The sequence below is a fragment of the Apodemus sylvaticus genome, chromosome 23 (genome assembly GCF_947179515.1).
Source record: "Apodemus sylvaticus chromosome 23, mApoSyl1.1, whole genome shotgun sequence".
Lineage (NCBI taxonomy): Eukaryota > Metazoa > Chordata > Mammalia > Rodentia > Muridae > Apodemus > Apodemus sylvaticus.
In genome coordinates this window covers 18,029,324-19,182,756 of record NC_067494.1, presented here as the reverse complement: position 1 = coordinate 19,182,756, position 1,153,433 = coordinate 18,029,324, and the positions used below count along the sequence as shown (strand labels likewise).

The 1,153,433-nt window shown below is 41.3% G+C and overlaps 4 long non-coding RNA genes and 13 pseudogenes across 14 annotated transcripts in view; 4 read left to right on the top strand and 13 right to left on the bottom strand.

The window, feature by feature from the left end:
• LOC127674152 (uncharacterized) overlaps positions 1-316,154 on the top strand; it is a 433,706-nt gene extending 117,552 nt beyond the window's left edge. For 3 of the 9 annotated variants that reach the window (XR_007975296.1, XR_007975302.1, XR_007975298.1), the window contains exon 2: positions 89,913-90,108. This is a non-coding gene — a long non-coding RNA (uncharacterized LOC127674152). The other 6 variants (XR_007975293.1, XR_007975292.1, XR_007975301.1 and 3 more) reach the window with 6 other exon arrangements.
• The window catches only part of LOC127674153 (uncharacterized), a 424,300-nt gene extending 43,422 nt beyond the window's left edge, over positions 1-380,878 (bottom strand). The window contains exons 1-2 of the long non-coding RNA XR_007975304.1: positions 380,826-380,878; positions 380,497-380,554 (exon numbers count right to left, since the gene is read on the bottom strand). This is a non-coding gene — a long non-coding RNA (uncharacterized LOC127674153). The remainder of the gene's footprint in view (positions 1-380,496; positions 380,555-380,825) is intronic.
• Positions 172,163-172,839, bottom strand: LOC127674135 (GTPase ERas-like; annotated as a pseudogene).
• Positions 208,632-209,307, bottom strand: LOC127674144 (GTPase ERas-like; annotated as a pseudogene).
• Positions 380,879-390,964: 10,086 nt separating the features above from the next.
• On the bottom strand, positions 390,965-391,654 carry LOC127673680 (GTPase ERas-like; annotated as a pseudogene).
• Positions 391,655-425,659: 34,005 nt separating this feature from the next.
• On the bottom strand, positions 425,660-426,350 carry LOC127674131 (GTPase ERas-like; annotated as a pseudogene).
• Positions 426,351-462,188: 35,838 nt separating this feature from the next.
• Positions 462,189-462,864, bottom strand: LOC127674143 (GTPase ERas-like; annotated as a pseudogene).
• Positions 462,865-490,645: 27,781 nt separating this feature from the next.
• LOC127673536 (ensconsin-like) lies at positions 490,646-895,238 on the bottom strand (annotated as a pseudogene).
• Positions 558,871-568,527, top strand: LOC127674151 (uncharacterized). 3 transcript variants are annotated; one of them, XR_007975290.1, is made up of 2 exons: positions 558,871-559,022; positions 568,332-568,527. It is a non-coding gene; the product is annotated as an uncharacterized LOC127674151 (long non-coding RNA). The 3 variants fall into 3 exon arrangements; XR_007975291.1 differs by lacking the exon at positions 558,871-559,022 and adding an exon at positions 559,040-559,073; XR_007975289.1 differs by lacking the exon at positions 558,871-559,022 and adding an exon at positions 560,002-560,121.
• On the bottom strand, positions 643,279-643,968 carry LOC127674192 (GTPase ERas-like; annotated as a pseudogene).
• Positions 708,761-709,450, bottom strand: LOC127674130 (GTPase ERas-like; annotated as a pseudogene).
• LOC127674149 (uncharacterized) lies at positions 791,419-804,164 on the top strand. Its single transcript, XR_007975286.1, has 4 exons — positions 791,419-791,435; positions 793,607-793,888; positions 794,302-794,514; positions 803,816-804,164. It is a non-coding gene; the product is annotated as an uncharacterized LOC127674149 (long non-coding RNA).
• A 3,489-nt stretch (positions 895,239-898,727) lies between the features above and the next one.
• On the bottom strand, positions 898,728-899,401 carry LOC127674145 (GTPase ERas-like; annotated as a pseudogene).
• Positions 899,402-920,893: 21,492 nt separating this feature from the next.
• On the bottom strand, positions 920,894-1,103,642 carry LOC127673535 (ensconsin-like; annotated as a pseudogene).
• Positions 935,087-935,762, bottom strand: LOC127674142 (GTPase ERas-like; annotated as a pseudogene).
• On the top strand, positions 961,929-962,038 carry LOC127674257 (uncharacterized; annotated as a pseudogene).
• Positions 1,103,643-1,107,062: 3,420 nt separating the features above from the next.
• Positions 1,107,063-1,107,738, bottom strand: LOC127674141 (GTPase ERas-like; annotated as a pseudogene).
• Between the last annotated feature and the right edge of the window lie 45,695 nt (positions 1,107,739-1,153,433).

Sequence of the window (1,153,433 nt, the reverse complement as noted above, 5' to 3'; positions counted from 1 at the left end):
TGGGCAGTGATGGTGCATGCCTGTAATCCCAGCACTTGGGAGGCAGAGGCAGGTGGATTTCTGAGTTCAAGGCCAGCCTGGTCTACAGAGTGAGTTCCAGGACAGTCAGGGCTACACAAAGAAATCCTGTCTCGAAAAAACAAAACAAATACAAAAATAAATAAATAAATAAAAATAAAAAATAAAAAAAAACTTATAAGGCAATGGTAGCAGAAAAAAATGCATACTAGGAGTCCTGCAACAGCCAAGACCAAGGCCATTTAGTCTGTCGGTAGCCCAGAGGTCTTTGAGGAATAGGCGAGTATGTCCTTCCCTTGGTGTTTGGCAGCTCCATTATATGGTGCAATGAGCAGGTAGCCAGAGTACAAGCCCAAACATGTCTCCATCGGAGTCGGAGTCACAGGCTATAGCTCCTGGTGAAGTATAGCATCTCCACACCTGTCATTGTCCCCTCTCCTGTAACTTGAAACATTTTTAGCTGACAAGATTATGCAGAGAAACTTGTCAATTTCAGAACATTGAATATTCACTATTTTACAAGAATTTTTAGACAAGGTCTCACTGGGTAACCCTGGGCCATCTCAAGTAACTTTTGTACTCTAACCTTTCATTGAAATATCTCTCTTTGACATTGCTTATCTCTCAATAAAGGTAAATAGTTTACCCCAGTCCTATTTAAAGAAATATGACTTTTTTTTGAGTTGGTCTTCAAAAGGAAATGGTTGACTTTGGAAGAAGATAATGACACTGCTGCTAACTACAGCATTTTGTCCTTTGACATGGAATCACCTTCCCCTCTCCCAGCCATCCTCGAGCCTGACATTTTAACAGACTTTCTAGTGTGTTCTATCCAGTTGTACAGTATTTTGAATGCAGTGTATTACTGCTGTATCATTATACTGAGGCACTTCCTTCCTCTTTATTCTATCCTTGTCCTTGAGCCACCAGCAGCAGTCTCATCTGGAAACTAAGAAACCCAGATTCCCAGTTCTACCTTTGAATTGTTATGTAAGACCACAACCCTCCGTTAGTCGTAGTTATTTTGAGTTGCAGATCGATGCAAAAGCAAGAGGTTTATTTTCCAGAGCATCAGGGTCAACCCTCAAGGCGCATAACAAGAAGGCAACCTCCCAAATGGCTATTACAAGCAATTTTTATGCTTTTTAGGGGTATAGGTTACATTAGCAAGGTTACAATTCAAACGTATTGGCTAAGCATATCGACCTTTAAATCTACTAGCTAGCAAGCAAGACATGAATTTGAACTCTGTCTAGGACTTTCCAGAGGATCAGGTGACTATCAGTCCAGTACATTCCAAGAATGGAGATGGAGAATGGAACTTGGCCTAGCCTTGACCAGAGGTGTGGGGAAGCTGTAAGGAGGGTGTGGCACTGGAAAACCCTAGGGTCCCTTAGTTGAATCAGAAACCCTGAAAGGCTGCAGAGTGTTTGCCTGGTCCACAGAAGACCCAATAAATTAGAAATCTCAAACACTTGAGGGTGTTCTGTCTACCTATAAAAACCACAAATTCCCACTGCAGCAAGAAAGCAAGAAACTCTGGGAAGAAGCCTGGGTATGCTTGATTTATCAAATCATATAAGTGGTTGTAAAGTATCCTCAAGTTTGAGGACCTCTGAAATGGACCCAGTTTTTACTGATCACTGAGCATTGTAGATTGTCACAGATCATCCCATTCGGGTATGGGAGTCCCTCAGGTGAGGATCTTCAACGTTCAGGTGGGTAAGGATTCATCGGTGACAAACAGAAACAACCACAGAGTCAGTTTCAATCTGGGTGTATTTTGTAGCTCTCAAGCAGGGGATTTTATACATTAAAAACCAATAGCAACTCTTAGAAACCTTATTTAGTGAAACAATCACAAATACCAACAAAATTAATTTGACACAGTAAAATACAAAAATCATTCGAGCATTACAACTCTGAAACTACATGTTCAGTGAATCACACACAGAACAGGTAACATCATTGTTAATATAAATCATTGCCGAGCACTGGTGGTTGAAGCCTTTAATCCTAGCACTTGGAGGAAGATGGAGACAGATTTCTGTGTTCAAGGCCAACCTCATCTCCAGAGTGCGTTCCAGGACAGCTAGGGCAATATAGAGAAACTCTGTCTTGAAAAAGCCATATATATACATATATATATGTGTGTGTATATATATCATCAAAATATAACAGTTCTAAATGAATGCATAATAGGGTGGTCATCCAAGTCTAGTGGCATATTCCCAAGAACAGGTTAATAAATCTGTATGGTCAGTGCCCTTAACCACTGAGCTAACTTTCTAGCCCCATATGGTTAATTATTATTTAACATCTAATGTCTGATTTTTTTTATAAATCTTTAATGCATAAATTTAAACTATTTTAATTCTTCCTAGTTTAGGCTTTCTTTACCATATAGCAAAACCAACCTCCAATGACACACGTGCAGCCATATGAAATTTTATTGTAGGGAAAGTTTTTTTATCATAATAATTTTGTAAAGGATTTAAAAAGTAAAGCATTGGTTTCCCCAGAGATAAGGTCATGTTAGTGACCCCATCTCAAGGGATGGTTTCATACCCATTATTCTTGCTTAAGATCATGGTCTAGGCTACCAGGAACCTGTAACTAAGAAAAGGAATGAAAGAGAACAAAACAGAAAAATTGCCATGAGAACTACTGCTCAATATGTTTTCTCTGGCTGAGAGTTCCACACCCGGTTCCGGGAGACCCCCTGCTTTTGAAGTCTAATGCCTCAGTCTGTGGAACTTATCACACAGATTCTACTGGTGTGGCAGTAGATTTTCTTAGGGCTAAAATAGAACAAAGGGCATTGGAAAATCCAAGAGAATATTCATATATAAGTTAATTCCAGGCTGGATGCTGCTTGGACAAATTACACTTTATGGGCTAAACCACCCTGTAGCCTGCTTTTGTAAATAAAGTTTTATTGTAACAAGGTTAGGCTTACTCATTTGTGTCTGGTCTATGTCTCTGTCCTGAAGCATCAGTACTATGTCCTTTCAATAGAAAACATAAGGCCCACAAAAGCCCGAGACTGTTTACTGTCTGGCTGTGACTGTGTGAATAAGAATGGCCCCCACAGCTTCGTGTGTGTGTGTGTGTGTGTGTGTGTGTGTGTGTGTGTGTGTGTGAATGCTTTGTCATCAGGGAGTGACCTTAAGAGGGATCAGGAAGTGTGGCCTTGTTGGAGGAAGTGTGACACTGGGGACAGGTTTTGGGGTTTCAAAAGCCCAAACAGTCCCAGAGTTTCTCCCCTCCTGCTGCCTGTGGATCCAGATGTGAAGCTCCCAACACCAGGTCCACCTGCATGTCACTGTTCACCGCGTGAGGAGGATAATGGAGAAGACCTCGGAATCTGTAAACAAGCCTTGATTAAATGCTTTATTTTGATAGGCATAACCAAGGTCATGGTGTCTCTTCACAGCCACAGAACACAGGCTAAGACACTGGCCATTATGGAAATAATCTGTTGGCCCTTCTGTACAGTCCACTCTGAACTCTTTGTTTCAGAAGGCACTTTTCTCTCAGCACAAGGACCCTGGTTACATTATGTTAGATTCTGGAGTACCCTGAAGGCTTTGACCCCTAGGAGAAGGAGCACTGGGTAAAAGGTGGACTCTGGGAGCAGGCTCCAAGAACCCCAACCCCTGTCTCCCCATTCCTTGCTTCCCGGCTACCGTGAAGTTAGCAGCTTCTTTCTGTCAGTGTATTTTCTGTCTAACCTCAGACCTCAGACGACAAACCCAGCTGACTGTGGGGTTTGCTTTCAGACCCCAGGACAAGGGGCTGAGGTGCATAGTTGACACACCAAAACAGACCTGGCCTCTAGGTTTTCCCAGCATCCCCTGTTCCCTACCTGGCACTCCCTGCTCCCAACCTCAAACTTTCTAGTCCAGGGGCTGGGCTGCCCTTCCCCCAGAGACTCTTCCATCTATAATCCAGATGTTTTTGGCCTCTTTACTCTCTCTCTCCTTCTCCATCTCCTTCTCCCTCTCTCTCCTCTCTGGCCACAAGCTCTTTTTTTTCTCTTTCTCTACCTCCTCCTCTATCTCTCCCTTACCATGGTCATTTCTGGGTCTCCTTTGGGGCCAGCGAACTCTCCTGAGAGCAGTTTCCAAGTAAACCTCTGTGTGTGTGTGTGTGTTAACTATATATATGTATGTATATATGTATGTATACACACATATATGCTATATATGTACGTATGTATATATATACATACATATATGTATAATATATATAATTTTTAAATTTGGCTTGAATTGGCTCATATCACTGGTGGGGAAATGACTTATCACATAGATTAAAACCTCTAAAACGATGAGCCTAAGAAAGTCTTTCCTCCTTTTAAGTTGATCATCTCAACTGCATTTCTTGTTTTGCCCACACAGCAGAAGGCTAACACATCTCATGTGCTGCAACTACTTACCAGTAAATCCCTAACTTTCCACCAAGTGAAGCGTTTGCCTCTCCTGGCCGAAGTTGTTTGCATTACATTAAAACTCCACTTGAGATGCTGGAGAGATGGTTCAGGAGAGCAAGAAGCACTTGCTCTTGAAGACCTGGGCTACATCCCTGGAAACACTATGGTGGTTTCCAGCCACGCGTAGCTCCAATTCCAGGGGTTCTGCTGACGCCCCTTTTCACACAACCACAGGCACCAGGGATGCACGTGGTTCACATACAAACATTCAAGTAAAGCACTTGTAAAACAAATGTATCTTCAAAACCGATCTATATTCCACTTGATGTTCACTTAGATTAAAAGAGGAGAAGGGGCCATTTTGTTTGGTTTTGTTTGTTTTGTTTTTGCTTTTGCTTCTTTTTTTTTTTTTTTTTTAAACTTCTCCCAACAGTTGCTCTGTCTTCCTGGCTCCTCCGGTTAGTTATTACAGAGGAGGTCAGGACTGGAACTCAAGCAGGTCAGGAAGCAGGAGCTGTTGCAGAGGCCATGGAAGGATGTTCCTTACTGGCTTGTTTCCCCTGGCTTGCTCAGCCTGCTTTCTTATAGAACCCAGGAATACCAGCCCAGGGATGGCACCGCCTGCAATGGGCCCTCCCCCCTTGATCACTAATCGAGAAAATGCCCCACAGCTGGATCTCATGGAGGCACTTCCCCAACTGAAGCTCCTTTCTCTGTGATAACTCCAGCCTGTGTCAAGTTGACACACAAAAGCAGCCAGCACACCAAGTGACAACATGTGTTTGTTGTCTTAGGACTCTGAGCAAGAGCTAAGCCAGTGTAAACAACATGCCCCCGGGCCTCCAAAACCTTGAACTAAGCTACACAAACCTGTTGTCTTCCCCTCTGGTATATCTGTTGTGGTCTCGAACAAGACTGATGAATCATATAAACACATTTATTCAGTTCTGCTCACTTCCGGGAGGCAGACGCTTTCCTGCAATGTCAAATCTGTTTCATCAGTCCACATTTGTAGAAACTCAAATTCTTTTGGGGTGGAACATTCTGAAAGTCCTAAATTCTTGTCCTGTTCTGAAAACATTTCAGAGTCATTTGTTTTCTTCTGCTCAAACATAAGACATCCACATAAGTAGACTGTGTTTTCATTAACCTTTATATACCAAATTATGCATTTGGTATTCAAAGTATTCTGTAATGTTTAGCAATGATTGTTGTGTGGTGTCCTGATACTGCTTATATTCTAATGCTAATATTGGCCCCCCCCAGACCTGGTTGTCCCAGAGAGAGTCTACACTTAGCACAAGTGACCCTGTGTGACCTTGCCACCAAGTTATCTCTGATTGTTAAATGAGATGCCAGACAGCTAATCGCTGGGCAGAAGAGGCATAGGTGGGGTTTAACATTCCAAGGCTCAGGGATGGAGGAGAACCACCAGGGGGAGAAGAAGATTAAGAGTGGAAGAAGACGCTGTGGGCTATGGGTGTGTTAAAGAAAATATGGCCGATTCGGGTTAAGAGCAGCCCAGATGAGACATAGCAAGTGATAACTCGGGGTTATCGATAGGAACGTAGTTTCTAACAGCATAGAGGGCAGATGTCTGCCCAACTCTTGTGCTGTTTAAAGCTTATTGTTAAAGCTTAAAGGTTGTGTGTGTCTTTTTTCAAAATTGAATTAAATCAAAATTTAATCTTTCTTTCTAGAACTCAATGGTCTGAGTGGGGGTTGAAACCCCAGGTGAGGATTAAAAAATTCCTAAAGCAAATCACAAAATCAGATTTTGTTTTGTTTGGTGAGGTGCTAGGGTGTGGACTTAGGGGCTGACACAAGGTTTTGAGCGAGCAGTCCACCACCCCTGTCCCACAGGATGACTGCTTTAGTAGGCGGCATAGAACAATGTTGAGTAGAAGATTCCAGCACATTGCCTTCTCAGAGGAATCAAGAGACGGGAGCAAGACTTAGACTCTCTTCTTCTCATCTCTTTTTTCTCTTCCCTCGTCTCTCTCCTCTTCTCTTCTTTCTCCTTCTCTCTTTCCCTCATCTTCCTCCTCCTTCCGTTGATGAACCCACAGCTGTTCACCAACTATGTGGGAGTAATTCTTCTTTGTTAAACTTCCTTTCATGTACGGGGTAGGCAGAAAGACCTGGAGTTTAAACCTGGCCTGGACAATGAGCAAGACCTTGCTGTGGAGAGTGGCACCACTGCTGACTGCACAGAGCACAGGACTAGTGGTGAGGGCCACGTGAACGGGCAGTCTTGAGTGCAAGCAGACAAGGGGACGGAGAGAAGTACAGAGGAGGACAGAGTACATGCCAGCATGTGAGGGCCATCACAGAACAGCAGCTGTGTGTGTCACATGTGAGGGCCATTACAGAGCAGCAGCTGTGTGTGTCACATGTGAGGGCCATTACAGAGCAGCAGCTGTGTGTGTCACATGTGAGGGCTGTTACATATCAGTGGCTGTGTGTGTCACATGTGAGGGCCATTACAGAGCAGCGGCTGTGTGTGTCACATGTGAGGGCTGTTACACATCAGTGGCTGTGTGTATCACATGTGAGGACCATTACAGAGCAGTGGCTGTGTGTGTCACATGTGAGGGCTGTTAGATATCAGCGGCTGTGTGTGTCACATGTGAAGACTGTTATACATCAGCGTCTGTGTGTGTCACATGTGAGGGCTGTTAGATATCAGCGGCTGTGTGTGTCACATGTGAGGGCTGTATCAGTGGCTATGTATGTGTCTCTGAACGTGATTTGCTCACATCCACTTCCACTGCTAATTTTTTTTTTTTTTATAATAGGCACAGTGAACCTTCTGATCTATATCGTAAATGGCAATCTGGTAGGTCAGAGACCCAGACTCTGTAAGCGATTTGTGCTGTGCAAATGGTTTTTACTCATAGCATTTCTGTTCTTTGCCTAAAACTTGCCTTCCAATCAGTGTCAGAAACCCAAGCCCTGCAACAAGGAAACAATAGAACTACTCAAGTTTTCTTCCTGTAATCTCATGGTTTCTCTTTTTACACTTAGATCACTGAGATCACCTAGCCTCGGGGACTTTATCTTCCTATATGATGTGAAACATGAAACAAAATTTAATCCTTTTTGCTAGATGACTAAGCAGTTGTCTCACTATTGTTTATTGAAATCCACTATTGGTCGCCATATTTTAAACATCGCCTTTATTAGAGAATGCTGTCTTAGTTAGGGTTTCATTGCTGTGAAGAGACGCCATGACTGTATCAACTCTTATGAAGGACAACATTGAATTGAGGGGGGCTCACAGGTTCTGACCTTCAGGCCATGGTCACCACGCTGGGAAGCATGGCGGCCTGCAGGCAGACTTGGGGCTGGACATGGAACTGGGAGTTCTACATCTTGATTCACAGGCAGTCGGAGAGACTGAAATGCCCTGACTCAGGCCACACGTGACTCAGGCCACACAAGAGCATACCTCTAAAGGACAGAGGGTGGGTGGATTCTCAGGTTGATTTTATCTTTTGTTTGAAAATGAAGTTAACATAGAAGGGCCTGAACCAAGAAGAAAATGAATGTGGTGGGCTCAGTCCACTTTGGTCTTCTGTCTGTCTGTCTGTCTGTCTCTTTGTCTCTCTGTCTCTCTCCCTCCCATCCTCCTCCTTTCCTCCCTTCCATTCTCTCTCCCTCCCTCCCTCTCCCTCTCTCTCTCTCTCTCTCTCTCTCTCTCTCTCTCTCTCTCTCTCTCTCTCTCTCTCTCTCTCTCTCCCCCTTCCAAGACAGGGAATCTCTGTGTAACAGCCCTGGCTGCCCTGGAACTGACTCTGTAGACCAGGCTGGTCTCAAACTCACAGAACTTCACCTGCAGTCCACACTCAGTTTAGCTATGAACTAAAGTTATGCTGACATGTGTTAATTATTTAAGTATAGACAAGTAGTCCCACAACCAGAATAGATAGCCTAGGGACTCTCCCATGCATGTAGGATCGAGAGACTTCTGAGTTGGCAGACAATTAAATGGAGAAGTTAAATGAAACTATTCTGAGCACATTGTGCTGTCTGCTGGGATCGCTGTGTCCTGGTTAGTTTTCATGTCAACTGGACACTAGCTAGTATCATCTGAGAGGAGGGGACCTTGACAGAAATTGGGCTGTAGGCAAAACCATGGAGTGTTTTTTATCTTAAACATCATCTGAAATCATTTAGGACAGTAACCTATGTGATTTACTACAGTTATGTATTTCATTGCAAAGGTGTCGATTTGTCACGAGTTGTTGCTTAGATCTTCCTGGTGTACTTTATATTTTAATGTATGTGTATCCCGTTACTACGAGCACTCAAGAGGAGTTATCAGCCGGGTGTGGTGGCTCATGTTTATAACCTCAGAACTTGGGAGGTTGAGGCCAACCTAGGCTACACCGTTAGTTCTAGACCATATGCAGACCCTGTCACAAACACTAACAAACAAAAGAGGTATTAAAGCGATTGAAGTGATAGAGGTAGAACACTCAGGGTCAACTGGCGCCTCAGGTTTTAAATGCTGGGCTCAGGTGGCCCAGCATTTACAGGGGGTTTTTGTTTGTTTGCTTTAACATTTACTGCAATTCCACTGATGATTCAGAGAGAACCCTGAAACAAGGCCCAGGGCCCATCAGGAAACTTGCCTTCCTAATCAGGTGGACAAGAACTGAGGACTTTGTGTATAAGAAGGTGGGCCAGAGAGACTGCTCACCCGTTAAGAGTACTGACTGCTCTTCCAGAGGTCCTAAGTTCAAATACCTGTAACCACACGGTGGCTCACAACCATCTGTAATGGGATCTGATGCCCTCCTCTTCTGGTGTGTCTGAAGACAGCGACAGTTTACTCATATACATAAGATAAATAAATCCTGCCTTCCTATCCCCAAGAAACTGCTATCATCTAAGCCACAGCAGCCAGAAGAGGGAGAGATAATGGGGCAGTCTGCACCTGCATCTGCCTGTTCATACATTACAGGCTGTGGGTTCAGTTGATTGAAATGTATCCTATTGTCAATCGTGGGAAACTAAAGAACCCCTGTGGGTAAATTGAGTGGATCCTCTCTGATCACTGTAGCACAGTTAGAGCAAAATTAGGGGAGCAGAAGTCTTTACTCCTGGCAGCTTCAGTGAGCATCCTGTCTACCGAAAAGGGTAGCAAGCTGATTCTGGGAATGAAGATAAAATGCCCAGACTGCCTCTGAAAACTGACTGATCATCCTAGTAGCTCACTGCCGCCACCTCCTGAGATCGTTGCCATTTGTAGGAGACAGAAATACATCTCAATGTAAAATATAAGCATAAAAAGTTGAATTAGGAACCGCCAGACTGACTTCCAGAGTGGTTGTACCATCTTGCAATCCCACCTGCAGTGGAGGAGTGTTTCTCTTTCTCCACATCCTTGCCAGCACCTGTTTTCTCCTGACTTTTTGATCTTAGCCATTCTGACTGGTGTTAGGTGAAATGTCAGGGTTGTTTTGATTTGCATTTCCCTGATGAGTAAGGATGTTGAACATTTCTTTAGGTGCTTCTCAGCCATTCGATATTCCACAGGTGAAAATTCTTTGTTTAGCTCTGTACCCCTGAGGCGGTTCCTCAGAAAACTGGGAATGGGACATAGCCATGCTTTTTGATGAGTTTTTGTTTTTGTTTTTGTTTGTTTGTTTGTTTGTTTGGTTTTTTTGTTTTTAAAAAATCCTATTGCCATTCTCATAACTGGCAATTAATATTGACACAAACAATAACATCTATCATGTTAAAATATTATATTTTGTGGTTAAAATGCTACATTCTTTTTTTATTTCATTTTGAAAGAAAAACAGGTACCTGCCCAGAGTCCCATTCTGCTCCCTCAACTTCTGCAGTTTTATAAGACTCTTTTCACATAAGATAAATTACAAGGAAAAAAAAGCAATATTTCTACTTACTAATTATTTTTGTTTGTTTGTTTTTGTTTTTGTTTGAGACAGAGTTTCTCTGTGTAGCCCTGGCTGTCCTGGAACTCACTCTGTAGACTAGGCTGGCCTCAAACTCAGAAATCCACCTTCCTCTGCCTCCTAAGTGCTGGGATTAAAGGTGTGTGCCACCACCTCCTGGCTGAAACTAATTATTATAATGCACACTGCAGGTGTTCTATTTGGTGTTGTTTTTTATTTGTTTTGATAAGTTCTTACTATGCAGCCCAGAATGGACTCAGACTCTATGTTCTCCTGTGTCAAGCTCCTGAATGCTGGATTGCAGGTCTCTGTTACCGTTCCCAGCAGAAAACAATTTTTTCTGGTTGTTGGCTTTGAGTGTGTGTGTGTGTGTGTGTGTGTGTGTGTGTTTGTGTGTGTGTGCATGAGATGTGGATGCAAGTGTGGTGGCCAGAGGGTGACTTCTGGGAGCTGGACTGCTCCTTCTACCGGGCAGGATTCAGGGACTCAACATAGCTCGTCTCCAAGGCTGGCGTCTGTCAGCGAGCACTGCCTGTCATGAACTAAGGTTTTGTTTGTTTGCTTTTGCTGTTGTTGTTCTATTTATTTGTTTTGAATGCACATCATGAGAAACAAGGAAGAAAATGGGGACTAGGCATATTGGGGACACCAATTGGGGGCACATTAAAGCACCATGCTCTCTATAAAAGTGATTTCTGTTTTTAAGCATCTTTGCCATTTGTAGGAGACAGAAATACATCTCAATGTAAAATATAAGCATAAAAAGTTGAATTAGGAACCGCCAGACTGACTTCCAGAGTGGTTGTACCAACTTGCAATCCCACCTGCAGTGGAGGAGTGTTCCTCATTCTCCACATCCTCGCCAGCACCTGTTTTCTCCTGACTTTTTGATCTTAGCCATTCTGACTGGTGTGAGGTGAAATCTCAGGGTGGTTTTGATTTGCATTTCCCTGATGACTAAGGATGTTGAACATTTCTTTAGGTGCTTCTCAGCCATTCGATATTCCTCAGGTGAAAATTCTTTGTTTAGCTCTGTACCCCTGAGGCAGTTCCTCAGAAAACTGGGAATGATACTTCCGGAGGACCCCACTATACCACTCCTGGGCATATACCCAAAGGATTCCCCAGAATGAAATAAGGACACATGCTCAACTATGCTCATAGCAGCCCTATTTATAATAGCCAGAAGCTGGAAAGAATCCAGATGTCCCTCAAAAGGAGGAATGGATACAGAAAATGTGGTATATATACACAATGGAGTACTATTCAGCCATTATAAACAATGAATTTATGAAATTCTTAAGACAAATGGATGGAACTGGAGAATATCATACTAAGTGAGGTAACCCAGTCTCAAAAGAACACTCATGGTATTCACTCACTGATAAGCTGATATTAGTCTAGAAGGTTGGAATACCCAAGATACAATTCACATATCAAAAGATGCCCAAGAAGGAGGAAGGAGTGGCCCCCAGTCCTGGAAATGCTCAGTGCAGCAGTGTAGGGGAATACCAGGACAGGGAAGCGGGGAGGGGTGGATGGGGGAACAAGGAGGGAAGAGGGCTAATGGGACTTTCAGGAAGGGGTGATCCAGGAAATGGAAACTCACTTGAAATGTAAATAAAGAATATATCAATAATAAAAAAAAAAGTTGAATTAATGTAGAGGCTTATTTCTTTTATCTCAACACCTAGGAAGTATATGCAGGCTGGGGAGTGGTGGCACACGCCTTTAATGCCAGCACTTGGGTGGCAGAGGCAGGCAGATTTCTGAGTTCGAGGCTAGCCTGGTTTACAGAGTGAGTTCCAAAAAAAGGAAGTTGATGCAGGTAGATTGCTATGGGTTAGAGACCAGCTTGGGCTACATAGTATGTGGTGTCTAATTAGTCCCAGTGGGCTTAGGTGAGGTCTGCGAAGGTCTGTGGATGGTTCTTGGTCTTCAGAGAATTTGCTCTGGGCAGGGTAGTGGCAGTGGTGGTGGCTGCTACAAGCCAAAAATGCTCCCTCACTGCAGTGGTTTCTTTTCAAATAGAGAATGCTTACAAATGGAGCAACCATTGTGTAAAATCTCTATCTCCACAGCATTCCCTTTGTAAGGAACCTTGGGAAAGGGAGAAAGAGAGAGGAGAGAAGAGAAAGGTGCAAGAGTGTGAGAAATGGGAAGGGCTTGAGGCTTTGCAGTGTCTGCCTCTGCCTGCTGGGCCTCTCTCAAAGCTTGCAGTCATATGCCCTGGGGTGGTTTGAATTCCAGATAAATTGAGGAGCTATGTCTCCATGGTAACAGTAGGGAGAAGAAAATGGGGGAGGGGGAACAAGTTAATATTTGCAGCCCATGAACATTGATGTGTGCTGGCTTCATTCATAACACTGTCACAGGGCTAAGGTAGGCCCAGCCATCCGACTCCTGGTGCTTTAGTTCTCAGTTTTTATACATTCTCCTTTTGGCACAGGTAGTGTTAGCCACAGAGCTTTGTAGCATCATCCTTTGGCTGAGTCTGGCAAACTGAGCACAGATTCCAGAGTCAGCTCCAGCCCTGACCTCACCCTCACGTGGTTATCTAAAGTCCTCTGTTTCTTCATCTCTGAATAATACCTACCTTCACCAGGTTTTGGGAGGATTCAATCAAGGTCCCTGAGGCTTGCCCGTGGAATATGCTCTAAAGAGAGGTGGCCATTAGTTATGCATATTGCTGCAGACTCTGCTTAAAACTTAAGCATTCGGGCTGGAGAGATGGCTCAGCAGTTAAGAGCACCAACTGCTCTTCAGAAGGTCTTGAGTTCAAATCCCAGCAACCACATGGTGGCTCACAACCATCCCTAACAAGATCTGACGCCCTCTTCTGGAGTGTCTGAAGACAGCTACAGTGTACTTACATATAATAAATAAAATCTTAAAAAAAAAAACCCAAAATTTATGCATTCTTGTTTTGATTGACAGGAAATAACCTGGAGCCGAGCATCAGAAGAAACGGTAGGCATGGCAGCAAGGGCCTTTCAAGGAGCACTCAGGAGGTACGGGCCGGCCATCGGGGCTACACAAATAAACCCTGTCTCAGAACCTCTCTCAATTACTGCTCTCCCACCCCAAGCCCCAACAAGAGAAACGGATTTTTAACAGTTTAGCCTTATCAGTGTGATTTATGTCTAGAGTTAGATGCCTTCTGGATTATTTGGCTTTAAGAGGCATAATAAAGGCTCCCATTTTCACGGCCTTATTGTGTGGATGACAAGATATTTTCAAATATCTTGTCAGATTGCCATGCCTTTTCTATTTTATTGTTATTTGCAGGCTGTCAGACAGGCAGATCCCAGGCTCCAGAGTCACAGCTCGGAGTGTACACACATCCACACAAAAGGTCCTGCCGGCTCAGCCTGTGTGCTTTGTTAAGGCAACCCTGTCACTTCCATCTGGAGAGTAAGGAGGTCATTATCCAGAGGGTACTGGAGAGCACCAGGAAACAGGACTGTGGGGAGTCGCATTGTCACAGAGGGAGGCAGGGAGAGGAGCCCCCAGCACCCAGCACTCAGCCAGCCTTTGACAAGGAAAGAACTGAAGGGCTGGCCTTATCTCTGTGATTCTAGGAAAGAATGCTCCCCAGAGACTTCAGCCTGCAGGAGTCCCCGCTGGGGCTCAGTAAGGCCACAAACAGCTCTCACTGTCTGGTGGTTCTTTGAAAGTCTTGGGGACAAAGTGTATCATGGTCTGGACAGAGATCTGCTGACTAGAGAGAGATGGACAGATCAGAGCTGTGGGAACCAGGCAGGGGCTCTGGAGGCTTGAAGATCTAATCTGAGTCTAGAGGCCCTTTGAAGAGTAACTGGGTCCCCCAAGTTACTAATGTTTACCCCAAGGAGCTGGCAGAACTGGGGCTCACTTCAGGTACTCCAGGTAAATATGGCCACTATTAGAGTCAGAAGTGAACACTTCCTAGTTCCTTCCTCAGAAGGGTTACCATGGATCAAACACAGCTTAAACTTGGGTCAAAGTACCAGTAAGGATCTCTATGTTACTTCAACACACATACACACACTACATTCACATTCATACACCCCCACAAACAAATATACCCACACATATTCACACACCACACACATTCACATACCCCCCACACAAACCACACAATATACACCCACACATATTCACATACCACACAATAGACACATACTATATACATATATATGTACACACACACACACACACACACACACACATACACACACAATGAGAGAGAGAGGCTGGATTTTAAGAATCCTCTGGGATGATTGCTCAGTCAACCTCACACAACACTAACTGAACGGTTCCAGAGAAGCAGCTGAGCAATGTGTCCTGCAGACTCCCAGGCTGGCTTGTAGCTTTGGCAACTGTCCATCAATTAACTCCACAACTGTGGGGCATAGTTAATGCCCTGGACCCTGCTCTGAACTTCCTAACCCCTCTTCTCTGGCATCTTCTGTGAAGGCAGCTCCTGGAGGAAAAGCCATTGCTAAATAAAGCCAGAACATGGCTTGCTCCGCACCTCCTGCGCAGAGTGCCTTGCCTCTCCCTCTTCCTCCCAGAGCTTCCAGAGGCCAAGGCTGATGGAGACTTGTGGGGAAGCTGTCAGCATCCCTGGTGTCAAGAGGGCAAGTGGGTGGAAGGACATTAGGAAATGCCTCAAATCCACTGAAATAACAAGAAACTCATGGGAGAGCCCGAAGGGAGATCAAATACAAAGGTACAGTCGCTCCTCTCCCCTTAGCTCGCCGGGCATTATGTACGGAATGGGCATCTAATGATGCAAAAATGCTCATGCCACTCGGGGCACTGCTAGAAACCAACCAAGCAGTGCAACCCCTTCCCACAGCTGCCTTTCTCATGCATATCAAAACATTACATCATTTATTGAGTAATTACTAAATAAATAATCCACTCTGTATTTGAAAATTACCACATACTTAGAAAATGGCACTGAAGTTAAATGGAATGTCATCTGAAGACTCGGCGCTAGCTATGGGGCAGAGGTGCAGTTTGGAAGCGGGAAGATTAGCCTCATGGCTGAGGAGTCCCTCTGTGCAGACAGGGTGTGGGCAAGCATGCGCCTGTGTATATTTACCAGAATGAAGTCAAATCACAGGAAGTCCTAAGGTAAAACTATATCAAACATTTTATTTGTATTTTGTTTGGTCGATTTAAATAAATAGAACAAATTTGCTGAACAGATTTTTTTAATACACTATCTAGATGTACAAGGACAACCAAATAGGGAAACCCCACAAATCGATGTTTTAACAATGTTTTACAAACGGTTGGTAAAGATTGTATGCTTGGACTTAAAAGAACCCCAACGGATGAATAGTCTCCCATTAAAACTTGTAGATTCACCAATTGCTCTTAGTATAAAACCAAGAGTAGGAGGGATATACCATTGCCCTTGGCGTTCCGTCGCTGTCTCTCATTGGTCGTCTCTTGAGTGGGAAAATAAATTGAATTTATATTAGCAAGTGAAAGTGCAAATTTGTACAGCAGGGCTGAGCAGCGAGAATGAAGAAAGATTATACAGGAGAAGCTGAGAGTCCCTGTACACTGAGGACACCTGTGACGGGCCTTTGTCCCCTGACGTCGACATGACATCATTTATTTTTCATTGCTCTGAAATGAGCAGAACCAAATTCTTTGATCTAAAGGAATATTAAATATTTACTTCCCCACATCATTCCTGATCACGTAAGGCAGAGAGAGAGGTCCCACCATCGCTGGTTGTGGCAGCAGCATACAAACTTCAGAGAGCCCCACAAGGACTTCCACGCTCCACAGCAGCAGGCGGCAGAGTGTGTCCACTGGAGATGTCTGCGCCCTGTCTTGTTCTAATTTATCTAGCAGAAAAAGCTTTTATAAATACATCACTTAAAAAAAAAAGAGGTCAACTGAGCCAGGCGGGGTTGGCACACGCCTTTGATCTCAGCACTTGTGAAGCAGAGGTCAGTGGATCTCTGTGAGTTTGAGGTCAGTCTGGTCTACAGAGCCAGTTCTAGGACAGGGCTACACAGAGAAACCCATTCTCCAAAAAGTAGGGGAAAAAAATCCCAAAAACAGGGAACAAAGAGAGGACAGCAAATTATTTTCTTGCTCTGAAAAAAATGTTTTCACATTTTCATATTGGTCAGTATAGTTCTGTAAAAGGAGTCTCAGAAGACTGTGGCCACGGTCTGCAGGACGCCTGTGACAGCTGTTTATGAGCCAGGTCACCTGGCCTCCTGCTGCCTCTACAAACTGCTTCTGCAGTAATATTTAAACAATCAGGTTTGTTTAAATTCCCTCCACTCAGTCGACTTGGAGGGCGCAGAGGTACTGGTGGTCAAGTATTACATTGTAAAACATATTTTATTTTTGCCAATCTTATATATTGAAGTTTAAAATTCAACAAAGGTCTGTGTGATAATTATGCCTTGCCAGTCCATTTCTTTGTATAATGAAATGCTTTTTTTTTTAAGGATGCAGAAAAATATTGATTTACTAAGAAGGAGGAACACGCTGGAAAATGCCATCTCAGGGTTTCAGATTAAGGAGCATTTATTTCTATTGTCGAAAATGATTAGAAAAGCTACCAAGTCTGTTGTCTTTAGCTGGCTTTAATACATCTTTTAAAAATGATGGTCAAGAACTCTTTAGAAAACCGGAGGGAGGGGCTCCTTTGGAGCCTGAAATTCCATTCGTTGTAGAAAATGTTTGTTTTGGTTCTTCAGAGGAAATGCTCATATAACTTCTACAATGAGGAGACAGAAAAGAGAACAGATTAATATAACTCATCTAAAATTGAATACTATGGCAATAGCTTATATTTATAAAAAAGAAAACCCCACCATGCCTTTCTATATAGCATCATATATAAGAACAGGCAGCCGTGCTAGAAGTACGGCTCAGCCAGTGGTAAAGCACTTGCCTAGTGTACATGAGGCTCTGGGTTACTCAGAACCACAACAACACAACCAAACACAGACATCAAACCAGGAGACTGTGTTGGGCTCATAAGCATATCTGAGGGCAGCACTAAGAAAAATACAGACCCTTTCCATCAGCACAGGGGACACCCCTGACTTAGCAACGCCTTTCTTAGGTCATTAAAACCCATAACCTCTGAGAAAACCACTGTCGTTGGTCCTGTGTCCTCAGTGTTCAACACTTAGGGCTCTAAATTGCAAAGGAGGGCGAAGGAATGTTTATAAATGAATGGCTGCCCCAAGGAACAGTGCAACACTTGAGATCGGAGCCTAGACTACTTCTTGGAGAAAGATAGTGGAAAGGAAAAGGATGATTTAAAACACAGGGAAGCAGAGTGCCAGGTGGGAGCTGTTCCTCCAGGCACATAGGGGGTAGGACAAATCAGGAAGCAGCAGGCGCCCTCAGTGTTTCCAGCAGCAGAACATTAAGCAGGCTGCTTTGAAGGCTTAGCAATCACAAAGCCAGGTGGTATGACCTAGAAGACATTCCACTAAAGCCGGTAACACCCCAGAAGAGAGAAGGAGACCGGTTCCTCAGAGGCTTCTTCCTATTCAAAGTTGTTATGGCTTCACAGACAGTTTAACCATAGTCCTCTACTGACTCCACTTCAGTATCTGGAACTTGGCCAGTTCTCTTCCTAGGAACAGTATGAGGAAATGCTGATAAACTTGATCTTCTGGGAAGGTAGGCAGACCAAACCCAGGCTTGCTGAGGGTGTGAGCAAGCTAGCCTATCCCACTTGCCCTGATGGCTGGGACTGAGTTATGGTAACGACCACGGAGCAGTAAAACATGATGTGCCTCTTTATTTTGGCTAGCTATTGTTCTTTTTGTATGAAGACATCAGGTCAACTTGACTCGAGGACTGTGTGAGAGAGGCACAGGCAGGCTCAGCCACCATGAACGTGGACTAGAAGAACCCAGGCTCAGTGGGAGCCTGGCTTGGAGTTTGGTTCTTACTACTCCTATCCTATCTATCCTATCTGCGTCATTTTGTGTTTTAAAAAGATGGAAAACATGTGGAACAAGGTTACCAAACCCAAATGAAAAAATGGCAAGAGAGCCCAAGGCAGTTTGGAAGTATTGATGACCCACGGAAGAGGGACAAAGCCCAGAGAAGTCTAGTCCAACATGGAGCTTGTCTGGTGCTTGGCACAAGTGCTGTTTGACAAGGCTGGTCTTTGACCTGGTCTTTGGGTACTTGAGACTGAGAGGGAGGCAGGAAGGGCCTAGGCATTACCCAGGGCATCTCAAAATTCAGCTTCCATGATCACCCACAATCTTTTCTACAGTGGCTTCCTTGTTCCCTCAAAGAACAAAACAACCAATGTAAAACCAGACACACTGAAACTAATAGAAAAGGAACTGCAGAACATGCTTGAGGACATAGACACAAGGGAAAAGTTCCTGAACAGATCACCAATAACTTATGCTCTAAGATCAAGAATTGACAAATGGGACCTCATAAAATTACAAAGTTTCTGTAAGGGAAAGGACATTGTTAAAAGGACAAAATGGCAACCATCAAATTGGGAAAGGATATTCACCAACCCCACATCTGAGAGAGGGCTAATATACAATATATACAAAGAACTCAAGGAGTTAGACCCCAGGGAACGAAATAACCCTATTAAAAATGGGATACAGATCTAAACAAAGAATTTTCACCTGAAGAAATTCGGATGGCCGAGAGGCACCTTTAGAAGTGATCAACATCATTAGTCATTAGGGAAATGCATATCAAAACAACCCTGAGATTTCACCTTACACCAGTCAGAATGGCTAAGGTCAAAACCTCAGGAGACAGCAGGTGTTGGCGAGGATGTGGAAAAAGAGGAACACTCCTCCACTGCTGGTGGGGCTGCAAGATGGTACAACCACTGTGGAAATCAGTCTGGAGGTTCCTCAGAAAACTGAAGCTGAGACTTCCAGAGGACCCTGCTATATCTCTCCTGGGAATATACCCAAAGGATTCCCCGGCATACAATAAAGACACATGCTCCATTATGTTCATAGCAGCCTTATTTATAATATCCAGAAGCTGGAAAGAACCCAGATGCCCCTCAAAGGAGGAATGGATACAGAAAATGTGTTATATTTACACAATAGAATACTACTCAGCAATTAGAAACAATGGATTCACAAAATTTTTACGCAAATGGTTTCATCTGGAAAATATCATCCTAAGCGAGGGAACCCAATCACAAAAGAATACACATGGAATGGAATCTCTGTTAAGTGGATATTAATTAGCCCAGGGGCCCTGAATACCCAAGGCACAAATTGCATAACAAATGACTCCCATGAAGAAGTATGGAGAGGGTCCTGATCATGGAAAGGATTGATCTAGCATTGGAAGGGAATATAAGGACAGAGAAGAAGGAGGGAGGTGATTGGAGAAGGGATGGAGAAAAGGTTTATGGGACATATGGGGAGGGGGGATCTGGGAAAGGGGAAATCATTTGGAATGTAAACAAAGAATATAGAAAATAAAAATATTAAAAAAAAGAAAGAAAAAAAAAAAGAAAAAAATAGGGTACAGACCTAAACAAAGAATTTTTGCCTGAAAAATTCGGATTGCCAAAAAGCACTGTAAGAAATGCTCAGTATCATTAGCCATTAGGGAAATGCAGATCATAACAACCCTGAGATTTAAACTCACACCTGTCAGAATGGCTAAGGTTAAAACTCAGGAGACAGCAGGTGTTGGCGAGGATGTGTAGAAAGAGGAACACTCCTTCACTTCTGGTGGGATTGTAAGATGGTACAACCACTCTGGAAATCAGTCTGGCAATTCCTAAGAAAACTGGGCATGACACTTTCGGAGGACCTTGCTATACCTCTTCTGGGCATATACCCAGAGGATTCCATAGCATACAATAAGGACACATGCTCCAATATATTCGTAGCAACCTCATTTATAATAGCCAGAAGATGGAAATAACCCAGATATCCCTCAATTGAGGAATGGATACAGAAACTGTGGTATATATACATAATAGAGTACTATTCAGCAATTAAAAACAATGAATTCATGAATTTTTTAAGCAAATGGATGGTACTGGAAAATATTATCCTAAGCGAGGTAACACAATCACAAAAGAATACACATGGAATGCAATCAGTGATAAGTGGATATTAATCATCCCTGAATATCTGAATACTGAAGATACAATTAGCATATCAAATGATTCCCATGAAGAAGGAAGAAGAGGGCCCTAATCATGGAAAGGCTTGATCTAGCATTGTAGGGGAGTACCAGGACAGAGTAAAGGAAGGGGGAAAGACAGAATAGATGGAGAGAAGAGGACTTATGGAACATGTGGGGGGACTGGGAAAGGGGAAGCCTTTTAGAATGGAACAAAGAATATGGAAAATAAATTGAAAAAAGTGTGTTTGGCACATTCCCATACTTGTGCCTCAAACCCTCTGCCCTAGTGGCTCAGGGATTGGCAGAATTAATCTGGTAGAAATGGCCATCTTGCCAAAAGCAATCTACAGATTCAATGCAATTCCCATTAAAATGTCAACTCAATTCTTCATAGAGTTAGAAAGAGCAATTTGAGAATTCATGTGATATATATATATATATATATATATATATATATATATATATATATATATATATATATACAGGGGAAGGAAAACTATATGCAGAAATAGAAGAAATTCTGGCAGAATCACCATCCCTGACCTCAAGTTGTACTACATAACAGTTGTGATAAAAAAATATTTTTTATTGGTACAGTGACACGCTGGTAGATCAATGGAATAGAACTGAAGATTCAGAAATGAATCCACACATGAATGGTCACTTGATCTTTGAAAAACGAGCTAAAACTGTCCAGTAGAAAAAAGACAGAATTTTTAACAAATGGTGCTAGTTGAAATAGAGTTTAGCATGTAAAAGAATGCAAGCCAATTCATTCTTATGTCCTTGTACAAAGCTAAAGTCCAAGTAGGTCAACGACTCCCATATAAAACCAAATGCACTGAAATTAATAGAAAAGAATGTGCCTCAAGCGCAGGGGAACAAGGGAAAATTTCTGAACAGAATACCAATAGCTTATGCTCTAAAGTCAAGAATTGACAAATGGGACCTCATAAAACTGCAAAGTTTCTGTAAGACAAACCATAATGAAAATAGGTCAAAATGGCAACCAACAGATTGGGAAAAGGTATTTATAAACCCTATATCCAATAGAGGGCAAATGTCCAGTATATGAAAAAAACTCAAGAAGTTAGACTTCAGCAAAACAAATAACACTACTAAAAATGGCATAAAGAGCTGACCAAGAATTCTCAACTGAGGAATATCAAATGGCTGAGAAGCACCTAAGGAAATGAACACCAATGGCATACACTCTAAGATCAAGAATTGACAAATGGGACTTGAAAAACTGCAAAGCTTCTATAAGGCAAAGGACACTGTCAATAGGACAAATGGCAATCAATAGACTGGGAAAAGAGCTTAAACTATTCCTTCATCCCATAGAGGACTAATACCCAAAATATGCAAGGTACTCAAGGAGTTAGACTCCAGAGAACCAAATAACCCTATTACAAAACTGGGTAGAGAGCCAAACAAAGAATTCTCAACTGAGGAATATTGAATGGCTGAGAAGCACCTAAAGAAATGTTCAACATCATTACTCATCAGGAAAATCCAAATCATAACAACCTTGAGATTCTACTTCATACCAGTCAGAAAGGCTAAGATCAAAAACTCAAGTGACAAGAGTGCTGCCAAGGATGTGGAGGTAGGGTTGCAAGCTGGTACAACCAGTCTAGAAATCAGCTTGGCAATTCTTCAGAAAATCAAACATAGTACTACCTGAGGACTCAGCTATACCACTCCTTGATTATACCAAAGATGCTCCACATTGTTATAAGGAAACATGCTCCACTGTGTTCAGCCTGATTTATAATAGCTAGAAGTTGGAAAGAACCCAGATGTCTCTCAACAGAGAAATGGACACAGAAAATGTGGTACATTTACACAAAGGAATACTACTCAGCTATTAAAAATAATGAATTCATGAAATTCTTAGGCAAATGGATAGAAATAGAAAATTTCATCCTGAGTGAGGTAACCCAATCACAAAAAACAAACAAAACAAAACAAAACAAAACAAAAAAAAAAACAAAAAACATGGTATGCATGCAGTGACAAGTGGATGTTAGCCCAGAAGCTTGAAATACCCATGATACAATTTACAGACAAAATGAAGCTCAAGAAGAAGAAAGAACAAAGTATGGATACTTAGGTCCTTCTTAGAAGGTGGAACAAAATACCCATGGGAGAAGATAGACAAAGTGTGGAGCAGACTGAAGGAAAGACTATCCACAGACTGCCCCACCTGGGGTTCCATTCCATATATAGTCACCAGTATCACATATACAGACACTATTGTACATGCCAACAAATTCTTGCTGACAGAAGCCTGATTTAGCTGTCTCCTGAGAGGCTCTGCCAGTACCTGACAAATACAAAGCTGGGTGCTCTTAGCAAATCACTGGACAGAGCAAAAGGACCCCAATATAGGAGCTAGAGAAAGGACCCAAGGATCTGATGGAGCTTGAAGCCCCATAGAAGGAGCAACAATATGAACCCACCAGTACACCCAGAACTCCCAGGGACTAACCTACCAAGCAAAGATTACACATTGAGGGATGCATGGCTCTAGCTGTATAGGTAGCCAAGGATGGCCTTGTTGAACATCGAAGGGAGGAGAGGCCCTTAGTCCTGAGAAGGCTCAATGCCCCATATAGAGGAATCCCAGGACAGGGAAGTATGAGTGGGTGGGTTGGTGAGCAGGGGGAGGAGGGTGGGATAGGGTGTTTTAGGAGGGGAAGCTAGGAAAGGGGATAACATTTGAATTGTAAATAAAGAAAATATAAAATACCCAATAAAAACAAACAAATGTTTAACATCCTTAGTTAACAGGGAAATGCAAATCAAAACAACCCTGAGATTCTACCTCAAACCAGTCAGAATGGCTAAGATCAAAAACTCAGGGGATAGCAGGTGCTGGGGAGGATGTGGAAAAAAAGGAAAATGCTTTCATTACTGGTGGGATTGCAAGCTAGAACATCCAGTCCAGAAAAGTTTGGAAGTGCCTCAGAAAATTGGACATAGTACTACTAGATGACCCAGCTATTCCATTGCTGGGCATAATCCCAGAAGATGCTCCACCATGTATTAAAACACATGCTCCACTATGTTCATAGCAGCCTTATTTACAATAGCCAAAAGCTGGAAAGAACCCATCTGGGTTCCTGCAACAGAGAAATGGATACAGAAATTTTGGTACATTTACACAATTGAGTACTACTCAAATATTAAAAACAAAGAATTGATGAAATACTTAGGCAAATGGATGAAGCTAGAAAATATCCTGGGTGAGGTAACAAAATACCCATGGGAGGAGATATGGAGACAAAGTGTGAAGCATACACTGAAAGAAAGACCATCCAGAGACTGCCCCACCTGTGGACCCGTCACATATATATTAACCAAAGTCAGATACTATTGCCGATGCCAACAAGCTCTTGCTGATAGGAGCCTGGTATAGCTGTCTCCTGAGAGGCTCTGTCAGTGCCTGACAAATACAGAGGTGGATGCTGTCAGCCTACCATTAGACTAAGCACAGGATCTCCAATGGAGAAACTAGAGAAAGGATCCAAGGAGTTGAAGGAGTTTGCAGCTCCATAGGAGGAACAACAAATTCAACCAACCAGTACCCCTGAGCTCCCAGGAACTAAACCACCAATCAAAGAGTACACATGGAGGGATCCATGGCTCCAGCCCCATATGCACCGTTGGATGGCCTTGTTGGACATCAATGGGAGGAGAGGCGCTTGGTCCTGTGAAAACTCAATGCTCTAGTGTAGGAGAATGCAAGGACAGGGAAGTGGGATTGAGTGGGTTGGTAAGCAGGGAGAAGGAGGGATAGGGCAGGGGTTTCCTAAGGACAATCAGGAAAGGGGATAACATTTGAAATGTAAATAAAGAAAATATCTTTAAAAAAGGAAAGAAAAATGCTGTTTAATTCTAAAATTAATACTTGGAATGGAAATGTATGATGGTGCAACTACCTGATATAACTTTCAGTCATCTTAGAAAAAGAAAAAATATTTTTTATTCTGCTTTAGCATGTGGATCAATCTTGCTTCATGTTGCTTTCTTGATATCACATATAAAACATGGGTGCATGCCATATCCATTTAGCTTTTCCATATGCAAAAAATCCTACTGTTTCTCTCCTCCACCCTCCTATGTCTCCATCTTCCGTTACTCTATAAACTGCCTGTCTCTCTCCTAGTCATGAACTGGAAATATCAGTTTTGGTTTTGTATTCACATACACTGTCACAGGTTGGGATGTCGTCAGTGAATATCTTCAGTGAGAAAGTTTTCTTGATACTCTTTTTGGCTACATTAATGGATCTGCTCAAATGCAATAAAAACACAATATAGCAAAATAAAATTACCAGTGGCTTATTTCATTCTAATCACTTTAATAGTTTATAAGTACCATCATAGTATTAAATACAAGATAATCAGTTTATCAATATGCAGTATTGGATTAGGGAATATTTAAAAAAGGTTTTAGAACCAAAGGTGTGGCCAGTTAATAACACGCTGATCTAGGAAACACAGCCAGACCTCGGCAGATTTTCTTTGCACTGTTACTGTGAACTAAACAACATATGAAAAAAATTACAATCCAAAAATTTAGGGCACACCTGTTCCAGACCTTGAGACTTTTGACTTGGACCTTGATGTAGAGATATTGCCGCATAGTGACCATGAAAACCTTAGGGCCAGGCAAGGTAGAACACACCCACCATTAATTTCTACAATATAAGGGATGTGGATCTGAGTTCAGGTCAGCCTGCAACAAAGCAAGCTCCCAATCTAGGCATGGTGGTACACACCTTTAATCTGAGCCAGTATCTAAACAATCTAAAGTAGTATCCAGTGACCATCTAATCAATAACAGGGTTGAAGACAGTCTGCCAAATATATTTTTAAGAAAGAAATTAAACACAAACTACAATTCCCATATCAGTACAGAATTAAAGTATAATCAGAATTAAAATACCTTCTCAGAAAACAGTACCACTGATCTTTCTGTTCTTTTAAACTGCAATATTACAAGAAAAAAAGGTTAGAGCCTTGATAATAGTAAGGCTTTTAAGATTATTGCTCATTAAAATTACTATACGCCAAGTGCCATCATGAGGGTGCAGGTGTAGATGGAATTCTCCACATGACCGCCCTTCTGAATGACATGATTCACTGGAACACTTGTGTGACAGGAAGATGACTACATTGTAGAAGATATTTGGGAATGTCAAGACTTGACTATGTTCTAAGAGCTGTGTGACTATGGCAGGGACAACAATTGCTCCTAGATTTAGTTTCATTGTATAAAGGGATAGATAAGACAGTGTTCTCTTAGCATGACATCATGTCACATAGAGAGGGATCATTATTCACACTGAACTGCAGGTAAGTTATATGACCATTGTTTAGAATACACTTGATGCAGGGAGAACACCTTTTTAGAAAAAAAATATTGGATGGATAGATAGATAGATAGATAGATAGATAGATAGGTAGGTAGATAGATATTTTAAATCTAATTGGTCCAAAGCTTCAATTAGTTTCACTGTGTCCCTGTTTAGTTTCTGCTTTCCTGATGGGTCCATTGAGGAAAGTGCAGTGTTGAAGTCACCCACAATTATTATTTTGGATGCAATGTGTGCTTTGAGCTTTAGTGAAGTTTCTATTATGAATGAGGGTGCCTTTGCATTTGGAGCATTGATGTTCAGGATTGAGAGTTGTTCTTGGTGTGTTTTTCCTTTGACCAGCAAGAAGTGTCCCTCAGTGTCTCTTTTGATGACTTTAGGTTGAAAGTCAAATTTATCTGATATTAGACTGGCTATTCCAGCTTGTTTCCTGAGACCAGTTGCTTGTAAAATTGTCTTCCAGCCTTTTACTCTAAGGTAGTGTTTGTCTTTGACACTTAGGTGTGTTTCCTGTATGCAGCAAAATGTAGGATCCTCTTTACATATCCAGTACGTTAGTCTGAGTCTTTTTATTGGGGAATTGAGTCCATTGATGTTAAGAGATATTAAGGAATAGTGATTATTACTTCCTGTCATTTTTGATGTTATCTTTTATATTTTATCGGTTATCTTCTTTTGGGCTTGATGAAAGAAGGTTACTATCTTGCATTTTCCAGGGTGAAGTTTCCCTCCTTGTGTTGGTGTTTTCCTCATATTATTCTTTGTAGGGCTGGATTTGTGGTAAGATATTGGGAGAATTTGTTTTTGTCATGGAATATGTTAGTTTCTCCATCTATGGTGATTGAGAGTTTTGCTGGGTATAGTAGTTTTGGCTGGCATTTGTGTTCTCCTAGAATCTGCATGAGCTCTGCACAGGATCTTCTACCTTTCATAGTCTCTGGTGAGAAGTCTTGTGTCATTCTGATAGGTCTTCCTTTATATGTTACTTGCCCTTTTTCTCTTACTGCCTTTAATAGTCTTTCTTTGTTTAGTACATTTGGGGTTTTGATTAGGATGTGATGGGAGGTATTTCTGTTCAGGTCCAGTCTGTTTTAAGTTCTGTAGTCTTCTTGTATATTCATGGGCATCTCTCTCTTTAGGTTAGGGAAGTTTTTTCCATAATTTTATTGAAGATATTTGCTGGCCCTTTAAGTTTTAAATCTTCACTCTCATCTATGCCTATAATTCTTAGGTTTGGTCTTCGCATTGTGTCCTGGATTTCCTGGATGTTTTGGGTTACAAATGTTTTGGATTTTCCATTTTCTTTAACTGTTGAGTCCATGGTTTCTATGGTATCTTCAGCATCTGAGATTCTTTCTTCTATCTCTTGTATTCTGTTGTTGATATTTGTATCTATGGCCCCTGATTTCTTCCCAGGTTTTCTATCTCCAAAGTTGTCTCCCTTTGAGGTTTCTCAGTTGTTTCTAATTCTGATTTTAGATCCTGGATCGTTTTGCTTAGCTCCTTCACTTGCTTGTTTGTGTTTTCCTGTAATTCTTTTAAGACATTTTTGTGTTTCCTCTTTCATGGCCTCAGCCTGTTGACCAAAGTTCTCCTGTATTTCTTTAAGTGATTTTTGTGTTTCCTTCTTATTGACTTCTGAATTCTCCTGAATTTCTTTCAATGACTTTTGTGGTTCCCTTGTAAGGGCTTCTAACTTTTGATCCATTTTCTCCTGAATTTCTTTAAGAGATTTATTTATGTCCTTCATGTGATCCTGTAACAGCATCCTGACCAGTAATTTTAAATCCATATCTTGTTTTTCTGGAGTGTTGGTGTATCCAGGACATGCTGCTAATGGAGAATTGGGTTTAGATGCTGTCATATTGCCTTGATTTCTGTTAGTAACGTTTCTGCGTTTGCCTTTTGCCATCTAGTTCTCACTGGTGTTAGTTGGTCTTGTTGTCAATGCTGGACTCACCAGTGCAAGCTTCCTCTTCACAGCTGGTCTCTGGGTGCCCAGCAGACCTCCTGCACTGCCTGGAGACTGGTGCAGTGGCACAGGCTGTTCCTCATCCGGAAGTGGAGGCCTGAAGGCACCTGCCAGAGGCCTCAGGACTGGATACTCTGCTCTTCAGAGCCTGACTCACCTGAGCACTCTGCTTGCTCCCAGCCAGCCTAAGCGAGGTAATGCAATCACAAAAGAATACACATGGAATGCAATCATTGATAAGTGGATATTAATTAGCCCTGAAGCTCTGAATACTGAAGATACAATTAGCATATCAAATGATTCCTATGAAGAAGGAAGAAGAGTGCCCTAATTCTGGAAAGGCTTGATCCAGCATTGCAGGGGAGTACCAGTACAGAGAAAAGTGAGGGAGAAAGATAGGAGAGTGGATGGAGAGAAGAGGACTTATGGGACATATGGGGAGGGGGGAACTGGGAAAGAGGAAAGCTTTTGGACTGTAAACAAAGAATATAGAAAACAAAAATATATATTAAAAAAAAGAAAAAAAGAAAAAAATATTGTGTGTTCCCTTGAGTGAATTGGCATATAAGACATTAGGTCCTGGAAACTACTGCTTCATCTGTGTGAGTCATCACATCAACTCTCCTGGCACAAATTAATAATAAGCTCAACACTCTTCCACTGCAGCATGTAATTCTCTAATTTAAGATAAATTAAATATGAATTCACCATAACATTTTTAACTGCCAATTTTATATTGAATGACTTAAACCTCATTGATATTTGACACATTCAGAGTATTACTACAATCAACATCATCTTGTTGATCAATGTCTTTCTGATACAAACAGCAACCCTCACCCAAAGCAGTATGCCTCTTCCCCATGCTCACAAACCTATGTCAGGTAGAGTTTTTCTATCTGTAAGCTAATGTGTACATTGTTTCATCTTTCTGAAAATAATTATCCATGCTGCAAAGAATGTTTATTCACATAATTTCTTCTCCACTTTGTCGTGATTCTAACAAGCATAGCTCAAGCTGACTTCCTATGGACCTATGGACTGAGTCTTGCCCAAAGACTGGCACATTCATCTTCCTACAATTAACTGCTCACCCACTCTACTCTCAGTCTATAACAATGTTTATCAGAAGGATGGATTATGTCTGTGCTCTTCGACCTACACAAACACAAACACACACACTCACACCTGTGTGAATGTGTGTATATACAAACATACATATATGCATATGTATATATACATACCAATGTATATACATATATATCTGCATATACATATATACACATAAATATGTGCATATATATAATTATGCATGTGCACATATGTGTATATGTGTATATGTATGTATGTATATATACATATGTGCATATATATAAATACTAATGAATATGAACTTATGTATGTGTGTATATATATGTATATACACATATATACATATACATATACATATACATATATATATATATATATATATATATATCACATAACATATCATAAAAAGTGACACAAGTGGGAACCTCATAGGTACTTGGTGATATGTAAGGGTTCATCATTCCTACACTTTGATCAGGAATCTGCATGTGAACTCTGAAGGTCCTATTACCTACCTGGTTCTTCATCTATCAATAAAGATCCTATTGGCCAATGAGCTGGTTGGAATAGTTAGAATTTCCAGTTTCACTACAGGAAAGCTAGCAGATTCAGGGGAGGAGCAGAAGATTCACCAGCTATAGAAGGAAAAACAGTCACCAGCCATGTGAGATCTAAGGAGTATTGGATATTGGCTACTCCTCCAACTGGCCTGAGGTTGCAGGCAGAAGATTAGAAACATAATTAAGCTGAGGGTAGGTTTAGGGTGCTGAGCTTGGACTAAAGTGACTGAGCAAAAATGCTGAGGGCAGATTCAGAGATGTGAAGCTGTGGGAGCAAAATAGGGAAGAGGAGTGAGAAGTGAGGAATGCATGGAAGAGCCTGGCCAGTGAGCTAAGGCATATCAATATCAGAGGTATTTGTTAAATTTAGCTATTCCATGCAGTTTGCTTGGAGAAAAATCAATTTGTTTATTTTCAAAGCCTATATAATATCAGAATGGAGCAAAGAATGTGGAGGATAAGTTTTGTTTTGTCCACATCCTTCTTATAAGACAATGTACCTCCATTCTGCCCTAAGAATCTTTTTGAATCCTGATGAACATCACAGAACAAAAACTGTGGTAATATATTTAGAAGTAGAATGTTTGTTGTAGAAATCATAGAAAGGTAAAATTGGAGTTGGCACCTTGTATAAAATCAGACTAAACTGGACTCGTACTTTGTAAACATTCTGGTTAATTGGTTTAACCTATGAATTAGGAAGCATTGTGTTGCCCAACAATTTCTACAGCTATCTTCCTGTGAATACTGGTCCAAAGTGTTGGTCTTACCGAAAGGAGGCCAAAAAATTTCCAGTGGGCCAAAACAGAAAAGGGTTCTTGCAAGGACAGGTTTGAATTTTTCTGACTTGGTTCACATTTTTCATATCCCACAGGTTATCCAGTGGGAAGATTCATTTTATCTTAAACTTGTTCTTATTCTGAGAAAAAGAATCAAGTATCTCTGTTAGTTTGTTTTGCACTGTAGTTGATATTGCTGGTGGAAATAATCAGTTGCTCCTGCCCCAGAACAGAGGAGAACTTCAGGCACAGTTCAAGCCAGGGAAGATGGAATGTTTGAAAGACGGTACTGGATATGAGCTTCTCAATGCTCACAAACAGACAGCCTAATTGTTTTCTGAGTGAAGAAGGTTTAAAATGAATATACTATGAATATGTCCATATATATACATATATATATATATGTATGTATATATATATGCCATGTATATATATATATGCCATGTATGTATATATATAGCATTTTTGGAAAACTATGTATCTCAAGATTTCTTCTTTAAATATTGTTTATTAGTAACCATTTTTATTTATTTACATAATGACCATACCATAAAATATTAGTTAAAATTTTGTACTTTACTTAAGCACATTTAATAACTTTTCTAAAATAAATAATATAGAAATATTGTCTAACTGGATAAAGTTCATTTTCCATTGCCCTTCTTTGTATGCTAAGACATAACTTCAGCTCACTACTATGGCTCCTTTAGTAAACACACAAAGCACATCTCATACAAGTATCCAAAAAATGATTATTTATCTCAATAATTTAAACAAATAATTAGAAATATGTCTTCCCATCAAGCATTCTGATCTTATCACGTGTTTATAAGAAACAAAAACCTTGGAAGCATTTATTTCCTTCTTTTATCATTCGTTTTCTATGAAATTTGTACTTTGAAACATTCACCTATGTAATACTTCATAATTATTTTTTGTTTTTGTTCTCTCTTTTCCCTTCTATCTTTTGACAGAATATGTCCCAAATGTGTGATTTTTCTATTACTTTATGATAGATTGAATATCACCTCTTTGTGTGTGAAAGTGTGAATATGTGTGAGTGTGTGTGTGTGTGTGTGTGTATGTTCACTTAGGTATATAAATCTCTATGGGACACTGTTAGGCAAATATGCTTGTCCAAAACTGAAGATACTTACTCTGCCTCTCGCAGATACAGGAGAGAAATGACACAATATAAATCCTGAATCAAAAATCATTTATATATATATATATATGTATATATATATATACATATATATATATATACATACATATATATATATATATATATATACATATACATATTTTTGTTGTTTTTTTTGTTTTTTTGTTTTTTGTTTTTTTGTTTTTTTTGTTTTTTTGAGACAGGGTTACTCGATATAGTTTTGGCTGTCCTGGAACTCACTCTGTAGACCAGGCTGGCCTCGAACTCAGAAATCTGCCTGCCTCTGCCTCCCAAGTGCTGGGATTCATCTGGAATAACAAAAAAAAAAAAAAAAAAAAAAAAAAAAAAAAAAAAAAAAAAAACTCAGGATAGCTAAAACTATTCTCAATAACAAAAGAAATTCTGGGTGGAATCAGTGTCCTGGACCTCAAGCAATGCTACAGAGCAATAGTGTTAAAAACTGCATGGTATTGGTATGGGGACAGGCAGGTGGATCAATGGAATAGGATTGAAGATGCAGAAATGAAGCCACACACCTATGGTCACTTGATCTTCGACAAAGGAGCTGAAAACATGCAGCGGAAAAAAAAATATATAACCTTTTCAAAAATGGTGCTGGTTCAACTGGAGGTCAGCATGCAGAAGACTGCGAATTGATCCATCTTCTTCTCCTTGTACTAAGCTCAACTCCAAGTGGGTCAAGGACCTCCAGATAAAACCAGACACACTGAAACTAATAGAAAAGAAACTGGGGAAGACCCTTGAGGACATGGGCACAGGGGAAAAGTTCCTGAATACAACACCAATAGCTTATGCTCTAAGATCAAGAATTGACAAATGGGACATCATAATATTACAAAGTTTCTGCAAGGCAAAGGACACCATCAGAAGGAGAAATAGGCAACCAACAAACTTGGAAAAGATCTTCACCAACCCTACATCTAACAGACGGCTAATATCCAATAGATAGAAAGAATTCAAGAAATTAGAGCCCAGAAAACCAAATAACCCTATTAAAAATGGGGGTACAGAGCTAAACAAAGAATTTTCACCTGAAGAACTTCAGATGGCTGAGAAGCATCTTAAAAATGTTCAACATCATTAGGCATTAGAGAAATGCAAATCAAAACAACCCTGAGATTTTACCTTACACCAGTCAGAATGGCCAACATTAAAAACTCAGGAGAAAACAGGTGCTGGCAAGGATGTGGAGAAAGAGGAACACTCCTCCACTGCTGGTGGGGTTGCAAATTGGTACAACCACTCTGACAATCAGTCTGGCAGTTCCTCCAAAAACTGGGCAAGTCACTTCCGGAGGACCCTGCTATACAACTCCTGGGGATATACCCAGAGGATTCTCTAGCATATAATAAGGATAAATGCACTACTATGTTCATAGCAGCCCTATTTATAATAACCAGACGCTGGAAAGAACCCAGGTGTCCCGCAATGGAGGAATGGATACAAAAAATGTTGTATATATACACAATGGAGTAATATTCCCCCATTAGAAACAATGAATTCATGAGATTCGTAGACAAATGGATGGAACTGGAGAAAATCCTCCTAAGTGAGGTAATCCAGTCTCAAAAGATCAGTCATGGTATGCACTCACTGATAAGTGGATATTAGCCTAGCAACATGGAGTACCAAAAACACAATTCGCATATGAAATGATGCCCAAGAAAGAAGGAGTAGCCCCTGGTTCTGGAAAGGCTCAGTGCAGCAGTATAGGAAAATACCAGAACAAGGAAGTAGGAAGGGGTGGATGGGGGAACAGGGGGAGGGAAGAGCGCTTATGGAACTTGTTGGGAGGGGCGATCAAGGAAAGGGGAAATAATTTGACATGTAAATATAGAAAATATTGAATAAAAAAAGAAAATGGAGTACTATTCATCCATTAGAAACAATGAATTCATGAAATTCTTAGGCAAATGGATGGAGCTTGAGAACATCATACTAAGTGAGGTAACCCAGACTCAAAAGATGGATCATGGTATGCACTCACTAATAAGTGGATATTAACCTAGAAAACTGGAATACTCAAAACATAATCCACACATCAAATGAGGTACAAGAAGAACAGAGGAGTGGCCCCTTGTTCTGGAAAGACTAAGTGAAGCAGTATAGGGCAAAACCAGAACAGGGAAGTGGGAAGGGGTGGGTGGGAGGACAGAGGGAGAGAAGGGGGCTTATGGGACTTTCAGGGAGTGGGGGGTAGAAAAGGGGAAATCATTTGAAATTTAAATAAAAAAATATCAAATAAAAAAAGAAAAAAACATCCTATATACATATATATATATACATATACACATACACATTCACATATACTCTTCAAATGTGTGGTGTTTTTGAAACATAATACAACAGAGAAAATTTCCCACACTAATGTACCATATAATAGTCAAAATATATAGTATTTACTAAAGAATACACATGCACCCTCATACACAAACATACAAACACATGTCAAATCAAATGAAACATTTGTACTTATATTTTCTTTTCACCTCAAGACATCTTATTGTATATATACATATATATGTATATATGAACCAAAATTCATAAGAAATGCAGAAAACTGAAACCTCCAGTTTAAATGTGATAAGTGATTATATTCCTTGCAAATGGAACTAATTATGGTCATCTCCTTTGAATCTAATAACGCTCTTAACGTAACATGAAAGACAATCTCAAAATCATTTAACTTTTTATTCACTAGACAGTAGAATCAGAACAAATATAAGGTCTTTCAAGAAAAAACATTCATTTTAGTTTCCTTTACTCTCAAAAATTAAAGTGAATTTCTCTTACATATACCAACTACACTTGAAAGGCACACTGAGTATATATACATAGTTTTTTCATTTGTCATTCAAATGAGTTGATTACTATCTTCTTAAAAAAATGTGAGTATTTCCAACTGTGGACTGAAAGGGAGTAGAAATTACAAGAAGGATGACAAACTGACAGACACACAGCCTGGACATTCACTTATTTTGAGCCTGCATATGTCAGACAATAACTAACATTTTCTATGTTGGAAGCTTACAGTGACTGATCAAGGTTGAAATCCAAATTTACCCCATTATTCTTTTATAAACATTTCATTTTTTCACAAGTTTTGAAGTGGATATTCAGGAATAGTATTTATGGATGACCAGAAAGTTTATCCCCCCCAAGTTGAATACACTGTATCATTGATGTTTGTCCTCAAAAGCATTGATGAACTTATGAGAACATACCTTAAATTATTAATTGATAGTGTCTGTATCAACTTCATACCTTCTAGAATAATATGAAAGCTATGATCATGGGCAGAAGAGATTATATGTGATGTGGTCCCAGAAAACACCTCCATGGATATAAGTTAGAGTGCAACCTTGTATACTGCTTCACTTAATCACAGCACTTTTCTCTACAATGTGCAGAATCCCCAACCAGAAAGAACGCAGTGCCTGAAGTTTCCCCTGATTAGTAGCTGCTATTAATAGGGATCACAGCTGCTTCTTGATTCTTCATAGTAATTGGAAACTATGAAGTCAAGAGGCTTAAATGGGTTGCCACTTGTGTAAAAGGATCACAATCAGGTATTCCCCCCATGCTTTTAAATTCAATCTGGAAACAACAAGCAAGAGGATACCAGCTTCTCACATTGTAAATGTTTTATTTTGAGATCATGTCTCACTATACAGTCTACATATCCCACAAAGTTTCAGTACTCATAAAGCAGCTTTAACAATGCTAGAATTACTGGCATGTGCTTGTTCATCTGCCTCCTTTTCCAGTTTGTTGTTATTCTTACCCCAGATTCAAATAGCAGTGTAGCACCTGCTATTTAAAAAAATAAATTTAAATAATTTATTTTTTAAAATTGGTCTAAACTTGTGACAAAACAAATTTAGAAATGTGTAGGAGAATGTCGACCAAACCTCTAGCAGGTAGAGAAACGAAAAGTTGCGATCATGAAGTAATGAAGTAAGTATAACATTTTTTTTCTTAAAAAAAGGTAAAAGTACATTTTATATTGGTACAAAAAGGCCTAATTAAATTGTAGCCTCTCATAGTAATGAATGCATGTTGCACATACCCACAGGTTACTAGACACAACAATCATTAAATAAGGACAGATGTCTTTTATTCGTTTTCATGCACCTGGTGAGTTCCATGGGACCTTTGAACAGCAAGATTTGATGTATTCCTCCCATGTATTCCTTCACAAGAGTTTCCATATAGAAAAAATAAGATCCTCCTGGTCCTGGTCTCCACCTAACAGAACAAGTATTTAGTAAATATGTCATACTAAATTTTAAAGGGTTCATGATATGAAAACATGGTAAATAAAGTTGAAAGGGAAGGTCTGAGAAATATTGTCACAACATTCATAATGATAACAGTTAATATATTGTTTATATGTATGAAATTCACAATAAATACCTGGTATTAAAAGATAATTGTAACTCAACATAAATGATATGCTAATGGGAAGATAGCAAGAAGTTAAGAAATGACCCACAGGTAAAATTTTTAGACTGCTTTTTATACATGTGAAGAACCTGGTCTTTCCTATATTGGCCTAGATGTCTGTTTCCTTCAGAAATTTCTTTCTAATCTGATTGTCCCTTCATCAAACTGCCTTGAACAGTGAAAACTTAGAAATGAGCAGCTGGTGTATATTGTCTATTGTGAGGGTGTAATTGTATTAATCTAAACATGACCAGTGAAAACTTAAAAATGAGCAGCTGGTGTATATTTTCTTCTGAGGGTGTAATTGTATTAATCTAAACAACTCAAGCCAAAGACCTCTGCTTACATGATTCTGATGTTCAGCTGAGCTATCAAAACAGTTACAAGAAACTAGATCACTGTCAAATCAGAAAACAAACAAACAAACACACAATCAAACAAACAAATCCTCCAGTATTCAAAAAAATATTTGTGAACTTGGTCTAGTCCAGAAAAAGGACTCATTTCCCTTTCTGCTTGCCTGTGGCTCATATATGGATGTCAATATTTATTCTTGGATGTAAAAATACTTATACATTTTAAAATCTCTATCTAGATTTCTGCACCTCTCCAAATCACTCCACTGCCAGTGCTGTAGTAACAATAGATCCCCCCTCCATTGTATTCCTTTATGAATGCAAAGTTTCTTCTATTCAAATTATCCCCGTTTTCCTCTCCTGATATTCTTCCTTCTCTTTACACAGCCTTGGCCATACCAAATCTGATCCTTTTCCTCTATGATTCTTCCAGTTGCCTCTGAATATGTTTCCTTTCCTACCATAATGAAATTCTTCCCTGTAATAATGGAGTGGATACTCTTGTGATGGTTTATTTACTGTGATCTACTCATACAAATGTAATTGTAATATTTACATGTTTTTTTAAGGGAATATAATTCTGTCCAAAACATGTTACACCATTCAAAAAATATGTACAAAGGCACCATATCTTTTACTTAGAAAGCACAGATTTGGGGTCTACCAAAACATCAGACCAAATTCTTTGAAAAAAATCTTTGTAGTCATGGTGTTTAAAACAATTGGGCTGTTCATACAATAATCCTCACTCTTAACTTGGACAGATTTTTTTTTTTAGGATTTACATAAACTGTTCTCCCCAAACCATACGTCTCCTCACATAATAATTTTGTTTCTATAGAAGATTGGTTCTGAATATTCCTCCAATGACTACTTTTTCAAGGAACCACTGATAATTTAAGAGTTAGCTCATATGATTGGGAGGAATCAAAAGAGAACACTTCCTGATGTGATTAGAACCAGAATATTTATATGAACCATACTAGTGATAAAAATACCTTTACCATGGAGCATGGAGTGGTGAAAATTTTAATGGAGTTGAAATTAGATTTTACCTTCCTACTTCTGAACACCAAACTGGTGACTACAGTTGGGAGACAAACTATTGAAGTCTGAGGATTCCCTAGCAGTCAAGATGAAGGACCACTGTGATGTCAATAGTCTAAGGGTCATGCCATCTGAGAAACAGACACCTATATTTCCGTTCCTTATACCTAGTGGCTTCAAATCATTTTCAAATAAATATTGAACTAAAAGTCTTTTTAAGGAATCACATATGTTCACAATCTAATATATGTATATGAAAGTCATATGGCTGAGAGATAGAATATAGAGACAGATGGATGATACATCAACAGACAGATTGATAGTCACTCTTTTGGTAGTTCTCTGCTGTACCATGTTCATACAAATAGAATACTAAATCATATGTTACATGAATATCATGCTGGCCAAAACCTATGATATTTCTCTCAAAGACTATGCAGATAGAGGCCAGCTTTTATGTAGAAAGCATTTAAGAGCCATGCGATTAGAGGAGTCAGGAGAAACAGCAGCCAATGGTTATCATCACACAATCAACCAATAATGCAAACAAAATTTACAAAAATACCAATTCAGTTTCATGATATTCAAAGTTAAAAGTAAATTAACATATGTGGAAAATGATTCTTTTCTTTCTGAATAAAAATTAAAACATTTAAGACTTTTTAAGAACAAAACATATTTTGGAAAAAAATAAACATTTGCTGAAAGCCAGAGGCTTCATAGTTTTACGTTGAAGTCTGACCAGTTTATAACAAAAGTTTTTGTTCATAGTGGGTGAAAACATTTAGATAGTGTACAAAATCCTCCTCTCTCATGTTCAGGATAGGTATTTTTTGAAGATTATAGAAAGCAGTATCCTCTAAGCTAAAATCATAGCTCTCCTTACTTGATAACTTTATTTCTTTAGGGGATAGGTACTGAACATTGCTAATGAGTAACTTCATGAAGCAACTGCCAAGTTAAAAGCTCATTTACATGATCTGGAGATTCAAGATGCAACACTTTCTGAATCAATTAAACTATCATAAGGATCAAATAAGTTATTATATAAATACCTTTACAGTGGAGCTGGGAAACGATAACCAATCAATGGGTGTGAAATGATCACTTTCCTTCTAGGCACTAAATACCAAACTGAAGACTGTAGCTGGCAAACCAAGCACTGAAGTCTGAGAATTCTTCAGTAGTCAGGGCAACTGTAATTCAAAGGCTAACAAACTAACTGAAAAAGCGACAAGTGCATATCATGTCCTTCCAGCTTTTGTCTTTAAAATCATATTATTTTAACAACATTGAGATCATAGGTATTTTTATTAAAAAACAAATTTTCATAAAAATATATAAAATACATATGATATTATAATTAATATATGTATATAATTATATATGTGTATACATAGCTGTATATATATATATATATATATATATATATATATATATATATATATATATATTGAGAGAGAGAGAGAAGGAGATAGGTCAAAATGGCAAGGAACAAATATGGAAAAGATCTTTACCAACCCTATATCCAACAGAGGGCTAATATCCAATATATACAAAGAAATCAAGAAGTCAGACTGCAGACAACAAAATAACCATATTAAAAATGGGGACAGAGCTAAACAAATAATTTTCAACTGAGGAACATCAAATGGCTGAGAAACACATAAAGAAATTTTCAATATCTTTAGTCAAAAGGGAAATGCTAATCAAAACAATCCTGAGATTTCACCTCACACCAGTCAGAATGGCTAAAATCAAAAACTCAGGAGAGTGTAGGTGTTAGCAAGGAAGTGGAGAAGAAGGAACACTCCTCCACTATTGGTGGAATGGCAAGCTGGTACAACCACTCTGGAGATCACTTTGGTGGTTCCTTGGAAATGTGGGCATAATACATCTGGAGGACTCTCATATACAACACCTGGGCATATACCTAGAGGATTCTCCAGCATATAATAAGGACACATGCTCCACTCTGTTCAAAGCAGCCTGATTTATAATAGCCACAAGCTGGAAACAACCCAGATGTCCCTCAACAGAAGAATGAATACAGAAAACGTACATTTACATAACGAAATACTAGTCGGCTACTAAAAACACTGAATTCATGAAATTCTTAAGCAAATGGATGGAACTAGAAAAAAAATCATCCTGGGTGAGGTAACCTAATCACAACAGAACACACACACACACACACACACACACACACACACACACACACATGTTACATAGTCAGTGATAAGTGTATATTAGCCCAGAAGGTTGGAATACCCCAGATACAATTCACAGACATAATGAAGCTCAAGAAGGAAGAGCAAAGTATGGATACTCTTGCACTTCTTAGAAGGGGGAACAAAATATCCACAGGAGGAAATACAGAGAAAAAGTATAGAGAAGAGACTGAAGGAAAGACCATCCAGAGACTGTACCTCCTAGGGATCCATCCCATATACAGTTACAAAACCCAGACACTATTGTGGATGCCAACAAGCACTTGCTGACAGAAGGCTGATATAGCAGCTGTCACCTTAGAGGCTCTATCAGTGCATGACAAGTACACTCTCAGCCAACCATTGATCTGAGCACAGACCATAGGAGGAACAACAATTTCAAACACCCAGTACCCTCCAGAGCTCCCAGTGACTAAACCACAAACCAAAGAATATACATGGAGGGTCCTATGGCTCCAACTGCATATGCAGCAGAGAATGGCCTTGTTGGACATCAAAGGGAGGTGAGGCACTTGTTGCTGAGAAGGCTGATGCCCCAGCATAGGGGAATGTTGGGAGAGGGAAGATGGACTGAGTGGATTGGGGATCAGGGGGATAGGAAATGGTCTAGGGGAATTTTTTTTTGGGGGGGGAGACCCAAAACTGGAGAAAACATTTAAAATGTAAATAAAGAATGTACCCAATAAAAACATGTAATGTGAAAGAAAAAATAAGCTGCATAAAAAAATAAGATAAAATCAATATCTAAACAGTAAAAGAAAAAAGGAAGGAAAGAAAGAACAAAAAAAATAAATGATTTTCTTCCTTCAAACGAAAATAACAATCTCTCTTGCAAATGTTTCCTGAAATAGATCAATGCATCTTTTACCCCAGAAGAATACAGTCCTTGGTTTTCCTTTAACATCACTGGTCTTTCCACGGTTTTCCCAATTTCTTGATCACAATGAGTACTTTGTTCCCAAAGGGAAAAATCAGAACCCTTACCTTTTGTGAGAGATGACTCCCAAATAAGGAGTTCAGGCAAGTTGGTTCAAACAGCACATGAGGGTCTATGCAGATAGGTAAGTTGTAGGTTTCCAGGTTATTCCTGGTAGAGGTTTTAATTGTTAATAGCACATGAATGAGCTGTTTTGGCAGGAGCTAGTTTGCTTGCAGTATCTTCAGTAGAATACTATACATAGAAAAAGGAGGATTTTACTGTTGGTTGTCAGACAAGTAATGTTACTTACAAAACTCTAGATAAAAATAAAAATCTGGGTAAACGTTTTGTAGTCCAGCTCATAGTATAATCACAATGCAAAAGAAGAAAGAATATACACCTAGGCACAACAGTGGCAGAGCAGCTGGGACATGGTCCTTCTGGGCTCCATCTGTACCCAAGAGCTGAGCTGTTCCACAGCTGCCTGTGCACAGGTCCTGCCAGGGTATATCTAGTCTCCCTGGAATGCTTTGACTCCCAGGTTTACTGGTGAAAGTGTCATTTTCTCTCCAGTGATTGTCCAAGGCAGTTATGGCCAGGAGAGCAGGTAACACAGGAGTGGCTGGGCAGTTGGAACAGGGCCCTTCCAGGCTCCATCTGTACCCAGGTACTGTGCTGAGCTGCAGCCCTCTTTGCCATGAGAGAGCAGGTCTCCCAGGGATGCTGAGAAAGGGTTGGAAGCCCACAGGAGGGACAAGCTTCAGCCAGAGACAGCAGGGCCAACTAACACCAGAGATAACCAGATGGTGAGAGGCAAAATAAGAACATTATCAACAGAAACTAAGGTGGCATGGCACCACAAAGGGGAGTCTTGGATACTCCAACACACTGGAAAAGCAACACTTGGATTTAAATTCACAGCTCATGATGCTTATAGAGGACTTCAAGAAGCACAGAAATAACTCCTCTGAAGAATTACAGGCAAACCAACCAAACATGTGAAAGAATTGAACAAAACCATCTAGGATATAAAAACCGAAGAAGAAGCAATAAAGAAATCACAAAGGGAAACAACTCTGGAGATAGAAAACCTACGAAAGAAATCAGGAATCATATATGCAAGCACACCAACCAAATGCAAGAGATAGTAGAGAGAATCTCAGGTGCAGAAGATACCATAGAAAACACTGACACAACACTCAAAGAAAATGCAAAATGCAAAAATCTCCGAACGCACAACATTCAGGAAATCCAGGACACAATGAGAAGAACAAACCTAAAGATTATAGGTATATTCAGTTGAACCAGCACCAGTTGAATCAGTGGTAATTGGAGAATGGGTAGAGAGAAGAAGGTTTATGGGACATATTGGGAGGGGGTAACTGGGAAAGGGGAAATCATTTGGAGTGTAAACAAAGAATATAGTCATAAAATATATATAATAAAAAAAGATTATAGGTATAGGTATAGAAGAGAATTTAATCAAAATGAAGGCACAAACTTATAAGACACAATGAAAGCAGTACTAATAGGAAAAACCATAACTCTGAATGCCTACAAAAAGAAACTGCAAAGACTATACGCTAGCAGCATGACAGCACATCTGAAGGTTCTAGAACAAAAAGAAGCAAATATACCCAAGAGAAGTAGAAGGCAGAAAATAGTCAAATGCATGGCTAAAATCAATCAAGTGGAAAGAAAAAGAACTATACAAAGAATCAACCAAACCAGGAGCTGGTTATTTGCAAAAACCAACAAGATAGATCAATACTTGCACAAACTAACCAGAGGGCACAGAGACAGTACCCAAATTAAAAAAAAAAAACAAAAAAAACCAAAAAAACAAAAACAACAACACCAACAAAAAAACAGAAATGATAAGGGACACATAACAACAGATACTGAGGAAATCGAAAAATTCATCAGATCCTACTACAAAAGCCTATACTCAACAAAAGTGGAAAATCTAGATGAAATGTACAATTATCTAGACAGATACCATGTACCAAAGTTAAATCAGGACCAGACAAATTATCTAAACCATCCCAAACCCACTAAAGAAATAGAAGCAGTCATTCATAGTCTCCCAAACAAAAAAAAGCCCAGGATTGATCAGATGGGTTTAATGCAGAGTTCTATCAGACCTTCAACAAAGACCTAATAACAATAATCTTCAATGCCACACCAACACCAGGAGAATCTGTATGGCAAGTTTCACAGACTGAGAATTAAACTTCAAAAGAAAAGGTCTAGTGGAACTGGTTGTGGAACTCAACCCTGAAGAAAACATACTGAGCCCTAGTTCTCATGGCAATATTTCTGTTTTGTTCTCTTCCATTCCGTAGTTACAGGTTCCTGGTAGCCTAGACCATGTTCTTAGGGAAGAATAATGGGTACAAAATCATGCCTTGACATGTGGGTCACTAACATGACTGTATCTCCAGGTAAACCAACGCTTTACTTTTTAAATCATTTACAAAATTATTATGATAGATGAAAATTTTCCCAATAATAACATTTCATATGGCTACACCTGTGACAATGGAGGTTGATTTTGGCATATGATAAAGAAAGCCTTAATTATAGAGAATTAAAATAGTTTAAATTTATGTGTTAAGGATTTATAAAAATCAGGCATTAGATGTTAAATAATAATTAACCATATTGGGCAGGAAAGTTAGCTCAGGGGTTGATAACACTAAACGTAATGATTTATTAACCTGTTCTTGGGAATATGTCATTCCAGGGACCCCCATAGCCAGCTGGCGTAGTCTGTGGAACTTCAAACTATGCAACAAAATAGAAACAGCTAAATATCATAAGCCTTACTTGCCCCCTCTTCTACCTCCTAGGCCTAAGAAGATGGACAAGAAAAGGACACCCACTCAGTCCCATAGTCTACAAACAGTACAGAAGGCTGGAGAACAAGGGGACATTTGAAACTTTTCCCAATTGTAAGCATGGATGATGGAGATCCAGAATGGGAACCCATCTCTTTTAAACTTCTTAAGGAATTAAAAGACAGAGAATAAAAGGAAGTTATTGAGTAAATGCAGCTGATACCAATCTTCCTAAATCTTTCTGATTTTCCTGTCTCACTTACATTTATTTATCTTGAGTTTATGTATGAAGGTATAGGCGTTTCCCAGCTCACAAGTAGAGAACACCTCTGTCCAGACTAAAGCTTCACAGACAGAGCCTAACCAAGCCATCTCACTGATCCAATACAGCATTTTTAAGATACAGGAATAGAGGCTGGAGAAACAGCACAACTGTAGGTTGCTTGCCTAAAGCATGCACAAAGCCCTGGGTTTGACCTCCAGTACAGGATAGCCAGGCATGAAGATACAACCTATAATCTCAGCACTCACAGGCAGAGGCAGGAGGGTCAGAAACTGAAGATCATCCTTAAATAGGGAGTTCAAGGCCAGCCTGGGATATATGATCCTCTATTTCCCAACAATAAAAGGCACAGAATATTAACAACAACAAAACAAAACTCTATTTCCCTAATCTGTAAGATAAGTGGAGTCTAGTAACTGATAAGGAATATACTCTATAAAACTACTCTCAAGTCTTTGCAAACTACTACTAAAAAGGGTGTTCATACACTTCTGAAACACTAAAAAAGTGATCAGTACTTACTTGATAATCATTTCTCTTAATATTTGGAACACCCATGTTGTGAGCAGAGGGACAAATATCTTCATTTTTATTCCAGTGAAAATGTCATTTCCAAAAAGGTGTACCTGACAGAGGTGAGAACAACAGGAAATATGGTTAATCTTGCTCATCTATGTCACTCCTACACAGGAGTACAACCCAACACTGTAATGGATTCATTAACCACTTTTTAAAAAGAAAGTTTATTTTTTTTATTATATGTGAGTACACTGTACCTGCCTTCAGACACTCTAAAACAGGGAGTCAGATCTCATTATGGATGGCTGTGAGCCACCACTTGGTTGCGGGGAATTGAATTCAGAAACTTAGAAGAGCAGTCAGTGCTCTTAACTGTTGAGCCATCTCTCCAGTCCCCTTAACTCTTTCAAAGTCTTCTTACTTTCTTTGAAAAACTTGCAGGGGCAGAGAACTGATACTCAGTAAGTACCCAAAACCTGAACAATTTCATGGCATCAAAACACAACACACTACATAATTCAGGACTTCAGTTAACAAGGTCCACAGAAAGTGAAAGACAAGTCTCTTAGAATTATAAAAACTGGATTGTCTCAACTAAACAAAATGTTTTAGACCACCAGGATTCAATAAAATTTTAGTTTCCAGTTAATAAAACATACTAAGGGCCCAATTAAAGGAGAGCATTATTGAGAGTAATGCCTGATCTTTCAAGAGACTGAGGTTAGAAAAAGAAGTTATTTTAAGTATAGAAACCTCATGATGTGGAATGGAACACAAATGTTATCTGTGAAGCAAAGGAATGACTTGGAAGGACCTACCTTGGCATGACCATGCTTCCCAGACTTGGAAGTTGACATCTCCCTGATTTTGCATGGTCGCTCTTTAAGCATCAGGAAGCTGTTTTTTGTGCAGGGCTGAGCACAACATAGGAGAAGTGCTGGAAGTCCCTGCATCTCCAGTAGTAAAATCAATTTCTTCTGCCATGGTGGGCTGGGGAGATTTGTGGATGTTCTTAGGGAATGATGCGGAAAGTTTTTTTGATTTTTAAAAAAGGGTGTGCAGGTGGGGGTATATCTCATTATGAAGACAGTAACTAGCCTGTTATTTTTGCATTTATAGGACACACACTCAGAGTAGTGTATACTTGGCCATTCAGGCCTCTGAAAACTTTTCCAGCCCTTCATAGGAGGTGGGGAGGGAAGAGTTAGCAGTAGAGTGAAGGAGCAGTAGACACCAGCGCCAGGCCAGCAGGTCCAGTCCCCACCAACCAACTGCAAGAAGTGCCCATGACCTTCCTGCACAGAAATACGGGGCCCAGTGTCTCCCTCTACCCTCTGCCCCATCCCAGCTGCCAGGGCAGCAGCCAGGCCCCAGGCTCAGGAAAGACTGGGACACGAGCACCCGGCCAGCAGCACCTGGCCCTCACTGCGCCTCAGAACCGCAGTGGCACCGCCCTGGCATCCTGGTTCCAGCCAGCGGGGAAGGGGAAGGGCCCGAGCCCGGGCGGTCCCGAGCTTGCAGCCCTCTAGTTCCCATGCATCTCGGTTCCTCGCCTCGCCCATACCCAGGCATCAACTACTGCATTACCTGCTGCCCCACAGGCCTGGCCCCAGGACTTCACGTTCCAGCCCACACAGCACATCTTCACAGTGATCTCCAGTCTCCTGTGATCACCAACCCCTGGGGCTGCAGGGGCGCTGGCGGCCATGGCTGGTTCAAGGCCAGGCCGCCATGCTTCCCACACTCTCAGCTCAGACCAACCCTTCACTCCAAGAGCAGCCACACTTCAGGGATAGGCCCTGCACTCCACAGGTCCCGCCTCCAGACCTCCCATTGGCTGGAAGCTTCCTGAGGTCCAGTCCCATCAAGTGAAGCCTGCACTGGGAACTCCAAGTGCTGCAGATTATTGCACTCCCGCATTGTGGAGCCAACTGCAGGGCACTGTTTGAAGCCTCTCTGTCTTCTTGGGCAGGATGCTTCCTCATCTTTACTACCAGGCCCTGCTGACCTTGGATTTGACCATTAGGACCAGGTAGCTTGCTCTGAGCCCTAGATCTCAGGTGCATGGCTGCTGTCACTTAAAGTCGTCAAACTCTCAAGTCCTGCTGATTTTGCAAGAGTTCAGATTGTCAGTGGAGTGGAACTGTGATTCAAGCTTCTGGTACAGCTTGCAGTCCCCCTTGGGGCTGGAATCCGTGCTTGAAGCTCCAAGAGTGCTACCTGTGCTGCACTATTTCATGACTCTGCATTGTAGATCCTCAGAGGACTCCAGACACCCTATGGTGAGGTGCTAGTGCAGCCTGGAGGGTCAACAGTGTTCCCAGGGGAAGGGAATCCTATGTACCAGGAGACTGAACAGGGCCCTTCGATCTTCCTGGCACAGCTGTGCCCAGGAATTTGAGATTTTTTTTCTATTTTTTTATTCGATATATTTTTTATTTGCATTTCCAATGGTTTCCCCTTTTCGTAGTTTATGTTGTTAATGATTAAAGACAAAGACTCCTGTGAAGTGTGCTTTCCTTTCACAGTTTCATCACAGCTTTGTGGCGATCCACACCATTCGCCATTACAAGATGGCGCCGAGGAGTGTGGTAAACACCTTCATTTTGGACCATGTCCCAGCACGAGTCTGCCCAGCAACAGCAATCAACCTATCCCAGCTTGACTAGCTTATCTATAGTAGAAACATCCTGCCCTGCCAATATAAGCCGCTCCCTTGCCTCCTCCCTCGCCCCTTGCCTCCAGCTCTCCCTCACCCAAGCAGCGCTCCAATAAAGTGTGATCAGAGAAGAATCTGTGTCGGTGGTCTTCTTCCCCTGCTGGTCAGGGGCTCGCCACACAGCTTCATCTCTCACCTATGAAAGAATGGAGGTATTCAACTTACCACCCCACAACCCAGTTGATGTTGTTCAGTGATTTGGTATTGCTGTCCTATAAGCAAATCCAGTCGCATAGTCACATGTGCAGACATGCAGAACATATTTCACTTGTGTCGTTTAGAAGGAATAAGCCCATGGCTTCCATAAATTAAACTCTGCCACTTGTTACTACACGAAAGAGCCAAATTAGGACCCAAAGCTTCTGAGTTCCCTTTGATTTTCCTTATATTGCCTAACTTTTCCTTATTGTTGTTGTCGTTGTTGTTGTTATTGCTGCTAATACTTAAGTAAGAATTACATAGTGTACTGTTGTTTCATCTCCTTTATTTAATCTTGACTACTAAAGTGTTTGTTTAAACTAAGGTTAATGTTAGAACATATATATGAAATAAGGTTTCAGAGTTTTGAAAAAGAAAATCAGATATACAGTCAACCCCATAATCAAGATACAGTAGAATATTTTCACATCCCAAACTGTGCCTCTTGGTCATAAGCCCTGTTTCCACTCCCACTTTACACCCAGCCAGACCTTCCCAACCATTAACAGTTAAACTCTTTTAATCCTCATTTTGAATTATGTTATTATTATTAATAATAATAATAATAATAATAGTTTAGATGTTAGTCTATAGCAAGAAAAAGAAAGAATGGTTATGGATTCGAATGAATTGCATGGGGCAGGAAAACCAGTAAAGAGTTAGTTAAGGAGAAAGGTAACAAACTATAATGTATGAAAAATATCTATGTTCAATAATAGAAAAATGAGAGATAAAATATAAGACCATCAACAAACATTGTACCACTCCATTCCTGTGATGAATCAAATAAAACACTTTGTGACATTAAGGATGATACCACACCTTGACATCAATCCCTTCATGAAGTTCTCCAGGATGGCAATCTGTATATAGAAATCATTTCCTAAAAACGTAATGGTCACCAGATGAATAAAAAAATGAGATATTAAAGGTCATATCTAAATTATCAATGATTAAACAGACTTGCTTTCAGTTATTGTTCACAAGAATGTCTTTTGTGATTGTAAATTTATGTTTATGATCTAACTGCCAAAAGCACCTTTAAGAGGAAAAGTAATTATTCTGGGTTGTAGTGGTGCATGCCTTTCATCCCAGCAATTCGGAGGCAGAGGCAGGTGGAATTTTGAGTTTGAGGCCAGTCTGGTCTACAGAGTGAATTCCAAGACAGCCAGGGCTACACAGAGAAGCCCTGTATCAAAAAACCAAGATGGTGGAAAGCCTCTTGTAACTCACTGGCAGGAGGCAGAGTTCTGATGTGGTGTCATTGTGGTGAAAAACACTGTAACTCTGCCACTTGCAGCCCAGCTGGCCAGCAATGGTCAGTGATAGCAGGCACAGGCTGGCAAGGACCATGCTGCCTTGGTTCCACTGATGTTGGCCCTTCTGCTGGATGAGCTGCTGTTGCCGATTAGTATAGTGACAGTCAGGTGGATCAGTGGAATAGGATTGAATATCCAGAAATGAACCCATTCACGTATGGTCACTTGATCCTTGACAAAGGAGCTGAAAACATACAGTGGAAAAAAAGATAGCCTTTTCAACAAATGGTGCGGGTTCAACTGGATGTCAGCATGCAGAAGAATGTGAATTGATCCACCCTTACCTCTTTGTACTATGCTCAAATCCAAATGGATCAAGGACCTCCACATAAAGCCAGACACTCTGAAGCTAATAGAAAAGAACCTGGGGAAGACCCTTGAGGACAGCGGTACAGGGGGAAAGTTCCTGAACAGAACACCAATAGCAAATGCTCTAAGATCAAGAATAGACAAATGGGATCTCATAAAATTACAAAGTTTTTGGAAGGCAAAGGACTCCATCAAAAGGACAAATTGGCAACCAACAAATTGGGAAAAGATCTTCACCAACCCTACATCAGATAGAGGACTAATATCCAATATATACAAAGAACTCAAGAAGTTAGACCCCAGAAAGCCAAATAACCTTATTACAAATGGTGTACAGGTCTAAACAAAGAATTTTCCCCTGAAGAACTTCGGATGCCTGAGAAGCTTCTTATAACATGCTCAACATCATTAGCCATTAGGGAAATGCAAATCAAAACAACCCTGAGATTTCACCTTACACCAGTCAGAATGGCTAAGATCAAAAACTCAGGAGACAGCAGGTGTTGGCGAGGATATGGAGAAAGAGGAACACTCCTCCACTGCTGGTGGGGTTGCAAATTGGTACAATCACTCTGGAAATATGTCTGGCGGTTCCTCAGACAACTGGGCACGTCAATTCCAGAGGATCCTGCTATACCAATCCTGGGCATATACCCAGAGGATTCCCCAGCAGGTAATAAGGATATGTGCTCCACTATGTTCGTAGCAGCCCTATTTATAATAACTGGAACCTAGAAAAAACCCAGGTATCCCTCAACAGAAGAATGGATGCAAAAAAGTCGTATATATACACAATGGAGTACTACACAGCCATTAGAAACTATGATTTCATGAAATTCTTATATAAATGGATGGAGCTGGAAAACATCATACTAAGTGAGGTGACCCAGTCTCAAAAGATTAATCATGGTATGCACTCACTAATAAGTGGATATTAGCCTAGAAAATTAAAATACCCAAAACATAATCCACAAATCAAATGATGTACAAGAAGAACAGAAGATTGGCCTGGTTCTTGAAAGACTCAGTGTAGCAGTATAGGGCAAAACCAGTAGAGGGAAGTGGGAAGAGGTGCATGGGAGAACAGGGGGAGAGAAGAGGGGTTATGGGACTTTCAGGGAGTGGGGTGGGGCAGAAAAGGGAAAATTATTTGAAATGTAAATAAAAATATATCAAATAAAAAAAGCAAAAAAATATGAACTCAAAAAAAAAAGGAAAAGAAAAAGTAAAAGAAAAAGAGGAAAAGCAATTGTCACAGGGAATGTGGCCGTGCTTAATTGAGCAAGCAAAGCACACATGTGAGATTTTATCCCTAATGGACTCCTGAAGCTTTCCTCTAAGTAGTCAGCAATCAGTCTGACATTAAAATAGCACTTACTGGGGAGAATGAAAACTCATAACACAGTGTCATTAAAGTGGAGTCACAGGTAGTGTTTTTTGTCAAATGCCATCTTTTGCTTTCTTTAAATCTGCAACTTATTTGGTCATATATAACATTTTAGTTGGAATTACAATACATCACTGTTGCATTTACCTCAGGTGCCTTGTATTTGTCATTTTTTATTTTATTTTATTTTTTGCTATTTTCTTTCTATTATCATTACCTGAAGTGCCTATTCTGTTGTAGTCATCAGAACAATGTTAATTTGATAAAATGGAGACATTTTTCCTTTTCTATTATTTATTTCATTTGTTTACATCTCAGATGATCATCCGTCCTTAGTGTCCCCTCTACATACTCCCCATCCCATCCCACTCTCCTCTTTACCTCCACCCACTCACCCACTCCTGCTTAAAGCTCTAACACTGTCCTACAATGGGGCATCGAGCCTCCACAGGATGTAGGCCTCCCCTCCCACTGATGTCACATAAGGCCATCCTCTGGTACATATGTAGCGGGTGCCATGGACCCCTCCCTGTGCACTCCTTGGGTGGTGGTTTAGTCCCCATTTGCTCTGTGTTTTCTGGTTAGTTGATATTGCTTTCCCTTTGTGGTTGCAGTTCCTTCTGTCCTTCCCCTGACTCTTGTGATGGGGTCTTGCCTTTCTTCACAGAGGAACAATTCTGGAAAGTTTTGATATGGACAGGTGGACCCACCTCTCAAATGGCAAATGATGCCTGTGCCTATCTATTGTAAGTAGTCTCTATGGGCTCTGTCTCCCTTTTGTTGGATATTTTGGCTGAGGTCATTCCCCCTGGGTCCTGGGAACCTCTCACTTCCCTGGTATGTGGGACTTTCTAGAGGCTACCACCTCTACTGGGGCAATCCCCATCCTCCAGTGTGACATATTTATATTATATTTTGACCCTCTGTCTGTCTCTCTCATCTCTCCCCACACCTGATCCTGACCACTTTCTTTTGTATGTCCCCCTTCCCACTCCCTCCTAGGAACCCATAGAGAAATGCCATTCAAAAGTTTCACATCAGGGAATAACTAATAGCCTTTCACTGTGTAAAAAAAATAATTCTGTTGCTTCTACCATACAAGAAATTTTAGTACTTTGAATCATTCTGGGTATATTATTTATTACATGGTTATTTCGTTAACAGATGCCTCTGCAATTCCTGAGCCCGTGACTCCTGACCATTCACCTTGCCTGAGCACTGCCCATCAGCTCACCGCCAGTTCCTGACCCTGTGATGTAATTGTGGGGGACTCCCATTGTCAAATATCAAAGCATTGAGTAAAATAAATGGAATTCTTTATGATGGAGAAATGTTGGATAATAGAAACCTATAAGAGATTAGAGGAAAGACACATAAAGAAAACAAAATAAAAAGTAATACTAACAATTGACTTTAAAAAAAAACAAATATATGTCAAAAAACACATAGATATACTAACTTTGAAATAGAGCAGACATTCCCTGATAGAGGGAATGACATTAATAAGAGTATTTGATCTTGTACCTATGTGCAATGTTAATGCAGACAAACAGCTCAGCCAATGTTTTGTGTCTCAAATTTCTGAACTGTCTTAACTATATCAATGAGAATTCAATATATCTCTGCAGGAGAGTCCATGTATTGGTAATTCAATATTCAATGACTCAAACTACCCAAATTGTACACGCCCACAATCTTCTCTGTTTTACATCAAAACAGCTGAATTTCTAAAACATTTTACTGTAATGTAGCTATTGCCTATCCTATTTCACCGTGCAGTGTACACAGTAACATGAGTCTCATGTCCTGTTCTGAAGGTAAAAGCAATGTTTCATTTGCAAATCCATTTCCTGTTGCTGCAATGGACAGTTCACTACTTGATTCCAATGGGAAATTTTAAAACTCTATTGTGGTACAGCCTTTTAACTAACGAATGCGGGATGTTTAATAAAGAAGAAAGCAAGGTGATTTCCCTGGGAAGCATCATACTGGCTGCCAGGTGACCTGACTTCAGACAATTAAAAAGGGTCAGGAGATAGCAAGTCTAGTCAATTAAGAAGACCGAAGATTTACACAGCAAAGATATTCCAGAATTTATATCCAAATTACACTAGTACCTTAATACAAAGGGTCATTCGTCAGTGACAGGGTCATAAGTCAGAGGTTTCAGATGATGGAAAAGAAAAAAGTATAACTTAAGATATATAAATGTTGTTGTGGGGAGGTCTTAGAGAAACTATTCCTTAGGCTAAGAAAAGCTTTTAAGAATAGCATCTTGTGTATTCACTGCCTGCCGGGACAGAAAAGGGTCACCAGGTACTGTATCACCCTGAGCTTTAGATCTCCTTTGGTGCAAACCGCCAGGGGTCTACCTGCACTCAGGAACTGAGCACATAGGCAATTTGTCTGCCAGCCCTCTGGGAGTGGGGCTTGTGTCCTACCCAGAGAGCTGCAGAAGGAGAGAAGCCCCGCGGCCATATTCGCTGCCTGTTGGGACAGATAAAGGTCACTAGGTACTGTATCACCTTGAGCTTTAGACCTCTGGTGGTTCAAATCTCCAGGAGTCTGCATGCACTAAGGAACTGAGCACATAGGCGGTTTATCTGCCAGGCCACCAGGAGTGGGGACTGTGTCCTGCAAAGAGAGCTGCAGAAGGAGAGAAGCCCCGCGGCCATATTCGCTGCTTGCCCAGACAGAAAAGGGTAACTAGGTACTGTATTACCCTGAGCTTTAGATCTCTGTTAGTGCAAACGGCCAGGGGTCTGCCTGCACTCAGGAACTGAGCACATAGGTGGTTTGTCTGCCAGCCCTCCGAGAGTGGGGCCTGTGTCCTGCCCAGAGAGCTGCAGAAGGAGAGAAGCCCTGAGGCCATATTCGCTGCCTGCTGGGACAGATAAGGGTCACTAGGTATTGTATCACTGTGAACTTTAGAACTCTGGTGGTGCAAATCACCAGGGGTCTGCCTGCACTCATAAAGTAAGCACATAGTCAGTTTGTTTGCCAGCCCGCCGGGCGTGGGCCCTGTGTCCTGCCCAGAAAGCAGCAGAGGAAGAGATTCCCTGTGGCCATATTCACTCCCAGCTGGGACAGAAAAGCATCACTAGATACTGGATCACCCTGAGCTTTAGATCTCGGGGGGGGGGGGGGGGGATCTACAGGGGTCTGCCTGCACTCAGGAATTGAGCACATAGGCAGTTCATCTGCAAGCCAGTCTATCGCGGGGCCTGTGTCCTAGGTGAGAATCAACAGAGGGAGTGACCCCCACCACACCATCTTCGCTCCATAATAGAGCAAACAGAGAGCACCTGGTTGACCTTGACAACCTAACTATAACATTGCTTGAGGCAAGACTGTTCAGGGCTCCAAAGGCACAAAAGAGGAAGGCAGCATATCAGTAATCTGTGCAAGAGGAAACACAGTCATACAGTGTTGCAGATATAACCTTAAAGATCCACAGTAGGTTGAAGCACCAGCCAGTGACAATAAGACCATCTAACACCTGGGAGAACTAGATGGCTAAAGGCAAACATAGGAACGTTACTAACTGAAACCAAGGCATTATGGCAGCATCTGAACCCAATTCTCCAACAATAGCAAGTCCTGGATACCCCAACACACGAGAAAAAGAAGATTTGGATTTAAAATCACTGGTCATGATGCTGGTACAGGAACACATGAAGGACATACTTAAAGAAATTCAGGAGGAAATGGATCAAAAATTAGAAGACCATACCGAGGAAACACAAAAATCATTGAAAGAAATTCAGGAGAATAAAAAAGAGAATAAGGAGGAAAGGCAAAAATCACTTAAAGAAATACAGGAGAACTTTGAACAACAGGCAGAAGTCATGAACGAGGAAACACAAAAATCTCTTAAAGAATTAGAGGAAAACACAAACAAGCAAATGACAGAACCGAGCAAAAACTTCCAGGATCTAAAAACAGAAGTAGAATCAACTAAGAAAGCACAAAGGGAGACAACTTTGGAGATAGAAAATCTTGGGAAGAAATCAGGGACCATAGATGCAAATATCAGCAACAGAATACAAGAGATAGAAGAAAGAATTTCAGATGCCAAAGATACCATAGAAACCATGGACTCAACAGTTAAAGAAATGCAAAATGCAAAAAGATTGTAACCCAAAACATCCAGGAAATCCAGGACACAATGAGAAATCTAAATCTATGGATTATAGGCATTGATGAGAGTGAAGATTGACAACTTAAAGGGCCAGCAAATATCTTCAACAAAATTATGGAAGAAAACTTCCCTAACCTAAAGAGAGAGATGCCCATGAAAATACAAGAAGCCTACAGAACGGCAAACAGACTGGACCAGAAGAAAAATACCTCCTGTCACATAATAATCAAAACCCCAAATGTACTAAAAAAAAGAAAGAATACTTAGGGCAGTAAGAGTAAAAGGGCAAGTAACATATAAAGGATGACCTATCAGAATTACACCAGATTTCTCACCAGCGACCATGAAAGCTAGAAGATCCCGGGCAGTGCTCATGCAGACTCTAAGAGAACACAAATGCCAGCCGAGACTACTATACCCAGCGAAACTCTCAATTACTACAGATGGAGAAACCAAGATATTCCATGACAAAACCAAATTGACACAATATCTTTCCACAAATCCAGCACTACAAAGGATAATAGGGAGAAAACACCATTACAACAAGGGAAACTATACCCTTGAAAAAGCAAGATATTAAGCTTCTTTCATCAAACCCTAATAAGATAACCACACACACGTATAAAATAAAAATCAAAAATGATAGGAAGCAATACCCATTACTCCTTAATATCTCTTAACATCAATGGAATCAATTCACCAATTAAAATACAAAGACTAACAGACTGGTTATATAAACAGGACCCTACATTTTGCTTCACATAGGAAACACACCTCAGTGTCAAAGACAAAAACTACCTTAGAATAAAAGGCTGGAAGACAATTCTACAAGCAAATGGACCCAGGAAACAAGCCGGAGTTGCCATTCTAATATCAGATAAAATTGATTTTCAACCTAATGTCATCAAAAGAGACATGGAAGTTCACTTCTTGCTGGTCAAAGAAAAAAATCCAACAAGTAGAACTCTCAGTCCTGAACATCTATGCCCCAAATACAAGGGCACCCTCATTCATAAAATAGACTTTACTAAAGCTCAAAGCACACATTGCACCAAACACAATAATTGTGGGTAACTTCAACACTCCACTCTCACCAATGGACCAATCAGGAAAACAGAAACTAAACAGGGAAACAGTGAAACTAATTGAAGTTTTGGACCAATTAGAGTTAATATATATATATATATATATATATATATATATATATATATAACTTTTCATCCCAAAGAAAATGAATATACCTTTTTCTCAGCACCTCATGGTACCTCCTCCAAAATAGATCATATAGTTGGTCACAAGACAGACCTCAACAAAAATAAGAAGATTGATCCCATATAAGAAGATATAAGACATAATCCCATGCCTTCTATCAGATCACTATGGAGTAAAAGTGGTCTTTAATAACAATAAAAACAACAGAAAGTCCACATACATATGGAAACTGAACAATACTCTACTCAATGATACATTGGTCAAGGAAGAAATAAAGAAAGAAATCAAAGATTTCTTAGAATTTAATGAAAATGAAGGCACAACATTCACAAACCTATGGGACACAATGAAAGCAGTGCTAAGAGGAAAACTCATAGCTTTGAGTGCCTCCAAAAAGAAATTTGAGAGAGCATACACTAGAAGATTAACGGAACAACTGAAAGCCCTGCAACAAAAAGAGGCTAATTCACCCAGGAGGAGAAGAAGATAGGAAACAATCAAACTCAGGTCTGAAATCAATCAAGTAGAAGCCAAGAGAACCTTACAAAGAATCAACAAAACCAAAAGCTGGCTCTTTCAAAAAATCAACAAGATAGATAAATCCTTATCCAGACTAACCAAAGGGAACCGAGAAAGTATCCAAATTAACAAAATTAGAAATGAAATTTGAGATATTACAACAGAAACCGAGGAAATTCAAAAATCATCAGATCCTACTACAAAAACCTGTACTCAACACCACTGGAGAATCTGGAGGAAATAGACATTTTCTTAGACACATACCAATTATCAAAATTAAACCAGGATGAAATAGACCATCTAAACAGACCCATAACCCCTAAAGAAATAGACGGGGTCATAGACAGGCTTCCGACCAAAAAAGTACAGGACCAGATGGTTTCAGTGCAGAATCCTATCAGACCTTCAAAGAAGACGTTTCCACCAAATAGAAACAGAAGGCACACTACCCAACTCCTGCTACGAAGCCACTATTACGGTGATACCAAAACCACACAAAGATCCAACTAAGAAAGAGGTTTTCAGGCAAATTACCCTTATGAATATCAATGCAACAATACTAAATAAAATTCTTGCCCATCGAATCCAAGAACACATCAAAACAATCATCCACCATGATCAAGTAGTCTTCATCCCAGAGATGCAGGGATAGTTCAATATATGGAAATCCATAAATGCTATCCACTACATAAACAATCTCAAAGAAAAAAACCATATGAAAATTTCATTAGATGCTGAAAAATCATTTGACAAAATTCAGCATCCTTTCATGCTAAAAGTCTTGGAAAGGACAGGAATTCAAGGCCCACAACTAAACATAGTAAAAACAATATAAAGCAAACCGGTAGCCAACATCAAACTAAATGGAGAGAAACCTGAAGCAATCCCACTAAAATCAGGGACTAGACAAGGCTGCCCCCTCTCTTCATATCTTTTCAATATAGTTATTGAAGTCCTAGCTATAGCAATTAGACAACATAAGGAAGTCAAACAGATACAAATTGGAAAGGAAGAAGTCAAACTATCAATATTTGCAGATGATATGATAGTATACTTAAGTGACCCTAAAAACTCTACTAGAGAACTCCTACAGCTGATAAACAACTTCAGCAAAGTGGCTGGCTACAAAATCAATGCAAGCAAATCAGTAGCTTTTATATATTCAAAGGACAAGCAGACTGAGAAAGAAATTAGGGAAATGACTCCCTTCACAGTAGCTACAAACAGCATAAAGTATCTTGGGGTGACTCTAACCAAACAAGTGAAAGACCTATATGACAAGAACTTCAGATCTCTGAAGAATGAAATCAAAGATCTCAGAAAATGGAAATTTTTTCATGCTCATAGATTGGCAGGATTAATATAGTTAAAATGGCCATCTTGCCAAAGGCAATCTACACATTCAATGCTATCCCCATAAAAATCCCAACCCAGTTCGTCAAAGAGCTAAAAAGAGCAATTCTCAAATTCATCTGGAATAACAAAAAGCTCAGGATAGCTAAAACTATTCTCAACAGTAAAAGAACTTCAAGGGGATTCAGTATCCCAGACATTAAACTTTACTACAGAGCAATAGTGATAAAAACTGCATGGTATTGGTACAATGTCAGGCAAGCGGGTCAATGGAATAGGATTGAAGACCCAGAAATAAACCCACACACCTATGGTCACTTGATCTTCGACAGAGGAGCAGAAAGCATCCAGTGGAAAAAAGATAGGCTTTTCAACAAATGGTGCTGGTTCCATTGGAGGTCAGCATGCAGAAGAATTTTAATTGATCCATTCTTATCTCCTTGTACTAAGCTCAACTCCAAATGGATCAAGGATCTCCACATAAACCCTGACACACTGAAACTAATAGAAAAGAAACTGGGGAAGACCCTTGAGGACATGGGCACAGGGGAAAAGTTCCTGAATAGAACACCAATAGTTTATGCTCTAAGATCAATAATTGACAAATGGGACCTCATAAAACTAAAAGGTTTCTGTAAGGCAAAGGACACTGTCAAAAGGACAAAATGTCAACCAACAGATTGGGAAAGGATCTTTACCAACCCTAAATCTGACAGAGGGCTAATATCTAATATATACAAAGAACTCAAGAAGGTAGAACCGAGAGAACCAAATAACCCCATTAAAAAGTGGGGTACAGAGCTAAACAAAGAATTTTCACATGAAGAACTTCGGAAGGCTGAGTAACACCTTAAGAAATGTTCAACATCATTGCATTAGGGCAATGCAAATCAAAACAACCCTGAGATTTCACCAGTCAGAATGGCTAAGATCAAAAACTAAGGAGACAGCAGGTGTTGGCGAGAATGTGCAGAAAGAGGAACACTCCTCCACTGCTGGTTGGATTGCAAGATGGTGCAACCATTTGGAAATCAGTCTGCCAGTTCCTCAGAACTGGGCATGACACATCCTGAGGACCCTGTTATACCACTCCTGGGCATATATCCAGAGGATTCTTCAGCATGCAATAAGGACACATGCTCCACTATGTTCATAGCAGCCCTATTTGTAGTAGGCAGAAGCTGTAAAGAACCAGGTGTCCTTCAACGGAGGAATGGATACAAAAAATCTGGTATATTTATACAATGAAGTACTATTCAGCCATTAGAAATAATGAATTCATGAAATTCTTAGACAAATGGATGGAGCTGGAGAAAATCATACTAAGTGGGGTAACCCAGTCTCAAAAGATCAATCATGCTATACACTCACTGATAAGTGGATATTAGCCTAGAAACTTTGAATACTCAAGACATATTCCACATATTAAATGATGTCCAAAAAGAATGGAGGAGTGGCCCCTGGTTCTGTTAAGACTCAGTGCAAGAGTATGGGGGAATTCCAAAACAGGGAAGCGGGAAGGGGTGGATGGAGGAACAGGGGGAGGGAAGAGGGCTTATGGGACTTGTGGGGAATGGGGACCCAGAAAAGGGGAGATCATTTGAAATGTAGATAAAAAAATATATCAATAAAAAAATTTGATCATTCAAAAAAAAAAAAAAAAAAAGAATAGCATCTTGTGAACTACTTACAGAGTGAAAATGAAAAGAAATTGGAGACTTCTATGAAGCCAGCAGGAGCTAACATACAATAGGACAAACTTGGGGGGGGGAGTGTCATAAGCAATGATGCAGTAGGAGAATACACCATAGCTCAAGAACATTACTGCTCAAGCATACAGTGGCCTTAAAACTTATAACTGCAGCCCAATATGATGGACAGAGTTAAGTTCTGAGGATATAAAATGTCCCGAAGGCCCTGGCCCCAGATCATTACCAGCTCTCCCTAGCATATTCCTAGCTTTAGAAAAGGAGCTCTATTTTATTCTCAGTGTATTGTTGCCCCAGGAAAACTCCCAAGGCGTAGGACCCAGCCTGTTATTGGTTCTGCCAAGTATGTTCCTGGGTTTGAGAAGAGCTATGTCAGTCTACATACATGAGGCCATTATGGAGAGACATGCTGGATGCTGGATAAGGCTAGTCCTTCATACAATACACACTCTCTCTCGCAAATATATTTTTACTTATATAACAAATGTTGCCTAGCTATCCTGTTCTACCTCCCAGCATCGTTTACCCCATTCCCCCTCCCCTTTTACTTTGAGAAGGTGCTCCATCACCCAACCTCCACTCCTTCTATCCATGCACCCAGAACCACCTCACATCTGCCATTCTCCTTGATGGCATCAAGTCTCTACAGTATTAGGTGTATGTTCTCCCATCGAGTACAGACAATGCAGTCCTTTGATACATATGTTCCTGGAGCCATGCACCATTCCATATATGCTCTTTGGTGGATTTCTTAGTCTCTGTGAGCTCCTAGGGATCTGGGTTACTAGATACTGTTGGTCTTCTTAAGGGATTGGCATCTCTAAAAGCCTCTCCATTCCTTCCCCTAAGTCTTCCCCTAACTCTGACCTGAGTTCAATGATTGGCTGTAAGTATTTGCATCTGTCTCATTTGTTGTTAGAGCATTTCAGAAGACAGTCAGGCTTAGCTCCTGCCTGAAAATACAAAGGTGTTTTCCCTCTCAAATGGCTGTCAGCTAGTGTAGTCTTTCCAATGAGGCAGAACTATGCTTTTCTCAATTAGAAAATGGGCACTTGAGGCACACCTGGCCTTAATGTTGTTTATGATGTTGTAATGACCCAAGGAAATGCTTATTACAATCCTGATTTTCGCTATGGGCATATGCCAAGCAAATGGACATTTGTGTTGTACATTAGAGTTGCCTCACCTGTTATGGTTTGCAGCCATATATCTAGACAATCCTGTTGAACTGTGAAATATGTGAATCCTAATATCCTAGTCTTTAGCAGGCCTGCTCTAGCATACTACTCATCTATGGAGTGTTTCTGAGGCAGTCCTCGATCAAATAAATGCTACATACTGTCAGTATTTCCTAAATTGGTAAGTCCTTTACATTATAAATTCTACTCTTCTACATCACAGGTTAATATGGTAGTGCTCCCCAATATAAGAGATGCCTTTTGACACCTCTACAAAATTAACTGCAGGTGGATCTTACACATAAGTAATAATTGTTGAGGGCAGAACTTGTATAAGAATCAAGAGAAATTAGCACTGTCCATGTTTGGCATCCTGCCCATGACATTTCTACAAGCAAGCCCCTGGTCCAAATGTTTTGAGCAGATTCAGTCCTGGTAGTGAAGTTATTCAGAGGTCACTACTTGATGTACCAAATGAGCACCACAAGGGACCTAACAAGTGGCCACATCTGGCTACATGTGACTGATGCTTCCCATCCAGAACCAGGGAGGATCCACCACCCGAGCTCCAGTGCTCACCCACATTCTCCTCATTATGGACAGAGAGCATGTGCTCAACATGTCTCAAAAACTTACTAGAGGTCACCACACAGCACCCAAGAGCAGCACTCAAAGCAGGACACAGAGAACCATCCAAGCCTGCTAAGCCAAAACAAACTTCAACAAGGCACCAGGAAGACCCTGCTCTTAGTCGGACTGGCAAGTGCAATTGGGGTCCTTGATTCGTCAGTGAGTCTTACCCCTTCTCAAGGTTAGAGTGTGCTTCCAGTCCTGTGCCAGACCTTTCATATATCTTAGGTCAGGTTTGCACTCCCATAGTATTTGTGCCTGTCCTCCAAGAACCTCATCCATCTGCACTCCCACCCAGCACTGGAGGAAGACACACTATTGCAACTGAGTCTGTTCATCTGCTTTCTCCTCCCCTTTGTGGGCAGTGTTCCTGCACTCATCATGACCTGATTTCATAGCTGGCTTGAGCTTTCCTCAAAGCACTTCCCCTTCTTCATCTTCTTTCTGAAATCAAGGTGGATAAACTGTTTCTTGATTTACATGGGTTAAATAAAGGTGGCCCATCACTGGAAGGATGCCCAGGCATTTAATGATAAAGAGGGTTTTAGGAAACACATGTTTTGCTTTTGTTTTGTGGCTTCATACAATTCCCTTCTACCAGACGATAAGTAAGAAACAACACCAGGAGAAAACCAGGAAAGAGATGACAAACAGTGTGGAGCACTATTATTATTCAGCACATCTTCCTCACTGGCAAGGTGGGGAAAAACCCACAGTTGTGTAAGCACAGGTTTTCTAGATCAACATATCTCATAGAGTGAATTTTTCTGTATGTAGAAAGAAGATTTATTATAATTTCCCAGAGACAGTTATTCTCTTCTCCCAATAATGTCTGTCTGCCAAGGGAAAATTCAAATTCAAGGACATATCTTCTGCTGGAAAGGAGCTGCAATTTCCCTGAACCCAGCATGAAGTCAGAAAGCAAAACTCCTGTTTCCAAAATTCAATCTTTAATGTTAATAGCCTGGGCACCCTTCCTCTTGTGGGTCAGATTGAGACCTCCACTGCACCTGAAGAATGGGCTATGCAAGCTATTTACCTTGATTACAGGAAGAGGAAGGCAAGCAGGCAGCTGAATAGCCTGAGTTGAAATAGTGGGTCCTCCCCGAGGCCTGGGTGGTGTGAAATTCCTCTTGAAAGGCAAGTACAAATGCTAAGGGAGTGTAAACCACTCCTAAGATCTGGAAAAAAGTTTGGCCCTGGACTAGAAGCACACATTAGTCTTGAAGAGCGGTAAGGCTTACTGGCCAATTCAGACCTTCAGACAGACCTGCCATTCAAAGAACGAGGCAGGATCTTCCAGGTACCTTTCTTCAAGTTCGCTGTGGCTGTGCAGCCCAGGATAGTTCTCTGTTTCCTGCTTTGAGCTCTGCTGTTCCGTGCTGTGCTTTCAGTGGACCTCAGGGAAGCTCTGAAATCAAGACATGGTGAGCACAGGATATCTGCCCACAATGGGGAGAAAAAAGTGGCGGAGCAGTGAGTGCTGGGGTGGAGGTTCCTATCAGGGTTTGGATGGGAAACATCAGCTAGATGTGACTACATTTGAGGTTTCTAATGGAGTTTCTTTCTTGCTAAATAAACACATGTCCTCTGAATAACTTCACTATCATGGCTGAATCTTTCCAAATCATTTGATTTGCTTGTAGAAACATCATGGCTGCTTTTTTGATTATGCAGCACATGTCCAATACATTTTCTGTTTTACGCTACACATTGAGAGGGCAGGTATGAATCTAATAGTTCTATTTTAACCTGTGACAAGTTTTAGTTTTCTTTGTTTTTTACAATTTTAAATTTCTTTACAAGTACAGTGTTTTGAATATTGTGTGGCAATTGGACTTTTTTGTTCCAATCTATTTGGTATTTTGGATGCTTCTTGTAACTTAATAGGAATCTTTGTCTTTATTTTAGAAATTATTCATTTAAGATTTTATTAAAACTATTTTCTTGACCTTTGAGCTGATATTCTACTTCTATTACAGTCAATTCTAGACTTTGTTTTGATATGTTCCAGTGTTCCTGGCAATTTAGTGCCAGGAAACTTTTAGACTCCAAATATTTTTTGACCAATATGTCCATTTATTTTATTAACATTCCTTTCCTGATTGGTGTGTGAACCTTGCCTTTTTAGTTGTTAATGTGCAGGCAGTATCAACGGCCTAACTACTCTCGGGGACTTAGCACCTGGGTAATCATTACTTGCCTACATCAACTGCTGCTGGTGTCAGGTGTGCTTTATATACATGGAACACTAGCTTCAGCTGCTCTCTGTATTTGTTCTTTGTTTCTGTTCTCTACACATGCCTCCTCTATAGACGTTCCCTACTCTCATCATGTTCTCACTGCTCCCTATATGTGTTCCAGTACGCAGGTCCTCTTGTGTACCTCTATCCCTTCCCCGGGTTCTCACTCCTGTCCTTTCCCCCAAAAAACCTCTATAGTATCAGATGTCTTGCATGTTTTACTTTTGGAGGAACTGCTGTGACAGGACACCTTGGATTCTTGGTGACATATTTCCCTTGTTTATCTTCATTATATACCTATGGTGTTGTCTAGGCATCTGGGTTTGTGGTGACAATTGTTCTAGATACTGGTCTCTGGGTTTGTCTTGTTTGGGTGGTAATTTTATTCCTGAGTTAATGTTTGCTGCCTTTATTTTAACTGAATGTTGGCTGCATTTTGCCCCTTTTACTAACCTGTTTGGTGGTTATGTTCAAGAGAGAATGCTTCCTAATGTTGAAAGCTTGGAGAAGTGGCAGGCAGGAAGATATGATCTTAGCACTCCACCAGGAAACATAGTCACAAGAGAGGTTTAGCTGCCCCTGGTGTTTGTACAGTGTTAGGGAGAGCTGTGTAAATTGCATGTGGAATAGAAAATAGTGTGGTAGATCTATGGAATGTCTACTTTGTCTCCTAGCAGGCCTGATATGTGGTTGAAAAAGTAGTGCACATTCCTGTATTCTGGAAGAGGAAAAGATATTCTGTACCACTGTTCATCAGAAAGATATGACTTGCTTTCTGATTTTAAATGATTTGTCTTTCAAATATTGCCTTGAGTATCAGAAGACACTTTAGACATTTGAACTGTGTAGGCACTCCTGCAGACTATTAGGATCACTGTAGACTAAATGCATTTTCATCACAGGATGAACATGAAGCTAGAGTATCCAGGGTCAGAATGAAGTTGATTGGGTCCCCTGGGTATCGCCACATCCTGGGGCTTCGAGTTTCTGCTGAGTGAAGTGCAACCTCTCCAACTGAGGCCAGATCTTGGAGTACAGTTAATGGAACAGTTACCAAAGATAGGCAGCAGCTTTAGGGACAGCACCTTTTCCAGTTGTTGGAGGACCCTCATGAAGACTAACCTGAACTTCTGCTAGCTAAGTGCCAGGGGTGTTAGTCAAGCCTGTGCCTGCTATTTGGTTGATGTCTCAGTCTCTCAATGTCCCCGAGGTTAAAGATTCATTGAATCTCCTAAACTACCTGTGGAGTTCCGACCATCTTCATGGCTCAATTCTTCCCCAAGTCTTTATTAGGAGTCTCCAAAGTCCATCCTATATTTCACCGTGGTTCTCTGCATCCATTTCAGTCAGCTGCTGGGTGAAGCCTCTCATTGGACACTTATGCGAGGCTCCTGTGTGGGAGCATAACAGAGTATTCATAATAATGTCATGGATTAGAGTTGCACATAAACTGTGTCTCCAGTTGGGTGAGTTTTCATTGGGTATTAGCAATGAAATCAGTTTCTGCTCCAGGTGATTGCCTGCTTATTTTGGAAAGGACAGATTTTGTACTGTGTGTCTACTGTGTTGTGGTTGACACTGATCCACCAGCTTTCTTCTCTTGCTCTCATACAGTCAGCATTTGGATTGTGTCCCTAAATGACATAAGATAATGTAGACACATTTGTTATTCAATACTAAGATATTTTGCAAGCCTGGTGGTTTAATATTTTTAACTTTATTCCCTTGTTTTTGTTTTTCAAGAAAAAATCTCTCTGTGAAGTCAATCCTGTCCTGACAGTAAATATAGAAACTACATAAGCCAGCTGACATGGTTTTGTACAATAAGCATATGCATTTGTGCACCTTTTATTTTTTATATGAGATATTCTTTATTTACATTTCAAGTGATTTCCCCTTTCCATAATTCCTCTTCCCTGAATGTCCCATAAGCCCTATTTCATCCCTCTGTTTCCCAATCCACACATTCCTGCTTCCCTGTCCTGGAATTCCCCTACACTGCTGCACTGAGCATTTCTAGGTCCAAGGGTCTCTCCTTCCTTCTTCTTGGGCTTTATTTGATATGTGAATAATGTCTTAGGTATTCCAAGCTTCTAGGCTAATATCCACTTATCCATGAGTGCATACCATGTGTTTTGTTTTGTTTTGTTTTGTTTTGTTGTGACTTGGTTACCTCACACAGGATGATATTCTCCAATTCCATCAGTTTGTCTAAGAATATCATGAGTTCATTGTTTTTAAAAGCTGAATAGTACTCCATTGTGTGTATATATACCACAGTTTCTGTATCCATTCCACCGTTGAGGGACATCTGCTTTTTTTCCAGCTTCTGGCTATTATAAACAGGTCGGCTATGAACATAGTGGTGCATGTATCCTTATTATCTGTGGGGGAATCCTCTGGGTATATTACCAGGCGTGGTATAGCAGGGTCCTCCGGAAGTATCATGCCCACTTTTCTGAGGAACTGCCAGACTGACTTCCACCAGACTGAGGACTTCCAGAGTGGTTGTACCAGCTTGCAAACCCCACCAGCAGTGGAGGAGTGTTCCTCTTTCTCCACATCCTTGACATCACATGTTATCTCATGAATTTTTGATCTTACCTTTCTGACTGGTGTGAGGCGAAATCTCAGGGTTGTATTGATTTGCATTTCCTTGATGACTAAGGATGTTGAACATTTCTTTAGGTGCTTCTCGGCCATTTCATATTCCTCAGGTAAAAATTCTTTGTTTAGCTCTGTCTCCCATTTTTTAAGGGGGTGATTTGTCTCTCTGGAGTCTACCTCCTTAAGTTCTTTCTATATCTTGGATAAATGCCGTCTGTTGTATGTAGGGTTGGTAAACATCTTTTCCCAATTTGTTGGCTGCATTATGTTTTTTGACAATGTCCTTTGCCTTACAGAACTCAGTAATTTTTCAGGTCCTATTTGTCAATAAATTATCTTAAAGTATTAACTATTGGTGTTTTGTTTAGAAAATATTCCCCTGTGTCCATGTGCTCAAGGCTCTTCTGTATTAATTTTTTTTTTGGATGTTGGCTACTAGATTGCTATATATTACTTTTACTTTGTTTATGTATGAGCACTGAATTACTGATTTTTCCAAGAATTTTAAGATGAGAGGAAGCTGAATTTTGTCAAATGCTTTTTCAGGATTTAATGAAATGACCATGTTGATTTTTTCTTTGAGACTGATTATATAGTGGATTACATTGATGGATTTCTGTACTTGACCATGGTGAATGATTGTTTTGATGTGTTCTTGGATTAAGTCGGCAAGAGTTTTATTAAGTATTTTTATATTGGTATTCACAAGAGAAATTGTTCTGAAGTTCTCTTTGTTGAATTTTTGTGTGGTTTTGGAATCAGTGTACTTGTGGCTTCATAGAACGAGTTGGGTAGTGTTTCTTCTGTTTCTTTTATGTCAAACAATTTACGAGCATTGATATTATGTCTTCATTGAGGTCCAATTGAATTCTGCATTAAAACCATCTGGTCCCATGCTTTTTTTTTTTTTTGTTGGGAGACTTTCAAGTACTTCTTTTCTTTAGGGTTATGAGATCATTTATCTGATCCTTATTTAACTTTGGTATTTGATATCTGTCTAGAATATTGCCCATTTAATCCAGATTTCCCAAATGAGCTATATAGTGAGATCTTCTGATTTTTTTAGATTTCCTCAATTTCTGTTGTTATATCTCCCTTTTCATTTCTAATTTTTAATTTGCATACTATATCTGTGCCATCTGGTTAGTCTCTAAGAACCAACTCCTAGTTTTCTTGATTCTTTATATAGTTCTTTTTTTTATGTAATTTCAGACCAGAGTTTGATTATTTGCTGCCTTCTACTCCTCTTAGTGTATTAGCTTCTTTTTTGTTCTAATATTTTCAGGTGTTCTGTTAAGCTGCTAGTGTGTGTTCTCTCCAGTTTCTTTGGTGGCACTCAGAGCTATGAGTTTTCCTCTTAGCACTGATTTCATTGTATTCCGTAAGGTTGGCTATGCTGTGCCTTCATTTACAATAAAATCTAAAATGTCTTTGACTTATTTCCTTATTTCTTGTTTGACCAAGTCATCATTGAGCAGAGAATTATTCAGGTTCTATGTGTATGTGGGCTTTGTGTTGTTTTTGTTGCTATTGAAGACGGGCCTTAATCCATGGTGATCAGATAGGAGGCATGGCATTAATTCAATCTTCTTATATATGTTAAGTCTCTTTTGTGACCAATTATATGGTCAAATTTGGAGATGGTACCATGAGGTGCTGAGAAGAAGGTATATTCTTTTGATTTAGGATGAAATGTTTTATAGATGTTTGTTAAATCCATTTGGTCCATAACTTCTGTTAGTTTCACTGTGTCTCTATTTCATTTGTATTTTTTATATGTCCATTGATGAGTGTGGGGTATGGAAGTCCCTCAAAATTATTGCGTGGGTTCCAATGTGTGATTTGAACTTTAGTTAGCCCATCAGTGGACAGATGACCAGGCTTTAAACATTAAAGAGTGATTTTAGGAAACTCTTATTTTGCTTTTCAGGTTCATACAATTCCCTTCCACCAAACGATATGTATGGCACAATCTTGGGAGAAACCAAGAAACAGATGACAAACACTGTGGAGCACTATTGTTATTCAGCACATGTGAAGAACACAAAAACAACAGTGATGTTAGCACAGGTTCTCTAGGTCAACATATCTCACAGAGAGAGTGAAATTTTTTGTGTATGTAGAAAGCAGATTTATTATAATATCTCAGAGACAATTGTCCTCTTCTTCAAATAATGGCTGTCTGCCAAGGGAAATTTCAAAATCAAGGAGTTACCTTCTGGTGAAAGGGAGCTGTAAATTCCCTCAGCCCAACATGAAGCTGGAAAACAAAACTTTTCTTTCCTAAAATCACACTTTAATGGGAATATCCTGGGCACCCTTCCCCTTGTGTGTCAGATTGATTCCTCCACTGCACCTGAGGAATGTGGTATGCAAGCTCTTAACCTTGATTGCAGGAAGAAGAAGGCAAGTGCTGTGAGGAAAGTCAGGATAGGTCTTAGAACAGCTCCTGGTAAATGCAGGATCATTGCTCACAGAGGGGAGGAGCAGGCAGCTGACTAGCCAGAGCTGGAATAGTTCATTGTCCCCTAGGGCTGGGTGGTACGAGAGTCCTCTTGCATGGCAGGCACAAATGCTAAGGGAGTGCAAACCATTCCTAATATTTGGAAAAAATAGTTTCGCCCTTTACTAAAACCACACTTTAAGCTTGTGGAGTGGTAAAGTTTACTGTCCAATCCAGACTTTCAAGCAGACCTGCTAATCAAAGAAAGAGGCAGTATCTTCTGGGTATCTTTCTGCAAGTTCACTGTGGCTATGCAGGCCAGAATAGTTCACTGTTTCCTACTCTGAGCTCTGCTGTTCCATGTTGTGCTGTGAGGGGATCTCAGGGAAGGTCTGAAATCAAGAAATGGTAAGCACAGTGAGTAAGCACACTGGGGTGCAACAGGTGAGTGAGCAGTAGGTGCTGGGTTGGAGGGTCCTATCAGGGATTGGAGGGGAAACATCAGCCAGTTGTGATTACACGTGAGGTTTCTAATGGTGCTTCTTACTTGTGAGTTCAAGCAGTGAGCTCTTAATAACTTCACTATCATGGCTGATTTTAAATCTGCCGAAAACATTTGGACTAGTTGCTCTCTTGAAGAAGCATGTGTGGTTTCAGTGACAATGAAGCACATGTGTCCAAACCCTTTTTTCTTTTATAATATACATTAAGAAGGCAGGATTAGGCTTGGAGAGAAATCTCAAAGGTTCAGAGCTATGGCTGTTCTAACACAGGTCATGATTTCAATTCTTAGCAACCACTTGGTGGCTAATAACCATATGTAATGGAATCTGGAACCCTCTTCTGGCCTGCAGGAATACATGCAGAGAGAACCTTGTATAAGTAATGAAGTATATCCTTAAAAAAAAGAAGATGTATATGAATCTAATAGTTCTGATTTTATTCATTACTAATTTTTCTTTTTTTAGTTTGTAAATTTTTTTTGCTATAGTTTTTTTTATATTTCTTTAACTTACATGTTTAGTGTTCTGATTATTATGTGGCAAAGGGACTCTTTCCCAATCTGTTTGATATTTTTCATGCTTCTTGTACATTAACAGGCACCTTCTTTAGTTTAGGAAATTTTTCATTTATTATTTCACAAGACCTTTATGATGATTGATCATCATCATCCTCTTTTTCTTCTTCATTGTCTTCTTCATTGTCTTCTTCATTGTCGTCGTCGTCGTCGTCTTCTTCTTCTTCTTCTTCTTCTTCTTCTTCTTCTTCTTCTTCTTCTGCCTCTGCCTCTGCCTCTGCCTCTGCCTCTGCCTCTGCCTCTGCCTCTTGATATTCTGCTTATGCCTCTGCTTCTGCTACTGCTTCTCTCTTCTCCAACATGTCCTGAGAAACTAAAAAATGATGAGATCTGATGCAAAAGAGGTTTAATTGGGCAAGGGAGAGAAGTGAGAACCTGAGAATTGTGTCTTATTTTCCTGGCTGGTATTCCTTATCTTCCTATGCTGGTGTCTAGGCATCTGCCTATGTGGTGATTGTAGATCTAGGTACTGGTTTTCATTTTGTCTTCTTTGGCTTGGAGTTCATTCCTGGGTTATACTTTGCTGTCCAGATTTACAGAGAGTGTTGCCCCTTTTACTGAACTTTTTGATGGGCATGTTCAAGAGGTTATGCTTTTGTTGAAAGCTAGGAGAGGACGTGGGCAGGAAGAGATAATCTTAGCAATCCACAAGTATATATAGTCAGGAGAAAGGTAAAGCTGAGCGATTTCCAAATTTTCAAGTCTATAGCCTTTTGGATATACACCAGTTGAGGGTGTGCTGTCATCAGAGTGGCTGGTTGCTAAGTGTGTGACATAGTCTTGATGATCGATGTACAAAGGCTCTACCACTGAGGGTGACAACTTTCATAAGGATGTGGGCCTGGACTGGTTGACAGAACTACCTGAACATGGGACATTGACCAAGCAGGAAATCAAGACAGAAGACAATGTTTATCCATGTTTTTACCTTCAGTTTGTAGCTTCAGTTTCTACTCTAAGTTCCCAAAGTGATGAACTGTGTTCTGACAGAACAATTCACAACAACTGTTGAGATGCTTTTACTCAGAGGACTCCATCACGGCAGCAGAGTAGCAAGTTAGGATAACAAACACAACCAAAATGATGTTAATAAGGGATTTTGCTTTGGCCAGAATTCATGTTCTCCTTTGAAGGAATATGGAAATTATCAGAAACAGAGATGGCAAAAGTCATAGGAAGCTATAGATTCATGGAGCTTAATAGGTTGTTCTCATTGTTGACAGTATGCAGCCAGAGGAAACTGAGATCATAGTATTTGTGTGGAAAATACACTGTAAATTTTAGCGAGAGGTCATTTGTGTGATATTTTGGCCAAAAATCTTTTTTTCCTTGGCTTACACCACAAAATATGGAGCTAGGTAAAATTTAAAAATAATGGGCTGATTTCTATATTTTCATTCTATTAATATGTATTTGTTCATTTTCCCATCCTATTTATCATTTATTTATTTAATTTAAATAAATTTTAATAATCTCTCCTTTCCACCATTCACAGTCCTTCATTCCTAACTCCTTTTATCTGTCCAAAGAACATGGGGACCACAGGAGTATCAACAACCATGGCATTTCAAGTTTCTGCATGGATAGGCATCTCTCTTTTACTGAAGTCAGAAAAACCAGACAAGTTATGGGAAACATTTTCAAAGACCAGCAACAGCATAAGGGACATCTCCTATTCTACTTTGGGGAGGGAACCACATGAAGATTGAGTAGCCCATATACTACATATATAATGGGGCACTCAGTCCTCCCTATTCATGCTCTTTAGTTGGTGACTATGTCACTAAGAATTTCCTAGTGTCAAGGTTAGTTGACTCTAAGGGTCTTCTTAATAGAATCCCTGTTCCATTGGAGGCCCTCAATCCTTTCCCCTACTCTCCAAAAAGACTCGCTGAGCCCTGTTCTGTGTTAGGCTGTAGGTGTCTGCATCTGTTTTTGACAGGTGCTGGATGGACACTCTCAGAGGACAATTATTCTAAGATACTCTCTGGAAGTATAACAAAATATATCCTCAGTAATGTCAGGGATTTGTGCTTGCCAATGGGATGGACCTCAATTTGGGCAGGGTTTAGTTTGGCCATTCCCTCATTCTGGGTTCCATCTTTCACCTGCATTTCTTGTAGACAGGACACATTTTGTGAGGAAAGATTATTGGTTCAGTTTGTGTCCTTAACTCTCCACTGGGGTTCCTGCCTGGCTACAGTATGTGGCCTCTTCAGGGAACATATCTCATTGCCATTCATTTCAGCTAAGATCACCCCTATAGATTCATTGGTGCCCTCTAATTTGTGATCTAGTGCATATCAAAAAAAATACCCCACCCTTCTAGCTCCACCTGATGCAGATTTCAATTCATTTCCCTGGGCTTCTGTCCTCTCTTGTCTCTCAACACACCTATCCCTGTTCTTTACTTCCAATTTCTTATCTGCTCTCTTATCCAGTTCTCTCTCTTCCATCTGCCTCCTATGACTGTTATGTTCCCCCTTCTGAGTGAGATTCAACCATACTCATTTGGGTCTTCCTGTTTTGTTTTGTTTTGTTTTGTCTTGTTTTGTTTTGTTTTATTTTGTTCTGTTTTTCAAGACAGGATTTCTCGGTGTATCTCTGCCTGTCCTGGAACTCACTCTGCAGACTAGGCTTGCCTTGAACTCAAGAGGTCCACCTACCTCTGTTTCCCAAGTACCAGGATTAAAGGCTTGCTCTACCACTGCCTATCTGGGTCTTCTTTCTTGTTTCACTTCTTTTGGTCTATGTAGTATAGTGTGGATATCCTGGACTTTATTGGCATTATTCACATGTAAGCGAGTATATACATGTTTGTCCTTTTGTGTCAGTGTTACCCCAGTCCATATGATAGTTCCTAGTCATATCTGTTTGACAGGAATATTCATGATGCCCTTGTTTTTAATAGCCAAATAGTATTCAATTTTGAAAATGATACACCTTTTCTGTATCCATATTTCAGTTGAGGGACATCTAGAGTTTTTCAAATATCTAGTTGTTATAAACAAAGCAAATATGAATTTAGGGAAGCAAATCATCTGGTGTGTATAAGCCTGAGGAGGTAAACTAAGTGAAATTCTTCCTCCTGCTAAGCCATAAATTATTGTAAGGAGCGGGCAAATTATTTCCTAGGTCTAGCAAGGAACTTTAAATAAAACCTTCTGCAATTGTGGTCCAAGGGAGGCAGGGCCCATCAATGTAGGAGACAAACTTGACAGGATCACCCATTTTATCCTAGTTCTTGATACTGACAGATGGAAAATTTAAGGTCATGGATTCTTCCTCTATGGTACTACTTTTCCACTCTTCTAGCTATCTATTGGCAGAGTCTGTCTGTGTGTGTGTGTGTGTGTGTTTCTTCTTTATTGGCTTCTAGCTCTTGAGCCTTATTTTCCTGAATTTCTTTAAGTGATTTTTGTGTTTCTATTAATCGGGTTTCTAGCTTATTCATGTTCCCTTGTATTTCTTTAAGAGATTCATTTATGTCCTTTTTGTGTTCTTCTAGCAGCATCATGAACTGTGATTTTTAAATCCAAATCTTGTTTTTCAGGTGAGTTTGCATAATCAGGACTTGCTGATGTTGGAGAGTTTGGTTAAGACGCTGCTAAATTGCTGAGGTTTCTGTTAGTTGCGTTCCTGCATTTGCCCTTTTGCCATCCTTTTATTTCTGGTGTTAGTTGGTCTTGTCTCTGGCTGGTATTTGTGCCTCCTGTGAGGCTATATGGCTATTTCTGCAACACCGGATATCTGGGTTTCCCCTGTTACAGATTACTAATCCACTGCCCTCCTCTTGGATGTCCTGGCAGCCCTAGCATGCCTTGCCTTAGGTTGTCTGTGTGAACCAGCTGGTGCCCGTTTGCTCCTTCAGCGATTGTTGATGGTCTATGCTGCTGCGGGATCTTTTCCGAGTGCTGGTCACACTTCTGGGCAGCCTATCTCCCCACCAGGTTGGTCCACACAAGGCTAACCTAGCTGCTGAGGACCTGAGACTAGGCAAAATCCTGGCAGGCTAAGGCCCGAGCAAAGTTCCCCTTGGGCTATGAGTGTTAATTGGTTCTGTCAGGTGGCCAGGATGGTGGCATGTGCATGATTGATGAAAGTGCTGGGAGAGTCTGCTCGGGTAACAACCTCCTGGCTGGGTTGGCACACAGATGGCCCACCGAGCAGCCCAGGGCCTGGGGTCAGTCGAAGGCCTGTCTGGCTTAGGTGCCCACTGTGTTAGCCTCGGGCTATGGCTCTTGGCTGACTTTGCCTGTTAGAACTGCCTGGTGTTCCGTAGTCAAAATGGCGGAGTGTGCACCCTGTCGGGCAATCAACCTCCTAGCCAGGTTCACACACCGATGGCCCCCCAAACAGCCCCGGGCCTGGGTGCATGCCAATGCCTGTCGGGCTTAGACCCCCGCGATGTTGGCTTTGGGGTATATTTGTGTACCTCAGTCTGTCTGATTTCTCTGGCGCCCGAGATCCAAGATGCCAGAGAGACTCTCATAACTGACTCGAAGTTGATCATTTCTTAAAATGTTTCTCCACCATCTGAAGTTCTTTGGGTGAGAATTCTTTGTTTAACTCTGTAACCCATTTTTAATAGGGTTATTTGGTTTTCTGGGGTCTAACTTCTTGAGTTCTTTGTAAATATTGGATATTAGCCCTCTATCTGATGTAGGGTTGGCGAAGATCTTTTCCCAATTTGTTGGTTGCTGTTTTGTCCTTTTGATAGTGTTCTTTATGTTTTAACTTAAAATAATTCAGCTCATAAAACCTTAGCTTTAGAAAGAAGGGTGGAAGTCAATGGTAGAATGCTACCTGGCGTCCATCTCTAGCAATAACAAAAGAAATTGACTACTAAATAAAATGTCTTGTTTCTGACAGTTGAGGATGTCATTGAGTTGGTAGGGTCACTGCCTGGTGACCCTACCTAGAGTATTCTGTTTATATGCAGTGCATCATCCCTACCTAAGAAGTGCATTTTAAGTATCATTCTCCAACTCTTATTTGAAGAGATACTAATTTAAAAGTTCTAAGCTATTGGTAAAGACTGTCTGAACTATGACTCTTAGTAAAGGCTAATGCAGATTACTTAAAAACAAAAATTACTAGGGTTCATTTAATTCACAGTAATACTTCCTCAGGAAAAGTAATGGACAAAATAAATCAATGTAAGGATTGAAATCCCACCTTCCAGCAAGTGTATTTTTTGTTTTCCTGGGGTTGGTTTCTCTGTGTCCAGTAGACATGGGGGAGTATTTTCATTTGGAAGGAAGCCTTCAGACCAGACCAATTAAACATTTCATCTTGGTTCCATCAGTTGCTAACTATTGACCTTACATGAAGGAGACCTTGATATCCACTCTCATTAATGTGCATAACGGCACTTTAAAAATCCTAATGCAAAATCATCTATATAATAATCAGTAGGCATATTGTGTAAGTCACTAGAAGATGTGTAAACACTGAAGAGCTATTGATGAACGAGAGATGACTAGGAAGCAGCTTAATGGAAGATGTTTCAAGAGGAAGTGTATATGACCAAAATCTTAGAGGGTTGCCAATACAAGGTAGACATACTGGGCCCTTAGTGCATAGTAGCCAGTGCATAGCCAGGCACACTGAGGAATTTGAATGTGCTCCTGACAACAAAGCCTTGCAGGTGACATCAAAATTGAAGTTTAGAAAGTTGTGGCTACTGTCTGTAGCTCTATCATATAAGCTGATGACCTGTGAACTATGACTCTGGAAGGGGAGCAAACTGAACAAATTAGGGAAATAATTGAGAGAAAAACTAAGCACGATGTAGATAGTTTGGTGTTTGTTTCTTGGCAGTGGAAACAGTAAAGCAGTGACTTATTTGCTAGAACAATCTAGCAATCTAGCTCAGCAGTTAGGAGCAATGACTGCTCCTACAGAGGACCCAGGTTCAGTCCCAGCATCCATGTGGCAGCTGTCTGTAACTGCAGTTCCAGGGAAGCCAGATCTTTGGATAATGTCCCTATTTTAATTTATCTTTCCCTAGTATCAAAAGATGTTGAACATGTTTCATAAACTAAATAGCCATTGAACATCCTAAATAATTTATTCTCTTAATGTTGTATTAGACTTGATGGGCAGTATGCATATTTTCTTAAATATGTTCATTAATGCTTCCTTTTTACTGTTGTAGCTCTTAATTTTGTTTTAAATCATTGATGGTTTCCAGTATTCCCATGCATGTGGCTCAGTTTTTCTATCTGATGCAAGGCCCTGTAATCTGTATGGGTTGAAATTAATAATTTTGGAAATTCACTGTGGAGGCAGTAGCCATCGGACACTCTACATTTAGAATTGTCTGGTTTATCAACAAACTGAATGAAAATTAACATGAAAACACAAAGCATAATTGCCCATGTTTGGTATGTTTTGTTGACTTTCATATACAAGCATGTTGTGAAATGATCTTAATAGTGAATTCATTCACGTCCAACAGAAAAGAGTGGGAACCATTTTGAGCTCACTGATCATTGGTCAGTGCTTGAATCGTGTCATAAAAGCATCAGAAAAATATTATTTTAGTCTCTTTGTCCATTGAAAGCAGACTGACGTTTCTTTACAGTTGCCTTTGCACTTGGATTTCTTCATTTTTGAGTCAAAAGTAATTTCTGAATATCCCTGATTTTCTAAAGATAAGCTAATATTGTAAATTCTAATCTAGAACTTTTTTAAAACTCTAGGATACTGAAAACCAGGAAGAGTTAAGCATTCTTAGAGATGAACTTAAAAGGCAACAAAAGATAGCTGCACAGGAAAAAGATCATGCCAAGGAGAAGAGAGAAGAGATCTCCAGGGTGCAGGAGAGACTGGCAGAAATGGCAGAGAAGCTAAGCGACGTGGTGAGCTTCTGTGCTTGCTTCCCAACTCTTTGTCCTAACTGCACATATGCTAATAGATTTTGATTCTTCTAATCTTCCATATCTCCAACTTGGAGAATACTAAGAGTTTGAAAGGCATGCGGATTCAGTTTGAAAGCTGAGGCAGGGGGATCTCTGTAACTGATACCAGCCTGGGATTCTTACTGTGTTCTAAGCCAGCCTGAGCTATAGACTGAGACTTTGTCTCTAAATAAACAAATGACATATGTATTTAATTTATTTATATCATGGGGATTGTGATTATTTGGAATCTGCGTCTGTATACTTAACTAGTATTTTGGGTTTTAGTTTAATTTCACCTTGCTCCACTAATCAAACATGTGAGATTCCAAGATAATGCCAGAATTGCTATAAAGTGACTTACAAGACAGAAATGCATTCTGTTACCGTTCCTTTTTGTTTGTACATTGTGAGTCTGTTCTTTGAGACAGTGTCTTACTATGTAGCTCTGGCTGTAATAGAACTTATTATTATCCAGAACAAGCTGGCCCCCAACACACAGAACCTGAGTTTAAAAGTTGAAGTGTCACTGGTTTTCCTTTTGATGTCTTGAGAAGAGTCCCTTTTTTGCTTTGACTGGTATCTGGTATCTCTGAGCTGTCCTGGAACTGCAACACTCAGAAGAATATATTTTATTCTATAATTCAGAAGAATCTGGTCTCTCACTACTTAATGATATCTGTAAAACTCCCTTTTCCAAACAGGTTCAAATTCTGAGCTTCTAGATAGTCTTGACTTGTTTAGCCCATCATAAGCATTATGTCTAATCTAAGAGCTAGTTTATGTCTAATGTTGCTTATCTATTTCCACTGGGGTAGACAATGCTCTGTTAATGGTACTACATAAAAATCTGGCCAAATATCAGCAACATGATAATTATGAATAATTGTAATTTTTAAGCTCCACAAACTCCAAGAGACACAACAGCAACGTCTTAGTACAGACGAAGCTTTGAGTAATATGCAGGTAAAGGTGACTGAAGCAGAGAGCTTAAAGAATGAATTCAGGAGCCAAGGACTGGCATTGGAGCATGTGGAAACTGAGAGACTGGTGATAGCTCAGAAACTTATTGAAAATTATGAGGAGATAAAATCTATAACCAAAGAAAGAAATGATCTGAAAGAATTACTGGAAATAGAGATAAAGCAACTTAAAGAACATGCAAGGCAAATCGAAGCTGCAGTAAATAATAATCAGTTTTTTATCTGGTAAATATATCTTAGTCACTTGAGCTAGAAAGAGGGAGGCGGTTATGGGTGAATACTATAAAATTGTTTAAATTTCACTTACTAACCAAGGGCCTACAAACAAAAGAAGTACTAAACATTGTCGATGCAAATCTAAAAGAGTGCGATGAAATCATCAAAGGTCTAAGAAGAAGCAATTCTGAAAAGGAAGCTCAAGCAGCAACCTCCCAGGACACAGCACAATCTGACCCTGAATTACAGGCAGAGGTATGTCATGTCTTCATATCCTTCACCCTTTCTGTCTCCTTTCTCCTTGGAAGGAAAATCGATGCTCAGTTACAATTTATTCACCACATAAGAATTTAGTGGCTACCTACTGTGGCAGACACAGTGTGGGCTAGTGCAACCTACACTCTGAGAACTCTAGGGTAAAGAAGGAGAAATGGGAGTTCAAGACAAGCCTGGATGCCAGAGAAAGTTTGAGGCTCACCTGAGCTATGGAAGACCTTGTCTCAAAAAAAGAAAAACTGTGCAAACAGGGACAAAGACCCATATTGGTTGTAGTAGAAGGAAATAGTGCCAAATGAGCAACCAGGCAAATAAAACAACATGAAGTAATTGTAAATGCTGTGAGAAAGATGACATTGGGATAACAGAACTAGTCCAGTTTTAAAAACTACTTTCTGTTGAGCATTGGAACTTGTATAATAAAATGGTTCTTTTTCTCAATGTGTATACATGTTTAAACAATTCCTCAATTTTAATGTAGTGCCTGTAGAAATATGCAAATTTAAATGGTTATGCTAGCAACCAGGATAAATGGAGAGTTAGTATGCACACACAGAAAACTTAGAAGGTAGCATTTGGATTCAGCAAAAGATGGGAAATATATGAATGTGTGTATGTATGTATGTATGAATGTATTTATATTTATGTTTGCATGTAAGTATATATTCAATATATAAAGTATGCTATATGTACTGAATATATTCACAAAGACCTATGACAACTTATATTTGGTTACAGTTTGGGAACCAGTTAGAATTTAAGATTTTAGCGTGATGCTATATAAAGATTGGTTCACTTTGGGCCTAAGCTGACTAACTATGGCATACTGATAATAGATGTTATGTAGAGTTTAAAGGTATTGAGGGTGAGTGGATAGGAGAAGCTTGTACCAAGGGAGACTGAATGGCTCAAGGTCACTGTCATTGCTGATAAATTTTCCTGACACCATCCATCTAAAAGATGTAATCTCTAGATAGTAACCTGTGCATTGTGAATATTACAACATCCTGGTGCATCAAGAGCAAGAGCTACTTCCTGATGTGAATGAAGGCAGGGACAGTGCAGAAAAGGTGAATGAACTGGAGCCAGTGGAAGTACATACCAGGACAGTGCATTCAGCAACAGCAGAGGGCATAGATGTAGAAAATGTTGGGCTGACCAGGAATCTTGAAGACAGTCAGAGGGAAATCAGTTGTCTCACTAAAGAAATTTCTAGGAATTACTTTAAGATGCAAGAAGGTCTACAGAAACAGAAACAGCCCCACTGTGTGGAATGGAAGGACAGTGAGTATACCAACGTAGTGAATCAGTGAGGTTGGACAACCAAGGAACAGGGCAAAGGCAGAAAGAAGAAAGAAATGCTCATGTTAGTAAAAGAGCAAATATTTAGAATGTAGCTTCGGATTATGCTGGTTAGTAAAGATTTGTTTGTAGATTATCCTCCAAGATCTATGACATTACTAGCCCTGAGTAGTTGCTTAAGTTTGCAGTACCAGATGTTATTTCCCTCTTGTTGAACAGGTCTTAAGTCTAAATAGAGAGCTGTTGGTTACCATCAAGGTGTGCATGCCATTCCTACCCACCTCAGGTTAGTGTGCTGTACTGGCCAAGGGAGGAAGATGGTCTCCTTTGCCTGCAGCAAGTTCTCCAGGGAGGACATGAGCAGTACAGCAGCTCAGAAGTCACAGATGCCTTTCCTCTTCCCACTGTATTTCTCAAGATCTTTATAAGCAAACCTTTTCCTTATGACTCAATCTTTTTTAAAGGAGTTAATTGTAATTTAATGGTTTCATTTCAATAAACATCTTATAATTCTCTGTAATTATAAAGGATCTAGAAACTGAAGAAGAACTTAACCTTGAAGAAGCTTACAGTCGCCTGAAAAAGCAAAGAAACAAAATGAATGCTCTAAAAATGAGCCTCTCCCAGAAGGAAGCTGAGCAGTCCAGTATGCGGGAACAATTGCAGTTGACCACAGATGAAGTAGAGAGAACGGTAAATGAAGGCCAGAAGCTGTGGGAGGGAACTGCTCACTTGAAGACTGGTTACACACTGAATTATGTTGGAACCTATTTTGTATTTTTCTGAGAGAGAGAATGGACCTATATTTGTTGTGCTGATAACTTATTTATCCTTGGTTGAAGGTTCAAGAACTCTGTGAGAAACAGGAACAACGTAATCTAAAAGGAACTAGTGAGGCTCAAGGGAGGAAGGATGAACTAGAGCAAGCAAGGGTGCTTCTCCTTGCCAAGGACATAGCCCTACAGAATGCGGTGAGTGACTGGCTCCACTTGAGAAAACAACTTGAAGAAACTCAAGAGGAAAAGAAACCTCTAATTAAGAAAAGAGAAGAGCTGAGAAGCACAAAAGAGGCCCTTCATATAGAAAGTGAGCAGCAGGAGAGCATCAAGGAACTGGGCACTAAGGTGAGTCTGTGGCTGTTGATGTGGGGAGCAGCGTGGAGTGAGATGGCTGGGGCGGCACCTCTTAGGTATGTGTGTGTGAGTACCTCACACATACATATACATACACACACACACACAGACACACAACAATTGAAAATGAATTAAACTTTCTTAGCTGGAGAGATAGCTCAGCAATCCTCTTTAAAGGATGCTGGTTTGATTCTCATAACCTATGTTGCAGCTCACAGCTGTCTTACCTCTGATTCCAGAAGACTTCCGTGGGCACCATTGTCCATGTGGTACATAGATTAACATGTAGGCTAAAATCCCTTAACCTTAAAATAAAGCAATAATAAAAAAAATAAGCATAAAAAAATCAAAAATCAAGGTTTCATTTAAAAGAGTCGGAACCCTAACCTGATTTCTGTCTTTAGGTTCAAGAACTTAAGACAAGTGAGCTTCAACTTCTTATGTTAAAAGATGCAGGTGAAACCCAGGAGCAGCTCAAGGAGCAGGGAGATGGAGATAGAGAATTTAAACCTTGCTCACAAGACTCCTCAGAACCTCTCAAAGAAGAAAGTGATGACCTATCACGAATAAAGAAATAACTGCTTGAAGACAGCCTAAGGGAAAATGGGGATAAGGTGAGTGTGCTTCCTCTGTAGACAACACTGTGGAAGATGCGGGATCCATAGGTGCACTCTCTCTCACTCTGTATGTGTGTGACTGTCTGTCTTTCTGTCTGTGTATCTGCCTCTTGTACCTGCAATGTCTAGAATAGGGAATTTGATCTCTTTTTAGAGCTAGTGCTCCCGACTGCTGAGCCACATCTTTCCATCCAGCTCCGCAGCATCACTTTGTACATTTTATAATTCCACACATTTGGGTTAGCAGTATCAGTTCCAAGAGTTGACCTCACCAGTGTATTCTCTGATTGGGCCAGAACAGAAACTTGTTGAGAGTAGAGTGATTTGTGGTGACCAAAATCTAGTAGCAAGTCAAACATCCTACTGCAGGGAAATGGGAATCATCCATATGTTGGAATTCTTTTTTATTAATCATTTTATTTGTTTTCATTTCAAATGTTATGCCCCCTTTCTGTCTTCCTTCCATAACTTATTTATTTTACAGTTTATTTTTCTTTTTTTTTTGTTTTGTTTTGTTTTTTCCATTTTTTTTTGCGTATCTTCTTCATTTACATTGCCAATGTTAAAACCTTTCCCAATTTTCCCCCTCCCAAAAGCCCACCTCCCCAATGATTCCCTACCCCTCCTCACACCCTCTGTTTCTATGTATATGCCCCTGTACCCGACACAGTCCCACCTCCCCCACAACATCCCCCCCAATCTGTTTCCCTTTGTTGTGGCCTCTATTCAGCCTTTACCTCACCAAAGACCACTCTGCACACTGATGCCCAAAAAGTCATTACTGTGCCACATTTTGGCTGGAACCATGTAAACCTCTTGATTGATGGTTCAGTCCCTAGGAGTCTTGGGGCGTCTGGGTGTTCAAAGTCATTGTTCTTCCCTTGTGGCTATATACACCTTCAGCTTTTCTGGACCACTCTCCAGATCCTCCATTGGGGATCCCAGGCTCAGTCCAATAGTTGGTTGCTAGTTTCTGCCTCTGAATTTGTAAGGCTCTGGCAGAGTCTCTCTAGAGACAGCCATGGCATGCACCTTTTGGTACACGCTTCTCGTCCTGGTGTAGGGGTTTGCTGACTATTTATAGGATGAATTCCCAGGTAGGGCACTCATTGGGTGGACTTTACTTCAGACTCTGGACCACACATTGCTTCCCTTGTTGTTCCTGTGAGCATTTTGTTCCCTTTCTCAGAGGAACGATAGCACTCTCACTTAAGTCCTTATTCTTTTTGTGAGCTATCTGTGCTGGGTGAATTGTAACTTGCTTATTTTGAGCTTTTGAACTAGGATCCACTTATTAGGAGTGCATACCATGTGCGTTCTTTTGTGACTGGGTTACTTCGCTCAGGATGGCACTTTCTATTTCCATTCATTGCCTAAGAATATCATGAATTCATTGTTGTTAATAGCTGAATAGTACTCCATTGTGTATATATACCAGTTTCTGTTGAGGGACATCTGGGTTCTTTCCAGCTTCAGGCTATTATAAATAAGGTAGCTATGAACATAGTGGAGCATGTGTCTTTATTACATGTAGGAGCACTTTCTGGGTATATGCCCAGGAGTGGTATAACTGGGTCCACTGGTAGTACTGTGTCTAATTTTCTGAGGAATCAGCAAACTGTTTTCCAGAGTGGTTTTTACCAGCTTGCAATACTACAAACAATGGAGAAGTGTTCCTCTTTCCCCAGATCCTCTCCAGCATCTGCTGTCCCCTGAGTTTTTTATCTTAGCCATTCTGAGTGGTGTAAGGTGGAATCTCAATGTTGTTTTGATTTGCATTTCCCTGATAACTAAGGATGCTGAACATTTCTTTAGATGTTTTAGAGCCATTTGCGTTTCCTCAGTTGAGAATTCCTTGTTTAGCACTGTATCCCATTTTTAATAGGGTTATTTAATTCTCTGGAGACTAACTTCTTGATTTTTTGGTATACATTGGATATTAGCCTTCTATCGGATGTAGGATTAGTAAAGATCTTTTCCCAATTTGTTGGTTGCTGTTTTGTCCTGTTGATCATGTCCTTTGCCTTACAGAAGCTTTACAGTTTTATGAGGTCCCATTTGTCAATTCTTATTCTTTGAGCATAAGACATTGGTGTTGTGTTCAGAAACTTTTCCCCTGTGCCCATGTTTTCATGGTTTGTCCCCACTTTCTCCTGTATAAGCTTCAGTGTGTCTGATTTGATGTGTAGATCTTTGACACACTTGGACTTGAGCTTTGTACAAGGATATAAGAATGGGTCAATTTGAATTTTTCTGCAGGCAGACCTCCAGTTGATCCTGCACCATTTGTTAAAAATGTCTTTTTCCACTTTTTTTTTTGTTTTTTGTTTTTTGTTTTGTTTTTTTTTAAGCTACTTTTTCAAATGTCAAGCGACTCTACTTGTGTGGGTTTTTATCTGGGTCTTCAATTCTATTCCTTTCATCTTCCCCCCTGTCTGCATACCAACACCAAACAGTTTTTATCACTATTGCTCTGTAGTAGAGCTTGATTGAGGTCAAGGATGGTGATTCCCCCAGAATATCTTTTGTTGCGTAGAATAGTTTTTGCTATCCTGGGTTTTTTATTATTCCAGATGAATTTGAAAATTGCTCTTTTTAGATCTATGAAGAATTGGTTTGGAATTTTGGTGGGGTTTGCATTGAATATGTTGATTGCTTTTGTCAAGATGGCCATTTTTACTATATTGTTCCTGCCAAGCCATGAACATGGGAGATTTTTCCATCTTCTGAGACTTTTCTCGATTTCTTTCTTCAGGGGCTTTAAGTTCTTATCATATAGACCCTTCACTTGCTTTGTCAGGGTCACACCTAGGTATGAAATATTATTTGGTACTATTGTGAAGGGTGTCATTTCCCTAATTTCTTTCTCCTCTTTTTTATCCTTTGAGTAGAGGAAAGCTACTGATTTGATTGAGTTAGTTTTATATCCAGCCAATATGCTGAAATTGTTTATCAGCTGTAGGAGTTCTCTGATGGTGATAGTTTGATTTCTTCCTTTCCAATTTGTATTCCTTTGACCTTTTTTTGCTGCCTGATTGCTCTGTCTAGGACTTCAAGTACTATATTGAATAGATCTATTTGTTGAGTATAAAATCTTGTAGTAGGATCTGATGATTTTTTTTTAATTTCCACAGTTTCTGTTTTTATGTCTACCTTTTCATTTCTGATTTTATTAATTTGGATATTATCTCTGTGCCCCCTGGTTAGTTTGGCTAAGGGTTTATCTATCTTGTTGATTTTTTCATAGAACCATCTCCTTGTTGTGTTGATTCTTAGTATAGCTCTTTTTGTTTTTGCTTAGTTGATTTTGGCTCTAAGTTTTATTATTTCCTGTCATCTACTGAACTTGGGGATATTTGCTTCCTTTTGTTCTAGAGCCTTCAAGTGCACTGTCAAGCTGTTAGTGTAAGCTCTCTCCATTCTCGTTTTGGAGGCATACAGAGCTATAAGTTTTTCTCTTAGCACTGCTTTCATTGTGTCACATAAATTTTGGTATGATGAGTCTTCATTTTCATTGTATTCTAAAAAGTCTTTAATTTCTTTATTTCTTCATTGACCAAGCTATCGTTGAGTAGAGCATTGTTTAAAGTCAATGTATATGTGTGTTTTCCATTGCTTTTGTTTGAGCTTAAGACCAGCATTAGGCCGTGGTGATCTGATAAGATACATGGAATAATTTCAATACTTCTATATCTGTTGAGGTCTGTTTTGTGACCAATTATATGGTCGATTTTGGAGAAGATACCATGAGGTGCTGAGAAGAAGGTATATTCTCTTGCTTTAGGGTGGAATGTTCTATAAACATCTCTTAGATCCAGTTGGTCCATAACTTCAGTTAGTTTCACTGTATCTCTGCTTAGTTTCTGGTTCCATGACTTGTCCATTTTTGACAGTGGGGTGTTGAAGTCTCCCACTATTATTGTGAGGGGTGCAATGTGTGATTTGAGCTTTGGTAAAGTTTCTTTTATGAATGTGGGTGCTCTTGCATTTGGAGAATAGATGTTCAGAATTGAGAGTTCATCTTGGTATACTTCCTTGAACCAGTATGAAGTGTCCCTCCTTATCTTTTTTGACAACTTTTGGATGAAAGTCAATTTCATCCAATATAAGAATGGCCATTCCAGCTTGTTCCTTGGGACCATTTGGTTGGAAAATTGTTTTCTATCCTTTGACTCTTAAATAGTGCCTGTCTTTTGTCACTGAGGTGGGTTTCTTATATGCAGCAAAATGTTGGGTCCTGTTTACGTATCCAGTCCATTAATCTATGTCTTTTTTATAGGGGAATTGAGACCATTGATGTTAAGAGATATTAAGGAAAATTTATTGTTGCTTGCTGTTATTTTCTTAGTTGAAGTTGACATTCTGGTTGTGTTGCTATGTTCTATTGGGTTTGATGAATGATTACCTTATTGATTTTTCTACAGTGTGGTTCCCTGTCCTGTATTGGTATTTTCTACCCATTATCCTTTGCAGAGCTGAATTTGTGAAAAGGTACTGTGTAAATTTGCTTTTGTCATGAAATGTCTTGTTTTCACCATCTATGGTAAGTGAAAGTTTTGCTGGGTATAGTAGTCTGGGCTGACATTTATGTTCTCTTAGGGTCTGTATGATATCTGCCCAGGCTCTTCTGCTTTTATAATCTCTGGTGAGAAATCTGGTGTAAGTCTGATAGGTCTGCCTTTATATGTTACTTGACCTTTTCCTCTCACTGCTTTCAATATTTTTCTTTGTTTAGTGCATTTGGTGTTTTGATTATTATGTGACAGGAGAAGTTTCTGCTCTGATCCAATCTGTTTTGAGTTCTGCAGGCTTTCTGTATGTTCATGGTCATCTCTTTCTTTAGTTTAGGGAAGTTTTCTTCTACAATTTTATTGAAGATATTTATTGGGCCTTTAAGATGTAAATCCTCAGCTGGGTGATGGTGGTGCAAGCCTGTAATCCCAGCACTCTGGGAGGCAGAGGCAGGCGGATTTCTGAGTTCGAGTCCAGCCCGGTCTATACAGTGAGCTCCAGGACAGCCAGGACTATACAGAGAAACCCTGTCTCAGGAAAAACAAAAACAAAAAAAATGTAAATCCTCACTTTCTTCTATTCCTATAATCTTTAGTTTTGGTCTTCTCATTGTGTCCTGAAGTTCTTGGCTGTTTTGTGTTACAAGCTTTTTGCATTTTGCATTTTTTTGACTGTTGAGTCAATTATTTCTATGGAATTTTCAGCATCAGAGATTCTTTATTCTATCTATTCTATTCTGTTGTTGATGCTTGCATCTATGACTCCTGAATTCTTTCCAAGGATTTCTATTTTCAGAGATGTCTCACTTTGTGATTTCTTTGTTGATTCTATTTCCAGGTTTAGATCCTGGATAGTTTTGTTCAGTTCCTTTACTTGTTTGTTTGTTTTTTCCTGAAATTCTTTAAGGAATTTTTGTGTTACCTCTTTAAGGGCTTCTACCTGTTGATCCATGTTCTCCAGCGATTCTCTTAGGGATATTTGTGATTCCTCTTTATGGGTTTCTGCATGTTGACCCATGTTCTCCTGTAATTCCCCTATGGGATTTTTGTACTGCCTCTTTAAGGGCTTCAACCTGTTGACCTGTATTCTCCCATATTTCTTTAAGAGATTTTTGTGTTTCCTCTTCAAGGGCTTCTACCTTTTGATCCATATTCTCTTGTCTTTCTTTAAGGGATTTTTGTACTTCTACCTATTGACCCATGTTCTATTGCATTTCTTTAAGGGAGTTATTTATGTCCTTCTTGAAGTAGTCCATCAGCTATATGAGATGTGATTTCAAATCTGATTCTTGCTTTTTTGATGTGATAGAGTATGCAGGATTTGCTGTAGTGGGAGAGCGGGGTTCTGATGGTGCCATTGTTGCCTTGGTTTCTAATGGTAATGATCTTGAGTTTGCCTTTGGCCATCTCGTTATTTCTGGTGTTAGCTGGTCTTGCTGACACTATCTTCTCTCTCCTGCCAGCCTGTGTTTCTGTATTCCTGGGATTCTTTTCCTGTCCAATGCCCTGCAAACAGCTGATTCTCCAGGAAGTATCAGGTGATGGGATCTCCCCTATGGCAGACTTAGCAAGGGTCGAATGCTCTGCTCCTGCCAATTCTCGAATGCCCTGCTCCTGTTGGTTCTCTAAAGAGCATGAGGAAGTGGTGTCCTCTCTGTGCCAGATGTGGCACAGGTCTCCCACTTCTGTTGGAAAGGTTCGGTGACAGGGGAGGAAGGAGGAGTAGAAGGGGTGCAAGGCGATAGGTAAACTAACACCCTGCTGCTGTCAGTTTTCTAGAGAGCATCAGGAAGTGGTTTCCTCTCTGTGTTAGGTGTGCACAGGTCTCTCATCCCAACTGCAAGGGTCAGTGACAGTGGAGGAGGGAGAGGTAGAAGGGGCAGAAGGGGATAGGCGGACTAATACCCTGCTCCTGTTGGTTCTCTAGAAAGCACCAGGAAGTTGTGTCTTCTCTGTGCCAGATGTGGTGCAGATCTCCCAATTTTTCTCTTTAAGTTTAAAATCAATCTTATAACTAGTTGATAGTAAACTTATAATTATAATAAATATGTTAGTTATAAGTATATCTTCCCTTCAATCTCACAAATATTATAAATTCATCAAGTACACAAAAGGTGTACATGAATCAAAGTTGTATTACTTTTTTAACAGCAAAAGCTTGCTAATAGCATAAGAATAATAAATCATTATATTTCTGCATAATAGTCTTTTATGCAACTACTAAAATACAGGTCATTACCTACAGGCATGGTAAGTTGGCTAAAACTTTTTTTATTGTATTCAAACTATATTTATACCAATCATAAGGAAGATGGACATACTATTAAATGAACATAGGTAAAATCTTTTTTGTTTGTTTTGTTTCTAATAGAGCTTATGATCTTGTCATACAATCCAAAATAAGAACAATTTTTAGACATTAGAGTTCATTATAATAAGGCTGTACTTCAATGTTTCTCACATCACCACAGATTTTACCTCCATAGTAGTTAAAGCTAAAAGCTGATATTTCTGCTGTACAAAGGAATGAATTGTAAGCATGCTTATTTGGATACAGATTTCCTGTTATGGTCAAAGCTATTTGACTTGAGTGATTGTTATCATTCTCAGCCCACAGGGAACAGGTTACATTCATTTACGAAATGGTATGTGTTTTAAGACGTCCATGAAATCATTCATCAACTGTTTCCATGAACGATAGTCCTGCTTAGAGGGTGACACAGACATTAGATGAGGGTAATATTCTGGTTCATTGGCTGTGTTGACTTTGACAAGCATTTGTCTCAGAAAAAGAGTAACTTATAAGTTCCTCTTCTTCAAAATTGATACAATAATTGTAAGTACCAAGCAAAAAAAATTTAATCTCACTCTGTTGTTCTCTTACAAGCCACTGCATAAATTAATTTTCTATGTTTCTTTTGGCTATCTAAATAATATTGAAATATGTAAGCTGTTCTGAAAACCATAGTATAGTGTACAAACATCAAGTAAACAATCCTACTAATAGAGGGGCTGAGATAGGAGAAGCATGAATTCAAGACCATTATGTGGTACATAGCAAGACACTGTCCCATACAATCAAGCAGAAAGTATATATGGATTGTACAATATTGGACATATTTCTCCAATTACCACATTATAGAGACCACTGGGTGACAGTCAATACATTTCTATTTATTTTTTATTGCAATCGATTAGGATATGTTAGTAATATTAATTTTCATATTAATGGATATTAAGGAAATGTGTTACTTCCTGCTATTTTTGTTGTTAGAGGTGGAATTATGTTTGTGTTGGTTGGTTGAAAGATTACTTTCTTGTATTAGTTTCCCTCCTTGTGTTGGCATTTTCCATCTATTATCATTTGGAGGGTAGGATTTGTGGACAGATATTGTGTAAATTTGGTTTTGTCATGGAATATCTTGCTTTCTCCATATATGGTAATTGAGAGTTTTGCTGGGTATAGTAGCCTGGACTGACATTTGTGTTCTTTTAGGGTCTGTATGAAATCTTCCCAGGATCTTCTAGCTTTCACCATCTCTAGTGAGAAGTCTGGTGTAATTCTAATAGGTCTGCCTTTATATGTTTCTTGATTTTTTTCCCTTACTGCTTTTAATAGTCTTTTCTTGTTCAGTGCACTTGGTGTTTTGATTATTATGTGCCAGGAGGAATTTCTTTTCTTGTCCAGCCTATTTGGAATTCTGTAGGCTTCTTGTATGTTCATGAGCATCTCTCTGATTAGGTTCAGAAAGTTTTCTTCTATAATTTTGTTGAAGATGTTTACTGTCCCTTTAGGCTGGGAATCTTCACTTTCTTCTATACCTATTATCCTTAGGTTTGGTCTTCTCATTGTGTCCTGGATTTCCTGGATGTTTTGGCTTAGGAGCTTTTTCCATTTACTTTCATTGTTGCATCAATGTTTTCTATGGTATCTTCTGCACCTGAGATGCTCTCTTCTTCCATCCCTTGTATTCTGTTAGTGATGTTTGCATCTATGACTCCTAATTTCTTTCCTAGGTTTCCTAACCCCAGGGTTGTCTCACTTTGTGATTTCTTTATTGTTTCTTGTTCCATTTTTAGATCCTGGATGGTTTTATTCTTTTCCTTCAACTGTTTGTGTTTTCCTTTAATTCTTTAAGAGATTTTTTGTGTTTTCTCTTTAAAGACTTCTCCCTGTTTAACTGTGTTATCCTGTATTTCTTTGAGGGCATTATTTATGTCCTTCTTAAAGTCCTCTATCAGCATCATTAGCAGTGACATTTAAATCAGAGTCTTGCTTTTGCAGTGTGCTGGTATATCCAGTACTTACTATGGTGTAAGAATTTGGTTCTGATGATGAAAAATAATCTTGGTTTCTGTTGCTTATATTCTTACGCTTGCCTCCTGCCAAACAGGTCCACATTCCCTTGTCCTACTTATCATCTGTTCTCCCCTGACTTTGGTTGGTGGGCTAGAAAGAGGTGTCAAACATTTGAGAACCCTTATTAAAAGTAGGTTTTAAAAATGACAAGATACTGTACTTTTCCTGCCCAGAATCCCCACTCCCACCCCAGTATCTTACCAGTCCTCATCCATGCAGCTTCATAAGACTGCCTGTCTTTTCTTACTAATTCAGAAAAGCCTGACATATCCTTTCTTCTTTCTTTCACATTTGTCAATTATACTTTCCTGTAACAGTTTGGGTTTACCTTATTTGTTGTCCCCACAATAGGGCTGCTTCTTGCCCATGTGTCTGACCTCCATGTCAGCTTAAGCATCAGATGCATTTTTATTTTAATAATCTTCTCCATCTTCATGCAGACTCCTCGGAGACTGACAGAATGCCTACCCTGCCGTTTATTGTGACCTCCCCCAGCCCACTGTTCTCAAGAATATCAGTCAGCAACCTGATCCGCCCACCTTCTGAAGAGCAAGAAGAACCAGTTTCCAGCCTTCAGAGGAGGGACTTGACCTGCCTTTGTATCTTGGGAGAGAGGGATTAAAGATGGAGAGCTGAGCCAGAAGCCATGTTTTGTCTCTCAAGCCATGTTTTTGTCTGTCAATAAAAGATTACTTCATTTATTTTCATATTAAAAGCTAGCTTCTTAAATAATCATATATTTGTATTTTATTTAAGAACCTTAATTCTTATTTCAACCCTACAAAATCTTCATTTAAATTTTTGTAAATATATATTGGTACATAGTTTACAATAAAAATATAATTTAAATCATTATAACTAAATGTTATATCTATCACTTATTTGCATTTATTAATATATGCTGATATCATTACGTTTGTATAAAATATTTCAAATCAATTATCCATAGGTTCATCTATTTATTTAATGGTTTTGAGATTTTTGTGGAATGGAAAACAGAACTTATTATTTATTAAGTTTTTTGGGTTAGCTCCTTTTCCTTTTCTACTACCAAATACCTGACTAGAAGCAAATGTAAGAAGGAAGCAATTATATTGGTTTGTGGTTTGAAGATACAGGCTGCAATAATAGAAAACAAAAATCCAGATAACTATCTGAGGAGACCCGGGCATCCATTCAGCCACTTCAAGAAGCAGAGAAAGGGCAGGAAGGAGGGACACACTCTAACAATCAGCCCTGCTCCACACTGATCTTTCTGTGGGCTACGTGTTTTGAACATTCCTTTCAACAAGTTGTACAAACTAGCAGAGATGGATTTCAAAATATAAGACCTACCTTGTGATGCAAGCTTGCACTAGTGCAGAGAGCAGGGTTATTGTTTGTAGGGGATACTTGGAAATGGAATTGCAGGTGTCAAGCAAGCGATGTGGAAAATAGGCACACAGATAATTAAAAAAAAATGTTCCTTATAAACATTTCTCTAAAAGTGCAATATTTTCAAAAAAATATTCTGAGATGTCAAGATATCTGTGTCATAACAAGACTGTGTTGTACATTCTTAGGGTATTTTCCTATCTTGCATTGTGTCACACAATTTTGGAAAATAACTGAGCTGGAGATGAGACTTAGAAACAGAAATGTGAAGTGTTAATAGATTGGATAAGGGCTGGAAAATATCATCCTAAGTGAGGTAACCCAATTACAAAAGAACACACATGATATGCACTCACAGATAAGTAGAGCCCAGAAGTTCAGAATACCCAAGAAACAATTCACATGTCAAATGATGCCCAAAAATAAGGAAGGAGAGGCCACTAGTTCTGGAAAGGCTAAATGCATCAGAGTAGGGGAATACCAGGACAGGGAAGCAGGAGGGGGTTGATTAGAGGACAGCTGGAGGGAAGAGGGCTTATGGCACTTTCAGTGAAGGGGGATCCTGAAAAGAGGAAATCATTTGAAATATAAATAAAGAATATATTTAATGAAAAATTAAAAATGCAGTAAGTAAATAACTGCACTACCCACCAATCTCCAATGTTTCCCTGTCTGTTGTTCACTTGAAATACCTCCCTCCACAAGGCCTTTGCTCCTGTAGTGATGTCTGCACTGTGGTGAGCAGTTCCTCTGTAGACTCCCTCAACTCAAACAGAAGAGTTCTGAGCATTATTGGGGTAGTATTAAAAATGCTAACAAAGACACACCAGTCATTATTTTAGTCATTGTGATTATGTTATTATAACAATCTGTTATGTTTTTAAAAATTGAAGTAAAACTAAGTACTCTATAATTATATCCTATAAGTAATTACACTGTATCTTAATATTTTAGAATATTTAGCTCTACTAGAACCAGTTGAATTGCTTTGGTCCCTGTTTATTTTTTATGTTTCCATGTTTCTGTACTTTATAATTGATTAGAGAGCTTAGAGGAGTGTTGTATGCATTTTAAAAGGAGCAAGTGAATGAGATTCATCTCATATAAAATTTGAATGTGTTTTGAATTAGGTATCCATGACCATTGGATACCTAATTAATTAGGTAAATTAATGTAAATGGAATAGGAAGTTTACTATTTAAAAACAAACTTTTTATTCATGAAAACATTATTCATGGGCATTGTTATTATCCACCAAAATATTTCATTTTATTCTTTATACAGCTCACCTAGTTTTAAAATATATTTGTGACAGTCAGTTCCAGGTAGCTAGTACAGGACAAAATTACTCCCTTAAAGCCGATTTACATCATGGTACCAATCCACAAATATAATAATATTAAAAACACTATCTTTCATCTTGTATCTTCATTATCTCAAGGAGAGTCTATTCTATGAACAAAATTCCAAACTTAGCCACAAAAAATAACGAAATCTAAATAGAAGTCTCTTTGCTCTTTAAGATAAAACAATTTTCTTAAGACACTTCTTCCAATTATCTTGTAAGATTAATAGATGCTGATTTAGGGTATAAATAAAAATTTCTATAAAACATAGGGTACTTTGGCTTAACCTCATTTTAATTTAAGCAAAGAATATTAATTTTCTCTTATGCCAAAAAGTACCTGCTAGCCAAAACATAAATCTGAATAGTAAACTCTTAACCAATGCAAATACTAAGAACTTTTGTTTCACTTGATAAATAATATAAATGTGATGGCTAATGTAGTCTCTAATAGAAATAAAGCAAATAATGTAACACATATAAGGTTATGTCTAAATACTTAATTCTTAGATTATAATATAAATCTATAATATAAATATAAATCTTGAACAGTTGAAAGAATAGGATCTTTTCCAGATGTTGTATGTTTCAATTCAAACAGCATAAACAACTTCATAAAGTAAATTGCACAATAACTTTCAGCTCCATTCTACACCTCTAACTCTATCAGGCTCTTTCTTGATTCTTTTTTGTTTTTAATTGCACCTTTGTTTTAGTGTAACAGAGGTCCTTTCAATAAAGAAAGACAATCTATGTATAAGAGGAAGAAGGGCATGATGCAATCAGTGGGTGAGTATACCAGAAAAGCTTTAGATGTCTCTTTGGAAACATTCGTATTGGAATGTATTTGCTCCTTTATATGAGAGGAGGGAAATCGGAAATATATGATCACTAGGCTTAGAAATAGACATTTCCAGTAAGATCTGAGACTTGACACTTAAAAATGGGAGAGCTACGAAAAAGTCAGTTTTGTAACATTTATATAATCAGGTTATTATGCCTCAAGGCTATAAAAGAAGAATGAATTTATTTTTAGAAATTTTACCTGAAATAAGTTGAATCATATGCAAAATGGGACCCTACTCACTTTGATTAAGACTATGATTCACCATACGAGCTTCTTCATCTACTCTCTTCACTTTTATTGGTTAGCTTATTATATACAACTCATGGTACCTGATATTTTCAGGCACCAACTGACCAAGACATACACTAAAGACAAAATCAAGGTATGCATAGGGCAATAGGCATATACCAAGGGAACAATTAACTTGAATACAAGTTAGTGAAAAAAATTACCAACAAGTTCTATGATCCAGGCCTGATATAGGATGTAATGTTAAGGATAATTTTCATTTCTCAGGGCTTTATTCCAGTTTGAAGAGGCTAGCATGAGTTGTCTACATTTACCAGAATAAACTCATACAGCAGATAGCTAGCACCACCTTAGTCCATCAAAAACATTTGGAGTGGCCAACAGAGGAACTAATTGTCGCTGATCAACATCAGCTGGAAGGTGGATAATGAAACCAGGATGATACAAATAATCCAGATTGAGTACTTGTATGCAGGCAAAACAATAATCTTAATTTTCATTACATTAGGTAGTGGGGCTGGGGTCACCTGCTGCATCTTGTCCAAAGGACTTAGAGGCATGATGATTCCACTGGACAACACTGTGTTGATATACAGGTCCTTGAAGTTATCCATATTAATCTTAGTGATAGAATTGAAGACAATCCCAAACATGCCTCAGGACTCTATGCCCAGGAAGGAGGGCTGAAAGGGTACGTCTGGACACCCACATCTCTCAATGATAATGATGATGATGATAATGATGATGATGATGATGATCATGACAATGAGTTGTCCATCAGGCAGAACTTGCATGTATTGCCTAAATAAGAGTATGCAACTGTAGCCATCTTTTGTTAATATTTTAGGACAACATAGCACACATTGCCCCTCATCCGACACACAAGTCCCTCAGCAGCAATGGTGGTAAAGCTGTAGCCCTGATCATGCAGGGTTTTCTCGATGTGGTCTGTCAGGTCCTGGTAAGTCAAATGTAGACAACAATGGAAGTACATATTCATTATAAATGAGCACTGTATGTATGATTATGTGCATTCAGTCCATGGTAATATCAGTCTTGTCCCAGATAAATACAAGGATAGGTATGTCAGGTTGGCCACTTTCATGACTGGAGTACTGAAAGTTTCAAACATTATCTGAGTCATCATTCCTTGCTTGCCTTGGGGCTTATGGAGACCATAGTCAAAAGCACTAGGTGTTACTCAGAGGCCATAAACAGTTCAGTGTAGAAGTGATGGGACCATATTTTCTCCATGTTGTTGTACCAGTTAGTGAAAATGCCATACTCAATTGGGTACTTCAGAGTGAGGATATACCTCTTGTCCTGGTCTTTGTCACCCATGTAAGAGTTCTTCTGATTCATGCACACCATGATGTCCTGGAATTGGAGTAGTATAACTGTGGAAGGAAGTTATATATGGCCCCAAAGGCATCTTAACAGCAAGCCATGCCTGAACCATGGTCAATAAAAGTCAGGTTGTTTCTACCTCCTTTGTGAGCCTAAAAGGATAGTGAACCAATGCAGCTAAAAGACATACAGGGGAAAATAGTGGTGGAAAGTGAGTAATTGTTTTCTACCTTTTATTAAAACATATCATTGTATCATTAAACAGTCAATGTTGGCTGTCATTCTGTGTGTCTTTTTCACATTTTAAATCTCCTTTCTTTTGCAGTGCATTGTTGTCCTTCATATCACAAATCAGTGTATTTGTTGGTAATATTGAATTTGAGTTTATTTTATTGTGAGAAAATTACATAGGTTAAAATGTATTTGTTGCTTTGTGAATGAATTTACTCATGGTAGGGTTCATATGTGACCAAAAAAAGAATAAGCAATGCTTAATTTTTTTCTCAGTGAAAAGAAACATGATGTGGCCATTAAAAAGAGCAGATAAGAGCAGATATATAAAAATAGTTGGGCTAAAAATCCCAAGAAAAAATATTTTTTTGGTTTTTCAAAATAGGGATTCTCTGTGTAGCTCTGGCTGTCCTGGAAATCACTCTGTAGACCAAGCTGGCCTCGAACTCAGAAATCCACTGCCTCTGCCTCCCAAGTGTTGAGATTAAAGGCGTGTGCCATCATGCCTGGTTTAACATTTTTCTTAAAACAGGCCATACTATGTATCGCTGATTGGCCTCAGGATTGCTATTTAAAGACTGTCGATGAACTAACAGATATCCTCTTACCTCTAACTTTAGACTGTTTTGATATAATTGATATATCACATCACAACTGGCATTAAAATGCATCTCAAATAGGTTATATTTGAGATGTGATAAGATGAAATCATATCTGTGGATGAAACAGAGAGGAAACAAGGATAGAAAGAGGGGAGAAGGAGAGACACACACAGAGAAACACACACACATACACACACACACACAGAGAGAGAGAGAGAGAGAGAGAGAGAGAGAGAGAGAGAGAGAGAGAGAGAGAGAGAGAGCAAACATAAAAACAAAGAAAATCAAGGTGAGAGTGATTAAGAGGGAATCAGTCAGGAAAAATACTAAATAAGTGTTGCCAGGTGATACTGGAAAGCTTTAAACATGATGAGAACCACAAAAAAGAGTAACTGTTCTTCAAAAAGTAATCAAGAATGACCTTTATATTAAAAGGCCAGGGAGAAGAGTGGCACTCAACAATTTAAACAAATACATACATACATACATATATACATATATACATACATACACACTTTCATGCATACATACATACATACATACATACATAAAAATAAAATAAACAAGGAAAGAAAATAAAAGCAGTGGCTTGGTTTCCCAATAAAGCAAGTTTTCTCAAGGACAGGGAGAAGTATTGCTTCGTCATTCTTTTTCCTAGTATAAAAGCAAGGCAAAGACAGATTAGGTATTAGATTTGGTATTTGAAGGATGCTGAATGGAAGTGCACTTTATCTAGGGTGTTAAGGACAGTTGAGCACTCTTGAGGGACATTAGAAGTAGAGATGTCAAGTATAGAAATTATTCTCAAGAATCTTGTTTCTAAGTCTAGGAAAATGGTGAAAGATGAGAAAGCTGAATTCACTTACACACCGTGCTAATGGTTGCATTTGCTCAGAGCTTAGATCTGTTCAAATTAATTCCATTGCCTTTTTGTGTTCTTCTGCTTGACTTTCCTCCATGGTCATATGGCCTTTGCAAAATGGACAAAGAGCAGTACATAAGAAAGGGAAAAAATTCAAAGGAAGCAAAGACACCCAGAGTCACTTCTAATCCATCCATTAGAATTTGATCATGAAATTGTCAATTCAAAATGAAGCAAATATTCCATTACATTAATTTGCATGAATGTAAAATAAAACCAAATGAAGAACCATTAGTGATACCGAGTAAGGATATGTTATGCTTGTATGACATGCCTGTGAAGAAGTTCTGAGACCCCTCAGATTTTGATCATCTTACACTGAAATGGGTCCAGCAAAGATGGCTATTTTACATTTGTTGATAATAATTAGTTTTATTACTATGAGGAAATATTATGTCTAAAAGCAATTTATTCTGCAGAAGTCTTATTTTGGCTTTTGGATCTAGATCCAGAGTCCATCAAGCCCTGAGGACATGGTATAGTGGTGGAAAGTGCTTTCTTTATCCATAATCAGTTGTGCATGTATACATTACATTTATATATGTATATGTATTTATCTGTATATGGAACATATATATATATATATATGTATATATACATTTATTTTTTTATAATATTGATGACTAAACCTATTTAAGCTCCTTAATTTGTAAACTTCCGACAAATTTTGTTGAATCAAATTAACAGAGATGGTAATAGATTAAGGTTTGTATGGGGCTATCTCAGTATATCTCTTGCTGACATTTAATTGAAAAGTGTTGAAATGTGTTGAGACTTCGTGAACTGACAGATGACTAAGAAGGTTTAATAGCTATGAAAGAGAGTAATTATCCCCGCGGCCATATTCGCTGCCTGCCAGAGCAAAAGAGCTTCACTAGGTACTGTATCACCCCGAGCTTTAGATCTCTGGGGGTGCAAACCGCCAGCAGTCTGCCTGCTCTCAGGAACTGAGCACATAGGAGGTTCATCTGCCAGACTTCTGGGTGTGGGGCCTGTGTCCTGCCTGGAGACCAGCACAGGGAGAGAATCTCCGCGGCCATATTCGCTGCAAGCAGGAGCAGAAGAGCTTCACTAGGTACTTTATCACCCTGAGCTTTAGATCTCTGGGGGTGCAAACCGCCAGGGGTCTGCTGCACTCAGGAACTGAGTTCATAGGCAGTTCATCTGCCAGACCTCCAGGAGTGGGGCCTGTGTACTGCCTGGAGACCAGCAAAGGGAGAGAATCCCTGTGGCCATATTCTCTGCCTGCCAGGGCAAAAGAACTTCAATAGGTACTGTATCACCCTGATCTTTAGATATCTGGGGGTGCAAACCGCCAGTGGTCTACCTGTGCTCAGGAACTGAGCACATAGGAGGTTCATCTGCCAGACATCCGGGCATGGGGCCTGTGTCCTGCCTGGAGACCAGCACAGGGAGAGAATCCCCGCGGCCATATTCGCTGCCTGCTGGAGCAGAAGAACTTCATTAGGTACTGTATCACCCTGAGCTTTAGATCTCTGGGGGTGCAAGCCACCAGGGGACTGCCTGCACTCAGGAACTGAGCACATAGGAGGTTCATCTGCCAGAAGTCCGGGTATGGGGCCTGTGTCCTGCCTGGAGACCAGCACAGGGAGAGAATACCCGCGGCCATATTCTCTGCCTGCTGGAGCAGAAGAGTGTCACTAAGTACTGTATCACCCGGAGCATTATATCTCTGGGGGTGCAAATAGCCAGAGGTCTGCCTGCACTGAGGACTTGAGCACACAGGTGGTTCATCTCCCAGCTGGTAGGTGGTGGGGCCTATATCCTTTGCAGAGAACAGCAGAGGGAGCTACTCCCAAGGCCATCTTTGTAGCTTACCAGGGCAGAAAAAAATCACTAGGTACTGTATTGTCCTGAGCATAAGATCTCTGGGGGTGCAAATCTCCAGGGGTCTGCCTGCGCTCAGGACCTGAGAACATAGGAGGTTTATCTGCAAGCTGGTCGGTCGTGGGGCATGTATCATATGTAAGAATCAACAAAGGGAGTGACCCCCCACTCACCATCTTTGCTCCATAACAGAGCAGTCTGAGAACACCTGGTTCACCTTGACAATCTAAGTGTAACATTGCTTGAGGTAAGACTGAGAAGGGCTCCAAAGGCACAAAAGAGGAAGGCAGCATATCAGTAATCTGTGCCAGAGGAAACCCAGTCAACCAGTGTCTCAGAAATAGCCCTAAAGGTCCACAATATGTTGTGGCACCAGCCAGTGACAATAAGACCATCTAACACCAGTGAGAGCTAGATGGCTAAAGGCAAGCGTAGGCCACAGTTCCAATGCTATTGGTATTCGGTTCAGAAAGTCTTCTGCTATTCCACTGCAATAAAGGCTCTTCACAATTTTCTCCTTTATCAGATTCAATGTATCTAGTCTCATGTTGAGGGTTTTGATCCAATTGAACTTGAGTTTTATCCAGAGGGAAGGAATAGGTCACTTTAAATTCTTTTGAACAAAGACATCCAGTTTGACATGCACCATTTGTTGATGATACTTTCATTTTTTGAAGTATGTATTGATGGTATGTATGATTCAGGTAGTATGCTACAGACCTAGGGATGGGAGTGGAAAATCAGACCTGGGATTGCAAGTTGGTACAACCACTCTGGAAATCTTTCTGGCAGTTCCTCTGAAAACTGGACATAGTATTAAATGAGAACCCAGCTATACCACTTCTGGGCATATACCCAAAGTTTCTCCAACATATAATGAGGATACATGCTCCACTATGTTCAGAGCAGCCTGATTTATAATAGCCAGAAGCAGTAAAAGAACCCAGATGTCCTTCAACAGAGGAATGGATACAGAAAATGTGGCATATTTACACAAAGAAGTACTATTCAGCTATTAAAACAATGGCTTCATGAAATTCTTAGGCAAATGGATGGAGCTAGAAAATATCAACCTGAGTGAGGTAAACAAATCACAAAAGAGCACACACAGTGTGTACTCACTGAGAAGTGGATATTAGCCCAGAAGCTTGGAAAACCCAAGATACAATTCGAAGACCACAATGAAGCTCAAAAAGAAGGAAGACCAAAGTGTAGGTGCTCTGGTCCTTCTTAGAAAGGGAAAAAACACTCACAGAAGCAATTATGGAGACTAAGTGTAGAGCAGAGACTGAAGGAAATGCCATCCAGAGACTGCCCCACCTGGGGATTCATCCCATATACAGTCACCAAACCAAAACACTATTGTGGATGCCAAGAAGTGCTTGCTGACAGGAGCCGGATACAGCTGTCTCCTAAGAGGCTCTGCCATAGCCTTACAAATTCAGAGGAGGATACTTGCAGTCAACCATTGGACTGAGCGTGGGGTCCCTGATAGTGGTGGTAGAGAAAGAACTGAAGGACCTGAAGGGGTTTGCAGCCCTATAGGAAGAACAATATCAACCAAGGGACTTCCAGAGTCCCCAGGGACTAAGCCAACAATAAAGGCATACACATGGAGGGAGTCATGGCTCCAGACACATATGTAGCAGAGGATTGCCTTGTAGGCCATCAATGGGAGGAGGGGGCCTTGGTCCTGTAAAGGCACAATACCCCAGTGTAGGGACATTCCAGAACAGGAAGGCTAGAGTGGGTAGGTGGGTAGAGGAACACCCTCATAGAAGCAGGGGGAGGGGGAACCCTGGGAAAGGGAATAACATTTGAAATGTAAATAAAGAAAATATCCAACAAAAATATTGAAAAAAGTGAGAGAGAAAATGGAGAGACAGATGAAGACAAGTAGTTAGTCTACCTGTTTCTTGGGCTTGTATGGCTTACACTTTGCTAGTGAATACCTCCTGGAGTGGAGTATTTGGATAAAGCAATGAGTGGGTGGAAGCAAGATTGGAGGGGAAGACAGACGTGTATGATATTGTAAATGGCAGCAGTGGGAAGGGGAAGCTGGGACAGGTGGTCTGCTACAGAGCTCAGTGAGACTGGGTGATTTGGAAGAGATTAGGACAATGTAAGTATCTACATTTTGCCTACCCTTCTTCCTTGATGAGAGTGGTCTGTGTGCATCCCGGTGGTAGTGCCTTTTAGATGGGGCAGGGATAAAACCATGGATGGGGAGAGGGATGATAGGAGGGGAGGATCTGTATATTCCATTGGCGAAGGGGTTGGGGCTACAGGAGTTTGTTTCTATGGAGTATGAGTGATTTTAGTGTCTAAAACGGAATCTCTTACTTCAAAGGCCTGAATGATCACATGTTTTATAAATGCCCTCTGGGATAAAACAGAAGTCTTACTTCATGCCTCAGGTAATTTGTCCCCACAGATGTTTTCTGAAAATGCTTGATGTAGGTCCAATTTCTAAGACAGTTTCAAAATGATTTTTCCTTCTATCTCCTCCGTATCAAGATAAATTCTAAAGAGAGTATCAGAACTTTGAAAAACAATTCATAACATCAACGTTGAGCAGCAATTTCAAAACCTCATAGACATTTATGCTCAAGAGTCTTTTCTTCCTGTATTTGCCCATGTTACCCTGGCAAGTGTGTAAACAGTTAAGAATTTCTGACTTCATATTACTACTGAGGAATGTGCATTCATCATAAAAAATGTTTCTCCATTTCCAGGTAATCAGGAGCAAACTGTAAGCTCTTCTCAGAAATGAAAATGATACTCTTTCAAAGGAACAAAAATGACATTATAGTCTGCATGGCAGCTCTCTTTTATCTATGATTAACATCTTTAACACACATTCCATTGAGACATGTGGTGCTCAGAAGTTAAATGATTAAGCATCAGCCGATATAACAGAGATCAGGTAGAGGCAACACACTGAAAGCTAAGCCCCAAACTGGATTTTTCTTTCGTTCTTTCTTCTTTCTTTTTTCTTTTTGTTTTCTTCATACCCTGACAAAGCTTGCATGCTAACAGGGAAACTACAGGAGAGAAAGCATGAGAAGAACTGAGTCATCATTTATTTGAATTCAAAAAAGAAGTGTGCAATTCATCTCACATAATTCTCTCTGACAGAAGCCTGCTGAGTGGTTGTGAGTAAGGCTAAAGTCTGAGGCAGAAGAAATGGTGCAAGCTGAGGAAATATAGGTTCTTAGTTGGGGAACCTGAGGGAAGCATAAAAAGAGCATAAAATAAGATGGAACAAACAAGTCATTGCAGATGCAAGGGGAAAGCTATAAGGCAACCAATAAGAGGAGAAATCTCGATTTTGGAGAAGGTACCATGAGGTGCTGAGAAAAAGGTATATTCTTTTGTTTTAGGATAGAATGTTCTATATATATCTGTTAAATCTAATTGGTCCAAAGCTTCAATCAGTTTCATTGTGTCCCTGTTTAGTTTCTGTTTTCCTGATCGGTCCATTGAGGAAAGTGCAGTGTTGAAGTCACCCACAATTATTGTGTTAGGTGCAATGTGTGCTTTTAGTTTTAATAAAGTTTCTTTTACGAAAGAGGGTGCCCTTGCATTTGGTGCATAGATGTTCAGGATTGACAGTTCTTCTTTTTGTATTTTTCCTTTGACCAGCAAGAAGTGTCCCTCAGGGTCTCTTTTGATGACTTTGGGTTGAAAGTCAATTTTATCTGATATTAAAATGGCTACTCCAGCTTGTTTCCTGAGACCATTTGCTTGTAAAATTGTCTTCCAGCCTTTTACTCTAAGGTAGTGTTTGTCTTTGACCCTGAGGTGTGTTTCCTGTAAGCAGCAAAATGTAGGGTCCTGTTTACGTATCCATTCAGTTAGTCTGTGTCTTTTTATTGGGGCATTAAGTCTATTGATGTTAAGAGATATTAAGGAATAGTGATTGTTACCATATAATTGGTCACAAGACAGACCTCAACAAATATAAGAAGATCGAACTAATCCCATGCCTCCTATCTGATCACTATGGAGTAAAAGTGGTCTTCAATAGCAACAGAAACAACAGAAAGCCCACATACACATGGAAACTGAACAATACTCTACTCAATGATACCTTGGTCAAGGAAGAAATAAAGAAAGAAATTAAAGACTTTTTAGAACACAATGAAAATGAAAACACAACATACCCAAACCTATGGGACACAATGAAAGCAGTGCTAAGAGGAAAACTCATAGCCCTGAGTGCCTCCAAAAAGAAAATGGAGAGAGCATATATTACCAGCTTAATGACACACCTGAAAGCCTTAGAACAAAAAGAAGCTATTTCGCCCAGGAGGAGTAGAAGGCAGGAAATCATCAAACTCAGGGCCGAAATCAATCAAGTAGAAACAAAGAGAACCATACAAAAAATCAACAATACCAGGAGCTGGTTCTTTGAGAAAATCAACAAGATAGATAAACCCTTAGCCAGAATGACCAAAGGGCACAGAGAAAGTATCCAAATTAACAAACTTAGAAATGAAAAGGGAGATATAACAACGGAAACTGAGGAAATCCAAAAAATCATCAGATCCTACTACAAGAGCCTATACTCAACACAACTGGAGAATCTGGAGGAAATGGACAATTTCCTTGACAGATACCAAATACCAAAATTAAATCAGGACCAACTAGACCATCTAAACAGTCCCATAATGCCTAAAGAAATAGAAGGAGTCATAGAAAGTCTTCCAACCAAAAAAAGCACAGGACCAGATGGCTTCAGTGCAGAATTCTACCAGACCTTCAAAGAAGAGTTAACACCAATACTCTTCAAACTATTCCACAAAATAGAAACAGAAGGAACACTAACCAATTCCTTCTACGAAGCCACAATTACGCTGATACCAAAGCCACACAAAGATCCAACAAAGAAAGAGAACTTCAGACCAATTTCCCTTATGAATATCGATGCAAAAATACTCAATAAAATTCTTGCCAACCGAATCCAAGAACACATCAAAACGATCATCCACCATGATCAAGTAGGCTTTATCCCGGGAATGCAGGGTTGGTTCAATATACGGAAATCCATCAATACAATCCACTACATAAACAAACTCAAAGAACAAAACCACATGGTCATTTCATTGGATGCTGAAAAAGCATTTGACAAAATTCAGCATCCCTTCATGCTTAAAGTCTTGGAGAGAACAGGAATTCAAGGCCCATACCTAAACATAGTAAAAGCAATATACAGCAAACCGGTAGCCAGCATCAAACTAAATGGAGAGAAACTTGAAGCAATCCCACTGAAATCAGGGACCAGACAAGGCTGCCCCCTTTCTCCTTATCTTTTCAATATTGTACTTGAGGTACTAGCTCGGGCAATTCGACAACATAAGGAGATCAAAGGGATACAAATTGGAAAGGAAGAAGTCAAACTATCATTATTTGCAGACGACATGATCGTCTACCTAAGTCACCCAAAGAACTCCACTAGAGAGCTCCTACAGCTGATAAACAACTTCAGCAAAGTGGCAGGTTATAAAATCAACTCAAGCAAATCAGTGGCCTTCCTATACTCAAAGGATAAGCAGGCTGAGAAAGAAATTAGGGAAATGACCCCCTTCACAATAGCCACAAACAGTATAAAGTATCTTGGGGTGACTCTTACCAAACATGTGAAAGATCTGTATGACAAGAACTTCAAGACTCTGAAGAAGGAAATGGAAGAAGACCTCAAAAAATGGGAAAACCTCCCATGCTCCTGGATCGGTAGAATCAATATAGTTAAAATGGCCATTTTGCCTAAAGCACTATACAGATTCAATGCAATACCCATCAAAATCCCAACTCAATTCTTCACAGAGTTAGAAAGAGCAATTATCAAATTCATCTGGAACAACAAAAAACCCAGGATAGCTAAAACTATTCTCAGCAACAAAAGAAAATCTGGGGGAATCAGTATCCCTGACCTCAAGCAATACTACAGAGCAATAGTGTTAAAAACTGCATGGTATTGGTACAGTGACAGGCAGGAGGATCAATGGAACAGGATTGAAGATCCAGAAATGAACCCACACACCTATGGCCACTTGATCCTCGACAAAGAGGCTGAAAACATCCAATGGAAAAAAGATAGCCTTTTCAACAAATGGTGCTGGTTCAACTGGAGGTCAGCATGCAGAAGAATGCGAATTGATCCATCCTTGTCTCCTTGTACTAAGCTCAAATCCAAATGGATCAAGGACCTCCACATAAAGCCAGACACTCTGAAGCTAATAGAAAAGAAATTGGGGAAGACCCTTGAGGACATCGGTACAGGGAGAAAGTTTCTGAACAGAACACCAATAGCGTATGCTCTAAGAGCAAGAATTGACAAATGGGACCTCATAAAATTACAAAGTTTCTGAAAGGCAAAGGACACCATCAAGAGGACAAATCGGCAACCAACAAATTGGGAAAAGATCTTCACCAATCCTACATCAGATAGAGGGCTAATATCCAATATATATAAAGAACTCAAGAAGTTAGACTCCAGAAAACCAAACAACCCTATTAAAAATGGGGTACAGAGTTAAACAAAGAATTCTCACCTGAAGAACTTCGGATGGCGGAGAAACATCTTAAAAAATGCTCAACTTCATTAGTCATTAGGGAAATGCAAATCAAAACAACCCTAAGATTTCATCTTACACCAGTCAGAATGGCTAAGATTGAAAATTCAGGAGACAGCAGGTGTTGGAGAGGGTGTGGAGAAAGAGGAACACTCCTCCACTGCTGGTGGGGTTGCAAATTGGTACAACCACTCTGGAAATCAGTCTGGCGGTTCCTCCAAAAACTAGGTACCTTACTTCCAGAAGATCCTGCTATACCACTCCTGGGCATATACCCAGAAGACTCCCCACCATGTAATAAGGATACATGTTCTACTATGTTCATAGCAGCCCTATTTGTAATTGCCAGATGCTGGAAAGAACCCAGGTATCCCTCAACAGAAGAGTGGATGCAAAAAATGTGGTATATCTACACAATGGAGTACTATTCAGCCATTAGAAACAATGAATTTATGAAATTCTTAGGCAAATGGATGGAGCTAGAGAATATCATACTAAGTGAGATAACCCAGACTCAAAAGGTGAATCATGGTATGCACTCACTAATAAGTGGATATTAACCTAGAAAACTGGAATACCCAAAACATAATCCACACATCAAATGAGGTACAAGAAGAAAGGAGGAGTGGCCCCTGGTTCTGGAAAGACTCAGTGAAACAGTATTCAGCAAAACCAGAATGGGGAAGTGGGAAGGGGTGGGTGGGAGGACAGGGGAAGAGAAGGGGGTTTGCGGGACTTTCGGGGAGTGGGGGGGCTAGAAAAGGGGAAATCATTTGAAATGTAAATAAATTATATTGTATAAAAAAAAAAAGAGGAGAAATCTCAGAAAGGATTCGTTATATGCAGAAAGGAGCAATGAGAATCCACTTTGCAGGAATGCATACACATTCAGTGGCTTCCCCCGGAATCCCATTTTTTTGTGAATGACAAATGCAAATTCAGTTTATTGACAGCACATTTTATCATCGTAGAAGAAACTGAGATTCAAAAATAATCATTTTTCTGGAAGAAAAAAATCTAACCTTGAAAATCCACTTCAGTGTTCATATATTTCTCACCAGTCACTACAAACCAATCTTCTCACACTGACATAATTACAGAACCCAGTCACAAACTAGAATGCCTTCTCCATTTTTTTTAGCTACAGGTCTTCAGCCACATTTAGCAGAAGATGACTGTGAATCATTAAAACACAAAAGGGGTTCTTAGCAGGGGCAATTGAGCTTCCTCAAGGACAGACATCGGAAAGTGAATTTTTAGAAGCCTCTCAGATCTGTCTTTCTGCAACTTGTCCTACCTCCATCTGAAAAGACACCATACTGATTAAGGTCAGAATGCCCTAAATGTTTTTAAAGCTAAACCCCCTGTGTTCAAATTTTGGACCTATCACTAGCTAGCTAAAAATCCTGAAACAGGTCAATTAATCTTTCTAATCCTCCATTTCTACATCTGTTAAAATTGGAATAATTTAGTACTTTCCTGACACATTTAGAGCAAAAACATAAATTAAATTATATACAGAGCTTGGCACCATTTCTCCCTCCCAAGAAGTCTTCAGTAAACATGAACATTACCAAATGAATATTGTGAAGGACTGAAGTGGCCAAGTGGGAGTTGACCTGCCAGGTGGTTTCAATACAAAATGAAACAAAAAGAAAATCCAAAAAGCTTTATAGGAGTGTAATCACTAAATGCTAAGATATTATACAAAAACAATATTCTCTCAAGAAGGGAAGGCAATGCTAATCACGTTTGATTTGAGCAAAATAAACCATCCTGAAAAATAAAGAGAACAGTAGAGGTGCAGTGTAGGAGGAAGTCCCAGTCTTAGATTGGGACTTTTTGGGAGATTTGTTAAATTTAGTTTTATTTGGAGACCCAGGAAGCTGGATAACAATAAGGAAAGCATGAGTTTTTAACTCATGACTTCATCTATTGGTCCTATCTGGTTCTTATTCTACCACACTGTGATAATCCAAATACACCCATGGGCTGACTATCCAAATACAACCATGGACAAGGTAGGCAACAATCTGATCTTGCAGAGATTTCACATCCATACCCAGTTTCAATTAAGAAATTTAAATAGCTTATTTAAAATGGTGTTGTTGTCAGTTCTTTCAAAAGAAGCCAGTAGAGCTGAGACCTTAGAATAACGGTGTGAATTAGTCACCTATCAGCTTCATTCCCAAGTGTTCCGGCATGTTTTTGAATAATCTTGCCTGGGAGTGAATAATCTTGCAAAGCTCACAGAGAGCTGAGGACTAACCTTGCCACCACGAGAAGCTGATGTAACTGTTCTAGGGGTTTAGCTGAATCATCATGAATTTCCAATTTTTTCTAGGTTAGGTTAGAGTTTTGAACTCCATCTTTAGAGATGCCTTTTTATCAGTAAATTGAGAAGCTACTCTGAGAACAGGAGTGAGCAGACATAAAGAAATCCTGGCTAATAAATAACACCAAGTACTTTAGTCTGTGCTAAGAACACATCACAATACTTGACAGATAAGACATCAGCAGATTGTCCAACAGCCCTATGACAAAGTCATTTATATTTTTTTCTTATTACTTTTTTAATTATTATTCGATGTATTCTTTATTTACATTTCAAATGATTTCCCACTTTCTGGGTTCCCACTCCCCGAAAGTCCCATATGCCCTCTTCCCTCCCCCTGTTCCTCCTTCCCATTTTCCTGTTCTGGTATTCCCCTATACTGTTGCCACGTTCCAGAACCAGGGGCCACTCCTCTGTTCTTTTAGGACATCATTTAATATGTAGATTATTTCTTGGTTATTCCAAGTTTCTAGGTTATTATCCACTTATCAGTGAGTGAATACCATGACTTAATCCTATATTAAGTAACAGAAATGTTAATGAACAAATTAAATTCTGTACCAAATCGATGATGGCAGGAATTTAAAGGAGAGAAGATTTTCTGTAAGTCTGAGAGATGGGATAAAGAGAGTTGTGCATCTTTTTCCATTAATGCCTCTATAGAGATGTCTAAAATACCCTGACTGACATAACCTTCTAGGAGGAAAAGGGTCCGAAGGGCAGGCAAAAAGTCAGCGACAACTCTACTCCCATGTCCTTTCACTTGTACCACAGTGAATCCAATGGAATGACAAAGTCAAAGACACTTAGGAGCCTAAGGGATCTAGGACACCAGGATAGCACAAACCACAGAATCAAAAAAAGCAGATGTCAAAGGGGCTCACAAAGATGGTAAGAGCAATCACAGACACATGGATCTCACCAAGCCCTACTACAAAGGATTGTTCTTAGTCTTTTTTTAAAATTAGATATATTCTTTATTTACATTTCAAATGATTTCACCTTTCCTTGTCCCCACAAACCCAGAAAGACCCACAAGCCAACCCACCCCCCTGTTCCCCCATTAAAACACCTTCCACTTCCCTGTCCTGTTATTCCACTACACTGCTGCATTGAACCTTTCCAGGACCAGGGCCTCTCCTCCCTTTGATGTCTAGCATAGCCATTCACTGCTGCCTATGCATCTGGAGCCATGGGTAACACCATGTGTACTATCCATGGAGGGGCTCTCTATTCTGAAAAGTAACTAAGGACAAGTACATCTGTGGGAGTCAGCAGGTAGTGGAAGCAGACTGTGAGGAGGGAAGGGATGGAAAACTGTAGGTGGAATGTATTATATGAGAGATGAACAAATTTAGAATTGCAGGAGTAAATAAATAATAAAAACAAAACTATCCTGCCTGAGTATATATAGCTAGCAACAGCTCCATGAAGAGTCGAAATATATAGTCCCAGGCACATTATTCTCAGAATTCCCTCTCCTTTATGTTTGCTTTAGTTTTTACCCATCATTGTCTACTTTGTAAAACAGTTATATTTTTAAAATGTAAAGGTCACATTGCTTCTCATTCTTTCAATTTTCCTTGCTTACCCACATGTAAGTTTGGTCCATAAAATAATATTCCATTTGTATTAGTTTCTTTTATTCGATATCATGTATTAATTTGAAATATTCTTTATAGAAAATACAGATGCATTTTAATATTTTATTTATTTTTACTTATTTATTTAATTTAATATTTTATAGAATGGAAACTCATAAAATCAAGTTCAATAATTGGTCTTGAGAATAGTTGTTAATAATTCATACTATACTTATGCTGTGTTGAACCTATCCTATATTGATTCATGTTTCAGGAACTTGGTTACCAAATGATGAAGTTTATGAATGTGGTTTGACCTTAAAGGCTCTGATGTAGTAAATTGATTAAGCGCTTAATCATTTCATAATATGAGACAGACATTTGTAGTTGGTAAAAAGTAGAATGCAGGTCTCAGTTGAAAGAAGGTGAAGGAAGTGTTATGCTCTGACCCCAGGCTCTCTGGAGACCACCAGAGAACACCAGGACTCCAACTCATATGCAATAGTGAAGAGTCTTTATTCGACCTTGAGCTCAGACTTCTCCAACATCTTCAATATAAAGGATGGGTGTGGAAGGCCCCAAGATAGTACATATTTGTCTATTTATTAGTTTCAGCAGAGTGAGGGCCTTTCCAACTTGGCACTTACATGACTGATCCTCATTTGATAGTTACAGATTCGTGCATTTCTATTGGTGAGTAATGATTTTAGCTAGGGTACTTTTCTCCTAAGAGCTGATTGGCTGTTACTCAGGGTGAAGTATGTGTTTGCTAGAGATAATGTATGGCTATTGCTAGGGATTACTTGGTTCTTGAAACAAGTTGAAATTTTTCTAGTAACTGAACTAACACTAAGGACAAACATAATATAAGATGGAGTCTGAATGGAAAATGGAGTTTGTGAACTTTAGTGTGGGCTCTTCATTCTGGAAGAGCCTTGGTTAAAATGATGTGCCATGTTGATTTGCCGCAAACTTCTATTCATAGTGTTCTGCATTATACCATTCCAATAACTTAAAACTTTGAAACAGTAATCCAAGCAACCTCTTTAAGCTATTCACAAAGATGTGAATATCATACTGCCTTTAGTATAAAGGAAAAACCAAAGTATAAATAAAAAATCAATTATTGGAGTAAAAATGGCAGACTTTTAAAATAACACATGTACATATTTTAAATTTGGCAAAAAAGCAAATTTTTGATGAAAAATTGAAACAATGAAGGAATAAATGCTCCAATTCTGTTTCTGGGTGACTCTGGCCATTTCAAATAAAAGTTACCAAGAATTTACGTTTACCTCACAAAATGATTCTCTCAAACTATTTCCTTCTTGAATGCATGCTGCAGAGACAGAAATAGTTTATAGTGACATAGATTTCAAAGCAACCCATTTGTTAATTTCCTAACTGATAACATTTACTAGCTCAGCATAGACTGGAATTACAATCTTAAAAACCACATGGAGTAGTAATATTTATTGTAAATCTAATGCATCCAAAAATAGAAAGTGGGATACTAAATGTTTTGCTATCTTAATAAAGTTCAAATAATCATACATATGATAAATATTTGTATAAAATATTCATATTACATTATCACTAACACACTAACACTATATTGCATAATATCCATTTATATTATTTTAACATATTTTCTTTAAAATACATTTAAAATACGTAAAAGTAAACTTTTTGCGCTAGAAGAAATTGTCATCTCAGAAGTTTACTACTGAATAAGCTCGCCTTTTTTTACTTTTTTAAAAACTCTGGCTAGCTTGTTCAACTAAGTTCTTCTGGTTCAAACTCCTTTTCATGCTGACTGATTCAAACTGCCTTCTTTGTGCTACTCACTGAAGTGCTCTTTTGGGCTCAAACTGTCAATTTGTTTAATCTTCTGGCTCCTTATTCTCTGGCTTCCATTTCTTCTAATGACATGAATTGCACAAAATTCACAAACTGAATGGAACTCATGAATGAATGCAACTGAACTCAACTGCTCATCAGGAAAATGCACAGACTGAACTCAACTAAACCTCACTAAACTAAAGTGAATTGAACTGCACTCAACAGAAATGAACTATGCTTATCAATGCTCTGCTCTTAAACAGCCTTCCTTTCCTGTCTGTTCTGCGATTTGGGAGTATCCCATTCTGACTCATTCTGCCAAATCCTTCTAGGATTCTTTATTTTATCTTCACTTCGATTAGAATGTCATTGTTTCTAATCAATTAGAACATCCTTCTTTGGGATTAAAGATGTGCACTAAAGGTGTGTCTGTTTTCCAGGAACAATGATTAGAAGTGTGACATTCCAACCAATCACATAGACCTAGAAAGTCTTTTTGATATCATTCCTTTCCAAAGTAGCCATGATGCTGGATTAAAATTCCTGTTCAAAAATGAAACAAACAAGAAATAACTAATTGAATTTAAACCATGTAATTTAATTCAAGAAAAAAATTTCACTTAACGTTATTTTGAGTATAAAATGGCATTAAGCTATTAATACCATATGCTATTTCTTAAAACAATTTTAAAGACAATCAACCATCCCTCAAGACAATATTTGGAGTGTCTCAAAGGGGATTCTGAACCCTTTCCCTAGTTTGGTTCCTGGGCCAGGTGTTAAGACTAGATTCCAAACAGCCAAATATCTTAGTCATGAACTGAAATCTTAACCCTGAAATGATTCTTCTTCATTTCTTCCTAATTGTTTTAGGTGATTATATTAAATACCAGTGATGAATAATTTCTAATTATACATTATCTGAAATTTCATTATTAATAGACTGAGCAACTCTTTAATTTTATGATTTATTATTTAAATGTTATGTAACAGTAGTCATTATTAATTTATTTACCTAGAACATGCAAGGAATTTGTTAGTTGGTCAGAATTGAATTAAGTATTAAAATGTATTAAAAATGTCTATGCATATTAAAGTATATTCAGTGCTAATTTTCAATCATTATTTTTAATTATGTAGTAAGTTATAAGTAAAGGATCCACTCAAAACTAATTCTTTAAAGAAATCATCTACATGGTAATGTGAATTCAATATGCCCAATATGATCACTGAAATAAAGCCAATTCTAATTAAACTGTATTTGTATAAGAACAACTTGGAAATAAAGTAACATGACTGCATATATGTGTTTATGTAACAGAGATAATAGTAATTTTATCTGTAATACATGCAACAGTCCTGTAAATGTCAGGATAAAATCATTCCTTAGGATAGCACATTTTCCAACTACCTGTTAGGTGGAAATCACTCCATGCTCATGAGGAAAATTGAAAAATCTGTCGTCAATTTCTTTGATGCTTTTTTGTTTTTTGGGGGTTTTTTGTCAGACAAAAATTCTTTAAATTAGGAGTTAAGTGTTGTACTGGCTGGTTTTGTGGGTCAACTTGAAAAAGGCTGGAGTTATCACAAAGAAAGGAGCTTCAACTTGGGATTTGCCTCCAAGAGATCCAGCTGTGGGTCATTTTCTCAGCTGGTGCTCAACAGTGAAGGACTACTTGTGGGTGGTGCCATCCCTGGGCTGGTAGTCTTGGCTTCTATAAGAAAGGAGGCTGAGCAAGCCAGAGGATGCAAGCCAGCAAAAAATATCCCTCCATGGTTTAGGCATCAACTCCTGCTTCCTGACCTGCTTGAGTTCCAGGCCTGACTTCCTTTAGTGATGAACAGCCATGTGGAAGTGGAAGTGAAATAAACCCTTTCCTCCCCAACTTGCTTCTTGGTCATGATCTTTGTGCAGGAATAAAATCACTGACTAAGACACATATCTAATAAAATTACATGTAAATTACAAATCATGGGTGTTATTAGACAATTCAGAGCAAAATAAATTATAATCTAAGCTTGTTATCATTTGTGTGTAAAATCACATATACACATACACAATAACAAAACAAAAATGCAACTTAATCATTGGCAGTTTCATTTCAAGTAATTGTATATAATGTAATTTTTGTATTGTATATTTTAAATGACCTATAAAGAAAACGTTTCCACTATTAATTCCCTTAGGATAAGTAATTACATTTCTAAGTGTCTATTTTCAACTTCTATAATGATAGACTACATTTGAAAAAGTCAAATTATCTTTGAAGTCAAACAGTTCCTGAAAAGTTTAATTTCATTCATTTATTTTCATGATATGTTCTTTATGACTGTATCAACACAGGTATTAAGAATATGTGAAATCAAATCACACTAATTGGAAGAATATCTGAATTTATTGCTATTCTATTAATTACTACAAGATGGTGCTAGGAAAATGCCCCTTGGTACCTTGGATCATGCTAGCCAATCACTTTGCACTTATACCATGTATTATTCAGTTCTACAATATTTCATTAATAAAGTTACTGGAAAATAAAAAACAAATTGGTTTGGGTTATTTGATTAAAACATTAATTTAATAGAATATTTGAACAATTTTTATTATTTTAGAAAATATAGTATTATATTTTTATAAGAAATAAAATGATTTTATAATAAAATATTTATTCTTACTTATCTAATAATTCTTTAAAAGTATTTTATTACAAAGTGAAAAACTACTCAATTTTAGAGAAAGTTGCAAGAGAAAGAAAGAAATTTACTATACTTTAATTTTTAATATATCTGAAATCTAAAAGATGTATTAAATTGCTGTTTTTAAAATAGTTCAGAAAGAAACTTACTATATTAATTTTTGAATATATCAAAAATATAATTATATAGCTGAATTTGTCAGTGAAGTATTACTCTTCAAATATGTGTATGAGACTTAGTAGTTTCATTTTTTATTGAGTTTTACAACTAAACTGCATGATATTGGTACAGTGACAGGCAGGTGGATCAATGGAACAGGACTGAAGATCCAGAAATGAACCCACACACCTATGGCCACTTGATCCTTGACAAAGGAGCTGAAAACCTCCAATGTAAAAAAGATAGCCTTTTCAACAAATGGTACTGGTTCAACTGGAGATCAGCATGCAGAACAATTTGAATTGATCCATCCTTATCTCCTTGTAGTAAGTTCAATTTCAACTTCAAATGGATCACGGACCTTCACAGACTCTTCAGATACTCTGAAGCTAATAGAAAAGAAACTGGGGAAGACCTTTGAGGACAACGGTACAGGGGGGAAATTTCCTGAACAGAACACCAATAGCGTATCCTCTAAGATCACAAATTGACAAATGAGATCTCATAAAATTACAAAGTTTCTGTAAGGCAAAGGACACCATCAAAAGGACAAATTGGCAATCAACAAATTAGGAAAAGATCTTCACCAACCGTCCATCAAATAGAGGGTTAATATCCCATATATACAAAGAACTCAAGAAGTTCGACCGCAGAAAACCAAATAACCCTATTAAAAAATGGGGTACAGAGCTAAACAAAGAATTTTCACCTGAAGAACGTCGGATGGCTGAGAAGCATCTTATAAAAGGCTCAACTTCATTAGTCATTAGAGAATTGCAAATCAAAACAACCCTGAGATTTCACCTTACAACAGTCAGAATGGCCAAGATTAACAATTCATGAGACAGCAGGTGTTGGTGAGGATGTGGAGAAAGAGGAACAATCCTCCACTTCTGGTGGGGTTGCAAACTGGTACAACCACTCTGGAAATCAGTCTGGCGGTTCCTCAGAAAACTGGGCACCTCATTTCCAGAGTATCCTGCTATACCAATCCTGGGCATATACCCAGAGGATTCCCCAGCATGTAATAAGGATAAGTGCTCCACTATGTTCATAGCAGCCCTATTTATAATAGCCAGAATCTGGAAAGAACCCATGTATCCCTTAACAGAAGAATGGATGCAAAAATGTGGTATATATACACAATGGAGTAATATTCAGCCATTAGAAACAATGAATTCAGGAAATTCTTAGACACATGGATGGAGTTGGAGAACATCATACTAAGTGAGTTACCCAGTCTCAAAAGATCAATCGTGGTATGCACTCACTAATAAGTGGATATTAGCCTAGAAATTTGGAATACCAAAACCACAATCCACACATCAAATGAGGTACAAGAAGAACTGATGAGTGGGCCCCTGGTTCTGGAAAGACTCAGTGTAGCAGTATAGGGCAAAACCAGAACAGGGAAGTGGGAAGGGGTGGATGGGAGAACAGGGGAAGGGAAGGGGGCTTATGTGACTTTCGGGGAGTGGGGTGCTAGAAAGGGGAAATCATTTGAAATGTAAATAACAATATATCGAATAAAAAAAGAAATTAAAAAAAGAATATATACTATTGATAAAAATTATCAATCACAAAATAATTTTAAATTTGCAAATAATGTAGTTAATTTTATGCATACTTTATTCATTTAATTAACATTATAAAATATTTCATTCTTTTTGATTGTCTGAAAATATGATAGCACTAAACTCGGAGAAGTTAGGAGAGGGGAGACCTTAATCAGAAAATAATATATGAAAATATATTTTCAATAAAGTTTTAAAAGGAAAGAAATATCATATGATAAGTCTTCAATACCGAGATATTTAGAATGCTGTCAAGGGTGGAAGTACAGAATCTCTGTTGATGATAACCATATTTACGATATCTCCAATAATAAAGCAAAAATGTTTTTCATTCAATACTTTCACATTTCTATAATCTAACCTATCATTGTACCACTACTGAAATGTTTGTTTTCTTTCTTCGTATTTCATATAAGACATTCCAATCACAGTCTCCCCTCAGTTTCTCGATCACAGTCCCCTCCACCTTTCAATTCACATCTTCTCAGTTTCACTTCAAAAGAGAACATACTTCCCAGGTTTACAGACTGTAAACAGTGTAAGAAGATATAATAAGATTAGGCATGAACTCGCATAACAGAGCTGGACTAGGCAACTCAATAGGATAAAAAGGGCATCATGAGCAGGCAAAATAGTTAGGGATATACCATGGCTAATATGGTGGGTATTTCAAATTTCAAAATTTGGGGTTGGGGATTTAGCTCAGTGGTAGAGCGCTTGCCTAGCAAGTGCAAGGCCCTGGGTTCAGTCCTCAGCTCTGTTAAAAAAATTGAGAATACTTATTAACTCATCAATACCAACTTGCATATAGCTTATAAATACTAAGCACAGAAGAGCACTTGTGTTTTAAGTAGATAAATGTGGAATCATGTCTTATGATAGCTAAATGACATGTTACTCATGTGATATAATTTTCATGATTGAATAGTAGTAGAAAGAAAGCAATAGCAATTGGAAAGTTTGTTAGCTCTATAATTTATTATATTGAAAATAGAGATATTCTTGAGTCAAGATAAATTTAGGGAAAATAAAATGCAATTGAAGTTAAACCAGAGACATGGGAAATGAGTGTGGGGAAGATGGTTAAATAGACACAGAAATAGAAATAAATCATAATTTATATGCAAGTGACTAATCAGATTGTACTCTTAGACATGAACATTTCTGGAAAGCATAACTATGGGTTTGAGAAAAGGTTACTGGGTCATTTATTGGGGAGAGCTCTCACACAGCTCACAACTCTCCTTTAGTTGCTAGTTCTGGAATTAGGTAGGACATTGAATGTATTAAATGCTTTGGGAAGATAAATAATTTTACTACAATCTTTTGCCTGTTTCCTTGAATATTTGCCCCCAAAGAACTTTCTTCTATGCTTAACATTTTAGATCTGCTTTTTACAAAAATATTAAATATGCTAATCAAAGCCAATATTTGGGGTATAACAGGTCTTTAAGCAAAATTAAAATTATTTATTGTGGAAAGCACACTTCTGTCTGAGATTATGATGAGCTACTGTATGATAGAAATACTTTCAAATAGTAAATCTGATATAGCTATGTTTCAAGAACACATACATACTTCATCATAGAAGCTATCCAGTAAGATAATAATATGCTTGAGCAACTATTGATTAATATTTCACAAAAGCTAAATGGTTGGTAAGTCAGCATAAAATGTAATCCAACATCATATATCAACACCATAATTAACATCTCTTGAAAATGGTGAGATGATATTTTTAAGTGGTGCACAGAAAATAACAATTTTGACAATCATGTGCTAGGGAGAGTATAAAACAATTTAGACTCTTAAGCATTGAACACAATGCTATATAATTGTATAAACATACTGGAATATGTTTATCACAGTTTTTTTGTAAACTATACTGTAAATGGAAACAAGACAACAGAAATGACTTTGCACAATAACTTGTGCCTTAATGATATTGCCCGGGACCAACTATCTAATATCTTCCAAGGGACCAATTCATAAACACATTTATATAGAAAACTGACTAAAGTCATGATCAGTAACCAAAGTGCACACAATTTTGATACATGCAGTAATTTAACGAAACTCTAATACATTATTCATGGTCACCAGATCTGATTTCATAAAGCTGTGTGCTGTATAATCCCTCTCTTATTATATTGATGAAGAAAAAATGAAAATGAATATTTCAGAATAATTTATCAATGTTATATGTGGGGCAAAGGGTAACTGTGTAAGGGCTGTAAATTCTTTTTACAATGTAGTGATGTGTTCTAAAAACAAATTATGTTGATTGCATGAAAATATACCCATGATAAACTGTGTAAAGTGGGTTAAGTAAGTAGCACTGAGGTTAAAAATGTTGAAGAGATGTCCCAGTGGCTAACTGCACTTACAACTTGTGCAGAGGACTTGCAGGTTCAAACACACTACCTCTCATCAGGCAGTCTACAATGGCTGCAAAACCACTTCCCTGGAATCTGGCATCCTCCTCTTGCCTGCACATGCACCTTCATCCATGTGATGCTCGCCCATACACTCAGACACATACGGATACACATAAATTAATATAACATATACAAAATACTAATACTAATGCCAATACTATTAATATTAATAAATATAAAGCTTTTCAAGCCTACCGACATGTGTTCAGTTCCCTGAGCCTCCAAATGGAGTGCTATCTATCTATAATACTACCCCCCTGCCACCATTTCAGAAGATAAACCAGGACAATTACTTGGAGGATAGTTGGCCTGTGTGGTGCTTTAAATAACTAAAACCTGTTTCCCATAAGCCCAGACATTTGAACATCTATTCCCTAGTTTGTTTTGTCATTTCTGAAGTTTTTAACCGATATGGTCTCGTCAGAAGAAGTACCGTCATGAGGACAAGATACAGGTAACTATGTTATCTCAGGGCTGAAAAGATGCTTCAGTGACAATCAGCACTAGTTACTCCCACAATATTATCTATTTCCTTCGTGACAGTTTGGTGGCTTACAGCTATCTGTAACTAAAGTTCCATGTGAGACTGATACAAACTTGCCTCTTTGGGCGATGGATGAACAAACTCCACAAACATACACGCAGTACAAAACTTAACATCCATACTCAAAATTAAAAAAATCTAATTGTAAATAAATAGATATATTATGTGATCTCACAGGTACCTATTCTTTGGGCCACTCCTGAAACTTGTCTTCCTGCCATAATGAATTCCTATCCCCACTGAGTTGTAACCAAAATAAAAGTACATACAAAAGTCATTTTGCTCGTTGTGTTTTATCATTTAATAGAAAAGTACCTACTAGTGCCCTCAAGTCTCTATTTAGTCGCATACAAACAGATACCATGCTTTAATAACACTGAAAGGTGTTAATTGACTACTAGAAGTTGCCCTTTGATTTCCACTTGCATGTGAAGGGATGCACCTGCACACACATGAAATGATAAGAAATAACATTCAAAAACTGTACAATCAAAAACAGGAGTGTCTTTAGATCATAATAATTTAAAACAAAAGTAAATACTAAAAGTAAGTGTGCTTCTTTAGATCAGGTATTTTCAATCATATTGTAAAAAGTTATTTTCTGGATAGATGATATTATCCTGAATGATTCAAATGTTTCTAAGATGACATATTTTCATGAAAATTGTCTTGTAATCAATTTCTGCAATTTCAGAAGATATTGATCACATAGATATTAAGAGATTTAAAACTGAAAAGAGAAAAGCCATGATACCATGGATCTTCAAAGATGCCACCAATGATGATAAGAATATTGTTTCCATTCCTGTATTCTATGATCATTACAGAATTATTCCAATAGATAAAAACTGCAATAATTTCACTTACAGATTCATTGCTGTTTATCAACCTTACCATAAAAATATGGGAGTGATAATATGTCCTTTATTTTGTGTTGAAAATTTACTTTTCTTCTAATTTTTATATGAAAAGGTGTTTAAGTATTTTCTAGTTTTCTGAGGATTTTAAAAACATGTGAAACCTGTTCTTTGACCACACGCATTTTTCTTTATTTCTAGTAATTGTTCATGGTTAAAGCAATGAATATAACTCCATATTCTTTTCTCTACCATGCCTATATTACATATATGATCAAGAAATGTTCACAGTGCACTTAAATACCATATTTTTCCATGTAATACAACACACATTTCATTTTTATGTTTTATAGATTTTGAGACAGTCCCTATGCAGCCCACACAGGCTTCAATCTCACTCATGTCTCAAAAGTAAAGGGATTAAACTTATATGTCATCATACTGGTTTATTTTCACACTTCAACAAAACTTACACTAATAGTAGATAATAGAAAATACCAAAATAGTTTGAATACAGTGGGTAATTTTTCGACTATGCTAAGCAATTTACAATTATTATATGTAAATGAACACATATAATTTTATATATATATATATATATATATATATATATATATATAACATTTCATAACTTTTATTCATTTTAGGTGAACATTATACTTAAGAATTTTTTTTTTAAAGTGAAGGAAATATAAGCTATTCATCAAGAGAGGATTCAAACAGACATTACCTATTCATCTTCTTAGAGGAAGGACATTGCACTGAGGGCCTTTGGAAGAAGGAGTGGAGGAAGGGAGAAACACAGTCCTTATGCTACCAGGATGACTTTTCTGGTCAATATACTCAGACATATATATGTACAAGAAGATACCAGACCCGAACTAAAGTGTGTAAAATATCCTCCCAGATGGAAAATTACAGATAATATCACATCCTCTTTAAGAAAGATGAAAGTTTTAAGATGACTCACTACTGTAAATTATGAAGAAACTAAACTTAGTATTTTGTTTTATTTTAATAAAATGTGATACTATATATAACATTGAAAAAATTTCCAAAATTGAAATCTATAAAGCCTTAAAATAATGTTGGACAATCATTAATATTTCAGGGGAAAACAATGCATTTATAAATGACAATAGTTGATTTTGAAAATATCTATTTACAGATATCAGTTCCAGAAACCTTGGTATGTTTTTGAAGGCAGGTAGACCTACATTCAAGAAACCTTACAACTTAAATAAAAACTCACTCTGCTACCTAACTTAGAATTCCTTAAATAGTTTGTCTCAGTCAGGGTTTCTATTCCTGTACAAATATGGCTAAGAAGCAAGTTGGGAAGGAAAGGGGTTTATTCAGCTTACACATCCACATTGCTGTTCATCACTAAAGGAAGTCAGGACTGGAACTCAAGCAGGTCAGGAAGTAGGAGCTGATGCAGAGGCCATGGAAGGATGTTTCTTACTGGCTTGCTTCTCCTGACTTGCTCAGCGTGCTCTCTTAGAGAACCTAAGACTACCAGCCCAGGGAAGGTACCATCCATAAGGGACACTCCCCACTTGGTCACGAATTTAAAAAAATGCCCCAAAACATAATCCACACATCAAATGAGATACAAGAAGAAAGGAGGAGCGGTTCCTGGTTCTGGAAAGACTCAGTGAAACAGTATTCGGCAAAACCAGAACGGGGAACTTGGAAGGGGTGGGAGGGAGGACAGGGGAAGAGAAGGGGGCTTACGGGACTTTCGGGGAGTGGGGGGGCTAGAAAAGGGGAAATCATTTGAAATGTAAATAAATTATATCGAATAAAAAAAATAAAAAAAAAGAAGGAACACAGGGAAACAAGTTATGGGGCTGGTTCATAGATCCAAAGCCAGAATGACAGTGACTTGTCCAGGGTGCAGCAAGAGACAGCAACCCTGCTCATTTCAGCCTTTATTCTGCAAACATAGCCCACGTGGTAACACATTCACTCACCCTGTTTCTGACCATCAGAAACTGGTCTGCAAGAGAGGAAGTGTTCCATTTTTTTTTTGTTCTCTTTAAATTTTCTTTTTCATTGCTCTGTCACAATTTCTAAAATAATGTCTGGTATACAATGATCAATCCATACATATTTGTTATGTAGTTGCTTAGTGGATACTATACTGTTTATGGAGGTAATGAGAAGAAACATCTCAAAAAAAAAAATGTCCCAGGGCTGGATCTCATGGATGCACTTCTCCAACTGAAGCTCCTTTCTCTGTGATAACGCCAGCCTGTGTCAAATTGACACACAAAACCAGCCAATACACAGTAATTCTTAGTTTATATTATTGGAGTTTCTCTTTATCATATTAGAGTAACTATTTCAGCAAATATTTATGATTTTAACTAAAGAGTCTTATAAGCCAGATTTTTGTCCCTGCCAATTCCCGAATATATGATTTCTGATTTAGGTCTAGATGTTTCCTTTCTCTCAGGCTATGGAATCTAATGTCAGGCCTGGACTAACTCAACAAAGCCCACACAATTGTCCTCAAATCAGCCTGCCGGAAAGCTCTGTGCCTTGCCATTTCAAATCCAAGGACCAAGGCTTTGTAATTTCAGTCAGTTGTCAACTGGTTTGATGTGGCATTAATTTATCAGGGAACACCTGATATTGAGTTATAGTGATGTACACATTAATGTTGAATGTACAACCCATCCAGTATTATAGCAATCCTAGCTTCTCAAAACAACCAAAATATCTAAGTTTGTTTAAATTATTCTGATAATTGGGAAATAAAATTCTGTCTGAAGCACTATTAGGTACAAAATTTCAGAAAGTACTCAACAGTTTAACTAAGGATTTCAGTTTTATAGTAGGAGGGACTTATGTTCCTGATTTCTTAGTATTTCTGTAAAAGCCTTGAGAACTGAGCCCAGGAATCATTCTTTTTTTAAATTTACTTAATTTAATTTATTGATATATTTATTTACATTTCAAATGATTTCCCCTTTTCAGGGCCCCGACTCCCCAAAAGTCCCATCAGTCCCCTTCCCTCCCCCTGTTTTCCCACCCAACCATTACCAATTCCCTGTTCTGGTTTTGCTCTATACTGCTTCACTGAGTCTTTCCAGAACAAGGGGCCACTCCTCTGTTCTTCATGTCCCTCATTTGATGTGGGCATTATGTTTTGTGTATTCCAGTTTTCTAGTTTAATATCCACTTATTAGTGAGTGCATACCATGATTCATCTTTTGAGTCTGGGTTACCTCACTCTGTATGATGTTCTCTAGCTCCATTCATTTGCCTAAGAATTTCATGAATTCATTGTTTCTAATGGCTAAATAGTACTCCATTGTGTATATATACCACATTTTTGGCATCCACCCTTCTGTTGAGGGATACCTGGGTTCTTTCCAACTTCTGGCAATTATAAATAGGGCTGCTATGAACATAGTGGAACATGTATCCTTATTACATGCTGGAGAATCTTTTGGGTATATGCCCAGGAGTAGTATAGCAGGATCTTCTGGAAGTGAGGTGCCCAGTTTTCAGAGGAACCACCAGACTGATTTCCAGAGTGGTTGTACCAATTTGCAACTCCACCAGCAGTGGAGGAGTGTTCCTCTTTCTCCACATCCTCCCCAACATCTGCTCTTCCTGAATTTTTAATCTTAACCATTCTGACTGGTGTAAGGTGAAACCTCAGGGTTGTTTTGATTTGCATTTTGCTAATGACTAATGAAGTTGAGCATTTTTTAAGATGTTTCTCTGCCATCCGAAGTTCTTCAGGTGAAAATTCTTTGTTTGACTCTGTACCCCATTTTTTAATAGGGTTGTTTGGTTTTCTGGAGTCTAACTTCTTGAGTTCTCTATATATATTGGATATTAGCCCTCTATCTGATGTAGGATTGGTGGAGATCTTTTCCCAGTTTGTTGGTTGCCGATTTGTCCTTTTGATGGTGTCCATTGCCTTACAGAAACTTCGTAATTTTATGAGGTCCCATTTGTCAATTCTTGATCTTAGAGCATACGCTATTGGTGTTCTGTTCAGAAACTTTCTCCCTGTACCGATGTCCTTAAGGGTCTTTCCCAGTTTCTTTTCTATTAGCTTCGGAGTGTCTGGCTTTATGTGGAGGTCCTTGATCCATTTGGATATGAGCTTAGTACAAGGAGACAAGGATGGCTCAATTCGCATTCTTCTGCATGCTGACCTCCAGTTGAACCAGCACCATTTGTTGAAAAGGTTTTTTTTTTTTCCCCCATTGGATGTTTTCAGCCCCTTTGTCAAGAATCAAGTGGCCATAGGTGTGTGGGTTCATTTCTGGATCTTCAATCCTGTTCCATCGATCTGCTTGCCTGTCACTGTACAAATACCATGCAGTTTTTAACACTATTGCTCTGTAGTATTGCTTGAGGTCAGGGATACTGACTCCCCCAGAATTTCTTTTGTTGCTGACAATAGTTTTAGATATCCTGGGTTTTTTGTTATTCCAGATGAATTTGAGAATTGCCCTTTCTAACTCTGTGAAGAATTGAGTTGGGATTTTGATGGGTATTGCATTGAATCTTTATATTGCTTTTGGCAAAATGGCCATTTTAACTATGTTGATCCTGCCGATCCATGAGCAAGGGAGGTTTTCCCATTTTTTGAGATCTTCTTCCATTTCCTTCTTTAGAGTCTTGAAGTTCTTGTCATACAGATCTTTCACATGTTTGGTAAGAGTCACCCCAAGATACTTTCTACTGTTTATGGCTATTGTGAAGGGCGTCATTTCCCTAATTTCTTTCTCAGCCTGCTTATCCTTTGAGTATAGGAAGGCCCCTGATTTGCTTGAGTTGATTTTATAACCTGCCACTTTGCTGAAGTTGTTTATCAGCTGTAGGAGTTCTCTAGTGGAGTTTTTTGGGTCGCTTAGGTAGACTAATACAAAAGCCTATACTGAACACAACTGGAGAATCTGGAGGAAATGGATAATATCCTAGACAGATACCAAATACCAAAATTAAATCAGGACCAAATAGATCATCTAAACAGTCCCATAACCCCTAATGAAATAGAAGGGTTCATAGAAAGTCTTCCAACCAAAAAAAGCACAGGACTAGATGGTTTCAGTACAGAATTCTATCAGACCTTCAAAGAAGACCTAACAACAATACTCTTCAATCTATTCCATAAAATAGAAACAGAAGGAACCCTACCCAATTCCTTCTATGAAGCCACAATTACGCTGATACCAAAACCACACAAAGATCCAACAAAGAAAGAAAACTTCAGACCAATCTCCCTTATGAACATCGATGCAAAAATACTCAATAAAATTCTTGTCAACCGAATCCAAGAATATATCAAAATGATCATCCACCATGATCAAGTAGGCTTTATCCCAGGGATGCAGGGTTGGTTCAATATTTGGAAATCCATCAATGCAATCCACTACATAAACAAACTGAAAGAAAAAAAGCCACATGGTCATTTCATTGGATGCTGAAAAAGCATTTGACAAAATTCAGCATCCTTTCATGCTTAAAGTCTTGGAAAGAACAGGAATTCAAGGCCCATACCTAAACATCGTTAAAGCAATATACAGCAAACCGGTAGCCAGCATCAAACTAAATGGAGAGAAACTTGAAGCAATCCCACTAAAATCAGGGACTAGACAGGGCTGCCCACTTTCTCCTTAAGTTTTCAATATTGTACTTGAGGTTCTAGCTCGGGCAATTAGACAACATAAGGAGGTCAAAGGGATACAAATTGGAAAGGAAGAAGTCAAACTATCATTATTTGCAGATGACATGATAGTCTACCTAAGAGACCCAAAAAAACTCCACTAGAGAACTCCTACAGGAATCATTCTTAAGGGTTATAAAGAAGTAAATGTCCTGTTCAGGAATTAACTTCCTAAATTGTCATAGAACAAGGAAGATTAATGACTATTGAAATCCTGGAAAAGACTTCCATAGTTATATTATCAAAAGGTCAGTTTTTGAATTTTTTTAAATGACAATCACATCATTTTTTCCAGTTTCTTCATACCATTTTCTTAGATTCTAAAACATCTTTTCTTCTTTGAAAAACATGATTCCATTTCCCCTTATATTTTCATTAATATCAATATTCCTTAGCAAATCCTTCTCGCTAATTATTTTGCTTGAAACAAACATAACAAGCACAATGAAGACATTTATATTTCACACTCTTTAAAAAGCATGGAGAGTTTTAGTGGATATGAAGCAATCTTTGGTCTTAAACCAAGCACTGACTCAGTGACCTCAGACAAATTACTTAACCCCTTTTAAAAGCTCTTTCCTGTCTTTGGAAATTGAAAAATGGTTCCTATCATTCCAGTTTATTCCACTGGTCTGTTCAGATAAAACAGTGGAATGTACTATTTTATCTCTTATAAAATGTGTTCACAAAACACATTGTTGTTAATCAAAGTATCACAGTATACAGTCCTAATTTGTTCTCTGAATTTAGCATTTTGATGTTTCTCATGGCTTCTAATTGTACAACACTATTTTCATAAAATAGATTTATAGACATGCATACACACAAAGACATAAACACACAAATGCTCACACTCTCACAGACACAGGGAAACTCATATATTTAACAATATATCAAATCACTTGAACCAAGGTTTCATATATTGTGTCAGAAAACTATCCTTTATCTTCAGAATTTCTCTTAGCTTTCAGAAAAAATAACTTCACTTTCTAATTAGATTTCTGGAATTTTCTTTTTAGGTGGAACCTTGGAGAGGAGAGGAGAGGAGAGGAGAGGAGAGGAGAGGAGAGGAGAGGAGAGAATAGTCAGGGTATGAAGAAATAAAGAGGAGATTGCTAAGAGCATAGTGTAGAAGAGTGGCAAAATAGATGACAGGAGAAGAGAGGTGAGGAAAGGTGAAGGGGGAGGGGAGGTGACCATTGATTAGTAGAAGGGGAAAGAAAGCAAGAAAGTAAAGAAGGGAGAGGAGGGGAAAATAGAATCAAAGAGGGGGAACAGAGAGAGAAGAGAAAGAGGGATGTTTATTAAAAAAGAAGAGAAGAGAGTCTCAGGAAAAACTATAATCTCTAATTCACAGAGGTGTAATATTCTTAAAATCGGTGTTGTCTTTGAATGTGTATCCTATTTCTAAGGTGACTCTAAATTAAGCATCCATTACTATATTATTGATCATGCTCCTAATGACCTGATTCTATTTTCTTTCAGTGAGGGAATGAACCATCAATCCATGTAGAGTGTGAGCTCATTTCATACTGAAGCCATTAACAATTCCATCCAATGAAATATAAATATCCATATATTTTCTTCAAAATATTACATAACGTTACCCCAAGTCTAGTGGCTGTGAGTTATTATTTCTAAGGTTTTAATTTTGTAAATATACTGGATTTCAATTTAAATACTCAACGTTCACAAAAACATATCATATCTTCTTCCATTTTCTTTTTATTATCCTTTCATTAACATGTAAATTTTTATATATTATGAAATAATTTCCATGTTATATCATTGCAAATATCTTCTTTTAATCTAAATTTTCCCTTTTTTGTACTTACAGTTTTTTGTAAGAATCAAATCTCAGTAACCTACAGTTTTCATATATAATATTTTAAAAAGATTTATCTTTAGTTTCATTTGTGTTTATATTGTGTGTGTGTGTGTGTGTGTGTGTGTGTGTGTGTTTATGTGGCAATGTTGTAGGTGCTCCTGGGAAGAATTTCATTGATTCCTGTGTTGTTAGAGTTATTGGACTTTGGGATTATTCCTTTCAGGTACCTCAATCTGGGACCTAGCTATGGGTTTTCTAGAAGAACAGTAAGTACTCTTAGAGTTGGTGCACATACAAACTTGCACAGCTTCTATGGAAATCAGCAAGGCAGCTTTTCTGAAATGAAGACAATGAGAGACAGAAAGGGAATGGATCCAGATTTGGGAGTGGGGTAGGGAGGAATGGAGACAAAGAGGGAGTGAAAACCATAATCATGATGCACTATTTTAGAAAATAATTTACTTTCAATAAAAGGACACAGGCACATATGCTGATACACACACACACACACACACACACACACACACACACACACGCACACACAAGAACTGAGTTCTGCTGCAACACAGTTTATTTTTTCATGTCAGTTTTAAAGATACGTTCTCAAGCTCAAACTTGTGCTTTTGCCTTTTCTGATTGATTCTAAAATGGATAAGATTAGATGATTGTCTGTAATACGTTTTAAAATATGGTGCAGTGCACAAACGTTCCCATTTTCCTGCTTCTCTGTTAAAAACTGATGATTGAATATACAATCAAAGTCACTGGAAAATAGCTAATTGTCCACTGTGTCTGTTTTAATACAGTATATGTCAGCCAAAACTGGAAGGCATTTTTTCCCAATTCATTGCATGTTGGTTGCATTTTTCTTCTTCATGTAAGATTATCAGATTTTCATGAATGATTTATATGTATTGAGGTCATTATATGATACTTATATTAATATAGTACATATTGTTAATTTAATTGATTTAATTTTAGGCTTGGATAAGACTGTCCTTATAGAGTCATGTGTTTGAATACTTGACCCAAAGGAAGTGGCGGTGTTAGAAGGTGTGGTTTTGACAAAGTGAGTGTGGCCTTGTTGGAGGAAGTATGACATTGTGGAGCTAGAAATTGAGGTCTCATATGCTCAAGATAGGCCTATTGTGGGAGTCTTATTTTGGCTGCCTGCAGATTAAGATGTAAAACTCTCAGCTCCTACTCCAGCATCATTTCTGTTTACATACTGCCACATTTTCTATCAGGATTATAATGGACCAAACTTCTGAAACTATAAACTAACCTCAATTAAATGTTTTCTTTTATAGTCGATTCCATAATCATACTGTCTCTTGGAAAAAATAAAACCCTATATAGACAGAAGTTGATTCCAAGGACTGGTATATTGCTGTGATATACATGATGATTCTTTTGTGTGGAGGAATGCGGAGTTTGGAACTCTGGATTAGAAAAACATTTGAATGGTCTAAGTAGGATTTCATGGGTCAAACTAGTAGGAAGATGGAAAAAAGTGAAGACAGAGCATAATAATTTCACTTTCTATTCTATGATATAGAAAACTTAGACGATACAAAGAATGTCCTAAGGTTTTATGCTTTAGTTTTCATGGCCAACGTTTACCATGAAAAGGGGAAATATAGGAGAAAATGTACATTAAAACCTGATACTTCCAGTTTGAGCAGCAACAATACACTTCTCAAGTATTCATTGCTGGTTTCTACCTTATGAATTTCTTAAAAATTATTTGCAAACAATTATATCATTATATACAGATTCAGAGGAATTTCTTTTTCTATATTGAACCCCAGCAGGTGAGAACAATAAACCTGCCAAAAGTAGTATGTATTTCCTTCAAATTCCAATTAATTATGATACTGCTTATATAACATGCAAGTACTGCAATATGCAAATAACGTTAAATATCTATAACATCTATAATGACATAACAGAATTGTTATAGATATATAATTACAAACTATTTTACCCTATCATTACATTTTCCAAAAATTTAGCTCTAAAAAATGTTTATATAGGAAAGGGCAGAGCTCGGCAGCGGTGGCATCAACAGCAGCAGCAGCTGGTCCAGCGAAAGGGCCATCAGCAGTGGAACCAAAGTGACAGGGCAGACCTTGCACCCATGACCATTGACCTTCGCTGGCCAGCCGGGCTGCAAACAGTGGCAGATTTACAGCCCCTTTCAAGGCACAGAAGCCACAACAGAACTCTGCCTCCCACCAGTCAGTTAAGAGAGACTTTTCGCCATCTTGCATCTCAGGCACCAGAGAAATCAGACAGACTGAGGTACACAAATATAACCGGAGGCCAACATCACGGGGGTCTAAGCCCGATGGGCGTTGACCTGCACCCAGGCCCTGGGCTGTTCGGGGGGAGGGGGTGCATTGGTGTGCCAATTGGCTCGCACTGCCATTTTGACTATGGGATGACAGAGAATTCTAGAAGGCAGAGTCAGTTAAGAGTCATAGCCCAAGGCAAACATAGCAGGGGGGGTGTCTAAGCCCGACAAGCCTTGGACTGGCTCAGGGCCCTGGGCTGCTCGTGGGGGGGGGGAGGGGGGCCATCTGTGTGCCATCCTGGCCAGGAGGTTTTTAGCCTAGCAGACTCTCCCAGTACTTTCAGGGAGCATGCCCACGCAACCATCCTGGCTACCTGACAGAACCAATTTACAGTCATAGCCCAAGGGGAACTTTGCTTGGGCCTTAGGCTGCCAGGCTTTTGCCTAGGCTCAGGGCCTCAGCAGCTAGGCTAGCCTTGTGTGCACCAACTTGGTGGGAGATAGGCTATCCAGCAGAGTGACCAGCACTCTGAAAAGGTCCCCGCAGCATACAACACCAGCACTCTCTGAAGGAGCAAATGGGCACCTCCTGGTTCACACAGACAATCTGGAGCAAGGCACATTAGAGCTCCACGGGCACCCAAGAGGAGGACAGGACATCAGCAAGCTGTAACAGGGGAAACCCAGCCATCCAATGTTGCAGAAATAGCCCTACAGCCTCACAGGAGGCAGAAAAACCAGCCAGAGACAAGACCAACTAATGCCAGAAATAACAAGATGGCAAAGGGCAAATGCGGGAAAAGAAATCTAGGCAATATGGCAGCATCTGAACCAAACTCTCCAACATCATCAGCAAGTCCTGGTTACACAAACACACCAGAAAAACAAGATTTGGATTTAAAATCACTGTTCATGATGCTGCTGGAAGAACACAAAAAGGACATGAATGAATGAATCTCTTAAAGAAATACAGGGGAACATGAATAAGCTAGAAACCCGATTAATGGAAACACAAAAATCACTTAAAGAAATTCAGGAGAATAAGGCTCAAGAGATAGAAGCTAATAAAGAGGAAACACACACACACACACACACACACACACAAAACTTAAAGAAATACAGGAGAAAGTGAATCAAACACCAGAAGCCATGAAAGAGGAAACACAAAAATCTCTTAAAGTATTACAAGAAAACACAAAACAAGCAAGTGAAGGAGCTAAGCAAAACCATCCAGGATCTAAAGTCAGAAAAAGAAACATTTAAGAAATCACAAATGGGGACAACTTTGGAGATAGAAAACCTTGAGAAGAAATCAGTGGCCATAGATGCAAATATCAACAAGAGAATACAAGAGTTTGAAGAAAGAATCTCAGATGCCGAAGATACCATAGAAACCATTGACTCAACAGTCAAAGAGAATGCGAAATGCAAAAAGCTAGTATCCCAGAACATCCAGGAAATCCAGGACACAATGAGAAGACCAAATCTAAGGATTATAGGTATAGATGAGAGTAAAGATTTACAGATGAAAGTGCCAGCAAATATCTTCAACAAAATTATGGAAGAAAACTTCCCCAACGTAAAGAGAGAGATGCCCATGAATATACAAGAAGCCTACAGAACTCCAAACAGACTGAACCTGAGCAGAAATACCTCTCGTCACAAAATAATCAAAACCCCAAATGCACTAAACAAAGAAAGAATATTAAAGACAGCAAGAGAAAAAGGCCAAGTAACATATAAATGAAGACCTATCAGAATCACACCAGACTTCTCACCAGAGACCATGAAAGCTAGAAGATCCTGGGCAGATCTCATGCAGACTCTAAGAGAACACAAATGTCAGCCAAGACTACTATACCCAGCAAAACTCTCAATCACAAAAGATGGAGAAACCAAGATTCACATCATATTTTTCATTTTTAGTCCATCATTACTACCCAGTACTGCCTCACTAAATGAATTATGATTGTGATTTTCCACAACAAAAACTTCGAAGACGTAGTTTATCCTGTTGACTCTCTTCTGCCCTTAGAAACTACCATCCTTAACATGCAAAACAGAATATTCCAAAATTTTTAATTTGACAACACTGTTCTTTGGAGTATTCCTGAAGGCAGTGGGTGAGTATCCTAGCAAACAGAGCCAAGAATCCTTGAGTTTATGCATTTGCCAAATAACTGTACTACTCGGAACAAGTAATCCAGGCTCCCCAGGCTCTTGTCTTAGCCAGTAAAATGAGAATAGTTACTATGGAGAATAATGCCAAGCTAACAATTATTTTATTCTGCTCTTTCTTTGCACCATGCTGTGCCAGGAGCTTTTCATTAAGAATATTGTTTAATTATAGAAACAAGCCCAAGAGATGGGTTGATTGTTACATTGTTGCAAGTGAAGAAATTGAGACCAAAAGTTAAGTCACTGTGATTAAGGAGTAGTAAAAGTTGGTGCAGGCTCCAGTGCCTATCTAGAACCTCTCTGACTTGCTCATGTGGAAACAATTATCAGCAGCCAATGGGACATAGTAAGTGGCAGTGCCCTGTGTAATGGACAAGTCAGAGAAACTAAGGCACACACAAGTAAAACAGAGAGGACTCAGAAATGACAGCAGGGATGGCTAGAAGAAAATCGAGTTCAAAGGAACTGATGTTAACACCAACACTTGCAACTAAGTAATGTGTGTATTCCTTCCCAGGTAAGTACTGAGTCATAAAGTACTGTCAGGACTTATTTTTCATGGATGTTTCGCAAGCAATTAGATGAGAGAGGAAAAGAAAGCAGCTAATACACTTGAAGGTAAATGGTTTACAATTTGCAACAGAAAAACTCCTTTGTCTCCAGCTCCCAGAAGTCATACCAGGGTTTCAGAGAACTCACTTGAAAGCATTCACACCTGTTTTGATGTTTGAGTAGGTCTTTTACTTCCTGAAATGGGCTAATTGCCCTCTGGTGCTTTTTGTACTCAAGGACTTTAACCTTGTTTCCTACAAAGAGCAAACTCACTTAGGGCTAAGAGGTTTGTTTTGAGGTGTGTTGTGTTTTCCCTTACAAGTCTACTAAGGTGTTTGCCTATGGAGAAAGGAATTCTACAGTATGTATCAGCCACTTATCATAGGCTGTTCTTCCTTCATTAAAATGATAAGATCAAACAGCTGCCGCGCATTTGCAGGTCATGCTGTTCCCATGTGTCATATAATGTCACCCAGGTGATTTCAAGCTATGGGTCACACTACAAAGATTTGGTGGCACAAGTGAGCCTCGGGTCTGCACCAATGACATGATTCTGTCAGTGTGATAGGTCCCTGCATAACTTGACTCCCAACAAAGCATGCATTTGCCATATGGTGCACTCAAAGACTTTAAGACATGGTGTCCCACTCTGTTAAACACCTCGGAAAACCTGTGGTTCTTTATTGTACCAGTTTAGAGGAAGAGAGTGGGCTTGGGCATCTGGGTACATTTTTATTTCCTGGGCAAGCCTGGGCAGGATGTTCTTCATGTTGAGATTTTTGTAGGTAGTCACAGCCTTGAGCATCTTGGCCTCACATAGTCCCCAGAAGTGGCTGCATTTGGTCCCTCCTTGTCTCAGTCTGTTTCCTTAACCAGTTGCTTGTTGAACATGATATCCTTAATAGGAGCACAAGAATGCAGCAACTTCAAAGGAGAAAAGTGTGAGGAATCCCAGAATCTACTCTCCCTGGCTCTTTGTGCATTCTCTTGGAGAAATGCATCTTTTGAGCATGCAACAGGCATGAATACCTTCTTACTTTCTATAGCATAGCAAAGTGAAAATACCTTTTATTCTCAGGTATAAAATTAAAAGTGCAACATTTAAAAAATATTTATTTTATTTTTGTATGAATCACACACACACACACACACACACACACACACACAAACACCTGAGCATCATGCATGACTGCAGGGCATCCTTCTCCTAGAGCTGGAATTCCATGCAGTTCTGAGCTGCCCTGGTATAGGTGGTGGGAACTGAACTCTGGTCCTCTGCAAGATCCCCAAATGCTCATATCTGCTGAGCCATTTCTCCAGCCTCTAAAGTGAAACATGAGTAATGTTTTTGATATTAGCTTTGAGACCATGAGGAAAATATCACACATCATTCTGCCATGACTACACAAGCACATCCCTAGACAACTCTTCAAAACAAGAGAAATTAATTTCTCATAGCTCTTGAGACTGGAGCTAGAATTTCCAAGAAGATACCAGTAGATCTGGTGAAAGCTCACTCTATAATGCAGGGCCCACCACTTTCTCAGTCTCTTCTTTTGGTAAAAGGTAAAAGGGATCTCTTTGGGGTCTTTAAAAAGTAGGGACATTGATAGCACCCGTGCTGCTTAGCCTGGATAACCTAACCAGTTCCCCAAAGCCCCACTTTCAAATTTCAACATTGAGCATTCAAATTTAGCATGTGGATGGGAGCACATTTGGCACCACAGGATAAGAGGGGAAACTAGACACTGGGGGTTCATAAATATAAATAAGTTAGTTCACAAGCATAGGCAACCTGTTTTTAATTTTCAAGTTCATTAAGTGAACAAGCACTTCTCTGCTGAACCCTTACAGCTTTGTTGAGATGGAGATCTTTTTAATTTCTAAAACTCAAAGGGATCTACCTCCTACAACTGTAATAAAAAACATGTTCCATGCCTCTGAAGACTTCCATATTCCTTCTAAATGCCAGTTTCCACCCAGATACATGTCTGTTGTCAAGAATGGTCAGTGGCATGAACACTACAGTGATGTATAGAACTTCATACCATAAGAATATTGCTGGGCTGGTGAGATGGCTCAGTGGTTAAGAGCACTGATTGCTCTTCTGAAGGTCATGAGTTCAAATCCCAGCAACCACATAGTGGCTCAAAACCATCTGTAATGAGATCTGATACCCTCTCCTGGAGTGTCTGAAGACAGCTACAGTGTACTTACATATAATAAATAATAATAAAAAGAAAAAAAAAGAATATTGCTAAGGGGCTGGAGAGTTGGCTCAGCAGTTAAGAGTACTGGCTGCTCTTCCAGAAGTCCTGAGTTCAATTCCAGAAACCACATGGTGGCTTGAAACCATCCGTAATGGGATCTATAATGAGATCTGTAATGGGACGGATCTGTAATGGCATCCAATGCCCCCTCTGGTGTGTCTGAAGATAGCAAAAATGTACTCATATAAATAAAAAATATAAAAATAAGATTCGTGTTTATATACAAAATATTGCTAAAAACATAGCATAAGCTGATACTCAGTAAATGTCACACAAGTAGAGTAATGTCATTAATCCAAATGACATAGCAGACACAGAGCAGTCATATCTAAGGACATAAAAGGACAGACTAGTTTCTGGCATGGAAGATGATTAGATGTGGCAGGTGAACTTGGTACATTTGGGAAAACAGCTAAGAGAGACCAGGGCTGGCCACAAAGGATCTATGTACCTTCTAAATCTGTAACCCTGCATTCTGATCCAGGAAGTTTAGCATTAAGGGTGTGGCATCTGTGGATCAAAGACTCTGAGTTGTGCTTTCAGGCCATAATCTATGGAAACGGCGATGTCTTTTATAACATCTACATTGGCAAGTGGCTCCTGTTAATGATATAAAGGTGGCTCATTTTTATTTTAATATTGATTAGATTATCTTAGCTGTATGAGCTTACAAAAATAACTCATTGCAACTGGAGCATTTATGGGGGGGGGGAGCACATTCAAGTTTCTCAACATGAAATTTTCCCTAAAATTTTGTAGTGTTTTTTTTTTTTTTTATCACAAGAGAATTACTAATTATCAAATTACTTAAGTAGGTGCATGTGTGTGTGTGTGTGTGTGTGTGTGTGTGTGTGTACATATACAGATGTGTATACATACACATGGAGACTGAGTGTTGTTCTTCAGAAGCTGTCTACCTTGTTTGTGGAGATAGGATTTCTTCCTGGGACCTGGGCTCACTGGTTAAGTCAGGTTGCCTTGCCACAAGCCCAGAGAGAGAGAACCTCACACTTGGATTTCACATGCCTTCTGGGGATTTGAACCCGGATCCTCATGCTTGCACGGCGAGCACTTTACTGAGAAAGCTATCTCCCTAGTTCGTGTTTTCCTTTCTCAAATATTTTTCTTATCTTTTAAAAAGATTGTTCCTCCTGTTTTTAATTATTTTTGTACCATTGAAGCAAGCAAATGGACAGTGAGTGGTTCCTTATCTTTACCATTTTATCCCACAATGCTCTCTGGCCCAGCTCTATGTCATGTATTGGTCCATGGCCATGCCCAAGCGTGCAACTGCCTGCTCCCTGGGCTGAAGGTGCGATAATCTCACTGGCCTCCACTTCTATTCTATCCAGCTCCTTCAAACCTGTACTCAAACCTCACTCAGAGTCAGGGCACATCATCCACTTGGACATAAATAGAACGATGACATCTCCTGCTGAAGACTGGACCACTTTCACAGTGAGCTTCAGATGTCATCCAGGTGCCTTCCCAGGGTTTGAGAGATTAGATGGATTTAACATCTTCCAGCACCGTCTTGGTCAGGCCCTTTTCATCATATTTCCAGCAGCATCTGAGTTTTGACAGCTGCAAGAGCCCTGCCTTCTTGGATGGCTTTTCCCAACCAAGCCCAGCTTTCTCCTTAAATCCATTTCCAAGGATGTTCTGTGACTCACAATTATAACATACACCCTTTTCTAGTCTGGTTGGCATTATATAAAAATGTGCCTATTTGTTTAATTAATTACCTACCTAATTAATTACCTAACTAACCAACTAACTAACTTGGCAGTGCTATCCTTATTTCCACTGGACAGAGGCTATATAAGGGTAAGCACCCTTCTGATAAGCCACCTTTAGATGTCCACAGAGTAAGCCCCTGGCATTAGCTCTTGGCATGAAATGACAGATTTTGTTCCTTGGTGGTTTAGAAGACAGGAGTTAAAATCAAGATGTTGACCAGGCTGTACTCCTGCAGGAAGCCTCCAGAGCAATGTATGTCCACCTTCCCCTAACTTCTGGAAGTCCTGAGGAGTTTCAGACTTGCATGCAGATGCGTCCTCGTAGCCTTGGACACCATGTCACACATTTCCTTCTCTGTGCTGCTCTCTCTTCACATGGCCATGTTTTATGAAGACACTTGGCATGTGGAAGCCCAGGCTGATCCTGAGTGACCTGTCTTAGTAGACTTTGTGCACTATATCAATGATGTGATCCAAGTGGGATTTCATCCAGAGATATCTCCGGTCAGAGTATCAATGGATCTAGGGAGGGGAAGGACACATTTCAAATTCTAGTGCCAATAATTAAGTTAAACGACTAAATTAAATGTAAGGCAACAGTATTTTTCATTCCTACAGATGGAAGTGACCAGAGTGTGTGCTATATGAAAGTCAATGAGCTCAAGTGAAGGGGAAATTGGTAGAAGTGCATAGGTTTGCTGTGGTTTCAAATGAATAGCTCTTCAATTTAAAAGAAACGAGAATAAACTCAAACACGGTGTTCTAGGAGTCCTCACCTTTGCGGTTACCTCACTGAGAAATGTGTTTCTCAAGTACATCTCCCATGTGCATTCTTCAGGGTCAGATGTGGAGAGAAATGAAAGTCAGTATTGTGACAGAAAATGAAAGCGACTCCTGCTATATACATGGCGTGGTGGGTTTTATATTATTATTATTTAATTAATATTATTATTGTTAGTATTATTGTGTTGACCAGGTCAGTATCAAGTCATAGTAACACTCAAATTATGTTATATAGCAGTCCGATAGAATATACATGCATCCCAACAAGCTCTGAAGTCTTTGTGCATAACTGCTTTGCAAGGGTGGTAGCTGAGTGGGTCTATGTAGAGAGCCTTATTGGGGTGCCATGTCACCTGGCAGGAACTTGACATCGACCAAGGTGAACTTCCCCTCCCAGCCTTTGAGCTGGAACTCCTATGTCAGCCATAATCCCCTCCACCTAGGGTGGAGCACTCAGACCAAGGTGAAGCCCATTGTTCTTCAAGGACCTGCAGTTTTCCTGAGAAGCACTAGCCACCTGCTGAGCACCTAACCTGTTCTGAGGAGAAGCTTCCAGCCTTTGGAGGAAGAGTTCTCCCACAGGCACACTATATATTTGGAGTTCTCCATTAAACCTTGAGACCTTGAATAGCAGGTGTTATCTCTTTTCGCCTCCTTCCCATACATCCCCAGCTTCCCTTCCAGGTAACTCGTTCGATGTAACTGCTGAAAGCTACAGGTCTGTAATGGTAATGTGCATTCTCAAGTCCATTTCTCTTCATATCAGCCACACAAACTTGTGCAATAAACTTCTGTATGCAACAGTTACATTATCTGTATAACTATCTGTGAAGACTAAGTCGATTGTATAAAACACAGAGATTTATGCAGGCACAGTAAGGATTCTAAACCTTAGCAACTATTTCTAATACACACCTGCCTGTCATCAACTAAATACTGTAAGATATGAAGGGTTTTTACAATTTCTATGTTTCATGCCATCTTATGCAATTTGAGTTTCTGTTCATACTCTATCCACCATTACAACAGAGTCTCTGAACTTATCATTGTCAGTTGTCTCTAAAGAACCCTTATCACCTGAAAGAGACCTGGATCAAGAGAGCAGCCAGCTGTGAGGCCCCTCGTAACCCTTTGCAGAATGCTCAAATGTCACTGTAGTTAGAGCCATCGATTGCCATTGACCAAAGACAAATCATTAAAATTCCATGATTGACAAAAGGTGTGACAGATACAGACAGACAAATTACACCAATCTGCAACCACTGTTCAGCATCCACTTCTAGAAATAAACAGTCTGTGAGCAGAGGAACAAAATGTTCTGTGCTCGATAGAAGATGATTAGCATGGTTTAATGTGCTCCGATAAAAACAGTTTGGAAATCAGCAGGCCATGTCGCAAGAAGGAATAGAATCAGGATCCTGGAAAGATAGAGAGACAAGATGTGACCTACTTTGTTCATAATGGGGCCACCCCCTGGATAATACTTTGATTCATTGACAAGGAGATGATCCAACACTGATACATTTTCTGCCTAAGCAATAAAGCAAATAATGTCGGTCACAATGACAATTCTGCAGACTGAGATTGCAGTGTTCCTTTGAGAAATGATAAGCTAGACCGTAATATCTACCTTGAAATATGTTTCTGCTAAAGAGGTGTACATCATCAAAATATTGACAATATTAACTAACCACTATCTTATTTTTTAAAAAGATATTTCTATGCTTCTTATTTGTTATTAAAATGATGCTAAGTTTCTGGTCTCTTCATTTGTGTGTGTGTGTGTGTGTGTGTGTGTGTGTGTGTGTGTGTTGGAGTTTTGTTTTGTTTTTTTTTTTTTTTTTTTTGGTTGGGGGTTGGATTGATTTGGCTTGGTTTGGCTGCTTTGGTTTTCTTGTTGTTGTTTTTCTGGTTTTGGTTTTGATTTCTCTGTATAGCCCTGGCTGTTCTGGAACTCATTCTGTAGACCAGGCCTTCAATAACATGAGCTGGGCGAGTGACTGCATTGACCTCTCCTTAGATCTGCTAGTAATCTGCTTAGTTTGCCCAAAAGAAAGAAAACAGGAAGGAAGGAAGGAAGGAAGGAAGGAAGGAAGGAAGGAAGGAAGGAAGGAAAGAAAGAAAGAAAGAAAGAAGGAAAGAAAGAAAGAAAGAAAGAAAGAAAGAAAGAAAGAAAGAAAGAAAGAAAGAAAGAAAGAAAGAAAGAAAGAAAGAAAGGAGGGAGGCAGGGAGGGAGGGAGGGAGGGAGGGAGGGAGGGAGGGAGGGAGGGAAGGAAAGAAAGAAAAACAGAGCATCTTATAACCTATTCCTGGAAGTCTTAGATTCTGTCATGTGTACTGGTTACACAGACCATCCCAGCTATGCTCTGGATGGTAGCTTCTGAGTGTCATGAAAGAGATAGTGTGTGAGCCCCCCTCGGGGACTGACTATCATAATCCTGGTGATACACATACCATGCTGAGGTTTACATGTGCAGGGCAGGCATATGTATACAAGATGCACAGTATTTATGAAATCCACTTTCTTTTCAAAGAGAGGAATGGCATGGTAAGGATATTTAGGAACCATGAGCAGGCTTAGTGGGTAAAGAATTTGCCACATATGACTGACAACTTGAGTTTGATCCCTGACACCTACACAGTGAAAGGAAACCAGTTCCTGCAATGATCCTCTGATCTCCACACAGGTGCCAAGGAACATGCATGGGCATGTTCACATGTACACATGAGACAATGACAATAATAATAATAATTTTACATTTTATTTTAATGTATACTATGAATTACATTGTATGAATTATGTGTGTGTGTGAGTGTATACACGCACACACAATGTATTTTAACCATATGCACTACCGATCCCTCCAACTCTTTCCAGAACTTCCCCCCAACTCTTCATGACTTCTCTTTCCTTGTATGACAGTTTAATCAGTGATGCCTGGATTCACATGGTTGTGGGGCTATCCACCAGAGCAACGTAACAGTGGGCCATACTCCATACTCCCAAAAACTTGACTGTCCCTCCCCCAGCAGCCACTAACTGTCAATAACTCCTCGGCTAGGGATGAGACCTGATGAGCCTCCATCCATGCTGGCATTGGGACCGACTGAACTTGTGCTGTCCTGCGCAGGCTGCCACAGCAGCTGTGAGTTCAGGGCAGCCACAGTTACCTTGTACCTGGAGGCTCCAATGTCTCAGTCATCCTTCCCCACCTCCTGCCCTTCTATTATTCTTTCCACTTCGTCCTCGGCAAAGTTCCCTGAGCTTTGGGGTGGTGGTGGGGTTTAAACTGGTACCCTCCTAAGGTCAGAGTACTCACAGGCTCTTCATTCTAGCTCTTGGGGCAGGGATGAGTCTCTTCTGCATTAACCACTGCCCACAGCAAAAAAGAAAGAAGCTTCTCTGACCAGGTTGAAATCAGCACTGATCTAAAGATATAAATCTTCAGGAGGTAGTTTGACAACATGACCAGTTAGCAAAATAGCAAACATCGGACCTCCTCCTAGGGTCTTAGCCATGTGGTTCTGACAGTTTTGCTCTGCAGGACTTAAGTTCCTTCCTGTGGAGCAGTTCTCAGATCCAACCATCAAGTAGGGTTATCGTTTTAACAGTCATGCTACCATCACACCTGTGGGCATCCGTCAGGTTTGTATTGTAGTATGCCAGGTCTAGCACTGGGTAAGATCATTGGTGTCGTTTTGTGCCCTCCCTTCCAACCCCTACCATGGCCTAATAGCACCTCTGACACTGTGAATGCTAGCCAGCAGAGAGGACATTGCCCAGTGAGTTCCAGATTTATTTCTTCACTTTGTGCAACCAAAGCATGTTGTGTCTTCAAATAACTCTGGGAAAGTTGTCCACTGACCTGTTCATACATGACATGGCACATCTCTCTGTCTCTGTCTCTGTCTCTGTCTCTGTCTCTGTCTCTCTCTCTCTCTCTCTCTCTCTCTCTCTCTTTCTCTCTCTCTCCGCCCTCTCTCTTTCTTAATAAAAATGAAAGGGAATCATTTGTTTTAATGTTATTTATGATAGTATTCATTCTCTTTATTTAACCCATCATCACCAGAGTTTGATAACCTTTTGATAATTAGCCTGGCTATTGTCAAAGTCCATCTAAACAACAACATAATAGTAATCATGATGTCTGTTGAGAGGCTGCAGAGGTGGATCAGTAGATAAAGTGCTTGCTACAAAACCGGAGTACTTGCTCAGTGTGGTGGCACACATCTTCAATCCCAGCACTCAGGAAGCAGAGGCAGGTGGATCTCTGGGAGTCTGAGACCTCCTGGTCTACAAAGCAAGTCCAGGAAATCCAGAGCTACACAGAGAATCCCTCTCTTAATAAATCAATCAGTCAATCAATCAATCAATCAACCAATAAATAAATCCCCACAGCTCATGATAAAATCCAGGCATGGCAGCACACAGCTGTTACTGCAAACTAAAGAAGGCACAGGCATCTGGGCGTGCTGTGCATGCCTGTAATCCCAGCACTTAGGAGGCAGAAACAGGCAGATTTCTGAGTTCAAGGCCAGCCTAGTCTACAGAGTGAGTTCCAGGACAGCCAGGTCTACACAGAGAAACCCTGTCTCAAAAAAAAACAAGAAAAAAAAAAGAAAGAAAAGAAAACACAGGCAGAGATAAGTGGACCCTAGGGGCTCACTTGTCATGGTCTAGCGCAAAACAATAAGATCCAGGTTCTTAGGAGGAGTTTTTCCTCGACAACAACAACAACAACAACAATGAGAGTGGCAAAGAAAGCACCCATGTGAATTTCTGGGGGCTATACATTCATACAGGATCAGGTCCACCTGTGAACATACACATGCTTATGGCACATTCTTATAGGAGCACACACACAGAGAGAGAGAGAGAGAGAGAGAGAGAGAGAGAGAGAGAGAGAGAGAGAGAGAGAGAGAGAGAGAGAAAGAGAGAGGAAGGGAGAGAAAGAGAGAGGAAGGGAGAGCTGTCTATTGATCAGTAAACATAATGATTGACAACGTATTCCAGAGCATAGTTCATTTCAGAAGAGTGAAATGCTTTGTTTCCTTGTAACAACCACCAAATTTATTTTACAGGAGCAATCAATTCTTTATGATTCCAACTGATAATTAAATCTTTCCCCCATGCCTGGCCTGTTTTAGGTATCTTTAGGGTTTGTTGATTGTTTACTTATTTTAAAAGACAAGCAGAAACAAGTTGTTACAGGAGACAATACTTATGTATATAAAAGGTGAGCCAAAATCTAAAGTTACTTGGGATCTGTATCTCCAAATCAGGTTGCTGCAAATCAGAATCTCCCCTTTCCTTACCAGTTACATGTATAAGTCACGTTTAGACAATCACTGATATCATAGCATACACTGCATGTTAGTTTTATTTCCCACATTACACACGCTAGGGTATTTGAAAATGTGGGACAGCAACAATTTAGACCTAAGAGGATCCTACAGGTTTCCTCTTGTTCCTCTTTCTTGAAGTAACAGTCAGTGTCACTGCCCCTCTACATCCCTTGTCCTCCCTTCAAAGATCACATTAAAATTTAGGACTTTCTAATCTATGGAATGATATCAAATCACCACCAGCTGCTCAGTGTACATTCTCAGTGTAGTAAGGGCAGCTGGTCCTTCTGAGACTCTCCCACCACAGACATCTCCACACCAGGCCAGGTACACAGGTTGGTTAAGCTGTAAGTGCTTCTTTTTAGGTGTTTAACTTTCTCCTTAAAATTAGTAATGAAATATTTAAAAGAGGGGGGATCATGGTGGAAAACAGGAAGCATGATAACTACTGCACATGTGCACACATACACACACACATTCAGTCACCTAGCTGTTAAAGAGCTTATTTTGCTTAGAATCAGGATCACATTGCATGGTTTAATTCTAGAACAAATAAACTTTTTTTCTTATTTTTCTTCTGCTGTTGTGATTCATCATATGACACTCATCTGAGCCAAGGATTACCCACGCATTAAGCTAATTCCTTCTCTTGATATTTGTCCCAGCTAATTCCCATTAGTATCACACAGCTCCCCGGAGAGTGGACCCCCCATGTCAGTGACTGAGCTAAATTTTATTTCCTAACCTTCATTTGCAAACTATCCAAATCTCACATTGTCCGGGTTCACACACAAATACACAAACACACACACACACACACAGCAACAACAACAACAACAACAATGATAATAAATTACCTTGCCCTTGCTTGGTTTCTGTCTGTAGCTTCATTAAATACTTTAGTGAATCTAATGTAAAATTCCAGCCTCCAAAACTCCTGCATAAATAACACTTCAGGTGTACAACCAAAAAGAAAACATTTTCAGACTTCACACCTAACATTAAAATCTAAATAGTACCAGCAAGAGAGTTATAAAATTTTCGTACCTGCTTCTTTCTGGATCTCAAAAAGAAGCCTGCAGTCTCTCCACAGGGTAGGGCGTTGTCACCCCACTTCAGAGAAGGCAGAAGGTTGCTAGGACCAGGCACTGAGCTTGCACACCCACAGGGGCATTAGTGCACAGAGCACACGCTGAGTAATGGTGGGAAGTGGGGAGTGGCTGGCTGTGGGGTGAGTCCAGCCTCCCCTGTTTCCATGGGCTTCATATCTGACTCTAGAACATGGACGGTCTGAGTCTCTGCTGGTGTGTAACAAACTGTCCCCCAAACCCACAGCTCATGACCCCCGTGGTGTCACTTCTCAGTCTCAGGGTTGCCTAGGACTCAGTTGCATGGTTTGGCTGGTTTCATTTGAGGATGTTCGTGCAGCTTCCGACTATAGCAGGAGGTACCGCCTTGCTCACAATTATTCCTTTGAAAGCCTAGACTCAGCTGGGACCTTGAGACAGTGGAGCCTTTCCTACAAATGATATCTCAGTGTGGTCTCTCCATCAGTCTGGCTCTTATTTTACATAACACTCTTGGGCTTAAAAGCACAAAACTGGAAACTTCAAGGCCACCTATGTCTTAATTCCAGAGTCACATTTCCTAGTGTCCTGGGGTGAACTGAGTCACAGCATACACGCAGGTTCAGACATTGGGGTCGTCCTTAGAAAACAGCCAACTTACTTTAAGAATTAAGTTCTTCCTTCCATTAAAACCCCAAATCCTCTCCACTCTTTTTCTTGTTCCTTGTGTCATCTGTGTTTTGCCTAAACCTAAAAATATCACCTTCTTGTCTATCAACAGGAAGAATGTCTTGCATTGGCATCCACCCAAGGGTCTACATGGAGCTGAAGTCACATACACTATACAATATTTCATGTAAGTTGCTTCATTTTCTTGTAGCTAGTTTATAAACACAGATTCATATGCCTGTCAATTGTGCAAAGATAAACTTTCAATGGCATTAAATAAACATTGGGGGGAAAAGTTTAGACATTTCCTGTTTTGTTGATTTTATAGTAAATCACAGAGTGTTTTGTGGAGGCAGAAACATTGAATGTCCAGGCAGGAGCATTAGGGCATAACTACAGACATTGAGACAACGGGACTGCAATATGGTTCAGCAGTTTAAGGCACTTGCCACCAAGCCTAGAGACCTGAGTTCTAATCCTGGGACCCATGTTGGAAGGAAAGAATTGACTCCAGCAAGTTGTGTTCTTATATCCACACGCGCACTGTAGTATGTGCATGTGTGCAAACACGAGTGCACAAGCACATACACGGATGAGTAACAAATGAGATGGCTAGAGAGAAGTTGGGTAAAGCAGTAGTCCTGGTACACAAGGCAATCCAGCAACTCTGAGATCTCTGAACTTATGAGGATCACCATTCTTAGCCGAAACAGTGCAGAATTCTATGCAATGTTCCACTCCCATTACCATACCCTCAAATAGACACTTGTCACAACCTTCTTGATCCTTCACAGGCAAGACTGGCTTAGACCTTGCCTTTGGCTATGAAGGAAGTAAAAAAAAATATTGGTGGGTTCCCCATTGGAGTATTCCTGACCTCTGAAAGTCTCTCAGGGTGTTCTCCTTGATGAGGACCAGCAAGCTAAATGTAGGTGGAAATAATCAGAGGCAACAACAAAAGGAGCAAACCGCTGGCTAGCTGACCAAGATGCAGGCAAGTCTCTGCATAGTCCCCTAGTCCTCCCTACCAAGTTCCTCTTCCACACAGAAGATTGTCACAGGAGCAGCAGAGCAGTGACCTGCTTCAGGCAAGGTCACATGCTTTTGCTGTGCCTTTGATGCTCTCTTCTTTGGGTTTTACAGCTTTGTCCTGATTGGCCTCTCCTCACCACAGCACATGCAAGAAGCCCCTCCCATCAGCAGATAGGTCTACATTTTCTCAGTCTTCTTCTCAATGACTCTTGGTTCTCTGGCTGATCACCCAAGGTACCTGACATCAGAGGAGAATGGAGACTTCAGACCCATAAGCCTGCCTGCCAAAGAAAGGAGGGAGGCTGTTGCTGGCGTCAAGACCTTCTGGAAGTGAACCACTCCAGACTTGATGCTCCAGCTCAGGCTGCGAGCACATTCCTGCTCCTTCCACTAAAACTCAACACACAGCTGCAGCAGAGGGACTGGCTCCTGTGGACGGGACCTATCTACAGTTCCTCCCTCTGGGACCTGCTGCTTCTGGGACCTGCTCTTCACAGAGGGACTATTCTTCCTTGACTTTGGGGACCACCTAGAGCTGATGATTATATCTCTCCCACTCTTTCTTAATTAGTATTCAACTGCCAACAAGAGGCTTAGGGTTTCTATTTAGGAGGTGCTATATATATATATATATATATATATATATATATATATATATATATATATATATATACATACATATATTAATTTATTGATATATTTATTTACATTTCAAATGATTTCCTCTTTTCTGGACCCCCACTCCCCGAAAGTCCCATCAGTCCCCTTCCCTCCCCCTGTTTTCCCACCCATCCCTTCCCACTTCCCTCTTCTGATTTTGCTCCATACTGCTTCACTGAGTCTTTTCAGAACAAGGGGCCACTCCTCCGTTCTTCTTGTACCTCCTTTGATGTGTGGATTATGTTTTGGGTTGGAAAGAACCCAGGTATCCCTCAACAGAAGAGTGGATGCAAAAAATGTGGTATATCTACACAATGGAGTACTATTCAGCCATTAGAAACAATGAATTCATGAAATTCTTAGGCAAATGGATGGAGCTAGAGAACATCATACTAAGTGAGGTAACCCAGACTCAAAAGGTGAATCATGGTATGCACTCACTAATAAGTGGATATTAACCTAGAAAACTGGAATACCCAAAACATAATCCACACATCAAAGGAGGTACAAGAAGAACGGAGGAGTGCTATTTATATATTAAGATGTCTGAACTCTTGTTCCCATGTTGGATGTAAAACTCCCTGTTTTTGCATCCCTTCACTGTCCACTCCACCCTTGGTTGTAAGTCAACTTCCCAAGGTGAGTAGAACTGTCTCAAGGCCAGAAGAGGGTCCAATCAGTGGCATCTTCGTTAGCACAGACTCTAGTCAACAAAGATTCCAGTCAGTGGGTTCTCCATCCACTAGGGACATCATTCGGTGGGAAGTCTAGTCACAGGCTGCTCCATTCAGAAAGGATTCAAGTGACTCCAATGAGCATAGGTCCTAGACAGCGGGGTTTCCGGTTTGTGGGGCCTCCAGTGAATGGTTCCTACATTCAGTGAGGATAGCAGTTAGAGGGACTTCAGCCAGCTTTGGGTCCAGCTAAAGGGGACCACAAACCCACAGGGACTGCATTCATCTGGTCCTCCAGTGGGTATATCCCTGAGGTCAGCAGGATCGCTAGTCACAGAAGACTCCAGTCACCTGTGATCCCAGTCAGTAGTCTTGACATTTCCAAGCATCTCTTTTGTGGAGAGGCATTAGAAGGTTCTAGAGACAGAAGCTGTCATCCCTGACTGGGTCACACCTAATTGCTCTTCCTGGAATTCTTCATCTTTCTCTCCTCTGGGCTGTACAGTGGTGAGAGATAAGAGGGCACCAAAGTGGATTGTCTCATATGTGCTTTTCAAAGAATTTTAATAAGTGTGATGTATTGCCAGAAACATATTTTTAAAATGACTGCCAACAAGTTATGGAATAAAACTGCTTATTTGGTGGTAATAAACAACCAAAGCATGGTTTCATATAATATCAGTGACCTTTTTCTGAGATATTGCAAGCCTATAAATGGATTATTCATTGAGTCATGATGTTGGATTATTCATAATCTGATCACACAACGCCTCAATGTTGAATGCTGCTACACTGATGACCAAGCTTTAGACATATCAAAGTGAGGACACTGACCATACAAATTGTCACACTCCATCTCTGGCCTACAAGCACTTGTTCATGTCACAGTGCAAAACATAGAGCATCTTTGCCAGAGAGCCCATGGTCTTAATATTTCAAGAATTACTTTAAATCTCTAGCCGTGGGCACCTCTGTGACTCAGTACAAACTCTTTGCTATGATTCTCTAATATAAGTTGTAGAATTTCATGATACTGGGGCCTGGAGAAAGCACTAAATTCCAAAAGCAAGGACCAGAGGATGGCAATGAAGAATCAGAACAAAGGAATAGCAGTGGCAGGCAGTGAGGCATTCAGTTATTTAGTGCTAAGTCCATCAGTGTCTGAGGGTTTCTCTTGGAGTGACAAACTCATGATCAAAAGCAACTTGGGCTTTATTTCAGTTTACAGTTTTACACCCTCATCCATCCCTGAGGGAAGTTGGGCAGGAACTCAAACAGGGCGGTCCCAGAGGCAGGACATGCATGCTCTCGATGGCTTTCTCAACACACTTTCTTACACTAAGACTGCTTGGCGAGGGATAGCCTGGCCCATAACAATCTGGGCCCATCCACATCAATCATCAATCCAAAGGATGCATCACAGGTTTATCCACAGACCAATCTTGTGGGAGCATTTTCTCAGTCAAGATTCTCTCTCCTCAAAAATAGTTCTTGCTGGTGACAAACAGACCTAAAGCTAGCCAGATTATCCAGGGCACCTGATGGGTAACACTTTTAGGCAAAAGCCTGCCAGAATCGTGATTTTCAGGATATCACTGACCAAGGTGATACAGCTTTTTTCCTTCCAATATCAACTACTAAGGTTAAATCTGTGATCACACACTTTATATCACAGAAAAAATATGTGTTGTGCATGTTAATAAATACATATCACAGACTATAGATACAAATGAATTATACACATGTCTATCATCTACATTTACATACACACCTATGTAAATAGAGAGTACAGAATACCTTCAAGGGATTAAAGAGTCAAGGAGTTGGAAACTCAAGCTGAGACGCTCATGGGATAAAATACAACCACAGCTTCGATAAATTACCACTAAGCAAATATTGTTCTAGCCAGTTTCCAGTGACTGCCCACCTTTGACTTCAGTACCACATCTTGAGTGGACTATACTCAGATTTTAGGGAATAAGACTGGAAGTGGGAGGTAGAGGGCAGGTGGAAATAAGAGGTATTCAATAGTTTTTCATCAGAAAAAAAAATAATGATAGATAAAGCAGCCAAAGAGAAAAAATGAGATACTTCTTGAATCCTCTGTCTGTGAAAACTATAGAAAGTTATAATTAATAATTAGAAAGAAAGGGGGAAAGGATGCGAGATTGAGGAAAATACAGCATGTAATTATAAAAAAAAAAAAAAAAAAAAAAAAAAAAAAAAAAAAAAAAACCAGGTGCCTGTCTTTTCCCTGGACCCGAGGCCAGTGCTCTGGACCTTGTGGCTTAAATCTGAGATCGGCAACCCCAGCCCCACTTCCAGCTTGCCCAGGAGCTGCTGTGTTCTACGGGTTCATTCTGGCCTCTCTTGTTCCTTCTGGCTTAGTTTCACCAAGCTGCCATCGCTGGCCAGTTTCTCTCTCTCTCTGCCCACTTTGGCTCCCCGGATGAAAAACACTCAGACAGCATTATTACTTTAGAACTTGCCAGCTAGCACAATCCCTGGGCACAGAATCTCCTGTCCCCGACTTATCAGCTAGCCAGTGTCAGATTACCAACCTCCTTGGCTATCCACCATTGGCAGAGGCCACTGGTTCTGACTTCTCAGAGATTTTACATGATTGTTTCTTCCTTCTCCTTCTCAAGCCTGGCTGAAAAATCCCCTTCTCTTTTCCAGCATCTACTTTTCCTCCTGGGACCTGGAATCCCCACCTGTCCCTTCCACCCAGCAATTGGCTCCCAGTCTCCTTTATTGACCAAATGAAGAACCAATTAGGGCGCCAGGCTTTAGTATTGGCACCTCCTCCTACAGGAAAGCACATAGGATAAAGGGGTGGGAGATGAGAATGTTTTGAGCATACTGTATGGAGAAACATAAACAACAGCCATCTAACCTAACTGCGCATTGTATAAGTAACACCAAAACCATCAAAAGACATGTATGCAAGAGGGGAAGTGAAGTATTGGGAAATGTGAAACTTTAAGATAAAATACAGTTTAAAGGTGAAACTCTCAGATTCCTCTGGCTCTAACTATCTCCAAGTGGTGCTTTTCCACCAGTCTCTATTTTAATCATACAGCAATTTTCTTGTCTCACATCTCTATGAGGCATGTAGTTATTGTCCCTCTATATCACAGAGAAAGAAGACATAGGTTGAAGAAAGCTGAATGACTTTTCCTAGATAACACAGAGAGCCACTGGTCAAACATGGCCTCAAGCTCAGAAATTTGTAGAGTCGGGAGAATTAGCTCTCATTTTTACTATGCATATTCTAAAGTTATTAGAGAACATTTGAAACTTATAGAAAATACCTATATTTTAAGATTTAGCTTATCAACAGGAGCCTTCCAGTTTCTGTCTGTGGTTTGAGACCATCATCTGCCAAAGGGTTCCATTCCCAAATTGTACCAGGAGAGAGCAATCCTCCCAGGACTGCAGGCAGGCCTGTGAGTGCAGGTAGTACTGCCCCTGCTGGCCAGAGGAAGCCACCCAGAACCTTCAGGACAAGGGAACCAAGGGACTGCCTGGGACAGGCGGCTTCCTATTTCTGTCTGCTCCCAGAGATTATCCTGGACCACAGAGCTACATACACAAATTCCACCAGGAGTGAACTGGTCTCCCAGGAGTGCCTACATACCTGTGAGCACAGGTAAGACCACCACTTCTCTTCAAATTCCTGGCCCAAGATAGACTGGCTCAGAGCCATCAGGACACAGGAACCAAGGATCATCTGGGGACAGGATCGTTCTGGCTACTGTCTGCATCACAGAGTTGACCTTGTAACACAGATCTCCATACCTAAATTCCTCTTGGAGAGAACAGATCTTCCAGGAGTATTGACATACAGGCTTGCAGGACAGATAAGACACAGAGACAGCAAGGCCAGCTAACACCGGAGATAACCAGATAGCAAAAGGCTAGTGCAAGAACATTAGCAACCGAAACCAAGGCTACTTGACATCACCACAACGCAGTTCTTCCCCCACAGAGAGTCCTGGATACACCCAACACACTATAAAAGAAAGACTTTGATTTAAAAGTAGATCTCATGATGATGATAGAAGACTTTAAGAAGGACAAAAATAACTACCTCAAAGAAATACAAGAGAACACAGGTAAATAAATAGAAAACCTTAAAGAAGAAACACAAAAATCCCTTAAAAATTTTCAGGAAAAAAACAACAGAACAGGTGAAGACATTGAACAAAACCATCTAGGATCTAAACATGGAAATAGAAGAAATAAAGAAACCACAAAGAGAGACAACCCTAGAGAGAGAAAACCTTGGAAAGAGATCAGGAGCCATAGATGCAAGCAAGCATCAACAACAGAATACAAGAGATAGAAGAAATAATCTCAGGTACAGAAGATATCAGAAAAAAACATTAACACAAAAGTCAAAGAAAATGCAAGAGGCAAAACACTCCTAACCCAAAACATCCAGAAAATCCAAACACAATGAGAAGACAAAACCTAAGGATACTAGGTATAGAAGAGAGAGAACATTCCCAACTTAAAGGGCAAGGAAATATCTTCAATAAAATTATAAAAGAAAACTTTCCAACCTAAAGATAGAGATGGCCATGAACGTACAAGAAGCCTACAGATCTCCAAATGTGGGCCAGAAAAGAAAGTCCTCCAGTTACATAATAATCAAAACACGAAATGTACTAAACAAAGAAAGAATATTAAAAGCAGTAAGAGAAAAAGTCAAGTAACATATAAAGGCAGGCCTATCAGAATTATACCAGACTTCTCACCAGAGACTATGAAAGCTACAAGTTCATGGGCAAATGTCATACAAACCCTAAGGGAATGCAAATGCCAAGCCATGCTACTACACCCAGCAAAACTTACAATTACCATAGATGGAGAAACCAAGATATTCCATGAAAAAAACGATTTTTACATAATATCTTTCCACAAATCCAACCCCACAATGGATAATAGATAGAAAATGCCAAACAAGGAGGGAAAGGACACCATAGCATAGGCAAAAAAGTAATCTCCTTTCAACAAACCCAAAAGAAGATAACCACTCAAACATAAAAATAACATCAAAATAACAGGAAGCAAAAATCACTATTCCTTAATTTCTCTTAATATCAATGGACTCAATTCCTCAATAAAAAGACATAGACTAACAGAGTGGGTAAGTAAACAAGACCCAGAATTTGGCTGCATACACGAAATGTTCCTTGGTGTCAAAGACAAACACTACCTCAGAGTAAAGGGCTAGAAAACAATGTCCAAGCAAATGGTCCCAGGAAAGCTGGAGTAGCCATTCTAATATCAGATGAAATTGACTTTCAACCAAAGGTCATCAAAAAAGTTAAGGAAGGAAACTTCATACTCATCAAAGGAAAAATCTACCAAGAAGCACTCTCAGTTCTGAACATCTATGTTTTGAATGCAAGGGAACCCACATTCATAAAAGAAACTTTACTAAACTTCACAGCACACATTACACCTCACACATTATTTGTTGGCGACTTCAACACCCCACTCTCCAGAGTTGTTTCACTTTGTGATTTTTTTTTATTGTTTCTACCTCTATTTTTAGATCCTGGATTGTTTTGTTCAATTACTTCACCTGTTCCGGTTGTGCTTTCCTGTAATTCTTTAAGGGCTTCTACCTGTTTACCTGTGTTCTCCTGTATTTCTTTAAGGGAGTTATGTATGTCCTTCTTGAAACCCTCTATCAGGATCATGAGCTGTGATTTTTAAATCCAAATCTTGCTTTTCCAATGTGTTGGGGTATCCAGAACTTGATGTTGTGGGAGACTTGGATTCAGACAGTGCCATGTTGCCTTTCTTTCTGTAGGTAACGCTCCTATGTTTGCCTTTTACCATCTGGTTATCTCTGGTTTTAGTTGGTCCTGCTGTGTCTGGCTGGTGCTTCTCCTTCCTGTGTGCCTGCAACCCTGTCTCAGCACCCCTGGGAGAGCGTCTCTCCCCTGGCTCAGAGTGCTGTGGCACTGCCCAGCTCCTGGGTGCAGATGGCAGACCCTGTCCCACCTACTTTGACACTCTGGAGTTCTCTGCACTCTTGGCTGTACCAGCCTGCTCAGTTGCTGGAGAGATCTCAGCACCCCATTCTCATCAATGGAAAAATCAGGGAAAAACAAAATAAACAGAGACACTGTGAAACTAACAGAAGCTATGGACCAAATGGATTTAACAGGTATTTATAAAACATTTCACGTTAAATCAAAAGAAAATACATTCTCCTCTCCATCTTATGGTACCTTCTCCAATACTGACTGTATAACTATCACAAAACTAGACCTCAAAAAATATAAGAAGATTTAAATAATCCCATGCCTCCTATTGAATCAATATGGTCTAAATTAAGCAATTAAAACTGGACTTAAATAGCAACAAAATAACAGAGATCCCCAATTTTTTAAAAAAAAAAGCTGAACAACACTCTACTCAATGATTACTTAGTCAAGGATGAAAAAAGAAATTAAAAACTTTTCAGAATTTAAAGAAAATAAAGGTACAACATACTCAAACTTATGGAATATAATGGTATCAGTGCTAAGAGGAAAACTCATAGCTCTGAGCGCCTCCAGAAAGAAACTGGGGAGAGCATACACTAGCAATTTAATAGCACATCTGAAAGCTATAGAACAAAGGCCAGCAAATACACCCAAGAACAGTACATGGCAGAAAATAAACTCAGGTCTGAAACCAACCAATTAGAAAAAAAAAAAAAAGAACTATACAATCAACAAAACCAGGAGTTGGTTCTTTGAAAACATCAACAAGATAGATAAACCCTTAGCCAGACTATCCAGAGGGCACAGAGTCAGTATCCACATTAACAAATCAGAAGCGAAAAGGGAGATATTACAACAGAAACTGAGGAAATTTGAAAAATTGTCATATTCCAATACAAAAGCCTACACAACTGGAAAATCTGGAGGAAACACAAATTTCTTGGGAGATATCAAACACCAAAATTAATTTAGGATCATGTAAACCATCTAAACAGACCCATTATCCCTAAAGAAATAGAAGCAGTCATTGAAATCTCCAAACCATAAAAAGCCCAGGACCAGAAGGTTTTAGTGTAGAAGTCTATCAGACCTATGAAGAAAACCTAATAACAATACTCTTGAAACTACCGTGCAAAATAGAAACAGAAGGAACACTACTCAACTTGTTCTATGAAGCCACAATTGCGCTGATACCAAAACCACACAAAGATCCAACAAAGAAAGAGAACTTCAGATGAGTTTCCCCTATGAAAACCCATGCAAATATACTCAATACAATTGGTGCCAAACTAATCCAAGAATGCATCAAAAAGATCATTAAACACTCTGGAGTAAGCTTCTTCCCAGGGAGAGAGGGATGGTTCAATACATGGAAATCCATAAATGTAATCCACTACAAAAATAAACTGAAATGAAAAAACCAAGAGGTTATTTCATTAGATGCTGAAAACACATTTGACAAAATTCAGCATCCCTTCATGTTAAAAGTCTTGGAAAAAAGACTAATTCAAGGTCCATAACTAAGCATAATAAAAGCAATATACAGCAAACCAGCAGCCAACATCAAACTAAATAGACAGAAACTTGAAGCAATCCCACTAAAATCAGGGATTAGACCAGGCTGCCCTCTCTCTCCCTATCTATTCAATATAGTACTTGAAGTTCTAGTCAGAGCAATTAGACAACCAAAGGAGTTCAAAGGAATACAAATTGGAACAGAAGAAATCAAGCTATCACTATTTGCTGATGAAATGCTAGGATACTTAAGTAAGCCCAAAAACTTCACCAGAGAACTCCTACAGCTGATAAACAACTTCAGCAAAGTAGCTGGATATAAAATTAACTCAATCAAATCAGTAGCCTTCCTGTACTCAAAGGATAAACAGGCTGAGAACGAAATTAGGTAAATGACACCATTCAAGATAGTCACAAACTATATAAAATATCTTGGAGTGATTCTAACCAAACAAGTGAAAGATCCCTATAACAAGAACTTTAAGTCTCAGAAGAATTAAATCGAAGAAGCCCTCAGAAGATGGAAAAATCTCCCATGCTTGTGGTTTGGCCAGATTAATATAATAAAAATGGCCATCTTGCCAAAAGCAATCAAGTGACCCAGAAAGAAAGAGACCTTTCACTCCAAGATGCCTGCAGCCTAGGGCCTGTGCCAAATGGAAGAAGAGAATTGGCGCATGCCTCTGGACCCTGTGCTGCTGCATGTCACCTGACACAACTAGTCAGAGGAAGGTGTGACCCCAAAAGACAGAGGGCACCCCAAGATGACAAGAAGTACAAGGTATGGTTCAGGTACATTTTTATAATTTGCTTTATCTATTTTTACTAATGTTTTGCATGTGGACAGTTCATGATTAGGTTCTTGAAGTACAGTGACTTATATCTAGTACTATCTAGATAGTGTGGGATGTGGACGCTCATACAATTAAACACAAGTACAATACTTTCTTATTCCAGAAGTGTAGAACCAGAAAACCATCAAATCAAATCAAATCAAATCAAATTTCGTTAAATAGGACAATATATTCCTCCTTGGCATCTAAGGTCATGTAGGCCCCACAGGTATCTCTTGAAAAGTGTTATTTAACTGTGAGGAATCACCTTTTCTTTGTACAGGGAGGCCATAGAGGGTCCACCTAGTGCACTCAAACCACAGTCCACTCTACAAAGAGGAATGTCTGTCTTTACAGGACCCTTCTTAGATCTTTCCTGAATGTTTAAAATAGACATGGCTAAGCATGGCCTTAGAATTATCCTCACATAGAATGAGCATGGTTGTAGAAGGAAGCTTAGATGCTCTCATGTTCAAGTAACCCCCAAGGACCATATCTTCTCCTGGCCTTGCCAAATCAAGATAAATAAGTATAGCTAATGCTGTCCACCTGTATGGTCTCAAACAAAAAATAAAATGATTGGCATATTTCTTGAACAGTTTAAGGTACTGTACTCCCTAGACATTAGGTTTAAGACCATATGAAATGTTGTTCAGACAACCATTTCTCATTAGTCATTTTCTTCTTGATAAGAAAAATGCTCGCCGGGCAGTGGTGGCACACGCCTGTAATCCCAGCACTCTGGGAGGCAGAGGCAGGTGGATTTCTGAGTTCGAGGCCAGCGTGGTCTACAGAGTGAGTTCCAGGACAGCCAGGGCTACACAGAGAGACCCTGTCTCGGAAAAAAAAATGCTGCCCAGACATAGAATGTCACATCCTTGATACAACTCAGCACTGCATTATCGACCTGTAACCAAGAGAGATAATCCCCCTAGTTTTAACTGTCATTTGAGTCTTAGGTTAAATTGATTTTCTTTCTCTCTCTTTAGAAGTCATGTGAAAAAGACCTCAGTGTGTGTCTGGTCAGCCCAAGAGCTACCAAAGTGTCTGAAAGAAGATCCTGGGTTCATCACTCTCCAGACCAGCCTTGCTTCAGTTGCTACTACACGCAACATTTCAGAAAACAGTCACCTATTTAGTTTTTTATGCAGTGGCCTCTAGTATTCTCTCCCTCCCTTCTGCCCTTCTACTTCTACCGATGGCCCTTTAAATGGAGCCTCAGATATATACTGCCTGTCAAAATAGGAGCAGTTCCAGAACTCCTCATGGGAGTCCCCCCTCTCTTGGACTGACAATTCCCTGGATTATGCCCCCTCACAGCATGAAGCATCTGGGGGGTCATCACCCACTTTCCTGACAACACTTAGTGTCAATCTCTGAGATGGGGCATGAAGGCAATTTAGATGGACATAGGTAGACTAGAAAACGTAGAGCAGGCTTCCTTATATAAGCCTTCTTATTCCCAGAAGACATTATGAGACTCATTGTGGGAGCTGAAACATTAAGGGAAGGGAGGACACAGGGGCCCTATAAAATACCTAAAGCAGAACCCTCTCAAAAGAATTCTAGCCTTAGGTATCAACTATCCTATAGGAATACAGGTGCTACTTTTACTGTCTCCACGGATTCTGTCCTTCCTAGCATTCAATTCTTTCTTCATGCAAGGAAATACCTCAGGCATCTCCTAATTATATAACTCATTAATCTCATTATAGAACTCATATATGTGACCTCCATGATGTGGATTGGGTTTGAAGGGCTGTGACATTTATTAACTTTGTCAAAAAATTACGATGCTAACCTGGCTAAACCACTCATATTTTAACAACTAGTTGTGTGTAAGTAAAGGCTCAATAGAGGCCCCAAAAAAGGGAAATTGATGGGTGTGGTGGAGGGGCGGGAGTGTGTTGGGTAGAGTGGCACATACATGGATGCAGGGGATTGGAGGAGGGTTTGGGAATATTTGGGGAGGGACACTTTTGGGAGGGGAGAAATTGGGAAAGGTTTTACCGTTGGCAATGTAAATGAAGAAGATACTCAATAATAATAAAAAAAAAATCCAAAAAAAAAAAAAAAGTAAGGCTGTGTAGCCTTCCAGTCTGGGCTAGTTTACCTTGGATACAAACTCTGCAGCCAGTCCCAACAAACATCCAGAGGACTCGACACTAGGACGCGACACTTTCAGGTTCTCTAACACATCTAGGATCATAGGATCAGAGGTGAGGAGAACCTAACATCTGTCCCAACACTACCAGGCTTAAATGAGACCATCAGAATCCAGGGACATAGGAACCTTCCAATCTCGGCTGGATTATATACTCAGGTCATCAGGATTGGTGACCCTCACTTCTACCTGCTGACCATTTTACTGATCCCACCCTTTTTCAACTCTATGTGAGTCTGGGCATGGTGGTAGACACCTACAGTGCTAGCACTCAGGAGGCAGAGGCAGGGGAATCTCTGCAAATGAGGCTAGCCTGGTCTACACAGTGAGTTACAGGTCAACCAGTCTGAGAACCTAATGCCAATAAAATTCTCTATGCTTTTCATGGGGAATCTGTTATGCAGAAAGAATATGGGTGAGGAGAGGGCTCGGGGCTTGAAGAAGATACTGGCAGGGACACAGTGGGTGGGGGACGGGGTGGGGTGGGGGGCTAGGGAGGATGGGGGTGGGGGTTGAATCCTTATACATGGCTGGTGAAGATGCAAATTAGTTCTCATTGTCCCTGCATGAAGACAGGGTCTCAACCTAGAGGTGAGGTGGAGGCAGGGTAACCTTGAATATCAGATACCCCTGTCTCAATATTCCAAGTTCTGGGATTACAAGTGTGTGCCACTGTGATCTACTTTTCTTGTTTGTGTTTCACGTGTTTTTGCTTGTTGTAGAGTTGGGGGTGGGTGGGTCTCACTCTGTAGCCCAGGCTGGCCTCAAACCCAACTTCTTTAGTCTCCTATGTGCTGGAATCAGTCACGAACCAACCATTCTATCTGTGTTGGGTTTAATCAGTCTCTCTACGTGGTGCTGACCAGTCTCAGATCTCCAACAATCTCCTGCCTCAGTTTCCTTAAGTCCTGGGGTTACTGTACCCAACTTTTCTGTACATCAGAAACTGTGGCATTCGAAGCACTCTTGGTACAGGATGAACGGGACCCCCTTCCCCTTCCTCTCCATCTCTGTTCTCCACAGACCGTTCTGCTTTGAGCTCTCACTGTGGCCCACATGGCCTTGCATTTTTAGTTCTGCTTTAGATTTCCAAGATGCCAGGGTGGCCAGCCTGCACCGGTGAGGTCGGACAGCTGTTGGTTATTGTCCTTACAAAGCACTCAGATCTCACCATGAGGAGTAAAGAAAAAGGGACTCCCATTTTTTAGAGATACAAGTTCTAGAAAAAAATTAAGGAGAAAAATAAACCTTCCTTTTAAACTCTTGCATTCTACCTGGGTGGGGTAAACATGGCACTTTGTAATACACACACGCACGTGCACGCACATTCACACGTGCGTGCACACACACACACACACACACACACACACACACACACACATCCTCCCTCAGTGAAAAAGGCGTCAGTTGCTGAGCTCACCTCTCTGTGGTTCCTTTGGACAGCTGTGAAGCGACTCCTCGTGGGCTCTCTGCAGACTCTCCGTTTCCAGGAGAGTTCATCTTGGCAGTGCAGACACCTCTGCATACACAAGGGGAGCAAACCTTTACTAACATGCCACCATCAAACCACCCTCTAGGACCAGAACCTGGATCTCTCACCTGAAGGTACAACTCACTGCCTGTGGGACCCTGGGCAAGGGAAACCCTAATCCTTCCTGGATAACAGGACCTGCCTGACAGGCTACTAAATGCGTTAACACAAGCAAAGTATTCACTGAAGGGCAGAAATAACTGTTACTATTGCTTTTGTTTGTACTAAGTTAGTTCTGGACATAAACACTGAAATCAAACCAACTGATGGAGTGGCTGAGTGACTTGACTGGCTGACACGGAACACTTTTACTGAAGGATTCAAAGCAAATCACCATAGAAGAGGAAGCCACGCTTCACAAACTCAGTTGAATTCAGTCACACTTAGAAGGATGTGACCGCACAAATGGAGGCCCACAGTGTGTGTCCCTCGCTTTACCACCTAATTTGTGACTCAGCATTAGGAGTCCAGCTTAAGGCAACCCTATTGACATCTGACTCAAACCTAGGGTGGGCTATCTTAAAATGTCAGATAATCCTTGACTGCCTGTGTTGGCAGTAATGGTCTTGGAAACACCATGTTACGCAGTGGGGCTGGGGGAGCTGGCGCTCTGGGACGGCTGGAGATTCAATTCTGAGCAAAACAAAGCAAAGCAGATCTTTGGTGACAGGGTTAACACAGGAATGCTCTCTGAACAGAGCAACTAGTGCATCAGTGACCAAGCACGAGATTGCCACTGTCCAAGACCCTCACACAGAGATGAAACTGATCCTAGATGGGACTACAGAAACGAAGGCTGATTGCATTTTTATTTAAGCTACTTTTGTTTTAAGATTTCCAAGAAACAGTAACTTGCCCAAAGACCACAGTTACAAGTTGAATAACAAGTTATGATGAAATCAGCATGTTTTAAAGTGTACCTCTCTCTTGAAGTCAGGATTAAGAGAGATGATGTTTAAATCTTTTATTCTAAGACTTGTCATAAATACAAGTAATGGACATGTAAATTTCATCTGGGGGGTAGTAATGCAGGCCCAGTAACACTAGCAATTGGGAGTCTGAGGAAGGAAGACAAGGAGTTCGAGATTTTCTTCAGGTGCACTGAGAATCCAGATCTAGACTGTACAGAAACTACAGAATGAGACAGTTTAAACTAGTTTAAACAAAATCCCCAAACAGACAAAATCCTATCAAGTTGTGTACATTTAAAGTCACCCATTAGACCAGGGGCTCTCGGCCTTCCTAACGCTGAAACCCTTTCATACAGTTCCTCATGCTGTGGCCATCCATCTCAACCAAAAATATTTTTGCTGCTTCATAACTGTAATTTTGCTACTGTTATGAATCATGATGTAAATATCAGCTATATGACCCCCTAAGGGAGTGTGACCCTCAGGATGCAAACCATTGCCTTAGGGGCTGGAGAGATGGCTCAGCCCTTACAATCAGCCACACCAGGCAGTTTGCAGCCAGCTGGAACTAACTCCAGGAGATCTGACATCCTCTCCTGGCCTCTGTGGGCACACACATACACATGAGCGCTGACAGAAGAAGTACCTGTCTCTCCAGCGAGAACTCCTTTGGCTACGTCACCATTTCTTTGCTCAGTGGTTTTCTAAAAAGAGAAAGAAACCAATATAAGAATTTTAAAGGGACGTTCCTAGTGGTAGAGTGCTCACTGGAGTACCTGTGAGGGACAAGGTTTGATCGCTAAGCGGGGAGGTGACTGGAAAGGAAATAAAGTCAGAGCCAGCAGGGCCCAGGCCAGCAGTCCCCAGCCCTTGGGAAATAGGCAGGCATTATATGATCAAGGTCAAGGTCAGTGAGGCCAGCCTGAGGGCCCTGCCTCCCACAACAGAAGAGTGCTAGAAAGGCCCTGCCAGCACCTTATTGGCTGCCTCCATCCTCCTGGTTCTTCTCATAATCTCTTCAAGTCGCTGCAAAAAAGCACACAGAAGGCCGATGAGATACACAAAGCACCCCAGCCTGGCACATGCCAGCGATAAACAAAACAGTAGCAGATTATTAAAACCTGGAGAAAGTATAATTCACTGTTCTTCGTCCTAATTGGAGTTATTAATAGAGGTTGGAACCATTTTAACTGCTGTGGTAGGACAACTTGCTTTGGGGAAGGAGGAAATTCTGGCGGCTTTCTTGGAATTAATACCGAGGGCCATTTCTTGAGCAAGGGTAGGACATTTTGTTCCTGACCTTTTGTTCTCAGCTTCAGGCAACTGGAGACCCAGGAAGGAGGCAGAACCATGTGGTTGTGGTTCCGACCCTGGCCCAGGCCCTACCTTCTTCCACTCCAGGCGCTCCTGCTCTTCTTTCTGGAAATGCTTCTCCCTTTCCTGCCGAGCCCTCTCTGCCTCCTCCAGGACTATGGCTTCCTCTTCTTTCTGGAAACAGATCACTACCACTGCTGATGCCCGGTCTGGCAACCCTGCTCCCCACACCTTACTCAGCAACCGCCCACCTTTGCAAACCCCTCTTCTGCTTAGCAGCCCTGACCATCTGGGAGCAAACCCCAGTGGAGCAGTTGCCAGCTTGGGCTCTGCACCCTGCTCCTGTGCAAAGGGCCCCTGGCTGGGGCAGCCCACAACCACTCTGCACCCCATTCATCTAGGCACAGCCCCAGCTGGGCTGGGGCAGGGCGCACACCTGCTTCTGCAGGCGCTCCACCTCCTCCCTCTCCAACTGCTCCTGCTCCTCCACCAGTCTCAGCGCCAGTTCCTCCTTCTCTCGAGCCTGCTCTGCTTCCAGCCTGCGGGCTTCTTCTTCCAGGCGACTTTGCTCCTCAGCCACCCTTCGGGACAACTCCTCTATCTTTTGTCTGGGAAAAGACAAGAAGGAAGGCGCTTCTTTGAAGAGAGGCCAGGTCTGGCAAGGGCAACAGATCAAAGCCCAGGAGGAAGCCACAGTCTACCATGGCTATGGAACCTTTGCTGCTCTGCGCCCCAACCCCCTATGGCTTCATTTTTGTCAGAAGCAGCGATCAACCAATGATATTTGGGGGGTGACTTGCTTTTCCAGAGAGTCTACAGTTCATTTTTAAAGGGGGAGACTTGAATATCTGAACATAGATTATTTTTAGCAATTACCATGAATGTTAAGTAATTATACCTGAATAAGAAATCTAACACAAAATACCATGTGTAGGGAATTTTGCCTGAATATCCCCATATTCAGGCTCTACATGTATGCTTGGTGCCTGCAGAGTCCAGCTCAGGGCCTCTGGAGGAACAGTCAGTGCTCTTAACTGCTAAGCCATCTCTCCAGAACCAAAACAACCTTTGAAAATGAGATTAATAATGTCTGTATCAGGTCAGGAGGAAGTCGGGCCATATAAGCTCCTTGTGGACTGAAGGGTGTGCACGGCCAAGAGGGTGGCCCCCAGCAGGCCTGAGGGTCCCCAGATCTGTCAGGAACAACTGCTAACACTAGCCTTACCAGGCCCAGGTTCAGCACATCATCACAGTTAGTGTTAACTACCAACTGGACAACTGGACAGTCCGGGACCTGAGATGGGAGTGTCGCAGTTGAGGGACTGAGGGACTGTCTCAATCTGACTGGAATGTGGGCCTGTCTGTGAGGGACCGTCTTGGCTGTTAACTGTGTAACAGAGCCCAGGCAGCTGCAGGCAGTGCTTGCTGTCTATGAAGGCTAGCAATGCATGAGCCAGTGAGTGAGCCTGTGAGGCGAGCACATTCCTCAGTGGGTGCAGCTTGGGGGCGGGGGCTTCTTGAGTTGCTACCCTGGCTTTCCTCACAGACAGACTCGTGCCAAGCATAAGCCAAATGAGCTGATTCCTCCTCTACATTGCTTTAGGTCAGAGTGTTATAACAGGCTGTAACCAGAACACTGTCTGTCTGTCCGTCTGTCTGTCCATGCCCATGGCTGTGGTGTTTTGAGCAGTGGCCCCCAGAGGCCAATCCTGAGCCGCCCTTTGTCCTTGTCTTCTGGCCCAGGCTCTCTTCCAAGTCCATGCCTCCCCTGCCCGGTGCTCCCCAGCCCGCATCCTCCCTGCCGCCCGGCTCAGGCAAAGCTCCTTCAGCTCAGGCCCACTCCTAGGCTCCTGGCAACATCTGCCCTGGCAAGAGAGAAGGGAAGGCGGAGCCTGAGAAAAAAAGACCACAAGAAGAAAGTAGCCAGAGAGCCCCCAATAAAGGGCAGGGTGCCATTAGTGAAGGTGGAGGAGGTCACAGTGGAAGAGGGGACATCCGCGAAGCCACCTGACCCTGGTAAGAATGGACCAGCCTGTGCTGGGGTGCGGGCCAGTGCTGGGGTGCAGTCCGGTGCTCTGTGCTTGCCCTGCCCACGAAGGGTTTTATTTAACTCCTTTTTCATTACTGGGTATTGGAAATTCATATTCTCATTCTTTCTCTTCCTCGGATGGTGCTTTTGGCAGAAGAAACCTTATGTGCAGGAAAGGCGGGTCCTTAGCCAGAATAAGTCTCTACTCCAGGAAGGACAAAGTGTTGTCTTTTCCACGAGGGAAGTGGTCCGATATAGTCATGTCACGGTCACCCCAGGGAATAGCGCCATATCTGGGGCTCAGCACCTAGTTTCTGCTGTTGGCAGTTCTGGTGCACCACAGCAGCTGCAGCTCAGAAAACAGCTGACTATCCACAGAACAGACTGCTGTCTGCTTGATTGCTGAACTCCTCCTCAGCTGAAGTAACCTTTGATGAGCGTTTACAGGGGACACAACACACTTCTCTTCCCTGGATGTCTTTCTAACCAATTCTCCAGTCATGCTTTTTCCAAGGCCCTCACCCTCCGGCTAGTCCAGTGGGCTACTGCTCATGAGTCAGTAACTAGTTGAGAAACTAACTGGCCATTTCCCCTTCTAACAAAATGTGCCCTACCTGAAGTTCCTCCCACTGTGAAGAGGGCCCCTTACCAGTGTCTTTCAGAGTTGTCCCCTGTAAGGCTGCAGCTGCCCACTTCTGGGTGGTGCCTGCATAACGTGCAGAGCCATCAGTAATCAGGCCCCAGTCTTTCTGCCCCCAGTCAGCCGGTCATAGGGAACACCACCTAGGCTACAGGCACATGCAGGCAGCAGAAGGCGTTATAACAGAAGAAACCATAGGCATATGCGCAGCCTCTTCATGTGACTTGCTTGTGTGTTCAGTATCTGCACATATGGATCAGTGTGTGTGTGTGTGTGTGTATGTGTGTGTGTGTGTCTGTATATACCTGCTCAGAGCATTCAGAGAACAGAAAAGGCTACTTAAAATGGATGTGACTACTTGATTAGCTAGAACTTCCCCCAACCCCTAAACATTTTCCTATCCGTGTTGATATGTTGCTATTTATTCAGAAGAAAATTTAATTTTAAACATAGTTCTGGGGATGTGGCTCAGATGACAGAGTGTTTGCCTGGCACAGACAAGCCCTGGGCTCCATATTCAACATCAGTAAACCAAGGATGGCAAAGGACTGTACTCTCCACATGCTGGAGGGGAGCGGGAGGGACCAGGCTCCAGGCCTTCTCAGGCAGCAGGGCCAGTCTGAGGGAGATTTACCTCTCCAGCTCCTCCTTCTCCTTCCTCTCCCTCTCCTTCTTCTCCCTTTGCTCTCTGGCCAGGCGCCTCTTCTCAGCCAGCAGCCTCCTAGCCTCTTCGGGGTCGGTGGTGCCTGCAGAAGTCTTAGGAACAACACTGGCACTCACGGTGGACGATGGTGCTGTGTCCAGAGCTGGAGAAGGGGCCGGGGTTGGACTGAGGGCCGAGGCTAGGGCAGCTGTACAAATAGGTACAAGGAGAGAACCAAGTGGAATGAAATGAAAATCCAAGGTACAGAACAACCACTGGCGTGCCCCACACCCCAGGCCTGGGGTCCATCATTCTCAAAGAGAAGGGAGCACACACCGCAGTGTGTTCTCACGGTTCCACTATATTCTTCTGTAGCCAAGCAACGATAACAAAACTGCATGTGTGAGACATCCAACCCAGCTCACACTCTGTCACCAAGTCTTCTTTTATAGCAGTTACATCAGTTAGCACTATCTACCAAGTGGCAGGGTCTGTGGGAAGCCTGACTCTGAACAGAATGAAGGCAAGGTTCTCCATTTGCCTTTTATTGCAAGTATCTCTATGCTTTGGTAACTTAGTTAACCACAGCATCAAAGCCTTTTAATGGGCATCATTAGCACCCAGGCCACACCCGGGACTCAGGCTGGGCAGGTGGCATCCAATGGAGAGGCTCCTTTCATTTATTCTGATTAAGGTTTAAAATACCCCCGCCACCGTCCCTATTTGGACACAGGATTTTGGTGTAGTTGGGGCTTGTTCAGAGCCAGTTCGCGATCTTCCTGCTCCAGGTGCCTGACTTGGGATCACAGGTGTGCACCGCTATAACTTTGCTAAGTGTCATCTTTTCTCGAAGGTGTGGTGGCACACACCTTTAATCTCAGCACTTGGGAGACAGCCTGAGTACAAGGTGAGACTGTGTCTCAAAAGAATCTACCCAGAGCTCTCAGGAGACCCTAGACACAAGGAAGCAAGAGCCTTGAAAGGGACAGGCAGGCTCCTGCCACACGTCTGTCCCCAAGAGTGCTTTGGGAAGATGCTCTTCACCTGTGTTTAGAGATTTAGTAGGATGAGTTAGTGCATTCATGATACAGAGTGGTGCGGGAGAGAGAAAGAGAAGAGAGGAAGGAAGGGAGAAAGAGAAGAGAGGAGAGGAGAGAGGGAGAAGGGGAAGAGAAAGAATGAGCATATGAATTTCCAATACCCAGTAATGAAAAAGGAGTTAAATAAAACCCTTCGTGGGCAGGGCAAGCACAGAGCACCTGACCGCACCCCAGCACCAACCCGCACCCCAGCACAGGCTGGTCCCTTCTTACCGGGGTCAGGTGGCTTCGCGGCTGTCCCCTCTTCCACTGTGACCTCCTCCACCTTCACTAATGGTGCCCTGCCCTTTATTGGGGGCTCACTGGCTACTTTCTTCTCGGGGTCTTTTTTCTCAGGCTCTGCCTTCCCTTCTCTATTGCAAGGGCAGATGTTGCCAGGAGCCAAGGAGTGGGCCTGAGCAGAAGGCTCTTTGCCTGAGCAGGGCGGCAGGGAGGACGCAGGCCGGGGAGCACCGGGCAGGTGAGGCATGGACTTGGAAGGGAGCCTGGGCCAGAAGACAAGTACAATGGGCGGCTCAGGATTGGCTTCCCGGAGCCCAGAACACCCATGTGTACAACCAACCTGACGGTCCGATAGGAGTGTTTTTCTGTTTGTGGTCAATGTGGAAAAGGAGCCACTAAGGAGACCCAGTTCAAAGATCCTTTGGCTAAAAGACAGCAGTTGATTCGCCAGGGTGGACCTTCCCACGCACCTCCACCACACTCACCAAAGGCCGGCCGGGGCCGGTGACCTCGCTTTGAGATTAGAAGGAGACAGAGTCCTGCGGGCACCGGGGGAAAACATGGAAGGGAATGTGCTCTCTTTCCTGCTCTCTTTTATGGCTCTGGCTTCAGAGAAACTCAAGAATTAGAATTTTCATATTAATGGCATCCAATGACAAACTACAGACCATCTAGTGTTTTTAAGAACTTAAGACAATTTCTAAACTATGTTAAATATCTACTCCAGTGCAGGACAAGGCCCCTTCAGCTAACAACTGAACAGTGTATAATTGAGTCAATACAGATGACAGGAATAAAGTAGATCTGATGGATGATTTGATTTGTTTTGTCAAAAAGTATTTGAAGGAAGTCAAGGGAAGGGGGAAATGATGTTATTATATTATAATCTCAAAAAAATTAATAAACGACAAAAAAAGTATAAACTATTTAAAAGTGCCTTTGTGTTCTATCTGGACATTACCTGGAATTACTTTGCCTTGTCTCTCCTTTTGTTTTACATTTTGTAATTTTTCTTTTTGCCACGCTGAGGATTAAGCCCCAGGCTTCATACCAACAAGTGCCCTACCACTGAGCCACACTACCAGTCCATTTAAAAGGACCTTTAAGCACATGTCCTACTTTTCTGTTCTTTAGCAGCTTTCTTCTGCTTTGGAAAATACCTTCCCTCAGCCATTCACATGTCTGTTATTTCAGAGACACGGTCCCATTTGTGTGGCGTTTGTAGATAAGTCCTTACATAAGGGCCCCTTTCTCCCCAAGGAAATGGGCCAGGGGGAGGAAGTGTAGGCCACCCTTTCCTAGAGAGTTCCAACAGTGAGCAGGCACCAGGTCTCCCCGATGCCTGCCCAGCACTCAGCCAGAGATCTGGACAAACTTACGAAGACAAGACCAAAGATGGGTTCCGAGGTTCAGATGTCACTAGGGAAGAGTGGGGAGGGATCAGAAGGGAGCAAGAGGGAGCCTAGTGCTTGAAGAGTCTCAAGCAGAGGGAGGGATGGGGGGGGGAAGGTGGGACAGAGGGAGGAACAGAGGGAGGGGGAGGAGGGAGATGGGAGGACAGAGGATGGAGGGACCAAAGGCTGGAAAGAGTGGGAAAATGAGAAAGATCTGAGACTCTGACCTGTTATGGGCAGCAGGGAGGCTGGCTGGGCACCTCTGGCTACGCCAGTACTAGGGAACAAGGGACAGGCAGATGTCACCCAGCCAGGGCTGCCAGTGAACAGTTGCAATGCCCCCTTTCTCCTTCTCTTCTGAGTTCCTCTAACTGCTTCTCCCAGCTTCTGGAGCAATGTGACCCTAGCTGACCTGCTGAGCTGCAATTGACTGAGGGCAGAACAGATCTTCCCATGGTGCTGGGCCAGGTCTGGATCAATCCAGCTGCATGGCCACCCTCCGCCCCAGCTGACTCCTCAAAGGCGGATGGGGCCTTGAAGGACAGGTGCAGTCTCTGTGTGGTAAAAGCTGCAGCCCATGGCTTCCCTGCCCAGTGGGGTTTAGAGAAGCCCTTATGCCTACAACTAGGGAGGAGGGCCCACCTTCCTACCCAAGAGATATGCTGAGGTACCAAGGTGAGTCCTGTCTTCTTCTCTTAAAACATTTTTTATTCGATATATTTTTTATTTACATTCCAAATGATTTCCCCTTTTCTAGACCCCCACTCCCCGGAAGTCCCCTAAGCCCACTTATCTCCCCCTGTCCTCCCACCCACCCCATCCCACTTCCCCAATCTTGTTTTGCTGAATACTGCTTCACTGAGTCTTTCCAGAACAAGGGGGGAAAACGTTTTAAAACACACATTTATTTCTTTCCTTATTTGTTTATTCCTCCGTGAGTGCATGCCTGTGTTGGGTGAAGGACAACTTGGGAAAGTCAGGGTTGGTTTTCTCCTTCTAGCAGGATGGCTCTGGGGATGGAACTGGGATCATCGGGCTTGCCATCAAGTCCACCTAGAGTGAGTGTGAGTGTGCGTGCATGTGTGTGTCTGTGTCTGTGTATGCGCGCGTGCATATGTGTGCATGTGCATGTATGCATGTCTGTGCCTGCCTGTGCATGCGCGTTTATAGAGACAGAGTCTCTGGCTGTTCTGGAACTTACTATGTAGACCAGGATGGCTTTGAACTTACAGAGATCTACCTGCCTCTGTCTCCCCAGAGTTGCAATTGAGGGTGTGTGACATGTAAAAACATTCTGATGTGGCATAAATAAGATCAAGGAGAGCCGACTGGGAACTCAGAAAAAGAAACGCAATGTGAGGCACTTGGGGCTACCTTTGCCCATCTGGGTTTCCTGGGTCAGGGCTCAGGGAATGGGCCTTTGACTGTCTTCATCAAGCTGACAGTGAACTGGCAATGGCCATGGGAACCCAAACTGGGGCTCTGTCCTTCTCTTTCCAATTCTTCTGTTGCCTTACATCCAGCTGCTGGTCTAGGCATGGCACGTACAGAGGCACTCCCGGGGTTTCCATGCTGATGTGAGTTAATGGGTGGTGACTGCTACCATCATCCCTCCTCGGAACCCTTTCCACACTCACACTGCTGAGTGCACACAAGCGCTCGAGGCTACAGGGACTTTACAGTATCTGAAAAGGAACCAAATGGGCCGCTCAGATTTCCTGATTTTAAAGCTACAGTTGAAGCAGCATGGTACGGGCATGTAGACCAATCAGATAGAATAGAGTCTAGAAACCACAGAGTCTGGGGACTCTCAACCAGGGAAGGACAGTCTTCAGCAGCCAGTACCGAGGAAGTGCGATATTTACATGAAAAACTGTGAAACTGGACTCTACCTTTAAACAACAAACATGAACTCAAAATGGATGAGTCTTAAAAGTGTAAAAAGGGTCTAATATCCAGAAAAGTTTCCTATTGTGGGACCTGTTACTAAATTATGGACCCAAAGCACAGGCAACAATACAAAAACTGACACATGAACATCAAACAAAAATTTCTATAGGCCAAAAGCCACGAAGGACTGAACAGGCAACCTATATCTATATGGCCCGGAGCCATTATCTAGAATAAACACGTAACTCCCACAATGCAACATTTTGTTACTGGACTTAAAAGTGGCCTGAGCTGGTGATGGGGCTCAGTGCAAAAGCACTTGCATGTGCAAGGCCCTGAACTGGATCACGGTGACACACACACACATGCAGACACAGAAGTCTGTAGTAAACATCTTTCCAAACGCTTACCAATTGCCACAGTCTACAACACATGTGCCATGCCACTGAAATGCAAACCCAAACCGTGAGACAGCACTCAAGTTTAGTAAGCTGGGTATTATAAAACCAACACAGAAAATAAAGTGTTGGCATGGAGACACTGGAATCCTCATGCCTGATTGATAGGGATGCAAAATGGTACAGTCACGAGGCAGAACACTTTGGCAGTTCTTTGTCGACTCGGCCCTTCCTCAACCGTTTCTTCTCCTTGTATTTTCAGATAGGGTCTCCTGCTGAACCTGGAGTTTGGCATGTCAGCTGGCCAGCCGGCCAACAAGCCAGTGGACCTACCCGTCTATACCCCGATGCTAAAGTTACAGCCATGAGGCCAGGCTCACCTTTCATGTTCATGTCTGAATTCCTCACACTTGCACATCAAGCAATTTCCACACTGAACCATATCCCCAGTCTGTACTCACTGTCTAAATATTAAATATTCAGTCCATCGATACCATTAACTACTTTCCAGACATTCAATATAGTTAATCAGTACAGCTTCCACAGTGTAGGTATAAGCATCAGTTTTCTGATGGTAGCATGCCAAAAGGAAAACAAAGGACTAATTCATCAAGGTCTAGAGTTCTGGGAAAGTAATTGTGTGCTAAGCTTGCGTTTTGGCTAAGCTTGAGTTTTGAAGTCTGTAATCCACTTCTAGTTAACTGCTTTTGTTAAATGAAGTATGTCAACCGAGAACATGGTTTTTGTGCCTAAAAGCTCACCGTGAGAAAGACTAAGGACTGCACACTCGGATCTGAAACACCCAGACAGCTAATAGACTTTGCATTACCTTAAACCCATGTCCAAGCAGACTTCTCTGGTGAAAACTTCACAGCAGAAGGAAAGAACAGATTCCTAAAGGTTGTCCTCTAACCTCTACAGGGAGTTACAGCATGTAACCACTCCATATACTTATGCAAATAAGTGATTTTTTTTTCTGCCAAGACTTATGACTTGTCTAGTTTCAGGTTTTTAGAAACTTTAACAGTCAGATATAGGTTCCACATCATGGGGTGGACCTTAGTTCCAATTAAAAGGGGATTAGTTACTCCCATATCATTTGTGCCAGAACTGCACAAGTAGTTCTTTTTTTTTTTTTTTTTTACTTTTTTTTTATTAGATATATTCTTTATTTACATTTCAAATGTCCCCTTTCTTGGTTCCCTGTCCCCAAAACTGTCATAATCCATCTCCCCTCTCCCTGTTCCCCAATCAGCCCTCTACCACTTCCCTGTTCCAGCATTCCCCCACACTGCAGCATCAAGCCTTTCCAGGACCAAGGGCCTCTTCTCCCTTTGATGTCCAACAAGGCCAAGTGAATGATTTTTTTTTTAAAGAAATAAAGGATGAACTAGATTCCTTTGAGGTTCAAGGTTCTTGTTTAATAGATATTCATTTTATTTGATTTTTCAAAATCTGAAATGCCACAATAAATTATCATAAGTGGAAAGATCCAAATGGAAATTTGGGAATTTCCTAAAAATAGAAAAATTTCCAAGGAGAAATATTGATTGTAAAGTTGCCAACCTTACTACTATACCAAAGAATTTTGCAGTAATGTTTTATAACTAATCAGTTAGTGAATTTTTGTTTTTAGTGTCTGTATACCAACTACACAAGATTGTAAATAACCTGAGTTTCATGAGACCCTGTCTCTAAAATTTTTCAGCCTAGACCATGAAGTGACCACAAATATTAACAAAACCTAATAATTTTTCTTAGAATATGATACACCTCAAGATTGACCTTATGAGAATAATCCTATAATTTAAAAAAGGCCACCAGGGCCGGTGGCACATGCCTTTAATCCCAGCACTTGGGAGGCAGAGGCAGGCAGATTTCTGAGTTCGAGGCCTGCCTGGTCTACAGAGTGAGTTCCAGGACAACCAGGGCTACACAGAGAAACCCTGTCTCGAAAAAAAAACAAAACATAAAAGGTCACCAGGCTAGGAATATGACTCAGTGGTAGAGCACATGCCTAACATGTTCTAGGCCCTAGATTCACTCCCCAGCATAGAAATGTGTGTGTGTCAATCTCTCTCCACACACTTAGAGACAAAATCTATAGGGGTTATCATAAACACTCGAGAACCAGTGATTTACTAAGACCTGTCATCTATGTGTTAGACATGCACTAAGGTTAGATAGAGTAGCAGAACTTTTTAAATGAATCTATGTGTCAGTATGTACAGTCATGTATACATATATGCCCATGTATTTGGAATATATATTTTTATATATATATAGTATTTTATCAGAATGGCTTACAGGCTGTGGTCCGCCTAGTTCAGCAATGACTGGATATGAACAGAAAGTCCCAGAATCCAGAACTTGGTCAGTCCACAAGGCTGGATGTCTCAGCTGGTCTTCAGTAGATGCTGGAATCCTGAAGGAGTGGGCTGTAATGCCAGGGAAGGAACGGGCTTGCCAGCAAAGCAAAGAAAGCAGGCAACGAGCAAAAGCTTCCCTCTTCCGAGTCCTTATCAAGGCTTCCAGAACAAGGTATGACCCGATTTAAAGGCATGTGTATTCCTACCTCAAGATTTGGGTTAGAAGTGGATCTTCCTACGTCAAACTAAGCAGTTCCTCAGTGCTGTGCCCTCCGTTTTTAATTTAAGTCCAGATGTAGTCAAGTTGACAACCAAGACTAGCTATCACAAGAGGGTTAGAAAACAAAACAAACATGTCTGCTTTTGAAACTCAAAATCGGGACTGGAGAGATGGCTCAGAGGTTAAGAGCACTGACTGCTCTTCCAGAGGTCCTGAGTGAAATTCCCACCAACCACATGGTGGCTCACAGCAATCTGTAATGAGATCTGATGCCCTTTCCTGGTGTGTCTGAAGACAGCAACAGTGTACTCATACATAAAAATAAATAAATCTTTAAAAAAAAAGAAAGAAAGAAAAAAGAAAGAAAGAAACTGAAAATCTAGCTTGCAGGGATGAGGGTAACTCCCAGAACAAAGGGTGGGAGAGAAGCAGGACTGCCCGAGCACGCGCCCCTGGCTGAGGCAGCAAGAACTAGCTGGAGGAAGGAAGGTTAAAGTCTACACAACCCCCCATTACAGCTACTTAATTCTGGGTCGGGAAAACCAGCTCCCAGATCTAGGTCACGGTGGTAGGAGACACACGCATTTGCAGAAGGGTGCACAAGAAGTGAAAGTGTGTGGTAAGGTCTAGGGCCGCGCTCTTTATTCTTATGACATCTCTGAGCATGGTGGTACATTCCATCACCTCTGTTCTAGGCACAGTGTATCCTGCCTCAGGCACACTTCCATGAACTCAAAGCCAGCCTGACCTAAACAGCAAATAGTAGGTTAGCCAGGGAAGGAAACAAACCAGGGGTGTGCTTCAGTTTATGTTTATTCTTAAATTAAGACAAATTTTCAATGTAAGTTAAAATGTGGACAACTTTCCCAATTAATTCATAATCCTTTGGTATTACTTAAAGAAGAAATAAAAGACTAAAAACAAGCAAAGAAAAACTCCATGAACCATGGGAATAAATATAAAAGTGGAAAAAAGTCATCTTAACAGAATAATCAGAAAATTATGAACTCATCTATAGCCTTGAAAATAGTTAAAAGTGAAAATTACTGAAATTAAAGGGCATACATAGCCAGGTGGTGGTGTCACACATCTTTTTTTTTTTTTTTTTTTTTTTTTTTTTTTTTTTTTTTTTTTTTTTTTTTTTTAGCTTTGAATGCTGAGAACGTTTATTTAATTTTGCATAGAGTTTCACAGAACACAGCCAACAAGGGACACTCATCACCAAATGACAATAAAAAAAATGTCCGTGGAAACTTACTTGGTGGGTGGGTGGGTGGGGGAATCTTATGACTAGAGAACTGTCACCTTAACAGGAGACAAGGGTTAATTGGCTTAACTAAGATCCTCAGGCTACAAAGCAGCCACAGCTACAGATGGTTTTGTGGTGTCTGATCTTCCTGCTTGAGGCAGCCCCAGCCTCCTGGGCCTCTGAATCTCACGGTCACAAGGGCAAAGGCTGCCTCTTGGCTGAAGTCTTCACTAAGGGGACTCCCACCTTGGGAGCAAGGACTGTGGTGGCGGCTGCAGCATGAACATCTCCAGCAGTGCTCACCAGGTCACACGTGATGCCCACTAGCACCAGAGGCTGCGGTGAGGCTTCCACGTGGACCATATCTGCTGCAGCTGGTCTAGCGAAGAGGGGTCATCAAGAGCAAAGACGCCCAGCAGGCCATCACCAACTGCCAAGCACGGTCCTGCAGAGCCCGCCTGGTATCCTGGCCCGCTGTATCCAGCACATTTAGTATGTAGCCTCCTCTGTAGTCCAGGGCTGCTGCTTTCCAGTAAGAATCCTGGATAGTGGGCTCATGGTCTTTGACGAAGCAGTGGTGAGTCATTAGGATCCTGAGAGCTTTTTCACCAACACCGCTTGTACCAACCACCACCGCAGACTTGAACTCCAGTAGCTGCCTGACAGCATCTATCTCTGCATTGTGCCCAAGCCTCATGGCTTTCCTCTGGGGAGCTGGTGCATTGCTGGCTGGAGCTCAGGTCCAAGATGCTAAACTTGGTCAGCCAAGCCATTCCCCAGCACCTCAAGGAAGTGGTGTAAACAGCCACTTTAAGAGTGTTTAAGAGTGCGCTGGGAATGGGAAATCAGGTGAGACTGGCTGTGTTCCCAGGAGAACAGTCTGCTGAGGGGCAGCAGGCTGATCTGCGGTGTCACACATCTTTAGTTCTTTAGTTCTCAAGAGGCAGAGACAGAGGGTTCTCTGTGAATTCAAGGCCTGCCTGGTCTCAGAGCAAGTTCTAGGACAGCCAGGGCTACACAGAGAAATACTGTCTTGAAAAACGACCAAACAAACAAACCAAAAAACTGGAATAATGTGCAAGCCATTTCTCAACATTGTTTTGTTACATACACGATCACCAAGGAAATGTGATTATTATTTGTTTTGTGGATGAAACATTTTCAGGATTGAAAGCAGGGTTAAAAAACTAATTGTAAACCCACACAAAGCTTTAATCCCAGAACTTAGGAGGCAGAGGCAGAGGCAGAGTGATCTCTGAATTTGAGGCCAGCCTGCTCTACATAGTGAGTTCCAGGACAGTCAGAGCTGACAGTGAGACCCTGTTTAAAAAAAACAAAAACAAAAAACAAAAACCTCAATAATAAAATTTGTTGTGTTAGTATCTGGCTCATCAATATTTTAATTCCACTGTAGACTGTTTTTTTAAGTACTGTGTGTACAGTGATTCATTTTTGAGACTTTTCTTGTATAGCATTCTAGTCTGGAACCCACTGTGGAGACCAACATGGCTCTGAGTGCCGCGCCTGCCACACCCTCTTAGTACTGGAGATTGAACCCAGGGTTTTGTATATGCTAGGTACACACCCAGCCAACTGAATTCTCCCACCAGCCAGTGTCACTGTTCCCTTAATACAGGAAAGAAAAGTGTGACTTTGCAGTATGTCTTCCTGCTGCGATGGAAAAGTATCCCAGGACTACGGAGCCCAGGAACCACAGGGCTCTGAGAGGAAGCATCTTCAGCAAGAGTTGCCTCAGCTCCCAGGGAGGGTATCCCCAGCGGAGCTCAGAGCTCAGCTCCTTCCTTGATTCTTGGTTTCTTCCAGTGAGAAAGTCATGCTAACTAGGCGGCAAATCTCATAAAAGAGATTTGTTGGGGAGACAGATCCAGTAGGAAAAGGGATGCATCCAGCATGGGTGGCTGCCTCTGTGCCCCTGAGTGGACAACAGGGAACTGGACAAAGGACAAGGCTCAGACAGGGTTTCTTAGGAGGCTGAACTTTTCAGGGCAGAGATCTCCAGAGTGAGGGATTGGTGGGACGTCCTGTTCAATGATTGGTGGGGCTTGTGGGAAGCTCAGGGATTGATGGGTTTTTTTCACCCCCTCTTCCCTGCATCAGATCCTTGGATTAGAATGGAAAGACCATCCTGGCTGGCTGAGGCTCTGTGGCTGAGCTGCTTAGGGAGGTTAGAGAAGAGGCACTGCCACCATGGACAGCCGCTGGAGTGGGACCTCAAGACTGAAAAGGAGTTGTTGCTGTTTTAACAGGTGCCCCCAATCTGACAGATCCCCCAGCAAGCCAAATTCTGTGCATTTGTTCCCACTCAGGAAGAGATCACGGAAGTGGTGCATGGATCGCTGCGTTGGCCACAAGAGGAAATGCTCATCATTGGAAAACAAGTCCGTTCACATGCCTGAAACTTGTCCTACTTAATTTCGGTCGTTTATGATTTAGTTACAGGAATCCAGCTGGCAACTGTCTAGCACATACACTGAAAAACTGCAGCAAAAACATAAAGTCGCCGGGAGAAACATAATTTACTTCCCATTTGTCTTGGATCTAAATTAAGACCGGCTCATTACCTACTGGTGGCATGGCATGCTTCATAATCCAAGTTTGATGACTCATGTCTGTGCTTCCAGCTCTGCAAAAGCTGAGGCAGGAGGATCGAGTGAAAGGCCTACTTATGCTACACAACAAGACTCTGTATCAACATACATGTACACATAGACACAACAGGAGGGGACTACTAACAAAGTCAATAGTGACGAGATACTAATCAATTAGTAAATATACACAGTATTGGGGAAGTCTGATAATAACAAACGCATATATTATCCGTGTGGAATAATGGCTCAGTCACTTGAAGGTGCTTGTATTAGGTTGATATATATTTTCTTCACATAGTGGTTTTGTACCCTAAGCCATCTTGTGATCCATCATCTCACAGAGTCCATGGACAGGGTTAAAAAGTCCATGCCATGTTATCAGTGTTTGTGTTGACAAAGTTGCATCCTAGGTAACAAGCTGAAATTTGTGACATGTCTTAATTATGATTCTAGGCAGAGATACTCGGAAATATTAGTGATATTTGTGACGCTAACAAGTAGAAGACAATCTTTTTAGATATAGCCCAGGCTAGTCTCTAGTTTGTAGTTGAAGCTGACCTTGAAGGTATACTTCAATCTTCACCTTCAGAGCACTGGGACTATAGTTTTATGTGGCGGGGATTCAGACCCAAAGTGCCACACACAGTAGGGCAGCACCCTACCAAGCAAGCCACATTCCAGCCCCAAAGTCAAAATGTGTTTGGTTTGGGGGCAAGGGTTTTTTTTTTCCTGAGATAGGGTTTCTCTGTGTAGTTCTGGGCTGTCCTGGAACTCACTCTGTAGACCAGGCTGGCCTTGAACTCAGAAATCTGCCCGCCTCTGCCTCCCGAGTGCTGGGATTACAGGTGTGCAACACCACGCCTGGCTTTTTTTTTTTTTTTCTAAGAATATTTCTTTGTGTAGTACTGGCTGTTTTGGAACTCACTCTATAGACCAGGCTGGCCTGGAACTCAGATCTGCTTGCTTCTGCAAGTGTCTCAAATCTGGGATCAAAGGTGTGCACCAACACTGCCTGGAACCAGATGTTTTAATAAATAAATAATCACAGTATTTACAGTTCTACATCAGAATTATTTAAAATGCAATAATTCATTGTGTACACATGCAATTTCAGCCCTTAAGAGGCTGAAGCAGGAAGATCATGAGTTTAGTACTAGCATATGTTACATACTGAGGTCCCTGAATCAAAAAGCAAAAGAAGGTGCTGGAGAGATGGCTCAGTGGTTAAGAGCACTCACTGCTCCCCCAAAGGTCCTGAGTTCAAATCCCAGCACCCACATGGTAGCTCACAACACACCCTCTTCTGGTGTGTCTGAAGACAGCTACAGTGTACTTACATATAATGAATAAATAATTTTTTTCTTTGTTTTTTTTCGAGACAGGGTTTCTCTGTATAGCCCTGGCTGTCCTGGAACTCACTCTGTAGACCAGACTTGCCTCGAACTCAGAAATCCTCCTGCCTCTGCCTCCCAAGTACTAGGATTAAAGGCATGTGCCACCACCACCCAGCTTAAGTAAATCCTTAAAAAAAAAAAAAAGGCAATAGAGAGAGACAGCCTTGATAGGACAGTTCTGTAGTTCCAGCCCTTAAGAGGATGAGCCAGGAAGATTGCCAAGAGTTTAAAGTTCGTTTTGCCTACACAAGCTCCATGCTAGCCTAGGCTACCAAGAAAGACCTCCTCTACCTCACATGAAATAAAACAAAAACAAAAAAGAAAATGACCTAAATAGAATTAATTGGGTTACTTTTTAAAATAACACATGCTTAGCATTTATTCATCCATATGTATGTGCGTGTCTACCTGTGTGTGTCTGCCTGTGTGTGTCTGCCTGTGTGTGTTTGCCTGTGCCTGTCTACCTGTGCAGGCATGTGGCACCTGTGGGTGTGAGCTGGGGTTGGAGTTGGATCCCTGCAGAGGCGGCGTCAGATCCCCTGGAGCTGGAGCTACAGGCAGTTGTGAGTTGTGCATTGTGGGTGCTGGAACCAAACTTAGGACCTCCGGAAGAGCAGCAAGTTCCCTTAACCACCGAGGCATGCTCAGTCCCAAAGGTTAGCATCTTTCCTCGAGTTTATTACCAGATCAGCTTCTAGATCTCATTTGCACGCCTACATCATAGTCACTTTCTAGACAGCAGCCCTAAAGAGAGAACCTGTCATTTCAGCTCTTTGCACTCACAGGCTTGTGTATCCCTGTCCAGTGTACACAACATTGCAGAAGTGACTAGATGCTATTTTACAGGTAAGAATGTAAAATTCTGTGGGTTCTGTGCCCGCACATAGAACACTTGCACTGGTACTGGGGAGGTCAGCTGCCCTGTCACAGGGCAAGTCTGTGGATAGCTCAAAGTGACAGAGAACTTAGGCCCGCTGATAGCTTTCTCTCCATCAAACCTCCAGATGATTGAACAACTGTTTGTCTCCTTCCTTAACACTGAGCGAGGCCAGGCGGTGGTGGCGCATGCCTGTAATCCCAGCATTCTGGGAGCCAGAGGCAAGCAGATTTCTGAGTTCGAGGCCAGCCTGGTCTACAAAGTGAGTTTTCCAGGAAAGCCAGGGCTATACAGAGAAACCCTGTCTCAAAAAAACCAAATCCAAAAAACCAAAAATCTAACAAATACAAAAAAACAATGAGTGAGAGTTTCTATCCAAAACTACCTAGGTAGGCTGGTTTTAGATTCTTAACCCACAGAAACCAGAAGATAGTAAGCTGCTGTGTTTGGGGAGTAATTTGTGATGAGGCTACAGAGCCCAGCATGTTATTTCACTAACTTGCTGTGACATTCTAAAGAAGAAATGTTCCCTCCATAGCCTCGAGTATTTGAACACTTGGTTCCAAGTTAGTTATTATCTTAGGCTTTCCATTGCTACAATGAAACACCATGACCAAAAAGCAAGTTGGGGAGTCAAGGGTTTATTTAGCTTACACTTCTGCATCACAGCCCATCATGGGAGGAAGTCAGGACAGGACCGGCACCTGGAGACAGGAGCTGATGCAGAGGCCATGGAGGGGTGCTGCTTACTGGCTTGCTCCTCCTGGCTTGCTCAGCCTGCTTTCTTATAAAACCCAGGAACAGCCCAGAGAGGGCACCACCCACAATGGGCTGGCACCACCCCAATCATGTTTTAAGAAAACGCCTTACAACTGGATCTTATGGAGGCATTTTCTAAACTTGAGGTTCCCTTCTTTCAGATCATTCTAGCTTGTGTCAAGGTAACAAACAAAGCCAGGCTGTACAGTGGCAATGGTTGGGAAGGTGGTGCATCCTTGCTGGGGAAGTTCACTCCTTCTGGCTTTGAGAGTTGTAGTCGTGCAGTTGTTGCAGTGTGTCACTGTTTCCAGCTTGCCCTTGAAGCTACTATCTCTCAGTTCCCTGCTCCTCCTACCATGCCGGCCACAGGCTGCTGTGACTTCCTGCCAGGATAGACTGTTATCCCTCTGGAATCACAAGCCTTGGTCATGTTATTTTATCACAGCAAAAGATAGCAGTCAATACACTTGCTCAGTGTTTTCATAAAGTTAATGTAATTTCTTCCATTTAAAGTAACTGTGTGTCTTAAGATACTATTCTGAGACACGATCTGTCACCTTCTTCAATGTTCTAAAGAACCCATGGGGGACTGGAGAGATGGTTCAGCGGTTAAGAGTACTGACTGCTCTTTCAGAGGTCCTGAGTTCAAATCCCAGTAACCACATGGTGGCTCACAACCATCTGTAGTGGGATCCAATGCCCTATTCTGGTGTGTCTGAAAACAGCTACAGTATGCTCATATAAATAAAATAAATAAATCTAAAAAAGGGGGGGGCGATCCATGATACAAATAAGTTTATAGATGATTTCATTGTAAGTTTGTACTACCTGGAAAAAGGGAGAAAGAGCATCGGCAGGAATACTGGCCTTTTCTGGAGAGAAGTGAGGCATGTCTGACCAACAGTCTACACCCACGCTAACGTAATTGGGGGTAGGGGTAGGTGGGTGGATGGAGTTTCTGGGTAAAGTGCCATTGGCAAAAATTTTCCTGGTTCTTCCTCTCAGCCCCTTGCTCCCAGAAATAAGACACAGACTCAAAATATATTTACAAATACCTTGGCCATATAGCTAGGCTCCTCTCTGACTAGATATAACTTAAAATGTCTCATTTATCCTAGCTACATTCTGCCACATGCTGGTTACCTGTGGTATCATGTCTGTCTCAACATATCTTCCTGGCAAATCTCCCTCCTGGCTCTCTCCCAGAATCCTTTCTCTCTACTTGATTCCCACCCATATTTCCTGCAAAAGCTACAGGCCATAGGCTTTTTAGTTCACAGGTGATGTATCCATGCAACACATAAGATATTCTTTCTACAAGATAATGATGGGCTAGAGAGATGGCTCAGTGACTGCTCTTCAGAAGGTCCTGAGTTCAAATTCCAGCAACCACATGGTGGCTTACAACCATCTGTAATGGGATCTGATGCCCTCTTCTGGGAGTGTCTGAAGATAGCTACAGTGTACTTACATATAATAAATAATGAAAATCTTTTTAAAAAAACATAGTGACAAGTGAGAAGCTAAAAGACCGGTGAAATCAATGACAATAATATAATATGATATGTTTTGAGACAGGCCTACTTACATATCTCTGGCTCTCCTAGAATTCTCTGTATAGACCAGGCTGGCCTTGAATTTTTAGAGATCACCTACCTCTGCTTCCAAAGTACTAGGATTAAAGATGTGTGCTACTACAGCTGGCTATAATAGGATTTTTAAAGTTCATTTGGAAATTGAATAGAACAATGGTTTTGTGACTTTCACTTGGAATGAATAAAACATCTAGAGACTAAAGATTTGAAATCCAGATCCCAGATCAGAAAATCAGACATCAAATGTTTTTTGTTTTAGAGCACAGAATTTTAACATTCTTTTTTTTTGGGAGGGGATATGTTTTTTTTTTTTTTTTTTTTTTTTTGAGACAGGGTTTCTCTGTATAGCCCTGGCTGTACTGGAACTCACTTTGTAGACTAGGCTAGCCTCGAACACAGAAATCCACCTGCCTCTGCCTCCCAGAATGCTGTGATTACAGTCGTGTGCCACCACTTCCCAGTGAATTTTAACATTCTTGAAGTTACTTAGAACAGAACAGAGTCGTGGCTGTTTATGAATCTGTGTATTTGATAAACATTTGCTGAAGTTTGCTGTGTAACAGACATTATGCTTCAGGTACTAGAGAATACACAACAGCCCAAAAACAAGACGAGATTACTGCAATCAACTGAACACCTGTGTCCCCCGCAAGTGTCTATGGAATTCCCATGGTAATGTAATGATATTTCCAGTTGCTACTTCAGGATAGTGATTATCTCTTAAGAGAGGCATACTCATGAGTAGAACTCATGTCTTTTAGAAGGAAAGTCCAGAGAGCTAGTGACTTCTTTTTATATGTGGGCACAAGCAAGTAGTTTTTCCAGCAACCCGAACTGACAAAGTCAACTTATATTTGCAGAGATTCAAGATGAGAGAAATGGTTTAGTTAAATACATCCATAGAGTTCTCGACCTCCAAAGAATATCACGACATACAAAATTACAGGGTGTTATTAAAAATAACATGCCAACAACAAAATAATTCATCATTACTTTTTTTTAATGTTAACATGCCTTGGGCTAAAATCATGAAATTAAATTGGAATGTCAGACTCTAGTTGGTTAATAGGGTAGAAGTCCTACACTTAGTAAGCCTTCCCAGCATCCTTGCATCGACAAAGTAAAGATGACCCTTAACATCCCTGAAAGTCTTTCCCTGAAAGTCTTCAGGGAAAAAGATGGTGTGGGAGGAGGGGTGGAGGGAGGAGGCGTGACAGCAGCTATCCCTCTGCTGTTGAAAGAATTCTTGAAAGTCTGTCATACGATCCCCTAGAAGCATCACCATATGAAACACTTAAATATTCTTCACCCCCTCCCATGTTGGCAGGAAAACTTCCATCCTTTAAACTTATAAGGTGCTGGGCAGTGGTGGTGCACGCCTGTAATCCCTGCACTTGGGAGGCAGAGGCAGGTGGATTTCTGAGTTCAAGGCCAGCCTAGTCTACAGAGTGAGTTCCAGGACAGTCAGGGCTACACAGAGAAACCCTGTCTTGAAACAAAAACAAAAAACAAAAACAAAAATAAATAAATAAATAAAAATTAAAAAAAAAAAAAAACTTATAAGGCAATGGTAGCACAAAATAAATCCATACTTGGAGTCCTCCAACAGCCAAGACCAAGGCCATTTAGGCTGTCCATAGCCCAGAGGTCTATGAGGAATAGGTGAGTATGTCCTTCCCTTGGTCTTTGGCAGCTCCATTATATGGTGCAATGAGCAGGTAGCCAGAGTACAAGCCCAAACATGTCTCCATTGGAGTTGCAGGCTATAGCTCCTGGCGAAGTATGGCGTCTCCACACCTGTCTTTGTCCCCTCCCCTGTAACTTGAAACACTTTTAGCTGACAAGATTATGCAGAGAAACTTGTCAATTTCAGAACATTGAATATTCACTATTTTACAAAATTTTTTAGACGAGGTCTCACTGGGTAACCCTGGGCGATCTCAAGTAACTTTTGTACTCTAACCTTTCATTGAAATATCTCTCTTTGACATTGCTTGTCTCTCAATAAAGGAAAATAGTTTACCCCAGTCCTATTTAAAGAAATATGACTTTTTTTGAATTGGTCTTCAAAAGGAAATGGTTGAATTTGGAAGAAGATAATGACACTGCTTTTAACTACAGCATTTTGACCCGTGACATGGAATCACCTTCCCCTCTCCCAGCCATCCTCGAGCCTGACATTTTAACAGACTTACTAGTGTGTTCTATCCTGCTGTACAGCATTTTGAATGCAGCGTGTTACTGCTGTAGCATTATACTGAGGCACTACCCTCCTCTTTATTCTATCCTTGTCCTTGAGCCACCAGCAGCAGTCTCATCTGGAAACTAAAAAACCCAGGTTCCCAGTTCTACCATTGAACTGTTATGTAAGACAACAACCCTCCATTAGTGGTAGTTATTTTGAGATGCAGATCGATGCAAAAGCAAGAGGTTTATTTTCCAGAGCATCGGGGTCAACCCTCAAGGTGAGTAACAAGAAGGCATCCTCCCAAATGGCTATTACAAGCAATTTTTGTACTTTTTAGGGGTATAGGTTACATCAGCAAGGTTACAATTCATATCGACCTTTAAATCTACTAGCTAGCAAGCAAGACATGAATTTGAACTCTGTCTAGGACTTTCCAGAGGATCAGGTGACTATCAGTCCAGTACATTCCAAGAATGGAGATGGAGAATGGAACTTGGCCTAGCCTTGACCTGAGGTGTGGGGAAGCTGTAAGGAGGGTGTGACACTGGAAAACCCTAGGGTCCCTCAGTTGAATCAGAAACCCTGAAAGGCTGCAGAGTGTTTGCCTGGTCCACAGAAGACCCAATAAATTAGAAATCTCAAACACTTGAGGGTGTTCTGTCTACCTATAAAAGCCACAAATTCCCACTGCAGCAAAAAAGCAAGAAACTCTGGGAAGAAGCCTGGGTATGCTTGATTTATCAAATCATATAAGTGGTTGTAAAGTGTCCTCAAGTTTGAGGACCTCTGAAATGGACTCAGTTCTTGCTGATCACTGAGCATTGTAGATTGTCACAGACCACCCCAGTCAGGTATGGGAGTCCCTCGGGTGAGGATCTTCAAAGTTCAGGTGGGTAAGGATTCATCGGTGACAAACAGAAACAACCACAGAGTCAGTTTGAATCTGGGTGTGTTTTGTAGCTCTCAAGCAGGGGATTTTATACATTAAAAACCAATAGCAACTCTTAGAAACCTTATTTAGTGAAACAATCACAAATACCAACAAAAATCATTTGACACAGTAAAATACAAAAATCATTCGAGCATTACAACTCTGAAACTACATGTTCAGTGAATCACAAACAGAACAGGTAACATCATTGTTAATCTAAATCATTGCCGAGCACTGGGGGTGCAAGCCTTTAATCCTAACACTTGGAGGAAGAGGGAGACAGATTTCTGAGTTCAAGGAAAAACCTGGTCTACAGAGTGAGTTCGAGGACAGCCAGGTCTATATAGAGAATCTCTGTCTCAAAAAAGCCATATATATATACATATACATATACATATACATATACATATACATATACATATACATATACATATATGTGTGTGTGTGTGTGTGTGTGTGTGTGTGTGTATCATCAAAATATAACAGTTCTAAATGAATGCACAATAGGGTGGTCATCCAAGGCTAGTGGCATATTCCCAAGAACAGGTTGATAAATCTTTATGGTCAGTGCCCTTAACCGCTGAGCTCACTTTCTGGCCCCATTTGGTTAATTATTATTTAACATCTAATGTCTGATTTTTTTATAAATTTTAATGCATAAATTTAAACTATTTTAATTCTTTCTAGTTAAGGCTTTCTTTACCATATATCGAAACCAACCTCCAATGACACATGTGCAACCATATGAAATTTTATTGTTGGGAAAGTTTTTATTTATCATAATAATTTTGTAAATGATTTAAAAAGTAAAGCATTGGTTTCCCCAGAGATAAGGTCATGTTAGTGACCCCATCTCAAGGGATGGTTTCGTAGCCATTATTCTTGCTTAAGATCATGGTCTAAGCTACCAGGAACCTGTAACTAAGAAAAGGAATGAAAGAGAACAAAACAGAAAAATTGCCATGAGAACTACTGCTCAATATGTTTTCTCTGGCTGAGAGTTCCACAACCGGTTCCAGAAGACCCCTTGCTTTTCAAGTCTAATGCCTCAGTCTGTGGAACTTATCACACAGATTCTACTGGTCTGGCACTAGATTTTCTTAGGGCTAAAATAGAACAAAGGGCATTGGAAAATCCAAGAGAATATTCATATATAAGTTAATTCCAGGCTCGGTTAGGCTTACTCATTTGTGTCTGGTCTATGTCTCTGTCCTGAAGCATCAGTACTATGTCCTTTCAATTGCAGTGAATGTGACAAATGTTTTGCCAGTAAATGCCATTGTCATAGTCATCAGAGAACACATACAGGAGAGAAACCTTACAAATGCAGTGAATGTGACAAATGCTTTACCCAAAAATGGAGTCTTCATAGTCATCAGAGAATTCATAAAGGAGAGAAACCTTACAAATACAGTGAATGTGACAAATGCTTTACTGATAAAGGCAGTCTTAAAATTCATCATAGAACTCATACAGGAGAGAAACCTTACAAATGCAGTCCATGTAACAAATGCTTTACTACAAAATACAATCTGCATAGTCATTAGCGAATTCATACCAGAGAGAAACCTTACCAATGTAGTGAATGTGACAAATGTTTTACTGACAAAGGCAGTCTTAGGATTCATCATAGAACTTATACAGGAGAGAAACCTTAGAAGTGCAGTGATTGTGACAAATGATTTGCCCAAAAATGCAGTGTTCGAAGTCATTAGACAATTCAGGCAAGAGAGAAACCATACAGATGCAGTGAATTTGACAAATGATTTACCTTCAAATGCAATCTTCATTTCCATCAGAGAATCCACACAGAAGAAATACCTTACAAATGGAGTGAATTTGCAATGTCATCAGTGAATTCATACAAGAGAATAACCTTACAAATGCAGTGAATGTGATAAATACTGACAAAGGCAATCTTAGAATTCATCATAGAACTCCTATAGGAGAGAAACCTTACAAATGCAAATAATTTCTCTATACTACAGAATTTTCATAAGTATACAAAACGTGTGAAAGCATTCATGCCGTGTTGAAATCTTAGATAATGTGAACTATTTCTGTGGGGAAATACTCTGAAAAATGTGACAATATAAGGAAAGTTTTACTTGTTCACTCTTAAATATTATAAGATAAAAACCATTACGGAAACCAGAAGAATGTAGTATTTTTGGACACTTTCCTTGAAACTGAAATAAATGGTTCAAAAGGAAACCTAATTAAGTTATGTAATACACCTTTCAAATTGTTTAATAATACTGACAGCATTCTTGATATTTAATTCACATAAAGAAATTCAGACAAATTATGCTTAAGTGAGGATTTGGTACACTGAGCCACCTAAAGAAATAGGATGTTCTTTATCCTATAGAGATGACTACAGGCCTGGTCAGTGGTGGTGCATGTCTTTAATCCCATCACTTTGGGGGTAGATGCAGGCAGATTTCTGAGTTACAGCCTAGCCTGGTCTATACAGAGAAACATTCTCTCTCTCTCTCTCTCTCTCTCTCTCTCTCTCAAAAAAAAAAAGATATATACAGATATGCTTGGAGTATCCAGTATTCATAATCTCTACCAAATGCTGAGTTCAAGTTTCAGGATAACAAGTTACTGTGAGCCCCTTGTGTTTTCATCATCAAAATGATCTTCCTCTTTGTCCTGTAAGTATATCCAATAAAGCTCATTGATTGATCAAAAAAAAAAAAAAAAAAAAAAGAAAAGAAAACATAGGCCCACAAAAGCCAGAGACTGTTTACTGTCTGGCTGTGACTGTATGAATAAGAATGGCGCCCACAGCTTTGTGTATGTGAATGCTTTGTCATCAGGGAGTGACCTTAAGAGGGATTAGGAAGTGTCACCTTGTTGGAGGAAGTGTGACACTGGGGAGAGGCTTTGGGGTTTCAAAAGCCCAAAGAGTCCCAGAGTTTCTCCCCTCCTGCTGCCTGTGGATCCAGATGTGAAGCTCCCAACACCAGGTCCACCTGCATGTCACCATGCACCACTTGAGGAGGATAATGGAGAAGACCTCTGAATCTGTAAACAAGCCTTGATTAAACGCTTTATTTTGATAGGCGTAACCAAGGTCATGGTGTCTCTTCACAGCAACAGAACACTGGCTAAGACACTGGCCATTAAGGAAATAATCTGTTGGCCCTTACTGTACAGGCCACTCTGAACTCTTTGTTTCAGAAGGCACTTTTCTCTCAGCACAAGGACCCTGGTTACATTATGTTAGATTCTGGAGTGCCCTGAAGGCTTAGACCCCTAGGAGAGGGAGCACTGGGTAAAAGGTGGACTCTGGGAACAGACTCCAAGGACCCCAACCCCTGTCTCTCCATTCCTTGTTTCCTGGCTACCATGAAGTTAGCAGCTTCTTTCTGTCAGTGTATATTCTCTGTCTAACCTCAGACCTCAGATGACAAACCCAGCTGACTGTGGGGTTTGCTTTCAGACCCCAGGACAAGGGGCCGAGGTGCATAGTTGACACACCAAAACAGACCTGGCCTCTAGGTATTCCCAGCATCCCCTGTTCCCTACCTGGCACTCCCTGCTCCCAATCCCAAACTTTCTAGTCCAGGGCCTGGGCTGCCCTTCCCCCAGAGACTCTTCCATCTATAATCCTGAAGTTTTTGGCCTCTCTACTCTCTCTCTCCTTCTCCATCTCCTTCTCCCTCTCTCTCCTCTCTGGCCACAAGCTCTTTCTTTCTCTTTCTCTTCCTCCTCTCCTATCTCTCCCTTACCATGGTCATTTCTGGGTCTCCTTTGGGGCCAGCGAACTCTTCTGAGAGCATTTTCCTAATAAACCTCTGTGTGTGTATGTTAACTATATATATATATATATATATATATATATATATATGCATATATGTATGTACACACACATATACGTTATATATGTACATATATGTATGTATATATATATACATACATATATGTATAATATATATAATTTTTAAATTTGGCTTGAATTGGCTCATTTCACTGGTGGGAAAATGACTTATCACATAGATTAATACCTCTAAAACCATGAGCCCAAATAAGTCTTTCCTCCTTTTAAGCTGATCATCTCAACTGCATTTCTTGTTTTGCCCACACAGCAGAAGGCTAACACATCTTAGGTGCTGCAACTACCCACCAGTAAATCCCTAACTTTCCACCAAGTGAAGCATTTGCCTCTCCTGGCCAAAGTTGTTTGCATTACATTAAAAGCCCACTTGAGATGCTGGAGAGATGGTTCAGGAGAGCAAGAAGCACTTGTTCTTGAAGACCTGGGCTCCATCCCTGGAAACACTATGGTGGTTTCCAGCCATGCATAGTTCCAATTACAGGGGATCTGCTGACACCCTTTTCACACCACCACAGGTACCAGGGATGCACGTGGTTCACGTATGAGCATTCAAGTAAAGCACTTGTAAAACAAATGTATCTTCAAAACCCATCTAAATTCCACTTGATGTTCACGTTGATTAAAAGAGGGGAAGGGGCCATTTTGTTTGGTTTTGTTTGTTTTGTTTTTGCTTTTGCTTCTTTTTTTTTAAACTTCTCCCAACAGTAGCTCTGTCTTCCTGGCTCCTCCAGTTAGTTATTACTGAGGAGGTCAGGAAAGGAAGTCAAGCTGGTCAGGAAGCAGGAGCTGATGCGGAGGCCATGGAGGGATTTTCCTTACTGGCTTGCTTCCCCTGGCTTGCTCAGCCTGCTTTCTTTTAGAACCCAGTAATACCAGCCCAGGGATGGCACCGCCTGCAATGTGCCCTCCCCCCTTGATCACTAATAGAGAAAATGCCCCACAGCTGGATCTCATGGAGGTACTTCCCCAACTGAAGCTCCTATCTCTGTGATAACTCCAGCCTGTGTCAAGTTGACACACAAAAGCAGCCAACACACCAAGTGACAACATGTGTTTGTTGTCTTAGGACTCTGAGCAAGAGCTAAGCCAGTGTAAACAACATGCCCCCGGGCCTCCAAAACCTTGAGCTAAGCTACACAAACCTGTTGTTTTCCCCTCTGGTATATCTGTTGTGCTCCCAAGCAAGACTGATGAATCATATAAACACATTTATGCAGTTCTGCTCACTTCTGAGAGGCAGACGCTTTCCTGCAATGTCAAATCTGTTTCATCAGTCCACATTTGTAGAAACTCAAATTCTTTTGGGGTGGAACATTCTGAAAGTCCTAAATTCTTGTCCTGTTCTGAAAGCATTTCAGAGTCATTTGTTTTCTTCTGCTCAAACATAAGACATCCACACAAGTAGACTGTGTTTTCATTAACATTTATATCCCAAATTATGCATTTGGTATTCAAAGTATTCTGTAATGTTTAGCAATGATTGTTGTGTGGAGTCCTGATACTGCTTATATTCTAATGCTAATATTGCCCCCCCCCCAGTCCTGGTTGTCCCAGAGAGAGTCTACACTTAGCACAAGAGACCCTGTGTGACCTTGCCCCCATGTTATCTCTGATTGTTAAATAAGATGCCAACAGCTAATCACTGGGCAGAAGAGGCATAGGTGGGGTTTAACATTCCAAGGCTCAGGGATGGAGGAGAACCACGAGGGGGAGAAGAAGAGGAAGAGTGGAAGAAGACGCTGTGGGCTATGGGTGTGTTAAAGAGAACATGGCCGTTTGGGGTTAAGAGCAGTCCAGATGAGACATAGCAATGATAACTCGGGGTTATCGATAGGAACGTAGATTCTAACAGCATAGAGGGCAGATGTCTGCCCTGCTCTTGTGCTGTTTAAAGCTTATTGTCAATATAAAGGCTGCGTATGTCTTTTATCAAAATTGATTTAATCAAAATTTAATCCTTCTTTCTAGAATTCATTGGTCTAAGTCGGGGTTGAAACCCCAGGTGAGGATTAAAAAATTCCTACAGCAAATCACAAAATCAGATTTTTTTTGTTTGGTGAGTTGCTTGGGTGTGGACTTAGGGACTCACACAAGGTTTTGAGCGAGCAGTCTACCACCCCTGTCCCACAGGTTGACTGCTTTAGTAGGCGGCATAGAACAATGTTGAGTAGAAGATTCCAGCACATTGCCTTCTCAGAGGAATTAAGAGACGGGAGCAAGTCTTAGACTCTCTTCTTCTCATCTCTTTTTTCTCTTCTCTTGTCTCTCTCCTCTTCTCATCTTTCTCCTTCTCTCTTCCCCTCATCTTCCTCCTCCTTCCTGTGATGAACCCACAGCTCTTCACCAACTATGTGGGAGTAATTCTTCTTTGTTAAACTTCCTTTCATGTATGGGGGAGGCAGAAAGACCTGGAGTTTAAACCTGGCCTGGACAATGAGCAAGACCTTGCTGTGGAGAGGGGCACCACTGCTGACTGCACAGAGCACAGGACTGGTGGTGAGGACCAGGTGAGCGGGCAGTCCTAAGTGCAAGCACACAAGGAGAGGGAGAGAAGGACAGAGGAGGACAGAGTACATGCCAGCATGTGAGGACCGTTACAGAGCAGGCTGTGTGTGTCACATGTGAGGGCCATTACAGAGCAGCGGCTGAGTGTGTCACATGTGATGGCCGTTACAGAGCAGCGGCTGTGTCACATGTGATGGCCATTACAGAGCAGCGGCTGTGTGTGTCATATGTGAGGACCATTACAGAGCAGTGGCTGTGTGTGTCACATGTGAGGGCTGTTACACATCAGTGGCTGTGTGTGTCACATGTGAGGGCTGTTACACATCAGCGGCTGTGTGTGTCACATGTGAGGGCTGTTATACATCAGTGGCTATGTCTGTGTCTCTGAACGTGATTTGCTCACATCCACTTCCACTGCTAATTTTTTTTTTTTTTTATAATAGGCACAGTGAACCTTCTGATATATATCGTAAATGGCAATCTGGTAGGTCAGAGACCCCGACTCTGTAAGTGATTCGTGCTGTGCAAATGGTTTTTACTCATAGCATTTCTGTTCTTTGCCTAAAACCTGCCTTCCAATCAGTGTCAGAAACTGAAGCCCTGCAACAAGGTAACAATAGAACTACTCAAGTTTTCTTCCTGTAATCTCATGGTTTCTCTTTTTACACTTAGATCACTGAGATCACTGAGCCTCGGGGACTTTATCTTCCTATATGATGTGAAACATGAAACAAAATTTAATCCTTTTTGCTAGATGACTAAGAAGTTGTCTCACTATTGTTTATTGAAATCCACTATTGGTCGCCATATTTTAAACATCGCCTTTATTATAGAATGCTGTCTTAGTTAGGGTTTCATTGCTGTGAAGAGATGCCATGACCGTATCAACTCTTATGAAGGACAACATTGAATTGAGGGTGGCTCACAGGTTCTGACTTTCAGGCCATGGTCACCATGCTGGGAAGCATGGCAGGCTGCAGGCAGACTTGGGGCTGAACAGGGAACTGGGAGTTTTACATTTGATTCTCAGGCAGCTGGAGAGACTGAAATGCCCTGACTCAGGCCACACATGACTCAGGCCACACTAGAGCATACCTCTAAAGGAGAGAGGGCAGGGGGATTCTCAAGTTGATTTTAACTTTTGTTTGAAAATGTGCTTAACCTAGAAGGGCCTGAACCAAGAAGAAAATGAATGTGGTGGGCTCAGTCCACTGTGGTCTTCTGTCTGTCTTTCTGTCTCTTTGTCTCTCTGTCTCTCTCCCTTCCTCCCATCCTCCTCCTTTCCTCCCTTCCATTCTCTCTCCCTTTCTTCCTCTTCTGCTTCCTCTCTCTCTCTCTCTCTCTCTCTCTCTCTCTCTCTCTCTCTCTCTCTCTCTCTCTCTCTCTACCAAGACAGGGAATCTCTGTGTAACAGCCCTGACTGCCCTGGAACACACTCTGTAGACCAGGCTGGTCTCAAACTCACAGAACTTCACCTGCAGTCCACACTCAGTCTAGCTATGAACTAAAGTTATGCTGACATGTGTTAATTATTTAAGTATAGACAAGTAGTCCCACAACCAGAATAGATAGCCTAGGGACTGTCCCATCCATGTAGGATCGAGAGACTTATGAGTTGGCAGGCAATTAAATGGAGAAATTAAATGAAACTGTTCTGAGCACATTGTGCTGTCTGCTGTGATCGCTGTGTCCTGGTTAGTTTTAATGTCAACTGGACACTAGCTAGTGTCATCTGAGAGGAGGGGACCTCGACAGAAATTGGGCTGTAGGCAAAACCATGGAGTGTTTTTTATCTTAAACATCATCTGAAATCATTTAGGACAGTAACCTATGTGATTTACTACAGTTATGTATTTCATTGCAAAGGTGTCGATTTGTCACGAGTTGTTGCTTAGATCTTCCTGGTGTACTTTATATTTTAAACTATGTGTATCCCCTTACTACGCGCACTCAAAAGGAGTTATCAGCCGGGTGTGGTGGCTCATGTTTATAACCTCAGAACATGGGAGGTTGAGACCAACCTAGGCTACACTATTCGTTCTAGACCATATGCAGACCCTGTCACAAACACTAACAAACAAAAGAAGTATTAAAGCAATTGAAGTTATAGAGGTAGAACACTCAGGGTCCACTGGCGCCTCAGGTTTTAAAAGCTAGGCTCAGGCGGCCCAGCATTTACAGGGGATTTTTGTTTGTTTGCTTTAATATTTACTGCAATTCCACTGATGATTCAGAGAGAACCCTGAAACAAGGCCCAGAGCCCATCAGGAAACTTGCCTTCCTAATCAGGTGGACAAGAACTGAGGACTTTGTGTATAAGAAGGTGGGCCAGAGAGACTGCTCACCAGTTAAGAGTACTGACTGCTCTTCCAGAGGTCCTAAGTTCAAATCCCAGTAACCACACGGAGGCTCACAACCATCTGCAATGGGATCTGATGTCCTCCTCTTCTAGTGTGTCTGAAGACAGCAACAGTGTACTCATATACATAAGATAAATAAATCCTGCCTTCCTATCCCCAAGAAACTGCTATCATCTAAGTCACAGCAGCCAGAAGAGGCAGAGATAATGGGGCAGTCTGCACCTGCATCTGCCTGTTCATACATTACAGGCTGTGGGTTCAGTTGATTGAAATGAACCCTATTGTCAATCTTAGGAAACTAAAGATCCCCTCTGGGTAAATTGACTGGATCCTCTCTGAGCACTGTAGTGCAGTTAGAGCAAACTTAGGGGAGCAGAAGTCCTTACTCCGGGCAGCTTCAGTGAGCATCCTGTCTACCGGAAAGGTTAGCAAGCTGATTATGGGAATGAAGATAAAATGACCAGACTGCCTATGAAAACTGACTGATCATCCTAGTAGCTCACTGCCACCACCTCCTGGAGATCGTTGCCATTTGTAGGAGACAGAAATACATCTCAACAACTCTGCTCCCTGAACTTCTGCAGTTTTATACGATTTTTTTTCACATAAGATAAATTACAAGGAAAAAAAAGCAATATTTCTACTTACTTTTTTTTTTATTTTTTTTTATTTTTTGGTTTTTTTTTTTTTTTTTTTTTTTTTTTTTTTTTTTTTTTTTGAGACAGAGTTTCTCTGTGTAGCCCTGGCTGTCCTGGAACTCACTCTGTAGACCAGGCTGGCCTCAAACTCAGAAATGCACCTGCCTCTGCATCCTAAGTGCTGGGATTAAAGGTGTGTGACACCACCACCTGGCTGAAACTAATTATTATAATGCACACTGCAGGTATTCTATTTGGTCTTGTTTTTTATTTGTTTTGATAAGTTCTTACTGTGCAGCCCAGAATGTACTCAGACTCTAAGTTCTGTCTCAAGCTCCTGAATGGTGGATTGCAGATCTGTGTTACCATTCCCAGCAGAAAACAAATTTTTCTGGTTGTTGGCTTTGAGTGTGTGTGTGTGTGTATGTGTGTACAAGAGATGTGGAAGCAAGTGTGGTGGCCAGAGGGTGACTTCCGGGAGCAGGCGTACTCCTTGTACCAGGCAGGATGCAGGGACTGAACGTGACTTGTCTCCAGGGCTGGTGTCTGTCAGCGCACACTGCCTGTCATGGTGGTCCCATCATGAAATAAGATTTTGTTTGTTTGCTTTTGCTGTTGTTGTTCTATTTATTTGTTTTGAATGCACATCATGAGAAACAAGGAAGAAAATGGTGACTAGGCATATTGGGGACACCAATTGGGGGCACATTAGAACACCATGCTCTCTATAAAAGTGATTTCTGTTTTTAAGCATCTTTGCCATTTGTAGGAGACAGAAATACATCTCAATGTAAAATATAAGCATAAAAAGTAGAATTAGGAACCGCCAGACTGACTTCCAGAGTGGTTGTACCAACTTGCAATCCCACCTGCAGTGGAGGAGTGTTCCTCTATCTCCACATCTTCCCAAGCACCTGTTTTCTCCTGATTTTTTGATCTTAGCCATTCTGACTGGTGTGAGGTGAAATATCAGGGTTGTTTTGATTTGCATTTCCCTGATGACTAAGGATGTTGAACATCTCTTTAGGTGCTTCTCAGCCATTCGATATTCCTCAGGTGAAAATTCTTAGTTTAGCTCTGTACCCCTGAGGCGGTTCCTCAGAAAACTGGGAATGATACTTCCGGAGGACCCCACTATACCACTCCTGGGCATATAACCACAGGATTCCCCAGCATGTAATAAGGACACATGCTCCACTATGCTCATAGAAGCCCTATTTACAATAGGCAGAAGCTGAAAAGAACACAGATGTCCCTCAAACGGAGGAATGGATACAGAAAATGTGGTATATATACGCAATGGAGTACTATTCAGCCATTATAAACAATGAATTCATCAAATTCTTAAGACAAATGGATGGAACTGGAGAACATCATACAAAGTGAGGTAACCCAGTCTCAAAAGAACACTCATGGTATGCACTCACTGATAAGCGGATATTAGCCTAGAAGGTTGGAATACCCAAGATACAATTCACATATCAAAAGATGCCCAAGAAGGAGGAAGGAGTGGCCCCCGGTCCTGGAAAAGCTCAGTGCAGCAGTGTAGGGGAATACCAGGACAGGGAAGCAGGAAGGGGTGGATGGGGGGACAAGGAGGGAAGAGGGCTTGTGGGACTTTCAGGGAGGGGGGATCCAGGAAAGGGAAAACTTGAAATGTAAATAAAGGATATATCAATAATAAAAAAAGTTGAATTAATGTAGAGGCTTAGTTCTTTGGTCTCAACACCTAGGAAGTAGATGCAGGCTGGGCAGTGGTGGCACATGCCTTTAATCCCAGCACTTGGGTGGCAGAGGCAGGCAGGCAGATTTCTGAGTTCGAGGCTAGCCTGGTTTACAGAGTGAGTTCCAAAAAAAGGAAGTTGATGCAGGTAGATTGCTATGGGTTAGAGACCATCTTGGGCTACATAGTATGTGGTGTCTAATTAGTCCCAGTGGTCTTGGGTGAGGTCTGCGAAGGTCTGTGAATGGTTCTTGGTCCTCAGAGAATTTGCTCTGGGCAGGGTAGTGGCAGTGGTGGTGGCTGCTACAAGCCAGAAATGCTCCCTCGCTGTGGTGGTTTGTTTTCAAATAGAGAATGCTTACAAATGGAGCAACCATTATATAAAATCTATCTCTACAGCATTCCATTTGTAAGGAACCTTGGGAAAGGGAGAAAGAGAAAGGAGAGAAGAGAAAAGAGCTAGAGTGTGAGAAATGGGAAGGGCTTGAGGCTTTGCAGTGTCTGCCTCTGCCTGCTGGGCCTCTCTCAAAGCTTGCAGTCATATCCCCTGGGGTGGTTTGAATTCCAGATAAATTGAGGAGCTATGTCTCCATGGTAACAGTAGGGAGAAGAAAACGGGGGAGGGGGAACAAGTTAATATTTGCAGCCCATGAGCCTTGATGTGTGTGCTGGCTTCATTCATAACACTGTCGCAGGGCTAAGGTAGGCCCAGCCATCCGACTCCTGGTGCTTTAGTTCTCAGTTTTTATACATTCTCCTTTTGGCACAGGTAGTGTTAGCCACAGAGCTTTGTAGCACCATCCTTTGGCTGTGTCTGGCAAAGGGATCACAGATTCCAGAGTCAGCTCCAGTCCCGTCCTCACCCTCATGTGGTTATCTAAAGTCCTCTGTTTCTTCATCTCTGAATAATACCTACCTTCACCAGGTTTTGGGAGGATTCAATCAGGGTCCCTGAGGCTTGCCCCCGGAATATGCTCTAAAGAGAGGTGGCCATTAGTTATGCATATTGCTGCAGACTCTGCTTAAAACTTAAGCATTCTGGCTGGAGAGATGGCTCAGCGGTTAAGAGCACCAACTGCTCTTCAGAAGGTCCTGAGTTCAAATCCCAGCAACCACATGGTGGCTCACAACCATCCCTAACAAGATCTGACGCCCTCTTCTGGAGTGTCTGAAGACAGCTACAGTGTACTTACATATAATAAATAAAATCTTAAAAAAAACAAAAAAAAAAAACAAAAAAAGTTAAGCATTCTTGTTTTGATTGACAGGAAATAACCTGGAGCCGAGCATCAGAAGAAAGGGTAGGCATGGCAGCACAGGCCTTTCAAGGAGCACTCAGGATGTAAGGGCGGGACATCAGGGTTACACAAATAAACCCTGTCTCAGAACCTCTCTCAATTACTGCTCTCCCACCCCAAGCCCCAACAAGAGAAACAGATTTTTAGCAGTTTAGCCTTATCAGTGTGGTTTATGTCTAGAGTTAGATGCCTTCTGGATTATTTGGCTTTAAGAGGCATAATAAAGGCTCCCATTTTCACTGCCTTATTGTGTGGATGACAAGATATTTTCAAATATCTTGTCAGGTTGCCATGCCTTTTCTATTTTATTGTTATTTGCAGGCTGTCAGACAGGCAGATCCCAGGCTCCAGAGTCACAGCTCAAAGTGTACACACATCCACACAAAAGGTCCTGCTGGCTCAGCCTGTGTGCTTTGTTAAGGCAACCCTGTCACTTCCATCTAGAGAGTAAGGAGGTCATTATCCAGAGGGGACTGGGGAGCACCAGGAAACAGGACTGTGGGGGGTCGCATTGTCACAGAGGGAGGCAGGGAGAGGAGCCCCCAGCACCCAGCACTCAGCCAGCCTTTGACAAGGAAAGAACTGAAGGGCTGGCCTTATCTCTGTGATTCTAGGAAAGAATGCTCCCCAGAGACTTCAGCCTGCAGGAGTCCCCGCTGGGGCTCAGTAAGGCCACAAACAGCTCTCATGGTCTGGTGGTTCTTTGAAAGTCTTGGGGACAATGTGTATCATGGTCTGGACAGAGATCTGCTGACTAGAGAGAGATGGACAGATCAGAGCTGTGGGCACCAGGCAGGGGCTCTGGAGGCTTGAAGATCTAATCTGTGTCTAGAGGCCCTTTGAAGAGTAACTGGGTCCCCCAAGTTACTAATGTTTACCCCAAGGAGCTGGCAGAACTGGGGCTCACTTCAGGTACTCCAGGTAAATATGGCCACTATTAGAGTGAACACTTCCTAGTTCCTTCCTCAGAAGGGTTACCATGGATCAAACACAGCTTAAACTTGGGTCAAAGTACCAGTAAGGATCTTTATGTTACTTCAACACACATACACACACTACACGCACATTCATACACCACCCACAAACAAATATACCCACACATATTCACACACCACACACATTCACATACCCCCCACACAACCACACAATATACACCCACACATATTCACATACCACACAATAGACACATACTATATACATATATATGTACACACACACACACACACACACACACACATACACACACAATGAGAGAGAGAGAGGCTGGATTTTAAGAATCCTCTGGCATGATTGCTCAGTCAACCTCACACCACACAAACTGAACTGTTCCAGAGAAGCAGCTGAGCAATGTGTCCTGCAGACTCCCAGGCTGGCTTGTAGCTTTGCCAACTGTCCTTCAATTAACTCCACAACTGTGGGGCATAGTTAATGCCCTGGATCCTGCCCTGGCATAAGTGTGTGCCACCGTGATCTACTTTTCTTGTTTGTGTTTCACGTGTTTTTCCTTGTTGTAGAGTTGGGGGTGGGTGGGTCTCACTCTGTAGCCCATGCTGGCCTCAAACCCAACTTCTTTAGTCTCCTATGTGCTGGAATCAGTCACAAACCAACCATCCTATCTGTGTTGGGTTTAATCAGTCTCGCTACGTGGTGCTGACCAGTCTCAGATCTCCAACAATCTCCTGCCTCAGTTTCCTTAAGTCCTGGGGTTACTGTACCCAGCTTTTCTGTACATCAGAAACTGTGGCATTCGAAGCACTCTTGGTACAGGATGAACGGGACCCCCTTCCCCTTCCTCTCCATCTCTGTTCTCCACAGACCGTTCTGCTTTGAGCTCTCTCTGTGGCCCACATGGCCTTGCATTTTTAATTCTGCTTTAGATTCCCAAGATGCCAGGGTGGCCAGCCTGCACTGGTGAGGTCGGCCAGCTGTTGGTTATTGTCCTTAAGACACACTCAGATCTCACCATGGGGAGTAAAGAAAAAGGGACTCCCCTTTTCTTAGAGATACAAGTTCTACAGAAAATTAAGGAGAAAAATAAACCTTCCTGTTAAACTCTGGCATTCTAACTGGCTGGGGTGAACACGGCACTTTGTAATACACACACACACACACACACACACACACACACACACACACACATCCTTACTCAGTGAAAAAGGCCTCAGTTGCTGAGCTCACCTCTCTGTGGTTCCTTTGGACAGCTGTGAAGCGACTCCTTGTGGGCTCTGTGCAGACTCTCCATTTCCTGGAGAGTTCATCTGTGGCAGTGCAGACGCCTCTGCATACACAAGGGGAGCAAACTGTTACTAACATGCCGCCATCAAACCACCCTCTAGGACCAGAACCTGGATCTCTCACCTGAAGGTACAACTCACTGCCTGTGGGACCCTGGGCAAGGGAAACCCTAATCCTTGCATAAGCAAGTCACATGAAGAGGCTGCGCAGATGCCTATGGTTTTTTCTGTTATAATGCTGTCTGCTGCCTGCATGTGCCTGCAGCCTAGGGGGTGTGCCCTATGACCAGCTGACTGGGGGCAGGAAGACTGGGACCTGGTTACTGATGGCTCTGCGCGTTATGCAGGCACCACCCAGAAGTGGGCAGCTGCAGCCTTACAGGGGACAACTCTGAAAGACACTGGTAAGGGGCCATCTCCACAGTGGGAGGAACTTCCGGTAGGACACATTTTGTTAGAAGGGAAAATGGCCAGTTAGCTTCTCAACTAGTCACTGACTCATGAGCTATAGCCACTGGACTAGCCGGAGGGTGAGGGCCTTGGAAAAAGCATGACTGGAGAATTGGTTAGAAAGACATCTGGGGAAGAGAAGTGTGTGGAGGGATCTCTTCAAATGGGCAAAGGACATGAAGATGTTTTGTCCCCTGTAAACGCTCATCAAAGGTTACTTCAGCTGAGGAGGAGTTCAGCAATCAAGCAGACAGCAGTCTGTTCTGTGGATAGTCAGCTGTTTTCTCAGCTGCAGCTGCTGTGGTGTGCCAGAACTGCCAACAGCAGAAACTAGGCGCTGAGCCCCAGATATGGCGCTATTTCCTGGGGTGACCGTGACATGACTATATCGGACCACTTCCCTCGTGGAAAGGACAACACTTTGTCCTTCCTGGAGTAGAGACTTATTCTGGATATGGATCCGCCTTTCCTGCACATAAGGTTTCTCCTGCCAAAAGCATTGTCCGGGCCTATGTCTGGCAGGCAATTCTGGAGTAAATGTTTTCCTTACCAAGCTGAAGGGATTCTGACCTGGAAGAACATGTATTTGGCATTATGCAGCTATACAGTGATACAGTGACAGTGAAGACACTTTCAGTCTGAAGAAGCGTTAATGTGGAAGCAGACCTGACAGCTGTACCTGTCACCATACACACTGTGCGTATGGATGTGTGTGCCCGCCTGTACATGCGTATGGGTTTATACGTGCCCGCCTGTACATGCATATGGGTTTATACGTGCCTGCCTGTACATGCGTATGGGTTTATACGTATCTGCCTGTACATGTATCTGGGTCTATATGTGCCTGCATATATATGCATCTGGTTCCATACGTACGTGCCCACCTCTACTTTTCCTGACAGCTAAACCTTCACTGCATATATGGATCTGTGTGTGTGTATGTGTGTATGTGTGTGTGTCTGTACATACCTGCTCGAAGCATTCAGAGAACAGAAAAGGCTACTTAAAATGGATGCGACTACTTGATTAGATAGAACTTCCCCCACCCCCTAAACATTTTCCTATCTGCGTTGATATGTTCCTATCAGCTCTGCGTAGATTCTTTTGAGACACAGTCTCTCGGTGTACTGTCTCCCAAGTGCTGAGGTTAAAGGTGTGTGCCACCACACCTTCGAGAAAAGATGACACTTAGCAAAGTTATAGCATTGCACACCTATGATCCCAAGTCAGGCACCTGTAGCAGGAATTTCGTGAACTGGCTCTGAACAAGCCCCAACTATACCAAAATCCTGTGTCCAAACAGGGACGGTGGCGGGGGTATTTTAAACCTTAATCAGAATAAATGAAAGGAGCCTCTCCATTGGATGCCACCTGCCCAGCCTGAGTCCTTGTTGTGGCCTGGGTTATAATGATGCCCATTAAAAGGCTTTGATGCTGTAGTTAACTAAATTACCAAAGCACAGAGATACTTGCGATAAAAGGCAAACGGAGAACCTTGCCTTCATTCTGTTCAGAGTCGGGCTTCCCACAGACCCTGCCACTTGGTAGATAGTGCTAACTGATGTAACTGCTATTAAAGAAGACTTGGTGACAGAGTGTGAGCTGGTTGGATGTCTCACACATGCAGTTTTGTTATCGTTGCTTGGCTACAGAAGAATATAGTGGAACCGTGAGAACACACTGTGGTGTGTGCTTCCTTCTCTTTGAGAACGATGGACCCCAGGCCTGGGGAGTGGGGCACACCAGTGTTTGTTCTGTTCCTTGGATTTTCATTTCATTCCACTTGGTTCTCTCCTTGTACCTATTTGTACAACTGCCCCAGCCTCGGCCCCCGGTCCAACCCCGGCCCCTTCTCCAGCTCTGGACACAGCACCATCAGCCACCGTGACTGCCGGTGTAGTTCCTAAGACTTCTTCTTTTTTTTTTTTTTTAATTCGTTATAATTTTTTATTTACATTTCAAATGATTTCCCCTTTTCTAGCTCCCCACTCCCTGAAAGTCCCGTAAGCCCCCTTCTCTCCCCCTGTCCTCCCACCCACCCCTTCCCACTTCCCCGTTCTGGTTTTGCCGAATACTGTTTCACTGAGTCTTTCCAGAACAAGGGGCCACTCCTCATTTCTTCTTGTACCTCATTTGATGTGTGGATTATGTTTTGGGTATTCTAGTTTTCTAGGTTAATATCCACTTATTAGTGAGTGCATACCATGATTCATCTTTTGAGTCTGGGTTACCTCACTTAGTATGATGTTCTCTAGCTCCATCCATTTGCCTAAGAATTTCATGAATACATTGCTTCTAATGGCTGAATAGTACTCCATTGTGTAGATATACCACATTTTTTGCATCCACTCTTCTGTTGAGGGATACCTGGGTTCTTTCCAGCATCTGGCAATTATAAATAGGTCTGCTATGAACATAGTAGAGCATTGTTGGTTGCCGATTTGTCCTCAAGTAATACTACAGGGCAATAGTGTTAAAAACTGCATGGTATTGGTACAGTGACAGGCAGGAGGATCAATGGAACAGGATTGAAGATCCAGAAATAAACCCACACACCTATGGCCACTTCATCCTCGACAATGAGGCTGAAAACATCCAATGGAAAAAGTCTTTCAACAAATGGTGCTGGTTCAACTGGAGGTCAGCATGCAGAAGAATGTGAATTGATCCATCCTTGTCTCCTTGTACTAAGCTCAAATCCAAATGGATCAAGGACTTCCACATAAAGCCAGACACTCTGAAGCTAATAGAAAAGAAAGTGGGGAAGACCCTTGAGGACATCGGTACAGCGAGAAAGTTTTTGAACAGAACACCAATAGCGTATGCTCTAAGATCAAGAATTGACAAATGGGACATCATAAAATTAAAAAGTTTCTGTAAGGCAAAGGACACCATCAAGAGGACAAATCATTCCTAAGACTTCTGCAGGCACCACCAACCCTGAAGAGGCTACAAGGCTGCTGGCTAAGAAGAGGTGCCTGGGGAGAAGGAGGAGAGGGAGAGGAAGGATAAGGAGGAGCTAGAGAGGTAAAGCTCCCTCAGACCGGCGCTGCCCCCAGAGAAGGTCCTGAGCCTGGTCCCTCCTGCGCCCCTCCAGCATGTGGAGAGTACAGTCCTTTGCCATCCTTGGTTTACTGATGTTGAATATGGAGCCCAGGGCTTGTCTGTGCCAGGCAAACACTCTGTCATCTGAGCCACATTCCCAGAACTATGTTTAAAATCAAATTTTCTTCTGAAACAAAAATTTCTATAGGCCAAAAGCCACGAAGGACTGAACGGGCAACATATACCTATAGGGCCCAGAGGCATTATCTAGAATAAACATGTTGATATGAAGAGAGGAAGGAAGGGGCAAAGAGAAGAGAGAAGAGAGGAGAGAAGAGAGAGGGAGAAGAAGAAGAGAAAGAATGAGAATATGAATTTCCAATACCCAGTAATGAAAAAGGAGTTAAATAAAACCCTTCGCAGGCAGGGCAAGCACAGAGCACCTGACCGCACACCAGCACTGGACCTCACCCCAGCACAGGTTGGTCCCTTCTTACTGGGGTCAGGTGGCTTTGCGGCTGTCCCCTCTTCCACTGTGACCTCCTCCACCTTCACTAATGGCGCCCTGCCCTTTATTGGGGGATCACTGGCTACTTTCTTCTCAGGTTTTTTTTTTTTTTCTCAGGCTCTGCCTTCCCTTCTCTCTTTCCAGGGCGGATGTTGCCAGGAGCAGAGGAGTGGGCCTGAGCAGAAGGCGCTTTGCCTGAGCCGGGCAGCAGGGAGGACACTGGCCGGGGAGCACCAGGCAGGTGAGGCATGGACTTGGAATGGAGCCTGGGCCAGAAGACAAGGAAAATAGGCGACTCAGGATTGGCTTCCCAGAGTCCAGAACACCCACGTGTACAAGCGAGCAGACAGTCCGATAGGAGTGTTTTTCTGTTTGTGGTCAATGTGGAAAAGGAGCCATTAAAGAGACCCAGTTCAAAGATCCTTTGGCTAAAAAACCGAAGCTGATTCGCCGGGGTGGACCTTCCCACACACCTCCACCACACTCACCAAATGCCAGCCAGGGGCCGGTGACCTCGCTTTGAGATTAGAAGGAGACAGAGTCCTGAGGGCACTGGGGGAAACATGGAAGGGAAGGTGGTCTCTTTCCCGCTCTTTTTTGTGGCTCTGGCTTCAGAGAAACTCAAGAATTAGAATTTTCATATTAATGACATCCAATGACAAACTACAGACAATCTAGTGTTTTTAAGAACTTAAGACAATTTCTAAACTATGTCAAATATCCACTCCAGTGCAGGACAAGGCCCCGTCTGCTAACAACTGAACAGTGTATAACTGAGTCAACACAGATGACAGGAATAAAGTAGATCTGATGGATGATTTGATTTGTTTTGTCAAAAAGCATTTGAAGGAAGTCAAGGGAAGGGGAAAATGATGTAATTATATTATAATCTCAAAAAATAATTTTTAAACGACAAAAAAGTATAAACTTTTTAAAAGTGCCTTTGTGTTCTATCTGGACATTACCTGGAATTACTTTGCCTTGTCTCTCCTTTTGTTTTATATTTTGTAATTTTTCTTTTTGCCACGCTGAGGATTAAGCCCAAGGCTTCATACAAGCAAGTGCCCTACCACTAAGCCACACTACCAGCCCATTTAAAAGGACCTTTAAGCACGTGTCCTACTTTTCTGTTCTTTAGCAGCTTTCTTCTGCTTTGGAAAATACCATTCACATGTCTGTTATTTCAGAGACACGGTCCCCTTTGGTGGCATTTGTAGATAAGTCCTTACATAAGGGCCCTTTCTCCCCAAGGAAAGGGGCCAGGGTGAGGAAGTGTAGGGCTCTCTTTTCTAGAGAGAGTACCAACAGTGAGCAGGCACCGGGTCTCCCCGATGCCTGCCCAGCACTCAGCCAGAGATCTGTACAAACATGCGAAGACAAGACCAGAGATAGGTTCCGAGGTTCTGACCTCACCAGGGAAGAGTGGGGAGGGATCAGAAGGGAGGGGAGGAAGCCTAGTGCTTGAAGAGTCTAAAGCAGAGGGAGGGAAGGAGGCAGGGAGGGAGGGACAGCTGGAGGAATGGAAGGAGGGGGAGGAGGGAGATGGGAGGACAGAGGATGGAGGGACCAAAGGCCGAAAAGAGAGGGAAAATGAAAAAGATCTGAGACTCTAACCTGTTATGGGCAGCAGGGAGGCTGGCTGGGCACCTCTGGCTATGCCAGTACTAGGGAACAAGGGACCAGCAGATGTCACCCAGCCGGGGCTGCCAGTGAACAGTTGCAATGCCCCCTCTCTCCTTCTCTTCTGAGTTCCTCTAACTGCTTCTCCCAGCTTCCGGAGCAATGTGACCCTAGCTGACCTGCTGAGCTGCAAGTGACTGAGGGCAGAACAGATCTTCCCATGGTGGGGGGCCACCCTCCGCCCCAGCTGACTCCTCAAAGGCGGGTGGGGCTTTGAACGACAGGTGGTAAAAGCTGCAGCCCATGGCTTCTCTGCCGAGTGGGGTTTAGAGAAGCCCTTATGCCTACAACTAGGGAGGAGGGCACACCTTCCTTCCCAAGAGAGATGCTGAGGTACCAAGGTAAGTCCTTTCTTCTTCCCTTAAAAACATTTTCTTATTCGATATATTTTTTATTTACATTCCAAATGATTTCCCCTTTTCTAGCCCCCTCTCCCCGAAAGTCCCATAAGCCCCCTTCTCTCCCCCTGTCCTCCAACCCACCCCTTCCCACTTCCCCGTTCTGGTTTTGCCGAATACTGCTTCACTGCGTCTTTCCAGAACAAGGAGGGAAAACATTTTAAAACACACATTTATTTATTTCCTTATTTGTTTATTCCTCCGTGAGCGCATGCCTGTGTTGGGTGAAAGGACAACTTGGGAAAGTCAGGGTTGGTTTTCTCCTTCTAGCAGGATGGCTCTGGGGATGGAACTGGGATCACTGGGCTTACCATCAAGTCCACCTAGAGTGAGTGTGAGTGTGCATGCATGTGTGTGTCTGTGTCTGTGTGTGCGCGCGTGCATATGTGTGCCTGTGCACGTATGCATGTGTGTGCATTCGTGTGCACGCGCGTTTATAGAGACAGAGTCTCTGGCTGTTCTGGAACTTTCTATGTAGACCAGGATGGCTTTGAACTTACAGAGATCCACCTGCCTGTCTCCCCAGAGTTGCAATTGAGGGTGTGTGCCATGTAAAAACATTCTGATGTGGCTTAAATAAGATCAAGGAGAGCCGACTGGAAACTCAGAAAGAGAACCGCAATGTGAGGCACTTGGGCTACCTTTGCCCATCTGGGTTTCCTGGGTCAGGGCTCAGGGAATGGGCCCTTGACTGTCTTCATCAAGCTGACAGTGAACTGGCAATGGCCATGGGAACCCAAACTGGGGATCTGTCCTTCTCTTTCCAATTCTTCTGTTGCCTTACATCCAGCTGCTGGTCTGGGCATGGCACGCACAGAGGCACTCCCGGGGTTTCCATGCTTATGTGAGTTAATGGGTGGTGACTGCTACCATCATCCCTCCTCGGAACCCTTTCCACACTCACACTGCTGAGTGCACACAAGCGCTCAAGGCAACAGGGACTTTACAGTATCTGGAAAGGAACCAACTGGGCCGCTCAGATTTCCTGATTTTAAAGCTACAGTTGAAGCAGCATGGTACAGGCATGTAGACCAATCAGATAGAATAGAGTCTAGAAACTATAGAGCCTGGGGACACTCAACCAGGGAAGGACAGTCTTCAGCAGCCAGTACCAAGGAAGTGCGATATTTACATGAAAAACTGTTAAACTGGACTCTACCTTTAAACAACAAACATGAACTCAAAATGGATGAGTCTTAAAAGTGTAAAAAGGGTCTAATATCCAGAAAAAGTTTCCTATTATGGGACCTGTTACTAATTTATGGACCCAAAGCACAGGCAACGATACAAAAACTGACACATAAACATCAAACAAAAATTTCTATAGGCCAAAAGCCACGAAGGACTGAACAGGCAACCTATACCTATATGGCACGGAGCCATTATCTAGAATAAACACATTACTCCCACAATGCAACATTTTGTTACTGGACTCAAAAGTGCCCTGAGGTGCTGATGGGGCTCAGTGCAAAAGTACTTGCATATGCAAGGCCCTGAGCTGGATCACGGTGACACACACACATGCAGACATAGAAGCCTGTAGTAAACATCTTTCCAAATGCTTACCAATTGACACAGTCTACAACACATGTGCCATGCCACTGAAATGCAAACCCAAACCGTGAGACAGCACTCATGTTTAGTAAGCTGGGGATTATAAAACCAACACAGAAAATAAAGTGTTGGCATGGAGACACCGGAATCCTTATGCCTGATTGATAGGGATGCAAAATGGTATAGTCACGAGGCAAAACGGTTTGGCAGTTCTTCAGAAACTTATATAGATTTAATGTTATTCTGCAATTCCAGTCTTAACGTGTGCTGTGCCTGTACGTGGATGGAAGTCGTAGGCTCGGCCCTTGCTCAACCGTTTCTCCTCCTTGTATTTTCAGATAGGGTCTCCTGCTGAACCTGGAGTTTGGCATGTCAGCTGGCCAGCCGGCCAACAAGCCAGTGGACCTACCGTCTATACCCCGATGCTAAAGTTACAGCCATGAGGCCAGGCTCACCTTTCATGTTCATGTCTGAATTCCTCACACTTGCACATCAAGCACTTTCCACACTGAGCCATATCCCCAGTCTGTACTCACTGTCTAAAAATTAAATATTCAGTCCATCGATACCATTAACTACTTTCCAGACATTCAATATAGATAATCAGTACCGCTTCCACAGTGTAGGTAGAAGCACCAGTTTTCTGATGGTAGCATGCCAAAAGGAAAACAAAGGCCTAATTCATCAAGGTCTAGAGTTCTGGGAAAATAATTGAGTGCTAAGCTTGCGTTTTGGCTAAGCTTGAGTTTTGAAGTCTGTAATCCACTTCTAGTTAACTGCTTTTGTTAAATGAAGTATGTCAACCGAGAACATGGTTTTTGTGCCTAAAAGCTCACCGTGAGAAAGACTAAGGACTGCACACTCGGATCTGGAACACCCAGACAGCTAATAGGCTTTGCATTACTTTAAACCCATGTCCAAGCAGACTTCTCTGGTGAAAACTTCACAGCAGAAGGAAAGAACAGATGCCTAAAGGTTGTCCTCTAACCTCTACAGGGAGTTACAGCATGTAACCACTCCATACACTTATGCAAGTAAGTGATTTTTTTTTCTGCCAAGACTTATGACTTGTCTAGTTTCAGGTTTTTAGAAACTTTAACAGTCAGATATAGGGGTGGACCTTAGTTCCAATTAAAAGGGGATTAGTTACTCCCATATCATTTGTGCCAGAACTGCACAAGTAGTTCTTTTTTTTTTTTTTACTTTTTTTTATTAGATATATTCTTTATTTACATTTCAAATGTCCCCTTTCTTGGTTCCCTGTCCCCAAAACTCTCATAATCCATCTCCCCTCTCCCTGTTCCCCAATCAGCCCTCTCCTGCTTCCCTGTTCCAGCATTCCCCCACACTGCAGCATCAAGGCTTTCCAGGACCAAGGGCCTCTCCTCCCTTTGATGTCCAACAAGGCCAAGTGAATGATTTTTTTAAAGAAATAAAGGATGAACTAGATTCCTTTGAGGTTCAAGGTTCTTGTTTAATAGATATTCATTTTATTTGATTTTTCAAAACCTGAAATGCCACAATAAATTATCATAAGTGGAAAGATCCAAATGGAAATTTGGGCATTTCCTAAACATAGAAAAAGTTCCAAGGAGAAATATAGATTGTAAAGTTGCCAACCTTACTACTATACCAAAGAATTTTGCAGTAATGTTTTATAACTAATCAGTTAGTGAATTTTTGTTTTTAGTGTCTGTACACCAACTACACAAGTTTGTAGATAACCTGAGTTCCATGAGACCCTGTCTCTAAAATTTATCAGCCTAGCCCATGAAGTGACCACAAATATTAACAAAACCTAATAATTTTTCTTAGAATATGATACACCTCAAGATTGACCTTATGAGAATAATCCTATAATTTACAAAAGGCCATCAGGGCTGGTGGTACACGCCTTTAATCCCAGCACTTGGGAGGCAGAGGCAGGCAGATTTCTGAGTTCGAGGCCAGCCTGGTCTACAGAGTGAGTTCCAGGACAGCCAGGGCTACACAGAGAAACCCTGTCTCGAAAAAAAAACAAAACATAAAAGGTCACCAGGCTAGGAAAATGACTCAGTGGTAGAGCACACACCTAACATGTTCTAGGCCCTAGATTCACTCCCCAGCATAGAAATGTGTGTGTGTCAATCTCTCTCCACACACTTAGAGACAAAATCTATAGGGGTTAGCATAAACACTCGAGAAACAGTGATTCACTAAGACCTGTCATCTGTATGTTAGACATGCACTAGGGTTAGCTAGAGTAGCAGAACTTTTTAAATGAATCTATGTGTCAGTATGTACAGTCATGTATATATGTATGTATACATATATTCCCATATATATGGAATATATATTTTTTATTTATATATATTTTTATATATAGTAATTTATTAGAATGGCTTACAGGCTGTGGTCTGCCTAGTTCAGCAATGACTGGCTATGAACAGAAAGTCCCAGAATCCAGAACTTGGTCAGTCCACAAGGCTGGATGTCTCAGCTGGTCTTCAGTAGATGCTGGAATCCTGAAAGAGTGGGCTGTAATGCCAGGGAAGGAACGGGCTTGCCAGCAAAGCAAAGAAAGCAGGCAACGAGCAAAAGCTTCCCTCTTCCGAGTCCTTATCAAGGCTCAGAAGAAGGTATGACCCGATTTAAAGGCATGTGTTTTCCTACCTCAAGATTTGGGTTACAAGTGGATCTTCCTACGTCAAACTAAGCAGTTCCTCAGTGCTGTGCCCTCTGTTTTTAATTTAAGTCCAGATGTAGTCAAGTTGACAACCAAGACTAGCTATCACAAGAGGGTTAGAAAACAAAACAAACATGTCTGCTTTTGAAACTCAAAATCAGCACTGGAGAGATGGCTCAGAGGTTAAGAGCACTGACTGCTCTTCCAGAGGTCCTGAGTTCAATTCCCAGCAACCACATGGTGGCTCACAGCCATCTGTAATGAGATCTGATGCCCTCTCCTGGTGTGTCTGAAGACAGCAACAGTGTACTCATACATAAAAATAAATAAATCTTTAAAAAAAAGAAAGAAAGAAAGAAACTCAAAATCTAGCTTGCAGGGATGAGTGTAACTCCTAGAACAAAGGGTGGGAGAGAAGCAGGACTGCCTGAGCATGCACTGCTGGCTGAGGCAGCAAGAACTAGCTGGAGGAAGGAAGGTTAAAGTCTACACAACCCGCCATTACAGCTACTTAATTCTGGGTCGGGGAAAACCAGCTCCCAGATCTAGGTCACGGTGGTAGGAGACACATGCATTTGCAGAAGGGTGCACAAGAAGTGAAAGTGTGTGGTAAGGTCTCGGGCCACACGCTTTATTGTTATGACATCTCTGAGCACTGCGGTATGTTCCATCACCTCTGTTCTAGAGAAGCACAGTGTATCCTGCCTCAGGCACACTTCCATGACCTCAAAGCCAGCCTGACCTAAACAGCAAATAGTAGGTTAGCCAGGGAAGGAAACAAACCAGGGGTGTGCTTCAGTTTATGTTTTTTCTTAAATTAAGACAAATTTTCAATGTAAGTTAAAATGTGGACAACTTCCCCAATTAATTCATAATCCATTGGTATTACTTAAAGAAGAAATAAAACACTAAAAACAAGCAAAGAAAAACTCCATGAACCATGGGAATAAATATAAAAGTGTGGAAAAGTCATCTTAACAGAATAATCAGAAAATTATGAACTCATCTATAGCCTTGAAAATAGTTAAAGGTGAAAATTTCTGAACATAAAGGGCATACATAGCCAGGTGGTGGTGTCACACATCTTTTTTTTTTTTTTTTTTAGCTTTGAATGCTGAGAACGTTTATTTAATTTTGCATAGAGTTTCACAGAACACAGCCAACAAGGGACACTCCTCACCAAATGACAATAAAAAAAATGTCCGTGGAAACTTACTTGGTGGGTGGGTGGGTGGGTGGGGAAATCTTATGACAAGAGAACTGTCACCTTGACAGGAGACAAGGGTCAATTGACTTAACTAAGATCGTCAGGCTACAGAGCAGCCATAGCTACAGATGGTTTTGTAGCGTCTAATCTTCCTGCTTGACACAGCCCCAGCCTCCTGGGCCTCTGAATCTCACGGTCACGAGGGCAAAGGCTTCCCACACTTAGCTGCCTCTTGGCTGAGGTCTTCACTAAGGGGACTCATAGCTTGGGAGCAAGGACTGCAGTGGCTGCGGCACCATGAGCATCTCCAGCAGTGCTCACCAGGTCTAGCACCAGAGGCTGCGGTGAGGCTTCCACTTGGACCATATCTGCTGCAGCTGGTCTAGTGACGAGGGGTCATCAAGAGCAAAGACGCCCAGCAGGCCATCACCCACTGCCAAGCACGGTCCTGCAGAGCCCGCCCGGTATCCTGGCCAGCTGTATCCAGCACATTTAGAATGTAGCCTCCGCCGTCGTCCAGGGCTGCTTCTTTCCAGTAGGAATCCTGGATAGTGGGCTCGTGGTCTTTGAGGAAGCAGTGGTGAGTCATCGGGATCGTGATAGCTTTTTCACCAACACCGCTTTCACCCACAACCACCTCCACCTTGAACTCCAGTAGCTGCCTGACAGCATCTATCTCTGCATTGTGCCCAAGCCTCATGGCTTTCCTCTGGGGAGCTGGTGCATTGCAGGCTGGAGCTCAGGTCCAAGATGCTGAACTTGGTCAGCAACTCCATTCCCCAGCACCTCAAGGAAGTGGTGTAAACAGCCACTTTAAGAGTGTTTAAGAGTGCGCTGGGAATGGGAAATCAGGTGAGACTGGCTGTGTTCCCAGGAGTAGCAGTCTGCTGAGGAGCAGCAGGCTGATCTGCAGTGTCACACATCTTTAGTTCTTTAGTTCTCAAGAGGCAGAGACAGAGGGATCTCTGTGAATTCAAGGCCTGCCTGGTCTACAGAGCAAGTTCTAGGACAGCCAGGGCTACACAGAGAAATACTGTCTTGAATAAACGACCAAACAAACAAACCAAAAAACTGGAATAATGTGCAAGCCATTTCTCAACATTGTTTTGTTACATACACGATCACCAGGGAAATGTGATTATTATCTGTTTTGTGGATGAAACATTTTCAGGATTGAAAGCAGGGTTAAAAAACTAATTGTAAACCCACTCAAAGCTATAATGCCCGAACTTAGGAGGCAGAGGCAGAGGCAGAGTGATCTCTGAATTTGAGGCCAGCCTGGTCTACATAGTGAGTTCCAGGACAGTCAGAGCTGACAGTGAGACCCTGTTTAAAAAAAACAAAAACAAAAACAAAAACCAAAAACCTCAATAATAAAATTTGTTGTGTTAGTATCTGGCTCATCAATATTTTAATTCCACTGAAGACTTTTTTTTTTAAATTTCAACCTTTTTTGTACTGTGTGTACAGTGATTCATTTTTGAGACTTTTCTTGTATTGCATTCTAGCCTGGAACTCACTGTGGAGACCAACATGGCTCTGAGTGCCACGCCTGCCACACCTTCTTAGTACTAGAGATTGAACCCAGGATTTTGTATACGCTAGGTACACACCCAGCCAACTGAATTCTCCCACCAGCCAGTGTTACTGTTCTCTTAATACACAAAAGAAAAGTGTGACTTTGCAGTATGTCTTCCTGCTGCGATGGAAAAGTATCCCAGGACTACAGTGCCCAGGAACCACAGGGCTCTGAGAGGAAGCATCTTCAGCAAGAGGTGCCTCAGCTCCCAGGGAGGGTATCCCCAGTGGAGCTCAGAGCTCAGCTCCTTCCTTGATTCTTGGTTTCTTCCAGTGAGAAAGTCATGCTAGCTAGGCGGCAAATCTCATAAAAGAGATTTGTTGGGGAGACAGATCCAGGAGGAAAAGGGATGAATCCAGCATGAGTGGCTGCCTCTGCTCCCCTGAGTGGACAACAGGGAACTGGACAAAGGACGAGGCTTAGATAGGGTTTCTTAGGAGGCTGAACTTTTCAGGGCAGAGATCTCCAGAGTGAGGGATTGGTGGGACGTCCTGTTCAATGATTGGTGGGGCTTGTGGGAAGCTCAGGGATTGATGGGTTTTTTCACCCCCTCTTCCCTGCATCGGGTCCTTGGGTTAGAATGGAAAGACCATCCTGGCTGGCTGAGGCTCTGTGGCTGAGCTGCTTAGGGAGGTTAGAGAGGAGGCACTGCCACCTTGGACAGCCAGCCGCTGCAGTGGGACCTCAAGACTAAAAAGGAGTTGTTGCTTTTTTAACCAGTGCCCCCAATCTGACAGCTTCCCCAGCAAGCCAAATTCTGTGCATTTGTTCCCACTCAGGAAGAGATCACGGAAGTGGTGCATGGATCACCTCGTTGGCTGCAAGACGAAATGCTCATCGTTGGAAAACAAGTCCGTTCACATGCCTAATATTTGTCCTACTTAATTTCGGTCGTTTATGATTTACTTACAGGAATCCAGCTGGCAACTGTCTGGCACATACACTGAAAAACTGAAGCAAAACCTTAAAGTCGCCGGGAGAAACATAATTTAGTTCCCATGTGTCTTGGATCTAAATTAAGACCGGCTCATTGCCTACTGGTGGCATGGTATGCTTCATAATCCAAGTTTGGTGACTCATGTCTGTGATTCCAGCACTGCAAAAGCTGAGGCAGGAGGATCGAGTGAAAGTTCTACTTATGCTACACAACAAGACTCTGTATCAACATACATGTACACATAGACACAAGGGGAGGGGACTACTATCAAAGTCAATAGTGACGAGATACTAATCAATTAGTAAATATACACAGTATTGGGGAAGTCTGATAATAACAAACGCATATATTATCCGTGTGGAATAATGGCTCAGTCACTTGAAGGTGCTTGTATTAGGTAGATATATATTTTCTTCACATAGTGGTTTTGTACCCTAAGCCATCTTGTGATCCATCATCTCACAGAGTCCATGGACAGGGTTAAAAAGTCCATGCCATGTTATCAGTGTTTGTGTTGACAAAGTTGCATCCTGGGTAACAAGCTGAAATTTGTGACGTGTCTTAATTATGATTCTAGGCAGAGATACACGGAAATATTAGCAATATTTGTGACGCTAAAAAGTAGAAGACAATCTTTTTAGATATAGCCCAGGCTAGTCTCTAGTTTGTAGTTGAAGCTGACCTTGAAGGTATACTTCAATCTTCACCTTCAGAGCACTGGGAATAATAGTTTTATGTGGCGGGGATTCAGACCCAAAGTGTCACACACAGTAGGGCAGCACCCTACCAAGCAAGCCACATTCCAGCCCCAAAGTCAAAATGTATTTGGGTTTGGGGGCAAGGGTTTTTTTGAGTTTTTTTTTTTTGTTTTTTCCTGAGACAGGGTTTCTCTGTGTAGTCCTGGGCTGTCCTGGAACTCACTCTGTAGACCAGGCTGGCCTTGAACTCATAAATCTGCCCGCCTCCGCCTCCCCAGTGCTGGGATTACAGGTGTGCAACACCACGCCTGGATTTTTTTTTTCTAAGAATATTTCTTTGTTTAGTACTGGCTGTTTTGGAACTCACTCTATAGACCAGGCTGGCCTGGAACTCAGATCTGCTTGCTTCTGCAAGTGTCTCAAATCTGGGATCAAAGGTGTGCACGAACACTGCCTGGACCCAGATGTTTTAATAAATAAATAATCACTGTATTTACAGTTCTACATCAGAATTATTTATAATGCATTATTTCATTGTGCACACATGCAATTCCGGCCCTTAAGAGGCTGAAGAAGGAAGATCATGAGTTTAGTACTAGCCTATGTTACATACTGAGGTCCCTGTATCAAAAAGCAAAAGAAAGTGCTGGAGAAATGGCTCAGTGGTTAAGAGCACTGACTGCTCCCCCAAAGGTCCTGAGTTCAAATCCCAGCACCCACATGGTAGCTCACAACACACCCTCTTCTGGTGTGTCTGAAGACAACTACAGTGTACTTACATATAATAAATAAACAAATCTTTTTGTGTTTGTTTTTTTGAGACAGGGTTTTGCTGTGTAGCCCTGGCTGTCCTGGAACTCACTCTATAGACCAGACTGGCCTCGAACTCAGAAATCCTCTTGCCTCTGCCTCCTAAGTACTAGGATTAAAGGCATGTGCCACTACCGCCCAGCTTAAGTAAATCCTTTTAAAAAAAAAAGGCAAAAGAGAGAGACAGCCTTGATAGGACAGTTCTGTAGTTCCGGCCCTTGAGAGGATGAGCCAGGAAGATTGCCAAGAGTTTAAAGTTTGCTTTGCCTACACAAGCTCCAGGCTAGCCTAGGCTACCAAGAAAGACCTCCTCTACTTCACATGAAATAAAACAAAAACAAAAAAGAAAATGAACTAAAAAGAGTTAATTGGGTCCTTTTTAAAATAACACATGCTTAGCATTTTTTCATCCATATGTATATGCGTGTCTGCCTTTGCATGTCTGACTGTGTGTGTCTGCCTGTGTGGGTCTGCCTGTGCATGTCTGCCTGTGCATGTCTGCCTGTGCGTGACTGCCTGTGCAGGCGTGTGGCACCTGTGGGTGCGTGGCTGGGGGTGGAGTGGGATCCCTGCAGAGGCAGCGTCAGATCCACTGGAGCTGGAGTTACAGGCAGTTGTGAGTTGGGCACTGTGGGTGCTGGGAACCAAACTCAGGACCTCCGGAAGAACAGCAAGTTCCCTTAACCACCTAGACACGCTGGGTCCCAATGGTTAGCCTCTTTCCTCGTGTTTATTACCAGAGCAGCTTCTAGATCTCATTTGCACGCCTACATCATAGTCACTCTCTGGACAGCAGCCCTAAAGAGAGAACCTGTCATTTCAGCTCCCTGCACTCACGGGTTTGTGTATCCCCATCCAGTGTACACAACATCGCAGAAGTGACTAGATGCTATTTTACAGGTAAGATTTTAAAATTCTGTGGGTTCTGTGCCCGCACCTAGAACACTTGCACTGGTACTGGGGAGGTCAGCTGCCCTGTCACAGGGCAAGTCTGTGGATAGCTCAAAATGACAGAGAACTTAGGCCTGCTGATAGCTTTCTCTCCATCAAACCTCCAGATGATTGAACAACTGTTTGTCTTCTTCATTAACACTGAGCGAGGCCGGGCGGTGGTGGTGCACGCCTGTAATCCCAGCATTCTGGGAGCCAGAGGCAAGCAGATTTCTGAGTTCGAGGCCAGCCTCATCTACAGAGTGAGTTTTCCAGGACAGCCAGTGCTAAACAGAGGAAACCTGTCTCAAAAAAACCAAATCCAAAAAACCAAAAACCAAAGCAAAACAAAAAAACAATGAGTGAGAGTTTCTATCCAAAACTACCTAGGTAGGCTGGTTTTAGATTCTTTATCCACAGAAACTAGGAGATAGTAAGCTGCTGTGTTTGGGGAGTAATTTGTGATGAGGCTACAAAGCACGGCATGTTATATCACTAACTTACTGTGACACTCTAAAGAAGAAATGCTCCCTCCATAGCCTCGAATATTCGAACACTTGGTTCCAAGTTAGTTATTATCTTAGGCTTTCCATTGCTACAACGAAACACCATGACCAAAAAGCAAGTTGGGGAGTAAAGGGTTTATTTAGCTTACACGTCTGAATCACAGCCCATCATGGGAGGAAGTCAGGACAGGACAGGAACCTGGAGACAGGAGCTGATGCAGAGGCCATGGAGGGGTGCTGCTTACTGGCTTGCTCCTCCTGGCTTGCTCAGCCTGCTTTCTTATAAAACCCAGGAACAGCCCAGAGAGGGCACCACCCACAATGGGCTGGCACCACCCCAATCATGTTTTAAGAAAACGCCTTACAACTGGATCTTATGGAGGCATTTTCTAAACTTGAGGTTCTTTTCTTTCAGATCATTCTAGCTTGCGTCAAGGAGACAAACAGAGCCAGGCAGTACAGTGGCAATGATTGGGAAGGTGGTGCATCCTTGCTGGGGAAGTACATTCCTTCTGGCTTTGAGAGTTGTAGTCGTGTGGTTGTTGCCGTGTGTCACTGTATCCGGCTTGCCCTTGAAGATACCATCTCTCAGTTCCCTGCTCCTGCTACCATGCCTGCCACAGGCTGCTGTGACTTCCTGCCAGGATAGACTGTTATCCCTCTGGAATCACAAGCCTTGGTCATGTTATTTTATCACAGCAAAAGATAGCAGTCAATACACTCGCTCAGTGTTTTCATAAAGTTAATGTAATTTCTTCCCTTTAAAGTAACTGTGTGTCTTAAGATACTATTCTGAGACACGACGTGTCACCTTCTTCAATGTTCTAAAGAATCCAAGGGGGACGGGAGAGATGGTTCAGCGGTTAAGAGTACTGACTGCTCTTTCAGAGGTCCTGAGTTCAAATCCCAGTAACCACATGGTGGCTCACAACCATCTGTAGTGGGACCCGATGCCCTCTTCTGGTATGTCTGAAGACAGCTACAGTGTGCTCATATAAATAAAATAAATGAATTTAAAAAAAAGGGGGGAGCCATCCATGATACAAATAAGGTTATAGATGATTTCATTGTTAGTTTGTACTACTTGGAAAAAGGGAGAAAGAGCGTAGGCAGGAATACTGGCCTTTTCTGGACCGAAGTGAGGCATGTCTGACCAACAGTCTACACCCAAGCTAACGTAATTGGGGGTGGGGGCGGGTGGGTGGATGGAGTTTCTGGGTAAAGTGCCATTGGCAAAAATTTTCCTGGTTCTTCCTCTCACCCCCTTGCTCCCAGAAATAAGATACAGACTCAAAATATATTTACAAATACCTTGGCCATATAGCTAGGCTCCTCTCTGACTAGATATAACTTAAAATGTCTCATTTATCCTAGCTACATTCTGCCACATGCTGGTTACCTGTGGTATCTTGTCTGTCTCAACACATCTTCCTGGCAAATCTCCCTCCTGGCTCTCTCCCAGAATCCTTTCTCTCTACTTGATTCCCACCCATATTTCCTGCAAAAGCTACAGGCCATAGGCTTTTTAGTTCACAGGTGAGGTATCCATGCAACACACAACATATTCTTTCTACAAGATAATGATGCGCTAGAGAGATGGCTCACTGACTGCTCTTCTGAAGGTCCTGAGTTCAAATTCCAGCAACCACATGGTGGCTTACAATCATCTGTAATGGGATCTGATGCCCTCTTCTGGGAGTGTCTGAAGATAGCTACAGTGTACTTACATATAATAAATAATAAAAATCTTTAAAAAGAAAACATAGTGACAAGTGAGAAGCTAAAAGACCGGTGAAATCAATGAAAATAATATGATATGTTTTAAGTCAGGCCTCCTTACATATCTCTGGCTCTCCTAGAATTCTCTGTATAGACCAGACTGGCCTTGAATTTTTAGAGATCACCTACCTCTGCTTTCAAAGTACTAGGATTAAAGATGTGTGCTACTACAGCTGGCTATAATAGGATTTTTAAAGTTCATTTGGAAATTGAATAAAACAAAGGCTTTGTGACTTTCCCTTGGAATAAATAAAACATCTAGAGACTAAAGATTTGAAATCCAGATCCCAGATCAGAAAATCAGACATCAAAAGTTTTTTGTGTTTTAGAGCATAGAATTTTAACATTCTTTTTTTTGGGGAGGGGATTTGGTTTTTTTGAGACAGGGTTTCTCTGTATAGCCCTGGCTGTCCTGGAACTCACTTTGTAGACTAGGGTAGCCTCGAACTCAGAAATCCACCTGCCTCTGCCTCCCAGAGTGCTAGGATTACAGTTGTGCGCCACCACTGCCCAGTGAATTTTAACATTCTTGAAGTTACTTAGAACAGAACAGAGTCATGGCTGTTTATGAATCTGTGTATTTGATAAACATTTGCTGAAGTTTGTTGTGTAACAGACATTATGCTTCAGGTACTAGAGAATACACAACAACCAACAAACAAGACGAGATTACTGCAATCAACTGAACACCTGTGTCCCCCACAAGTATCTATGGAATTCCCATGGTAATGTAATGATATTTCCAGTTGCTACTTCAGGATAGTGATTATCTCTTGAGAGAGGCATACTCATGAGTAGAACTCATGTCTTTTAGAAGGAAAGTCCAGAGAGCTAGTGACTTCTTATTATATGTGGGCACAAGCAAGTAGTTTTTCCAGCAGCCCGAACTGACAAAGTCAACTTATATTTGCAGAGATTCAAGATGAGAGAAATGGTTTAGTTAACTAAATCCATAGAGTTCTCCACCCCTACAGAATATCACAACATACAAAATTACAGGGTTTTATTAAAAATACTATGCCAACAACAAAATAATTCATCATTACTTTTTTTAAATGTTAACATGCCTTGGGCTAAAATCATGAAATTAAATTGGAATGTCAGACTCTAGTTGGTTAATAGGGTAGAAGTCCTACAGGGGTCACTTAGTAAGCCTTCCCAGCATCCTTGCATCAACAAAGTAAAGATGTCCCTTAACATCCCAGGAAGTCTTCAGGGAAGAAGATGGTGTGGGGGGAGGGGTGGAGGGAGGAGGCGAGACAGCAGCTATCCCTCTGCTGTTGAAAGAATTCTTGAAAGTCTGTCATAGGATCCCCTAGACCCACCGCCATATGAAACACTTAAATATTCTTCACCCCCTCCCATGTTGGCAGGCAAACTTCCATCCTTTAAACTTATAAGGTGCTGGGCAGTGGTGGTACATGCCTGTAATCACAGCACTTGGGAGGCAGAGGCAGGTGGATTTCTGAGTTCAAGGCCAGCCTGGTCTACAGAGTGAGTTCCAGGACAGTCAGGGCTACACAGAGAAACCCTGTCTCGAAAAAACAAAACAAAAACAAAAATAAATAAATAAATAAAAAAAAAAAAAAAACTTATAAGGCAATGGTAGCAGAAAAAAAATGCATACTAGGAGTCCTCCAGCAGCCAAGACCAAGGCCATTTAGGCTGTCTGTAGCCCAGTGGTCTTTGAGGAATAGGCGAGTATGTCCTTCCCTTGGTCTTTGGCAGCTCCATTATATGGTGCAATGAGCAGGTAGCCAGAGTACAAGCCCAAACATGTCTCCATCAGAGTCAGAGTCGCAGGCTATAGCTCCTGGTGAAGTATAGCATCTACACACCTGTCATTGTCCCCTCCCCTGTAACTTGAAACGTTTTTAGCTGACAAGATTATGCAGAGAATCTTGTCAATTTCAGAACATTGAATATTCACTATTTTACAAGAATTTTTAGACAAGGTCTCACTGGGTAACCCTGGGCCATCTCAAGTAACTTTTGTACTCTAACCTTTCATTAAAATATCTCTCTTTGACATTGCTTATCTCTCAATAAAGGTAAATAGTTTACCCCAGTCCTATTTAAAGAAATATGACTTTTTTTTTGAGTTGGTTTTCAAAAGGAAATGGTTGACTTTGGAAGAAGATAATGACACTGCTTCTAACTACAGCATTTTGTCCCGTGACATGGAATCACCTTCCCCTCTCCCAGCCATTCTCGAGCCTGACATTTTAACAGACTTACTAGTGTGTTCTCTCCAGCTGTACAGTATTTTGAATGCAGTGTGTTACTGCTGTAGCATTATACTGAGGCACTTCCCTCCTCTTTATTCTATCCTTGTCCTTGAGCCACCAGCAGCAATCTCATCTGGAAACTAAGAAACCCAGGTTCCCAGTTCTACCATTGAATTGTTATGTAAGACCACACCCCTCCATTAGTGGTAGTTATTTTGAAATGCAGATCGATGCAAAAGCAAGAGGTTTATTTTCCAGAGCATCAGGGTCAACCCTCAAGGCGCATAACAAGAAGGCAACCTCCCAAATGGCTATTACAAGCAATTTTTAAACTTTTTAGGTGCATAGGTTACATCAGCAAGGTTACAATTCAAACGTATTGGCTAAGCATATCGACCTTTAAATCTACTAGCTAGCAAGCAAGACATGAATTTGAACTCTGTCTAGGACTTTCCAGAGGATCAGGTGACTATCAGTCCAGTACATTCCAAGAATGGAGATGGAGAATGGAACTTGGCCTAGCCTTGACCTGAGGTGCAGGGAAGCTATAAGGAGGGTGTGGCACTGGAAAACCCTAGGGTCCCTCAGTTGAATCAGAAACCCTGAAAGGCTGCAGAGTGTTTGCCTGGTCCACAGAAGACCCAATAAATTAGAAATCTCAAACACTTGAGGGTGTTCTATCTACCGATAAAAAACACAAATTCCCACTGCAGCAAGAAAGCAAGAAACTCTGGGAAGAAGCCTCGGTATGCTTGATTTATCAAATCATATAAGTGGTTGTAAAGTATCCTCAAGTTTGAGGACCTCTGAAATGGACCCAGTTCTTGCTGATCACTGAGCATTGTAGATTGTCACAGACCACCCCAGTCGGGTATGGGAGTCCCTCGGGTGAGGATCTTCAAAGTTCAGGTGGGTAAGAATTCATCGGTGACAAACAGAAACAACCACAGAGTCAGTTTGAATCTTGGTGTATTTTGTAGCTCTCAAGCAGGGGATTTTATACATTAAAAACCAATAGCAACTCTAAGAAACCTTATTTAGTGAAACAATCACAAATACCAACAAAAATCATTTGACACAGTAAAATACAAAAATCATTCGAGCATTACAACTCTGAAACTACATGTTCAGTGAATCACAAACAGAACAGGTAACATCATTGTTAATCTAAATCATTGCCGAGCACTGGTGGTGCAAGCCTTTAATCCTAGCACTTGGAGGAAGAGGGAGACAGATTTTTGAGTTCAAGGCCAACCTGATCTACAGAGTGACTTCTAGGACAGCCAGGGCTATATAGAGAAAGTCTGTCTCGAAAAAGCCATATATATACATATATAAATGAGTGTATATATATCATCAAAATATAACAGTTCTAAATGAATGCACAATAGGCTGGTCATCCACGGCTAGTGGCATATTCCCAAGAACCGAGAACCGGTTCATAAATCTTTATGGTCAGTGCCCTTAACCACTGAGCCAACTTTCTTTCTTTCTTTTTTTTTTTTTTTATTCGATATAATTTATTTACATTTCAAATGATTTCCCCTTTTCTAGCCCCCCCACTCTCCGAAAGTCCCGTAAGCCCCCTTCTCTTCCCTTGTCCTCCCTCCCACCCCTTCCCACTTCCCCGTTCTGGTTTTGCCGAATACTGTTTCACTGAGTCTTTCCAGAACCAGGGGCCACTCCTCCTTTCTTCTTGTACCTCATTTGATGTGTGGATTATGTTTTGGGTATTCCAGTTTTCTAGGTTAATAACCACTTATTTGTGAGTGCATACCATGATTCACCTTTTGAGTCTGGGTTACCTCACTTAGTATGATGTTCTCTAGCTCCATCCATTTGCCTAAGAATTTCATGAATTCATTGTTTCTAACGGCTGAATAGTACTCCATTGTGTAGATATACCACATTTTTTGCATCCACTCTTCTGTTGAGGGATACCTGGGTTCTTTCCAGCATCTGGCAATTATAAATAGGGCTGCTATGAACATAGTAGAGCATGTATCCTTATTACATGGTGGGGAATCCTCTGGATATATGCCCAGGAGTTGTATAGCAGGATCTTCTGGAAGTGAGGTGCCCAGTTTTCGGAAGAACCGCCAGACTGCCTTCCAGAGTGGTTGTGCCAATTTGCAACCCCACCAGCAGTGGAGGAGTGTTCCTCTTTCTCCACACCCTCTCCAACACCTGCTGTCTCCTGAATTTTTAATCTTAGCCATTCTGACTGGTGTAAGATGAAATCTTAGGGTTGTTTTGATTTGCATTTCCCTAATGACTAATGAAGTTGAGCATTTTTTAAGATGCTTCTCTGCCATCCGAAGTTCTTCAGGTGAGAATTCTTTGTTTAACTCTGTACCCCATTTTTAATAGGGTTGTTCGGTTTTCTGGAGTCTAACTTCTTGAGTTCTTTATATATATTGGATATTAGCCCTCTATCTGATGTAGGATTGGTGAAGATCTTTTCCCAATTTGTTGGTTGCCGACCAAAGCCACAAAAAGATCCAACAAAGAAAGAGAACTTCAGACCAATTTCCCTTATGAACATAGATGCAAAAATACTCAATAAAATTCTTGCCAACCGAATCCAAGAACACATCAAAACGATCATCCATCATGATCAAGTAGGCTTTATCCCGGGAATGCAGGGTTTGTTCAACATATGGAAATGCATCAATACAATCCACTACATAAACAAACTCAAAGAACAAAACCACATGGTCATTTCATTGGATGCTGAAAAAGCATTTGACAAAATTCAGCATCCCTTCATGCTTAAAGTCTTGGAGAGAACAGGAATTCAAGGCCCATACCTAAACATAGTAAAAGCAATATACAGCAAACCGGTAGCCAGCATCAAACTAAATGGAGAGAAACTTGAAGCAATCCCACTGAAATCAGGGACCAGACAAGGCTGCCCCCTTTCTCCTTATCTTTTCAAAATTGTACTTGAGGTACTAGCTCAGGCAATTCGACAACATAAGGAGGTCAAAGGGATACAAATTGGAAAGGAAGAAGTCAAACTATCATTATTTGCAGACGACATGATCGTCTACCTAAGTGACCCAAAGAACTCCACTAGAGAGCTCCTACAGCTGATAAACAACTTCAGCAAAGTGGCAGGTTATAAAATCAACTCCAGCAAATTAGTGGCCTTCCTATACTCAAAGGATAAGCAGGCTGAGAAAGAAATTAGGGAAATGACCCCCTTCACAATAGCCACAAACAGTATAAAGTATCTTGGGGTGACTCTTACCAAACATGTGAAAGATCTGTATGACAAGAACTTCAAGACTCTGAAGAAGGAAATGGAAGAAGACCTCAAAAAATGGGAAAACCTCCCATGCTCATGGATCGGTAGAATCAATATAGTTAAAATGGCCATTTTGCCTAAAGCACTATACAGATTCAATGCAATACCCATCAAAATCCCAACTCAATTCTTCACAGAGTTAGAAAGAGCAATTATCAAATTCATCTGGAACAACAAAAAACCCAGGATAGCTAAAACTATTCTCAACAACAAAAGAAAATCTGGGGGAATCAGTATCCCTGACCTCAAGCAATACTACAGAGCAATAGTGTTAAAAACTGCATGGTATTGGTACAGTGACAGGCAGGAGGATCAATGGAACAGGATTGAAGTTCCAGAAATGAACCCACACACCTATGGCCACTTGATCCTTGACAAAGAGACTGAAAACATCCAATGGAAATAAGATAGCCTTTTCAACAAATGGTGCTGGTTCAACTGGAGGTCAGCATGCAGAAGAATGCAAATTGATCCATCCTTGTCTCCTTGTACTAAGCTCAAATCCAAATGGATCAAGGACCTCCACATAAAGCCAGACACTCTGAAGCTAATAGAAAAGAAACGGGGGAAGACCCTTGAGGACATCGGTACAGGGAGAATGTTTCTGAACAGAACACCAATAGCGTATGCTCTAAGAGCAAGAATTGACAAATGGGACCTCATAAGGTTACAGAGTTTCTGTAAGGCAAAGGACACCATCAAGAGGACTGAGCCAACTTTCTAGCCCCATATGGTTAATTATTATTTAACATCTAATGTCTGATTTTTTTTATAAATCTTTAATGCATAAATTTAAACTATTTCAATTCTTTCTAGTTAAGGCTTTCTTTACCATATACCGAAACCAAACAACAATGACACACGTGCAGCCATATGAAATTTTATTGTTGGGAAAGTTTTTATTTATCATAATAATTTTGTAAACGATTTAAAAAGTAAAGCATTGGTTTCCCCAGAGATAAGGTCATGTTAGTGACCCCATCTCAAGGGATGGTTTCATAGCCATTATTCTTGCTTAAGATCATGGTCTAGGCTACCAGGAACCTGTAACTAAGAAAAGGAATGAAAGAGAACAAAACAGAAAAATTGCCATGAGAACTACTGCTCAATATGTTTTCTCTGTCTGAGAGTTCCACAACCGGTTCCAGGAGACCCCCTGCTTTTGAAGTCTAATGCCTCAGTCCGTTGAACTTATCATACAGATTCTACTGGTGTGGCAGTAGATTTTCTTAGGGGTAAAATAGAACAAAGGCATTGGAAAATCCAAAAGAATATTCATATATAAGTTAATTCCAGGCTAGACGCTGCTTGGACAAATTACACCTTATGGGCTAAACCACCGTGTAGCCTGCTTTTGTAAATAAAGTTTTATTGTAACACGGTTAGGCTTATTCATTTGTGTCTGGTCTATGTCTCTGTCCTGAAGCATCAGTACTATGTCCTTTCAATAGAAAACATAAGGCCCACAAAAGCCCGAGACTGTTTACTGTCTGGCTGTGACTGTGTGAATAAGAATGGCCCCCACAGCTTCGTGTGTGTGTGTTTGTGTGTGTGTGTGTGTGTGTGTGTGTGTGTGTGAATGCTTTGTCATCAGGGAGTGACCTTAAGAGGGATCAGGAAGTGTGGCCTTGTTGGAGAAAGTGTGACACTGGGGACAGGCTTTGGGGTTTCAAAAGCCCAAACAGTCCCAGAGTTTCTCCCCTCCTGCTGCCTGTGGATCCAGATGTGAAGCTCCCAATACCAGGTCCACCTGCATGTCACCATGCACTGCGTGAGGAGGATAATGGAGAAGACTTCTGAATCTGTAAACAAGCCTTGATTAAACACTTTATTTTGATAGGCCTAACCAAGGTCATGGTGTCTCTTCACAGCAACAGAACACTGGCTAAGACACTGGCCGTTACGGAAATAATCTGTTGGCCCTTCTGGACAGTCCACTCTGAACTCTTTGTTTCAGAAGGCACTTTTCTCTCAGCACAAGGACCCTGGTTACATTATGTTAGATTCTGGAGTGCCCTGAAGGCTTAGAACCCTAGGAGAAGGAGCACTGGGTAAAAGGTGTACTCTGGGAGCAGGCTCCAAGGACCCCAACCCCTGTCTCCCCATTCCTTGCTTCCCGGCTACCGTGAAGTTAGCAGCTTCTTTCTGTCAGTGTATTTTCTGTCTAACCTCAGACCTCAGATGACAAACACAGCTGACTGTGGGGTTTGCTTTCAGACCCCAGGACAAGGGGCTGAGGTGCATAGATGACACACCAAAACAGACCTGGCCTCTAGGTTTTCCCAGCATCCCCTGTTCCCTACCTGGCAGTCCCTGCTCCCAACCCCAAATTTTCTAGTCCAGGGGCTGGGCTGCCCTTCCCCCAGAGACTCTTCCATCTATAATCCAGGTGTTTTTGGCCTCTTTACTCTCTCTCTCCTTCTCCATCTCCTTCTCCCTCCCTCTCCTCTCTGGCCACAAGCTCTTTCTTTCTCTTTCTCTTCCTCCTTTCCTATCTCTCCCTTACCATGGTCATTTCTGGGTCTCCTTTGGGGCCAGTGAACTCTCCTGAGAGCAGTTTCCCAGTAAACCTCTGTGTGTGTGTGTGTGTGTGTGTGTGTGTTAACCATATATATGTATGTATATATGTATGTATACACACATATATGTTATATATGTATGTATGTATATATATATATACATACATATATGTATAATATATATAATTTTTAAATTTGGCTTGAATTGGCTCATTTCACTGGTGGGGAAATGACTTATCACATAGATTAAAACCTCTAAAACCATGAGCCCAAGTAAGTCTTTCCTCCTTTTAAGCTGATCATCTCAACTGCATTTCTTGTTTTGCCCACACAGCAGAAGGCTAACACATCTCATGTGCTGCAACTACCCACCAGTAAATCCCTAACATTCCACCAAGTGAAGCCTTTGCCTCTCCTGGCCGAAGTTGTTTTCATTACATTAAAACTCCACTTGAGATGTTGGAAAGATGGTTCAGGAGAGCAAGAAGCACTTGCTCTTGAAGACCTGGGCTACATCCCTGGAAACACTATGGTGGTTTCCAGCCACGCGTAGCTCCAATTCGAGGGTATCTGCTGACGCCCCTTTTCACACAACCACAGGCACCAGAGATGCACGTGGTTCACATACAAACATTCAAGTAAAGCACTTGTAAAACAAATGTATCTTCAAAACCGATCTATATTCCACTTGATGTTCACTTAGATTAAAAGAGGAGAAGGGGCCATTTTGTTTGGTTTTGTTTGTTTTGTTTTTGCTTTTGCTTCTTTTTTTTTAAACTTCTCCCAACAGTAGCTCTGTCTTCCTGGCTCCTCCGGTTAGATATTACAGAGGAGGTCAGGACTGGAACTCAAGCAGGTCAGGAAGCAGGAGCTGATGCAGAGGCCATGGAGGGATGTTCCTTACTGGCTTGCTTCCCCTGGCTTGCTCAGCCTGCTTTCTTATAGAACCCAGGAATACCAGCCCAGGGATGGCACCGCCTGCAATGTGCCCTCCCCCCTTGATCACTAATAGAGAAAATGCCCCACAGCTGGATCTCATGGAGGTACTTCCCCAACTGAAGCTCCTTTCTCTGTGATAACTCCAGCCTGTGTCAAGTTGACACACAAAAGCAGCCAGCACACCAAGTGACAACATGTGTTTGTTGTCTTAGGACTCTGAGCAAGAGCTAAGCCAGTGTAAACAACATGCCCCCGGGCCTCCAAAACCTTGAGCTAAGCTACACAAACCTGTTGTTTTCCCCTCTGGTATATCTGTTGTGTTCTCGAACAAGACTGATGAATCATATAAACACATTTATGCAGTTCTGCTCACTTCGGTGAGGCAGACGCTGTCCTGCAATGTCAAATCTGTTTCATCAGTCCACATTTGTAGAAACTCAAATTCTTTTGGGGTGGAACATTCTGAAAGTCCTAAATTCTTGTCCTGTTCTGAAAACATTTAAGAGTCATTTGTTTTCTTCTGCTCAAACATAAGACATCCACATAAGTAGACTGTGTTTTCATTAACCTTTATATCCCAAATTATGCATTTGGTATTCATAGTATTCTGTACTGTTTAGCAATGATTGTTGTGTGGTGTCCTGATACTGCTTATATTCTAATGCTAATATTGCCCCCCACCCCCCAGAACTGGTTGTCCCAGAGAGAGTCTACACTTAGCACAAGTGACACTGTGTGACCTTGCCCCCAAGTTATCTCTGATTGTTAAATAAGATGCCGACAGTTAATCGCTGGGCAGAAGAGGCATAGGTGGGGTTTAACATTCCAAGGCTCAGGGATGGTGGAGAACCACGAGGGGGAGAAGAAGAGGAAGAGTGGAAGAAGACGCTGTGGGCTATGGGTGTGTTAAAGAGAACATGGCCGATTGGTGTTAAGAGCAGCCCAGATGAGACATAGCAATGATAACTCGGGGTTATCGATAGGAACGTAGATTCTAACAGCATAGAGGGCAGATGTCTTCCCTGCTCTTGTGCTGTTTAAAGCTTATTGTCAATATAAAGGTTGTGTGTGTCTTTTATCAAAATTGAATTAAATCAAAATTTAATCCTTCTTTCTAGAACTCAATGGTCTAAGTCGGGGTTGAAACCCCAGGTGAGGATTAAAAAATTCCTACAGCAAATCACAAAATCAGATTTTGTTTTGTTTGGTGAGGTGCTAGGGTGTGGACTTAGGGGCTCACACAAGGTTTTGAGCGAGCAGTCCACCACCCCTGTCCCACAGGATGACTGCTTTAGTAGGCGGCATAGAACAATGTTGAGTAGAAGATTCCAGGACATTGTCTTCTCAGAGGAATCAAGAGACGGGAGCAAGACTTAGACTCTCTTCTTCTCATCTCTTTTTTCTCTTCTCTCGTCTCTCTCCTCTTCTCATCTTTCTCCTTCTCTCTTCCCCTCATCTTCCTCCTCCTTCCTGTGATGAACCCACAGCTGTTCACCAACTATGTGGGAGTAATTCTTCTTTGTTAAACTTCCTTTCAGGTACGGGGGAGGCAGAAAGACCTGGAGTTTAAACCTGGCTTGGACAATGAGCAAGACCTTGCTGTGGAGAGGGGCACCACTGCTGACTGTACAGAGCACAGGACTGGTGGTGAGGGCCAGGTGAGCAGGCAGTCCTGAGTGCAAGCAGACAAGGGGACTGAGAGAAGGACAGAGGAGGACAGAGTACATGCCAGCATGTGAGGGCCATTACAGAGCAGCAGCTGTGTGTGTCATATGTGAAGGCCATTACAGAGCAGCAGCTGTGTGTGTCACATGTGAGGGCTGTTACACATCAGTGGCTGTGTGTGTCACATGTGAGGGCCATTACAGAGCAGCGGATGTGTGTGTCACATGTGAGGGCTGTTACATATCAGTGGCTGTGTGTGTCACATGTGAGGGCCATTACATAGCAGCGGCTGTGTGTGTCACATGTGAGGGCCATTACAGAGCAGCGGCTGTGTGTGTCACACATGAGGGCTGTTACACATCAGTGGCTGTGTGTGTCTCATGTGAGGACCATTACAGAGCAATGGCTGTGTGTATCACATGTGAGGGCTGTTACACATCAGCGGCTGTGTGTGTCCCATGTGAGGGCTGTTACACATCAGCGGCTGTGTGTATCACATGTTAGGGCTGTTACACATCAGCGTCTGTGTGTGTCACATGTGAGGGCTGTTACACATCAGCGGCTGTGTGTGTCACATGTGAGGGCTGTTACACATCAGCGGCTGTGTGTGTCACATGTGAGGGCTGTTATACATCAGCGTCTGTCTGTATCACATGTTAGGGCCGTTATACATCCGCATCTGTGTGTGTCACATGTGAGGGCTGTTACACATCAGCGGCTGTGTGTGTCACATGTGAGGGCTGTTATACATCAATGGCTATGTCTGTGTCTCTGAACATGATTTGCTCACATCCACTTCCACTGCTAATTTATTTATTTTTTTATAATAGGCACAGTGAACCTTCTGATCTATATCGTAAATGGCAATCTGGTAGGTCAGAGACCCAGACTCTGTAAGCGATTTGTGCTGTGCAAATGGTTTTTACTCATAGCATTTCTGTTCTTTGCCTAAAACTTGCCTTCCAATCAGTGTCAGAAACCCAAGCCCTGCAACAAGGTAAAAATAGAACTACTCAAGTTTTCTTCCTGTAATCTCATGGTTTCTCTTTTTACACTTAGATCACTGAGATCACTGAGCCTCGGGGACTTTATCTTCCTCTATGATGTGATTCATGAAACAAAATTTAATCCTTTTTGCTAGATGACTAAGCAGTTGTCTCACTATTGTTTATTGAAATCCACTATTGGTCGCCATATTTTAAACATCGCCTTTATTAGAGAATGCTGTCTTAGTTAGGGTTTCATTGCTGTGAAGAGACGCCATGACTGTATCAACTCTTATGAAGGACAACATTGAATTAAGGGTGGCTCACAGGTTCTGACATTCAGTCCATGGTCACCACGCTGGGAAGCATGGCGGCCTGCAGGCAGACTTGGGGCTGGACATGGAACTGGGAGTTCTACATCTTGATTCACAGGCAGTCGGAGAGACTGAAATGCCCTGACTCAGGCCACATGTGACTCAGGCCACACAAGAGCATACCTCTAAAGGAGAGAGGGTGGGCGGATTCTCAGGTTGATTTTAAGTTTTGTTTGAAAATGAAGTTAACATAGAACGGCCTGAACCAAGAAGAAAATGAATGTAGTGGGCTCAGTCCACTGTGGTCTTCTGTCTGTCTGTCTGTCTGTCTCTTTGTCTCTGTCTCTCTCCCTCCCATCCTCCTCCTTTCCTCCCTTCCATTCTCTCTCCCTCCCTCCCTCTCCCTCTCCCTCTCCCTCTCCCTCTCCCTCTCCCTCTCCCTCTCTCTCTCCCTCTCCGTCTCCCTCTCCCTCTCCCTCTCCCTCCCTCTCTCTCTCTCTCTCTCTCTCTCTCCCTCTCCCTCTCCCTCTCCCTCTCCCTCTCTCTCTCTCTCTCTCTCTCTCTCTCTCTCTCTCTCTCTTTCTCTCTCTCTCTCTCTCCCCCTTCCAAGACAGGGAATCTCTGTGTAATAGCCCTGGCTGCCCTGGAACTCACTCTGTAGACCAGGCTGGTCTCAAACTCACAGAACTTCCCCTGCAGTCCACACTCAGTCTCTCTATGAACTAAAGATATGCTGACATGTGTTAATTATTTAAGTATAGACAAGTAGTCCCACAACCAGAATAGATAGCCTAGGGACTGTCCCATGCGTGTAGGATCGAGAGACTTCTGAGTTGGCAGACAATTAAATGGAGAAATTAAATGAAACTGTTCTGAGCACATTGTGCTGTCTGCTGGGATCGCTGTGTCCTGGGTAGTTTTCATGTCAACTGGACACTAGCTAGTGTCATCTGAGAGGAGGGGACCTCGACAGAAATTTAGCTGTAAGCAAAACCATGGAGTGTTTTTTATCTTAAACATCATCTGAAATCATTTAGGACAGTAACCTATGTGATTTACTACAGTTATGTATTTCATTGCAAAGGTGTCGATTTGTCACGAGTTGTTGCTTAGATCTTCCTGGTGTACTTTATATTTTAAAGTATGTGTATCCCGTTACTATGAGCACTCAAGAGGAGTTATCAGCCGGGTGTGGTGGCTCATGTTTATAACCTCAGAACTTGGGAGGTTGAGGCCAACCTAGGCTACACCGTTAGTTCTAGACCATATGCAGACCCTAACAAACAAAACACTAACAAACAAAAGAGGTATTAAAGCGATTGAAGTGATAGAGGTAGAACACTCAGGGTCCACAGGCACCTCAGGTTTTATACGCTGGGCACAGGCAGCCCAGCATTTACAGGGGATTTTTGTTTGTTTGCTTTAACATTTACTGCAATTCCACCGATGATTCAGAGAGAACCCTGAAACAAGGCCCAGGGCCCATCAGGAAACTTGCCTTCCTAATCAGGTGGACAAGAACTGAGGACTTTGTGTATAAGAAGGTGGGCCGGAGAGACTGCTCACCCGTTAAGAGTACTGACTGCTCTTCCAGAGGTCCTAAGTTCAAATACCTGTAACCACCCGGTGGCTCACAACCATCTGTGATGGGATCTGATGCCCTCCTCTTCTGGTGTGTCTGAAGACAGCAACAGTGTACTCATATACATAAGATAAATAAATCCTGCCTTCCTATCCCCAAGAAACTGCTATCATCTAAGCCACAGCAGCCAGAAGAGGGAGAGATAATGGGGCAGTCTGCACCTGCATCTGCCTGTTCATACATTACAGGCTGTGGGTTCAGTTGATTGAAATGAATCCTATTGTCAATCGTGGGAAACTAAAGAACCCCTGTGGGTAAATTGAGTGGATCCTCTCTGATCACTGTAGCACAGTTAGAGCAAAATTAGGGGAGCAGAAGTCTTTACTCCTGGCAGTTTCAGTGAGCATCCTATCTACCGAAAAGGGTAGCCAGCTGATTCTGGGAATGAAGATAAAATGACCAGACTGCCTCTGAAAACTGACTGATCATCCTAGTAGCTCACTGCCGCCACCTCCTGGAGATCGTTGCCATTTGTAGGAGACAGAAATACATCTCAATGTAAAATATAAGCATAAAAAGTTGAATTAGGTGGTTCCAGAGTGGTTGTACCAACCTGCAATCCCACCTGCAGTGGAGGAGTGTTCCTCTTTCTCCACATCCTCGCCAGCACCTGTTTTCTCCTGACTTTTTGATCTTAGCCATTCTGACTGGTGTTAGGTGAAATGTCAGGGTTGTTTTGATTTGCATTTCCCTGATGAGTAAGGATGTTGAACATTTCTTTAGGTGCTTCTCAGCCATTTGATATTCCACAGGTGAAAATTCTTTGTTTAGCTCTGTACCCCTGAGGCGGTTCCTCAGAAAACTGGGAATGGGACATAGCCGTGCTTTTTGATGAGTTTTTGTTTTTGTTTGTTTGTTTGTTTGTTTGGTTTGTTTTTTTGTTTTTAAAAAATCCTATTGCCATTCTCATAACTGGCAATTAATATTGACACAAACAATAACATCTATCATGTTAAAATATTATATTTTGTGGTTAAAATGCTACATTCTTTTTTATTTCATTTTGAAAGAAAAACAGGTAACTGCCCAGAGTCCCATTCTGCTCCCTCAACTTCTGCAGTTTTATAAGATTCTTTTCACATAAGATAAATTACAAGGAAAAAAAAGCAATATTTCTACTTACTAATTATTTTTGTTTGTTTGTTTTTGTTTTTGTTTGAGACAGAGTTTCTCTGTGTAGCCCTGGCTGTCCTGGAACTCACTCTGTAGACTAGTCTGGCCTCAAACTCAGAAATCCACCTTCCTCTGCCTCCTAAGTGCTGGTATTAAAGGTGTGTGCCACCACCTCCGGGCTGAAACTAATTATTATAATGCACACTGCAGGTGTTCTATTTGGTGTTGTTTTTTATTTGTTTTGATAAGTTCTTACTATGCAGCCCAGAATTGACTCAGACTCTATGTTCTCCTGTCTCAAGCTCCTGAATGCTGGATTGCAGGTCTGTGTTACCGTTCCCAGCTGAAAACAATTTTTTCTGGTTGTTGGCTTTGAGTGTGTGTGTGTGTGTGTGTGTGTGTGTGTGTGCATGAGATGTGGATGCAAGTGTGGTGGCCAGAGGGTGACTTCTGGGAGCTGGTGTGCTCCTTCTACCGGGCAGGATGCAGGGACTGAACATGGCTCGTCTCCAGGGCTGGCGTCTGTCAGCAAGCACTGCCTGTCATGAACTAAGGTTTTGTTTGTTTGCTTTTGCTGTTGTTGTTCTATTTATTTGTTTTGAATGCACATCATGAGAAACAAGGAAGAAAATGGGGACTAGGCATATTGGGGACACCAATTGGGGGCACATTAGAGCACCATGCTCTCTATAAAAGTGATTTCTGTTTTTAAGCATCTTTGCCATTTGTAGGAGACAGAAATACATCTCAATGTAAAATATAAGCATAAAAAGTTGAATTAGGAACCGCCAGACTGACTTCCAGAGTGGTTGTACCAACTTGCAATCCCACCTGCAGTGGAGGAGTGTTCCTCTTTCTCCACATCCTCGCCAGCACCTGTTTTCTCCTGACTTTTTGATCTTAGCCATTCTGACTGGTGTGAGGTGAAATCTCAGGGTTGTTTTGATTTGCATTTCCCTGATGACTAACGATGTTGAACATTTCTTTAGGTGCTTCTCAGCCATTCGATATTCCTCAGGTGAAAATTCTTTGTTTAGCTCTGTACCCCTGAGGCAGTTCCTCAGAAAACTGGGAATGATATATCTGGAGGACCCCACTATACCACTCCTGGGCATATACCCAGAGGATTCCCCAGAATGAAATAAGGACACATGCTCCACTATGCTCATAGCAGCCCTATTTATAATAGCCAGAAGCTGGAAAGAATCCAGATGTCCCTCAAACGGAGGAATGGATACAGAAAATGTGGTATATATACACAATGGAGTACTATTCAGCCATTATAAACAATGAATTTATGAAATTCTTAAGACAAATGGATGGAACTGGAGAATATCATACTAAGTGAGGTAACCCAGTCTCAAAAGAACACTCATGGCATTCACTCACTGATAAGCTGATATTAGCCTAGAAGGTTGGAATACCCAAGATACAATTCACATATCAAAAGATGTCCAAGAAGGAGGAAGGAGTGGCCCCCGGTCCTGGAAATGCTCAGTGCAGCAGTGTAGGGGAATACCAGGACAGGGAAGTGGGAAGGGGTGGATGGGGGAACAAGGAGGGAAGAGGGCTAATGGGACTTTCAGGGAGGGGTGATCCAGGAAATGGAAACTCACTTGAAATGTAAATAAAGAATATATCAATAATAAAAAAAATTGAATTAATGTAGAGGCTTATTTCTTTAATCTCAACACCTAGGAAGTAGATGCAGGCTGGGGAGTGGTGGCACACGCCTTTAATGCCAGCACTTGGGTGGCAGAGGCAGGCAGATTTCTGAGTTCGAGGCTAGCCTGGTTTACAGAGTGAGTTCCACAAAAAGGAAGTTGATGCAGGTAGGTTGCTATGGGTTAGAGACCAGCTTGGGCTATATAGTATGTGGTGTCTAATTAGTCCCAGTGGGCTTAGGTGAGGTCTGCGAAGGTCCGTGGATGGTTCTTGGTCCTCAGAGAATTTGCTCTGGGCAGGGTAGTGGCAGTGGTGGTAGCTGCTACAAGCCAGAAATGCTCCCTCGCAGCGGTGGTTTCTTTTCAAATAGAGAATGCTTACAAATGGAGCAACCATTGTGTAAAATCTCTATCTCCACAGCATTCCCTTTGTAAGGAACCTTGGGAAAGGGAGAAAGAGAGAGGAGAGAAGAGAAAAGAGCCAGAGTGTGAGAAATGGGAAGGGCTTAAGGCTTTGCAGTGTCTGCCTCTGCCTGCTGGGCCTCTCTCAAAGCTTGCAGTCATATCCCCTGAGGTGGTTTGAATTCCAGATAAATTGAGGAGCTATGTCTCCAGGCTAACAGTAGGGAGAAGAAAACGGGGGAGGGGAACAAGTTAATATTTGCAGCCCATGTCCGTTGATGTGTGCTGGCTTCATTCATAACACTGTTGCAGGGCTAAGGTAGGCCCAGCCATCCGACTCCTGGTGCTTTAGTTCTCAGTTTTTATACATTCTCCTTTTGGCACAGGTAGTGTTAGTCACAGTGCTTTGTAGCATCGTCCTTTGGCTGTGTCTGGCAAACTGAGCACAGATTCCAGAGTCAGCTCCAGCCCCGACCTCACCCTCACGAGGTTATCTAAAGTCCTCTGTTTCTTCATCTCTGAATAATACCTACCTCACCAGGTTTTGGGAGGATTCAATCAAGGTCCCTGAGGCTTGCCCCCGGAATATGCTCTAAAGAGAGGTGGCCATTAGTTATGCATATTACTGCAGACTCTGCTTAAAATTTAAGCATTCAGGCTGGAGAGATGGCTCAGTAGTTAAGAGCACCAACTGCTCTTCAGAAGGTCCTGAGTTCAAATCCCAGCAACCACATGGTATCTCCCAACCATCCCTAACAAGATCTGACGCCCTCTTCTGGAGTGTCTGAAGACAGCTACAGTGTACTTACATATAATAAATAAAATCTTAAAAAAAAAAACCAAAAAGTTAAGCATTCTTGTTTTGATTGACAGGAAATAACCTGGAGCCGAGCATCAGAAGAAAGGGTAGGCGTGGCAGCACGGGCCTTTCAAGGAGCACTCAGTAGGTAAGGGCGGGCCATTGGGCCTACACAAATAAACCCTGTCTCAGAACCTCTCTCAATTACTGCTCTCCCACCCCAAGCCTCAACAAGAGAAATGGATTTTTAGCAGTTTAGCCTTATCAGTGTGGTTTATGTCTAGAGTTAGATGCCTTCTGAATTATTTGGCTTTAAGAGGCATAATAAAGGCTCCCATTTTCACGGCCCTATAATCCCACTTGAAAATATCTTGTCAGGTTGCCATGCCTTTTCTATTTTATTGTTATTTGCAGGCTGTCAGACAGGCAGATCCCAGGCTCCAGAGTCACAGCTCAAAGTGTACACACATCCACACAAAAGGTCCTGCCGGCTCAGCCTGTGTGCTTTGTTAAGGCAACCCTGTCACTTCCATCTGGAGAGTAAGGAGGTCATTATCCAGAGGGGACTGGGGAGCACCAGGAAACAGGACTGTGGGGAGTCGCATTGTCACAGAGGGAGTCAGGGAGAGGAGCCCCCAGCACTGGGCACTCAGCCGGCCTTTGACAAGGAAAGAACTGAAGGGCTGGCCTTATCTCTGTGATTCTAGGAAAGAATGCTCCCAGAGACTTCAGCCTGCAGGAGTTCCTGCCGGGGCTCAGTAAGGCAACAAACAGCTCTTACTCTCTGGTGGTTCTTTGAAAGTCTTGGGGACAAAGTGTATCATGGTCTGGACAGAGATCTTCTGACTAGAGAGATATGGACAGATCAGAGCTGTGGGAACCAGGCAGGGGCTCTGGAGGCTTGAAGATCTAATCTGTGTCTAGAGGCCCTTTGAAGAGTAACTGGGTCCTCCAAGTTACTAATGTTTACCCCAAGGAGCTGGCAGAACTGGGGCTCACTTCAGGTACTCCAGGTAAATATGGCCACTATTAGAGTCAGAAGTGAACACTTCCTAGTTCCTTCCTCAGAAGGGTTACCATGGATCAAACACAGCTTAAACTTGGGTCAAAGTACCAGTAAGGATCTTTATGTTACTTCAACACACATACACACACTACACGCACATTCATACACCACCCACAAACAAATATACCCACACATATTCACACACCACAAACATTCACATACCCCCCACACAAACCACACAATATACACCCACACATATTCACATACCACACAATAGACACATACTATATACATATATATGTACACACACACACACACACACACATACATATACACACACAATGAGAGAGAGAGGGAGGCTGGATTTTAAGAATCCTCTGGGATGATTGCTCAGTCAACCTCACACCACACTAACTGAACGGTTCCAGAGAAGCAGCTGAGCAATGTGTCCTGCAGACTCCCAGGCTGGCTTGTAGCTTTGGCAACTGTCCATCAATTAACTCCACAACTGTGGGGCATAGTTAATGCCCTGGACCCTGCTCTGACCTTCCTAACCCCTCTTCTCTGGCATCTTCTGTGAAGGCAGCTCCTGGAGGAAAAGTCATTGCTAAATAAAGCCAGAACATGGCTTGATCCGCCCCTCCTGCGCAGAGTGCCTCGCCTCTCCCTCTTCCTCCCAGAGCTTCCAGCGGCCAAGGCTGGTGGAGACTTGTGGGGAAGCTGTCAGCGTCCCTGGTGTCAAGAGGGCAAGTGGGTGGAAGGACATTAGGAAATGCCTCAAATCCACTGAAATAACAAGAAACTCTTGGGAGAGCCCGAAGGGAGATCAAATACAATGGTACAGTCGCTCCTCTCCACTTAGCTTGCCGGGCATTATGTACGGAATGGGCATCTAATGATGCAAAAATGCTCATGCCACTCGGGGCACTGCTAGAAACCAACCAAGCAGTGACAGCCCTTCCCACAGCCGTCTTTCTCATGCATATCAAAACATCACATCATTTATTGAGTAATTACTAAATAAATAATCCACTCTGTATTTGAAAATTACCACATACTTAGAAAATGGCACTGAAGTTAAATGGAATGTCATCTGAAGACTCGGCGCCGGCTATGGGGCAGAGGTGTAGTTTGGAAGCGGGAAGATTAGCCTCATGGCTGAGGAGTCCCTCTGTGCACACAGGGTGTGGACGAGCGTGCGCCTGTGTATATTTACCAGAATGAAGTCAAATCACAGAAGTCCTAAGGTAAAACTATATCAAACATTTTATTTGTATTTTGTTTGCTCGATTTAAATAAATAGAACAAATTTGCTGAACAGATTTTTTTAATACACTATCTAGATGTACAAGGACAACCAAATAGGGAAACCCCACAAATCGATGTTTTAACAATGTTTTACAAATGGTTGGTAAAGATTGTATGCTTGGAATTAAAAGAACCCCAACGGATGAATAGTCTCCCATTAAATCTTGTAGATTCACCAATTGCTCTTAGTATAAAACCAAGAGTAGGAGGGATACACCATTGCCCTTGGCATTCCGTCTCCGTCTCTCATTGGTCGTCTCTTGAGTGGGAAAATAAATTGAATTTATATTAGCAAGTGAAAGTGCAAATTTGTACAGCAGGACTGAGCAGCAAGAATGAAGAAAGATTAGACAGGAGAAGCTGACAGTACCTGTACAATGAGGACACCTGTGAAGGGCCTTTGTCCCCTGACGTCGACATGACATCATTTATTTTTCATTGCTCTGAAATGAATAGAACCAAATTCTTTGATCTAAAGGAATATTAAATATTTACTTCCCCACATCATTCCTGATCACGTAAGGCAGAGAGAGAGGTCCCACCATCGCTGGTGGTGGCAGCAGCATACAAACTTCAGAGAGCCCCACAAGGACTTCCACGCTCCACAGCAGCAGGCGGCAGAGTGTGTCCACTGGAGATGTCTGCGCCCTGTCTTGTTCTAATTTATCTAGCAGAAAAAGCTTTTATAAATACATCACTTAAAAAAAAAAGAGGTCAACTGAGCCAGGCGGGGTTGGCACACGCCTTTGATCTCAGCACTTGGGAAGCAGAGGCCAGTGGATCTCTGTGAGTTTGAGGTCAGTCTGGTCTACAGAGCCAGTTCTAGGAAAGGGCTACACAGAGAAACCCATTCTCCAAAAAGTAGGGGAAAAAAAAAATCCCAAAAACAGGGAACAAAGAGAGGACAGCAAATTATTTTCTTGCTCTGAAAAAAATGTTTTCACATTTTCATATTGGTCAGTATAGTTCTGTAAAAGGAGTCTCAGAAGACTGTGGCCGCGGTCTGCAGGACGCCTGTGACAGCTGTTTATGAGCCAGGTCACCTGGCCTCCTGCTGCCTCTACAAACTGCTTCTGCAGTAATATTTAAACAATCAGGTTTGTTTAAATTCCCTCCACTCAGTCTACTTGGAGGGCGCAGAGGTACTGATGGTCAAGTATTACATTGTAAAACATATTTTATTTTTGCCAATCTTATATATTGAAGTTTAAAATTCAAAAAAGGTCTGTGTGATAATTATGCCTTGCCAGTCCATTTCTTTGTATAATGAAATGCTTTTTTTTTTAAGGATGCCGAAAAATATTGATTTACTAAGAAGGAGGAACACGCTGGAAAATGCCATCTCAGGGTTTCAGATTAAGGAGCATTTATTTCTATTGTCGAAAATGATTAGAAAAGCTACCAAGTCTGTTGTCTTTAGCTTGCTTTAATACATCTTTTAAAAATGATGGTCAAGAACTCTTTAGAAAACCGGAGGGAGGGGCTCCTTTGGAGCCTGAAATTCCATTCGTTGTAGAAAATGTTTGTTTTGGTTCTTCAGAGGAAATGCTCATATAACTTCTACAATGAGGAGACAGAAAAGAGAACAGATTAATATGACTCATCTAAAATTGAATACTATGGCAATAGCTTATATTTATAAAAAAGAAAACCCCACCATGCCTTTCTATATAGCATCATATATAAGAACAGGCAGCCGTGCTAGAAGTACGGCTCAGCCAGTGGTAAAGCACTTGCCTAGTGTACATGAGGCTCTGGGTTACTCAGTACCACAACAACACAACCAAACACAGACATAAAACCAGGAGACTGTGTTGGGCTCATAAGCATATCTGAGGGCAGCACTAAGAAAAATACAGACCCTTTCCATCAGCACAGGGGACACCCCTGACTTAGCAACGCCTTTCTTAGGTCATTAAAACCCATAACCTCTGAGAAAACCACTGTCCTTGGTCCTGTGTCCTCAGTGTTCAACACTTAGGGCTCTAAACTGCAAAGGAGGGCGAAGGAAAGTTTATAAATGAATGGCTACCCCAAGGAACAGTGCAGCACTTGAGATCAGAGCCTAGACTACTTCTTGGAGAAAGATAGTGGAAAGGAAAAGGATGATTTAAAACACAGGGAAGCAGAGTGCCAGGTGGGAGCTGTTCCTCCAGGCACATAGGGGGTAGGACAAATCAGGAAGCAGCAGGCTCCCGCAGTGTTTCCAGCAGCAGAACATTAAGCAGGCTGTTTGAAGGCTTAGCAATCACAAAGCCAGGTGGTATGACCTAGAAGACATTCCACTAAAGCTGGTAACACCCCAGAGGAGAGAAGGAGACCGGTTCCTCAGAGGCTTCTTCCTATTCAAAGCTGTTATGGCTTCACAGACAGTTTAACCATAGTCCTCTACTGACTCCACTTCAGTATCTGGAACTTGGCCAGTTCTCTTCCTAGGAACAGTATGAGGAAATGCTGATAAACTTGATCTTCTGGGAAGGTAGGCAGACCAAACCCAGGCTTGCTGAGGGTGTGAGCAAGCTAGCCTATCCCACTTGCCCTGATGGCTGGGACTGAGTTATGGTAACGACCACGGAGCAGTAAAACATGATGTGCCTCTTTATTTTGGCTAGCTATTATTCTTTTTTTTTTATTTATTTATTTTTATTTTTTTTATTATTCGATATAATTTATTTACATTTCAAATGATTTCCCCTCTTCTAGCCCCCCCACTCCCCGAAAGTCCCGCAAGCCCCCTTCTTTTCCCCTGTCCTCCCACCCACCCCTTCCCACTTCCCCGTTCTGGTTTTGCTGAATACTGTTTCACTGAGTCTTTCCAGAACCAGGGGCCACTCCTCCTTTCTTCTTGTACCTCATTTGATGTGTGGATTATGTTTTGGGTATTCCAGTTTTCTAGGTTAATATCCACTTATTAGTGAGTGCATACCATGATTCACCTTTTGAGTCTGGGTTACCTCACTTAGTATGATATTCTCTAGCTCCATCCATTTGCCTAAGAATTTCATGAATTCATTGTTTCTAATGGCTGAATAGTACTCCATTGTGTAGATATACCACATTTTTTGCATCCACTCTTCTGTTGAGGGATACCTGGGTTCTTTCCAGCATCTGGCAATTACAAATAGGGCTGCTATGAACATAGTAGAACATGTATCCTTATTACATGTTGGGGAGTCTTCTGGGTATATGCCCAGGAGTGGTATAGCAGGATCTTCTGGAAGTAAGGTGCCCAGTTTTCGGAGGAACCGCCAGACTGATTTCCAGAGTGGTTGTACCAATTTGCAACCTCACCAGCAGTGGAGGAGTGTTCCTCTTTCTCCACACCCTCTCCAACACCTGCTGTCTCCTGAATTTTTAATCTTAGCCATTCTGACTGGTGTAAGATGAAATCTTAGGGTTGTTTTGATTTGCATTTCCCTAATGACTAATGAAGTTGAGCATTTTTTAAGATGCTTCTCCGCCATCCGAAGTTCTTCAGGTGAGAATTCTTTGTTTAACTCTGTACCCCATTTTTTAATAGGGTTGTTTGGTTTTCTGGAGTCTAACTTCTTGAGTTCTTTATATATATTGGATATTAGCCCTCTATCTGATGTAGGATTGGTGAAGATCTTTTCCCAATTTGTTGGTTGCCGATTTGTCCTCTTGATGGTGTCCTTTGCCTTACAGAAACTTTGTAATTTTATGAGGTCCCATTTGTCAATTCTTGCTCTTAGAGCATACGCTATTGGTGTTCTGTTCAGAAACTTTCTCCCTGTACCGATGTCCTCAAGGGTCTTCCCCAGTTTTTTTTTCTATTAGCTTCAGAGTGTCTGGCTTTATGTGGAGGTCCTTGATCCATTTGGATTTGAGCTTAGTACAAGGAGACAAGGATGGATCAATTCGCATTCTTCTGCATGTTGACCTCCAGTTGAACCAGCACCATTTGTTGAAAAGGCTATCTTTTTTCCATTGGATGTTTTCAGCCTCTTTGTCGAGGATCAAGTGGCCATAGGTGTGTGGGTTCATTTCTGGATCTTCAATCCTGTTCCATTGATCCTCCTGCCTATCACTGTACCAATACCATGCAGTTTTTAACACTATTGCTCTGTAGTATTGCTTGAGGTCAGGGATACTGATTCCCCCAGAGTTCCTTTTGTTGCTGAGAATAGTTTTGGCTATCCTGGGTTTTTTGTTGTTCCAGATGAATTTGATAATTGCTCTTTCTAACTCTGTGAAGAATTGAGTTGGGATTTTGATGGGTATTGCATTGAATCTGTATAGTGCTTTAGGCAAAATGGCCATTTTAACTATATTGATTCTACCGATCCATGAGCATGGGAGGTTTTCCCTTTTTTTGAGGTCTTCTTCCATTTCCTTCTTCAGAGTCTTGAAGTTCTTGTCATACAGATCTTTCACATGTTTGGTAAGAGTCACCCCAAGATACTTTATACTGTTTGTGGCTATTGTGAAGGGGGTCATTTCCCTAATTTCTTTCTCAGCCTGCTTATCCTTTGAGTATAGGAAGGCCACTGATTTGCTTGAGTTGACTTTATAACCTGCCACTTTGCTGAAGTTGTTTATCAGCTGTAGGAGCTCTCTAGTGGAGTTCTTTGGGTCACTTAGGTAGATGATCATGTCGTCTGCAAATAATGATAGTTTGACTTCTTCCTTTCCAATTTGTATCCCTTTGACCTCCTTATGTTGTCGAATTGCCCGAGCTAGTACCTCAAGTACAATATTGAAAAGATAAGGAGAAAGGGGGCAGCCTTGTCTGGTCCCTGATTTCAGTGGGATTGCTTCAAGTTTCTCTCCATCTAGTTTGATGCTGGCTACCGGTTTGCTGTATATTGCTTTTACTATGTTTAGGTATGGGCCTTGAATTCCTGTTCTCTCCAAGACTTTAAGCATGAAGGGATGCTGAATTTTGTCAAATGCTTTTTCAGCATCCAATGAAATGACCATGTGGTTTTGTTCTTTGAGTTTGTTTATGTAGTGGATTGTATTGATGCATTTCCATATGTTGAACAAACCCTGCATTCCCGGGATAAAGCCTACTTGATCATGATGGATGATCGTTTTGATGTGTTCTTGGATTCGGTTGGCAAGAATTTTATTGAGTATTTTTGCATCGATGTTCATAAGGGAAATTGGTCTGAAGTTCTCTTTCTTTGTTGGATCTTTGTGTGGCTTTGGTATCAGCGTAATTGTGGCTTCGTAGAAGGAATTGTGTAGTGTTACTTCTGTTTCTATTTTGTGGAATAGTTTGAAGAGTATTGGTGTTAACTCTTCTTTGAAGGTCTGGTAGAATTCTGCACTGAAGCCATCTGGTCCTGTGCTTTTTTTGGTTGGAAGACTGTCTATGACTCCTTCTATTTCTTTAGGCATTATGGGACTGTTTAGATGGTCTAGTTGGTCCTGATTTAATTTTGGTATTTGGTATCTGTCAAGGAAATTGTCCATTTCCTCCAGATTCTCCAGTTGTGTTGAGTATAGGCTCTTGTAGTAGGATCTGATGATTTTTTGGATTTCCTCAGTTTCCGTTGTTATATCTCCCTTTTCATTTCTAAGTTTGTTAATTTGGATACTTTCTCTGTGCCCTTTGGTCATTCTGGCTAAGGGTTTATCTATCTTGTTGATTTTCTCAAAGAACCAGCTCCTGGTATTGTTGATTTTTTGTATGGTTCTCTTTGTTTCTACTTGATTGATTTCGGCCCTGAGTTTGATGATTTCCTGCCTTCTACTCCTCCTGGGCGAAATAGCTTCTTTTTGTTCCAGGGCTTTCAGGTGTGTCATTAAGCTGGTAATGTATGCTCTCTCCATTTTCTTTTTGGAGGCACTCAGGGCTATGAGTTTTCCTCTTAGCACTGCTTTCATTGTGTCCCATAGATTTGGGTATGTTGTGTTTTCATTTTCATTGTGTTCTAAAAAGTCTTTAATTTCTTTCTTTATTTCTTCCTTGACCAAAGTATCATTGAGTAGAGTATTGTTCAGTTTCCACGTGTATGTGGGCTTTCTGTTGTTTCTGTTGCTATTGAAGACCACTTTTACTCCATAGTGATCAGATAGGAGGCATGGGATTAGTTCGATCTTCTTATATTTGTTGAGGTCTGTCTTGTGACCAATTATATGGTCGATTTTGGAGAAGGTACCATGAGGTGCTGAGAAAAAGGTATATTCTTTTGTTTTAGGATAGAATGTTCTATATATATCTGTTAAATCTAATTGGTCCAAAGCTTCAATTAGTTTCATTGTGTCCCTGTTTAGTTTCTGTTTTCCTGATCGGTCCATTGAGGAAAGTGCAGTGTTGAAGTCACCCACAATTATTGTGTTAGGTGCAATGTGTGCTTTTAGTTTTAATAAAGTTTCTTTTACGAAAGAGGGTGCCCTTGCATTTGGGGCATAGATGTTCAGGATTGACAGTTCTTCTTTTTGTATTTTTCCTTTGACCAGCAAGAAGTGTCCCTCAGGGTCTCTTTTGATGACTTTGGGTTGAAAGTCAATTTTATCTGATATTAAAATGGCTACTCCAGCTTGTTTCCTGAGACCATACTTCCCGTCACATAATAATCAAAACACCAAATGTTCTAAACAAAGAAAGAATACTAAAGGCAGTAAGAGAAAAAGGCCAAGTAACATATAAAGGAAGACCTATCAGAATCACAGCAGACTTTTCACCTGAGACTATGAAGGCTAGAAGGTCCTGGGCAGATCTCATGCAGACTCTAAGAGAACACAAATGCCAACCAAAACTACTATATCCAGCAAAACTCTCAATCACCATAGATGGAGAAACTAAGATATTCCATGACAAAACCAAGTTTACCCAATATCTATCCACAAACCCGGCCCTAAAAAGGATAATAGGAGGACAACACCAATACAAGGAGGGAAACTTCACCCTGGAAAAAGCAAGATAGTAACCTTTCATCAAACCCAAAAGAAGTTAAGCATTCAAATTTAAAAAATAACGTCAAAAATGATAGGAAGTAACAATCACTATTCCTTAATATCTCTTAACATCAATGGACTTAATGCCCCAATAAAAAGACACAGACTAACTGAATGGATACGTAAACAGGACCCTACATTTTGCTGCTTACAGGAAACACACCTCAGGGTCAAAGACAAACACTACCTTAGAGTAAAAGGCTGGAAGACAATTTTACAAGCTATTATTCTTTTTGTATGAAGACATCAGGTCAACTTGACTCGAGGACTGTGTGAGAGAGGCACAAGCAGGCTCAGACACCATGAACGTGGAGTAGAAGAACTCAGGCTCATTGGGAGCCTGGCTTGGAGTTTGGTTCTTACTACACCTATCCTATCTATCCTATCTGCATCATTTTGTGTTTTAAAAAGATGGAAAACATGTGGAACAAGGCTACCAAACCCAAATGAAAAAATGGCAAGAGAGCCCAAGGCAGTTTGGAAGTATTGATGACCCACGGAAGAGGGACAAAGCCCAGAGAAGTCTAGTCCAACATGGAGCTTGTCTGGTGCTTGGCACAAGTGCTGTTTGACAAGGCTGGTCTTTGACCTGGTCTTTGGGTACTTGAGACTGAGAGGGAGGCAGGAAGGGCCTAGGCGTTACCCAGGGCATCTCAAAATTCGGCTTCCATGATCACCCACAATCTTTTCTACAGTGGCTTCCTTGTTCCCTCAAAGAACAAAACAACCAATGTAAAACCAGACACACTGAAACTAATAGAAAAGGAACTGCAGAACACGCTTGAGGACATAGGCACAAGGGAAAAGTTCCTGAACAGATCACCAATAACTTATGCTCTAAGATCAAGAATTGACAAATGGGACCTCATAAAATTACAAAGTTTTTGTAAGGGAAAGGACATTGTTAAAAGGATAAAATGGCAACCATCAAATTGGGAAAGGATATTCACCAACCCCACATCTGAGAGAGGGCTAATATACAATATATACAAAGAACTCAAGAAGTTAGACCCCAGGGAATGAAATAACCCTATTAAAAATGGGATACAGATCTAAACAAAGAATTTTCACCTGAAGAAATTCGGATGGCCGAGAGGCACCTTTAGAAGTGATCAACATCATTAGTCATTAGGGAAATGCATATCAAAACAACCCTGAGATTTCACCTTACACCAGTCAGAATGGCTAAGGTCAAAACCTCAGGAGACAGCAGGTGTTGGCGAGGATGTGGAGAAAGAGGAACACTCCTCCACTGCTGGTGGGGCTGCAAGATGGTACAACCACTGTGGAAATCAGTCTGGAGGTTCCTCAGAAAACTGAACCTGAGACTTCCAGAGGACCCTGCTATATCTCTCCTGGGAATATACCCAAAGGATTCCCCGGCATACAATAGAGACACATGCTCCATTATGTTCATAGCAGCCTTATTTATAATATCCAGAAGCTGGAAAGAACCCAGATGCCCCTCAAAGGAGGAATGGATACAGAAAATGTGTTATATTTACACAATAGAATACTACTCAGCAATTAGAAACAATGGATTCACAAAATTTTTACGCAAATGGTTTCATTTGGAAAATATCATCCTAAGCGAGGGAACCCAATCACAAAAGAATACACATGGAATGGAATCTCTGTTAAGTGGATATTAATTAGCCCAGGGGCCCTGAATATCCAAGGCACAAATTGCATAACAAATGACTCCCATGAAGAAGTATGGAGAGGGTCCTGATCCTGGAAAGGATTGATCTAGCATTGGAAGGGAATATAAGGACAGAGAAGAAGGAGGGAGGTGATTGGAGAAGGGATGGAGAAAAGGTTTATGGGACATATGGGGAGGGGGGATCTGGGAAAGGGGAAATCATTTGGAATGTAAACAAAGAATATAGAAAATAAAAATATTAAAAAAAAAGAAAGAAAAAAAATAGGGTACAGACCTAAACAAAGAATTTTTGCCTGAAAAATTCGGATGGCCAAGAAGCACCGTAAGAAATGCTCAGTATCATTAGCCATTAGGGAAATGCAGATCATAACAACCCTGAGATTTAAACTCACACCTGTCAGAATGGCTAAGGTTAAAACTCAGGAGACAGCAGGTGTTGGCGAGGTTGTGTAGAAAGAGGAACACTCCTTCACTTCTGGTGGGATTGTAAGATGGTACAACCACTCTGGAAATCAGTCTGGCAATTCCTAAGAAAACTGGGCATGACACTTTCGGAGGACCTTGCTATACCTCTTCTGGGCATATACCCAGAGGATTCCATAGCATACAATAAGGACACATGCTCCACTATATTCGTAGCAGCCTCATTTATAATAGCCAGAAGATGGAAATAACCCAGATATCCCTCAATGGAGGAATGGATACAGAAACTGTGGTATATATACATAATAGAGTACTATTCAGCAATTAAAAACAATGAATTCATGAATTTTTTAAGCAAATGGAAGGTACTGGAAAATATTATCCTAAGCGAGGTAACACAATCACAAAAGAATACACATGGAATGCAATCAGTGATAAGTGGATATTAATCAGCCCTGAATATCTGAATACTGAAGATATAATTAGCATATCAAATGATTCCCAAGAAGAAGGAAGAAGAGGGCCCTAATCATGGAAAGGCTTGATCTAGCATTGTAGGGGAGTACCAGGACAGAGTAAAGGAAGGGGGAAAGACAGAATAGATGGAGAGAAGAGGACTTATGGAACATGTGGGGGGACTGGGAAAGGGGAAGCCTTTTAGAATGGAACAAAGAATATGGAAAATAAATTGAAAAAAGTGTGTTTGGCATGTTCCCATGCTTGTGCCTCAAACCCTCTGCCCCAGTGGCTCAGGGATTGGCAGGCTTAATCTGGTAGAAATGGCCATCTTGCCAAAAGCAATCTACAGATTCAATGCAATTCCCATTAAAATGTCAACTCAATTCTTCATAGAGTTAGAAAGAGCAATTTGAGAATTCATCTGATATATATATATATATATATATATATATATATATATATATATATATATATATATATATATATATATATATATACAGGGGAAGGAAAACTATATGCAGAAATAGAAGAAATTCTGGCAGAATCACCATCCCTGACCTCAAGTTGTACTACATAACAGTTGTGATAAAAAAAATATTTTTTACTGGTACAGTGAAAGGCTGGTAGATCAATGGAATAGAACTGAAGATTCAGAAATGAATCCACACATGAATGGTCACTTGATCTTTGAAAAACGAGCTAAAACTGTCCAGTGGAAAAAAGACAGAATTTTTAACAAATGGTGCTAGTTGAAATAGAGTTTAGCATGTAAAAGAATGCAAGCCAATCCATTCTTATGTCCTTGTACAAAGCTAAAGTCCAAGTAGGTCAACGACTCCCTTATAAAACCAAATGCACTGAAATTAATAGAAAAGAATGTGCCTCAAGCACAGGAGAACAAGGGAAAATTTCCTGAACAGAATACCAATAGCTTATGCTCTAAAGTCAAGAATTGACAAATGGGACCTCATAAAACTGCAAAGATTCTGTAAGACAAACCATAATGAAAATAGGTCAAAATGGCAACCAACAGATTGGGAAAAGGTATTTATAAACCCTATATCCAATAGAGGGCAAATGTCCAGTATATGAAAAAAACTCAAGAAGTTAGACTCCAGAAAAACAAATAACACTACTAAAAATGGCATAAAGAGCTGACCAAGAATTCTCAACTGAGGAATATCAAATGGCTGAGAAGCACCTAAGGAAATGACGACCAATGGCATACACTCTAAGATCAAGAATTGACAAATGGGACTTGATAAAACTGCAAAGCTTCTATAAGGCAAAGGACACTGTCAATAGGACAAACGGCAATCAATAGACTGGGAAAAGAGCTTAAACTATTCCTTCATCCCATAGAGGACTAATACCCAAAATATGCAAGGTACTCAAGGAGTTAGACTACAGAGAACCAAATAACCCTATTACAAAACTGGGTAGAGAGCCAAACAAAGAATTCTCAACTGAGGAATATTGAATGGCTGAGAAGCACCTAAAGAAATGTTCAACATCATTACTCATCAGGAAAATCCAAATCATAACAACCTTGAGATTCTACTTCATACCAGTCAGAAAGGCTAAGATCAAAAACTCAAGTGACAAGAGTGCTGCCAAGGATGTGGAGGTAGGGTTGCAAGCTGGTACAACCAGTCTAGAAATCAGCTTGGCAGTTCTTCAGAAAATCAAACATAGTACTACCTGAGGACCCAGCTATACCACTCCTTGATTATACCAAAGATGCTCCACATTGTTATAAGGAAACATGCTCCACTGGGTTCAGCCCAATTTATAATAGCTAGAAGTTGGAAAGAACCCAGATGTCTCTCAACAGAGAAATGGACACAGAAAATGTGGTACATTTACACAAAGGAATACTACTCAGCTATTAAAAATAATGAATTCATGAAATTCTTAGGCAAATGGATAGAAATAGAAAATTTCATCCTGAGTGAGGTAACCCAATCACACAAAAACAAAAACAAAAACAAAAACAAAAACAAAAACAAAAAAAAACATGGTATGCATGCAGTGATAAGTGGATGTTAGCCCAGAAGCTAACATGATACAATTTACAGACAAAATGAAGCTCAAGAAGAAGAAAGACCAAAGTATGGATACTTAGGTCCTTCTTAGAAGGTGGAACAAAATACCCATGGGAGAAGATAGGCAAAGTGTGGAGCAGACTGAAGGAAAGACCATCCACAGACTGCCCCACCTGGGGTTCCATTCCATATATAGTCACCAGTATCACATATACAGACACTATTGTGCATGCCAACAAATTCTTGCTGACAGAAGCCTGATTTAGCTGTCTCCTGAGAGGCTCTGCCAGTACCTGACAAATACAAAGTTGGGTGCTCTTAGCAAATCACTGGACAGAGCAAAAGGACCCCAATATAGGAGCTAGAGAAAGGACCCAAGGATCTGATGGAGCTTGAAGCCCCATAGAAGGAGCAACAATATGAACCCACCAGTACACCCAGAACTCCCAGGGACTAACCTACCAAGCAAAGATTACACATTGAGGGACGCATGGCTCTAGCTGTATAGGCAGCCAAGGATGGCCTTGTTGAACATCGAAGGGAGGAGAGGCCCTTAGTCTTGAGAAGGCTCAATGCCCCATATAGAGGAATACCAGGACAGGGAAGTATGAGTGGGTGGGTTGGTGAGCAGGGGGAGGAGGGTGGGATAGGGTGTTTTAGGAGGGGAAGCTAGGAAAGGGGATAACATTTGAATTGTAAATAAAGAAAATATAAAATACCCAATAAAAACAAACAAATGTTTAACATCCTTAGTTAACAGGGAAATGCAAATCAAAACAACCCTGAGATTCTACCTCAAACCAGTCAGAATGGCTAAGATCAAAAACTCAGGGGATAGCAGGTGCTGGGGAGGATGTGGAAAAAAAGGAAAATGCTTTCATTACTGGTGGGATTGCAAGCTAGAACATCCAGTCCAGAAAAGTTTGGAAGTGCCTCAGAAAATTGGACATATTATTACTAGATGACCCAACTATTCCATTGCTGGGCATAATCCCAGAAGATGCTCCACCATGTATTAAAACACATGCTCCACTATGTTCATAGCAGCCTTATTTACAATAGCCAAAAGCTGGAAAGAACCCATCTGGGTTCCTGCAACAGAGAAATGGATACAGAAATTGTGGTACATTTACACAATTGAGTACTACTCAAATATTAAAAACAAAGAATTGATGAAATACTTAGGCAAATGGATGAAGCTAGAAAATATCCTGGGTGAGGTAACAAAATACCCATGGGAGGAGATATGGAGACAAAGTGTGAAGCATACACTGAAAGAAAGACCATCCAGAGACTGCCCCACCTGTGGACCCATCACATATATATTAACCAAAGTCAGATACTATTGCCGATGCCAACAAGCTCTTGCTGATAGGAGCCTGGTATAGCTGTCTCCTGAGAGGCTCTGTCAGTGCCTGACAAATACAGAGGTGGATGCTGTCAGCCTACCATTAGAATAAGCACAGGATCTCCAATGGAGAAACTAGAGAAAGGATCCAAGGAGTTGAAGGAGTTTGCAGCTCCATAGGAGGAACAACAAATTCAACCAACCAGTACGCCTGAGCTCCCAGGAACTAAACCACCAACCAAAGAGTACACATGGAGGGATCCATGGCTCCAGCCCCATATGCACCGTTGGATGGCCTTGTTGGATATCAATGGGAGGACAGGCGCTTGGTCCTGTGAAAACTCAATGCTCTAGTGTAGGAGAATGCAAGGACAGGGAAGTGGGATTGAGTGGGTTGATAAGCAGGGAGAAGGAGGGATAGGACAGGGGTTTCCTAAGGACAATCAGGAAAGGGGATAACATTTGAAATGTAAATAAAGAAAATATCTTTAAAAAAAGAAAGAAAAATGCTGTTTAATTCTAAAATTAATACTTGGAATGGAAATGTATGATGGTGCAACTACCTGATATAACTTTCAGTCATCTTAGAAAAAGAAAAAATATTTTTTATTCTGCTTTAGCATGTGGATCAATCTTGCTTCATGTTGCTTTCTTGATATCACATATCAAACATGGGTGCATGCCATATCCATTTAGCTTTTCCATATGCAAAAAATCCTACTGTCTCTCTATTCCACCCTCCTATGTCTCCATCTTCCGTTACTCTATAAACTGCCTGTCTCTCTCCTACTCATGAACTGGAAATATCAGTTTTGGTTTTGTATTCACATACACTGTCACAGGTTGGGATGTCCTCAGTGAATATCTTCAGTGAGAACGTTTTCTTGATACTCTTTTTGGCTGCATTAATGGATCTGCTCAAATGCAATAAAAACACACAATATAGCAAAATAAAATTACCAGTAGCTTATTTCATTCTAATCACTTTAATAGTTTATAAGTACCATCATAGTATTAAATACAAGATAATCAGTTTATCAATATGCAGTATTGGATTAGGGAATATTTAAAAAAGGTTTTAGAACCAAAGATGTGGCCAGTTAATAACACGCTGATCTAGGAAACACAGCCAGACATCGGCAGATTTTCTTTGCACTGTTGCTGTGAACTAAACAACATATGAAAAAAATTACAATCCAAAAATTTAGGGCACACCTGTTCCAGACCTTGAGGCTTTTGACTTGGACCTTGATGTAGAGATTTTGCCGCATAGTGACCATGAAAACCTTAGGGCCAGGCAAGGTAGAACACACCCACCATTAATTTCTACAATATAAGGGATGTGGATCTGAGTTCAGGTCAGCCTGCAACAAAGCAAGCTCCCAATCTAGGCATGGTGGTACACACCTTTAATCTGAGCCAGTATCTAAACAATCTAAAGTAGTATCCAGTGACCATCTAATCAATAACAGGGTTGAAGACAGTCTGCCAAATATATTTTTAAGAAAGAAATTAAACACAAACTACAATTCCCATATCAGTACAGAATTAAAGTATAATCAGAATTAAAATACCTTCTCAGAAAACAGTACCACTGATCTTTCTGTTCTTTTAAACTGCAATATTACAAAAAAAAAGGTTAGAGCCTTGATAATAGTAAGGCTTTTAAGATTATTGCTCATTAAAATTACTATAAGCCAAGTGCCATCATGAGGGTGCAGGTGTAGATGGAATTCTCCACATGACCGCCCTTCTGAATGACATGATTCACTGGAACACTTGTGTGACAGGAAGATGACTACAGTGTAGAAGATAGTTGGGAATGTCAAGACTTGACTATGTTCTAAGAGCTGTGTGACTATGGCAGGGACAACAATTGCTCCTAGATTTAGTTTCATTGTATAAAGGGATAGATAAGACAGTGTTCTCTTAGCATGACATCATGTCACATAGAGAGGGATCATTATTCACACTGAACTGCAGGTAAGTTATATGACCATTGTTTAGAATACACTTGATGCAGGGAGAACACCTTTTTAGAAAAAAAATATTGGATGGATAGATAGATAGATAGATAGATAGATAGATAGATAGATAGATAGATAGATAGGTAGATAGATATTTTAAATCTAATTGGTCCAAAGCTTCAATTAGTTTCACTGTGTCCCTGTTTAGTTTCTGCTTTCCTGATGGGTCCATTGAGGAAAGTGCAGTGTTGAAGTCACCCACAATTATTATTTTGGATGAATGTGTGCTTTGAGCTTTAGTGAAGTTTCTATTATGAATGAGGGTGCCTTTGCATTTGGAGCATTGATGTTCAGGATTGAGAGTTGTTCTTGGTGTGTTTTTCCTTTGACCAGCAAGAAGTGTCCCTCAGTGTCTCTTTTGATGACTTTAGGTTGAAAGTCAAATTTATCTGATATTAGACTGGCTATTCCAGCTTGTTTCCTGAGACCAGTTGCTTGTAAAATTGTCTTCCAGCCTTTTACTCTAAGGTAGTGTTTGTCTTTGACACTTAGGTGTGTTTCCTGTATGCAGCAAAATGTAGGATCCTCTTTACATATCCAGTACATTAGTCTGTGTCTTTTTATTGGGGAATTGAGTCCACTGATGTTAAGAGATATTAAGGAATAGTGATTATTACTTCCTGTCATTTTTGATGTTATCTTTTATATTTTATCGGTTATCTTCTTTTGGGCTTGATGAAAGAAGGTTACTATCTTGCATTTTCCAGGGTGAAGTTTCCCTCCTTGTGTTGGTGTTTTCCTCATATTATTCTTTGTAGGGCTGGATTTGTGGTAAGATATCGGGAGAATTTGTTTTTGTCATGGAATATGTTAGTTTCACCATCTATGGTGATTGAGAGTTTTGCTGGGTATAGTAGTTTTGGCTGGCATTTGTGTTCTCCTAGAATCTGCATGAGCTCTGCACAGGATCTTCTACCTTTCATAGTCTCTGGTGAGAAGTCTTATGTCATCCTGATAGGTCTTCCTTTATATGTTACTTGCCCCTTTTCTCTTACTGCCTTTAATAGTCTTTCTTTGTTTAGTACATTTGGGGTTTTGATTAGGATGTGATGGGAGGTATTTCTGTTCAGGTCCAGTCTGTTTTAAGTTCTGTAGTCTTCTTGTATATTCATGGGCATCTCTCTCTTTAGGTTAGGGAAGTTTTGTCCATAATTTTATTGAAGATATTTGCTGGCCCTTTAAGTTTTAAATCTTCACTCTCATCTATGCCTATAATTCTTAGGTTTGGTCTTCGCATTGTGTCCTGGATTTCCTGGATGTTTTGGGTTACAAATGTTTTGGATTTTCCATTTTCTTTAACTGTTGAGTCCATGGTTTCTATGGTATCTTCAGCATCTGAGATTCTTTCTTCTATCTCTTGTATTCTGTTGTTGATATTTGTATCTATGGCCCCTGATTTCTTCCCAGGTTTTCTATCTCCAAAGTTGTCTCCCTTTGAGGTTTCTCAGTTGTTTCTAATTCTGATTTTAGATCCTGGATCGTTTTGCTTAGCTCCTTCACTTGCTTGTTTGTGTTTTCCTGTAATTCTTTTAAGACATTTTTGTGTTTCCTCTTTCATGGCCTCAGCCTGTTGACCAAAGTTCTCCTGTATTTCTTTAAGTGATTTTTGTGTTTCCTTCTTATTGACTTCTGAATTCTCCTGAATTTCTTTCAATGACTTTTGTGGTTCCCTTGTAAGGGCTTCGAACTTTTGATCCATTTTCTCCTGAATTTCTTTAAGAGATTTATTTATGTCCTTCATGTGATCCTGTAACAGCATCCTGACCAGTAATTTTAAATCCATATCTTGTTTTTCTGGAGTGTTGGTGTATCCAGGACATGCTGCTAATGGAGAATTGGGTTTAGATGCTGTCATATTGCCTTGATTTCTGTTAGTAACGTTTCTGCGTTTGCCTTTTGCCATCTAGTTCTCACTGGTGTTAGTTGGTCTTGTTGTCAATGCTGGACTCACCAGTGCAAGCTTCCTCTTCACAGCTGGTCTCTGGGTGCCCAGCAGACCTCCTACACTGCCTGGAGACTGGTGCAGTGGCACAGGCTGTTCCTCATCCGGAAGTGGAGGCCTGAAGGCTCCTGCCAGAGGCCTCAGGACTGGATACTCTGCTCTTCAGGGCCTGACTCACCCGAGCACTCTGCTTGCTCCCAGCCAGCCTAAGCGAGGTAATGCAATCACAAAAGAATACACATGGAATGCAATCATTGATAAGTGGATATTAATTAGCCCTGAAGCTCTGAATACTGAAGATACAATTAGCATATCAAATGATTCCTATGAAGAAGGAAGAAGAGTGCCCTAATTCTGGAAAGGCTTGGTCCAGCATTGCAGGGGAGTACCAGTACAGAGAAAAGTGAGGGAGAAAGATAGGAGAGTGGATGGAGAGAAGAGGACTTATGGGACATATGGGGAGGGGGGAACAGGGAAAGAGGAAAGCTTTTGGACTGTAAACAAAGAATATAGAAAACAAAAATATATATTAAAAAAAAGAAAAAAAAGAAAAAAATATTGTGTGTTCCCTTGAGTGAATTGGCATATAAGACATTAGGTCCTGGAAACTACTGCTTCATCTGTTTGAGTCATCACATCAACTCTCCTGGCACAAATTAATAATAAGCTCAACACTCTTCCACTGCAGCATGTAATTCTCTAATTTAAGATAAATTAAATATGAATTCACCATAACATTTTTAACTGCCAATTTTATATTGAATGACTTAAACTTCATTGATATTTGACACATTCAGAGTATTACTACAATCAACATCATCTTGTTGATCAATGTCTTTCTGATACAAACAGCAACCCTCACCCAATGCAGTATGCCTCTTCCCCATGCTCACAAACCTATGTCAGGTAGAGTTTTTCTATCTGTAAGCTAATGTGTACATTGTTTCATCTTTCTGAAAATAATTATCCATGCTGCAAAGAATGTTTATTCACATAATTTCTTCTCCACTTTGTCGTGATTCTAACAAGCATAGCTCAAGCTGACTTCCTATGGACCTATGGACTGAGTCTTGCCCAAAGACTGGCACATTCATCTTCCTACAATTAACTGCTCACCCACTCTACTCTCAGTCTATAACAATCTTTATCAGAAGGATAGATTATGTCTGTGCTCTTCGACCTACACAAACACAAACACACACACTCACACCTGTGTGAATGTGTGTATATACAAACATACATATATGCATATATATATATACATACCAATGTATATACATATATGTCTGCATATACATATATACACATAAATATGTGCATATATATAATTATGCATGTGCACATATGTGTATATGTGTATATGTATGTATGTATATATACATATGTGCATATATATAAATACTAATGAATATGAACTTATGTATGTGTGTATATATATATGTATATACACATATATACACACACACATATATATATATATATATATATATATATATATATATATATATATATATATATATATACCACATAACATATCATAAAAAGTGACACAAGTGGGAACCTCATAGGTACTTGGTGATATGTAAGGGTTCATCATTCCTACACTTTGATCAGGAATCTGCATGTGAACTCTGAAGGTCCTATTACCTACCTCGTTCTTCATCTATCAATAAAGATCCTATTGGCCAATGAGCTGGTTGGAATAGTTAGAATTTCCAGTTTCACTACAGGAAAGCTAGCAGATTCAGGGGAGGAGCAGAAGATTCACCAGCTATAGAAGGAAAAACAGTCACCAGCCATGTGAGATCTAAGGAGTATTGGATATTGGCTACTCCTCCAACTGGCCAGAGGTTGCAGGCAGAAGATTAGAAACATAATTAAGCTGAGGGTAGGTTTAGGGTGCTGAGCTTGGACTAAAGTGACTGAGCAAAAATGCTGAGGGCAGATTCAGAGATGTGAAGCTGTGGGAGCAAAATAGGGAAGAGGAGTGAGAAGTGAGGAATGCATGGAAGAGCCTGGCCAGTGAGCTAAGGCATATCAATATCAGAGGTATTTGTTAAATTTCACTACAGGAAAGCTAGCAGATTCAGGGGAGGAGCAGAAGATTCACCAGCTATAGAAGGAAAAACAGTCACCAGCCATGTGAGATCTAAGGAGTATTGGATATTGGCTACTCCTCCAACTGGCCTGAGGTTGCAGGCAGAAGATTAGAAACATAATTAAGCTGAGGGTAGGTTTAGGGTGCTGAGCTTGGACTAAAGTGACTGAGCAAAAATGCTGAGGGCAGATTCAGAGATGTGAAGCTGTGGGAGCAAAATAGGGAAGAAGAGTGAGAAGTGAGGAATGCATGGAAGAGCCTGGCCAGTGAGCTAAGGCATATCAATATCAGAGGTATTTGTTAAATTTAGCTATTCCATGCAGTTTGCTTGGAGAAAAATCAATTTGTTTATTTTCAAAGCCTATATAATATCAGAATGGAGCAAAAAATGTGGAGGATAAGTTTTGTTTTGTCCACATCCTTCTTATAAGACAATGTACCTCCATTCTGCCCTAAGAATCTTTTTGAATCCTGATGAACATCACAGATCAAAAGCTGTGGTATATATTTAGAAGTAGAATGTTTGTTGTAGAAATCATAGAAAGGTAAAATTGGAGTTGGCACCTTGTATAAAATCAGACTAAACTGGACTCTTATTTTGTAAACATTCTGGTTAATTGGTTTAACCTATGAATTAGGAAGCATTGTGTTGCCCAACAATTTCTACAACTATCTTCCTGTGAATACTGGTCCAAAGTGTTGGTCTTACCGAAAGGAGGCCAAAAAATTTCCAGTGGGCCAAAACAGAAAAAAGTTCTTGCAAGGACAGGTTTGAATTTTTCTGACTTGGTTCACATTTTTCATATCCCACAGGTTATCCAGTGGGATGATTCATTTTATCTTAAACTTGTTCTTATTCTGAGAAAAAGAATCAAGTATCTCTGTTAGTTTGTTTTGCACTGTAGTTGATATTGCTGTTGGAAATAATCAGTTGCTCCTGCCCCAGAACAGAGGAGAACTTCAGGCACAGTTCAAGCCAGGGAAGATGGAATGTTTGAAAGACGGTACTGGATATGAGCTTCTCAATGCTCACAAACAGACAGCCTAATTGTTTTCTGAGTGAAGAAGGTTTAAAATGAATATACTATGAATATGTCCATATATATACATACATATATATATACATATATATATATATATATATATATATTTATGCCATGTATATATATATGCCATGTATGTATATATATGGCATTTTTGGAAAACTATGTATCTCAAGATTTCTTCTTTAAATATTGTTTATTAGTAACCATTTTTATTTATTTACATAATGACCATACCATAAAATATTAGTTAAAATTTTGTACTTTACTTAAGCACATTTAATAACTTTTCTAAAATAAATAATATACAAATATTGTCTAACTGGATAAAGTTCATTTTCCATTGCCCTTCTTTGTATGCTAAGACATAACTTCAGCTCACTACTATGGCTCCTTTAGTAAACACACAAAGCACATCTCATACAAGTATCCAAAAAATGATTATTTATCTCAATAATTTAAACAAATAATTAGAAATATGTCTTCCCATCAAGCATTCTGATCTTATCACGTGTTTATAAGAAACAAAAAACTTGGAAGCATTTATTTCCTTCTTTTATCATTCCTTTTCTATGAAATTTGTACTTTGAAACATTCACCTATGTAATACTTCATAATTATTTTTTGTTTTTGTTCTCTCTTTTCCCTTCTATCTTTTGACAGAATATGTCCCAAATGTGTGATTTTTCTATTACTTTATGATAGATTGAATATCACCTCTTTGTGTGTGAAAGTGTGAATATGTGTGAGTGTGTGTGTGTGTGTGTGTGTGTGTGTGTATGTTCACTTAGGTATATAAATCTCTATGGGACACTGTTAGGCAAATATGCTTGTCCTAAACTGAAGATACTTACTCTGCCTCTCGCAGATACAGGAGAGAAATGACACAATATAAACCCTGAATCAAAAATCATGTGTATATATATATATATATATATATATATATATATATATATATATATATATACATATTTTTGTTGTTTTTTTTTTGTTTTTTTGTTTTTTGTTTTTTTGTTTTTTTGTTTTTTTGAGACAGGGTTACTCGATATAGTTTTGGCTGTCCTGGAACTCACTCTGTAGACCAGGCTGGCCTCGAACTCAGAAATCTGCCTGCCTTTGCCTCCCAAGTGCTGGGATTCATCTGGAATAACAAACAAACAAAAAACTCAGGATAGCTAAAACTATTCTCAATAACAAAAGAAATTCTGGGTGGAATCAGTGTCCTGGACCTCAAGCAATGCTACAGAGCAATAGTGTTAAAAACTGCATGGTATTGGTATGGGGACAGGCAGGTGGATCAATGGAATAGGATTGAAGATGCAGAAATGAAGCCACACACCTATGGTCACTTGATCTTCGACAAAGGAGCTGAAAACATGCAGCGGAAAAAAAAAATATAACCTTTTCAAAAATGGTGCTGGTTCAACTGGAGGTCAGCATGCAGAAGACTGCGAATTGATCCATCTTTTTCTCCTTGTACTAAGCTCAACTCCAAGTGGGTCAAGGACCTCCACATAAAACCAGACACACTGAAACTAATAGAAAAGAAACTGGGGAAGACCCTTGAGGACATGGGCACAGGGGAAAAGTTCCTGAATACAACACCAATAGCTTATGCTCTAAGATCAAGAATTGACAAATGGGACATCATAATATTACAAAGTTTCTGCAAGGCAAAGGACACCATCAGAAGGAGAAATAGGCAACCAACAAACTGGGAAAAGATCTTCACCAACCCTACATCTAACAGACGGCTAATATCCAATAGATAGAAAGAATTCAAGAAATTAGAGCCCAGAAAACCAAATAACCCTATTAAAAATGGGGTACAGAGCTAAACAAAGAATTTTTACCTGAAGAACTTCAGATGGCTGAGAAGCATCTTAAAAATGTTCAACATCATTAGGCATTAGAGAAATGCAAATCAAAACAACCCTGAGATTTCACCTTACACCAATCAGAATGGCCAACATTAAAAACTCAGGAGAAAACAGGTGCTGGCAAGGATGTGGAGAAAGAGGAACACTCCTCCACTGCTGGTGGGGTTGCAAATTGGTACAACCTCTCTGACAATCAGTCTGGCAGTTCCTCCAAAAACTGGGCAAGTCACTTCCGGAGGACCCTGCTATGCAACTCCTGGGGATATACCCAGAGGATTCTCTAGCATATAATAAGGATAAATGCACTGCTATGTTCATAGCAGCCCTATTTATAATAACCAGACACTGGAAAGAACCCAGGTGTCCCGCAATGGAGGAATGGATACAAAAAATGTTGTATACATACACAATGGAGTAATATTCACCCATTAGAAACAATGAATTCATGAGATTCGTAGACAAATGGATGGAACTGGAGAAAATCCTCCTAAGTGAGGTAATCCAGTCTCAAAAGATCAGTCATGGTATGCACTCACTGATAAGTGGATATTAGCCTAGCAACTTGGAGTACCAAAAACACAATTCGCATATGAAATGATGCCCAAGAAAGAAGGAGTAGCCCCTGGTTCTGGAAAGGCTCAGTGCAGCAGTGTAGGAAAATACCAGAACAAGGAAGTAGGAAGGGGTGGATGGGGGAACAGGGGGAGGGAAGAGCGCTTATGGAACTTGTTGGGAGGGGCGATCAAGGAAAGGGGAAATAATTTGACATGTAAATAAAGAAAATATTGAATAAAAAAAGAAAATGGAGTACTATTCAGCCATTAGAAACAATGAATTCATGAAATTCTTAGGCAAATGGATGGAGCTGGAGAACATCATACTAAGTGAGGTAACCCAGACTCAAAAGATGGATCATGGTATGCACTCACTAATAAGTGGATATTAACCTAGAAAAGTGGAATACCCAAAACATAATCCACACATCAAATGAGGTACAAGAAGAACAGAGGAGTGGCCCCTTGTTCTGGAAAGACTAAGTGAAGCAGTATAGGGCAAAACCAGAACAGGGAAGTGGGAAGGGGTGGGTGGGAGGACAGAGGGAGAGAAGGGGGCTTATGGGACTTTCAGGGAGTGGGGGGTAGAAAAGGGGAAATCATTTGAAATTTAAATAAAAAAATATCAAATAAAAAAAGAAAAAAACATCCTATATACATATATATACATATACACATACACATTCACATATACTCTTCAAATGTGTGGTGTTTTTGAAACATAATACAACAGAGAAAATTTCCCACACTAATGTACCATATAATAGTCAAAATATATAGTATTTACTAAAGAATACACATGCACACTCATACACAAACATACAAACACATGTCAAATCAAATGAAACATTTGTACTTATATTTTCTTTTCACCTCAAGACATCTTATTGTATATATACATATATATGTATATATGAACCAAAATTCATAAGAAATGCAGAAAACTGAAACCTCCAGTTTAAATGTGATAAGTGATTATATTCCTTGCAAATGGAACTAATTATGGTCATCTCCTTTGAATCTAATAACGCTCTTAACGTAACATGAAAGACAATCTCAAAATCATTTAACTTTTTATTCACTAGACAGTAGAATCAGAACAAATATAAGGTCTTTCAAGAAAAAAACATTCATTTTAGTTTCCTTTACTCTCAAAAATTAAAGTGAATTTCTCTTACATATACCAACTACACTTGAAAGGCACACTGAGTATATATACATAGTTTTTTCATTTGTCATTCAAATGAGTTGATTACTATCTTCTTAAAAAATGTGAGTATTTCCAACTGTGGACTGAAAGGGAGTAGAAATTACAAGAAGGATGACAAACTGACAGACACACAGCCTGGACTTTCACTTATTTTGAGCCTGCATATGTCAGACAATAACTAACATTTTCTATGTTGGAAGCTTACAGTGACTGATCAAGGTTGAAATCCAAATTTACCCTATTATTCTTTTATAAACATTTCATTTTTTCACAAGTTTTGAAGTGGATATTCAGGAATAGTATTTATGGATGACCAGAAAGTTTATCCCCCCAAGTTGAATAAACTGTATCATTGATGTTTGTCCTCAAAAGCATTGATGAACTTATGAGAACATACCTTAAATTATTAATTGATAGTGTCTGTATCAACTTCATACCTTCTAGAATAATATGAAAGCTATGATCATGGGCAGAAGAGATTATATGTGATGTGGTCCCAGAAAACACCTCCATGGATATAAGTTAGAGTGCAACCTTGTATACTGCTTCACTTAATCACAGCACTATTCTCTACTATGTGCAGAATCCCCAACCAGAAAGAACGCAGTGCCTGAAGTTTCCCCTGATTAGTAGCTGCTATTAATAGGGATCACAGCTGCTTCTTGATTCTTCATAGTAATTGGAAACTATGAAGTCAAGAGGCTTAAATGGGTTGCCACTTGTGTAAAAGGATCACAATCAGGGATTCCCCCCATGCTTTTAAATTCTATCTGGAAACAACAAGCAAGAGGATACCAGCTTCTCACATTGTAAATGTTTTATTTTGAGATCATGTCTCACTATACAGTCTACATATCCCACAAAGTTTCAGTACTCATAAAGCAGCTTTAACAATGCTAGAATTACTGGCATGTGCTTGTTCATCTGCCTCCTTTTCCAGTTTGTTGTTATTCTTACCCCAGATTCAAATAGCAGTATAGCACCTTAAATAATTCATTTTTTAAAATTGGTCTAAACTTGTGACAAAACAAATTTAGAAATGTGTAGGAGAATGTCGACCAAACCTCTAGCAGGTAGAGAAATGAAAAGTTGTGATCATGAAGTAATGAAGTAAGTATAACATTTTTTTTTCTTAAAAAAAGGTAAAAGTACATTTTATATTGGTACAAAAAGGCCTAATTAAATTGTAGCCTCTCATAGTAATGAATGCATGTTGCACATACCCACAGGTTACTAGACACAACAATCATTAAATAAGGACAGATGTCTTTTATTCGTTTTCATGCACCTGGTGAGTTCCATGGGACTTTGGAACAGCAAGATTTGATGTATTCCTCCCATGTATTCCTTCACAAGAGTTTCCATATAGAAAAAATAAGATCCTCCTGGTCCTGGTCTCCACCTAACAGAACAAGTATTCAGTGAATATGTCATACTAAATTTTAAAGGGTTCATGATATGAAAACATGGTAAATAAAGTTGAAAGGGAAGATCTGAGAAATATTGTCACAACATTTATAATGATAACAGTTAATATATTGTTTATATGTATGAAATTCACAATAAATACCTGGTATTAAAAGATAATTGTAACTCAACATAAATGATATGCTAATGGGAAGATAGCAAGAAGTTAAAAAATGACCCACAGGTAAAATTTTTAGACTGCTTTTTATACATGTGAAGAATCTGGTCTTTCCTATATTGGCCTAGATGTCTGTTTCCTTCAGAAATTTCTTTCTAATCTGATTGTCCCTTCATCAAACTGCCTTGAACAGTGAAAACTTAGAAATGAGCAGCTGGTGTATATTGTCTATTGTGAGGGTGTAATTGTATTAATCTAAACATGACCAGTGAAAACTTAAAAATGAGCAGCTGGTGTATATTTTCTTCTGAGGGTGTAATTGTATTAATCTAAACAACTCAAGCCATAGACCTCTGCTTACATGATTCTGATGTTCAGCTGAGCTATCAAAACAGTTACAATAAACTAGATCACTGTCAAATCAGAAAACAAACAAACAAACACACAATCAAACAAACAAATCCTCCAGTATTCAAAAAAATATTTGTGAACTTGGTCTAGTCCAGAAAAAGGACTCATTTCCCTTTCTGCTTGCCTGTGGCTCATATATGGATGTCAATATTTATTCTTGGATGTAAAAATACTTATACATTTTAAAATATCTATCTAGATTTCTGCACCTCTCCAAATCACTCCACTGCCAGTGCTGTAGTAACAATAGATCCCCCCTCCATTGTATTCCTTTATGAATGCAAAGTTTCTTCTATTCAAATTATCCCCGTTTTCCTCTCCTGATATTCTTCCTTCTCTTTACACAGCCTTGGCCATACCAAATCTGTTCCTTTTCCTCTATGATTCTTCCAGTTGCCTCTGAATATGTTTCCTTTCCTACCATAATGAAATTCTTCCCTGTAATAATGGAGTGGCTAATCTTCTGATGGTTTCTTTACTGTGATCTACTCATACAAATGTAATATTTACATGTTTTTTTTAAGGGAATATAATTCTGTCCAAAACATGTTACACCATTCAAAAAATATGTACAAAGGCACCATATCTTTTACTTAAAAAGCACAGATTTGGGGTCTACCAAAACATAAGACCAAATTCTTTGAAAAAAATCTTTGTAGTCATGGTGTTTAAAACAATTGGGCTGCTCATACAATAATCCTCACTCTTAACTTGGACAGATTTTTTTTTAGGATTTACATAAACTGTTCTCCCCAAACCATACCTCTCCTCACATAATAATTTTGTTTCTATAGAAGATTGGTTCTGAATATTCCTCCAATGACTACTTTTTCAAGGAACCACTGCTAATTTAAGAGTTAGCTCATATGATTGGGAGGAATCAAAAGAGAACACTTCCTGATGTGATTAGAACCAGAATATTTATATGAACCATACTAGTGATAAAAATACCTTTACCATGGAGCATGGAGTGGTGAAAATTTTAATGGAGTTGAAATTAAATTTTACCTTCCTACTTCTGAACACCAAACTGGTGACTACAGTTGGGAGACAAACTATTGAAGTCTGAGGATTCCCTAGCAGTCAAGATGAAGGACCACTGTGATGTCAATAGTCTAAGGGTCATGCCATCTGAGAAACAGACACCTATATTTCCGTTCCTTATACCTAGTGGCTTCAAATCATTTTCAAATAAATATTGAACTAAAAGTCTTTATAAGGAATCACATATGTTCACAATCTAATATATGTATATGAAAGTCATATGGCTGAGAGATAGAATATAGAGACAGATGGATGATACATCAACAGACAGATTGATAGTCACTCTTTTGGTAGTTCTCTGCTGTACCATGTTCATACAAATCGAATACTAAATCATATGTTACATGAATATCATGCTGGCCAAAACCTATCATATTTCTCTCAAAGACTATGCAGATAGAGACCAGCTTTTATGTAGAAAGCATTTAAGAGCCATGAGATTAGAGGAGTCAGGAGAAACAGCAGCCAATGGTTATCATCACACAATCAACCAATAATGCAAAGAAAATTTACAAAAATACCAATTCAGTTTCATGATATTCAAAGTTAAAAGTAAATTAACATATGTGGAAAATGATTCTTTTCTTTCTGAATAAAAATTAAAACATTTAAGACTTTTTAAGAACAAAACATATTTTGGAAAAAAAAATAAACATTTGCTGAAAGCCAGAGGCTTCATAGTTTTACGTTGAAATCTGACCAGTTTATAACAAAAGTTTTTGTTCATAGTGGGTGAAAACATTTAGATAGTGTACAAAATCCTCCTCTCTCATGTTCAGGATAGGTATTTTTTGAAGATTATAGAAAGCATTATCCTCTAAGCTAAAATCATAGCTCTCCTTACTTGATAACTTTATTTCTTTAGGGGATAGGTACTGAACATTGCTAATGAGTAACTTCATGAAGCAACTGCCAAGTTAAAAGCTCATTTACATGATCTGGAGATTCAAGATGCAACACTTTCTGAATCGATTAAACTATCATAAGGATCAAATAAGTTATTATATAAATACCTTTACAGTGGAGCTGGGAAACGATAACCAATCAATGGGTGTGAAATGATCACTTTCCTTCTAGGCACTAAATACCAAACTGAAGACTGTAGCTGGCAAACCAAGCACTGAAGTCTGAAAATTCTTCAGTAGTCAGGGCAACTGTAATTCAAAGGCTAACAAACTAACTGAAAAAGCGACAAGTGCATATCATATCCTTCCGGCTTTTGTCTTTAAAATCATATTATTTTAACAACATTGAGATCATAGGTATTTTTATTAAAAAACAAATTTTCATAAAAATATATAAAATACATATGATATTATAATTAATATATGTATATAATTATATATGTGTATACATAGCTGTGTGTGTGTGTGTATATATATATATATATATATATATATATATATATATATATATATATATATATATATTGAGAGAGAGAGAGAGAAGGAGATAGGTCAAAATGGCAAGGAACAAATATGGAAAAGATCTTTACCAACCCTACATCCAACAGAGGGCTAATATCCAATATATACGAAGAAATCAAGAAGTCAGACTGCAGACAACAAAATAACCATATTAAAAATGGGGACAGAGCTAAACAAATAATTTTCAACTGAGGAACATCAAATGGCTGAGAAACACATAAGGAAATTTTCAATATCTTTAGTCAAAAGGGAAATGCTAATCAAAACAATCCTGAGATTTCACCTCACACCAGTCAGAATGGCTAAAATCAAAAACTCAGGAGAGAGTAGGTGTTAGCAAGGAAGTGGAGAAAAAGGAACACTCCTCCACTATTGGTGGAATGGTAAGCTGGTACAACCACTCTGGAGATCACTTTGGTGGTTCCTTGGAAATGTGGGCATAATACACCTGGAGGACTCTCATATACAACACCTGGGCATATACCTAGAGGATTCTCCAGCATATAATAAGGACACATGCTCCACTATGTTCAAAGTAGCCTGATTTATAATAGCCACAAACTGGAAACAACCCAGATGTCCCTCAACAGAAGAATGAATACAGAAAACGTACATTTACATAACGGAATACTAGTCGGCTACTAAAAACACAGAATTCATGAAATTCTTAAGCAAATGGATGGAACTAGAAAAAAATCATCCTGGGTGAGGTAACCTAATCACAACAGAACACACACACACATGTTACATACTCAGTGATAAGTGTATATTAGCCCAGAAGGTTGGAATACCCCAGATACAATTCACAGACATAATGAAGCTCAAGAAGGAAGAGCAAAGTATGGATACTCTTGTCCTTCTTAGAAGGGGGAACAAAATATCCACAGGAGGAAATACAGAGAAAAAGTATAGAGAAGAGACTGAAGGAAAGACCATCCAGAGACTGCACCTCCTAGGGATCCATCCCATATACAGTTACAAAACCCAGACACTATTGTGGATGGCAACAAGCACTTGCTGACAGAAGGCTGATATAGCAGCTGTCACCTTAGAGGCTCTATCAGTGCATGACAAGTACACTCTCAGCCAACCATTGATCTGAGCACAGACCATAGGAGGAACAACAATTTCAAACACCCAGTACCCTCCAGAGCTCCCAGTGACTAAATCACAAACCAAAGAATATACATGGAGGGTCCTATGGCTCCAACTGCATATGCAGCAGAGAATGGCCTTGTTGGACATCAAAGGGAGGTGAGGCACTTGTTGTTGAGAAGGCTGATGCCCCAGCATAGGGGAATGTTGGGACAGGGAAGATGGACTGAGTGGATTGGGGATCAGGGGGATAGGGAATGGTCTAGGGGAATTTTTTTTTGGGGGGGAGACCCAAAACTGGAGAAAACATTTAAAATGTAAATAAAGAATGTACCCAATAAAAACATGTAATATGAAAGAAAAAATAAGCTGCATAAAAAAATAAGATAAAATCAATATCTAAACAGTAAAAGAAAAAAGGAAGGAAAGAAAGAACAACAAAATTAAATGATTTTCTTCCTTCAAATGAAAATAACGATCTCTCTTGCAAATGTTTCCTGAAATAGATCAATGCATCTTTTACCCCAGAAGAATACAGTCCTTGGTTTTCCTTTAACATCACTGGTCTTTCCAAGGTTTTCCCAATTTCTTGATCACAATGAGTACTTTGTTCCCAAAGGGAAAAATCAGAACCCTTACCTTTTGTGAGAGATGACTCCCAAATAAGGAGTTCAGGCAAGCTGGTTCAAACAGCACATGAGGGTCTATGCAGATAGGTAAGTTGTAGGTTTCCAGGTTATTCCTGGTAGAGGTTTTAATTGTTAATAGCACATGAATGAGCTGTTTTGGCAGGAGCTAGTTTGCTTGTAGTATCTTCAGTAGAATACTATACATAGAAAAAGGAGGATTTTACTGTTGGTTGTCAGACAAGTAATGTTACTTACAAAACTCTAGATAAAAATAAAAATCTGGGTAAACGTTTTGTAGTCCAGCTCATAGTATAATCACAATGCAAAAGAAGAAAGAATATACACCTAGGCACAAGAGTGGCAGAGCAGCTGGGACATGGTCCTTCTGGGCTCCATCTGTACCCAAGAGCTGAGCTGTTCCACAGCTGCCTGTGCACAGGTCCTGCCAGGGTATATCTAGTCTCCCTGGAATGCTTTGACTCCCAGGTTTACTGGTGAAAGTGTCATTTTCTGTCCAGTGATTGTCCAAGGCAGTTTTGGCCAGGAGAGCAGGTAACACAGGAGTGGCTGGGCAGTTGGAACAGGGCCCTTCCAGGCTCCATCTGTACCCAGGTACTTCGCTGAGCTATAGCCCTCTGTGCCATGAGAGAGCAGGTCTCCCAGGGATGCTGAGAAAGGGTTGGAAGCCCACAGGAGGGACAAGCTTCAGCCAGAGACAGCGGGGCCAACTAACACCAGAGATAACCAGATGGTGAGAGGCAAAATAAGAACATTATCAACAGAAACTAAGGTGGCATGGCACCACAAAGGGGAGTCTTGGATACTCCAACACACTGGAAAAGCAACACTTGGATTTAAATTCACAGCTCATGATGCTTATAGAGGACTTCAAGAAGCACAGAAATAACTCCTCTGAAGAATTACAGGCAAACCAACCAAACATGTGAAAGAATTGAACAAAACCATCTAGTATATAAAAACCGAAGAAGAAGCAATAAAGAAATCACAAAGGGAAACAACTCTGGAGATAGAAAACCTACGAAAGAAATCAGGAATCATATATGCAAGCACACCAACCAAATGCAAGAGATAGTAGAGAGAATCTCAGGTGCAGAAGATACCATAGAAAACACTGACACAACACTCAAAGAAAATGCAAAATGCAAAAATCTCCGAACTCACAACATTCAGGAAATCCAGGACACAATGAGAAGAACAAACCTAAAGATTATAGGTATATCCAGTTGAACCAGCACCAGTTGAATCAGTGGTAATTGGAGAATGGGTAGAGAGAAAAAGGTTTATGGGACATATTGGGAGGGGGTAACTGGGAAAGGGGAAATCATTTGGAGTGTAAACAAAGAATATAGTCATAAAATATATATAATAAAAAAAGATTATAGGTATAGGTATAGAAGAGAATTTAATGAAAATGAAGGCACAAACTTACAAGACACAATGAAAGCAGTACTAATAGGAAAAACCATAACTCTGAATGCCTACAAAAAGAAACTGCAAAGACTATACACTAGCAGCATGACAGCACATCTGAAGGTTCTAGAACAAAAAGAAGCAAATATACCCAAGAGCAGTAGAAGGCAGAAAATAGTCAAATGCATGGCTAAAATCAATCAAGTGGAAAGAAAAAGAACTATACAAAGAATCAACCAAACCAGGAGCTGGTTATTTGCAAAAACCAACAAGATAGATCAATACTTGCACAATACTTGCACAGAGGGCACAGAGACAGTACCCAAATTAAAAAAAAACAAAAAAAACAAAAAAAAAAAACAAAAACAACAACATTAACAAAAAAACAGAAATGATAAGGGACACATAACAACAGATACTGAGGAAATCGAAAAATTCATCAGATCCTACTACAAAAGCCTATACTCAACAAAAGTGGAAAATCTAGATGAAATGTACAATTTTCTAGACAGATACCATGTACAAAAGTTAAATCAGGATCAGACAAATTATCTAAACCATCCCAAACCCACTAAAGAAATAGAAGCAGTCATTCATAGTCTCCCAAACAAAAAAAAAAGCCCAGGATTGATCAGATGGGTTTAATGCAGAGTTCTATCAGACCTTCAACAAAGACCTAATAACAATAATCTTCAATGCCACACCAACACCAGGAGAATCTGTATGGCAAGTTTCACAGACTGAGAATTAAACTTCAAAAGAAAAGGTCTAGTGGAACTGGTTGTGGAACTCAACCCTGAAGAAAACATACTGAGCCCTAGTTCTCATGGCAATATTTCTGTTTTGTTCTCTTCCATTCCTTAGTTACAGGTTCCTGGTAGCCTAGACCATGTTCTTAGGGAAGAATAATGGGTACAAAATCATGCCTTGACATGTGGTTCACTAACATGACTGTATCTCCAGGTAAACCAACGCTTTACTTTTTAAATCATTTACAAAATTATTATGATAGATGAAAATTTTCCCAATAATAACATTTCATATGGCTACACCTGTGACAATGGAGGTTGATTTTGGCATATGATAAAGAAAGCCTTAATCATAGAGAATTAAAATAGTTTAAATTTATGTGTTAAGGATTTATAAAAATCAGGCATTAGATGTTAAATAATAATTAACCATATTGGGCAGAAAAGTTAGCTCAGGGGTTGATAACACTAAACGTAATGATTTATTAACCTGTTCTTGGGAATATGTCATTCCAGGGACCCCCATACCCAGCTGGCGTAGTCTGTGGAACTTCAAACTATGCAACAAAATAGAAACAGCTAAATATCATAAGCCTTACTTGCCCCCTCTTCTACCTCCTAGGCCTAAGAAGATGGACAAGAAAAGGACACCCACTCAGTCCCATAGTCTACAAACAGTACAGAAGGCTGGAGAACAAGGGGACATTTCAAACTTTTCCCAATTGTAAGCATGGATGATGGAGATCCAGAATGGGAATCCATCTCCTTTAAACTTCTTAAGGAATTAAAAGACAGAGAATAAAAGGAAGTAAATGAGTAAATGCAGCTGATACCAATCTTCCTAAATCTTTCTGATTTTCCTGTCTCACTTACATTTATTTATCTTGAGTTTATGTATGAAGGTATAGGCGTTTCCCAGCTCACAAGTAGAGAACACCTCTGTCCAGACTAAAGCTTCACAGACAGAGCCTAACCAAGCCATCTCACTGATCCAATACAGCATTTTTAAGATACAGGAATAGAGGCTGGAGAAACAGCACAACTGTAGGTTGCTTGCCTAAAGTATGCACAAAGCCCTGGGTTTGACCTCCAGTACAGGATAGCCAGGCATGAAGATACAACCTATAATCTCAGCACTCACAGGCAGAGGCAGGAGGGTCAGAAACTGAAGATCATCCTTAAATAGGGAGTTCAAGGCCAGCCTGGGATATATGATCCTCTATTTCCCAACAATAAAAGGCACAGAATATTAACAACAACAAAACAAAACTCTATTTCCCTAATCTGTAAGATAAGTGGAGTCTAGTAACTGATAAGGAATATACTCTATAAAACTACTCTCAAGTCTTTGCAAACTACTACTAAAAAGGGCTTTCATACACTTTTGAAACACTAAAAAAGTGATCAGTACTTACTTGATAATCATTTCTCTTAATATTTGGAACACCCATGTTGTGAGGAGAGGGACAAATATCTTCATTTTTATTCCAGTAAAAATGTCATTTCCAAAAAGGTGTACCTGACAGAGGTGAGAACAACAGGAAATATGGTTAATCTTGCTCATCTATGTCACTCCTACACAGGAGTACAACCCAACACTGTAATGGATTCATTAACCACTTTTTAAAAAGAAAGTTTATTTTTTTTTATTATATGTGAGTACACTGTACCTGCCTTCAGACACTCTAAAACAGGGAGTCAGATCTCATTATGGATGGCTGTGAGCCACCACTTGGTTGCGGGGAATTGAATTCAGAAACTTAGAAGAGCAGTCAGTGCTCTTAACTGTTGAGCCATCTCTCTAGTCCCCTTAACTCTTTCAAAGTCTTCTTACTTTCTTTGAAAAACTTGCAGGGGCAGAGAACTGATACTCAGTAAGTACCCAAAACCTGAACAATTTCATGGCATCAAAACACAACACACTACATAATTCAGGACTTCAGTCAACAAGGTCCACAGAAAGTGAAAGCCAAGTCTCTTAGAATTATAAGAACTGGATTGTCTCAACTAAACAAAATGTTTTAGACCACCAGGATTCAATAAAATTTTAGTTTCCAGTTAATAAAACATACTAAGGGCCCAATTAAAGGAGAGCATTATTGAGAGTAATGCCTGATCTTTCAAGAGACTGAGGTTAGAAAAAGAAGTTATTTTAAGTATAGAAACCTCATGATGTGGAATGGAACACAAATGTTATCTGTGAAGCCAAGGAATGACTTGGAAGGACCTACCTTGGCATGACCATGCTTCCCAGGCTTGGAAGTTGACATCTCCCTGATTTTTCATGGTCGCTCTTTAAACATCAGGAAGCTGATTTTTGTGCAGGGCTGAGCACTACATAGGAGAAGTGCTGGAAGTCCCTGCATGTCCAGTAGTAAAATCAATTTCTTCTGCCATGGTGGGCTGGGGAGATTTGTGGATGTTCTTAGGGAATGATGCGGAAAATATTTTTGATTTTTAAAAAAGGGTGTGCAGGTGGGGGTATATCTCTTTATGAAGACAGTAACTAGCCTGTTATTTTTGCATTTATAGGACACACACTCAGAGTAGTGTATACTTGGCCATTCAGGCCTCTGAAAACTTTTCCAGCCCTTCATAGGAGGTGGGGAGGGAAGAGTTAGCAGTAGAGTGAAGGAGCAGTAGACACCAGCGCCAGTCCAGCAGGTCCAGTCCCCACCAACCAACTGCAAGAAGTGCCCATGGCCTTCCTGCACAGAAATACAGGGACCAGCGTCTCCCTCTACCCTCTGCCCCATCCCAGCTGCCAGGGCAGCAGCCAGGCCCCAGTCTCAGGAAAGACTGGGACACGAGCACCCGTCCAGCAGCACCTGGCCCTCAGCGCGCCTCAGAAATGCAGTGGCACTGCCCTGGCATCCTGGTTCCAGCCAGTGGGGAAGGGGAAGGGCCCGAGCCTGGGCGGTCCCGAGCTTACAGCCCTCTAGTTCCCATGCATCTAGGTTCCTCACCTTGCCTAGACCCAGGCATCAACTACTGCATTACCTGCTGCCCCACAGGCCTGGCCCCAGGACTTCACGTTCCAGCCCACACAGCACATCTTCACAGTGATCTCCAGTCTCCTGTGATCACCAATCCCTGGGGCTGCAGGGGCGCTGGCGGCCATGGCTGGTTCAAGGCCAGGCCGCCATGCTTCCCACACTCTCAGCTCTGCCCAACCCTTCACTCCATGTGCAGCCACACTTCCGGGATAGGCCCTGCACTCCACAGGTCCCGCCTCCGGACCTCCCATTGGCTGGAAGCTTCCTGAGGTCCTGTCCCATCAAGTGAAGCCTGCACTGGGAACTCCAAGTGCTGCAGATTATTGCACTCCTGCATTGTGGAGCCAACTGCAGGACACTGTTTGAAGCCTTTCTGTCTTCTTGGGCAGGATGCTTCCTCATCTTTACTACCAGGCCCTGCTGACCTTGGATTTGACCATTAGGACCAGGTAGGTTGCTCTGAGCCCTAGATCTCAGGTGATGGCTGCTGTCACTTAAAGTCGTCAAACTCTCAAGTCCTGCTGATTTTGCAAGAGTTCAGATTGTCAGTGGAATGGAACTGTGATTCAAGCTTCTGGTATAGCTTGCAGTCCCCCTTGGGGCTGGAATCCGTGCTTGAAGCTCCAAGAGTGCTACCTGTGCTGCACTATTTCATGACTCTGCATTGTAGATCCTCAGAGGACTCCAGACACCCTATGGTGAGGTGCTGGTGCAGCCTGGAGGGTCAACAGTGTTCCCAGGGGAAGGGAATCCTATGTACCAGGAGACTGAACAGGGCCCTTTGATCTTCCTGGCACAGCTGTGCCCAGGAATTTGAGATTTTTTTTTCTTTTTTTTTTATTCGATATATTTTTTATTTACATTTCCAATGGTTTCCCCTTTTCGTAGTTTATGTTGTTAAGGATTAAAGACAAAAGACTCCTGTGAAGTGTGCTTTCCTTTCCACAGTTTCATCACAGCTTCATCTCTCACCTATGAAAGAATGGAGGTATTCAACTTACCACCCCACAACCCAGTTCATGTTGTTCAGTGATTTGGTATTGCTGTCCTATAAGCAAATCCAGTCGCATAGTCACATGTGCAGACATGCAGAACATATTTCACTTGTGTCGTTTAGAAGGAATAAGCCCATGGCTTCCATAAATTAAACTCTGCCACTTGTTACTACATGAAAGAGCCAAATTAGGACCCAAAGCTTCTGAGTTCCCTTTGATTTTCCTTATATTTTTCCTAACTTTTCCTTATTGTTGTTGTCGTTGTTGTTGTTATTGCTGCTAATTCTTGAGTAAGAATTACATAGTGTACTGTTGTTTCATCTCCATTATTTAATCTTGACTACTAAAGTGTTTGTTTAAACTAAGGTTAATGTTAGAACATATATATGAAATAAGGTTTCAGAGTTTTGAAAAAGAAAATCAGATATACAGTCAACCCTATAATCAAGATACAGTAGAATATTTTCACATCCCAAACTGTGCCTCTTGGTCATAAGCCCTGTTTCCACTCCCACTTTACACCCAGCCAGACCTTCCCAACCCTTAACAGTTAAACTCTTTTAATCCTCATTTTGAATTATGTTATTATTATTAATAATAATAATAGTTTAGATGTTAGTCTATAGCAAGAAAAAGAAAGAATGGTTATGGATTCGAATGAATTGCATCGGGAAGGAAAATCAGTAAAGAGTTAGTTAAGGAGAAAGGTAACAAACTATAATGTATGAAAAATATCTATGTTCAATAATAGAAAAATGAGAGAAAAATATAAGACCATCAACAAACATTGTACCACTCCATTCCTGTGATGAATCAAAGAAAACACTTTGTGACATTAAGGATGATACCACACCTTGACATCAATCCCTTCATGAAGTTCTCCAGGATGGCAATCTCTATATAGAAATCATTTCCTAAAAACGTAATGGTCACCAGATGAATAAAAAAATGAGATATTAAAGGTCATATCTAAATTATCAATGATTAAACAGACTTGCTTTCAGTTATTGTTCACAAGAATGTCTTTTGTGATTGTAAATTTATGTTTATGATCTAACTGCCAAAAGCACCTTTAAGAGGAAAAGTAATTATTCTGGGTTGTAGTGGTGTATGCCTTTCATCCCAGCACTTCGAAGGCAGAGGCAGGTGGAATTTTGAGTTTGAGGCCAGTCTGGTCTACAGAGTGAATTCCAGGACAGCCAGGGCTACAGAGAGAAGCCCTGTATCAAAAAACCAAGATGGTGGAAAGCCTCTTGTAACTCACTGGCGGGAGGCAGAGTTCTGATGTGGTGTCATTGTGGTGAAAAACACTGTAACTCTGCCACTTGCAGCCCGGCTGGCCAGCAATGGTCAGTGATAGCAGGCACAGGCTGGCCAGGACCATGCCGCCTTGGTTCCACTGATGTTGGCCTTTCTGCTGGATGAGCTGCTGCTGCCGATTAGTATAGTGACAGTCAGGTGGATCAGTGGAATAGGATTGAAGATCCAGAAATGAACCCTTTCACTTATGGTCACTTGATCCTTGACAAAGGAGCTGAAAACATACAGTGGAAAAAAAGATAGCCTTTTCAACAAATGGTGCTGGTTCAACTGGATGTCAGCATGCAGAAGAATGTGAATTGATCCATCCTTATCTCTTTGTACTATGCTCAAATCCAAATGGATCAAGGACCTCCACATAAAGCCAGACACTCTGAAGCTAATAGAAAAGAACCTGGGGAAGACCCTTGAGGACAGCGGTACAGGGGGAAAGTTCCTGAACAGAACACCAATAGCAAATGCTCTAAGATCAAGAATAGACAAATGGGATCTCATAAAATTACAAAGTTTTTGGAAGGCAAAGGACTCCATCAAAAGGACAAATTGGCAACCAACAAATTGGGAAAAGATCTTCACCAACCCTACATCAGATAGAGGGCTAATATCTAATATATACAAAGAACTCAAGAAGTTAGACCCCAGAAAGCCAAATAACCTTATTACAAATGGTGTACAGGTCTAAACAAAGAATTTTCCCCTGAAGAACTTCGGATGCCTGAGAAGCTTCTTATAACATGCTCAACATCATTAGTCATTAGGGAAATGCAAATCAAAACAACCCTGAGATTTCACCTTACACCAGTCAGAATGGCTAGGATTAAAAACTCAGGAGACAGCAGGTGTGGGCGAGGATATGGAGAAAGAGGAACACTCCTCCACTGCTGGTGGGGTTGCAAATTGGTACAACCACTCTGGAAATCTGTCTGGCAGTTCCTCAGACAACTGGGCATGTCAATTCCAGAGGATCCTGCTATACCAATCCTGTGCATATACCCAGAGGATTCCCCAGCAGGTAATAAAGATATGTGCTCCACTATGTTCATAGCAGCCCTATTTATAATAACTGGAACCTGGAAAAAACCCAGGTATCCCTCAACAGAAGAATGGATGCAAAAAAGTCGTATATATACACAATGGAGTACTACACAGCCATTAGAAACTATGAATTCATGAAATTCTTATATAAATGGATGGAGCTGGAAAACATCATACTAAGTGAGGTGACCCAGTCTCAAAAGATTAATCATGGTATGCACTCACTAATAAGTGGATATTAGCCTAGAAAATTAAAATACCCAAAACATAATCCACAAATCAAATGATGTACAAGAAGAACAGAAGATTGGCCTGGTTCTTGAAAGACTCAGTGTAGCAGTATAGGGCAAAACCAGTAGAGGGAAGTGGGAAGAGGTGCATGGGAGAACAGGGGGAGAGAAGAGGGGTTATGGGACTTTCAGGGAGTGGGGGGGGCAGAAAAGGGAAAATTATTTGAAATGTAAATAAAAATATATCAAATAAAAAAAGCAAAAAAATATGAACTCAAAAAAAAAAAAAAGGAAAAGAAAAAGAAAAAGAAAAAGAGGAAAAGCAATTGTCACAGGGAATGTGGCCGTGCTTAATTGAGCAAGCAAAGCACACATGTGAGATTTTATCCCTAATGGACTCCTGAAGCTTTCCTCTAAGTAGTCAGCAATCAGTCTGACATTAAAATAGCACTTACGGGGGAGAATGAAAGCTCATAACACAGTGTCATTAAAGTGGAGTCACAGGTAGTGTTTTTTGTCAAATGCCATTTTTGCTTTCTTTAAATCTGCAACTTATTTGGTCATGTATAACATTTTAGTTGGAATTACAATACATCACTGTTGCATTTACCTCAGGTGCCTTGTATTTGTCATTTTTTATTTTAATTTATTTTTTGCTATTTTCTTTCTATTATCATTACCTGAAGTCCCTATTCTGTTGTAGTCATCAGAACAATGCTAATTTGATAAAATGGAGACATTTTTCCTTTTCTATTATTCATTTTATTTGTTTACATCTCAGATGATCATCCGTCCTTAGTGTATCCTCTACATACTCCCCATCCCATCCCACTCTCCTCTTTACCTCCACCCACTCACCCACTCCTGCTTAAAGCTCTAACACTGTCCTACAATGGGGCAACGAGCCTCCACAGGATGTAGGCCTCCCCTCCCACTGATGTCACATAAGGCCATCCTCTGGTACATATGTAGCAGGTGCCATGGACCCCTCCCTGTGCACTCCTTGGGTGGTGGTTTAGTCCCCATTTGCTCTGTGTTTTCTGGTTAGTTGATATTGCTTTCCCTTTGTGGTTGCAGTTCCTTCTGTCCTTCCCCTGACTCTTGTGATAGGGTCTTGCCTTTCTTCACAGAGGAACAATTCTGGAAAGTTTTGATATGGACGGGTGGACCCACCTCTCAAATGGCAAATGATGCCTGTGCCTATCTATTGTAAGTAGTCTCTATGGGCTCTGTCTCCCTTTTGTTGGATATTTTGGCTGAGGTTATTCCCCCTGGGTCCTGGGAACCTCTCACTTCCCTGGTATGTGGGACTTTCTAGAGGCTACCACCTCTACTGGGGCAATCCCCATCCTCCAGTGTGACATATTTATATTATATTTTGACCCTCTGTCTGTCTCTCTCATCTCTCCCCACACCTGATCCTTACCACTTTCTTTTGTATGTCCCCCTTCCCACTCCCTCCTAGGAACCCATAGAGCAATGCCATTCAAAAGTTTCACATCAGGGAATGACTAATAGCCTTTCACTGTGTAAAAAAAAAAAAATAATTCTGTTGCTTCTACCATACAAGAAATTTTAGTACTTTGAATCATTCTGGGTATATTATTTATTACATGGATATTTCGTTAACAGATCCCTCTGCAATTCCTGAGCCCGTGACTCCTGACCATTCACCTTGCCTGAGCACTGCCCATCAGCTCACCGCCAGTTCCTGACCCTGTGATGTAATTGTGGGGGACTCCCATTGTCAAATATCAAAGCATTGAGTAAAATAAATGGAATTCTTTATGATGGAGAAACGTTGGATAATAGAAACCTATAAGAGATTAGAGGAAAGACACATAAAGAAAACAAAATAAAAAGTAATACTAACAATTGACTTTAAAAAAAACAAATATATGTCAAAAAACACATAGATATACTAACTTTGAAATAGAGCAGACATTCCCTGATAGAGGGAATGACATTAATAAGAGTATTTGATCTTGTACCTATGTGCAATGTTAATGCAGACAAACAGCTCAGCCAATGTTTTATGTCTCAAATTTCTGAACTGTCTTAACTATATCAATGAGAATTCAATATATCTCTGCAGGAGAGTCCATGAATTGGTAATTCAATATTCAATGACTCAAACTACCCAAATTGTACACGCCCACAATTTTCTCTGTTTTACATCAAAACAGCTGAATTTCTAAAACATTTTACTGTAATGTAGATATTGCCTATCCTATTTCACCGTGCAGTATACACAGTAACATGAGTCGCATGTCCTGTTCTGAAGGTAAAAGCAATGTTTCACTTGCAAATCCATTTCCTGTTGCTGCAATGGACAGTTCACTACTTGATTCCAATGGGAAATTTTAAAACTCTGTTGTGGTACAGCCTTTTAACTAACGAATGCTGGAAGTTTAATAAAGAAGAAAGCAAGGTGATTTCCCTGGGAAGCATCATACTGGCTGCCAGGTGACCTGACTTCAGACAATTAAAAAGGGTCAGGAGATAGCAAGTCTAGTCAATTAAGAAGACCGAAGATTTACACAGCAAAGATATTCCAGAATTTATATCCAAATTACACTAGTACCTTAATACAAAGGGTCATTCGTCAGTGACAGGGTCATAAGTCAGAGGTTTCAGATGATGGAAAAGATAAAAGTATAACTTAAGATATATAAATGTTGTTGTGGGGAGGTCTTAGAGAAACTATTCCTTAGGCTAAGAAAAGCTTTTAAGAATAGCATCTTGTGTATTCGCTGCCTGCCGGGACAGAAAAGGGTCACCAGGTACTGTATCACCCTGAGCTTTAGATCTCCTTTGGTGCAAACCGCCAGGGGTCTACCTGCACTCAGGAACTGAGCACATAGGCAATTTGTCTGCCAGCCCTCTGGGAGTGGGGCTTGTGTCCTACCCAGAGAGCTGCAGAAGGAGAGAAGCCCCGTGGCCATATTCGCTGCCTGCTGGGACAGATAAAGGTCACTAGGTACTGTATCACCTTGAGCTTTAGACCTCTGGTGGTTCAAATCTCCAGGAGTCTGCATGCACTAAGGAACTGAGCACATAGGCGGTTTATCTGCCAGGCCACCAGGAGTGGGGACTGTGCCCTGCAAAGAGAGCTGCAGAAGGAGAGACGCCCCGCGGCCATATTCGCTGCTTGCCCAGACAGAAAAGGGTCACTAGGTACTGTATTACCCTGAGCTTTAGATCTCTGTTAGTGCAAACGGCCAGGGGTCTGCCTGCACTCAGGAACTGAGCACATAGGCGGTTTGTCTGCCAGCCCTCCGAGAGTGGGGCCTGTGTCCTGCCCAGAGAGCTGCAGAAGGAGAGAAGCCCTGAGGCCATATTCGCTGCCTGCTGGGACAGATAAGGGTCACTAGGTATTGTATCACTGTGAGGTTTAGAACTCTGGTAGTGCAAATCACCAGGGGTCTGCCTGCACTCATAAAGTAAGCACATAGTCAGTTTGTTTGCCAGCCCACCGGGCGTGGGCCCTGTGTCCTGCCCAGAGAGCAGCAGAGGAAGAGATTCCCTGTGGCCATATTCGCTCCCAGCTGGGACAGAAAAGTATCACTAGATACTGGATCACCCTGAGCTTTAGATCTCGGGGGGGGGGGGATCTACAGGGGTCTGCCTGCACTCAGGAATTGAGCACATAGGCAGTTCATCTGCAAGCCAGTCTATCACGGGGCCTGTGTCCTAGGTGAGAATCAACAGAGGGAGTGACCCCCACCACACCATCTTCGCTCCATAATAGAGCAAACAGAGAGCACCTGGTTGACCTTGACAACCTAACTATAACATTGCTTGAGGCAAGACTGTGCAGGGCTCCAAAGGCGCAAAAGAGGAAGGCAGCATATCAGTAATCTGTGCAAGAGGAAACACAGTCATACAGTGTTGCAGATATAACCTTAAAGATCCACAGTAGGTTGAAGCACCAGCCAGTGACAATAAGACCATCTAACACCTGGGAGAACTAGATGGCTAAAGGCAAACATAGGAACGTTACTAACAGAAACCAAGGCATTATGGCAGCATCTGAACCCAATTCTCCAACAATAGCAAGTCCTGGATACCCCAACACACGAGAAAAAGAAGATTTGGATTTAAAATCACTAGTCATGATGCTGGTACAGGAACACATGAAGGACATACTTAAAGAAATTCAGGAGGAAATGGATCAAAAATTAGAAGACCATACTGAGGAAACACAAAAATCATTGAAAGAAATTCAGGAGAATAAAAAAGAGAATAAGGAGGAAAGGCAAAAATCACTTAAAGAAATACAGGAGAACTTTGAACAACAGGCAGAAGTCATGAACGAGGAAACACAAAAATCTCTTAAAGAATTAGAGGAAAACACAAACAAGCAAATGACAGAACCGAGCAAAAACTTCCAGGATCTAAAAACAGAAGTAGAATCAACTAAGAAAGCACAAAGGGAGACAACTTTGGAGATAGAAAACCTTGGGAAGAAATCAGGGACCATAGATGCAAATATCAGCAACAGAATACAAGAGATAGAAGAAAGAATCTCAGATGCCAAAGATACCATAGAAACCATGGACTCAACAGTTAAAGAAATGCAAAATGCAAAAAGATTGTAACCCAAAACATCCAGAAAATCCAGGACACAATGAGAAATCTAAATCTATGGATTATAGGCATTGATGAGAGTGAAGATTGACAACTTAAAGGGCCAGCAAATATCTTCAACAAAATTATGGAAGAAAACTTCCCTAACCTAAAGGGAGAGATGCCCATGAAAATACAAGAAGCCTACAGAACGTCAAACAGACTGGACCAGAAGAGAAATACCTCCTGTCACATAATAATCAAAACCCCAAATGTACTAAAAAAAAGAAAGAATACTTAGGGCAGTAAGAGTAAAAGGGCAAGTAACATATAAAGGATGACCTATCAGAATTACACCAGATTTCTCACCAGTGACCATGAAAGCTAGAAGATCCCGGGCAGTGCTCATGCAGACTCTAAGAGAACACAAATGCCAGCCGAGACTACTATACCCAGCGAAACTCTCAATTACTACAGATGGAGAAACCAAGATATTCCATGACAAAACCAAATTGACACAATATCTTTCCACAAATCCAGCGCTACAAAGGATAATAGGGAGAAAACACCATTACAACAAGGGAAACTATACCCTTGAAAAAGCAAGATATTAAGCTTCTTTCATCAAACCCTAATAAGATAACCACACACACGTATAAAATAAAAATCAAAAATGATAGGAAGCAATACCCATTACTCCTTAATATCTCTTAACATCAATGGAATCAATTCACCAATTAAAATACAAAGACTAACAGACTGGATATATAAACAGGACCCTACATTTTGCTTCACATAGGAAACACACCTCAGTGTCAAAGACAAAAACTACCTTAGAATAAAAGGCTGGAAGACAATTCTACAAGCAAATGGACCCAGGAAACAAGCCGGAGTTGCCATTCTAATATCAGATAAAATTGACTTTCAACCTAATGTCATCAAAAGAGACATGGAAGTTCACTTCTTCCTGGTCAAAGAAAAAAATCCAACAAGTAGAACTCTCAGTCCTGAACATCTATGCCCCAAATACAAGGACACCCTCATTCATAAAATAAACTTTACTAAAGCTCAAAGCACACATTGCACCAAACACAATAATTGTGGGTAACTTCAACACTCCACTCTCACCAATGGACCGATCAGGAAAACAGAAACTAAACAGGGAAACAGTGAAACTAATTGAAGTTTTGGACCAATTAGAGTTAATATATATATATATATATATATATATATATATATATATATATATATATAACTTTTCATCATGCAGAAGAATGCGAATTGATCCATCCTTGTCTCCTTGTACTAAGCTCAAATCCAAATGGATCAAGGACCTCCACATAAAGCCAGACACTCTGAAGCTAATAGAAAAGAAATTGGGGAAGACCCTTGAGGACATCGGTACAGGGAGAAAGTTTCTGAACAGAACACCAATAGCGTATGCTCTAAGAGCAAGAATTGACAAATGGGACCTCATAAGGTTACAGAGTTTCTGTAAGGCAAAGGACACCATCAAGAGGACAGATCGGCAACCAACAAATTGGGAAAAGATCTTCACCAATCCTACATCAGATAGAGGGCTAATATCCAATATATATAAAGAACTCAAGAAGTTAGACTCCAGAAAACCGAACAACCCTATTAAAAAATGGGGTACAGAGTTAAACAAAGAATTCTCACCTGAAGAACTTCGGATGGCGGAGAAGCATCTTAAAAAATGCTCCACTTCATTAGTCATTAGGGAAATGCAAATCAAAACAACCCTAAGATTTCATCTTACACCAGTCAGAATGGCTAAGATTAAAAATTCAGGAGACAGCAGGTGTTGGAGAGGGTGCGGAGAAAGAGGAACACTCCTCCACTGCTGGTGGGGTTGCAAATTGGTACAACCACTCTGGAAAGCAGTCTGGCGGTTCCTCCGAAAACTGGGCACCTCACTTCCAGAAGATCCTGCTATACCACTCCTGGGCATATACCCAGAGGATTCCCCACCATGTAATAAGGATACATGCTCTACTATGTTCATAGCAGCCCTATTTATAATTGCCAGATGCTGGAAAGAACCCAGGTATCCCTCAACAGAAGAGTGGATACAAAAAATGTGGTATATCTACACAATGGAGTACTATTCAGCCATTAGAAACAATGAATTCATGAAATTCTTAGGCAAATGGATGGAGCTAGAGAACATCATACTAAGTGAGGTAACCCAGACTCAAAAGGTGAATCATGGTATGCACTCACTAATAAGTGGTTATTAACCTAGAAAACTGGAATACCCAAAACATAATCCACACATCAAATGAGATACAAGAAGAAAGCAGGAGTGGTCCCTGGTTCTGGAAAGACTCAGTGAAACAGTATTTGGCAAAACCAGAACGGGGAACTGGGAAGGGGTGGGAGGGAGGACAGGGGAAGAGAAGGGGCCTTACGGGACTTTCGGGGAGTGGGGGGGGGGGCTAGAAAAGGGGAAATCATTTGAAATGTAAATAAATTATATCAAATAAAAAAAAAAAAAGAAAAAAAAATAACTTTTCATCCCAAAGAAAATGAATATACCTTTTTCTCAGCACCTCATGGTACCTCCTCCAAAATAGATCATAGACAAAATAGATCATAGATCACAAGACAGACCTCAACAAAAATAAGAAGATTGATCCCATATAAGAAGATATAAGACATAATCCCATGCCTCCTATCAGATCACTATGGAGTAAAAGTGGTCTTTAATAACAATAAAAACAACAGAAAGTCCACATACACATGGAAACTGAACAATACTCTACTCAATGATACATTGGTCAAGGAAGAAATAAAGAAAGAAATCAAAGATTTCTCAGAATTTAATGAAAATGAAGGCACAACATTCACAAACCTATGGGACACAATGAAAGCAGTGCTAAGAGGAAAACTCATAGCTTTGAGTGCCTCCAAAAAGAAATTTGAGAGAGCATACACTAGAAGATTAACGGAACAACTGAAAGCCCTGCAACAAAAAGAGGCTAATTCACCCAGGAGGAGAAGAAGATAGGAAACAATCAAACTCAGGTCTGAAATCAATCAAGTAGAAGCCAAGAGAACCTTACAAAGAATCAACAAAACCAAAAGCTGGCTCTTTCAAAAAATCAACAAGATAGAAAAATCCTTATCCAGACTAACCAAAGGGAACCGAGAAAGTATCCAAATTAACAAAATTAGAAATGAAATTTGAGATATTAGAACAGAAACCGAGGAAATTCAAAAATCATCAGATCCTACTACAAAAACCTGTACTCAACACCACTGGAGAATCTGGAGGAAATAGACATTTTCTTAGACACATACCAATTATCAAAATTAAACCAGGATGAAATAGACCATCTAAACAGACCCATAACCCCTAAAGAAATAGACGGGGTCATAGACAGGCTTCCGACCAAAAAAAGTACAGGACCAGATGATTTCAGTGCAGAAGTCTATCAGACCTTCAAAGAAGACGTTTCCACCAAATAGAAACAGAAGGCACACTACCCAACTCCTGCTACGAAGCCACTATTACGGTGATACCAAAACCACACAAAGATCCAACTAAGAAAGAGGTTTTCAGGCAAATTACCCTTATGAATATCAATGCAACAATATTAAAGAAAATTCTTGCCCATCGAATCCAAGAACACATCAAAACAATCATCCACCATGATCAAGTAGTCTTCATCCCAGAGATGCAGAGATAGTTCAATATAAGGAAATCCATAAATGCTATCCACTACATAAACAATCTCAAAGAAAAAAAACATATGAAAATTTCATTAGATGCTGAAAAAGCATTTGACAAAATTCAGCATCCTTTCATGCTAAAAGTCTTGGAAAGGACAGGAATTCAAGGCCCACAACTAAACATAGTAAAAACAATATAAAGCAAACCGGTAGCCAACATCAAACTAAATGGAGAGAAACCTGAAGCAATCCCACTAAAATCAGGGACTAGACAAGGCTGCCCCCTCTCTTCATATCTTTTCAATATAGTTATTGAAGTCCTAGCTATAGCAATTAGACAACATAAGGAAGTCAAACAGATACAAATTGGAAAGGAAGAAGTCAAACTATCAATATTTGCAGATGATATGATAGTATACTTAAGTGACCCTAAAAACTCTACTAGAGAACTCCTACAGCTGATAAACAACTTCAGCAAAGTGGCTGGCTACAAAATCAATGCAAGCAAATCAGTAGCCTTTATATATTCAAAGGACAAGCAGACTGAGAAAGAAATTAGGGAAATGACTCCCTTCACAGTAGCTACAAACAGCATAAAGTATCTTGGGGTGACTCTAACCAAACAAGTGAAAGACCTATATGACAAGAACTTCAGATCTCTGAAGAAGGAAATCAAAGATCTCAGAAAATGGAAATTTTTTCATGCTCATAGATTGGCAGGATTAATATAGTTAAAATGGCCATCTTGCCAAAGGCAATCTACACATTCAATGCTATCCCCATAAAAATCCCAACCCAGTTCATCAAAGAGCTAAAGAGAGCAATTCTCAAATTCATCTGGAATAACAAAAAGCTCAGGATAGCTAAAACTATTCTCAACAGTAAAAGAACTTCAAGGGGATTCAGTATCCCAGACATTAAACTTTACTACAGAGCAATAGTGATAAAAACTGCATGGTATTGGTACAATGCCAGGCAAGCGGGTCAATGGAATAGGATTGAAGACCCAGAAATAAACCCACACACCTATGGTCACTTGATCTTCGACAGAGGAGCAGAAAGCATCCAGTGAAAAAAAGATAGGCTTTTCAACAAATGGTGCTGGTTCCATTGGAGGTCAGCATGCAGAAGAATTTTAATTGATCCATTCTTATCTCCTTGTACTAAGCTCAACTCCAAATGGATCAAGGATCTCCACATAAACCCTGACACACTGAAACTAATAGAAAAGAAACTGGGGAAGACCCTTGAGGACATGGGCACAGGGGAAAAGTTCCTGAATAGAACACCAATAGTTTATGCTCTAAGATCAATAATTGACAAATGGGACCTCATAAAACTAAAAGGTTTCTGTAAGGCAAAGGACACTGTCAAAAGGACAAAATGTCAACCAACAGATTGGGAAAGGATCTTTACCAACCCTAAATCCGACAGAGGGCTAATATCTAATATATACAAAGAACTCAAGAAGGTAGAACCGAGAGAACCAAATAACCCCATTAAAAAGTGGGGTACAGAGCTCAACAAAGAATTTTCACATGAAGAACTTCGGAAGGCTGAGTAACACCTTAAGAAATGTTCAACATCATTAATCATTAGGGAAATGCAAATCAAAACAACCCTGAGATTTCACCAGTCAGAATGGCTAAGATCAAAAACTAAGGAGACAGCAGGTGTTGGCGAGAATGTGGAGAAAGAGGAACACTCCTCCACTGCTGGTGGGATTGCAAGATGGTGCAACCATTTGGAAATCAGTCTGCCAGTTCCTCAGAACTGGGCATGACACATCCTGAGGACCCTGTTATACCACTCCTGGGCATATATCCAGAGGATTCTTCAGCATGCAATAAGGACACATGCTCCACTATGTTCATAGCAGCCCTATTTGTAGTAGGCAGAAGCTGTAAAGAACCAGGTGTCCTTCAACGGAGGAATGGATACAAAAAATCTGGTATATTTATACAATGAAGTACTATTCAGCCATTAGAAATAATGAATTCATGAAATTCTTAGACAAATGGATGGAGCTGGAGAAAATCATACTAAGTGGGGTAACCCAGTCTCAAAAGATCAATCATGCTGTACACTCACTGATAAGTGGATATTAGCCTAGAAACTTTGAATACTCAAGACATATTCCACATATTAAATGATGTCCAAAAAGAATGGAGGAGTGGCCCCTGGTTCTGTTAAGACTCAGTGCAAGAGTATGGGGGAATTCCAAAACAGGGAAGCGGGAAGGGGTGGATGGAGGAACAGGGGGAGGGAAGAGGGCTTATGGGACTTGTGGGGAATGGGGACCCAGAAAAGGGGAGATCATTTGAAATGTAGATAAAAAAATATATCAATAAAAAAATTTGATCATTCAAAAAAAAAAAAAGAATAGCATCTTGTGAACTACTTACAGAGTGAAAATGAAAAGAAATTGGAGACTTCTATAAAGCCAGCAGGAGCTAACATACAATAGGACAAACTTGGGGGGGGGAGTGTCATAAGCAATGATGCAGTAGGAGAATACACCATAGCTCAAGAACATTACTGCTCAAGCATACAGTGGCCTTAAAACTTATAACTGCAGCCCAATATGATGGACAGAGTTAAGTTCTGAGGATATAAAATGTCCCGAAGGCCCTGGCCCCAGATCATTACCAGCTCTCCCTAGCATATTCCTAGCTTTAGAAAAGGAGCTCTATTTTATTCTCAGTGTATTGTTGCCCCAGGAAAACTCCCAAGGCGTAGGACCCAGCCTGTTATTGGTTCTGCCAAGTATGTTCCTGAGTTTGAGAAGAGCTATGTCAGTCTACATACATGAGGCCATTATGGAGAGACATGCTGGATGCTGGATAAGGCTAGTCCTTCATACAATACACACTCTCTCTTGCAAATATATTTTTACTTATATAACAAATGTTGCCTAGCTACCCTGTTCCACCTCCCAGCATCGTTTACCCCATTCCCCCTCCCCTTTTACTTTGAGAAGGTGCTCCATCACCCAACCTCCACTCCTTCTATCCATGCACCCAGAACCACCTCACATCTGCCATTCTCCTTGATGGCATCAAGTCTCTACAGTATTAGGTGTATGTTCTCCCATCGAGTACAGACAATGCAGTCCTTTGATACATATGTTCCTGGAGCCATGCACCATTCCATATATGCTCTTTGGTGGATTTCTTAGTCTCTGTGAGCTCCTAGGGATCTGGGTTACTAGATACTGTTGGTCTTCTTAAGGGATTGGCATCTCTAAAAGCCTCTCCATTCCTTCCCCTAAGTCTTCCCCTAACTCTGACCTGAGTTCAATGATTGGCTGTAAGTATTTGCATCTGTCTCATTTGTTGTTAGAGCATTTCAGAAGACAGTCAGGCTTAGCTCCTGCCTGAAAATACAAAGGTGTTTTCCCTCTCAAATGGCTGTCAGCTAGTGTAGTCTTTCCAATGAGGCAGAACTATGCTTTTCTCAATTAGAAAATGGGCACTTGAGGCACACCTGGCCTTAATGTTGTTTATGATGTTGTAATGACCCAAGGAAATGCTTATTACAATCCTGATTTTCGCTATGGGCATATGCCAAGCAAATGGACATTTGTGTTGTACATTAGAGTTGCCTCACCTGTTATGGTTTGCAGCCATATATCTAGACAATCCTGTTGAACTGTGAAATATGTGAATCCTAATATCCTAGTCTCTAGCCAGCCTGCTCTAGCATACTACTCATCTATGGAGTGTTTCTGAGGCAGTCCTCGATCAAATAAATGCTACATACTGTCAGTATTTCCTAAGCTTGGTAAGTCCTTTACATTATAAATTCTACTCTTCTACATCACAGGTTAATATGGTAGTGCTCCCCAATATAAGAGATGCCTTTTGACACCTCTACAAAATTAACTGCAGGTGGATCTTACACATAAGTAATAATTGTTGAGGGCAGAACTTGTATAAGAATCAAGAGAAATTAGCACTGTCCATGTTTGGCATCCTGCCCATGACATTTCTACAAGCAAGCCCCTGGTCCAAATGTTTTGAGCAGATTCAGTCCTGGTAGTGAAGTTATTCAGAGGTTACTACTTGATGTACCAAATGAGCACCACAAGGGACCTATAAAGTGGCCACATCTGGCTACATGTGCCTGATGCTTCCCATCCAGAACCAGGGAGGATCCACCACCCTAGCTCCAGTGCTCATCCACATTCTCCTCATTATGGACAGAGAACATTTGCTCAATATGTCTCAAAAACTTACTAGAGGTCACCACACAGCACCCAAGAGCAGCACTCAAAGCAGGACACAGAGAACCATCCAAGCCTGCTAAGCCAAAACACACTTCAACAAGGCACCAGGAAGACCCTGCTCTTAGTCTGACTGGCACGTGCAATTGGGGTCCTTGATTGGTCAGTGAGTCTTACCCCTTCTCAAGGTTAGAGTGTGCTTCCAGTCCTGTGCCAGACCTTTCATATATCTTAGGTCAGGTTTGCACTCCCATAGCATTTGTGCCTGTCCTCCAAGAACCTCATCCATTTGCACTCCCACCCAGCACTGGAGGAAGACACACTATTGCAACTGAGTCTGTTCATCTGCTTTCTCCTCCCCTTTGTGGGCAGTGTTCCTGCACTCATCATGACCTGATTTCATAGCTGGCTTGAGCTTTCCTCAAAGCACTTCCCCTTCTTCATCTTCTTTCTGAAATCAAGGTGGATAAACTGTTTCTTGATTTACATGGGTTAAATAAAGTTGGCCCATCACTGGAAGGATGCCCAGGCATTTAACGTTAAAGAGGATTTTAGGAAACACATGTTTTGCTTTTGTTTTGTGGCTTCATACAATTCCCTTCTACCAGACGATAGGTAAGAAACAACACCAGGAGAATACCAGGAAAGAGATGACAAACAGTGTGGAGCACTATTATTATTCAGCATATCTTCCTCACTGGCAAGGTGGGGAAAAACCCACAGTTGTGTAAGCACAGGTTCTCTAGATCAACATATCTCATAGAGTGAATTTTTCTGTATGTAGAAAGAAGATTTATTATAATTTCCCAGAGACAGTTATTCTCTTCTCCCAATAATGTCTGTCTGCCAAGGGAAAATTCAAATTCAAGGACATATCTTCTGCTGGAAAGGAGCTGCAATTTCCCTGAACCCAGCATGAAGTCAGAAAGCAAAACTCCTGTTTCCAAAATTCAATCTTTAATGTTAATAGCCTGGGCACCCTTCCTCTTGTGGGTCAGATTGAGACCTCCACTGCACCTGGAGAATGGGCTATGCAAGCTATTTACCTTGATTACAGGAAGAGGAAGGCAAGCAGGCAGCTGAATAGCCTGAGTTAGAATAGTGGGTCCTCCCCGAGGCCTGGGTGGTGTGAAATTCCTCTTGAAAGGCAAGTACAAATGCTAAGGGAGTGTAAACCACTCCTAAGATCTGGAAAAAAGTTTGGCCCTGGACTAGAAGCACACATTAGTCTTGAAGAGCAGTAAGGCTTACTGGACAATTCAGACCTTCAGACAGACCTGCCATTCAAAGAACGAGGCGGGATCTTCCAGGTACCTTTCTTCAAGTTCGCTGTGGCTGTGCAGCCCAGGATAGTTCTCTGCTTCCTGCTTTGAGCTCTGCTGTTCCGTGCTGTGCTTTCAGTGGACCTCCTGAAATCAAGACATGGTGAGCACAGGATATCTGCCCACAATGGGGAGAAAAAGGTGGCTGAGCAGTGAATGCTGGGGTGGAGGTTCCTATCAGGGTTTGGATGGGAAACATCAGCTAGATGTGACTACGTTTGAGGTTTCTAATGGAGTTTCTTTCTTGCTCAATAAACACATGTCCTCTGAATAACTTCACTATCATGGCTGAATCTTTCCAAATCATTTGATTTGCTTGTAGAAACATCATGGCTGCTTTTTTGATTATGCAGCACATGTCCAATACATTTTCTGTTTTACGCTACACATTGAGAGGGCAGGTATGAATCTAATAGTTCTATTTTAACCTGTGACTAGTTTTAGTTTTCTTTGCTTTTTACAATTTTAAATTTCTTTACATGTACAGTGTTTTGAATATTGTGTGGCAATTCAACTTTTTTGTTCCAATCTATTTGGTACTTTGGATGCTTCTTGTAACTTAATAGGAATCTTTGTCTTTATTTTAGAAATTATTCATTTAAGATTTTATTAAAACTATTTTCTTGACCTTTGAGCTGATATTCTACTTCTATTACAATCAATTCTAGACTTTGTTTTGATATGTTCCAGTGTTCCTGTCTATTTAGTGCCAGGAAACTTTTAGACTGCAAATATTTTTTGACCAATATGTCCATTTATTTTATTAACATTCCTTTCCTGATTGGTGTGTGAACCTTGCCTTTGTAGTTGTTAATGTGCAGGCAGTATCAACGGCCTAACTACTCTCGGGGACTTAGCACCTGGGTATTCATTACTTGCCTACATCAACTGCTGCCGGTGTCAGGTGTGCTTTATTTACATGGAACACTAGCTTCAGCTGCTCTCTGTATTTGTTCTTTGTTTCTGTTCTCTACACATGCCTCCTCTATAGACGTTCCCTACTCTCATCATGTTCTCACTGCTCCCTATATGTGTTCCAGTACGCAGGTCCTCTTGTGTACCTTTATCCCTTCCCCAGGTTCTCACTCCTGTCCTTTCCCCCAAAAAACCTCTATTGTATCAGATGTCTTGCATGTTTTACTTTTGGAGGAACTGCTGTGACAGGACACCTTGGATTCTTGGTGACATATTTCCCTTGTTTATCTTCATTATACACCTATGGTGTTGTCTAGGCATCTGGGTGTGTGGTGACAATTGTTCTAGATACTGGTCTCTGGGTTTGTCTTGTTTGGGTGGTAATTTTATTCCTGAGTTAGTGTTTGCTGCCTTTATTTTAACTGAATGTTGGCTGCATTTTGCCCCTTTTACTGACCTGTTTGGTGGTTATGTTCAAGAGAGAATGCTTCCTAATGTTGAAAGCTTGGAGAAGTGGCAGGCAGGAAGATATGATCTTAGCACTCCACCAGGAAACATAGTCACAAGAGAGTTTTAGCTGCCCCTGGTGTTTGTACAGTGTTAGGGAGAGCTGTGTAAATTGCATGTGGGATAGAATATAGTGTGGTAGATCTATGGAATGTCTACTTTGTCTCCTAGCAGGCCTGATATGTGGTTGAAAAAGTAGTGCACATTCCTGTCTTCTGGAAGAGGAAAAGGTATTCTGTACCACTGTTCATCAGAAAGATATGACTTGCTTTCTGATTTTAAATGATTTGACTTTCAAATATTGCCTTGAGTATCAGAAGACACTTTAGACATTTGAACTGTGTAGGCACTCCTGCAGACTCTTAGGATCACTGTAGACTAAATGCATTTTCATCACAGGATGAACATGAACCTAGAGTATCCAGGGTCAGAATGAAGTTGATTGGGTCCCCTGGGTATCACCACATCCTGGGGCTTCGAGTTTCTGCTGAGAGAAGTGCAACCTCTCCAAATGAGGCCAGATCTTGGAATACAGTTAATGGAACAGTTACCAAAGATAGGCAGCAGCTTTAGGGACAGCACCTTTTCCAGTTGTTGGAGGACCCTCATGAAGACTAACCTGAACTTCTGCTAGCTAAGTGCCAGGGGTGTTAGTCCAGCCTGTGCCTGCTATTTGGTTGATGTCTCAGTCTCTCAATGTCCCCGAGGTTAAAGATTCATTGAATCTCCTAAACTACCTGTGGAGTTCCGACCATCTTCATGGCTCAATTCTTCCCCAAGTCTTCGTTAGGAGTCTCCAAAGTCCATCCTATGTTTCACTGTGGTTCTCTGCATCCATTTCAGTCAGCTGCTGGGTGAAGCCTCTCATTGGACACTTATGCGAGGCTCCTGTGTGGGAGCATAACAGAGTATTCATAATAATGTCATGGATTAGAGTTGCACATAAACTGTGTCTCCAGTTGGGTGAGTTTTCATTGGGTATTAGCAATGAAATTCAGTTTCTGCTCCAGGTGATTGCCTGCTTATTTTGGAAAGGACAGATTTTGTACTGTGTGTCTACTGTGTTGTGGTTGACACTGATCCACCAGCTTTCTTCTCTTGCTCTCATACAGTCACCATTTGGATTGTGTCCCTAAATGACATAAGATAATGTAGACACATTTGTTATTCAATACTAAGATATTTTGCAAGCCTGGTGGTTTAATATTTTTAACTTTATTCCTTTGTTTTTGTTTTTCAAGACAAAATCTCTCTGTGAAGTCAATCCTGTCCTGACAGTAAATATAGAAACCACATAGGCCAGCTGACATGGTTTTCTACAATTAGCATATGCATTTGTGCACCTTTTATTTTTTATATGAGATATTCTTTATTTACATTTCAAGTGATTTCCCCTTTCCATAATTCCTCCTCCCTGAATGTCCCACAAGCCCTATTTCATCCCTTTGTTCACCAATCCACACATTCCTGCTTCCCTGTCCTGGAATTCCCCTACACTGCTGCACTGGGCATTTCTAGGATCAAGGGTCTCTCCTTCCTTCTTCTTGGGCTTTATTTGATATGTGAATAATGTCTTAGGTATTCCAAGCTTTTAGGCTAATATCCACGTATCCATGAGTGCATACCATGTGTTTTGTTTTGTTTTGTTGTGACTTGGTTACCTCACTCAGGATGATATTCTCCAATTCTATCAGTTTGTCTAAGAATATCATGAGTTCATTATTTTTAATAGCTGAATAGTACTCCATTGTGTGTATATATACCACAGTTTCTGTATCCATTCCACCGTTGAGGGACATCTGCTTTTTTTCCAGCTTCTGGCTATTATAAACAGGTCTGCTATGAACATAGTGGTGCATTTATCCTTATTATCTATGGGGGAATCCTCTGGGTATATGCCCAGGCGTGGTATAGCAGGGTCCTCCGGAAGTATCATGCCCACTTTTCTGAGGAACTGCCAGACTGACTTCCACCAGACTGAGGACTTCCAGAATGGTTGTACCAGCTTGCAAACCCCACCAGCAGTGGAGGAGTGTTCTTCTTTCTCCACATCCTTGACATCACATGTTATCTCATGAATTTTGATCTTAGCCTTTCTGACTGGTGTGAGGCGAAATCTCAGGGTTGTATTGATTTGCATTTCCTTGATGACTAAGGATGTTGAACGTTTCTTTAGGTGCTTCTCAGCCATTTCATACTCCTCAGGTAAAAATTCTTTGTTTAGCTCTGTCTCCCATTTTTTAAGGGGGTGATTTGTCTCTCTGGAGTCTACCTCCTTAAGTTCTTTGTATATCTTGGATAAACGCCGTCTGTTGTATGAAGGGTTGGTCAACATCTTTTCCCAATTTGTTGGCTGCATTATGTTTTTTGACAATGTCCTTTGCCTTACAGAACTCAGTAATTTTTGAGGTCCTATTTGTCAATAAATTATCTTAAAGTATTAACTATTGGTGTTTTGTTTAGGAAATATTCCCCTGTGTCCATGTGCTCAAGGCTCTTCTGTATTAATTTTTTTTGGATGTTGGCTACTAGATTGCTATATATTACTTTTACTGAGTTTATGTATGAGCACTGATTTACTGATTTTTCCAAGAATTTTAAGATGAGAGGAAGCTGAATTTTGTCAAATGCTTTTTCAGGATTTAATGAAATGACCATGTAGATTTTTTTTCTTTGAGACTGATTATATAGTGGACTACATTGATGGATTTCTGTACATTGTAGCATCCCAGCATCCTTGGGATGAAGCCTACTTGACCATGGTGAATGATTGTTTTGATGTGTTCTTGGATTAAGTCGGCAAGAGTTTTATTAAGTATTTTTATATTGGTATTCACAAGAGAACTTGTTCTGAAGTTCTCTTACTTTGTTGAATGTTTGTGTGGTTTTGGAATCAGTGTAATTGTGGCTTCATAGAACAAGTTGGGTAGTGTTTCTTCTGTTTCTATTATGTCAAATAATTTACGAACATTGATATTATGTCTTCATTGAAGGTCTGATTGAATTCTGCATTAAAACCATCTGGTCCCATGCTTTTTTTTTTGTTGGGAGACTTTCAAGTACTTCTTTTATTTCTTTAGGGTTATGAGATCATTTATCTGATCCTTATTTAACTTTGGTATTTGATATCTGTCTAGAATATTGCCCATTTAATCCAGATTTCCCAAATGAGCTATATAGTGAGATCTTCTGATTTTTTTAGATTTCCTCAATTTCTGTTGTTATATCTCCCTTTTAATTTCTAATTTTTAATTTGCATTCTATATCTGTGCCATCTGGTTAGTCTCTAAGAACCAACTCCTAGTTTTCTTGATTCTTTATATAGTTCGTTTTTTATGTAATTTCAGACCTGAGTTTGATTATTTGCTGCCTTCTACTCCTCTTAGTGTATTAGCTTCTTTTTTGTTCTAATATTTTCAGGTGTTCTGTTAAACTGCTAGTGTGTGTTCTCTCCAGTTTCTTTGGTGGCACTCAGAGCTATGAGTTTTCCTCTTAGAACTGATTTCATTGTATTCCGTAAGGTTGGCTACGCTGTGCCTTCATTTACAATAAAATCTAAAATGTCTTTGACTTATTTCCTTATTTCTTGTTTGACCAAGTCATCATTGAGCAGACAATTATTCAGGTTCTATGTGTATGAGGGCTTTGTGTTGTTTTTGTTGCTATTGAAGACGGGCCTTAATCCATGGTGATCAGATAGGAGGCATGGCATTAATTCAATCTTCTTATATATATTACGTCTCTTTTGTGACCAATTATATGGTCAAATTTGGAGATGGTACCATGAGGTGCTGAGAAGAAGGTATATTCTTTTGATTTAGGATGAAATGTTTTATAGATGTTTGTTAAAGCATTTGGTCTATAACTTCTGTTAGTTTCACTGTGTCTCTATTTCATTTGTATTTTTTTATATGTCCATTGATGAGTGTGGGGTGTGGAAGTCCCTCAAAATTATTGCGAGGGTTCCACTGTGTGATTTGAACTTTAGTTAGCCCTTCATTGGACAGATGACCAGGCTTTAAACATTAAAGAGTGATTTTAGGAAACTCTTATTTTGCTTTGCAGGTTCATACAATTCCCTTCCACCAAACGATAGGTATGGCACAATCTTGGGAGAAAACCAAGAAACAGATGATAAACACTGTGGAGCACTATTGTTATTCAGCACATGTTCCTTACTGGGAAAGTGAAGAACACAAAAACAACAGTGATGTTAGCATAGGTTCTCTAGGTCAACATATCTCACAGAGAGAGTGAAATTTTTGTGTATGTAGAAAGGAGATTTATTATAATATCTCAGAGACAATTGTCCTCTTCTTCAAATAATGGCTGTCTGCCAAGGGAAATTTCAAAATCAAGGACTTACCTTCTGGTGAAAGGGAGCTGTAATTTCCCTCAGCCCAGCATGAAGCTGGAAAACAAAACTTTTCTTTCCTAAAGTCACACTTTAAAGGGAATATCCTGGGCACCCTTCCCCTTGTGTGTCAGATTGATTCCTCCACTGCACCTGAGGAATGTGGTATGCAAGCTCTTAACCTTGATTGCAGGAAGAAGAAGGCAAGTGCTGTGAGGAAAGTCAGGATAGGTCTTAGAACAGCTCCTGGTAAATGCAGGATCATTGCTCACAGAGGGGAGGAGCAGGCAGCTGACTAGCCAGAGCTGGAATAGTTCATTGTCCTCTAGGGCTGGGTGGTATGAGAGTCCTCTTGCAAGGCATGCACAAATGCTAAGGGAGTGCAAACCACTCCTAATATTTGGAAAAAACAGTTTCGCCCTGTACTAAAACCACACTTTAAGCTTGTGGAGTGGTAAAGTTTACTGTCCAATCCAGACTTTCAAGCAGACCTGCTAATCAAAGAAAGAGGCAGTATCTTCTGGGTATCTTTCTGCAAGTTCACTGTGGCTATGCAGGCCAGAATAGTTCACTGTTTCCTACTCTGAGCTCTGCTGTTCCATGTTGTACTGTGAGGGGATCTCAGGGAAGGTCTGAAATCAAGAAATGGTAAGCACAGTGAGTAAGCACACTGGGGTGTAACAGATGACTGAGCAGTAGGTGCTGGGTTGGAGGGTCCTATCAGGGATTGGAGGGGAAACATCAGCCAGTTGTGATTACATGTGAGGTTTCTAATGGTGCTTCTTACTTGTGAGTTCAAGCTGTGACCTCTTAATAACTTCACTATCATGGCTGATTTTAAATCTGCCGAAAACATTTGGACTAGTTGCTCTCTTGAAGAAGCATGTGTGGTTTCAGTGACAATGAAGCACATGTGTCCAAACTCTTTTGTCTTTTATAATATACATTAAGAAGGCAGGATTAGGCGTGGAGAGAAATCTCAAAGGTTCAGAGCTTTGGCTGTTCTAACACAAGTCATGATTTCAATTCTTAACAACCACTTGGTGGCTAATAACCATATGTAATGGAATCTGGAACCCTCTTCTGGCCTGCAGGAATACATGCAGAGAGAGCATTGTATAAGTAATGAAGTATATCCTTAAAAAAAGAAGATGTATATGAATCTCAATAGTTCTGATTTTATTCATTACTAATTTTTCTTTTTTTAGTTTGTAAATTTTTTCTGCTATAGTTTTTTTTTTTTATATTTCTTTAACTTACATGTTTAGTGTTCTGATTATTATGTGGCAAAGGGACTCTTTCCCAATCTGTTTGATATTTTTCATGCTTCTTGTACATTAACAGGCACCTTCTTTAGTTTAGGAAAATTTTCATTTATGATTTCACAAGACCTTTATGATGATTGATCATCATCATCCTCTTTTTCTTCATCATTGTCTTCTTCATTGTTGTCGTCATCTTCTTCTTCTTCTTCTTCTTCTTCTTCTTCTTCTTCTTCTTCTTCTTCTTCTTCTTCTTCTTCTTCTTCTTCTTCTTCTGCCTCTGCCTCTGCCTCTGCCTCTGCCTCTGCCTCTGCCTCTGCCTCTGCCTCTGCCTCTGCCTCTGCCTCTTGATCTTCTGCTTATGCCTCTGCTTCTGCTACTGCTTCTCTCATCTCCAACATGTCCTGAGAAACTAAAAAATGATGAGATCTGATGCAAAAGAGGTTTAATTGGGCAAGGGAGAGGAGTGAGAACCTGAGGATTGTGTCTTATTTTCCCGGCTGGTATTCCTTATCTTCCTATGCTGGTGTCTAGGCATCTGCCTATGTGGTGATTATAGGTCTAGGTACTGGTTTTCATTTTGACTTCTTTGGCTTGGAGTTCATTCCTGCGTTATACTTTGCTGTCCTGATTTACAGAGAGTGTTGCCCCTTTTACTGAACTTTTTGATGGGCATGTTCAAGAGGTTATGCTTTTGTTGAAAGCTAGGAGAGGAGGTGGGCAGGAAGAGGTAATCTTAGCAATCCACAAGTATATATAGTCAGGAGAAAGGTAAAGCTGAGCGATTTCCAAATTTTCAAGTCTATAGCCTTCTGGACATACATCAGTTGAGGGTGTGCTCTCATCAGAGTGGCTGGTTGCTATGTGTGTGATATAGTCTTGATGATTGATGTACAAAGGCTCTTCCACTGAAGGTGACAACTTTCATAAGGATGTGGGCCTGGACTGGTTGACAGAACTGCCTGAACATGGGACATTGACCAGGCAGGAAATCAAGCCAGAAGACAATGTTTATCAATGACTTTACCTTCAGTTTGTAGCTTCAGTTTCTACTCTAAGTTCCCAAAGTGATAAACTGTGTTCTGACAGAACCATTCACAACTGATGAGATGCTTTTACTCAGAGGACTCCATCACGGCAGCAGAGTAGCAAGTTAGGATAACAAACACAACCAAAAGGATGTTAATAAGGGATTTTGCTTTGGCCAGAATTTATGTTCTCTTTGAAGGAATATGGAAATTATCAGAAACAGAGATGGCAAAAGTCATAGGAAGCTATAGATTCATGGAGCTTAATAGGTTGTTCTCATTGGACATGGAAGATTGTCGTGTTGACAGTATGCAGTCAGAGGAAACTGAGATCATAGTATTTGTGTGGAAAATACACTGTAAATTTTAGCGAGAGGTCATTTGTGTGATATTTTGGCCAAAAATCATTTTTCCTTGGCTTACACCACAAAATATGGAGCTGGGTAAAATTTAAAAATAATGGGCTGATTTCTATATTTTCATTCTATTTATATGTATTTGTTCATTTTCCCATCTTATTTATCATTTATTTATTTAATTTAAATAAATTTTAACAATCTCTCCTTTCCACCATTCACAGTCCTTCATTCCTAACTCCTTTTATCTGTCCAAGGAACATGGGGACCACAGGAGTATCAACAACCATGGCATTTCAAGTTTCTGCATGGATAGGCATCTCTCTTTTACTGAAATCAGAAAAACCAGACAAGTTAGGGGAAACATTTTTAAAGACCAGCAACAGCATAAGGGATATCTCCTATTCTATTTTGGGGAGGAAACCACATGAAGATTGAGTAGCCCATATACTACATATATGATGGGGCACTCAGTCCTCCCTATTCATGCTCTTTAGTTGGTGACTATGTCACTGAGAATTTCCTAGTGTCCAGGTTAGTTGACTCTGAGGGTCTTCTTAATAGAATCCCTGTTCCATTGGAGGCCCTCAATCCTTTCCCCAACTCTCCAAAAAGACTCGCTGAGCCCTGTCCTGTGTTAGGCTGTAGGTGTCTGCATCTGTTTTTGACAGGTGCTGGATAGACAGTGTCAGAGGACAATTATGTTAAGGTACTCTCTGGAAGTATAACAAAATATATCCTCAGTAATATCAGGGATTGGTGCTTGCCAATGGGATGGACCTCATTTTGGGCAGGGTATAGTTTGGCCATTCCCTCATTCTGGGTTCCATCTTTCACCTGCATTTCTTGTAGACAGGACAAATTTTGTGAGGATAGGTTATTGGTTCAGTTTGTGTCCTTAACTCTCCACTGGGGGTCCTGCCTGACTACAGTATGTGGCCTCTTCAGGGAACATATCTCATTCCCATTTATTTCAGCTAAGATCACCCCTATAGATTCCTTGGCACCCTCTAATTTGTGATCTAGTGCATATCAAAAAAATACCCCACCCTTCTAGCTCCACCTGATGCAGATTTCAATTCATTTCCCTGGGCTTCTGTCCTCTCTTGTCTCTCAACACACCTATCCCTGTTCTTTACTTCCAATTTCTTATCTGCTCTCTTATCCAGTTCTCTCTCTTCCATCTGCCTCCTATGACTGTTATGTTCCCCCTTCTGAGTGAGATTCAACCATACTCATTTGGGTCTTCCTGTTTTGTTTTGTCTTGTCTTGTTTTGTTTTGTTATATTTTGTTCTGTTTTTCAAGACAGGATTTCTCGGTGTATCTCTGCCTGTCCTGGAACTCACTCTGCAGACTAGGCTGCCTTGAACTCAAGAGGTCCACCTACCTCTGTTTCCCAAGTACCAGGATTAAAGGCTTGCTCTACCACTGCCTATCTGGGTCTTCTTTCTTGTTTCACTTCTTTTGGTCTATGTAGTATAGTGTGGATATCCTGGACTTTATTGGCATTATTCACATGTAAGTGAGTATATACATGTTTGTCCTTTTGTGTCAGTGTTACCCCAGTCCATATGATAGTTTCTAGTCGTATCTATTTGCCAGGAATATTCATGATGCCCTTGTTTTTAATAGCCTAATAGTATTCAATTTTGAAAATGATACACCTTTTCTGTATCCATATTTCAGTTGAGGGACATCTAGAATTTTTCAAATATCTAGTTGTTATAAACAAAGCAAATATGAATTTAGGGAAGCAAATCTTCTCGTGTGTATAAGCCTGAGGAGGTAAACTAAGTGAAATTCTTCCTCCTGCTAAGCCATAAATTATTGTAAGGAGAGGGCAAATTATTTCCTAGGTCTAGCAAGGAACTTTAAATAAAACCTTCTGCAATTGTGGTCCAAGGGAGGCAGGGCCCATCAATGTAGGAGACAAACTTGACACGATCACCCATTTTATCCTAGTTCTTGATACTGACAGATGGAAAATTTAAGGTCATGGATTCTTCCTCTATGGTATCACTTTTCCACTATTCTAGCTATCTATTGGAAGAGTCTGTGTGTGTGTGTGTGTGTGTGTGTGTGTGTGTGTGTGTGTGTGTTTCTTCTTTATTGGCTTCTATCTCTTGAGCCTTATTTTCCTGAATTTCTTTAAGTGATTTTTGTGTTTCTATTAATTGGCTTTTAGCTTATTCATGTTCCCTTGTATTTCTTTAAGAGATTCATTTATGTCCTTTTTGTGTTCTTCTAGCAGCATCATGAACTGTTATTTTTAAATCCAAATCTTGTTTTTCAGGTGAGTTTGCATAATCAGGACTTGCTGATGTTGGAGAGTTTGGTTAAGACACTGCTAAATTTCTGAGGTTTCTGTTAGTAGCGTTCCTGCATTTGCCCTTTTGCCATCCTCTTATTTCTGGCGTTAGTTGGTCTTGTCTCTGGCTGGTATTTGTGCCTCCTGTGAGGCTATATGGCTATTTCTGCAACACCGGATATCTGGGTTTCCCCTGTTACAGATTGCTAATCCACTGCCCTCCTCTTGGGTGTCCTTGCAGCCCTAGCGTGCCTTGCCTTAGGTTGTCTGTGTGAGCCAGCTGGTGCCCGTTTGCTCCTTCAGCGATTGTTGATGGTCTATGCTGCTGCGGGATCTTTTCTGAGTGCTGGTCAAACTTCTGGGCAGCCTATCTCCCCACCAGGTTGGTCCACACAAGGCTAACCTAGCTGCTGAGGACCTGAGACTAGGCAAAATCCTGGCAGGCTAAGGCCCGAGCAAAGTTCCCCTTGGGCTATGAGTGTTAATTGGTTCTGTCAGGTGGCCAGAATGGTGGCGTGCGCATGCTCCATGAAAGTGCTGGGAGAGTCTGCTCGGCTAACAACCTCCTGGTTGGGTTGGCACACAGATGGCCCACCGAGCAGCCCAGGGTCTGGGGTCAGTCCAAGGCCTGTCTGGCTTAGGTGCCCACTATGTTAGCCTCGGGCTATGGCTCTTGGCTGACTTTGCCTTTTAGAACTGCCTGGTGTTCCGTAGTCAAAATGGCGGAGTGTACACCATGTCGGGCAATCAACCTCCTAGCCAGGTTCACACACCGATGGCCCCCCAAAAAGCCCTGGGCCTGGGTGCATGCCAATGCCTGTCGGGCTTAGACCCCCGCGATGTTGGCTTTGGGGTATATTTGTGTACCTCAGTCTGTCTGATTTCTCTGGCGCCCGAGATCCAAGATTGCAGAGAGACTCTCATATCTGACTCGAACTTGATCATTTCTTAAAATGTTTCCCCACTATCCGAAGTTCTTTGGGTGAGAATTCTTTGTTTAACTCTGTACCCCATTTTTAATAGGGTTATTTGGTTTTCTGGGGTCTAACTTCTTGAGCTCTTTGTAAATATTGGATATTAGCCCTCTATCTGATGTAGGGTTGGTGAAGATCTTTTCGCAATTTGTTGGTTGCTGTTTTGTCTATTTGATAGTGTCCTTTATGTTTTAACTTAAAATAATTCAGCTCATAAAACCTTAGCTTTAGAAAGAAGGGTGGAAGTCAATGGTAGAATGCTACCTGGCGTCCATTTCCAGCAATAACAAAAGAAATTGACTACTAAATAAAATGTCTTGTTTCTGACAGTTGAGGATGTCATTGAGTTGGTAGGGTCACTGCCTGGTGACCCTACCTAGAGTATTCTGTTTATATGCTGTGCATCATCCCTACCTAAGAAGTGCATTTTAAGTATCACTCTCCAACTCTTATTTGAAGAGATACTAATTTAAAAGTTCGAAGCTATTGGTAAAGACTGTCTGAACTATGACTCTTTGTAAAGGCTAATGCAGATTACTTAAAAACAAAAATTACTAGGGTTCATTTAATTCACAGTAATACTTCCTCAGGAAAAGTAATGGACAAAATAAATCAATGTAAGGATTGAAATCCCACCTTCCAGCAAGTGTATTTTTTGTTTTCTGGGGTTGGTTTCTCTGTGTCCAGGAGACATGGGGGAGTATTTTCATTTGAAAGGTAGCCTTCAAACCAGACCAATTAAACATTTCATCTTGGTTCCATCAGTTGCTAACTATTGACCTTACATGAAGGAGATCTTGATATCCACTCTCATTAATGTGCGTAATGGCACTTTAAAAATCCTAATGTAAAATCATCTATATAATAATCAGTAGGCATATTGTGTAAGTCACTAGAAGATGTGTAAACACTGAAGAGCTATTGATGAACGAGAGATGACTAGGAAACAGCTTAATGGAAGATGTTTCAAGAGGAAGTGTATATGACCAAAATCTTAGAGGGTTGCCAATACAAGGTAGACATACTGGGCCCTTAGTGCATAGTAGCCAGTGCATAGCCAGGCACACTGAGGAATTTGAATGTGCTGCTGACAACAAAACCTTGCAGGTGACATCGAAATTGAAGTTTAGAAAGTTGTGGCTACTGTCTGTAGCTCTATCATATAAGCTGATGACCTGTGAACTATGACTCTGGAAGGGGAGCAAACTGAACAAATTAGGGAAATAATTGAGAGATAAACTAAGCAGGATGTAGATAGTTTGGTGTTTGTTCCTTGGCGGTGGAAACAGTAAAGCAGTGACTTATTTGCTAGAACAATCTAGCAATCTAGCTCAGCAGTTAGCAGCACTGACTGCTCCTACAGAGGACCACAGGTTCAGTCCCAGCATCCATGTGGCAGCTGTCTGTAACTGCAGTTCCAGGGAAGCCAGATCTTTGGATAATCTCCCAATTTTAATTTACCTTTAATTTAGTAACAAAAGATGTTGAACATGTTTCATAAAATAAATAGCCATTGAACATCCTAAATAATTTATTCTCTTAATGTTGTATTAGACTTGATGGGCAGTATGCATATTTTCTTAAATATGTTCCTTAATGTTTCTTTTTTACTGTTGTAGCTCTTAATTTTGTTTTAAATCATTGATGGTTTCCAGTATTCCCATGCATGTGGCTCAGGTTTTCTATCTGTTGTAAGGCTCTGTAATCTGTATGGGTTGAAATTAATAATTTCGGAAATTCACTGTGGAGGCAGTAGCCATCGGACACTTTATGCTATTTTAATTTTCTATATTCAGAATTGTCTGGTTTATCAACAAACTGAATGAAAATTAACATGCAAACACAAAGTATAATTGCCCATGTTTGGTATGTTTTGTTGACTTTCATATACAAGCATGTTGTGATATGATCTTAATAGTTAATTCATTCACTTCCAACAGAAAAGAGTGGGAACCATTTTGAGCTCACTGATCATTGGTCAGTGCTTGAATCGAGTCATAAAAGCATCAGAAAAATATGATTTTAGTCCACTTTTCTTTGTCCACTGAAAGCAGACTGACGTTTCTTTACAGTTGCCTTTGCACTTGGATTTCTTCATTTTTGAGTCAAAAGTAATTTCTGAATATTCCCGATTTTCTAAAGATATGTTAATATTGTAAATTCTAATCTAGAACTTTTTTAAAACTCTAGGGTACTGAAGACCATGAAGAGTTAAGAATTCTTAGAGATGAACTTAAAAGGCAACAAAAGATAGCTGCACAGGAAAAAGATCATGCCAAAGAGAAGAGAGAAGAGCTCTCCAGGGTGGAGAGACTGGCAGAAATGGCAGAGAAGCTAAACGACGTGGTGAGCTTCTGTGCTTGCTTCCCAACTCTTTGTCCTAACTGCACATATGCTAATAGATTTTGATTCTTCTAATCTTCCATATCTCCATCTTGGAGAATACTAACATTTTGAATGTCATGCGGATTCAGTTTGAAAGCTGAGGCAGGCGGATCTCTGTAACTGATACCAGCCTGGGCTTCTTACTGTGTTCTAAGCCAGCCTGAGCTATAGACTGAGAATTTGTCTCTAAATAAACAAATGACATATGTATTTATATCATGGGGATTGTGATTATTTGGAATCTGTGTCTGTATACTTAACTAGTATTTGGGTTTTAGTTTAATTTCACCTTGCTCCACTAATCAAACATGTGAGATTCCAAGATAATGCCAGAATTGCTATAAAGTGACTTACAAGACAGAAATGCATTCTGTTACCGTTCCTTTTTGTTTCTTCATTGTGAGTCTGTTCTTTGAGACAGTGTCTTACTATGTAGCTCTAGCTGTAATAGAACTTATTATTATCCAGAACAAGCTGGCCCCCAACACACAGAACCTGAGTTTAAAAGTTGAAGTGTCACTGGTTTTCCTTTGATGTCTTGGGAAGAGTCCCTTTTTTGCTTTGACTGGTATCTGGTATCTCTGAGCTGTCCTGGAACTGCAACACTCAGAAGAATATATTTTATTCTATAATTCAGAAGAATCTGGTCTCTCACTACTTAATGATATCTGTAAAACTCCCTTTTCCAAACAGGTTCAAATTCTGAGCTTTTAGATAGTCTTGACTTGTTTAACCCATCATAAGCATTATGTCTAATCTAAGAGCGAGTTTATGTCTAATGTTGCTTATCTATTTCCACTGGGGCAGACAATGCTCTGTTAATGGTACTACATAAAAATCTGGCCAAATATCAGCAACATGATAATTATAAATAATTGTAATTTTTAAGCTCCAGAAACTCCAAGAGGGACAACAGCAATGTCTTAGTACACAAGAAGATTTGAGTAATATGCAGGTAAAGGTGACTGAAATAGAGAGCTTAAAGAATGAATTCAGGAGCCAAGGACTGGAATTGGAGCATGTGGAAGCTAAGAGACTGGTGATAGCTCAGAAATTTAATGAAAATTATGAGGAGATAAAATCTGTAACCAAAGAAAGAAATGATCTGAAAGAATTACTGGAAACAAAGATAAAGCAACTTAAAGAACATACAAGGCAAATCGAAGCTGCAGTAAGTAATAATCAGTTTTTTATCTGGTAAATATATCTTAGTCACTTGAGCTAGAAAGAGGGAGGCGGTTAAGGGTGAATACTATAAAAATGTTTAAATTTCACTTACTAACCAAGGGCCTACAAACAAAAGAAGTAATAAACATTGTCGATGCAAATCTAAAAGAGTACGATGAAATCATCAAAGGTCTAAGAAGAAGCAATTCTGAAAAGGAAGCTCAAGCAGCGACCTCCCAGGACACAGCACAATCTGACCCTGAATTACAGGCAGAGGTATGTCATGTCTTCATATCCTTCACCCTTTCTGTCTCCTTTCTCCTTGGAAGGAAAATCGATGCTCAGTTACAATTTATTCACCACATAAGAATTTAGTGGCTACCTACTGTGGCAGACACAGTGTGGGCTAGTGCAACCTACACTCTGAGAACTCTAGGGTAAAGAAGGCGAAATGGGAGTTCAAGACAAGCCTGGATGCCAGAGAAAGTTTGAGGCTCACCTGAGCTATGGAAGACCTTGTCTCAAAAAAAGAAAAACTGTGCAAACAGGGACAAAGACCCATATTGCTTGTAGTAGAAGGAAATAGTGCCAAATGAGCAACCAGGCAAATAAAACAACATGAAGTAATTGTAAATGCTGTGAGAAAGATGACATTGGGATAACAGAACTAGTCCAGTTTTAAAAACTACTTTCTGTTGAGCATTGGAACTTGTATAATAAAATGGTTCTTTTTCTCAATGTGTATACATGTTTAAACAATTCCTCAATTCTAATGTAGTGCCTGTAGAAATATGCAAATTTAAATGGTTCTGCTAGCAACCAGGATAAATGGAGAGTTAGTATGCACACACAGAAAACTTAGAAGGTAGCATTTGGATTCAGCAAAAGATGGGAAATATATGAATGTGTGTATGTATGTATGTATGTATGAATGTATGTATATGTATTTTTGCATGTAAGTATATATTCAATATATAAAGTATGCTATATGTACTGAATATATTCACAAAGACCCATGACAACTTATATTTGGTTACAGTTTGGGAACCAGTTAGAATTTAAGATTTTAGCGTGATGCTATATAAAGATTGGTTCACTTTGGGCCTAAGCTGACCAACTATGGCATACTGATAATAGATGTTATGTAGAGTTTAAAGGTATTGAGGGTGAGTGGATAGGAGAAGCTTGTACCAAGGGAGACTGAATGGCTCAAGGTCACTGTCATTGCTGATAAATTTTCCTGACACCATCCATCTAAAAGATGTAATCTCTAGATAGTAACCTGTGCATTGTGGATATTACAACATCCTGGTGCATCAAGAGCAAGAGCTACTTCCTGATGTGAATGAAGGCAGGGACAGTGCAGAAAAGGTGAATGAACTGGAGCCAGTGGAAGTACATACCAGGACAGTGCATTCAGCAACAGCAGAGGGCATAGATGTAGAAAATGTTGGGCTGACCAGGAATCTTGAAGACAGTCAGAGGGAAATCAGTTGTCTCACTAAAGAAATTTCTAGGAATTACTTTAAGATGCAAGAAGGTCTACAGAAACAGAAACAGCCCCACTGTGTGGAATGGAAGGACAGTGAGTATACCAACGTAGTGAATCAGTGAGGTTGGACAACCAAGGAACAGGGCAAAGGCAGAAAGAAGAAAGAAATGCTCATGTTAGTAAAAGAGCAAATATTTAGAATGTAGCTTCGGATTATGCTGGTTAGTAAAGATTTGTTTGTAGATTATCCTCCAAGATCTATGACATTACTAGCCCTGAGTAGTTGCTTAAGTTTGCAGTACCAGATGTTATTTCCCTCTTGTTGAACAGGTCTTAAGTCTAAATAGAGAGCTGTTGGTTACCATCAAGGTGTGCATGCCATTCCTACCCACCTCAGGTTAGTGTGCTGTACTGGCCAAGGGAGGAAGATGGTCTCCTTTGCCTGCAGCAAGTTCTCCAGGGAGGACATGAGCAGTACAGCAGCTCAGAAATCACAGATGCCTTTCCTCTTCCCACTGTATTTCTCAAGATCTTTATAAGCAAACCTTTTCCTTATGACTCAATCTTTTTTTAAAGGAGTTAATTGTAATTTAATGGTTTCATTTCAATAAACATCTTATAATTCTCTGTAATTCTAAAGGATCTAGAAACTGAAGAAGAACTTAACCTTGAAGAAGCTTACCGTCGCCTGAAAAAGCAAAGAAACAAAATGAATGCTCTAAAAATGAGCCTCTCCCAGAAGGAAGCTGAGCAGTCCAGTATGCGGGAACAATTGCAGTTGACCACAGATGAAGTAGAGAGAACGGTAAATGAAGGCCAGAAGCTGTGGGAGGGAACTGCTCACTTGAAGACTGGTTACACACTGAATTATGTTGGAACCTATTTTGTATTTTTCTGAGAGAGAGAATGGACCTATATTTGTTGTACTGATAACTTATTTATCCTTGGTTGAAGGTTCAAGAACTCTGTGAGAAACAGGAACAACGTAATCTAAAAGGAACTAATGAGGCTCAAGGGAGGAAGGATGAACTAGAGCAAGCAAGGGCGCTTCTCCTTGCCATAGACATAGCCCTGCAGAGTGTGAACAGTGATGGGCTCCGCTTGAGTAAACCACTTGAAGAAAGTCAAGAGGAAAAGAAACCTCTAATTAAGAAAAGAGAAGAGCTGAGAAGCACAAAAGAGGCCCTTCATATAGAAAGTGAGCAGCAGGAGAGCATCAAGGAACTGGGCACTAAGGTGAGTCTGTGGCTGTTGATGTGGGGAGCAGCGTGGAGTGAGATGGCTGGGGCGGCACCTCTTAGGTATGTGTGTGTGAGTACCTCACACATACATATACATACACACACACACAGAGACACACAACAATTGAAAATGAATTAAACTTTCTTAGCTGGAGAGATAGCTCAGCAATCCTCTTTAAAGGATGCTGGTTTGATTCTCATAACCTATGTTGCAGCTCACAGCTGTCTTACCTCTGATTCCAGAAGACTTCCGTGGGCACCATTGTCCATGTGGTACATAGATTAACATGTAGGCTAAAATCCCTTAACCTTAAAATAAAGCAATAATAAAAAAATAAGCATAAAAAAATCAAAAATCAAGGTTTCATTTAAAAGAGTCGGAACCCTAACCTGATTTCTGTCTTTAGGTTCAAGAACTTAAGACAAGTGAGCTTCAACTTCTTATGTTAAAAGAAGATGCAGGTGAAACCCAGGAGCAGCTCAAGGGGCAGGGAGATGGAGATGATAATTTAAACCTTGCTCACAAGACTCCTCAGAACCTCTCAAAGAAGAAAGTGATGACCTATCACGAATAAACAAATAACTGCTTGAAGACAGCCTAAGGGAAAATGGGGATAAGGTGAGTGTGCTTCCTCTGTAGACAACACTGTGGAAGATACGGGATCCATAGGTGCACTCTCTCTCACTCTGTATGTGTGTGACTGTCTGTCTTTCTGTCTGTGTATATGCCTCTTGTACCTGCAATGTCTAGAATAGGGAATTTGATCTCTTTTTAGAGCTAGTGCTCCCAACTGCTGAGCCACATCTTTCCATCCAGCTCCGCAGCATCACTTTGTGCATTTTATAATTCCACACATTTGGGTTAGCAGTATCAGTGCCAAGATTTGACCTCGCCAGTGTATTCTCTGATTGGGCCAGAACAGAAACTTGTTGAGAGTAGAGTGATTTGTGGTGACCAAAATCTAGTAGCAAGTCAAACATTCTACTGCAGGGAAATGGGAATCATCCATATGTTGGAATTCTTTTTTATTAATCATTTTATTTCTTTTCATTTCAAATGTTATGCCCCCTTTCTGTCTTCCTTCCATAACTTATTTATTTTACAGTTTATTTTTCTTTTTTTTTGTTTTGTTTTTTCCATTTTTTTTTTTTTGCGTATCTTCTTCATTTACATTGCCAATGGTAAAACCTTTCCCAATTTTCCCCCTCCCAAAAGCCCACCTCCCCAATGATTCCCTACCCCTCCTCACACCCTCTGTTTCTATGTATATGCCCCTGTACCCGACACAGTCCCACCTCCCCCACAACATCCCCCCCAATCTGTTTCCCTTTGTTGTGGCCTCTATTCAGCCTTTACCTCACCAAAGACCACTCTGCACACTGATGCCCAAAAAGTCATTACTGTGCCACATTTTGGCTGGAACCATGTAAACCTCTTGATTGATGGTTCAGTCCCTAGGAGTCTTGGGGCGTCTGGGTGTTCAAAGTCATTGTTCTTCCCTTGTGGCTATATACACCTTCAGCTTTTCTGGACCACTCTCCAGATCCTCCATTGGGGATCCCAGGCTCAGTCCAATAGTTGGTTGCTAGTTTCTGCCTCTGAATTTGTAAGGCTCTGGCAGAGTCTCTCTAGAGACAGCCATGGCATGCACCTTTTGGTACACGCTTCTCGTCCTGGTGTAGGGGTTTGCTGACTATTTATAGGATGAATTCCCAGGTAGGGCACTCATTGGGTGGACTTTACTTCAGACTCTGGACCACACATTGCTTCCCTTGTTGTTCCTGTGAGCATTTTGTTCCCTTTCTCAGAGGAACGATAGCACTCTCACTTAAGTCCTTATTCTTTTTGTGAGCTATCTGTGCTGGGTGAATTGTAACTTGCTTATTTTGAGCTTTTGAACTAGGATCCACTTATTAGGAGTGCATACCATGTGGGTTCTTTTGTGACTGGGTTACTTCGCTCAGGATGGCACTTTCTATTTCCATTCATTGCCTAAGAATATCATGAATTCGTTGTTGTTAATAGCTGAATAGTACTCCATTGTGTATATATACCAGTTTCTGTTAAGGGACATCTGGGTTCTTTCCAGCTTCAGGCTATTATAAATAAGGTAGCTATGAACATAGTGGAGCATGTGTCTTTATTACATGTAGGAGCACTTTCTGGGTATATGCCCAGGAGTGGTATAACTGGGTCCACTGGTAGTACTGTGTCTAATTTTCTGAGGAATCAGCAAACTGTTTTCCAGAGTGGTTTTTACCAGCTTGCAATACTACAAACAATGGAGAAGTGTTCCTCTTTCCCCATATCCTCTCCAGCATCTGCTGTCCCCTGAGTTTTTTATCTTAGCCATTCTGAGTGGTGTAAGGTGGAATCTCAATGTTGTTTTGATTTGCATTTCCCTGATAACTAAGGATGCTGAACATTTCTTTAGATGTTTTAGAGCCATTTGCATTTCCTCAGTTGAGAATTCCTTGTTTAGCTCTGTATCCCATTTTTAATAGGGTTATTTAATTCTCTGGAGACTAACTTCTTGATTTTTTGGTATACATTGGATATTAGCCTTCTATCGGATGTAGGATTAGTAAAGATCTTTTCCCAATTTGTTGGTTGCTGTTTTGTCCTGTTGATCATGTCCTTTGCCTTACAGAAGCTTTACAGTTTTATGAGGTCCCATTTGTCAATTCTTATTCTTTGAGCATAAGACATTGGTGTTGTGTTCAGAAACTTTTCCCCTGTGCCCATGTATTCATGGTTTGTCCCCACTTTCTCCTGTATAAGCTTCAGTGTGTCTGATTTGATGTGTAGATCTTTGACACACTTGGACTTGAGCTTTGTACAAGGATATAAGAATGGGTCAATTTGAATTTTTCTGCAGGCAGACCTCCAGTTGATCCTGCACCATTTGTTAAAAATGTCTTTTTCCACTTTTTTTTTTGTTTTTTTGTTTTTTGTTTTGTTTTTTTTTTAAGCTACTTTTTCAAATGTCAAGCGACTGTACTTGTGTGGGTTTTTATCTGGGTCTTCAATTCTATTCCTTTCATCTTCCTCCCTGTCTGCATACCAACACCAAACAGTTTTTATCACTATTGCTCTGTAGTAGAGCTTGATTGAGGTCAAGGATGGTGATTCCCCCAGAATATCTTTTGTTGCGTAGAATAGTTTTTGCTATCCTGGGTTTTTTATTATTCCAGATGAATTTGAAAATTGCTCTTTTTAGATCTATGAAGAATTGGTTTGGAATTTTGGTGGGGTTTGCATTGAATATGGTGATTGCTTTTGTCAAGATGGCCATTTTTACTATAGTGTTCCTGCCAAGCCATGAACATGGGAGATTTTTCCATCTTCTGAGACTTTTCTCGATTTCTTTCTTCAGGGGCTTAAAGTTCTTATCATATAGACCCTTCACTTGCTTTGTCAGGGTCACACCTAGGTATGAAATATTATTTGGTACTATTGTGAAGGGTGTCATTTCCCTAATTTCTTTCTCCTCTTTTTTATCCTTTGAGTAGAGGAAAGCTACTGATTTGATTGAGTTAGTTTTATATCCAGCCAATTTGCTGAAATTGTTTATCAGCTGTAGGAGTTCTCTGATGGTGATAGTTTGATTTCTTCCTTTCCAATTTGTATTCCTTTGACCTTTTTTTGCTGCCTGATTGCTCTGTCTAGGACTTCAAGTACTATATTGAATAGATCTATTTGTTGAGTATAAAATCTTGTAGTAGGATCTGATGATTTTTTTTTAATTTCCACAGTTTCTGTTTTTATGTCTACCTTTTCATTTCTGATTTTATTAATTTGGATATTCTCTCTGTGCCCCCTGGTTAGTTTGGCTAAGGGTTTATCTATCTTGTTGATTTTTTCATAGAACCATCTCCTTGTTGTGTTGGTTCTTAGTATAGCTCTTTTTGTTTTTGCTTAGTTGATTTTGGCTCTAAGTTTTATTATTTCCTGTCATCTACTGGGATATTTGCTTCCTTTTGTTCTAGAGCCTTCAAGTGCACTGTCAAGCTGTTAGTGTAAGCTCTCTCTATTCTCGTTTTGGAGGCATACAGAGCTATAAGTTTTTCTCTTAGCACTGCTTTCATTGTGTCCCATAAATTTTGGTATGATGAGTCTTCATTTTCATTGTACTCTAAAAAGTCTTTAATTTCTTTATTTCTTCATTGACCAAGCTATCGTTGAGTAGAGCATTGTTTAAAGTCAATGTATATGTGTGTTTTCCATTGCTTTTGTTTGAGCTTAAGACCAGCATTAGGCCGTGGTGATCTGATAAGGTACATGGAATAATTTCAATACTTCTATATCTGTTGAGGTCTGTTTTGTGACCAATTATATGGTCGATTTTGGAGAAGGTACCATGAGGTGCTGAGAAGAAGGTATATTCTCTTGCTTTAGGGTGGAATGTTCTATAAACATCTCTTAGATCCAGTTGGTCCATAACTTCAGTTAGTTTCAGTGTATCTCTGCTTAGTTTCTGGTTCCATGACTTGTCCATTTTTGACAGTGGGGTGTTGAAGTCTCCCACTATTATTGTGAGGGGTGCAATGTGTGATTTGAGCTTTGGTAAAGTTTCTTTTATGAATGTGGGTGCTCTTGCATTTGGAGAATAGATGTTCAGAATTGAGAGTTCATCTTGGTATACTTCCTTGAACCAGTATGAAGTGTCCCTCCTTACATTTTTTGAAAAATTTTGGATGAAAGTCAATTTTATCCAATGTAAGAATGGCCATTCCAGCTTGTTCCTTAGGACCATTTGGTTGGAAAATTGTTTTCTATCCTTTGACTCTTAAATAGTGCCTGTCTTTTGTCACTGAGGTGGGTTTCTTATATGCAGCAAAATGTTGGGTCCTGTTTACGTATCCAGTCCATTAGTCTATGTCTTTTTTATAGGGGAATTGAGACCATTGATGTTAAGAGATATTAAGGAAAATTTATTGTTGCTTGCTGTTATTTTCTTAGTTGACGTTGACATTCTGTGTTGCTATGTTCTATTGGGTTTGATGAATGATTACCTTATTGATTTTTCTACAGTGTGGTTCCCTGTCCTGTATTGGTATTTTCTACCCATTATCCTTTGCAGAGCTGAATTTGTGAAAAGGTACTGTGTAAATTTGCTTTTGTCATGAAATGTCTTGTTTTCACCATCTATGGTAAGTGAAAGTTTTGCTGGGTATAGTAGTCTGGGCTGACATTTATGTTCTCTTAGGGTCTGTATGATATCTGCCCAGGCTCTTCTGCTTTCATAATCTCTGGTGAGAAATCTGGTGTAAGTCTGATAGGTCTGCCTTTATATGTTACTTGACCTTTTTCTCTCACTGCTTTCAATATTTTTCTTTGTTTAGTGCATTTGGTGTTTTGATTATTATGTGACAGGAGAAGTTTCTGCTCTGATCCAATCTGTTTGGAGTTCTGCAGGCTTTCTGTATGTTCATGGTCATCTCTTTCTTTAGATTAGGGAAGTTTTCTTCTACAATTTTATTGAAGATATTTATTGGGCCTTTAAGATGTAAATCCTCAGCTGGGTGATGGTGGTGCAAGCCTGTAATCCCAGCACTCTGGGAGGCAGAGGCAGGCGGATTTCTGAGTTCGAGTCCAGCCCGGTCTATAGAGTGAGCTCCAGGACAGCCAGGGCTATACAGAGAAACCCTGTCTCAGGAAAAACAAAAACAAAAAAAATGTAAATCCTCACTTTCTTCTATTCCTATAATCTTTAGTTTTGGTCTTCTCATTGTGTCCTGAAGTTCTTGGCTGTTTTGTGTTACAAGCTTTTTGCATTTTGCATTTTTTTGACTGTTGAGTCAATTATTTCTATGGAATTTTCAGCATCAGAGATTCTTTATTCTATCTCTTCTATTCTGTTGTTGATGCTTGCATCTATGACTCCTGAATTCTTTCCAAGGATTTCTATTTTCAGAGATGTCTCACTTTGTGATTTCTTGGTTGATTCTATTTCCAGGTTTAGATCCTGGATAGTTTTGTTCAGTTCCTTCACTTGTTTGTTTGTTTTTTCCTGAAATTCTTTAAGGAATTTTTGTGTTACCTCTTTAAGGGCTTCTACCTGTTGATCCATGTTCTCCAGTGATTCTCTTAGGGATATTTGTGATTCCTCTTTATGGGTTTCTGCATGTTGACCCATGTTCTCCTGTAATTCCCCTATGGGATTTTTGTACTGCCTCTTTAAGGGCTTCAACCTGTTGACCTGTATTCTCCCATATTTCTTTAAGAGATTTTTGTGTTTCCTCTTCAAGGGCTTCTACCTTTTGATCCATATTCTCTTGTCTTTCTTTAAGGGATTTTTGTACTTCTACCTATTGACCCATGTTCTATTGCATTTCTTTAAGGGAGTTATTTATGTCCTTCTTGAAGTAGTCCATCAGCTATATGAGATGTGATTTCAAATCTGATTCTTGCTTTTTTGATGTGATAGAGTATGCAGGATTTGCTGTAGTGGGAGAGCGGGGTTCTGATGGTGCCATTGTTGCCTTGGTTTCTAATGGTAATGATCTTGAGTTTGCCTTTGGCCATCTCGTTATTTCTGGTGTAAGCTGGTCTTGCTGACACTATCTTCTCTCTCCTGCCAGCCTGTGTTTCTGTATTCCTGGGATTCTTTTCCTGTCCAATGCCCTGCAAACAGCTGATTCTCCAGGAAGTATCAGGTGATGGGATCTCCCCTATGGCAGACTTAGCAAGGGTCGAATGCTCTGCTCCTGCCAATTCTCGAATGCCCTGCTCCTGTTGGTTCTCTAAAGAGCATGAGGAAGTGGTGTCCTCTCTGTGCCAGATGTGGCACAGGTCTCCCACTTCTGTTGGAAAGGTTCGGTGACAGGGGAGGAAGGAGGAGTAGAAGGGGTGCAAGGCGATAGGTGAACTAACACCCTGCTGCTGTCAGTTTTCTAGAGAGCATCAGGAAGTGGTTTCCTCTCTGTGCTAGGTGTGCACAGGTCTCTCATCCCAACTGCAAGGGTCAGTGACAGTGGAGGAGGGAGAGGTAGAAGGGGCAGAAGGGGATAGGCGGACTAATACCCTGCTCCTGTTGGTTCTCTAGAAAGCACCTGGAAGTTGTGTCTTCTCTGTGCCAGATGTGGTGCAGATCTCCCTATTTTTCTCTTTAAGTTTAAAATCAATCTTATAACTAGTTGATAGTAAACTTATAATTATAATAAATATGTTAGTTATAAGTATATCTTCCCTTCAATCTCACAAATATTATAAATTCATCAAGTACACAAAAGGTGTACATGTATCAAAGTTGTATTACTTTTTTAACAGCAAAATCTTGCTAATAGCATAAGAATAATAAATCATTATATTTCTGCATAATAGTCTTTTATGCAACTACTAAAATAAGTACAGGTCATTACCTACAGGCATGGTAAGTTGGCTAAAACTTTTTTTATTGTATCCAAACTATATTTATACCAATCATAAGGAAGATGGACATACTATTAAATGAACATAGGTAAAATCTTTTTTGTTTGTCTTGTTTCTAATAGAGCTTATGATCTTGTCATACAAACCAAAATAAGAACAATTTTTAGACATTAGAGTTCATTATAATAAGGCTGTACTTCAATGTTTCTCACATCACCACAGATTTTACCTCCATAGTAGTTAAAGCTAAAAGCTGATATTTCTGCTGTACAAAGGAATGAATTGTAAGCATGCTTATTTGGATACAGATTTCCTGTTATGGTCAAAGCTATTTGACTTGAGTGATTGTTATCATTCTCAGCCCACAGGGAACAGGTTACATTCATTTACGAAATGGTATGTGTTTTAAGACGTCCATGAAATCATTCATCAACTGTTTCCATGAACGATAGTCCTGCTTAGAGGGTGACACAGACATTAGATGAGGGTAATATTCTGGTTCATTGGCTGTGTTGACTTTGACAAGCATTTGTCTCAGAAAAAGAGTAACTTATAAGTTCCTCTTCTTCAAAATTGATACAATAATTGTAAGTACCAAGCAAAAAAAATTTAATCTCACTCTGTTGTTCTCTTACAAGCCACTGCATAAATTAATTTTCTATGTTTCTTTTGGCTATCTAAATAATATTGAAATATGTAAGCTGTTCTGAAAACCATAGTATAGTGTACAAACATCAAGTAAACAATCCTACTAATAGAGGGTCTGAGATAGGAGAAGCATGAATTCAAGACCATTATGTGGTACATAGCAAGACACTGTCCCATACAATCAAGCAGAAAGTATATATGGATTGTACAATATTGGACATATTTCTCCAATTACCACATTATAGAGACCACTGGGTGACAGTCAATACATTTCTATTTATTTTTTATTGCAATCAATTAGGATATGTTAGTAATATTAATTTTCATATTAATGGATATTAAGGAAATGTGTTACTTCCTGCTATTTTTGTTGTTAGAGGTGGAATTATGTTTGTGTTGGTTGGTTGAAAGATTACTTTCTTGTATTAGTTTCCCTCCTTGTGTTGGTATTTTCCATCTATTATCATTTGGAGGGTTGGATTTGTGGACAGATATTGTGTAAATTTGGTTTTGTCATGGAATATCTTCCTTTCTCCATATATGGTAATTGAGAGTTTTGCTGGGTATAGTAGCCTGGACTGACATTTGTGTTGTTTTAGGGTCTGTATGAAATCTTCCCAGGATCTTCTAGCTTTCACCATCTCTAGTGAGAAGTCTGGTGTAATTCTAATAGGTCTGCCTTTATATGTTTCTTGATTTTTTCCCTTACTGCTTTTAATAGTCTTTTCTTGTTCAGTGCACTTGGTGTTTTGATTATTATGTGCCAGGAGGAATTTCTTTTCTTGTCCAGCCTATTTGGAATTCTGTAGGCTTCTTGTATGTTCATGAGCATCTCTCTGATTAGGTTCAGAAAGTTTTCTTCTATAATTTTGTTGAAGATGTTTACTGTCCCTTTAGGCTGGGAATCTTCACTTTCTTCTATACCTATTATCCTTAGGTTTGGTCTTCTCATTGTGTCCTGGATTTCCTGGATGTTTTGGCTTAGGAGCTTTTTCCATTTACTTTCATTGTTGCATCAATGTTTTCTATGGTATCTTCTGCACCTGAGATGCTCTCTTCTTCCATCCCTTGTATTCTGTTAGTGATGTTTGCATCTATGACTCCTAATTTCTTTCCTAGGTTTCCTAACCCCAGGGTTGTCTCACTTTGTGATTTCTTTATTGTTTCTTGTTCCATTTTTAGTTCCTGGATGGTTTTATTCTTTTCCTTCAACTGTTTGTGTTTTCCTTTAATTCTTTAAGAGATTTTTTGTGTTTTCTCTTTAAAGACTTCTCCCTGTTTAACTGTGTTATCCTGTATTTCTTCAAGGGCATTATTTATGTCCTTCTTAAAGTCCTCTATCAGCATCATTAGCAGTGACATTTAAATCAGAGTCTTGCTTTTCCAGTGTGCTGGTATATCCAGTACTTACTATGGTGTAAGAATTTGGTTCTGATGATGAAAAATAATCTTGGTTTCTGTTGCTTATATTCTTACGCTTGCCTCCTGCCAAACAGGTCCACATCCCCTTGTCCTACTTATCATCTGTTCTCCCCTGACTTTGGTTGGTGGGCTAGAAAGAGGTGTCAAACATTTGAGAACCCTTATTAAAAGTAGGTTTTAAAAATGACAAGATACTGTACTTTTCCTGCCCAGAATCCCCACTCCCACCCCAGTATCTTACCAGTCCTCATCCATGCAGCTTCATAAGACTGCCTGTCTTTTCTTACTAATTCAGAAAAGCCTGACATATCCTTTCTTCTTTCTTTCACATTTGTCAATTATACTTTCCTGTAACAGTTTGGGTTTACCTTATTTGTTGTCCCCACAATAGGGCTGCTTCTTGCCCATGTGTCTGACCTCCATGTCAGCTTAAGCATCAGATGCATTTTTATTTTAATAATCTTCTCCATCTTCATGCAGACTCCTCGGAGACTGACAGAATGCCTACCCTGCCGTTTATTGTGACCTCCCCCAGCCCACTGTTCTCAAGAATATCAGTCAGCAACCTGATCCGCCCACCTTCTGAAGAGCAAGAAGAACCAGTTTCCAGCCTTCAGAGGAGGGACTTGACCTGCCTTTGTATCTTGGGAGAGAGGGATTAAAGATGGAGAGCTGAGCCAGAAGCCATGTTTTGTCTCTCAAGCCATGTTTTTGTCTGTCAATAAAAGCTTACTTCATTTATTTTCATATTAAAAGCTAGCTTCTTAAATAATCATATATTTGTATTTTATTTAAGAACCTTAATTCTTATTTCAACCCTACAAAATCTTCATTTAAATTTTTGTAAATATATATTGGTACATAGTTTACAATAAAAATATAATTTAAATCATTATAACTAAATGTTATATCTATCACTTATTTGCATTTATTAATATATGCTGATATCATTACGTTTGTATAAAATATTTCAAATCAATTATCCATAGGTTCATCTATTTATTTAATGGTTTTGAGATTTTTGTGGAATGGAAAACAGAACTTATTATTTATTAAGTTTTTTGGGTTAGCTCCTTTTCCTTTTCTACTACCAAATACCTGACTAGAAGCAAATGTAAGAAGGAAGCAATTATATTGGTTTGTGGTTTGAAGATACAGGCTGCAATAATAGAAAACAAAAATCCAGATAACTATCTGAGGAGACCCGGGCATCCATTCAGCCACTTCAAGAAGCAGAGAAAGGGCAGGAAGGAGGGACACACTCTAACAATCAGCCCTGCTCCACACTGATCTTTCTGTGGGCTACGTGTTTTGAACATTCCTTTCAACAAGTTGTACAAACTAGCAGAGATGGATTTCAAAATATAAGACCTACCTTGTGATGCAAGCTTGCACTAGTGCAGAGAGCAGGGTTATTGTTTGTAGGGGATACTTGGAAATGGAATTGCAGGTGTCAAGCAAGCGATGTGGAAAATAGGCACACAGATAATTAAAAAAAAATGTTCCTTATAAACATTTCTCTAAAAGTGCAATATTTTCAAAAAAATATTCTGAGATGTCAAGATATCTGTGTCATAACAAGACTGTGTTGTACATTCTTAGGGTATTTTCCTATCTTGCATTGTGTCACACAATTTTGGAAAATAACTGAGCTGGAGATGAGACTTAGAAACAGAAATGTGAAGTGTTAATAGATTGGATAAGGGCTGGAAAATATCATCCTAAGTGAGGTAACCCAATTACAAAAGAACACACATGATATGCACTCACAGATAAGTAGAGCCCAGAAGTTCAGAATACCCAAGAAACAATTCACATGTCAAATGATGCCCAAAAATAAGGAAGGAGAGGCCACTAGTTCTGGAAAGGCTAAATGCATCAGAGTAGGGGAATGCCAGGACAGGGAAGCAGGAGGGGGTTGATTAGAGGACAGCTGGAGGGAAGAGGGCTTATGGCACTTTCAGCGAAGGGGGATCCTGAAAAGAGGAAATCATTTGAAATATAAATAAAGAATATATTTAATGAAAAATTAAAAATGCAGTAAGTAAATAACTGCACTACCCACCAATCTCCAATGTTTCCCTGTCTGTTGTTCACTTGAAATACCTCCCTCCACAAGGCCTTTGCTCCTGTAGTGATGTCTGCACTGTGGTGAGCAGTTCCTCTGTAGGCTCCCTCAACTCAGAAGAGTTCTGAGCATTATTGGGGTAGTATTAAAAATGCTAACAAAGACACACCAGTCATTATTTTAGTCATTGTGATTATGTTATTATAACAATCTGTTATGTTTTTAAAAATTGAAGTAAAACTAAGTACTCTATAATTATATCCTATAAGTAATTACACTGTATCTTAATATTTTAGAATATTTAGCTCTACTAGAACCAGTTGAATTACTTTGGTCCCTGTTTATTTTTTATGTTTCCATGTTTCTGTACTGTATAATTGATTAGAGAGCTTAGAGGAGTGTTGTATGCATTTTAAAAGGAGCAAGTGAATGAGATTCATCTCATATAAAATTTGAATGTGTTTTGAATTAGGTATCCATGACCATTGGCTTTTAAATGCCTTACATAAAATTAATGTAAATGGAATAGGAAGTTTACTATTTAAAAACAAACTTTTTATTCATGAAAACATTATTCATGGGCATTGTTATTATCCACCAAAATATTTCATTTTATTCTTTATACAGCTCACCTAGTTTTAAAATATATTTGTGACAGTCAGTTCCAGGTAGCTAGTACAGGACAAAATTACTCCCTTAAAGCCGATTTACATCATGGTACCAATCCACAAATATAATAATATTAAAAACACTATCTTTCATCTTGTATCTTCATTATCTCAAGGAGAGTCTATTCTATGAACAAAATTCCAAACTTAGCCACAAAAAATAACGAAATCTAAATAGAAGTCTCTTTGCTCTTTAAGATAAAACAATTTTCTTAAGACACTTCTTCCAATTATCTTGTAAGATTAATAGATGCTGATTTAGGGTATAAATAAAAATTTCTATAAAACATAGGGTACTTTGGCTTAACCTCATTTTAATTTAAGCAAAGAATATTAATTTTCTCTTATGCCAAAAAGTACCTGCTAGCCAAAACATAAATCTGAATAGTAAACTCTTAACCAATGCAAATACTAAGAACTTTTGTTTCACTTGATAAATAATATAAATGTGATGGCTAATGTAGTCTCTAATAGAAATAAAGCAAATAATGTAACACATATAAGGTTATGTCTAAATACTTAATTCTTAGATTATAATATAAATCTATAATATAAATATAAATCTTGAACAGTTGAAAGAATAGGATCTTTTCCAGATGTTGTATGTTTCAATTCAAACAGCATAACCAACTTCATAAAGTAAATTGCACAATAACTTTCAGCTCCATTCTACACCTCTAACTCTATCAGGCTCTTTCTTGATTTTTTTTGTTTTTAATTGCACCTTTGTTTTAGTGTAACAGAGGTCCTTTCAATAAAGAAAGACAATCTATGTATAAGAGGAAGAAGGGCATGATGCAATCAGTGGGTGAGTATACCAGAAAAGCTTTAGATGTCTCTTTGGAAACATTCGTAATGGAATGTATTTGCTCCTTTATATGAGAGGAGGGAAATCGGAAATATATGATCACTAGGCTTAGAAATAGACATTTCCAGTAAGATCTGAGACTTGACACTTAAAAATGGGAGAGCTACAAAAAAGTCAGTTTTGTAACATTTATATAATCAGGTTATTATGCCTCAAGGCTATAAAAGAAGAATGAATTTATTTTTAGAAATTTTACCTGAAATAAGTTGAATCATATGCAAAATGGGACCCTACTCACTTTGATTAAGACTATGATTCACCATACGAGCTTCTTCATCTACTCTCTTCACTTTTATTGGTTAGCTTATTATATACAACTCATGGTACCTGATATTTTCAGGCACCAACTGACCAAGACATACACTAAAGACAAAATCAAGGTATGCATAGGGCAATAGGCATATACCAAGGGAACAATTAACTTGAATACAAGTTAGTGAAAAAAATTACCAACAAGTTCTATGATCCAGGCCTGATATAGGATGTAATGTTAAGGATAATTTTCATTTCTCAGGGCTTTATTCCAGTTTGAAGAGGCTAGCATGAGTTGTCTACATTTACCAGAATAAACTCATACAGCAGATAGCTAGCACCACCTTAGTCCATCAAAAACATTTGGAGTGGCCAAAAGAGGAACTAATTGTCGCTGATCAACATCAGCTGGAAGGTGGATAATGAAACCAGGATGATACAAATAATCCAGATTGAGTACTTGTATGCAGGCAAAACAATAATCTTAATTTTCATTACATTAGGTAGTGGGGCTGGGGTCACCTGCTGCATCTTGTCCAAAGGACTTAGAGGCATGATGATTCCACTGGACAACACTGTGTTGATATACAGGTCCTTGAAGTTATCCATATTAATCTTAGTGATAGAATTGAAGACAATCCCAAACATGCCTCAGGACTCTATGCCCAGGAAGGAGGGCTGAAAGGGTACGTCTGGACACCCACATCTCTCAATGATAATGATGATGATGATAATGATGATGATGATGATGATCATGACGATGAGTTGTCCATCAGGCAGAACTTGCATGTATTGCCTAAGTAAGAGGATGCAACTGTAGCCATCTTTTGTTAATATTTTAGGACAACATAGCACACATTGCCCCTCATCCGACACACAAGTCCCTCAGCAGCAATGGTGGTAAAGCTGTAGCCCTGATCATGCAGGGTTTTCTCGATGTGGTCTGTCAGGTCCTGGTCAGTCAAATGTAGACAACAATGGAAGTGCATATTCATTATAAATGAGCACTGTATGTATGATTATGTGCATTCAGTCCATGGTAATATCAGTCTTGTCCCAGATAAATACAAGGATAGGTATGTCAGGTTGGCCACTTTCATGACTGGAGTACTGAAAGTTTCAAACATTATCTGAGTCATCATTCCTTGCTTGCCTTGGGGCTTATGGAGACCATAGTCAAAAGCACTAGGTGTTTCTCAGAGGCCATAAACAGTTCAGTGTAGAAGTGATGGGACCATATTTTCTCCATGTTGTTGTACCAGTTAGTGAAAATGCCATACTCAATTGGGTACTTCAGAGTGAGGATATACCTCTTGTCCTGGTCTTTGTCACCCATGTAAGAGTTCTTCTGATTCATGCACACCATGATGTCCTGGAATTGGAGTAGTATAACTGTGGAAGGAAGTTATATATGGCCCCAAAGGCATCTTAACAGCAAGCCATGCCTGAACCATGGTCAATAAAAGTCAGGTTGTTTCTACCTCCTTTGTGAGCCTAAAAGGATAGTGAACCAATGCAGCTAAAAGACATACAGGGGAAAATAGTGGTGGAGAGTGAGTAATTGTTTTCTACCTTTTATTAAAACATATCATTGTATCATTAAACAGTCAATGTTGGCTGTCATTCTGTGTGTCTTTTTCACATTTTAAATCTCCTTTCTTTTGCAGTGCATTGTTGTCCTTCATATCACAAATCAGTGTATTTGTTGGTAATATTGAATTTGAGTTTATTTTATTGTGAGAAAATTACATAGGTTAAAATGTATTTGTTGCTTTGTGAATGAATTTACTCATGGTAGGGTTCATATGTGACCAAAAAAAGAATAAGCAATGCTTAATTTTTTTCTCAGTGAAAAGAAACATGATGTGGCCATTAAAAGGAGCAGATAAGAGCAGATATATAAAAATAGTTGGGCTAAAAATCCCAAGAAAAAATATTTTTTTGGTTTTTCAAAATAGGGATTCTCTGTGTAGCTCTGGCTGTCCTGGAAATCACTCTGTAGACCAAGCTGGCCTCGAACTCAGAAATCCACTGCCTCTGCCTCCCAAGTGTTGAGATTAAAGGCGTGTGCCATCATGCCTGGTTTAACATTTTTCTTAAAGCAGGCCATACTATGTATCCCTGATTGGCCTCAGGATTGCTATTTAAAGACTGTCGATGAACTAACAGATATCCTCTTACCTCTAACTGTAGACTGTTTTGATATAATTGATATATCACATCACAACAGGCATTAAAATGCATCTCAAATAGGTTATATTTGAGATGTGATAAGATGAAATCATATCTGTGGATGAAACAGAGAGGAAACAAGGATAGAAAGAGGGGAGAAGGAGAGACACACAGAGAAACACACACACATACAGAAAGAGAGAGAGAGAGAGAGAGAGAGAACATAAAAACAAAGAAAATCAAGGTGAGAGTGATTAAGAGGGAATCAGTCAGGAAAAATACTAAATAAGTGTTGCCAGGTGATACTGGAAAGCTTTAAACATGATGAGAACCACAAAAAAGAGTAACTGTTCTTCAAAAAGTAATCAAGAATGACCTTTATATTAAAAGGCCAGGGAGAAGAGTGGCACTCAACAATTTAAACAAATACATACATACATACATACATACATACATACATACATACATACATACATATATACATACATACACACTTTCATGCATACATACATACATACATACATACATAAAAATAAAATAAACAAGGAAAGAAAATAAAAGCAGTGGCTTGGTTTCCCAATAAAGCAAGTTTTCTCAAGGACAGGGAGAAGTATTGCTTCGTCATTCTTTTTCCTAGTATAAAAGCAAGGCATAGACAGATTAGGTATTAGATTTGGTATTTGAAGGATGCTGAATGGAAGTGCACTTTATCTAGGGTGTTAAGAACAGTTGAGCACTCTTGAGGGACATTAGAAGTAGAGTGTCAAGTATAGAAATTATTCTCAAGAATCTTGTTTCTAAGTCTAGGAAAATGGTGAAAGCTGAGAAAGCTGAATTCACTTACACACCATGCTAATGGTTGCATTTGCTCAGAGCTTAGATCTGTTCAAATTAATTCCATTGCCTTTTTGTGTTCTTCTGCTTGACTTTCCTCCATGGTCATATGGCCTTTGCAAAATGGACAAAGAGCAGTACATAAGAAAGGGAAAAAATTCAAAGGAAGCAAAGACACCCAGAGTCACTTCTAATCCATCCATTAGAATTTGTTCATGATAATGTCAATTCAAAATGAAGCAAATATTCCATTACATTAATTTGCATGAATGTAAAATAAAACCAAATGAAGAACCATTAGTGAACCCGAGTAAGGATATGTTATGCTTGTATGACATGCCTGTGAAGAAGTTCTGAGACCCCCTCAGATTTTGATCATCTTACACTGAAATGGGTCCAGCAAAGATGGCTATTTTACATTTGTTGATAATAATTAGTTTTATTACTATGAGGAAATATTATGTCTAAAAGCAATTTATTCTGCAGAAGTCTTATTTTGGCTTTTGGATCTAGATCCAGAGTCCATCAAGCCCTGAGGACATGGTATAGTGGTGGAAAGTGCTTTCTTTATCCATAATCAGTTGTGCATGTATACATTACATTTATATATGTATATGTATTTATCTGTATATGGAACATATATATATATATGTATATATACATTTATTTTTTTATAATATTGATGACTAAACCTATTTAAGCTCCTTAATTTGTAAACTTCCGACAAATTTTGTTGAATCAAATTAACAGAGATGGTAATAGATTAAGGTTTGTATGGGGCTATCTCAGTATATCTCTTGCTGACATTTAATTGAAAAGTGTTGAAATGTGTTGAGACTTCGTGAACTGACAGATGACTAAGAAGGTTTAATAGCTATGAAAGAGAGTAATTATCCCCGCGGCCATATTCGCTGCCTGCCAGGGCAAAAGAGCTTCACTAGGTACTGTATCACCCCGAGCTTTAGATCTCTGGGGGTGCAAACCGCCAGCAGTCTGCCTGCTCTCAGGAACTGAGCACATAGGAGGTTCATCTGCCAGACTTCTGGGCGTGGGGCCTGTGTCCTGCCTGGAGACCAGCACAGGGAGAGAATCTCCGCGGCCATATTCGCTGCAAGCAGGAGCAGAAGAGCTTCACTAGGTACTTTATCACCCTGAGCTTTAGATCTCTGGGGGTGCAAACCGCCAGGGGTCTGCCTGCACTCAGGAACTGAGTTCATAGGCAGTTCATCTGCCAGACCTCCAGGAGTGGGGCCTGTGTACTGCCTGGAGACCAGCAAAGGGAGAGAATCCCTGTGGCCATATTCTCTGCCTGCCAGGGCAAAAGAACTTCAATAGGTACTGTATCACCCTGATCTTTAGATATCTGGGGGTGCAAACCGCCAGTGGTCTACCTGTGCTCAGGAACTGAGCACATAGGAGGTTCATCTGCCAGACATCCGGGCATGGGGCCTGTGTCCTGCCTGGAGACCAGCACAGGGAGAGAATACCCGCGGCCATATTCGCTGCCTGCTGGAGCAGAAGAACTTCATTAGGTACTGTATCACCCTGAGCTTTAGATCTCTGGGGGTGCAAGCCACCAGGGGACTGCCTGCACTCAGGAACTGAGCACATAGGAGGTTCATCTGCCAGAAGTCCGGGTATGGGGCCTGTGTCCTGCCTGGAGACCAGCACAGGGAGAGAATACCCGCGGCCATATTCTCTGCCTGCTGGAGCAGAAGAGTGTCACTAAGTACTGTATCACGCGGAGCATTATATCTCTGGGGGTGCAAATAGCCAGAGGTCTGCCTGCACTGAGGACTTGAGCACACAGGTGGTTCATCTCCCAGCTGGTAGGTGGTGGGGCCTATATCCTTTGCAGAGAACAGCAGAGGGAGCTACTCCCAAGGCCATCTTTGTAGCCTACCAGGGCAGAAAAAAATCACTAGGTACTGTATTGTCCTGAGCATAAGATCTCTGGGGGTGCAAATCTCCAGGGGTCTGCCTGCGCTCAGGACCTGAGAACATAGGAGGTTTATCTGCAAGCTGGTCGGTCGTGGGGCATGTATCATATGTAAGAATCAACAAAGGGAGTGACCCCCCACTCACCATCTTTGCTCCATAACAGAGCAGTCTGAGAACACCTGGTTCACCTTGACAATCTAAGTGTAACATTGCTTGAGGTAAGACTGAGAAGGGCTCCAAAGGCACAAAAGAGGAAGGCAGCATATCAGTAATCTGTGCCAGAGGAAACCCAGTCAACCAGTGTCTCAGAAATAGCCCTAAAGGTCCACAATATGTTGTGGCACCAGCCAGTGACAATAAGACCATCTAACACCAGTGAGAGCTAGATGGCTAAAGGCAAGCATAGGCCACAGTTCCAATGCTATTGGTATTCGGTTCAGAAAGTCTTCTGCTATTCCACTGCAATCAAGGCTCTTCACAATTTTCTCCTTTATCAGATTCAATGTATCTAGTCTCATGTTGAGGGTTTTGATCCAATTGAACTTGAGTTTTATCCAGAGGGAAGGAATAGGTCACTTTAAATTCTTTTGAACAAAGACATCCAGTTTGACATGCACCATTTGTTGATGATACTTTCTTTTTTTGAAGTATGTATTTATGGTATGTATGATTCAGGTAGTATGCTACAGACCTAGGGATGGGAGTGGAAAATCAGACCTGGGATTGCAAGTTGGTACAACCACTCTGGAAATCTTTCTGGCAGTTCCTCTGAAAACTGGACATAGTATTAAATGAGAACCCAGCTATACCACTTCTGGGCATATACCCAAAGTTTCTCCAACATATAATGAGGATACATGCTCCACTATGTTCATAGCAGCCTGATTTATAATAGCCAGAAGCAGTAAAAGAACCCAGATGTCCTTCAACAGAGGAATGGATACAGAAAATGTGGCATATTTACACAAAGAAGTACTATTCAGCTATTAAAACAATGGCTTCATGAAATTCTTAGGCAAATGGATGGAGCTAGAAAATATCAACCTGAGTGAGGTAAACAAATCACAAAAGAGCACACACAGTGTGTACTCACTGACAAGTGGATATTAGCCCAGAAGCTTGGAAAACCCAAGATACAATTCGAAGACCACAATGAAGCTCAAAAAGAAGGAAGACCAAAGTGTAGGTGCTCTGGTCCTTCTTAGAAAGGGAAAAAACACTCACAGAAGCAATTATGGAGACTAAATGTAGAGCAGAGACTGAAGGAAATGCCATCCAGAGACTGCACCACCTGGGGATTCATCCCATATACAGTCACCAAACTAAAACACTATTGTGGATGCCAAGAAGTGCTTGCTGACAGGAGCCGGATACAGCTGTCTCCTAAGAGGCTCTGCCATAGCCTTACAAATTCAGAGGAGGATACTTGCAGTCAACCATTGGACTGAGCATGGGGTCCCTGATAGTGGTGGTAGAGAAAGAACTGAAGGACCTGAAGGGGTTTGCAGCCCTATAGGAAGAACAATATCAACCAAGGGACTTCCAGAGTCCCCAGGGACTAAGCCGACAATAAAGGCATACACATGGAGGGAGTCATGGCTCCAGACACATATGTAGCAGAGGATTGCCTTGTAGGCCATCAATGGGAGGAGGGGGCCTTGGTCCTGTAAAGGCACAATACCCCAGTGTAGGGACATTCCAGAACAGGAAGGCTAGAGTGGGTAGGTGGGTAGAGGAACACCCTCATAGAAGCAGGGGGAGGGGGAACCCTGGGAAAGGGAATAACATTTGAAATGTAAATAAAGAAAATATCCAACAAAAATATTGAAAAAAGTGAGAGAGAAAATGGAGAGACAGATGAAGACAAGTAGTTAGCCTACCTGTTTCTTGGGCTTGTATGGCTTACACTTTGCTAGTGAATACCTCCTGGTGTGGAGTATTTGGATAAAGCAATGAGTGGGTGGAAGCAAGATTGGAGGGGAAGACAGACGTGTATGATATTGTAAATGGCAGCAGTGGGAAGGGGAAGCTGGGACAGGTGGTCTGCTACAGAGCTCAGTGAGACTGGGTGATTTGGAAGAGATTAGGACAATGTAAGTATCTACATTTCGCCTACCCTTCTTCCTTTATGAGAGTGGTCTGTGTGCATCCCAGTGGTAGTGCCTTTTAGATGGGGCAGGGATAAAACCATGGATGGGGAGAGGGATGATAGGAGGGGAGGATCTGTATATTCCATTGGCGAAGGGGTTGGGGCTACAGGAGTTTGTTTCTATGGAGTATGAGTGATTTTAGTGTCTAAAACGGAATCTCTTACTTCAAAGGCCTGAATGATCACATGTTTTATAAATGCCCTCTGGGATAAAACAGAAGTCTTACTTCATGCCTCAGGTAATTTGTCCCCACAGATGTTTTCTGAAAATGCTTGATGTAGGTCCACTTTCTAAGACAGTTTCAATATGATTTTTCCTTCTATCTCCTCCGTATCAAGATAAATTCTAAAGAGAGTATAAGAACTTTGAAAAACAATTGATAACATCAACGTTGAGCAGCAATTTCAAAACCTCATAGACATTTATGCTCAAGAGTCTTTTCTTCCTGTATTTGCCCATGTTACCCTGGCAAGTGTGTAAACAGTTAAGAATTTCAGACTTCATATTACTACTGAGGAATGTGCATTCATCATAAAAAATGTTTCTCCATTTCCAGGTAATCAGGAGCAAACTGTAAGCTCTTCTCAGAAATGAAAATGATACTCTTTTAAAGGAACAAAAATGACATTATAGTCTGCATGGCACCACTCTTTTATCTATGATTAACATCTTTAACGCACATTCCATTGAGACATGTGGTGCTCAGAAGTTAAATGATTAAGCATCAGCCGATATAACAGAGATCAGGTAGAGGCAACACACTGAAAGCTAAGCCCCAAACTGGATTTTTCTTTCGTTCTTTCTTCTTTCTTTTTTCTTTTTGTTTTCTTCATACCCTGACAAAGCTTGCAAGCTAACAGGGAAACTACAGGAGAGAAAGCATGAGAAGAACTGAGTCATCATTTATTTGAATTCAAACAATAAGTGTGCAATTCATCTCACATAATTCTCTCTGACAGAAGCCTGCTGAGTGGTTGTGAGTAAGGCTAAAGTCTGAGGCAGAAGAAATGGTGCAAGCTGAGGAAATATGGGTTCTTAGTTGGGGAACCTGAGGCAAGCATAAAAAGAGCATAAAATAAGATGGAACAAACAAGTCATTGCAGATGCAAGGGGAAAGCTATAAGGCAACCAATAAGAGGAGAAATCTCAGAAAGGATTCGTTATATGCAGAAAGGAGCAATGAGAATCCACTTTGCAGGAATGCATACACATTCAGTGGCTTCCCCCCTTAATCCCATTTTTTTGTGAATGACAAATGCAAATTCAGTTTATTGACAGCACATTTTATCATCATAGAAGAAACTGAGATTCAAAAATAATCATTTTTCTGGAAGAAAAAAATCTAACCTTGAAAATCCACTTCAGTGTTCATATATTTCTCACCAGTCACTACAAACCAATCTTCTCACACTGACATAATTACAGAACCCAGTCACAAACTAGAATGCCTTCTCCATATTTTTTAGCTACAGGTCTTCAGCCACATTTAGCAGAAGATGACTGTGAATCATTAAAACACAAAAGGGGTTCTTAGCAGAGGCAATTGAGCTTCCTCAAGGACAGACATCGGAAAATGAATTTTTAGAAGCCTCTCAGATCTGTCTTTCTGCAACTTGTCTTACTTCCATCTGAAAAGACACCATACTGATTAAGGTCAGAATGCCCTAAATGTTTTTAAAGCTAAACCCCCTGTGTTCAAATTTTGGACCTATCACTAGCTAGCTAAAAATCCTGAAACAGGTCAATTAATCTTTCTAATCCTCCATTTCTACATCTGTTAAAATTGGAATAATTTAGTACTTTCCTGACACATTTGGAGCAAAAACATAAATTAAATTATATACAGAGCTTGGCACCATTTCTCCCTCCCAAGAAGTCTTCAGTAAACATGAACATTACCAAATGAATATTGTGAAGGACTGAAGTGGCCAAGTGGGAGTTGACCTGCCAGGTGGTTTCAATACAAAATGAAACAAAAAGAAAATCCAACAAGCTTTATAGGAGTGTAATCACTAAATGCTAAGATATTATATAAAAACAATATTCTCTCAAGAAGGGAAGGCAATGCTAATCACGTTTGATTTGAGCAAAATAAACCATCCTGAAAAATAAAGAGAACGGTAGAGGTGCAGTGTAGGAGGAAGTCCCAGTCTTAGATTGGGACTTTTTGGGAGATTTGTTAAATTTAGTTTTATTTGGAGACCCAGGAAGCTGGATAACAATAAGGAAAGCATGAGTTTTTAACTCATGACTTCATCTATTGGTCCTATCTGGTTCTTATTCTACCACACTGTGATAATCCAAATACACCCATGGGCTGACTATCCAAATACACCCATGGGCAAGGTAGGCAACAATCTGATCTTGCAGAGATTTCACATCCATACCCAGTTTCAATTAAGAAATTTAAATAGCTTATTTAAAATGGTGTTGTTGTCAGTTCTTTCAAAAGAAGCCAGTAGAGCTGAGACCTTAGAATAACGGTGTGAATTAGTCACCTATCAGCTTCATTCCCAAGTGTTCCGGCATGTTTTTGAAAAATCTTGCCTGGGAGTGAATAATCTTGCAAAGCTCACAGAGAGCTGAGGACTAACCTTGCCACCACGAGAAGCTGATGTAACTGTTCTAGGGGTTTAGCTGAATCATCATGAATTTCCAATTTTTTCTAGGTTAGGTTACAGTTTTGAACTCCATCTTTAGAGATGCCTTTTTAACAGTAAATTGAGAAGCTACTCTGAGAACAGGAGTGAGCAGACATAAAGAAATCCTGGCTAATAAATAACACCAAGTACTTTAGTCTGTGCTAAGAACACATCACAATACTTGACAGATAAGACATCAGCAGATTGTCCAACAGCCCTATGACAAAGTCATTTATATTTTTTTCTTATTACTTTTTTTAATTATTATTCGATGTATTCTTTATTTACATTTCAAATGATTTCCCACTTTCTGGGTTCCCACTCCCCGAAAGTCCCATATGCCCTCTTCCCTCCCCCTGTTCCTCCTTCCCATTTTCCTGTTCTGGTATTCCCCTATACTGTTGCCACGTTCCAGAACCAGGGGCCACTCCTCTGTTCTTTTAGGACATCATTTAATATGTAGATTATTTCTTGGTTATTCCAAGTTTCTAGGTTATTATCCACTTATCAGTGAGTGCATACCATGACTTAATCCTATATTAAGTAACAGAAATGTTAATGAACAAATTAAATTCTGTACCAAATCGATGATGGCAGGAATTTAAAGGAGAGAAGATTTTCTGTAAGTCTGAGAGATGGGATAAAGAGAGTTGTGCATCTTTTTCCATTAATGCCTCTATAGAGATGTCTAAAATACCCTGACTGACATAACCTTCTAGGAGGAAAAGGGTCCGAAGGGCAGGCAAAAAGTCAGCGACAACTCTACTCCCATGTCCTTTCACTTGTACCACAGTGAATCCAATGGAATGACAAAGTCAAAGACACTTAGGAGCCTAAGGGATCTAGGACACCAGGATAGCACAAACCACAGAATCAAAAAAAGCAGATGTCAAAGGGGCTCACAAAGATGGTAAGAGCAATCATAGACACATGGATCTCACCAAACCCTACTACAAAGGATTGTTCTTAGTCTTTTTTTAAAATTAGATATATTCTTTATTTACATTTCAAATGATTTCACCTTTCCTTGTCCCCACAAACACAGAAAGACCCACAAGCCAACCCACCCCCCTGTTCCCCCATTAAAACACCTTCCACTTCCCTGTCCTGTTATTCCACTACACTGCTGCATTGAACCTTTCCAGGACCAGGGCCTCTCATCCCTTTGATGTCTAGCATAGCCATTCACTGCTGCCTATGCATCTGGAGCCATGGGTAACACCATGTGTACTATCCATGGAGGGGCTCTCTATTCTGAAAAGTAACTAAGGACAAGTACATCTGTGGGAGTCAGCAGGTAGTGGAAGCAGACTGTGAGGAGGGAAGGGATGGAAAACTGTAGGTGGAATGTATTATATGAGAGATGAACAAATTTAGAATTGCAGGAGTAAATAAATAATAAAAACAAAACTATCCTGCCTGAGTATATATAGCTAGCAACAGCTCCATGAAGAGTCGAAATATATAGTCCCAGGCACATTATTCTCAGAATTCCCTCTCCTTTATGTTTGCTTTAGTTTTTACCCATCATTGTCTACTTTGTAAAACAGTTATATTTTTAAAATGTAAAGGTCACATTGCTTCTCATTCTTTCAATTTTCCTTGCGTACCCACATGTAAGTTTGGTCCATAAAATAATATTCCATTTGTATTAGTTTCTTTAATTCGATATCATGTATTAATTTGAAATATTCTTTATAGAAAATACAGATGCATTTTAATATTTTATTTATTTTTACTTATTTATTTAATTTAATATTTTATAGAATGGAAACTCATAAAATCAAGTTCAATAATTGGTCTTGAGAATAGTTGTTAATAATTCATACTATATTTATGCTGTGTTGAACCTATCCTATATTGATTCATGTTTCAGGAACTTGGTTACCAAATGATGAAGTTTATGAATGTGGTTTGACCATAAAGGCTCTGATGTAGTAAATTGATTAAGCGCTTAATCATTTCATAATATGAGACAGACATTTGTAGTTGGTAAAAAGTAGAATGCAGGTCTCAGTTGAAAGAAGGTGAAGGAAGTGTTATGCTCTGACCCCAGGCTCTCTGGAGACCACCAGAGAACACCAGGACTCCAACTCATATGCAATAGTGAAGAGTCTTTATTCGACCTTGAGCTCAGACTTCTCCAACATCTTCAATATAAAGGATGGGTGTGGAAGGCCCCAAGATAGTACATATTTGTCTATTTATTAGTTTCAGCAGAGTGAGGGCCTTTCCAACTTGGCACTTACATGACTGATCCTCATTTGATAGTTACAGATTCGTGCATTTCTATTGGTGAGTAATGATTTTAGCTAGGGTACTTTTCTCCTAAGAGCTGATTGGCTGTTACTCAGGGTGAAGTATGTGTTTGCTAGAGATAATGTATGGCTATTGCTAGGGATTACTTGGTTCTTGAAACAAGTTGAAATTTTTCTAGTAACTGAACTAACACTAAGGACAAACATAATATAAGATGGAGTCTGAATGGAAAATGGAGTTTGTGAACTTTAGTGTGGGCTCTTCATTCTGGAAGAGCCTTGGTTAAAATGATGTGCCATGTTGATTTGCCGCAAACTTCTATTCATAGTGTTCTGCATTATACCATTCCAATAACTTAAAACTTTGAAACAGTAATCCAAGCAACCTCTTTAAGCTATTCACAAAGATGTGAATATCATACTGCCTTTAGTATAAAGGAAACACCAAAGTATAAATAAAAAATCAATTATTGGAGTAAAAATGGCAGACTTTTAAAATAACACATGTACATATTTTAAATTTGGCAAAAAAGCAAATTTTTGATGAAAAGTTGAAACAATGAAGGAATAAATGCTCCAATTCTGTTTCTGGGTGACTCTGGCCATTTCAAATAAAAGTTACCAAGAATTTACGTTTACCTCACAAAATGATTCTCTCAAACTATTTCCTTCTTGAATGCATGCTGCAGAGACAGAAATAGTTTATAGTGACATAGATTTCAAAGCAATCCATTTGTTAATTTCCTAACTGATAAAATTTACTAGCTCAGCATAGACTGGAATTACAATCTTAAAAACCACATGGAGTAGTAATATTTATTGTAAATCTAATGCATCCAAAAATAGAAAGTGGGATACTAAATGTTTTGCTATCTTAATAAAGTTCAAATAATCATACATATGATAAATATTTGTATAAAATATTCATATTACATTATCACTAACACACTAACACTATATTGCATAATATCCATTTATATTATTTTAACATATTTTCTTTAAAATACATTTAAAATACGTAAAAGTAAACTTTTTGCGCTAGAAGAAATTGTCATCTCAGAAGTTTACTACTGAATAAGCTCGCCTTTTTTTACTTTTTTAAAAACTCTGGCTAGCTTGTTCAACTAAGTTCTTCTGGTTCAAACTCCTTTTCATGCTGACTGATTCAAACTGCCTTCTTTGTGCTTCTCACTGAAGTGCTCTTTTGGGCTCAAACTGTCAATTTGTTTAATCTTCTGGCTCCTTATTCTCTGGCTTCCATTTTTTCTAATGACATGAATTGCACAAAATTCACAAACTGAATGGAACTCATGAATGAATGCAACTGAACTCAACTGCTCATCAGGAAAATGCACAGACTGAACTCAACTAAACCTCACTAAACTAAAGTGAATTGAACTGCACTCAACAGAAATGAACTATGCTTATCAATGCTCTGCTCTTAAACAGCCTTCCTTTCCTGTCTGTTCTGCGATTTGGGAGTATCCCATTCTGACTCATTCTGCCAAATCCTTCTAGGATTCTTTATTTTATCTTCACTTCAATTAGAATGTCATTGTTTCTAATCAATTAGAACATCCTTCTTTGGGATTAAAGATGTGCACTAAAGGTGTGTCTGTTTTCCAGGAACAATGATTAGAAGTGTGACATTCCAACCAATCACATAGACCTAGAAAGTCTTTTTGATATCATTCCTTTCCAAAGTAGCCATGATGCTGGATTAAAATTCCTGTTCAAAAATGAAACAAACAAGAAATAACTAATTGAATTTAAACCATGTAATTTAATTCAAGAAAATAATTTCACTTAACGTTATTTTGAGTATAAAATGGCATTAAGCTATTAATACCATATGCTATTTCTTAAAACAATTTTAAAGACAATCAACCATCCCTTAAGACAATATTTGGAGTGTCTCAAAGGGGATTCTGAACCCTTTCTCCAACTTCCCTAGTTTGGTTCCTGGGCCAGGTGTTAAGACTAGATTCCAAACAGCCAAATATCTTAGTCATGAACTGAAATCTTAACCCTGAAATGATTCTTCTTCATTTCTTCCTAATTGTTTTAGGTGATTATATTAAATACCAGTGATGAATAATTTCTAATTATACATTATCTGAAATTTCATTATTAATAGACTGAGCAACTCTTTAATTTTATGATTTATTATTTAAATGTTATGTAACAGTAGTCATTATTAATTTATTTACCTAGAACATGCAAGGAATTTGTTAGTTGGTCAGAATTTAATTAAGTATTAAAATGTATTAAAAATGTCTATGCATATTAAAGTATATTCAGTGCTAATTTTCAATCATTATTTTTAATTATGTAGTAAGTTATAAGTAAAGGAATTACTATAACCTAACTGTATTTTGATAATTTGATAAATGTTATGTGTCTCATGAATCCTGAGTTCTTACTGAGAAGGGCAAGATCCATTCAAAACTAATTCTTTAAAGAAATCATCTACATGGTAATGTGAATTCAATATGCCCAATATGATCACTGAAATAAAGCCAATTCTAATTACACTGTATTTGTATAAGAACAACTTGGAAATAGAGTAACATGACTGCATATATGTGTTTATGTAACAGAGATAATAGTAATTTTATCTGTAATACATGCAACAGTCCTGTAAATGTCAGGATAAAATCATTCCTTAGGATAGCACATTTTCCAACTACCTGTTAGGTGGAAATCACTCCATGCTCATGAGGAAAATTGAAAAATCTGTCGTCAATTTCTTTGATGCTTTTTTGTTTTTTGGGGTTTTTTTGTCAGACAAAAATTCTTTAAATTAGGAGTTAAGTGTTGTACTGGCTGGTTTTGTGGGTCAACATGACAAAGGCTGGAGTTATCACAAAGAAAGGAGCTTCAACTTGGGATTTGCCTCCAAGAGATCCAGCTGTGGGTCATTTTCTCAGCTGGTGCTCAACAGTGAAGGACTACTTGTGGGTGGTGCCATCCCTGGGCTGGTAGTCTTGGCTTCTATAAGAAAGGAGGCTGAGCAAGCCAGGGGAAGCAAGCCAGCAAAAAATATCCCTCCATGGTTTAGGCATCAACTCCTGCTTCCTGACCTGCTTGAGTTCCAGGCCTGACTTCCTTTAGTGATGAACAGCCATGTGGAAGTGGAAGTGGAATAAACCCTTTCCTCCTCAACTTGCTTCTTGGTCATGATCTTTGTGCAGGAATAAAATCACTGACTAAGACACGTATCTAATAAAATTACATGTAAATTACAAATCATGGGTATTATTAGACAATTCAGAGAAAAATAAATTATAATCTAAGCTTGTTATCATATGTCTGTAAAATCACATACACACATACACAATAACAAAACAAAAATGCAACTTAATCATTGGCATTTTCAATTCAAGTAATTGTATAAAATTTAATTTTTGTATTGTATATTTTAAATGACCTTTAAAGAAAACTTTTCCACTATTAATTCCCTTAGGATAAGTAATTACATTTCTAAGTGTCTATTTTCAACTTCTATAATGATAGGCTAAATTTGAAAAAGTCAAATTATCTTTGAAGTCAAACAGATCCTGGAAAGTTTAATTTCATTCATTTATTTTCATGATATGTTCTTTATGACTGTATCAACACAGGTATTAAGAATATGTGAAATCCAATCACACTAATTGGAAGAATATCTGAATTTATTGCTATTCTATTAATTACTACAAGATGGTGCTAGGAAAATGCCCCTTGGTACCTTGGATCATGCTAGCCAATCACTTTGCACTTATATCATATATTATTCAGTTCTACAATATTTCGTTAATAAAATTACTGGAAAATAAAAAACAAATTGGCTTGGGTTATTTGATTAAAACATTAATTTAATAGAATATTTGAACAATTTTTATTATTTTAGAAAATATATTATTATGTTTATAGAAATAAAATGACTTTATAATAAAATATTTATTCTTATTTATCTAATAATTCTTTAAAAGTATTTTATTATATAGTGAAAAACTACTCAATTTTAGAGTAAGTTGCAAGAGAAAGGAAGAAATTTACTATACTTTAATTTTTAATATATCTGATATCTAAAAGAAGTATTAAATTGCTGTTTTTACCATAGTTCAGAAAGAAACTTACTATATTAATTTTTGAATATATCAAAAATATAATTATATAGCTGAATTTGCCAGTGAAGTAGTACTCTTCAAATATGTGTATGAGACTTAGTAGTTTCATTTTTTTTATTGAGTTTTATAACTAAACTGCATGATATTGGTACAGTGACAGGCGGGTGGATAAATGGAACAGGATTGAAGATCCAGAAATGAACCCCAACACCTATGGCCACTTGATCCTTGACAAAGGAGCTGAAAACCTCCAATGTAAAAAAAGATAGCCTTTTCAACAAATGGTACTGGTTCAACTGGAGATCAGCATGCAGATCAATGTGAATTGATCCATCCTTATCTCCTTGTATTAAGTTCAATTTCAAATTCAAATGGATCACGAACCTTCACATACTCTTCAGATACTCTGAAGCTAATAGAAAAGAAACTGTGGAAGACCTTTGAGGACAGCGGTACAGGGGGGAAATTTCCTGAACAGAACACCAATAGTGTATGCTCTAAGATCAAGAATTGACAAATGAGATCTCATAAAATTACAAAGTTTCTGCAAGGCAAAGGACACCATCAAAAGGACAAATCGGCAACCAACAAACTGGGAAAAGATATTCACCAACCCTCCATCAAACAGAGGGCTAATATCCAATATATACAAAGAACTCAAGAAGTTAGAGCCCAGAAAATCAAATAACCCTATTAAAAAATGGGGTACAGAGCTAAGCAAAGAATTTTCACCTGAAGAACTTCGGATGGCTGAGAAGCATCTTATAAAAGGCTCAACTTCATTAGTCATTAGAGAAATGCAAATCAAAACAACCCTGAGATTTCACCTTACAACAGTCAGAATGGCCAAGAATAACAATTCAGGAGACAGCAGGTGTTGGAGAGGGTGTGCAGAAAGAGGAACAATCCTCCACTGCTGGTGGGGTTGCAAACTGGTACAACCACTCTGGAAATCAGTCTGGCGGTTCCTCAGAAAACTGGGCACGTCACTTCCAGAGGATCCTGCTATACCAATCCTGGGCATATACCCAGAGGATTCCCCAGCATGTAATAAGGATACATGCTCCACTATGTTCATAGCAGCCCTATTTATAATAGCCAGAATCTGGAAAGAACCCATGTATCCCTTAACAGAAGAATGGATGCAAAAATGTGGTATATATACACAATGGAGTAATATTCAGCCATTAAAAATAATGAATTCATGAAATTCTTAGACACTTGGATGGAGTTGGAGAACATCATACTAAGTGAGGTAACCCAGTCTCAAAAGATGAATCATGGTATGCACTCACTAATAAGTGGATATTAGCCTAGAAATTTGGAATACCAAAAACGTTATCCACACATCAAATGAGGTACAAGAAGAACTGATGAGTTGGCTCCTGGTTCTGGAAAGACTCAGTGTAGCAGTATAGGGCAAAACCAGAACAGGTAAGTGGGAAGGGGTGGATGGGAGAACAGGGGAAGGGAAGGGAGCTTATGTGACTTTCGGGAAGTGGGGTGCTAGAAAAGGGGAAATCATTTGAAATGTAAAAAACAAATATATTGAATAAAAAAAGAAATTAAAAAAAGAATATATACTATTGATAAAAATTATCAATCACAAAATAATTCCAAATTTGCAAATATTGTAGTTAATTTTATGCATACTTTATTCATTTAATTAACATTATAAAATATTTCATTCTTTTTGAAGGTCTGCAAATATGATAGCACTAAACTCAGAGAAGTTAGGAGAGGGGAGACCTTAATCAGAAAATAATATATGAAAATATATTTGCAATAAAGTTTTAAAAAGGAAGAAATATCATATGATAAGTCTTCAATACCGAGATATTTAGAATGCTGTCAAGGGTGGAAGAATCTCTGTTGATGATAACCATATTTATGATATCTCCAATTATAAAGCAAAAATGTTTTTCATTCAATACTTTCACATTTCTGTAATCAAACCTATCATTGTACCACTACTGAAATGTTTGTTTTCTTTCTTCGTATTTCATATAAGACATTCCAATCACAGTCTCCCCTCAGTTTCTCGATCACAGTCCCCTCCACCTTTCAATTCACATCTTCTCAGTTTCACTTCAGAAGAGAACATACTTCCCAGGTTTACAGACTGTAAACAGTGTAAGAAGATATAATATGATTAGGCATGAACTCGCATAACAGAGCTGGACTAGGCAACTCAATAGGATAAAAAGGGCTCCATGAGCAGGCAAAATAGTTAGGGATATACTATGGCTAATGCAGTGGGTATTTCAAATTTCAAAATTTGGGGTTGGGGATTTAGCTCAGTGGTAGAGCGCTTGCCTAGCAAGTGCAAGGCCCTGGGTTCAGTCCTCAGCTCTGTTAAAAAATTGAGAGTACTTATTAACTCATCAATACCAACTTGCATATAGCTTATAAGTACTAAGCACAGGAGAGCACTTGTGTTTTAAGTAGATAAATGTGGAATCATGTCTTGTGATAGCTAAATGACATGATACTCATGTGATATAATTTTCATGTTTGAACAGTAGTAGAAAGAAAGCAACAGCAATTGGAAAGTTTGTTAGCTCTATAATTTATTATATTGAAAATAGAGAATTCTTGAGTCAAGATAAATTTAGGGAAAATAAAATGCAGTTGAAGTTAAACCAGAGACCTGGGAAATGAGTATGGGGAAGATGGTTAAATAGACACAGAGATAGAAATAAATCATAATTTATATGCAAGTGACTAATAAGATTGTACTCTTAGACATGAACATTTCTGGAAAGCATAACTATGTGTTTGAGAAAAGGTTACTGGGTCATTTAATGGGGAGAGCTCTCACACAGCTCACAACTCTCCTTTAGTTGCTAGTTCTGGAATTAGGTAGGACATGGAATGTATTAAATGCTTTGGGAAGATAAATAATTTTACTACAATCTTTTGCCTGTTGCCTTGAATATTTGCCACCAAAGAGCTTTCTAGTATGGTTAACATTTTAGATCTGCTTTTTACAAAAATGTTAAATATGCTAATCTAAGCCAATATTTGGGGTATGACAGTTCTTTAAGCAAAATTAAAATTATTTATTGTGGAAAGCACACTTCTGTCTGAGACTATGATGAGCTACTGTATGATAGAAATGCTTTCAAATAGTATATCTGATATAGCTATGTTTCAAGAACACGTACATACTTCATCATAGAAGCTATCCAGTAAGATAATAATATGCTTGAGCAGCTATTGATTAATATTTCACAAAAGCTAAATGGTTGGTAAGTCAGCATACAATGTAATCCAACATCATATATCAACACCATAATTAACATCTCTTGAAAGTGGTGAGATGATATTTTTAAGTGGTGGGCAATAAATAACAATTTTGACAATCGCGTGCTAGAGAGAGTATAAAACAATTTAGACTCTTAAGCATTGAAGACAATGCAATATAATTGTATAAACATCCTGGAGTATGTTTATCACAGTTTTTTTGTAAACTATACTGTAAATGGAAACAAGACAACAGAAATGACTTTGCACAATAACTTGTGCCTTAATGATATTGCCCGGGACCAACTATCTAATATCTTCCAAGGGACCAATTCATAAACACATTTATATAGAAAACAGACTAAAGTCATGATCAGTAACCAAAGTGCACACAATTTTGATACATGCAGTAATTTAACGAAACTCTAATACATTATTCATGGTCAACAGATCTGATTTCATAGAGCTGTGTGCTGTATAATCCCTCTCTTATTATATTGATGAAGAAAAAATGAAAATGAATATTTCAGAATAATTTATCAATGTTATATGTGGGGCAAAGGGTAACTGTGTAAGGGCTGTAAATTCTTTTTACAATGTAGTGATGTGTTCTAAAAACAAATTATGTTGATTGCATGAAAATATACCCATGATAAACTGTGTAAAGTGGGTTAAGTAAGTAGCACTGAGGTTAAAAATGTTGAAGAGATGTCTCAGTGGCTAACTGCACTTATAACTTTTGCAGAGGACTTGCAGGTTCAAACACACTACCTCTCATCAGGCAGTCTACAATGGCTGCAAAACCACTTCCCTGGAATCTGGCATCCTTCTCTTGCCTGCGCATGCACCTTCATCCATGTGATGCTCGCCCATACACTCAGATACATACGGATACACATAAATTAATATAACATATACAAAATACTAATACTAATGCCAATACTATTAATATTAATAAATATAAAGCTTTTCAAGCCTAACGACATGTGTTCAGTTCCCTGAGCCTCCAAATGGAGTGCTATCTATCTATAATACTACCCCCCTGCCACCATTTCAGAAGATAAACCAGGACAATTACTTGGAGGATAGTTGGCCTGTGTGGTGCTTTAAATAACTAAAACCTGTTTCCCATAAGCCCAGACATTTGAACATTTATTCCCTACTTGGTTTTGTCATTTCTGAAGTTTTTAACCAATATGGTCTCGTCAGAAGAAGTATCGTCATGAGGACAAGATACAGGTAACTATCTTATCTCAGGGCTGAAAAGATGCTTCAGTGACAATCAGCACTAGTTATTCCCACAATATTATCTATTTCCTTCGTGACAGTTTGATGGCTCACAGCTATCTGTAACTAAAGTTCCATGTGAGACTGACACAAACTTGCCTCTTTGGGCGATGGATGAACGAACTCCACAAACATACACGCAGGACAAAACTTAAACATCCATACTCAAAATTAAATAAATCTAATTGTAAATAAATAGATATGTTATGTGATCTCACAGTTACCTACTCTTTGGGCCACTCCTGAAACATGTCTTCCTGCCATAATGAATTCCTATCCCCACTGAGTTCTAACCAAAATAAAAGTACATACAAAAGTCATTTTGCTCGTTGTGTTTTATCATTTAATAGAAAAGTACCTACTAGTGCCCTCAAGCCTCTATTTAGTCGCATACAAACAGATACCATGCTTTAATAACACTGAAAGGTGTTAATTGACTACTAGAAGTTGCCCTTTGATTTCCACTTGCATGTGAAGGGATGCACCTGCACACACATGAAATGATAAGAAATAACATTCAAAAACTGTACAATCTAAACAGGAGTGTCTTTAGATCATAATAATTTAAAACAAAAGTAAATACTAAAAGTAAGTGTGCTTCTTTAGATCAGGTATTTTCAATCATGTTGTAAAAAGTTATTTTCTGGATAGATGATATTATCCTGAATGATTCAAATGTTTCTAAGATGACATATTTTCATGAAAATTGTCTTGTAATCAATTTCTGCAATTTCAGAAGATATTGATCACATAGATATTAAGAGATTTAAAACTGAAAAGAGAAAAGCCATGATACCATGGATCTTCAAAGATGCCACCAATAATGATAAGAATATTGTTTCCATTCGTGTATTCTATGATCATTACAGAATTATTCCAATAGATAAAAACTGCAATAATTTCACTTACAGATTCATTGCTGTTTATCAACCTTACCATAAAAATATGGGAGTGATAATATGTCCTTTATTTTGTGTTGAAAATTTACTCTTTTGTTCTAATTTTTATATGAAAAGGTGTTTAAGTATTTGCTAGTTTTCTGAGGATTTTAAAATCATGTGAAACCTGTTCCTTGACCACATGCATTTTTCTTTATTTCTAGTAATTGTTCATGGTTAAAGCAATGAATATAACTCCATATTCTTTTCTCTACCATGGCTATATTACATATATGATCAAGAAATGTTCACAGTGCACTTAAATACCACATTTTTCCATGTAATACAACACACATTTCATTTTTATGTTTTAAAGATTTTGAGACAGTCCTTATGCAGCCCACACAGGCTTCAATCTCACTCATGTCTCAAAAGTAAAGGGATTAAACTTATATGTCATCATACTGGTTTATTTTCACACTTCAACAAAACTTGCACTAATAGTAGATAATAGAAAATACCAAAATAGTTTGAATACAGTGGGTAATTTTTCAACTATGCTAAGTAATTTACAATTATTATACATAAATGAACACATATAATTATATATATATATATATATAATATTTCATAACGTTTATACATTTTAGGTGAACATTATACTTAAGAAATTTTTTTTTAAAGTGAAGGAAATATAAGCTATTCATCAAGAGAGGATTCAAACAGACATTACCTATTCATCTTCTTAGAGGAATGACATTGCACTGAGGCCCTTTGGAAGAAGGAGTGGAGGAAGGGAGAAACACAGTCCTTATGCTACCAGGATGACTTTTCTGGTCAAGATACTCAGACATATATATGTACAAGAAGATACCAGACCTGAACTAAAGTGTGTAAAATATCCTCCCAGATGGAAAATTATAGATAGTGTCACATCCTCTTTAAGAAACATGAAAGTTTTAAGATGACTCACTACTGTAAATTATGAAGAAACTAAACTTAGTATTTTGTTTTATTTTAATAAAATGTGATACTGTATATAACATTGAAAAAATTTCCAAAATTGAAATCTATAAAGCCGTAAAGTAATGTTGGACAATCATTAACATTTCAGGGAAAAACAATGCATTTATAAATTACAACAGTTGATTTTGAAAATATCTATTTACAGATATCAGTTCCAGAAACCTAGGTATGTTTTTGAAGGCAGGTAGACCTACATTCAAGAAACCTTACAACTTAAATAAAAACTCACTCTGCTACCTAACTTAGAATTCCTTAAATAGTTTGTCTCAGTCAGGGTTTCTATTCCTGTACAAATATGGCTAAGAAGCAAGTTGGGAAGGAAAGGGGTTTATTCAGCTTACACATCCACATTGCTGTTCATCACTAAAGGAAGTCAGGACTGGAACTCAAGCAGCTCAGGAAGTAGGAGCTGATGCAGAGGCCATGGAAGGATGTTTCTTACTGGCTTGCTTCTCCTGATTTGCTCAGCCTGCTCTCTTAGAGAACCTAAGACTACCAGCCCAGGGAAGGTACCATCCATAAGGGACACTCCCCACTTGGTCACGAATTTAAAAAAATGCCCCAGGGCTGGATCTCATGGATGCAGTTCCCCAACTGAAGCTCCTTTTTCTGTGATAACGCCAGCCTGCGTCAAATTGACAAACAAAACCAGCCAATACACAGTAATTCTTAGTTTAGATTATTGGAGTTTCTCTTTATCATATTAGAGTAACTATTTCAGCAAATATTTATGATTTTAACTAAAGAGTCTTATAAGCCAGATTTTTGTCCCTGCCAATTCCTGAATATATGATTTTGATTTAGGTCTAGATGTCTCCTTTCTCTCAGGCTATGGAATCTAATGTCAGGCCTGGACTAACTCAACAAAGCCCACAAAATTGTCCTCAAATCAGCCTGCCGGAAAGCTCTATGCCTTGCCATTTCAAATCCAAGGACCAAGGCTTTGTAATTTCAGTCAGTTGTCAACTGGTTTGATGTGGCATTAATTTATCAGGGAACACCTGATATTGAGTTATAGCGATGTACACATTAATGTTGAGTGTACAACACATCCAGTATTATAGCAATCCTAGCTTCTCAAAACAACCAAAATATCTAAGTTTGTTTAAATTATTCTGATAATTGGGAAATAAAATTCGGTCTGAAGCACTATTAGGTACAAAATTTCAGAAAGTATTCAACAGTTTAAATAAGGATTTCAATTTTATAGTAGGAGGGACTTATGTTCCTGATTTCTTAGTATTTCTGTAAAAGCCTTGAGAACTGAGCCCAGGAATCATTCTTTTTTTAAATTTATTTAATTTAATTTATTGATATATTTATTTACATTTCAAATGATTTCCCCTTTTCAGGACCCCAACTCCCCGAAAGTCCCATCAGTCCCCTTCCCTCCCCCTGTTTTCCCACCCAACCATTCCCAAATCCCTGTTCTGATTTTGCTCTATACTGCTTCACTGAGTATTTCCAGAACAAGGGGCCACTCCTCCGTTCTTCATGTCCCTCATTTGATGTGTGCATTATGTTTTGGGTATTCCAGTTTTCTAGGTTAATATCCACTTATTAGTGAGTGCATACCATGATTCACCTTTTGAGTCTGGGTTAACTCACTTAGTATGATGTTCTCTAGCTCCATCCATTTGCCTAAGAATTTCATGAATTCATTGTTTCTAATGGCTAAATAGTACTCCATTGTGTATATATACCACATTTTTGGCATCCACTCTTCTGTTGAGGGATACCTGGGTTCTTTCCAACTTCTGGCAATTATAAATAGGGCTGCTATGAACATAGTGGAACATGTATCCTTATTACATGCTGGGGAATCTTTTGGGTATATGCCCAGGAGTGGTATAGCAGGATCTTCTGGAAGTGAGGGGCCCAGTTTTCAGAGGAACCGCCAGACTGATTTCCAGAGTGGTTGTACCAATTTGCAACTCTACCAGCAGTGGAGGAGTGTTCCTCTTTCTCCACATCCTCCCCAACACCTGCTCTCTCCTGAATTTTTAATCTTAACCATTCTGACTGGTGTAAGGTGAAATCTCAGGGTTGTTTTGATTTGCATTTTGCTAATGACTAATGAAGTTGAGCATTTTTTAAGATGTTTCTCCACCATCCGAAGTTCTTCAGGTGAAAATTCTTTGTTTGACTCTGTACCCCATTTTTTAATAGGGTTGTTTGGTTTTCTGGAGTCTAACTTCTTGAGTTCTCTCTATATATTGGATATTAGCCCTCTATCTGATGTAGGATTGGTGGAGATCTTTTCCCAATTTGTTGGTTGCCGGTTTGTCCTTTTGATGGTGTCCATTGCCTTACAGAAACTTTGTAATTTTATGAGGTCCCATTTGTCAATTCTTGATCTTAGAGCATACGCTATTGGTGTTCTGTTCAGAAACTTTCTCCCTGTACCGATGTCCTTAAGCGTCTTTCCCAGTTTCTTTTCTATTAGCTTCAGAGTGTCTGGCTTTATGTGGAGGTCCTTGATCCATTTGGATATGAGCTTAGTACAAGGAGACAAGGATGGATCAATTCGCATTCTTCTGCATGCTGACCTCCAGTTGAATCAGCACCATTTGTTGAAAAGGTTATTCTTTTTTCCATTGGATGTTTTCAGCCCCTTTGTCAAGAATCAAGTGGCCATAGGTGTGTGGGTTCATTTCTGGATCTTCAGTCCTGTTCCATTGATCTGCTTGCCTGTCACTGTACAAATACCATGCAGTTTTTAACACTATTGCTCTGTAGTATTGCTTGAGGTCTGGGATACTGACTCCCCCAGAATTTCTTTTGTTGCTGACAATAGTTATAGATATCCTGGGTTTTTTGTTATTCCAGATGAATTTGAGAATTGCTCTTTCTAACTCTGTGAAGAATTGAGTTGGGATTTTGATGGGTATTGCATTGAATCTTTATATTGCTTTTGGCAAAATGGCCATTTTAACTATATTGATCCTGCCGATCAATGAGCATGGGAGGTTTTCCCATTTTTTGAGATCTTCTTCCATTTCCTTCTTCAGAGTCTTGAAGTTCTTGTCATACAGATCTTTCACATGTTTGGTAAGAGTCACCCCAAGGTACTTTCTACTGTTTATGGCTATTGTGAAGGGCGTCATTTCCCTAATTTCTTTCTCAGCCTGCTTATCCTTTGAGTATAGGAAGACCCCTGATTTGCTTGAGTTGATTTTATAACCTGCCACTTTGCTGAAGTTGTTTATCAGCTGTAGGAGTTCTCTAGTGGAGTTTTTTGGGTCGCTTAGGTAGACTAATACAAAAGCCTATACTGAACAGAACTGGAGAATCTGGAGGAAATGGATAATTTCCTAGACAGATACCGAATACCAAAATTAAATCAGGACCAAATAGATCATCTAAACAGTCTCATAATCCCTAAAGAAATAGAATGGTTCATAGAAAGTCTTCCAACCAAAAAAAGCACAGGACCAGATGGTTTCAGTACAGAATTCTATCAGACCTTCAAAGAAGACCTAACGCCAATACTCTTCAAACTATTCCACAAAATAGAAACAGAAGGAACCCTACCCAATTCCTTCTATGAAGCCACAATTACGCTGATACCAAAACCACACAAAGATCCAACAAAGAAAGAAAACTTCAGACCAATCTCCCTTATGAACATCGATGCAAAAATACTCAATAATATTCTTGCCAACCGAATCCAAGAATATATCAAAATGATCATCCATCATGATCAAGTAGGCTTTATCCCAGGGATGCAGGGTTGGTTCAATATACGGAAATCCATCAATGCAATCCACTACATAAACAAACTGAAAGAAAAAAAACCACATGGTCATTTCATTGGATGCTGAAAAAGCATTTGACAAAATTCAGCATCCTTTCATGCTTAAAGTCTTGGAAAGAACAGGAATTCAAGGCCCATACCTAATCATCGTTAAAGCAATATACAGCAAACCGGTAGCCAGCATCAAACTAAATGGAGAGAAACTTGAAGCAATCCCACTAAAATCAGGGACTAGACAGGGCTGCCCACTTTTTCCTTATGTTTTCAATATTGTACTTGAGGTTCTAGCTCGGGCAATTAGACAACATAAGGAGGTCAAAGGGATACAAATTGGAAAGGAAGAAGTCAAACTATCATTATTTGCAGATGACATGATAGTCTACCTACGCGACCCAAAAAAACTCCACTAGAGAACTCCTACAGGAATCATTCTTAAGGGTTATAAAGAAGTAAATGTCCTCTTCAGGAATTAACTTCCTAAATTGTCATAGAACAAGGAAGATTAATGACTATTGAAATCCAAAAAAGACTTCCATAGTTATATTATCAAAAGGTCAGTTTTTGAATTTTTTAAATGACCATCACATCATTTTTTCCAGTTTCTTCATACCATTTTCTTAGATTCTAAAACATCTTTTCTTCTTTGAAAAACATGATTCCATTTCCCCTTATATTTTCATTAATATCAATATTCCTTAGCAAATCCTTCTCGCTAATTATTTTGCTTGAAACAAACATAACAAGCACAATGAAGACATTCATATTTCACACTCTTTAAAAAGCATGGAGAGTTTTAGTGGATATGAAGCAATCTTTGGTCTTAAACCAAGCACTGACTCAGTGACCTCAGACAAATTGCTTAACCCCTTTTAAACGCTCTTTCCTGTCTTTGGAAATTGAAAAATGGTTCCTATCATTCCAGTTTATTGCACTGGTCTGTTCAGATAAAACAGTGGAATGTACTATTTTATCTCTTATACAATGTGTTCACAAAACACATTGTTGTTAATCAAAGTATCATAGTATACAGTCCTAATTTGTTCTCTGAATTTAGCATTTTGATGTTTCTCATGGCTTCTAATTGTACAACACTATTTTCATAAAATAGATTTACAGACATGCATACACACAAAGACATAAACACACAAATGCTCACACTCTCACAGACACAGGGAAACACATATATTTAACAATATATCAAATCACCTGAACCAAGGTTTCATTCATTGTGTCAGAAAACTATCCTTTATCTTCAGAATTTCTCTTAGCTTTCAGAAAAAATAACTTCACTTTCTAATTAGATTTCTGGAATTTTCTTTTTAGGTGGAACCTTGGAGAGGAGAGGAGAGGAGAGGAGAGGAGAGGAGAGGAGAGGAGAGGAGAGGAGAGGAGAGAATAGTCAGGGTATGAGGAAATAAAGAGGAGATTGCTAAGAGCATAGTGTAGAAGAGTGGCAAAATAGATGACAGGAGAAGAGAGGTGAGGAAAGGTGAAGGAGGGAGGGGAGGTGACTATTGATTAGTAGAAGGGGAAAGAAAGGAAGAAAGTAAAGAAGGGAGAGGAGGGGAAAAGAGAATCAAAGAGGGGGAACAGAGAGAGAAGAGAAAGAGGGATGTTTATTAAAAAAGAAGAGAAGAGAGTCTCAGGAAAAACTATAATCTCTAATTCACAGAGGTGAAATATTCTTAAAATCGGTGTTGTCTTTGAATGTGTATCCTATTTCTAAGGTGACTCTAAATTAAGCATCCATTACTATATTATTGATCATGCTCATAATGACCTGATTCTATTTTCTTTCAATGAGGGAATGAACCATCAATCCATGTAGAGTGTGAGCTCATTTCATACTGAAGCCATTAACAATTCCATCCAATGAAATATAAATATCCATATATTTTCTTCAAAATATTACATAAAGTTACCCCAAGTCTAGTGGCTGTGAGTTATTATTTCTAAGGTTTTAATTTTGAAAATATACTGAATTTCAATTTAAATACTCAACGTTCACAAAAACATGTCATATCTTCTTCCATTTTCTTTTTATTATTCTTTCATTAACATGTAAATTTTTATATATTATGAAATAATTTCCATGTTATATCATTACAAATATCTTCTTTTAATCTAAATTTTCCCTTTTTTGTACTTACAGTTTTTTGTGAGAATCAAATCTCAGTAACCTACAGTTTTCATATATAATATTTTAAAAAGATTTATCTTTAGTTTCATTTGTGTTTATATTGTGTGTGTGTGTGTGTGTGTGTGTGTGTTTATGTGGCAATGTTGTAGGTGCTCCTGGGAAGAATTTCACTGATTCCTGTGTTGTTTGAGTTATTGGACCTTGGGATTATTCCTTTCAGGTACCTCAATCTGGGACCTAGCTATGGGTTTTCTAGAAGAACAGTAAGTACTCTTAGAGTTGGTGCACATACAAACTTGCACAGCTTCTATGGAAATCAGCAAGGCAGCTTTTCTGAAATGAAAAGACAATGAGAGACAGAAAGGGAATGAATCCAGATTTGGGAGTGGGGTAGGGAGGAATGGAGTCAGAGAGGGAGTGAAAACCATAATCATGATGCACTATTTTAGAAAATAATTTACTTTCAATAAAAGGACACAGGTACATATGCAGATACACACACACACACACACACACACACAAGAACTGAGTTCTGCTGCAACACAGTTTATCTTTTCATGTCAGTTTTAAAGATACTTTCTCAAGCTCAAACTTGTGCTTTTGCCTTTTCTGATTGATTCTAAAATGGATAAGATTAGATGATTGTCTGTAATACGTTTTAAAATATGGTGCAGTGCACAAACGTTCCCATTTCCCTGCTTCTCTGTTAAAAAACTGATGATTGAATATACAATCAAAGTCACTGGAAAATAGCTAATTGTCCACTGTGTCTGTTTTAATACAGTATATGTCAGCCAAAACTGGAAGGCATTTTTTCCCAATTCATTGCATGTTGGTTGCATTTTTCTTCTTCATGTAAGATTATCAGATTTTCATGAATGATTTATATGTATTGAGGTCATTATATGATACTTATATTAATATAGTACATATTGTTAATTTAATTGATTTAATTTTAGGCTTGGATAAGACTGTCCTTATAGAGTCATGTGTTTGAATACTTGACCCAAAGGAAGTGGCGGTGTTAGAAGGTGTGGTTTTGACAGAGTGAGTGTGGCCTTGTTGGAGGAAGTATGAAATTGTGGAGCTGGAAATTGAGGTCTCATATGCTCAAGATAGGCCTATTGTGGGAGTCTGATTTTGGCTGCCTGCAGATTAAGATGAAAAACTCTCAGCTCCTACTCCAGCATCATTTCTGTTTACATACTGCCACATTTTCCATCAGGATTATAATGGACCAAACTTCTGAAACTATAAACTAACCTCAATTAAATGTTTTCTTTTATAGTCGATTCCAAAATCATACTGTCTCTTTGCAAAAATAAAACCCTATAGAGACAGAAGTTGATTCCAAGGACTGGTATATTGCTGTGATATACATGATGATTCTTTTGTGTGGAGGAATGCAGAGTTTGGAACTCTGGATTAGAAAAACATTTGAATGGTCTAAGTAGGACTTCATGGGTCAAACTAGTAGGAAGATGGAAAAAAGTGAAGACAGAGCATAATAATTTAACTTTCTATTCTAAGAAATAGAAATCTTAGAAGATACAAAGAATGTCCTAAGGTTTTACGCTTTAGTTTTCATGGCCAACGTGTACCATGAAAAGGGGAAATATAGGAGAAAATGTACATTAAAACCTGATACTTCCAGTTTGAGCAGCAACAATACACTTCTCAAGCATTCATTGCTGGTTTCTACCTTATGAATTTCTTAAAAATTATTTGCAAACAATTATATCATTATATACAGATTCAGAGGAATTTCTTTTTCTATATTGAACTCCAGCAGGTGAGAACAATAAACCTGCCACAAGTAGTATGTATTTCCTTCAAATTCCTATTAATTATGATACTGCTTATATAACATGCACGTACTGCAATATGCAAATAACGTTAAATATCTATAACATCTATAATGATATAACAAAATTGTTATAGATATATAATTACAAACTATTTTACCCTATCATTACATTTTCCAAAAATTTAGCTCTAAAAAATGTTTATATAGGAAAGGGCAGAGCTCGGCAGCGGTGGCAGCAACAGCAGCAGCAGCTGGTCCAGCAAAAGGGCCATCAGCAGTGGAACAAAAGTGACAGGGCAGACCTTGCACCCATGACCACTGACCTTCGCTGGCCAGCCGGGCTGCAAGCGGTGGCACATTTAAAGCCCCTTTCAATGCAAAGAAGCCACAACAGCACTCTGCCTCCCACCAGTCTGTTAAGAGAGACTTTTCGCCATCTTGCATCTCAGGCACCAGAGAAATCAGACAGACTGAGGTACACAAATATAACCCGAGGCCAAAATCACGGGGGTCTAAGCCCGATGGGCGTTGGCCTGCACCCAGGCCCTGGGCTGTTTGGGGGGAGGGGCTGCATTGGTGTGCCAATTGGCTCGCACCACCATTTTGACTATGGGATGACAGAGAGTTCTAGCAAGCAGAGTTGGCTAAGAGTCATAGCCCAAGGCAAACATAGCGTGGGGGTCTAAGCCCAACAAGCCTTGGACTGGCCCTGAGCCCTGGGCTGCTCGGAGGGCCATCTGTGTGCCATACTGGCCAGTAGGATTTTAGCCTAGCAGACTCTCCCAGTACTTTCAGGGAACAGGCCCACACAACCATCCTGGCTACCTGACAGAACCAATTTACAGTCATAGCCCAAGGGGAACTTTGCTTGGGCCTTAGGCTGCCAGGCTTTTGACTAGACTCAGGGCCTCAGCAGCTAGGCTAGCCTTGTGTGCACAAACTTGGTGGGAGATAAGCTACCCAGCAGAGTGACCAGCACTCTGAAAAGGTCCCCGCAGCATACAATACCAGCACTCTCTGAAGGAGCAAATGTGTACCTCCTGGTTAAAACAGACAATCTGGAGCAAGGCACATTAGAGCTCCACGGGCACCCAAGAGGAGGACAGGACATCAGCAAGCTGTAACAGGGGAAACCCAGCCATCCAATGTTGCAGAAATAGCCCTACAGCCTCACAGGAGGCAGAAAAACAAGCCAGAGACAAGACCAACTAATGCCAGAAATAACAAGATGGCAAAGGGCAAATGCAGGAAAAGAAATCTAGGCAATATGGCAGCATCTGAACCAAACTCTCCAACATCATCAGCAAGTCCTGGTTACACAAACACACCAGAAAAACAAGATTTGGATTTAAAATCACTGTTCATGATGCTGCTGGAAGAACACAAAAAGGACATGAATGAATGAATCTCTTAAAGAAATACAGGGCAACATGAATAAGCGAGAAACCCGATTAATGGATACACAAAAATCACTTAAATTCAGGAGAATAAGGCTCAAGAGATAGAAACTAATAAAGAGGAAACACACACACACACACACACACACACACACACACAAAACTTAAAGAAATGCAGGAGAAAGTGAGTCAAACACCAGAAGCCATGAAAGAGGAAACACAAAAATCTCTTAAAGTATTACAGGAAAACACAAAACAAGCAAGTGAAGGAGCTAAGCAAAACCATCCAGAATCTAAAGTCAGAAAAAGAAACAATTAAGAAATCACAAATGGAGACAACTTTGGAGATAGAAAACCTTGAGAAGAAATCAGGGGCCATAGATGCAAATATCAACAACAGAATACAAGAGTTTGAAGAAAGAATCTCAGATGCCGAAGATACCATAGAAACCATTGACTCAACAGTCAAAGACAATGCAAAATGCAAAAGGCTTGTATCCCAGAACATCCAGGAAATCCAGGACACAATGAGAAGACCAAATCTAAGGATTATAGGTATAGATGAGAGTAAAGATTTACAGATGAAAGTGCCAGCAAATATCTTCAACAAAATTATGGAAGAAAACTTCCCCAACTTAAAGAGAGAGATGCCCATGAATATACAAGAAGCCTACAGAACTCCAAACAGACTAAACCTGAGCAGAAATACCTCTCGTCACAAAATAATCAAAACCCCAAATGCACTAAACAAAAAAAGAATATTAAAGAGAGCAAGAGAAAAAGGCCAAGTAACATATAAATGAAGACCTATCAGAATCACACCAGACTTCTCACCAGAGACCATGAAAGCTGGAAGATCCTGGGAAGATCTCATGCAGACTCTAAGAGAACACAAATGTCAGCCAAGACTACTATACCCAGCAAAACTCTCAATCACAATAGATGGAGAAACCAAGATTCACATCATATTTTTCATTTTTAGTCCATCATTACTACCCACTACTGCCTCACTAAATGAATTATGATTGTGATTTTCCACCACAAAAACTTCAAAGACGTAGTTTACCCTGTTGACTCTCTTCTGCCCTTAGAAACTACCATCCTTAACATGCAAAACAGAATATTCCAAATTTTTTAATTTGACAACACTGTTCTTTGGAGTATTCCTGAAGGCAGTGGGTGAGTATCCTAGCAAACAGAGCCAAGAACCCTTGAGTTTATGCATTTGCCAAATAACTGTATTACTCGGAGCAAGTAATCCAGGCTCCCCAAGCTCTTATTTTAGCCAGAAAATAAGAATAGTTACTATGGAGAATAATGCCAATCTAACAATTATTTTATTCTGCTCTTTCTTCGCACCATGCTCTGCCAGGAGCTGTTCATTAAGAATATTGTTTAATTATAGAAACAAGCCCAAGAGATGGGTTGATTGTTACATTGTTGCAAGTGAAGAAATTGAGACCAAAAGGTAAGTCACTGTGATTAAGGAGTAGTAAAAGTAGGTGCAGGCTCTAGTGCCTATCTAGAACCTCTCTGACTTGCTCATGTGGAAACAATTTTCAGCAGCCAATGGGACATAGTAAGTGGCAGTGCCCTGTGTAATGAACAAGTCAGAGAAACTGAGGCACACACAAGTAAAACAGAGAGGACTCAGAAATGACAGCATGGATGGCTAGAAGAAAATCGAGTTCAAAGGAACTGATGTTAACACCAACACTTGCAACTAAGTAATGTGTGTATTCCTTCCCAGGTAAGTACTGAGTCAAAAAGTAGTGTCAGGACTTATTTTTCATAAATGTTTTGCAAGCAATTAGATGAAAGAGGAAAAGAAAGCAGCTAATACACTTGAAGGTAAATGGTTTACAATTTGCAACAGAAAAACTCCTTTGTCTCCAGCTCCCAGAAGTCATACCAGGGTTTCAGAGAACTCACTTGAAAGCATTCACACATGTTTTGCTCTTTGAGTAGGTCTTTTACTTCCTGAAATGGGCTAATTGCCCTCTGGTGCTTTTTGTACTCAAGGACTTTAACCTTGTTTCCTACAAAGAGCAAACTCACTTAGGGCTAAGAGGTTTGTTTTGAGGTGTGTTGTGTTTTCCCTTACAAGTCTACTAAGGTGTTTCCCTATGGAGAAAGGAATTCTACAGTATGTATCAGCCACTTATCATAGGCTGTTCTTCCTTCATTAAAATGATAAGATCAAACAGCTGCCGTGCATTTGCAGGTCATGCTATTCCCGTGTGTCATATATTGTCACCCAGGTGATTTCAAGCTATGCATCACACTACAAAGATTTGGTGGCACAAGTGAGCCTCAGGTCTGCACCAATGACATGATTCTGTCAGTGTGATAGGTCCCTGCATAACTTGACTCCCAACAAAGCATGCATTTGCCATATGGTGCACTCAAGGACTTTAAGACATGGTGTCCCACTCTGTTAAACACCTCAGAGCCCTGTGGTTGTTTATTGTACCGGTTTAGAGGAAGAGCGTGGGCTTGGGCATCTGGGATCATTTTTATTTCCTGGGCAAGCCTGGGCAGGATGTTCTTCACGTTGAGATTTTTGTAGGTAGTTACAGCCTTGAGCATCTTGGCCTCACATAGTCCCCAGAAGTGGCTGCATTTGGTCCCTCCTTGTCTCAGTCTGTTTCCTTAACCAGTTTCTTGTTGAACATGATATCCTTAATAGGAGCACAAGAATGCAGCAACTTCAAAGGAGAAAAGTGTGAGGAATCCCAGAATCTACTCTCCCTGGCTCTTTGCGCATTCTCTTGGAGAAATGCATCTTTTGAGCGTGCAGCAGGCATTAATACCTTCTTACTTTCTACAGCATAGCAAAGTGAAAATACCTTTTATTCTCAGGTATAAAATTAAAAGTGCAACATTTAAAAAATATTTATTTTATTTTTGTATGAATCACACACACACACACACACACACACACACACACACACACACCTGAGCATCATGCATGACTGCAGGGCATCAGTTCTCCTAGAGCTGGAATTCCATGCAGTTCTGAGCTGCCCTGGTATAGGTGGTGGGAACTGAACTCTGGTCCTCTGCAAGAGCCCCAAATGCTCTTATCTGCTGAGCCATTTCTCCAGCCTCTAAAGTGAAACATGAGTAATGTTTTTGATATTAGCTTTGAGACCATGAGGAAAATATCACACATCATTCTGCCATGACGACACAAGCACATCCCTAGACAACTCTTCTAAACAAGAGAAATTAATTTCTCATAGCTCTTGAGACTGGAGCTAGAATTTCCAAGAAGATACCAGTAGATCTGGTGAAAGCTCACTCTATAATGCAGCACCCACCACTTTCTCAGTCTCTTCGTTTGGTAAAAGGTAAAAGGGATCTCTTTGGGGTCTTTAAAAAGTAGGGACATTGATAGCACCCGTGCTGCTTAGCCTGGATAACCTAACCAGTTCCCCAAAGTCCCACTTTCAAATTTCAACATTGAGCATTCAAATTTAGCATGTGGATGGGAGCACATTTGGCACCACAGGATAAGAGGGGAAACTAGGCACTGGCGGGTTCATAAATATAAATAAGTTAGTTCACAAGCATAGGCAACCTGTTTTTAATTTTCAAGTTCATTAAGTTAACAAACACTTCCCTGCTGAACCCTTACAGCTTTGTTGAGATGGAGATCTTTTTAATTTCTAAAACTCAAAGGGATCTACCTCCTACAATTGTAATAAAAAGCATGTTCCATGCCTCTGAAGACTTCCATATTCCTTCTAAAGGCCAGTTTCCACCCAGATACATGTCTGTTGTCAAGAATGGTCAGTGGCATGAACACTACAGTGATGTATAGAACTTCATACCATAAGAATATTGCTGGGCTGGTGAGATGGCTCAGTGGTTAAGAGCACTGATTGCTCTTCTGAAGGTCATGAGTTCAAATCCCAGCAACCACATAGTGGCTCAAAACCATCTGTAATGAGATCTGATACCCTCTCCAGGAGTGTCTGAAGACAGCTACAGTGTACTTACATATAATAAATAATAATAAAAAGAAAAAAAGAATATTGCTAAGGGGCTGGAGAGTTGGCTCAGCAGTTAAGAGTACTGGCTGCTCTTCCAGAAGTCCTGAGTTCAATTCCTAGCAACCACATGGTGGCTCGAAACCATCCGTAATGGGATCTATAATGAGATCTGTAATGGGACGGATCTGTAATGGCATCCAATGCCCCCTTCTGGTTTGTCTGAAGATAGCAAAAATGTACTCATATAAATAAAAAATATAAAAATAAGATTTGTGTTTATATACAAAATATTGCTAAAAACATAGCATAAGCTGATACTCAGTAAATGTCACACAAGTAGAGTAATGTCATTAATCCAAATGACATAGCAGACACAGAGCAGTCATATCTAAGGACATAAAAGGACAGACTAGTTTCTGGCATGGAAGATGATTAGATGTGGCAGGTGAACTTGGTGCATTTGGGAAAACAGCTAAGAGAGACCAGGGCTGGCCACAAAGGATCTATGTACCTTCTAAATCTATAACCCTGCGTTCTGATCCAGGAAGTTTAGAATTAAGGGTGTGGCATCTGTGGATCAAAGACTCTGAGTTGTGCTTTCAGGCCATAATCTATGGAAATGGCGATGTCTTTTATAACATCTACATTGGCAAGTGGCTCCTGTTAATGAAATAAAGGTGGCCCATTTTTATTTTAATATTGATTAGATTATCTTAGCAGTATGAGCTTACAAAAATAACTCATTGAAACTGGAGCATTTAGGGGGGGGGGAGCACATTCAAGTTTCTCAACTTGAAATTTTCCCTAAAATTTTGTAGTGTTTTTTTTTTTCAATCACAAGAGAATTACTAATTATCAAATTACTTAAGTAGGTGAATGTGTGTGTGTGTGTGTGTGTGTGTGTGTGTGTGTGTGTGTGTGTGTGTGTGTGTGTACATATACAGATGTGTATACATACACATGGAGACTAAGTTTTTGTTCTTCAGAAGCTATCTACCTTGTTTGTGGAGATAGGATTTCTTCCTGGGACCTGGGATCACTGGTTAAGTCAGGTTGCCTTGCCACAAGCCAGGAGAGAGAGAACCTCACACTTGGATTTCACATGCCTTCTGGGGATTTGAACCCGGATCCTCGTGCTTGCATGGCAAGCACTTTACTGAGAAAGCTATCTCCCTACTTCGTGTTTTCCTTTCTCAAATATTTTTCTTATCTTTTAAAAAGATTGTTCCTCCTGTTTTTAATTATTTCTGTATCATTGAAGCAAGCAAATGGACAGTGAGTGGTTCCTTATCTTTACCATTTTATCCCACAATGCTCTCTGGCCCAGCTCTATATCATGTATTGGTCCATGGCCATGCCCAAGCGTGCACCTGCCTGCTCCCTGGGTTGAAGGTGCGATAATCTCACTGACCTGCACTTCTATTCTATCCAGCTCCTTCAAACCTGTACTCAAACCTCACTCCAGAGTCAGGGCACATCATCCACTTGGACATAAATAGACCGATGGCATCTCCTGCTGAAGACTGGACCACTTTCTCAGTGAGCTTCAGATGACATCCAGGTGCCTTCCCAGGGTTTGAGAGATTAGAAGGATTTAACATCTTCCGGCACCGTCTTAGTCAGGCCCTTTTCATCATATTTCCAGCAGCATCTGAGTTTTGACAGCTGCAAGAGCCCTGCCTTCTTGGATGGCTTTTCCTATCCAAGCCCAGCTTTCTCCTTAAATCCATTTCCAAGGATGTTCTGTGACTCACAATTATAACATACACCCTTTTCTAGTCTGGTTGGCATTATATAAAAATGTGCCTATTTGTTTAATTAGTTACCTACCTAATTAATTACCTAACTAACCAACTAACTAACTTGGCAGTGCTATCCTTATTTCCACTGGCCAGAGGCTATATAAGGTAAGCACCTTTCTGATAAGCCACCTTTAGATGTCCACAGAGTAAGCCCCTGGCATTAGCTCTTGGCATGAAATGACAAATTTTGTTCCTTGGTGGTTTAGAAGACAGAAGTTAAAATCAAGATGTTGACCAGGCTGTACTCCTGCAGGAAGCCTCCAGAGCAATGTATGTCCACCTTCCCCTAACTTCTGGAAGTCCTGAGGAGTTTCAGACTTGCACGCAGATGCGTCCTCGTAGCCTTGGACACAATGTCACACATATCCTTCTCTGTGCTGCTCTCTCTTCCCATGACCGTGTTTTATGAAGACACCTGACATGTGGAAGCCCAGGCTGATCCTGAGTGACCTGTCTTAGTAGAATTTGTGCACTACATCAATGATGTGATCCAAGTGGGATCTCATCCAGAGATATCTCGGGTCAGGGTATCAATGGATCTAGGGAGGGGAAGGACACATTTCAAACTCTAGTGCCAATAATTAAGTGAAACGACTAAATTAAATGTAAGGCAACAGTATTTTTCATTCCTACAGATAGAAGTGACCAGAGTGTGTGCTATATGAAAGTCAATGAGCTCAAGGGAAGGGGAAATTGGTAGAAGTGCATACGTTTGCTGTGGTTTCAAATGAATAGCTCTTCAATTTTAAAGAAACCAGAATAAACTCAAACACAGTGTTCTAGGAGTCCTCACCTTTGCGGTTACCTCACTAGGAAATGTGTTTCTCAAGTACATCTCCCATGTGCATTCTTCAGGGTCAGATGTGGAGAGAAATGAAAGTAAGTATTGTGACAGAAAATGAAAGCGACTCCTGCTATATATATGGCGTGTTGGGTTTTATATTATTATTATTACTATTATTATTATTATTTTTTTATTATTTAATTAATATTATTATTATTACTATTATTGTGTTGACCAGGTCAGTATCAAGTCATAGTAACACTCAAATTATTTTATATAGCAGTCCGATAGAATATACATGCTTCCCAACAAGCTCTGAAGTCTTTGTGCATAACTGCTTTGCAAGGGTGGTAGCTGAGTGGGTCTATGTAGAGAGCCTTATTGGGGTGCCATGTCACCTGACAGGAACTTGACATCGACCAAGGTGAACTTCCCCTCCCAGCCTTTGAGCTAGAACTCCTATGTCAGCCATAATCCCCTCCACCTAGGGTGGAGCACTCAGACCAAGGTGAAGCCCATTGTTCTTCAAGGACCTGCAGTTTTCCTGAGAAGCACTAGCCACCTGCTGAGCACCTAACCTGTTCTGAGGAGAAGCTTCCAGCCTTTGGAGGAGGAGTTCTCCCACATGCACACTATATATTTGGAGTTCTCCATTAAACTTTGAGACCTTGAACAGCAGGTGTTATCTCTTTTCGCCTCCTTCCCATACATCCCCAGCTTCACTTCCAGGTAACCCGTTCGATGTAACTGCTGAAAGCTACAGGTCTGTAATGGTAATGTGCATTCTCAAGTCCATTTCTCTTCATATCAGCCACATAAACTTGTGCAATAAACTTCTGTATGCAACAGTTACATTATCTGTATAACTATCTGTGAAGACTAAGTCGATTGTATAAAACACAGAGATTTATGCAGGCACAGTAAGGATTCTAAACCTTAGCAAATATTTCTCATACACACCTGCCTGTCATCAACTAAATAGTGTAAGATATGAAGGGTTTTTACAATTTCTATGTTTCATGTCATCTTATGCAAGTTGAGTTTCTGTTCATACTCTATCCACTATTACAACAGAGTCTCTGAACTTATCATTGTCAGTTGTCTCTAAAGAACCCTTATCTCCTGAAAGAGACCTGGATCAAGAGAGCAGCCAGCTGTGAGGCCCCTTATAACCCTTTGCAGAATGCTCAAATGTCACTGTAGTTAGAGCCATCGATTGTCATTGAACAAAGACAAATCATTAAAATTCCATGATTGACAAAAGGTGCGACAGATACAGACAGACAAATTACACCAATCTGCAACCACTGTTCAGCATCCACTTCTAGAAATAAACAGTCTGTGAGCAGAGGAACAAAATGTTCTGTGCTCGATAGAAGATGATTAGCATGGTTTAATGTGCTCCGATAAAAACAGTTTGGAAATCAGCAGGCCATGTCGCAAGAAGGAATAGAATCAGGATCCTGGAAAGATGGAGAGGCAAGATGTGACCTACTTTGTTCATAATGGGGCCACCCCCTGGATAATACTTTGATTCATTGACAAGGAGATGATCCAACACTGATACATTTTCTGCCTAAGCAATAAAGCAAATAATGTCGGTCACAATGACAATTCTGCAGACTGAGATTGCAGTGTTCCTTTGAGAAATGATAAGCTAGACCGTAATATCTACCTTGAAATATATTTCTGCTAAAGAGGTGTACACTCTGAAACATCCTCAAAATATTGACAATATTAACTAACCACTATCTTATTTTTTAAAAAGATATTTCTATATTTCTTATTTGTTATTAAAATGATGCTAAGTTTCTGGTCTCTTCATTTGTGTGTGTGTGTGTGTGTGTATTGGATTTTTTTTTTTTTGGTGGGGGGTTGGATTGATTTGGCTTGGTTTGGCTGCTTTGGTTTTCTTGTTGTTGTTTTTCTGGTTTTGGTTTTGATTTCTCTGTATAGCCCTGGCTGTTCTGGAACTCATTCTGTAGACCAGGCCTTCAATAACATGAGCTGTGCGAGTGACTGCATTGACCTCTCCATAGATCTGCTAATAATCTGCTTAGTTTGCCCAAAAGAAAGAAAACAGGAAAGAAGGAAGGAAGGAAGGAAGGAAGGAAGGAAGGAAGGAAGGAAGGAAGGAAGGAAAGAAAGAAAGAAAGAAAGAAAGAAAGAAAGAAAGAAAGAAAGAAAGAAAGAAAGAAAGAAAGAAAGAAAGAAGGAAGGGAGGGAGGGGAGGAGGGAGGAAGGGAGGGAGGGAGGGAGGGAGGGAGGGAGGGAGGGAGGGAGGGAGGGAAGGAAAGAAAGAAAAACAGAGCATCTTATAACCTATTCCTGGAAGTCTTAGATTCTGTCACGTGTACTGGTTACACAGACCATCCCAGCTATGCTCTGGATGGTAGCTTCTGAGTGTCATGAAAAAGTTAATGTGTGAGCCCCCCCTTGGGGACTGACTATCATAATCCTGGTGATACACATACCATGCTGAGGTTTACATGTTCAAGGCAGGCATATGTATACAAGATACACAGTATTTATCAAATCCACTTTCTTTCAAAGAGAGGAATGGCATGGTAAGGATATTTAGGAACCATGAGCAGGCTTAGTGGGTAAAGAATTTGCCACATATGACTGACAACTTGAGTTTGATCCCTGACACCTACACAGTGAAAGGAAACCAGTTCCTGCAATGATCCTCTGATCTCCACACAGGTGCCAAGGAACATGCATGGGCATGTTCACATGTACACATGAGACAAAGACAATAATAATAATTTTAAATTTTATTTTAATGTATACTATGAATTACATTGTATGAATTATGTGTGTGTGTGTGAGTGTATACACACACACACAATGTATTTTAACCATATGCACTACTGATTCCTCCAACTCTTTCCAGATCTTTCCCCCAACTCTTCATGACTTCTCTTTCCTTGTATGACAGTTTAATCAGTGATGCCTGGATTCACATGGTTGTGGGGCTATCCACCAGAGCAACGTAACAGTGGGCCATACTCCATACTCCCAAAAACTTGACTGTCCCTCCCTCAGCAGCCACCAAATGTCAATAACTCCTCGGCTAGGGATGGGACCTGATGAGCCCTCCATCCATGCTGGCATTGGGACCCACTGATCTTGTGCTGTCCTGCACAGGCTGTCACAGCAGCTGTGAGTTCAGGGCAGCCGCAGTTACCTTGTACCTGTAGGCTCCAATGTCTCAGGCATCCTTCCCCACCTCCTGCCTTTCTATTATTCTTTCCACTTCCTCCTCTGCAAAGTTCCCTGAGCTTTGGGGTGGTGGTGGGTTCAAACTGGTACCCTCCTTAGGTCAGAGTACTCACAGGCTCTTCATTCTAGCTCTTGGGCCAGGGATGAGTCTCTTCTGCATTAACCACTGCCCACAGCAAAAAAGAAAGAAGCTTCTCTGACCAGGTTGAAATCAGCACTGATCTAAAGATATAAATCTTCAGGAGGTAGTTTGAAAACGTGACCAGTTAGCAAAATAGCAAACATCGGACCTCCTCCTAGGGTCTTAGCCATGTGATTCTGAAAGGTTTGCTCTGCAGGACTTAAATTCCTTCCTGTGGTTCTGACAGGTTTGCTCTGCAGGACTTAAATTCCTTCCTGTGGAGCAGTTCTCAGATCCAACCATCAGGTAGGGTTATCCTTTTAACAGTCATGCTACCATCACACCTGTTGGCATCCGTCAGGTTTGTATTGTAGTATGCCAGGTCTAGCACTGGGTAAGATCATTGGTGTCTTTTTGTGCCCTCCCTCCCAACCCCTACCATGGCCTAATAGCACCTCTGACACTGTAAATGCTAGCCAGCAGAGAGGACATTGCCCAGTTAGTTCCAGATTTATTTCTTCACTTTGTGCAACCAAAGCATGTATTGTCTTCATATAACTCTGGGAAAGTTGTCCACTGACCTGTACATATATGACATGGCAAATCTCTCTGTCTCTGTCTCTGTCTGTCTCTCTCTCTCTCTCTCTCTCTCTCTCTCTCTTTCTCTCTCTCTCTCTCTCTCTGCCCTCTCTCTTTCTTAACAAAAATGAAAGGGAATCATTTGTTTTAATGTTATTTATGATAGTATTCATTCTCTCTATTTTACCCATCATCACCAGAGTTTGATAACCTTTTGATAATTAGCCTGGCTATTGTGAAAGTCCATCTAAACAACAACATAATAGTAATCATGATGTCTGTTGAGAGGCTGCAGAGGTGGATCAGTAGATAAAGTGCTTGCTGCAAAACAGGAGTACTTGCTCAATGTGGTGGCACACATCTTCAATTCCAGCACTCAGGAAGCAGAGGCAGGTGGATCTCTGGGAGTCTGAGACCTCCTGGTCTACAAAGCAAGTCCAGGAAATCCAGAGCTACACAGAGAATCCCTGTCTTAATAAATCAATCAGTTAATCAATCAATCAATCAACCAATAAATAAATCCCCACAGCTCATGTATAAATCCAAGCACGGCAGCACACAGCTGTTACTGCAAACTAAAGAAGGCATAGGCAGCTGGGCGTGCTGTGCATGCCTGTAATCCCAGCACTTGGGAGGCAGAAACAGGCAGATTTCTGAGTTCAAGGCCAGCCTGGTCTACACAGTGAGTTCCAGGACAGCCAGGGCTACACAGAGAAACCCTGTCTCAAAAAAACCAAGAAAAAAAAAAGAAAGAAAAGAAAGCACAGGCAGAGATAAGTGGACCCTAGGGGCTCACTTTTCATGGTCTAGCACAAAACAATGAGATCCAGGTTCTTAGGAGGAGTTTTTCCTCAACAACAACAACAACAACAACAACAACAATGAGAGTGGCAAAGAAAGCTCCCATGTGAATTTCTGGCGGCTATACATTCATACAGGTCAGGTCCACCTGTGAACATACACATGCTAATGCCACATTCATATAGGAGAACACACACACACACACACACACACACAGAGAGAGAGAGAGAGAGAGAGAGAGAGAGAGAGAGGAAGGGAGAGCTGTCTATTGATCAATAAACATAATGATTGACAGCATATTCCAGAGTATAGTTAATTTCAGAAGAGTGAAATGCTTTGTTTCCTTGTAACAACCACCAAATTTATTTTACAGGAGCAATCAATTCTTTATCATTCCAACTGATTATTAAATCTTTCCCCCATGCCTGGCCTGTTTTAGGTATCTTTAGGGTTTGTTGATTGTTTACTTATTTTAAAAGACAAGCAGAAACAAGTTGTTACAGAAGACAATACTTATGTATATAAAAGGTGAGCCAAAATCTAAAGTTACTTGGGATCTGTATCTCCAAATCAGGTTGCTGCAAATCAGAATCTCCCCTTTCCTTACCAGTTACATGTATAAGGCACCTTTAGAGAACCACTGATATCATAGCATACAGTGCATGTTAGTTTTATTTCCCACATTAAACATGCTAGGGTCATTTGAAAATGTGGGACAGCAACAATTTAGACCTAAGAGGATCCTACAGGTTTCCTCTTGTTCCTCTTTCTTGAAGTAACAGTCAGTGGCACTGCCCCTCTACATCCCTTGTCCTCCCTTCAAAGATCACATTAAAATTTAGGACTTTCTAATCTATGGAATGATATCAAATCACCACCAGCTGCTCAGTGTACATTCTCAGTGTAGTGAGGGCAGCTGGTCCTTCTGAGACTCTCCCACCACAGACATCTCCACACCAGGCCAGGTGCACAGGTTGGTTAAGCTGTAAGTGCTTCTTTTTAGGTGTTTAACTTTCTCCTTAAAATTAGTAATGAAATATTTAAAAGAGGGGGGCTCATGGTGGAAAACAGGAAGCATGATAAATACTGCACATGTGCACACATCAACACACACATTCAGTCACCTAGCTGTTAAAGAGTTTATTTTGCTTAGAATCGGAGTCACATTGCATGGTTTAATTCTAGAACAAATAAACTTTTTTTCTTGTTTTTCTTCTGCTGTTGTGATTCATCACATGACACTCATCTGAGCCAAAGATTACCCAAGCATTAAGCTAATTCCTTCTCTTGATATTTGTCCCAGCTAATTCCCATTAGTATCACATGACTCCCCGGAGAGTGGACCTCCCATGTCAGTGACTGAGGTAAATTTTATTTCCTAACCTTCATTTGCAAACTATCCAAATCTCACATTGTCCGGGTTCAGACACAAATACACACACACACACACACAACAACAACAACAACAACAACAACAACAACGATAATAAATTACCTTGCCCTTGCTTGGTTTCTGTCTGTAGCTTCATTAAATACTTTAGTGAATCTAATGTAAAACTCCAGCCTCCAAAACTCCTGCATAAATAGCACTTCAGGTGTAAAACCAAAAAGAAAACATTTTCAGACTTCACACCTAACATTAAAATCTAAATAGTACCAGCAAGAGAGTTATAAAATTTTCATACCTGCTTCTGTCTGGATCTCAAAAAGAAGCCTGCAGTCTCTCCACAGGGTAGGCCAATGTCACCCCACTTCAGAGAAGGCAGAAGGTTGCTAGGACCAGGCACTGAGCTTGCACACCCACAGGGGCATTAGTGCACAGAGCACACGCTGAGTAATAGTGGGAAGTGGGGAGTGGCTGGCTGTGGGGTGAGTCCAGCCTCCCCTGTTTCCATGGGCTTCATATCTGACTCTAGAACATGGACTGTCTGAGTCTCTGCTGGTGTGTAACAAACTGTCCCCCAAACCCACAGCTCATGACCACCGTGGTGTCACTTCTCAGTCTCAGGGTTGCCTAGGACTCAGTTGCATGGTTTGGCTGGTTGCATTTGAGGATGTTCGTGCAGCTTCCGACTATAGCAGGAGGTACCACCTTGCTCACAATTATTCCTTTGAAAGCCTAGACTCAGCTGGGACCTTGAGACAGTGGAGCCTTTCCTACAAATGATATCTCAGTGTGGTCTCTCCATCAGTCTGGCTCTTATTTTACATAACACTCTTGGGCTTAAAAGCACAAAACTGGAAACTTCAAGGCCACCTATGTCTTAATTCCAGAGTCACATTTCCTAGTGTCCTGGGGTGAACTGAGTCACAGCATACACGCAGGTTCAGACATTGGGGTCATCCTTAGAGAACAGCCAACTTACTTTAAGAATTAAGTTCTTCCTTCCATTAAAACCCCAAATCCTCTCTACTCTTTTTCTAGTTCCTTGTGTCATCTGTGTTTTGCCTAAACCTAAAAATATCACCTTCTTGTCTATCAACAGGAAGAATGTCCTGCATTGGCATCCACCCAAGGGTCTACATGGAGCTGAAGTCACATACACTGTACAATATTTCATGTAAGTTGCTTCATTTTCTTGTAGCTAGTTTATAAACAGAGATTCATATGCCTGTCAATTGTGCAAAGATAAACTTTCAATGGCATTAAATATACATTGGGGGGAAAAGTTTAGACATTTCCTGTTTTGTTGATTTTATAGTAAATCACAGAGTATTTTGTGGAGGCAGAAACTTTGAATGTCCAGGCAGGAGCATTAGGGCATAACTACAGACATTGAGACAACGGGACTGCAATATGGTTCAGCAGGTTAAGGCACTTGCCACCAAGCCTAGAGACCTGAGTTCTAATCCTGGTACCCATGTTGGAAGGAAAGAATTGACTCCAGCAGGTTGTGTTCTTATATCCACACGTGCTCTGTAGTATGTGCATGTGTGCAAACATGAATGCACAAGCACATACACAGATGAGTAACAAATGAGATGGCTAGAGAGAAGTTGGCTAAAGCAGTAGTCCTGGTACACAAGGCAATCCAGGGACTCTGAGATCTCTGAGCTTATGAGGATCACCATTCTTAGCCGAAACAGTGCAGAATTCTATGCAATGGTCCACTCCCATTACCATACCCTCAAATAGACACTTGTCACGACCTTCTTGATCCTTCACAGGCAAGACTGGCCTAGACCTTGCCTTTGGCTATGAAGGAGGTAAAAAAAAATACTGGTGGGTTCCCCATTGGAGTATTCCTGACCTCTGAAAGTCTCTCAGGGTGTTCTCCTTGATGAGGACCAGCAAACTAAATGTAGGTGGAAAAAATCAGAGGCAACAACAAAAGGAAAAAACCCCTGGCTGGCTGACCAAGATGCAGGAAAGTCCTCACCTGCAATCTCTGCATAGTCCCCTAGTCTTCCCTACCAAGTTCCACTTCCACACAGAAGATTGTCACAGGAGCAGCAGAGCAGTGACCTGCTTCAGACAAGGTCACATGCTTTTGCTGTGCCTTTGATGCTCTCTTCTTTGGGTTTTACAGCTTTGTCTTGATTGGCCTCTCCTCACCACAGCACATGCAAGAAGCCCCTCCCATCAGCAGATAGGTCTACATTTTCTCAGTCTTCTTCTCAATGACTCTTGGTTCTCTGGCTGATCACCCAAGGTACCTGACATCAGAGGAGAATGGAGACTTCAGACCCATAAGCCTGCCTGCCAAAGAAAGGAGGGAGGCTGATGCTGGCGTCAAGACCTTCTGGAAGTGAACCACTCCAGACTTGATGCTCCAGCTCAGGCTGCGAGCACATTCCTGCTCCTTCCACTAAAACTCAACACACAGCTGCAGCAGAGGGACTGGCTCCTGTGGAGGGGACCTATCTACAGTTCCTCCCTCTGGGACCTGCTGCTTCTGGGACCTGCTCTTCACAGAGGACTATTCTTCCTTGACTTTGGGGACCACCTAGAGCTGATGATTATATCTCTCCCACTCTTTCTTGATTAGTATTCAACTGCCAACAAGAGGCTTAGGGTTTCTATTTAGGAGGTGCTATATATATATATATATATATATATATATATATATATATATATATATAAATTTATTGATATATTTATTTACATTTCAAATGATTTCCTCTTTTCTGGACCCCCACTCCCTGAAAGTCCCATCAGTCCCCTTCCCTCCCCCTGTTTTCTCACCCAACCCTTCGCACTTCCCTGTTCTGATTTTGCGCCATACTGCTTCACTGAGTCTTTTCAGAACAAGGGACCACTCCTTCGTTCTTCTTGTACCTCCTTTGATGTGTGGATTATGTTTTGGGTTGATAAGAACCCAGGTATCCCGCAACAGAAGAGTGGATGCAAAAAATGTGGTATATCCACACAATGGAGTACTATTCAGCCATTAGAAACAATGAACTCATGAAATTCTTAGGCAAATGGATGGAGCTAGAGAACATCCTACTAAGTGAGGTAACCCAGACTCAAAAGGTGAATCATGGTATGCACTCACTAATAAGTGGACATTAACCTAGAAAACTGGAGTACCCAAAATATAATCCACACATCAAAGGAGGTACAAGAAGAACAGAGGTGTGCTATTTATATATTAAGATGTCTGAATTATTGTTCCCATGTTGGATGTAAAACTCCCTGTTTTTGCATCCCTTCACTGTCCACTCCAACCTTAGTGGTAAGTCAACTTCCCAAGGTGAGTAGAACTGTCTCAAGGCCAGAAGAGGGTCCAATCAGTGGCATCTTCGTTAGCACAGACTCTAGTCAACAAAGATTCCAGTCAGTGGGTTCTCCATCCACTAGGGACATCATTCGGTGGGAAGTCTAGTCACAGGCTGCTCCATTCAGGAAGCATTCAAGTGACTCCAATGAGCATAGGTCCTAGACAGCGGGGTTTCCGGTTTGTGGGGCCTCCAGTGAATGGTTCCTACATTCAGTGAGGATAGCAGTTAGAGGGACTTCAGTCAGCTTTGGTTCCAGCTAAAGGGGACCACAAACCCACAGGGACTGAATTCATCTGGTCCTCCAGTGGGTATATTCCTGAGGTCAGCAGGATCGCTAGTCACAGAAGACTCCAGTCACCTGTGATCCCAGTCAGTAGTCTTGACATTTCCAAGCATCTCTTTTGTGGAGAGGCATTAGAAGGTTCTAGAGACAGAAGCTGTCATTCCTGACTGGGTCACACCTAATTGCTCTTCCTGGAATTCTTCATCTTTCTCTCCTCTGGGCTGTACAGTGGTGAGAGATAAGAGGGCACCACAGTGGATTGTCTCATATGTGCTTTTCAACGAATTTTAATAAGTGTGATGTATTGCCAGAAATATATTTTTTAAAATGACTGCCAACAAGTTATGGAATAAAACTGCTTATTTGGTGGTAATAAACAACCAAAGTATGGTTTCATACAATATCAGTGACCTTTTTCTGAGATATTGCAAGCCTATAAATGGATTATTCATTGAGTCATGATGTTGGATTATTCATAATCTGATCACACAAGGCCTCAATGTTGAATGCTGCTACACTGATGACCAAGCTTTAGACATATCAAAGTGAGGACACTGACCATACAAATTGTCACACTCCATCTCTGGCCTACAAGCACTTGTTCATGTCACAGTGCAAAACATAGAGCATCTTTGCCAGAGAGCCCATGGTCTTAATATTTCAAGAATTACTTTAAATCTCTCCCTGTGGGCCCATCTGTGACTCAGTACAAACTCTTTGCTATGATTCTCTAATATAAGTTGTAGAATTTCATGATACTGGGGCCTGGAGAAAGCACTAAATTCCAAAAGCAAGGACCAGAGGATGGCAATGAAGAACTAGAACAAAGGAATAGCAGTGGAAGGCAGTGAGGCATTCAGTTATTTAGTGCTAAGTCCATCAGTGTCTGATGGTTTCTCTTGGAGTGACAAACTCATAATCAAAAGCAACTTGGGCTTTATTTCACATTACAGTTTTACACCCTCATCCATCCCTGAGGGAAGTTGGGCAGGAACTCAAACAGGGCAGTCCCAAAGGCAGGACATGCATGCTCTCAATGGCTTTCTCAACACGCTTTCTTACACTAAGACTGCTTGGCGAGGGATAGCCTGGCCCATAACAATCTGGGCCCATCCACATCAATCATCAATCCAAAGGATGCATCACAGGTTTATCCACAGGCCAATCTTGTGGGAGCATTTTCTCAGTCAAGATTCTCTCTCCTCAAAAATAGATCTTGCTGGTGACAAACAGACCTAAAGCTAGCCAGATTATCCAGAGCACCTGATGGCTAACACTTTTAGGTAAAAGCCTGCCAGAATCCTGATTTTCAGGATATCACTGACCAAGGTGATACAGATTTTTTTCCTTCCAATATCAACTACTAAGGTTAAATCTCTGATCACACACTTTATATCACAGAAAAAATATGTGTTGTGCATGTTAATAAATACATATCATAGACTATAGATACAAATGAATTATACACATATCTATCATCTACATTTACATACACACCTATGTAAATAGAGAGTTTAGAATACCTTCAAGGGATTAAAGAGCCAAGGAGTTGGAAACTCAAGCTGAGACGCTCATGGGATAAAATACAACCACAGCTTCGATAAATTACCACTAAGCGAATATTGTTCTAGCCAGTTTCCAGTGACTGCCCACCTTTGACTTCAGTACCAAATCTTGAGTGGACTATACTCAGATTTTAGAGAATAAGACTGGAAGTGGGAGGTAGAGGGCAGGTGGAAATAAGAGGTATTCAATAGTTTGTCATCAGAAAAAAAAATAATGATAGATAAAGCAGCCAAAGAGAAAAAATGAGATACTTCTTGAATCCTCTGTCTGTGAAAACTATAGAAAGTTATAATTAATAATTAGAAAGAAAGGGGGAAAGGATGCGAGATTGAGGAAAATACAGCATGTAATTATAAAAAAAAAACAGGTGCCTGTCTTTTCCCTGGACCCGAGGCCAGTGCTCTGGACCTTGTGGCTTAGATCTGAGATCGGCAACCCCAGCCCCACTTCCAGCTTGCCCAGGAGCTGCTGTGTTCTACTGGTTCATTCTGGCCTCTCTTGTTCCTTCTGGCTTAGTTTCACCAAGCTGCCATCGGTGGCCAGTTTCTCTCTCTCTGCCCACTTTGGCTCCCCGGATGAAAAACACTCAGACAGCATTATTACTTTAGAACTTGCCAGCTAGCACAATCCCTGGGCACAGAATCTCCTGTCCCCGACTTATCAGCTAGCCAGTGTCAGATTACCAACCTCCTTGGCTATCCACCATTGGCAGAGGCCACTGGTTCTGACTTCTCAGAGATTTTACATGATAGTTTCTTCCTTCTCCTTCCCAAGCCTGGCTGAAAAATCCCCTTCTCTTTTCCAGCATCTATTTTTCCTCCTGGGACCTGGAATCCCCACCTGTCCCTTCCACCCAGCAATTGGCTCCCAGTCTCCTTTATTGACCAAATGAAGAACCAATTAGGGCGCCAGGCTTTAGTATTGGCACCTCCTCCTACAGGAAAGCACATAGGATAAAGGGGTGGGAGGTGAGAATGTTTTGAGCATACTGTATGGAGAAACATAAACAACAGCCATCTAACCTTACTGCGCATTGTATAAGTAACACCAAAACCATCAAAAGACATGTATGCAAGAGGGGAAGTGAAGTATTGGGAAATGTGAAACTTTAAGATAAAATGCAGTTTAAAGGTGAAACTCTCAGATCCCTCTGGCTCTAACTATCTCATAGTGGTGCTCTTCCACCAGTCTCTATTTTAATCATACAGCAATTTTCTTGTCTCACATCTCTATGAGGCATGTAGTTATTGTCCCTCTATATCACAGAGAAAGAAGACATAGGTTGAAGAAAGCTGAATGATTTTTCCTAGATAACACAGAGAGCCACTGGTCAAACATGGCCTCAAGCACAGAAATTTGTAGAGTCGGGAGAACTAGCTCTCATTTTTACTATGCATATTCTAAAGTTATTAGAGAACATTTGAAACTTATAGAAAATACCTATATTTTAAGATTTAGCTTATCAACAGGAGCCTTCCAGTTTCTGTCTGTGGTTTGAGACCATCATCTGCCAAAGGGTTCCATTCCCAAATAGTACCAGGAGAGAGCAATCCTCCCAGGACTGCAGGCAGGCCTGTGAGTGCAGGTAGTACCGCCCCCACTGGCCAGAGGAAGCCACACAGAACCTTCAGGACAAGGGAACCAAGGGACTGCCTGGGGACAGGCGGTTTCCTATTTCTGTCTGCTCCCAGAGATGATCCTGGACCACAGAGCTACATACACAAATTCCACCAGGAGTGAACTGGTCTCCCAGGAGTGCCTACATACCTGTGAGCACAGGTAAGACCACCACTTCTCTTCAAATTCCTGGCCCAAGATAGACTGGCTCAGAGCCATCAGGACACAGGAACCAAGGATCATCTGGGGACAGGATCCTTCTGGCTACTGTCTGCATCACAGAGTTGACCTTGTAACACAGCTCTCCATACCTAAATTCCTCTTGGAGAGAACAGATCTTCCAGGAGTATTGACATACAGGCTTGCAGGACAGATAAGACACAGAGACAGCAAGGCCAGCTAACACCGGAGATAACCAGATAGCAAAAGGCTAGTGCAAGAACATTAGCAACCGAAACCAAGGCTACTTGACATCACCACAACTCAGTTCTTCCCCAACAGAGAGTCCTGGATACACCCAACACACTATAAAAGAAAGACTTTGATTTAAAAGTAGATCTCATGATGATGATAGAAGACTTTAAGAAGGACAAAAATAACTACCTCAAAGAAATACAAGAGAACACAGGTAAATAAATAGAAAACCTTAAAGAAGAAACACAAAAATCCCTTAAAAAATTTCAGGAAAAAAACAACAGAACAGGTGAAGACATTGAACAAAACCATCTAGGATCTAAACATGGAAATAGAAGAAATAAAGAAAACACAAAGAGAGACAACCCTAGACAGAGAAAACCTTGGAAAGAGATCAGGAGCCATAGATGCAAGCAAGCATCAACAACAGAATACAAGAGATAGAAGAAAGAATCTCAGGTAAAGAAGATATCAGAAAAAAACATTAACACAAAAGTCAAAGAAAATGCAAGAGGCAAAACACTCCTAACCCAAAACATCCAGAAAATCCAAACACAATGAGAAGACAAAACCTAAGGATACTAGGTATAGAAGAGAGAGAACATTCCCAACTTAAAGGGCAAGGAAATATCTTCAACAAAATTATAAAAGAAAACTTTCTAACCTAAAGATAGAGATGGCCATGAACATACAAGAAGCCTACAGATCTCCAAATGTGGGCCAGAAAAGAATGTCCTCCAGTTACATAATAATCAAAACACCAAATGTACTAAACAAAGAAAGAATATTAAAAGCAGTAAGAGAAAAAGTCAAGTAACATATAAAGGCAGGCCTATCAGAATTATACCAGACTTCTCACCAGAGACTATGAAAGCTACAAGATCATGGGCAAATGTCATACAAACCCTAAGGGAATGCAAATGCCAAGCCACGCTACTACACCCAGCAAAACTTTCAATTACCATAGATGGAGAAACCAAGATATTCCATGAAAAAAAAAACGATTTTTACATAATATCTTTCCACAAATCCAACCCCACAATGGATAATAGATAGAAAATGCCAAACAAGGAGGGAAAGGACACCATAGCATAGGCAAAAAAGTAATCTCCTTTCAACAAACCCAAAAGAAGATAACCACTCAAACATAAAAATAACATCAAAATAACAGGAAGCAAAAATCACTATTCCTTAATATCTCTTAATATCAATGGACTCAATTCCTCAATAAAAAGACATAGACTAACAGAGTGGGTAAGTAAACAAGACCCAGAATTTGGCTGCATACAGGAAATGTTCCTTGGTGTCAAAGACAAACACTACCTCAGAGTAAAGGGCTGGAAAACAATGTCCAAGCAAATGGTCCCAGGAAAGCTGGAGTAGCCATTCTAATATCAGATGAAATTGACTTTCAACCAAAGGTCATCATAAAAGTTAAGGAAGGAAACTTCATACTCATCAGAGGAAAAATCTACCAAGAAGCACTCTCAGTTCTGAACATCTATGTTTTGAATGCAAGGGAACCCACATTCATAAAAGAAACTTTACTAAACTTCACAGCACACATTACACCTCACACAATATTTGTTGGCGACTTCAACACCCCACTCTCCAGAGTTGTTTCACTTTGTGATTTTTTTTTATTGTTTCTACCTCTATTTTTAGATCCTGGATTGTTTTGTTCAATTACTTCACCTGTTCCGGTTGTGCTTTCCTGTAATTCTTTAAGGGCTTCTACCTGTTTACCTGTGTTCTCCTGTATTTCTTTAAGGGAGTTATGTATGTCCTTCTTGAAACCCTCTATCAGGATCATGAGCTGTCATTTTTAAATCCAAATCTTGCTTTTCCAATGTGTTGGGGTATCCAGAATTTGATGTTGTGGGAGACTTGGATTCAGACAGTGCCATGTTGCATTTCTTTCTGTAGGTAACGCTCCTATGTTTGCCTTTTACCATCTGGTTATCTCTGGTTTTAGTTGGTCCTGCTGTGTCTGGCTGGTGCTTCTCCTTCCTGTGTGCCTGCAACCCTGTCTCAGCACCCCTGGGAGAGTCTCTCTCCCCTGGCTCAGAGTGCTCTGGCACTGCCCAGCTCCTGGGTGCAGATGGCAGACCCTCTCCCACCTACTTTGACACTCTGGAGTTCTCTGCACTCTTGGCTGTACCAGCCTGCTCAGTTGCTGGAGAGATCTCAGCACCCCATTCTCATCAATGGAAAAATCAGGGAAAAACAAAATAAACAGAGACACTGTGAAACTAACAGAAGCTATGGACCAAATGGATTTAACAGGTATTTATAAAACATTTCACGTTAAATCAAAAGAAAATACATTCTCCTCTCCATCTTATGGTACCTTCTCCAATACTGACTGTATAACTATCACAAAACTAGACCTCAAAAATATAAGAAGATTTAAATAATCCCATGCCTCCTATTGAATCTATATGGTCTGAATTAAGCAATTAAAACTGGACTTAAATAGCAACAAAATAACAGAGATCCCCAATTTAAAAAAAAAAAAAGCTGAACAACACTCTACTCAATGATTACTTAATCAAGGATGAAAAAAGAAATTAAAGACTTTTCAGAATTTAAAGAAAATAAATGTACAACATACTCAAACTTATGGGATATAATGGTATCAGTGCTAAGAGGAAAACTCATAGCTCTGAGCGCCTCCAGAAAGAAACTGGGGAGAGCATACACTAGCAATTTAATAGCACATCTGAAAGCTCTAGAACAAAGGCCAGCAAATACACCCAAGAGCAGTACATGGCAGAAAATAAACTCAGGTCCGAAACCAACCAATTAGAAAAAAAAAAAAAAAAAAAAAAAGAACTGTACAATCAACAAAACCAGGAGTTGGTTCTTTGAAAACATCAACAAGATAGATAAACCCTTAGCCAGACTATCCAGAGGGCACAGAGTCAGTATCCACATTAACAAATCAGAAGCGAAAAGGGAGATATTACAAGAGAAACTGAGGAAATTTGAAAAATTGTCATATTCTAATACAAAAGCCTACACAACTGGAAAATCTGGAGGAAACACAAATTTCTTGGGAGATATCAAACACCAAAATTAATTTAGGATCATGTAAACCATCTAAACAGACCCATTATCCCTAAAGAAATAGAAGCAGTCATTGAAATCTCCAAACCATAAAAAGCCCAGGAACAGAAGGTTTTAGTGTAGAAGTCTATCAGACCTATGAAGAAAACCTAATAACAATACTCTTGAAACTACCGTGCAAAATAGAAACAGAAGGAACACTACTCAACGTGTTCTATGAAGCCACAATTGCGCTGATACCAAAACCACACAAAGATCCAACAAAGAAAGAGAACTTCAGATGAGTTTCCCCTATGAAAACCCATGCAAAAATACTCAATACAATTGGTGCCAAACTAATCCAAGAATGCGTCAAAAAGATCATTAAACACTCTGGAGTAAGCTTCTTCCCAGGGAGAGAGGGATGGTTCAATACATGGAAATCCATCAATGTAATCCACTACATAAATAAACTGAAATGAAAAAACCACGAGGTCATTTCATTCGATACTGAAAACACATTTGACAAAATTCAGCATCCCTTTATGTTAAAAGTCTTGGAAAAAAGAGGAATTCAAGGTCCATAACTAAGCATAATAAAAGCAATATACAGCAAACCAGCAGCCAACATCAAACTAAATGGACAGAAACTTGAAGCAATCCCACTAAAATCAGGGATTAGACAAGGCTGCCCTCTCTCTCCCTGTCTATTCAATATAGTACTTGAAGTTCTAGTCAGAGCAATTAGACAACCAAAGGAGTTCAAGGGAATACAAATTGGAACAGAAGAAATCAAGCTATCACTATTTGCTGATGAAATGCTAGGATACTTAAGTAAGCCCAAAAACTTCACCAGAGAACTCCTACAGCTGATAAACAACTTCAGCAAAGTAGCTGGATATAAAATTAACTAAATCAAATCAGTAGCCTTCCTGTACTCAAAGGATAAACAGGCTGAGAACAAAATTAGGTAAATGACACCATTCAAGGTAGTCACAAACTATATAAAATATCTTGGAGTGATTCTAACCAAACAAGTGAAAGATCTCTATAACAAGAACTTTAAGTCTCAGAAGAATTAAATCGAAGAAGCCCTCAGAAGATGGAAAAATCTCCCATGCTTGTGATTTGGCCAGATTAATATAATAAAAATGGCCATCTTGCCAAAAGCAATCAAGTGACCCAGAAAGAAAGAGACCTTTCACTCCAAGATGCCCGCAGCCTAGGGCCTGGGCCAAATGGAAGAAGAGAATTGGCGCATGCCTCTGGACCCTGTGCTGCTGCATGTCACCTGACACAACTAGTCAGAGGAAGGTGTGACCCCAAAAGACAGAGGGCACCCCAAGATGACAAGAAGTACAAGGTATGGTTCAGGTACATTTTTATAATTTGCTTTATCTATTTTTACTAATGTTTTGCATGTGGACAGTTCATGATTAGGTTCTTGAAGTACAGTGACTTATATCTAGTGCTATCTAGATAGTGTGGGATGTGGACGCTCATACAATTAAACACAAGTACAATACTTTCTTATTCCAGAAGTGTAGAACCAGAAAACCATCAAATCAAATAAAATCAAATTTCGTTAAATAGGACAATATATTCCTCCTTGGCATCTAAGGTCATGTAGGCCCCACAGGTATCTCTTGAAAAGTGTTATTTAACTGTGAGGAATCACCTTTTCTTTGTACAGGGAGGCCATAGAGGGTCCACCTAGTGCACTCAAACCACAGTCCACTCTACAAAGAGGAATGTCTGTCTTTACAGGACCCTTCTTAGATCTTTCCTGTATGTTTAAAGTAAAGACATGGCTAAGCATGGCCTTAGAATTATCCTCACATAGAATGAGCATGGTTGTAGAAGGAAGCTTAGATGCTCTCATGTTCAAGTAACCCCCAAGGACCATATCTTCTCCTGGCCTTACCAACTCAAGATAAATAAGTATAGCTAATGTTGTCCACCTGTATGGTCTCAAACAAAAAATAAAATAATTGGCATATTTCTTGAACAGTTTAACGTACCGTACTCCCTAGACATTAGGTTTAAGACCATATGAGATGTTGTTCAGACAACCATTTCTCATTAGTCATTTTCTTCTTGATAAGAAAAATCCTGCCCAGACATAGAATGTCACATCCTTGATACAACTCAGCACTGCATTATCGACCTGTAACCAAGAGAGATAATCCCCCTAGTTTTAACTGTCATTTGAGTCTTAGGTTAAATTGATTTTCTTTCTCTCTCTTTAGAAGTCATGTGAAAAAGACCTCAGTGTGTGTCTGGTCAGCCCAAGAGCTACCAAAGTGTCTGAAAGAAGATCCTGGGTTCATCACTCTCCAGACCAGCCTTGCTTCAGGTGCTACTACACGCAACATTTCAGAAAACAGTCACCTATTTAGTTTTTTATGCAGTGGCCTCTAGTATTCTCTCTCTCCCTTCTGCCCTTCTACTTCTACCGATGGCCCTTTAAATGGAGCCTCAGATATATACTGCCTGTCAAAATAGGAGCAGTTCCAGAACTCCTCATGGGAGTCCCCACTCTCTTGGAATGACAATTCCCTGGTTTATGCCCCCTCACAGAATGAAGCATCTGGGGGGGTCATCACCCACTTTCCTGACAACACTTAGTGTCAATCTCTGAGATGGGGCATGGAGGCAGTTTAGATGGACATAGGTAGACTAGAAAAGTGAGAGCAGGCTTCCTTATATAAGCCTTCTTATTCCCAGAAGACATTATGAGACTCATTGTGGGAGCTAAAACCATAAGGCAAGGGAGGACACAGGGGCCCTATAAAATACCTAAAGCAGAACCCTCTCAAAAGAATTCTAGACTTAGGTATCAACTATCCTATAGGAATACAGGTGCTACTTTTACTGTCTCCATGGATTCTGTCCTTCCTAGCATTCAATTCTTTCTTCATGCAAGGAAATACCTCAGGCATCTCCTAATTATATAACTCATTAATCTCATTATAGAACTCATATATGTGACCTCCATGATGTGGATTGGGTTTGAAGGGCTGTGACGTTTATTAACTTTGTCAAAAAATTACAATGCTAGCCTGGCTAAACCACTCAATATTTTAACAACTAGTTGTATGTAAGTAAAGGCTCAATAGAGGCCCCAACAAAGGGAAATCGGTGGGTGTGGTGGAGCGGTGGGAGTGTGTTGGGTAGAGTGGCACATATATGGATGCAGGGGATTGGAGGAGGGTTTGGGAATATTTGGGGAGGGACACTTTTGGGAGGAGAGAAATTGGGAAATGTTTTACTGTTGACAATGTAAATGAAGAAGATACTCAATAATAATAAAAAAAAAAATCCAAAAAAAAAAAAAAAAAGTAAGGCCGTGTAGCCTTCCAGTCTGGGCTAGTTTACCTTGGATACAAACTCTGCAGCCAGTCCCATAACAAACATCCAGAGGACGCGACACTATCAGGTTCTCTAACACATCTAGGATCATAGGATCAGAGGTGAGGAGAACCTAACATCTGTCTCAACACCACCAGGCTTAAATGAGACCATCAGAATCCAGGGACATAGGAACCTTCCAATCTTGGCTGGATTATATACTCAGGTCATCAGGATTGGTGACCCTCACTTCTACCTGCTGACCATTTTACTGGTCCCACCCTTTTTCAACTCTATGTGAGTCTGGGCATGGTGGTAGATACCTACAGTGCTAGCACTTAGGAGGCAGAGGCAGGGGAATCTCTGCAAATGAGGCTAGCCTGGTCTACACAGTGAGTTACAGGTCAACCAGTCTGAGAACCTGATGCCCATAAAATTCTCTATGCTTTTCATGGGGAATCTGTTATGCAGACAGAATATGGGTGAGGAGAGGTCTCGGGGCTTGAAGAAGATCCTGGCAGGGATGCAGTGGGTGGGGGACAGGGTGGGGTGGGGGGCTAGGGGGAATGCGTGTGGGGGTTGAATCCTTATACATGGCTGGTGAAGATGCAAATTAGTTCTCATTGTCCCTGCATGAAGACAGGGTCTAAACCTAGAGGTGAGGCAGAGGCAGGGTAACCTTGAATATCAGATACGCCTGTCTAAATATTCCAAGTTCTGGGATTACAAGTGTGTGCCACCGTGATCTAATTTTCTTGTTTGTGTTTCACGTGTTTTTCCTTGTTGTAGAGTTGGGGGTGGGTGGGTCTCACTCTGTAGCCCAGGCTGGCCTCAAACCCAACTTCTTTAGTCTCCTATGTGCTGGAATCAGTCACAAACCAACCATCCTATCTGTGTTGGGTTTAATCAGTCTTGCTACATGGTGCTGACCAGTCTCAGATCTCCAACAATCTCCTGCCTCAGTTTCCTTAAGTCCTGGGGTTACTGTACCCAACTTTTCTGTACATCAGAAACTGTGGCATTCGAAGCTCTCTTGGTACAGGATGAACGGGACCCCCTTCCCCTTCCTCTCCATCTCTGTTCTCCACAGACCGTTCTGCTTTGAGCTCTCACCGTGGCCCACATGGCCTTGCATTTTTAATTCTCCTTTAGATTTCCAAGATGCCAGGGTGGCCAGCCTGCACAGGTGAGGTCGGACAGCTGTTGGTTATTGTCCTTACAACGCACTCAGATCTCACCATGAGGAGTAAAGAAAAAGGGACTCTCCTTTTTTAGAGATACAAGTTCTACAAAAAATTAAGGAGAAAAATAAACCTTCCTGTTAAACTCTGGCATTCTACCTGGGTGGGGTGAACATGGCACTTTGTAATACACACACGCACGTGCACGCACACTCACACGTGTGTGCGCGCGCGCACACACACACACACACACACATCCTCCCTCAGTGAAAAAGGCCTCAGTTGCTGAGCTCACCTCTCTGTGGTTCCTTTGGACAGCTGTGAAGCGACTCCTCGTGGGCTCTCTGCAGACTCTCCGTTTCCTGGAGAGTTCATCTTGGCAGTGCAGACACCTCTGCATACACAAGGGGAGCAAACCTTTACTAACATGTCGCCATCAAACCATCCTCTAGGACCAGAACCTGGATCTCTCACCTGATGGTACAACTCACCGCCTGTGGGACCCTGGGCAAGGGAAACCCTAATCCTTCCTGGATAACAGGACCTGCCTGACAGGCTACTAAATGTGTTAACACAAGCAAAGTTTTCACTGAAGGGCAGAAATAACTGTTACTATTGCTTTTGTTTGTACTAAGTTAGTTCTGGACATAAATACTGAAATCAAACCAACTGATGAAGTGGCTGACTGACTTGACTGGCTGACATGGAACACTTTTACTGAAGGATTCAAAGCAAATCACCATAGAAGAGGAAGCGACGCTTCACAAACTCAGTTGAATTCAGTCACACTTAGAAGGATGTGACCGCACAAATGGAGGCCCACAGTGTGTGTCACTCGCTTTACCACCTAATTTGCGACTCAGCATTAGGAGTCCAGCTTAAGGCAACCCTATTGACATCTGACTCAAACCTAGGGTGGGCTATCTTAAAATGTCAGATAATCCTTGACTGCCTGTGTTGGCAGTAATGGTCTTGGAAACACCATGTTATGCAGTGGGGCTGGGGGAGCTGGCGCTCTGGGACGGCTAGAGATTCAATTCTTAGCAAAACAAAGCAAAGCAGATCTTTGGTGACAAGTTTAACACAGGAATGCTCTCTGGACAGAGCAACTAGTGCATAAGTGACCAAGCACGAGATTGCCACTGTCCAAGACCCTCACACAGAAATGAAACTGATCCTAGATGGGACTACAGAAACGAAGGCTGACTGCAGTTTTATTTAAGCTACTTTTGTTTTAAGATTTCCAAGAAACAGTAACTTGCCCAAAGACCACAGTTACAAGTTCAATAACAAGTTATGATGAAATCAGCATGTTTTAAAGTGTACCTCTCTCTTGAAGTCAGGATTAAGAGAGATGATGTTTAAATCTTTTATTCTAAGACTTGTCATAAATACACGTAATGGACATGTAAATTTCATCTGGGGGGTAGTAATGCACGCCCAGTAACACTAGCAATTGGGAGTCTGAGGAAGGAAGACAAGGAGTTCGAGATTTTCTTCAGGTGCACTGAGAATCCAGATCTAGACTGTACAGAAACTACAGAATGAGACAGTTTAAACTAGTTTAAACAAAATCCCCAAACAGACAAAATCCTATCAAGTTGTGTACATTTAAAGTCACCCATTAGACCAGGGGCTCTCAGCCTTCCTAACGCTGAAACCCTTTCATACAGTTCCTCATGCTGTGGCCATCCATCTCAACCAAAAATATTTTTGCTGCTTCATAACTGTAATTTTGCTACTGTTATGAATCATGATGTAAATATACATCAATACAGCTATATGTATACAAAATACAATACAGCTATATATATACAAAAATACAGCTATATGACCCCCTAAGGGAGTGTGACCCTCAGGCTGCAAACCATTGCCTTAGGGGCTGGAGAGATGGCTCAGCCCTTACAATCAGCCACACCAGGCAGTTTGCAGCCAGCTGGAACTAACTCCAGGAGATCTGACATCCTCTCCTGGCCTCTGTGGGCACACACATACACATGAGCGCTGACAGAAGAAGTACCTGTCTCTCCAGCGAGAACTCCTTTGGCTACATCACCATTTCTTTGCTCAGTGGTTTTCTAAAAAGAGAAAGAAACCAATATAAGAATTTTAAAGGGACGTTCCTAGTGGTAGAGTGCTCACTGGAGTACCTGTGAGGGACAAGGTTTGATCACTAAGCGGGGAGGTGACTGGAAAGGAAATAAAGTCAGAGCCAGCAGGGCCCAGGCCTGCAGTCCCCAGCCCTTGGGAAATAGGCAGGCATTATATGATCAAGGTCAAGGTCAGTGAGGCCAGCCTGAGGGCCCTGCCTCCCACAACAGAAGAGTGCTAGAAAGGCCATGCCAGCACCTTATCGGCTGCCTCCATCCTCCTGGTTCTTCTCATAATCTCTTCAAGTCGCTGCAAAAAAGCATACAGAAGGCCGATGAGATACACAAAGCACCCCAGCCTGGCACATGCCAGCGATAAACAAAACAGTAGCAGATTATTAAAACCTGGAGAAAGTATAATTCACTGTTCTTCGTCCTAATTGGAGTTATTAATAGAGGTTGGAACCATTTTAACTGCTGTGGTAGGACAACTTGCTTTGGGGAAGGAGGAAATTCTGGCGGCTTTCTTGGAATTAATACCGAGGGCCATTTCTTGAGCAAGGGTAGGACATTTTGTTCCTGACCTTTTGTTCTCAGCTTCAGGCAACTGGAGACCCAGGAAGGAGGCAGAACCATTGGTTGCCGTTCCAACCCTGGCCCAGGCCCTACCTTCTTCAACTCCAGGCGCTCCTGCTCTTCTTTCTGGAAATGCTTCTCCCTTTCCTGCCGAGCCCTCTCTGCCTCCTCCAGGACTATGGCTTCCTCTTCTTTCTGGAAACAGATAACTACCACTGCTGATGCCCAGTCTGGCAACCCTGCTCCCCACACCTTACTCAGCAACTGCCCACCTTTGCAAACCCCTCTTCTGCTTAGCAGCCCTGACCATCTGGGAGCGAACCCCTGTGGAGCAGCTGCCAGCTTGGGCTCTGCACCCAGCTCCTGTGCAAAGGGCTCCTGGCTGGGGCAGCCCACACCCACTCTGCACCCCATTCATCTGGGCACAGCCCCAGCTGGGCTGGGGCAGGGCGCACACCTGCTTCTGCAGGCGCTCCACCTCCTCCCTCTCCAACTGCTCCTGCTCCTCCTCCGCCAGCCACAGCACCATCTCCTCCTTCTCTCGCACCTGATCTGCTTCCAGCCTGCGGGCTTCTTCTTCCCAGCGACTTCCCTCCTCAGCCACCCTTCGGGACAACTCCTCTATCTTTTGTCTGGGAAAAAGACATGAAGGAAGGAGCTTCTTTGAAGAGAGGCCAGGTCTGGCAAGGGCAACAGGTCAAAGCCCCGGAGAAAGCCACAGTCTACCATGGCTATGGAACCTTTGCTGCTCTGCGCCCCAACCCCCTCTGGCTTCATTTTTGTCAGAAGCAGCGATAAACCAATGATATTTGGGTGGTGACTTGCTTTTCCAGAGAGTCTACAGTTCATTTTTAATGGGGGAGAATTGAATATCTGAACATAGATTATTTTTAGCAATTACCATGAATGTTAAGTAATTAAACCTGAATAAGAAATCTAACACAAAATACCATATGTAGGGAATTTTGCCTGTATATCCCCATATTCAGGCTCTACATGTATGCTTGGTGCCTGCAGAGTCCAGCTCAGGGCCTCTGGAGGAACACTCAGTGCTCTTAACTGCTAAGGCATCTCTCCAGAACCAAAACAACCTTTGAAAATAAGATTAATAATGTCTGTATCAGGTCAGGAGGAAGTCGGGCCATATAAGCTCCTTGTGGACTGAAGGGTGTGCACGGCCAAGAGGGTGGCCCCCAGCAGGCATGAGGGTCCCCAGATCTGTCAGGAACAACTGCTAACACTAGCCTTACCAGGCCCAGGTTCAGCACATCATCACAGTTAGTGTTAACTACCAACTGGACAACTGGACAGTCCGGGACCTGAGATGGGAGTGTGGCAGTTGAGGGACTGAGGGACTGTCTCGATCAGACTGGAATGTGGGCCTGTCTGTGAGGGACCGTCTTGGCTGTTAACTGTGTAACAGAGCCCAGGCAGCTGCAGGCAGTGCTTGCTGTCTATGAAGGCTAGCAATGCATGAGCCAGTGAGTGAGCCTGCGAGGCGCGCACATTCCTCAGTGGGTGCAGCTTGGGGGCGGGGGCTTCTTGAGTTGCTACCCTGGCTTTCCTCACACACAGACTCGTGCTAAGCATAAGCCAAAAGAGCTGATTCCTCCTCTACATTGCTTTAGGTCAGAGTGTTATAACAGGCTGTAACCTGAACACTGTCTGTCTGTCCGTCTGTCTGTCCATGCCCATGGCTGTGGTGTTTTAAGCAGTGGCCCCCAGAGGCCAATCCTGAGCCGCCCTTTGTCCTTGTCTTCTGGCCCAGGCTCTCTTCCAAGTCCATGTCTCCCCTGCCCGGTGCTCCCCAGCCCGCATCCTCCCTGCCGCCCGGATCAGGCAAAGCTCCTTCAGCTCAGGCCAACTCCTCAGCTCCTGGCAACATCTGCCCTGGCAAGAGAGAAGGGAAGGTGTAGCCTGAGAAAAAAAGACCCCAAGAAGAAAGTAGCCAGTGAGCCCCCAATAAAGGGCAGGGCGCCATTAGTGAAGGTGGAGGAGGTCACAGTGGAAGAGGGGACATCCGCGAAGCCACCTGATCCCGGTAAGAAGGCACCAGCCTGTGCTGGGGTGCAGGCAGGTGCTGGGGTGCAGTCCGGTGCTCTGTGCTTGCCCTGCCCACAAAGGGTTTTATTTAACTCCTTTTTCATTACTGGGTATTGGAAATTCATATTCTTATTCTTTCTCTTCCCCGGATGGTGCTTTTGGCAGAAGAAACCTTATGTGCAGCAAAGGTGGGTCCATAGCCAGAATAAGTCTCTACTCCAGGAAGGACAAAGTGTTGTCCTTTCCACGAGGGAAGTGGTCCGATATAGTCATGTCACGGTCACCCCAGGGAATAGTGCCATATCTGGGGCTCAGCACCTAGTTTCTGCTGTTGGCAGTTCTGGCGCACCACAGCAGCTGTAGCTGAGAAAACAGCTTACTATCCACAGAACAGACTGCTGTCTGCTTGATTGCTGAACTCCTCCTCAGCTGAAGTAACCTTTGATGAGCGTTTACAGGGGACACAACATCTTCACGTCCTTTGCCCATTTGAAGAGATCCCTCCACACACTTCTCTTCCCCAGATGTCTTTATAACCAATTCTCCAGTCATGCTTTTTCCAAGGCCCTCACCCTCCGGCTAGTCCAGTAGGCTACTGCTCCTGAGTCAGTGACTAGTGGAGAAACTAACTGGCCCTTTCCCCTTCTAACATAATGTGTCCTACCTGAAGTTCTTTCCACTGTGAAGATGGCCCCTTACCAGTGTCTTTCAGAGTTGTCCCCTGTAAAGGCTGCAGCTGCCCACTTCTGGGTGGTGCCTGCATAACGTGCAGAGCCATCAGTAATCAGGCCCCAGTCTTACTGCCCCCAGTCAGCCGGTCATAGGGAACACCACCTAGGCTGCAGGCGCATGCAGGCAGCAGACTGCGTTATTACAGAAGAAACCATAGGCATCTGCGCAGCCTCTTCATGTGACTTGCTTGTGTGTTCAGTATCTGCACATATGGATCAGTGTGTGTGTGTGTGTATGTGTGTCTGTACAAACCTGCTCAAAGCATTCAGAGAACAGAAAAGGCTACTTAAAATGGATGTGACTACTTGATTAGATAGAACTTCCCCCAACCCCTAAACATTTTCCTATCCGCGTTGATATGTTGCTATTTATTCAGAAGAAAATTTGATTTTAAACATAGTTCTGGGGATGTGGCTCAGATGACAGAGTGTTTGCCTGGCACAAACAAGCCCATATTCAACATCAGTAAACCAAGGTTGGCAAAGGACTGTACTCTCCACATGCTGGAGGGGAGCGGGAGGGACCAGGCTCCAGGCCTTCTCTGGGGGCAGGGCCTGTCTGAGGGAGATTTACCTCTTCAGCTCCTCCTTCTCCTTCCTCTCCCTCTCCTTCTCCCTTTGCTCTCTGGCCAGGCGCCTCTTCTCAGCCAGCAGCCTCCTAGCCTCTTCGGGGTCGGTGGTGCCTGCAGAAGTCTTAGGAATGACACCAGCAGTCACGGTGGACGATGGTGCTGTGTCTGTTGCTGGAGAAGGGGCCGGGGTTGGACTGAGGGCCGAGGCTGGGGCAGCTGTACAAATAGGTACAAGGAGAGAACCAAATGGAATGAAATGAAAATCCAAGGAACAGAACAAACACTGGCGTGCCCCACACCCCAAGCCTGGGGTCCATCGTTCTCAAAGAGAAGGGAGCACACACTGCAGTGTGTTCTCACAGTTCCACTATATTCTTCTGTAGCCAAACAACGATAACAAAACTGCATGTGTGAGACATCCAACCCAGCTCACACTCTGTCACCAAGTCTTCTTTTATAGAAGCTACATCAGTTAGCACTATCTACCAAATGGCAGGGTCTGTGGGAAGCCCGACTCTGAGCAGAATGAAGGCAAGGTTCTCCATTTGCCTTTTATCGCAAGTATCTCTGTGCTTTGGTAACTTAGTTAACCACAGCATCAAAGCCTTTTAATGGGCATCATTAGCACCCAGGCCACACCCGGGACTCAGGCTGGGCAGGTGGCATCCAATGGAGAGGCTCCTTTCATTTATTCTGATTAAGGTTTAAAATACCCCTGCCACCGTCCCCATTTGGACACAGGATTTTGGTGTACTTGGGGCTTGTTCAGAGCCAGTTCGCGATCTTCCTGCTCCAGGTACCTGACTTGGGATCACAGGTGAGCACTGCTATAACTTTGCTAAGTGTCATCTTTTCTCGAGGGTTGGTGGCACACACCTTTAATCTCAGCACTTGTGAGACAGCCTGAGTACAAGGTGAGACTGTGTCTCAAAAGAATCTACCCAGAGCTCTTGGGAGACCCTAGATGCAAGGAAGCAAGAGCCTTGCCAGGGACAGGCAGGCTCGCTGCCACACGTCTGTCCCCAAGAGTGCTTTGGGAAGATGCTCTTCACCTGTGTTTAGAGATTTAGGAGGATGAGTTAGTGCATTCACAATACAGAGTGGTGTGGGAGAGAGAAAGAGAAGAGAGGAAGGAAGGGAGAAAGAGAAGAGAGGAGAGGAGAGAGGGAGAAGGGAAGAGAAAGAATGAGAATATGAATTTCCAATACCCAGTAATGAAAAAGGAGTTAAATAAAACCCTTCGTGGGCAGGGCAATCACAGAGCACCTGACCGCACCCCAGCACAGGCTGGTCCCTTCTTACCGGGGTCAGGTGGCTTCGCGGCTGTCCCCTCTTCCACTGTGACCTCCTCCACCTTCACTAATGGCGCCCTGCCCTTTATTGGGGGCTCACTGGCTACTTTCTTCTCGGGGTCTTTTTTCTCAGGCTCCGCCTTCCCTTCTCTATTGCAAGGGCAGATGTTGGCAGGAGTTGAGGAGTGGGCCTGAGCAGAAGGCTCTTTGCCTGAGCAGGGCGGCAGGGAGGATGCGGGCCGGGGAGCACCGGGCAGGTGAGGCATGGACTTGGAAGGGAGCCTGGGCCAGAAGACAAGGACAATGGGCGGCTCAGGATTGGCTTCCCGGAGCCCAGAACACCCACTTGTACAACCAACCAGATGGTCCGATAGGAGTGTTTTTCTGTTTGTGGTCAATGTGGAAAAGGAGCCACTAAGGAGACCCAGTTCAAAGATCCTTTGGCTAAAAGACAGCAGTTGATTCGCCAGGGTGGACCTTCCCACGCACCTCCACCACACTCACCAAAGGCGGGCCGGGGCCAGTGACCTCGCTTTGAGATTAGAAGGAGACAGAGTCCTGTGGGCACCGGGGGAAAAAGTGGAAGGGAAGGTGCTGTCTTTCCCGCTCTCTCTTATGGCTCTGGCTTCAGAGAAACTCAAGAATTAGAATTTTCATATTAATGACATGCAATGACAAACTACAGACCATCTAGTGTTTTTAAGAACTTAAGACAATTTCTAAACTATGTCAAATATCCACTCCAGTGCAGGACAAGGCCCCGTCGGCTAACAACTGAACAGTGTATAATTGAGTCAACACAGATGACAGGAATAAAGTAGATATGATGGATGATTTGATTTGTTTTGTCAAAAAGCATTTAAAGGAAGTCAAGAGAAGGGGGAAATGATGTAATTATATTATAATCTCAAAAAAATTAATAAACGGCAAAAAAAGTATAAACTATTTAAAAGTGCCTTTGTGTTCTATCTGGACATTACCTGGAATTACTTTGCCTTGTCTCTCCTTTTGTTTTACATTTTGTAATTTTTCTTTTTGCCACGCTGAGGATTAAGCCCCAGGCTTCATACAAGCAAGTGCCCTACCACTGAGCCACACTACCAGCCCATTTAAAAGGACCTTTAAGCACATGTCCTACTTTTCTGTTCTTTAGCAGCTTTCTTCTGCTTTGGAAAATACCTTCCCTCAGCCATTCACATGTCTGTTATTTCAGAGACACGGTCCCCTTTATGTGGCGTTTGTAGATAAGTCCTTACATAAGGGCCCCTTTCTCCCCAAGGAAATGGGCCACGGTGAGGAAGTATAGGCCACTCTTTCCTAGAGAGTTCCAACAGTGAGCAGGCACCAGGTCTCCCCGATGCCTGCCCAGCACTCAGCCAGAGATCTGGACAAACTTACGAAGACAAGACCAAAGATGGGTTCCGAGGTTCAGATGTCACTAGGGAAGAGTGGGGAGGGATCAGAAGGGAGCAAGAGGGAGCCTAGTGCTTGAAGTGTCTCAAGCAGAGGGAGGGATGGAGGGGGGGAGGGAGGGACAGAGGGAGGAACAGAGGGAGGGGGAGGAGGGAGATGGGAGGACAGAGGATGGAGGGACCAAAGGCTGGAAAGAGAGGGAAAATGAGAAAGATCTGAGACTCTGACCTGTTATGGGCAGCAGGGAGGCTGGCTGGGCACCTCTGGCTAAGCCAGTACTAGGGAACAAGGGACAGGCAGATGTCACCCAGCCAGGGCTGCCAGTGAACAGTTGCAATGCCCCCTCTCTCTTTCTCTTCTGAGTTCCTCTAACTGCTTCTCCCAGCTTCTGGAGCAATGTGACCCTAGCTGACCTGCTGAGCTGCAAGTGACTGAGGGCAGAACAGATCTTCCCATGGTGCTGGGCCAGGTCTGGATCAATCCAGCTGCATGGCCACCCTCCGCCCCAGCTGACTCCTCAAAGGCGGGTGGGGCCTTGAAGGACAGGTGCAGTCTCTGGGTGGTAAAAGCTGCAGCCCATGGCTTCCCTGCCGAGTGGGGTTTAGAGAAGCCCTTATGCCTACAACTAGGGAGGAGGGCCCACCTTCCTTCCCAAGAGAGATGCTGAGGTACCAAGGTAAGTCCTGTCTTCTTACTTACAGAGAAGCAGACTTCTCTGGTGAAAACTTACTTACTTACTTACAGAGAAGCAGACTTCTCTGGTGAAAACTTCACAGCAGAAGGAAAGAACAGATTCCTAAATGTTGTACTCTAACCTCTACAGGGAGTTACAGCATGTAACCACTCCATACACTTATGCAAATAAGTGAATATTTTTTTTTCTGCCAAGACTTATGCATGGGGTGGACCTTAGTTCCAATTAAAAGGGGATTAGTTACTCCCATATCATTTGTGCCAGAACTGCACAAGTAGTTCTTTTTTTTTTTTTTACATTTTTTTTATTAGATATATTCTTTATTTACATTTCAAATGTCCCCTTTCTTGGTTCCCTGTCCCCAAAACTCTCATAATCCATCTCCCCTCTCCCTGTTCCCCAATCAGACCTCTCCTGCTTCCCTGTTCCAGCATTTCCCCACACTGCAGCATCAAGGCTTTCCAGGACCAAGGGCCTCTTCTCCCTTTGATGTCCAACAAGGCCAAGTGAATGATTTTTTTAAAGAAATAAAGGATGAACTAGATTCCTTTGAGGTTCAAGGTTCTTGTTTAATAGATATTCATTTTATTTGATTTTTCAAAATCTGAAATGCCACAATAAATTATCATAAGTGGAAAGATCCAAATGGAAATTTGGGCATTTCCTAAACATAGAAAAATTTCCAAGGAGAAATATTGATTGTAAAGTTGCCAACCTTACTACTATACCAAAGAATTTTGCAGTAATGTTTTATAACTAATCAGTTAGTGAATTTTTGTTTTTAGTGTCTGTATACCAACTACACAAGTTTGTAGATAACCTGAGTTCCATGAGACCCTGTCTCTCAAATTTTTCAGCCTAGCCCATCAAGTGACCACAAATATTAAAAAAACCTAATAATTTTTCTTAGAATATGATACACCTCAAGATTGACCTTATGAGAATAATCCTATAATTTAAAAAAGGCCACCAGGGCCGGTGGCACACACCTGTAATCCCAGCACTTGGGAGGCAGAGGCAGGCAGATTTCTGAGTTTGAGGCCAGCCTGGTCTACAGAGTGAGTTCCAGGACAACCAGGGCTACACAGAGAAACCCTGTCTCGAAAAAAACAAGACATAAAAGGTCACCAGGCTAGGAATATGACTCAGTGGTAGAGCACACGCCTAACATGTTCTAGGCCCTAGATTCACTCCCCAGCATAGAAATGTGTGTGTGTCAATCTCTCTCCACACACTTAGAGACAAAATCTATAGGAGTTAGCATAAACACTCGAGAACCAGTGATTTACTAAGACCTGTCATCTGTGTGTTAGACATGCACTAGGGTTAGCTAGAGTAGCAGAACTTTTTAAATGAATCTATGTGTCAGTATGTACAGTCATGTATATATGTATGTATACATATATTCCCATATATATAGAATATATAGTTTTATTTATATATATTTATATATATAGTAATTTATTAGAATGGCTTACAGGCTGTGGTCCGCCTAGTTCAGCAATGACTGGCTATGAACAGAAAGTCCCAGAATCCAGAACTTGGTCAGTCCACAAGGCTGGATGTCTCAGCTGGTCTTCAGTAGATGCTGGAATCCTGAAGGAGTGGGCTGTAATGCCAGGGAAGGAATGGGCTTTCCAGCAAAGCAAAGAAAGCAGGCAACGAGCAAAAACTTCCCTCTTCCGAGTCCTTATCAAGGCTTCCAGAAGGTATGACCTGATTTAAAGGCATGTGTATTCCTACCTCAAGATTTGGGTTAGAAGTGGATCTTCCTATGTCAAACTAAGCAGTTCCTAAGTGCTGTGCCCTCTGTTTTTAATTTAAGTCCAGATGTAGTCAAGTTGACAACCAAGACTAGCTATCACAAGAGGGTTAGAAAACAAAACAAACATGTCTGCTTTTGAAACTCAAAATCGGGACTGGAGAGATGGCTCAGAGGTTAAGAGCACTGACTGCTCTTCCAGAGGTCCTGAGTTCAATTCCCAGCAACCACATGGTGGCTCACAGCAATCTGTAATGAGATCTGATGCCCTCTTCTGGTGTGTCTGAAGACAGCAACAGTGTACTCATACATAAAAATAAATAAATCTTTAAAAAAAAAGAAAGGAAGAAAAAAGAAAGAAAGAAACTCAAAATCTAGCTTGCAGGGATGAGGGTAACTCCCAGAACAAAGGGTGGGAGAGAAGCAGGACTGCCCCAGCACGCGCCGTTGGCTGAGGCAGCAAGAACTAGCTGGAGGAAGGAAGGTTAAAGTCTTCACAACCCCCCATTACAGCTACTTAATTCTGGGTCGGGAAAACCAGCTCCCAGATCTAGGTCACGGTGGTAGGAGACACACGCATTTGCAGAAGGGTGCACAAGAAGTGAAAGTGTGTGGTAAGGTCTCCGGCCACGCTCTTTATTCTTATGACATCTCTGAGCACGGTGGTACATTCCATCGCCTCTGTTCTAGAGAGGCAGTGTATCCTGCCTCAGGCACACTTCCATGAACTCAAAGCCAGCCTGACCTAAACAGCAAATAGTAGGTTAGCCAGGGAAGGAAACAAACCAGGGGTGTGCTTCAGTTTATGTTTTTTCTTAAATTAAGACAAATTTTCAATGTAAGTTAAAATGTGGACAACTTCCCCAATTAATTCATAATCCTTTGGTATTACTTAAAGATGAAATAAAAGACTAAAAACAAGCAAAGGAAAACTCCATGAACCATGGGAATAAATATAAAAGTGGAAAAAAGTCATCTTAACAGAATAATCAGAAAATTATGAACTCATCTATAGCCTTGAAAATAGTTAAAAGTGGAAATTACTGAACATAAAGGGCATACATAGCCAGGTGGTGGTGTCACACATCTTTGTTTTTGTTTTTGTTTTTTTTTTTTGCTTTGAATGCTGAGAACGTTTATTTAATTTTGCATAGAGTTGCACAGAACACAGCCAACAAGGGACACTCTCACCAAATGACAATAAAAAAAAATGTCCGTGGAAACTTACTTGGTGGGTGGGTGGGTGGGGGAATCTTATGACAAGATAACTGTCACCTTAACAGAAGAGAATGGTCAATTGGATTAACTGAGATCCTCAGGCTACAGAGCAGCCACAGCTACAGATGGTTTTGTGGCGTCTGATCTTCCTCTTGACGCAGCCCCAGCCTCCTGGGCCTCTGAATCTCACAGTCACGAGGGCAAAGGCTTCCCACACTTTGCTGCCTGTTGGCTGAGGTCTTCACTAAGGGCACTCCCAGCTTGGGAGCAAGGACTGCGGTGGCAGCGACAGCATGAGCATCTCCAGCAGTGCTCACCAGGTAACACGTGATGCCCACTAGCACCAGAGGCTGCGGTGAGGCTTCCACGTGGACCATATCTGCTGCAGCTGGTCTAGCGACGAGGGGTCATCAAGAGCAAAGATGCCCAGCAGGCCATCACCCACTGGCAAGCACGGTCCTGCAAAGCCCGCCGGGTATCCTGGCCGGCTGTATCCAGCACATTTAGGATGTAGCCTCCTCTGTAGTCCAGGGCTGCTGCTTTCCAGTAGGAATCCTGGATAGTGGGCTCGTGGTCTTTGACCAAGCAGTGGTGAGTCATCGGGATCCTGAGAGCTTTTTCACCAACACCACTTGCACCCACCACCACCGCAGACTAGAACTCCAGTAGCAGCCTGACAGCATCTATCTCTGCATTGTGCCCAAGCCTCATGGCTTTCCTCTGGGGAGCTGGTGCATTGCCGACTGGAGCTCAGGTCCAAGATGCTAAACTTGGTCAGCAACTGCATTCCCCAGCACCTCAAGGAAGTGGTGTAAACAGCCACTTTAAGAGTGTTTAAGAGTGCGCTGGGAATGGGAAATCAGGCGAGACTGGCTGTGTTCCCAGGAGTAGCAGTCTGCTGAGGGGCAGCAGGCTGATCTGCAGTGTCACACATCTTTAGTTGTTTAGTTCTCAAGAGGCAGAGACAGAGGGATCTCTGTGAATTCAAGGCCTGCCTGGTCTACAGAGCAAGTTCTAGGACAGCCAGGGCTACACAGAGAAATACTGTCTTAAAAAACGACCAAACAAACAAACAAACCAAAAACTGGAATAATGTGCAAGCCATTTCTCAACATTGTTTTGTTACATACACGATCACCAGGGAAATGTGATTATTATCTGTTTTGTGGATGAAACATTTTCAGGATTGAAAGCAGGATTAAAAAACTAATTGTAAACCCACACAAAGCTTTCATCCCAGAACTTAGGAGGCAGAGGCAGAGGCAGAGGCAGAGTGATCTCTGAATTTGAGGTCAGCCTGGTCTACATAGTGAGTTCCAGGACAGTCAGAGCTGACAGTGAGACCCTGTTTAAAAAAAACAAAAACAAAAACAAAAAACAAAAACCTCAATAATAAAATTTGTTGTGTTAGTATCTGGTTCATCTATATTTTAATTCCACTGCAGACTTTTTCTTTTAACCTTTTTTGTACTGTGTGTACAGTGATTCATTTTTGAGACTTTTCTTGTATTGCATTCTAGCCTGGAACCCACTGTGGAGCCCAACATGGCTCTGAGTGCCACACCTGCCACACCCTCTTAGTACTAGAGATTGAACCCAGGGTTTTGTATACACTAGGTACACACCCAGCCACCTGAATTCTCCCACCAGTCAGTGTCACTGTTCTCTTAATATAGGAAAGAAAAGTGTGACTTTGCAGTATGTCTTCCTGCTGCGATGGAAAAGTATCCCAGGACTACGGAGCCCAGGAACCACAGGGCTCTGAGAGGAAGCATCTTCAGCAAGAGGTGCCACAGCTCCCAGGGAGGGTATCCCCAGCGAAGCTCAGAGCTCAGCTCCTTCCTCACTTCTTGGTTTCTTCCAGTGAGAAATGCTCAGGCGGCAAATCTCATAAAAGAGATTTGTTGGGGAGACAGATCCAGGAGGAAAAGTGATGAATCCAGAATGGGTGGCTGCCTCTGCTCCCCTGAGTGGACAACAGGGAACTGGACAAAGGACGAGGCTTAGACAGGATTTCTTAGGAGGCTGAACTTTTCAGGGCAGAGACCTCCAGAGTGAGGGATTGGTGGGATGTCCTGTTCAATGATCGGTGGGGCTTGTGGGAAGCTCAGGGATTGATGGGTTTTTTCACCTCCTCTTCCCTGCATCGGGTCCTTGGGTTAGAATGGAAAGAACCTTCCTGGCTGACTTAGGCTCTGTGGCTGAGCTGCTTAGGGAGGTTAGAGAGGAGGCACTGCCACCATGGACAGCCGCTGCAGTGGGACCTCAAGACTGAAAAGGAGCTGTTGCTTTTTTAACCGGTGCCCCCAATCTGACAGCTCCCCCAGCAAGACAAATTCTGCGCATTTGTTCCCACTCAGCAAGAGATCCCGGAAGTGGGGCATGGATCGCCGCGTTGGCCGCAAGACGAAATGCTCATCGTTGGAAAACAAGTCCGTTCACATGCCTAAAACTTGTCCTACTTAATTTCGGCCGTTTATGATTTAGTTACAGGAATCCAGCTGGCAACTGTCTGGCACATACACTGAAAAACTGAAGCAAAAACTTAAAGTCACCGGGAGAAACATAATTTAGTTCCCAAGTGTCTTGGATCTAAATTACGACCGGCTCATTACCTACTGGTGGCATGGCATGCTTCATAATCCAAGTTTGGTGACTCATGTCTGTGATTCCAGCACTACATAAGCTGAGGCAGGAGGATCGAGTGAAAGGCCTACTTATGCTCCACAACAAGACTTTGTATCAACATACATGTACACATAGACACAGCGGGAGGGGACTACTAACAAAGTCAGTAGTGACGAGATACTAATCAATTAGTAAATATACACAGTATTGGGGAACTCTGATAATAACAAATAGACGAACGCATATATTATCCGTGTGGAATAATGACTCAGTCACTTGAAGGTGCTTGTATTAGGTTGATATATATTTTCTTCACATAGTGGTTTTGTACCCTAAGCCATCTTGTGATCCATCATCTCACAGAGTCCATGGACAGGGTTAAAAAGTCCATGCCATGTTATCAGTGTTTGTGTTGACAAAGTTGCATCCTAGGTAACAAGCTGAAATTTGTGACGTGTCTTAATTATGATTCTAGGCAGAGATACATGGAAATATTAGCAATATTTGTGACGCTAACAAGTAGAAGACAATCTTTTTAGATATAGCCCAGGCTAGTCTCTAGTTTGTAGTTGAAGCTGACCTTGAAGGTATACTTCAATCTTCATCTTCAGAGCACTGGGAATATAGTTTTATGTGGCGGGGATTCAGACCCAAAGCGTCACACACAGTAGGGCAGCATCCTACCAAGCAAGCCACATTCCAGCCCCAAAGTCAAAATGTGTTTGGGTATGAGGGTTTTTTTGTTTTTTTTTTTCCTGAGACAGGGTTTCTCTGTGTAGTCCTGGGCTGTCCTGGAACTCACTCTGTAGACCAGGCTGGCCTTGAACTCAGAAATCTGCCCGCCTCCGCCTCCCAAGTGCTGGGATTACAGGTGTGCAACACCATGCCTGGCTTTTTTTTTCTAAGAATATTTCTTTGTGTAGCTCTGGCTGTTTTGTAACTCCCTCTATAGACCAGGCTGGCCTGGAACTCAGATCTGCCTGCTTCTGCAAGTGTCTCAAATCTGGGATCAAAGATGTGCACCAACATTGCCTGGCCCCAGATGTTTTAATAAATAAATAATCACTGTATTTACAGTTCTATATCAGAATTATTTATAATGCAATATTTCATTGTGCACACATGCAATTCCGGCCCTTAAGAGGTTGAAGCAGGAAGATCATGAGTTTAGTACTAGCCTATGTTACATACTGAGGTACCTGTATCAAAAAGCAAAAGAAAATGCTGGAGAGATGGCTTAGTGGTTAAGAGCACTGACTGCTCCCCCGAAGGTCCTGAGTTCAAATCCTAGCACCTACATGGTAGCTCACTACACACCCTCTTCTGGTGTGTCTGAAAACAGCTACAGTGTACTTACATATAATAAATAAATAAATCTTTTTTTGTTTGTTTTTTCGAGACAGGGTTTCTCTGTGTAGCCCTGGCTGTCCTGGAACTCACTCTGTAGACCAGACTGGCCTCGAACTCAGAAATCCTCCTGCCTCTGCCTCCCAAGTACTAGGATTAAAGGCATGTGCCACCACCGCCCAGCTTAAGTAAATCCTTAAAAAAAAAAAGGCAAAGGAGAGAGACAGCCTTGATAGGACAGTTCTGTAGTTCCAGCCCTTGAGAGGATGAGCCAGGAAGATTGCCAAGAGTTTAAAGTTCGCTTTGCCTACACAAGCTCCAGGCTAGCCTAGGCTACCAAGAAAGACCTCCTCTACCTCACATGATATAAAGCAAAAACAAAAAAGAAAATGACCTAAAAAGAATTAATTGGGTTACTTTTTAAAATAACACATGCTTAGCATTTGTTCATCCATATGTATGTGCGTGTCTGCCTGTGCATATCTGCCTGTGTGTGTCTGCCTGTGCAGGCGTGTGGCACCTGTAGGTGCGTGGCTGGGGGTGGAGTGGGATCCCTGTAGAGGCGGCATCAGATCCCCTGGAGCTGGAGCTATAGGCAGTTGTGAGTTGTGCACTGTGGGTGCTGGGAACCAAACTCAGGACCTCCAGAAGAGCAGCAAGTTCCCTTAACCACCGAGCCATGCTCGGTCCCAACGGTTAGCATCTTTCCTCGTGTTTATTACCAGATCAGCTTCTAGATCTCATTTGCACGCCTACATCATAGTCACTTTCTGGACAGCAGCTCTAAAGAGAGAACCTGTCATTTCAGCTCCCTGCACTCACAGGCTTGTGTATCCCCATCCAGTGTACACAACATCTCAGAAGTGACTAGATGCTATTTTACAGGTAAGATTATAAAATTCTGTGGGTTCTGTGCCCGCACATAGAACACTTGCACTGGTACTGGGGAGGTCAGCTGCCCTGTCACAGGGCAAGTCTGTGGATAGCTCAAAGTGACAGAGAACTTAGGCCCGCTGATACCTTTCGCTCCATCAAACCTCCAGATGATTGAACAACTGTTTGTCTCCTTCCTTAACACTGAGCGAGGCCGGGTGGTGGTGCCGCACACTGGTAATCCCAGCATTCTGGGAGCAAGAGGCAAACAGATTTCTGAGTTAGAGGCCAGCCTGGTCTACAGAGTGAGTTTTCCAGGACAGCCAGGGCTACACAGAGGAACCCTGTCTCAAAAAAACCAAATCCAAAAATCCAAAAACCAAACCAAAACAAAAAAACAATGAGTGAGAGTTTCTATCCAAAACTACCTAGGTAGGCTTGTTTTAGATTCTTAACCCACAGAAACCAAGAGATAATTACCTGCTGGGTTTGGGGAGTAATTTGTGATGAGGCTACAGAGTACGGCATGTTATATCGCTAACCTGCTGTGACACACTAAAGAAGAAATGTTCCCTCCATAGCCTCGAGTATTTGAACACTTGGTTCCAAGTTAATTATTATCTTAGGCTTTCCATTGCTACAACGAAATACCATGACCAAAAAGCAAGTTGGGGAGTAAAGGGTTTATTTAGCTTACACTTCTGCATCACAGCCCATCATGGGAGGAAGTCAGGACAGGACAGGAACCTGGAGACAGGAGCTGATGCAGAGGCCATGGAGGGGTGCTGCTTACTGGCTTGCTCCTCCTGCCTTGCTCAGCCTGCTTTCTTATAAAAACCAGGAACAGCCCAGAGATGGCACCACCCACAATGGGCTGGCACCACCCCAATCATGTTTTAAGAAAACACCTTACAGCTGGATCTTATGGAGGCATTTTCTAAACTTGAGGTTCCTTTCTTTCAGATTATTCTAGCATGTGCCAAGGTGACAAACAAAGCCAGGCTGTACAGTGGCAATGATTGGGAAGGTGGTGCAGCCTTGTTGGGGAAGTTCATTCCTTCTGGCTTTGAGAGTTGTAGTCATGCGGTTGTTGCAGTGTGTCACTGTTTCCGGCTTGCCCTTGAAGATACCATCTCTCAGTTCCCTGCTCCTGCTACCATGCCTGCCACACGCTGCTGTGTCTTCCTGCCAGGATAGACTGTTATCCCTCTGGAATCACAAGCCTTGGTCATGTTATTTTATCACAGCAAAAGATAGCTGTCAATACACTCGCACAGTGTTTTCATAAAGTTAATGTAATTTCTTCCCTTTAAAGTAACTGTGTGTCTTAAGATACTTTTCTGAGACATGATCTGTCACCTTCTTCAACGTTCTAAAGAATCCATGGGGGACTGGAAAGATGGTTCAGCGGTTAAGAGTACTGACTGCTCTTTCAGAGGTCCTGAGTTCAAATCCCAGCAACCACATGCTGGCTCACAACCATCTGTAGTGGGATCCGATGCCCTCTTCTGGTATGTCTGAAGACAGCTACAGTTTGCTCATATAAATAAAATAAATAAATCTAAAAAAGGGGGGGCGATCCATGATACAAATAAGGTTATAGATGATTTCATTGTTAGTTTGTACCACCTGGAAAAAGGGAGAAAGAGCATAGGCAGGAATACTGGCCTTTTCTGGACAGAAGTGAGGCATGTCTGACCAACAGTCTACACCCACGCTAATGTAATTGGCGGTGGGGGTGGGTGGGTGGATGGAGTTTCTGGGTAAAGTGCCATTGGCAAAACTTTTCCTGGTTCTTCCTCTCAGCCCCTTGCTCCAAGAAATAAGACACAGACTCAAAATAAATTTACAAATACCTTGGCTATATAGCTAGGCTCCTCTCTGACAAGATATAACTTAAAATATCACATTTATCCTAGCTTCATTCTGCCTCATGCTGGTTACCTGTGGTATCATGTCTGTCTCAACACATCTTCCTGGCAAATCTCCCTCTTGGCTCTCTCCCAGAATCCTTTCTCTCTACTTGATTCCCACCCATATTTCCTGCAAAAGCTACAGGCCATAGGCTTTTTAGTTCACAGGTGATGTATCCATGCAACACACAAGATATTCTTTCTACAAGATAATGATGGGCTAGAGAGATGTCTCACTGACTGCTCTTCTGAAGGTCCTGAGTTAAAATTCCAGCAACCACATGGTGGCTTACAACCATCTGTAATGGGATCTGATGCCCTCTTCTGGGAGTCTGAAGATAGCTACAGTGTACTTACATATAATAAATAATAAAAATCTTAAAAAAAAAACAAAACATAGTGACAAGTGAGAAGCTAAAAGACCCGTGAAATCAATGAAAATCATATAATATGATATGTTTTGAGACAGGCCTCCTTACATATCTCTGGCTCTCCTAGAATTCTCTGTATTGACCAGGCTGGCCTTGAATTTTTAGAGATCACCTACCTCTGCTTCCAAAGTACTAGGATTAAAGATGTGTGCTACTACAGCTGGCTATAATAGGATATTTAAAGTTCATTTGGAAATTGAATAGAACAAAGGTTTTGTGACTTTCCCTTGGAATAAATAAAACATCTAGAGACTAAAGATTTGAAATCCAGATCCCCGATCAGAAAATCAGACATCAAATGTTTTTTGTGTTTTAGAGCATAGAATTTTAACATTCTTTTTTTTGGGAGGGGATTGGGTTTTTTTGAGACAGGATTTCTCTGTATAGCCCTGACTGTCCTGGAACTCACTTTGTAGACTAGGCTAGCCTCTAACTCAGAAATCCACCTGCCTCTGCCTCCCAGAGTGCTGGCATTACAGTCGTGCACCACCACTGCCCAGCGAATTTTAACATTCTTGAAGTTACTTAGAACAGAACAGAGTTGTGGCTGTTTATGAATCTGTGTATTTGATAAACATTTGATGAAGTTTGCTGTGTAACAGACATTATGCTTCAGGTACTAGAGAATACACAACAGCCAAAAAACAAGTTGAGATTACTGCAATCAACTGAACACCTGTGTCCCCCACAAGTGTCTATGGAATTCCAATGGTAATGTAATGATATTTCCAGTTGCTACTTCAGGATAGTGATTATCTCTTGAGAGAGGCATACTCATGAGTAGAACTCATGTCTTTTAGAAGGAAAGTCCAGAGAGCTAGTGACTTCTTTTTATATGTGGGCACAAGGAAGTAGTTTTTCCAGCATCCCGAACTGACAAAGTCAACTTATATTTGCAGAGATTCAAGATGAGAGAAATGGTTTAGTTAAGTAAATCCATAGAGTTCTCCAACCCCACAGAATATCACGACATACAAAATCACAGGGTGTTATTAAAAATAATATGCCAAGAACAAAATAATTCATCATTACTTTTTTTTAATGTTAACATGCCTTGGCCTAAAATCATGAAATAAAATTGGAATGTCAGACTCTAGTTGGTTAATAGGGTAGAAGTCCTACAGGGGTCACTTAGTAAGCCTTCCCAGCATCCTTGCATCAATAAAGTAAAGATGTCCCTTAACATCCACATGAAGTCTTCAAGGAAGAAGATGGTGTGGGGGGAGGGGGGAGGGAGGAGGCAAGACAGCAGCTATCCCTCTGCTGTTGAAAGAATTCTTGAAAGTCTGTCATAGGATCCCCTAGACACACCACCATATGAAACACTTAAATATTCTTCACCCCCTCCCATGTTGGCAGGCAAACTTCAATCCTTTAAACTTATAAGGTGCTGGGCAGTGGTGGTGCACGCCTGTAATCTGAGCACTTGGGAGGCAGAGGCAGGTGTATTTCTGAGTTCAAGGCCAGCCTGGTCTACAGAGTGAGTTCCAGGACCGTCGGGGCTATACAGAGAAACTCTGTCTCGAAAAAAACAAAACAAAAAAAAAATAAATAAATAAAAAAAAAAGTAAAAAAAAACTTATAAGGCAATGGTAGCAGAAAAAAAAAAAAAAAAAAAAAAAAAACATACTAGGAGTCTTCCAGCAGCCAAGACCAAGGCCATTTAGGCTGTCCATAACCCAGAGGTCTTTGAGGAATAGGCGAGTATGTCCTTCCCTTGGTCTTTGGCAGCTCCATTATATGGTGCAATGAGCAGGTAGCCAGAGTACAAGCCCAAACATGTCTCCATCGGAGTCGCAGGCTACAGTTCCTGGTGAAGTGTGGCATCTCCACACCTGTCATTGTCCCCTCCCCTGTAACTTGAAACATTTTTAGCTGACAAGATTATGCAGAGAAACTTCTCAATTTCAGAACATTGAATATTCACTATTTTACAAAAATTTTTAGACAAGGTCTCACTGGGTAACCCTGGGCCATCTCAAGTAACTTTTGTATTCTAACCTTTCATTGAAATATCTCTCTTTGACATTGCTTATCTCTCAATAAAGATAAATAGTTTACCCCAGTCCTATTTAAAGAAATATGACTTTTTTTTGAGTTGGTCTTCAAAAGGAAATGGTTGACTTTGGAAGAAGATAATGACACTGCTTCTAACTACAGCATTTTGTCCTGTGACATGGAATCACCTTCCCCTCTCCCAGCCATCCTCGAGCCTGACATTTTAACAGACTTACTAGTGTGTTCTATCCAGCTGTACAGTATTTTGAATGCAGTGTGTTACTGCTGTAGCATTATACTGAGGCACTTCCCTCCTCTTTATTCTATCCTTGTCCTTGAGCCACTAGCAGCAGTCTCATCTGGAAACTAAGAACCCCAGGTTCCCAGTTCTACCATTGAATTGTTATGTAGGACCACAACCCTCCATTAGTGGTAGTTATTTTGAGATGCAGATCGATGCAAAAGCAAGAGGTTTATTTTCCAGAGCATCGGGGTCAACCCTCAAGGCAAGTAACAAGAAGGCAACCTCCCAAATGGCTATTACAAGCAATTTTTATACTTTTTAGGGGTATAGGTTACATCAGCAAGGTTACAATTCAAACGTATTGGCTAAGCATATCGACCTTTAAATCTACTAGCTAGCAAGCAAGATGTGAATTTGAACTCTGTCTAGGACTTTCCAGAGGATCAGGTGACTATCTGTCCAGTACATTCCAAGAACAGAGATGGAGAATGGAACTTGGCCTAGCCTTGACCTGAGGTGTGGGGAAGCTGTAAGGAGGGTGTGGCACTGGAAAACCCTAGGGTCCCTCAGTTGAATCAGAAACCCTGAAAGGCTGCAGAGTGTTTGCGTGGTCCACAGAAGACCCAATAAATTAGAAATCTCAAGCACTTGAGGGTGTTCTGTCTACCTATAAAAACCACAAATTCCCACTGCAGCAAGAAAGCAAGCAACTCTGGGAAGATGCCTGGGTATGCTTGATTTATCAAATCATCTAAGTGGTTGTAAAGTATCCTCAAGTTTGAGGACCTCTGAAATGGACCCAGTTCTTGCTGATCACTGAGCATTGTAGATTGTCACAGACCACCCCAGTCGGGTATGGGAGTCCCTCGGGTGAGGATCTTCAACGTTCAGGTGGGTAAGGATTCATCGGTGACAAACAGAAATAACCACAGAGTCAGTTTGAATCTGGGTGTATTTTGTAGCTCTCAAGCAGGGGATTTTATACATTAAAAACCAATAGCAACTCTTAGAAACCTTATTTAGTGAAACAATCACAAATACCAACAAAAGTCATTTGAGGCAGACGCTTTCCTGCCATGTCAAATCTGTTTCATCAGTCCACATTTGAAGAAGCTCAAATTCTTTTGGGGTGGAACATTCTGAAAGTCCTAAATTCTTGTCCTGTTCAGAAAACATTTCAGAGTCATTTGCTTTTTTCTGCTCAAACATAAGACATCCACATAAGTAGACTGTGTTTTCATTAACATTTATATCCAAAATTATGCATTTGGTATTCAAAGTATTCTGTAATGTTTAGCAATGATTGTTGTGTGGTGTCCTGATACTGCTTATATTCTAATGCTAATATTGCCCCCCCCCAGACCTGGTTGTCCCAGAGAGAGTCTACACTTAGCACAAGTGACACTGTGTGTCCTTGCCCCCAAGTTATCTCTGATTGTTAAATAAGATGCTGACAGCTAATCTCTGGGCAGAAGAGGCATAGTTGGGGTTTAACATTCCAAGGCTCAAGGATGGAGAAGAACCACGAGGGGGAGAAGAAGAGGAAGAGTGGAAGAAGACGCTGTGGGCTATGGGTGTGTTAAAGACAACATGGCAGATTGGGGTTAAGAGCAGCCAAATGAGACATAGCAAGTGATAACTCGGGGTTATCGATAGGAACGTAGATTCTAAAAGCATAGAGGGCAGATGTCTGCCCTGCTCTTGTGCTGTTTAAAGCTTATTGTCAATATAAAGGTTGTGTGTGTCTTTTATCAAAATTAAATTAAATCAATATTTAATCCTTCTTTCTAGAACTCAATGGTGTAAGTCGGGGTTGAAACCCCAGGTGAGGATTAAAAAATTCCTACAGCAAATCACAAAATCAGATTTTTCTCTGTTTGGTGAGGTGCTAGGGTGTGGACTTAGGGGCTCACATAAGGTTTTGAGCTAGCAGTCCACCACCCCTGTCCCACAGAATGACTGCTTTAGTAGGCGGCATAGAACAATGTTGAGTAGAAGATTCCAGCACATTGCCTTCACAGAGGAATTAAGGGACAGGAACAAGACTTAGACTCTCTTCTTCTCATCCCTTTTTTCTCTTCTCTCGTCTCTCTGCTCTTCTCATCCTTCTCCTTCTCTCTTCCCTTCATCTTCCTCCTCTTTCCTGTGATGAACCCACAGCTGTTCACCAACTATGTGGGAGTAATTCTTCTTTGTTAAACATCCTTTCATGTACGGGGGAGGCAGAGAGACCTGGAGCTTAAACCTGGCCTGGACAATGAGCAAGACCTTGCTGTGGAGAGTGGCACCACTGCTTACTGCACAGAGCACAGGACTGGTGGTGAGGACCAAGTGAGTGGGCAGTCCTGAGTGCAAGCGCACAAGGGGACGGAGAGAAGGACAGAGGAGGACAGAGGACATGCCAGCATGTGAGGGCCATTACAGAGCACCGGCTGTGTGTGTCACAAGTGAGGGCCATTACAGAGCAGCGGCTGTGTGTGTCACATGTGAGGGATGGTACACATCAGTGGCTATGTGTGTCACATGTGAGGGATGTTACACATCAGCGGCTGTGTGTGTCACATGTGAGGGCTGTTACACATCAGCGGCTGTGTGTGTCACATGTGAGGGCTGTTACACATCAGTGGCTGTGTGTGTCACATGTGAGGGCTGTTACACATCAGCGGCTGTGTGTGTCACATGTGAAGGCTGTTACACAGCAGCAGCTGTGTGTGTCACATGTGAGGGCTGTTATGCATCAGTGGCTATGTCTGTGTCTCTGAACGTTATTTGCTCACATCCACTTCCACTTCTAATTTTTTTTTTTATAATAGGCACAGTGAACCTTCTGATCTATATCGTAAATGGCAATCTTGTAGGTCAGAGACCCAGACTCTGTAAGCGATTCGTGCTGTGCAAATGGTGTTTACTCATAGCATTTCTGTTCTTTGCCTAAAACTCGACTTCCAATCAGTGTCAGAAACCCAAGCCCTGCAACAAGGTAACAATAGAACTACTCAAGTTTTCTTCTTGTAATCTCATGGTTTGTCTTTTTACACTTAGATCACTGAGATCACTGAGCCTCGGGGACTTTATCTTCCTATATGATGTGAAACATGAAACAAAATTTAATCCTTTTTGCTAGCTGACTAAGCAGTTGTCTCACTATTGTTTATTGAAATCCACTATTGGTCGCCATATTTTAAACATCGCCTTTATTATAGAGTGCTGTCTTAGTTAGGATTTCATTGCTGTGCAGAGACGCCATGACCGTATCAACTCATATGAAGGACAACATTGAATTGAGGGTGGCTCACAGGTTCTGATGTTCAGTCCAAGGTCACCACGCTGGGAAGCATGGCAGCCTGCAGGTAGTCTTGGGGCTGGACAGGGAACTGGGAGTTTTACATCTTGATTCACAAGCAGCCAGAGAGACTGAAATGCAATGACTCAGGCCACACATGACTCAGGCCACACAAGAGCACACCTCTAAAGGAGAGAGGGTGGGGGGATTCTCAAGTTGATTTTAACTTTTGTTTGAAAATGTGCTTAACCTAGAAGGGCCTGAACCAAGAAGAAAATGAATGTGGTGGGCTCAGTCCACTGTGGTCTTATGTCTGTCTGTCTGTCTCTTTGTCTCTCTGTCTCTCTCCCTTCCTCCCATCCTCCTCCTTTCCTCCCTTCCATTCTCTCTCCCTCCCTTTCCTCCCTTCCTCCCTTCCTCTCTCTCTCTCTCTCTCTCTCTCTCTCTCTCTCTCTCTCTCTCTCTCTCTCTCCCAAGACAGGGAATCTCTGTGTAACAGCCCTGGCTGCCCTGGAACTTGCTCTGTAGACCACGCTGGTCTCAAACTCACAGAATTTCACCTGCAGTCCACACTCAGTATCGCTATGAACTAAAGTTATGCTGATATGTGTTAATTATTTAAGGATAGACAAGTAGTCCCACAACCAGAATAGATAGCCTAGGGACTGTCCCATGCAAGTAGGATCGAGAGACTTCTGAGTTGGCAGACAATTAAATGGAGAAATTAAATGAAACTGTTCTGAGCACATTGTGCTGTCTGCTGGGATCACTGTATCCTGGTTAGTTTTCATGTCAACTGGACAGTAGCTAGTGTCATCTGAGAGGAGGGGACCTCGACAAAAATTGGGCTGTAGGCAAAACCATGGAGTTTTTTTTTATCTTAAACATCATCTGAAATCATTTAGGACAGTAACCTATGTGATTTACTACAGTTATGTATTTCATTGTAAAGGTGTCGATTTGTCACGAGTTGTTGCTTAGATCTTCCTGGTGTACTTTATATTTTAAACTATGTGTATCTCCTTACTATGAGCACTCCAAAGGAGTTATCAACCCGGTGTGGTGGCTCATGTTTATAACCTCAAAACTTGGGAGGCTGAGGCCAACCTAGGCTACACTGTTCGTTCTAGACCATATGCAGACCCTGTCACAAACACTAACAAAAGAAGTATTAAAGCGATTGAAGTGATAGAGGTAGAACACTCGGGGTCCACAAGCCCCTCAGGTTTTAAACGCTGGGCTCAGGCAGCCCAGCATTTACAGGGGATTTTTGTTTGTTTGCTTTAACATTTACTGCAATTCCACCAATGATTCAGAGAGAACCCTGAAACAAGGCCCAGGGCCCATCAGGAAACTTGCCTTCCTAATCAGGTGGACAAGAACCGAGGACTTTGTGTATAAGAAGATGGGCCGGAGAGACTGCTCAACAGTTAAGAGTACTGACTGCTCTTCCAGAGGTCCTAAGTTCAAATCCCAGTAACCACATGGTGGCTCACAACCATCTGTAATGGGATCTGATGCCCTCCTCTTCTGGTGTGTCTGAAGACAGTGACAGTGTAATCATATACATAAGATAAATAAATCCTGCTTCCTATCCCCAAGAAACTCTATCATCTAAGCCACAGCAGCCAGAAGAGGCAGAGATAATTGGGGAGTCTGCACCTGCATCTGCCTGTTCATACATTACAGGCTGTGGGTTCAGTTGATTGAAATGAATCCTATTGTCAATCGTGGAAAACTAAAGATCCCCTCTGGGTAAATTGACTGGATCCTCTCTGAGCACTGTAGCGCAGTTAGAGCAAATATAGGGGAGCAGAAGTCCTTACTCCGGGCAGCTTCAGTGAGCATCCTCTCTACCAGAAAGTGTAGCAAGCTGATTCTGGGAATGAAGATAAAATGACCAGACTGCCTCTGAAAACTGATTGATCATCCTAGTAGCTCACTGCCGCCACCTCCTGGAGATCGTTGGCATTTGTATGAGACAGAAATAACATCTCAATGTAAAATATAAGAATAAAAAGTTGAATTAGGAACAGCCAGACTGACTTCCAGAGTGGTTGTACCAACTTGCAATCCCACCTGCAGTGAAGGAGTGTTCCTCTTTCTCCACATCCTCGCCAGCACCTGTTTTCTCCTGACTTTTTGATCTTAGCCATTCTGACTGATGTGAGGTGAAATCTCAGGGTTGTTTTGATTTGCATTTCCCTGATGACTAAGGATGTTGAACATTTCTTTAGGTGCTTCTCAGCCATTCGATATTCCTCAGTTGAAAATTCTTTTTTTAGCTCTGTACCCCTGAGGCGGTTCCTCAGAAAACTGTGAATGGGACATAGCCGTGCTTTTTGATGAGTTTTTGTTTTTGTTTTTGTTTGTTTGTTTGTTTGTTTGTTTGGTTAGTTTGGTTTTTTTGTTTTTAAACAAATCCTATTGCCATTCTCATAACTGGCAATTAATATTGACACAAACAATAACATCTATCATGTTAAAATATTATATTTTGTGGTTAAAATGCTACATTCTTTTTTTTTATTTCATTTTGAAAGAAAAACTGTTAACTGCCCAGAGTCCCACTCTGCTCCCTCAACTTCTGCAGTTTTATAAGATTTTTTTTCACATAAGATAAATTACAAGGAAAAAAAAGCAATATTTCTACTTACTAATTTTTTTTTTTTATTTTTGGTTTTTTTTGAGACAGAGTTTCTCTGTGTAGCCCTGGCTGTCCTGGAACTCACTCTGTAGACCAGGCTGGCCTCAGACTCAGAAATCCACCTGCCTCTGCCTCCTAAGTGCTGGAATTAAAGGCGTGTGCCACCACCTCCTGGCTGAAACTAATTATTATAATGCACACTGCAGGTGTTCTATTTGGTGTTGTTTTTTATTTGTTTTGATAAGTTCTTCCTATGCAGCCCAGAATGGACTCAGACTCTATGTTCTCCTGTGTCAAGCTCCTGAATGCTGGATTGCAGGTCTCTGTTACCGTTCCCAGCAGAAAACAAATTTTTCTGGTTGTTGGCATTAAGTGTGTGTTTGTATGTGTGTGTGTGTGTGTGTGTGTGTGCAAGAGACGTGGACGAAAGTGTGGCGGTCAGAGGGTGACTTCCGGGAGCTGGCACGCTCCTTGTACTGGGCAGGACTCAGGGACTGAACATGGCTCCTCTCCAGGGCTGGCATTTGTCAGCACGCACTGCCTGTCATTGTGGCCCCATCATGAACTAAGGTTTTGTTTGTTTGCTTTTGCTCTTGTTGTTCTATTTATTTGTTTTGAATGCCTATCATGAGAAACAAGGAAGAAAATGGGGACTAGGCATATTGGGGACACCAATTGGGGGCACATTAGAGCACCATGCTCTCTATAAAAGTGATTTCTGTGTTTAAGCATCTGTGCCATTTGTAGGAGACAGAAATATATCTCAATGTAAAATATAAGCATAAAACCTTGAATTAGGAACCGCCAGACTGACTTCCAGAGTGGTTGCACCAACTTGCAATCTAACCTGCAGTGGAGGAGTGTTCTGCTTTCCCCACATGCTCACCAGCACCTGTTTTCTCCTGACTTTTTGATCTTAGCCATTCTGACTGGTGTTAGGTGAAATCTCAGGGTTGTTTTGATTTGCATTTCCCTGATGACTAAGGATGTTGAACATTTTTTTAGGTGCTTCTCAGCCATTCTATATTCCTCAGGTGAAAATTCTTTGTTTAGATCTGTATCCCTGAGGCAGTTCCTCAGAAAACTGGGAATGGGACATAGCAGTGCTTTTTGATGAGTTTTTGTTTTTGTTTTTGTTTCTGTTTTGGTTGATTGGTTGGTTGGTTTGTTTTTTTTTTTGCATTTAAATAAATCCTATTGCCATTCTCATAACTGGCAATTAATATTGACACAAACAATAACATCTATCATGTTAAAATATTATATTTTGTGGTTAAAATGCTACATTCTTTTTTTATTTCATTTGGAAAGAAAAACAGTTAACTGCCCAGAGTCCCATTCTGCTCCCTCAACTTCTGCAGTTTCAGAAGACATTTTTCTCATAAGATAAATTACAAGGAAAAAAAAGCAACATTTCTACTTACTAATTTTTTTTTTTTTTGGTTTGTTTTGAGACAGAGTTTCTCTGTGTAGCCCTGTCCTGGAACTCACTCTGTAGACCAGGCTGGCCTCAAACTCAGAAATTCACCTGCCTCTGCCTCCTAAGTGTTGGGATTAAAGGCATGTGCCACCACCTCCTGGCTGAAACTAATTATTATAATGCACACTGCAGGTGTTCTATTTGTTGGTGTTTTTTATTTGTTTTGATAAGTTCTTACTATGCAGCCCAGAATGGACTCAGACTCTATGTTCTCCTGTCTCAAGCTCCTGAATGCTGGATTGCAAGTCTGTGTTACCGTTCCCAGCAGAAAAAAAATTTTTCTGGTTGTTGGCTTTGAGTGTGTGTGTGTGTGTGTGTGTGTGTGTGTGTGTGTGTTTGTGTGCAAGAGATGTGGAAGCAAGGGTGGCAGCCAGAGGATGACTTCCAGGAGCTGGGGTGCTCCTTGTACCTGACAGGACACAGGGACTGAATGTGGCTCGTCTCCAGGGCTGGCGTCTGTCAGCGCGCACTGCCTGTCTTTGTGGCCCCATCATGAACTAAGGTTTTGTTTGTTTGCTTTTGCTGTTGTTGTTCTATTTATTTGTTTTGAATGCACATCATGAGAAACAAGGAAGAAAATGGGGACTAAGCATATTGGGGACACCAATTGGGGGCACATTAGAGCACCATGCTCTCTATAAAAGTGATTTCTGTTTTTAAGCATCTTTGCCATTTGTAGGAGACAGAAATACATCTCAATGTAAAATATAAGCATAAAACGTTGAATTAGGAACCGCCAGACTGACTTCCAGAGTGGTTGTTCCAACTTGCAATCCCACCTGCAGTGGAGGAGTGTTCCTCTTTCTCCACATCCTTGCCAGCACCTGTTTTCTCCTGACTTTTTGATCTTAGCCATTCTGACTGGTGTGAGGTGAAATCTCAGGGTTGTTTTGATTTGCATTTCCCTGATGACTAAGGATGTTGAACATTTCTTTAGCTGCTTCTCAGCCATTTGATATTCCTCAGGTGAAAATTCTTTGTTTAGCTCTGTACCTCTGAGGCGGTTCCTCAGAAACTCACATGGTGGCTCACAACCATTTCTAAGGAGATCTGACTCCCTCCTCTGTAGTGTCTGAAGACAGCTACAGTGTACTTACATATAATAAATAAAATCTTAAAAAAAAAACCCAAAAACTTAAGCATTCTTGTTTTGATTGACAGGAAATAACCTGGATCTGAGCATCAGAAGAAAGGGTAGGCGTGGCAGCACGGGCCATTCAAGGAGCACTCAGGAGGTAAGGGCAGGACATCAGTGCTACACAAATAAACCCTGTCTCAGAACCTTTCTCAATTACTGCTCTCCTACCCCAAGCCCCAACAAGAGAAATGGATTTTTAGCAGTTTAGCCTTATCAGTGTGGTTTATGTCAAGATTTAGATGCCTTCTGGATCATTTGGCTTTAAGAGGCATAATAAAGGCTCCCATTTCACGGCCTTATTGTGTGGATGACAAGATATTTTCAAATATATTGTCAGGTTGCCATGCCTTTTCTATTTTATTGTTATTTGCAGGTGGTCAGACAGGCAGATCCCAGGCTCCGGACTCACAGCTCGGAGTGTACACACACCCACACAAAAGGTCCTGCCAGCTCAGCCTGTGTGCTTTGTTAAGGCAACCCTGTCACTTCCATCTGGAGAGTAAGGAGGTCATTATCCAGAGGGGACTATGAAGCACCAGGAAACAGGACTGTGGGGAGTTGCATTGTCACAGAAGGAGGCAGTGAGAGGAGCCCCCAGCACCCAGCAGTCAGCCAGCCTTTGAGAAGGAAAGAACTGAAGGGCTGGCCTTATCTCTGTGATTCTAGGAAAGAATGCTCCCCAGAGACTTCAGCCTGCAGAAGTCCCCACTGGGGCTCAGTAAGGCCACAAACAGCTCTCAAGGTCTGGTGGTTCTTTGAAAGTCTTGGGGACAAAGTGTATCATGGTCTGGACAGAGATCTGCTGACTAGAGAGAGATGGACAGATCAGAGCTGTGGAAACCAGGCAGGGGCTCTGGAGACTTGAAGATCTAATCTGTGTCTAGAGGCCCTTTGAAGAGTAACTAGGTCCCCCAAGTTACTAATGTTTACCCCAAGGAACTGGCATAACTGGGGCTCACTTCAGGTATTCACTTCAGGTAAGTGGGTCCTGAAGATAGAACTCAGGTCATCAGGATTGGTGACCCTCACTTCTACCTGCTGACCATTTTACTGGTCCCACCCTTTTTCAACTCTATGTGAGTCTGGGCATGGTAGTAGACACCTACAGTGCTAGCACTCAGGAGGCAGTGGCAGGGGAATCTCTGCAAATGAGGCTAGCCTGGTCTACACAGTGAGTTACAGGTCAACCAGTCTGAGAATCTGATGCCCATAAAATTCTCTAAGCTTTTCATGGGGAATCTGTTATGCAGAAAGAATATGGGTGAGAAGAGGGCTCGGGGCTTGAAGATCCTGGCAAGAACTCAGTGGGTTGGGGACGGGGTGGGGTGGGGGGCTAGGGGGGATGGGGGTTGAATCCTTATACATGGCTGGTGAAGATGCAAATTAGTTCTCATTGTCCCTGCATGAAGACAGGGTCTCAACCTAGAGGTGAGGCGGAGGCAGGGTAACCTTGAATTTCAGATACCCCTGTCTCAATATTCCAAGTTCTGGGATTATAAGTGTGTGCCACCGTGATCTACTTTTCTTGTTTGTGTTTCACGTGTTTTTCCTTGTTGTAGAGTTGGGCCGGGTGGTCTCACTCTGTAGCCCAGGCTGGCATCAAACCCAACTTCTTTAGTCTCCTACATGCTGGAATCAGTCACGAACCAACCATCCTATCTGTGTTGGGTTTAATCAGTCTCGCTCTGTGGTGCTGACCAGTCTCAGATTTCCAACAATCTCCTGCCTCAGTTTCCTTAAGTCCTGGGGTTTCTGTACCCAGCTTTTCTGTACATCAGAAACTGTGGCTTTCGAAGCACTCTTGGTACAGGATGAACAGGACCCCCTTCCCCTTCCTCTCCATCTCTGTTCTCCACAGACCGTTCTGCTTTGAACTCTCTCTGTGTCCCACATGACCTTACATTTTTAATTCTGCTTTAGATTTCCAAGATGCCAGGGTGGCCAGCCTGCACTGGTGAGGTCAACCGGCTGTTGGTTATTGTCCTTACGACACACTCAGATCTCAGATGAGGAGTAAAGAAAAAGGGACTCCTCTTTTCTTAGAGATACAAGTTCTACAAAAAATTAAGGAGAAAAATAAACCTTCCTGTTAAACTCTGGCATTCTACCTGGGTGGGGTGAACACAGCACTTTGTAATACACACACGCAAGTGCATGCGCACTTGTGCACGCGCGCGCGCGCGCGCGCGCACACACACACACACACACACACATCTTCACTCAGTGAAAAAGGCCTCAGTTGCTGAGCTCACCTCTCTGTGGTTCCTTTGGACAGCTGTGAAGCGACTCCTTGTGGGCTCTGTGCAGACTCTCCGTTTCCTGGAGAGTTCATCTTGGCAGTGCAGACACCTCTGCATACACAAGGAGAGCAAACCTTTACTAACCTGCTGCCATCAAACCACCCTCTAGGACCAGAACCTGGATCTCTCACCTGACAGTACAACTCACTGCCTGTGGGAACCTGAGCAAGGGAAACCCTAATCCTTCCTGGATAACAGGACCTGCCTGACAGGTTACTAAATGCGTTAACACAAGCAAAGTTTTCACTGCAGGGCAGAAATAACTGTTACTATTGCTTTTGTTTGTACTAAGTTAGTTCTGGACATAAACACTGAAATCAAACCAACTGATGAAGTGGCTGACTGACTTGACTGGCTGACACGGAACACTTTTACTGAAGGATTCAAAGCAAATCACCATAGAAGAGGAAGCGACGCTTCACAAACTCAGTTGAATTCAGTCACACTTAGAAGGATGTGACCGCACAAATGGAGGCCCACAGTGTGTGTCCCTCGCTTTACCACCTAATTTGCGACTCAGCATTAGGAGTCCAGCTTAAGGCAACCCTATTGACATCTGACTCAAACCTAGGGTGGGCTATCTTAAAATGTCTGATAATCCTTGACTGCCTGTGTTGGCAGTAACGGTCTTGGAAACACCATGTTATGCAGTGGGGCTGGGGGAGCTGGTGCTCTGGGACAGCTGTAGATTCAATTCCAAGCAAAACAAAGCAAAGCAGATCTGTGGTGACAGGGTTAACACAGGAATGCTCTCTGGACAAGGCAACTAGTGTGTCAGTGACCAAGCACGAGATTGCCACTGTCCAAGACCCTCACACAGAGATGAAACTGATCCTAGATGGGACTACAGAAATGAAGGCTGATTGCATTTTTATATAAGCTACTTTTGTTTTAAGATTTCCAAGAAAGAGTAACTTGCCCAAAGACCACAGTTACAAGTTTAAGAACAAGTTATGATGAAATCAGCATGTTTTAAAGTGTACCTCTCTCTTGAATTCAGGATTAAGAGAGGTGATGTTTAAATCTTTTATTCTAAGACTTGTAATAAACTCAAGTTATGGACAAGTTAAATTTCACCTGGGGGGGTAGTAATGCAGGCTCGGTAACACTAGCACTTGGGAGTCTGAGGAAGGAAGACAAGGAGTTCGAGATTTTCCTCAGGTGCACCGAGAATCCAGATCTAGACTGTACAGAAACTACAGAATGAGACAGTTTAAACTAGTTTAAACAAAATCCCCAAACAGACAAAATCCTAGCAAGATGTGTACATTTAAAGTCACCCATTAGACCAGGGGCTCTCGGCCTTCCTAACGCTGAAACCCTTTCATACAGTTCCTCATGCTGTGGCCATCCATCTCAAACAAAAATAGTTTTGCTGCTTCATAACTGTAATTTTGCTACTGTTATGAATCATGATGTAAATATTGGCTATCTGACCCCCTAAGGGAGTGTGGCCCTCAGGCTGTGAACCATTGCCTTAGGGGCTGGAGAGATGGCTCAGTGGTTATAATCAGCCACACCAGGCAGTTTGCAGCCAGCTGAAACTAACTCCAGGAGATCTGACATCCTCTCCTGGCCTCTGTGGGCACACACATGCACATGTGCGCTGACAGAAGAAGTACCTGTCTCTCCAGCGAGAACTCCTTTGGCTATGTCACCATTTCTTTGCTCAGTGGTTTTCTAGAAAGAGAAAGAAACCAATATAAGAATTTTAAAGGGACGTTCCTAGTGGTAGAGTGCTCACTGGGTAGCTGTGAGGGCCTAGGTTTGATCGCTAAGCTGGGAGGTGACTGGAAAGGAAATAAAGTCAGACCCAGCAGGGCCCAGGCCTGCAGTCCCCAGCCCTTGGGAAATAGGCAGGCATTATATGATCAAGGTCAAGGTCAGCGAGGCCAGCCTGAGGGCCCTGCCTCCCACAACAGAAGAGTGCTAGAAAGGCCACGCCAGAACCTTATTGGCTGCCTCAGTCCTCCTGGTTCTTCTCATAATCTCTTCAAGTTGCGGCAAAAAAAGCACACAGAAGGCTGATGAGATACACAAAGCACCCCAGCCTGGCACATGCCAGCGATAAACAAAACAGTAGCAGATTATTAAAACGTGGAGAAAATATAATTCACTGTTCTTCGTCCTAATTGGAGTTGTTAATAGAGGTTGGAACCATTTTAACTGCTGTGATAGGACAACTTGCTTTGGGGAAGGAGGAAATTCTGGCAGCTTTCTTGGAATTAATACAGAGGGCCATTTCTTGGGCAAGGGTAGGACATTTTGTTCCTGACCTTTTGTTCTCGGCTTCAGGCAACTCGAGACCCAGGAAGGAGGCAGAACCATGTGGTTGTGGTTCTGACCCCTGCCCAGGCCCTACATTCTTCCTCTACAGGCACACCTGCTCTTCTTTCTGGAAATGCTTCTCCCATTCCTGCAGATCCCTCTCTGCCTCCTCCCGGACTTGGGCTTCCTCTTCTTTCTGGAAACAGATCACTACTACTGCTGATGCCCAGTCTGGCAACCCTGCTCCCCACACCTTTCTCAGCACCTGCCCACCTTTGCAAACCCCTCTCCTGCTTAGCAGCCCTGACCTTCTGAGAGGGAACCCCGGTGGAGCTGCTGCCAGCTTGGGTAGCCCACACCCGCTCTGCACCCCATTAATCTGGGCACAGCCCTGGCTGGGCTGGGGCAGGGCGCACACCTGCTTCTGCAGGCGCTCCACCTCCTCCCTCTCCAACTGTTCCCGCTCCTCCTCTGCCAGCAGCAGCACCAGCTCCTCCTTCTCTGGCTCCTGCTCTGCTTCCAGCCTGCAGGCTTCTTCTTCCTGATGACTTCCCTCCTCAGCCACCCTTCCAGACAACTCCTCTATCTTTTGTCTGGAAAAGACAAGAAGGAAGGCACTTCTTTGAAGAGAGGCCAGGTCTAGCAAGGGCAGCAGGTCAAAGCCCCGGAGGAAGCCACAGTCTACCATGGCTATGGAACCTTTGCTGCTCCATGCCCCAACGCCCTACGGCTTCATTTTTGTCAGAAGCAGCGATCAAACAATGATATTTGGGGGGTGGCTTGCTTTTCCAGAGAGTCTACAATTCATTTTTAAAGGGGGAGACTTGAATATCTGAACATAGATTATTTTTAGCAATTACCATGAATGTTAAGTAATTACACCCGAATAAGAAATCTAACACAAAATACCATGTGAAGGGAATTTTGCCTCTGTATCCCCATATTCAGGCTCTACATGTATGCTTGGTGCCTGCAGAGTCCAGCTCAGGGCCTCTGGAGGAACAGTCAGTGCTCTTAACTGCTAAGCCATCTCCAGAACCAAAACAACCTTTTAAAATGAGATTAATAATGTCTGTATCAGGTCAGGAGGAAGTTGGGCAATATAAGCTCCTTGTGGACTGAAGGGTGTGCATGGCCAAGATGGTGGCCCCCAGCAGGCCTGAGGGTCGCCAGATCTGTCAGGAACAACTGCTAACACTAGCCTTACCAGGCCCAGGTTCAGCACATCATCACAGTTAGTGTTAACTACCAACTGGACAACTAGACAGTCCGGGACCTGAGATGGGAGTGTGGCAGTTGAGGGACTGAGGGACTGTCTCGATCAGACTGGAATGTGGGCCTGTCTGTGAGGGACTGTCTTGGCTGTTAACCGTGTAACAGAGCCCAGGCAGCTGCAGGCAGTGCTTGCTGTCTATGAAGGCTAGCAATGCATGAGCCAGTGAGTGAGCCTGCGAGGTGAGCACATTCCTCAGTGGGTGCAGCTTGGGGGCGGGGGCTTCTTGAGTTGCTACCCTGGCTTTCCTCACAGACAGACTCGTGCCAAGCATAAGCCAAATGAGCTGATTCCTCCTCTACATTGCTTTAGGTCAGAGTGTTATAACAGGCTGTAACCAGAACACTGTCTGTCTGTCCGTCTGTCTGTCCATGCCCATGGCTGTGGTGTTTTGAGCAGTGGCCCCCAGACGCCAATCCTGAGCCGCCCTTTGTCCTTGTCTTCTGGCCCAGGCTCTCTTCCAAGTCCATGCCTCCCCTGCCCGGTGCTCCCCAGCCCGCATCCTCCCTGCCGCCCGGCTCAGGCAAAGCTCCTTCAGCTCAGGCCCACTCCTAGGCTCCTGGCAACATCTGCCCTGGCAAGAGAGAAGGGAAGGCGGAGCCTGAGAAAAAAAGACCACAAGAAGAAAGTAGCCAGAGAGCCCCCAATAAAGGGCAGGGCGCCATTAGTGAAGGTGGAGGAGGTCACAGTGGAAGAGGGGACATCCACGAAGCCACCTGACCCTGGTAAGAATGGACCAGCCTGTGCTGGGGTGCGGGCCAGTGCTGGGGTGCAGTCCGGTGCTCTGTGCTTGCCCTGCCCACGAAGGGTTTTATTTAACTCCTTTTTCATTACTGGGTATTGGAAATTCATATTCTCATTCTTTCTCTTCCTCGGATGGTGCTTTTGGCAGAAGAAACCTTATGTGCAGGAAAGGCGGGTCCTTAGCCAGAATAAGTCTCTACTCCAGGAAGGACAAAGTGTTGTCCTTTCCACGAGGGAAGTGGTCCGACATAGTCATGTCACGGTCACCCCAGGGAATAGCGCCATATCTGGGGCTCAGCACCTAGTTTCTGCTGTTGGCAGTTCTGGTGCATCACAGCAGCTGCAGCTCAGAAAACAGCTGACTATCCACAGAACAGACTGCTGTCTGCTTGATTGCTGAACTCCTCCTCAGCTGAAGTAACCTTTGATGAGCGTTTACAGGGGACACAACACACTTCTCTTCCCTGGATGTCTTTCTAACCAATTCTCCAGTCATGCTTTTTCCAAGGCCCTCACCCTCCGGCTAGTCCAGTGGGCTACTGCTCATGAGTCAGTAACTAGTTGAGAAACTAACTGGCCATTTCCCCTTCTAACAAAATGTGCCCTACCTGAAGTTCCTCCCACTGTGAAGAGGGCCCCTTACCAGTGTCTTTCAGAGTTGTCCCCTGTAAGGCTGCAGCTGCCCACTTCTGGGTGGTGCCTGCATAACGTGCAGAGCCATCAGTAATCAGGCCCCAGTCTTTCTGCCCCCAGTCAGCCAGTCATAGGGAACACCACCTAGGCTACAGGCACATGCAGGCAGCAGAAGGCATTATAACAGAAGAAACCATAGGCATATGCGCAGCCTCTTCATGTGACTTGCTTGTGTGTTCAGTATCTGCACATATGGATCAGTGTGTGTGTGTGTGTGTGTGTATGTGTGTGTGTGTGTCTGTATATACCTGCTCAGAGCATTCAGAGAACAGAAAAGGCTACTTAAAATGGATGTGACTACTTGATTAGCTAAAACTTCCCCCAACCCCTAAACATTTTCCTATCCGCGTTGATATGTTGCTATTTATTCAGAAGAAAATTTGATTTTAAACATAGTTCTGGGGATGTGGCTCAGATGACAGAGTGTTTGCCTGGCACAGACAAGCCCTGGGCTCCATATTCAACATCAGTAAACCAAGGATGGCAAAGGACTGTACTCTCCACATGCTGGAGGGGAGCGGGAGGGACCAGGCTCCAGGCCTTCTCAGGCAGCAGGGCCAGTCTGAGGGAGATTTACCTCTCCAGCTCCTCCTTCTCCTTCCTCTCCCTCTCCTTCTTCTCCCTTTGCTCTCTGGCCAGGCGCCTCTTCTCAGCCAGCAGCCTCCTAGGCTCTTCGGGGTCGGTGGTGCCTGCAGAAGTCTTAGGAACAACACTGGCACTCACGGTGGACGATGGTGCTGTGTCCAGAGCTGGAGAAGGGGCCGGGGTTGGACTGAGGGCCGAGGCTAGGGCAGCTGTACAAATAGGTACAAGGAGAGAACCAAGTGGAATGAAATGAAAATCCAAGGAACAGAACAACCACTGGCGTGCCCCACACCCCAGGCCTGGGGTCCATCGTTCTCAAAGAGAAGGGAGCACACACCGCAGTGTGTTCTCACGGTTCCACTATATTCTTCTGTAGCCAAGCAACGATAACAAAACTGCATGTGTGAGACATCCAACCCAGCTCACACTCTGTCACCAAGTCTTCTTTTATAGCAGTTACATCAGTTAGCACTATCTACCAAGTGGCAGGGTCTGTGGGAAGCCTGACTCTGAACAGAATGAAGGCAAGGTTCTCCATTTGCCTTTTATTGTAAGTATCTCTATGCTTTGGTAACTTAGTTAACCACAGCATCAAAGCCTTTTAATGGGCATCATTAGCACCCAGGCCACACCCGGGACTCAGGCTGGGCAGGTGGCATCCAATGGAGAGGCTCCTTTCATTTATTCTGATTAAGGTTTAAAATACCCCTGCCACTGTCCCTATTTGGACACAGGATTTTGGTGTAGTTGGGGCTTGTTCAGAGCCAGTTCGCGATCTTCCTGCTCCAGGTGCCTGACTTGGGATCACAGGTGTGCACCGCTATAACTTTGCTAAGTGTCATCTTTTCTCAAAGGTGTGGTGGCACACACCTTTAATCTCAGCACTTGGGAGACAGCCTGAGTACAAGGTGAGACTGTGTCTCAAAAGAATCTACCCAGAGCTCTCAGGAGACCCTAGACACAAGGAAGCAAGAGCCTTGACAGGGACAGGCAGGCTCGCTGCCACATATCTGTCCCCAAGAGTGCTTTGGGAAGATGCTCTTCACCTGTGTTTAGAGATTTAGTAGGATGAGTTAGTGCATTCACAATACAGAGTGGTGCGGGAGAGAGAAAGAGAAGAGAGGAAGGAAGGGAGAAAGAGAAGAGAGGAGAGGAGAGAGGGAGAAGGGGAAGAGAAAGAATGAGCATATGAATTTCCAATACCCAGTAATGAAAAAGGAGTTAAATAAAACCCTTCGTGGGCAGGGCAAGCACAGAGCACCTGACCGCACCCCAGCACCAACCCGCACCCCAGCACAGGCTGGTCCCTTCTTACCGGGGTCAGGTGGCTTCGCGGCTGTCCCCTCTTCCACTGTGACCTCCTCCACCTTCACTTATGGCGCCCTGCCCTTTATTGGGGGCTCACTGGCTACTTTCTTCTCGGGGTCTTTTTTCTCAGGCTCTGCCTTCCCTTCTCTATTGCAAGGGCAGATGTTGCCAGGAGCCAAGGAGTGGGCCTGAGCAGAAGGCTCTTTGCCTGAGCAGGGCGGCAGGGAGGACGCAGGCCGGGGAGCACCGGGCAGGTGAGGCATGGACTTGGAAGGGAGCCTGGGCCAGAAGACAAGTACAATGGGCGGCTCAGGATTGGCTTCCCGGAGCCCAGAACACCCATGTGTACAACCAACCTGACGATCCGATAGGAGTGTTTTTCTGTTTGTGGTCAATGTGGAAAAGGAGCCACTAAGGAGACCCAGTTCAAAGATCCTTTGGCTAAAAGACAGCAGTTGATTCGCCAGGGTGGACCTTCCCACGCACCTCCACCACACTCACCAAAGGCCGGCCGGGGCCGGTGACCTCGCTTTGAGATTAGTAGGAGACAGAGTCCTGCGGGCACCGGGGGAAAACATGGAAGGGAAGGTGCTCTCTTTCCTGCTCTCTTTTATGGCTCTGGCTTCAGAGAAACTCAAGAATTAGAATTTTCATATTAATGGCATCCAATGACAAACTAAAGACCATCTAGTGTTTTTAAGAACTTAAGACAATTTCTAAACTATGTTAAATATCTACTCCAGTGCAGGACAAGGCCCCTTCAGCTAACAACTGAACAGTGTATAATTGAGTCAATACAGATGACAGGAATAAAGTAGATCTGATGGATGATTTGATTTGTTTTGTCAAAAAGTATTTGAAGGAAGTCAAGGGAAGGGGGAAATGATGTTATTATATTATAATCTCAAAAAAATTAATAAACGACAAAAAAAGTGTAAACTATTTAAAAGTGCCTTTGTGTTCTATCTGGACATTACCTGGAATTACTTTGCCTTGTCTCTCCTTTTGTTTTACATTTTGTAATTTTTCTTTTTGCCACGCTGAGGATTAAGCCCCAGGCTTCATACCAACAAGTGCCCTACCACTGAGCCACACTACCAGTCCATTTAAAAGGACCTTTAAGCACATGTCCTACTTTTCTGTTCTTTAGCAGCTTTCTTCTGCTTTGGAAAATACCTTCCCTCAGCCATTCACATGTCTGTTATTTCAGAGACACGGTCCCATTTGTGTGGCGTTTGTAGATAAGTCCTTACATAAGGGCCCCTTTCTCCCCAAGGAAATGGGCCAGGGGGAGGAAGTGTAGGCCACCCTTTCCTAGAGAGTTCCAACAGTGAGCAGGCACCAGGTCTCCCCGATGCCTGCCCAGCACTCAGCCAGAGATCTGGACAAACTTACGAAGACAAGACCAAAGATGGGTTCCGAGGTTCAGATGTCACTAGGGAAGAGTGGGGAGGGATCAGAAGGGAGAAAGAGGGAGCCTAGTGCTTGAAGAGTCTCAAGCAGAGGGAGGGATGGGGGGGGGGGAAGGTGGGACAGAGGGAGGAACAGAGGGAGGGGGAGGAGGGAGATGGGAGGACAGAGGATGGAGGGACCAAAGGCTGGAAAGAGAGGGAAAATGAGAAAGATCTGAGACTCTGACCTGTTATGGGCAGCAGGGTGGCTGGCTGGGCACCTCTGGCTACGCCAGTACTAGGGAACAAGGGACAGGCAGATGTCACCCAGCCAGGGCTGCCAGTGAACAGTTGCAATGCCCCCTTTCTCCTTCTCTTCTGAGTTCCTCTAACTGCTTCTCCCAGCTTCTGGAGCAATGTGACCCTAGCTGACCTGCTGAGCTGCAAGTGACTGAGGGCATAACAGATCTTCCCATGGTGCTGGGCCAGGTCTGGATCAATCCAGCTGCATGGCCACCCTCCGCCCCAGCTGACTCCTCAAAGGCGGTTGGGGCCTTGAAGGACAGGTGTAGTCTCTGGGAGGTAAAAGCTGCAGCCCATGGCTTCCCTGCCGAGTGGGGTTTAGAGAAGCCCTTATGCCTACAACTAGGGAGGAGGGCCCACCTTCCTACCCAAGAGATATGCTGAGGTACCAAGGTGAGTCCTGTCTTCTTCTCTTAAAACATTTTTTATTCGATATATTTTTTATTTACATTCCAAATGATTTCCCCTTTTCTAGACCCCCACTCCCCGGAAGTCCCCTAAGCCCACTTATCTCCCCCTGTCCTCCCACCCACCCCATCCCACTTCCCCGATCTTGTTTTGCTGAATACTGCTTCACAGAGTCTTTCCAGAACAAGGGGGGAAAACGTTTTAAAACACACATTTATTTATTTCCTTATTTGTTTATTCCTCCGTGAGTGCATGCTTGTGTTGGGTGAAGGACAACTTGGGAAAGTCAGGGTTGGTTTTCTCCTTCTAGCAGGATGGCTCTGAGGATGGAACTGGGATCATCGGGCTTGCCATCAAGTCCACCTAGAGTGAGTGTGAGTGTGCGTGCATGTGTGTGTCTGTGTCTGTGTATGCGCGCGTGCATATGTGTGCATGTGCATGTATGCATGTCTGTGCGTGCCTGTGCACGTGCGTTTATAGAGACAGAGTCTCTGGCTGTTCTGGAACTTACTATGTAGACCAGGATGGCTTTGAACTTACAGAGATCTACCTGCCTCTGTCTCCCCAGAGTTGCAATTGAGGGTGTGTGACATGTAAAAACATTCTGATGTGGCATAAATAAGATCAAGGAGAGCCGACTGGGAACTCAGAAAAAGAAACGCAATGTGAGGCACTTGGGGCTACCTTTGCCCATCTGGGTTTCCTGGGTCAGGGCTCAGGGAATGGGCCTTTGACTGTCTTCATCAAGCTGACAGTGAACTGGCAATGGCCATGGGAACCCAAACTGGGGCTCTGTCCTTCTCTTTCCAATTCTTCTGTTGCCTTACATCCAGCTGCTGGTCTAGGCATGGCACGTACAGAGGCACTCCCGGGGTTTCCATGCTGATGTGAGTTAATGGGTGGTGACTGCTACCATCATCCCTCCTCGGAACCCTTTCCACACTCACACTGCTGAGTGCACACAAGCGCTCGAGGCTACAGGGACTTTACAGTATCTGAAAAGGAACCAACTGGGCCGCTCAGATTTCCTGATTTTAAAGCTACAGTTGAAGCAGCATGGTACGGGCATGTAGACCAATCAGATAGAATAGAGTCTAGAAACCATAGAGCCTGGGGACTCTCAACCAGGGAAGGACAGTCTTCAGCAGCCAGTACCGAGGATGTGCGATATTTACATGAAAAACTGTGAAACTGGACTCTACCTTTAAACAACAAACATGAACTCAAAATGGATGAGTCTTAAAAGTGTAAAAAGGGTCTAATATCCAGAAAAGTTTCCTATTATGGGACCTGTTACTAAATTATGGACCCAAAGCACAGGCAACAATACAAAAACTGACACATGAACATCAAACAAAAATTTCTATAGGCCAAAAGCCACGAAGGACTGAACAGGCAACCTATATCTATATGGCCCGGAGCCATTATCTAGAATAAACACATAACTCCCACAATGCAACATTTTGTTACTGGACTTAAAAGTGGCCTGAGCTGGTGATGGGGCTCAGTGCAAAAGCACTTGCATGTGCAAGGCCCTGAACTGGATCACGGTGACACACACACACATGCAGACACAGAAGTCTGTAGTAAACATCTTTCCAAACGCTTACCAATTGCCACAGTCTACAACACATGTGCCATGCCACTGAAATGCAAACCCAAACCGTGAGACAGCACTCAAGTTTAGTAAGCTGGGTATTATAAAACCAACACAGAAAATAAAGTGTTGGCATGGAGACACTGGAATCCTCATGCCTGATTGATAGGGATGCAAAATGGTACAGTCACGAGGCAGAACACTTTGGCAGTTCTTTGTCGACTCGGCCCTTCCTCAACCGTTTCTTCTCCTTGTATTTTCAGATAGGGTCTCCTGCTGAACCTGGAGTTTGGCATGTCAGCTGGCCAGCCGGCCAACAAGCCAGTGGACCTACCCGTCTATACCCCGATGCTAAAGTTACAGCCATGAGGCCAGGCTCACCTTTCATGTTCATGTCTGAATTCCTCACACTTGCACATCAAGCAATTTCCACACTGAACCATATCCCCAGTCTGTACTCACTGTCTAAATATTAAATATTCAGTCCATCGATACCATTAACTACTTTCCAGACATTCAATATAGTTAATCAGTACCGCTTCCACAGTGTAGGTATCAGCATCAGTTTTCTGATGGTAGCATGCCAAAAGGAAAACAAAGGACTAATTCATCAAGGTCTAGAGTTCTGGGAAAGTAATTGTGTGCTAAGCTTGCATTTTGGCTAAGCTTGAGTTTTGAAGTCTGTAATCCACTTCTAGTTAACTGCTTTTGTTAAATGAAGTATGTCAACCGAGAACATGGTTTTTGTGCCTAAAAGCTCACCGTGAGAAAGACTAAGGACTGCACACTCGGATCTGGAACACCCAGACAGCTAATAGACTTTGCATTACCTTAAACCCATGTCCAAGCAGACTTCTCTGGTGAAAACTTCACAGCAGAAGGAAAGAACAGATTCCTAAAGGTTGTCCTCTAACCTCTACAGGGAGTTACAGCATGTAACCACTCCATATACTTATGCAAATAAGTGATTTTTTTTTCTGCCAAGACTTATGACTTGTCTAGTTTCAGGTTTTTAGAAACTTTAACAGTCAGATATAGGTTCCACATCATGGGGTGGACCTTAGTTCCAATTAAAAGGGGATTAGTTACTCCCATATCATTTGTGCCAGAACTGCACAAGTAGTTCTTTTTTTTTTTTTTTTTTACTTTTTTTTTATTAGATATATTCTTTATTTACATTTCAAATGTCCCCTTTCTTGGTTCCCTGTCCCCAAAACTCTCATAATCCATCTCCCCTCTCCCTGTTCCCCAATCAGCCCTCTACCACTTCCCTGTTCCAGCATTCCCCCACACTGCAGCATCAAGCCTTTCCAGGACCAAGGGCCTCTTCTCCCTTTGATGTCCAACAAGGCCAAGTGAATGATTTTTTTTAAAGAAATAAAGGATGAACTAGATTCCTTTGAGGTTCAAGGTTCTTGTTTAATAGATATTCATTTTATTTGATTTTTCAAAATCTGAAATGCCACAATAAATTATCATAAGTGGAAAGATCCAAATGGAAATTTGGGAATTTCCTAAAAATAGAAAAATTTCCAAGGAGAAATATTGATTGTAAAGTTGCCAACCTTACTACTATACCAAAGAATTTTGCAGTAATGTTTTATAACTAATCAGTTAGTGAATTTTTGTTTTTAGTGTCTGTATACCAACTACACAAGATTGTAGATAACCTGAGTTCCATGAGACCCTGTCTCTAAAATTTTTCAGCCTAGACCATGAAGTGACCACAAATATTAACAAAACCTAATAATTTTTCTTAGAATATGATACACCTCAAGATTGACCTTATGAGAATAATCCTATAATTTAAAAAAGGCCACCAGGGCCGGTGGCACACGCCTTTAATCCCAGCACTTGGGAGGCAGAGGCAGGCAGATTTCTGAGTTCGAGGCCTGCCTGGTCTACAGAGTGAGTTCCAGGACAACCAGGGCTACACAGAGAAACCCTGTCTCGAAAAAAAACAAAACATAAAAGGTCACCAGGCTAGGAATATGACTCAGTGGTAGAGCACATGCCTAACATGTTCTAGGCCCTAGATTCACTCCCCAGCATAGAAATGTGTGTGTGTCAATCTCTCTCCACACACTTAGAGACAAAATCTATAGGGGTTATCATAAACACTCGAGAACCAGTGATTTACTAAGACCTGTCATCTATGTGTTAGACATGCACTAAGGTTAGCTAGAGTAGCAGAACTTTTTAAATGAATCTATGTGTCAGTATGTACAGTCATGTATACATATATGCCCATGTATTTGGAATATATATTTTTATTTATATATATTTATATATATATAGTATTTTATCAGAATGGCTTACAGGCTGTGGTCCGCCTAGTTCAGCAATGACTGGATATGAACAGAAAGTCCCAGAATCCAGAACTTGGTCAGTCCACAAGGCTGGATGTCTCAGCTGGTCTTCAGTAGATGCTGGAATCCTGAAGGAGTGGGCTGTAATGCCAGGGAAGGAACGGGCTTGCCAGCAAAGCAAAGAAAGCAGGCAACGAGCAAAAGCTTCCCTCTTCCGAGTCCTTATCAAGGCTTCCAGAAGAAGGTATGACCCGATTTAAAGGCATGTGTATTCCTACCTCAAGATTTGGGTTAGAAGTGGATCTTCCTACGTCAAACTAAGCAGTTCCTCAGTGCTGTGCCCTCCGTTTTTAATTTAAGTCCAGATGTAGTCAAGTTGACAACCAAGACTAGCTATCACAAGAGGGTTAGAAAACAAAACAAACATGTCTGCTTTTGAAACTCAAAATCGGGACTGGAGAGATGGCTCAGAGGTTAAGAGCACTGACTGCTCTTCCAGAGGTCCTGAGTGAAATTCCCACCAACCACATGGTGGCTCACAGCAATCTGTAATGAGATCTGATGCCCTCTCCTGGTGTGTCTGAAGACAGCAACAGTGTACTCATACATAAAAATAAATAAATCTTTAAAAAAAAGAAAGAAAGAAAAAAGAAAGAAAGAAACTGAAAATCTAGCTTGCAGGGATGAGGGTAACTCCCAGAACAAAGGGTGGGAGAGAAGCAGGACTGCCCGAGCACGCGCCCCTGGCTGAGGCAGCAAGAACTAGCTGGAGGAAGGAAGGTTAAAGTCTACACAACCCCCCATTACAGCTACTTAATTCTGGGTCGGGAAAACCAGCTCCCAGATCTAGGTCACGGTGGTAGGAGACACACGCATTTGCAGAAGGGTGCACAAGAAGTGAAAGTGTGTGGTAAGGTCTAGGGCCGCGCTCTTTATTCTTATGACATCTCTGAGCATGGTGGTACATTCCATCACCTCTGTTCTAGAGAGGCACAGTGTATCCTGCCTCAGGCACACTTCCATGAACTCAAAGCCAGCCTGACCTAAACAGCAAATAGTAGGTTAGCCAGGGAAGGAAACAAACCAGGGGTGTGCTTCAGTTTATGTTTATTCTTAAATTAAGACAAATTTTCAATGTAAGTTAAAATGTGGACAACTTCCCCAATTAATTCATAATCCTTTGGTATTACTTAAAGAAGAAATAAAAGACTAAAAACAAGCAAAGAAAAACTCCATGAACCATGGGAATAAATATAAAAGTGGAAAAAAGTCATCTTAACAGAATAATCAGAAAATTATGAACTCATCTATAGCCTTGAAAATAGTTAAAAGTGAAAATTACTGAAATTAAAGGGCATACATAGCCAGGTGGTGGTGTCACACATCTTTTTTTTTTTTTTTTTTTTTTTTTTTTTTTTTTTTTTTTTTTTTAGCTTTGAATGCTGAGAACGTTTATTTAATTTTGCATAGAGTTTCACAGAACACAGCCAACAAGGGACACTCATCACCAAATGACAATAAAAAAAATGTCCGTGGAAACTTACTTGGTGGGTGGGTGGGTGGGGGAATCTTATGACTAGAGAACTGTCACCTTAACAGGAGACAAGGGTTAATTGGCTTAACTAAGATCCTCAGGCTACAAAGCAGCCACAGCTACAGATGGTTTTGTGGTGTCTGATCTTCCTGCTTGAGGCAGCCCCAGCCTCCTGGGCCTCTGAATCTCACGGTCACAAGGGCAAAGGCTTCCCACACTTTGCTGCCTCTTGGCTGAGGTCTTCACTAAGGGGACTCCCACCTTGGGAGCAAGGACTGTGGTGGCGGCTGCAGCATGAACATCTCCAGCAGTGCTCACCAGGTCACACGTGATGCCCACTAGCACCAGAGGCTGCGGTGAGGCTTCCACGTGGACCATATCTGCTGCAGCTGGTCTAGCGACGAGGGGTCATCAAGAGCAAAGACGCCCAGCAGGCCATCACCAACTGCCAAGCACGGTCCTGCAGAGCCCGCCTGGTATCCTGGCCCGCTGTATCCAGCACATTTAGTATGTAGCCTCCTCTGTAGTCCAGGGCTGCTGCTTTCCAGTAAGAATCCTGGATAGTGGGCTCATGGTCTTTGACGAAGCAGTGGTGAGTCATTAGGATCCTGAGAGCTTTTTCACCAACACCGCTTGTACCAACCACCACAGCAGACTTGAACTCCAGTAGCTGCCTGACAGCATCTATCTCTGCATTGTGCCCAAGCCTCATGGCTTTCCTCTGGGGAGCTGGTGCATTGCTGGCTGGAGCTCAGGTCCAAGATGCTAAACTTGGTCAGCCAAGCCATTCCCCAGCACCTCAAGGAAGTGGTGTAAACAGCCACTTTAAGAGTGTTTAAGAGTGCGCTGGGAATGGGAAATCAGGTGAGACTGGCTGTGTTCCCAGGAGAACAGTCTGCTGAGGGGCAGCAGGCTGATCTGCGGTGTCACACATCTTTAGTTCTTTAGTTCTCAAGAGGCAGAGACAGAGGGTTCTCTGTGAATTCAAGGCCTGCCTGGTCTCAGAGCAAGTTCTAGGACAGCCAGGGCTACACAGAGAAATACTGTCTTGAAAAATGACCAAACAAACAAACCAAAAAACTGGAATAATGTGCAAGCCATTTCTCAACATTGTTTTGTTACATACACGATCACCAAGGAAATGTGATTATTATTTGTTTTGTGGATGAAACATTTTCAGGATTGAAAGCAGGGTTAAAAAACTAATTGTAAACCCACACAAAGCTTTAATCCCAGAACTTAGGAGGCAGAGGCAGAGGCAGAGTGATCTCTGAATTTGAGGCCAGCCTGCTCTACATAGTGAGTTCCAGGACAGTCAGAGCTGACAGTGAGACCCTGTTTAAAAAAAACAAAAACAAAAAACAAAAACCTCAATAATAAAATTTGTTGTGTTAGTATCTGGCTCATCAATATTTTAATTCCACTGTAGACTGTTTTTTTAAGTACTGTGTGTACAGTGATTCATTTTTGAGACTTTTCTTGTATAGCATTCTAGTCTGGAACCCACTGTGGAGACCAACATGGCTCTGAGTGCCGCGCCTGCCACACCCTCTTAGTACTGGAGATTGAACCCAGGGTTTTGTATATGCTAGGTACACACCCAGCCAACTGAATTCTCCCACCAGCCAGTGTCACTGTTCCCTTAATACAGGAAAGAAAAGTGTGACTTTGCAGTATGTCTTCCTGCTTCGATGGAAAAGTATCCCAGGACTACGGAGCCCAGGAACCACAGGGCTCTGAGAGGAAGCATCTTCAGCAAGAGTTGCCTCAGCTCCCAGGGAGGGTATCCCCAGCGGAGCTCAGAGCTCAGCTCCTTCCTTGATTCTTGGTTTCTTCCAGTGAGAAAGTCATGCTAACTAGGCGGCAAATCTCATAAAAGAGATTTGTTGGGGAGACAGATCCAGTAGGAAAAGGGGTGCATCCAGCATGGGTGGCTGCCTCTGTGCCCCTGAGTGGACAACAGGGAACTGGACAAAGGACAAGGCTCAGACAGGGTTTCTTAGGAGGCTGAACTTTTCAGGGCAGAGATCTCCAGAGTGAGGGATTGGTGGGACGTCCTGTTCAATGATTGGTGGGGCTTGTGGGAAGCTCAGGGATTGATGGGTTTTTTTCACCCCCTCTTCCCTGCATCAGATCCTTGGATTAGAATGGAAAGACCATCCTGGCTGGCTGAGGCTCTGTGGCTGAGCTGCTTAGGGAGGTTAGAGAAGAGGCACTGCCACCATGGACAGCCGCTGGAGTGGGACCTCAAGACTGAAAAGGAGTTGTTGCTGTTTTAACAGGTGCCCCCAATCTGACAGATCCCCCAGCAAGCCAAATTCTGTGCATTTGTTCCCACTCAGGAAGAGATCACGGAAGTGGTGCATGGATCGCTGCGTTGGCCACAAGAGGAAATGCTCATCATTGGAAAACATGTCCGTTCACATGCCTGAAACTTGTCCTACTTAATTTCGGTCGTTTATGATTTAGTTACAGGAATCCAGCTGGCAACTGTCTGGCACATACACTGAAAAACTGCAGCAAAAACATAAAGTCGCCGGGAGAAACATAATTTACTTCCCATTTGTCTTGGATCTAAATTAAGACCGGCTCATTACCTACTGGTGGCATGGCATGCTTCATAATCCAAGTTTGATGACTCATGTCTGTGCTTCCAGCTCTGCAAAAGCTGAGGCAGGAGGATCGAGTGAAAGGCCTACTTATGCTACACAACAAGACTCTGTATCAACATACATGTACACATAGACACAAGGGGAGGGGACTACTAACAAAGTCAATAGTGACGAGATACTAATCAATTAGTAAATATACACAGTATTGGGGAAGTCTGATAATAACAAACGCATATATTATCCGTGTGGAATAATGGCTCAGTCACTTGAAGGTGCTTGTATTAGGTTGATATATATTTTCTTCACATAGTGGTTTTGTACCCTAAGCCATCTTGTGATCCATCATCTCACAGAGTCCATGAACAGGGTTAAAAAGTCCATGCCATGTTATCAGTGTTTGTGTTGACAAAGTTGCATCCTAGGTAACAAGCTGAAATTTGTGACATGTCTTAATTATGATTCTAGGCAGAGATACTCGGAAATATTAGTGATATTTGTGACGCTAACAAGTAGAAGACAATCTTTTTAGATATAGCCCAGGCTAGTCTCTAGTTTGTAGTTGAAGCTGACCTTGAAGGTATACTTCAATCTTCACCTTCAGAGCACTGGGACTATAGTTTTATGTGGCGGGGATTCAGACCCAAAGTGCCACACACAGTAGGGCAGCACCCTACCAAGCAAGCCACATTCCAGCCCCAAAGTCAAAATGTGTTTGGTTTGGGGGCAAGGGTTTTTTTTTTTTCCTGAGATAGGGTTTCTCTGTGTAGTTCTGGGCTGTCCTGGAACTCACTCTGTAGACCAGGCTGGCCTTGAACTCAGAAATCTGCCCGCCTCTGCCTCCCGAGTGCTGGGATTACAGGTGTGCAACACCACGCCTGGCTTTTTTTTTTTTTTCTAAGAATATTTCTTTGTGTAGTACTGGCTGTTTCGGAACTCACTCTATAGACCAGGCTGGCCTGGAACTCAGATCTGCTTGCTTCTGCAAGTGTCTCAAATCTGGGATCAAAGGTGTGCACCAACACTGCCTGGAACCAGATGTTTTAATAAATAAATAATCACAGTATTTACAGTTCTACATCAGAATTATTTAAAATGCAATAATTCATTGTGTACACATGCAATTTCAGCCCTTAAGAGGCTGAAGCAGGAAGATCATGAGTTTAGTACTAGCATATGTTACATACTGAGGTCCCTGAATCAAAAAGCAAAAGAAGGTGCTGGAGAGATGGCTCAGTGGTTAAGAGCACTCACTGCTCCCCCAAAGGTCCTGAGTTCAAATCCCAGCACCCACATGGTAGCTCACAACACACCCTCTTCTGGTGTGTCTGAAGACAGCTACAGTGTACTTACATATAATGAATAAATAATTTTTTTCTTTGTTTTTTTTCGAGACAGGGTTTCTCTGTATAGCCCTGGCTGTCCTGGAACTCACTCTGTAGACCAGACTTGCCTCGAACTCAGAAAACCTCCTGCCTCTGCCTCCCAAGTACTAGGATTAAATGCATGTGCCACCACCACCCAGCTTAAGTAAATCCTTAAAAAAAAAAAGGCAATAGAGAGAGACAGCCTTGATAGGACAGTTCTGTAGTTCCAGCCCTTAAGAGGATGAGCCAGGAAGATTGCCAAGAGTTTAAAGTTCGTTTTGCCTACACAAGCTCCATGCTAGCCTAGGCTACCAAGAAAGACCTCCTCTACCTCACATGAAATAAAACAAAAACAAAAAAGAAAATGACCTAAATAGAATTAATTGGGTTACTTTTTAAAATAACACATGCTTAGCATTTATTCATCCATATGTATGTGCGTGTCTACCTGTGTGTGTCTGCCTGTGTGTGTCTGCCTGTGTGTGTTTGCCTGTGCCTGTCTACCTGTGCAGGCATGTGGCACCTGTGGGTGTGAGCTGGGGTTGGAGTTGGATCCCTGCAGAGGCGGCGTCAGATCCCCTGGAGCTGGAGCTACAGGCAGTTGTGAGTTGTGCACTGTGGGTGCTGGAACCAAACTTAGGACCTCCGGAAGAGCAGCAAGTTCCCTTAACCACCGAGGCATGCTCAGTCCCAAAGGTTAGCATCTTTCCTCGAGTTTATTACCAGATCAGCTTCTAGATCTCATTTGCACGCCTACATCATAGTCACTTTCTAGACATCAGCCCTAAAGAGAGAACCTGTCATTTCAGCTCTTTGCACTCACAGGCTTGTGTATCCCTGTCCAGTGTACACAACATTGCAGAAGTGACTAGATGCTATTTTACAGGTAAGAATGTAAAATTCTGTGGGTTCTGTGCCCGCACATAGAACACTTGCACTGGTACTGGGGAGGTCAGCTGCCCTGTCACAGGGCAAGTCTGTGGATAGCTCAAAGTGACAGAGAACTTAGGCCCGCTGATAGCTTTCTCTCCATCAAACCTCCAGATGATTGAACAACTGTTTGTCTCCTTCCTTAACACTGAGCAAGGCCAGGCGGTGGTGGCGCATGCCTGTAATCCCAGCATTCTGGGAGCCAGAGGCAAGCAGATTTCTGAGTTCGAGGCCAGCCTGGTCTACAAAGTGAGTTTTCCAGGAAAGCCAGGGCTATACAGAGAAACCCTGTCTCAAAAAAACCAAATCCAAAAAACCAAAAATCTAACAAATACAAGAAAACAATGAGTGAGAGTTTCTATCCAAAACTACCTAGGTAGGCTGGTTTTAGATTCTTAACCCACAGAAACCAGAAGATAGTAAGCTGCTGTGTTTGGGGAGTAATTTGTGATGAGGCTACAGAGCCCAGCATGTTATTTCACTAACTTGCTGTGACATTCTAAAGAAGAAATGTTCCCTCCATAGCCTCGAGTATTTGAACACTTGGTTCCAAGTTAGTTATTATCTTAGGCTTTCCATTGCTACAATGAAACACCATGACCAAAAAGCAAGTTGGGGAGTCAAGGGTTTATTTAGCTTACACTTCTGCATCACAGCCCATCATGGGAGGAAGTCAGGACAGGACCGGCACCTGGAGACAGGAGCTGATGCAGAGGCCATGGAGGGGTGCTGCTTACTGGCTTGCTCCTCCTGGCTTGGTCAGCCTGCTTTCTTATAAAACCCAGGAACAGCCCAGAGAGGGCACCACCCACAATGGGCTGGCACCACCCCAATCATGTTTTAAGAAAACGCCTTACAACTGGATCTTATGGAGGCATTTTCTAAACTTGAGGTTCCCTTCTTTCAGATCATTCTAGCTTGTGTCAAGGTAACAAACAAAGCCAGGCTGTACAGTGGCAATGGTTGGGAAGGTGGTGCAGCCTTGCTGGGGAAGTTCACTCCTTCTGGCTTTGAGAGTTGTAGTCGTGCAGTTGTTGCAGTGTGTCACTGTTTCCAGCTTGCCCTTGAAGCTACTATCTCTCAGTTCCCTGCTCCTCCTACCATGCTGGCCACAGGCTGCTGTGACTTCCTGCCAGGATAGACTGTTATCCCTCTGGAATCACAAGCCTTGGTCATGTTATTTTATCACAGCAAAAGATAGCAGTCAATACACTTGCTCAGTGTTTTCATAAAGTTAATGTAATTTCTTCCATTTAAAGTAACTGTGTGTCTTAAGATACTATTCTGAGACACGATCTGTCACCTTCTTCAATGTTCTAAAGAACCCATGGGGGACTGGAGAGATGGTTCAGCGGTTAAGAGTACTGACTGCTCTTTCAGAGGTCCTGAGTTCAAATCCCAGTAACCACATGGTGGCTCACAACCATCTGTAGTGGGATCCGATGCCCTATTCTGGTGTGTCTGAAAACAGCTACAGTATGCTCATATAAATAAAATAAATAAATCTAAAAAAGGGGGGGCGATCCATGATACAAATAAGTTTATAGATGATTTCATTGTAAGTTTGTACTACCTCGAAAAAGGGAGAAAGAGCATCGGCAGGAATACTGGCCTTTTCTGGAGAGAAGTGAGGCATGTCTGACCAACAGTCTACACCCATGCTAACGTAATTGGGGGTAGGGGTAAGTGGGTGGATGGAGTTTCTGGGTAAAGTGCCATTGGCAAAAATTTTCCTGGTTCTTCCTCTCAGCCCCTTGCTCCCAGAAATAAGACACAGACTCAAAATATATTTACAAATACCTTGGCCATATAGCTAGGCTCCTCTCTGACTAGATATAACTTAAAATGTCTCATTTATCCTAGCTACATTCTGCCACATGCTGGTTACCTGTGGTATCATGTCTGTCTCAACATATCTTCCTGGCAAATCTCCCTCCTGGCTCTCTCCCAGAATCCTTTCTCTCTACTTGATTCCCACCCATATTTCCTGCAAAAGCTACAGGCCATAGGCTTTTTAGTTCACAGGTGATGTATCCATGCAACACATAAGATATTCTTTCTACAAGATAATGATGGGCTAGAGAGATGGCTCAGTGACTGCTCTTCAGAAGGTCCTGAGTTCAAATTCCAGCAACCACATGGTGGCTTACAACCATCTGTAATGGGATCTGATGCCCTCTTCTGGGAGTGTCTGAAGATAGCTACAGTGTACTTACATATAATAAATAATGAAAATCTTTTTAAAAAAACATAGTGACAAGTGAGAAGCTAAAAGACCGGTGAAATCAATGACAATAATATAATATGATATGTTTTGAGACAGGCCTACTTACATATCTCTGGCTCTCCTAGAATTCTCTGTATAGACCAGGCTGGCCTTGAATTTTTAGAGATCACCTACCTCTGCTTCCAAAGTACTAGGATTAAAGATGTGTGCTACTACAGCTGGCTATAATAGGATTTTTAAAGTTCATTTGGAAATTGAATAGAACAATGGTTTTGTGACTTTCACTTGGAATGAATAAAACATCTAGAGACTAAAGATTTGAAATCCAGATCCCAGATCAGAAAATCAGACATCAAATGTTTTTTGTTTTAGAGCACAGAATTTTAACATTCTTTTTTTTGGGAGGGGATATGTTTTTTTTTTTTTTTTTTTTTTTTTTTGAGACAGGGTTTCTCTGTATAGCCCTGGCTGTACTGGAACTCACTTTGTAGACTAGGCTAGCCTCGAACACAGAAATCCACCTGCCTCTGCCTCCCAGAATGCTGTGATTACAGTCGTGTGCCACCACTTCCCAGTGAATTTTAACATTCTTGAAGTTACTTAGAACAGAACAGAGTTGTGGCTGTTTATGAATCTGTGTATTTGATAAGCATTTGCTGAAGTTTGCTGTGTAACAGACATTATGCTTCAGGTACTAGAGAATACACAACAGCCCAAAAACAAGACGAGATTACTGCAATCAACTGAACACCTGCGTCCCCCGCAAGTTTCTATGGAATTCCCATGGTAATGTAATGATATTTTCAGTTGCTACTTCAGGATAGTGATTATCTCTTGAGAGAGGCATACTCATGAGTAGAACTCATGTCTTTTAGAAGGAAAGTCCAGAGAGCTAGTGACTTCTTTTTATATGTGGGCACAAGCAAGTAGTTTTTCCAGCAACCCGAACTGACAAAGTCAACTTATATTTGCAGAGATTCAAGATGAGAGAAATGGTTTAGTTAAATACATCCATAGAGTTCTCGACCTCCAAAGAATATCACGACATACAAAATTACAGGGTGTTATTAAAAATAACATGCCAACAACAAAATAATTCATCATTACTTTTTTTTAATGTTAACATGCCTTGGGCTAAAATCATGAAATTAAATTGGAATGTCAGACTCTAGTTGGTTAATAGGATAGAAGTCCTACAGGGGTCACTTAGTAAGCCTTCCCAGCATCCTTGCATCAACAAAGTAAAGATGACCCTTAACATCCCTGAAAGTCTTTCCCTGAAAGTCTTCAGGGAAAAAGATGGTGTGGGAGGAGGGGTGGAGGGAGGAGGCGTGACAGCAGCTATCCCTCTGCTGTTGAAAGAATTCTTGAAAGTCTGTCATAGGATCCCCTAGAAGCATCACCATATGAAACACTTAAATATTCTTCACCCCCTCCCATGTTGGCAGGAAAACTTCCATCCTTTAAACTTATAAGGTGCTGGGCAGTGGTGGTGCACGCCTGTAATCCCTGCACTTGGGAGGCAGAGGCAGGTGGATTTCTGAGTTCAAGGCCAGCCTAGTCTACAGAGTGAGTTCCAGGACAGTCAGGGCTACACAGAGAAACCCTGTCTTGAAACAAAAACAAAAAACAAAAACAAAAATAAATAAATAAATAAAAATAAAAAAAATAAAAAAAAAACTTATAAGGCAATGGTAGCACAAAATAAATCCATACTTGGAGTCCTCCAACAGCCAAGACCAAGGCCATTTAGGCTGTCCATAGCCCAGAGGTCTATGAGGAATAGGTGAGTATGTCCTTCCCTTGGTCTTTGGCAGCTCCATTATATGGTGCAATGAGCAGGTAGCCAGAGTACAAGCCCAAACATGTCTCCATTGGAGTTGCAGGCTATAGCTCCTGGCGAAGTATGGCGTCTCCACACCTGTCTTTGTCCCCTCCCCTGTAACTTGAAACACTTTTAGCTGACAAGATTATGCAGAGAAACTTGTCAATTTCAGAACATTGAATATTCACTATTTTACAAAATTTTTTAGACAAGGTCTCACTGGGTAACCCTGGGCGATCTCAAGTAACTTTTGTACTCTAACCTTTCATTGAAATATCTCTCTTTGACATTGCTTGTCTCTCAATAAAGGAAAATAGTTTACCCCAGTCCTATTTAAAGAAATATGACTTTTTTTGAATTGGTCTTCAAAAGGAAATGGTTGAATTTGGAAGAAGATAATGACACTGCTTTTAACTACAGCATTTTGACCCGTGACATGGAATCACCTTCCCCTCTCCCAGCCATCCTCGAGCCTGACATTTTAACAGACTTACTAGTGTGTTCTATCCTGCTGTACAGCATTTTGAATGCAGCGTGTTACTGCTGTAGCATTATACTGAGGCACTACCCTCCTCTTTATTCTATCCTTGTCCTTGAGCCACCAGCAGCAGTCTCATCTGGAAACTAAAAAACCCAGGTTCCCAGTTCTACCATTGAACTGTTATGTAAGACAACAACCCTCCATTAGTGGTAGTTATTTTGAGATGCAGATCGATGCAAAAGCAAGAGGTTTATTTTCCAGAGCATCGGGGTCAACCCTCAAGGTGAGTAACAAGAAGGCATCCTCCCAAATGGCTATTACAAGCAATTTTTGTACTTTTTAGGGGTATAGGTTACATCAGCAAGGTTACAATTCATATCGACCTTTAAATCTACTAGCTAGCAAGCAAGACATGAATTTGAACTCTGTCTAGGACTTTCCAGAGGATCAGGTGACTATCAGTCCAGTACATTCCAAGAATGGAGATGGAGAATGGAACTTGGCCTAGCCTTGACCTGAGGTGTGGGGAAGCTGTAAGGAGGGTGTGACACTGGAAAACCCTAGGGTCCCTCAGTTGAATCAGAAACCCTGAAAGGCTGCAGAGTGTTTGCCTGGTCCACAGAAGACCCAATAAATTAGAAATCTCAAACACTTGAGGGTGTTCTGTCTACCTATAAAAGCCACAAATTCCCACTGCAGCAAAAAAGCAAGAAACTCTGGGAAGAAGCCTGGGTATGCTTGATTTATCAAATCATATAAGTGGTTGTAAAGTATCCTCAAGTTTGAGGACCTCTGAAATGGACTCAGTTCTTGCTGATCACTGAGCATTGTAGATTGTCACAGACCACCCCAGTCAGGTATGGGAGTCCCTCGGGTGAGGATCTTCAAAGTTCAGGTGGGTAAGGATTCATCGGTGACAAACAGAAACAACCACAGATTCAGTTTGAATCTGGGTGTGTTTTGTAGCTCTCAAGCAGGGGATTTTATACATTAAAAACCAATAGCAACTCTTAGAAACCTTATTTAGTGAAACAATCACAAATACCAACAAAAATCATTTGACACAGTAAAATACAAAAATCATTCGAGCATTACAACTCTGAAACTACATGTTCAGTGAATCACAAACAGAACAGGTAACATCATTGTTAATCTAAATCATTGCCGAGCACTGGGGGTGCAAGCCATTAATCCTAACACTTGGAGGAAGAGGGAGACAGATTTCTGAGTTCAAGGAAAAACCTGGTCTACAGAGTGAGTTCGAGGACAGCCAGGTCTATATAGAGAATCTCTGTCTCAAAAAAGCCATATATATATACATATACATATACATATACATATACATATACATATACATATACATATACATATACATATATATATATATATGTGTGTGTGTGTGTGTGTGTGTGTGTGTGTGTGTGTGTGTGTGTATCATCAAAATATAACAGTTCTAAATGAATGCACAATAGGGTGGTCATCCAAGGCTAGTGGCATATTCCCAAGAACAGGTTGATAAATCTTTATGGTCAGTGCCCTTAACCGCTGAGCTCACTTTCTGGCCCCATTTGGTTAATTATTATTTAACATCTAATGTCTGATTTTTTTATAAATTTTAATGCATAAATTTAAACTATTTTAATTCTTTCTAGTTAAGGCTTTCTTTACCATATATCGAAACCAACCTCCAATGACACATGTGCAACCATATGAAATTTTATTGTTGGGAAAGTTTTTATTTATCATAATAATTTTGTAAATGATTTAAAAAGTAAAGCATTGGTTTCCCCAGAGATAAGGTCATGTTAGTGACCCCATCTCAAGGGATGGTTTCGTAGCCATTATTCTTGCTTAAGATCATGGTCTAAGCTACCAGGAACCTGTAACTAAGAAAAGGAATGAAAGAGAACAAAACAGAAAAATTGCCATGAGAACTACTGCTCAATATGTTTTCTCTGGCTGAGAGTTCCACAACCGGTTCCAGAAGACCCCTTGCTTTTCAAGTCTAATGCCTCAGTCTGTCTAACTTATCACACAGATTCTACTGGTGTGGCACTAGATTTTCTTAGGGCTAAAATAGAACAAAGGGCATTGGAAAATCCAAGAGAATATTCATATATAAGTTAATTCCAGGCTCGGTTAGGCTTACTCATTTGTGTCTGGTCTATGTCTCTGTCCTGAAGCATCAGTACTATGTCCTTTCAATTGCAGTGAATGTGACAAATGTTTTGCCAGTAAATGCCATTGTCATAGTCATCAGAGAACCCATACAGGAGAGAAACCTTACAAATGCAGTGAATGTGACAAATGCTTTACCCAAAAATGGAGTCTTCATAGTCATCAGAGAATTCATAAAGGAGAGAAACCTTACAAATACAGTGAATGTGACAAATGCTTTACTGATAAAGGCAGTCTTAAAATTCATCATAGAACTCATACAGGAGAGAAACCTTACAAATGCAGTCCATGTAACAAATGCTTTACTACAAAATACAATCTTCATAGTCATTAGCGAATTCATACCAGAGAGAAACCTTACCAATGTAGTGAATGTGACAAATGTTTTACTGACAAAGGCAGTCTTAGGATTCATCATAGAACTTATACAGGAGAGAAACCTTAGAAGTGCAGTGATTGTGACAAATGATTTGCCCAAAAATGCAGTGTTCGAAGTCATTAGACAATTCAGGCAAGAGAGAAACCATACAGATGCAGTGAATTTGACAAATGATTTACCTTCAAATGCAATCTTCATTTCCATCAGAGAATCCACACAGAAGAAATACCTTACAAATGGAGTGAATTTGCAATGTCATCAGTGAATTCATACAAGAGAATAACCTTACAAATGCAGTGAATGTGATAAATACTGACAAAGGCAATCTTAGAATTCATCATAGAACTCCTATAGGAGAGAAACCTTACAAATGCAAATAATTTCTCTATACTACAGAATTTTCATAAGTATACAAAACGTGTGAAAGCATTCATGCCGTGTTGAAATCTTAGATAATGTGAACTATTTCTGTGGGGAAATACTCTGAAAAATGTGACAATATAGGAAAGTTTTACTTGTTCACTCTTAAATATTATAAGATAAAAACCATTACGGAAACCAGAAGAATGTAGTATTTTTGGACACTTTCCTTGAAACTGAAATAAATGGTTCAAAAGGAAACCTAATTAAGTTATGTAATACACCTTTCAAATTGTTTAATAATACTGACAGCATTCTTGATATTTAATTCACATAAAGAAATTCAGACAAATTATGCTTAAGTGAGGATTTGGTACACTGAGCCACCTAAAGAAATAGGATGTTCTTTATCCTATAGAGATGACTACAGGCCTGGTCAGTGGTGGTGCATGTCTTTAATCCCATCACTTTGGGGGTAGATGCAGGCAGATTTCTGAGTTACAGCCTAGCCTGGTCTATACAGAGAAACATTCTCTCTCTCTCTCTCTCTCTCTCTCTCTCTCTCTCTCTCTCTCTCTCTCTCAAAAAAAAAAAAAAAGATATATACAGATATGCTTGGAGTATCCAGTATTCATAATCTCTACCAAATGCTGAGTTCAAGTTTCAGGATAACAAGTTACTGTGAGCCCCTTGTGTTTTCATCATCAAAATGATCTTCCTCTTTGTCCTGTAAGTATATCCAATAAAGCTAATTGATTGATCAAAAAAAAAAAAAAAAAAGAAAAGAAAACATAGGCCCACAAAAGCCAGAGACTGTTTACTGTCTGGCTGTGACTGTATGAATAAGAATGGCGCCCACAGCTTTGTGTATGTGAATGCTTTGTCATCAGGGAGTGACCTTAAGAGGGATTAGGAAGTGTCACCTTGTTGGAGGAAGTGTGACACTGGGGAGAGGCTTTGGGGTTTCAAAAGCCCAAACAGTCCCAGAGTTTCTCCCCTCTTGCTGCCTGTGGATCCAGATGTGAAGCTCCCAACACCAGGTCCACCTGCATGTCACCATGCACCACTTGAGGAGGATAATGGAGAAGACCTCTGAATCTGTAAACAAGCCTTGATTAAACGCTTTATTTTGATAGGCGTAACCAAGGTCATGGTGTCTCTTCACAGCAACAGAACACTGGCTAAGACACTGGCCATTAAGGAAATAATCTGTTGGCCCTTACTGTACAGGCCACTCTGAACTCTTTGTTTCAGAAGGCACTTTTCTCTCAGCACAAGGACCCTGGTTACATTATGTTAGATTCTGGAGTGCCCTGAAGGCTTAGACCCCTAGGAGAGGGAGCACTGGGTAAAAGGTGGACTCTGGGAACAGACTCCAAGGACCCCAACACCTGTCTCTCCATTCCTTGTTTCCTGGCTACCATGAAGTTAGCAGCTTCTTTCTGTCAGTGTATATTCTCTGTCTAACCTCAGACCTCAGATGACAAACCCAGCTGACTGTGGGGTTTGCTTTCAGACCCCAGGACAAGGGGCCGAGGTGCATAGTTGACACACCAAAACAGACCTGGCCTCTAGGTATTCCCAGCATCCCCTGTTCCCTACCTGGCACTCCCTGCTCCCAATCCCAAACTTTCTAGTCCAGGGCCTGGGCTGCCCTTCCCCCAGAGACTCTTCCATCTATAATCCTGAAGTTTTTGGCCTCTCTACTCTCTCTCTCCTTCTCCATCTCCTTCTCCCTCTCTCTCCTCTCTGGCCACAAGCTCTTTCTTTCTCTTTCTCTTCCTCCTCTCCTATCTCTCCCTTACCATGGTCATTTCTGGGTCTCCTTTGGGGCCAGCGAACTCTTCTGAGAGCATTTTCCTAATAAACCTCTGTGTGTGTATGTTAACTATATATATATATATATATATATATATATATATATATATATATGCATATATGTATGTATACACACATATACATTATATATGTACATATGTATGTATATATGTATATATATATACATACATATATGTATAATATATATAATTTTTAAATTTGGCTTGAATTGGCTCATTTCACTGGTGGGAAAATGACTTATCACATAGATTAATACCTCTAAAACCATGAGCCCAAATAAGTCTTTCCTCCTTTTAAGCTGATCATCTCAACTGCATTTCTTGTTTTGCCCACACAGCAGAAGGCTAACACATCTTAGGTGCTGCAACTACCCACCAGTAAATCCCTAACTTTCCACCAAGTGAAGCATTTGCCTCTCCTGGCCAAAGTTGTTTGCATTACATTAAAAGCCCACTTGAGATGCTGGAGAGATGGTTCAGGAGAGCAAGAAGCACTTGTTCTTGAAGACCTGGGCTCCATCCCTGGAAACACTATGGTGGTTTCCAGCCATGCATAGTTCCAATTACAGGGGATCTGCTGACACTCTTTTCACACCACCACAGGTACCAGGGATGCACGTGGTTCACGTATGAGCATTCAAGTAAAGCACTTGTAAAACAAATGTATCTTCAAAACCCATCTAAATTCCACTTGATGTTCACATTGATTAAAAGAGGGGAAGGGGCCATTTTGTTTGGTTTTGTTTGTTTTGTTTTTGCTTTTGCTTCTTTTTTTTTAAACTTCTCCCAACAGTAGCTCTGTCTTCCTGGCTCCTCCAGTTAGTTATTACTGAGGAGGTCAGGAAAGGAACTCAAGCTGGTCAGGAAGCAGGAGCTGATGCGGAGGCCATGGAGGGATTTTCCTTACTGGCTTGCTTCCCCTGGCTTGCTCAGCCTGCTTTCTTTTAGAACCCAGTAATACCAGCCCAGGGATGGCACCGCCTGCAATGGGCCCTCCCCCCTTGATCACTAATAGAGAAAATGCCCCTCAGCTGGATCTCATGGAGGTACTTCCCCAACTGAAGCTCCTATCTCTGTGATAACTCCAGCCTGTGTCAAGTTGACACACAAAAGCAGCCAACACACCAAGTGACAACATGTGTTTTTTGTCTTAGGACTCTGAGCAAGAGCTAAGCCAGTGTAAACAACATGCCCCCGGGCCTCCAAAACCTTGAGCTAAGCTACACAAACCTGTTGTTTTCCCCTCTGGTATATCTGTTGTGCTCCTGAGCAAGACTGATGAATCATATAAACACATTTATGCAGTTCTGCTCACTTCTGAGAGGCAGACGCTTTCCTGCAATGTCAAATCTGTTTCATCAGTCCACATTTGTAGAAACTCAAATTCTTTTGGGGTGGAACATTCTGAAAGTCCTAAATTCTTGTCCTGTTCTGAAAACATTTCAGAGTCATTTGTTTTCTTCTGCTCAAACATAAGACATCCACACAAGTAGACTGTGTTTTCATTAACATTTATATCCCAAATTATGCATTTGGTATTCAAAGTATTCTGTAATGTTTAGCAATGATTGTTGTGTGGAGTCCTGATACTGCTTATATTCTAATGCTAATATTGCCCCCCCCAGTCCTGGTTGTCCCAGAGAGAGTCTACACTTAGCACAAGAGACCCTGTGTGACCTTGCCCCCATGTTATCTCTGATTGTTAAATAAGATGCCAACAGCTAATCACTGGGCAGAAGAGGCATAGGTGGGGTTTAACATTCCAAGGCTCAGGGATGGAGGAGAACCACGAGGGGGAGAAGAAGAGGAAGAGTGGAAGAAGACGCTGTGGGCTATGGGTGTGTTAAAGAGAACATGGCCGTTTGGGGTTAAGAGCAGTCCAGATGAGACATAGCAATGATAACTCGGGGTTATCGATAGGAACGTAGATTCTAACAGCTTAGAGGGCAGATGTCTGCCCTGCTCTTGTGCTGTTTAAAGCTTATTGTCAATATAAAGGCTGCGTATGTCTTTTATCAAAATTGATTTAATCAAAATTTAATCCTTCTTTCTAGAATTCATTGGTCTAAGTCGGGGTTGAAACCCCAGGTGAGGATTAAAAAATTCCTACAGCAAATCACAAAATCAGATTTTTTTTGTTTGGTGAGTTGCTAGGGTGTGGACTTAGGGACTCACACAAGGTTTTGAGCGAGCAGTCTCCCACCCCTGTCCCACAGGTTGACTGCTTTAGTAGGCGGCATAGAACAATGTTGAGTAGAAGATTCCAGCACATTGCCTTCTCAGAGGAATTAAGAGACGGGAGCAAGTCTTAGACTCTCTTCTTCTCATCTCTTTTTTCTCTTCTCTTGTCTCTCTCCTCTTCTCATCTTTCTCCTTCTCTCTTCCCCTCATCTTCCTCCTCCTTCCTGTGATGAACCCACAGCTCTTCACCAACTATGTGGGAATAATTCTTCTTTGTTAAACTTCCTTTCATGTACAGGGGAGGCAGAAAGACCTGGAGTTTAAACCTGGCCTGGACAATGAGCAAGACCTTGCTGTGGAGAGGGGCACCACTGCTGACTGCACAGAGCACAGGACTGGTGGTGAGGACCAGGTGAGCGGGCAGTCCTAAGTGCAAGCACACAAGGAGAGGGAGAGAAGGACAGAGGAGGACAGAGTACATGCCAGCATGTGAGGACCGTTACAGAGCAGGCTGTGTGTGTCACATGTGAGGGCCATTACAGAGCAGCGGCTGAGTGTGTCACATGTGATGGCCGTTACAGAGCAGCGGCTGTGTCACATGTGATGGCCATTACAGAGCAGCGGCTGTGTGTGTCATATGTGAGGACCATTACAGAGCAGTGGCTGTGTGTGTCACATGTGAGGGCTGTTACACATCAGTGGCTGTGTGTGTCACATGTGAGGGCTGTTACACATCAGCGGCTGTGTGTGTCACATGTGAGGGCTGTTATACATCAGTGGCTATGTCTGTGTCTCTGAACGTGATTTGCTCACATCCACTTCCACTGCTAATTTTTTTTTTTTTTTTTTTTTTATAATAGGCACAGTGAACCTTCTGATATATATCGTAAATGGCAATCTGGTAGGTCAGAGACCCCGACTCTGTAAGCGATTCGTGCTGTGCAAATGGTTTTTACTCATAGCATTTCTGCTCTTTGCCTAAAACCTGCCTTCCAATCAGTGTCAGAAACTGAAGCCCTGCAACAAGGTAACAATAGAACTACTCAAGTTTTCTTCCTGTAATCTCATGGTTTCTCTTTTTACACTTAGATCACTGAGATCACTGAGCCTCGGGGACTTTATCTTCCTATATGATGTGAAACATGAAACAAAATTTAATCCTTTTTGCTAGATGACTAAGAAGTTGTCTCACTATTGTTTATTGAAATCCACTATTGGTCGCCATATTTTAAACATCGCCTTTATTATAGAATGCTGTCTTAGTTAGGGTTTCATTGCTGTGAAGAGATGCCATGACCGTATCAACTCTTATGAAGGACAACATTGAATTGAGGGTGGCTCACAGGTTCTGACTTTCAGGCCATGGTCACCATGCTGGGAAGCATGGCAGGCTGCAGGCAGACTTGGGGCTGAACAGGGAACTGGGAGTTTTACATTTGATTCTCAGGCAGCTGGAGAGACTGAAATGCCCTGACTCAGGCCACACATGACTCAGGCCACACTAGAGCACACCTCTAAAGGAGAGAGGGCGGGGGGATTCTCAAGTTGATTTTAACTTTTGTTTGAAAATGTGCTTAACCTAGAAGGGCCTGAACCAAGAAGAAAATGAATGTGGTGGGCTCAGTCCACTGTGGTCTTCTGTCTGTCTTTCTGTCTCTTTGTCTCTCTGTCTCTCTCCCTTCCTCCCATCCTCCTCCTTTCCTCCCTTCCATTCTCTCTCCCTTTCTTCCTCTTCTGCTTCCTCTCTCTCTCTCTCTCTCTCTCTCTCTCTCTCTCTCTCTCTCTCTCTCTCTCTCTCTACCAAGACAGGGAATCTCTGTGTAACAGCCCTGACTGCCCTGGAACACACTCTGTAGACCAGGCTGGTCTCAAACTCACAGAACTTCACCTGCAGTCCACACTCAGTCTAGCTATGAACTAAAGTTATGCTGACATGTGTTAATTATTTAAGTATAGACAAGTAGTCCCACAACCAGAATAGATAGCCTAGGGACTGTCCCATCCATGTAGGATCGAGAGACTTATGAGTTGGCAGGCAATTAAATGGAGAAATTAAATGAAACTGTTCTGAGCACATTGTGCTGTCTGCTGTGATCGCTGTGTCCTGGTTAGTTTTAATGTCAACTGGACACTAGCTAGTGTCATCTGAGAGGAGGGGACCTCGACAGAAATTGGGCTGTAGGCAAAACCATGGAGTGTTTTTTATCTTAAACATCATCTGAAATTATTTAGGACAGTAACCTATGTGATTTACTACAGTTATGTATTTCATTGCAAAGGTGTCGATTTGTCACGAGTTGTTGCTTAGATCTTCCTGGTGTACTTTATATTTTAAACTATGTGTATCCCCTTACTACGCGCACTCAAAAGGAGTTATCAGCCGGGTGTGGTGGCCCATGTTTATAACCTCAGAACATGGGAGGTTGAGACCAACCTAGGCTACACTATTCGTTCTAGACCATATGCAGACCCTGTCACAAACACTAACAAACAAAAGAAGTATTAAAGCAATTGAAGTTATAGAGGTAGAACACTCAGGGTCCACTGGCGCCTCAGGTTTTAAAAGCTAGGCTCAGGCGGCCCAGCATTTACAGGGGATTTTTGTTTGTTTGCTTTAATATTTACTGCAATTCCACTGATGATTCAGAGAGAACCCTGAAACAAGGCCCAGAGCCCATCAGGAAACTTGCCTTCCTAATCAGGTGGACAAGAACTGAGGACTTTGTGTATAAGAAGGTGGGCCAGAGAGACTGCTCACCAGTTAAGAGTACTGACTGCTCTTCCAGAGGTCCTAAGTTCAAATCCCAGTAACCACACGGTGGCTCACAACCATCTGTAATGGGATCTGATGTCCTCCTCTTCTAGTGTGTCTGAAGACAGCAACAGTGTACTCATATACATAAGATAAATAAATCCTGCCTTCCTATCCCCAAGAAACTGCTATCATCTAAGTCACAGCAGCCAGAAGAGGCAGAGATAATGGGGCAGTCTGCACCTGCATCTGCCTGTTCATACATTACAGGCTGTGGGTTCAGTTGATTGAAATGAACCCTATTGTCAATCTTAGGAAACTAAAGATCCCCTCTGGGTAAATTGACTGGATCCTCTCTGAGCACTGTAGTGCAGTTAGAGCAAACTTAGGGGAGCAGAAGTCCTTACTCCGGGCAGCTTCAGTGAGCATCCTGTCTACCGGAAAGGTTAGCAAGCTGATTATGGGAATGAAGATAAAATGACCAGACTGCCTATGAAAACTGACTGATCATCCTAGTAGCTCACTGCCACCACCTCCTGGAGATCGTTGCCATTTGTAGGAGACAGAAATACATCTCAACAACTCTGCTCCCTGAACTTCTGCAGTTTTATACGATTTTTTTTCACATAAGATAAATTACAAGGAAAAAAAAGCAATATTTCTACTTACTATTTTTTTTTATTTTTTTTATTTTTTTTATTTTTTTATTTATTTTTTTTTTTTTTGAGACAGAGTTTCTCTGTGTAGCCCTGGCTGTCCTGGAACTCACTCTGTAGACCAGGCTGGCCTCAAACTCAGAAATGCACCTGCCTCTGCATCCTAAGTGCTGGGATTAAAGGTGTGTGACACCACCACCTGGCTGAAACTAATTATTATAATGCACACTGCAGGTATTCTATTTGGTCTTGTTTTTTATTTGTTTTGATAAGTTCTTACTGTGCAGCCCAGAATGTACTCAGACTCTAAGTTCTGTCTCAAGCTCCTGAATGGTGGATTGCAGATCTGTGTTACCATTCCCAGCAGAAAACAAATTTTTCTGGTTGTTGGCTTTGAGTGTGTGTGTGTGTGTGTGTGTGTGTATGTGTGTACAAGAGATGTGGAAGCAAGTGTGGTGGCCAGAGGGTGACTTCCGGGAGCAGGCGTACTCCTTGTACCAGGCAGGATGCAGGGACTGAACGTGACTTGTCTCCAGGGCTGGTGTCTGTCAGCACACACTGCCTGTCATGGTGGTCCCATCATGAAATAAGATTTTGTTTGTTTGCTTTTGCTGTTGTTGTTCTATTTATTTGTTTTGAATGCACATCATGAGAAACAAGGAAGAAAATGGTGACTAGGCATATTGGGGACACCAATTGGGGGCACATTAGAACACCATGCTCTCTATAAAAGTGATTTCTGTTTTTAAGCATCTTTGCCATTTGTAGGAGACAGAAATACATCTCAATGTAAAATATAAGCATAAAAAGTAGAATTAGGAACCGCCAGACTGACTTCCAGAGTGGTTGTACCAACTTGCAATCCCACCTGCAGTGGAGGAGTGTTCCTCTATCTCCACATCTTCCCAAGCACCTGTTTTCTCCTGATTTTTTGATCTTAGCCATTCTGACTGGTGTGAGGTGAAATATCAGGGTTGTTTTGATTTGCATTTCCCTGATGACTAAGGATGTTGAACATCTCTTTAGGTGCTTCTCAGCCATTCGATATTCCTCAGGTGAAAATTCTTAGTTTAGCTCTGTACCCCTGAGGCGGTTCCTCAGAAAACTGGGAATGATACTTCCGGAGGACCCCACTATACCACTCCTGGGCATATAACCACAGGATTCCCCAGCATGTAATAAGGACACATGCTCCACTATGCTCATAGAAGCCCTATTTACAATAGGCAGAAGCTGAAAAGAACACAGATGTCCCTCAAACGGAGGAATGGATACAGAAAATGTGGTATATATACACAATGGAGTACTATTCAGCCATTATAAACAATGAATTCATCAAATTCTTAAGACAAATGGATGGAACTGGAGAACATCATACAAAGTGAGGTAACCCAGTCTCAAAAGAACACTCATGGTATGCACTCACTGATAAGCGGATATTAGCCTAGAAGGTTGGAATACCCAAGATACAATTCACATATCAAAAGATGCCCAAGAAGGAGGAAGGAGTGGCCCCCGGTCCTGGAAAAGCTCAGTGCAGCAGTGTAGGGGAATACCAGGACAGGGAAGCAGGAAGGGGTGGATGGGGGGACAAGGAGGGAAGAGGGCTTGTGGGACTTTCAGGGAGGGGGGATCCAGGAAAGGGAAAACTTGAAATGTAAATAAAGGATATATCAATAATAAAAAAAGTTGAATTAATGTAGAGGCTTAGTTCTTTGGTCTCAACACCTAGGAAGTAGATGCAGGCTGGGCAGTGGTGGCACATGCCTTTAATCCCAGCACTTGGGTGGCAGAGGCAGGCAGATTTCTGAGTTCGAGGCTAGCCTGGTTTACAGAGTGAGTTCCAAAAAAAGGAAGTTGATGCAGGTAGATTGCTATGGGTTAGAGACCATCTTGGGCTACATAGTATGTGGTGTCTAATTAGTCCCAGTGGTCTTGGGTGAGGTCTGCGAAGGTCTGTGAATGGTTCTTGGTCCTCAGAGAATTTGCTCTGGGCAGGGTAGTGGCAGTGGTGGTGGCTGCTACAAGCCTGAAATGCTCCCTCGCTGCGGTGGTTTGTTTTCAAATAGAGAATGCTTACAAATGGAGCAACCATTATATAAAATCTATCTCTACAGCATTCCATTTGTAAGGAACCTTGGGAAAGGGAGAAAGAGAGAGGAGAGAAGAGAAAAGAGCAAGAGTGTGAGAAATGGGAAGGGCTTGAGGCTTTGCAGTGTCTGCCTCTGCCTGCTGGGCCTCTCTCAAAGCTTGCAGTCATATCCCCTGGGGTGGTTTGAATTCCAGATAAATTGAGGAGCTATGTCTCCATGGTAACAGTAGGGAGAAGAAAACTGGGGAGGGGGAACAAGTTAATATTTGCAGCCCATGAGCCTTGATGTGTGTGCTGGCTTCATTCATAACACTGTCGCAGGGCTAAGGTAGGCCCAGCCATCCGACTCCTGGTGCTTTAGTTCTCAGTTTTTATACATTCTCCTTTTGGCACAGGTAGTGTTAGCCACAGAGCTTTGTAGCACCATCCTTTGGCTGTGTCTGGCAAAGGGATCACAGATTCCAGAGTCAGCTCCAGTCCCGTCCTCACCCTCATGTGGTTATCTAAAGTCCTCTGTTTCTTCATCTCTGAATAATACCTACCTTCACCAGGTTTTGGGAGGATTCAATCAAGGTCCCTGAGGCTTGCCCCCGGAATATGCTCTAAAGAGAGGTGGCCATTAGTTATGCATATTGCTGCAGACTCTGCTTAAAACTTAAGCATTCGGGCTGGAGAGATGGCTCAGCAGTTAAGAGCACCAACTGCTCTTCAGAAGGTCCTGAGTTCAAATCCCAGCAACCACATGGTGGCTCACAACCATCCCTAACAAGATCTGACGCCCTCTTCTGGAGTGTCTGAAGACAGCTACAGTGTACTTACATATAATAAATAAAATCTTAAAAAAAACAAAAAAAAAAACAAAAAAAGTTAAGCATTCTTGTTTTGATTGACAGGAAATAACCTGGAGCCGAGCATCAGAAGAAAGGGTAGGCATGGCAGCACAGGCCTTTCAAGGAGCACTCAGGATGTAAGGGCGGGACATCAGGGTTACACAAATAAACCCTGTCTCAGAACCTCTCTCAATTACTGCTCTCCCACCCCAAGCCCCAACAAGAGAAACAGATTTTTAGCAGTTTAGCCTTATCAGTGTGGTTTATGTCTAGAGTTAGATGCCTTCTGGATTATTTGGCTTTAAGAGGCATAATAAAGGCTCCCATTTTCACTGCCTTATTGTGTGGATGAGAAGATATTTTCAAATATCTTGTCAGGTTGCCATGCCTTTTCTATTTTATTGTTATTTGCAGGCTGTCAGACAGGCAGATCCCAGGCTCCAGAGTCACAGCTCGGAGTGTGCACACACCCACACAAAAGGTCCTGCTGGCTCAGCCTGTGTGCTTTGTTAAGGCAACTCTGTCACTTCCATCTAGAGAGTAAGGAGGTCATTATCCAGAGGGGACTGGGGAGCACCAGGAAACAGGACTGTGGGGAGTCGCATTGCCACAGAGGGAGGCAGGGAGAGGAGCCCCCAGCACCCAGCACTCAGCCAGCCTTTGACAAGGAAAGAACTGAAGGGCTGGCCTTATCTCTGTGATTCTAGGAAAGAATGCTCCCCAGAGACTTCAGCCTGCAGGAGTCCCCGCTGGGGCTCAGTAAGGCCACAAACAGCTCTCATGGTCTGGTGGTTCTTTGAAAGTCTTGGGGACAATGTGTATCATGGTCTGGACAGAGATCTGCTGACTAGAGAGAGATGGACAGATCAGAGCTGTGGGCACCAGGCAGGGGCTCTGGAGGCTTGAAGATCTAATCTGTGTCTAGAGGCCCTTTGAAGAGTAACTGGATCCCCCAAGTTACTAATGTTTACCCCAAGGAGCTGGCAGAACTGGGGCTCACTTCAGGTACTCCAGGTAAATATGGCCACTATTAGAGTGAACACTTCCTAGTTCCTTCCTCAGAAGGGTTACCATGGATCAAACACAGCTTAAACTTGGGTCAAAGTACCAGTAAGGATCTTTATGTTACTTCAACACACATACACACACTACACGCACATTCATACACCACCCACAAACAAATATACCCACACATATTCACACACCACACACATTCACATACCCCCCACACAACCACACAATATACACCCACACATATTCACATACCACACAATAGACACATACTATATACATATATATGTACACACACACACACACACACACACATACACACACAATGAGAGAGAGAGAGGCTGGATTTTAAGAATCCTCTGGCATGATTGCTCAGTCAACCTCACACCACACAAACTGAACTGTTCCAGAGAAGCAGCTGAGCAATGTGTCCTGCAGACTCCCAGGCTGGCTTGTAGCTTTGCCAACTGTCCTTCAATTAACTCCACAACTGTGGGGCATAGTTAATGCCCTGGATCCTGCCCTGGCATAAGTGTGTGCCACCGTGATCTACTTTTCTTGTTTGTGTTTCACGTGTTTTTCCTTGTTGTAGAGTTGGGGGTGGGTGGGTCTCACTCTGTAGCCCATGCTGGCCTCAAACCCAACTTCTTTAGTCTCCTATGTGCTGGAATCAGTCACAAACCAACCATCCTATCTGTGTTGGGTTTAATCAGTCTCGCTACGTGGTGCTGACCAGTCTCAGATCTCCAACAATCTCCTGCCTCAGTTTCCTTAAGTCCTGGGGTTACTGTACCCAGCTTTTCTGTACATCAGAAACTGTGGCATTCAAAGCACTCTTGGTACAGGATGAACGGGACCCCCTTCCCCTTCCTCTCCATCTCTGTTCTCCACAGACCGTTCTGCTTTGAGCTCTCTCTGTGGCCCACATGGCCTTGCATTTTTAATTCTGCTTTAGATTCTCAAGATGCCAGGGTGGGCAGCCTGCACTGGTGAGGTCGGCCAGCTGTTGGTTATTGTCCTTAAGACACACTCAGATCTCACCATGGGGAGTAAAGAAAAAGGGACTCCCCTTTTCTTAGAGATACAAGTTCTACAGAAAATTAAGGAGAAAAATAAACCTTCCTGTTAAACTCTGGCATTCTAACTGGCTGGGGTGAACACGGCACTTTGTAATACACACACACACACACACACACACACACACACACACATCCTTACTCAGTGAAAAAGGCCTCAGTTGCTGAGCTCACCTCTCTGTGGTTCCTTTGGACAGCTGTGAAGCGACTCCTTGTGGGCTCTGTGCAGACTCTCCATTTCCTGGAGAGTTCATCTGTGGCAGTGCAGATGCCTCTGCATACACAAGGGGAGCAAACTGTTACTAACATGCCACCATCAAACCACCCTCTAGGACCAGAACCTGGATCTCTCACCTGAAGGTACAACTCACTGCCTGTGGGACCCTGGGCAAGGGAAACCCTAATCCTTGCATAAGCAAGTCACATGAAGAGGCTGCACAGATGCCTATGGTTTCTTCTGTTATAATGCTGTCTGCTGCCTGCATGTGCCTGCAGCCTAGGGGGTGTGCCCTATGACCAGCTGACTGGGGGCAGGAAGACTGGGACCTGGTTACTGATGGCTCTGCACGTTATGCAGGCACCACCCAGAAGTGGGCAGCTGCAGCCTTACAGGGGACAACTCTGAAAGACACTGGTAAGGGGCCATCTCCACAGTGGGAGGAACTTCCGGTAGGACACATTTTGTTAGAAGGGAAAATGGCCAGTTAGCTTCTCAACTAGTCACTGACTCATGAGCTATAGCCACTGGACTAGCCGGAGGGTGAGGGCCTTGGAAAAAGCATGACTGGAGAATTGGTTAGAAAGACATCTGGGGAAGAGAAGTGTGTGGAGGGATCTCTTCAAATGGGCAAAGGACATGAAGATGTTTTGTCCCCTGTAAACGCTCATCAAAGGTTACTTCAGCTGAGGAGGAGTTCAGCAATCAAGCAGACAGCAGTCTGTTCTGTGGATAGTCAGCTGTTTTCTCAGCTGCAGCTGCTGTGGTGTGCCAGAACTGCCAACAGCAGAAACTAGGCGCTGAGCCCCAGATATGGCGCTATTTCCTGGGGTGACCGTGACATGACTATATCGGACCACTTCCCTCGTGGAAAGGACAACACTTTGTCCTTCCTGGAGTAGAGACTTATTCTGGATATGGATCCGCCTTTCCTGCACATAAGGTTTCTCCTGCCAAAAGCATTGTCCGGGCCTATGTCTGGCAGGCAATTCTGGAGTAAATGTTTTCCTTACCAAGCTGAAGGGATTCTGACCTGGAAGAACATGTATTTGGCATTATGCAGCTATACAGTGATACAGTGACAGTGAAGACACTTTCAGTCTGAAGAAGCGTTAATGTGGAAGCAGACCTGACAGCTGTACCTGTCACCATACACACTGTGCGTATGGATGTGTGTGCCCGCCTGTACATGCGTATGGGTTTATATGTGCCCGCCTGTACATGCATATGGGTTTATACGTGCCCGCCTGTACATGCGTATGGGTTTATACGTATCTGCCTGTACATGTATCTGGGTCTATATGTGCCTGCATATATATGCATCTGGTTCCATACGTACGTGCCCACCTGTACTTTTCCTGACAGCTAAACCTTCACTGCATATATGGATCTGTGTGTGTGTATGTGTGTATGTGTGTGTGTCTGTACATACCTGCTCGAAGCATTCAGAGAACAGAAAAGGCTACTTAAAATGGATGCGACTACTTGATTAGATAGAACTTCCCCCACCCCCTAAACATTTTCCTATCTGCGTTGATATGTTCCTATCAGCTCTGCATAGATTCTTTTGAGACACAGTCTCTCGGTGTACTGTCTCCCAAGTGCTGAGGTTAAAGGTGTGTGCCACCACACCTTCGAGAAAAGATGACACTTAGCAAAGTTATAGCAGTGCACACCTATGATCCCAAGTCAGGCACCTGTAGCAGGAATTTCGTGAACTGGCTCTGAACAAGCACCAACTATACCAAAATCCTGTGTCCAAACAGGGACGGTGGCGGGGGTATTTTAAACCTTAATCAGAATAAATGAAAGGAGCCTCTCCATTGGATGCCACCTGCCCAGCCTGAGTCCTTGTTGTGGCCTGGGTTATAATGATGCCCATTAAAAGGCTTTGATGCTGTAGTTAACTAAATTACCAAAGCACAGAGATACTTGCGATAAAAGGCAAACGGAGAACCTTGCCTTCATTCTGTTCAGAGTCGGGCTTCCCACAGACCCTGCCACTTGGTAGATAGTGCTAACTGATGTAACTGCTATTAAAGAAGACTTGGTGACAGAGTGTGAGCTGGTTGGATGTCTCACACATGCAGTTTTGTTATCGTTGCTTGGCTACAGAAGAATATAGTGGAACCGTGAGAACACACTGTGGTGTGTGCTTCCTTCTCTTTGAGAATGATGGACCCCAGGCCTGGGGAGTGGGGCACACCAGTGTTTGTTCTGTTCCTTGGATTTTCATTTCATTCCACTTGGTTCTCTCCTTGTACCTATTTGTACAACTGCCCCAGCCTCGGCCCCCGGTCCAACCCCGGCCCCTTCTCCAGCTCTGGACACAGCACCATCAGCCACCGTGACTGCCGGTGTAGTTCCTAAGACTTCTTCTTTTTTTTTTGTTTTTAATTCGTTATAATTTTTTATTTACATTTCAAATGATTTCCCCTTTTCTAGCTCCCCACTCCCTGAAAGTCCCGTAAGCCCCCTTCTCTCCCCCTGTCCTCCCACCCACCCCTTCCCACTTCCCCGTTCTGGTTTTGCCGAATACTGCTTCACTGAGTCTTTCCAGAACAAGGGGCCACTCCTCATTTCTTCTTGTACCTCATTTGATGTGTGGATTATGTTTTGGGTATTCTAGTTTTCTAGGTTAATATCCACTTATTAGTGAGTGCATACCATGATTCATCTTTTGAGTCTGGGTTACCTCACTTAGTATGATGTTCTCTAGCTCCATTCATTTGCCTAAGAATTTCATGAATACATTGCTTCTAATGGCTGAATAGTACTCCATTGTGTAGATATACCACATTTTTTGCATCCACTCTTCTGTTGAGGGATACCTGGGTTCTTTCCAGCATCTGGCAATTATAAATAGGTCTGCTATGAACATAGTAGAGCATTGTTGGTTGCCGATTTGTCCTCAAGTAATACTACAGGGCAATAGTGTTAAAAACTGCATGGTATTGGTACAGTGACAGGCAGGAGGATCAATGGAACAGGATTGAAGATCCAGAAATAAACCCACACACCTATGGCCACTTCATCCTCGACAATGAGGCTGAAAACATCCAATGGAAAAAGTCTTTCAACAAATGGTGCTGGTTCAACTGGAGGTCAGCATGCAGAAGAATGTGAATTGATCCATCCTTGTCTCCTTGTACTAAGCTCAAATCCAAATGGATCAAGGACTTCCACATAAAGCCAGACACTCTGAAGTTAATAGAAAAGAAAGTGGGGAAGACCCTTGAGGACATCGGTACAGCGAGAAAGTTTTTGAACAGAACACCAATAGCGTATGCTCTAAGATCAAGAATTGACAAATGGGACATCATAAAATTAAAAAGTTTCTGTAAGGCAAAGGACACCACCAAGAGGACAAATCATTCCTAAGACTTCTGCAGGCACCACCAACCCTGAAGAGGCTACAAGGCTGCTGGCTAAGAAGAGGTGCCTGGGGAGAAGGAGGAGAGGGAGAGGAAGGATAAGGAGGAGCTAGAGAGGTAAAGCTCCCTCAGACCGGCGCTGCCCCCAGAGAAGGTCCTGAGCCTGGTCCCTCCTGCGCCCCTCCAGCATGTGGAGAGTACAGTCCTTTGCCATCCTTGGTTTACTGATGTTGAATATGGAGCCCAGGGCTTGTCTGTGCCAGGCAAACACTCTGTCATCTGAGCCACATTCCCAGAACTATGTTTAAAAATCAAATTTTCTTCTGAAACAAAAATTTCTATAGGCCAAAAGCCACGAAGGACTGAACGGGCAACCTATACCTATAGGGCCCAGAGGCATTATCTAGAATAAACATGTTGATATGAAGAGAGGAAGGAAGGGGCAAAGAGAAGAGAGAAGAGAGGAGAGAAGAGAGAGGGAGAAGAAGAAGAGAAAGAATGAGAATATGAATTTCCAATACCCAGTAATGAAAAAGGAGTTAAATAAAACCCTTCGCGGGCAGGGCAAGCACAGAGCACCTGACCGCACACCAGCACTGGACCTCACCCCAGCACAGGTTGGTCCCTTCTTACTGGGGTCAGGTGGCTTTGTGGCTGTCCCCTCTTCCACTGTGACCTCCTCCACCTTCACTAATGGCGCCCTGCCCTTTATTGGGGGATCACTGGCTACTTTCTTCTCAGGTTTTTTTTTTTTTTTCTCAGGCTCTGCCTTCCCTTCTCTCTTTCCAGGGCGGATGTTGCCAGGAGCAGAGGAGTGGGCCTGAGCAGAAGGCGCTTTGCCTGAGCCGGGCAGCAGGGAGGACACTGGCCGGGGAGCACCAGGCAGGTGAGGCATGGACTTGGAAGGGAGCCTGGGCCAGAAGACAAGGACAATAGGCGACTCAGGATTGGCTTCCCAGAGTCCAGAACACCCACGTGTACAAGCGAGCAGACAGTCCGATAGGAGTGTTTTTCTGTTTGTGGTCAATGTGGAAAAGGAGCCATTAAAGAGACCCAGTTCAAAGATCCTTTGGCTAAAAAACCGAAGCTGATTCGCCGGGGTGGACCTTCCCACACACCTCCACCACACTCACCAAATGCCAGCCAGGGGCCGGTGACCTCGCTTTGAGATTAGAAGGAGACAGAGTCCTGAGGGCACTGGGGGAAACATGGAAGGGAAGGTGGTCTCTTTCCCGCTCTTTTTTGTGGCTCTGGCTTCAGAGAAACTCAAGAATTAGAATTTTCATATTAATGACATCCAATGACAAACTACAGACAATCTAGTGTTTTTAAGAACTTAAGACAATTTCTAAACTATGTCAAATATCCACTCCAGTGCAGGACAAGGCCCCGTCTGCTAACAACTGAACAGTGTATAACTGAGTCAACACAGATGACAGGAATAAAGTAGATCTGATGGATGATTTGATTTGTTTTGTCAAAAAGCATTTGAAGGAAGTCAAGGGAAGGGGAAAATGATGTAATTATATTATAATCTCAAAAAATAATTTTTAAACGACAAAAAAGTATAAACTTTTTAAAAGTGCCTTTGTGTTCTATCTGGACATTACCTGGAATTACTTTGCCTTGTCTCTCCTTTTGTTTTACATTTTGTAATTTTTCTTTTTGCCACGCTGAGGATTAAGCCCCAGGCTTCATACCAGCAAGTGCCCTACCACTGAGCCACACTACCAGTCCATTTAAAAGGACCTTTAAGAACATGTCCTACTTTTCTGTTCTTTAGCAGCTTTCTTCTGCTTTGGAAAATACCATTCACATGTCTGTTATTTCAGAGACACGGTCCCCTTTGGTGGCATTTGTAGATAAGTCCTTACATAAGGGCCCTTTCTCCCCAAGGAAAGGGGCCAGGGTGAGGAAGTGTAGGGCTCTCTTTTCTAGAGAGAGTACCAAAAGTGAGCAGGCACCGGGTCTCCCCGATGCCTGCCCAGCACTCAGCCAGAGATCTGTACAAACATGCGAAGACAAGACCAGAGATAGGTTCCGAGGTTCTGACCTCACCAGGGAAGAGTGGGGAGGGATCAGAAGGGAGGGGAGGAAGCCTAGTGCTTGAAGAGTCTAAAGCAGAGGGAGGGAAGGAGGCAGGGAGGGAGGGACAGCTGGAGGAATGGAAGGAGGGGGAGGAGGGAGATGGGAGGACAGAGGATGGAGGGACCAAAGGCCGAAAAGAGAGGGAAAATGAAAAAGATCTGAGACTCTAACCTGTTATGGGCAGCAGGGAGGCTGGCTGGGCACCTCTGGCTATGCCAGTACTAGGGAACAAGGGACCAGCAGATGTCACCCAGCCGGGGCTGCCAGTGAACAGTTGCAATGCCCCCTCTCTCCTTCTCTTCTGAGTTCCTCTAACTGCTTCTCCCAGCTTCCGGAGCAATGTGACCCTAGCTGACCTGCTGAGCTGCAAGTGACTGAGGGCAGAACAGATCTTCCCATGGTGGGGGGCCACCCTCCGCCCCAGCTGACTCCTCAAAGGCGGGTGGGGCTTTGAACGACAGGTGGTAAAAGCTGCAGCCCATGGCTTCTCTGCCGAGTGGGGTTTAGAGAAGCCCTTATGCCTACAACTAGGGAGGAGGGCACACCTTCCTTCCCAAGAGAGATGCTGAGGTACCAAGGTAAGTCCTTTCTTCTTCCCTTAAAAACATTTTCTTATTCGATATATTTTTTATTTACATTCCAAATGATTTCCCCTTTTCTAGCCCCCTCTCTCCAAAAGTCCCATAAGCCCCCTTCTCTCCCCCTGTCCTCCAACCCACCCCTTCCCACTTCCCCGTTCTGGTTTTGCCGAATACTGCTTCACTGCGTCTTTCCAGAACAAGGAGGGAAAACATTTTAAAACACACATTTATTTATTTCCTTATTTGTTTATTCCTCCGTGAGCGCATGCCTGTGTTGGGTGAAAGGACAACTTGGGAAAGTCAGGGTTGGTTTTCTCCTTCTAGCAGGATGGCTCTGGGGATGGAACTGGGATCACTGGGCTTACCATCAAGTCCACCTAGAGTGAGTGTGAGTGTGCGTGCATGTGTGTGTCTGTGTCTGTGTGTGCGCGCGTGCATATGTGTGCCTGTGCACGTATGCATGTGTGTGCATTCGTGTGCACGCGCGTTTATAGAGACAGAGTCTCTGGCTGTTCTGGAACTTTCTATGTAGACCAGGATGGCTTTGAACTTACAGAGATCCACCTGCCTGTCTCCCCAGAGTTGCAATTGAGGGTGTGTGCCATGTAAAAACATTCTGATGTGGCTTAAATAAGATCAAGGAGAGCCGACTGGAAACTCAGAAAGAGAACCGCAATGTGAGGCACTTGGGCTACCTTTGCCCATCTGGGTTTCCTGGGTCAGGGCTCAGGGAATGAGCCCTTGACTGTCTTCATCAAGCTGACAGTGAACTGGCAATGGCCATGGGAACCCAAACTGGGGATCTGTCCTTCTCTTTCCAATTCTTCTGTTGCCTTACATCCAGCTGCTGGTCTGGGCATGGCACGCACAGAGGCACTCCCGGGGTTTCCATGCTTATGTGAGTTAATGGGTGGTGACTGCTACCATCATCCCTCCTCGGAACCCTTTCCACACTCACACTGCTGAGTGCACACAAGCGCTCGAGGCAACAGGGACTTTACAGTATCTGAAAAGGAACCAACTGGGCCAGTCAGATTTCCTGATTTTAAAGCTACAGTTGAAGCAGCATGGTACAGGCATGTAGACCAATCAGATAGAATAGAGTCTAGAAACTATAGAGCCTGGGGACACTCAACCAGGGAAGGACAGTCTTCAGCAGCCAGTACCAAGGAAGTGCGATATTTACATGAAAAACTGTTAAACTGGACAACAAACATGAACTCAATATGGATGAGTCTTAAAAGTGTAAAAAGGGTCTAATATCCAGAAAAAGTTTCCTATTATGGGACCTGTTACTAATTTATGGACCCAAAGCACAGGCAACGATACAAAAACTGACACATAAACATCAAACAAAAATTTCTATAGGCCAAAAGCCACGAAGGACTGAACAGGCAACCTATACCTATATGGCACGGAGCCATTATCTAGAATAAACACGTTACTCCCACAATGCAACATTTTGTTACTGGACTCAAAAGTGCCCTGAGGTGCTGATGGGGCTCAGTGCAAAAGTACTTGCATATGCAAGGCCCTGAGCTGGATCACGGTGACACACACACATGCAGACATAGAAGCCTGTAGTAAACATCTTTCCAAATGCTTACCAATTGACACAGTCTACAACACATGTGCCATGCCACTGAAATGCAAACCCAAACCGTGAGACAGCACTCATGTTTAGTAAGCTGGGGATTATAAAACCAACACAGAAAATAAAGTGTTGGCATGGAGACACCGGAATCCTTATGCCTGATTGATAGGGATGCAAAATGGTATAGTCACGAGGCAAAACGGTTTGGCAGTTCTTCAGAAACTTATATAGATTTAATGTTATTCTGCAATTCCAGTCTTAACGTGTGCTGTGCCTGTACGTGGATGGAAGTCGTAGGCTCGGCCCTTGCTCAACCGTTTCTCCTCCTTGTATTTTCAGATAGGGTCTCCTGCTGAACCTGGAGTTTGGCATGTCAGCTGGCCAGCCGGCCAACAAGCCAGTGGACCTACCGTCTATACCCCGATGCTAAAGTTACAGCCATGAGGCCAGGCTCACCTTTCATGTTCATGTCTGAATTCCTCACACTTGCACATCAAGCACTTTCCACACTGAGCCATATCCCCAGTCTGTACTCACTGTCTAAAAATTAAATATTCAGTCCATCGATACCATTAACTACTTTCCAGACATTCAATATAGATAATCAGTACCGCTTCCACAGTGTAGGTAGAAGCACCAGTTTTCTGATGGTAGCATGCCAAAAGGAAAACAAAGGCCTAATTCATCAAGGTCTAGAATTCTGGGAAAATAATTGAGTGCTAAGCTTGCATTTTGGCTAAGCTTGAGTTTTGAAGTCTGTAATCCACTTCTAGTTAACTGCTTTTGTTAAATGAAGTATGTCAACCGAGAACATGGTTTTTGTGCCTAAAAGCTCACCGTGAGAAAGACTAAGGACTGCACACTCGGATCTGGAACACCCAGACAGCTAATAGGCTTTGCATTACTTTAAACCCATGTCCAAGCAGACTTCTCTGGTGAAAACTTCACAGCAGAAGGAAAGAACAGATGCCTAAAGGTTGTCCTCTAACCTCTACAGGGAGTTACAGCATGTAACCACTCCATACACTTATGCAAGTAAGTGATTTTTTTTTCTGCCAAGACTTATGACTTGTCTAGTTTCAGGTTTTTAGAAACTTTAACAGTCAGATATAGGGGTGGACCTTAGTTCCAATTAAAAGGGGATTAGTTACTCCCATATCATTTGTGCCAGAACTGCACAAGTAGTTCTTTTTTTTTTTTTACTTTTTTTTATTAGATATATTCTTTATTTACATTTCAAATGTCCCCTTTCTTGGTTCCCTGTCCCCAAAACTCTCATAATCCATCTCCCCTCTCCCTGTTCCCCAATCAGCCCTCTCCTGCTTCCCTGTTCCAGCATTCCCCCACACTGCAGCATCAAGGCTTTCCAGGACCAAGGGCCTCTCCTCCCTTTGATGTCCAACAAGGCCAAGTGAATGATTTTTTTAAAGAAATAAAGGATGAACTAGATTCCTTTGAGGTTCAAGGTTCTTGTTTAATAGATATTCATTTTATTTGATTTTTCAAAACCTGAAATGCCACAATAAATTATCATAAGTGGAAAGATCCAAATGGAAATTTGGGCATTTCCTAAACATAGAAAAAGTTCCAAGGAGAAATATAGATTGTAAAGTTGCCAACCTTACTACTATACCAAAGAATTTTGCAGTAATGTTTTATAACTAATCAGTTAGTGAATTTTTGTTTTTAGTGTCTGTACACCAACTACACAAGTTTGTAGATAACCTGAGTTCCATAAGACCCTGTCTCTAAAATTTATCAGCCTAGCCCATGAAGTGACCACAAATATTAACAAAACCTAATAATTTTTCTTAGAATATGATACACCTCAAGATTGACCTTATGAGAATAATCCTATAATTTACAAAAGGCCATCAGGGCCGGTGGTACATGCCTTTAATCCCAGCACTTGGGAGGCAGAGGCAGGCAGATTTCTGAGTTCGAGGCCAGCCTGGTCTACAGAGTGAGTTCCAGGACAGCCAGGGCTACACAGAGAAACCCTGTCTCGAAAAAAAAAACAAAACATAAAAGGTCACCAGGCTAGGAAAATGACTCAGTGGTAGAGCACACACCCAACATGTTCTAGGCCCTAGATTCACTCCCCAGCATAGAAATGTGTGTGTGTCAATCTCTCTCCACACACTTAGAGACAAAATCTATAGGGGTTAGCATAAATACTCGAGAAACAGTGATTCACTAAGACCTGTCATCTGTATGTTAGACATGCACTAGGGTTAGCTAGAGTAGCAGAACTTTTTAAATGAATCTATGTGTCAGTATGTACAGTCATGTATATATGTATGTATACATATATTCCCATATATATGGAATATATATTTTTATTTATATATATTTTTATATATAGTAATTTATTAGAATGGCTTACAGGCTGTGGTCTGCCTAGTTCAGCAATGACTGGCTATGAACAGAAAGTCCCAGAATCCAGAACTTGGTCAGTCCACAAGGCTGGATGTCTCAGCTGGTCTTCAGTAGATGCTGGAATCCTGAAAGAGTGGGCTGTAATGCCAGGGAAGGAACGGGCTTGCCAGCAAAGCAAAGAAAGCAGGCAACGAGCAAAAGCTTCCCTCTTCCGAGTCCTTATCAAGGCTCAGAAGAAGGTATGACCCGATTTAAAGGCATGTGTTTTCCTACCTCAAGATTTGGGTTACAAGTGGATCTTCCTACGTCAAACTAAGCAGTTCCTCAGTGCTGTGCCCTCTGTTTTTAATTTAAGTCCAGATGTAGTCAAGTTGACAACCAAGACTAGCTATCACAAGAGGGTTAGAAAACAAAACAAACATGTCTGCTTTTGAAACTCAAAATCGGCATTGGAGAGATGGCTCAGAGGTTAAGAGCACTGACTGCTCTTCCAGAGGTCCTGAGTTCAATTCCCAGCAACCACATGGTGGCTCACAGCCATCTGTAATGAGATCTGATGCCCACTCCTGGTGTGTCTGAAGACAGCAACAGTGTACTCATACATAAAAATAAATAAATCTTTAAAAAAAAGAAAGAAAGAAAGAAACTCAAAATCTAGCTTGCAGGGATGAGTGTAACTCCTAGAACAAAGGGTGGGAGAGAAGCAGGACTGCCTGAGCATGCACTGCTGGCTGAGGCAGCAAGAACTAGCTGGAGGAAGGAAGGTTAAAGTCTACACAACCCCCCATTACAGCTACTTAATTCTGGGTCGGGGAAAACCAGCTCCCAGATCTAGGTCATGGTAGTAGGAGACACATGCATTTGCAGAAGGGTGCACAAGAAGTGAAAGTGTGTGGTAAGGTCTCGGGCCACACGCTTTATTGTTATGACATCTCTGAGCACTGCAGTATGTTCCATCACCTCTGTTCTAGAGAAGCACAGTGTATCCTGCCTCAGGCACACTTCCATGACCTCAAAGACAGCCTGACCTAAACAGCAAATAGTAGGTTAGCCAGGGAAGGAAACAAACCAGGGGTGTGCTTCAGTTTATGTTTTTTCTTAAATTAAGACAAATTTTCAATGTAAGTTAAAATGTGGAAAACTTCCCCAATTAATTCATAATCCATTGGTATTACTTAAAGAAGAAATAAAAGACTAAAAACAAGCAAAGAAAAACTCCATGAACCATGGGAATAAATATAAAAGTGTGGAAAAGTCATCTTAACAGAATAATCAGAAAATTATGAACTCATCTATAGCCTTGAAAATAGTTAAAGGTGAAAATTTCTGAACATAAAGGGCATACATAGCCAGGTGGTGGTGTCACACATCTTTTTTTTTTTTTTTTTTTTTTTTTAGCTTTGAATGCTGAGAACGTTTATTTAATTTTGCATAGAGTTTCACAGAACACAGCCAACAAGGGACACTCCTCACCAAATGACAATAAAAAAAAATGTCCGTGGAAACTTACTTGGTGGGTGGGTGGGTGGGTGGGGAAATCTTATGACAAGAGAACTGTCACCTTGACAGGAGACAAGGGTCAATTGACTTAACTAAGATCGTCAGGCTACAGAGCAGCCATAGCTACAGATGGTTTTGTAGCGTCTAATCTTCCTGCTTGACACAGCCCCAGCCTCCTGGCCCTCTGAATCTCACGGTCACGAGGGCAAAGGCTTCCCACACTTAGCTGCCTCTTGGCTGAGGTCTTCACTAAGGGGAATCATAGCTTGGGAGCAAGGACTGCAGTGGCTGCGGCACCATGAGCATCTCCAGCAGTGCTCACCAGGTCTAGCACCAGAGGCTGCAGTGAGGCTTCCACTTGGACCATATCTGCTGCAGCTGGTCTAGTGACGAGGGGTCATCAAGAGCAAAGACGCCCAGCAGGCCATCACCCACTGCCAAGCACGGTCCTGCAGAGCCCGCCCGGTATCCTGGCCAGCTGTATCCAGCACATTTAGAATGTAGCCTCCGCCGTCGTCCAGGGCTGCTTCTTTCCAGTAGGAATCCTGGATAGTGGGCTCGTGGTCTTTGAGGAAGCAGTGGTGAGTCATCGGGATCCTGAGAGCTTTTTCACCAACACCGCTTTCACCCACAACCACCTCCACCTTGAACTCCAGTAGCTGCCTGACAGCATCTATCTCTGCATTGTGCCCAAGCCTCATGGCTTTCCTCTAGGGAGCTGGTGCATTGCAGGCTGGAGCTCAGGTCCAAGATGCTGAACTTGGTCAGCAACTCCATTCCCCAGCACCTCAAGGAAGTGGTGTAAACAGCCACTTTAAGAGTGTTTAAGAGTGCGCTGGGAATGGGAAATCAGGTGAGACTGGCTGTGTTCCCAGGAGTAGCAGTCTGCTGAGGGGCAGCAGGCTGATCTGCAGTGTCACACATCTTTAGTTCTTTAGTTCTCAAGAGGCAGAGACAGAGGGATCTCTGTGAATTCAAGGCCTGCCTGGTCTACAGAGCAAGTTCTAGGACAGCCAGGGCTACACAGAGAAATACTGTCTTGAATAAACGACCAAACAAACAAACCAAAAAACTGGAATAATGTGCAAGCCATTTATCAACATTGTTTTGTTACATACACGATCACCAGGGAAATGTGATTATTATCTGTTTTGTGGATGAAACATTTTCAGGATTGAAAGCAGGGTTAAAAAACTAATTGTAAACCCACTCAAAGCTATAATGCCAGAACTTAGGAGGCAGAGGCAGAGGCAGAGTGATCTCTGAATTTGAGGCCAGCCTGGTCTACATAGTGAGTTCCAGGACAGTCAGAGCTGACAGTGAGACCCTGTTTAAAAAAAACAAAAACAAAAACAAAAACAAAAACCAAAAACCTCAATAATAAAATTTGTTGTGTTAGTATCTGGCTCATCAATATTTTAATTCCACTGAAGACTTTTTTTTTTAAATTTCAACCTTTTTTGTACTGTGTGTACAGTGATTCATTTTTGAGACTTTTCTTGTATTGCATTCTAGCCTGGAACTCACTGTGGAGACCAACATGGCTCTGAGTGCCACGCCTGCCACACCTTCTTAGTACTAGAGATTGAACCCAGGATTTTGTATACGCTAGGTACACACCCAGCCAACTGAATTCTCCCACCAGCCAGTGTTACTGTTCTCTTAATACACAAAAGAAAAGTGTGACTTTGCAGTATGTCTTCCTGCTGCGATGGAAAAGTATCCCAGGACTACAGTGCCCAGGAACCACAGGGCTCTGAGAGGAAGCATCTTCAGCAAGAGGTGCCTCAGCTCCCAGGGAGGGTATCCCCAGTGGAGCTCAGAGCTCAGCTCCTTCCTTGATTCTTGGTTTCTTCCAGTGAGAAAGTCATGCTAGCTAGGCGGCAAATCTCATAAAAGAGATTTGTTGGGGAGACAGATCCAGGAGGAAAAGGGATGAATCCAGCATGAGTGGCTGCCTCTGCTCCCCTGAGTGGACAACAGGGAACTGGACAAAGGACGAGGCTTAGATAGGGTTTCTTAGGAGGCTGAACTTTTCAGGGCAGAGATCTCCAGAGTGAGGGATTGGTGGGACGTCCTGTTCAATGATTGGTGGGGCTTGTGGGAAGCTCAGGGATTGATGGGTTTTTTCACCCCCTCTTCCCTGCATCGGGTCCTTGGATTAGAATGGAAAGACCATCCTGGCTGGCTGAGGCTCTGTGGCTGAGCTGCTTAGGGAGGTTAGAGAGGAGGCACTGCCACCTTGGACAGCCAGCCGCTGCAGTGGGACCTCAAGACTAAAAAGGAGTTGTTGCTTTTTTAACCAGTGCCCCCAATCTGACAGCTTCCCCAGCAAGCCAAATTCTGTGCATTTGTTCCCACTCAGGAAGAGATCACGGAAGTGGTGCATGGATCACCTCGTTGGCTGCAAGACGAAATGCTCATCGTTGGAAAACAAGTCCGTTCACATGCCTAATATTTGTCCTACTTAATTTCGGTCGTTTATGATTTACTTACAGGAATCCAGCTGGCAACTGTCTGGCACATACACTGAAAAACTGAAGCAAAACCTTAAAGTCGCCGGGAGAAACATAATTTAGTTCCCATGTGTCTTGGATCTAAATTAAGACCAGCTCATTGCCTACTGGTGGCATGGTATGCTTCATAATCCAAGTTTGGTGACTCATGTCTGTGATTCCAGCACTGCAAAAGCTGAGGCAGGAGGATCTAGTGAAAGTTCTACTTATGCTACACAACAAGACTCTGTATCAACATACATGTACACATAGACACAAGGGGAGGGGACTACTATCAAAGTCAATAGTGACGAGATACTAATCAATTAGTAAATATACACAGTATTAGGGAAGTCTGATAATAACAAACACATATATTATCCGTGTGGAATAATGGCTCAGTCACTTGAAGGTGCTTGTATTAGGTAGATATATATTTTCTTCACATAGTGGTTTTGTACCCTAAGCCATCTTGTGATCCATCATCTCACAGAGTCCATGGACAGGGTTAAAAAGTCCATGGCATGTTATCAGTGTTTGTGTTGACAAAGTTGCATCCTGGGTAACAAGCTGAAATTTGTGACGTGTCTTAATTATGATTCTAGGCAGAGATACACGGAAATATTAGCAATATTTGTGACGCTAACAAGTAGAAGACAATCTTTTTAGATATAGCCCAGGCTAGTCTCTAGTTTGTAGTTGAAGCTGACCTTGAAGGTATACTTCAATCTTCACCTTCAGAGCACTGGGAATAATAGTTTTATGTGGCGGGGATTCAGACCCAAAGTGTCACACACAGTAGGGCAGCACCCTACCAAGCAAGCCACATTCCAGCCCCAAAGTCAAAATGTATTTGGGTTTGGGGGCAAGGGTTTTTTTGAGGTTTTTTTTTTGTTTTTTTTGTTTTTTTCCTGAGACAGGGTTTCTCTGTGTAGTCCTGGCCTGTCCTGGAACTCACTCTGTAGACCAGGCTGGCCTTGAACTCATAAATCTGCCCGCCTCCGCCTCCCCAGTGCTGGGATTACAGGTGTGCAACACCACGCCTGGATTTTTTTTTCTAAGAATATTTCTTTGTTTAGTACTGGCTGTTTTGGAACTCACTCTATAGACCAGGCTGGCCTGGAACTCAGATCTGCTTGCTTCTGCAAGTGTCTCAAATCTGGGATCAAAGGTGTGCACGAACACTGCCTGGACCCAGATGTTTTAATAAATAAATAATCACTGTATTTACAGTTCTACATCAGAATTATTTATAATGCATTATTTCATTGTGCACACATGCAATTCCGGCCCTTAAGAGGCTGAAGAAGGAAGATCATGAGTTTAGTACTAGCCTATGTTACATACTGAGGTCCCTGTATCAAAAAGCAAAAGAAAGTGCTGGAGAAATGGCTCAGTGGTTAAGAGCACTGACTGCTCCCCCAAAGGTCCTGAGTTCAAATCCCAGCACCCACATGGTAGCTCACAACACACCCTCTTCTGGTGTGTCTGAAGACAACTACAGTGTACTTACATATAATAAATAAACAAATCTTTTTGTGTTTGTTTTTTTGAGACAGGGTTTTGCTGTGTAGCCCTGGCTGTCCTGGAACTCACTCTATAGACCAGACTGGCCTCGAACTCAGAAATCCTCTTGCCTCTGCCTCCTAAGTACTAGGATTAAAGGCATGTGCCACTACCGCCCAGCTTAAGTAAATCCTTTTAAAAAAAAAAAAGGCAAAAGAGAGAGACAGCCTTGATAGGACAGTTCTGTAGTTCCGGCCCTTGAGAGGATGAGCCAGGAAGATTGCCAAGAGTTTAAAGTTTGCTTTGCCTACACAAGCTCCAGGCTAGCCTAGGCTACCAAGAAAGACCTCCTCTACTTCACATGAAATAAAACAAAAACAAAAAAGAAAATGAACTAAAAAGAGTTAATTGGGTCCTTTTTAAAATAACACATGCTTAGCATTTGTTCATCCATATGTATATGCGTGTCTGCCTTTGCATGTCTGACTGTGTGTGTCTGCCTGTGTGGGTCTGCCTGTGCATGTCTGCCTGTGCATGTCTGCCTGTGCGTGACTGCCTGTGCAGGCGTGTGGCACCTGTGGGTGCGTGGCTGGGGGTGGAGTGGGATCCCTGCAGAGGCAGCGTCAGATCCACTGGAGCTGGAGTTACAGGCAGTTGTGAGTTGGGCACTGTGGGTGCTGGGAACCAAACTCAGGACCTCCGGAAGAACAGCAAGTTCCCTTAACCACCTAGACACGCTGGGTCCCAATGGTTAGCCTCTTTCCTCGTGTTTATTACCAGAGCAGCTTCTAGATCTCATTTGCACGCCTACATCATAGTCACTTTCTGGACAGCAGCCCTAAAGAGAGAACCTGTCATTTCAGCTCCCTGCACTCACGGGTTTGTGTATCCCCGTCCAGTGTACACAACATCGCAGAAGTGACTAGATGCTATTTTACAGGTAAGATTTTAAAATTCTGTGGGTTCTGTGCCCGCACCTAGAACACTTGCACTGGTACTGGGGAGGTCAGCTGCCCTGTCACAGGGCAAGTCTGTGGATAGCTCAAAATGACAGAGAACTTAGGCCCGCTGATAGCTTTCTCTCCATCAAACCTCCAGATGATTGAACAACTGTTTGTCTTCTTCATTAACACTGAGCGAGGCCGGGCGGTGGTGGTGCACGCCTGTAATCCCAGCATTCTGGGAGCCAGAGGCAAGCAGATTTCTGAGTTCGAGGCCAGCCTCATCTACAGAGTGAGTTTTCCAGGACAGCCAGTGCTAAACAGAGGAAACCTGTCTCAAAAAAACCAAATCCAAAAAACCAAAAACCAAAGCAAAACAAAAAAACAATGAGTGAGAGTTTCTATCCAAAACTACCTAGGTAGGCTGGTTTTAGATTCTTTATCCACAGAAACTAGGAGATAGTAAGCTGCTGTGTTTGGGGAGTAATTTGTGATGAGGCTACAAAGCACGGCATGTTATATCACTAACTTACTGTGACACTCTAAAGAAGAAATGCTCCCTCCATAGCCTCGAATATTCGAACACTTGGTTCCAAGTTAGTTATTATCTTAGGCTTTCCATTGCTACAACGAAACACCATGACCAAAAAGCAAGTTGGGGAGTAAAGGGTTTATTTAGCTTACACGTCTGAATCACAGCCCATCATGGGAGGAAGTCAGGACAGGACAGGAACCTGGAGACAGGAGCTGATGCAGAGGCCATGGAGGGGTGCTGCTTACTGGCTTGCTCCTCCTGGCTTGCTCAGCCTGCTTTCTTATAAAACCCAGGAACAGCCCAGAGAGGGCACCACCCACAATGGGCTGGCACCACCCCAATCATGTTTTAAGAAAACGCCTTACAACTGGATCTTATGGAGGCATTTTCTAAACTTGAGGTTCTTTTCTTTCAGATCATTCTAGCTTGCGTCAAGGAGACAAACAGAGCCAGGCAGTACAGTGGCAATGATTGGGAAGGTGGTGCATCCTTGCTGGGAAAGTACATTCCTTCTGGCTTTGAGAGTTGTAGTCGTGTGGTTGTTGCCGTGTGTCACTGTATCCGGCTTGCCCTCGAAGATACCATCTCTCAGTTCCCTGCTCCTGCTACCATGCCTGCCACAGGCTGCTGTGACTTCCTGCCAGGATAGAGTGTTATCCCTCTGGAATCACAAGCCTTGGTCATGTTATTTTTTCACAGCAAAAGATAGCAGTCAATACACTCGCTCAGTGTTTTCATAAAGTTAATGTAATTTCTTCCCTTTAAAGTAACTGTGTGTCTTAAGATACTATTCTGAGACACGACGTGTCACCTTCTTCAATGTTCTAAAGAATCCAAGGGGGACGGGAGAGATGGTTCAGCGGTTAAGAGTACTGACTGCTCTTTCAGAGGTCCTGAGTTCAAATCCCAGTAACCACATGGTGGCTCACAACCATCTGTAGTGGGACCCGATGCCCTCTTCTGGTATGTCTGAAGACAGCTACAGTGTGCTCATATAAATAAAATAAATGAATCTAAAAAAAAGGGGGGAGCCATCCATGATACAAATAAGGTTATAGATGATTTCATTGTTAGTTTTTACTACTTGGAAAAAGGGAGAAAGAGCGTAGGCAGGAATACTGGCCTTTTCTGGACCGAAGTGAGGCATGTCTGACCAACAGTCTACACCCAAGCTAACGTAATTGGGGGTGGGGGCGGGTGGGTGGATGGAGTTTCTGGGTAAAGTGCCATTGGCAAAAATTTTCCTGGTTCTTCCTCTCACCCCCTTGCTCCCAGAAATAAGATACAGACTCAAAATATATTTACAAATACCTTGGCCATATAGCTAGGCTCCTCTCTGACTAGATATAACTTAAAATGTCTCATTTATCCTAGCTACATTCTGCCACATGCTGGTTACCTGTGGTATCTTGTCTGTCTCAACACATCTTCCTGGCAAATCTCCCTCCTGGCTCTCTCCCAGAATCCTTTCTCTCTACTTGATTCCCACCCATATTTCCTGCAAAAGCTACAGGCCATAGGCTTTTTAGTTCACAGGTGAGGTATCCATGCAACACACAACATATTCTTTCTACAAGATAATGATGCGCTAGAGAGATGGCTCACTGACTGCTCTTCTGAAGGTCCTGAGTTCAAATTCCAGCAACCACATGGTGGCTTACAATCATCTGTAATGGGATCTGATGCCCTCTTCTGGGAGTGTCTGAAGATAGCTACAGTGTACTTACATATAATAAATAATAAAAATCTTTAAAAAGAAAACATAGTGACAAGTGAGAAGCTAAAAGACCGGTGAAATCAATGAAAATAATATGATATGTTTTAAGTCAGGCCTCCTTACATATCTCTGGCTCTCCTAGAATTCTCTGTATAGACCAGACTGGCCTTGAATTTTTAGAGATCACCTACCTCTGCTTTCAAAGTACTAGGATTAAAGATGTGTGCTACTACAGCTGGCTATAATAGGATTTTTAAAGTTCATTTGGAAATTGAATAAAACAAAGGCTTTGTGACTTTCCCTTGGAATAAATAAAACATCTAGAGACTAAAGATTTGAAATCCAGATCCCAGATCAGAAAATCAGACATCAAAAGTTTTTTGTGTTTTAGAGCATAGAATTTTAACATTCTTTTTTTTGGGGAGGGGATTTGGTTTTTTTGAGACAGGGTTTCTCTGTATAGCCCTGGCTGTCCTGGAACTCACTTTGTAGACTAGGGTAGCCTCGAACTCAGAAATCCACCTGCCTCTGCCTCCCAGAGTGCTAGGATTACAGTTGTGCGCCACCACTGCCCAGTGAATTTTAACATTCTTGAAGTTAGTTAGAACAGAACAGAGTCATGGCTGTTTATGAATCTGTGTATTTGATAAACATTTGCTGAAGTTTGTTGTGTAACAGACATTATGCTTCAGGTACTAGAGAATACACAACAACCAACAAACAAGACGAGATTACTGCAATCAACTGAACACCTGTGTCCCCCACAAGTATCTATGGAATTCCCATGGTAATGTAATGATATTTCCAGTTGCTACTTCAGGATAGTGATTATCTCTTAGAGAGGCATACTCATGAGTAGAACTCATGTCTTTTAGAAGGAAAGTCCAGAGAGCTAGTGACTTCTTATTATATGTGGGCACAAGCAAGTAGTTTTTCCAGCAGCCCGAACTGACAAAGTCAACTTATATTTGCAGAGATTCAAGATGAGAGAAATGGTTTAGTTAACTAAATCCATAGAGTTCTCCACCCCTACAGAATATCACAACATACAAAATTACAGGGTTTTATTAAAAATACTATGCCAACAACAAAATAATTCATCATTACTTTTTTTAAATGTTAACATGCCTTGGGCTAAAATCATGAAATTAAATTGGAATGTCAGACTCTAGTTGGTTAATAGGGTAGAAGTCCTACAGGGGTCACTTAGTAAGCCTTCCCAGCATCCTTGCATCAACAAAGTAAAGATGTCCCTTAACATCCCAGGAAGTCTTCAGGGAAGAAGATGGTGTGGGGGGAGGGGTGGAGGGAGGAGGCGAGACAGCAGCTATCCCTCTGCTGTTGAAAGAATTCTTGAAAGTCTGTCATAGGATCCCCTAGACCCACCGCCATATGAAACACTTAAATATTCTTCACCCCCTCCCATGTTGGCAGGCAAACTTCCATCCTTTAAACTTATAAGGTGCTGGGCAGTGGTGGTACATGCCTGTAATCCCAGCACTTGGGAGGCAGAGGCAGGTGGATTTCTGAGTTCAAGGCCAGCCTGGTCTACAGAGTGAGTTCCAGGACAGTCAGGGCTACACAGAGAAACCCTGTCTCGAAAAAACAAAACAAAAACAAAAATAAATAAATAAATAAAAATAAAAAATAAAAAAAAAACTTATAAGGCAATGGTAGCAGAAAAAAAATGCATACTAGGAGTCCTCCAGCAGCCAAGACCAAGGCCATTTAGGCTGTCCGTAGCCCAGTGGTCTTTGAGGAATAGGCGAGTATGTCCTTCCCTTGGTCTTTGGCAGCTCCATTATATGGTAGCTGCAATGAGCAGGTAGCCAGAGTACAAGCCCAAACATGTCTCCATCAGAGTCGGAGTCGCAGGCTATAGCTCCTGGTGAAGTATAGCATCTACACACCTGTCATTGTCCCCTCCCCTGTAACTTGAAACGTTTTTAGCTGACAAGATTATGCAGAGAATCTTGTCAATTTCAGAACATTGAATATTCACTATTTTACAAGAATTTTTAGACAAGGTCTCACTGGGTAACCCTGGGCCATCTCAAGTAACTTTTGTACTCTAACCTTTCATTAAAATATCTCTCTTTGACATTGCTTATCTCTCAATAAAGGTAAATAGTTTACCCCAGTCCTATTTAAAGAAATATGACTTTTTTTTTGAGTTGGTTTTCAAAAGGAAATGGTTGACTTTGGAAGAAGATAATGACACTGCTTCTAACTACAGCATTTTGTCCCGTGACATGGAATCACCTTCCCCTCTCCCAGCCATCCTCGAGCCTGACATTTTAACAGACTTACTAGTGTGTTCTCTCCAGCTGTACAGTATTTTGAATGCAGTGTGTTACTGCTGTAGCATTATACTGAGGCACTTCCCTCCTCTTTATTCTATCCTTGTCCTTGAGCCACCAGCAGCAATCTCATCTGGAAACTAAGAAACCCAGGTTCCCAGTTCTACCATTGAATTGTTATGTAAGACCACACCCCTCCATTAGTGGTAGTTATTTTGAAATGCAGATCGATGCAAAAGCAAGAGGTTTATTTTCCAGAGCATCAGGGTCAACCCTCAAGGCGCATAACAAGAAGGCAACCTCCCAAATGTCTATTACAAGCAATTTTTATACTTTTTAGGGGTATAGGTTACATCAGCAAGGTTACAATTCAAACGTATTGGCTAAGCATATCGACCTTTAAATCTACTAGCTAGCAAGCAAGACATGAATTTGAACTCTGTCTAGGACTTTCCAGAGGATCAGGTGACTATCAGTCCAGTACATTCCAAGAATGGAGATGGAGAATGGAACTTGGCCTAGCCTTGACCTGAGGTGCAGGGAAGCTATAAGGAGGGTGTGGCACTGGAAAACCCTAGGGTCCCTCAGTTGAATCAGAAACCCTGAAAGGCTGCAGAGTGTTTGCCTGGTCCACAGAAGACCCAATAAATTAGAAATCTCAAACACTTGAGGGTGTTCTATCTACCGATAAAAAACACAAATTCCCACTGCAGCAAGAAAGCAAGAAACTCTGGGAAGAAGCCTCGGTATGCTTGATTTATCAAATCATATAAGTGGTTGTAAAGTATCCTCAAGTTTGAGGACCTCTGAAATGGACCCAGTTCTTGCTGATCACTGAGCATTGTAGATTGTCACAGACCACCCCAGTCGGGTATGGGAGTCCCTCGGGTGAGGATCTTCAATGTTCAGGTGGGTAAGAATTCATCGGTGACAAACAGAAACAACCACAGAGTCAGTTTGAATCTTGGTGTATTTTGTAGCTCTCAAGCAGGGGATTTTATACATTAAAAACCAATAGCAACTCTAAGAAACCTTATTTAGTGAAACAATCACAAATACCAACAAAAATCATTTGACACAGTAAAATACAAAAATCATTCGAGCATTACAACTCTGAAACTACATGTTCAGTGAATCACAAACAGAACAGGTAACATCATTGTTAATCTAAATCATTGCCGAGCACTGGTGGTGCAAGCCTTTAATCCTAGCACTTGGAGGAAGAGGGAGACAGATTTTTGAGTTCAAGGCCAACCTGATCTACAGAGTGACTTCTAGGACAGCCAGGGCTATATAGAGAAAGTCTGTCTCGAAAAAGCCATATATATACATATATAAATGAGTGTATATATATCATCAAAATATAACAGTTCTAAATGAATGCACAATAGGGTGGTCATCCACGGCTAGTGGCATATTCCCAAGAACCGAGAACCGGTTCATAAATCTTTATGGTCAGTGCCCTTAACCACTGAGCCAACTTTCTTTCTTTCTTTTTTTTTTTTTTTTTATTCGATATAATTTATTTACATTTCAAATGATTTCCCCTTTTCTAGCCCCCCCACTCTCCGAAAGTCCCGTAAGCCCCCTTCTCTTCCCTTGTCCTCCCTCCACCCCTTCCCACTTCCCCGTTCTGGTTTTGCCGAATACTGTTTCACTGAGTCTTTCCAGAACCAGGGGCCACTCCTCCTTTCTTCTTGTACCTCATTTGATGTGTGGATTATGTTTTGGGTATTCCAGTTTTCTAGGTTAATAACCACTTATTAGTGAGTGCATACCATGATTCACCTTTTGAGTCTGGGTTACCTCACTTAGTATGATGTTCTCTAGCTCCATCCATTTGCCTAAGAATTTCATGAATTCATTGTTTCTAACGGCTGAATAGTACTCCATTGTGTAGATATACCACATTTTTTGCATCCACTCTTCTGTTGAGGGATACCTGGGTTCTTTCCAGCATCTGGCAATTATAAATAGGGCTGCTATGAACATAGTAGAGCATGTATCCTTATTACATGGTGGGGAATCCTCTGGATATAGGCCCAGGAGTTGTATAGCAGGATCTTCTGGAAGTGAGGTGCCCAGTTTTCGGAGGAACCGCCAGACTGCCTTCCAGAGTGGTTGTGCCAATTTGCAACCCCACCAGCAGTGGAGGAGTGTTCCTCTTTCTCCACACCCTCTCCAACACCTGCTGTCTCCTGAATTTTTAATCTTAGCCATTCTGACTGGTGTAAGATGAAATCTTAGGGTTGTTTTGATTTGCATTTCCCTAATGACTAATGAAGTTGAACATTTTTTAAGATGCTTCTCTGCCATCCGAAGTTCTTCAGGTGAGAATTCTTTGTTTAACTCTGTACCCCATTTTTAATAGGGTTGTTCGGTTTTCTGGAGTCTAACTTCTTGAGTTCTTTATATATATTGGATATTAGCCCTCTATCTGATGTAGGATTGGTGAAGATCTTTTCCCAATTTGTTGGTTGCCGACCAAAGCCACAAAAAGATCCAACAAAGAAAGAGAACTTCAGACCAATTACCCTTATGAACATAGATGCAAAAATACTCAATAAAATTCTTGCCAACCGAATCCAAGAACACATCAAAACGATCATCCACCATGATCAAGTAGGCTTTATCCCGGGAATGCAGGGTTTGTTCAACATATGGAAATGCATCAATACAATCCACTACATAAACAAACTCAAAGAACAAAACCACATGGTCATTTCATTGGATGCTGAAAAAGCATTTGACAAAATTCAGCATCCCTTCATGCTTAAAGTCTTGGAGAGAACAGGAATTCAAGGCCCATACCTAAACATAGTAAAAGCAATATACAGCAAACCGGTAGCCAGCATCAAACTAAATGGAGAGAAACTTGAAGCAATCCCACTGAAATCAGGGACCAGACAAGGCTGCCCCCTTTCTCCTTATCTTTTCAAAATTGTACTTGAGGTACTAGCTCAGGCAATTCGACAACATAAGGAGGTCAAAGGGATACAAATTGGAAAGGAAGAAGTCAAACTATCATTATTTGCAGACGACATGATCGTCTACCTAAGTGACCCAAAGAACTCCACTAGAGAGCTCCTACAGCTGATAAACAACTTCAGCAAAGTGGCAGGTTATAAAATCAACTCCAGCAAATTAGTGGCCTTCCTATACTCAAAGGATAAGCAGGCTGAGAAAGAAATTAGGGAAATGACCCCCTTCACAATAGCCACAAACAGTATAAAGTATCTTGGGGTGACTCTTACCAAACATGTGAAAGATCTGTATGACAAGAACTTCAAGACTCTGAAGAAGGAAATGGAAGAAGACCTCAAAAAATGGGAAAACCTCCCATGCTCATGGATCGGTAGAATCAATATAGTTAAAATGGCCATTTTGCCTAAAGCACTATACAGATTCAATGCAATACCCATCAAAATCCCAACTCAATTCTTCACAGAGTTAGAAAGAGCAATTATCAAATTCATCTGGAACAACAAAAAACCCAGGATAGCTAAAACTATTCTCAACAACAAAAGAAAATCTGGGGGAATCAGTATCCCTGACCTCAAGCAATACTACAGAGCAATAGTGTTAAAAACTGCATGGTATTGGTACAGTGACAGGCAGGAGGATCAATGGAACAGGATTGAAGTTCCAGAAATGAACCCACACACCTATGGCCACTTGATCCTTGACAAAGAGACTGAAAACATCCAATGGAAAAAAGATAGCCTTTTCAACAAATGGTGCTGGTTCAACTGGAGGTCAGCATGCAGAAGAATGCAAATTGATCCATCCTTGTCTCCTTGTACTAAGCTCAAATCCAAATGGATCAAGGACCTCCACATAAAGCCAGACACTCTGAAGCTAATAGAAAAGAAACGGGGGAAGACCCTTGAGGACATCGGTACAGGGAGAAAGTTTCTGAACAGAACACCAATAGCGTATGCTCTAAGAGCAAGAATTGACAAATGGGACCTCATAAGGTTACAGAGTTTCTGTAAGGCAAAGGACACCATCAAGAGGACTGAGCCAACTTTCTAGCCCCATATGGTTAATTATTATTTAACATCTAATGTCTGATTTTTTTTATAAATCTTTAATGCATAAATTTAAACTATTTCAATTCTTTCTAGTTAAGGCTTTCTTTACCATATACCGAAACCAAACAACAATGACACACGTGCAGCCATATGAAATTTTATTGTTGGGAAAGTTTTTATTTATCATAATAATTTTGTAAACGATTTAAAAAGTAAAGCATTGGTTTCCCCAGAGATAAGGTCATGTTAGTGACCCCATCTCAAGGGATGGTTTCGTACCCATTATTCTTGCTTAAGATCATGGTCTAGGCTACCAGGAACCTGTAACTAAGAAAAGGAATGAAAGAGAACAAAACAGAAAAATTGCCATGAGAACTACTGCTCAATATGTTTTCTCTGTCTGAGAGTTCCACAACCGGTTCCAGGAGACCCCCTGCTTTTGAAGTCTAATGCCTCAGTCCGTTGAACTTATCATACAGATTCTACTGGTGTGGCAGTAGATTTTCTTAGGGGTAAAATAGAACAAAGGCATTGGAAAATCCAAAAGAATATTCATATATAAGTTAATTCCAGGCTAGACGCTGCTTGGACAAATTACACCTTATGGGCTAAACCACCGTGTAGCCTGCTTTTGTAAATAAAGTTTTATTGTAACACGGTTAGGCTTATTCATTTGTGTCTGGTCTATGTCTCTGTCCTGAAGCATCAGTACTATGTCCTTTCAATAGAAAACATAAGGCCCACAAAAGCCCGAGACTGTTTACTGTCTGGCTGTGACTGTGTGAATAAGAATGGCCCCCACAGCTTCGTGTGTGTGTGTGTGTGTGTGTGTGTGTGTGTGTGTGTGTGTGTGTGTGTGTGAATGCTTTGTCATCAGGGAGTGACCTTAAGAGGGATCAGGAAGTGTGGCCTAGTTGGAGAAAGTGTGACACTGGGGACAGGCTTTGGGGTTTCAAAAGCCCAAACAGTCCCAGAGTTTCTCCCCTCCTGCTGCCTGTGGATCCAGATGTGAAGCTCCCAATACCAGGTCCACCTGCATGTCACCATGCACTGCGTGAGGAGGATAATGGAGAAGACCTCTGAATCTGTAAACAAGCCTTGATTAAACACTTTATTTTGATAGGCCTAACCAAGGTCATGGTGTCTCTTCACAGCAACAGAACACTGGCTAAGACACTGGCCGTTATGGAAATAATCTGTTGGCCCTTCTGGACAGTCCACTCTGAACTCTTTGTTTCAGAAGGCACTTTTCTCTCAGCACAAGGACCCTGGTTACATTATGTTAGATTCTGGAGTGCCCTGAAGGCTTAGAACCCTAGGAGAAGGAGCACTGGGTAAAAGGTGGACTCTGGGAGCCGGCTCCAAGGACCCCAACCCCTGTCTCCCCATTCCTTGCTTCCCGGCTACCGTGAAGTTAGCAGCTTCTTTCTGTCAGTGTATTTTCTGTCTAACCTCAGACCTCAGATGACAAACACAGCTGACTGTGGGGTTTGCTTTCAGACCCCAGGACAAGGGGCTGAGGTGCATAGATGACACACCAAAACAGACCTGGCCTCTAGGTTTTCCCAGCATCCCCTGTTCCCTACCTGGCAGTCCCTGCTCCCAACCCCAAATTTTCTAGTCCAGGGGCTGGGCTGCCCTTCCCCCAGAGAGTCTTCCATCTATAATCCAGGTGTTTTTGGCCTCTTTACTCTCTCTCTCCTTCTCCATCTCCTTCTCCCTGCCTCTCCTCTCTGGCCACAAGCTCTTTCTTTCTCTTTCTCTTCCTCCTTTCCTATCTCTCCCTTACCATGGTCATTTCTGGGTCTCCTTTGGGGCCAGTGAACTCTCCTGAGAGCAGTTTCCCAGTAAACCTCTGTGTGTGTGTGTGTGTGTGTGTGTGTGTTAACCATATATATGTATGTATATATGTATGTATACACACATATATGTTATATATGTATGTATGTATATATATATACATACATATATGTATAATATATATAATTTTTAAATTTGGCTTGAATTGGCTCATTTCACTGGTGGGGAAATGACTTATCACATAGATTAAAACCTCTAAAACCATGAGCCCAAGTAAGTCTTTCCTCCTTTTAAGCTGATCATCTCAACTGCATTTCTTGTTTTGCCCACACAGCAGAAGGCTAACACATCTCATGTGCTGCAACTACCCACCAGTAAATCCCTAACATTCCACCAAGTGAAGCCTTTGCCTCTCCTGGCCGAAGTTGTTTTCATTACATTAAAACTCCACTTGAGATGTTGGAAAGATGGTTCAGGAGAGCAAGAAGCACTTGCTCTTGAAGACCTGGGCTACATCCCTGGAAACACTATGGTGGTTTCCAGCCACGCGTAGCTCCAATTCGAGGGTATCTGCTGACGCCCCTTTTCACACAACCACAGGCACCAGAGATGCACGTGGTTCACATACAAACATTCAAGTAAAGCACTTGTAAAACAAATGTATCTTCAAAACCGATCTATATTCCACTTGATGTTCACTTAGATTAAAAGAGGAGAAGGGGCCATTTTGTTTGGTTTTGTTTGTTTTGTTTTTGCTTTTGCTTCTTTTTTTTTAAACTTCTCCCAACAGTAGCTCTGTCTTCCTGGCTCCTCCGGTTAGTTATTACAGAGGAGGTCAGGACTGGAACTCAAGCAGGTCAGGAAGCAGGAGCTGATGCAGAGGCCATGGAGGGATGTTCCTTACTGGCTTGCTTCCCCTGGCTTGCTCAGCCTGCTTTCTTATAGAACCCAGGAATACCAGCCCAGGGATGGCACCGCCTGCAATGTGCCCTCCCCCCTTGATCACTAATAGAGAAAATGCCCCACAGCTGGATCTCATGGAGGTACTTCCCCAACTGAAGCTCCTTTCTCTGTGATAACTCCAGCCTGTGTCAAGTTGACACACAAAAGCAGCCAGCACACCAAGTGACAACATGTGTTTGTTGTCTTAGGACTCTGAGCAAGAGCTAAGCCAGTGTAAACAACATGCCCCCGGGCCTCCAAAACCTTGAGCTAAGCTACACAAACCTGTTGTTTTCCCCTCTGGTATATCTGTTGTGTTCTCGAACAAGACTGATGAATCATATAAACACATTTATGCAGTTCTGCTCACTTCGGTGAGGCAGACGCTGTCCTGCAATGTCAAATCTGTTTCATCAGTCCACATTTGTAGAAACTCAAATTCTTTTGGGGTGGAACATTCTGAAAGTCCTAAATTCTTGTCCTGTTCTGAAAACATTTAAGAGTCATTTGTTTTCTTCTGCTCAAACATAAGACATCCACACAAGTAGACTGTGTTTTCATTAACCTTTATATCCCAAATTATGCATTTGGTATTCATAGTATTCTGTACTGTTTAGCAATGATTGTTGTGTGGTGTCCTGATACTGCTTATATTCTAATGCTAATATTGCCCCCCACCCCCCAGAACTGGTTGTCCCAGAGAGAGTCTACACTTAGCACAAGTGACACTGTGTGACCTTGCCCCCAAGTTATCTCTGATTGTTAAATAAGATGCCGACAGCTAATCGCTGGGCAGAAGAGGCATAGGTGGGGTTTAACATTCCAAGGCTCAGGGATGGAGGAGAACCACGAGGGGGAGAAGAAGAGGAAGAGTGGAAGAAGACGCTGTGGGCTATGGGTGTGTTAAAGAGAACATGGCCGATTGGTGTTAAGAGCAGCCCAGATGAGACATAGCAATGATAACTCGGGGTTATCGATAGGAACGTAGATTCTAACAGCATAGAGGGCAGATGTCTTCCCTGCTCTTGTGCTGTTTAAAGCTTATTGTCAATATAAAGGTTGTGTGTGTCTTTTATCAAAATTGAATTAAATCAAAATTTAATCCTTCTTTCTAGAACTCAATGGTCTAAGTCGGGGTTGAAACCCCAGGTGAGGATTAAAAAATTCCTACAGCAAATCACAAAATCAGATTTTGTTTTGTTTGGTGAGGTGCTAGGGTGTGGACTTAGGGGCTCACACAAGGTTTTGAGCGAGCAGTCCACCACCCCTGTCCCACAGGATGACTGCTTTAGTAGGCGGCATAGAACAATGTTGAGTAGAAGATTCCAGGACATTGTCTTCTCAGAGGAATCAAGAGACGGGAGCAAGACTTAGACTCTCTTCTTCTCATCTCTTTTTTCTCTTCTCTCGTCTCTCTCCTCTTCTCATCTTTCTCCTTCTCTCTTCCCCTCATCTTCCTCCTCCTTCCTGTGATGAACCCACAGCTGTTCACCAACTATGTGGGAGTAATTCTTCTTTGTTAACCTTCCTTTCAGGTACGGGGGAGGCAGAAAGACCTGGAGTTTAAACCTGGCTTGGACAATGAGCAAGACCTTGCTGTGGAGAGGGGCACCACTGCTGACTGTACAGAGCACAGGACTGGTGGTGAGGGCCAGGTGAGCAGGCAGTCCTGAGTGCAAGCAGACAAGGGGACTGAGAGAAGGACAGAGGAGGACAGAGTACATGCCAGCATGTGAGGGCCATTACAGAGCAGCAGCTGTGTGTGTCATATGTGAAGGCCATTACAGAGCAGCAGCTGTGTGTGTCACATGTGAGGGCTGTTACACATCAGTGGCTGTGTGTGTCACATGTGAGGGCCATTACAGAGCAGCGGATGTGTGTGTCACATGTGAGGGCTGTTACATATCAGTGGCTGTGTGTGTCACATGTGAGGGCCATTACAGAGCAGCGGCTGTGTGTGTCACACATGAGGGCTGTTACACATCAGTGGCTGTGTGTGTCTCATGTGAGGACCATTACAGAGCAATGGCTGTGTGTATCACATGTGAGGGCTGTTGTTACACATCAGCGGCTGTGTGTGTCCCATGTGAGGGCTGTTACACATCAGCGGCTGTGTGTATCACATGTTAGGGCTGTTATACATCAGCGTCTGTGTGTGTCACATGTGAGGGCTGTTACACATCAGCGTCTGTGTGTGTCACATGTGAGGGCTGTTACACATCAGCGGCTGTGTGTGTCACATGTGAGGGCTGTTACACATCAGCGGCTGTGTGTGTCACATGTGAGGGCTGTTATACATCAGCGTCTGTCTGTATCACATGTTAGGGCCGTTATACATCCGCATCTGTGTGTGCCACATGTGAGGGCTGTTACACATCAGCGGCTGTGTGTGTCACATGTGAGGGCTGTTATACATCAATGGCTATGTCTGTGTCTCTGAACATGATTTGCTCACATCCACTTCCACTGCTAATTTTTTTTTTTTTTATAATAGGCACAGTGAACCTTCTGATCTATATCGTAAATGGCAATCTGGTAGGTCAGAGACCCAGACTCTGTAAGCGATTTGTGCTGTGCAAATGGTTTTTACTCATAGCATTTCTGTTCTTTGCCTAAAACTTGCCTTCCAATCAGTGTCAGAAACCCAAGCCCTGCAACAAGGTAAATATAGAACTACTCAAGTTTTCTTCCTGTAATCTCATGGTTTCTCTTTTTACACTTAGATCACTGAGATCACTGAGCCTCGGGGACTTTATCTTCCTCTATGATGTGATTCATGAAACAAAATTTAATCCTTTTTGCTAGATGACTAAGCAGTTGTCTCACTATTGTTTATTGAAATCCACTATTGGTCGCCATATTTTAAACATCGCCTTTATTAGAGAATGCTGTCTTAGTTAGGGTTTCATTGCTGTGAAGAGACGCCATGACTGTATCAACTCTTATGAAGGACAACATTGAATTAAGGGTGGCTCACAGGTTCTGACATTCAGTCCATGGTCACCACGCTGGGAAGCATGGCGGCCTGCAGGCAGACTTGGGGCTGGACATGGAACTGGGAGTTCTACATCTTGATTCACAGGCAGTCGGAGAGACTGAAATGCCCTGACTCAGGCCACATGTGACTCAGGCCACACAAGAGCATACCTCTAAAGGAGAGAGGGTGGGTGGATTCTCAGGTTGATTTTAAGTTTTGTTTGAAAATGAAGTTAACATAGAACGGCCTGAACCAAGAAGAAAATGAATGTAGTGGGCTCAGTCCACTGTGGTCTTCTGTCTGTCTGTCTGTCTGTCTCTTTGTCTCTGTCTCTCTCCCTCCCATCCTCCTCCTTTCCTCCCTTCCATTCTCTCTCCCTCCCTCCCTCTCCCTCTCCCTCTCCCTCTCCCTCTCCCTCTCCCTCTCCCTCTCCCTCTCCCTCTCCCTCTCCCTCTCCCTCTCCCTCTCCCTCTCCCTCTCCCTCTCCCTCCCTCTCTCTCTCTCTCTCTCTCTCTCTCTCTCTCTCTCTCTCTCTCTCTCTCTTCTCTCTCTCTCTCTCTCTCCCCCTTCCAAGACAGGGAATCTCTGTGTAATAGCCCTGGCTGCCCTGGAACTCACTCTGTAGACCAGGCTGGTCTCAAACTCACAGAACTTCCCCTGCAGTCCACACTCAGTCTCTCTATGAACTAAAGATATGCTGACATGTGTTAATTATTTAAGTATAGACAAGTAGTCCCACAACCAGAATAGATAGCCTAGGGACTGTCCCATGCGTGTAGGATCGAGAGACTTCTGAGTTGGCAGACAATTAAATGGAGAAATTAAATGAAACTGTTCTGAGCACATTGTGCTGTCTGCTGGGATCGCTGTGTCCTGGGTAGTTTTCATGTCAACTGGACACTAGCTAGTGTCATCTGAGAGGAGGGGACCTCGACAGAAATTTAGCTGTAAGCAAAACCATGGAGTGTTTTTTATCTTAAACATCATCTGAAATCATTTAGGACAGTAACCTATGTGATTTACTACAGTTATGTATTTCATTGCAAAGGTGTCGATTTGTCACGAGTTGTTGCTTAGATCTTCCTGGTGTACTTTATATTTTAAAGTATGTGTATTCCGTTACTATGAGCACTCAAGAGGAGTTATCAGCCGGGTGTGGTGGCTCATGTTTATAACCTCAGAACTTGGGAGGTTGAGGCCAACCTAGGCTACACCGTTAGTTCTAGACCATATGCAGACCCTAACAAACAAAACACTAACAAACAAAAGAGGTATTAAAGCGATTGAAGTGATAGAGGTAGAACACTCAGGGTCCACAGGCACCTCAGGTTTTATACGCTGGGCACAGGCAGCCCAGCATTTACAGGGGATTTTTGTTTGTTTGCTTTAACATTTACTGCAATTCCACCGATGATTCAGAGAGAACCCTGAAACAAGGCCCAGGGCCCATCAGGAAACTTGCCTTCCTAATCAGGTGGACAAGAACTGAGGACTTTGTGTATAAGAAGGTGGGCCGGAGAGACTGCTCACCCGTTAAGAGTACTGACTGCTCTTCCAGAGGTCCTAAGTTCAAATACCTGTAACCACCCGGTGGCTCACAACCATCTGTGATGGGAACTGATGCCCTCCTCTTCTGGTGTGTCTGAAGACAGCAACAGTGTACTCATATACATAAGATAAATAAATCCTGCCTTCCTATCCCCAAGAAACTGCTATCATCTAAGCCACAGCAGCCAGAAGAGGGAGAGATAATGGGGCAGTCTGCACCTGCATCTGCCTGTTCATACATTACAGGCTGTGGGTTCAGATGATTGAAATGAATCCTATTGTCAATCGTGGGAAACTAAAGAACCCCTGTGGGTAAATTGAGATGATCCTCTCTGATCACTGTAGCACAGATAGAGCAAAATTAGGGGAGCAGAAGTCTTTACTCCTGGCAACTTCAGTGAGCATCCTGTCTACCGAAAAGGGTAGCCAGCTGATTCTGGGAATGAAGATAAAATGACCAGACTGCCTCTGAAAACTGACTGATCATCCTAGTAGCTCACTGCCGCCACCTCCTGGAGATCGTTGCCATTTGTAGGAGACAGAAATACATCTCAATGTAAAATATAAGCATAAAAAGTTGAATTAGGTGGTTCCAGAGTGGTTGTACCAACCTGCAATCCCACCTGCAGTGGAGGAGTGTTCCTCTTTCTCCACATCCTCGCCAGCACCTGTTTTCTCCTGACTTTTTGATCTTAGCCATTCTGACTGGTGTTAGGTGAAATGTCAGGGTTGTTTTGATTTGCATTTCCCTGATGAGTAAGGATGTTGAACATTTCTTTAGGTGCTTCTCAGCCATTTGATATTCCACAGGTGAAAATTCTTTGTTTAGCTCTGTACCCCTGAGGCGGTTCCTCAGAAAACTGGGAATGGGACATAGCCATGCTTTTTGATGAGTTTTTGTTTTTGTTTGTTTGTTTGTTTGGTTGGTTTGTTTTTTTGTTTTTAAAAAATCCTATTGCCATTCTCATAACTGGCAATTAATATTGACACAAACAATAACATCTATCATGTTAAAATATTATATTTTGTGGTTAAAATGCTACATTCTTTTTTATTTCATTTTGAAAGAAAAACAGGTAACTGCCCAGAGTCCCATTCTGCTCCCTCAACTTCTGCAGTTTTATAAGATTCTTTTCACATAAAATAAATTACAAGGAAAAAAAAGCAATATTTCTACTTACTAATTATTTTTGTTTGTTTGTTTTTGTTTTTGTTTGAGACAGAGTTTCTCTGTGTAGCCCTGGCTGTCCTGGAACTCACTCTGTAGACTAGTCTGGCCTCAAACTCAGAAATCCACCTTCCTCTGCCTCCTAAGTGCTGGTATTAAAGGTGTGTGCCACCACCTCCGGGCTGAAACTAATTATTATAATGCACACTGCAGGTGTTCTATTTGGTGTTGTTTTTTATTTGTTTTGATAAGTTCTTACTATGCAGCCCAGAATTGACTCAGACTCTATGTTCTCCTGTCTCAAGCTCCTGAATGCTGGATTGCAGGTCTGTGTTACCGTTCCCAGCTGAAAACAATTTTTTCTGGTTGTTGGCTTTGAGTGTGTGTGTGTGTGTGTGTGTGTGTGTGTGTGTGTGTGTGTGCATGAGATGTGGATGCAAGTGTGGTGGCCAGAGGGTGACTTCTGGGAGCTGGTGTGCTCCTTCTACCGGGCAGGATGCAGGGACTGAACATGGCTCGTCTCCAGGGCTGGCGTCTGTCAGCAAGCACTGCCTGTCATGAACTAAGGTTTTGTTTGTTTGCTTTTGCTGTTGTTGTTCTATTTATTTGTTTTGAATGCACATCATGAGAAACAAGGAAGAAAATGGGGACACCAATTGGGGGCACATTAGAGCACCATGCTCTCTATAAAAGTGATTTCTGTTTTTAAGCATCTTTGCCATTTGTAGGAGACAGAAATACATCTCAATGTAAAATATAAGCATAAAAAGTTGAATTAGGAACCGCCAGACTGACTTCCAGAGTGGTTGTACCAACTTGCAATCCCACCTGCAGTGGAGGAGTGTTCCTCTTTCTCCACATCCTCGCCAGCACCTGTTTTCTCCTGACTTTTTGATCTTAGCCATTCTGACTGGTATGAGGTGAAATCTCAGGGTTGTTTTGATTTGCATTTCCCTGATGACTAACGATGTTGAACATTTCTTTAGGTGCTTCTCAGCCATTCGATATTCCTCAGGTGAAAATTCTTTGTTTAGCTCTGTACCCCTGAGGCAGTTCCTCAGAAAACTGGGAATGATATATCTGGAGGACCCCACTATACTACTCCTGGGCATATACCCAGAGGATTCCCCAGAATGAAATAAGGACACATGCTCCACTATGCTCATAGCAGCCCTATTTATAATAGCCAGAAGCTGGAAAGAATCCAGATGTCCCTCAAACGGAGGAATGGATACAGAAAATGTGGTATATATACACAATGGAGTACTATTCAGCCATTATAAACAATGAATTTATGAAATTCTTAAGACAAATGGATGGAACTGGAGAATATCATACTAAGTGAGGTAACCCAGTCTCAAAAGAACACTCATGGCATTCACTCACTGATAAGCTGATATTAGCCTAGAAGGTTGGAATACCCAAGATACAATTCACATATCAAAAGATGCCCAAGAAGGAGGAAGGAGTGGCCCCCGGTCCTGGAAATGCTCAGTGCAGCAGTGTAGGGGAATACCAGGACAGGGAAGTGGGAAGGGGTGGATGGGGGAACAAGGAGGGAAGAGGGCTAATGGGACTTTCAGGGAGGGGTGATCCAGGAAATGGAAACTCACTTGAAATGTAAATAAAGAATATATCAATAATAAAAAAATTGAATTAATGTAGAGGCTTATTTCTTTAATCTCAACACCTAGGAAGTAGATGCAGGCTGGGGAGTGGTGGCACACGCCTTTAATGCCAGCACTTGGGTGGCAGAGGCAGGCAGATTTCTGAGTTCGAGACTAGCCTGGTTTACAGAGTGAGTTCCACAAAAAGGAAGTTGATGCAGGTAGGTTGCTATGGGTTAGAGACCAGCTTGGGCTATATAGTATGTGGTGTCTAATTAGTCCCAGTGGGCTTAGGTGAGGTCTGCGAAGGTCCGTGGATGGTTCTTGGTCCTCAGAGAATTTGCTCTGGGCAGGGTAGTGGCAGTGGTGGTAGCTGCTACAAGCCAGAAATGCTCCCTCGCTGCGGTGGTTTCTTTTCAAATAGAGAATGCTTACAAATGGAGCAACCATTGTGTAAAATCTCTATCTCCACAGCATTCCCTTTGTAAGGAACCTTGGGAAAGGGAGAAAGAGAGAGGAGAGAAGAGAAAAGAGCAAGAGTGTGAGAAATGGGAAGGGCTTAAGGCTTTGCAGTGTCTGCCTCTGCCTGCTGGGCCTCTCTCAAAGCTTGCAGTCATATCCCCTGAGGTGGTTTGAATTCCAGATAAATTGAGGAGCTATGTCTCCATGCTAACAGTAGGGAGAAGAAAACGGGGGAGGGGAACAAGTTAATATTTGCAGCCCATGTCCGTTGATGTGTGCTGGCTTCATTCATAACACTGTTGCAGGGCTAAGGTAGGCCCAGCCATCCGACTCCTGGTGCTTTAGTTCTCAGTTTTTATACATTCTCCTTTTGGCACAGGTAGTGTTAGTCACAGAGCTTTGTAGCATCGTCCTTTGGCTGTGTCTGGCAAACTGAGCACAGATTCCAGAGTCAGCTCCAGCCCCGACCTCACCCTCACGAGGTTATCTAAAGTCCTCTGTTTCTTCATCTCTGAATAATACCTACCTCACCAGGTTTTGGGAGGATTCAATCAAGGTCCCTGAGGCTTGCCCCCGGAATATGCTCTAAAGAGAGGTGGCCATTAGTTATGCATATTACTGCAGACTCTGCTTAAAATTTAAGCATTCAGGCTGGAGAGATGGCTCAGTAGTTAAGAGCACCAACTGCTCTTCAGAAGGTCCTGAGTTCAAATCCCAGCAACCACATGGTATCTCCCAACCATCCCTAACAAGATCTGACGCCCTCTTCTGGAGTGTCTGAAGACAGCTACAGTGTACTTACATATAATAAATAAAATCTTAAAAAAAAAACCAAAAAGTTAAGCATTCTTGTTTTGATTGACAGGAAATAACCTGGAGCCGAGCATCAGAAGAAAGGGTAGGCGTGGCAGCACGGGCCTTTCAAGGAGCACTCAGTAGGTAAGGGCGGGCCATCGGGCCTACACAAATAAACCCTGTCTCAGAACCTCTCTCAATTACTGCTCTCCCACCCCAAGCCTCAACAAGAGAAATGGATTTTTAGCAGTTTAGCCTTATCAGTGTGGTTTATGTCTAGAGTTAGATGCCTTCTGAATTATTTGGCTTTAAGAGGCATAATAAAGGCTCCCATTTTCACGGCCCTATATTCCCATTTGAAAATATCTTGTCAGGTTGCCATGCCTTTTCTATTTTATTGTTATTTGCAGGCTGTCAGACAGGCAGATCCCAGGCTCCAGAGTCACAGCTCAAAGTGTACACACATCCACACAAAAGGTCCTGCCGGCTCAGCCTGTGTGCTTTGTTAAGGCAACCCTGTCACTTCCATCTGGAGAGTAAGGAGGTCATTATCCAGAGGGGACTGGGGAGCACCAGGAAACAGGACTGTGGGGAGTCGCATTGTCACAGAGGGAGTCAGGGAGAGGAGCCCCCAGCACTGGGCACTCAGCCGGCCTTTGACAAGGAAAGAACTGAAGGGCTGGCCTTATCTCTGTGATTCTAGGAAAGAATGCTCCCAGAGACTTCAGCCTGCAGGAGTTCCTGCCGGGGCTCAGTAAGGCAACAAACAGCTCTTACTCTCTGGTGGTTCTTTGAAAGTCTTGGGGACAAAGTGTATCATGGTCTGTACAGAGATCTTCTGACTAGAGAGATATGGACAGATCAGAGCTGTGGGAACCAGGCAGGGGCTCTGGAGGCTTGAAGATCTAATCTGTGTCTAGAGGCCCTTTGAAGAGTAACTGGGTCCCCCAAGTTACTAATGTTTACCCCAAGGAGCTGGCAGAACTGGGGCTCACTTCAGGTACTCCAGGTAAATATGGCCACTATTAGAGTCAGAAGTGAACACTTCCTAGTTCCTTCCTCAGAAGGGTTACCATGGATCAAACACAGCTTAAACTTGGGTCAAAGTACCAGTAAGGATCTTTATGTTACTTCAACACACATACACACACTACACGCACATTCATACACCACCCACAAACAAATATACCCACACATATTCACACACCACAAACATTCACATACCCCCCACACAAACCACACAATATACACCCACACATATTCACATACCACACAATAGACACATACTATATACATATATATGTACACACACACACACACACACACACACACACATACATATACACACACAATGAGAGAGAGAGGGAGGCTGGATTTTAAGAATCCTCTGGGATGATTGCTCAGTCAACCTCACACCACACTAACTGAACGGTTCCAGAGAAGCAGCTGAGCAATGTGTCCTGCAGACTCCCAGGCTGGCTTGTAGCTTTGGCAACTGTCCATCAATTAACTCCACAACTGTGGGGCATAGTTAATGCCCTGGATCCTGCTCTGACCTTCCTAACCCCTCTTCTCTGGCATCTTCTGTGAAGGCAGCTCCTGGAGGAAAAGTCATTGCTAAATAAAGCCAGAACATGGCTTGCTCCGCCCCTCCTGCGCAGAGTGCCTCGCCTCTCCCTCTTCCTCCCAGAGCTTCCAGCGGCCAAGGCTGGTGGAGACTTGTGGGGAAGCTGTCAGCGTCCCTGGTGTCAAGAGGGCAAGTGGGTGGAAGGACATTAGGAAATGCCTCAAATCCACTGAAATAACAAGAAACTCTTGGGAGAGCCCGAAGGGAGATCAAATACAATGGTACAGTCGCTCCTCTCCACTTAGCTTGCCGGGCATTATGTACGGAATGGGCATCTAATGATGCAAAAATGCTCATGCCACTTGGGGCACTGCTAGAAACCAACCAAGCAGTGACAGCCCTTCCCACAGCCGTCTTGCTCATGCATATCAAAACATCACATCATTTATTGAGTAATTACTAAATAAATAATCCACTCTGTATTTGAAAATTACCACATACTTAGAAAATGGCACTGAAGTTAAATGGAATGTCATCTGAAGACTCGGCGCCGGCTATGGGGCAGAGGTGTAGTTTGGAAGCGGGAAGATTAGCCTCATGGCTGAGGAGTCCCTCTGTGCACACAGGGTGTGGACGAGCGTGCGCCTGTGTATATTTACCAGAATGAAGTCAAATCACAGAAGTCCTAAGGTAAAACTATATCAAACATTTTATTTGTATTTTGTTTGCTCGATTTAAATAAATAGAACAAATTTGCTGAACAGATTTTTTTAATACACTATCTAGATGTACAAGGACAACCAAATAGGGAAACCCCACAAATCGATGTTTTAACAATGTTTTACAAATGGTTGGTAAAGATTGTATGCTTGGAATTAAAAGAACCCCAACGGATGAATAGTCTCCCATTAAATATTGTAGATTCACCAATTGCTCTTAGTATAAAACCAAGAGTAGGAGGGATACACCATTGCCCTTGGCATTCCGTCTCCGTCTCTCATTGGTCGTCTCTTGAGTGGGAAAATAAATTGAATTTATATTAGCAAGTGAAAGTGCAAATTTGTACAGCAGGACTGAGCAGCAAGAATGAAGAAAGATTAGACAGGAGAAGCTGACAGTACCTGTACAATGAGGACACCTGTGAAGGGCCTTTGTCCCCTGACGTCGACATGACATCATTTATTTTTCATTGCTCTGAAATGAATAGAACCAAATTCTTTGATCTAAAGAAATATTAAATATTTACTTCCCCACATCATTCCTGATCACGTAAGGCAGAGAGAGAGGTCCCACCATCGCTGGTGGTAGCAGCAGCATACAAACTTCAGAGAGCCCCACAAGGACTTCCACGCTCCACAGCAGCAGGCGGCAGAGTGTGTCCACTGGAGATGTCTGCGCCCTGTCTTGTTCTAATTTATCTAGCAGAAAAAGCTTTTATAAATACATCACTTAAAAAAAAAAAGAGGTCAACTGAGCCAGGCGGGGTTGGCACACGCCTTTGATCTCAGCACTTGGGAAGCAGAGGCCAGTGGATCTCTGTGAGTTTGAGGTCAGTCTGGTCTACAGAGCCAGTTCTAGGAAAGGGCTACACAGAGAAACCCATTCTCCAAAAAGTAGGGGAAAAAAAAATCCCAAAAACAGGGAACAAAGAGAGGACAGCAAATTATTTTCTTGCTCTGAAAAAATTGTTTTCACATTTTCATATTGGTCAGTATAGTTCTGTAAAAGGAGTCTCAGAAGACTGTGGCCGCGGTCTGCAGGACGCCTGTGACAGCTGTTTATGAGCCAGGTCACCTGGCCTCCTGCTGCCTCTACAAACTGCTTCTGCAGTAATATTTAAACAATCAGGTTTGTTTAAATTCCCTCCACTCAGTCGACTTGGAGGGCGCAGAGGTACTGATGGTCAAGTATTACATTGTAAAACATATTTTATTTTTGCCAATCTTATATATTGAAGTTTAAAATTCAACAAAGGTCTGTGTGATAATTATGCCTTGCCAGTCCATTTCTTTGTATAATGAAATGCTTTTTTTTTTTTTTTAAGGATGCAGAAAAATATTGATTTACTAAGAAGGAGGAACACGCTGGAAAATGCCATATCAGGGTTTCAGATTAAGGAGCATTTATTTCTATTGTCGAAAATGATTAGAAAAGCTACCAAGTCTGTTGTCTTTAGCTGGCTTTAATACATCTTTTAAAAATGATGGTCAAGAACTCTTTAGAAAACCGGAGGGAGGGGCTCCTTTGGAGCCTGAAATTCCATTCGTTGTAGAAAATGTTTGTTTTGGTTCTTCAGAGGAAATGCTCATATAACTTCTACAATGAGGAGACAGAAAAGAGAACAGATTAATATGACTCATCTAAAATTGAATACTATGGCAATAGCTTATATTTATAAAAAAGAAAACCCCACCATGCCTTTCTATATAGCATCATATATAAGAACAGGCAGCCGTGCTAGAAGTACGGCTCAGCCAGTGGTAAAGCACTTGCCTAGTGTACATGAGGCTCTGGGTTACTCAGTACCACAACAACACAACCAAACACAGACATAAAACCAGGAGACTGTGTTGGGCTCATAAGCATATCTGAGGGCAGCACTAAGAAAAATACAGACCCTTTCCATCAGCACAGGGGACACCCCTGACTTAGCAACGCCTTTCTTAGGTCATTAAAACCCATAACCTCTGAGAAAACCACTGTCATTGGTCCTGTGTCCTCAGTGTTCAACACTTAGGGCTCTAAACTGCAAAGGAGGGCGAAGGAAAGTTTATAAATGAATGGCTACCCCAAGGAACAGTGCAGCACTTGAGATCAGAGCCTAGACTACTTCTTGGAGAAAGATAGTGGAAAGGAAAAGGATGATTTAAAACACAGGGAAGCAGAGTGCCAGGTGGGAGCTGTTCCTCCAGGCACATAGGGGGTAGGACAAATCAGGAAGCAGCAGGCTCCCGCAGTGTTTCCAGCAGCAGAACATTAAGCAGGCTGCTTTGAAGGCTTAGCAATCACAAAGCCAGGTGGTATGACCTAGAAGACATTCCACTAAAGCTGGTAACACCCCAGAGGAGAGAAGGAGACCGGTTCCTCAGAGGCTTCTTCCTATTCAAAGTTGTTATGGCTTCACAGACAGTTTAACCATAGTCCTCTACTGACTCCACTTCAGTATCTGGAACTTGGCCAGTTCTCTTCCTAGGAACAGTATGAGGAAATGCTGATAAACTTGATCTTCTGGGAAGGTAGGCAGACCAAACCCAGGCTTGCTGAGGGTGTGAGCAAGCTAGCCTATCCCACTTGCCCTGATGGCTGGGACTGAGTTATGGTAACGACCACGGAGCAGTAAAACATGATGTGCCTCTTTATTTTGGCTAGCTATTATTCTTTTTTTTTATTTATTTATTTTTATTTTTTTATTATTCGATATAATTTATTTACATTTCAAATGATTTCCCCTCTTCTAGTCCCCCCACTCCCCGAAAGTCCCGCAAGCCCCCTTCTCTTCCCCTGTCCTCCCACCCACCCCTTCCCACTTCCCCGTTCTGGTTTTGCTGAATACTGTTTCACTGAGTCTTTCCAGAACCAGGGGCCACTCCTCCTTTCTTCTTGTACCTCATTTGATGTGTGGATTATGTTTTGGGTATTCCAGTTTTCTAGGTTAATATCCACTTATTAGTGAGTGCATACCATGATTCACCTTTTGAGTCTGGGTTACCTCACTTAGTATGATATTCTCTAGCTCCATCCATTTGCCTAAGAATTTCATGAATTCATTGTTTCTAATGGCTGAATAGTACTCCATTGTGTAGATATACCACATTTTTTGCATCCACTCTTCTGTTGAGGGATACCTGGGTTCTTTCCAGCATCTGGCAATTACAAATAGGGCTGCTATGAACATAGTAGAACATGTATCCTTATTACATGGTGGGGAGTCTTCTGGGTATATGCCCAGGAGTGGTATAGCAGGATCTTCTGGAAGTAAGGTGCCCAGTTTTCGGAGGAACCGCCAGACTGATTTCCAGAGTGGTTGTACCAATTTGCAACCCCACCAGCAGTGGAGGAGTGTTCCTCTTTCTCCACACCCTCTCCAACACCTGCTGTCTCCTGAATTTTTAATCTTAGCCATTCTGACTGGTGTAAGATGAAATCTTAGGGTTGTTTTGATTTGCATTTCCCTAATGACTAATGAAGTTGAGCATTTTTTAAGATGCTTCTCCGCCACCCGAAGTTCTTCAGGTGAGAATTCTTTGTTTAACTCTGTACCCCATTTTTTAATAGGGTTGTTTGGTTTTCTGGAGTCTAACTTCTTGAGTTCTTTATATATATTGGATATTAGCCCTCTATCTGATGTAGGATTGGTGAAGATCTTTTCCCAATTTGTTGGTTGCCGATTTGTCCTCTTGATGGTGTCCTTTGCCTTACAGAAACTTTGTAATTTTATGAGGTCCCATTTGTCAATTCTTGCTCTTAGAGCATACGCTATTGGTGTTCTGTTCAGAAACTTTCTCCCTGTACCGATGTCCTCAAGGGTCTTCCCCAGTTTTTTTTCTATTAGCTTCAGAGTGTCTGGCTTTATGTGGAGGTCCTTGATCCATTTGGATTTAAGCTTAGTACAAGGAGACAAGGATGGATCAATTCGCATTCTTCTGCATGTTGACCTCCAGTTGAACCAGCACCATTTGTTGAAAAGGCTATCTTTTTTCCATTGGATGTTTTCAGCCTCTTTGTCGAGGATCAAGTGGCCATAGGTGTGTGGGTTCATTTCTGGATCTTCAATCCTGTTCCATTGATCCTCCTGCCTATCACTGTACCAATACCATGCAGTTTTTAACACTATTGCTCTGTAGTATTGCTTGAGGTCAGGGATACTGATTCCCCCAGAGTTCCTTTTGTTGCTGAGAATAGTTTTGGCTATCCTGGGTTTTTTGTTGTTCCAGATGAATTTGATAATTGCTCTTTCTAACTCTGTGAAGAATTGAGTTGGGATTTTGATGGGTATTGCATTGAATCTGTATAGTGCTTTAGGCAAAATGGCCATTTTAACTATATTGATTCTACCGATCCATGAGCATGGGAGGTTTTCCCTTTTTTTGAGGTCTTCTTCCATTTCCTTCTTCAGAGTCTTGAAGTTCTTGTCATACAGATCTTTCACATGTTTGGTAAGAGTCACCCCAAGATACTTTATACTGTTTGTGGCTATTGTGAAGGGGGTCATTTCCCTAATTTCTTTCTCAGCCTGCTTATCATTTGAGTATAGGAAGGCCACTGATTTGCTTGAGTTGACTTTATAACCTGCCACTTTGCTGAAGTTGTTTATCAGCTGTAGGAGCTCTCTAGTGGAGTTCTTTGGGTCACTTAGGTAGACGATCATGTCGTCTGCAAATAATGATAGTTTGACTTCTTCCTTTCCAATTTGTATCCCTTTGACCTCCTTATGTTGTCGAATTGCCCGAGCTAGTACCTCAAGTACAATATTGAAAAGATAAGGAGAAAGGGGGCAGCCTTGTCTGGTCCCTGATTTCAGTGGGATTGCTTCAAGTTTCTCTCCATCTAGTTTGATGCTGGCTACCGGTTTGCTGTATATTGCTTTTACTATGTTTAGGTATGGGCCTTGAATTCCTGTTCTCTCCAAGACTTTAAGCATGAAGGGATGCTGAATTTTGTCAAATGCTTTTTCAGCATCCAATGAAATGACCATGTGGTTTTGTTCTTTGAGTTTGTTTATGTAGTGGATTGTATTGATGGATTTCCATATATTGAACCAACCCTGCATTCCCGGGATAAAGCCTACTTGATCATGGTGGATGATCGTTTTGATGTGTTCTTGGATTCGGTTGGCAAGAATTTTATTGAGTATTTTTGCATCGATGTTCATAAGGGAAATTGGTCTGAAGTTCTCTTTCTTTGTTGGATCTTTGTGTGGCTTTGGTATCAGCGTAATTGTGGCTTCGTAGAAGGAATTGGGTAGTGTTCCTTCTGTTTCTATTTTGTGGAATAGTTTGAAGAGTATTGGTGTTAACTCTTCTTTGAAGGTCTGGTAGAATTCTGCACTGAAGCCATCTGGTCCTGTGCTTTTTTTGGTTGGAAGACTGTCTATGACTCCTTCTATTTCTTTAGGCATTATGGGACTGTTTAGATGGTCTAGTTGGTCCTGATTTAATTTTGGTATTTGGTATCTGTCAAGGAAATTGTCCATTTCCTCCAGATTCTCCAGTTGTGTTGAGTATAGGCTCTTGTAGTAGGATCTGATGATTTTTTGGATTTCCTCAGTTTCCGTTGTTATATCTCCCTTTTCATTTCTAAGTTTGTTAATTTGGATACTTTCTCTGTGCCCTTTGGTCATTCTGGCTAAGGGTTTATCTATCTTGTTGATTTTCTCAAAGAACCAGCTCCTGGTATTGTTGATTTTTTGTATGGTTCTCTTTGTTTCTACTTGATTGATTTCGGCCCTGAGTTTGATGATTTCCTGCCTTCTACTCCTCCTGGGCGAAATAGCTTCTTTTTGTTCCAGGGCTTTCAGGTGTGTCATTAAGCTGGTAATGTATGCTCTCTCCATTTTCTTTTTGGAGGCACTCAGGGCTATGAGTTTTCCTCTTAGCACTGCTTTCATTGTGTCCCATAGATTTGGGTATGTTGTGTTTTCATTTTCATTGTGTTCTAAAAAGTCTTTAATTTCTTTCTTTATTTCTTCCTTGACCAAAGTATCATTGAGTAGAGTATTGTTCAGTTTCCACGTGTATGTGGGCTTTCTGTTGTTTCTGTTGCTATTGAAGACCACTTTTACTCCATAGTGATCAGATAGGAGGCATGGGATTAGTTCGATCTTCTTATATTTGTTGAGGTCTGTCTTGTGACCAATTATATGGTCGATTTTGGAGAAGGTACCATGAGGTGCTGAGAAAAAGGTATATTCTTTTGTTTTAGGATAGAATGTTCTATATATATCTGTTAAATCTAATTGGTCCAAAGCTTCAATTAGTTTCATTGTGTCCCTGTTTAGTTTCTGTTTTCCTGATCGGTCCATTGAGGAAAGTGCAGTGTTGAAGTCACCCACAATTATTGTGTTAGGTGCAATGTGTGCTTTTAGTTTTAATAAAGTTTCTTTTACGAAAGAGGGTGCCCTTGCATTTGGGGCATAGATGTTCAGGATTGACAGTTCTTCTTTTTGTATTTTTCCTTTGACCAGCAAGAAGTGTCCCTCAGGGTCTCTTTTGATGACTTTGGGTTGAAAGTCAATTTTATCTGATATTAAAATGGCTACTCCAGCTTGTTTCCTGAGACCATACTTCCCGTCACATAATAATCAAAACACCAAATGTTCTAAACAAAGAAAGAATACTAAAGACAGTAAGAGAAAAAGGCCAACTAACATATAAAGGAAGACCTATCAGAATCACAGCAGACTTTTCACCTGAGACTATGAAGGCTAGAAGGTCCTGGGCAGATCTCATGCAGACTCTAAGAGAACACAAATGCCAACCAAAACTACTATATCCAGCAAAACTCTCAATCACCATAGATGGAGAAACTAAGATATTCCATGACAAAACCAAGTTTACCCAATATCTATCCACAAACCCGGCCCTAAAAAGGATAATAGGAGGACAACACCAATACAAGGAGGGAAACTTCACCCTGGAAAAAGCAAGATAGTAACCTTTCATCAAACCCAAAAGAAGTTAAGCATTCAAATTTAAAAAATAACGTCAAAAATGATAGGAAGTAACAATCACTATTCCTTAATATCTCTTAACATCAATGGACTTAATGCCCCAATAAAAAGACACAGACTAACTGAATGGATACGTAAACAGGACCCTACATTTTGCTGCTTACAGGAAACACACCTCAGGGTCAAAGACAAACACTACCTTAGAGTAAAAGGCTGGAAGACAATTTTACAAGCTATTATTCTTTTTGTATGAAGACATCAGGTCAACTTGACTCGAGGACTGTGTGAGAGAGGCACAAGCAGGCTCAGCCACCATGAACGTGGAGTAGAAGAACTCAGGCTCATTGAGAGCCTGGCTTGGAGTTTGGTTCTTACTACACCTATCCTATCTATCCTATCTGCGTCATTTTGTGTTTTAAAAAGATGGAAAACATGTGGAACAAGGCTACCAAACCCAAATGAAAAAATGGCAAGAGAGCCCAAGGCAGTTTGGAAGTATTGATGACCCACGGAAGAGGGACAAAGCCCAGAGAAGTCTAGTCCAACATGGAGCTTGTCTGGTGCTTGGCACAAGTGCTGTTTGACAAGGCTGGTCTTTGACCTGGTCTTTGGGTACTTGAGACTGAGAGGGAGGCAGGAAGGGCCTAGGCGTTACCCAGGGCATCTCAAAATTCGGCTTCCATGATCACCCACAATCTTTTCTACAGTGGCTTCCTTGTTCCCTCAAAGAACAAAACAACCAATGTAAAACCAGACACACTGAAACTAATAGAAAAGGAACTGCAGAACACGCTTGAGGACATAGGCACAAGGGAAAAGTTCCTGAACAGATCACCAATAACTTATGCTCTAAGATCAAGAATTGACAAATGGGACCTCATAAAATTACAAAGTTTCTGTAAGGGAAAGGACATTGTTAAAAGGACAAAATGGCAACCATCAAATTGGGAAAGGATATTCACCAACCCCACATCTGAGAGAGGGCTAATATACAATATATACAAAGAACTCAAGAAGTTAGACCCCAGGGAATGAAATAACCCTATTAAAAATGGGATACAGATCTAAACAAAGAATTTTCACCTGAAGAAATTCGGATGGCCGAGAGGCACCTTTAGAAGTGATCAACATCATTAGTCATTAGGGAAATGCATATCAAAACAACCCTGAGATTTCACCTTACACCAGTCAGAATGGCTAAGGTCAAAACCTCAGGAGACAGCAGGTGTTGGCGAGGATGTGGAGAAAGAGGAACACTCCTCCACTGCTGGTGGGGCTGCAAGATGGTACAACCACTGTGGAAATCAGTCTGGAGGTTCCTCAGAAAACTGAACCTGAGACTTCCAGAGGACCCTGCTATATCTCTCCTGGGAATATACCCAAAGGATTCCCCGGCATACAATAGAGACACATGCTCCATTATGTTCATAGCAGCCTTATTTATAATATCCAGAAGCTGGAAAGAACCCAGATGCCCCTCAAAGGAGGAATGGATACAGAAAATGTGTTATATTTACACAATAGAATACTACTCAGCAATTAGAAACAATGGATTCACAAAATTTTTACGCAAATGGTTTCATCTGGAAAATATCATCCTAAGCGAGGGAACCCAATCACAAAAGAATACACATGGAATGGAATCTCTGTTAAGTGGATATTAATTAGCCCAGGGGCCCTGAATATCCAAGGCACAAATTGCATAACAAATGACTCCCATGAAGAAGTATGGAGAGGGTCCTGATCCTGGAAAGGATTGATCTAGCATTGGAAGGGAATATAAGGACAGAGAAGAAGGAGGGATGTGATTGGAGAAGGGATGGAGAAAAGGTTTATGGGACATATGGGGAGGGGGGATCTGGGAAAGGGGAAATCATTTGGAATGTAAACAAAGAATATAGAAAATAAAAATATTAAAAAAAAAGAAAGAAAAAAAATAGGGTACAGACCTAAACAAAGAATTTTTGCCTGAAAAATTCGGATGGCCAAGAAGCACCGTAAGAAATGCTCAGTATCATTAGCCATTAGGGAAATGCAGATCATAACAACCCTGAGATTTAAACTCACACCTGTCAGAATGGCTAAGGTTAAAACTCAGGAGACAGTAGGTGTTGGCGAGGTTGTGTAGAAAGAGGAACACTCCTTCACTTCTGGTGGGATTGTAAGATGGTACAACCACTCTGGAAATCAGTCTGGCAATTCCTAAGAAAACTGGGCATGACACTTTCGGAGGAGCTTGCTATACCTCTTCTGGGCATATACCCAGAGGATTCCATAGCATACAATAAGGACACATGCTCCACTATATTCGTAGCAGCCTCATTTATAATAGCCAGAAGATGGAAATAACCCAGATATCCCTCAATGGAGGAATGGATACAGAAACTGTGGTATATATACATAATAGAGTACTATTCAGCAATTAAAAACAATGAATTCATGAATTTTTTAAGCAAATGGAAGGTACTGGAAAATATTATCCTAAGCGAGGTAACACAATCACAAAAGAATACACATGGAATGCAATCAGTGATAAGTGGATATTAATCAGCCCTGAATATCTGAATACTGAAGATATAATTAGCATATCAAATGATTCCCAAGAAGAAGGAAGAAGAGGGCCCTAATCATGGAAAGGCTTGATCTAGCATTGTAGGGGAGTACCAGGACAGAGTAAAGGAAGGGGGAAAGACAGAATAGATGGAGAGAAGAGGACTTATGGAACATGTGGGGGGACTGGGAAAGGGGAAGCCTTTTAGAATGGAACAAAGAATATGGAAAATAAATTGAAAAAAGTGTGTTTGGCATGTTCCCATGCTTGTGCCTCAAACCCTCTGCCCCAGTGGCTCAGGGATTGGCAGGATTAATCTGGTAGAAATGGCCATCTTGCCAAAAGCAATCTACAGATTCAATGCAATTCCCATTAAAATGTCAACTCAATTCTTCATAGAGTTAGAAAGAGCAATTTGAGAATTCATCTGATATATATATATATATATATATATATATATATATATATATATATATATATATATACAGGGGAAGGAAAACTATATGCAGAAATAGAAGAAATTCTGGCAGAATCACCATCCCTGACCTCAAGTTGTACTACATAACAGTTGTGATAAAAAAAATATTTTTTACTGGTACAGTGAAAGGCTGGTAGATCAATGGAATAGAACTGAAGATTCAGAAATGAATCCACACATGAATGGTCACTTGATCTTTGAAAAACGAGCTAAAACTGTCCAGTGGAAAAAAGACAGAATTTTTAACAAATGGTGCTAGTTGAAATAGAGTTTAGCATGTAAAAGAATGCAAGCCAATCCATTCTTATGTCCTTGTACAAAGCTAAAGTCCAAGTAGGTCAACGACTCCCTTATAAAACCAAATGCACTGAAATTAATAGAAAAGAATGTGCCTCAAGCACAGGAGAACAAGGGAAAATTTCCTGAACAGAATACCAATAGCTTATGCTCTAAAGTCAAGAATTGACAAATGGGACCTCATAAAACTGCAAAGATTCTGTAAGACAAACCATAATGAAAATAGGTCAAAATGGCAACCAACAGATTGGGAAAAGGTATTTATAAACCCTATATCCAATAGAGGGCAAATGTCCAGTATATGAAAAAAACTCAAGAAGTTAGACTCCAGAAAAACAAATAACACTACTAAAAATGGCATAAAGAGCTGACCAAGAATTCTCAACTGAGGAATATCAAATGGCTGAGAAGCACCTAAGGAAATGACGACCAATGGCATACACTCTAAGATCAAGAATTGACAAATGGGACTTGATAAAACTGCAAAGCTTCTATAAGGCAAAGGACACTGTCAATAGGACAAACGGCAATCAATAGACTGGGAAAAGAGCTTAAACTATTCCTTCATCCCATAGAGGACTAATACCCAAAATATGCAAGGTACTCAAGGAGTTAGACTACAGAGAACCAAATAACCCTATTACAAAACTGGGTAGAGAGCCAAACAAAGAATTCTCAACTGAGGAATATTGAATGGCTGAGAAGCACCTAAAGAAATGTTCAACATCATTACTCATCAGGAAAATCCAAATCATAACAACCTTGAGATTCCACTTCATACCAGTCGGAAAGGCTAAGATCAAAAACTCAAGTGACAAGAGTGCTGCCAAGGATGTGGAGGTAGGGTTGCAAGCTGGTACAACCAGTCTAGAAATCAGCTTTGCAGTTCTTCAGAAAATCAAACATAGTACTACCTGAGGACCCAGCTATACCACTCCTTGATTATACCAAAGATGCTCCACATTGTTATAAGGAAACATGCTCCACTGGGTTCAGCCAATTTATAATAGCTAGAAGTTGGAAAGAACCCAGATGTCTCTCAACAGAGAAATGGACACAGAAAATGTGGTACATTTACACAAAGGAATACTACTCAGCTATTAAAAATAATGAATTCATGAAATTCTTAGGCAAATGGATAGAAATAGAAAATTTCATCCTGAGTGAGGTAACCCAATCACACAAAAACAAAAACAAAAACAAAAAAAAAACAAAACAAAAACAAAAACAAAAAAAAACATGGTATGCATGCAGTGATAAGTGGATGTTAGCCCAGAAGCTAACATGATACAATTTACAGACAAAATGAAGCTCAAGAAGAAGAAAGACCAAAGTATGGATACTTAGGTCCTTCTTAGAAGGTGGAACAAAATACCCATGGGAGAAGATAGGCAAAGTGTGGAGCTGACTGAAGGAAAGACCATCCACAGACTGCCCCACCTGGGGTTCCATTCCATATATAGTCACCAGTATCACATATACAGACACTATTGTACATGGCGACAAATTCTTGCTGACAGAAGCCTGATTTAGCTGTCTCCTGAGAGGCTCTGCCAGTACCTGACAAATACAAAGCTGGGTGCTCTTAGCAAATCACTGGACAGAGCAAAAGGACCCCAATATAGGAGCTAGAGAAAGGACCCAAGGATCTGATGGAGCTTGAAGCCCCATAGAAGGAGCAACAATATGAACCCACCAGTACACCCAGAACTCCCAGGGACTAACCTACCAAGCAAAGATTACACATTGAGGGATGCATGGCTCTAGCTGTATAGGTAGCCAAGGATGGCCTTGTTGAACATCGAAGGGAGGAGAGGCCCTTAGTCCTGAGAAGGCTCAATGCCCCATATAGAGGAATACCAGGACAGGGAAGTATGAGTGGGTGGGTTGGTGAGCAGGGGGAGGAGGGTGGGATAGGGTGTTTTAGGAGGGGAAGCTAGGAAAGGGGATAACATTTGAATTGTAAATAAAGAAAATATAAAATACCCAATAAAAACAAACAAATATTTAACATCCTTAGTTAACAGGGAAATGCAAATCAAAACAACCCTGAGATTCTACCTCAAACCAGTCAGAATGGCTAAGATCAAAAACTCAGGGGATAGCAGGTGCTGGGGAGGATGTGGAAAAAAAGGAAAATGCTTTCATTACTGGTGGGATTGCAAGCTAGAACATCCAGTCCAGAAAAGTTTGGAAGTGCCTCAGAAAATTGGACATAGTACTACTAGATGACCCAGCTCTTCCATTGCTGGGCATAATCCCAGAAGATGCTCCACCATGTATTAAAACACATGCTCCACTATGTTCATAGCAGCCTTATTTACAATAGCCAAAAGCTGGAAAGAACCCATCTGGGTTCCTGCAACAGAGAAATGGATACAGAAATTTTGGTACATTTACACAATTGAGTACTACTCAAATATTAAAAACAAAGAATTGATGAAATACTTAGGCAAATGGATGAAGCTAGAAAATATCCTGGGTGAGGTAACAAAATACCCATGGGAGGAGATATGGAGACAAAGTGTGAAGCATACACTGAAAGAAAGACCATCCAGAGACTGCCCCACCTGTGGACCCATCACACATATATTAACCAAAGTCAGATACTATTGCCGATGCCAACAAGCTCTTGCTGATAGGAGCCTGGTATAGCTGTCTCCTGAGAGGCTCTGCCAGTGCCTGACAAATACAGAGGTGGATGCTGTCAGCCTACCATTAGACTAAGCACAGGCTCTCCAATGGAGAAACTAGAGAAAGGATCCAAGGAGTTGAAGGAGTTTGCAGCTCCATAGGAGGAACAACAAATTCAACCAACCAGTACCCCTGAGCTCCCCGGAACTAAACCACCAACCAAAGAGTACACATGGAGGGATCCATGGCTCCAGCCCCATATGCACCGTTGGATGGCCTTGTTGGACATCAATGGGAGGAGAGGCGCTTGGTCCTGTGAAAACTCAATGCTCTAGTGTAGGAGAATGCAAGGACAGGGAAGTGGGATTGAGTGGGTTGGTAAGCAGGGAGAAGGAGGGATAGGACAGGGGTTTCCTAAGGACAATCAGGAAAGGGGATAACATTTGAAATGTAAATAAAGAAAATATCTTTAAAAAAAGAAAGAAAAATGCTGTTTAATTCTAAAATTAATACTTGGAATGGAAATGTATGATGGTGCAACTACCTGATATAACTTTCAGTCATCTTAGAAAAAGAAAAAATATTTTTTATTCTGCTTTAGCATGTGGATCAATCTTGCTTCATGTTGCTTTCTTGATATCACATATAAAACATGGGTGCATGCCATATCCATTTAGCTTTTCCATATGCAAAAAATCCTACTGTCTCTCTATTCCACCCTCCTATGTCTCCATCTTCCGTTACTCTATAAACTGCCTGTCTCTCTCCTACTCATGAACTGGAAATATCAGTTTTGGTTTTGTATTCACATACACTGTCACAGGTTGGGATGTCCCCAGTGAATATCTTCAGTGAGAACGTTTTCTTGATACTCTTTTTGGCTGCATTAATGGATCTGCTCAAATGCAATAAAAACACACAATATAGCAAAATAAAATTACCAGTAGCTTATTTCATTCTAATCACTTTAATAGTTTATAAGTACCATCATAGTATTAAATACAAGATAATCAGTTTATCAATATGCAGTATTGGATTAGGGAATATTTAAAAAAGGTTTTAGAACCAAAGATGTGGCCAGTTAATAACACGCTGATCTAGGAAACACAGCCAGACATCGGCAGATTTTCTTTGCACTGTTGCTGTGAACTAAACAACATATGAAAAAAATTACAATCCAAAAATTTAGGGCACACCTGTTCCAGACCTTGAGGCTTTTGACTTGGACCTTGATGTAGAGATTTTGCCGCATAGTGACCATGAAAACCTTAGGGCCAGGCAAGGTAGAACACACCCACCATTAATTTCTACAATATAAGGGATGTGGATCTGAGTTCAGGTCAGCCTGCAACAAAGCAAGCTCCCAATCTAGGCATGGTGGTACACACCTTTAATCTGAGCCAGTATCTAAACAATCTAAAGTAGTATCCAGTGACCATCTAATCAATAACAGGGTTGAAGACAGTCTGCCAAATATATTTTTAAGAAAGAAATTAAACACAAACTACAATTCCCATATCAGTACAGAATTAAAGTATAATCAGAATTAAAATACCTTCTCAGAAAACAGTACCACTGATCTTTCTGTTCTTTTAAACTGCAATATTACAAAAAAAAAGGTTAGAGCCTTGATAATAGTAAGGCTTTTAAGATTATTGCTCATTAAAATTACTATAAGCCAAGTGCCATCATGAGGGTACAGGTGTAGATGGAATTCTCCACATGACCGCCCTTCTGAATGACATGATTCACTGGAACACTTGTGTGACAGGAAGATGACTACAGTGTAGAAGATAGTTGGGAATGTCAAGACTTGACTATGTTCTAAGAGCTGTGTGACTATGGCAGGGACAACAATTGCTCCTAGATTTAGTTTCATTGTATAAAGGGATAGATAAGACAGTGTTCTCTTAGCATGACATCATGTCACATAGAGAGGGATCATTATTCACACTGAACTGCAGGTAAGTTATATGACCATTGTTTAGAATACACTTGATGCAGGGAGAACACCTTTTTAGAAAAAAAAAATATTGGATGGATAGATAGATAGATAGATAGATAGATAGATAGATAGATAGGTAGATAGATATTTTAAATCTAATTGGTCCAAAGCTTCAATTAGTTTCACTGTGTCCCTGTTTAGTTTCTGCTTTCCTGATGGGTCCATTGAGGAAAGTGCAGTGTTGAAGTCACCCACAATTATTATTTTGGATGAATGTGTGCTTTGAGCTTTAGTGAAGTTTCTATTATGAATGAGGGTGCCTTTGCATTTGGAGCATTGATGTTCAGGATTGAGAGTTGTTCTTGGTGTGTTTTTCCTTTGACCAGCAAGAAGTGTCCCTCAGTGTCTCTTTTGATGACTTTAGGTTGAAAGTCAAATTTATCTGATATTAGACTGGCTATTCCAGCTTGTTTCCTGAGACCAGTTGCTTGTAAAATTGTCTTCCAGCCTTTTACTCTAAGGTAGTGTTTGTCTTTGACACTTAGGTGTGTTTCCTGTATGCAGCAAAATGTAGGATCCTCTTTACATATCCAGTACGTTAGTCTGTGTCTTTTTATTGGGGAATTGAGTCCACTGATATTAAGAGATATTAAGGAATAGTGATTATTACTTCCTGTCATTTTTGATGTTATCTTTTATATTTTATCGGTTATCTTCTTTTGGGCTTGATGAAAGAAGGTTACTATCTTGCATTTTCCAGGGTGAAGTTTCCCTCCTTGTGTTGGTGTTTTCCTCATATTATTCTTTGTAGGGCTGGATTTGTGGTAAGATATTGGGAGAATTTGTTTTTGTCATGGAATATGTTAGTTTCACCATCTATGGTGATTGAGAGTTTTGCTGGGTATAGTAGTTTTGGCTGGCATTTGTGTTCTCCTAGAATCTGCATGAGCTCTGCACAGGATCTTCTACCTTTCATAGTCTCTGGTGAGAAGTCTTGTGTCATCCTGATAGGTCTTCCTTTATATGTTACTTGCCCCTTTTCTCTTACTGCCTTTAATAGTCTTTCTTTGTTTAGTACATTTGGGGTTTTGATTAGGATGTGATGGGAGGTATTTCTGTTCAGGTCCAGTCTGTTTTAAGTTCTGTAGTCTTCTTGTATATTCATGGGCATCTCTCTCTTTAGGTTAGGGAAGTTTTTTCCATAATTTTATTGAAGATATTTGCTGGCCCTTTAAGTTTTAAATCTTCACTCTCATCTATGCCTATAATTCTTAGGTTTGGTCTTCGCATTGTGTCCTGGATTTCCTGGATGTTTTGGGTTACAAATGTTTTGGATTTTCCATTTTCTTTAACTGTTGAGTCCATGGTTTCTATGGTATCTTCAGCATCTGAGATTCTTTCTTCTATCTCTTGTATTCTGTTGTTGATATTTGTATCTATGGCCCCTGATTTCTTCCCAGGTTTTCTATCTCCAAAGTTGTCTCCCTTTGAGGTTTCTCAGTTGTTTCTAATTCTGATTTTAGATCCTGGATCGTTTTGCTTAGCTCCTTCACTTGCTTGTTTGTGTTTTCCTGTAATTCTTTTAAGACATTTTTGTGTTTCCTCTTTCATGGCCTCAGCCTGTTGACCAAAGTTCTCCTGTATTTCTTTAAGTGATTTTTGTGTTTCCTTCTTATTGACTTCTGAATTCTCCTGAATTTCTTTCAATGACTTTTGTGGTTCCCTTGTAAGGGCTTCTAACTTTTGATCCATTTTCTCCTGAATTTCTTTAAGAGATTTATTTATGTCCTTCATGTGATCCTGTAACAGCATCCTGACCAGTAATTTTAAATCCATATCTTGTTTTTCTGGAGTGTTGGTGTATCCAGGACATGCTGCTAATGGAGAATTGGGTTTAGATGCTGTCATATTGCCTTGATTTCTGTTAGTAACGTTTCTGCGTTTGCCTTTTGCCATCTAGTTCTCACTGGTGTTAGTTGGTCTTGTTGTCAATGCTGGACTCACCAGTGCAAGCTTCCTCTTCACAGCTGGTCTCTGGGTGCCCAGCAGACCTCCTGCACTGCCTGGAGACTGGTGCAGTGGCACAGGCTGTTCCTCATCCGGAAGTGGAGGCCTGAAGGCTCCTGCCAGAGGCCTCAGGACTGGATACTCTGCTCTTCAGGGCCTGACTCACCCGAGCACTCTGCTTGCTCCCAGCCAGCCTAAGCGAGGTAATGCAATCACAAAAGAATACACATGGAATGCAATCATTGATAAGTGGATATTAATTAGCCCTGAAGCTCTGAATACTGAAGATACAATTAGCATATCAAATGATTCCTATGAAGAAGGAAGAAGAGTGCCCTAATTCTGGAAAGGCTTGGTCCAGCATTGCAGGGGAGTACCAGTACAGAGAAAAGTGAGGGAGAAAGATAGGAGAGTGGATGGAGAGAAGAGGACTTATGGGACATATGGGGAGGGGGGAACAGGGAAAGAGGAAAGCTTTTGGACTGTAAACAAAGAATATAGAAAACAAAAATATATATTAAAAAAAAGAAAAAAAAGAAAAAATATTGTGTGTTCCCTTGAGTGAATTGGCATATAAGACATTAGGTCCTGGAAACTACTGCTTCATCTGTGTGAGTCATCACATCAACTCTCCTGGCACAAATTAATAATAAGCTCAACACTCTTCCACTGCAGCATGTAATTCTCTAATTTAAGATAAATTAAATATGAATTCACCATAACATTTTTAACTGCCAATTTTATATTGAATGACTTAAACTTCATTGATATTTGACACATTCAGAGTATTACTACAATCAACATCATCTTGTTGATCAATGTCTTTCTGATACAAACAGCAACCCTCACCCAATGCAGTATGCCTCTTCCCCATGCTCACAAACCTATGTCAGGTAGAGTTTTTCTATCTGTAAGCTAATGTGTACATTGTTTCATCTTTCTGAAAATAATTATCCATGCTGCAAAGAATGTTTATTCACATAATTTCTTCTCCACTTTGTCGTGATTCTAACAAGCATAGCTCAAGCTGACTTCCTATGGACCTATGGACTGAGTCTTGCCCAAAGACTGGCACATTCATCTTCCTACAATTAACTGCTCACCCACTCTACTCTCAGTCTATAACAATCTTTATCAGAAGGATGGATTATGTCTGTGCTCTTCGACCTACACAAACACAAACACACACACTCACACCTGTGTGAATGTGTGTATATACAAACATACATATATGCATATATATACATACCAATGTATATACATATATGTCTGCATATACATATATACACATAAATATGTGCATATATATAATTATGCATGTGCACATATGTGTATATGTGTATATGTATGTATATATACATATGTGCATATATATAAATACTAATGAATATGAACTTATGTATGTGTGTATATATATATGTATATACACATATATACATACATACATATATATATATATATATATATATATATATATATATATATATATATATATATATCACATAACATATCATAAAAAGTGACACAAGTGGGAACCTCATAGGTACTTGGTGATATGTAAGGGTTCATCATTCCTACACTTTGATCAGGAATCTGCATGTGAACTCTGAAGGTCCTATTACCTACCTGGTTCTTCATCTATCAATAAAGATCCTATTGGCCAATGAGCTGGTTGGAATAGGTAGAATTTCCAGTTTCACTACAGGAAAGCTAGCAGATTCAGGGGAGGAGCAGAAGATTCACCAGCTATAGAAGGAAAAACAGTCACCAGCCATGTGAGATCTAAGGAGTATTGTATATTGGCTACTCCTCCAACTGGCCAGAGGTTGCAGGCAGAAGATTAGAAACATAATTAAGCTGAGGGTAGGTTTAGGGTGCTGAGCTTGGACTAAAGTGACTGAGCAAAAATGCTGAGGGCAGATTCAGAGATGTGAAGCTGTGGGAGCAAAATAGGGAAGAGGAGTGAGAAGTGAGGAATGCATGGAAGAGCCTGGCCAGTGAGCTAAGGCATATCAATATCAGAGGTATTTGTTAAATTTCACTACAGGAAAGCTAGCAGATTCAGGGGAGGAGCAGAAGATTCACCAGCTATAGAAGGAAAAACAGTCACCAGCCATGTGAGATCTAAGGAGTATTGGATATTGGCTACTCCTCCAACTGGCCTGAGGTTGCAGGCAGAAGATTAGAAACATAATTAAGCTGAGGGTAGGTTTAGGGTGCTGAGCTTGGACTAAAGTGACTGAGCAAAAATGCTGAGGGCAGATTCAGAGATGTGAAGCTGTGGGAGCAAAATAGGGAAGAAGAGTGAGAAGTGAGGAATGCATGGAAGAGCCTGGCCAGTGAGCTAAGGCATATCAATATCAGAGGTATTTGTTAAATTTAGCTATTCCATGCAGTTTGCTTGGAGAAAAATCAATTTGTTTATTTTCAAAGCCTATATAATATCAGAATGGAGCAAAAAATGTGGAGGATAAGTTTTGTTTTGTCCACATCCTTCTTATAAGACAATGTACCTCCATTCTGCCCTAAGAATCTTTTTGAATCCTGATGAACATCACAGATCAAAAGCTGTGGTATATATTTAGAAGTAGAATGTTTGTTGTAGAAATCATAGAAAGGTAAAATTGGAGTTGGCACCTTGTATAAAATCAGACTAAACTGGACTCTTATTTTGTAAACATTCTGGTTAATTGGTTTAACCTATGAATTAGGAAGCATTGTGTTGCCCAACAATTTCTACAGCTATCTTCCTGTGAATACTGGTCCAAAGTGTTGGTCTTACCGAAAGGAGGCCAAAAAATTTCCAGTGGGCCAAAACAGAAAAAGGTTCTTGCAAGGACAGGTTTGAATTTTTCTGACTTGGTTCACATTTTTCATATCCCACAGGTTATCCAGTGGGATGATTCATTTTATCTTAAACTTGTTCTTATTCTGAGAAAAAGAATCAAGTATCTCTGTTAGTTTGTTTTGCACTGTAGTTGATATTGCTGTTGGAAATAATCAGTTGCTCCTGCCCCAGAACAGAGGAGAGCTTCAGGCACAGTTCAAGCCAGGGAAGATGGAATGTTTGAAAGACGGTACTGGATATGAGCTTCTCAATGCTCACAAACAGACAGCCTAATTGTTTTCTGAGTGAAGAAGGTTTAAAATGAATATACTATGAATATGTCCATATATATATATATATATATATGCCATGTATATATATATGCCATGTATGTATATATATGGCATTTTTGGAAAACTATGTATCTCAAGATTTCTTCTTTAAATATTGTTTATTAGTAACCATTTTTATTTATTTACATAATGACCATACCATAAAATATTAGTTAAAATTTTGTACTTTACTTAAGCACATTTAATAACTTTTCTAAAATAAATAATATACAAATATTGTCTAACTGGATAAAGTTCATTTTCCATTGCCCTTCTTTGTATGCTAAGACATAACTTCAGCTCACTACTATGGCTCCTTTAGTAAACACACAAAGCACATCTCATACAAGTATCCAAAAAATGATTATTTATCTCAATAATTTAAACAAATAATTAGAAATATGTCTTCCCATCAAGCATTCTGATCTTATCACGTGTTTATAAGAAACAAAAAACTTGGAAGCATTTATTTCCTTCTTTTATCATTCCTTTTCTATGAAATTTGTACTTTGAAACATTCACCTATGTAATACTTCATAATTATTTTTTGTTTTTGTTCTCTCTTTTCCCTTCTATCTTTTGACAGAATATGTCCCAAATGTGTGATTTTTCTATTACTTTATGATAGATTGAATATCACCTCTTTGTGTGTGAAAGTGTGAATATGTGTGAGTGTGTGTGTGTGTGTGTGTGTGTGTATGTGTGTATGTTCACTTAGGTATATAAATCTCTATGGGACACTGTTAGGCAAATATGCTTGTCCTAAACTGAAGATACTTACTCTGCCTCTCGCAGATACAGGAGAGAAATGACACAATATAAACCCTGAATCAAAAATCATGTATATATATATATATATATATATATATATATATATATATTTTGTTTTTTTTTTGTTTTTTTTTGTTTTTTTGTTTTTTGTTTTTTTGTTTTTTTGTTTTTTTGAGACAGGGTTACTCGATATAGTTTTGGCTGTCCTGGAACTCACTCTGTAGACCAGGCTGGCCTCGAACTCAGAAATCTGCCTGCCTTTGCCTCCCAAGTGCTGGGATTCATCTGGAATAACAAACAAACAAAAAACTCAGGATAGCTAAAACTATTCTCAATAACAAAAGAAATTCTGGGTGGAATCAGTGTCCTGGACCTCAAGCAATGCTACAGAGCAATAGTGTTAAAAACTGCATGGTATTGGTATGGGGACAGGCAGGTGGATCAATGGAATAGGATTGAAGATGCAGAAATGAAGCCACACACCTATGGTCACTTGATCTTCGACAAAGGAGCTGAAAACATGCAGCGGAAAAAAAATATAACCTTTTCAAAAATGGTGCTGGTTCAACTGGAGGTCAGCATGCAGAAGACTGCGAATTGATCCATCTTTTTCTCCTTGTACTAAGCTCAACTCCAAGTGGGTCAAGGACCTCCACATAAAACCAGACACACTGAAACTAATAGAAAAGAAACTGGGGAAGACCCTTGAGGACATGGGCACAGGGGAAAAGTTCCTGAATACAACACCAATAGCTTATGCTCTAAGATCAAGAATTGACAAATGGGACATCATAATATTACAAAGTTTCTGCAAGGCAAAGGACACCATCAGAAGGAGAAATAGGCAACCAACAAACTTGGAAAAGATCTTCACCAACCCTATATCTAACAGACGGCTAATATCCAATAGATAGAAAGAATTCAAGAAATTAGAGCCCAGAAAACCAAATAACCCTATTAAAAATGGGGTACAGAGCTAAACAAAGAATTTTTACCTGAAGAACTTCAGATGGCTGAGAAGCATCTTAAAAATGTTCAACATCATTAGGCATTAGAGAAATGCAAATCAAAACAACCCTGAGATTTCACCTTACACCAATCAGAATGGCCAACATTAAAAACTCAGGAGAAAACAGGTGCTGGCAAGGATGTGGAGAAAGAGGAACACTCCTCCACTGCTGGTGGGGTTGCAAATTGGTACAACCTCTCTGACAATCAGTCTGGCAGTTCCTCCAAAAACTGGGCAAGTCACTTCCGGAGGACCCTGGTATGCAACTCCTGGGGATATACCCAGAGGATTCTCTAGCATATAATAAGGATAAATGCACTGCTATGTTCATAGCAGCCCTATTTATAATAACCAGACACTGGAAAGAACCCAGGTGTCCCGCAATGGAGGAATGGATACAAAAAATGTTGTATACATACACAATGGAGTAATATTCACCCATTAGAAACAATGAATTCATGAGATTCGTAGACAAATGGATGGAACTGGAGAAAATCCTCCTAAGTGAGGTAATCCAGTCTCAAAAGATCAGTCATGGTATGCACTCACTGATAAGTGGATATTAGCCTAGCAACTTGGAGTACCAAAAACACAATTCGCATATGAAATGATGCCCAAGAAAGAAGGAGTAGCCCCTGGTTCTGGAAAGGCTCAGTGCAGCAGTGTAGGAAAATACCAGAACAAGGAAGTAGGAAGGGGTGGATGGGGGAACAGGGGGAGGGAAGAGCGCTTATGGAACTTGTTGGGAGGGGCGATCAAGGAAAGGGGAAATAATTTGACATGTAAATAAAGAAAATATTGAATAAAAAAAGAAAATGGAGTACTATTCAGCCATTAGAAACAATGAATTCATGAAATTCTTAGGCAAATGGATGGAGCTGGAGAACATCATACTAAGTGAGGTAACCCAGACTCAAAAGATGGATCATGGTATGCACTCACTAATAAGTGGATATTAACCTAGAAAAGTGGAATACCCAAAACATAATCCACACATCAAATGAGGTACAAGAAGAACAGAGGAGTGGCCCCTTGTTCTGGAAAGACTAAGTGAAGCAGTATAGGGCAAAACCAGAACAGGGAAGTGGGAAGGGGTGGGTGGGAGGACAGAGGGAGAGAAGGGGGCTTATGGGACTTTCAGGGAGTGGGGGGTAGAAAAGGGGAAATCATTTGAAATTTAAATAAAATAATATCAAATAAAAAAAGAAAAAAACATCCTATATACATATATATACATATACACATACACATTCACATATACTCTTCAAATGTGTGGTGTTTTTGAAACATAATACAACAGAGAAAATTTCCCACACTAATGTACCATATAATAGTCAAAATATATAGTATTTACTAAAGAATACACATGCACACTCATACACAAACATACAAACACATGTCAAATCAAATGAAACATTTGTACTTATATTTTCTTTTCACCTCAAGACATCTTATTGTATATATACATATATATGTATATATGAACCAAAATTCATAAGAAATGCAGAAAACTGAAACCTCCAGTTTAAATGTGATAAGTGATTATATTCCTTGCAAATGGAACTAATTATGGTCATCTCCTTTGAATCTAATAACGCTCTTAACGTAACATGAAAGACAATCTCAAAATCATTTAACTTTTTATTCACTAGACAGTAGAATCAGAACAAATATAAGGTCTTTCAAGAAAAAAACATTCATTTTAGTTTCCTTTACTCTCAAAAATTAAAGTGAATTTCTCTTACATATACCAACTACACTTGAAAGGCACACTGAGTATATATACATAGTTTTTTCATTTGTCATTCAAATGAGTTGATTACTATCTTCTTAAAAAATGTGAGTATTTCCAACTGTGGACTGAAAGGGAGTAGAAATTACAAGAAGGATGACAAACTGACAGACACACAGCCTGGACTTTCACTTATTTTGAGCCTGCATATGTCAGACAATAACTAACATTTTCTATGTTGGAAGCTTACAGTGACTGATCAAGGTTGAAATCCAAATTTACCCTATTATTCTTTTATAAACATTTCATTTTTTCACAAGTTTTGAAGTGGATATTCAGGAATAGTATTTATGGATGACCAGAAAGTTTATCCCCCCAAGTTGAATAAACTGTATCATTGATGTTTGTCCTCAAAAGCATTGATGAACTTATGAGAACATACCTTAAATTATTAATTGATAGTGTCTGTATCAACTTCATACCTTCTAGAATAATATGAAAGCTATGATCATGGGCAGAAGAGATTATATGTGATGTGGTCCCAGAAAACACCTCCATGGATATAAGTTAGAGTGCAACCTTGTATACTGCTTCACTTAATCACAGCACTATTCTCTACTATGTGCAGAATCCCCAACCAGAAAGAACGCAGTGCCTGAAGTTTCCCCTGATTAGTAGCTGCTATTAATAGGGATCACAGCTGCTTCTTGATTCTTCATAGTAATTGGAAACTATGAAGTCAAGAGGCTTAAATGGGTTGCCACTTGTGTAAAAGGATCACAATCAGGGATTCCCCCCATGCTTTTAAATTCTATCTGGAAACAACAAGCAAGAGGATACCAGCTTCTCACATTGTAAATGTTTTATTTTGAGATCATGTCTCACTATACAGTCTACATATCCCACAAAGTTTCAGTACTCATAAAGCAGCTTTAACAATGCTAGAATTACTGGCATGTGCTTGTTCATCTGCCTCCTTTTCCAGTTTGTTGTTATTCTTACCCCAGATTCAAATAGCAGTATAGCACCTTAAATAATTCATTTTTTAAAATTGGTCTAAACTTGTGACAAAACAAATTTAGAAATGTGTAGGAGAATGTCGACCAAACCTCTAGCAGGTAGAGAAATGAAAAGTTGTGATCATGAAGTAATGAAGTAAGTATAACATTTTTTTTTTCTTAAAAAAAGGTAAAAGTACATTTTATATTGGTACAAAAAGGCCTAATTAAATTGTAGCCTCTCATAGTAATGAATGCATGTTGCACATACCCACAGGTTACTAGACACAACAATCATTAAATAAGGACAGATGTCTTTTATTCGTTTTCATGCACCTGGTGAGTTCCATGGGACCTTGGATCAGCAAGATTTGATGTATTCCTCCCATGTATTCCTTCACAAGAGTTTCCATATAGAAAAAATAAGATCCTCCTGGTCCTGGTCTCCACCTAACAGAACAAGTATTCAGTGAATATGTCATACTAAATTTTAAAGACACAACAATCATTAAATAAGGACAGATGTCTTTTATTCGTTTTCATGCACCTGGTGAGTTCCATGGGACTTTGGAACAGCAAGATTTGATGTATTCCTCCCATGTATTCCTTCACAAGAGTTTCCATATAGAAAAAATAAGATCCTCCTGGTCCTGGTCTCCACCTAACAGAACAAGTATTCAGTGAATATGTCATACTAAATTTTAAAGGGTTCATGATATGAAAACATGGTAAATAAAGTTGAAAGGGAAGATCTGAGAAATATTGTCACAACATTTATAATGATAACAGTTAATATATTGTTTATATGTATGAAATTCACAATAAATACCTGGTATTAAAAGATAATTGTAACTCAACATAAATGATATGCTAATGGGAAGATAGCAAGAAGTTAAAAAATGACCCACAGGTAAAATTTTTAGACTGCTTTTTATACATGTGAAGAACCTGGTCTTTCCTATATTGGCCTAGATGTCTGTTTCCTTCAGAAATTTCTTTCTAATCTGATTGTCCCTTCATCAAACTGCCTTGAACAGTGAAAACTTAGAAATGAGCATCTGGTGTATATTGTCTATTGTGAGGGTGTAATTGTATTAATCTAAACATGACCAGTGAAAACTTAAAAATGAGCAGCTGGTGTATATTTTCTTCTGAGGGTGTAATTGTATTAATCTAAACAACTCAAGCCATAGACCTCTGCTTACATGATTCTGATGTTCAGCTGAGCTATCAAAACAGTTACAATAAACTAGATCACTGTCAAATCAGAAAACAAACAAACAAACACACAATCAAACAAACAAATCCTCCAGTATTCAAAAAAATATTTGTGAACTTGGTCTAGTCCAGAAAAAGGACTCATTTCCCTTTCTGCTTGCCTGTGGCTCATATATGGATGTCAATATTTGTTCTTGGATGTAAAAATACTTATACATTTTAAAATATCTATCTAGATTTCTGCACCTCTCCAAATCACTCCACTGCCAGTGCTGTAGTAACAATAGATCCCCCCTCCATTGTATTCCTTTATGAATGCAAAGTTTCTTCTATTCAAATTATCCCCGTTTTCCTCTACTGATATTCTTCCTTCTCTTTACACAGCCTTGGCCATACCAAATCTGTTCCTTTACCTCTATGATTCTTCCAGTTGCCTCTGAATATGTTTCCTTTCCTACCATAATGAAATTCTTCCCTGTAATAATGGAGTGGCTAATCTTCTGATGGTTTCTTTACTGTGATCTACTCATACAAATGTAATATTTACATGTTTTTTTAAGGGAATATAATTCTGTCCAAAACATGTTACACCATTCAAAAAATATGTACAAAGGCACCATATCTTTTACTTAAAAAGCACAGATTTGGGGTCTACCAAAAAATAAGACCAAATTCTTTGAAAAAAATCTTTGTAGTCATGGTGTTTAAAACAATTGGGCTGCTCATACAATAATCCTCACTCTTAACTTGGACAGATTTTTTTTTTAGGATTTACATAAACTGTTCTCCCCAAACCATACCTCTCCTCACATAATAATTTTGTTTCTATAGAAGATTGGTTCTGAATATTCCTCCAATGACTACTTTTTCAAGGAACCACTGCTAATTTAAGAGTTAGCTCCTATGATTGGGAGGAATCAAAAGAGAACACTTCCTGATGTGATTAGAACCAGAATATTTATATGAACCATACTAGTGATAAAAACACCTTTACCATGGAGCATGGAGTGGTGAAAATTTTAATGGAGTTGAAATTAAATTTTACCTTCCTACTTCTGAACACCAAACTGGTGACTACAGTTGGGAGACAAACTATTGAAGTCTGAGGATTCCCTAGCAGTCAAGATGAAGGACCACTGTGATGTCAATAGTCTAAGGGTCATGCCATCTGAGAAACAGACACCTATATTTCCGTTCCTTATACCTAGTGGCTTCAAATCATTTTCAAATAAATATTGAACTAAAAGTCTTTATAAGGAATCACATATGTTCACAATCTAATATATGTATATGAAAGTCATATGGCTGAGAGATAGAATATAGAGACAGATGGATGATACATCAACAGACAGATTGATAGTCACTCTTTTGGTAGTTCTCTGCTGTACCATGTTCATACAAATCGAATACTAAATCATATGTTACATGAATATCATGCTGGCCAAAACCTATGATATTTCTCTCAAAGACTATGCAGATAGAGACCAGCTTTTATGTAGAAAGCATTTAAGAGCCATGAGATTAGAGGAGTCAGGAGAAACAGCAGCCAATGGTTATCATCACACAATCAACCAATAATGCAAAGAAAATTTACAAAAATACCAATTCAGTTTCATGATATTCAAAGTTAAAAGTAAATTAACATATGTGGAAAATGATTCTTTTCTTTCTGAATAAAAATTAAAACATTTAAGACTTTTTAAGAACAAAACATATTTTGGAAAAAAAAATAAACATTTGCTGAAAGCCAGAGGCTTCATAGTTTTACGTTGAAGTCTGACCAGTTTATAACAAAAGTTTTTGTTCATAGTGGGTGAAAACATTTAGATAGTGTACAAAATCCTCCTCTCTCATGTTCAGGATAGGTATTTTTTGAAGATTATAGAAAGCATTATCCTCTAAGCTAAAATCATAGCTCTCCTTACTTGATAACTTTATTTCTTTAGGGGATAGGTACTGAACATTGCTAATGAGTAACTTCATGAAGCAACTGCCAAGTTAAAAGCTCATTTACATGATCTGGAGATTCAAGATGCAACACTTTCTGAATCGATTAAACTATCATAAGGATCAAATAAGTTATTATATAAATACCTTTACAGTGGAGCTGGGAAACGATAACCAATCAATGGGTGTGAAATGATCACTTTCCTTCTAGGCACTAAATACCAAACTGAAGACTGTAGCTGGCAAACCAAGCACTGAAGTCTGAAAATTCTTCAGTAGTCAGGGCAACTGTAATTCAAAGGCTAACAAACTAACTGAAAAAGCGACAAGTGCATATCATGTCCTTCCGGCTTTTGTCTTTAAAATCATATTATTTTAACAACATTGAGATCATAGGTATTTTTATTAAAAAACAAATTTTCATAAAAATATATAAAATACATATGATATTATAATTAATATATGTATATAATTATATATGTGTATACATAGCTGTGTGTGTGTGTGTGTATATATATATATATATATATATATTGAGAGAGAGAGAGAAGGAGATAGGTCAAAATGGCAAGGAACAAATATGGAAAAGATCTTTACCAACCCTACATCCAACAGAGGGCTAATATCCAATATATACAAAGAAATCAAGAAGTCAGACTGCAGACAACAAAATAACCATATTAAAAATGGGGACAGAGCTAAAAAAATAATTTTCAACTGAGGAACATCAAATGGCTGAGAAACACATAAAGAAATTTTCAATATCTTTAGTCAAAAGGGAAATGCTAATCAAAACAATCCTGAGATTTCACCTCACACCAGTCAGAATGGCTAAAATCAAAAACTCAGGAGAGAGTAGGTGTTAGCAAGGAAGTGGAGAAAAAGGAACACTCCTCCACTATTGGTGGAATGGCAAGCTGGTACAACCACTCTGGAGATCACTTTGGTGGTTCCTTGGAAATGTGGGCATAATACATCTGGAGGACTCTCATATACAACACCTGGGCATATACCTAGAGGATTCTCCAGCATATAATAAGGACACATGCTCCACTATGTTCAAAGCAGCCTGATTTATAATAGACACAAGCTGGAAACAACCCAGATGTCCCTCAACAGAAGAATGAATACAGAAAATGTACATTTACATAACGGAATACTAGTCGGCTACTAAAAACACTGAATTCATGAAATTCTTAAGCAAATGGATGGAACTAGAAAAAAATCATCCTGGGTGAGGTAACCTAATCACAACAGAACACACACACACATGTTACATACTCAGTGATAAGTGTATATTAGCCCAGAAGGTTGGAATACCCCAGATACAATTCACAGACATAATGAAGCTCAAGAAGGAAGAGCAAAGTATGGATACTCTTGTCCTTCTTAGAAGGGGGAACAAAATATCCACAGGAGGAAATACAGAGAAAAAGTATAGAGAAGAGACTGAAGGAAAGACCATCCAGAGACTGCACCTCCTAGGGATCCATCCCATATACAGTTACAAAACCCAGACACTATTGTGGATGGCAACAAGCACTTGCTGACAGAAGGCTGATATAGCAGCTGTCACCTTAGAGGCTCTATCAGTGCATGACAAGTACACTTTCAGCCAACCATTGATCTGAGCACAGACCATAGGAGGAACAACAATTTCAAACACCCAGTACCCTCCAGAGCTCCCAGTGACTAAACCACAAACCAAAGAATATACATGGAGGGTCCTATGGCTCCAACTGCATATGCAGCAGAGAATGGCCTTGTTGGACATCAAAGGGAGGTGAGGCACTTGTTGCTGAGAAGGCTGATGCCCCAGCATAGGGGAATGTTGGGACAGGGAAGATGGACTGAGTGGATTGGGGATCAGGGGGATAGGTAATGGTCTAGGGGAATTTTTTTTGGGGGGGGAGACCCAAAACTGGAGAAAACATTTAAAATGTAAATAAAGAATGTACCCAATAAAAACATGTAATATGAAAGAAAAAATAAGCTGCATAAAAAAATAAGATAAAATCAATATCTAAACAGTAAAAGAAAAAAGGAAGGAAAGAAAGAACAAAAAAATTAAATGATTTTCTTCCTTCAAACGAAAATAACGATCTCTCTTGCAAATGTTTCCTGAAATAGATCAATGCATCTTTTACCCCAGAAGAATACAGTCCTTGGTTTTCCTTTAACATCACTGGTCGTTCCAAGGTTTTCCCAATTTCTTGATCACAATGAGTACTTTGTTCCCAAAGGGAAAAATCAGAACCCTTACCTTTTGTGAGAGATGACTCCCAAATAAGGAGTTCAGGCAAGCTGGTTCAAACAGCACATGAGGGTCTATGCAGATAGGTAAGTTGTAGGTTTCCAGGTTATTCCTGGTAGAGGTTTTAATTGTTAATAGCACATGAATGAGCTGTTTTGGCAGGAGCTAGTTTGCTTGTAGTATCTTCAGTAGAATACTATACATAGAAAAAGGAGGATTTTACTGTTGGTTGTCAGACAAGTAATGTTACTTACAAAACTCTAGATAAAAATAAAAATCTGGGTAAACGTTTTGTAGTCCAGCTCATAGTATAATCACAATGCAAAAGAAGAAAGAATATACACCTAGGCACAAGAGTGGCAGAGCAGCTGGGACATGGTCCTTCTGGGCTCCATCTGTACCCAAGAGCTGAGCTGTTCCACAGCTGCCTGTGCACAGGTCCTGCCAGGGTATATCTAGTCTCCCTGGAATGCTTTGACTCCCAGGTTTACTGGTGAAAGTGTCATTTTCTGTCCAGTGATTGTCCAAGGCAGTTTTGGCCAGGAGAGCAGGTAACACAGGAGTGGCTGGGCAGTTGGAACAGGGCCCTTCCAGGCTCCATCTGTACCCAGGTACTTCGCTGAGCTATAGCCCTCTGTGCCATGAGAGAGCAGGTCTCCCAGGGATGCTGAGAAAGGGTTGGAAGCCCACAGGAGGGACAAGCTTCAGCCAGAGACAGCGGGGCCAACTAACACCAGAGATAACCAGATTGTGAGAGGCAAAATAAGAACATTATCAACAGAAACTAAGGTGGCATGGCACCACAAAGGGGAGTCTTGGATACTCCAACACACTGGAAAAGCAACACTTGGATTTAAATTCACAGCTCATGATGCTTATAGAGGACTTCAAGAAGCACAGAAATAACTCCTCTGAAGAATTACAGGCAAACCAACCAAACATGTGAAAGAATTGAACAAAACCATCTAGGATATAAAAACCGAAGAAGAAGCAATAAAGAAATCACAAAGGGAAACAACTCTGGAGATAGAAAACCTACGAAAGAAATCAGGAATCATATATGCAAGCACACCAACCAAATGCAAGAGATAGTAGAGAGAATCTCAGGTGCAGAAGATACCATAGAAAACACTGACACAACACTCAAAGAAAATGCAAAATGCAAAAATCTCCGAACTCACAACATTCAGGAAATCCAGGACACAATGAGAAGAACAAACCTAAAGATTATAGGTATATCCAGTTGAACCAGCACCAGTTGAATCAGTGGTAATTGGAGAATGGGTAGAGAGAAAAAGGTTTATGGGACATATTGGGAGGGGGTAACTGGGAAAGGGGAAATCATTTGGAGTGTAAACAAAGAATATAGTCATAAAATATATATAATAAAAAAAGATTATAGGTATAGAAGAGAATTTAATGAAAATGAAGGCACAAACTTACAAGACACAATGAAAGCAGTACTAATAGGAAAAACCATAACTCTGAATGCCTACAAAAAGAAACTGCAAAGACTATACACTAGCAGCATGACAGCACATCTGAAGGTTCTAGAACAAAAAGAAGCAAATATACCCAAGAGCAGTAGAAGGCAGAAAATAGTCAAATGCATGGCTAAAATCAATCAAGTGGAAAGAAAAAGAACTATACAAAGAATCAACCAAACCAGGAGCTGGTTATTTGCAAAAACCAACAAGATAGATCAATACTTGCACAATACTTGCACAGAGGGCACAGAGACAGTACCCAAATTAAAAAAAAAAAACAAAAAAACAAAAAAAAAACAAAAACAACAACATTAACAAAAAAACAGAAATGATAAGGGACACATAACAACAGATACTGAGGAAATCGAAAAATTCATCAGATCCTACTACAAAAGCCTATACTCAACAAAAGTGGAAAATCTAGATGAAATGTACAATTTTCTAGACAGATACCATGTACCAAAGTTAAATCAGGATCAGACAAATTATCTAAACCATCCCAAACCCACTAAAGAAATAGAAGCAGTCATTCATAGTCTCCCAAACAAAAAAAAAGCCCAGGATTGATCAGATGGGTTTAATGCAGAGTTCTATCAGACCTTCAACAAAGACCTAATAACAATAATCTTCAATGCCACACCAACACCAGGAGAATCTGTATGGCAAGTTTCACAGACTGAGAATTAAACTTCAAAAGAAAAGGTCTAGTGGAACTGGTTGTGGAACTCAACCCTGAAGAAAACATACTGAGCCCTAGTTCTCATGGCAATATTTCTGTTTTGTTCTTTTCCATTCCTTAGTTACAGGTTCCTGGTAGCCTAGACCATGTTCTTAGGGAAGAATAATGGGTACAAAATCATGCCTTGGCATGTGGGTCACTAACATGACTGTATCTCCAGGTAAACCAACGCTTTACTTTTTAAATCATTTACAAAATTATTATGATAGATGAAAATTTTCCCAATAATAACATTTCATATGGCTACACCTGTGACAATGGAGGTTGATTTTGGCATATGATAAAGAAAGCCTTAATTATAGAGAATTAAAATAGTTTAAATTTATGTGTTAAGGATTTATAAAAATCAGGCATTAGATGTTAAATAATAATTAACCATATTGGGCAGAAAAGTTAGCTCAGGGGTTGATAACACTAAACGTAATGATTTATTAACCTGTTCTTGGGAATATGTCATTCCAGGGACCCCCATACCCAGCTGGCGTAGTCTGTGGAACTTCAAACTATGCAACAAAATAGAAACAGCTAAATATCATAAGCCTTACTTGCCCCCTCTTCTACCTCCTAGGCCTAAGAAGATGGACAAGAAAAGGACACCCACTCAGTCCCATAGTCTACAAACAGTACAGAAGGCTGGAGAACAAGGGGACATTTGAAACTTTTCCCAATTGTAAGCATGGATGATGGAGATCCAGAATGGGAATCCATCTCCTTTAAACTTCTTAAGGAATTAAAAGACAGAGAATAAAAGGAAGTTAATGAGTAAATGCAGCTGATACCAATCTTCCTAAATCTTTCTGATTTTCCTGTCTCACTTACATTTATTTATCTTGAGTTTATGTATGAAGGTATAGGCGTTTCCCAGCTCACAAGTAGAGAACACCTCTGTCCAGACTAAAGCTTCACAGACAGAGCCTAACCAAGCCATCTCACTGATCCAATACAGCATTTTTAAGATACAGGAATAGAGGCTGGAGAAACAGCACAACTGTAGGTTGCTTGCCTAAAGCATGCACAAAGCCCTGGGTTTGACCTCCAGTACAGGATAGCCAGGCATGAAGATACAACCTATAATCTCAGCACTCACAGGCAGAGGCAGGAGGGTCAGAAACTGAAGATCATCCTTAAATAGGGAGTTCAAGGCCAGCCTGGGATATATGATCCTCTATTTCCCAACAATAAAAGGCACAGAATATTAACAACAACAAAACAAAACTCTATTTCCCTAATCTGTAAGATAAGTGGAGTCTAGTAACTGATAAGGAATATACTCTATAAAACTACTCTCAAGTCTTTGCAAACTACTACTAAAAAGGGCTTTCATACACTTCTGAAACACTAAAAAAGTGATCAGTACTTACTTGATAATCATTTCTCTTAATATTTGGAACACCCATGTTGTGAGGAGAGGGACAAATATCTTCATTTTTATTCCAGTGAAAATGTCATTTCCAAAAAGGTGTACCTGACAGAGGTGAGAACAACAGGAAATATGGTTAATCTTGCTCATCTATGTCACTCCTACACAGGAGTACAACCCAACACTGTAATGGATTCATTAACCACTTTTTAAAAAGAAAGTTTATTTTTTTTATTATATGTGAGTACACTGTACCTGCCTTCAGACACTCTAAAACAGGGAGTCAGATCTCATTATGGATGGCTGTGAGCCACCACTTGGTTGCGGGGAATTGAATTCAGAAACTTAGAAGAGCAGTCAGTGCTCTTAACTGTTGAGCCATCTCTCTAGTCCCCTTAACTCTTTCAAAGTCTTCTTACTTTCTTTGAAAAACTTGCAGGGGCAGAGAACTGATACTCAGTAAGTACCCAAAACCTGAACAATTTCATGGCATCAAAACACAACACACTACATAATTCAGGACTTCAGTCAACAAGGTCCACAGAAAGTGAAAGCCAAGTCTCTTAGAATTATAAGAACTGGATTGTCTCAACTAAACAAAATGTTTTAGACCACCAGGATTCAATAAAATTTTAGTTTCCAGTTAATAAAACATACTAAGGGCCCAATTAAAGGAGAGCATTATTGAGAGTAATGCCTGATCTTTCAAGAGACTGAGGTTAGAAAAAGAAGTTATTTTAAGTATAGAAACCTCATGATGTGGAATGGAACACAAATGTTATCTGTGAAGCCAAGGAATGACTTGGAAGGACCTACCTTGGCATGACCATGCTTCCCAGGCTTGGAAGTTGACATCTCCCTGATTTTTCATGGTCGCTCTTTAAACATCAGGAAGCTGATTTTTGTGCAGGGCTGAGCACTACATAGGAGAAGTGCTGGAAGTCCCTGCATCTCCAGTAGTAAAATCAATTTCTTCTGCCATGGTGGGCTGGGGAGATTTGTGGATGTTCTTAGGGAATGATGCGGAAAATATTTTTGATTTTTAAAAAAGGGTGTGCAGGTGGGGGTATATCTCTTTATGAAGACAGTAACTAGCCTGTTATTTTTGCATTTATAGGACACACACTCAGAGTAGTGTATACTTGGCCATTCAGGCCTCTGAAAACTTTTCCAGCCCTTCATAGGAGGTGGGGAGGGAAGAGTTAGCAGTAGAGTGAAGGAGCAGTAGACACCAGCGCCAGGCCAGCAGGTCCAGTCCCCACCAACCAACTGCAAGAAGTGCCCATGGCCTTCCTGCACAGAAATACAGGGACCAGCGTCTCCCTCTACCCTCTGCCCCATCCCAGCTGCCAGGGCAGCAGCCAGGCCCCAGTCTCAGGAAAGACTGGGACACGAGCACCCGTCCAGCAGCACCTGGCCCTCAGCGCGCCTCAGAAATGCAGTGGCACTGCCCTGGCATCCTGGTTCCAGCCAGTGGGGAAGGGGAAGGGCCCGAGCCTGGGCGGTCCCGAGCTTACAGCCCTCTAGTTCCCATGCATCTAGGTTCCTCACCTTGCCTAGACCCAGGCATCAACTACTGCATTACCTGCTGCCCCACAGGCCTGGCCCCAGGACTTCACGTTCCAGCCCACACAGCACATCTTCACAGTGATCTCCAGTCTCCTGTGATCACCAATCCCTGGGGCTGCAGGGGCGCTGGCGGCCATGGCTGGTTCAAGGCCAGGCTGCCATGCTTCCCACACTCTCAGCTCTGCCCAACCCTTCACTCCATGTGCAGCCACACTTCCGGGATAGGCCCTGCACTCCACAGGTCCCGCCTCCGGACCTCCCATTGGCTGGAAGCTTCCTGAGGTCCTGTCCCATCAAGTGAAGCCTGCACTGGGAACTCCAAGTGCTGCAGATTATTGCACTCCTGCATTGTGGAGCCAACTGCAGGACACTGTTTGAAGCCTCTCTGTCTTCTTGGGCAGGATGCTTCCTCATCTTTACTACCAGGCCCTGCTGACCTTGGATTTGACCATTAGGACCAGGTAGGTTGCTCTGAGCCCTAGATCTCAGGTGATGGCTGCTGTCACTTAAAGTCGTCAAACTCTCAAGTCCTGCTGATTTTGCAAGAGTTCAGATTGTCAGTGGAATGGAACTGTGATTCAAGCTTCTGGTATAGCTTGCAGTCCCCCTTGGGGCTGGAATCCGTGCTTGAAGCTCCAAGAGTGCTACCTGTGCTGCACTATTTCATGACTCTGCATTGTAAATCCTCAGAGGACTCCAGACACCCTATGGTGAGGTGCTGGTGCAGCCTGGAGGGTCAACAGTGTTCCCAGGGGAAGGGAATCCTATGTACCAGGAGACTGAACAGGGCCCTTTGATCTTCCTGGCACAGCTGTGCCCAGGAATTTGAGATTTTTTTTTCTTTTTTTTTATTCGATATATTTTTTATTTACATTTCCAATGGTTTCCCCTTTTCGTAGTTTATGTTGTTAAGGATTAAAGACAAAAGACTCCTGTGAAGTGTGTTTTCCTTTCCACAGTTTCATCACAGCTTCATCTCTCACCTATGAAAGAATGGAGGTATTCAACTTACCACCCCACAACCCAGTTCATGTTGTTCAGTGATTTGGTATTGCTGTCCTATAAGCAAATCCAGTCGCATAGTCACATGTGCAGACATGCAGAACATATTTCACTTGTGTCGTTTAGAAGGAATAAGCCCATGGCTTCCATAAATTAAACTCTGCCACTTGTTACTACATGAAAGAGCCAAATTAGGACCCAAAGCTTCTGAGTTCCCTTTGATTTTCCTTATATTGCCTAACTTTTCCTTATTGTTGTTGTCGTTGTTGTTGTTATTGCTGCTAATTCTTGAGTAAGAATTACATAGTGTACTGTTGTTTCATCTCCATTATTTAATCTTGACTACTAAAGTGTTTGTTTAAACTAAGGTTAATGTTAGAACATATATATGAAATAAGGTTTCAGAGTTTTGAAAAAGAAAATCAGATATACAGTCAACCCTATAATCAAGATACAGTAGAATATTTTCACATCCCAAACTGTGCCTCTTGGTCATAAGCCCTGTTTCCACTCCCACTTTACACCCAGCCAGACCTTCCCAACCCTTAACAGTTAAACTCTTTTAATCCTCATTTTGAATTATGTTATTATTATTAATAATAATAATAGTTTAGATGTTAGTCTATAGCAAGAAAAAGAAAGAATGGTTATGGATTCGAATGAATTGCATCGGGAAGGAAAATCAGTAAAGAGTTAGTTAAGGAGAAAGGTAACAAACTATAATGTATGAAAAATATTTATGTTCAATAATAGAAAAATGAGAGATAAAATATAAGACCATCAACAAACATTGTACCACTCCATTCCTGTGATGAATCAAAGAAAACACTTTGTGACATTAAGGATGATACCACACCTTGACATCAATCCCTTCATGAAGTTCTCCAGGATGGCAATCTCTATATAGAAATCATTTCCTAAAAACGTAATGGTCACCAGATGAATAAAAAAATGAGATATTAAAGGTCATATCTAAATTATCAATGATTAAACAGACTTGCTTTCAGTTATTGTTCACAAGAATGTCTTTTGTGATTGTAAATTTATGTTTATGATCTAACTGCCAAAAGCACCTTTAAGAGGAAAAGTAATTATTCTGGGTTGTAGTGGTGTATGCCTTTCATCCCAGCACTTCGAAGGCAGAGGCAGGTGGAATTTTGAGTTTGAGGCCAGTCTGGTCTACAGAGTGAATTCCAGGACAGCCAGGGCTACAGAGAGAAGCCCTGTATCAAAAAACCAAGATGGTGGAAAGCCTCTTGTAACTCACTGGCGGGAGGCAGAGTTCTGATGTGGTGTCATTGTGGTGAAAAACACTGTAACTCTGCCACTTGCAGCCCGGCTGGCCAGCAATGGTCAGTGATAGCAGGCACAGGCTGGCCAGGACCATGCCGCCTTGGTTCCACTGATTTTGGCCTTTCTGCTGGATGAGCTGCTGCTGCCGATTAGTATAGTGACAGTCAGGTGGATCAGTGGAATAGGATTGAAGATCCAGAAATGAACCCTTTCACTTATGGTCACTTGATCCTTGACAAAGGAGCTGAAAACATACAGTGGAAAAAAAGATAGCCTTTTCAACAAATGGTGCTGGTTCAACTGGATGTCAGCATGCAGAAGAATGTGAATTGATCCATCCTTATCTCTTTGTACTATGCTCAAATCCAAATGGATCAAGGACCTCCACATAAAGCCAGACACTCTGAAGCTAATAGAAAAGAACCTGGGGAAGACCCTTGAGGACAGCGGTACAGGGGGAAAGTTCCTGAACAGAACACCAATAGCAAATGCTCTAAGATCAAGAATAGACAAATGGGATCTCATAAAATTACAAAGTTTTTGGAAGGCAAAGGACTCCATCAAAAGGACAAATTGGCAACCAACAAATTGGGAAAAGATCTTCACCAACCCTACATCAGATAGAGGGCTAATATCTAATATATACAAAGAACTCAAGAAGTTAGACCCCAGAAAGCCAAATAACCTTATTACAAATGGTGTACAGGTCTAAACAAAGAATTTTCCCCTGCAGAAGTTCGGATGCCTGAGAAGCTTCTTATAACATGCTCAACATCATTAGTCATTAGGGAAATGCAAATCAAAACAACCCTGAGATTTCACCTTACACCAGTCAGAATGGCTAGGATTAAAAACTCAGGAGACAGCAGGTGTGGGCGAGGATATGGAGAAAGAGGAACACTCCTCCACTGCTGGTGGGGTTGCAAATTGGTACAACCACTCTGGAAATCTGTCTGGCAGTTCCTCAGACAACTGGGCATGTCAATTCCAGAGGATCCTGCTATACCAATCCTGGGCATATACCCAGAGGATTCCCCAGCAGGTAATAAAGATATGTGCTCCACTATGTTCATAGCAGCCCTATTTATAATAACTGGAACCTGGAAAAAACCCAGGTATCCCTCAACAGAAGAATGGATGCAAAAAAGTCGTATATATACACAATGGAGTACTACACAGCCATTAGAAACTATGAATTCATGAAATTCTTATATAAATGGATGGAGCTGGAAAACATCATACTAAGTGAGGTGACCCAGTCTCAAAAGATTAATCATGGTATGCACTCACTAATAAGTGGATATTAGCCTAGAAAATTAAAATACCCAAAACATAATCCACAAATCAAATGATGTACAAGAAGAACAGAAGATTGGCCTGGTTCTTGAAAGACTCAGTGTAGCAGTATAGGGCAAAACCAGTAGAGGGAAGTGGGAAGAGGTGCATGGGAGAACAGGGGGAGAGAAGAGGGGTTATAGGACTTTCAGGGAGTGGGGGGGGGGGCAGAAAAGGGAAAATTATTTGAAATGTAAATAAAAATATATCAAATAAAAAAAGCAAAAAAATATGAACTCAAAAAAAAAAGGAAAAGAAAAAGAAAAAGAAAAAGAGGAAAAGCAATTGTCACAGGGAATGTGGCCGTGCTTAATTGAGCAAGCAAAGCACACATGTGAGATTTTATCCCTAATGGACTCCTGAAGCTTTCCTCTAAGTAGTCAGCAATCAGTCTGACATTAAAATAGCACTTACTGGGGAGAATGAAAGCTCATAACACAGTGTCATTAAAGTGGAGTCACAGGTAGTGTTTTTTGTCAAATGCCATTTTTGCTTTCTTTAAATCTGCAACTTATTTGGTCATGTATAACATTTTAGTTGGAATTACAATACATCACTGTTGCATTTACCTCAGGTGCCTTGTATTTGTCATTTTTTATTTTATTTTATTTTTTGCTATTTTCTTTCTATTATCATTACCTGAAGTCCCTATTCTGTTGTAGTCATCAGAACAATGCTAATTTGATAAAATGGAGACATTTTTCCTTTTCTATTATTCATTTTATTTGTTTACATCTCAGATGATCATCCGTCCTTAGTGTATCCTCTACATACTCCCCATCCCATCCCACTCTCCTCTTTACCTCCACCCACTCACCCACTCCTGCTTAAAGCTCTAACACTGTCCTACAATGGGGCAACGAGCCTCCACAGGATGTAGGCCTCCCCTCCCACTGATGTCACATAAGGCCATCCTCTGGTACATATGTAGCAGGTGCCATGGACCCCTCCCTGTGCACTCCTTGGGTGGTGGTTTAGTCCCCATTTGCTCTGTGTTTTCTGGTTAGTTGATATTGCTTTCCCTTTGTGGTTGCAGTTCCTTCTGTCCTTCCCCTGACTCTTGTGATGGGGTCTTGCCTTTCTTCACAGAGGAACAATTCTGGAAAGTTTTGATATGGACGGGTGGACCCACCTCTCAAATGGCAAATGATGCCTGTGCCTATCTATTGTAAGTAGTCTCTATGGGCTCTGTCTCCCTTTTGTTGGATATTTTGGCTGAGGTTATTCCCCCTGGGTCCTGGGAACCTCTCACTTCCCTGGTATGTGGGACTTTCTAGAGGCTACCACCTCTACTGGGGCAATCCCCATCCTCCAGTGTGACATATTTATATTATATTTTGACCCTCTGTCTGTCTCTCTCATCTCTCCCCACACCTGATCCTGACCACTTTCTTTTGTATGTCCCCCTTCCCACTCCCTCCTAGGAACCCATAGAGCAATGCCATTCAAAAGTTTCACATCAGGGAATGACTAATAGCCTTTCACTGTGTAAAAAAAAATAATTCTGTTGCTTCTACCATACAAGAAATTTTAGTACTTTGAATCATTCTGGGTATATTATTTATTACATGGATGTTTCGTTAACAGATCCCTCTGCAATTCCTGAGCCCGTGACTTCTGACCATTCACCTTGCCTGAGCACTGCCCATCAGCTCACCGCCAGTTCCTGACCCTGTGATGTAATTGTGGGGGACTCCCATTGTCAAATATCAAAGCATTCAGTAAAATAAATGGAATTCTTTATGATGGAGAAACGTTGGATAATAGAAACCTATAAGAGATTAGAGGAAAGACACATAAAGAAAACAAAATAAAAAGTAATACTAACAATTGACTTTAAAAAAAACAAATATATGTCAAAAAACACATAGATATACTAACTTTGAAATAGAGCAGACATTCCCTGATAGAGGGAATGACATTAATAAGAGTATTTGATCTTGTACCTATGTGCAATGTTAATGCAGACAAACAGCTCAGCCAATGTTTTATGTCTCAAATTTCTGAACTGTCTTAACTATATCAATGAGAATTCAATATATCTCTGCAGGAGAGTCCATGAATTGGTAATTCAATATTCAATGACTCAAACTACCCAAATTGTACACGCCCACAATTTTCTCTGTTTTACATCAAAACAGCTGAATTTCTAAAACATTTTACTGTAATGTAGATATTGCCTATCCTATTTCACCGTGCAGTATACACAGTAACATGAGTCGCATGTCCTGTTCTGAAGGTAAAAGCAATGTTTCACTTGCAAATCCATTTCCTGTTGCTGCAATGGACAGTTCACTACTTGATTCCAATGGGAAATTTTAAAACTCTGTTGTGGTACAGCCTTTTAACTAACGAATGCTGGAAGTTTAATAAAGAAGAAAGCAAGGTGATTTCCCTGGGAAGCATCATACTGGCTGCCAGGTGACCTGACTTCAGACAATTAAAAAGGGTCAGGAGATAGCAAGTCTAGTCAATTAAGAAGACCGAAGATTTACACAGCAAAGATATTCCAGAATTTATATCCAAATTACACTAGTACCTTAATACAAAGGGTCATTCGTCAGTGACAGGGTCATAAGTCAGAGGTTTCAGATGATGGAAAAGATAAAAGTATAACTTAAGATATATAAATGTTGTTGTGGGGAGGTCTTAGAGAAACTATTCCTTAGGCTAAGAAAAGCTTTTAAGAATAGCATCTTGTGTATTCGCTGCCTGCCGGGACAGAAAAGGGTCACCAGGTACTGTATCACCCTGAGCTTTAGATCTCCTTTGGTGCAAACCGCCAGGGGTCTACCTGCACTCAGGAACTGAGCACATAGGCAATTTGTCTGCCAGCCCTCTGGGAGTGGGGCTTGTGTCCTACCCAGAGAGCTGCAGAAGGAGAGAAGCCCCGCGGCCATATTCGCTGCCTGCTGGGACAGATAAAGGTCACTAGGTACTGTATCACCTTGAGCTTTAGACCTCTGGTGGTTCAAATCTCCAGGAGTCTGCATGCACTAAGGAACTGAGCACATAGGCGGTTTATCTGCCAGGCCACCAGGAGTGGGGACTGTGCCCTGCAAAGAGAGCTGCAGAAGGAGAGACGCCCCGTGGCCATATTCGCTGCTTGCCCAGACAGAAAAGGGTCACTAGGTACTGTATTACCCTGAGCTTTAGATCTCTGTTAGTGCAAACGGCCAGGGGTCTGCCTGCACTCAGGAACTGAGCACATAGGCGGTTTGTCTGCCAGCCCTCCGAGAGTGGGGCCTGTGTCCTGCCCAGAGAGCTGCAGAAGGAGAGAAGCCCTGAGGCCATATTCGCTGCCTGCTGGGACAGATAAGGGTCACTAGGTATTGTATCACTGTGAGGTTTAGAACTCTGGTAGTGCAAATCACCAGGGGTCTGCCTGCACTCATAAAGTAAGCACATAGTCAGTTTGTTTGCCAGCCCGCCGGGCGTGGGCCCTGTGTCCTGCCCAGAGAGCAGCAGAGGAAGAGATTCCCTGTGGCCATATTAGCTCCCAGCTGGGACAGAAAAGCATCACTAGATACTGGATCACCCTGAGCTTTAGATCTCGGGGGGGGGGGGGGATCTACAGGGGTCTGCCTGCACTCAGGAATTGAGCACATAGGCAGTTCATCTGCAAGCCAGTCTATCGCGGGGCCTGTGTCCTAGGTGAGAATCAACAGAGGGAGTGACCCCCACCACACCATCTTCGCTCCATAATAGAGCAAACAGAGAGCACCTGGTTGACCTTGACAACCTAACTATAACATTGCTTGAGGCCAGACTGTTCAGGGCTCCAAAGGCGCAAAAGAGGAAGGCAGCATATCAGTAATCTGTGCAAGAGGAAACACAGTCATACAGTGTTGCAGATATAACCTTAAAGATCCACAGTAGGTTGAAGCACCAGCCAGTGACAATAAGACCATCTAACACCTGGGAGAACTAGATGGCTAAAGGCAAACATAGGAACGTTACTAACAGAAACCAAGGCATTATGGCAGCATCTGAACCCAATTCTCCAACAATAGCAAGTCCTGGATACCCCAACACACGAGAAAAAGAAGATTTGGATTTAAAATCACTAGTCATGATGCTGGTACAGGAACACATGAAGGACATACTTAAAGAAATTCAGGAGGAAATGGATCAAAAATTAGAAGACCATACCGAGGAAACACAAAAATCATTGAAAGAAATTCAGGAGAATAAAAAAGAGAATAAGGAGGAAAGGCAAAAATCACTTAAAGAAATACAGGAGAACTTTGAACAACAGGCAGAAGTCATGAACGAGGAAACACAAAAATCTCTTAAAGAATTAGAGGAAAACACAAACAAGCAAATGACAGAACCGAGCAAAAACTTCCAGGATCTAAAAACAGAAGTAGAATCAACTAAGAAAGCACAAAGGGAGACAACTTTGGAGATAGAAAACCTTGGGAAGAAATCAGGGACCATAGATGCAAATATCAGCAACAGAATACAAGAGATAGAAGAAAGAATCTCAGATGCCAAAGATACCATAGAAACCATGGACTCAACAGTTAAAGAAATGCAAAATGCAAAAAGATTGTAACCCAAAACATCCAGGAAATCCAGGACACAATGAGAAATCTAAATCTATGGATTATAGGCATTGATGAGAGTGAAGATTGACAACTTAAAGGGCCAGCAAATATCTTCAACAAAATTATGGAAGAAAACTTCCCTAACCTAAAGAGAGAGATGCCCATGAAAATACAAGAAGCCTACAGAACGTCAAACAGACTGGACCAGAAGAGAAATACCTCCTGTCACATAATAATCAAAACCCCAAATGTACTAAAAAAAAGAAAGAATACTTAGGGCAGTAAGAGTAAAAGGGCAAGTAACATATAAAGGATGACCTATCAGAATTACACTAGATTTCTCACCAGTGACCATGAAAGCTAGAAGATCCCGGGCAGAGCTCATGCAGACTCTAAGAGAACACAAATGCCAGCCGAGACTACTATACCCAGCGAAACTCTCAATTACTACAGATGGAGAAACCAAGATATTCCATGACAAAACCAAATTGACACAATATCTTTCCACAAATCCAGCGCTACAAAGGATAATAGGGAGAAAACGCCATTACAACAAGGGAAACTATACCCTTGAAAAAGCAAGATATTAAGCTTCTTTCATCAAACCCTAATAAGATAACCACACACACGTATAAAATAAAAATCAAAAATGATAGGAAGCAATACCCATTACTCCTTAATATCTCTTAACATCAATGGAATCAATTCACCAATTAAAATACAAAGACTAACAGACTGGATATATAAACAGGACCCTACATTTTGCTTCACATAGGAAACACACCTCAGTGTCAAAGACAAAAACTACCTTAGAATAAAAGGCTGGAAGACAATTCTACAAGCAAATGGACCCAGGAAACAAGCCGGAGTTGCCATTCTAATATCAGATAAAATTGACTTTCAACCTAATGTCATCAAAAGAGACATGGAAGTTCACTTCTTGCTGGTCAAAGAAAAAAATCCAACAAGTAGAACTCTCAGTCCTGAACATCTATGCCCCAAATACAAGGGCACCCTCATTCATAAAATAAACTTTACTAAAGCTCAAAGCACACATTGCACCAAACACAATAATTGTGGGTAACTTCAACACACCACTCTCACCAATGGACCGATCAGGAAAACAGAAACTAAACAGGGAAACAGTGAAACTAATTGAAGTTTTGGACCAATTAGAGTTAATATATATATATATATATATATATATATATATATATATATAACTTTTCATCCCAAAGAAAATGAATATACCTTTTTCTCAGCACCTCATGGTACCTCCTCCAAAATAGATCATAGACAAAATAGATCATAGATCACAAGACAGACCTCAACAAAAATAAGAAGATTGATCCCATATAAGAAGATATAAGACATAATCCCATGCCTCCTATCAGATCACTATGGATTAAAAGTGGTCTTTAATAACAATAAAAACAACAGAAAGTCCACATACACATGGAAACTGAACAATACTCTACTCAATGATACATTGGTCAAGGAAGAAATAAAGAAAGAAATCAAAGATTTCTCAGAATTTAATGAAAATGAAGGCACAACATTCACAAACCTATGGGACACAATGAAAGCAGTGCTAAGAGGAAAACTCATAGCTTTGAGTGCCTCCAAAAAGAAATTTGAGAGAGCATACACTAGAAGATTAACGGAACAACTGAAAGCCCTGCAACAAAAAGAGGCTAATTCACCCAGGAGGAGAAGAAGATAGGAAACAATCAAACTCAGGTCTGAAATCAATCAAGTAGAAGCCAAGAGAACCTTACAAAGAATCAACAAAACCAAAAGCTGGCTCTTTCAAAAAATCAACAAGATAGAAAAATCCTTATCCAGACTAACCAAAGGGAACCGAGAAAGTATCCAAATTAACAAAATTAGAAATGAAATTTGAGATATTACAACAGAAACCGAGGAAATTCAAAAATCATCAGATCCTACTACAAAAACCTGTACTCAACACCACTGGAGAATCTGGAGGAAATAGACATTTTCTTAGACACATACCAATTATCAAAATTAAACCAGGATGAAATAGACCATCTAAACAGACCCATAACCCCTAAAGAAATAGACGGGGTCATAGACAGGCTTCCGACCAAAAAAGTACAGGACCAGATGGTTTCAGTGCAGAATTCTATCAGACCTTCAAAGAAGACGTTTCCACCAAATAGAAACAGAAGGCACACTACCCAACTCCTGCTACGAAGCCACTATTACGGTGATACCAAAACCACACAAAGATCCAACTAAGAAAGAGGTTTTCAGGCAAATTACCCTTATGAATATCAATGCAACAATATTAAATAAAATTCTTGCCCATCGAATCCAAGAACACATCAAAACAATCATCCACCATGATCAAGTAGTCTTCATCCCAGAGATGCAGGGATAGTTCAATATAAGGAAATCCATAAATGCTATCCACTACATAAACAATCTCAAAGAAAAAAAACATATGAAAATTTCATTAGATGCTGAAAAAGCATTTGACAAAATTCAGCATCCTTTCATGCTAAAAGTCTTGGAAAGGACAGGAATTCAAGGCCCACAACTAAACATAGTAAAAACAATATAAAGCAAACCGGTAGCCAACATCAAACTAAATGGAGAGAAACCTGAAGCAATCCCACTAAAATCAGGGACTAGACAAGGCTGCCCCCTCTCTTCATATCTTTTCAATATAGTTATTGAAGTCCTAGCTATAGCAATTAGACAACATAAGGAAGTCAAACAGATACAAATTGGAAAGGAAGAAGTCAAACTATCAATATTTGCAGATGATATGATAGTATACTTAAGTGACCCTAAAAACTCTACTAGAGAACTCCTACAGCTGATAAACAACTTCAGCAAAGTGGCTGGCTACAAAATCAATGCAAGCAAATCAGTAGCCTTTATATATTCAAAGGACAAGCAGACTGAGAAAGAAATTAGGGAAATGACTCCCTTCACAGTAGCTACAAACAGCATAAAGTATCTTGGGGTGACTCTAACCAAACAAGTGAAAGACCTATATGACAAGAACTTCAGATCTCTGAAGAAGGAAATCAAAGATCTCAGAAAATGGAAATTTTTTCATGCTCATAGATTGGCAGGATTAATATAGTTAAAATGGCCATCTTGCCAAAGGCAATCTACACATTCAATGCTATCCCCATAAAAATCCCAACCCAGTTCGTCAAAGAGCTAAAAAGAGCAATTCTCAAATTCATCTGGAATAACAAAAAGCTCAGGATAGCTAAAACTATTCTCAACAGTAAAAGAACTTCAAGGGGATTCAGTATCCCAGACATTAAACTTTACTACAGAGCAATAGTGATAAAAACTGCATGGTATTGGTACAATGTCAGGCAAGCGGGTCAATGGAATAGGATTGAAGACCCAGAAATAAACCCACACACCTATGGTCACTTGATCTTCGACAGAGGAGCAGAAAGCATCCAGTGAAAAAAAGATAGGCTTTTCAACAAATGGTGCTGGTTCCATTGGAGGTCAGCATGCAGAAGAATTTTAATTGATCCATTCTTATCTCCTTGTACTAAGCTCAACTCCAAATGGATCAAGGATCTCCACATAAACCCTGACACACTGAAACTAATAGAAAAGAAACTGGGGAAGACCCTTGAGGACATGGGCACAGGGGAAAAGTTCCTGAATAGAACACCAATAGTTTATGCTCTAAGATCAATAATTGACAAATGGGACCTCATAAAACTAAAAGGTTTCTGTAAGGCAAAGGACACTGTCAAAAGGACAAAATGTCAACCAACAGATTGGGAAAGGATCTTTACCAACCCTAAATCCGACAGAGGGCTAATATCTAATATATACAAAGAACTCAAGAAGGTAGAACCGAGAGAACCAAATAACCCCATTAAAAAGTGGGGTACAGAGCTCAACAAAGAATTTTCACACGAAGAACTTCGGAAGGCTGAGTAACACCTTAAGAAATGTTCAACATCATTAATCATTAGGGAAATGCAAATCAAAACAACCCTGAGATTTCACCAGTCAGAATGGCTAAGATCAAAAACTAAGGAGACAGCAGGTGTTGGCGAGAATGTGGAGAAAGAGGAACACTCCTCCACTGCTGGTGGGATTGCAAGATGGTGCAACCATTTGGAAATCAGTCTGCCAGTTCCTCAGAACTGGGCATGACACATCCTGAGGACCCTGTTATACCACTCCTGGGCATATATCCAGAGGATTCTTCAGCATGCAATAAGGACACATGCTCCACTATGTTCATAGCAGCCCTATTTGTAGTAGGCAGAAGCTGTAAAGAACCAGGTGTCCTTCAACGGAGGAATGGATACAAAAAATCTGGTATATTTATACAATGAAGTACTATTCAGCCATTAGAAATAATGAATTCATGAAATTCTTAGACAAATGGATGGAGCTGGAGAAAATCATACTAAGTGGGGTAACCCAGTCTCAAAAGATCAATCATGCTGTACACTCACTGATAAGTGGATATTAGCCTAGAAACTTTGAATACTCAAGACATATTCCACATATTAAATGATGTCCAAAAAGAATGGAGGAGTGGCCCCTGGTTCTGTTAAGACTCAGTGCAAGAGTATGGGGGAATTCCAAAACAGGGAAGCGGGAAGGGGTGGATGGAGGAACAGGGGGAGGGAAGAGGGCTTATGGGACTTGTGGGGAATGGGGACCCAGAAAAGGGGAGATCATTTGAAATGTAGATAAAAAAATATATCAATAAAAAAATTTGATCATTCAAAAAAAAAAAAGAATAGCATCTTGTGAACTACTTACAGAGTGAAAATGAAAAGAAATTGGAGACTTCTATAAAGCCAGCAGGAGCTAACATACAATAGGACAAACTTGGGGGGGGGAGTGTCATAAGCAATGATGCAGTAGGAGAATACACCATAGCTCAAGAACATTACTGCTCAAGCATACAGTGGCCTTAAAACTTATAACTGCAGCCCAATATGATGGACAGAGTTAAGTTCTGAGGATATAAAATGTCCCGAAGGCCCTGGCCCCAGATCATTACCAGCTCTCCCTAGCATATTCCTAGCTTTAGAAAAGGAGCTCTATTTTATTCTCAGTGTATTGTTGCCCCAGGAAAACTCCCAAGGCGTAGGACCCAGTCTGTTATTGGTTCTGCCAAGTATGTTCCTGAGTTTGAGAAGAGCTATGTCAATCTACATACATGAGGCCATTATGGAGAGACATGCTGGATGCTGGATAAGGCTAGTCCTTCATACAATACACACTCTCTCTCGCAAATATATTTTTACTTATATAACAAATGTTGCCTAGCTATCCTGTTCCACCTCCCAGCATCGTTTACCCCATTCCCCCTCCCCTTTTACTTTGAGAAGGTGCTCCATCACCCAACCTCCACTCCTTCTATCCATGCACCCAGAACCACCTCACATCTGCCATTCTCCTGGATGGCATCAAGTCTCTACAGTATTAGGTGTATGTTCTCCCATCGAGTACAGACAATGCAGTCCTTTGATACATATGTTCCTGGAGCCATGCACCATTCCATATATGCTCTTTGGTGGATTTCTTAGTCTCTGTGAGCTCCTAGGGATCTGGGTTACTAGATACTGTTGGTCTTCTTAAGGGATTGGCATCTCTAAAAGCCTCTCCATTCCTTCCCCTAAGTCTTCCCCTAACTCTGACCTGAGTTCAATGATTGGCTGTAAGTATTTGCATCTGTCTCATTTGTTGTTAGAGCATTTCAGAAGACAATCAGGCTTAGCTCCTGCCTGAAAATACAAAGGTGTTTTCCCTCTCAAATGGCTGTCAGCTAGTGTAGTCTTTCCAATGAGGCAGAACTATGCTTTTCTCAATTAGAAAATGGGCACTTGAGGCACACCTGGCCTTAATGTTGTTTATGATGTTGTAATGACCCAAGGAAATGCTTATTACAATCCTGATTTTCGCTATGGGCATATGCCAAGCAAATGGACATTTGTGTTGTACATTAGAGTTGCCTCACCTGTTATGGTTTGCAGCCATATATCTAGACAATCCTGTTGAACTGTGAAATATGTGAATCCTAATATCCTAGTCTCTAGCCAGCCTGCTCTAGCATACTACTCATCTATGGAGTGTTTCTGAGGCAGTCCTCGATCAAATAAATGCTACATACTGTCAGTATTTCCTAAGCTTGGTAAGTCCTTTACATTATAAATTCTACTCTTCTACATCACAGGTTAATATGGTAGTGCTCCCCAATATAAGAGATGCCTTTTGACACCTCTACAAAATTAACTGCAGGTGGATCTTACACATAAGTAATAATTGTTGAGGGCAGAACTTGTATAAGAATCAAGAGAAATTAGCACTGTCCATGTTTGGCATCCTGCCCATGACATTTCTACAAGCAAGCCCCTGGCCCAAATGTTTTGAGCAGATTCAGTCCTGGTAGTGAAGTTATTCAGAGGTTACTACTTGATGTACCAAATGAGCACCACAAGGGACCTATAAAGTGGCCACATCTGGCTACATGTGCCTGATGCTTCCCATCCAGAACCAGGGAGGATCCACCACCCTAGCTCCAGTGCTCATCCACATTCTCCTCATTATGGACAGAGAACATTTGCTCAATATGTCTCAAAAACTTACTAGAGGTCACCACACAGCACCCAAGAGCAGCACTCAAAGCAGGACACAGAGAACCATCCAAGCCTGCTAAGCCAAAACACACTTCAACAAGGCACCAGGAAGACCCTGCTCTTAGTCTGACTGGCACGTGCAATTGGGGTCCTTGATTGGTCAGTGAGTCTTACCCCTTCTCAAGGTTAGAGTGTGCTTCCAGTCCTGTGCCAGACCTTTCATATATCTTAGGTCAGGTTTGCACTCCCATAGCATTTGTGCCTGTCCTCCAAGAACCTCATCCATTTGCACTCCCACCCAGCACTGGAGGAAGACACACTATTGCAACTGAGTCTGTTCATCTGCTTTCTCCTCCCCTTTGTGGGCAGTGTTCCTGCACTCATCATGACCTGATTTCATAGCTGGCTTGAGCTTTCCTCAAAGCACTTCCCCTTCTTCATCTTCTTTCTGAAATCAAGGTGGATAAACTGTTTCTTGATTTACATGGGTTAAATAAAGTTGGCCCATCACTGGAAGGATGCCCAGGCATTTAACGTTAAAGAGGATTTTAGGAAACACATGTTTTGCTTTTGTTTTGTGGCTTCATACAATTCCCTTCTACCAGACGATAGGTAAGAAACAACACCAGGAGAATACCAGGAAAGAGATGACAAACAGTGTGGAGCACTATTATTATTCAGCATATCTTCCTCACTGGCAAGGTGTGGAAAAACCCACAGTTGTGTAAGCACAGGTTCTCTAGATCAACATATCTCATAGAGTGAATTTTTCTGTATGTAGAAAGAAGATTTATTATAATTTCCCAGAGACAGTTATTCTCTTCTCCCAATAATGTCTGTCTGCCAAGGGAAAATTCAAATTCAAGGACATATCTTCTGCTGGAAAGGAGCTGCAATTTCCCTGAACCCAGCATGAAGTCAGAAAGCAAAACTCCTGTTTCCAAAATTCAATCTTTAATGTTAATAGCCTGGGCACCCTTCCTCTTGTGGGTCAGATTGAGACCTCCACTGCACCTGGAGAATGGGCTATGCAAGCTATTTACCTTGATTACAGGAAGAGGAAGGCAAGCAGGCAGCTGAATAGCCTGAGTTAGAATAGTGGGTCCTCCCCGAGGCCTGGGTGGTGTGAAATTCCTCTTGAAAGGCAAGTACAAATGCTAAGGGAGTGTAAACCACTCCTAAGATCTGGAAAAAAGTTTGGCCCTGGACTAGAAGCACACATTAGTCTTGAAGAGCAGTAAGGCTTACTGGACAATTCAGACCTTCAGACAGACCTGCCATTCAAAGAACGAGGCGGGATCTTCCAAGTACCTTTCTTCAAGTTCGCTGTGGCTGTGCAGCCCAGGATAGTTCTCTGCTTCCTGCTTTGAGCTCTGCTGTTCCGTGCTGTGCTTTCAGTGGACCTCCTGAAATCAAGACATGGTGAGCACAGGATATCTGCCCACAATGGGGAGAAAAAGGTGGCTGAGCAGTGAATGCTGGGGTGGAGGTTCCTATCAGGGTTTGGATGGGAAACATCAGCTAGATGTGACTACGTTTGAGGTTTCTAATGGAGTTTCTTTCTTGCTCAATAAACACATGTCCTCTGAATAACTTCACTATCATGGCTGAATCTTTCCAAATCATTTGATTTGCTTGTAGAAACATCATGGCTGCTTTTTTGATTATGCAGCACATGTCCAATACATTTTCTGTTTTACGCTACACATTGAGAGGGCAGGTATGAATCTAATAGTTCTATTTTAACCTGTGACTAGTTTTAGTTTTCTTTGCTTTTTACAATTTTAAATTTCTTTACATGTACAGTGTTTTGAATATTGTGTGGCAATTCAACTTTTTTGTTCCGATCTATTTGGTATTTTGGATGCTTCTTGTAACTTAATAGGAATCTTTGTCTTTATTTTAGAAATTATTCATTTAAGATTTTATTAAAACTATTTTCTTGACCTTTGAGCTGATATTCTACTTCTATTACAATCAATTCTAGACTTTGTTTTGATATGTTCCAGTGTTCCGGTCTATTTAGTGCCAGGAAACTTTTAGACTCCAAATATTTTTTGACCAATATGTCCATTTATTTTATTAACATTCCTTTCCTGATTGGTGTGTGAACCTTGCCTTTGTAGTTGTTAATGTGCAGGCAGTATCAACGGCCTAACTACTCTCGGGGACTTAGCACCCGGGTATTCATTACTTGCCTACATCAACTGCTGCCGGTGTCAGGTGTGCTTTATATACATGGAACACTAGCTTCAGCTGCTCTCTGTATTTGTTCTTTGTTTCTGTTCTCTACACATGCCTCCTCTATAGACGTTCCCTACTCTCATCATGTTCTCACTGCTCCCTATATGTGTTCCAGTACGCAGGTCCTCTTGTGTACCTCTATCCCTTCCCCAGGTTCTCACTCCTGTCCTTTCCCCCAAAAAACCTCTATTGTATCAGATGTCTTGCATGTTTTACTTTTGGAGGAACTGCTGTGACAGGACACCTTGGATTCTTGGTGACATATTTCCCTTGTTTATCTTCATTATACACCTATGGTGTTGTCTAGGCATCTGGGTGTGTGGTGACAATTGTTCTAGATACTGGTCTCTGGGTTTGTCTTGTTTGGGTGGTAATTTTATTCCTGAGTTAGTGTTTGCTGCCTTTATTTTAACTGAATGTTGGCTGCATTTTGCCCCTTTTACTGACCTGTTTGGTGGTTATGTTCAAGAGAGAATGCTTCCTAATGTTGAAAGCTTGGAGAAGTGGCAGGCAGGAAGATATGATCTTAGCACTCCACCAGGAAACATAATCACAAGAGAGTTTTAGCTGCCCCTGGTGTTTGTACAGTGTTAGGGAGAGCTGTGTAAATTGCATGTGGGATAGAATATAGTGTGGTAGATCTATGGAATGTCTACTTTGTCTCCTAGCAGGCCTGATATGTGGTTGAAAAAGTAGTGCACATTCCTGTCTTCTGGAAGAGGAAAAGGTATTCTGTACCACTGTTCATCAGAAAGATATGACTTGCTTTCTGATTTTAAATGATTTGACTTTCAAATATTGCCTTGAGTATCAGAAGACACTTTAGACATTTGAACTGTGTAGGCACTCCTGCAGACTCTTAGGATCACTGTAGACTAAATGCATTTTCATCACAGGATGAACATGAACCTAGAGTATCCAGGGTCAGAATGAAGTTGATTGGGTCCCCTGGGTATCACCACATCCTGGGGTTTCGAGTTTCTGCTGAGAGAAGTGCAACCTCTCCAAATGAGGCCAGATCTTGGAGTACAGTTAATGGAACAGTTACCAAAGATAGGCAGCAGCTTTAGGGACAGCACCTTTTCCAGTTGTTGGAGGACCCTCATGAAGACTAACCTGAACTTCTGCTAGCTAAGTGCCAGGGGTGTTAGTCCAGCCTGTGCCTGCTATTTGGTTGATGTCTCAGTCTCTCAATGTCCCCGAGGTTAAAGATTCATTGAATCTCCTAAACTACCTGTGGAGTTCCGACCATCTTCATGGCTCAATTCTTCCCCAAGTCTTCGTTAGGAGTCTCCAAAGTCCATCCTATGTTTCACTGTGGTTCTCTGCATCCATTTCAGTCAGCTGCTGGGTGAAGCCTCTCATTGGACACTTATGCGAGGCTCCTGTGTGGGAGCATAACAGAGTATTCATAATAATGTCATGGATTAGAGTTGCACATAAACTGTGTCTCCAGTTGGGTGAGTTTTCATTGGGTATTAGCAATGAAATTCAGTTTCTGCTCCAGGTGATTGCCTGCTTATTTTGGAAAGGACAGATTTTGTACTGTGTGTCTACTGTGTTGTGGTTGACACTGATCCACCAGCTTTCTTCTCTTGCTCTCATACAGTCACCATTTGGATTGTGTCCCTAAATGACATAAGATAATGTAGACACATTTGTTATTCCATACTAAGATATTTTGCAAGCCTGGTGGTTTAATATTTTTAACTTTATTCCTTTGTTTTTGTTTTTCAAGACAAAATCTCTCTGTGAAGTCAATCCTGTCCTGACAGTAAATATAGAAACCACATAAGCCAGCTGACATGGTTTTCTACAATTAGCATATGCATTTGTGCACCTTTTATTTTTTATATGAGATATTCTTTATTTACATTTCAAGTGATTTCCCCTTTCCATAATTCCTCCTCCCTGAATGTCCCACAAGCCCTATTTCATCCCTTTGTTCACCAATCCACACATTCCTGCTTCCCTGTCCTGGAATTCCCCTACACTGCTGCACTGAGCATTTCTAGGATCAAGGGTCTCTCCTTCCTTCTTCTTGGGCTTTATTTGATATGTGAATAATGTCTTAGGTATTCCAAGCTTTTAGGCTAATATCCACGTATCCATGAGTGCATACCATGTGTTTTGTTTTGTTTTGTTGTGACTTGGTTACCTCACTCAGGATGATATTCTCCAATTCTATCAGTTTGTCTAAGAATATCATGAGTTCATTATTTTTAATAGCTGAATAGTACTCAATTGTGTGTATATATACCACAGTTTCTGTATCCATTCCACCGTTGAGGGACATCTGCTTTTTTTCCAGCTTCTGGCTATTATAAACAGGTCTGCTATGAACATAGTGGTGCATTTATCCTTATTATCTATGGGGGAATCCTCTGGGTATATGCCCAGGCTTGGTATAGCAGGGTCCTCCGGAAGTATCATGCCCACTTTTCTGAGGAACTGCCAGACTGACTTCCACCAGACTGAGGACTTCCAGAATGGTTGTACCAGCTTGCAAACCCCACCAGCAGTGGAGGAGTGTTCTTCTTTCTCCACATCCTTGACATCACATGTTATCTCATGAATTTTGATCTTAGCCTTTCTGACTGGTGTGAGGCGAAATCTCAGGGTTGTATTGATTTGCATTTCCTTGATGACTAAGGATGTTGAACGTTTCTTTAGGTGCTTCTCAGCCATTTCATACTCCTCAGGTAAAAATTCTTTGTTTAGCTCTGTCTCCCATTTTTTAAGGGGGTGATTTGTCTCTCTGGAGTCTACCTCCTTAAGTTCTTTGTATATCTTGGATAAACGCCGTCTGTTGTATGTAGGGTTGGTCAACATCTTTTCCCAATTTGTTGGCTGCATTATGTTTTTTGACAATGTCCTTTGCCTTACAGAACTCAGTAATTTTTGAGGTCCTATTTGTCAATAAATTATCTTAAAGTATTAACTATTGGTGTTTTGTTTAGGAAATATTCCCCTGTGTCCATGTGCTCAAGGCACTTCTGTATTAATTTTTTTTTGGATGTTGGCTACTAGATTGCTATATATTACTTTTACTGAGTTTATGTATGAGCACTGATTTACTGATTTTTCCAAGAATTTTAAGATGAGAGGAAGCTGAATTTTGTCAAATGCTTTTTCAGGATTTAATGAAATGACCATGTAGATTTTTTTTCTTTGAGACTGATTATATAGTGGACTACATTGATGGATTTCTGTACATTGTAGCATCCCAGCATCCTTGGGATGAAGCCTACTTGACCATGGTGAATGATTGTTTTGATGTGTTCTTGGATTAAGTCGGCAAGAGTTTTATTAAGTATTTTTATATTGGTATTCACAAGAGAACTTGTTCTGAAGTTCTCTTACTTTGTTGAATGTTTGTGTGGTTTTGGAATCAGTGTAATTGTGGCTTCATAGAACAAGTTGGGTAGTGTTTCTTCTGTTTCTATTATGTCAAATAATTTACGAACATTGATATTATGTCTTCATTGAAGGTCTGATTGAATTCTGCATTAAAACCATCTGGTCCCATGCTTTTTTTTTTGTTGGGAGACTTTCAAGTACTTCTTTTATTTCTTTAGGGTTATGAGATCATTTATCTGATCCTTATTTAACTTTGGTATTTGATATCTGTCTAGAATATTGCCCATTTAATCCAGATTTCCCAAATGAGCTATATAGTGAGATCTTCTGATTTTTTTAGATTTCCTCAATTTCTGTTGTTATATCTCCCTTTTAATTTCTAATTTTTAATTTGCATTCTATATCTGTGCCATCTGGTTAGTCTCTAAGAACCAACTCCTAGTTTTCTTGATTCTTTATATAGTTCGTTTTTTATGTAATTTCAGACCTGAGTTTGATTATTTGCTGCCTTCTACTCCTCTTAGTGTATTAGCTTCTTTTTTGTTCTAATATTTTCAGGTGTTCTGTTAAACTGCTAGTGTGTGTTCTCTCCAGTTTCTTTGGTGGCACTCAGAGCTATGAGTTTTCCTCTTAGCACTGATTTCATTGTATTCCGTAAGGTTGGCTACGCTGTGACTTCATTTACAATAAAATCTAAAATGTCTTTGACTTATTTCCTTATTTCTTGTTTGACCAAGTCATCATTGAGCAGACAATTATTCAGGTTCTATGTGTATGTGGGCTTTGTGTTGTTTTTGTTGCTATTGAAGACGGGCCTTAATCCATGGTGATCAGATAGGAGGCATGGCATTAATTCAATCTTCTTATATATGTTACGTCTCTTTTGTGACCAATTATATGGTCAAATTTGGAGATGGTACCATGAGGTGCTGAGAAGAAGGTATATTCTTTTGATTTAGGATGAAATGTTTTATAGATGTTTGTTAAAGCATTTGGTCTATAACTTCTGTTAGTTTCACTGTGTCTCTATTTCATTTGTATTTTTTTATATGTCCATTGATGAGTGTGGGGTGTGGAAGTCCCTCAAAATTATTGCGAGGGTTCCACTGTGTGATTTGAACTTTAGCTAGCCCTTCATTGGACAGATGACCAGGCTTTAAACATTAAAGAGTGATTTTAGGAAACTCTTATTTTGCTTTGCAGGTTCATACAATTCCCTTCCACCAAACGATAGGTATGGCACAATCTTGGGAGAAAACCAAGAAACAGATGACAAACACTGTGGAGCACTATTGTTATTCAGCACATGTTCCTTACTGGGAAAGTGAAGAACACAAAAACAACAGTGATGTTAGCATAGGTTCTCTAGGTCAACATATCTCACAGAGAGAGTGAAATTTTTGTGTATGTAGAAAGGAGATTTATTATAATATCTCAGAGACAATTGTCCTCTTCTTCAAATAATGGCTGTCTGCCAAGGGAAATTTCAAAATCAAGGACTTACCTTCTGGTGAAAGGGAGCTGTAATTTCCCTCAGCCCAGCATGAAGCTGGAAAACAAAACTTTTCTTTCCTAAAGTCACACTTTAAAGGGAATATCCTGGGCACCCTTCCCCTTGTGTGTCAGATTGATTCCTCCACTGCACCTGAGGAATGTGTAATGCAAGCTCTTAACCTTGATTGCAGGAAGAAGAAGGCAAGTGCTGTGAGGAAAGTCAGGATAGGTCTTAAAACAGCTCCTGGTAAATGCAGGATCATTGCTCACAGAGGGGAGGAGCAGGCAGCTGACTAGCCAGAGCTGGAATAGTTCATTGTCCTCTAGGGCTGGGTGGTATGAGAATCCTCTTGCAAGGCATGCACAAATGCTAAGGGAGTGCAAACCACTCCTAATATTTGGAAAAAACAGTTTCGCCCTGTACTAAAACCACACTTTAAGCTTGTGGAGTGGTAAAGTTTACTGTCCAATCCAGACTTTCAAGCAGACCTGCTAATCAAAGAAAGAGGCAGTATCTTCTGGGTATCTTTCTGCAAGTTCACTGTGGCTATGCAGGCCAGAATAGTTCACTGTTTCCTACTCTGAGCTCTGCTGTTCCATGTTGTACTGTGAGGGGATCTCAGGGAAGGTCTGAAATCAAGAAATGGTAAGCACAGTGAGTAAGCACACTGGGGTGTAACAGGTGACTGAGCAGTAGGTGCTGGGTTGGAGGGTCCTATCAGGGATTGGAGGGGAAACATCAGCCAGTTGTGATTACATGTGAGGTTTCTAATGGTGCTTCTTACTTGTGAGTTCAAGCTGTGACCTCTTAATAACTTCACTATCATGGCTGATTTTAAATCTGCCGAAAACATTTGGACTAGTTGCTCTCTTGAAGAAGCATGTGTGGTTTCAGTGACAATGAAGCACATGTGTCCAAACTCTTTTGTCTTTTATAATATACATTAAGAAGGCAGGATTAGGCGTGGAGAGAAATCTCAAAGGTTCAGAGCTTTGGCTGTTCTAACACAAGTCATGATTTCAATTCTTAGCAACCACTTGGTGGCTAATAACCATATGTAATGGAATCTGGAACCCTCTTCTGGCCTGCAGGAATACATGCAGAGAGAACATTGTATAAGTAATGAAGTATATCCTTAAAAAAAGAAGATGTATATGAATCTCAATAGTTCTGATTTTATTCATTACTAATTTTTCTTTTTTTAGTTTGTAAATTTTTTCTGCTATAGTTTTTTTTTTTTTTTATATTTCTTTAACTTACATGTTTAGTGTTCTGATTATTATGTGGCAAAGGGACTCTTTCCCAATCTGTTTGATATTTTTCATGCTTCTTGTACATTAACAGGCACCTTCTTTAGTTTAGGAAAATTTTCATTTATGATTTCACAAGACCTTTATGATGATTGATCATCATCATCCTCTTTTTCTTCATCATTGTCTTCTTCATTGTTGTCGTCATCTTCTTCTTCTTCTTCTTCTTCTTCTTCTTCTTCTTCTTCTTCTTCTTCTTCTTCTTCTTCTTCTTCTTCTTCTTCTTCTTCTTCTGCCTCTGCCTCTGCCTCTGCCTCTGCCTCTGCCTCTGCCTCTTGATCTTCTGCTTATGCCTCTGCTTCTGCTACTGCTTCTCTCATCTCCAACATGTCCTGAGAAACTAAAAAATGATGAGATCTGATGCAAAAGAGGTTTAATTGGGCAAGGGAGAGGAGTGAGAACCTGAGGATTGTGTCTTATTTTCCCGGCTGGTATTCCTTATCTTCCTATGCTGGTGTCTAGGCATCTGCCTATGTGGTGATTATAGGTCTAGGTACTGGTTTTCATTTTGTCTTCTTTGGCTTGGAGTTCATTCCTGCGTTATACTTTGCTGTCCTGATTTACAGAGAGTGTTGCCCCTTTTACTGAACTTTTTGATGGGCATGTTCAAGAGGTTATGCTTTTGTTGAAAGCTAGGAGAGGAGGTGTGCAGGAAGAGGTAATCTTAGCAATCCACAAGTATATATAGTCAGGGGAAAGGTAAAGCTGAGCGATTTCCAAATTTTCAAGTCTATAGCCTTCTGGACATACATCAGTTGAGGGTGTGCTCTCATCAGAGTGGCTGGTTGCTATGTGTGTGATATAGTCTTGATGATTGATGTACAAAGGCTCTTCCACTGAAGGTGACAACTTTCATAAGGATGTGGGCCTGGACTGGTTGACAGAACTGCCTGAACATGGGACATTGACCAGGCAGGAAATCAAGCCAGAAGACAATGTTTATCAATGACTTTACCTTCAGTTTGTAGCTTCAGTTTCTACTCTAAGTTCCCAAAGTGATAAACTGTGTTCTGACAGAACCATTCACAACTGATGAGATGCTTTTACTCAGAGGACTCCATCACGGCAGCAGAGTAGCAAGTTAGGATAACAAACACAACCAAAAGGATGTTAATAAGGGATTTTGCTTTGGCCAGAATTTATGTTCTCCTTTGAAGGAATATGGAAATTATCAGAAACAGAGATGGCAAAAGTCATAGGAAGCTATAGATTCATGGAGCTTAATAGGTTGTTCTCATTGGACATGGAAGATTGTCGTGTTGACAGTATGCAGTCAGAGGAAACTGAGATCATAGTATTTGTGTGGAAAATACACTGTAAATTTTAGCGAGCGGTCATTTGTGTGATATTTTGGCCAAAAATCATTTTTCCTTGGCTTACACCACAAAATATGGAGCTGGGTAAAATTTAAAAATAATGGGCTGATTTCTATATTTTCATTCTATTTATATGTATTTGTTCATTTTCCCATCTTATTTATCATTTATTTATTTAATTTAAATAAATTTTAACAATCTCTCCTTTCCACCATTCACAGTCCTTCATTCCTAACTCCTTTTATCTGTCCAAGGAACATGGGGACCACAGGAGTATCAACAACCATGGCATTTCAAGTTTCTGCATGGATAGGCATCTCTCTTTTACTGAAATCAGAAAAACCAGACAAGTTAGGGGAAACATTTTTAAAGACCAGCAACAGCATAAGGGATATCTCCTATTCTATTTTGGGGAGGGAACCACATGAAGATTGAGTAGCCCATATACTACATATATGATGGGGCACTCAGTCCTCCCTATTCATGCTCTTTAGTTGGTGACTATGTCACTGAGAATTTCCTAGTGTCCAGGTTAGTTGACTCTGAGGGTCTTCTTAATAGAATCCCTGTTCCATTGGAGGCCCTCAATCCTTTCCCCAACTCTCCAAAAAGACTCGCTGAGCCCTGTCCTGTGTTAGGCTGTAGGTGTCTGCATCTGTTTTTGACAGGTGCTGGATAGACAGTGTCAGAGGACAATTATGTTAAGGTACTCTCTGGAAGTATAACAAAATATATCCTCAGTAATATCAGGGATTGGTGCTTGCCAATGGGATGGACCTCATTTTGGGCAGGGTATAGTTTGGCCATTCCCTCATTCTGGGTTCCATCTTTCACCTGCATTTCTTGTAGACAGGACAAATTTTGTGAGGATAGGTTATTGGTTCAGTTTGTGTCCTTAACTCTCCACTGGGGGTCCTGCCTGACTACAGTATGTGGCCTCTTCAGGGAACATATCTCATTCCCATTTATTTCAGCTAAGATCACCCCTATAGATTCCTTGGCGCCCTCTAATTTGTGATCTAGTGCATATCAAAAAAAATACCCCACCCTTCTAGCTCCACCTGATGCAGATTTCAATTCATTTCCCTGGGCTTCTGTCCTCTCTTGTCTCTCAACACACCTATCCCTGTTCTTTACTTCCAATTTCTTATCTGCTCTCTTATCCAGTTCTCTCTCTTCCATCTGCCTCCTATGACTGTTATGTTCCCCCTTCTGAGTGAGATTCAACCATACTCATTTGGGTCTTCCTGTTTTGTTTTGTCTTGTCTTGTTTTGTTTTGTTATATTTTGTTCTGTTTTTCAAGACAGGATTTCTCGGTGTATCTCTGCCTGTCCTGGAACTCACTCTGCAGACTAGGCTGCCTTGATCTCAAGAGGTCCACCTACCTCTGTTTCCCAAGTACCAGGATTAAAGGCTTGCTCTACCACTGCCTATCTGGGTCTTCTTTCTTGTTTCACTTCTTTTGGTCTATGTAGTATAGTGTGGATATCCTGGACTTTATTGGCATTATTCACATGTAAGTGAGTATATACATGTTTGTCCTTTTGTGTCAGTGTTACCCCAGTCCATATGATAGTTTCTAGTCGTATCTATTTGCCAGGAATATTCATGATGCCCTTGTTTTTAATAGCCTAATAGTATTCAATTTTGAAAATGATACACCTTTTCTGTATCCATATTTCAGTTGAGGGACATCTAGAATTTTTCAAATATCTAGTTGTTATAAACAAAGCAAATATGAATTTAGGGAAGCAAATCTTCTCGTGTGTATAAGCCTGAGGAGGTAAACTAAGTGAAATTCTTCCTCCTGCTAAGCCATAAATTATTGTAAGGAGAGGGCAAATTATTTCCTAGGTCTAGCAAGGAACTTTAAATAAAACCTTCTGCAATTGTGGTCCAAGGGAGGCAGGGCCCATCAATGTAGGAGACAAACTTGACACGATCACCCATTTTATCCTAGTTCTTGATACTGACAGATGGAAAATTTAAGGTCATGGATTCTTCCTCTATGGTATCACTTTTCCACTATTCTAGCTATCTATTGGAAGAGTCTGTGTGTGTGTGTGTGTGTGTGTGTGTGTGTGTGTGTGTGTGTGTGTGTGTTTCTTCTTTATTGGCTTCTATCTCTTGAGCCTTATTTTCCTGAATTTCTTTAAGTGATTTTTGTGTTTCTATTAATCGGCTTTTAGCTTATTCATGTTCCCTTGTATTTCTTTAAGAGATTCATTTATGTCCTTTTTGTGTTCTTCTAGCAGCATCATGAACTGTGATTTTTAAATCCAAATCTTGTTTTTCAGGTGAGTTTGCATAATCAGGACTTGCTGATGTTGGAGAGTTTGGTTAAGACACTGCTAAATTTCTGAGGTTTCTGTTAGTAGCGTTCCTGCATTTGCCCTTTTGCCATCCTCTTATTTCTGGCGTTAGTTGGTCTTGTCTCTGGTTGGTATTTGTGCCTCCTGTGAGGCTATATGGCTATTTCTGCAACACCGGATATCTGGGTTTCCCCTGTTACAGATTGCTAATCCACTGCCCTCCTCTTGGGTGTCCTTGCAGCCCTAGCGTGCCTTGCCTTAGGTTGTCTGTGTGAGCCAGCTGGTGCCCGTTTGCTCCTTCAGCGATTGTTGATGGTCTATGCTGCTGCGGGATCTTTTCTGAGTGCTGGTCAAACTTCTGGGCAGCCTATCTCCCCACCAGGTTGGTCCACACAAGGCTAACCTAGCTGCTGAGGACCTGAGACTAGGCAAAATCCTGGCAGGCTAAGGCCCGAGCAAAGTTCCCCTTGGGCTATGAGTGTTAATTGGTTCTGTCAGGTGGCCAGAATGGTGGCGTGCGCATGCTCCATGAAAGTGCTGGGAGAGTCTGCTCGGCTAACAACCTCCTGGTTGGGTTGGCACACAGATGGCCCACCGAGCAGCCCAGGGTCTGGGGTCAGTCCAAGGCCTGTCTGGCTTAGGTGCCCACTATGTTAGCCTCGGGCTATGGCTCTTGGCTGACTTTGCCTTTTAGAACTGCCTGGTGTTCCGTAGTCAAAATGGCGGAGTGTACACCATGTCGGGCAATCAACCTCCTAGCCAGGTTCACACACCGATGGCCCCCCAAAAAGCCCTGGGCCTGGGTGCATGCCAATGCCTGTCAGGCTTAGACCCCCGCGATGTTGGCTTTGGGGTATATTTGTGTACCTCAGTCTGTCTGATTTCTCTGGCACCCGAGATCCAAGATTGCAGAGAGACTCTCATATCTGACTCGAACTTGATCATTTCTTAAAATGTTTCCCCACTATCCGAAGTTCTTTGGGTGAGAATTCTTTGTTTAACTCTGTACCCCATTTTTAATAGGGTTATTTGGTTTTCTGGGGTCTAACTTCTTGAGCTCTTTGTAAATATTGGATATTAGCCCTCTATCTGATGTAGGGTTGGTGAAGATCTTTTCGCAATTTGTTGGTTGCTGTTTTGTCTATTTGATAGTGTCCTTTATGTTTTAACTTAAAATAATTCAGCTCATAAAACCTTAGCTTTAGAAAGAAGGGTGGAAGTCAATGGTAGAATGCTACCTGGCGTCCATTTCCAGCAATAACAAAAGAAATTGACTACTAAATAAAATGTCTTGTTTCTGACAGTTGAGGATGTCATGGAGTTGGTAGGGTCACTGCCTGGTGACCCTACCTAGAGTATTCTGTTTATATGCTGTGCATCATCCCTACCTAAGAAGTGCATTTTAAGTATCACTCTCCAACTCTTATTTGAAGAGATACTAATTTAAAAGTTCGAAGCTATTGGTAAAGACTGTCTGAACTATGACTCTTTGTAAAGGCTAATGCAGATAACTTAAAAACAAAAATTACTAGGGTTCATTTAATTCACAGTAATACTTCCTCAGGAAAAGTAATGGACAAAATAAATCAATGTAAGGATTGAAATCCCACCTTCCAGCAAGTGTATTTTTTGTTTTCTGGGGTTGGTTTCTCTGTGTCCAGGAGACATGGGGGAGTATTTTCATTTGAAAGGTAGCCTTCAAACCAGACCAATTAAACATTTCATCTTGGTTCCATCAGTTGCTAACTATTGACCTTACATGAAGGAGATCTTGATATCCACTCTCATTAATGTGCGTAATGGCACTTTAAAAATCCTAATGTAAAATCATCTATATAATAATCAGTAGGCATATTGTGTAAGTCACTAGAAGATGTGTAAACACTGAAGAGCTATTGATGAACGAGAGATGACTAGGAAACAGCTTAATGGAAGATGTTTCAAGAGGAAGTGTATATGACCAAAATCTTAGAGGGTTGCCAATACAAGGTAGACATACTGGGCCCTTAATGCATAGTAGCCAGTGCATAGCCAGGCACACTGAGGAATTTGAATGTGCTGCTGACAACAAAACCTTGCAGGTGACATCGAAATTGAAGTTTAGAAAGTTGTGGCTACTGTCTGTAGCTCTATCATATAAGCTGATGACCTGTGAACTATGACTCTGGAAGGGGAGCATACTGAACAAATTAGGGAAATAATTGAGAGATAAACTAAGCAGGATGTAGATAGTTTGGTGTTTGTTCCTTGGCGGTGGAAACAGTAAAGCAGTGACTTATTTGCTAGAACAATCTAGCAATCTAGCTCAGCAGTTAGCAGCACTGACTGCTCCTACAGAGGACCACAGGTTCAGTCCCAGCATCCATGTGGCAGCTGTCTGTAACTGCAGTTCCAGGGAAGCCAGATCTTTGGATAATCTCCCAATTTTAATTTACCTTTAATTTAGTAACAAAAGATGTTGAACATGTTTCATAAAATAAATAGCCATTGAACATCCTAAATAATTTATTCTCTTAATGTTGTATTAGACTTGATGGGCAGTATGCATATTTTCTTAAATATGTTCCTTAATGTTTCTTTTTTACTGTTGTAGCTCTTAATTTTGTTTTAAATCATTGATGGTTTCCAGTATTCCCATGCATGTGGCTCAGGTTTTCTATCTGTTGTAAGGCTCTGTAATCTGTATGGGTTGAAATTAATAATTTTGGAAATTCACTGTGGAGGCAGTAGTCATCGGACACTTTATGCTATTTTATTTTTCTATATTCAGAATTGTCTGGTTTATCAACAAACTGAATGAAAATTAACATGCAAACACAAAGTATAATTGCCCATGTTTGGTATGTTTTGTTGACTTTCATATACAAGCATGTTGTGATATGATCTTAATAGTTAATTCATTCACTTCCAACAGAAAAGAGTGGGAACCATTTTGAGCTCACTGATCATTAGTCAGTGCTTGAATCGAGTCATAAAAGCATCAGAAAAATATGATTTTAGTCCACTTTTCTTTGTCCACTGAAAGCAGACTGACGTTTCTTTACAGTTGCCTTTGCACTTGGATTTCTTCATTTTTGAGTCAAAAGTAATTTCTGAATATTCCCGATTTTCTAAAGATATGTTAATATTGTAAATTCTAATCTAGAACTTTTTTAAAACTCTAGGGTACTGAAGACCATGAAGAGTTAAGAATTCTTAGAGATGAACTTAAAAGGCAACAAAAGATAGCTGCACAGGAAAAAGATCATGCCAAAGAGAAGAGAGAAGAGCTCTCCAGGGTGGAGAGACTGGCAGAAATGGCAGAGAAGCTAAACGACGTGGTGAGCTTCTGTGCTTGCTTCCCAACTCTTTGTCCTAACTGCACATATGCTAATAGATTTTGATTCTTCTAATCTTCCATATCTCCATCTTGGAGAATACTAACATTTTGAATGTCATGCGGATTCAGTTTGAAAGCTGAGGCAGGCGGATCTCTGTAACTGATACCAGCCTGGGCTTCTTACTGTGTTCTAAGCCAGCCTGAGCTATAGACTGAGAATTTGTCTCTAAATAAACAAATGACATATGTATTTATATCATGGGGATTGTGATTATTTGGAATCTGTGTCTGTATACTTAACTAGTATTTGGGTTTTAGTTTAATTTCACCTTGCTCCACTAATCAAACATGTGAGATTCCAAGATAATGCCAGAATTGCTATAAAGTGACTTACAAGACAGAAATGCATTCTGTTACCGTTCCTTTTTGTTTCTTCATTGTGAGTCTGTTCTTTGAGACAGTGTCTTACTATGTAGCTCTAGCTGTAATAGAACTTATTATTATCCAGAACAAGCTGGCCCCCAACACACAGAACCTGAGTTTAAAAGTTGAAGTGTCACTGGTTTTCCTTTGATGTCTTGGGAAGAGTCCCTTTTTTGCTTTGACTGGTATCTGGTATCTCTGAGCTGTCCTGGAACTGCAACACTCAGAAGAATATATTTTATTCTATAATTCAGAAGAATCTGGTCTCTCACTACTTAATGATATCTGTAAAACTCCCTTTTCCAAACAGGTTCAAATTCTGACCTTCTAGATAGTCTTGACTTGTTTAACCCATCATAAGCATTATGTCTAATCTAAGAGCGAGTTTATGTCTAATGTTGCTTACCTATTTCCACTGGGGCAGACAATGCTCTGTTAATGGTACTACATAAAAATCTGGCCAAATATCAGCAACATGATAATTATAAATAATTGTAATTTTTAAGCTCCAGAAACTCCAAGAGGGACAACAGCAATGTCTTAGTACACAAGAAGATTTGAGTAATATGCAGGTAAAGGTGACTGAAATAGAGAGCTTAAAGAATGAATTCAGGAGCCAAGGACTGGAATTGGAGCATGTGGAAGCTAAGAGACTGGCGTTAGCTCAGAAATTTAATGAAAATTATGAGGAGATAAAATCTGTAACCAAAGAAAGAAATGATCTGAAAGAATTACTGGAAACAAAGATAAAGCAACTTAAAGAACATACAAGGCAAATCGAAGCTGCAGTAAGTAATAATCAGTTTTTTATCTGGTAAATATATCTTAGTCACTTGAGCTAGAAAGAGGGAGGCGGTTAAGGGTGAATACTATAAAATTGTTTAAATTTCACTTACTAACCAAGGGCCTACAAACAAAAGAAGTAATAAACATTGTCGATGCAAATCTAAAAGAGTACGATGAAATCATCAAAGGTCTAAGAAGAAGCAATTCTGAAAAGGAAGCTCAAGCAGTGACCTCCCAGGACACAGCACAATCTGACCCTGAATTACAGGCAGAGGTATGTCATGTCTTCATATCCTTCACCCTTTCTGTCTCCTTTCTCCTTGGAAGGAAAAATCGATGCTCAGTTACAATTTATTCACCACATAAGAATTTAGTGGCTACCTACTGTGGCAGACACAGTGTGGGCTAGTGCAACCTACACTCTGAGAACTCTAGGGTAAAGAAGGCGAAATGGGAGTTCAAGACAAGCCTGGATGCCAGAGAAAGTTTGAGGCTCACCTGAGCTATGGAAGACCTTGTCTCAAAAAAAGAAAAACTGTGCAAACAGGGACAAAGACCCATATTGGTTGTAGTAGAAGGAAATAGTGCCAAATGAGCAACCAGGCAAATAAAACAACATGAAGTAATTGTAAATGCTGTGAGAAAGATGACATTGGGATAACAGAACTAGTCCAGTTTTAAAAACTACTTTCTGTTGAGCATTGGAACTTGTATAATAAAATGGTTCTTTTTCTCAATGTGGATACATGTTTAAACAATTCCTCAATTCTAATGTAGTGCCTGTAGAAATATGCAAATTTAAATGGTTCTGCTAGCAACCAGGATAAATGGAGAGTTAGTATGCACACACAGAAAACTTAGAAGGTAGCATTTGGATTCAGCAAAAGATGGGAAATATATGAATGTGTGTATGTATGTATGTATGTATGTATGAATGTATGTATATGTATTTTTGCATGTAAGTATATATTCAATATATAAAGTATGCTATATGTACTGAATATATTCACAAAGACCCATGACAACTTATATTTGGTTACAGTTTGGGAACCAGTTAGAATTTAAGATTTTAGCGTGATGCTATATAAAGATTGGTTCACTTTGGGCCTAAGCTGACTAACTATGGCATACTGATAATAGATGTTATGTAGAGTTTAAAGGTATTGAGGGTGAGTGGATAGGAGAAGCTTGTACCAAGGGAGACTGAATGGCTCAAGGTCACTGTCATTGCTGATAAATTTTCCTGACACCATCCATCTAAAAGATGTAATCTCTAGATAGTAACCTGTGCATTGTGGATATTACAACATCCTGGTGCATCAAGAGCAAGAGCTACTTCCTGATGTGAATGAAGGCAGGGACAGTGCAGAAAAGGTGAATGAACTGGAGCCAGTGGAAGTACATACCAGGACAGTGCATTCAGCAACAGCAGAGGGCATAGATGTAGAAAATGTTGGGCTGACCAGGAATCTTGAAGACAGTCAGAGGGAAATCAGTTGTCTCACTAAAGAAATTTCTAGGAATTACTTTAAGATGCAAGAAGGTCTACAGAAACAGAAACAGCCCCACTGTGTGGAATGGAAGGACAGTGAGTATACCAACGTAGTGAATCAGTGAGGTTGGACAACCAAGGAACAGGGCAAAGGCAGAAAGAAGAAAGAAATGCTCATGTTAGTAAAAGAGCAAATATTTAGAATGTAGCTTCGGATTATGCTGGTTAGTAAAGATTTGTTTGTAGATTATCCTCCAAGATCTATGACATTACTAGCCCTGAGTAGTTGCTTAAGTTTGCAGTACCAGATGTTATTTCCCTCTTGTTGAACAGGTCTTAAGTCTAAATAGAGAGCTTTTGGTTACCATCAAGGTGTGCATGCCATTCCTACCCACCTCAGGTTAGTGTGCTGTACTGGCCAAGGGAGGAAGATGGTCTCCTTTGCCTGCAGCAAGTTCTCCAGGGAGGACATGAGCAGTACAGCAGCTCAGAAGTCACAGATGCCTTTCCTCTTCCCACTGTATTTCTCAAGATCTTTATAAGCAAACCTTTTCCTTATGACTCAATCTTTTTTTAAAGGAGCTAATTGTAATTTAATGGTTTCATTTCAATAAACATCTTATAATTCTCTGTAATTCTAAAGGATCTAGAAACTGAAGAAGAACTTAACCTTGAAGAAGCTTACCGTCGCCTGAAAAAGCAAAGAAACAAAATGAATGCTCTAAAAATGAGCCTCTCCCAGAAGGAAGCTGAGCAGTCCAGTATGCGGGAACAATTGCAGTTGACCACAGATGAAGTAGAGAGAACGGTAAATGAAGGCCAGAAGCTGTGGGAGGGAACTGCTCACTTGAAGACTGGTTACACACTGAATTATGTTGGAACCTATTTTGTATTTTTCTGAGAGAGAGAATGGACCTATATTTGTTGTACTGATAACTTATTTATCCTTGGTTGAAGGTTCAAGAACTCTGTGAGAAACAGGAACAACGTAATCTAAAAGGAACTAGTGAGGCTCAAGGGAGGAAGGATGAACTAGAGCAAGCAAGGGCGCTTCTCCTTGCCATAGACATAGCCCTGCAGAGTGTGAACAGTGATGGGCTCCACTTGAGTAAACCACTTGAAGAAAGTCAAGAGGAAAAGAAACCTCTAATTAAGAAAAGAGAAGAGCTGAGAAGCACAAAAGAGGCCCTTCATATAGAAAGTGAGCAGCAGGAGAGCATCAAGGAACTGGGCACTAAGGTGAGTCTGTGGCTGTTGATGTGGGGAGCAGCGTGGAGTGAGATGGCTGGGGCGGCACCTCTTAGGTATGTGTGTGTGAGTACCTCACACATACATATACATACACACACACACACAGACACACAACAATTGAAAATTAATTAAACTTTCTTAGCTGGAGAGATAGCTCAGCAATCCTCTTTAAAGGATGCTGGTTTGATTCTCATAACCTATGTTGCAGCTCACAGCTGTCTTACCTCTGATTCCAGAAGACTTCCGTGGGCACCATTGTCCATGTGGTACATAGATTAACATGTAGGCTAAAATCCCTTAACCTTAAAATAAAGCAATAATAAAAAAATAAGCATAAAAAAAATAAAAAATCAAGGTTTCATTTAAAAGAGTCGGAACCCTAACCTGATTTCTGTCTTTAGGTTCAAGAACTTAAGACAAGTGAGCTTCAACTTCTTATGTTAAAAGAAGATGCAGGTGAAACCCAGGAGCAGCTCAAGGAGCAGGGAGATGGAGATAGAGAATTTAAACCTTGCTCACAAGACTCCTCAGAACCTCTCAAAGAAGAAAGTGATGACCTATCACGAATAAAGAAATAACTGCTTGAAGACAGCCTAAGGGAAAATGGGGATAAGGTGAGTGTGCTTCCTCTGTAGACAACACTGTGGAAGATGCGGGATCCATAGGTGCACTCTCTCTCACTCTGTATGTGTGTGACTGTCTGTCTTTCTGTCTGTGTATCTGCCTCTTGTACCTGCAATGTCTAGAATAGGGAATTTGATCTCTTTTTAGAGCTAGTGCTCCCGACTGCTGAGCCACATCTTTCCATCCAGCTCCGCAGCATCACTTTGTGCATTTTATAATTCCACACGTTTGGGTTAGCAGTATCAGTGCCAAGATTTGACCTCGCCAGTGTATTCTCTGATTGGGCCAGAACAGAAACTTGTTGAGAGTAGAGTGATTTGTGGTGACCAAAATCTAGTAGCAAGTCAAACATCCTACTGCAGGGAAATGGGAATCATCCATATGTTGGAATTCTTTTTTATTAATGATTTTATTTCTTTTCATTTCAAATGTTATGCCCCCTTTCTGTCTTCCTTCCATAACTTATTTATTTTACAGTTTATTTTTCTTTTTTTTGTTTTGTTTTGTTTTTTCCATTTTTTTTTGCGTATCTTCTTCATTTACATTGCCAATGGTAAAACCTTTCCCAATTTTCCCCCTCCCAAAAGCCCACCTCCCCAATGATCCCCTACCCCTCCTCACACCCTCTGTTTCTATGTATATGCCCCTGTACCCGACACAGTCCCACCTCCCCCACAACATCCCCCCCCAATCTGTTTCCCTTTGTTGTGGCCTCTATTCAGCCTTTACCTCACCAAAGACCACTCTGCACACTGATGCCCAAAAAGTCATTACTGTGCCACATTTTGGCTGGAACCATGTAAACCTCTTGATTGATGGTTCAGTCCCTAGGAGTCTTGGGGCGTCTGGGTGTTCAAAGTCATTGTTCTTCCCTTGTGGCTATATACACCTTCAGCTTTTCTGGACCACTCTCCAGATCCTCCATTGGGGATCCCAGGCTCAGTCCAATAGTTGGTTGCTAGTTTCTGCCTCTGAATTTGTAAGGCTCTGGCAGAGTCTCTCTAGAGACAGCCATGGCATGCACCTTTTGGTACACGCTTCTCGTCCTGGTGTAGGGGTTTGCTGACTATTTATAGGATGAATTCCCAGGTAGGGCACTCATTGGGTGGACTTTACTTCAGACTCTGGACCACACATTGCTTCCCTTGTTGTTCCTGTGAGCATTTTGTTCCCTTTCTCAGAGGAACGATAGCACTCTCACTTAAGTCCTTATTCTTTTTGTGAGCTATCTGTGCTGGGTGAATTGTAACTTGCTTATTTTGAGCTTTTGAACTAGGATCCACTTATTAGGAGTGCATACCATGTGGGTTCTTTTGTGACTGGGTTACTTCGCTCAGGATGGCACTTTCTATTTCCATTCATTGCCTAAGAATATCATGAATTCGTTGTTGTTAATAGCTGAATAGTACTCCATTGTGTATATATACCAGTTTCTGTTAAGGGACATCTGGGTTCTTTCCAGCTTCAGGCTATTATAAATAAGGTAGCTATGAACATAGTGGAGCATGTGTCTTTATTACATGTAGGAGCACTTTCTGGGTATATGCCCAGGAGTGGTATAACTGGGTCCACTGGTAGTACTGTGTCTAATTTTCTGAGGAATCAGCAAACTGTTTTCCAGAGTGGTTTTTACCAGCTTGCAATACTACAAACAATGGAGAAGTGTTCCTCTTTCCCCAGATCCTCTCCAGCATCTGCTGTCCCCTGAGTTTTTTATCTTAGCCATTCTGAGTGGTGTAAGGTGGAATCTCAATGTTGTTTTGATTTGCATTTCCCTGATAACTAAGGATGCTGAACATTTCTTTAGATGTTTTAGAGCCATTTGCATTTCCTCAGTTGAGAATTCCTTGTTTAGCTCTGTATCCCATTTTTAATAGGGTTATTTAATTCTCTGGAGACTAACTTCTTGATTTTTTGGTATACATTGGATAATAGCCTTCTATCGGATGTAGGATTAGTAAAGATCTTTTCCCAATTTGTTGGTTGCTGTTTTGTCCTGTTGATCATGTCCTTTGCCTTACAGAAGCTTTACAGTTTTATGAGGTCCCATTTGTCAATTCTTATTCTTTGAGCATAAGACATTGGTGTTGTGTTCAGAAACTTTTCCCCTGTGCCCATGTATTCATGGTTTGTCCCCACTTTCTCCTGTATAAGCTTCAGTGTGTCTGATTTGATGTGTAGATCTTTGACACACTTGGACTTGAGCTTTGTACAAGGATATAAGAATGGGTCAATTTGAATTTTTCTGCAGGCAGACCTCCAGTTGATCCTGCACCATTTGTTAAAAATGTCTTTTTCCACTTTTTTTTTTTTTTTTTTTTTTTTTTTTTTTTTTAAGCTACTTTTTCAAATGTCAAGCGACTGTACTTGTGTGGGTTTTTATCTGGGTCTTCAATTCTATTCCTTTCATCTTCCTCCCTGTCTGCATACCAACACCAAACAGTTTTTATCACTATTGCTCTGTAGTAGAGCTTGATTGAGGTCAAGGATGGTGATTCCCCCAGAATATCTTTTGTTGCGTAGAATAGTTTTTGCTATCCTGGGTTTTTTATTATTCCAGATGAATTTGAAAATTGCTCTTTTTAGATCTATGAAGAATTGGTTTGGAATTTTGGTGGGGTTTGCATTGAATATGTTGATTGCTTTTGTCAAGATGGCCATTTTTACTATAGTGTTCCTGCCAAGCCATGAACATGGGAGATTTTTCCATCTTCTGAGACTTTTCTCGATTTCTTTCTTCAGGGGCTTAAAGTTCTTATCATATAGACCCTTCACTTGCTTTGTCAGGGTCACACCTAGGTATGAAATATTATTTGGTACTATTGTGAAGGGTGTCATTTCCCTAATTTCTTTCTCCTCTTTTTTATCCTTTGAGTAGAGGAAAGCTACTGATTTGATTGAGTTAGTTTTATATCCAGCCAATTTGCTGAAATTGTTTATCAGCTGTAGGAGTTCTCTGATGGTGATAGTTTGATTTCTTCCTTTCCAATTTGTATTCCTTTGACCTTTTTTTGCTGCCTGATTGCTCTGTCTAGGACTTCAAGAACTATATTGAATAGATCTATTTGTTGAGTATAAAATCTTGTAGTAGGATCTGATGATTTTTTTTTTAATTTCCACAGTTTCTGTTTTTATGTCTACCTTTTCATTTCTGATTTTATTAATTTGGATATTCTCTCTGTGCCCCCTGGTTAGTTTGGCTAAGGGTTTATCTATCTTGTTGATTTTTTCATAGAACCATCTCCTTGTTGTGTTGGTTCTTAGTATAGCTCTTTTTGTTTTTGCTTAGTTGATTTTGGCTCTAAGTTTTATTATTTCCTGTCATCTACTGAACTTGGGGATATTTGCTTCCTTTTGTTCTAGAGCCTTCAAGTGCACTGTCAAGCTGTTAGTGTAAGCTCTCTCTATTCTCGTTTTGGAGGCATACAGAGCTATAAGTTTTTCTCTTAGCACTGCTTTCATTGTGTCCCATAAATTTTGGTATGATGAGTCTTCATTTTCATTGTACTCTAAAAAGTCTTTAATTTCTTTATTTCTTCATTGACCAAGCTATCGTTGAGTAGAGCATTGTTTAAAGTCAATGTATATGTGTGTTTTCCATTGCTTTTGTTTGAGCTTAAGACCAGCATTAGGCCGTGGTGATCGGATAAGATACATGGAATAATTTCAATACTTCTATATCTGTTGAGGTCTGTTTTGTGACCAATTATATGGTCGATTTTGGAGAAGGTACCATGAGGTGCTGAGAAGAAGGTATATTCCCTTGCTTTAGGGTGGAATGTTCTATAAACATCTCTTAGATCCAGTTGGTCCATAACTTCAGTTAGTTTCAGTGTATCTCTGCTTAGTTTCTGGTTCCATGACTTGTCCATTTTTGACAGTGGGGTGTTGAAGTCTCCCACTATTATTGTGAGGGGTGCAATGTGTGATTTGAGCTTTGGTAAAGTTTCTTTTATGAATGTGGGTGCTCTTGCATTTGGAGAATAGATGTTCAGAATTGAGAGTTCATCTTGGTATACTTCCTTGAACCAGTATGAAGTGTCCCTCCTTATCTTTTTTGAAAAATTTTGGATGAAAGTCAATTTTATCCAATATAAGAATGGCCATTCCAGCTTGTTCCTTAGGACCATTTGGTTGGAAAATTGTTTTCTATCCTTTGACTCTTAAATAGTGCCTGTCTTTTGTCACTGAGGTGGGTTTCTTATATGCAGCAAAATGTTGGGTCCTGTTTACGTATCCAGTCCATTAGTCTATGTCTTTTTTATAGGGGAATTGAGACCATTGATGTTAAGAGATATTAAGGAAAATTTATTGTTGCTTGCTGTTATTTTCTTAGTTGACGTTGACATTCTGTGTTGCTATGTTCTATTGGGTTTGATGAATGATTACCTTATTGATTTTTCTACAGTGTGGTTCCCTGTCCTGTATTGGTATTTTCTACCCATTATCCTTTGCAGAGCTGAATTTGTGAAAAGGTACTGTGTAAATTTGCTTTTGTCATGAAATGTCTTGTTTTCACCATCTATGGTAAGTGAAAGTTTTGCTGGGTATAGTAGTCTGGGCTGACATTTATGTTCTCTTAGGGTCTGTATGATATCTGCCCAGGCTCTTCTGCTTTCATAATCTCTGGTGAGAAATCTGGTGTAAGTCTGATAGGTCTGCCTTTATATGTTACTTGACCTTTTTCTCTCACTGCTTTCAATATTTTTCTTTGTTTAGTGCATTTGGTGTTTTGATTATTATGTGACAGGAGAAGTTTCTGCTCTGATCCAATCTGTTTGGAGTTCTGCAGGCTTTCTGTATGTTCATGGTCATCTCTTTCTTTAGGTTAGGGAAGTTTTCTTCTACAATTTTATTGAAGATATTTATTGGGCCTTTAAGATGTAAATCCTCAGCTGGGTGATGGTGGTGCAAGCCTGTAATCCCAGCACTCTGGGAGGCAGAGGCAGGCGGATTTCTGAGTTCGAGTCCAGCCCGGTCTATAGAGTGAGCTCCAGGACAGCCAGGGCTATACAGAGAAACCCTGTCTCAGGAAAAACAAAAACAAAAAAAAATGTAAATCCTCACTTTCTTCTATTCCTATAATCTTTAGTTTTGGTCTTCTCATTGTGTCCTGAAGTTCTTGGCTGTTTTGTGTTACAAGCTTTTTGCATTTTGCATTTTTTTGACTGTTGAGTCAATTATTTCTATGGAATTTTCAGCATCAGAGATTCTTTATTCTATCTCTTCTATTCTGTTGTTGATGCTTGCATCTATGACTCCTGAATTCTTTCCAAGGATTTCTATTTTCAGAGATGTCTCACTTTGTGATTTCTTTGTTGATTCTATTTCCAGGTTTAGATCCTGGATAGTTTTGTTCAGTTCCTTCACTTGTTTGTTTGTTTTTTCCTGAAATTCTTTAAGGAATTTTTGTGTTACCTCTTTAAGGGCTTCTACCTGTTGATCCATGTTCTCCAGTGATTCTCTTAGGGATATTTGTGATTCCTCTTTATGGGTTTCTGCATGTTGACCCATGTTCTCCTGTAATTCCCCTATGGGATTTTTGTACTGCCTCTTTAAGGGCTTCAACCTGTTGACCTGTATTCTCGCATATTTCTTTAAGAGATTTTTGTGTTTCCTCTTCAAGGGCTTCTACCTTTTGATCCATATTCTCTTGTCTTTCTTTAAGGGATTTTTGTACTTCTACCTATTGACCCATGTTCTATTGCATTTCTTTAAGGGAGTTATTTATGTCCTTCTTGAAGTAGTCCATCAGCTATATGAGATGTGATTTCAAATCTGATTCTTGCTTTTTTGATGTGATAGAGTATGCAGGATTTGCTGTAGTGGGAGAGCGGGGTTCTGATGGTGCCATTGTTGCCTTGGTTTCTAATGGTAATGATCTTGAGTTTGCCTTTGGCCATCTCGTTATTTCTGGTGTTAGCTGGTCTTGCTGACACTATCTTCTCTCTCCTGCCAGCCTGTGTTTCTGTATTCCTGGGATTCTTTTCCTGTCCAATGCCCTGCAAACAGTTGATTCTCCAGGAAGTATCAGGTGATGGGATCTCCCCTATGGCAGACTTAGCAAGGGTCGAATGCTCTGCTCCTGCCAATTCTCGAATGCCCTGCTCCTGTTGGTTCTCTAAAGAGCATGAGGAAGTGGTGTCCTCTCTGTGCCAGATGTGGCACAGGTCTCCCACTTCTGTTGGAAAGGTTCGGTGACAGGGGAGGAAGGAGGAGTAGAAGGGGTCCAAGGCGATAGGTGAACTAACACCCTGCTGCTGTCAGTTTTCTAGAGAGCATCAGGAAGTGGTTTCCTCTCTGTGCTAGGTGTGCACAGGTCTCTCATCCCAACTGCAAGGGTCAGTGACAGTGGAGGAGGGAGAGGTAGAAGGGGCAGAAGGGGATAGGCGGACTAATACCCTGCTCCTGTTGGTTCTCTAGAAAGCACCAGGAAGTTGTGTCTTCTCTGTGCCAGATGTGGTGCAGATCTCCCTATTTTTCTCTTTAAGTTTAAAATCAATCTTATAACTAGTTGATAGTAAACTTATAATTATAATAAATATGTTAGTTATAAGTATATCTTCCCTTCAATCTCACAAATATTATAAATTCATCAAGTACACAAAAGGTGTACATGTATCAAAGTTGTATTACTTTTTTAACAGCAAAAGCTTGCTAATAGCATAAGAATAATAAATCATTATATTTCTGCATAATAGTCTTTTATGCAACTACTAAAATAAGTACAGGTCATTACCTACAGGCATGGTAAGTTGGCTAAAACTTTTTTTATTGTATTCAAACTATATTTATACCAATCATAAGGAAGATGGACATACTATTAAATGAACATAGGTAAAATCTTTTTTGTTTGTCTTGTTTCTAATAGAGCTTATGATCTTGTCATACAAACCAAAATAAGAACAATTTTTAGACATTAGAGTTCATTATAATAAGGCTGTACTTCAATGTTTCTCACATCACCACAGATTTTACCTCCATAGTAGTTAAAGCTAAAAGCTGATATTTCTGCTGTACAAAGGAATGAATTGTAAGCATGCTTATTTGGATACAGATTTCCTGTTATGGTCAAAGCTATTTGACTTGAGTGATTGTTATCATTCTCAGCCCACAGGGAACAGGTTACATTCATTTACGAAATGGTATGTGTTTTAAGACGTCCATGAAATCATTCATCAACTGTTTCCATGAACGATAGTCCTGCTTAGAGGGTGACACAGACATTAGATGAGGGTAATATTCTGGTTCATTGGCTGTGTTGACTTTGACAAGCATTTGTCTCAGAAAAAGAGTAACTTATAAGTTCCTCTTCTTCAAAATTGATACAATAATTGTAAGTACCAAGCAAAAAAAATTTAATCTCACTCTGTTGTTCTCTTACAAGCCACTGCATAAATTAATTTTCTATGTTTCTTTTGGCTATCTAAATAATATTGAAATATGTAAGCTGTTCTGAAAACCATAGTATAGTGTACAAACATCAAGTAAACAATCCTACTAATAGAGGGGCTGAGATAGGAGAAGCATGAATTCAAGACCATTATGTGGTACATAGCAAGACACTGTCCCATACAATCAAGCAGAAAGTATATATGGATTGTACAATATTGGACATATTTCTCCAATTACCACATTATAGAGACCACTGGGTGACAGTCAATACATTTCTATTTATTTTTTATTGCAATCGATTAGGATATGTTAGTAATATTAATTTTCATATGAATGGATATTAAGGAAATGTGTTACTTCCTGCTATTTTTGTTGTTAGAGGTGGAATTATGTTTGTGTTGGTTGGTTGAAAGATTACTTTCTTGTATTAGTTTCCCTCCTTGTGTTGGTATTTTCCATCTATTATCATTTGGAGGGTTGGATTTGTGGACAGATATTGTGTAAATTTGGTTTTGTCATGGAATATCTTCCTTTCTCCATATATGGTAATTGAGAGTTTTGCTGGGTATAGTAGCCTGGACTGACATTTGTGTTCTTTTAGGGTCTGTATGAAATCTTCCCAGGATCTTCTAGCTTTCACCATCTCTAGTGAGAAGTCTGGTGTAATTCTAATAGGTCTGCCTTTATATGTTTCTTGATTTTTTCCCTTACTGCTTTTAATAGTCTTTTCTTGTTCAGTGCACTTGGTGTTTTGATTATTATGTGCCAGGAGGAATTTCTTTTCTTGTCCAGCCTATTTGGAATTCTGTAGGCTTCTTGTATGTTCATGAGCATCTCTCTGATTAGGTTCAGAAAGTTTTCTTCTATAATTTTGTTGAAGATGTTTACTGTCCCTTTAGGCTGGGAATCTTCACTTTCTTCTATACCTATTATCCTTAGGTTTGGTCTTCTCATTGTGTCCTGGATTTCCTGGATGTTTTGGCTTAGGAGCTTTTTCCATTTACTTTCATTGTTGCATCAATGTTTTCTATGGTATCTTCTGCACCTGAGATGCTCTCTTCTTCCATCCCTTGTATTCTGTTAGTGATGTTTGCATCTATGACTCCTAATTTCTTTCCTAGGTTTCCTAACCCCAGGGTTGTCTCACTTTGTGATTTCTTTATTGTTTCTTGTTCCATTTTTAGATCCTGGATGGTTTTATTCTTTTCCTTCAACTGTTTGTGTTTTCCTTTAATTCTTTAAGAGATTTTTTGTGTTTTCTCTTTAAAGACTTCTCCCTGTTTAACTGTGTTATCCTGTATTTCTTCAAGGGCATTATTTATGTCCTTCTTAAAGTCCTCTATCAGCATCATTAGCAGTGACATTTAAATCAGAGTCTTGCTTTTCCAGTGTGCTGGTATATCCAGTACTTACTATGGTGTAAGAATTTGGTTCTGATGATGAAAAATAATCTTGGTTTCTGTTGCTTATATTCTTATGCTTGCCTCCTGCCAAACAGGTCCACATCCCCTTGTCCTACTTATCATCTGTTCTCCCCTGACTTTGGTTGGTGGGCTAGAAAGAGGTGTCAAACATTTGAGAACCCTTATTAAAAGTAGGTTTTAAAAATGACAAGATACTGTACTTTTCCTGCCCAGAATCCCCACTCCCACCCCAGTATCTTACCAGTCCTCATCCATGCAGCTTCATAAGACTGCCTGTCTTTTCTTACTAATTCAGAAAAGCCTGACATATCCTTTCTTCTTTCTTTCACATTTGTCAATTATACTTTCCTGTAACAGTTTGGGTTTACCTTATTTGTTGTCCCCACAATAGGGCTGCTTCTTGCCCATGTGTCTGACCTCCATGTCAGCTTAAGCATCAGATGCATTTTTATTTTAATAATCTTCTCCATCTTCATGCAGACTCCTCGGAGACTGACAGAATGCCTACCCTGCCGTTTATTGTGACCTCCCCCAGCCCACTGTTCTCAAGAATATCAGTCAGCAACCTGATCCGCCCACCTTCTGAAGAGCAAGAAGAACCAGTTTCCAGCCTTCAGAGGAGGGACTTGACCTGCCTTTGTATCTTGGGAGAGAGGGATTAAAGATGGAGAGCTGAGCCAGAAGCCATGTTTTGTCTCTCAAGCCATGTTTTTGTCTGTCAATAAAAGCTTACTTCATTTATTTTCATATTAAAAGCTAGCTTCTTAAATAATCATATATTTGTATTTTATTTAAGAACCTTAATTCTTATTTCAACCCTACAAAATCTTCATTTAAATTTTTGTAAATATATATTGGTACATAGTTTACAATAAAAATATAATTTAAATCATTATAACTAAATGTTATATCTATCACTTATTTGCATTTATTAATATATGCTGATATCATTACGTTTGTATAAAATATTTCAAATCAATTATCCATAGGTTCATCTATTTATTTAATGGTTTTGAGATTTTTGTGGAATGGAAAACAGAACTTATTATTTATTAAGTTTTTTGGGTTAGCTCCTTTTCCTTTTCTACTACCAAATACCTGACTAGAAGCAAATGTAAGAAGGAAGCAATTATATTGGTTTGTGGTTTGAAGATACAGGCTGCAATAATAGAAAACAAAAATCCAGATAACTATCTGAGGAGACCCGGGCATCCATTCAGCCACTTCAAGAAGCAGAGAAAGGGCAGGAAGGAGGGACACACTCTAACAATCAGCCCTGCTCCACACTGATCTTTCTGTGGGCTACGTGTTTTGAACATTCCTTTCAACAAGTTGTACAAACTAGCAGAGATGGATTTCAAAATATAAGACCTACCTTGTGATGCAAGCTTGCACTAGTGCAGAGAGCAGGGTTATTGTTTGTAGGGGATACTTGGAAATGGAATTGCAGGTGTCAAGCAAGCGATGTGGAAAATAGGCACACAGATAATTAAAAAAAAATGTTCCTTATAAACATTTCTCTAAAAGTGCAATATTTTCAAAAAAATATTCTGAGATGTCAAGATATCTGTGTCATAACAAGACTGTGTTGTACATTCTTAGGGTATTTTCCTATCTTGCATTGTGTCACACAATTTTGGAAAATAACTGAGCTGGAGATGAGACTTAGAAACAGAAATGTGAAGTGTTAATAGATTGGATAAGGGCTGGAAAATATCATCCTAAGTGAGGTAACCCAATTACAAAAGAACACACATGATATGCACTCACAGATAAGTAGAGCCCAGAAGTTCAGAATACCCAAGAAACAATTCACATGTCAAATGATGCCCAAAAATAAGGAAGGAGAGGCCACTAGTTCTGGAAAGGCTAAATGCATCAGAGTAGGGGAATGCCAGGACAGGGAAGCAGGAGGGGGTTGATTAGAGGACAGCTGGAGGGAAGAGGGCTTATGGCACTTTCAGTGAAGGGGGATCCTGAAAAGAGGAAATCATTTGAAATATAAATAAAGAATATATTTAATGAAAAATTAAAAATGCAGTAAGTAAATAACTGCACTACCCACCAATCTCCAATGTTTCCCTGTCTGTTGTTCACTTGAAATACCTCCCTCCACAAGGCCTTTGCTCCTGTAGTGATGTCTGCACTGTGGTGAGCAGTTCCTCTGTAGGCTCCCTCAACTCAGAAGAGTTCTGAGCATTATTGGGGTAGTATTAAAAATGCTAACAAAGACACACCAGTCATTATTTTAGTCATTGTGATTATGTTATTATAACAATCTGTTATGTTTTTAAAAATTGAAGTAAAACTAAGTACTCTATAATTATATCCTATAAGTAATTACACTGTATCTTAATATTTTAGAATATTTAGCTCTACTAGAACCAGTTGAATTACTTTGGTCCCTGTTTATTTTTTATGTTTCCATGTTTCTGTACTGTATAATTGATTAGAGAGCTTAGAGGAGTGTTGTATGCATTTTAAAAGGAGCAAGTGAATGAGATTCATCTCATATAAAATTTGAATGTGTTTTGAATTAGGTATCCATGACCATTGGCTTTTAAATGCCTTACATAAAATTAATGTAAATGGAATAGGAAGTTTACTATTTAAAAACAAACTTTTTATTCATGAAAACATTATTCATGGGCATTGTTAATATCCACCAAAATATTTCATTTTATTCTTTATACAGCTCACCTAGTTTTAAAATATATTTGTGACAGTCAGTTCCAGGTAGCTAGTACAGGACAAAATTACTCCCTTAAAGCCGATTTACATCATGGTACCAATCCACAAATATAATAATATTAAAAACACTATCTTTCATCTTGTATCTTCATTATCTCAAGGAGAGTCTATTCTATGAACAAAATTCCAAACTTAGCCACAAAAAATAACGAAATCTAAATAGAAGTCTCTTTGCTCTTTAAGATAAAACAATTTTCTTAAGACACTTCTTCCAATTATCTTGTAAGATTAATAGATGCTGATTTAGGGTATAAATAAAAATTTCTATAAAACATAGGGTACTTTGGCTTAACCTCATTTTAATTTAAGCAAAGAATATTAATTTTCTCTTATGCCAAAAAGTACCTGCTAGCCAAAACATAAATCTGAATAGTAAACTCTTAACCAATGCAAATACTAAGAACTTTTGTTTCACTTGATAAATAATATAAATGTGATGGCTAATGTAGTCTCTAATAGAAATAAAGCAAATAATGTAACACATATAAGGTTATGTCTAAATACTTAATTCTTAGATTATAATATAAATCTATAATATAAATATAAATCTTGAACAGTTGAAAGAATAGGATCTTTTCCAGATGTTGTATGTTTCAATTCAAACAGCATAACCAACTTCATAAAGTAAATTGCACAATAACTTTCAGCTCCATTTTACACCTCTAACTCTATCAGGCTCTTTCTTGATTTTTTTTGTTTTTAATTGCACCTTTGTTTTAGTGTAACAGAGGTCCTTTCAATAAAGAAAGACAATCTATGTATAAGAGGAAGAAGGGCATGATGCAATCAGTGGGTGAGTATACCAGAAAAGCTTTAGATGTCTCTTTGGAAACATTCGTAATGGAATGTATTTGCTCCTTTATATGAGAGGAGGGAAATCGGAAATATATGATCACTAGGCTTAGAAATAGACATTTCCAGTAAGATCTGAGACTTGACACTTAAAAATGGGAGAGCTACAAAAAAGTCAGTTTTGTAACATTTATATAATCAGGTTATTATGCCTCAAGGCTATAAAAGAAGAATGAATTTATTTTTAGAAATTTTACCTGAAATAAGTTGAATCATATGCAAAATGGGACCCTACTCACTTTGATTAAGACTATGATTCACCATACGAGCTTCTTCATCTACTCTCTTCACTTTTATTGGTTAGCTTATTATATACAACTCATGGTACCTGATATTTTCAGGCACCAACTGACCAAGACATACACTAAAGACAAAATCAAGGTATGCATAGGGCAATAGGCATATACCAAGGGAACAATTAACTTGAATACAAGTTAGTGAAAAAAATTACCAACAAGTTCTATGATCCAGGCCTGATATAGGATGTAATGTTAAGGATAATTTTCATTTCTCAGGGCTTTATTCCAGTTTGAAGAGGCTAGCATGAGTTGTCTACATTTACCAGAATAAACTCATACACCAGATAGCTAGCACCACCTTAGTCCATCAAAAACATTTGGAGTGGCCAACAGAGGAACTAATTGTCGCTGATCAACATCAGCTGGAAGGTGGATAATGAAACCAGGATGATACAAATAATCCAGATTGAGTACTTGTATGCAGGCAAAACAATAATCTTAATTTTCATTACATTAGGTAGTGGGGCTGGGGTCACCTGCTGCATCTTGTCCAAAGGACTTAGAGGCATGATGATTCCACTGGACAACACTGTGTTGATATACAGGTCCTTGAAGTTATCCATATTAATCTTAGTGATAGAATTGAAGACAATCCCAAACATGCCTCAGGACTCTATGCCCAGGAAGGAGGGCTGAAAGGGTACGTCTGGACACCCACATCTCTCAATGATAATGATGATGATGATAATGATGATGATGATGATGATCATGACGATGAGTTGTCCATCAGGCAGAACTTGCATGTATTGCCTAAGTAAGAGGATGCAACTGTAGCCATCTTTTGTTAATATTTTAGGACAACATAGCACACATTGCCCCTCATCCGACACACAAGTCCCTCAGCAGCAATGGTGGTAAAGCTGTAGCCCTGATCATGCAGGGTTTTCTCGATGTGGTCTGTCAGGTCATGGTCAGTCAAATGTAGACAACAATGGAAGTACATATTCATTATAAATGAGCACTGTATGTATGATTATGTGCATTCAGTCCATGGTAATATCAGTCTTGTCCCAGATAAATACAAGGATAGGTATGTCAGGTTGGCCACTTTCATGACTGGAATACTGAAAGTTTCAAACATTATCTAAGTCATCATTCCTTGCTTGCCTTGGGGCTTATGGAGACCATAGTCAAAAGCACTAGGTGTTACTCAGAGGCCATAAACAGTTCAGTGTAGAAGTGATGGGACCATATTTTCTCCATGTTGTTGTACCAGTTAGTGAAAATGCCATACTCAATTGGGTACTTCAGAGTGAGGATATACCTCTTGTCCTGGTCTTTGTCACCCATGTAAGAGTTCTTCTGATTCATGCACACCATGATGTCCTGGAATTGGAGTAGTATAACTGTGGAAGGAAGTTATATATGGCCCCAAAGGCATCTTAACAGCAAGCCATGCCTGAACCATGGTCAATAAAAGTCAGGTTGTTTCTACCTCCTTTGTGAGCCTAAAAGGATAGTGAACCAATGCAGCTAAAAGACATACAGGGGAAAATAGTGGTGGAAAGTGAGTAATTGTTTTCTACCTTTTATTAAAACATATCATTGTATCATTAAACAGTCAATGTTGGCTGTCATTCTGTGTGTCTTTTTCACATTTTAAATCTCCTTTCTTTTGCAGTGCATTGTTGTCCTTCATATCACAAATCAGTGTATTTGTTGGTAATATTGAATTTGAGTTTATTTTATTGTGAGAAAATTACATAGGTTAAAATGTATTTGTTGCTTTGTGAATGAATTTACTCATGGTAGGGTTCATATGTGACCAAAAAAAGAATAAGCAATGCTTAATTTTTTTCTCAGTGAAAAGAAACATGATGTGGCCATTAAAAGGAGCAGATAAGAGCAGATATATAAAAATAGTTGGGCTAAAAATCCCAAGAAAAAATATTTTTTTGGTTTTTCAAAATAGGGATTCTCTGTGTAGCTCTGGCTGTCCTGGAAATCACTCTGTAGACCAAGCTGGCCTCGAACTCAGAAATCCACTGCCTCTGCCTCCCAAGTGTTGAGATTAAAGGCGTGTGCCATCATGCCGTTTAACATTTTTCTTAAAACAGGCCATACTATGTATCCCTGATTGGCCTCAGGATTGCTATTTAAAGACTGTCGATGAACTAACAGATATCCTCTTACCTCTAACTGTAGACTGTTTTGATATAATTGATATATCACATCACAACAGGCATTAAAATGCATCTCAAATAGGTTATATTTGAGATGTGATAAGATGAAATCATATCTGTGGATGAAACAGAGAGGAAACAAGGATAGAAAGAGGGGAGAAGGAGAGACACACAGAGAAACACACACACATACAGAGAGAGAGAGAGAGAGAGAGAGAGAGAGAGAGAGAGAGAGAGAGAGAGAGAGAGAGAACATAAAAACAAAGAAAATCAAGGTGAGAGTGATTAAGAGGGAATCAGTCAGGAAAAATACTAAATAAGTGTTGCCAGGTGATACTGGAAAGCTTTAAACATGATGAGAACCACAAAAAAGAGTAACTGTTCTTCAAAAAGTAATCAAGAATGACCTTTATATTAAAAGGCCAGGGAGAAGAGTGGCACTCAACAATTTAAACAAATACATACATACATACATACATACATACATATATACATACATACACACTTTCATGCATACATACATACATACATACATACATACATACATACATACATAAAAATAAAATAAACAAGGAAAGAAAATAAAAGCAGTGGCTTGGTTTCCCAATAAAGCAAGTTTTCTCAAGGACAGGGAGAAGTATTGCTTCGTCATTCTTTTTCCTAGTATAAAAGCAAGGCAAAGACAGATTAGGTATTAGATTTGGTATTTGAAGGATGCTGAATGGAAGTGCACTTTATCTAGGGTGTTAAGAACAGTTGAGCACTCTTGAGGGACATTAGAAGTAGAGATGTCAAGTATAGAAATTATTCTCAAGAATCTTGTTTCTAAGTCTAGGAAAATGGTGAAAGATGAGAAAGCTGAATTCACTTACACACCATGCTAATGGTTGCATTTGCTCAGAGCTTAGATCTGTTCAAATTAATTCCATTGCCTTTTTGTGTTCTTCTGCTTGACTTTCCTCCATGGTCATATGGCCTTTGCAAAATGGACAAAGAGCAGTACATAAGAAAGGGAAAAAATTCAAAGGAAGCAAAGACACCCAGAGTCACTTCTAATCCATCCATTAGAATTTGTTCATGATAATGTCAATTCAAAATGAAGCAAATATTCCATTACATTAATTTGCATGAATGTAAAATAAAACCAAATAAAGAACCATTAGTGAACCCGAGTAAGGATATGTTATGCTTGTATGACATGCCTGTGAAGAAGTTCTGAGACCCCTCAGATTTTGATCATCTTACACTGAAATGGGTCCAGCAAAGATGGCTATTTTACATTTGTTGATAATAATTAGTTTTATTACTATGAGGAAATATTATGTCTAAAAGCAATTTATTCTGCAGAAGTCTTATTTTGGCTTTTGGATCTAGATCCAGAGTCCATCAAGCCCTGAGGACATGGTATAGTGGTGGAAAGTGCTTTCTTTATCCATAATCAGTTGTGCATGTATACATTACATTTATATATGTATATGTATTTATCTGTATATGGAACATATATATATATGTATATATACATTTATTTTTTTATAATATTGATGACTAAACCTATTTAAGCTCCTTAATTTGTAAACTTCCGACAAATTTTGTTGAATCAAATTAACAGAGATGGTAATAGATTAAGGTTTGTATGGGGCTATCTCAGTATATCTCTTGCTGACATTTAATTGAAAAGTGTTGAAATGTGTTGAGACTTCGTGAACTGACAGATGACTAAGAAGGTTTAATAGCTATGAAAGAGAGTAATTATCCCCGCGGCCATATTCGCTGCCTGCCAGGGCAAAAGAGCTTCACTAGGTACTGTATCACCGCGAGCTTTAGATCTCTGGGGGTGCAAACCGCCAGCAGTCTGCCTGATCTCAGGAACTGAGCACATAGGAGGTTCATCTGCCAGACTTCTGGGCGTGGGGCCTGTGTCCTGCCTGGAGACCAGCACAGGGAGAGAATCTCCGCGGCCATATTCGCTGCAAGCAGGAGCAGAAGAGCTTCACTAGGTACTTTATCACCCTGAGCTTTAGATCTCTGGGGGTGCAAACCGCCAGGGGTCTGCCTGCACTCAGGAACTGAGTTCATAGGCAGTTCATCTGCCAGACCTCCAGGAGTGGGGCCTGTGTACTGCCTGGAGACCAGCAAAGGGAGAGAATCCCTGTGGCCATATTCTCTGCCTGCCAGGGCAAAAGAACTTCAATAGGTACTGTATCACCCTGATCTTTAGATATCTGGGGGTGCAAACCGCCAGTGGTCTACCTGTGCTCAGGAACTGAGCACATAGGAGGTTCATCTGCCAGACATCCGGGCATGGGACCTGTGTCCTGCCTGGAGACCAGCACAGGGAGAGAATACCCGCGGCCATATTCGCTGCCTGCTGGAGCAGAAGAACTTCATTAGGTACTGTATCACCCTGAGCTTTAGATCTCTGGGGGTGCAAGCCACCAGGGGACTGCCTGCACTCAGGAACTGAGCACATAGGAGGTTCATCTGCCAGAAGTCCGGGTATGGGGCCTGTGTCCTGCCTGGAGACCAGCACAGGGAGAGAATACCCGCGGCCATATTCTCTGCCTGCTGGAGCAGAAGAGTGTCACTAAGTACTGTATCACGCGGAGCATTATATCTCTGGGGGTGCAAATAGCCAGAGGTCGGCCTGCACTGAGGACTTGAGCACACAGGTGGTTCATCTCCCAGCTGGTAGGTGGTGGGGCCTATATCCTTTGCAGAGGGAGCTACTCCCAAGGCCATCTTTGTAGCCTACCAGGGCAGAAAAAAATCACTAGGTACTGTATTGTCCTGAGCATAAGATCTCTGGGGGTGCAAATCTCCAGGGGTCTGCCTGCGCTCAGGACCTGAGAACATAGGAGGTTTATCTGCAAGCTGGTCGGTCGTGGGGCATGTATCATATGTAAGAATCAACAAAGGGAGTGACCCCCCACTCACCATCTTTGCTCCATAACAGAGCAGTCTGAGAACACCTGGTTCACCTTGACAATCTAAGTGTAACATTGCTTGAGGTAAGACTGAGAAGGGCTCCAAAGGCACAAAAGAGGAAGGCAGCATATCAGTAATCTGTGCCAGAGGAAACCCAGTCAACCAGTGTCTCAGAAATAGCCCTAAAGGTCCACAATATGTTGTGGCACCAGCCAGTGACAATAAGACCATCTAACACCAGTGAGAGCTAGATGGCTAAAGGCAAGCGTAGGCCACAGTTCCAATGCTATTGGTATTCGGTTCAGAAAGTCTTCTGCTATTCCACTGCAATCAAGGCTCTTCACAATTTTCTCCTTTATCAGATTCAATGTATCTAGTCTCATGTTGAGGGTTTTGATCCAATTGAACTTGAGTTTTATCCAGAGGGAAGGAATAGGTCACTTTAAATTCTTTTGAACAAAGACATCCAGTTTGACATGCACCATTTGTTGATGATACTTTCTTTTTTTGAAGTATGTATTTATGGTATGTATGATTCAGGTAGTATGCTACAGACCTAGGGATGGGAGTGGAAAATCAGACCTGGGATTGCAAGTTGGTACAACCACTCTGGAAATCTTTCTGGCAGTTCCTCTGAAAACTGGACATAGTATTAAATGAGAACCCAGCTATACCACTTCTGGGCATATACCCAAAGTTTCTCCAACATATAATGAGGATACATGCTCCACTATGTTCATAGCAGCCTGATTTATAATAGCCAGAAGCAGTAAAAGAACCCAGATGTCCTTCAACAGAGGAATGGATACAGAAAATGTGGCATATTTACACAAAGAAGTACTATTCAGCTATTAAAACAATGGCTTCATGAAATTCTTAGGCAAATGGATGGAGCTAGAAAATATCAACCTGAGTGAGGTAAACAAATCACAAAAGAGCACACACAGTGTGTACTCACTGACAAGTGGATATTAGCCCAGAAGCTTGGAAAACCCAAGATACAATTCGAAGACCACAATGAAGCTCAAAAAGAAGGAAGACCAAAGTGTAGGTGCTCTGGTCCTTCTTAGAAAGGGAAAAAACACTCACAGAAGCAATTATGGAGACTAAATGTAGAGCAGAGACTGAAGGAAATGCCATCCAGAGACTGCACCACCTGGGGATTCATCCCATATACAGTCACCAAACTAAAACACTATTGTGGATGCCAAGAAGTGCTTGCTGACAGGAGCCGGATACAGCTGTCTCCTAAGAGGCTCTGCCATAGCCTTACAAATTCAGAGGAGGATACTTGCAGTCAACCATTGGACTGAGCATGGGGTCCCTGATAGTGGTGGTAGAGAAAGAACTGAAGGACCTGAAGGGGTTTGCAGCCCTATAGGAAGAACAATATCAACCAAGGGACTTCCAGAGTCCCCAGGGACTAAGCCGACAATAAAGGCATACACATGGAGGGAGTCATGGCTCCAGACACATATGTAGCAGAGGATTGCCTTGTAGGCCATCAATGGGAGGAGGGGGCCTTGGTCCTGTAAAGGCACAATACCCCAGTGTAGGGACATTCCAGAACAGGAAGGCTAGAGTGGGTAGGTGGGTAGAGGAACACCCTCATAGAAGCAGGGGGAGGGGGAACCCTGGGAAAGGGAATAACATTTGAAATGTAAATAAAGAAAATATCCAACAAAAATATTGAAAAAAGTGAGAGAGAAAATGGAGAGACAGATGAAGACAAGTAGTTAGCCTACCTGTTTCTTGGGCTTGTATGGCTTACACTTTGCTAGTGAATACCTCCTGGTGTGGAGTATTTGGATAAAGCAATGAGTGGGTGGAAGCAAGATTGGAGGGGAAGACAGACGTGTATGATATTGTAAATGGCAGCAGTGGGAAGGGGAAGCTGGGACAGGTGGTCTGCTACAGAGCTCAGTGAGACTGGGTGATTTGGAAGAGATTAGGACAATGTAAGTATCTACATTTCGCCTACCCTTCTTCCTTTATGAGAGTGGTCTGTGTGCATCCCAGTGGTAGTGCCTTTTAGATGGGGCAGGGATAAAACCATGGATGGGGAGAGGGATGATAGGAGGGGAGGATCTGTATATTCCATTGGCGAAGGGGTTGGGGCTACAGGAGTTTGTTTCTATGGAGTATGAGTGATTTTAGTGTCTAAAACGGAATCTCTTACTTCAAAGGCCTGAATGATCACATGTTTTATAAATGCCCTCTGGGATAAAACAGAAGTCTTACTTCATGCCTCAGGTAATTTGTCCCCACAGATGTTTTCTGAAAATGCTTGATGTAGGTCCACTTTCTAAGACAGTTTCAATATGATTTTTCCTTCTATCTCCTCCGTATCAAGATAAATTCTAAAGAGAGTATAAGAACTTTGAAAAACAATTGATAACATCAACGTTGAGCAGCAATTTCAAAACCTCATAGACATTTATGCTCAAGAGTCTTTTCTTCCTGTATTTGCCCATGTTACCCTGGCAAGTGTGTAAACAGTTAAGAATTTCAGACTTCATATTACTACTGAGGAATGTGCATTCATCATAAAAAATGTTTCTCCATTTCCAGGTAATCAGGAGCAAACTGTAAGCTCTTCTCAGAAATGAAAATGATACTCTTTTAAAGGAACAAAAATGACATTATAGTCTGCATGGCACCACTCTTTTATCTATGATTAACATCTTTAACGCACATTCCATTGAGACATGTGGTGCTCAGAAGTTAAATGATTAAGCATCAGCCGATATAACAGAGATCAGGTAGAGGCAACACACTGAAAGCTAAGCCCCAAACTGGATTTTTCTTTCGTTCTTTCTTCTTTCTTTTTTCTTTTTGTTTTCTTCATACCCTGACAAAGCTTGCAAGCTAACAGGGAAACTACAGGAGAGAAAGCATGAGAAGAACTGAGTCATCATTTATTTGAATTCAAACAATAAGTGTGCAATTCATCTCACATAATTCTCTCTGACAGAAGCCTGCTGAGTGGTTGTGAGTAAGGCTAAAGTCTGAGGCAGAAGAAATGGTGCAAGCTGAGGAAATATGGGTTCTTAGTTGGGGAACCTGAGGCAAGCATAAAAAGAGCATAAAATAAGATGGAACAAACAAGTCATTGCAGATGCAAGGGGAAAGCTATAAGGCAACCAATAAGAGGAGAAATCTCAGAAAGGATTCGTTATATGCAGAAAGGAGCAATGAGAATCCACTTTGCAGGAATGCATACACATTCAGTGGCTTCCCCCCTTAATCCCATTTTTTTGTGAATGACAAATGCAAATTCAGTTTATTGACAGCACATTTTATCATCATAGAAGAAACTGAGATTCAAAAATAATCATTTTTCTGGAAGAAAAAAATCTAACCTTGAAAATCCACTTCAGTGTTCATATATTTCTCACCAGTCACTACAAACCAATCTTCTCACACTGACATAATTACAGAACCCAGTCACAAACTAGAATGCCTTCTCCATATTTTTTAGCTACAGGTCTTCAGCCACATTTAGCAGAAGATGACTGTGAATCATTAAAACACAAAAGGGGTTCTTAGCAGAGGCAATTGAGCTTCCTCAAGGACAGACATCGGAAAATGAATTTTTAGAAGCCTCTCAGATCTGTCTTTCTGCAACTTGTCTTACTTCCATCTGAAAAGACACCATACTGATTAAGGTCAGAATGCCCTAAATGTTTTTAAAGCTAAACCCCCTGTGTTCAAATTTTGGACCTATCACTAGCTAGCTAAAAATCCTGAAACAGGTCAATTAATCTTTCTAATCCTCCATTTCTACATCTGTTAAAATTGGAATAATTTAGTACTTTCCTGACACATTTGGAGCAAAAACATAAATTAAATTATATACAGAGCTTGGCACCATTTCTCCCTCCCAAGAAGTCTTCAGTAAACATGAACATTACCAAATGAATATTGTGAAGGACTGAAGTGGCCAAGTGGGAGTTGACCTGCCAGGTGGTTTCAATACAAAATGAAACAAAAAGAAAATCCAACAAGCTTTATAGGAGTGTAATCACTAAATGCTAAGATATTATATAAAAACAATATTCTCTCAAGAAGGGAAGGCAATGCTAATCACGTTTGATTTGAGCAAAATAAACCATCCTGAAAAATAAAGAGAACGGTAGAGGTGCAGTGTAGGAGGAAGTCCCAGTCTTAGATTGGGACTTTTTGGGAGATTTGTTAAATTTAGTTTTATTTGGAGACCCAGGAAGCTGGATAACAATAAGGAAAGCATGAGTTTTTAACTCATGACTTCATCTATTGGTCCTATCTGGTTCTTATTCTACCACACTGTGATAATCCAAATACACCCATGGGCTGACTATCCAAATACACCCATGGGCAAGGTAGGCAACAATCTGATCTTGCAGAGATTTCACATCCATACCCAGTTTCAATTAAGAAATTTAAATAGCTTATTTAAAATGGTGTTGTTGTCAGTTCTTTCAAAAGAAGCCAGTAGAGCTGAGACCTTAGAATAACGGTGTGAATTAGTCACCTATCAGCTTCATTCCCAAGTGTTCCGGCATGTTTTTGAAAAATCTTGCCTGGGAGTGAATAATCTTGCAAAGCTCACAGAGAGCTGAGGACTAACCTTGCCACCACGAGAAGCTGATGTAACTGTTCTAGGGGTTTAGCTGAATCATCATGAATTTCCAATTTTTTCTAGGTTAGGTTAGAGTTTTGAACTCCATCTTTAGAGATGCCTTTTTAACAGTAAATTGAGAAGCTACTCTGAGAACAGGAGTGAGCAGACATAAAGAAATCCTGGCTAATAAATAACACCAAGTACTTTAGTCTGTGCTAAGAACACATCACAATACTTGACAGATAAGACATCAGCAGATTGTCCAACAGCCCTATGACAAAGTCATTTATATTTTTTTCTTATTACTTTTTTTAATTATTATTCGATGTATTCTTTATTTACATTTCAAATGATTTCCCACTTTCTGGGTTCCCACTCCCCGAAAGTCCCATATGCCCTCTTCCCTCCCCCTGTTCCTCCTTCCCATTTTCCTGTTCTGGTATTCCCCTATACTGTTGCCACGTTCCAGAACCAGGGGCCACTCCTCTGTTCTTTTAGGACATCATTTAATATGTAGATTATTTCTTGGTTATTCCAAGTTTCTAGGTTATTATCCACTTATCAGTGAGTGCATACCATGACTTAATCCTATATTAAGTAACAGAAATGTTAATGAACAAATTAAATTCTGTACCAAATCGATGATGGCAGGAATTTAAAGGAGAGAAGATTTTCTGTAAGTCTGAGAGATGGGATAAAGAGAGTTGTGCATCTTTTTCCATTAATGCCTCTATAGAGATGTCTAAAATACCCTGACTGACATAACCTTCTAGGAGGAAAAGGGTCCGAAGGGCAGGCAAAAAGTCAGCGACAACTCTACTCCCATGTCCTTTCACTTGTACCACAGTGAATCCAATGGAATGACAAAGTCAAAGACACTTAGGAGCCTAAGGGATCTAGGACACCAGGATAGCACAAACCACAGAATCAAAAAAAGCAGATGTCAAAGGGGCTCACAAAGATGGTAAGAGCAATCATAGACACATGGATCTCACCAAACCCTACTACAAAGGATTGTTCTTAGTCTTTTTTTAAAATTAGATATATTCTTTATTTACATTTCAAATGATTTCACCTTTCCTTGTCCCCACAAACACAGAAAGACCCACAAGCCAACCCACCCCCCTGTTCCCCCATTAAAACACCTTCCACTTCCCTGTCCTGTTATTCCACTACACTGCTGCATTGAACCTTTCCAGGACCAGGGCCTCTCATCCCTTTGATGTCTAGCATAGCCATTCACTGCTGCCTATGCATCTGGAGCCATGGGTAACACCATGTGTACTATCCATGGAGGGGCTCTCTATTCTGAAAAGTAACTAAGGACAAGTACATCTGTGGGAGTCAGCAGGTAGTGGAAGCAGACTGTGAGGAGGGAAGGGATGGAAAACTGTAGGTGGAATGTATTATATGAGAGATGAACAAATTTAGAATTGCAGGAGTAAATAAATAATAAAAACAAAACTATCCTGCCTGAGTATATATAGCTAGCAACAGCTCCATGAAGAGTCGAAATATATAGTCCCAGGCACATTATTCTCAGAATTCCCTCTCCTTTATGTTTGCTTTAGTTTTTACCCATCATTGTCTACTTTGTAAAACAGTTATATTTTTAAAATGTAAAGGTCACATTGCTTCTCATTCGTTCAATTTTCCTTGCGTACCCACATGTAAGTTTGGTCCATAAAATAATATTCCATTTGTATTAGTTTCTTTAATTCGATATCATGTATTAATTTGAAATATTCTTTATAGAAAATACAGATGCATTTTAATATTTTATTTATTTTTACTTATTTATTTAATTTAATATTTTATAGAATGGAAACTCATAAAATCAAGTTCAATAATTGGTCTTGAGAATAGTTGTTAATAATTCATACTATATTTATGCTGTGTTGAACCTATCCTATATTGATTCATGTTTCAGGAACTTGGTTACCAAATGATGAAGTTTATGAATGTGGTTTGACCATAAAGGCTCTGATGTAGTAAATTGATTAAGCGCTTAATCATTTCATAATATGAGACAGACATTTGTAGTTGGTAAAAAGTAGAATGCAGGTCTCAGTTGAAAGAAGGTGAAGGAAGTGTTATGCTCTGACCCCAGGCTCTCTGGAGACCACCAGAGAACACCAGGACTCCAACTCATATGCAATAGTGAAGAGTCTTTATTCGACCTTGAGCTCAGACTTCTCCAACATCTTCAATATAAAGGATGGGTGTGGAAGGCCCCAAGATAGTACATATTTGTCTATTTATTAGTTTCAGCAGAGTGAGGGCCTTTCCAACTTGGCACTTACATGACTGATCCTCATTTGATAGTTACAGATTCGTGCATTTCTATTGGTGAGTAATGATTTTAGCTAGGGTACTTTTCTCCTAAGAGCTGATTGGCTGTTACTCAGGGTGAAGTATGTGTTTGCTAGAGATAATGTATGGCTATTGCTAGGGATTACTTGGTTCTTGAAACAAGTTGAAATTTTTCTAGTAACTGAACTAACACTAAGGACAAACATAATATAAGATGGAGTCTGAATGGAAAATGGAGTTTGTGAACTTTAGTGTGGGCTCTTCATTCTGGAAGAGCCTTGGTTAAAATGATGTGCCATGTTGATTTGCCGCAAACTTCTATTCATAGTGTTCTGCATTATACCATTCCAATAACTTAAAACTTTGAAACAGTAATCCAAGCAGCCTCTTTAAGCTATTCACAAAGATGTGAATATCATACTGCCTTTAGTATAAAGGAAACACCAAAGTATAAATAAAAAATCAATTATTGGAGTAAAAATGGCAGACTTTTAAAATAACACATGTACATATTTTAAATTTGGCAAAAAAGCAAATTTTTGATGAAAAGTTGAAACAATGAAGGAATAAATGCTCCAATTCTGTTTCTGGGTGACTCTGGCCATTTCAAATAAAAGTTACCAAGAATTTACGTTTACCTCACAAAATGATTCTCTCAAACTATTTCCTTCTTGAATGCATGCTGCAGAGACAGAAATAGTTTATAGTGACATAGATTTCAAAGCAATCCATTTGTTAATTTCCTAACTGATAAAATTTACTAGCTCAGCATAGACTGGAATTACAATCTTAAAAACCACATGGAGTAGTAATATTTATTGTAAATCTAATGCATCCAAAAATAGAAAGTGGGATACTAAATGTTTTGCTATCTTAATAAAGTTCAAATAATCATACATATGATAAATATTTGTATAAAATATTCATATTACATTATCACTAACACACTAACACTATATTGCATAATATCCATTTATATTATTTTAACATATTTTCTTTAAAATACATTTAAAATACGTAAAAGTAAACTTTTTGCGCTAGAAGAAATTGTCATCTCAGAAGTTTACTACTGAATAAGCTCGCCTTTTTTTACTTTTTTAAAAACTCTGGCTAGCTTGTTCAACTAAGTTCTTCTGGTTCAAACTCCTTTTCATGCTGACTGATTCAAACTGCCTTCTTTGTGCTTCTCACTGAAGTGCTCTTTTGGGCTCAAACTGTCAATTTGTTTAATCTTCTGGCTCCTTATTCTCTGGCTTCCATTTTTTCTAATGACATGAATTGCACAAAATTCACAAACTGAATGGAACTCATGAATGAATGCAACTGAACTCAACTGCTCATCAGGAAAATGCACAGACTGAACTCAACTAAACCTCACTAAACTAAAGTGAATTGAACTGCACTCAACAGAAATGAACTATGCTTATCAATGCTCTGCTCTTAAACAGCCTTCCTTTCCTGTCTGTTCTGCGATTTGGGAGTATCCCATTCTGACTCATTCTGCCAAATCCTTCTAGGATTCTTTATTTTATCTTCACTTCAATTAGAATGTCATTGTTTCTAATCAATTAGAACATCCTTCTTTGGGATTAAAGATGTGCACTAAAGGTGTGTCTGTTTTCCAGGAACAATGATTAGAAGTGTGACATTCCAACCAATCACATAGACCTAGAAAGTCTTTTTGATATCATTCCTTTCCAAAGTAGCCATGATGCTGGATTAAAATTCCTGTTCAAAAATGAAACAAACAAGAAATAACTAATTGAATTTAAACCATGTAATTTAATTCAAGAAAATAATTTCACTTAACGTTATTTTGAGTATAAAATGGCATTAAGCTATTAATACCATATGCTATTTCTTAAAACAATTTTAAAGACAATCAACCATCCCTTAAGACAATATTTGGAGTGTCTCAAAGGGGATTCTGAACCCTTTCTCCAACTTCCCTAGTTTGGTTCCTGGGCCAGGTGTTAAGACTAGATTCCAAACAGCCAAATATCTTAGTCATGAACTGAAATCTTAACCCTGAAATGATTCTTCTTCATTTCTTCCTAATTGTTTTAGGTGATTATATTAAATACCAGTGATGAATAATTTCTAATTATACATTATCTGAAATTTCATTATTAATAGACTGAGCAACTCTTTAATTTTATGATTTATTATTTAAATGTTATGTAACAGTAGTCATTATTAATTTATTTACCTAGAACATGCAAGGAATTTGTTAGTTGGTCAGAATTTAATTAAGTATTAAAATGTATTAAAAATGTCTATGCATATTAAAGTATATTCAGTGCTAATTTTCAATCATTATTTTTAATTATGTAGTAAGTTATAAGTAAAGGAATTACTATAACCTAACTGTATTTTGATAATTTGATAAATGTTATGTGTCTCATGAATCCTGAGTTCTTACTGAGAAGGGCAAGATCCATTCAAAACTAATTCTTTAAAGAAATCATCTACATGGTAATGTGAATTCAATATGCCCAATATGATCACTGAAATAAAGCCAATTCTAATTACACTGTATTTGTATAAGAACAACTTGGAAATAGAGTAACATGACTGCATATATGTGTTTATGTAACAGAGATAATAGTAATTTTATCTGTAATACATGCAACAGTCCTGTAAATGTCAGGATAAAATCATTCCTTAGGATAGCACATTTTCCAACTACCTGTTAGGTGGAAATCACTCCATGCTCATGAGGAAAATTGAAAAATCTGTCGTCAATTTCTTTGATGCTTTTTTGTTTTTTGGGGTTTTTTTGTCAGACAAAAATTCTTTAAATTAGGAGTTAAGTGTTGTACTGGCTGGTTTTGTGGGTCAACATGACAAAGGCTGGAGTTATCACAAAGAAAGGAGCTTCAACTTGGGATTTGCCTCCAAGAGATCCAGCTGTGGGTCATTTTCTCAGCTGGTGCTCAACAGTGAAGGACTACTTGTGGGTGGTGCCATCCCTGGGCTGGTAGTCTTGGCTTCTATAAGAAAGGAGGCTGAGCAAGCCAGGGGAAGCAAGCCAGCAAAAAATATCCCTCCATGGTTTAGGCATCAACTCCTGCTTCCTGACCTGCTTGAGTTCCAGGCCTGACTTCCTTTAGTGATGAACAGCCATGTGGAAGTGGAAGTGGAATAAACCCTTTCCTCCTCAACTTGCTTCTTGGTCATGATCTTTGTGCAGGAATAAAATCACTGACTAAGACACGTATCTAATAAAATTACATGTAAATTACAAATCATGGGTATTATTAGACAATTCAGAGAAAAATAAATTATAATCTAAGCTTGTTATCATATGTCTGTAAAATCACATACACACATACACAATAACAAAACAAAAATGCAACTTAATCATTGGAATTTTCAATTCAAGTAATTGTATAAAATTTAATTTTTGTATTGTATATTTTAAATGACCTTTAAAGAAAACTTTTCCACTATTAATTCCCTTAGGATAAGTAATTACATTTCTAAGTGTCTATTTTCAACTTCTATAATGATAGGCTAAATTTGAAAAAGTCAAATTATCTTTGAAGTCAAACAGATCCTGGAAAGTTTAATTTCATTCATTTATTTTCATGATATGTTCTTTATGACTGTATCAACACAGGTATTAAGAATATGTGAAATCCAATCACACTAATTGGAAGAATATCTGAATTTATTGCTATTCTATTAATTACTACAAGATGGTGCTAGGAAAATGCCCCTTGGTACCTTGGATCATGCTAGCCAATCACTTTGCACTTATATCATATATTATTCAGTTCTACAATATTTCGTTAATAAAATTACTGGAAAATAAAAAACAAATTGGCTTGGGTTATTTGATTAAAACATTAATTTAATAGAATATTTGAACAATTTTTATTATTTTAGAAAATATATTATTATGTTTATAGAAATAAAATGACTTTATAATAAAATATTTATTCTTATTTATCTAATAATTCTTTAAAAGTATTTTATTATATAGTGAAAAACTACTCAATTTTAGAGTAAGTTGCAAGAGAAAGGAAGAAATTTACTATACTTTAATTTTTAATATATCTGATATCTAAAAGAAGTATTAAATTGCTGTTTTTACCATAGTTCAGAAAGAAACTTACTATATTAATTTTTGAATATATCAAAAATATAATTATATAGCTGAATTTGCCAGTGAAGTAGTACTCTTCAAATATGTGTATGAGACTTAGTAGTTTCATTTTTTTTATTGAGTTTTATAACTAAACTGCATGATATTGGTACAGTGACAGGCGGGTGGATAAATGGAACAGGATTGAAGATCCAGAAATGAACCCCAACACCTATGGCCACTTGATCCTTGACAAAGGAGCTGAAAACCTCCAATGTAAAAAAAGATAGCCTTTTCAACAAATGGTACTGGTTCAACTGGAGATCAGCATGCAGATCAATGTGAATTGATCCATCCTTATCTCCTTGTATTAAGTTCAATTTCAAATTCAAATGGATCACGAACCTTCACATACTCTTCAGATACTCTGAAGCTAATAGAAAAGAAACTGTGGAAGACCTTTGAGGACAGCGGTACAGGGGGGAAATTTCCTGAACAGAACACCAATAGTGTATGCTCTAAGATCAAGAATTGACAAATGAGATCTCATAAAATTACAAAGTTTCTGCAAGGCAAAGGACACCATCAAAAGGACAAATCGGCAACCAACAAACTGGGAAAAGATATTCACCAACCCTCCATCAAACAGAGGGCTAATATCCAATATATACAAAGAACTCAAGAAGTTAGAGCCCAGAAAATCAAATAACCCTATTAAAAAATGGGGTACAGAGCTAAGCAAAGAATTTTCACCTGAAGAACTTCGGATGGCTGAGAAGCATCTTATAAAAGGCTCAACTTCATTAGTCATTAGAGAAATGCAAATCAAAACAACCCTGAGATTTCACCTTACAACAGTCAGAATGGCCAAGAATAACAATTCAGGAGACAGCAGGTGTTGGAGAGGGTGTGCAGAAAGAGGAACAATCCTCCACTGCTGGTGGGGTTGCAAACTGGTACAACCACTCTGGAAATCAGTCTGGCGGTTCCTCAGAAAACTGGGCACGTCACTTCCAGAGGATCCTGCTATACCAATCCTGGGCATATACCCAGAGGATTCCCCAGCATGTAATAAGGATACATGCTCCACTATGTTCATAGCAGCCCTATTTATAATAGCCAGAATCTGGAAAGAACCCATGTATCCCTTAACAGAAGAATGGATGCAAAAATGTGGTATATATACACAATGGAGTAATATTCAGCCATTAAAAATAATGAATTCATGAAATTCTTAGACACTTGGATGGAGTTGGAGAACATCATACTAAGTGAGGTAACCCAGTCTCAAAAGATGAATCATGGTATGCACTCACTAATAAGTGGATATTAGCCTAGAAATTTGGAATACCAAAAACGTTATCCACACATCAAATGAGGTACAAGAAGAACTGATGAGTTGGCTCCTGGTTCTGGAAAGACTCAGTGTAGCAGTATAGGGCAAAACCAGAACAGGTAAGTGGGAAGGGGTGGATGGGAGAACAGGGGAAGGGAAGGGAGCTTATGTGACTTTCGGGAAGTGGGGTGCTAGAAAAGGGGAAATCATTTGAAATGTAAAAAACAAATATATTGAATAAAAAAAGAAATTAAAAAAAGAATATATACTATTGATAAAAATTATCAATCACAAAATAATTCCAAATTTGCAAATATTGTAGTTAATTTTATGCATACTTTATTCATTTAATTAACATTATAAAATATTTCATTCTTTTTGAAGGTCTGCAAATATGATAGCACTAAACTCAGAGAAGTTAGGAGAGGGGAGACCTTAATCAGAAAATAATATATGAAAATATATTTGCAATAAAGTTTTAAAAAGGAAGAAATATCATATGATAAGTCTTCAATACCGAGATATTTAGAATGCTGTCAAGGGTGGAAGAATCTCTGTTGATGATAACCATATTTATGATATCTCCAATTATAAAGCAAAAATGTTTTTCATTCAATACTTTCACATTTCTGTAATCAAACCTATCATTGTACCACTACTGAAATGTTTGTTTTCTTTCTTCGTATTTCATATAAGACATTCCAATCACAGTCTCCCCTCAGTTTCTCGATCACAGTCCCCTCCACCTTTCAATTCACATCTTCTCAGTTTCACTTCAGAAGAGAACATACTTCCCAGGTTTACAGACTGTAAACAGTGTAAGAAGATATAATATGATTAGGCATGAACTCGCATAACAGAGCTGGACTAGGCAACTCAATAGGATAAAAAGGGCTCCATGAGCAGGCAAAATAGTTAGGGATATACTATGGCTAATGCAGTGGGTATTTCAAATTTCAAAATTTGGGGTTGGGGATTTAGCTCAGTGGTAGAGCGCTTGCCTAGCAAGTGCAAGGCCCTGGGTTCAGTCCTCAGCTCTGTTAAAAAATTGAGAGTACTTATTAACTCATCAATACCAACTTGCATATAGCTTATAAGTACTAAGCACAGGAGAGCACTTGTGTTTTAAGTAGATAAATGTGGAATCATGTCTTGTGATAGCTAAATGACATGATACTCATGTGATATAATTTTCATGTTTGAACAGTAGTAGAAAGAAAGCAACAGCAATTGGAAAGTTTGTTAGCTCTATAATTTATTATATTGAAAATAGAGAATTCTTGAGTCAAGATAAATTTAGGGAAAATAAAATGCAGTTGAAGTTAAACCAGAGACCTGGGAAATGAGTATGGGGAAGATGGTTAAATAGACACAGAGATAGAAATAAATCATAATTTATATGTAAGTGACTAATAAGATTGTACTCTTAGACATGAACATTTCTGGAAAGCATAACTATGTGTTTGAGAAAAGGTTACTGGGTCATTTAATGGGGAGAGCTCTCACACAGCTCACAACTCTCCTTTAGTTGCTAGTTCTGGAATTAGGTAGGACATGGAATGTATTAAATGCTTTGGGAAGATAAATAATTTTACTACAATCTTTTGCCTGTTGCCTTGAATATTTGCCACCAAAGAGCTTTCTAGTATGGTTAACATTTTAGATCTGCTTTTTACAAAAATGTTAAATATGCTAATCTAAGCCAATATTTGGGGTATGACAGTTCTTTAAGCAAAATTAAAATTATTTATTGTGGAAAGCACACTTCTGTCTGAGACTATGATGAGCTACTGTATGATAGAAATGCTTTCAAATAGTATATCTGATATAGCTATGTTTCAAGAACACGTACATACTTCATCATAGAAGCTATCCAGTAAGATAATAATATGCTTGAGCAGCTATTGATTAATATTTCACAAAAGCTAAATGGTTGGTAAGTCAGCATACAATGTAATCCAACATCATATATCAACACCATAATTAACATCTCTTGAAAGTGGTGAGATGATATTTTTAAGTGGTGGGCAATAAATAACAATTTTGACAATCGCGTGCTAGAGAGAGTATAAAACAATTTAGACTCTTAAGCATTGAAGACAATGCAATATAATTGTATAAACATCCTGGAGTATGTTTATCACAGTTTTTTTGTAAACTATACTGTAAATGGAAACAAGACAACAGAAATGACTTTGCACAATAACTTGTGCCTTAATGATATTGCCCGGGACCAACTATCTAATATCTTCCAAGGGACCAATTCATAAACACATTTATATAGAAAACAGACTAAAGTCATGATCAGTAACCAAAGTGCACACAATTTTGATACATGCAGTAATTTAACGAAACTCTAATACATTATTCATGGTCAACAGATCTGATTTCATAGAGCTGTGTGCTGTATAATCCCTCTCTTATTATATTGATGAAGAAAAAATGAAAATGAATATTTCAGAATAATTTATCAATGTTATATGTGGGGCAAAGGGTAACTGTGTAAGGGCTGTAAATTCTTTTTACAATGTAGTGATGTGTTCTAAAAACAAATTATGTTGATTGCATGAAAATATACCCATGATAAACTGTGTAAAGTGGGTTAAGTAAGTAGCACTGAGGTTAAAAATGTTGAAGAGATGTCTCAGTGGCTAACTGCACTTATAACTTTTGCAGAGGACTTGCAGGTTCAAACACACTACCTCTCATCAGGCAGTCTACAATGGCTGCAAAACCACTTCCCTGGAATCTGGCATCCTTCTCTTGCCTGCGCATGCACCTTCATCCATGTGATGCTCGCCCATACACTCAGATACATACGGATACACATAAATTAATATAACATATACAAAATACTAATACTAATGCCAATACTATTAATATTAATAAATATAAAGCTTTTCAAGCCTAACGACATGTGTTCAGTTCCCTGAGCCTCCAAATGGAGTGCTATCTATCTATAATACTACCCCCCTGCCACCATTTCAGAAGATAAACCAGGACAATTACTTGGAGGATAGTTGGCCTGTGTGGTGCTTTAAATAACTAAAACCTGTTTCCCATAAGCCCAGACATTTGAACATTTATTCCCTACTTGGTTTTGTCATTTCTGAAGTTTTTAACCAATATGGTCTCGTCAGAAGAAGTATCGTCATGAGGACAAGATACAGGTAACTATCTTATCTCAGGGCTGAAAAGATGCTTCAGTGACAATCAGCACTAGTTATTCCCACAATATTATCTATTTCCTTCGTGACAGTTTGATGGCTCACAGCTATCTGTAACTAAAGTTGCATGTGAGACTGACACAAACTTGCCTCTTTGGGCGATGGATGAACGAACTCCACAAACATACACGCAGGACAAAACTTAAACATCCATACTCAAAATTAAATAAATCTAATTGTAAATAAATAGATATGTTATGTGATCTCACAGTTACCTACTCTTTGGGCCACTCCTGAAACATGTCTTCCTGCCATAATGAATTCCTATCCCCACTGAGTTCTAACCAAAATAAAAGTACATACAAAAGTCATTTTGCTCGTTGTGTTTTATCATTTAATAGAAAAGTACCTACTAGTGCCCTCAAGCCTCTATTTAGTCGCATACAAACAGATACCATGCTTTAATAACACTGAAAGGTGTTAATTGACTACTAGAAGTTGCCCTTTGATTTCCACTTGCATGTGAAGGGATGCACCTGCACACACATGAAATGATAAGAAATAACATTCAAAAACTGTACAATCTAAACAGGAGTGTCTTTAGATCATAATAATTTAAAACAAAAGTAAATACTAAAAGTAAGTGTGCTTCTTTAGATCAGGTATTTTCAATCATGTTGTAAAAAGTTATTTTCTGGATAGATGATATTATCCTGAATGATTCAAATGTTTCTAAGATGACATATTTTCATGAAAATTGTCTTGTAATCAATTTCTGCAATTTCAGAAGATATTGATCACATAGATATTAAGAGATTTAAAACTGAAAAGAGAAAAGCCATGATACCATGGATCTTCAAAGATGCCACCAATAATGATAAGAATATTGTTTCCATTCGTGTATTCTATGATCATTACAGAATTATTCCAATAGATAAAAACTGCAATAATTTCACTTACAGATTCATTGCTGTTTATCAACCTTACCATAAAAATATGGGAGTGATAATATGTCCTTTATTTTGTGTTGAAAATTTACTCTTTTGTTCTAATTTTTATATGAAAAGGTGTTTAAGTATTTGCTAGTTTTCTGAGGATTTTAAAATCATGTGAAACCTGTTCCTTGACCACATGCATTTTTCTTTATTTCTAGTAATTGTTCATGGTTAAAGCAATGAATATAACTCCATATTCTTTTCTCTACCATGGCTATATTACATATATGATCAAGAAATGTTCACAGTGCACTTAAATACCACATTTTTCCATGTAATACAACACACATTTCATTTTTATGTTTTAAAGATTTTGAGACAGTCCTTATGCAGCCCACACAGGCTTCAATCTCACTCATGTCTCAAAAGTAAAGGGATTAAACTTATATGTCATCATACTGGTTTATTTTCACACTTCAACAAAACTTGCACTAATAGTAGATAATAGAAAATACCAAAATAGTTTGAATACAGTGGGTAATTTTTCAACTATGCTAAGTAATTTACAATTATTATACATAAATGAACACATATAATTATATATATATATATATAATATTTCATAACGTTTATACATTTTAGGTGAACATTATACTTAAGAAATTTTTTTTTAAAGTGAAGGAAATATAAGCTATTCATCAAGAGAGGATTCAAACAGACATTACCTATTCATCTTCTTAGAGGAATGACATTGCACTGAGGCCCTTTGGAAGAAGGAGTGGAGGAAGGGAGAAACACAGTCCTTATGCTACCAGGATGACTTTTCTGGTCAAGATACTCAGACATATATATGTACAAGAAGATACCAGACCTGAACTAAAGTGTGTAAAATATCCTCCCAGATGGAAAATTATAGATAGTGTCACATCCTCTTTAAGAAACATGAAAGTTTTAAGATGACTCACTACTGTAAATTATGAAGAAACTAAACTTAGTATTTTGTTTTATTTTAATAAAATGTGATACTGTATATAACATTGAAAAAATTTCCAAAATTGAAATCTATAAAGCCGTAAAGTAATGTTGGACAATCATTAACATTTCAGGGAAAAACAATGCATTTATAAATTACAACAGTTGATTTTGAAAATATCTATTTACAGATATCAGTTCCAGAAACCTAGGTATGTTTTTGAAGGCAGGTAGACCTACATTCAAGAAACCTTACAACTTAAATAAAAACTCACTCTGCTACCTAACTTAGAATTCCTTAAATAGTTTGTCTCAGTCAGGGTTTCTATTCCTGTACAAATATGGCTAAGAAGCAAGTTGGGAAGGAAAGGGGTTTATTCAGCTTACACATCCACATTGCTGTTCATCACTAAAGGAAGTCAGGACTGGAACTCAAGCAGCTCAGGAAGTAGGAGCTGATGCAGAGGCCATGGAAGGATGTTTCTTACTGGCTTGCTTCTCCTGATTTGCTCAGCCTGCTCTCTTAGAGAACCTAAGACTACCAGCCCAGGGAAGGTACCATCCATAAGGGACACTCCCCACTTGGTCACGAATTTAAAAAAATGCCCCAGGGCTGGATCTCATGGATGCAGTTCCCCAACTGAAGCTCCTTTTTCTGTGATAACGCCAGCCTGCGTCAAATTGACAAACAAAACCAGCCAATACACAGTAATTCTTAGTTTAGATTATTGGAGTTTCTCTTTATCATATTAGAGTAACTATTTCAGCAAATATTTATGATTTTAACTAAAGAGTCTTATAAGCCAGATTTTTGTCCCTGCCAATTCCTGAATATATGATTTTGATTTAGGTCTAGATGTCTCCTTTCTCTCAGGCTATGGAATCTAATGTCAGGCCTGGACTAACTCAACAAAGCCCACAAAATTGTCCTCAAATCAGCCTGCCGGAAAGCTCTATGCCTTGCCATTTCAAATCCAAGGACCAAGGCTTTGTAATTTCAGTCAGTTGTCAACTGGTTTGATGTGGCATTAATTTATCAGGGAACACCTGATATTGAGTTATAGTGATGTACACATTAATGTTGAGTGTACAACACATCCAGTATTATAGCAATCCTAGCTTCTCAAAACAACCAAAATATCTAAGTTTGTTTAAATTATTCTGATAATTGGGAAATAAAATTCGGTCTGAAGCACTATTAGGTACAAAATTTCAGAAAGTATTCAACAGTTTAAATAAGGATTTCAATTTTATAGTAGGAGGGACTTATGTTCCTGATTTCTTAGTATTTCTGTAAAAGCCTTGAGAACTGAGCCCAGGAATCATTCTTTTTTTAAATTTATTTAATTTAATTTATTGATATATTTATTTACATTTCAAATGATTTCCCCTTTTCAGGACCCCAACTCCCCGAAAGTCCCATCAGTCCCCTTCCCTCCCCCTGTTTTCCCACCCAACCATTCCCAAATCCCTGTTCTGATTTTGCTCTATACTGCTTCACTGAGTCTTTCCAGAACAAGGGGCCACTCCTCCGTTCTTCATGTCCCTCATTTGATGTGTGCATTATGTTTTGGGTATTCCAGTTTTCTAGGTTAATATCCACTTATTAGTGAGTGCATACCATGATTCACCTTTTGAGTCTGGGTTAACTCACTTAGTATGATGTTCTCTAGCTCCATCCATTTGCCTAAGAATTTCATGAATTCATTGTTTCTAATGGCTAAATAGTACTCCATTGTGTATATATACCACATTTTTGGCATCCACTCTTCTGTTGAGGGATACCTGGGTTCTTTCCAACTTCTGGCAATTATAAATAGGGCTGCTATGAACATAGTGGAACATGTATCCTTATTACATGCTGGGGAATCTTTTGGGTATATGCCCAGGAGTGGTATAGCAGGATCTTCTAGAAGTGAGGGGCCCAGTTTTCAGAGGAACCGCCAGACTGATTTCCAGAGTGGTTGTACCAATTTGCAACTCTACCAGCAGTGGAGGAGTGTTCCTCTTTCTCCACATCCTCCCCAACACCTGCTCTCTCCTGAATTTTTAATCTTAACCATTCTGACTGGTGTAAGGTGAAATCTCAGGGTTGTTTTGATTTGCATTTTGCTAATGACTAATGAAGTTGAGCATTTTTTAAGATGTTTCTCCACCATCCGAAGTTCTTCAGGTGAAAATTCTTTGTTTGACTCTGTACCCCATTTTTTAATAGGGTTGTTTGGTTTTCTGGAGTCTAACTTCTTGAGTTCTCTCTATATATTGGATATTAGCCCTCTATCTGATGTAGGATTGGTGGAGATCTTTTCCCAATTTGTTGGTTGCCGATTTGTCCTTTTGATGGTGTCCATTGCCTTACAGAAACTTTGTAATTTTATGAGGTCCCATTTGTCAATTCTTGATCTTAGAGCATACGCTATTGGTGTTCTGTTCAGAAACTTTCTCCCTGTACCGATGTCCTTAAGCGTCTTTCCCAGTTTCTTTTCTATTAGCTTCAGAGTGTCTGGCTTTATGTGGAGGTCCTTGATCCATTTGGATATGAGCTTAGTACAAGGAGACAAGGATGGATCAATTCGCATTCTTCTGCATGCTGACCTCCAGTTGAATCAGCACCATTTGTTGAAAAGGTTATTCTTTTTTCCATTGGATGTTTTCAGCCCCTTTGTCAAGAATCAAGTGGCCATAGGTGTGTGGGTCATTTCTGGATCTTCAGTCCTGTTCCATTGATCTGCTTGCCTGTCACTGTACAAATACCATGCAGTTTTTAACACTATTGCTCTGTAGTATTGCTTGAGGTCAGGGATACTGACTCCCCCAGAATTTCTTTTGTTGCTGACAATAGTTATAGATATCCTGGGTTTTTTGTTATTCCAGATGAATTTGAGAATTGCTCTTTCTAACTCTGTGAAGAATTGAGTTGGGATTTTGATGGGTATTGCATTGAATCTTTATATTGCTTTTGGCAAAATGGCCATTTTAACTATATTGATCCTGCCAATCAATGAGCATGGGAGGTTTTCCCATTTTTTGAGATCTTCTTCCATTTCCTTCTTCAGAGTCTTGAAGTTCTTGTCATACAGATCTTTCACATGTTTGGTAAGAGTCACCCCAAGGTACTTTCTACTGTTTATGGCTATTGTGAAGGGCGTCATTTCCCTAATTTCTTTCTCAGCCTGCTTATCCTTTGAGTATAGGAAGACCCCTGATTTGCTTGAGTTGATTTTATAACCTGCCACTTTGCTGAAGTTGTTTATCAGCTGTAGGAGTTCTCTAGTGGAGTTTTTTGGGTCGCTTAGGTAGACTAATACAAAAGCCTATACTGAACACAACTGGAGAATCTGGAGGAAATGGATAATTTCCTAGACAGATACCGAATACCAAAATTAAATCAGGACCAAATAGATCATCTAAACAGTCTCATAATCCCTAAAGAAATAGAATGGTTCATAGAAAGTCTTCCAACCAAAAAAAGCACAGGACCAGATGGTTTCAGTACAGAATTCTATCAGACCTTCAAAGAAGACCTAACGCCAATACTCTTCAAACTATTCCACAAAATAGAAACAGAAGGAACCCTACCCAATTCCTTCTATGAAGCCACAATTACGCTGATACCAAAACCACACAAAGATCCAACAAAGAAAGAAAACTTCAGACCAATCTCCCTTATGAACATCGATGCAAAAATACTCAATAATATTCTTGCCAACCGAATCCAAGAATATATCAAAATGATCATCCATCATGATCAAGTAGGCTTTATCCCAGGGATGCAGGGTTGGTTCAATATACGGAAATCCATCAATGCAATCCACTACATAAACAAACTGAAAGAAAAAAAACCACATGGTCATTTCATTGGATGCTGAAAAAGCATTTGACAAAATTCAGCATCCTTTCATGCTTAAAGTCTTGGAAAGAACAGGAATTCAAGGCCCATACCTAATCATCGTTAAAGCAATATACAGCAAACCAGTAGCCAGCATCAAACTAAATGGAGAGAAACTTGAAGCAATCCCACTAAAATCAGGGACTAGACAGGGCTGCCCACTTTTTCCTTATGTTTTCAATATTGTACTTGAGGTTCTAGCTCGGGCAATTAGACAACATAAGGAGGTCAAAGGGATACAAATTGGAAAGGAAGAAGTCAAACTATCATTATTTGCAGATGACATGATAGTCTACCTACGCGACCCAAAAAAACTCCACTTGAGAACTCCTACAGGAATCATTCTTAAGGGTTATAAAGAAGTAAATGTCCTCTTCAGGAATTAACTTCCTAAATTGTCATAGAACAAGGAAGATTAATGACTATTGAAATCCTAGAAAAGACTTCCATAGTTATATTATCAAAAGGTCAGTTTTTGAATTTTTTAAATGACAATCACATCATTTTTTCCAGTTTCTTCATACCATTTTCTTAGATTCTAAAACATCTTTTCTTCTTTGAAAAACATGATTCCATTTCCCCTTATATTTTCATTAATATCAATATTCCTTAGCAAATCCTTCTCGCTAATTATTTTGCTTGAAACAAACATAACAAGCACAATGAAGACATTAATATTTCACACTCTTTAAAAAGCATGGAGAGTTTTAGTGGATATGAAGCAATCTTTGGTCTTAAACCAAGCACTGACTCAGTGACCTCAGACAAATTACTTAACCCCTTTTAAACGCTCTTTCCTGTCTTTGGAAATTGAAAAATGGTTCCTATCATTCCAGTTTATTGCACTGGTCTGTTCAGATAAAACAGTGGAATGTACTATTTTATCTCTTATACAATGTGTTCACAAAACACATTGTTGTTAATCAAAGTATCATAGTATACAGTCCTAATTTGTTCTCTGAATTTAGCATTTTGATGTTTCTCATGGCTTCTAATTGTACAACACTATTTTCATAAAATAGATTTACAGACATGCATACACACAAAGACATAAACACACAAATGCTCACACTCTCACAGACACAGGGAAACACATATATTTAACAATATATCAAATCACCTGAACCAAGGTTTCATTCATTGTGTCAGAAAACTATCCTTTATCTTCAGAATTTCTCTTAGCTTTCAGAAAAAATAACTTCACTTTCTAATTAGATTTCTGGAATTTTCTTTTTAGGTGGAACCTTGGAGAGGAGAGGAGAGGAGAGGAGAGGAGAGGAGAGGAGAGGAGAGAATAGTCAGGGTATGAGGAAATAAAGAGGAGATTGCTAAGAGCATAGTGTAGAAGAGTGGCAAAATAGATGACAGGAGAAGAGAGGTGAGGAAAGGTGAAGGAGGGAGGGGAGGTGACTATTGATTAGTAGAAGGGGAAAGAAAGGAAGAAAGTAAAGAAGGGAGAGGAGGGGAAAAGAGAATCAAAGAGGGGGAACAGAGAGAGAAGAGAAAGAGGGATGTTTATTAAAAAAGAAGAGAAGAGAGTCTCAGGAAAAACTATAATCTCTAATTCACAGAGGTGAAATATTCTTAAAATCGGTGTTGTCTTTGAATGTGTATCCTATTTCTAAGGTGACTCTAAATTAAGCATCCATTACTATATTATTGATCATGCTCATAATGACCTGATTCTATTTTCTTTCAATGAGGGAATGAACCATCAATCCATGTAGAGTGTGAGCTCATTTCATACTGAAGCCATTAACAATTCCATCCAATGAAATATAAATATCCATATATTTTCTTCAAAATATTACATAAAGTTACCCCAAGTCTAGTGGCTGTGAGTTATTATTTCTAAGGTTTTAATTTTGAAAATATACTGAATTTCAATTTAAATACTCAACGTTCACAAAAACATGTCATATCTTCTTCCATTTTCTTTTTATTATTCTTTCATTAACATGTACATTTTTATATATTATGAAATAATTTCCATGTTATATCATTACAAATATCTTCTTTTAATCTAAATTTTCCCTTTTTTGTACTTACAGTTTTTTGTGAGAATCAAATCTCAGTAACCTACAGTTTTCATAAATAATATTTTAAAAAGATTTATCTTTAGTTTCATTTGTGTTTATATTGTGTGTGTGTGTGTGTGTGTGTGTGTGTGTGTGTGTGTGTTTATGTGGCAAGAATTTCATTGATTCCTGTGTTGTTTGAGTTATTGGACCTTGGGATTATTCCTTTCAGGTACCTCAATCTGGGACCTAGCTATGGGTTTTCTAGAAGAACAGTAAGTACTCTTAGAGTTGGTGCACATACAAACTTGCACAGCTTCTATGGAAATCAGCAAGGCAGCTTTTCTGAAATGAAAAGACAATGAGAGACAGAAAGGGAATGAATCCAGATTTGGGAGTGGGGTAGGGAGGAATGGAGTCAGAGAGGGAGTGAAAACCATAATCATGATGCACTATTTTAGAAAATAATTTACTTTCAATAAAAGGACACAGGTACATATGCAGATACACACACACACACACACACACACACACAAGAACTGAGTTCTGCTGCAACACAGTTTATCTTTTCATGTCAGTTTTAAAGATACTTTCTCAAGCTCAAACTTGTGCTTTTGCCTTTTCTGATTGATTCTAAAATGGATAAGATTAGATGATTGTCTGTAATACGTTTTAAAATATGGTGCAGTGCACAAACGTTCCCATTTCCCTGCTTCTCTGTTAAAAAACTGATGATTGAATATACAATCAAAGTCACTGGAAAATAGCTAATTGTCCACTGTGTCTGTTTTAATACAGTATATGTCAGCCAAAACTGGAAGGCATTTTTTCCCAATTCATTGCATGTTGGTTGCATTTTTCTTCTTCATGTAAGATTATCAGATTTTCATGAATGATTTATATGTATTGAGGTCATTATATGATACTTATATTAATATAGTACATATTGTTAATTTAATTGATTTAATTTTAGGCTTGGATAAGACTGTCCTTATAGAGTCATGTGTTTGAATACTTGACCCAAAGGAAGTGGCGGTGTTAGAAGGTGTGGTTTTGACAGAGTGAGTGTGGCCTTGTTGGAGGAAGTATGAAATTGTGGAGCTGGAAATTGAGGTCTCATATGCTCAAGATAGGCCTATTGTGGGAGTCTGATTTTGGCTGCCTGCAGATTAAGATGAAAAACTCTCAGCTCCTACTCCAGCATCATTTCTGTTTACATACTGCCACATTTTCCATCAGGATTATAATGGACCAAACTTCTGAAACTATAAACTAACCTCAATTAAATGTTTTCTTTTATAGTTGATTCCATAATCATACTGTCTCTTTGCAAAAATAAAACCCTATATAGACAGAAGTTGTTTCCAAGGACTGGCATATTGCTGTGATATACATGATGATTCTTTTGTGTGGAGGAATGCAGAGTTTGGAACTCTGGATTAGAAAAACATTTGAATGGTCTAAGTAGGACTTCATGGGTCAAACTAGTAGGAAGATGGAAAAAAGTGAAGACAGAGCATAATAATTTAACTTTCTATTCTAAGAAATAGAAATCTTAGAAGATACAAAGAATGTCCTAAGGTTTTACGCTTTAGTTTTCATGGCCAACGTGTACCATGAAAAGGGGAAATATAGGAGAAAATGTACATTAAAACCTGATACTTCCAGTTTGAGCAGCAACAATACACTTCTCAAGCATTCATTGCTGGTTTCTACCTTATGAATTTCTTAAAAATTATTTGCAAACAATTATATCATTATATACAGATTCAGAGGAATTTCTTTTTCTATATTGAACTCCAGCAGGTGAGAACAATAAACCTGCCACAAGTAGTATGTATTTCCTTCAAATTCCTATTAATTATGATACTGCTTATATAACATGCACGTACTGCAATATGCAAATAACGTTAAATATCTATAACATCTATAATGATATAACAAAATTGTTATAGATATATAATTACAAACTATTTTACCCTATCATTACATTTTCCAAAAATTTAGCTCTAAAAAATGTTTATATAGGAAAGGGCAGAGCTCGGCAGCGGTGGCAGCAACAGCAGCAGCAGCTGGTCCAGCAAAAGGGCCATCAGCAGTGGAACAAAAGTGACAGGGCAGACCTTGCACCCATGACCACTGACCTTCGCTGGCCAGCCGGGCTGCAAGCGGTGGCACATTTACAGCCCCTTTCAATGCAAAGAAGCCACAACAGCACTCTGCCTCCCACCAGTCTGTTAAGAGAGACTTTTCGCCATCTTGCATCTCAGGCACCAGAGAAATCAGACAGACTGAGGTACACAAATATAACCCGAGGCCAAAATCACGGGGGTCTAAGCCCGATGGGCGTTGGCCTGCACCCAGGCCCTGGGCTGTTTGGGGGGAGGGGCTGCATTGGTGTGCCAATTGGCTCGCACCACCATTTTGACTATGGGATGACAGAGAGTTCTAGCAAGCAGAGTCGGCTAAGAGTCATAGCCCAAGGCAAACATAGCGTGGGGGTCTAAGCCCGACAAGCCTTGGACTGGCCCTGAGCCCTGGGCTGCTCGGAGGGCCATCTGTGTGCCATACTGGCCAGTAGGATTTTAGCCTAGCAGACTCTCCCAGTACTTTCAGGGAACAGGCCCACACAACCATCCTGGCTACCTGACAGAACCAATTTACAGTCATAGCCCAAGGGGAACTTTGCTTGGGCCTTAGGCTGCCAGGCTTTTGACTAGACTCAGGGCCTCAGCAGCTAGGCTAGCCTTGTGTGCACAAACTTGGTGGGAGATAAGCTACCCAGCAGAGTGACCAGCACTCTGAAAAGGTCCCCGCAGCATACAATACCAGCACTCTCTGAAGGAGCAAATGTGTACCTCCTGGTTAAAACAGACAATCTGGAGCAAGGCACATTAGAGCTCCACGGGCACCCAAGAGGAGGACAGGACATCAGCAAGCTGTAACAGGGGAAACCCAGCCATCCAATGTTGCAGAAATAGCCCTACAGCCTCACAGGAGGCAGAAAAACAAGCCAGAGACAAGACCAACTAATGCCAGAAATAACAAGATGGCAAAGGGCAAATGCAGGAAAAGAAATCTAGGCAATATGGCAGCATCTGAACCAAACTCTCCAACATCATCAGCAAGTCCTGGTTACACAAACACACCAGAAAAACAAGATTTGGATTTAAAATCACTGTTCATGATGCTGCTGGAAGAACACAAAAAGGACATGAATGAATGAATCTCTTAAAGAAATACAGGGCAACATGAATAAGCGAGAAACCCGATTAATGGAAACACAAAAATCACTTAAATTCAGGAGAATAAGGCTCAAGAGATAGAAACTAATAAAGAGGAAACACACACACACACACACACACACACACACACACAAAACTTAAAGAAATGCAGGAGAAAGTGAGTCAAACACCAGAAGCCATGAAAGAGGAAACACAAAAATCTCTTAAAGTATTACAGGAAAACACAAAACAAGCAAGTGAAGGAGCTAAGCAAAACCATCCAGAATCTAAAGTCAGAAAAAGAAACAATTAAGAAATCACAAATGGAGACAACTTTGGAGATAGAAAACCTTGAGAAGAAATCAGGGGCCATAGATGCAAATATCAACAACAGAATACAAGAGTTTGAAGAAAGAATCTCAGATGCCGAAGATACCATAGAAACCATTGACTCAACAGTCAAAGACAATGCAAAATGCAAAAAGCTTGTATCCCAGAACATCCAGGAAATCCAGGACACAATGAGAAGACCAAATCTAAGGATTATAGGTATAGATGAGAGTAAAGATTTACAGATGAAAGTGCCAGCAAATATCTTCAACAAAATTATGGAAGAAAACTTCCCCAACTTAAAGAGAGAGATGCCCATGAATATACAAGAAGCCTACAGAACTCCAAACAGACTAAACCTGAGCAGAAATACCTCTCATCACAAAATAATCAAAACCCCAAATGCACTAAACAAAAAAAGAATATTAAAGAGAGCAAGAGAAAAAGGCCAAGTAACATATAAATGAAGACCTATCAGAATCACACCAGACTTCTCACCAGAGACCATGAAAGCTGGAAGATCCTGGGAAGATCTCATGCAGACTCTAAGAGAACACAAATGTCAGCCAAGACTACTATACCCAGCAAAACTCTCAATCACAATAGATGGAGAAACCAAGATTCACATCATATTTTTCATTTTTAGTCCATCATTACTACCCACTACTGCCTCACTAAATGAATTATGATTGTGATTTTCCACCACAAAAACTTCGAAGACGTAGTTTACCCTGTTGACTCTCTTCTGCCCTTAGAAACTACCATCCTTAACATGCAAAACAGAATATTCCAAATTTTTTAATTTGACAACACTGTTCTTTGGAGTATTCCTGAAGGCAGTGGGTGAGTATCCTAGCAAACAGAGCCAAGAACCCTTGAGTTTATGCATTTGCCAAATAACTGTATTACTCGGAGCAAGTAATCCAGGCTCCCCACGCTCTTATTTTAGCCAGAAAATAAGAATAGTTACTATGGAGAATAATGCCAATCTAACAATTATTTTATTCTGCTCTTTCTTTGCACCATGCTCTGCCAGGAGCTGTTCATTAAGAATATTGTTTAATTATAGAAACAAGCCCAAGAGATGGGTTGATTGTTACATTGTTGCAAGTGAAGAAATTGAGACCAAAAGTTAAGTCACTGTGATTAAGGAGTAGTAAAAGTAGGTGCAGGCTCTAGTGCCTATCTAGAACCTCTCTGACTTGCTCATGTGGAAACAATTTTCAGCAGCCAATGGGACATAGTAAGTGGCAGTGCCCTGTGTAATGAACAAGTCAGAGAAACTGAGGCACACACAAGTAAAACAGAGAGGACTCAGAAATGACAGCAGGGATGGCTAGAAGAAAATCGAGTTCAAAGGAACTGATGTTAACACCAACACTTGCAACTAAGTAATGTGTGTATTCCTTCCCAGGTAAGTACTGAGTCATAAAGTACTGTCAGGACTTATTTTTCATAAATGTTTTGCAAGCAATTAGATGAAAGAGGAAAAGAAAGCAGCTAATACACTTGAAGGTAAATGGTTTACAATTTGCAACAGAAAAACTCCTTTGTCTCCAGCTCCCAGAAGTCATACCAGGGTTTCAGAGAACTCACTTGAAAGCATTCACACATGTTTTGCTCTTTGAGTAGGTCTTTTACTTCCTGAAATGGGCTAATTGCCCTCTGGTGCTTTTTGTACTCAAGGACTTTAACCTTGTTTCCTACAAAGAGCAAACTCACTTAGGGCTAAGAGGTTTGTTTTGAGGTGTGTTGTGTTTTCCCTTACAAGTCTACTAAGGTGTTTCCCTATGGAGAAAGGAATTCTACAGTATGTATCAGTCACTTATCATAGGCTGTTCTTCCTTCATTAAAATGATAAGATCAAACAGCTGCCGTGCATTTGCAGGTCATGCTATTCCCGTGTGTCATATAATGTCACCCAGGTGATTTCAAGCTATGCATCACACTACAAAGATTTGGTGGCACAAGTGAGCCTCAGGTCTGCACCAATGACATGATTCTGTCAGTGTGATAGGTCCCCGCATAACTTGACTCCCAACAAAGCATGCATTTGCCATATGGTGCACTCAAGGACTTTAAGACATGGTGTCCCACTCTGTTAAACACCTCAGAGCCCTGTGGTTGTTTATTGTACCGGTTTAGAGGAAGAGCGTGGGCTTAGGCATCTGGGAACATTTTTATTTCCTGGGCAAGCCTGGGCAGGATGTTCTTCACGTTGAGATTTTTGTAGGTAGTTACAGCCTTGAGCATCTTGGCCTCACATAGTCCCCAGAAGTGGCTGCATTTGGTCCCTCCTTGTCTCAGTCTGTTTCCTTAACCAGTTTCTTGTTGAACATGATATCCTTAATAGGAGCACAAGAATGCAGCAACTTCAAAGGAGAAAAGTGTGAGGAATCCCAGAATCTACTCTCCCTGGCTCTTTGCGCATTCTCTTGGAGAAATGCATCTTTTGAGCGTGCAGCAGGCATTAATACCTTCTTACTTTCTACAGCATAGCAAAGTGAAAATACCTTTTATTCTCAGGTATAAAATTAAAAGTGCAACATTTAAAAAATATTTATTTTATTTTTGTATGAATCACACACACACACACACACACACACACACACACACACACACACACACCTGAGCATCATGCATGACTGCAGGGCATCAGTTCTCCTAGAGCTGGAATTCCATGCAGTTCTGAGCTGCCCTGGTATAGGTGGTGGGAACTGAACTCTGGTCCTCTGCAAGAGCCCCAAATGCTCTTATCTGCTGAGCCATTTCTCCAGCCTCTAAAGTGAAACATGAGTAATGTTTTTGATATTAGCTTTGAGACCATGAGGAAAATATCACACATCATTCTGCCATGACGACACAAGCACATCCCTAGACAACTCTTCTAAACAAGAGAAATTAATTTCTCATAGCTCTTGAGACTGGAGCTAGAATTTCCAAGAAGATACCAGTAGATCTGGTGAAAGCTCACTCTATAATGCAGCACCCACCACTTTCTCAGTCTCTTCGTTTGGTAAAAGGTAAAAGGGATCTCTTTGGGGTCTTTAAAAAGTAGGGACATTGATAGCACCCGTGCTGCTTAGCCTGGATAACCTAACCAGTTCCCCAAAGTCCCACTTTCAAATTTCAACATTGAGCATTCAAATTTAGCATGTGGATGGGAGCACATTTGGCACCACAGGATAAGAGGGGAAACTAGGCACTGCGGGGTTCATAAATATAAATAAGTTAGTTCACAAGCATAGGCAACCTGTTTTTAATTTTCAAGTTCATTAAGTTAACAAACACTTCCCTGCTGAACCCTTACAGCTTTGTTGAGATGGAGATCTTTTTAATTTCTAAAACTCAAAGGGATCTACCTCCTACAATTGTAATAAAAAGCATGTTCCATGCCTCTGAAGACTTCCATATTCCTTCTAAAGGCCAGTTTCCACCCAGATACATGTCTGTTGTCAAGAATGGTCAGTGGCATGAACTCTACAGTGATGTATAGAACTTCATACCATAAGAATATTGCTGGGCTGGTGAGATGGCTCAGTGGTTAAGAGCACTGATTGCTCTTCTGAAGGTCATGAGTTCAAATCCCAGCAACCACATAGTGGCTCAAAACCATCTGTAATGAGATCTGATACCCTCTCCAGGAGTGTCTGAAGACAGCTACAGTGTACTTACATATAATAAATAATAATAAAAAGAAAAAAAGAATATTGCTAAGGGGCTGGAGAGTTGGCTCAGCAGTTAAGAGTACTGGCTGCTCTTCCAGAAGTCCTGAGTTCAATTCCTAGCAACCACATGGTGGCTCGAAACCATCCGTAATGGGATCTATAATGAGATCTGTAATGGGACGGATCTGTAATGGCATCCAATGCCCCCTTCTGGTTTGTCTGAAGATAGCAAAAATGTACTCATATAAATAAAAAATATAAAAATAAGATTTGTGTTTATATACAAAATATTGCTAAAAACATAGCATAAGCTGATACTCAGTAAATGTCACACAAGTAGAGTAATGTCATTAATCCAAATGACATAGCAGACACAGAGCAGTCATATCTAAGGACATAAAAGGACAGACTAGTTTCTGGCATGGAAGATGATTAGATGTGGCAGGTGAACTTGGTGCATTTGGGAAAACAGCTAAGAGAGACCAGGGCTGGCCACAAAGGATCTATGTACCTTCTAAATCTATAACCCTGCGTTCTGATCCAGGAAGTTTAGAATTAAGGGTGTGGCATCTGTGGATCAAAGACTCTGAGTTGTGCTTTCAGGCCATAATCTATGGAAATGGCGATGTCTTTTATAACATCTACATTGGCAAGTGGCTCCTGTTAATGAAATAAAGGTGGCTCATTTTTATTTTAATATTGATTAGATTATCTTAGCAGTATGAGCTTACAAAAATAACTCATTGAAACTGGAGCATTTAGGGGTGGGGGGAGCACATTCAAGTTTCTCAACTTGAAATTTTCCCTAAAATTTTGTAGTGTTTTTTTTTTTTTAATCACAAGAGAATTACTAATTATCAAATTACTTAAGTAGGTGAATGTGTGTGTGTGTGTGTGTGTGTGTGTGTACATATACAGATGTGTATACATACACATGGAGACTAAGTTTTTGTTCTTCAGAAGCTATCTACCTTGTTTGTGGAGATAGGATTTCTTCCTGGGACCTGGGATCACTGGTTAAGTCAGGTTGCCTTGCCACAAGCCAGGAGAGAGAGAACCTCACACTTGGATTTCACATGCCTTCTGGGGATTTGAACCCGGATCCTCGTGCTTGCATGGCAAGCACTTTACTGAGAAAGCTATCTCCCTACTTCGTGTTTTCCTTTCTCAAATATTTTTCTTATCTTTTAAAAAGATTGTTCCTCCTGTTTTTAATTATTTCTGTATCATTGAAGCAAGCAAATGGACAGTGAGTGGTTCCTTATCTTTACCATTTTATCCCACAATGCTCTCTGGCCCAGCTCTATATCATGTATTGGTCCATGGCCATGCCCAAGCGTGCACCTGCCTGCTCCCTGGGTTGAAGGTGCGATAATCTCACTGACCTGCACTTCTATTCTATCCAGCTCCTTCAAACCTGTACTCAAACCTCACTCCAGAGTCAGGGCACATCATCCACTTGGACATAAATAGACCGATGGCATCTCCTGCTGAAGACTGGACCACTTTCTCAGTGAGCTTCAGATGACATCCAGGTGCCTTCCCAGGGTTTGAGAGATTAGAAGGATTTAACATCTTCCGGCACCGTCTTAGTCAGGCCCTTTTCATCATATTTCCAGCAGCATCTGAGTTTTGACAGCTGCAAGAGCCCTGCCTTCTTGGATGGCTTTTCCCATCCAAGCCCAGCTTTCTCCTTAAATCCATTTCCAAGGATGTTCTGTGACTCACAATTATAACATACACCCTTTTCTAGTCTGGTTGGCATTATATAAAAATGTGCCTATTTGTTTAATTAATTACCTACCTAATTAATTACCTAACTAACCAACTAACTAACTTGGCAGTGCTATCCTTATTTCCACTGGCCAGAGGCTATATAAGGGTAAGCACCCTTCTGATAAGCCACCTTTAGATGTCCACAGAGTAAGCCCCTGGCATTAGCTCTTGGCATGAAATGACAAATTTTGTTCCTTGGTGGTTTAGAAGACAGGAGTTAAAATCAAGATGTTGACCAGGCTGTACTCCTGCAGAAAGCCTCCAGAGCAATGTATGTCCACCTTCCCCTATCTTCTGGAAGTCCTGAGGAGTTTCAGACTTGCATGCAGATGCGTCCTCGTAGCCTTGGACACAATGTCACACATTTCCTTCTCTGTGCTGCTCTCTCTTCCCATGACAGTGTTTTATGAAGACACCTGACATGTGGAAGCCCAGGCTGATCCTGAGTGACCTGTCTTAGTAGAATTTGTGCACTACGTCAAATATGTGATCCAAGTGGGATCTCATCCAGAGATATCTCGGGTCAGGGTATCAATGGATCTAGGGAGGGGAAGGACACATTTCAAACTCTAGTGCCAATAATTAAGTGAAACGACTAAATTAAATGTAAGGCAACAGTATTTTTCATTCCTACAGATAGAAGTGACCAGAGTGTGTGCTATATGAAAGTCAATGAGCTCAAGGGAAGGGGAAATTGGTAGAAGTGCATACGTTTGCTGTGGTTTCAAATGAATAGCTCTTCAATTTTAAAGAAACCAGAATAAACTCAAACACAGTGTTCTAGGAGTCCTCACCTTTGCGGTTACCTCACTGGGAAATGTGTTTCTCAAGTACATCTCCCATATGCATTCTTCAGGGTCAGATGTGGAGAGAAATGAAAGTCAGTATTGTGACAGAAAATGAAAGCGACCCCTGTGCTATATACATGGCGTGTTGGGTTTTATATTATTATTATTACTATTATTATTATTATTATTATTTAATTAATATTATTATTATTACTATTATTGTGTTGACCAGGTCAGTATCAAGTCATAGTAACACTCAAATTATTTTATATAGCAGTCCGATAGAATATACATGCTTCCCAACAAGCTCTGAAGTCTTTGTGCATAACTGCTTTGCAAGGGTGGTAGCTGAGTGGGTCTATGTAGAGAGCCTTATTGGGGTGCCATGTCACCTGACAGGAACTTGACATCGACCAAGGTGAACTTCCCCTCCCAGCCTTTGAGCTAGAACTCCTATGTCAGCCATAATCCCCTCCACCTAGGGTGGAGCACTCAGACCAAGGTGAAGCCCATTGTTCTTCAAGGACCTGCAGTTTTCCTGAGAAGCACTAGCCACCTGCTGAGCACCTAACCTGTTCTGAGGAGAAGCTTCCAGCCTTTGGAGGAGGAGTTCTCCCACATGCACACTATATATTTGGAGTTCTCCATTAAACTTTGAGACCTTGAACAGCAGGTGTTATCTCTTTTCGCCTCCTTCCCATACATCCCCAGCTTCCCTTCCAGGTAACCCGTTCGATGTAACTGCTGAAAGCTACAGGTCTGTAATGGTAATGTGCATTCTCAAGTCCATTTCTCTTCATATCAGCCACACAAACTTGTGCAAAAAACTTCTGTATGCAACAGTTACATTATCTGTATAACTATCTGTGAAGACTAAGTCGATTGTATAAAACACAGAGATTTATGCAGGCACAGTAAGGATTCTAAACCTTAGCAACTATTTCTAATACACACCTGCCTGTCATCAACTAAATACTGTAAGATATGAAGGGTTTTTACAATTTCTATGTTTCATGTCATCTTATGCAAGTTGAGTTTCTGTTCATACTCGATCCACTATTACAACAGAGTCTCTGAACTTATCATTGTCAGTTGTCTCTAAAGAACCCTTATCTCCTGAAAGAGACCTGGATCAAGAGAGCAGCCAGCTGTGAGGCCCCTCATAACCCTTTGCAGAATGCTCAAATGTCACTGTAGTTAGAGCCATCGATTGTCATTGAACAAAGACAAATCATTAAAATTCCATGATTGACAAAAGGTGCGACAGATACAGACAGACAAATTACACCAATCTGCAACCACTGTTCAGCATCCACTTCTAGAAATAAACAGTCTGTGAGCAGAGGAACAAAAAGTTCTGTGCTCGATAGAAGATGATTAGCATGGTTTAATGTGCTCTGATAAAAACAGTTTGGAAATCAGCAGGCCATGTCGCAAGAAGGAATAGAATTAGGATCCTGGAAAGATGGAGAGGCAAGATGTGACCTACTTTGTTCATAATGGGGCCACCCCCTGGATAATACTTTGATTCATTGACAAGGAGATGATCCAACACTGATACATTTTCTGGCTAAGCAATAAAGCAAATAATGTCGGTCACAATGACAATTCTGCAGACTGAGATTGCAGTGTTCCTTTGAGAAATGATAAGCTAGACCGTAATATCTACCTTGAAATATATTTCTGCTAAAGAGGTGTACACTCTGAAACATCCTCAAAATATTGACAATATTAACTAACCACTGTCTTATTTTTTAAAAAGATATTTCTATGTTTCTTATTTGTTATTAAAATGATGCTAAGTTTCTGGTCTCTTCATTTGTGTGTGTGTGTGTGTGTGTATTGGATTTTTGTTTTTTTTTTTTTTGGTGGGGGGTTGGATTGATTTGGCTTGGTTTGGCTGCTTTGGTTTTCTTGTTGTTGTTTTTCTGGTTTTGGTTTTGATTTCTCTGTATAGCCCTGGCTGTTCTGGAACTCATTCTGTAGACCAGGCCTTCAATAACATGAGCTGGGCGAGTGACTGCATTGACCTCTCCATAGATCTGCTAATAATCTGCTTAGTTTGCCCAAAAGAAAGAAAACAGGAAGGAAGGAAGGAAGGAAGGAAGGAAGGAAGGAAGGAAGGAAGGAAGGAAGGAAGGAAGGAAGGAAGGAAGGAAGGAAAGAAAGAAAGAAAGAAAGAAAGAAAAAAAGGAGGGAGGGAGGGAGGGAGAGAGGGAGGGAGGGAGGGAGGGACGGAGGGAGGGAGGGAGGGAAGGAAAGAAAGAAAAACAGAGCATCTTATAACCTATTCCTGGAAGTCTTAGATTCTGTCACGTGTACTGGTTACACAGACCATCCCAGCTATGCTCTGGATGGTAGCTTCTGAGTGTCATGAAAAAGTTAATGTGTGACCCCCCCCCCCTTGGGGACTGACTATCATAATCCTGGTGATACACATACCATGCTGAGGTTTACATGTGCAGGGCAGGCCTATGTATACAAGATGCACAGTATTTATCAAATCCACTTTCTTTTCAAAGAGAGGAATGGCATGGTAAGGATATTTAGGAACCCTGAGCAGGCTTAGTGGGTAAAGAATTTGCCACATATGACTGACAACTTGAGTTTGATCCCTGACACCTACACAGTGAAAGGAAACCATTTCCTGCAATGATCCTCTGATCTCCACACAGGTGCCTAGGAACATGCATGGGCATGTTCACATGTACACATGAGACAAAGACAATAATAATAATTTTAAATTTTATTTTAATGTATACTATGAATTACATTGTATGAATTATGTGTGTGTGAGTGTATACACACACACACAATGTATTTTAACCATATGCACTACTGATTCCTCCAACTCTTTCCAGACTTTTCCCCCAACTCTTCATGACTTCTCTTTCCTTGTATGACAGTTTAATCAGTGATGCCTGGATTCACATGGTTGTGGGGCTATCCACCAGAGCAACGTAAGAGTGGGCCATACTCCATACTCCCAAAAACTTGACTGTCCCTCCCTCAGCAGCCACCAACTGTCAATAACTCCTCGGCTAGGGATGGGACCTGATGAGCCCTCCATCCATGCTGGCATTGGGACCCACTGATCTTGTGCTGTCCTGCACATGCTGTCACAGCAGCTGTGAGTTCAGGGCAGCCGCAGTTACCTTGTACCTGGAGGCTCCAATGTCTCAGTCATCCTTCCCCACCTCCTGCCCTTCTATTATTCTTTCCACTTCCTCCTCTGCAAAGTTCCCTGAGCTTTGGGGTGGTGGTGGGTTCAAACTGGTACCCTCCTTAGGTCAGAGTACTCACATGCTCTTAATTCTAGCTCTTGGGCCAGGGATGAGTCTCTTCTGCATTAACCACTGCCCACAGCAAAAAAGAAAGAAGCTTCTCTGACCAGGTTGAAATCAGCACTGATCTAAAGATATAAATCTTCAGGAGGTAGTTTGACAATGTGACCAGTTAGCAAAATAGCAAACATCGGACCTCCTCCTAGGGTCTTAGCCATGTGATTCTGAAAGTTTTGTTCTGCAGGACTTAAATTCCTTCCTGTGGTTCTGACAGGTTTGCTCTGCAGGACTTAAATTCCTTCCTGTGGAGCAGTTCTCAGATCCAACCATCAAGTAGGGTTATCCTTTTAACAGTCATGCTACCATCACACCTGTTGGCATCCGTCAGGTTTGTATTGTAGTATGCCAGGTCTAGCACTGGGTAAGATCATTGGTGTCTTTTTGTGCCCTCCCTCCCTACCATGGCCTAATAGCACCTCTGACACTGTAAATGCTAGCCAGCAGAGAGGACATTGCCCAGTTAATTCCAGATTTATTTCTTCACTTTGTGCAACCAAAGCATGTAGTGTCTTCATATAACTCTGGGAAAGTTGTCCACTAACCTGTACATATATGACATGGCAAATCTCTCTGTCTCTGTCTCTGTCTCTGTCTCTGTCTCTCTCTCTCTCTCTCTCTCTCTCTCTCTCTCTCTCTCTCTTTCTCTCTCTCTCTCTGCCCTCTCTCTTTCTTAACAAAAATGAAAGGGAATCATTTGTTTTAATGTTATTTATGATAGTATTCATTCTCTCTATTTAACCCATCATCACCAGAGTTTGATAACCTTTTGATAATTAGCCTGGCTATTGTGAAAGTCCATCAAAACAACAACATAATAGTAATCATGATGTCTGTTGAGAGGCTGCAGAGGTGGATCAGTAGATAAAGTGCTTGCTGCAAAACAGGAGTACTTGGTCAATGTGGTGGCACACATCTTCAATTCCAGCACTCAGGAAGCAGAGGCAGGTGGATCTCTGGGAGTCTGAGACCTCCTGGTCTACAAAGCAAGTCCAGGAAATCCAGAGCTACACAGAGAATCCCTGTCTTAATAAATCAATCAGTTAATCAATCAATCAATCAACCAATAAATAAATCCCCACAGCTCATGTATAAATCCAAGCACGGCAGCACACAGCTGTTACTGCAAACTAAAGAAGGCATAGGCAGCTGGGCGTGCTGTGCATGCCTGTAATCCCAGCACTTGGGAGGCAGAAACAGGCAGATTTCTGAGTTCAAGGCCAGCCTGGTCTACACAGTGAGTTCCAGGACAGCCAGGGCTACACAGAGAAACCCTGTCTCAAAAAAATCAAGAAAAAAAAAAAAGAAAGAAAAGAAAGCACAGGCAGAGATAAGTGGACCCTAGGGGCTCACTTTTCATGGTCTAGCACAAAACAATGAGATCCAGGTTCTTAGGAGGAGTTTTTCCTCAACAACAACAACAACAACAACAACAACAACAACAATGAGAGTGGCAAAGAAAGCTCCCATGTGAATTTCTGGCGGCTATACATTCATACAGGTCAGGTCCACCTGTGAACATACACATGCTAATGCCACATTCATATAGGAGAACACACACACACACACACACAGAGAGAGAGAGAGAGAGAGAGAGAGAGAGAGAGAGAGAGAGAGAGAGAGAGGAAGGGAGAGCTGTCTATTGATCAATAAACATAATGATTGACAGCGTATTCCAGAGTATAGTTAATTTCAGAAGAGTGAAATGCTTTGTTTCCTTGTAACAACCACCAAATTTATTTTACAGGAGCAATCAATTCTTTATCATTCCAACTGATTATTAAATCTTTCCCCCATGCCTGGCCTGTTTTAGGTATCTTTAGGGTTTGTTGATTGTTTACTTATTTTAAAAGACAAGCAGAAACAAGTTGTTACAGAAGACAATACTTATGTATATAAAAGGTGAGCCAAAATCTAAAGTTACTTGGGATCTGTATCTCCAAATCAGGTTGCTGCAAATCAGAATCTCCCCTTTCCTTACCAGTTACATGTATAAGGCACCTTTAGAGAATCACTGATATCATAGCATACAGTGCATGTTAGTTTTATTTCCCACATTAAACACGCTAGGGTCATTTGAAAATGTGGGACAGCAACAATTTAGACCTAAGAGGATCCTACAGGTTTCCTCTTGTTCCTCTTTCTTGAAGTAACAGTCAGTGGCACTGCCCCTCTACATCCCTTGTCCTCCCTTCAAAGATCACATTAAAATTTAGGACTTTCTAATCTATGGAATGATATCAAATCACCACCAGCTGCTCAGTGTACATTCTCAGTGTAGTGAGGGCAGCTGGTCCTTCTGAGACTCTCCCACCACAGACATCTCCACACCAGGCCAGGTGCACAGGTTGGTTAAGCTGTAAGTGCTTCTTTTTAGGTGTTTAACTTTCTCCTTAAAATTAGTAATGAAATATTTAAAAGAGGGGGGCTCATGGCGGAAAACAGGAAGCATGATAAATACTGCACATGTGCACACATAAACACACACATTCAGTCACCTAGCTGTTAAAGAGTTTATTTTGCTTAGAATCGGAGTCACATTGCATGGTTTAATTCTAGAACAAATAAACTTTTTTTCTTGTTTTTCTTCTGCTGTTGTGATTCATCACATGACACTCATCTGAGCCAAAGATTACCCAAGCATTAAGCTAATTCCTTCTCTTGATATTTGTCCCAGCTAATTCCCATTAGTATCACATGACTCCCTGGAGAGTGGACCTCCCATGTCAGTGACTGAGCTAAATTTTATTTCCTAACCTTCATTTGCAAACTATCCAAATCTCACATTGTCCGGGTTCACACACAAATACACACACAGACACACACACACACACACAACAACAACAACAACAACAACAACAACAACAACGATAATAAATTACCTTGCCCTTGCTTGGTTTCTGTCTGTAGCTTCATTAAATACTTTAGTGAATCTAATGTAAAACTCCAGCCTCCAAAACTCCTGCATAAATAGCACTTCAGGTGTAAAACCAAAAAGAAAACATTTTCAGACTTCACACCTAACATTAAAATCTAAATAGTACCAGCAAGAGAGTTATAAAATTTTCATACCTGCTTCTGTCTGGATCTCAAAAAGAAGCCTGCAGTCTCTCCACAGGGTAGGCCAATGTCACCCCACTTCAGAGAAGGCAGAAGGTTGCTAGGACCAGGCACTGAGCTTGCACACCCACAGGGGCATTAGTGCACAGAGCACACGCTGAGTAATAGTGGGAAGTGGGGAGTGGCTGGCTGTGGGGTGAGTCCAGCCTCCCCTGTTTCCATGGGCTTCATATCTGACTCTAGAACATGGACTGTCTGAGTCTCTGCTGGTGTGTAACAAACTGTCCCCCAAACCCACAGCTCATGACCACCGTGGTGTCACTTCTCAGTCTCAGGGTTGCCTAGGACTCAGTTGCATGGTTTGGCTGGTTGCATTTGAGGATGTTCGTGCAGCTTCCGACTATAGCAGGAGGTACCACCTTGCTCACAATTATTCCTTTGAAAGCCTAGACTCAGCTGGGACCTTGAGACAGTGGAGCCTTTCCTACAAATGATATCTCAGTGTGGTCTCTCCATCAGTCTGGCTCTTATTTTACATAACACTCTTGGGCTTAAAAGCACAAAACTGGAAACTTCAAGGCCACCTATGTCTTAATTCCAGAGTCACATTTCCTAGTGTCCTGGGGTGAACTGAGTCACAGCATACACGCAGGTTCAGACATTGGGGTCATCCTTAGAGAACAGCCAACTTACTTTAAGAATTAAGTTCTTCCTTCCATTAAAACCCCAAATCCTCTCCACTCTTTTTCTAGTTCCTTGTGTCATCTGTGTTTTGCCTAAACCTAAAAATATCACCTTCTTGTCTATCAACAGGAAGAATGTCCTGCATTGGCATCCACCCAAGGGTCTACATGGAGCTGAAGTCACATACACTGTACAATATTTCATGTAAGTTGCTTCATTTTCTTGTAGCTAGTTTATAAACAGAGATTCATATGCCTGTCAATTGTGCAAAGATAAACTTTCAATGGCATTAAATATACATTGGGGGGAAAAGTTTAGACATTTCCTGTTTTGTTGATTTTATAGTAAATCACAGAGTATTTTGTGGAGGCAGAAACTTTGAATGTCCAGGCAGGAGCATTAGGGCATAACTACAGACATTGAGACAACGGGACTGCAATATGGTTCAGCAGGTTAAGGCACTTGCCACCAAGCCTAGAGACCTGAGTTCTAATCCTGGGACCCATGTGGGAAGGAAAGAATTGACTCCAGCAGGTTGTGTTCTTATATCCACACGTGCTCTGTAGTATGTGCATGTGTGCAAACATGAATGCACAAGCACATACACAGATGAGTAACAAATGAGATGGCTAGAGAGAAGTTGGCTAAAGCAGTAGTCCTGGTACACAAGGCAATCCAGGGACTCTGAGATCTCTGAGCTTATGAGGATCACCATTCTTAGCCGAAACAGTGCAGAATTCTATGCAATGGTCCACTCCCATTACCATACCCTCAAATAGACACTTGTCACGACCTTCTTGATCCTTCACAGGCAAGACTGGCCTAGACCTTGCCTTTGGCTATGAAGGAGGTAAAAAAAAATACTGGTGGGTTCCCCATTGGAGTATTCCTGACCTCTGAAAGTCTCTCAGGGTGTTCTCCTTGATGAGGACCAGCAAACTAAATGTAGGTGGAAAAAATCAGAGGCAACAACAAAAGGAAAAAACCCCTGGCTGGCTGACCAAGATGCAGGAAAGTCCTAACCTGCAATCTCTGTATAGTCCCCTAGTCTTCCCTACCAAGTTCCTCTTCCACACAGAAGATTGTCACAGGAGCAGCAGAGCAGTGACCTGCTTCAGACAAGGTCACATGCTTTTGCTGTGCCTTTGATGCTCTCTTCTTTGGGTTTTACAGCTTTGTCTTGATTGGCCTCTCCTCACCACAGCACATGCAAGAAGCCCCTCCCATCAGCAGATAGGTCTACATTTTCTCAGTCTTCTTCTCAATGACTCTTGGTTCTCTGGCTGATCACCCAAGGTACCTGACATCAGAGGAGAATGGAGACTTCAGACCCATAAGCCTGCCTGCCAAAGAAAGGAGGGAGGCTGATGCTGGCGTCAAGAACTTCTGGAAGTGAACCACTCCAGACTTGATGCTCCAGCTCAGGCTGCGAGCACATTCCTGCTCCTTCCACTAAAACTCAACACACAGCTGCAGCAGAGGGACTGGCTCCTGTGGAGGGGACCTATCTACAGTTCCTCCCTCTGGGACCTGCTGCTTCTGCGACCTGCTCTTCACAGAGGACTATTCTTCCTTGACTTTGGGGACCACCTAGAGCTGATGATTATATCTCTCCCACTCTTTCTTGATTAGTATTCAACTGCCAACAAGAGGCTTAGGGTTTCTATTTAGGAGGTGATATATATATATATATATATATATATATATATATATATATATATAAATTTATTGATATATTTATTTACATTTCAAATGATTTCCTCTTTTCTGGACCCCCACTCCCTGAAAGTCCCATCAGTCCCTTTCCCTCCCCCTGTTTTCTCACCCAACCCTTCGCACTTCCCTGTCCTGATTTTGCGCCATACTGCTTCACTGAGTCTTTTCAGAACAAGGGGCCACTCCTCCGTTCTTCTTGTACCTCCTTTGATGTGTGGATTATGTTTTGGGTTGGAAAGAACCCAGGTATCCCGCAACAGAAGAGTGGATGCAAAAAATGTGGTATATCCACACTATGGAGTACTATTCAGCCATTAGAAACAATGAACTCATGAAATTCTTAGGCAAATGGATGGAGCTAGAGAACATCCTACTAAGTGAGGTAACCCAGACTCAAAAGGTGAATCATGGTATGCACTCACTAATAAGTGGACATTAACCTAGAAAACTGGAGTACCCAAAATATAATCCACACATCAAAGGAGGTACAAGAAGAACGGAGGTGTGCTATTTATATATTAAGATGTCTGAATTATTGTTCCCATGTTGGATGTAAAACTCCCTGTTTTTGCATCCCTTCACTGTCCACTCCAACCTTAGTGGTAAGTCAACTTCCCAAGGTGAGTAGAACTGTCTCAAGGCCAGAAGAGGGTCCAATCAGTGGCATCTTCGTTAGCACAGACTCTAGTCAACAAAGATTCCAGTCAGTGGGTTCTCCATCCACTAGGGACATCATTCGGTGGGAAGTCTAGTCACAGGCTGCTCCATTCAGGAAGGATTCAAGTGACTCCAATGAGCATAGGTCCTAGACAGCGGGGTTTCCGGTTTGTGGGGCCTCCAGTGAATGGTTCCTACATTCAGTGAGGATAGCAGTTAGAGGGACTTCAGTCAGCTTTGGTTCCAGCTAAAGGGGACCACAAACCCACAGGGACTGAATTCATCTTGTCCTCCAGTGGGTATATTCCTGAGGTCAGCAGGATCGCTAGTCACAGAAGACTCCAGTCACCTGTGATCCCAGTCAGTAGTCTTGACATTTCCAAGCATCTCTTTTGTGGAGAGGCATTAGAAGGTTCTAGAGACAGAAGCTGTCATTGCTGACTGGGTCACACCTAATTGCTCTTCCTGGAATTCTTCATCTTTCTCTCCTCTGGGCTGTACAGTGGTGAGAGATAAGAGGGCACCACAGTGGATTGTCTCATATGTGCTTTTCAACGAATTTTAATAAGTGTGATGTATTGCCAGAAATATATTTTTTAAAATGACTGCCAACAAGTTATGGAATAAAACTGCTTATTTGGTGGTAATAAACAACCAAAGTATGGTTTCATATAATATCAGTGACCTTTTGCTGAGATATTGCAAGCCTATACATGGATTATTCATTGAGTCATGATGTTGGATTATTCATAATCTGATCACACAAGGCCTCAATGTTGAATGCTGCTACACTGATGACCAAGCTTTAGACATATCAAAGTGAGGACACTGACCATAGAAATTGTCACACTCCATCTCTGGCCTACAAGCACTTGTTCATGTCACAGTGCAAAACATAGAGCATCTTTGCCAGAGAGCCCATGGTCTTAATATTTCAAGAATTACTTTAAATCTCTACCTGTGGGCCCATCTGTGACTCAGTACAAACTCTTTGCTATGATTCTCTAATATAAGTTGTAGAATTTCATGATACTGGGGCCTGGAGAAAGCACTAAATTCCAAAAGCAAGGACCAGAGGATGGCAATGAAGAATTAGAACAAAGGAATAGCAGTGGAAGGCAGTGAGGCATTCAGTTATTTAGTGCTAAGTCCATCAGTGTCTGAGGGTTTCTCTTGGAGTGACAAACTCATGATCAAAAGCAACTTGGGCTTTATTTCACATTACAGTTTTACACCCTCATCCATCCCTGAGGGAAGTTGGGCAGGAACTCAAACAGGGCAGTCCCAGAGGCAGGACATGCATGCTCTCAATGGCTTTCTCAACACGCTTTCTTACACTAAGACTGCTTGGCGAGGGATAGCCTGGACCATAACAATCTGGGCCCATCCACATCAATCATCAATCCAAAGGATGCATCACAGGTTTATCCACAGACCAATCTTGTGGGAGCATTTTCTCAGTCAAGATTCTCTCTCCTCAAAAATAGATCTTGCTGGTGACAAACAGACCTAAAGCTAAATAGATTATCCAGGGCACCTGATGGGTAACACTTTTAGGCAAAAGCCTGGCAGAATCCTGATTTTCAGGATATCACTGACCAAGGTGATACAGTTTTTTTCCCTTCCAATATCAACTACTAAGGTTAAATCTCTGATCACACACTTTATATCACTGAAAAAAATGTGTTGTGCATGTTAATAAATACATATCACAGACTATAGATACAAATGAATTATACACATGTCTATCATCTACATTTACATACACACCTATGTAAATAGAGAGTACAGAATACCTTCAAGGGATTAAAGAGCCAAGGAGTTGGAAACTCAAGTTGAGACGCTCATGGGATAAAATACAACCACAGCTTCGATAAATTACCACTAAGCAAATATTGTTCTAGCCAGTTTCCAGTGACTGCCCACCTTTGACTTCAGTACCAAATCTTGAGTGGACTATACTCAGATTTTAGAGAATAAGACTGGAAGTGGGAGGTAGAGGGCAGGTGGAAATAAGAGGTATTCAATAGTTTGTCATCAGAAAAAAAAAATAATGATAGATAAAGCAGCCAAAGAGAAAAAATGAGATACTTCTTGAATCCTCTGTCTGTGAAAACTATAGAAAGTTATAATTAATAATTAGAAAGAAAGGGGGAAAGGATGCGAGATTGAGGAAAATACAGCATGTAATTATAAAAAAAAAACAGGTGCCTGTCTTTTCCCTGGACCCGAGGCCAGTGCTCTGGACCTTGTGGCTTAGATCTGAGATCGGCAACCCCAGCCCCACTTCCAGCTTGCCCAGGAGCTGCTGTGTTCTACTGGTTCATTCTGGCCTCTCTTGTTCCTTCTGGCTTAGTTTCACCAAGCTGCCATCGGTGGCCAGTTTCTCTCTCTCTGCCCACTTTGGCTCCCCGGATGAAAAACACTCAGACAGCATTATTACTTTAGAACTTGCCAGCTAGCACAATCCCTGGGCACAGAATCTCCTGTCCCCGACTTATCAGCTAGCCAGTGTCAGATTACCAACCTCCTTGGCTATCCACCATTGGCAGAGGCCACTGGTTCTGACTTCTCAGAGATTTTACATGATTGTTTCTTCCTTCTCCTTCCCAAGCCTGGCTGAAAAATCCCCTTCTCTTTTCCAGCATCTATTTTTCCTCCTGGGACCTGGAATCCCCACCTGTCCCTTCCACCCAGCAATTGGCTCCCAGTCTCCTTTATTGACCAAATGAAGAACCAATTAGGGCACCAGGCTTTAGTATTGGCACCTCCTCCTACAGAAAGCACATAGGATAAAGGGGTGGGAGGTGAGAATGTTTTGAGCATACTGTATGGAGAAATATAAACAACAGCCATCTAACCTTACTGCGCATTGTATAAGTAACACCAAAACCATCAAAAGACATGTATGCAAGAGGGGAAGTGAAGTATTGGGAAATGTGAAACTTTAAGATAAAATACAGTTTAAAGGTGAAGCTCTCAGATCCCTCTGGCTCTAACTATCTCATAGTGGTGCTCTTCCACCAGTCTCTATTTTAATCATACAGCAATTTTCTTGTCTCACATCTCTATGAGGCATGTAGTTATTGTCCCTCTATATCACAGAGAAAGAAGACATAGGTTGAAGAAAGCTGAATGACTTTTCCTAGATAACACAGAGAGCCACTGGTCAAACATGGCCTCAAGCTCAGAAATTTGTAGAGTCGGGAGAATTAGCTCTCATTTTTACTATGCATATTCTAAAGTTATTAGAGAACATTTGAAACTTATAGAAAATACCTATATTTTAAGATTTAGCTTATCAACAGGAGCCTTCCAGTTTCTGTCTGTGGTTTGAGACCATCATCTGCCAAAGGGTTCCATTCCCAAATAGTACCAGGAGAGAGCAATCCTCCCAGGACTGCAGGCAGGCCTGTGAGTGCAGGTAGTACCGCCCCCGCTGGCCAGAGGAAGCCACCCAGAACCTTCAGGACAAGGGAACCAAGAGACTGCCTGGGGACAGGCGGCTTCCTATTTCTGTCTGCTCCCAGAGATGATCCTGGACCACAGAGCTACATACACAAATTCCACCAGGAGTGAACTGGTCTCCCAGGAGTGCCTACATACCTGTGAGCACAGGTAAGACCACCACTTCTCTTCAAATTCCTGGCCCAAGATAGACTGGCTCAGAGCCATCAGGACACAGGAACCAAGGATCATCTGGGAACAGGATCCTTCTGGCTACTGTCGGCATCACAGAGTTGACCTTGTAACACAGCTCTCCATACCTAAATTCCTCTTGGAGAGAACAGATCTTCCATGAGTATTGACATACAGGCTTGCAGGACAGATAAGACACAGAGACAGCAAGGCCAGCTAACACCGGAGATAACCAGATAGCAAAAGGCTAGTGCAAGAACATTAGCAACCGAAACCAAGGCTACTTGACATCACCACAACTCAGTTCTTCCCCCACAGAGAGTCCTGGATACACCCAACACACTATAAAAGAAAGACTTTGATTTAAAAGTAGATCTCATGATGATGATAGAAGACTTTAAGAAGGACAAAAATAACTACCTCAAAGAAATACAAGAGAACACAGGTAAATAAATAGAAAACCTTAAAGAAGAAACACAAAAATCCCTTAAAAAATTTCAGGAAAAAAACAACAGAACAGGTGAAGACATTGAACAAAACCATCTAGGATCTAAACATGGAAATAGAAGAAATAAAGAAACCACAAAGAGAGACAACCCTAGACAGAGAAAACCTTGGAAAGAGATCAGGAGCCATAGATGCAAGCAAGCATCAACAACAGAATACAAGAGATAGAAGAAAGAATCTCAGGTACAGAAGATATCAGAAAAAAACATTAACACAAAAGTCAAAGAAAATGCAAGAGGCAAAACACTCCTAACCTAAAACATCCAGAAAATCCAAACACAATGAGAAGACAAAACCTAAGGATACTAGGTATAGAAGAGAGAGAACATTCCCAACTTAAAGGGCAAGGAAATATCTTCAACAAAATTATAAAAGAAAACTTTCCAACCTAAAGATAGAGATGGCCATGAACATACAAGAAGCCTACAGATCTCCAAATGTGGGCCAGAAAAGAATGTCCTCCAGTTACATAATAATCAAAACACCAAATGTACTAAACAAAGAAAGAATATTAAAAGCAGTAAGAGAAAAAGTCAAGTAACATATAAAGGCAGGCCTATCAGAATTATACCAGACTTCTCACCAGAGACTATGAAAGCTACAAGATCATGGGCAAATGTCATACAAACCCTAAGGGAATGCAAATGCCAAGCCACGCTACTACACCCAGCAAAACTTTCAATTACCATAGATGGAGAAACCAAGATATTCCATGAAAAAAAACGATTTTTACATAATATCTTTACACAAATCCAACCCCACAATGGATAATAGATAGAAAATGCCAAACAAGGAGGGAAAGGACACCATAGCATAGGCAAAAAAGTAATCTCCTTTCAACAATCCCAAAAGAAGATAACCACTCAAACATAAAAATAACATCAAAATAACAGGAAGCAAAAATCACTATTCCTTAATATCTCTTAATATCAATGGACTCAATTCCTCAATAAAAAGACATAGACTAACAGAGTGGGTAAGTAAACAAGACCCAGAATTTGGCTGCATACAGGAAATGTTCCTTGGTGTCAAAGACAAACACTACCTCAGAGTAAAGGGCTGGAAAACAATGTCCAAGCAAATGGTCCCAGGAAAGCTGGAGTAGCCATTCTAATATCAGATGAAATTGACTTTCAACCAAAGGTCATCATAAAAGTTAAGGAAGGAAACTTCATACTCATCAGAGGAAAAATCTACCAAGAAGCACTCTCAGTTCTGAACATCTATGTTTTGAATGCAAGGGAACCCACATTCATAAAAGAAACTTTACTAAACTTCACAGTACACATTACACCTCACACAATATTTGTTGGCAACTTCAACACCCCACTCTCCAGAGTTGTTTCACTTTGTGATTTTTTTTTATTGTTTCTACCTCTATTTTTAGATCCTGGATTGTTTTGTTCAATTACTTCACCTGTTCCGGTTGTGCTTTCCTGTAATTCTTTAAGGGCTTCTACCTGTTTACCTGTGTTCTCCTGTATTTCTTTAAGGGAGTTATGTATGTCCTTCTTGAAACCCTCTATCAGGATCATGAGCTGTCATTTTTAAATCCAAATCTTTCTTTTCCAATGTGTTGGGGTATCCAGAACTTGATGTTGTGTGAGACTTGGATTCAGACAGTGCCATGTTGCCTTTCTTTCTGTAGGTAACGCTCCTATGTTTGCCTTTTACCATCTGGTTATCTCTGGTTTTAGTTGGTCCTGCTGTGTCTGGCTGGTGCTTCTCCTTCCTGTGTGCCTGCAACCCTGTCTCAGCACCCCTGGGAGAGCGTCTCTCCCCTGGCTCAGAGTGCTCTGGCACTGCCCAGCTCCTGGGTGCAGATGGCAGACCCTGTCCCACCTACTTTGACACTCTGGAGTTCTCTGCACTCTTGGCTGTACCAGCCTGCTCAGTTGCTGGAGAGATCTCAGCACCCCATTCTCATCAATGGAAAAATCAGGGAAAAACAAAATAAACAGAGACACTGTGAAACTAACAGAAGCTATGGACCAAATGGATTTAACAGGTATTTATAAAACATTTCATGTTAAATCAAAAGAAAATACATTCTCCTCTCCATCTTATGGTACCTTCTCCAATACTGACTGTATAACTATCACAAAACTAGACCTCAAAAAATATAAGAAGATTTAAATAATCCCATGCCTCCTATTGAATCTATATGGTCTGAATTAAGCAATTAAAACTGGACTTAAATAGCAACAAAATAACAGAGATCCCCAATTTAAATAAAAAAAAGCTGAACAACACTCTACTCAATGATTACTTAGTCAAGGATGAAAAAAGAAATTAAAGACTTTTCAGAATTTAAAGAAAATAAAGGTACAACATACCAAACTTATGGGATATAATGGTATCAGTGCTAAGAGGAAAACTCATAGCTCTGAGCGCCTCCAGAAAGAAACTGGGGAGAGCATACACTAGCAATTTAATAGCACATCTGAAAGCTCTAGAACAAAGGCCAGCAAATACACCTAAGAGCAGTACATGGCAGAAAATAAACTCAGGTCCGAAACCAACCAATTAGAAAAAAAAAAAAAAAAAAGAACTATACAATCAACAAAACCAGGAGTTGGTTCTTTGAAAACATCAACAAGATAGATAAACCCTTAGCCAGACTATCCAGAGGGCACAGAGTCAGTATCCACATTAACAAATCAGAAGCGAAAAGGGAGATATTACAAGAGAAACTGAGGAAATTCGAAAAATTGTCATAGTCTAATACAAAAGCCTACACAACTGGAAAATCTGGAGGAAACACAAATTTCTTGGGAGATATCAAACACCAAAATTAATTTAGGATCATGTAAACCATCTAAACAGACCCATTATCCCTAAAGAAATAGAAGCAGTCATTGAAATCTCCAAACCATAAAAAGCCCAGGACCAGAAGGTTTTAGTGTAGAAGTCTATCAGACCTATGAAGAAAACCTAATAACAATACTCTTGAAACTACCGTGCAAAATAGAAACAGAAGGAACACTATTCAACTTGTTCTATGAAGCCACAATTGCGCTGATACCAAAACCACACAAAGATCCAGCAAAGAAAGAGAACTTCAGATGAGTTTCCCCTATGAAAACCCATGCAAAAATACTCAATACAATTGGTGCCAAACTAATCCAAGAATGCATCAAAAAGATCATTAAACACTCTGGAGTAAGCTTCTTCCCAGGGAGAGAGGGATGGTTCAATACATGGAAATCCATCAATGTAATCCACTACATAAATAAACTGAAATGAAAAAACCACGAGGTCATTTCATTAGATGCTGAAAACACATTTGACAAAATTCAGCATCCCTTCATGTTAAAAGTCTTGGAAAAAAGAGGAATTCAAGGTCCATAACTAAGCATAATAAAAGCAATATACAGCAAACAAGCAGCCAACATCAAAGTAAATGGACAGAAACTTGAAGCAATCCCACTAAAATCAGGGATTAGACAAGGCTGCCCTCTCTCTCCCTGTCTATTCAATATAGTACTTGAAGTTCTAGTCAGAGCATTTAGACAACCAAAGGAATTCAAAGAATAAAATTGGAACAGAAGAAATCAAGCTATCACTATTTGCTGATGAAATGCTAGGATACTTAAGTAAGCCCAAAAACTTCACCAGAGAACTCCTACAGCTGATAAACAACTTCAGCAAAGTAGCTGGATATAAAATTAACTCAATCAAATCAGTAGCCTTCCTGTACTCAAAGGATAAACAGGCTGAGAACGAAATTAGGTAAATGACACCATTCAAGATAGTCACAAACTATATAAAATATCTTGGAGTGATTCTAACCAAACAAGTGAAAGATCCCTATAACAAGAACTTTAAGTCTCAGAAGAATTAAATCGAAGAAGCCCTCAGAAGATGGAAAAATCTCCCATGCTTGTGATTTGGCCAGATTAATATAATAAAAATGGCCATCTTGCCAAAAGCAATCAAGTGACCCAGAAAGAAAGAGACCTTTCACTCCAAGATGCCCACAGCCTAGGGCCTGGGCCAAATGGAAGAAGAGAATTGGCGCATGCCTCTGGACCCTGTGCTGCTGCATGTCACCTGACACAACTAGTCAGAGGAAGGTGTGACCCCAAAAGACAGAGGGCACCCCAAGATGACAAGAAGTACAAGGTATGGTTCAGGTACATTTTTATAATTTGCTTTATCTATTTTTACTAATGTTTTGCATGTGGACAGTTCATGATTAGGTTCTTGAAGTACAGTGACTTATATCTAGTGCTATCTAGATAGTGTGGGATGTGGACGCTCATACAATTAAACACAAGTACAATACTTTCTTATTCCAGAAGTGTAGAACCAGAAAACCATCAAATCAAATAAAATCAAATTTCGTTAAATAGGACAATATATTCCTCCTTGGCATCTAAGGTCATGTAGGCCCCACAGGTATCTCTTGAAAAGTGTTATTTAACTGTGAGGAATCACCTTTTCTTTGTACAGGGAGGCCATAGAGGGTCCACCTAGTGCACTCAAACCACAGTCCACTCTACAAAGAGGAATGTCTGTCTTTACAGGACCCTTCTTAGATCTTTCCTGTATGTTTAAAGTAAAGACATGGCTAAGCATGGCCTTAGAATTATCCTCACATAGAATGAGCATGGTTGTAGAAGGAAGCTTAGATGCTCTCATGTTCAAGTAACCCCCAAGGACCATATCTTCTCCTGGCCTTACCAACTCAAGATAAATAAGTATAGCTAATGTTGTCCACCTGTATGGTCTCAAACAAAAAATAAAATAATTGGCATATTTCTTGAACAGTTTAACGTACCGTACTCCCTAGACATTAGGTTTAAGACCATATGAGATGTTGTTCAGACAACCATTTCTCATTAGTCATTTTCTTCTTGATAAGAAAAATCCTACCCAGACATAGAATGTCACATCCTTGATACAACTCAGCACTGCATTATCGACCTGTAACCAAAAGAGATAATCCCCCTAGTTTTAACTGTCATTTGAGTCTTAGGTTAAATTGATTTTCTTTCTCTCTCTTTAGAAGTCATGTGAAAAAGACCTCAGTGTGTGTCTGGTCAGCCCAAGAGCTACCAAAGTGTCTGAAAGAAGATCCTGGGTTCATCACTCTCCAGACCAGCCTTGCTTCAGGTGCTACTACACGCAACATTTCAGAAAACAGTCACCTATTTAGTTTTTTATGCAGTGGCCTCTAGTATTCTCTCTCTCCCTTCTGCCCTTCTACTTCTACCGATGGCCCTTTAAATGGAGCCTCAGATATATACTGCCTGTCAAAATAGGAGCAGTTCCAGAACTCCTCATGGGAGTCCCCACTCTCTTGGAATGACAATTCCCTGGTTTATGCCCCCTCACAGAATGAAGCATCTGGGGGGGTCATCACCCACTTTCCTGACAACACTTAGTTTCAATCTCTGAGATGGGGCATGGAGGCAATTTAGATGGACATAGGTAGACTAGAAAAGTGAGAGCAGGCTTCCTTATATAAGACTTCTTATTCCCAGAAGACATTATGAGACTCATTGTGGGAGCTAAAACCATAAGGGAAGGGAGGACACAGGGGCCCTATAAAATACCTAAAGCAGAACCCTCTCAAAAGAATTCTAGACTTAGGTATCAACTATCCTATAGGAATACAGGTGCTACTTTTACTGTCTCCATGGATTCTGTCCTTCCTAGCATTCAATTCTTTCTTCATGCAAGGAAATACCTCAGGCATCTCCTAATTATATAACTCATTAATCTCATTATAGAACTCATATATGTGACCTCCATGATGTGGATTGGGTTTGAAGGGCTGTGACGTTTATTAACTTTGTCAAAAAATTACAATGCTAGCCTGGCTAAACCACTCAATATTTTAACAACTAGTTGTATGTAAGTAAAGGCTCAATAGAGGCCCCAACAAAGGGAAATCGGTGGGTGTGGTGGAGGGGTGGGAGTGTGTTGGGTAGAGTGGCACATATATGGATGCAGGGGATTGGAGGAGGGTTGGGAATATTTGGGGAGGGACACTTTTGGGAGGAGAGAAATTGGGAAATGTTTTACTGTTGGCAATGTAAATGAAGAAGATACTCAATAATAATAAAAAAAAAAAATCCAAAAAAAAAAAAAAAAGTAAGGCCGTGTAGCCTTCCAGTCTGGGCTAGTTTACCTTGGATACAAACTCTGCAGCCAGTCCCATAACAAACATCCAGAGGACGCGACACTTTCAGGTTCTCTAACACATCTAGGATCACAGGATCAGAGGTGAGGAGAACCTAACATCTGTCTCAACACCAACAGGCTTAAATGAGACCATCAGAATCCAGGGACATAGGAACCTTCCAATCTTGGCTGGATTATATACTCAGGTCATCAGGATTGGTGACCCTCACTTCTACCTGCTGACCATTTTACTGGTCCCACCCTTTTTCAACTCTATGTGAGTCTGGGCATGGTGGTAGATACCTACAGTGCTAGCACTTAGGAGGCAGAGGCAGGGGAATCTCTGCAAATGAGGCTAGCCTGGTCTACACAGTGAGTTACAGGTCAACCAGTCTGAGAACCTGATGCCCATAAAATTCTCTATGCTTTTCATGGGGAATCTGTTATGCAGACAGAATATGGGTGAGGAGAGGTCTCGGGGCTTGAAGAAGATCCTGGCAGGGATGCAGTGGGTGGGGGACAGGGTGGGGTGGGGGGCTAGGGGGAATGCGTGTGGGGGTTGAATCCTTATACATGGCTGGTGAAGATGCAAATTAGTTCTCATTGTCCCTGCATGAAGACAGGGTCTAAACCTAGAGGTGAGGCAGAGTCAGGGTAACCTTGAATATCAGATACGCCTGTCTAAATATTCCAAGTTCTGGGATTACAAGTGTGTGCCACCGTGATCTAATTTTCTTGTTTGTGTTTCACGTGTTTTTCCTTGTTGTAGAGTTGGGGGTGGGTGGGTCTCACTCTGTAGCCCAGGCTGGCCTCAAACCCAACTTCTTTAGTCTCCTATGTGCTGGAATCAGTCACAAACCAACCATCCTATCTGTGTTGGGTTTAATCAGTCTCGCTACATGGTGCTGGCCAGTCTCAGATCTCCAACAATCTCCTGCCTCAGTTTCCTTAAGTCCTGGGGTTACTGTACCCAACTTTTCTGTACATCAGAAACTGTGGCATTCGAAGCTCTCTTGGTACAGGATGAACGGGACCCCCTTCCCCTTCCTCTCCATCTCTGTTCTCCACAGACCGTTCTGCTTTGAGCTCTCACCGTGGCCCACATGGCCTTGCATTTTTAATTCTCCTTTAGATTTCCAAGATGCCAGGGTGGCCAGCCTGCACAGGTGAGGTCGGACAGCTGTTGGTTATTGTCCTTACAACGCACTCAGATCTCACCATGAGGAGTAAAGAAAAAGGGACTCTCCTTTTTTAGAGATACAAGTTCTACAAAAAATTAAGGAGAAAAATAAACCTTCCTGTTAAACTCTGGCATTCTACCTGGGTGGGGTGAACATGGCACTTTGTAATACACACACGCACGTGCACGCACACTCACACGTGTGTGCGCGCGCGCACACACACACACACACACACATCCTCCCTCAGTGAAAAAGGCCTCAGTTGCTGAGCTCACCTCTCTGTGGTTCCTTTGGACAGCTGTGAAGCGACTCCTCGTGGGCTCTCTGCAGACTCTCCGTTTCCTGGAGAGTTCATCTTGGCAGTGCAGACACCTCTGCATACACAAGGGGAGCAAACCTTTACTAACATGTCGCCATCAAACCATCCTCTAGGACCAGAACCTGGATCTCTCACCTGATGGTACAACTCACCGCCTGTGGGACCCTGGGCAAGGGAAACCCTAATCCTTCCTGGATAACAGGACCTGCCTGACAGGCTACTAAATGTGTTAACACAAGCAAAGTTTTCACTGAAGGGCAGAAATAACTGTTACTATTGCTTTTGTTTGTACTAAGTTAGTTCTGGACATAAATACTGAAATCAAACCAACTGATGAAGTGGCTGACTGACTTGACTGGCTGACACGGAACACTTTTACTGAAGGATTCAAAGCAAATCACCATAGAAGAGGAAGCGACGCTTCACAAACTCAGTTGAATTCAGTCACACTTAGAAGGATGTGACCGCACAAATGGAGGCCCACAGTGTGTGTCACTCGCTTTACCACCTAATTTGCGACTCAGCATTAGGAGTCCAGCTTAAGGCAACCCTATTGACATCTGACTCAAACCTAGGGTGGGCTATCTTAAAATGTCAGATAATCCTTGACTGCCTGTGTTGGCAGTAATGGTCTTGGAAACACCATGTTATGCAGTGGGGCTGGGGGAGCTGGCGCTCTGGGACGGCTGGAGATTCAATTCTTAGCAAAACAAAGCAAAGCAGATATTTGGTGACAAGTTTAACACAGGAATGCTCTCTGGACAGAGCAACTAGTGCATAAGTGACCAAGCACGAGATTGCCACTGTCCAAGACCCTCACACAGAAATGAAACTGATCCTAGATGGGACTACAGAAACGAAGGCTGACTGCATTTTTATTTAAGCTACTTTTGTTTTAAGATTTCCAAGAAACAGTAACTTGCCCAAAGACCACAGTTACAAGTTCAATAACAAGTTATGATGAAATCAGCATGTTTTAAAGTGTACCTCTCTCTTGAAGTCAGGATTAAGAGAGATGATGTTTAAATCTTTTATTCTAAGACTTGTCATAAATACACGTAATGGACATGTAAATTTCATCTGGGGGGTAGTAATGCACGCCCAGTAACACTAGCAATTGGGAGTCTGAGGAAGGAAGACAAGGAGTTCGAGATTTTCTTCAGGTGCACTGAGAATCCAGATCTAGACTGTACAGAAACTACAGAATGAGACAGTTTAAACTAGTTTAAACAAAATCCCCAAACAGACAAAATCCTATCAAGTTGTGTACATTTAAAGTCACCCATTAGACCAGGGGCTCTCGGCCTTCCTAACGCTGAAACCCTTTCATACAGTTCCTCATGCTGTGGCCATCCATCTCAACCAAAAATATTTTTGCTGCTTCATAACTGTAATTTTGCTACTGTTATGAATCATGATGTAAATATCAGCTATATGACCCCCTAAGGGAGTGTGACCCTCAGGCTGCAAACCATTGCCTTAGGGGCTGGAGAGATGGCTCAGCCCTTACAATCAGCCACACCAGGCAGTTTGCAGCCAGCTGGAACTAACTCCAGGAGATCTGACATCCTCTCCTGGCCTCTGTGGGCACACACATACACATGAGTGCTGACAGAAGAAGTACCTGTCTCTCCAGCGAGAACTCCTTTGGCTACGTCACCATTTCTTTGCTCAGTGGTTTTCTAAAAAGAGAAAGAAACCAATATAAGAATTTTAAAGGGACGTTCCTAGTGGTAGAGTGCTCATTGGAGTACCTGTGAGGGACAAGGTTTGATCACTAAGCGGGGAGGTGACTGGAAAGGAAATAAAGTCAGAGCCAGCAGGGCCCAGGCCTGCAGTCCCCAGCCCTTGGGAAATAGGCAGGCATTATATGATCAAGGTCAAGGTCAGTGAGGCCAGCCTGAGGGCCCTGCCTCCCACAACAGAAGAGTGCTAGAAAGGCCATGCCAGCACCTTATTGGCTGCCTCCATCCTCCTGGTTCTTCTCATAATCTCTTCAAGTCGCTGCAAAAAAGCACACAGAAGGCCGATGAGATACACAAAGCACCCCAGCCTGGCACATGCCAGCGATAAACAAAACAGTAGCAGATTATTAAAACCTGGAGAAAGTATAATTCACTGTTCTTCGTCCTAATTGGAGTTATTAATAGAGGTTGGAACCATTTTAACTGCTGTGGTAGGACAACTTGCTTTGGGGAAGGAGGAAATTCTGGCGGCTTTCTTGGAATTAATACCGAGGGCCATTTCTTGAGCAAGGGTAGGACATTTTGTTCCTGACCTTTTGTTCTCAGCTTCAGGCAACTGGAGACCCAGGAAGGAGGCAGAACCATTGGTTGCCGTTCCAACCCTGGCCCAGGCCCTACCTTCTTCCACTCCAGGCGCTCCTGCTCTTCTTTCTGGAAATGCTTCTCCCTTTCCTGCCGAGCCCTCTCTGCCTCCTCCAGGACTATGGCTTCCTCTTCTTTCTGGAAACAGATAACTACCACTGCTGATGCCCAGTCTGGCAACCCTGCTCCCCACACCTTACTCAGCAACTGCCCACCTTTGCAAACCCCTCTTCTGCTTAGCAGCCCTGACCATCTGGGAGCGAACCCCTGTGGACCAGCTGCCAGCTTGGGCTCTGCACCCAGCTCCTGTGCAAAGGGCTCCTGGCTGGGGCAGCCCACACCCACTCTGCACCCCATTCATCTGGGCACAGCCCCAGCTGGGCTGGGGCAGGGCGCACACCTGCTTCTGCAGGCGCTCCACCTCCTCCCTCTCCAACTGCTCCTGCTCCTCCTCCGCCAGCCACAGCACCATCTCCTCCTTCTCTCGCACCTGATCTGCTTCCAGCCTGCGGGCTTCTTCTTCCCGGCGACTTCCCTCCTCAGCCACCCTTCGGGACAACTCCTCTATCTTTTGTCTGGGAAAAAGACATGAAGGAAGGAGCTTCTTTGAAGAGAGGCCAGGTCTGGCAAGGGCAAAAGGTCAAAGCCCCGGAGAAAGCCACAGTCTACCATGGCTATGGAACCTTTGCTGCTCTGCGCCCCAACCCCCTATGGCTTCATTTTTGTCAGAAGCAGCGATAAACCAATGATATTTGGGTGGTGACTTGCTTTTCCAGAGAGTCTACAGTTCATTTTTAATGGGGGAGAATTGAATATCTGAACATAGATTATTTTTAGCAATTACCATGAATGTTAAGTAATTAAACCTGAATAAGAAATCTAACACAAAATACCATATGTAGGGAATTTTGCCTGTATATCCCCATATTCAGGCTCTACATGTATGTTTGGTGCCTGCAGAGTCCAGCTCAGGGCCTCTGGAGGAACACTCAGTGCTCTTAACTGCTAAGGCATCTCTCCAGAACCAAAACAACCTTTGAAAATAAGATTAATAATGTCTGTATCAGGTCAGGAGGAAGTCGGGCCATATAAGCTCCTTGTGGACTGAAGGGTGTGCACGGCCAAGAGTGTGGCCCCCAGCAGGCATGAGGGTCCCCAGATCTGTCAGGAACAACTGCTAACACTAGCCTTACCAGGCCCAGGTTCAGCACATCATCACAGTTAGTGTTAACTACCAACTGGACAACTGGACAGTCCGGGACCTGAGATGGGAGTGTGGCAGTTGAGGGAATGAGGGACTGTCTCGATCAGACTGGAATGTGGGCCTGTCTGTGAGGGACGGTCTTGGCTGTTAACTGTGTAACAGAGCCCAGGCAGCTGCAGGCAGTGCTTGCTGTTTATGAAGGCTAGCAATGCATGAGCCAGTGAGTGAGCCTGCGAGGCGCGCACATTCCTCAGTGGGTGCAGCTTGGGGGCGGGGGCTTCTTGAGTTGCTACCCTGGCTTTCCTCACAGACAGACTCGTGCTAAGCATAAGCCAAAAGAGCTGATTCCTCCTCTACATTGCTTTAGGTCAGAGTGTTATAACAGGCTGTAACCAGAACACTGTCTGTCTGTCCGTCTGTCTGTCCATGCTCATGGCTGTGGTGTTTTAAGCAGTGGCCCCCAGAGGCCAATCCTGAGCCGCCCTTTGTCCTTGTCTTCTGGCCCAGGCTCTCTTCCAAGTCCATGTCTCCCCTGCCCGGTGCTCCCCAGCCCGCATCCTCCCTGCCGCCCGGATCAGGCAAAGCTCCTTCAGCTCAGGCCCACTCCTCGGCTCCTGGCAACATCTACCCTGGCAAGAGAGAAGGGAAGGTGTAGCCTGAGAAAAAAAGACCCCAAGAAGAAAGTAGCCAGTGAGCCCCCAATAAAGGGCAGGGCGCCATTAGTGAAGGTGGAGGAGGTCACAGTGGAAGAGGGGACATCCGCGAAGCCACCTGACCCCGGTAAGAAGGCACCAGCCTGTGCTTGGGTGCAGGCAGGTGCTGGGGTGCAGTCCAGTGCTCTGTGCTTGCCCTGCCCACAAAGGGTTTTATTTAACTCCTTTTTCATTACTGGGTATTGGAAATTCATATTCTTATTCTTTCTCTTCCCCGGATGGTGCTTTTGGCAGAAGAAACCTTATGTGCAGGAAAGGTGGGTCCATAGCCAGAATAAGTCTCTACTCCAGGAAGGACAAAGTGTTGTCCTTTCCACGAGGGAAGTGGTCCGATATAGTCATGTCACGGTCACCCCAGGGAATAGTGCCATATCTGGGGCTCAGCACCTAGTTTCTGCTGTTGGCAGTTCTGGCGCACCACAGCAGCTGTAGCTGAGAAAACAGCTTACTATCCACAGAACAGACTGCTGTCTGCTTGATTGCTGAACTCCTCCTCAGCTGAAGTAACCTTTGATGAGCGTTTACAGGGGACACAACATCTTCACGTCCTTTGGCCATTTGAAGAGATCCCTCCACACACTTCTCTTCCCCAGATGTCTTTATAACCAATTCTCCAGTCATGCTTTTTCCAAGGCCCTCACCCTCCGGCTAGTCCAGTAGGCTACTGCTCCTGAGTCAGTGACTAGTGGAGAAACTAACTGGCCATTTCCCCTTCTAACATAATGTGTCCTACCTGAAGTTCTTTCCACTGTGAAGATGGCCCCTTACCAGTGTCTTTCAGAGTTGTCCCCTGTAAAGGCTGCAGCTGCCCACTTCTGGGTGGTGCCTGCATAACGTGCAGAGCCATCAGTAATCAGGCCCCAGTCTTACTGCCCCCAGTCAGCCGGTCATAGGGAACACCACCTAGGCTGCAGGCGCATGCAGGCAGCAGACTGCGTTATTACAGAAGAAACCATAGGCATCTGCGCAGCCTCTTCATATGACTTGCTTGTGTGTTCAGTATCTGCACATATGGATCAGTGTGTGTGTGTGTGTATGTGTGTGTGTGTCTGTACAAACCTGCTCAAAGCATTCAGAGAACAGAAAAGGCTACTTAAAATGGATGTGACTACTTGATTAGATAGAACTTCCCCCAACCCCTAAACATTTTCCTATCCGCGTTGATATGTTGCTATTTATTCAGAAGAAAATTTGATTTTAAACATAGTTCTGGGGATGTGGCTCAGATGACAGAGTGTTTGCCTGGCACAAACAAGCCCATATTCAACATCAGTAAACCAAGGTTGGCAAAGGACTGTACTCTCCACATGCTGGAGGGGAGCGGGAGGGACCAGGCTCCAGGCCTTCTCTGGGGGCAGGGCCTGTCTGAGGGAGATTTACCTCTTCAGCTCCTCCTTCTCCTTCCTCTCCCTCTCCTTCTCCCTTTGCTCTCTGGCCAGGCGCCTCTTCTCAGCCAGCAGCCTCCTAGCCTCTTCGGGGTCGGTGGTGCCTGCAGAAGTCTTAGGAATGACACCAGCAGTCACGGTGGACGATGGTGCTGTGTCTGTTGCTGGAGAAGGGGCCGGGGTTGGACTGAGGGCCGAGGCTGGGGCAGCTGTACAAATAGGTACAAGGAGAGAACCAAATGGAATGAAATGAAAATCCAAGGAACAGAACAAACACTGGCGTGCCCCACACCCCAGGCCTGGGGTCCATCGTTCTCAAAGAGAAGGGAGCACACACCGCAGTGTGTTCTCACAGTTCCACTATATTCTTCTGTAGCCAAGCAACGATAACAAAACTGCATGTGTGAGACATCCAACCCAGCTCACACTCTGTCACCAAGTCTTCTTTTATAGAAGCTACATCAGTTAGCACTATCTACCAAATGGCAGGGTCTGTGGGAAGCCCGACTCTGAGCAGAATGAAGGCAAGGTTCTCCATTTGCCTTTTATCGCAAGTATCTCTGTGCTTTGGTAACTTAGTTAACCACAGCATCAAAGCCTTTTAATGGGCATCATTAGCACCCAGGCCACACCCGGGACTCAGGCTGGGCAGGTGGCATCCAATGGAGAGGCTCCTTTCATTTATTCTGATTAAGGTTTAAAATACCCCTGCCACCGTCCCCATTTGGACACAGGATTTTGGTGTACTTGGGGCTTGTTCAGAGCCAGTTTGCGATCTTCCTGCTCCAGGTACCTGACTTGGGATCACAGGTGAGCACTGCTATAACTTTGCTAAGTGTCATCTTTTCTCGAGGGTTGGTGGCACACACCTTTAATCTCAGCACTTGTGAGACAGCCTGAGTACAAGGTGAGACTGTGTCTCAAAAGAATCTACCCAGAGCTCTTGGGAGACCCTAGATGCAAGGAAGCAAGAGCCTTGCCAGGGACAGGCAGGCTCGCTGCCACACGTCTGTCCCCAAGAGTGCTTTGGGAAGATGCTCTTCACCTGTGTTTAGAGATTTAGGAGGATGAGTTAGTGCATTCACAATACAGAGTGGTGTGGGAGAGAGAAAGAGAAGAGAGGAAGGAAGGGAGAAAGAGAAGAGAGGAGAGGAGAGAGGGAGAAGGGAAGAGAAAGAATGAGAATATGAATTTCCAATACCCAGTAATGAAAAAGGAGTTAAATAAAACCCTTCGTGGGCAGGGCAATCACAGAGCACCTGACCGCACCCCAGCACAGGCTGGTCCCTTCTTACCGGGGTCAGGTGGCTTTGCGGCTGTCCCCTCTTCCACTGTGACCTCCTCCACCTTCACTAATGGCGCCCTGCCCTTTATTGGGGGCTCACTGGCTACTTTCTTCTCGGGGTCTTTTTTCTCAGGCTCCGCCTTCCCTTCTCTATTGCAAGGGCAGATGTTGCCAGGAGTTGAAGAGTGGGCCTGAGCAGAAGGCTCTTTGCCTGAGCAGGGCGGCAGGGAGGATGCGGGCCGGGGAGCACCGGGCAGGTGAGGCATGGACTTGGAAGGGAGCCTGGGCCAGAAGACAAGGACAATGGGCGACTCAGGATTGGCTTCCCGGAGCCCAGAACACCCACTTGTACAACCAACCAGATGGTCCGATAGGAGTGTTTTTCTGTTTGTGGTCAATGTGGAAAAGGAGCCACTAAGGAGACCCAGTTCAAAGATCCTTTGGCTAAAAGACAGCAGTTGATTCGCCAGGGTGGACCTTCCCACGCACCTCCACCACACTCACCAAAGGCGGGCCGGGGCCAGTGACCTCGCTTTGAGATTAGAAGGAGACAGAGTCCTGTGGGCACCGGGGGAAAAAGTGGAAGGGAAGGTGCTGTCTTTCCCGCTCTCTCTTATGGCTCTGGCTTCAGAGAAACTCAAGAATTAGAATTTTCATATTAATGACATGCAATGACAAACTACAGACCATCTAGTGTTTTTAAGAACTTAAGACAATTTCTAAACTATGTCAAATATCCACTCCAGTGCAGGACAAGGCCCCGTCGGCTAACAACTGAACAGTGTATAATTGAGTCAACACAGATGACAGGAATAAAGTAGATATGATGGATGATTTGATTTGTTTTGTCAAAAAGCATTTAAAGGAAGTCAAGAGAAGGGGGAAATGATGTAATTATATTATAATCTCAAAAAAATTAATAAACGGCAAAAAAAGTATAAACTATTTAAAAGTGCCTTTGTGTTCTATCTGGACATTACCTGGAATTACTTTGCCTTGTCTCTCCTTTTGTTTTACATTTTGTAATTTTTCTTTTTGCCACGCTGAGGATTAAGCCCCAGGCTTCATACAAGCAAGTGCCCTACCACTGAGCCACACTACCAGCCCATTTAAAAGGACCTTTAAGCACATGTCCTACTTTTCTGTTCTTTAGCAGCTTTCTTCTGCTTTGGAAAATACCTTCCCTCAGCCATTCACATGTCTGTTATTTCAGAGACACGGTCCCCTTTATGTGGCGTTTGTAGATAAGTCCTTACATAAGGGCCCCTTTCTCCCCAAGGAAATGGGCCACGGTAAGGAAGTATAGGCCACCCTTTCCTAGAGAGTTCCAACAGTGAGCAGGCACCAGGTCTCCCCGATGCCTGCCCAGCACTCAGCCAGAGATCTGGACAAACTTACGAAGACAAGACCAAAGATGGGTTCCGAGGTTCAGATGTCACTAGGGAAGAGTGGGGAGGGATCAGAAGGGAGCAAGAGGGAGCCTAGTGCTTGAAGTGTCTCAAGCAGAGGGAGGGATGGAGGGGGGGAGGGAGGGACAGAGGGAGGAACAGAGGGAGGGGGAGGATGGAGATGGGAGGACAGAGGATCGAGGGACCAAAGGCTGGAAAGAGAGGGAAAATGAGAAAGATCTGAGACTCTGACCTGTTATGGGCAGCAGGGAGGCTGGCTGGGCACCTCTGGCTAAGCCAGTACTAGGGAACAAGGGACAGGCAGATGTCACCCAGCCAGGGCTGCCAGTGAACAGTTGCAATGCCCCCTCTCTCTTTCTCTTCTGAGTTCCTCTAACTGCTTCTCCCAGCTTCTGGAGCAATGTGACCCTAGCTGACCTGCTGAGCTGCAAGTGACTGAGGGCAGAACAGATCTTCCCATGGTGCTGGGCCAGGTCTGGATCAATCCAGCTGCATGGCCACCCTCCGCCCCAGCTGACTCCTCAAAGGCGGGTGGGGCCTTGAAGGACAGGTGCAGTCTCTGGGTGGTAAAAGCTGCAGCCCATGGCTTCCCTGCCGAGTGGGGTTTAGAGAAGCCCTTATGCCTACAACTAGGGAGGAGGGCCCACCTTCCTTCCCAAGAGAGATGCTGAGGTACCAAGGTAAGTCCTGTCTTCTTACTTACAGAGAAGCAGACTTCTCTGGTGAAAACTTACTTACTTACTTACAGAGAAGCAGACTTCTCTGGTGAAAACTTCACAGCAGAAGGAAAGAACAGATTCCTAAATGTTGTACTCTAACCTCTACAGGGAGTTACAGCATGTAACCACTCCATACACTTATGCAAATAAGAGAATATTTTTTTTTCTGCCAAGACTTATGCATGGGGTGGACCTTAGTTCCAATTAAAAGGGGATTAGTTACTCCCATATCATTTGTGCCAGAACTGCACAAGTAGTTCTTTTTTTTTTTTACATTTTTTTATTAGATATATTCTTTATTTACATTTCAAATGTCCCCTTTCTTGGTTCCCTGTCCCCAAAACTCTCATAATCCATCTCCCCTCTCCCTGTTCCCCAATCAGACCTCTCCCGCTTCCCTGTTCCAGCATTTCCCCACACTGCAGCATCAAGGCTTTCCAGGACCAAGGGCCTCTTCTCCCTTTGATGTCCAACAAGGCCAAGTGAATGATTTTTTTAAAGAAATAAAGGATGAACTAGATTCCTTTGAGGTTCAAGGTTCTTGTTTAATAGATATTCATTTTATTTGATTTTTCAAAATCTGAAATGCCACAATAAATTATCATAAGTGGAAAGATCCAAATGGAAATTTGGGCATTTCCTAAAAATAGAAAAATTTCCAAGGAGAAATATTGATTGTAAAGTTGCCAACCTTACTACTATACCAAAGAATTTTGCAGTAATGTTTTATAACTAATCAGTTAGTGAATTTTTGTTTTTAGTGTCTGTATACCAACTACACAAGTTTGTAGATAACCTGAGTTCCATGAGACCCTGTCTCTCAAATTTTTCAGCCTAGCCCATCAAGTGACCACAAATATTAAAAAAACCTAATAATTTTTCTTAGAATATGATACACCTCAAGATTGACCTTATGAGAATAATCCTATAATTTAAAAAAGGCCACCAGGGTCGGTGGCACACACCTGTAATCCCAGCACTTGGGAGGCAGAGGCAGGCAGATTTCTGAGTTTGAGGCCAGCCTGGTCTACAGAGTGAGTTCCAGGACAACCAGGGCTACACAGAGAAACCCTGTCTCGAAAAAAACAAGACATAAAAGGTCACCAGGCTAGGAATATGACTCAGTGGTAGAGCACATGCCTAACATGTTCTAGGCCCTAGATTCACTCCCCAGCATAGAAATGTGTGTGTGTCAATCTCTCTCCACACACTTAGAGACAAAATCTATAGGAGTTAGCATAAACACTCGAGAACCAGTGATTTACTAAGACCTGTCATCTGTGTGTTAGACATGCACTAGGGTTAGCTAGAGTAGCAGAACTTTTTAAATGAATCTATGTGTCAGTATGTACAGTCATGTATATATGTATGTATACATATATTCCCATATATATATAGAATATATAGTTTTATTTATATATATTTATATATATAGTAATTTATTAGAATGGCTTACAGGCTGTGGTCCGCCTAGTTCAGCAATGACTGGCTATGAACAGAAAGTCCCAGAATCCAGAACTTGGTCAGTCCACAAGGCTGGATGTCTCAGCTGGTCTTCAGTAGATGCTGGAATCCTGAAGGAGTGGGCTGTAATGCCAGGGAAGGAATGGGCTTTCCAGCAAAGCAAAGAAAGCAGGCAACGAGCAAAAACTTCCCTCTTCCGAGTCCTTATCAAGGCTTCCAGAAGGTATGACCTGATTTAAAGGCATGTGTATTCCTACCTCAAGATTTGGGTTAGAAGTGGATCTTCCTATGTCAAAGTAAGCAGTTCCTAAGTGCTGTGCCCTCTGTTTTTAATTTAAGTCCAGATGTAGTCAAGTTGACAACCAAGACTAGCTATCACAAGAGGGTTAGAAAACAAAACAAACATGTCTGCTTTTGAAACTCAAAATCAGGACTGGAGAGATGGCTCAGAGGTTAAGAGCACTGACTGCTCTTCCCGAGGTCCTGAGTTCAATTCCCAGCAACCACATGGTGGCTCACAGCAATCTGTAATGAGATCTGATGCCCTCTTCTGGTGTGTCTGAAGACAGCAACAGTGTACTCATACATAAAAATAAATAAATCTTTAAAAAAAAAGAAAGGAAGAAAAAAGAAAGAAAGAAACTCAAAATCTAGCTTGCAGGGATGAGGGTAACTCCCAGAACAAAGGGTGGGAGAGAAGCAGGACTGCCCCAGCACGCGCCGTTGGCTGAGGCAGCAAGAACTAGCTGGAGGAAGGAAGGTTAAAGTCTTCACAACCCCCCATTACAGCTACTTAATTCTGGGTCGGGAAAACCAGCTCCCAGATCTAGGTCACGGTGGTAGGAGACACACGCATTTGCAGAAGGGTGCACAAGAAGTGAAAGTGTGTGGTAAGGTCTCCGGCCACGCTCTTTATTCTTATGACATCTCTGAGCACGGTGGTACATTCCATCGCCTCTGTTCTAGAGAGGCAGTGTATCCTGCCTCAGGCACACTTCCATGAACTCAAAGCCAGCCTGACCTAAACAGCAAATAGTAGGTTAGCCAGGGAAGGAAACAAACCAGGGGTGTGCTTCAGTTTATGTTTTTTCTTAAATTAAGACAAATTTTCAATGTAAGTTAAAATGTGGACAACTTCCCCAATTAATTCATAATCCTTTGGTATTACTTAAAGAAGAAATAAAAGACTAAAAACAAGCAAAGGAAAACTCCATGAACCATGGGAATAAATATAAAAGTGGAAAAAAGTCATCTTAACAGAATAATCAGAAAATTATGAACTCATCTATAGCCTTGAAAATAGTTAAAAATGGAAATTACTGAACATAAAGGGCATACATAGCCAGGTGGTGGTGTCACACATCTTTGTTTTTGTTTTGTTTTTTTTTTTGTTTTTTGTTTTTTTTTTTGTTTTTTTTTTTTTTTTGCTTTGAATGCTGAGAACGTTTATTTAATTTTGCATAGAGTTGCACAGAACACAGCCAACAAGGGACACTCCTCACCAAATGACAATAAAAAAAAATGTCCGTGGAAACTTACTTGGTGGGTGGGTGGGTGGGGGAATCTTATGACAAGATAACTGTCACCTTAACAGAAGAGAATGGTCAATTGGATTAACTGAGATCCTCAGGCTACAGAGCAGCCACAGCTACAGATGGTTTTGTGGCGTCTGATCTTCCTCTTGACGCAGCCCCAGCCTCCTGGGCCTCTGAATCTCACAGTCACGAGGGCAAAGGCTTCCCACACTTTGCTGCCTGTTGGCTGAGGTCTTCACTAAGGGCACTCCCAGCTTGGGAGCAAGGACTGTGGTGGCAGCGACAGCATGAGCATCTCCAGCAGTGCTCACCAGGTAACACGTGATGCCCACTAGCACCAGAGGCTGCGGTGAGGCTTCCACGTGGACCATATCTGCTGCAGCTGGTCTAGCGACGAGGGGTCATCAAGAGCAAAGATGCCCAGCAGGCCATCACCCACTGCCAAGCACGGTCCTGCAAAGCCCGCCGGGTATCCTGGCCGGCTGTATCCAGCACATTTAGGATGTAGCCTCCTCTGTAGTCCAGGGCTGCTGCTTTCCAGTAGGAATCCTGGATAGTGGGCTCGTGGTCTTTGACCAAGCAGTGGTGAGTCATCGGGATCCTGAGAGCTTTTTCACCAATACCACTTGCACCCACCACCACCGCAGACTTGAACTCCAGTAGCTGCCTGACAGCATCTATCTCTGCATTGTGCCCAAGCCTCATGGCTTTCCTCTGGGGAGCTGGTGCATTGCCGACTGGAGCTCAGGTCCAAGATGCTAAACTTGGTCAGCAACTGCATTCCCCAGCACCTCAAGGAAGTGGTGTAAACAGCCACTTTAAGAGTGTTTAAGAGTGCGCTGGGAATGGGAAATCAGGCGAGACTGGCTGTGTTCCCAGGAGTAGCAGTCTGCTGAGGGGCAGCAGGCTGATCTGCAGTGTCACACATCTTTAGTTGTTTAGTTCTCAAGAGGCAGAGACAGAGGGGTCTCTGTGAATTCAAGGCCTGCCTGGTCTACAGAGCAAGTTCTAGGACAGCCAGGGCTACACAGAGAAATACTGTCTTAAAAAACGACCAAACAAACAAACAAACCAAAAACTGGAATAATGTGCAAGCCATTTCTCAACATTGTTTTGTTACATACACGATCACCAGGGAAATGTGATTATTATCTGTTTTGTGGATGAAACATTTTCAGGATTGAAAGCAGGATTAAAAAACTAATTGTAAACCCACACAAAGCTTTCATCCCAGAACTTAGGAGGCAGAGGCAGAGGCAGAGGCAGAGTGATCTCTGAATTTGAGGCCAGCCTGGTCTACATAGTGAGTTCCAGGACAGTCAGAGCTGACAGTGAGACCCTGTTTAAAAAAAACAAAAACAAAAACAAAAACAAAAAACCTCAATAATAAAATTTGTTGTGTTAGTATCTGGTTCATCTATATTTTAATTCCACTGCAGACTTTTTCTTTCAACCTTTTTTGTACTGTGTGTACAGTGATTCATTTTTGAGACTTTTCTTGTATTGCATTCTAGCCTGGAACCCACTGTGGAGCCCAACATGGCTCTGAGTGCCACGCCTGCCACACCCTCTTAGTACTAGAGATTGAACCCAGGGTTTTGTATACACTAGGTACACACCCAGCCACCTGAATTCTCCCACCAGTCAGTGTCACTGTTCTCTTAATATAGGAAAGAAAAGTGTGACTTTGCAGTATGTCTTCCTGCTGCGATGGAAAAGTATCCCAGGACTACGGAGCCCAGGAACCACAGGGCTCTGAGAGGAAGCATCTTCAGCAAGAGGTGCCACAGCTCCCAGGGAGGGTATCCCCAGCGGAGCTCAGAGCTCAGCTCCTTCCTCACTTCTTGGTTTCTTCCAGTGAGAAATGCTCAGGCGGCAAATCTCATAAAAGAGATTTGTTGGGGAGACAGATCCAGGAGGAAAAGTGATGAATCCAGAATGGGTGGCTGCCTCTGCTCCCCTGAGTGGACAACAGGGAACTGGACAAAGGACGAGGCTTAGACAGGATTTCTTAGGAGGCTGAACTTTTCAGGGCAGAGACCTCCAGAGTGAGGGATTGGTGGGATGTCCTGTTCAATGATCGGTGGGGCTTGTGGGAAGCTCAGGGATTGATGGGTTTTTTCACCTCCTCTTCCCTGCATCGGGTCCTTGGGTTAGAATGGAAAGAACCTTCCTGGCTGACTTAGGCTCTGTGGCTGAGCTGCTTAGGGAGGTTAGAGAGGAGGCACTGCCACCAAGGACAGCCGCTGCAGTGGGACCTCAAGACTGAAAAGGAGCTGTTGCTTTTTTAACCGGTGCCCCCAATCTGACAGCTCCCCCAGCAAGACAAATTCTGCGCATTTGTTCCCACTCAGCAAGAGATCCCGGAAGTGGGGCATGGATCGCCGCGTTGGCCGCAAGACGAAATGCTCATCGTTGGAAAACAAGTCCGTTCACATGCCTAAAACTTGTCCTACTTAATTTCGGCCGTTTATGATTTAGTTACAGGAATCCAGCTGGCAACTGTCTGGCACATACACTGAAAAACTGAAGCAAAAACTTAAAGTCACCGGGAGAAACATAATTTAGTTCCCAAGTGTCTTGGATCTAAATTACGACCGGCTCATTACCTACTGGTGGCATGGCATGCTTCATAATCCAAGTTTGGTGTCTCATGTCTGTGATTCCAGCACTACATAAGCTGAGGCAGGAGGATCGAGTGAAAGGCCTACTTATGCTCCACAACAAGACTTTGTATCAACATACATGTACACATAGACACAGCGGGAGGGGACTACTAACAAAGTCAGTAGTGACGAGATACTAATCAATTAGTAAATATACACAGTATTGGGGAACTCTGATAATAACAAATAGACGAACGCATATATTATCCGTGTGGAATAATGACTCAGTCACTTGAAGGTGCTTGTATTAGGTTGATATATATTTTCTTCACATAGTGGTTTTGTACCCTAAGCCATCTTGTGATCCATCATCTCACAGAGTCCATGGACAGGGTTAAAAAGTCCATGCCATGTTATCAGTGTTTGTGTTGACAAAGTTGCATCCTAGGTAACAAGCTGAAATTTGTGACGTGTCTTAATTATGATTCTAGGCAGAGATACATGGAAATATTAGCAATATTTGTGACGCTAACAAGTAGAAGACAATCTTTTTAGATATAGCCCAGGCTAGTCTCTAGTTTGTAGTTGAAGCTGACCTTGAAGGTATACTTCAATCTTCATCTTCAGAGCACTGGGAATATAGTTTTATGTGGCAGGGATTCAGACCCAAAGCGTCACACACAGTAGGGCAGCATCCTACCAAGCAAGCCACATTCCAGCCCCAAAGTCAAAATGTGTTTGGGTATGAGGGTTTTTTTGTTTTGTTTTTTTCCTGAGACAGGGTTTCTCTGTGTAGTCCTGGGCTGTCCTGGAACTCACTCTGTAGACCAGTCTGGCCTTGAACTCAGAAATTTGCCCGCCTCCGCCTCCCAAGTGCTGGGATTACAGGTGTGCAACACCATGCCTGGCTTTTTTTTTCTAAGAATATTTCTTTGTGTAGCTCTGGCTGTTTTGTAACTCCCTCTATAGACCAGGCTGGCCTGGAACTCAGATCTGCCTGCTTCTGCAAGTGTCTCAAATCTGGGATCAAAGATGTGCACCAACATTGCCTGGCCCCAGATGTTTTAATAAATAAATAATCACTGTATTTACAGTTCTATATCAGAATTATTTATAATGCAATATTTCATTGTGCACACATGCAATTCCGGCCCTTAAGAGGTTGAAGCAGGAAGATCATGAGTTTAGTACTAGCCTATGTTACATACTGAGGTACCTGTATCAAAAAGCAAAAGAAAATGCTGGAGAGATGGCTTAGTGGTTAAGAGCACTGACTGCTCCCCCGAAGGTCCTGAGTTCAAATCCCAGCACCTACATGGTAGCTCACTACACACCCTCTTCTGGTGTGTCTGAAAACAGCTACAGTGTACTTACATATAATAAATAAATAAATCTTTTTTTGTTTGTTTTTTCGAGACAGGGTTTCTCTGTGTAGCCCTGGCTGTCCTGGAACTCACTCTGTAGACCAGACTGGCCTCGAACTCAGAAATCCTCCTGCCTCTGCCTCCCAAGTACTAGGATTAAAGGCATGTGCCACCACCGCCCAGCTTAAGTAAATCCTTAAAAAAAAAAAAAAGGCAAAAGAGAGAGACAGCCTTGATAGGACAGTTCTGTAGTTCCAGCCCTTGAGAGGATGAGCCAGGAAGATTGCCAAGAGTTTAAAGTTCGCTTTGCCTACACAAGCTCCAGGCTAGCCTAGGCTACCAAGAAAGACCTCCTCTACCTCACATGATATAAAGCAAAAACAAAAAAGAAAATGACCTAAAAAGAATTAATTGGGTTACTTTTTAAAATAACACATGCTTAGCATTTGTTCATCCATATGTATGTGCGTGTCTGCCTGTGCATATCTGCCTGTGTGTGTCTGCCTGTGCAGGCGTGTGGCACCTGTAGGTGCGTGGCTGGGGGTGGAGTGGGATCCCTGTAGAGGCGGCATCAGATCCCCTGGAGCTGGAGCTACAGGCAGTTGTGAGTTGTGCACTGTGGGTGCTGGGAACCAAACTCAGGACCTCCAGAAGAGCAGCAAGTTCCCTTAACCACCGAGCCATGCTCGGTCCCAACGGTTAGCATCTTTCCTCCTGTTTATTACCAGATCAGCTTCTAGATCTCATTTGCACGCCTACATCATAGTCACTTTCTGGACAGCAGCTCTAAAGAGAGAACCTGTCATTTCAGCTCCCTGCACTCACAGGCTTGTGTATCCCCATCCAGTGTACACAACATCTCAGAAGTGACTAGATGCTATTTTACAGGTAAGATTATAAAATTCTGTGGGTTCTGTGCCCGCACATAGAACACTTGCACTGGTACTGGGGAGGTCAGCTGCCCTGTCACAGGGCAAGTCTCTGGATATCTCAAAGTGACAGAGAACTTAGGCCCGCTGATACCTTTCGCTCCATCAAACCTCCAGATGATTGAACAACTGTTTGTCTCCTTCCTTAACACTGAGCGAGGCCGGGTGGTGGTGACGCACACTGGTAATCCCAGCATTCTGGGAGCAAGAGGCAAACAGATTTCTGAGTTAGAGGCCAGCCTGGTCTACAGAGTGAGTTTTCCAGGACAGCCAGGGCTACACAGAGGAACCCTGTCTCAAAAAAACCAAATCCAAAAATCCAAAAACCAAACCAAAACAAAAAAACAATGAGTGAGAGTTTCTATCCAAAACTACCTAGGTAGGCTGGTTTTAGATTCTTAACCCACAGAAACCAAGAGATAGTTACCTGCTGGGTTTGGGGAGTAATTTGTGATGAGGCTACAGAGTACGGCATGTTATATCGCTAACCTGCTGTGACACACTAAAGAAGAAATGTTCCCTCCATAGCCTCGAGTATTTGAACACTTGGTTCCAAGTTAATTATTATCTTAGGCTTTCCATTGCTACAACGAAATACCATGACCAAAAAGCAAGTTGGGGAGTAAAGGGTTTATTTAGCTTACACTTCTGCATCACAGCCCATCATGGGAGGAAGTCAGGACAGGACAGGAACCTGGAGACAGGAGCTGATGCAGAGGCCATGGAGGGGTGCTGCTTACTGGCTTGCTCCTCCTGCCTTGCTCAGCCTGCTTTCTTATAAAACCCAGGAACAGCCCAGAGATGGCACCACCCACAATGGGCTGGCACCACCCCAATCATGTTTTAAGAAAACACCTTACAGCTGGATCTTATGGAGGCATTTTCTAAACTTGAGGTTCCTTTCTTTCAGATTATTCTAGCATGAGCCAAGGTGACAAACAAAGCCAGGCTGTACAGTGGCAATGATTGGGAAGGTGGTGCAGCCTTGTTGGGGAAGTTCATTCCTTCTGGCTTTGAGAGTTGTAGTCATGCGGTTGTTGCAGTGTGTCACTGTTTCCGGCTTGCCCTTGAAGATACCATCTCTCAGTTCCCTGCTCCTGCTACCATGCCTGCCACACGCTGCTGTGTCTTCCTGCCAGGATAGACTGTTATCCCTCTGGAATCACAAGCCTTGGTCATGTTATTTTATCACAGCAAAAGATAGCTGTCAATACACTCGCACAGTGTTTTCATAAAGTTAATGTAATTTCTTCCCTTTAAAGTAACTGTGTGTCTTAAGATACTTTTCTGAGACATGATCTGTCACCTTCTTCAACGTTCTAAAGAATCCATGGGGGACTGGAAAGATGGTTCAGCGGTTAAGAGTACTGACTGCTCTTTCAGAGGTCCTGAGTTCAAATCCCAGCAACCACATGCTGGCTCACAACCATCTGTAGTGGGATCCGATGCCCTCTTCTGGTATGTCTGAAGACAGCTACAGTTTGCTCATATAAATAAAATAAATAAATCTAAAAAAGGGGGGGCGATCCATGATACAAATAAGGTTATAGATGATTTCATTGTTAGTTTGTACCACCTGGAAAAAGGGAGAAAGAGCATAGGCAGGAATACTGGCCTTTTCTGGACAGAAGTGAGGCATGTCTGACCAACAGTCTACACCCACGCTAATGTAATTGGCGGTGGGGGTGGGTGGGTGGATGGAGTTTCTGGGTAAAGTGCCATTGGCAAAACTTTTCCTGGTTCTTCCTCTCAGCCCCTTGCTCCAAGAAATAAGACACAGACTCAAAATAAATTTACAAATACCTTGGCTATATAGCTAGGCTCCTCTCTGACTAGATATAACTTAAAATATCACATTTATCCTAGCTTCATTCTGCCACATGCTGGTTACCTGTGGTATCATGTCTGTCTCAACACATCTTCCTGGCAAATCTCCCTCTTGGCTCTCTCCCAGAATCCTTTCTCTCTACTTGATTCCCACCCATATTTCCTGCAAAAGCTACAGGCCATAGGCTTTTTAGTTTACAGGTGATGTATCCATGCAACACACAAGATATTCTTTCTACAAGATAATGATGGGCTAGAGAGATGTCTCACTGACTGCTCTTCGGAAGGTCCTGAGTTAAAATTCCAGCAACCACATGGTGGCTTACAACCATCTGTAATGGGATCTGATGCCCTCTTCTGGGAGTGTCTGAAGATAGCTACAGTGTACTTACATATAATAAATAATAAAAATCTTAAAAAAAAAACATAGTGACAAGTGAGAAGCTAAAAGACCCGAGAAATCAATGAAAATCATATAATATGATATGTTTTGAGACAGGCCTCCTTACATATCTCTGGCTCTCCTAGAATTCTCTGTATTGACCAGGCTGGCCTTGAATTTTTAGAGATCACCTACCTCTGCTTCCAAAGTACTAGGATTAAAGATGTGTGCTACTACAGCTGGCTATAATAGGATTTTTAAAGTTCATTTGGAAATTGAATAGAACAAAGGTTTTGTGACTTTCCCTTGGAATAAATAAAACATCTAGAGACTAAAGATTTGAAATCCAGATCCCCGATCAGAAAATCAGACATCAAATGTTTTTTGTGTTTTAGAGCATAGAATTTTAACATTCTTTTTTTTTGGGAGGGGATTGGGTTTTTTTGAGACAGGATTTCTCTGTATAGCCCTGACTGTCCTGGAACTCACTTTGTAGACTAGGCTAGCCTCGAACTCAGAAATCCACCTGCCTCTGCCTCCCAGAGTGCTGGCATTACAGTCGTGCACCACCACTGCCCAGCGAATTTTAACATTCTTGAAGTTACTTAGAACAGAACAGAGTTGTGGCTGTTTATGAATCTGTGTATTTGATAAACATTTGATGAAGTTTGCTGTGTAACAGACATTATGCTTCAGGTACTAGAGAATACACAACAGCCAAAAAACAAGTTGAGATTACTGCAATCAACTGAATACCTGTGTCCCCCACAAGTGTCTATGGAATTCCAATGGTAATGTAATGATATTTCCAGTTGCTACTTCAGGATAGTGATTATCTCTTGAGAGAGGCATACTCATGAGTAGAACTCATGTCTTTTAGAAGGAAAGTCCAGAGAGCTAGTGACTTCTTTTTATATGTGGGCACAAGGAAGTAGTTTTTCCAGCATCCCGAACTGACAAAGTCAACTTATATTTGCAGAGATTCAAGATGAGAGAAATGGTTTAGTTAAGTAAATCCATAGAGTTCTCCAACCCCACAGAATATCACGACATACAAAATCACAGGGTGTTATTAAAAATAATATGCCAACAACAAAATAATTCATCATTACTTTTTTTTAATGTTAACATGCCTTGGCCTAAAATCATGAAATAAAATTGGAATGTCAGACTCTAGTTGGTTAATAGGGTAGAAGTCCTACAGGGGTCACTTAGTAAGCCTTCCCAGCATCCTTGCATCAATAAAGTAAAGATGTCCCTTAACATCCACATGAAGTCTTCAAGGAAGAAGATGGTGTGGGGGGAGGGGGGAGGGAGGAGGCAAGACAGCAGCTATCCCTCTGCTGTTGAAAGAATTCTTGAAAGTCTGTCATAGGATCCCCTAGACACACCACCATATGAAACACTTAAATATTCTTCACCCCCTCCCATGTTGGCAGGCAAACTTCAATCCTTTAAACTTATAAGGTGCTGGGCAGTGGTGGTGCACGCCTGTAATCTGAGAACTTGGGAGGCAGAGGCAGGTGTATTTCTGAGTTCAAGGCCAGCCTGGTCTACAGAGTGAGTTCCAGGACCGTCGGGGCTATACAGAGAAACTCTGTCTCGAAAAAAACAAAACAAAAACAAAAATAAATAAATAAAAAAACAAGTAAAAAAAACTTATAAGGCAATGGTAGCAGAAAAAAAAAAAAAAAAAAAAAAAAAAACATACTAGGAGTCTTCCAGCAGCCAAGACCAAGGCCATTTAGGCTGTCCATAACCCAGAGGTCTTTGAGGAATAGGCGAGTATGTCCTTCCCTTGGTCTTTGGCAGCTCCATTATATGGTGCAATGAGCAGGTAGCCAGAGTACAAGCCCAAACATGTCTCCATCGGAGTCGCAGGCTACAGTTCCTGGTGAAGTGTGGCATCTCCACACCTGTCATTGTCCCCTCCCCTGTAACTTGAAACATTTTTAGCTGACAAGATTATGCAGAGAAACTTCTCAATTTCAGAACATTGAATATTCACTATTTTACAAAAATTTTTAGACAAGGTCTCACTGGGTAACCCTGGGCCATCTCAAGTAACTTTTGTATTCTAACCTTTCATTGAAATATCTCTCTTTGACATTGCTTATCTCTCAATAAAGATAAATAGTTTACCCCACTCCTATTTAAAGAAATATGACTTTTTTTTGAGTTGGTCTTCAAAAGGAAATGGTTGACTTTGGAAGAAGATAATGACACTGCTTCTAACTACAGCATTTTGTCCTGTGACATGGAATCACCTTCCCCTCTCCCAGCCATCCTCGAGCCTGACATTTTAACAGACTTACTAGTGTGTTCTATCCAGCTGTACAGTATTTTGAATGCAGTGTGTTACTGCTGTAGCATTATACTGAGGCACTTCCCTCCTCTTTATTCTATCCTTGTCCTTGAGCCACTAGCAGCAGTCTCATCTGGAAACTAAGAACCCCAGGTTCCCAGTTCTACCATTGAATTGTTATGTAGGACCACAACCCTCCATTAGTGGTAGTTATTTTGAGATGCAGATCGATGCAAAAGCAAGAGGTTTATTTTCCAGAGCATCGGGGTCAACCCTCAAGGCAAGTAACAAGAAGGCAACCTCCCAAATGGCTATTACAAGCAATTTTTATACTTTTTAGGGGTATAGGTTACATCAGCAAGGTTACAATTCAAACGTATTGGCTAAGCATATCGACCTTTAAATCTACTATCTAGCAAGCAAGATGTGAATTTGAACTCTGTCTAGGACTTTCCAGAGGATCAGGTGACTATCTGTCCAGTACATTCCAAGAACAGAGATGGAGAATGGAACTTGGCCTAGCCTTGACCTGAGGTGTGGGGAAGCTGTAAGGAGGGTGTGGCACTGGAAAACCCTAGGGTCCCTCAGTTGAATCAGAAACCCTGAAAGGCTGCAGAGTGTTTGCCTGGTCCACAGAAGACCCAATAAATTAGAAATCTCAAACACTTGAGGGTGTTCTGTCTACCTATAAAAACCACAAATTCCCACTGCAGCAAGAAAGCAAGTAACTCTGGGAAGATGCCTGGGTATGCTTGATTTATCAAATCATCTAAGTTGTTGTAAAGTATCCTCAAGTTTGAGGACCTCTGAAATGGACCCAGTTCTTGCTGATCACTGAGCATTGTAGATTGTCACAGACCACCCCAGTCGGGTATGGGAGTCCCTCGGGTGAGGATCTTCAACGTTCAGGTGGGTAAGGATTCATCGGTGACAAACAGAAACAACCACAGAGTCAGTTTGAATCTGGGTGTATTTTGTAGCTCTCAAGCAGGGGATTTTATACATTAAAAACCAATAGCAACTCTTAGAAACCTTATTTAGTGAAACAATCACAAATACCAACAAAAGTCATTTGAGGCAGACACTTTCCTGCCATGTCAAATCTGTTTCATCAGTCCACATTTGAAGAAACTCAAATTCTTTTGGGGTGGAACATTCTGAAAGTCCTAAATTCTTGTCCTGTTCAGAAAACATTTCAGAGTCTTTTGCTTTTTTCTGCTCAAACATAAGACATCCACATAAGTAGACTGTGTTTTCATTAACATTTATATCCAAAATTATGCATTTGGTATTCAAAGTATTCTGTAATGTTTAGCAATGATTGTTGTGTGGTGTCCTGATACTGCTTATATTCTAATGCTAATATTGCCCCCCCCAGACCTGGTTGTCCCAGAGAGAGTCTACACTTAGCACAAGTGACACTGTGTGTCCTTGCCCCCAAGTTATCTCTGATTGTTAAATAAGATGCTGACAGCTAATCTCTGGGCAGAAGAGGCATAGTTGGGGTTTAACATTCCAAGGCTCAAGGATGGAGAAGAACCACGAGGGGGAGAAGAAGAGGAAGAGTGGAAGAAGACGCTGTGGGCTATGGGTGTGTTAAAGAGAACATGGCAGATTGGGGTTAAGAGCAGCCAAATGAGACATAGCAAGTGATAACTCGGGGTTATCGATAGGAACGTAGATTCTAACAGCATAGAGGGCAGATGTCTGCCCTGCTCTTGTGCTGTTTAAAGCTTATTGTCAATATAAAGGTTGTGTGTGTCTTTTATCAAAATTAAATTAAATCAATATTTAATCCTTCTTTCTAGAACTCAATGGTCTAAGTCGGGGTTGAAACCCCAGGTGAGGATTAAAAAATTCCTACAGCAAATCACAAAATCAGATTTTTCTCTGTTTGGTGAGGTGCTAGGGTGTGGACTTAGGGGCTCACATAAGGTTTTGAGCGAGCAGTCCACCACCCCTGTCCCACAGGATGACTGCTTTAGTAGGCGGCATAGAACAATGTTGAGTAGAAGATTCCAGCACATTGCCTTCACAGAGGAATTAAGGGACGGGAACAAGACTTAGACTCTCTTCTTCTCATCCCTTTTTTCTCTTCTCTCGTCTCTCTGCTCTTCTCATCCTTCTCCTTCTCTCTTCCCTTCATCTTCCTCCGCTTTCCTGTGATGAACCCACAGCTGTTCACCAACTATATGGGAGTAATTCTTCTTTGTTAAACATCCTTTCATGTACGGGGGAGGCAGAGAGACCTGGAGCTTAAACCTGGCCTGGACAATGAGCAAGACCTTGCTGTGGAGAGTGGCACCACTGCTTACTGCACAGAGCACAGGACTGGTGGTGAGGACCAAGTGAGTGGGCAGTCCTGAGTGCAAGCGCACAAGGGGACGGAGAGAAGGACAGAGGAGGACAGAGGACATGCCAGCATGTGAGGGCCATTACAGAGCACCGGCTGTGTGTGTCACAAGTGAGGGCCATTACAGAGCAGCGGCTGTGTGTGTCACATGTGAGGGATGGTACACATCAGTGGCTATGTGTGTCACATGTGAGGGATGTTACACATCAGCGGCTGTGTGTGTCACATGTGAGGGCTGTTACATATCAGCGGCTGTGTGTGTCACATGTGAGGGCTGTTACACATCAGCGGCTGTGTGTGTCACATGTGAGTGCTGTTACACATCAGCGGCTGTGTGTGTCACATGTGAAGGCTGTTACACAGCAGCAGCTGTGTGTGTCACATGTGAGGGCTGTTATGCATCAGTGGCTATGTCTGTGTCTCTGAACGTTATTTGCTCACATCCACTTCCACTTCTAATTTTTTTTTTTTATAATAGGCACAGTGAACCTTCTGATCTATATCGTAAATGGCAATCTTGTAGGTCAGAGACCCAGACTCTGTAAGCGATTCGTGCTGTGCAAATGGTGTTTACTCATAGCATTTCTGTTCTTTGCCTAAAACTCGACTTCCAATCAGTGTCAGAAACCCAAGCCCTGCAACAAGGTTACAATAGAACTACTCAAGTTTTCTTCTTGTAATCTCATGGTTTGTCTTTTTACACTTAGATCACTGAGATCACTGAGCCTCGGGGACTTTATCTTCCTATATGATGTGAAACATGAAACAAAATTTAATCCTTTTTGCTAGCTGACTAAGCAGTTGTCTCACTATTGTTTATTGAAATCCACTATTGGTCGCCATATTTTAAACATCGCCTTTATTATAGAGTGCTGTCTTAGTTAGGATTTCATTGCTGTGCAGAGACGCCATGACCGTATCAACTCATATGAAGGACAACATTGAATTGAGGGTGGCTCACAGGTTCTGATGTTCAGTCCAAGGTCACCACGCTGGGAAGCATGGCAGCCTGCAGGTAGTCTTGGGGCTGGACAGGGAACTGGGAGTTTTACATCTTGATTCACAAGCAGCCAGAGAGACTGAAATGCAATGACTCAGGCCACACATGACTCAGGCCACACAAGAGCACACCTCTAAAGGAGAGAGGGTGGGGGGATTCTCAAGTTGATTTTAACTTTTGTTTGAAAATGTGCTTAACCTAGAAGGGCCTGAACCAAGAAGAAAATGAATGTGGTGGGCTCAGTCCACTGTGGTCTTATGTCTGTCTGTCTGTCTCTTTGTCTCTCTGTCTCTCTCCCTTCCTCCCATCCTCCTCCTTTCCTCCCTTCCATTCTCTCTCCCTCCCTTTCCTCCCTTCCTCCCTTCCTCTCTCTCTCTCTCTCTCTCTCTCTCTCTCTCTCTCTCTCTCTCTCTCTCTCTCTCCCAAGACAGGGAATCTCTGTGTAACAGTCCTGGCTGCCCTGGAACTTGCTCTGTAGACCACGCTGGTCTCAAACTCACAGAATTTCACCTGCAGTCCACACTCAGTATCGCTATGAACTAAAGTTATGCTGATATGTGTTAATTATTTAAGGATAGACAAGTAGTCCCACAACCAGAATAGATAGCCTAGGGACTGTCCCATGCATGTAGGATCGAGAGACTTTTGAGTTGGCAGACAATTAAATGGAGAAATTAAATGAAACTGTTCTGAGCACATTGTGCTGTCTGCCCCTCAGGTTTTAAACGCTGGGCTCAGGCAGCCCAGCATTTACAGGGGATTTTTGTTTGTTTGCTTTAACCTTTACTGCAATTCCACCAATGATTCAGAGAGAACCCTGAAACAAGGCCCAGGGCCCTTCACGAAACTTGCCTTCCTAATCAGGTGGACAAGAACCGAGGACTTTGTGTATAAGAAGATGGGCAGGAGAGACTGCTCAACAGTTAAGAGTACTGACTGCTCTTCCAGAGGTCCTAAGTTCAAATCCCAGTAACCACATGGTGGCTCACAACCATCTGTAATGGGATCTGATGCCCTCCTCTTCTGGTGTGTCTGAAGACAGTGACAGTGTAATCATATACATAAGATAAATAAATCCTGCTTCCTATCCCCAAGAAACTGCTATCATCTAAGCCACAGCAGCCAGAAGAGGCAGAGATAATTGGGGAGTCTGCACCTGCATCTGCCTGCTCATACATTACAGGCTGTGGATTCAGTTGATTGAAATGAATCCTATTGTCAATCGTGGAAAACTAAAGATCCCCTCTGGGTAAATTGACTGGATCCTCTCTGAGCACTGTAGTGCAGTTAGAGCAAATATAGGGGAGCAGAAGTCCTTACTCCGGGCAGCTTCAGTGAGCATCCTCTCTACCAGAAAGTGTAGCAAGCTGATTCTGGGAATGAAGATAAAATGACCAGACTGCCTCTGAAAACTGATTGATCATCCTAGTAGCTCACTGCCGCCACCTCCTGGAGATCGTTGGCATTTGTATGAGACAGAAATAACATCTCAATGTAAAATATAAGAATAAAAAGTTGAATTAGGAACAGCCAGACTGACTTCCAGAGTGGTTGTACCAACTTGCAATCCCACCTGCAGTGAAGGAGTGTTCCTCTTTCTCCACATCCTCGCCAGCACCTGTTTTCTCCTGACTTTTTGATCTTAGCCATTCTGACTGATATGAGGTGAAATCTCAGGGTTGTTTTGATTTGCATTTCCCTGATGACTAAGGATGTTGAACATTTCTTTAGGTGCTTCTCAGCCATTCGATATTCCTCAGTTGAAAATTCTTTTTTTAGCTCTGTACCCCTGAGGCGGTTCCTCAGAAAACTGTGAATGGGACATAGCCGTGCTTTTTGATGAGTTTTTGTTTTTGTTTTTGTTTGTTTGTTTGTTTGTTTGGTTAGTTTGGTTTTTTTGTTTTTAAACAAATCCTATTGCCATTCTCATAACTGGCAATTAATATTGACACAAACAATAACATCTATCATGTTAAAATATTATATTTTGTGGTTAAAATGCTACATTCTTTTTTTTTATTTCATTTTGAAAGAAAAACTGTTAACTGCCCAGAGTCCCACTCTGCTCCCTCAACTTCTGCAGTTTTATAAGATTTTTTTCACATAAGATAAATTACAAGGAAAAAAAAGCAATATTTCTACTTACTAATTTTTTTTTTATTTTTGGTTTTTTTTGAGACAGAGTTTCTCTGTGTAGCCCTGGCTGTCCTGGAACTCACTCTGTAGACCAGGCTGGCCTCAGACTCAGAAATCCACCTGCCTCTGCCTCCTAAGTGCTGGAATTAAAGGCGTGTGCCACCACCTCCTGGCTGAAACTAATTATTATAATGCACACTGCAGGTGTTCTATTTGGTGTTGTTTTTTATTTGTTTTGATAAGTTCTTCCTATGCAGCCCAGAATGGACTCAGACTCTATGTTCTCCTGTGTCAAGCTCCTGAATGCTGGATTGCAGGTCTCTGTTACCGTTCCCAGCAGAAAACAAATTTTTCTGGTTGTTGGCATTAAGTGTGTGTTTGTATGTGTGTGTGTGTGTGTGTGTGTGTGTGTGTGTGTGTGCAAGAGACGTGGACGAAAGTGTGGCGGTCAGAGGGTGACTTCCGGGAGCTGGCACGCTCCTTGTACCGGGCAGGACTCAGGGACTGAACATGGCTCCTCTCCAGGGCTGGCATTTGTCAGCACGCACTGCCTGTCATTGTGGCCCCATCATGAACTAAGGTTTTGTTTGTTTGCTTTTGCTCTTGTTGTTCTATTTATTTGTATTGAATGCCTATCATGAGAAACAAGGAAGAAAATGGGGACTAGGCATATTGGGGACACCAATTGGGGGCACATTAGAGCACCATGCTCTCTATAAAAGTGATTTCTGTGTTTAAGCATCTGTGCCATTTGTAGGAGACAGAAATATATCTCAATGTAAAATATAAGCATAAAACCTTGAATTAGGAACCGCCAGACTGACTTCCAGAGTGGTTGCACCAACTTGCAATCTAACCTGCAGTGGAGGAGTGTTCTGCTTTCCCCACATGCTCACCAGCACCTGTTTTCTCCTGACATTTTGATCTTAGCCATTCTGACTGGTGTGAGGTGAAATCTCAGGGTTGTTTTGATTTGCATTTCCCTGATGACTAAGGATGTTGAACATTTTTTTAGGTGCTTCTCAGCCATTCTATATTCCTCAGGTGAAAATTCTTTGTTTAGATCTGTATCCCTGAGGCAGTTCCTCTGAAAACTGGGAATGGGACATAGCAGTGCTTTTTGATGAGTTTTTGTTTTTGTTTTTGTTTCTGTTTTGGTTGATTGGTTGGTTGGTTTGGTTTTTTTTGCATTTAAATAAATCCTATTGCCATTCTCATAACTGGCAATTAATATTGACACAAACAATAACATCTATCATGTTAAAATATTATATTTTGTGGTTAAAATGCTACATTCTTTTTTTATTTCATTTGGAAAGAAAAACAGTTAACTGCCCAGAGTCCCATTCTACTCCCTCAACTTCTGCAGTTTCAGAAGACATTTTTCTCATAAGATAAATTACAAGAAAAAAAAAGCAACATTTCTACTTACTAATTTTTTTTTTTGGTTTGTTTTGAGACAGAGTTTCTCTGTGTAGCCCTGTCCTGGAACTCACTCTGTAGACCAGGCTGGCCTCAAACTCAGAAATTCACCTGCCTCTGCCTCCTAAGTGCTGGGATTAAAGGCATGTGCCACCACCTCCTGGCTGAAACTAATTATTATAATGCACACTGCAGGTGTTCTATTTGTTGGTGTTTTTTATTTGTTTTGATAAGTTCTTACTATGCAGCACAGAATGGACTCAGACTCTATGTTCTCCTGTCTCAAGCTCCTGAATGCTGGATTGCAAGTCTGTGTTACCGTTCCCAGCAGAAAACAAATTTTTCTGGTTGTTGGCTTTGAGTGTGTGTGTGTGTGTGTGTGTGTGTGTGTGTGTGTGTTTGTGTGCAAGAGATGTGGAAGCAAGGGTGGCAGCCAGAGGATGACTTCCAGGAGCTGGGGTGCTCCTTGTACCTGGCAGGACACAGGGACTGAATGTGGCTCGTCTCCAGGGCTGGCGTCTGTCAGCGCGCACTGCCTGTCTTTGTGGCCCCATCATGAACTAAGGTTTTGTTTGTTTGCTTTTGCTGTTGTTGTTCTATTTATTTGTTTTGAATGCACATCATGAGAAACAAGGAAGAAAATGGGGACTAAGCATATTGGGGACACCAATTGGGGGCACATTAGAGCACCATGCTCTCTATAAAAGTGATTTCTGTTTTTAAGCATCTTTGCCATTTGTAGGAGACAGAAATACATCTCAATGTAAAATATAAGCATAAAACGTTGAATTAGGAACCGCCAGACTGACTTCCAGAGTGGTTGTTCCAACTTGCAATCCCACCTGCAGTGGAGGAGTGTTCCTCTTTCTCCACATCCTTGCCAGCACCTGTTTTCTCCTGACTTTTTGATCTTAGCCATTCTGACTGGTGTGAGGTGAAATCTCAGGGTTGTTTTGATTTGCATTTCCCTGATGACTAAGGATGTTGAACATTTCTTTAGCTGCTTCTCAGCCATTTGATATTCCTCAGGTGAAAATTCTTTGTTTAGCTCTGTACCTCTGAGGCGGTTCCTCAGAAACTCACATGGTGGCTCACAACCATTTCTAAGGAGATCTGACTCCCTCCTCTGTAGTGTCTGAAGACAGCTACAGTGTACTTACATATAATAAATAAAATCTTAAAAAAAACCCAAAAACTTAAGCATTCTTGTTTTGATTGACAGGAAATAACCTGGATCTGAGCATCAGAAGAAAGGGTAGGCGTGGCAGCACGGGCCATTCAAGGAGCACTCAGGAGGTAAGGGCAGGACATCAGTGCTACACAAATAAACCCTGTCTCAGAACCTTTCTCAATTACTGCTCTCCTACCCCAAGCCCCAACAAGAGAAATGGATTTTTAGCAGTTTAGCCTTATCAGTGTGGTTTATGTCAAGATTTAGATGCCTTCTGGATCATTTGGCTTTAAGAGGCATAATAAAGGCTCCCATTTCACGGCCTTATTGTGTGGATGACAAGATATTTTCAAATATATTGTCAGGTTGCCATGCCTTTTCTATTTTATTGTTATTTGCAGGTGGTCAGACAGGCAGATCCCAGGCTCCGGACTCACAGCTCGGAGTGTACACACACCCACACAAAAGGTCCTGCCAGCTCAGCCTGTGTGCTTTGTTAAGGCAACCCTGTCACTTCCATCTGGAGAGTAAGGAGGTCATTATCCAGAGGGGACTGTGAAGCACCAGGAAACAGGACTGTGGGGAGTTGCATTGTCACAGAAGGAGGCAGTGAGAGGAGCCCCCAGCACCCAGCAGTCAGCCAGCCTTTGAGAAGGAAAGAACTGAAGGGCTGGCCTTATCTCTGTGATTCTAGGAAAGAATGCTCCCCAGAGACTTCAGCCTGCAGAAGTCCCCACTGGGGCTCAGTAAGGCCACAAACAGCTCTCAAGGTCTGGTGGTTCTTTGAAAGTCTTGGGGACAAAGTGTATCATGGTCTGGACAGAGATCTGCTGACTAGAGAGAGATGGACAGATCAGAGCTGTGGAAACCAGGCAGGGGCTCTGGAGACTTGAAGATCTAATCTGTGTCTAGAGGCCCTTTGAAGAGTAACTAGGTCCCCCAAGTTACTAATGTTTACCCCAAGGAACTGGCATAACTGGGGCTCACTTCAGGTATTCACTTCAGGTAAGTGGGTCCTGAAGATAGAACTCAGGTCATCAGGATTGGTGACCCTCACTTCTACCTGCTGACCATTTTACTGGTCCCACCCTTTTTCAACTCTATGTGAGTCTGGGCATGGTAGTAGACACCTACAGTGCTAGCACTCAGGAGGCAGTGGCAGGGGAATCTCTGCAAATGAGGCTAGCCTGGTCTACACAGTGAGTTACAGGTCAACCAGTCTGAGAATCTGATGCCCATAAAATTCTCTAAGCTTTTCATGGGGAATCTGTTATGCAGAAAGAATATGGGTGAGAAGAGGGCTCGGGGCTTGAAGATCCTGGCAAGAACTCAGTGGGTTGGGGACGGGGTGGGGTGGGGGGCTAGGGGGGATGGGGGTTGAATCCTTATACATGGCTGGTGAAGATGCAAATTAGTTCTCATTGTCCCTGCATGAAGACAGGGTCTCAACCTAGAGGTGAGGTGGAGGCAGGGTAACCTTGAATTTCAGATACCCCTGTCTCAATATTCCAAGTTCTGGGATTATAAGTGTGTGCCACCGTGATCTACTTTTCTTGTTTGTGTTTCACGTGTTTTTCCTTGTTGTAGAGTTGGGCCGGGTGGTCTCACTCTGTAGCCCAGGCTGGCATCAAACCCAACTTCTTTAGTCTCCTACATGCTGGAATCAGTCACGAACCAACCATCCTATCTGTGTTGGGTTTAATCAGTCTCGCTCTGTGGTGCTGACCAGTCTCAGATTTCCAACAATCTCCTGCCTCAGTTTCCTTAAGTCCTGGGGTTTCTGTACCCAGCTTTTCTGTACATCAGAAACTGTGGCTTTCGAAGCACTCTTGGTACAGGATGAACAGGACCCCCTTCCCCTTCCTCTCCATCTCTGTTCTCCACAGACCGTTCTGCTTTGAACTCTCTCTGTGTCCCACATGACCTTACATTTTTAATTCTGCTTTAGATTTCCAAGATGCCAGGGTGGCCAGCCTGCACTGGTGAGGTCAACCGGCTGTTGGTTATTGTCCTTACGACACACTCAGATCTCAGATGAGGAGTAAAGAAAAAGGGACTCCTCTTTTCTTAGAGATACAAGTTCTACAAAAAATTAAGGAGAAAAATAAACCTTCCTGTTAAACTCTGGCATTCTACCTGGGTGGGGTGAACACAGCACTTTGTAATACACACACGCAAGTGCATGCGCACTTGTGCATGCACGCGCGCGCACACACACACACACACACACACACACACACATCTTCACTCAGTGAAAAAGGCCTCAGTTGCTGAGCTCACCTCTCTGTGGTTCCTTTGGACAGCTGTGAAGCGACTCCTTGTGGGCTCTGTGCAGACTCTCCGTTTCCTGGAGAGTTCATCTTGGCAGTGCAGACACCTCTGCATACACAAGGAGAGCAAACCTTTACTAACCTGCTGCCATCAAACCACCCTCTAGGACCAGAACCTGGATCTCTCACCTGACAGTACAACTCACTGCCTGTGGGAACCTGAGCAAGGGAAACCCTAATCCTTCCTGGATAACAGGACCTGCCTGACAGGTTACTAAATGCGTTAACACAAGCAAAGTTTTCACTGCAGGGCAGAAATAACTGTTACTATTGCTTTTGTTTGTACTAAGTTAGTTCTGGACATAAACACTGAAATGAAACCAACTGATGAAGTGGCTGACTGACTTGACTGGCTGACACGGAACACTTTTACTGAAGGATTCAAAGCAAATCACCATAGAAGAGGAAGCCACGCTTCACAAACTCAGTTGAATTCAGTCACACTTAGAAGGATGTGACCGCACAAATGGAGGCCCACAGTGTGTGTCCCTCGCTTTACCACCTAATTTGCGACTCAGCATTAGGAGTCCAGCTTAAGGCAACCCTATTGACATCTGACTCAAACCTAGGGTGGGCTATCTTAAAATGTCTGATAATCCTTGACTGCCTGTGTTGGCAGTAACGGTCTTGGAAACACCATGTTATGCAGTGGGGCTGGGGGAGCTGGTGCTCTGGGACAGCTGTAGATTCAATTCCAAGCAAAACAAAGCAAAGCAGATCTGTGGTGACAGGGTTAACACAGGAATGCTCTCTGGACAAGGCAACTAGTGTGTCAGTGACCAAGCACGAGATTGCCACTGTCCAAGACCCTCACACAGAGATGAAACTGATCCTAGATGGGACTACAGAAATGAAGGCTGATTGCATTTTTATATAAGCTACTTTTGTTTTAAGATTTCCAAGAAAGAGTAACTTGCCCAAAGACCACAGTTACAAGTTTAAGAACAAGTTATGATGAAATCAGCATGTTTTAAAGTGTACCTCTCTCTTGAATTCAGGATTAAGAGAGGTGATGTTTAAATCTTTTATTCTAAGACTTGTAATAAACTCAAGTTATGGACAAGTTAAATTTCACCTGGGGGGGTAGTAATGCAGGCTCGGTAACACTAGCACTTGGGAGTCTGAGGAAGGAAGACAAGGAGTTCGAGATTTTCCTCAGGTGCACCGAGAATCCAGATCTAGACTGTACAGAAACTACAGAATGAGACAGTTTAAACTAGTTTAAACAAAATCCCCAAACAGACAAAATCCTAGCAAGATGTGTACATTTAAAGTCACCCATTAGACCAGGGGCTCTCGGCCTTCCTAACGCTGAAACCCTTTCATACAGTTCCTCATGCAGTGGCCATCCATCTCAAACAAAAATATTTTTGCTGCTTCATAACTGTAATTTTGCTACTGTTATGAATCATGATGTAAATATTGGCTATCTGACCCCCTAAGGGAGTGTGACCCTCAGGCTGCGAACCATTGCCTTAGGGGCTGGAGAGATGGCTCAGTGGTTATAATCAGCCACACCAGGCAGTTTGCAGCCAGCTGAAACTAACTCCAGGAGATCTGACATCCTCTCCTGGCCTCTGTGGGCACACACATGCACATGTGCGCTGACAGAAGAAGTACCTGTCTCTCCAGCGAGAACTCCTTTGGCTATGTCACCATTTCTTTGCTCAGTGGTTTTCTAGAAAGAGAAAGAAACCAATATAAGAATTTTAAAGGGACGTTCCTAGTGGTAGAGTGCTCACTGGGTAGCTGTGAGGGCCTAGGTTTGATCGCTAAGCTGGGAGGTGACTGGAAAGGAAATAAAGTTAGAGCCAGCAGGGCCCAGGCCTGCAGTCCCCAGCCCTTGGGGAAATAGGCAGGCATTATATGATCAAGGTCAAGGTCAGCGAGGCCAGCCTGAGGGCCCTGCCTCCCACAACAGAAGAGTGCTAGAAAGGCCACGCCAGAACCTTATTGGCTGCCTCAGTCCTCCTGGTTCTTCTCATAATCTCTTCAAGTTGCGGCAAAAAAAGCACACAGAAGGCTGATGAGATACACAAAGCACCCCAGCCTGGCACATGCCAGCGATAAACAAAACAGTAGCAGATTATTAAAACGTGGAGAAAATATAATTCACTGTTCTTCGTCCTAATTGGAGTTGTTAATAGAGGTTGGAACCATTTTAACTGCTGTGATAGGACAACTTGCTTTGGGGAAGGAGGAAATTCTGGCAGCTTTCTTGGAATTAATACAGAGGGCCATTTCTTGGCCAATGGTAGGACATTTTGTTCCTGACCTTTTGTTCTCGGCTTCAGGCAACTCGAGACCCAGGAAGGAGGCAGAACCACGTGGTTGTGGTTCTGACCCCTGCCCAGGCCCTACATTCTTCCTCTACAGGCACACCTGCTCTTCTTTCTGGAAATGCTTCTCCCATTCCTGCAGATCCCTCTCTGCCTCCTCCCGGACTTGGGCTTCCTCTTCTTTCTGGAAACAGATCACTACTACTGCTGATGCCCAGTCTGGCAACCCTGCTCCCCACACCTTTCTCAGCACCTGCCCACCTTTGCAAACCCCTCTCCTGCTTAGCAGCCCTGACCTTCTGAGAGGGAACCCCGGTGGAGCTGCTGCCAGCTTGGGTAGCCCACACCCGCTCTGCACCCCATTAATCTGGGCACAGCCCTGGCTGGGCTGGGGCAGGGTGCACACCTGCTTCTGCAGGCGCTCCACCTCCTCCCTCTCCAACTGTTCCCGCTCCTCCTCTGCCAGCAGCAGCACCAGCTCCTCCTTCTCTGGCTCCTGCTCTGCTTCCAGCCTGCAGGCTTCTTCTTCCTGATGACTTCCCTCCTCAGCCACCCTTCCAGACAACTCCTCTATCTTTTGTCTGGAAAAGACAAGAAGGAAGGCACTTCTTTGAAGAGAGGCCAGGTCTAGCAAGGGCAGCAGGTCAAAGCCCCGGAGGAAGCCACAGTCTACCATGGCTATGGAACCTTTGCTGCTCCATGCCCCAACGCCCTACGGCTTCATTTTTGTCAGAAGCAGCGATCAAACAATGATATTTGGGGGGTGGCTTGCTTTTCCAGAGAGTCTACAATTCATTTTTAAAGGGGGAGACTTGAATATCTGAACATAGATTATTTTTAGCAATTACCATGAATGTTAAGTAATTACACCCGAATAAGAAATCTAACACAAAATACCATGTGAAGGGAATTTTGCCTGTGTATCCCCATATTCAGGCTCTACATGTATGCTTGGTGCCTGCAGAGTCCAGCTCAGGGCCTCTGGAGGAACAGTCAGTGCTCTTAACTGCTAAGCCATCTCCAGAACCAAAACAACCTTTTAAAATGAAATTAATAATGTTTGTATCAGGTCAGGAGGAAGTTGGGCAATATAAGCTCCTTGTGGACTGAAGGGTGTGCATGGCCAAGATGGTGGCCCCCAGCAGGCCTGAGGGTCGCCAGATCTGTCAGGAACAACTGCTAACACTAGCCTTACCAGGCCCAGGTTCAGCACATCATCACAGTTAGTGTTAACTACCAACTGGACAACTAGACAGTCCGGGACCTGAGATGGGAGTGTGGCAGTTGAGGGACTGAGGGACTGTCTCGATCAGACTGGAATGTGGGCCTGTCTGTGAGGGACTGTCTTGGCTGTTAACCGTGTAACAGAGCCCAGGCAGCTGCAGGCAGTGCTTGCTGTCTATGAAGGCTAGCAATGCATGAGCCAGTGAGTGAGCCTGCGAGGCGAGCACATTCCTCAGTGGGTGCAGCTTGGGGGCGGGGGCTTCTTGAGTTGCTACCCTGGCTTTCCTCACAGACAGACTCGTGCCAAGCATAAGCCAAATGAGCTGATTCCTCCTCTACATTGCTTTAGGTCAGAGTGTTATAACAGGCTGTAACCAGAACACTGTCTGTCTGTCCGTCTGTCTGTCCATGCCCATGGCTGTGGTGTTTTGAGCAGTGGCCCCCAGAGGCCAATCCTGAGCCACCCATTGCCCTTGTCCTCCGGCCCAGGCTCTCTTCCAAGTCCATGCCTCCCCTGCCCGGTGCTCCCCAGCCCGCATCCTCCCTGCCGCCCGGCTCAGGCAAAGCTCCTTCAGCTCAGGCCCACTCCTAGGCTCCTGGCAACATCTGCCCTGGCAAGAGAGAAGGGAAGGCGGAGCCTGAGAAAAAAAGACCACAAGAAGAAAGTATCCAGTGAGCCCCCAATAAAGGGCAGGGCGCCATTAGTGAAGTTGGAGGCAGTCACAGTGGAAGAGGGGACAGTCACGAAGCCACCTGACCCTGGTAAGAAGGCACCAGCCTGTGCTGGGGTGCGGGCCAGTGCTGGGGTGCAGTCCGGTGCTCTGTGCTTGCCCTGCCCACGAAGGGTTTTATTTAACTCCCTTTTCATTACTGGGTATTGGAAATTCATATTCTCATTCTTTCTCTTCCCCGGATGGTGCTTTTGGCAGAAGAAACCTTATGTGCAGGAAAGGCGGGTCCTTAGCCAGAATAAGTCTCTACTCCAGGAAGGACAAAGTGTTGTCCTTTCCACGAGGGAAGTGGTCTGATATAGTCATGTCACGGTCACCCCAGGGAATAGCGCCATATCTGGGGCTCAGCACCTAGTTTCTGCTGTTGGCAGTTCTGGCGCACCACAGCAGCTGCAGCTCAGAAAACAGCTGACTATCCACAGAACAGACTGCTGTCTGCTTGATTGCTGAACTCCTCCTCAGCTGAAGTAACCTTTGATGAGCGTTTACAGGGGACACAACATCTTCATGTCCTTTGCCCATTTGAAGAGATCCCTCCACACACTTCTCTTCCCCGGATGTCTTTCTAACCAATTCTCCAGTCATGCTTTTTCCAAGGCCCTCACCCTCCGGCTAGTCCAGTGGGCTACTGCTCATGAGTCAGTAACTAGTTGAGAAACTAACTGGCCATTTCCCCTTCTAACAAAATGTGTCCTACCTGAAGTTCCTCCCACTGTGAAGAGGGCCCCTTACCAGTGTCTTTCAGAGTTGTCCCCTGTAAGGCTGCAGCTGCCCACTTCTGGGTGGTGCCTGCATAACTTGCAGAGCCATCAGTAATCAGGCCCCAGTCTTTCTGCCCCCAGTCAGCCGGTCATAGGGAACACCACCTAGGCTACAGGCACATGCAGGCAGCAGAAGGCGTTATAACAGAAGAAACCATAGGCATATGTGCAGCCTCTTCATGTGACTTGCTTGTGTGTTCAGTATCTGCACATATGGATCAGTGTGTGTGTATGTGTGTGTGTGTCTGTACATACCTGCTCGGAGCATTCAGAGAACAGAAAAGGCTACTTAAAATGGATGTGACTACTTGATTAGATAGAATTTCCCCCAACCCATAAACATTTTCCTATCCGCGTTGATATGTTGCTATTTATTCAGAAGAAAATTTGATTTTAAACATAGTTCTGGGGATGTGGCTCAGATGACAGAGTGTTTGCCTGGCACAGACAAGCCCTGGGCTCCATATTCAACATCAGTAAACCAAGGATGGCAAAGGACTGTACTCTCCACATGCTGGAGGGGAGCGGGAGGGACCAGGCTCCAGGCCTTCTCAGGCAGCAGGGCCGGTCTGAGGGAGATTTACCTCTCCAGCTCCTCCTTGTTCTTCCTCTCCCTCTCCTTCTTCTCCCTTTGCTCTCTGGCCAGGCGCCTCTTCTCAGCCAGCAGCCTCCTAGCCTCTTCGGGATCAGTGGTGCCTGCAGAAGTCTTAGGATCAACACTGGCACTCACGGTGGACGATGGTGCTGTGTCCAGAGCTGGAGAAGGGGCCGGGGTTGGACTGAGGGCCGAGGCTGGAGCAGCTGTACAAATAGGTACAAGGAGAGAACCAAGTGGAATGAAATGAAAATCCAAGGAACTGAACAAACACTGGCGTGCCCCACACCCCAGGCCTGGGGTCCATCGTTCTCAAAGAGAAGGGAGCACACACAGCAGTGTGTTCTCACGGTTCCACTATATTCTTCTGTAGCCAAGCAACGATAACAAAACTGCATGTGTGAGACATCCAACCCAGCTCACACTCTGTCACCAAGTCTTCTTTTATAGCAGTTACATCAGTTAGCACTATCTACCAAGTGGCAGCGTCTGTGGGAAGCCTGACTCTGAGCAGAATGAAGGCAAGGTTCTCCATTTGCCTTTTATTGCAAGTATCTCTATGCTTTGGTAACTTAGTTAACCACAGCATCAAAGCCTTTTAATGGGCATCATTAGCACCCAGGCCACACCCGGGACTCAGGCTGGGCAGGTGGCATCCAATGGAGAGGCTCCTTTCATTTATTCTGATTAAGGTTTAAAATACCCCCGCCACCGTCCCTATTTGGACACAGGATTTTGGTGTAGTTGGGGCTTGTTCAGAGCCAGTTCGCGATCTTCCTGCTCCAGGTGCCTGACTTGGGATCACAGGTGTGCACCGCTATAACTTTGCTAAGTGTCCTCTTTTCTGGAAGGTGTGGTGGCACACACCTTTAATCTCAGCACTTGGGAGACAGCCTGAGTACAAGGTGAGACTGTGTCTCAAAAGAATCTACCCAGAGCTCTCGGGAGACCCTAGACGCAAGAAAGCAAGAGCCTTGCCAGGGACAGGCAGGCTCGCTGCCACATGTCTGTCCCCAAGAGTGCTTTGGGAAGATGCTCTTCACCTGTGTTTAGAGATTTAGTAGGATGAGTTAGTGCATTCATGATACAGAGTGGTGCGGGGAGAGAAAGAGAAGAGAGGAAGGAAGGGAGAAAGAGAAGAGAGGAGAGGAGAGAGGGAGAAGGGGAAGAGAAAGAATGAGAATATGAATTTCCAATACCCAGTAATGAAAAAGGAGTTAAATAAAACCCTTCGTGGGCAGGGCAAGCACAGAGCACCTGGCCGCACCCCAGCACCAACCCGCACCCCAGCACAGGCTGGTCCCTTCTTACCAGGATCAGGTGGCTTCGCGGCTGTCCCCTCTTCCACTGTGACCTCCTCCACCTTCACTTATGGCGCCCTGCCCTTTATTGGGGGCTCACTGGCTACTTTCTTCTCGGGGTCTTTTTTCTCAGGCTCCGCCTTCCCTTCTCTATTGCAAGGGCAGATGTTTCCAGGAGCGGAGGAGTGGGCCTGAGCAGAAGGCTCTTTGCCTGAGCAGGGCAGCAGGGAGGACGCAGGCTGGGGAGCACTGGGCAGGTGAGGCATGGACTTGGAAGGGAGCCTGGGCCAGAAGACAAGGACAATGGGTGGCTCAGGATTGGCTACCCGGAGCCCAGAACAACCTTGTATACAACCAACCTGACGGTCCGATAGGAGTGTTTTTCTGTTTGTGGTCAATGTGGAAAAGGAGCCACTAAGGAGACCCAGTTCAAAGATCCTTTGGCTAAAAGACAGCAGTTGATTCGCCAGGGTGGACCTTCCCACACACCTCCACCACACTCACCAAAGGCCGGCCCGGGCCTGTGACCTCGCTTTGAGATTAGAAGGAGACAGAGTCCTGCGGGCACCAGGGGAAAACATGGAAGGGAAGGTGCTATCTTTCCTGCTCTATTTTATGGCTCTGGCTTCAGAGAAACTCAAGAATTAGAATTTTCATATTAATGACATCCAATGACAAACTACAGACCATCTAGTGTTTTTAAGAACTTAAGACAATTTCTAAACTATGTCAAATATCTACTCCAGTGCAGGACAAGGCCCCTTCGGCTAACAACTGAACAGTGTATAATTGAGTCAATACAGATGACAGGAATAAAGTAGATCTGATGGATGATTTGATTTGTTTTGTCAAAAAGCCTTTGAAGGAAGTCAAGGGAAGGGGGAAATGATGTTATTATATTATAATCTCAAAAAAATTAACAAACGACAAAAAAAGTATAAACTATTTAAAAGTGCCTTTGTGTTCTATCTGGACATTACCTGGAATTACTTTGCCTTGTCTCTCCTTTTGTTTTACATTTTGTAATTTTTCTTTTTGCCACGCTGAGGATTAAGCCCCAGGCTTCATACCAGCAATTGCCCTACCACTGAGCCACACTACCAGTCCATTTAAAAGGACCTTTAAGCACATGTCCTACTTTTCTGTTCTTTAGCAGCTTTCTTCTGCTTTGGAAAATACCTTCCCTCAGCCATTCACATGTCTGTTATTTCAGAGACACGGTCCCATTTGTGTGGCGTTTGTAGATAAGTCCTTACATAAGGGCCCCTTTCTCCCCAAGGAAATGGGCCAGGGGGAGGAAGTGTAGGCCACCCTTTCCTAGAGAGTTCCAACAGTGAGCAGGCACCAGGTCTCCCCGATGCCTGCCCAGCACTCAGCCAGAGATCTGGACAAACTTACGAAGACAAGACCAAAGATGGGTTCCGAGGTTCAGATGTCACTAGGGAAGAGTGGGGAGGGATCAGAAGGGAGCAAGAGGGAGCCTAGTGCTTGAAGTGTCTCAAGCAGAGGGAGGGATGGAGGGGGGAGGGAGGGACAGAGGGAGGAACAGAGGGAGGGGGAGGAGGGAGATGGGAGGACAGAGGATGGAGGGACCAAAGGCTGGAAAGAGAGGGAAAATGAGAAAGATCTGAGACTCTGACCTGTTATGGGCAGCAGGGAGGCTGGCTGGGCACCTCTGGCTAAGCCAGTACTAGGGAACAAGGGACAGGCAGATGTCACCCAGCCAGGGCTGCCAGTGAACAGTTGCAATGCCCCCTTTCTCCTTCTCTTCTGAGTTCCTCTAACTGCTTCTCCCACCTTCTGGAGCAATGTGACCCTAGCTGACCTGCTGAGCTGCAAGTGACTGAGGGCAGAACAGATCTTCCCATGGTGCTGGGCCAGGTCTGGATCAATCCAGCTGCATGGCCACCCTCCGCCCCAGCTGACTCCTCAAAGGCGGATGGGGCCTTGAAGGACAGGTGCAGTCTCTGGGTGGTAAAAGCTGCAGCCCATGGCTTCCCTGCCGAGTGGGGTTTAGAGAAGCCCTTATGCCTACAACTAGGGAGGAGGGCCCACCTTCCTACCCAAGAGATATGCTGAGGTACCAAGGTAAGTCCTGTCTTCTTCTCTTAAAACATTTTTTTATTCGATATATTTTTTATTTACATTCCAAATGATTTCCCCTTTTCTAGACCCCCACTCCCCGGAAGTCCCCTAAGCCCACTTATCTCCCCCTGTCCTCCCACCCACACCCATCCCACTTCCCTGATCTTGTTTTGCTGAACACTGCTTCACTGAGTCTTTCCAGAACAAGGGGGGAAAACATTTTAAAACACACATTTATTTATTTCTTTATTTGTTTATTCTTCCGTGAGTGCATGCCTGTGTTGGGTGAAAGGACAACTTGGGAAAGTCAGGGTTTGTTTTCTCCTTCTAGCAGTATGGCTCTGGGGATGGAACTGGGATCATCAGGCTTGCCATCAAGTCCACCTAGACTGAGTGTGAGTGTGCGTGCATCTGTGTGTCTGTGTCTGTGTATGCGCGCGTGCATATGTGTGCATGTGCATGTATGCATGTCTGTGCATGCCTGTGCACGCGCGTTTATAGAGACAGAGTCTCTGGCTGTTCTAGAACTTACTATGTAGACCAGGATGGCTTTGAACTTACAGAGATCTACCTGCCTCTGTCTCCCCAGAGTTGCAATTGAGGGTGTGTGACATGTAAAAACATTCTGATGTGGCATAAATAAGATCAAGGAGAGCCGACTGGGAACTCAGAAAGAGAAACGCAATGTGAGGCACTTGGGGCTACCTTTGCCTATCTGGGTTTCCTGGGTCAGGGCTCAGGGAATGGGCTCTTGACTGTCTTCATCAAGCTGACAGTGAACTGGCAATGGCCATGGGAACCCAAACTGGGGCTCTGTCCTTCTCTTTCCAATTCTTCTGTTGCCTTACATCCAGCCGCTGGTCTGGGCATAGCACGCACAGAGGCACTCCCGGGGTTTCCATGCTGATGTGAGTTAATGGGTGGTGACTGCTACCATCATCCCTCCTCGGACCCCTTTCCACACTCACACTGCTGAGTGCACACAAGCGCTCGAGGCTACAGGGACTTTACCGTATCTGAAAAGGAACCAACTGGGCCGCTCAGATTTCCTGATTTTAAAGCTACAGTTGAAGCAGCATGGTACGGGCATGTAGACCAATCAGATAGAATAGAGTCTAGAAACCATAGAGCCTGGGGACTCTCAACCAGGGAAGGACAGTCTTCAGCAGCCAGTACCAAGGAAGTGTGATATTTACATGAAAAACAGTGAAACTGGACTCTACCTTTAAACAACAAACATGAACTCAAAATGGATGAGTCTTAAAAGTGTAAAAAGGGTCTAATATCCAGAAAAGTTTCCTATTATGGGACCTGTTACTAAATTATGGACCCAAAGCACAGGCAACAATACAAAAACTGACACATGAACATCAAACAAAAATTTCTATAGGCCAAAAGCCACGAAGGACTGAACAGGCAACCTATATCTATATGGCCCGGAGCCATTATCTAGAATAAACACGTAACTCCCACAATGCAACATTTTGTTACTGGACTTAAAAGTAGCCTGATCTGGTGATGGGGCTCAGTGCAAAAGCAATTGCATGTGCAAGGCCCTGAACTGGATCACGGTGACACACACACACATGCAGACACAGAAGTCTGTAGTAAACATCTTTCCAAATGCTTACCAATTGCCACAGTCTACAACACACGTGCCATGCCACATAAATGCAAACCCAAACCTTGAGACAGCACTCAAGTTTAGTAAGCTGGGTATTATAAAACCAACACAGAAAATAAAGTGTTGGCATGGAGACACTGGAATCCTCATGCCTGATTGATAGGGATGCAAAATGGTACAGTCACGAGGCAGAACAGTTTGGCAGTTCTTCGTAGACTCGGCCCTTCCTCAACCGTTTCTTCTCCTTGTATTTTCAGATAGGGTCTCCTGCTGAACCTGGAGTTTGGCATGTCAGCTGGCCAGCCGGCCAACAAGCCAGTGGACCTACCCGTCTATACCCCGATGCTAAAGTTACAGCCATGAGGCCAGGCTCACCTTTCATGTTCATGTCTGAATTCCTCACACTTGCACATCAAGCAATTTCCACACTGAGCCATATCCCCAGTCTGTACTCACTGTCTAACAATTAAATATTCAGTCCATCGATACCTTTAACTAATTTCCAGACATTCAATATAGTTAATCAGTACCGCTTCCACAGTGTAGCTATAAGCATCAGTTTTCTGATGGTACCATGCCAAAAGGAAAACAAAGGCCTAATTCATCAAGGTCTAGAGTTCTGGGAAAGTAATTGTGTGCTAAGCTTGCGTTTTGGCTAAGCTTGGGTTTTGAAGTCTGTAATCCACTTCTAGTTAACTTCCTGCTGTGACTTCCTGCCAGGATAGACTGTTATCCCTCTGGAATCACAAGCCTTGGTCATGTTATTTTATCACAGCAAAAGATAGCAGTCAATACACTCGCTCAGTGTTTTCATAAAGTTAATGTAATTTCTTCCCTTTAAAGTAACTGTGTGTCTTAAGATACTATTCTGAGACACGACGTTTCACCTTCTTCAATGTTCTAAAGAATCCATGGGGGACTGGGGTTATGGTTCAGCGGTTAAGAGTACTGACTGCTCTTTCAGAGGTCCTGAGTTCAAATCCCAGAAACCACATGCTGGCTCACAACCATCTGTAGTGGGACCCGATGCCCTCTTCTGGAATGTCTGAAGACAGCTACAGTGTGCTCATATAAATAAAATAAATAAATCTAAAAAAAAAGGGGGGGGCGATCCATGATAAAATAAGGTTATAGATGATTTCATTTTTAGTTTGTACTACCTGTAAAAAGGTAGAAAGAGCATAGGCAGGAATACTGGCCTTTTCTGGACAGAAGTGAGGCATGTCTGACCAACAGTCTACACACACGCTAATGTAATTGGGGGTGGGGGTGGGTGGGTGGATGGAGTTTCTGGGTAAAGTGCCATTGGCAAAAATTTTCCTGGTTCTTCCTCTCACCCCCTTGCTCCCAGAAATAAGATACAGACTCAAAATATATTTACAAATACCTTGGCCATATAGCTAGGCTCCTCTCTGACTAGATATAACTTAAAATGTCTCATTTATCCTAGCTACATTCTGCCACATCCTGGTTACCTGTGGTATCTTGTCTGTCTCAACACATCTTCCTGGCAAATCTCCCTCCTGGCTCTCTCCCAGAATCCTTTCTCTGTACTTGATTCCCACCCATATTTCCGGCAAAAGCTACAGACCATAGGCTTTTTAGTTCACAGGTGATGTATCCATGCAACACACAACATATTCTTTCTACAAGATAATGATGGGCTAGAGAGATGGCTCACTGACTGCTCTTCTGAAGGTCTTGAGTTCAAATTCCAGCAACCACATGGTGGCTTACAACCATCTGTAATGGGATCTGATGCCCTCTTCTGGGAGTGTCTGAAGACAGCTACAGTGTACTTACATATAATAAATAATAAACATCTTAAAAAAAAAAAAAACATAGTGACAAGTGAGAAGCTAAAAGACCGGTGAAATCAATGAAAATAATAGAATATGATATGTTTTGAGACAGGCCTACTTACATATCTCTGGCTCTCCTAGAATTCTCTGTATAGACCAGACTGGCCTTGAATTTTTAGAGATCACCTACCTCTGCTTCCAAAGTACTAGGATTAAAGATGTGTGCTACTACAGCTGGCTATAATAGGATTTTTAAAGTTCATTTGGAAATTGAATAGAACAAAGGTTTTGTGACTTTCCCTTGGAATAAATAAAACATCTAGAGACTAAAGATTTGAAATCCAGATCCCAGATCAGAAAATCAGACATCAAATGTTTTTTGTGTTTTAGAGCATAGAATTTTAACATTCTTTTTTTTGGGGGGGAGGGGATTTTTTTTTTTTTTTGAGACAGGGTATCTCTGTATAGCCCTGGCTGTCCTGGAACTCACTTTGTAGACTAGGCTAGCCTCTAACTCAGAAATCCACCTGCCTCTGCCTCCCAGAGTGCTGGGATTACAGTCGTGTGCCACCACTGCCCAGTGATTTTTAACATTCTTGAAGTTACTTTGAATGGAACAGAGTCGTGGCTGTTTATGAATCTGTGTATTTGATAAACATTTGCTGAAGTTTGCTGTGTAACAGACATTATGCTTCAGGTACTAGAGAATACAAAACAGCCAAAAAACATGACGAGATTACTGCAATCAACTGAACACCTGTGTCCCCCACAAGTGTCTATGGGATTCCCATGGTAATGTAATGATATTTCCAGTTGCTACTTCAGGATAGTGATTATCTCTTGAGAGAGGCATATTCATGAGTAGAACTCATGTCTTTTAGAAGGAAAGTCCAGAGAGCTAGTGACTTCTTTTTATATGTGGGCACAAGGAAGTAGTTTTTCCAGCAGCCCAAACTGACAAAGTCAACTTATATTTGCAGAGATTCAAGATGAGAGAAATGGTTTAGTTAAGTAAATCCATAGAGTTCTCCACCCCCACAGAATATCACGACATACAAAATTACAGGGTGTTATTAAAAATACTATGCCAACAACAAAATAATTCACCATTACTTTTTTTAAATGTTAACATGTCTTGGGCTAAAATCATGAAATTAAATTGGAATGTCAGACTCTAGTTGGTTAATAGGGTAGAAGTCCTACAGGGGTCACTTAGTAAGCCTTCCCAGCATCCTTACATCAACAAAGTAAAGATGTCCCTTAACATCCACAGGAAGTTTTCAGGGAAGAAGATGGTGTGGGGGGAGGGGTGGAGGGAGGAGGCGAGACAGCACCTATCCCTCTGCTGTTGAAAGAATTCTTGAAAGTCTGTCATAGGATCCCCTAGACCCACCACCATATGAAACACTTAAATATTCTTCACCCTCTCCCATGTTGGCAGGCAAACTTCCATCCTTTAAACTTATAAGATGCTGGGCAGTTGTGGTGCATGCCTGTAATCCCAGCACTTGGGAGGCAGAGGCAGGTGGATTTCTGAGTTCAAGGCCAGCCTGGTCTACAGAGTGAGTTCCAGGACAGTCAGGGCTACACAGAGAAATCCTGTCTCGAAAAAACAAAACATATACAAAAATAAATAAATAAATAAAAATAAAAAATAAAAAAAACTTATAAGGCAATGGTAGCAGAAAAAAAATGCATACTAGGAGTCCTGCAACAGCCAAGACCAAGGCCATTTAGGCTGTCCGTAGCCCAGAGGTCTTTGAGGAATAGGCGAGTATGTCCTTCCCTTGGTCTTTGGCAGCTCCATTATATGGTGCAATGAACAGGTAGCCAGAGTACAAGCCCAAACATGTCTCCATCGGAGTCGGAGTCACAGGCTATAGCTCCTGGTGAAGTATAGCATCTCCACACCTGTCATTGTCCCCTGTCCTGTAACTTGAAACATTTTTAGCTGACAAGATTATGCAGAGAAACTTGTCAATTTCAGAACATTGAATATTCACTATTTTACAAGAATTTTTAGACAAGGTCTCACTGGGTAACCCTGGGCCATCTCAAGTAACTTTTGTACTCTAAGCTTTCATTGAAATATCTCTCTTTGACATTGCTTATCTCTCAATAAAGGTAAATAGTTTACCCCAGTCCTATTTAAAGAAATATGACTTTTTTTTGAGTTGGTCTTCAAAAGGAAATGGTTGACTTTGGAAGAAGATAATGACACTGCTGCTAACTACAGCATTTTGTCCTGTGACATGGAATCACCTTCCCCTCTCCCAGCCATCCTCAAGCCTGACATTTTAACAGACTTTCTAGTGTGTTCTATCCAGTTGTACAGTATTTTGAATGCAGTGTATTACTGCTGTATCATTATACTGAGGCACTTCCTTCCTCTTTATTCTATCCTTGTCCTTGAGCCACCAGCAGCAGTCTCATCTGGAAACTAAGAAACCCAGATTCCCACTTCTACCATTGAATTGTTATGTAAGACCACAACCCTCCATTAGTCGTAGTTATTTTGAGTTGCAGATCGATGCAAAAGCAGGAGGTTTATTTTCCAGAGCATCGGGGTCAACCCTCAAGGCGCATAACAAGAAGGCAACCTCCCAAATGGCTATTACAAGCAATTTTTATGCTTTTTAGGGGTATAGGTTACATTAGCAAGGTTACAATTCAAACGTATTGGCTAAGCATATCGACCTTTAAATCTACTAGCTAGCAAGCAAGACATGAATTTGAACTCTGTCTAGGACTTTCCAGAGGATCAGGTGACTATCAGTCCAGTACATTCCAAGAATGGAGATGGAGAATGGAACTTGGCCTAGCCTTGACCTGAGGTGTGGGGAAGCTGTAAGGAGGGTGTGACACTGGAAAACCCTAGGGTCCCTTAGTTGAATCAGAAACCCTGAAAGGCTGCAGAGTGTTTGCCTGGTCCACAGAAGACCCAATAAATTAGAAATCTCAAACACTTGAGGGTGTTCTGTCTACCTATAAAAACCACAAATTCCCACTGCAGCAAGAAAGCAAGAAACTCTGGGAAGAAGCCTGGGTATGCTTGATTTATCAAATCATATAAGTGGTTGTAAAGTATCCTCAAGTTTGAGGACCTCTGAAATGGACCCAGTTTTTACTGATCACTGAGCATTGTAGATTGTCACAGACCATCCCAGTCGGGTATGGGAGTCCCTCAGGTGAGGATCTTCAACGTTCAGGTGGGTAAGGATTCATCGGTGACAAACAGAAACAACCACAGAGTCAGTTTGAATCTGGGTGTATTTTGTAGCTCTCAAGCAGGGGATTTTATACATTAAAAACCAATAGCAACTCTTAGAAACCTTATTTAGTGAAACAATCACAAATACCAACAAAAATCATTTGACACAGTAAAATACAAAAATCATTCGAGCATTACAACTCTGAAACTACATGTTCAGTGAATCACACACAGAACAGGTAACATCATTGTTAATATAAATCATTGCCGAGCACTGGTGGTACAAGCCTTTAATCCTAGCACTTGGAGGAAGATGGAGACAGATTTCTGAGTTCAAGGCCAACCTCATCTCCAGAGTGCGTTCCAGGACAGCTAGGGCAATATAGAGAAACTCTGTTTCGAAAAAGCCATATATATACATATATATGTGTGTGTATATATATCATCAAAATATAACAGTTCCAAATGAATGCATAATAGGGTGGTCATCCAAGTCTAGTGGCATATTCCCAAGAACAGGTTAATAAATCTGTATGGTCAGTGCCCTTAACCACTGAGCTAACTTTCTAGCCCCATATGGTTAATTATTATTTAACATCTAATGTCTGATTTTTTTTATAAATCTTTAATGCATAAATTTAAACTATTTTAATTCTTCCTAGTTTAGGCTTTCTTTACCATATAGCAAAACCAACCTCCAATGACACACGTGCAGCCATATGAAATTTTATTGTAGGGAAAGTTTTTATTTATCATAATAATTTTGTAAACGATTTAAAAAGTAAAGCATTGGTTTCCCCAGAGATAAGGTCATGTTAGTGACCCCATCTCAAGGGATGGTTTCATACCCATTATTCTTGCTTAAGATCATGGTCTAGGCTACCAGGAACCTGTAACTAAGAAAAGGAATGAAAGAGAACAAAACAGAAAAATTGCCATGAGAACTACCGCTCAATATGTTTTCTCTGGCTGAGAGTTCCACACCCGGTTCCGGGAGACCCCCTGCTTTTGAAGTCTAATGCCTCAGTCTGTGGAACTTATCACACAGATTCTACTGGTGTGGGAGTAAATTTTCTTAGGGCTAAAATAGAACAAAGGGCATTGGAAAATCCAAGAGAATATTCTTATATAAGTTAATTCCAGGCTGGATGCTGCTTGGACAAATTACACTTTATGGGCTAAACCACCCTGTAGCATGCTTTTGTAAATAAAGTTTTATTGTTACAAGGTTAGGCTTACTCATTTGTGTCTGGTCTATGTCTCTGTCCTGAAGCATCAGTACTATGTCCTTTCAATAGAAAACATAAGGCCCACAAAAGCCCGAGACTGTTTACTGTCTGGCTGTGACTGTGTGAATAAGAATGGCCCCCACAGCTTTGTGTGTGTGTGTGTGTGTGTGTGTGTGTGTGTGTGTGTGTGTGTGTATGTGTGTGTGTGTGTGTGTGTGTGTGTGTGTGTGTGTGTGTGTGTGTGTGAATGCTTTGTCATCAGGGAGTGACCTTAAGAGGGATCAGGAAGTGTGGCCTTGTTGGAGGAAGTGTGACACTGGGGACGGGCTTTGGGGTTTCAAAAGCCCAAACAGTCCTAGAGTTTCTCCCCTCCTGCTGCCTGTGGATCCAGATGTGAAGCTCCCAACACCAGGTCCACCTGCATGTCACCGGCACCACGTGAGGAGGATAATGGAGAAGACCTCGGAATCTGTAAACAAGCCTTGATTAAATGCTTTATTTTGATAGGCATAACCAAGGTCATGGTGTCTCTTCACAGCAACAGAACACTGGCTAAGACACTGGCCGTTATGGAAATAATCTGTTGGCCCTTCTGTACAGTCCACTCTGAACTCTTTGTTTCAGAAGGCACTTTTCTCTCAGCACAAGGACCCTGGTTACATTATGTTAGATTCTGGAGTACCCTGAAGGCTTTGACCCCTAGGAGAAGGAGCACTGGGTAAAAGGTGGACTCTGGGAGCAGGCTCCAAGAACCCCAACCCCTGTCTCCCCATTCCTTGCTTCCCGGCTACCATGAAGTTAGCAGCTTCTTTCTGTCAGTGTATTTTCTGTCTAACCTCAGACCTCAGATGACAAACCCAGCTGACTGTGGGGTTTGCTTTCAGACCCCAGGACAAGGGGCTGAGGTGCATAGTTGACACACCAAAACAGACCTGGCCTCTAGGTTTTCCCAGCATCCCCTGTTCCCTACCTGGCACTCCCTGCTCCCAACCTCAAACTTTCTAGTCCAGGGCCTGGGCTGCCCTTCCCACAGAGACTCTTCCATCTATAATCCAGATGTTTTTGGCCTCTTTACTCTCTCTCTCCTTCTCCATCTCCTTCTCCCTCTCTCTCCTCTCTGGCCACAAGCTCTTTTTTTCTCTTTCTCTACCTCCTCCTCTATCTCTCCCTTACCATGGTCATTTCTGGGTCTCCTTTGGGGCCAGCGAACTCTCCTGAGAGCAGTTTCCCAGTAAACCACTGTGTGTGTGTGTGTGTGTTAACTATATATATGTATGTATATATGTATGTATACACACATATATGTTATATATGTACGTATGTATATATATACATACATATATGTATAATATATATATTTTTTAAATTTGGCTTGAATTGGCTCATTTCACTGGTGGGGAAATGACTTATCACATAGATTAAAACCTCTAAAACGATGAGCCTAAGAAAGTCTTTCCTCCTTTTAAGTTGATCATCTCAACTGCATTTCTTGTTTTGCCCACACAGCAGAAGGCTAACACATCTCATGTGCTGCAACTAAACACCATAAATCTCTAACTTTCCACCAAGTGAAGCGTTTGCCTCTCCTGGCCAAAGTTGTTTTCATTACATTAAAACTTCACTTGAGATGCTGGAGAGATGGTTCAGGAGAGCAAGAAGCACTTGCTCTTGAAGACCTGGGCTCCGTCCCTGGAAACACTCTGGTGGTTTCCAGGCACGCGTAGCTCCAATTCAAGGGGATCTGCTGACGCCCCTTTTCACACAACCACAGGCACCAGGGATGCACGTGGTTCACATATGAACATTCAAGTAAAGCACTTGTAAAACAAATGTATCTTCAAAACCGATCTATATTCCACTTGATGTTCACTTAGATTAAAAGAGGAGAAGGGGCCATTTTGTTTGGTTTTGTTTGTTTTGTTTTTGCTTTTGCTTCTTTTTTTTTTTAAACTTCTCCCAACAGTAGCTCTGTCTTCCTGGCTCCTCCGGTTAGTTATTACAGAGGAGGTCAGGACTGGAACTCAAGCAGGTCAGGAAGCAGGAGCTGATGCAGAGGCCATGGAGGGATGTTCCTTACTGGCTTGCTTCCCCTGGCTTGCTCAGCCTGCTTTCTAATAGAACCCAGGAATACCAGCCCAGGGATGGCACCGCCTGCAATGGGCCCTCCCCCCTTGATCACTAATCGAGAAAATGCCCCATAGCTGGATCTCATGGAGGCACTTCCCCAACTGAAGCTCCTTTCTCTGTGATAACTCCAGCCTGTGTAAAGTTGACACACAAAAGCAGCCAGCACACCAAGTGACAACATGTGTTTGTTGTCTTAGGACTCTGAGCAAGAGCTAAGCCAGTGTAAACAACATGCTCCCGGGCCTCCAAAACCTTGAGCTAAGCTACACAAACCTGTTGTTTTCCCCTCTGGTATATCTGTTGTGTTCTCGAACAAGACTGATGAATCATATAAACACATTTATGCAGTTCTGCTCACTTCAGTGAGGCAGACGCTGTCCTGCAATGTCAAATCTGTTTCATCAGTCCACATTTGTAGAAACTCAAATTCTTTTGGGGTGGAACATTCTGAAAGTCCTAAATTCTTGTCCTGTTCTGAAAACATTTCATAGTCATTTGTTTTCTTCTGCTCAAACATAAGACATCCACATGAGTAGACTGTGTTTCCATTAACCTTTATATCCCAAATTATGCATTTGGTATTCAAAGTATTCTGTAATGTTTAGCAATGATTCTTGTGTAGTGTCCTGATACTGCTTATATTCTAATGCTAATATTGCTCCCCCCAAGACCTGGTTGTCCCAGAGAGAGTCTACACTTAGCACAAGTGACCCTGTGTCATCTTGCCCCCAAGTTATATCTGATTGTTAAATAAGATGCTGACAGCTAATCGCTGGGCAGAAGAGGCATAGGTAGGGTTTAACATTCCAAGGATCAGGGATGGAGGAGAACCACGAGGGGGAGAAGAAGAGGACGAGTGGAAGAAGACGCTGTGGGCTATGGGTGTGTTAAAGAGAACATGGCCGATTGGGATTAAGAGCAGCCCAGATGAGACATAGCAAGTGATAACTCGGGGTTATCGATAGGAACGTAGTTTCTAACAGCATAGAGGGCAGATGTCTGCCCAGCTCTTGTGCTGTTTAAAGCTTATTGTCAATATAAGGTTGTGTGTGTCTTTTATCAAAATTGAATTAAATCAAAATTTAATCCTTCTTTCTAGAACTCAATGGTGTAAGTCGGGGTTGAAACCCCAGGTGAGGATTAAAAAATTCCTACAGCAAATCACAAAATCAGATTTTGTTTTGTTTGGTGAGGTGCTAGGGTGTGGACTTAGGGTCTCACACAAGGTTTTGAGCGAGCAGTCCACCACCCCTGTCCCACAGGATGACTGCTTTAGTAGGCGGCATAGAACAATGTTGAGTAGAAGATTCCAGCACATTGCCTTCTCAGAGGAATCAAGAGATGGGAGCAAGACTTAGACTCTCTTTTTCTCATCTCTTTTTTCTCTTCCCTCGTTTCTCTCCTCTTCTCATCTTTCTCCTTCTCTCTTCCCCTCATCTTCCTCCTCCTTCCTGTGATGAACCCACAGCTGTTCACCAACTATGTGGGAGTAATTCTTCTTTGTTAAACTTCCTTAAATGTACAGGGGAGGCAGAAAGACCGGGAGTTTAAACCTGGCCTTGACAATGAGGAAGACCTTGCTGTGGAGAGGGGCACCACTGCTGACTGCACAGAGCACAGGACTGGTGGTGAGGGCCAGGTGAGCGGGCAGTCCTGAGTGCAATCAGACAAGGGGACAGAGAGAAAGACAGAGGACAGAGTACATGCCAGCATGTGAGGGCCGTTACAGAGCAGCAGCTCTGTGTGTCACATGTGAGGGCCATGACAGAGCAGCGACTGTGTGTGTCACATTTGAGGGCTGTTACAGAGAAGGGACTGTGTCACATGTGAGGGCCATTACAGAACAGCGGCTGTGTGTGTCACATGTGAGGGCTGTTACACATCAGTGGCTGTGTGAGTCACATGTGAGGACCATTACAGAGCAGTGGCTGTGTGTGTCACATGTGAGGGCTGTTACACATCAGCGGCTGTGTGTGTCACATGTGAGGGCTGTTACACATCAGCGGCTGTGTGTGTCACTTGTAAGGGCTGTTATACATCAGCGGATGTGTGTGTCACATGTGAGGGCTGTTACACATCAGCGGCTGTGTGTGTCACATGTAAGGGCTGTTATACATCAGTGGCTATGTCTGTGTCTCTGAACGTGATTTGCTCACATCCACTTCCACTGCTAATTTTTTTTTTTTTTTTATAATAGGCACAGTGCACCTTCTGATCTATATGGTAAATGGCAATCTGGTAGGTCAGAGACCCAGACTCTGTAAGCGATTTGTGCTGTGCAAATGGTTTTTACTCATAGCATTTCTGTTCTTTGCCTAAAACTCGCCTTCCAATCAGTGTCAGAAACCCAAGCCCCGCAACAAGGTAACAATAGAACTACTCAAATTTTCTTCCTGTAATCTCATGGTTTCTCTTTTTACACTTAGATCACTGAGATCACCTAGCATCGGGGACTTTATCTTCCTATATGATGTGAATCATGAAACAAAATTTAATCCTTTTTGCTAGCTGACTAAGCAGTTTTCTCACTATTGTTTATTGAAATCCACTCTTGGTCGCCATATTTTGAACATCGCCTTTATTATAGAATGTTGTCTTAGTTAGTGTTTCATTGCTGTGAAGAGACTCCATGACCGTATCAACTCTTATGAAGGACAACATTGAATTGAGGGTGACTCACAGGTTCTGACCTTCAGGCCATGGTCACCATGCTGGGAAGCATGGCGGCCTGTGGGCAGACTTGGGGCTGGACATGGAACTGGGAGTTCTACATCTTGATTCACAGGCAGTCGGAGAGACTGAAATGCCCTGACTCAGGCCACACGTGACTCAGGCCACACAAGAGCACACCTCTAAAGGAGAGAGGATTCTCAGGTTGATTTTAACTTTTGTTTGAAAATGAAATTAACATAGAAGGGCCTGAACCAAGAAGAAAATGAATGTGGTGGGCTCAGTCCACTGTGGTCTTCTGTCTGTTTGTCTGTCTGTCTGTCTGTCTGTCTCTTTGTCTCTCTGTCTCTCTCCCTCCCATCCTCCTCCTTTCCTCCTTTCCAATCAATCTCTCTCTCTCTCTCTCTCTCTCTCTCTCTCTCTCTCTCTCTCTCTCTCTCTCTCTCTCTTTCTCCCCCTTCCAAGACAGGGAATCTCTGTGTAACAACCCTGGCTGCCCTGGAACTCACTCTGTAGACCAGACTGCTCACAAACTCACAGAACTTCACCTACAGTCCACACTCAGTCTCGCTATGAACTAAAGATATGCTGACATGTGTTAATTATTTAAGTATAGAGCACAGGACTGGTGGTGAGGACCAGGTGAGCGGGCAGTCCTGAGTGCAAGCACACAAGGAGACAGAGAGAAGGACAGAGGAGGACAGAAGGACATGCCAGCATGTGAGGGCCGTTACAGAGCAGGCTGTGTGTGTCACATGTGAGGGCCATTACAGAGCAGCGGCTGTGTGTGTCACATGTGAGGGATGGTACACATCAGTGGCTGTGTGTGTCACATGTGAGGACCATTACAGAGCAGTGGCTGTGTGTGTCACATGTGAGGGCTGTTACACATCAGCGGCTGTGTGTGTCACATGTGAGGGCTGTTACACATCAGCGGCTGTGTGTGTCACATGTGAGGGCTGTTACACATCAGCGGCTATGTGTGTCACATGTGAGGGCTGTTATACATCAGTGGCTATGTCTGTGTCTCTGAACATGACTTGCTCACATCCACTTCCACTGCTAATTTTTTTTTTTTATAATAGGCACAGTGAACCTTCTGATCTATATAGTAAATGGCAATCTGGTAGATCAGAGACCCTGACTCTGTAAGCAATACGTGCTGTGCAAATGGTTTTTACTCATTGCATTTCTGTTCTTTGCCTAAAACTCGACTTCTAATCAGTGTCAGAAACCCAAGCCCTGCAAAAAGGTAACAATAGAACTACTCAAGTTTTCTTCCTGTAATCTCATGGTTTCTATTTTTACACTTAGATCACTGAGATCACCTAGCCTCGGGGACTTTAACTTCCTATATGATGTGAAACATGAAACAAAATTTAATCCTTTTTGCTAGATGACTAAGCAGTTGTCTCACTATTGTTTATTGAAATCCACTATTGGTCGCCATATTTTAAACATCGCCTTTATTATAGAATGCTGTCTTAGTTAGGGTTTCATTGCTGTGAAGAGACACCATGATCGTATCAACTCTTATAAAGGACAACATTGAATTGAGGGGGACTCACAGGTTCTGACCTTCAGGCCATTGTCACCACGCTGGGAAGCATGGCAGCCTGCAGGCAGACTTGGGGCTGGACAGGGAACTGGGAGTTTTACATTTGATTCACAGGCAGCTGGAGAGACTGAAAAGTCCTGACTCAGGCCACACGTGACTCAGGCCACACAAGAGCACACCTCTAAAGGAGAGAGGGTGGGGGATTCTCAAGTTGATGTTAACTTTTGTTTGAAAATGTGCTTAACCTAGAAGGGCCTGAACCAAGAAAAAAATGAATGTGGTGGGCTCAGTCCACTGTGGTCTTATGTCTGTCTTTCTGTCTCTTTGTCTCTCTGTCTCTCTTCCTTCCACCCATCCTCCTCCTTTCCTCCCTTCCATTTTCTCCCCCTCTCTTCCTCTTCCTCTTCTCTCTCTCTCTCTCTCTCTCTCTCTCTCTCTCTCTCTCTCTCTCTCTCTCTCTCTCTCTCTCTGCCAAGACAGGGAATCTCTGTGTAACAGCCCTGGCTGCACTGGAACTCACTCTGTAGACCAGGCTGGTCTCAAACTCACAGAACTTCACCTGCAGTCCACACTCAGTCTAGCTATGAACTAAAGTTATGCTGACATGTGTTAATTATTTAAGTTTAGACAAGTAGTCCCACAACCAGAATAGATAGCCTAGGGACTGTCCCATGCATGTAGGATCGAGAGACCTATGAGTTGGCAGACAATTAAATGGAGAAATTAAATGAAACTGTTCTGAGCACATTGTGCTGTCTGCTGTGATCGCTGTGTCCTGGTTAGTTTTCATGTCAACTGGATACTAGCTAGTGTCATCTGAGAAGAGGGGACCTCGACAGAAATTGGGCTGTAGGCAAAACCATGGAGTGTTTTTTATCTTAAACATCATCTGAAATCATTTAGGACAGTAACCTATGTGATTTACTACAGTTATGTATTTCATTGTAAAGGTGTCGATTTGTCATGAGTTGTTGCTTAGATCTTCCTGGTGTACTTTATATTTTAATGTATGTGTATCCCGTTACTACGAGCACTCAAAAGGAGTTATCAGCCGGGTGTGCTGGCTCATGTTTATAACTTCAGAACTTGGGAGGTTGAGGCCAAGCTAGGCTACACTGTTCATTCTAGACCATATGCAGATCCTGTCACACACACTAACAAACAAAAGAAGTATTAAAGTGATTGAAGTGATAGAGGTAGAACACTCAGGGTCCACAGTTGCCTCAGGTATAAACGCTAGGCTCAGGCAGCCCAGCATTTACAGCGGATTTTTGTTTGTTTGCTTTAACATTTACTGCAATTCCACCAATGATTCAGAGAGAACCCTGAAACAAGGCCCAGGGCCCATCAGGAAACTTGCCTTCCTAATCAGATGGACAAGAACCGAGGACTTTGTGTATAAGAAGGTGGGCCGGAGAGACTGCTCACCAGTTAAGAGTACTGACTGCTCTTCCAGAGGTCCTAAGTTCAAATCCCAGTAACCACACGGTGGCTCACAACCATCTGTAATGGGATCTGATGCCCTCCTCTTCTGGTGTGTCTGAAGACAGCAACAGTGTACTCATATACATAAGATAAATAAATCCTGCCTTCCTATCCCCAAGAAACTGCTATCATCTAAGTCACAGCAGCCAGAAGAGGGAGAGATAATGGGGCAGTCTGCACCTGCATCTGCCTGTTCCTACATTACAGGCTGTGGGTTCAGTTGATTGAAATGAATCCAATTGTCAATCTTGGGAAACTAAAGATCCCCTCTGGGTAAATTGACTGGATCCTCTCTGAGCACTGTAGCGCAGTTAGAGCAAAATTAGGGGAGCAGAAGTCCTTACTCGGGGTAGCTTCAGTGAGCATCCTATCTACCGGAAAGTGTAGCAAGCTGATTCTGGGAATGAAGATAAAATGACCAGACTGCCTATGAAAACTGACTGGTCATCCTAGTAGCTCACTGCCGCCACCTCTTGGAGATCGTTGCCATTTGTAGGAGACAGAAATATATCTCAATGTAAAATATAAGCATAAAAAGTTGAATTAAACCACCAGACTGACTTCCAGAGTGGTTGTACCAGCTTGCAATCCCACCTGCAGTGGAGGAGTGTTCCTCTTTCTCCACATCCTCGCCAGCACCTGTTTTCTCCTGACTTTTGGTGAAATCTCAGGGTTGTTTTGATTTGCATTTCCCTGATGACTAAGGATGTTGAACATTTCTTTAGGTGCTTCTCAGCCATTCGATATTCCTCAGGTGAAAATTCTTTCTTTAGCTCTGTACCCCTGAGGCCCTTTCTCAGAAAACTGGGAATGGGACATAGACGTGCTTTGTGATGAGTTTTTGTTTTTGTTTGTTTGTTTGGTTGGTTTGGTTTTTTTGTTTTTAAATAAATCCTATTGCCATTGTCATAACTGGCAATTAATATTGACACAAACAATAACATCTATCATGTTAAAATATTATATTTTGTGGTTAAAATGCTACATTCTTTTTTTATTTCATTTTGAAAGAAAAACAGTAAACTGTCCAGAGTCCCACTCTGCTCCCTCAACTTCTGCAGTTTTATAAGATTTTTTCACATAAGATAAATTACAAGGAAAAAAAGCTATATTTCTACTTACTATTTTTTTTTTTTGAGGCATAGTTTCTCTGTGTAGTCCTGGCTGTCCTGGAAGTCACTCTGTAGACCAGACTGGCCTCAAACTCAGAAATCCACCTGCCTCTGCCTCCTAAGTGCTGGGATTAAAGGTGTGCGCCACCACCTACAGTCTGAAACTAATTATTATAATGCACACTGCAGGTATTCTGTTTGGTCTTGTTTTTTATTTGTTTTGATAAGTTCTTACTATGCAGCCCAGAATGGACTCAGACTCTATGTTCTCCTGTCTCAAGCTCCTGAATGCTGGTTTGCAGGTCTGTGTTACCGTTCCCAGCAGAAAACAAATTTTTCTGGTTGTTGGCTTTGAGTGTGTGTGTGTGTGTGTGTGTGTGTGCGCGCGCAAGAGATGGGGAAGCAAGTTGGCGGCCAGAGGGTGACTTCCGGGAGCAGGCGTTCTCCTGGTACCAGGCAGGACCCAGTGACTGAATGTGGTTCGTCTCCAGGGCTGGCGTCTGTCAGCGCGCACTGCCTTTCTTTGTGGCCCCATCATGAAATAAGGTTTTGTTTGTTTGCTTTTGCTGTTGTTTTTCTATTTATTTGTTTTGAATGCACATCATGAGAAACAAGGAAGAAAATGGTGACTAGGCATACTGGGGACACCAATTGGGGGCACATTAGAACACCATGCTCTCTATAAAAGTGATTTCGGTTTTTAAGCCTCTTTGCCATTTGTAGGAGACAGAAATGCATCTCAATGTAAAATATAAGCATAAAAAGTTGAATTAGGAACTGCCAGACTGACTTCCAGAGTGGTTGTACCAACTTGCAATCCCACCTGCAGTGGAGGAGTGTTCCTCTATCTCCACACCCTCGCCAGCACCTGTTTTCTCCTGACATTTTGATCTTAGCCATTCTGACTGGTGTGAGGTGAAATCTCAGGGTTGTTTTGATTTGCATTTCACTGATGACTAAGGATGTTGAACATTTCTTTAGGTGCTTCTCAGCCATTCAATATTCCTCAGGTGAAAATTATTAGTTTAACTCTGTACCCCTGAGGCGGTTCCTCAGAAAACTGGGAATGATACTTCCGGAGGACCCCACTATACCACTCCTGGGCATATAACCAGAGGATTCCCCAGCATGTAATAAGGACACATGCTCCACTATGCTCATAGAAGACCTATTTATAATAGCCAGAAGCTGGAAAGAACCCAGATGTCCCTCAAACAGAGTAATGGATACAGAAAATGTGGTATATATACACAATGGAGTACTCTTCAGCCATTAGAAACAATGAATTCATCAAATTCTTAAGACAAGTGGATGGAACTGGAGAATATCATACTAAGTGAGGTAACCCAGTCTCAAAAGAACACTCATGGTATGCACTCACTGATAAGCAGATATTAGACTAGAAGTTTGGAATACCCAAGATACAATTCACATATCAAAAGATGCCCAAGAAGGAGGAAGGAGTGGCCCCCGGTCCTGTAAAAGCTCAGTCCAGCAGTGTAGCGGAATACCAGGACAGGGAACAGGAAGGGGTAGATGGGGGGACAAGGAGGGAAGAGGGCTTATGGGACTTTCAGGGAGGGGGGATCCAGGAAAGGGAAACTCACTTGAAATGTAAATAAAGGATATATCAATAATAAAAAAAGTTGAATTAATGTAGAGGCTTATTTCTTTGATCTCAACACCTAGGAAGTAGATGCAGGCTGGGCAGTGGTGGCACATGCCTTTAATCCCAGCACTTGGGTGGCAGAGGCAGGCAGAGTTCTGAGTTCGAGGCTAGCCTGGTTTACAGAGTGGGTTCCAAAAAAAGGAAGTTGATGCAGGTAGATTGCTATGGGTTAGAGACCAGCTTGGGCTACATAGTATGTGGTGTCTAATTAGTCCCAGTGGGCTTAGGTGAGGTCTGCGAAGGTCTGTGGATAGTTCTTGGTCTTCAGAGAATTTGCTCTGGGCGGGGTAGTGGCAGTGGTGGTGGCTGCTACAAGCCAGAAATGCTCCCTCGCTGCGGTGGTTTCTTTTCAAATAGAGAGTGCTTACAAATGGAGCAACCATTGTATAAAAACTATCTCCACAGCATTCCATTTGTAAGGAACCTTGGGAAAGGGAGAAAGAGAGAGGAGAGAAGAGAAAAGAGCAAGAGTGTGAGAAATGGGAAGGGCTTGAGGCTTTGCAGTGTCTGCCTCTGCCTGCTGGGCCTCTCTCAAAGCTTGCAGTCATATCCCCTGGGGTGGTTTGAATTCCAGATAAATTGAGGAGCTATGTCTCCATGCTAACAGTAGGGAAAAGAAAACAGGGGAGTGGGAACAAGTTAATATTTGCAGCCCATGTCCGTTGATGTGTGCTGGCTTCATTCATAACACTGTCACAGGGCTAAGGTAGGCCCAGCCATCCGACTCCTGGTGCTTTAGTTCTCAGTTTTTATACATTCTCCTTTCGGCACGGGTAGTGTTAGCCACAGAGCTTTGTAGCACCATCCTTTGGCTGTGTCTGGCAAACTGAGCACAGATTCCAGAGTCAGCTCCAGCCCCGACCTCACCCTTACGTGGTTATCTAAAGTCCTCTGTTTCTTCATCTCTGAATAATACCTACCTTCACTAGGTTTTGGGAGGATTCAATCAAGGTCCCTGAGGCTTGCCGCCGGAATATGCTCTAAAGAGAGGTGGCCATTAGTTATGCATATTGCTGCAGACTATGCTTAAATCTTAAACATTCGGACTGAAGAGATGGCTCAGAGGTTAAGAGCACCAACTGCTCTTCAGAAGGTCCTGAGTTCAAATCCCAGCAACCACATGTTGGTTCACAACCATCCCTAACAAGATCTGACACCCTCTTTTGGAGTGTCTGAAGACAGCTACAGTGTACTTAGATATAATAAATAAAATCTTAAAAAAAAAAAAAAAAGTTAAGCATTCTTGTTTTGATTGACAGGAAATAACATGGAGCGGAGCATCAGGGTAGGCGTGGCAGCACGGGCCTTTCAAGGAGCACTCAGGAGGTAAGGGCAGGACATCAGGGTTACACAAATAAACCCTGTCTCAGAACCTCTCTCAATTACTGCTCTCCCACCCCAAGCCCCAACAAGAGAAACAGATTTTTAGCCGTTTAGCCTTATCAGTGTGGTTTATGTCTAGAGTTAGATGCCTTCTGGATTATTTGGCTTTAAGAGGCATAATAAAGGCTCCCATTTTCACTGCCTTATTGTGTGGATGACAAGATATTTTCAAATATCTTGTCAGGTTGCCATACCCTTTCTATTTTATTGTTATTTGCAGGCTGTCAGACAGGCAGATCCCAGGCTCCAGAGTCACAGCTCAGAGTGTACACACACCCACACAAAAGGTCCTGCTCGCTCAGCCTGTGTGCTTTGTTAAGGCAACCCTGTCACTTCCATCTAGAGAGTAAGGAGGTCATTATCCACAGGGGACTGGAGAGCACCAGGAAACAGGACTGTGGGGAGTCGCATTGTCACAGAGGGAGGCAGGGAGAGGAGCCCCCAGCACCAGGCACTCAGCTGGCCTTTGACAAGGAAAGAACTGAAGGGCTGGCCTTATCTCTGTGATTCTAGGAAAGAATGCTCCCCAGAGACTTCAGCCTGCAGGAGTCCCCGCTGGGGCTCAGTAAGGCCACAAACAGCTCTCATGTTCTGGTGGTTCTTTGAAAGTTTTGGGGACAAAGTGTATCATGGTCTGGACAGAGATCTGCTGACTAGAGAGATATGGACAGATCAGAGCTGTGGGAACCAGGCAGGGGCTCTGGAGGCTTGAAGATCTAATCTGTGTCTAGAGGCCCTTTGAAGAGTAACTGGGTCCCCCAAGTTACTAATGTTTACCCCAAGGAGCTGGCAGAACTGGGGCTCACTTCAGGTACTCCAGGTAAATATGGCCACTATTAGAGGCAGAAGTGAACACTTCCTAGTTCCTTCCTCAGAAGGGTTACCATGGATCAAACACAGCTTAAACTTGGGTCAAAGTACCAGTAAGGATCTTTATGTTACTTCAACACACATACACACACTACACGCACATTCACACACCACCCACAAACAAATATACCCACACATATTCACACACCACACATATTCACATATCCCCCACAAAAACCACACAATATACACCCACACATATTCACATACCACACAATAGACCCATACTATATACATATATATGTATACACCCACCCACACGCACACACATTCACACACAATGAGAGAGAGAGAGGCTGGATTTTAAGAATCCTCTGGGATGATTGCTCAGTCAACCTCACACCACACTAACTGAACGGTTCCAGAGAAGCAGCTGAGCAATGTGTCCTGCAGACTCCCAGGCTGGCTTGTAGCTTTGCCAACTGTCCATCAATTAACTCCACAACTGTGGGGCATAGTTAATGCCCTGGACCCTGCTCTGACATTCCTAACCCCTCTTCTCTGGCATCTTGTGTGAAGGCAGCTCCTGGAGGATAAGCCATTGCTAAATAAAGCCAGAACATGGCTAGCTCCTCCCCTCCTGTGCAGAGTGCCTCGCCTCTCCCACTTTCCTCCAGAGCTTCCAGAGGCCAAGGCTGATGGAGACTTGTGGGGAAGCCATCAGCATCCCTGGTGTCAAGAGGGCAAGTGGGTTGAAGGACCTTAGGAAATGCCTCAAATCCACTGAAATAACAAGAAACTCTTGGGAGAGCCCGAAGGGAGATCAAATACGACGGTACAGTGGCTCCTCTCGGCTTAGCTCACCGGGAATTATGTAAGGAATATGTAGGGCATCTAATGATGCAAAAATGCTCATGCCAGTTGGGGCACTGCTAGAAACCAACCAAGCAGTGACAGCCCTTCCCAAAGCTGTCTTTCTCATGCATATCAAAACATCACATCATTTATTGAGTAATTACTAAATAATCCACTCTGTATATGAAAATTCCCACAGACATGGAAAATGGCACTGAAGTTAAATGGAATGTAATCTGATGACTCAGGCGCCGGCTATGGGGCAGAGGTGTAGTTTGGAAGCAGAAAGATGCAGACCCTTTCTGTCAGCATAGGGGACACCCCTGAGTTAGAAACGCCTTGCTTAGTTCATTTAAACCCATAATCTCTATGAAAACCACGGTCGTTGGTCCTGTGTCCTCAGTGTTCAACACTTAGGGCTCTAAACTTCAAAGGAGGGTGAAGGAATGTTTATAAATGAATGGTTACCCTAAGGAACAGTGCAGCGCTTGAGATCGGAGCCTAGACTACTTCTTGGAGAAAGATGGTGGAAAGGAAAAGGATGATTTAAAACACAGGGAAGCAGAGTGCCAGGTGGGAGCTGTTCCTCCCTGCACTTACAGGGTAGGACAAATCAGGAAGCAGCAGGCGCCCTTCATGTTTCTAGCAGCAGAATATTAAGCAGGCTGTTTTGAAGGCTTAGCAATCACAAAGCCAGGTGGTATGACCTAGAAGACATTCCACTAAGGCCGGTAACACCCCAGAGGAGAGAAGGAGACCGGTTCCTCAGGGGCCTCTTCCTAGTCAAATTTGTTATGGTTTAACAGACAGTTTAACCATAGTCCTCTACTGACTCCACTTCAGTATCTGGAACTTGGCCAGTTCTCTTCCTAGGAACAGTATGAGGAAATGCTGATAAACTTGATCTTCTGGGAAGGTAGGCAGACCAAACCCAGGCTTGCTGAGGGTGTGAGCGAGCTAGCCTATCCCACTTGCCCTGATGGCTGGGACTGAGTTATGGAGCTGGTAATGACCACCGAGCAGTAAAACGTGATGTGCCTCTTTATTTTGGCTAGCTATTGTTCTCTTTGTATGAAGACATCAGGTCAACTTGACTGGAGGACTGTGTGAGAGAGGCACAGGCAGGCTCAGCCACCATGAATGTGGAGTAGAAGAACCCAGGCTCAGTGGGAGCCTGGCTTGGAGTTTGGTTCTTACTACTGCTATCCTATCTATCCTATCTGCGTCGTTTTGGGTTTTAAAAAGATGGAAAACATGTGGAACAAAGTTACCAAACCCAAATGAGAAAAATGGCAAGAGAGCCCAAGGCAGTCTGGAAGTATTGATGACCCACGGAAGAGGGACAAAGCCCAGAGAAGTCTAGTCCAACATGGAGCCTGTCTGGTGCTTGGCATGAGTGCTGTTTGACAAGGCTGGTCTTTGACCTGGTCTTTGGGTACTTGAGACTGAGAGGGAGGCAGGAAGGGCCTAGGCGTTACCCAGGGCATCTCAAAATTCGGCTTCCATGATCACCCACAATCTTTTTACAGTGGCTTCCTCGTTCCCTCAAAGAACAAAACAACCATTCACTCTGATTACTACACAAAGCAGTTGACAACTAGCTCACCTGCGGTCTGTTGTGTCTGCACTCCGTCCATCTGAAATAGGGGCCCAAGTGTCCCTTCATCGTTAAAGGCCAAAATTGGTTTCAAAGGAATTTCTGGGTTCTCACTAGTGACATCTAATCTGGACGCTTTTGATCCAACAGACAAGTTTACAATTCCTTCGAACTTTTCACTTTGTACAGACATTCCATTTTAATTTGGCTGCTTTTCCACATCTGGAGAACTGGGGGTGTGAAAGGTCAGACATGGGTTGAATTAAAATGAAGCTTATTTTTAGAACAATTATTTTAAAAATCAGTTTACGGCTTTGAAATAAAATAGAAACTTGGGGAGGGGCATAAAAATGGCTCAGGGGGTGGAAGCACTTCCTGCCAGATGAAAACCTGAACATTATAAGATTTTCCCCTAGCCTCCGCACGTGTGTCCTCCAATAATAGTAATAAAGAAAGATGCAACACTGACCATATCATTATTAGCAAATACTGATAGGGAGCTGTGACAAATTTGCATCTTAGATTTGAAAAACATATAACACTTATTGAATAGGACAATTTTTTAGAATAGGTCATTACAACGGAAACAGGTCATCATCAGTTCTTCAATTTTTTATTTTTATTTTATTTTGAGACAGGGTAACTCTACGTAGTCCTGGCTCTCCTGGAACTTATTATGCAGACCAGATGGGCTCTGAATTCACAGAATCCACCTGCCTCTGCCTGGGATGAAAGACATGCACCGCCATGCCCGACGCTCAAGTCTTAAAGATAAATTAAATTACATTTATTTATTTGTGTGCCATGCCATAGTGTGCAAGAAGAGGTTGGAGGGCAGCCGGAGGAGTCAGTTTTCTCTTTCTGAAGTGTGGGTCCTGAAGATGGAACTCAGGTCATCAGGATTGGTGATCCTCACTTCTACCTGCTGACCATTTTACTGGTCCCACCCTTTTTCAGCTCTATGTGAGTCTGGGCATGGTGGTAGACACCTACAGTGCTAGCACTCAGGAGGCAGAGGCAGGGGAATCTCTGCAAATGAGGCTAGCCTGGTCTACACAGTGAGTTACAGGTCAACCAGTCTGAGAATCTGATGCCCATAAAATAATCTATGCTTTTCATGGGGAATCTGTTATGCAGAAAGAATATGGGTGAGGAGAGGGCCCGGGGCTTGAAGATCCTGGCAGGGACGCAGTGGGTGGAGGACGGGGTGTGGTGGGGGGCTAGGGGGGATGGGGTGGGGGTTGAATCCTTTTACATGGCTGGTGAAGATGCAAATTAGTTCTCATTGTCCCTGCATGAAGACAGGGTCTCAACCTAGAGGTGATGCGGAGGCAGGGTACCCTTGAATATCAGATACCCCTGTCTCAATATTCCAAGTTCTGGGATTATAAGTGTGTGCCACCGTGATCTACTTTTCTTGTTTGTGTTTCACGTGTTTTTCCTTGTTGTAGTGTTGGGGGTGGGTGGGTCTCACTCTGTAGCCCAGGCTGGCCTCAAACCCAAATTCTTTAGTCTCCTATGTGCTGGAATCAGTCACGAACCAACCATCCTATCTGTGTTGGGTTTAATCAGTCTCGCTCTGTGGTGCTGACCAGTCTCAGATCTCCAACAATCTCCTGCCTCAGTTTCCTTAAGTCCTGGGGTTACTGTACCAAGCTTTTCTGTACATCAGAAACTGTGGCATTCGAAGCACTCTTGGTACAGGATGAATGGGACCCCCTTCCCCTTCCTCTCCATCTCTGTTCTCCACAGACCGTTCTGCTTTGAGCTCTCTCTGTGGCCCACATGGCCTTGCATTTTTAATTCTGCTTTAGATTTCCAAGATGCCAGGGTGGCCAGCCTGCACTGGTGAGGTCGGCCGGCTGTTGCTTATTGTCCTTACGACGCACTCAGATCTCACCATGAGGAGTAAAGAAAAAGGGACTCCCCTTTTCTTAGAGATACAAGTTCTACAGAAAATTAAGGAGAAAAAGATACCTTCCTGTGCAGTGCAGACACCTCTGCATACACAAGGGGAGCAAACTGTTACTAGCATACCGCCATCAAACCACCCTCTAGGACCAGAACCTGGATCTCTCACCTGACGGTACAACTCACTGCCTGTGGGACCCTGGGCAAGGGAAACCCTAATCCATGCATAAGCAAGTCACATGAAGAGGCTGCCCAGATGCCTATGGTTTCTTCTGTTATAATGCTGTCTGCTGCCTGCATGTGCCTGCAGCCTAGGGGGTATCCCCTATGACCATCTGACTGGGGCAGGAAGATTGGGACCTGGTTACTGATGGCTCTGCACATTATGCAGGTACCACCCAGAAGTGGGCAGCTGCAGCCTTACATGGGACAAGTCTGAAAGACACTGGTAAGGGGCCATCTTCACAGTGGGAGGAACTTCAGGTAGGACACATTTTGTTAGAAGGGGAAATGGCCAGTTAGCTTCTCAACTAGTTACTGACTCATGAGCTGTAGCCACTGGACTAGCCGGAGGGTGAGGGCCTTGGAAAAAGCATGACTGGAGAATTGGTTAGAAAGATATCTGGGGAAGAGAAATGTGTGGAGGGATCTCTTCAAATGGGCAAAGGACATGAAGATGTTTTGTCCCCTGTAAACGCTCATCAAAGGTTACTTCAGCTGAGGAGGAGTTCAGCAATCAAGCAGACAGCAGTCTGTTCTGTGGATAGTCAGCTGTTTTCTGAGCTGCAGCTGCTGAGGTGCGCCAGAACTGCCAACAGCAGAAACTAGGCGCTGAGCCCCAGATATGGCGCTATTCCCTGGGGTGACCGTGACATGACTATATCGGACCACTTCCCTAGTGGAAAGGACAACACTTTGTCCTTCCTGGAGTAGAGACTTATTCTGGCTATGGACCCGCCTTTCCTGCACATAAGGTTTCTCCTGCCAAAAGCATTGTCCGGGCCTATGTCTGGCAGGCAATTCTGGAGTAAATGTTTTCCTTACCAAGCTGAAGGGAGTCTGACCTGGAAGAACATGTATTTGGCATTATGCAGCTATACAGTGATACAGTGACAGTGAAGACACTTTCAGTCTGAAGAAGCGTTAATGTGGAAGCAGACCTGACAGCTGTACCTGTCACCATACACACTGTGCATATGGATGTGTGTGCCCGCCTGTACATGCGTATGGGTTTATACGTCCCTGCCTGTTCATGCTTATGGGTTTATATGTGTCCGCCTGTACATGCATCTGGGTCTATATGTGCCTGCCTATATATGCATCTGGTTCCATGCATACATGCCCGCCTGTACGTGCCCTGACAGCTATACCTTCACTGCATATATGGATCTGTGTGTTTGTGTGTGTGTGTGTGTGTGTCTGTACATACCTGCTCGAAGCATTCAGAGAACAGAAATGGCTACTTAAAATGGATGAGACTACTTGATTAGATAGAACTTCCCCCACCCCCTAAACATTTTCTTGTCTGCATTGATATGTTCCTATCAGCTCTGGGTATATTCTTTTGAGACACAGTCTCACCTTGTACTCAGGCTGTCTCCCAAGTGCTGAGGTTAAAGGTGTGTACCACCACACCTTTGAGAAAAGATGACACGTAGCAAAGTTATAGTGGTGCACACCTGTGATCCCAAGTCAGGCACCTAGAGCAGGAAGATCGAGAACTGTCTCTGAACAAACCCCAACTACACCAAAATCCTGTGTCCAAACAGGGACGGTGGTGGGGGTATTTTAAACCTTAATCAGAATAAATGAAAGGAGCCTCTCCATTGGATACCACCTGCCCAGCCTGAGTCCTGGGTGTGGCCTGGGTGATAATGATGCCCATTAAAAGGCTTTGATGCTGTGGTTAACTAAGTTACCAAAGCACAGAGATACTTACTATAAAAGGCAAATGGAGAACCTTGCCTTCATTCTGCTCAGAGTCGGGCTTCCCACAGACCCTGCCATTTGGTAGATAGTGCTAACTGATGCAACTGCTATAAAAGAAGACTTGGTGACAGAGTGTGAGCTGGGTTGGATGACTCACACATGCAGTTTTGTTATCGTTGCTTGGCTACAGAAGAATCCTGCGGTGTGTGCTCCCTTCTCTTTGAGAATGATGGACCCCAGTGTTTGTTCTGTTCCTTGGATTTTCATTTCATTCCACTTGGTTCTCTCTTTGTACCTATTTGTACAGCTGCCCCATCCTCAACCCCCGGTCCAACCTCGGCCCCTTCTCCAGCAACCTACACAGCACCATCATCCACCGTGACTGCCGGTGTAGTTCCTAAGACTTCTTTTTTTTAAATTCATTATAATTTTTTATTTACATTTCAAATGATTTCCCCTTTTCTAGCTCCCCACTCCCTGAAAGTCCCATAAGCCCCCTTCTCTTCCCCTGTCCTCCCACCCACCTCTTCCCACTTCCCCGTTCTGGTTTTGCCAAATACTGCTTCACTGATTCTTTCCAGAACAAGGGGCCACTCCTCATTTCTTCTTGTACCTCATTTGATGTGTGGATTATGTTTTGAGTATTCCAGGTTTCTAGGTTAATATCCACTTATTAGTGAGTGCATACCATGATTCATCTTTTGAGTCTGGGTTACCTCACTTAGTATGAAGTTCTCTAGCTCCATCCATTTGCCTAAGAATTTCATGAATACGTTGTTTCTAATGGCTGACTAGTACTCCATTGCGAATATATACCACATTTTTGGCATCCACTCTTCTGTTGAGGGATACCTGGGTTCTTTCCAGCATCTGGCAATTATAAATAGGGATGCTATGAACATAGTAGAGCATGTATCCTTATTACATGGTGGGGAATCCTCTGGGTATATGCCCAGGAGTGGTATAGCAGGATCTTCTGGAAGTGAGGTGCCCAGTTTTTGGAGGAACGGCCAGACTGATTTCCAGAGTGGTTGTACCAATTTGCAACCCCACCAGCAGTGGAGAAGTGTTCCTCTTTCTCCACACCCTCTCCAACACCTGCTGTCTCCTGAATTTTTAATCTTAGCCATTCTGACTGGTGTAAGATGAAATCTCAGGGTTGTTTTGATTTGCATTTCCCTAATGACTAATGAAGTTGAGCATTTTTTAAGATGCTTCTCTGCCATGCGTAGTTCTTCAGGTGAGAATTCTTTGTTTAACTCTGTACCCCATTTTTTAATAGGGTTGTTTGGTTTTCTGGAGTCTAACTTCTTGACTTCTTTATATATATTGGATATTAGCCCTCTGTCTGTGTAAGATTGGTGAAGATCTTTTCCCAATTTGTTGGTTGCCGATTTGTCCTCAAGTAAAACTACAGAGCAATAGTGTTAAAAACTGCATGGTATTGGTACAGTGACAGGCAGGAGGATCAATGGAACAGGATTGAAGATCCAGAAATGAACCCACACACCTATGTCCACTTGATCCTCGACAAAGAGGCTGAAAACATCCAATGGAAAAATGATAGCCTTTTCAACAAATGGTGCTGGTTCAACTGGAGGTCAGCATGCAGAACAATGTGAATTGATCCATCCTTGTCTCCTTGTACTAAGCTCAAATCCAAATGGATCAAGGACTTCCACATAAAGCCAGACACTCTGAAGCTAATAGAAAAGAAATTGGGGAAGACCCTTGAGGACATCGGTACAGTGAGAAAGTTTTTGAACAGAACACCAATAGCGTATGCTCTAAGAACAAGAATTGACAAATGGGACATCATAAAATTACAAAGTTTCTGTAAGGCAAAGGACACCATCAAGAGGACAAATCATTCCTAAGACTTCTGCAGGCACCACTGACCCCAAAGGGGCTACGAGGCTGCTGGCTGAGAAGAGGTGCCTGGCCAGAGAGCAAAGGGAGAAGGAGGAGAGGGAGAGGAAGGAGAAGGAGGAGCTGGAGAGGTAAAGTTCCTTAAGACTGGCCCTGCCCCCAGAGAAGTTCCCGAGCCTGGTCCCTCCCGCTCCCCTCCAGCATGTGGAGAGTACAGTCCTTTGCCATCCTTGGTTTACTGATGTTGAATATGGATCCCAGGGCTTGTCTGTGCCAGGCAAACACTCTGTCATCTGAGCCACATCCCCAGAACTATGTTTAAAATCAAATTTTCTTCTGAAACAAATATTTCTATAGGCCAAAAGCCATGAAGGACTGAACAGGCAACCTATACCTATAGGGCCCAAAAGCATTATCTAGAATAAACATGTTGATATGAAGAGAGGAAGGAAGGGACAAAGAGAAGAGAGGAGAGAAGAGGAGAGAGGGAGAAGGAGAAGAGAAAGAATGAGAATATGAATTTCCAATACCCAGTAATGAAAAAGGAGTTAAATAAAACCCTTCGTGGGCAGGGCAAGCACAGAGCACTGGACCGCACCCCAGCACCGGACCGCACCCCAGCACAGACTGGTCCCTTCTTACTGGGGTCAGGTGGCTTCACGGCTGTCCCCTCTTCCACTGTGACCGCCTCCACCTTCACTATTGGCGCCCTGCCCTTTATTGGGGGCTCACTGGCTACTTTCATCTCGGGGTCTTTTTTCTCAGGCTCCGCCTTCCCTTCTCTCTTGCCAGGGCGGATGTTGCCAGGAGCCGAGGAGTGGGCATGAGCAGAAGGCTCTTTGCCTGAGCAGGGCGGCAGGGAGGACACTGGCCAGGGAGCACCAGGCAGGTGAGGCATGGACTTGGAAGGGAGCCTGGGCCAGAAGACAAGGACAATAGGCGACTCAGGATTGGCTTCCTGGAGCCCAGAACACCCACGTGTACAAGCGAGCAGACAGTCCGATAGGAATGTTTTTCTGTTTGTGGTCAAGGTGGAAAAGGAGCCACTAAAGAGACCCATTTCAAAGATCCTTTGGCTAAAAAAACGAAGCTGATTCGCCAGGGTGGACCTTCCCTCGCACCTCCACCACACTCCCCAAAGGCCGGCTGGGGCTGGTGACCTCGCTTTGAGATTAGAAGGAGACAGAGTCCTGCGGGCACCGGGGGAAATGTGGAAGGGAAGGTGCTCTCTTTCCCGCTCTCTTTTATGGCTCTGGCTTCAGAGAAACTCAAGAATTAGAATTTTCATATTAATGACATCCAATGACAAACTACAGACCATCTAGTGTTTTTAAGAACTTAAGACAATTTCTAAACTATGTCAAATATCCACTCCAGTGCTGGACAAGGCCCTGTCGGCTAACAACTGAACAGTTTATAACTGAGTCAACACAGATGACAGGAATAAAGTAGATCTGATGGATGATTTGATTTGTTTTCTCAAAAAGCATTTGAAGGAAGTCAAGGGAAGGGGAAATGATGTAATTATATTATAATCTCAAAAAATAATTATTAAACGACAAAAAAGTATAAACTTTTTAAAAGTGCCTTTGTGTTCTATCTGGACATTACCTGGAATTACTTTGCCTTGTCTCTCCTTTTGTTTTACATTTTGTAATTTTTCTTTTTGCCATGCTGAGGATTAAGCCCCAGGCTTCATACAAGCAAGTGCCCTACCACTAAGCCACACTACCAGTCCATTTAAAAGGACCTTTAAGCACATGTCCTACTTTTCTGTTCTTTAGCAGCTTTCTTCTGCTTTGGAAAATACCATTCACATGTTTGTTATTTCAGAGACACGGTCCCCTTTGGTGGCATTTGTAGATAAGTCCTTACATAAGGGCCCTTTCTCCCCAAGGTAAGGGGCCAGGGTGAGGAAGTGTAGGCCGCTCTTTCCTAGAGAGAGTACCAACAGTGAGCAGGCACCGGTTCTCCCCGATGCCTGCCCATCACTCAGCCAGAGATCTGGACAAACATACGAAGACAAGACCAGAGATGGGTTCCGAGGTTCTGACCTCACCAGGGAAGAGTGGGGAGAGATCAGAAGGGAGGGGAGGAAGCCTGGTGCTTGAAGAGTCTCAAGCAGAGGGAGGTAAGGAGGGGGGGAGGGAGGGACAGAGGGAGGAATGGAAGGAGGGGGAGGAGGGAGATGGGAGGACAGAGGATGGAGGGACCAAAGGCCGGAAAGAGAGGGAAAATGAGAAAGATCTGAGACTCTAACCTGTTATGGGCAGCAGGGGGTCCTGGCTGGGCACCTCTGGCTAAGCCAGTATTAGGGAACAAGGGACAGGCAGATGTCACCCAGCCGGGGCTGCCAGTGAGCTGTTGCAATGCCCCCTCTCTCTTTCTCTTCTGAGTTCCTCTAACTGCTTCTCCCAGCTTTCGGAGCAATGTGACCCTAGCTGACCTGCTGAACTGCAAGTGACTGAGGGCAGAACAGATCTTCCCATGGTACTGGGCCAGGTCTGGATCAATCCAGCTGCATGGCCACCCTCTGCCCCAGCTGACTCCTCAAAGGCGGGTGGGGCCTTGAAGGACAGGGGCAGTCTCTGGGTGGTAAAAGCTGCAGACCATGGCTTCCCTGCCGAGTGGGGTTTAGAGAAGCCCTTATGCCTACAACTAGGGAGGAGGGCCCACATTCCTTCCCAAGAGAGATGCTGAGGTACCAAGGTAAGTCCTTTCTTCTTCCCTTAAAAACATTTTTTTTATTCGATATATTTTTTATTTACATTCCAAATGATTTCCCCTTTTCAAGCCCCCCACTCCACGAAAGTCCCATAAGACCCCTTCTCTCCCCCTGTCCTCCCACCCACCCCTTCCCACTTCCCCATTCTGGTTTTGCAGAATACTGCTTCACTGCATCTTATTGCATTCTGATGTGGCTTAAATAAGATCAAGGAGAGCCGACTGGGAACTCAGAAAGAGAACCGCAATGTGAGGTACTTGGGGCTACCTTTGCCCATCTGGGTTTCCTAGGTCAGGGCTCAGGAAATGGGCCCTTGACAGTCTTCATCAAGCTGACAGAGAACTGGTAATGGCCATGGGAACCCAAATTGGGGCTCTGTCCTTCTCTTTCCAATTCTTCTCTTGCCTTACATCCAGCTGCTGCTGGTCTGGGCATGGCACGCACAGAGGCAATCCCAGTGTTTCCATGCTGGTGTGAGTTAATGGGTGGTGACTGCTACCATCATCCCTCCTCGGAACCCTTTCCACACTCACACTGCTGAGTGCACACAAGCGCTCGAGGCTACAGGGACTTTACAGTATCTGAAAAGGAACCAACTGGGCCGCTCAGATTTCCTGATTTTAAAGCTACAGTTGAAGCAGCATGGTACGGGCATGTAGACCAATCAGATAGAATAGAGTCTAGAAACCATAGAGCCTGGGGACACTCAACCAGGGAAGGACAGTCTTCAGCAGCCAGTACCGAGGAAGTGCGATATTTACATGAAAAACAGTGAAACTGGACTCTACCTTTAAACAACAAACATGAACTCAATATGGATGAGTCTTAAAAGTGTAAAAAGGGTCTAATATCCAGAAAAGTTTCCTATTATTGGACTTGTTACTAATTTATGGACCCAAAGCACAGGCAACAATACAAAAACTGACACATGAACATCAAACAAAAATTTCTATAGGCCAAAAGCCACGAAGGACTGAACAAGCAACCTATACCTATATGGTCCGGACCCATTATCTAGAATAAACACGTAACTCCCACAATGCAACATTTTGTTACTGGACTTAAAAGTGGCCTGAGCTGGTGATGGGGCACAGTGCAAAAGCACTTGCATGTGCAAGGCCCTGAACTGGATCATGGTGACACACACACATGCAGACACAGAAGCCTGTAGTAAACATCTTTCCAATCGCTTATCAATTGCCACAGTCTACAACACATGTGCCATGCCACTGAAATGCAAACCCAAACCGTGAGGCAGCACTCATGTTTAGTAAGCTGGGTAATATAAAACCAACACAGAAAATAAAATGTTGGCATGGAGACACTGGAATCCTCATGCCTGATTGATAGGGATGCAAAATGATACAGTCACGAGGCAAAACAGTTTGGCAGTTCTTCAGAAACTTATATATATTTAATGTTATTCTGCAATTCCAGTCTTAATGTGTGCTGTGCCTGTACGTGGATGGAAATCGTAGGCTCAGCCCTTCCTCCACCTCGTATTTTCAGATAGGGTCTCCTGCTGAACCTGGAGTTTGGCATGTCAGCTGGCCAGCCGGCCAAAAAGCCAGTGGACCTACCCGTCTATTCCCTGATGCTAAAGTTACAGCCATGAGGCCAGGCTCACCTTTCATGTTCATGTCTGAATTCCTCACACTTGCACATCAAGCACTTTCCACACTGAGCCATATCCCCAGTCTGTACTCACTGTCTAACAATTAAATATTCAGTCCATCGATACCATTAACTACTTTCCAGACATTCAATATAGTTAATCAGTACCACATCCACAGTGTAGGTATAAGCATCAGTTTTCTGATGGTAGCATGCCAAAAGGAAAACAAAGGCCAAATTCATCAAGGTATAGAGTTCTGGGAAAGTAATTGCGTTTTGGCTAAGCTTGAGTTTTGAAGTCTGTAATCCACTTCTAGTTAACTGCTTTTGTTAAATGAAGTATGTCAACCGAAAGATGGTTTTTGTGCCTAAAAGCTCACCATGAGAAAGACTAAGAACTGCACACTCGGATCTGGAACACCCAGACAGCTAATAGACTTTGCATTACCTTAAACCCATGTCTAAGCAGACTTCTCTGGTTAAAACTTCACAGCAGAAGGAAAGAACAGATTCCTAAAGGTTGTCCTCTAAACTCTACAGGGCGTTACAGCATGTAACCACTGCATACACTTATGCAAGTAAGTGAATATTTTTTTTTCTGCCAAGACTTATGACTTGTCTAGTTTCAGGTTTTTAGAAACTTTAACAGTCAGATATAGGGGTGGACCTTAGTTCCAATTAAAAGGGGATTAGTTACTCCCATATCATTTGTGCCAGAACTGCACAAGTAGTTCTTTTTTTTTTTACTTTTTTTTATTAGATATATTCTTTATTTACATTTCAAATGTCCCCTTTCTTGGTTCCCTGTCCCCAAAACTCTCATAATCCATCTCCCCTCTCCCTGTTCCCCAATCAGCCCTCTCCCGCTTCCCTGTTCCAGCATTCCCCCACACTGCAGCATCAAGGCTTCCAGGACCAAGGGCCTCTCCTCCCTTTGATGTCCAACAAGGCCAAGTGAATGATTTTTTAAAGAAATAAAGGATGAACTAGAATCCTTTGGGGTTCAAGGTTCTTGTTTAATAGATATTCATTTTATTTGATTTTTCAAAATCTGAAATGCCACAATAAATTATCATAAGTGGAAAGATCCAAATGGAAATTTGGGAATTTCCTAAAAATAGAAAAATTTCCAAGGAGAAATATTGATTGTAATGTTGCCAACCTTACTACTATACCAAAGAATTTTGTAGTAATGTTTTATAACTAATCAGTTAGTGAATTTTTGTTTTTAGTGTCTGTATACCAACTACACAAGTTTGTAGATAACCTGAGTTCCATGAGACCCTGTCTCTAAAATTTTTCAGCCTAGCCCATCAAGTGACCACAAATATTAACAAAACCTAATAATTTTTCTTAGAATATGATACACCTCAAGATTGACCTTATGAGAATAATCCTATAATTTAAAAAAGGCCACCAGGGCCAGTGGCACACGCCTTTAATCCCAGCACTTGGGAGGCAGAGGCAGGCAGATTTCTGAGTTTGAGGCCAGCCTGGTCTACAGAGTGAGTTCCAGGACTGCAAGGGCTACACAGAGAAACCCTGTCTCGAAAAAAACAAAACATAAAAGGTCACCAGTCTAGGAATATGACTCAGTGGTAGAGCATACGCCTAACATGTTCTAGGCCCTAGATTCACTCCCCAGCATAGAAATGTGTGTGTGTCAATCTCTCTCCACACACTTAGAGACAAAATCTATAGGGGTTAGCATAAACACTCGAGAACCAGTGATTTACTAAGACCTGTCATCTCTGTGTTAGACATGCACTAGGGTTAGCTAGAGTAGCAGAACTTTTTAAATGAATATATGTGTCAGTATGTACAGTCATGTATATATGTATGTATGCATATATTCCCATATATATGGAATATATATTTTTATTTATATGTATTGTTATATATATAGTAATTTATTACAATGGCTTACAGGCTGTGGTCCGCCTAGTTCAGCAATGACTGGCTATGAACAGAAAGTCCCAGAATCCAGAACTTGGTCAGTCCACAAGGCTGGATGTCTCGGCTGGTCTTCAGTAGATGCTGGAATCCTGAAGGAGTGGGTTGTAATGCCAGGGAAGGAACGGGCTTGCCAGCAAAGCAAAGAAAGCAGGTAACGAGCAAAAGCTTCCCTCTTCCGAGTCCTTATCAAGGCTTCCAGAAGAAGGTATGACCCGATTTAAAGGCATGTGTTTTCCTACCTCAAGATTTGGGTTACAAGTGGATCTTCCTACATCAAACTAAGCAGTTCCTCAGTGCTGTGCCCTCCGTTTTTAATTTAAGTCCAGATGTAGTCAAGTTGACAACCAAGACTAGCTATCACAAGAGGGTTAGAAAACAAAACAAACATGTCTGCTTTTGAAACTCAAAATCGGGACTGGAGAGATGGCTCAGAGGTTAAGAGCACTGACTGCTCTTCCAGAGGTCCTGAGTTCAATTCCCAGCAACCACATGGTGGCTCACAGCCATCTGTAATGAGATCTGATGCCCTCTCCTGGTGTGTCTGAAGACAGCAACAGTGTACTCATACATAAAAATAAATAAATCTTTAAAAAAAGAAAGAAAGAAAGAAAGAAAGAAAGAAAGAAAGAAAGAAAGAAACTCAAAATCTAGCTTGCAGGCATGAGGGTAACTCCCAGAACAAAGGTGAGGAGAGAAGCAGGACTACCCGAGCATACACCGCTGGATGAGGCAGCAAGAACTAGATGGAGGAAGGAAGGTTAAAGTCTACACAACCCCCATTACAGCTACTTAATTCTGGGTCGGGAAAACCAGCTCCCAGATCTAGGTCATGGTGGTAGGTGACACACGCATTTGCAGAAGGGTGCACAAGAAGTGAAAGTGTATGGTAAGGTCTCGGGCCACGCTCTTTATTCTTATGACATCCCTGAGCACGGCGGTACATTCCATCACCTCTGTTCTAGAGAGGCACAGTGTATCCTGCCTCAGGCATACTTCCATGAACTCAAAGCCAGCCTGACCTAAACAGCAAATAGTAGGTTAGCCAGGGAAGGAAACAAACCAGGGGTGTGCTTCAGTTTATGTTTTTTCTTAAATTAAGACAAATTTTCAATGTAAGTTAAAATGTGGAGAACTTCCCCAATTAATTCATAATCCTTTGGTATTACTTAAAGAAGAAATAAAAGACTAAAAACAAGCAAAGAAAAACTCCATGAACCATGGGAATAAATATAAAAGTGGAAAAAAGTCATCTAAACAGAATAATCAGAAAATTATGAACTCATCTATAGCCTTGAAAATAGTTAAAAGTGAAAATTACTGAACACAAAGGGCATACATAGCCAGGTGGTGGTGTCAAATATATATATATATATATATATATATATATATATATATATATATATATATATATATATATATATATATATATATTTTAGCTTTGAATGCTGAGAACGTTTATTTAATTTTGCATAGAGTTTCACAGAACATAGCCAACAAGGGACACTCCTCACAAAATGACAATAAAAAAAAAATGTCCGTGGAAACTTACTTGGTGGGTGGGTGGGTGGGGAAATGTTATGACAAGAGAACTGTCAGCTTGACAGGAGACAAGGGTCAATTGACTTAACTAAGATCGTCAGGCTACAGAGCAGCCACAGCTACAGATGGTTTTGTGGCGTCTGATCTTCCTGTTTGATGCAGCCCCAGCCTCCTGGGCTCTGAATCTCACGGTCATGAGGGCAAAGGCTTCCCACACTTTGCTGCCTCTTGGCTGAGGTCTTCATTAAGGGGACTCCCAGCTTGGGGGCAAGGACTGTGGTGGCGGAGGCAGCATGAGCATCTCCAGCAGTGCTCACCAGGTCACACGTGATGCCCACTAGCACCAGAGGCTGCGGTGAGGCTTCCACGTGGACCATATCTGCTGCAGCTGGTCTAGCGACGAGGGGTCATCAAGAGCACAGATGCCCAGCAGGCCATCACCCACTGCCAAGCATGGTCCTGCAGAGCCCGCCCTGTATCCTGGCCAGCGGTATCCAGCACATTTAGGATGTAGCCTCCTCTGTAGTCCAGGGCTGCTTCTTTCCAGTAGGAATCCTGGATAGTGGGCTCGTGGTCTTTGACGAAGCAGTGGTGAGTCATCGAGATCCTGAGAGCTTTTTCACCAACACCGCTTGCACCCACAACCACCGCAGCCTTGAACTCCAGTAGCTGCCTGACAGCATCTATCTCTGCATTGTGCCCAAGCCTCATGGCTTTCCTCTGGGGAGGTGGTGCATTGCAGGCTGGAGCTCAGGTGCAAGATGCTAAACTTGGTCAGCAACTCCATTCCCCAGCACCTCAAGGAAGTGGTGTAAACAGCCACTTTAAGAGTGTTTAAGAGTGCGCTGGGAATGGGAAATCAGGCGAGACTGGCTGTGTTCCCAGGAGTAGCAGTCTGCTGAGGGGCAGCAGGCTGATCTGCAGTGTCACACATCTTTAGTTGTTTAGTTCTCAAGAGGCAGAGACAGAGAGATCTCTGTGAATTCAAGGCCTGCCTGGTCTACAGTGCAAGTTCTAGGACAGCCAGGACGACACAGAGAAATACTGTCTTGAAAAAACGACCAAACAAACAAACCAAAAAACTGGAATAATGTGCAAGCCATTTCTCAACATTGTTTTGTTACATACACGATCACCAGGGAAATGTGATTATTATCTGTTTTGTGGATGAAACATTTTCAGGATTGAAAGCAGGGTTAATAAACTAATTGTAAACCCACTCAAAGCTTTAATGCCAGAACTTAGGAGGCAGAGGCAGAGTGATCTCTGAATTTGAAGACAGCCTGGTCTACATAGTGAGTTCCAGGACAGTCAGAGCTGACAGTGAGACCCTTAAAAAAAAAAAAAAAAAACAAAAACAAAAACATAAAACAAAAACCTCAATAATAAAATTTGTTGTGTTAGTATCTGGCTCATCAATATTTTAATTCCACTGTAGACTTTTTTTTTAATTTCAACCTTTTTTGTACTGTGTGTACAGTGATTCATTTTTGAGACTTTTCTTGTATTGCATTCTAGCCTGGAACTCACTGTGGAGCCCAACATGGCTCTGAGTGCCATGCCTGCCACACCCTCTTAGTACTAGAGATTGAACCCAGGGTTTTGTATATGCTAGGTACACACCCAGCCAACTGAATTCTCCCACCAGCCAGTGTCACTGTTCTCTTAATACACGAAAGAAAAGTGTGACTTTGCAGTATGTCTTCCTGCTGCGATGGAAAAGTATCCCAGGACTATGGAGCCCAGGAACCACAGGGCTATGAGAGGAAGCATCTTCAGCAAGAGGTGCCTCAGCTCCCAGGGAGGGTATCCCCAGTGGAGCTCAGGGCTCAGCTCCTTCCTCGATTCTTGGTTTCTTCCAGTGAGAAAGTCATGCTAGCCAGTCAGCAAATCTCATAAAAGAGATTTGTTGGGGAGACAGATAAAGGAGGAAAAGGGCTGAATCCAGCATGGGTGGCTGCCTCTGTGCCCCTGAGTGGACAACAGGGAACTGGACAAAGGACGAGGCTTAGACAGGGTTTCTTAGGAGGCTGAACTTTTCAGGGCAGAGATCTTCAGAGTGAGGGATTGGTGGGACGTCCTGTTCAATGATCGGTGGGGCTTGTGGGAAGCTCAGGGATTGATGGGTTTTTTCTCCCCCTCTTCCCTGCATCGGGTCCTTGGGTTAGAATGGAAAGACCATCCTGCCTGGCTGAGGCTCTGTGGCTGAGCTGCTTAGGGAGGTTAGAGAGGAGGCGCTGCCACCTTGGACAGTCAGCCACTGCAGTGGGACCTCAAGACTGAAAAAGAGTTGTTGCTTTTTTAACCGGTGCCCCCAATCTGACAGCTCCCCCAGCAAGCCAAATTCTGCGCATTTGTTCCCACTCAGGAAGAGATCCCGGAAGTGGTGCATGGATCGCCTCGTTGGCCGCAAGACTAAATGCTCATCGTTGTAAAACAAGTACGTTCACATGCCTAAAACGTGTCCTACTTAATTTCGGTCGTTTATGATTTAGTTACAGGAATCCAGCTGGCAACTGTCTGGCACATACACTGAAAAACTGAAGCAAAAACTTAAAGTTGCCGGGAGAAACATAATTTAGTTCCCATGTGTCTTGGATCTAAATTAAGACCAGCTCATTACCTACTGGTGGCATGGCATGCTTCATAATCCAAGTTTGATGACTCATGTCTATGATTCCAGCACTGCAAAAGCTGAGGCAGGAGGATTGAGTGAAAGGCCTACTTATGCTACACAACAAGACTCTGTATCAACATACAAGTACACATAGACACAACGGGAGGGGACTACTAACAAAGTCAATAGTGACGAGATACTAATCAATTAGTAAATATACACAGTATTGGGGAAGTCTGATAATAACAAACGCATATATTATCCGTGTGGAATAATGTCTCAGTCACTTGAAGGTGCTTGTATTAGGTTGATATATATTTTCTTCACATAGTGGTTTTGTACCCTAAGCCAGCTTGTGATCCATCATCTCAGAGAGTCCATGGACAGGGTTAAAAAGTCCATGCCATGTTATCAGTGTTTGTGTTGACAAAGTTGCATCCTCAGTTACAAGCTGAAATTTGTGACGTGTCTTAATTATGATTCTAGGCAGAGATACACTGAAATATTAGCAATATTTGTGACGCTAACAAGTAGAAGACAATCTTTTTAGATATAGCCCAGGCTAGTCTCTAGTTTGTAGCTGAAGCGGACCTTGAAGGTATACTTCAATCTTCACCTTCAGAGCGCTAGGACTATAGTTTTATGTGGCAGGGATTCAGACCCAAAGTGTCACACACAGTAGGGCAGCACCCTACCAAGCAAGCCACATTCCAGCCCCAAAGTCAAAATGTGTTTGGGTTTGGGGGCAAGGGTTTTTTTCTTTTTTTCCTTTTTTTTTTCCCCTGAGACAGGGTTTCTCTGTGTAGTCCTGGGCTGTCCTGGAACTCACTCTGTAGACCTGGCTGGCCTTGAACTCAGAAATCTGCCCGCCTCCGCCTCCCGAGTGCTGGAATTACAGGTGTGCAACACCATGCTTGGCTTTTTTTTTTCAAAGAATATTTCTTTGTGTAGTACTGGCTGTATTGGAACTCACTCTATAGACCAGGCTGGCCTGGAACTCAGATCTGCTTGTTTCTGCAAGTGTCTCAAATCTGGGATCAAAGGTGTGCACCAACACTGCCTGGACCCAGATGTTTTAATAAATAAATAATCCCTGTATTTACAGTTCTACATCAGAATTATTTATAATGCAATATTTCATTGTGCACACATGCAATTCCGGCCCTTAAGAGGCTGAAGCAGGAAGATCATGAGTTTAGTACTAGCCTATGTTACATACTGAGGTCCCTGAATCAAAAAGCAAAAGAAGGTACTAGAGTAATGGCTCAGTGGTTAAGAGCACTGAATGCTCCCCCGAAGGTCCTGAGTTCAAATCCCAGCACCCACATGGTAGCTCACAACACACCCTCTTCTGGTGTGTCTGAAGACAGCTACAGTGTACTTACATATAATGAATAAATAATTTTTTGTTTGTTTTTTCGAGACAGGGTTTCTCTGTATAGCCCTGGCTGTCCTGGAACTCACTCTTTAGACCAGACTGGCCTCGAACTCAGAAATCCTCCTGCCTCTGCCTCCCAAGTACTAGGATGAAAGGCATGTGCCACCACAGCCCAGCTTAAGTAAATCCTTTAAAAAAAAAAAGGCAAAAGAGAGAGACAGCCTTGATAGGACAGTTCTGTAGTTCCAGCCCTTGAGAGGATAAGCCTGGAAGATTGCCAAGAGTTTAAAGTTCGCTTTGCCTACACAAGCTCCATGCTAGCCTAGACTACCAAGAAAGACCTCCTCTACCGCACATGAAATAAAACAAAAACAAAAAAGAAAATGTCCTAAAAAGAATTAATTGTGTTACGTTTTAAAATAACACATGCTTAGCATTTGTTCATCCATATGTATGTGCGTGTCTGCCTGTGCGTGTCTGCCTGTGCGTGTCTGCCTGTGCATGTCTGCCTGTGCGTGTCTGCCTGTGTGTGTCTGCCTGTGTGTGTTTGCCTGTGCCTGTCTGCCTGTGCAGGTGTGTGGCACCTGTGGGTGTGTGGCTGGGGGTGGAGTGGGATCCCTGCAGAGGCAGCGTCAGATCCCCTGGAGCTGGAGCTATAGGCAGTTGTGAGTTGTGCACTGTGGGTGCTGGGAACCAAATTCAGGACCTCCGGAAGAGCAGCAAGTTCCCTTAACCACCGAGCCATGCTCGGTCCCAAAGGTTAGCATCTTTCCTCGCGTTTATTACCAGATCAGCCTCTAGATCTCATTGCACACCTACATCATAGTCACTTTCTGGACAGCAGCCCTAAAGAGAGAACCTGTCATTTCAGCTCTTTGCACTCACAGACTTGTGTATCCCTGTCCAGTGTACACAACATTGCAGAAGTGACTAGATGCTATTTTACAGGTAAGATTATAAACTTCTGTGAGTTCTGTGCCCGCACATAGAACACTTGCACTGGTACTGGGGAGGTCAGCTGCCCTGTCACAGGGCAAGTCTGTGGATAGCTCAAAGTGACAGAGACCTTAGGCCCGCCGATAGCTTTCTCTCCATCAAACCTCCAGATGATTGAACAACTGTTTGTCTCCTTCCTTAACACTGAGCGAGGCCGGGCGTTGGTGGCGCATGCCTGTAATCCCAGCATTCTGGGAGCCAGAGGCAAGCAGATTTCTGAGTTCGAGGCCAGCTTGGTCTACAGAGTGAGTTTTCCAGGAAAGCCAGGGCCAAACAGAGAAACCTTGTCTCAAAAAAACCAAATCCAAAAAAACCAAAAACCAAACAAAAACAAAAAAACAATGAGTGAGAGTTTCTATCCAAAACTACCTAGGTAGGCTGGTTTTAGATTCTTAACCCACAGAAACCAGGAGATAGTATGCTGCTGTGTTTGGGGAGTAATTTGTGATGAGGCTACAGAGCACAGCATGTTATTTCACTAACTTGCTGTGACACTCTAGAGAAGAAATGTTCCCTTCATAGCCTCGAGTATTCGAACACTTGGTTCCAAGTTAGTTATTATCTTAGGCTTTCCATTGCTACAATGAAACACCATGACAAAAAAGCAAGTTGGGGAGTAAAGGGTTTATTTAGCTTACATTTCTGCATCACAGCCCATCATGGGAGGAAGTCAGGACAGGACAGGAACCTGGAGACAGGAGCTGATGCAGAGGCCATGGAGGGGTGCTGCTTACTGGCTTGCTCTTCCTGGCTTGCTCAGCCTTCTTTCTTATAAAACCCAGGAACAGCCCAGAGATGGCACCACCCACAATGGGCTGGCACCACCCCAATCATGTTTTAAGAAAACACCTTACAGCTGGATCTTATGGAGGCATTTTCTAAACTTGAGGTTCCCTTCTTTCAGATCATTCTAGCTTGTGTCAAGGTAACAAACAAAGCCAGGCTGTACAGTGGCAATGGTTGGGAAGGTGGTGCAGCCTTGCTGGGGAAGTTCACTCCTTCTGGCTTTGAGAGTTGTAGTCGTGCGGTTGTTGCAGTGTGTCACTGTTTCCAGCTTGCCCTTGAAGATACCATCTCTCAGTTCCCTGCTCCTGCTACCATGCCTTCCACAGACTGCTGTGACTTCCTGCCAGGATAGAATGTTATCCCTCTGGAATCACAAGCCTTGGTCATGTTATTTTATCACAGCAAAAGATAGCAGTCAATACACTCGCTCAGTGTTTTCATAAAGTTAATGTAATTTCTTCCCTTTAAAGTAACTGTGTGTCTTAAGATACTATTCTTAGACATGATCTGTCACCTTCTTCAATGTTCTAAAGAACCCATGGGGGACTGGAGAGATGGTTCAGCGGTTAAGAGTACTGACTGCTCTTTCAGAGGTCCTGAGTTCAAATCCCAGTAACTACATGGTGGCTCACAACCATCTGTAGTGGGATCCGATGCCCTATTCTGGTGTGTCTGAAGACAGCTACAGTGTGCTCATATAAATAAAATAAATAAATCTAAAAAAGGGGGGGCGATCCATGATACAAATAAGGTTACAGATGATTTCATTGTTAGTTTGTACTACCTGGAAAAAGGGAGAAAGAGCATAGGCAGGAATACTGGCCTTTTCTGGAGAGAAGTGAGGTATGTCTGACCAACAGTCTACACCCACGCTAATGTTATTGGGGTTGGGGGCAGGTGGGTGGATGGAGTTTCTGGGTAAAGTGCCATTGGCAAAAATTTTCCTGGTTCTTCCTCTCAACCCCTTGCTCCCAGAAATAAGACACAGACTCAAAATATATTTATAAATACCTTGGCCATATAGCTAGGCTCCTCTCTGGCTAGATATAACTTAAAATGTCTCATTTATCCTAGATACATTCTGCCACATGCTGATTACCTGTGGTACCATGTCTGTCTCAACACATCTTCCTGGCAAATCTCCCTCCTGGCTCTCTCCCAGAATCCTTTCTCTCTACTTGATTCCCACCCATATTTCCTGCAAAATCTACAGGCCACAGGCTTTTTAGTTCACAGGTGATGTATCCATGCAACACACAAGATATTCTTTCTACAAGATAATGATGGGCTAGAGAGATGGCTCACTGACTGCTCTTCAGAAGGTCCTGAGTTCAAATTCCAGCAACCACATGGTGGCTTACAACCATCTGTAATGGGATCTGATGCCCTCTTCTGGGAGTGTCTCAAGATAGCTACAGTGTACTTACATATAATAAATAATGAAAATCTTTAAAAAAAAAACATAGTGACAAGTGAGAAGCTAAAATACCGGTGAAATCAATGACAATAATATTATGTGATATGTTTTGAGACAGGCCTCCTTACATATCTCTGGCTCTCCTAGAATTCTCTGTATAGACCAGGCTGGCCTTGAATTTTTAGAGATCACCTACCTCTGCTTCCAAAGTACTACGATTAAAGATGTGTGCTACTACAGCTGCTTATAATAAGATTTTTAAAGTTCATTTGGAAATTGAATAGAACAACGGTTTTGTGACTTTCCCTTGGAATGAATAAAACATCTTGAGACTAAAGATTTGAAATCCAGATCCCAGATCATAAAATCAGACATCAAATTTTTTTTATGTTTTAGAGCATAGAATTTTAACATTCTTTTTTTTGGGAGGGGATTTGGTTTTTTTTTTGAGACAGGGTAAAGCCCTGGCTGTACTGGAACTCACTTTGTAGACTAGGCTAGCCTCGAACTCAGAAATCCACCTGCCTTTGCCTCCCAGAGTGCTGGGATTACAGTCATGTGCCACCACTGCCCAGCGAATTTTAACATTCTTGAAGTTACTTAGAACAGAACAGAGTCGTGGCTGTTTATGAATCTGTGTATTTGATAAACATTTGCTGAAGTTTGCTGTGTAACAGACATTATGCTTCAGGTACTAGAGAATACACAACAGCCAAAAAACATGACAAGATTACTGCAATCAACTGAACACCTGTGTCCCCCACAAGTGTCTATGGAATTCCCATGGTAATGTAATGATATTTCCAGTTGCTACTTCAGGATAGTGATTATCTCTTGAGAGAGGCATACTCATGAGTAGAACTCATGTCTTTTAGAAGGAAAGTCCAGAGAGCTAGTGACTTCTTTTTATATGTGGGCACAAGGAAGTAGTTTTTCCAGTAGCCTGAACTGACAAAGTCAACTTATATTTGCAGAGATTCAAGATGAGAGAAATGGTTTAGTTAAATAAATCCATAGAGTTCTCGACCCCCACAGAATATCACGACATACAAAATTACAGGGTGTTATTAAAAATAATATGCCAACAACAAAATAATTCATCATTACTTTTTTTTAATGTTAACATGCCTTGGGCTAAAATCATGAAATTAAATTGGAATGTCAGACTCTAGTTGGTTAATAGGGTAGAAGTCCTACAGGGGTCACTTAGTAAGCCTTCCCAGCATCCTTGCATCAACAAAGTAAAGATGACCCTTAACATCCACAGGAAGTCTTCAGGGAAAAAGATGGTGTGGGGGAAGGGTGGAGGGAGGAGGCGAGACAGCAGCTATCCCTCTGCTGTTGAAAAAATTCTTGAAAGTCTGTCATAGGATCCCCTAGAAACACCACCATATGAACACTTAAATATTCTTCACCCCCTCCCATGTTGGCAGGCAAACTTCCATCCTTTATACTTATAATGTGCTGGGCAGTGGTGGTGCACACCTGTAATCCCAGCACTTGGGAGGCAGAGGCAGGTGGATTTCTGAGTTCAAGGCCAGCCTAGTCTACAGAGTGAGTTCCAGGACAGTCAGGGCTACACAGAGAAACCCTGTATTGAAAAATAACAAAAAACAAAAACAAAAATAAATAAATAAAAATAAAAAAATAAAAAAATAAAAAAAAACTTATAAGGTAATGGTAGCAGAAAAAAAATCCATACTAGGAGTCCTGCAACAGCCAAGACCAAGGCCATTTAGGCTGTCCATAGCCCAGATGTCTATGAGGAATAGGCGAGTATGTCCTTCCCTTGGTCTTTGGCAACTCCATTATATGGTGCAATGATCAGGTAGCCAGAGTACAAGCCCAAACATGTCTCCATCGGAGTAGTAGGCTATAGCTCCTGGTGAAGTATGGCGTCTCCACACCGGTCATTGTCCCCTCCCCTGTAACTTGAAACACTTTTAGCTGACAAGATTATGCAGAGAAACTTGTCAGTTTCAGAACATTGAATATTCACTATTTTACAAAAAATTTTAGACAAGGTCTCACTGGGTAACCCTGGGCCATCTCAAGTAACTTTTGTATTCTAATCATTTATTGAAATATCTCTCTTTGACCTTGCTTATCTCTCAATAAATGAAAATAGTTTACCCCAGTCCTATTTAAAGAAATAAGAATTTTTTTGAATTGGTCTTCAAAAGGAAATGGTTGACTTTGGAAGAAGATAATGACACTGCTTTTAACTACAGCATTTTTTCCTGTGACATGAAATCACCTTCCCCTCTCCCAGCCATCCTTGAGCCTGAATTTTAAAAGACTTACTAGTGTGTTCTATCCAGCTGTACAGTATTTTGAATGCAGCGTGTTACTGCTGTAGCATTATACTGAGGCGTTTCCCTCCTCTTTATTCTATCCTTGTCCTTGAGCCACCAGCACCAGTCTCATCTGGAAACTAAAAAACCCAGGTTCCCAGTTCTACCATTGAATTGTTATGTAAGACCACAACCCTCCGTTAGTCGTAGTTATTTTGAGAGGCAGATCGATGCAAAAGCAAGAGGTTTATTTTCCAGAGCATCGGGGTAAACCCTCAAGGCGAGTAACAAGAAGGCAACGTCCCATATGGCTATTACAAGCAATTTTTATACTTTTTAGGGGTATAGGTTACATCAGCAAGGTTACAATTCAAACGTATTAGCTAAGCATATCGACCTTTAAATCTACTAGCTAGCAAGCAAGACATGAATTTGAACTCTGTCTAGGACTTTCCAGAGGATCAGGTGACTATCAGTCCAGTACATTCCAAGAATGGAGATGGAGAATGGAACTTGGCCTAGCCTTGACCTGAGGTGTGGGGAAGCTGTAAGGAGGGTGTGGCACTGGATAACCCTAGGGTCCCTCAGTTGAATCAGAAAACCTGAAAGGTTGCAGAGTGTTTGCCTGGTCCACAGAAGACCCAATAAATTAGAAATCTCAAACACTTGAGGGTGTTCTGTCTACCTATAATAACCACAAATTCCCACTGCAGCAAGAAAGCAAGAAACTCTGGGAAGAAGCCTGGGTATGCTTGATTTATCAAATCATATAAGTAGTTGTAAAGTATCCTCAAGTTTGAGGACCTCTGAAATGGACCCAGTTCTTGCTGATCACTGAACATTGTAGATTGTCATAGACCATCCCATTCGGGTATGGGAGTCCCTCGGGTGAGGATCTTCAAAGTTCAGGTAGGTAAGGATTCATCGGTGACAAACATAAACAACCACAGAGTCAGTTTGAATCTGGGTGTATTTTGTAGCTCTCAAGCAGGGGATTTTATACATTAAAGACCAATAGCAACTCTTAGAAACCTTATTTAGTGAAACAATCACAAATACCAACAAAAATCATTTTACACAGTAAAATACAAAAATCATTCGAGCATTACAACTCTGAAACTACATGTTCAGTAAATCACAAACAGAACAGGTAACATCATTGTTAATATAAATCATTGCCGAGCACTGGGGGTGCAAGTCTTTAATCCTAGCACTTGGAGGAAGAGGGAGACAGATTTCTGAGTTCAAGGAAAAACCTGGTATACAGAGTGAGTTCCAGGACAGCCAGAGCTATATAGAGAAACTCTGTCTCAAAAAAGCCATATATACACACACACACACATATATATATATGTGTGTGTGTGTGTGTGTGTGTGTGTGTGTGTGTGTATCATCAAAATATAACAGTTCTAAATAAATGCACAATAGGGTGGTCATCCAAGGCTAGTGGCATATTCCCAAAAACAGGTTGATAAATCTTTATGGTCAGTGCCATTAACCGCTTAGCTCACTTTCTAGCCCCATATGGTTAATTATTATTTAACATCTAATGTCTGATTTTTTTAAATAAATCTTTAATGCATAAATTTAAACTATTTTAATTCTTTCTAGTTAAGGATTTCTTTACCATATACCGAAACCAACCTCCAATGACACACGTGCAGCCATATGAAATTTTATTGTTGGGAAAGTTTTTATTTATCATAATAATTTTGTAAACGATTTAAAAAGTAAAGCATTGGTTTCCCCGGAGATAAGGTCATGTTAGTTACCCCATCTCAAGGGATAGTTTCGTACCCATTATTCTTGCTTAAGATCATGGTCTAGGCTACCAGGAACCTGTAACTAAGAAAAGGAATGAAAGAGAACAAAACAGAAAAATTGCCATGAGAACTACCACTCAATATGTTTTCTCTGGCTGAGGGTTCCACAACCGGTTCCAGGAGACCCCTTGCTTTTGAAGTCTAATGCCTCAGTCTGTGGAACTTATCACACAGATTCTACTGGTGTGGCAGTAGATTTTCTTAGGGCTAAAATAGAACAAAGGGCATTGGAAAATCCAAAATAATATTCATATATAAGTTAATTCCAGGCTGGACGCTGCTTGGACAAATTACACCTTATGGGCTAAACCACCCTGTAGCCTGCTTTTGTAAATAAAGTTTTATTGTAACAAGGTTAGGCTTACTCATTTGTGTCTGGTCTATGTCTCTGTCCTGAAGCATCAGTACTATGTCCTTTCAATAGAAAACATAAGGCCCACAAAAGCCAGAGATTGTTTACTGTCTGGCTGTTACTGTGTGAATAAGAATGGCCCCCACAGCTTCGTGTGTGTGTGTGTCTGTGTGTGTGTGTGTGTGTGTGTGTGTGTGTGTTTGTGTGTGTGTGAGTGCTTTGTCATCGGGGAGTGACCTTAAGAGGGATCAGGAAGTGTGGCCTTGTTGGAGGAAGTGTGACACTGGGGACAGGCTTTGGGGTTTCAAAAGCCCAAACAGTCCCAGAGATTCTACCCTCCGGCTGCCTGTGGATCCAGATGTGAAGCTCCCAACACCAGGTCCACCTGCATGTCACCTTGCACCGCTTGAGGAAGATAATGGAGAAGACCTCTGAATCTGTAAACAGTCCTTGATTAAACACTTTATTTTGATAGGCGTAACCAAGGTCATGGTGTCTCTTCACAGCAACAGAACACTGGCTAAGACACTGGCCATTACTGAAATAATCTGTTGGCCCTTCTGTACAGTCCACTCTGAACTCTTTGTTTCAGAAGGCACTTTTCTCTCAACACAAGGACCCTGGTTACATTATGTTAGATTCTGGAGTGCTCTGAAGGCTTCGACCCCTAGGAGAAGGAGCACTGGGTAAAAGGTGGACTCTGGGAGCAGGCTCCAAGGACCCCAACCCCTGTCTCCCCATTCCTTGCTTCCCGACTACCATGAAGTTAGCAGCTTCTTTCTGTCAGTGTATTTTCTGTCTAACCTCAGACCTCAGACGACAAACCCAGCTGACTGTGGGGTTTGCTTTCAGACCCCAGGACAAGGGGCTAAGGTGCATAGTTGACACACCAAAACAGACCTGGCCTCTAGGTTTTCCCAGCATCCCCTGTTCCCTACCGGGCACTCTCTGCTCCCAACCCCAAACTTTCTAGTCCAGGGGCTGGGCTGCCCTTCCCCCAGAGACTCTTCCATCTATAATCCAGATGTTTTTGGCCTCTTTACTCTCTCTCTCCTTCTCCATCTCCTTCTCCCTCTCTCTCCTCTCTGGCCACAAGCTCTTTCTTTCTTTTTCTCTTCCTCCTCTCCTATCTCTCCCTTACCATGGTCATTTCTGGGTCGCCTTTGGGGCCAGCGAACTCTCCTGAGAGCAGTTTCCCAGTAACCCTCTGTGTGTGTGTTAACTATATGTATGTATATACTTATGTATACACAAATATATGTTATATATGTACGTATGTATATATATATATATATACATACATATATGTATAATATATATAATTTTTAAATTTGGCTTGAATTGGCTCATTTCACTGGTGGGGAAATTACTTATCACATAGATTAAAATCTCTAAAACCATGAGCCCAAGTAAGTCTTTCCTCCTTTTAAGTTGATCATCTCAACTGCATTTCTTGTTTTGCCCACACAGCAGAAGGCTAACACATCTCATGTGCAGCAACTACCCACCAGTAAATCCCTAACTTTCCACCAAGTGAAGCGTTTGCCTCTCCTGGCCAAAGTTGTTTTCATTACATTAAAACTCCACTTGATATGCTGGAGAGATGGTTCAGGAGAGCAAGAAGCACTTGCTCTTGAAGACCTGGGCTCCGTCCCTGGAAACACTATTGTGGTTTCCAGCCACGCATAGCTCCAATTACAGGGGATCTGTTGACGCCCCTTTTCACACAACCACAGGCACCAAGGATGCACGTGGTTCACATACGAACATTCAAGTAAAGCACTTGTAAAACAAATGTATCTTCAAAACCGATCTATATTCCACTTGATGTTCACTTAGATTAAAAGAGGAGAAGGGGCCATTTTGTTTGGTTTTGTTTGTTTTGTTTTTGCTTTTGCTTCTTTTTTTTTTTTTTAAACTTCTCCCAACAGTTGCTCTGTCTTCCTGGCTCCTCCGGTTAGTTATTACAGAGGAGGTCAGGACTGGAACTCAAGCAGGTCAGGAAGCAGGAGCTGTTGCAGAGGCCATGGAAGGATGTTCCTTACTGGCTTGTTTCCCCTGGCTTGCTCAGCCTGCTTTCTTATAGAACCCAGGAATACCAGCCCAGGGATGGCACCGCCTGCAATGTGCCCTCCCCCCTTGATCACTAATAGAGAAAATGCCCCACAGCTGGATCTCATGGAGGCACTTCCCCAACTGAAGCTCCTTTCTCTGTGATAACTCCAGCCTGTGTCAAGTTGACACACAAAAGCAGCCAGCACAACAAGTGACAATATGTGTTTGTTGTCTTAGGACTCTGAGCAAGAGCTAAGCCAGTGTAAACAACATGCCCCCGGGCCTCCAAAACCTTGAGCTAAGCTACACAAACCTGTTGTCTTCCCCTCTGGTATATCTGTTGTGTTCTTGAACAAGACTGATGAATCATATAAACACATTTATGCAGTTCTGCTCACTTCCATGAGGCAGATGCTGTACTGCAATGTCAAATCTGTTTCATCAGTCCACATTTGTAGAAACTCAAATTCTTTTGGGGTGGAACATTCTGAAAGTCCTAAATTCTTGTCCTGTTCTGAAAACATTTCAGAGTCATTTGTTTTCTTCTGCTCAAACATAAGACATCCACATAAGTAGACTGTGTTTTCATTAACCTTTATATCCCAAATTATGCATTTGGTATTCAAAGTATTCTGTAATGTTTAGCAATGATTGTTGTGTGGTGTCCTGATACTGCTTATATTCTAATGCTAATATTGCCCCCCCCAGACCTGGTTGTCCCAGAGAGAGTCTACACTTAGCACAAGTGACCCTGTGTGACCTTGCCCCCAAGTTATCTCTGATTGTTAAATGAGATGCCAGACAGCTAATCACTGGGCAGAAGAGGCATAGGTGGGGTTTAACATTCCAACGCTCAGGGATGGAGGAGAACCACCAGGGGGAGAATAAAATTAAGAGTGGAAGAAGACGCTGTGGGCTATGGGTGTGTTAAAGAGAACATGGCCGATTCGGGTTAAGAGCAGCCCAGATGAGACATAGCAAGTGATAACTCGGGGTTATCGATAGGAACGTAGTTTCTAACAGCATAGAGGGCAGATGTCTGCCCAGCTCTTGTGCTGTTTAAAGCTTATTGTCAATATAAAGGTTGTGTGTGTCTTTTATCAAAATTGAATTAAATCAAAATTTAATCTTTCTTTCTAGAACTCAATGGTCTGAATCGGGGTTGAAACCCCAGGTGAGGATTAAAAAATTCCTACAGCAAATCACAAAATCAGATTTTGTTTTGTTTGGTGAGGTGCTAGGGTGTGGACTTAGGGGCTCACACAAGGTTTTGAGCGAGCAGTCCACCACCCCTGTCCCACAGGATGACTGCTTTAGTAGGCGGCATAGAACAATGTTGAGTAGAAGATTCCAGCACATTGCTTTCTCAGAGGAATCAAGAGACGGGAGCAAGACTTAGACTCTCTTCTTCTCATCTCTTTTTTCTCTTCCCTCGTCTCTCTCCTCTTCTCTTCTTTCTCCTTCTCTCTTTCCCTCATCTTCCTCCTCCTTCCTTTGATGAACCCACAGCTGTTCACCAACTATGTGGGAGTAATTCTTCTTTGTTAAACTTCCTTTCATGTACGGGGTAGGCAGAAAGACCTGGAGTTTAAACCTGGCCTGGACAATGAGCAAGACCTTGCTGTAGAGAGGGGCACCACTGCTGACTGCACAGAGCACAGGACTAGTGGTGAGGGCCACGTGAACGGGCAGTCTTGAGTGCAAGCAGACAAGGGGACAGAGAGAAGTACAGAGGAGGACAGAGTACATGCCAGCATGTGAGGGCCGTCACAGAACAGCAGCTGTGTGTGTCACATGTGAAGGCCATTACAGAGCAGCAGCTGTGTGTGTCACATGTGAGGGCCATTACAGAGCAGCAGCTGTGTGTGTCACATGTGAGGGCTGTTACATATCAGTGGCTGTGTGTGTCACATGTGAGGGCCATTACAGAGCAGCGGCTGTGTGTGTCACATGTGAGGGCTGTTACACATCAGTGGCTGTGTGTATCACATGTGAGGACCATTACAGAGCAGTGGCTGTGTGTGTCACATGTAAGGGCTGTTACACATCAGCGGCTATGTGTGTCACATGTGAGGGCTGTTACACATAAGCGGCTATGTGTGTCACATGTGAGGGCTGTTACACATCAGCGGCTGTGTGTGTCACATGTGAAGACTGTTATACATCAGCGTCTGTGTGTGTCACATGTGAGGGCTGTTAGATATCAGCGGCTGTGTGTGTCACATGTGAGGGCTGTATCAGTGGCTATGTATGTGTCTCTGAACGTGATTTGCTCACATCCACTTCCACTGCTAATTTTTTTTTTTTTTTTATAATAGGCACAGTGAACCTTCTGATCTATATCGTAAATGGCAATCTGGTAGGTCAGAGACCCAGACTCTGTAAGCGATTTCTGCTGTGCAAATGGTTTTTACTCATAGCATTTCTGTTCTTTGCCTAAAACTTGCCTTCCAATCAGTGTCAGAAACCCAAGCCCTGCAACAAGGAAACAATAGAACTACTCAAGTTTTCTTCCTGTAATCTCACCGTTTCTCTTTTTACACTTAGATCACTGAGATCACCTAGCCTCGGGGACTTTATCTTCCTATATGATGTGAAACATGAAACAAAATTTAATCCTTTTAGCTAGATGACTAAGCAGTTGTCTCACTATTGTTTATTGAAATCCACTATTGGTCGCCATATTTTAAACATCGCCTTTATTAGAGAATGCTGTCTTAGTTAGGGTTTCATTGCTGTGAAGAGACGCCATGACTGTATCAACTCTTATGAAGGACAACATTGAATTGAGGGTGGCTCACAGGTTCTGACCTTCAGGCCATGGTCACCACGCTGGGAAGCATGGCGGCCTGCAGGCAGACTTGGGGCTGGACATGGAACTGGGAGTTCTACATCTTGATTCACAGGCCGTCAGAGAGACTGAAATGCCCTGACTCAGGCCACACGTGACTCAGGCCACACAAGAGCATACCTCTAAAGGACAGAGGGTGGGTGGATTCTCAGGTTGATTTTAACTTTTGTTTGAAAATGAAGTTAACATAGAAGGGCCTGAACCAAGAAGAAAATGAATGTGGTGGGCTCAGTCCACTTTGGTCTTCTGTCTGTCTGTCTGTCTGTCTGTCTGTCTCTTTGTCTCTCTGTCTCTCTCCCTCCCATCCTCCTCCTTTTCTCCCTTCCATTCTCTCTCCCTCCCTCCCTCTCCTTCTCTCTCTCTCTCTCTCTCTCTCTCTCTCTCTCTCTCTCTCTCTCTCTCTCTCTCTCTCTCTTTCTCTCTCTCTCTCTTTCTCTCTCTCTCTCTTTCTCTCTCCCCCTTCCAAGACAGGGAATCTCTGTGTAACAGCCCTGACTGCCCTGGAACTCACTCTGTAGACCGGGCTGGTCTCAAACTCACAGAACTTCAACTGCAGTCCACACTCAGTTTCGCTATGAACTAAAGTTATGCTGACATGTGTTAATTATTTAAGTATAGACAAGTAGTCCCACAACCAGAATAGATAGCCTAGGGACTCTCCCATGCATGTAGGATCGAGAGACTTCTGAGTTGGCAGACAATTAAATGAAACTGTTCTGAGCACATTGTGCTGTCTGCTGGGATCGCTGTGTCCTGGTTAGTTTTCATGTCAACTGCATACTAGCTAGTATCATCTGAGAGGAGGGGACCTCGACAGAAATTGGGCTGTAGGCAAAACCATGGAGTGTTTTTTATCTTAAACATCATCTGAAATCATTTAGGACAGTAACCTATGTGATTTACTACAGTTATGTATTTCATTGCAAAGGTGTCGATTTGTCACGAGTTGTTGCTTAGATCTTCCTGGTGTACTTTATATTTTAATGTATGTGTATCCCGTTACTACGAGCACTCAAGAGGAGTTATCAGCCGGGTGTGGTGGCTCATGTTTATAACCTCAGAACTTGGGAGGTTGACGCCAACCTAGGCTACACCGTTAGTTCTAGACCATATGCAGACCCTGTCACAAACACTAACAAACAAAAGAGGTATTAAAGCGATTGAAGTGATAGAGGTAGAACACTCAGGGTCCACAGGCGCCTCAGGTTTTAAATGCTGGGCTCAGGTGGCCCAGCATTTACAGGGGGTTTTTGTTTGTTTGCTTTAGCATTTACTGAAATTCCACCGATGATTCAGAGAGAACCCTGAAACAAGGCCCAGGGCCCATCAGGAAACTTGCCTTCCTAATCAGGTGGACAAGAACTGAGGACTTTGTGTATAAGAAGGTGGGCCAGAGAGACTGCTCACCCGTTAAGAGTACTTACTGCCCTTCCAGAGGTCCTAAGTTCAAATACCTGTAACCACACAGTGGCTCACAACCATCTGTAATGGGATCTGATGCCCTCCTCTTCTGGTATGTCTGAAGGCAGCGACAGTTTACTCATATACATAAGATAAATAAATCCTGTCTTCCTATCCCCAAGAAACTGCTATCATCTAAGCCACAGCAGCCAGAAGAGGGAGAGATAATGGGGCAGTCTGCACCTGCATCTGCCTGTTCATACATTACAGGCTGTGGGTTCAGTTGATTGAAATGAATCCTATTGTCAATCGTGGGAAACTAAAGAACCCCTATGGGTAAATTGAGTGGATCCTCTCTGATCACTGTAGCACAGTTAGAGCAAAATTAGGGGAGCAGAAGTCTTTACTCCTGGCAGTTTCAGTGAGCATCCTGTCTACCGAAAAGGGTAGCCAGCTGATTCTGGGAATGAAGATAAAATGACCAGACTGCCTCTGAAAACTGACTGATCATCCTAGTAGCTCACTGCCGCCACCTCCTGGAGATCGTTGCCATTTGTAGGAGACAGAAATACATCTCAATGTAAAATATAAGCATAAAAAGTTGAATTAGGAACCGCCAGACTGACTTCCAGAGTGGTTGTACCATCTTGCAATCCCACCTGCAGTGGAGGAGTGTTCCTCTTTCTCCACATCCTCGCCAGCACCTGTTTTCTCCTGACTTTTTGATCTTAGCCATTCTGACTGGTGTTAGGTGAAATGTCAGGGTTGTTTTGATTTGCATTTCCCTGATGAGTAAGGATGTTGAACATTTCTTTAGGTGCTTCTCAGCCATTCGATATTCCACAGGTGAAAATTCTTTGTTTAGCTCTGTACCCCTGAGGCGGTTCCTCAGAAAACTGGGAATGGGACATAGCCATGCTTTTTGATGAGTTTTTGTTTTTGTTTTTGTTTGTTTGTTTGGTTGGTTGGTTTTTTTGTTTTTAAAAAATCCTATTGCCATTCTCATAACTGGCAATTAATATTGACACAAACAATAACATCTATCATGTTAAAATATTATATTTTGTGGTTAAAATGCTACATTCTTTTTTTATTTCATTTTGAAAGAAAAACAGGTACCTGCCCAGAGTCCCATTCTGCTCCCTCAACTTCTGCAGTTTTATAAGATTCTTTTCACATAAGATAAATTACAAGGAAAAAAAAGCAATATTTCTACTTACTAATTATTTTTGTTTGTTTGTTTTTGTTTTTGTTTGAGACAGAGTTTCTCTGTGTAGCCCTGGCTGTCCTGGAACTCACTCTGTAGACTAGGCTGGCCTCAAACTCAGAAATCCACCTTCCTCTCCCTCCTAAGTGCTGGGATTAAAGGTGTGTGCCACCACCTCCTGGCTGTAACTAATTATTATAATGCACACTACAGGTGTTCTATTTGGTGTTGTTTTTTATTTGTTTTGATAAGTTCTTACTATGCAGCCCAGAATGGACTCAGACTCTATGTTCTCCTGTCTCAAGCTCCTGAATGCTGGATTGCAGGTCTGTGTTACCGTTCCCAGCAGAAAACAATTTTTTCTGGTTGTTGGCTTTGAGTGTGTGTGTGTGTGTGTGTGTGTGTGTGTGTGCATGAGATGTGGATGCAAGTGTGGTGGCCAGAGGGTGACTTCTGGGAGCTGGTGTGCTCCTTCTACCGGGCAGGATTCAGGGACTGAACATAGCTCGTCTCCAAGGCTGGCGTCTGTCAGCGAGCACTGCCTGTCATGAACTAAGGTTTTGTTTGTTTGCTTTTGCTGTTGTTGTTCTATTTATTTGTTTTGAATGCACATCATGAGAAACAAGGAAGAAAATGGGGACTAGGCATACTGGGGACACCAATTGGGGGCACATTAAAGCACCATGCTCTCTATAAAAGTGATTTCTGTTTTTAAGCATCTTTGCCATTTGTAGGAGACAGAAATACATCTCAATGTAAAATATAAGCATAAAAAGTTGAATTAGGAACCTCCAGACTGACTTCCAGAGTGGTTGTACCAACTTGCAATCCCACCTGCAGTGGAGGAGTGTTCCTCTTTCTCCACATCCTCGCCAGCACCTGTTTTCTCCTGACTTTTTGATCTTAGCCATTCTGACTGGTGTGAGGTGAAATCTCAGGGTGGTTTTGATTTGCATTTCCCTGATGACTGAGCATGTTGAACATTTCTTTAGGTGCTTCTCAGCCATTCAATATTCCTCAGGTGAAAATTCTTTGTTTAGCTCTGTACCCCTGAGGCAGTTCCTCAGAAAACTGGGAATGATATATCTGGAGGACCCCACTATACCACTCCTGGGCATATACCCAAAGGATTCCCCAGAATGAAATAAGGACACATGCTCAACTATGCTCATAGCAGCCCTATTTATAATAGCCAGAAGCTGGAAAGAATCCAGATGTCCCTCAAACGGAGGAATGGATACAGAAAATGTGGTATATATACACAATGGAGTACTATTCAGCCATTATAAACAATGAATTTATGAAATTCTTAAGACAAATGGATGGAACTGGAGAATATCATACTAAGTGAGGTAACCCAGTCTCAAAAGAACACTCATGGTATTCACTCATTGATAAGCTGATATTAGTCTAGAAGGTTGGAATACCCAAGATACAATTCACATATCAAAAGATGCCAAAGAAGGAGTGGCCCCCGGTCCTGGAAAAGCTCAGTGCAGCAGTGTAGGGGAATACCAGGACAGGGAAGCGGGGAGGGGTGGATGGGGGAACAAGGAGGGAAGAGGGCTAATGGGACTTTCAGGGAGGGGTGATCCAGGAAATGAAAACTCACTTGAAATGTAAATAAAGAATATATCAATAATAAAAAAAAGTTGAATTAATGTAGAGGCTTATTTCTTTTATCTCAACACCGAGGAAGTATATGCAGGCTGGGGAGTGGTGGCACACGCCTTTAATGCCAGCACTTGGGTGGCAGAGGCAGGCAGATTTCTGAGTTCGAGGCTAGCCTGGTTTACAGAATGAGTTCCAAAAAAATGAAGTTGATGCAGGTAGATTGCTATGGGTTAGAGACCAGCTTGGGCTACATAGTATGTGGTGTCTAATTAGTCCCAGTGGTCTTGGGTGAGGTCTGCGAAGGTCTGTGGATGGTTCTTGGTCTTCAGAGAATTTGCTCTGGGCAGGGTAGTGGCAGTGGTGGTGGCTGCTACAAGCCAGAAAAGCTCCCTCGCTGCGGTGGTTTCTTTTCAAATAGAGAATGCTTACAAATGGAGCAACCATTGTGTAAAATCTCTATCTCCACAGCATTCCCTTTGTAAGGAACCTTGGGAAAGGGAGAAAGAGAGAGGAGAGAAGAGAAAAGAGCAAGAGTGTGAGAAATGGGAAGGGCTTGAGGCTTTGCAGTGTCTGCCTCTGCCTGCTGGGCCTCTCTCAAAGCTTGCAGTTATATCCCCTGGGGTGGTTTGAATTCCAGATAAATTGAGGAGCTATGTCTCCATGGAAACAGTAGGGAGAAGAAAACAGGGGAGGGGGAACAAGTTAATATTTGCAGCCCATGTCCGTTGATGTGTGCTGGCTTCATTCATAACACTGTTGCAGGGCTAAGGTAGGCCCAGCCATCTGACTCCTGTTGCTTTTGTTCTCAGTTTTTATACATTCTCCTTTCGGCATGGGTAGTGTTAGCCACAGAGCTTTATAGCATCGTCCTTTGGCTGTGTCTGGCAAACTGAGCACAGATTCCAGAGTCAGCTCCAGCCCCGACCTCACCCTCATGAGGTTATCTAAAGTCCTCTGTTTCTTCATCTCTGAATAATACCTACCTCACCAGGTTTTGGGAGGATTCAATCAAGGGCCCTGAGGCTTGCCCCTGGAATATGCTCTAAAGAGAGGTGGCCATTAGTTATGCATATTACTGCAGACTCTGCTTAAAACTTAAGCATTCAGGCTGGAGAGATGGCTCAGTAGTTAAGAGCACCAACTGCTCTTCAGAAGGTCCTGAGTTCAAATCCCAGCAACCACATGGTATCTCACAACCATCCCTAACAAGATCTGATGCCGTCTTCTGGAGTGTCTGAAGACAGCTACAGTGTACTTACATATAATAAATAAAATCTTAAAAAAAAAAACAAAAAGTTAAGCATTCTTGTTTTGATTGACAGGAAATAACCTGGAGCTAAGCATCAGAAGAAAGGGAAGGCGTGGCAGCACGGGCCTTTCAAGGAGCACTCAGGAGGTAAGGGCGGGACATCGGGGCTACACAAATAAACCCTGTCTCAGAACCTCTCTCAATTACTGCTCTCCCACCCCAAGCCCCAACAAGAGAAATGGATTTTTAGCAGTTTAGCCTTATCAGTGTGGTTTATGTCTAGAGTTAGATGCCTTCTGGATTATTTGGCTTTAAGAGGCATAATAAAGGCTCCCATTTTCACGGCCCTATATTCCCATTTGAAAATATCTTGTCAGGTTGCCATGCCTTTTCTATTTTATTGTTATTTGCAGGCTGTCAGACAGGCAGATCCCAGGCTCCAGAGTCACAGCTCGAAGTGTACACACATCCACACAAAAGGTCCTGCCGGCTCAGCCTGTGTGCTTTGTTAAGGCAACCCTGTCACTTACATCTGGAGAGTAAGGAGGTCATTATCCAGAGGGGACTGGGGAGCACTAGGAAACAGGACTGTGGGGAGTCGCATTGTCACAGAGGGAGGCAGCAAGAGGAGCCCCCAGCACTGGGCACTCAGCCGGCCTTTGACAAGGAAAGAACTGAAGGGCTGGCCTTATCTCTGTGATTCTAGGAAAGAATGCTCCCAGAGACTTCAGCCTGCAGGAGTTCCTGCTGGGGCTCAGTAAGGCCACAAACAGCTCTCACTGTCTGGTGGTTCTTTGAAAGTCTTGGGGACAAAGTGTATCATGGTCTGGACAGAGATCTTCTGACTAGAGAGAGATGGACAGATCAGAGCTGTGGGAACCAGGCAGGGGCTCTGGAGGCTTGAAGATCTAATCTGTGTCTAGTGGCCCTTTGAAGAGTAACTGGGTCCCCCAAGTTACTAATGTTTACCCGAAGGAACTGGCAGAACTTGGGCTCACTTCAGGTACTACAGGTAAATATGGCCACTATTAGAGTCAGAGTGTGAACACTTCCTAGTTCCTTCCTCAGAAGGGTTACCATGGATCAAACACAGCTTAAACTTGGGTCAAAGTACCAGTAAGGATCTTTATGTTACTTCAACACACATACACACACTGCACGCACATTCATACACCACCCACAAACAAATATACCCACACATATTCACACACCACACATATTCACATACCCCCCACACAAACCACACAATATACACCCACACATATTCACATACCACACAATAGACACATACTATATACATATATATGTACACACACACACACATGTACACACACAATGAGAGAGAGAGGGAGGCTGGATTTTAAGAATCCTCTGGGATGATTGCTCAGTCAACCTCACACCACACTAACTGAACGGTTCCAGAGAAGCAGCTGAGCAATGTGTCCTGCAGACTCCCAGGCTGGCTTGTAGCTTTGGCAACTGTCCATCAATTAACTCCACAACTGTGGGGCATAGTTAATGCCCTGGACCCTGCACTGAACTTCCTAACCCCTCTTCTCTGGCATCTTCTGTGAAGGCAGCTCCTGGAGGAAAAGCCATTGCTAAATAAAGCCAGAACATGGCTTGCTCCGCCCCTCCTGCGCAGAGTGCCTCGCCTCTCCCTCTTCCTCCCAGAGCTTCCAGCGGCCAAGGCTGGTGGAGACTTGTGGGGAAGCTGTCAGCATCCCTGGTGTCAAGAGGGCAAGTTGGTGGAAGGACATTAGGAAATGCCTCAAATCCACTGAAATAACAAGAAACTCTTGGGAGAGCCCGAAGGGAGATCAAATACGACGGTACAGTCGCTCCTCTCCCCTTAACTCACCTGGCATTATGTACGGAATGGGCATCTAATGATGCAAAAATGCTCATGCCACTCGGGGCACTGCTAGAAACCAACCAAGCAGTGCAAGCCCTTCCCACAGCTGTCTTTCTCATGCATATCAAAACATCACATCATTTATTGAGTAATTACTAAATAAATAATCCACTCTGTATTTGAAAATTACCACATACTTAGAAAATGGCACTGAAGTTAAATGGAATGTCATCTGAAGACTCGGCGCCGGCTATGGGGCAGAGGTGTAGTTTGGAAGCAGGAAGATTAGCCTCATGGCTGAGGAGTCCCTCTGTGCAGACAGGGTATGGGCGAGTGTGCGCCTGTGTATATTTACCAGAATGAAGTCAAATCACAGGAAGTCCTAAGGTAAAACTATATCAAACATTTTATTTGTATTTTGTTTGGTTGATTTAAATAAATAGAACAAATTTGCTGAACAGATTTTTTTAATACACTATCTAGATGTACAAGGACAACCAAATAGGGAAACCCCAAAAATCGATGTTTTAACAATGTTTTACAAATGGTTGGTAAAGATTGTATGCTTGGACTTAAAAGAACCCCAACGGATGAATAGTCTCCCATTAAATCTTGTAGATTCACCAATTGCTCTTAGTATAAAACCAAGAGTAGGAGGGATACACCATTGCCCTTGGCGTTCCGTCTCCGTCTCTCATTGGTCGTCTCTTGAGTGGGAAAATAAATTGAATTTATATTAGCAAGTGAAAGTGAAAATTTGTACAGCAGGACTGAGCAGCTAGAATGAAGAAAGATTAGACAGGAGAAGCTGACAGTCCCTGTACACTGAGGACACCTGTGACGGGCCTTTGTCCCCTGACGTCGACATGATATCATTTATTTTTCATTGCTCTGAAATGAACAGAACCAAATTCTTTGATCTAAAGGAATATTAAATATTTACTTCCCCACATCATTCCTGATCACATAAGGCAGAGAGAGAGGTCCCACCATCGCTGGTGGTGGCAGCAGCATACAAACTTCAGAGAGCCCCACAAGGACTTCCACGCTCCACAGCAGCAGGCGGCAGAGTGTGTCCATTGGAGATGTCTGCGCCCTGTCTTGTTCTAATTTATCTAGCAGAAAAAGGTTTTATAAATACATCACTTAAAAAAAAAGAGGTCAACTGAGCCAGGCGGGGTTGGCACACGCCTTTGATCTCAGCACTTGGGAAGCAGAGGCCAGGCGATCTCTGTGAGTTCGAGGTCAGTCTGGTCTACAGAGCCAGCTCTAGGACAGGGCTACACAGAGAAACCCATTCTCAAAAAGTAGGGGGTAAAAAAAAAAAACCCCAAAACAGGGAACAAAGAGAGGACAGCAAATTATTTTCTTGCTCTGAAAAAAATGTTTTCACATTTTCATATTGGTCAGTATAGTTCTGTAAAAGGAGTCTCAGAAGACTGTGGCCGCGGTCTGCAGGACGCCTGTGACAGCTGTTTATGAGCCAGGTCACCTGGCCACCTGCTGCCTCTACAAACTGCTTCTGCAGTAATATTTAAACAATCAGGTTTGTTTAAATTCCCTCCACTCAGTCTACTTGGAGGGCGAAGAGGTACTGATGGTCAAGTATTACATTTTAAAACATATTTTATTTTTGCCAATCTTATATATTGAAGTTTAAAATTCAAAAAAGGTCTGTGTGATAATTATGCCTTGCCAGTCCATTTCTTTGTATAATGAAATGCTTTTTTTTTAAGGATGCAGAAAAATATTGATTTACTAAGAAGGAGGAACACGCTGGAAAATGCCATCTCAGGGTTTCAGATTAAGGAGCATTTATTTCTATTGTCGACAATGATTAGAAAAGCTACCAAGTCTGTTGTCTTAAGCTGGCTTTAATACATCTTTTAAAAATGATGGTCAAGAACTCTTTAGAAAACTGGAGGGAGGGGCTCCTTTGGAGCCTGAAATTCCATTCGTTGTAGAAAATGTTTGTTTTGGTTCTTCAGAGGAAATGCTCATATAACTTCTACAATGAGGAGACAGAAAAGAGAACAGATTAATATGACCCATCTAAAATTGAATACTATGGCAATAGCTTATATTTATAAAAAAGAAAACCCCACCATGCCTTTCTATATAGTTCTTATCATATATAAGAACAGGCAGCCGTGCTAGAAGTATGGCTCAGCCAGTGGTAATGCACTTGCCTAGTGTATATGAGGCTTGGGTTACGCAGTAGCACAACAACACAACCAAACACAGACATCAAACCAGGAGACTGTGTTGGGCTCATAACCTTATCTGAGGGCAGCACTAAGAAAAATACAGACCCTTTCCATCAGCACAGGGGACACCCCTGACTTATCAACGCCTTGCTTAGGTCATTTAAACCCATAACCTCTGAGAAAACCACTGTCGTTGGTCCTGTGTCCTCAGTGTTCAACACTTAGGGCTCTAAACTTCAAAGGAGGATGAAGGAATGTTTATAAATGAATGGCTACCCCAAGGAACAGTGCAGCGCTTGAGATCGGAGCCTAGACTACTTCTTGGAGAAAGATGGTGCAAAGGAAAATGATGATTTAAAACACAGGGAAGCAGAGTGCCAGGTGGGAGCTGTTCGTCCTGGCACATACGGGGTAGGACAAATCAGGAAGCAGCAGGCGCCCGCAGTGTTTCAAGAAGCAGAACATTAAGCAGGCTGCTTTGAAGGCTTAGCAATCACAAAGCCAGGTGGTATGACCTAGAAGACATTCCACTAAAGCCGGAAACACCCCAGAGGAGAGAAGGAGACTGGTTCCTCAGAGGCTTCTTCCTATTCAAAGTTGTTATGGCTTCACAGACAGTTTAACCATAGTCCTCTACTGACTCCACTTCAGTATCTGGAACTTGGCCAGTTCTCTTCCTAGGAACAGTATGAGGAAATGCTGATAAACTTGATCTTCTGGGAAGGTAGGCAGACCACACCCAGGCTTGCTGAGGGTGTGAGTGAGCTAGCCTATCCCACTTGCCCTGACTGCTGGGACTGAGTTACGGTAATGACCACCGAGCAGTAAAACGTGATGTGCCTCTTTATTTTGGCTAGCTATTGTTCTTTTTGTATGAAGACATCAGGTCAACTTGACTAGAGGACTGTGTGAGAGGGGCACAAGCAGGCTCAGCCACCATGAACGTGGACTAGAAGAACCCAGGCTCAGTGGGAGCCTGGCTTGGAGTTTGGTTCTTACTACTCCTATCCTATCTATCCTATCTGCATCGTTTTGTGTTCTAAAAAGATGGAAAACATGTGGAACAAGGTTACCAAACCCAAATGAGAAAAATGGCAAGAGAGCCCAAGGCAGTTTGGAAATATTGATGACCCACGGAAGCGGGACAAAGCCCAGAGAAGTCTAGTCCAACATGGAGCTTGTCTGGTGCTTGGCACAAGTGCTGTTTGACAAGGCTGGTCTTTGACCTGGTCTTTGGGTACTTGAGACTGAGAGGGAGGCAGGAAGGGCCTAGGCGTTACCCAGGGCATCTCAAAATTTGGCTTGCATGATCACCCACAATCATTTCTACAGTGGCTTCCTTGTTCCCTCAAAGAACAAAACAACCAATGTAAAACCAGACACACTGAAACTAATAGAAAAGGAACTGCAGAAGACGCTTGAGGACATAGGCACAAGGGAAAAGTTCCTGAACAGATCACCAATAACTTATGCTCTAAGATCAAGAATTGACAAATGGGACCTCATAAAATTACAAAGTTTCTGTAAGGGAAAGGACATTGTTAAAAGGACAAAATGGCAACCATCAAATTGGGAAAGGATATTCACCAACCCCACATCTGAGAGAGGGCTAATATACAATATATACAAAGAACTCAAGAAGTTAGACCCCAGGGAACGAAATAACCCTATTAAAAATGGGATACAGATCTAAACAAAGAATTTTCACCTGAAGAAATTCGGATGGCCGAGAGGCACCTTAAGAAGTGCTCAACATCATTAGTCATTAGTGAAATGCATATCAAAACAACCCTGAGATTTCACCTTACACCAGTCAGAATGGCTAAGATCAAAACCTCAGGAGACAGCAGGTGTTGGCGAGGATGTGGAGAAAGAGGAACACTCCTCCACTGGTGGTGGGGCTGCAAGATGGTACAACCACTGTGGAAATCAGTCTGGAGGTTCCTCAGAAAACTGAACCTGAGACTTCCAGAGGACCCTGCTATATCTCTCCTGGGAATATACCCAAAGGATTCCCCGGCATGCCATAAAGACACATGCCCCATTATGTTCATAGCAGCCTTATTTATAATATCCAGAAGCTGGAAAGAACCCAGATGCCCCTCAAAGGAGGAATGGATACAGAAAATGTGTTATACTTACACAATGGAATACTACTCAGCAATTAGAAATAATGGATTCACAAAATTTTTACGCAAATGGTTTCATCTGGAAAATATCATCCTAAGCGAGGGAACCCAATCACAAAAGAATACACATGGAATGGAATCTCTCTTAAGTGGATATTAATTAGCCCAGGGGCCCTGAATACCCAAGGCACAAATTGCATAACAAATGACTCCCATGAAGAAGTATTGAGGGTCCTGATCCCGGAAAGGATTGATCTAGCATTGGAAGGGAATATAAGGACAGAGAAGAAGGAGGGATGTGATTGGAGAAGGGATGGAGAAAAGGTTTATGGGACATATGGGGAGGGGGGATCTGGGAAAGGGGAAATCATTTGGAATGTAAACAAAGAATATAGAAAATAAAAATATTTAAAAAAGAAGAAAAAAAAAGAAAAAAATAGGGTACAGACCTAAACAAAGAATTTTTGCCTGAAAAATTCAGATGGCTGAGAAGCACCATAAGAAATGCTCAGTATCATTAGCCTTTAGGGAAATGCAGATCATAACAACCCTGAGATTTAACCTCACACCTGTCAGAATGGCTAAGGTTAAAACTCAGGAGACAGCCAGGTGTTGGCGAGGATGTGGAGAAAGAGGAACACTCCTTCACTTCTGGTGGGAATGTAAGATGGTACAACCACTCTGGAAATCAGTCTGGCAATTCTTAAGAAAACTGGGCATGACACTTTCGGAGGACCTTGCTATACCTCTTCTGGGCATATACCCAGAGGAGTCCGTAGCATACAATAAGGACACATGTTCCACTATATTCGTAGCAGCCTCATTTATAATAGCCAGAAGATGGAAATAACCCAGATATCCCTCAATGGAGGAATGGATACAGAAAATGTGGTATATATACATAATAGAGTACTATTCAGCAATTAAAAACAATGAATTCATGAATTTTTAAGCAAATGGATGGTACTGGAAAATATTATCATAAGCGAGGTAACGCAATCACAAAAGAATACGCATGGAATGCAATCACTGATAAGTGGATATTAACCGCCCTGAATATCTGAATACTGAAGATACAATTAGCATATCAAATGATTCCCATGAAGAAGGAAGAAGAGGGCCCTAATCATGGAAAGGCTTGATCTAGCATTGTAGGGGAGTACCAGGGCAGAGTAAAGGGATGGGGAAAGACAGAATGGATGGAGAGAAGAGGACTTATGGAACATGTGGAGGGACTGGGAAAGGGGAAGCCTTTTAGAATGGAACAAAGAATATGGAAAATAAATTAAAAAAAAAGTGTGTTTGGCATGTTCCCATGCTTGTGCCTCAAACCCTCTGCCCCAGTGGCTCAGGGATTGGCAGGATTAATCTGGTAGAAATGGCCATCTTGCCAAAAGCAATCTACAGATTCAATGCAATTGCCATTAAAATGTAAACTCAATTCTTCATAGAGTTAGAAAGAGCAATTTGAGAATTCATCTGATATATATATATATATATATATATATATATATATATATATATATATATACATACAGGGGAAGGAAAACTATATGCAGAAATAGAAGAAATTCTGGCAGAATCACCATCCCTGACCTCAAGTTGTACTACATAACAGTTGTGATAAAAAAATTATTTTTTATTGGTACAGTGACAGGCTGGTAGATCAATGGAATAGAACTGAAGATTCAGAAATTAATCCACACATGAATGGTCACTTGATCTTTGAAAAACGAGCTAAAACTGTCCAGTGGAAAAAAGACAGAATTTTCAACAAATGGTGCTAGTTGAAATAGAGTTTAGCATGTAAAAGAAGGCAAGCCAATCCATTCTTATGTCCTTGTACAAAGCTAAAGTCCAAGTAGGTCAAGGACTTCCATACAAAACCAAATGCACTGAAATTAATAGAAAAGAATGTGCCTCAAGCACAGGGGAACAAGGGAAAATTTCCTGAACAGAATACCAATATCTTATGCTCTAAGGTCAAGAATTGACAAATGGGACCTCATAAAACTGCAAAGATTCTGTAAGACAAACCATAATGAAAATAGATCAAAATGGCAACCAAGAGATTGGGAAAAGGTATTTATCAACCCAATATCCAATAGAGGGCAAATGTCTAGTATATGAAAAAAACTCAAGAAGTTAGACTCCAGCAAAACAAATAACACTACTAAAAATGGCATAAAGAGCTGACCAAGAATTCTCAACTGAGGAATATCAAATGGCTGAGAAGCACCTAAGGAAATGAACACCAATGGCATACACTCTAAGATCAAGAATTGACAAATGGGACTTGATAAAACTGCAAAGCTTCTATAAGGCAAAGGACACTGTCAATAGGACAAATGGCAACCAATAGACTGGGAAAAGAGCTTAAACTATTCCTTCATCCCATAGAGGACTAATACCCAAAATATGCAAGGTACTCAAGGAGTTAGACTCCAGAGAACCAAATAACCCTATTACAAAACTGGGTAGAGAGCCAAACAAAGAATTCTCAACTGAGGAATATTGAATGGCTGAGAAGCACCTAAAGAAATGATCAACATCATTACTCATCAGGAAAATCCAAATCATAACAACCTTGAGATTCCACTTCATACCAGTCAGAAAGGCTAAGATCAAAAACTCAAGTGACAAGAGTGCTGCCAAGGATGTGGAGGTAGGGTTGCAAGCTGGTACAACCAGTCTAGAAATCAGCTTGGCAGTTCTTCAGAAAATCAAACATAGTACTACCTGAGGACCCAGCTATACCACTCCTTGATTATAACAAAGATGCTCCACATTGTTATAAGGAAACATGCTCCACTGTGTTCAGCCTGATTTATAATAGCTAGAAGTTGGAAAGAACCCAGATGTCTCTCAACAGAGAAATGGACACAGAAAATGTGGTACATTTACACAAAGGAATACTACTCAGCTATTAAAAATAATGAATTCATGAAATTCTTAGGCAAATGGATAGAAATAGAAAATTTCATCCTGAGTGAGGTAACCCAATCACAAAAAACAAAAAAACAAAACAGAACAAAACAAAAAAAACAAAAAAACAAAAAACATGGTATGCATGCAGTGATAAATGGATGTTAGCCCAGAAGCTTGAAATACCCATGATACAATTTACAGACAAAATGAAGCTCAAGAAGAAGAAAGACCAAAGTATGGATACTTAGGTCCTTCTTAGAAGGTGGAACAAAATACCCATGGGAGAAGATAGACAAAGTGGGGAGCAGACTGAAGGAAAGACCATCCACAGACTGCCCCACCTGGGGTTCCATTCCATATATAGTCACCAGTATCACATATACAGACACTGTTGTACATGCCAACAAATTCTTGCTGACAGAAGCCTGATTTAGCTGTCTCCTGAGAGGCTCTGCCAGTACCTGACAAATACAAAGCTGGGTGCTCTTAGCAAATCACTGGACAGAGCAAAAGGACCCCAATATAGGAGCTAGAGAAAGGACCCAAGGATCTAATGGAGCTTGAAGCCCCATAGAAGGAGCAACAATATGAACCCACCAGTACACCCAGAACTCCCAGGGACTAACCTACCAAGCAAAGATTACACATTGAGGGACGCATGGCTCTAGCTGTATAGGTAGCCAAGGATGGCCTTGTTGAACATCGAAGGGAGGAGAGGACCTTAGTCCTGAGAAGGCTCAATGCCCCATATAGAGGAATACCAGGACAGGGAAGTATGAGTGGGTGGGTTGGTGAGCAGGGGGAGGAGGGTGGGATAGGGTGTTTTAGGAGGGGAAGCTAGGAAAGGGGATAACATTTGAATTGTAAATAAAGAAAATATAAAATACCCAATAAAAAGAAAGAAATGTTTAACATCCTTAGTTAACAGGGAAATGCAAATCAAAACAGCCCTGAGATTCTACCTCAAACCAGTCAGAATGGCTAAGATCAAAAACTCAGGGGATAGCAGGTGCTGGGGAGGATGTGGAAAAAAAGGAAAATGCTTTCATTACTGGTGGGATTGCAAGCTAGAACATCCAGTCCAGAAAAGTTTGAAAGTGCCTCAGAAAATTGGACATAGTACTACTAGATGACCCAACTATTCCATTGCTGGGCATAATCCCAGAAGATGCTCCACCATGTATTAAAACACATGCTCCACTATGTTCATAGCAGCCTTATTTACAATAGCCAAAAGCTGGAAAGAACCCATCTGGGTTCCTGCAACAGAGAAATGGATACAGAAATTTTGGTACATTTACACAATTGAGTAATACTCAAATATTAAAAACAAAGAATTGATGAAATACTTAGGCAAATGGATGAAGCTAGAAAATATTCTGGGTGAGGTAACAAAATACCCATGGGAGGAGATATGGAGACAAAGTGTGAAGCATACAGTGAAAGAAAGACCATCCAGAGACTGCCCCACCTGTGGACCCATCACATATATATTAACCAAAGTCAGATACTATTGCCGATGCCAACAAGCTCTTGCTGATAGGAGCCTGGTATAGCTGTCTCCTGAGAGGCTCTGTCAGTGCCTGACAAATACAGAGGTGGATGCTGTCAGCCTACCATTAGACTAAGCACAGGATCTCCAATGGAGAAACTAGAGAAAGGATCCAAGGAGTTGAAGGAGTTTGCAGCTCCATAGGAGGAACAACAAATTCAACCAACCAGTACCCCTGAGCTCCCCGGAACTAAACCACCAACCAAAGAGTACACATGGAGGGATCCATGGCTCCAGCCCCATATGCACCGTTGGATGGCCTTGTTGGACATCAATGGGAGGAGAGGCGCTTGGTCCTGTGAAAACTCAATGCTCTAGTGTAGGAGAATGCAAGGACAGGGAAGTGGGATTGAGTGGGTTGGTAAGCAGGGAGAAGGAGGGATAGGACAGGGGTTTCCTAAGGACAATCAGGAAAGGGGATAACATTTGAAATGTAAATAAAGAAAATATCTTTTAAAAAGGAAAGAAAAATGCTGTTTAATTCTAAAATTAATACTTGGAATGGAAATGTATGATGGTGCAACTACCTGATATAACTTTCAGTCATCTTAGAAAAAGAAAAAATATTTTTTATTCTGCTTTAGCATGTGGATCAATCTTGCTTCATGTTGCTTTCTTCATATTACATATAAAACATGGGTGCATGCCATATCCATTTAGCTTTTCCATATGCAAAAAATCCTACTGTCTCTCTCCTCCACCCTCCTATGTCTCCATCTTCTGTTACTCTATAAACTGCCTGTCTCTCTCCTAGTCATGAACTGGAAATATCAGTTTTGGTTTTGTATTCACATACACTGTCACAGGTTGGGATGTCCTCAGTGAATATCTTCAGTGAGAAAGTTTTCTTGATACTCTTTTTGGCTGCATTAATGGTTCTGCTCAAATGCAATGAAAACACACAATATAGCAAAATAAAATTACCAGTAGCTTATTTCATTCTAATCACTTTAATAGTTTATAAGTACCATCATAGTATTAAATACAAGATAATCAGTTTATCAATATGCATAATTGGATTAGGGAATATTTAAAAAAGGTTTTAGAACCAAAGGTGTGGCCAGTTAATAACACGCTGATCTAGGAAACACAGCCAGACCTCGGCAGATTTTCTTTGCACTGTTGCTGTGAACTAAACAACATATGAAAAAAATTACAATCCAAAAATTTAGGGCACACCTGTTACAGACCTTGAGGCTTTTGACTTGGACCTTGATGTAGAGATGTTGCCGCATAGTGACCATGAAAACCTTAGGGCCAGGCAAGGTAGAACACACCCACCATTAATTTCTACAATATAAGGGATGTGGATCTGAGTTCAGGTCAGCCTGCAACAAAGCAAGGTCCCAATCTAGGCATGGTGGTACACACCTTTAATCTGAGCCAGTATCTAAACAATCTAAAGTAGTATCCAGTGACCATCTAATCAATAACAGGGTTGAAGATAGTCTGCCAAATATATTTTTAAGAAAGAAATTAAAAACAAACTACAATTCCCATATCAGTACAGAATTAAAGTATAATCAGAATTAAAATAGCTTCTCAGAAAGCAGTACCACTGATCTTTCTGTTCTTTTAAACTGCAATATTACAAGAAAAAAAGGTTAGAGCCTTGATAATAGAAAGGCTTTTAAGATTATTGCTCATTAAAATTACTATAAGCCAAGTGCCATCATGAGGGTGCAGGTGTAGATGGAATTCTCCACATGACCGCCCTTCTGAATGACATGATTCACTGGAACACTTGTGTGACAGGAAGATGACTACAGTGTAGAAGATAGTTGGGAATGTCAAGACTTGACTGTGTTCTAAGAGCTGTGTGACTATGGCAGGGACAACAATTACTCCTAGATTTAGTTTCATTGTATAAAGGAATAGATAAGATAGTGTTCTCTTAGCATGACATCATGTCACATAGAGAGGGATCATTATTCACACTGAACTGCAGGTAAGGTATATGACCATTGTTTAGAATACACTTGATGCAGGGAGAACACCTTTTTAAAAAAAATATTGGATGAATAGATAGATAGATAGATAGATAGATAGATAGATAGATAGATAGATAGATAGATAGATATTTTAAATCTAATTGGTCCAAAGCTTCAATTAGTTTCACTGTGTCCCTGTTTAGTTTCTGCTTTCCTGTTGGGTCCATTGAGGAAAGTGCAGTGTTGAAGTCACCCACAATTATTATGTTAGATGCAATGTGTGCTTTGAGCTTTAGTGAAGTTTCTATCATGAATGAGGGTGCCTTTGCATTTGGAGCATTGATGTTCAGGATTGAGAGTTGTTCTTGGTGTGTTTTTCCTTTGACCAGCAAGAAGTGTCCCTCAGTGTCTCTTTTGATGACTTTAGGTTGAAAGTCAAATTTATCTGATATTAGACTGGCTATTCCAGCTTTCCTGTATGCAGCAAAATGTAGGATCCTCTTTACATATCCAGTACGTTAGTCTATATCTTTTTATTGGGGAATTGAGTCCATTGATGTTAAGAGATATTAAGGAATAGTGATTATTACTTCCTGTCATTTTTGATGTTATCTTTTATATTTGATCGGTTATCTTCTTTTGGGCTTGATGAAAGAAGGTTACTATCTTGCATTTTCCAGGGTGAAGTTTCCCTCCTTGTGTTGGTGTTTTCCTCATATTATTCTTTGTAGGGCTGGATTTGTGGTAAGATATTGGGAGAAATTGTTTTTGTCATGGAATATGTTAGTTTCTCCATCTATGGTGATTGAGAGTTTGGCTGGGTATAGTAGTTTTGGCTGGCATTTGTGTTCTCCTAGAATCTGCATGAGCTCTGCCCAGGATCTTCTACCTTTCATAGTCTCTGGTGAGAAGTCTTGTGTCATTCTGGTAGGTCTTCCTTTATATGTTACTTGCCCTTTTTCTCTTACTGCCTTTAATAGTCTTTCTTTGCTTAGTACATTTGGGGTTTTGATTATGATGTGATGGGAGGTATTTCTGTTCAGGTCCAGTCTGTTTTAAGTTCTGTAGTCTTCTTGTATATTCATGCGCATCTCTCTCTTTAGGTTAGGGAAGTTTTTTCCATAATTTTATTGAAGATATTTGCTGGTCCTTTAAGTTGTAAATCTTCACTCTCTTCTATGCCTATAATTCTTAGGTTTGGTCTTCGCATTGTGTCCTGGATTTCCTGGATGTTTTGGGTTACAAATGTTTTGGATTTTCCATTTTCTTTAACTGTTGAGTCCATGGTTTCTATGGTATCTTCAGCATCCGAGATTCTTTCTTCTATCTCTTGTATTCTGTTGTTGATATTTGTATCTATGGCCCCTGATTTCTTCCCAGGTTTTCTATCTCCAAAGTAGTCTCCCTTTGAGGTTTCTCAGTTGTTTCTAATTCTGATTTTAGATCCTGGATCGTTTTGCTTAGCTCCTTCACTTGCTTGTTTGTGTTTTCCTGTAATTCTTTTAAGAGATTGTTGTGTTTCCTCTTTCATGGCCTCAGCCTGTTGACCAAAGTTCTCCTGTATTTATTTAAGTGATTTTTGTGTTTCCTTCTTATTGACTTCTGAATTCTCCTGAATTTCTTTCAATGACTTTTGTGGTTCCCTTGTAAGGGCTTCTAACTTTTGATCCATTTTCTCCTGAATTTCTTTAAGAGATTTATTTATGTCCTTCATGTGATCCTGTAACAGCATCATGACCAGTAATTTTAAATCCATATCTTGTTTTTCTGGAGTGTTGGTGTATCCAGGACATGCTGCTAATGGAGAATTGGGTTTAGATGCTGTCATATTGCCTTGATTTCTGTTAGTAATGTTTCTGCGTTTGCCTTTTGCCATCTAGTTCTCACTGGTGTTAGTTGGTCTTGTTGTCAATGCTGGACTCACCAGTGCAAGCTTCCTCTTCACAGCTGGTCTCTGGGTGCCCAGCAGACCTCCTGCACTGCCTGGAGACTGGTGCAGTGGCACAGGCTGTTCCTCATCCGGAAGTGGAGGCCTGAAGGCTCCTGCCAGAGGCCTCAGGACTGGATACTCTGCTCTTCAGGGCATGACTCACCCGAGCACTCTGCTTGCTCCCAGCCAGCCTAAGCGAGGTAATGCAATCACAAAAGAATACACATGGAATGCAATCATTGATAAGTGGATATTAATTAGCCCTGAAGCTCTGAATACTGAAGATACAATTAGCATATCAAATGATTCCTATGAAGAAGGAAGAAGAGTGCCCTAATTCTGGAAAGGCTTGATCCAGCATTGTAGGGGAGTACCAGTACAGAGAAAAGGGAGGGGGAAAGATAGAAGAGTGTATGGAGAGAAGAGGACTTATGGGACATATGGGGAGGGGGGAACTGGGAAAGAGGAAAGCTTTTGGACTGTAAACAAAGAATATAGAAAACATAAATATATATTTAAAAAAAGAAAAAAAAATATTGTGTGTTCCCTTGAGTGAATTGGCATATAAGAGAGTAGGTCCTGGAAACTGCTGCTTCATCTGTGTGAGTCATCACATCAACTCTCCTGGCACAAATTAATAATAAGCTCAACACTCTTCCACTGCAGCATGTAATTCTCTAATTTAAGATAAATTAAATATGAATTCACCATAACATTTTTAACTGCCAATTTTATATTGAATGACTTAAACCTCATTGATATTTGACACATTCAGAGTATTACTACAATCAACAGCATCTTGTTGATCTATGTCTTTCTGATACAAACAGCAACCCTCACCCAATGCAGTATGCCTCTTCCCCATGCTCACAAACCTATGTCAGGTAGAGTTTTTCTATCTGTAAGCTAATGTGTACATTGTTTCATCTTTCTGAAAATAATTATCCATGCTGCAAAGAACGTTTATTCACATAATTTCTTCTCCACTTTGTTGTGATTCTAACAAGCATAGCTCAAGCTGACTTCCTATGGACCTATGGACTGAGTCTTGCCCAAAGACTGGCACATTCATCTTCCTACCATTAACTGCTCACCCACTCTACTCTCAGTCTATAACAATCTTTATCAGAAGGATGGATTATGTCTGTGCTCCTCGACCTACACAAACACAAACACACACACTCACACCTGTGTGAATGTGTGTATATACAAACATACATATATGCATATGTATATATACATACCAATGTATATGCATATATATCTGCATATACATATATACACATAAATATGTGCATATATATAATTATGCATGTGCACATATGTGTATATGTGTATATATATGTATGTATATATACATATGTGCATATATATAAATACTAATGAATATGAACTTATGTATGTGTGTGTATATATATATATATATATATATATATATATATATATATATATATATATAAAACACATCACATATCACTAAAATAAAAAGTGACACAAGTGGGAATCTCATAGGTACTTGGTGATATATAAGGGTTCATCATTCCTACACTTTGATCAGGAATCTGCATGTGAACTCTGAAGGTCCTATTACCTACCTGGTTCTTCATCTATCAATGAAGATCCTATTGGCCAATGAGCTGGTTGGAATAGTTAGAATTTCCAGTTTCACTACAGGAAAGCTAGCAGATTCAGGGAGGAGCAGAAGATTCACCAGCTATAGAAGGAAAAACAGTCACCAGCCATGTGAGATCTAAGGAGTATTGGCTATTGGCTACTCCTCCAACTGGCCTGAGGTTGCAGGCAGAAGATTAGAAACATAATTAAACTGAGGGTAGGTTTAGGGTGCTGAGCTTGGACTAAAGTGACTGAGCAAAAATGCTGAGGGCAGATTCAGAGATGTGAAGCTGTGGGAGCAAAATAGGGAAGAGGAGTGAGAAGTGAGGAAGGCATGGAAGAGCCTGGCCAGTGAGCTAAGGCATATCAATATCAGAGGTATTTGTTAAATTTAGCTATTCCATGCAGTTTGCTTGGAGAAAAATCAATTTGTTTATTTTCAAAGCCTAAATAATATCAGAATGGAGCAAAGAATGTGGAGGATTAGTTTTGTTTTGTCCACATCCTTCTTATAAGACAATGTACCTCCATTCTGCCCTAAGAATCTTTTTTTGAATCCTGATGAACATCACAGATCAAAAACTGCGATATATATTTAGAAGTAGAATGTATGTTGTAGAAATCATAGAAAGGTAAAATTGGAGTTGGCACCTTGTATAAAATCAGACTAAACTGGATTCTTATTTTGTAAACATTCTGGTTAACCTATGAATTAGGAAGCATTGAGTTGCCCAACAATTTCTACAGCTATCTTCCTGTGAATACTGGTCCAAAGTGTTGGTCTTACCGAAAGGAGGCCAAAAAATTTCCAGTGGGCCAAAACAGAAAAAGGTTCTTGCAAGGACAGGTTTGAATTTTTCTGACTTGGTTCACATTATTCATACCCCACAGGTTATCCAGTGGGATGATTCATTTTATCTTAAACTTGTTCTTATTCTGAGAAAAAGAATCAAGTATCTCTGTTAGTTTGTTTAGCACTGTAGTCGATATTCCTGGTGGAAATAATCAGTTGCTCCTGCCCCAGAACAGAGGAGAACTTCAGGCACAGTTCAAGCCAGGGAAGATGGAATGTTTGAAAGACGGTACTGGATATGAGCTTCTCAATGCTCACAAATAGACAGCCTAATTGTTTTCTGAGTGAAGAAGGTTTAAAATGAATATACTATGAATATGTCCATATATATATATATACATACACTAGACAGTAGAATCAGAACAAATATAAGGTCTTTCAAGAAAAAACATTCATTTTAGTTTCCTTTACTCTCAAAAATTAAAGAGAATTTCTCTTACATATACCAACTACACTTGAAAGGCACACTGAGTATATATACATAGTTCTTTCATTTGTCATTCAAATGAGTTGATTACCACCTTCTTAAAAAATGTGAGTATTTCCAACTGTGGACTGAAAGTGAGTAGAAATTACAAGAAGGATGACAAACTGACAGACACACAGCCTGGACATTCACTTATTTTGAGCCTGCAAATGTCAGACAATAACTAACATTTTCTATGTTGGAAGCTTACAGTGACTGACCAAGGTTGAAATCAAAATTTACCCTATTATTCTTTTATAAACATTTCATTTTTTCACAAGTTTTGAAGTGGATATTCAGGAATAGTATTTATGGATGACCAGAAAGTTTATCCCCCCAAGATGAATAAACTGTATCATTGATGTTTGTCCTCAAAAGCATTGATGAACTTATGAGAACATACCTTAAATTATTAATTGATAGTGTCAGTATCAACTTCATACCTTCTAGAATAACATGAAAGCTATGATCATGGGCAGAAGAGATTATATGTGATGTGGTCCCAGAAAACACCTTCATGGATATAAGTTAGAGTGCAACCTTGTATACTGCTTCACTTAATCACAGCACTTTTCTCTACTATGTGCAGAATCCCCAACCAGAAAGAATGCAATGCCTGAAGTTTCCCTTGATTAGTAGCTCCTATTAGTAGGAATCACAGCTGCTTCTTGATTCTTCATAGTAATTGGAAACTATGAAGTCAAGAGGCTTAAATGGGTTGCCACTTGTGTAAAAGGATCACAATCAGGGATTCCCCCCCCCCTTGCTTTTAAATTCTATCTGGAAACAACAAGCAAGAGGATACCAGCTTCTCACATTGTAAATGTTTTATTTTGAGATCATGTCTCACTATACAGTCTACATATCCCACAAAGTTTCAGTACTCATAAAGCAGCTTTAACAATGCTAGAATTACTGGCATGTGCTTGTTCATCTGCCTCCTTTTCCAGTTTGTTGTTCAAATAGCAGGATAGCACCTTAAATAATTCATTTTTTAAAATTGGTCTAAACTTGTGACAAAACAAATTTAGAAATGTGTAGGAGAATGTCGACCAAACCTCCAGCAGGTAGAGAAACGAAAAGTTGTGATCATGAAGTAATGAAGTAAGTATAACCTTTTTTTTTCTTAAAAAAATGTAAAAGTACATTTTATATTGGTACAAAAAGTCCTAATTAAATTGTAGCCTCTCATAGTAATGAATGCATGTTGCACTTACCCACAGGTTACTAGACACAACAATCATTAAATAAGGACAGATGTCTTTTATTCGTTTTCATGCACCTGGTGAGTTCCATGGGACCTTGGAACAGCAAGATTTGATGTATTCCTCCCATGTATTCCTTCACAAGAGTTTCCATATAGAAAAAATAAGATCCTCCTGGTCCTGGTCTCCACCTAACAGAGCAAGTATTCAGTGAATATGTCATACTAAATTTTAAAGGGTTCATGATATGAAAACATGGTAAATAAAGTTGAAAGGGAAGATCTGAGAAATATTGTCACAACATTTATAATGATAACAGTTAATATATTGTTTATATGTATGAAATTCACAATAAATACCTGGTATTAAAAGATATTGTAACTCTTAACATAAATGATATGCTAATGGGAAGATAGCAAGAAGTTAAAAAATGACCCACAGTTAAAAATTTTAGACTGCTTTTTATACATGTGAAGAACCTGGTCTTTCTTATATTGGCCTAGATGTCTGTTTCCTTCAGAAATTTCTTTCTAATCTGATTGTCCCTTCATCAAACTGCCTTGAACAGTGAAAACTTAGAAATGAGCAGCTGGTGTATATTGTCTATTGTGAGGGTGTAATTGTATTAATCTAAACATGACCAGTGAAAACTTAAAAATGAGCAGCTGGTGTATATTTTCTTCTGAGGGTGTAATTGTATTAATCTAAACAACTCAAGCCAAAGACCTATGCTTACATGATTCTGATGTTTAGCTGAGCTATCAAAACAGTTACAATAAATTAGATCACTGTCAAATCAGAAAACAAACAAACAAACACACAATCAAACAAACAAATCCTCCAGTATTCAAAAAAAATTTGTGAACTTGGTCTAGTCCAGAAAAAGGACTCATTTCCCTTTCTGCTTGCCTGTGGCTCATATATGGATGTCAATATTTATTCTGGGATGTAAAATTACTTATACATTTTAAAATCTCTATCTAGATTTCTGCACCTCTCCAAATCACTCCACTGCCTGTGCTGTGGTAACAATAGATCCCCCCTCCATTGTATTCCTTTATGAATGCAAAGTTTCTTCTATTCAAATTATCCCCGCTTTCCTCTCCTGATATTCTTCCTTCTCTTTACACAGCCTTGGCCATGCCAAATCTGTTCCTTTTCCTCTATGATTCTTCCAGTTGCCTCTGAACTAGTTTCCTTTCATACCATAATGAAATTCTTCCCTGTAATGATGGAGTGGCTAATCTTCTGATGGTTTCTTTACTGTGATCTACTCATACAAATGTAATATTTACATGTTTTCTTTAAGGGAATATAATTCTGTCCAAAACATGTTACACCATTCAAAAAATATGTACAAAGGCACCATATCTTTTACTTAGAAAGCACAGATTTGGGGTCTACCAAAACATCAGACCAAATTCTTTGAAAAAAATCTTTGTAGTCATGGTGTTTAAAACAATTGGGCTGCTCATACAATAATCCTCACTCTTAACTTGGACAGATATATTTTAGGATTTACATAAACTGTTCTCCCCAAACCATACCTCTCCTAACATAATAATTTTGTTTCTATAGAAGATTGGTTCTGAATATTCCTCCAATGACTACTTTTTCAAGGAACCACTGCTAATTTAAGAGTTAACTCATATGATTGGGAGGAATCAAAAGAGAACACTTCCTGATGTGATTAGAACCAGAATATTTATATGAACCATACTAGTGATAAAAATACCTTTACCATGGAGCATGGAGTGGTGAAAATTTTAATGGAGTTGAAATTAGATTTTACCTTCCTACTTCTGAACACCAAACTGGTGACTACAGTTGGGAGACAAACTATTGAACTCTGAGGATTCCCTAGCAGTCAAGATGAAGGACCATTGTGATGTCAATAGTCTAAGGGTCATGCCATCTGAGAAACAGACACCTATATTTCCGTTCCTTATACCTAGTGGCTTCAAATCATTTTCAAATAAATATTGAACTAAAAGTCTTTTTAAGGAATCACATATGTTCACAATCTAATATATGTATATGAAAGTCATATGGCTGAGAGATAGAATATAGAGACAGATGGATGATACATCAACAGACAGATTGATAGTCACTCTTTTGGTAGTTCTCTGCTGTACCATGTTCATACAAATCGAATACTAAATCATATGTTACATGAATATCATGCTGGCCAAAACCTATAATATTTCTCTCAAAGACTATGCAGATAGAGACCAGCTTTGATGTAGAAAGCATTTAAGAGCCATGAGATTAGAGGAGTCAGGAGAAACAGCAGCCAATGGTTATCATCACACAATCAACCAATAATGCAAAGAAAATTTAAAAAAATACCAATTCAGTTTCATGATATTCAAAGTTAAAAGCAAATTAACATATGTGGAAAATTATTCCTTTCTTTCTGAATAAAAATTAAAACATTTAAGACTTTTTAAGAACAAAACATATTTTGGAAAAAAATAAACATTTGCTGAAAACCAGAGGGTTCATAGTTTTACGTTGAAGTCTGACAAGTTTATAACAAAAGTTTTTGTTCATAGTGTGTGAAAACATTTAGATAGTGTACAAAATACTCCTCTCTCATGTTCAGGATAGGTATTTTTTGAAGATTATAGAAAGCATTATCCTCTAAGCTAAAATCATAGCTCTCCTTACTTGATAACTTTATTTCTTTAGGGGATAGGTACTGAACATTGCTAATGAGTAACTTCATGAAGCAACTGCCAAGTTAAAAGCTCATTTACATGATCTGGAGAATCAAGATGCAACACTTTCTGAATCGATTAAACTATCATAAGGATCAATAAGTTATTATATAAATACCTTTACAGTGGAGCCAGGAAACGATAACCAATCAATGGGTGTGAAATGATCACTTTCCTTCTAGGCACTAAATACCACACTGAAGACTGTAGCTGGCAAACCAAGCACTGAAGTCTGAGAATTCTTCAGTAGTCAGGGCAACTGTAATTCAAAGGCTAACAACCTAACTGAAAAAGCGACAAGTGCATATCATGTCCTTCCAGCTTTTGTCTTTAAAATCATATTATTTTAACAACATTGAGATCATAGGTATTTTTATTAAATAACAAATTTTCATAAAAATACATAAAATACATATGATATTATAATTAATATATGTATATAATTATATATGTGTATATATAGCTGTGTGTGTATATATATATATTGAGAGAGAGAGAGAGAAGGAGATAGGTCAAAATGGCAAGGAACAAATATGGAAAAGATCTTTACCAACCCTACATCCAACAGAGGGCTAATATCCAATATATACAAAGAAATCAAGAAGTCAGACTGCAGACAACAAAATAACCATATTAAAAATGGGGACAGAGCTAAACAAATAATTTTCAACTGAGGAACATCAAATGGCTGAGAAACACATAAAGAAATGTTCAATATCTTTAGTCAAAAGGGAAATGCTAATCAAAACAATCCTGAGATTTCACCTCACACCAGTCAGAATGGCTAAAATCAAAAACTCAGGAGAGAGTAGGAGTTAGCAAGGAAGTGGAGAAAAAGGAACACTCCTCCACTATTGGTGGAATGGCAAGCTGGTACAACCACTCTGGAGATCAGTTTGGTGGTTCCTTGGAAATGTGGGCATAATACAACTGGAGGACTCTCATATACAACACCTGGGCATATATCTAGAGGATTCTCCAGCATATGATAAGGACACATGCTCCACTATGTTCAAAGCAGCCTGATTTATAATAGCCACAAGCTGGAAACAACTCAGATGTCCCTCAACAGAAGAATGAATACAGAAAACGTACATTTACATAACGGAATACTAGTCGGCTACTAAAAACACTGAATTCATGAAATTCTTAAGCAAATGGATGGAACTAGAAAAAAATCATCCTGGGTGAGGTAACCTAATCACAACAGAACACACACACACACATGTAACATACTCAGTGATAAGTGGATATTAGCCCAGAAGGTTGGAATATCCCAGATACAATTCACAGACATAATGAAGCTCAAGAAGGAAGAGCAAAGTATGGATACTCTTGTCCTTCTTAGAAGGGGGAACAAAATATCCACAGGAGGAAATACAGAGAAAAAGTATAGAGAAGAAACTGAAGGAAAGACCATCCAGAGACTGCACCTCCTAGGGATCCATCCCATATACAGTTACAAAACCCAGACACTATTGTGGATGCCAACAAGCACTTGCTGACAGAAGGCTGATATAGCAGCTGTCACCTTAGAGGCTCTATCAGTTCATGACAAGTACACTCTCAGCCAACCATTGATCTGAGCACAGACCATAGGAGGAACAACAATTTCAAACACCCAGTACCCTCCAGAGCTCCCAGTGACTAAACCACAAACCAAAGAATATACATGGAGGGTCCTATGGCTCCAACTGCATATGCAGCAGAGGATGGCCTTGTTGGACATCAAAGGGAGGTGAGGCACTTGTTGCTGAGAAGGCTGATGCCCCAGCATAGGGGAATGTTGGGACAGGGAAGATGGACTGAGTGGATTGGGGAGCAGGGGGATAGGAAATGTGCTAGGGGAATATTTTTTTTTTGGGGGGGGGACCCAAAACTGGAGAAAACATTTAAAATGTAAATAAAGAATGTACCTAATACAAACATGTAATATGAAAGAAAAAATAAGATGCATAAAAAAATAAGATAAAATCAATATCTAAACAGAAAAAGAAAAAAGGAAGGAAAGAAAGACCAAAAAACTTAAATGATTTTCTTCCTTCAAACGAAAATAACAATCTCTCTTGCAAATGTTTCCTGAAATAGATCAATGCATCTTCCACCCCAGAAGAATACAGTCCTTGGTTTTCCTTTAACATCACTGGTCTTTCCAAGGTTTTCCCAATTTCTTGATCACAATGAGTACTTTGTTCTCAAAGGGAAAAATCAGAACCCTTACCTTTTGTGAGAGATGACTCCCAAATAAGGAGTTCAGGCAAGTTGGTTCAAACAGCACATGAGGGTCTCTGCAGACAGGTAAGTTGTAGGTTTCCAGGTTATTCCTGGTAGAGGTTTTAATTGTTAATAGCACATGGATGAGCTGTTTTGGCAGGAGCTAGTTTGCTTGTAGTATCTTCAGTAGAATACTATACATAGAAAAAGGAGGATTTTACTGTTGGTTGTCAGACAAGTACTGTTACTTACAAAACTCTAGATACAAATAAAAATCTGGGTAAAAGTTTTGTAGGCCAGCTCATAGTATAATCACAATGCAAAAGAAGAAAGAATATATACCTAGGCACAAGAGTGGCAGAGCAGCTTGGACATGGTCCTTCTGGGCTCCATCTGTACCCAAGAACTGAGCTGTTCCACAGCTGCCTGTGCACAGGTCCTGCCAGGGTATATCTAGTCTCCCTGGAATGCTTTGACTCCCAGGTTTACAGGTGAAAGTGTCATTTTCTCTCCAGTGATTGTCCAAGGCATTTATGGCCAGGAGAGCAGGTAACACAGGAGTGGCTGGGCAGTTGGAACAGGGCCCTTCCAGGCTCCATCTGTACCCAGGTACTGCGCTGAGCTACAGCCCTCTGTGCCATGAGAGAGCAGGTCTCCCAGGGATGCTGAGAAAGGGTTGGAAGCCCACAGGAGGGACAAGCTTCAGCCAGAGACAGCGGGACCAACTAACACCAGAGATAACCAGATGGTGAGAGGCAAAATAAGAACATTATCAACAGAAACTAAGGTGGCATGGCACCACAAAGGGGAGTCTTGGATACTCCAACACACTGGAAAAGCAAGACTTGGATTTAAATTCACAGCTCATGATGCTTATAGAGGACTTCAAGAAGCACAAAAATAACTCCTCTGAAGAATTACAGGCAAACCAACCAAACATGTGAAAGAATTGAACAAAACCATCTAGGATATAAAAACCGAAGAAGAAGCAATAAAGAAATCACAAAGGGAAACAATTCTGGAGATAGAAAACCTACGAAAGAAATCAGGAGTCATATATGCAAGCACACCAACCAAATGCAAGAGATAGTAGAGAGAATCTCAGGTGCAGAAGATACCATAGAAAACACTGACACAACACTCAAAGAAAATGCAAAATGCAAAAATTTCCAAACTCACAACATTCAGGAAATCCAGGACACAATGAGAAGAACAAGCCTAAAGATTATAGGTATATCCAGTTGAACCAGCACCAGTTGAATCAGTGGTGATTGGAGAATGGGTAGAGAGAAGAAGGTTTATGGGACATATTGGGAGGGGGTAACTGGGAAAGGGGAAATCATTTGGAGTGTAAACAAAGAATAGTCATAAAATATATATAATAAAAAAAGATTATAGGTATAGAAGAGAATTTAATGAAAATGAAGGCACAATATACCCAAACTTATGAGACACAATGAAAGCAGTACTAATAGGAAAACCCATAACTCTGAATGCCTCCAAAAAGAAACTGCAAAGACTATACACTAGCAGCATGACAGCACATCTGAAGGTTCTAGAACAAAAAGAAGCAAATATACACAAGAGCAGTAGAAGGCAGAAAATAGTCAAATGCATGGCTAAAATCAATCAAGTGGAAAGAAAAAGAACTATACAAAGAATCAACCAAACTAGGAGCTGGTTATTTGCAAAAACCAACAAGATAGATCAATACTTGCACAAACTAACCAGAGGGCACAGAGACAGTACCCAAAAAAAAAAAAAAAAAAATGAAAAGGGACACATAACAACAGATACTGAGGAAATCGAAAAATTCATCAGATCCTACTACAAAAGCCTATACTCAACAAAAGTGGAAAATCTAGATGAAATGTACAATTATCTAGACAGATACCATGTACCAAAGTTAAATCAGGATCAGACAAATTATCTAAACCATCCCAAACCCACTAAAGAAATAGAAGCAGTCATTTATAGTCTCCCAAACAAAAAAAAGCCGAGGATTGATCAGATGGGTTTAATGCAGAGTTCTATCAGACCTTCAACAAAGACCTAATAACAATAATCTTCAATGCCACACCAACACCAGGAGAATCTGTATGGCAAGTTTCACAGACTGAGAATTAAACTTCAGAAGAAAAGGTCTAGTGGAACTGGTTGTGGAACTCACCTCTGAAGAAAACATACTGAGCCCTAGTTCTCATGGCAATATTTCTGTTTTGTTCTCTTCCATTCCTTAGTTACAGGTTCCTGGTAGCCTAGACCATGTTCTTAGGGAAGAATAATGGGTACAAAATCATGCCTTGACATGTGGGTCACTAACATGACTGTATCTCCAGGTGAACCAACGCTTTACTTTTTAAATCATTTACAAAATTATTATGATAGATGAAAACTTTCCCAATAATAACATTTCATATGGCTACACTTGTGACAATGGAGGTGGATTTTGGCATATGATAAAGAAAGCCTTAATTATAAAGAATTAAAATAGTTTAAATTTATGTGTTAAGGATTTATAAAAATCAGGCATTAGATGTTAAATAATAATTAACCATATTGGGCAGGAAAGTTAGCTCAGGGGTTGATAACACTAAACATAATGATTTATTAACCTGTTCTTGGGAATATGTCATTCCAGGAACCCCCATACCCAGCTGGCGTAGTCTGTGGAACTTCAAACTCTTCAACAAAATAGAAACAGCTAAATATCATAATCCTTACTTGCCCACTCTTCTACCTCCTAGGCCTAAGAAGATGGACAAGAAAAGGACACCCACTCAGTCCCATAGTCTACAAACAGTACAGAAGGCTGGAGAACAAGGGGAAATTTAAAACTTTTCCGAATTGTAAGCATGGATGATGGAGATCCAGAATGGGAATCCATCTCTTTTAAACTTCTTAAGGAATTAAAAGACAGAGAATAAAAGCAAGTTATTGAGTAAATGCAGCTGATACCAATCTTCCTAAATCTTTCTGATTTTCCTGTCTCACTTACATTTATTTATCTAGTGAGTTTATGTATGAAGGTATAGGCGTTTCCCAGCTCACAAGTAGAGAACACATCTGTCCAGACTAAAGCTTCACAGACAGAGCCTAACCAAGCCATCTCACTGATCCAATACAACATTTTTTTTGTTTTTTTTTTCCAATACAACATTTTTAAGATACAGGAATAGAGGCTGGAGAAACAGCACAACTGTAGGTTGCTTGCCTAAAGCATGCACAAAGCCCTGGGTTTGACCTCCAGTACAGGATAGCCAGGCATGAAGATACAACCTATAATCTCAGCACTCACAGGCAGAGGCAGGAGGGTCAGAAACTGAAGATCATCCTTAAATAGGGAGTTCAAGACCAGCCTGAGATATATGATCCTCTATTTCCCAACAATAAAAGGCACAGAATATTAACAACAACAAAACAAAACTCTATTTCCCTAATCTGTAAGATAAGTGGAGTCTAGTAACTGATAAGGAATATACGCTATAAAACTACTCTCACATCTTTGCAAACTACCACTATAAAGGGCATTTATACACTTCTGAAACACTATGAAAGTGATCAGTACTTACTTGATAATCATTTCTCTTAATATTTGGAACATCCATGTTGTGAATAGAGGGACAAATATCTTCATTTTTATTCCAGTGAAAATGTCATTTCCAACAAGGTGTACCTGACAGAGGTGAGAACAACAGGAAACATGGTTAATCTTGCTCATCTATGTCATTCCTACACAGGAGTACAACCCAACACTGTAATGGATTCATTAACCACTTTTTAAAAAGAATGTTTATTTTTTTTTATTATATGTGAGTACACTGTAGCTGCCTTCAGACACTCTAATACAGGGAGTCAGATCTCATTATGGATGGCTGTGAGCCACCACTTGGTTGCGGGGAATTGAATTCAGAAACTTAGAAGAGCAGTCAGTGCTCTTAATTGTTGAGCCATCTCTCCAGTCCCCTTAACTCTTTCAAAGTCTTCTTACTTTCTTTGAAAAACTTGCAGGGGCACAGAACTGATACTCAGTAAGTACCCAAAACCTGAACAATTTCATGGCATCAAAACACAACACACTACATAATTCAGGACTTCAGTTAACAAGGTCCACAGAAAGTGAAAGCCAAGTCTCTTAGAATTATAAGAACTGGATTGTCTCAACTAAACAAAATGTTTTAGACCACCAGGATTCAATAAAATTTTAGTTTCCAGTTAATGATACATACTAAGAGCCCAATTAAAGGAGAGCATTATTGAGAGTAATGCCTGACCTTTCAAGAGACTGAGGTTAGAAAAAGAAGTTATTTTAAGTATAGAAACCTCATGATGTGGAATGGAACACAAATGTTATCTGTGAAGCCAAGGAATGACTTGGAAGGACCTACCTTGGCATGACCATGCTTCCCGGGCTTGGAAGTTGACATCTCCCTGATTTTCCATGGTCGCTCTTTAAACATCAGGAAGCTGATTTTTGTGCAGGGCTGAGCACTACATAGGAGAAGTGCTGGAAGTCCCTGCATCTCCAGCAGTAAAATCAATTTCTTCTGCCATGGTGGGCTGGGGAGATTTGTGGATGTTCTTAGGGAATGATGCGGAAAGTATTTTTGATTTTTAAAAAAGGGTGTGCAGGTGGGGGTATATCTCATTATGAAGACAGTAACTAGCCTGTTATTTTTGCATTTATAGGACACACACTCAGAGTAGTGTATACTTGGCCATTCAGGCCTCTGAAAACTTTTCCAGCCCTTCATAGGAGGTGGGGAGGGAAGAGATAGCAGTAGAGTGAAGGAGCAGTAGACACCAGCGCCAGGCCAGCAGGTCCAGTCCCCACCAACCAACTGCAAGAAGTGCCCATGGCCTTCCTGCACAGAAATACAGGGACCAGCGTCTCCCTCTACCCTCTGCCCCATCCCAACTGCCAGGGCAGCAGCCAGGCCCCAGGCTCAGGAAAGACTGGGACTGGAGCACCCGGCCAGCAGCACCTGGCCCTCAGCGCGCCTCAGAAACGCAGTGGCACTGCCCTGGCATCCTGGTTCCAGCCAGTGGGGAAGGGGAAGGGCCCGAGCCTGGGCGGTCCCAAGCATGCAGCCCTCTAGTTCCCATGCATCTAGATTCCTCACCTCGCCTAGACCCAGGCATCAACTACTGCATTACCCGCTGCCCCACAGGCCTGGCCCCAGGACTTCACGTTCCAGCCCACACAGCACATCTTCACAGTGATCTCCAGTCTCCTGTGATCACCAATCCCTGGGGCTGCAGGGGCGCTGGCGGCCATGGCTGATTCAAGGCCAGGCCGCCATGCTTCCCACACTCTCAGCTCTGCCCAACCCTTCACTCCAAGTGCAGCCACACTTCCGGGATAGGCCCTGCACTCCACAGGTCCTGCCTCCAGACCTCCCATTGGCTGGAAGCTTCCTGAGGTCCTGTCTCATCAAGTGAAGCCTGCACTGGGAACTCCAAGTGCTGCAGATTATTGCACTCCCGCATTGTGGAGCCAACTGCAGGACACTGTTTGAAGCCTCTCTGTCTTCTTGGGCAGGATGCTTCCTCATCTTTACTACCAGGCCCTGCTGACCTTGGATTTGACCATTAGGACCAGGTAGCTTGCTCAGAGCCCTAGATCTCAGGTGATGGCTGCTGTCACTTAAAGTCGTCAAACTCTCAAGTCCTGCTGATTTTGCAAGAGTTCAGATTGTCAGTGGAGTGGAACTGTGATTCAAGCTTCTGGTACAGCTTGCAGTCCCCCTTGGGGCTGGAATCCATGCTTGAAGCTCCAAGAGTGCTACCTGTGCTGCACTATCTCATGACTCTGCATTGTAGATCCTCAGAGGACTCCAGACACCCTATGGTGAGGTGCTGGTGCAGCCTGGAGGGTCAACAGTGTTCCCAGGGGAAGGGAATCCTATGTACCAGGAGACTGAACAGGGCCCTTTGATCTTCCTGGCACAGCTGTGCCCAGGAATTTGAGATTTTTTTTTTCTATTTTGTTATTCGATATATTTTTTATTTACATTTCCAATGGTTTCCCCTTTTCGTAGTTTATGTTGTTAAGGATTAAAAACAAAGACTCCTGTGAAGTGTGCTTTCCTTTCACAGTTTCATCACAGCTTAATCTCTCACCTATGAAAGAATGGAGGTATTCAACTTACCACCCCACAACCCAGTTCATGTTGTTCAGTGATTTCGTATTGCTGTCCTATAAGCAAATCCAGTCGCATAGTCACATGTGCAGACATGCAGAACATATTTCACTTGTGTCGTTTAGAAGGAATAAGCCCATGGCTTCCATAAATTAAACTCTGCCACTTGTTACTACATGAAAGAGCCAAATTAGGACCCAAAGCTTCTGAGTTCCCTTTGATTTTCCTTATATTGCCTAACTTTTCCTTATTGTTGTTGTCGTTGTTGTTGTTATTGCTGCTAATTCTTGAGTAAGAATTACATAGTGTACTGTTGTTTCATCTCCATTATTTAATCTTGACTACTAAAGTGTTTGTTTAAACTAAGGTTAATGTTAGAACATGTATATGAAATAAGGTTTCAGAGTTTTGAAAAAGAAAATCAGATATATAGTCAACCCCATAATCAAGATACAGTAGAATATTTTCACATCCCAAACTGTGCCTCTTGGTCATAAGCCCTGTTTCCACTCCCACTTTACACCCAACCAGACCTTCCCAACCATTAACAGTTAAACTCTTTTAATTCTCATTTTGAATTATGTTATTAATAATAATAATAATAATAATAATAATAATAATAATAGTTTAGATGTTATTCTATAGCAAGAAAAAGAAAGAATGGTTATGGATTTGAATGAATTGCATGGGGCAGGAAAATCAGAAAAGAGTTAGGTAAGGAGAAAGGTAACAAACTACAATGTATGAAAAATATCTATGTTCAATAATAAAAAAATGAGAGATAAAATATAAGACCATCAACAAACATTGTACCACTCCATTCCTGTGATGAATCAAATAAAACACTTTGTGACATTAAGGATGATACCACACCTTGACATCAATCCCTTCATGAAGTTCTCTAGGATGGCAATCTGTATATAGAAATCATTTCCTAAAAAAGTAATGGTCACCAGATGAATAAAAAAAATGAGATATTAAAGGTCATATCTAAATTATCAATGATTAAACAGACTTGCTTTCAGTTATTGTTCACAAGAATGTCTTTTGTGATTGTAAATTTATGTTTATGCTCTAACTGCCAAAAGCACCTTTAAGAGGAAAAGTAATTATTCTGGGTTGTAGTGGTGCATGCCTTTAATCCCAGCACTTCGGAGGCAGAGGCAGGTGGAATTTTGAGTTTGAGGCCAGTCTGGTCTACAGAGTGAATTCCAGGACAGCCAGGGCTACACAGAGAATCCCTGTATCAAAAAACCAAGATGGTGGAAAGCCTCTTGTAACTCACTGGCGGAAGGCAGAGTTCTAATGTGGTGTCATTGTGGTGAAAAACACTGTAACTCTGCCACTTGCAGCCCGGCTGGCCAGCAATGGTCAGTGATAGCAGGCACAGGGATGGCCAGGACCATGCCGCCTTGGTTCCACTGATGTTGGCCCTTCTGCTGGATGAGCTGTTGCTGCCGATTAGTATAGTGACAGTCAGGTGGATCAATGGAATAGGATTGAAGATCCAGAAATGAACCCATTCACTTATGGTCACTTGATCCTTGACAAAGGAGCAGAAAACATACAGTGGAAAAAAAGATAGCCTTTTCAACAAATGGTGTTGGTTCAACTGGAGGTCAGCATGCAGAAGAATGTAAATTGATCCATCCTTATCTCTTTGTACTAAGCTCAAATCCAAATGGATCAAGGACCTCCACATAAAGCCAGACACTCTGAAGCTAATAGAAAAGAAACTGGGGAAGACCCTCGAGGGCAGTGGTACAGGGGGAAAGTTCCTGAACAGAACACCAATAGCATATGCTCTAAGATCAAGAATAGACAAATGGGATCTCATAAAATTACAAAGTTTTTGGAAGGCAAAGGACTCCATCAAAATGACAAATTGGCAACCAACAAATTGGGAAAAGATCTTCACCAACCCTACATCAGATAGAGGGCTAATATCCAATATATACAAAGAACTCAAGAAGTTAGACCCCAGAAAGCCAAATAACCTTATTACAAATGGTGTACAGGGCTAAACAAAGAAATTTCCCCTGAAGAACTTCGGATGCCTGAGAAGCTTCTTATAACATGCTCAACATCATTAGTCATTAGGGAAATGCAAATCAAAACAACCCTGAGATTTCACCTTACACCAGTCAGAATGGCTAAGATTAAAAACTCAGGAGACAGCAGGTGTTGGCGAGGATATGGAGCAAGACGAACACTCCTCCACTGCTGGTGGGGTTGCAAATTGGTACAACCACTCTGGAAATCAGTCTGGCGGTTCCTCAGACAACTGGGCACGTCAATTCCAGAGGATCCTGCTATACCAATCGTGGGCATATACCCAGAGGATTCCCCAGCAGGTAATAAGGATACGTGCTCCACTATGTTTGTAGCAGCCCTATTTATAATAACTGGAACCTGGAAAAAACCCAGGTATCCCTCAACAGAAGAATGGATGCAAAAAAGTCGTATATATACACAATGGAGTACTACACAGCCATTAGAAACAATGAATTCATGAAATTCTTAGATAAATGGATGGAGCTGGAAAACATCATACTAAGTGAGGTGACCCAGTCTCAAAAGATTAATCCTGGTATGCACTCACTAATAAGTGGATATTAGCCTACAAAATTAAAATACCCAAAACATAATCCACAAATCAAATGATGTACAAGAAGAACAGAAGATTGGCCTGGTTCTTGAAAGACTCAGTGTAGCAGTATAGGGCAAAACCAGAACAGGGAAGTGGGAAGAGGTGCATGGGAGAACAGGGGGAGAGAAGAGGGGTTATGGGACTTTCATGGAGTGGGGGGGGAGAAAAGGGAAAATCATTTGAAATGTAAATAAAAATATATCAAATAAAAAAAGCAAAAAAAAAATATGAACTCAAAAAAAAAAAAAAAGGAAAAGAAAAAGAAAAAGAAGAAAAGCAATTGTCACAGGGAATGTGGCCATGCTTAATTGAGCAAGCAAAACACACATGTGAGATTTTATCCCTAATGGACTCCTGAAGCTTTCCTCTAAGTAGGCAGCAATCAGTCTGACATTAAAATAGCACTTACTGGGGAGAATGAAAACTCATAATGCAGTGTCATTAAAGTGGAGTCACAGGTAGTGTTTTTTGTCAAATGCCATCTTTTGCTTTCTTTAAATCTGCAACTTATTTGGTCATATATAACATTTTAGTTGGAATTACAATACATCACTGTTGCATTTACCTAAGGTGCCTTGTATTTGTCATTTTTTTATTTTATTTTATTTTTTGCTATTTTCTTTCTATTATCATTACCTAAAGTCCCTATTCTGTTGTAGTCATCAGAACAATGTTAATTTGATAAAATGGAGACATTTTCCTTTTCTATTATTCATTTTATTTGTTTACATCTCAGATGATCATCCGTCCTTAGTGTCCCCTCTACATACTCCCCATCCCATCCCACTCTCCTCTTTACCTCCACCCACTCACCCACTCCTGCTTAAAGCTCTAACACTGTCCTACACTGCGGCATCGAGCCTCCACAGGATGTAGGCCTCCCCTCCCACTGATGTCACATAAAGCCATCCTCTGGTTCATATGTAGCGGGTGCCATGGACCCCTCTCTGTGCACTCCTTGGGTGGTGGTTTAGTCCCCATTTGCTCTGAGTTTTCTGGTTAGTTGATATTTCTTTCCCTTTGTGGTTGCAGTTCCTTCTGTCCTTCCCCTGACTCTTGTGATGGGGTCTTGCCTTTCTTCACACAGGAACAATTCTGGGTTAAAGTTTTGATATGGACAGGTGGACCCACCTCTCAAATGGCAAATGATGCCTGTGCCTATCTGTTGTAAGTAGTCTCTATGGGCTCTGTCTCCTCTTTGTTAGATATTTTGGCTGAGGTCATTCCCCCTGGGTTCTGGGAACCTCTCACTTCCCTGGTATGTGGGACTTTCTAGAGGCTACCACCTCTACTGGGGCGATCCCCATCCTCCAGTGTGACATATTTATATTATATTTTGACCCTCTGTCTGTCTCTCTCATCTCTCCCCACACCTGATCCTGACTACTTTCTTTTGTATGTCCCCCTTCCCACTCCCTCCTAGGAACCCATAGAGCAATGCCATTAAAAAGTTTCACCTCAGGGAATGACTAATAGCCTTTCACTGTGTAAAAAAAATAATTCTGTTGCTTCTACCATACAAGAAATTTTAGTACTTTGAATCATTCTGGGTATATTATTTATTACATGGATATTTCGTTAACAGATCACTCTGCAATTCCTGAGCCTGTGACTCCTGACCATTCACCCTGCCTGAGCACTGCCCATCAGCTCACTGCCAGTTCCTGACCCTGTGATGTAATTGTGGGGGACTCCCATTGTCAAATATCAAAGCATTGAGTAAAATAAGTAGAATTCTTTATGATGGAGAAACGTTGGATAATAGAAACATGTAAGAGATTAGAGGAGAGACACATAAAGAAAACAAAATAAAAAGTAATACTGACAATTGACTTTAAAAAAAACAAATATATGTCAAAAAACACATAGATATACTAACTTTGAAATAGTGCAGACATTCCCTGATAGAGGGAATGACATTAATAAGAGTATTTGATCGTGTCCCTATTTGCAATGTTAATGCAGACAAACAGCTCAGCCAATGTTTTGTGTCTCAAATTTCTGAACTGTCCTAACTATATCAATGCGAATTCAATATATTTCTGTAGGAGAGTCCATGAATTGGTAATTCAATATTCAATGACTCAAACTACCCAAATTGTACACGCCCACAATTTTCTCTGTTTTACATCAAAACAGCTGAATTTCTAAAACATTTTACTGTAATGTAGCTATTGCCTATCCTATTTCACCGTGCAGTGTACACAGTAACATGAGTCGCATGTCCTGTTCTGAAGGTAAAAGCAATGTTTCACTTGCAAATCCATTTCCTGTTGCTGCAATGGACAGTTCACTACTTGATTCCAATGGGAAATTTTAAAACTCTGTTGTGGTACAGCCTTTTAACTAACGAATGCTGGAAGTTTAATAAAGAAGAAAGCAAGGTGATTTCCCTGGGAAGCATCATACTGGCAGCCAGGTGACCTGAGTCATCATAAAGTTTTTTTGGAAACATTTTTTCTAAAAGGCTGAAGATAAAGCTGTCTTAGAATAAATGTGCTTCAACAGGGAGAAATCACTCTGCATACAATTGAATATTACTTAAAATATCTTTAATGACAGCAGGAAGTTGGCTCTGGCTAATACTTTTTGGTTTTAGGCATCATGTTATACTTCAGACAATTAAAAAGGGTCAGGAGATAGCAAGTCTAGTCAATTAAGAAAACCGAAGATTTACACAGCAAAGATATTCCAGAATTTATATCCAAATTACACTAGTACCTTAATACAAAGGGTCATTTGTCAGTGACAGGGTCATAAGTCAGAGGTTTCAGATGATGGAAAAGAAAAAAGTATAACTTAAGATATATAAATGTTGTTGTGGGGAGGTCTTAGAGAAACAATTCCTTAGGCTAAGAAAAGCTCTTAAGAATAGCATCTTGTGTATTCGCTGCCTGCAGGGACAGAAAAGGGTCACCAGGTACTGTATCACCCTGAGCTCTAGATCTCCATTGGTGCAAATTGCCAGGGGTCTACCTGCACTCAGGAACTGAGCACATAGGCAATTTGTCTGACAGCCCTCTGGGAGTGGGGCTTGTGTCCTGCCCAGAGAGCTGCAGAAGGAGAGAAGCCCCACGGCCATATTCGCAGCCTGCTGGGACAGATAAGGGTCACTAGGTACTGTATCACCTTGAGCTTTAGATCTCTGGTGGTTCAAATCTCCAGGAGTCTGCATGCACTAAGGAACTGAGCACATAGGCGGTTTATCTGCCAGGCCACCAGGAGTGGGGACTGTGTCCTGCAAAGAGAGCTACAGAAGGAGAGAAGCCCTGCGGCCATATTCGCTGCCTGCCCAGACAGAAAAGGGTCACTAGGTACTGTATCACCCTGAGCTTCAGATCTCTGTTGGTGCAAACCGCCAGGGGTCTGCCTGCACTCAGGAACTGAGCACATAGGCAGTTTGTCTGCCAGCCCTCCGAGAGTGTGGCCTGTGTCCTGCCCAGAGAGCTGCAGAAGGAGAGAAGCCCTGCGGCCATATTCGCTGCCTGCTGGGACAGATAAGGGTCACTAGGTATTGTATCACTGTGAGCTTTAGAACTCTGGTAGTGCAAATCACCAGGGGTCTGCCTGCACTCATAAAGTAAGCACATAGTCAGTTTTTTTTCCAGCCCGCCGGGCGTGGGCCCTGTGTCCTGCACACAGAGCAGCAGAGGAAGAGATTCCCTGTGGCCATATTCGCTCCCAGCTGGGACAGAAAAGCATCACTAGATACTGGATCACCCTGAGCTTTAGATATCGGGGGGTGGGGGGGTGGGGAGGGATCTCCAGGTGTCTGCCTGCACTCAGGAACTGAGCACATAGGCGTTTCATCTGCAAGCCAGTCTATCGTGGGACCTGTGTCCTAGGTGAGAATCAACAGAGGGAGTTACCCCCACCACACCATCTTCGCTCCATAATAGAGCAAACAGAGAGCACCTGGTTGATCTTGACAACCTAAGTATAACATTGCTTGAGGCAAGACTGTGCAGGGCTCCAAAGGCACAAAAGAGGAAGGCAGCATATCAGTAATCTGTGCAAGAGGAAACACAGTCATACAGTGTTGCAGATATAACCTTAAAGATCCACAGTAGGTTGAAGCACCAGCCAGTGACAATAAGACCATCTAACACCTGGGAGAACTAGATGGCTAAAGGCAAACATAGGAACGTTACTAACAGAAACCAAGGCATTATGGCAGCATCTGAACCCAATTCTCCAACAATAGCAAGTCCTGGATACCCCAACACACGAGAAAAATTAGATTTGGATTTAAAATCACTAGTCATGATGCTGGTTCAGGAACACATGAAGGACATACTTAAAGAAATTCAGGAGAAAATGGATCAAAAATTAGAAGACTATACCAAGGAAACACAAAAATCACTGAAAGAAATTCAGGAGAATAAAAAAGAGAATAAGGAGGAAACGCAAAAATTACTTAAAGAAATACAGGAGAACTTTGATCAACAGGCAGAAGTCATGAACGAGGAAACACAAAAATCTCTTAAGGAATTAGAGGAAAACACAAACAAGCAAATGACAGAACAGAGCAAAAACTTCCAGGATCTAAAAACAGAAGTAGAATCAACTAAGAAAGCACAAAGGGAGACAACTTTGGAGATAGAAAACCTTAGGAAGAAATCAGGGACCATAGATGCAAATATCAACAACCGAATACAAGAGATAGAAGAAAGAATCTCAGATGCCAAAGATACCATAGAAACCATGGACTCAACAGTTAAAGAAATGCAAAATGCAAAAAGATTGTAACCCAAAACATCCAGGAAATCCAGGACACAATGAGAAATCCAAATCTATGGATTATAGGCATTGATGAGAGTGAAGATTGACAACTTAAAGGGCCAGCAAATATCTTCAACAAAATTATGGAAGAAAACGTCCCTAACCTAAAGGGAGAGATGCCCATGAAAATACAAGAAGCCTACAGAACGTCAAACAGACTGAACCAGAAGAGAAATACCTCCTGTCACATAATAATCAAAACCCCAAATGTACTAAAAAATAGAAAAAATACTTAGGGCAGTAAGAGTAAAAGGGCAAGTAACATATAAAGGAAGACCTATCAGAATTACACCAGATTTCTCACCAGCGACCATGAAAGCTAGAAGATCCTGGGCAGAGCTCATGCAGACACTAAGAGAACACAAATGCCAGCCGAGACTACTATACCCAGCGAAACTCTCAATTACTACAGATGGAGAAACCAAGATATTCCATGACAAAACCAAATTGACACAATAGCTTTCCACAAATCCAGCGCTACAAAGGATAATAGGGAGAAAACACCATTACAACGAGGGAAACTATACCCTTGAAAAAGCAAGATATTAAGCTTCTTTCATCAAACCCAAATAAGATAACCACACACACGTATAAAATAAAAATCAAAAATGATAGGAAGCAATACCCATTACTCCTTAATATCTCTTAACATCAATGGAATCAATTCACCAATTAAAATACATAGACTAACAGACTGGTTATGTAAACAGGACCCTACATTTTGCTGCACACAGGAAACACACCTCAGTGTCAAAGAAAAAAACTACCTTAGAATAAAAGGCTGGAAGACAATTCTACAAGCAAATGGACCCAGGAAACAAGCCGGAGTTGCCATTCTAATATCAGATAAAATTGACTTTCAACCTAATGTCATCAAAAGAGAGAGACATGGAAGTTCACTTCTTGCTGGTCAAAGAAAAAATCCAACAAGTAGAACTCTCAATCCTGAACATCTATGCCCCAAATACAAGGGCACCCTCATTCATAAAAGAAACATTACTAAAGCTCAAAGCACACATTGCACCAAACACAATAATTGTGGGTAACTTCAACACTCCACTCTCACCAATGGACCGATCAGGAAAACAGAAACTAAACAGGGAAACAGTGAAACTAATTGAAGTTTTGGACCAATTGGAGTTAATATGTATATATATATATAACTTTTCATCCCAAAGAAAACGAATATACCTTTTTCTCAGCACCTCATGGTACCTCCTCCAAAATAGATCATATAGTTGGTCACAATACAGACCTCAACAAAAATAAGAAGATTGATCCCATATAAGAAGATATAAGAAATAATCCCATGCCTCCTATCAGATCACTATGGAGTAAAAGTGGTCTTTATTAACAATAAAAACAACAGAAAGTCCACATACACATGGAAACTGAACAATATTCTACTCAATGATTCCTTGGTCAAGGAAGAAATAAAGAAAGAAATCAAAGATTTCTTAGAATTTAATGAAAATGAAGACACAACATATACAAACCTATGGGACACAATGAAAGCAGTGCTAAGAGGAAAACTCATAGCTTTGAGTGCCTCCAAAAAGAAATTTGAGAGAGCATACACTAGAAGATTAACGGAACAACTGAAAGCCCTGCAACAAAATGAGGCTAATTCACCCAGGAGGAGAAGAAGATAGGAAACAATCAAACTCAGGGCTGAAATCAATCAAGTAGAAGCCAAGAGAACCTTACAAAGAATCAACAAAACCAAAAGCTGGCTCTTTCAAAAAATCAACAAGATAGATAAATCCTTATCCAGACTAACCAAAGGGAACAGAGAAAGTATCCAAATTAGCAAAATTAGAAATGAAAACTGAGATATTACAACAGAAACCGAGGAAATTCAAAAATCATCAGATCCTACTACAAAAAGCTGTACTCAACACCACTGGAGAATCTGGAGGAAATAGACATTTTCTTAGACAGATACCAATTATCAAAATTAAACCAGGATCAAATAGACCATCTAAACAGACCCATAACCCCTAAAGAAATAGAAGGGGTCATAGGTAGGCTTCCGACCAAAAAAGTACAGGACCAGATGGTTTCAGTGCAGAATTCTATCAGACCTTCAAAGAAGACTTAACACAAATACTCTTCAAACGTTTCCACCAAATAGAAACAGAAGGCACACTACCCAACTCCTGCTACGAAGCCACTATTATGGTGATACCAAATCCACACAAAGATCCAACTAAGAAAGAGGTTTTCAGGCAAATTACCCTTATGAATATCAATGCAACAATATTAAATAAAATTCTTGCCCACCGAATCCAAGAACACATCAAAACAATCATCCACCAGGATCAAGTAGTCTTCATCCCAGAGATGCAGGGATGGTTCAATATAAGGAAATCCATAAATGCTATCACTACATAAACAATCTCAAAGAAAAAAACATATGATAATTTCATTAGATGCTGAAAAAGCATTTGACAAAATTCAGCATGCTTTCATGCTAAAAGTCTTGGAAAGGACAGGAATTCAAGGCCCACAACTAAACATATAAAAACAATATAAAGCAAACCGGTAGCCAACATCAAACCAAATGGAGAGAAACCTGAAGCAATCCCACTAAAATCAGGGACTAGACAAGGCTGCCCCCTCTCTCCATATCTTTTCAATATAGTTATTGAAGTCCTAGCTATAGCAATTAGACAACAGGAAGTCAAACAGATACAAATTGGAAAGGAAGAAGTCAAACTATCAATATTTGCAGATGATATGATAGTATACTTAAGTGACCCTAAAAACTCTACTAGAGAACTCCTACAGCTGATAAACAACTTCAGCAAAGTGGCTGGCTACAAAATCAATGCAAGCAAATCAGTAGCCTTTATATATTCAAAGGACAAGCAGACTGAGAAAGAAATTAGGGAAATGACTCCCTTCACAGTAGCTACAAACAGCATAAAGTATCTTGGGGTGACTCTAACCAAACAAGTGAAAGACCTATATGACAAGAACTTCAGATCTCTGAAGAAGGAAATTGAAGATCTCAGAAAATGGAAAAATCTTTCATGCTCGTAGATTGGCAGGATTAATATAGTTAAAATGGCCATCTTGCCAAAGGCAATCTACACATTCAATGCTATCCCCATAAAAATCCCAACCCAGTTCGTCAAAGAGCTAAAAAGAGCAATTGTCAAATTCATCTGGAATAACAAAAAGCTCAGGATAGCTAAAACTATTCTCAACAGTAAAAGAACTTCAGGGGGATTCAGTATCCCAGACATCAAACTTTACTACAGAGCAATAGTGATAAAAACTGCACGGTATTGGTACAATGTCAGGCAAGCGGGTCAATTTAATAGGATTGAAGACCCAGTAATAAACCCACACACCTATGGTCACTTGATCTTCGACAGAGGAGCAGAAAGCATCCAGTGGAAAAAAGATAGGCTTTTCAACAAATGGTGCTGGTTCCATTGGAGGTCAGCATGCAGAAGAATTTTAATTGATCCATTCTTATCTCCTTGTACTAAGCTCAACTCCAAATGGATCAAGGATCTCCACATAAACCCTGACACACTGAAACTAATAGAAAAGAAACTGGGGAAGACCCTTGAGGACATGGGCACAAGGGAAAAGTTCCTGAATAGAACACCAATAGTTTATGCTCTAAGATCAATAATTGACAAATGGGACCTCATAAAACTAAAAGGTTTCTGTAAGGCAAAGGACACTGTCAAAAGGACAGAATGTCAGCCAACAGATTGGGAAAGGATATTTACCAACCCTAAATCCGACAATGGGCTAATATCTATATATACAAAGAACTCAAGAAGGTAGAACCGAGAGAACCAAATAACCCCATTAAAAAGTGGGGTACAGAGCTAAACAAAGAATTTTCACATGAAGAACTTCGGAAGGCTGAGTAACACCTTAAGAAATGTTCAACATCATTAATCATTAGGGGAATGCAAATCAAAACAACCCTGAGATTTCACCAGTCAGAATGGCTAAGATCAAAAACTAAGGAGACAGCAGGTGTTGGCGAGAATGTGGAGAAAGAGGAACACTCCTCCACTGCTGGTGGGATTGCAAGATGGTGCAACCATTGGGAAATCAGTCTGGCAGTTCCTCAGAACTGCGCATGACATTTCCTGAGGACCCTGTTATACCACTCCTGGGCATATATCCAGAGGATTCTTCAGCATGCAATAAGGACACATGCTCCACTATGTTCATAGCAGCCCTATTTGTAGTAGGCAGAAGCTGTAAAGAACCAGGTGTCCTTCAACGGAGGAATGGATACAAAACATCTGGTATATTTATACAATGAAGTACTATTCAGCCATTAGAAGTAATGAATTCATGAAATTCTTAGACAAATGGATGGAGCTGGAGAAAATCATACTAAGTGAGGTAACCCAGTCTCAAAAGATCAATCATGGTATACACTCACTGATAAGTGGATATTAGCCTAGAAACTTTGAATACTCAAGACATAATCCACATATTAAATGATGTCCAAAAAGAATGGAGGAGTGGCCCCTCGTTCTGTTAAGACTCAGTGCAAGAGTATGGGGGAATTCCAAAACAGGGAAGCGGGAAGGGGTGGATGGAGGAACAGGGGGAGGGAAGATGGCTTATGGGACTTGTGGGGAATGGGGACCCAGAAAAGGGGAGATCATTTGAAATGCAGATAAAAAATATATCAATAAAAAATTTGATCATTCAAAAAAAAAAAAAAAGAATAGCATCTTGTGAACTACTTACAGAGTGAAAATGAAAAGAAATTGGAGACTTCTGTAAAGCCAGCAGGATCTAACATACAATAGGTAAAACTTGGGGGGGGGGGGGGGAGTGTCATAAGCAATGATGCAGTAGGAGAATACACCATACCTCAAGAACATTACTGCTCAAGCATACAGTGGCCTTAAAATTTATAACTGCAGCCCAATATGATGGACAGAGTTAGGTTCTGAGGATATAAAATGTCCCGAAGGCCCTGGCCCCAGATCATTACCAGCTCTCCCTAGCATATTCCTAGCTTTAGAAAAGGAGCTCTATTTTACTCTCAGTGTATTGTTGCCTCAGGAAAAGCTCCCAAGGCGTAGGACCCAGCCTGTTATTGGTTCTGCCAAGTATGTTCCTGGGTTTGAGAAGAGCTAGTCAGTCTACATACATGAGGCCATTATGGAGAGACATGCTGGATGCTGGATAAGGCTAGCCCTTCATACAATACACACTCTCTCTCTCAAATATATTTTTACTTATATAACAAATGTTGCCTAGCTATCCTGTTCCACCTCCCAGCATTCTTTACCCCATTCCCCCTCCCCTTTTACTTTGAGAATGTGCTCCATCACCCAACCTCCACTCCTTCTATCCATGCACCCAGAACCACCTCACATCTGCCATTCTCCTTGATGGCATCAAGTCTCTACAGTATTAGGTGTATGTTCTCCCATCGAGTACAGACAATGCAGTCCTTTGATACATATGTTCCTGGAGCCATGCACCATTCCATATATGCTCTTTGGTGAATTTCTTAGTCTCTGTGAGCTCCTAGGTATCTGGGTTACTAGATACTGGTGGTCTTCTTAAGGGATTGGCATCTCTAAAAGCCTCTCCATTCCTTCCCCCAAGTCTTCCTCTAACTCTGACCTGAGTCCAATGATTGGCTGTTAAGTATTTGCATCTGTCTCATTTGTTGTTAGAGCGTTTCAGAAGACAGTCAGACTTAGCTCCTGCCTGAAAATACAAAGGTGTTTTCCCTCTCAAATGGCTGTCAGCTAGTGTAGTCTTTCCAATGAGGCAGAACTATGCTTTTCTCTATTAGAAAATGGGCACTTGAGGCACACCTGGCCTTAATGTTGTTTATGATGTTGTAATGACCCAAGGAAATGCTTATTACAATCCTGATTTTCACTATGGGCATATGCCAAGCAAATGGACATTTGTGTTGTACATTACAATTGCCTCACCTGTTATGGTTTGCAGCCATATATCTAGACAATCCTGTTGAACTGTGAAATATGTGAATCCTAGTATCCGAGTCTCTAGCCAGCCTGCTCTAGTATACTACTCATCTATGGAGTGTTTCTGAGGCAGTCCTCGATCAAATAAATGCTACATACTGTCAGTATTTCCTAAGCTTGGTAATTCCTTTACATTATAAATTCTACTCTTCTACATCACAGGTTAATATGGTAGTGCTCCCCAATATAAGAGATGCCTTTTGACACCTCTACATAATTAACTGCAGGTGAATCTTACACATAAGTAATAATTGTTGAGGGCAGAACTTGTATAAGAATCAAGAGAAATTAGCACTGTCCATGTTTGGCATCCTGCCCATGACATTTCTCCAAGCAAGCCCCTGGTCCAAATGTTTTGAGCAGATTCAGTCCTGGTAGTGAAGTTATTCAGAGGTCATTACTTGATGTACCAAATGAGCACCACAAGGGACCTAACAAGTGGCCACATCTGACTACATGTGACTGATGCTTCCCATCCAGAACCAGCGAGGATCCACCACCCTAGCTCTAGTGCTCATCCACATTCTCCTCATTATGGACAGAGAGCATGTGCTCAACATGTCTCAAAAACTTACTAGAGGTCACCACACAGCACCCAAGAGCAGCACTCAAAGCAGGACATAGAGAACCATCCAAGCCTGCTAAGCCAAAACAAACTTCAACAAGGCACCAGGAAGACCCTGCTCTTAGTCTGACTGGCACGTGGAATTGGGGTCCTTGATTGGTCAGTGAGTCTTACCCCTTCTCAAGGTTAGAGTGTGCTTCCAGTCATGTGCCAGACCTTTCAAATATCTTAGGTCAGGTTTGCACTCCCATAGCATTTGTGCCTGTCCTCCAAGAACCTCATCCATCTGCACTCCCACCCAGCACTGGAGGAAGACACACTATGGCAACTGAGTCTGTTCATCTGCTTTCTCCTCCCCTTTGTGGGCAGTGTTCCTGCACTCATCATGACCTGATTTCATAGCTGGCTTGAGCTTTCCTCAAAGCACTTCCCCTTCTTCATCTTCTTTCTGAAATCAAGGTGGATAAACTGTTTCTTGATTTACATGGGTTAAATAAAGGTAGCCCATCACTGGAAGGATGCCCAGGCATTTACCATTAAAGAGGATTTTAGGAAACACATGTTTTGCTTTTGTTTTGTGGCTTCATACAATTCCCTTCTACCAGATGATAGGTAAGAAACAACACCAGGAGAAAACCAGGAAAGAGATGACAAACAGTGTCGAGCACTATTATTATTCAGCACATCTTCCTCACTGGCAAGGTGGGGAAAAAACCACAGTTGTGTAAGCACAGGTTCTCTAGAACAACATATCTCATAGAGTGAATTTTTCTGTATGTAGAAAGAAGATTTATTATTTCCCAGAGACAGTTATTCTCTTCTCCCAATAATGTCTGTCTGCCAAGGGAAAATTCAAAATCAAGGACTATCTTCTGCTGGAAAGGAGCTGCAATTTCCCTGAACCCAGCATGAAGTCAGAAAGCAAAACTCCTGTTTCCAAAATTCAATCTTTAATGTTAATAGTCTGGGCACCCTTCCTCTTGTGGGTCAGATTGAGACCTCCACTGCACCTGAGGAATGGGCTATGCAAGCTATTTACCTTGATTACAGGAAGAGGAAGGCAAGTGATGTGAGGAAAGCTCAGGCAAGGTCTGCATTTAGGTCCTTGAATGTGCAGGGTCATTGCTCACAAGGGGAGTAGCAGGCAGCTGAATAGCCTGAGTTGGAATAGTGGGTCCTCCCCGAGGCCTGGGTGGTGTGAAATTCCTCTTGAAAGGCAAGTACAAATGCTAAGGGAGTGTAAACCACTCCTAAGATCTGGAAAAAAGTTTGGCCCTGGATTAGAAGCACACATTAGTCTTGAAGAGTGGTAAGGCTTACTGGCCAATTCAGACCTTCAGACAGACCTGCCATTCAAAGAACGAGGCGGGATCTTCCAGCTACCTTTCTTCAAGTTCGCTGTGGCTGTGCAGCCCAGGATAGTTCTCTGTTTCCTGCTTTGAGCTCTGCTGTTCCGTGCTGTGCTTTCAGTGGACCTCCTGAAATCAAGACATGGTGAGCACAGGTTAACTGCCCACAATGGGGAGGAAAAGGTGGCTGAGCAGTGAGTGCTGGGGTGGAGGTTCCTATCAGGGCTTGGATGGGAAACATCAGCTAGATGTGACTACGTTTGAGGTTTCTAATGGAGTTTCTTTCTTGCTAAATAAAGACATGTCCTCTGAATAACTTCACTATCATGGCTGAATCTTTCCAAATCATTTGATTTGCTTGTAGAAACATCATGGCTGCTTTTTTGATTATGCAGCACATGTCCAATACATTTTCTGTTTTACGCTACACATTGAGAGGGCAGGTATGAATCTAATAGTTCTATTTTAACCTGTGACTAGTTTTAGTTTTCTTTGTTTTTTACAATTTTAAATTTCTTTACATGTACAGTGTTTTGAATATTGTGTAGCAATTGGACTTTTTTGTTCCAATCTATTTGGTATTTTGGATGCTTCTTGTACCTTAATAGGAATCTTTGTCTTTATTTTAGAAATTATTCATTTAAGATTTTATTAAAACTATTTTCTTGACCTTTGAGCTGATATTCTACTTCTATTACAGTCAATTGTAGACTTTGTTTTGATATGTTCCAGTGTTCCTGGCTATTTAGTGCCAGGAAACTTTTAGGCTCCAAATATTTTTTGACCAATATGTCCATTTATTTTATTAACATTCCTTTCCTGATTGGTGTGTGAACCTTGCCTTTGTAGTTGTTAATGTGCAGGCAGTATCAACGGCCTCACTACTCTCGGGGACTTAGCACCTGCGTAAATCATTACTTGCCTACATCAACTGCTGCTGGTGTCAGGTGTGCTTTATATACATGGAACAGTAGCTTCAGCTGCTCTCTGTATTTGTTCTTTGTTTCTGTTCTCTACACATGCCTCCTCTATAGACTTTCCCTACTCTCATCATGTTCTCACTGCTCCCTATATGTGTTCCAGTACGCAGGTCCTCTTGTGTACCTCTATCCCTTCCCCAGGTTCTCACTCCTGTCCTTTCCCCCCAAAAAACTCTATTGTGTCAGATGTCTTGCATGTTTTACTTTTGGAGGAACTGCTGTGACAGGACACCTTGGATTCTTGGTGACATATTTACCTTGTTTATCTTCATTATACACCTATGGTGGTGTCAAGGCATCTGGGTTTGTGGTGACAATTGTTCTAGATACTGGTCTCAGGGTTTGTCTTGTTTGGGTGGTAATTTTATTCCTGAGTTAGTGTTTGCTGCCTTTATTTTAACTGAATGTTGGCTGCATTTTGCCCCTTTTACTGACTTGTTTGGAGGTTATTTTCAAGAGAGAATGCTTCCTAATGTTGAAAGCTTGGAGAAGTGGCAGGCAGGAAGATATGATCTTAGCAATCCAAAAGGAAACATAGTCACAAGAGAGGTTTAGCTGCCCCCGGTGATTGTACAGTGTTAGGGAGAGCTGTGTAAATTGCATGTGGGATAGAAAATAGTGTGGTAGATCTAAGGAATGTCTACTTTGTCTCCTAGCAGGCCTGACATGTGGTTGAAAAAGTAGTGCACATTCCTGTCTTCTGGAAGAGGAAAAGATATTCTGTACCACTGTTCATCAGAAAGATATGACTTGCTTTCTGATTTTAAATGATTTGACTTTCAAATATTGCCTTGAGTATCAGAAGACACTTTAGACATTTGAACTGTGTAGGCACTCCTGCAGACTCTTAGGATCACTGTAGACTAAATGCATTTTCATCACAGGATGAACATTAACCTATAGTATCCAGGGTCAGAATGAAGTTGATTGGGTCCCCTGGGTATCGCCACATCCTGGGGCTTCGAGTTTCTGCTGAGTGAAGTGCAACCTCTCCAACCGAGGCCAGATCTTGGAGTACAGTTAATGGAACAGTTACCAAAGATAGGCAGCAGCTTTAGGGACAGCACCTTTTCCAGTTGTTGGAGGACCCTCATGAAGACTAACCTGAACTTCTGCTAGCTAAGTGCCAGGGGTGTTAGTCTAGCCTGTGCCTGCTATTTGGTTGATGTCTCAGTCTCTCAATATCCCCGAGGTTAAAGATTCATTGAATCTCCTAAACTACCTGTGGAGTTCCGACCATCTTCATGGCTCAATTCTTCCCCAAGTATTCGTTAGGAGTCTCCAAAGTCCATTCTATGTTTCACTGTGGCTCTCTGCATCCATTTCAGTCAGCTGCTGGGTGAAGCCTCTCATTGGACACTTATGCGAGGCTCCTGTCTGGGAGCATAACAGAGTATTCATAATAATGTCATGGATTAGAGTTGCACATAAACTGTGTCTCCAGTTGGGTGAGTTTTCATTGGGTATTAGCAATGAAATTCAGTTTCTGCTCCAGGTGATTGCCTGATTATTTTGGAAAGGACAGATTTTGTACTGTGTGTCTACTGTGTTGTGGTTGACACTGATCCACCAGCTTTCTTCTCTTGCTCTCATACAGTCACCATTTGGATTGTGTCCCTAAATGACATAAGATAATGTAGACACATTTGTTATTCAATACTAAGATATTTTGCAAGCCTGGTGGTTTAATATTTTTAACTTTATTCCTTTGTTTTTGTTTTTCAAGACAAAATCTCTCTGTGAAGTCAATCCTGTCCTGACAGTAAATATAGAAACCACATAAGCCAGCTGACATGGTTTTGTACAATAAGCATATGCATTTGTGCACCTTTTATTTTTTATATGAGATATTCTTTATTTACATTTCAAGTGATTTCCCCTTTCCATAATTCCTCCTCCCTGAATGTCCCATAAGCCCTATTTCATCCCTCTGTTCCCCAGTCCACACATTCCTGCTTCCCTGTCCTGGCATTCCCCTACACTGCTGCACTGAGCATTTCTAGGACCAAGGGTCTCTCCTTCCTTCTTCTTGGGCTTTATTTGATATGTGAATAATGTCTTAGGTATTCCAAGCTTTTAGGCTAATATCCACTTATCCATGAGTGCATACCATGTGTTTTGTTTTGTTTTGTTTTGTTGTGACTTGGTTACCTCACTCAGGATGATATTCTCCAATTCCATCAGTTTGTCTAAGAATATCATGAGTTCATTGTTTTTAATAGCTGAATAGTACTCCATTGTGTGTATATATACCACAGTTTCTGTATCCATTCCACCGTTGGGGGACATCTGCTTTTTTTCCAGCTTCTGGCTATTATAAACAGGTCTGCTATGAACATAGTGGTGCATGTATCCTTATTATCTGTGGGGGAATCCTCTGGGTATATGCCCAGGCGTGGTATAGCAGGGTCCTCCGGAAGTATCATGCCCACTTTTCTGAGGAACTGCCAGACTGACTTCCACCAGATTGAGGACTTCCAGAGTAGTTGTACCAGCTTGCAAACCCCACCAGCAGTGGAGGAGTGTTCCTCTTTCTCCACATCCTTGACATCACATGTTATCTCATGAATTTTTGATCTTAGCCTTTCTGACTGGTGTGAGGCGAAATCTCAGGGTTGTATTGATTTGCATTTCCTTGATGACTAAGGATGTTGAACATTTCTTTAGGTGCTTCTCAGCCATTTCATATTCCTCAGGTAAAAATTCTTTGTTTAGCTCTGTCTCCCATTTTTTAAGGGGGTGATTTGTCTCTCTGGAGTCTACCTCCTTAAGTTCTTTGTATATCTTGGATAAACGCCATCTGTTGTATGTAGGGTTGGTAAATATCTTTTCCCAATTTGTTGGCTGCATTATGTTTTTTGACAATGTCCTTTGCCTTACAGAACTCAGTAATCTTTGAGGTCCTATTTGTCAATAAATTATCTTAAAGTATTAACTATTGGTGTTTTGTTTAGGAAATATTCCCCTGTGCCCATGTGCTCAAGGCTCTTCTGTATTAATTTTTTTTTTGGATGTTGGCTACTAGATTGCTATATATTACTTTTACTGAGTTTATGTATGAGCACTGAATTACTGATTTTTCCAAGAATTTTAAGATGAGAGGAAGCTAAATTTTGTCAAATGCTTTTTCAGGATTTAATGAAATGACCATGTAGATTTTTTTTCTTTGAGACTGATTATATAGTGGATTACATTGATGGATTTCTGTACTTGACCATGGTAAATGATTGTTTTGATGTGTTCTTGGATTAAGTCGGCAAGAGTTTTATTAAGTATTTTTATATTGGTATTCACAAGAGAAATTGTTCTGAAGTTCTCTTTGTTGAATTTTTGTGTGGTTTTGGAATCAGTGTAATTGTGGCTTCATAGAACGAGTTGGGTAGTGTTTCTTCTGTTTCTATTATGTCAAACAATTTACGAGCTTTGATATTATGTCTTCATTGAGGTCTGATTGAATTCTGCATTAAAACCAACTGGACCATGCTTTCTTTTTTTGTTGGGAGACTTTCAAGTACTTCTTTTATTTCTTTAGGGTTATGAGATCATTTATCTGATCCTTATTTAACTTTGGTATTTGATATCTGTCTAGAATATTGCCCATTTAATCCAGATTTCCCAAATGAGCTATATAGTGAGATCTTCTGATTTTTTTAGATTTCCTCAATTTCTGTTGTTATATCTCCCTTTTCATTTCTAATTTTTAATTTGCATACTATATCTGTGCCTTCTGGTTAGTCTCTAAGAACCAACTCCTAGTTTTCTTGATTCTTTATATAGTTCTTTTTTTATGTAATTTCAGACCAGAGTTTGATTATTTGCTGCCTTCTACTCCTCTCAGTGTATTAGCTTCTTTTTTGTTCTAATATTTTCAGATGTTCTGTTAAGCTGCTAGTGTGTGCTCTCTCCAGTTTCTTTGGTGGCACTCAGAGCTATGAGTTTTCCTCTTAGCACTGATTTCATTGTATTCCGTAAGGTTGGCTACGCTGTGCCTTCATTTACAATAAAATCTAAAATGTCTTTGACTTATTTCCTTATTTCTTGTTTGACCAAGTCATCATTGAGCAGAGAATTATTCAGGTTCTATGTGTATGTGGGCTTTGTGTTGTTTTTGTTGCTATTGAAGATGGGCCTTAATCCATGGTGATCAGATAGGAGGCATGGCATTAATTCAATCTTCTTATATATGTTAAGTCTCTTTTGTGACCAATTATATGGTCAAATTTGGAGATGGTACCATGAGGTGCTGAGAAGAAGGTATATTCTTTTGATTTAGGATGAAATGTTTTATAGATGTTTGTTAAATCCATTTGGTCTATAACTTCTGTTAGTTTCACTGTGTCTCTATTTCATTTGTATTTTTTATATGTCCATTGATGAGTGTGGGGTGTGGAAGTCCCTCAAAATTATTGCGTGGGTTCCACTGTGTGATTTGAACTTTAGTTAGCCCATCAGTGGACAGATGACCAGGCTTTAAACATTAAAGAGTGATTTTAGGAAACTCTTATTTTGCTTTGCAGCTTCATACAATTCCCTTCCACCAAACGATAGGTATGGCACTATCTTGGGAGAAAACCAAGAAACAGATGACAAACACTGTGGAGCACTATTGTTATTCAGCATATGTTCCTTACTGGGAAAGTGAAGAACACAAAAACAACAGTGATGTTAGCACAGGTTCTCTAGGTCAACATATCTCACAGAGAGAGTGAAATTTTTTGTGTATGTAGAAAGGAGATTTATTATAATATCTCAGAGACAATTGTCCTCTTCTTCAAATAATGGCTGTCTGCCAAGGGAAATTTCAAAATCAAGGACTTACCTTCTGGTGAAAGGGAGCTGTAATTTCCCTCAGCCCAGCATGAAGCTGGAAAACAAAACTTTTCTTTCCTAAAGTCACACTTTAAAGGGAATATCCTGGGCACCCTTCCCCTTGTGTGTCAGATTGATTCCTCCACTGCACCTGAGGAATGTGGTATGCAAGCTCTTAACCTTGATTGCAGGAAGAAGAAGGCAAGTGCTGTGAGGAAAGTCAGGATAGGTCTTAGAACAGCTCCTGGTAAATGCAGGATCATTGCTCACAGAGGGGAGGAGCAGCAGCTGACTAGCCAGAACTGGAATAGTTCATTGTCCCCTAGGGCTGCGTGGTACGAGAGTCCTCTTGCAAGGCAGGCACAAATGCTAAGGGAGTGCAAACCACTCCTAATATTTGGAAAAAATAGTTTTGCCCTGTACTAAAACCACACTTTAAGCTTGTGGAGTGGTAAAGTTTACTGTCCAATCCAGACTTTCAAGTAGACCTGCTAATCAAAGAAAGAGGCAGTATCTTCTGGGTATCTTTCTGCAAGTTCACTGTGGCTATGCCGGCTAGAATAGTTCACTGTTTCCTACTCTGAGCTCTGCTGTTCCATGTTGTGCTGTGAGGGGATCTCAGGGAAGGTCTGAAATCAAAAAATGGTAAGCACAGTGAGTAAGCACACTGGGGTGCAACAGGTGACTGAGCAGTAGGTGCTGGGTTGGAGGGTCCTATCAGGGATTGGAGGGGGAACATCAGCCAGTTGTGATTACACGTGAGGTTTCTAATGGTGCTTCTTACTTGTGAGTTCAAGCAGTGACCTCTTAATAACTTCACTATCATGGCTGATTTTAAATCTGCCGAAAACATTTGGACTAGTTGCTCTCTTGAAGAAGCATTTGTGGTTTCAGTGACAATGAAGCACATGTGTCCAAACCCTTTTGTCTTTTATAATATACATTAAGAAGGCAGGATTAGGCTTGGAGAGAAATCTCAAAGGTTCAGTGCTATGGCTGTTCTAACACAGGTCATGATTTCAATTCTTAGCAACCACTTGGTGGCTAATAACCATATGTAATGGAATCTGGAACCCTCTTCTGGCCTGCAGGAATACATGCAGAGAGAAAATTGTATAAGTAATGAAGTATATCCTTAAAAAAAGAAGATGTATATGAATCTAATAGTTCTGATTTTATTCATTACTAATTTTTCTTTTTTTAGTTTGTAAATTTTTTCTGCTATAGTTTTTTTTTTTTTTATATTTCTTTAACTTACATGTATAGTGTTCTGATTATTATGTGGCAAAGGGACTCTTTCCCAATCTGTTTGATATTTTTCATGCTTCTTGTACATTAACAGGCACCTTCTTTAGTTTAGGAATATTTTCATTTATTATTTCACAAGACCTTTATGATGATCATCATCATCCTCTTTTTCTTCTTCATTGTCTTCTTCATTTTCTTCTTCTTCTTCTTCTTCTTCTTCTTCTTCTTCTTCTTCTTCTTCTTCTTCTTCTTCTTCTTCTTCTTCTTCTTCTTCTTCTTCTTCTTCTTCTTCTTCTTCTTGGTCTTCTTCTTCTTCTTCTTCTTCTTGGTCTTCTTCTTCTTCTTCCTCTTCTTGGTCTTCTTCTTCTTCTTCTTCTTCTTCTTCTTCTTCTTCTTCTTCTTCTTCTTCTTCTTCTTCTTCTTCTTCTTCTGCCTCTGCCGCTTGATCTTCTGCTTATGCTTCTGCTACTGCTTCTCTCTTCTCCAACATGTCCTGAGAAACTAAAAAATGATGAGATCTGATGCAAAAGAGGTTTAATTGGGCAAGGGAGAGGAGTGAGAACCTGAGGACTGTGTCTTATTTTCCTGGCTGGTATTTCTTATCTTCCTATGCTGGTGTCTAGGCATCTGCCTATGTGGTGATTATAGGTCTAGGTACTGGTTTTCATTTTGTCTTCTTTGGCTTGGAGTTCATTCCTGGGTTATACTTTGCTGTCCAGATTTACAGAGAGTGTTGCCCCTTTTACTGAACTTTTTGATGGGCATGTTCAAGAGGTTATGCTTTTGTTGAAAGCTAGGAGAGGAGGTGGGCAGGAAGAGATAATCTTAGCAATCCACAAGTATATATAGTCAGGAGAAAGGAAAAGCTGAGCGATTTCCAAATTTTCAAGTCTATAGCCTTCTGGACATACATCAGTTGAGGGTGTGCTCTCATCAGAGTGGCTGGTTGCTATGTGTGTGACATAGTCTTGATGATTGATGTACAAAGGCTCTTCCACTGAAGGTGACAACTTTCATAAGGATGTGGGCCTGGACTGGTTGATGGAACTACCTGAACATGGGACATTGACCAGGCAGGAAATCAAGCCAGAAGACAATGTTTGTCAATAATTTTACCTTCAGTTTGTAGCTTCAGTTTCTATTCTAAGTTCCCAAAGTGATGAACTGTGTTCTGACAGAACAATTCACAACAACTGTTGAGATGCTTTTACTCAGAGGACTCCATCATGGCAGCAGAGTAGCAAGTTAGGATAACAAACACAACCAAAAGGATGTTAATAAGGGATTTTGCTTTGGCCAGAATTCATGTTCTCCTTTCAAGGAATATGGAAATTATCAGAAACAGAGATGGCAAAAGTCATAGGAAGCTATAGATTCATGGAGCTTAATAGGTTGTTCTCATTGGACGTGGAAGATTGTCGTGTTGACAGTATGCAGCCAGAGGAAACTGAGATCATAGTATTTGTGTGGAAAATACACTGTAAATTTTAGCGAGAGGTCATTTGTGTGATATTTTGGCCAAAAATGTTTTTTCCGTGGCTTACACCACAAAATATGGAGCTGGGTAAAATTTAAAAATAATGGGCTGATTTCTATATTTTCATTCTATTTATATGTATTTGTTCATTTTCCCATCTTATTTATCATTTATTTATTTAATTTAAATAAATTTTAACAATCTCTCCTTTCCACCATTCACAGTCCTTCATTCCTAACTCCTTTTATCTGTCCAAGGAATATGGGGACCACAGGAGTATCAACAACCATGGCATTTCAAGTTTCTGCATGGATAGGCATCTCTCTTTTACTGAAATCAGAAAAACCAGACAAGTTAGGGGAAACAGTTTTAAAGACCAGCAACAGCATAAGGGATATCTCCTATTCTATCTTGGGGAGGGAACCACATGAAGATTGAGTAGCCCATATACTACATATATGATGGGGCACTCAGTCCTCCCTATTCATGCACTTTAGTTGGTGACTATGTCACTGAGAATTTCCTAGTGTCCAGGTTAGTTGACTCTGAGGGTCTTCTTAATAGAATCCCTGTTCCATTGGAGGCCCTCAATCCTTTCCCCAACTCTCCAAAAAGACTCGCTGAGCCCTGTCCTGTGTTAGGCTGTAGGTGTCTGCATCTGTTTTTGACAGGTGCTGGATAGACAGTGTCAGAGGACAATTATGCTAAGGTACTCTCTGTAAGTATAACAAAATATATCCTCAGTAATATCAGGGATTGGTGCTTGCCAATGGGATGGACCTCATTTTGGGCAGGGTATAGTTTGGCCATTCCCTCATTCTGGGTTCCATCTTTCACCTGAATTTCTTGTAGACAGGACAAATTTTGTGAGGAAAGGTTATTGGTTCAGTTTGTGTCCTTAACTCTCCACTGGGGGTCCTGCCTGACTACAATATGTGGCCTCTTCGGGGAACATATCTCATTGCCAATCATTTCAGTTAAGATCACCCCTATAGATTCCTTGGTGCCCTCTAATTTGTGATCTAGTGCATATCAAAAAAATACCCCACCCTTCTAGCTCCACCTGATACAGATTTCAATACATTTCCCTGGGCTTCTGTCCTCTCTTGTCTCTCAACACACCTATCCCTGTTCTTTACTTCCAATTTCTTATCTGCTCTCTTATCCAATTCTCTCTCTTCCATCTGCCTCCTATGACTGTTATGTTCCCCCTTCTGAGTGAGATTCAACCATACTCATTTGGGTCTTCCTGTTTTGTTTTGTCTTGTCTTGTTTTGTTTTGTTATATTTTGTTCTGTTTTTCAAGACAGGATTTCTCGGTGTATCTCTGCCTGTCCTGGAACTCACTCTGCAGACTAGGCTTGCCTTGAACTCAAGAGGTCCACCTACCTCTGTTTCCCAAGTACCAGGATTAAAGGCTTGCTCTACCACTGCCTATCTGGGTCTTCTTTCTTGTTTCACTTCTTTTGGTCTATGTAGTATAGTGTGGATATCCTGGACTTTATTGGCATTATTCACATGTAAGCGAGTATATACATGTTTGTCCTTTTGTGTCAGTGTTACCCCAGTCCATATGATAGTTTCTAGTCGTATCTATTTGCCAGGAATATTCATGATGCCCTTGTTTTTAATAGCCAAATAGTATTCAATTTTGAAAATGATACACCTTTTCTGTGTCCATATTTCAGTTGAGGGACATCTAGAGTTTTTCAAATATCTAGTTGTTATAAACAAAGCAAATATGAATTTAGGGAAGCAAATCTTCTGGTGTGTATAAGCCTAAGGAGGTAAACTAAGTGAAATTCTTCCTCCTGCTAAGCCATAAATTATTGTAACGAGCGGGCAAATTATTTCCTAGGTCTAGCAAGGAACTTTAAATAAAACCTTCTGCAATTGTGGTCCAAGGGAGGCAGGGCCCATCAATGTAGGAGACAAACTTGACAGGATCACCCATTTTATCCTAGTTCTTGATACTGACAGATGGAAAATTTAAGGTCATGGATTCTTCCTCTATGGTATCACTTTTCCACTCTTCTAGCTATCTATTGGCAGAGTCTGTGTGTGTGTGTGTGTGTGTGTGTGTGTGTGTGTGTGTGTGTGTGTGTTTCTTCTTTATTGGCCTCTATCTCTTGAACCTTATTTTCCTGAATTTCTTTAAGTGATTTTTGTGTTTCTATTAATCGGGTTTCTAGCTTATTCATGTTCCCTTGTATTTCTTTAAGAGATTCATTTATGTCCTTTTTGTGTTCTTCTAGCAGCATCATGAACTGTGATTTTTAAATCCAAATCTTGTTTTTCAGGTGAGTTTGCATAATCAGGACTTGCTGATGTTGGAGAGTTTGGTTAAGACACTGCTAAATTTCTGAGGTTTCTGTTAGTAGCGTTCCTGCATTTGCCCTTTTGCCATCCTTTTATTTCTGGTGTTAGTTGGTCTTGTCTCTGGCTGGTATTTGTGCCTCCTGTGAGGCTATATGGCTATTTCTGCAACACCGGATATCTGGGTTTCCCCTGTTAGAGATTGCTAATCCACTGCCCTCCTCTTGGGTGTCCTTGCAGCCCTAGCGTGCCTTGCCTTAGGTTGTCTGTGTGAGCCAGCTGGTGCCCGTTTTCTCCTTCAGCGATTGTTGATGGTCTATGCTGCTGCGGGATCTTTTCCGAGTGCTGGTCAAACTTCTGGACAGCCTATCTCCCCACCAGGTTGGTCCACACAAGGCTAACCTAGCTGCTGAGGACCTGAGACTAGGCAAAATCCTGGCAGGCTAAGGCCCGAGCAAAGTTCCCCTTTGGCTATGAGTGTTAATTGGTTCTGTCAGGTGGCCAGAATGGTGGCATGCACATGCTCCATGAAAGTGCTGGGGGAGTCTGCTTGGCTAACAACCTCCTGGCTGGGTTGGCACACAGATGGCCCACCAAGCAGCCCAGGGTCTGGGGTCAGTCCAAGGCCTGTCTGGCTTAGGTGCCCACTATGTTAGCCTCGGACTATGGCTCTTGGCTGACTTTGCCTTTTAGAACTGCCTGGTGTTCCGTAGTCAAAATGGCGGAGTGTGCACCAGGTCGGGCAATCAACCTCCTAGCCAGGTTCACACACCGATGGCCCCCCAAACAGCCCTGGGCCTGGGTGCATGCCAACGCCTGTAGGGCTTAGACCCCCGCGATGTTGGCTTTGGGGTATATTTGTGTACCTCAGTCTGTCTGATTTCTCTGGCGCCTGAGATCCAAGATGGCAGAGAGACTCTCATATCTGACTCGAACTTGATCATTTCTTAAAATGTTTCCCCACCATCCGAAGTTCTTTGGGTGAGAATTCTTTGTTTAACTCTGTAGCCCATTTTTAATAGGGTTATTTGGTTTTCTGGGGTCTAACTTCTTGAGTTCTTTGTAAATATTGGATATTAGCCCTCTATCTGATGTAGGGTTGGCGAAGATCTTTTCCCAATTTGTTGGTTGCTGTTTTGTCCTTTTGATAGTGTCCTTTATGTTTTAACTTAAAATAATTCAGCTCATAAAACCTTAGCTTTAGAAAGAAGGGTGGAAGTCAATGGTAGAATGCTACCTGGCGTCCATCTCCAGCAATAACAAAAGATATTGACTACTAAATAAAATGTCTTGTTTCTGACAGTTGAGGATGTCATTGAGTTGGTAGGGTCACTGCCTGGTGACCCTACCTAGAGTATTCTGTTTATATGCAGTCTATCATCCCTACCTAAGAAGTGCATTTTAAGTATCACTCTCCAACTCTTATTTGAAGAGATACTAATTTAAAAGTTCTAAGCTATTGGTAAAGACTGTCTGAACTATGACTCTTAGTAAAGGCTAATGCAGATTACTTAAAAACAAAAATCACTAGGGTTCATTTAATTCACAGTAATACTTCCTCAGGAAAAGTAATGGACAAAATAAATCAATGTAAGGATTGAAATCCCACCTTCCAGCAAGTGTATTTTTTGTTTTCCTGGGGTTGGTTTCTCTGTGTCCAGTAGACATGGGGGAGTATTTTCATTTGGAAAGTAGCCTTCAAACCAGACCAATTAAACATTTCATCTTGGTTCCATCTGTTGCTAACTATTGACCTTACATGAAGGAGATCTTGATATCCACTCTCATTAATGTGCGTAACGGCACTTTAAAAATCCTAATGTAAAATCATCTATATAATAATCAGTAGGCATATTGTGTAAGTCACTAGAAGATGCGTAAACACTGAAGAGCTATTGATGAACAAGAGATGACTAGGAAACAGCTCAATGGAAGATGTTTCAAGAGGAAGTGTATATGACCAAAATCTTAGAGGGTTGCCAATACAAGGTAGACATACTGGGCCCTTAGTGCATAGTAGCCAGTTCATAGCCAGGCACACTGAGGAATTTGAATGTGCTGCTGACAACAAAGCCTTGCAGGTGACATCAAAATTGAAGTTTAGAAAGTTGTGGCTACTGTCTGTAGCTCTATCATATAAGCTGATGACCTGTGAACTATGACTCTGGAAGGGGAGCAAACTGAACAAATTAGGGAAATAATTGAGAGATAAACTAAGCAGGATGTAGATAGTTTGGTGTTTGTTCCTTGGCGGTGGAAACAGTAAAGCAGTGACTTATTTGCTAGAACAATCTAGCAATCTAGCTCAGCAGTTAGGAGCACTGACTGCTCCTATAGAGGACCCAGGTTCAGTCCCAGCATCCATGTGGCAGCTGTCTGTAACTGCAGTTCCAGGGAAGCCAGATCTTTGGATAATGTCCCTATTTTAATTTATCTTTCCCTAGTAACAAAAGATGTTGAACATGTTTCATAAACTAAATAGCCATTGAACATCCTAAATAATTTATTTTCTTAATGTTGTATTAGACTTGATGGGCAGTATGCATATTTTCTTAAATATGTTCCTTAATGTTTTCATTTTTACTGTTGTAGCTCTTAATTTTGTTTTAAATCATTGATGGTTTCCAGTATTCCCATGCATGTGGCTCAGTTTTTCTATCCGATGCAAGGCCCTGTAATCTGTATGGGATGAAATTAATAATTTTGGAAATTCACTGTGGAGGCAGTAGCCATCGGACACTTTATGCTATTTTAATTTTCTATATTTAGAATTGTCTGGTTTATCAACAAACTGAATGAAAATTAACATGCAAACACAAAGTATAATTGCCCATGTTTGGTATGTTTTGTTGACTTTCATATACAAGCATGTTGTGATATGATCTTAATAGTGAATTCATTCACGTCCAACAGAAAAGAATGGGAACCATTTTGAGCTCACTGATCATTGGTCAGTGCTTGAATCAAGTCATAAAAGCATCAGAAAAATATGATTTTAGTCTCTTTGTCCACTGAAAGCAGACTGACGTTTCTTTACATTTGCCTTTGCACTTGGATTTCTTCATTTTTGAGTCAAAAGTAATTTCTGAATATTCCCGATTTTCTAAAGATAAGCTAATATTGTAAATTCTAATCTAGAACTTTTTTAAAACTCTAGGGTACTGAAAACCAGGAAGAGTTAAGAATTCTTAGAGATGAACTTAAAAGGCAACCAAAGATAGCTGCACAGGAAAAAGATCATGCCAAGGAGAAGAGAGAAGAGCTATCCATGGTACCGGAAAGAATGGCAGAAATGGCAGAGAAGCTAAACGAAGTGGTAAGCTTCTGTGCTTGCTTCCCAATTCTTTGTCCTAACTGCACATCTGCCAATAGATTTTGATTCTTCTAATCTTCCATATCTCCAACTTGGAGAATACTAAGAGTTTGAAAGGCATGCGGATTCAGTTTGAAAGCTGAGGCAGGGGGATCTCTGTAACTGATACCAGCCCGGGCTTCTTACTATGTTCTAAGCCAGCCTGAGCTATAGACTGAGACTTTGTCTCTAAATAAACAAATGACATATGTATTTAATTTATTTATATCATGGGGATTGTGATTATTTGGAATCTGTGTCTGTATACTTAACTAGTCTTTTGGGTTTTAGTTTAATTTCACCTTGCTCCACTAATCAAACGTGAGATTCCAAGATAATGCCAGAATTGCTATAAAGTGACTTACAAGACAGAAATGCATTCGCTACCGTTCCTTTTTGTTTGTTCATTGTGAGTCTGTTCTTTGAGACAGTGTCTTACTATGTAGCTCTGGCTGTAATAGAACTTATTATTATCCAGAACAAGCTGGCCCCCAACACACAGAACCTGAGTTTAAAAGTTGAAGTGTCACTGGTTTTCCTTTTGATGTCTTGGGAAGAGTCCCTTTTTTGCTTTGACTGGTATCTGGTATCTCTGACCTGTCCTGGAACTGCAATACTCAGAAGAATATATTTTATTCTATAATTCAGAAGAATCTGGTCTCTCACTACTTAATGATATCTGTAAAAGTCCCTTTTCCAAACAGGTTCAAATTCTGAGTTTCTAGATAGTCTTGACTTGTTTAACCCATCATAAACATTATGTCTAATCTAAGAGCGAGTTTATGTCTAATGTTGCTTATCTATTTCCACTAGGGTAGACAATGCTCTGTTAATGGTACTACATAAAAATCTGGCCAAATATCAGCAACATGATAATTATAAATAATTGTAATTTTTAAGCTTCAGAAACTCCAAGAGACACAACAGCAACTTTTTAGTACACAAGAAGCTATGAGTAAGATGCGGATAAAGGTGACTGAAGCAGAGAGCTTAGAGAATGAATTCATGAGCCAAGCACTGGCATTGGAGCGTCTGGAAACTGAGAGACTGGTGTTAGCTCAGAAACTTAATGAAAATTATGAGGAAATAAAATCTATAACCAAAGAAAGAAATGTTCTGAAAGAATTACTGGAAATAGAGAAAAAGCAACTTAAAGAACATGCAAGGCAAATCGAAGCTGCAGTAAGTAATAATCAGTTTTTTATCTGGTAAATATATCTTTAGTCACTTCAGCTAGAAAGAGGGAGGCAGTTATGGGTGAATACTATAAAATTGTTTAAATTTCACTTACTGACCAAGGAACTACAAACAAAAGAATTACTAAGCATTGTTGATGCAAATCTAAAAGAGTGCGATGAAATCATCAAAGGTCTAAGAAGAACCATTTCTGAAAAGGAAGCTCAAGCAGCAACCTCCCAGGACACAGCACAATCTGACCCTGAATTACAGGCAGAGGTATGTCATGTCTTTATATCTTTCACCCTTTCTCTATCCTTTCTCCTTGGAAGGAAAATCGATGCTCAGTTACAGTTTATTCACCACATAAGAATTTAGTGGCTACCTACTGTGGCAGACACAGTGTGGGCTAGTGCAACCTACACTCTGAGAACTCTGGGGTAAAGAAGGAGAACTGGGAGATCAAGACAAGCCTAGATGCCAGAGAAAGTTTGAGGCTCACCTGAGCTATGGAAGACCTTGTCTCAAAAAAAAAGAAACACTGTGCAAACAGGGACAAAGACCCATATTGGTTGTAGTAGAAGGAAATAGTGCCAAATGAGCAACCAGGCAAATAAAACAACATGAAGTAATTGTAAATGCTGTGAGAAAGATGACATTGGGATAACAGAACTAGTCAAGTTTTAAAAACTACTTTCTGTTGAGCATTGGAACTTGTATAATGAAATGGTTCTTTTTCTCAATGTGTATACATGTTTAAACAATTCCTCAATTCTAATGTAGTGCCTGTAGAAATATGCAAATTTAAATGGTTCTGCTAGCAACCAGGATGCATGGAGAGTTAGTATGCACACACAGAAAACTTAGAGGGTAGCATTTGGATTCAGCAAAAGATGGGAAATATATGAATGTGTGTATGTATGTATGTATGTATGTATGAATGTATGTATATGTATTTTTGCATGTAAGTATATATTCAATATATAAAGTATGCTATATGTACTGAATATATTCACAAAGACCTATGACAACTTATATTTGGTTACAGTTTGGGAACCAGTTAGAATTTAAGATTTTAGCGTGATGCTATGTAAAGATTGGTTCGCTTTTGGCCTAAGCTGACTAACTATGGTATACTGATAATAGATGTTATGTAGAGTTTAAAGGTATTGAGGGTGAGTGCATAGGAGAAGCTTGTACCAAGGGAGACTGAATGGCTCAAGGTCACTGTCATTGATGATAAATTTTCCTGACACCATCCATCTAAAAGATGTAATCTCTAGATAGTAACCTGTGCATTGTGAATATTACAACATCCTGGTGCATCAAGAGCAAAAGCTACTTCCTGATGTGAATGAAGGCAGGGACAGTGCAGAAAAGGTGAATGAACTGGAGCCAGTGGAAGTACATACCAGGACAGTGCATTCAGCAACAGCAGAGGACATAGATGTAGAAAATGTTGGGCTGACCAAGAACCTTGAAGAGAGTCAGAGGGAAATCAGCTGTCTCACTAAAGAAATTTCTAGGAATTACTTTAAGATGCAAGAAGGTCTACAGAAACAGAAACAGCCCCACTGTGTGGAATGGAAGGACAGTGAGTATACCAAAGTAGTGAATCAGTGAGGTTGGACAACCAAGGAACAGGGCAAAGGCAGAAAGAAGAAAGAAATTCTCATGTTAGTAAAAGAGCAAATATTTAGAATGTAGCTTCGGATTATGCTGGTTAATAAAGATTTGTTTGTAGATTATCCTCCAAGATCTATGACATAGCCCTGAGTAGTTCCTTAAGTTTGCAGTACCAGATGTTATTTCCCTCTTGTTGAACAGGTCTTAAGTCTAACTTGAGAGCTGTTGGTTACCACCAAGGTGTGCATGCCATTCCTACCCACCTCAGGTCAGTGTGCTGTACTGGCCAAGGGAAGAAGATGGTCTCCTTTGCCTGCAGCAAGTTCTCCAGGGAGGACATGAGCAGTACAGCAGCTCAGAAGCCACAGATGCCTTTCCCCTTCCCACTGTATTTCTCAAGATCTTTATAAGCAAACCTTTTCCTTATGACTCAATCTTTTTAAAAGGAGTTAATTGTAATTTGATGGTTTCATTTCAATAAACATCTTATAATTCTCTGTAATTCTAAAGCATCTAGAAACTGAAGAAGAATTTAACCTTGAAGAAGCTTACCATTGCCTGAAAAAGCAAAAGAACAAAATGGACACTCTAAAAATGAGCCTCTCCCAGAAGGAAGCTGAGCTCTCCAGTATGCGGGAACAATTGCAGTTGACCACAGCTGAACTAGAGAGAAGGGTAAATGAAGGCCAGAAGCTGTGGGAGGGAACTGCTCACTTGAAGACTGGTTACACACTGAATTATGTTGGAACCTATTTTGTATTTTTCTGAGAGAGAGAATGGACCTATATTTGTTGTGCTGATAACTTATTTATCCTTGGTTGAAGGTTCAAGAACTCTGTGAGAAACAGGAACAACGTAATCTAAAAGGAACTAGTGAGGCTCAAGGGAGGAAGGATGAACTAGAGCAAGTAAGGGCACTTCCCCTTGCCATGGACATAGCCCTACAGAATGCGGAGAGTGACAGGTTCTGCTTGAGTAAACAACCTGAAGAAAGTCAAGAGGAAATGAAACTTCTAATTAAGAAAAGAGAAGAGCTGAGAAACACAAAAGAGGCCCTTCATATAGAAAGGGAGCAGCAGGAGAGCATCAAGGAATTGGGCACTAAGGTGAGTCTGTGGCTGTTGATGTGGCGTGCAGCGTGGAGCGAGATGGCTGGGGCGGCACCTCTTCGGTATGTGTGTGTGAGTACCTCACACATACGTACACATACACACACACACACAGACACACAACAATCGAAAATGAATTAAACTTTCTTAGCTGGAGAGATAGCTCAGTAATCCTCTTTAAAGGATGCTGGTTTGATTCTCATAACTTATGTTGCAGCTCACAGCTGTCTTACCTCTGATTCCAGAATACTTCCGTGGGCACCATTGTCCATGTGGTACATAGACTAACATGTAGGCTAAAATCCCTTAACCTTAAAATAAAGCAATAATAAAAAAATAAGTGTAAAAAAAATCAAAAATCAAGGTTTCATTTAAAAGAGTCTGAACCCTAACCTGATTTCTGTCTTTAGGTTCAAGAACTTAAGACAAGTGAGCTTCAACTTCTTATGTTAAAAGAAGATGTAGGTGAAACCCAGAAGCAGCTCAAGGGGCAGGGAGATGGAGATGGAGAATTTAAACCTTGCTCACAAGACTCCTCAGAACCTCTCAAAGAAGAAAGTGATGACCTATCACGAATAAAGAAATAACTGCTTGAAGACAGCCTAAGGGAAGATGAGGATAAGGTGAGTGTGCTTTCTGTGTAGACAACACTGTGGAAGATGCGGGATCCATAGGTGCACTCTCTCTCACTCTGCATGTGTGGGCCTGTCTGTCTTTCTGTCTGTGTATCTGCCTCTTGTACCTGCAATGTCTAGAATAGGGAATTTGATCTCTTTTTACAGGTAGTGCTCCCAACTGCTGAGCCACATGGTTTCATCCAGCTCCGCAGCATCACTTTGTACATTTTATAATTCCACACATTTGGGTTAGCAGTATCAGTTCCAAGAGTTGACCTCACCAGTGTATTCTCTGATTGGGCCAGAACAGAAACTTGTTGAGAGTAGAATGATTTGTGGTGACCAAAATCTAGTAGCAAGTCAAACATCCTACTGCAGGGAAATGGGAATCATCCATATGTTGGACTTCTTTTTTATTAATTATTTTATTTGTTTCCATTTCAAATGTTATGCCCCCTTTCTGTCTTCCTTCCATAACTTATTTAATTTACAGTTTATTTTTCTTTTTTTGTTTTTTTTTGTTTTTTGTTTTGTTTTGTTTTTCCATTTTTTGCATATCTTCTTCATTTACATTGCCAATGGTAAAACCTTTCCCTATTTTCCCCCTCCCAAAAGCCCACCTCCCCAACGATTCCCTACCCCTCCTCACACCCTCTGTTTCTATGTGTATGCCCCTGTACCCGACACAGTCCCACCTCCCCCACAACATCTCTCCCCCCAATCTGTTTCCCTTTGTTGTGGCCTCTATTCAGCCTTTACCTCAGCAAAGACCACTCTGTACACTGATGCCCAAAAAGGCATTACTGTGCCACATTTTGGCTGGAACCATGTAAACCCCTTGATTGGTGGTTCAGTCCCTGGGAGTCTTGGGGCGTCTGGGTGTTCAAAGTCGCTGTTCTTCCCTTGTGGCTATATATACCTTCAGCTTTTCTGAACCACCCTCCAGATCCTCTGTTGGGGATCCCAGGCTCAGTCCAATAGTTGGTTGCTAGTTTCTGCCTCTGAATTTGTAAGGCTCTGGCAGAGTCCCTCTGGAGACAGCCATGGCATGCACCTTTTGGTACACGCTTCTCGTCCTGGTGTAGGGGTTTGCTGACTATTTATAGGATGAATTCCCAGGTAGGGCACTCATTGGGTGGACTTTACTTCAGACTCTGGACTACACATTGCTTCCCTTGTTGTTCCTGTGAGCATTTTGTACCCTTTCTCAGAGGAACGATAGCACTCTCACTTAAGTCCTTATTCTTTTTGTGAGCTATCTGTGCTGGGTGAATTGTAACTTGCTTATTTTGAGCTTTTGAACTAGGATCCACTTATTAGGAGTGCATACAATGTGCGTTCTTTTGTGACTGGGTTACTTCAATCAGGATGGCACTTTCTATTTCCATTCATTGCCTAAGAATATCATGAATTCATTGTTGTTAATAGCTGAATAGTACTCCATTGTGTATATATACCAGTTTCTATTGAGGGACATCTGGGTTCTTTCCAGCTTCGGGCTGTTATAAATAAGGTAGCTATGAACATAGTGGAGCATGTGTCTTTATTACATGTAGGAGCACTTTCTGGGTATATGCCCAGGAGTGGTATAACTGGGTTCACTGGTAGTACTGTGTCTAATTTTCTGAGAAATCAGAAAACTGTTTTCCAGAGTGGTTTTACCAGCTTGCAATACTACAAACAATGGAGAAGTGTTCTTCTTTCCCCAGATCCTCTCCAGCATCTGCTGTCCCCTGAATTTTTTATCTTAGCCATTCTGAGTGGTGTAAGGTGGAATCTCAATGTTGTTTTGATTTGCATTTCCCTGATAACTAAGGATGCTGAACATTTCTTTAGATGTTTTAGAGCCATTTGCATTTCCTCAGTTGAGAATTCCTTGTTTAGCTCTGTATCCCATTTTTAATAGGGTTATTTAATTCTCTGGAGACTAACTTCTTGATTTTTTGGTATACATTGGATATTAGCCTTCTATCGGATGTAGGATTAGTAAAGATCTTTTCCCAATTTGTTGGTTGCTGTTTTGTCCTGTTGATCATGTCCTTTGCCTTACAGAAGCTTTACAGTTTTATGAGGTCCCATTTGTCAATTCTTATTCTTTGAGCATAAGCCATTGGTGTTGTGTTCAGAAACGTTTCCCCTGTGCCCATGTATTCATGGTTTGTCCCCACTTTCTCCTGTATAAGCTTCAGTGTGTCCGATTTGATGTGTAGATCTTTGACACACTTGGACTTGAGCTTTGTACAAGGATATAAGAATGGGTCGATTTGCATTTTTCTGCAGGAAGACCTCCAGTTGATCCTGCACCATTTGTTAAAAATGTCTTTTTCCACTGTTTTTTTTTTTTTTTTTTTTTTGCTACTTTTTCAAATGTCAAGCGACTGTACTTGTGTGGGTTTTTATCTGGGTCTTCAATTCTATTCCTTTCATCTTCCTCCCTGTCTGCATACCAACACCAAACAGTTTTTATCATTATAGCTCTGTAGTAGAGCTTGATTGAGGTCAGGGATGGTGATTCCCCCAGAATATCTTTTGTTGCGTAGAATAGTTTTTGCTATCCTGGGTTTTTTATTATTCCAGATGAATTTGAGAATTGCTCTTTTTAGATCTATGAAGAATTGGTTTGGAATTTTGGTGGGGTTTGCATTGAATATGTTGATTGCTTTTGTCAAGATGGCCATTTTTACTATATTGTTCCTGCCAATCCATGAACATGGGAGATTTTTCCATCTTCTGAGACTTTTCTCGATTTCTTTCTTCAGGGGCTTAAAGTTCTTATCATATAGACCCTTCATTTGCTTTGTCAGGGTCACACCTAGGTGTGAAATATTATTTGGTACTATTGTGAAGGGTGTCATTTCCCTAATTTCTTTCACCTCTTTTTTATCCTTTGAGTAGAGGAAAGCTACTGATTTGATTGAGTTAGTTTTATATCCAGCCAATTTGCTGAAATTGTTTATCAGCTGTAGGAGTTCTCTGATGGAAGTCTTGGGGTCGCTTAAGTATATTATCATATCATATGCCAATAGTGATAGTTTGATTTCTTGCTTTCCAATTTGTATTCCTTTGACCTCTTTGTTTGCTGCCTGATTGCTCTATCTAGGACTTCAAGTACTATATTGAATAGATCTATTTGTGGAGTATAAAATCCTGTAGTAGGATCTGATGATTTTTTTTTTTAATTTCCACAGTTTCTGTTTTTATGTCTACCTTTTCATTTCTGATTTTATTAATTTGGATATTCTTTCTGTGCCCCCTGGTTAGTTTGGCTAAGGGTTTATCTATCTTGTTGATTTTTTCATAGAACCATCTCCTTATTGTGTTGATTCTTAGTATAGCTCTTTTTGTTTCTGCTTAGTTGATTTTGGCTCTAAGTTTTATTATTTCCTGTCATCAACTGAACTTGGGGATATTTGCTTCCTTTTGTTCTAGAGCCTTCAAGTGCACTGTCAAGCTGTTAGTGTAAGCTCTCTCCATTCTCGTTTGGGAGGCATACAGAGCTATAAGTTTTTCTCTTAGCACTGCTTTCATTGTGTCCCATAAATTTTGGTATGATGAGTCTTCATTTTCATTGTATTCTAAAAAGTCTTTAATTTCTTTATTTCTTCATTGACCAAGCTATCATTGAGTAGAGCATTGTTTAAAGTCAATGTATATGTGTGTTTTCCATTGCTTTTGTTTGAGCTTAAGACCAGCATTAGGCCGTGGTGATCTGATAAGATACATGGAAATATTTCAATACTTCTATATCTGTTGAGGTCTGTTTTGTGACCAATTATATGGTCGATTTTGGAGAAGGTACCATGAGGTGCTGAGAAGAAGGTATATTCTCTTGCTTTAGGGTGGAATGTTCTATAAACATCTCTTAGATCCAGTTGGTCCTTAACTCCAGTTAGTTTCACTGTATCTCTGCTTAGTTTCTGGTTCTATGACTGTCCATTTTTGACAGTGGGGTGTTGAAGTCTCCCACTATTATTGTGAGGGGTGCAATGTGTGATATGAGCTTTGGTAAAGTTTCTTTTATGAATGTGGGTGCTCTTGCATTTGGATAAGAGATGTTCAGAATTGAGAGTTCATTTTGGTATACTTCCTTGAACCAGTATGAAGTGTCCCTCCTTATCTTTTTTGACAACTTTTGGATGAAAGTCAATTTTATCCAATATAAGAATGGCCATTCCAGCTTTTTTCTTGGGACCATTTGGTTGGAAAATTGTGTTCTATCCTTTGACTCTTAAATAGTGCCTGTCTTTTGTCACTGAGGTGGGTTTCTTGTATGCAGTAAAATGTTGAGTCCTGTTTACGTATCCAGTCCATTAGTCTATGTCTTTTTTATAGGAGAATTGAGACCATTGATGTTAAGAGATATTAAGGAAAATTTATTGTTGCTTGCTGTTATTTTCTTAGTTGAAGTTGACATTCTGGTTGTGTTGCTATGTTCTATTGGGTTTGATGAATGATTACCTTATTGATTTTTCTACAGTGTGGTTCCCTGTTCTGTATTGGTATTTTCTACCCATTATCCTTTGCAGAGCTGAATTTGTGAAAAGGTACTGTGTAAATTTGCTTTTGTCATGAAATATCTTGTTTTCACCATCTATGGTAAGTGAAAGTTTTGCTGGGTATAGTAGTCTGGGCTGACATTTATGTTCTCTTAGGGTCTGTATGATATCTGCCCAGGCTCTTCTGCTTTCATAATCTCTGGTGAGAAATCTGGTGTAAGTCTGATAGGTCTGCCTTTATATGTTACTTGACCTTTTCCTCTCACTGCTTTCAATATTTTTCTTTGTTTAGTGCATTTGGTGTTTTGATTATTATGTGACAGGAGAAGTTTCTGCTCTGGTCCAATCTGTTTGGAGTTCTGCAGGCTTTCTGTATGTTCATGGTCATCTCTTTCTTTAGTTTAGGGAAGTTTTCTTCTACAATTTTATTGAAGATATTTATTGGGCCTTTAAGATGTAAATCCTCAGCTGGGTGATGGTGGTGCACGCCTGTAATCCCAGGACTCTGGGAGGCAGAGGCAGGCGGATTTCTGAGTTCGAGGCCAGGACACCCAGGGCTATACAGAGAAACCCTGTCTCAGGAAAAATGTAAATCTTAACTTTCTTCTATTCCTATAATCTTTAGGTTTGGTCTTCTCATTGTGTCCTGAAGTTCTTGGCTGTTTTGTGTTACAAACTTTTTGCATTTTGCATTTTTTTGACTGTTGAGTCAATTATTTCTATGGAATTTTCAGCATCAGAGATTCTTTATTCTATCTCTTCTATTCTGTTGTTGATGCTTGCATCTATGACTCCTGAATTCTTTGCAAGGAGTTCTATTTTCAGAGATGTCTCACTTTGTGATTTCTTTGTTGATTCTATTTCCAGGATTAGATCCTGGATAGTTTTGTTCAGTTCCTTCACTTGTTTGTTTGTTTTTTCCTGAAATTCTTTAAGGAATTTTTGTGTTACCTCTTTAAGGGCTTCTACCTGTTGATCCATGTTCTCCAGTGATTCTCTTAGGGATATTTGTGATTCCTCTTTATGGGTTTCTGCATGTTGACCCATGTTCTCCTGTAATTCCCTATGGGATTTTTGTACTGCCTTTTTAAGGGCTTCAACCTGTTGACCCATATTCTCCCATATTTCTTTAAGAGATTTTTGTGTTTCCTCTTCAAGGGCTTTTACCTTTTGATCCATATTCTCTTGTCTTTCTTTAAGGGATTTTTGTACTTCTACCTATTGACCCATGTTCTCTTGCATTTCTTTAAGGGAGTTATTTATGTCCTTCTTGAAGTATTCCATCAGCTATATGAGATGTGATTTCAAATCTGATTCTTGCTTTTTTGTTGTGATGGAGTATGCAGGATTTGCTGTAGTGGGAGAGCTGGGCTCTGATGGTGCCATTGTTGCCTTGGTTTCTAATGGTAATGATCTTGCGTTTGCCTTTGGCCATCTCGTTAGCTGGTCTTGCTGACACTATCTTCTCTCTCCTGCCAGCCTGTGTTTCTGTATTCCTGGGATTCTTTTCCTGTCCAATGCCCTGCAAACAGCTGATTCTCCAGGAAGTATCAGGCAATGGGATATCCCCTATGGCAGACTTAGCAAGGGTCGAATGCTCTGCTCCTGCCAATTCTCGATTGCCCTGCTCCTGTTGGTTCTATAAAGAGCATCAGGAAGTGGTGTCCTCTCTGTGCCAGATGTGGCACAGGTCTCCCACTTCTGTTGGAAAGTTTCGGTGACAGGGGAGGAAGGAGGAGTAGAAGGGGTGCAAGGCGATAGGTAAACTAACACCCTGCTGCTGTCAGTTTTCTAGAGAGCATCAGGAAGTGGTTTCCTCTCTGTGCTAGGTGTGGTACAGGTCTCTCATCCCAGCTGCAAGGGTCAGTGACAGTGGATGGGGGAGAGGTAGAAGGGGCAGAAGGGGATAGGCGGAATACCCTGCTCCTGTTGGTTCTCTAGAAAGCACCAGGAAGTTGTGTCTTCTCTGTGCCAGATGTGGTGCAGATCTCCCTATTTTTCTCTTTAAGTTTAAAATCAATATTATAACTAATTAATAGTAAACGTATAATTATAATAAATATGTTATTTATAAGTATATCTTCCCTTCAATCTCACAAATATTATAAATTCTTCAAGTACACAAAAGGTGTACATGTATCAAAGTTGTATTACTTTTTTAACAGCAAAAGCTTGCTAATAGCATAAGAATAATAAATCATTATATTTCTGCATAATAGAATTTTACGCAACTACTAAAATAAGTACAGGTCATTACCTACAGGCATGGTAAGTTGGCTAAAACTTTTTTATTGTATTCAAACTATATTTATACCAATCATAAGAAAGGTGGACATACAATTAAGTGAACATAGGTAAAATCTTTTTTGTTTGTTTTGTTTCTAATAGAGCTTATGGTCTTGTCATACAAACCAAAATAAGAACAGTTTTTGGACATTGGAGTTCATTATAATAAGGCTGTACTTCAATGTTTCTCACATCACCACAGATTTTACCTCCATAGTAGTTAAAGCTAAAAGCTGATATTTCTGCTGTGCAAAGGAATGAATTGTAAGCATGCTTATTTGGATACAGATTTCCCGTTATGGTCAAAGCTATTTGACTTGAGTGATTGTTATCATTCTCAGCCCACAGGGAACAGGTTACATCCATTTACGAAATGGTATGTGTTTTAAGACGACCATGAAATCATTCATCAACTGTTTCCATCAATGATAGTCCTGCTTAGACGGTGACACAGACATTAGATGAGGGTAATATTCTGGTTCATTGGCTGTGTTGAATTTGACAAGCATTTGTCTCAGAAAAAGAGTAACTTATAAGGTCCTCTTCTTCAAAATTGATACAATAGTTGTAAGTACCAAGCAAAAAAAAATTAATCTAACTCTGTTGTTCTCTTACAAGCCACTGCATAAATTAATTTTCTATGTTTCTTTTGGCTATATAAATAATATTGAAATATGTAAGCTGTTCTGAAAACCATAGTATAGTGTACAAACATCAAGTAAACAATCCTACTAATAGAGGGGCTGAGATAGGAGAAGCATGAATTCAAGACCATTATGTGGTACATAGCAAGACACTGTCCCATACAATCAAGCAGAAAGTATAAATGGATGGTACAATATTGGACATATTTCTCCAATTACATTATAGAGACCACTGGGTAACAGTCAATACATTTCTATTTATTTTTTATTGCAATCGATTAGGATATGTTAGTAATATTAATTTTCATATTAATGGATATTAAGGAAATGTGTTACTTTCTATTTTTGTTGTTAGATGTGGAATTATGTTTGTGTTGGTTGGTTGAAAGATTACTTTCTTGTATTAGTTTCCCTCCTTGTGTTGGCATTTTCCATCTATTATCATTTGGAGGGTTGGATTTGTGGACAGATATTGTGTAAATTTGGTTTTGTCATGGAATATCTTGCTTTCTCCATATATGGTAATTGAGAGTTTTGCTGGGTATAGTAGCCTGGGCTGACATTTGTGTTCTTTTAGGGTCTGTATGAAATCTTCCCAGGATCTTCTAGCTATCACCATCTCTAGTGAGAAGTCTGGTGTAATTCTAATAGGTCCGCTTTTATATGTTTCTTGATTTTTTTCCCTTACTGCTTTTAATAGTCTTTTCTTGTTCAGTGCACTTGGTTTTTTGATTATTATGTGCCAGGAGGAATTTCTTTTCTGGTCCAGCCTATTTGGAATTCTGTAGGCTTCTTGTATATTCATGAGCATCCCTCTGATTAGGTTCAGAACATTTTCTTCTATAATTTTGTTGAAGATGTTTACTGTCCCTTTTGGCTAGGAATCTTCACTTTCTTCTATACCTATTATCCTTAGGTTGGTCTTCTCATTGTGTCCTGGATTTCCTGGATGTTTTGGCTTAGGAGCTGTTTCCATTTACTTTCATTGTTGCATCAATGTTTTCTATGGTATCTTCTGCACCTGAGATGCTCTCTTCTTCAATCCCTTGTATTCTGTTAGTGATGTTTGCATCTATGGCTCCTAATTTCTTTCCTAAGTTTCCTAACCCCAGGGTTGTCTCACTTTGTGATTTCTTTATTGTTTTTTGTTCCATTTTTAGATCCTGGATGGTTTTATTCTTTTCCTTCGACTGTTTGTGTTTTCCTTTAATTCTTTAAGAGATTTTTTGTGTTTCCTCTTTAAAGACTTCTCCCTGTTTAACTGTGTTATCCTGTATTTCTTCAAGGGCATTATTTATGTCCTTCTTAAAGTCCTCTATCAGCATCATTAGCAGTGACTTTTAAATCAGAGCCTTGCTTTTCCAGTGTGCTGGTATATCCAGTACTTACTATGGTGTAAGAATTTGGTTCTGATGATGAAAAATAATCTTGGTTTCTGTTGCTTATATTCTTACGCTTGCCTCCTGCCAAACAAGTCCACATCCCCTTGTCCTACTTATCATCTTTTCTCCCCTGACTTTGGTTGGTGGGCTATAAAGAGGTGTCAAATATTTGAGAATCCTTATTAAAAGTAGGTTTTTAAAAATGACAAGATACTGTACTTTTCCTGCCCAGAATTCCCACTCCTACCCCAGTATCTTACCAGTCCTCATCCATGCAGCTTCATAAGACTGTCTGTCTTTTCTTACTAATTCAGAAAAGCCTGACATCTCCTTTCTTCTTTCTTTCACATTTGTCAATTATACTTTCCTGTAACAGTTTGGGTTTACCTTATTTGTTGTCCCCACAATAGGGCTGCTTCTTGCCCATGTGTCTGACCTCCATGTCAGCTTAAGCATCAGATGCATTTTTATTTTAATAATCTTCTCCATCTTCATGCAGACTCCTCGGAGACTGACAGAATGCCTACCCTGACGTTTATTGTGACCTCCCCCAGCCCTCTGTTCTCAAGAATATCAGTCAGCAACGTGATCCGCCCACCTTCTGAAGAGCAAGAAGAACAAGTTTCCAGCCTTCAGAGGAGGGACTTGACCTGCCTTTGTATCTTGGGAGAGAGGGATTAAAGATGGAGAGCTGAACCAGAAGCCATGTTTTTGTCTCTCTCCATGTGTTTTCTCTTGCCACCCATCCCTATACCCATCTCTCCTTCCAGGGAACCCACCGTTAGAATGTAGCAGCTGGTCTCTACAGTTTTTTCTTTTAAACTCTGATAAAATTACTCTTAAGCTTCTACTTGTGGTCAGCCTTCAATTCTTTTATTAATGAGACTAAGAATTCCAAGATCGAAGCCTGGTTTCCCCTGTATCCAATGAGAGAGAGAGGAGGACGGGAGGGGGAAAAAGGAGGGTATGAAGGAAGAAAAATCCTATAAAATATTTATTTTAATATTTTACTGTGCTTTGGGAGTAGAAGGCAAATACCTAGGAACAGACTGGCTTGTTCATAAGGTCAGGAAAGTCTGACCTTAACATAGGATTGATGAACTGTAGACTCACATTATAACATCATTTCACAGTGTCTGGTTGACTATACCAGAAGGAGTAGCCTAGCTCAAGTATATACTTGTAAACATAATGGGAGATGATGGGCAATGTCCAGCCAAGCTCTTAGATTTCACAATCATATCTGAAAACAAAATGATAGTCATGCTGGAGAGGAAGAAGAGCATAAAAAGTTTAGAGAGAGCCCCCTGACCCCCAAAATGCTGCATCTTCCTGGACATCCAAGGGGAAGCAAAGCAACTGTCTGATCCTGCTGCTTGGGGAGATGTTGGGCATGGAGCCCAGCTTCAACAGCTATTCTCCTGATAACTCCTGCCAGAGCTTGAAACACCCAGAATAAAACCAGGGAATAGAGGCTGTGCAGAACTTACCCTGAAAATATTGAATTGCTCAAAGTCTACAGATAAGTTTCTCATGAAAGAAAGCTCTAGGATTGGAATTGTCTCTTGGATTTCCTGGATGTTTGGGAGAGGGAGATTTTTATGTTTTGAATTTTCATTGACAGTTGTGTCAATATCATCGAAGATATCTTCAACACCTGAGATTCTCTCTTCTACCTCTTGTATACTGTTAGTGATGCTTACATCTGTAATTCTTGAAGTCTTTTCTGTAGGCCGCCAGCAGCCACATACGATCCGGATTACCTGGAAGAGAATTCTGAGGTTAATGGGAAGGGGGCGAAAGAGACATGAGTCAAGAGGACAGTTGCCCATAGAGACCGACTTTACAATCATTAAGCCAATATTTATAACCTTAGGAAAAAACCACCCTGCCCCCCAAATGGCTGAGAGTTCATAGATCTCCTTCTCAGCAAGTTGTCTGCTTCAGTCACCCAGTTTTCTGTTGGTCTCCAGGTGGAGCTGTGCTAAGGCGAAATCGGCTGTATTGTTATCTTGAATAGGCCTGAGATAAAGCCTGAGGAAGGGTAGAGGTTGTATGCCAGGAATGCTGCAGCTTGAATAGGCCTGAGATAACCCCTGAGGAAGGGTGGAGGTTGCCAGCCAGGAAGGTCACAGCTAAATGCTGTGGGGGGAAGGGACAATTCCCCCTTAATTATTAATTTTTAACAACTCAGTGGATATAAGTATATTCATCCAATGGATGATGGGCTTTCACCAGTGAGTGAAAGCAGAGGTCCAACCCCCTTAAACGTTAAGGACATCTTTTTCGGGAGGGGGGGGATAGACTGCCTTAATAATTTAAGGACAGTCTCTCACTGTCAACCCCCGTGCAACTTCCTGTCTTCCTATTTCTCTCACAGGAATAATGAGAGGATAGATGTGAATGAAACCTGTATAGTTTATACAGCATTGTGGACAAAATCTGGGACTATGGAAATATTCTAAGCATCCACACCACAAATATGTGCCGTTCCAGGCCATTCAATGAACAGAGAGCCTTGAGAGAACTTTTCAGGGGAATTTTGTGAACCTCATAAATTATGAGATTCTTATATGGTGAATGGCTGCTGCTGAGGAAATATTAACAGTCTCATATATTTGCAGTCTCCTGTAGATTGTAAAGCCACTCATTTCCAGGACAGTGATGATCACATCAAGCCAAAAGAATGCAATTATATATATGAGTCAGGATAATAGAATGGCCTGTGAAGCACGGATTTTAAATTACCATTTTTATGTTGAATCCATCAGTGATATCTATGATGTTAACACATTTTAAAGTTAACCTATTAATTTTTATTATAAGTGATAACAGAAACAAAGATGAATTTTTCATCTCATTTCTAAAATTCACTACTACTTTAAGAGTGCAGAAATAATTATGATAGCAATAAAAGCTTACTTCATTTATTTTCATATTAAAAGCTAGCTTCTTAAATAATCATATATTTGTATTTTATTTAAGAACTTTAATTCTTATTTCAACCCTACAAAATCTTCATCTAAATTTTTGTACATATATTTTGGTACATAGTTTAAAATAAAAATATAATTTAAATCATTATAACTAAATGTTATATGTATCACTTATTTGCATTTATAAATATATGCTGATTTCATTACGTTTGTATAAAATATTTCAAATCAATTATCCATAGGTTTATCTATTTATTTAATGGTTTTGAGATTTTTGTGGAATGGAAAACAGAACTTATTATTTATTAAGTTTTTTGGGTTAGCTCCTTTTCCTTTTCTACTACCAAATACCTGACTAGAAGCAAATGTAAGAAGGAAGCAATTATATTGGTTTGTGGTTTGAAGATACAGGCTGCAATAATAGAAAACAAAAATCCAGATAACTATCCGCTGAGACCCAGGCATCCATTCAGCCACTTCAAGAAGCAGAGAAAGGGCAGGAAGTAGCTGCACACTCTAACAATCAGCCCTGCTCCACACTGATCTTTCTGTGGGCTACGTGTTTTGAACATTCCTTTCAACAAGTTGTACAAACTAGCAGAGATGGATTTCAAAATATAAGACCTACCTTGTGATGCAAGCTTGCACTAGTGCAGAGAGCAGGGTTATTGTTTGTAGGGGATACTTGGAAATGGAATTGCAGATGTCAAGCAAGCGACGTGGAAAATAGGCACACAGATGATTAAAAAAAAATGTTCCTCATAAACATTTCTCTAAAAGTGCAATATTTTCAAAAAAATATTCTGAGAGGTCAAGATATCTGTGTCATAACAAGACTGTGTTGTACATTCTTAGGGTATTTTCCTATCTTGGATTGTGTCACACAATTTTGGAAAATAACTGAGCTGGAGATGAGACTTAGAAACAGAAATGTGAAGTGTTAATAGATTGGATAAGTGCTGGAAAATATCATCCTAAGTGAGGTAACCCAATTACAAAAGAACACACATGATATGCACTCACAGATAAGTAGAGCCCAGAAGCTCAGAATACCCAAGAAACAATTCACATGTCAAATGATGCCCAAAAATAAGGAAGGAGAGGCCACTAGTTCTGGAAAGGCTAAATGCATCAGAGTAGGGGAATACCAGGACAGGGAAGCAGGAGGGGGTTGATTAGAGGACAGCTGGAGGGAAGAGGGCTTATGGCACTTTCAGTGAAGGGGGATCCTGAAAAGAGGAAATCATTTGAAATATAAATAAAGAATATATTTAATGAAAAATTAAAAATGCAGTAAGTAAATAACTGCACTACCCACCAATCTCCAATGTTTCCCTGTCTGCTGTTCACTTGAAATACCTCCCTCCACAAGGCCTTTGCTCCTGCAGTGATGTCTGCACTGTGGTGAGCAGTTCCTCTGTAGGCTCCCTCAACTCAAACAGAAGAGTTCTGAGCATTAGTGGGGTAGTATTAAAAATGCTAACAAAGACACACCAGTCATTATTTTAGTCATTGTGATTATGTTATTATAACAATCTGTTATGTTTTTAAAAATTGAAGTAAAACTAAGTACTCTATAATTATATCCTATAAGTAATTACACTGTATCTTAATATGTTAGAATATTTAGCTCTACTAGAACCAGTTGAATTACTTTGGTCCCTGTTTATTTTTTATGTTTCCATGTTTCTGTATTGTATAATTGATTAGAGAGCTTAGAGGAGTGTTGTATGCATTTTAAAAGGAGCAAGTGAATGAGATTCATCTCATATAAAATTTGAATGTGTTTTGAATTAGGTATCCATAACCATTGGCTTTTAAATGCCTTACATAAAATTAATGTAAATGGAATAGGAAGTTTACTATTTAAAAACAAACTTTTTATTCATGAAAACATTATTCATGGGCATTGTTATTATCCACCAAAATATTCCATTTTATTCCTTATACAGCTCACCCAGTTTTAAAATATATTTGTGACAATCAGTTCCAGGTAGCTAGTACAGGACAAAATTATTCCCTTAAAGCCAATTTACATCATGGTACCAATCCACAAATATAATAATATTAAAAACACTATCTTTCATCTTGTATCTTCATTATCTCAAGGAGAGTCTATTCTATGAACAAAATTCCAAACTTAGCCACAAAAAAATAACGAAATCTAAATAGAAGTCTCTTTGCTCTTTAAGATAAAACAATTTTCTTAAGACACTTCTTCCAATTATTTTGTAAGATTAATAGATGCTGATTTAGGGTATAAATAAAAATTTCTATAAAACATAGGATATTTTGGCTTAACCTCATTTTAATTTAAGCAAAGAATATTAATTTTCTCTTATGCCAAAAAGTACCTGCTAGCCAAAACATAAATCTGAATAGTAAACTCTTAACCAATGCAAATACTAAGAACTTTTGTTTCACTTGATAAATAATATAAATGTGATGGCTAATGTAGTCTCTAATAGAAATAAAACAAATAATGTGACACATATAAGGCTATGTGTAAATACTTAATTCTTAGATTATAATGTAAATCCATAATATAAATATAAATCTTGAACAGTTGAAAGAATAGGATCTTTTCCAGATGTTGTATGTTTCAATTCGAACAGCATAACCAAATTCATAAAGTAAATTGCACAATAAGTTTCAGCTCCATTCTCCACCTCTAACTCTATCAGGCTCTTTCTTGATTATTTTTTGTTTTTAATTGCACCTTTGTTTTAGTGTAACAGAGGTCCTTTCAATAAAGAAAGACAATCTATGTATAAGAGGAAGAAGGGCATGATGCAATCAGTGGGTGAGTATACCAGAAAAGCTTTAGATGTCTCTTTGGAAACATTCGTAATGGAATGTATTTCCTCCTTTATATGAGAAGAGGGATATAAGAAATATATGATCACTAGGCTTAGAAATAGACATTTCCAGTAAGATCTGAGACTTGACACTTAAAATTGGGAGAGCTATGAAAAAGTCAGTTTTGTAACATTTATATAATCAGGTTATTATGCCTCAAGGCTATAAAATAAGAATGAATTTATTTTTAGAAATTTTATCTGAAATACGTTGAATCATATGCAAAATGAGACCCTACTCACTTTGATTAAGACTATGATTCACGATACGAGCTTCTTCATCTACTCTCTTCACTTTTATTGGTTAGCTTATTATATACAACTCATGGTGCCTGATATTTTCAGGCACCAACTGACCAAGACATACACTAAAGACAAAATCAAGTTATGCATAGGGCAATAGGCATATACCAAGGGAACAATTAACTTGAATACAAGTTAGTGAAAAAAATTACCAACAAGTTCTATGATCCAGGCCTGATATAGGATGTAATGTTAAGGATAATTTTCATTTCTCAGGGCTTTATTCCAGTTTGAAGAGGCTAGCATGAGTTGTCTACATTTACCAGAATAAACTCATACAGCAGATAGCTAGCACCACCTTAGTCCATCAAAAAACATTTGGAGTGGCCAACAGAGGGACTAATTGTCGCTGATCAACATCAGCTGGAAGGTGGATAATGAAACCAGGATGAAACAAATAATCCAGATTGAGTACTTGTACGCAGGCAAAACAATAATCTTAATTTTCATTGCATTAGGTAGTGGGGCTGGGGTCACCTGCTGCATCTTGTCCACAGGACTTAGAGGCATGATGATTCCACTGGACAACACTGTGTTGATATACAGGTCCTTGAAGTTATCCATATTAATCTTAGTGATAGAATTGAAGACAATCCCAAACATGCCTCAGGACTCTATGCCCAGGAAGGAGGGCTGAAAGGGTACGTCTGGACACCCACATCTCTCAATGATAATGATGATGATGATAATGATGATGATGATGTTGATGATGATGATGATGATGATGACGATGAGTTGTCCATCAGGCAGAACTTGCATGTATTGCCCAAGTAAGAGGATGCAACTCTAGCCATCTTTTGTTAATATTTTAGGACAACATAGCACACATTGCCCCTCATCCGACACACAAGTCCCTCAGCAGCAATGGTGATAAAGCTGTAGCCCTGATCATGCAGGGTTTTTTCGATGTGGTCTGTCAGGTCCTGGTCAGTCAAATGTAGACAACAATGGAAGTACATATTCATTATAAATGAGCAATGTATGTATGATTATGTGCATTCAGTCCATGGTAATATCAGTCTTGTCCCAGATAAATACAAGGATAGGTATGTCAGGTTGGCCACTTTCATGACTGGAGTACTGAAAGTTTCAAACATTATCTGAGTCATCATTCCTTGCTTGCCTTGGGGCTTATGGAGACCATAGTCAAAAGCACTAGGTGTTACTCAGAGGCCATAAACAGTTCAGTGTAGAAGTGATGGGACCATATTTTCTCCATGTTGTTGTACCAGTTAGTGACAATGCCATACTCAATTGGGTACTTCAGAGTGAGGATATACCTCTTGTCCTGGTCTTTGTCACCCATGTAAGAGTTCTTATGATTCATGCACACCATGATGTCCTGGAATTGGAGTAGTATAACTGTGGAAGGAAGTTATATATGGCCCCAAAGGCATCTTAACAGCAAGTCATGCCTGAACCATGGTCAATAAAAGTCATGTTGTTTCTACCTCCTTTATGAGCCTAAAAGGATAGTGAACCAATGCAGCTAAAAGACATACAGGGGAAAATAGTGGTGGAAAGTGAGTAATTGTTTTCTACCTTTTCTTAAAACATATCATTGTATCATTAAACAGTCAATGTTGGCTGTCATTCTGTGTGTCTTTTTCACATTTTAAATCTCCTTTCTTTTGCAGTGCATTGTTGTCCTTCATATCACAAATCAGTGTATTTGTTGGTAATATTGAATTTGAGTTTATTTTATTGTGAGAAAATTACATAGGTTAAAATGTATTTGTTGCTTTGTGAATGAATTTACTCATGGTAGGGTTCATATGTGACCAAAAAAAGAATAAACAATGTTTAATTTTTTTCTCAGTGAAAAGAAACATGATGTGGCCATTAAAAAGAGCAGATAAGAGCAGATATATGAAAATAGTTGGGCTAAAAATCCCAAGAAAAAAATACTTTTTTGGTTTTTCAAAATAGGGATTCTCTGTGTAGCTCTGGCTGTCCTGGAAATCACTCTGTAGACCAAGCTGGCCTCGAACTCAGAAATCCACTGCCTCTGCCTCCCAAGTGTTGAGATTAAAGGCATGCACCATCATGCCTGGTGTAACATTTTTCTTAAAACAGGCCATACTATGTATCCCTGATTGGCCTCAGGATTGCTATTTAAAGACTGTCGATGAACTAACAGATATCCTCTTACCTCTAACTGTAGACTGTTTTGATATAATTGATATATCACATAACTACTGGCATTAAAATGCATCTCAAATAGGTTATATTTGAGATGTGATAAGATGAAATCATATCTGTGGATGAAACAGAGAGGAAACAAGGATAGAAAGAGGGGAGAAGGAGAGACACACACAGAGAAACACACACACATACAGAGAGAGAGAGAGAGAGAGAGAGAGAGAGAGAGAGAGAGAGAGAGAAAGCAAACATAAAAACAAAGAAAATCAAGGTGAGAGTGATTAAGAGGAAATCAGTCAGGAAAAATACTAAATAAGTGTTGCCAGGTGATACTGGAAAGCTTTAAACATGAAGAGAACCACAAAAAAGAGTAACTGTTCTTCAAAAAGTAATCAAGAATGACCTTTATATTAAAAGGCCAGTGAGAAGAGTGGCACTCAACAATTTAAAAAAATACATACATACATACATACATACATACATACATACATACATACATACACACTTTCATACATACATACATACATACATACATACATACATACATACATAAAAATAAAATAAACAAGGAAAGAAAATAAAAGCAGTGGCTTGGTTTCCCAATAAAGCAAGTTTTCCCAAGGACAGGGAAAAGTATTGCTTTGTCATTCTTTTTCCTAGTATAAAAGCAAGGGAAGGACAGATTAGGTATTAGATTTGGTATTTGAAGGATGCTGAATGGAAGTGCACTTTATCTAGGTTATTAAGGACAGTTGAGCACTCTTGAGGGACATTAGAAGTAGACATGTCAAGTATAGAAATTATTCTCAAGAATCTTGTTTCTAGGTCTAGGAAAATGATGAAAGATCAGAAAGCTGAATTCACATACACACCGTGCTAATGGTTGCATTTGCTCAGAGCTTAGATCTGTTCAAATTAATTCCATTTCCTTTTTGTGTTCTTCTGCTTGACCTTCCTCTATGGTCATATGGCCTTTGCAAAATGGACAAAGAGCAGTACATAAGAAAGGGAAAAAAATCAAACGAAACAAAGACACCCAGAGTCACTTCTAATCCATCCATTAGAATTTGATCATGATAATGTCAATTCAAAATGAAGCAAATATTCCATACATTAATTTGCATGAATGTAAAATAAAACCAAATGAAGAACCATTAGTGATACCGAGTAAGAATATGTTAGGGATGTATGACATGCCTGTGAAGAAGTTCTGAGACCCTCAGATTTTGATCATCTTACACTGAAATGGGTTCAGCAAAGATGGCTATTCTATATTTGTTGATAATAATTAGTTTTATTACTATGAGAAAATGTTATATCTAAAAGCAATTTATTCTGCAGAAGTCTTATGTTGGCTTTTGGATCTAGATCCAGAGTCCATCAAGAACTGCGGACATGGTATAGTGGTGGAAAGAGAGATATTGCAAAGATTCAATTTTATCATAATACAGGAAGCAGAATGCGAGAGCAGGAGCCAAGTGAAGCTTGAAACTCTTAATGCCCACCTCAGTCTCTGAAGGAAGTGCTTCCCTTAGCAAGGATATAACTAGCAAATATTCTATTGCCTATTTATCAAAACCAGTGACTGTGGAGCAAGGGTTTAAATACATGAGCCTATGAGGAATATTTCTCTTCAAAAGGCAACAGTGTTCTCATATTTTTAATTTTTTAAATTGCTTTCTTTATCCATAATCAGTTGTGCATGTATACATTACATTTATATATGTATATGTATTTATCTGTATATGGAATATATATGTATATATACATTTTTTTTTTATAATATTGATGACTAAACCTATTTAAGTTCCTTAATTTGTAAACTTCCGACAAATTTTGTTGAATCAAATTAACAGAGATGGTAATAGATTAAGGTTCGTATAGGGCTATCTCAGTATATCTCTTGCTGACATTTAATTGAAAAGTGTTGAAATGTGTTGAGACTTTGTGAACTGATAGATGACTAAGAAGGTTTAATAGCTATGAAAGAGAGTGATTAGCCCCGCGGCCATATTCGCTGCCTGCCAGGGCAGAAGAGCTTCACTAGGTACTGTATCACCCCGAGCTTTAGATCTCCGCCAGCAGTCTGCCTGCTCTCAGGGACTGAGCACATAGGAGGTTCATCTGCTGGACTTCTGGGCGTGGGGCCTGTGTCCTGCCTGGAGACCAGCACAGGGAGAGTATCCCCGCTGCCACATTCGCTGCCGGCAGGAGCAGAAGAGCTTCGAGAGATGGTTTCAGTGCAGAATTCTATCAGACCTTCAAAGAAGACTTAACACCAATACTCTTCAAACTATTCCACCAAATAGAAACAGAAGGAATACTACCCAACTCCTTCTACAAAGCCACAATTATGCTGATACCAAAACAACACAAAGATCTAACTAAGAAAGAGAATTTCAGGCCAATTTCCTTTAAGAATATCAATGCAAAATTACTCAATAAAATTCTTGCCCACTGAATCCAAGAACACATCCAAATGATCATCCACTAGGATCAAGTAGGCTTCATCCCAGGGATGCAGAGATGGTTCAATATAAGAAAATCCATCAATGCAATCCACTACATAAACAAACTCAAAGAGAAAAACCACATGATCATTTCATTAGATGTTGAGAAGGCATTTGACAAAATTCAGCATCCTTTCATGCTAAAAGTCTGGGAAAAGACAGGAATTCAAGGCTCATATCTAAACATAGTAAAAGCAATATAAAGCAAACTGGTAGCCAACATCAAACTAAATGGAGAGAAAATTGAAGCAATCCCACTAAAATCAGGGACTAGACGAGTCTTCCCCCTCTCTCCATATCTTTTTAATATAGTTCTTTAAGTCCTAGCTAGAGCAATTAGACAACATAAGGAGGTCAAAGGGATACAAATTGGAAAGGAAGAAATGAAACTATCACTATTTGCAGATGATATGATATTATTCTTAAGTGACCCAAAATACTCCTCTAGAGAATTCCTACAGCTGATAAACAACTTCAGCAAAGTGGCTGGCTACAAAATCAACTCAAACAAATCAGTAGCCTTTATATACTCAAAGGATAAGCAAACTGAGAAAGAAAATAGGGAAATGACACCCTGTACAATAGCTACAAACAGCATAAAGTATCTTGGGGTGACTCTAGCCTAACAAGTGAAAGACCTATATGACAAGAACTTCAGATCTCTGAAGAAGGAAATCGAAGAAGATCTCAGAAAATGGAAAAATCTTCCATGCACATGGATTGGCAGGATTAATATAGTTAAAATGGCCATATTGCCAAAAGCAATCTACAGATGCAATGCTATTCCCATAAAAATCCCAACCCAGTTCTTCATAGAGCTAGAAAGAGCAATGCTCAAATTCATCTGGAATAGCAAAAATCCCGGGATAGCTAAAACTATTGTCAACTGTAAAAGAACTTCAGGGGGATTCAGTATCCCAGACCTCAAACTTTACTACAGAGCAATAGTGATTAAAACTGCATGATATTGGTACAATGTCAGGCAAGCGGATCAATAGAATAGGATTGAAGACCCAGAAATGAACCCACACACCTATGGTCACTTGATCTTCGACAAAGGAGCTGAACGAATCCAGTGGAAAAGAGATAGGCTTTTCAAGAGATGGTGCTGGTTCAATTGGAGGTCAGCATGCAGAAGAATGCGAATCGATCCATTCTTATCTCCTTGTACTAAGCTCAACTCCAAATGGATCAAGGACCTCCACATAAAACCTGACACACTGAAACTAATAGAAAAAAAAAACTGGGGAAGACCCTTGAGGACATGGGCACAGGGGAAAAGTTCCTGAATAGAACACCAATAGCTTATGCTCTAAGATCAAGAATTGACAAATGGGACCTCATAAAACTACAAAGTTTCTGTAAGGCAAAGGACACTGTCAAAAGAACAAAATGTCAACCAACAGATTGGGAAAGGATCTTCAACAACCCTAAATATGACAGAGGTCTAATATCTAATATATACAGAGAACTCAAGAAGGTAGAACCTAGAGAACCAAATAACTCCATTAAAAAGTGGGGTACCGAACTAAACAAAGATTTTTCACATGAAGAACTTCGGAGGGCTAAGAAACACCTTAAGAAATGTTCAACATCATTAATCATTAGGGAAATGCAAATAAAAACAACCATGAGATTTCTTTTCTTTTCTTTTCTTTACTTTTCTTTTCTTTTCTTTACTTTTCTTTTCTTTCCTTTTCCTTTCTTTTCTTATCCTTTCTTTTCTTTTTTCTTTTCATTTCTTTCCTTTCTTTCTTTTTCTTTCATTCCTTCCTTCTTTATCTTTCTTTTTTCTTTCACTCTTTTGCTATTATTAGTCTTTCTTCTTTTGTTTTTAAATTTGTTTTTATATCCCTACGTGTCTTCTGCACCTACACGTGCACTGTAGTAGCATGCAACCCTTATCTGGCATCAGGAATTTTGGACCACTTATTTTGGCCTTATGCTTCCAGAATAGGGAGTTCAATAAGCTTTTCCTGTATATAAGATATTATCCATCCTCAAATACATTGTTATAGTAAAAAAAAAAATACTAAAATATAGCTAAGATAAATTTCAGGCATTTCTCTCAACATATAGAGAGAAAATTCCATTAATTTAAAATTTATTTTTTTACTGTATTTTCTAATTTAGGTATATGAATGCAATAATCTGGAATCAAGAAGACTATAGGCTTAGATTTTTCAAAACCAACATTTTAAAAATATTTTTATTTTCTATATTCTTTGTTTACATTCCAAATGATTTCCCCTCTCCTAGATCCCCCTTCCGCATATGTCAAATAAACCTTCTTCTCTCCACCCATTCTCCAATCACCTGTCTCCTTTTTCTCTGTCCTTATACTCCTCTCCAATGCTACATCAATCATTTCCAGGATCAGGACCCTCTCCATACTTCTTCATGGGAGTCGTTTGTCATGCTAATTGTGCCTTGGGTATTCAGAGCTTCTGGGCTAATTAATATTCACTTATCAGAGATTACATTCCTTGTGTATTCTTTTGTGATTGGGTTGCCTCCCTTAGGATGATATTTTCCAGATCAAACAATTTGCCTAAAAATTTTGTGAATTCATTGTTTCCAAATGCTGAATAGTATTCCATTGTGTAAATATACCACATTTTCTGCATCCGTTCCTCCTTTGAGGGACATCTGGGTTCTTTTCAGCTTCTGGCTATTATAAATAAGGCTGCTATGAGCATAGTGGAGCATGTGTCTTTATTGCATGCTGGGGAATCGTTTGGGTATGTGCCCAAGAGAGGTATAGCAGGGTCCTCTGGAAGTGTCATGTCCAGTTTTTTGAGAAACTTCCAGACTGATTTCCAAAGTGGTTGTACCATCTAACAACCCCACCAACAGTGGAGGAGTGTTCCTTTTTCTTCACATCCTCACCAACACCTGCTGTTTCCTCAGTTTTTGACCTTAGCCATTCTGACTGGTTCAAAACCAACTTTTAATAAGAGTTCTTAAGTGCTTTAACCTCCCTTTTAGCCCACCACCCACCAGAAGTTGTGTAAATGATATGTAAATAGAGCAAATGTGGGTGTGGACCTGTTTAGAAATAGTTTTTTGGAGCAAATGCAATCAGCTGTTCAGTTCACATGAATCAGCATCAGCAGTAGCTTGACACACCTGCAAACACCATTCACAAATCAACAATAGCAAATTGATCCAGAAAAAAGCACAACAGTTTGCCAATCAGCTTGAGTCTGCCAAAGAAGCAAGAAGCCACTAGAACACCACCAGAAGGGTTTTTGTTTGTGGGAGTTTCTTCATTTATTATATAGTATTATTATTTTTGATATCTAGGTTTTTGAGTTCTTTCCATATTTGGGTTAGTCCTGTAATGGATCTGGAGTTGATAAAAAATCTTTGCCCATTCGATAGGCTCCAGTCCTGTCTTAATGACTGTGTCCTTTGCCTTACATAAGCTTTACGTTTTCATGAAGTACTATTCATTATATTTTTTCTAAATTATATTTTATTGATCAAAATCATATCTTAAAGTCACAGGTTGACTAAAGGGATGTGTAGGGGATTGTTCTCTGTCTTTGCTACTCTTGAAAAAAACAGGTTGAAAGCAAGGATGGGACATGATTGTTTAGGAAGTGTACAGCATATATGAGAAAGAATTTTAAAATTAGGATGATTCAATAACAGGCTAAAAATTGAATTCCAATATTTAGTAGCATACATTCTCACAGTGGAGGAGACCCTTAATTTAATCACCAGGCCACAGTTCCAATGCTATTGGTATTCGGTTCAGAAAGTCTTCTGCTATTCCACTGCAATCAAGGCTCTTCGCAATTTTCTCCTTTATCAGATTCAATGTATCTAGTCTCATGTTGAGCGTTTTGATCCAATTGAACTTGACTTTTATCCAGAGGGAAGGAATAGGTCACTTTAAATTCTTTTAAACAAAGACATCCAGTTTGACATGCACCATTTGTTGATGATACTTTCTTTTTTTGAAGTATGTATTTATGGTATGTATGATTCAGGTATGCTACAGACCTAGGGATGGGAGTGGAAAATCAGACTTGGGATTGCAAGTTGGTACAACCACTCTGGAAAACTTTCTGGCAGTTCCTCTGAAAACTGGACATAGTATTAGATGAGGACCCAGCTATACCACTTCTGAGCATATACCCAACGTTTCTCCAACATATAATGAGGATACATGCTCCACTATGTTCATAGCAGCCTGATTTATAATAGCCAGAAGCAGTAAAAGAACCCAGGTGTCCTTCAACAGAGGAATGGATACAGTAAATGTGGCATATTTACACAAAGAAATACTATTCAGCTATTAAAACAATGGCTTCATGAAATTCTTAGGCAAATGGATGGAGCTAGAAAATACCAACCTGAGTGAGGTAAACAAATCACAAAAGAGCACACACAGTGTGTACTCACTGACAAGTGGATATTAGCCCAGATGCTTGGAAAACCCAAGATACAATTCAAAGACCACAATGAAGTTCAAAAAGAAGGAAGACCAAAGTTTAGGTGCTTTGGTCCTTCTTAGAAAGGGGAAAAACATTCACAGAAGCAATTATGGAGACTAAGTGTAGAGCAGAGACTGAAGGAAATGCCATCCAGAGACTGCCCCACCTCGGGCTGTGGAAAGCCGTGACAGTATTCGCCATTACAAGATGGCGCTGACTTCAGCTGTGCCAGCTCAGTGTTCTTGGTAATCAAGCTATCTGCGCAAGTGCAAGAGTATTTTCGCGCCAAATCTCTGCCCATCCCAGGGCATTCTAATGAGGTGATGAGTGAACAGCCAGTTAGGTGTGTACACGCCACACCAAGGGGTATATAAGCAGCGCCCATTTTGGGCTCAGGGTCTTCCTCCACGAAAAGCTTCAATAAAAGCTTGGCTGCAGAAGGATCCTAGTGTCCTGCGTGCGTTCTTGCTGGCGAGACGAAAGCGCAGGACATCTGGTGCTGAAACCCGGGATAAGCATTATAATCACCAGCACTGAGGAGACCCCCGGTCAAGGTCACGGGGTGGATTCAGAACTGCAGTGATTGAAGGTAAGGCTCTAAGAGGCATGTTTGTCCTTGGCCTTGATCTCTCCCACCTCTCTCCTAAATTAGCGGGGGCGATTGAAGCCTTCCCGATTGTTTTTGTGGCACTCATCCTTTTTCTTTTGGTTTCATTTTGCTTCCACCAGCAGTGGTGTTAAATCATCATCATTAGGCACAGTCAGATGGATGTAGATAAGCCGCAGTGCCAGCCTGATACATAAGTCTCTCCTGTAGATAAAGGAGTAGTATGCGGGCTTCACATTCGGTGGTCATGGCGCTGCAGTCCCTTCTGAGACAGCGTAATCTGAAGGTCTCAACAAGAACTTTAAATTGTTTTGTCAGGGAGGTGGATCATGTGGCACCCTGGTATGCATGTTCTGGGTCGCTAATGCTTGCTTCATGAGAGAAACTGGAGAGAGACCTAATTAGAGAACAACAGGCTGGGAAACTAAAAGCAGGGACGATGCCACTGTGGAAGCTTGATAAATCATGCCTTGAGGATGAGAAATGCCGTTCCTCCAGTTCCTCCGTAAGAGCAGGGCAGGAGGTTTTGGAAGAGATTCAGGACAGTCTGTCAGAAATAGAGCAGTGTAAAAGGACCAGTGTGGTCAAAAGGAAAAGTGGTGCACTTAAGAAAACAGGCCCTTCCAAGGACCTTGGATCCAAGGAAGTGAGATATAGGGAAAAGGACGCCCCTGGGAGAGAAAATGATGGAGAAAGAAAAAACACAAAAATGGAAGCGCGCAAAAAGAAAAAAGTTGTTAAAGTAAAAGTAAAAGAGATATAAAAAGAGGAAGATTTGTCGACAGAAGAAAAAGCAGTTGTGCCCCGGGGGATGAAGTACAAGTCACCCGGAGAAAATACTTTGTATCTGTTCAAAGAAAATAAATAGCCTTAGATCTGGCTAGCAGTGACTCTGAGCAGGAGTTGTCAGAGTTGGGAGAAGGAAGAGTTAAAAGAGGAAACAGCTAAATAGGAAAAAAGATATGGGCCTGGGTGGATAGCCACCATCCCCCACCTTATACAGACAAAGGAGAGTGTGGTTAGTTAGCCTCGCCCTGCAGATGAAGGAATAGCAGGGGGTGAGGGGAGTTCGCAAAAGGAAAGAAGATTTACACAGTAATAAACAAAAAAACAAACTTCACAGTTAAGTGAGAACTACAAGAAAGTAGTTCAAGAAAGTACAAGAAAACCCTACTTTTAAAGCAGCCTTTTGCTAGCCTGCATGGTTATTTGGGAGAGCAAGGGCTTGCTTTAAGTATAGCCCTCTTACAGGAGCTCCATGGAGAGCTAGATCACACCTGAGGAATTTATGCATCCTACTCAAGCTAAATTCTCTAGAAGAAAAATTATACTTTAAAAGTCAGAGACAGTTAAAACGGCTGGACAAAGAAAATCCTGGGCTCTCCTCCCCTCCTACCTCTCTCTACAAGGTCACTGTGTTTTTCTTCCCTTTTCTGGCAGAATTCCCAGAAGAAAAAGAAGATAAGAAGTTAACTCTTAAACAATAGAAAAAGCAGGTTCCTGAAAAGCAGTTTTTCCATGTACAGGACATGGTATTAAAATGTATAATAATAATAATAATAATAATAGTAGTAGTAGTAGTAGTAGTAGTAGTAATAATAATGGTTAAAAGCTAATTTTAAAACTCTCCAGGAAACAGAAGAAAATGGGATACGTCCTATTTTCTCTCTGAATCCTAATGGAGATATTCTTAGTTCTGGTTAAGGTATTTGGATCTTCTTGGGACATCAAGTTCCATTTCTGTCTGTTGCCTATTTTTGGTGCACCAAACATGTCTCTATGTGTGTCAATTTATGTTGTCTAGTGTTTGAGTGGCTGAATGATTGTTGTGTTTATGTTATGTGTTAAAAAGAAAACATAAAATGGTAAAAAAAAAAAGGGGGGGGCGTTATCTATTGGCAGTCCTGCCAGTCTGCAATTTACACAGAAGAAGATGATTAAAGGTGTTTCACATTATTAACTATGAGTTAAACATAGCTGGAGAAAAAAGCTACTTTTAAGAGACCAACAGCCTCAAACTTAATGGTTAATTCTCCTGAAAAAATTTCTACTATGGTGATGGTTGGGTTCAAGGTGTTTTATTCCCCTAAAATTACAGCTAGAAAAAATATATATATTTGGTTTAAATTAATGAGATTTGTGTAATCGCTTTATTTTTATTTTTAATTGATCTTAAAGGTATAAATGTTTTACATGCCTTGATTATAGAGTATTGACTCATAAGTTATTGGACATGATTTAAAAAATATAATGATGGTAACAAAAGGTAAGTTTAAAACTGATAATTTAGGGTTAAAGCTATCTTAAGCAACATGTGGCATGACAGAAGCCAAGAAATACAGGTTTCTAAGATATTTCTAAATTGATATAATGTTTTATGTGATTCTAATCCTAGAACTCAGACTTATAAAAAATAAGATTTAAAATAATGTCTCTTCAATAAGTTACACTGTCATACAATCAAACACACAAGCTGATAGACAAACTTTGCAATAAGAAAATAATGTGTTTGCTATTATTTTAAGGAGAAAAGATTGTTTAAAACTAGGTTTTGCTTTCAAAAATTGTAGTTATGTTTTAATATTACAAGTTCCTTTTGTTATTTGACCTTCATACAATGGGGTCTGGTTACAGGCTATTCCTTGCAAGATTGATGGGAGTAGTTCTGGCCTTATCTTACAGGCTTCACATAGAGAGTTCTGGCCTAAAGAATATTTTTAACAGATTCATATAAATGTGGTTCAAAATAAAGTTTCAAATTTAGATCTATAAAACATTAATAAGGCTATATAGAAATTATAAAGGCATTAAAATTCGGCCTTAGATTCACAACAAATATTAACACAGGAGGCTAGAGTAGCCCTCAACAGAGTAAAACAAGGCTTATAAGACAAGTGTTGTTTCGCTACAAAGAAAAAGAGAAAATTGCTTTATGCATTTTGTCTACCTTTTTGCAGTCTACAGGCTTGCTATGGCAAGAAGGTCCCTTGTTGTGGGTACATCCTAGAGCCTCACCAGCAAAATCTTTTGATCAGTACCCTACTGTGGTTGCTAAATTGGCCCTTCTAGAGATACAACAATGTATATAGTTTTTTGGGAAAAATCTTACATCACTGAACGTTCCCTATACTGCCTCTCAGGTGCAGATTTTGTGTGGAACAATTAATGATTGGGTCATATTGCACTGCTGTTTTGATGGATTAATAGATAATCATTATCCCAGACATCCTTTGCTTTTATTTTTTAAGGAACATCCTGTGGTGTTTCCAAAAGTAACTGCACAAGCACCCTTGCCAGGTGCCCCCAATATATTTAAAGATGGATCAAAAACAGGCTGTGGAGCTTATATGATCGAGCACAATGAGCCCGTTTTGTGCCAATATCAGCCTGGCTCCTCACAGGTGGTTAAATTACAAATTATGTTAAAAGTTTTCAAATAATGTTCCTTTCAATTTAATTTACTTTCAGATTCATCTTATGTGGTGAATGCTGTTAGGTACACAAGATCCTAATTCTTTGATTGTGCCGTATACTGCAGCACAAGTTCAAATTTTGGCAGCTACATCCAATGATTGGGCGATTTTAGTTACCTCCTTTTCTGGACAGATTGACAATCATTATCCAAAGCAGCCAATTTTGCAATTTGCCCTGAGTCAGGCTGTAGTATTTCCACGAGTGACAGCCAGAAGTTCACTCCCAGATGAAATTGTGGTATATACTGATGGATCAAAAACTGGTATAAGTGCTTATATAGTTAATGGCGAGGTAGTATCTAAACAATATAATGAAACCTCACCTCAAATTGTGGAATGTTTAGTAGTACTAGAGGTTCTTGAGACCTTCCCAGAACCACTTAATATTGTGTCTGACTCTTCTTATGTAATTAATGCAGTTAATCTTCTTGAGACAGCTGGGGTAATAAAGTCCTCAGCAGAGTTGCTAACAATTTTCAACAAATACAACTTGTCTTATTGAATAGAAGATTCCCTGTTTATATTACTCATGTCAGAGCACACTCGGGCCTCCCTGGTCCTATGTCGCTGGGAAATGATTTGGCAGATAAAGCCACCAAGATTGTGGCTGTTGCACTGTTTTCCCAGACAGAAGCTGCAAAAGAATTTCATAAGCGCTTTCATGTGACGGCTGAAAATTACATCACCGTTTTTCATTGACTAGAAAAGAAGCTAGAGAAATAGTTACCCAATGTCAAAATTGTTGTCAATTTTTGCCTGTGCCTCACTTGGGAATTAACCCACAGGGAATTCGACCACTACAAGTATGGCAGATGGATGTCACTCACATCCCTTCCTTTGGAAGACTTCAATATTTGCATGTTTCTATTGATACAAGCTCTGGCATTATGTATGCTACACCTCTAACAGGAGAAAAGGCCTCACATGTAATTCAGCATTGCCTCGAGGCATGGAGTGCTTGGGGCAAACCCAGACTCCTCAAGACAGACAATGGACCAGCATATACTTCTCAAAAATTTCGGCAGTTCTGCAGTCAAATGGATGTGACTCATTTAACTGGCCTCCCATATAATCCCCAAGGGCAAGGTATTGTAGAGCACGCCCACTGCACTCTTAAATCTTACATAATTAAGCAAAAAGGGGGAATTGAGGAGGCTCTACCCCCGGTACCAAGAGTAGCTGTTTCCATGGCACTCTTTACTCTTAATTATCTAAATCTTGATGACAAAGGCCATACTGCGGCCGATCGACACTGTTCAGAACCTGACAGGCCAAAAGAAATGGTCAAATGGAAAGATGTGTTGTCTGGTCAATGGAAAGGCCCGGATCCTATTTTAATAAGATCCAGGGGAGCTGTTTGTGCTTTTCCACAGGGGGAAGATAACCCATTCTGGCTGCCGGAGCAAATGATGCGGAGAATTCTGACACCTGAAAATGACACCTGGACGGATCCCACAGAAACTACTCCTGGCCCTCGTGCTGCCTCTCTGGATTTGGGTTCCTAGTATATTGGGAGAATACAGATGGGCTATCTTGTCAGCCTTCCCAAAGCCAGTGCCTGTCCGTCATGATGCAGTTGTTTTCCCAAAGTTTTTTACAACTAACAAAACCTTAGAATTGCCATACTTGCCGTTTGTTCCCACCCGGGCACCATTAGGGGAGAGTCGTTCTCTACTAGAACAAGGTTCTCTCTATTTTGAATTTGATGGGGTAGGAGAATGCATCAAGCTTACAGGCCGAGCTTTGGGAATGGTTGACAAGCAAAGAGGAGGCTGGCTGAATCGGACCCAGGATACCTCTGACCCAGATAAAACAGTAACAAAATGGGCCTTCTGGCAAGAGGCAATTTGGATCAATGGCACATTTCTATCGCCCAATTTTCTAAATAAGGCGCATCCTCGCCAACCCAGGATAGCTCCCCATTGTTGTTGGGAGGACGAATGGTTAATCCCTCCCTGGTCTGATTGTCAGTCCTCTATTACTCCTTGGGCAGACCAAGCTAGAACCTTTTCCTTTTTCCCCAATATGATGGTAGACCAAGAAGAGGAATTCGCTATGAAACAGGGACTCTTTATACAGGATTTTAGAATGCACCCTTTCCATAAGTGGGCACTTTGTGGAGTTAATGGCAGCTGTTCAGATCTTAATTCCTTGGCTTCTATCCGAGGAGGAGCTGCTGGGAAAGCCTCCTTTACTGGTGCTTCAATTTTTTTTTCAGTTCTGGGGATTAAATGCTGCTATCCCAGAAAAGAGTGGAACTGTACGAATGTATACTAATTCTACCATAGAGATCCCTGGATTCATTAAAACCCTAGTGAATCAAACTGACTACCCACCTATCCTGGTATGCATTTATCCCCCTTTCTTGTTTATTCTTTCAAATGAATCATTTGAAAAGTGTTCCATTGATTCTTGTTGGATGTCACAGGTTTGGGATTCAGAGTGGGCTACCCGTGCCTTTGTAGCCAAGGTGCCGCGGTGGATCCCTGTCCCCGTGGAAGTCCCTTCCATCCTATCCCTGTTCAGACAGAAAAGAGACTTCGGTGTCACCGCAGCCATTGTTGTGGCCATCTCAGTTAGTGCAGTTGCTGCTACAGCTGCTGGGATTGCCATGGTAACCAAAGTTCAAACAGACAAGGTCCTGAACCAATTGTCGATCAAAGTGGCAGATGCTGTCAACGTTCATACTTCTGCTAGTGCTCAACTAAAGGGCGGGTTAATGATTGTTAACCAACGCCTCGATCTGGTGGAAGAAAGACTAGATATTCTTTTTCAACTTGCTCAATTGGGATGTGAAAGAAACTGGGTGCGCTTTGCATTACCAGTGTGCAGTATGACAACTTTACCCACGCGGCAAACTTGTCTAGGCAATTGTCATTATATCTTTTAGGAAATTGGTCTGAAGGCTTCGATGAAATTCTTGAATCCTTATGGGCAGCAGTGTTGGCTATCAATTCAACTGGAGTGGACCTGTCGCTGAGAGAGGGACTCTCTTCCTGGATCACTTTAGCCTTTCTTACTTTAAGGAGTGGGTGGGTGTGAGTTTATTTGGCGCAGCCTTATGCTGTGGATGTGTGTTCATTCTTTGGTTGGTCTGCAAACTCACATCCCAGCAAAAACGTGACAAGGTTTTGATTGCTCAAGCACTTGCAGCTATTGAACAAGGCGCCTCCCCAGAGATCTGGTTATCCATGTTAAAATAATCTTGCAAGCACTGGACTGCTCAGCTCTTGCACACCCCCTAGAGGATAGACTCATTGCACAGGGATGAGTGAGTAAGTCTTTCACTCTGATGGATTGTCGGGCTAAGCACCGCATAAGGGTTGTTCAGAGTTTTGGACTCTCTTAGAAGACAAGTCGAATTGCACGAGTGTTGCGTGTCCAAGTGTCCCTCCCCTAGGAAAAACGGCACGAGTGCAGGTCAGGACGATCCTGGGAAAAGGAACCTAAGGATCTTGTTCTGTACATGGTGCTCTTACTCATCTTACTAGGGATTCGATCTCTATCTTCATCCATTACAGAGTGGCTTGCAGTTTTTAATAAAATAAAAAGGGAGAGATGTGGAAAGCCGTGACAGTATTTGCCATTACAAGATGGCGCTGGCTTCAGCTGTGCCAGCTCAGTGTTCTTGGTAAACAAGTTATCTGCGCATGTGGAAGAGTATTTTCGCGCCAAATCTCTGCCCATCCCGGGGCATTCTAATGAGGTGATGAGTGAACAGCCAATTAGGTGTGTACACACCACACCAAGGGGTATATAAGCAGCACCCATTTGGGGCTCGGGGTCTTCCTTCACAAAAAGCTTCAATAAAAGCTTGGTGGCAGAAGGATCCTAGTGTCCTGCGTGCGTTCTTGTTGGCGAGACGAATGCGCGGGACATGGGGATTCATCCCATATACAGTCACCAAACCAAAACACTATTGTGGATGCCAAGAAGTGCTTGCTGACAGGAGCAGGATACAGCTGTCTCCTAAGAGGCTCTGCCATAGCCTTACAAATTCAGAGAAGGATACTTGCAGTAAACCATTGGACTGAGCGTGGGGTCCCTGATGGTGGTGGTAGAGAAAGAACTGAAGGACCTGAAGGGGTTTGCAGCCCTATAGGAAGAACAATATCAACCAAGGGACATCCAGAGTCCCCAGGGACTAAGCCAACAATAAAGGAGGGAGTCATGGCTCCAGACACATATGTAGCAGAGGATTGCCTTGTAAGCCATCAATGGGAGGAGACGGCCTTGGTCCTGTAAAGGCACAATACCCCAGTGTAGGGACATTCTAGAACAGGAAGGCTAGAGTGGGTAGGTGGGTAGAGGAACACCCTCATAGAAGCAGGGGGAGAGGGAACCCTGGGAAAGGGAATAACATTTGAAATGTAAATAAAGAAAATATCCAACAAAAATATTGAAAAAAGTGAGAGAGAAAATGGAGAGACAGATGAAGACAAGTAGTTAGCCTACCTGTTTCTTAGGCTTGTATGGCTTACACTTCCCTAGTGAATACCTCCTGGTGTGGAGTATTTGGATAAAGCAATGAGTGGGTGGAAGCAAGATTGGAGGGGAAGACAGACATGTATGATATTGTAAATGGCAGCAGTGGGAAGAGGAAGCTGGGACAGGTGGTCTGCTTCAGAGCTCAGTGAGACTGGGTGATTTGGAAGAGATTAGGACAATGTAAGTATCTACATTTCGCCTACCCTTCTTCCTTGATGAGAGTGGTCTGTGTGCATCCTGGTGGTCGTGCCTTTTAGATGGGGCAGGGATAAAACTATGGATGGGGAGAGGGATGGTAGGAGGGGAGGATCAGTATATTCCATTGGCGATGGGGTTGGGGCTACAGGAGTTTGTTTCTATGGAGTATGAGTGATTTTAGTGTCTAAAACGGAATCTCTTACTTCAAAGGTCTGAAAGATCACATGTTTTATAAATGCCCTCTTGGATAAAATGGAAGTCTTACTTCATGCCTCAGGTAATTTGTCCCCACAGATGTTTTCTGAAAATGCTTGATGTAGGTCCACTTTCTAAGACAGTTTCAAAATGATTTTCCTTCTATTTCCTCTGTATCAAGATAAATTCTAAAGAGAGTATCAGAACTTTAAAAAACAATTGATAACATCAACGTTGAGCAGCAATTTCAAAACCTCATAGACATTTATGCTCAAGAGTCTTTTCTTCCTGTATTTGCCCATGTTACCCTGGCAAGTGTGTAAACAGTTAAGAATTTCTGACTTCATATTACTACTGAGGAATGTGCATTCATCATAAAAAAATATTTCTTTATTTCCAGGTAATTAGGAGCAAACTGTAAGCTCTTCTTAGAAATGACAATGATACTCTTTTAAATGAACAAAAATGACATTATAGTCTGTATGGCACCACTCTTTTATCTATGATTAACATCTTTAACACACATTCCATTGAGACATGTGGTGCTCAAAAGTTAAATGATTAAGCATCAGCCGATATAACAGAGATCAGGTAGAGGCAAACACACTGAAAGCTAAGCCCCAAACTTGATTTTTCTTTCGTTCTTTCTTCTTTCTTTTTTCTTTTTGTTTTCTTCATACCCTGACAAAGCTTGTATGCTAACAGGGAAATTACAGGAGAGAAAGCATGAGAAGAACTGAGTCATCACTTATTTGAATTCAAAAAAGAAGTGTGCAATTCATCTCACATAATTCTCTCTGACAGAAGCCTCCTGAGTGGTTGTGAGTAAGGCTAAAGTCTGAGGCAGAAGAAATGGTGCAAGCTGAGGAAATATGGGTTCTTAGTGGGGGAACCTGAGGGAAGCATAAAAAGAGCATAAAATAAGATGGAACAAACAAGTCATAGTAGGTGCAAGGGGAAAGCTATAAGGCAACCAACAAGAGGAGAAATCTTAGAAAGGATTCGTTATATGCAGAAAGGAGCAATGAGAATCCACTTTGAAGGAATGCATACACATTCAGTGGCTTCCCTCCTTAATCCCATTTTTTTGTGAATGATAAATGCAAATTCAGTTTATTGACAGCACATTTTATCATCGTAGAAGAAACAGATTCAAAAATAATCATTTTTCTGGAAGAAAAAAATCGAACCTGGAATATCCACTTCAGTGTTCATATATTTCTCACCAGTCACTACAAACCAATCTTCTCACACTGACATAGTTTCAGAACTCAGTCACAAACTAGAATGCCTTCTCCATATTTTTTAGCTACAGGTCTTCAGCCACATTTAGCAGAAGATGACTGTGAATCATTAAAACACAAAAGGGGTTCTTAGCACAGGCAATTGAGCTTCCTCAAGGACATGGGAAAATGAATTTTTAAAAGCCTCTCAGATCTGTCTTTCTGCAACTTGTCTTACTTCCATCTGAAAAGACACCATACTGATTAAAGTCAGAATGCCCTAAATATTTTTAAAGCTAAAACCCCTGTGTTCAAATTTTGGACCTATCACTAGCTAGCTAAAAATCCTGAAACAGGTCAATTAATCTTTCTAATCCTCCATTTCTACATCTGTTAAAAATGGAATAATTTAGTACTTTCCTGACACATTTGGAGCACAAACATAAATTAAATTATATACGGAGCTTGGCACCGTTTCTCCTTCCCAAGAAGTCTTCAGTAAACATGAACATTACCAAATGAATATTGTGAAGGACTGAAGTGGCCAAGTGGGAGTTGACCTGCCAGGTGGTTTCAATAAAAAATGAAACAAAAAGAAAACCCAACAAGCCTTATAGGAGTGTAATCACTAAATGCTAAGATATTATAGAAAAACAATATTCTCTCAATAAGGGAAGGCAATGCTAATCACGTTTGATTTGAGCAAAATAAACCATCCTGAAAAATAAAGAGAACAGTAGAGGTGCAGTGTAGGAGGAAGTCCCAATCTTAGATTGGGACTTTTTGGGAGATTTGTTAAATTTAGTTTTATTTGGAGACCCAGGAAGCTGGATAACAATAAGGAAAGCATGAGTTTTTAACTCATGACTTCATCTATTGGTCCTATCTGGTTCTTATTATACCACACTGTGATAATCCAAATATACCCATTGGCTGACTATCCAAATACACCCATGGGCAAGGTAGGCAACAATCTGATCTTGCAGAGATTTCACATCCATACCCAATTTCAATTAAGAAACTTAAATAGCTTATATAAAATGGTGTTGTTGTCAGTTCTTTCTTTCCGGCATGTTTTTGAATAATCTTGCCTGGGAGTGAATAATCTTGCAAAGCTAACAGAGAGCTGAGGACTAATCTTGCCACCAGGAGAAGCTGATGTAATTGTTCTAGGGGTTTAGCTGAATCATCATGAATTTCTAATTTTTTCTAGGTTAGGTTCGAGTTTTGAACTCCATCGTTAGAGATGCGTTTTTATCAGTAAATTGAGAAGCTAATCTGAGAACAGGAGTGAGCAGACATAAAGAAATCCTGGCTAATAAATAACACCAAGTACTTTAGTCACTTTTTCTTATTACTTTTTTAAATTATTATTCGATGTATTCTTTATTTATATTTCAAATGATTTCCCATTTTCTGGGTTCCCACTCCCTGAAAGTCCCATATGCCCTCTTCCCTCCCCCTGTTCCTCCATCTAGTCCTTCCCATTTTCCTGTTCTGGAATTCCCCTATACTGTTGCACTGAGTCTTTCCAGAACCAGGGGCCACTCCTCTGTTCTTTTAGGACATCATTTAATATGTAGATTATTTCTTGGGTATTACAAGTTTCTAGATTATTATCCACTTATCAGTGAGCGCATACCATGACTTAATCCTATATTAAGTAACAGAAATGTTAATGAAGAAATTAAATTCTATACCAAATTGATGACGGCAGGAATTTAAAGGAGAGGAGATTTTCTGTAAGTCTGAGAGATGGGATAAAGAGAGTTGTGCATCTTTTTCCATTAATGCCTCTATAGAGATGTCTAAAATACCCTGACTGACATAACCTACTAGGAGGAAAAGGGTCCGAAGGGCAGGCAAAAAGTCAGCGACAACTCTACTCCCATGTCCTTTCACTTGTACCACAGTGAATCGAATGGAATGACAAAGTCAAAGACACTTAGGAGCCTAAGGGATCTAGGACACCAGGATAGCACAGACCACAGAATCAAAAAAAGCAGATGTCAAAGGGGCTCACAAAGATGGTAAGAGCAATCACAGACACATGGATCTCACCAAGTCCTACTACAAAGGATTGTTCTTAGTCTTTTTTTTTAAATTAGATATATTCTTTATTTACATTTCAAATGATTTCACCTTTCCTTGTCCCCACAAACCCAGAAAGACCCAACCCACCCCCCTGTTCCCCCATCAAACACCTTCCACTTCCCTGTCCTGTTATTCCACTACACTGCTGCATTGAACCTTTCCAGGACCAGGGCCTCTCCTCCTTTTGATGTCCAACATGGCCATTCACTGCTGCCTATGCATCTGGAGCCATGGGTAACACCATGTGTACTATCCATGGAGGGGCTCTCTATTCTGAAAAGTAACTAAGGACAAGTACATCTGTGGGAGTCAGCAGGTAGTGGAGGCAGACTGTGAGGAGGGAAGGGATGGAAAACTGTAGTTGGAATGTATTATATGAGAGATGAACAAATTTAGAATTGCAGGAGTAAATAAATAATAAAAACAAAACTATCCTGCCTGAGTATATATAGCTAGCAACAGCTACATGAAGAGTCGAAATATATAGTCCCAGGCACATTATTCTCAGAATTCCCTCTCCTTTATGTTTGCCTTAGTTTTTGCCCATCATTGTCTGCTTTGTAAAACAGTTATATTTTTAAAATGTAAAGGTCATATTGCTTCTCATTCTTTCAATTTTCCTTGCTTACCCACATGTAAGTTTGGTCCATAAAATAATATTCCATTTGTATTAGTTTCTTTAATTCCCATATCATGTATTAATTTGAAATATTCTTTATAGAAAATACAGATGTATTTTAATATTTTATTTATTTTTCTTATTTATTTAATATTTTATAGAATAGAAACTCATAAAATCAAGTTCAATAATTGGTCTTGAGAATAATTGTTAATAATTCATACTATATTTATGCTGTGTTGAGCCTATCCTATATTGATTCATGTTTCAGGAACTAGGTTACCAAATGATGAAGTTTATGAATGTGGTTTGACCTTAAAGGCTCTGATGTAGTAAATTGATTAAGCGCTTAATCATTTCATAATATGAGACAGACATTTGTAGTTGGTAAAAAGTAGAATGCAGGTCTCAGTTGAAAGAAGGTGAAGGAAGTGTTATGCTCTGACCCCAGGCTCTCTGCAGACCACCAGAGAACACCAGGACTCCAACTCATATGCAATAGTGAAGCGTCTTTATTCGACCTTGAGCTCAGACTTCTCCAACATCTTCAATATAAAGGATGGGTGTGGAAGGCCCCAAGATATTACATATTTGTGTATTTATTAGTTTCAGCAGAGTGAGGGCCTTTACAACTTGGCACTTACATGATTGATCCTCATTTGATAGTTACTGATTCCTGCATTTCTATTGGTGAGTAATGATTTTAGCTAGGGTACTTTTCTCCTCAGAGCTGATTGGCTGTTACTCAGGGTGAAGTATCTGTTTGCTAGAGATAATCTATGACTATTGCTAGGGATTACTTGGTTCTTGAAACAAGTTGAAAATTTTATAGTTACTGAACTAACACTAAGGACAAACATAATATAAGATGGAGTCTGAATGGAAAATGGAGTTTGTGAACTTTAGTGTGGGCTCTTCATTCTGGAAGAGCCTTGGTTAAAATGATGTGCCATGTTGATTTGCCTCAAACTTCTATTCATAGTGTTTTGCATTATACCATTCCAATAACTTAAAACTTTGAAACAGTAATCCAAGCAACATCTTTAAGCTATTCACAAAGATGTGAATATCATACTGCCTTTAGTATAAAGGAAACACCAAAGTATAAATAAAAAAATCAACTATTGAAGTAAAAATGGCAGACTTTTAAAATAACACATGTACATATTTTAAATTTGGCAAAAAAGCACGTTTTTGATGAAAAATTGAAACAATGAAGGAATAAATGCTCCAAATCTGTTTCTGGGTGACTCTGGCCATTTCAAATAAAAGTTACCAAGAATTTACGTTTACCTCACAAAATGATTCTCTCAAACTATTTCCTTCTTGAATGCATGCTGCAGAGACAGAAATAGTTTATAGTGACATAGATTTCAAAACAATCCATTTGTTAATTTCCTAACTGATAAAATTTACTAGCTCAGCATAGACTGGAATTACAATCTTAAAAACCACATGGAGTAGTAATATTTATTGTAAATCTAATGCATCCAAAAATAGAAAGTGGGATAGTAAATGTTTTGCTATCTTAATAAAGTTCAAATAATCATACATACGTAAAACATTTGTATAAAATATTCATATTACATTATCACTAACACACCCCTATATTGCATAATATCCATTTATATTATTTTAACATATTTTCTTTAAAATACAGTTAAAATATGTAAAAGTAAACTTTTTGCACTAGAAGAAATTGTCATCTCAGGAGTTTACTACTGATTAAGCTCGCCTTTTTTTACTTTTTTAAAAACTCTGACTAGCTTGTTTAACTAAGCTCTTCTGTTCAAACTCCTTTTCATGCTGACTGATTCAAACTGCCTTCTTTGTGCTACTCACTGAAGTGCTCTTTTGGGCTCAAACTGTCAATTTGTTTAATCTTCAGGCTCCTTATTCTCTGGCTTCCATTTCTTCTAATGACATGAATTGCACAAAATTCACAAATTGAATGGAACTCATGAATGAATGCAACTGAACTCAACTGCTCATCAGGAAAATGCACAGACTGAACTCAACTAAACCTCACTAAACTAAAGTGAATTGAACTGCACTCAACAGAAATTAACTATGTTTATCAATGCTCTGGTCTTAAACAGCCTTCCTTTTCGGTCTGTTCTGTGAGTTGGGAGTATCCCATTCTGACTCATTCTGCCAAATCTTTCTAGGATTACTTACTTTATCTTCCCTTCGATTAGAATGTCATTGTTTCTAATCAACTAGAACATCCTTGTTTGGGATTAAAGGTGTGCACTAAAGGTGTGTCTGTTTTCCAGGAACAATGATTAGAAGTGTGACATTCCAACCAATCACATAGACCTAGAAAGTCTTTTTGATATCATTCCTTTCCAGAGTAGCCATGATGCTGGATTAAAATTCCTGTTCAAAAATGAAACAAACAAGAAATAATTAATTGAATTTAAACCATGTAATTTAATTCAAGAAAATAATTTCACTTAACGTTATTTTGAGTATAAAATGCCATTAAACTATTAATACCATATGCTATTTCTTAAAACAATTTTAAAGACAATCAACCATCCCTTAAAACAATATTTGGAGTGTCTCAAAGGGGATTCTGAACCCTTTCTCCAACTTCCCTAGTTTGGTTCCTGGGTCAAGTGTTAAGACTAGATTCCAAATGGCCAAATATCTTAGTCATGAACTGAAATCTTAACCCTAAAATGATTCTTCTTCATTTCTTCCTAATTGTTTTAGGTGGTTATAATAAATACCAGTGATGAATAATTTCTAATTATACATTATCTGATATTTCATTATTAATAGACTGAGCAATTCTTTAATTTTATGATTTATTATTTAAATGTTAGGTAACAGTTGTCATTATTAATTTATTTACCTAGAACATGCAAGAAATTTGTTAGTTGGTCATAATTGAATTAAGTATTAAAATGTATTAAAATGTCTATGCATATTAAAGTATATTCAGTGCTAATTTTCAATCATTATTTTTAATTATGTAGTAAGTTATAAGTAAAGGAATTACTATAACCTAACTGTATTTTGATAATTTGATAAATGTTATGTGTCTCATGAATCCTGAGTTCTTACTGAGAAGGGCAAGATCCATTCAAAACTAATTCTTTAAAGAAATCATCTACAAGGTAATGTGAATTCAGTATGTACAATATGATCACTGAAATAAAGCCAATTCTAATTAAACTGTATTTGTATAAGAACAACTTGGAAATAGAGTAACATGATTGAATATATGTGTTTATGTAACAGAGATAATAGTAATTTTACCTGTAATTCATGCAACAGTCCTGTAAATGTCAGGATAAAATCATTCCTTAGGAAAACACATTTTCCAACTACCTGTTAGGTGGAAATCACTCCATGCTCATGAGGAAAATTGAAAAATCTGTCGTCAATTTCTTTGATGCTTTTTTGTTTTTTGTTTTTTGTTTGTTTGTTTGTTTGTTTTTTTGTCAGACAAAAATTCTTTAAATTAGGAGTTAAGTGTTGTACTGGCTGGTTTTGTGTGTCAACTTGACAAAGGCTGGAGTTATCACAAAGAAAGGAGCTTCAGCTTGGGAATTGCCTCCAAGAGATCCAGCTGTGGGTCATTTTCTCAGCTGGTGCTCAACGGTGGAGGACTACTTGTGGGTGGTGCCATCCCTGGGCTGGTAGTCTTGGCTTCTATAAGAAAGTGTAGCCGCCAGCAGCTACATGTAAACCGGGTTACCTGTTGAGAGAATTTTGGGGTCATAGGGAAGAGCGGCGAAAAGAACGTACGGCCAAGTCAATGTTCACTGATCAAAGCCGTAAACTTTAATGGCGCCGGACCTTTTAACAGTTTGGGAAAACCCTCCCCCCAGACTCCAGGCTGAGTTCCGGTGGAAGTTGTCTAGCTTCTCTTGGAGGTCTTCGTCTTGACTGCTCCGGCAGCTGGGTGGGTCACCTGTTTAATTCAGGAATCCCTACACCTGGAGGAACAATGAACTTAACCTTTACTACGTGCGCTCCACCCTAGGTGGAGCAGGATCCTGGCTAACTGGGAGAAGTTAACCTTGACCAAAGTCAAACTCTGACCAAGTGCAAGACTGCCCCAATATGGCTCTGTACATGTCCTCCCTTTTTTTATTAATTTGAACAGGAGGAGGTAGAAAACAAGTGGATAAATATCCTTCATAAGAAGGCGGGCCTTAACCAGGAGGGGAAGCATTGACCGTAATTCCTCTTAAATATTGTATAACGTCTTTTTCAGAGGAGGGGTAATAGGCTCCCTTATTATTTTAAGGACAGCCTCTCGACGTTAACCCCTATGCAATTAGGTGTACTTCCTGGGGACTCAGAAGCAGAAATTCACCTCCCCATGCAGTGCTTTGCCTCGCACGTCTCGCTGATACCCATGTTTGTTCATAAACAAACACACATAGATCTGAGTTCTATGTGGCTCCCTCTTTGGAGATCCACTTGTGTAAGTTTTGAAGCCAGGGGGGTCTGCAAGTGTCTTTAACAGACATGTAATCTCTCCATCCAGGTGAGCCTGGGTGGAGACAGCCAGTCTGCTTAACAGACAAGGTCAAGAGTTAAAGGTGGAATAGGATTAACTTGTCCCAGAAGTATCCAATTCAGTTGTAAATTAACAACTTTAAGGATCCAAAGCTTGGCCTCTGAGGTGGGAGAGGTAGCCTTGTGAATCAAGAATTAAGCTGTTACTTCTCAGGAAAAGTGGAGACTATATGTTAAATTAACACAGCTGGCTGAAGATTGTTAGCCATCTTCAAAATTGGAATCTTCAATATTGGAATTATTTCTAGACCAGTCTATGGTTGAGTCAGCTGAGCACAATAAGGAGAAGAGTCATTTTAACTCTTCTAATTAATTTTTCCTAAGCTAGCATAACAGTCTCCATGTTCTGTCCCACAAAGTCTAAAAGCTTGAAGCTAGGCAATTTATCTAACCTGGGACATTTAACAATTGAGGTAAGTCAAGAACATATACCCAATATAGCTCTTATGTTACCATGGTCTGGGCATTCAGCAAGCACAGTCAGCATATCTTCTGCAGCATTCTGTGGAAAAAACAGAGGACATGCCTTCTCCCCCAATATTAAATCAGGATCATGGCATATGTTAGTAAGTGAATTCCTTCATTTCACCTAGACATCAATATGCCTAATTACAAGATGTCATATACATTTAGCAAGGAGTTTCTTGGCATCTAAATTTAAAATTTTTTTTTTTTAAACATGCAAGCATAATTTAAATTATATGCACAGGGACACAATTTCCCCTCTTTTCTTTCTTCCAAGAAGATATTGTTTTATTAATTTAAGTTGGAACACAAAGTATAAACCATAACATAGGCAATAACTATGTAATTATATAAAATATAGTTGCTTTTTCTGTTAGAGCAGTTGCAACTAGACAGCCTAAAAATGAATCATTAGTCACATGTATATATTTTTTTAATCTTTTAAATTAGAAATATGAATATCATTTATCTGTAATAACTAAGTCCTCTAGGATTAACACCATTACGTGGTAGAGGTAGAAATTGAGGACATCAAGAACAAATCTTTATAATTTGATGTGTACAAAATATAAAATTATTTCAAATACCTAAAGGACAGTCATTTAGAGAACATATCCTTTGTTCTTAGAAATTTGAATCACATTTGTATAAACTGGAGAAATTAAGAATTAGCAGTATTAAAAATGGACCAATTTTAAGCAATTATAAACCATGAGCTATGTATATCTACTATTATTAAAAGCTTGACCTTTAACATCTTAAAAATAGCTGCTATAGCACCCAATTCATGTATCTGTGTTGAAGCAGGGAGAAACTTAAAGGAATAAACATGTGATCTGATAGTACAAATTATCTTTTGGATAACAGTTATTAATTTTGCCTAAAAATGCTTGCCATGTAATAGATCAACCATTAATAATAAATTTGATTGTTGCTTGAAGCAAGGAACAAATGTTTCCTACCTTGAAAACAGAGGTTTAAGACCTTTTGTGCAAGCTTAAAATGAGGTAAATAAGATAAAGCCAATTAATATATCCTAACAACTTTTGAAAGCCATTTACCTAAAAATTCTAAAAGTCTATAGGAGCAAGGGCCTGTAACAAACATTCTATGAACATTATACACTGAAAATTTTAAGATCTTAACTTCTAGTATTGAAACAGAGACAAAACACTTTTTCTCACAAGACATAAGGCTGTTAGCCATTCCTTGAGGCAAAACTTTCTAATGAAATTGTTTTGTTGTCTCTTTAAAATTAGAAGCAAATGCTTTTATAATTATCAGAATGTAAAGCAAAAAACCAACCCTTTAAATTTACAATAATTTTATAGGGAGTAGACAGGCCAAATGTTAATGCTTTTATAGCCTCCTTGACCTTTCATAGATTTGAACTGCATTTTAACCCACACCTGGATAAGTCAAAAACCTTTTTTTTTTTTTTAAAGCCAAACACTTCCTAGGTGGGGCCTGTAAGGCAGAAACAATTTCTCAAAACTTCCTCACTAGCTTCCCCTGAGGCAGCTCTAAGCTTTGCATTAACTCAAATGTAAATTTTTTTTATCAGCCCTAGGATCCACCTTGAGTCCTTGGCAAGGACATTGTATGAGATTCCTCAAATGTAAATATCTTCTAATCTGAGCCTTTTATCTAAGACCAGACCCAAACCTACAAGGACAATTTAAGGATTAAACAAAAGAAACCTGTAATTTCATGGTCAAAGGAACCTACTTGATATCAAATACATTTCTACAGAGATATCCTTTTTTAATCTTGGAGGGTTAAATTTTGCTCCTACCATTGTAGCCTATAAACTTGTGGAAAAGTGGCAATGGGCCTCTAAAACCCATAGCTGTATCACTCTCAAAATTATCTTAATTACAAAATGTTAACAATTACGAGCCTGCAAACTGAAAACTGTAGCCAATGACACACTGATTTTTATTGTAACTCAATGTTTTCTTGCAATATTAGAGCACAATTGTAATTTTGGAAGCAAATCTCAATTTTAAACAATCTATTTTCTTTAAAATTAATGGCAAACACATATTTACAGCACAAGGTTTGTATGCCAGTTCTTATGTTCAAGTGTATAACAGTGTAACTTATTAAAGAGACAATATTTTAAATCTTAATCTTCATTAAGTCTAATCTCCAGGCCAAGATTCACATGAAACACCATGCCAATTTAGGAGCATCCCAAAGGCCTGTATTTCCTGGATTGCGTCATGCCACGTGGTGTTCAAAATGGCGACTACCCTAAACTACCAGCCTTAATCGTCATGCCATGTGTTCAAAATGGCGACTACCCTAAACTACCAGCCTTAATCGTCATGCCACGTGTTCAAAATGGCGACTACCCTAAACTACCAGCCTTAATCGTCATGCCACGTGTTCAAAATGGCGACTACCCTAAACTACCAGCCTTAACCTAACTTTTGTTAATAACATTATACCTTTTAAATCATGTGCAGTGACTTAAGCCAATACTCTATAGTCAAGACATGCAAAATATACCTTTAAATCCAATTATAAACAAGAACAAGGCATGAGTGGCGTTAGGCCACGTGTAGTTAGTTAAGATAGCTCTAACACTGAATCACCAGTTTTAAACTAACCTTTTCTTAATAACACTATACCTTTTACATAATAACCAATTAATTTATAACTCTTTAGTCAAGAAATGTAAAGCCTTATATCATTAAAACCAATTAGAAACAAGTATAAAGCGACTACATGAATTTCACAAGCCAAACCAAAGTCTTCCCAAATCTCGAGGTTTCTGGGCTTTAAGAGTGGCTTTTTCCCCAGCCACGCTTGCCTCTTGAGTGAGCTGCGCTGTCGCGGCGTGGCTTTGAATCAATCCCCACACAAACTGTGGCTAGCTCAAGAGGTTACCAGCAGATGTAATCTTTACCAATTTTTTCTTTTTAACATGAAACAGTCATTCACACAAAGACACAGAGAGGACATAAACATACACATAGACAGACAGTCGGTGCACCGGGACAAACACGGAAAGATACACAGAAAGTTAAGTGTGCTTGTTAAGCAATTGCATCCATTTTCCTCTTTAAACAGCTCTTAGAAGCTGTGGACATATGCCTATTTTTAAAAACCCCTTTCTTTTCGCCGAAATCAGCTCTTACGAGCTTTGGGCAAATGCCTACCAAATTCCTTCCCCATATTTCCCTATCTTATCAACCCAAGCAGTCCTGCGCTGGGTCCACACAGTATGCTTGAAAAACTGTATCCATTCCTGCACTCACAACAATAGACACGAATTCACTAGCGCTAGTTTTAACCTCTATGTTGCTTACCGTGCGGATACCATTAATTTTCACCTTTTCCGCGAAGCTTCGCTGGATAGGGCTACCTCAAGAAATTCTCTCGTGCCAGGTCGCCCCACGTTGGGCGCCAAATATGTAGCCGCCAGCAGCTACATGTAAACCGGGTTACCTGTTGAGAGAATTTTGGGGTCATAGGGAAGAGCGGCGAAAAGAACGTACGGCCAAGTCAATGTTCACTGATCAAAGCCGTAAACTTTAATGGCGCCGGACCTTTTAACAGTTTGGGAAAACCCTCCCCCCAGACTCCAGGCTGAGTTCCGGTGGAAGTTGTCTAGCTTCTCTTGGAGGTCTTCGTCTTGACTGCTCCGGCAGCTGGGTGGGTCACCTGTTTAATTCAGGAATCCCTACACCTGGAGGAACAATGAACTTAACCTTTACTACGTGCGCTCCACCCTAGGTGGAGCAGGATCCTGGCTAACTGGGAGAAGTTAACCTTGACCAAAGTCAAACTCTGACCAAGTGCAAGACTGCCCCAATATGGCTCTGTACAAGAAAGCAGGCTGAGCAAGCCAGGGGAAGCAAGCCAGCAAAAAATTTCCCTCCATGGTTTAGGCATCAACTCCTGCTTCCTGACCTGCTTGAGTTCCAGGCCTGACTTCCTTTAATGATGAACAGCCATGTGGAAGTGGAAGTGGAATAAACCCTTTCCTCCCCAACTTGCTTCTTGGTCATGATCTTTGGAAGGAATAAAATCACTGACTAAGACACGTATCTAATAAAATTACATGTAAATTACAAATCATGGGTGTTATTAGACAATTCAGAGCAAAATAAATTATAATCTAAGCTTGTTATCATATGTGTGTAAAATCACATACACACATACACAATAACCAAACAATAATGCAACTTAATCATTGGCATTTTCATTTCAACTAATTGTATATAATGTAATTTTTGTATTGTATATTTTAAATGACCTATAAAGAAAACTTTTCCACTATTAATTCCCTTAGGATAAGTAATTACATTTCTAAGTGTCTATTTTCAACTTCTATAATGATAGACTAAATTTGAAAAAGTCAAATTATCTTTGAAGTCAAACAGTTCCTGGAAAGTTTAATTTCATTCATTTATTTTCATGATATGTTCTTTATGACTGTATCAACACAGGTATTAAGAATATGTGAAATCCAATCACACTAATTGGAAGAATATCTGAATTTATTGCTAATCTATTAATTACTACAAGATGGTGCAAGGAAAATGCCCCTTGGTACCTTGGATCATGCTAGCCAATCACTTTGCACTTATATCATGTATTATTCAGTTCTACAATATTTCATTAATAAAATTACTGGAAAATAAAAAACAAATTGGTTTGGGTTATTTGATTAAAACATTAATTTAATAGAATATTTGAACAATTTTTATTATTTTAGAAAATATAGTATTATATTTTTATAAGAAATAAAATGATTTTATAATAAAATATCTATTCTTACTTATCTAATAATTCTTTAAAAGTATTTTATTACGTAGTGAAAAACTACTCAATTTTAGAGAAAGTTGCAAGAGAAAGAAAGAAATTTACTATACTTTAATTTTTAATATATCTGAAATCTAAAAGAAGTATTAAATTGCTGTTTTTACCATAGTTCAGAAAGAAACTTACTATATCAATTTTTGAATATATCAAAAATATAATTATATAGCTGAATTTTCCAGTGAAGTAGTACTCTTCAAATATGTGTATGAGACTTAGAAGTTTCATTTTTTTATTGAGTTTTACAACTAAACTGCATGATATTGGTACAGTGACAGGCAGGTGGATCAATGGAACAGGATTGAAGATCCAGAAATGAACCCACACACCTATGGCCACTTGATCCTAGACAAAGGAGCTGAAAACCTCCAATGTAAAAAAGATAGCCTTTTCAACAAATGGTACTGGTTCAACTGGAGATCAGCATGCAGAACAATTTGAATTGATCCATCCTTATCTCCTTGAGTTAAGTTCAGTTTCAACTTCAAATGGATCACAGACCTTCACAGACTCTTCAGATACTCTGAAGCTAATAGAAAAGAAACTGGGGACGACCTTTGAGGACAACGGTACAGGGGGGAAATTTCCTGAACAGAACACCAATAGCATATGCTCTAAGATCACGAATTGACAAATGAGATCTCATAAAATTACAAAGTTTCTGTAAGGCAAAGGTCACCATCAAAATGACAAATTGGCAATCAACAAATTAGGAAAAGATCTTCACCAACCCTCCATCAAATAGAGGGTTAATATCCCATATATACAAAGAACTCGAGAAGTTAGATCACAGAAAACCAAATAACCCTATTAAAAAATGGGGTACAGAGCTAAACAAAGAATTTTCACCTGAAGAACTTCAGAAGGCTGAGAAGCATCTTATAAAAGGCTCAACTTCATTAGTCATTAGAGAATTGCAAATCAAAACAACCCTGAGATTTCACCTTACAACAGTCAGAATGGCCAAGATTAACAATTCAGGAGACAGCAGATGTTGGTGAGGATGTGGAGAAAGAGGAACACTCCTCCACTGCTGGTGGGGTTGCAAACTGGTACAACCACTCGGGAAATCAGTCTGGCGGTTCCTCAGAAAACTGGGCACATCACTTCCAGAGGATCCTGCTATACCAATCCTGGGCATATACCCAGAGGACTCCCCAGCATGTAAAAAGGATACATGCTCCACTATGTTCATAGCAGCCCTATTTATAATAGCCAGAATCTGGAAAGAACCCATGTATCCCTTAACAGAAGAATGGATGCAAAAATGTGGTATATATACACAATGGAGTAATATTCAGCCATTAGAAACAATGAATTCAGGAATTTCTTAGACACATGGATGGAGTTGGAGAACATCATACTAAGTGAGTTACCCAGTCTCAAAAGATCAATCGTGGTATGCACTCACTAATAAGTGGATATTAGCCAAGAAATTTGGAATACCCAAAACATAATCCACACATCAAATGAGGTACAAGAAGAACTGATGAGTGGGCCCCTGGTTCTGGAAAGACTCAGTGTAGCAGTATAGGGCAAAACCAGAACAGGGAAGTGGGAAGGGGTGGATGGGAGAACAGGGGAAGGGAAGGGGGCTTATGTGACTTTCGGGGAGTGGGGTGCTAGAAAAGGGGAAATCATTTGAAATGTAAATAACAAATATATCGAATAAAAAAAAGAAATTAAAAAAAGAATATATACTATTGATAAAAATTATCAATCACAAAATAATTCTAAATTTGCAAATATTGTAGTTAATTTTATGCATACTTTATTCATTTAATTAACATTATAAAATATTTCATTCTTTTTGTTGTCTGAAAATATGATAGCACTAAACTCTGAGAAGTTAGGAGAGGGGAGACCTTAATCAGAAAATAATATATGAAAATATATTTTCAATAAAGTTTTAAAAGGAAAGAAATATCATATGATAAGTCTTCAATACCGAGGTATTTAGAACGCTGTCAAGGGTGAAAGTACAGAATCTCTGTTGATGATAACCGTATTTATGATATCTCCAATTATAAAGCAAAAATGTTTTTCATTCAATACTTCCACATTTCTATAATCTAACCTATCATTGTACCACTACTGAAATGTTTGTTTTCTTTCTTCGTATTTCATATAAGACATTCCAATCACAGTCTCCCCCTCAGTTTCTTGATCACAGTCCCCTCCACCTTTCAATTCACATCTTCTCAGTTTCACTTCAGAAGAGAACATACTTCCCAGGTTTACAGACTGTAAACAGTGTAAGAAGATATAATATGATTAGGCATGGACTCGCATAACAGAGCTGGACTAGGCAACTCAATAGGATAAAAAGGGCTCCATGAACAGGCAAAATAGTTAGGGATATACCATGGCTAATGTGGTGGGTATTTCAAATTTCAAAATTTGGGGTTGGGGATTTAGCTCAGTGGTACAGTGCTTGCCTAGCAAGTGCAAGGCCCTGGGTTCAGTCCTCAGCTCTGTTAAAAAAAAATTGAGAGTACTTATTAACTCATCAATACCAACTTGCATATAGCTTATAAATGCTAAGCACAGAAGAGCACTTGTGTTTTAAGTAGATAAATGTGGAATCATGTCTTGTGATAGCTAAATGACATGTTACTCATGTGATATAATTTTCATGATTGAATAGTAGTAGAAAGAAAGCAATAACAATTGGAAAGTTTGTTAGCTCTATAATTTATTATATTGAAAATAGAGATATTCTTGAGTCAAGATAAATTTAGGGAAAATAAAATGCAATTGAAGTTAAACCAGAGACCTGGGAAATGAGAATTGGGAAGATGGTTAAATAGACACAGAAATAGAAATAAATCATAATTTATATGCAAGTGACTAATCAGATTGTACTCTTAGACATGAACATTTCTGGAAAGCATAACTATGTGTTTGAGAAAAGGTTACTGGGTCATTTATTGGGGAGAGCTCTCACACTGCTCACAACTCTCCTTTAGTTGATAGTTCTGGAAATAGGTAGGACATGGAATGTATTAAATGCTTTGGGAAGATAAATAATTTTACTACAATCTTTTGCCTGTTTCCTTGAATATTTGCACACAAAGAGCTTTCTACTATGCTTAACATTTTAGATCTGCTTTTTACAAAAATATTAAATATGCTAATCAAAGCCAATATTTGGGGTATAACAGTTCTTTAAGCAAAATTAAAATTATTTATTGTGGAAAGCACACTTCTGTCTGAGATTATGATGAGCTACTGTATGATAGAAATACTTTCAAATAGTATATCTGATATAGCTATGTTTCAAGAACACGTACATACTTCATCATAGAAGCTATCCAGTAAGATAATAATATGCTTGAGCAACTATTGATTAATATTTCACAAAAGCTAAATGGTTGGTAAGTCAGCATACAGTGTAATCCAACATCATATATCAACACCATAATTAACATCTCTTGAAAGTGGTGAGATGATATTTTTAAGTGGTGCGCAGAAAATAACAATTTTGACTATCATGTGCTAGGGAGAGTATAAAACAATTTAGACTCTTAAGCATTGAACACAATGCTATATAATTGTATAAACATACTGGAATATGTTTATCACAGTTTTTTTGTAAACTATACTGTAAATGGAAACAAGACAACAGAAATGACTTTGCACAATAACTTGTGCCTTAATGATATTGCCCGGGACCAACTATCTAATATCTTCCAAGGGACCAATTCATAAACACATTTATATAGAAAACAGACTAAAGTCATGATCAGTAACCAAAGTGCACACAATTTTGATACATGCAGTAATTTAACGAAACTCTAATACATTATTCATGGTCAACAGATCTGATTTCATAGAGCTGTGTGCTGTATAATCCCTCTCTTATTATATTGATGAAGAAAAAAATGAAAATGAATATTTCAGAATAATTTATCAATGTTATATGTGGGGCAAAGGGTAACTGTGTAAGGGCTGTAAATTCTTTTTACAATGTAGTGATGTGTTCTAAAAACAAATTATGTTGATTGCATGAGAATATACCCATGATAAACTGTGTAAAGTGGGTTAAGGAAGTAGCACTGAGGTTAAAAATGTTGAAGAGATGTCTCAGTGGCTAACTGCACTTATAACTTTTGCAGAGCGCTTGCAGGTTCAAATACACTACCTCTCATCAGGCAGTCTACAATGGCTGCAAAACCACTTCCCTGGAATCTGGCATCCTCCTCTTGCCTGCACATGCACCTTCATCCATGTGATGCTTGCCCATACACTCAGACACATACGGATACACATAAATTAATATAACATATACAAAATACTAATACTAATGCCAATACTATTAATATTAATAAATATAAAGCTTTTCAAGCCTAACGACATGTGTTCAGTTCCCTGAGCCTCCAAATGGAGTGCTATCTCTCTATAATACTACCCCCCTGCCACCATTTCAGAAGATAAACCAGGACAATTACTTGGAGGATAGTTGGCCTGTGTGGTGCTTTAAATAATTAAAACCTGTTTCCCATTAAGCCCAGACATTTGAACATTTATTCCCTAGTTGGTTTTGTCATTTCTGAAGTTTTTAACCGATATGGTCTCGTCAGAAGAAGTACCGTCATGAGGACAAGATACAGGTAACTATGTTATCTCAGGGATGAAAAGATGCTTCAGTGACAATCAGCACTAGTTATTCCCACAATATTATCTATTTCCTTCGTGACAGTTTGGTGGCTCACAGCTATCTGTAACTAAAGTTCCATGTGAGACTGATACAAACTTGCCTCTTTGGGCGATGGATGTACGAACTCCACAAACATACACGCAGGACAAAACTTAAACATCCATACTCAAAATTAAATGAATCTAATTGTAAATAAATAGATATATTATGTGATCTCACAGGTACCTACTCTTTGGGCCACTCCTGAAACTTGTCTTCCTGCCATAATGAATTCCTATCCCCACTGAATTGTAACCAAAATAAAAGTACATACAAAAGTCATTTTGCTCATTGTGTTTTATCATTTAATAGAAAAGTACCTACTAGTGCCCTCAAGCCTCTATTTAGTCGCATACAAACAGATACCATGCTTTAATAACACTGAAAGGTGTTAATTGACTACTAGAAGTTGCCCTTTGATTTCCACTTGCATGTGAAGGGATGCACATTTACACACATGAAATGATAAGAAATAACATTCAAAAACTGTACAATCAAAAACAGGAGTGTCTTTAGATCATAATAATTTAAAACAAAAGTAAATACTAAAAGTAAGTGTGCTTCTTTAGATCAGGTATTTTCAATCATGTTGTAAAAAGTCATTTTCTGGGTAGATGATATTATCCTGAATGATTCAAATGTTTCTAAGATTGACATATTTTCATGAAAATTGTCTTGTAATCAATTTCTGCAATTTCAAAAGAGATTGATCACATAGATATTAAGAGATTTAAAACTGAAAAGAGAAAAGCCATGATACCATGGATCTTCAAAGATGCCACCAATGATGATAAGAATATTGTTTCCATTCCTGTATTCTATGATCATTACAGAATTATTCCAATAGATAAAAACTGCAATAATTTCACTTACAGATTCATTGCTGTTTATCAACCTTACCATAAAAATATGGGAGTGATAATATGTCCTTTATTTTGTGTTGAAAATTTACTCTTTTCTTCTAATTTATATATGAAAAGGTGTTTAAGTATTTTCTAGTTTTCTGAGGATTTTAAAAACATGTGAAACCTGTTCCTTGACCACACGCATTTTTCTTTATTTCTAGTAATTGTTCATGGTTAAAGCAATGAATATAACTCCATATTATTTTCTCTACCATGCCTATATTACATATATGATTAAAAAATGTTCACAGTGCACTTAAATACCACATTTTTCCATGTAATACAACACACATTTCATTTTTATGTTTTAAAGATTTTGAGACAGTCCCTATGCAGCCCACCCAGGCTTCAATCTCACTCATGTCTCAAAAGTAAAGGGATTAAACTTATGTCATCATACTGGTTTATTTTCACACTTCAACAAAACTTGCACTAATAGTAGATAATAGAAAACACCAAAATAGTTTGAATACATTGGGTAATTTTTCGACTATGCTAAGTAATTTACAATTATTATTCGTAAATGAACACATAAAATGTTTATATATATAAAATTTTATAGCTTTTATACATTTTAGGTGAACATTATACTTAAGAAAATTTTTTTAAAGTGAAGGAAATATAAGCTATTCATCAAGAGAGGATTCAAACAGACATTACCTATTCATCTTCTTAGAGGAAGGACGTTGCACTGAGGGCCTTTGGAAGAAGGAGTGGAGGAAGGGAGAAACACAGTCCTTATGCTACCAGGATGACTTTTCTGGACAAGATACTCAGACATATATATGTACAAGAAGATACCAGACCTGAACTAAAGTGTGTAAAATATCCTCCCAGATGGAAAATTACAGATAATGTCACATCCTATTTAAGAAAGATGAAAGTTTTAAGATGACTCACTACTGTAAATTATGAAGAAACTAAACTTAGTATTTTGTTTTATTTTAATAATATGTGATACTATATATAACATTGAAAAAATTTCCAAAATTGAAATCTATAAAGCCTTAAAGTAATGTTGGACAATCATTAATATTTCAGGGAAAAACAATGCATTTATAAATGACAATAGTTGATTTTGAAAATATCTATTTACAGATATCAGTTCCAGAAACCTAGGTATGTTTTTGAAGGCAGGTAGACCTACATTCAAGAAACCTTACAACTTTAATAAAAACTCACTCTGCTAACTTAGAATTCCTTAAATAGTTTGTCTCAGTCAGGGTTTCTATTCCTGTACAAATATGGCTAAGAAGCAAGTTGGGAAGGAAAGGGGTTTATTCAGCTTACACATCCACATTACTGTTCATCACTAAAGGAAGTCAGGACTGGAACTCAAGCAGGTCAGGAAGTAGGAGCTGATGCAGAGGCCATGGAAAGATGTTTCTTACTGGCTTGCTTCTCCTGTTTTGCTCAGCCTGCTCTCTTAGAGAACCTAAGACTACCAGCCCAGAGAAGGTACCATCCATAAGGGACACTCCCCACTTGGTCACGAATTTAAAAAAAAAAATGCCCCAGGGCTGGATCTCATGGATGCACTTCCCCAAAAGAAGCTCCTTTCTCTGTGATAACGCCAGCCTGTGTGAAATTGACACACAAAACCAGCTAATACACAGTAATTCTTAGTTTAGATAATTGGAGTTTCTCTTTATCATATTAGAGTAACTATTTCAGCAAATATTTATGATTTTAAATAAAGAGTCTTATAAGCCAGATTTTTGTCCCTGCCAATTCCCGAATATATGATTTCTGATTTAGGTCTAGATGTTTCCTTTCTCTCAGGCTATGGACTCTAATGACAGGCCTGGACTAACTCAACAAAGCCCACAAAATTGTCCTCAGATCAGCCTGCCGGAAAGCTCTATGCCTTGCCATTTCAAATCCAAGGACCAAAGCTTTGTAATTTCAGTCAGTTGTCAACTGGTTTGATGTGGCATTAATTTATCAGGGAACACCTGATATTCAGTTATAGTGATGTACACATTAATGTTGAGTGTACAACACATCCAGTATTATAGCAATCCTAGCTTCTCAAAACAACCAAAATATCTAAGTTTGTTTAAATTATTTTGATAATTGGGAAATAAAATTCTGTCTGAAGCACTATAAGGTACAAAATTTCAGAAAGTATTCAACAGTTTAAATAAGGATTTCAATTTTATAGTAGGAGGGACTTATGTTCCTGATTTCTTAGTATTTCTGTAAAAGCCCTGAGAACTGAGCCCAGGAATCATTCTTTTTTTAAATTTATTTAATTTAATTTACTGATATATTTATTTACATTTCAAATGATTTCCCCTTTTCAGGACCCCAAGTCCCCGAAAGTCCCATCAGTCCCCTTCCCTACCCCTGTTTTCCCACCCAACCATTCCCAATTCCCTGTTCTGATTTTGCTCTATACTGCTTCACTGAGTCTTTCCAGAACAAGGGGCCACTCCTCCGTTCTTCATGTCCCTCATTTGATGTGTGCATTATGTTTTGGGTATTCCAGTTTTCTAGGTTAATATCCACTTATTAGTGAGTGCATACCATGATTCATCTTTTGAGTCTGGGTTATCTCACTCTGTATGATGTTCTCCAGCTCCATCCATTTGCCTAAAAATTTTATGAATTCATTGTTTCTAATGGCTAAATAGTACTCCATTGTGTATATATATGACATTTTTGGCATCCACTCTTCTGTTGAGGGATACCTGGGTTCTTTCCAACTTCTGGCAATTATAAATAGGGCTGCTATGAACATAGTGGAACATGTATCCTTATTACATGCTGGGGAATCATTTGGGTATATGCCCAGGAGTGGTATAGCAGGATCTTCTGGAAGTGAGGTACCCAGTTTTCAGAGGAAACGCCAGACTGATTTCCAGAGTGGTTTCACCAATTTGCAACTCCACCAGCAGTGGAGGAGTGTTCCTCTTTCTCCACATCCTCCCCAACACCTGCTCTCTCCAGAATTTTTAATCTTAGCCATTCTGACTGGTGTAAGGTCAAATCTCAGGGTTGTTTTGATTTGCATTTTGCTAGTGACTAATGAAGTTGAGCATTTTTAAGGTGTTTCTCCGCCATCTGAAGTTCTTCAGGTGAAAATTCTTTGTTTGACTCTGTACCCCATTTTTTCATAGGGTTGTTTGGTTTTCTGGGGTCTAACTTCTTGAGTTCTTTATATATATTGGATATTAGCCCTCTATCTGATGTAGGATTGGTGGAGATCTTTTCCCAATTTGTTGGTTGCCGATTTGTCCTTTTGATGGTGTCCATTGCCTTACAGAAACTTTGTAATTTTATGTGGTCCCATTTGTCAATTCTTGATCTTAGAGCATACGCTATTGGTGTTCTGTTCAGAAACTTTCTCCCTGTACCGATGTCCTCAAGGGTCTTTCCCAGTTTCTTTTCTATTAGATTCAGAGTGTCTGGCTTTATGTGGAGGTCCTTGATCCATTTGGATATGAGCTTACTACAAGGAGACAAGGATGGATCAATTCGCATTCTTCTGCATGCTGACCTCCAGTTGAACCAGCACCATTTGTTGAAAAGGTTATTTTTTCCCATTGGATGTTTTCAGCCCCTTTGTCAAGGATCAAGTGGCCATAGGTGTGTGGGTTCATTTCTGGATCTTCAATCCTGTTCCATTGATCTGCCTGCCTGTTACTGTACAAATACCATGCAGTTTTTAACACTATTGCTCTGTAGTATTGCTTGAGGACAGGGATACTGACTCCCCCAGAATTTCTTTTGTTGCTGACAATAGTTTTAGATATCCTGGGTTTTTTGTTATTCCAGATGAATTTGAGAATTGCTCTTTCTAACTCTGTGAAGAATTGAGTTGGGATTTTGATGTGTATTGCATTGAATCTTTATATTGCTTTTGGCAAAATGGCCATTTTAACTATATTGATCCTGCCGATCCATGAGCATGGGAGGTTTTCCCATTTTTTGAGATCTTCTTCCATTTCCTTCTTCAGAGTCTTGAAGTTCTTGTCATACAGATCTTTCACATGTTTGGTAAGAGTCACCCCAATGTACTTTCTACTGTTTATGGCTATTGTGAAGGGCGTCATTTCCCTAATTTCTTTCTCTCCCTGCTTATCCTTTGAGTATAGGAAGGCCCCTGATTTGCTTGAGTTGATTTTATAACCTGCCACTTTGCTGAAGTTGTTTATCAGCTGTAGGAGCTCTCTAGTGGAGTTTTTTGGGTCGCTTAGGTAGACTAATACAAAAGCCTATACTGAACACAATTGGAGAATCTGGAGGAAATGGATAATTTCCTAGACAGATACCAAATACCAAAATTAAATCAGGACCAAATAGATCATCTAAACAGTCCCATAACCCCTAAAGAAATAGAAGGGTTCATAGAAAGTCTTCCAACCAAAAAAAGCACAGGACCAGATGGTTTCAGTGCAGAATTCTATCAGACCTTCAAAGAAGACCTAACACCAATACTCTTCAAACTATTCCACAAAATAGAAACAGAAGCAACCCTACCCAATTCCTTCTATGAAGCCACAATTACGCTGATACCAAAACCACACAAAGATCCAACAAAGAAAGAAAACTTCAGACCAATCCCCCTTATGAACATCGATGCAAAAATACTCAATAAAATTCTTGCCAACCGAATCCAAGAATATATCAAAATGATCATCCACTATGATCAAGTAGGCTTTATCCCAGGGATGCAGGGTTGGTTCAATATATGGAAATCCATCAATGCAATCCACTACATAAACAAACTGAAAGAAAAAAACCACATGGTCATTTCATTGGATGCTGAAAAAGCATTTGACAAAATTCAGCATCCTTTCATGCTTAAAGTCTTGGAAAGAACTGGAATTCAAGGCCCATACCTAAACATCGTTAAAGCAATATACAGCAAACCGGTAGCCAGCATCAAACTAAATGGAGAGAAACTTGAAGCAATCCCACTAAAATCAGGGACTAGACAGGGCTGTCGGCTTTCTCCTTATGTTTTCAATATTGTACTTGAGGTTCTATCTCGGGCAATTAGACAACATAAGGAGGTCAAAGAGATACAAATTGCAAAGGAAGAAGCCAAACTATCATTATTTACAGATGACATGATAGTCTACCTACGCGACCCAAAAAAACTCCACTAGAGAACTCCTACAGGAATCATTCTTAAGGGTTATAAAGAAGTAAATGTCCTGTTCAGGAATTAACTTCCTAAATTGTCATAGAACAAGGAAGATTAATGACTATTGAAATCCTGGAAAAGACTTCCATAGTTATATTATCAAAAGGTCAGTTTTTGAATTTTTTTAAATGACAATCACATCATCTTTTCCAGTTTCTTCATACCATTTTCTTAGATTCTAAAACATCTTTTCTTCTTTGAAAAAACATGATTCCATTTCCCCTTATATTTTCATTAATATCAATATTCCTTAGCAAATCCTTCTCGCTAATAATTTTGCTTGAAACAAACATAACAAGCACAATGAAGACATTTATATTTCACACTCTTTAAAAAGCAAGGAGAGTTTTAGTGGATATGAAGCAATCTTTGGTCTTAAACCAAGCACTGACTCAGTGACCTCAGACAAATTACTTAACCCCTTTTAATCGCTCTTTCCTGTCTTAGGAAATTGAAAAATGGTTCCTATCATTCCAGTTTATTGCACTGGTCTGTTCAGATAAAACAGTGGAATGTACTATTTTATCTCTTATGCAATGTGTTCACAAAACACATTGTTGTTAATCAAAGTATCATAGTAAACAGTCCTAATTTGTTCTCTGAATTTAGCATTTTGATGTTTCTCATGGCTTCTAATTGTACAACACTATTTTCATAAAATAGACTTATAGACATGCATACACACAAAGACATAAACACACAAATGCTCACACTCTCACAGACACAGGGAAAAACATATATTTAACAATATATCAAATCACCTGAACCAAGGTTTCATATATTGTGTCAGAAAACTATCCTTTATCTTCAGAATTTCTCTTAGCTTTCAGAAAAAAAATAACTTCACTTTCTAATTAGATTTCTGGAATTTTCTTTTTAGGTGGAACCTTGGAGAGGAGAGGAGAGGAGAGGAGAGGAGAGGAGAGGAGAGGAGAGGAGAGGAGAGTCAGGGTATGAAGAAATAAAGAGGAGATTGCTAAGAGAATAGTGTAGAAGAGTGGCAAAATAGATGACAGGGGAAGAGAGGTGAGGAAAGGTGAAGGAGGGAGGGGAGGTGACCATTGATTAGTAGAAGGGGAAAGAAAGGAAGAAAGTAAAGAAGGGAGAGGAGGAGAAAAGAGAATCAAAGAGGGGGAACAGAGAGAGAAAAGAAAGAGGGATGTTTATTAAAAAAGAAGAGAAGAGAGTCTCAGGAAAAACTATAATCTCTAATTCACAGAGGTGAAATATTCTTAAAATCGGGTTGTCTTTGAATGTGTATCCTATTTCTAAGGTGACTCTAAATTAAGGATCCATTACTATATTCTTGATCATGCTCCTAATGACCTGATTCTATTTTCTTTCAATGAGGGAATGAACCATCAATCCATGTAGAGTGTGAGCTCATTTCCTATTGAAGCCATTAACAATTCTATCCAATGAAATATAAATATCCATATATTTTCTTCAAAATATTACATAAAGTTACCCCAAGTCTAGTGGCTGTGAGTTATTATTTCTAAAGTTTTAATTTTGTAAATATACTGAATTTTAATTTAAATACTCAACGTTCACAAAACTATGTCATATATTCTTCCATTTTTTTTATTATCCTTTCATTAACATGTAAATTTTTATATATTATGAAATAATTTCCATGTTATATCATTACAAATCTCTTCTTTTCATCTAAATTTTACCTTTTTTGTACTTACAGTTTTTTGTGAGAATCAAATCTCAGTAACCTACAGTTTTCATATATAATATTTTAAAAAGATTTATCTTTAGTTTCATTTGTGTTTATATTGTGTGTGTGAGTGTGTGTGTGTGTGTGTGTGTGTGTGTGTGTGTTTATGTGGCAATGTTGTAGGTGCTCCTGGGAAGAATTTCATTGATTCCTGTGTTGTTAGAGTTATTGGACTTTGGGATTATTCCCTTCAGGTACCTCAATCTGGGACCTAGCTATGGGTTTTCTAGAAGAACAGTAAGTACTCTTAGAGTTTGTGCACATACAAACTTGTACAGCTTCTATGGAAATCAGCAAGGCAGCTTTTCTGAAATGAAAAGACAATGAGAGACAGAAAGGGAATGGATCCAGATTTGGGAGTGGGGTAGGGAGGAATGGAGACAGAGAGGGAGTGAAAACCATAATCATGATACACTATTTTAGAAAATAATTTACTTTCAATAAAAGGACACAGTTACATATGCAGATACACACAGACACACACACACACACACTCACACACACACACACACAAGAACTGAGTTCTGCTGCAACACAGTTTATTTTTTCATGTCAGTTTTAAAGATACGTTCTCAAGCTCAAACTTGTGCTTTTGCCTTTTCTGATTGATTCTAAAATGGATAAGATCAGATGATTGTCTGTAATACATTTTAAAATATGGTGCAGTGCACAAACGTTCCCATTTTCCTGCTTCTCTCTTAAAAAACTGATGATTGAACATACAATCAAAGTCACTGGAAAATAGCTAATTGTCCACTGTGTCTGTTTTAATACAGTATATGTCAGCCAAAACTGGAAGCCATTTTTTCCCAATTCATTGCATGTTGGTTGCATTTTTCCTCTTCATGTAAGATTATAAGATTTTCATGAATGATTTATATGTATTGAGGTCATTATATGATACTTATATTAATATAGTACATATTATTAATTTAATTGATTTAATTTTAGGCTTGGATATAGAGTCATGTGTTTGAATACTTGACCCAAAGGAAGTGGCGGTGTTAGAAGGTGTGGCTTTGACAGAGTGAGTGTGGCCTTGTTGGAGGAAGTATGACATTGTGGAGCTGGGCATTGAGGTCTCATATGCTCAAGATAGGCCTATTGTGGGAGTCTTATTTTGGCTGCCTGCAGATTAAGATGTAAAACTCTCAGCTCCTACTCCAGCATCATTTCTGTTTACATACTGCCACATTTTCCATCAGGATTATAATGGACCAAACTTCTGAAACTATAAACTAGCCTCAATTAAATGTTTTCTTTTATACTCGATTCCATAATCATACTGTCTCTTGGCAAAAATAAAACCCTAAATAGACAGAAGTTGATTCCAAGGACTGGTATATTGCTGTGATATACATGATGATGCTTTTGTGTGGAGGAATGCGGAGTTTGGAACTCTGGATTAGACAAACATTTGAATGGTCTAAGTAGGACTTCATCGGTCAAACTAGTAGGAAGATGGAAAAAAGTGAAGACAGAGCATAATAATTTAACTTTCTATTCTAAGAAATAAAAAACTTAGAAGATACAAAGAATGTCCTAAGGTTTTACGCTTTAGTTTTCATGGCCAACCTGTACCATGAATAGGGGAAATATAGGAGAAAATGTACATTAAAACCTGATACTTCCAGTTTGAGCAGCAACAATACACTTCTCAAGCATTCATTGCTGGTTTCTACCTTATGAATTTCTTAAAAATTATTTGCAAACAATTATATCATTATATACAGATTCAGAGGAATTTCTTTTTCTATATTGAACCACAGCAGGTGAGAAAAATAAACCTGCCACAAGTAGTATGTATTTCCTTCAAATTCCAATTAATTATGATACTGCTGATCTAACATGCAAGTACTCCAATATGCAAATAACGTTAAATATCTATAACATCTATAATGATATAACAGAATTGTTATAGATATATAATTACAAACTATTTTACCCTATCATTACATTTTCCAAAAATTTAGCTCTAAAAAATGTTTATATAGGAAAGGACAGAGCTCGGCAGTGGTGGCAGCAGCAGCAGCAGCAACTGGTTCAGCAAAAGGGCCATCAGCAGTGGAACCAAAGTGACAGGGCAGACTTTGCACCCATGACCATTTACCTTCGCTGGCCAGCCGGGCTGCAAGCGGTGGCAGATTAACAGCCCCTTTCAATGCACAGAAGCCACAACAGAACTCTGCCTCCCACCAGTCAGATAAGAGAGACTTTTCACCATCTTGCATCTCAGGCACCAGAGAAATCAGACAGACTGAGGTACACAAATATAACCTGAGGCCAACATCACGGGGGTCTTAGCCCGATGGGCGTTGGCCTGCACCCAGGCCCTGGGCTGTTCGGGGGGGGGGGGGGAGGAGGTGCATTGGTGTGCCAATTGGCTCGCACCGCCATTTTGACTATGGGATGACAGAGAGTTCTAGCAGGCAGAGTCGGCTAAGAGTCATAGCTCAAGGCAAACATAGCGAGGGTCTAAGCCCGACAAGCCTTGGACTGGCCCTGGGCCCTGGGCTGCTCGGGGGGGCCATCTGTGTGCCATCCTGGCCAGGAGGTTTTTAGCCTAGCAGACTCTCCCAGTACTTTCAGGGATCATGCCCACGCAACCATCCTGGCTACCTGACAGAACCAATTAACAGTCATAGCCCAAGGGGAACTTTGCTTGGGCCTTAGGCTGCCAGGCTTTTGCCTAGACTCAGGGCCTCAGCAGCTAGGCTAGCCTTGTGTGTACCAACTTGGTTGGGAGATAGGCTATCCAGCAGAGTGACCAGCACTCTGAAAAGATCCCCGCAGCATACAACACCAGCACTCTCTGAAGGAGCAAATGGGCACCTCCTGGTTCACACAGACAATCTGGAGCAAGGCACACTAGAGCTCCAAGGGCACCCAAGAGGAAGACAGGACATCAGCAAGCTGTAACAGGGGAAACCCAGCCATCCAATGTTGCAGAAATAGCCCTACAGCCTCACAGGACGCAGAAAAACCAGCCAGAGAGAAGACCAACTAATGCCAGAAATAACAAGATGGCAAAGGGCAAATGCAGGAACAGAAATCTAGGCAATATGGCAGCATCTGAACCAAAGTCTCCAACATCAGCAAGTCCTGGTTACACAAACACACCAGAAAAACAAGATTTGGATTTAAAATCACTGTTCATGATGCTGCTGGAAGAACACAAAAAGGACATGAATGAATCTCTTAAAGAAATACAGGGGAACATGAATAAGCTAGAAACCCGAATAATGGAAACACAAAAATCACTTAAAGAAATTCAGGAGAATAAGGCTCAAGAGATAGAAGCTAATAAAGAAGAAACACAGCAAAAAAAAAAAAAAAAAAAAAAAAAAAAAAAAAAAAAAAAACACTTAAAGAAATGCAGTAGAAAGTGAGTCAAACACCAGAAGCCATGAAAGAGGAAACACAAATATCTCTTAAACTATTAAAGGAAAACACAAAACAAGCAAGTGAAGGAGCTAAGCAAAACCATCCAGGATCTAAAGTCAGAAAAAGAAACTATTAAGAAATCACAAATGGAGACAACTTTGGAGATAGAAAACCTTGAGAAGAAGTCAGGGGCCATAGATGCAAATATCAACAACAGAATACAAGAGTTTGAAGAAAGAATCTCAGATGCCGAAGATACCATCGAAACCATTGACTCAACAGTCAAAGAGAATGCAATATTCAAAAAGCTTGTATCCCAGAACATCCAGGAAATCCAGGACGCAATGAGAAGACCAAATCTAACGATTATAGGTATAGATAAGAGTAAAGATTTACAGATGAAAGTGCCAGCAAATATCTTCAACAAAATTATGGAAGAAAACTTCACCAACTTAAAGAGAGAGATGCCCATGAATATACAAAAAGCCTACAGAACTCCAAACAGACTGAACCTGAGCAGAAATACCTCTCGTCACAAAATAATCAAAACCCCAAATGCACTAAACAAAGAAAGAATATTAAAGTCAGCAAGAGAAAAAGGCCAAGTAACATATAAATGAAGACCTATCAGAATCATACAAGACTTCTCACCAGAGACCATGAAAGCTAGAAGATCCTGGGCAGATCTCATGTAGACTCTAAGAGAACACAAATGTCAGCCAAGACTACTATACCCAGCAAAACTCTCAATCACAATAGGTGGAGAAACCAAGATTCACATCATATTTTTCATTTTTAGTCCATCATTACTACCCACTACTGCCTCACTAAATGAATTATGATTGTGATTTTCCACCACAAAAACTTCGAAGACGTAGTTTATCCTGTTGACTCTCTTCTGCCCTTAGAAACTACCATCTTTAACATGCAAAACAGAATATTCCAAAATTTTTAATTTGACAACACTGTTCTTTGGAGTATTCCTGAAAACAGTGGGTGAGCATCCTAGCAAACAGAGCCAAGAACCCTTTAGTTTATGCATTTTCCAAATAACTGTATTACTCAGAGCAAGTAATCCAGGCTCCGCAGGCTCTTATCTTAGCCAGTAAAATGAGAATAGTTACTATGGAGAATAATGCCAAGCTAACAATTATTTTATTCTGCTCTTTCTTCGCACCATGCTCTGCCAAAAGCTTTTCATTAAGAATATTGTTTAATTATAGAAACAAGCCCAAGAGATGGGTTGATTGCTACATTGTTGCAAGTGAAGAAATTGAGACCAAAGTTAAGTCACTGTGATTAAGGAGTAGTAAAAGTAGGTGCAGGCTCCAGTGCCTATCTAGAACCTCTCTGACTTGCTCGTGTAGAAACAATTATCAGCAGCCAATGGGACATAGTAAGTGGCAGTGCCCTGTGTAATGGACAAGTCAGAGAAACTGAGGCACACACAAGTAAAACAGAGAGGACTCAGAAATGACAGCAGGGATGGCTAGAAGAAAATCGAGTTCAAAAGAACTGATGTTAACACCAACACTTGCAACTAAGTAATGTGTGTATTCCTTCCCAGGTAAGTACTGAGTCATAAAGTACTGTCAGGACTTATTTTTCATGGATGCTTAGCAAGCAATTAGATGAGAGAGGAAAAGAAAGCAGCTAATACACTTGAAGGTAAATGGTTTACAATTTGCAACAGAAAAACTCCCTTGTCTCCAGCTCCCAGAAGTCACACCAGGGTTTCAGAGAACTCACTTGAAAGCATTCACACCTGTTTTGCTCTTTGAGTAGGTCTTTTACTTCCTGAAATGGGCTAATCGCCCTCTGGTGCTTTTTGTACTCAAAGCCTTTAACCTTGTTTCCTACAAATAGCAAACTCACTTAGGGCTAAGAGGTTTGTTTTGAAGTGTGTTGTGTTTTCCCTTACAAGTCTACTAAGGTGTTTCCCTATGGAGAAAGGAATTCTACAGTATGTACCAGTAGGCTGTTCTTTCTTCATTAAAATGATAAGATCAAACAGCTGCCGCGCATTTGCAGGTCATGCTGTTCTGGTGTGTCACATAATGTTACCCAGGTGATTTTAAGCTATGCATCAAACTACAAAGATTTGGTGGCACAAGTGAGCCTCGGGTCTGCACTAATGGCATGACTCTGTCAGTGTGATAGGTCCCCGCATAACTTGACTCCCAACAAAGCATGCATTTGCCATATGGTGCACTCAAAGACTTTAAGATATGGTGTCCCACTCTGTTAAATACCTCAGAGCCCTGTGGTTCTTTATTGTACCGGTTTAGAGGAAGAGAGTGGGTTTGGGCATCTGGGAACATTTTTATTTCCTGGGCAAGGCTGGGCAGGATGTTCTTCACGTTGAGATTTTTGTAGGTAGTCATGGTCGTGAGCGTCTTGGCCTCACATAGTCCCCAGAAGTGGCTGCATTTGGTCCCTCCTTGTCTCAGTTTGTTTCCTTAACTGGTTACTTGTTGAACATGATATCCTTAATAGGAGCACAAGAATGCAGCAACTTCAAAGGAAAAAAGTGTGAGGAATCCCAGAATCTACTCTCCCTGGCTCTTTGTGCATTCTCTTGGAGAAATGCATCTTTTGAGCGTGCAGCAGGCATGAATACCTTCTTACTTTCTACAGCATAGCAAAGTGAAGATACCTTTTATTCTCAGGTATAAAATTAAATTGCAACATTTAAAAAATATTTATTTTATTTTTGTATGAATCACACACACACACACACACACACACACAAACACACACACACACACCTGAGCATCATGCATGACTGCAGGGCATCAGTTCTCCTAGAGCTGGAATTCCATGCAGTTCTGAGCTGCCCTGGTATAGGTGGTGGGAACTGAACTCTGGTCCTCTGCAAGAGCCCCAAATGCTCTTATCTGCTGAGCCATTTCTCCAGCCTCTAAATTGAAACATGAGTAATGTTTTTGATATTAGCTTGAGGCCATGAGGAAAATATCACACATCATTCTGCCTTGACTACACAAGCACATCCCCACACAACTCTTCTAAACAAGAGAAATTAATTTCTCATAGCTCTTGATACTGGAGCTAGAATTTCCAAGAAGATACCAGTAGATCTGGTGAAAGCTCACTCTATAATGCAGCGCCCACCACTTTCTCAGTCTCTTCTTTTGGTAAAAGGTAAAAGGGATCTCTTTGGGGTCTTTAAAAAGTAGGGACATTGATAGCACCCGTGCTGCTTAGGCTGCATAACCTAACCTAACCCCAAAGCCCCACTTTCAAATTTCAACACTGAGCATTCAAATTTAGCATGTGGATGGGAGCACATTTGGCACCACAGGATAAGAGAGGAAACTAGGCACTGGGGGTTCATAAATATAAATAAGTTAGTTCACAAGCATAGGCAACCTGTTTTTAATTTTCAAGTTCATTAAGTTAACAAACACTTCCCTGCTGAACACTTACAACTTTGTTGAGATGGAGATCTTTTTAATTTCTAAAACTCAAAGGGATCTACCTCCTACAATTGTAATAAAAAACATGTTCCATGCCTCTGAAGACTTCCATATTCCTTCTAAATCCCAGTTTCCACCCAGATACATGTCTGTTGTCAAGAATGGTCAGTAGCATGAACACTACAGTGATGTATAGAACTTCATACCATAAGAATATTGCGGGGCTGTTGAGATGGCTCAGTGGTTAAGAGCACTGATTGCTCTTCTGAAGGTCATGAGTTCAAATCCCAGCAACCACATAGTGGCTCAAAACCATCTGTAATGAGATCTGATACCCTCTCCTGGAGTGTCTGAAGATAGCTACAGTGTACTTACATATAATAAATAATAATAAAAAGAAAAAAAGAATATTGCTAAGGGGCTGGAGAGTTGGCTCAGCAGTTAAGAGTACTGGCTGCTCTTCCAGAAGTCCTGAGTTCAATTCCTAGCAACCACATGGTGGCTCAAAACTATCCGTAATGGGATCTATAATGAGATCTGTAATGGGACGGATCTGTAATGGCATCCAATGCCCCCTTCTGGTGTGTCTGAAGATAGCAAAAATGTACTCACATAAATAAAAAATATAAAAATAAGTTTCGTGTTTATATAGAAAATATTGCTAAAAACATAGCATAAGCTGACACTCAGTAAATGTCACACAGGTAGAGTAATATCATTAATCCAAATGACATAGCAGACACAGAGCAGTCATATTTAAGGACATAAAAGGACAGACTAGTTTCTGCCATGGAAGATGATTAGATATGGCAGGTGAACTTGGTGCATTTGGGAAACAGCTAAGAGAGACCAGGGCTGGCCACAAAGGATCTCTGTACCTTCTAAATCTGTAACCCTGTGTTCTGATCCAGAAAGTATAGAATTAAGGGTGTGGCATCTGTGGATCAAAGACTCTGAGTTGTGCTTTCAGGCCATAATCTATGGAAACGGCGATGTCTTTTATAACATCTACATTGGCAAGTGGCTCCTGTTAATGATATAAAGGTGGCTCATTTTTATTTTAATATTTATTAGATTATCTTAGCAGTATGAGCTTACAAAAATAACTCATTGCAACTGGAGCATTTATGGGGGGTGGAGCACATTCAAGTTTCTCAACTTGAAATTTTCCCTAAAATTTTGTAGTGTTTTTTTTTTTTTTTATCACAAGAGAATTACTAATTATCAAATTACTTAAGTAGGTGAATGTGTGTGTGTGTGTGTGTGTGTGTGTGTGTGTGTGTGTGTGTACATATACAGATGTGTATACATACACATGGAGACTGAGTGTTGTTCTTCAGAAGCTGTCTACCTTGTTTGTGGAGATAAGATTTCTTCCTGGGACCTGGGCTCACTGGTTAAGTCAGGTTGCCTTGCCACAAGCCCAGAGAGAGAGAACCTCACACTTGGATTTCACATGCCTTCTGGGGATTTGAACCCGGATCCTCATGCTTGCACGGCAAGCACTTTACTGAGAAAGCTATCTCCCTACTTCGTGTTTTCCTTTCTCAACTATTTTTCTTATCTTTAAAAAAGATTGTTCCTCCTGTTTTTAATTATTTTTGTATCATTGAAGCAAGCAAATGGACAGTGACTGGTTCCTTATCTTTACCATTTTATCCCACAATGCTCTCTGGCCCAGCTCTATGCCATGTATTGGTCCATGGCTATGCCCAAGCCTGCACCTGCCTGCTCCCTGGGCTGAAGGTGTGATAATCTCACTGGCCTCCACTTTTATTCTATACAGCTCCTTCAAACCTGTACTCAAACTTCACTCCAGAGTCAGGGCACATCATCCACTTGGACATAAATAGACCGATGATATCTCCGGCTGAAGACAGGACCACTTTCTCAGTGAGCTTCAGATGTCATCCAGGTGCCTTCCCAGGGTTTGAGAGATTAGAAGGATTTAACATCTTCCAGCACCGTCTTGGTCAGGCTCTTTTCATCATATTTCCAGCAGCATCTGAGTTTTGACAGCTGCAAGAGCCCTGCCTTCTTGGATGGCTTTTCCCATCCAAGCCCAGCTTTCTCCTTAAATCCATTTCCAAAGATGTTCTGTGACTCACAATTATAACATACACCCTTTTCTAGTCTGGTTGGCATTATATAAAAATGTGTCTATTTGTTTAATTAATTACCTACCTAATTAATTACCTAACTAACCAACTAACTAACTTGGCAGTGCTATCCTTATTTCCACTGGCCAGAGGCTATATAAGGGTAAGCACCTTTCTGATAAGCCACCTTTAGATGTCCACAGAGTAAGCCCCTGGCATTAGCTCTTTGCATGAAATGACAGATTTTGTTCCTTGGTGGTTTAGAAGACAGAAGTTAAAATCAAGATGTTGACCAGGCTGTACTCCTGCAGGAAGCCTCCAGAGCCATGTATGTCCACCTTCCCCTAACTTCTGGAAGTCCTGAGGAGTTTCAGACTTGCATGCAGATGCGTCCTCGTAGCCTTGGACACCATGTCACACATTTCCTTCTCTGTGCTGCTCTCTCTTCACATGGCCATGTTTTATGAAGACACCTGGCATGTGGAAGCCCAGGCTGATACTGAGTGACCTGTCTTAGTAGACTTTGTGCACTAAGTCAATGATGTGATCCAAGTGGGATCTCATCCAGAGATATCTCGGGTCAGGGTATCAATGGATCTAGGGAGGGGAAGGACACATTTCAAACCCTAGTGCCAATAATTAAGTCAAACGACTAAATTAAATGTAAGGCAACAGTATTTTTCATTCCTACAGATGGAAGTGACCAGAGTGTGTGCTATATGAAAGTCAATGAGCTCAAGGGAAGGGGAAATTGGTAGAAGTGCATAGGTTTGCTGTGGTTTCAAATGAATAGCTCTTCAATTTAAAAGAAACCAGAATAAACTCAAACACAGTGTTCTAGGAGTCCTCACCTTTGCGGTTACCTCACTGGGAAATGTGTTTCTCAAGTACATCTCCCATCTGCATTCTTCAGGGTCAGATGTGGAGAGGAATGAAAGTCAGTATTGTGACAGAAAATGAAAGCAACTCCTGCTATATACATGGCGTGGTGGGTTTTATATTATTATTATTATTATTATTATTATTATTATTATTATTATTTAATTAATATTATTATTATTACTCTTATTGTGTTTACCAGGTCAGTATCAAGTCATAGTAACACTCAAATTATTTTATATAGCAGTCCGATAGAATATACATGCTTCCCAACAAACTCTGAAGTCTTTGGGCATAACTGCTTTGCAAGGGTGGTAGCTGAGTGGGTCTATGTAGAGAGCCTTATTGGGGTGCCATGTCACCTGGCAGGAACTTGACATCGACCAAGCTGAACTTCCCCTCCCAGCCTTTGAGCTGGAACTCCTATGTCAGCCATAATCCCCTCCACCTAGGGTGGAGCACTCAGACCAATGTGAAGCCCATTGTTCTTCAAGGACCTGCAGTTTTCCTGAGAAGCACTAGCCACCTGCAAAGCACGTAACCTGTTCTGAGGAGAAGCTTCCAGCCTTTGGAGGAAGAGTTCTCCCACACGCACACTATATATTTGGAGTTCTCCATTAAACTTTGAGACCTTGAACAGCAGGTGTTATCTCTTTTTGCCTCCTTCCCATACATCCCCAGCTTCCCTTCCAGGTAACCTATTCGATGTAACTGCTGAAAGCTACAGGTCTGTAATGGTAATGTGCATTATCAAGTCCATTTCTCTTCATATCAGCCACACAAACTTGTGCAATAAACTTCTGTATGCAACAGTTACATTATCTGTATAACTATCTGTGAAGACTAAGTTGATTGTATAAAACACAGAGATTTATGCAGGCACAGTAAGGATTCTAAACCTTAGCAACTATTTCTAATACAAACCTGCCTGTCATCAACTAAATACTGTAAGATATGAAGGGTTTTTACAATTTCTATGTTTCATGTCATCTTATGCAAGTTGAGTTTCTGTTCATACTCTATCCACTATTACAACAGTGTCTCTGAACTTATCATTTTCAGTTGTCTCTAAAGAACCCTTATCTCCTGAAAGAGACCTGGATCAAGAGAGCAGCCAGCTGTGAGGCCCCTCATAACCCTTTGCAGAATGCTCAAATGTCACTGTAGTTAGAGCCATCGATTGTCATTGACCAAAGACAAATCATTAAAATTCCATGATTGACAAAAGGTGCGACAGATACAGACAGACAAATTACACCAATCTGCAGCCACTGTTCAGCATCCACTTCTAGAAATAAACAGTCTGTGAGCAGAGGAACAAAATGTTCTGTGCTCGATAGAAGATGATTAGCATGGTTTATTGTGCTCAGATAAAAACAGTTTGGAAATCAGCAGGCCGTGTCGCAAGGAGGAATAGAATCAGGATCCTGGAAAGATGGAGAGACAAGATGTGACCTACTTTGTTCATAATGGGGCCACCCCCTGGATAATACTTTGATTCATTGACAAGGAGATGATCCAACACTGATACATTTTCTGCCTAAGCAATAAAGCAAATAATATCGGTCACAATGACAATTCTGCAGACTGAGATTGCAGTGTTCCTTTGAGAAATGATAAGCTAGACCATAATATCTACCTTGAAATATGTTTCTGCTAAAGAGGTGTACACTCTGAAACATCATCAAAATATTGACAGTATTAACTAACCACTATCTTATTTTTTTAAAAGATATTTCTATGCTTCTTATTTGTTATTAAAATGATGCTAAGTTTCTGGTCTCTTCATTTGTGTGTGTGTGTGTGTGTGTGTGTGTGTGTGTGTGTGTATGTTGGATTTTGGTTTTTTTTTGGTGGGGGGTTGGATTGATTTGGCTTGGTTTGGCTGCTTTGGTTTTCGTGTTGTTGTTTTTCTGGTTTTGGTTTTGATTTCTCTGTAGAGCCCTGGCTGTTCTGGAACTCATTCTGCAGACCAGGCCTTCAATAACATGAGCAGGGCGAGTGACTGCATTGACCTCTCCTTAGATTTGCTAGTAATCTGCTTAGTTTGCCCAAAAGCAAGAAAACAGGAAGGAAGGAAGGAAGGAAGGAAGGAAGGAAGGAAGGAAGGAAGGAAGGAAGGAAGGAAGGAAGGAAGGAAAGAAAGAAAGAAAGAAAGAAAGAAAGAAAGAAAGAAAGAAAGAAAGAAAGAAAGAAAGAAAGAGATAGAGAGACAGAAAGAAAGGAGGGAGGGAGGGAGGGAGGGAGGGAGGGAGGGAGGGAAGGAAAGAAAAACAGAGCATCTTATAACCTATTCCTGGAAGTCTTAGATTCTGTCATGTGTACTGGTTACACAGACCATCCCAGCTATGCTCTGGATGGTAGCTTCTGTGTGTCATGAAAAAGTTAGTGTGTGAGCCCCCCTCGGAGACTGACTATCATAATCCTGGTGATACACATACCATGCTGAGGTATACATGTGCAGGGCAGGCATATGTATACAAGATGCACAGTATTTATCAAATCCACTTTCTTTTCAAAGAGAGGAATGGCATGGTAAGGATATTTAGGAACCATGAGCAGGCTTAGTGGGTAAAGAATTTGCCACATATGACTGACAACTTGAGTTTGATCCCTGACACCTACACAGTGAAAGGAAACCAGTTCCTGCAATGATCCTCTGATCTCCACACAGGTGCCAAGGAACATGCATGGGCATGTTCACATGTACACATGAAAAAGACAATAATAATAATTTTAAATTTTATTTTAATGTATACTGTGAATTACATTGTTTGAATTATGTGTGTGTGTGTGTGTGAGTGTATACACACACACACATAATGTATTTTAACCATATGCACTACTGATCCCTCCAACTCTTTCCAGACCTTCCCCCCCAACTCTTCATGACTTCTCTTTCCTTGTATGACAGTTTAATCAGTGATGCCTGGATTCACATGGTTGTGGGGCTATCCACCAGGGCAACGTAACAGTGGGCCATACTCCATACTCCCAAAAACTTGACTGTCCCTCCCCCAGCAGCCACCAACTGTCAATAACTCCTCGGCTAGGGATGGGACCTTATGAGCCCTCCATCCATGCTGGCATTGGGACCGACTGATCTTGTGCTGTCCTGCACAGGCTGCCACAGCAGCTGTGAGTTCAGGGCAGCCGCAGTTACCTTGTACCTGGAGGCTCCAATGTCTCAGTCATCCTTCCCCACCTCCTGCCCTTCTATTATTCTTTCCACTTCCTCCTCTGCAAAGTTCCCTGAGCTTTGGGGTGGTGGTGGGGTACAAACTGGTACCCTCCTTAGGTCAGAGTACTCACAGGCTCTTCATTCTAGCTCTTGGGCCAGGGATGAGTCTCTTCTGCATTAACCACTGCCCACAGCAAAAAAGAAAGAAGCTTCTCTGACCAGGTTGAAATCAGCACTGATCTAAAGATATAAATCTTAAGGAGGTAGTTTGACAAAGTGACCAGTTAGCAAAATAGCAAACATGGGACCTCCTCCTAGGCTCTTAGCCATGTGGTTCTGACAGGTTTGCTCTGCAGGACTTAAATTCCTTCCTGTGGTTCTGACAGGTTTGCTCTGCAGGACTTAAATTCCTTCCTGTGGAGCAGTTCTCAGATCCAACCATCTAGTAGGGTTATCATTTTAACAGTCATGTTACCATCACACCTGTGGGCATCCGTCATGTTTGTATTGTAGTATGCCAGGTCTAGCACTGGGTAAGATCATTGGTGTCATTTTGTGCCCTCCCTCCCAACCCCTACCATGGCCTAATAGCACCTCTGACACTGTGAATGCTAGCCAGCAGAGAGGACATTGCCCAGTTAGTTCCAGATTTATTTCTTCACTTTGTGCAACCAAAGCATGTAGTGTCTTCAAATAACTCTGGGAAAGTTGTCCACTGACCTGTACATACATGACATGGCACATCTCTCTGTCTTTGTCTCAGTCTGTCTGTCTGTCTGTCTGTCTGTCTGTCTCTCTCTCTCTGTCTTTCTCTCTCTCTCTCTCTTTCTCTCTCTCCGCCCTCTCTCTTAACAAAAATGAAAGGGAATCATTTGTTTTAATGTTATTTATGATAGTATTCATTCTCTCTATTTAACCCATCATCACCAGAGTTTGATAACCTTTTGATAATTAGCCTGGCTATTGTGAAAGTCCATCTAAACAACAACATAATATTAATCATGATGTCTGTTGAGAGGCTGCAGAGGTGGATCAGTAGATAAAGTGCTTGCTGCAAAACAGGAGTACTTGCTCAGTGTGGTGGCACACATCTTCAATCCCAGCACTCAGGAAGCAGAGACAGGTGGATCTCTGGGAGTCTGAGACCTCCTGGCCTACAAAGCAAGTCCAGGAAATCCAGAGCTACACAGAGAATCCCTGTCTTAATAAATCAATCAGTCAGTCAATCAATCAATCAACCAATAAATAAATCCCCACAGCTCATGTAAAAATCCAACACGGCAGCACACAGCTGTTACTGCAAACTAAAGAAGGCACAGGCAGCTGGGCGTGCTGTGCATGCCTGTAATCCCAGCACTTGGGAGGCAGAAACAGGCAGATTTCTGAGTTCAAGGCCAGCCTGGACTACAGAGTGAGTTCCAGGACAGCCAGGTCTACACAGAGAAACCCTGTCTCAAAAAACCAAGAAAAAAAAAAGAAAGAAAGAAAAGAAAGCACAGGCAGAGATAAGTGGACCCTAGGGGCTCACTTGTCATGGTCTAGCACAAAACAATGAGATCCAGGTTCTTAGGAGGAGTTTTTCCTCGACAACAACAACAACAACAACAACAATGAGAGTGGCAAAGAAAGCGCCCATGTGAATTTCTGCCGGCTATACATTCATACAGGATCAGGTCCACCTGTGAACGTATACATGGTTATGCCACATTCATATAGGAGCACACACACACACACACACACACACACAGAGAGAGAGAGAGAGAGAGAGAGAGAGAGAGAGAGAGAGAGAGAGAGACAGAGACAGAGACAGAGAAAGAAAGAGAGAGGAAGGGAGAGCCATCTATTGATCAGTAAACATAATGATTGACAGCGTATTCCAGAGTATATTAAATTTCAGAAGAGTGAAATGCATTGTTTCCTTGAAAAAACCACCAAATTTATTTTACAGGAGCAATCAATTCTTTATCATTCCATCTGATTATTAAATCTTTCCCCCATGCCTGGCCTGTTTTAGGTATCTTTAGGGTTTTTTGATTGTTTACTTATTTTAAAAGACAAGCAGAAACAAGTTGTTACAGAAGACAATACTTATGTATATAAAAGGTGAGCCAAAATCTAAAGTTACTTGGGATCTTTATCTCCAAATCAGGTTGCTGCAAATCAGAATCTCCCCTTTCCTTACCAGTTACATCTATAAGGCACATTTAGACAAACACTGATATCATAGCATACAGTGCATGTTAGTTTTTTCCCACATTACACACGCTAGGGTCATTTGAAAATGTGGGACAGCAACAATTTAGACCTAAGAGGATCCTACAGGTTTCCTCTTGTTCCTCTTTCTTGAAGTAACAGTCAGTGGCACTGCCCCTCTACATCCCTTGTCCTCCCTTCAAAGATCACATTAAAATTTAGGACTTTCTATTCTATGGAATGATATCAAATCACCACCAGCTGCTCAGTGTACATTCTCAGTGTAGTGAGGGCAGCTGGTCCTTCTGAGACTCTCCCACCACAAACATCTCCACACCAGGCCAGGTGCACAGGTTGGTTAAGCTGTAAGTGCTTCTTTTTAGGTGTTTAACTTTCTCCTTAAAATTAGTAATGAAATATTTAAAAGAGGGGGGATCATGGTGGAAAACAGGAAGCATGATAAATACTGCACATGTGCACACATAAACACACACATTAAGTCACCTAGCTGTTAAAGAGTTTATTTTGCTTAGAATCAGAGTCACATAGCATGGTTTAATTCTAGAACAAATAAACTTTTTTTCTTATTTTACTTCTGCTGTTGTGATTCATCACATGACACTCATCTGAGCCAAGGATTACCCAAGCATTAAGCTAATTCCTTCTCTTGATATTTGTCCCAGCTAATTCCCATTAGTATCACACGGCTCCCCGGAGAGTGGACCCCCCATGTCAGTGACTGAACTAAATTTTATTTCCTAACCTTCAATTGCAAACTATCCAAATCTCACATTGTCCGAGTTCACTCACAAATACACAAACACACACACAACAACAACAACAACAACAACAACAACAACAAAAACAACAATGATAATAAATTACCTTGCCCTTGCTTGGTTTCTGTCTGTAGCTTCATTAAATACTTTAGTGAATCTAATGTAAAACTCCAGCCTCCAAAACTCCTACATAAATAACACTTCAGGTGTAAAACCAAAAAGAAAACATTTTCAGACTTCACACCTCACATTAAAATCTAAATAGTACCAGCAAGAGAGTTATAAAATTTTCGAACCTGCTTCTGTCTGAATCTCAAAAAGAAGCCTGCAGTCTCTCCACAGGGTAGGCCATTGTCACCCCACTTCAGAAAAGTCAGAAGGTTGCTAGGACCAGACACTGAGCTTGTACACCCACAGGGACATTAGTGCACAGAGCACACGCTGAGTAATGGTGGAAAGTGGGGAGTGGCTGGCTGTGGGGTGAGTCCAGCCTCCCCTGTTTCCATGGGCTTCATATCTGACTCTAGAACATGGACGGTCTGAGTTTCTGCTGGTGTGTAACAAACTGTCCCCCAAACCCACAGCTCATGACCACCGTGGTGTCACTTCTCAGTCCCAGGGTTGCCTAGGACTCAGTTGCATGGTTTGGCTGGTTGCATTTGAGGATGTTCGTGCAGCTTCAGACTATAGCAGGAGGTACCGCCTTGCTCACAATTATTCCTTTGAAAGCCTAGACACAGCTGGGACCTTGAGACAGTGGAGCCTTTCCTACAAATGATATCTCAGTGTGGTTTCTCCATCACTCTGGCTCTTATTTTACATAACACTCTTGGGCTTAAAAGCACAAAACTGGAAACTTCAAGGCCACCTATGTCTTAATTCCAGAGTCACATTTGCTAGTGTCCTGGGGTGAACTGAGTCACAGCATACACGCAGGTTCAGACATTTGGGTCATCCTTAGAGAACAGCCAACTTACTTTAAGAATTAAGTTCTTCCTTCCATTAAAACAACAAATCCTCTCCACTCTTTTTCTAGTTCCTTGTGTCATCTGTGTTTTGCCTAAACCTAAAAATATCACCTTCTTGTCTATCAACAGGAAGAATGTCCTGCATTGGCATCCACCCAAGGGTCTACATGGAGCTGAAGTCACATACACTGTACAATATTTCATGAAAGTTGCTTCATTTTCTTGTAGCTAGTTTATAAACACAGATTCATAGGCCTGTCAATTGTGCAAAGATAAACTTTCAATGGCATTAAATATACATTGGGGGGAAAAGTTTAGACATTTCCTGTTTTGTTGATTTTATAGTAAATCACAGAGTGTTTTGTGGAGGCAGAAACATTGAATGTCCAGGCAGGAGCATTAGGGCATAACTACAGACATTGAGACAACGGGACTGCAATATGGTTCAGCAGGTTAAGGCACTTGACACCAAGCCTAGAGACCTGAATTCTAATCCTGGGACCCATGTTGGAAGGAAAGAATTGACTCCAGCAAGTTGTGTTCTTATATCCACACGTGCTCTGTAGTATGTGCATGTGTGCAAACACGAGTGCACAAGCACATACAGGTATGAGTAACAAATGAGATGGCTAGAGAGAAGTTGGCTAAAGCAGTAGTCCTGGTACACAAGGCAATCCAGCGACTCTGAGATCTCTGAGCTTATGAGGATCACCATTCTTAGCCGAAACAGTGCAGAATTCTATGCAATGGTCCACTCCCATTACCATACCCTCAAATAGACACTTGTCACGACCTTCTTGATCCTTCACAGGCAAGACTGGCCTAGACCTTGCCTTTGGCTATGAAGGAGGTAAAAAAAAATACTGGTGGGTTCCCCATTGGAGTATTCCTGACCTCTGAAAGTCTCTCAGGGTGTTCTCCTTAATGAGGACCAGCAAGCTAAATGTAGGTGGAAATGATCAGAGGCAACAACAAAAGGAACAAACCCCTGGCTGGCTGACCAAGATGCAGGCAAGTCCTCACCTGCAATCTCTGCATAGTCCCCTGGTCCTCCCTACCAAGTTCCTCTTCCACACAGAAGATTGTCACAGGAGCAGCAGAGCAGTGACCTGCTTCAGACAAGGTCACATTCTTTTGCTGTGCCTTTGATGCTCTCTTCTTTGGGTTTTACAGCTTTGTCCTGATTGGCCTCTCCTCACCACAGCACATGCAAGAAGCCCCTCCCATCAGCAGATAGGTCTACATTTTGTCAGTCTTCTTCTCAATGACTCTTGGTTCTCTGGCTGATCACCCAAGGTACCTGACATCAGAGGAGAATGGAGACTTCAGACCCATAAGCCTGCCTGCCAAAGAAAGGAGGGAGGCTAATCCTGGCGTCAAGACCTTCTGGAAGTGAACCACTCCAGACTTGATGCTCCAGCTCAGGCTGCGAGCACATTCCTGCTCCTTCCACTAAAACTCAATACACAGCTGCAGCAGAGGGACTGGCTCCTGTGGAGGGGACCTATCTACAGTTCCTCCCTCTAGGACCTGCTGCTTCTGCGACCTGTTCTTCACAGAGGACTATTCTTCCTTGACTTTCGAGACCACCTAAAGCTGATGATTATATCTCTCCCACTCTTTCTAACTGCCAACAAGAGGCTTAGGGTTTCTATTTAGGAGGTGCTATATATATATATATATATATATATATATATATATATATATATATATATATTTTAATTTATTGATATATTTATTTACATTTCAAATGATTTCCTCTTTTCTGGACCCCCACTCCCCGAAAGTCCCATCAGTTCCCTTCCCTCCCCATGTTTTCCCACCCAACCCTTCCTACTTCCCTATTCTGATTTTGCTCCATACTGCTTCACTGAGTCTTTTCAGAACAAGGGGCCTCTCCTCCGTTCTTCTTATACCTCCTTTGATGTGTGGATTATGTTTTGGGTTGGAAAGAACCCAGGTATCCCTCAACAGAAGAGTGGATGCAAAAAAATGTGGTATATCTACACAATGGAGTACTATTCAGCCATTAGAAACAATGAATTCATGAAATTTTTAGGCAAATGGATGGAGCTAGAGAACATCATACTAAGTGAGGTAACCCAGACCAAAAGGTGAATCATGGTATGCACTCACTAATAAGTGGACATTAACCTAGAAAACTGGAGTACCCAAAACATAATCCACACATCAAAGGAGGTACAAGAAGAATGGTGGAGTGCTATTTATATATTAAGATGTCTGAATTATTGTTCCCATGTTGGATGTAAAACTCCCTGTTTTGCATCCCTTCACTGTCCACTCCAACCTTAGTGGTAAGTCAACTTCCCAAGGTGAGTAGAACTGTCTCAAGGCCAGAAGAGGGTCCAATCAGTGGCATCTTCGTTAGCACAGACTCTAGTCAACAAAGATTCCTGTCAGTGTGTTCTCCATCCACTAGGGACATCATTCAGTGGGAAATCTAGTCACAGGCTGCTCCATTCAGGAAGGATTCAAGTGACTCCAATGAACATAGGTCCTAGACAGCAGGGTTTCCGGTTTGTGGGGCCTCCAGTGAATGGTTCCTACATTCAGTGAGGATAGCAGTTAGAGGGACTTCAGTCAGCTTTGGTTCCAGCTAAAGGGGACCACAAACCCACAGGGACTCCATTCATCTGGTCCTCCAGTGGATATATACCTGAGGTCAGCAGGATCGCTAGTCACAGAAGACTCCAGTCACCTGTGATCCCAGTCAGTAGTCTTGACATTTCCAAGCATCTCTTTTGTGGAGAGGCATTAGAAGGTTCTAGAGACAGCTGTCATCCCTGACTGGGTCACACCTAATTGCTCTTCCTGGAATTCTTCATCTTTCTCTCCTCTGGACTGTACAGTGGTGAGAGATAAGAGGGCACCACAGTGGATTGTCTCATAGGTGCTTTTCAAAGAATTTTAATAAGTGTTATGTATTGCCAGAAATATATTTTTTAAAATGACTGCCAACAAGTTATGGAATAAAACTGCTTATTTGGTGGTAATAAACAACCAACGTATGGTTTCATAGAATATCAGTGACCTTTTTCTGAGATATTGCAAGCCTATAAATGGATTATTCATTGAGTCATGATGTTGGATTATTCATAATCTGATCACACAAGGCCTCAATGTTGAATGCTGCTACACTGATGACCAAGCTTTAGACATATCCAAGTGAGGACACTGACCATACAAATTGTCACACTCCATCTCTGGCCTACAAGAACTTTTTCATGTCTCAGTGCAAAACATAGAGCATCTTTGCCAGAGAGCCCATGGTCTTAATATTTCAAGAATTACTTTAAATCTCTACCTGTGTGCCCCTCTGTGACTCAGTACAAACTCTTTGCTATGATTCTCTAATAAAAGTTGTAGAATTTCATGATACTGGGGCCTGGAGAAAGCACTAAATTCCAAAAGCAAGGACCAGAGGATGGCAATGAAGAATCAGAACAAAGGAATAGCAGTGGCAGGCAGTGAGGCCTTCAGTTATTTAGTGCTATGTCCATCAGTGTCTGAGGGTTTCTCTTGGAGTGACAAACTCATGATCAAAAGCAACTTGGGCTTTATTTCAGTTTACAGTTTTACACCCTCATCCATCCCTGAGGGAAGGTGGGCAGGAACTCAAACAGGGCGGTTCCAGAGGCAGGACATGTATGCTCTCGATGGCTTTCTCAACACGCTTTCTTACACTAAGACTGCTTGGCCAGGGATAGCCTGGACCATAACAATCTGGGCCCATCCACATCAATCATCAATCCAAAGGATGCATCACAGGTTTATCCACAGGCCAATCTTGTGGGAGCATTTTCTCAGTCAAGATTCTCTCTCCTCAAAAATAGTTCTTGCTGGTGACAAACAGACCTAAAGCTAGCCAGATTATCCAGGGCACCTGATGGGTAACACTTTTAGGCAAAAGCCTGCCAGAATCCTGATTTTCAGGATATCACTGACCAAGGTGAATACAGCTTTTTTCCTTCCAATATCACCTACTAACGTTAAATCTCTGATCACACACTTTATATCACAGAAAAAATATGTTTTGTGCATGTTAATAAATACATATCACAGACTATAGATACAAATGAATTATACACATGTCTATCATCTACATTTCCATACACACCTATGTAAATAGAGATTACAGAATACCTTCAAGGGATTAAAGAGCCAAGGAGTTGGAAACTCAAGCTGAGACGCTCATGGGATAAAATACAACCACAGCTTCGATAAATTACCACTAAGCGAATATTGTTCTAGCCAGTTTCAAGTGACTGCCCACCTTTGATTTCAGTACCATATCTTGAGTGGACTATACTCAGATTTTAGGGAATAAGACTGGAAGTGGGAGGTAGAGGGCAGGTAGAAATAAGAGGTATTCAATAGTTTTTCATCAGAAAAAAAATAATGATAGATAAAGCAGCCAAAGAGAAAAAATGAGATGCTTCTTGAATCCTCTGTCTGTGAAAACTATAGAAAGTTATAATTAATAATTAGAAAGAAAGGGGGAAAGGATGCGAGATTGACGAAAATACAGCATGTAATTATTAAAAAAAAAAAATAGGTGCCTGCCTTTTCCCTGGAACCGAGGCCGGTGCTCAGGACCTTGTGGCTTAGATCTGAGATCGGCAACCCCAGCCCCACTTCTAGCTTGCCCAGGAGCTGCTGTGTTCTACTGGTTCACTCTGGCCTCTCTTGTTCCTCCTGGCTTAGTTTCACCAAGCTGCCATCGCTGGCCAGTTTTTCTCTCTCTGCCCACTTTGGCTCCCCGGATAAAAAACACTCAGACAGCATTATTACTTTAGAACTTGCCAGCTAGCACAATCCCTGGGCACAGAATCTCCTGTCCCCGACTTATCAGCTAGCCAGTGTCAGATTACCAACCTCCTTGGCTATCCACCATTGGCAGAGGCCACTGGTTCTGGCTTCTCAGAGATTTTACATGATTGTTTCTTCCTTCTCCTTCCCAAGCCTGGCTGAAAAATCCCCTTCTCTTTTCCAGCATCTACTTTTCCTCATGGAACCTGGAATCCCCACCTGTCCCTTCCACCCAGCAATTGGCTCCCAGCCTCCTTTATTGACCAAATCAAGAACCAATTAGGGCGCCAGGCTTTAGTATTGGCACCTCCTCCTACAGGAAAGCACATAGGATAAAGGGGTGGGAGATGAGAATGTTTTGAGCATACTGTATGGAAAAACATAAACAACAGCCATCTAACCTTACTGCGCATTGTATAAGTAACACCAAAACCATCAAAAGACATGTATGCAAGAGGGGAATTAAGTATTGGGAAATGTGAAACTTTAAGATAAAATACAGTTTAAAGGTGAAACTCTCAGATCCCTCTGGCTCTAACTATCTCCAAGTGGTGCTCTTCCACCAGTCTCTATTTTAATCATACAGCAATTTTCTTGTCTCACATCTCTATGAGGCATGGAGTTATTGTCCCTCTATATCACAGAGAAAGAAGACATAGGTTGAAGAAAGCTGAATGACTTTTCCTAGATAACACAGAGAGCCACTGGTCAAACATGTTCTCAAGCTCAGAAATTTGTAGAATCTGGAGAATTAGCGCTCATTTTTACTATGCATATTCTAAAGTTATTAGAGAACATTTGAAACTTATAGAAAATACCTATATTTTAAGATTTAGCTTATCAACAGGAGCCTTCCAGTTTCTGTCTGTGGTTTGAGACCATCATCTGCCAAAGGGTTCCATTCCCAAATAGAACCAGGAGAGAGCAAGCCTCTCAGGACTACAGGCAGGCCTGTGAGTGCAGGTAGTACCGCCCCTGCTGGCCAGAGGAAGCCACCCAGAACCTTCAGGACAAGGGAACCAAGGGACTGCCTGGGACAGGCGGCTTCCTATTTCTGTCTGCTCCCAGAGATGATCCTGGACCACAGAGCTACATACACAAATTCCACCAGGAGTCAACTGGTCTCCCAGGAGTGCCTACATACCTGTGAGCACAGGTAAGACCACCACTTCTCTTCAAATTCCTGGCCCAAGATAGACTGGCTCAGAGCCATCAGGACACAGGAACCAAGGATCATCTGGGGACAGGATCCTTCTGGCTACTGTCTGCATCACAGAGTTGACCTTGTAACACAGCTCTCCATTCCTAAATTCCTCCTGGAGAGAACAGATCTTCCAGGAATATTGACATACAGGCTTGAAGGACAGATAAGTCACAGAGACAGCAAGGCCAGCTAACACCGGAGATAACCAGATAGCAAAAGGCTCGTGCAAGAACATTAGCAACCGAAACCAAGGCTACTTGACATCACCACAACTCAGTTCTTCCCCCACAGAGAGTCCTGCATACACCCAACACACTATAAAAGAAAGACTTTGATTTAAAAGTAGATCTCATGATGATGATAGAAGACTTTAAGAAGGACAAAAATAACTACCTCAAAGAAATACAAGAGAACACAGGTAAATAAATAGAAAACCTTAAAGAAGAAACACAAAAATCCCTTAAAGAATTTCAGGAAAAAAACAATAAAACAGGTGAAGACATTGAACAAAACCATCTAGGATCTAAACATGGAAATAGAAGCAATAAAGAAACCACAAAGAGAGACAGCCCTAGAGAGAGAAAACCTTGGAAAGAGATCAGGAGCCATAGATGCAAGCAAGCATCAACAACAGAATACAAGAGATAGAAGAAAGAATCTCAGGTACCGAAGATACCGGAAAAAAACATTAACGCAAAAGTCAAAGAAAATGCAAGAGGCAAAACACTCCTAACCCAAAACATCCAGAAAATCCAAACACAATGAGAAGACAAAACCTAAGGTATAGAAGAGAGAGAACATTCCCAACTTAAAGGGCAAGGAAATACCTTCAACAAAATTATAAAAGAAAACTTTCCAACCTAAAGATAGAGGTGACCATGAACATACAAGAAGCCTACAGATCTCCAAATCTCGACCAGAAAAGAAAGTCCTCCATTTGCATAATAATCAAAACACCAAATGTACTAAACAAAGAAAGATTATTAAAAGCAGTAAGAGAAAAAGTCAAGTAACATATAAAGGCAGGCCTATCAGAATTATACCAGACTTCTCACCAGAGACTATGAAAGCTACAAGATCATGGGCAAATGTCATACAAACCCTAAGGGAATGCAAATGCCAAGCCACGCTACTATACCCAGCAAAACTTTCAATTACCATAGATGGAGAAACCAAGATATTCCATGAAAAAAAGATATTTACATAATATCTTTCCACAAATCCAGCCTCACAATGGATAATAGATAGAAAATGCCAAACAAGGAGGGAAAGGACACCATAGCATAGGCAAAAAAGTAATCTTCTTTCAACAAACCCAAAAGAAGATAACCACTCAAACATAAAAATAACATCAAAAATAACAGGAAGCAAAAATCATTATTCCTTAATATCTCTTAATATCAATAGACTCAATTCCTCAATAAAAAGACATAGACTAACAGAGTGGGTAAGTAAACAAGACCCAGAATTTGGCTGCATACAGGAAATGTTCCTTGGTGTCAAAGACAAACACTACCTCAGAGTAAAGGGCTGGAAAACAATGTCCAAGCAAATGGTCCCAGGAAAGCTGGAGTAGCCATTCTAATATCAGATGAAATTGACTTTCAACCAAAGGTCATCATAAAAGTTAAGGAAGGAAACTTCATACTCATCAAAGGAAAAATCTACCAAGAAGCACTCTCAGTTCTGAACATCTATGTTCTGAATGCAAGGGAACCCACATTCATAAAAGAAACTTTACTAAACTTCACAGCACACATTGCACCTCACACAATATTTGTTGGCGACTTCAACACCCCACTCTCCAGAGTTGTTTCACTTTGTGATTTTTTTTTATTGTTTCTACCTCTATTTTTAGATCCTGGATTGTTTTGTTCAATTACTTCACCTGTTCCGGTTGTGCTTTCCTGTAATTCTTTAAGGGCTTCTACCTGTTTACCTGTGTTCTCCTGTATTTCTTTAAGGGAGTTATGTATGTCCTTCTTGAAACCCTCTATCAGGATCATGAGCTGTGATTTTTAAATCCAAATCTTGCTTTTCCAATGTGTTGGGGTATCCAGAACTTGATGTGGTGGGAGAATTGGATTCAGACAGTGCCATGTTTCCTTTCTTTCTGTAGGTAACGCTCCTATGTTTGCCTTTTACCCTCTGGTTATCTCTGGTTTTAGTTGGCCCTGCTGTGTCTGGCTGGTGCTTCTCCTTCCTGTGTGCCTGCAACCCTGTCTCAGTACCCCTGGGAGAGCGTCTCTCCCCTGGCTCAGAGTGCTGTGGCACTGCCCAGCTCCTGGGTGCAGATGGCAGACCCTGTCCCACCTACTTTGACACTCTGGAGTTCTCTGCACTCTTGGCTGTACCAGCCTGCTCAGTTGCTGGAGAGATCTCAGCACCCCATTCTCATCAATGGAAAAATCAGGGAAAAACAAAATAAACAGAGACACTGTGAAACTAACAGAATCTATGGACCAAATGGATTTAACAGGTATTTATAAAACATTTCACGCTAAATCAAAAGAAAATACATTCTCCTCTCCATCTCATGGTACCTTCTCCAATACTGACTGTATAACTATCACAAAACTAGACCTCAAAAAATATAAGAAGATTTAAATAATCCCATTCCTCCTATTGAATCAATATGGTCTGAATTAAGCAATTAAAACTGGACTTAAATACCAACAAAATAACAGAGATCCCAAATTTAAAAAAAAAAAAAAAGCTGAGACACACTCTACTCAATGATTACTTAGTCAAGGATGAAAAAAGAAATTAAGACTTTTCAGAATTTAAAGAAAATAAAGGTACAACATACTCAAACTTATGGGATATAATGGTATCAGTGCTAAGAGGAAAACTCATAGCTCTGAGCGCCTCCATAAAGAAACTGGGGAGAGCATACACTAGCAATTTAATTGCACATCTGAAAGCTCTAGAACAAAGGCCAGCAAATACACCCAAGAGAAGTACATGGCAGGAAATAAACTCAGGTCTGAAACCAAACAATTAGAACAAAAAAAAAAAAAAAAAAAAAAAAAAAGAACTATACAATCAACAAAACCAGGAGTTGGTTCTTTGAAAACATCAACAAGATAGATAAACCCTTAGCCAGACTATCCAGGGGGCACAGAGTCAGTATCCACATTAACAAATCAAAAGCGAAAAGGGAGATATTACAACAGAAACTGAGGAAATTTGAAAAATTGTCATATTCTAATACAAAAGCCTACACAACTGGAAAATCTGGAGGAAACACAAATTTCTTGGGAGATATCAAACACCAATATTAATTTAGGATCATGTAAACCATCTAAACAGACCCTTAACCCCTAAAGAAATAGAAGCAGTCATTGAAATCTCTAAACCATAAAAAGCCCAGGACCAGAAGGTTTTAGTGTAGAAGTCTATCAGACCTACGAAGAAAACCTAATAACAATACTCTTGAAACTACTGTGCAAAATAGAAACAGAAGGAACACTACTCAACTTGTTCTATGAAGCCACAATTGTGCTGATACCAAAACCACACAAAGATCCAACGAAGAAAGAGAACTTCAGATGAGTTTCCCCTATGAAAACCCATGCAAAAATACTCAATAAAATTGGTGCCAAACTAATCCAAAAATGCATCAAAAAGATCATTAAACACTCTTTAGTAAGCTTCTTCCCAGGGAGAGAGGGATGGTTCAATACATGGAAATCCATCAATGTAATCCACTACATAAATAAACTGAAATGAAAAAACCACGAGGTCATTTCATTAGATGCTGAAAACACATTTGACAAAATTCAGCATCCCTTCATGTTAAAAGTCTTGGAAAAAAGAGGAATTCAAGGTCCATAACTAAGCATAATAAAAGCAATATACAGCAAACAAGCAGCCAACATCAAACTAAATGGACAGAAACTTGAAGCAATCCCACTAAAATCAGGGATTAGACAAGGCTGCCCTCTCTCTCCCTATCTATTCAATATAGTACTTGAAGTTCTAGTCAGAGCAATTAGAAAACCAAAGGAGTTCAAAGGAATACAAATTGGAACAGAAGAAATCAAACTATCACTATTTACTGACGAAATGCTAGGATACTTAAGTAAGCCCAAAAACTTCACCAGAGAACTCCTACAGCTGATAAACAACTTCAGCAAAGTAGCTGGATATAAAATTAACTCAATCAAATCAGTAGCCTTCCTGTACTCAAAGGATAAACAGGATGAGAACGAAATTAGGTAAATGACACCATTCAAGATAGTCACAAACTATATAAAATATCTTGGAGTGATTCTAACCAAACAAGTGAAAGATCCCTATAACAAGAACTTTAAGTCTCAGAAGAATTAAATTGAAGAAGCCCTCAGAAGATGGAAAAATCTCCCATGCGTGTGGTTTGGCCAGATTAATATAATAAAAATGGCCATCTTGCCAAAAGCAATCAAGTGACCCAGAAAGAAAGAGACCTTTCACTCCAAGATGCCCGCAGCCTAGGGCCTGGGCCAAATGGAAGAAGAGAATTGGTACATGCTTCTGGACCCTGTGATGCTGCATGTCACCTGACACAACTAGTCAGAGGAAGGTGTGACCCCAAAAGACAGAGGGCACCCCAAGATGACAAGAAGTACAATGTATGGTTCAGGTACATTTTTATAATTTGCTTTATCTGTTTTTACTAATGTTTTGCATGTGGACAGTTCATGATTAGGTTCTTGAAGTACAGTGACTTATATCTAGTGCTATCTAGATAGTGTGGGATGTGGACGCTCATACAATTAAACACAAGTACAATACTTTCTTATTCCAGAAGTGTAGAACCAGAAAACCATCAAATCAAATAAAATCAAATTTCGTTAAATAGGACAATATATTCCTCCTTGGCATCTAAGGTCATGTAGGCCCCACAGGTATCTCTTGAAAAGTGTTATTTAACTGTGAGGAATCACCTTTTCTTTGTACAGGGAGGCCATAGAGGGTCCACCTAGTGCACTCAAACCACAGTCCACTCTACAAAGAGGAATGTCTGTCTTTACAGGACCCTTCTTAGATCTTTCCTGAATGTTTAAAGTAAAGACATGGCTAAGCATGGCCTTAGAATTATCCTCACAGAGAATGAGCATGGTTGTAGAAAAAAGCTTAGATGCTCTCATGTTCAAGTAACCCCCAAGGACCATATCTTCTCCTGGCCTTGCCAATTCAAGATAAATAAGTATAGCTAATGCTGTCCACCTGTAGGGTCTCAAACAAAAATAAAATGATTGGCATATTTCTTGAACAGTTTAAGGTACCGTACTCCCTAGACATTAGGTTTAAGACCATATAAGATGTTGTTCAGACAACCATTTCTCATTAATCATTTTCTTCTTGATAAGAAAAATGCTGCCCAGACATAGAATGTCACATCCTTGATACAACTCAGCACTGCATTGTCGACCTGTAACCAAGAGAATAATCCCCCTAGTTTTAACTGTCATTTGAGTCTTAGGTTAAATTGATTTTCTTTCTCCCTCTTTACAAGTCATGTGAAAAAGACCTCAGTGTGTGTCTGGTCAGCCAGGAGCTACCAAAGTGTCTGAAAGAAGGTCCTGGGTTCATCACTCTCCAGACCAGCCTTGCTTCAGTTGCTACTAAACGCAACATTTCAGAAACAGTCACCTATTTAGTTTTTTATGCAGTGGCCTCTACTATTCTCTCTCTCCCTTCTGTCCTTCTACTTCTACCGATGGCCCTTTAAATGGAGCCTCAGATATATACTGCCTGTCAAATTAGGAGCAGTTCCAGAACGCCTCATGGGAGTCCCCCCTCTCTTGGACTGACAATTCCCTGGATTATGCCCCCTCACAGTATGAAGCATCTAGGGGGTCATCACCCACTTTCCTGACAACACTTAGTGTCAATCTCTGAGATGGGGTATGAAGGCAATTTAGATGGACATAGGTAGACTAGAACAGTGAGAGCAGGCTTCCTTATATAAGCCTTCTTATTCCCAGAAGACATTATGAGACTCATTGTGGGAGCTGAAACCATAAGGGAAGGGAGGACACAGGGGCCCTATAAAATACCTAAAGCAGAACCCTCTCAAAAGAATTCTAGCCTTAGGTATCAACTATCCTATAGGAATACAGGTGCTACTTTTACTGTCTCCATGGATTCTGTCCTTCCTAGCATTCAATTCTTTCTTCATGCAAGGAAATACCTCAGGCATCTCCTAATTATATAACTCATTAATCTCATTATAGAACTCATATATGTGACCTCCATGATGTGGATTGGGTTTGAAGGGCTGTGACGTTTATTAACTTTGTCAAAAAATTACAATGCTAGCCTGGCTAAACCACTCAATATTTTAACAACTAGTTGTGTGTAAGTAAAGGCTCAATAGAGGCCGCAACAAAGGGAAACCGATGGGTGTGGTGGAGGGGTGGGAGTGTGTTGGGTAAAGTGGCGCATACATGGATGCAGGGGATTGGAGGAAGGTTTGGGAATATTTGGGGAGGGACACTTTTGGGAGGGGAGAAATTGGGAAAGGTTTTACCATTGGCAATATAAATGAAGAAGATACTCAATAATAAAAAAAAAAATCCAAAAAAAAAAAAAAAAAAGTAAGGCTGTGTAGCCTTCCAGTCTGGGCTAGTTTACCTTGGATACAAACTCTGCAGCCAGTCCCATAACAAACATCCAGAGGACGCGACACTTTCAGGTTCTCTAATACATCTAGGATCATAGGATCAGAGGTGAGGAGAACCTAACATCTGTCCCAACACCACCAGGCTTAAATGAGACCATCAGAATCCAGGGACATAGGAACCTTCCAATCTCATCTGGATTATATACTCAGGTCATCAGGATTGGTGACCCTCACTTCTACCTGCTGACCATTTTACTGGTCCCACCCTTTTTCAACTCTATGTGATTCTGGGCATGGTGGTAGACACCTACAGTGCTAGCACTCAGGAGGCAGACGCAGGGGAATCTCTGCAAATGAGGCTAGCCTGGTCTACACAGTGAGTTATAGGTCAACCAGTCTGAGAATCTGATGCCCATAAAATTCTCTATGCTTTTCATGGGGAATCTGTTATGCAGAAAGAATATGGGTGAGGAGAGGGCTCAGGGCTTGAAGAAGATCCTGGCAGGGACGCAGTGGGTGGGGGACGGGGTGGGGTGGGGGGCTAGGGGGGATGGGGGGGTTGAATCCTTATACATGTCTGGTGAAGATGCAAATTAGTTCTCATTGTCCCTGCATGAAGACAGGGTCTCAACCTAGAGGTGAGGCAGAGGCAGGGTAACCTTGAATATCAGATACCCCTGTCTCAATATTCCAAGTTCTGGGATTACAAGTGTGTGCCACCGTGATCTACTTTTCTTGTTTGTGTTTCACGTGTTTTTCCTTGTTGTAGAGTTGGGGGTGGGTGGGTCTCACTCTGTAGCCCAGGCTGGCCTCAAACCCAACTTCTTTAGTCTCCTACGTGCTGGAATCAGTCACGAACCAACCATCCTATCTGTGTTGGGTTTAATCAGTCTCGCTACGTGGTGCTGACCAGTCTCAGATCTCCAACAATCTCCTGCCTCAGTTTCCTTAAGTCTGGGGTTACTCTACCCAGATTTTCTGTACACAGAAACTGTGGCATTTGAAGCATTCTTGGTACAGGATGAACGGGACCCCCTTCCCCTTCCTCTCCATCTCTGTTCTCCACAGACCGTTCTGCTTTGAGCTCTCTCTGTGTCCCATATGGCCTTGCATTTTTAATTCTGCTTTAGATTTCCCAGATGCCAGGGTGGCCAGCCTGCACCAGTGAGGTCGGCCAGCTGTTGGTTATTGTCCTTAAGACGCACTTAGATCTCACCATGAGGAGTAAAGAAAAAGGGACTCCCCTGTTCTTAGAGATACAAGTTCTTCAAAAAATTAAGGAGAAAAATAAACCTTCCTGTTAAACTCTGGCATTTTACCTGGGTGGGGTGAACATGTCACTTTGTAACACAAACACACACACACACACACACACACACGCACACGTATACGCACACACACGCGCACACACACACACACACACACACGGGCACACACACACACACAGGCGCACACACACGTGCACGCACACACACACACACACACACGCACACGCGCGCGCGCACACACACACACACACACACACACACACACATCCTCCCTCAGTGAAAAAGGCCTCAGTTGCTGAGCTCACCTCTCTGTGGTTCCTTTGGACTGCTGTGAAGCAACTCCTTGTGGGCTCTCTGCAGACTCTCCGTTTCCTGGAGAGTTCATCTGTGGCAGTGCAGACACCTCTGCATACACAAGGAGAGCAAACCTTTACTAACATGTCGCCGTCAAACCACCCTCTAGGACCAGAACCTGGATCTCTCACCTGACGGTACAACTCACTGCCTGTGGGACCCTGGGCAAGGGAAACCCTAATCCTTCCTGGATAACAGGGCCTGCCTGACAGGCTACTAAATATGTTAACACAAGCAAAGTTTTCACTGAAGGGCAGAAATAACTGTTACTATTGCTTTTGTTTGTACTAAGTTAGTTCTGGACATAAACACTGAAATCAAACCAACTGATGAAGTGGCTGACTGACTTGACTGGCTGACACGGAACACTTTTACTGAAGGATTCAAAGCAAATCATCATAGAAGGGGAAGCCATGCTTCACAAACTCAGTTGAATTCAGTCACACTTAGAAGGATGTGACCACACAAATGGAGGCCCACAGTGTGTGTCCCTCGCTTTACCACCTAATTTGCGACTCAGCATTAGGAGTCCAGCTTAAGGCAACCCTATTGACATCTGACTCAAACCTAGGGTGGGCTATCTTAAAACGCCTGATAATCCTTGACTGCTTATGTGGGCAGTAATGGTCTTGGAAACACCATGTTACGCAGTGGGGCTGGGGGAGCTGGCTCTCTGGGTCGGCTGGAGATTCAATTCCGAGCAAAACAAAGCAAAGCAGATCTGTGGTGACAGGGTTAATACAGGAATGCTCTCTGGACAGAGCAACTAGTGTGTCAGTGACCAAGCACGAGATTGCCACTGTCCAAGACCCTCACACAGAGATGAAACTGATCCTATATGGGACTACAGAAATGAAAGTTGATTGCATTTTTATTTAAGCTCCTTTTGTTTTAAGATTTCCAAGAAACAGTAACTTGCCCAAAGACCACAGTTACAAGTTGAATAACAAATTATGATGAAATCAGCATGTTTTAAAGTGTACCTCTCTCTTGAAGTCAGGATTAAGAGAGATGATGTTTAAATCTTTTATTCTAAGACTTGTCATAAATACAAGTAATGGACGTGTAAATTTCAGCTGGGGGGTAGTAATGCACGCCCAGTAACACTAGCACTTGGGAGTCTGAGGAAGGAAGACAAGGAGTTCGTGATTTTCCTCAGGTGCACCAAGAATCCAGATCTAGACTGTACAGAAACTACAGAATGAGACAGTTTAAACTAGTTTAAACAAAATTCCCAATCAGACAAAATCCTATCAAGATGTGTACATTTTAAGTCACCCATTAGACCAGGGACTCTCGGCCTTCCTAACGCTGAAACCCTTTCATACAGTTCCTGATGCTGTGGCCATCCATCTCAACCAAAAATATTTTTGCTGCTTCATAACTGTAATTTTGCTACTGTTATGAATCATGATGTAAATATCAGCTATATGACCCCATAAGGGAGTGTGATCCTCAGGCTGCAAACCATTGCCTTAGGGGCTGGAGAGATGGCTCAGCAGTTACAATCAGCCACACCAGGCAGTTTGCAGCCAGCTGGAACTAACTCCAGGAGATCTGACATCCTCTCCTGGCCTCTGTGGGCACACACATGCACATGTGCGCTGACAGAAGAAGTACCTGTCTCTCCAGCGAGAACTCCTTTGGCTACATCACCATTTCTTTGCTCAGTGGTTTTCTAAAAAGAGAAAGAAACCAATATAAGAATTTTAAAGGGACGTTCCTAGTGGTAGAGTGCTCACTGGAGTACCTGTGAGGGCCTAGGTTTGATCGCTAAGCGTGGAGGAGACTGGAAAGGAAATAAAGTCAGAGCCAGCAGGGCCCAGGCCAGCAATCCCCAGCCCTTGGGAAATAGGCAGGCATTATATGATCAAGGTCAAGGTCAGCGAGGCCAGCCTGAAGGCCCTGCCTCCCACAACAGAAGAGTGCTAGAAAGGCCACGCCAGCACCTTATTGGCTGCCTCCATCCTCCTGGTTCTTCTCATAATCTCTTCAAGTCGCTACAAAAAAGCACACAGAAGGCCGATGAGATACACAAAGCACCCCAGCCTGGCACATGCCGGCGATAAACAAAACAGTAGCAGATTATTAAAATGTGGAGAAAATATAATTCACTGTTCTTCGCCCTAATTGGAGTTATTAATAGAGGTTGGAACCATTTTAACTGCTGTGGTAGGACAACTTCCTTTGGGGAAGGAGGAAATTCTGGCGGCTTTCTTGGAATTAATACCGAGGGCCATTTCTTGGGCAAGGGTAGGACATTTTGTTCCTGACCTTTTGTTCTCGGCTTCAGGCAACTCGAGACCCAAGAAGGAGGCAGAACCATGTGGTTGCGGTTCCGACCCTGGCCCAGGCCCTACCTTCTTCCACTCCAGGCGCTCCTGCTCTTCTTTCTGGAAATGCTTCTCTCATTCCTGCGGAGCCCTCTCTGCCTCCTCCCGGACTCTGGCTTCCTCTTCTTTCTGGAAACAGATCACTACCACTGCTGATGCCTGGTCTGGCAACCCTGCTCCCCACACCTTACTCAAAAACCGCCCACCTTTGCAAACCCCTCTTCTGCTTAGCAGCCCTGACCATCTGGGAGCGAACCCCGGTGGATCGGCTGCCAGCTTGTGCTCTGCACCCCGCTCCTGTGCAAAGGACCCTTGGCTGGGGCAGTCCACACCCGCTCTGCACCCCATTCATCTGGGCACAACCCCGGCTGGGCTGGCACAGGGCGATCACCTGCTTCTGCAGGCGCTCCACCTCCTCCCTCCCCAACTGCTCCTGCTCCTCCTCTGCCAGCCACAGTGCCAGCTCCTCCTTCTCTCATATCTGCTCTGCTTCCAGCCTGCGAGCTTCTTCTTCCTCAGCCACCCTTCGGGACAACTCCTCTATCTTTTCTCTGGGAAAAGACAAGAAGGAAGGTGCTTCTTTGAAGAGAGGCCAGGTCTAGCAAGGGCAACAGGTCAAAGCCCCGGAGGAAGCCACAGTCTACCATGGTTATGGAACCTTTGCTGCTCTGTGCCCCAACCCCCTATGGCTTCATTTTTGTCAGAAGCAGCGATCAACCAATGATATTTGTGGGGTGACTTGCTTTTCCTGAGAGTCTACAGTTCATTTTTAAAGGGGGAGACTTGAATATCTGAACATAGATTATTTTTAGGAATTACCATGAATGTTAATTAATTACACCTAAATAAGAAATCTAACACAAAATACCATGTGTAGGGAATTTTGCCTGTGTATCCCCATATTCAGGCTCTACATGTATGCTTGGTGCCTGCAGAGTCCATCTCAGGGCCTCTGGAGGAACACTCAGTGCTCTTAACTGCTAAGGCATCTCTCCAGAACCAAAACAAACTTTTAAAATGAGATTAATAATGTCTGTATCAGGTCAGGAGGAAGTCGGGCCATATAAGCTCCTTGTGGACTGAAGGGTGTGCATGGCCAAGAGGGTGGCGCCCAGCAGGCCTGAGGGTCCCCAGATCTGTCAGGAACAACTGCTAACACTACCCTTACCAGGCCCAGGTTCAGCACATCATCACAGTTAGTGTTAACTACCAACTGGACAACTGGACAGTCTGGGACCTGAGATGGGAGTGTCGCAGTTGAGGGGCTGAGGGACTGTCTCGATCAGACTGGAATGTGGGCCTGTCTGTGAGGGACCATCTTGGCTGTTAACTGTGTAACAGAACCCAGGCAGCTGCAGGCAGTGCTTGCTGTCTATGAAGGCTAGCAATGCATGAGCCAGTGAGTGAGCCAGCGATGCGAGCACATTCCTCAGTGGGTGCAGCTTGGGGACGGGGGCTTCTTGAGTTGCTACCCTGGCTTTCCTCACAGACAGACTTGTGCCAAGCATAAGCCAAATGAGCTGATTCCTCCTCTACATTGCTTTAGGTCAGAGTGTTATAACAGGCTGTAACCAGAACACTCTCTGTCTGTCCGTCTGTCTGTCCATGCACATGGCTGTGGTGTTTTGAGCAGTGGCCCCCAGAGGCCAATCCTGAGCCGCCCATTGTCCTTGTCTTCTGGCCCAGGCTCTCTTCCAAGTCCATGTCTCCCCTGCCCGGTGCTCCCCAGCCCGCATCCTCCCTGCTGCCCGGCTCAGGCAAAGCTCCTTCAGCTCAGGCCCACTCCTAAGCTCCTGGCAACATCCGCCCTGGCAAGAGAGAAGGGAAGGCGGAGCCTGAGAAAAAAAGACCCCAAGAAGAAAGTAGCCAGTGAGCCCCCAATAAAGGGCAGGGCACCATTAGTGAAGGTGGAGGCGGTCACAGTGGAAGAGGGGACAGCCGCGAAGCCACCTGACCCCAGTAAGAAGGCACCAGCCTGTGCTGGGGTGCGGGCCAGTGCTGGGGTGCGGGCCGGTGCTGGGGTGTAGTCCTGTGCTCTGTGCTTGCCCTGCCCACGAAGGGTTTTATTTAAATTCCTTTTTCATTACTGGGTATTGGAAATTCATATTCTCATTCTTTCTCTTCCTCGGATGGTGCTTTTGGCAGAAGAAACCTTATGTGCAGGAAAGGCGGGTCCATAGCCAGAATAAGTCTCTACTCCAGGAAGGACAAAGTGTTGTCCTTTCCACGAGGGAAGTGGTCCGATATAGTCATGTCACGGTCACCTCAGGGAATAGCGCCATATCTGGGGCTCAGCGCCTAGTTTCTGCTGTTGGCAGTTCTGGTGCACCACAGCAGCTGCAGCTGAGAAAACAGCTGACTATCCACAGAACAGACTGCTGTCTGCTTGATTGCTGAACTCCTCCTCAGCTGAAGTAACCTTTGAAGAGCGTTTACAGGGGACACAACATCTTCATGTCCTTTGCCCATTTGAAGAGATCCCTCCACACACTTCTCTTCCCCAGATGTCTTTCTAACCAATTCTCCAGTCATGCTTTTTCCAAGGCCCTCATCCTCCGGCTAGTCCAGTGGCTACTGCTCATGAGTCAGTAACTAGTTGAGAAACTAACTAGCCATTTCCCCTTCTAACAAAATGTGTCCTACCTGAAGTTCCTCCCACTGTGAAGATGGCCCCTTACCAGTGTCTTTCAGAGTTGTCCCCTGTAAGGCTGCAGCTGCCCACTTCTGGGTGGTGCCTGCATAACTTGCAGAGCCATCAGTAATCAGGCCTCAGTCTTCCTGTCCCCAGTCAGCCAGTCATAGGGAACACCACCTAGGCTGCAGGCACATGCAGGCAGCAGATGGCGTTATAACAGAAGAAACCCTAGGCATCTGCGCAGCCTCTTCAGGTGACTTGCTTGTGTGTTCAGTATCTGCACATATGGATCAGTGTGTGTGTGTGTATGTGTGTGTGTCTGTACATACCTGCTCAAAGCATTCAGAGAACAGAAAAGGCTACTTAAAATGGATGTGACTACTTGATTGGATAGAACTTCCCCCAACCCCTAAACATTTTCCTATCCGCGTTGATATGTTGCTATTTATTCAGAAGAAAATTTGATTTTAAACATAGTTCTGGGGATGTGGCTCAGATGACAGAGTGTTTGCCTGGAACAGACAAGCCCTGGGCTCCATATTCAACATCAGTAAACCAAGGATGGCAAAGGACTGTACTCTCCACATGCTGGAGGGGAGCGGGAGGGACCAGGCTCCAGGCCTTCTCTGGTGGCAGGGCGGGTCTGAGGGAGATTTACCTCTCCAGCTCCTCCTTCTCCTTCCTCTCCCTCTCCTCCTTCTCCCTTTGCTCTCTGGCCAGGCACCTCTTCTCAGCCAGCAGCCTCGTAGTCTCTTCGGGGTTGGTGGTGCCTGCAGAAGTTGTAGGAATGACAACGGCAGTCATGGTGGACGATGGTGCTGTGTCCGGAGCTGGAGAAGGGGCCGGGGTTGGACTGAGGGCCGAGGCTGGGGCAGCTGTACAAATAGGTACAAGGAGAGAACCAAGTGGAATGAAATGAAAATCCAAGGAACAGAACAAACACTGGTGTGCCCCACACCCCAGGCCTGGGGTCCATCGTTCTCAAAGAGTAGGGGCAACACACCTCAGTGTGTTCTCACGGTTCCACTATATTCTTCTGTAGCCAAGCAACGATATCAAAACTACATGTGTGAGACATCCAACCCAGCTCACGCTCTGTCACCAAGTCTTCTTTTATAGCAGTTACATCAGTTAGCACTATCTACCAAGTGGCAGTGTCTGTGGGAAGCCCGACTCTGAGCAGAATGAAGGCAAGGTTCTCCATTTGCCTTTTATAGCAAGTATCTCTGTGCTTTGGTAACTTAGTTAACCACAGCATCAAAGCCTTTTAATGGGCATCATTAGCAACCAGGCCACACCCAGGACTCAGGCTGGGCAGGTGTCATCCAATGGAGAGGCTCCTTTCATTTATTCTGATTAAGGTTTAAAATACCATTTGGACACAGGATTTTGGTGTAGTTGGGGCTTGTTCAGAGCCAGTTCACGATTTTCCTGCTCCAGGTGCCTGACTTGGGATCACAGGTGTGCACCGCTATAACTTTGCTAAGTGTCATCTTTTCTCGAAGGTGTGGTGGCACACACCTTTAATCTCAGCACTTGGGAGACAGCCTGAGTACAAGGTGAGACTGTGTCTCAAAAGAATCTACCCAGAGCTCTCGGGAGACCCTAGACGCAAGGAAGCAAGAGCCTTGACAGGGACAGGCAGGCTCGCTGCCACATGTCTGTCCCCAAGAGTGCTTTGGGAAGATGCTCTTCACCTGTGTTTAGAGATTTAGGAGGATGAGTTAGTGCATTCACGATACAGAGTGGTGCTGGAGAGAGAAAGAGAAGAGAGGAAAGAAGGGAGAAAGAGAAGAGAGGAGAGGAGAGAGGGAGAAGGGGAAGAGAAAGAATGAGAATATGAATTTCCAATGCCCAGTAATGAAAAAGGAGTTAAATAAAACCCTTCGTGGGCAGGGCAAGCACAGAGCACCAGACCGCAGCACCAACCCGCACCCCAGCACAGGCTGGTCCCTTCTTACTGGGGTCAGGTGGCTTCACGGCTGTCCCCTCTTCCACTGTGACCTCCTCAACTTTCACTAATGGTGCCCTGCCCTTTATTGGGGGCTCACTGGCTACTTTCTTCTCGGGGTCTTTTTTCTCAAGCTCTGCCTTCCCTTCTCTATTGCAAGGGCAGATGTTGCCAGGAGTCGAGGAGTGGGCCTGAGCAGAAGGCTCTTTTCCTGAGCAGGGCAGCAGGGAGGACACGGGCCGGGGAGCACAAGGCAGGTGAGGCATGGACTTGGAAGGGAGCCTGGGCCAGAAGACAAGGACAATGGGCGGCTCAGGATTGGCTTCCCGGAGCCCAGAACACCCACGTGTACAACCAACCAGACGGTCCAATAGGATTGTTTTTCTGTTTGTGGTCAATGTGGAAAAGGAGCCACTAAGGAGACCCAGTTCAAAGATCCTTTGGCTAAAAGACAGCAGTTGATTCGCCAGGGTGGACCTTGCCATGCACCTCCACCACACTCACCAAAGGCAGGCCTGGGCCAGTGACCTCGCTTTGATATTAGAAGGAGACAGAGTCCTGCAGGCACCGGGGGAAAACGTGGAAGGGAAGGTGATCTCTTTCCCGCTCTCTTTTATGGCTCTGGCTTCAGAGAAACTCAAGAATTAGAATTTTCATATTAATGACATCCAGTGACAAACTACAGACCATCTAGTGTTTTTAAGAACTTAAGACAGAGGGACAGAGGGAGGAACAGAGGGAGGGGGAGGAGGGAGATGGGAGGACAGAGGATGGAGGGACCAAAGGCTGGAAAGAGAGGGAAAATGAGAAAGATCTGAGACTCTGACCTGTTATGGGCAGCAGAGGGGCTGGCTGGGCACCTCTGGCTAAGCCAGTACTAGGGAACAAGGGACAGGCAGATGTCACCCATCCAGGGCTGCCAGTGAACAGTTGAAATGCCCCCTCTCTCCTTCTCTTCCGAGTTCCTCTAACTGCTTCTCCCAGCTTCTGGATCAATGTGACCCTAGCTGACCTGCTGAACTGCAAGTGACTGAGGGCAGAACAGATCTTCCCATGGTGCTGGGCCAGGTCTGGATCAATCCAGTTGCATGGACACCCTTCGTCCCAGCTGAATCCTCAAAGGCAGGTGGGGCCTTGAAGAACAGGTGCAGTCTCTGGGTGGTAAAAGCTGCAGCCCATGGCTTCCCTGCTGAGTGGGGTTTAGAGAAGCCCTTATGCCTACAACTAGGGAGGAGGGCCCACATTCCTTCCCAAGAAAGATGCTGAGGTACCAAGGTAAGTCCTGTCTTCTTCCCTTAAAAACATTTTTATTCGATATATTTTTTTATTTACATTCCAAATGATTTCCCCTTTTCTAGCCCCCCCCCCACTCCCCGGAATTCCCATAAGTCCCCTTCTCTCCCCCTGTCCTCCCACCCACCCCTTCCCACTTCCCCGATCTTGTTTTGCCGAATACTGCAACACTGAGTCTTTCCAGAACAAGGGGGGAAAACGTTTTAAAATACACATTTATTTATTTCCTTATTTGTTTATTCCTCCATGAGTGCATGCCTGTGTTGGGTGAAAGGACAACTTGGGAAAGTCAGGGTTGGTTTTCTCCTTCTAGCAGGATGGCTCTGGGGATGGAACTGGGATCATCGGGCTTGCCATCAAGTCCACCTAGAGTGAGTGTGAGTGTGCGTGCATGTGTGTGTCTGTGTGTGCGCGCGTGCATATGTGTGCGTGTGCATGTATGCATGTGTGTGCGTGCGTGTGCACGCGCGTTTATAGAGACAGAGTCTCTGGCTGTTCTAGAACTTACTATGTAGACCAGGATGGCTTTGAACTTACAGAGATCCACCTGCCTCTGTCTCCCCAGAGTTGCAATTGAGGGTGTGTGCCATGTAAAAACATTCTGATATGGCTTAAATAAGATCAAGGAGAGCCGACTGGGAACTCAGAAAGAGAACCTCAATGTGAGGCACTTGGGGCTACCTTTTCCCATCTGGGTTTCCTGGGTCAGGGCTCAGGGAATGGGCCCTTGACTGTCTTCATCAAGCTGACAGTGAACTGGCAATGGCCATGGGAACCCAAACTGGGGATCTGTCCTTCTCTTTCCAAATCTTCTGTTGCCTTACATCCAGCCACTGGTCTGGGCATGGCACGCACAGAATCACTCCCGGGGTTTCCATGCTGATGTGAGTTAATGGGTGGTGACTGCTAACATCATCCCTTCTCGGAACCCTTTCCACACTCACACTGCTGAGTGCACACAAGCGCTTGAGGCAACAGGGACTTTACAGTATCTGAAAAGGAACCAACTGGACCGCTCAGATTTCCTGATTTTAAAGCTACAGTTGAAGCAACATGGTACGGGCATTTAGACCAATCAGATAGAATAGAGTCTAGAAACCATAGAGTCTGGGGACACTCAACCAGGGAAGGACAGTCTTCAGCAGCCAGTACCGAGGAAGTGCGATATTTACATGAAAAACAGTGAAACTGGACTCTAACTTTAAACAACAAACATGAACTCAAAATGGATGAGTCTTAAAAGTGTAAAAAGGGTATAATGTCCAGAAATGTTTCCTATTATGGGACCTGTTACTAATGAATGGACCCAAAACACAGGCAACAATACAAAAACTGACACATGAACATCAAACAAAAATTTCTATAGGCCAAAAGCCACGAAGGACTGAAGAGGCAACCTATACCTATATGGCCCGGACCCATTATCTAGAATAAACACGTAACTCCCACAATGCACATTTTGTTACTGGACTTAAAAGTGGCCTGAGCTGGTGATGGGGCTCAGTGCAAAGGCACTTGCATGTGCAAGGCCCTGAACTGGATCAAGGTGACACACACACACATGCAGACACAGAAGTCTGTAGTAAACATCTTTCCAAACGCTTACCAATTGCCACAGTCTACAACACACGTGCCATGCCACTGAAATGCAAACCCAAACCGTGAGACAGCACTCAAGTTTAGTAAGCTGGGTATTATAAAACCAGCACAAAAAATAAAGTGTTGGCATGGAGACACTGGAATCCTCATGCCTGATTGATAGGGATGCAAAATGGTACAGTCACGAGGCAAAATAATTTGGCAGTTCTTCAGAAACTTATATAGTTTTAATGTTATTCTGCATTCCAGTCTTAACATGTGCTGTGCCAGTACGTGGATGGAAGTCGTAGGCTCGGCCCTTCCTCAACCATTTCTCCTCCTTGTATTTTCAGATAGGGTCTCCTGCTGAACCTGGAGTTTGGCAAGTCAGCTGGCCAGCCGGCCAACAAGCCAGTGGACCTACCCGTCTATACCCCGATGCTAAAGTTACAGCCATGAGACCAGGCTCACCTTTCATGTTCATGTCTGAATTCCTTGCACTTGCACATCAAGCACTTTCCACACTGAGCCATATCCCCAGTCTGTACTCACTGTCTAAAAATTAAATATTCAGTCCATCGATACCATTAACTACTTTCCAGATATTCAATATAGTTAATCAGTACCGCTTCCACAGTGTAGGTATAAGCATCAGTTTTCTGATGGTACCATGCCAAAAGGAAAACAAAGGCCTAATTCATCAAGGTCTAGAGTTCTGGGAAAGTAATTGAGTGCTATGCTTGCGTTTTGGCTAAGCTTGGGTTTTGAAGTCTGTAATCCACTTCTAGTTAACTGCTTTTGTTAAATGAAGTATGTCAACCGAGAACATGGTTTTTGTGCCTAAAAGCTCACCGTGAGAAAGACTAAGGACTGCACACTCCGATCTGGAACACCAAGACAGCTAATAGACTTTGCATTACCTTAAACCCATGTCCAAGCAGACTTCTCTGGTGAAAACTTCACAGCAGAAGGAAAGAACAGATTCCTAAAGGTTGTCCTCTAACCTCTACAGGGAGTTATAACATGAAACTTTAACAGTCAGATATAGGTTCCACATCATGGGGTGGACCTTAGTTCCAATTAAAAGGGGATTAGTTACTCCCATATCATTTGTGCCAGAACTGCACAAGTAGTTCTTTTTTTTTTTTTTTACTTTTTTTTTTATTAGATATATTCTTTATTTACATTTCAAATGTCCCCTTTCCTGGTTTCCTGTCCCCAAAACTCTCATAATCCATCTCCCCTCTCCCTGTTCCCCAGTCAGCCCTCTCCCGCTTCCCTGTTCCAGTATTCCCCCACACTGCAGCATCAAGGCTTTCCAGGATCAAGGGCCTCCCCTCCCTTTGGTGTCCAACAAGGCCAAGTGAATGATTTTTTTAAAGAAATAAAGGATGAACTAGATTCCTTTGAGGTTCAAGGTTCTTGTTTAATAGATATTCATTTTATTTGATTTTTTAAAATCTGAAATGCCACAATAAATTATCATAAGTGGAAATATCCAAATGGAAATTTGGGCATTTCCTAAAAATAGAAAAATTTCCAAGGAGAAATATTGATTTTAAAGATGCCAACCTTACTACTATACCAAAGAATTTTGCAGTAATGTTTTATAACTAATCAGTTAGTGAATTTTTGTTTTTAGTGTCTGTATACCAACTACACAAGTTTGTAGATAACCTGAGTTCCATGAGACTATGTCTCTAAAATTTTTCAGCCTAGCCAATGAAGTGACCACAAATATTAACAAAACCTAATAATTTTTCTTAGGATATGATACACCTCAAGATTGACCTTATGAGAATAATCCTATAATTTAAAAAAGGCCACCAGGGCCGGTGGCACACGCCTTTAATCCCAGCACTTGGGAGGCAGAGGCAGGCAGATTTCTGAGTTCGAGGCCAGCCTGGTCTACAGAGTGAGTTCCAGGACTGCAAGGGCTACACAGAGAAACCCTGTCTCGAAAAAAACAAAACATTAAAGGTCACCAGGCGAGGAATATGACTCAGTGGTAGAGCACACGCCTAACATGTTGTAGGCCCTAGATTCACTCCCCAGCATAGAAATGTGTGTGTGTCAATCTCTCTCCACACACTTAGAGACAAAATCTATAGGGGTTAGCATAAACACTCGAGAACCAGTGATTTAGTAAGACCTGTCATCTGTGTGTTAGACATGCACTAGGGTTAGCTAGAGTAGCAGAACTTTTTAAATGAATATATGTGTCAGTATGTACAGTCATGTATATATGTATTTATACATATATTCCCATATATATGGAATATATATTTTTATTTATATATATTTTTATATATAGTAATTTATTAGAATGGCTTACAGGCTGTGGTCCGCCTCGTTCAGCAATGACTGGCTATGAACAGAAAGTCCCAGAATTCAGAACTTGGTCAGTCCACAAGGCTGGATGTCTCAGCTGGTCTTCAGTAGATGCTGGAATCCTGAAGGAGTGGGCTGTAATGCCAGGGAGGGAACGGGCTTGCCAGGAAAGCAAAGAAAGCAGGCAATGAGCAAAAGCTTCCCTCTTCCGAGTCCTTATCAAGGCTTCCAGAAGAAGGTATGACCCGATTTAAAGGCATGTGTTTTCCTACCTCAAGATTTGGGTTACAAGTGGATCTTCCTATGTCAAACTAAGCAGTTCCTCAGTGCTGTGCCTTCCGTTTTTAATTTAAGTCCAGATGTAGTCAAGCTGACAACCAAGACTAGCTATCACAAGAGGGTTAGAAAACAAAACAAACATGTCTGCTTGTGAAACTCAAAATCAGGACTGGAGAGATGGCTCAGAGGTTAAGAGCACTGACTGCTCTTCCAGAGGTCCTGAGTTCAATTCCCAGCAACCACATGGTGGCTCACAGCCATCTGTAATGAGATCTGATGCCCTCTTCTGGTGTGTCTGAAGACAGTAACAGTGTACTCATACATAAAAATAAATAAATCTTTAAAAAAAGAAAGAAAGAAAGAAAGAAAGAAAGAAAGAAAGAAAGAAAGAAAGAAAGAAAGAAAGAAAGAAAGAAAGAAAGAAAGAAAGAAAGAAAGAAAGAAAGAAAGAAACTCAAAATCTAGCTTGCAGGGATGAGGGTAACTCCCAGAACAATGGGGAGGAGAGAAGCAGGACTGCCCGAGCACGCGCCGCTTGCTGAGGCAGCAAGAAATAGCTAGAGGAAGGAAGGTTAAAGCCTACACAACCCCCCATTACAGCTACTTAATTCTGGGTCGGGAAAACCAGCTCCCAGATCTAGGTCACGGTGGTAGGGACACACGCATTTGCAGAAGGGTGCACAAGAAGTGAAAGTGTGTGGTAAGGTCTTGGGCCGTGCTCTTTATTCTTATGACATCTCTGAGCACAGCAGTATGTTCCATCACCTCTGTTCTAGAGAGGCACAGTGTATCCTGCCTCAAGCACACTTCCATGACCTCAAAGCCAGCCTGACCTAAACAGTAAATAGTAGGTTAGCCAGGGAAGGAAACAGACTAGGGGTGTGCTTCAGTTTATGTTTTTTCTTAAATTAAGACAAATTTTCAATGTAAGTTAAAATGTGGAGAACTTCCCCAATTAATTCATAATCCTTTGGTATTACTTAAAGAAGAAATAAAAGACTAAAAACAAGCAAAGAAAAACTCCATGAACCATGGGAATAAATATAATAGTGGGGAAAAGTCATCTTAACAGAATAATCAGAAAGTTATGAACACATCTAGAGCCTTGAAAATAGTTAAAGGTGAAAATTACTGAACATAAAGGGCATACATAGCCAGGTGGTGGTGTCACACATCTTTCTTTTTTTTTTTTTTTTTAGCTTTGAATGCTGAGAACGTTTATTTAATTTTGCATAGAGTTTCACAGAACACAGCCAACAAGGGACACTTCTCACCAAATGAAAATAAAAAAAAAAATGTCCGAGGAAACTTGCTTGGTGGGTGGGTGGGTGGGTGGGTGGGTGGGGAGATCTTATGACAAGAGAACTGTCACCTTTACAGGAGACAAAGGTCAATTGATTTAACTAAGATCCTCAGGCTACAGAGCAGCCACAGCTACAGATGGTTTTGTGGTGTCTGATCTTCCTGCTTGACACAGCTCCAGCCTCCTGGGCCTCTGAATCTCAAGGTCAAGAGGGCAAAGGTTTCCCACTTTACTGCCTCTTGGCTGAGGTCTTCACTAAGGGGACTCCCAGCTTGGGAGCAAGGACTGCCGCGGCAGTGGCAGCATGAGCATCTCCAGCAGTGCTCACCAGGTCTAGCACCAGAGGCTGCGGTGAGGCTTCCACATGGACCATATCTGCTGCAGCTGGTCTAGAGACAAGGGGTCATCAAGAGCAAAGGCGCCCAGCAGGCCATCACCCACTGCCAAGCACGGTCCTGCAGAGCCCGCCCGATATCCTGGCCAGCTGTATCCAGCACATTTAGGATGTAGCCTTCTCTGTAGTCCAGGGCTGCTTCTTTCCAGTAGGAATCCTGGATAGTGGGCTCGTGGTCTTTGACGAAGCAGTGGTGAGTCATCGGGATCCTGAGAGCTTTTTCACCAACACCGCTTGCACCCACAACCACCGCAGCCTTGAACTCCAGTAGCTGCCTGACAGCATCTATCTCTGCATTGTGCCCAAGCCTCATGGCTTTCCTCTGGGGAGGTGGTGCATTGCAGGCTGGAGCTCAGGTCCAAGATGCTAAACTTGGTCAGCAACTCCATTCCCCAGCACCCCAAGGAAGTGGTGTAAACAGCCACTTTAAGAGTGTTTAAGAGTGCGCTGGGAATGGTAAATCAGGTGAGACTGGCTGTGTTCCCAGGAGTAGCAGTCTGCTGAGGGGCAGCAGGCTGATCTGCAGTGTCACACATCTTTAGTTGTTTAGTTCTCAAGAGGCAGAGACAGAGGGATCTCTGTGAATTCAAGGCCTGCCTGGTCTACAGAGCAAGTTCTAGGACAGCCAGGGCGACACAGAGAAATACTGTCTTGAAAAAACAACCAAACAAACAAACCAAAAAACTGGAATAATGTGCAAGCCATTTCTCAACATTGATTTGTTACATACACGATCACCAGGGAAATGTGATTATTATCTGTTTTGTGGATGAAAGATTTTCAGGATTGAAAGCAGGGTTAAAAAACTAATTGTAAACCCACTCAAAGCTTTAATGCCAGAACTTAGCAGGCAGAGGCAGAGTGATCTCTGAATTTGAGGCCAGCCTGGTCTACATAGTGAGTTCCAGGACAGTCAGAGCTGACAGTGAGACCCTGTTTTAAAAAAAAAACAAAAACAAAAAACAAAAACCTCAATAATAAAATTTGTTGTGTTAGTATCTGGCTCATCAATATTTTAATTCCACTGTAGACTTTTTTTTTAATTTCAACCTTTTTTGTACTGTGTGTACAGTGATTCATTTTTGAGACTTTTCTTGTATTGCATTCTAGACTGGAACTCACTGTGGAGCCCAACATGGCTCTGAATGCCACGCCTGCCAAACCCTCTTAGTACTAGAGATTGAACCCAGGGTTTTGTATATGCTAGGTACACACCCAGCCAACTGAATTCTCCCACCAGCCAGTGTCACTGTTCTCTTAATACACGAAAGAAAAGTATGACTTTGCAGTATGTCTTCCTGCTGCGATGGAAAAGTATCCCAGGACTACGGAGCCCAGGAACCACAGGGCTCTGAGAGGAAGCATCTTCAGCAAGAGGTGCCTCAGCTCCCAGGGAGGGTATCCCCAGCAGAGCTCAGAGCTCAGCTCCTTCCTCAATTCTTGGTTTCTTCCAATGAGAAAGTCATGCTAGCTAGGGAGCAAATCTCATAAAAGAGATTTGTTGGGGAGACAGATCCAGGAGTAAAAGGGATGAATCCAGCATGGGTGGCTGCCTCTGCGCCCCTGAGTGGACAACAGGGAACTGGACAAAGGACGAGGCTTAGACAGGGTTTCTTAGGAGGCTGAACTTTTCAGGGCAGAGATCTCCAGAGTGAGGGATTGGTGGGACGTCCTGTTCAATGATCGGTGTGGCTTGTGGGAAGTTCAGGAATTGATGTTTTTTTTCACCCCCTCTTCCCTGCATTGGGTCCTTGGGTTAGAATGGAAAGACCGTCCTGGCTGGCTGAGGCTCTGTGGCTGAGCTGCTTAGGGAGGTTAGAGAGGAGGCGCTGCCACCTTAGACAGCCAGCCGCTGCAGTGGGATCTCAAGACTGAAAAGGAGTTGTTGCTTTTTTAACCAGTGCCCCCAATCTGACAGCTCCCCCAGCAAGCCAAATTCTGCGCATTTGTTCCCATTCAGGAAGAGATCCCTGAAGTGGTGCATGGATAGCCTTTTTGGCCGCAAGAAGAAATGCTCATCGTTGGAAAACAAGTCCGTTCACATGCCTAAAACTTGTCCTACTTAATTTCGGTCGTTTATGATTTAGTTACAGGAATCCAGCTGGCAACTGTCTGGCACATACACTGAAAAACTGAAGCAAAAACTTAAAGTCGCCAGGAGAAACATAATTTATTACCCATGTGTCTTGGATCTAAATTAAGACCGGGTCATTACCTACTTGTGGCATGGCATGCTTCATAATCCAAGTTTGATGACTCATGTCTGTGATTTCAGCACTGCAAAAGCTGAGGCAGGAGGATCTAGTGAAAGGCCTACTTATGCTACACAACAAGAATCTGTATCAACGTACATGTACACTTAGACACAATGGCAGGGGACTACTAACAAAGTCAATAGTGACGAGATACTAATCAATTAGTAAATATACACAGTATTGGGGAAGTCTGATAATAACAAACGCATATATTATCCGTGTGGAATAATGGCTCAGTCACTTGAAGGTGCTTGTATTAGGTTGATATATATTTTCTTCACATAGTGGTTTTGTACCCTAAGCCATCTTGTGATCCATCATCTCACAGAGTCCATGGACAGGGTTAAAAATCCATGCCTTATTATCAGTGTTTGTGTTGACAAAGTTGCATCCTAGATAACAAGCTGAAATTTGTGACGTGTCTTAATTATGATTCTAGGCAGAGATACACGGAAATATTAGCAATATTTGTGATGCTAACAAGTAGAAGACAATCTTTTTAGATATAGTCCAGTCTAGTCTCTAGTTTGTAGTTGAAGCTGACCTTGAAGGTATACTTCAGTCTTCACCTTCAGAGCGCTGGGACTAATAGTTTTATGTGGCGGGGATTCAGACCCAAAGCGTCACACACAGTAGGGCAGCACCCTACCAAGCAAGCCACATTCCTGCCCCAAAGTCAGAATGTGCTTGGGTTTGGGGGCAAGGGTTTTTTTGAGGTTTTTTTGAGTTTTTTTTTTCCTGAGACAGGGTTTCTCTGTGGAGTCCTGGGCTGTCCTGGAACTCACTCTGTAGACCAGGCTGGCCTTGAACTCAGAAATCTGCCCGCCTCCGCCTCCCAAATGCTGCGATTACAGGTGTGCAACACCACGCCTGGCTTTTTTTTTTTTCTAAGAATATTTCTTTGTGTAGTACTGGCTGTTTTGGAACTCACTCTATAGACCAGGGTGGCCTGGAACTCAGATCTGCTTGCTTCTCCAAGTGTCTCAAATCTGGGATCAAAGGTGCACCGACACTGCCTGGACCCAGATGTTTTAATAAATAAATAATCACTGTATTTACAGTTCTACATCAGAATTATTTATAATGCAATATTTCATTGTGCACACATGCAATTCCGGCCCTTAAGAGGCTGAAGCAGGAAGGTCATGAGTTTAGTACTAGCCTATGTTACATACTGAGATCCCTTTATCAAAAAGCAAACGAAAGTGCTGGAGAGATGGCTCAATGGTTAGGAGCACTTACTGCTCCCCCGAAGGTCCTGAGTTCAAATCCCAGCACCCACATGGTAGCTCACAACACTACCTCTTCTGGTGTGTCTGAAGACAGCTACAGTGTACTTACATATAATAAATAAATAAATCTTTTTTGTTTGTTTTTTCGAGACAGGGTTTCTCTGTGTAGCCCTGGCTGTCCTGGAACTCACTCTATAGACCAGACTGGCCTCGAACTCAGAAATCCTCTTGCCTCTGCCTCCCAAGTACTAGGATTAAAGGCATGTGCCACCACCGCCCTGCTTAAGTAAATCCTTTAAAAAAAAAAAGGCAAAAGAGAGAGACAGCCTTGATAGGACAGTTCTGTAGTTCCAGCCCTTGAGAGGATTAGCCAGGAAGATTGCCAAGAGTTTAAAGTTCGCTTTGCCTACACAAGCTCCAGGCTAGCCTAGGCTACCAAGAAAGACCTCCTCTACCTCACATGAAATAAAACAAAAACAAAAAAGAAAATGAACTAAAAAGAGTTAATTGGGTTACTTTTTAAAATAACACATGCTTAGCATTTGTTCATCCATATGTATGTGTGTGTCTGCCTGTGCATGTCTGCCTGTGTGTGTCTGCCTGTGTGGGTCTGCCTGTGCATGTCTGCCTGTGCGTGACTGCCTGTGCAGGCGTGTGTCACCTGTGGGTGCGTGGCTGGGGGTGGAATGGGATCCCTGCAGAGGCGGCGTCAGATCCCCTGGAGCTGGAGCTACAGGCAGTAGTGAGTTGGGCACTGTGGGTGCTGGGAACCAAACTTAGGTCCTCCGGAAGAGCAGCATGTTCCCTTAACCACCAAGCCATGCTAGTTCCCAACAGTTAGCATCTTTCCTTGTGTTTATTACCAGAGCAGCTTCTAGATCTCATTTGCACGCCTACATCATAGTCACTTTCAGGACAGCAGCCCTAAAGAGAGAACCTATCATTTCAGCTCCCTTCACTCACAGGCTTGTGTATCCCTGTCCAGTGTACACAACATCGCAGAAGTGAATAGATGCTATTTTACAGGTAAGATTTTAAAATTCTGTGGGTTCTGTGCCCGCACCTAGAACACTTGCACTGGTACTGGGGAGGTCAGCTGCCCTGTCACAGGGCAAGTCTGTGGATAGCTCAAAGTGACAGAGAACTTAGGCCCGCTGATAGCTTTCTCTCCATCAAACCTCCAGATGATTGAACAACGGTTTGTATCCTTCCTTAACACTGAGCAAGGCCGGGCGGTGGTGGCGCACGCCTGTAATCCCAGCATTCAGGGAGCCAGAGGCAAGCAGATTTCTGAGTTCAAGGCCAGCCTGGTCTACAGAGTGAGTTTTCCAGTACAGCCAGTGCTAAACAGAGGAACCCTGTCTCAAAAAAACCAAATCCAAAAAACCAAAAACCAAACCAAAACAAAAAAACAATGAGTGAGAGTTTCTATCCAAAACTACCTAGGTAGGCTGGTTTTAGATTCTTTACCCACAGAAACCAGGAGATAGTAAGCTGCTGTGTTTGGGGAGTAATTTGTGATGAGGCTACAGAGCACGACATGTTATATCACTAACTTGCTGTGACACTCTAAAGAAGAAATGTTCCCTCCATAGCCTCGAGTATTCGAATACTTGGTTCCAAGTTAGTTATTATCTTAGGCTTTCCATTGCTACAATGAAACACCATGACCAAAAAGCAAGTTGGGGAGTAAAGGGTTTATTTAGCTTACACGTCTGCATCACAGTCCATCATGGGAGGAAGTCAGGACAGGACAGGAACCTGGAGACAGGAGCTGATGCAGAGGCCATGGAGGGGTGCTGCTTACTGGCTTGCTCCTCCTGGCTTGCTCAGCCTGCTTTCTTATAAAACCCAGGAAGAGCCCAGAGATGGCACCACCCACAATGGGCTGGCACCACCCCAATCATGTTTTAAGAAAATGCCTTACAGCTGGATCTTATGGAGCATTTTCGAAACTTGAGGTTCCCTTCTTTCAGATCATTCTAGCTTGTGTCAAGGTGACAAACAAAGCCAGGCAGTACAGTGGCAATGATTGGGAAGGTGGTACAGCCTTGCTGGGGAAGTTCATTCCTTCTGGCTTTGAGACTTTTAGTCGTGCAGTTGTTGCAGTGTGTCACTGTTTCCGGCTTGCCCTTGAAGATACCATCTCTCAGTTCCCTGCTCCTGCTACAATGCCTGCCACAGGCTGCTGTGACTTCCTGCCAGGATAGACTGTTTTCCCTCTGGAATCACAAGCCTTGGTCATGTTATCTTATCTCAGCAAAAGATAGCAGTCAATACACTCACTCAGTGTTTTCATAAAGTTAATGTAATTTCTTCCCTTTAAAGTAACTGTGTATCTTAAGATACTATTCTGAGACACGATCTGTCACCTTCTTCAATGTTCTAAAGAACCCATGGGGGACTGGAGAGATGGTTAAGTGGTTAAGAGTACTGACTGCTCTTTCAGAGGTCCTGAGTTCAAATCCCAGCAACCACATGGTGGCTCACAACCATCTGTAGTGGGATCCGATGCCCTCTTCTGGTATGTCTGAAGACAGCTACAGTGTGCTCCTATAAATAAAATAAATAAATCTAAAAAAAGGGGGGGGATCCATGATACAAATAAGGTGATAGATGATTTCATTGTTAGTTTGTACTACCTGGAAAAAGGGAGAAAGAGCGTAGGCAGGAATACTGGCCTTTTCTGGACAGAAGTAAGGCAAGTCTGACCAACAGTCTACACCCACGCTAGCGTAATTGGGGGTGGGGCCTGGTGGGAGGATGGATTTTCTGGGTAAAGTGCCATTAGCAAAAATTTTCCTGGTTCTTCCTCTCACCCCCTTGCTCCCAGAAATAAGACACAGACTCAAAATATATTTACAAATACCTTGGCCATATAGCTAGGCTCCTCTCTGAATAGATATAACTTAAAATGTTTCATTTATCCTAGCTACATTCTGCCACATGCTGGTTACGTGTGGTATCTTGTCTGTCTCAACAAATCTTCCTAGCAAATCTCCCTCCTGGCTCTCTCCCTGAATCCTTTCTCTCTACTTGATTCCCACCCATATTCCCTGCAAAAGCTACAGGCCATAGGCTTTTTAGTTCACAGGTGATGTATCCATGTAACACACAAGATATTCTTTCTACAAGATAATGATGGGCTAGAGAGATGGCTCACTGACTGCTCTTCAGAAGATCCTGAGTTCAAATTCCAGCAACTACATGTTGGCTTACAACCATCTGTAATGGGATCTGATGCATTCTTCTGGGAGTGTCTGAAGATAGCTACCGTGTACTTACATATAATAAATAATAAAAATCTTTAAAAAAAAAAGCAGTGACAAGTGAGAAGCTAAAAGACAAAACAAAAACAAAAATAAATAAATAAATAAAAATAAGAAATGAAAAAACTTATAAGGCAATGGTAGCAGAAAAAAAATGCATACTAGGAGTCCTCCAGCAGCCAAGACCAAGGCCATTTAGGCTGTCCGTAGCCCAGAGGTCTTTGAGGAATAGGCGAATATGTCCTTCCCTTGGTCTTTGGCAGCTCCAGTATATGGTGCAATGAGCAGGTAGCCAGAGTACAAGCCCAAACATGTCTCCATCAGAGTCGGAGTCACAGGCTATAGCTCCTGGTGAAGTATAGCATCTACATACCTGTCATTGTCCCCTCCCCTGTAACTTGAAACATTTTTAGCTGACAAGATTATGCAGAGAAACTTGTCAATTTCAGAACATTGAATATTCACTATTTACAAGAATTTTTAGACAAGGTCTCACTGGGTAACCCTGGGCCATCTCAAGTAACTTTTGTACTCTAACCTTTCATTAAAATAACTCTCTTTGACATTGCTTATCTCTCAATAAAGGTAAATAGTTTACCACAGTCCTATTTAAATAAATATGACTTTTTTTTTTGAGTTGGTCTTCAAAAGGAAATGGTTGACTTTGGAAGAAGATAATGACACTGCTTCTAACTACAGCATTTTGTCCTGTGACATGGAATCACCTTCCCCTCTCCCAGCCATCCTCGAGCCTGACATTTTAACAGACTTACTAGTGTGTTCTATCCAGCTGTACAGTATTTTGAATGCAGTGTGTTACTGCTGTAGCATTATACTGAGGTACTTCCCTCTTCTTTATTCTATCCTTGTCCTTGAGCCACCAGCAGCAGTCTTATCTGGAAACTAAGAAACCCAGGTACCCAGTTCTACCATTGAATTGTTATGTAAGACCACAACCCTCCGTTAGTGGTAGCTATTTTGAGATGCAGATCGATGCAAAAGCAAGAGGTTTATTTTCCAGAGCATCGGGGTCAACCCTCAAGGCGAGTAACAAGAAGGCAACCTCCCAAATGGCTATTACAAGTAATTTTTATACTTTTTAGGGGTATAGGTTACATCAGCAAGGTTACAATTCAAACGTATTGGCTAAGCATATCGACCTTTAAATCTACTAGCTAGCAAGCAAGACATGAATTTGAACTCTGTCTAGGACTTTCCAGAGGATCAGGTGACTATCAGTCCAGTACATTCCAAGAATGGAGATGGAGAATGGAACTTGGCCTAGCCTTGACGTGAGGTGTGGGGAAGCTGTAAGGAGGGTGTGGCACCGGAAAACCCTAGGGTCCCTCAGTTGAATCAGAAACTCTGAAAGGCTGCAGAGTGTTTGCCTGGTCCACAGAACCCCCAATAAATTATCCTTGTGAGGAGGATAATGGAGAAGACCTCTGAATCTGTAAACAAGCCTTGATTAAACGCTTTATTTTGATAGGTGTAACCAAGGTCATGGTGTCTGTTCACAGCAACAGAACACTGGCTAAGACACTGGCCATTACGGAAATAATCTGTTGGCCCTTCTGTACAGTCCACTCTGAACTATTTGTTTCAGAGGCACTTTTCTCTCAGCACAAGGACCCTGGTTACATTATGTTAGATTCTGGAATGCCCTGAAGGCTTCGACCCCTAGGAGAAGGAGCACTGGGTAAAAGGTGGACTCTGGGAGCAGGCTCCAAGAACCCCAACCCCTGTCTCCCCATTTTTTGCTTCCCGGCTACCGTGAAGTTAGCAGCTTCTTTCTGTCAGTGTATTTTCTGTCTAACCTCAGACTTCAGATGACAAACCCAGCTGACTGTGGGGTTTGCTTTCAGACCCCAGGACAAGGGGCTGAGGTGCATAGTTGACACACCAAAACAGACCTGGCCTCTAGCTTTTCCCAGCATCCCCTGTTCCCTAACTGGCACTCCCTGCTCCCAACCCCAAACTTTCTAGTCCAGGGGCTGGGCTGCCCTTCCCCCGGAGACTCTACCATCTATAATCCAGATGTTTAAGGCCTCTCTACTCTCTCTCTCCATTTCCATCTCCTTCTCCCTCTCTCTCTTCTCTGGCCACAAGCTCTTTCTTTCTCTTTCTCTTCATCCTCTCCAATCTCTCCCTTACCATGGTCATTTCTGGGTCTCCTTTGGGGCCAGCGAACTCTCCCGAGAGCAGTTTCCCAGTAAACCTCTGTGTGTGTGTGTGTGTGTGTGTGTGTGTTAACTATATATATGTATGTATATATGGGGCCAGCGAACTCTCCTGAGAGCAGTTTCCCAGTAAACCTCTGTGTGTGTGTGTGTGTGTGTGTGTGTTAACTATATATATGTATGTATATATGTATGTATACACACATAAATGTTATATATGTACATATATATATATATATATATATATACATACATATATGTATAATATATATAATTTTTAAATTTGGCTTGAATTGGCTCATTTCACTGCTGGGGAAATGACTTATCACATAGATTAAAGCCTCTAAAACCATGAACCCAAGTAAGTCTTTCCTCCTTTTAAGCTGATCATTTCAACTGCATTTCTTGTTTTGCCCACACAGCAGAAGGCTAACACATCTCATGTGTTGCAACTACCCACCAGTAAATCCCTAACTTTCCACCAAGTGAAGTGTTTGCCTCTCCTGGCCGAAGTTGTTTTCATTACATTAAAACTCCACTTGAGATGCTGGAGAGATGGTTCAGGAGAGCAAGAAGCACTTGCTCTTGAAGACCTGGGCTCCGTCCCTGGGAACACTATGGTGGTTTCCAGCCACGCGTAGCTCCAATTCCAGGGGATCTGCTGACGCCCCTTTTCACACAACCACAGGCACCAGGGAAGCATGTGGTTCACATACGAACATTCAAGTATAGCACTTGTAAAACAAATGTATCTTCAAAACCGATCTATATTCCACTTGATGTTCACTTAGATTAAAAGAGGAGAAGGGGCCATTTTGTTCGGTTTTGTTTGTTTTGTTTTTGCTTTTGCTTCTTTTTTTTTAAACTTCTCCCAACAGTAGCTCTGTCTTCCTGGCTACTCCGGTTAGTTATTACAGAGGAGGTCAGGACTTGAACTCAAGCAGGTCAGGAAGCAGGAGCTGATGCAGAGGCCATGGAGGGATGTTCCTTAGTGGCTTGCTTCCCCTGGCTTGCTCAGCCTGCTTTCTTATAGAACCCAGGAATACCAGCCCAGGGATGGCACCGCCTGCAATGTGCCCTCCCCCCTTGATCACTAATAGAGAAAATGCCCCACAGCTGGATCTCATGGAGGCACTTCCCTAGCTGAAGCTCCTTTCTCTGTGATAACTCCAGCCTGTGTCAAGTTGACACACAAAAGCAGCCAGCACACCAAGTGGCAACATGTGTTTGTTGTCTTAGGACTCTGAGCAAGAGCTAAGCCAGTGTAAACAACATGCCCCCAGGCCTCCAAAACCTTGAGCTAAGCTACACAAATCTGTTTTTTCCCCTCTGGTATATCTGTTGTGTTCTCGAACAAGACTGATGAATCATATAAACACATTTATGCAGTTCTGCTCACTTCCGAGAGGCAGATGCTTTCCTGCAATTTCAAATCTGTTTCATCAGTCCACATTTGTAGAAACTCAAATTATTTAGGGGTGGAACATTCTGAAAGTACTAAATTCTTGTCCTGTTCTGAAAACATTTCAGAGTCATTTGTTTTCTTCTGCTCAAACATAAGACATCCACATAAGTAGACTGTGTTTTCAATAACATTTATATCCCAAATTATTCATTTGGTATTCAAAGTATTCTGTAATGTTTAGCAATGATTGTTGTGTGGTGTCCTGATACTGCTTATATTCTAATGCTAATATTGCCCCCCCTCCCGCCCAGACCTGGTTGTCCCAGAGAGAGTCTACACTTACCACAAGTGACACTGTGTAACCTTGCCCCCATGTTATCTCTGATTGTTAAATAAGATGCGACAGCTAATCGCTGGGCAGAAGAGGCATAGGTGGGGTTTAACATTCCAAGGCTCAGGGATGGAGGCGAACCACGAGGGGGAGAAGAAGAGGAAGAGTGGAAGAAGACGCTGTGGGCTATGGGTGTGTTAAAGAGAACATGGCCGTTTGGGGTTAAGAGCAGTCCAGATGAGACATAGCAATGATAACTCGGGGTTATCGATAGGAACGTAGATTCTAACAGCATAGAGGGCAGATGTCTGCCCTGCTCTTGTGCTGTTTAAAGCTTATTGTCAATATAAAGTTTGTGTGTGTCTTTTATCAAAATTGAATTAAATCAAAATTTAATCCTTCTTTCTAGAACTCAATGGTCTAAGTCGGGGTTGAAACCCCAGGTGAGGATTAAAAAATTCCTACAACAAATCACAAAATCAGATTTTGTTTTGTTTGGTGAGGTGCTAGGGTGTGGAATTAGGGGCTCACACAAGGTTTTGAGCGAGCAGTCCACCACCCCTGTCCCACAGGATGACTGCTTTAGTAGGCGCCATAGAACAATGTTGAGTAGAAGATTCCAGCACATTGCATTCTCAGAGGAATCAAGAGACAGGAGCAAGACTTAGACTCTCTTCTTCTCATCTCTTTTTTCTCTTCTCTTGTCTCTCTCCTCTTCTCATCTTTCTCCTTCTCTCTTCCCCTCATCTTCCTCCTCCTTCCTGTGATGAACCCACAGCTGTTCACCAACTTTGTGGGAGTAATTCTTCTTTGTTAAACTTCCTTTCATGTACAGGGGAGGCAGAAAGACCAGGAGTTTAAACCTGGCCTGGACAATGAGGAAGACTTTGCTGTGGAGAGGTGCACCACTGCTGACTGCACAGAGCACAGGACTGGTGGTGAGAGCCAGGTGAGCAGGCAGTCCTGAGTGCAAGCAGACAAGGGGAGGGAAAGAAGGACAGAGGAGGACAGAGACATGCCAGCATGTGAGGGCTGTTACACAGCAGCAGCTGTGTGTGTCACATGTGAGGGCTGTTACACATCAGTGGCTGTGTGTGTCACATGTGAGGGCCATTACAGGGCAGCAGCTGTGTGTGTCACATGTGAGGGCTGTTACACATCAGTGGCTGTGTGTGTCACATGTGAGGGCTGTTACAGAGCAGCTGCTGTGTCACATGTGAGGGCCATTACAGAGCAGCAGCTGTATGTGTCACATGTGAGGGCTGTTACACATCAGTGGCTGTGTGTGTCACATGTGAGGGCCATTACAGAGCAGCAGCTGTGTGTGTCACATGTGAGGGCTGTTACACATCAGTGACTGTGTGTGTCACATGTGAGGGCTGTTACAGAGCAGCTGCTGTGTCACATGTGAGGACCATTACAGAGCAGTGGCTGTGTGTGTCACATGTGAGGGCTGTTACACATCAGTGGCTGTGTGTGTCACATGTGAGGACCATTACAGAGCAGTAGCTGTGTGTGTCACATGTGAGGGCTGTTACACATCAGCGGCTGTGTATGTCACATGTGAGGGCTGTTACACATCAGCGGCTGTGTGTGTCACATGTGAGGGCTGTTACACATCAGCGGCTGTGTGTGTCACATGTGAGGGCTGTTATACATCAGTGGCTATGTCTGTGTCTCTGAACGTGATTTGCTCACATCCAATTCCACTGCTAATTTTTTTTTTTTTTTTTTATAATAGGCACAGTGAACCTTCTGATCTATATCGTAAATGGCAATCTGGTAGGTCAGAGACCCTGACTCTGTAAGCGATTTGTGCTGTGCAAAAGGTTTTTACTCATAGCATTTCTGTTCTTTGCCTAAAACTCACCTTCCACTCAGTGTCAGAAACCCAAGCCCTGCAAGAAGATAACAATATAACTACTCAAGTGTTCTTCCTGTAATCTCACAGTTTCTCTTTTTACACTTAGATCACTGAGATCACTGAGCCTTAGGGACTTTATCTTCCTCTATGATGTGAATCATGAAACAAAATTTAATCCTTTTTGCTAGATGACTAAGCAGTTGTCTCACTATTGTTTATTGAAATCCACTATTGGTCACCATATTTTAAACATCGCCTTTATTATAGAATGCTGTCTTAGTTAGGGTTTCATTGCTGTGAAGAGACACCATGACTGTATCAACTCTTATGAAGGACAACATTGAATTGAGGGGGGCTCACAGGTTCTGACCTTCAGGCCATGGTCACCACGCTGGGAAGCATGGCGGCCTACAGGCAGACTTGGGGCTGGACATGGAACTGGGAGTTCAACATCTTGATTCACAGGCAGTCGGAGAGACTGAAATGCCCTGACTCAGGCCACACGTGACTCAGGCCACACAAGAGCACACCTCTAAAGGAGAGAGGGTGGGCGGATTCTCAAGTTGATTTTAACTTTTATTTGAAAGTGAAGTTAACATAGAACGGCCTGAACCAAGAAGAAAATGAATGTGGTGGGCTCAGTCCACTGTGGTCTTCTGTCTGTCTGTCTGTCTGTCTCTTTGTCTCTCTGTCTCTTTCCCTCCCATCCTCCTCCTTTCCTCTCTTCCATTCTCTCTCTCTCCCTCCCTCCCCCTCTCCTTCTCTCTCTCTCTCTCTCTCTCTCTCTCTCTCTCTCTCTCTCTCTCTCTCTCTCTCTCTCTCTCTCTCTCTCTCCCCCTTCCAAGACAGGGAATCTCTGTGTAACAGCCCTGGCTGCCCTGGAACTCACTCTGTAGTCCAGGCTGGTCTCAAACTCACAGAACTTCACCTGCAGTCCACACTCAGTCTCGCTATGAACTAAAGTTATGCTGACATGTGTTAATTATTTAAGTATAGACAAGTAGTCCCAGAATAGATAGCCTAGGAACTGTCCCATGCGTGTAGGATCGAGAGACTTCTGAGTTGGCAGACAATTAAATGGAGAAATTAAATGAAACTGTTCTGAGCACATTGTGCTGTCTGCTGGGATCGCTGTGTCCTGGTTAGTTTTCATGTCAACTGGACACTAGCTAGTGTCATCTGAGAGGAGGGGACCTCGACAGAAATTGGGCTGTAGACAAAACCATGGAGTGTTTTTTATCTTAAACATCATCTGAAATCATTTAGGACAGTGACCTATGTGATTTACTACAGTTATGTATTTCATTGCAAAGGTGTCGATTTGTCACGAGTTGTTGCTTAGATCTTCCTGGTGTACTTTATATTTTAAACTATGTGTATCCCCTTACTATGAGCACTCAAAAGGAGTTATCAGCCGGGTGTGGTGGCTCATGCTTATAACCTCAGAACTTGGGAGGTTGCGGCCAACCTAGGCTACACCGTTAGTTCTAGACCATATGCAGACCCTGTCACAAACACTAACAAACAAAAGAGGTATTAAAGCGATTGAAGTGATAGAGGTAGAACACTCAGGGTCCACTGGCACCTCAGGCTTTAAACGCTGGGCTCAGGCAGTCCAGCATTTACAGGGGATTTTTGTTTGTTTGCTTTAACATTTACTGCAATTCCACCAATGATTCAGAGAGAACCCTGAAACAAGGCCCAGGGCCCATCTGTAATCTTGCCTTCCTAATCAGGTGGACAAGAACTGAGGACTTTGTGTATAAGAAGGTGGGCCGGAGAGACTGCTCACCCATTAAGAGTACTGACTGCTCTTCCAGAGGTCCTAAGTTCAAATACCTGTAACCACACGGTGGCTCACAACCATCTGTAATGGGATCTGATGCCCTCCTCCTCTGGTGTGTCTGAAGACAGTGACCGTTTACTCATATACATAAGATAAATAAATCCTGCCTTCCTATCCCCAAGAAACTGCTATCATCTAAGTCACAGCAGCCAGAAGAGGCAGAGATAATGGGGCAGTCTGCACCTGCATCTGCCTGCTCGTACATTACAGGCTGTGGGTTCAGTTGATTGAAATGAATCCTTTTGTCAATCGTGGGAAACTAAAGATTCCCTGTGGGTAAATTGAGTGGATCCTCTCTGATCACTGTATCACAGTTAGAGCAAAATTAGGGGAGCAGAAGTCTTTACTCCGGGCAGCTTCAGTAAGCATCCTGTCTACAGGAAAGGGTAGCAAGCTGATTCTGGGAATGAAGATAAAATGACCAGACTGCCTCTGAAAACTGACTGATCATCCTAGTAGCTCACTGCCGCCACCTCCTGGAGATCGTTGCCATTTGTAGGAGACAGAAATACATCTCAATGTAAAATATAAGCATAAAAAGTTGAATTAGGAACCGCCAGACTGACTTCCAGAGTGGTTGTACCAACTTGCAATCTAACCTGCAGTGGAGTAGTGTTCCTCTTTCTCCACATCCTCACCAGCACCTGTTTTCTCCTGACTTTTTGATCTTAGCCATTCTGACTGGTGTGAGGTGAAATCTCAGGGTTGTTTTGATTTGCATTTCCCTGATGACTAAGGATGTTGAACATTTCTTTAGGTGCTTCTCAGCCATTCGATATTCCCCAGGTGAAAATTCTTTGTTTAGCTCTGTACCCCTGAGGCGGTTCCTCAGAAAACTGGGAATGGGACATAGCCATGCTTTTTGATGAGTTTTTGTTTTTGTTTTTGTTTTTGTTTGTTTGTTTGGTTGGTTGGTTTGTTTTTTGTTTTTAAATAAATCCTATTGCCATTCTCATAACTGGCAATTAATATTGACCCAAACAATAACATCTATCATGTTAAAATATTATATTTTGTGGTTAAAATGCTACATTCTTTTTTATTTCATTTTGAAAGAAAAACAGTTAACTGCCCATAGTCCCATTCTGCTCCCTTAACTTCTGCAGTTTTATAAGATTCTTTTCACATAAGATAAATTACAAGGAAAAAAAAAGCAATATTTCTACTTACTAATTTTTTTGTTTGTTTGTTTTTGTTTTTGTTTGAGACAGAGTTTCTCTGTGTAGCCCTGGCTGTCCTGGAACTCACTCTGTAAACTAGGCTGGCCTCAAACTCAGAAATCCACCTGCCGCTGCCTCCTACGTGCTGGGATTAAAGGTGTGTGTCACCACCTCCGGGCTGAAACTAATTATTATAATGCACACTGCAGGTGTTCTATTTGGTGTTGTTTTTTATTTGTTTTGATAAGTTCTTATTATGCAGCCCAGAATGGACTCAGACTCTATGTTCTCCTGTCTCAAGCTCCTGAATGCTGGATTGCAGGTCTGTGTTACTGTTCCCAGCAGAAAACAATTTTTTCTGGTTGTTGGCTTTGAGTGTGTGTGTGTGTGTGTGTGTGTGTGTGTGTGTGTGTGTGTGTGTGTGTGAAAGAGATGTTCAAGCAAGTGTGGTGGCCATAGGGTGACTTCCGGAGCTGATGTGCTCCTTGTACCGGGCAGGACGCAGGGACTGAACATGGCTCGTCTCCAGGGCTGGAGTCTGTCAGCGCGCAGTGCCTGTCATGGTGGCCCAATCATGAACTAAGGTTTTCTTTGTTTGCTTTTGCTGTTGTTGTTCTATTTATTTGTTTTGAATGCACATCATAAGAAACAAGGAAGAAAATGGGGACTAGGCATATTGGGGACAACAATTGGGGCCACATTAGAGCACCATGCTCTCTATAAAAGTGATTTCTCTGTTTAAGCATCTTTGCCATTTGTAGCAGACAGAAATACATATCAATGTAAAATATAAGCATAAAAAGTTGAATTACGAACCGCCAGACTGACTTCCAGAGTGGTTGTACCAACTTGCAATCCCAGCTGCAGTGGAGGAGTGTTCCTCTTTCTCTACATCCTCGCCAGCACCTGTTTTCTCCTGACTTTTTGATCTTAGCCATTCTGACTGGTGTGAGGTGAAATCTCAGGGTTGTTTTGATTTGCATTTCCCTGATGACTAAGGATGTTGAACATTTCTTTAGGTGCTTCTCAGCGAATCGATATTCCTCAGGTGAAAATTCTTTGTTTAGCTCTGTACCCCTGAGGCAGTTCCTCAGAAAACTGGGAATGATATATGCGTAGGACCCCACTATACCACTCCTGGGTATATACCCAGAGGATTCCCCAGAATGTAATAAGGACACATGCTCCACTATGCTCATAGCAGCCCTATTTATAATAGCCAGAAGCTGGAAAGAATCCAGATGTCCCTCAAACGGAGGAATGGATAGAGAAAATGTGGTATATATACACAATGGTGTACTCTTCAGCCATTATAAACAATGAATTAATGAAAGTCTTAAGACAAATGGATGGAACTGGAGAATATCATACTAAGTGAGGTAACCCAGTCTCAAAAGAACACTCATGGTATTCACTCACTGATAAGCGGATATTAGCCTAGAAGTTTGGAATACCCAAGATACAATTCACATATCAAAAGATGCCCAAGAAGGAGGAAGGAGTGGCCACCGGTCCTGGAAAAGCTCAGTGCAGCAGTGTAGGGGAATACCAGGACAGGGAAGGGGGAAGGGGTGGATGGGGGAACAAAAGGGAAGAGGGCTTATGGGACTTTCGGGGAGGGGTGATCCAGGAAAGGGAAACTCACTTGAAATGTAAATAAAGAATATATCAATAATAAAAAAAAGTTGAATTAATGTAGAGGCTTATTTCTTTAATCTCAACACCTAGGAAGTAGATGCAGGCTGGGGAGTGGTGGCACATGCCTTTAATCCCAGCACTTGGGTGGCAGAGGCAGGCAGATTTCTGAGTTCGAGGCTAGCCTGGTCTACAGAGTGAGTTCCAAAAAAAGGAAGTTGATGCTGGTGGATTGCTATGGGTTAGAGACCAGCTTGGGCTACATAGTATGTGGTGTCTAATTAGTACCAGTGGGCTTGGGTGAGGTCTGCGAAGGTCTGTGGATGGTTCTTGGTCCTCAGAGAATTTGCTATGGGCGGGGTAGTGGCAGTGGTGGTGGCTGCTACAAGGCAGAAATGCTCCCTCGCTGAGGTGGTTTGTTTTCAAATAGAGAATACTTACAAATGGAGCAACAATTGTGTAAAATCTCTATCTCCACAGCATTCTGTTTGTAAGGAACCTTGGGAAAGGGAGAAAGAGAGAGGAGAGAAGAGAAAAGAGCAAGAGTGTGAGAAATGGGAAGGGCCTGAGGCTTTGCAGTTTCCCCCTCTGCCTGCTGGGCCTCTCTCAAAGCTTGCAGTCATATCCCCTGGGATCGTTTGAATTCCAGATAAATTGAGGAGCTATGTCTCCATGTTAACAGTAGGGAGAAGAAAACGGGGGAAGGGGGAATAAGTTAATATTTGTAGCCCATGACCTTTGATGTGTGCTGGCTTCATTCATAACACTGTCGCAGGGCTAAGGTAGGCCCAGCCATCCGACTCCTGGTGCTTTAGTTCTCAGTTTTTATACATTCTCCTTTCGGCACAGGTAGTGTTAGCCACAGAGCTTTGTAGCACCGTCCTTTGGCTGTGTCTGGCAAACTGAGCACAGATTCCAGAGTCAGCTCCAGCCCCGACCTCACCCTCACATGGTTATCTAAAGTCCTCTGTTTCTTCATCTCTGAATAATACCTACCTTCACCAGGTTTTGGGAGGATTCAATCAAGGTCCCTGAGGCTTGCCCCCAGAATATGCTCTAAAGAGAGGTGGTCATTAGTTATGCATATTGCTGCAGACTCTGCTTAAAACTTAAGCATTCGGGCTGGAGAGATGGCTCAGCGGTTAAGAGCACCAACTGCTCTTCAGAAGGTCCTGAGTTCAAATCCCAGCAACCACATGGTGGCTCACACAACCATCCCTAACAAGATCTGACGCCCTCTTCTGGAGTGTCTGAAGACAGCTACAGTGTACTTACATATAATAAATAAAATCTTAAAAAAAAAAAAAAAAAAAAAAAACCAAAAACTTAAGCATTCTTGTTTTGATTGACAGGAAATAACCTGGAGCCGAGCATCAGAAGAAAGGGTAGGCGTGGCAGCACGGGCCTTTCAAGGAGCACTCAGGAGGTACGGGCGGGACATCAGGGTTACACAAATAAACCCTGTCTCAGAACCTCTCTCAATTCCTGCTCTCCCACCCCAAGCCCCAACAAGAGAAACAGATTTTTAGCAGTTTAGCCTTATCAGTGTGGTTTATGTCTAGAGTTAGATGCCTTCTGGATTATTTGGCTTTAAGAGGCATAATAAAGGCTCCCATTTTAACTGCCTTATTGTGTGGATGACAAGATATTTTCAAATATCTTGTCAGGTTGCCATGCCTTTTCTATTTTATTGTTATTTGCAGGCTGTCAGACAGGCAGATCCCTTTCTCCAGAGTCACAGCTCGGAGTGTACACACACCCACACAAAAGGTCCTGCCGGCTCAGCCTGTGTGCTTTGTTAAGGCAACCCTGTCACTTCCATCTAGAGAGTAAGGAGGTCATTATCCAGAGGGGACTGGGGAGCACCAGGAAACAGGACTGTGGGGAGTCGCATTGTCACAGAGGGAGGCAGGGAGAGGAGCCCCCAGCACCCAGCACTCAGCCCACCTTTGACAAGGAAAGAACTGTAGGGCGGGCCTTATCTCTGTGATTCTAGGAAAGAATGCTCCCCAGAGACTTCAGCCTGCAGGAGTCCCTGCTGGGGCTCAGTAAGGCCACAAACAGCTCTCATGGTCTGGTGGTTCTTTGAAAGTCTTGGGGACAAAGTGTATCATGGTCTGGACAGAGATCTGCTGACTAGAGAGAGATGGACAGATCAGAGCTGTGGGAACCAGGCAGGGGCTCTGGAGGCTTGAAGATCTAATCTGTGTCTAGAGGCCCTTTGAAGAGTAACTGGGTCCCCCAAGTTACTAATGTTTACCCCAAGGAGCTGGCAGAACTGGGGGGCTCACTTCAGGTACTCCAGGTAAATATGGCCACTATTAGAGTCAGAAGTGAACACTTCCTAGATCCTTCCTCAGAAGGGTTACCATGGATCAAACACAGCTTAAACTTGGGTCAAAGTACCAGTAAGGATCTTTATGTTACTTCAACACACATACACACACTACACGCACATTCATACACCACCCACAAACAAATATACCCACACATATTCACACACCACACACATTCACATACCCCCCACACAAACCACACAATATACACCCATACATATTCACATACCACACAATAGATACATACTATATACATATATATGTATACACACACACACACACACACACACACACACAATGAGAGAGAGAGAGGCTGGATTTTAAGAATCCTCTGGCATGATTGCTCAGTCTACCTCACACCACACTAACTGAACGGTTCCAGAGAAGCAGCTGAGCAATGTGTCCTGCAGACTCCCAGGCTGGCTTGTAGCTTTGCCATCTGTCCATCAATTAACTCCACAACTGTGGGGCATAGTTAATGCCCTGAACCCTGCTCTGACCTTCCTAACCCCTCTTCTCTGGCATTTTCTGTGAAGGCAGCTCCTGAGGAAAAAGCCATTGCTAAATAAAGCCAGAACATGGCTTGCTCCGCCCCTCCTGTGCAGAGTGCCTCGCCTCTCACTCCTCCTCCAAGAGCTTCCAGCGGCCAAGGCTGATGGAGACTTGTGGGGAAGCCATCAGCATCCCTGGTGTCAAGAGGGCAAGTGGGTGTAAGGAGGTTAGGAAATGCCTCAAATCCACCGAAATAACAAGAAACTTTTGGGAGAGCCCGAAGGGAGATTAAATACGAGGGTATAGTGGCCCCTCTTGGCTTAGCTCACCGGGCATTATGTACGGAATGGGTATCTAATGATGCAAAAATGCTCATGCCACTTGGGGCACTGCGAGAAACCAACCAAGCAGTGACAGCTCTTCCCACAGCCGTCGTTCTCATGCATATCAAAACATCACATCATGTATTGAGTAATTACTAAATAATCCACTCTGTATATGAAAATTCCCACAGACTTGGAAAATGGCACTGAAGTTAAATGGAATGTAATCTGAAGACTCAGGCGCCTGCTATGGGGCAGAGGTGTAGTTTGGAAGCGGAAAGATGCAGAGCCTTTCCGTCAGTATAGGGGACACCCCAAACTTAGAAACGCCTTGCTTAGGTCATTTAAACCCATAACCTCTGAGAAAACCGTGGTCGTTGGTCCTGTGTCCTCAGTGTTCAACACTTAGGGCTCTAAACTTCAAAGGACGGCAAAGGAATGTTTATAAATGAATGGTTACCCCAAGGAACAGTGCAGCGCTTGAGATCGGAGCCTAGACTACTTCTTGGAGAAAGATGGTGGAAAGGAAAAGGATGATTAAAACACAGGGAAGCAGAGTGCCAGGTGGGAGCTGTTCCTCCCTCCACTTAAGGGGTAGGACAAATCAGGAAGCAGCAGGTGCCCTTCATGTTTCTAGCAGCAGAACATTAAGCAGGCAGCTTTTAAGGCTTAGCAATCACAAAGCCAGGTGGTATGACCTAGAAGACATTCCACTAAGGCTGGTAACACCCCAGAGGAGAGAAGGAGACCAGTTCCTCGGGGGCCTCTTCCTAGTAAAAGTTGCTATGGCTTCACAGTTTAGCCACAGTCCTCTACTGACTCCACTTCAGTATCTGGAACTTGGCCAGTTCTCTTCCTAGGAACAGTATGAGGAAATGCTGATAAACTTGATCTTCTGGGAAGGTAGGCAGACCAAACCCAGGCTTGCTGAGGGTGTGAGCGAGCTAGCCTATCCCACTTGCCCTGATGGCTGGGACTGAGTTATGGAGCTGGTAATGACCACCGAGCAGTAAAACGTGATGTGCCTCTTTATTTTGGCCAGCTATTGTTCTTTTTGTATGAAGACATCAGGTCAACTTGACTCGAGGACTGTGTGAGAGAGGCACAGGCAGGCTCAGCCAACATGAACGTGGAATAGAAGAACCCAGGCTCAGTGGGAGCCTGGCTTGGAGTTTGGTTCTTATTACTGCTATCCTATCTATCCTATCTGCGTCGTTTTGGGTTTTAAAAAGATGGAAAACATGTATAACAAGGTTACCAAACCCAAATGAGAAAAATGGCAAGAGAGCCCAAGGCAGTCTGGAAGTATTGATGACCCACTGAAGAGGGACAAAGCCCAGAGAAGTCTAGTCCAGCATGGAGCCTGTCTGGTGCTTGGCACGAGTGCTGTTTGACAAGGCTGGTCTTTGACCTGGTCTTTGGGTACTTGAAACTGAGAGGGAGGCATAAAGGGCCTAGGCGTTACCCAGGGCATCTCAAAATTCGGTTTCCATGATCACCCACAATCTTTTCTACAGTGGCTTCCTCGTTCCCTCAAAGAACAAAACAACCATTCACTCTGACAACCACATAAAGCAGTTGACAACTAGCTCATTTGCGGTCTGTTGTGTCTGCACTCCGTCCACCTGTGTTAGGGGCCCAAGTGCCCCTTCATCGTTAAAGGCCAAAATTGGTTTCAAAGGAATTTCTGGGTTCTCACTGGCGACATCTATTCTGGACGCTTTTGATCCAACAGGCAAATTTATAATTTCTTCAAACTTTTCAGAAACTTGGGGGGGGGGCGATAAAGATGGCTCAGGAGGTGGAAGCACTTCCTGCCAGATGAAATCCTGAACATTACAAGATTGTCCCCTAGCCTCCGCACGTGTGTCCTCCAATAATAGTAATAAAGTAAGTGCTACACTGACCATATCATTATTAGCAAATACAGATAGGGAGCTGTAACAAATTTGCATCTTAGATTTGAAAAACTTATAACACTTATCGAATAGGACAATTTTTTAGATTAGGTCATTACAAGGAAAGAGGTCATCATCAGTTCTTCAATTTTTTATTTTTATTTTATTTTGAGACAGGGTAACTCTATGTAGTCCTGGCTCTCCTGGAACTTATTATGAAGACCAGATGGGCCCTGAATTCACAGAATCCACCTGCCTCTGCCTGGGATGAAAGACATGCACCGCCATGCCCGACTCTCAAGTCTTAAAGAGAAATTAAATTACATTTATTTATTTGTGTGCCATGCCATGGTGTGCAAGAAGAGGTCGGAGGCAGCCTGAGGAGTCAGTTTTCTCTTTCTGAAGCATGGGTCCTGAAGATGTAACTCAGGTCATCAGGATTGGTGACCGTCACTTCTACATGCTGACCATTTTACTGGTTCCACCCTTTTTCAACTCTAGGTGAGTCTGGGCATGGTGGTAGACACCTACAGTGCTAGCACTCAGGAGGCAGATGCAGGGGAATCTCTGCAAATGATGCTAGCCTGGTCTACACAGTGAGTTACAGGTCAACCAGTCTGAGAACCTGATGCCCATAAAATTCTCTATGCTTTTCATGGGGAATCTGTTATGCAGAAAGAATATGGGTGAGGAGAGGGCACGGGGCTTGAAGATCCTGGCAGGGACGCAGTGGGTGGAGGACAGGGTCGGGTGGGGGATAGGGGGGATGGGGTGGGGGTTGAATCCTTATACATGGCTGGTGAAGATGCAAATTAGTTCTCATTGTCCCTGCATGAAGACAGGGTCTCAACCTAGAGGTGAGGCAGAGGCAGGGTAACCTTGAATATCAGATACCCCTGTCTCAGTATTCCATGTTCTGGGATTATAAGTGTGTGCCACCGTGATCTACTTTTCTTGTTTGTGTTTCACGTGTTTTTCCTTGTTGTAGAGTTGGGGGTGGGTGGGTCTCACTCTGTAGCCCAGGCTGGCGTCAAACCCAACTTCTTTAGTCTCCTATGTGCTGGAATCAGTCACGAACCAACCATCCTATCTGTGTTAGGTTTAATCAGTCTCGCTACGTGGTGCTGACCAGTCTCAGATCTCCAACAATCTCCTGCCTCAGTTTCCTTAAGTCCTGGGTTACTGTACCCATCTTTTCTGTACATCAGAAATGGTGGCATTCAAAGCATTCTTGGTACAGGATGAATGGGATCCCCTTCCCCTTCCTCTCCATCTCTGTTCTCCACAGACCGTTCTGCTTTGAGATCTCTCTGTGATCCACATGGCCTTGCATTTTTAATTTCTGCTTTAGATTTCCAAGATGCCAGGGTAGCCAGCCTGCACTGGTGAGGTCGGCCAGCTGTTGGTTATTGTCCTTACTACGCACTCAGCTCCCACCATGAGGAGTAAAGAAAAAGGGACTCCCCTTTTCTTAGAGATACAAGTTCTACAGAAAATTAAGGAGAAAAATAAACCTTCCTGTTAAACTCTGGCATTCTAACTGGGTGGGGTGAACACGGCACTTTGTAATATACACACACACACACACACACACACACACACACACACGCACGCACGCACATGCACACGCACACGCACGCGCACGCACACACACACACACACACACACACACACACACACATCCTCCCTCATTGAAAAAGGCCTCAGTTGCTGAGCTCACCTCTCTGTGGTTCCTTTGGACAGCTGTGAAGCGACTCCTTGTGGGCTCTGTGCAGACTCTCCATTTCCTGGAGAGTTCATCTGTGCAGTGCAGACACCTCTGCATACACAAGGGGAGCAAACCGTTACTAACATGCTGCCATCAAACCACCCTCTAGGACCAGAACCTGGATCTCTCACCTGATGGTACAACTCACTGCTTGTGGGACCCTGGGCAAGGGAAACCCTAATCCTTGCATAAGCAAGTCACATGAAGAGGCTGCACAGATGCCTATGGTTTCATCTGTTATAATGCTGTCTGCTGCCTGCATGTGCCTGCAGCCTAGGGGTTGTCCCCTATGACCAGCTGACTAGGGGCAGGAAGACTGGTGCCTGGTTACTGATGGCTCTGCACGTTATGCAGGCACCACCCAGAAGTGGGCAGCTGCAGCCTTACAGGGGACAACTCTGAAAGACACTGGTAAGGGGCCATCTTCACAGTGGGAGGAACTTCAGGTAGGACACATTTTGTTAGAAGGGGAAATGGCCAGTTAGCTTCTCAACTAGTCACTGACTCATGAGCTGTAGCCACTGGACTAGCCGGAGGGTGAGGGCCTTGGAAAAAGCATGACTGGAGAATTGGTTAGAAAGACATCTGGGGAAGAGGAGTGTGTGGAGGGATCTCTTCAAATGGGCAAAGGACGTGAAGATGTTGTGTCCCCTGTAAACGCTCATCAAAGGTTACTTCAGCTGAGGAGGAGTTCAGCAATCAAGCAGACAGCAGTCTGTTCTGTGGATAGTCAGCTGTTTTCTCACCTGCAGCTGCTGAGGTGCGCCAGAACTGCCAACAGCAGAAACTAGGAGCTGAGCCCCAGATATGGTGCTATTCCCTGGGGTGACCATGACATGACTATATCGGACCACTTCCCTCGTGGAAAGGACAACACTTTGTCTTTCCTGGAGTAGAGACTTATTCTGGCTATGGACCTGCCTTTCCTGCACATAAGGTTTCTCCTGCCAAAAGCATTGTCCGGGCCTATGTCTGGCAGGCAATTCTGGAGTAAATGTTTTCCTTACCAAGCTGAAGGGAGTCTGACCTGAAAGAACATGTATTTGGCATTATGCAGCTATACAGTGATACAGTGACAGTGAAGACACTGTCACTCTGAAGAAGCGTTAATGTGGAAGCAGACCTGACAGCTGTACCTTCACTGTGTGTATGGATGTGTGTGCCTGCCTGTACATGCGTATGTGTTTATACATGTCCGCCTGTACATGCATCTGGGTCTATATGTGCCTGCCTATATATGCATCTGGTTCCGTACGTACGTGCCCGACTGTACGTGCCCTGACAGCTATACCTTCACCGCATATATGGATCTGTGTGTGTGTGTGTGTATGTGTGTGTGTGTGTGTGTCTGTACATACCTGCTCGAAGCATTCAGAGAACAGAAAAGGCTACTTAAAATGGATGCGGCTACTTGATTAGATAGAACTTCCCCCACCCCCTAAACATTTTCTTATCTGCGTTGATATGTTCCTATCAGCTCTGGGTAGATTCTTTTGAGACACAGTCTCACCTTGTACTCAGACTGTCTCCCAAGTGCTGAGGTTAAAGGTGTGTGCCACCACACCTTCGAGAAAAGATGACACTTAGCAAAGTTATAGCGGTGCACACCTGTGATCCCAAGTCAGGCACCTGGAACAGGAAGATCGCGAACTGGCTCTGAACAAACCCCAACTACACCAAAATCCTGTGTCCAAACAGGGATGGTGGCGGGGGTGTTTTAAATCTTAATCAGAATAAATGAAAGGAGCCTCTCCATTGAATGCCACCTGCCCAGCCTGAGTCCTGGGTGTGGCCTGGGTGATAATGATGCCAATTAAAAGGTTTTGAAGCTGTGGTTAACTAAGTTACCAAAGCACAGAGATACTTGAGATAAAAAGCAAATGGAGAACCTTGCCTTCATTCTGCTCAGAGTCGGGCTTCCCACAGACCCTGCCACTTGGTAGATAGTGCTAACTGATGTAACTGCTATAAAAGAAGACTTGGTGACAAAGTGTGAGCTGGGTTGGATGTCTCACACATGCAGTTTTGTTATCGTTGCTTGGCTACAGAAGAATACTGCGGTGTGTGCTCCCTTCTCTTTCAGAACGATGGACCCCAGGCCTGGGGTGTGGGGCACACCAGTGTTTGTTCTGTTCCTTGGATTTTCATTTCATTCCACTTGGTTCTCTCCTTGTACCTATTTGTACAGCTGCCCCAGCCTCGGCCCCCGGTCCAACCCTGGCCCCTTCTCCAGCAACGGACACAGCACCATCGTCCACCATGACTGCCTGTGTAGTTCCTTAGACTTCTTTTTTTTTTAATTCGTTATAATTTTTTATTTAGACTTCAAATGATTTCCCCTTTTCAAGCTCCCCACTTCCTGAAAGTCCCGTAAGCCCCCTTCTCTCCCCCTGTCCTCCCACCCACCCCTTCCCACTTCCCCGTTCTGGTTTTGCCGAATACTGCTTCACTGAATCTTTGCAGAACAAGGGGCCACTCCTCATTTCTTCTTGTACCTCATTTGATGTGTGGATTATGTTTTGGGTATTCCAGTTTTCTAGGTTAATATCCACTTATTAGTGAGTGCATACCATGATTCATCTTTTGAGTCTGGGTTACCTCACTTAGTATGATGTTCTCTAGCTCCATCCATTTGCCTAAGAATTTCATGAATACATTGTTTCTAATGGCTGAATAGTACTCCATTGTGTAGATATAACACAGTTTTTTGCATCCACTCTTCTGTTGAGGGATACCTGGGTTCTTTCCAGCATCTGGCAATTATAAATAGGGCTTCTCTGAACATAGTAGAGCATGTATCCTTATTACATGGTGGGGAATCCACTGGGTATATGCCCAGGAGTGGTATAGCAGGATCTTCTGGAAGTGAGGTGCCCAGTTTTCATAGGAACCGGCAGACTGATTTCCAGAGTGGTTGTAACAATTTGCAACCCCACCAGCAGTGGAGGAGTGTTCCTCTTTCTCCACACCCTCTCCAACACCTGCTGTCTCCTGAATTTTTAATCTTAGCCATTCTGACTGGTGTAAGATGAAATCTCAGGGTTGTTTTGATTTGCATTTCCCTAATGACTAATGAAGTTGAGCATTTTTTAAGATGCTTCTCTGCCATCCGTAGTTCTTCAGGTGAGAATTCTTTGTTTAACTCTGTACCCCATTTTTTAATAGCGTTGTTTGGTTTTCTGGAGTCTAACTTCTTGAGTTCTTTATATATATTGGATATTAGCTCTCTGTCTGATGTAAGATTGGTGAAGATCTTTTCCTAATTTGTTGGGTGCCGATTTGTCCTCAAGTAATACTACAGAGCAATAGTGTTAAAAACTGCATGGTATTGGTACAGTGACAGGCAGGAGGATCAATGGAACAGGATTGAAGATCCAGAAATGAACCCACACACCTATGGCCACTTGATACTCGACAAAGAGGCTGAAAACATCTAATGGAAAAAAGATAGCCTTTTCAACAAATGGTGCTGGTTCAACTGGAGGTCAGCATGCAGAAGAATGTGAATTGATCCATCCTTGTCTCCTTGTACTAAGCTCAATTCCAAATGGATCAAGGACTTCCACATAAAGCTAGACACTCTGAAGTTAATAGAAAAGAAAGTGGGGAAGACCCTTGAGGACATCGGTACAGCAAGAAAGTTTTTGAACAGAACACCAATAGCGTATGCTCTAAGATCAAGAATTGACAAATGGGACATCATAAAATTACAAAGTTTCTGTAAGGCAAAGGGCACCATCAAGAGGACAAATCATTCCTAAGACTTCTGCAGGCACCACCGACCCCGAAGAGGCTACGAGGCTGCTGGCTGAGAAGAGGTGCCTGGCCAGAGAGCAAAGGGAGAAGGAGGAGAGGGAGAGGAAGGAGAAGGAGGAGCTGGAGAGGTAAAGCTCCCTCAGACCGGCCCTGCCCCCAGAGAAGGTCCAGAGCCTGGTCCCACCCGCTGCCCTCCAGCATGTGGAGAGTACAGTCCTTTGCCATCCTTGGTTTACTGATGTTGAATATGGAGCCCAGGACTTGTCTGTGCCAGGCAAAAACTCTGTCATCTGAGCCACATCCCCAGAACTATGTTTAAAATCAAATTTTCTTCTGAAACAAAAATTTCTATAGGCCAAAAGCCACGAAGGACTGAACAGGCAACCTATACCTATAGGGCCCAGAGGCATTATCTAGAATAAACATGTTGATATGAAGAGAGGAAGGAAGGGACAAAGAGAAGAGAGAAGAGAGGAGAGAAGAGGAGAGAGGGAGAAAGAGAAGAGAAAGAATGAGAATATGAATTTCTAATACCCAGTAATGAAAAAGGAGTTAAATAAAATCCTTCATGGGCAGGGCAAGCACAGAGCACCAAACTGCACCCCAGCACCGGACCGCACGCCAGCACAGGTTAGTCCCTTCTTACTGGGGTCAGGTGGCTTCACAGTTGTCCCCTCTTCCACTATGACCTCCTCCACCTTCACTAATGGCGCCCTGCCCTTTATTGGGGGCTCACTGGCTACTTTCTTCTTGGGGTCTTTTTTCTCAGGCTCTGCCTTCCCTTCTCTATTGCAAGGGCAGATGTTGTCAGGAGTCGAGGAGTGGGCCTGAGCAGAAGGCTCTTTGTCTGAGCAGGGCGGCAGGGAGGACACGGGCCAGGGAGCACAAGGTGAGGCATGGACTTGGAAGGGAGCCTGGGCCAGAAGACAAGGACAATGGGCGGCTCAGGATTGGCTTCCTGGAGCCCAGAACACCCACGTGTACAACCAAGCAGACGGTCCGATAGGAGTGTTTTTCTGTTTGTGGTCAATGTGGAAAAGGAGCCACTAAGGAGACCCAGTTCAAAGATCCTTTGGCTAAAAGACAGCAGTTGATTCGCCAGGGTGGACCTTCCCACGCACCTCCACCACACTCACCAAAGGCAGGCCGGGGCCGGTGACCTCGCTTTGAGATTAGAAGGAGACAGAGTCCTGCGGGCACCATGGGAAAACGTGGAAGGGAATGTGCTCTCTTTCCCGCTCTCTTTTATGGCTCTGGCTTCAGAGAAACTCAAGAATTAGAATTTTCATATTAATGACATGCAATGACAAACTACAGACCATCTAGTGTTTTTAAGAACTTAAGACAATTTCAAAGCTATGTCAAATATCCACTCCAGTGCAGGACAAGGCCCCATCGGCTAACAACTGAACAGTGTATAATTGAGTCAACACAGATGGCAGGAATAAAGTAGATCTGATGGATGATTTGATTTGTTTTGTCAAAAAGCATTTGAAGGAAGTCAAGGGAAGGGGGAAATGATGTAATTATATTATAATCTCAAAAAAATTAATAAACGACAAAAAAGTATAAACAATTTAAAAGTGCCTTTGTGTTCTATCTGGACATTACCTGGAATTACTTTGCCTTGTCTCTTCTTTTGTTTTACATTTTGTAATTTTTTTTTTTTTTTTGGCCACGCTGAGGATTAAGCCCCAGGCTTCATACAAGCAAGTGCCCTACCACTGAGCCACACTACCAGCCCATTTAAAAGGACCTTTAAGCACATGTCCTACTTTTCTGTTCTTTAGCAGCTTTCTTCTGCTTTGGAAAATACCTTCCCTCAGCCATTCACATGTCTGTTATTTCACAGACACGGTCCCCTTTATGAGGCGTTTGTAGATAAGTCCTTACATAAGGGCCCCTTTCTCCCCAAGGAAATGGGCCAGGGTGAGGAAGTGTAGGCCACTCTTTCCTAGAGAGTTCCAACAGTGAGCAGGCATCTGGTATCCCCGATGCCTGCCCAGCACTCAGTCAGAGATCTGGACAAACTTACGAAGACAAGACCAGAGATGGGTTCCGAGGTTCAGATGTCACCAGGGAAAAGTGGGGAGGGATCAGAAGGGAGGGGAGGAAGCCTAGTGCTTGAAGAGTCTCAAGCAGAGGGAGGGATGGAGGGGAGGAGGGAGGGACAGAGGGAGGAACAGAGGGAGGGGGGAGGGAGATGGGAGGACAGAGGATGGAGGGACCAAAGGCCGGAAAGAGAGGGAAAATGAGAAAGATCTGAGACTCTGACCTGTTATGGGCAGCAGGGAGGCTGGCTGGGCACCTCTGGCTAAGCCAGTACTAGGGAACAAGGGACAGGCAGATGTCACCCAGCCAGGGCTGCCAGTGAACAGTTGCAATGCCCCCTCTCTCCTTCTCTTCCGAGTTCCTCTAACTGCATCTCCCAGCTTCTGGAGCAATGTGACCCTAGCTGACCTGCTGAGCTGCAAGTGACTGAGGGCAGAACAGATCTTCCCATGGTGCTGGGCCAGGTCTGGATCAATCCAGCTGCATGGCCACCCTCCGCCCCAGCTGACTCCTCAAAGGTGGGTGGGGCCTTGAAGGACAGGTGCAGTCTCTGGGTGGTAAAAGCTGCAGCCCATGGGTTCCCTGCTGAGTGGGGATTAGAGAAGCCCTTATGCCTACAACTAGGGAGGAGGGCCCACCTTCCTTCCCAAGAGAGATGCTGAGGTACCAAGGTATGTCCTGTCTTTTTCCCTTAAAAACATTTTTTTATTCGATATATTTTTTATTTACATTCCAAATGATTTCCCCTTTTCTAGCCCCCATTCCCCGAAAGTCCCATAAGCCCCCTTCTCTCCCCCTGTCCTCCCACCCACCCCTTCCCACTTCCCTGATCTTGTTTTTCTGAATACTGCTTCACTGAGACTTTCCAGAACAAGGAGGGAAAACGTTTTAAAACACACATATATTTATTTCCTTATTTGTTTATTCCTCCGTGTGTGCATGCCTGTGTTGCGTGAAAGGACAACTTGGGAAAGTCAGGGTTGGTTTTCTCCTTCTAGCAGGATGACTCTGGGGATGGAACTGGGATCATCGGGCTTGCCATCAAGTCCACCTAGAGTGAGTGTGAGTGTGCGTGCATGTGTGTGTCTGTGTATGTGTGTGTGCGCGTGCATATGTGTGCGTGTGCATGTATGCATGTGTGCGTGTGCGTGTGCACGTGCGTTTATAGAGACAGAGTCTCTGGCTGTTCTAGAACTTACTATGTAGACCAGGATGACTTTGAACTTACAGAGATCCACCTGCCTCTGTCTCCCCAGAGTTGCAATTGAGGGTGTGTGCCATGTAAAAACACCCTGATGTGGCTTAAATAAGATCAAGGAGAGCCGACAGGGAACTCAGAAAGAGAACCTCAATGTGAGGCACTTGGGGCTACCTTTGCCCATCTGGGTTTCCTGGGTCAGGGCTCAGGGAATGGGCCCTTGACTGTCTTCATCAAGGTGACAGTGAACTGGCAATGGCCATGGGAACCCAAACTGGGGATCTGTCCTTCTCTTTCCAATGCTTCTGTTGCCTTACATCCAGCCACTGGTCTGGGCATGGCACGCACAAAGGCACTCCCGGGGTTTCCATGCTGATGTGAGTTAATGGGTGGTGACTGCTACCATCATCCCTCCTCGGAACCCTTTCCACACTCACACTGCTGAGTGCACACAAGCGCTCGAGGCAACATGGACTTTAAAGTATCTGAAAAGGAACCAACTGGGCCGCTCAGATTTCCTGATTTTAAAGCTACATTTGAAGCAGCATGGTACGGGCATGTAGACCAATCAGATAGAATAGAGTCTAGAAACCATAGAGCCTGGGGACTCTCAACCAGGGAAGGACAGTCTTCAGCAGCCAGTACCGAGGAAGTGCGATATTTACATGAAAAACAGTGAAACTGGACTCTACCTTTAAACAACAAACATGAACTCAAAATGGATGAGTCTTAAAAGTGTAAAAAGGGTCTAATATCCAGAAAAGTTTCCTATTATGGGACCTGTTACTAATGTATGGACCCAAATCACAGGCAACAATACAAAAACTGACACATGAACATCAAACAAAAATTTCTATAGGCCAAAAGCCACGGAGGACTGAACAGGCAACCTATACCTATATGGCCCGGAGCCATTATCTAGAATAAACACGTAACTCCCACAATGCAACATTTTGTTACTGGACTTAAAAGTGGCCTGAGCTGGTGATGGGGCTCAGTGCAAAAGCACTTGCATGTGCAACGCCCTGAACTGAATCACGGTGACACACACACTCATGCAGACACAGAAGCCTGTAGTAAACATCTTTCCAAATGCTTACCAATTGCCACAGTCTACAACACACGTGCCATGCCACTGAAATGCAAACCCAAACCGTGAGACAGCACTCATGTTTAGTAAGCTGGGTATTATAAAACCAACACAGAAACTGAAGTGTTGGCATGGAGACACTGGAATCCTCATGCCTGATTGATAGGGATGCAAAATGGTACAGTCACGAGGCAAAACGGTTTGGCAGTTCTTCAGAAACTTATATAGATTTAATATTATTCTGCAATTCCAGTCTTAACGTGTGCTGTGCCTGTACGTGGATGGAAGTCGTAGGCTCGGCCCTTGCTCAACCATTTCTCCTCCTTATATTTTCAGATAGGGTCTCCTGCTGAACCTGGAGTTTGGCATGTCAGCTGGCCAGCCGGCCAACAAGCCAGTGGACCTACCCGTCTGTACCCTGATGCTAAAGTTATAGCCATGAGGACAGGCTCACCTTTCATGTTCATGTCTGAAATCCTCGCACTTGAACATGAAGCACTTTCCACACTGAGCCATATCCCCAGTCTGTCCTCAGTGTCTAAAAATTAAATATTCAGTCCATCGATACCATTAACTACTTTCCAGACATTCAATATAGTTAATCAGTACCGCTTCCACAGTGTAGGTATAAGCATCAGTTTTCTGATGGTAGCATGCCAAAAGGAAAACAAAGGCCTAATTCATCAAGGTCTAGAGTTCTGGGAAAGTAATTGTGTGCTAAGCTTGCGTTTTGGCTAAGCTTGAGTTTTGAAGTCTGTAATCCACTTCTAGTTAACTGCTTTTGTTAAATGAAGTATGTCAACCGAGAACATGGTTTTTGTGCCTAAAAGCTCACCGTGAGAAAGACTAAGGACTGCACACTCGGATCTGGAACACCCAGACAGCTAATAGACTTTGCATTACCTTAAACCCATGTCCAAGCAGACTTCTCTGGTGAAAACTTCACAGCAGAAGGAAAGAACAGATTCCCTAAAGGTTGTCCTCTAACCTCTACAGGGAGTTACAGCATGTAACCACTCAATACACTTATGCAAATAAGTGAAATTTTTTTTTCTGCCAAGACTTATGACTTGTCTAGTTTCAGGTTTTTAAAAACTTTAACAGTCAGATATAGGTTCCACATCATGGGGTGGACCTTAGTTCTAATTAAAAGGGGATTAGTTACTCCCATATCATTTGTGCCAGAACTGCACAAGTAGTTCTTTTTTTTTTTTTTTACTTTTTTTAATTAGATATATTCTTTATTTACATTTCAAATGTCCCCTTTCCTGGTTTCCTGTCCCCAAAACTCTCATAATCCATCTCCCCTCTCCCTGTTCCCCAATCAACCCTCTCCCACTTCCCTGTTCCAGCATTCCCCCACACTGCAGCATCAAGGTTTTCCAGGACCAAGGGCCTCTCCTCCCTTTGATGTCCAACAAGGCCAAGTGAATGATTTTTTTAAAGAAATAAAGGATGAACTAGATTCCTTTGAGGTTCAAGGTTCTTGTTTAATAGATATTCATTTTATTTGATTTTTCAAAACCTGAAATGCCACAATGAATTATCATAAGTGGAAAGATCCAAATGGAAATTTGGGCATTTCCTAAAAATAGAAAAATTTCCAAGGAGAAATATTGATTGTAAAGTTGCCAACCTTACTACTATACCAAAGAATTTTGCAGTAATGCTTTATAACTAATCAGTTAGTGAACTTTTGCTTTTAGTGTCTGTACACCAACCACACAAGTTTGTAGATAACCTGAGTTCCATGAGACCCTGTCTCTAAAATTTTTCAGCCTAGCCCATGAAGTGACCACAAATGTTAACAAAACCTAATAATTTTTCTTAGAATATGATACACCTCAAGATTGACCTTATGAGAATAATCCTATAATTTAAAAAACGCCACCAGGGCCGGTGGCACACGCCTTTAATCCCAGCATTTGGGAGGCAGAGGCAGGCAGATTTCTGAGTTTGAGGCCAGCCTGGTCTACAGAGTGAGTTCCAGGACAGCCATGGCTATACAGAAAAACCCTGTCTCGAAAAAAACAAAACATAAAAGGTCACCAGGCTAGGAATATGACTCAGTGGTAGAGCACACTCCTAACATGTTCTAGGCCCTAGATTCACTCCCCAGCATAGAAATGTGTGTGTGTCAATCTCTCTCTACACACTTAGAGACAAAATCTATAGGGGTTAGCATACACACTCGAGAACCAGTGACTTACTAAGACCTGTCATCTGTGTGTTAGACATGCAATAGGGTTAGCTAGAGTAGCAGAACTTTTTAAATGAATATATGTGTCAGTATGTACAGTCTTGTATATATGTATGTATACATATATTCCCATATGTATGGAATATATATTTTTATTTATATATATTTTTATATATAGTAATTTATTAGAATGGCTTACAGGCTGTGGTCCGCCTAGTTCAGCAATGACTGGCTATGAACAGAAAGTCCCAGAATCCAGAACTTGGTCAGTCCACAAGGCTGGATGTCTCAGCTGGTCTTCAGAAGATGCTGGAATCCTGAAGGAGTGGGCTGTAATGCCGGGGAAGGAACGGGCTTGCCAGCAAAGCAAAGAAAGCAGGCAACGAGCAAAAGCTTCCCTCTTCTGAGTCCTTATCAAGGCTTCCAGAAGAAGGTATGACCCGATTTAAAGGCATGTGTTTTCCTACCTCAAGATTTGGGTTACAAGTGGATCTTCCTACGTCAAACTAAGCAGTTCCTCAGTGCTGTGCCCTCCGTTTTTAAGTCCAGATGTAGTCAAGTTGACAACCAAGACTAGCTATCACAAGAGGGTTAGAAAACAAAACAAACATATCTGCTTTTGAAACTCAAAATCGGGACTGGAGAGATGGCTCAGAGGTTAAGAGCACTGACTGTTCTTCCAGAGGTCCTGAGTTCAATTCCCAGCAACCACATGGTGGCTCACAGCCATCTGTAATGACATCTGATGCCCTCTTCTGGTGTGTCTGAAGACAGCAACAGTGTACTCATACATAAAAATAAATAAATCTTTAAAAAAAAAAAGAAAGAAAGAAAGAAACTCAATATCTAGCTTGCAGGGATGAGGGTAACTCCCAGAACAAAGGATGGGAGAGAAGCAAGACTGCCCGAGGACGCACCGCTGGCTGAGGCAGCAAGAACTAGCTGGAGGAAGGAAGGTTAAAGTCTACACAACCCCCCAATACAGCTACTTAATTCTGGGTTGGGAAAATTAGCTCCCAGATCTAGGTCACGGTGGTAGGAGACACACGCATTTGCAGAAGGGTGCACAAGAAGTGAAAGTGTGTGGTAAGGTCTCGGGCCGCGAGATTTATTCTTATGACATCTCTGAGCACGGTGGTATGTTCCATCACCTCTGTTCTAGAGAGGAATGGCATATCCTGCCTCAGGCATACTTCCATGAACTCAAGCCAGCCTGACCTAAACAGCAAATAGTAGGTTATCCAGGGCAGGAAACAAACCAGGGGTGTGCTTCAGTTTATGTTTTTTCTTAAATTAAGACAAATTTTCAATGTAAGTTAAAATGTGGAGAACTTCCCCAATTAATTCATAATCCTTTGGTATTACTTAAAGAAGAAATAAAAGACTAAATACAAGCAAAGAAAAACTCCATGAACTATGGGAATAAATATAAAAGTGGAAAAAAGTCATTGAAATAGAATAATCAGAAAATTATGAACTCATCTATAGCCGTGGAAATAGTTAAAGGTGAAAATTACTGAACATAAAGGACATACATAGCCAGGTGGTGGTGTCACACATCTTTTTTTTTTTTTTTTTTTTTTAGCTTTGAATGCTGAGAACGATTATTTAATTTTGCATAGAGTTTCACAGAACACAGCCAACAAGGGACACTACTCACCAAATGACAATTAAAAAAAATGTCCGTGGAAACTTACTTGGTGGGTGGGTAGGTGGGGAAATCTTATGACAAGAGAACTGTCACCTTGACAGGAGACAAGGGTCAATTGGCTTAACTAAGATCCTCAGGCTACAGAGCAGCCACAGCTACAGAAGTTTTTGTGGTGTCTGATCTTCCTGCTTGACACAGCTCCAACCTCCTGGGCCTCTGAATCTCAAGGTCAAGAGGGCAAAGGCTTCCCACACTTTGCTGCCTCTTGGCTGAGGTCTTCACTAAGGGGACTCCCAGCTTGGCAGCAAGGACTGAGGCGGCGGTGGCAGCATGAGCATCTCCAGCAGTGCTCACCAGGTCTAGCACCAGAAGCTGTGGTGAGGCTTCCATGTGGACCCTATCTGCTGCAGCTGGTCTAGCGACCAGGGGTCATCAAGAGCAAAGACGCCCAGCAGGCCATCACCCACTGCCAAGCACGGTCCTGCAGAGCCCGTGGGGTATCCTGGCCGGCTGTATCCAGCACATTTAGGATGTAGCCTCCTCTGTAGTCCAGGGCTGCTGCTTTCCAGTAGGAATCCTGGATAGTGGGCTCGTGTTCTTTGACGAAGCAGTGGTGAGTCATCAGGATCCTGAGAGCTTTTTCGCCAACACCGCTTGCAACCACCACCACCGCCGCCTTGAACTCCAGTAACTGCCTGACAGCATCTATCTCTGCATTGTGCACAAGCCTCATGGCTTTCCTCTGGGGAGCTGGTGCATTGCCGGCTGGAGCTCAGGTCCAAGATGCTAAACTTGGTCAGCAACTGCATTCCCCAACACCTCAAGGAAGTGGTGTAAACAGCCACTTTAAGAGTGTTTAAGAGTGCGCTGGGAATGGTAAATCAGGTGAGACTGGCTGTGTACCCAGGAGTAGCAGTCTGCTGAGGGGCAGCAGGCTGATCTGCAGTGTCACACATCTTTAGTTGTTTAGGTCTTAAGAGGCAGAGACAGAGGGATCTCTGTGAATTCAAGGCCTGCTTGGTCTACACAGCAAGTTCTAGGACAGCCAGGGTGACACAGAGAAATACTGTCTTGAAAAAACGACCAAACAAACAAACCAAAAAATTGGAATAATGTGTAAGCCATTTCTCAACATTGTTTTGTTACATACACGATCACCAGGGAAATGTGATTATTATCTGTTTTGTGGATGAAAGATTTTCAGGATTGAAAGCAGGGTTAAAAAACTAATTGTAAACCCACTCAAAGCTTTAATGCCAGAACTTAGGAGGCAGAGGCAGAGGCAGAGTGATCTCTGAATTTGAGGCCAGCCTGGTCTACATAGTGAGTTCCAGGACAGTCAGAGCTGACAGTGAGACCCTGTTTAAAAAAACAAAAACAAAAACAAAAACAAAAAACAAAAACCTCAATAATAAAATTTGTTGTGTTAGTATCTGGCTCATCAATATTTTAATTCCACTGTAGACTTTTTTTTTTTAATTTCAACCTTTTTTTGTACTGTGTGTACAGTGATTCATTTTTGAGACTTTTCTTGTATTGCATTCTAGCCTGGAACTCAGTGTGGAGCCCAACATGGCTCTGAGTGCCACGCCTGCCACACCCTCTTAGTACTAGATATTGAACCCAGAGTTTTGTGTATGCTAGGTACACTGAATTGTATATCCTAGCCAACTAAATTCTATCACCAGCCAGTGTCACTGTTCTCTTAATAAACGAAAGAAAAGTGTGACTTTGCAGTATGTCTTCCTGCTGCGATGGAAAAGTACCCCAGGACTACAGAGCCCAGGAACCACAGGGCTCTGAGAGGATGCATCTTCAGCAAGAGGTGCCTCAGCTCCCAGGGAGGGTATCCCCAGCGGAGCTCAGAGCTCAGCTCCTTCCTCGATTCTTGGTTTCTTCCAGTGAGAAAGTCACGCTAGCTAGGTGGCAAATCTCATAAAAGAGATTTGTTGGGGAGACAGATCCAGGAGGAAAAGGGATGAATCCAGCATGGGTGGCTGCCTCTGCGCCCCTGAGTGGACAACAGGGAACTGGACAAAGGACGAGGCTTAGACAGGGTTTCTTAGGAGGCTGAACTTTTCAGGGCAGATATCTCCAGAGTGAGGGATTGGTGGGACGTCCTGTTCAATGATCGGTGGGGCTTGTGGGAAGCTCAGGAATTGATGGTTTTTTTCACCCCCTCTTCCCTGCATCAGGTCCTTGGGTTAGAATGGAAAGACCGTCCTGGCTGGCTGAGGCTCTGTGGCTGAGCTGCTTAGGGAGGTTAGAGAGGAGGCACTGCCACCTTGGACAGCCAGCCGAGGCAGTGGGACCTCAAGACTGAAAAGGAGTTGTTGCTTTTTTAACCGGTGCCCCCAATCTGACAGCTCCCCCAGCAAGCCAAATTCTGCGCATTTGTTCCCATTCAGGAAGAGATCCCGGAAGTGGTGCATGGATCACCTCCTTGGCCGCAAGACGAAATGCTCATCGTTGGAAAACAAGTCCGTTCACATGCCTAAAATTGTCCTACTTAATTTCGGTCGTTTTTGATTTAGTTACAGGAATCCAGCTGGCAACTGTCTGGCACATACACTGAAAAACTGAAGCAAAAACTTAAAGTCACCGGGAGAAACATAATTTAGTTCCCATGTGTCTTGGATCTAAATTAAGACCGACTCATTGCCTACTGGTGGCATGGCATGCTTCATAATCCAAGTTTGGTGACTCATGTCTGTGATTCCAGCACTGCAAAAGCTGAGGCAGGAGGATCAAGTGAAAGGCCTACTTATGCTACACAACAAGACTCTGTATCAACATACATGTACACATAGACACAAGGAGAGGGGACTACTAACAAAGTCAATAGTGACGAGATACTAATCAATTAGTAAATATACACAGTATTGGGGAAGTCTGATAATAACAAACGCATATATTATCTGTGTGGAATAATGGCTCAGTCACTTGAAGGTGCTTGTATTAGGTTGATATATATTTTCTTCACATAGTGGTTTTGTACCCTAAGCCATCTTGTGATCCATCATCTCACAGAGTCCATGGACAGAGTTAAAAAGTCCATGCCATGTTATTAATGTTTGTGTTGACAAAGTTGCATCCTAGGTAACAAGCTGAAATTTGTGACGTGTCTTAATTATGATTCTAGGCAGAGATACACGGAAATATTAGCAATATTTGTGATGCTAACAAGTAGAAGACAATCTTTTTAGATATAGCCCAGGCTAGTCTCTAGTTTGTAGTTGAAGCTGACCTTGAAGGTATACTTCAATCTTCACCTTCAGAGCGCTGGGACTAATAGTTTATGTGGCAGGGATTCAGACCCAAAGTGTCACACACAGTAGGGCAGCACCCTTCCAAGCAAGCCACATTCCAGCCCCAAAGTCAAAATGTGTTTGGGTTTGGGGGCAAGGGTTTTTTTGATTTTTTTTTTCCTGGGCTGTCCTGGAACTCACTCCGTAGACCAGGATGGCCTTGAACTCAGAAATCTGCCCGCCTCTGCCTCCGGAGTGCTGGGATTACAGGTGTGCAACACCACGCCTGGCTTTTTTTTTTCTAAGAATATTTCTTTGTGTAGTACTGGCTGTTTTGGAACTCACTCTATAGACCAGGCTGGCCTGGATCTCAGATCTGCTTGCTTCTGCAAGTGTCTCAAATCTGGGATCAAAGGTGTGCACCGACACTGCCTGGACCCAGATGTTTTAATAAATAAATAATCACTGTATTTACAGTTCTACATCAGAATTATTTATAATGCAATATTTCATTGTGCACACATGCAATTCCGGCCCTTAAGAGGCTGAAGCAGGAAGATCATGAGTTTAGTACTAGCCTATGTTACATACTGAGGTCCATGTATCAAAAAGCAAAAGAAAGTGCTGGAGAGATGGCTCAGTGGTTAAGAGCACTGACTGCTCCCCGAAGGTCCTGAGTTCAAATCCCAGCACCCACATGGTAGCTCACAACATACCCTCTTCTGGTGTGTATGAAGACATCAACAGTGTACTTACATATAATAAATAAATAAATCTTTTTTTGTTTGTTTTTTCAAGACAGGGTTTCTCTGTTAGCCCTGGCTGTCCTGGAACTCACTCTATAGACCAGACTGGCCTCGAACTCAGAAATCCTCCTGCCTCTGCCTCCCAAGTACTAGGATTAAAGGCATGTGCCACCACAGCCCAGCTTAAGTAAATCCTTTAAAAAAAAAAAGCAAAAGAGAGAGACAGCCTTGACAGGACAGTTCTGTAGTTCCAGCCCTTGAGAGGATGAGCCAGGAAGATTGCCAAGAGTTTAAAGTTCGCTTTGCCTACACAAGCTCCAGGCTAGCCTAGGCTACCAAGAAAGACCTCCTCTACCTCACATGAAATAAAACAAAAACAAAAAAGAAAATGAACTAAAAAGATTTAATTGGGTTACTTTTTAAAATAACACATGCTTAGCATTTGTTACTCCATATGTATGTGCATGTCTGCCTGTGTGTGTCTGCCTGTGTGGGTCTGCCTGTGCATGTCTGCCTGTGCCTGTCTGCCTGTGCAGGCGTGTGGCACCTGTGGGTGCGTGGCTGGGGGTGGAATGGGATCCATGCAGAGGCGGCGTCAGATCCCCTGGAGCTGGAGCTACAGGCAGTTGTCAGTTGGGCACTGTGGGTGCTGGGAACCAAACTTAGGACCTCCGGAAGAGCAGCAAGTTCCCTTAACCACCGAGCCACGCTCGGTCCCAACGGTTAGCATCTTTCCTCATGTTTATTACCAGAGCAGCTTCTAGATCTCATTTGCACGCCTACATCATAGTCACTTTCTGGACAGCAGCCCTAAAGAGAGAACCTGTCATTTCAGATCCCTGCACTCACGGGCTTGTGTATCCCAGTCCAGTGTAAACAACATCGCAGAAGTGACTAGATGCTATTTTACAGGAAAGTTATAAAATTCTGTGGGTTCTGTGCCTTCATCTAGAACACTTGCACTGGTACTGGGGAGGTCATTTGCCCTGTCACAGGGCAAGAATGTGGATAGCTCAAAGTGACAGAGAACTTAGGCCCGCTGATAGCTTTCTCTCCATCAAACCTCCAGATGATTGAACAACTGTTTGTATCCATCCTTAACACTGAGCGAGGCTGGGCGGTGGTGGTGCACGCCTGTAATCCCAGCATTCAGGGAGCCAGAGGCAAGCAGATTTCTGAGTTCGAGGCCAGCCTGGTCTACAGAGTGAGTTTTCCAGGACAGCCAGTGCTAAACAGAGGAACCCTGTCTCAAAAAAACCAAATCCAAAAAGCCAAAAACCAAACCAAAGCAAAAAAACAATGAGTGAGAGTTTCTATCCAATACTACCTAGGTAGGCTGGTTTTAGATTCTTAACCCACAGAAACCAGGATATAGTAAGCTGCTGTGTTTGGGGAGTAATTTGTGATGAGGCTACAGAGCACGGCATGTTATATCACTAACTTGCTGTGACACTCTAAAGAAGAAATGTTCTATCCATAGCCTCGAGTATTCGAACACTTGGTTCCAAGTTAGTTATTATCTTAGGCTTTCCATTGCAACAACGAAACACCATGACCAAAAAGCAAGTTGGGGAGTAAAGGGTTTATTTAGCTTACACTTCTGCATCACAGCCCATCATGGGAGGAAGTCCGGACATGACAAGAACCTAGAGACAGTAGCTGATGCAGAGGCCATGGAGGGGTGCTGCTTGCTGGCTTGCTCCTCCTGGCTTGCTCAGCTTGCTTTCTTATAAAACCCAGGAACAGCCCAGAGATGGCACCACCCACAATGGTCTGGCACCATCCCAATCATGTTTTTAGAAAACGCCTTACAGCTGGATCTTATGGAGGCATTTTCTAAACTTGAGGTTCCCTTCTTTCAGATCATTCTAGCTTGTGTCAAGGTGACAAACAAAGCCAGGCAGTACAGTGGCAATGATTGGGAAGGTGGTACAGCCTTGCTGGGGAAGTTCATTCCTTCTGGCTTTGAGAGTTGTAGTCATGTGGTTGTTGCAGTGTGTCACTGTTTCCGGCTTGCCCATGAAGATACCATCTCTCAGTTCCCTGCTCCTGCTACCATGCCTGCCACACACTGCTGTGTCTTCCTGCCAGGATAGACTGTTATCCCTCTGGAATCACAAGCCTTGGTCATGTTATTTTATCACAGCAAAAGATAGCAGTCAATACACTCGCTCAGTGTTTTCATAAAGTTAATGTAATTTCTTCCCTTTAAAGTAACTGTGTGTCTTAAGATACTATTCTGAGACACGACGTGTCACCTTCTTCAATGTTCTAAAAAATCCATGGGGGACTGGAGAGATGGTTCAGCGGTTAAGAGTACTGACTGCTCTTTCAGAGGTCCTGAGTTCAAATCCCAGCAACCATATGGTGGCTCACAACCATCTGTAGTGGGACCCGATGCCCTCTTCTGGTATGTCTGAAGACAGCTACAGTGAGCTCATATAAATAAAATAAATAAATCTAAAAAAAAGGGGGGGGGCGATCCATGATACAAATAAGGTTATAGATGATTTCATTGCTAGTTTGTACTACCTGGAAAAAGGGAGAAAGAGCGTAGGCAGGAATACTGGCCTTTTCTGGACAGAAGTGAGGCATGTCTGACCAACAGTCTACACCCACGCTAAAGTAATTGGGGGTGGGGGCAGGTGGGTGGATGGAGTTTCTGGGTAAAGTGCCATTGGCAAAAATTTTCCTGGTTCTTCCTCTCACCCCCTTGCTCCCAGAAATAAGATACAGACTCAAAATATATTTACAAATACCTTGGCCATATAGCTAGGCTCCTCTCTGACTAGATATAACTTAAAATGTCTCATTTATCCTAGCTACATTCTGCCACATGCTGGTTACCTGTGGTATCTTGTCTGTCTCAACACATCTTCCTGGCAAATCTCCCTCCTGGCTCTCTCCCAGAATCCTTTCTCTCTACTTGATTCCCACCCATATTTCCTGCAAAAGCTACAGGCCATAGGCTTTTTAGTTCACAGGTGATGTATCCATGCAACACACAAGATATTCTTTCTACAAGATAATGATGGGCTAGAGAGATGGCCCACTGACTGCTCTTCTGAAGGTCCTGAATTCAAATTCCAGCAACCACATGGTGGCTTACAACCATCTGTAATGGGATCTGATGCCCTCTTCTGGGAGTGTCTGAAGATAGCTACAGTGTAGTTACATATAATAAATAATAAAAATCTTTAAAAAAAATCATAGTGACAAGTGAGAAGCAAAAAGACCAGTGAAATCAATGAAAATAATATAATATGATATGTTGAGACAGGCCTCCTTACATATCTCTGGCCCTCCTAGAATTCTCTGTATAGAGCAGACTGGACTTGAATTTTTAGAGATCACCTACCTCTGCTTCCAAAGTACTAGGACTAAAATGTGTGCTACTACAGCTGGCTATAATATGATTTTTAAAGTTCATTTGGAAATTGAATAGAACAAAGGTGTATTACTTTCCCTTAGAATAAATAAAACATCTAGAGGCTAAATATTTGAAATCCAGATCCCAGATCAGAAAATCAGTCATCAAATGTTTTTTGTGTTTTAGAGCATAGAATTTTAACATTCTTTTTTTTGGGAGGGGATTTGGTTTTTTTGAGACAGGGTTTCTCTGTATATCCCTGGCTGTCCTGGAACTCACTTTGTAGACTAGGCTAGCCTCGAACTCAGAAATCCACCTGCCTCTGCCTCCCAGAGTGCTGGGATTACAGTCGTGCGCCACCACTGTCCAGCGAATTTTAACATTCTTGAAGTTACTTAGAACAGAACAGAGTCGTGGCTGTTTATGAATCTGTGTATTTGATAAACATTTGCTGAAGTTTGCTGTGTAACAGACATTATGCTTCAGGTACTAGAGAATACACAACAGCCAAAAAACAAGACGATATTACTGCAATCAACTGAACACCTGTGTCCCCGACAAGTGTCTATGGAATTCCCATGGTAATGTAATGATATTTCCAGTTGCTAATTCAGGATAGTGATTGTCTCTTGAGAGAGGCATACTCATGAGTAGAACTCATGTCTTTTAGAAGGAAAGTCCAGAGAGCTAGTGACTTCTTTTTATATGTGGGCGCAAGGAAGTAGTTTTTCCAGCAGGCTGAATTGACAAAGTCAACTTATATTAGCAGAGATTCAAGATGAGAGAAATGGTTTAGTTAAGTAGATCCATAGAGTTCTCCACCCCCAAGAATATCATGACATACAAAATTACAGGGTGTTATTAAAAATACTGTGCCAACAACAAAATAATTCATCATTACTTTTTTTTAAATGTTAACATGCCTTGGGCTAAAATCATGAAATTAAATTGGAATGTCAGACTCTAGTTGGTTAATAGAGTAGAAGTCCTACAGGGGTCACTTAGTAAGCCTTCCCAGCATCCTTGCATCAACAAAGTAAAGATGTCCCTTAACATCCACAGGAAGTCTTCAGGGAAGAAGATGGTGAGGGGGGAGGGGTGGAGGGAGGAGGTGAGACAGCAGCTATCCCTCTGCTGTTGAAAGAATTCTTGAAAGTCTGTCATAGGATCCCCTAGACCCACCACCATATGAAACACTTAAATATTCTTCACCCCCTCTCATGTTGGCAGGCAAACTTCCATCCTTTAAACTTATAAGGTGCTGGGCAGTGGTGGTGCATGCCTGTAATCCCAGCACTTGGGAGGCAGAGACAGGTGGATTTCTGAGTTCAAGGCCAGCCTGGTCTACAGAGTGAGTTCCAGGACAGTCAGGGCTACACAGAGAAACCCTGTCTCGAAAAAACAAAACAAAAACAAAAATAAATAAATAAATAAAAATAAAAAATTAAAAAAATAAAACTTATAAGGCACTGGTAGCAGAAAAAAAGTGCATACTAGGAGTCCTCCAGCAGCCAAGACCAAGGCCATTTAGGCTGTCCGTAGCCCAGAGGTCTTTGAGGAATAGGCGAGTATGTCCTTCCCTTGGTCTTTGGCAGCTCCATTTTATGGTGCAATGAGCAAGTAGCCAGAGTACAAGCCCAAACATGTCTCCATCGGAGTCGGAGTCGCAGGCTATAGCTCCTGGTGAAGTATAGCATCTCCACACCTGTCATTGTCCCCTCCCCTGTAACTTGAAACATTTTTAGCTGACAAGATTATGCAGAGAAACTTGTCAATTTCAGAACATTGAATATTCACTATTTTACAAGAATTTTTATTCAAGGTCTCACTGGGTAACTCTGGGCCATCTCAAGTAAGTTTTGTACTCTAATCTTTCATTGAAATATCTCTCTTTGACATTGCTTATCTCTCAATAAAGGTAAAAAGTTTACCCCAGTCCTATTTAAAGAAATATGACTTTTTTTTGAGTCGGTCTTCAAAAGGAAATGGTTGACTGCTTCTAACTACAGCATTTTGTCCTGTGACATGGAATCACCTTCCCCTCTCCCAGCCATCCTCGAGCCTGACATTTTAACAGACGTACTAGTGTGTTCTATCCAGCTGTACAGTATTTTGAATGCAGTGTGTTACTGCTGTAGCATTATACTGAGGCACTTCCCTCTTCTTTATTCTATCCTTGTCCTTGAGCCACCAGCAGCAGTCTCATCTGGAAACTAAGAAACCCAGGTTCCCAGTTCTACCATTGAATTTTTATGTAAGACCACAACCCTCTGATAGTGGTAGTTATTTTGAGATGCAGATCGATGCAAAAGCAAGAGGTTTATTTTCCAGAGCATCAGGGTCAAACCCTCAAGGCGCGTAACAAGAAGGCAACCTCCCAAATGGCTATTACAAGCAATTTTTATACTTTTTAGGGGTATAGGTTACATTAGCAAGGTTACAATTCAAACGTATTGGCTAAGCATATCGACCTTTAAATCTACTAGCTAGCAAGCAAGACATGAATTTGAACTCTCTCTAGGACTTTCCAGAGGATCAGGTGACTATCAGTCCAGTACATTCCAAGAATGGAGATGGAGAATGGAACTTGGCCTAGCCTTGACCTGAGGTGCGGGGAAGCTGTAAGGAGGGTGTGGCACTGGAAAACCCTAGGGTCCCTCAGTTGAATCAGAAACCCTGAAAGGCTGCAGAGTGTTTGCCTGGTCCACAGAAGACCCAATAAATTAGAAATCTCAAACACTTGAGGGTGTTCTGTCTACCTATAAAAACCACAAATTCCCACTGCAGCAAGAAAGCAAGAAACTCTGGGAAGAAGCCTGGGTATGCTTGATTTATCAAATCGTATAAGTGGTTGTAAAGTATCCTCAAGTTTGAGGACCTCTGAAATGGACCCAGTTCTTGTTGATCACTGAGCATTGTAGATTGTCACAGACCACCCCAGTCGGGTATGGGAGTCCCTTGGGTGAGGATCTTCAAAGTTCAGGTGGGTAAGGATTCATAGGTGACAAACAGAAACAACCACAGAGTCAGTTTGAATCTGGGTGTATTTTGTACCTCTCAAGCAGGGGATTTTATACATTAAAAACCAATAGCAACTCTTAGAAACCTTATTTAGTGAAACAATCACAAATACCAACAAAAATCATTTGACACAGTAAAATACAAAAATCATTCGAGCATTACAACTCTGAAACTACATGTTCAGTGAATCACAAACAGAACAGGTAACATCATTGTTAATATAAATCATTGCTGAGCACTGGTGGTGCAAGCCTTTAATCCTAGCACTTGGAGGAAGAGGGAGACAGATTTCTGAGTTCAAGGCCAACCTGATCTACAGAGTGAGTTCCAGGACAGCCAGGGCTATATAGAGAAACTCTGTCTCGAAAAAGCCATATATATATATGTGTGTGTGTGTGTGTGTGTGTGTGTGTGTGTGTGTGTGTATATATATATCATCAAAATATAACAGTTCTAAATGAATGCACAATAGGGTGGTCTTCCAAGTATAGTGGCATATTCCCAAGAACAGGTTAATAAATCTTTATGGTCAGTGCCCTTAACCACTGAACTAACTTTCTAGCCCCATATGGTTAATTATTATTTAACATCTAATGTCTGAATTTTTTATAAATCTTTAATGCATAAATTTAAACTATTTTAATTCTTTCTAGTTAAGGCTTTCTTTACCATATACCGAAACCAACCTACAATGACACACGTGCAGCCATATGAAATTTTATTGTTGGGAAAGTTTTTATTTATCATAATAATTTTGTAAACGATTTAAAAAGTAAAGCATTGGTTTCCCCAGAGATAAGGTCATGTTAGTGACCCCATCTCAAGGGATGGTTTCGTACCCATTATTCTTGCTTAAGATCATGGTCTAGGCTACCAGGAACCTGTAACTAAGAAAAGGAATGAAAGAGAACAAAACAGAAAAATTGCCATGAGAACTACCGCTCAATATGTTTTTTTCTGGCTGAGAGTTCCACAAACGGTTCCAGGAAACCCCCTGCTTTTGATGTCTAATGCCTCAGTCTGTGGAACTTATCACACAGATTCTACTGGTGTGGCAGTAGATTTTCTTAGGGCTAAAATAGAACAAAGGGCATTGGAAAATCCAAGAGAATATTCATATATAAGTTAATTCCAGGCTGGACGCTGCTTGGACAAATTACACCTTAAGGACTAAACCACCCTGTAGCCTGCTTTTGTAAATAAAGTTTTATTGTAACACGGTTAGGCTTACTCATTTGTGTTTGGTCTATGTCTCTGTCCTGATGCATCAGTACTATGTCCTTTCAATAGAAAACATAAGGCCCACAAAAGCCCGAGACTGTTTACTGTTTGGCTGTGACTGTGTGAATAAGAATGGCCCCCACAGCTTCGTGTGTGTGTGTGTGTGTGTGTGTGTGTGTGTGTGTGTGTGTGTGTGAATGCTTTGTCATCAGGGAGTGACCTTAAGAGGGATCAGGAAGTGTGGCCTTGTTGGAGGAAGTGTGACACTGGGGACAGGTTTTGGGGTTTCAAAAGCCCAAACAGTCCCAGAGTTTCTCCCCTCCTGCTGCCTGTGGATCCAGATGTGAAGCTCCCAACACCAGGTCCACCTGCATGTCACCATGCACCGTGTGAGGAGGATAATGGAGAAGACCTCTGAATCTGTAAACAAGCCTTGATTAAACGCTTTATTTTGATAGGCGTAACCAAGGTCATGGTGTCTCTTCACAGCAACAGAACACAGGCTAAGACACTGGCCGTTAAGGAAATAATCTGTTGGCTGTTCTGTACAGTCCACTCTGAACTCTTTGTTTCAGAAGGCACTTTTCTCTCAACACAAGGACCCTGGTTACATTATGTTAGATTCTGGAGTGCCCTGAAGGCTTTGACCCCTAGGAGAAGGAACACTGGGTAAAAGGTGGACTCTGGGAGCAGGCTCCAAGGACCCCAACCCCTGTCTCCCCATTCCTTGCTTCCCGGCTACCGTGAAGTTAGCAGCTTCTTTCTGTCAGTGTATTTTCTGTCTAACCTCAGACCTCAGACGACAAACCCAGCTGACTGTGGGGTTTGCTTTCAGACCCCAGGACAAGGGGCTGAGGTGCATAGTTGACACATCAAAACAGACCTGGCCTCTAGGTTTTCCCAGCATTCCCTGTTCCCTACCTGGCACTCCCTGTTCCCAACCCCAAACTTTCTAGTCCAGGGGTTGAGATGCCCTTCCCCCAGAGACTCTTCCATCTATAATCCAGATGTTTTTGGCCTCTTTACTCTCTCTCTCTCCTTCTACATCTCCTTCTCTCTCTCTCTCCTCTCTGGCCACAAGCTCTTTCTTTCTCTTTCTCTTCCTCCTCTCCTATCTCTCCCTTACCATGGTCATTTCTGGGTCTCCATTGGGGCCAGCGAACTCTCCTGAGAGCAGTTTCCCAGTAAACCTCTGTGTGTGTGTGTGTGTTAACTATATATATGTATGTATATATGTATGTATGCACACGTATATGTTATATATGTACGTATGTATATATATATATATATATATATATATATATATATATATATGTATATATGTATATATGTATAATATATATAATTTTTAAATTTGGCTTGAATTGGCTCATTTCACTGGTGGGGAAATGACTTATCACATAGATTAATACCTCTAAAACCATGAGCCCAAGTAAGTCTTTCCTCCTTTTAAGCTGATCATCTCAACTGCATTTCTTGTTTTGCCCACACAGCAGAAGGCTAACACATCTCATGTGCTGCAATTACCCACAAGTAAATCCCTAACTTTCCACCAAGTGAAGCGTTTGCCTCTCCTGGCCGAAGCTGTTTTCATTACATTAAAACTCCACTTGAGATGCTGGAGAGATGGTTCAGGAGAGCAAGAAGCACTTGCTCTTGAAGACCTGGGCTCCGTCCCTGAAAACACTATGGTGGTTTCACATTCAAGTAAAGCACTTGTAAAACAAATGTATCTTCAAAACCGATCTATATTCCACTTGATGTTCACTTAGATTAAAAGAGGAGAAGGGGCCATTTTGTTCAGTTTTGTTTGTTTTGTTTTTGCTTTTGCTTCTTTTTTTTTTTTTTTTAAACTTCTCCCAACAGTAGCTCTGTCTTCCTGGCTACTCCGGTTAGTTATTACAGAGGAGGTCAGGACTGGAACTCAAGCAGGTCAGGAAGCAGGAGCTGATGCAGAGGCCATGGAGGGATGTTGTTACTGGCTTGCTTCCCCTGGCTTGCTCAGCCTGCTTTCTTATAGAACCCAGGAATACCAGCCCAGGGATGGCACCGCCTGCAATGTGCCCTCCCCCCTTGATCACTAATAGAGAAAATGCCCCACAGCTGGATCTCATGGAGGCACTTCCCCAACTGAAGCTCCTATCTCTGTGATAACTCCAGCCTGTGTCAAGTTGACACACAAAAGCAGCCAACACACCAAGTGACAACATGTGTTTGTTGTCTTAGGACTCTGAGCAAGAGCTAAGCCAGTGTAAACAACATGCCCCCGGGCCTCCAAAACCTTGAGCTAAGCTACACAAACCTGTTGTTTTCCCCTCTGGTATATCTGTTGTGCTCCTGAGCAAGACTGATGAATCATATAAACACATTTATGCAGTTCTGCTCACTTCCGTGAGGCAGACACTGTCCTGAAATGTCAAATCTGTTTCATCAGTCCACATTTGTAGAAACTCAAATTCTTTTGGGGTGGAACATTCTGAAAGTCCTAAATTCTTGTCATGTTCTGAAAACATTTCAGAGTCATTTGTTTTCTTCTGCTCAAACATAAGACATCCACATAAGTAGACCGTGGTTTCATTAACCTTTACATCCCAAATTATGCATTTGGTATTCAAAATATTCTGTAATGTTTAGCAATGATTGTTGTGTGGAGTCCTGATACTGCTTATATTCTAATGCTAATATTGCCCACCCCCCAGACCTGGTTGTCCCAGAGAGAGTCTACACTTAGCACAAGTGACACAGTGTGACCTTGCCCCCAAGTATCTCTGATTGTTAAATAAGATGCCAACAGCTAATCACTGGGCAGAAGAGGCATAGGTGGGGTTTAACATTCCAAGGCTCAAGGATGGAGGAGAACCACCAGGGGGAGAAGAAGAGGAAGAGTGGAAAAAGACGCTGTGGGCTATGGGTGTATTAAAGAGAACATGGCTGATTGTGGTTAAGAGCAGCCCAGATGAGACATAGCAAGTGATAACTCGGGGTGATCGATAGGAATGTAGATTCTAACAGCATATAGAGCAGATGTCTGCCCTGCTCTTGTGCTGTTTAAAGCTTATTGTCAATATAAAGGTTGGGTGTGTCTTTTATCAAAATTGAATTAAATCAAAATTTAATCCTTTCTAGAACTCAATGGTCTAAGTCGGGGTTGAAACCTCAGGTGAGGATTAAAAAATTCCTACAGCAAATCACAAAATCAGATTTTGTTTTGTTTGGTGAGGTGCTAGGGTGTGGACTTAGGGGCTCACACAAGGTTTTGAGCGAGCAGTCCACCACCCCTGTCCCACAGGATGATTGCTTTAGTAGGCGGCATAGAACATGTTAAGTAGAAGATTCCAGCACATTGCCTTCTCAGAGGAATCAAGAGACGGGAGCAAGACTTAGACTCCCTTCTTCTCATCTCTTTTTTCTCTTCTCTCATCTCTCTCCTCTTCTCATCTTTCTCCTTCTCTCTTCCCCTCATCTTCCTCCTCCTTCCTGTGATGAACCCACAGCTGTTCACCAACTATGTGGGAGTAATTCTTCTTTGTTTAACTTCCTTTCATGTACAGGGGAGGCAGAAAGACCGGGAGTTTAAACCTGGCCTGGACAATGAGCAAGACCTTGCTGTGGAGAGGGGCACCACTGCTGACTGCACAGAGCACAGGACTGATGGTGAGGGCCAGGTGATCGGGCAGTCCTGAGTGCAAGCAGACAAGGGGACGGAGAGAAGGACAGAGGAGGACAGAGACATGCCAGCATGTGAGGGCTGTTACAGAGCAGCAGCTGTGTGTGTCACATGTGAGGGCCATTACAGAGCAGCAGCTGTGTGTGTCACATGTGAGGGTTGTTACACATCAGTGGCTGTGTGTGTCACATGTGAGGGCCATTGCAGACCAGCGGCTGTGTGTGTCACATGTGAGGGCTGTTACACATCAGTGGCTGTGTGTGTCACATGTGAGGGCCATTACAGAGCAGCGGCTGTGTGTGTCACATGTGAAGGCTGTTACACATCAGTGGCTGTGTGTGTCACATGTGAGGACCATTATAGAGCAGTGGCTGTGTGTGTCACATGTGAGGACTGTTACACATCAGCGGCTGTGTGTGTCACATGTGAGGGCTGTTACACATCAGCGGCTGTGTGTGTCACATGTGAGGGCTGTTACACATCAGCGGCTGTGTGTGTCACATGTGAGGGATGTTACACATCAGCGGCTGTGTGTGTCACATGTGAGGGCTGTTATACATCAGTGGCTATGTCTGTGTCTCTGAACATGATTTGCTCACATCCACTTCCACTGCTAATTTTTTTTTTTTTATAATAGGCACAGTGAACCTTCTGATCTAAATCGTAAATGGCAATCTGGTAGGTCAGAGACCCAGACTCTGTAAGCGATTTGTGCTGTGCAAATGGTTTTTACTCATAGCATTTCTGTTCTTTGCCTAAAACTTGGCTTCCAATCAGTGTCAGAAACCCAAGCCCTGCAACAAGGTAACAATAGAACTATTCAAGTTTTCTTCCTGTAATTTCACAGTTTCTCTTTTTGCACTTAGATCACTGAGATCACCAAGCCTCGGGGATTTTATCTTCCTATATGATGTGAAACATGAAACAAAATGTAATCCTTTTTGCTAGATGACTAAGCAGTTGTCTCACTATTGTTTATTGAAATCCACTATTGGACGCCATATTTTAAACATCGCCTTTATTATAGAATGCTGTCTTAGTTAGGGTTTCATTGCTGTGAAGAGACGCCATGACCGTATCAACTCTTATGAAGGACAACATTGAATTGAGGGGGGCTCACAGGTTCTGACCTTCAGGCCATGGTCACCACGCTGGGAAGCATGGCGGCCTGCAGGCAGACTTGGGGCTGGACATGGAACTGGGAGTTCTACATCTTGATTCACAGGCAGTCGGAGAGACTGAAATGCCCTGACTCAGGCCACACGTGACTCAGGCCACACAAGAGCACACCTCTAAAGGAGAGAGGGTGGGCGGATTCTCAGGTTGATTTTAACTTTTGTTTGAAAATGAAGTTAACATAGAAGGGCCTGAACCAAGAAGAAAATGAATGTGGTGGGCTCAGTCCACTGTGGTCTTCTGTCTGTCTGTCTGTCTGTCTGTCTGTCTGTCTGTCTCTTTGTCTCTCTGTCTCTCTCCCTCCCATCCTCCTCCTTTCCTCCCTTCCATTCTCTCTCTCTCTCTCTCTCTCTCTCTCTCTCTCTCTCTCTCTCTCTCTCTCTCTCTCTCTCTCTCTTTCTCTCTTTCTCTCTCTCTCCCCCTTCCAAGACAGGGAATCTCTGTGTAACAGCCCTGGCTGCCCTGGAACTCACTCTGTAGTCCAGGCTGGTCTCAAACTCACAGAACTTCACCTGCAGTCCACAGTCAGTCTCGCTATGAAATAAAGTTATGCTGACATGTGTTAATTGTTTAAGTATAGACAAGTTGTCCCACAACCAGAATAGATAGCCTAGGGACTGTCCCACGTGTGTAGGATCGAGAGACTTCTGAGTTGGCAGACAATTAAATGGAGAAATTAAATGAAACTGTTCTGAGCACATTTTTCTGTCTGCTGGGATCGCTGTGTCCTGGTTAGTTTTCATGTCAACTGGACACTAGCTAGTGTCATCTGAGAGGAGGGGACCTCGACAGAAATTGGGCTGTAGGCAAAACCATGGAGTGTTTTTTATCTTAAACATCATCTGAAATCATTTAGGACAGTAACCTATGTGATTTACTACAGTTATGTATTTCATTGCAAAGGTGTCGATTTGTCACAAGTTGTTGCTTAGATCTTCCTGGTGTACTTTATATTTTAAAGTATGTGTATCCTGTTACTATGAGCACTCAAAAGGAGTTATCAGCCGGGTGTGGTGGCTCATGTTTATAACCTCAGAACTTGGGAGGTTGAGGCCAACCTAGGCTACCGTTAGTTCTAGACCATATGCAGACCCTGTCACAAACACTAACAAACAAAAGAGGTATTAAAGCGATTGAAGTGATAGAGGTAGAACACTCAGGGTCCACAGGCGCCTCAGGTTTTAAACGCTGGGCTCAGGCGGCCCAGCATTTACAGGGGATATTTGTTTGTTTGCTTTAACATTTACTGCAATTCCACTGATGATTCAGAGAGAACCCTGAAACAAGGCCCAGGGCCCATCAGGAAACTTGCCTTCCTAATCAGGTGGACAAGAACTGAGGACTTTGTGGTCCGGAGAGACTTCTCACCCACTAAGAGTACTGACTGCTCTTCCATAGGTCCTAAGTTCAAATACCTGTAACCACACGGTGGCTCACAACCATCTGTAATGGGATCTGATGCCCTCCTCTTCTGGTGTGTCTGAAGACAGAGACAGTTTACTCATATACATAAGATAAATAAATCCTGCCTTCCTATCCCCAAGAAACTGCTATCATCTAAGACACAGCAGCAAGAAGAGGCAGAGATAATGGGGCAGTCTGCACCTGCATCTGCCTGCTCATACATTACAGGCTGTGGGTTCAGTTGATTGAAATGAATCCTATTGTCAATCGTGGGAAACTAAAGATCCCCTGTGGGTAATTGAGTGGATCCTCTCTGAGCACTGTAGCACAGTTAGAGCAAAATTAGTGGAGCAGAAGTCTTTACTCCTGGCAGCTTCAGTGAGCATCCTGTCTACCGGAAAGGGTAGCAAGCTGATTCTGGGAATGAAGATAAAATAACCAGACTGCCTCTGAAAACTGACTGATCATCCTAGTAGCTCACTGCCGCCACCTCCTGGAGATCGTTGCCATTTGTAGGAGACAGAAATACATCTCAATGTAAAATATAAGCATAAAAAGTTGAATCTGGTTCTGGAAAGACTCAGTGAAACAGTATTCAGCAAATCCAGAATGAGGAAGTGGGAAGGGGTGGGTGGGAGGACAGGGGAAGAGAAGGGGGCTTACGGGACTTTCGGGGAGTGGGGGGGCTAGAAAAGGGAAATCATTTGAAATGTAAATAAATTATATCGAATAAAAAAATTAAAAAAAAAAAAAGTTGAATTAGGAACCGCCAGACTGACTTCCAGAGTGGTTGTACCAAGTTGCAATCCCAGCTGCAGTGGAGGAGTGTTCCTCTTTCTCCACATCCTCGCCAGCACTTGTTTTCTCCTGACTTTTTGATCTTAGCCATTCTGACTGGTGTGAGGTGAAATCTCAGGGTTGTTTTGATTTGCATTTCCCTGATGACTAAGGATGTTGAACATTTCTTTAGGTGCTTCTCAGCCATTCGATATTCCTCAGGTGAAAATTCTTTGTTTAGCTCTGTACCCCTGAGGCAGTTCCTCAGAAAACTGGGAATGATATATCCGGAGGACCCCACTATACCATTCCTGGGCATATACCCAGATGATTCCCAAGAATGTAATAAGGACACATGCTCAACTATCCTCATAGCAGCCCTATTTATAATAGCCAGAAGCTGGAAAGAATCCAGATGTCCCTCAAACGGAGGAATGGATACAGAAAATGTGGTATATATACACAATGGAGTACTATTCAGCCATTATAAACAATGAATTCATGAAATTCTTAAGACAAATGGATGGAACTGGAGAATATCATACTAAGTGAGGTAACCCAGTCTCAAAAGAACACTCATGGAATGCACTCACTGATAAGCGGATATTAGCCTAGAAGTTTTGAATACCCAAGATACAATTCACATATCAAAAGATGCCCAAGAAGGAGGAAGGAGTGGCCCCCGGTCCTGGAAAAGCTCAGTGCAGCAGTGTAGGGTAATACCAAGACAGGGAAGCGGGAAGGGGTGGATGGGGGATCAAGGAGGGAAGAGGGCTTATGGGACTTTCGGGGAGGGGGGATCCAGGAAAGGGAAACTCACTTGAAATGTAAATAAAGAATATATCAATAATAAAAAAAAGTTGAATTAATGTAGAGGCTTATTTCTTTAATCTCAACACCTAGGAAGTAGATGCAGGCTGGGGAGTGGTGGCACATGCCTTTAATCCCAGCACTTGGGTGGCAGAGGCAGGCAGATTTCTGAATTTGAGGCTAGCCTGGTTTACAGAGTGAGTTCCAAAAAAAGGAAGTTGATGCAGGTAGATTGCTATGGGTTAGAGACCAGGTTGGGCTACATAGTATGTGGTGTCTAATTAGTCCCAGTGGGCTTAGGTGAGGTCTGCCAAGGTCTGTGGATGGTTCTTGGTCCTCAGAGAATTTGCTCTGGGCGGGGTAGTGGCAGTGGTGGTGGCTGCTACAAGGCAGAAATGCTCCCTATCCAGGGTGGTTTCTTTTCAAATAGAGGTTGCTTACAAATGGAGCAACCATTGTGTAAAATCTCTATCTCCACAGCATTCCGTTTGTAAGGAACCTTGGGAAAGGGAGAAAGAGAGAGGAGAGAAGAGAAAAGAGCGAGAGTGTGAGAAATGAGAAGGGCTTGAGGCTTTGCAGTGTCTGCCTCTGCCTGCTGGGCCTCTCTCAAAGCTTGCAGTCATATCCCTTGGGGTGGTTTGAATTCCAGATAAATTGAGGAGCTATGCCTCCATGGTAACAGTAGGGAGAAGAAAATGGGGGAGGTGGAACAAGTTAATATTTGCAGCCCATGATCTTTGATGTGTGCCAGCTTCATTCATAACACTGTCGCAGGGCTAAGGTAGGCCCAGCCATCTGACTCATGGTGCTTTTGTTCTCAGTTTTTATACATTCTCCTTTCGGCACAGGTAGTGTTAGCCACAGAGCTTTTTAGCATCGTCCTTTGGCTGTGTCTGGCAAACTGAGCACAGATTCCAGAGTCAGCTCCAGCCCCGACCTCACCCTCACGTGGTTATCTAAAGTCCTCTGTTTCTTCATCTCTGAATAATACCTACGTTCACCAGGTTTTGGGAGGATTCAATCAAGGTCCCTGAGGCTTGCCCCCGGAATATGCTCTAAAGAGAGGTGGCCATTAGTTATACATATTGCTGCAGACTCTGCTTAAAACTTAAGCATTCGGGCTGGAGAGATGGCTCAGCGGTTAAGAGCACCAACTGCTCTTGAGAAGGTCCTGAGTTCAAATCCCAGCAACCACTTGGTGGCTCGCAACCATCTCTAACAAGATCTGACTCCCTCTTCTGGAGTGTCTGAAGACAGCTACAGTGTACTTACAAATAATAAATAAAATCTTTAAAAAAAAAAACCCAAAAATTTAAGCTTTCTTGTTTTGATTGACAGGAAATAACCTGGAGCCGAGCATCAGAAGAAAGGGTAGGCGTGGCAGCACGGGCCTTTCAAGGAGCACTCGGGAAGTAAGGGTGGGACATCAGGGTTACACAAATAAACCCTGTCTCCGAACCTCTCTCAATTACTGCTCTCCCACCCCAAGCCCCAACAAGAGAAACGGATTTTTAGCAGTTTAGCCTTACCACTGTGGTTTATGTCTAGAGTTAGATGCCTTCTGTTTTATTTGGCTTTAAGAGGCATAATAAAGGCTCCCATTTTCACGGCTTTATTGTGTGGATGACAAGATATTTTCAAATATCTTGTCAGGTTGCCATGCCTTTTCTATTTTATTGTTATTTGCAGGCTGTCAGACAGGCAGATCCCAGGCTCCAGAATCACAGCTCGGAGTGTACACACACCCACACAAAAGGTCCTGCTGGCTCAGCCTGTGTGCTTTGTTAAGGCAACCCTGTCACTTCCATGTGGAGAGTAAGGAGGTCATTATCCAGAGGGGACTGGGGAGCACCAGGAAACAGGACTGTGGGGAGTCGCATTGTCACAGAGGGAGGCAGGGAGAGGAGCCCACAGCACCCAGCACTCAGCCAGCCTTTGACAAGGAAAGAACTGAAGGGCGGGCCTTATCTCTGTGATTCTAGGAAAGAATGCTCCCCAGAGTCTTCAGCCTGCAGGAGTCCCCCGCTGGGGCTCAGTAAGGCCACAAACAGCTCTCACGGTCTGGTGGGTCTTTGAAAGTCTTGGGGACAAAGTGTATCGTGGTCTGGACAGAGATCTGCTGACTAGAGAGAGATGGACAGATCAGAACTGTGGGAACCAGGCAGGGGCTCTGGAGGCCTGAAGATCTTATCTGTGTTTAGAGGCCCTTTGAAGAGTAACTGGGTCCCCCAAGTTACTAATGTTTACCCCAAGGAGCTGGCAGAACTGGGGCTCACTTCAGGTACTCCAGGTAAATATGGCCACTATTAGAGTCAGAAGTGAACACTTCCTAGTTCCTTCCTCAGAAGACTTACCATGGATCAAACACAGCTTAAACTTGGGTCAAAGTACCAGTAAGGATCTTTATGTTACTTCAACACACATACACAAACTACACACACATTCATACACCACCCACAAATAAATATACCCACACATATTCACACACCACACACATTCACATACCCCCCACACAAACCACACAATATACACCCACACATATTCACATACCACACAATAGACACATACTATATACATATATATGTGTACACACACACACACACACACACACACACACACATATACACACACAATGAGAGAGAGAGGGAGGCTGGATTTTAAGAATCCTCTGGGATGATTGCTCAGTCAACCTCACACCACACAAACTGAATGGTTCCAGAGAAGTAGCTGAGCAATGTGTCCTGCAGACTCCCAGGCTGGCTTGTAGCTTTGGCAACTGTCCATCAATTAACTCCACAACTGTGGGGCATAGTTAATGCCCTGGACCCTGCTCTGATCTTCCTAACCCCTCTTCTCTGGCATCTTCTGTGAAGGCAGCTACTGGAGGAAAAGCCATTGCTAAATAAAGCCAGAACATGGCTTGCTCCGCCCCTCCTGCACAGAATGCCTCGCCTCTCCCTCTTCCTCCCAGAGCTTCCAGCGGCCAAGGCTGATGGAGACTTGTGGGGAAGCTGTCAGCATCCCTGGTGTCAAGAAGGCAAGTGGGTGGAAGGACATTAGGAAATGCCTCAAATCCACTGAAATAACAAGAAACTCTTGGGAGAGCCCGAAGGGTGATCAAATACAATAGTACAGTCGCTCCTCTCCAATTAGCTCTCCGGGCATTATGTACGGAATGGGCATCTAATGATGCAAAAATGCTCATGCCACTCGGGGCACTGCTAGAAACCAACCTAGCAGTGCAAGCCCTTCCCACAGCCGTCTTTCTCATGCATATCAAAACATCACATCATTTATTGAGTAATTACTAAATAAATAATCCACTCTGTATTTGAAAATTACCACATACTTAGAAAATGGCACTGAAGTTAAATGGAATGTCATCTGAAGACTCGGCGCCGGTTATGGGGCAGAGGTGTAGTTTGGAAGCAGGAAGATTAGCCTCATGGCTGAGGAGTCCCTCTGTGCACACAGGGTGTGGGCGAGCGTGCGCCTGTGTATATTTACCAGAATGAAGTCAAATCACAGGAAGTCCTAAGGTAAAACTATATCAAACATTTTATTTGTATTTTGTTTGGTCGATTTAAATAAATAGAACAAATTTACTGAACAGATTTTTTTAATACACTATCTAGATGTACAAGGACAACCAAATAGGGAAACCCCAAAAATCGATGTTTTAACAATGTTTTACAAACGGTTGGTAAAGATTGTATGCTTGGACTTAAAAGAACCCCAATGGATGAATAGTCTCCCATTAAATCTTGTAGATTCACCAATTGCTCTTAGTATAAAACCAAGAGTAGGAGGGATACACCATTGCCCTTGGCGTTCCGTCTCCATCTCTCATTGGTCATCTCTTGAGTGGGAAAATAAATTGAATTTATATTAACAAGTGAAAGTGCAAATTTGTACAGCAGGGCTGAGCAGCGAGAATGAAGAAAGATTAGACAGGAGAAGCTGACAGTCCCTGTACACTGAGGACACCTGTGACGGGCCTTTGTCCCCTGATGTCGACATGACATCATTTATTTTTCATTGCTCTGAAATGAGCAGAACCAAATTCTTTGATCTAAAGGAATATTAAATATTTACTTCCCCACATCATTCCTGATCACGTAAGGCAGAGAGAGAGGTCCCACCATCTCTGGTGGTGGCAGCAGCATACAAACTTCAGAGAGCCCCACAAGGACTTCCACGCTCCACAGGAGCGGGCAGCAGAGTGTATCCACTGGAGATGTCTGCGCCCTGTCTTGTTCTAATTTATCTAGCAGAAAAAGCTTTTATAAATACATCACTTAAAAAAAAAAAAAGAGGTCAACTGAGCCAGGCGGGGTTGGCACACGCCTTTGATCTCAGCACTTGGGAAGCAGAGGCCAATGGATCTCTGTGAGTTTGAGGTCAGTCTGATCTACAGAGCCAGTTCTAGGACAGGGCTACACAGAGAAACCCATTCTCCAAAAAGTAGGGGGGAAAAAACCCAAAAACAGGGAACAAAGAGAGGACAGCAAATTATTTTCTTGCTCTGAAAAAAATGTTTTCACATTTTCATATTGGTCAGTATAGTTCTGTAAAAGGAGTCTCAGAAGACTGTGGCCGCAGTCTGCAGGACGCCAGTGACAGCTGTTTATGAGCCAGGTCACCTGGCCACCTGCTGCCTCTACAAACTGCTTCTGCAGTAATATTTAAACAATCAGGTTTGTTTAAATTCCCTCCACTCAGTCTACTTGGAGGGCGAAGAAGTACTGATGGTCAAGTATTACATTGTAAAGCATATTTTATTTTTGCCAATCTTATATATTGAAGTTTAAAATTCAAAAAAAGTCTGTGTGATAATTATGCCTTGCCAGTCCATTTCTTTGTATAATGAAATGCTTTTTTTTTTAAGGATGCAGAAAAATATTGATTTACTAAGAAGGAGGAACACGCTGGAAAATGCCATCTCAGGGTTTCAGATTAAGGAGCATTTCTTTCTATTGTCGAAAATGATTAGAAAAGCTACCAAGTCTGTTGTCTTTAGCTGGCTTTAATACATCTTTTAAAAATGATGGTCAAGAACTCTTTAGAAAACCAGAGGGAGGGGCTCCTTTGGAGCCTGAAATTCCATTTGTTGTAGAATATGTTTGTTTTGGTTCTTCAGAGGAAATGCTCATATAACTTCTACAATGAGGAGACAGAAAAGAGAACAGATTAATATGACCCATCTAAAATTGAATACTATGGCAATAGCTTATATTTATAAAAAAGAAAACCCCACCATGCCTTTCTATATAGCATCATATATAAGAACAGGCAGCCATGCTAGAAGTACGGCTCAGTCAGTGGTAAAGCACTTGCCTAGTGTACATGAGGCTCTGGTTTACTCAGTACCACAACAACACAACCAAACACAGACATCAAACCAGGAGACTGTGTTGGGCTCATAAGCATATCTGAGGACAGCACTAAGAAAAATACAGACCCTTTCCATCAGTACAGGGGACACCCCTGACTTAGCAACGCCTTGCTTAGGGCATTTAAACCCATAACCTCTGAGAAAACCACTGTCGTTGGTCCTGTGTCCTCAGTGTTCAACACTTAGGGCTCTAAACTTCAAAGGAGGGCAAAGGAATGTTTATAAATGAATGGCTACCCCAAGGAACAGTGCAGCACTTGAGATCGGAGCCTAGACTACTTCTTGGAGAAAGATGGTGGAAAGGAAAAGGATGATTTAAAACACAGGGAAGCAGAGTGCCAGGTGGGAGCTGTTCCTCCCTGCACATACGGGGTAGGACAAATCAGGAATCAGCAGGTGCCTGCAGTGTTTCCAGCAGCAGAACATTAAGCAGGCTGCTTTGAAGGCTTAGCAATCACAAAGCCAGGTGGTATGACGTAGAAGACATTCCACTAAAGCCGGTAACACCCCAGAGGAGAGAAGGAGACTGGTTCCTCAGAGGCTTCTTCCTATTCAAAGTTGTTATGGCTTCACAGACAGTTTAACCATAGTCCTCTACTGACTCCACTTCAGTATCTGGAACTTGGCCAGTTCTCTTCCTAGGAACAGTATGAGGAAATGCTGATAAACTTGATCTTCTGGGAAGGTAGGCAGACCAAACCCAGGCTTGCTGAGGGTGTGAGCGAGCTAGCCTATCCCACTTGCCCTGACGGCTGGGACTGAGTTATGGTAACGACCACCGAGCAGTAAAACGTGATGTGCCTCTTTATTTTGGCTAGCTATTGTTCTTTTTTTATGAAGACATCAGGTCAACTTGACTCGAGGACTGTGTGAGAGAGGCACAGGCAGGCTCAGCCACCATGAACGTGGAGTAGAAGAACCCAGGCTCAGTGGGAGCCTGGCTTGGAGTTTGGTTCTGACTACTCCTATCCTATCTATCCTATCTGCGTCGTTTTGTGTTTTAAAAAGATGGAAAACATGTGGAACAAGGTTACCAAACACAAATGAGAAAAATGGCAAGAGAGCCCAAGGCAGTCTGGAAGTATTGATGACCCACGGTAGAGGGACAAAGCCCAGAGGAGTCTAGTCCAACATGGAGCTTGTCTGGTGCTTGGCACAAGTACTGCTTGACAAGGCTGGTCTTTGACCTGGTCTTTGGGTACTTGAGACTGAGAGGGAGGCAGGAAGGGCCTAGGCGTTACCCAGGGCATCTCAAAATTCGGCTTCAATGATCACCCACAATCTTTTCTACAGTGGCTTCCTTGCTCCCTCAAAGAACAAAACAACCAATGTAAAACCAGACACACTGAAACTAATAGAAAAGGAACTGCAGAAGACGCTTGAGGACATAGGCACAAAGGAAAGGTTCCTGAACAGATCACCAATAACTTATGCTCTAAGATCAAGAATTGACAAATGGGACCTCATAAAATTACAAAGTTTCTGTAAGGGAAAGGACATTGTTAAAAGGACAGAAGGGCAACCATCAAATTGGGAAAGGATATTCACCAACCCCACATCTGAGAGAGGGCTAATATACAATATATACAAAGAACTCAAGAAGTTAGACCCCAGGGAATGAAATAACCCTATTAAAAATGGGATACAGATCTAAACAAAGAATTTTCACCTGAAGAAATTCGGATGGCCGAGAGGCAACTTAAGAAGTGCTCAACATCATTAGTCATTAGGTAAATGCATATCAAAACAACCCTGAGATTTCACCTTACACCAGTCAGAATGGCTAAGGTCAAAACCTCAGGAGACAGCAGGTGTTTGCGAGGATGTGGAGAAAGAGGAACACTCCTCCACTGCTGGTGGGGCTGCAAGATGGTACAACCACTGTGGAAATCAGTCTGGAGGTTCCTCAGAAAACTGAACCTGAGAATTCCAAAGGACCCTGCTATCTCTCCTGGGAATATACCCAAAGGATTCCCCGGCATGCAATAAAGACACATGCTCCATTATGTTCATAGCAGCCTTATTTATAATAACCAGAAGCTGGAAAGAACCCAGATGCCCCTCAAAGGAGGAATGGATACAGAAAAAGTGTTATATATACACAATGGAATACTACTCAGCAATTAGAAACAATGGATTCATCGCTTCTCGGCCTTTTGGCTAAGATCAAGTGTAGAAACAATGGATTCACAAAATTTTTACGCAAATGGTTTCATCTGGAAAATATCATCCTAAGAAAGGGAACCCAATCACAAAAGAATACACATGGAATGGAATCTCTGTTAAGTGGATATTAATTAGCCCAGGGGTCCTGAATACCCAAGGCACAAATTGCATAACAAATGACTACCATGAAGAAGTATGGAGAGGGTTCTGATCCTGGAAAGGATTGATCTAGCATTGGAAGGGAATATAAGGACAGAGAAGAAGGAGGGAGGTGATTGGAGAAGGGATGGAGAAAAGGTTTATGGGACATATGGGGAGGGGGGATCTGGGAAAGGGGAAATCATTTGGAATGTAAACAAAGAATATAGAAAATAAAAATATTAAAAAAAAAAGAAAAGAAAAAGAAAAAAATAGGGTACAGACCTAAACAACGAATTTTTGCCTGAAAAATTCGGATGGCCGAGAAGCACCGTAAGAAATGCTCAGTATCATTAGTCATTAGGGAAATGCAGATCATAACAACACTGAGATTTAACCTCACACCTGTCAGAATGGCTAAGGTTAAAACTCAGGAGACAGCAGGTGTTGGCGAGGATGTGGAGAAAGAGGAACACTCCTTCACTGCTGGTGGGATTGTAAGATGGTACAACCACTCTGGAAATCAGTCTGGCAATTCCTAAGAAAACTGGGCATGACACTTTCGGAGGACCTTGCTATACCTCTTCTGGGCATATACCCAGAGGATTCCGTAGCATACAATAAGGACACATGCTCCACTATATTCGTAGCAGCCTCATTTATAATAGCCAGAAGATGGAAATAACCCAGATATCCCTCAATGGAGGAATGGATACAGAAGATGTGGTATATATACATAATAGAGTACTATTCAGCAATTAAAAACAATGAATTCATGATTTTTTTAGCAAATGGATGGTACTGGAAAATATTATCCTAAGCGAGGTAACACAATCACAAAAGAATACACATGGAATTCAATCATTGATAAGTGGATATTAATCAGACCTGAAGATCTGAATACTGAAGATATAATTAACATATCAAATGATTCCCATGAAGAAGGAAGAAGAGGGCCCTAATCATGGAAAGGCTTGATCTAGTACTGTAGGGGAGTACCAGGACAGAGTAAAGGGAGGGGGAAAGACAGAATGGATGGAGAGAAGAGGACTTATGGAACATGTGGGGGTACTGGAAAAGGGGAAGCCTTTTAGAATGGAACAAAGAATATGGAAAATAAATTAAAAAAAAGTGTGATTGGCATGTTCCCATGCTTATGCCTCAAACCCTCTGCCCCAGTGGCTCAGGGATTGGCAGGATTAATCTGGTAGAAATGGCCATCTTGCCAAAAGCAATCTACAGATTCAATGCAATTTCCATTAAAATGTCAACTCAATTCTTCATAGAGTTAGAAAGAGCAATTTGAGAATTCATCTGATATATATATATATATATATATATATACAGGGGAAGGAAAACTATATGCAGAAATAGAAGAAATTCTGGCAGAATCACCATCCCTGACCTCAAGTTGTACTACATAACAGTTGTGATAAAAAAAATATTTTTTATTGGTACAGTGACAGGCTGGTAGATCAATGGAATAGAACTGAAGATTCAGAAATGAATCCACACATGAATGGTCACTTTATCTTTGAAAAACGAGCTAAAACTGTCCAGTGGAAAAAAGACAGAATTTTCAACAAATGGTGCTAGTTGAAATAGAGTTTAGCATGTAAAAGAATGCAAGCCAATCCATTCTTATGTCCTTGTACAAAGCTAAAGTCCAAGTAGGTCAAGGACTTCCATATAAAACCAAATGCACTGAAATTAATAGAAAAGAATGTGCCTCAAGCACAGGGGAACAAGGGAAAATTTCCTGAACTGAATACCAATAGCTTATGCTCTAAGGTCAAGAATTGACAAATGGGACCTCATAAAACTGCAAAGATTCTGTAAAACAAACCATAATGAAAACAGGTCAAAATGGCAACCAACAGATTGGGAAAAGGTATTTATCAACCCTATATCCAATAGAGGGCAAATGTCCAGTATATGAAAAAAACTCAAGAAGTTAGACTCCAGCAAAACAAATAACACTACTAAAAATGGCATAAAGAGCTGACCAAGAATTCTCAACTGAGGAATATCAAATGGCTGAGAAGCACCTAAGGAAATGAACACCAATGGCATACACTCTAAGATCAAGAATTGACAAATGGGACTTGATAAAACTGCAAAGCTTCTATAAGGCAAAGGACACTGTCAATAGGACCAATGGCAATCAATAGACTGGGAAAAGAGCTTAAACTATTCCTTCATCCCATAGAGGACTAATACCCAAAATATGCAAAGTACTCAAGGAGTTAGACTCCAGAGAACCAAATAACCCTATTACAAAACTGGGTAGAGAGCCAAACAAAGAATTCTCAACTGAGGAATATTGAATGGCTGAGAAGCACCTAAAGAAATGTTCAACATCATTACTCATCAGGAAAATCCAAATCATAACAACCTTGAGATTACACTTCATACCAGTCGGAAAGGCTAAGATCAAAAACTCAAGTGACAAGAGTGCTGCCAAGGATGTGGAGGTAGGGTTGCAAGCTGGTACAACCAGTCTAGAAATCAGCTTGGCAGTTCTTCAGAAAATCAAACATAGTACTACCTGAGGACCCAGCTATACCACTCCTTGATTATACCAAAGATGCTCCACATTGTTATAAGGAAACATGCTCCACTGTGTTCAGCCTGATTTACAATAGCTAGAAGTTGGAAAGAACCCAGATGTCTCTCACCAGAGAAATGGACACAGAAAATGTGGTACATTTACACAAAGGAATACTACTCAGCTATTAAAAATAATGAATTCATGAAATTCTTAGGCAAATGGATAGAAATAGAAAATTTCATCCTGAGTGAGGTAACCCAATCACAAAAAAAAAAAAAAAAAAAAAAAAAAAAACATGGTATGCATGCAGTGATAAGTGGATGTTAGCCCAGAAGCTTGGAATACCCATGATACAATTTACAGACAAAATGAAGCTCAAGAAGAAGAAAGACCAAAGTATGGATACTTAGGTCCTTCTTAGAAGGTGGAACAAAATACCCATGGGAGAAGATAGACAAAGTGTGGAGCAGACTGAAGGAAAGACCATCCACAGACTGCCCCACCTGAGGTTCCATTCCATATATAGTCACCTGTATCACATATACAGACACTATTGTGCATGCCAACAAATTCTTGCTGACAGAAGCCTGATTTAGCTGTCTCCTGAGAGGCTCTGCCAGTACCTGACAAATACAAAGCTGGGTGCTCTTAGCAAATCATTGGACAGAGCAAAAGGACCCAATATAGGAGCTAGAGAAAGGACCCAAGGATCTGATGGAGCTTGAAGCCCCATAGAAGGAGCAACAATATGAACCCACCAGTACACCCAGAACTCCCAGGGACTAACCTACCAAGCAAAAATTACACATTGAGGGACGCATGGCTCTGGCTGTATAGGTAGCCAAGGATGGCCTTGTTGAACATCGAAGGGAGGAGAGGCCCTTAGTCCTGAGAAGGCTCAATGCCCCATATAGAGGAATACCAGGACAGGGAAGTATGAGTGGGTGGGTTGGTGAGCAGGGGGAGGAGGGTGGGATAGGGTGTTTTAGGAGGGGAAGCTAGGAAAGGGGATAACATTTGAATTGTAAGTAAAGAAAATATAAAAAACCCAATAAAAAGAAAGAAATGTTTAACATCCTTAGTTAACAGGGAAATGCAAATCAAAACAACCCTGAGATTCTACCTCAAACCAGTCAGAATGGCTAAGATCAAAAACTCAGGGGATAGCAGGTGCTAGGGAGGATGTGGAGAAAAAGGAAAATTCTTTCATTACTGGTGGGATTGCAAGCTAGTACATCCAGTCCAGAAAAGTTTGGAAGTGCCTCAGAAAATTGGACATAGTACTACTAGATGACCCAGCTATTCCATTGCTGGGCATAATCCCAGAAGATGCTCCACCATGTATTAAAACACATGCTCCACTCTGTTCATAGCAGCCTTATTTACAATAGCCAAAAGCTGGAAAGAACCCATCTGGGTTCCTGCAACAGAGAAATGGATTCAGAAATTGTGATACATTTACACAATTGAGTACTACTCAGATATTAAAAACAAAGAATTGATGAAATACTTAGGCAAATGGATGAAGCTAGAAAATATCCTTGGTGAGGTAACAAAATACCCATGGAAGGAGATATGGAGACAAAGTGTGGAGCATACACTGAAAGAAAGACCATCCAGAGACTGCCCCACCTGTGGACCCATCACATATATATTAACCAAAGTCAGATACTATTGCCGATGCCAACAAGCTCTTGCTGATAGAAGCCTGGTATAGCTGTCTCCTGAGAGGCTCTGTCAGTGCCTGACAAATACAGAGGTGGATGCTGTCAGCCTACCATTAGACTAAGCACATGATCTCCAATGGAGAAACTAGAGAAAGGATCCAAGGAGTTGAAGGAGTTTGTAGCTCCATAGGAGGAACAACAAATTCAACCAACCAGTACCCCTGAGCTCCCAGGAACTAAACCACCAACCAAAGACTACACATGGAGGGATCCATGGCTCCAGCCCCATATGCACCATTGGATGGCCTTGTTGGACATCAATGGGAGGAGAGGCCCTTGGTCCTGTGAAAACTCAATGCTCTAGTGTAGGAGAATGCAAGGACAGGGAAGTAGGATTGAGTGGGTTGGTAAGCAGGGAGAAGGAGGGATAGGACAGGGGTTTCCTAAGGACAATCAGGGAAGGGGATAACATTTGAAATGTAAATAAATAAAATATCTTTAAAAAAGGAAAGAAAAATGCTGTTTAAGTCTAAAATTAATACTTGGAATGGAAATGTATGATGGTGCAACTACCTGATATAACTTTCAGTCATCTTAGAAAAAGAAAAAATATTTTTTATTCTGTTTTAGCATGTGGATCAATCTTGCTTCATATTGCTTTCTTCATATCACATATAAAATACGGGTGCATGCCATATCCATTTAGCTTTTCCATATGCAAAAAATCCTACTGTCTCTCTCCTCCACCCTCCTATGTCTCCATCTTCCGTTACTCTATAAACTGTCTGTCTCTCTCCTAGTCATGAAATCGAAATATCAGTTTTGGTTTTGTATTCACATACACTGTCACAGGTTGGGATGGCCTCAGTGAATATCTTCAGTGAGAAAATTTTCTTGATACTCTTCTTGGCTACATTAATGGATCTGCTCAAATGCAATAAAAACACACAATATAGCAAAATAAAATTACCAGTAGATTATTTCACTCTAATCACTTTAATAGTTTATAAGTACCATCATAGTATTAAATACAAGATAATCAGTTTATCAATATGCAGTATTGGATTAGGGAATATTTAAAAAATGTTTTAAAACCAAAGGTGTGGCCAGTTAATAACATGCTGATATAGGAAACACAGCCAGACCTCGGCAGATTTTCTTTGCACTGTTGCTGTGAAATAAACAACATATGAAAAAAATTACAATCCAAAAATTTAGGGCACACCTGTTCCAGACCTTGAGGCTTTTGACTTGGACCTTGATGTAGAGATATTGCTGCATAGTGACCATAAAAACCTTAGGGCCAGGCAAGGTAGAACACACCCACCATTAATTTCTACAATATAAGGGATGTGGATCTGAGTTCAGGTCAGCCTGCAACAAAGCAAGGTCCCAATCTAGGCATGGTGGTACACACCTTTAATCTGAGCCAGTATCTAAACAATCTAAAGTAGTATCCAGTGACCATCTAATCAATAACAGGGTTGAAGACAGTCTGCCAAATATATTTTTAAGAAAGAAATTAAACACAAACTACAATTCCCATATCAGTACAGAATTAAAGTATAATCACAATTAAAATACCTTCTCAGAAAACAGTACCACTGATCTTTCTGTTCTTTTAAACTGCAATATTACAAGAAAAAAAAAGTTTAGAGCCTTGATAATAGTAAGGCTTTTAAGATTATTGCTCATTAAAATTACTATAAGCCAAGTGCCATCATGAGGGTGCAGGTGTAGATGGAATTCTCCACATGACCGCCCTTCTGAATGACATGATTCACTGGAACACTTGTGTGACAGAAAGATGACTACAGTGTAGAAGATAGTTGGGAATGTCAAGACTTGACTGTGTTCTAAGAGCTGTGTGACTATGGCAGGGACAACAATTGCTCCTAGATTTAGTTTCATTGTATAAAGGGATAGGTAAGACACTGTTCTCTGAGCATGACATCATGTCACATAGAGAGGGATCATTATTCACACTGAACTGCAGGTAAGGTATAAGACCATTGTTTAGAATACACTTGATGCAGGGAGAACACCTTTTTAGAAAAAAAATATTGGATGAATAGATAGATAGATAGATAGATAGATAGATAGATAGGTAGATAGATAGATAGGTAGATAGATATTTTAAATCTAATTGGTCCAAAGCTTCAATTAGTTTCACTGTGTCCCTGTTTAGTTTCTGCTTTCCTGATGGGTCCATTGAGGAAAGTGTAGTGTTGAAGTCACCCACAATTATTATGTTAGATGCAATTTGTGCTTTGAGCTTTAGTGAAGTTTCTATTATAAATGAGGGTGCCTTTGCATTTGCAGCATTGATGTTCAGGATTGAGAGTTGTTCTTGGTGTGTTTTTCCTTTGACCAGCAAGAAGTGTCCCTCAGTGTCTCTTTTGATGACTTTAGGTTGAAAGTCAAATTTATCTGATATTAGACTGGCTATTCCAGCTTGTTTCTTGAGACCAGTTGCTTATAAAATTGTCTTCCAGCCTTTTACTCTAAGGTAGTGTTTGTCTTTGACACTTAGGTGTGTTTCCTGTATGCAGCAAAATGTAGGATCCTCTTTACATATCCAGTACGTTAGTCTATGTCTTTTTATTGGGGAATTGAGTCCATTGATATTAAGAGATATTAAGGAATAGTGATTATTACTTCCTGTCATTTTTGATGTTATCTTTTATATTTGATCGGTTATCTTCTTTTGGGCTTGATGAAAGAAGGTTACTATCTTGCATTTTCCAGGATGAAGTTTCCCTCCTTGTGTTGCTGTTTTCCTCATATTATTCTTTGTAGGGCTGGATTTGTGGTAAGATATTGGGAGAGTTTGTTTTTGTCATGGAATATGTTAGTTTCTCCATCTATGGTGATTGAGAGTTTTGCTGGGTAGAGTAGTTTTGGCTGGCATTTGTGTTCTCCTAGAATCTGCATGAGCTCTGCCCAGGATCTTCTACCTTTCATAGTCTCTGGTGAGAAGTCTTGTGTCATTCTGATAGGTCTTCCTTTATATGTTACTTGCCCTTTTTCTCTTACTGCCTTTAATAGTCTTTCTTTGTTTAGTACATTTGGGGTTTTGATTATGATGTGATGGGAGGTATTTCTGTTCAGGTCCAGTCTGTTTTAAGTTCTGTAGTCTTCTTGTATATTCATGTGCATCTCTCTCTTTAGTTTAGGGAAGTTTTTTTCCATAATTTTATTGAAGATATTTGCTGGCCCTTTAAGTTGTAAATCTTCACTCTCATCTATGCCTATAATTCTTAGGTTTGGTCTTCGCATTGTGTCCTGGATTTCCTGGATGTTTTGGATTTTCCATTTTCTTTAACTGTTGAGTCCATGGTTTCTATGGTATCTTCAGCATCAGAGATTCTTTCTTCTATCTCTTGTATTCTGTTGTTGATATTTGTATCTATGGCCCCTGATTTCTTCCCAGGTTTTCTATCTCCAAAGTTGTCTCCCTTTGAGGTTTCTCAGTTGTTTCTAATTCTGATTTTAGATCCTGGATCATTTTGCTTAGCTCCTTCACTTGCTTGTTTGTGTTTTCCTGTAATTCTTTTAAGAGATTTTTGTGTTTCCTCTTTCATGGCCTCAGCCTGTTGACTAAAGTTCTCCTGTATTTCTTTAGGTGATTTTTGTGTTTCCTTCTTATTGACTTCTGAATTCTCCTGAATTTCTTTCAATGACTTTTGTGGTTCCCTTGTAAGGGCTTCTAACTTTTGATCCATTTTCTCGTGAATTTCTTTAAGAGATTTATTTATGTCCTTCATGTGATCCTGTAACAGCATCATGACCAGTAATTTTAAATCCATATCTTGTTTTTCTGGAGTGTTGGTGTATCCAGGACATGCTGCTAATGGAGAATTGGGTTTAGATGCTGTCATATTGCCTTGATTTCTGTTAGTAACGTTTCTGCGTTTGCCTTTTGCCATCTAGTTCTCACTGGTGTTAGTTGGTCTTGTTGTCAATGCTGGACTCACCAGTGCAAGCTTCCTCTTCACAGCTGGTCTCTGGGTGCACAGCAGACCTCCTGCACTGCCTGGAGACTGGTGCAGTGGCACAGGCTGTTCCTCATCCGGATGTGGAGGCCTGAAGGCTCCTGCCAGAGGCCTCAGGACTGGATACTCTGCTCTTCAGGGCCTGACTCACCCGAGCACTCTGCTTGCTCCCAGCCAGCCTAAGCGAGGTAATGCAATCACAAAAGAATACACATGGAATGCAATCATAGATAAGTGTATATTAATTAGCCCTGAAGTTCGGAATACTGAAGATACAATTAGCATATCAAATGATTCCTATGAAGAAGGAAGAAGAGTGCCCTAATTCTGGAAAGGCTTGATCCAGCATTCTAGGGGAGTACCAGTACAGAGAAAAGTAAGGGGGAAAGATAGGAGAGTGGATGGAGAGAAGAGGACTTATGGGACATATGGGGAGGGGGGAACTGGGAAAGAGGAAATCTTTTGGACTGTAAACAAAGAATATAGAAAACAAAAATATATATTAAAAAAAGAAAAAAAGAAAAAAAAATATTGTGTGTTCCCTTGAGTGGATTGGCATATAAGACAGTAGGTCCTGGAAACTACTGCTTCATCTGTGTGAGTCATCACATCAACTCTCCTGGCACAAATTAATAATAAGCTCAACACTCTTCCACTGCAGCATGTAATTCTCTAATTTAAGATAAATTAAATATGAATTCACCATAACATTTTTACCTGCCAATTTTATATTAAATGACTTAAACCTCATTGATATTTGACACATTCAGAGTATTACTACAATCAACATCATCTTGTTGATCAATGTCTTTCTGATACAAACAGCAACCCTCACCCAATGCAGTATGCCTCTTCCCCATGCTCACAAACCTATGTCAGGTAGAGTTTTTCTATCTGTAAGCTAATGTGTACATTGTTTAATCTTTCTGAAAATAATTATCCATGCTGCAAAGAACGTTTATTCACATAATTTCTTCTCCAATTTGTCGTGATTCTAACAAGCATTGCTCAAGCTGACTTCCTATGGACCTATGGACTGAGTCTTGCCCAAAGACTGGCACATTCATCTTCCTACCATTAACTGCTCACCCACTCTACTCTCAGTCTATAACAATCTTTATCAGAAGGATGGATTATGTCTGTGCTCCTCGACCTATACAAACACAAACACACATACTCACACCTGTGTGAATGTGTGTATATACAGACATACATATATGCATATGTATATATACATACTAATGTATATACATATATATCTGCATATACATATATACACATAAATATGTGCATATATATAATTATGCATGTGCACATATGTGTATATGTGTATATGTATGTATGTATACATACATATGTGCATATATATAAATACTAATGAATATGAACTTATGTATGTGTATATAAAACACATCACATATCACTAAAATAAAAAGTGACACAAGTGGGAACCTCATAGGTACTTGGTGATATGTAAGGGTTCATCATTCCTACACTTTGATCAGAAATCTGCATGTGAACTCTGAAGGTCCTATTACCTACCTGGTTCTTCATCTATCAATAAAGATCCTATTGGCCAATGAGCTGGTTGGAATAGTTAGAATTTCCAGTTTCACTACAGGAAAGCTAGCAGATTCAGGGGAGGAGCAGAAGATTCACCAGCTATAGAAGGAAAAACAGTCACCAGCCATGTGAGATCTAAGGAGTATTGGCTATTGGCTACTCCTCCAACTGGCCTGAGGTTGCAGGCAGAAGATTAGAAACATAATTAAGCTGAGGGTAGGTTTAGGGTGCTGAGCTTGGACTAAAGTGACTGAGCAAAAATGCTGAGGGCAGATTCAGAGATGTGAAGCTGTGGGAGCAAAATAGGAAAGAGGAGTGAGAAGTGAGGAAGGCATGGAAGAGCCTGGCCAGTGAGCTAAGGCATATCAATATCAGAGGTATTTGTTAAATTTAGCTATTCCATGCAGTTTGCTTGGAGAAAAATCAATTTGTTTATTTTCAAAGCCTAAATAATATCAGAATGGAGCAAAGGATGTGGAGGATAAGTTTTGTTTTGTCCACATCCTTCTTATAAGACAATGTACCTCCATTCTGCCCTAAGAATCTTTTTGAATTCTGATGAACATCACAGATCAAAAACTGTGGTATATATTTAGAAGTAGAATGTATGTTGTAGAAATCATAGAAAGGTAAAATTGGCGTTGGCACCTTGTATAAAATCAGACTAAACTGGACTCTTATTTTGTAAACATTCTGGTTAATTGGTTTAACCTATGAATTAGGAAGCATTGAGTTGCCCAACAATTTCTACAGCTATCTTCCTGTGAATACTGGTCCAAAGTGTTGGTCTTACCGAAAGGAGGCCAAAAAATTTCCAGTGGGCTAAAACAGAAAAAGGTTCTTGCAAGGACAGGTTTGAATTTTTCTGACTTGGTTCACATTATTCATACCCCACAGGTTATCCAGTGGGATGAATCATTTTATCTTAAACTTGTTCTTATTCTGAGAAAAAGAATCAAGTATCTCTGTTAGTTTGTTTTGCACTGTAGTTGATATTGCTGGTGAAAATAATCAGTTGCTCCTGCCCCAGAACAGAGGGGAACTTCAGGCACAGTTCAAGCCAGGGAAGATTGAATGTTTGAAAGACGGTACTGGATATGAGCTTCTCAATGCTCACAAATAGACAGCCTAATTGTTTTCTGAGTGAAGAAGGTTTAAAATGAATATACTATGAATATGTCCATAGTATATGTATATATATATGCCATGTATGTATATATATGGCATTTTTGGAAAACTATGTATCTCAAGATTTCTTCCTTAAATATTGTTGATTAGTAACCATTTTTATTTATTTACATAATGACCATAACATAAAATATTAGTTAAAATTTTGTACCTTACTTAAGCACATTTAATAACTTTTCTAAAATAAATAATATAGAAATATTGTCTAACTGGATAAAGTTCATTTTCCATTGCCCTTCTTTGTATGCTAAGATGTAACTTCAGCTCACTACAATGGCTCCTTTAGTAAACACACAAAGCACATCTCATACAAGTATCCAAAAAATAATTATTTATCTCAATAATTTAAACAAATAATTAGAAATATGTCTTCCCATCAAGCATTCTGATCTTATGACGTGTTTATAAGAAACAAAAACCTTGGAAGCATTTATTTCCTTCTTTTATCATTCCTTTTCTATGAAATTTGTACTTTGAAAAATTCACATATGTAATACTTCGTAATTATTTTTTTTTGTTGTTCTCTCTTTTCCCTTCTATCTTTTGACAGAATACGTCCCAAATGTGTGATTTTTCTATTACTTTATGATAGGTTGAATATCACCTCTTTGTGTGTGAAAGTGTGAATATGTGTGAGTGTGTGTGTGTGTGTGTGTGTGTGTGTGTGTGTGTATGTTCACTTAGGTATATAAATCTCTATGGGACACTGTTAAGCAAATATGCTTGTCCAAAAATGAAGATACTTACACTGCCTCTCTCAGATACAGGAGAGAAATGACACAATATAAACCCTGAATCAAAAATCATATATATATATATATATATTTGGTTTTTTGAGACAGGGTTACTTGATATAGTTTTGGCTGTCTGAGAACTCACTCTGTAGACCAGGCTGGCCTCTAACTCAGAAATCTGCCTGCCTCTGCCTCCCAAGTGCTGGGATTCATCTGGAATAACAAAAAAACTCAGGATAGCTAAAACTATTCTCAATAACAAAAGAAATTCTGGATGGAATCAGTGTCCTGGACCTCAAGCAATACTACAGAGCAATTGTGTTAAAAACTGCATGGTATTGGTACGGTGACAGGCAGGTGGATCAATGGAATAGGATTAAAGGTGCAGAAATGAAGCCACACACCTATGGTCACTTGATTTTCGACAAAGGAGCTGAAAACAGCCAGCAGAAAAAAATATAACCTTTTCAAAAATGGTGCTGGTTCAACTGGAGGTCAGCATGCAGAAGACTGCGAATTGATCCATCTTTTTCTCCTTGTACTAAGCTCAACTCCAAGTGGGTCTAGGACCTCCACATAAAACCAGACACACTGAAACTAATAGAAAAGAAACTGGGGAAGACCCTTGAGGACATGGGCATAGAAGAAAAGTTCCTGAATACAACACCAATAGCTTATGCTCTAAGATCAAGAATTGACAAATGGGACATCATAATATTACAAAGTTTCTGCAAGGCAAAGGACACCATCAGAAGGAGAAATCGGCAACCAACAAACTGGGAAAAGATCTTCACCAACCCTACATCTAACAGACGGCTAATATCCAATAGATAGAAAGAACTCAAGAAATTAGAGCCCAGAAAACCAAATAATCCTATTAAAAAATGGGGTACAGAGCTAAACAAAGAATTTTCACCTGAAGAACTTCAGATGGCTGAGAAGCATCTTAAAAATGTTCAACATCATTAGGCATTAGAGAAATGCAAATCAAACAACCCTGAGATTTCACCTTACACCAGTCAGAATGGCCAACATTAAAAACTCAGGAGAAAACAGGTGCTGGCAAGGATGTGGAGAAAGAGGAACACTCCTCCACTGCTGGTGGGGTTGCAAATTGGTACAACCACTCTGACAATCAGTCTGGCAGTTCCTCCAAAAACTGGGCAATTCACTTCCGGAGGACCCTGCTATACAACTCCTGAGGATATACCCAGAGGATTCTCTTGCATATAATAAGGATAAATGCTCTACTATGTTCATAGCAGCCCTATTTATAATAGCCAGATGCTGGAAAGAACCCAGGTGTCCCTCAGTGGAGGAATGGATACAAAAAATGTTGTATATAACACAATGGAGTAATATTCACCCATTAGAAACAATGAATTCATGAGATTCGTAGACAAATGGATGGAACTGGAGAAAATCCTCCTAAGTGAGGTAATCCAGTCTCAAAAGATCAGTCATGGTATGCACTCACTTATAAGTGGATATTAGCCTAGCAACTTGGAGTACCTAAGACACAATGCACATATGAAATGATGCCCAAGAAAGAAGGAGTAGCCCCTGGTTCTGGAAAGGCTCAGTGCAGCAGTGTAGGAAAATACCAGAACAAGGAAGTGGGAAGGGGTGGATGGGGGAACAGGGGGAGGGAAGAGGGCTTATGGAACTTGTGGGGAGGGCGGATCAAGGAAAGGGGAAATAATTTGACATGTAAATAAAGAAAATATTGAATAAAAAAAGAAAATGGAGTACTATTCTGCCATTAGAAACAATGAATTCATGAAATTCTTAGGCAAATGTATGGAGCTGGAGAACATCATACTAAGTGAGGTAACCCAGGCTCAAAAGATGTATCATGGTATGCACTCACAAATAAGTGGATATTAACCTAGAAAACTGGAATACCCAAAACATAATCCACAAATCAAATGTGGTACAAGAAGAACATAGGAGTGGCCCCTTTTTCTGGAAAGACTAAGTGAAGCAGTATAGGGCAAAACCAGAACAGGGAAGTGGGAAGGGGTGGGTGGGAGGACAGAGGGAGAGAAGGGGACTTATGGGACTTTCAGGGAGTTGGGGATAGAAAAGGGGAAATCATTTGAAATTTAAATAAAAAAATATATCAAATAAAAAAAGAAAAATAATCCTATATACATATATGTACATATACACATACACATTCACATATACTCTTCAAATGTGTGGTGTTTTTGAAACATAATACTACAGAGAAAATTTCCCACACTAATGTACCATAGAATAGTCAAAATATATAGTATTTACTAAAGAATACACATGCACACTCATACACAAACATACAAACACATGTCAAATCAAATGAAACATTTATACTTATATTTTCTTTTCACCTCAAGACATCTAATTGTATATATACATATATATGTATATATGAACCAAAATTCAGAAGAAATGCATAAAACTGAAACCTCCAGTTTAAATGTGATAAGTGATTATCTTCCTTGCAAATGGAACTAATTATGATCATCTCCTTTGAATCTAATAACGCTCTTAACGTAACATGAAAGACAATCTCAAAATCATTTAACTTTTTATTCACTAGACAGTAGAATCAGAACAAATATAAGGTCTTTCAAGAAAAAAAACATTCATTTTAGTTTCCTTTACTCTCAAAAATTAAAGTGAATTTCTTTTACATATACCAACTACACTTGAAAGGCACACTGAGTATATATACATAGCTTTTTCATTTGTCATTCAAATGAGTTGATTACTATCTTCTTAAAAAAATGTGAGTATTTCCAACTGTGGACTGAAAGTGAGTAGAAATTACAAGAAGGATGACAAACTGACAGACACACAGCCTGGACTTTCACTTATTTTGAGCCTGCATAGTCAGACAATAACTAACATTTTCTATGTTGGAAGCTTACAGTGACTGATCAAGGTTGAAATCAAAATTTACCCTATTATTCATTTATAAACATTTCATTTTTTCACAAGTTTTGAAGTGGATATTCAGGAATAGTATTTATGGATGACCAGAAAGTTTATGCCCCCAAGTTGAATAAACTGTATCATTGATGTTTGTCCTCAAAAGCATTGATGAACTTATGAGAACATACCTTAAATTATTAATTGATAGTGTCAGTATCAACTTCATACCTTCTAGAATAATATGAAAGCTATGATCATGGGCAGAAGAGATTATATGTGATGTGGTCCCAGAAAACACCTCCATGGATATACGTTAGAGTGCAACCTTTTATACTGCTTCACTTAATCACAGCACTTTTCTCTACTATGTGCAGAATCCCCAACCAGAAAGAATACAGTGCCTGAAGTTTCCCTTGATTAGTAGCTGCTATTAGTAGGGATCACAACTGCTTCTTGATTCTTCATAGTAATTGGAAACTATGAAGTCAAGAGGCTTAAATGGGTTGCCACTTGTTTAAAAGGATCAGAATCAGGGATTCCCCCTGCCCTTGCTTTTAAATTCTATCTGGAAACAACAAGCAAGAGGATACCAGCTTCTCACATTGTAAATGTTTTATTTTGAGATCATGTCTCACTATACAGTCTACATATCCCACAAAGTTTCAGTACTCATAAAGCAGCTTTAACAATGCTAGAATTACTGGCATGTGCTTGTTCATCTGCCTCCTTTTCCAGTTTGTTGTTATTCTTACCCCAGATTCAAATAGCAGGATAGCACCTTAAATAATTCATTTTTTAAAATTGGTCTAAACTTGTGACAAAACAAATTTAGAAATGTGTAGGAGAATGTTGACCAAACCTCCAGCAGGTAGAGAAACGAAAAGTTGCGATCATGAAGTAATGAAGTAAGTATAACCTATTTTTTTCTTAAAAAAAGGTAAAAGTACATTTTATATTGGTACAAAAAGGCCTAATTAAATTGTAGCCTCTCATAGTAATGAATGCATGTTGCACATACCCACAGGTTACTAGACACAACAATCATTAAATAAGGACAGATGTCTTTTATTCGTTTTCATGCACCTGGTGAGTTCCATGGGACCTTGGAACAGCAAGATTTGATGTATTCCTCCCATGTATTCCTTCACAAGAGTTTCCATATAGAAAAAATAAGATCCTCCTGGTCCTGGTCTCCACCTAACAGAACAAGTATTTCAGTGAATATGTCATACTAAATTTTAAAGGGTTCATGATATGAAAACATGGTAAATAAAGTTGAAAGGGAAGCTCTGAGAAATATTGTCACAACATTTATAATGATAACAGTTAATATATTGTTTTTATGTATGAAATTCACAATAAATACCTGGTATTAAAAGATAATTGTAACTCTTAACATAAATGATATGCTAATGGGAAGATAGCAAGAAGTTAAAAAATGACCCACAGTTAAAAATTTTAGACTGCTTTTTATACAAGTGAAGAACCTGGTCTTTCCTATATTGGCCTAGATGTCTGTTTCCTTCAGAAATTTCTTTCTAATCAGATTGTCCCTTCATCAAACTGCCTTGAACAGTGAAAACTTAGAAATGAGCAGCTGGTGTATATTGTCTATTGTGAGGGTGTAATTGTATTATCTAAACATGACCAGTGAAAACTTAAAAATGAGCAGCTGGTGTATATTTTCTTCTGAGGGTGTAATTGTATTAATCTAAACAACTCAAGCCAAAGACCTCTGCTTACATGATTCTGATGTTCAGCTGAGCTATCAAAACAGTTACAATAAACTAGATCACTGTCAAATCAGAAAACAAACAAACAAACACACAATCAAACAAACAAATCCTCCAGTATTCAAAAAAATATTTGTGAACTTGGTCTAGTCCAGAAAAAGGACTCATTTCTCTTTCTGCTTGCCTGTGTCTCATATATGGATGTCAATATTTATTCTGGTATGTAAAAATACTTATACATTTTAAAATCTCTATCTAGATTTCTGCACCTCTCCAAATCACTCCACTGCCTGTGCTGTGGTAACAATAGATCCCCCCTCCATTGTATTACTTTATGAATGCAAAGTTTTTTCTATTCAAATTATCCCCGCTTTCCTCTCCTGATATTCTTCCTTCTCTTTACACAGCCTTGGCCATGCCAAATCTCTTCCTTTTCCTCTATGATTCTTCCAGTTGCCTGTGAACATGTTTCCTTTCATACCATAATGAAATTCTTCCCTGTAATAATGGAGTGGCTAATCTTCTGATGGTTTCTTTATTGTGATCTACTCATACAAATGTAATATTTACATGTTTTCTTTAAGGGAATATAATTCTGTCCAAAACATGTTACACCATTCAAAAAATATGTACAAAGGCACCATATCTTTTACTTAGAAAGCACAGATTTGGGGTCTACCAAAACATCAGACCAAATTCTTTGAAAAAAGTCTTTGTAGTCATGGTGTTTAAAACAATTGGGCTGCTCATACAATAATCCTCACTCTTAACTTGGACAGATTTTTTTTAGGATTTACATAAACTGTTCTCCCCAAACCATACCTCTCCTCACATAATAATTTTGTTTCTATAGAAGATTGGTTCTGAATATTCCTCCAATGACTACTTTTTCAAGGAACCACTGCTAATTTAAGAGTTAGCTCATATGATTGGGAGGAATCAAAAGAGAACACTTCCTGATGTGATTAGAACCAGAATATTTATATGAACCATACTAGTGATAAAAATACCTTTACCATGGAGCATGGAGTGGTGAAAATTTTAATGGAGTTGAAATTAGATTTTACCTTCCTACTTCTGAACACCAAACTGGTGACTACAGTTGGAAGACAAACTATTGAACTCTGAGCATTCCCTAGCAGTCAAGATGAAGGACCACTGTGATGTCAATAGTCTAAGGGTCATGCCATCTGAGAAACAGACACCTATATTTCCGTTCCTTATACCTAGTGGCTTCAAATCATTTTCAAATAAATATTGAACTAAAAGTCTTTTTAAGGAATCACATATGTTCACAATCTAATATATGTATATGAAAGTCATATGGCTGAGAGATAGAATATAGAGACAGATGGATGATACATCAACAGACAGATTGATAGTCACTCTTTTGGTAGTTCTCTGCTGTACCATGTTCATACAAATCGAATACTAAATCATATGATACATGAATATCATGCTGGCCAAAACCTATGATATTTCTCTCAAAGACTATGCAGATAGAGACCAGCTTTTATGTAGAAAGCATTTAAGAGCCATGAGATTAGAGGAGTCAGGAGAAACAGCAGCCAATGGTTATCATCACACAATCAACCAATAATGCAAAGAAAATTTACAAAAATACCAATTCAGTTTCATGATATTCAAAGTTAAAAGTAAATTAACATATGTGGAAAATGATTCTTTTCTTTCTGAATAAATATTAAAACATTTAAGACTTTTTAAGAACAAAACATATTTTGGAAAAAAATAAACATTTGCTGAAAGCCAGAGGGTTCATAGATTTACGTTGAAGTCTGACCAGTTTATAACATAAGTTTTTGTTCATAGTGGGTGAAAACATTTAGATAGTGTACAAAATACTCCTCTCTCATGTTCAGGATAGGTATTTTTTGAATATTATAGAAAGCATTATCCTCTAAGCTAAAATCATAGCTCTCCTTACTTGATAACTTTATTTCTTTAGGGGATAGGTACTGAACATTGCTAATGAGTAACTTCATGAAGCAACTGCTAAGTTAAAAGCTCATTTACATGATCTGGAAATTCAAGATGCAACACTTTCTGAATCGATTAAACTATCATAAGGATCAAATAAGTTATTATATAAATACCTTTACAGTGGAGCTGGGAAACGATAACCAATCAATGGGTGTGAAATGATCACTTTCCTTCTAGGCACTAAATACCAAACTGAAGACTGTAGCTGGCAAACCAAGCACTGAAGTCTGAGAATTCTTCAGTAGTCAGGTCAACTGTAATTCAAAGGCTAACAACCTATCTGAAAAAGCGACAAGTGCATATCATGTCCTTCCGGCTTTTGTCTTTAAAATCATATTATTTTAACAACATTGAGATCATAGGTATTTTTATTAAAAAACAAATTTTCATAAAAATACATAAAATACATATGATATTATAATTAATATATGTATATAATTATATATGTGTATACATAGCTGTGTGTGTGTATATATATATTGAGAGAGAGAGAGAGAGAAGGAGATAGGTCAAAATGGCAAGGAACAAATATGGAAAAGATCTTTACCAACCCTACATTCAACAGAGGGCTAATATCCAATATATACAAAGAAATCAAGAAGTCAGACTGCAGACAACAAAATAACCATATTAAAAATGGGGACAGAGCTAAACAAATAATTTTCAAATGAGGAACATCAAATGGCTGAGAAACACATAAAGAAATGTTCAATATCTTTAGTCAAAAGGGAAATGCTAATCAAAACAATCCTGAGATTTCACCTCACACTAGTCAGAATGGCTAAAATCAAAAACTCAGGAGAGAGTAGGTGTTAGCAAGGAAGTGGAGAAAAAGGAACACTCCTCCACTATTGGTGGAATGGCAAACTGGTCCAACCACTCTGGAGATCAGTTTGGTGGTTCCTTGGAAATGTGGGCATAATACATCTTGAGGACTCTCATATACAACACCTTGGTATATACCTAGAGGATTTTCCAGCATATAATAAGGACACATGCTCCACTATGTTCAAAGCAGCCTGATTTATAATAGCCACAAGCTGGAAACAACCCAGATGTCCCTCAACAGAAGAATGAATACAGAAAACGTATGTTTACATAACAGAATACTAGTCGGCTACTAAAAACACTGAATTCATGAAATTCTTAAGCAAATGGATGGAACTAGAAAAAAAATCATCCTGGGTGAGGTAACCTTATCACAACAGAACACACACACACACATGTTACATACTCAGTGATAAGTGGATATTAGCCCAGAAGGTTGGAATACCCCAGATACAATTCACAGACATAATGAAGCTCAAGAAGGAAGAGCAAAGTATGGATACTCTTGTCCTTCTTAGATTGGGGAACAAAATATCCACAGGAGGAAATACAGAGAAAAAGTATAGAGAAGAGACTGAAGGAAAGACCATCCAGAGACTGCACCTCCTAGGGATCCATCCCATATACAGTTACAAAACCCAGACACTATTGTGGATGCCAACAAGCACTTGCTGACAGAAGGCTGATATAGCAGCTGTCACCTTAGAGGCTCTATCAGTGCATGACAAGTACACTCTCAGCCAACCATTGATCTGAGCACAGACCATAGGAGGAACAACAATTTCAAACACCCAGTACCCTCCAGAGCTCCCAATGACTAAACCACAAACCAAAGAATATACATGGAGTGTCCTATGGCTCCAACTGCATATGCAGCAGAGGATGGCCTTGTTGGACATCAAAGGGAGGTGAGGCACTTGTTGCTGAGAAGGCTGATGCCCCAGCATAGGGGAATGTTGGGACAGGGAAGATGGACTGAGTGGATTGGGGAGCAGGGGGATAGGAAATGATCTAGGGGAATTTTTTTTTGGGGGGGGGACCCAAAACTGGAGAAAACATTTAAAATGTAAATAAAGAATGTACCTAATAAAAACATGTAATATGAAAGAAAAAATAAGCTGCATAAAAAATAAGATAAAATCAATATCTAAACAGTAAAAGAAAAAAGGAAGGAAAGAAAGAACAAAAAAATTAAATGATTTTCTTCCTTCAAACGAAAATAACAGTCTCTCTTGCAAATGTTTCCTGAAATAGATAAATTCATCTTCCACCCCAGAAGAATACAGTCCTTGGTTTTCCTTGGTGATGATCAAACTAATCCCATGCCTCCTATCAGATCACTATGGTGTAAGAGTGATTTTCAATAGCAACAAAAACAACAGAAAGCCCACATACACATGGAGGCTGAATAATACTCTACTCAATGACACCTTGACCAAAGAAGAAATAAAGAAAGAAATCAGAGACTTTTTAGAATTTAATGAAAATCAAGGCACATCATACCCAAATCTTTGGGACACAATGAAAGCAGTGCTAAGAGGTAAACTCATAGCCCTGAGTGCCTCCAAAAAGAAAATGGAGAGAGCATACACTAGCAGCTTAATGACACACCTGAAAGTCCTGGAACAAAAAGAAGCCAATTCACCCAGGAGGAATAGAAGGCAGGAAATCATCAAACTCAGGGCTGAAATCAATCAATTGGAAACAAAGCGAACCGTACAAAGAATTAATGAATCCAGGAGCTGGTTCTTTGAGAAAATCAACAAGATAGATAAAACCCTTAGCCAGACTGAACAAAGGGCACAAAGAAAGTATCCAAATTAACAAACTTAGAAATGAAAAGGGAGATATAACAACGGAAACTGAGGAAATCCAAAAAATCATCAGATCCTACTACAAGAGCCTGTACTCAACACAACTGGAGAATCTGGAGGAAATGGACAATTTCCTTGACAGATACCAAATACCAAAATTAAATCAGGACCAAATAGATCATCTAAACAGTCCCATAACGCCTAAAGAAATAGAAGGAGTCATAGAAAGTCTTCCAACCAAAAAAAGCACAGGACCAGATGGTTTCAATGCAGAATTCTATTAGACTTTCAAAGAAGAGTTAACACCAATACTCTTCAAACTATTCCACAAAATAGAAACAGAAGGAACACTACCCAATTCCTTCTACAAAGCCACAATTACGCTGATACCAAAGCCACACAAAGATCCAACAAAGAAAGAGAACTTCAGACCAATTTCCCTTATGAACATCGATGCAAAAATACTCAATAAAATTCTTGCCAACCGAATCCAAGAACACATCAAAACGATCATCCACCATGATCAAGTAGGCTTTATCCCGGGAATGCAGGGTTGGTTTAATATACGGAAATCCATCAATGCAATCCACTACATAAACAAACTCAAAGAAAAAAAAACACATGGTCATTTCATTGGATGCTGAAAAAGCATTTGACAAAATTCAGCATCCTTTCATGCTTAAAGTCTTGGAAAGAACAGGAATTCAAGGCCCATACCTAAACATAGTAAAAGCAATATACAGCAAACTGGTAGCCAGCATCAAACTAAATGGAGAGAAACTTGAAGCAATCCCACTAAAATCAGGGACTAGACAGGGCTGCCCCCTCTCTCCTTATCTTTTCATATTGTACTTGAGGTACTAGCTCGGCAATTCGACAACATAAGGTCAAAGGGATACAAATTGGAAAGGAAGAAGTCAAACTATCATTATTTGGAGATGACATGATAGTCTACCTAAGTGACCCAAAAAACTCCACTAGAGAACTCCTATAGCTGATAAACAACTTCAGCAAAGTGGCAGGTTATAAAATCAACACAAGCAAATCAGTGGCCTTCCTTTACTCAAAGGAGAAGCAGGCTGAGAAAGAAATTAGGGAAATGACTTCCTTCACAATAGCCACAAACAGTATAAAGTATCTTGGGGTGACTCTTACCAAACATGTGAAAGATCTTTACGACAAGAACTTCATGACTCTGAAGAAGGAAATGGAAGAAGACCTCAAAAAATGGGAAAACCTCCCATGCTCATGGATCGCCAGAATCAATACAGTTAAAATGGCCATTTTGCCAAAAGCAATATACAGATTCAATGCAATACCCATCAAAATCCCAACTCAATTCTTCACAGAGTTAGAAAAAGCAATTAACAAATTCATCTGGAATAACAAAAAACCCAGGATAGCTGAAACTATTCTCAGCAACAAAAGAAATTCTGGGGGAATCAGTATCCCTGACCTCAAGCAATACTACAGAGCAATAGTGTTAAAAACTGCATGGTATTGGTACAGTGACAGGCAGGCAGATCAATGGAACAGGATTGAAGATCCAGAAATGAACCCACACACCTATGGCCACTTGATCCTCGACAAAGGGGCTGAAAACATCTAATGGAAAAAAGATAGTCTTTTCAACAAATGGTGCTGGTTCAACTGGAGGTCAGCATGCAGAAGAATGTGAATTGATCCATATTTATCGCCTTGTACTAAGCTCAAATCCAAATGGATCAAGGACCTCCACATAAAGCCAGACACTCTGAAGCTAATAGAAAAGAAACTGGGGAAGACCCTTGAGGACATTGGTACAGGGAGAAAATTTCTGAACAGAACACCAATAGCGTATGCTCTAAGATCAAGAATTGACAAATGGGACCTCATAAAATTACAAAGTTTCTGTAAGGCAAAGGACACCATCAAAAGGACAAATATGCACCCAACAAATTGGGAAAAGATCTTCACCAATCCTACATCAGATAGAGGGCTAATATCCAATACATATAAAGAACTTAAGAAGTTAGACTCCAGAAAACCAAACAACCCTATTAAAAAATTGGGTTCAGAGTTAAACAGGGAATTCTCACCTGAAGAACTTCGGATGGCGGATAAGCATCTTAAAAAATGCTCAACTTCATTAGTCATTAGGGAAATGCAAATCAAAACAACCCTGAGATTTCACCTTACACCAGTCAGAATGGCTAAGATTAAAAATTCAGGAGACAGCAGGTGTTGGAGAGGATGTGGAGAAAGAGGAACACTCCTCCACTGCTGGTGGGGTTGCAAATTGGTACAACCACTCTGGAAATCAGTCTGGTGGTTCCTCCAAAAACTGGGCACCTCACTTCCAGAAGATCCTGCTATTCCACTCCTGGGCATATACCCAGAGGATTCCCCACCATGTAATAAGGATACATGCTCTACTCTGTTCATAGCAGCCCTATTTATAATTGCCAGATGCTGGAAAGAACCCAGGTATCCCTCAATAGAAGAGTGGATGCAAAAAATGTGGTATATCTACACAATGGAGTACTATTCAACCATTAGAAACAATGAATTCATGAAATTCTTATGCAAATGGATGGAGCTAGAAAATATCATACTAAGTGAGGTAACCCAGACTCAAAAGGTGACTCATGGTATGCACTCACTATTAAGTAGATATTAACCTAGAAAACTGGAATACCCCAAACATAATCCATACATCAAATGAGGTACAAGAAGAAAGGGGGAGTGGCCCCTTGTTCTAGAAAGACTCAGTGAAGAAGTATAGGACAAAACCAGAACAGGGAAGTGGGAAGGGGTGTGTGGGAGGACAGGGGGAGAAAAGGGGGCTTATGGAACTTTAGGGGAGTGGGGGGCTAGAAAAGGGGAAATCATTTGAAATGTAAATAAAAAATATATCGAATTAAAAAAAAAGAAAAAAAAAAGAAAAAAAAAAGAAAAAGGAGGATTTTACTGTTGGTTGTCAGACAAGTAATGTTACTTACAAAACTCTAGATAAAAATAAAAATCTGGGTAAATTTTTTTAGGCCAGCTCATAGTATAATCACAATGCAAAAGAAGAAAGAATATATACCTAGGCACAAGAGTGGCAGAGTCCCTGGGACATGGTCTTTCTGGGCTCCATATGTACCCAAGAGCTGAGCTGTTCCACAGCTGCCTGTGCACAGGTCCTGCCAGGGTATATCTAGTCTCCCTGGAATGCTTTGACTCCCAGGTTTACAGGCGAAAGTGTCATTTTCTCTCCAGTGATTGTCCAAGGCAGTTATGGCCAGGAGAGCAGGTAACACAGGAGTGGCTGGGCAGTTGGAACAGGGCCCTTCCAGGCTCCATCTGTACCCAGGTACTGCGCTGAGCTACAGCCCTCTGTGTCATGAGAGAGCAGGTCTCCCAGGGATGCTGAGAAAGGGTTGGAAGCCCACGGGAGGGACAAGCTTCAGCCAGAGACAGCGGGACCACCTAACACCAGAGATAACCAGATGGTGAGAGGCAAAATAAGAACATTGTCAACAGAAACTAAGGTGGCATGGCACCACAAAGGGGAGTCTTGGATACTCCAACACACTGGAAAAGCAAGACTTGGATTTAAATGCACAGCTCATGATGCTTATAGAGGACTTCAAGAAGCACAGAAATAATTCCTCTGAAGAATTACAGGCAAACCAACCAAACATGTGAAAGAATTGAACAAAACCATCTAGGATATAAAAACCGAAGAAGAAGCAATAAAGAAATCACAAAGGGAAACAACTCTGGAGATAGAAAACCTACGAAAGAAATCAGGAGTCATATATGCAAGCACACAAGCCAAATGCAAGAGATAGTAGAGAGAATCTCAGGTGCAGAAGATACCATAGAAAACACTGACACAACACTCAAAGAAAATGCAAAATGTAAAAATCTCCAAACTCACAACAATTAGGAAATCCAGGACACAATGAGAAGAACAAACCTAAAGATTATAGGTATATCCAGTAGAACCAGCACCAGTTGAATCAGTGGTGATTGGAGAATGGGTAGAGAGAAGAAGGTTTATGGGACATATTGGGAGGGGGTAACTGGGAAAGGGGAAATCATTTGGAGTGTAAACAAAGAATATAGTCATAAAATATATATAATAAAAAAAGATTATAGGTATAGGTATAGAAGAGAATTTAATGAAAATGAAGGCACAATATACTCAAACTTACGAGACACAATGAAAGCAGTACTAATAGGAAAACCCTTAACTCTGAATGCCTCCAAAAAGAAACTGCAAAGACTATACACTAGCAGCATGACAGCATATCTGAAGGTTCTAGAACAAAAAGAAGCAAATATACCCAAGAGCAGTAGAAGGCAGAAAACAGTCAAATGCATGGCTAAAATCAATCAAGTGGAAAGAAAAAGAACTATACAAAGAATCAACCAAACCAGGAGCTGATTATTTGCAAAAACCAACAAGATAGATCAATACTTGCACAAACTAACCAGAGGGCACAGAGACAGTACCCAAATTAAAAAAAAAAAAAAAAAACAGAAAAGAAAAGTGAAAAGGGACACATAGCAACAGATACTGAGGAAATCGAAAAATTCATCAGATCCTACTACAAAAGCCTATACTCAACAAAAGTGGAAAATCTAGATGAAATGTACAATTATCTAGACAGATACCATGTACCAAAGTTAAATCAGGATCAGACAAATTATCTAAACCATCCCAAACCCACTAAAGAAATAGAAGCAGTCATTCATAGTTTCTCAAACAAACAAACAAACAAACAAAAAAAAAAGCCCAGGATTGATCAGATGGGTTTAATGCAGAGTTCTATCAGACCTCCAACAAAGACCTAATAACAATAATCTTCAATGCCACACCAACACCAGGAGAATCTGTATGGCAAGTTTCACAGACTGAGAATTAAACTTCAAAAGAAAAGGTCTAGTGGAACTGGTTGTGGAACTCACTCCTGAAGAAAACATACTGAGCCCTAGTTCTCATGGCAATATTTCTGTTTTGTTCTCTTTCATTCCTTAGTTACAGGTTCCTGGTAGCCTAGATCATGTTCTTAGGGAAGAATAATGGGTACAAAATAATGCCTTGACATGTGGGTCACTAACATGACTGTATCTCCAGGTAAACCAACGCTTTACTTTTTAAATCATTTACAAAATTATTATGGTAGATGAAAACTTTCCCAATAATAACATTTCATATGGCTACACCTGTGACAATGGAGGTGGATTTTGGCATATGATAAAGAAAGCCTTAATTATAAAGAATTAAAATAGTTTAAATTTATGTGTTAAGGATTTATAAAAATCAGGCATTAGATGTTAAATAATAATTAACCATATTGGGCAGGAATGTTAGCTTTGGGGTTGATAACACTAAACGTAATGCTTTATTAACCTGTTCTTGGGAATATGTCATTCCAGGGACCCCCTTACCCAGCTGGCGCAGTCTGTGGAACTTCAAACTATTGAACAAAATAGAAACAGCTAAATATCATAATCCTTACTTGCCCCCTCTTCTACCTCCTAGGCCTAAGAAGATGGACAAGAAAAGGACACCCACTCAGTCCCATAGTCTACAAACAGTACAGAAGGCTGGAGAACAAGGGGACATTTGAAACTTTTCCCAATTGTAAGCATGGATGATGGAGGTCCAGAATGGGAACTCATCTCCTTTAAACTTCTTAAGGAATTAAAAGACAGAGAATAAAAGGAAGTTATTGAGTAAATGCAGCTGATACCAATCTTCCTAAATCTTTCTGATTTTCCTGTCTCACTTACATTTATTTATCTAGTGAGTTTATGTATGAAGGTATAGGCGTTTCCCAGCTCACAAGTAGAGAACACCTCTGTCCAGACTAAAGCTTCACAGACAGAGCCTAACCAAGCCATCTCACTGATCCAATACAGCATTTTTAAGATACAGGAATAGAGGCTGGAGAAACAGCACAACTGTAGGTTGCTTGCCTAAAGCATGCACAAAGCCCTGGGTTTGACCTCCAGTACAGGATAGCCAGGCATGAAGATACAACCTATAATCTCAGCACTCACAGGCAGAGGCAGGAGGGTCAGAAACTGAAGATCATCCTTAAATAGGGAGTTCAGGGCCAGCCTGAGATATATGATCCTCTATTTCCCAAAAATAAAAGGCACAGAATATTAACAACAACAAAACAAAACTCTATTTCCCTAATCTGTAAGATAAGTGGAGTCTAGTAACTGATAAGGAATATACTCTATAAAACTACTCTCAAGTCTTTGCAAACTACTACTAAAAAGGGCGTTCATACACTTCTGAAACACTATGAAAGTGATCAGTACTTACTTGATAATAATTTCTCTTAATATTTGGAACATCCATGTCGTGAGTAGAGGGAAAATATCTTCATTTTTATTCCAGTGAAAATGTCATTTCCAACAAGGTGTACCTGACAGAGGTGAGAACAACAGGAAACATGGTTAATCTTGCTCATCTATGTCACTCCTACACAGGAGTACAACCCAACACTGTAATGGATTCATTAACCACTTTTTAAAAAGAATGTTTATTTTTTTTTATTATATGTGAGTACACTGTAGCTGCCTTCCGACACTCTAAAACAGGGAGTCAGATCTCATTATGGATGGCTGTGAGCCACCACTTGGTTGCGGGGAATTGAATTCAGAAACTTAGAAGAGCAGTCAGTGCTCTTAACTGTTGAGCCATCTCTCCAGTCCCCTAAACTCTTTCAAAGTCTTCTTACTTTCTTTGAAAAACTTGCAGGGGCACAGAACTGATACTCAGTAAGTACCCAAAAGCTGAACAATTTCATGGCATCAAAACACAACACACTACATAATTCAGGACTTCAGTTAACAAGGTCCACAGAAAGTGAAAGCCAAGTCTCTTAGAATTATAAGAACTGGATTGTCTCAACTAAACAAAATGTTTTAGACCACCAGGATTCAATAAAATTTTAGTTTCCAGTTAATAAAACATACTAAGGGCCTACGTAAAGGAGAGCATTATTGAGAGTAATGCCTGATCTTTGAAGAGACTGAGGTTAGAAAAAGAAGTTATTTTAAGTATAGAAACATCATGATGTGGAATGGAACACAAATGTTATCTGTGAAGCCAAGGAATGACTTGGAAGGACCTACCTTGGCATGACCATGCTTCCCAGTCTTGGAAGTTGACATCTCCCTGATTTTTGCATGGTTGCTCTTTAAGCATCAGGAAGCTGTTTTTTGTGCTGGGCTGAGCACTACATAGGAGAAGTGCTGGAAGTCCCTGCATCTCCAGTAGTGAAATCAATTTCTTCTGCCGTGGTGGGCTGGGGAGATTTGTGGATGTTCTTAGGGAATGATGCGGAAAGTTTTTTTGATTTTTAATAAAGGGTGTGCAGGTGGGGGTATATCTCATTATGAAGACAGTAACTAGCGTGTTATTTTTGCATTTATAAGACACACACTCAAAGTAGTGTATACTTGGCCATTCAGGCCTCTGAAAACTTTTCTAGCCCTTCATAGGAGGTGGGGAGGGAAGAGTTAGCAGTAGAGTGAAGGAGCAGTAGACACCAGCGCCATGCCAGCAGGTCCAGTCCCCACCAACCAATTGCAAGAAGTGCCCATGACCTTCCTGCACAGAAATACTGGGCCCAGCGTCTCCCTCTACCCTCCGCCCCATCCCAGTTGCCAGGGCATAAGCCAGGCCCCAGGCTCAGGAAAGACTGGGACACGAGCACCCGGACAGCAGCACCTGGCCCTCAGCGCGCCTCAGAACCGCAGTGGCACCGCCCTGGCATCCTGGTTCAGACTAGTGGGGAAGGGGAAGGGCCCGAGCCCGGGCTGTCCTGAGCTTGCAGCCCTCTAGTTCCCATGCATCTCGGTTCCTCGCCTCGCCCAGACCCAGGCATCAACTACTGCATTACCTGCTGCCCCACAGGCCTGCCCCCAGGACTTCACGTTCCAGCCCACACAGCACATCTTCACAGTGATCTCCAGTCTCCTGTGATCACCAATCCCTGGGGCTGCAGGGGCGCTGGCGGCCATGGCTGGTTCAAGGCCAGGCCGCCATGCTTCCCACACTCTCAGCTTGGCCCAACCCTTCACTCCAAGAGCAGCCACACTTCCGGGATAGGCCCTGCACTCCACAGGTCCCGCCTCCAGACCTCCCATTGGCTGGAAGCTTCCTGAGGTCCTGTCCCATCAAGTGAAGCCTGCACTGGGAACTCCAAGTGCTGCAGATTATTGCACTCCCGCATTGTGGAGCCAACTGCAGGGCACTGTTTCAAGCCTCTCTGTCTTCTTGGGCAGGATGCTTCCTCATCTTTACTACCAGGCCCTGCTGACCTTGGATTTGACCATTAGGACCAGGTAGCTTGCTCTGAGCCCTAGATCTCAGGTGCATGGCTGCTGTCACTTAAAGTCTTCAAACTCTCAAGTCCTGCTGATTTTGCAAGAGTTCAGATTGTCAGTGGAGTGGAACTGTGATTCAAGCTTCTGGCACAGCTTGCAGTCCCCCTTGGGGCTGGAATCCGTGCTTGAAGCTCGAAGAGTGCTACCTGTGCTGCACTATTTCATGACTCTGCATTGTAGATCCTCAGAGGACTCCAGACACCCTATGGTGAGGTGCTGGTGCAGCCTGGGGGGTCAACAGTGTTCCCAGGGGAAGGGAATCCTATGTATCAGGAGACTGAACAGCGCCCTTTGATCTTCCTGGCACAGCTGTGCCCAGGAATTTGAGATTGTTTTCTATTTTTTTTATTCGGTATATTTTTTATTTACATTTCCAATGGTTTCCCCTTTTCGTAGTTTATGTTGTTAAGGATTAAAGACAAAGACTCCTGTGAAGTGTGCTTTCCCTTCACAGTTTCATCACAGCTTCATCTCTCACCTATGAAAGAATGGAGGTATTCAACTTACCACCCCACAACCCAGTTCATGTTGTTCAGTGATTTGGTATTGCTGTCCTATAAGCAAATCCAGTCACATAGTCACGTGTGCAGACATGCAGAACATATTTCACTTGTGTCGTTTAGAAGGAATAAGCCCATGGCTTCCATAAATTAAACTGCCACTTGTTACTACATGAAAGAGCCAAATTAGGACCCAAAGATTCTGAGTTCCCTTTGATTTTCCTTATGTTGCCTAACATTTCCTTAATGTTGTTGTCGTTGTTGTTGTTATTGCTGCTAATACTTAAGTAAGAATTACATAGTGTACTGTTTTTTCATCTTCATTATTTAATCTTGACTACTAAAGTGTTTGTTTAAACTAAGGTTAATGTTAGAACATATATATGAAATAATGTTTCAGAGTTTTGAAAAAGAAAATCAGATATACAGTCAACCCCATAATCAAGATACAGTAGAATATTTTCACATCCCAAACTGTGCCTCTTGGTCATAAGCCCTGTTTCCACTCCCACTTTACACCCAGCCAAACCTTCCCAAGCATTAACAGTTAAACTCTTTTAATCCTCATTTTGCATTATGTTATTAACAATAATAATAATAATAATAATAATAATAATAATAATAATAATAGTTTAGATGTTAGTCTATAGCAAGAAAAAGAAAGAATGGTTATGGATTTGAATGAATTGCATGGGGCAGGAAAATCAGAAAAGAGTTAGGTAAGGAGAAAGGTAACAAACTATAATGTATGAAAAATATCTATGTTCAATAATAGAAAAATGAGAGATAAAATATAAGACCATCAACAAACATTGTACCACTCCATTCCTGTGATGAATCAAATAAAATACTTTGTGACATTAAGGATGATACCACACCTTGACATCAATCCCTTCATGAAGTTCTCCAGGATGGCAATCTGTATATAGAAATCATTTCCTAAAAACGTAATGGTCACCAGATGAATAAAAAAATGAGATATTAAAGGTCATATCTAAATTATCAATGATTAAACAGACTTGCTTTCAGTTATTGTTCACAAGAATGTCTTTTGTGATTGTAAATTTATGTTTATGATCTAACTGCCAAAAGCACCTTTAAGAGGAAAAGTAATTATTCTGGGTTGTAGTGGTGCATGCCTTTCATCCCAGCACTTCGGAGGCAGAGGCAGGTGGAATTTTGAGTTTGAGGCCAGTCTGGTCTACAGAGTGAATTCCAGGACAGCCAGGGCTACACAGAGAAGCCCTGTATCAAAAAAACCAAGATGGTGGAAAGCCTCTTGTAACTCACTGGCGGGAGGCAGAGTTCTGATGTGGTGTCATTGTGGTGAAAAACACTGTAACTCTGCCACTTGCAGCCCGGCTGGCCAGCAATGGTCAATGATAGCAGGCACAGGGCTGGCCAGGACGATGCCGCCTTGGTTCCACTGATGTTGGCCCTTCTGCTGGATGAGCTGCTGCTGCCGATTAGTATAGTGACAGTCAAGTGGATCAATGGAATAGGATTGAAGATCCAGAAATGAACCATTCACTTATGGTCACTTGATCCTTGACAAAGGAGGTGAAAACATACAGTGGAAAAAAAAGATAGCCTTTTCAACAAATGGTGCTGGTTCAACTGGAGGTCAGCATGCAGAAGAATGTGAATTGATCCATCCTTATCTCTTTGTACTAAGCTCAAATCCAAATGGATCAAGGACCTCCACATAAAGCCAGACACTCTGAAGCTAATAGAAAAGAAACTGGGGAAGACTCTTGAGGACAGTGGTACAGGGGGAATGTTCCTGAACAGAACACCAATAGCATATGCTCTAAGATCAAGAATAGACAAATGGGATCTCATAAAATTACAAAGATTTGGAAGGCAAAGGACTCCATCAAAAGGACAAATTGGCAACCAACAAATTGGGAAAAGATCTTCACCAACCCTACATCAGATAGAGGGCTAATATCCAATATATACAAAGAACTCAAGAAGTTAGACCCCAGAAAGCCAAATAACCTTATTACAAATGGTGTACAGGGCTAAACAAAGAATTTTCCCCTGAAGAACTTCGGATGCCTGAGAAGCTTCTTATAACATGCTCAACATCATTAGTCATTAGGGAAATGCAAATCAAAACAACCCAGAGATTTCACCTTACACCAGTCAGAATGGCTAAGATTAAAAACTCAGGAGACAGCAGGTGTTGGCTTAAAGCTCTAACACTGTCCTACACTGGGGCATCGAGCCTCACAGGATGTAGGCCTCCCCTCCCACTGATATCACATAAGGCCATCCTCTGGTACATATGTAGCGGGTGCCATGGACCCCTCCCTGTGCACTCCTTGGGTGGTGGTTTAGTCCCCATTTGCTCAGTGTTTTCTGGTTAGTTGATATTGCTTTCTCTTTGTGGTTGCAGTTCCTTCTGTCCTTCCCCTGACTCATGTGATGGGGTCTTGCCTTTCTTCACACAGGAACAATTCTGGGTTAAAGTTTTGATATGGACGAGTGGACCCACCTCTCAAATGGCAAATGATGCCTGTGCCTATCTATTGTAAGTAGTCTCTATGGGCTCTGTCTCCCCTTTGTTGGATATTTTGGCTGAGGTCATTCCCCCTGGGTCCTGGGAACCTCTCACTTCCCTGGTATGTGGGACTTTCTAGAGGCTACCACCACCTCTACTGGGGCGATCCCCATCCTCCAGTGTGACATATTTATATTATATTTTGACCCTCTGTCTGTCTCTCTCATCTCTCCCCACACCTGATCCTGACCACTTTCTTTTGTATGTCCCCCTTCCCACTCCCTCCTAGGAACCCATAGAGCAATGCCATTAAAAAGTTTCACCTCAGGGAATGACTAATAGCCTTTCACTGTGTAAAAAAAATAATTCTGTTGCTTCTACCATACAAGAAATTTTAGTACTTTGAATCATTCTGGGTATATTATTTATTACATGGATATTTCGTTAACAGATCCCTCTGCAATTCCTGAGCCTGTGACTCCTGATCATTCACCCTGCCTGAGCACTGCCCATCAGCTCACCGCCAGTTCCTGACCCTGTGATGTAATTGTGGGGGACTCCCATTGTCAAATATCAAAGCATTGAGTAAAATAAATGGAATTCTTTATGATGGAGAAACGTTGGATAATAGAAACATATAAGAGATTAGAGGAGAGACACATAAAGAAAACAAAATAAAAAGTAATACTAACAATTGACTTAAAAAAAAACAAATATATGTCAAAAACACATAGATATACTAACTTTGAAATAGAGCAGACATTCCCTGATAGAGGGAATGACATTAATAAGAGTATTTGATCTCATCCCTATGTACAATGTTAATGCAGACAAACAGCTCAGCCAATGTTTTGTGTCTCAATTTTCTGAACTGTCTTAACTATATCAATGAGAATTCAATATATCTCTGCAGGAGAGTCCATGAATTGGTAATTCAATATTCAATGACTCAAACTACCCAAATTGTACACGCCCACAATCTTCTCTGTTTTACATCAAAACAGCTGAATTTCTAAAACTTTTTTACTGTAATGTAGCTATTGCCTATCCCATTTCACCGTGCAGTGTACACAGTAACATGAGTCTCATGTCCTGTTCTGAAGGTAAAAGCAATGTTTCACTTTCAAATCCATTTCCTGTTGCTGCAATGGACAGTTCACTACTTGATTCCAATGGGAAATTTTAAAACTCTGTTGTGGTACAGCCTTTTAACTAACGTATGCTGGAAGTTTAATAAAGAAGAAAGCAAGGTGATTTCCCTGAGAAGCATCATACTGGCAGCCAGGTGACCTGAGTCATCATAAAATTTTTTTGGAAACATTTTTTCTAAAAGGCTGAAGATACAGCTGACTTAGAATAAATGTGCTTCAACAGGGAGAAATCACTCTGCATACAATTAAATATTACTTAAAATATCTTTAATGACAGCATGAAGTTGGCTCTGGCTAATGCTTTTTGGTTTTAGGCCCTATGTTATACTTCAGACAATTAAAAAGGGTCAGGAGATAGCAAGTCTAGTCAATTAAGAAGACCGAAGATTTACACAGCAAAGATATTCCAGAATTTATATCCAAATACACTAGTACCTTAATACAAAGGGTCATTCGTCAGTGACAGGGTCATAAGTCAGAGGTTTCAGATGATGGAAAAGAAAAAAGTATAACTTAAGATATATAAATGTTGTTGTGGGGAGGTCTTAGAGAAACGATTCCTTAGGCTAAGAAAAGCTCTTAAGAATAGCATCTTGTGTATTCGCTGCCTGCCGGGACAGAAAAGGGTCACCAGGTACTGTATCACCCTGAGCTTTAGATCTCCGTTGGTGCAAACCGCCAGGGGTCTACCTGCACTCAGGAACTGAGCACATAGGCAATTTGTCTGCCAGCCCTCTGGGAGTGGGGCTTGTGTCCTGCCCAGAGAGCTGCAGAAGGAGAGAAGCCCCGCGGCCATAATCGCTGCCTGCTGGGACAGATAAGGGTCACTAGGTACTGTATCACCTTGAGCTTTAGATCTCTGGTGGTTCAAATCTCCAGGAGTCTGCATGCACTAAGGAACTGAGCACATAGGCGGTTTATCTGCCAGGCCACCAGGAGTGGGGACTGTGTCCTGCAAAGAGAGCTGCAGAAGGAGAGAAGCCCCGCGGCCATATTCGCTGCCTGCCCAGACAGAAAAGGGTCACTAGGTACTGTATCACCCTGAGCTTTAGATCTCTGTTGGTGCAAACCGCCAGGGGTCTGCCTGCACTCAGGAACTGAGCACATAGGCGGTTTGTCTGCCAGCCCTCCGAGAGTGGGGCCTGTGTCCTGCCCAGAGAGCTGCAGAAGGAGAGAAGCCCTGCGGCCATATTCGCTGCCTGCTGGGACAGATAAGGGTCACTACGTATTGTATCACTGTGAGCTTTAGAACTCTGATGGTGCAAATCACCAGGGGTCTGCCTGCACTCATAAAGTAAGCACATAGTCAGTTTGTTTGCCAGCCCGCCGGGCGTGGGCCCTTTGTCCTGCCCAGAAAGCAGCAGAGGAAGAGATTCCCTGTGGCCATATTCGCTCCCAGCTGTGACAGAAAAGCATCACTAGATACTGGATCACCCTGAGCTTTAGATCACGGGGGGGGGGGGTGGAGGGGGTGGGGGGATCTCCAGGGGTCTGCCTGCACTCAGGAATTGAGCACATAGGCAGTTCATCTGCAAGCCAGTCTATCACGGGACCTGTGTCCTAGGTGAGAATCAACAGAGGGAGTGACCCCCACCACACCATCTTCGCTCCATAATAGAGCAAACAGAGAGCACCTGGTTGACCTTGACAACCTAAGTATAACATTGTTTGACGCAAGACTGTACAGGGCTCCAAAGGCACAAAAGAGGAAAGCAGCATATCAGTAATCTGTGCAAGAGGAAACACAGTCATACAGTGTTGCAGATATAACCTTAAATATCCACAGTAGGTGGAAGCACCAGCCAGTGACAATAAGACCATCTAACACCTGGGAGAACTAGATGGCTAAAGGCAAACATAGGTACGTTACTAACAGAAATCAAGACATTATGGCAGCATCTGAATCCAATTCTCCAACAATAGCAAGTCCTGGATACACCAACACACGAGAAAAAGAAGATTTGCATTGAAAATCACTGGTCATGATGCTGGTACAGGAACACATGAAGGACATACTTAAAGAAATTCAGGAGAAAATGGATCAAAAATTAGAAGACCATACCGAGGAAACACAAAAATCATTGAAAGAAATTCAGGAGAATAAAAAAGAGAATAAGGAGGAAACGCAAAAATCACTTTAAGAAATACAGGAGAACTTTGATCAACAGGCAGAAGTCATGAATGAGGAAACACAAAAATCTCTTAAAGAATTAGAGGAAAACACAAACAAGCAAATGACAGAACCGAGCAAAAACTTCCAGGATCTAAAAACAGAAGTAGAATCAACTAAGAAAGCACAAAGGGAGACAACTTTGGAGATAGAAAACCTTGGGAAGAAATCAGGGACCATAGATGCAAATATCAACAACAGAATACAAGAGATAGAAGAAAGAATCTCAGATGCCAAAGATACCATAGAAACCATGGACTCAACAGTTAATGAAATGCAAAATGCAAAAAGATTGTAACCCAAAACATCCAGGAAATCCAGGACACAATGAGAAATCCAAATCTGTGGATTATATGCATTGATGAGAGTGAAGATTGACAACTTAAAGGGCCAGCAAATATCTTCAACAAAATTATGGAAGAAAACTTCCGTAACCTAAAGAGAGAGATGCCCATGAAAATACAAGAAGCCTACAGAGTGTCAAACAGACTGGACCAGAAGAGAAATACCTCCTGTCACATAATAATAAAAACACCAAATGTACTAAAAAAAAAAAAAAAAAGAAAGAATACTTAGGGCAGTAAGAGTAAAAGGGCAAGTAACATATAAAGGAAGACCTATCAGAATTACACCAGATTTCTAACCAGTGACCATGAAAGCTAGGAAAACAGAAATGAAACAGGGAAACAGTGAAACTAATTGAAGTTTTGGACCAATTGGAGAATATATATATATATATATATATATATATATATATATATATATATATATATATATATATATAACTTTTCATCCCAAAGAAAACGAATATACCTTTTTCTCAGCACCTCATGGTACCTCCTCCAAAATAGATCATATAGTTGGTCACAAGTCAGACCTCAACAAAAATAAGAAGATTGATCCCATATAAGAAGATATAAGAAATAATCCCATGCCTCCTATCAGATCACTATGGAGTAAAAGTGGTCTTTAATAACAATAAAAACAACAGAAAGTCCACATACACATGGAAACTGAACAATACTCTACTCAATGATACCTACTTTATTTCAAGGAAGAAATAAAGAAAGAAATCAAAGATTTCTTAGAATTTAATGAAAATGAAGGCACAATATACACAAACCTATGGGACACAATGAAAGCAGTGCTAAGAGGAAAACTCATAGCTTTGAGTGCCTCCAAAAAGAAATTTGAGAAAGCATACACTAGGAGATTAACGGAACAACTGAAAGCCCTGCAACAAAAAGAGGATAATTCACCCAGGAGGAGAAGAAGATAGTAAACAATCAAACTCAGGGCTGAAATCAATCAAGTAGAAACCAAGAGAACCTTACAAAGAATCAACAAAACCAAAAGCTGGCTCTTTCAAAAAAATCAACAAGAAAGATAAATCCTTATCCAGACTAACCAAAGGGAACAGAGAAAGTATCCAAATTAACAAAATTAGAAATGAAAATTGAGATATTACAACAGAAACCGAGGAAATTCAAAAATCATCAGATCCTACTACAAAAACCTGTACTCAACACCACTGGAGAATCTGGAGGAAATAGACATTTTCTTAGACAGATACCAATTTTCAAAATTAAACCAGGATCAAATAGACCATCTAAACAGACCCATAACCCCTAAAGAAATAGAAAGGGTCACAGATAGGCTTCCGACCAAAAAAGTACAGGACCAGATGGTTTCAGTGTAGAATTCTATCAGACCTTCAAAGAAGACTTAACACAAATACTCTTCAAACGTTTCCACCAAATAGAAACAGAAGGCACACTACCCAACTCCTGCTACGAAGCCACTATTACGGTGATACCAAAACCACACAAGGATCCAACTAAGAAAGAGGATTTCAGGCAAATTACCATTATGAATATCAATGCAACAATATTAAATAAAATTCTCGCCCATCGAATCCAAGAACATATCAAAACAATTATCCAACAGGATCAAGTAGTCTTCATCCCAGAGATGCAGGGATGGTTCAATATAAGGAAATCCATAAGTGCTATCCACTACATAAACAATCTCAAAGAAAAAAACGTATGATAATTTCATTAGGTGCTGAAAAAGCATTTGACAAAATTCAGCATCCTTTCATGCTAAAAGTCTTGGAAAGGACAGAAATTCAAGGCCCACAACTAAACATAGTAAAAACAATATAAAGCAAACCGGTAGCCAACATCAAACTAAATGGAGAGAAACCTGAAGCAATCCCACTAAAATCAGGGACTAGACAAGGCTGCCCCCTCTCTCCATATCTTTTCAATATAGTTATTGAAGTCCTAGCTATAGCAATTAGACAACATAAGGAAGTCAAACAGATACAAATTGGAAAGGAAGAAGTCAAACTATCAATATTTGCAGATGATATGATAGTATACTTAAGTGACCCTAAAAACTCTACTAGAGAACTCCTATAGCTGATAAACAACTTCAGCAAAGTGGCTGGCTACAAAATCAATGCAAGCAAATCAGTAGCCTTTATATCTTCAAAGGACAAGCAGACTGAGAAAGAAATTAGGGAAATGAATCCCTTCACAGTAGCTACAAACAGCATAAAGTATCTTGGGGTGACTCTAACCAAACAAGTGAAAGACCTATATGCCAAGAACTTCAGATCTCTGAAGAAGGAAATCGAAGATCTCAGAAAATGGAAAAATCTTTCATGCTCGTAGATTGGCAGGATTAATATAGTTAAAATGGGCATCTTGCCAAAGGCAATCTACACATTCAATGCTATCCCCATAAAAACCCCAACCCAGTTCATCAAAGAGCTAAAAAGAGCAATTCTCAAATTCATCTGGAATAACAAAAAGCTCAGGATAGCTAAAACTATTATCAACAGTAAAAGAACTTCAGGGGGATTCAGTATCCCAGACATTAAACTTGACTACAGAGCAATAGTGATAAAAAGTGCATGGTATTGGTACAATGTCAGGCAAGCGGGTCAATGGAATAGGATTGAAGACCCAGAAATAAACCCACACACATATGGTCACTTGATCTTCGACAGAGGAGCAGAAATCATCCAGTGGAAAAAAGATAGGCTTTTCAACAAATGGTGCTGGTTCCACTGGAGGTCAGCATGCAGAAGAATTTTAATTGATCCATTCTTATCTCCTTGTACTGAGCTCAACTCCAAATGGATCAAGGATCTCCACATAAAACCTGACACACTGAAACTAATAGAAAAGAAGCTGGGGAAGACCCTTGAGGACATGGGCACAGGGGAAAAGTTCCTGAATAGAACACCAATAGTTTATGCTCTAAGATCAATAATTGACAAATGGGACCTCATAAAACTAAAAGGTTTCTGTAAGGCAAAGGACACTGTCAAAAGGACAAAATGCCAAGCAACAGATTGGGAAAGGATCTTTACCAACCCTAAATCCGACAGAGGGCTACTATCTAATATATACAAAGAACTCAAGAAGGTAGAACCGAGAGAACCAAATAACCCCATTAAAAAGTGGGGTACAGAGCTAAACAAAGAATTTTCACATGAAGAACTTCGGAAGGCTGAGTAACACCTTAAAAAATATTCAACATCATTAATCATTAGGGAAATGCAAATCAAAACAACCCTGAGATTTCACCAGTCAGAATGGCTAAGATCAAAAACTAAGGAGACAGCAGGTGTTGGCGAGAATGTGGAGAAAGAGGAACACTCCTCCACTGCTGGTGGGATTGCAAGATGGTGCAACCATTTGGAAATCAGTCTGGCAGTTCCTCAGAACCGGGCATGACATTTCCTGAGGACCCTGTTATACCACTCCAGGGCATATATCCAGAGGATTCTTCAGCATGCAATAGGGACACATGCTCCGCTATGTTCATAGCAGCCCTATTTGTAGTAGGCAGAAGCTGTAAAGAACCAGGTGTCCTTCAACGGAGGAATGGATACAAAAAAACCTGGCATATTTATACAATGAAGTACTATTCAGCCATCAGAAATAATGAATTCATGAAATTCTTAGACAAATGGATGGAGCTGGAGAAAATCATACTAAGTGAGGTAACCCAGTCTCAAGAGATCAATCATGGTATACACTCACTGATAAGTGGATATTAGCCTAGAAACTTTGAATACTCAAGACATAATCCACATATTAAATGATGTACAAAAAGAATGGAGGAGTGGCCCCTGGTTCTGTTAAGACTCAGTGCAAGAGTATGGGGGAATTCCAAAACAGGGAAGCAGGAAGGGGTGGATGGAGGATCAGGGGGAGGGAAGAGAGCTTATGGGACTTGTGGGGAATGGGGACCCAGAAAAGGGGAGATCATTTGAAATGTAGATAAAAAATATATCAATAAAAAATTTGATCATTCAAAAAAAAAAAAAAGAATAGCATCTTGTGAACTACTTACAGAGTAAAAATGAAAAGAAATTGGAGACTTCTATAAAGCCAGCAGGAGCTAATATACAATAGGACAAACTTGAGTGGGGGGAGTGTCATAAGCAATGATGCAGTAGGAGAATATACCATAGCTCAAGAACATTACTGCTCAAGCATACAGTGGCCTTAAAACTTATAACTGCAGCCCAATATGATGGACAGAGTTAGGTTCTGAGGATATAAAATGTCCCGAAGGCCCTGGCCCCAGATCATTACCAGCTCTCCCTAGCATATTCCTAGCTTTAGAAAAGGAGCTCTATTTTATTCTCAGTGTATTGTTGCGTCAGGAAAAGCTCCCAAGGTGTAGGACCCAGCCTGTTATTGGTTCTGCCAAGTATGTTCCTGGGTTTGAGAAGAGCTATGTCAGTCTACATACATGAGGCCATTATGGAGAGACATGCTGGATGCTGGATAAGGCTAGCCCTTCATACAATACACACTCTCTCTCTCAAATATATTTTTACTTATATAACAAATGTTGCCTAGCTATCCTGTTCCACCTCCCAGCATTCTTTACCCCATTCCCCCTCCCCTTTTACTTTGAGAAGGTGCTCCATCACCCAACCTCCACTCCTTCTATCCATGCACCCAGAACCACCTCACATCTGCCATTCTCCTTGATGGCATCAAGTCTCTACAGTATTAGGTGTATGTTCTCCCATCGAGTACAGACAATGCAGTCCTTTGATACATATGTTCCTGGAGCCATGCACCATTCCATATATGCCCTTTGGTGGATTTCTTAGTCTCTGTGAGCTCCTAGGGATCTGGGTTACTAGATACTGTTGGTCTTCTTAAGGGATTGGCATCTCTAAAAGCCTCTCCATTCCTTCCCCTAAGTCTTCCCCTAACTCTGACCTGAGTCCAATGATTGGCTGTATTTGCATCTGTCTCATTTGTTGTTAGAGCATTTCAGAAGACAGTCAGGCTTAGCTCCTGCCTGAAAATACAAAGGTGTTTTCCCTCTCAAATGGCTGTCAGCTAGTGTAGTCTTTCCAATGAGGCAGAACTATGCTTTTCTCAATTAGAAAATGGGCACTTGATGCACACCTGGCCTTAATGTTGTTTATGATGTTGTAATGACCCAAGGAAATGCTTATTACAATCCTGATTTTCGCTATGGGCATATGCCAAGCAAATGGACATTTGTGTTGTACATTAGAGTTGCCTCACCTGTTATGGTTTGCAGCCATATATCTAGACAATCCTGTTGAACTGTGAAATATGTGAATCCTAATATCCTAGTCTCTAGCCAGCCTGTTCTAGCATACTACTCATCTATGGAGTGTTTCTGAGGCAGTCCTCGATCAAATAAATGCTACATACTGTCAGTATTTCCTAAGTTGGTAAGTCTTTTACATTATAAATTCTACTCTTCTACATCACAGGTTAATATGGTAGTGCTCCCCAATATAAGAGATGCCTTTTGACACCTCTACAAAATTAACTGCAGGTGGATCTTACACATAAGTAATAATTGTTGAGGGCAGAACTTGTATAAGAATCAAGAGAAATTAGCACTGTCCATGTTTGGCATGCTGCCCATGACATTTCTACAAGCAAACCCCTGGTCCAAATGTTTTGAGCAGATTCAGTCCTGGTAGTGAAGTTATTCAGAGGTCACTACTTGATGTACCAAATGAGCACCACAAGGGACCTAACAAGTGGCCACATCTGGCTACATGTGACTGATGCTTCCCATCCAGAACCAGGGAGGATCCACCACCCGAGCTCCAGTGCTCACCCACATTCTCCTCATTATGGACAGAGAGCATTTGCTCAATATGTCTCAAAAACTTACCAGAGGTCACCACACAGCACCCAAGAGCAGCACTCAAAGCAGGACACAGAGAACCATCCAAGCCTGCTAAGCCAAAACAAACTTCAACAAGGCACCAGGAAAACCCTGCTCTTAGTCTGACTGGCACGTGCAATTGGGATCCTTGATTCGTCAGTGAGTCTTACCCCTTCTCAAGGTTAGAGTGTGCTTCCAGTCCTGTGCCAGGCCTTTCATATATCTTAGGTCAGGTTTGCACTCCCATAGTATTTGTGCCTGTCCTCCAAGAACCTCATCCATCTGCACTCCCACCCAGCACTGGAGGAAGACACACTATTGCAACTGAGTCTGTTCATCTGCTTTCTCCTCCCCTTTGTGGGCAGTGTTCCTGCACTCATCATGACCTGATTTCATAGCTGGCTTGAGCTTTCCTCAAAGCACTTCCCCTTCTTCATCTTCTTTCTGAAATCAAGGTGGATAAACTGTTTCTTGATTTACATGGGTTAAATAAAGGCGGCCCATCACTGGAAGGATGCCCAGGCATTTAACGTTAAAGAGGGTTTTAGGAAACACATGTTTTGCTTTTGTTTTGTGGCTTCATACAATTCCCTTCTACCAGACGATAGGCAAGAAACAGCACCAGGAGAAAACCAGGAAAGAGATGACAAACAGTGTGGAGCACTATTATTATTCAGCACATCTTCCTCACTGGCAAGGTGGGGAAAAACCCACAGTTGTGTAAGCACAGGTTCTCTAGATCAACATATCTCATAGAGTGAATTTTTCTGTATGTAGAAAGAAGATTTATTATAATTTCCCAGAGACAGTTATTCTCTTCTCCCAATAATGTCTGTCTGCCAAGGGAAAATTCAAATTCAAGGACATATCTTCTGCTGGAAAGGAGCTGCAATTTCCCTGAACCCAGCATGAAGTCAGAAAGCAAAACTCCTGTTTCCAAAATTCAATCTTTAATGTTAATAGCCTGGGCACCCTTCCTCTTGTGGGTCAGATTGAAACCTCCACTGCACCTGAAGAATGGGCTATGCAAGCTATTTACCTTGATTACAAGAAGAGGAAGGCAAGCAGGCAGCTGAATAGCCTGAGTTGAAATAGTGGGTCCTCCCCGAGGCCTGGGTGGTGTGAAATTCCTCTTGAAAGGCAAGTACAAATGCTAAGGGAGTGTAAACCACTCCTAAGATCTGGAAAAAAGTTTGGCCCTGGACTAGAAGCACACATTAGTCTTGAAGAGCGGTAAGGCTTACTGGCCAATTCAGACCTTCAGACAGACCTGCCATTCAAAGAACGAGGTGGGATCATCCAGGTACCTTTCTTCAAGTTCGCTGTGGCTGTGCAGCCCAGGATAGTTCTCTGTTTCCTGCTTTGAGCTCTGCTGTTCCGTGCTGTGCTTTCAGTGGACCTCAGGGAAGCTCTGAAATCAAGACATGGTGAGCACAGGATATCTGCCCACAATGGGGAGAAAAAGGTGGCTGAGCAGTGAGTGCTGGGGTGGAGGTTCCTATCAGGGTTTGGATGGGAAACATCAGCTAGATGTGACTACATTTGAGGTTTCTAATGGAGTTTCTTTCTTGCTAAATAAAGACATGTCCTCTGAATAACTTCACTATCATGGCTGAATCTTTCCAAATCATTTGATTTGCTTGTAGAAACATCATGGCTGCTTTTTTGATTATGCAGCACATGTCCAATACATTTTCTGTTTTACGCTACACATTGAGAGGGCAGGTATGAATCTAATAGTTCTATTTTAACCTGTGACTAGTTTTAGTTTTCTTTGTTTTTTACAATTTTAAATTTCTTTACAAGTACAGTGTTTTGAATATTGTGTGGCAATTGGACTTTTTTGTTCCAATCTATTTGGTATTTTGGATGCTTCTTGTAACTTAATAGGAATCTTTGTCTATATTTTAGAAATTATTCATTTAAGATTTTATTAAAACTATTTTCTTGACCTTTGAGCTGATATTCTACTTCTATTACAGTCAATTCTAGACTTTGTTTTGATATGTTCCAGTGTTCCTGGCTATTTAGTGCCAGGAAACTTTTAGACTCCAAATATTTTTTGACCAATATGTCCATTTATTTTATTAACATTCCTTTCCTGATTGGTGTGTGAACCTTGCCTTTGTAGTTGTTAATGTGCAGGCAGTATCAACGGCCTAACTACTCTCGGGGACTTAGCACCTGGGTAATCATTACTTGCCTACATCAACTGCTACTGGTGTCAGGTGTGCTTTATATACATGGAACACTAGCTTCAGCTGCTCTCTGTATTTGTTCTTTGTTTCTGTTCTCTACACATGCCTCCTCTATAGACGTTCACTACTCTCATCATGTTCTCACTGCTCCCTATATGTGTTCCAGTACGCAGGCCCTCTTGTGTACCTCTATCCCTTCCCTGGGTTCTCACTCCTGTCCTTTCCCCCAAAAAACCTCTATAGTATCAGATGTCTTGCATGTTTTACTTTTGGAGGAACTGCTGTGACAGGACACCTTGGATTCTTGGTGACATATTTCCCTTGTTTATCTTCATTATACACCTATGGTGTTGTCTAGGCATCTGGGTTTGTGGTGACAATTGTTCTAGATACTGGTCTCTGGGTTTGTCTTGTTTGGGTGGTAATTTTATTCCTGAGTTAGTGTTTGCTGCCTTTATTTTAACTGAATGTTGGCTGCATTTTGCCCCTTTTACTAACCTGTTTGGTGGTTATGTTCAAAAGAGAATGCTTCCTAATGTTGAAAGCTTGGAGAAGTGGCAGGCAGGAAGATATGATCTTAGCACTCCACCAGGAAACATAGTCACAAGAGAGGTTTAGCTGCCCCTGGTGTTTGTACAGTGTTAGGGAGAGCTGTGTAAATTGCATGTGGGATAGAAAATAGTGTGGTAGATCTATGGAATGTCTACTTTGTCTCCTAGCAGGCCTGATATGTGGTTGAAAAAGTAGTGCACATTCCTGTATTCTGGAAGAGGAAAAGATATTCTGTACCACTGTTCATCAGAAAGATATGACTTGCTTTCTGATTTTAAATGATTTGACTTTCAAATATTGCCTTGAGTATCAGAAGACACTTTAGACCTTTGAACTGTGTAGGCACTCCTGCAGACTATTAGGATCACTGTAGACTAAATGCATTTTCATCACAGGATGAACATGAACCTAGAGTATCCAGGGTCAGAATGAAGTTGATTGGGTCCCCTGGGTATCGCCACATCCTGGGGCTTCGAGTTTCTGCTGAGTGAAGTGCAACCTCTCCAACTGAGGCCAGATCTTGGAGTACAGTTAATGGAACAGTTACCAAAGATAGGCAGCAGTTTTAGGGACAGCACCTTTTCCAGTTGTTGGAGGACCCTATTGAAGACTAACCTGAACTTCTGCTAGCTAAGTGCCAGGGGTGTTAGTCCAGCCTGTGCCTGCTATTTGGTTGATGTCTCAGTCTCTCAATGTCCCCGAGGTTAAAGATTCATTGAATCTCCTAAACTACCTGTGGAGTTCCGACTATCTTCATGGCTCAATTCTTCCCCAAGTCTTCGTTAGGAGTCTCCAAAGTCCATCCTATGTTTCACTGTGGCTCTCTGCATCCATTTCAGTCAGCTGCTGGGTGAAGCCTCTCATTGGACACTTATGCGAGGCTCCTGTCTGGGAGCATAACAGAGTATTCATAATAATGTCATGGATTAGAGTTGCACATAAACTGTGTCTCCAGTTGGGTGAGTTTTCATTGGGTATTAGCAATGAAATTCAGTTTCTGCTCCAGGTGATTGCCTGCTTATTTTGGAAAGGACAGATTTTGTACTGTGTGTCTACTGTGTTGTGGTTGACACTGATCCACCAGCTTTCTTCTCTTGCTCTCATACAGTCATCATTTGGATTGTGTCCCTAAATGACATAAGATAATGTAGACACATTTGTTATTCAATACTAAGATATTTTGCAAGTCTGGTGGTTTAATATTTTTAACTTTATTCCTTTGTTTTTGTTTTTCAAGACAAAATCTCTCTGTGAAGTCAATCCTGTCCTGACAGTAAATATAGAAACCACATAAGCCAGCTGACATGGTTTTGTACAATAAGCATATGCATTTGTGCACCTTTTATTTTTATATGAGATATTCTTTATTTACATTTCAAGTGATTTCCCCTTTCCATAATTCCTCCTCCCTGAATGTCCCACAAGCCCTATTTCATCCCTTTGTTCACCAATCCACACATTCCTGCTTCCCTGTCCTGGAATTCCCCTACACTGCTGCACTGAGCATTTCTAGGACCAAGGGTCTCTCCTTCCTTCTTCTTGGGCTTTATTTGATATGTGAATAATGTCTTAGGTATTCCAAGCTTTTAGGCTAATATCCACTTATCCATGGCTGCATACCATGTGTTTTGTTTTGTTTTGTTTTGTTTTGTTTTGTTGTGACTTGGTTACCTCACTCAGGATGATATTCTCCAATTCCATCAGTTTGTCTAAGAATATCATGAGTTCATTGTTTTTAATAGCTGAATAGTACTCCATTGTGTGTATATACACCACAGTTTCTGTATCCATTCCACCGTTGAGGGACATCTGCTTTTTTTCCAGCTTCTGGCTATTATAAACAGGTCTGCTATGAACATAGTGGTGCATTTATCCTTATTATCTGTGGGGGAATCCTCTGGGTATATGCCCAGGCGTGGTATAGCAGAGTCCTCCGGAAGTATCATGCCCACTTTTCTGAGGAACTGCCAGACTGACTTCCACCAGACTGAGGACTTCCAGAATGGTTGTACCAGCTTGCAAACCCCACCAGCAGTGGAGGAGTGTTCTTCTTTCTCCACATCCTTGACATCACATGTTATCTCATGAATTTTTGATCTTAGCCTTCTGACTGGTGTGAGGCGAAATCTCAGGGTTGTATTGATTTGCATTTCCTTGATGACTAAGGATGTTGAACGTTTCTTTAGGTGCTTCTCAGCCATTTCATAATCCTCAGGTAAAAATTCTTTGTTTAGCTCTGTCTCCCATTTTTTAAGGGGGTGATTTGTCTCTCTGGAGTCTACCTCCTTAAGTTCTTTGTATATCCTGGATAAACGCCGTCTGTTGTATGTAGGGTTGGTCAACATCTTTTCCCAATTTGTTGGCTGCTTTATGTTTTTTGACAATGTCCTTTGCCTTACAGAACTCAGTAATTTTTGAGGTCCTATTTGTCAATAAATTATCTTAAAGTATTAACTATTGGTGTTTTGTTTAGGAAATATTCCCCTGTGCCCATGTGCTCAAGGCTCTTCTGTATTAATTTTTTTTTTGGATGTTGGCTACTAGATTGCTATATATTACTTTTACTGAGTTTATGTATGAGCACTGAATTACTGATTTTTCCAAGAATTTTAAGGTGAGAGGAAGCTGAATTTTGTCAAATGATTTTTCAGGATTTAATGAAATGACCATGTAGATTTTTTTCTTTGAGACTGATTATATAGTGGACTACATTGATGGATTTCTGTACATTGTAGCATCCCAGCATCCTTGGGATGAAGCCTACTTGACCATGGTGAATGATTGTTTTGATGTGTTCTTGGATTAAGTCGGCAAGAGTTTTATTAAGTATTTTTATATTGGTATTCACAAGAGAACTTGTTCTGAAGTTCTCTTACTTTGTTGAATTTTTGTGTGGTTTTGGAATCAGTGTAATTGTGGCTTCATAGAAAGAGTTGGGTAGTGTTTCTTCTGTTTCTATTATGTCAAATAATTTACGAGCATTGATATTATGTCTTCATTGAAGGTCTGATTGAATTCTGCATTAAAACCATCTGGTCACATGCTTCTTTTTTTTTTTTTTTTTTTTTTTTTTGGTTGGGAGACTTTCAAGTACTTCTTTTATTTCTTTAGAGTTATGAGATCATTTATCTGATCCTTATTTAACTTTGGTATTTGATACCTGTCTAGAATATTGCCCATTTAATCCAGATTTCCCAAATGAGCTATATAGTGAGATCTTCTGATTTTTTTTGATTTCCTCAATTTCTGTTGTTATATCTCCCTTTTCATTTCTAATTTTTAATTTGCATTCTATATCTGTGCCATCTGGTTAGTCTCTAAGAACCAACTCCTAGTTTTCTTGATTCTTTATATAGTTCGTTTTTTATGTAATTTCAGACCTGAGTTTGATTATTTGCTGCCTTCTACTCCTCTTAGTGTATTAGCTTCTTTTTTGTTCTAATATTTTCAGGTGTTCTGTTAAGCTGCTAGTGTGTGTTCTCTCCAGTTTCTTTGGTGGCACTCAGAGCTATGAGTTTTCCTCTTAGCACTGATTTCATTGTATTCCGTAAGGTTGGCTACGCTGTGCCTTCATTTACAATAAAATCTAAAATGTCTTTGACTTATTTCCTTATTTCTTGTTTGACCAACTCATCATTGAGCAGACAATTATTCAGGTTCTATGTGTATGTGGGCTTTGTGTTGTTTTTGTTGCTATTGAAGACGGGCCTTAATCCATGGTGATCAGATAGGAGGCATGGCATTAATTCAATCTTCTTATATATGTTACGTGTCTTTTGTGACCAATTATATGGTCAAATTTGGAGATGGTACCATGAGGTGCTGAGAAGAAGGTATATTCTTTTGATTTAGGATGAAATGTTTTATAGATGTTTGTTAAATCCATTTGGTCTATAACTTCTGTTAGTTTCACTGTTTCTCTATTTCATTTGTATTTTTTATATGTCCATTGATGAGAGTGGGGTGTGGAATTCACTCAAAATTATTGCGTGGGTTCCACTGTGTGATTTGAACTTTAGTTAGCCCATCAGTGGACAGATGACCAGGCTTTAAACATTAAAGAGTGATTTTAGGAAACTCTTATTTTGCTTTGCAGGTTCATACAATTCCCTTCCACCAAACGATAGGTATGGCACAATCTTGGGAGAAAACCAAGAAACAGATGACAAACACTGTGGAGCACTATTGTTATTCAGCACATGTTCCTTACTGGGAAAGTGAAGAACACAAAAACAACAGTGATGTTAGCACAGGTTCTCTAGGTCAACATATCTTACAGAGAGAGTGAAATTTTTGTGTATGTAGAAAGGAGATTTATTATAATATCTCAGAGACAATTGTCCTCTTCTTCAAATAATGGCTGTCTGCCAAGGGAAATTTCAAAATCAAGGACTTACCTTCTGGTGAAAGGGAGCTGTAATTTCACTCAGCCCAGCATGAAGCTGGAAAACAAAACTTTTCTTTCCTAAAGTCACACTTTAAAGGGAATATCCTGGGCACCCTTCCCCTTGTGTGTCAGATTGATTCCTCCACTGCACCTGAGGAATGTGGTATGCAAGCTCTTAACCTTGATTGCAGGAAGAAAAAGGCAAGTGCTGTGAGGAAAGTCAGGATAGGTCTTAGAACAGCTCCTGGTAAATGCAGGATCATTGCTCACAGAGGGGAGGAGCAGGCAGCTGACTAGCCAGAGCTGGAATAGTTCACTGTCCCCTAGGGCTGGGTGGTACGAGAGTCCTCTTGCAAGGCATGCACAAATGCTAAGGGAGTGCAAACCACTCCTAATATTTGGAAAAAACAGTTTCGCCCTGTACTAAAACCACACTTTAAGCTTGTGGAGTGGTAAAGTTTACTGTCCAATCCAGACTTTCAAGCAGACCTGCTAATCAAAGAAAGAGGCAGTATCTTCTGGGTATCTTTCTGCAAGTTCACTGTGGCTATGCAGGCAAGAATAGTTCACTGTTTCCTACTCTGAGCTCTGATTTCCATGTTGTACTGTGAGGGGATCTCAGGGAAGGTCTGAAATCAAGAAATGGTAAGCACAGTGAGTAAGCACACTGGGGTGCAACAGGTAACTGAGCAGTAGGTGCTGGGTTGGAGGGTCCTGTCAGGGATTGGAGGGGAAACATCAGCCAGTTGTGATTACACGTGAGGTTTCTAATGGTGCTTCTTACTTGTGAGTTCAAGCAGTGACCTCTTAATAACTTCACTATCATGGCTGATTTTAAATCTGCCGAAAACATTTGGACTAGTTGCTCTCTTGAAGAAGCATGTGTGGTTTCAGTGACAATGAAGCACATGTGTCCAAACTCTTTTGTCTTTTATAATATACATTAAGAAGGCAGGATTAGGCGTGGAGAGAAATCTCAAAGGTTCAGAGCTTTGGCTGTTCTAACACAAGTCATGATTTCAATTCTTAGCAAAAACTTGGTGGCTAATAACCATATGTAATGGAATCTGGAACCCTCTTCTGGCCTGCAGGAATACATGCAGAGAGAACATTGTATAAGTAATGAAGTATATCCTTTAAAAAAGAAGATGTATATGAATCTGAATAGTTCTGATTTTATTCATTACTAATTTTTCTTTTTTTAGTTTGTAAATTTTTTCTGCTATAGTTTTTTTTTATATTTCTTTAACTTACATGTTTAGTGTTCTGATTATTATGTGGCAAAGGGATTGTTTCCCAATCTGTTTGATATTTTTCATGCTTCTTGTACATTAACAGGCACCTTTAGTTTAGGAAAATTTTCATTTATGATTTCACAAGACCTTTATGATGATTGATCATCATCATCCTCTTTTTCTTCTTCATTGTCTTCTTCATTGTCGTCTTCTTCTTCTTCTTCTTCTTCTTCTTCTTCTTCTTCTTCTTCTTCTTCTTCTTCTTCTTCTTCTTCTTCTTCTTCTTCTTTTTCTTCTGCCTCTGCCTCTGCCTCTTGATCTTCTGCTTATGCCTCTGCTTCTGCTACTGCTTCTCTCTTTTCCAACATGTCCTGAGAAACTAAAAAAATGATGAGATCTGATGCAAAAGAGGTTTAATTGGGCAAGGGAGAGGAGTGAGAACCTGAGGATTGTGTCTTATTTTCCCGGCTGGTATTCCTTATCTTCCTATGCTGGTGTCTAGGCATCTGCCTATGTGGTGATTATAGGTCTAGGTACTGGTTTTCATTTTGTCTTCTTTGGCTTGGAGTTCATTCCTGCGTTATACTTTGCTGTCCAGATTTACAGAAAGTGTTGCCCCTTTTACTGAACTTTTTGATGGGCATGTTCAAGGGGTTATGCTTTTGTTGAAAGCTAGGAGAGGAGGTGGGCAGGAAGAGGTAATCTTAGCAATCCACAAGTATATATAGTCAGGAGAAAGGTAAAGCTGAGCGATTTCCAAATTTTCAAGTCTATAGCCTTCTGGACATACATCAGTTGAGGGTGTGCTCTCATCAGAGTGGCTGGTTGCTATGTGTGTGATATAGTCTTGATGATTGATGTACAAAGGCTCTTCCACTGAAGGTGACAACTTTCATAAGGATGTGGGCCTGGACTGGTTGACAGAACTACCTGAACATGGGACTTTGACCAGGCAGGAAATCACGCCAGAAGACAATGTTTATCAATGACTTTACCTTCAGTTTGTAGCTTCAGTTTCTACTCTAAGTTCCCAAAGTGATAAACTGTGTTCTGACAGAACCATTCACAACTGATGAGATGCTTTTACTCAGAGGACTCCATCATGGCAGCAGAGTAGCAAGTTAGGATAACAAACACAACCAAAATGATGTTAATAAGAGATTTTGCTTTGGCCAGAACTTATGTTCTCTTTTGAAGCAATATGGAAATTTTCAGAAACAGAGATGGCAAAAGTCATAGAAAGCTATAGATTCATGGAGCTTAATAGGTTGTTCTCATTGGACGTGGAAATTGTCGTGTTGACAGTATGCAGCCAGAGGAAACTGAGATCATAGTATTTGTGTGGAAAATACACTGTAAATTTTAGCAAGAGGTCATTTGTGTGATATTTTGGCCAAAAATCTTTTTTCCTTGGCTTACACCACAAAATATGGAGCTAGGTAAAATTTAAAAATAATGGACTGATTTCTATATTTTCATTCAATTTATATGTATTTGTTCATTTTCCCATCTTATTTATCATTTATTTATCTAATTTAAATAAATTTTAACAATCTCTCCTTTCCACCGTTCATAGTCCTTCATTCCTAACTCCTTTTATCTGTCCAAGGAACATGGGGACCAGAGGAGTATCAACAACCATGGCATTTCAAGTTTCTGCATGGATAGGCATCTCTCTTTTACTGAAATCAGAAAAAACAGACAAGTTAGGGGAAACATTTTTAAAGACCAGCAACAGCATAAGGGATATCTCCTATTCTATTTTGGGGAGGGAACCACATGAAGATTGAGTAGCCCATATACTACATATATGATGGGGCACTCAGTCCTCCCTATTCATGCTCTTTAGTTGGTGACTATGTCACTGAGAATTTCCTAGTGTCCAGGTTAGTTGACTCTGAGGGTCTTCTTAATAGAATCCCTGTTCCATTGGAGGCCCTCAATCCTTTCCCCAACTCTCCAAAAAGACTTGCTGAGCCCTGTCCTGTGTTAGGCTGTAGGTGTCTGCATCTGTTTTTGACAGGTGCCGGATGGCCACTCTCAAAGGACAATTATGCTAAGATACTCTCTGGAAGTATAACAAAATATATCCTCAGTAATATCAGGGATTGGTGCTTGTCAATGGGATGGACCTCGTTTTGGGCAGGGTATAGTTTGGCCATTCCCTCATTCTGGGTTCCATCTTTCACCTGCATTTCTTGTAGACAGGACAGATTTTGTGAGGATAGGTTATTGGTTCAGTTTGTGTCCTTAACTCTCCACTGGGGGTCCTGCCTGACTACAGTATGTGGCCTCTTCAGGGAACATATCTCATTGCCATTTATTTCAGCTAAGATCACCCCTATAGATTCCTTGGTGCCCTCTAATTTGTGATCTAGTGCATATCAAAAAAATACCCCACCCTTCTAGCTCCACCTGATGCAGATTTCAATTCATTTCCCTGGGCTTCTGTCCTCTCTTGTCTCTCAACACACCTATCCCTGTTCTTTACTTCCAATTTCTTATCTGCTCTCTTATCCAGTTCTCTCTCTTCCATCTGCCTCCTATGACTGTTATGTTCCCCCTTCTGAGTGAAATTCAACCATACTCATTTGGGTCTTCCTGTTTTGTTTTGTCTTGTCTTGTTTTGTTTTGTTATATTTTGTTCTGTTTTTCAAGACAGGATTTCTCGGTGTATCTCTGCCTGTCCTGGAACTCACTCTGCAGACTAGGCTTGCCTTGAACTCAAGAGGTCCACCTACCTCTGTTTCCCAAGTACCAGGATTAAAGGCTTGCTCTACCACTGCCTATCTGGGTCTTCTTTCTTGTTTCACTTCTTTTGGTCTATGTAGTATAGTGTGGATATCCTAGACTTTATTGGCATTATTCACATGTAAGCAAGTATATACATGTTTGTCCTTTTGTGTCAGTGTCACCCCAGTCCATATGATAGTTTCTAGTCGTATCTATATGCCAGGAATATTCATGATGCCCTTGTTTTTAATAGCCTAATAGTATTCAATTTTGAAAATGATACACCTTTTCTGTATCCATATTTCAGTTGAGGGACATCTAGAGTTTTTCACATATCTAGTTGTTATAAACAAAGCAAATATGAATTTAGGGAAGCAAATCTTCTGGTGTGTATAAGCCTGAGGAGGTAAACTAAGTGAAATTCTTCCTCCTGCTAAGCCATAAATTATTGTAAGGAAAGGGCAAATTATTTCCTAGGTCTAGCAAGGAACATTAAATAAAACCTTCTGCAAATGTGGTCCAAGGGAGGCAGGGCCCATCAATGTAGGAGACAAACTTGACACGATCACCCATTTTATCCTAATTCTTGATACTGACAGATGGAAAATTTAAGGTCATGGATTCTTCCTCTATGGTATCACTTTTCCACTAGTCTAGCTATCTATTGGCAGAGTCTCTATCTATCTCTCTCTCTCTCTCTCTCTCTCTCTCTCTCTCTCTCTCTCTCTCTCTCTCTGTGTGTGTGTGTGTGTGTGTGTGTGTATGTGTGTTTCTTCTTTATTGGCTTCTATCTCTTGAGTCTTATTTTCCTGAATTTCTTTAAGTGATTTTTGTGTTTCTATTAATCGGGTTTCTAGTTTATTCATGTTCCCTTGTATTTCTTTAAGAGATTCATTTATGTCCTTTTTGTGTTCTTCTAGCAGCATCATGAACTGTGATTTTTAAATCCAAATCTTGTTTTTCAGGTGAGTTTGCATAATCAGGACTTGCTGATGTTGGAGAGTTTGGTTAAGACACTGCTAAATTTCTGAGGTTTCTGTTAGTAGCGTTCCTGCATTTGCCCTTTTGCCATCCTTTTATTTCTGGTGTTAGTTGGTCTTGTCTCTGGCTGGTATTTGTGCCTCCTGTGAGGCTATATGGCTATTTCTGCAACACCGGATATCTGGGTTTCCCCTGTTAGAGATTGCTAATCCACTGCCCTCCTCTTGGGTGTCCTTGCAGCCCTAGCGTGCCTTGCCTTAGGTTGTCTGTGTGAGCCAGCTGGTGCCCATTTGCTCCTTCAGCGATTGTTGATGGTCTATGCTGCTGCGGGATCTTTTCCGAGTGCTGGTCAAACTTCTGGGCAGCCTATCTCCCCACCAGGTTGGTCCACACAAGGCTAACCTAGCTGCTGAGGACCTGAGAATAGGCAAAATCCTGGCAGGCTAAGGCCTGAGCAAAGTTCCCCTTGGGCTATGAGTGTTAATTGGTTCTGTCAGGTGGCCAGAATGGTGGCGTGCGCATGCTCCCTGAAAGTGCTGGGAGAGTCTGCTCGGGTAATATCCTCCTGGCTGGGTTGGCACACAGATGGCCCACCGAGCAGCCCAGGGTCTGGGGTCAGTCCAAGGCCTGTCTGGCTTAGGTGCCCACTATGTTAGCCTCGGGCTATGGCTCTTGGCTGACTTTGCCTTTTAGAACTGCCTGGTGTTCCCTAGTCAAAATGGCGGAGTGTACACCAGGTCGGGCAATCAACCTCCTAGCCAGGTTCACACACCGATGCCCCCCCAAAAAGCCCCGGGCCTGGGTGCATGCCAATGCCTGTTGGGCTTAGACCCCCGCGATGTTGGCTTTGGGGTATATTTGTGTACCTCAGTCTGTCTGATTTCTCTGGCGCCCGAGATCCAAGATGGCAGAGAGACTCTCATATCTGACTCGAACTTGATCATTTCTTAAAATGTTTCCCCACCATCCGAAGTTCTTTGGGTGAGAATTCTTTGTTTAACTCTGTAGCCCATTTTTAATAGGGTTATTTGGTTTTCTGGGGTCTAACTTCTTGAGTTCTTTGTAAATATTGGATATTAGCCCTCTATCTGATGTAGGGTTGGTGAAGATCTTTTCGCAATTTGTTGGTTGCTGTTTTGTCCTTTTGATAGTGTCCTTTATGTTTTAACTTAAAATAATTCAGCTCATAAAACGTTAGCTTTAGAAAGAAGGGTGGAAGTCAATGGTAGAATGCTACCTGGCATCCATCTCCAGCAATAACAAAAGAAATTGACTACTAAATAAAATGTCTTGTTTCTGACAGTTGAGGATGTCATTGAGTTGGTAGGGTCACTGCCTGGTGACCCTACCTAGAGTATTCTGTTTATATGCTGTGCATCATCCCTACCTAAGAAGTGCATTTTAAGTATCACTCTCCAACTCTTATTTGAAGAGATACTAATTTAAAAGTTCTAAGCTATTGGTAAAGACTGTCTGAACTATGACTCTTAGTAAAGGCTAATGCAGATTACTTAAAATCAAAAATCACTAGGGTTTATTTAATTCACAGTAATACTTCCTCAGGAAAAGTAATGGACAAAATAAATCAATGTAAGGATTGAAATCTCACCTTCCAGCAAGTGTATTTTTTGTTTTCTGGGGTTGGTTTCTCTGTGTCCAGTAGACATGGGGGAGTATTTTCATTTGGAAGGTAGCCTTCAAACCAGACCAATTAAGCATTTCATCTTGGTTCCATCATTTGCTAACTATTGACCTTACATGAAGGAGATCTTGATATCCACTCTCATTAATGTGCGTAACGGCACTTTAAAAATCCTAATGTAAAATCATCTATATAATAATTAGTAGGCATATTGTGTAAGTCACTAGAAGATGTGTAAACACTGAAGAGCTATTGATGAACGAGAGATGACTAGGAAACAGCTTAATGGAAGATGTTTCAAGAGCAAGTGTATATGACCAAAATCTTAGAGGGTTGCCAATACAAGGTAGACATACTGGGCCCTTAGTGCATAGTAGCCAGTGCATAGCCAGGCACACTGAGGAATTTGAATGTGCTGATGACAACAAAGCCTTGCAGGTGACATCAAAATTGAAGTTTAGAAAGTTGTGGCTACTGTCTGTAGCTCTATCATATAAGCTGATGACCTGTGAACTATGACTATGGAAGGGGAGCAAACTGAACAAATTAGGGAAATAATTGAAAGATAAACTAAGCAGGATGTAGATAGTTTGGTGCTTGTTCCTTGGCGGTGGAAACAGTAAAGCAGTGACTTATTTGCTAGAACAATCTAGCAATCTAGCTCAGCAGTTAGCAGCACTGACTGCTCCTAGAGAGGACCACAGGTTCAGTCCCAGCATCCATGTGGCAGCTGTCTGTAACTGCAGTTCCAGGGAAGCCAGATGTTTGGATAATCTCCCAATTTTAATTTACCTTTCCCTAGTAACAAAAGATGTTGAACATGTTTCATAAAATAAATAGCCATTGAACATCCTAAATAATTTATTCTCTTAATGTTGTATTAGACTTGATGGACAGTATGCATATTTTCTTAAATATGTTCCTTAATGTTTCTTTTTTACTGTTGTACCTCTTAATTTAGTTTTAAATCATTGATGGTTTCCAGTATTCCCATGCATGTGGCTCAGGTTTTCTATCTGTTGTAAGGCTCTGTAATCTGTATGGGTTGAAATTAATAATTTTGGAAATTCACTGTGGAGGCAGTAGCCATCGGACACTTTATGCTATTTTAATTTTCTATATTTAGAATTGTCTGGTTTATCAACAAACTGAATGAAAATTAACATGCAAACACAAAGTATAATTGCCCATGTTTGGTATGTTTTGTTGACTTTCTTATACAAGCAGGTTGTGATATGATCTTAATAGTTAATTCATTCACTTCCAACAGAAAAGAGTGGGAACCATTTTGAGCTCACTGATCATTGGTCAGTGCTTGAATCGAGTCATAAAAGCATCAGAAAAATATGATTTTAGTCCACTTTTCTTTGTCCACTGAAAGCAGACTGACGTTTCTTTACAGTTGCCTTTGCACTTGGATTTCTTCATTTTTGAGTCAAAAGTAATTTCTGAATATTCCCGATTTTCTAAAGATAAGCTAATATTGTAAATTCTAATCTAGAACTTTTTTAAAACTCTAGGGTACTGAAGACCATGAAGAGTTAAGAATTCTTAGAGATGAACTTAAAAGGCAACCAAAGATAGCTGCACAGGAAAAAGATCATGCCAAGGAGAAGAGAGAAGAGCACTCCAGGGTGGAGAGACTGGCAGAAATGGCAGAGAAGCTAAACGATGTGGTGAGCTTCTGTGCTTGCTTCCAAACTCTTTGTCCTAACTGCACATATGCTAATAGATTTTGATTCTTCTAATCTTCCACATCTCCAAATTGGAGAATACTAACTGTTTGAATGGCATGCGGATTCAGTTTGAAAGCTGAGGCAGGGGGATCTCTGTAACTGATACCAGCCTGGGATTCTTACTGTGTTCTAAGCCAGCCTGAGCTATAGACTGAGACTTTGTCTCTAAATAAACAAATGACATATGTATTTATATCATGGGGATTGTGATTATTTGGAATCTGTGTCTGTATACTTAACTAGTATTTGGGTTTTAGTTTAATTTCACCTTGCTCCACTAATCAAACATGTGAGATTCCAAGATAATGCCAGAATTGCTATAAAGTGACTTACAAGACAGAAATGCATTCTGTTACCGTTCCTTTTTGTTTGTTCATTGTGAGTCTGTTCTTTGAGACAGTGTCTTACTATGTAGCTCTGGCTGTAATAGAACTTATTATTATCCAGAACAAGCTGGCCCCCAACACACAGAACCTGAGTTTAAAAATTGAAGTGTCACTGGTTTTCCTTTTGATGTCTTGGGAAGAGTCCCTTTTTTGCTTTGACTGGTATCTGGTATCTCTGAGCTGTCATGGAACTGCAACACTCAGAGGAATATATTTTATTCTATAATTCAGAAGAATCTGGTCTCTCACTACTTAATGATATCTGTAAAACTCCCTTTTCCAAACAGCTTCAAATTCTGAGTTTCTAGATAGTCTTGACTTGTTTAACCCATCATAAGCATTATGTCTAATCTAAGAGCGAGTTTATGTCTAATGTTGCTTATCTATTTCCACTAGGGTAGACAATGCTCTGTTAATGGTACTACATAAAAATCTGGCCAAATATCAGCAACATGATAATTATAAATAATTGTAATTTTTAAGCTCCAGAAACTCCAAGAGGCACAACAGCAATGTCTTAGTACACAAGAAGATTTGAGTAAGATGCGGGTAAAGGTGACTGAAGCAGAGAGCTTAAAGAATGAATTCAGGAGCCAAGGACTGGCATTGGAGCATGTGGAAACTGAGAGACTGGTGTTAGCTCAGAAACTTAATGAAAATTATGAGGAGATAAAATCTATAACCAAAGAAAGAAATGATCTGAAAGAATTACTGGAAATAGAGATAAAGCAACTTAAAGAACATGCAAGGCAATTCGAAGCTGCAGTAAGTAATAATCAGTTTTTTATCTGGTAAATATATCTTTAGTCACTTCTGCTAGAAAGAGGGAGGCAGTTATGGGTGAATACTATAAAATTTTTTAAATTTCACTTACTGACCAAGGAACTACAAACAAAAGAAGTACTAAACATTGTCGGTGCAAATCTAAAAGAGTGCGATGAAATCATCAAAGGTCTAAGAAGAAGCAATTCTGAAAAGGAAGCTCAAGCAGCGACCTCCCAGGACACAGCACAATCTGACCCTGAATTACAGGCAGAGGTATGTCATGTCTTCATATCCTTCACCCTTTCTGTCTCCTTTCTCCTTGGAAGGAAAATCGATGCTCAGTTACAATTTATTCACCACATAAGAATTTAGTGGCTACCTACTGTGGCAGACACAGTGTGGGCTAGTGCAACCTACACTCTGAGAACTCTGGGGTAAAGAAGGAGAACTGGGAGATCAAGACAAGCCTGGATGCCAGAGAAAGTTTGAGGCTCACCTGAACTATGGAAGACCTTGTCTCAAAAAAAGAAAAACTGTGCAAACAGGGACAAAGACCTATATTGGTTGTAGTAGAAGGAAATAGTGCCAAATGAGCAACCAGGCAAATAAAACAACATGAAGTAATTGTAAATGCTGTGAGAAAGATGACATTGGGATAACAGAACTAGTCCAGTTTTAAAAACTACTTTCTGTTGAGCGTTGGAACTTGTATAATAAAATGGTTCTTTTTCTCAATGTGTATACATATTTAAACAATTCCGCAATTCTAGTGTAGTGCCTGTAGAAATATGCAAATTTAAATGGTTCTGCTAGCAACCAGGATAAATGGAGAGTTAGTATGCACACACAGAAAACTTAGAAGGTAACATTTGGATTCAGCAAAAGATGGGAAATATATGAATGTGTGTATGTATGTATGAATGTATGTATATGTATTTTGGCATGTAAGTATATATTCAATATATAAAGTATGCTACATGTACTGAATATATTCACAAAGACCTATGACAACTTATATTTGGTTACAGTTTGGGAACCAGTTAGAATTTAAGCTAGAATTTAAGATTTTAGCGTGATGATATATAAAGATTGGTTCACTTTGGGCCTAAGCTGACTAACTATGGCATACTGATAATAGATGTTATGTAGAGTTTAAAGGGATTGAGGGTGAGTGCATAGGAGAAGCTTGTACCAAGGGAGACTGAATGGCTCAAGGCCAATGTCATTGCTGATAAATTGTCCTGACACCATCCATCTAAAAGATGTAATCTCTAGATAGTAACCTGTGCATTGTGAATATTACAACATCCTGGTGCATCAAGAGCAAGAGCTACTTCCTGATGTGAATGAAGGCAGGGACAGTGCAGTAAAGGTGAATGAACTGGAGCCAGTGGAAGTACATACCAGGACAGTGCATTCAGCAACATAGATGAAGAAAATGTTGGGCTGACAAGGAACCTTGAAGACATTCAGGGGGAAATCAGTTGTCGCACTAAAGAAATTTCTAGGAATTACTTTAAGATGCAAGAAGGTCTACAGAAATAGAAACAGCCCCACTGTGTGGAATGGAAGGACAGTGAGTATACCAAAGTAGTGAATCTGTGAGGTTGGACAACCAAGGAACAGGGCAAAGGCAGAAAGAAGAAAGAAATGCTCATGTTAGTAAAAGAGCAAATATTTATAATGTAGCTTCGGATTATGCTGGTTAGTAAAGATTTGTTTGTAGATTATCCTCCAAGATCTATGACATTACTAGCCCTGAGTAGTTGCTTAAGTTTGCAGTACCAGATGTTATTTCCCTCTTGTTGAACAGGTCTTAAGTCTAACTAGAGAGCTGTTGGTTACCATCAAGGTGTGCATGCCATTCCTAACCACCTCAGGTTAGTGTGCTGTACTGGCCAAGGGAGGAAGATGGTCTCCTTTGCCTGCAGCAAGTTCTCCAGGGAGGACATGAGCAGTACAGCAGCTCAGAAGCCACAGATGCTTTTCCCCTTCCCACTGTATTTCTCAAGATCTTTATAACCAAACCTTTTCCTTATGACTCAATCTTTTTTAAAGGAGTTAATTGTAATTTAATGGTTTCATTTCAATAAACATCTTATAATTCTCTGTAATTCTAAAGCATCTAGAAACTGAAGAAGAACTTAACCTTGAAGAAGCTTACTGTTGCCTGAAAAAGCAAAAGAACAAAATGGACGCTCTAAAAATGAGCCTCTCCCAGAAGGAAGCTGAGCGGTCCAGTATGCGGGAACAATTGCAGTTGACCACAGATGAACTAGAGAGAACGGTAAATGAAGGCCAGAAGCTGTGGGAGGGAACTGCTCACTTGAAGACTGGTTACATACTGAATTATGTTGGAACCTATTTTGTATTTTTCTTAGAGAGAATGGACCTATATTTGTTGCGCTGTTAACTTATTTATCCTTGGTTGAAGGTTCAAGAACTCTGTGAGAAACAGGAACAACGTAATCTAAAAGGAACCAGTGAGGCTCAAGGGAGGAGGGATGAACTAGAGCAAGGAAGGGCGCTTCTCCTTGCCATAGACATAGCCCTGCAGAGTGTGAACAGTGACGGGCTCCGCTTGAGTAAACCACTTGAAGAAAGTCAAGAGGAAAAGAAACCTCTAATTAAGAAAAGAGAAGAGCTGAGAAGCACAAAAGAGGCCCTTCATATAGAAAGTGAGCAGCAGGAGAGCATCAAGGAACTGGGCACTAAGGTGAGTCTGTGGCTGTTGATGTGGGGAGCAGCGTGGAGCGAGATGGCTGGGGCGGCACCTCTTAGGTATGTGTGTGTGAGTACCTCACACATACATATACATACACACACACACACAGACACACAACAATTGAAAATGAATTAAACTTTCTTAGCTAGAGAGATAGCTCAGCAATCCTCTTTAAAGGATGCTGGTTTGATTCTCATAACCTATGTTGCAGCTCACGGCTGTCTTACCTCTGATTCCAGAAGACTTCCGTGGGCACCATTGTCCATGTGGTACATAGACTAACATGTAGGCTAAAATCCCTTAACCTTAAAGCAATAATAAAAAAAATAAGTGTAAAAAAATCAAAAATCAAGGTTTCATTTAAAAGAGTCTGAACCCTAACATGATTTCTGTCTTTAGGTTTAAGAACTTAAGACAAGTGAGCTTCAACTTCTTATGTTAAAAGAAGATGCAGGTGAAACCCAGGAGCAGATCAAGGAGCAGGGAGATGGAGATAGAGAATTTAAACCTTGCTCACAAGACTCCTCAGAACGTCTCAAAGAAGAAAGTGATGACCTATCACGAATAAAGAAATAACTGATTGAAGACAGCCTAAGGGAAGATGGGGATAAGGTGAGTGTGCTTCCTCTGTAGACAACACTGTGGAAGATGCGGGATCCATAGGTGCACTCTCTCTCACTCTGTATGTGTGTGACTGTCTGTCTTTCTGTCTGTGTATCTGCCTCTTGTACCTCCAATGTCTAGAATAGGGAAGTTGATCACTTTTTAGAGCTAGTGCTCCCGACTGCTGAGCCACATGTTTTCATCCAGCTCCGCAGCATCACTTTGTGCATTTTATAATTCCACACATTTGGGTTAGCAGTATCAGTTCCAAGAGTTGACCTCACCAGTGTATTCTCTGATTGGGCCAGAACAGAAACCTGTTGAGAGTAGAGTGATTTGTGGTGACCAAAATCTAGTAGCAAGTCAAACATCCTACTGCAGGGAAATGGGAATCATCCATATGTTGGAATTCTTTTTTATTAATCATTTTATTTGTTTCCATTTCAAATGTTATGCCCCCTTTCTGTCTTCCTTCCATAACTTATTTATTTTACAGTTTATTTTTCTTTTTTTTGTTTTGTTTTTTGCTTTGTTTTGCTTTTTCCATTTTTTTTCGTATCTTCTTCATTTACATTGCCAATGGTAAAACCTTTCCCAATTTTCCCCCTCCCAAAAGCCCACCTCCCCAACGATACCCTACCCCTCCTGACACCCTCTGTTTCTATGTATATGCCCCTGTACCCGACACAGTCCCACCTCCCCCACAACATCCCCCCCCCCAATCTGTTTCCCTTTGTTGTGGCCTCTATTCAGCCTTTACCTCACCAAAGACAGCTCTGCACACTGATGCCCAAAAAGGCATTACTGTGCCACATTTTGGCTGGAACCATGTAAACCTCTTGATTGATGGTTCAGTCCCTGGGAGTCTTGGGGCTTCTGGGTGTTCAAAGTTGTTGTTCTTCCCTTGTGGCTATATACACCTTCAGCTTTTCTGGACCACCCTCCAGATCCTCCATTGGGGATCCCAGGCTCAGTCCAATAGTTGGTTGCTAGTTTCTGCCTCTGAATTTGTAAGGCTCTGGCAGAGTCTTTCTGGAGACAGCCATGGCATGCACCTTTTGGTACACGCTTCTCGTCCTGGTATAGGGGTTTGCTGACTATTTATAGGATGAATTCCCAGGTAGGGCACTCATTGGGTGGACTTTACTTCAGACTCTGGACCACACATTGCTTCCTTCCCTTGTTGTTCCTGTGAGCATTTTGTTCCCTTTCTCAGAGGAATGATAGCACTCTCACTTAAGTCCTTATTCTTTTTGTGAGCTATTTGTGCTGGGTGAATTGTAACTTGCTTATTTTGAGCTTTTGATCTAGGATCCACTTATTAGGAGTGCATACCATGTGCGTTCTTTTGTGACTGGGTTACTTCGCTCAGGATGGCACTTTCTATTTCCATTCATTGCCTAAGAATATCATGAATTCATTGTTGTTAATAGCTGAATAGTACTCCATTGTGTATATATACCAGTATCTGTTGAGGGACATCTGGGTTCTTTCCAGCTTCGGGCTATTATAAATAAGGTAGCTATGAACATAGTGGAGCATGTGTCTTTATTACATGTAGGAGCACTTTCTGGGTATATGCCCAGGAGTGGTATAACTGGGTCGACTGGTAGTACTGTGTCTAATTTTCTGAGGAATCAGCAAACTGTTTTCCAGAGTGGTTTTACCAGCTTGCAATATTACAAACAATGGAGAAGTGTTCCTCTTTCCCCAGATCCTCTCCAGCACCTGCTGTCCCCTGAGTTTTTTATCTTAGCCATTCTGAGTTGTGTAAGGTGGAATCTCAATGTTGTTTTGATTTGCATTTCCCTGATAACTAAGGATGCTGAACATTTCTTTAGATGTTTTAGAGCCATTTGCGTTTCCTCAGTTGAGAATTCCTTGTTTAGCTCTGTATCCCATTTTTAATAGGGTTATTTAATTCTCTGGAGACTAACTTCTTGATTTTTTGGTATACATTGGATATTAGCCTTCTATCGGATGTAGGATTAGTAAAGATCTTTTCCCAATTTGTTGGTTGCTGTTTTGTCCTGTTGATCATGTCCTTTGCCTTACAGAAGCTTTACAGTTTTATGAGGTCTCATATGTCAATTCTTATTCTTTGAGCATAAGACATTGGTGTTGTGTTCAGAAACTTTTCCCCTGTGCCCATGTATTCATGGTTTGTCCCCACTTTCTCCTGTATAAGCTTCAGTGTGTCTGATTTGATGTGTAGATCTTTGACACACTTGGACTTGAGCTTTGTACAAGGATATAAGAATGGGTCGATTTGAATTTTTCTGCAGGCAGACCTCCAGTTGATCCTGCACCATTTGTTAAAAATGTCTTTTTCCACTTTTTTTTTGGTTTTTTGTTTTTTGTTTTTTTTGTTTTGTTTTGTTTTTTTTGTTTTTTTTGTTTTTTGCTACTTTTTCAAATGTCAAGCGACTGTACTTGTGTGGGTTTTTATTTGGGTCTTCAATTCTATTCCTTTCATCTTCCTCCCTGTCTGCATACCAACACCAAACAGTTTTTATCACTATTGCTCTGTAGTAGAGCTTGATTGAGGTCAGGGATGGTGATTCCTCCAGAATATCTTTTGTTGCGTAGAATAGTTTTTGCTATCCTGGATTTTTTATTATTCCAGATGAATTTGAGAATTGCTCTTTTTAGATCTATGAATTGGTTTGGAATTTTGGTGGGGTTTGCATTGAATATGTTGATTGCTTTTGTCCAGATGGCCATTTTTACTATATTGTTCCTGTCAATCCATGAACATGGGAGATTTTTTCCATCTTCTGAGACTTTTCTCGATTTCTTTCTTCAGGGGCTTAAAGTTCTTATCATATAGACCCTTCACTTGCTTTGTCAGGGTCACACCTAGGTATGAAATATTATTTGGTACTATTGTGAAGGGTGTCATTTCCCCAATATCTTTCACCTCTTTTTTATCCTTTGAGTAGAGGAAAGCTACTGATTTGATTGAGTTAGTTTTATATCCAGCCAATTTGCTGAAATTGTTTATCAGCTGTAGGAGTTCTCTGATGGTGATAGTTTGATTTCTTCCTTTCCAATTTGTATTCCTTTGACCTCTTATATTGCTGCCTGATTGCTCTGTCTAGGACTTCAAGTACTATATTGAATAGATCTATTTGTTGAGTATAAAATCTTGTAGTAGGATCGGATGGTTTTTTTTTTTTTAATTTCCACAGTTTCTGTTTTTATGTCTACCTTTTCATTTCTGATTTTATTAATTTGGATATTCTCTCTGTGCCCCCTGGTTAGTTTGGCTAAGGGTTTATCTATCTTGTTGATTTTTTCATAGAACCATCTCCTTGTTGTGTTGATTCTTAGTATAGCTCTTTTTGTTTTTGCTTAGTTGATTTTGGCTCTAAGTTTTATTATTTCCTGTCATCTACTGAACTTGGGGATATTTGCTTCCTTTTGTTCTAGAGCCTTCAAGTGCACTGTCAAGCTGTTAGTGTAAGCTCGCTCCATTCTCGTTTTGGAGGCATACAGAGCTATACGTTTTTCTCTTAGCACTGCTTTCATTGTGTCCCATAAATTTTGGTATGATGAGTCTTCATATTCATTGTATTCTAAAAAGTCTTTAATTTCTTTATTTCTTCATTGACCAAGCTATCGTTGAGTAGAGCATTGTTTAAAGTCAATGTATATGTGTGTTTTCCATTGCTTTTTTTTTTTGAGCTTAAGACCAGCATTAGGCCGTGGTGATCTGATAAGATACATGGAATAATTCCAATACTTCTATATCTGTTGAGGTCTGTTTTGTGACCAATTATATGGTCGATTTTGGAGAACGTACCATGAGGTGCTGAGAAGAAGGTATATTCTCTTGCTTTAGGGTGGAATGTTCTATAAACATCTCTTAGATCCAGTTGGTCCATAACTTCAGTTAGTTTCACTGTATCTCTGCTTAGTTTCTGGTTCCATGACTTGTCCATTTTTGACAGTGGGGTGTTGAAGTCTCCCACTATTATTGTGAGGGGTGCAATGTGTGATTTGAGCTTTGGTAAAGTTTCTTTTATGAATGTGGGTGCTCTTGCATTTGGAGAATCGATGTTCAGAATTGAGAGTTCATCTTGGTATACTTCCTTGAACCAGTAAGAAGTGTCCCTCCTTATCTTTTTTGACAACTTTTGGATGAAAGTCAATTTTTTCCAATATAAGAATGGCCATTCCAGCTTGTTCCTTGGGACCATTTGGTTGGAAAATTGTTTTCTATCCTTTGACTCTTAAATAGTGCCTGACTTTTGTCACTGAGGTGGGTTTCTTGTATGCAGCAAAATGTTGGGACCTGTTTACGTATCCAGTCCATTAGTCTATGTCTTTTTTATAGGGGAATTGAGACCATTGATGTTAAGAGATATTAAGGAAAATTTATTGTTGCTTGCTGTTATTTTCTTAGTTGAAGTTGACATTCTGGTTGTGTTGCTATGTTCTATTGGGTTTGATGAATGATTACCTTATTGATTTTTCTACAGTGTGGTTCCCTGTCCTGTATTGGTGTTTTCTACCCATTATCCTTTGCAGAGCTGAATTTGTGAAAAGGTACTGTGTAAATTTGCTTTTGTCATGAAATGTCTTGTTTTCACCATCTATGGTAAGTGAAAGTTTTGCTGGGTATAGTAGTCTGGGCTGACATTTATGTTCTCTTAGGGTCTGTATGATATCTGCCCAGGCTCTTCTGCTTTCATAATCTCTGGTGAGAAATCTGGTGTAAGTCTGATAGGTCTGCCTTTATATGTTACTTGACCTTTTCCTCTCACTGCTTTCAATATTTTTCTTTGTTTAGTGCATTTGGTGTTTTGATTATTATGTGACAGGAGGAGTTTCTGCTCTGGTCCAATCTGTTTGGAGTTCTGCAGGCTTTCTGTATGTTCATAGTCATCTCTTTCTTTAGGTTAGGGAAGTTTTCTTCTACAATTTTATTGAAGATATTTATTGGGCCTTTAAGATGTAAATCCTCAGCTGGGTGATGGTGGTGCAAGCCTGTAATCCCAGCACTCTGGGAGGCAGAGGCAGGTGGATTTCTGAGTTCGAGTCCAGCCTGGTCTATAGAGTGAGCTCCAGGACAGCCAGGGCTATACAGAGAAACCCTGTCTCAGGAAAAACAAAAACAAAAAAAATGTAAATCCTCACTTTCTTCTATTCCTATAATCTTTAGTTTTGGTCTTCTCATTGTGTCCTGAAGTTCTTGGCTGTTTTGTGTTACAAGCTTTTTGCATTTTGCATTTTTTTGACTGTTGAGTCAATTATTTCTATGGAATTTTCAGCATCAGAGATTCTTTATTCTATCTCTTCTATTCTGTTGTTGATGCTTGCATCTATGAATCCTGAATTTTTTCCAAGGATTTCTATTTTCAGAGATGTCTCACTTTGTGATTTCTTTGTTGATTCTATTTCCAGGTTTTTATCCTGGATAGTTTTGTTCAGTTACTTCACTTGTTTGTTTGTTTTTTGCTGAAATTCTTTAAGGAATTTTTATGTTACCTCTTTAAGGGATTCTACCTGTTGATCCATGTTCTCCAGTGATTCTCTTAGGGATATTTGTGATTCCTCTTTATGGGTTTCTGCATGTTGACCCATGTTCTCCTGTAATTCCCTATGGGATTTTTGTACTGCCTCTTTAAGGGTTTCAACCTGTTGACCTGTATTCTCCCACATTTCTTTAAGAGATTTTTGTGTTTCCTCTTCAAGGGCTTCTCCCTATTGACCCATGTTCTCTTGCATTTCTTTAAGGGAGTTATTTATGTCCTTCTTGAAGTATTCCATCAGCTATATGAGATGTGATTTCAAATCTGATTCTTGCTTTTTTGATGTGATGGGGTATGCAGGATTTGCTGTAGTGGGAGAGCTGGGTTCTGATTGTGCCATTGTTGCCTTGGTTTCTAATGGTAATGATCTTGCGTTTGTCTTTGGCCATCTCGTTATTTCTGGTGTTAGCTGGTCTTGCTGACACTATCTTCTCTCTCCTGCCAGCCTGTGTTTCTGTATTCCTGGGATTCTTTTCCTGTCCAATGCCCTGTAAACAGCTGATTCTTCAGGAAGTATCAGGCGATGGGATCTCCCCTATGGCAGACTTAGCAAGGGTCGAATGCTCTGCTCCTGCCAATTCTCGAATGCCCTGCTCCTGTTGGTTCTATAAAGAGCATCAGGAAGTGGTGTCCTCTCTGTGCCAGATGTGGCACAGGTCTCCCACTTCTGTTGGAAAGGTTCGGTGACAGGGGAGGAAGGAGGAGTAGAAGGGGTGCAAGGCGATAGGTGAACTAACACCCTGTTGCTGTCAGTTTTCTAGAGAGCATCAGGAAGTGGTTTCTTCTCTGTGCTAGGTGTGGTACAGGTCTCTCATCCCAACTGCAAGGGTCAGTGACAGTGGAGGAGGGAGAGGTAGAAGGGGCAGAAGGGGATAGGCGGACTAATACCCTGCTCCTGTTGGTTCTCTAGAAAGCACCAGGAAGTTGTGTCTTCTCTGTGCCAGATGTGGTGCAGATCTCCCTATTTTTCTCTTTAAATTTAAAATCAATCTTATAACTAGTTAATAGTAAACTTATAATTATAATAAATATGTTAGTTATAAGTATATCTTCCCTTCAATCTCACAAATATTATAAATTCATCAAGTACACAAAAGGTGTACATGTATCAAAGTTGTATTACTTTTTTAACAGCAAAAGCTTGCTAAAAGCATAAGAATAGTAAATCATTATATTTCTGCATAATAGACTTTTATGCAACTACTAAAATAAGTACAGGTCATTACCTACAGGTATGGTAAGTTGGCTAAACCTTTTTTTATTGTATTCAAACTATATTTATACCAATCATAAGAAAGATTGACATGCTATTAAATGAACATAGGTAAAATCTTTTTTGTTTGTTTTGTTTCTAATAGAGCTTATGGTCTTGTCATACAAACCAAAATAAGAACAATTTTTGGACATTGGAGTTCATTATAATAAGGCTGTACTTCAATGTTTCTCACATCACCACAGATTTTACCTCCATAGTAGTTAAAGCTAAAAGCTGATATTTCTGCTGTACAAAGGAATGAATTGTAAGCAGGCTTATTTGGATACAGATTTCCTGTTATGGTCAAAGCTATTTGACTTGAGTGATTGTTATCATTCTCAGCCCACAGGGAACAGGTTACATTCATTTACGAAATGGTATGTGTTTTAAGACGTCCATGAAATCATTCATCAACTGTTTCCATGAACGATAGTCCTGCTTAGAGGGTGACACAGACATTAGATGAGGGTAATATTCTGGTTCATTGGCTGTGTTGACTTTGACAAGCATTTGTCTCAGAAAAAGAGTAACTTATAAGGTCCTCTTCTTCAAAATTGATACAATAATTGTAAGTACCAAGCAAAAAAATTTAATCTCACTCTGTTGTTCTCTTACAAGCCACTGCATAAATTAATTTTCTATGTTTCTTTTGGCTATCTAAATAATATTGAAATATGTAAGCTGTTCTGAAAACCATAGTATAGTGTACAAACATCAAGTAAACAATCCTACTAATAGAGGGGCTGAGATAGGAGAAGCATGAATTCAAGACCATTATGTGGTACATAGCAAGACACTGTCCCATAAAATCAAGCAGAAAGTATATATGGATTGTACAATATTGGACATATTTCTCCAATTACCACATTATAGAGACCACTGGGTGACTGTCAATACATTTCTATTTATTTTTTATTGCAATCGATTAGGATATGTTAGTAATATTAATTTTCATATTAATGGATATTAAGGAAATGTGTTACTTCCTGCTATTTTTGTTGTTAGAGGTGGAATTATGTTTGTGTTGGTTGGTTGAAAGATTACTTTCTTGTATTAGTTTCCCTCCTTGTGTTGGCATTTTCCATCTATTATCATTTGGAGGGTTGGATTTGTGGACAGATATTGTGTAAATTTAGTTTTGTCATGGAATATCTTGCTTTCTCCATATATGGTAATTGAGAGTTTTGCTGGGTATAGTAGCCTGGACAGACATTTGTGTTCTTTTAGGGTCTGTATGAAATCTTCCCAGGATCTTCTAGCTTTCACCATCTCTAGTGATAAGTCTGGTGTAATTCTAATAGGTCTGCCTTTATATGTTTCTTGATTTTTTTCCCTTACTGCTTTTAATAGTTTTTTCTTGTTCAGTGCACTTGGTGTTTTGATTATTATGTGCCAGGAGGAATTTCTTTTCATGTCCAGCCTATTTGGAATTCTGTTGGCTTCTTGTATGTTCATGAGCATCTCTCTGATTAGGTTCAGAAAGTTTTCTTCTATAATTTTGTTGAAGATGTTTACTGTCCCTTTAGGCTGGGAATCTTCACTTTCTTCTATACCTATTATCCTTAGGTTTGGTCTTCTCATTGTGTCCTGGATTTCCTGGATGTTTTGGCTTAGGAGCTTTTTCCATTTACTTTCATTGTTGCATCAATGTTTTCTATGGTATCTTCTGCACCTGAGATGCTCTCTTCTTCCATCCCTTGTATTCTGTTAGTGATGTTTGCATCTATGACTCCTAATTTCTTTCCTAGGTTTCCTAACCCCAGGGTTGTCTCACTTTGTGATTTCTTTATTGTTTCTTGTTCCATTTTTAGATCCTGGATGGTTTTATTCTTTTCCTTCAACTGTTTGTGTTTTCCTTTAATTCTTTAAGAGATTTCTTGTGTTTCCTCTTTAAAGACTTCTCCCTGTTTAACTGTGTTATCCTGTATTTGTTCAAGGGCATTATTTATGTCCTTCTTAAAGTCCTCTATCAGCATCATTAGCAGTGACATTTAAATCAGAGTCTTGCTTTTCCAGTGTGCTGGTATATCCAGTACTTACTATGGTGTAAGAATTTGGTTCTGATGATGAAAAATAATCTTGGTTTCTATTGCTTATATTCTTACGCTTGCCTCCTGCCAAACAGGTCTACATCCCCTTGTCCTACTTATCATCTTTTCTCCCCTGACTTTGGTTGGTGGGCTAGAAAGAGGTGTCAAACATTTGAGAACCCTTATTAAAATTAGGTTTTTAAAAATGACAAGATACTGTATTTTTCTGCCCAGAATCCCCACTACCACCCCAGTATCTTACCAGTCCTCATCCATGCAGCTTCATAAGACTGCCTGTCTTTTCTTACTAATTCAGAAAAGCCTGACATATCCTTTCTTCTTTCTTTCACATTTGTCAATTATACTTTCCTGTAACAGTTTGGGTTTACCTTATTTGTTGTCCCCACAATAGGGCTGCTTCTTGCCGATGTGTCTGACCTCCATGTCAGCTTAAGCATCAGATGCATTTTTATTTTAATAATCTTCTCCATCTTCATGCAGACTCCTCGCAGACTGACAGAATGCCTACCCTGCCATTTATGGTGACCTCCCCCAGCCCACTGTTCTCAAGAATATCAGTCAGCAACCTGATCTGCCCACCTTCTGAAGAGCAAGAAGAATGAGTTTCCAGCCTTCAGAGGAGGGACTTGACCTGCATTTGTATCTTGGGAGAGAGGGATTAAAGATGGAGAGGAGAACCAGAAGCCATGTTTTTTCTCTCAAGCCATGTTTTTGTCTGTCAATAAAAGCTTACTTCATTTATTTTCATATTAAAAGCTAGCTTCTTAAATAATCATATATTTGTATTTTATTTAAGAACCTTAATTCTTATTTCAACCCTACAAAATCTTCATCTAAATTTTTGTACATATATTTTGGTACATAGTTTAAAATAAAAATATAATTTAAATCATTATAACTAAATGTTATATGTATCACTTATTTGCATTTATTAATATATGCTGCTATCATTATGTTTGTATAAAATATTTCAAATCAATTATCCATGGGTTTATCTATTTATTTAATGGTTTTGAGATTTTTGTGGAATGGAAAACAGAGCTTATTATTTATTAAGTTTTTTGGGTTAGCTCCTTTTCCTTTTCTACTACCAAATACCTGACTAGAAGCAAATGTAAGAAGGAAGCAATTATATTGGTTTGTGGTTTGAAGATACAGGCTGCAATAATAGAAAACAAAAATCCAGATAACTATCTGCTGAGACCCGGGCATCCATTCAGCCACTTCAAGAAGCAGAGAAAGGGCAGGAAGGAGGGACACACTCTAACAATCAGCCCTGCTTCACACTGATCTTTCTGTGGGCTACGTGTTTTGAACATTCCTTTCAACAAGTTGTACAAACTAGCAGAGATGGATTTCAAAATATAAGACCTGCCTTGTGATGCAAGCTTGCACTAGTGCAGAGAGCAGGGTTATTGTTTGTAGGGGATACTTGGAAATGGAATTGCAGGTGTCAAGCAAGCAATGTGGAAAATAGGCACACAGATAATTAAAAAAAAATGTTCCTTATAAACATTTCTCTAAAAGTGCAATATTTTCAAAAAAATATTCTGAGATGTCAAGATATCTGTGTCATAACAAGACTGTGTTGTACATTCTTAGGGTATTTTCCTATCTTGGATTGTGTCACACAATTTTGGAAAATAACTGAGCTAGAGAAGAGACTTAGAAACAGAAATGTGAAGTGTTAATAGATTGGATAAGTGCTGGAAAATATCATCCTAAGTGAGGTAACCCAATTACAAAAGAACACACATGATATGCACTCACAGATAAGTAGAGCCCAGAAGCTCAGAATACCCAAGAAACAATTCACATGTCAAATGATGCCCAAAAATAAGGAAGGAGAGGCCACTATTCTGGAAAGGCTAAATGCATCAGAGTAGGGGAATACCAGGACAGGGAAGCAGGAGGGGGCTGATTAGAGGACAGCTGGAGGGAAGAGGGCTTATGGCACTTTCAGTGAAGGGGGATCCTGAAAAGAGGAAATCATTTGAAATATAAATAAAGAATATATTTAATGAAAAATTAAAAATGCAGTAAGTAAGTAACTGCACTACCCACCAATCTCCAATGTTTCCCTGTCTATTGTTCACTTGAAATACCTCCCTCCACAAGGCCTTTGCTCCTGTAGTGATGTCTGCACTGTGGTGAGCAGTTCCTCTGTAGGCTCCCTCAACTCAAACAGAAGAGTTCTGAGCATTATTGGGGTAGTATTCAAAATGCTAACAAAGACACACCAGTCATTATTTTAGTCATTGTGATTATGTTATTATAACAATCTGTTATGTTTTTAAAAATTGAAGTAAAACTAAGTACTCTATAATTATATCCTATAAGTAATTACACTGTATCTTAATATGTTAGAATATTTAGCTCTACTAGAACCAGTTGAATTACTTTGGTCCCTGTTTATTTTTTATGTTTCCATGTTTCTGTATTGTATAATTGCTTAGAGAGCTTAGAGGAGTGTTGTATGCATTTTAAAAGGAGCAAGTGAATGAGATTCATCTCATATAAAATTTGAATGTGTTTTGAATTAGGTATCCATGACCATTGGCTTTTAAATGCCTTACATAAAATTATTGTAAATGGAATAGGAAGTTTACTATTTAAAAACAAACTTTTTATTCATGAAAACATTATTCATGGGCATTGTTATTATCCACCAAAATATTCCATTTTATTCTTTATACAGCTCACCCAGTTTTAAAATATATTTGTGACAGTCAGTTCCAGGTAGCTAGTACAGGACAAAATTTCTCCCTTAAAGCCGATTTACATCATGGTACCAATCCACAAATATAATAATATTAAAAACACTATCTTTCATCTTGTATCTTCATTATCTCAAGGAGAGTCTATTCTATTAACAAAATTCCAAACTTAGCCACAAAAAATAACGAAATCTAAATAGAAGTCTCTTTGCTCTTTAAGATAAAACAATTTTCTTAAGACACTTCTTCCAATTATCTTGTAAGATTAATAGATGCTGATTTAGGGTATAAATAAAAATTTCTATAAAACATAGGATATTTTGGCTTAACCTCATTTTAATTTAAGCAAAGAATATTAATTTTCTCTTATGCCAAAAAGTACCTGCTAGCCAAAACATAAATCTGAATAGTAAACTCTTAACCAATGCAAATACTAAGAACTTTTGTTTCACTTGATAAAAAATATAAATGGGATGGCTAATGTAGTCTCTAATAGAAATAAAGCAAATAATGTGACACATATAAGGTTATGTCTAAATACTTAATTATTAGATTATAATATAGATCTATAATATAAATATAAATCTTGAACAGTTGTAAGAATAGGATCTTTTCCAGGTGTTGTATGTTTCAATTCGAACAGCATAACCAAATTCATAAAGTAAATTGCACAATAACTTTCAGCTCCATTCTACACCTCTAACTCTATCAGGCTCTTTCTTGATTCTTTTTTGTTTTAATTGCACCTTTGTTTTAGTGTAACAGAGGTCCTTTCAATAAAGACAGACAATCTATGTATAAGAGGAAGAAGGGCATGATGCAATCAGTGGGTGAGTATACCAGAAAAGCTTTAGATGTCTCTTTGGAAACATTCGTAATGGAATGTATTTGCTCCTTTATATGAGAGGAGGGAAATCGGAAATATATGATCACTAGGCTTAGAAATAGACATTTCCAGTAAGATCTGAGACTTGACACTTAAAAATGGGAGAGCAACGAAAAAGTCAGTTTTGTAACATTTATATAATCAGGTTATTATGCCTCAAGGCTATAAAAGAAGAATGAATTTATTTTTAGAAATTTTACCTGAAATAAGTTGAATCATATGCAAAATGGGACCCTACTCACTTTGATTAAGACTATGATTCACCATACGAACTTCTTCATCTACTCTCTTCACTTTTATTGGTTAGCTTATTATATACAACTCATGGTGCCCGATATCTTCAGGCACCAACTGACCAAGACATACACTAAAGACAAAATCAAGATATGCATAGGGCAATAGGCATATACCAAGGGAACAATTAACTTGAATACAAGTTAGTGAAAAAAATTACCAACAAGTTCTATGATCCATGCCTGATATAGGATGTAATGTTAAGGATAATTTTCATTTCTCAGGGCTTTATTCCAGTTTGAAGAGGCTAGCATGAGTTGTCTACATTTACCAGAATAAACTCATACAGCAGATAGCTAGCACCACCTTAGTCCATCAAAAACATTTGGAGTGGCCAACAGAGGGACTAATTGTCTCTGATCAACATCAGCTGGAATGTGGATAATGAAACCAGGATGATACAAATAATCCAGATTGAGTACTTGTATGCAGGCAAAACAATAATCTTAATTTTCATTGCATTAGGTAGTGGGGCTGGGGTCACCTGCTGCATCTTGTCCACAGGACTTAGAGGCATGATGATTCCACTGGACAACACTGTGTTGATATACAGGTCCTTGAAGTTATCCATATTAACCTTAGTGATAGAATTGAAGACAATCCCAAACATGCCTCAGGACTCTATGCCCAGGAAGGAGGGCTGAAAGGGTACGTCTGGACACCCACATCTCTCAATGATAATGATGATGATGATAATGATGATGATGATGATGATGATGATGATGAGTTGTCCATCAGGCAGAACTTGCATGTATTGCCCAAGTAAGAGGATGCAACTGTAGCCATCTTTTGTTAATATTTTAGGACAACGTAGCATACATTGCCCCTCATCCGACACACAAGTCCCTCAGCAGCAATGGTGGTAAAGCTGTAGCCCTGATCATGCATGGTTTTCTCGATGTGGTCTGTCAGGTCCTGGTCAGTCAAATGTAGACAACAATGGAAGTACATATTCATTATAAATGAGCACTGTATATATGATTATGTGCATTCAGTCCATGGTAATATCAGTCTTGTCCCAGATAAATACAAGGATAGGTATGTCAGGTTGGCCACTTTCATGACTGGAGTACTGAAAGTTTCAAACATTATCTGAGTCATCATTCCTTGCTTGCCTTGGGGCTTATGGAGACCATAATCAAAAGCACTAGGTGTTACTCAGAGGCCATAAACAGTTCAGCGTAGAAGTGATGGGACCATATTTTCTCCATGTTGTTGTACCAGTTAGTGAAAATGTCATACTCAATTGGGTACTTCAGAGTGAGGATATACCTCTTGTCCTGGTCTTGTCACCCATGTAAGAGTTCTTATGATTCATGCACACCATGATGTCCTGGAATTGGAGTAGTATAACTGTGGAAGGAAGTTATATATGGCCCCAAAGGCATCTTAACAGCAAGCCATGCCTGAACCATGGTCAATAAAAGTCAGGTTGTTTCTACCTCCTTTGTGAGCCTAAAAGGATAGTGAACCAATGCAGCTAAAAGACATAGAGGGGAAAATAGTGGTGGAAAGTGAGTAATTGTTTTCTACCTTTTATTAAAACATATCATTGTATCATTAAACAGTCAATGTTGGCTGTCATTCTGTGTGTCTTTTTCACATTTTAAATCTCCTTTCTTTTGCAGTGCATTGTTGTCCTTCATATCACAAATCAGTGTATTTGTTGGTAATATTGAATTTGAGTTTATTTTATTGTGAGAAAATTACATAGGTTAAAATGTATTTGTTGCTTTGTGAATGAATTTACTCATGGTAGGGTTCATATGTGACCAAAAAAAGAATAAGCAATGTTTAATTTTTTTCTCAGTGAAAAGAAACATGATGTGGCCATTAAAAAGAGCAGATAAGAGCAGATATATGAAAACAGTTGGGCTAAAAATCCCAAGAAAAAAATATTTTTTTGGTTTTTCAAAATAGGGATTCTCTGTGTAGCTCTGGCTGTCCTGGAAATCACTCTGTAGACCAAGCTGGCCTCGAACTCAGAAATCCACTGCCTCTGCCTCCCAAGTGTTGAGATTAAAGGCGTGCACCATCATGCCTGGTGTAACATTTTTCTTAAAACAGGCCATACTATGTATCCCTGATTAACCTCAGGATTGCTATTTAAAGTCTGTCGATGAACTAACAGATATCCTCTTACCTCTAACTGTAGACTGTTTTGATATAATTGATATATCACATAACAATTGGCATTAAAATGCATCTCAAATAGGTTATATTTGAGATGTGATAAGATGAAATCATATCTGTGGATGAAACAGAGAGGAAACAAGGATAGAAAGAGGGGAGAAGGAGAGATACACGCAGAGAAACACACACACATACAGAGAGAGAGAGAGAGAGAGAGAGAGAGAGAGAGAGAGAGAGAGAGAGAGAGAGAGCAAACATAAAAACAAAGAAAATCAAGGTGAGTGATTAAGAGGGAATCAGTCAGGAAAAATACTAAATATGTGCTGTCAGGTGATTGCCAGGTGATACTGGAAAGCTTTAAACATGATGAGAACCACAAAAAAGAGTAACTGTTCTTCAAAAAGTAATCAAGAATGACCTTTATATTAAAAGGCCAGGGAGAAGAGTGGCACTCAACAATTTAAACAAATACATACAAACATACATACATACATACATACATACATACATACATACATAAAAATAAAATAAACAGGAAAAGAAAATAAAAGCAGTGGCTTGGTTTCCCAATAAAGCAAGTTTTCTCAAGGACAGGGAGAAGTATTGCTTCATCATTCTTTTTCCTAGTATAAAAGCAAGCCAAAGACAGATTAGGTATTAGATTTGGTATTTGAAGGATGCTGAATGGAAGTGCACTTTATCTAGGTTGTTAAGGACAGTTGAGCACTCTTGAGGGACATTAGAAGTAGAGATGTCAAGTATAGAAATTATTCTCAAGAAACTTGTTTCTAAGTCTAGGAAAATGGTGAAAGATGAGAAAGCTGAATTCACTTACACACCGTGCTAATGGTTGCATTTGCTCAGAGCTTAGATCTGTTCAAATTAATTCCATTGCCTTTTTGTGTTCTTCTGCTTGACTTTCCTCCATGGTCATATGGCCTTTGCAAAATGGACAAAGAGCAGTACATAAGAAAGGAAAAAATTCAAAGGAAGCAAAGACACCCAGAGTCACTTCTAATCCATCCATTAGAATTTGATCATGATAATGTCAATTCAAAATGAAGCAAATATTCCATTACATTAATTTGCATGAATGTAAAATAAAACCAAATGAAGAACCATTAGTGATACCGAGTAAGGATATGTTATGCATGTATGACATGCCTGTGAAGAAGTTCTGAGACCCCTCAGATTTTGATCATCTTACACTGAAATGGGTCCAGCAAAGATGGCTATTTTACATTTGTTGATAATAATTAGTTTTATAACTATGAGAAAATATTATGTCTAAAAGCAATTTATTCTGCAGAAGTCTTATTTTGGCTTTTGGTTCTAGATCCAGAGTCCATCAAGCCCTGAGGACGTGGTATAGTGGTGGAAAGAGAGATATTGCAAAGACTCAATTTTATCATAATACAGGAAGCAGAATGAGAGAGCAGGAGCCAAGTGAAGCTTGAAACACTTAATGTCCACCTCAGTCTCTGAAGGAAGTGCTTCCCTTAGCAAGGATATACCTGGCAAATATTCTATTGCCTATTTATCAGAAACAGTGTGGAGCAAGGGTTTAAATACATGAGCCTATGAGGAATATTTCTCTTCAAAAGGCAACAGTGTTCTCATATTTTTAATTTTTTAAATTGCTTTCTTTATCCATAATCAGTTGTGCATGTATACATTACATTTATATATGTATATGTATTTATTTGTGTATGGAATATATATATATATATATATATATATATATATATATATATATATATATATATATATGTATGTATGTATACATTTATTTTTTTATAATATTGATGACTAAACTTATTTAAGCTCCTTAATTTGTAAACTTCCGACAAATTTTGTTGAATCAAATTAACAGAGATGGTAAGAGATTAAGGTTTGTATGGGGCTATCTCAGTATATCTCTTGCTGACATTTAATTGAAATGTGTTGAAATGTGTTGAGACTTCGTGAACTGACAGATGACTAAGAAGGTTTAATAGCTATGAAAGACAGTAATTATCCCCGCGGCCATATTCGCTGCCTGCCAGGGCAAAAGAGCTTCACTAGGTACTGTATCACCCCGAACTTTAGATCTCTGGGGGTGCAAACCGCCAGCAGTCTGCCTGCTCTCAGGAACTGAGCACATAGGAGGTTCATCTGCCAGACTTCTGGGCGTGGGGCCTGTGTCCTGCCTGGAGACCAGCACAGGGAGAGAATCTCCGCGGCCATATTCGCTGCAAGCAGGAGCAGAAGAACTTCACTAGGTACTTTATCACCCTGAGCTTTAGATCTCTGGGGGTGCAAACCGCCAGGGGTCTGCCTGCACTCAGGAACTGAGTTCATAGGCAGTTCATCTGCCAGACCTCCAGGAGTGGGGCCTGTGTACTGCCTGGAGACCAGCAAAGGGAGAGAATCCCTGCGGCCATATTCTCTGCCTGCCAGTGCAAAAGAACTTCACTAGGTACTGTATCACCCTGATCTTTAGATATATGGGGGTGCAAACCGCCAGCGGTCTACCTGTGCTCAGGAACTGAGCACATAGGAGGTTCATCTGCCAGACATCCGGGCATGGGGCCTGTGTCCTGCCTGGAGACCAGCACAGGGAGAGAATCCCCGCGGCCATATACGCTGCCTGCTGGAGCAGAAGAACTTCATTAGGTACTGTATCACCCTGAGCTTTAGATCTCTGGGGGTGCAAGCCACCAGGGGACTGCCTGCACTCAGGAACTGAGCACATAGGAGGTTCATCTGCCAGAAATCCGGGTATGGGGCCTGTGTCCTGCCTGGAGACCAGCACAGGGAGAGAATCCCCGCGGCCATATTCTCTGCCTGCTGGAGCAGAAGAGTGTCACTAAGTACTGTATCACCCCGAGCATTATATCTCTGGGGGTGCAAATAGCCAGAGGTCTGCCTGCACTGAGGACTTGAGCACACAGGTGGTTCATCTCCCAGCGGGTAGGTGGTGCGGCCTATATCCTTTGCAGAGAACAGCAGAGGGAGCTACTCCCAAGGCCATCTTTGTAGCCTACCAGGGCAGAAAAAAATCACTAGGTACTGTATTGTCCTGAGCATAAGATCTCTGGGGGTGCAAATCTCCAGGGGTCTGCCTGCGCTCAGGACCTGAGAACATAGGAGGTTTATCTGCAAGCTGGTCGGTCGTGGGGCGTGTATCGTATGTAAGAATCAACAAAGGGAGTGACCCCCCACTCACCATCTTTGCTCCATAACAGAGCAGTCTGAGAACACCTGGTTCACCTTGACAATCTAAGTAAAACATTGCTTGAGGTAAGATTGAGCAGGGCTCCAAAGGCACAAAAGAGGAAGGCAGCATATCAGTAATCTGTGCCAGAGGAAACCCAGTCAACCAGTGTCTCAGAAATAGCCCTAAAGGTCCACAATATGTTGTGGCACCAGCCAGTGACAATAAGACCATCTAACACCAGTGAGAGCTAGATGGCTAAAGGCAAGCGTAGGAACGTTGCTAACAGAAACCAAGGCATTATGGCAGCATCTGAAACCAATTCTCCAACAATAGCAAGTCCTAGATACCCCAACGCACCAGAAAAACAAGAGTTGGATTTAAAAGCACTGGTAAGGATGCTGTTAGAGGAACACATGAAGGACATAAATAAATCTCTTAAAAAAATTCAGGAGAAAAATGATCAAAAGCTAGAAGCCCTTACAAGGGAAACACAAAAATTACTTAAAGAAAATCAGGAAAATATGGGTCAGAAGTTTGTAGCCAATAAAAAGGAAATGCAAAATTCATTTAAAAAATACAGGAGAAGTTTGATTAACAGGCAGAAGTCTTGAAAGATGAAACACAAAAATCTCTCAAAATATTAGAGGAAAACACAATCAAGCAAATGACGGAACTGAGCAAAAACTTCCAATATCTGAAAACAGAAGTAGAAACAACTAAGAAAGCACAAAGGGAGACATCTTTGGAGATAAAAAATCTTGGGAAGAAATTAGGGGCCATAGACGCAAATATCAGCAACAGAATACAAGAGATAGAAGAAAGAATCTCAGATGCCGAAGATACCATAGAAACCATGGAATCAACAGTCAAAGAAAATGCAAAATGCAAAAAGCTTGGAACCCAAAACATCCCAGAAATCCAGGACACAATGAGAAAGCCAAATCTAAGGATTATAGACATTGATGAGAGTGAAGATTTACAACTTAAAGGGCCAGCAAATATCTTCAACAAAATTGTGGAAGAAAACTTCCCTAAGCTAAAGAGAAAGATGTCCATGAATATACAAGAAGCCTACAGAATTCCAAACAGGCTGGACCAGAACAGAAATACCTCCCGTCACATAATAATCAAAACCTCAAATGTACCAAACAAAGAGAGAATACTTAGGGCAGTAAGAGAAAAGGGGCAAGTAACATATAAAGGAGTGGCAAGGAAAAAGGGCAAGGAACATATAAAGTGCATTTTGCATTTTCTTTGACTGTTGAGTCCATGGTTTCTATGGTATCTTCGGAATCTGAGATTCTTTCTTCTATCTCTTGTATTCTGTTGTTGATATTTGCATCTATGGTCCCTGATTTCTTCCCAAGGTTTTCTATCTCCAAAGATGTCTCCCTTTGTGCTTTCTTAGTTGTTTCTACTTCTGTTTTCAGATATTGGAAGTTTTTGCTCAGTTCCGTCATTTGCTTGTTTGTGTTTTCCTCTAACACTTTGAGAGATTTTTGTGTTTCATCTTTCAAGACTTCTGCCTGTTAATCAAACTTCTCCTGCATTTTTAAGTGAATTTTGCATTTCCTTTTTATATCAGAATTACACCAGACTTCTTACCAGAGACCATGAAAGCTAGAAGATCCTGGGCAGAGCTCATGCAAACTCTAAGAGAAAAAAAAAAAATGTCAGCCAAGACAACAATACCCAGCGAAGCTCTCAATCACTATAGATGGAGAAACCAAGATATTCCAAGACAAAACTAAATTTACACAATATTTTTCCACAAACCGTGCGCTACAAAGGATAATAGGGGGAAAACACCGTTACAATGAGGGAAACTATACCCTGGAAAAAGCAGGATAATAAGCTTCTTTCATCAAACCCAAAAGAAGATAACCACACTAGTATAAAATTAATATCAAAAATGATGGGAAGCAATAACCACTACTCCTTAATATCTCTTAAAAACAATGGACTCAATTCCCCAATAAAAAGACATAGACTAAAAGACTGGTTACATAAACAGGACCCTACATTTTGCTGCATACAGGAAACACACCTCGGTGTCAAAGACAAAAACTACCTTAGAGTAAAAGGCTGGAAGACAATTCTACAAGCAAATGGTCTCAGGAAACAAGCCGGAGTTGCCATTCTAATATCAGATAAAATTGACTTTCAACCTAATGTCATCAAAAGAGACATGGAAGGTCACTTCTTGCTGGTCAAAGGAAAAATCCAACAAGAAGAACTCTCAATCTTGAACATCTATGCTCCAAATACAAGGGAGCCCTCATTCATAAATGAATCTTTACTAAAGCTCAAAGCACACATTGCACCTAACACAATTATTGTGTGTGACTTCAACACTCCACTCTCATCAATGGACCGATCAGGAAAACAGAAACTAAACAGGGAGACAGTGAAACTAATTGAAGCTTTGGACCAATTGGAGTTAACAAATATATATATATATATATATATATATATATATATATATATATATATATACAACTTTTCATCCCAAAGCAAAAGATTATACCTTTTTCTCAACACCTCATGGTACCTTCTCCAAAATCGATCATATAGTTGGTCACAAGAGAGACCTCAACTAATATAAGAAAATTGAAATAATCCCATGCCTCCTATCAGATCACTATGGAGTAAAAGTGGTATTTAATAAGAATAAAAACAACAGAAAGTCCACATATACATGGAAACTGAACAATACTCTACTCAATGATACCTTGGTAAAGGAACTAATAAACAAAGAAATCAAAGATTTTTTTTAGAAATTAATGAAATTGAAGGCACAACATATACAAATCTATGGGACACAATGAAAGCAGTGCTAAGAGGAAAATTCATAGCTTTGAGTGCCTCCAAAAAAAATTCGAGAGAGCGTACACTAGAAGATTAACAGAACAACTGAAAGCCCTGGAACAAAAAGAAGCTAATTCACCAAGGAGGAGAATAAGACAGGAAATCATCAAACTCAGAGCTGAAAATAAATCAAGAATAAACCAAGAGAACCATACAAAGAATCAACAAAACCAGGAGCTAGTTCTTTGAAAAAAAATCAACAAGATAGATAAATGCTAAGCCAGACTAACCAAAGGGCACAGAGAAAGTATCCAAATTAACAAAATTAGAAATGAAAAGTGAGATATTACAACAGAAACTGAGGAAATTAAAAAAAAATCATCAGATCCTACTACAAAAGCCTGTATTCAACACAACTGGAGAATCTGGAGGAAATGGACAATTTCTTAGACAGATACAAAATACCAAAATTAAACCAGGATCAAATAGACCATCTAAACAGACCCATAACTCCTAAAGAAATAGAAGGGGTCATAGATAGGCTTCCGACCAAAAAAAGCAAAGGGCCAGATGGTTTCAGTGCAGAATTCTATCAGACCTTCAAAGAAGACTTAACACCAATGCTCTTCAAACTATTCCACCAAATAGAAACAGAAGGAATACTACCCAACTCCTTCGACGAGGCCACAATTATGCTGATACCAAAACCACACAAAGATCTAACTAAGAAAGAGAATTTCAAGCCAATTTCCTTTATGAATATCAATGCAAAATTACTCAATAAAATTCTTGCCCACTGAATCCAAGAACACATCAAAATGATCATCCACCAGGATCAAGTAGGCTTCATCCCAGGGATGCGGAGATGGTTCAATATAAGGAAATCCATCAATGCAATCCACTACATAAACAAACTCAAAGAAAAAAAACACATGATCATTTCATTAGATGCTGAGAAGGCATTTGACAAACTCCAGCATCCTTTCATGCTAAAAGTCTTGGAAAAGACAGTAATTCAAGGCCCATATCTAAACATAGTAAAAGCAATATACAGCAAAAAGGTAGCCAACATCAAACTAAATGGAGAGAAACTTGAAGCAATCCCACTAAAATCAGGGACTAGACGAGTCTTCCCCTTCTCTCCATATCTTTTTAATATAGTTCTATAAGTCCTAGCTAGAGCAATTAGCTAGGGAAAGAAATTAGGGAAATGACACGCTGCACAATAGCTACAAACAGCATAAAGTATCTTGGGGTGACTCTAACCTAACAAGTGAAAGACCTATATGACAAGAACTTCAGATCTCTGAAGAAGGAAACTGAAGAAGATCTCAGAAAATGGGAAAATCTTCCATGCACATGGATTGGCAGGATTAATATAGTTAAAATGGCCATATTGCCAAAAGCAATCTACAGGTGCAATGCTATTCCCATAAAAATCCCAACCCAGTTCTTCATAGAGCTAGAAAGAGCAATGCTCAAATTCATCTGGAATAGCTATCCGGGATAGCTAAAACTATTCTCAACTGTAAAAGAACTTCAGGGGGATTCAGTATCCCAGACTTCAAACTTTACTACAGAGCAATAGTGATAAAAAGTGCATGATATTGGTACAATGTCAGGCAAGCGGATCAATAGAATAGGATTGAAGACCCAGAAATGAACCCACACACCTATGGTCACTTGATCTTCGACAAAGGAGCTGAAAGAATCCAGTGGAAAAGAGATAGGCTTTTCAACAGATGGTGCTGGTTCAATTGGAGGTCAACATGCAGAAGAATGAGAATCGATCCATTCTTATCACCTTGTACTAAGCTCAACTCCAAATGGATCAAGGACCTCCACATAAAACCTGACACACTGAAACTAATAGAAAAAAAAAAAACTGGGAAGACCCTTGAGGACATGGGCACAGGGGAAAAGTTGCTGAATAGAACACCAATAGTGTATGCCCTAAGATCAAGAATTGACAAATGGGACCTCATAAAACTACAAAGTTTCTGTAAGGCAAAGGACACTGTCAAAAGGACAAAATGCCAACCAACAGATTGGGAATGGATCTTCACCAACCCTAAATCTGACAGAGGTCTAATATCTAATATATACCGAGAACTCAAGAAGGTAGAACCTAGAGAACCAAATAACTCCATTAAAAAGCGGGGTACCGAACTAAACAAAGATTTTTCACATGAAGAACTTCAGAGGGTGAGAAACACCTTAAGAAATGTTCAACATCATTAATCATTAGGGTAATGCAAATCAAAACATCCCTGAGATTTCTTTTGTTTTCTTTTCTTTTCTTTTTCCTTTTCATTTATTTTCTTTCTTTCTTTTTTCTTTCATTCCTTCTTTCTTTATCTTTCTTTTTTCTTTCACTCTTTTGCTACTATTAGTCTTTCTTCTTTTGTTTTTAAATTTGTTTTTATATCCCTACGTGTCTTCTGCACCTACACATGAAATCTAGTAGCATGCAACTCTCATCTGGAATCAGGAATTTTGAAACACTTAATTTTGGCCTTATGCTTCCAGAATAGGGAGTTCAATAAACTTTTTCTGTATATAAAATATTATCCATCCAAAAAAAAGTACACTAAAATATAGCTAAGATAAATTTCAGGCATTTCTCTCAACATATAGAGAGAAAATTCCATTAATTTAAAATTTATTGTTTTGCTATATTTTCTAATTTAGGTATATAAATGCAATAATCTGGAATCAAGAAGACTATAGGCTTAGATTTTTCAAAACCAACATTTTTTAAAATATTTTTTATTTTCTATATTCTTTGTTTACATTCCAAATGATTTCCTCTCTCCCAGATCCCCCTTCTCCATATGTCCCATAAACCTTCTTCTCTCCACCCATTCTCCAATCACCTGTCTCCTTTTTCTCTGTCCTTATACTCCTCTCCAATGCTACGTCAATCATTTCCAGGATCAGGACCCTCTCCATACTTCTTCATGGGAGTTGTTTGTCATGCTAATTGTGCCTTGAGTATTCAGAGCTTCTGGGCTACTTAATATCCACTTATCAGAGATTACATTCCATGTGTATTCTTTTGTGATTGGGTTGCCTCCCTTAGGATGATATTTTCCAGATCAAACAATTTGCCTAAAAATTTTGTGAATTCATTGTTTCCAATTGCTGAATAGTATTCCATTGTGTAAATATACCACATTTTCTGTATCCGTTCCTCCTTTGAGGGACATCTGGGTTCTTTCCAGCTTCTTATTATAAATAAGGCTGCTATGAACATAGTGGAGCATATATCTTTATTGCATGCTGGGGAATCCTTTGGGTATAGGCCCAGGAGAGGTATAGCAGGGTCCTCTGGAAGTGTCATGTCCAGTTTTTTAAGAAACTTCCAGATTGATTTCCAAAGTGGTTGTACCATCTAACAACCCCACCAACAGTGGAGGAGTGTTCCTTTTTCTTCACATTCTCATCAACACCTGCTGTCTCCTCAGTTTTTGACCTTAGTCATTCTGACTGGTTCAAAACCAACTTTTAATAAGAGTTCTTAAGTGCTTTAACCTCCCTTCTAGCCCACCACCCACCAGAAGTTGTGTAAATGATATGTAAATAGAGCAAATGTGTGTGTGTGTGGACCTGTTTAGAAATAGTTCTTTGGCGTAAATGCAATCATCTGTTCAGTTCACATGAATCAGCATCAGCAGTAGCTTGACACACCTGCAAATACCATTCACAAATCAACAATAGCAAATTGATCCAGAAGAAAGCACAACAGTTTGCCAATCAGCTTGAGTCTGCCAAAGAAGCAAGAAGCCACTAGAACACCACCAGAAGGGTTTTTGTTTGTGTGAGTTTCTTCATTTATTATATATTATTATTATTTTTCATTTCTAGGTTTTCGAGTTCTTTCCATATTTGGATTAGTCCTGTAATGGATCAGGAGTTGATAAAAATCTTTGCCCATTCGATAGGCTCCAGTCCTGTCTTAATGACTGTGTCCTTTGCCTTACAGAAGCTTTACGTTTTCATGAAGTACTATTCATTATATTTTTCTAAATTATATTTTATTGATCAAAATCATATCTTAAAGTCACAGGTTGACTAAAGGGATGTGTAGGGGATTGTTCTCTGTCTTTGCTACTCTTGAAAAAAATCAAGTTGAAAGCAAGGATGGGACATGATTGTTTAGGAAGTGCACAGCATATATGAGAAAGGATTTTAAAATTAGGATGATTCAATATCAGGCTAAAAATTGAATTCCAATATTTAGTAGCATACATTCTCACAGTGGAGGAGACCCTTAATTTAATCACCAGGCCACAGATCCAATGCTATTGGTATTCGGTTCAGATAGACTTCTGCTATTCCACTGCAATCAAGGCTCTTCGCAATTTTCTCCTTTATCAGATTCAATGTATCTAGTCTCATGTTGAGGGTTTTGATCCAATTGAACTTGAGTTTTATCCAGAGGGAAGGAATAGGTCACTTTAAATTCTTTTGAACAAAGACATCCAGTTTGACATGCACCATTTGTTGATGATACTTTCTTTTTTTGAAGTATGTATTTATGGTATGTATGATTCAGGTAGTATGCTACAGACCTAGGGATGGGAGTGGAAAATCAGACCTGGGATTGCAAGTTGGTACAACCACTCTGGAAATCTTTCTGGCAGTTCTTCTGAAAACTGGACATAGTATTAGATGAGAACCCAGCTATACCACTTCTGGGCATATACCCAAAGTTTCTCCAACATATAATGAGGATACATGCTCCACTATGTTCATAGCAGCCTGATTTATAATAGCCAGAAGCAGTAAAAGAACCCAGATGTCCTTCAACAGAGGAATGGATACAGAAAATGTGGTATATTTATACAAAGAAGTACTATTCAGCTATTAAAACAATGGCTTCATGAAATTCTTAGGCAAATGGATGGAGCTAGAAAATATCAACCTGAGTGAGGTAAACAAATCACAGAAGAGCACACACAGTGTGTACTCACTGACAAGTGGATATTAGCCCAGAAGCTTGGAAAACCCAAGATACAATTCAAAGACCACAATGAAGCTCAAAAAGAAGGAAGACCAAAGTGTAGGTGCTTTGGTCCTTCTTAGAAATGGGAAAAACACTCACAGAAGCAATTATGGAGACGAAGTGTACAGCAGAGACTGAAGGAAATGCCATCCAGAGACTGCCCCACCTGGGGATTCATCCCATATACAGTCACCAAACCAAAACACTATTGTGGATGCCAAGAAGGGCTTGCTGACAGGAGCCGGATACAGCTGTCTCCTAAGAGGCTCTGCCAAAGCCTTACAAATTCAGAGGAGGAAACTTGCAGTCAACCATTGGACTGAGTGTGGGGTCCCTGATAGTGGTGGTAGAGAAAGAACTGAAGGACCTGAAGGGGTTTGCAGCCCTATAGGAAGAACAATATCAACCAAGGGACTTCCAGAGTTCCCAGGGACTAAGCCAACAATAAAGGCATACACATGGAGGGAGTCATGGCTCCAGACACATATGTAGCAGAGGATTGCCTTGTAGGCCATCAATGGGAGGAGAGGGCCTTGGTCCTGTAAAGGCACAATACCCCAGTGTAGGGCCATTCTAGAACAGGAAGGCTAGAGTGGGTAAGTAGGTAGAGGAACACCCTCATAGAAGAAGGGGGAGGGGGAACCCTGGGAAAGGGAATAACATTTGAAATGTAAATAAAGAAAATATCCAACAAAAATATTGAAAAAAGTGAGAGAGAAAATGGAGAGACAGATGAAGACAAGTAGTTAGCCTACCTGTTTCTTGGGCTTGCATGGCTTACACTTTGCTAGTGAATACCTCCAGGTGTGGAGTATTTGGATAAAGCAATGAGTGGGTGGAAGCAAGATTGGAGGGGAAGATAGACGTGTATGATATTGTAAATGGCAGCAGTGGGAAGGGGAAGCTGGGACAGGTGGTCTGCTTCAGAGCTCAGTGAGACTGGGTGATTTGGAAGAGATTAGGACAATGTAAGTATCTACATTTCGCCTACCCTTCTTCCTTGATGAGAGTGGTCTGTGTGCATCCCGGTGGTAGTGCCTTTTAGATGGGGCAGGGATAAAACCATGGATGGGGAGAGGGATGGTAGGAGGGGAGGATCTGTATATTCCATTGGCGAAGGGCTTGGGGCTACAGGAGTTTGTTTCTATGGAGTATGAGTGATTTTAGTGTCTAAAACGGAATCTCTTACTTCAAAGGCCTGAATGATCACATGTTTTATAAATGCCCTCTGGGATAAAACAGAAGTCTTACTTCATGCCTCAGGTAATTTGTCCCCACAGATGTTTTCTGAAAATGCTTGATTTAGGTCCAAGGTCCACTTTCTAAGACATTTTCAAAATGATTTTTCCTTCTATCTCCTCCGTATCAAGATAAATTCTAAAGATAGTATCAGAACTTTGAAAAACAATTGATAACATCAACATTGAGCAGCAATTTCAAAACCTCATAGACATTTATGCTCAAGAGTCTTTTCTTCCTGCATTTGCCCATGTTACCCTGGCAAGTGTGTAAATAGTTAAGAATTTCTGACTTCATATTACTACTGAGGAATGTGCATTCATCATAAAAAATGTTTCTCCATTTCCAGGTAATCAGGAGCAAACTGTAAGCTCTTCTCAGAAATGACAATGATACTCTTTTAAATGAACAAAAATGACATTATAGTCTGTATGGCACCACTCTTTTATCTATGATTAACATCTTTAACACACATTCCATTGAGACATGTGGTGCTCAGAAGTTAAATGATTAAGCATCAGCCGATATAACAGAGATCAGGTAGAGGCAACACACTGAAAGCTAAGCCCCAAACTGGATTTTTCTTTCGTTCTTTCTTCTTTCTTTTTTCTTTTTGTTTTCTTCATACCCTGACAAAGCTTGCATGCTAACAGGGAAACTACAGGAGAGAAAGCATGAGAAGAACTGAGTCATCATTTACTTGAATTCAAAAAAGAAGTGTGCAATTCATCTCACATAATTCTCTCTGACAGAAGCCTGCTGAGTGGTTGTGAGTAAGGCTAAAGTCTGAGGCAGAAGAAATGGTGCAAGCTGAGGAAATATGGGTTCTTAGTGGGGGAACCGGAGGGAAGCATAAAAAGAGCATAAAATAAGATGGAACAAACAAGTCATGGCAGGTGCAAGGGGAAAGCTATAAGGCAACCAATAAGAGGAGAAATCTCAGAAAGGATTCGTTATAAGCAGAAAGGAGCAATGAGAATCCACTTTGCAGGAATGCATACACATTCAGTGGCTTCCCTCCTTAATCCCATTTTTTTGTGTATGACAAATGCAAATTCAGTTTATTGACAGCACATTTTATCATCGTAGAAGAAACTGAGATTCAAAAATAATCATTTTTCTGGAAGAAAAAAAATCTAACCTTGAAAATCCACTTCAGTGTTCATATATTTCTCACCAGTCACTACAAACGAATCTTCTTACACTGACATAGTTACAGAACCCAGTCACAAACTAGAATGCCTTCTCCATATTCTTTAGCTACAGGTTTTCAGCCACATTTAGCAGAAGATGACTGTGAATCATTAAAACACAAAAGGGGTAATTAGCAGAGGCAATTGAGTTTCCTCAAGGACTGACATGGGAAAATGAATTTTTAAAAGCCTCGCAGATCTATCTTTCTGCAACTTGTCTTACTTCCATCTGAAATGACACCATACTGATTAAGGTCAGAATGCCCTAAATGTTTTTAAAGCCAAACCCCCTGTGTTCAAATTTTGGAACTATCACTAGCTAGCTAAAAATCCTGAAACAGGTCAATTAATCTTTCTAATCCTCCATTTCTACATCTGTTAAATTTGGAGTAATTTAGTACTTTCCTGACACATTTGGAGCAAAAACATAAATTAAATCGTATACAGAGCTTGGCACCATTTCTCCCTCCCAAGAAGTCTTCAGTAAACATGAAAATTACCAATTGAATATTGTGAAGGACTGAAGTGGCCAAGTGGGAGTTGACCTGCCAGGTGGTTTCAATACAAAATGAAACAAAAAGAAAACCCAACAAGCTTTATAGGAGTGTAGTCACTAAATGCTAAGATATTATAGAAAAACAATATTCTCTCAAGAAGGGAAGGCAATGCTAATCACGTTTGATTTGAGCAAAATAAACCATCCTGAAAAATAAAGAGAACGGTAGAGGTGCAGTGTAGGAGGAAGTCCTAGTCTTAGATTGGCACTTATTGAGAGATTTGTTAAATTTAGTTTTATATGGAGACCCAGGAAGCTGGATAACAATAAGGAAAGCATGAGTTTTTAACTCATGACTTCATCTATTGGTCCTATCTGGTTCTTATTCTACCACACTGTGATAATCCAAATACACCCATGGGCTGACTATCCAAATACACCCATGGGCAAGGTAGGCAACAATCTGATCTTGCAGAGATTTCACATCCATACCCAGTTTCAATTAAGAAACTTAAGTAGCTTATATAAAATGGTGTTGTTGTCAGTTCTTTCAAAAGAAGCCAGTAGAGCTGAGACCTTAGAATAACGGTGTGAATTAGTCACCTATCAGCTTCATTCCCAAGTGTTCCGGCATGTTTTTGAATAATCTTGCCTGGGAGTGAATAATCTTGCAAAGCTCAAAGAGAGCTGAGGACTAACCTTGCCACCACGAGAAGCTGATGTAATTGTTCTAGGGGTTTAGCTGAATCATCATGAATTTCCAATTTTTTCTAGGTTAGGTTAGAGTTTTGAACTCCATCTTTAGAGATGCCTTTTTATCTGGCTAATAAATAACACCAAGTACTTTAGTCTGTGCTAAGAACACATCACAATACTTGACAGATAAGACATCAGCAGATTGTCCAACAGCCCTATGACAAAGTCACTTATATTTTTTTCTTATTACTTTTTTAAATTATTATTCGATGTATTCTTTATTTACATTTCAAATGATTTCCCATTTTCTGGGTTCCCACTCCCCGAAAGTCCCATATGCCCTTTTCCCTCCCCCTGTTCCTCCTTCCCATTTTCCTGTTCTGGTATTCCCCTATACTGTTGCCCGTTCCAGAACCAGGGGCCACTCCTCTGTTCTTTTAGGACATCATTTAATATGTAGATTATTTCTTGGTTATTCCAAGTTTCTAGGAAAGTATCCAAATTAACAAACTTAGAAATGAAAAGGGAGATATAACAACGGAAACTGAGGAAATGCTGGGCTCTTAAACAGCCTTCATTTCCGGTCTGTTCTGCGAGTTGGGAGTATCCCATTCTGACTCATTCTGCCAAATCTTTCTAGGATTCCTTACTTTATCTTCCCTTCGATTAGAATGCCATCGTTTCTAATCAATTAGAACATCCTTGTTTGGGATTAAAGATGTGCACTAAAGGTGTGTCTGTTTTCCAGGAACAATGATTAGAAGTGTGACACTCCAACCAATCACATAGACCTAGAAAGTCTTTTTGATATCATTCCTTTCCAGAGTAGCCATGATTCTGGATTAAAATTCCTGTTCAAAAATGAAACAAACAAGAAATAATTAATTGAATTTAAACCATGTAATTTAATTCAAGAAAATAATTTCACTTAACGTTAATTTGAGTATAAAATGCCATTAAACTATTAATACCATATGCTATTTCTTAAAACAATTTTAAAGACAATCAACCATCCCTTAAGACAATATTTGGAGTGTCTCAAAGGGGATTCTGAACCCTTTCTCCAACTTCCCTAGTTTGGTTCCTAGTTTGCTGCAAGCCAGCAAAAAATATCCCTCCATGGTTTAGGCATCAACTCCTGCTTCCTGACCTGCTTGAGTTCCAGGCCTGACTTCCTTTAGTGATGAACAGCCATGTGGAAGTGTGAGTGGAATAAACCCTTTCTTCCCCAACTTGCTTTTTGGTCATGATCTTTGTGCAGGAATAAAATCACTGACTGAGACACGTATCTCATAAAATAACATGTAAATTACAAATCATGGGTGTCATTAGACAATTCAGAGCAAAATAAATTATAATCTAAGCTTGTTATCATATGTGTGTAAAATCACATACACACATACACAATAACAAAACAAAAATGCAACTTAATCATTGGCATTTTCATTTCAAGTAATTGTATATAATGTAATTTTTGTATTGTATATTTTAAATGACCTATAAAGAAAACGTTTCCACTATTAATTCCCTTAGCATAAGTAATTACATTTCTAAGTGTCTATTTTCAACTTCAATTATGATAGACTAAATTTGAAAAAGTCAAATTATCTTTGAAGTCAAACAGTTCCTGGAAAGTTTAATTTCATTCATTCATTTTCATGATATGTTCTTTATGACTGTATCAACACAGGTATTAAGAATATGTGAAATCCAATCACACTAATTGGAAGAATATCTGAATTTATTGCTATTCTATTAATTACTACAAGATGGTGCTAGGAAAATGCCCCTTGGTACCTTGGATCATGCTAGCCAATCACTTTGCACTTCTACCATGTATTATTCAGTTCTACAATATTTCATTAATAACATTACTGGAAAATAAAAAACAAATTGGTTTGGGTTATTTGATTAAAACATTAATTTAATAGAATATTTGAAGAATTTTTATTATTTTAGAACATATAGTATTATATTTTTATAAGAAATAAAATGATTTTACAATAAAATATTTATTCTTACTTATCTAATAATTCTTTAAAAGTATTTTATTACGTAGTGAAAAACTACTCAAGTTTAGAGAAAGTTGCAAGAGAAAGAAAGAAATTTACTATACTTTAATTTTTAATATATCTGAAATCTAAAAGTAGTATTAAATTGCTGTTTTTACCATAGTTCAAAAAGAAACTTACTATATTAATTTTTGAATATATCAAAAATATAATTATATAGCTGAATTTGCCAGTGAAGTAGTACTCTTCAAATATGTGTATGAGACTTAGAAGTTTCATTTTTTTATTGAGTTTTACAACTAAACTGCATGATATTGGTACAGTGACAGGCAGGTGGATCAATGGAACAAGATTGAAGATCCAGAAATGAACCCACACATCTATGGCCACTTGATCCTTGACAAAGGAGCTGAAAACCTCCAATGTAAAAAAGATAGCCTTTTCAACAAATGGTACTGGTTCAACTGGAGATCAGCATGCAGAACAATTTGAATTGATCCATCCTTATCTCCTTGTAGTAAGTCCAATTTCAACTTCAAATGGATCATGGACCTTCACAGACTCTTCAGATACTCTGAAGCTAATAGAAAAGAAACTGGGGAAGACCCTTGAGGACAATGGTTCAGGGGGGAAATTTCCTGAACAGAACACCAATAGCGTATGCTCTAAGATCAAGAATTGACAAATGAGATCTCATAAAATTACAAAGTTTCTGTAAGGCAAAGGACACCATCAAAAGGACAAATTGGCAATCAACAAATTAGGAAAAGATCTTCACCAACTGTCCATCAAATAGAGGGTTAATATCCCATATATACAAAGAACTCAAGAAGTTAGACCGCAGAAAACCAAATAACCCTATTAAAAATGGGGTACAGAGCTAAACAAAGAATTTTCACCTGAAGAACTTCAGATGGCTGAGAAGCATCTTATAAAAGGCTCAACTTCATTAGTCATTAGAGAATTGCAAATCAAAACAACCCTGAGATTTCACCTTACAACAGACAGAATGGCCAAGATTAACAATTTAGGAGACAGCAGGTGTTGGTAAGGATGTGGAGAAAGAGGAACAATCCTCCACTGCTGGTGGGGTTGCAAACTGGTACAACCACTCTGGAAATCAGTCTGGCCTGGAGGTTCCTCAGAAAACTGGGCACCTCACTTCCAGAGGATCCTGCTATAGCAATCCTGGGCATATACCCAGAGGATTCCCCAGCATGTAATAAGGATACGTGCTCCACTATGTTCATAGCAGCCCTATTTATAATAGCCAGAATCTGGAAAGAACCTATGTATCCCTTAACAGAAGAATGGATGTAAAAATGTGGTATATATACACAATGGAGTAATATTCAGCCATTAGAAACAATGAATTCAGGAAATTCTTAGACACATGGATAGAGTTGGAGAACATCATACTAAGTGAGTTACCAAGTCTCAAAAGATCAATCGTGGTATGCACTCACTAATAAGTGGATATTAGCCTAGAAATTTGGAATACCAAAAACATAATCCACCCTTCAAATGAGGTACAAGAAGAACTGATGAGTGGGCCCCTGGTTCTGGAAAGACTCAGTGTAGCAGTATAGGGCAAAACCAGAACAGGGAAGTGAGAAGGGGTGGATGGGAGAACAGGAGAAGGGAAGGGGGCTTATATGACTTTCGGGGAGTGGGGTGCTAGAAAAGGGGAAATCATTTGAAATGTAAATAATAAACATATTGAATAAAAAAAGAAATTTAAAAAAGAATATATACTATTGATAAAAATTATCAATCACAAAATAATTCTAAATTTGCAAATATTGCAGTTAATTTTATGCATACTTTATTCATTTAATTAACATTATAAAAAATTTATTCTTTTTGATTGTCTGAAAATATGATAGCACTAAACTCCGAGAAGTTAGGAGAGGGGAGACCTTAATCAGAAAATAATATATGAAAATATATTTTCAATAAAGTTTTAAAAGGAAAGAAATATCAGATGATAAGTCTTCAATACCGAGATATTTAGAATGCTGTCAAGGGTGGAAGTACAGAATCTCTGTTGATGATAACCATATTTATGATATCTCCAATTATAAAGCAAAAAATGTTTTTCATTCAATACTTTCACATTTCTATAATCTAACCTATCATTGTCCCACTACTGAAATGTTTGTTTTCTTTCTTCGTATTTCATATAAGACATTCCAATCACAGCCTCCCCTCAGTTTCTCGATCACAGTCCCCTCCACCTTTCAATTCACATCTTCTCAGTTTCACTTCAGAAGAGAACATACTTCCCAGGTTTACAGACTGTAAACAGTGTAAGAAGATATAATATGATTAGGCATGAACTCGCATAACAGAGCCGGACTAGGCAACTCAATAGGATAAAAAGGGCTCCATGAGCATGCAAAATAGTTAGGGATATACCATGGCTAATGTGGTGGGAATTTCAAATTTCAAAATTTGGGGTTGGGGATTTAGCTCAGTGGTAGAGCGCTTGCCTAGCAAGTGCAAGGCCCTGGGTTCAGTCCTCAGCTCTGTTAAAAAAATTGAGAGTATTTATTAACTCATCAGTACCAACTTCCATATAGCTTATAAATACTAAGCACAGAAGAGCACTTGTGTTTTAAGTAGATAAATGTGGAATCATGTCTTGTGATAGCTAAATGACATGTTACTCATGTGATATAATTTTCATGAATGAATAGTAGTAGAAAGAAAGCAATAGCAATTGGAAAGTTTGTTAGCTCTATAATTTATTATATTGAAAATAGAGATATTCTTGAGTCAAGATAAATTTAGGGAAAATAAAATGCAATTGAAGTTAAACCAGAGACCTGGGAAATGAGTATGGGGAAGATGGTTAAATAGACACAGAAATAGAAATAAATCATAATTTATATGCAAGTGACTAATCAGATTGTACTCTTAGACATGAACATTTCTGGAAAGCATAACTATGTGTTTGAGAAAAGGTTACTGGCTCATTTATTGGGGAGAGCTCTCACACAGCTCAAAAACTCTCCTTAAGTTGCTAGTTCTGGAATTAGGTAGGACATGGAATGTATTAAATGCTTTGGGAAGATAAATAATTTTACTACAATCTTTTGCCTGTTTCCTTGAATATTTGCCCCCAAAGAGCTTTCTACTCTGCTTAACATTTTAGATCTGCTTTTTACAAAAATATTAAATATGCTAATCAAAGTCAATATTTGGGGTATAACAGTTTTTTAAGCAAAATTAAAATTATTTATTGTGGAAAGCACACTTCTGTCTGAGATTATGACGAGCTACTGTATGATAGAAATACTTTCAAATAGTATATCTGATATAGCTATGTTTCAAGAACACGTACATACTTCATCATAGAAGCTATCCAGTAAGATAATAATATGCTTGAGCAACTATTGATTAATATTTCACAAAAGCTAAATGGTTGGTAAGTCAGCATACAATGTAATCCAACATCATATATCAACACCATAATTAACATCTCTTGAAAGTGGTGAGATGATATTTTTAAGTGGTGCGCAGAAAATAACGTGCTAGGGAAAGTATAAAACAAAATAGACTCTTAAGCATTGAACACAATGCTATATAATTGTATAAACATACTGGAATATGTTTATCACAGTTTTTTTAGAAACTATACTGTAAATGGAAACAAGACAACAGAAATGACTGTGCACAATAACTTTTGCCTTAATGATATTGCCCGGGACCAACTATCTAATATCTTCCAAGGGACCAATTCATAAACACATTTATATAGAAAACAGACTAAAGTCATGATCAGTAACCAAAGTGCACACAATTTTGATACATGCAGTAATTTAAGGAAACTCTAATACATTATTCATGGTCAACAGATCTGATTTCATAGAGCTGTGTGCTGTATAATCCCTCTCTTATTATATTGATGAAGAAAAAAATGAAAATAAATATTTCAGAATAATTTATCAGTGTTATATGTGGGGCAAAGGGTAACTCTGTAAGGGCTGTAAATTATTTTTACAATGTAGTGATGTGTTCTAAAAACAAATTATGTTAATTGCATGAAAATATACCCATGATAAACCATGTAAAGTGGGTTAAGTAAGTAGCACTGAGGTTAAAAATGTTAAAGAGATGTCTCAGTGGCTAACTGCACTTATAACTTTTGCAGAGGACTTGCAGGTTCAAACACACTACCTCTCATCAGGCAGCCTACAATGGCTGCAAAACCACTTCCCTGGAATCTGGCATCCTCCTCTTGCCTGCACATGCACCTTCATCCATGTGATGCTTGCCCATACACTCAGACACATACGGATACACATAAATTAATATAACATATACAAAATACTAATACTAATGCCAATACTATTAATATTAATAAATATAAAGCTTTTCAAGCCTAACGACATGTGTTCAGTTCCCTGAGCCTCCAAATGGAGTGCTATCTATCTATAATACTACCCCCCTGCCACCATTTCAGAAGATAAACCAGGACAATTACTTGGAGGATAGTTGGCCTGTGTGGTGCTTTAAATAACTAAAACCTGTTTCCCATAAGCCCAGACATTTGAACATTTATTCCCTAGTTGGTTTTGTCATTTCTGAAGTTTTTAACCGATATGGTCTCGTCAGAAGAAGTATCGTCATGAGGACAAGATACAGGTAACTATGTTATCTCAGGGCTGAAAAGATGCTTCAGTGACAATCAGCACTAGTTATTCCCACAATATTATCTATTTCCTTCGTGACAGTTTGGTGGCTCACAGCTATCTGTAACTAAAGTTCCATGTGAGACTGATACAAACTTGCCTCTTTGGGCGATGGATGAACGAACTCCACAAACATACACGCAGGACAAAACTTAAACATCCATACTCAAAATTAAATAAATCTAATTGTAAATAAATAGATATATTATGTGATCTCACAGTTACTTACTCTTTGGGCCACTCCTGAAACATGTCTTCCTGCCATAATGAATTCCTATCCCCACTGAGTTGTAACCAAAATAAAAGTACATACAAAAGTCATTTTGCTCATTGTGTTTTATCATTTAATAGAAAAGTACCTACTAGTGCCCTCAAGCCTCTATTAGTCGCATACAAACAGATACCATGCTTTAATAACACTGAAAGGTGTTAATTGACTACTAGAAGTTGCCCTTTGATTTCCACTTGCATGTGAAGGTATGCACCTGCACACATATGAAATGATAAGAAATAACATTCAAAAACTGTACAATCAAAAACAGGAGTGTCTTTAGATCATAATAATTTAAAACAAAATAAATACTAAAAGTAAGTGTGCTTCTTTAGAACAGGTATTTTCAATCATGTTGTAAAAAGTTATTTTCTGGATAGATGATATTATCCTGAATGATTCAAATGTTTCTAAGATGACATATTTTCATGAAAATTGTCTTGTAATCAATTTCTGCAATTTCAGAAGATATTGATCACATAGATATTAAGAGATTTAAAACTGAAAAGAGAAAAGCCATTATACCATGGATCTTCAAAGATGCCACCAATGATGATAAGGATATTGTTTCCATTCCTGTATTCTATGATCATTACAGAATTATTCCAATAGATAAAAACTGCAATAATTTCACTTACAGATTCATTGCTGTTTATCAACCTTACCATAAAAATATGGGAGTGATAATATGTCCTTTATTTTGTGTTGAAAATTTACTCTTTTCTTCTAATTTTTATATGCAAATGTGTTTAAGTATTTTCTAGTTTTCTGAGGATTTTAAAAACATGTGAAACCTGTTCCTTGACCACACGCATTTTTCTTTATTTCTAGTAATTGTTCATGGTTAAAGCAATAAATATAAATCCATATTATTTTCTCTACCATGCCTATATTACATATATGATCAAGAAATGTTCACAGTGCACTTAAATACCACATTTTTCCATGTAATACAACACACATTTCATTTTTATGTTTTAAATATTTTGAGACAGTCCCTATGCAGCCCACACAGGTTTCAATCTAACTCATGTCTCAAAAGTAAAGGGATTAAACTTATATGTCATCATACTGGTTTATTTTCACACTTCAACAAAATGTGCACTAATAGTAGATAATAGAAAATACCAAAATAGTTTGAATACAGTAGGTAATTTTTCGACTATGCTAAGTAATTTACAATTATTATACGTAAATGAACACATATAATTATATATATATATATATATATATATAACATTTCATAACTTTTATACATTTTAGGTGAACATTATACTTAAGAAATTTTTTTTTAAAGTGAAGGAAATATGAGCTATTCATCAAGAGAGGATTCAAACAGACATTACCTATTCATCTTCTTAGAGGAAGGACATTGCACTGAGGGCCTTTGGAAGAAGGAGTGGAGGAACGGAGAAACACAGTCCTTATGCTACCAGGATGACTATTCTGGTCAAGATACTCAGACATATATATGTACAAGAAGATACCAGACCCGAACTAAAGTGTGTAAAATATCCTCCCAGATGGAAAATTACAGATAATATCACATCCTCTTTAAGAAAGATGAAAGTTTTAAGATGACTCACTACTGTAAATTATGAAGAAACTAAACTTAGTATTTTGTTTTATTTTAATAAAATGTGATACTATATATAGTATTGAAAAAAATTCCAAAATTGAAATCTATAAAGCCTTAAAGTAATGTTGGACAATCATTAATATTACAGGGAAAAACAATGCATTTATAAATGACAATAGTTGATTTTGAAAATATCTATTTACAGATATTAGTTCCAGAAACCTAGCTATGTTTTTGAAGGCAGGTAGACCTACATTCAAGAAACCTTACAACTTAAATAAAAACTCAGTCTGCTTCCTAACTTAGAATTCCTTAAATAGTTTGTCTCAGTCAGGGTTTCTATTCCTGTACAAATATGGCTAAGAAGCAAGTTGGAAAGGTAAAGGGTTTATTCAGCTTACACATCCACATTGCTGTTCATCACTAAAGGAAGTCAGGCCTGGAACTCAAGCAGGTCAGGAAGTAGGAGCTGATGCAGAGGCCATGGAAGGATGCTTCTTACTAGCTTGCTTCTCCTGACATGCTCAGCCTGCTCTCTTAGAGAACCTAAGACTACCAGCCCAGGGAAGGTACCATCCATAAGGGACACTCCCCACTTGGTCACGAATTTAAAAAAATGCCCCAGGGCTGGATCTCATGGATGCACTTCCCCAACTGAAGCTCCTTTCTCTGTGATAATGCCAGCCTGTGTCAAATTGACACACAAAACCAGCCAATACACAGTAATTCTTAGTTTAGATTATTGGAGTTTCTCTATATCATATTAGAGTAACTATTTCAGCAAATATTTATGATTTTAACTAAAGAGTCTTATAAGCCAGATTTTTGTCCCTGCCAATTCCCGAATATATGATTTCTGATTTAGGTCTAGATGTTTCCTTTCTCTCAGGCTATGGACTCTAATGACAGGCCTGGACTAACGCAACAAAGCCCACAAAGTTGTCCTCAAATCAGCCTGCCGGAAAGCTCTATGCCTTGCTATTTCAAATCCAAGGACCAAGGCTTTGTAATTTCAGCCAGTTGTCAACTGGTTTGATGTGGCATTAATTTATCAGGGAACACCTGATATTGAGTTATAGTGATGTACACATTAATGTTGAGTGTACAACCCATCCAGTATTATAGCAATTCTAGCTTCTCAAAACAACAAAAATATCTAAGTTTGTTTAAATTATTCTTATAATTGGGAAATAAAATTCTGTCTGAAGCACTATTAGGTACAAAATTTCAGGAAGTATTCAACAGTTTAAATAAGGATTTCAATTTTATAGTAGGAGGGACTTATGTTCCTGATTTCTTAGTATTTCTGTAAAAGCCTTGAGAACTGAGCCCAGGAATCATCCTTTTTTTTAAATTTATTTAATTTAATTTATTGATATATTTATTTACATTTCAAATGATTTCCCCTTTTCAGGACCCCAACTCCCCGAAAGTCCCATCAGTCCCCTTCCCTCCCCCTGTTTTCCCACCCAACCATTCCCAATTCCCTGTTCTGATTTTGCTCTATACTGCTTCACTGAGTGTTTCCAGAACAAGGGGCCACTCCTCCGTTCTTCATGTCCCTCATTTGATGTGTGCATTATGTTTTGGGTAGTCCAGTTTTCTAGTTTAAAATCCACTTATTAGTGAGTGCATACCATGATTCATCTTTTGAGTCTGGGTTACCTCACTCTGTATGATGTTCTCCAGCTCCATCCATTTGCCTAAGAATTTCATGAATTCATTGTTTCTAATGGCTAAATAGTATTCCATTGTGTATATATACCACATTTTTGGCATCCACTCTTCTGTTGAGGGATACCTGGGTTCTTTCCAACTTCTGGCAATTATAAATAGGGCTGCTATGAACATAGTGGAACATGTATCCTTATTACATGCTGGGGAATCTTTTGGGTATATGCCCAGGAGTGGTATAGCAGGATCTTCTGGAAGTGAGGTGCCCAGTTATCAGAGGAACCACCAGACTGATTTCCAGAGTGGTTGTACCAATTTGCAACTCCACCAGCAGTGGAGGAGTGTTCCTCTTTCTCCACATCCTCCCCAACACCTGCTCTCTCCTGAATTTTTAATCTTAACCATTCTGACTGGTGTAAGGTGAAATCTCAGGGTTGTTTTGATTTGCATTTTGCTAATGACTAATGAAGTTGAGCATTCTTTAAGATGTTTCTCCGCCATCCGAAGTTCTTCAGGTGAAAATTCTTTGTTTGACTCTGTACCCCATTTTTTAATAGGGTTGTTTGGTTTTCTGGAGTCTAACTTCTTGAGTTCTCTCTATATATTGGATATTAGCCCTCTATCTGATGTAGGATTGGTGGAGATCTTTTCCCAATTTGTTGGTTGCCGATTTGTCCTTTTGATGGTGTCCATTGCCTTACAGAAACTTTGTAATTTTATGAGGTCCCATTTGTCAATTCTTGATCTTAGAGCATACGCTATTGGTGTTCTGTTCAGAAACTTTCTCCCTGTACCGATGTCCTTAAGGGTCTTTCCCAGTTTCTTTTCTATTAGCTTCAGAGTGTCTGGCTTTATGTGGAGGACCTTGATCCATTTGGTTATGAGCTTAGTACAAGGAGACAAGGATGGATCAATTCACATTCTTCTGCATGCTGACCTTCAGTTGAACCAGCACCATTTGTTGAAAAGGTTATTTTTTTTCCTTTGGATGTTTTCAGCCCCTTTGTCAAGAATCAATTGGCCATAGGTGTGTGGGTTCACTTCTGGATCTTCAATCCTGTTCCATTGATCTGCTTGCCTGTCACTGTACAAATACCATGCAGTTTTTAACACTTTTGCTCTGTAGTATTGCTTGAGGTCAGGGATACTGATTCCCCCAGAATTTCTTTTGTTGCTGACAATAGTTTTAGATATCCTGGGTTTTTTGTTATTCCAGATGAATTTGAGAATTGCTCTTTCTAACTCTGTGAAGAATTGAGTTGGGATTTTGATGGGTATTGCATTGAATCTTTATATTGCTTTTGGCAAAATGGCCATTTTAATTATATTGATCATGCCGATCCATGAGCATGGGAGGTTTTCCCATTTTTTGAGATCTTCTTCCATTTCCTTCTTCAGAGTCTTGAAGTTCTTGTCATACAGATCTTTCACATGTTTGGTAAGAGTCACCCCAAGGTACTTTCTACTGTTTATGGCTATTGTGAAGGGCGTCATTTCCCTAATTTCTTTCTCAGCCTGCTTATCCTTTGAGTATAGGAAGGCCCCTGATTTGGTTGAGTTGATTTTATAACCTGCCACTTTGCTGAAGTTGTTTATCAGCTGTAGGAGTTCTCTAGTTGAGTTTTTTGGGTCGCTTAGGTAGACTAATACAAAAGCCTATACTGAACACAACTGGAGAATCTGGAGGAAATGGATAATTTCCTAGACAGATACCAAATATCAAAATTAAATCAGGACCAAATAGATCATCTAAACAGTCCCATAACCCCTAAAGAAATAGAAGGGTTCATAGAAAGTCTTCCAACCAAAAAAAGCACAGGACCAGAAGGTTTCAGTACAGAATTCTATCAGACCTTCAAAGAAGACCTAACACCAATACTCTTCAAACTATTCCACAAAATAGAAACAGAAGGAACCCTACCCAATTCCTTCTATGAAGCCACAATTACGCTGATACCAAAACCACACAAAGATCCAACAAAGAAAGAAAACTTCAGACCAATCTCCCTTATGAACATCGATGCAAAAATACTCAATAAAATTCTTGTCAACCGAATCCAAGAATATATCAAAATGATCATCCACCATGATCAAGTAGGCTTTATCCCAGGGATGCAGGGTTGGTTCAATATACGGAAATCCACCAATGCAATCCACTACATAAACAAACTGAAAGAAAAAAAAAAACACATGGTCATTTCATTGGATGCTGAAAAAGCATTTGACAAAATTCAGCATCCTTTCATACTTAAAGTCTTGGAAAGAACAGGAATTCAAGGCCCATACCTAAACATCGTTAAAGCAATATACAGCAAACCGGTAGCCAGCATCAAACTAAATGGAGAGAAACTTGAAGCAATCCCACTAAAATCAGGGACTAGACAGGGCTGCCCACTTTCTCCTTATGTTTTCAATATTGTACTTGAGGTTCTAGCTCAGGCAATTAGACAACATAAGGAGGTCAAAGGGATACAAATTGGAAAGGAAGAAGTCAAACTATCATTATTTGCAGATGACATGATAGTCTACCTAAGCGACCCAAAAAAACTCCACTAGAGAACTCCTACAGGAATCATTCTTAAGGGTTATAAAGAAGTAAATGTCCTGTTCAGGAATTAACTTCCTAAATTGTCATAGAACAAGGGAGATTAATGACTATTGAAATCCTGGAAAAGACTTCCATAGTTATATTATCAAAAGGTCAGTTTTTGAATTTTTTTAAATGACAATCACATCATTTTTCCAGTTCCTTCATACCATTTTCTTAGATTCTAAAACATCTTTTCTTCTTTGAAAAACATGATTCCATTTCCCCTTATATTTTCATTAATATCAATATTCCTTAGCAAATCCTTCTCGCTAATTATTTTGCTTGAAACAAACATAACAAGCACAATGAAGACATTTATATTTCACACTCTTTAAAAAGCATGGAGAGTTTTAGTGGATATGAAGCAATCTTTGGTCTTTAACCAAGCACTGACTCAGTGACCTCAGACAAATTACTTAACCCCTTTTAAACGCTCTTTCCTGTCTTTGGAAATTGAAAAATGGTTCCTATCATTCCAGTTTATTGCACTGGTCTGTTCAGATAAAACAGTGGAATGTACTATTTTATCTCTTATAAAATGTGTTCACAAAACACATTGTTGTTAATCAAAATATCATAGTATACAGTCCTAATTTGTTCTCTGAATTTAGCATTTTGATGTTTCTCATGGCTTCTAATTGTACAACACTATAGTCATAAAATAGATTTACAGACATGCATACACACAAAGACATAAACACACAAATGCTCACACACTCACAGACACAGGGAAACACATATATTTAACAATATATCAAATCACCTGAACCAAGGTTTCATATATTGTGTCAGAAAACTATCCTTTATCTTCAGAATTTCTCTTAGCTTTCAGAAAAAATAACTTCACTTTCTAATTAGATTTCTGGAATTTTCTTTTTAGGTGGAACCTTAGAGAGGAGAGGAGAGGAGAGGAGAGGAGAGGAGAGGAGAGGAGAGGAGAGGAGAGGAGAGGAGAGGAGAGGAGAGAATAGTCAGGGTATGAAGAAATAGAGGAGATTGCTAAGAGCATGGTGTAGAAGAGTGGCAAAATAGATGACAGAAGAGAGGTGAGGAAAGGTGAAGGAGGGAGGTGAGGTGACCATTGATTAGTAGAAGGGGAAAGAAAGGAAGAAATAAAGAATGGAGAGGAGGGGAAAAGAGAATCAAAGAGGGGGAACAGAGAGAGAAGAGAAAGAGGTATGTTTATTAAAAAAGAAGAGAAGAGAGTCTCAGGAAAAACTATAATCTCTAATTCACAGAGGTGAAATATTCTTAAAATCGGTGTTGTCTTTGAATGTGTATCCTATTTCTAAGGTGACTCTAAATTAAGCATCCATTACTATATTATTGATCATGCTCCTAATGACCTGATTCTATTTTCTTTCAATGAGAGAATGAACCATCAATCCATGTAGAGTGTGAGCTCATTTCATACTGAAGCCATTAACAATTCCATCCAATGAAATATAAATATCCATATATTGTCTTCAAAATATTACATAAAGTTACCACAAGTCTAGTGGCTGTGAGTTATTATTTCTAAGGTTTTAATTTTGTAAATATACTGAATTTCAATTTAAATACTCAACGTTCACAAAAACATGTCATATCTTCTTCCATTTTCTTTTTATTATCCTTTCATTAACATGTAAATTTTTATATATTATGAAATAATTTCCATGTTATATCATTACAAATATCTTCTTTTAATCTATATTTTCCCTTTTTTGTACTTACAGTTTTTTGTGAGAATCAAATCTCAGTAACCTACAGTTTTCATATATAATATTTTAAAAAGATTTATCTTTAGTTTCATTTGTGTTTATATATTGTGTGTGTGTGTGAGTGTGTGTGTGTGTGTGTGTTTATGTGGCAATGTTGTAGGTGCTCCTGGGAAGAATTTCATTGATTCCTGTGTTGTTAGAGTTATTGGACTTTGGGATTATTCCTTTCAGGTACCTCAATCTGGGACCTAGATATGTGTTTTCTAGAAGAACAGTAAGTACTCTTAGAGTTGGTGCACATACAAACTTGCACAGCTTCTATGGAAATCAGCAAGGCAGCTTTTCTGAAATGAAGACAATGAGTGACAGAAAGGAAATGGATCCAGATTTGGGAGTGGGGTAGGGAGGAATGGAGACAAAGAGGGAGTGAAAACCATAATCATGATGCACTATTTTAGAAAATAATTTACTTTCAATAAGAGGACACAGGTACATATGCAGATACACACACACACACACACAAGAACTGAGTTCTGTTGCAACACAGTTTATTTTTTCATGTCAGTTTTAAAGATACGTTCTCAAGCTCAAACTTGTGCTTTTGCCTTTTCTGATTGATTCTAAAATGGATAAGATTAGATGATTATCTGTAATACGTTTTAAAATATGGTGCAGTGCACAAACGTTCCCATTTTCCTGCTTCTCTGTTAAAAAACTGATGATTGAATATACAATCAAAGTCACTGGAAAATAGCTAATTGTCCACTGTGTCTGTTTTAATACAGTATATTTCAGCCAAAACTGGAAGGCATTTTTTCCCAATTCATTGCATGTTGGTTGCATTTTTCTTCTTCATGTAAGATTATCAGATTTTCATGAATGATTTATATGTATTGAGGTCATTATATGATACTTATATTAATATAGTACAGATTGTTAATTTAATTGATTTAATTTTAGGCTTGGACAAGACTGTCCTTATAGAGTCATGTGTTTGAATACTTGACCCAAAGGAAGTGGCGATGTTAGAAGGTGTGGTTTTGACAAAGTGAGTGTGGCCTTGTTGGAGGAAGTATGACATTGTGGAGTTGGAAATTGAGGTCTCATATGCTCAAGATAGGCCTATTGTGGGAGTCTTATTTTGGCTGCCTGCAGATTAAGATGTAAAACTCTCAGCTCCTACTCCAGCATCATTTCTGTTTGCATACTGCCACATTTTCCATCAGGATTATAATGGACCAAACTTCTGAACTTATATACTAACCTCAATTAAATGTTTACTTTTATAGTCAATTCCATAATCATACTGTCTCTTGGAAAAAATAAAACCCTATATAGACAGAAGTTGATTCCAAGGACTGGTATATTGCTGTGATACATGATGATTCTTTTGTGTGGAGGAATGCGGAGTTTGGAACTCTGGATTACAAAAACATTTGAATGGTCTAAGTAGGACTTCATGGGTGAAACTAGTAGGAAGATGGAAAAAAGTGAAGACAGAGCATAATAATGTCACTTTCTATTCTAAGAAATAGAAAACTTAGACGATACAAAGAATGTCCTAAGGTTTTATGCTTTAGTTTTCATGGCCAACGTGTACCATGAAAAGGAGAAATATAGGAGAAAATGTACATTAAAACCTGATACTTCCAGTTTGAGCAGCAACAATACACTTCTCAAGCATTCATTGCTGGTTTCTACCTTATGAATTTCTTAAAAATTATTTGCCAACAATTATATCATTATATACAGATTCAGAGGAATTTCTTTTTCTATATTGAACCCCAGCAGGTGAGAACAATAAACCTGCCACAAGTAGTATGCATTTCCTTCAAATTCCAATTATGACACTGCTTATATAACATGCAAGTACTGCAATATGCAAATAACGTTAAATATCTATAACATCTATAATGACATAACAGAATTGTTATTGATATATAATTACAAACTATTTTACCCTATCATAACATTTTCCAAAAATTTAGCTCTAAAAAATGTTTATATAGGAAAGGGCAGAGCTCGGCAGCGGTGGCAGCAACAGCAGCAGCAGCTGGTCCAGCAAAAGGGCCATCAGCAGTGGAACCAAAGTGACAGGGCAGACCTTGCACACATGACCATTGACCTTCGCTGGCCAGCCGGGCTGCAAGCAGTGGCAGATTTACAGTCCCTTTCAATGCACAGAAGCCACAACAGAACTCTGCCTCCCACCAGTCAGTTAAGAGAGACTTTTCGCCATCTTGCATCTCAGGCACCAGAGAAATCAGACAGACTGAGGTACACAAATATAACCCGAGGCCAACATCGCGGGGGTCTAAGCCCGATGGGCGTTGGCCTGCACCCAGGCCCTGGGCTGTTCGGGGGGGCGGGGGTGCATTGGTGTGCCAATTGGCTCGCACCGCCATTTTGACTATGGGATGACAGAGAGTTCTGGAAGGCAGAGTCGGCTAAGAGTCATAGCCCAAGGCAAACATAGCGGGGGGGGGGGGGTCTAAGCCCGACAAGCCTTGGACTGGCTCTGGGCCCTGGGCTGCTGGGGGCGGGGGGCATCTGTGTGCCATCCTGGCCAGGAGGTTTTTAGCCTAGCAGACTCTCCCAGTACTTTCAGGGAGCATGCCCACGCAACCATCCTGGCTACCTGACAGAACCAATTTACAGTCATAGCCCAAGGGGAACTTTGCTTGGGCCTTAGGCTGCCAGGCTTTTGCCTAGACTCAGGGCCTCAGCAGCTAGGCTAGCCTTGTGTGCACCAACTTGGTGGGAGATAGGCTATCCAGCAGAGTGACCAGCACTTTGAAAAGGTCCCCGCAGCATACAACACCAGCACTCTCTGAAGGAGCAAATGGGCACCTCCTGGTTCACACAGACAATCTGGAGCAAGGCACATTAGAGCTCCGCGGGCACCCAAGAGGAGGACAGGACATCAGCAAGCTGTAACAGGGGAAACCCAGCCATCCAATGTTGCAGAAATAGCCCTACAGCCTCACAGGAGGCAGAAAAACCAGCCAGAGACACAACCAACTAATGCCAGAAATAACAAGATGGCAAAGGGCAAATGCAGGAAAAGAAATCTAGGCAATATGGCAGCATCTGAACCAAACTCTCCAACATCATCAGCAAGTGCTGGTTACACAAACACACCAGAAAAACAAGATTTGGATTTAAAATCACTGTTCATGATGCTGCTGGAAGAACACAAAAAGGACATGAATGAATGAATCTCTTAAAGAAATACAGGGGAACATGAATAAGCTAGAAACCCGATTAATGGAAACACAAAAATCACTTAAATAAATTCAGGAGAATAAGGCTCAAGAGATAGAAGCTAATAAAGAGGACACACACACACACACACACACACACACAAAACTTAAAGAAATGCAGGAGAAAGTGGGTCAAACACCAGAAGCCATGAAAGAGGAAACACAAAAATCACTTAAAGTATTACAGGAAAACACAAAATAAGCAAGTAAAGGAGCTAAGCAAAACCATCCAGGATCTAAAGTCAGAAAAAGAAATAATTAAGAAATCACAAATGGAGACAACTTTGGAGATAGAAAACCTTGAGAAGAAATCAGTGGCCATAGATGCAAATATCAACAACAGAATACAAGAGTTTGAAGAAAGAATCTCAGATGCCGAAGATACCATAGAAACCATTGACTCAACAGTCAAAGAGAATGTGAAATGCAAAAAGCTTGTATCCCATACCATCCAGGAAATTCAGGACACAATGAGAAGACCAAATCTAAGGATTATAGGTATAGATGGGAGTAAAGATTTACAGATGAAAGTGCCAGCAAATATCTTCAACAAAATTATGGAAGAAAACTTCCCCAACTTAAAGAGAGAGATGCCCATGAATATACAAGAAGCCTACAGAACTCCAAACAGACTGAACCTGAGCAGAAATACCTCTCGTCACAAAATAATCAAAACCCCAAATAAACAAAGAAAGAATATTAAAGACAGCAAGAGAAAAAGGCCAAGTAACATATAAATGAAGACCTATCAGAATCACACCAGACTTCTCACCAGAGACCATGAAAGCTAGAAGATCCTGGGCAGATCTCATGCAGACTCTAAGAGAACACAAATGTCAGCCAAGACTACTATACCCAGCAAAACTCTCAATCACAATAGATGGAGAAACCAAGATTCACATCATATTTTTCATTTTTAGTCCATCATTACTACCCACTACTGCCTCATTAAATGAATTATGATTGTGATTTTCCACCACAAAAACTTTGAAGACGTAGTTTATGCTGTTGACTCTCTTCTGCCCTTAGAAACTACCATCCTTAACATGCAAAACAGAATATTCCAATTTTTTTAATTTGACAACACTGTTCTTTGGAGTATTCCTGAAGGCAGTGGGTGAGTATCCTAGCAAACAGAGCCAAGAACCCTTGAGTTTATGCACTTGCCAAATAACTGTATTACTCGGAGCAAGTAATCCAGGCTCCCCAGGCTCTTATCTTAGCCAGTAAAATGAGAATAGTTACTATGGAGAATAATGCCAAGCTAACAATTATTTTATTCTGCTCTTTCTTCGCACCATGCTCTGCCAGGAGCTTTTCATTAAGAATATTGTTTAATTATAGAAACAAGCCCAAGAGATGGGTTGATTGTTACATTGTTGCAAGTGAAGAAATTTAGACCAAAAGTTAAGTCACTGTGATTAAGGAGTAGTAAAAGTAGGTGCAGGCTCCAGTGCCTATCTAGAACCTCTCTGACTTGCTCATGTGGAAAAATTATCAGCAGCCAATGGGACATAGTAAGTGGCAGTGCCCTGTGTAATGTACAAGCCAGAGAAACTGAGGCACACACAAGTAAAACAGAGAGGACTCAGAAATGACATCCGGGATGGCTAGAAGAAAATCGAGTTCAAAGGAACTGATGTTAACACCAACACTTGCAACTAATTAATGTGTGTATTTCTTCCCAGGTAAGTACTGAGTCATAAAGTACTGTCAGGACTTATTTTTCATGGATGTTTTGCAAGCAATTAAATGAGAGAGGAAAAGAAAGCAGCTAATACACTTGAAGGTAAATGGTTTACAATTTGCAACAGAAAAACTCCTTTGTCTCCAGCTCCCAGAAGTCATACCAGGGTTTCAGAGAACTCAATTGAAAGCATTCACACCTGTTTTGCTCTTTGAGTAGGTCTTTTACTTCCTGAAATGGGCTAATTGCCCTCTGGTGCTTTTTGTACTCAAGGACTTTAACCTTGTTTCCTACAAAGAGCAAACTCACTTAGAGCTAAGAGGTTTGTTTTGAGGTGTGTTGTGTTTTCCCTTACAAGTCTACTAAGGTGTTTCCCTATGGAGAAAGGAATTCTACAGTATGTATCAGCCACGTATCATAGGCTGTTCTTCCTTCATTAAAATGATAAGATCAAACAGCTGCCGCGCATTTGAAGGTCATGCTGTTCCCCTGTGTCATATAATGTCAACCAGGTGATTTCAAGCTATGCATCACACTACAAAGATTTGGTGGCACAAGTGAGCCTCGGGTCTGCACCAATGACATGATTCTGTCAGTGTGATAGGTCCCTGCATAACTTTACTCCCAACAAAGCATGCATTTGCCATATGGTGCACTCAAAGACTTTAAGACATGGTGTCCCACTCTGTTAAACACCTCAGAAAACCTGTGGTTCTTTATTGTACCAGTTTAGAGGAAGAGAGTGGGCTTGGGCATCTGGGAACATTTTTATTTCCTGGGCAAGCCTGGGCAGGATGTTCTTCATGTTGAGATTTTTGTAGGTAGTCACAGCCTTGAGCATCTTGGCCTCACATCGTCCCCAGAAGTGGCTGCATTTGGTCCCTCCTTGTCTCAGTCTGTTTCTTTAACCAGTTGCTTGTTGAACATGATATCCTTAATAGGAGCACAAGAATGCAGCAACTTCAAAGAGAAAAGTGTGAGGAATCCCAGAATCTACTCTCCCTGGCTCTTTGTGCATTCTCTTGGAGAAATGCATCTTTTGAGCATGCAGCAGGCATGAATACCTTCTTACTTTCTACAGCATAGCAAAGTGAAAATTCCTTTTATTCTCAGGTATAAAATTAAAAGTGCAACATTTAAAAATATTTATTTTATTTTTGTATGAATCACACACACACACACACACACACACACACACACACACACACACAAACACCTGAGCATCATGCATGACTGCAGGGCATCAGTTCTCCTAGAGCTGGAATTCCATGCAGTTCTGAGCTGCCCTGGTATAGGTGGTGGGAACTGAACTCTGGTCCTCTGCAAGAGCCCCAAATGTTCTTATCCATCCATGCTGGCATTGGGACCCACTGATCTTGTGCTGTCCTGCACAGGCTGTCACAGCAGCTGTGAGTTCAGGGCAGCCGCAGTTACCTTGTACCTGGAGGCTCCAATGTCTCAGTCATCCTTCCCCACCTCCTGACCTTCTATTATTCTTTCCACTTCCTCCTCTGCAAAGTTCCCTGAGCTTTGGGGTGGTGGTGGGTTCAAACTGGTACCCTCCTTAGGTCAGAGTACTCACAGGCTCTTCATTCTAGCTCTTGGGCCAGGGATGAGTCTCTTCTGCATTAACCACTGCCCACAGCAAAAAAGAAAGAAGCTTCTCTGACCAAGTTGAAATCAGCACTGATCTAAAGATATAAATCTTCAGGAGGTAGTTTGACAATGTGACCAGTTAGCAAAATAGCAAACATGGGACCTCCTCCTAGGTTCTTAGCCATGTGGTTCTGACAGGTTTGTTCTGCAGGACTTAAATTCCTTCCTGTTGTTCTGACAGATTTGCTCTGCAGGACTTAAATTCCTTCCTGTGGAGCAGTTCTCAGATCCAACCATCTAGTAGGGTTATCATTTTAACAGTCATGTTACCATCACACCTGTGGGCATCCGTCAGGTTTGTATTGTAGTATGCCAGGTCTAGCACTGGGTAAGATCATTGGTGTCATTTTGTGCCCTCCCTCCCAACCCCTACCATGGCCTAATAGCACCTCTGACACTGTGAATGCTAGCCAGCAGAGAGGACATTGCCCAGTTAGTTCCAGATTTATTTCTTCACTTTGTGCAAGCAAAGCATGTAGTGTCTTCAAATAACTCTGGGAAAGTTGTCCACTGACCTGTACATACATGACATGGCACATCTCTCTGTCTCTGTCTCTGTCTCTGTCTCTGTCTCTGTCTCTCTCTCTCTCTCTCTCTCTCTCTCTCTCTCTCTCTCCGCCCTCTCTCTTTCTTAACAAAAATGAAAGGGAATCATTTGTTTTAATGTTATTTATGATAGTATTCATTCTCTCTATTTAACCCATCATCACCAGAGTTTGATAACCTTTTGATAATTAGCCTGGCTATTGTGAAATTCCATCTAAACAACAACATAATATTAATCATGATGTCTGTTGAGAGGCTGCAGAGGTGGATCAGTAGATAAAGTGCTTGCTGCAAAACAGGAGTACTTACTCAGTGTGGTGGCACACATCTTCAATCCCAGCATTCAGGAAGCAGAGGCAGGTGGATCTCTGGGAGTCTGAGACCTCCTGGTCTACAAAGAAAGTCCAGGAAATCCAGAGCTACACAGAGAATCCCTGTCTTAATAAATCAATCAGTCAATCAATCAATCAATCAACCAATAAATAAATCCCCACAGCTCATGTATAAATCCAAGCACGGCAGCACACAGCTGTTACTGCAAACTAAAGAAGGCACAGGCAGCTGGGCATGCTCTGCATGCCTGTAATCCCAGCACTTGGGAGGCAGAAACAGGCAGATTTCTGAGTTCAAGGCCAGCCTGGTCTACAGAGTGAGTTCCAGGACAGCCAGGTCTACACAGAGAAACCCTGTCTCAAAAAACCAAGAAAAAAAAAAGAAAGAAAAGAAAGCACAGCAGAGATAAATGGACCCTAGGGGCTCACTTGTCATTGTCTAGCACAAAACAATGAGATCCAGGTTCTTAGGAGGAGTTTTTCCTCGACAACAACAACAACAACAGCAACAATGAGAGTGGCAAAGAAAGCGCCCATGTGAATTTCTGGCGGCTATACATTCATACAGGATCAGGTCCACCTGTGAACATATACATGGTTATGCCACATTCATATAGGAGCACACACAGAGAGAGAGACAGAGAGAGACAGAGAAAGAAAGAGAGAGGAAGGGAGAGCTGTCTATTGATCAGTAAACATAATGATTGACAGCGTATTCCAGAGTATAGTTAATTTCAGAAGAGTGAAATGCTTTGTTTCCTTGTAACAACCACCAAATTTATTTTACAGGAGCAATCAATTCTTTATCATTCCAACTGATTATTAAATCTTTCCCCCATGCCTGGCCTGTTTTAGGTATCTTTAGGGTTTGTTGATTGTTTACTTATTTTAAAAGACAAGCAGAAACAAGTTGTTACAGAAGACAATACTTATGTGTATAAAAGGTGAGCCAAAATCTAAAGTTACTTGGGATCTTTATCTCCAAATCAGGTTGCTGCAAATCAGAATCTCCCCTTTCCTTACCAGTTACATCTATAAGGCACGTTTAGACAATTACTGATATCATAGCATACAGTGCATGTTAGTTTTATTTCCCACATTAAACACGCTAGGGTCATTTGAAAATGTGGGACAGCAACAATTTAGACCTAAGAGGATCCTACAGGTTTCCTCTTGTTCCTCTTTCTTGAAGTAACAGTCAGTGGCACTGCCCCTCTACATCCCTTGTCCTCCCTTCAAAGATCACATTAAAATTTAGGACTTTCTAATCTATGGAATGATATCAAATCACCACCAGCTGCTCAGTGTACATTCTCAGTGTAGTGAGGGCAGCTGGTCCTTCTGAGACTCTCCCACCACAGACATCTCCACACCAGGCCAGGTGCACAGGTTGGTTAAGCTGTAAGTGCTTCTTTTTAGGTGTTTAACTTTCTCCTTAAAATTAGTAATGAAATATTTAAAAGAGGGGGGATCATGGTGGAAAACATGAAGCATGATAAATACTGCACATGTGCACACATAAACACACACATTCAGTCACCTAGCTGTTAAAGAGTTTATTTTGCTTAGAATCGGAGTCACATTGCATGGTTTAATTCTAGAACAAATAAACTTTTTTCTTGTTTTTCTTCTGCTGTTGTGATTCATCACATGACACTCATCTGAGCCAAAGATTACCCAAGCATTAAGTTAATTCCTTCTCTTGATAATTGTCCCAGCTAATTCCCATTAGTATCACACGACTCCCCGGAGAGTGGACCCCCCATGTCAGTGACTGAGCTAAATTTTATTTCCTAACCTTCATTTGCAAACTATCCAAATCTCACATTGTCCTGGTTCACACACAAATACACAGACACACACACAACAACAACAACAACAACAACAACAACAACAATGATAATAAATTACCTTGCCCTTGCTTGGTTTCTGTCTGTAGCTTCATTAAATACTTTAGTGAATCTAATGTAAAATTCCAGCCTCCAAAACTCCTGCATAAATAACACTTCAGGTGTAAAACCAAAAAGAAAACATTTTCAGACTTCACACCTAACATTAAAATCTAAATAGTACCAGCAAGAGAGTTATAAAATTTTCATACCTGCTTCTGCTGGATCTCAAAAAGAAGCCTGCAGTCTCTCCACAGGGTAGGTCGTTGTCACCCCACTTCAGAGAAGGCAGAAGGTTGCTAGGACCAGGCACTGAGCTTGCACACCCACAGGGACATTAGTGCACAGAGCACACGCTGAGTAATAGTGGGAAGTGGGGAGTGGCTGGCTGTGGGGTGAGTCCAGCCTCCCCTGTTTCCATGGGCTTCATATCTGACTCTAGACCATGGACGGTCTGAGTCTCTGCTGGTGTGTAACAAACTGTCCCCCAAACCCACAGCTCATGACCACCGTGGTGTCACTTCTCAGTCTCAGGGTTGCCTAGGACTCAGTTGCATGGTTTGGCTGGTTGCATTTGAGGATGTTTGTGCAGCTTCCGACTATAGCAGGAGGTACCGCCTTGCTCACAATTATTCCTTTGAAAGCCTAGACTCAGCTGGGACCTTGAGACAGTGGAGCCTTTCCTACAAATGATATCTCAGTGTGGTCTGTCCATCAGTCTGGCTCTTATTTTACATAACACTCTTGGGCTTAAAAGCACAAAACTGGAAACTTCAAGGCCACCTATGTCTTAATTCCAGAGTCACATTTCCTAGTGTCCTGGGGTGAACTGAGTCACAGCATACACGCAGGTTCAGACATTTGGGTCATCCTTAGAGAACAGCCAACTTACTTTAAGAATTAAGTTCTTCCTTCCATTAAAACACCAAATCCTCTCCACTCTTTTTCTAGTTCCTTGTGTCATCTGTGTTTTGCCTAAACCTAAAAATATCACCTTCTTGTCTATCAACAGGAAGAATGTCCTGCATTGGCATCCACCCAAGGGTCTACATGGAGCTGAAGTCACATACACTGTACAATATTTCATGAAAGTTGCTTCATTTTCTTGTAGCTAGTTTATAAACACAGATTCATATGCCTGTCAATTGTGCAAAGATAAACTTTCAATGGCATTAAATATACATTGGGGGGAAAAGTTTAGACATTTCCTGTTTTGTTGATTTTATAGTAAATCACAGAGTGTTTTGTGGAGGCAGAAACATTGAATGTCCAGGCAGGAGCATTAGGGCATAACTACAGACATTGAGACAACGGGACTACAATATGGTTCAGCAGGTTAAGGCACTTGCCACCAAGCCTAGAGACCTGAATTCTAATCCTGGGACCCATGTTGGAAGGAAAGAATTGACTCCAGCAAGTTGTGTTCTTATATCCACACGTGCTCTGTAGTATGTGCATGTGTGCAAACACGAGTGCACAAGCACATACACGTATGAGTAACAAATGAGATGGCTAGAGAGAAGTTGGCTAAAGCAGTAGTCCTGGTACACAAGGCAATCCAGAGACTCTGAGATCTCTGAGCTTATAAGGATCACCATTCTTAGCCGAAACAGTGCAGAATTCTATGCAATGGTCCACTCCCATTACCATACCCTCAAATAGACACTTGTCACGACCTTCTTGATCCTTCACAGGCAAGACTGGCCTAGACCTTGCCTTTGGCTATGAAAGAGGTAAAAAAAAAATACTGGTGGGTTCCCCATTGGAGTATTCCTGACCTCTGAATGTCTCTCAGGGTGTTCTCCTTGCTGAGGACCAGCAAGCTAAATGTAGGTGGAAATAATCAGAGGCAACAACAAAAGGAACAAACCCCTGGCTGGCTGACCAAGATGCAGGCAAGTCCTCACCTGCAATCTCTGCATAGTCCCCTAGTCCTCCCTACCAAGTTCCTCTTCCACACAGAAGATTGTCACAGGAGCAGCAGAGCAGTGACCTGCTTCAGACAAGGTCACATGCTTTTGCTGTGCCTTTGATGCTCTCTTCTTTGGATTTTACAGCTTTGTCCTGATTGGCCTCTCCTCACCACAGCACATGCAAGAAGCCCCTCCCATCAGCAGATAGGTCTACATTTTCTCAGTCTTCTTCTCAATGACTCTTGGTTCTCTGGCTGATCACCCAAGGTACCTGACATCAGAGGAGAATGGAAACTTCAGACCCATAAGCCTGACTGCCAAAGAAAGGAGGGAGGCTGATGCTGGCGTCAAGACCTTCTGATAGTGAACCACTCCAGACTTGATGCTCCAGCTCAGGCTGCGAGCACATTCCTGTTCCTTCCACTAAAACTCAATACACAGCTGCAGCAGAGGGACTGGCTCCTGTGGAGGGGACCTATCTACAGTTCCTCCCTCTGGGACCTGCTGCTTCTGCGACCTGCTCTTCACAGAGGACTATTCTTCCTTGACTTTGGGGACCACCTAAAGCTGATGATTATATCTCTCCCACTCTTTCTTGATTAGTATTCAACTGCCAACAAGAGGCTTAGGGTTTCTATTTAGGAGGTGCTATATATATATATATATTAATATATATATATATATATATATATATATATATATATATATATATATTAATTTATCTGGACCCCCACTCCCCGAAAGTCCCATCAGTCCCCTTCCCTCCCCCTGTTTTCCCACCCAACCCTTCCCACTTCCCTGTTCTGATTTTGCTCCATACTGCTTCACTGAGACTTTTCAGAACAAGGGGACACTCCTCCGTTCTTCTTATACCTCCTTTGATGTGTGGATTATGTTTTGGGTTGGAAAGAACCCAGGTATCCCTCAACAGAAGAGTGGATGCAAAAAAATGTGGTATATCTACACAATGGAGTACTATTCAGCCATTAGAAACAATGAATTCATGAAATTCTTAGGCAAATGGATGGAGCTAGAGAACATCATACTAAGTGAGGTAACCCAGACTAAAAGGTGAATCATGGTATGCACTCACTAATAAGTGGACATTAACCTAGAAAACTGGAGTACCCAAAACATAATCCACACATCAAAGGAGGTACAAGAAGAACGGAGGAGTGCTATTTATATATTAAGATGTCTGAATTATTGTTCCCATGTTGGATGTAAAACTCCCTGTTTTGCATCCCTTCACTGTCCACTCCAACCTTAGTGGTAAGTCAACTTCCCAAGGTGAGTAGAACTGTCTCAAGGCCAGAAGAGGTTCCAATCAGTGGCATCTTCGTTAGCACAGACTCTAGTCAACAAAGATTCCAGTCAGTGGGTTCTCCATCCACTAGGGACATCATTTGGTGGGAAGTCTAGTCACAGGCTGCTCCATTCAGGAAGGATTCAAGTGACTCCAATGAGCATAGGTCCTAGACAGCGGGGTTTCCGGTTTGTGGGGCCTCCAGTGAATGGTTCCTACATTCAGTGAGGATAGCAGTTAGAGGGACTACAGTCAGCTTTGGTTCCAGCTAAAGGGGACCACAAACCCACAGGGACTCCATTCATCTGGTCCTCCAGTGGGTATATCCCTGAGGTCAGCAGGATCGCTAGTCACAGAAAACTCCAGTCACCTGTGATCCCAGTCAGTAGTCTTGACATTTCCAAGCATCTCTTTTGTGGAGAGGCATTAGAAGGTTCTAGAGACAGAAGCAGTCATCCCTGACTGGGTCACACCTAATTGTGCTTCCTGGAATTCTTCATCTTTCTCTCCTCTGGGCTGTACAGTGGTGAGAGATAAGAGGGCACCACAGTGGATTGTCTCATATGTGCTTTTCAGAGAATTTTAATAAGTGTGATGTATTGCCAGAAATATATTTTTTAAAATGACTGCCAACAAGTTATGGAATAAAACTGCTTATTTGGTGGTAATAAACAACCAAAGTATGGTTTCATATAATATCAGTGACCTTTTTCTGAGATATTGCAAGCCTATAAATGGATTATTCATTGAGTCATGATGTTGGATTATTCATAATCTGATCACACAAGGCCTCAATGTTGAATGCTGCTACACTGATGACCAAGCTTTAGACATATCCAAGTGAGGACACTGACCATACAAATTGTCACACTCCATCTCTGGCCTACAAGCACTTGTTCATGTCTCAGTGCAAAACATAGAGCATCTTTGCCAGAGAGCCCATGGTCTTAATATTTCAAGAATTACTTTAAATCTCTACCTGTGTGCCCCTCTGTGACTCAGTACAAACTCTTTGCTATGATTCTCTAATATAAGTTGTAGAATTTCATGATACTGGGGCCTGGAGAAAGCACTAAATTCCAAAAGCAAGGACCAGAGGATGGCAATGAAGAATCAGAACAAAGGAATAGCAGTGGCAGGCAGTGAGGCATTCAGTTATTTAGTGCTAAGTCCATCAGTGTCTGAGGGTTTCTCTTGGAGTGACAAACTCATGATCAAAAGCAACTTGGGCTTTATTTCAGTTTACAGTTTTACACCCTCATCCATCCCTGAGGGAAGTTGGGCAGGAACTCAAACAGGGCGGTCCCAGAGGCAGGACATGCATGCTCTCGATGGCTTTCTCAACACGCTTTCTTACACTAAGACTGCTTGGCCAGGGATAGCCTGGACCATAACAATCTGGGCCCATCCACATCAATCATCAATCCAAAGGATGCATCACAGGTTTATCCACAGGCCAATCTTGTGGGAGCATTTTCTCAGTCAAGATTCTCTCTCCTCAAAAATAGTTCTTGCTGGTGACAAACAGACCTAAAGCTAGCCAGATTATCCAGGGCACCTGATGGGTAACCCTTTTAGGCAAAAGCCTGCCAGAATCCTGATTTTCAGGATATCACTGACCAAGGTGAATACAGCTTTTTTCCTTCCAATATCAACTACTAACGTTAAATCTCTGATCACACACTTTATATCACAGAAAAAATATGTGTTGTGCATGTTAATAAATACATATCACAGACTATAGATACAAATGAATTATACACATGTCTATCATCTACATTTCCATACACACCTATGTAAATAGAGATTACAGAATACCTTCAAGGGATTAAAGAGCCAAGGAGTTGGAAACTCAAGCTGAGACGCTCATGGGATAAAATACAACCACAGCTTCGATAAATTACCACTAAGCGAATATTGTTCTAGCCAGTTTCAAGTGACTGCCCACCTTTGATTTCAGTACGATATCTTGAGTGGACTATACTCAGATTTTAGGGAATAAGACTGGAAGTGGGAGGTAGAGGGCAGGTAGAAATAAGAGGTATTCAATAGTTTTTCATCAGAAAAAAAAATAATGATAGATAAAGCAGCTAAAGAGAAAAAATGAGATACTTCTTGAATCCTCTGTCTGTGAAAACTATAGAAAGTTATAATTAATAATTAGAAAGAAAGGGGGAAAGGATGCGAGATTGAGGAAAATACAGCATGTAATTATTAAAAAAAAAAAAAATAGGTGCCTGCCTTTTCCCTGGAACCGAGGCCGGTGCTCTGGACCTTGTGGCTTAGATCTGAGATCAGCAACCCCAGCCCCACTTCCAGCTTGCCCAGGAGCTGCTGTGTTCTACTAGTTCACTCTGGCCTCTCTTGTTCCTCCTGGCTTAGTTTCACCAAGCTGCCATCGCTGGCCAGTTTTTCTCTCTCTGCCCACTTTGGCTCCCCGGATGAAAAACACTCAGACAGCATTATTACTTTAGAACTTGCCAGCTAGCACAATCCCTGGGCACAGAATCTCCTGTCCCTGACTTATCAGCTAGCCAGTGTCAGATTACCAACCTCCTTGGCTATCCACCATTGGCAGAGGCCACTGGTTCAGGCTTCTCAGAGATTTTACATGATTGTTTCTTCCTTCTCCTTCCCAAGCCTGGCTGAAAAATCCCCTTCTCTTTTCCAGCATCTACTTTTCCTCATGGAACCTGGAATCCCCACCTGTCCTCCCTTCCACCCAGCAATTGGCTCCCAGCCTCCTTTATTGACCAAATCAAGAACCATTTAGGGCGCCAGACTTTAGTATTGGCACCTCCTCCTACAGGAAAGCACATAGGATAAGGGGTTGGAGGTGTGAATGTTTTGAGCATACTGTATGGAGAAACATAAACAACAACCATCTAACCTAACTGCGCACTGTATAAGTAACACCAAAACCATCAAAAGACATGTATGCAAGAGGGGAAGTTAAGTATTGGGAAATGTGAAACTTTAAGATAAAATACAGTTTAAAGGTGAAACTCTCAGATCCCTCTGGCTCTAGCTATCTCCAAGTGGTGCTCTTCCATCAGTCTCTATTTTAATCATACAGCAATTTTCTTGTCTCACATCTCTATGAGGCATGAAGTTATTGTCCCTCTATATCACAGAGAAAGAAGACATAGGTTGAAGAAAGCTGAATGACTTTTCCTAGATAACACAGAGAGCCACTGGTCAAACATGGCCTCAAGCTCAGAAATTTGTAGAGTCTGGAGAATTAGCTCTCATTTTTACTATGCATATTCTAAAGTTATTAGAGAACATTTGAAACTTATAGAAAATACCTATATTTTAAGATTTAGCTTATCAACAGGAGCCTTCCAGTTTCTGTCTGTGGTTTGAGACCATCATCTCCCAAAGGGTTACATTCCCAAATAGAACCAGGAGAGAGCAAGCCTCCCAGGACTACAGGCAGGCCTGTGAGTGCAGGTAGTACTGCCCCTGCTGGCCAGAGGAAGCCACCCAGAACCTTCAGGACAAGGGAACCAAGGGACTGCCTGGGACAGGCGGCTTCCTATTTCTGTCTGCTCCCAGAGATGATCCTGGACCACAGAGCTACATACACAAATTCCACCAGGAGTCAACTGGTCTCCCATGAGTGCCTACATACCTGTGAGCACAGGTAAGACCACCACTTCTCTTCAAATTCCTGGCCCAAGATAGACTGGCTCAGAGCCATCAGGACACAGGAACCAAGGATCATCTGGGGACAGGATCCTTCTGGCTACTGTCTGAATCACAGAGTTGACCTTGTAACACAGCTCTCCATTCCTAAATTCCTCCTGGAGAGAACAGATCTTCCAGGAATATAGACATACAGGCTTGCAGGACAGATAAGACACAGAGACAGCAAGGCCAGCTAACACCGGAGATAACCAGATAGCAAAAGGCTAGTGCAAGAACATTAGCAACCGAAACCAAGGCTACTTGACATCACCACAACTCAGTTCTTCCCCCACAGAGAGTCCTGGATACACCCAACACACTATAAAAGAAAGACTTTGATTTAAAAGTAGATCTCATGATGATGATAGAAGACTTCAAGAAAGACAAAAATAACTGCCTCAAAGAAATACAAGAGAACACAGGTAAATAAATAGAAAACCTTAAAGAAGAAACACAAAAATCCCTTAAAGAATTTCAGGAAAAAAACAATAAAACAGGTGAAGACATTGAACAAAACCATCTAGGATCTAAACATGGAAATAGAAGCAATAAAGAAACCACAAAGAGAGACAGCCCTAGAGAGAGAAAACCTTGGAGAGAGATCAGGAGCCATAGATGCAAGCAAGCATCAACAACAGAATACAAGAGAAAGAAGAAAGAATCTCAGGTACAGAAGATACCGGAAAAAAACATTAACGCAAAAGTCAAAGAAAATGCAAGAGGCAAAACACTCCTAACCCAAAACATCCAGAAAATCCAAACACAATGAGAAGACAAAACCTAAGGTATAAAAGAGAGAGAACATTCCCAACTTAAAGGGCAAGGAAATACCTTCAACAAAATTATAAAAGAAAACTTTCCAACCTAAAGATAGAGGTGACCATGAACATACAAGAAGCCTACAGATCTCCAAATCTGGACCAGAAAAGAAAGTCCTCCAGTTACATAATAATCAAAACACCAAATGTACTAAACAAAGAAAGAATAGTAAAAGCAGTAAGAGAAAAAGTCAAGTAACATATAAAGGCAGGCCTATCAGAATTATACCAGACTTCTCACCAGAGACTATGAAAGCTACAAGATCATGGGCAAATGTCATACAAACCCTAAGGGAATGCAAATGCCAAGCCACGCTACTATACCCAGCAAAACTTTCAATTACCATAGATGGAGAAACCAAGATATTCCATGAAAAAAACGATATTTACATAATATCTTTCCACAAATCCAGCCCCACAATGGATAATAGATAGAAAATGCCAAACAAGGAGGGAAAGGACACCATAGCATAGGCAAAAAAGTAATCATCTTTCAACAAACCCAAAAGAAGATAACCACTCAAACATAAAAATAACATCAAAAATAACAGGGAGCAAAAATCACTATTCCTTAATATCTCTTAATATCAATGGACTCAATTCCTCAATAAAAAGACATAGACTAACAGAGTGGGTAAGTAAACAAGACCCAGAATTTGGCTGCATACAGGAAATGTTCCTTGGTGTCAAAGACAAACACTACCTCAGAGTAAAGGGCTGGAAAACAATGTCCAAGCAAATGGTCCCAGGAAAGCTGGAGTAGCCATTCTAATATCAGATGAAATTGACTTTCAACCAAAGGTCATCATAAAAGTTAAGGAAGGAAACTTCATACTCATCAAAGGAAAAATCTACCAAGAAGCACTCTCAGTTCTGAACATCTATGTTCTGAATGCAAGGGAACTCACATTCATAAAAGAAACTTTACTAAACTTCACAGCACACATTGCACCTCACACAATATTTGTTGGCGACTTCAACACCCCACTCTCCAGAGTTGTTTCACTTTGTGATTTTTTTTTTATTGTTTCTACCTCTATTTTTAGATCCTGGATTGTTTTGTTCAATTACTTCACCTGTTCCGGTTGTGCTTTCCTGTAATTCTTTAAGGGCTTCTACCTGTTTACCTGTGTTCTCCTGTATTTCTTTAAGGGAGTTATGTATGTCCTTCTTGAAACCCTCTATCAGGATCATGAGCTGTGATTTTTAAATCCAAATCTTGCTTTTCCAATGTGTTGGGGTATCCAGAACTTGATATTGTGGGAGAATTCGATTCAGACAGTGCCATGTTGCCTTTCTTTCTGTAGGTAACGCTCCTATGTTTGCCTTTTACCCTCTGGTTATCTCTGGTTTTAGTTGGTCCTGCTGTGTCTGGCTGGTGCTTCTCCTTCCTGTGTGCCTGCAACCCTGTCTCAGTACCCCTGGGAAAGCGTCTCTCCCCTGGCTCAGAGTGCTGTGGCACTGCCCAGCTCCTGGGTGCAGATGGCAGACCCTGTCCCACCTACTTTGACACTCTGGAGTTCTCTGCACTCTTGGCTGTACCAGCCTGCTCAGTTGCTGGAGAGATCTCAGCACCCCATTCTCATCAATGGAAAAATCAGGGAAAAACAAAATAAACAGAGACACTGTGAAACTAACAGAATCTATAGACCAAATGGATTTAACAGGTATTTATAAAACATTTCACGCTAAATCAAAAGAAAATACATTCTCCTCTCCATCTCATGGTACCTTCTCCAATACTTACTGTATATCTATCACAAAACTAGACCTCAAAAAATATAAGAAGATTTAAATAATCCCATGCCCCCTATTGAATCAATATGGTCTGAATTAAGCAATTAAAACTGGACTTAAATAGCAACAAAATAACAGAGATCCCAAATTTAAAAAAAAAAAAAAAGCTGAACAACACTCTACTCAATGATTACTTAGTCAAGGATGAAAAAAGAAATTAAAGACTTTTCAGAATTTAAAGAAAATAAAGTTACAACATACTCAAACTTATGGGATATAATGGTATCAGTGCTAAGAGGAAAACTCATAGCTCTGAGCACCTCCAGAAAGAAACTGGGGAGAGCATACACTAGCAATTTAATTGCACATCTGAAAGCTCTAGAACAAAGGCCAGCAAATACACCCAAGAGAAGTACATGGCAGGAAATAAACTCATGTCTGAAACCAACCAATTAGAACAAAAAAAAAAGAACTATAGAATCAACAAAACCAGGAGTTGGTTCTTTGAAAACATCAACAAGATAGATAAACCCTTAGCCAGACTATCCAGGGGGCACAGAGTCAGTATCCACATTAACAAATCAAAAGCCAAAAGGGAGATATTACAACAGAAACTGAGGAAATTTGAAAAATTGTCATATTCTAATACAAAAGCCTACACAACTGGAAAATCTGGAGGAAACACAAATTTCTTGGGAGATATCAAACACCAAAATTAATTTAGGATCATGTAAACCATCTAAACAGACCCATAACCCATAAAGAAATAGAAGCAGTCATTGAAATCTCCAAACCATAAAAAGCCCAGGACCAGAAGGTTTTAGTGTAGAAGTCTATCAGACCTACGAAGAAAACCTAATAACAATACTCTTGAAACTACTGTGCAAAATAGAAACAGAAGGAACACTACTCAACTTGTTCTATGAAGCCACAATTGCGCTGATACCAAAACCACACAAAGATCCAACAAAGAAAGAGAACTTCAGATGAGTTTACCCTATGAAAACCCATGCAAAAATACTCAATACAATTGGTGCCAAACTAATCCAAGAATGCATCAAAAAGATCATTAAACACTCTGGAGTAAGCTTCTTCCCAGGGAGAGAGGGATGGTTCAATACATGGAAATCCATCAATGTAATCCACTACATAAATAAATTGAAATGAAAAAACCACGAGCATTCATTAGATGCTGAAAACACATTTGACAAAATTCAGCATCCCTTCATGTTAAAAGTCTTGGAAAAACGAGGAATTCAAGGTCCATAACTAAGCATAATAAAAGCAATATACAGCAAACAAGCAGCCAACATCAAACTAAATGGACAGAAACTTGAAGCAATCCCACTAAAATCAGGGATTAGACAAGGCTGCCCTCTCTCTCCCTATCTATTCAATATAGTACTTGAAGTTCTAGTCAGAGCAATTAGACAACCAAAGGAGTTCAAAGGAATACAAATTGGAACAGAAGAAATCAAACTATCACTATTTGCTGACGAAATGCTAGGATACTTAAGTAAGCCCAAAAACTTTACCAGAGAACTCCTACAGCTGATAAACAACTTCAGCAAAGTAGCTGGATATAAAATTAACTCAATCAAATCAGTAGCCTTCCTGTACTCAAAGGATAAACAGGCTGAGAACGAAATTAGGTAAATGACACCATTCAAGATAGTCACAAACTATATAAAATATCTTGGAGTGATTCTAACCAAACAAGTGAAAGATCCCTATAACAAGAACTTTAAGTCTCAGAAGAATTAAATTGAAGAAGCCCTCAGAAGATGGAAAAATCTCCCATGCGTGTGGTTTGGCCAGATTAATATAATAAAAATGGCCATCTTGCCAAAAGCAATCAAGTGACCCAGAAAGAAAGAGACCTTTCACTCCAAGTTGCCCGCTGCCTAGGGCCTGGGCCAAATGGAAGAAGAGAATTGGCACATGCCTCTGGACCCTGTGATGCTGCATGTCACCTGACACAACTAGTCAGAGGAAGGTGTGACCCCAAAAGACAGAGGGCACCCCAAGATGACAAGAAGTACAATGAATGGTTCAGGTACATTTTTATAATTTGCTTTATCTATTTTTACTAATGTTTTGCATGTGGACAGTTCATGATTAGGTTCTTGAAGTACAGTGACTTATATCTAGTGCTATCTAGATAGTGTGGGATGTGGACGCTCATACAATTAAACACAAGTACAATACTTTCTTATTCCAGAAGTTTAGAACCAGAAAACCATCAAATCAAATCAAATCAAATTTCGTTAAATAGGACAATATATTCCTCCTTGGCATCTAAGGTCGTGTAGGCCCCACAGGTATCTCTTGAAAAGTGTTATTTAACTGTGAGGATTCACCTTTTCTTTGTACAGGGAGGCCATAGAGGGTCCACCTAGTGCACTCAAACCACAGTCCACTCTACAAAGAGGAATGTCTGTCTTTACAGGACCCTTCTTAGATCTTTCCTGAATGTTTAAAGTAAAGACATGGCTAAGCATGGCCTTAGAATTATCCTCACAGAGAATGAGCATGGTTGTAGAAGCAAGCTTAGATGCTCTCATGTTCAAGTAACCCCCAAGGACCATATCTTCTCCTGGCCTTGCCAATTCAAGATAAATAAGTATAGCTAATGCTGTCCACCTGTATGGTCTCAAACAAAAAAATAAAATGATTGGCATATTTCTTGAACAGTTTAAGGTACCGTACTCCCTAGACATTAGGTTTAAGACCATATAAGATGTTGTTCAGACAACCATTTCTCATTAATCATTTTCTTCTTGATAAGAAAAATGCTGCCCAGACATAGAATGTCACAGCCTTGATACAACTCAGCACTGCATTATCGACCTGTAACCAAGAGAGATAATCCCCCTAGTTTTAACTGTCATTTGAGTCTTAGGTTAAATTGATTTTCTTTCTCCCTCTTTACAAGTCATGTGAAAAAGACCTCAGTGTGTGTCTGGTCAGCCAGGAGCTACCAAAGTGTCTGAAAGAAGGTCCTGGGTTCATCACTCTCCAGACCAGCCTTGCTTCAGTTGCTACTACACGCAACATTTCAGAAAACAGTCACCTATTTAGTTTTTTATGCAGTGGCCTCTAGTATTCTCTCTCTCCCTTCTGCCCTTCTACTTCTACCGATGGCCCTTTAAATGGAGCCTCAGATATATACTGCCTGTCAAAATAGGAGCAGTTCCAGAACTCCTCATGGGAGTCCCCCCTCTCTTGGACTGACAATTCCCTGGATTATGCCCCCTCACAGTATGAAGCATCTAGGGGGTCATCACCCACTTTCCTGACAACACTTAGTGTCAATCTCTGAGATGGGGTATGAAGGCAATTTAGATGGACATAGGTAGACTAGAACAGTGAGAGCAGGCTTCCTTATATAAGCCTTCTTATTCCCAGAAGACATTATGAGACTCATTGTGGGAGCTGAAACCATAAGGGAAGGGAGGACACAGGGGCCCTATAAAATACCTAAAGCAGAAGAACCCTCTCAAAAGAATTCTAGCCTTAGGTATCAACTATCCTATAGGAATACAGGTGCTACTTTTACTGTCTCCATGGATTCTGTCCTTCCTAGCATTCAATTCTTTCTTCATGCAAGGAAATACCTCAGGCATCTCCTAATTATATAACTCATTAATCTCATTATAGAACTCATATGTGTGACCTCCATGATGTGGATTGGGTTTGAAGGGCTGTGACGTTTATTAACTTTGTCAAAAAATTACAATGCTAGCCTGGCTAAACCACTCAATATTTTAACAACTAGTTGTGTGTAAGTAAAGGCTCAATAGAGGCCCCAACAAAGGGAAATCGATGGGTGTGGTGGAGGGGTGGGAGTGTGTTGGGTAAAGTGGCACATACATGGATGCAGGGGATTGAAGGAGGGTTTGGGAATATTTGGGGAGGGAAACTTTTGGGAGGGGAGAAAATGGGAAAGGTTTTACCGTTGGCAATGTAAATGAAGAAGATACTCAATAATAAAAAAAAAAATCCCAAAAAAAAAAAAAAAAAGTAAGGCTTTGTAGCCTTCCAGTCTGGGCTAGTTTACCTTGGATACAAACTCTGCAGCCAGTCCCATAACAAACATCCAGAGGACGCGACACTTTCAGGTTCTCTAACACATCTAGGATCATAGGATCAGAGGTGAGGAGAACCTAACATCTGTCCCAACACCACCAGGCTTAAATGAGACCATCAGAATCCAGTTACATAGGAACCTTCCAATCTCGGCTGGATTATATACTCAGGTCATCAGGATTGGTGACCCTCACTTATACCTGCTGACCATTTTACTGGTCCCACCCTTTTTCAACTCTATGTGAGTCTGGGCATGGTGGTAGACACCTACAGTGCTAGCACTCAGGAGGCCGAGGCAGGGGAATCTCTGCAAATGAGGCTAGCCTGGTCTACACAGTGAGTTACAGGTCAACCAGTCTGAGAACCTGATGCCCATAAAATTCTCTATGCTTTTCATGGGGAATCTGTTATGCAGAAAGAATATGGGTGAGGAGAGGGCTCAGGGCTTGAAGAAGATCCTGGCAGGGACGCAGTGGGTGGGGGACAGGGTGGGGTGGGGAGCTAGGGGGGATGGGGGGCTTGAATCCTTATACATGGCTGGTGAAGATGCAAATTAGTTCTCATTGTCCCTGCATGAAGACAGGGTCTCAACCTAGAGGTGAGGCAGAGGCAGGGTAACCTTGAATATCAGATACCCCTGTCTCAATATTCCAAGTTCTGGGATTACAAGTGTGTGCCACCGTGATCTACTTTTCTTGTTTGTGTTTCACGTGTTTTTCCTTGTTGTAGAGTTGGGGGTGGGTGGGTCTCACTCTGTAGCCCAGGCTGGCCTCAAACCCAACTTCTTTAGTCTCCTACGTGCTGGAATCAGTCACGAACCAACCATCCTATCTGTGTTGGGTTTAATCAGTCTCGCTCCGTGGTGCTGACCAGTCTCAGATCTCCAACAATCTCCTGCCTCAGTTTCCTTAAGTCCTGGGGTTACTGTACCCAGCTTTTCTGTACATCAGAAACTGTGGCATTTGAAGCACTCTTGGTACAGGATGAACGGGACCCCCTTCCCCTTCCTCTCCATCTCTGTTCTCCACAGACCGTTCTGCTTTGAGCTCTCTCTGTGGCCCACATGGCCTTGCATTTTTAATTCTGCTTTAGATTTCCAAGATGCCAGGGTGGCCAGCCTGCACCGGTGAGGTCGGCCAGCTGTTGGTTATTGTCCTTACGACACACTCAGATCTCACCATGAGGAGTAAAGAAAAAGGGACTCCCCTGTTCTTAGAGATACAAGTTCTTCAAAAAATTAAGGAGAAAAATAAACCTTCCTGTTAAACTCTGGCATTCTACCTGGTGGGGTGAACATGTCACTTTGTAACACACACACACACACACACACACACACACACACACACACACATACACACACACGCACACGCACGCACACACACACATACACACACACGCGCGCGCACACACACACACACACACACACACACACACACACGCGCGCACACACGTGCACGCACACTCACACGTGCGTGCGCGCGCGCGGCGCGCACACACACACACAGACACACACACACCCTCCCTCAGTGAAAAATGCCTCAGTTGCTGAGCTCACCTCTCTGTGGTTCCTTTGGACTGCTGTGAAGCAACTCCTTGTGGGCTCTCTGCAGACTCTCCGTTTCCTGGAGAGTTCATCTGTGGCAGTGCAGACACCTCTGAATACACAAGGAGAGCAAACCTTTACTAACAAGTCGCCATCAAACCACCCTCTAGGACCAGAACCTGGATCTCTCACCTGACAGTACAACTCACTGCCTGTGGGACCCTGGGCAAGGGAAACCCTAATCCTTCCTGGATAACAGGACCTGCCTGACAGGCTACTAAATATGTTAACACAAGCAAAGTTTTCACTGAAGGGCAGAAATAACTGTTACTATTGCTTTTGTTCGTACTAAGTTAGTTCTGGACATAAACACTGAAATCAAACCAACTGATGAAGTGGCTGACTGACTTGACTGGCTGACACAGAACACTTTTACTGAAGGATTCAAAGCAAATCATCATAGAAGAGGAAGCCACGCTTCACAAACTCAGTTGAATTCAGTCACACTTAGAAGGATGTGACCGCACAAATGGAGGCCCACAGTGTGTGTCCCTCGCTTTACCACCTAATTTGCGACTCAGCATTAGGAGTCCAGCTTATGGCAACCCTATTGACATCTGACTCAAACCTAGGGTGGGCTATCTTAAAACGCCTGATAATCCTTGACTGCCTATGTTGGCAGTAACGGTCTTGGAAACACCATGTTACACAGTGGGGCTGGGGGAGCTGGCTCTCTGGGAAGGCTGGAGATTCAATTCCGAGCAAAACAAAGCAAAGCAGATCTGTGGTGACAGGGTTAACACAGGAATGCTCTCTGGACAGAGCAACTAGTGCGTCAGTGACCAAGCACGAGATTGCCACTGTCCAAGACCCTCAAACAGAGATGAAACTGATCCTAGATGGGACTACAGAAATGAAGGCTGATTGCATTTTTATTTAAGCTCCTTTTGTTTTAAGATTTCCAAGAAACAGTAACTTGCCCAAAGACCACAGTTACAAGTTGAATAACAAGTTATGATGAAATCAGCATGTTTTAAAGTGTACCTCTCTCTTGAAGTCAGGATTAAGAGAGATGATGTTTAAATCTTTTATTCTAAGACTTGTCATAAATACAAGTAATGGACGTGTAAATTTCAGCTGGGGGGTAGTAATGCAGGCCCAGTAACACTAGCACTTGGGAGTCTGAGGAAGGAAGACAAGGAGTTCGAGATTTTCCTCAGGTGCACCGAGAATCCAGATCTAGACTGTACAGAAACTACAGAATGAGACAGTTTAAACTAGTTTAAACAAAATCCCCAAACAGACAAAATCCTATCAAGTTGTGTACATTTAAAGTCACCCATTAGACCACGGACTCTCGGCCTTCCTAAGGCTGAAACTCTTTCATACAGTTCCTGATGCTGTGGCCATCCATCTCAACCAAAAATATTTTTGCTGCTTCATAACTGTAATTTTGCTACTGTTATGAATCATGATGTAAATATCAGCTATATGACCCCATAAGGGAGTGTGATCCTCAGGCTGCAAACCATTGCCTTAGGGGCTGGAGAGATGGCTCAGCAGTTACAATCAGCCACACCAGGCAGTTTGCAGCCAGCTGGAACTAACTCCAGGAGATCTGACATCCTCTCCTGGCCTCTGTGGGCACACGCATGCACATGTGCGCTGACAGAAGAAGTACCTGTCTCTCCAGCGAGAACTCCTTTGGCTACATCACCATTTCTTTGCTCAGTGGTTTTCTAAAAAGAGAAAGAGATGAATATAAGAATTTTAAAGGGACGTTCCTAGTGGTAGAGTGCTCACTGGAGTACCTGTGAGGGCCTAGGTTTGATCACTAAGCAGGGAGGTGACTGGAAAGGAAATAAAGTCAGAGCCAGCAGGGCCCAGGCCAGCAGTCCCCAGCCCTTGGGAAATAGGCTGGCATTATATGATCAAGGTCAAAGTCAGCGAGGCCAGCCTGAGGGCCCTGCCTCCCACAACAGAAGAGTGCTAGAAAGGCCACGCCAGCACCTTATTGGCTGCCTCCATCCTCCTGGTTCTTCTCATAATCTCTTCAAGTCGCTGCAAAAAAGCACACAGAAGGCCGATGAGATACACAAAGCACCCCAGCCTGGCACGTGCCGGCGATAAACAAAACAGTAGCAGATTATTAAAACGTGGAGAAAATATAATTCACTGTTCTTCGTCCGAATTGGAGTTATTAATAGAGGTTGGAACCATTTTAACTGCTGTGGTAGGACAACTTCCTTTGGGGAAGGAGGAAATTCTGGCGGCTTTCTTGGAATTAATACCGAGGGCCATTTCTTGGGCAAGGGTAGGACATTTTGTTCCTGACCTTTTGTTCTCGGCTTCAGGCAACTCGAGACCCAGGAAGGAGACAGAACCATGTGGTTGCGGTTCCGACCCTGGCCCAGGTCCTACCTTCTTCCACTCCAGGCGCTCCTGCTCTTCTTTCTGGAAATGCTTCTCTCATTCCTGCGGAGCCCTCTCTGCCTCCTCCCGGACTCTGGCTTCCTCTTCTTTCTGGAAACAGATCACTACCACTGCTGATGCCCGGTCTGGCAACCCTGCTCCCCACACCTTACTCAAAAACCGCCCACCTTTGCAAACCCCTCTTCTGCTTAGCAGCCCTGACCATCTGGGAGCGAACCCCGGTGGATCGGCTGCCAGCTTGTGCTCTGCACCCCGCTCCTGTGCAAAGGACACTTGGCTGGGGCAGTCCACACCTGCTCTGCACCCCATTCATCTGGGCACAGCCCCGGCTGGGCTGGGGCAGGGCGAACACCTGCTTCTGCAGGCGCTCCACCTCCTCCCTCCCCAACTGCTCCTGCTCCTCCTCTGCCAGCCACAGTGCCAGCTCCTCCTTCTCTCACACCTGCTCTGCTTCCAGCCTGCGAGCTTCTTCTTCCCGGCGATTTCGCTCCTCAGCCACCCTTCGGGACAACTCCTCTATCTTTTCTCTGGGAAAAGACAAGAAGGAAGGCGCTTCTTTGAAGAGAGGCCAGGTCTAGCAAGGGCAACAGGTCAAAGCCCCGGAGGAAGCCACAGTCTACCATGGCTATGGAACCTTTGCTGCTCTGTGCCCCAACCCCCTATGGCTTCATTTTTGTCAGAAGCAGCGATCAACCAATGATATTTGTGGGGTGACTTGCTTTTCCTGAGAGTCTACAGTTCATTTTTAAAGGGGGAGACTTGAATATCTGAACATAGATTATTTTTAGGAATTACCATGAATGTTAAGTAATTACACCTAAATAAGAAATCTAACACAAATACCATGTGTAGGGAATTTTGCCTGTGTATCCCCATATTCAGGCTCTACATGTATGCTTGGTGCCTGCAGAGTCCAGCTCAGGGCCTCTGGAGGAACACTCAGTGCTCTTAACTGCTAAGGCATCTCTCCAGAACCAAAACAACCTTTTAAAATGAGATTAATAATGTCTGTATCAGGTCAGGAGGAAATCGGGCCATATTAGCTCCTTGTGGACTGAAGGGTGTGCATGGCCAAGAGGGTGGCCCCCAGCAGGCCTGAGGGTCCCCAGATCTGTCAGGAACAACTGCTAACACTAGCCTTACCAGGCCCAGGTTCAGCACATCATCACAGTTAGTGTTGATGGACAACTGGACGGTCCGGGACCTGAGACGGGAGTGTCGCAGTTGAGGGACTGAGGGACTGTCTCGATCAGACTGGAATGTGGGCCTGTCTGTGAGGGACTGTCTTGGCTGTTAACTGTGTAACAGAGCCCAGGCAGCTGCAGGCAGTGCTTGCTGTCTATAAAGGCTAGCAATGCATGAGCCAGTGAGTGAGCCTGCGAGGCGAGCACATTCCTCAGTGGGTGCAGCTTGGGGGCGGGGGCTTCTTGAGTTGCTACCCTGGCTTTCCTCACAGACAGACTCGTGCCAAGCATAAGCCAAATGAGCTGATTCCTCCTCTACATTGCTTTAGGTCAGAGTGTTATAACAGGCTGTAACCAGAACACTGTCTGTCTGTCCGTCTGTCTGTCCATGCCCATGGCTGTGGTGTTTTGAGCAGTGGCCCCCAGAGGCCAATCCTGAGCCGCCCATTGTCCTTGTCTTCTGGCCCAGGCTCTCTTCCAAGTCCATGCCTCCCGTGCCCGGTGCTCCCCAGCCTGCATCCTCCCTGCCGCCCAGCTCAGGCAAAGCTCCTTCAGCTCAGGCCCACTCCTAGGCTCCTGGCAACATCCGCCCTGGCAAGAGAGAAGGGAAGGCGGAGCCTGAGAAAAAAAGACCCCAAGAAGAAAGTAGCCAGTGAGCCCCCAATAAAGGGCAGGGCACCATTAGTGAAGGTGGAAGTGGTCACAGTGGAAGAGGGGACAGCCGCGAAGCCACCTGACCCCAGTAAGAAGGCACCAGCCTGTGCTGGGGTGTGGGCCAGTGCTGGGGTGCGGGCTGGTGCTGGGGTGTAGTCCTGTGCTCTGAGCTTGCCCTGCCCACGAAGGGTTTTATTTAACTCCTTTTTCATTACTGGGTATTGGAAATTCATATTCTCATTCTTTCTCTTCCTCGGATGGTGCTTTTGGCAGAAGAAACCTTATGTGCAGGAAAGACGGGTCCATAGCCAGAATAAGTCTCTACTCCAGGAAGGACAAAGTGTTGTCCTTTCCACGAGGGAAGTGGTCCGATATAGTCATGTCACGGTCACCCCAGGGAATAGCGCCATATCTGGGGCTCAGCGCCTAGTTTCTGCTGTTGGCAGTTCTGGCGCACCACAGCAGCTGCAGCTGAGAAAACAGCTGACTATCCACAGAACAGACTGCTGTCTGCTTGATTGCTGAACTCCTCCTCAGCTGAAGTAACCTTTGATGAGCGTTTACAGGGGACACAACATCTTCACGTCCTTTGCCCATTTGAAGAGATCCCTCCACACACTTCTCTTCCCCAGATGTCTTTCTAACCAATTCTCCAGTCATGCTTTTTCCAAGGCCCTCACCCTCCGGCTAGTCCAGTGTGCTACTGCTCATGAGTCAGTAACTAGTTGAGAAGCTAACTGGCCATTTCCCCTTCTAACAAAATGTGTCCTACCTGAAGTTCCTCCCACTGTGAAGATGGACCCTTACCAGTGTCTTTCAGAGTTGTCCCCTGTAAGGCTGCAGCTGCCCACTTCTGGGTAGTGCCTGCATAACGTGCAGAGCCATCAGTAATCAGGCCCCAGTCTTCCTGTCCCCAGTCAGCCGGTCATAGGGAACACCACCTAGGCTGCAGGCACATGCAGGCAGCAGACGGCGTTATAACAGAAGAAACCATAGGCATCTGCGCAGCCTCTTCATGTGACTTGCTTGTGTGTTCAGTATCTGCACATATGGATCAGTGTGTGTGTGTGTATGTGTGTGTGTCTGTACATACCTGCTCAAAGCATTCAGAGAACAGAAAAGGCTACTTAAAATGGATGTGACTACTTGATTGGATAGAACTTCCCCCAACCCCTAAACATTTTCCTATCCGCGTTGATATGTTGCTATTTATTCAGAAGAAAATTTGATTTTAAACATAGTTCTGGGGATGAGGCTCAGATGACAGAGTGTTTGCCTGGCACAGACAAGCCCTGGGCTCCATATTCAACATCAGTAAACCAAGGATGGCAAAGGACTGTACCCTCCACATGCTGGAGGGGAGCGGGAGGGACCAGGCTCCAGGCCTTCTCTGGTGGCAGGGCCGGTCTGAGGGAGATTTACCTCTCCAGCTCCTCCTTCTCCTTCCTCTCCCTCTCCTCCTTCTCCCTTTGCTCTCTGTCCAGGCACCTCTTCTCAGCCAGCAGCCTCGTAGCCTCTTTGGGGTCGGTGGTGCCTACAGAAGTCGTAGGAACGACACCGGCAGTCATGGTGGACGATGGTGCTGAGTCCGGAGCTGGAGAAGGAGCCGGGGTTGGACTGAGGGCCGAGGCAGGGGCAGCTGTACAAATAGGTACAAGGAGAGAACCAAGTGGAATGAAATGAAAATCCAAGGAACAGAACAAACACTGGTGTGCCCCACACCCCAGGCCTGGGGTCCATCGTTCTCAAAGAGTAGGGGCAACACACCTCAGTGTGTTCTCACGGTTCCACTATATTCTTCTGTAGCCAAGCAACGATAACAAAACTGCATGTGTGAGACATCCAACCCAGCTCACGCTCTGTCACCAAGTCTTCTTTTATAGCAGTTACATCAGTTAGCACTATCTACCAAGTGGCAGGGACTTTGGGAAGCCCGACTCTGAGCAGAATGAAGGCAAGGTTCTCCATTTGCCTTTTATAGCAAGTATCTCTGTGCTTTGGTAACTTTGTTAACCACAGCATCAAAGCCTTTTAATGGGCATCATTAGCACCCAGGCCACACCCGGGACTCAGGCTGGGCAGGTGGCATCCAATGGAGTGGCTCCTTTCATTTATTCTGATTAAGGTTTAAAATACCATTTGGACACAGGATTTTGGTGTAGTTGGGGCTTGTTCAGAGCCAGTTCACGATTTTCCTGCTCCAGGTGCCTGACTTGGGATCACAGGTGTGCACTGCTATAACTTTGCTAAGTGTCATCTTTTCTCGAAGGTGTGGTGGCACACACCTTTAATCTCAGCACTTGGGAGACAGCCTGAGTACAAGGTGAGACTGTGTCTCAAAAGAATCTACCCAGAGCTCTCGGGAGACCCTAGACACAAGGAAGCAAGAGCCTTGACAGGGACAGGCAGGCTCGCTGCCACATGTCTGTCCCCAAGAGTGCTTTGGGAAGATGCTCTTCACCTGTGTTTAGAGATTTAGGAGGATGAATTAGTGCATTCACGATACAGAGTGTTGCGGGAGAGAGAAAGAGAAGAGAGGAAGGAAGGGAGAAAGAGAAGAGTGGAGAGGAGAGAGGGAGAAGGGGAAGAGAAAGAATGAGAATATGAATTTCCAATACCCAGTAATGAAAAAGAAGTTAAATAAAACCCTTCGTGGGCAGGGCAAGCACAGAGCACCGGACCGCAGCACCAACCCGCACCCCAGCACAGGCTGGTCCCTTCTTACCGGGGTCAGGTGGCTTTGCGGCTGTCCCCTCTTCCACTGTGACCTCCTCCACCTTCACTAATGGTGCCCTGCCCTTTATTGGGGGCTCACTGGCTACTTTCTTCTCGGGGTCTTTTTTCTCAGGCTCTGCCTTCCCTTCTCTATTGCAAGGGCAGATGTTGCCAGGAGTCGAGGAGTGGGCCTGAGCAGAAGGCTCTTTTCCTGAGCAGGGCAGCAGGGAGGACGCAGGCCGGGGAGCACAAGGCAGGTGAGGCATGGACTTGGAAGGGAGCCTGGGCCAGAAGACAAGGACAATGGGCGGCTCAGGATTGGCTTCCCGGAGCCCAGAACACCCACGTGTATAACCAACCAGACGGTCCAATAGGAGTGTTTTTCTGTTTGTGGTCAATGTGGAAAAGGAGCCACTAAGGAGACCCAGTTCAAAGATCCTTTGGCTAAAAGACAGCAGTTGATTCGCCAGGGTGGACCTTCCCACGCACCTCCACCACACTCACCAAAGGCAGGCCTGGGCCGGTGACCTCGCTTTGAGATTAGAAGGAGACAGAGTCCTGCGGGCACCGGGGGAAAACGTGGAAGGGAAGGTGATCTCTTTCCCGATCTCTTTTATGGCTCTGGCTTCAGAGAAACTCAAGAATTAGAATTTTCATATTAATGACATCCAATGACAAACTACAGACCATCTAGTGTTTTTAAGAACTTAAGACAATTTCTAAACTATGTCAAATATCCACTCCAGTGCAGGACAAGGCCCCGTCGGCTAACAACTGAACAGTGTATAATTGAGTCAACACAGATGACAGGAATAAAGTAGATCTGATGGATGATTTGATTTGTTTTGTCAAAAAGCATTTGAAGGAAGTCAAGGGAAGGGGGAAATGATGTAATTATATTATAATCTCAAAAAAATTAATAAACAACAAAAAAAGTATAAACTATTTAAAAGTGCCTTTGTGTTCTATCTGGACATTACCTGGAATTACTTTGCCTTGTCTCTCCTTTTGTTTTACATTTTGTAATTTTTCTTTTTGCCACGCTGAGGATTAAGCCCCAGGCTTCATACAAGCAAGTGCCCTACCACTGAGCCACACTACCAGCCCATTTAAAAGGACCTTTAAGCACATGTCCTACTTTTCTGTTCTTTAGCAGCTTTCTTCTGCTTTGGAAAATACCTTCCCTCAGCCATTCACATGTCTGTTATTTCAGAGACACAGTCCCCTTTATGTGGCGTTTGTAGATAAGTCCTTACATAAGGGCCCCTTTCTCCCCAAGGAAATGGGCCAGGGTGAGGAAGTGTAGGCCACTCTTTCCTAGAAAGTTCCAACAGTGAGCAGGCACCAGGTCTCCCCGATGCCTGCTCAGCACTCAGCCAGAGATCTGGACAAACTTACGAAGACAAGACCAGAGATGGGTTCCGAGGTTCAGATGTCACTAGGGAAGAGTGGGGGGGATCAGAAGGGAGCAAGAGGGAGCCTAGTCCTTGAAGAGTCTCAAGCAGAGGGAGGGATGGAGGGGGGATGGAGGGACAGAGGGAGGAACAGAGGGAGGGGGAGGAGGGAGATGGGAGGACAGAGGATGGAGAGACCAAAGGCTGGAAAGAGAGGGAAAATGAGAAAGATCTGAGACTCTGACCTGTTATGGGCAGCAGAGGGGCTGGTTGGGCACCTCTGGCTAAGCCAGTACTAGGGAACAAGGAACAGGCAGATGTCACCCAGCCAGGGCTGCCAATGAACAGTTGCAATGCCCCCTCTTTCCTTCTCTTCCGAGTTCCTCTAACTGCTTCTCCCAGCTTCTGGATCAATGTGACCCTAGCTGACCTGCTGAGCTGTAAGTGACTGAGGGCAGAACAGATCTTCCCATGGTGCTGGTCCAGTTCTGGATCAATCCATCTGCATGGCCACCCTCCGCCCCAGCTGACTCCTCAAAGGCAGGTGGGGCCTTGAAGGACAGGTGCAGTCTCTGGGTGGTAAAAGCTGCAGCCCATGGCTTCCCTGCCGAGTGGGGTTTAGAGAAGCCCTTATGCCTACAACTAGGGAGGAGGGCCCACATTCCTTCCCAAGAAAGATGCTGAGGTACCAAGGTAAGTCCTGTCTTCTTCCCTTAAAAACATTTTTATTCGATATATTTTTTATTTACATTCCAAATGATTTCCCCTTTTCTAGCCCCCCACTCCCCGGAATTCCCATAAGCCCCCTTCTCTCCCCCTGTCCTCCCACCCACCCCTTCCCACTTCCCCGATCTTGTTTTGCCGAATACTGCATCACTGAGTCTTTCCAGAACAAGGAGGGAAAATGTTTTAATATACACATTTATTTATTTCCTTATTTGTTTATTCCTCCGTGAGTGCATGCCTGTGTTGGGTGAAAGGACAACTTGGGAAAGTCAGGGTTGGTTTTCTCCTTCTATCAGGATGGCTCTGGGGATGGAACTGGGATCATCGGGCTTGCCATCAAGTCCACCTAGAGTGAGTGTGAGTGTGCGTGCATGTGTGTGTCTGTGTCTGTGTGTGCGCGCGTGCATATGTGTGCGTGTGCATGTATGCATGTGTGTGCGTGCATGTGCACGCGCGCTTATAGAGACAGAGTCTCTGGCTGTTCTGGAACTTACTATGTAGACCAGGATGGCTTTGAACTTACAGAGATCCACCTGCCTCTGTCTCCCCAGAGTTGCAATTGAGGGTTTGTGCCATGTAAAAACATTCTGATGTGGCTTAAATAAGATGAAGGAGAGCCGACTGGGAACTCAGAAAGAGAACCGCAATGTGAGGCACTTGGGGCTACCTTTGCCCATCTGGGTTTCCTGGGTCAGGGCTCAGGGAATGGGCCCTTGACTGTCTTCATCAAGCTGACAGTGAACTGGCAATGGCCATGGGAACCCAAACTGGGGATTTGTCCTTCTCTTTCCAAATCTTCTGTTGCCTTACATCCAGCCACTGCTCTGGGCATGGAACGCACAGAGTCACTCCCGGGGTTTCCATGCTGATGTGAGTTAATGGGTGGTGACTGCTATCATCATCCCTCCTCGGAACCCTTTCCACACTCACACTGCTGAGTGCACACAAGCGCTTGAGGCAACAGGGACTTTACAGTATCTGAAAAGGAACCAACTGGACCGCTCAGATTTCCTGATTTTAAAGCTACAGTTGAAGCAACATGGTACGGGCATTTAGACCAATCAGATAGAATAGAGTCTAGAAACCATAGAGTCTGGGGACACTCAACCAGGGAAGGACAGTCTTCAGCAGCCAGTACCAAGGAAGTGCGATATTTACATGAAAAACAGTGAAACTGGACTCTAACTTTAAACAACAAACATGAACTCAAAATGGATGAGTCTTAAAAGTGTAAAAAGGGTCTAATATCCAGAAAAGTTTCCTATTATGGGACCTGTTACTAATGTATGGACCCAAAGCACAGGCAACAATACAAAAACTGACACATGAACATCAAACAAAAATTTCTATAGGCCAAAAGCCACGAAGGACTGAAGAGGCAACCTATACCTATATGGCCCGGACCCATTATCTAGAATAATCACGTAACTCCCACAAGCAACATTTTGTTACTGGACTTAAAAGTGGCCTGAGCTGGTGATGGGGCTCAGTGCAAAGGCACTTGCATGTCCAAGGCCCTGAACTGGATCAAGGTGACACACACACACATGCAGACACAGAAGTCTGTAGTAAACATCTTTCCAAACGCTTACCAATTGCCACAGTCTACAACACACGTGCCATGCCACTGAAATGCAAACCCAAACCTTGAGACAGCACTCAAGTTTAGTAAGCTGGGTATTATAAAACCAACACAGAAAATAAAGTGTTGGCATGGAGACACTGGAATCCTCATGCCTGATTGATAGGGATGCAAAATGGTACAGTCACGAGGCAAAACATTTTGGCAGTTCTTCAGAAACTTATATAGTTTTAATGTTATTCTGCATTCCAGTCTTAACGTGTGCTGTGCCAGTACGTGGATGGAAGTCGTAGGCTCGGCCCTTCCTCAACCGTTTCTCCTCCTTGTGTTTTCAGATAGGGTCTCCTGCTGAACCTGGAGTTTGGCATGTCAGCTGGCCAGACGGCCAACAAGCCAGTGGACCTACCCGTCTATACCCCGATGCTAAAGTTACAGCCATGAGGCCAGGCTCACCATTCATGTTCATGTCTGAATTCCTCGCACTTGCACATCAAGCACTTTCCACACTGAGCCATATCCCCAGTCTGTACTCACTGTCTAAAAATTAAATATTCAGTCCATCCATACCATTAACTACTTTCCAGACATTCAATATAGTTAATCAGTACCGCTTCCACAGTGTAGGTATAAGCATCAGTTTTCTGATGGTACCATGCCAAAAGGAAAACAAAGGCCTAATTCATCAAGGTCTAGAGTTCTGGGAAAGTAATTGAGTGCTAAGCTTGCGTTTTGGCTAAGCTTGGGTTTTGAAGTCTGTAATCCACTTCTAGTTAACTGCTTTTGTTAAATGAAGTATGTCAACAGAGAACATGGTTTTTGTGCCTAAAAGCTCACCGTGAGAAAGACTAAGGACTGCACACTCGGATCTGGAACACCCAGACAGCTAATAGACTTTGCATTACCTTAAACCCATGTCCAAGCAGACTTCTCTGCTGAAAACTTCACAGCAGAAGGAAAGAACAGATTCCTAAAGGTTGTCCTCTAACCTCTACAGGGAGTTACAGCATGAAACTTTAACAGTCAGATATAGGTTCCACATCATGGGGTGGACCTTAGTTCCAATTAAAAGGGGATTAGTTACTCCCATATCATTTGTGCCAGAACTGCACATGTAGTTCTTTTTTTTTTTTTACTTTTTTTTTTATTAGATATATTCTTTATTTACATTTCAAATGTCCCCTTTCCTGGTTTCCTGTCCCCAAAACTCTCATAATCCATCTCCCCTCGCCCTGTTCCCCAATCTGCCCTCTCCCCCTTCCCTGTTCCAGCATTCCCCCACACTGCAGCATCAAGGCTTTCCAGGATCAAGGGCCTCCCCTCCCTTTGGTGTCCAACAAGGCCAAGTGAATGATTTTTTTAAAGAAATAAAGGATGAACTAGATTCCTTTGAGGTTCAAGGTTCTTGTTTAATAGATATTCATTTTATTTGATTTTTCAAAATCTGAAATGCCACAATAAATTATCATAAGTGGAAAGATCCAAATGGAAATTTGGGCATTTCCTAAAAATAGAAAAATTTCCAAGGAGAAATATTGATTTTAAAGTTGCCAACCTTACTACTATACCAAAGAATTTTGCAGTAATGCTTTATAACTAATCAGTTAGTGAATTTTTGTTTTTAGTGTCTGTATACCAACTACACAAGTTTGTAGATAACCTGAGTTACATGAGACCCTGTCTCTAAAATTTTTCAGCCTAGCCCATGAAGTGACCACAAATATTAACAAAACCTAATAATTTTTCTTAGGATATGATACACCTCAAGATTGACCTTATGAGAATAATCCTATAATTTTAAAAAGGCCACCAGGGCCGGTGGCACAGGCCTTTAATCCCAGCACTTGGGAGGCAGAGGCAGGCAGATTTCTGAGTTCAAGGCCAGCCTGGTCTACAGAGTGAGTTCCAGGACTGCAAGGGCTACACAGAGAAACCCTGTCTCGAAAAAAACAAAACATAAAAGGTCACCAGGCTAGGAATATGACTCAGTGGTAGTGCACACGCCTAACATGTTCTAGGCCCTAAATTCACTCCCCAGCATAGAAATGTGTGTGTGTCAATCTCTCTCCACACACTTAGTGACAAAATCTATAGGGGTTAGCATAAACACTCGAGAACCAGTGATTTACTAAGACCTGTCATCTGTGTGCACTAGGGTTAGCTAGAGTAGCAGAACTTTTTGAATGAATATATGTGTCAGTATGTACAGTCATGTATATATGTATGTATACATATATTCCCATATATATGGAATATATATTTTTATTTATATATATTTTTATATATAGTAATTTATTAGAATGTCTTACAGGCTGTGGTCCGCCTCGTTCAGCAATGACTGGCTTTGAACAGAAAGTCCCAGAATTCAGAACTTGGTCAGTCCACAAGGCTGGATGTCTCAGCTGGTCTTCAGTAGATGCTGGAATCCTGAAGGAGTGGGCTGTAATGCCAGGGAGGGAACGGGCTTGCCAGGAAAGCAAAGAAAGCAGGCAACGAGCAAAAGCTTCCCTCTTCCGAGTCCTTATCAAGGCTTCCAGAAGAAGGTATGGCCCGATTTAAAGGCATGTGTTTTCCTACCTCAAGATTTGGGTTACAAGTGGATCTTCCTACGTCAAACTAAGCAGTTCCTCAGTGCTGTGCCCTCCGTTTTTAATTTAAGTCCAAATGTAGTCAAGTTGACAACCAAGACTAGCTATCACAAGAGGGTTAGAAAACAAAACAAACATGTCTGCTTTTGAAACTCAAAATTGGGACTGGAGAGATGGCTCAGAGGTTAAGAGCACTGACTGCTCTTCCAGAGGTCCTGAGTTCAATTCCCAGCAACCACATGGTGGCTCACAGCCATCTGTAATGAGATCTGATGAGACAGCAACAGTGTACTCATACATAAAAATAAATAAATAAATAAATCTTTAAAGAAAGAAAGAAAGAAAGAAAGAAAGAAAGAAAGAAAGAAAGAAAGAAAGAAAGAAAGAAAGAAAGAAAGAAACTCAAAATCTAGCTTGCAGGCATGAGGGTAACTCCCAGAACAAAGGGGAGGAGAGAAGCAGGACTGGCCGAGCACGCGCCAATGGCTGAGGCAGCAAGAACTAGCTGGAGGAAGGAAGGTTAAAGCCTACACAACCCCCCTTTACAGCTACTTAATTCTGGGTCGGGAAAACCAGCTCCCAGATCTAGGTCACGGTGGTAGGGACACACGCATTTGCAGAAGGGTGCACAAGAAGTGAAAGTGTGTGGTAAGGTCTCGGGCCGCGCTCTTTATTCTTATGATATCTCTGAGCACAGCGGTATGTTCCATCACCTCTGTTCTAGAGAGGCACAGTGTATCCTGCCTCAAGCACACTTCCATGACCTCAAAGCCAGCCTGACCTAAACAGCAAATAGTAGGTTAGCCAGGGAAGGAAACAAACCAGGGGTGTGCTTCAGTTTATGTTTTTTCTTAAGACAAATTTTCAATGTAAGTTAAAATGTCGAGAACTTCCCCAATTAATTCTTAATCCTTTGGTATTACTTAAAGAAGAATAAAAGACTAAAAACAAGCAAAGAAAAACTCCATGAACCATGGGAATAAATATAAAAGTGGGGAAAAGTCATCTTAACAGAATAATCAGAAAGTTATGAACTCATCTATAGCCTTGAAAATAGTTAAAGGTAAAAATTACTGAACATAAAGGGCATACATAGCCAGGTGGTGGTGTCACACATCTTTTTTTCTTTTTTTTTTTTTTTTAGCTTTGAATGCTGAGAACGTTTACTTAATTTTGCATAGAGTTTCGCAGAACACAGCCAACAAGGGACACTCCTCACCAAATGACAATAAAAAAAAAAAAATGTCCGAGGAAACTTACTTGGTGGGTGGGTGGGTGGGTGGGAGATCTTATGACAAGAGAACTGTCACCTTTACAGGAGACAAGGGTCAATTGACTTAACTAAGATCCTCAGGCTACAGAGCAGCCACAGCTACAGATGGTTTTGTGGTGTCTGATCTTCCTGCTTGACACAGCCCCAGCCTCCTGGGCCTCTGAATCTCAAGGTCAAGAGGGCAAAGGTTTCCCACACTTTGCTGCCTCTTGGCTGAGGTCTTCACTAAGGGGACTCCCAGCTTGGGAGCAAGGACTGCCGCGGCAGTGGCAGCATGAGCATCTCCAGCAGTGCTCAGCAGGTCTAGCACCAGAGGCTGCGGTGAGGCTTCCACGTGGACCATATCTGCTGCAGCTGGTCTAGCGACGAGGGGTCATCAAGAGCAAAGACGCCCAGCAGGCCATCACCCACTGCCAAGCACGGTCCTGCAGAGCCCGCCCAGTATCCTGGCCAGCTGTATCCAGCACATTTAGGATGTAGCCTCCTCAGTAGTCCAGGGCTGCTTCTTTCCAGTAGGAATCCTGGATAGTGGGCTCGGGGTCTTTGACGATGCAGTGGTGAGTCATCGGGATCCTGAGAGCTTTTTCACCAACACCGCTTGCACCCACAACCACCGCAGCCTTGAACTCCAGTAGCTGCCTGACAGCATCTATCTCTGCATTGTGCCCAAGCCTCATGGCTTTCCTCTGGGGAGGTGGTGCATTGCAGGCTGGAGCTCAGGTCCAAGATGCTAAACTTGGTCAGCAACTCCATTCCCCAGCACCTCAAGGAAGTGGTGTAAACAGCCACTTTAAGAGTGTTTAAGAGTGCGCTGGGAATGGGAAATCAGGTGAGACTGGCTGTGTTCCCAGGAGTAGCAGTCTGCTGAGGGGCAGCAGGCTGATCTGCAGTGTCACACATCTTTAGTTGTTTAGTTCTCAAGAGGCAGAGACAGAGGGATCTCTGTGAATTCAAGGCCTGCCTGGTCTACAGAGCAAGTTCTAGGACAGCCAGGGCGACACAGAGAAATACTGTCTTGAAAAAACGACCAAACAAACAAACCAAAAAACTGGAATAATGTGCAAGCCATTTCTCAACATTGTTTTCTTACATACACGATCACCAGGGAAATGTGATTATTATCTGTTTTGTGGATGAGACATTTTCAGGATTGAAAGCAGGGTTAAAAAACTAATTGTAAACCCACTCAAAGCTTTAATGCCAGAACGAAGGAGGCAGAGGCAGAGGCAGAGTGATCTCTGAATTTGAGGCCAGCCTGGTCTACATAGTGAGTTCCAGGACAGTCAGAGCTGACAGTGAGACCGTGTTTAAAAAAAACAAAAACAAAAAACAAAAACCTCAATAATAAAATTTGTTGTGTTAGTATCTGGCACATCAATATTTTAATTACACTGTAGACTTTTTTTTTTAATTTCAACCTTTTTTGTACTGTGTGTACAGTGATTCATTTTTGAGACTTTTCTTGTATTGCATTCTAGCCTGTAACTCACTGTGGAGCCCAACATGGCTCTGAATGCCACGTCTGCCACACCCTCTTAGTACTAGAGATTGAACCCAGGGTTTTGTATATGCTAGGTACACACCCAGCCAACTGAATTCTCCCACCAGCCAGTGTCACTGTTCTCTTAATACACGAAAGAAAAGTATGACTTTGCAGTATGTCTTCCTGCTGCGATCGAAAAGTATCCCAGGACTATGGAGCCCAGGAACCACAGGGCTCTGAGAGGAAGCATCTTCAGCAAGAGGTGCCTCAGCTCCCAGGGAGGGTATCCCCAGCAGAGCTCAGAGCTCAGCTCTTTCCTCAATTCTTGGTTTCTTCCAGTGAGAAAGTCATGCTAGCTAGGCAGCAAATCTCATAAAAGAGATTTGTTGGGGAGACAGATCCAGGAGGAAAAGGGATGAATCCAGCATGGGTGGCTGCCTCTGCGCCCCTGAGTGGATAACAGGGAACTGGACAAAGGACGAGGCTTAGACAGGGTTTCTTAGGAGGCTGAACTTTTCAGGGAAGAGATCTCCAGAGTGAGGGATTTGTGGGACATCCTGTTCAATGATCGGTGGGGCTTGTGGGAAGCTCAGGGATTGATGGGTTTTTTCACCCCCTCTTCCCTGCATCGGGTCCTTGGGTTAGAATAGAAAGACTGTCCTGGCTGGCTGAGGCTCTGTGGCTGAGCAGCTTATGGAGGTTAGAGAGGAGTTGCTGCCACCTTGGACAGCCAGGCGCTGCAGTGGGACCTCAAGACTGAAAAAGAGTTGTTGCTTTTTTAACCGGTGCCCCCAATCTGACAGCTCCCCCGGCAAGCCAAATTCTGCGCATTTGTTCCCATTCAGGAAGAGATCCCGGAAGTGGTGCATGGATCGCCTCATTGGCCGCAAGACGAAATGCTCATCGTTGGAAAACAAGTCCGTTCACATGCCTAAAACTTGTCCTACTTAATTTCGGTCATTTATGATTTAGTTACAGGAATCCAGCTGGCAACTGTCTGGCACATGCACTGAAAAACTGAAGCAAAAACTTAAAGTCGCCAGGAGAAACATAATTTAGTTCCCATGTGTCTTGGATCTAAATTATGACCGGGTGATTACCTACTGGTGGCATGGCATGCTTCATAATCCAAGTTTGATGACTCATGTTTGTGATTCCAGCACTGCAAAAGCTGAGGCAGGAGGATCTAGTGAAAGGCCTACTTATGCTACACAACAAGACTCTGTATCAACATACATGTACACATAGACACAAGGGGAGGGGACTACTAACAAAGTCAATAGTGACGAGATACTAATCAGTTAGTAAATATACACAGTATTGGGGAAGTCTGATAATAACAAACGCATATATTATCCGTGTGGAATAATGGCTCAGTCACTTGAAGGTGCTTGTATTAGGTTGATATATATTTTCTTCACATAGTGGTTTTGTACCCTAAGCCATCTTGTGATCCATCATCTCACAGAGTCCATGGACAGAGTTAAAAAGTCCATGCCATGTTATCAGTGTTTGTGTTGACAAAGTTGCATCCTAGGTAACAAGCTGAAATTTGTGACATGTCTTAATTATGATTCTAGGCAGAGATACACGGAAATATTAGCAATGTTTGTAATGCTAACAAGTAGAAGACAATCTTTTAAGATATAGTCCAGGCTAGTCTCTAGTTTGTAGTTGAAGCTGACCTTGAAGGTATACTTCAGTCTTCACCTTCAGAGCGCTGGGACTAATAGTTTTATGTGGCGGGGATTCAGACCCAAAGCGTCACACACAGTAGGGCAGCACCCTACCAAGCAAGCCACATTCCAGCCCCAAAGTCAAAATGTGATTGGGTTTGGGGGCAAGGGTTTTTTTGAGTTTTTTTTTTTAGTTTTTTTTTTTTCCTGAGACAGGGTTTCTCTGTGGAGTCCTGGGCTGTCCTGGGACTCACTCTGTAGACCAGGCTGGCCTTGAACTCAGAAATCTGCCTGCCTCCGCCTCCTGAATGCTGGGATTACAGGTGTGCAACACCATGCCTGGCTTTTTTTTTTTTCTAAGAATATTTCTTTGTGTAGTACTGGCTGTTTTGGAACTCACTCTATAGACCAGGCTGGCCTGTAACTCAGATCTGCTTGCTTCTGCAAGTGTCTCAAATCTGGGATCAAAGGTGCACCGACACTGCCTGGACCCAGATGTTTTAATAAATAAATAATCACTGTATTTACAGTTCTACATCAGAATTATTTATAATGCAATATTTCATTGTGCACACATGCAATTCTGGCCCTTAAGAGGCTGAAGCAGGAAGATCATGAGTTTAGTACTAGCCTATGTTACATACTGAGGTCCCTGTATCAAAAAGCAAAAGAAAGTGCTGGAGAGATGGCTCAGTGGTTAGGAGCACTTACTGCTCCCCCGAAGGTCCTGAGTTCAAATCCCAGCACCCACATGGTAGCTCACAACACTCCCTCTTCTGGTGTGTCTGAAGACAGCTACAGTGTACTTACATATAATAAATAAATAAATCTTTTTTGTTTGTTTTTTGAGACAGGGTTTCTCTGTGTAGCCCTGGCTGTCCTGGAACTCACTCTATAGACCAGACTGGCCTTGAACTCAGAAATCCTCTTGCCTCTGCCTCCCAAGTACTAGGATTAAAGGCATGTGCCACCACTGCCCAGCTTAAGTAAATCCTTTAAAAAAAAAGGCAAAAGAGAGAGACAGCCTTGATAGGACAGTTCTGTACTTCCAGCCCTTGAGAGGATGAGCCAGGAAGATTGCCAAGAGTTTAAAGTTCGCTTTGCCTACACAAGCTCCAGGCTAGCCTAGGCTACCAAGAAAGACCTCCTCTACTTCACATGAAATAAAACAAAAACAAAAAAGAAAATGAACTAAAAAGAGTTAATTGGGTTACTTTTTAAAATAACACATGCTTAGCATTTGTTCATCCATATGTATGTGCGTGTCTGTCTGTGCATGTCTGCCTGTGTGTGTCTGCTTGTGTGGGTCTGCCTGTGCATGTCTGCCTGTGCGTGAGTGCCTGTGCAGGCGTGTGGCACCTGTGGGTGCGTGGCTGGGGGTGGAGTGGGATCCTTGCAGAGGCGGCATCAGATCCCCTGGAGCTGGAGATACAGGCAGTTGTAAGTTGGGCACTGTGGGTGCTGGGAACCAAACTTAGGACCTCCGGAAGAGCAGCATGTTCCCTTAACCACCAAGCCATGCTCGTTCCCAACAGTTAGCATCTTTCCTCGTGTTTATTACCAGAGCAGCTTCTAGATCTCATTTGCACGCCTACATCATAGTCACTTTCTGGACAGCAGCCCTAAAGAGAGAACTTATCATTTCAGCTCCCTTCACTCACAGGCTTGTGTATCCCTGTCCAGTGTACACAACATCGCAGAAGTGACTAGATGCTATTTTACAGGTAAGATTTTAAAATTCTGTGGGTTCTGTGCCTGTACCTAGAACACTTGCACTGGTACTGGGGAGGTCAGCTGCCCTGTCACAGGGCAAGTCTGTGGATAGCGCAAAGTGACAGAGAACTTAGGCCCGCTGATAGCTTTCTCTCCATCAAACCTCCAGATGATTGAACAACTGTTTGTATCCTTCCTTAACACTGAGCGAGGCCGGGCGGTGGTGGCACATGCCTGTAATCCCAGCATTCAGGGAGCCAGAGGCAAGCAGATTTCTGGGTTCAAGGCCAGCCTGGTCTACAGAGTGAGTTTTCCAGTACAGCCAGTGCTAAACAGAGGAATCCTGTCTCAAAAAACCCAAATCCAAAAAACCAAAAACCAAACCAAAACAAAAAAACAATGAGTGAGAGTTTCTATCCAAAACTACCTAGGTAGGCTGGTTTTAGATTCTTTACCCACAGAAACCAGGAGATAGTAAGCTGCTGTGTTTGGGGAGTAATTTGTGATGAGGCTACAGAACACGGCTTGCTATATCACTAACCTGCTGTGACTCTCTAAAGAAGAAATGTTCCCTCCATAGCCTCGAGTATTCGAACACTTGGTTCCAAGTTAGTTATTATCTTAGGCTTTCCATTGCTACAACGAAACACCATGACCAAAAAGCAAGTTGGGGAGTAAAGGGTTTATTTAGCTTACACATCTGCATCACAGCCCATCATGGGAGGAAGTCAGGACAGGACAGGAACATGGAGACAGGAGCTGATGCAGAGGCCATGGAGGGGTGCTGCTTACTGGCTTGCTCCTCCTGTCTTGCTCAGCCTGCTTTCTTATAAAACCCAGGAACAGCCCAGAGATGGCACCACACACAATGGGCTGGCACCACCCCAATCATGTTTTAAGAAAACGCCTTTCGAAACTTGAGGTTCCCTTCTTTCAGATCATTCTAGCTTGTGTCAAGGTGACAAACAAAGCCAGGCAGTACAGTGGCAATGATTGGGAAGGTGGTACAGCCTTGCTGGGGAAGTTCATTCCTTCTGGCTTTGAGAGTTGTAGTCGTGCAGTTGTTGCAGTGTGTCACTGTTTCCGGCTTGCCCTTGAAGATACCATCTCTCAGTTCCCTGCTCCTGCTACCATGCCTGCCACACACTGCTGTGACTTCCTGCCAGGATAGACTGTTATCCCTCTGGAATCACAAGCCTTGGTCATGTTATTTTATCACAGCAAAAGATAGCAGTCAATACACTCGCTCAGTGTTTTCATAAAGTTAATGTAATTTCTTCCCTTTAAAGTAACTGTGTGTCTTAAGATACTATTCTGAGACAGGACGTGTCACCTTCTTCAATGTTCTAAAGAATCCATGGGGGACCGGAGAGATGGTTCAGCAGTTAAGAGTACTGACTGCTCTTTCAGAGGTCCTGAGTTCAAATCCCAGTAACCACATGGTGGCTCACAACCATCTGTAGTGGGACTCGATGCCCTCTTCTGGTATGTCTGAAGACAGCTACAGTGTGCTCATATAAATAAAATAAATGAATCTAAAAAAAAGGGGGGGCATCCATGATACAAATAAGGTTATAGATGATTTCATTGTTAGTTTGTACTACCTGGAAAAAGGGAGAAAGAACATAGGCAGGAATACTGGCCTTTTCTGGACAGAAGTGAGGCATGTCTGACCAACAGTCTACACCCACGCTAAGGTAATTGGGGGTGGGGGCGGGTGGGTGGATGGATTTTCTGGGTAAAGTGCCATTGGCAAAAATTTTCCTGGTTCTTCCGCTCACCCCCTTGCTCCCAGAAATAAGATACAGACTCAAAATATATTTACAAATACCTTGGCCATATAGCTAGGCTCCTCTCTGACTAGATATAACTTAAAATGTCTCATTTATCCTACCTACATTCTGCCACATGCTGGTTACCTGTCGTATCTTGTCTGTCTCAACACATCTTCCTGGCAAATCTCCCTCCTGGCTCTCTCCCAGAATCCTTTCTCTCTACTTGATTCCCACCCATATTTCCTGCAAAAGCTACAGGCCATAGGCTTTTTAGTTCACAGGTGACGTATCCATGCAACATACAACATATTCTTTCTACAAGATAATGATGGGCTAGAGAGATGGCTCACTGACTGCTCTTCTGAAGGTCCTGAGTTCAAATTCCAGCAACCACATGGTGGCTTACAATCATCTGTAATGGGATCTGATGCCCTCTTCTGGGAGTGTCTGAAGATAGCTACAGTGTACTTACATATAATAAATAATAAAAATCTTTAAAAAGAAAACATAGTGACAAGTGAGAAGCTAAAAGACCGGTGAAATCAATAAAAATAATATAATATGATATGTTTTGAGACAGGCCTCCTTACATATCTCTGGCTCTCCTAGAATTCTCTGTATAGACCAGACTGGCCTTGAATTTTTAGAGATCACCTACCTCTGCTTTCAAAGTACTAGGATTAAAGATGAGTGCTACTATAGCTGGCTATAATAGGATTTTTAAAATTCATTTGGAAATTGAATAGAACAAAGGCTTTGTGACTTTCCCTTGGAATAAATAAAAAATCTAGAGACTAAAGATTTGAAATCCAGATCCCAGATCAGAAAATCAGACATCAAATGTTTTTTGTGTTTTAGAGCATAGAATTTTAACATTCTTTTTTTGGGGAGGGGATTTGGTTTTTTTGAGACAGGGTTTCTCTGTATAGCCCTGGCTGTCCTGGAACTCACTTTGTAGACTAGGGTAGCCTCGAACTCAGAAATCCACCTGCCTCTGCCTCCCAGAGTGCTGGGATTACAGTTGTGCGCCACCACTGTCCAGTGAATTTTAACATTCTTGACGTTACTTAGAACAGAACAGAGTCATGGCTGTTTATGAATCTGTGTATTTGATAAACATTTGCTGAAGTTTGTTGTGTAACAGACATTATGCTTCAGGTACTAGAGAATACACAACAACCAACAAACAAGGCGAGATTACTGCAATCAACTGAACACCTGTGTCCCCACAAGTATCTATGGAATTCCCATGGTAATGTAATGATATTTCCAGTTGCTACTTCAGGATAGTGATTATCTCTTGAGAGAGGCATACTCATGAGTAGAACCCATGTCTTTTAGAAGGAAAGTCCAGAGAGCTAGTGACTTCTTATTATATGTGGGCACAAGCAAGTAGTTTTTCCAGCAGCCCGAACTGACAAAGTCAACTTATATTTGCAGAGATTCAAGATGAGAGAAATGGTTTAGTTAAGTAAATCCATAGAGTTCTCCACCCCTACAGAATATCACGACATTCAAAATTACAGGGTGTTATTAAAAATACTATGCCAACAACAAAATAATTCATCATTACTTTTTTTAAATGTTAACATGCCTTGGGCTAAAATCATGAAATTAAATTGGAATGTCAGACTCTAGTTGGTTAATAGGGTAGAAGTCCTACAGGGGTCACTTAGTAAGCCTTCCCAGCATCCTTGCATCAACAAAGTAAAGATGTCCCCTAACATCCACAGGAAGTCTTCAGGGAAGAAGATGGTGTGGGGGGAGGGGTGGAGGGAGGAGGCGAGACAGCAGCTATCCCTCTGCTGTTGAAAGAATTCTTGAAAGTCTGTCATAGGATCCCCTAGACCCACCGCCATATGAAACACTTAAATATTCTTCACCCCCTCCCATGTTGGCAGGCAAACTTCCATCCTTTAAACTTATAAGGTGCTGGGCAGTGGTGGTGCATGCCTGTAATCCCAGCACTTGGGATGCAGAGGCAGGTGGATTTCTGATTTCAAGGCCAGCCTGGTCTACAGAGTGAGTTCCAGAACAGTCAGGGCTACACAGAGAAACCCTGTCTCGAAAAAAACAAAACAAAAACAAAAATAAATAAATAAATAAAAATAAAAAATAAAAAAACTTATAAGGCAATGGTAGCAGAAAAAAATGCATACTAGGAGTCCTCCAGCAGCCAAGACCAAGGCCATTTAGGCTCTCCGTAGCCCAGAGGTCTTTGAGGAATAGGCGAGTATGCCCTTCCCTTGGTCTTTGGCAGCTCCATTATATGGTGCAATGAGCAGGTAGCCAGAGTACAAGCCCAAACATGTCTCCATCAGAGTCGGAGTCGCAGGCTATAGCTCCTGGTGAAGTATAGCATCTACACACCTGTCATTGTCCCCTCCCCTGTAACTTGAAACATTTTTAGCTGACAAGATTATACAGAGAAACTTGTCAATTTCAGAACATTGAATATTCACTATTTTACAAGAATTTTTAGACAAGGTCTCACTGGGTAACCCTGGGCCATCTCAAGTAACTTTTGTACTCTAACCTTTCATTAAAATATCTCTCTTTGACATTGCTTATCTCTCAATAAAGGTAAATAGTTTACCCCAGTCCTATTTAAAGAAATATGACTTTTTTTTGAGTTGGTCTTCAAAAGGAAATGGTTGACTTTGGAAGAAGATAATGACACTGCTTCTAACTACAGCATTTTGTCCTGTGACATGGAATCACCATCCCCTCTCCCAGCCATCCTCGAGCCTGACATTTTAATAGACTTACTAGTGTGTTCTATCCAGAGGTACAGTATTTTGAATGCAGTGTGTTACTGCTGTAGCATTATAATGAGGCACTTCCCTCCTCTTTATTCTATCCTTGTCCTTGAGCCACCAGCAGCAGTCTCATCTGGAAACTAAGAAACCCAGGTTCCCAGTTCTCCCATTGAATTGTTATGTAAGACCACACCCCTCCATTAGTGGTAGTTATTTTGAGATGCAGATCGATGCAAAAGCAAGAGGTTTATTTTCCAGAGCATCAGGGTCAACCCTCAAGGCGCATAACAAGAAGGCAACCTCCCAAATGTCTATTACAAGCAATTTTTATACTTTTTAGGGGTATAGGTTACATTAGCAAGGTTACAATTCAAACGTATTGGCTAAGCATATCGAATTTTAAATCTACTAGCTAGCAAGCAAGACATGAATTTGAACTCTGTCTACGATTTTCCAGAGGATCAGGTGACTATCAGTCCAGTACATTCCAAGAATGGAGATGGAGAATGGAACTTGGCCTAGCCTTGACCTGAGGTGCAGGGAAGCTGTAAGGAGGGTGTGGCACTGGAAAACCCTAGGGTTCCTCAGTTGAATCAGAAACCCTGAAAGGCTGCAGAGTTGGCCTGGTCCACAGAAGACCCAATAAATTAGAAATCTCAAACACTTGAGGGTGTTCTGTCTACCTATAAAAAACACAAATTCCCACTGCAGCAAGAAAGCAAGAAACTCTGGGAAGAAGCCTCGGTATGCTTGATTTATCAAATCATATAAGTGGTTGTAAAGTATCCTCAAGTTTGAGGACCTCTGAAATGGACCCAGTTCTTGCTGATCACTGAGCATTGTAGATTGTCACAGACCACCCCAGTCGGGTATGGGAGTCCCTCTGGTGAGGATCTTCAAAGTTCAGGTGGGTAAGGATTCATCGGTGACAAACAGAAACAACCACAGAGTCAGTTTGAATCTGGGTGTATTTTGTAGCTCTCAAGCAGGGGATTTTATACATTAAAAACCAATAGCAACTCTTAGAAACCTTATTTAGTGAAACAATCACAAATACCAACAAAAATCATTTGACACAGTAAAATACAAAAATCATTCGAGCATTACAACTCTGAAACTACATGTTCAGTAAATCACAAACAGAACAGGTAACATCATTGTTAATCTAAATCATTGTCGAGCACTGGTGGTGCAAGCCTTTAATCCTAGCACTTGGAGGAAGAGGGAGACAGATTTCTGAGTTCAAGGCCAACCTGATCTACAGAGTGAGTTCCAGGACAGACAGGGCTATATAGAGAAACTCTGTCTCGAAAAAGCCATATATATACATATATATATGTGTGTGTATATATATCATCAAAATATAACAGTTCTAAATGAATGCACAATAGGGTGGTCATCCAAGGCTAGTGGCATATTCCCAAGAACAGGTTAATAAATCTTTATGGTCAGTGCCCTTAACCACTGAGCTAACTTTCTAGCCCCATATGGTTAATTATTATTTAACATCTAATGTCTGATTTTTTTATAAATCTTTAATGCATAAATTTAAACTATTTCAATTCTTTCTAGTTAAGGCTTTCTTTACCATATACCGAAACCAACCTCCAATGACACACCTGCAGCCATATGAAATTTCATTGTTGGGAAAGTTTTTATTTATCATAATAATTTTGTAAAAGATTTAAAAAGTAAAGCATTGGTTTCCCCAGAGATAAGGTCATGTTAGTGACCCCATCTCAAGGGATGGTTTCGTACCCATTATTCTTGCTTAAGATCACGGTCTAGGCTACCAGGAACCTGTAACTAAGAAAAGGAATGAAAGAGAACAAAACAGAAAAATTGCCATGAGAACTACCGCTCAATATGTTTTTTCTGGCTGAGAGTTCCACAACCGGTTCCAGGAGACCCCCTGCTTTTGAAGTCTAATGCCTCAGTCTGTGGAACTTATCACACCGATTCTACTGGTGTGGCAGTAGATTTTCTTAGGGCTAAAATAGAACAAAGGGCATTGGAAAATCCAAGAGAATATTCATATATAAGTTAATTCCAGGCTGGACGCTGCTTGGACAAATTACACCTTATGGACTAAACCACCCTGTAGCCTGCTTTTGTAAATAAAGTTTTATTGTAACACGGTTAGGCTTACTCATTTGTGTTTGGTCTATGTCTCTGTCCTGAAGCATCAGTACTATGTCCTTTCAATAGAAAACATAAGGCCCACAAAAGCCAGAGACTGTTTACTGTCTGGCTGTGACTGTGTGAATAAGAATGGCCCCCACAGCTTCGTGTGTGTGTGTGTGTGTGTGTGTGTGTGTGTGTGTGTGTGTGTGTGTGTGAATGCTTTGTCATTAGGGAGTGACCTTAAGAGGGATCAGGAAGTGTGGCCTTGTTGGAGGAAGTGTGACACTGGGGACAGGTTTTGGGGTTTCAAAAGCCCAAACAGTCCCAGAGTTTCTCCCCTCCTGCTGCCTGTGGATCCAGATGTGAAGCTCCCAACACCAGGTCCACCTGCATGTCACCATGTGCCCAGTGAGGAGGATAATGGAGAAGACCTCTGAATCTGTAAACAAGCCTTGATTAAAGGCTTTATTTTGATAGGCGTAACCAAGGTCATGGTGTCTCTTCACAGCAACAGAACACAGGCTAAGACACTGGCCGTTAAGGAAATAATCTGTTGGCTGTTCTGTACAGTCCACTCTGAACTCTTTGTTTCAGCAGGCACTTTTCTCTCAACACAAGGACCCTGGATATATTATGTTAGATTCTGGAGTGCCCTGACGGCTTTGACCCCTAGGAGAAGGAACACTGGGTAAAAGGTGGACTCTGGGAGCAGGCTCCAAGGACCCCAACCCCTGTCTCCCCATTCCTTGCTTCCCGGCTACCGTGAAGTTAGCAGCTTCTTTCTGTCAGTGTATTTTCTGTCTAACCTCAGACCTCAGACGACAAACCCAGCTGACTGTGGGGTTTGCTTTCAGACCCCAGGACAAGGGGCTGAGGTGCATAGCTGATACACCAAAACAGACCTGGCCTCTAGGTTTTCCCAGCATCCCCTGTTCCCTACCTGGCACTCCCTGCTCCCAACCGCAAACTTTCTAGTCCAGGGGCTGAGCTGCCCTTCCCCCAGAGACTCTTCCATCTATAATCCAGATGTTTTTGGCCTCTTTACTCTCTCTCTCTCCTTCTCCATCTCCTTCTCCCTCTCTCTCCTCTCTGGCCACAAGCTCTTTCTTTCTCTTTCTCTTCCTCCTCTCCTATCTCTCCCTTACCATGGTCATTTCTGGGTCTCCATTGGGGCCAGCTAACTCTCCAGAGAGCAGTTTCCCAGTAAACCTCTGTGTGTGTGTTAACTATATGTATGTATGTATATATGTATGTATACACACATATATGTTATATATGTACGTATGTATATATATATACATGTATATATGTATAATATATATAATTTTTAAATTTGGCTTGAATTGGCTCATTTCACTGGTGGGGAAATGACTTATCACATAGATTAATACCTCTAAAACCATGAGCCCAAGTAAGTCTTTCCTCCTTTTAAGCTGATCATCTCAACTGCATTTCTTGTTTTGCCCACACAGCAGAAGGCTAACACATCTCATGTGCTGCAATTACCCACTAGTAAATCCCTAAGTTTCCACCAAGTGACGCGTTTGCCTCTCCTGGCCGAAGTTTTTTTCATTACATTAAAACTCCACTTGAGATGCTGGAGAGATGGTTCAGGAGAGCAAGAAGCACTTGCTCTTGAAGACCTGGGCTCCGTCCCTGGAAACACTATGGTGGTTTCACATTCAAGTAAAGCACTTGTAAAACAAATGTATCTTCAAAACCGATCTATATTCCACTTGATGTTCACTTAGATTAAAAGAGGAGAAGGGGCCATTTTGTTTGGTTTTGTTTGTTTTGTTTTTGCTTTTGCTTCTTTTTTTTTAAACTTCTCCCAACAATAGCTCTGTCTTCCTGGATCCTCCGGTTAGTTATTACAGAGGAGGTCAGGACTGGAACTCAAGCAGGTCAGGAAGCAGGAACTGATGCAGAGGCCATGGAGGGATGTTCCTTACTGGCTTGCTTCCCCAGGCTTGCTCAGCCTGCTTTCTTATAGAACCCAGGAATACCAGCCCAGGGATGGCACCGCCTGCAATGGGCCCTCCCCCCTTGATCACTAATAGAGAAAATGCCCCACAGCTGGATCTCATGGAGGCACTTCCCCAACTGAAGCTCCTATCTCTGTGATAACTCCAGCCTGTGTCAAGTTGACACACAAAAGCAGCCAACACACCAAGTGACAACATGTGTTTGTTGTCTTAGGACTCTGAGCAAGAGCTAAGCCAGTGTAAACAACATGCCCCCGTGCCTCCAAAACCTTGAGCTAAGCTACACAAACCTGTTGTTTTCCCCTCTGGTATATCTGTTGTGCTCCCGAGCAAGACTGATGAATCATATAAACACATTTATGCAGTTCTGCTCACTTCCGTGAGGCAGACGCTGTCCTGCAATGTCAAATCTGTTTCATCAGTCCACATTTGTAGAAACTCAAATTCTTTTGGGGGGGAACATTCTGAAAGTCCTAAATTCTTGTCCTGTTCTGAAAACATTTCAGAGTCATTTGTTTTCTTCTGCTCAAACATAAGACATCCACATAAGTAGACTCTGGTTTCATTAACCTTTATATCCCAAATTATGCATTTGGTATTCAAAATATTCTGTAATTTTAGCAATGATTGTTGTGTGGAGTCCTGATACTGCTTATATTCTAATGCTAATATTGCCCACCCCCCAGACCTGGTTGTCCCAGAGAGAGTCTACACTTAGCACAAGTGACACTGTGTGACCTTGGCCCCATGTATCTCTGATTGTTAAATCTGATGCCAACAGCTAATCACTGGGCAGAAGAGGCATAGGTGGGGTTTAACATTCCAAGGCTCAAGGATGGAGGAGAATCACCAGGGGCAGAAGAAGAGGAAGAGTGGAAGAAGACGCTGTTGGCTATGGGTGTATTAAAGAGAACATGGCTGATTGTGGTTAAGAGCAGCCCAGATGAGACATAGCAAGTGATAACTCGGGGTGATCGAGAGGAACGTAGATTCTAACAGCATATAGAGCAGATGTCTGTCCTGCTCTTGTGCTGTTTAAAGCTTATTGTCAATATAAAGGTTGGGTGTGTCTTTTATCAAAATTGAATTAAATCAAAATTTAATCCTTCTTTCTAGAACTCAATGGTCTCAGTCGGGGTTGAATCCCCAGGTGAGGATTAAAAAATTCCTACAGCAAATCACAAAATCAGATTTTGTTTTGTTTGGTGAGGTGCTAGGGTGTGGACTTAGGGGCTCACACAAGGTTTTGAGCGAGCAGTCCACCACCCCTGTCCCACAGGATGACTGCTTTAGTAGGCGGCATAGAACAATGTTGAGTAGAAGATTCCAGCACAATGCCTTCTCAGAGGAATCAAGAGACGGGAGCAAGACTTAGACTCCCTTCTTCTCATCTCTTTTTTCTCTTCTCTCATCTCTCTCCTCTTCTCATCTTTCTCCTTCTCTCTTCCCCTCATCTTCCTCCTCCTTCCTGTGATGAACCCACAGCTGTTCACCAACTATGTGGGAGTAATTCTTCTTTGTTAAACTTCCTTTCATGTACAGGGGAGGCAGAAAGACCGGGAGTTTAAACTTGGCCTGGACAATGAGCAAGACCTTGCTGTGGAGAGGGGCACCACTGCTGACTGCACAGAGCACAGGACTGGTGGTGAGGGCCAGGTCATCGGGCAGTCCTGAGTGCAAGCAGACAAGGGGACGGAGAGAAGGACAGAGGAGGACAGAGGACATGCCAGCATGTGAGGGCCGTTACAGAGCAGCAGCTGTGTGTGTCACATGTGAGGGCCATTGCAGATCAGCGGCTGTGTGTGTCACATGTGAGGGCTGTTACACATCAGTGGCTGTGTGTGTCACATGTGAGGGCCATTACAGAGCAGCGGCTGTGTGTGTCACATGTGAAGGCTGTGACACATCAGTGGCTGTGTGTGTCACATGTGAGGACCATTATAGAGCAGTGGCTGTGTGTGTCACATGTGAGGGCTGTTACACATCAGCGGCTGTGTGTGTCACGTGTGAGGGCTGTCACACATCAGCGGCTGTGTGGGTCACATGTGAGGGCTGTTACACATCAGCGGCTGTGTGTGTCACATGTGAGGGCTGTTACACATCAGCGGCTGTGTGTCACATGTGAGGGCTGTTACACATCAGCGGCTGTGTGTGTCACATGTGAGGGCTGTTACACATCAGCGGCTGTGTGTGTCACATGTGAGGGCTGTTATACATCAGTGGCTATGTCTGTGTCTCTGAACATGATTTGCTCACATCCACTTCCACTGCTAATTTTTTTTTTTATAATAGGCACAGTGAACCTTCTGATCTAAATCGTAAATGGCAATCTGGTAGGTCAGAGACCCAGACTCTGTAAGCGATTTGTGCTGTGCAAATGGTTTTTGCTCATAGCATTTCTGTTCTTTGCCTAAAACTTGGCTTCCAATCAGTGTCAGAAACCCAAGCCCTGCAACAAGGTAACAATAGAACTACTCAAGTTTTCTTCTTGTAATCTCATGGTTTCTCTTTTTGCACTTAGATCACTGAGATCACCGACCCTCGGGGATTTTATCTTCCTATATGATGTGAAACATGAAACAAAATGTAATCCTTTTTGCTAGATGACTAAGCAGTTGTCTCACTATTGTTTATTGAAATCCACTATTGGTCGCCATATTTTAAACATCGCCTTTATTATAGAATGCTGTCTTAGTTAGGGTTTCTTTGCTGTGAAAAGACGCCATGACTATATCAACTCTTATGAAGGACAACATTGAATTGAGGGGGGCTCACAGGTTCTGACCTTCAGGCCATGGTCACCATGCTGGGAAGCATGGCGGCCTGCGGGCAGACTTGGGGCTGGACATGGAACTGGGAGTTCTACATCTTGATTCACAGGCAGACGGAGAGACTGAAATGCCCTGACTCAGGCCACACGTGACTCAGGCCACACAATAGCATACCTCTAAAGGAGAGAGGGTGGGTGGGTTCTCAGGCTGATTTTAACTTTTGTTTGAAAATTAAATTAACATAGAAGGGCCTGAACTAAGAAGAAAATGAATGTGGTGGGCTCAGTCCACTGTGGTCTTCTGTCTGTTTGTCTGTCTGTCTGTCTGTCTGTCTCTTTGTCTCTCTGTCTCTCTCCCTCCCATCCTCCTCCTTTCCTCCTTTCCAATCTCTCTCTCTCTCTCTCTCTCTCTCTCTCTCTCTCTCTCTCTCTCTCTCTCTCTCTCTCTCTCTCTTTCTCCCCCTTCCAAGACAGGGAATCTCTGTGTAACAGCCCTGGCTGCCCTGGAACTCACTCTGTAGACCAGATTGGTCTCAAACTCACAGAACTTCACCTGCAGTCCACACTCAGTCTCGCTATGAACTAAAGATATGCTGACATGTGTTAATTATTTAAGTATAGACAAGTAGTCCCACAACCAGAATAGATAACCTAGGGACTGTCCCATGCGTGTAGGATCGAGAGACTTCTGAGTTGGCAGGCAATTAAATGGAGACATTAAATGAAACTGTTCTGAGCACATTGTGCTGTCTGCTGTGATCGCTGTGTCCTGGTTAGTTTTCATGTCAACTGGACACTAGCTAGTGTCATCTGAGAGGAGGGGACCTCGACAGAAATTGGGCTGTAGGCAAAACCATGGAGTGTTTTTTATCTTAAACATCATCTGAAATCATTAAGACAGTAACCTATGTCATTTACTACAGTTATGTATTTCATTGCAAAGGTGTCGATTTGTCACGAGCTGTTGCTTAGATCTTCCTGGTGTACTTTATATTTTAATGTATGTGTATCCCGTTACTACGAGCACTCAAGAGGAGTTATCAGCCGGGTGTGCTGGCTCATGTTTATAACCTCAGAACTTGGGAGGTTGAGGCCAACCTAGGCTATACCGTTAGTTCTAGACCATATGCAGACCCTGTCACAAACACTAACAAACAAAAGAGGTATTAAAGCGATTGAAGTGATAGAGGTAGAACACTCAGGGTCCACAGGCGCCTCAGGTTTTAAATGCTGGGCTCAGGTGGCCCAGCATTTACAGGGGGTTTTTGTTTGTTTGCTTTAACATTTACTGCAATCCCACCGATGATTCAGAGAGAACCCTGAAACAAGGCCCAGGGCCCATCAGGAAACTTGCCTTCCTAATCAGGTGGACAAGAACCGAGGACTTTGTGTATAAGAAGGTGGGCCGGAGAGACTGCTCACCCGTTAAGAGTACTGACTGCTCTTCCAGAGGTCCTAAGTTCAAATACCTGTAACCACACGGTGACTCACAACCATCTGTAATGGGATCTGATGCCCTCCTCTTCTGGTGTGTCTGAAGACAGCGACAGTTTACTCATATACATAAGATAAATATATCCTGCCTTCCTATCCCCAAGAAACTGCTATCATCTAAGCCACAGCAGCCAGAAGAGGCAGAGATAATGGGGCAGTCTGCACCTGCATCTGCCTGCTTTTACATTACAGGCTGTGGGTTCTGTTGATTGAAATGAATCCTATTGTCAATCTTGGGAAACTAAAGATCCCCTGTGGGTAAATTGAGTGGATCCTCTCTGAGCACTGTAGCACAGTTAGAGCAAACTTAGGGGAGCAGAAGTCTTTACTCCGGGCAGCTTCAGTGAGCATCCTGTCTACCGGAATGGGTAGCAAGTTGATTCTGGGAATGAAGATAAAATGACCAGACTGCCTCTGAAAACTGACTGATCATCCTAGTAGCTCACTGCCGCCACCTCCTGGAGATCGTTGCCATTTGTAGGAGACAGAAATACATCTCAATGTAAAATATAAGCATAAAAAGTTGAAATAGGAACCGCCAGGCTGACTTCCAGAGTGGCTGTACCAACTTGCAATCCCACCTGCAGTGTAGGAGTGTTCCTCTTTCTCCACATCCTCGCCAGCACCTGTTTTCTCCTGACTTTTTGATCTTAGCCATTCTGACTGGTGTGAGGTGAAATCTCAGGGTTGTTTTGATTTGCATTTCCCTGATGAGTAAGGATGTTGAACATTTCTTTAATTGCTTCTCAGCCATTCAATATTCCACAGGTGAAAATTCTTTGTTTAGCTCTGTACCCCTGAGGCGGTTCCTCAGAAAACTGGGAATGGGACATATCCGTGCTTTTTGATGAGTTTTTGTTTTTGTTTTTGTTTGTTTGGTTGGTTGGTTGGTTTATTTTGTTTTTAAATAAATCCTATTGCCATTCTCATAACTGGCAATAAATATTGACCCAAACAATAACATCTATCATGTTAAAATATTATATTTTGTGGTTAAAATGCTACATTCTTTTTTTTTATTTCATTTTGAAAGAAAAACAGATAACTGCCCAGAGTCCCATTCTGCTCCCTCAACTTCTACAATTTTATAAGATTCTTTTCACATAAGATAAATTACAAGGAAAAAAAGCAATATTTCTACTTACTAATTTTTTGTTTGTTTGTTTGTTTTAGTTTTTGTTTGAGACAGAGTTTCTCTGTGTAGCCCTGGCAGTCCTGGAACTCACTCTGTAGACTAGGCTGGCCTCAAACTCAGAAAACCACCTGCCTCTGCCTCCTAAGTGCTGGGATTAAAGGTGTGTGCCACCACCTCCGGGCTGAAACTAATTATTATAATGCACACTGCAGGTGTTCTATTTGGTGTTGTTTTTTATTTGTTTTGATAAGTTCTTACTATGCAGCCCAGAATGGACTCAGACTCTATGTTCTCCTGTCACAAGCTCCTGAATGCTGGATTGCAGGTCTGTGCTACCGTTCCCAGCAGAAAACAATTTTTTCTGGTTGTTGGCTTTGAGTGTGTGTGTGTGTGTGTGTGTGTGTGTGTGTGTGTGTGTGTGTGCAAGAGATGTGGAAGCAAGTGTGGTGGCCAGAGGGTGACTTCCGGGAGCTGGTGTGCTCCTTGTACCAGGCAGGACGCAGGGACTGAACATGGCTCATCTCCAGGGCTGGCGTCTGTCAACGTGCACTGCCTGTCATTGTGGCCCCATCATGAACTAAGGTTTTGTTTGTTTGCTTTTGCTGTTGTTGTTCTATTTATTTGTTTTGAATGCACATCATGAGAAACAAGGAAGAAAATGGGGACTAGGCATATTGGAGACACCAATTGGGGGCATATGAGAGCACCATGCTCTCTATAAAAGTTATTTCTGTTTATAAGCATCTTTGCCATTTGTAGGAGACAGAAATACATCTCAATATAAAATATAAGCATAAAAAGTTGAATTAGGAACCGCCAGACTGACTTCCAGAGTGGTTGTACCAACTTGCAATCCCAACTGCAGTGGAGGAGTGTTCCTCGTTCTCCACATCCTCGCCAGCACCTGTTTTCTCCTGACTTTTTGATCTTAGCCATTCTGACTGGTGTGAGGTGAAATCTCAGGGTTGTTTTGATTTGCATTTCCCTGATGACTAAGGATGTTAAACATTTCTTTAGGTGCTTCTCATCCATTCGATATTCCTCAGGTGAAAATTCTTTGTTTAGCTCTGTACCCCTGAGGCAGTTCCTCAGAAAACTGGGAATGATATATCCGGAGGACCCCACTATACCACTCCTGGGCTTATACCCAGAGGATTCCCCAGAATGTAATAAGGACACATGCTCAACTATGCTCATAGCAGCCCTATTTATAATAGCCAGAAGCTGGAAAGAATACAGATGTCCCTCAAACAGAGGAATGGATACAGAAAATGTGGTATATATACACAATGGAGTACTATTCAGCCATTATAAACAATGAATTCATGAAATTCTTAAGACAAATGGATGGAACTGGAGAATATCATACTAAGTGAGGTAACCCAGTCTCAAAAGAACACTCATGGTATGCACTCACTGATAAGCGGATATTAGACTAGAAGGTTGGAATACCCAAGATACAATTCACATATCAAAAGATGCCCAATAAGGAGGAAGGAGTGGCCCCAGGTCCTGGAAAAGCTCAGTGCAGCAGGGAAACGGGAAGGGGTGGATGGGGGGACAAGGAGGGAAGAGGGCTTATGGGACATTCAGGGACAGGGGATCCAGGAAAGGGAAACTCACTTGAAATGTAAATAAACGATATATCAATAATAAAAAAAGTTGAATTAATGTAGAGGCTTATTTCTTTGGTCTCAACACCTAGGAAGTAGATGCAGGCTGGGCTGTGGTGGCACATGACTTTAATCCCAGCACTTGGGTGGCAGAGGCAGGCAGATTTCTGAGTTCGAGGCAAGCCTGGTTTACAGAGTGAGTTCCAAAAAAAGGAAGTTGATGCAGGTAGATTGCTATGGGTTAGAGACCAGCTTGGGCTACATAGTATGTGGTGTCTAATTAGTCCCAGTGGGCTTAGGTGAGGTCTGCGAAGGGCTGTGGATGGTTCTTGGTCCTCAGAGAATTTGCTCTGGGCAGGGTAGTGGCAGTGGTGGTGGCTGCTACAAGCCAGAAATGCTCCCTCGCTGCGGTGGTTTCTTTTCAAATAGAGAATGCTTACAAATGGAGCAACCATTGTCTAAAATCTATCTCCACAGCATTCCGTTTGTAAGGAACCTTGGGAAAGGGAGAAAAAGAGAGGAGAGAAAAGAGCTAGAGTGTGAGAAATGGGAAGACCACAACCCTCCGTTAGTGGTAGTTATTTTGAGATGCAGATCGATGCAAAAGCAAGAGGTTTATTTTGCAGAGCAACAGGGTCAACCCTCAAGGCGCGTAACAAGAAGACAACCTCCCAAATCGCTATTACAAGCAATTTTTATACTTTTTAGGGGTATAGGTTACATTAGCAAGGTTACAATTCAAACGTATTGGCTAAGCATATCGACCTTTAAATCTACTAGCTAGCAAGCAAGACAAGAATTTGAACTTTGTCTGGGACCTTCCAGAGGATCAGGTGACTATCAGTCCAGTACATTCCAAGAATGGAGATGGAGAATGGAACCTGGCCTAGCCTTGACCTGAGGTGTGGGGAAGCTGTAAGGAGGGTGTGGCACTGGAAAACCCTAGGATCCCTCAGTTGATTCAGAAAACCTGAAAGGCTGCAAAGTGTTTGCCTGGTCCACAGAAGACCCAATAAATTAGAAATCTCAAACACTTGAGGGTGTTCTGTCTACCTATAAAAACCACAAATTCCCACTGCAGCAAGAAAGCAAGAAACTCTGGGAAGAAGCCTGCGTATGCTTGATTTATCAAATCATATAAGTGGTTGTAAAGTATCCTCACGTTTGAGGACCTCTGAAATGGACCCATTTCTTGCTGATCACTGAGCATTGTAGATTGTCACAGACCACCCCAGTTGGGTATGGGAGTCCCTCTGGTGAGGATCTTCAAAGTTCAGGTGGGTAAGGATTCATCGGTGACAAACAGAAACAACCAGAGTCAGTTTGAATCTGGGTATATTTTGTAGCTCTCAAGCAGGGGATTTTATACATTAAAAACCAATAGCAACTCTTAGAAACCTTATTTAGTGAAACAATCACAAATACCAACAAAAATCATTTGAACAGTAAAATACAAAAATCATTCGAGCATTACAACTCTGAAACTACATGTTCAGTAAATCACAAACAGAACAGGTAACATCATTGTTAATCTAAATCATTGCCGAGCACTGGGGGTGCAAGCCTTTAATCCTAGCACTTGGAGGAAGAGGGAGACAGATTTCTGAGTTCAAGGAAAAACCTGGTCTACAGAGTGAGTTCCAGGACAGCCAGGGCTATATAGAGAAACTCTGTCTCGAAAAAGCCATATATACACACACACACACATATATATATACATATATATATATATGTGTGTGTGCGTGTGTGTGTGTGTGTGTGTGTGTGTGTGTGTATCATCAAAATATAACAGTTCTAAATGAATGCACAATAGTGGTCATCCAAGGCTAGTGGCATATTCCCAAGAACTGGTTGATAAATCTTTATGGTCAGTGCCCTTAACCACTGAGCTCACTTTCTAGCCCCATATGGTTAATTATTATTTAACATCTAATGTCTGATTTTTTTTATAAATCTTTAATGCATAAATTTAAACTATTTTAATTCTTTCTAGTTAAGGCTTTCTTTACCATATACCAAAACCAACCTCCAATGACACACATGCAGCCATATGAAATTTTATTGTTGGGAAAGTTTTTATTTATCATAATAATTTTGTAAAAGATTTAAAAAGTAAAGCATTGGTTTCCCCAGAGATAAGGTCATGTTAGTGACCCCATCTCAATGGATAGTTTCGTACCCAGTATTCTTGCTTAAGATCATGGTCTAGGCTACCAGGAACCTGTAACTAAGAAAAGGAATGAAAGAGAACAAAACAGAAAAATTGCCATGAGAACTACTGCTCAATATGTTTTCTCTGGCTGAGAGTTTCACAACCGGTTCCAGGAGACCCCTTGCTTTTGAAGTCTAATGCCTCAGTCTGTGGAACTTATCACACCGATTCTACTGGTGTGGCAGTAGATTTTCTTAGGGCTAAAATAGAACAAAGAGCATTGGAAAATCCAAGAGAATATTCATATATAAGTTAATTCCAGGCTGGACTCTGCTTGGACAAATTACACCTTACGGGCTAAACCAGCCTGCTTTTGTAAATAAAGTTTTATTGTAACACGGTTAGGCTTACTCATTTGTGTCTGGTCTATGTCTCTGTCCTGAAGCATCAGTACTATGTCCTTTCAATAGAAAACATAAGGCCCACAAAAGCCAGAGACTGTTTACTGTCTGGCTGTGACTGTGTGAATAAGAATGGTGCCCAAAGCTTTGTGTATGTGAATGCTTTGTCATCAGGGAGTGACCTTAAGAGGGATTAGGAAGTGTGGCCTTGTTGGAGGACGTGTGACACTGGGGAGAGGCTTTGGGGTTTCAAAAGCCCAAACAGTCCCAGAGTTTCTCCCCTCCTGCTGCCTGTGGAACCAGATGTGAAGCTCCCAACACCAGGTCCACCTGCATGTCACCATGTGCCCAGTGAGGAGGATAATGGAGAAGACCTCTGAATCTGTAAACAAGCCTTCATTAAACGCTTTATTTTGATAGGCGTAACCAAGGTCATGGTGTCTCTTCACAGCAACAGAACACTGGCTAAGACACTGGCCGTTATGGAAATAATCTGTTGGCCCTTCTGTACAGTCCACTCTGAAATCTTTGTTTCAGAAGGCACTTTTCTCTCAGCTCAAGGACCCTGGTTACATTATGTTAGATTCTGGAGTGCCCTGAAGGCTTCGACCCCTAGGAGAAGGAGCACTGGGTAAAAGGTGGACTCTGGGAGCAGGCTCCAAGAACCCCAACCCCTGTCTCCCCATTCCTTGCTTCCCGGCTACCATGAAGTTAGCAGCTTCTTTCTGTCAGTGTATTTTCTGTCTAACCTCAGACCTCAGACCTCAGACGACAAACCCAGCTGACTGTGGAGTTTGCTTTCAGACCCCAGGACAAGGGGCTGAGGTGCATAGTTGACACACCAAAACAGACCTGGCCTCTAGGTTTTCCCAGCATCCCCTGTTCCCTACCTGGCACTCCCTCCTCCCAACCCAAAACTTTCTAGTCCAGGGGCTGGGCTGCCCTTCCCCCAGAGACTCTTCCATCTATAATCCTGAAGTTTTTGGCCTCTCTACTCTCTCTCTCCTTCTCCATCTCCTTCTCCCTCTCTCTCCTCTCTGGCCACAAGCTCTTTCTTTCTCTTTCTCTTCCTCCTCTCCTATTTCTCCCTTAACATGGTCATTTCTCGGTCTCCTTTGGGGCCAGCAAACTCTCCTGAGAGCAATTTCCCAATAAACCTCTGTGTGTGTGTGTTAACTATCTATATATGTATGTATATATATATGTATACACACACACACACACACACACACACACATATATATATATATATATATATATATATATATATATATATATATATATACATGTATATATGTATAATATATATAATTTTTAAATTTGGCTTGAATTGGCTCATTTCACTGGTGGGGAAATGACTTATCACATAGATTAATACCTCTAAAACCATGAGCCCAAGTAAGTCTTTCCTCCTTTTAAGCTGATCATCTCAACTGCATTTCTTGTTTGCCCACACAGCAGAAGGCTAACACATCTTAGTTGCTGCAACTACCCACCAGTAAATCCCTACCTTTCCACCAAGTGAAGCATTTGCCTCTCCTGGCCAAAGTTGTTTGCATTACATTAAAAGCCCACTTGAGATGCTGGAGAGATGGTTCAGGAGAGCAAGAAGCACTTGCTCTTGAAGACCTGGCCTCAGTCCCTGGAAACACTATGGTGGTTTCCAGCCATGCATAGCTCCAATTACAGGGGATCTGCTGACGCCCTTTTCACACCACCACAGGCACCAGGGATGCACGTGGTTCACATAGGAACATTCAAGTAAAGCACTTGTAAAACAAATGTATCTTCAAAACCGATCTAAATTCCACTTGATGTTCACTTTGATTAAAAGAGGAGAAGGGGCCAATTTGTTTGGTTTTGTTTGCTTTGCTTTTGCTTTTGCTTCTTTTTTTTTAAACTTCTCCCAACAGTAGCTCTGTCTTCCTGGCTCCTCCGGTTAGTTATTACAGAGGAGGTCAGGACTGGAACTCAAGCTGGTCAGGAAGCAGGAGCTGATGCAGCGGCCATGGAGGGATTTTCCTTACTGGCTTGCTTCCCCTGGCTTGCTCAGCCTGCTTTCTTATAGAACCCAGGAATACCAGCCCAGGGATGGCACCGCCTGCAATGTGCCCTCCCCCCTTGATCACTAATCGAGAAAATGCCCCACAGCTGGATCTCATGGAGGCACTTCCCCAACTGAAGCTCCTTTCTCTGTGATAACTCCAGCCTGTGTCAAGTTGACACACAAAAGCAGCCAGCACACCAAGTGACAACACGTGTTTGTTGTCTTAGGACTCTGAGCAAGTGCTAAGCCAGTGTAAACAGCATGCCCCTGGGCCTCCAAAACCTTGAGCTAAGCTACACAAACCTGTTTTCTTCCCCTCTGGTATATCTGTTGTGTTCTCAAACAAGACTGATGAATCATATAAACACATTTATGCAGTTCTGCTCACTTCCATGAGGCAGACACTGTCCTGCAATGTCAAATCTTTTTCATCAGTCCACATTTGAAAAAACTCAAATTCTTTTGGGGTGGAACATTCTGAAAGTCCTAAATTCTTGTCCTGTTCTGAAAACATTTCAGAGTCATTTGTTTTCTTCTGCTCAAACATAAGACATCCACACAAGTAGACTGTGTTTTCATTAACCTTTATATCCCAAATTATGCATTTGGTATTCAAAGTATTCTGTAATGTTTAGCAATGATTGTTTTGTGGTGTCCTGATACTGCTTATATTCTAATGTTAATATTGCCCCCCCCCCAAGTCCTGGTTGTCCCAGAGAGAGTCTACACTTAGCACAAGTGACACTGTGTGACCTTGCCCCCAAGTTATCTCTGATTGTTAAATCAGATGCCGACAGCTAATCCCTGGGCAGAAGAAGCATAGGTGGGGTTTAACATTCCAAGGCTCAGGGATGGAGGAGAACCACCAGTGGGAGAAGAAGAGGAAGAGTGGAAGAAGATGCTGTGGGCTATGGGTGTGTTAAAGAGAACATGGCCAATTGGGGTTAAGAGCAGCCCAGATGAGACATAGCAAGTGATAACTCGGGGTTATCGATAGGAACGTAGATTCTAACAGCATATAGAGCAGATGTCTTCCCTGCTCTTGTGCTGTTTAAAGCTTATTGTCAATATAAAGGTTGTGTGTGTCTTTTATCAAAATTGAATTAAATCAAAATTTAATCCTTCTTTCTAGAACTCAATTGTGTAAGTCGGGGTTGAAACCCCAGGTGAGGATTAAAAAATTCCTACAGCAAATCACAAAATCAGATTATGTTTTGTTTGGTGAGGTGCTAGGGTGTGGACTTAGGGGCTCACACAAGGTTTTGAGCGAGCAGTCTACCACCCCTGTCCCACAGGATGACTGCTTTAGTAGGCGACATAGAACAATGTTGAGTAGAAGATTCCAGCACATTGCCTTCTCAGAGGAATTAAGAGACGGGAGCAAGACTTAGACTCTCTTCTTCTCATCTTATTTTTCTCTTCTCTCGTCTCTCTCCTCTTCTCATCTTTCTCCTTCTCTCTTCCCCTCATCTTCCTCGTCCTTCCTGTGATGAACCCACAGCTTTTCACCAACTATGTGGGAGTAATTCTTCTTTGTTAACCTTCCTTTCATGTACGGGGGAGGCAGAAAGACCTGGAGTTTAAACCTGGCCTGGACAATGAGCAAGACCTTGCTGTGGAGAGTGGCACCACTGCTGACTGCACAGAGCACAGGACTGGTGGTGAGGGCCAGGTGAGCGGGCAGTCCTGAGTGCAAGCATACAAGGAGACGGAGAGAAGGACAGAGGAGGACAGAGGACATACCAGCATGTGAGCGCCGGTACAGAGCAGGCTGTGTGTGTCACATGTGAGGGCCATTACAGAGCAGCGGCTGTGTGTGTCACATATGATGGCCGTTACAGAGCAGTGGCTGTGTCACATGTGAGGGCCATTACAGAGCAGCGGCTGTGTGTGTCACATGTGAGGGATGGTACACATCAGTGGCTGTGTGTGTCACATGTGAGGAACATTACAGAGCAGTGGCTGTGTGTTTCACATGTGAGGGCTGTTACACATCAGCGGCTGTGTGTGTAACATGTGAGGGCTGTTACACATCAGCGGCTGTGTGTGTCACATGTGAGGGCTGTTACACATCAGCGGCTGTGTGTGTCACATGTGAGGGCTGTTACACATCAGTGGCTGTGTGTGTCACATGTGAGGGCTGTTACACATCAGCGGCTGTGTGTGTCACATGTGAGGGCTGTTATACATCAGTGGCTATGTCTGTGTCTCTGAACATGATTTGCTCACATCCACTTCCACTGCTATTTTTTTTTTTTTATAATAGGCACAGTGAACCTTCTGATCTATATAGTAAATGGCAATCTGGTATGTCAGAGACCCTGACTCTGTAAGCAATTCGTGCTGTGCAAATGGTTTTTACTCATTGCATTTCTGTTCTTTGCCTAAAACTCGACTTCTAATCAGTGTCAGAAACACAAGTCCTGCAACAAGGTAACAATAGAACTACTCAAGTTTTCTTCCTGTAATCTCATGGTTTCTATTTTTACACTTAGATCACTGAGATCACTGAGCCTCGGGGACTTTATCTTCCTATATGATGTGAAACATGAAACAAAATTTAATCCTTTTTGCTAGATGACTAAGCAGTTGTCTCACTATTGTTTATTGAAATCCACTATTGGTCGCCATATTTTAAACATCGCCTTTATTATAGAATGCTGTCTTAGTTAGGGTTTCATTGCTGTGAAGAGACACCATGATCGTATCAACTCTTATGAAGGACATCATTGAATTGAGGGTGACTCACAGGTTCTGACCTTCAGGCCATGGTCACCACGCTGGGAAGCATGGCAGCCTGCAGGCAGACTTGGGGCTGGACAGGGAACTGGGAGTTTTACATTTGATTCACAGGCAGCTGGAGAGACTGAAATGCCCTGACTCAGGCCACACGTGACTCAGGCCACACAAGAGCACAACTCTAAAGGAGAGAGGGTGGGTGGATTCTCAAGTTGATTTTAACTTTTGTTTGAAAATGTGCTTAACCTAGAAGGGCCTGAACCAAGAAGAAAATGAATGTGGTGGGCTCAGTCCACTGTGGTCTTCTGTCTGTCTTTCTGTCTCTTTGTCTCTCTGTCTCTCTTCCTTCCTCCCATCCTCCTCCTTTCCTCCCTTCCATTCCATTCTCTCCCCCTCTCTTCCTCTTCCTCTTCCTCTTCCTCTTCCTCTTCCTCTTCCTCCTCTTCTTCTTCTTCTTCTTCTTCTTCTTCTTCTTCTTCTTCTTCTTCTCTCTCTCTCTCTCTCTCTCTCTCTCTCTCTCTCTCTCTCTCTCTCTCTCTCTCTCTCTCTCCCAAGACAGGGAATCTCTGTGTAACAGCCCTGGCTGCCCTGGAACTCACTCTGTAGACCAGGCTGGTCTCAAACTCACAGAACTTCACCTGCAGTCCACACTCAGTCTAGCTATGAACTAAAGTTATGCTGACATGTGTTAATTATTTAAGTTTAGACAAGTAGTCCCACAACCAGAATAGATAGCCTAGGGACTGTCCCATGCATGTAGGATCGAGAGACCTATGAATTGGCAGACAATTAAATGGAGAAATTAAATGAAACTGTTCTGAGCACAATGTGCTGTCTGCTGTGATCACTGTGTCCTGGTTAGTTTTCATGTCAACTGGATACTAGCTAGTGTCATCTGAGAAGAGGGGACCTCGACAGAAATTGGGCTGTAGGCAAAACCATGGAGTGTTTTTTATCTTAAACATCATCTGAAATCATTTAGGACAGTAACCTATGTGATTTACTACAGTTATGTATTTCATTGTAAAGGTGTCGATTTGTCACGAGTTGTTGCTTAGATCTTCCTGGTGTACTTTATATTTTAAACTATGTGTATCCCATTACTATGAGCACTCAAAAGGAGTTATCAGCCAGGTGTGCTGGCTCATGTTTATAACTTCAGAACTTGGGAGGTTGAGGCCAACCTAGGCTACACTGTTCGTTCTAGACCATATGCAGACCCTTTCACACACACTAACAAACAAAAGAAGTATTAAAGCGATTGAAGTGATAGAGGTATAACACTCAGGGTCCACAGGCGCCTCAGGTATAAACGCTAGGCTCAGGCGGCCCAGCATTTACAGGGGATTTTTGTTTGTTTGCTTTAACATTTACTGCAATTCCACCGATGATTCAGAGAGAACCCTGAAACAAGGCCCAGGGCCCATCAGGAAACTTGCCTTCCTAATCAGATGGACAAGAACCGAGGACTTTGTGTATAAGAAGGTGGGCCGGAGAGACTGCTCACCAGTTAAGAGTACTGACTGCTCTTCCAGAGGTCCTAAATTCAAATCCCAGTAACCACACGGTGGCTCACAACCATCTGTAATGGGATCTGATGTCCTCCTCTTCTGTTGTGTCTGAAGACAGTGACAGTGTACTCATATACATAAGATAAATAAATTCTGTCTTCCTATCCCCAAGAAACTGCTATCATCTAAGTCACAGCAGCCAGAAGAGGCAGAGATAATGGGGCAGTCTGCACCTGCATCTGCCTGTTCATACATTACAGGCTGTAGGTTCAGTAGATTGAAATGAATCCAATTGTCAATCTTGGGAAACTGAAGATCCCCCCTGGGTAAATTGACTGGATCCTCTCTGAGCACTGTAGCGCAGTTAGAGCAAAATTAGGGGAGCAGAAGTCCTTACTCCGGGCAGCTTCAGTGAGCATCCTGTCTACCGGAAAGTATAGCAAGCTGATTCTGGGAATGAAGATAAAATGACCAGACTGCCTATGAAAACTGACTGGTCATCCTAGTAGCTCACTGCCGCCACCTCTTGGAGATCGTTGCCATTTGTAGGAGACAGAAATATATCTCAATGTAAAATATAAGCATAAAAAGTTGAATTAAACCACCAGACTGACTTCCAGAGTGGTTGTACCAACTTGCAATCCCACCTGCAGTGGAGGAGTGTTCCTCTTTCTCCACATCCTTGCCAGCACCTGTTTTCTCCTGACTTTTGGTGAAATCTCAGGGTTGTTTTGATTTGCATTTCCCTGATGACTAAGGATGTTGAACATTTCTTTAGGTGCTTCTCAGCCATTCGATATTCCTCTGGTGAAAATTCTTTCTTTAGCTCTGTACCCCTGAGGCGATTTCTCAGAAAACTGGGAATGGGACATAGATGTGCTTTGTGATGAGTTTTTGTTTCTGTTTGTTTGTTTGTTTGGTTTGGTTTTTTTGTTTTTAAATAAATCCTATTGCCATTGTCATAACTGGCAATTAATATTGACACAAACAATAACATCTATCATGTTAAAACATTATATTTTGTGGTTAAAATGCTACATTCTTTTTTTATTTCATTTTGAAAGAAAAACAGTAAACTGTCCAGAGTCCCACTCTGCTCCCTCAACTTCTGCAGTTTTATAAGATTTTTTCACATAAGATAAATTACAAGGAAAAAAAGCAATATTTCTACTTACTAATTTTTTTTTTTGAGGCAGAGTTTATCTGTGTAGTCCTGGCTGTCCTGGAAGTCACTCTGTAGACCAGGCTGGCCTCAGACTCAGAAATCCACCTGCCTCTGCCTCCTAAGTGCTGGGATTAAAGGTGTGCGCCGCCACCTACAGTCTGAAACTAATTATTATAATGCACATTGCAGGTATTCTATTTGGTCTTGTTTTTTATTTGTTTTGATAAGTTCTTACTATGCAGCCCAGAATGGACTCAGACTCTATGTTCTCCTGTCTCAAGCTCCTGAATGCTGGTTTGCAGGTCTGTGTTACCGTTCCCAGCAGAAAACAAATTTTTCTGGTTGTTGGCTTTGAGTGTGTATGTGTGTGTGTGTGTGTGTGTGTGTGTGTGTGCAAGAGATGGGGAAGCAAGTTGGTGGCCAGAGGGTGACTTCCGGGAGCAGGCGTTCTCCTTGTACCAGGCAGGACCCAGTGACTGAATGTGCTTTGTCTCCAGGGCTGGTGTCTGTCAGCGCGCACTGCCTGTCATGGTGGTCCCATCATGAAATAAGGTTTTGTTTGTTTGCTTTTGCTGTTGTTTTTCTATTTATTTGTTTTGAATGCACATCATGAGAAACAAGGAAGAAAATGGTGACTAGGCATATTGGGGACACCAATTGGTTGCACATTAGAACACCATGCTCTCTATAAAAGTGATTTCTGTTTTTAAGCATCTTTGCCATTTGTAGGAGACAGAAATGCATCTCAATGTAAAATATAAGCATAAAAAGTTGAATTAGGAACCGCCAGACTGACTTCCAGAGTGGTTGTACCAACTTGCAATCCCACCTGCAGTGGAGGAGTGTTCCTCTATCTCCACACCCTCGCCAACACCTGTTTTCTCCTGACTTTTTGATCTTAGCCATTCTGACTGGTGTGAGGTGAAATCTCAGGGTTGTTTTGATTTGCATTTCCCTGATGACTAAGGATGTTAAACATTTCTTTAGGTGCTTCTCATCCATTCGATATTCCTCAGGTGAAAATTCTTTGTTTAGCTCTGTACCCCTGAGGCAGTTCCTCAGAAAACTGGGAATGATATATCCGGAGGACCCCACTATACCACTCCTGGGCTTATACCCAGAGGATTCCCCAGAATGTAATAAGGACACATGCTCAACTATGCTCATAGCAGCCCTATTTATAATAGCCAGAAGCTGGAAAGAATACAGATGTCCCTCAAACAGAGCAATGGATACCTAAAATGTGGTATATATACACAATGGAGTACTATTCAGCCATTATAAACAATGAATTCATGAAATTCTTAAGACAAATGGATGGAACTGGAGAATATCATACTAAGTGAGGTAACCCAGTCTCAAAAGAACACTCATGGTATGCACTCACTGATAAGCGGATATTAGACTAGAAGGTTGGAATACCCAAGATACAATTCACATATCAAAAGATGCCCAATAAGGAGGAAGGAGTGGCCCCAGGTCCTGGAAAAGCTCAGTGCAGCAGGGAAGCGGGAAGGGGTGGATGGGGGGACAAGGAGGGAAGAGGGCTTATGGGACATTCAGGGACAGGGGATCCAGGAAAGGGAAACTCACTTGAAATGTAAATAAACGATATATCAATAATAAAAAAAAGTTGAATTAATGTAGAGGCTTATTTCTTTGGTCTCAACACCTAGGAAGTAGATGCAGGCTGGGCTGTGGTGGCACATGACTTTAATCCCAGCACTTGGGTGGCAGAGGCAGGCAGATTTCTGAGTTCGAGGCAAGCCTGGTTTACAGAGTGAGTTCCAAAAAAAGGAAGTTGATGCAGGTAGATTGCTATGGGTTAGAGACCAGCTTGGGCTACATAGTATGTGGTGTCTAATTAGTCCCAGTGGGCTTAGGTGAGGTCTGCGAAGGGCTGTGGATGGTTCTTGGTCCTCAGAGAATTTGCTCTGGGCAGGGTAGTGGCAGTGGTGGTGGCTGCTACAAGCCAGAAATGCTCCCTCGCTGCGGTGGTTTCTTTTCAAATAGAGAATGCTTACAAATGGAGCAACCATTGTCTAAAATCTATCTCCACAGCATTCCGTTTGTAAGGAACCTTGGGAAAGGGAGAAAGAGAGAGGAGAGAAAAGAGCTAGAGTGTGAGAAATGGGAAGACAACAACCCTCCGTTAGTGGTAGTTATTTTGAGATGCAGATCGATGCAAAAGCAAGAGGTTTATTTTGCAGAGCAACAGGGTCAACCCTCAAGGCGCGTAACAAGAAGACAACCTCCCAAATCGCTATTACAAGCAATTTTTATACTTTTTAGGGGTATAGGTTACATTAGCAAGGTTACAATTCAAACGTATTGGCTAAGCATATCGACCTTTAAATCTACTAGCTAGCAAGCAAGACAAGAATTTGAACTTTGTCTGGGACCTTCCAGAGGATCAGGTGACTATCAGTCCAGTACATTCCAAGAATGGAGATGGAGAATGGAACCTGGCCTAGCCTTGACCTGAGGTGTGGGGAAGCTGTAAGGAGGGTGTGGCACTGGAAAACCCTAGGATCCCTCAGTTGATTCAGAAAACCTGAAAGGCTGCAAAGTGTTTGCCTGGTCCACAGAAGACCCAATAAATTAGAAATCTCAAACACTTGAGGGTGTTCTGTCTACCTATAAAAACCACAAATTCCCACTGCAGCAAGAAAGCAAGAAACTCTGGGAAGAAGCCTGCGTATGCTTGATTTATCAAATCATATAAGTGGTTGTAAAGTATCCTCACGTTTGAGGACCTCTGAAATGGACCCATTTCTTGCTGATCACTGAGCATTGTAGATTGTCACAGACCACCCCAGTTGGGTATGGGATTCCCTCTGGTGAGGATCTTCAAAGTTCAGGTGGGTAAGGATTCATCGGTGACAAACAGAAACAACCAGAGTCAGTTTGAATCTGGGTATATTTTGTAGCTCTCAAGCAGGGGATTTTATACATTAAAAACCAATAGCAACTCTTAGAAACCTTATTTAGTGAAACAATCACAAATACCAACAAAAATCATTTGAACAGTAAAATACAAAAATCATTCGAGCATTACAACTCTGAAACTACATGTTCAGTAAATCACAAACAGAACAGGTAACATCATTGTTAATCTAAATCATTGCCGAGCACTGGGGGTGCAAGCCTTTAATCCTAGCACTTGGAGGAAGAGGGAGACAGATTTCTGAGTTCAAGGAAAAACCTGGTCTACAGAGTGAGTTCCAGGACAGCCAGGGCTATATAGAGAAACTCTGTCTCGAAAAAGCCATATATACACACACACACACATATATATATACATATATATATGTGTGTGTGTGTGCGTGTGTGTGTGTGTGTGTGTGTGTGTGTGTGTGTGTGTGTATCATCAAAATATAACAGTTCTAAATGAATGCACAATAGTGGTCATCCAAGGCTAGTGGCATATTCCCAAGAACTGGTTGATAAATCTTTATGGTCAGTGCCCTTAACCACTGAGCTCACTTTCTAGCCCCATATGGTTAATTATTATTTAACATCTAATGTCTGATTTTTTTTATAAATCTTTAATGCATAAATTTAAACTATTTTAATTCTTTCTAGTTAAGGCTTTCTTTACCATATACCAAAACCAACCTCCAATGACACACATGCAGCCATATGAAATTTTATTGTTGGGAAAGTTTTTATTTATCATAATAATTTTGTAAAAGATTTAAAAAGTAAAGCATTGGTTTCCCCAGAGATAAGGTCATGTTAGTGACCCCATCTCAATGGATAGTTTCGTACCCAGTATTCTTGCTTAAGATCATGGTCTAGGCTACCAGGAACCTGTAACTAAGAAAAGGAATGAAAGAGAACAAAACAGAAAAATTGCCATGAGAACTACTGCTCAATATGTTTTCTCTGGCTGAGAGTTTCACAACCGGTTCCAGGAGACCCCTTGCTTTTGAAGTCTAATGCCTCAGTCTGTGGAACTTATCACACCGATTCTACTGGTGTGGCAATAGATTTTCTTAGGGCTAAAATAGAACAAAGAGCATTGGAAAATCCAAGAGAATATTCATATATAAGTTAATTCCAGGCTGGACTCTGCTTGGACAAATTACACCTTACGGGCTAAACCAGCCTGCTTTTGTAAATAAAGTTTTATTGTAACACGGTTAGGCTTACTCATTTGTGTCTGGTCTATGTCTCTGTCCTGAAGCATCAGTACTATGTCCTTTCAATAGAAAACATAAGGCCCACAAAAGCCAGAGACTGTTTACTGTCTGGCTGTGACTGTGTGAATAAGAATGGTGCCCAAAGCTTTGTGTATGTGAATGCTTTGTCATCAGGGAGTGACCTTAAGAGGGATTAGGAAGTGTGGCCTTGTTGGAGGACGTGTGACACTGGGGAGAGGCTTTGGGGTTTCAAAAGCCCAAACAGTCCCAGAGTTTCTCCCCTCCTGCTGCCTGTGGAACCAGATGTGAAGCTCCCAACACCAGGTCCACCTGCATGTCACCATGTGCCCAGTGAGGAGGATAATGGAGAAGACCTCTGAATCTGTAAACAAGCCTTCATTAAACGCTTTATTTTGATAGGCGTAACCAAGGTCATGGTGTCTCTTCACAGCAACAGAACACTGGCTAAGACACTGGCCGTTATGGAAATAATCTGTTGGCCCTTCTGTACAGTCCACTCTGAAATCTTTGTTTCAGAAGGCACTTTTCTCTCAGCTCAAGGACCCTGGTTACATTATGTTAGATTCTGGAGTGCCCTGAAGGCTTCGACCCCTAGGAGAAGGAGCACTGGGTAAAAGGTGGACTCTGGGAGCAGGCTCCAAGAACCCCAACCCCTGTCTCCCCATTCCTTGCTTCCCGGCTACCATGAAGTTAGCAGCTTCTTTCTGTCAGTGTATTTTCTGTCTAACCTCAGACCTCAGACCTCAGACGACAAACCCAGCTGACTGTGGAGTTTGCTTTCAGACCCCAGGACAAGGGGCTGAGGTGCATAGTTGACACACCAAAACAGACCTGGCCTCTAGGTTTTCCCAGCATCCCCTGTTCCCTACCTGGCACTCCCTCCTCCCAACCCAAAACTTTCTAGTCCAGGGGCTGGGCTGCCCTTCCCCCAGAGACTCTTCCATCTATAATCCTGAAGTTTTTGGCCTTTCTACTCTCTCTCTCCTTCTCCATCTCCTTCTCCCTCTCTCTCCTCTCTGGCCACAAGCTCTTTCTTTCTCTTTCTCTTCCTCCTCTCCTATTTCTCCCTTAACATGGTCATTTCTCGGTCTCCTTTGGGGCCAGCAAACTCTCCTGAGAGCAATTTCCCAATAAACCTCTGTGTGTGTGTGTTAACTATCTATATATGTATGTATATATATATGTATACACACACACACACACACACACACACACATATATATATATATATATATATATACATGTATATATGTATAATATATATAATTTTTAAATTTGGCTTGAATTGGCTCATTTCACTGGTGGGGAAATGACTTATCACATAGATTAATACCTCTAAAACCATGAGCCCAAGTAAGTCTTTCCTCCTTTTAAGCTGATCATCTCAACTGCATTTCTTGTTTGCCCACACAGCAGAAGGCTAACACATCTTAGTTGCTGCAACTACCCACCAGTAAATCCCTACCTTTCCACCAAGTGAAGCATTTGCCTCTCCTGGCCAAAGTTGTTTGCATTACATTAAAAGCCCACTTGAGATGCTGGAGAGATGGTTCAGGAGAGCAAGAAGCACTTGCTCTTGAAGACCTGGCCTCAGTCCCTGGAAACACTATGGTGGTTTCCAGCCACGCATAGCTCCAATTACAGGGGATCTGCTGACGCCCTTTTCACACCACCACAGGCACCAGGGATGCACGTGGTTCACATAGGAACATTCAAGTAAAGCACTTGTAAAACAAATGTATCTTCAAAACCGATCTAAATTCCACTTGATGTTCACTTTGATTAAAAGAGGAGAAGGGGCCAATTTGTTTGGTTTTGTTTGCTTTGCTTTTGCTTTTGCTTCTTTTTTTTTAAACTTCTCCCAACAGTAGCTCTGTCTTCCTGGCTCCTCCGGTTAGTTATTACAGAGGAGGTCAGGACTGGAACTCAAGCTGGTCAGGAAGCAGGAGCTGATGCAGCGGCCATGGAGGGATTTTCCTTACTGGCTTGCTTCCCCTGGCTTGCTCAGCCTGCTTTCTTATAGAACCCAGGAATACCAGCCCAGGGATGGCACCGCCTGCAATGTGCCCTCCCCCCTTGATCACTAATCGAGAAAATGCCCCACAGCTGGATCTCATGGAGGCACTTCCCCAACTGAAGCTCCTTTCTCTGTGATAACTCCAGCCTGTGTCAAGTTGACACACAAAAGCAGCCAGCACACCAAGTGACAACACGTGTTTGTTGTCTTAGGACTCTGAGCAAGTGCTAAGCCAGTGTAAACAGCATGCCCCTGGGCCTCCAAAACCTTGAGCTAAGCTACACAAACCTGTTTTCTTCCCCTCTGGTATATCTGTTGTGTTCTCAAACAAGACTGATGAATCATATAAACACATTTATGCAGTTCTGCTCACTTCCATGAGGCAGACACTGTCCTGCAATGTCAAATCTTTTTCATCAGTCCACATTTGAAAAAACTCAAATTCTTTTGGGGTGGAACATTCTGAAAGTCCTAAATTCTTGTCCTGTTCTGAAAACATTTCAGAGTCATTTGTTTTCTTCTGCTCAAACATAAGACATCCACACAAGTAGACTGTGTTTTCATTAACCTTTATATCCCAAATTATGCATTTGGTATTCAAAGTATTCTGTAATGTTTAGCAATGATTGTTTTGTGGTGTCCTGATACTGCTTATATTCTAATGTTAATATTGCCCCCCCCCCAAGTCCTGGTTGTCCCAGAGAGAGTCTACACTTAGCACAAGTGACACTGTGTGACCTTGCCCCCAAGTTATCTCTGATTGTTAAATCAGATGCCGACAGCTAATCCCTGGGCAGAAGAAGCATAGGTGGGGTTTAACATTCCAAGGCTCAGGGATGGAGGAGAACCACCAGTGGGAGAAGAAGAGGAAGAGTGGAAGAAGATGCTGTGGGCTATGGGTGTGTTAAAGAGAACATGGCCAATTGGGGTTAAGAGCAGCCCAGATGAGACATAGCAAGTGATAACTCGGGGTTATCGATAGGAACGTAGATTCTAACAGCATATAGAGCAGATGTCTTCCCTGCTCTTGTGCTGTTTAAAGCTTATTGTCAATATAAAGGTTGTGTGTGTCTTTTATCAAAATTGAATTAAATCAAAATTTAATCCTTCTTTCTAGAACTCAATTGTGTAAGTCGGGGTTGAAACCCCAGGTGAGGATTAAAAAATTCCTACAGCAAATCACAAAATCAGATTATGTTTTGTTTGGTGAGGTGCTAGGGTGTGGACTTAGGGGCTCACACAAGGTTTTGAGCGAGCAGTCTACCACCCCTGTCCCACAGGATGACTGCTTTAGTAGGCGACATAGAACAATGTTGAGTAGAAGATTCCAGCACATTGCCTTCTCAGAGGAATTAAGAGACGGGAGCAAGACTTAGACTCTCTTCTTCTCATCTTATTTTTCTCTTCTCTCGTCTCTCTCCTCTTCTCATCTTTCTCCTTCTCTCTTCCCCTCATCTTCCTCGTCCTTCCTGTGATGAACCCACAGCTTTTCACCAACTATGTGGGAGTAATTCTTCTTTGTTAACCTTCCTTTCATGTACGGGGGAGGCAGAAAGACCTGGAGTTTAAACCTGGCCTGGACAATGAGCAAGACCTTGCTGTGGAGAGTGGCACCACTGCTGACTGCACAGAGCACAGGACTGGTGGTGAGGGCCAGGTGAGCGGGCAGTCCTGAGTGCAAGCATACAAGGAGACGGAGAGAAGGACAGAGGAGGACAGAGGACATACCAGCATGTGAGCGCCGGTACAGAGCAGGCTGTGTGTGTCACATGTGAGGGCCATTACAGAGCAGCGGCTGTGTGTGTCACATATGATGGCCGTTACAGAGCAGTGGCTGTGTCACATGTGAGGGCCATTACAGAGCAGCGGCTGTGTGTGTCACATGTGAGGGATGGTACACATCAGTGGCTGTGTGTGTCACATGTGAGGAACATTACAGAGCAGTGGCTGTGTGTGTCACATGTGAGGGCTGTTACACATCAGCGGCTGTGTGTGTAACATGTGAGGGCTGTTACACATCAGCGGCTGTGTGTGTCACATGTGAGGGCTGTTACACATCAGCGGCTGTGTGTGTCACATGTGAGGGCTGTTACACATCAGTGGCTGTGTGTGTCACATGTGAGGGCTGTTACACATCAGCGGCTGTGTGTGTCACATGTGAGGGCTGTTATACATCAGTGGCTATGTCTGTGTCTCTGAACATGATTTGCTCACATCCACTTCCACTGCTATTTTTTTTTTTTTATAATAGGCACAGTGAACCTTCTGATCTATATAGTAAATGGCAATCTGGTATGTCAGAGACCCTGACTCTGTAAGCAATTCGTGCTGTGCAAATGGTTTTTACTCATTGCATTTCTGTTCTTTGCCTAAAACTCGACTTCTAATCAGTGTCAGAAACACAAGTCCTGCAACAAGGTAACAATAGAACTACTCAAGTTTTCTTCCTGTAATCTCATGGTTTCTATTTTTACACTTAGATCACTGAGATCACTGAGCCTCGGGGACTTTATCTTCCTATATGATGTGAAACATGAAACAAAATTTAATCCTTTTTGCTAGATGACTAAGCAGTTGTCTCACTATTGTTTATTGAAATCCACTATTGGTCGCCATATTTTAAACATCGCCTTTATTATAGAATGCTGTCTTAGTTAGGGTTTCATTGCTGTGAAGAGACACCATGATCGTATCAACTCTTATGAAGGACATCATTGAATTGAGGGTGACTCACAGGTTCTGACCTTCAGGCCATGGTCACCACGCTGGGAAGCATGGCAGCCTGCAGGCAGACTTGGGGCTGGACAGGGAACTGGGAGTTTTACATTTGATTCACAGGCAGCTGGAGAGACTGAAATGCCCTGACTCAGGCCACACGTGACTCAGGCCACACAAGAGCACAACTCTAAAGGAGAGAGGGTGGGTGGATTCTCAAGTTGATTTTAACTTTTGTTTGAAAATGTGCTTAACCTAGAAGGGCCTGAACCAAGAAGAAAATGAATGTGGTGGGCTCAGTCCACTGTGGTCTTCTGTCTGTCTTTCTGTCTCTTTGTCTCTCTGTCTCTCTTCCTTCCTCCCATCCTCCTCCTTTCCTCCCTTCCATTCCATTCTCTCCCCCTCTCTTCCTCTTCCTCTTCCTCTTCCTCTTCCTCTTCCTCTTCCTCTTCTTCTTCTTCTTCTTCTTCTTCTTCTTCTTCTTCTTCTCTCTCTCTCTCTCTCTCTCTCTCTCTCTCTCTCTCTCTCTCTCTCTCTCTCTCCCAAGACAGGGAATCTCTGTGTAACAGCCCTGGCTGCCCTGGAACTCACTCTGTAGACCAGGCTGGTCTCAAACTCACAGAACTTCACCTGCAGTCCACACTCAGTCTAGCTATGAACTAAAGTTATGCTGACATGTGTTAATTATTTAAGTTTAGACAAGTAGTCCCACAACCAGAATAGATAGCCTAGGGACTGTCCCATGCATGTAGGATCGAGAGACCTATGAATTGGCAGACAATTAAATGGAGAAATTAAATGAAACTGTTCTGAGCACAATGTGCTGTCTGCTGTGATCACTGTGTCCTGGTTAGTTTTCATGTCAACTGGATACTAGCTAGTGTCATCTGAGAAGAGGGGACCTCGACAGAAATTGGGCTGTAGGCAAAACCATGGAGTGTTTTTTATCTTAAACATCATCTGAAATCATTTAGGACAGTAACCTATGTGATTTACTACAGTTATGTATTTCATTGTAAAGGTGTCGATTTGTCACGAGTTGTTGCTTAGATCTTCCTGGTGTACTTTATATTTTAAACTATGTGTATCCCATTACTATGAGCACTCAAAAGGAGTTATCAGCCAGGTGTGCTGGCTCATGTTTATAACTTCAGAACTTGGGAGGTTGAGGCCAACCTAGGCTACACTGTTCGTTCTAGACCATATGCAGACCCTTTCACACACACTAACAAACAAAAGAAGTATTAAAGCGATTGAAGTGATAGAGGTATAACACTCAGGGTCCACAGGCGCCTCAGGTATAAACGCTAGGCTCAGGCGGCCCAGCATTTACAGGGGATTTTTGTTTGTTTGCTTTAACATTTACTGCAATTCCACCGATGATTCAGAGAGAACCCTGAAACAAGGCCCAGGGCCCATCAGGAAACTTGCCTTCCTAATCAGATGGACAAGAACCGAGGACTTTGTGTATAAGAAGGTGGGCCGGAGAGACTGCTCACCAGTTAAGAGTACTGACTGCTCTTCCAGAGGTCCTAAATTCAAATCCCAGTAACCACACGGTGGCTCACAACCATCTGTAATGGGATCTGATGTCCTCCTCTTCTGTTGTGTCTGAAGACAGTAACAGTGTACTCATATACATAAGATAAATAAATTCTGTCTTCCTATCCCCAAGAAACTGCTATCATCTAAGTCACAGCAGCCAGAAGAGGCAGAGATAATGGGGCAGTCTGCACCTGCATCTGCCTGTTCATACATTACAGGCTGTAGGTTCAGTAGATTGAAATGAATCCAATTGTCAATCTTGGGAAACTGAAGATCCCCCCTGGGTAAATTGACTGGATCCTCTCTGAGCACTGTAGCGCAGTTAGAGCAAAATTAGGGGAGCAGAAGTCCTTACTCCGGGCAGCTTCAGTGAGCATCCTGTCTACCGGAAAGTATAGCAAGCTGATTCTGGGAATGAAGATAAAATGACCAGACTGCCTATGAAAACTGACTGGTCATCCTAGTAGCTCACTGCCGCCACCTCTTGGAGATCGTTGCCATTTGTAGGAGACAGAAATATATCTCAATGTAAAATATAAGCATAAAAAGTTGAATTAAACCACCAGACTGACTTCCAGAGTGGTTGTACCAACTTGCAATCCCACCTGCAGTGGAGGAGTGTTCCTCTTTCTCCACATCCTTGCCATCACCTGTTTTCTCCTGACTTTTGGTGAAATCTCAGGGTTGTTTTGATTTGCATTTCCCTGATGACTAAGGATGTTGAACATTTCTTTAGGTGCTTCTCAGCCATTCGATATTCCTCTGGTGAAAATTCTTTCTTTAGCTCTGTACCCCTGAGGCGATTTCTCAGAAAACTGGGAATGGGACATAGATGTGCTTTGTGATGAGTTTTTGTTTCTGTTTGTTTGTTTGTTTGGTTTGGTTTTTTTGTTTTTAAATAAATCCTATTGCCATTGTCATAACTGGCAATTAATATTGACACAAACAATAACATCTATCATGTTAAAACATTATATTTTGTGGTTAAAATGCTACATTCTTTTTTTATTTCATTTTGAAAGAAAAACAGTAAACTGTCCAGAGTCCCACTCTGCTCCCTCAACTTCTGCAGTTTTATAAGATTTTTTCACATAAGATAAATTACAAGGAAAAAAAGCAATATTTCTACTTACTAATTTTTTTTTTTTTGAGGCAGAGTTTATCTGTGTAGTCCTGGCTGTCCTGGAAGTCACTCTGTAGACCAGGCTGGCCTCAGACTCAGAAATCCACCTGCCTCTGCCTCCTAAGTGCTGGGATTAAAGGTGTGCGCCGCCACCTACAGTCTGAAACTAATTATTATAATGCACATTGCAGGTATTCTATTTGGTCTTGTTTTTTATTTGTTTTGATAAGTTCTTACTATGCAGCCCAGAATGGACTCAGACTCTATGTTCTCCTGTCTCAAGCTCCTGAATGCTGGTTTGCAGGTCTGTGTTACCGTTCCCAGCAGAAAACAAATTTTTCTGGTTGTTGACTTTGAGTGTGTATGTGTGTGTGTGTGTGTGTGCAAGAGATGGGGAAGCAAGTTGGTGGCCAGAGGGTGACTTCCGGGAGCAGGCGTTCTCCTTGTACCAGGCAGGACCCAGTGACTGAATGTGGTTTGTCTCCAGGGCTGGTGTCTGTCAGCGCGCACTGCCTGTCATGGTGGTCCCATCATGAAATAAGGTTTTGTTTGTTTGCTTTTGCTGTTGTTTTTCTATTTATTTGTTTTGAATGCACATCATGAGAAACAAGGAAGAAAATGGTGACTAGGCATATTGGGGACACCAATTGGTTGCACATTAGAACACCATGCTCTCTATAAAAGTGATTTCTGTTTTTAAGCATCTTTGCCATTTGTAGGAGACAGAAATGCATCTCAATGTAAAATATAAGCATAAAAAGTTGAATTAGGAACCGCCAGACTGACTTCCAGAGTGGTTGTACCAACTTGCAATCCCACCTGCAGTGGAGGAGTGTTCCTCTATCTCCACACCCTCGCCAGCACCTGTTTTCTCCTGACTTTTTGATCTTAGCCATTCTGACTGGTGTGAGGTGAAATCTCAGGGTTGTTTTGATTTGCATTTCCCTGATGACTAAGGATGTTAAACATTTCTTTAGGTGCTTCTCATCCATTCGATATTCCTCAGGTGAAAATTCTTTGTTTAGCTCTGTACCCCTGAGGCAGTTCCTCAGAAAACTGGGAATGATATATCCGGAGGACCCCACTATACCACTCCTGGGCTTATACCCAGAGGATTCCCCAGAATGTAATAAGGACACATGCTCAACTATGCTCATAGCAGCCCTATTTATAATAGCCAGAAGCTGGAAAGAATACAGATGTCCCTCAAACAGAGCAATGGATACCTAAAATGTGGTATATATACACAATGGAGTACTATTCAGCCATTATAAACAATGAATTCATGAAATTCTTAAGACAAATGGATGGAACTGGAGAATATCATACTAAGTGAGGTAACCCAGTCTCAAAAGAACACTCATGGTATGCACTCACTGATAAGCGGATATTAGACTAGAAGGTTGGAATACCCAAGATACAATTCACATATCAAAAGATGCCCAATAAGGAGGAAGGAGTGGCCCCAGGTCCTGGAAAAGCTCAGTGCAGCAGGGAAGCGGGAAGGGGTGGATGGGGGGACAAGGAGGGAAGAGGGCTTATGGGACATTCAGGGACAGGGGATCCAGGAAAGGGAAACTCACTTGAAATGTAAATAAACGATATATCAATAATAAAAAAAGTTGAATTAATGTAGAGGCTTATTTCTTTGGTCTCAACACCTAGGAAGTAGATGCAGGCTGGGCTGTGGTGGCACATGACTTTAATCCCAGCACTTGGGTGGCAGAGGCAGGCAGATTTCTGAGTTCGAGGCAAGCCTGGTTTACAGAGTGAGTTCCAAAAAAAGGAAGTTGATGCAGGTAGATTGCTATGGGTTAGAGACCAGCTTGGGCTACATAGTATGTGGTGTCTAATTAGTCCCAGTGGGCTTAGGTGAGGTCTGCGAAGGGCTGTGGATGGTTCTTGGTCCTCAGAGAATTTGCTCTGGGCAGGGTAGTGGCAGTGGTGGTGGCTGCTACAAGCCAGAAATGCTCCCTCGCTGCGGTGGTTTCTTTTCAAATAGAGAATGCTTACAAATGGAGCAACCATTGTCTAAAATCTATCTCCACAGCATTCCGTTTGTAAGGAACCTTGGGAAAGGGAGAAAGAGAGAGGAGAGAAAAGAGCTAGAGTGTGAGAAATGGGAAGACCACAACCCTCCGTTAGTGGTAGTTATTTTGAGATGCAGATCGATGCAAAAGCAAGAGGTTTATTTTGCAGAGCAACAGGGTCAACCCTCAAGGCGCGTAACAAGAAGACAACCTCCCAAATCGCTATTACAAGCAATTTTTATACTTTTTAGGGGTATAGGTTACATTAGCAAGGTTACAATTCAAACGTATTGGCTAAGCATATCGACCTTTAAATCTACTAGCTAGCAAGCAAGACAAGAATTTGAACTTTGTCTGGGACCTTCCAGAGGATCAGGTGACTATCAGTCCAGTACATTCCAAGAATGGAGATGGAGAATGGAACCTGGCCTAGCCTTGACCTGAGGTGTGGGGAAGCTGTAAGGAGGGTGTGGCACTGGAAAACCCTAGGATCCCTCAGTTGATTCAGAAAACCTGAAAGGCTGCAAAGTGTTTGCCTGGTCCACAGAAGACCCAATAAATTAGAAATCTCAAACACTTGAGGGTGTTCTGTCTACCTATAAAAACCACAAATTCCCACTGCAGCAAGAAAGCAAGAAACTCTGGGAAGAAGCCTGCGTATGCTTGATTTATCAAATCATATAAGTGGTTGTAAAGTATCCTCACGTTTGAGGACCTCTGAAATGGACCCATTTCTTGCTGATCACTGAGCATTGTAGATTGTCACAGACCACCCCAGTTGGGTATGGGATTCCCTCTGGTGAGGATCTTCAAAGTTCAGGTGGGTAAGGATTCATCGGTGACAAACAGAAACAACCAGAGTCAGTTTGAATCTGGGTATATTTTGTAGCTCTCAAGCAGGGGATTTTATACATTAAAAACCAATAGCAACTCTTAGAAACCTTATTTAGTGAAACAATCACAAATACCAACAAAAATCATTTGAACAGTAAAATACAAAAATCATTCGAGCATTACAACTCTGAAACTACATGTTCAGTAAATCACAAACAGAACAGGTAACATCATTGTTAATCTAAATCATTGCCGAGCACTGGGGGTGCAAGCCTTTAATCCTAGCACTTGGAGGAAGAGGGAGACAGATTTCTGAGTTCAAGGAAAAACCTGGTCTACAGAGTGAGTTCCAGGACAGCCAGGGCTATATAGAGAAACTCTGTCTCGAAAAAGCCATATATACACACACACACACACATATATATATACATATATATATGTGTGTGTGTGCGTGTGTGTGTGTGTGTGTGTGTGTGTGTGTGTGTGTGTGTGTGTATCATCAAAATATAACAGTTCTAAATGAATGCACAATAGTGGTCATCCAAGGCTAGTGGCATATTCCCAAGAACTGGTTGATAAATCTTTATGGTCAGTGCCCTTAACCACTGAGCTCACTTTCTAGCCCCATATGGTTAATTATTATTTAACATCTAATGTCTGATTTTTTTTATAAATCTTTAATGCATAAATTTAAACTATTTTAATTCTTTCTAGTTAAGGCTTTCTTTACCATATACCAAAACCAACCTCCAATGACACACATGCAGCCATATGAAATTTTATTGTTGGGAAAGTTTTTATTTATCATAATAATTTTGTAAAAGATTTAAAAAGTAAAGCATTGGTTTCCCCAGAGATAAGGTCATGTTAGTGACCCCATCTCAATGGATAGTTTCGTACCCAGTATTCTTGCTTAAGATCATGGTCTAGGCTACCAGGAACCTGTAACTAAGAAAAGGAATGAAAGAGAACAAAACAGAAAAATTGCCATGAGAACTACTGCTCAATATGTTTTCTCTGGCTGAGAGTTTCACAACCGGTTCCAGGAGACCCCTTGCTTTTGAAGTCTAATGCCTCAGTCTGTGGAACTTATCACACCGATTCTACTGGTGTGGCAGTAGATTTTCTTAGGGCTAAAATAGAACAAAGAGCATTGGAAAATCCAAGAGAATATTCATATATAAGTTAATTCCAGGCTGGACTCTGCTTGGACAAATTACACCTTACGGGCTAAACCAGCCTGCTTTTGTAAATAAAGTTTTATTGTAACACGGTTAGGCTTACTCATTTGTGTCTGGTCTATGTCTCTGTCCTGAAGCATCAGTACTATGTCCTTTCAATAGAAAACATAAGGCCCACAAAAGCCAGAGACTGTTTACTGTCTGGCTGTGACTGTGTGAATAAGAATGGTGCCCAAAGCTTTGTGTATGTGAATGCTTTGTCATCAGGGAGTGACCTTAAGAGGGATTAGGAAGT